This window comes from Bactrocera oleae, chromosome 4, assembly GCF_042242935.1.
Source record: "Bactrocera oleae isolate idBacOlea1 chromosome 4, idBacOlea1, whole genome shotgun sequence".
Taxonomy (NCBI): Eukaryota; Metazoa; Arthropoda; class Insecta; order Diptera; family Tephritidae; genus Bactrocera; species Bactrocera oleae.
In genome coordinates this window covers 59,011,968-59,983,274 of record NC_091538.1, presented here as the reverse complement: position 1 = coordinate 59,983,274, position 971,307 = coordinate 59,011,968, and the positions used below count along the sequence as shown (strand labels likewise).

The 971,307-nt window shown below is 33.0% G+C and overlaps 34 protein-coding genes and 5 long non-coding RNA genes across 73 annotated transcripts; 21 read left to right on the top strand and 18 right to left on the bottom strand.

The window, feature by feature from the left end:
- The first annotated feature begins 8,997 nt into the window (after window positions 1-8,997).
- Window positions 8,998-264,900, top strand: LOC106622154 (G-protein coupled receptor dmsr-1). 2 transcript variants are annotated; one of them, XM_070108720.1, is made up of 12 exons: window positions 8,998-9,030; window positions 29,825-29,895; window positions 68,403-68,459; window positions 107,317-107,362; window positions 156,737-156,823; window positions 189,353-189,369; window positions 226,395-226,771; window positions 235,206-235,377; window positions 235,656-235,782; window positions 244,575-244,763; window positions 257,120-257,332; window positions 259,463-264,900. In XM_070108720.1, exons 7-12 carry the CDS (start codon window positions 226,511-226,513, stop codon window positions 259,782-259,784), a joined length of 1,284 nt encoding a protein of 427 aa, XP_069964821.1. In that variant the 5' UTR covers window positions 8,998-9,030; window positions 29,825-29,895; window positions 68,403-68,459; window positions 107,317-107,362; window positions 156,737-156,823; window positions 189,353-189,369; window positions 226,395-226,510; the 3' UTR covers window positions 259,785-264,900. The 2 variants fall into 2 exon arrangements, with proteins under 2 accessions (XP_069964821.1, XP_069964822.1); XM_070108721.1 differs by lacking the exons at window positions 8,998-9,030; window positions 29,825-29,895 and adding an exon at window positions 61,234-61,761.
- LOC106623395 (zinc finger protein Paris) lies at window positions 170,705-174,283 on the top strand. Of its 2 annotated transcripts, none has more exons than XM_014242907.3 (2): window positions 170,705-171,454; window positions 171,713-174,283. In XM_014242907.3, the coding sequence occupies exons 1-2, from the start codon at window positions 171,335-171,337 to the stop codon at window positions 173,201-173,203; spliced, it is 1,611 nt and encodes a 536-aa protein (XP_014098382.2). In that variant the 5' UTR covers window positions 170,705-171,334; the 3' UTR covers window positions 173,204-174,283. The 2 variants fall into 2 exon arrangements, with proteins under 2 accessions (XP_014098382.2, XP_014098383.2); XM_014242908.3 differs by having other exon boundaries at window positions 170,708-171,448.
- LOC106624903 (uncharacterized) lies at window positions 199,752-203,040 on the bottom strand. The gene is made up of 2 exons (XM_036358098.2): window positions 202,960-203,040; window positions 199,752-200,286 (listed from the first exon to the last, which is right to left on the bottom strand). The coding sequence occupies exons 1-2, from the start codon at window positions 202,969-202,971 to the stop codon at window positions 199,993-199,995; spliced, it is 306 nt and encodes a 101-aa protein (XP_036213991.2). The 5' UTR covers window positions 202,972-203,040; the 3' UTR covers window positions 199,752-199,992.
- On the bottom strand, window positions 203,441-206,142 carry LOC118680066 (uncharacterized). The gene is made up of 2 exons (XR_011395999.1): window positions 205,939-206,142; window positions 203,441-204,119 (listed from the first exon to the last, which is right to left on the bottom strand). It is a non-coding gene; the product is annotated as an uncharacterized lncRNA (long non-coding RNA).
- On the bottom strand, window positions 227,895-251,605 carry LOC106622155 (uncharacterized). Of its 2 annotated transcripts, none has more exons than XM_036358073.2 (4): window positions 251,479-251,605; window positions 251,168-251,422; window positions 250,829-250,986; window positions 227,895-228,148 (listed from the first exon to the last, which is right to left on the bottom strand). In XM_036358073.2, exons 1-4 carry the CDS (start codon window positions 251,524-251,526, stop codon window positions 227,938-227,940), a joined length of 672 nt encoding a protein of 223 aa, XP_036213966.2. In that variant the 5' UTR covers window positions 251,527-251,605; the 3' UTR covers window positions 227,895-227,937. The 2 variants fall into 2 exon arrangements, with proteins under 2 accessions (XP_036213966.2, XP_014096722.3); XM_014241247.3 differs by lacking the exon at window positions 227,895-228,148 and adding an exon at window positions 249,906-250,179.
- LOC138857125 (uncharacterized) lies at window positions 252,156-253,061 on the top strand. The gene is made up of 2 exons (XR_011396110.1): window positions 252,156-252,633; window positions 252,689-253,061. It is a non-coding gene; the product is annotated as an uncharacterized lncRNA (long non-coding RNA).
- A 3,799-nt stretch (window positions 264,901-268,699) lies between the features above and the next one.
- BBS4 (Bardet-Biedl syndrome 4) lies at window positions 268,700-297,497 on the bottom strand. Its single transcript, XM_070108719.1, has 10 exons — window positions 297,215-297,497; window positions 297,006-297,145; window positions 294,242-294,354; window positions 289,894-290,184; window positions 289,501-289,654; window positions 287,670-287,798; window positions 286,072-286,156; window positions 281,103-281,189; window positions 278,228-278,442; window positions 268,700-269,497 (listed from the first exon to the last, which is right to left on the bottom strand). Exons 1-10 carry the CDS (start codon window positions 297,285-297,287, stop codon window positions 269,159-269,161), a joined length of 1,626 nt encoding a protein of 541 aa, XP_069964820.1. The 5' UTR covers window positions 297,288-297,497; the 3' UTR covers window positions 268,700-269,158.
- A 2,824-nt stretch (window positions 297,498-300,321) lies between these two features.
- LOC106622157 (solute carrier family 35 member F5) lies at window positions 300,322-307,714 on the top strand. Of its 4 annotated transcripts, none has more exons than XM_036357972.2 (10): window positions 300,322-300,465; window positions 304,599-305,223; window positions 305,297-305,437; window positions 305,813-305,866; window positions 305,935-306,168; window positions 306,237-306,419; window positions 306,480-306,630; window positions 306,695-306,854; window positions 306,920-307,171; window positions 307,228-307,714. In XM_036357972.2, the coding sequence occupies exons 2-10, from the start codon at window positions 305,134-305,136 to the stop codon at window positions 307,274-307,276; spliced, it is 1,314 nt and encodes a 437-aa protein (XP_036213865.2). In that variant the 5' UTR covers window positions 300,322-300,465; window positions 304,599-305,133; the 3' UTR covers window positions 307,277-307,714. The 4 variants fall into 4 exon arrangements, with proteins under 4 accessions (XP_036213865.2, XP_036213911.2, XP_036213872.2 ...); XM_036357979.2 differs by having other exon boundaries at window positions 300,379-300,396; XM_036357988.2 differs by lacking the exon at window positions 300,322-300,465 and adding an exon at window positions 300,686-300,701.
- Window positions 307,715-310,267: 2,553 nt separating this feature from the next.
- Window positions 310,268-313,832, top strand: LOC106622459 (peptidyl-prolyl cis-trans isomerase 5). Its single transcript, XM_036358090.2, has 3 exons — window positions 310,268-310,464; window positions 310,783-310,907; window positions 313,013-313,832. Exons 1-3 carry the CDS (start codon window positions 310,375-310,377, stop codon window positions 313,413-313,415), a joined length of 618 nt encoding a protein of 205 aa, XP_036213983.1. The 5' UTR covers window positions 310,268-310,374; the 3' UTR covers window positions 313,416-313,832.
- An 11,490-nt stretch (window positions 313,833-325,322) lies between these two features.
- NaCP60E (Na channel protein 60E) lies at window positions 325,323-577,519 on the bottom strand. 3 transcript variants are annotated; one of them, XM_070108268.1, is made up of 31 exons: window positions 576,962-577,519; window positions 538,122-539,322; window positions 476,228-476,436; window positions 358,225-358,433; window positions 357,824-358,151; window positions 357,678-357,760; window positions 357,389-357,608; window positions 357,194-357,328; window positions 356,903-357,124; window positions 356,251-356,836; window positions 355,816-355,904; window positions 355,622-355,747; window positions 355,380-355,550; window positions 355,110-355,303; window positions 354,818-355,049; window positions 349,039-349,248; window positions 346,454-348,936; window positions 345,285-345,612; window positions 345,114-345,214; window positions 342,342-342,516; window positions 341,646-341,942; window positions 340,925-341,079; window positions 337,392-337,525; window positions 336,542-337,211; window positions 336,092-336,451; window positions 335,507-335,615; window positions 335,255-335,436; window positions 334,867-335,003; window positions 328,168-328,389; window positions 327,904-328,092; window positions 325,323-326,043 (listed from the first exon to the last, which is right to left on the bottom strand). In XM_070108268.1, exons 2-31 carry the CDS (start codon window positions 538,156-538,158, stop codon window positions 325,490-325,492), a joined length of 9,147 nt encoding a protein of 3,048 aa, XP_069964369.1. In that variant the 5' UTR covers window positions 538,159-539,322; window positions 576,962-577,519; the 3' UTR covers window positions 325,323-325,489. The 3 variants fall into 3 exon arrangements, with proteins under 3 accessions (XP_069964369.1, XP_069964371.1, XP_069964370.1); XM_070108270.1 differs by having other exon boundaries at window positions 328,216-328,389; XM_070108269.1 differs by lacking the exon at window positions 334,867-335,003 and adding an exon at window positions 330,448-330,566.
- Window positions 335,610-340,931, top strand: LOC118680069 (uncharacterized). The gene is made up of 3 exons (XR_004975576.2): window positions 335,610-335,776; window positions 335,836-335,923; window positions 338,170-340,931. It is a non-coding gene; the product is annotated as an uncharacterized lncRNA (long non-coding RNA).
- On the top strand, window positions 352,320-353,747 carry LOC138857000 (uncharacterized). The gene is made up of 2 exons (XR_011395981.1): window positions 352,320-352,674; window positions 352,817-353,747. It is a non-coding gene; the product is annotated as an uncharacterized lncRNA (long non-coding RNA).
- Window positions 360,839-481,621, top strand: Tpc2 (Thiamine pyrophosphate carrier protein 2). 2 transcript variants are annotated; one of them, XM_070108279.1, is made up of 4 exons: window positions 360,839-361,073; window positions 390,512-390,759; window positions 421,302-421,402; window positions 479,711-481,621. In XM_070108279.1, exon 4 carries the CDS (start codon window positions 479,803-479,805, stop codon window positions 480,838-480,840), a length of 1,038 nt encoding a protein of 345 aa, XP_069964380.1. In that variant the 5' UTR covers window positions 360,839-361,073; window positions 390,512-390,759; window positions 421,302-421,402; window positions 479,711-479,802; the 3' UTR covers window positions 480,841-481,621. The 2 variants fall into 2 exon arrangements, with proteins under 2 accessions (XP_069964380.1, XP_069964379.1); XM_070108278.1 differs by lacking the exon at window positions 390,512-390,759.
- An 82-nt stretch (window positions 577,520-577,601) lies between the features above and the next one.
- On the bottom strand, window positions 577,602-783,364 carry NKAIN (Sodium/potassium-transporting ATPase subunit beta-1-interacting protein). 12 transcript variants are annotated; one of them, XM_070108275.1, is made up of 8 exons: window positions 783,184-783,363; window positions 781,104-782,857; window positions 670,560-670,697; window positions 664,958-665,038; window positions 663,459-663,656; window positions 663,001-663,061; window positions 633,904-633,984; window positions 577,602-577,714 (listed from the first exon to the last, which is right to left on the bottom strand). In XM_070108275.1, exons 2-8 carry the CDS (start codon window positions 781,155-781,157, stop codon window positions 577,617-577,619), a joined length of 711 nt encoding a protein of 236 aa, XP_069964376.1. In that variant the 5' UTR covers window positions 781,158-782,857; window positions 783,184-783,363; the 3' UTR covers window positions 577,602-577,616. The 12 variants fall into 12 exon arrangements, with proteins under 12 accessions (XP_069964376.1, XP_036218941.2, XP_069964373.1 ...); XM_036363048.2 differs by lacking the exons at window positions 577,602-577,714; window positions 633,904-633,984 and adding exons at window positions 636,922-640,164; window positions 649,615-650,478; XM_070108277.1 differs by lacking the exons at window positions 577,602-577,714; window positions 633,904-633,984 and adding exons at window positions 640,002-640,164; window positions 650,424-650,478 and having other exon boundaries at window positions 783,184-783,362.
- Window positions 597,640-602,921, top strand: LOC106621485 (angiotensin-converting enzyme). Its single transcript, XM_014240381.3, has 7 exons — window positions 597,640-597,724; window positions 599,007-599,914; window positions 599,987-600,332; window positions 600,508-600,728; window positions 600,788-600,928; window positions 602,028-602,206; window positions 602,359-602,921. The coding sequence occupies exons 1-7, from the start codon at window positions 597,683-597,685 to the stop codon at window positions 602,406-602,408; spliced, it is 1,887 nt and encodes a 628-aa protein (XP_014095856.3). The 5' UTR covers window positions 597,640-597,682; the 3' UTR covers window positions 602,409-602,921.
- Window positions 604,481-616,623, top strand: Ance-5. Its single transcript, XM_014240380.3, has 10 exons — window positions 604,481-604,564; window positions 606,206-606,298; window positions 606,405-606,935; window positions 607,006-607,171; window positions 610,791-611,154; window positions 612,377-612,722; window positions 612,787-613,007; window positions 615,184-615,324; window positions 615,475-615,647; window positions 616,461-616,623. The coding sequence occupies exons 2-10, from the start codon at window positions 606,260-606,262 to the stop codon at window positions 616,490-616,492; spliced, it is 2,013 nt and encodes a 670-aa protein (XP_014095855.2). The 5' UTR covers window positions 604,481-604,564; window positions 606,206-606,259; the 3' UTR covers window positions 616,493-616,623.
- Window positions 783,365-784,856: 1,492 nt separating the features above from the next.
- On the bottom strand, window positions 784,857-805,816 carry LOC106622231 (uncharacterized). Its single transcript, XM_014241340.3, has 8 exons — window positions 804,656-805,816; window positions 804,289-804,454; window positions 790,780-791,133; window positions 790,558-790,665; window positions 788,060-788,215; window positions 787,876-787,980; window positions 786,624-786,761; window positions 784,857-786,549 (listed from the first exon to the last, which is right to left on the bottom strand). The coding sequence occupies exons 1-8, from the start codon at window positions 805,553-805,555 to the stop codon at window positions 785,708-785,710; spliced, it is 2,769 nt and encodes a 922-aa protein (XP_014096815.3). The 5' UTR covers window positions 805,556-805,816; the 3' UTR covers window positions 784,857-785,707.
- A 3,709-nt stretch (window positions 805,817-809,525) lies between these two features.
- On the bottom strand, window positions 809,526-816,382 carry LOC106622237 (uncharacterized). 6 transcript variants are annotated; one of them, XM_036363020.2, is made up of 10 exons: window positions 816,113-816,382; window positions 814,716-814,954; window positions 813,939-814,315; window positions 813,681-813,872; window positions 813,451-813,602; window positions 812,884-813,258; window positions 812,556-812,654; window positions 811,755-811,891; window positions 811,459-811,674; window positions 809,526-811,382 (listed from the first exon to the last, which is right to left on the bottom strand). In XM_036363020.2, the coding sequence occupies exons 2-10, from the start codon at window positions 814,837-814,839 to the stop codon at window positions 811,261-811,263; spliced, it is 1,794 nt and encodes a 597-aa protein (XP_036218913.2). In that variant the 5' UTR covers window positions 814,840-814,954; window positions 816,113-816,382; the 3' UTR covers window positions 809,526-811,260. The 6 variants fall into 6 exon arrangements, with proteins under 6 accessions (XP_036218913.2, XP_036218916.2, XP_036218914.2 ...); XM_036363023.2 differs by having other exon boundaries at window positions 811,755-811,879; XM_036363021.2 differs by lacking the exon at window positions 816,113-816,382 and adding an exon at window positions 815,083-815,863 and having other exon boundaries at window positions 814,716-814,978.
- Window positions 816,383-816,458: 76 nt separating this feature from the next.
- LOC106622236 (uncharacterized) lies at window positions 816,459-819,021 on the top strand. Of its 2 annotated transcripts, XM_014241348.3 has the most exons (3): window positions 816,459-816,551; window positions 816,656-816,800; window positions 816,857-819,021. In XM_014241348.3, exon 3 carries the CDS (start codon window positions 816,874-816,876, stop codon window positions 818,794-818,796), a length of 1,923 nt encoding a protein of 640 aa, XP_014096823.2. In that variant the 5' UTR covers window positions 816,459-816,551; window positions 816,656-816,800; window positions 816,857-816,873; the 3' UTR covers window positions 818,797-819,021. The 2 variants fall into 2 exon arrangements, with proteins under 2 accessions (XP_014096823.2, XP_036218910.1); XM_036363017.2 differs by lacking the exon at window positions 816,459-816,551 and having other exon boundaries at window positions 816,565-816,800; window positions 816,864-819,021.
- Window positions 819,022-819,675: 654 nt separating this feature from the next.
- On the bottom strand, window positions 819,676-821,454 carry LOC106622230 (uncharacterized). Its single transcript, XM_014241339.3, has 3 exons — window positions 820,344-821,454; window positions 820,152-820,285; window positions 819,676-820,086 (listed from the first exon to the last, which is right to left on the bottom strand). Exons 1-3 carry the CDS (start codon window positions 821,294-821,296, stop codon window positions 819,902-819,904), a joined length of 1,272 nt encoding a protein of 423 aa, XP_014096814.1. The 5' UTR covers window positions 821,297-821,454; the 3' UTR covers window positions 819,676-819,901.
- An 829-nt stretch (window positions 821,455-822,283) lies between these two features.
- LOC106622232 (uncharacterized) lies at window positions 822,284-823,049 on the bottom strand. The gene is made up of 2 exons (XM_014241341.3): window positions 822,940-823,049; window positions 822,284-822,877 (listed from the first exon to the last, which is right to left on the bottom strand). Exons 1-2 carry the CDS (start codon window positions 822,952-822,954, stop codon window positions 822,377-822,379), a joined length of 516 nt encoding a protein of 171 aa, XP_014096816.1. The 5' UTR covers window positions 822,955-823,049; the 3' UTR covers window positions 822,284-822,376.
- A 3,234-nt stretch (window positions 823,050-826,283) lies between these two features.
- LOC118679713 (uncharacterized) lies at window positions 826,284-826,841 on the bottom strand. Its single transcript, XM_036363042.2, has 2 exons — window positions 826,734-826,841; window positions 826,284-826,671 (listed from the first exon to the last, which is right to left on the bottom strand). Exons 1-2 carry the CDS (start codon window positions 826,746-826,748, stop codon window positions 826,375-826,377), a joined length of 312 nt encoding a protein of 103 aa, XP_036218935.1. The 5' UTR covers window positions 826,749-826,841; the 3' UTR covers window positions 826,284-826,374.
- Window positions 826,842-828,822: 1,981 nt separating this feature from the next.
- On the bottom strand, window positions 828,823-829,627 carry LOC106622234 (uncharacterized). The gene is made up of 3 exons (XM_014241344.3): window positions 829,453-829,627; window positions 829,290-829,391; window positions 828,823-829,218 (listed from the first exon to the last, which is right to left on the bottom strand). The coding sequence occupies exons 1-3, from the start codon at window positions 829,471-829,473 to the stop codon at window positions 828,937-828,939; spliced, it is 405 nt and encodes a 134-aa protein (XP_014096819.1). The 5' UTR covers window positions 829,474-829,627; the 3' UTR covers window positions 828,823-828,936.
- Window positions 829,628-831,572: 1,945 nt separating this feature from the next.
- On the top strand, window positions 831,573-833,452 carry LOC106622229 (uncharacterized). Its single transcript, XM_014241338.3, has 3 exons — window positions 831,573-832,563; window positions 832,615-832,797; window positions 832,870-833,452. Exons 1-3 carry the CDS (start codon window positions 831,958-831,960, stop codon window positions 833,344-833,346), a joined length of 1,266 nt encoding a protein of 421 aa, XP_014096813.3. The 5' UTR covers window positions 831,573-831,957; the 3' UTR covers window positions 833,347-833,452.
- Window positions 833,453-833,886: 434 nt separating this feature from the next.
- Window positions 833,887-862,052, top strand: coro (protein coronin). 3 transcript variants are annotated; one of them, XM_036363035.2, is made up of 7 exons: window positions 833,887-833,967; window positions 847,120-847,903; window positions 856,086-856,352; window positions 857,026-857,439; window positions 857,504-857,797; window positions 859,103-859,303; window positions 859,378-862,052. In XM_036363035.2, the coding sequence occupies exons 2-7, from the start codon at window positions 847,706-847,708 to the stop codon at window positions 859,648-859,650; spliced, it is 1,647 nt and encodes a 548-aa protein (XP_036218928.1). In that variant the 5' UTR covers window positions 833,887-833,967; window positions 847,120-847,705; the 3' UTR covers window positions 859,651-862,052. The 3 variants fall into 3 exon arrangements, with proteins under 3 accessions (XP_036218928.1, XP_036218930.1, XP_036218925.1); XM_036363037.2 differs by having other exon boundaries at window positions 833,921-834,220; window positions 859,124-859,303; XM_036363032.2 differs by having other exon boundaries at window positions 833,921-834,220.
- A 1,942-nt stretch (window positions 862,053-863,994) lies between these two features.
- Window positions 863,995-875,761, top strand: LOC106622235 (solute carrier family 25 member 32). The gene is made up of 6 exons (XM_014241345.3): window positions 863,995-865,276; window positions 871,287-871,440; window positions 871,514-871,763; window positions 871,841-871,954; window positions 872,967-873,112; window positions 875,292-875,761. The coding sequence occupies exons 1-6, from the start codon at window positions 865,123-865,125 to the stop codon at window positions 875,425-875,427; spliced, it is 954 nt and encodes a 317-aa protein (XP_014096820.3). The 5' UTR covers window positions 863,995-865,122; the 3' UTR covers window positions 875,428-875,761.
- A 6,911-nt stretch (window positions 875,762-882,672) lies between these two features.
- On the bottom strand, window positions 882,673-884,705 carry LOC118680946 (uncharacterized). The gene is made up of 2 exons (XR_004976588.2): window positions 883,677-884,705; window positions 882,673-883,615 (listed from the first exon to the last, which is right to left on the bottom strand). It is a non-coding gene; the product is annotated as an uncharacterized lncRNA (long non-coding RNA).
- Window positions 884,706-884,732: 27 nt separating this feature from the next.
- Rab32 (RAS oncogene family member Rab32) lies at window positions 884,733-914,860 on the top strand. 3 transcript variants are annotated; one of them, XM_036363012.2, is made up of 5 exons: window positions 884,733-884,874; window positions 886,771-888,023; window positions 912,767-913,165; window positions 913,818-913,961; window positions 914,040-914,860. In XM_036363012.2, the coding sequence occupies exons 2-5, from the start codon at window positions 887,328-887,330 to the stop codon at window positions 914,154-914,156; spliced, it is 1,356 nt and encodes a 451-aa protein (XP_036218905.2). In that variant the 5' UTR covers window positions 884,733-884,874; window positions 886,771-887,327; the 3' UTR covers window positions 914,157-914,860. The 3 variants fall into 3 exon arrangements, with proteins under 3 accessions (XP_036218905.2, XP_036218906.2, XP_014096902.3); XM_036363013.2 differs by lacking the exon at window positions 884,733-884,874 and adding an exon at window positions 884,929-885,070; XM_014241427.3 differs by lacking the exons at window positions 884,733-884,874; window positions 886,771-888,023 and adding an exon at window positions 906,777-909,989.
- Window positions 914,861-916,084: 1,224 nt separating this feature from the next.
- LOC106622285 (micronuclear linker histone polyprotein) lies at window positions 916,085-922,244 on the top strand. The gene is made up of 3 exons (XM_014241418.3): window positions 916,085-916,935; window positions 918,115-919,206; window positions 919,312-922,244. Exons 1-3 carry the CDS (start codon window positions 916,616-916,618, stop codon window positions 920,276-920,278), a joined length of 2,379 nt encoding a protein of 792 aa, XP_014096893.3. The 5' UTR covers window positions 916,085-916,615; the 3' UTR covers window positions 920,279-922,244.
- A 651-nt stretch (window positions 922,245-922,895) lies between these two features.
- Window positions 922,896-924,101, bottom strand: LOC106622280 (uncharacterized). The gene has a single exon (XM_014241412.3). The coding sequence runs from the start codon at window positions 923,994-923,996 to the stop codon at window positions 923,181-923,183; it is 816 nt and encodes a 271-aa protein (XP_014096887.3). The 5' UTR covers window positions 923,997-924,101; the 3' UTR covers window positions 922,896-923,180.
- A 343-nt stretch (window positions 924,102-924,444) lies between these two features.
- On the top strand, window positions 924,445-926,589 carry LOC106622283 (zinc finger Ran-binding domain-containing protein 2). Its single transcript, XM_014241415.3, has 3 exons — window positions 924,445-924,756; window positions 924,884-925,119; window positions 925,250-926,589. Exons 1-3 carry the CDS (start codon window positions 924,698-924,700, stop codon window positions 926,065-926,067), a joined length of 1,113 nt encoding a protein of 370 aa, XP_014096890.3. The 5' UTR covers window positions 924,445-924,697; the 3' UTR covers window positions 926,068-926,589.
- Window positions 926,590-926,942: 353 nt separating this feature from the next.
- Cdk9 (Cyclin-dependent kinase 9) lies at window positions 926,943-930,041 on the top strand. The gene is made up of 4 exons (XM_014241414.3): window positions 926,943-927,327; window positions 927,410-927,494; window positions 927,571-927,828; window positions 927,894-930,041. The coding sequence occupies exons 1-4, from the start codon at window positions 927,131-927,133 to the stop codon at window positions 928,578-928,580; spliced, it is 1,227 nt and encodes a 408-aa protein (XP_014096889.1). The 5' UTR covers window positions 926,943-927,130; the 3' UTR covers window positions 928,581-930,041.
- On the bottom strand, window positions 928,970-929,973 carry bonsai (28S ribosomal protein S15, mitochondrial). Its single transcript, XM_014241417.3, has 3 exons — window positions 929,765-929,973; window positions 929,575-929,708; window positions 928,970-929,508 (listed from the first exon to the last, which is right to left on the bottom strand). The coding sequence occupies exons 1-3, from the start codon at window positions 929,971-929,973 to the stop codon at window positions 929,033-929,035; spliced, it is 819 nt and encodes a 272-aa protein (XP_014096892.3). The 3' UTR covers window positions 928,970-929,032.
- A 261-nt stretch (window positions 930,042-930,302) lies between the features above and the next one.
- On the top strand, window positions 930,303-931,133 carry mRpL43 (mitochondrial ribosomal protein L43). Its single transcript, XM_014241411.3, has 3 exons — window positions 930,303-930,492; window positions 930,567-930,673; window positions 930,731-931,133. Exons 1-3 carry the CDS (start codon window positions 930,356-930,358, stop codon window positions 931,066-931,068), a joined length of 582 nt encoding a protein of 193 aa, XP_014096886.3. The 5' UTR covers window positions 930,303-930,355; the 3' UTR covers window positions 931,069-931,133.
- Window positions 931,134-934,327: 3,194 nt separating this feature from the next.
- sigmar (Tumor necrosis factor alpha-induced protein 8-like protein sigmar) lies at window positions 934,328-950,273 on the bottom strand. Of its 3 annotated transcripts, XM_014241419.3 has the most exons (6): window positions 949,846-950,273; window positions 936,993-937,070; window positions 936,145-936,299; window positions 935,766-935,903; window positions 934,701-934,972; window positions 934,328-934,598 (listed from the first exon to the last, which is right to left on the bottom strand). In XM_014241419.3, the coding sequence occupies exons 2-6, from the start codon at window positions 937,054-937,056 to the stop codon at window positions 934,556-934,558; spliced, it is 672 nt and encodes a 223-aa protein (XP_014096894.3). In that variant the 5' UTR covers window positions 937,057-937,070; window positions 949,846-950,273; the 3' UTR covers window positions 934,328-934,555. The 3 variants fall into 3 exon arrangements, with proteins under 3 accessions (XP_014096894.3, XP_014096895.3, XP_014096896.3); XM_014241420.3 differs by having other exon boundaries at window positions 934,328-934,972; XM_014241421.3 differs by lacking the exon at window positions 936,993-937,070.
- Window positions 950,274-950,610: 337 nt separating this feature from the next.
- On the top strand, window positions 950,611-955,572 carry LOC106622278 (WD repeat-containing protein 48 homolog). The gene is made up of 10 exons (XM_014241410.3): window positions 950,611-950,994; window positions 951,150-951,369; window positions 951,926-952,138; window positions 952,210-952,788; window positions 952,849-953,054; window positions 953,114-953,218; window positions 953,279-953,418; window positions 953,475-953,670; window positions 953,747-953,941; window positions 954,006-955,572. Exons 1-10 carry the CDS (start codon window positions 950,950-950,952, stop codon window positions 954,120-954,122), a joined length of 2,016 nt encoding a protein of 671 aa, XP_014096885.1. The 5' UTR covers window positions 950,611-950,949; the 3' UTR covers window positions 954,123-955,572.
- Vhl (von Hippel-Lindau) lies at window positions 954,518-956,538 on the bottom strand. Its single transcript, XM_014241413.3, has 2 exons — window positions 956,284-956,538; window positions 954,518-956,216 (listed from the first exon to the last, which is right to left on the bottom strand). The coding sequence occupies exons 1-2, from the start codon at window positions 956,536-956,538 to the stop codon at window positions 955,881-955,883; spliced, it is 591 nt and encodes a 196-aa protein (XP_014096888.1). The 3' UTR covers window positions 954,518-955,880.
- A 393-nt stretch (window positions 956,539-956,931) lies between these two features.
- On the top strand, window positions 956,932-960,453 carry LOC106622288 (trafficking protein particle complex subunit 2-like protein). 2 transcript variants are annotated; one of them, XM_036363006.2, is made up of 5 exons: window positions 956,932-957,087; window positions 959,512-959,684; window positions 959,753-959,840; window positions 959,922-960,001; window positions 960,064-960,453. In XM_036363006.2, the coding sequence occupies exons 1-5, from the start codon at window positions 957,055-957,057 to the stop codon at window positions 960,107-960,109; spliced, it is 420 nt and encodes a 139-aa protein (XP_036218899.2). In that variant the 5' UTR covers window positions 956,932-957,054; the 3' UTR covers window positions 960,110-960,453. The 2 variants fall into 2 exon arrangements, with proteins under 2 accessions (XP_036218899.2, XP_036218903.2); XM_036363010.2 differs by lacking the exon at window positions 956,932-957,087 and adding an exon at window positions 957,615-957,908.
- LOC106622287 (endoplasmic reticulum metallopeptidase 1) lies at window positions 960,106-970,984 on the bottom strand. 2 transcript variants are annotated; one of them, XM_036363004.2, is made up of 13 exons: window positions 970,852-970,984; window positions 965,329-965,842; window positions 965,052-965,226; window positions 964,909-964,993; window positions 963,074-963,194; window positions 962,825-962,979; window positions 962,360-962,743; window positions 962,117-962,297; window positions 961,855-962,039; window positions 961,648-961,791; window positions 961,428-961,530; window positions 960,436-960,818; window positions 960,106-960,364 (listed from the first exon to the last, which is right to left on the bottom strand). In XM_036363004.2, exons 1-13 carry the CDS (start codon window positions 970,879-970,881, stop codon window positions 960,197-960,199), a joined length of 2,628 nt encoding a protein of 875 aa, XP_036218897.2. In that variant the 5' UTR covers window positions 970,882-970,984; the 3' UTR covers window positions 960,106-960,196. The 2 variants fall into 2 exon arrangements, with proteins under 2 accessions (XP_036218897.2, XP_014096897.3); XM_014241422.3 differs by lacking the exon at window positions 970,852-970,984 and adding an exon at window positions 966,908-967,003.
- Between the last annotated feature and the right edge of the window lie 323 nt (window positions 970,985-971,307).

Sequence of the window (971,307 nt, the reverse complement as noted above, 5' to 3'; positions counted from 1 at the left end):
CTTTTGTTTTTGGCCAAGAAACGACAGAAAAGCGTTGTTACGTCCGCGCGCTACCGTACGAACGTCCTTCTTTAACGGCGTTAAATGACGAACAAACGACGGAGAGTGCTCCACATGAACGCCAAGCGTTTCTGCAGCGTTACGTTAGCAGCGTTTCTCGTATGTTTGTGTGTGTGTGTACCAGAGAGAGAGAGAGGGAAAAGAGTGTTTGGCCGTGTGGAGAACATTAGCATACAAAGAGCTTATATGGTTGCTCTTAAGTGCAGCACTATTTGCCGGTGGGTGGTAGGCGAAGTTGGTTCCACTCTTTTTGGCGCTGTTGGCAACATGTTCGCTCAGGCAAGTGTGGTCTGCAACCTGTTTCAATGGCATCAGGTGGTGCAAAATTTTTAAACAAGAAAACAAGCTTTGTCCGTTACATTTGAAAGATAATATTAATAATAACAAAATGATTTTTTGTAAAAAAATCTCTTTTAAATCTGGGATATTTAATGGATTTCGATTGATAACTCTGAAATTGAGATTTTTCGTGAAAAAAATATCATCTATGTAGTAGCTATTGTTCTAAAATTTGTTGGGCACATTTCTGAATATTTTAGGAATAAGCAGTAAAACTTTTTGAAGCAAAACATTAAAAGCTTTGGAGTTACACGCGATCTCAAAAAACGCTAACCAACAGGTTCTCCACTGTTGCAGGGCCTCTGAATCTTTTCTTGAATGAAACTTAAAACAAAAATTCTCTACTAGAAGGTATTGTTCGTACAAAAACCAACGGTCGAAAAAGATCCAAAGTAGACAAAATGGCGCTGTTTAGAAATAAGCATTGAATCTCACTCAAAATTTTGCTTGTTTTTGACCTGCCGAAACGTGATTTTTGAACAGTTAAGAAAACTGTTAAGTCATTGTATGGAGAACTATATACAGAGCATCAGAAATTTGATAAAGATCGCATCATTAGTTTTTGCGTAGTCACTCAATCAAGCGGCTACACCTCAGAAGCGTGTAACTCAAAAACTATTTGAGATATAGATTCAATTATTTCTAGTATGTTATATCTAAAGCTATAACCTATAGAAATATGAAAAAATAAAACCTTTTTTGTTTTATTTTTACACTAGCTGTGCGCCTCAGAGGTAGATTAAACTAAGTACAGAGAATATTTTTTTTCAATAATTGTAAAATTTCTATGATAATGCTAACCTTTTTCTGGTCACTGCTGTATTGTTCGTAGTAAAAGCCATTCAACTCGCACTTGTAGTCGCTTTAGTAGCAGCATTTCACTCGAAAGATAATCAAATATATTAATATACTATTGTTGAACACACCGTTGTGCTAATATGGTTCGTTGTTGTTGTTGTTGTTGATGTATTTGTTTTTTGTTGTTGCATAATCTATTTTTAAAAGTGCAAAAGTCTACTAAACGCATAAATAATTTTCAAATTTATTTTTTGACTGCCTTTTGAATTGAATTACTTCGCTCACTCTTTCTCGCTAACCTACACACTCATTTCACCACGTGGACTTTTAAGCGCCGTCTGCTTGAGTTAAATTAAATTAATATTTAATAGCCTTAATTAAATGCAATGTGACACGTTGCGTTTAAAAAATTCTATTAATACACGGACACACACACGTATGCACACACTTCACCTTTATCACTGCTGTGACATAGTGCCGCCATAATGTTACTAATACGCCCTGGTCGCACACTTAGCCAATTTACTCTCACTGTCACTTTCGATGCGTCGAAATGTCAATGCCTGCACTGCTTGTAATTTCATACTGACATTACTCGTATTATGTGATCTTAAGTTGTTTATTGTTTTTTTTTTGTTGTTTTGGTTATTGTTGTTGTTCTGTTATTTTCTGCGTTTCGTTGAGATGCGCATTTCATTGTTTTAGGTTAATGAGCGCAATAAAAATAGAAACTGTAAACAGTAAAAAAATAGAGACAAAAAAAAAATGAGTAAGCAACAGCAATCTGCAAAAAAAAACAACTACTACAAGGAATCATTGACACTGACTTCGTGCTGCGCGCGGGGAGCCACGATGGTAAGTGTGCGTTGCGCCGTGTACGTGAATGATGTGTGTTGGCGCTTTTAGAGCTTAAAGTGTCGCAGATCACGCCAACTTTGCACATTACTGTACATTGTTTGTGCATACACGTGCGTGTGCTATATGTTATTTGTTTTCAGTGAAATCCAAACTATGTTGTTTTTTTAATTTTTTTTTAGTTTGGCTTCTTATATTGTAACAAAATTATTCGCCAACTAACCAAAGATATTTGATCTGAAGTCATGCACGAACAGAAATCATTAGTTAATAGGCTGCTCAGGCGCAAGAAGTCTGTGGGCGAAAAATTAAAATCATTAAATTACAAAATGAATTGGTCGTAAATATTACAGGCAGATGAGAGCTAATGCGTGGTAGGCTAATAATTTATATTGATTTTGTTTTTTACGACTTGGTGTTTGATGCTTCATTAATACAAGCTGGTTTTAAGAAGTAAACATTCTATAATAAAATATTTTACCTTTAAATTGCTTTCTGTTCATACTAATACATATATAAGTATATATGAGATTAAAGCCATTCTATTCAACGGTTATTTTTAACGAAATGTACTGCCGTGCACTCGAATCAGTTGGTTTTAATGTATTTCAAAAGCTCCCTTCTTTACTATTTTATGAGTTTTTGCTAAACTAACAAATAGAATATCTAAGGAAGAAGTGTCGTTGAAGAGCTACTTTGTACATTGGTTTTAAAACCGAATAGCAATTTGGCTGCGAGACAACATGAGACCATTGTAGTTGAAATTAGTTTTACTTTTATTAGTGCCCACGGCAAATATTTCAAAAAGTATTGTATTACCTAAAATATCCACTTCTTCTTGACAGTCTATCATACAAGAGATGATTTGGACAAAGTAAAGCAAGAAAAAGTACATAGCTTACAACGTTTACTACAGTGACCATACGATGTAGTCCAAAATTTTATTTTGTATTTGTAGTGGGAAGGAGACTGAGGTGCAAGGTGCTGAATTTCACTACAATTAAATTATCAAGATTGAGGCAAATTACCAAATACAAAAAAAAAATAATACAAAAAAAAAAAAAGCGTAAGTTTGGCTTCATTTTTTTATGTGCACTTTTGACAGAAAAAACCCTTTAGGCGATTTAAGACTACTTAATGAAAATGAAAAGAACCGATCTTTATCTTTGCTTGGATCAGTCAGTTTGTACGTCAGCTATATGCTATAGTGGTTCGAACAATTATAGCGTTGACTTGGATAATAATATATGCCAAATTTCGATATATTGCCAAATAAAAGAGTTTTACTTAAAAGAACTTGATTTGATCGATCAATTTGTGTGGCAGCTATACGCTATAGTAGGCCGATCTGAACTATATATTTGAAGATTATAGCGTTGCTTTGAATAATAATCTGTGCCAAATTTTGTGCAAATATCTTGTCAAGAAAACAATTTTTCCATACAGCGATTTGTTTTTAATCCATAGGTTTGTTAGACAGTTATTTGTATGATATCGGCGATTGTGACAAATGAGCGATTTCTTAATAAAAATCCTTGTACACCCATTGCGTAAAGACTGAAGCTTAAGTGTGTACAGAAACTGCCCGAATACGAAATATTTTTCAAATAACATATGTCTCTTTAAACGGTCCTAAATACATTGTAGTAAGCAATGTGGCTTCTATGAGAACCAATGTATTGTCTAATTATAGACTATATAGACAATTGAGTAGGTAGGTAGGTAAATTTCACACAGCAATACTTTATTTTTCAAAAACTTCCGAAAATGTTTCATTTTGAAACTAGTAAATAGCGTCTCCAGTATTCAACATCTCAACACCCCCTTTTATTATTACTGACTTCTTCATACTGGTTTATTTATTTTCTTTTTTTGTATAATATTCAAAAATAAGAAAATGAGGGAAAACTTTTACAGAAAACTTATAACGAGAAAAATAATTAAACCAGCTTAATTATAAATATATTATTGGACAAGGTTGCCATCTGATAACACAACTTTTTTTTATTAAATATGCAAAAGTTTTCAAAATTGTCTTGCAATGTGTATACAAAGAAAATAGTGAGTTTAAATTAATATGTGGTTGCCACCCATTTTAATTTTGCAATTAAAGCATGTTTTATAAAAAACTTCGGGGTAACGTTGCCATCTGATATGAAACAACAATTATCAAAAATTCTTAGAAAATAAATTTAAGCGATTGAAAGAAACTCCACAATTAAATGAATAACATAAAAATATAATTAAATATTAAAAAAAAAATCGTTTCAAGATTTAAAAATACATTATTGTTTTTAACATTTATTTTCAAAAGAAGTGTATATATAAATTTAAATATCACTCGTTTCTTTCTGTGACAGCAAGTTTTAATATAATTTAAACAATAAAAATCAATCTCAATGCCACCTCACAACACTTCTTTTTTTTCTGATTTGTTTGCCATTGATAAATTACAAAGACACAAACACACCTGCGTATCATCGTTTATGCTCTGTTACATTCTGTATGTGCATGTGTTTGCTCAAAACTCTAAACTGAAACAGCTGTTCATAATTTTCTTTGCTCACCCTTGCGACGTCCGCGCGCTCCAAACGTGAATTGCTGCCACAGGTGGGCACGTGTTGCCTCGTGGCATTTGCTTTTACTTCGTTTTTTTGCAATTGTTGTCGTTGTTGTTGTTATGATATACTGGAAGCGCATGCGCAGTTGTTAACTGGAAGCGGTTGGAATATGCCGCCAAATATGTGTCAGCTGTGTTTCGGAGTAAGACTCTTTGCTTGTGCCGCTGTGGGCTGAGTGCGACAGTCAGTGCGTATACGCGACATTGTGAGCACATAGGCGCAGGCAGAGATCTTTTAACATTTAAGTGTTACTATTTTTTGTGCGGCGTTTGCTTAAGTACGAATAAATTCTAATTTGAATAAAATTAATTTGAAACAAATTTCATTTGAGATTTGAAAAAAAAATTTTGATTTTTGGAAAAAGAAAAAAGGAAAAAAGTAACATTTACATGGGGAAAATATACAATTATTCTTTTAAGTTTGTGGTGATTTTTGAGTTATTTAGTTGATTGAAAAAAAAAAATGAATTTTTTTTCGTATATAAAAAAAATATTTTCCTTAAATTTAAAACTTTCATAAAAAATAAATAATTTTTTTACTAAAAATTTTTGAATAAAATAGTAAAATTAATTTTAAAAAAATAATATATATATGTATGTATATAAAAAAATGTATTTAATTCTTTAAAAATTTGTGAAATGAAAAATTATAAAAAAAACAATAAAATATATTTCTTTCATTTACCAAAAAACATATACATATAGGTATACATACGTATATTTAATTTGTGTCAAAATAATTTGTTTTCCTGCTTAGATGAAAAAATTAAAATATTTTTTTCTAATCAATATTTTTCTATATAAAAAAACATTTTTAAATTAAAGAAAAAATTAAAATAAAATTAAAAAATATTAAAAAAAATTTTCTTTTTATAAAATTTAAAAAAGTACGATTAATTGATATTTTATAAAAAAAAATTTGGATAATACAATATTTCTAGTTTTTCAAAAAAAAACATTTTTAAGAGGGTATACCACGAGAAGTTATAAAACGAGAAAAATATGTTTTGCGGTTCCTCCAAAAAATGTTTATTTTTTATTTTTGGAAAATCCAAATTATTAATTTTTTTTGAGAGATAAAAAAAACATTTATATATAAGAAAAATATATTTTCAAAATTTTTCGAAGCTAATTATATAAATAAAAGAAAACAAATTAAATAAATTATTTGAAAATGTTTTTTTGATAATTTAACAACTTAGAACAAAATATAATATAATAAAAAATATTTCTGTGTAAAAACTTTTTAATAAAAATTTCAAAAATAAAATAAAATTAAAATTATTAAAATTATTTTTTAAACTTTTTTATTAAATTAATAATTTTCTTTTTAGTTTTAGATAATATAGTGTTTCTAGTTTAAAATATATTTATTTTTTTTTTAAATTAGTGATGTCAAAATATATTTTGATAAAGAGCCAAAAAAAAATATTTATTGTGGTTCCGCAAAAAATGAAATATTTTTTTTTTGTTTGCTGATTCAAAGTGTGTTTGTTATATAATTTTCGTTTTGTGATATTATAAACCCAAAGCTTTTTAAGTGTCACCCAACCATGTAAAGCTCGGACGTGTTAATTACTATTATGTGTATCAGTGAAAAGCGGTCCTTAATTGAAATTAATGAAATGCTCGCCTGCCAATCAAGCATCGAAATAATTTTCGCGCAGCCAACAACAACAAAGTGAGTATAAAAACCTGTCAGCTGACGTTGCGCCTGATTGACGGTACGGAGAGTGGTGCGGTGCGGCATTGTAAAATAAAATTTAAACAAAGCAAAGCCGTATGAGTTCAACCTATTGTTTGGCTAGCCACACACAGGAAGACTAACACAAATATGCAACATTTGCAATTATGTGTGCCCTTCCAGCTTCGCTTCGGGCCTGCTTGCACTCATTAGCGCGCAACTGAATCGAAAGAAACATTCGCGCATATACCTCTGTTTGTGTTTGTGTCAAATCTGTGCAATTTGAAATTTTTGATTTCGGAAATTCACAGAAAAAATAAGGAAAAATCGAAATACAAAAAAAAATTAATGTTAGGCAGAGGAAAATAACGTAATTAAGTGTAAACTATTCACGGACGCGGTTTCGAGTGTTTTGCATAAAATTGTAGCTGTGCAATTAAAGTGCTTGGGCGGCATAATAAATACGTTAAATTGAACGGTCGTTATTGTGGTGAGTAGCGAATGAGGAAATATTAAAACGAGTTTGAGTGTGCTCGTGTTTGACTTACTCTGCAATATTTTTATACATTCGCAACATGTTGCACAGATATTACAGATATGTTGAAAAAAAAAAAAACATAAAAACGACAAACGTTGCACAGCAAAGTTAACATGAGATAGTTATTTAAATCAGTTTTAACACAAACATTTTTTTCATGGAGTTGCCACCTGTATTTAAAATAATTTTTTTTTTTTGAAAATAAGCAATTATTTCAAAAATTGCTTTGAAATCTATATACATAAAGAGCTTGCTATTAAATTCGCATGTTTACGTGGTTGCCACACTGCTTAAATATGTAAACACATATTTATATATGAATAAAAAATGTGTATGTATATGGTTTACACATGTTTGTGATTAGAGTACGTTTTACACAAACTCAAAACTTCGAATTGGTGCTGCCACCTGATACGATGCTTAGGAATATTTTTAAGATTTTTTATAAAAACAAGAAAACATGTTAATTTCAGCTGCATCGAAGTTGTAATACCTTTCACAGCTGCATTTTTTTATACCCTCAACAGGGTATATTAAGTTTGCCACGAAGTTTGTAACAACAAGAAGGAAACGTCAGCGACCTATAAAATATATACATAAATGATCAGCATGATGAGCTGAGTTGATTTAGACATGTCCGTCTGTTCGTCTGTTTGTATATATACAAACTAGTCCCTCAGTCCCTATCGATCTGTAATTTCGCAGCTGTCCTTTTCTCATTTAGAAGCTGCTCATTTGTCGGAACGGCCAATATCGGACCACTATAGCATATAGCTGCCATACAAACTGATCGATCGGAATCAAGTGCTTGTATAAGAAACTCTTTCATTTGACGAGGTAGCTTCACGAAATTCGGCACGAGGTCTTTTCTAAGACAGCAATTTATTCTCCGCAGAAATTGTTCAGATCACTATATCTTTTTGTCAATAGGTGACCACTTTGCCGCTAAATATACCTGCATTAAGATTTTCCCGAACCCGAAAGGAAAGTTGTTCTTAAACATTTACATATTGATATTTTTGTCAGTTTTACTTTTTTCGTTAGGCTCTATAATAATTAAATTCAAGATTTCCGACAAATTTGTGGAACATTTTCTTAATCACGTTATGTTTAGCTTATTAATATAATGCTGGTTTTATTTTTTGGCAACTTCTAAAATATTTCTGTAAAAAAGTTTCTGACAAATTTCCAGCTAATGTCAAAATTTTTCTATCACTTTTCGCAAGTTATGCTTAAATAATTTTAGTTTTACAAATATTTTATAGTGTTTTTATCTTTCATACTTTAATCGTTAAGTGGTAACGCTATTTCACGACATGTTTAAATTAAGGTTATTAGAATTTTTCCGAATATTTTCTGGAAAGCTTATATTTATCTAACATTTTCTAATATTTTGATTAGGTGACAACACTATTCCGACACGTTTTTTACTGTTTGAACTATTTTTTCTTCAATTTTTGAAATAAATCTGTGTATACATATATACATATATCATAGAAACCGACTTGAGTTCCTCTGTTTAAAGATTTGTACATTTTTTGTAACATTTGTGCATAAGTGCAACGTGTAAAAATCCATTGACTAAAAATTAAATGACTTTTAAACCAATTAACTATTATATTTATTATATTTTTTTTAGTGAAAAATCAATTCGTTAAGCCCTTCTTGATTCCAATTTTTAGCGATCTATTTCATCGCTGCCCTTTCATTTATATGGACACACACATATGGGTTCGTGACCTTAAGTTATTGGCGTGTTTGTCGCTCGTTAACGACAAAACATAAATAAAAAAACGCAAATCGGTAATAAATACTTAAATTAGTTTTACCCAATCGGTGTTTGCCCTCTCTTCGGGTGTTTCATTGGCCTTTTGCATTTACCAATGACCTCTGTGGATTATTAAATTGCAGACTTTCACTTTTACGATCATTAAAAATGACTGGCTTTAACTCGAATGAGTTTTGTTTTTTACATTTATTGGCCTTTTAAATACTTTTTAATGCAGTCAATATTAAAATTAAGTCTAAACTTTATTCACCAAAATCTGCAAAATTAACATGCAAATTTGTTTTGTTTTTGTTTCAGTTGTGCTTTAATGGGTCAAAGAATGCGTTAAAACCACAACAGAGTAAGTGGTAAGTTTAAAAATATTTTTCATTTTAATGGTCATAGGAGTGTTTGTACTCATTTGAGTGCCTGGTCATAGCGAAATCGCTGGTAACTGCAAAGCCAATATGCTAGCAAGATGGGCTAGCATTGCGCCGCTCACATCGGGATGGGAACGAGTTAGATCTCCCTTGTCATCTTGCATTCTACCACCAGACCTTTGGATCTCGCTTGCGCTTAGCTTCGCTTCTGCGCGACTGCGAGATCCTTTTAGCCTAGAGTTGAACGTCCAATAGGCATTCATGTTGTAAGCTAAAATTCCTGTCGGACGCAAACTGTCAAAGTTGTATGGCGAAAGATGAGGTGAAAACATCCCAGCACTATCTGCTCTGTTATTCAGTCTTTCCAAGACTGAGATTAAAACATCTCGGCAGTCTTACCTTCGGTGAACGAGAAAATATGGCCGAAACTGACATTAGCTACCTCAACAAATTTGTGGTAGGCCCCTAGTGCTTGGTTGAATAATGAGCGTCTTTATGATGATTATATGAAAGTTTAAGCTAAATATCTAAACAAGCTAAAAGTTGTACATATATACACTAAAACCGTTTTAGATTAAGTCGAACAGCATTCTTAAACCAACTGTAGAACTTTATCAGCACTTTGCAATTCTTTGAATCGGCAATATTCAAAATTTGCGATACTTAACCCATGGTTAATGAAAATTAAGTCCTGTAGTATAAGCAGTACATACATGACCTTCTTAAATCAGACGAAGTACTTTATTATCAGTTTGTAATATTTTAAAACGATGGTGTTCCAAGTTTGGGTAAACTAACCTATGGTTAGATGTTTGAAATAATTCATTAACATATATATGCTTACTAAATTCTGTCTATATAATGTTGAACAGCCTTCTTAACCAAGTTGTATATCTTTATCAGAAGCTACCAACACTCTCAGTTTCCTAACCAGTGGTTAGGACTTGAAAATTAGGCGTTAGTGTATATATGCTTCCTAAATTCTCTCTAAGGTAGATACAGTCTAACAGCCTTCTTATGCGAGTTATAAATGTTTACCAAAAGCTATCAAGGCTTTGAATTATCTAACCAGTGGTTAGCGCTTTGAAATTAGGCGTTAAAGTTTATATGATTTCTAAATTCTCTTTAAATTAACTGGAACAGGCTGCTTAAAACAGTTGTAGATGTTTACCGGAAGTTGCCAAAGCTTTCAATACCTAACCAGTGGTAGTGATTATATCAGAATCTTTAAGGAAGCTTGCTAAGAGGACGGTTATGTCACGTTGGATACATTGCCAAAAAGTCATAGTTTACTTTCGTCTCTCTCCAGACCTGATATAAAACCAGTAAGAAGCTATGAGACAAGGTCAGACCGATATATTTAACTCTCCATTGTAATTAATTCGATATACCTAGATGTATGCACTACGGTTTCACGTAAAACTACCGTTATAAAAAATCGTTTGGCGCACAAAACGACCGTACTCAGTGTGCTATAAATTGCCTTCGGGCACAAAAAGCACTTTCTACCAATTTTCCGACAATTGCATTAAAAGCAAAAACAAATTAGGACAAACTGCACATTACAAGCCATAACTGTAAACATGTATACAAACTTGACAACAAAAAACTGTCAGAGCTTCACAAATGAAAAAGATGGAAACCGAAAACGGGTAAAGAAAACAAGGGAAATGGCGAAAAAGCCAAAAAGGCAAATACAAAAACAAACAACAACATGGAAGAAAGTTAAAAGTTTCAACTGCGTAAAAATTTCTACTTGGCCTTGAAATCTGCCGTACACCTGCACCATTTCAATGGACACCAAGTGGCAACCTGTTTCCGCGCATTCACCGAACAAATGCAACTTGAAGTGTGTCACTTGTGTGAAAGCGTACGAAAGTGGGTGGGTGAGAGAGAGAGAGGTGAAATATATTTAACTATCCGTCTAGATGGTCTGACGGTATTGTTGTGCTTAAGTGGAAGCGATGCGAAAACAGCGAGTTCCTGCGAAGAAATACATTTGTGGCGCATTTTTTCCGAACATGGCGCAATTTTCTTACCATTAAGTGTACTGTTTTTCAATGTAATTATATAATAATATAATTAAGTGGAGTATATGTAAATATAATTTTAAAGAGTTTTCGCATTAAATCAATTATAGAATATTTACATATAACCGTTAATAATCTGGAGATAAAGCCGATTTGATTACATTATAGGCGCTTCATAAAAAAATTAAAATGAATTTTAAAAAGCTTTCGAGCCCTTTTCGTTGGACTAATTTAGACTCTATGATGCAGTAATTACTTCCGATGAGCTGGCTGATTATAATACTTAATGGAGTGCATAGCTGAGGTGAGGCTTCTGGTCTCAATCGATTCGCGTCATATTTCAGCGCGCAAACGTTTAAGCTTCCGGAAAATGAGTGTGTAACTGAGAGCCATAACAGATAACTGACTGATGATATTTGCTTCTATTTTATACGAAAACATTCTCTTTACGAAATGTACTTGACCTTTTTCCTGCAAAAGTTGTAGAGACTTTAGAATCAAGCTGAGTAAGAAGCTCCAAATTAGCGACGGAAATATATCGACCGAAAAAAGATGTTGTGATTCTTTAAAAACACGATGTTCTCTAATTCGTTCTGTTGAGATTGTTAGCAGAAGATGCAATTTTTTTAACATTTTAGGAATTTCATTGAAAGCTTTGAGTAATTTAAATAATATTTCTCTAATCCAATATCGGAAATAAATGGTTATCAAATTCACCTTAATCGTCACATGAACATTGCTCGGACTTCACTCGGATCAGACAGTAGAAGATAGCTCATAAGCTCATAGTTATCGAGAGTACTAATTTTTGACTGCTTATTCGATTTTACATCGAGCCTCTCGGCTCAACAATGCAATATCGCAATTTGCCTCTAACAAATGTTAACCCTGTTTATGCATTATAAACCTGCAACTTCCTTGTGGGTATTAAAAAAAATTTAAAGGCGTCCGAGAGTATGCTTCAATAACTCATTTCACCCGAAACCTGCGAACTAAGCAACAATGCAACAATAAGAATCGGAGGCAACGAGGGACATGATGGTTGCCATCAAAATAATGATAAAAAAATATTAATAAAAGAATAAAAAAAAATAAAAATTGGCAATTCCTCTGAATAGAATAGTAAAAGTTGTAAACAAAGTCAGAGCTAGCATAGCTGGAGAGCCAAGCGCGCATTCAAATACGCTGCAATATTTTGTACGCAAGTAAACACCACTCGTGAAAAGTTTTGCAATCAACTTTTTTTCTGTTGGTAACTGATAGTGCTGCGAATTTTTGATCAATTGTTGTTGTGCTGCTTTTTGCTATTTTTATTGTTTTTGTTATTGTTATTGACGTAAATGTTTTTTTTTTTTGGTTGTAGAAATGCACTTGATTTTATAAAATGCGCTTGAAATTATTATATGTGCCATTTTCTTACAAATTAACCTCAATCTTAAGTTACGGTGCAATAAACCGATGTTCTCTTGCTGCCAGCTAAATTTTAAGTTGTTATTGAAATAGTTTATAGTTCTATTTGCTTGCCAGTTTCTGCTTTAGTAAATGTGTAATAAAATGTCTTAAGCAATTTAGATCGATTATACTGATATACCAGGGCGTTCATATTTAAGATCCACATGTAAGCTTGAAGTGCTTTTTGAATTTTTGTGTGTTTTACTTTCTTCCTCTATACAAGGTTAAGAACTTATTTTATAGCACACGCAAAAGTATATAGTGGAAGATACATATACATATCAACGAATATATTTACAAATATAAATCAATAAAGAGAGGAAAGTAAGTACTCTTAATTACCCTTGATTTGATACCAACATTACAGTATTGAAGGTATTTGGGAACCTTTTAATCAAAAATTTCAAACAGGTGGCAACCCTTTTTCAAAAATTTCTCATCTCTAGTCTGTTTTGTTTGACACGCAATGGTTATATTTAATTTATATTATTTAGAGAATAAAAAAATTCTAAAGATTTGGCAACCCTGCTTTAAAATATATTTAACTGTAAACGATTTAGAAGCCTATAGTAAAATCGCCCCACTGTATTACTTTCTTTAGCCTCTCAATTTATGCATATTATGCATCATCTTACGAAAGATGGCCTTGATTAAAACAACATTTCCAGTTATGAGCCTACTTCAAATATGCCAGTTTGACTTCAGTATTATATGAATATTAATATTGTATGAATACGGAGTACTATTTCGTTTAGCCTCTCAGTTTTTGAGTATAAATTTTTAAAAAGGTGGCATCCTTGCTTAAAACAATACTTCCAGCTGTAAGCTTGCTTCAATCACATCTGTTTGCCATCAATGGTGTATGAATACGGTTATCCTCAAATTTTATTCAATTAAGACATTTTAAATATAATATCCACAGGTGGCAACGTCTGTCAATAAAAAAATATATAAATCACAAGCATTGTAGGCAAATTTTTCTTATGTACCTCAATCATTTTGATTTAAAAATTTTACTAAACGTAAAATATATCATTTGAAACAATTTAATTGAATCAAATATAAAAAACTGGTGGCAACTCTTCTCTGAAATTATGTTTATTCTATTTCGCAACCTATAATACAAAAACTTGATTTCTAACTAATTTCATTGAATTGAAATTTTAAAATATCTGGCAACTCTTTAAAAACAACACTGTACAATCTGCAGACAAAATGTTTGAACTCCGAGGGCTTAAATATCAATTAGACCGCCGTCTAAGGCATCCTTGCCCCTGCACGAGCGCACAAATTTGCCAGCCATAATGTTGTTGTGGACTCCTCATTAACTAATTATGTTCCGTTTCAGTAAAGTGTGAATCACTTTTGTTTTCATACTTCCGGCGTTCCTTTCACACTATGAGTGGGTGCAAAAGCAAATAGGTGTTCCCTTGTTTATGAATCAGATAGCCTGAAGCGTATTTACTTGCACTTATTTACCTTAATTTAAGTTATGCGAATATTTGCTGTGAAAATTATGTAAAATCGTAAAATTTCCAAGCTTAACTTTTATAGTTAGGTAGTTGAGTAGTTCTAAATTTAATTTATTACCTATAATTAATTGCACTTCTATTAAAAATGTTTAGGTAATTAGCAGCCAAAAATATCAAAATTATCAGTAAAACATAAATGTTGCCTACATCTAGGCGCTGTTCCCATTACATACCATTTAAAATGAAAATAAATCGCCGAAAATTATACGTTAAAAATATTTTTTTGGACCAAGTAACATACAATTTTTTTATTGTTTCAGGTTATATAATATAATATATAAATTTTTCGTTGTCTACACTTAGGCGCTTGAGATAAGATTTATTAAGTTTTACCGTAGTCGCCTACCCTACTTAATGGTAATTATTTATTGTATGATTCAGACAATACATATTTTAAGTGATTTATTTATTTATTTTTGGTACCGGCTACAGTTACGTGCGGGAGAGAAAATAAATTTTCGAAGTCTCCTTACGACTACTAGAAGTCCATTTATTCCAGAAAACATTGCATAATATTGTGTTAAACGCCCGCTTTTCCCCTAAATCACTTTTCAGACTGTCACCAAAGTGATATTAAACCAAGTTAAATTAGTGTATAGTTGCGACTCTAACCAGCCAAAATCCGGACAAGAAATTTGTATACGAGTAAGTTGAATAATTGAAAAATTATCTTTCGGCGATTTGAGGTCCAACCATAAACAGAAATGTTTCAGCTTCATAGAATTTAATGCTTATCAAAAGTACTGAAAAAACAATGAGTGCTGATGAAATGATGATGTGAAATAATCAACTGGGCAGTAAGACTTACGCTGTCCACATTTGATCTCTTCGGGGTTATTGAAAAACACAGAAAACTTAGGTGACTGTAACCACTTTATGCCTTTATTACTTATATTAACGAAATCTTAGGAATATTTCGCTTTTTTCCCGTTTACTGATATCGCTTACCCAATGATGGCAAAAATTTTAATCAAAATTTATTCTTTGAAATAATTTCATAAAACTTATATATAAGTAAATTTTAGAAAATTCACGTTTTTTTTTGGAAAACTCAACATTTCATAGCCATCACAAACAAGTGTTGGAAAAATATTTTTAGCTCAGTTGCCACTATCGGGAAATTATTTGCACGCCTTTTGCTTTTACCACTACAACTACATGTTTAGCGAGTTAATATCGATCCTAGTTTGAAATCGGTTTGCAATGCGCAGTTTGTACAATGACAATCAGTAGAAATGTCGGTGATCCTATAAAGTTTATATATTAAAGATCAGCATGACGACTTGAGTCGATTTAGCTATGCTCGTCTTCATCTTCAAGAAATATGGCACTGATTACTATCCCAGGCAACACTACAATCTCCGAAGAAAATATTGAGATCGGCCCACTATAGCATACAAACTGACCAATCAAGATAAAGATCATTTTATACATTTTTATACTATAAAAAAAGCACTTGAGTAGGGTATTGTAGCTTCACTTTTTTTTTCTTTCTTTTTTTTTTTTTTTACTTCAGCCTAAATGTGTATTAAGTCAAAGTCAGTCATTTGCATTTTTTGCTACAAATTTATAATTATTGTTATTTGCATAATATAATTATTATGAAACACGCCCCACTTAGCTAACTGTAAAACGCTAATTTCATTGTAAATACTCACCCAATGCGTTGGCTGCGTACTTTTATTTACAAACAGCCATATTGCTTACTTCTCACCATGTTTATCACATTGTAAACACTTAGTTTGTTTACAAAAATATCTCTGCTAATGGATGCAGAACAATTTTAAAATATATGAAACGAGCGGATATTAAATAATTATTTGGAAATTTCAAAAATTTTTCATGCCACCCCAACTGTGCAACTGTTTACAAGTACACACAAGAGCAACAATTTAAGCGTATGACTAACCTTTCAATGAAATAGCATTGCATTCAGTACAGTACAGGTACAATCATACATACACATACACTAGTATACATATGTGATAAATACCGTTATTTACACTTAGTAAGGCAATAATTTTGTAACAGTAAAGCAGGTCACGTATTGTTATTCACTCAAGTGTTGACGTGATGATTTGCAACAACTAAGAAAAGCATAACAACAACAACAAAAAAGCACACATTTAAACCGCATTTTTCAGTGTGTGCGTGTTTGATGGTCAGAGAAAATACTTGTAGACACTCTCAAGAAATTGTAAAAGTAAAAATGCGAACGTGAAAGGAAGCAGATTAGAGAAGAACGCGATTAATGTTAGCAGACCTTTTGTTTTCTTTGAAATGTCAAGAGTACTTTAGTAACAATTTTTTTGCCATTTGTTGTTGCTGACACAAAAAACTGCTGATTTGCTGCTTAGCGATCTTCGCCAAGCAATATGCGACTGGGGAGCAATGAAAGCGCTACAAACTAGATATCTCTGTCAGAGAAAACGAAATCAAAATAAACAAAAAGTTTGCAATTGTCCGGTTTTTCTTTACTTAGCCATTCGCTTGGCTACTTCCTGCTGACTGCAGTGTAAGCTTTAGTATATAAGGTTATCTAATCATACATATTTATATATGTATTTAACTATACAAGTATATGTATATATATGGTATATATATGTATATATACAAGTAGTTATCTTTCATTGACTGCAACATAAATTATGCATATTAAATTTGGCGCTCTGAGACAGCAGCAAGTATACAAAAAGGCCTTAAAAAGTAATAAAAAAGGAAATAAAAATTCAAATTTTCAGTGACGCTTCGAGGATAGCGCTTAATTATCAAGAGAAATGTGCGAAAATGGTGTAAAAAAATTACAAATTGCTCAAATTTGTTAATATTTTGTGGACAATGCCGAGGGGTTGCGAATATGTCGAGATAAACCTAGAAACATTTGAATTTTGTAAATCAAGGGTATTTTTTTAGACGTGTGGTTTTCAATGAGGCATTTGCGGAGTTGGTCTTTTCGACAGCTGTTATTTGATTTATACTCAATTGGTTTGCCATTGTACAATCAACAAGACACGAATGAGTCTATCCGCCATTACTATAAAGCTTACGTTTGGTTGAATGTCTACTATTGCTGAGATGCCGTTACATCCTCAAAAAGTTACTGTTGGGTGTGCTCAATGAGCACAGGGAATCATTGGTCCATATTTCTTCAAAAATGAAGCCGTTCATAATGTTGCAGTCAATGGAGAACGTCATAGAGTCATGATTAATGATCTTTTTGAGCCTGAATTGGAGAATGTTGATGTGCACGACCTTTGGTTCTAACTAAGCGCATTATCTTGCGTCGTGGCGCTATGACGTGGCCTCTAAGTTCGTGCGATTTAACACTGTTGGACTATTTCTTATGGAATTATGTGTAGTCGCTTGTCTACACAGATAAACCCGAGACGATTAAAGCTATGGAAGAGAATATTCTCTTGGCTGGAATTTATTCAAGACAGCCGCGACAATCACTTACTCGAAGTCATTTTTAAAGCATAATGTCCTATAAGCTGAATTCTCGGCCGTAGCATTAAATTATATGGGTTTTATTTCTTCTTGAAAACCACATGTCTAAAAGAAACACCCTGTACATCAAATATAAACATAAAATATAATTATGAAAAAATATATATATACATATATACATATAATCGAAGTATGAGTCAGTAAAAAGTATGAAATAAACCCGAGATTTTGTTTTATACTTGGTTTCACTTTGAATAGCTGGCTTTTTGGATAAATAGCAACGCTTGTTCATAAGCGAAAGAATAGAAGAGGTTGTACAAAAATTACAAGAAATTGATATAACGGAACGCTAAAATAACAGTTTGAGCGCGGGCAATTATGTTTACAGCAGTCAGAAAATACTTTTGCCGCTTAAAAACAGCTATTATATGCGAACTATGCAGTCATTCACAAAAAAAATCGAAAGTGAATGAAATATTCTGCTTGACTTCAATAACAATTGCTTAAGAAAATTTCGGCGAATCCTTCGCTTTGTACTCAAGCTGTAGTTCAGGGAAATTTAAATTTCTTCAAAATGTAGAAGACCCCATTGCCTTTATAATGAAAATGTATTGATACAAGCATTAACTAATGTCAGGTGGGCATATAAATGCAAACGTTTATTTTTTGCTTTGTTTATAAACTACATTAAGAGTCATTTGATGCATACATTGGACCATTATAATCGGTTATTTTAAGCAAGAATTCTCGATATGGGACTATATACTTGCAGGCCCCCATATCACGAATATGTGGACGATAGTGCCTATGCTTGACTTTTTACCGAAAATATTGGTCAAGCTGTGGGATACGAATATGTCAATATATAAACATGGAATAATTTGGAAATTTACCAGCCGATTGTTCTTTGTCCACATATTTTGGAAATCTCAATTGAGCACAAATCTAACTGTGAATTGCTTCATCCCGAAATTACGAGCCGAAATAGTGTCGGTTTGCATTAATTGACACTAGAAGTATTTAAGAACGTGTTAAAAATATCTAAGTTTTTTGTGGTCAAAATGAACATGAATTGAGTGCTATGGTATTTCAAAACATATTGCAATATTATAAAAGACCAAATAATAAAAAAAATTTCAAAGAAATGTTAGCTTTTTTCCAAAAAAATTGTAATGTCTAGATACCCCAAAATAAAAGTATTAAACCCAGTATTTAAGTAAACATAAGGAATATGTTTCATTAAGATCAATCAATTATTTAGAACAACTGCCATTTTACGATCTAAACAAAAGTATCAAAGCGATCTAAGTAAATTAAAAATCTCACATAAAAAAAGAGGTACGAAATTATTTCCAGATTTTTTTCTCCCAAAAAATGATAAAACAATAAATTAAAAATAGAGAATTCAATGTGCTCGTTATTCAGTAAACGAAGTATGAAAAGTCGCCAAACTTATGAATTAATTTTGCTTGCTTTATCATTTATAAATCTCTTTGGAAAAGCCAAAAAGCGCAAACAACGGTGCAAAGGCGCAAATAAATTCAATTGACAATTTAATTGCTTCATTGTTTACATAGTAAGAAAATTTCAAGTTTTTTTTTTTGTATACAATAATGGAAATGAAATGAAAACAGCAAAAAGATCATGAAATAAACAGCAACTTACAAAAACAGAAATGCTTTTAGGCAACAATGTGTGCGTTATATAGGCCATATAAACATTGGCTTCACTGATCTGCTTCTCGCTCTGCAAAATGGGGCACACAAAACTATGCTGGACATCGTTAGACAGCGAGGCTGCACACGATTTTTGACAAATTGCCGTTTGATTGTAACCAATAAAAAAATAAAAATAAAAAACAACAAGTAACAAGTAACACGTAAGGAAGGGCTAAGTTCGAGTGTAACCGAACATTTAATACTCTCGCAAGTTAAAGTTATATACGAGAATTTCGTATATATTTTAATTAAAAGTAGAAGTTTTCCAGCCATTATTTACAGTTATGGATGATATGGAGATTATTTCCGAATTCCATTAAGATTTCTTACATATTGACCGATAGATGCGATCTAAATTCAACCGAAAGTTCGAAAATATTTATATTAGGTATTTGGGCTAAGGGCAGTATTGATCCGATGTTAAACATTTTTGACACAAGAAATCCCCAAATTTCAATACTAAAACTCACCGATTGACCGATATATGTGGTAAAAAATCAACCAAATGCACTAAAGTACGCATATTTTTGGTTGAAATTGAACAAGTAGCTCCCGAGATAAAGGATTTTCCCTGCTATCTCGGTGGTGAAACTTAATGTTTTTGTAGTAATTTTCACTTTAACCGTTATATGGGGAGTGCGTGTGTTTAAAATCTGATTAGACGGACAGTCGGTCACCCGGATTTCAACACAACTCGTCACCCTGATCATTTATATATGTATACATATATAACTCTATATCTATCTCGATTAGTTTTTAGTGCTACAAAACACCGTTAGTTGAACAAAACTATTATACTCTGTAGCAACATGTTGCGAGAGTATAAAAACATTAACTTGGGCTGCCCCGAAGCTTAATACCCTTCAATAGTGTAATCGTAAATATAGCTAAATTTAAGAACGTAACCGGGCAAAGATTTGCATACAACCGAAAATGTTTTGGTAGTTTATAATGGTCCGATCTGAACAATATGCACGAAAAGTGTAGCGTTGTCTAATAAGAAAATGTCCCATACAAGGATTTGATTTTGAACGCTTAGTTTGTATGGCAGCTATCTGAACAATATGTTCGAAGATTGTAGCGTTGCCTTGTCCATGACAAATTTCGTGAAGATATCTGGTCATATAAAAAAGCTTTCCATACAAGCGCTTGGTTTTTATCGATCAGCTTGCATGACAGCTATAATCTATAGTGGTCCGATATCGGCGATTCCAACAAATGAGCAACTTTTTGGTGAAGAAAGGACGTGTAGAAAATTTCAGATCGATATCTCGAAAACTAATTAACCAATTCGCGGGTATACTCACGCTGATCATTATTATATGTAAATTAAAGGACCTCCACCGTTTCCTTTTTTTATAGCGAAATTCATGGCAAACTTATTATACGCTGTATAGGGTATAAAAATTATCAAAATCGCTAAACACAGCTTTGCTGTGCGACGCTATCGAACGATAACGCTGGCGTACGAACAAAAACCGAAAGCATTTATCAAAGTAAAAATTGAGCGCTAAAGCAAAATCAACGAACTGAATAACAAAGAACTAAGGGAAATTTATAGTTGTCACGCAGGCGGGAAGAAAAGTAGAAGGGAATAAATATTTATAAACCAAAAACAAAAAGCAAACTAAGTGAAAAGAAGTTTGCAAAATTATGAAATTGTAAGAAAAAATAAGAAAAATCTATAAGAGAAAAAAGAAAATAAATAAATTAATAAAAACGCAAAACAAAAAAATTAAAAAAGTGGCAACACCGGTGGCACTCCGTTGAGGTGTGCGTGGAAAATGTGTGTGGTTTCAAAGTGGGAAGGTTGTAAAAATTTGTTTATTCTGTTTTTGTTTTTCCTTACCTTTTCGTTTTTTCGTTATTTTCAATTTTGTTTCTTTTCCCACACTTTTTCCATTTTTATTTATATAGGTAGCCTAGCAAGTTACTAAGTGATGCGTGTAAACATCTAATTAACAGTTTTTTTGCACTCACTTGTTGTTGTTACTTCTAATGTGAGTAACGTAATGTAGCACTAAGAATTGGCTTGCAAAAGTAATTAATTAATTATTATTTCTCCTAGTTCGGTGGCAATGTGGCGTGCGTGTCACGAAATATTTGCATGCAAAGGACAGCATTATCAAGCGAAATGCTTAATGATTGGCGATGGTGTTGTCGATAACAAAATAGTTGTAATACTTCATACACGAAATTAATTATATATAATAAATGATACTAAATACTAGTAATTAACATGTGATACTCTGATTACATTAAAGTTGTATTATTTTAAAAATAATACAAATTTTTTGTAACTTTGACTACAACTACGATACATTAATACATACAGTTTGACTTATAGTAGTAGTTCATGAGCTCGCTTAGTTGTAGACCTATATATTGTTTATATGGCCGATGTATCAATTTTTTTATGAATCAATATGACTACAAATATTTCATTTATCTATAAAAGTATGCCATCTGATCAAATTTGAGCCGGACTGACAAAAATAACTAAATTTAACAAATCTTTATTACTGTCTACGAACCAGGCTTCTTTGAGCCAATATAAGCATGTGAACGTTTAATATAATAGGATTTTCGATACACTTGTTATAAGCCTCGGCTGGGATGGACTTCGGTTTCAGCTCATTTTAGAATGGCATTCGCTAGATTGTTGAACTGTTACGACGGTATATTATTATAAACAGATATCTTGTCATCAGTAATAATGCGTTTGATGAATGTAGTGTCCTCAGTTATGTTTTCAAGCAACTCTTTGCGACCTCTCCTCGAAGGCGTTGTCACATTTCAGCTCTTTTGTTATGAGTCGAGCATTGACACGCTTTATACCCAAAGTATTTATTACCAAAATTGTGTTGAGTCGTTTTAAAAGAGATGTTCAGATCTTTTGCTATCTCTTTGATGTCAAAACGACGATTTTCAAGCACTATTTCTTTAACTTTTTCATTGTTATCAACAATAATAGAGGTGGATGGATGACGCACATGTCGCAATTTTTCGATGACTTCCCAACCTTCACTGAATGTTTTGTGCCACTCAAATACTTGTGTTAGTGATAAAGTAGACTCTTCAAAGTATTTCTTCAATATTTTGAACGATTCCCGATTCCGACGAAATATCCAAAATTTCATGTATACTCGTTGTTGCATTTTTTTCCATTGTAAAAATCGTCACATTTACTCTTCATTCATTTTCAGCTAGCGATTAAATAAACTTTTAGTTTCACTTAAATATTGTATATATTGATCTAAATAAGCAGTATAAAATCAACTGGAAAGTCTGCAATCACTTTATATGGTACATATGTATACGGGTGTTGTTGACCCGATTTTATTAATTTTTGGCACCAGAAATAATTATTACCAGAAAAAGATGCTCTCTGAGTTTCGCTATGGTACGTAACAGATTGAGCATTACATACGGTATGAAGTATACCGGAAGTCATTATTTTAGGTATATTGGGGCCATGAGAAGTATTGTCCTGAATATAATCATTCTCGACAAAAAGACAGACACTATCATCGCAAAACGGCCTCTGTATGTCTTGGCCTACGAATTTCATTAATATACTCGTACAAGATCCGTTTTCACGTAATAATGTTTAATACAATAATATTTTAATCATTACAAAAGACTAAGGTCACATTTTTTAAGTCTTAGTCTTAGGCCATTTTATGATCGGAGAAAGATGTAAAATTAATTTTATTTAATTTTATTAAGTTGTCTTACAAATTGACTTATTTTTTCGGCATGAAGGCATCCATAGGCTCCAAGCTCCACATATTCTGCATCCGGGATCTTGAAAAGGTGTAGTCCCATATCGACCAGTTAGTTAGATGAAAATGGATACGTATTAGCGATTATTTTTGTGCTAAGTTGTGGGCTATTTTCGTTAAAGTTCAGTAAAAGCCATTGACTTCGCCAGTTAGGTTATGGACCTCAGGAAGGGTGAGTGTTCTCGCTAAGGGTTATTGACCTTGCTATAAATTATTTACTTCTGGAAGATTGAGTAACTTCGCTAAAGAGTTATTGACCTCGCTAAGGGTTATTGGCTTCGCAAACTGATCATTGTCGTCAGTAAGGGTGAGTGACCTCGCTAGATGATCACTGTCCTGAGAAAGGTTGAATGACCTGATTAAAGAATTTTGATCTCAGGAAAGATGAGGGACTTCACTAAAAATTTAAAGATTTATTGGATTCGGAAAAGCTGAGTAACCTCGCTAAGGTCCATTGATTTAACTAAGGATTCTGATTAGTTTGTTATATTATAGTAAATAACTCTTTTATAGTATAGTGAGTTCGCCTCTGTTAAGTTTAAAATAGTTTAGTTAGGTAAATTGAGGCCTTGCAGTCAGTTTACCACCAGTTTTAATATATGTACCTAAATTTATACTGTTCTACATATGTATACCTTTCTTTAACTTTACCGCTATCTTCTATGCCAATAAACATTTACCAAAACTTGTCTTCCTTACTTTCCACAAGAACAAATAAACCGGAAAAAAGTGCTTGCCAAATTTTCAGGCTAAATTCAAATTAAGTATACTGCAAAAATAACTTCATGTACATACATATGAGAATATTTTCAAGCCGCAATTGTGGTTTCAGTTTTCAAACAAATTGAAAAGCGTCGGCAACTTTTCCTCATGTGCAAAATCGCCATGCCAACTGCCACAGAATTTATTTTATTGAAAAAACACATGGGTTTACTTATATACTTGTATACTTTATATCAAGTGTGTATTTAGCTTCTATATTTGGTTACATATAGATTATATTCAGTAGTTTCTTGTGGCTGTTATATAAACACAGAAATATTTTTATACAGTGATTTAAATTTTCCGCAAATACTACTGTCTGTGATAACGAAATTATTCATGCACTTGGGTATCACATTTTTAAGTGAAGTAATTGTAGTTGTACTGTTGTTGGTCAGTGTTCTCTTGCAAATATTTTCTTATTTTTCTTATCTATCACTTCAGAAACTTTATCAATACTCAAAATGCTGAATTTTTTCACCTAATACAGGGTATGTATATCAATACAATATTGTTTTTTTTAATTAATAAAAATACTAGAAAATTATTTATGTGGTTGTTGTGTGTGTTGTGATTGAGAGCAGCCCTCATTGGCATCTGTTGTGCATTAAAAACAACACCAGTAATAGCGCTCAATGCCTTTCTACATATAGGAACTGTGGACATAGTTAGAAGTTGCAATGCGACGAATGTTGCATCTTACATCAGAAGTGTTTGTATTCACCGCTATAGAAAAGCTGCAGCCAGTAGCCTCGATCTCGAACGAAAGTTACTCAAGTAGTGTATGACCTCATTAGCGACAGCATCAATCTACTTTCATATTAGACTTGTTTAGGTTATTGATCATAGCGATATCTCTGGAGACTGCAATGCCGATAAGCTTGTAAGAGACTGCATAGCTTGTATGGACCTGCCTTAAGCTTGGCAGACGCTTGTCAACAGCCAAAACCATAAGAGGACCTTTAAATTACTTGCCTTTAGCGAAGTTCATCTCGCCGCCATGTAAGCTGTTCTGATTCGTCACTGTCACCGTAGCCTCACATGCGGTGAGTTTACATACCTTGCCGGGAGCAAATTGCCAAAGCTGTATGGAAGAAGCGGAGGTGAAATTATCCAGACACTAACAAATTTGTGGTAGTCTCAATGCGCTTGTTCGATCGATAAAGGCCTGTTAATCAATATGTGGAAATCAACCTTACAACCTAACCTAACCTAACTAGAAAATGAAATGTTTTTTGAAATACTTTTTATTTTTATTTCGCTCTCCTAACTGCCTTAATCCCACAATTGTAAACAGCGAAAGACTAAGCTCATTAAGCTCCATTATAATCGTTCATATTACCATATCATATAATTTTCAAAGGCGTTACAGTTAGACAACTTCTTAATCCTTTCTTTTCTAGCATATCCTCTGCTTTCTGCTGTTTTATTTTACGCCACATATATACATATGTACATTATGTACATACACATTTTACTTTGCTGTATATAATGGTGCTATATTTTAACTAACGGTAATGAGCTTAAAAACCAAGAAACATATTAAGGTAATTATTACATTTTGGAAATGTGAAAAATAAACGGTTTCACCGTAATTTTTTGGAGATACAATATCATGTACATATGTGTGTATTTTTGTCTAATTAGCACAAAAAATTGTCATACACATACGTATATACTTTAGGGTGTTCGTTATTTCCTAAATTTAGTCAATATTCATTTTTTATACTGCTCTACAAAGAAGGTTCAAGTGTTTGTTTTTTTTATTAAAACATTCGTTCAATAGTTATACGCAATTACAGTCAAGCATCAAATGTACAAATGAGCATTCATACAAGTGTCTCATAAATTCGGTGTTGCTCATCCGTCATGGTGTACAACATGAATGCTCAGTATTTTATTACTTTAACTGCATATAACTTATAAAGGAATGCTTTTATGAATAAAGTCAATAACACCTTTTTTGTATAGCGAAAAATTTTGTATTAGAATTTTTCAAGGTTGTAGGTTAAATTACTTTGGAGATAAAAAATGTAAAGCAAAAGTTCTAAAAATCGTATGTTAAATACATGTGTAACGTAACATGTTTTAGGCAAATTGAAAATAAAGTGTTTTACCTTCGATAATACTTTTAAAGGAAAAAATTAAACCTCAGAAAGTGTCTACAAAAAAAAAAAAAAACAACGAACACCTTAATGTATATGTCTGTACATTCTTACGTAGTCATTTAGATGAGTGGGTGAAGACGAGTGAAATGGTAATTAGGTACTGCATTGTAAAAGCTCTAAGCTTAAGTATCTCCTGCATAATACTTATAATAAAAAAATATTTTTCAAAGGAAATTTAGGAGTAAATCCTTCACAAAATTTTCTGAAGCAAATTAACTCAAACTTTAATTTAAAAGCTACTCTTCAAAGTTACTTACAGACATAACATTTACTGGGTAGAGCTTCTCTACTCCACCAACAAATGAGGCGCTTACAAGTTTTAGAGCGAACGAAACGAATGGTTAATGAATTTTAGCAAAATCAATTTCATCGAAAAATATGTTTTTTTTCACATAACCTCAAAATGTATGTGCAGATTTCAAATAACCAACTTATTAGGTATTTTCATCTTGTACAAAAAAATTGTCTTTAATTTTTTTTTGCCTTCACACTGCCTTTTTTGTTTGAAGTATTAACCTTATTTCTACAGCAACCTTATTTCTTCGTTGAAATCTCTACTTTCCGATAGTATAAAAAATGTATACATTACTATGGTAAGAAAAATCCTACGAAACGATTAAAGTAAAAAGTTATAGTTCTTTTCATTATTTTTTTTCTATAGAACTCGTTGTTTTGACAGAAATCGAGATACACCGTTTTCAACAATAAAAAATTTCAATCAATCCCTTCCTTTCCCGACCTCACATCGCCCGCAAATTCTTTCTATAATGTTTGTTATTATATCTTCGCTTCCAATGGGTTTCATTCTACTATAATTTTTGGTTTGTTTTTTCCTTGAAAAATTAGCTACCTATTAGTTAGTCTATAAGTAAAAATTTATTTTTGTATGAGTTTCCAACTTTAGCTGATTAGTTTGTATTATATAAAAGCAAATATGTGTAAAAGTGCTGATTTGAGAGCTCATTAGAGCTAATACATCGGTATATTATATCTAACCACTCTTAATCAAAATCAATTCTTTTTTTATATATCCATAATGAACTACAATTTTTGGTTGATAAAACATGAATAAGACTAAATTTGGAACCCATCAAGTCTGATGCAGCTGACTATTTTCTACAATTCATTAATTTTAATTCATTTATGTTAAAAAACCGTATGTAGGATGACTTATATGAATAAAATTAATTTTAGAATCCATCAGACTTAATGCATTAAACAGTCTCATTTGTATCCAAGCAGATAAACGAGCAGCAAAAAGTACACACAAACACTCGGCTCATTTTTTGGTTTGAACTTTTGCAGCTAATTCTGCAAAATAATTGGCAAAACAGAAAACTGTGGAAGGGGTAATAGACATAAACACCGCTTGGGGCTTAAAAACACAACATAAAATTCTGCAAGCGAAAGATATTCATTTGCTAATTACCGGATTATATTTTTCAATGCTCCACGTATGCGTGATATAATCCCCGAATTTGTTGCTGTAGAAGCAAAAGAGTTGTTAGATACCACATGCGAACGAGCACAAAGAGAATTTTCAGCGGAACAAATTAAAAATTTTGCATTCAGCATCTACAATGCATAAGAGTGTGTAGTATGTAATATATCATGTATGCATGTATGTTTTATAAAATTTTAGAAGTTCCCTGTTGTACTACTCGCATAAAACAGAAAATATACTCCATTTTATAATAAAAAAATTGCTTATCTCAGGATATGTGATATTAATTCAAGCAATATGCATATCAATATGTTAATAAAAAATATAAATATTAGAGCTCTTTGTCGCAGTTGTGTTATACTTTTGTCATTATTGCAGTCGGAATTCCGATTGCTCTAAAAAAGGTGAGATGTAAACACAAAATTTTACAAATTTTCAAAGATTGAAACTGTCTATCATATCATTATTATAACAGTTACTGCGAACCAAATAGGAAGCCTAGCAAAAAATATATTTACTTTGGCTAATCAAGAGAATAAAACATTTTACTCAATGCATTGATTTTACCTTATTGTAAACTGAGCAGTATTATGTATATCAACTCCGGAGAGTAAATATGTATTATATATCTTTAATATGATTACATAACTTAAGATCAAAATTGCCGCGCACAAGTCCATTTTAACTGCGCATTGAAACCAAACCGATAATTATTCTCCGAAGTAGATTTTATAGTTGCAAAAGCAGAAAAAAAGTCACAGAGAGCAAAATCTAAAGAATATGGTGGCTGAGCGATAACTCTCGTTTCGTGTTTGGTTAAGAAAAGTTGGTTTTTTGTTACGAATCTAGCATTTACATGCTTTATACCCAAAACATTAACCAAAATGTGTTGAATCGGCCGATAAGATGGGTTGAGGTCTTGCTATTTCTCTGACACATTAACTTTCATGCATGTTGCAATTTTTCGATGACTACATGACCTAAACTGTATGTTTTTTTTCGCTGAAATACTTGTGTTCGCGAAGAAATTGACTCTCAAAACACAACTACAACAGTATCAAAGCTTTCATAGCTATGATTTTCGAAATATTTTCATAAACTACTTACGTATTAAATTTTTAGTGGATATAACATCTTCCCTTATAAAAATCTTATAAATACTTAATTTTAACACCTTCAACTTATGACAAGTTATACTCTCTATAAAAACAATTTCTTGTGACATTTTGCTATAAAATGGCGCAACTTTGCCAATCTTGGAAATACACTTTACAAAGTGGATCTTTACAAGCGACGGTGTATGTAGGAACTGCTGCTATCTACAGCAAAACATAAAGGCGGTATCTTAATCTACATAATATATTTTGTTAAGAAAAAGTTTCAAAAAGTTACCACTAGTATCAATATTAGCAAATTGTTTCTAAAAAAAAGTAACGGTAATAATAAAAAATCGTGTATACATAGTTTGCTAGTTTATGTTACTGTAAGACTGCAATTTAAGTTTCCGAGAACCATTGACGGCCGATTTGAAAAATGCAGTTTATAAAAATATATGTTTAACATTTTACGTACAGAAGCTGCTACTTCAACAGCGCATGATTTCGCAGGAATTTTTCCACTTGTAAAGCAATTTTTGCTAGTATATTTAAGCTCCTAAGGTGTACTTTTTTCAAAAAAAAAATATATTTTTTTTTAATAGTGTCTGGTTTTACTCTTCTTTTGAAAACTGTTTGGCTAGTAAAATCGGTTAATATTGTTTAAAAAAGAGGCGTGCTGTAGCATTTAACGATTAATGCTCGATTTTACTTTTCCTTGTAATCCCAACAACCCCTTTAGACCCAACAATAACCAATCCCTATTTTGTTTCAAAAGCTAAATTCTTAAACAAATGTCAGGAAAAGTGAAAATTACGGTGATCAATGCCGAAATTTTAACAAGTATGAAGTATATAATATATTGTATATATTCACATGTCAACATCTGTGTAGAAAAAAAAGCTTAAGCTGCGAGTATTTAATTACAAGAGCAAAATGGAGAAAAACACATATTGCTTGGGGAAACTAAGCTGCTTTTATGTTATATACTACGCAATGTTCATAGGAGTGCAAACGACAGCGAAATTTATGAACAGGTGGCAACGCGTATTTAACAGTTTCAACAAGAACATAAGCTATATAAACATTGGAGCACTAAAGAGCGCCTACGTACAATAAATAAAAACACAGAACTCCCACACAATCAAAGCGCTTGTTTCCTGCGAAACCATTTAGCATTTCAACTTAAGAGCACATCTGTTGGCAACGTTTTTCGCAGCTTTTTATGTGTGCGTATGCATAATATTTAATTTTTTTCATATGCCATATTAGGAAAAAATAGCGTTTACCCCGTTAATATATTTGTAAGTGTATTTATATAGTTTTTTCTCTTCATTTTCTTACTTTCAGTTTCGAGCCATGCATGTGTGAATTTGTGTCGAGCTCTTTATATATGTATCCTGCTGGCATTCCACATTTAGGTAAGTCAATTTGCCAAATTAATTAACTTTATGTATACGTACCAATTTGGGCAATATGCTCAGCTTTGCATGTGTAGAGCAAAAAGCACCAAATTGCCCAACACATTTTCACTCTCCACCCTTTTAGTGTTTTTGTCGCCATTTCATTTTAACAACATTTGCCTGTGAGTTTTTACTTTCATTCATATGCTATAAATATGTACATGTGAGTACATAAATATTGGTTTAGTGGTATAAGTGCATGAGCTCGTTACATACATTTGTCGTTGTTTTGATGAATTTCCAGTGTGTTCATAGTACTTCCTAACGGTGCAACTGGCGTACATACGCGTAGTACTCGGTTATTTATGTATTTAACTGCTTACCCAAAAAGCTTAAGTTCTTGTATGAATTTATCAGTTTAGCTAATTACGTTAATGTATGTGTGTGTTTAGCAGACAAAAGTAATTTTTTTTAGTAGTTTTTCAGTTAAAAATACTCGTCCTAGTTCTGCAAGGAATTTTTAGCTTTGAAGCTAAACTTATACTAAGTAGTGAAAACAATGTGCCACAAATTTATGACTTCTCGTGGCTACCCAGCCTTTGGTGTTATTTTCTGAAAGCATTTATTTATAGAAATCTGCGCGAATAAGCAATTAACACTTGTTGGGCATTTTAAAAGGTTCACAAAACGAAATATATTTTCAAGTAGTTAGAATCGAGATATGAACTTTTCTGATAATAAAAAAAATATAATATATATAACTGTTGGGCCAAGAACATTCTCGTTACAATTAAGAGCTCATACTTGGATAGCCTTTCTTAGAGGTGTCTATCAACCAATTTTTCAGAGTATCAAGCGAAAAAACAACGTTAGTTTAGTATTGACGTACATACATTAGGGTGGAGTGAAAAACATTTTTTTTGCTTAGCCTGAGGGTAAAATTTGTAGATTATAAAAAAAAAAACAAATATTAAAAAAAAAAATGTGGAAAACGGTTGGCCTCAAGGGCCATCCCTGCAACTTCCCTCTAATTTCATACGCTAACGTTCAAATTTCGCTTTTTTCACTGCTTTTGAGCTCTTCGAAATTTTTCGTTTTCGATATCTAGCAAGTAAATCAACCGGTTTTCGGCAAACGATGTGTTTCTTCAAGGTTTAGAACTGATTAGTTTTTGGTGTCGATCGGTTAAGTCGTTTGGAAAAAATTCGAAAAAAACGATTTTTCAAAATTTTTATTTTTGAGATTTCTCGAAATCTACTCGTCCGATTGGGTCCAAACTTACACGAAATTCAAGTGCAATGAAACCCTTTGGAATGCCGTTTAGTTTATTCAAATCGGTTGAGCAGTTTAATAGTTATAAGAGGGTCACATGCATCCACACACACACACATACATCCACACATACATACAGACATACGGACATCATCGTAGAAATGTTCGGGGAAGCTTCCTCGACCCTCAGAACGTCGAGATCTGTTGAGAACTCGATTTTTGCAAAATGGGGTGAAACCAATATCTTCCCGATTTTTAGAAAATTTTCCATTTTCTTAGCGGGTTTAAACTCTTCGCATTTGTATAAAAATGACCGAATTTGACTGTTTTAAAATTTATTTTAACTTTTAAGGAAAGCATGTTGTCGTTTAAGACTTTTTTTTTAACTCCAATAATGACCTCAAAAAATTTGTTTAAGTTGATAACTTTTAATTGTCCAGAAAGAGGACTCTCCACAGCTTCTAGAACACTAATCAAAAATTTTTACGAAATAAAAATTTTAACTCGAAGCTTTGCTTTAAAAGTGAGTTGGCCGCCTCTAGATATTAAAAAAAAAATTTTTTTTCCAAAACTTTTTTTTCCAAAAACTTTTTTTTTTTTATAATCAACAAATTTTACTTTAGGCTAAGCAAAAACCTTACATATAATACATATGATGTAGTTCACAAATGTTTTGCCTTAAGTGGGTCATTCCATGTGATGAGCTCAAAAAATCAACTTTGTTTTTCATATATTGCTTTTTGTAACATGTCTAGAATACGGCAGTAAAATTAGTTTTAAAAGTTCGAAGTCGTTTTAAAGATATAGCAGCTAGAAGAAGGAGCTGTTCCGAGTGCTGAGTTGCTGAATAGCAAGCGATATTTTGCATTTTGTCATTTGTTTTATTATACTACTATATCGCAAGTTTTAAATAAGCTTATTATTTCAACTAAGCTTCTTTAATCTGTTCGGCAACTTTACGCTGCTGTTAGCCGATTCTTACTGAAGAACTACTTGTATTTGCTTTTCACTTTTTTACCGTAACATTGCTTCAAGATTAAATCATGTTTTGTTTAAGTTGCAAGCAAAAAATTGCAATATCACATCTTAGTTTTGGAAAATCCTTAAAATGTCTGTAATTACACTGGTCTAAAATGATTTTGTTAGCCTGAATATAATGTCAATTTTGGATATATTTGTACCCACAATTCATGAAAATATCAATAATTTTTTTTAGATTTGCTTTATTATTATTTTTTTATTTTTAAATTCTTATTATTACAAAAATCACAAAAAAAGCACAAAACAGCAGATATCTTGCTAATGTCAGCATTCTTTTGAAAAATAGTATTCTTCGAAGCTTAAAGATATTCTCCATTTTATGAAATTCTAATTGGGATTCGTTTTTGTACGTGAAATCTGATATACAGTTCAAATTCTGAAAAAAATGTAACCTACCTTTAGGCTCATTTGTAATAGCTTGGTAAAAATACGTTAAACATATGGTTTATAGGGGAGAAGATGTGATCGCTACTTCTAAAACTTTCAACATTAATCTGAAGTATATTCATTTAAAATATTATCGTTTTTATATGTACTTCTACATGAGTGTTGATTTTTGAGTTCTGAACTACGATGTTGGTTTGATTAAAGTGTAATTTTCATATATATTTTTGTAGGTATTTTTTGTTTACGATGTATATCATATGTAAAAATATAGTCACGAAAAATCCACCAAATTAAACATACCATTCCACATATGTCTCACCTTCACACACTTAAAGTGATCAATAGCTCAAATTACTAGCGATTTGTGGTGTTTGAAATTTTTAATAAAAAAAAATATGTTTTCTGACTCTAATCACATACGGAATTACTTTGTTGATTTAAAAAACCCTTTTTATTGGTTTTGTTATAATTTATTATCTCTAGTTAATTTAGCTTATATTTTCCTTTATTCAGATGTAACTTTTTCAGTTCTAAAATAAAAATTCTTCAAGAATGAATAGGAAAAAAATTAAGTGAAATGTCTTCTTCGCAATTCGCAGCTATACGAATGTACCTCACTTCACTTTACCCATTTTTACATAGTATATAACAGCAGCTTTTGCCTATAGATTAAGCAATTGAAATATTTATGGCTTTTATTATGCGTTTTCAATACCCAACTGTGACTATCCGCAGAAGCCAGGTAACAACATATATGTTCTAACGACACCTGAAGCTGCAGTTTGCAAAATCTGGGAAAACGTGGCTAGAAGCTAAATCCCCTGGAAGGAGTCTGCGTTGGTCATGACAACGCCAAGCTACGATAAAAAATTGCCAAGCATTACATTTCGCTTACAAGCACACATAAACAAACTAAAAGGCGTCTATACAAGTGAGTTTGAGCTCGAGTAGAGAGAAATCGAAAAAGCGTTGAATAACCTTAGTAAATCCTATGCCAACCGCGCGCTCACTATCATTTTCCACAACTTAAGGGCAAATTGAGTGATGCCCTAGAAAATGAAAAAGAATTACATGGATTTTTGCAATAATTCGCAGCATACGTTCAGGCGCTTAACGTTATGCCACTAACAGCTTCAACACCGCAAAACAAACGAATTGAAGCGCAGCATACAGATTGCGTTTGCTCGCTGAAGTGTCGCATAGGCGGAAATGCTTGAGCTCATTTCATACATATTTTCTCATTTGTAGCTAGATTTCTTTTATTTCTTATTCGCGCAGTAATTTTTCTAATATCTTGCAAGCTGCAGCTGCTGTCGCTGGGCAGCAGGCAATCACTCGATGTACTTAAAATAATAACGGTTAAGTTACATAAAGTACTGGCTTCTCCCAAGTGGCAATCTTATCTAGTGTTTGTTCAAGAAATGGGGTTCAAGGTAGCGTTTACTAAAGTGAATTTGTAGTGTTAACAGCAGGAAAATGAGTGGTTAAATGGTGGCCTATTTAAAAAATTCGAGACAGTAAAGCAAGTTATATAATGTAGTAGAGCGGTAGGGAAATGTGTAATTGAATCTTTAGAAATTTAAATTTTGTCTCGCTTTAAATTTGTTCAAAATATACTCTGAAGAAACTTTTCTTGAAGGCTGATCATAATTATGCGGTAATGTAATTCTTAGCATCGCTAATATACTGAATTGTTACGTCTTCTTTAAAATAGCTAGTCAGAAACGATATGCGATATGATCAGTCCAATATATGAGATATAAAATTAGCAAGAAGAACCGTAATTCGTATGTTTAAAGTGCAATAGCTAGTAACAAGTAGTATATATAGACTATGTTTTGGTAACTAGTTGCCACAGGATAACTATTTTTGTTTTCTTTTCAATACCTATAATTATGCTTAGAAGATCTATTGGTTATTTCATGTATAAGATGAGATGTAAAATCTTTCAAAATGGTCCAGTAGTTAGTAAAAATTTCAACCGAGATTGGACGATATTACGCCTATGAATCAATTCTCAAATTGAACTATAGAAGGCCTGATATGTCAATGTCCGTTTCAAGTATTTATGTTCGAGTGTTGTTCGTAAACAGTTTTTGCTCTTTTAGTATTTTTGAACAATTCCGTTATGTGCAAGCTGCGTATGATTATTACCCCGACTTGACCTTTTTTACATTAAGATATGTGAAAGTGAAGTATAATTTACTTACCGAGTTTGGTTTTTATAACTCAAATGGTGTATTAGCTATGCAAAGTAATCATATTAGAGGGCCATTCCTACTTTAAAAAAAAGTGTAAAATCCCTTATGTTTCCATCTACCGTGACAATACGTGGCCAATATGCTTTTTATAGCGTGATTGAGTGGGAATTTGTGTATCTCCGAGTACTACTATTTTTTTGAGTGTATAGCAGTCATTCAATTCCAACTATGCGCTAGATGGCGCGGAGTTATTTCTAGGTTACAACTAATTCATATTCGCCAAACATGTTGATAAAGGAGAGCATTGGTCAAGCTGTAGGTCTTTACCTACTGTTAATGCTCATAAACCGACTAAAACTCTTTGTCTTTTCGTTGTACTCGTATGCAGAAAGCATCTATCAAAACTCTTGAGGTTATGCCTTAAAAATTTTAAAACTAAACATCTAGTGGTGAGATTGCAACTTTTTTCATAATAACGTCATCCAAGGCATTCGAAATACTTTCGTTGAGATTCTAAACCCTAGCGTTTCGAGCAGGAATTTGATTAAAACAAGAAGCTCATGTGACGATCATTTTCGCGCCCTTTATCCTGATCAGTTGATGCAACGCAGACATTTCCAGGGCAAAGGCCGAGTTTCGGCAGAAGCTGCTGTCTAAAATAAAAAAAATTGCATTTTCACTATATTTTTGTGTTCAAAGTGTCCCAATTTAGTCTAAAAAGAGTGGTATCTTGAGAGTTGACTTTCTCTCTACTTATGTTTTACTCTCCTGTTGAATTAGAGTAATGTTTTCTAAGCTAATTATATCATCATAATTCACCCTGAAAAATTTTATGGGTTTTGCTCTTCATTCACTAAATCGCATTATACTAGATAATTTGAGCAATTTCTTCAATTATCTCTTAGCAATTAAACTTACGAATTTTAATTGTGATTTTGTGAGTATTTATTAAACCACAATGCAAATACCGGCACCAGCTGGTGCAGCAGCCAATTGTTTGTGCCAACTAGTTGAGCAAAGTGAGCGGATATCAAACGGAACTCCAGATGTGTTGCCACAACTCTCAGCGCTCTATTCTCTTTTCAAAAATATTCGGAAAATGTCTATTGTGTTTGCAATAGTCGCACTTAGCTACTGGATTTTCATTGTTAGCCAAGTATAGTCATTCATAACATTTGTTTTTGTTGTTGCTGTATCTTGGCGCTTTTGTGGTTATTCTAGTCTCCGGTGGAAAAGCTGCTGGTGCTCAGATGTACTCACTACCAGTTTGCGAGACAATAATTGTCTATAACCATACTTATGAAGATTGCATAGTATGGTTGTGTGATAGAAATTGAGGACAGTTTTCTTTCACATTACTGTATAATTAACCGGGACACTGTGGCTGTGTAAAACTAGGGGTCGAAATATTTATTTTAATAAAGTTATAACAGTTATTTGCGGGTAAAATCGTTTCATTTTGATATCCATATTGCCATATCTAATTTGTTTATGAATCAAATTAATTTCTAAAAGGTGTCAATCCTTACAAGAAATACCAAAATCCATTAAAATAAATTGTAAGTGTTCATAAAAGTCTTTATTTTGTTACTAATAAAAAGTTATTTGGCATATTTCTTGAATTTAAAATTTTAGATAAGTGGCAACTTTTTGAAAAAAAAAACATTTTTAATTTGTATTCAAGTTTTCAGGGGGTACTATTCGTCTAACATATAATTTGAATGTAGAATTTTGAAACGGGTGACAACCCTTTCGAACATATATATCTGGGATAAGTCTTTCCTAAACTTTTCTAATTCGACATATATATTGATGCATTTCATTTTCATTTATAAATTTAATTAAATAAATAATTTGAAAGAGTTGACAGCTCCCAATTATGCTTCGCACTTCCGCCCTACCTTTAGTCTCTGTCGGCAGGCTCCTGCTGACTCCCACTAACCTATCACCCCTAGTGACGGTAAGCCATGTGCTCTCTGTTTTTCTATCAGCCTTTTCAGGGGACGGTTTCGTCAGCCCAAGTGGTGGCGTCCCACCCGAGATACTGCCCATTTCCTCGTCCTGTTTTATGTTATTATTTCTTATTTGTATGCATGTGTTTAAGGGCCAGGGCTGCCTGACACTATACACAATAACTTAAAGCTGACAAGGTGGGAAGATACTCTGACACCTGCCAGGCTTTTAACGAAACAGAGGCAGCCTTGACAATAACCCATCAGCCATTTCTGCAGAATAGCTCGACCACCAGCGCAGGGTTCGTCAATTCGTCGTAATGCGGAGGACCTTGCATGTCAGTTAGAGTTAAGAGTATGCAACGAGCTGAAGCGAATCTGCTCCCAATCTCAAAATGGCAATAGCTTAAATATAATACTATACTCACAAATATGTATCCTTAAGTACAAGTAATGGCAACACTTTTCGACAGGCAGGTGAAAAAAATCAAATCGGTTATTGTTAATCAAGTCTGTGTAAAATCTCTCGATTGAAAATGACCACTTTTTGGTCAAACTAAATTTAACATCCCTAATGCTTTTGCTGCCAACTTCAAAAATTTTTCTTTCAAGTTTTTGCGCGGCCAGACAAAATATATGTTAAATAACTGAGCTTGACCCTTTAGACTTACATATATACATACACGTATAGTTATGTAGTTATACAATCTAATGCTTGTATAACATTATGTAAACATTTTTGATTTACTTTAGTAGGTCGGATATTAAAAGATTAAAGTGGACTTTGAAGTTTTTGCATTGCTCCAGGGAAGGCTTAAAACCAAAAAAAGCAAAAACATAACAATCAAACAAAAAAACGTTATCTTTGGCTGCACCGAAGCTACAATACCTTTCAGAGGTGCATTTTTAATAGCACCGAGGAGTAAAAAAATATCTTTATCCTGATTTTAATCGGTAAGTTTATATAAGGCAGCTACAGGTGTGTGCTATGATGGTCCGATCTGAACAATTTCTTCGTAGATTGCATTATTGGTTAAGACACTAAACCATAGAAAATTTATTGAAGATAACTCGTCGAATGAATAAGCTTTCTATACAAGCAAATTTCTGATCGTTCGGTTTTGATAGCAGCTATATGCTATCTTGCTTCAATATCAGCAGCTCATCCGACAAATCAGCAGCATTTTTGGTGAGAAAATGACGTGTATTTCTGATCGATATCTCAAAAACTGCGGGACTAGTTAACGTATATACAGACAGACAGATGGACATGGCTTAATCGACGTCGTCTCGTCACGCTGATAATTTAGGTATATACTTCATAGGGTAGCCGACGTTTCCTTCTGGGTGTTATTAACTTAATCGCAAACTTTATATACCCTGTTCAGGGTATAAAAAAGCAACTGAAAATATGCCCACTCGTGCTCGGTATTTATTATGATAAATAAATGTATTTTGGTCAAGGGTTTGTTTACAACCGTATACTTGTATATAAATATGTACGCATAGCATAACTATGTACTCATAAAACGTATGTGTCTAGCCGAAAGATTACATGCTCGAGTAGATTTAGGTCCGTATAATTTTAGAATGCAAAATGGCAGAAAAAATGCCTAATTTGTAAGTATTTTAAATTGGCTTACTTATAAAAAAATCTAAAAGCATTAAACAAATTTAAATTTTTTTATCATAAACCATTAATCGAAACTGGCTGACTGACTAGCTGGATTACACTCAACATTTCAATTCAATTCCTCACAGATTATAGATTAATGTGCGGTTTTCGCTATGTCAAACTGAATGACGATGAATTGACAATAAATGAATTTTGATACTTCAAGTCTTAAATTGAGTTGGCAATCTCATAATTTTTCGCACTAAGTTGCAAATTTCGGCCAAGTAAATGTTCGCCAGTTGTTTGGTGCCAGGATCAACCATAAGACCTAACTTAATACAAAAGTGTGTAGGCATCACAAAAATATGGAAAAGGACATTTGTTGTGAAATTTGACCGGCAATATGACAGTATCATGACACGACTGCGACAAAAAGCGCAAATGTTTCTATTTTTATGAAAACAGATAAGCACAAAAAATTCTTTCTGACAACCGATTGTCACGATTTTAACGAAAAATGTTTTCTGCTACTAAAGCCTCTCAGAATTTTTGCCCATCCTTATCATCCAAGTGTGTCAATTTCTTGTGCTTAGGTCTCATTTTGAATTTCTGTTCAAAGTGAGATGTCTTTATGTAATTAAATTCTTGTGACAGCGACAAAAAATGTCAAACGCTTACGGGAATGTATATATGTATATATATGTAAGTATGTAGAGACCTATGTGTTGTATTAAAGTCAAGCAGTGAATTGCGTCAAAGTCGTAAACTTAATTAACAATAGTCAGCGTGAGAAAGTAAAGTATTAACAGCATGTAATGTAATTAAATTAATTCTTTTAAAATAAACAAAAATTAAACTTACTGCAAGCTGGGAGTACATATTAAGAAATAGTTCAGGTCTGTTCCAATATGCCAAATTACTCGTAGCATATGCCGACTAAAGTCAATAGGTAAATTTGCGCCAGTCTCATAAATTTATTCGAGACTCGACGTTGTGGTGAGAATTTGTTCAGATTTTATATGGAAATCAAAATATCTCATACAACCAATTCGATATAAGTTTTTTTTTACTAAATTTTATCACAGGAAATATTAATTTATATGTCGGATTTTTACCGTGATTTCGTATACTTTGAATTTCGAGTAAGTCACATTTATTTGTATTATTTTAGTGAAATTTGTGAATAGAACAGCGTTACAATCGGGGTATAATGGAAATTTCTTTGCTGTTAGGCTTCTCGGTAGTATGAAAACTACTCCACGAGTTACGTAATGTTCTTTCGATGGAACCATGGCTAAAGCTTGAACGTATCAGACAGGCTTAAAAGATTGAATCACTTTAATGATAACCACAGTTTATTAGACAATTTAATGTTTTATTATTCATTCATATGTAGTTGCCACCGATATCGCTATTCTTATCACAGCGATCATAGAACTTTTTGATAGCAGTTGCTTCTTGCTTTGTAATGGAACTCTGTCTCGAAGATCTTCATCGTCGCTAAATTTTTGTCCAGTGAGCTTTCTATTGAGTCATACAATATCTGTTGCGCAGAACTGACGAATACGGTGCATATGGAAGCTATTCGAAGCTTAATTCGTGCAATTTTGTCACTTGTTCTGACACAGCATATCGATTGATTGTGACTTCATGCTGCATCCCTGAATTTTTGTTTAAATATTTATGAGTGATACATAGGTCTAATACATGAGGTTTTTCTTCCGTCGATATCTTTAGAGTGTAAACCGTTGTGATCATTTAGTTAAGTTAAAGTAAATTCATTTAGCAGTCTTCTAAAAAATTTTTATAGATACTTTTATATTTTGATCTCCTTTCCGACGAATAAAATGCACTGGGTACGTCAGCTTCAACGAGTTTGTCTGCAATTTAGCAAAACACTTACGAAAATGGCTGCCACACTTCGCGCGGAACCCTTATAACGCTTTTACCGATTATTTTCCAAATACCAAGTACTCGAATTGCTATATGTATTTCACGCACTAATAATCGTCCGACAGCTGTGAAATTTTTTCCTGTTTCTCTTGAACGTTAGGTTTGACTACAAAATCTATGGATGCAATTCTTATAGCTCTCACTCATAAGAATGATACTATCTTTTTAGACTGCCTGCTGAATGAGATCTGTTCAGCTTCCTCTTTCTAGCATATTTTTTATGTAAAAATAGTTTTGTTTGAATCGTGAAAAGGAATTTTCTAAACATATAATATACAGCGCCGTCTAGCGTTAATATTTTCACACAAATAAATTTCGTGTCATATTAAAATTAGCGGCTAAAAATCCAATTTATCAAGCCTCTTTCGCTTATTTCAATCGTTTTTATTTTTATTTATTAAATTTTGGTTAAATTAATGTCACATTCAGCTCAGCGGCTTTCTGTTTTCACTCCATTTTATTTATAAATTTCAAGAGCTTCTATTTACTTCCTTTGATATGTTTCTATGTTGATGTATATAATTAAAAATTGCAACTCAAATCTTTACATTGAACTTTTTGGTTGAATAATTTCAATCGTTAAATTGCTACTCAAATATTTTTTTATGAAGCTTAGTTTACCAATCAGCTGTGTTGGTAAATATTTCATATGCGTTATAGAGCTCCACATTTGCGATATACGCAGTTAAATATAGCACTAGATATATTCGAAAAGCGAGCGAAGCAATCAAAGGGTGAAAAGCTTATTGCATTTCATACAATTATTTTTACTTGTATGTGTTTGTGTGTGTGCATGTAATTGAAGTGAATAGGTAATAGGAGCTTGTGCACACATATGCAAATATTTGTAGATGTTTACGTAATTGCTATAAATGGAAAATTTTAATATAAATACTGCATACATTTGCTCTGGGCCATTATTATACACATTTGACTAGCTGCTTTCGAAAGTACATCCAGTTGTTATAAATCTAAAAATGAAAGCATAAAAAATAGCAAAATTCTGAAATTCTAAACCTCGCCTTTCTTATATCGGACTGACATATATATGTATGTATATCAGGTAATACTTGAAATATGAGATACGTGCATCAAGCAACATATTTCCTAAATATTTCATTTGCGTGATTTTTCATATTCAGAATATGATTTTATATTACTTTATCAATAAATAAAAAATTAGCAGCTGCCAGCCCCCCCTAAATTGTAATCATTCCTAGACCGCTTTAGTTTGATGCGCTTATTGCAACATTATTATTTATATTTATCAATATAACTAAGCAATAGTTTGAAAAAAGTGGCAACTTTCCTAAAAACATAACTTCTTAAATCATTTTATTATTGTACAAATTAATTTCTTTTCCTACCACTTTTATAATATTAAAGCTCTTTAACAGGTGGCAAGCCTATTACAGTTGTTTTCAACGCTCAGTCCAACTCAACTTATTTAGTTTGATGCTAATATTTTTATATTCTACTTATATTTTATATAATTTTTTTTTTAAGTTTTAAAAAGGTGGCAATCCTTCTGAAAGAAATAATTTAAACTGTAAACGTTCTTAAACTTGTTTAGTTTTGAAAAATTCGTTTTACCTAATAACTATCTAAAAAATTAAAATTTAGAAAAAATCTTAAACACAGTTCAGTTGTTGCGCTTATTTTAATATTCTTATGAATGTAAGTGTTTCAAAATGAAGTTCAAAAGTTTATAAAAGATGGCAACCCAGCGAAAATGGTCAACTGTTCGCATTCCTAAATATCTTTAATTTGATGCCCATATTATAGGCATTTCTTTCACGCAAAAATTTAATAAAAATAAAATTTACAAACAAGTGGCAACCCTCCTCAAATTTTCGACAGTAAATTTTTTTAAATTCGTTTGGTTTGTTGTCCATATTGTAATATTTTTATCAATGTGATGGAATAAAAAGTTTAAAATTGATGGCAACTCTACTAAAATATTGAGTTGTCATTCTTAAGTTTTTTAGTTTGTTATTCATATTGTAAGAATTTTTTCTCCTTTAAATTTAATAAAATGAAAATTTCTAAATAGACAGCATCATTTTTCTAGTTATTTTTTAACAATGCGAGTATCGCCCCGACCTATAAAAAATATTTAATTCAGGCATATATCATATATCATAACAAAAGATTGTTGTTCAGAGCTTGGCCAGAGACTTATCGTCTCAGCTACCATTGAGGTATGTTGGGATACGGTTGATAGAAAAAATATTAAATATAGATTTCAAATACCTAATAAAAAGGAAGTATCCTCCATGTCTCGGCTTTGAAATGTATCACCTTAAATAGCATAGAGTTCTGTGTACTTTCTTCTTTCTCTTTTACGTTAATTTTCGTTCTCCATTTGAATGTAATACGTATATCGTGTTCATGCTCATATTTTTATTCACCGTTATTATATTTTACCTACTCCTATTTGTTAGCCTCGACGTTTTAATCTCACCGACGATGTATTATGCATGTTTGCTGAGCTGCTCGTTCATTGTATTTGTATGTCTGCATTACGCTTACATACGAGTATATGCTTTGCTTATTTTTCTTAAAAAATATTTAATTTCCTAAAAGAAGCAGCTTTGAGCTGCAGGCAAAGAATAATCCAACATTGTTCAGTTGATCAATGAAATAAATATGCCATTTGTTGCTGCTTGAAGGAAATAAAGAGCAGAGAGTTCAAGAATTAACTGTAATAAAAATAAAATGTTTTCCTTCCGAAGAAGTAGATGACTAAAGGAACAGAAGGTGACATCCTATATTTCTGTGAAATGTCAGCTTATAAAAATGAGTACCAGAGGTTATGATTGAGCATAAATCTTTTTGTCGATTTCAAATGCAAAAGGACTGAGAGCCGATGGAAACTTCTCTCATATGTATGGGCTCTCCTTTTTCCCAACTTGTGAGATCAAGTTAGTCTACAAAATGCATTATGAGATATTATGTAAAGGGTCTACCAACAAGAACGACATGATGTTAAAATGAAAAAAAAACGCTCCAATTTGGTCAAAATGGGTTCTATTCTTTTTTCAGTTATGCAGATAATTGTATGCCAGCCAAATGGCTACCATGGCTCTGTTTACATATCTCCACCCGTTTACGATAATTTTCGATGACCCGGTGCAGCTGAAATTTCGTCTATAGTGCGCTGTCTTCGAGCTGTTTGAGCATTGCTGGTTGATTAGCATAAGCCTTTAATTTAATATACCCCCAAAGAAAATAATGTAAAGGCGTTAAAACCACGCAAACGGCCATTTGACTGAGCCATTTCTCGTAATTAACGAGTCACGAAACTTTGTACGCAATGTGCCCATGTTTAGACGAGAAACATGAGACGGCGCACCATCTTATAAGAAATAGAGATCGTCCGCGTCGCTTTCATCAAATTCTGAAGGAAAAAGTCGGTCAATATCGTGTTTAAACGTTCTCTATTGTTGGTAACGGCATTTCCTGTCTTATTTCGATTGAAATAATGCCCAATGATGCCGTCATACCACAATCCACACCAAACGGTAAATTTTTTGGGATGCAATTGCTTTCCTGAACCACACGAAGATTTGACTCACCCCAATGGCGACAATTTTGTTTGTTGATGAAGCCATTAAGCCAGCAATGGGTCTCACCTGAACAAATGAGTTTTCGTTGAACATGAATTTGTGAATTTTTTTGGAGAACAAGATTCGTAAACAATTTCCAAGCGTTGTATCAAAGTGAAAGGTAACATAATGAAATGGCAAGCCTTACTGAAAACACTGACAAAATTTGAGACAAATCCGTCAACAAACATGGTCGCCACTGAGCTGTCAAAATTACGTCTAACTTATTGGTGGACGCTGTAATTACTTCTATTATTATTGCAAGAACTCGGAACCTATTCTGAAATATATAAATTCATAGTCCATATACATATGTATAACCGAAGATATAAGTTTAATATATACAAGGTGCAATTCAAAAGTTTCAGGACTTTTATTAAAAAACGAATATTATTTGTTTTTTTTTGAAAAATTTATTGTTCGGCTTTAAAATAGTCTCCTTCCGCCTGAATACAACGTTTGTCAAGTTCAAGAAGGTTATCGAATGATTTTTTTAGGTCATTTGTCGGTATAGCGTTGAGGATGGCGGTCGTCGCCTTTTGGATGGCATCAACGTCAGCATAGCGGTTTCCTTTCATGGCCAGATATAGTTTTCCGAACAAATAAAGATTGGAGGGTGCCATATCAGGCGAATAGGGTAAATGGTTGTTGATATGATATGAATGCGATTTTTGGTCAAATTGAATGTTGAATTCTGAGGTCTTTTTCGTGTTGTTTCAAAGTGTGCGGGACAAATCGAGCACAAACCTTTCTGAGGCCCAAATTTTTCGTCAAAATAATAAGCGATGATTTCGGCTCTTTTTTAATGAATTCACGCACAATTTACGTGTTTTTTTCGTTCACAACATCTTTTGGCCGGCCCGAACGTTCGTCGTCTTCCAAGTCTTCCCGTCCCTCTTGAAAACGTTTAAACCACTCGTGAATACGGCTACGGGATAGACAATCATCGCCATGAACTTGTTTCATCATTTGATGAGTTTTTAAAAAAGTTTTACCAAATTTAAAACAAAACTTAATGTTGGCTCTTTGTTCGATGCTCATTTTCCGACCGACACTACAAATGTAATGTCACATGTAGCGCGATATCTCAGCTGTTATATAAGTCAGTTGTTATATAAATTTTATACGACAACACTGAAGAATACACAATTGAGGGATAACAATCTCAGACAGATGGCGCCACTAGAAGCCGCGTTGTTTAAAAAGTCCTGGAACTTTTGGGATTTTCTAACCGAACCTTAATTAAACCATAAATATTCAAAAAAAGTGGAAACGTTCGTAATCTCTCTAACTCGTATCCAAAAACCAGGATCTTTGTCCCCAGTTAATTGATTTCCATTCTCTTCTCCATAACGAACTCAAAACACACTCTAATGCAAGTTGAGCCTTCATTTTGAAGTCCGCAAAAGTACAAAATACCCATCCACAGTTTGTTTAAGTAGCCAATAAATGTGTCTCGTTCTTTTTCGCAAGGCTCAACATTTTGTATGGCAACATTCTATTTCAACAAATAATTTATTGACGCATATTTTTTCGCCCAAATTATTAGGTCATGCGGTCATAAGTTAGTGGTGTCGATTAAATGCTGTTGGCAAACAGCAAATTTACGTCAAGAAATATTCCTAAATATGTGTTCATAAACAAACAAAAATAAACAGTTCTAAAAATGCGCATAACAAGAAATAAACCCTGCAGGAATATCGAAGTTCTTCGTAATGATAACTTTATCTGCTTCAGTACGCTTGGAGCACAGAAGTGTGAGACGGTTGAACAACTTATCGGTTTTTCGATGTATTATCAGTCCTTCATGGTCTAACCAAAGATGTGGCCTTTTTTTAAATTATTTGCGCGTCATTATATAGTAATGATCCGGCCGTTGTTAGGTCCTTGCGCTGAAACGTACCGTGTAAATAGTGGTGTCATAGCTTACGTCAATCTCAATCTGATCATTTTGGTTCATTGATTTGTAGTTCATTTACAACTTTAGCTGAGATCCTCTTAGTTGAGCCTGAATTTTCCGAAACCTTAAACCATATACGAGCGATGATATTTAGTAAGACCTGGTGGAATAGTACATACATACAAGTATATGGAATAGCACACCAATCCAATGTAATACGAAATAAATAATAACTATTGGAATCAACAGCCGGTTCTACGCAACCGAAATGAATAGAAAATATTATATTTTTTTATTTATATTTTATATTATACATCAGTGAGGATCATTAGGGAAATAATTTACGTTTGTCTAACTCCAATAGATGTAGAGGTGAGATATTCGTGAGTTTTAATTCGAGGTGCATATTCCAGACAACGAATATACCGCTGGAGAGACAGAAGAGCTCTTGAACGAATCTGCTTGCTGCTGAGCGCGAATAAAAGCACAAACTATCTTAGAATTATTAACAAATCTTGTTAATCTGTTTGAGTCTGTCCAGCAGTGGTTAATTTTATTACCAATAAACTGGCACTAAAGCTTAAGATCGCACATAAAAGCTTCAAACTTGAGAAACTGCCTATCATGTACATTGTAGTGTATACATGGAGAAAAATTGAACAGAGAGTTTGCTTAAAACTTTGTGTTTCTAATGAAATCATGTCTACGGAATCTTTGAAATTGTTACAGAAATGTTTTGGATAGTTTACTTTTCAAACACAACTATTCAAGTGGCACGAAGCATTCAGTGAAGGTCTAGAAGTCATCGAAAACTTATCGTCCGTCCACCTTTTTTAGTGACGATAATATCGAAAATATTAAATAAACAGTGTTTAAATCATATATCAGAGAGAGTGCAGAAAATCTCAATATCTCTTATGGATATTTTAGTTAATGTTTTGGGTACAAAGTCTGCCATACAAACTGAACGATCGGAATCGAGTGCTTGTATGTATAACTTATTCATTTGACGAGATAACTACAAGAAATTTGGCATGGGTTATTGTCTAAGCTAACGGTGCAATCTCTAAGCTCTTGCAAGGAATCTTTTGTATTAGTGAAAGGTATTATAGCTTCGGTGCAAGCAAAATTAACGTTTTTTCTTGATTTTTTTTTGTCAGTCCGGGTCCGTGATGATATGTAGCTCAAACTTGACTTTCGGGTGAAATCGCCGATATATATATATACCTGTACATCTGGTATCACGATAAGCTTTTGGTTAGTTTGGTAAATGCGTATGAAGCGTGAATGCACCACAGTGTCGCAGAAGTCAGACAACAGCGGAAAGAGAGCTTAATAGTACACTATTCTTAATGTGCTGACATTAAGATGTCTTTTTTACGCCGAATAATTTTATCGAAAGAGTTGAACGGTAGCTTTTTCGAATAACTTGATCTTCCTTCTAAGCTTACTCACACAGCTTTGTTTGATTCTTTTAGAGGCATATTATGAGTTTGGCTACTACCTACTGGGTACCTTCAATAGTCAGTTTGTAAAGCGCATAAAGCGTATAAAATGTGTCGCACTACTCGTCGTTTATTTATTTTGTTATTTTTTCGTGACACTTTTTTTATGCTTCCATTCTTTTTGCGTTTTCCTTGACCTTTGTTATCTTTTTGTCATATTTTTTCGTTTTAATTAGCCTCACGGCAATAGAAACACACCCTGTAACAACAAAAAAAAAAACTACATACCTGAAAAACCTGCGGAGTAAGCTAACCACAATAAAATGCTATATACAAATACAAGCACATATACATATTAAAAAACATAAATATATTTTTTGTTTGCTATAATAAAGTTCGGCAAAAGCTGCCACTTGTGCACACACACATGTTATATAAACAGGTTTGTGTATGTAAGGCATACAACGCAAATGAAGCCACTTTTTTATGCAGTTTACCAAAAATGCAACAATAACAACAACCTAAAATTTTTTTTCTCCCTCAACAGCGCTATAAAAATATGAAAGTGATTGTGCCTACATATACATATACACATATATTTCCATACATATTTATATGTGTGCCTGTCTTTCTGTTCTGGCTACTAATTGATGCGCTTGGTCACTTGGTCAGCCGTGTCATGCGGCTATCATATGTATTCCCCTCGGGGGTTAATCACAAAGTTGCCCTTCTCGAATAATTTTTTTCTTCCTCTTATTTCTTTTTGCCGTTAATTTGATTCCGCTTGCTGAAACCATGACAAACAAACTTTTTGCTACAATATCAACAGCCAGTTGTGCGGCGTAATAATATTTTATTATATTATAATGCGCAGAGACTGCCGAGTGGCTGACAAGTGGCTCTTGCCACGTCGTTCATGCGTTTATTTTAAATGTCATTGTCATTGTAGTTTAATACATGAAAACTGTCGTATAACTTTATTTAATGCTATATAAGTAATTTATGTTTTAAGTCGAAACATTCAACGTTGTTGCAACACAGTCTAACAAAATTGCCTTAAGCAAAATAGTTAAGACATCATGCTGCAAAACTTGATATATTTACATTTTTTTCGTTTTCAATTACAAGTAATACGTAGGACCTTATAATCTTGTTATCCCGTTTTATCTCAGCGCTCAAACCATTTGGTGTGCTCAATGAAACCACTTATATCTGTTATGCATACAACCATTCAAGGTTTAGTGCATGCTGAGTTCCAAGTATTTTGTATCCAGTTTGTGAAAGAACACAGAGAAAATGGAAAAACGTTTCTTTATTCCCTTCTACCTTGCAGCTGCGGCAAATATTGTTATAAGGCAGGTCCATTTTTAACGCATGCTCTCCAAAAAGCCAGTGCCCCCTTTATAGTAGCTCTAAGTCTGTATATAATAATTCCTGGACTTAAACGGCAGGTTGTTGGTGCTCTTTCTGTCATATAATATTTGGGCCATAACTGCTTTGTAATCTTGCAGCTTGTTATTGAATTTCATTTGCTCTGAGCTATTTGTTCAAAATTCCTTTGATCGTTCTCAGCGGGCATGGTATTGACTCCGCCTTGGATTCGTGTAAACAGGCTCTTAGCGTTGTCGACTTGGGAACCCAAATTATGGAGTTGACCCGCCAGCGAGCCAGCCGACATCACAACGGTTCCGCAAACCTATAGCCTTGCATATTTGGTGAAGACCCCATAAAATAGTATATGCTGTCGTTTAATAGACCCTACAGCTTTTGACAGCCTATTCTGTTTTGCACAGGTTTTCTACACCAGTGTAATACAACTGATTGCTTTTTCAATCTTTCTTCGATGTTTGGTTGCCAGAATTTTCTAACCAAGATAAGGTCTTGATACAATCAGGTAACATTAGGTGAATGTGTTTCACTGAGAGGTCACCACAAAGTTATATTTTCACATTCCCGATCGATAGCAATACTACTTTTTTGGTGAAATCTTTAAGATAAGATAAGGATAATACGGAAATATATAGATAGCGGCAGGTAAACAGAGATATTTTAAATAAATGCTTAGTACTCAAAAAATCATGGAAGACAGTAAACTAACTCAGTACTTGGAAAAAAATATATATATAATATAATATATAGAGAGAGAGAGAGAGAGTGCAGCTAGTTCTTACAGCACAGTTTTCTATCGACCCTGTGTTATACTAAATGGACGTGGAATTTCATCGAACTAAATTTCGATAAATAAAATTTTATAGAAAAAAATGATCTTCGAGAAATTAGATTTTCATATTATTTAAATAATAAGACAGCCAGCTTAACTTAATTTAATCCTGAACAAAGTATATTAAGTTTCACACTCAGAAGAATTCGTTGAAGAGCCTTAAAGTATATATACATATGTATATAAATGATCAGCATAACGAGCTTAGTCATTGTGCGTCTTTTATACGCGAACTTGTTCTCCAGCTTTTGAGATGGCAGTCCGAAACTTTGCCCATGTCCTTTTATTCCTAAGAAGATGGTCATTTGTCAGAATCGTCGATATCGGACCACTATACATACTAAGCATAGGTACATGCAGCTGTCATACAAACTGACCGCTCGAAATCAAGATATTGTGTGGAAAACTTTATTTTACGAGATAACAAAATTTAGCACATTTTCTGAACATAATATTTAGATTTGTTCACTATAGCATATAGCTGCCATACAAACTGACCAATCAAAATCACGATAAGGATATTTTATTACCCGTTTATGCTATAAGAAATGCACCTGTGAAGGTATTAGAGATAAGCTTCAACTCACCTGTACACTCAATCATTCGCATTGTTATTATTTTAACGGCATCTCATTCAACAAACTTTAAAAAGTTCCATTAGCTTATTGTATCATCTTCAGTTAAATACCTGGTTATCTTAGTTCATTTAAGCTATTACCAAGTTAAATTACATTTTGTGCTGAAAGCAAATACTAGAATAATTACTCGGAGATCAAAGCAGTGAAAACTAATGAAATGATAGCTCACCAGTGTAAGCGTTTTATCAGCACAAAGTGTATGAATAACAAAACTTGCATGTCATTAAAGCTTAACGAATGCCAACCCATTTGCCGCGCTACCATTATCTTTGATTATTTTAGGGTTTCGCAGGTATTATAGAACAATTAGTAGTTTTATGAGACAATGCTTTTGATATAAAAATTAACATTACACAAATCAAATATATAATTAATCATAGTAAAATTAATAATTTTGTTTGAAATAGTAGTAATAAGACGTCAAAATGTTCAAATAATTCTTTGATAATAACAACTATTGTCCAAGCTTTTGCCCAACTTTGGCTTCGGTTGTCTACGTGACTCAGCTGTCAACAATTATGCTATTTCATATGCCAAGATGTTGTTAAATTTACGTAATTTTACAACTAATAACTAAATATTTGATTTAAAAACTCATTCCAGTCTCGCCTCTCTCCTGCGAAACCCGCTAAAGTAAGCGCTCTTACGACCGCTAATCAAAAAGCACTTGAAACTAAGACGAAACTATGGCAGTAACTTAAGGCAAAGTATTTAACTAGCATTTTTATACAAATATACACTTTGCTACTGGCAACAACAGTATTTTAGCACATACATACAAATATCACGTATACGCCTAGGTAGAGTATGTAACGTAAAACCAGCAAGCGACGTGGCAAAAATGTTGCGTGATGGAAATTACCAAAATGAAATGCGCACATTTGTGCATACATGCATATGTATATATGTACATATATATTTATATGTAAACACTATATACCATATATATTTATAATATACACGTAACTGCAGTTTATGTACTCGCATTTTGACTTTTGTTCATCAAAACTTTTCATTCATTTAACATAAAGAATCCGGAATTGTGGCGCAGGAGTTTGCAGTCTAAAAGCAGTGCTAAAATGATTCAAAAGTTGCCACGAAATCCCAAAATGGTTTAAAGAAGCCACAAAAGTTTTAAACGTCCAATGTCCCTTCTTTGTAATTTCTTTTTCTATTCTCCTAATTTGCGTTAAGTTCAAAAAATAATACGTTTCCTTAAACTTGCTATACTAGGTTTTTTTTTTAGTTTTTCCTTCCATAAAAATCTTCTCAACGGTTAGCTTGGGTAATTTGTAAACCAATTTCACATATTTTCGGCATTAAGCTATATATATATATATCCAATATTATACATTCAGTCAATTTTGCTAAGGTATCTTACTTATTTGCCGATATACTTAAGTGACATATAGTCAGTCGATAGTTCGAAAATCTTTGTATTAGTTATATGGCGGCTAAAAAAATTATTGACCCGATACAACCCATTTTTGACATATAGACATATTATTATCGGTAAAAGATTATCTTCGAATTTCTGTAATATTATATATCTCACAGAATGACCGATATTTTCGATAAACTGTTCGCTGTAGGAACTGGGGTCCACATATTCAGTATCGGGAGGCTTGAATAGCCTTAAAAAGAATTAGTTGGAATTTAAAATTGTGTTATATGAGAAGTAGGCGTGGTTGAAATCCGATTTCGCCCATTTTTGCACTGAATAGGAATAGTAAAGATAATATTACATACCAAATATGGTCGATATCAGTCGAGTAGGTCCAGAGATATGGGTTTTCACCGGAATGTGGGAGGTGCCACGCCCATCGTCCAATTTCGACCCCTGCTCTTATAAGGTACTCTTGTATCATCCTAGTTGTAAAATTTTATGTCTCTGGCGTATTTATTTATTGATTTATCGTGCATTTGGGAGTTTTTAACAGAATCGCTATATGGGGAGTGGGTGGAGTTATCACCCGATTACATCCATTTTTACAGTGTCGATAGAGGTGCTTAAGGCTTATCTTGGAAATTTGGTTTTTGTGCCTTAAGTGGTTTAGGAGCTATGCGCATCAAACTTGTTAGATGGCGGGCCACGCCCGTTTTTAAAAAGTTTTAGCGTACAAGTGCCTCTTGCTACTGTGACCTCATGTACCAAATTACAGTTCTGTATCTTAATTTAGTGCTTAGTTATGATTTTCGTTGTGCAGTTTAGAATCAGGTTTCAAAGTTTTCAAAGATAAGAGCCTGGGGAATATTTTTATTTCCGGTGGTCAACTGTAAGTTTGAAAATTTTTATCTATGATGTAAATGGGGCTAGCATAACTTTTGAACCGATACTACCCAATTTAGGCATATTATCAGGTAAATATACTATCAGAATTTTCTTAATATATCCCACAGATTGACTGAAAACTTAAACCTAGGCGAGAGGTCCACATATTCCATAGCTGTGACCTGGAAATGTTATAGCCCGATTTCGACAACTCTTGGACGTGAGATCGCACACCTTGTAGGCACTAATAGTTGTGGAAAATTTTGTTTCAATGGGTGCTTCATTTGTATACTGTAAAGCGAAAGAGTTAGATGTAATTAAAAATTGCGTTATATGGGGAGTGGGCATGGTTATCAGGATTTTATCCATTTTCACAGAATACAAGGTTAGACAGACTTGTTCCCAGCAAGTTTGGTCTATTTAGCGTTTGTGGAGGACTTTAGAAGGCAAAACCAAGCGCACTTTTTAAAAGCTTCCATAGATGCTCCTCTCTTCAGCTATCCGTTCCACCCAACTAAAGTTTGATATCATAATTTTCGCCTTAGCTATAGTCTTCTCCACATTTTCACTTAACGGCATTTTGTGAGTTTGTGCTCATCTGCAATATGAAACTTTCTGGGGAGGCAAAGAACACGCATACCAAGTGTCGTCACAATGTTCCAATTTTTACTCAAGTTATGACTTGCACACAAGGGCGGATGAACGGACAGGCAGTCACCTCAATTTCAACTCGTCTCGTCATCCCTATCATTATATATATGTATGTGTATAACTCTATATTTATCTCTATTAGTATTAAGTTTTATAGACAACCGTAAGCTGAACAAAACTATCATATTCTGTAGCAATATTTTGCGAGAGTACTAGTGGCAACACTCTAAGAAATATGTTTAACTTGTAGCTTTACTAAACATAAAAAAAAGTTTTAATACAAATGGTCTTTTGACTTGATCTGCTACAAAAATAACATGAAAGAGCAATAATTTAATTAGTTGTCAAATATTTGACATTTTATATATGAATGGATTGATAAAAGTAATAAATATGTAGCATTTATAGGTTTAAAAATACTTATATCTTTCCATCTTTAAATTTTTATTTTGAATAAGGTTGCCATCTGAGTAAAAGCCAATATTAGTTCTTATAATCTATAATAGTAATCGTATGGAAGACTTAATGTTTTACAAAAAACTTGCACACGAAATGTTTTAATAAATTGACTAATGCGAAAGTTACTCTAATTAGCTTACAGTTGGATACACATCATAAAATCCGTTGGGAACTATAATAAAAGTAAGCAAAGCGAATGAAATAATACAGTAAGTAAAGTGCGAAAAGTTTCTTCTTTAATTTCTTCACTTTGGGCAATGAATAACAAAGCTACTTTAATTTGAATAACAAAACCAACATTTACACTTTGTATGTCCATTTTGGCAAATTCTCACGACGCCACAAAGAGCGGCAAACTTTCGTGTGAGCACGATAAGCGTTCAACGTCCGTCGAGCAGCTGCCACTCGAGCACGCACGTTTGCTTCTTCGTTGAAAGGCGGAAGTTATGGCGGCAAAGGGTGGCTGTGCGAAAGACCCTTTGAATGGAGTTGTGGAGACAACAAAAATTAAATAGCAACGGCAACAATTGTATAAGGAAATTCGACTTTCAGTGTCACTGATGCTAGCCAACACGAATCGTGTAGTGGCAGCTGTGGTTTTGCTGTCGGCCTTTGCGAAGCGACTTTCAAGAACGAATCAAAGTGATTCAAATAAAGACATTTTTTTTTTGTTTGTTAATATATTGCTATTTATTAAATATACCTATTTAAAGCCTAGTAATATAATCTGAAATCTAAATAAAACTAGACCTGATCCCGCTACGTTGCTCTTTAGAAGGCTGGTAGAACTTTTCCTTTTAAGCAGGTTTGACTACAGAATAAAGCAGATAATTTTAAAGAAAATTGCTAATAATGCCTAAATTTCTCATATTGACCTTTCACTTTGCGTGTTTAATCATTCGGCTAAAAAAGTGTAGTATGCTTTTGGCGTTAGAATAATTATTTAACGCTGAATTAAAGACTTGTTCACTTGCCATTAAATTCAATATTTGTAAAAATGTTACACAATTTTCATTGCTCTAAGCTTCAACATATTTCATACAGTGAGAATTTACATTCATTTTGTAAAGAATTGTGCATATTACATATTTTTCAGATTTACCAAGGGTTATAAAACTACAAACTTGAATAAAAAAATTAAGAAAAAATTCGAGCCACTCCAGGATGAGCGGAAAAAGTTGTATATTAATGAAAGTTTTTTTGAGACAAAAAAAAAACAAAATGTCTAACTTCAAAAAATAACGATTTTGGTTAAAAAACAACGATTATCTTGAAGAATTGATCATATCTAATTTTCTGCTGTATTTTTTCAAAAGTTCATTTAAAACCAAATATTTAAAAAAAAGGTACCTAAAAGCATATGCCTAAAAAAGTTATGGCTATTTAAAAATATAAAAGCCGTTTTTTGAAAAATTCATAGCCTTTTTTGGGTTTGATAAAAAATTTGAAAAAATTCTCAAAAATGTTGAAGAGAATAGAAAAATTTCGGCGAAATCTAAAGGGGTCGGATTTAAAAGTGGTCGATTTGGCGTGGAATGCCCCATATATTATATATAAATGATCAGGATGGCGAGACGAGTTCAACCCCGAGCAACTATATGTCTTTTCGTGCGTGCAAGCGATAACTTGAATAAATATTTTCATGAAACTTCGTGCATCTTTTTAGTATTTCTTTAAACACTGTAAAAATTGATAAAATCAGATAATAACCACGCCCACTCGCCATATAAGGGTTATGTTGAAAGCTACTAAATGCGATGACTCACTGAATAAATGCGTCATAAGCATTAAATTTCACAACCAAGATGGTGGGGAGGAGCTTTTTAGGAGCAGGTTTAAATATTATACAATGGATGTTGCACCGCCCATTTGTAAGTAAAATCCTATATCTCTAGAAGTACTAAACCCCGTTCTATCAAAGTTGGTGTGTGAAACATTCCTATCGTACACTGTGAAAATGAGCGCAAAGTTTTCTCAATGAACTACTCTCTGTCAAATTGGAAGAGACTAGAGGCTTTTAAGATAATTGCAATTCCCACAACAGCCGGTTCTACGAAATCGGAATTGGCACGTATTTTATCCGGCGCAGAGCTATTAATAAAAAAACAAAGCAAGAACAAACGATAACTTCGGTTGCACCGAAGCTATAATATCCTTCACAGCTGCATTTTTTATAGCATACAGAGGTATGAAAAGATCTTTATCTTGATTTTGATCGATCAGTTTATATGGCAGCCATATGCTATAGTGGTCCGATCTGAATAATTTTTTCGGATATTGCATTATTGCCTTAAACAATATATATTCATGCCAAATATCTTTAAGATCGTTCAGTTTTTATGGCAGCTATATGCAATAATGGTTCGTTATCGTAGACTCCGATAAAAGAGGAGCTTCTTGGTGAGAAAAGAACGTGTCGAAAATTTCTGGTCGATATCTCAAAAACTGAGCGACCATTTTATATATATATTTAGACGGGCATGGCTAAACCGACTCGACTCAATCGACTGATCATTTATTTATATACATATTTTTATATAATTTTCGACGTTGTCTTTTTGGGTGCTACAAACATCATGGCAAACTTAACATACTCTGTTTAGGGAATCAAAAATAAATAAATGCTGAATTTAGATGCAGGAATTGGTTCTCAAACTGGGTAGATAACCTTCATATTGACTTATGTCTTGCCTTTGTGGTACAAGCCCCTTCGAAAACCAAAGCAAAATATAAATTGAAAAACTTTAACCCTTATGTTAGTAACCAACTTTACCGACCTCTTTTAGCATCCGATCTCAGTATTATTATTATTATTTTGTTTATTTTATTTTTTAGAAAAAAAATTTTCTTCAAATATTAATAGTCAGTGACAATTTAAGGAAAAAAAAATAACAACGTAGAATAAACAAAAAAATTAAAAAAATGAACTAAAAAACGACGATTTGAGAGCTTAAAATGAAATATTGAATTTTTTTTAAGTTATTTACACAAATACACCGCGGTGGGTACCCGGGTACCCGGTTACTAACATAAGGGTTAAGCACACAGGACAAAACCGGTGAACCGTGGATGAGTTGAAAGGTGCGAATTATTATTAATATTATTCCATAAGCAGGCGTAAAATTATTCGCGTTTTTCGAATTGTTAATTAAATCGCATTAATAGAATAAAGTAGTATTGTATTGGCGACTGTCACCTTATGGCACACTCCGTAGTAGCCAAAACAATGGGTGCATGACCTGATTCAAGCTGGCGTAGATATTTCTGGAAATAACTACGCTTTTATGTGATTTTATCAATTGATGAACCCCTGCTTGTCAAAGACAATAGTGTACACCATGACAATGCAAATTGAGTTAATTAACTTGGCGCTTTATTATTGCTAAAAATATGTAAGCGAGTAAATTAATTACTCATGACAGATTAGTAATACGTGTGAAGCTTAGTAAGTCGATGACCTCAACCTTACTCAACTCGGAGACAAATTCTGTCGTTTGTACACAATTGCGAACCAATTCATCAAATCAAAAGTTTTGAGTCTTCGGCATTAGTATATTAGAAAAAGGTGATCGTAATAGGCCCTCCCTAGTACCAAAAATAGTGATTATAACAGTATTTTTTTACAACCAGAGTTGGTAAAATGGCTTGGGAGAAAACGTTAAGGTAAAATAAATATTATATGAAAACAATTTTTATCCAGTTTTTTTTTTTTAATGTCATACGAATTTCTATTATGGCATACAACTGACATGAATTTATGTTTTTTTCTTTTAATTTTTATTTTAATTATTATTTGAAGAAACAAATTTCAGCAAATATTTTTTGAATGCCTTCACAATCTTTTCACACTATGTTTAAAAACTCTAGCTAATTTCTTATTAATTGATAATTCAATTAAGTTTGAAAAACGTGTCACTATTTCGATTTTTCTCAAGATCGATTGTAAAAAATTTTATATTTCCAGCTTTAAGCCTTTTTAAAGCACTTTAATAATAAATTTTTTAAACAAATGGCAACCAAATTCAAAGGTCTTTATTAGGAATTCTTTTAAAATTTGTTAAACTCGTTGACAAAATTTTAATTTTTGATTAATTTCATCAATTTAGTTTAAAGAAAAAAACAAGTGTCTACGCTTCTAAAAATTAAAAAAAAAAATTCAAGTGTGAATCTTATGCAACTTCTTTAGATTTATTTTGAATAACACTATTTAAGCTTGAACTTTTGAGCAGGTGGCAACGAATAACAGAAATTATTTTAACAGAAGTTCTTTTAAAATTTCAGCTATTTGATCAAGTTAATTTACAATAGAATTAACTGGCAATCCCTCTTTAAATTGTTATAACGTTACTCATTGTTGAAAAAATCTGCGACTGAAATATTTTTATAGCTTTCATTAAATAACTCGATGTTCATACTATAATTTCATAGTTTTCGTTTTATTTTATTTTAATGTAAACAAGTGGCAACCCGTCGTAAAATATTTTTCAACTGTATACTTAATTAAACCTGTTTAGCTTGATATTTAATTAAATCCTTGAAATAAACATATTAAACAGGTGGCAACCTTTTTCAAAAATATTTTTAATTTTAAGTTTATTCAGTTTGATCTCAATCTTGTGATGTTATTAACTTATCAGATTTTAACTGAACTGCAAACCGTAGATGCCATCTTTTCGAAAACTTTAAATATTGTTATACATATATATATATATATATGTATATGGTATATCTCTAATACTACGTCTAACTGCCAAAAAAAGTATTCCAACTTTGTCAGCTTTCACTACGGTAGCTTTCTTTTTACTGCGAACAAGTAAGAATCAAGGTTTAATCCATCGATTTTACCATCGTGCTTTAAGATTCTTCACTTCAAAATACGCCATCTTTCGATCTACTATATTTTAACGAACTATCGACACTGAATTGTTAACTGAACAAAGTTATTATGTATGCAAACATTTTCAAAATTCAATAGAAACAATTTACCACAGTAGTGGGCAAAATTGTTGCTATGAAATGTTTATAGAATTCCATTCATTCATTTCAGAATTCCCGTTTCACATTATTCATTACATAATTTTCCATTTGTAATTAAACGAAAGTTTACTGCTGCGAAGTATTTATATTCAATACCCAAACACAAACACACAGCCACAAAGGCTAACTCACATGTAGCCGCATAAGCTTATTGTGAAAACGCTCTTAACAATTTCGCCTGGCAATAGACAAAACAAATCTAGTTCCTCATAACTCACTCAACACATTTGCGTCTTGCTTTTTGAATGGCGAAACACCAACGCACACACACACTCAGGCCACCTTGCCCCCGCGCAGAACAGATCAACTCATTAGCACACATGCGGCACGCTGAAGTGGCAGCACTCTGAAGTGGTTGTCGGTTGCCTTGAAATGCTGCAAATATTTGTGTTTCGCTTGTAGTTGTTGCCGGATTTTTTACTTTCTGTTAACATGCCTTTTGTTGTTGTTGCTATTTTTTGTAGCATGTTTGTACACACATATTGCTCATTTTCGATAAGCGCTCGTTTGCGGCGCCTTGGCGGTGCGCTCAGCTGATTATGTTTTTATTTCTATAATCACAACAAACTTACATGGATGTCTAAATATATATACGTATATATATATGTGTGTGTGTATTATGTAGCCGGGCATGCAACACACGTGCAACAATTGCAAGTTTCGTGGCGCATGCGTCACATTGGAAATTCCAGTACTCCATTTGAAATACGTGGCAAGGCTGTTTTGTCCGAAAAATTCGGTAAGACTAAACAAAAGCAAGTATCCACATATATATATATATATGTTCGTGTGTAGTATGTGCCCAGTATCCAAATACTTGCGATGCAAACAGTGTGGCTTTAAGAAATGCAGCGCCAGCGCCAATGAAAGCAGTTAGCAAATTGAATTCGTTCCGAGCAGTACGCGAATTGGGCGCAAGGTGCCAAGGAGGGAGCAAGTGAACTCTCTTTAAACGCGTAAATTTTAAGTGAAAAAAAAACAAGTAAAAATTAAAACAAAAGCGAAACCGCTATTAAAGCGTAATTTATGAGTGATTACAAAAAATATTCTAAATCAATGAGCAGTGAGTGCATAAATTTTTTAAAAATATGTGGTTTATAAATTTTGTAAATGTGCGAGAAATGAATGGATGATAAGTATACAGAAACAATGTGCGCGATTTTTTTCAATTTATTGAAATTAAAATTTAGAAAAAAAAACCTTTATGAAACGTTTTTAAAATAAATTTGAAAATGCAACATTTTTAAATAAATTCGAAAATTAAAAAAAATATTTGGAAAATGATACAAAATAAATTTTAAAAAATATTAAATTAAAATACACTGAAAAATTATAAAAACAAAGTTAAATAAAAATCTATCGAATAAAAATATTCAGATTATTTTAATAAATTGTTATAATATAATATTGAAAAACAAAAAAATATGAAAAGTATATGTGAATTAAAAAAAGATCCTTATTAATAAATAAAAATTATATTTCATATATAAGGAGAAATATCAATAACTAAAATATAATAATAATAACTCAAAAAATAACTTAAATAAAACAAAACTGTTTAATAAGATATCAGAAAAAAATTTGAAGTAAAAAAAATTTTTTTTTTTTAAATTTTGAAAATTTTTTATTCAATAAGACACTATTAGCAAAAATACTTTTAAAACCTAATGAAAAATTATTAATATTTTTTTAAATAAAAATACCGATGGGAAAAATTATTTGGAGACCCATATTTAACAAAAAGATTTTAAATGCAATATTGAAATAAAACCTTTGAAAAAAAATTTGAAATTTAAAAAAACACTAAAATATGCAAAAAAATTCAAAATTATTAATCAAACACAAAATATTATTTATCGAAATATATTATATTATATAAATATATATGTATATACATATTAAAAAAAAAACTGAAAAATAAAACTAACTAAATAAAATAACTAACTGATGGGTAAAAGTATTTGTAGACTCATGTATAAGAAATGATTAAAATCATTCATTGAAATAAAATATTTGGAAAACTGCTGACAATTTAAAAAAATATTTAATGTTTCAAAAAATATTTTCAAAATTTTTATTAAAATAAAAAATATTAATTGCAAAAATTTATATGGATTAAATTAAATAAAAAAAATATTAACTGTTTACAAAAAAACAAACTAGGTTAAGAAAAATATTTAGAGACCAACATTACAATAAAATTATATTATCGAAAATTAAAAAAAAAAAAATTATAAACTATTTTAAAAACAATTATAAAGTCAAAAATATTAAGATAAAGTATTTCAGAAAAACTCTGAAATTTGAAAAAGTATGTTTTAAAAATTATAGATAAATAATAATTATACTATTTAAAAAAAAAAAGTTTAATATGCTGAAAAATAAAAACGAAATTAAATTGCAAATTTGTGATTAAAAATACTTATAAACCAATTAAAAAATAAAATTAAAATAAATTAAAAAAAAATAACTGAAAAATAGTAATTCAATATAAAAATTCAATACCAAATTAAATCTTATAAAATAAATTATAAATATTACTAAAACAAAAATATTTAAAAAACGCATATTTCCAAAAAAAATTTTAAATAGAAATTTTAAAATTGCATTAAAAAGATCTTACAAAAACAAAAATCACTTAAAAATATTATAACAATTTTTTTTATTAATATTAAATTAATCAAAATCAAAAATTATTTAAAAAAGATAATATTTTTTTCTGTTTAGCTTACCAACTTATCAAACTCTTAAAATAGTTAAAAAAAAAATAATAATAATAAAACTCAGCAAACAAGCTTTACGCCTCACTTCCTGAAAACCCGTGCAAATTTCTCTTTATGGTCATGCCTTGGCCCTCACATTCTCGTATGCAAATTATTTACTAACATCCGTTGTGCGTGGCATGAAAAATAGATTTTTATTAAAAATTCTCCCTTTCACTCCGTACTTGCGCTGTGCGCCTCAGCTTGTGTCGTTTGATGATTGCTGCCGAGTGCTGAGCGCGTGTTTCGGCAAAAAAGGAAAACATTTGTTGCAAAAATTTATTAAAAATTTATCGGTCCAACTGCTGGCTGCGCACTTCTATGCAATGCTGCCCTAATATTTTTGTAATAAAACATTTATGTGTGCTCTAAACTTGAATGCTGCTTACGGCGCTGCTCCGAGGCAGTAGCAGAGAGAAGTATTCTCCACTCGTCTACATGTGTGTGCAGTTGCCACTTTAAAGTTATTTGTGAGTATTTTTTTATTTAGCTTAGAAGCGAATGTGTTAATATTTTGTGCGCAATGAGGAAATGTATATAATTTGTGGGAGCATAAAGTGGCTGCGAATAAAAATAGTCTAAAAAATATGTGTAACAAAACCAAGAAAAAACGTTAACTTCGGTTGCACCGTTCACAAATACTAGAAATTTATTCCGACTGGCAGCAAATGGCAGCTATATGTTATATTGGTCCGATTTGAACAATTTCTTCGGATATTGTACCGTTGTTTTGCACAATAAACCATGCCAAATTTCATGCAGATATCTCGTCAAATAAAATTCCCTTACAAGGACTTGATTACAATCGTTCAGTTAGTATTACGATTGTTCAGTTGGTATGGCTGCTATATACTTTAGTGGCCCGCTATTGGCGGTTTCGACAAGTGAGCAACTTCTTGGTGAGAGAAAGACATGTGCAAAATTGCAAGTCGATATCTCAAAAACTGAGCGATTAGTTCGCGTATGTACAGACGACGGAGAGACGTACATGGCTAAATTCTTCTTGTGAATGTTACAAACATCGTAGCAAGTTTAATATATCCTGTTCAGAGTATAATATAAAATAAAACCCATTACTGTGAAATTTATACTCCGCTCTTTTGAAGGTTATGTGTAATTGTAAAACATATGTTTACAAATTGAGTCGTCAAATAGTAGTAATGCGGTTTCTCTGCCAGATCAAATATCAAATCTATGGAGCATACAATTGCTCATAAATATTAGCCAAGCGCCTAAATGTAAACCAACTCATGTTTATGTTACATGTTTTTCACTGTTTTTTTTTTGTTTTTGTAAAACAGAATGAGCACGAGTGCATCTGCTCTAAAACAACAGGCATTTGTATTTTCAAATGTTTATATTGCATATTTTTTGGCGCAGAAGCCTGAATTCAACAAAAAAACTAATACTCTACGGACTTTCTTGTACCATAATAATAAAACAGTAATAATAAGTTGGCAATAATAGTGAAGAGAGAATGAAACGACATTTTTTGCTTTTTGTAGTCACCGTTATTTGTATTACTAAAATGCTTTTTTTTTAAATGTAAATATAATTAATTAGTAAATGTTTGAATATTTAGAAAAACCAAATTATTTTATTTTAGTTTTAAAAACTTCTTAATAGTTTTTTTTTGGAAAATCCACCGATGTTCCGACAATTTAAGTTATTCAGAATTTTTGTTGCGAAAATTTGTTGTAAAAATTGGACCATGGGCCTGACACCGCCCACTTTTGGGCGAAATCCCATATATATTCAACCAACCATATCAATCGGCAAATATGTAAGAAATCTTACAGAAATTCAAAAAGAAGAATATAGAATATAATACTTTTCTATCATAACTTTTTCAGTATCCCCTATTAAACTGAATTACTCTGTAATTTGCAATTGTAAATGTGTCTGCATGTAAATAAATTGAAAAACTTTTAAACCCAATGTAAATGCATATGCAAACAAATAGTTTAAACGCCATAATTAGCGCCCACTTAAAATGGCGAAGGCATAGAAACAGCTGCCTAACGCTACCAAAAACATACATAGCTATTGTATAAATACTAGACATACGTACTGTGTATATGTGAAAGAACAAATTTTGCACTAGCAACGCCACAGCAATGAGCATATGCGTCATAACTGTACGAGTACTTAGAAAAATCTCGATTAAAATTTTTTTTTCGTTTTCTCTCAACGCGACTGAGGAAATGAAATGAAAAAGTGGAGAGAGATAAAAACTAAAATTGATTTAATATGTATATATATATATATAATTACTGAGCTTTTAATGGCCCAATGTCTACATTTTTTGGATAATTTACGTTCTGTTTATGGGCGAACATACCAAACTTTCTAACGGCACAGTGTAATATTTTCATAAAGTTTTTAAAATATTTATTTTATTGTAATTATTATTGTTATGCTCTCAATAGGGGCAATTAGTTTTGCTTGGAAGTTTATAATATCCAACAGGAAACGTTCGAGACCTTCTAAAGTACATATATGTATACTGGTTGGTTGAAAAGTTTATGCGATCGGATTGAAAAAATACTGTTTTTGGTACGAAATATATTTTTTTATTTAATACAATCTCCCTTAACTTCAATACACTTACTTCAATGATCCTCCAATAATTTTATGTCATCCCTATAATGACTTTCCGGAAGCTCTACAAAATACCCGTCTACGGCTATAATAGTTACTTCATTCGACGAAAAACGCTTTCCACGATGGAATTGTTTTAGGTTTTTGCAGAGGTAGTTGTCTCCAAATCTCATGAATATGGTGGATGCTCAAACAATTCGTACTGTAATTCGTTGAATTGTGTCATTGTTAAAACACCTTTATGAACAAGTGCATTATCTTGAGGAAAAATTATTTTTTTGTGTTGCACATCAGGTCTTCTCTCACGATTTTTTTTCATCCAGCTGATCCAAAAGGCTGAAATAATATTAAGAGTTGATTGCCTTACCTTTCTTCAGATAATCAATCAACCAAATTTCTTTTGTATCCAAAAAAAAACTGATACCATTACCTTCTTAGCTAATCTTTGTGACTTCACCTGCTTTGGAGCTGAACAACCAGCTTCAGTCCACTGCAAACGTGCTTGTTTCAATTAGGGATCATGGTGTTAATTCTCCACGTAAAATATAAAGTACTTGTTCGTCTGAGATGCCTATGGTATTAGTAATTTCTTCTAGCTTGGTCAAACTTGGATCTTCATTAACAATATTATGAAATTGCACAATGATTTCTGATGGTGTTGCTGTTGTTGGTCGTCCTTTGCGTGGATTGTGTTTAGGCCTAGTACGACCACGTTTAAATTCACCAGCCCAAAATTCAACGGTGAGGACTCCTTATACACTTCAAACAATTGTTCATAAATTTCCATTGCTTTTGAACCTTTCAACACAAAGAATTTAATCACTGTACCTTTACATGTATTCTCACGACGAATCAACCAACTAGTGCTATTTCTTTGTGAGACCAACCAACCTGTATATATATTGTATATAGATGGTCAGTGTGATGAGCTGTGTCGATGTCCGATCGATCTGAAATTTTATACACATCTTTTCTACCACAGAAAGCTGCTCGTTTATTGGAACTGCTGATACCGGATAACCATAGCATATAGCTGTCATAGAAACTTTTTTATTTGACAAGACATCTTCACGAAATTCGGCACGGATTATTGGCCAAGATAACGCTACAATCTCGGAACATATTGCTTAGATCGGACTACTATAGAATAAAGCTGACATACAAACTGACTCTTTCTGTAAGGTTGGTCTGACCCTAATTCGACTTGAAGATTGCTTGTACCAAACATCATAGCTAGAAAGAGCCAGCAAAACGGATACAAACCTTTGGCCGGTTACTTTTTCAGTTTTGTCTATACTTAGTCCCACCATATGTTGTGTTAGAAGTTCAGCCTATTAAAAAAGTGAAAGTCTAATACAATTTTAATTAATAATGTATTTATTAAATGAGGGTTGTACACAATTTTATTCAAAATTGTCATATTTTGTTTTCACCTAAGCCCTCAGACGATTCGGCTATTGATCAATAGCAGCACACACAGTTTTATTGGTATTTGCAACACTGCTCGAATCAAAGATTTTTTTGAGACTCTCCAAATTTCTGTTACGTATTCGGCAGGCCATGTTCTCCAGATCTAAACACAAACCGCAGTTAAATTATTTCAAATCTGGTCTTCCAGATGGCCAATCATCTGTAGCTATGAAACCTTTTATGCCACTGCTCGGTGGTTTTTGCCTTATGTGTTGGAGCAGAGTCGTGCTGGAAATTCCAATGATCTCCAACGAAAAGAGTATTACTTAACTGCTGTACCACACCCTCTAAAACATCCGGCTGGTACACTTCTGCCCAACGAACACTGTAACACTCCAAAAAAAAGTTCTATTCTATATCCGTTGCGCAAAAAACTATATTTGTGAAACTTTTGCCTGCCAACCCACGTCATTTGTGTGCGTTTGGCCAAAATATGAAAACTCCAAGTAAGATGGCAACTATTTAAGTTTCATCCAAAGTTTTTCCACGCTACATTTGCCACGCGTATTTTAAGATATATATACATGCATATATACATAAATAAATCTACGAGTACTTGAGTACTTAGCGTAAAAGCTACAGTAACACTTAGAAAACTTAAAAACCTCCGTGGCAGGTTTTTAATCATTTAAAATTTCTAGTTTTCTTTGCGCTTTTTGTTTTAAAGTTTACTTTGAAATTTAGAATATAAACGGTGTTGTGCGTACTTTTTTGTTTAAAAAAAAATAATAATAATAAATCATTCTTTTGAAGATTTCATAATTTGACAGAAAAACTCTCTCAGGAAAATGTTGTGAAAGTTTTTTTTAAAGAGTTGAATTTTAATTTTAAATAAAAGCTGCCTATGCTAGCTTTTTAATCGTTAACATATTCCACACTTTACACATCCCGGCAGACATTTCCAATTCTCGGAGAATGTTAGCTTGTTACCATTGCAGTCCAGTCATCGGGCACTAGCAACTTCTTACAATCTGTGGAAGAGAGTATAACAATTTATAAAATAAAATAATCTAAATAAAATACAATAATATAAATATAAATAATCTCTTCTGTTTATCAAATATTCATATATACTTCTTACATTGTCTCTCTAAAATCAATATGTTATAAATACTTATAAAACTAGTATGAACTGATAATTTAACTCAAAAACTTTTGTCATAAATTGCTATAAAAATTAAATTTCAACCGTTATGAATTGAGCATAAAAATCTTTCATTCAAAATTTTACAAAATACATTATAACCATTGAGTCATAATACCTCAAACTTAAATATTAACGGATATAATTATTAAATAAAACGTAAAATAGAAACAATATTTTCACCGCAACGTTTAATATAGCTTATTATTATTTTGGTAGTGAAATAATATATTGCAAAAAGCGTTTTACATACAATAACATACAAAAGTACCAAAATCCCTTACTAACAAACATTGACATCACTTTGTCCCATGCGAATTTTATCGACAAGAAAAAAATATTAATTGCCAATATACTCTTAAGCTGACATAATCTGTAAATGTTGCGGGTTTTCACTTAAATCAAGCCTGTAATTAAGTTAAAACTTTTTTTTACACTTCTGTAAAAATCGTGGGACATAGACTCACATACTTCAACATACTGTTATACTTACATGAACCTGCATTTTAAATTTCAAAATTAAATAATTTTCCTGGAAATATTTTTGCTTGCAAATAGCTTCGAGCGGCTTTAGCTTCATGCATGCATGACTCCAAATTTTGAATTGTGGTCAAGTGCTGTAAGGTAATTTTTTTACAGCAAGTTGCATTTCTAGTTCAATAATTTCCATTTCGCTCCATTGTTTTACAACGGAATATTGCAATATTGGCATTTGTGCTCCAATTAAAGCAATTTTTCAGTGAGAGAATTATTTCGATACTGAGAATGCTTTTATGAGTATACCTATTTCACTGCGTAAAAGGTGGTACCACGGGAAGTTTTAAGATTTCGGGACTAACACTTTTAGTGCCGAATATTCAGAATATGTTAGGGGTTCAATATTTTAGAAGCACATACATATTATGGTCTAAAAAAGGCATTCAAATAGTTAAACGCAGAAGAATACCACACTAAAAGCATTATGCATAACTTCTCATTCTTTGAATAGACAAATTCGGTATTCCGAACAATTTCAGCATTTCTTGATTTCAGCATTCATAGATTCTTTAATATTTTGACCAAAATGAGTTTAAAAACAGTTAAGCGTAAAATTATATATTATTATAATACATAACGCGTAGAAAAATTTGTTTCCCAAAACAATTTCGGAATTTCGCGACAATTAGTAATTAGTCTCGTAACTTCAAGATCTGCCGGTTATTCATTCCTCGTATAGAAAAATCTAGGTGACCCAATGGTTTCGGGTTATCGGGATTACTATTTGGAGTTTTGAAGTGTTGGATCTGTAAGGGATTAAATATTTTATTATACCAAATAAAGTAATAGAATCAGTTAAAGTTAAAGTTTAAAAATAATATACCATATAACGGTAATTTCACATATTTTGTAACACAAAAATTGATATCCCGAGTTATTTCGGGTTATCTAGATTACCACTTCGATTACTGGAATTTCAAGATATGTTAGAAATTAATTATTTTGGGAGTACATTGTACAACAAACAATTTGGAATTTCGGGGTTACTACTTTAAGTCCCGAAATTTCGAAATTATTCAAGGATTTTTTGCATAAGGAGTGTTAAACGTAGACGAATATGCTTTGCACTTTTTCTATCGAAAAATTTTGAACCCCGAGTATTTCAGAATTTCGGAGTCACTGATTTGAATCACAAAAATTCGGGATCGATCGCAGATTCAATATTTTGGAAGCACATGCATGGTTTAAAGCTCTTTGAAATTGATTTACCAATTCTAGATAGTTTTTAATATTTATACACAGAGAACCAGGTCCATGTATGGCGAGAACGCCCGACAGTGAAAATTAACTTAACTTAAACTCAATTCAATTTATTTGTTTTTCAATAGTGATGGTAAACATTTATTTAATTTTTTTCAGGATTATGTCGAAACTGAACATTCTACTTACATAAATACCTAGAAGAGCTTCGTAACGGTAAGTTTTTACATTTATTTCTTATTTCTGTACTTTTTTGTGCTTAATCCTTATTGTATTTTATAAATGAGCGTTACTAAGTAAATTTTTGTTTAAGAACAGTTGAACACAAACTTCTAGGACTTTAAAATGAAAAGCATATGAGCCCTAAACTGTCATGGAGCTCATACTATTACGCTGTTTCATGACCCAAATTAAAATACTGAACTGAAGATTATAAGTTAGCTAATGCTTCTGGGATACTATACCAACGACAAGTTTCAATAGCGTAGATCTTTATTAATATTAAAAGGAAGTATACCGCGTGGCACCAAACCGATTCAACTACAGTTCTAGCAAATTAGATTTCTTACATTTGGCAATAGGCTGAGGTTGGGTTAGGTTTTAGGGTTGATTCAAAATCGATGGATCTCACTTATATTCATCCTTTGTGGCACCCATAAACTTTTAAAAGTGGATCACCAAATCCTAATAGATCGACGAAGCATTTTGAGCTTACTCTGATTAATATCAATACCAGTAACTTTGTTAGGCTCGCCAAAGCTGGGTCTATCGAGATATTTCAATCTGTGTCTGATAAAAGCCGGGAGGAAGTGACAAGATGGTTCCACCTCCCCTTCCTCCAAATAGCTTTTACAAAGAGCGTCCGACAAAATAGGGTAATCCTCGTCCTTCCGTAAAATTTTGGTTCTATGATAGCATTGCGTCTAGAGTGAGCTCTTTGAGATCTATCCAACAATTATATAATGCGGTAACTTCACTTGGGTACTAGTAAAGTGCTCCAGTAAAAAAACGCTTCCTTGAGAAGTAACTCTGCTTAACTTTTTCGTACAGAAACGTGTCGAGCACTCTTTTAAAGAGCCCTCTAAATGAAACACTGTTTAGAAACCTGGAAGGTATAACCGGGTTAAATCAATCGACCAACAAAAACACAATTTCTATAAAGCAGGCAGCTATTGTTTGATAATTTTTTACTTTATTTCGACGACAAGTCGTTCTATTTCCATAAATATTATTTTTTCTATAAAGTTCACTATTTATCATCGGCATGTGATTTGGTGTAATTGCACGTGACTCACCGGCAATATGTCGCTAGTGCGACACAGACAAGCTCAAGATTTTATTTAAGCAAATAATTTTGTCATCGACTTTCATTATACAACCCCATCAGCGGTACGCCTATGACATAAAACTACATACTTCATGCTTTCCAGAGCAGTCTTAAAATAAAAGCAACGAACTCGCGCAAAAGATGACGTTTTAAAGCATTTTGGTTTGTATAAATATAAAAATGAGAATTTCGCACATGCAACAAATTGCGGGCAGAAAAATATTATTTTCGAATTTCCTGCCGCAATTTATTTCTTTCTCCGCCAAAAATAAATATTCGCTGTGCATTTTCCTTGTGTTCTTTTCCTTATTGCATTTAATAGATACTTTAACGATACATGACATTGCATCCTTCAATCGATCAGCACTAATTCACTTTAGCAATGTATTCGGGGAAGAGCTGTGAAGCTTGCACGAAGCAGACAGCAATGACGAGCGAAAATAGTGCATCGCCATGGAGATGGTCATGTAACTTAGCCTCTTCAGACGCGTAGAAGCGCCATAAGCTGGGTACGATTCATTTAAACTGTAAACGTACTGTAAGCTTCCCGGTATCATCTCTCCCGACTGACGGTTCATTTTCTGCGAAACGCATTGATTTCTTCCTGCCGTGGCTGCCACATTGTTGTTTGTACACAAGTACTCACTCAGTCACTGCACTCTTGTCCAGAGCTTTTGCGTTGAGCATGGCTATCAGCCAGTTAAAGAGCTCAACGTCGCCCATTTATCACGCATGAAATGCAGCAAATCGTTGGGTGAATCTTGCGGCGCTTGAGGTGTCACCACCGGATTCAAGTCGAGAAGTATGCCAAATAAACACGCAGTGCCGTCATTTCATTTAAGTTCGCAAATTATTGTTGACTTGAGGGACGGAAATTCAGCGCGCAGCTACCATTATACGCCATTTGCCAACAGCGTAATGGTTCAGCGCATTCGCGGGCGTTATATGTAATGAAAATTGCCGAGATTTTATATAATTTTCCTTGCAAATATGTCATCATAAAGTCATCATATTGGTAAGTTTAATTTGATTATGGTTACGCGTGCGTGACGTTGCTGCAAAAAAAATAGTTTACAGAAGTAACTCACAACTTTCTTGCAGTGAAATATTGCACTATTCAGTAGAAAGCCTAGTGTGAAAGCAGAAATTGCTAACTGAAAGTGACTAGTGCGAAAAGATGCAAGCTTGAACCAATTATGAACAATTTCAAAGCTCAGACTAGACTCTGGAAAATTGCAGACTTCCATATATTAAATAAGGCTTCATTAAATGCTCTCAAGTTTATGAATGAGACTTAGTTTTCCCTTAGTCAAACCAAACTGAATGATTTTTATAAAATTAAATCGTATATACCTATCTGTTGCCTACTTTGAAGTAGTATGGGACTGGTATATTTTTGACAAACATCTGAAAAATATATAGTCGGCTAATCAATTGGACTTTCTCTTCATAATAATAGTTCACAGCAGGTTTATTGTTTCTTAATTTAAAATAAAGTAAAAAAAGCAAAAATCCTCTTGTAAGCTTATTTGAAGGGAAATATCATTAGCTCATAATTATCTACCCTAAAAGTAGTGGATAAAGCTATGACTTAGTATGAGTTGGTGAATTGTGTCAAAAAAATTTTAAATGTACTCTTTTGCACCTTTCAGCTACAAGTTTGCAACTATGTATCAGAAGTTATTTTAGTGGCGTCTTATATCCACAGAACCACTAGATATTAGCGATTTGACAGCTCTCTGAAGTCCATTTGAATAACAATTGCGAAGAATCATCTAACAGCAGCCATTTCTCAGCTACATCATAGCAATTATCTAAGCCATCTTACATCCATCTAACAGAATGATCTGACGTTAGTGATCTGTCAGTTATCTGACAACCATTCGGCAGACAATAGGCATCTTCGTAACGTCACCACAGACATTTTGAGAACCAACTGATTTTTGTAAAAAAAATACACATGCAAGAAAATTCTCATACTTTCGAAGTCTGAGTTTTAAATTCTGAACTTTTAATGTTGATATTTTTATACTCTTACAACATGTTGCTGCAGAGTATAATAGTTTTGTTCACCTAACGGTTGTTTGTAACATCTTAAACTAATCGAGTTAACAGTATAACGAGATGAGTTGAAATCCGGGAGACTGTCTGTTCGTCCGGCCGTTTGTGCAAGCTGTAACTTGAGTAAAAATTGAGATATCGTCATGAAATTTCGTACACGAGTTTCTTAGTCAAATCAGGAGGACGGTGTTGTAGATGAACGTAATCGAATCGCTGCCACGCTCACATAACCTTATTAATCGAAAACCTTCAAATGATCACAACTAAGCTGCAAGTTAAGATATAAAAATATATTTGAGTACAATAAACCACAATAACAAGCGGCACTTGTGATTTGAGAATTGTTCAAAAAGGGTCGAGATTTCGTCCCTAATAAGTTTAATATAATTTTTAACATTCAAGCCAAATCACCTAAATTTTCACAGTACAAATCCTTTCGACACCTCTTGCGACAGTGAAAATAGGTGAAATATTAGGTCAAGTAAAAAGTTCGTTCGGTTTTTATCTAAGAGATGGCGTTATTGTCCATAGTACTAGTGTTACGTGTCGCATCATGTCAACTGTATACTATACGCTGAAAACGTGTTTATTCGCGCTAAATGTTTGTTTTTGACAGTTTTTCGATTGATTTACTCAGTTCGTTGTGAGCGCTCGTCAAAGACTGACACCAACAAAGAGAAAATTCGCTATATTTTACAATTTTTCTTCGATCAAAGCGAAAAAGCAGCCAAAGCGGCTGAAAACATTAATTTAGCTTATGGGCCCGATACTGTAAACGAAAGTGTAGCACAAAAGTGCTTTGCTAGGTTCCGTTCCGGTAATTTCGATGTCAAAGATGCACCACGCGTCGGGAGGCCTGTCGTCGAAAATTGCGATAAAATCATGGAAATAGTGGAAACAGACCGTCACGTGAGCACTTATTTAATTGCTGAGGAACTAAAGATAAGCCAGAAAATCGTTTGGAACCATTTGCATAACCTTGGATTCAAAAAGGAGCTCGATGTTTGGGTGTCACACGAACTAACGCAAAAAACATGATGGACCGAATTTCCATCTGCAAATCGCTGCAGACCCGTTTCTGAAGCGGATTGTGACTGGCGATGAAAAATGGGTCACTTATGACAACATCGAGCGCAAACGGTCGTGGTCAAAGCTCGGGGAAGCGGCCCAGATGGTGGCCAAGACCTGATTGACGGCCAGGACGGTTTTGCTGTGTGTTTGGTGGGATGGGCAAGGAATCATCTACTGCGAGCTGCTCCCCTATGGCCAAACGTTCAATTCGGCCCTCTACTGCCAACAACTGGACCGCTTGAAGGCAGCACTCATCCAGAAGAGGGCATCTTTGATCAACAGAGGCCGAATTGTGTTCCATCAGGACAACGCCAGGCCACACACGTCTTTGGTGACTCGCCAGAACCTCCTGGAGCTCGGATGGGAGGTTCTAATGCACCCACCTTATAGTCCGGACCTGGCACCAAGTGATTACCATCTTTTCCTGTCCATGGCGAACGCGCTTAATCGTGAGAAGTTGGCCTCAAGAGAGGCCTGTGAAAATTGGCTATCTGAGTTTTTTGGCAATAGGGACTCAGTCTTCTAAGACAGGGGTATAATGAAGTTGGCATCTCGTTGGCAACAAGTTTACGAACAAAACGGCGCATATTTGACTTAAATCGGACAAATGTACACAAAGTTATCATCTTTTGAAAAATCAATAAAAAACCGAACGAACTTTTTACTTTACCTAATATTATGATAACCATGTCCACTCTCCATATAACGGTTTTGTTGAAAACTACTACAAGTGCGATAGATTAATAACTAAATGCATCAGAGACATTAAATTTTACAACTGCAATGATACAAAAAAACTTTATAAGAGACTGTATCAAAATTGGACTATGGGCATGGCATCGCCCACTTTAGTTGAAAGAACATAGGATTATTTTGACATTCCCATAATACAGTGTGCAAATGGGTGAAATCGCACTACAGCCGCGCCTAGTTCCCATATACACAACTTGACATTCTAGCTGATTCGTCAATGTGTAAAATATATAACTGAAATCGGAGAGAATGATTTCCTGATAATATTATGTCTGTGTGCCAAAAATGGATGAAATCGGGTGAAAACTTGCCTTAGCCCTTTGTGATTGGATGATTTTAAAATTTTTTTTTCGATTTTCAGTTTTTCGAAATTTAATAAATACTGTTTTTTAATTTTAGTCTTTTTTCTAAAAACAGAAATTTACCGTTATTAATATGCAAGCTTTTTAATGCATTTCCAAATTAGCGGGAAACAGTAAGCAAAACACTAATTGTCCAAATTTAATTAAAACTTGTTGAAGTTGCTCAAATGCATAAAAATGCCGTTTCCGTGACATCTAAAGTGGCGTATATATGGAAAATATAAATTCTGATATACAAGCTTATGCATAATGCATGGTCTCGTGAAAAGTCTCTTTCGCAGAAATTTTACTCGAAATAAATTCCCAAAACTGTAATGAAGCTCTCACCGCGCTTTGCTAAATATTTTACTTCTGCATTGCATAAATTATTGGCTGCGCTATTTTTGTATGTCCTTGGGTCGTGCTGCTCGTGTAACTCTGAATTTCCGCTTATTGCTCTGGCGTTTACTGTTATTGCACTTGCTCGTAATGCATTTTTTACTAACTTTTGTATGTCTAGGGTTTATTGAACTTTTCTCGCAGCTACACAATAACAGTTATGTCGAGACAAATGCAGTTTTTAAACTCACAAATTTATTTTGTTGTTGTTATGGTTGCGCGTGAACTTTTAATACTCCTTACTTTGTTCACTTTGTATATTTAGTAGTTTACGAGTTCTTTCCTAAGTTCTTATATGTATTCGATATTACTGATTGTTTTAAAGTCGAGTATTGCATTCGTGTAATATACTTTGAAAAAAATAAAAAATAAAATAAAATTTAACTGCCAAACCAGTGGGTTTCCGTAATAGACTCATACATATAAGTTTCGGTTAACCTAACATTAAGCTCCGATGAGCCTTAAGTACCTACAAAAATTTCATTTAAACATAAATCCTTCTTCCCGGCAGTTCGTAAAATCTACATTCAATTAAATTAGTATTGACCGCTCTCCATGCGTGACATCAATAGTAAAGTAACTGAAAAATCATGTCAGTCATCCGTCTGTTTATTGTGCACGGGTTTGACAGAAAATTTCTTAAGTGCTGAAATATTCTTATTGCTGCCAAAACAACGTGTTTCTGTAACTCCTTCTCAAACTTAATTAATTAATATCAATCTTCAAACTGCAATAAAGGCTGAAGATCTATTTCGGTCTAAAACTGTGACAAAAAGTGATCCGTAGTTTAGGTTAGGTTGGATTAAAATGTCGATCCTTGCAGCAGCTAAAAGCGTCGGTCTGTTTGTGATGTCTAAAACTCTTAAAATTTGATCATGACCATTATAAATCCGTAGAGAGTAGCTAACATTTAACAACCTCTCAAGCTTATAAAAGGCAAAACCAGGCACACATACTTCAATGTCCAGCAAAATATATCTAGCAAAATGCCGATTCTCTTGAGACAAGGACAGCTGTACCTCTATTTATGACATAGTACTGTAAACTGAGTAAATAATTAATTAAATACCGTTAAAACGAGATTCTACTAAAAATAAGCAATAGGAAGCATGAGAAATGTGGGATTTCTCTCAGAGAGCGAGCCAGAGGAAATGAATTTCACAGATTATTTCGAATTTGAAAAGTAAACGTTATCCACTTTTAGTTTGGGTTTTATTAGTTGAATTAAATTTATTCAAAGTAGTGTTTTGAGGATGCATATCCAATTAGTTACTGCATCGTAAAAACTGTCTAAAACGATAAAAATCTTAACTTCGGAAAAAATTATATACAGGGCTAGCGATAAATAAATTGGTTCGAAAATGAAACTACAAGTATACAGCATACTTTTAGGAGTAACATCTAACTCTAGAAACTTTTAGTTGCAGCAAATCTCTGCATTGCCTCTAACGAAATATATAATAATTTTTATTCTTTATATATCGGTCAGTATGTGATATATCTTAATTTGTCAAAAATATCATATTAAGGGTATTGTAATTTAATACAAAAAATCTATGATATCTACTTTCTGCCAACTTTCATATACCAAATATTCTGCTTTCTCTAGCTGATTTACAGTAAATTCTTTGGATACAAAGCAAAACATATTACTCCAATTAGATAGGTATATTGCGGTACGGTACAAGTTATTGTGGTATCAAAAAAGAACATAAACGCCCCTCAGCCTCACCTAACGACGCCACATGTCAGCTCGGTTCCTCCCGAAATTGTGCCTAATTACTCATAACTTAATTTTACCCTTTATGACCATTATAAAGGACGAAGTCCATTAAATAAACATTGCCTTGTTAAATTAGATAATTTCTAACCATCCAATAACAACGAATTATAATTAATGTTCGTGACTCTTCTGCTAACCCTTTCTCAACATATCCTTCGCTTTGCATTATAAAAGATCCAAGCAAGAGATTTATTTATGCAGCACTTTATTATTCGTCTGCTGCGAATTCAGTAGCTTTATGGAAGTAAAAACACGACAAGCGATGACCTTCATTTGCCACTCACTGACGGCATATAAATCTCAGCTGAACGCTAAGTACACAGCGTACACGCACACACAAGTGTATGTCAAGAGTAGAGGATAGGACGTGGGTATAGGGAGCGCTAAGAAAGTGCATATAAATAGTGAACAAAGTGAATGAAAGCAAAATTTGCTAATTAAATAGCTAGCTGCGTTAAATACGAATTGGCGTTGAGCCGATTTTCAAGCAAATATTTGCTCTATGACAGTAAATAGCTTTAAGCTGCGAACCCAGCGCCTGCAGTCAAGAGCGCTTGCATGGGTTGGGTAATCAACGCAAACAGCTACACGCACATACACACCAAGAGATACAGCATACATTCAATTGCATCAATGTGGCAGTGCTAAGCTATAAATCATTGACGGAACATTGCCTTTGAAATGCGAAAATCCAAAAATGCGCGACGCACCACTAAAAGAGCTACCCGAAACAAAAAACATTATGAGCAAAAGAAAAAGGCGTAGTAGTAAAGTAGAAATGGTATAATATTAAAGAGGAAAAACCAAATCAGAACTTTATGTCGAAAAATTGTGAGTAGCGAACGCAAAATATATCAAAAACAATCAGACATGCAGTAGAGAAAAATAACGAAAAAGTTTAGTACGTGATTAAGGCGAAAGTTATATACCCCAAATAAGTACCATAAAGGCAAATTCAATGTGAGTATAATTAAATTATGTTTCTTAGATAATATTCTTTATAAAAATACATAATTTTCTTAGCTGCTAAAGTATAAAAGTTACTCCAATTAAACATATAGCCATTTGCTACAGCCTTTAGTGGCTCTTAGTTTTTACATTTTTAATGATGCTCTTGTTTTTGTGCTTGGAAATTTCAGTAGAAGGGTATAATACAAAGCTAAAAGAAAGGTAAAGAGAAGCTGAAAATTTGACATACATGGACGACTTTTTGGTTTTCATTTTTAATACAGTAGTCCACGGCTAATGAATTTTGCAAAATTTAACAAACAAAATTTATAACTGGTTACAGTGAAATGTTAAAGAAGCACATCTAATATGAAAATTAAAAAAAAAAGTATTGATTTCAAATTATACCTTTAGAAATAACATATAATACTAAAATGGTAATAATATGAAAATTAAAAAAAAAAGTGTTGATTTCAAATTATACCTTTAGAAATAACATATAATACTTAAATCTTAAATCAATATCACAAATCGTTTTTGTGTTATAGTTTTCTAAAATGTAGCTAATTCAGTTCAATCAGCTGCATCAGTTTATCTTTAAACACTTTTTTCTCAAAACTACATTTTTCGGATTTGTTCTAGTGGGTACTCGGCGGCATGATCGAATCACTAACAAGTTCGGTATACAAGTTCTGAATATACATAGTTCTCCATAAAATGAAATACCAGTTTTTTTTTATTCAAAATCGAATTTCAGTAGGCCAAAAACGTTCAAAATTTTGAAAAAACTAAACTTTTTTTAAATTCCGGACAACTAAATTATACGGACAATATTTTCTAGTTGTGATTTTAATACCCTGAGCAGGGTACATTAAGTTTGCCACGATGTTAAGTATATACATACGTTTGTTGCCATTTTATGTAATAATTATTTACAAAATAATACTTTAATAATTACCAATTCATTTGGTAACATTTTGGATTAACATAATCTCGTAGCGGTAATCCGAAAAAGGTGACTGGTGGTGAGGAAGATTTTTCTGCTTAAAATATCTCCAATCTAAAAACCAAAAAATACAGGTAATAATCAAGGGACTAATTAAAATTTTGTTTTTCGTCAAAATGAAGGCCTCCAAAAAAAAAAACGTACGACTCAGAAGGGCTTTAAAATATTTAAGTTATTGTTAAGAATCTTACGATTAATACCTGATAAATAAATCTAGGAAAGGCGTGTAAAAATTTCAAGTCGATTGGTTTAGCCGTTTCCGGAGAAATATTATTCACATGGTTTTTAAAAAAACGTTTTTAAACTTTTGGGAGAAACTTACACTAAGTTAAAAGATTCTTTCAAATATGCTCATATCTGCGAAAATATGTATCGGATCAACTTCAAATTGTCGCAAACTATTTCAAATATACAATTTTAATGGAGTACAGTCCACGTAAGGAAAATCTAATTTAGCAGAGTTGGGTTAAACTAAATTAAGTTAATTTAAGTTTAATAAAATGAAAATTAATTCAGTGCTTCTGATCTAGTAAAATTATTGTGCCAAGTTCAATTAAGAAAAAATTATCGAACTATATATCTTATTATATTTTATAATGTTTCTAAATAAATAAATAATAAATTAAGTGAATCTGAATTGAGTAAATTTAAGTTCAATTAAGAGAAAGTTAATGAAGTGTTTTTAATTAATTGACTCAAGTTCAGTTAAATAAAATATATCGAATTAGTTTAGATTCAATTATAATGTTTCTAAATAAATTCAGCTCCAATAAAATTAAATTGTGTAGAATTCAATTAAATAGAATTTATTTGTTTTTAAGTAAAGTTACTACAATTTAAGTGATTTTTAATTAACTGAAATTTACTTAAGACTATACAATTAAGATAAATTTATTAACTAACTGATATTCGATCTGACCCCACTGTAGTAAAGAAACAAGAAACGACTTACAGATTACTAAGCTGAACTCATAAATGACTTATACTATGTTTTGCTGTAATCAATGCGCATAATGCTGCAAGAATGATGAAACAGATTTATGCTAATAATTCACGTATGCAGCACATCATATACTGCAGCACGATGAATTTGTCAGAAACACAATCAGCGTACACAGCAGCCATAACGACTAAAGATGTCTAGAGTTCAAAAAATGGGAGTAAAGACAGTGAGTATGCCGGCAAGACATTGAACATTTTGATCAAAGTCACAGCAAGTTGCGTGATTTTTACAAAGCGAAAGGCACACAGAGCTAAATGGCGCAGACGGCAATTCGCCAACTCGCTGAGGGGACTTGAGCGCGTGTGTATAAGTCATGTGGATTAGTAGCCCTATTGTTGGCTGGGTTACGCGATGCGGAGGTCAAGGTGTGCTTTCCACTCATTGCCTATGCATGAAAATTACATTTTATTATTTGTTTATCAAACATCATGTTAAAGCTAAATGGCGGCATTGAATTTTTGACCGACACGAGAACTTTAATTGATTATGCTCTCTATACTTTAGTGAGATCAAAGTGAGTTAAAAATAAACATTGTCAATAGTTGGATAGTATGCAAATATGTGAGTGACAGGAAGATTATAGGAAAGGTGTAGTTAAAGCATTAGTGACATGCAGTTTATGGCAATGAAACTGCTATAAGAATGGCAAAGAGGGTCGAGAGGCTTACACCCCGAGCGCTCCCATTTTTTTGTGTGAGGCACCTTTAAGCAGACAGTGGTGAGGTGTGTATTTGTGAGAGGCTTCTTTATAAAAATGGAGACAGTATTTAATGTAATTTAATAATCTTTTGATCCCATAGCTTAAGATTCCTAGAAGCATCTATGAAAAAAGGTATCTGGGGCCGAAGACGATTTTTTTGCTTAAAATTAATTCAAATCGTAAAATTAAGCAAATATTTTATAGCTTAAGATGAATGCAGGTAGTTATCGAAGAACTGGTTAAAATTTCCGTTTTGTTTTTTGTATATAAAATGGCAGCCTCCCACAAAAAGTGGACTTTGAGTATAGTGTTTCGAGAAAAACGCATTTAAAATTTTGGTAGCCGATTACATTAAGTTACAAAAACCTTACAAATACGGTCATATCACCGAAACTATTTGGTCGGATCATTTTAAATTTTTTGAAAGAATACCTTCCCTTTGTAATATATGAATTTTCGTTAAATCTGAAAAGAAAGTAATTCACAAGTGTTTAATCTCCTGCAGTACCAATTAATGGTAGGAGAATAGGAAGCATAACACTATTTTTTTAATGAAAAAATCTACCGAAAGAGGACTTCGTTTTCTAGATATTTGGAAAGCAGCTTTAATGCTCTTGCAGAAAAGCTTAATCGCATATGGGATAAGTAGAATAATAAACATTAAACTTTCCATTTAATGGGCTTGGTTGACTCGTGTGCGGTTTTGGGATCAATCATGATTTACCTTATAAAATGTATGCTTGCCGGAATATTTTTACGAAACTTCAATTTTATCTCGTTAACATAGTCAACTCGAGTTTTTTGCCATTAACACTATACGGTTAATGTTACTTGGGTTTTATCTCTCTTCAGCTATGAACTGGCATAATATGCGGTTCTAAAATAATATTAAAAAGGCTTCAAAACGTGATGGAAGACAACAATTAAATTCATTGTTATATTAAAGTAGTCAAAAGGCCGCCCACCTACAAAGGCATCATGGCTTTTATGTATGAAATCTGTCATTTTTATATCTTTGTGACAGCATGAACTTTACGTATCCTCAAAGGAATGCAAGTGGCACCACGCTGTGTTATATAACGGACATGCCACATATTCGATCACAGCTTTCACGCAGCACCAAAAGGATGTTTGGTTTTTTGCAAACGATACTCATATGCATATGCAATCAAATATTTATGCACATTCGAAAAAGCAATAAAAAGTTGCAAAAGTGTGCTGAATTTTCATTTAAAATATTTATATTTAAATTTGTTAAATTTATATGGCTACGTAGAAGCTGCTAGAACGGACGTCAACTCGTTACAAACGACAGATGGTCGCCACGGTAACCTTAGCATGTGAATATTTATGACCGTTATGTTACATGGCTGTGTGTGCGTGTGTGTATTCTCCAAGTAATCACGAAAACCGAGTAATCCATTTTTATGTCGTGTGAAAAAGACATGCCGCAAACAAAATGAAATGAACACGCATTTATTTTCAACCACACACAGACACATACATACATACACTCAAGAAGTTTTGCAAATTGGAAAACAAATATTATATTCTATCATTTAGCTATGAAAATGCTTCACAAATGCATAAATAAAGTAAAATTGTTAGCAGAATAAACCGTAATTGAAATACTAATTGTGGTGTCACATCTAAACTTAATTGAAAATTTCACTTTGCGGTACTTTTACAACAAAGCGAAGCACACATTGTATAAAGGGTGTATATAAATAGAGGTATAGCTTTTATTTCAAATGAAAATGCTAAAAACCTAAGGAAATTTCCAATTTCTTGGCTATCTTAGTTCGCAAAACTTTGTGGAAGACAATTAGATTAGATTTGGTTATGAGTTCAATCCCAACAGGTTACTCACTTGGACAGCTTCTGTTAGAACATAAATAATGTAGTTGCTTGATTCTATTTCTAGTAAGCACAGTCAATCCTTGACTAGATTTGAGCGCACAGTTAGCGAGTGAATGTATACCTCCATGAAAGAAGTTGCACTCAATAGCAGCCACTTCAGCGTGAAAAACACTACAATGGACCGGAAGCCTAAAGGCAAGATTGACGGATATCTCCTTACAAAAAATTCCCCTTCCAACCATCCCTCTTAGCTTCGACCCATCGTGAAAAAGCTCACTGCGCCTCTTCTCCAGCGACTCCTCCCTATCCACATGTATCCCACATCGGTATGTGAGCAGAGTAGCCACTGCGACGCAGTGATCCAAGTTTTCAAATTGTAAAAAAATTAGGTTTTTAAAAGTAATGGCTACTATATACATGTTGAACTGAAGCTCCTTGCGGTAACCTTCACTAATCCTTGGAGATTCATCTAAAATCAATCGGACAAAAAAAAAGTTTATTATTCGGTAGTCTAGGGCCTGATCGCAGCTCTTCTTATTAACAAAATGGCGACTTCCAAAAAATGATTTTCCAGATTTTCGGAAAAAAACCGATAGTTAATTGTTTTTAAAAAAAACGAAATTAAAAAAAAATTCTTCGATTAGCCACTAATTTTTGACGTTTTAAAAAAAAAAAAAAACGGTATAAATTTCATTGAAATCTACCGAGCGGTTTTAGAGCTACAATGGTCACCAGTTTAACAATACAGCTTTCCAAAAAAAACGCATTTGAAGTTTTACACGAACGTTTCAAAGCGCCCGAGAATACTTTGCTAATTATCGAATAACTTAAAAAGAATTTGTCGGATTTACTTCCAATTTTCAGAGAATATTTCTAAAATATTATATTATGCTTTAGGAAAATGCAAAAAAACAATTTGGAAAATTCTGACTATCCCTAATACCATAACTGTATATCACATGACTAACGTGTTCCTTAGAACATCGATATTGACGGGGGAGGCTATTTGGTACGTAACTGTCAAACATGAATATTTACTTTTACAGCTAGATTGACAACTGTCCCTCCAGGAATATTTATACCTTTAAAAAATATCCTATATGTTACCTATATGTCATGAAATTGGATAAATTTGTGTTGAAAACTTTTTCCCAATTGAAATTTTTCCACATCCCAACCAACTTTGTATGGCAACCTCTATATATGGTATACATGTCTTCTTTACTCTGGCAATATTTTGCATAAAAAAACAATAGTTCAGTACAAGATTGTTAAAATTTTGGTAAAATAATCGATTTTTATGTAAAGGTATATATATATATATATTAGTTGAATTAAGATTACACTAAAACTACCTATACGACCATTTTCTCCACGAAAAGACTGACTAACGATATTTTTTAAAGCTACTTAAAATGGATAAAAATCTTTAAAAAGGAATTCAAATGGCATGAAATGCTACTGTTATATCCTCTGTCATTTGTTACTATTTTTTTTCCCGATATTTTTACGAACCTTTACCTTTATTCAAATGAATTTGCACGTAATATAAGCAACATATGTATGTATAATATTTGTATGTATTTGTTTGGTATACATATATAAATATACATATATAAATAGATTTAATAATGTTGTACATCTATATTTCTGAGAATTATTCCATTCCATTTGGTTTTTCTACTCATTGTTTGCTAAATATTTATTTTTGTACCCTGAACCGGGTATATTAAGTTTGCCACGAAGTTTGTAGTACCCAGAAAGAAATGTCGGGGACCCCATAAAATATATTATATCTATAAATGATCATCATTACGAGATAAGTCGATTTAGTCATGTCCGTTTGTCTGTATATACGCGAACTAGTCCAACAGTTTTTGAGATATTTGCTGATATCAGACCACTATAGCATATAGCTGCCATATAAACTGAGCGATCGGAATAAAGTGCTTGTATGGAAAGCTTTTTAATTTGACGAGATATCTTCATAAAATCTTTCATAGCGAATTGTCGAAGACAATAGTGCAACCTTCCATGAAATTGATTAGATCAGGTTACTATAACATGTAGCTGCCATACAAACTGAACGATAAAAATTAAATTCTTGTATGAAAAAATCTTTTATTTGGAAATATATCTTCATGAAATTTAGCATGGTTTATTGCTCAAGGCAGTGCTATAATCTCCTACCTATCAAAATTAGGATAAATATATTTTTATACCCTTTTATGTTGTGCGAAATGCAGCTATGAAGTTTACTATGGTATGGCAGTCGAAATTAACTGATTTACCTGTGTGTTTCGTTTTTACCAATTCACCCGTTCGTGTTTACGCTTCTAGAAAGGTTGAATATTAACCGGCATTTTTGTAATGTTGTAATTGCCCAGGTTGCGCGTAAACAAACCGCTTGCGGCAATGCCCATAATTACCGTTATTATCAATATGTACATATTAATATTGGTTGCACAAATCAGTTTGTGTGTTTGTAAAATAATTTGGGTATTTGCGAGTGCAAATTAATATACCCTTTTAAGAGCTACACCTTTGCGATGTATTCAATTTTAAAGTAAGCTTTTTATTTATTTATTTACTTTACACTTTTTTCACACGTACTCTCCCGCAGCGGTGCGAAGACACAGCTGTTCGCATAGCCAAACAGAAAATTTTTGTGAGGCAAAAAGTTTTTATATTATCAACTTTGAAGGAAAAAATATGAAAAAAATACGCGGTGCAGCGATGAATTTAAGATGGAAACGAACGCTGCGTATATATATATATATATATATATATATATATAATTTTAAGGTTTTAAAGATGATTTATTAATTTGGAATTGAAGAGCTTGCAACAGTGCAAACAGAAATCAGTATATTCGGTACTTAGATTCTAGTAAGAGTTTATTTTAGTGAGAGTAAGAGAGAGAGCAGTTAGTCGCAAACTAATTGCAATAATTTCCCTATAGAAATAAGAGTTCACCCACTTTCATTACTCATACGCGATACGCCTATAGTGAAACTAATGAATTTACTGCTTTGCCAAGACATGTGAATGTCACAAGCTTTGATGAAGAGCAATTTTACGCTTCTCAAGCCGTTCAAGTATCACATACATGTATGTACTGAAAATAACTCATTTCTACCTACACGTTGATGCTTTAAGCCGAAAGCATGCAACAACAACACGTTTAACTTATTCCAACAACAGTCTAACTTATTTGGTTATTTATGTGTCTAATATCAACATAACAAGCTCTCACACACATACAGGTCTATATGCAAGTAGTATAATATTATATAAAGCTTTACTTAACTTTTAATCACTCATACGCTATGTCGTACATGTTACATTTTGAGTATCTTTCGACACGCTAATTCCCCTTCACCCAAGCATACAAGCAGCATTATAGAAATTGACATTCATTGCTCGATTATTCACACGTTCTGCTATTGTACCGCTGTCAATCAACTTTAATCGCTCGTCCATCATTTTTGTAAGCATATGCCGTTACAAGCGAACAAATTATAATTTCTTCTTCCACATGCATGTGCGCTTAGACATATGTATGTATTGACGTTTTGTGTTAAATGGAAATGCATTGCCCGTATGCTGCTCAGCTGTCTAGGTTTTTGCTTGCTGCTCGTCGCCATAATTCTCAATGTGTAGAATATAATATAAATGTTTTATGTTTAGCTGGCTGCCCTTGCGCTTAAGTAAGGTTGAATTTCTAATTTACTTAATTCCGGCTTAATAAAAATTAGTCGCGACAGGCATACATATGAGCCATTTTCATTTGTGCATATGTTGCTGTGTTGTTGTGATGTCGCAAATATTAGTTTTCCGAATTATTTTATGCTGCTGTGACGTTTAATAATATTTAATAATAATTTCTCGTATGAAGCAATAAAATTGAATATTGTCAAAAAGCGCTAAAGCAGCAGCTTGAGTTAGTAAAAACATATTTAAATATGCTGTTATTTAAAATATATATTTTGTCCAACATTTTGCTAAAAATTCAAGAGGTTAAAGTTAACGAGTAGCAATATGTGGTGCTGAAATATACATTTTTAATTTTTAAACCAGCCTGAATTATATTTTCACATTCAAATTAATAATGGACTTGGTTTTGCTCCTCACACATGGCATGAATAGAATTTAACACATTTTAAGCCATAATCCGCTCTTAGCATACAATTTTGAAGCGATTTTCAAAGGCGCTAAAACAAAAGGTTCGCCACTGCTGCAGTGATTCCGATCATCTCCAAGAATTCTCTCTACTAGATATTGTTCTTAGTTACGGCCGATAAAATTGACAAAGTATACAGAACATGCAGGAAAAATTGAATACTTTTTATTACCTTTTCGAGCATATTGGTGGGAATAACAATGATATCGACAAACGCCTTGAACTTCTCAATGGCCCTAAGAGAAATTTATTTTAATTACTCTTGTACGACATGCTGTATAACAATTCATATAAAATGTTGTCTACAACTAGGCGCACTTTTCAAAAGAGAATATTTTACCCCAAATACTTACCTAGAATGATGACAGCAACAGCAGAGCCATGCAGTTAAGCCATATGGTCACAGAATGAACACGTTGGCAAAGCCACAAACAAAGAAGAGGGGTTTTATTCAATCATTTTATTAAACAGCACTCCCAAATGTAAGTAACATTTTAATACCACAGCGTACATTAAGATTGGTACGAAGTTTGTAACACCCAAAAGAAAATGTCGCATACCCTATACAATATGTATACGATCGGAAATTTCGTCCATGTCCTTTCCTCCTCAAAAAGCTGCTAATTTATCGGAATCACCGATATCGGCATATAGCTGTCATATAAACTGACCGATTAAAATAAAGTTCTTGTATGGAAAGCTTTTTTATTTGACAACACATCTTCATAAAATGAGTTATTGTCGACGAAATCGCTACAATCTCCGAATAAATAGTTCTAGTTAGTTGACAAGATAGCTTCACAAACTTCGACACAGATTATTGCTCAAAGCAGCGCTATAATTTCCGAAGAAATTGTCTAGATCGAACTGCTCTAGCATATAGCTCTCATACAAACTGAACGATAAAAATCAAGCTAAAGATCTTTTATGCCCTTTTATGCTATAAAAAATGTAGCTGTGAGGGATATTATTGCATCGGTGTAGCCGAAGTTAGCGCTTTTTTTTTATTTATAATAAATATTTAAACTTAAAATTGTTTGATATAAAAACAGACGTCTTCATATACTTATATACGTAAGATAGTTTGTATAGTTTATTTTGATTTAAAAAATTTTACTAAAATAGCATAATGGGTGTAGAACTTTACTTAAATATGGTAAATAATTAAAAAGTGCGCTGAAATGTAGGCAATGTTTTTTATTTAAGAGTTACAAAATATACCAATTTTATTGGGATAATTCATTAGCATTAACATACCGTAATTTGGTGAGAAATTGATGTATATATGTAAAAAATCATAAGTTCAATTTATACGGTATATATTGATAAGAGAATAAGAGATATGTGTATGTAGGTAATAATGTCTGATCGGTTAATTTATCTCCGAGTAATCACTCAAGTAAATTTGAGAAATATAGTTTTGAGAAAAAATGCTTGAACATAAATTGATGGAGCTGATTGAACTCAGCGGTTATACTTTAGTAGACTGTAACTAAAAAAATATTTCAGATAACAATTTAATATTTTATTATGGTGTTTCTAAAGTTATAACCTATCGAAAAAAACGATTTTCCAAAAATTTTTATTTTTTTTTAAAAACGAACTTTCCAGTGTTATAGCTGTCAACCAGCTGCCACATTAGTGTACAAATTTTTAACTATTAAACTGAATTATTAAGCACTTCAATCGTTTCTCTTTGTTTTTGATATTAATGTTCGAAAATTCTAACAATACACACTGTATATATAAATGTTTGTACCACATAATATGCTTTTGTTGTCGAAATATATTTTTAAATTTCCAAAACTTCACACGCTTGTATGTGGAAAGTTTTTTCAAAATTGATTTCAAATATTTTTTGTCTTAAAATTCTTTGCAAGTTGGTTGCGCTTTTTTTTAAATATTTTCTTTATTTACTTTTCGTATAAAATCCTTTTTTTTTAATTTTAACGCCTCCATAAATTATTAAAATTTTAAAGAACACACAGGTGGCAACGCTGTGCAATATAACGATTAAAAATTACGAATAAAAAAAACAAAAAAATTATAAAAATTTCTTGTTGCAATTATGGCAAGAAAATATTTTAATTACTATATTGGCCTTCAATCGTAAACTTTGGTTTTAAAAACTTTCACAAGTGATTACAAGTTACCGATTGAAATTATTAACCAGTTGTTCAAAATGGTACGTGTCTTCGCTTTAACTGTCAGTTTAAATTATTGTCGCGCCGAAATGTAGGCCTCCCTATGTTTCTAACTGATTGCTCAATTTATTGAAATGTTTCGCATAGAATGTGTCTTGTGCAGTCGTAATATCTTGCATACTTAATATAGTAAAAGGACGTGAGGAAATTATCGATAAACACTTAATGTGGAGCTTCTACCAATCTAAGCAGAAAAGAAATAGAAAATATTTAAAAAGTAGTAGTAGAGTCTTCAATTACTATGAGTTTTGGTGACAAAGCATTCGAGAAAGATACGGTGTGACGTGACGGCACTTCATTCTAAATTGCTAAAAAAATTATGTTCGATTGCAGAAAAATATAAATGCCTAATAGTAAAATAAGTGATCTCCAATAACATCAGTTCATTTAAGTTATAACTACCTGATAATAGTTCATATAGTAGCTATATTTCTCCCATCTTCTTTCTTTCCTATGTTATAGTTTCCAACAGCTTTCCGCATTCAACTTCTCTTGCTCTCGTAAATTTTTCATTCCTTTCAAATATTAAACTGTCTCTTTGAAAACTTGACCCAAGTATAACTGAATGAGACTTAATGAATTTGAAACCCCTTTAATTGCATTTGTGACTTGGCAAAGGCTCTGATAAACGTTCAAAATGGAACAGCTTTTATAATTCTTTCCTATTACACTTAAGACATACTTTAAAGTTGCCACCTTTGGAAAGAATTCTAATCGGAAATATAATATTATATATCAATGTATATATGCTCCAACGTTAAAAATTATTCGAAAAGTACTCAAAAAGTCTTCAATTGAGATATATTTTGAATTAGAGTTGCCATCTAATTTGACAAAAAAAAAAACAAAGCCAAAATTAAAATATTGCAAAATACATGTTATGCAAGCTTTTCGATAGGATTCAACATTTAATTTCCAATTTTTTTTTTTTTTGAATAGAGCAAACATTGCGAATTAAGGTAGCATTCAGTAAAGCATTCAGGTTTTTCACCAGAGTTACCACCTATTGATATATAGAATTGTATTTTAAACTTAAAACATTTTTTTTTTTGGAAAATATTTGCTAGCTATAAAAAAACATTGCGAGTTAAGAAAAGCTTCGGGAATTTTTTTTTTCATTTTTAACATATTTTTCAGCAGAGTTATCGACATAAAAAATGGTATATTAAAGCTAAGCTGTTTGCGAAAGGCTTTCTGAAAGTATTAGAGAATTTGTAATGTTTGCTGAAATTGAGCATCGAAAACTTCAACATTTTTAACTACTTCTTCTACAGTCCTACAGGGTACACTTCTTTCCACTAGTCATACAGGGTAGTGAAAATCTCAAATCTACATATATATCTATTTGTGTAGTCCATCACTATCCGTTCGTCCTTCTTTTCAATTTTCCTCACTTAACCTACCACATGTGGGTGTGTCAAAATCCATGATTAATAGCATAACTAACGGTTTTTGATTTCGTGTAATGAAAGGCGGCTGAATCTTATTCAAGCATGAGCAAAACACATTTGCGCCTAGGAAAATCGCCCTCAGAGAAAAGTAAAAGAGCAGATCAGCAGTTAGTAATCGCCTACACATACATACACATACAGATTACATTTCGGCAATTGTTCATATATATATACATGTGTATGTATGATATGTATATGTATATATATATAAATATGTGTATATATGTGTGAACAAACATGTCATTTATGATTTCCGCCTGCCAACCAGATATACACTTGTCAATATGAAGCAAAACAAGTCAATTTCCATTAGTCACAAATGTACACACACACCCTCACACGCTTAATGCGCGCCCCCTTATGCAAATATTTACATCCGACAGGGTAAATAACCGTATGAAATTCTACACTGAGGAAATTTCGATTATGCCATTTTTTCATGCGTATGAATTTCATAAGCGTTTGAGGTAAGTTAATTTAAAATGCCTGCCATTATTAATTCAATCTACAAATTTACATTTAGGCGTGTTCACACTTCAGCATTATTTGCTTAAATACATAAGTGTGCATATTTACTTAAATATTGACATATGCGTGTTTATTAAAAGCACAAAATATATACAATATAAGTTTAAATATGTAGGTAAGTATGTATGTACATTTAGCTAGGTGTGATTAATTGAAACGCCAACGGTTTTGGATATGAAATTCGGGCGACATTTTGTGAACACTGAACACACTACGGGAATGCCGATAATTGCATATTCCATTAGACGCTGCCAACTCACAAATATGATATATGATAAGGCTAAGGTAAAGATAGCCGCATTACATGCCGAGTTTACGCTTAGACCCTTAGAACGTCTGCGGGCTTGTTAAATACCCTTACTGTTTTTGTGGCAAGCTGAAGAAAAATCGACGAAGATACGAGTATTTTTGTAGCTGTGTTTTCATTAATTAATTCGTTTAACAATTTATTTGATATAATTTTTAGGCACAAGTTCAAAATACAAAACTAACTTTTTATTACCTTTTCGAGCATATTGGTGGGAATAACAATGATATCGACAAACGCCTTGAACTTCTCAATGGCCCGAAGAGAAATTTATTTTATTTACTCTTGTACGACATGCTGTATAACCATTCATATAAAATGTTGTCTACAACTAGGCGCACTTTTCAAAAGAGAATATTTTACCCCAAATACTTACCTAGAATGATGACAGCAACAGAAGAGCCATGCAGTTAAGCCATATGGTCACAGAATGAACACGTTGGCAAAGCCACAAACAATCATTCAATCATTTTATTAAACAGCACTCCCAAATGTAAGTAACATTTTAATACCACAGCGTACATTAAGATTGGTACGAAGTTTGTAACACCCAAAAGAAAATGTCGCATACCCTATACAATATGTATAAGATCGGAAATTTCGTCCACGTCCTTTCCTCCTCAAAAAGCTGCTAATTTGTCGCAATCACCGATATCGGAACACTTGGCATATAGCTGTCATACAAACTGACCGATTAAAATAAAGTTCTTGTATGGAAAGCTTTTTTATTTGACTTCATAAAATGAGTTATTGTCGAAGAAATCGCTACAATCTCCGAATAAATAGTTTTAGTTAGCTGACAAGATAGCTTCACAAACTTCGACACATATTATTACTCAAAGCAGCGCTATAATTTCCGAAGAAATTGTCTAGATCGAACTGCTCTAGCATATAGCTGTCATACAAACTGAACGATAAAAATCAAGCTAAAGATCTTTTATGCCCTTTTATGCTATAAAGAATGTACCTGTGAGTGGTATTATTGCATCGGTGTAGCCGAAGTTAGCGCTTTTTTTTAATTTATAAAAAATATTTAAACTTAAAATTGTTTGATATAAAAACAGACGTCTTCATATACTTTTATATGTAAGATAGTTTGTATAGTTTATTTTGATTTATAAAAATTTTACTAAAATAGCATAATGGGTGTAGAACTTTACTTAACTATGGTAAATAATTAAAAAGTGCGCTGAAATGTAGGCAATGTTTTTTATTTAAGAGTTACAAAATATACCAATTCTATTGGGATAATTCATTAGCATTAACATACCGTAATTTGGTGAGAAATTGATGTATATATGTAAAAAATCATAAGTTCAATTTATATATACCGTATATTATTAGTAACAGAATAAGAGATATGTGTATGTAGGTAATAATGTTCTGCCTCTCCTAACTTCGATGGCCAGTATATTAGTTCTTTTTATGCCGCTTGACCTTAAAACGTAGCATATAACTCACGTATTAAGTATATAAATTCATTTAATTACGGTCATCGATTTTCGAGGTTACGTTATTTATGCAGTAATATTTTAAAATTTATAGTTTTAAAATTATTTATTAGTTTAAAATTATTAGTTGCGTTTAAGCTTTGCTCTTTTTCATTTATGTTTATTATAATTACCAATCAACTCGAAAGTTCATCGATCACATCGCATAATTACATAGAATATTTTTTAATGTGCTGTTTAATAATAAATTAAATTTATGTCAATGTCAAAAACGCCACCTCACATTGTTCTATCAGCTGAATGAATATACATATAAATATATAAATCCATACGCACACACAATAACAAATTAAATATTTAAATTAACACTTCTCACACACAAATACAAATAAAGCGGTAAATTGAGCAATTTAATTAAAAGCGCATTAGTAATTTAATATTACATGTCCGAAAACGTTTGATGGCCATTTAAGTGCTAGCAAACACAAAATGTCACGAACCCTTTTAGTTGGCGTTGGGCAAGTGAATTTAAGGAAAAGCATACATGGATGTGTATGTGCCTATGTGTGAGTGTAAATTGAAGAAGTTGTGCGCTTAAAATTGCCGTCTTAAGTCTACGCACGTTCATTCGGCTACTTGTCGCACGTCCTAACATCAAATAACATTTACAACGTGCGAGTATTTACAGTTATATAATTTTTGGCAAGCATCAGCGCCATTATTCATCTAAGTTTCTTCTGCATTCAGGCGAATTTTGCCAATGCGAAAAAGGACTCAATATTATTTGTTCTCACATTCTTTCATCTATTTTCATTTATTTATTTATACACTTGTCTTTCTCTGCTCTCTGTCATTTGCCCTTTGGCTGTGTGCCATTTGCATGCATATCGTACACACGCACACATAAGCACTAGTAAACAAAATATAGCTAGAGTAACGAGTTGAGAGTTAGTAGCAAACTTCGTAGTGCGCTTCCGTTTGAATTTGCACGTTAATCAAATTTATGAATAAAGTTGATTACTTTTTCTGGTTGAATTTCCATGCAATTGCTTGCCTCAAATAAGAGTAGTTCATGCAGCTATTTGACTATTTTCTTTTTGTTGTTGTTTATGTTTTGTACGTGTAGTGATATTCTTCTGTCATGACAATTCAATCAGCCAATATTTGGAAATTGCGATATAAATGTCCTGCAACATGTTGCACAATAGTATAAAAGATTTTTCATAAGCGAGATATATAAAGATTTTTATTGGGTTGGCAACTAAGTAATACTGATATATACTTGTATGATATATATGAAAATGTTAAAGATAACCAAGTCTGTCCGTAAGTGTTAGCTTGTGTAAAAACTTAGTTTTGTTGGTGCTACTCTGAGAAAGATTAATTGATTTGCATTTCGACAGGCATTCTTATTGAAAATTAATAATAATAAAAATTTTCGAAATGCTCTTGAAATATCCTAAATGAACTAAAAATGCTACCACATTTATACCAAAAGCGAAATATTGAAATTCTAAAAACGTACCAAAAAGGTCCGGAGTTAATACCAAACTTACATTTCCAAAGACCATCTCAATACATTTCTTACTGGCCTAAAATTAATATCACATCTCTTCAAAAAATACCGAACTTGTCATTACGTAGTATTTGAAAACCAGTATTGAAAAAATTTTTTTTTAAAAAATAAATATAAAATTGAAAATTTAATTTTTAATCCTTGATTCCGATCGTTCAGTTTGAACAACCGATCTGAACAATTTCTTCGGAGATTGCACCATTGCCTTAGATAATTACCCATGCCAAATTTTGTGAAGATATTGCATCAAATGAAAAAGTTTTCCACACAAGCACTAGATTCCGTTCGTTTAGTTTGTATGGCAGCTATATGCTATAGTGGTCTGATATCGGCGGTTCCGACAAATAAACAGCTTTCAGATCAATATCTCAAAAACTGAGAGACTAGTTCGCGTATATACAGACAGATGGACAGACGAGCATGGCTAAATCGAATCAGCTCGCCACTATGATCATTTATAAATATATTTTGTATATTTTAGGGGCTACGACGTTTTCTATTCAGTGTTACAAGCAGCGTGGCAAAACGTTCAGGGTATAAAAATTAGTAAAATATACATCGTTTGAAAGTCTAGGTTTGCGGACCACTGCTTAAGAGTATTCAATATGATGGCTATGTTCGATTCCGGTATTCGGTAAATGATAAATTTTTTATCTAAATAGTAATTCAATGGTACCCTTTTAAAAAAATTAGTAAAAATAATTAAAACAGGTGGCAACTCTCAACGAACATTTTTGGGTTTTTTAGAAATATTTGTCTTAATGCCTACATTTTTCACTAAACTAGACCTTGTAACATTTTTCCTATAAATGTGGCAACCTCTCATAGATATTGTTTGTAATACAACCTTTATTTTTAGTTTTAAAAATTGGTTTTATTACAAATTTTCGAACAAGTGGTAACCTTAATTATGAAACGAGATTCTGTAAAAATTGGCATCTATCTCAAAAGTATTTTCAATCGTTTTAAAACATGTGGCAACTCTTCTCGAAACTTGGCTTGATATCTAAATTTTAATATTTGATTTATGTACATATATATATATAATATATAAATTTTGGTAAACGAAACTTCGCAAAATTTTTTGTATAAATACCTCTCATAAATTTTTTTTCAAATATAACCTTTATATTGGAACTTTTTTAGCTTGTGGTCTTATTTTGTTTTGAAAATTGGTTTGATTGAAAAATAAGTGATAACCTTAATGAAGGGGTTATATTTTGCAAAATTGTAGCAACTCTTCCAAAAAATACTCTCTAGTCAAATTTTGATAACAGTTGGCAATGTTCTCAGTTAATTTTATTTTGAAGCGAACGGGCTTTATACCGAACATTCATCGTTACAGTTCTGTGAGTTGAAATAAATGACATTGCTGACAGCAAAATTTCTATAAAAAAAGCATCAGCCAGTTGAAAGCTTAGTACTAGTAGAGACCTGCATTTATACCCCATCACAAAACATTAAAAAATCATTTCGCTTTCCGCTTCATTTCCTCCTACAAGTCAACTACCCATTTTACATGCAGCCATATTATGAAAGGTAGCCATACAATTTTACGCGCATGCTGTATAAAATGCCCTTGGGACATAGTATATATGTTTATAAAAACACATACATAATATAATATATATATGTATATACTTTTTTTATGTATGTAGATATTAAACATATGCCATTACATTGAAATATGAATTTACCTGTACACATTATCCCCGAGAGCACACCATCCATAATATTTAAAAAATACACAACAAGGCACCTCGGGCAAATTAAAGCGTTTACCTGCGACCGCGTTAGAAACTTTCTAGACAATATGCGACTTCGCGGCCAAATTCAACTTTACTTTCAGACAAGAGGTTGAGGATATGTCAATATTTCTTTTTCGTTACAAGTTTTCCGAAAACATAAATACGTACTTTTCATGCCGAATCAAGCAGCAAACTGTGTATAAATAATATTAACACAAAAAAGTTAAAATTTAAATAATTGAAGAGGGAGCCAGAAATTTTATGAAACAAACTGAATATATTTTACTTTATATGGGGAAATTGTTGGAATTTATAAGAACCTACTTCTTAGATTTGCTTAATAACCAACCAGGCAAGTACGACACGGCGTATGCGTCACTTTAAAGATTTCATTAAACGAAATCGTTCACTGTATGCTCAACAGACAACAGACGCGTTGATAGCAAATTACAAACAGCTGGCATAATCTACATTGCTACGATTACAATATGCAAATATACTTGTAGTTGTAGTTGTCGTTGTGTCGTAACTAAATAATCATTGCTTTGCTATTGGCATTTGCGCTGACATTGTCGTTAACAGCATTTAACAATGTAGCTATCCCAAATGGGTGTGCGTAGGTGATAAGTGATGTAAGCGATGCCGACAATATATGCCTGTGTAAATGTAAATATAATAGAGAATATTCGTGTTAAGTAAAAAGTGTAAATGTGTAAATCTAAAGGGTGTTTTTGGGAGTGAAGAAATTATATTTTCTATAAAACTAAGAAAAACTAATAAAAATGCAAAAATTGCTTCTTTATTAGTTTTAAAAATTTTAGATATTCAGTGTTTAAATATAATTTCGGAAAAGTGTGAAGCTCCCAGCTGCACCTCATAAGGTTAATCGGCATGCTGTATAAGTTTACAACATTTTTGCAGTAGAGCCGGACTGTAATAATTTAATTTCAATCCAAATACGCCAATTTTGCTTGTTTACTACTGTTTAAACTAGAAATGTGAGACTTTTTTTTCATTTTTCTATTATTTTTTTTTTATATGGTTTTCCTTTAGCTTATATATTTTTTCGAGCACTAAACGTTCTTCCTTGCGTTGCTTCTAAGATTATTTTTACACATCAACTGCTTTCGTTTGTTCTCTATTTACTATAAATTCTGGGGGTTTTCAGTGAAGTCTCAACTTACTTATATTATTTAGTAAATCCTTTTTCTTTGCTGATTGGAGCATAGTAATGTACTTTCCTCACTGGTAATTCAATCACAAATATGTTAGTCGAGCTCAAGAGATATAAGTTTTACCTAAGCCTTCACTTGTACCTCCAGGTAGATAGATGAAGGGCCGGTCATTAGGAATTCACCTGAACATTCTGAACACTTTGATATCCATAACTCTATATTTTTATATTTCGATACATTTTGGATGTGGCATACTGGTACAGCTATTATATGAAACAATACTCCTTGCAATGTGCTCGGAAAGTAGAGTATGAGTGCAGCCCATTTGAGCTTAATTAGCGTTAGATGCGCCATTTCGATATGAGTCGGGTAAAACTATACTTATTATTAACTATTATTAATAATTATATATTCAGTAAGGAAGTGAATAGTTTGACAAATATTGCGAAAATTGCGAACTGTGGTAAAACAAGAAAAAACGTCAACTTCGGTTGCACCGAAGCTATAATACCTTTCACAAATACAATGGTTCCTTACAAGAACTTGATTACGATCGTTCAATTTGTTAAAATCGATTATTCTATTTTAATATTATTGACAATCTTAAAAATATCGCTAACATATGTATCGATAATTTCACCTTCTTTATAACAATTTTGCAACGTAATTAATATCGACTTAGTCTCAACCAAAAAAAAAACGAATTTACTCCTTTTTAATTGCCTCCTCTGAAATGTATACCAGTGCGTACTAGTCAGGCACAATATAAGTAATAGGCAAGCGGAGACAACTGACACTTTTCAGAAGAAAGCGATACTTGCAAGAATTTAGATTCTTGGTAAATGATACGATGATAAATCGGTTAAGCCGTTTTGGAGAAAATGTTCCTGATCGTCTCTGAAAAAACCGTTTCGAGAAAATCGTTTATAAAGTTTTGTAAGCTGATCAGCTAAGTTAAAACATTTTTGCAAATACGCTCATATCTTTGAAACTATTTGCCGAATCAACTAAACTTTTTTCGATAATATTCTCAAATATATTTGCATTCGGAAAAATAAATATAACCACTTCGAAATTAGTACGTTTGCCAGCTTAGAAAGACACTGCAAAATGTTATATGTACATACATACTTGTATAAAAATATAAATGACTTGAAAATCGCACATAGATAAAGCCAACGAAATTCTCTAAACCAAAACGAAAACAAAAAAAATTTACAAAGTATTATAGGTTTTTACCTTCATACAAGTCGTGGAACTTTTTGGAAGATGCTAACAAAAACAACAACAACACATCAAAAGCCATAAAATCACATCTCGTGAAAAAAATAAGTCATAAAGTCACGTAAGTCAGCAACCATAAATGAAATTTAGTCATGTTATTTAGTTTTATGGCTCTTCAAAATTTCATTTATTTTGCCGTAAAACTAGAGAATAATGTAAAAAGATTGAAATAAGCTCCACATAAAATGAAGGCAAGCAACTAATTCGTTTGAGTCAGCGCTGCCGCTTAGTTACAACCAAATTAAACTAAAAAAACTGGACATGGTTGCATTTTAACTTATACAATTTTTTAATAAAAAAAAAACTTAGAAAAAATGTTGCCACCTATTTAACTAATAAACATAATTAGTTAGAATATTTAATTTCATTTAAAGAAATTAAAACTCACGTATCTATAATAGCGATTTTTTTTAATGTTATGTATCGTATCACGTGGCAACGCCACAACAATTTTGTAAAAATGCTCTCTAAAGTAGCACACATTTCATTAATAACAAATAATATATATCAACATACATTTACGTATGTATATATATTTGCACGATAAATTATACTTAAATATACGTTGCTACTCTAATTTGCAAAAAAAAAGTTTCTCAATTACTTTTAATTTCCTATACATACAACAACTTCAGACCCAATTCATTAATGCTTCGCTAAGAGAAGCGAGTCACTGCGCCTAAATCAAATTTAATAGTCTATGCTTCCCGTACATATCAGCCAAATTGATGCATACACATTTGATCCAACGTAAATCACATTAGTGAATGAGCCTAAAAGTATGCTTGTCAAGCAGCAGCAGTCTCGCATAAAACTCACGACACCAGGGACACACCTAAGTCAAACACATCCATAAACATTTAATGCAATCAGTCAAGCAACAAAAAGTGCCAAATCGAATCCTTAACCTCAGGCATAACTTTCCGTCTCTGCAGCATAACTTTGGTGAGGCTAAATTTTGACATTTATTAGTAACCAAAAGGCAAACATGATAAGGCAGCTACCAACAGCCGCTTTCCTAATGTGGTACTAAATTGATTTTCGCTTTTCTATTTAAATATCTTCATATATGCTATGTACTACATCTGCCTGGTAGGAATTCAGTAATATTTAGAAAGCGTTGCCTACTTTTGTGCGCTAAAAACTGAAATTATAAATTTGGGTTTTCTACTCCTAATTTTTATTATTATTATAGCCTTTAATAAAAACATTATTAATAAAAAAATTCCATTAATTAAATTCCCGTTAAGAAAATATACCGATAACAAAAGGTACCGTTAATAATCCTTAACCTTACTCACTATTGATTTCAATGTCTTTAAATGAGTATTTAACACATTTCATTATACTCACATATATACAAACATGTCTAATATATCAAGCAGCGTTGTTAAATATGTACTCATGCATATAAAGCTATCCGAAGAAGCAGAGAAACTCGTACATACAATATTCACACACTTAACATTTGTGGTAATTGCTTCAGGCAATGCGGAATAATGGCACTCTGAAAGCCCAAGAGTCTGAAAGCTCAGTATCCGGAGCAAAATGCATTCGCACACACACCAATTTAGAGATCGAATTGCCGAAGCGTAGAAAGTAATGACATTGCAAAACTCAAATAAACTTCCTGCACTTGTCTACATCAAATTCATTGGTCATGTGCTCTTCTTTTTCTTACCTATAATTTACTCCGAATCATTAGTATTTCGGTTTTCATATATGCGTAGCGCATAATTGTAGTGTTCAAGTAATTCAGTTTTGTTGCAAGCTATCTGTCGTGTGTTGCCATAAGTAACAAGCCAAATTTTGAACTGTTACAATACCAAGCTATTTCCTTTTTTAAGTGATTTGATCGTGGACGAATAGTGATGGGTTTGTAAATTTCACAACCATAAAGGACAAGGTTGTGACTTCCAATTCGTAAAAGCGAAATCTGATTAAAACCATTGCTGAAATTTCATAGAATGAACTCAACTTTACGATAAGCCTTCGGAAAATATACACTTAGTTTCGTAAACCATTTACAGTCGTCTTTCACGATAGATATTTCGTGATTTTAAAATTCGACATGAGTGAGATTACCATCGGCAGCATTTATTCCGCAAAATACTAACATGCACTTTCATACATTCTCTCTGAAAGAGGAGTATAAGGATATGAGAGTACTATATTGTTGTTCGAATGAGTCGGTGATATGTTTCATACAGCAGATACCACGACAAATATATAATAATAGATACATAACTAAACGTCAAAATAATTTATTTTTGCAACAGTAAAATACAAATATTAAAAAAAAAAGTATATAATCTTAACCACTCTCCAAGTTTAAAAAAAAACATTACTTGAAACAACAAAAAGCGAGGATCATTACTTATTTCCAACGGGTCTTCGCAAACTTAGTCCATCTATCCAGAAAGTGTTAATAGCTTAGTTGAAAACAAGGTGTGGCTTTATAATCATTTGAAGACCGAGGCGTTGAATTATAATATCAATAAGCCACGTCGAATTAACTAACGATAACCATATAATAATTAAAATAAAGGGAGGGTAAAAAATGTTTACGGTGAAAACAAAAACTATCTTATTACAGTCATATACCATCTTACGAAATTTAATCCGGACTATACAAAAAACTTAATTTTGTTTTTAAATCTTTATTATCGCCAAAATAGGTTCCTGTTGAGCCAATTTGTTGTAACAAAGAATCAAAGAAAAAAAAAATTATCGATTCTGCTTGCGCGCAGTTTAAATGGACCGGTCCGGTTCAAATTTGATCAGATTGTTTGTGCGATCTTTCTCTGCTGTTGGAGAACTGACATTAAGTAACGGGAATTTTAATGCTTAAGAATACATTAATATCATAAAGAAGTATTCAGAGCAATCGTTTTGAGATCTCTTGGAGATTAAACCCAGTTTCCGAAGAAACTTTGCACCATACCATAACGCAGTACCTTACAAAAGATTTTTTCCTGTATTTGCTCTAGTAAAATGTATATTAGCAAAAGTAGATTTCGATTGTTCAGTTTGTATGGCAACTATATCCAATAGTGATTCGATTTCGGCTTCGGTTCCGGTTCCGTCGAATAATCAGCTTCTTGGGGCGTAAAGACCGTGTGCACGTTTTCATATCGATATCTCAAAAATTTAGTGTCTAGTTCTCGTATATACAGACGAATGGACAGACGGATATCTAAATTTATGTCTATCTGATCCTTTAAATACACATTTTATATGGTCTTCGACTTCTGAGTGTTATAAACATATACAACATTCAGGATATAATAAAACGAGTTTAGTTCACCTTCTAATCATCGATTACAGCAACGATTGTCGCACACCAAAACTCTCCAACAGTCCATGTGTTCGTACCTCTTATTCCCCCTTCCTTAATTAATTTAATTGTCATTGAGTTTCGTTTTTTTAATTTAATTTCAAATAAATTATTACTTTAATTTCACTGAACTTTTAATAAAAAATAATAATATAATTGAAAATTTCATTCATTTCATTTAATTTAACGATAAACTTCAATAAGCATTTAAATGCAAACTACGAGTATATTTTTGCATTTTATTGTACAATAAGTATTTTTCATTATTATTCTATTTCTATATAGTAAAATTGCAAAATTAACTCCGAGCTGTGTTGTCGCTAACAACAGATAAACTTTCACTAATAACACCTGATCTAAAAACGGATAGTTGTAAACGCGTGCATGTGTGTAAGTGGGCGCTGTTGACGTATATTGACTTAATCTCCGCATGTTTGCACTTCGAAATTTAATTGGATGTTGACGTATTGCACCGCTCATTGCATGCGAATAATTCGACTGCTATATAAATATAAATATATGTATAAGTACTATGCTATTTTGAACCATCTCTGATAATTCTTTTCCTTAAACGTGCATAACGTTACATATAATAGGTACATTAGTATAGATACATATATGTATGTATGCACACTGACATATGTGCATGCACGGTGTATTTCGCTTGGCTACATTCGTCACTCACTGCTGTAGTCTCACAAAGCTCATTCGTAGACAGCGAATACTGAAAATATTATTAATATTATTAAAATATTATTGGAATTTATTTTTCAAATATTTTTGTTCTGGACTTTGCCAAAAGTCGATGAACCATAATGGGTTTACTGCTTCAAAATCGGCTTACAAATTTACTTTATTTACGTTTAATTGACCGAAAGTGTACTTAGTTAAAAGCTGCTGACATCGAAAATGCATTCTCATGCAACTTTATTGTTTTCAGAACTAAATATATACTGCTACAAAGGGTGTTGTTTTCGTAATATGAAGTCAGAGCAAGAATAATTGTTATGTTATTTAAATTAATTTTTATCGATCTGTTTGTATGGCAGCTAAATGCAGTTTCGACAAATGAGCAGTCTTTTGGGAATAAAAGGATGTGTGCAAAGTTTTATAACGATATCCTGGAAATTCTGGGGCTGAGGGGATACATTTAGCCACTATTTATAATATATTTTAACTGCGTCGAAACATTTTCTTGGTTCCAAAAATTTTCAATAATATCTTATATCTTTATTAGCGTTTTACCACAATATTTTATGCTTTTTTTTGGAAAAATTTCTGCATTTATGTTTACCACCATCCGCATCTCTGGTTAAACCTTTGTTCTGCCCTAAAACTTATGCAACACAAAATGTTCGCAAATACTTCCTTTTGCCACCCATTCTATTATATTGTGTGTGAAGTAAATAATTTATTAGCAAATTTTCCTTATTCAGGATGATGGCAACTCTAGAAATTTTTTTTTTTTCTTTTGTTGTCAACTTAAACATTTTACTCAAAAACCATTCATTATTTACATACTGAATAATTTATTATTTTTCTTACATTTGGAAACTCTTTAAGATATATCTTAAATTCACAGCAACACTCTGCAGGTTTTGTGCAAACTTTTCTGAAATTTTCAGCAATAAAAATTCTGTGGCTGATGAAATTACGTATTTTAATATTTCGAAATATGCAGCAAGACTGTTCTAAAATTCTATTTTAATAACTATTAATTTTATATTATATTTAATTTTTTTTTAATTTTTATATCTTTTTTAAACTTTCAGAGATTTGACAAATATTAAAAAAAATTCTTAGCGTCATATACTCTGCTGGTTTCGTTAATTCTCAAAAATTTAGCAACAACTCTTAATACATTTTTTACATCCTGGCTGTTGGCAACTCTTGAGTTTTTATTTTAATTTATGTTTAAGATTTTTTTAAAATATTTTTGAATATTTTTTGAAAATAACTATTATTAATTAAAATAAATAACTATTATAATTTCTAAGGAACCCGTAAACTTTGTTTGGCAATTTCGGGTTTTCGAATTTATTATATGAAAAACTATTTGCTTGGTTCCCAAGTGAAAACTATTATTTACTCTACTTCCACACATATCATTCGTAATGTCGTTATTCGTTAACAAATATTTGCTTTTTCAGCTTCAGTCAGCCGTAACACACACCCACCGAAATGTTGTAAAAGATTTTGTATATACATATAAATATTTGCAGGGTTTAACTTTCAAGCGCATGAAACATGACATATTACAAATGCAGACACACATTTGTTCACTCATCATAAGGCAGTAAGTGGCAGCCCTGTTGCAAGCAATAACAACAAGTGTTGGCATAGTTTATGTTTTTTCCACACAACCGTGTCATAAAATCTTTTACATGACATTCAGCGATTTGTTGAACTGAGTGAGTTGCTTGTAAAATGGTTCTTCAGCGCGAAGGACAAATAGTGACAATAACAAATGATAGCGCAGCAAGCAATATGGCGACCTTCCTGTAGCTTAATGCTTTAATATAATAATAAAAAAAATGTCTGCTTCTGACAAATATTTTTCAAGCAGAGGTCACCATAGGTTAGGTTAAAATTTCAGTAACAGTGTAAAGTAGAAGAGAGAATTCAGTGCGAGCTTTTAGTTTTGTTTCTAATATTAGTCGTGCTTGCAACTCGGTTATCGAGATTAGCATTGAAAAGATTAAGGAAATTGTGATTGGCTCTCATACAATGTGATTAACGATTTCAGAGGCTTTCAACATATCTCATTAATAGAGAAAGAGTTTACAGGTTTTTTAGAAGCTATTCAGCTTGAAATAATAAATGCTGAATAAAACGCTGAATGTAAAAGTGGCTGAACAACATATACGATACTACTCATATGAAAGCCTATAGAGATCTATAAAAATGCATTGAAATTGGAATTTATCGTTGAGTTAAGCTTCAGTAGAGCAAGATGTGGAAAGAATATTGTTTGTAGTAAGGCATTATACTATCGACAAATCTCACTCCATTTCGACTTAAATAATATTTAGGTAAACTAAAACTAAATGTAGTTAAACCCTCTAAATTATCTGTTGGAAAGCGGTTTCTTCGTCAAATCAGAATCCGGAACTAAAACAATCTGACGGAATACTTTTATCAAAAATTTACCATCTCCAGCTATGTCTTTGCTTTTACAACGAAAGTGCAAGAGTTGGAGAGCTTATGAAGAATCAAAGGGAACATTAAGATATTGTTAGAATTGCTGGCAGGATATAAATATTGTACTTCAGAAAATATAAGAAATAATAAGAATAACGCCAAGTTTTAAGGCCATAATCTTTAATCGCTTAAAAATAACTTAAATTATTAATGCTTGGAATTTATTTAAAAAATAATAATTTTGAATATAAGAAAATGGCTGTAAAAATTTAAGGCAAATTATTTTGAAATCGATAAATAGTAAAAATATCGTTGTTGATCGCTAAATTTGAAAACGATAATATTTAATCTTTAAAAAGGCACTTTAATCACTAATACTTCAATTCATTTCGCAAAAATAATTTTGAAAATAACAAATGATTGATTCGACAAACAATAAATAATAAAAAGTTCGATTAATAAAATTATCGATTGTTATCGCCAAATTCGAAACCCATAATTTTTAATCAATAAAAACACCACATTAAACATAAATACTTTGAATTAAATTTTAAAGAATACTTTTGAACATAACAAAAAATCTGTAAAATTTGAATTCAATAATTTTTACAATATCAATAATAAAATATCGATTTTTACGGTATATGTTATGATAAAAAACATACAAAATGACCGTCAAATTTTAAAAAATATATATATCAATATATATTTTTATATATTAAATTATAAAACATATTTATATCAATTAATTTTGCTCAACTAAAATATAAATCAGAAGAAATTTTTACTTTTACATATAAATTTTCAATATTAAAGTCCGGAACAATATGTTGTAAACCATCATTAAAACTTAGTGATATACAAAAAAATGAAAGAATATAAAAAAAGATTTTAAAAACAAATATATGATCAAAGAATAAAAAATTATATTGTTTGTGTCACATAACATGACATAATTGATATACCATATAAACCCAATTTAGCGAGAATTAAGCTTTTGTGCGACATGCGACACATGTATACAATTTTATTTCACATTTCAGGCAATCAATAATCCCACAAACGCGAAATTCAAAATCAATAACTTTATTTTTAACTGTATTATCATATTAATAACGGCAGCAGAATAAAATGAATAATTGATGCAAAGAGGGACTTAATTATGCAAAATCTCATTTCAAGTTGTTTGATGGCAATTAAAAAATGTTCCGGCGATATAATTGAGTTGTAAACATTACAACAATAAATAAAGTGATTTCACAGTTAATATAAATGCAAATGTGCTTTTAAAATATTATTTACAATCAGCGCATAACCGAAAGAAAATTATGAATATATAAATAATACTATATAGACTGAAACGTTTATATACCATTAAAGTATCATATTAAAAATCGATTTAGTCATTCAATTAATTAATTGCCACCACAATTAATTTTCACCCATATTATAATGAACTTCCAGGAGTACGATTTGTCATTTACTTTTAAATAATCGTCTACCTCAGCAGTTATGTGGTCATTGTCCCTAAATTCCCTATCAGCGAGCATACTATTGTGCTCTGAGAATAGAAAAATATCACTGAGCATTAGATCTGGAGAATGTGATGGGTATGCAAACAATATATAAGCCCTATTATTTATTATAATTCCACATTGGCTGTAAAAAACAATTTTAAGACATCTTTTAATATCTGACAGCCAACACTGTTATGTTGGAACAACTTGTACTGAAAAATAAAATAGTAGTTTATACTCTTTTAGTCGAAATTTTCTCACCATTTACACTTTCCATAGACTTCAAGAAAAATTTGAAAACCAGAATTAGGCAAATCGTTCGAGCTGTTCTCGAGTTTAAGCAAAACTATTAAATCGCAATTTATTTATTTATCTGTATGTATGAGTATCACTGAATAATATATACTATTGAAAGCAAGCAAAGAGATGAACAACGAATATAACTATATATTACTTATGTGGGATTTATGGAAATACACTAGTTGGATATATCGATAAAACAATCGCGTCCCTTTTTGATTTCAAATATCTCTTTGTCACCCATGAATATAACTTATATATTTACTGACTTAAAGAGATTCTATTAAATATGTGCTAAATTTTGGTTGAGTATCTCTGTTAATTAATGATTTAAAAAAGTTGTGGTTGAGAATTTTTATCTTAATTTTATAGTGTGGTACAAACGCTTTACAAAAGGTCGAGAAGATGTTAATGACGATAAGCATCTTGTAAATGCGGCCACGTCAACAAGCGTAGAAAACATCGAAACAGTGAAACAAATTGTTCTTGAAAATCGTCGAACCACTATTTGGGAAGTTGCAGGGGATGTTGGCATAACAATTGGCTCAAGCCATTCAATTTCACCTGCTTTGGCTCCCTGCGACTTTTTCCTATTCCCAAAACTGAAGAAACCAATAAAAGAAAAGCGTTTTGCCACAATTGTTGAGATAGGGTTAGAATCGAAGAAAGAATTGAGACCAAATACCGGCTTAATTTTTGACCACTCTTTGCAGCAATTGGTGCTTGGCTGTATAGACCACCACAAAAAATAGTCCAGCGGTATTAATTTTCTTAGAGGCCACGCCACAGGCCCACGATTCGAGATAATGTGTTCACCAAAAGATTCTTTCAACAAATTGATTGGTTTGTTGGTTGCATGCCGCGAATTCTGCCATAAAGTGGATGGGCACATCCCCAATTGTTGCGCACGATAGCGGATGGACTCATTCGGGTCTTCTTCGATACTCTGCTCCACAGTAGCAATAGCATCTTTAGTACACACTATATTGCGTCTCTGAGGATGCGCATTATCCACTAGAGTAAACTAATCCATATTTAAAACTATTGCGTCTGCGTTGTTACTTAATTTAAGTAAATAAATTTCTGGCATTTAAGCTATGATTAATAATAACACAATTGCTTTGGGCATGACCACGTCCATTCCATCATGTTACCCGGTTCGTCAAATAATACTGCCATTACTGAGGTAGCGGTGTGAAATGCAAGGTTTCCACCAAGTTCAGTTGTGGTGTGGATCACCTTGAAAGAAATGGACCATTCGGAAATCGTGAATACTTATAATTTTTATTATAAATCGCGATTTTTCGAAAGCTAAAAACCTACATATAGCTATTACGATCATATGAAATTCATTGTAAGAGTATAAAAAATTGTATTTTTTTTGTTTTTTTTTTAACTTTTTTTTTCTTCGTGCATAAATATTATTGGCGTTATAATCGCGCGATCTAAGCGATTAGGTGAATTTATTATTTTTTCCGTTTATCTAATCTACATCGACATTTTCGCATTTACCGAACAGCTAATGAGCCCATTTAGATGCTTTAATCTTAATCTACAAATTCCTAAAATTGATTTTTATCCATCTTAATTTTGCTTTTTCATTCTTTTTTTGTTTACAGCTCATCACTGGCGCCAACATTTCGCATTTTGTATTGCTGTGATGCGGTAAGTTATCATTGTTAATAATCAAATTTTTATGCATAATTCAAATTGAAATGCAAACAAGTTGAATTTCGATGCTTTAACTAGACACTAGACTTTAAATTGAAATTGCCCACAAAAACTAAACGCTGCTTGAAATCAAAGTGCTGCCGAACAGGTATTTATTATCGCTATTATTTATCTTTGTTGTTTTGGCATGTTTTCGTTTTTGCTGGAGAATTTCGAAATGCGATTTTCTCATATTTTATTACACACAATATAACGAGCACCTAATTTGGTTACTTAGCAACATGTCAAAATGATTTTTACTTGAAATGGCAGTACATTATCAAGCGCAATCAGTGCCTATTCAATTGCTTTCTTTCTTTTTTCTGTTTTCGGTTAATAAAATGTACTGGACTATAACAATGGTTTTTATTTCATCGATTGCTAATTTTTATGAGCTTCGAAGCGATAAAACACCACAATTACTTTTTGTTAAGTATTTTCATTGTTCAAATAGGAAACAGCTTCCTAACTGCTTTTATTTAAAGTAATCGGTTATTGGCAATGAAATGAACTAACCGGAATTAATGTTTATGTTATAATTTTTTTTAGACAAATTATATTCTGGCAAATGAATTAGAAACTAAAGTCTCTACATTCTCAGTTTAGCGGTTTCTCTGAAACTCTTACAAACACTCATCTAAAAAGGTTCGAAATCTGACTTTAATTTTTATAATTCCCAGATACCAAATATGAAGAACACATTGCCTGCGATTGACTTTGTATTAAAAATATCGCTAAATGTTTGAGATATCTTAATGTAATATAGCACGTTTAATTTCTTAATAATAATGTGGTCTGGTGTTAAAAATGTATGAAATCGGTTAAGTAGTTTCCCTAGCCTCCATTTACCCAATATAGTGATCTGTGATCATCCGTTGACTTTATGAAATATATATCAGCCAGTATGTAAGTTAAGGTTAGGTTAGGTTAGTCTGGTAGCCTAATAAGACACGCATAGACCAGTTTTGGTCCTTTGCGATAGCAGATGGAGTGAGTTCTATTACCTAGTCCATGAGGAGTAGTCATCCTTTAGGATGCCTGCGCTTAACGCGAATTTCAATAGACTCTGTGGCCTCACTATCGATACCTCTTCCAATATCTCATATCGTGAGGCCGCCAAATGCTTAACGCGTAACCTTGCCAATGCAGGACAAGTGCACAAGAGATGCCCCACTGTTTCTCTGGCTAAAGCTGGCTGCGTCTGGCGATTGCTTGCTTCACACGATATGCGGTAGTTGAAACTTCAACTCGCTTTGATAGCAACAATTAATTATTCTTCTTCGAAGTAGCAACCAGTTTGCAAAATTGAAATATTTAATGGCGCTTAAATTATTAATTGAACATTGCGTCAATGTAAAAATCAAAACACAAAAAGTAAAAATATTTGTCAAGCGCGTAATGGATGTCCATTTAATATTAAAGTGATAAAAAAAGTTAACAACACTCGACATTTTTTTGGTAACAGTAAATATTTTAACGTTTTACTTTTGCAGGCCTTGAAATTTTTCTATATACGTTAAATATACTTTTACATTATATGCGAACGGCTGATAGGTGGCTACCTAACGAGGCTACTGAAGCGCATTAATAGGCATGTGAAAAAGTTGTATGCACTTAACGGTTCTTTATGACGCCTTAACGCTTTAAAATAATCGCGATTAATATAATGTTCCTTATACAAGTGTTCGTATCTATCAGAGTTATCAGTTTCACGAGGAGTTACGAAAGATGAAATATCTTGATTGATTGGAATAGTTAGGTGCTCTTGCATATTCTAAGCCAACTGAAAAGATAATTTTAAATTTGAAAGTTGCCAATTAACCGATTATAGTGATATTCCTACTTTTTGATACCATTTTGGTAGAATAAATTGTCTTTTGTTACAACATCTGTCTTCGTTTCGGCAATTACTTTTAAGCATTGCTAAATTTTTTTCTAGTGAGCATTCTCTCGTGGTCTGAGACCAGAAAAAAGATCCAATTGAACAAATCTGGAGAATAACGTGGTTATGTAAACAATTCCCAATCCAATTGATTACATTTTATCATCGTTATGATTGATTTATCATCAATTTTGCACACGACGTGTTCTCCGCCTATATCAGACTAGAATAGCATATAGCTGCTATACAAACTGATCGCTTAAAATCAAGTTTCTGTATGGAACACTTTTTTATTTCACTAAATATCTTCACAAAATTTGGCAAGGCAGCGCTATATCTCTGAATATATTCTTCAGACCGGCCCACTATAGCATATAGCTATCATATAATTTGATCGATCAAAATCAAGTTCCTACATAGAAAACTTTTTTATTTCACTAGATATCGTCCCGAAATTTTAACAAATTTCTTCCGTTGAATGCAAACCTTTTGGCCGGTTACGTTTTCAGATTAAGTTATACCTAAAGTTGCTATAAGAAGTGCTCGAGTAACGGTTATTATAGCTTCAACACAACCGAAGTTAACGTTTTTTCTTGTTTTTTTTTTTTAAATGGCTCCACTTTTTCACAGTTTCGTTCGTCAAACATTGCAATAACACTAATTAAATAGTCGCGGTCAATGGTTTCACACTTTTCTACATAATTATAATAATATTTCTATGAAAATTGTTCCATGCTAAATTAAAAATGTTTTTTTGTATCAGTGTACCTTTAAAAGGTTAGATCTAACTAGAAAGCATATGGATTTAATTCTAGTGACGCCTTCTCATTTTACGATACTAACCTTTGAGCCTTACCAATGTAATGATATTACTCAAATTTAAAATTATCTAACAGTTTTTTAGCAGTGCCTATCAAACTGTTGATTCTTTTGTCAGTTCTATTCAGTTTCAGTGTCGCTGAAAAAAGTTACAGACATACAAACATACAAATTTACATAAATCTGTTTAATTTTTGCGAAAACTTTTTTTATATCAGATAATCGCTTTTAGTTACACAGCATTTATTTTTCCAGCAATTTTGAGTAGTGGCCGGTAATTGCACCAATCATAAGTTGCTTTCAATTGCTAATACAAACAGTTAACGGAAATTTAATCTAATCATAAAACAGCATACAATAATATTAACAATTTCTCCGAAAATTCGCTTCATTAATCGTCTAACTTAGCTCGTTAGCACTAACTAATGGTCAAATTAGCACTAATTAATGGTCAACTTGGTTTTTATAAAGAGTGGAAAAACTTATATTTTCTGCTGAAAAGCATTATTTTCATATTAACATAACTATTATAAAGTTAGAACTTATATATATAATAATATTTATATATCCTGTAAAAAATTTCGTTTTTACTGCTTAACCTCACTGCCTTTTGTTTGACAAACTGGAAACTTATTTGAATTATAGCCTATTGGATGGAGACTGGAAACAGTTGAGCAACTAGCCGTAAACACCAACCTTTCATTTTTCATTCAACTAGGCGCACTTTTTATTATAATGAGAAAATATTGAAAATATCATTAAATTGACTATTATCCCCGAAAATTGCTTCAGAACTGTTCATTTTCTTCTTTTAAAACACTCAATTTTTTTTATTCTTTTGTCCACTAGGGTGCCACTATAAAAGAAAAATCATGATGGAAGTAAAGATTATGACAGTTTGTGTTAAATTTCCTTAATGATAATGCCAGCTAAATATTCTAGCGGTGGCGTTACAGTTACTAAAATATTACTTTAGCGTATATTTGACAGCTAAGCACTAAGGTTATGAAGTCATAAGCGAGAAAGAGAGAGAGAAAGGGAGAAAAATGCTTTTGTGTGCAATTACTCAAAAATGATTGATAAAAAGATCATGACAGTTTCCTCTAGTTTCAGATTTTTGCTAGAGAACGTTTGACAGAGATGACAGAGACATTAGTTCGGGACGTCATTGACGAAAGGTGAGGAAGCATATATATATTTATTTTATTACTATGATGGCTTGAACGTTCGTTTCGTTCATGCCGTAGCTCAAGCATAACAATGAACAAATTGTTATGAAAGTTTGACAGATTCTCTAAGTTAACCTTTCTCATTCTTTCTATCATGACATACATAGTTGGTCGGCTGGTTGAAAAGGAATATCGAAAGAAAGACCGACCACATTTAAGAATTAGTATGCACTAAAAGTATAAACCTGTTAATATGTCCATTATCCAAATTGACCCAAAAGTAGTTTTTGAATACGTTCGGTATTGGAAGTATTTCCAAAACTTCGACTGCCCCGAAGCTGGAATACTCCTCATTGGTGTATTTCTTATAGCATAAAGGGGTTATATACAGTTCGAAGGCCGAAAAAAATTGAATTTTCCAAAAGTTTTTCTGATAAAACTTTTAAATTTATTGATCCAAAAATTTATACACATATTATGGTATCTTTTAACTATATTTTAAGATTTAGTACTAGTAAAAAAATTGTTTTTAAAAGAGCTACAGCTGATTCCCGGGAGCTCCCCTCAAAAAAAACGTTTTGTGATAACCACTTTATCTTTGAACTGGATCATCTGAAATTAAAAAACCAAACAGATTTCGTTAAAGTAATTTTAAATCTAGTAATTAATCAAAGTAATAAGCAAAATATAATTTTTTGACTAAATGGCGGTTTCCCCAAAAAACAATATATTTTTCACCGAAATTTTAGCCTTAAATTGTTTATACAAACAAAAAGATTTATCGGAGAAAAAATTTTCGATTAATTACTAAAAATATATTTAGGAAGCTCGTGTTAAAATTTAAGACTAATCGGTTAAGCCGTTTTCGAGTAATGTTGGTCACCGACTTTGAAAACACCATTCTGAGAAAAACGCGCTGCCGCTCCGAGCTTGTACTTCAAAGCACTCTGAAACGCCTTTTCAAATTGGCGTGTAACTTCGAAAATATTCACCGGAACGATATGAAATTTTTTGTGTGTATTCTTAAATATATGTGCATTAAGATAATAATAATAAAATCGATATTTTGAAAATTCTAACTGTATGTAAAAATATATAAAAAATTTTTGCTTGATTTTAACCGGTCAGCTATATGCTGTAGTGGTCCGATCTGAACAATTTCTTTGGAGATTATAGCCATGCTTTGCATAATAATCTATATCAAATTCCATAAAGATATGTTGTCAAATTAAAAAGTCTTCCATATAAATACTTGATTTTGATCGATCAGTTTGTATGGCAGCTATATATTATAGTGGTCCGATATCAGCGGCTCCGACAAATGAGCAGCTTCTTGGATAGAAAACGTCTAGTTCGCATATATACAGACGAACGGCTAAACAGACTCAGCTCGACACGCTGATATATACATATGTATATGTATATATAAATGATCAGCGTGACATACTTAATAGGGTTTTCGCAATTTCCTTGTGGGTATTACAAACATCGTGGCAAACTTAATAAACTCCGTTAAGGGTAAAATGTTTGAATACAAGTATGAGTATCATTGCTGAAGTCCTTGAGCTTGACTTTCAAACTTCAATAACAATAGAAATATTATTTTAATATGCTAGATTCTATACATATATGTTTTTCGCAAAACTTAAGCACTTCGCTCATAAAAACATCTGCATATAAATTTATGTACTCATATCGTATATATGTATTGTACATATGTACATAATTCTCGTTCACACTTTTATTCACTGAAAAGTTCTGTTGTTGCTTACGATCTTTGCAACAAAATTAAAACAAAATCAAAAGACTGGTGTGACTGGCAAATAACTTGGTAGAGCAAATAACAATAACAATACAACTGAAAGAAATGGGGAAGCAATAACTTTTCGTCGTTTTACATTGTTATCAACTTTTTCACCACATAAATAGCTTTTGAAAACACCTACAGCAAGTGCTTACGTGCAAACACACACATACACATGTATTTATAAGTATTGTATACATTGCGTACTTTTATTTGTTAAGGTGAAGAACAATGCCATAAGCGCTATTCAAAATTACAAATTTCGGTCACATTTTGCCGTTAGATATGTACTTGCGCCCTTGCGTCTAAAAGCATACAATGTAACATATTGTTTTGTGCTCGCTCATACTCGCACAATGGCTTTAAAAAATAGCGTCCGAAATTTACGATTAAACTTTGCTTTTCTATAAACGACAAAATTTAGTTAAGCGGTACTTTGGTGTTGTTGTTAAAGTTGTTTTTAACTTTTTAATGTTGTTTTTACAATAAGTGGTTAATAAAATGTATGTTTTTATTAGATTTCTCGTACTGTGTTTGTGGGTGTATTAGAAGAATTTTCTTGCCGAAAAATATGGAGGGTAAATTTTGAGTTTTCTCTATCTTGTGTTCTTAGTTTTCGATATTTTCCCCTCTCATACACTATTTCTATCTTTTTTACTTCCATACTCTTTTTAAACCTCTCTCCTACACACTCTCCCTCGACCTATTTATTTCCGTTTTTATTTCATATACTATTTCTATCTCCTTTACTCTTTAATCCCATAGTCCCTTCAACCCCTCTCATACACACTCTCCCTTGAACTATCTCTTTCTGTTTTTATTTCAAGCACTGTCATCACTCACTCTCACTCACACTCCTCTCTCCTTCAAACGCGAATTATCCCTTTCTCTGCCCTTCCTGCTGTTTATATTTTACGTGTTTCCCCCTCATACACTATTTCTTTCTCCTTTCCACCGTCTTTATACCCTAAACAGGGTATATTAGGTTTACCACGAAGTTTGTAACACCCAGAAGAAAACGACGGAGACCTTATAAAATATATACTAATATAAATGATTAGCATGAATAGCTAAGTTGATTAAGCCATGTCCGTCTGTCAATCCGTCCGAACATTTGTCTGTCTGTATATATAATAATATAATAACAAATTTTTCACCTATCCTTTTCTCACTAAGAATCTGCATGAACCATCGGAATCAAGTGTTTGTATAGAAACAATTTTTATTTGACGTATTATCTTCACGAAAATTGGCATGAGTTGTTTCCTTAAGCAACAATGTAATTTCCAAATAAATTGTTTAGATCGTACCAGCATATAGCTGCCATATTAACTGAACGATCGGTGTAAAGTGCTTACATGGAAAATGTTTTCATTTGACGAGGTATCTTCACGAAATAAAGCATGAGCTAATGTTTAAGGTAACAATGTATTTTCTAAAGAAATTGTTCAGATCAGATCACTATATCATATAGCTGCCATACAAATTGAACGATCGGAATCAAGTTCTTGTAAGCAACCTTTGTATTTGTGAAGGGTATTATTGCTTCGGTGCAACCAAAGTTAAGGTTTTTTTTTCTTTATCTGCCTCTCACACACTCTCTCTCTCTCTCTGTCCCTTTCTATATCGAATTACCTCTTTCTCTACGTTTCGAAACACCACTAATCAATTCAAAAATCCAATTCTAAATTACTAAAATAGTTACATTAAGAGTACACAGTTTTTAATTATCGCAAAATTTCAAAAAAATTTAGCTCTTAAATTATCGAGAAATACTTTAATATTGCCACGACCAACCAACCAAAACTTGTTTAAAACTTTCTGGAAAAGAGTGGCAGAGGTAAGTCATAAAGAAGATATATTATTTCAAAGGTGAATTCATATAATTGTATAATAGGGTAAATCATTTAACAATAATATTTTATGTTTAAGACATTAGGGTGCATCATTAAGCTATAATTTTTTTATGTTTAAGACTTTCAGTCAGAATTTAACGAAGCAGTTCTGAACGTGAATTTTATTTCACTTACTGTTCATATCGAACATAGGTATGCTCTCAACTTACGCTCCCCCTATACTATACATATTCTTGCACTAAGCTTATGCGCATTTAAATAACACAGGTGTTAGCTACCTAGCAACCAACTAAGCAATGAAATTGTTCTCGCAATATATTGACACCGCGAGAATTCCCAATTATATTAGATATAATCAGAATTTCACCCACTCCCTCGGCGCCACAGCAACATCTGCGTGAAAGGCAATAAGATGCCAAAAATTTCATGTAACGGTGACTACAGTTAGTGTACACCGTTAGAGCACACACGCTTGAGTGCGATTAGTGGCAGCAAATGATTTGAATGCCAGCTTGTTTGCAAAAGGCATATTTGCGTGTCTGCGTAAACGTAAACAAATACCAACTTCAAAAGTGCATAGATAGACGGATTTTGAAATTTCATTTTAAATATTCGATTGCGTTCAATAAATGAAATGCGATACATGACACGTACACACATACGCCTACAGTGGTACTTGAATAATTCAAGTCATATTCAGAAGGTGAGGGAAGAGATAAAGTGGATGTGCAGAAGAGGACATGAAAAGAAGGGGAGCTTGTAGTAAACAATATGCGATTAAATTTTTACGCCTTCCTTTACGTAAGCGTGTGTTTGTTACCGCAGCATTGTAATTATTCACTGTTATGCAACAACTGTTGGCGCCCAGTAGCTAAATATAAATAATAAATTATTCGAAGAATTCTTCAGGCGACTGCACGCTCAATATGAGCACGGGAGCATGTTCATATTTACATATAACATTGCTGATTAGAAGTGAACGCAAAATATGACGCAAACATTTCGACTATTTAATGTGGCCGCACACACGCAAATACACAATATATGTATGTATATGCATATAAAGGGTGTGCTATATGCAGGAGCTTGTCTTTCAAAGAAAAAAAAAACAGAAATGAATAAGATGTCTATTATATTGATCAAATTTTAAGGTCTGAGGATCCAAATGATACTGAGTCAAGCAATTATAAAACTGTCTAAGAAGTTCATTTCTCTCTTATACAAGGCGAAATACAAAATACTAAAGCCATTGAAGTATTCTACTGAAGTCAAAGCACATGACCTGAGAGCTCTACTGACTGCCTCATATCTCGGTATGACGTAGTCACAGAAAGTTCGTCCCAAACAAGAAATACATTGTTACATCACCTATTATCTACCACTTAGACGATCGATATTGACGTGGATACTGAAAAAGTTAGGAGTCATATGTTTATAATTTCCACCATTGAGGGTGGTCGAAGAGTATTTTCAGAACTTTCGCACTCCAAAAACAGCAATTTTAAACTAGAAATTCAGCTCATCGCTAAAGATCGTAAAAATGTAAATGCAAAATTGCGAAAACAAAAATTTCGACGAAAAATTCTCAAAATGCTAAAACGTTATTCCGGTGTAAGTCTTTTTATAGTAATTTGCCACAGTGTACTAAATATAACTGCCAAACTGTGGAATCTTGTTGTTATGTGGTGAACTTGTTGATTACGGCAAGGTAATGCATCAGCAAGTGAGAGTTGTAATTGAAGAATGTACAGCATCTGATAACGAAACACATTGCTTTGATGTGGATTTACGCATGTGAAATGTGGTTTTAATTATAGTCGTATTACAATCAACTTGTATTTACCGAGTTAAGTGGGCGCACTACTGACAATCATTTCGGTAATAGGTGAGGCTTGAGTTCGACTGAAGATCATATTCATTGAAATATATACCATGTACAACGAAAAATTCGCTTTAAAGTTAGCTTGTCGAACGGAAGTCTAAATATAAATTCGTTACTTCGTTAAAATATGTGGTTTCCGATTTTTTTAAATTATGATAGTAAGAGAGCCTAACTAAAGATATAAACGTAATAAGTTATTTTTTCCTTACCATAAACGTAGTACACCTTCTTAGTTTTATGATAAAAAGTATTCATTGATATTTAGATAACTGACTACTCATATTAATACTGGCTAATATTTGCTTCCAGCATAAATTCAAGAACACTAATAGATTTTAAAGTGGCTTTAAGTAAAAAGTAGGCACGGTAAGGCATGAACCACGAAGATTAGAACAACCAGAAAGTGTCCGTCTGTCTATATACACGCAAACTATATAGTCACTCAGTTTTTCAGCTATCGATCTGAAACTTCGAACACATCCATTTTGCACTAAGAAGCTACTCATTTGTGAGAACAGCCGATGTCGAACCACTATAGCATATAGCTCGCATACAAACTGAACGATCAAAATAAGTTCTTGTATGAAAAACTTTTTTATTTGAGGACATGTTTTCACGAAATTTGACATAGGTTATTATCTAAAGCAACACCGCAACCTCCCAACATATGATTTAAATCGGACCATAAAGCTGCCATGCGAGTTGATTGATCAAAATCAAGTTCCTATTGGGAAGATTTTTTTATCTGACAAGGACAAGGCAACGGTATAAATCGATCATACTCAACTAGAGATATTTACAAGAGCCTTCAATATCAATTGTTTCTTCTGGATACTTACAGCTTTGTGTTTAGTACTGAATATGTCGGGACATCCCAGGTAATCAATATTTTATAAAACCATACTTTTTTAATTATTGTACCTCTCAATACAGACGAGTTTAAATTAACCGACACATCCGGTATTGATATAATAGTTTCTTCAACATTTTATGACGGAACAAATACTTCTTTTCGGATATAAGATTCTTTCATAAATATGAGTGCTCAACGATATATCACACCATAGGTAGAATATCATAACTGTCACGACAATCGGGTTCTACGTAATCGCAATTCGGAAGCATATGCGGTTTAGATTTACAAAATTTTCAACAACAACAAATGACTGTCACATGGTATTTTACAGGCAGGAAAAAGTTTCGATAAATCCTAGTATATAATTATTTTATTCCAAATTATAGAAATTTTGAATCTGTAATATCTAAAATTCATAATATCACTTTAGCATATATAAAGGGTGTTTTTTTTTTAGAGGTACAGAACTTTAAATTGCAATAAAACAACGATGGATTATTCGATTGACATGAATTTTATTTATCCGAAAGATAATCTTGTGGCATTACATATTAAATATGATTACTGGCATATGACCGCCACAGCTGGCTCGGATGTAGTCCAATCTAGACGTTTAATTTTCGATGACTTTTTCCAACATTTGTGGCCGTATATCGGCAATAACACAGCGAATGTTGCCTTCCAAATGGTTTAGGGTTTGTGGCTTATGCGCATAGACCAATCACTTTACATAACCCCACAGAAAGTAGTCTAGCGGTGTTAAATCACAAGATCTTGGAGACCAATTCACAGGTCCAAAATGTAAAATTAGGCGGTCACCAAACGTGTCCGCACAGAACTATTATTTTCGAAATAAAATTGCACTATTTGCAAGCGTTGTTCAGGCGTGAATCTATTCATGATGAATTGCCAAAATCAAACTGAGAATAAATAACTTGACAGCTGTTAAATCGGTTACCATCTTGAACAGTAATGCCAACTTAAAGTTCAATACCTCGACAAAAACACCCTTTAGCAAGTTGACTACCTATTGATATCAATTTTTCTTCCGTCAGAACTATTGACCTAGTATAGCACAGATCTATATCACATTCAATACTTGAGCCAACTTAAACTGATCCCACTCTACTTAATTGGAACTAACAGTTAGCAGCTGAAAATTATCACAAAGGAAACATCAGCTGTCAACTTGTGTGCCGTGAACAGCAGTTATCTGCACACAAAAACAAACACCATATACACATGTCGGCAATAACATATATACTTTAGGGTGGTACTCAAAAACTTTATTTGAATGGACTCATTCACTCAGTCGATTATTTTACAAAAAACAAAACAAATTACACAACAATTTTTGTTCCTAATAACAAGTGGCTTATGTGAGACGATATGTATCACAGGCTACAAACGCTAATGAAGCAAAAACAAAACCAAAAAAATGTTTTATATAATCAGCTATAATACCCTTTACAAATCAACAAATTGCAATACAAGAACTCGATTTGATCGGTCAGTTTGTATGGCAGCTGTATGCTATAGTGATCCGATCTCAAAACTTTTTTTTGGAAATTGTATCGTTTCATGAACATATCTTGTCAAATAAAAAAGTTTTCTACACAACTTGTGTTTGACTTGGTGCGATATCGGCAATTCCGACAAATAAGCTGTTCAGGGTATGATTTGGATGTAATACTCTTGATTATAGTTGTATAAATTTTGGATCTTAGATAATTGTGTTTAGATAGTAGAATCGAAGCTGCGATTTCCGAGAGCTAAGCTTTAAAACTTCCCAAATGGAAAAAAAAGTTAAACATTATGCAACCATATATGTGCCAACCGTATTTTCAATTTTTGTTACAAAACAAATGGAGTTCTGTACTACAATAGGTTCAAGAAGTTATTGAAATTATGTGATGTTCTGTAATGTACTACTATGAATTGTACTGCACACCCCCAAAGTTGTAAGCTTTTCTGCCAGAATCATATGTTTTCTGTCACTTTGACATGTAAAAAAAAATGTTAAATTAAAATGAACGAAAAAAATCTAAAACAAAAATTGAAAAAAATTTTGTTGCAAAGCGCTTTTCTTGAAATCAATCTTTTATATTGCTTGATTCTTTTTAATGCTCGTAGAGATAGTATAAGATATTTCATTTTCTTCATCACTCGGTTTCATTTTCCTGTTTTAAATTTATTTTATTTTAGTTGATTTTAATTTTTTTGTATCGGCTGATGAATGTCAAACTTTTTGAATACCATATGTGTGTCATTATGCTGCTATGCTATGGTACAATACATGATTTCCTGAGCTTTTATTGTAGTACGGAAACCATATGTCTGTCTTTAGCATTGCATAGTATATATGTAAGTATATATTTCACCTTAATTTAATAATCTTCCGTGCCATCATAATGTGTTTATATATATATTTATATATTATATATATACAAGTATATATAATATATTTGTAGTAAGCACAAAATTACTCATATGGGTAAAGTTATATAAAAAATTTGGCTGTAACAGAGTAACACAAATAAAACTGGGATAGATTTGCTATTTGATTTGATTATCAATTTGTTTTGGCTGTTATCTTAACTAACTAATGAACTAAACATAGTAAGCTTTTAGATTAGTGAATAGTAGATATGATGCTAGAGCCAGATTTGTTATTAATGTGCTTAATAGCTGATATTAAATTCCACAATAATGTTATCACTGCACAATGTACATATTTGCAAACATATGGCAAATTGATTTCAAATTATCTATTATAGAACTATTTTCTAATATTCCGAGAAGCTCCACGCGTTTAAAGCGCAATAGAGCATGGAATTTAGCGCTAATTAGCAGCATTAAAATACGCCCGCATCATACGTATTAATGTCATCACTATTATTCACTGGTGAAATGCCAAACAAAAGAAGTAAGGAAGTGCTAAATTTAGTCGCAATCGTATTTTAATGTATTCTCGAAAATCATGAGGAATTCATCTGCCTGTATATACACGAACTAGTCCCACAGTTTTTGAGATATCGATCAGAAATTTTGCACACGTACCCAAGAAGCTGCGCATTTGTTAGAATTGCCGATATCGGATCACTATAACATATAGCTGACATACAAACTAAAAATGATAGTATAAACCTTTTGAACGAATTTTCTAGTTATTAAATTTCTTTGAGATTGCCATTTGAAACTGCAAAATCACTGCCAGAGGATTAAGAGAATTTGAAAATAAAGCTGATAGTGGCGATCGTCTAGTATTCGAAAGCTTTGATTCCCTTCTAGTATGTTCCAAATAGTTTTCAATTGTCTGAGATGTATCTTTTTGCTGCATAAAGCAGTTTCCTCGTTGTCAAGTGGAAGTATAGATGTTTTCCTATACGATAGCCCAACCAGTAGGACCTTCATAGATGGTTATTGTGCTTCTTAACTAGCAGCATTCCATTAGCACAACCTATAGTACACTGCTTTTAGTGTTCGTGTTTTTGATAATGAGTGGTTCAATAGCACTGAACAGCTGTATAGCTACCCAATGTCAATCCAAAGCTTTGATCCATTTTTAGATACATTGATATTGAAGTATTGCTTTTTAAGGTAAACTATTATTATTTAAAAAATAAAAATAAAAAAATGTCCATCAAAATTTCACAATAATTCTTTGGGGAGCACACGAATGTCTCATCAATATATATTTTATTGAACTTTCACATATATAGAATATATATTTTTTATTATAATAATTTTATTATATTATTCCTTTGTGCCTGAACCACTTGAGTTTGCATTGTTCAATTCAAATTTTTGGACACTCGCAATTTCATCCGCATCCGTGTAGTAAACTTGAGTAATCTTCAAAATCGAATGCAATTAATATTTTAAGAAAAAATTTCCATTCAAAACAAAAGAAGCAAAACAAGTTCGTCGCTTAATTGGCCGCGCCGTTTTTTAATAGAATTTAGGTCACAAAGAAAACAGGAAAATAAAAATTGTGTTAAAAGTGCATACAAACATGTCATTTAAATACCTTTAAATATTTTTTTGTTTACTAATATGCAACATGGTGCTTATGTTTGTAACGGGTGTAGTTTAAGGTTAGATTGGTTAACACCGGCTGGCTTTCAGGCCATACAAGTCTTTTGTAATGCCAGATGGACTAAACGTTAACGCTCGATGTCCTTTGAATTGAGCAGCTACTAGATATCTAAGCGAAGTTCTAGATAAGGCCGGACAGAAGCGGAAGAAGTGGAGAGACGTTCTCTCATGCCTACTTCCCTGCACTTTCTATATGTGTCAGCGTTAATAACGTCCTGTGACTATCTGCCTAGGCTAACAACCGTCCTGCAGTCTGTTCAAAACCTGCTATCGACGTATATATATATGATATTCTTTATTATTATATTTATGTCGTTTCCTGTGCTATTAGCAAAAAGACTTCTGCCTAGAAGATACTGCAGGTTTTCCGGCAGCTTGAAGTATCACCTGAGATTTAGTCAATCATTTTTTAACCCTCCATGTAGCTGTTGAAAGTTCCGCTGGTGGATGTTGTTTTAAATGTATAGCTTTTCCTAGAGGGATAGTTGTCTAACTAGCTGTCAACTTTATTAAGGCTTACTGTGCTAAAAAATCTACTAAATATAGATATATATATAGAGATATTAAATTAAAGTATTGTTTAGGCAAATATTTATGAATATGTTGTATGCTTCTTTTATATACTTTCTATTTTCTAAACTCCAAAAAAATATTGGCGATCACTATCTTTTTTTTAGAAATATAGTACTTGTCATTACAATAAGTTTATTATAATTAACATTCAATACATAATAACGCCATTAACCCGCTGTGCCTGGACGAAAACAAAGAACAACAACAAAAACACAATTGGTGATTAACTAAAAGACGTCACTGGAATTAGAGCTTAATCTATGCGTAGTTTAAAGCTGGAAGAAAAACAAAAAACGTAACAGTCGTAAAAGAAATCCAAAATATAAATAACACAAAAATTTAATTCTTGTATATAATACATATGTATACCTAATGGCTCATTAGCAACTTTTATGGTGAGCTGATGTGATTAGTTCTGAATACCAAAACAATTTGAATATATGCAGTGTTGACAAATTTCGGCTATTTTTAGTAAAAAAATTTCACTTTCAATATATTATTCCTGACACAATTCGGGATAGCTGGATGCAGTGTGTCTAAAATATTTACAAATATTTTTTTATGCTTTTATTAATTTTTTTGTTTTCTTTTTTTTTTTGATATGTAACTATTTAAAATATTTTGTTACTGCTTTTATTAATTTTTAAACTCATTTTTGATTTTCTATTATTTATTATATTTTTTGTAACCATTTGAAATATTTTACTATGCTTTTATTGTATAATTTGTATAAATTAATTTCAATTATATAATTTCTTTAGTTTTTGAAATTTTCTTTATTTCTTGTTTTTTTTTCGTTTAATTTTAAGTTTTTTTTTTTTTAATTTAAAATTTTTCATATGTTTAGTGATGTTGCCATTTTTTTAAATATTCACAAGTTTTTATATGCTGAACAGGGTTCATGTAGTTTGCCACGGAATCTGTAATATCCCGAAGGAAACGTAGAGACTATATAAAGTATATCATACATGAATGATCTGCGTGATAAGCTGAGTCGATTTAGCCATGCCCGTTGTTGTTGTTTTAGACGGCCACTGTTTCAGACGTTGAGGTATCGTTTTGAAATCTTGCACACGTCCTTTCTCACCATAAAGCTGCTTAAGGGTATTCTAGCTTTGGTGTAACAGGTTTCACTTAGTTTAATTTTTTTAATTTGTTAATTGTATTATATAAAGTTGGATTTATTTAATTTATCAGTTTTTATTAATTTATTTTCGATTTGTTTTTTAATTGATTTTAAGTCTGTTTTTTTCATAATTTTAAATTTTAAATATGTTTATGTTTTTATATTTATCAGTTTTATTAATTTTTTCGAAAAAGGTAATATTTTAATTTTTTTTATGAATTCATTATTTTTTATATTATTATTTTTTTTTTTTTTAATAGATATAGAGTACATGGTTTTTGTTAACTTTTTCATAATTTTTTAAGTTTTTGAATTAAATTTTATTTTAATTTAATTTTTTCGATTTGTTTATCAAATAATTTTTTGTTTCTCACTTTATTTTTTTAGTCTTAAAAGTATTTATATTTAATTCAATTTTTCTTAATTTCTAAATTAATAATTTTTTTTATAAAATTTTATTTTTGAATTTCTTGGTTGTTTGTGTTGGTTTTGGATTCTTTTTCGATTAATTTTCAAGCCAGTGTTTTTTCATATTTTAATTTAATAAATTATTTTTATAATTTTTAAATAAATATTTAGTTTCTTAATATTTTCTTTAATTTAATTTTAATTTTTTTATTTCTTTTACCCTTTTTTCTACTTTCTTTTCAAAACTCAACTTGGTTTATGCAATTACTTTTCTTCAGCGCTTTCGACTCCCAAATGTTATTTCAAACTTTTAAAACTCCTCCAATGAACTTGCCGCGCTATTGTTATTTCGTTGATTGTTGTCGTTTGTCCTAACAACATTTTATACATTTTTTTTTTGCTACACTTGAATGATTAAAATAGCAAACAGCACAAATCAAATATTGGAAATTCCCGGTTGTATTTTAGACAAGAACTTTACTAGCGACCAAAACAAAAAAGTTGCAAAAAAAAGGTGAAAAAAGATTTAAAAAGTGCGAGACAAAATAAAGCGCCGGCATACCTATGCAAATGAGGCGGCTAAGACGAAAGCACAATATATATATAAATATAAATATAAATATGTTTAAGTATATATGTATGTTTGTATGTGCAAATGTATCTAAATCGCTTGCAAAGGACTGCAAGTGGGCGGCGGCAACAAGTGGCGAGCGCTAATGCCATGTAGCTAAGCACTGGCACAACAACAATAATTCCAACAACGCCAAAAACAATTATTTCCCATTAACTTGCTGGAAAATTTCGAAGTTAGCTTAGAGGTATAGCGCCTTAAACGCTGGCAGGCCTCTGCTTTAAAAAGCAGCAACGAAATTAAAAAATTAATTAAAATTTAAATCAAAATAAAAGAAAAAGGAACAACAATAATAAATATAAAAACATAATAAAAGCCACAAAAGCGGTAACTTGATATCGCCCATAAAACACACACATATATGTTTGTATGTACATACAAGTATTTGTGTAAGCACAGTTGCGCTTGCTTAACGGCGCTGTTAAACGCCAATCGCTAATTACCAAAGCTAAGACTAATTTATGAATTTAATAATTTAAAATATATTGAATTTCTCATGATTTCAAATTTCGAACGGGAATATGGTGACTAATTGTTTGTTATTGTGCTGCTATAATGCTTACATTATTTTGCATTTGTCTATTCTTCACTTTACCGTTGCTAATAAAAGCCGCCTGCTGCTTGTTAGCCCATTCGCTAACTCTAGTAGCTGCTACTGATATTGTTGTTATAATTGTTACGGCTGGTATTTTTGACAATTTTTGCTGAGCTTAAGCGATTTGTTTGTTCTTTTGCGGCACGGGAAACAAGTTCTTACTTTTCGTAAATTTTTAAATTATTTTATTTTTGTTATGCGCGCCAAAGCGAGCTTTTAGAATTTCGGAATTTTGAAATATTCGCTTGCGCTTAGTCCCGCATCCCGTTAGTTAAAAACAAAGCAACTACAAACAACAATAACACAAGTCTCTCTAGATTTTATCAACATGATCGAAGTTGGCCACAACAATGCTCAAGCGTCCTGCAATCGTTCTTATGCGTTCATCTCGTATAAATAAGCCGCTGCGCTCTGTATTTGATAACATTTGCAGTTGTATTTTGCAAGCTCGTGGTTCTAGTAACAACCCATTTTAATCACTCTAAATTTGTATAATCAAAATGAACAAATACTTAGTGTGCTTTGCTCTTTTCTTGGCCGTCATCTGTTGTCTGTCCGTGACAGAGGCTGCTCCAGCTCGTGAACAGCTGCTCGATTGGCATACCGCTATTGAGAAAATAATTGGTAAGTTGAAAATTGTCGACCATAGCAAATATTTATTTGTAAAATTACTTTCGTAAACTTTTCGCAGCGGCCTATGAAAGACGTTATTCCGGACCATCGAGAATCTATCCACCAGAGATCGCTCACGTGGTCGACCCCAAAAACATTTACCTCGCTTAGTTTGTACCGTGAATGTGTTTATTGCATTGCCGTCAGGCTGTCTCTAGTGGTTGTGTGTTCGAACTTTAAGGCTTACTGTACCTAAATAATGTTAAAAGCAAAGATATTAAAATTAATAAAAACTGAGATTAAAAATTAAAACTTCTGTTTATTATAAAAACCATAACTTAGGTTTCATAACATAGATAGCCCGTATATACCGTCTAAATTGGGCTATTTTGTGGTCGCTGGCTCAAGCCGATACATCTGTTGTTAAGTCGGTACCAGAACTCTCAATCTGCAAAGAAACCCTTTGAGCATTTAAAGCGAGCGAATGGACAGCAAGACTGAGGTCGGTATAGAACTACGGTTTTAAAGGAAACACGTTTAATTATTGATCTAGCTTTCTTTGGTGGCAATCTTGTATATGAAGCTCTAATCATATCGACATATTTTTGCATATCAAGTTGTAATGATACTATTAGTTTTTTCAAAATACTATTCTTAAAACAAAATACTTACTATTTTTGTTTTTACTCTCCCTATACAAGTATATCCATCCTTATACATCCTATTTATCCATTCTTGTGTTGTTGTATCAGAGAACGTTCTTTTATGTTCTCAGGTGCTATATGAAATTTTCTATTCTTTATATTCCAAGCCACTTGTTCAGCTAGAGGTAATCGCCTATCTGGAAAAAGCATCTTAACACTTCGATAATTTTAGTTAGTTAATTGTTTTTCCAATCATTCTCTTATATCGACAGCTTTGTCCTTATTTAGAAAAAAACTAAGTTGTATCTATCCTTTAATAGTCTACGACGTTTGCCCTAACTCATTTTAGTCGAGATTGTACAGCACCTGTCAGAAATCATTTCCAAGTCAATTGACTTGTATAGACACAAAAAGCTTTTGAAAATGATACTAAGAAGAGAACTGTCAAACACCCGGGTTAATTTCGATCAAAAGAAACTTTACCCTGAGGTTCGTTAGCCAACAGAAAAATGTAAGCATTTAAATTATCATTAAGTAAAATTTTTCGTAAAGTATATTGCCAATTATTCTTACACTTACTCACAAAAGTAAATGTAACAAGTATGGAAAAGCTAAGTTCGGGTGTAACCGAACATTTCATGCTCTTGCAACTGGCACAGAATCAAAGCCAGGAAAATATCTTCAGATCAAGGCAAAACTTTATTTTAAAAATGTTCTCTGAGTTTCATTAAGGTACCTCACTTACCATCATCAATATGCAAGGAGTAAGGTCAACTGGATGTTTAAAAATCCTAATATAATATTAGTTATATGGGGCCTAGGGCAAGTTTTCATCCGCTTATATCTGTGTTAGGCACATAAATGCACCGTTATTAGAAAAATACGTTCTCTCAATTTTATCAAGATAACTCACATATGACATTTAGGTTAGGACTTGAACAGTTTTTAATCATAAGGTGGCACACCTTAAATGCACCATTCGTGTACAGTTTTATTCGGCTACACTGATAGGTTCTTGATTTGTATACTGGAAAAAATGAAAGAAACATATGGAATTTAAAATTGTGTTTTAGGGAAAGTAGGCGCGCTTTTTGTTTTATTTCGCCCATTTTCACACTGTAATATAGGAATATCAGGATAATATTACCTGCTGAACTTGGTTGAAATCGGTCGAGAAAATCCTAAGATATGAGTTTGCCAAGGCTATCATCAAAATTAGACAACAGCTCCTAAAAAGCCCTTTTTTTACCATCTTGTTTGTAAAATTGTATGCCTCTGGTGCATTTAGTTATATATTTAGGGCACTTTTAGTAGTTTTTAACAAAACCGTTATATAAAGAGTGGGCGGAGTTATAATCCGAATTCACCTATTTTCGCAGGGTGTATAGGGATGCCAAAAAGATTTGTCCACACCGCCCATCTGTCATACCAATCCTCCTTGGGTGCCAAAAAACATTTGTACCAAGATGCATCAAAATATCTTAATTTTGAAACCGAAAATACTTCAAAATTAGAAGAATGCAAATATGTCGAAATATCCGCAGAAATTATGTACAAAAATGTTAACTCAGAAACGAGGAATTATTCTTAAAGGAATTTAAGGTGAATGCCATTCCGGAACTTTCAGAAAATCTAATTTTTTGCCTTAAAAATCTCTAAGGATCACTTACTTACAACTTAATTTATAAAGTGAAAGCGCTTCTATTGCTCCAGAACCCCCACCGAAACCATATGCTACGCGGTCGGTGCCGACTTTTTTCCACAGTCAAAAAATAAGAATATTTTTCGACTGAGGAGTACCTACATAGCTGCCATTTTGTAGTGAACCTCCAGAAAAAAAATCTATGTATATAAACAGAATTTTCTTTTTTCTTTGTTATCACTGAAATCAGTCCTGAAATTAGACAATTTTTGATTGCTTTAGAGTAGTATAAACCGTTAAAGATAGATTATGCTCGATTTCGGTACGAGTTTACGCTTATCTGGACAACAAACACATTTAAATCTATTTTTCATATGTTGACGAATATAAGTATTCTCTGCAAAGACCAAAATCAACATACAGTATATGGATGCAAGAAAGTTTGAACCAATTGTAACGAAAAACTTTCAACAGAGTTCCTCCCATTCGAGATATTTGATCTAGGATATGATATGAATAGATTTCATCAATTTTTTAAAGACCAATTTGACCAGACTAAAAAAATACATTTTTACGAATTTTAATACAAATCTTTATTATAAACTTCAAAATGCCAGTACTTGTAGGTTCCTTAGCCAATACAAACATGCCAACGCTTAATACAGTTTTCCAGTTTTTTGTTGTAAGCCTCGTCTAGGATGGCGTTCAGTTTTTGATTTTTTCGGTTTCGACTCATTTTCGGAACGCCATTCGCTAGATTGTTGAGCAGTTTCGACAACATATTGTTAAACATTTATTTCCATGCCTGACACCAGTAATTTGGTGAATTTGGGATTCTTAGCTATGTTTTCAGGCATCTCTTTCGGAAACTCTACTCTACGTCTTTTTGCAAACGATTCAGGACTTTTAGTAGGAGTCTATGTTAGCAATAACACGGTTTATACCAAAAATATTAACCAAAATTTATTGAGTCAATCCATAAGTTATGTCGAAGTCCACTGCTATGTCTCTGATACCAACACGACATATTGCAAGTACTGTTTCTTTAACTTAGTCGATGTTATCGTCATTTACAGAGGTGAATGGACGACATGCATGAAACAAGTTTTCGATGTCTTCACGACCTTCACTCAATGCTTTATGCCCATCATAGTGTTCATGTTAAAGTAGACTATCCCAAACACTTCTGCAATAACAGATAAGCTGTTCGCGTCGTAAACAAATAGCTGCCACACACACACACACTAACTAACATATGGAGATCAAACTTCAAATGAGTATAAAAAAAAGTTAGTACCAACCTAGAAAAGAACTTTTATCGGTGCGATTTGCGCAGTCTGAATGGACTAACTAGTCCGAATTATATTTGATCTGCTGATATATTATGGTACAGTCATATATTCAATTCTACTTATCTAACCATATATGTATATAACTATATGCTTGATTTTATGAAGTCGTTTACAAGCTTTCGCTGAAAACCACTCACTATATCCTCTGCATCATAGCACGTACGTATCAAAATTGAAAATAAATCAAATGTATAATATGTGTACTGTCAAATTAAATATGCGTTTGTCTTTAATTTGCGGTTGTCGTTAAATTATGATGCTCGTGTCATCGAAAAAAATATAAGTAATTGCCAACTTCAACACATTAGCTTGACATAAAATTATAATGTGCATCAATTAAAAAATTTTTTTCTTTCGCACGAATGTATTGCAAAGTAAGACTTTTTTTGGCTTTGCAAATCGACAAAAATATAGATACACATGTACATACATATATACACACATATGAATGCAGTAACACCTGCCAGAGTCATTAAAACACAATGATATGCAACAAATTCGCTCACTTGTATTACAACGTAATACTTTATGAGCAATTAACGAAAAAAATATAAAAAATTTTCTTAACATAGTTGCGAAAATTCCACAATACATTCTAATTGCTAACAGAATTTATGGTAATCCCCAGACAATTTTTATTACGTAAACATTAAATTGACCGGGTTAACACGTAGCAAAATACGTGTTCATTATGCATATTGTATGTGTGTATGTGTGTAAATATGTGTGTATGGATATATGCATCTACACATGTACGATTTGCGGTTTACCGGCCCGGTGGAGGCGGAAAGACAGCCGCTCTCTCGGCTGTTGGCCATTTATTCGGTTTGTATCTTTGTCAATGTATTGGTTAATCCTTTTTTTTTTACTAATTTATGACAACAGGTTGCGGTTTTGGCTGTTGTTACATTATATTTTTAACATAACTACAAACATATGTATATACATACATGTATAATATATAATGTATATTAGGGTGGACCAAAATATACGAATTATTTTATTTTCTCGGTACTCTGAAAAATAGGTTCTTAGACACCTCTAAGAAAATTTCTTCAATTATGAGCTTCTGATTGAAACGCAAAGGTCTTTCGCTGCAGTAAATTTCAACAAACACAAATTTGTCCTAAAATAATAAAACTTCAACCGTTTATATCATTTAAACAGTTAGATTTACGAAAAAAACCTATGAGACCATTTTGTACAGCATTCAATTTCCAACAAAATCTATGAAACGTAATATTTTTTTCAAGAAGTTGGAAGCGAGTTTTGAATTTTTCTATTCGATAACAAGATAAAAAATAGAAAACTGTAATCCCGAAGACCTTCCCGTTACAATTAAGAGCTTATAATTGGAGAGATTTCTGTATTTTTCAGAGTATTAAGCTAAAAAATAATGTATATATTTATTTTAAGTTAGAGAGGGACATGCCCTCCGAATGACGCCAAGGAAACCAGGAATTATAAGCTTATTCTTAATTTTGGTCTTCATCAATTGTTGACGTTGAACCTCTACTCGATGTTTTTTTAGACTGCTGTCTAGCTATTCGTAAGATTTGTAATTCTATAAAATTTTATTTTCATTTTAAGAATTCTATTACTTCTCAAGCAGCGAACTTTATCTCTTTCAGTTTCGTTCGAATTTTGTAACGCCATTCCCTAGTACCAATCTATCGTTAATAAATCGGTATCGACGTAATATGGCCACCAATAATGATGTGTTTGATGAATATAGGGTCCTCAGCTACGTTGCCAAGCATCCCTTTTTCACTCACTTCACGTGCCGACTCGCACGAGGCAAGTTTTCAATGATCTTCACTGAATACATTGTGCCGCTCAAATAATTGTGCTCGTGATAAAGTAGACTCTCCAAAATACTTCTGTAACACTTTGAAGGATTCCGTAGCCATGATTTCAAACAAACTTTTGATTGATATAAGGAGAATAAACCTCATATAAACATAAAAGGGTTGCATCGATTTTGGAATTTTTTTTTATCGATTTTGTTTTCACGCTCAGTTTAAAATCGGCCAGTGATCTTCAGTGCACTATGAGATAATATGAAATACGCAGATATTTCCCAGCAGCCTAGCATGTAAGTCAGCACGATATAATTTTTGGATTCGACTTACACTGTAATAAAGTATTTCTGTGTCTCAGCTTTGTATGCGATCTTGATACAGCAACCATGTATTCAGTAGATCAGTCCAAGATGAAAGTATTGACCGACTCTCTCTATATTAATGTTTGAGTTAACTATTGTTAAATCAACAAAACATCTTTTGAATATAAATCCGGTTAAAATCGATCGATTAGCCAAGAGATATATAAATTAACCAGGAAATCGATTGTGTTACGATTACATACAGATTCTTACCAAGTGTAGGACTCATAACATAAATTCACTTGATCTTTCTGATGATTTTGATATGCATAACCCTATCTCTCTATTATATATAAAAGTTTTCTGCTGCTGTCGAGAATCAACTAGCATAAGAGCGATCTAGCTCGCGCTCGGCGGGGGGCAGACGTAGGCGAGCGAGCGAAGCAAGCGTCCCGGAGCGCAGCGGAGGGCGCCGAGTATATATATATATATATATATATCTTGATTAATAGAAGCAAACATTATGTAAACAAATCTATGAAACCGTTCGCTTGTGCAATATACTCGTAAGTACTCTTATTTATATTGAAAATACAAAACGTAAAAATAGCCAAACTTTTTTGTAAACAGAATAAATAGTATGTTATATGTTTACCGTTTGTTTTCGATACTTTTTATGCTAAAAATATACTGTTGCATATATTTCGCGGAATATTTTCATATCAACGCTTTTCGAGCATTTTTTTTAATAACAAGGCCTTAAATATTTATAGTTTTTATATTTCCGATTATAAACACAAATATCAGAAATATCTATATTTGATACCGTTTCAGAGATTTGTTTACTTTTGTTATAGTTTTTTTTATTTTTTTTTCCTTCCTTTTTTTTATTAATTTTTTGTTTTGCATAAAAATATTTTGCTTACTTTTTTCTCTAACTTGCAATTCGATACACATTTTATAACTGTGGATTTTACCATGATTCGCGCGCCAGACTTGTCGATAACATATTTAACTGCTAATTGATTTTGATTTAATTTGAATTTTTTAAATTAAATGTTTATCGTCTTGGTCTATTGTTATTTATATTACATAATACACTGATCATCAATATAATAATAGCATTATAAGTAATATAATAGGTAGAATCGTAAAAATGGTAAAGCCTAATGAGGTCCATTAAAAAAGCTTAGTTTTTTTTCATTTTGTTTCAAATGATTTTAGTTGAAAAAAATATATTCACATTAAATAATTAATTTCGATGTAGCAGAAGTGATCCAATAACGGTTTAACTCAATATAAACATTTTTTATGCTGTCACTTCATTGGTAGATTTATGTACTTTATTAGTTATGAATGCAGTTTTACCTCAAACGCCGAGCTTTTTAAATATATCTGAAACATTAAACCCTTTAAATAATATCGAACAAATTTTTGACCAGAACTCATTTGGTAATTAAGAGGTTAGACCAATCTACGTGTCCACCATTTTACATAAACTTGTTGTACAGCTACATACATACGTGCTTTACCAACAAGTCTTATAAAATATATAATAAATATTTTTTTTATGCTTTAAACAGAGTATACGTTTTTTTTTAAGTTAAGTTTACTACCTCGTTTCTCCGTTTTTGAGATATCGAGCTAAAAGAAAGCAAGAAGCTGCTATTGGAACTGCCGTTATGGGACCACTATAGCATTTAGCTGTAATACAAACCGACCGAGCAAAATCAAGTTCTTTTAGGAAATCTTTTATATTTGTGAAGCTAACGTTTTTTTTTATCGTTTCAGTTCCTTGAATAACTGTCGACTGTTGAGGCTGTTTTAGAAAAGTTAAATATAAAGTTTTACCGGGTAGTTTTTATCAAAATATCAATACAAACATTTATTTATGCACTCAAATACAAGTTTAATAAAGCGTGAAAGAACAAAGTTCTATTTACTTTTAAATTCTCGAAGCTAATCCTTTTTTGCGCTCTATACTGGCATAACTCCTTTACTCCGCAAATGCTGTCGGAAGTATATATATATACATGTAACTATTTTTTATCGTATTCAAATTCACTGTAAATAGGAATGTGAAAATGTTGCCTACATGCAGGCGCAGTACTTTAAGTTATCGAAGACACGCTCCTAGTTTGGTGATATTCAAGTAGTAAGGAATATCCAGAGTGGTAACGAAAAATTCTAAAACTTTTGTATTGATCACAGAAAATAAATGCAGAAATTGAATAAAAAAAATATGGCCAAATCATTTAAACACAAAAATAGCCACTAAAGCTCGGAAAGCTTACTATCACTGTCACATAGTGGCATGAGCGACAAAATCCAAATTGTTTAACGCTTTTATTTTGGTTGATTCACGCATTTGCGTACATACATATGTATGAACAAATATTTACAAAAGCCACTCTAGCCTTTTCGAGTAAAAAATAACAACTGTGGACCCCTGCGCTTTTGCAGCGATTGGTTTTCTATTGACACAGACGCCTGTTGAGGTCGTTTCACGCGTCAGCTTTGACGCTTTTTGCAACATGTGCTTGAATTTATTGCGAAATATCGAAGTGTTGATTTCGTTTGCTGCAACTTTAACAAAATTTGTTGAATTGAACTTTTCTGTGTCGAGTCTCTATTGCAATCTAGTTTTGTAGACTGCTCAAAGTTTAATTAAGCGGTAGTTATTACAGCATCCTGGGAACTCTTCAAGTAAATTCAAATACACCATTTTTCCCGCTTTCTGCAACACTTTTTCACCGCTCGCAAAACATATTTCCCTTTTTAGTAATAACATTCATAGTGTTCCGACATATTCCTGTCACCAAACGTAACTCCTAAGCTAACCCAACCTCAAGAGCATATACTTGTAATTTGTCAGTATCTTATGTAAATTTTTCAAGTCTCTACGCATTCGAAATTAATTTACTTTTCCGAACTTTCCATAACCCTATATGTATACTGTAATGTATATTGTCAGTGTGAAATTTCATTTATTGTCACATTATGTGACTTCGACTCAGTTGTCATTTAACACCTAAGGGGCTTACAGTTTCCTCTTACACCTGCAGCTGAATTTCATGAAATATTTCTATTTACACAATGCATCTAAAAGTATTCTAAAGTTTCTCGCTCTCACATTCCTCCACAGCACACACATGTCGTTTATTATCTCTATATGAATTTGTCAAGTGAGTCTTCAAGGATGGTCTCACTAAAGACAACTATTTGCGTCGCACTACCTGGAAGTTGAACTGTGTCATTCAGTGAATTCGCGGCCGTATCCCTCCGTGCATTATTAAGCACAATTTCGAAAAACATACACATCGTAGCTGCATGCCATGTCACCACGCACAGTGGTAAATTCATGTGAATTTTTTGCAAAGTTGAAACAATTTTATGTATTTATTTTTAAGACAATAATTTCCTTAAAATTTGAGGTATATTTTTATTCCCTGAATAGGGTATATTAAGTTTGCCACGAAGTTGTAACATCCAAAAGGAAAAGACGGAGTCCCTATGAAGTATATAGGAGGTGTGTTCAAAGGAAAAAGTGAATTTTGAATTTTTTTTTTTAAATACTTATTTATTAATCAATAACTATTTTATTCCCTTCAAAGTAATCCAACGCTTTTTCCAATCCTCGAAGCACTTCTAAATTGCTGCATGGCCATCAAGTATTTCTTCTATTCTGACTCTATCTCAACAATTGTGGCAAAACGCTTTCCCTTCATTGGTTTCTTCAGTTTTGGGAATAGAAAAAAGTCACAGCGAGCCAAAGCTGGTGAATACAGCCGTTGAGGCATGATTACGGTTTTGGTTTTGGCCAAAAACTTACCAATAAGCATTGATGTGTGAGCTGCTAAAATTATCGTAATGCAGAACAAACTTCGCTACCACACGTTTCATGCCCACAACATTCGAAAAAATTGAATGGCAGAAGCCGATTGCTATGCCAACATCCTCTGCAACTTTCCTAAGAGTGGTTCGGCGATTTTAATTTTTTTCACTGTTCCGATGTTTTCTTCGCTTGTTCATACCATGCTCAAATTTCCGATACAAAATATAAAGTCAGAGAGAGAACTAAACATCACTTTATCATGTATATAGGTACAATTGTTTGTTGGGAACCGATTTCACCAAATTTTATTCTTCTCAAGTAAACACAAGCAGTTTATTCCAGCAAAGTATCTTATATAAGCACCGATATATAATTTTACATATATTTAAATAATTATTGCGTTATCTACAAGTATTGTTAAGTAAAATAAAAGAGAGATAGATTTTACTTGAAATCAAATATTTCATAATCAGAAAATCGAATAGTATAAATACCTAGGAGTTTTCGTATCACAAAAGAACGATGTTTCAACAGTCTAAATGGAATCGCCATGATTTCCGTTGAAGGGCTCAGCCCCAAAACCAAACCTAACCGTTTCCATAAAGATAACTAGTAAACCATACTTTCATAAAACTGATGTTCGACCGTGAAAGCAAAACTACGAAATCTCTTTGTCATAAAACCACTTCCCTTATCAATCACGTCCCACTGTGCACCCTAGTAAGTCGCTTCCTACCAAGGTAGGTGTTGCAGTTCAAGGCTACTTGTTCATACTTGTATATACATATAGTGGCAAGCGTACACATATTTATATACATATATACAATTGATTCATTGCTTCTCTAAACGCATATAAGTAAAGGAGTAACTGGTCGATTTCTAAACGACTCGTAAATGTCAATTCTGATGACCGACATAAGTAGTGCGAAAAGCAAAGCTTTAAAAAGATATAGCCAATTACTTGTGGCAATTTATCGCCAAACGATTACAAACGTTTATATGTATGGTATATAGTACAAATAAACTGAAGCTCACAAGTCGATTCGCTTTGCCACCTTGAATTTCAAGGTTTATATTAGCACACACACACACACACATATATATCCATCGACTAGTATTATTTACCATTTACAATATATTGAAGAGGTCGCACGCTGTTGTTAACGAAAATGTAATCACAACTTAATGTCTTCATATAAATCTACAAGCTTATGGATATTGTCAATTGCAAGTGTTAATCTCTGGATTGCTTCTCTACACAGTGCCTAATCTGGTGCTTTGCAGTTTACTTGCGCATTTTCTCTATTTCTGAAAATCTTATGCGTTGTATTTATTAACCCATTTTCATGTTTAATAACAATCCTAAGTGGTGATTGTTATTTTGAGCAATTATAAATAAATAATTATTTTAAGCGTTTTCAAGATAAATTTTACAAAGGTAAAGAATCAATTCTGGGAATCAGCAATATAATGAAATATATTTAAACTCGTTACATACGTGGATAAGCTATCATAACATTTTAGGATAATAAGTGGGAATTCTACTCACCTTTATTTATGTATGAAAACAACCGTTCTGTGGTAGACGTATGATTTTAATCAATGAAATAAGAATAAATATTTAAAAAAAAAATAATAATGTAAAATAACACCACAACACACAACAGTACAACTGCTATTCGGCAACAGAATACCAACTTGTAATTTACGACTACAGTATCATTGAAAATGTTACAAAGTGTTTTAATTCTGGTTTATCGGAAGTCATCCAAAACTTGCCTCATGTGAGTCGTCCAGCCACCTCTGTTAATGACGATAACATCGAAAAATTAAAGAAACCGTGCTTGAAAATTGTTGTGTTGACATCAGGAAGAAAGCAAAGTATCTTAACAACTCCTGTGGACCAACTCAACACATTTTGGTTAATGTTTGGGGTATGAAACGTGTCAATGCCAGACTCGTAGCAAAAAACTTAAATCCTTAAAAAATAACCCTACAACCATCAAATATATAATATTATTGAATTTTAAGAAAAATGTTGATTTTGAAGTTTTCCGACTCAAACTAAACCTAATATTCATAAACATAAAAGTGCCGTACAAAAGAGAAGAAAGTGTTCGAAGATTATATTCACGTATAAGTTCAGTGCTGTGCAATTTTTTTGACATTGGAAATATTTTTAATACTTAGACCCCTAAAAATGTTTCAACGCCCATTATAATTTTAATTGTATTATATATTAATACCTATAAATAAAATAAAGATATTTCCTTCTATTTCAATACTTCAATATTTCTTCACTTTAGTACTGCCAATTTTTTTTTGCAAATAATTGTTCAAATAAAATAATGTACAGAAATTATAAAACTACTTTTGTTAGTAATTTTCATACCTTATTAATTCTTAATTTTCTAATCTCTTGGCAGCCCTATTCTTATTAAAGTATGTTTAATAACTTTTGAAATATTATGTAGAATTCAAAAATTAAGTAAAAATGTTTTTTGCGAACAAATTTTTTCATTATTCGTAGTAGTGTTCTGAAAAGTCAACAAAGTTATGATTTGAAAAGACAAATAATCTAGAAATGTATTGAATTTTAAATTTTTAGCTATTTCTTAGTACTCAGTACTTCCACTGAATGGCTTTTACAAGTTTTTCTTTTCTTGCAAATGAATTCATAATTATTTTTTATCAAATAGATGCCTAATTCTAGGCAACTTTTTAAAGTCTGCTGGCACCTTGTATAATATACAATACTCGTATATACACTCAAAGCTAAAGCAGCAATAAATCGTAAGTTTTTTCAGGCGCCCATTAGTAACTGTTCAAGCACGTGGCATACATTTAGGCGCAAATACCAGCAAAAACCGTATACTTTTTCTTTAGCTCAGTTTGCGATTTAAGCCGATTTTATTAAAAAATACATAATTAGTAACTGAGTAGATCAAGTCATAATGACTTTTCACATAACAAATCCGAGGAAATGTCAGTTTGGTCAATAACGAAGGTTTTTACTACAACAATGTAACATACAAGTATAACTGATTACATTGCTGTAGTAAAAGCCTTGAGCTGTATGCTAAAGACGTAAATATGTATGAATTCAGAATATAATACAATGTATTCCAAATAACATCAATACTATTCAAAGCGTTTTTCCTTGGCGTAGTTAATTAAAGAGCAAAAAACAGAAAATTCACAAAAGATTTTTCTCTCCTCTCTCTTCGTGGAATTCGTTTCCGTTCAAATAAGTTAGAAAAAATTAGAGAGAAATAAAACAACAAATGCGATTGATGCCCAAGAGGTGAACGAAACAATGTGAAATGTAATGAAAGGAATAAAAAATCGAGGAAAAATTAGATCAATGTGCATTAAAGAGTGGCAGGGAATAAGCGAGTATTTAAGAGAACCTTCTAAATAACTGGATTAAATGACTAACTTTTATCCAGATGGTGGTATTCAAGCTTGTTGGTGCAAGGCACATGGGAGAGATTAGTGCAGTAACTTTTTATTCCAGGAAGAGCGCACGTGCTGCTGAAATTTATGTACAAGTTTTAGACTCAGCTGCAATATTATCTTACTTGTTACATATAATTTTATACCCAAGCTTATTTTTGACGCAAGAGCATAATAACTTTGTTCATACAACAGTTATATGTAGCACCTAAAATAAACGAATAAAATATATTTATATATACAAATATACATATATACATATATATCAAAAAGGCCAAATTTCTGTCACTCCATCTGGTTATTGTAGCTTTCTTATTGCCTTCCCTAGATAGAGTTTACCAATAAGCGCAATCGGACTCTAATCAGACCCTTCAACTATAAAATGCCATTTTTAATGCTATAAGTCTATTGGACAGATACAACAGACGAATCAATCATCAAAACAAATATTGAAATACTTAGGTCATAACGTAAATAAACTTCTGGAGTAGTAAGATCGTTTCATATCATTCATTAGCCCTCATATGTTAAATATAATATTATATTATTATCCCTATTCTTCCAGTTGCCACTGTATTGAAAATATCTGTCAATATATATTACCAAAAATGGATAAAATCTGTCAACTTTTTCAAAAGGTAATAAGAATATTTTTATTCGATCTGTGGGAAACCGAATAAAAATAATCCCATTAACAGATTGGTCTATTTACAGCATATATTAGACAATATGCGTTATATCTTAATAAAATTATATGAGGATGCTACGATAAATATACATTAACTGTACCAAGAATAAGTGAAATCGATCCATAACTCTTGCCAGACCTTTTATACCGTATACAAATTTAATCACGCGACCGACATAATAATGAAAATCGTAGAGTTCGACTGCCATGTAGGAGTGTCACACGAGTTAATGGTAAAAAACTTCATGAACCGAATACCAATCTACGAAATGCAAAAAAATCGATCCATTTCTGAAGCAGATGGTTACCGGAAGGTTTTGCTATCTGTTTGGCAGCATGAACAGGGTATCATCTATAAACTGCATCCCTACTGCCAACCAGTGTTTTCCATTTCAGACAACAAACTATAATCCAGTATTTTCAAATTTGGACTTCCAGATGGCCAATCAAATACAGCTATGAAGCCAGAAATATTGCTCTTATGCCACTGTTGGGCAGTTTTGCCTTCTGTGCTAAAGCAGAATCTTGCTGGAAGATCTAATGCTCTCTGTTAATAAGCGTATTATTTAATTGCTTTACCACGCCTTCTAAAACAATCTGCTGGTACAATTTTGTCCCAATTTCAACAGAAGTGCTGATAAATTTTTGTTGAAATTTTTCACAGGAGTTTTCACGTTGAATGCTTGGAGTAATATTTTTTGCGGCTCTGTAAGTTTTTGCGCAGATTTAGTCATTTCGCTTATTAAAAATGTCTTCAACAGTTAACATTTTTTCTGTCAAATTATGTAAAAATTATGCTTTCATGACCGTTGATCGGTATGCCTTTGCAGAAATCGCTTTCCTTAGTTGAGCCTAATTTGCTTCAAACGCGTTGTCAGAAGATGACCAGTTGGCCGACTTGGTGGGCTTTCATGTAGGGATCAACTCGAATAAGTCTTGACAATGGTCTTTACGAGAGAGATATCTCGATAAAACGATAGGAGAATGTTATCGAAGAATTTGGTAAAGAATAAGCAAATTTCGCTATTACCGATCCCTAGCCCTTACATAAAGAACTTTCTATTTTATATTGGTATGTTTGAATTCCAAGTGGTTATTTCGCATGTTAAAAAAATTCAATAATTTACATATTAACTAACAAGGTTCGGTTGCGATTGTATTTTACGCCATCTTACGTGTTACTTTTTTTTATTTATGTTCTTACATAATGATTCTATTATTGCTGTTGCAAAGTTTTTATAATTTTTTTTGTTTTTTGTTTAATTTTTTTTTTTCATTTTTTGTTATTTTGCTTTGATAAAGCCTGATACTAGAAACATAAACGTGTAAGTTCTGTACCATAAGCTACACACTTGACTACTTAATCCTCTGTTCTTTGAGATTATTTGGATTTTGGCCTATCAAAGTTTTCTTAACACATTTTTCGTGCTCTGCACAAAAACCTACAAGCTTTGACTTTGTTTTTTTTACTCCACAATTCTTCATATTGGCTCGATATGCTTCCTTTAAATTTTTATCGTGTTGTTTTTATTTTTAAGCAATGCTTAATCGGCTCATTGCTTGTGACTGATTGGCAATTTTATGGCTACTTTGGCATAACCTACCGATGTAAATGATCCACCTAGAGTCAGGAATCACAGCTGCGCAAAAAAAAATCAAGCAGAACGGCTTATGAAAAGTTTGGGTTATATTTTTTAAATATGTATCGATCAAATTAGATAGTACTAATTGATATCTTATAGAATGTGCCGCATGCAAAATAAATAAAAAGAAATTGCAATTAATTATATCATATTAATCGTATCAATTAATTTCATAATTGGAACGTAGCAATTTTCATTGAGAGTGAATCGAAAGGAGAAATACCAATCAGATTATAAAATATAGCATGCGATAAAATTTTTGAGAACTGAAAGGTTGATTTACTTATACAAATAATTATATTTGTCTTTAATGTTGATGCGAGAAATATATACAGAACGCTGCACCTCTGATTTACACACCTGCATTTGATTGTAGAACTTTGAAGACTGTTTTTTAGGGTTATTTTACAAATAAGTATATACGTATAAATCGGAGTCTGAAACTAAAATGATCACAGAACTATTCTTATTGAAACTGTCCCATTTGTACTTTTTAAGCATGTCCCCAAGATATCAATCTCTAAGCGAATATAAATACGGAACAATTGTTATAGAGGTCGGTCTATTGAAAATAGACGTATGCAAATATATAGATAAATTTAGTTGACATTTTTCTTTTCATAAGAATCGAATTAATTCTTAAATCAAATTACTTATTGTATTTTTATATTTTCAAAACATGCTGAACAGAATATAATGGTCTCTTTGGAAAAAGGGGTCGCATAGATCACATTCTATTTCTACTTTTAAAACGGAATGTTTTCAGAAATATATTGTATGCCTAGATTTGGCATCAATTCCACGTTTCTCTACTTTAAGCTATGTTAGCCTTGGCCAAATGTCACGAACTTCATTATTTGACCAAGTACGTTAACGAATTTCTGTATAGACCATTATTCAAGGCACCGCTACCATCTCCGAAGAAATTATTCAGATCGGACAACTATAGCATAAAGCTGCCATACATACTGACTCCGCAAACTCAAATCCTTGTTAGCTTCGATGCAGCCGAAGTTAACGTATTTTCTTGTTTTATACTCTTCTAGTAGCAGTAATTGTACGGACTAGTCTTTTTACTCTACCAACAATATTTTCCAGCAATGTGTGCTTCAAGTATCCTTTTACTCACAACAAGGAACATATATATATAATATATACGGATAGCCAAGCGGCCTTGCAATAACTTAAGTCTACTATGGTGTCATCCAAGATAGTGAAGCAATGTCTTGATCTATTAGAGGATCTAACATCCTACTTCACGATAAATATGCAATGTGTTCCAAGGCATAGTGATATCCCTGATAACTGTGAAGCAGATGAACTAGCCAGAACAGGTACCACTTTACAATTAACCTCCGAAACAGAGGAAATTTGTATGCCTCTGGCAACTTGTAAGCACTTAATTAGGAAAATGTTATAAATCTAGCTGAGTCTCGGTGAAGACAATCACTAACTTGCTCAACTAGTAGACAAACGTGACAGGAATAGAGCATGAGCCGCACAAACCGACTATTAAAATTCAAAAGGAATGACATAAGAACTCTGATAGGAATACTAATAGGTCACTGTCTTATTAGTAGACATGCCAGCAGGCTAGGTGTACCTTACAACGACTATTGTAGAAGCTGTCAAGAGGTGGAAGAAAAGGAGACGATAAAACATCTTCTATACGAATGTAAGGCTCTTTACAGGAAAAGAATCGCAACTATCGGTCGAGGGTTCCTTGACGACGTATCGGAAGTTGCTCATATAAAACTATTAATACTGATGAACTTCATCAAAAGTTCGGGGAGGCGATAATAGAGTGAGTGAATATTAGTCCCGGTGGTATCACAATGGGCCTCCTATAAGCCTAGGTGCGTCGTTAGACAGCCACTCTACCTACCAACCTACCCACCCTTTAACTTTCTATAAGGTTATGCTCTGCTCGGTACTGCATATTTCTTCCCAGATCTCAGATATTTCACATGAAATTAAACAAAGGATCGCTGTTTCAATTTCACTGAACTGCGATTCCACGAAAGCATGTGTGCCCTCTCAATATCTCATCTTTATGCACTTCTCATTAATTTCACTTATGTATTTGAGTGTAACACACGCGCTCTTGCATAATAAGCTGCGTAATGGAGAAAATGCATTTAATTTACATCCACTTTCCTTGAATCTACATGATTGCATACATTCATACTTACATAAAAATCTACTTTTGACTAATAGCTGCTTATTCAAAAAATGGCGTTGCAAGCCCGCGGTCAAACAACAATAAAGCGGCCTGAAAACAAGTAAGGAAGATTTAAGATCGGGCGCAGCCGAACATTATACACGAAATAATTGCTTAAAACTTACACGGTCTATATATAATAAGTATACAGTTAATAGATTCTCTATATGGGTGCTATGAGAAGGTATAGGCAATTTTCAGTACCGTTTCAATCGGCGTTACCAATCGTTCACAACAAATGTTTCGTACCAACACATTTGTATCTTAACGCTCACTTCATACAGGTATACCTGGTATATTTTTTCTCCTCATATTATTAATTATTAGTCGTTTTTTTTTTAAACCAATAGTGTCGCTTTTAGTCTATAATTTTTCCGTTCACATTTAACCAGTATATAACTAGTACAATTCGGATCAAATCAACCTTTAGACTAGAGTACCTTCCGTTAGTTAAAAAATACCTGCCGCTTCTATAAAAAACAAGAAAAAACATTAACTTCAGATTGCACTGTAGCTATAATACCCTTCAAAAATACAAAAGATTCCTTAGAAAAACTTGATTCCGATTGTTCAGTTTGTCTGGCAGCTATTTTCTATAGTGATCCGATATCGACTAATGAGCAGCTTAATGAAGAAAAAAGAACGTGTGCAAATTTTCAGAATGATATCTCAAAAATTTAGAAATTAGTTCGCGTATTTGCAGATAGACGAACATGGCTAAATCGGCTCAGCTCATCATGCTGATCATTTATGTATATCTTTTATAAGGTCTTCGTAGCAAACTTATTTTATGTACATGTTTATTTTATGTAAATTTAATAAATTCTAATCAGTTGTAAATTATATTAAATTTTGTATAATAGAGTAGAAAAGAGGAAAAAACGCATTTTTTGTTTCAAAGAGCTTGCCACTATATTGAAATACTTGTATATAAGTTCGGATGTAACTGAAAATTTTATACTCTCGCAAAGTCAAACGGTATACTCGCATGAGATTTCTTTATATATTTTCCTTGATTTGCATAGTGGAAAGTGAAAGGATAAGATGGAATTTAGAATGGTGTTATATGGGAAATAGGCGTGGTTGTAATCCGATTTCGCAATATAACATAGAAATATGAGAAGAATATTATGTACCGAATTTGGTTGAAATCGGTTAAGCAGATCCCAAGATATGCGTTTTCACCTAAAAGTGGGCGGTGCTAGGCCCACCATCTAATTTAGAACGTGGTTCCTATAAAGTCATCTCATACCATCCCAGAGATAAAATTTAATGTATCTGGCTGTTTAGTGCTTGATTTATCGCGCTATAAAAGTACAAAGTTTAGTAATTTTTCCATAAATCTGAACTCGTTGTTAAACCTGAAGCTCATAAACTCTTACCTCTCTCTCGCTTTTATAGTTTCATAACCATATGGTCATCGGAGACTAGAAAAATTGCAATTTTAAATGTCTTTTATTGACTGCATCCTTTTGCCGCCGTCTTGAAGGCCGATTAAGCTAATGAAAGCCTCTATTTCTGGGATAGACTCTATTTCGGAAATCGAGAGGCGTTTTGAAGCCAACATATGGAAAGATAACTTAATAAATTTTTTTCTAGTCCTATTTAATACCACAAAATCCTTTTTAATGTAATAAACCTTATTTTTTTAAGGGCTATAGAAATATATGAACCAATTTAATTTGAACGGAGATTTTCATAGTTGATATAAGTTTCCCTATATCAAGACTATAAGAAAGTACGGATCGATTTTACAATTTTTACCTCTCAGAAAGGTCATCCGTTGAGTCCAATTTTTGATGACTTGTTCGAGCATTTCGACTGGTAACTGGCGACTGACACGCATGATGTTTTGCTCCAAGGCCTGAATCGAAGCGGAATTTCCGCATAGACTTTAGACTTTACATATCCCTACAGGAAAATATCTAACGGTGTGATATCACATGATCTGGGTGTCCAATCGACCGGCCCAAAACGTGAAACTATCTGCTCACCGAAGTGTTCTCTCAATAAATCCCTTGATTGCTGCGATGTGTAGGAAGTGGCGACGTCTTGTTGAAATCTAATGTCGCCGAGATCACGAGCTTCATCGGTTAACATGACGCGATAATGGTTGCCATTGACAGTTACGTTCTCACCTCGCTTTAGTTCTTGCACAAACTGTATTTTGTACGCTTTCAATTTAAGATCTCGACGTAAAACGCGACAATTCGTTCCATACGTCAGTCTGAGTTGCTGCGAACGGCGTCGAATCGACTCTCCCTAAACATAACCTCTCATAACTCAAAAGTCACTTTCGAACACTTTCCTAATTTTTGCACTTTTTACGCCGACAAAACCTGCTATTGGAATTATTAAGGCAAACGATGCATTTCCTTTAGGCGCCCATATGTGTACCCATTTGCTTTCAAGAAGATATACGAGCACAGCAACCCGTTGCCATAGGGACTCTTGCAAAGTAGCTGCACAGGACGCCATGTTATCTGCTTTTTAGAAACTCACAACAAAGATCGTCTGGTGTTCAGGGTAAGAGATGCAAAGTGATAGCTATCAACTACACGCATCCTTAACAAGCGCTGACACTCACAACACGCACACTCTCATCTCATTATATTTGTCCATGTTTGTGTGTGTGTAATATTCAGCTGTGCTTACGTCCAAGTGGATGATCGGGATTTTCTTGTATGCATAACACGCTGTTAAACCGTTGTATGCAGTTGATTTCGGATTATCGTTGAGCAATCGATTCTAGTTGATACTGTCCGCAAGTGTGTGTGTGTGTGAATGCAAGTGCGTGCGAAAAGAGTAAAGCGTGTAGGAAGTGGAATTACATTGAATAGCGGCAAGTCTGTGAGCTGTTTGCTATTATATATTAGGCATTAGGGTGGCCCTTAAACCTTTATTTTTTTTTGAGTAAGCGTAAAGAAGTTTGATTTTTTGAAAGCTTTTATCTCGTTAATGCCCTTTTGTTATGGAATGACATTTTAGAGTAGTTGCATGCAACACAGACTTTTTATTGTTCAAACTTAGTCCGAATGAGTAGAAATTTAATAAGTTATAATGTTCACAACGATTTGTGTGCATTGAGGGGCGAGATGACTAACTCATCAAAAAATCTGTAAATAGAGAGTAGAATAGAGTGAGGCCTGTAACTGCATATCTTTGAATCATTTTGAGTGCATGGGTATGTTCATTGTGTTTTTTTTTTGTATTCCGTGAACACGATGTATTAAGTTTGTAGCACCCAGAAGAAAACGTCGAAGATCCTATAAAAATATATATATGTTTTATATAAGTGATCAGCGTGACGAGCTGAGTTGATTCAGCCATGTATATACACAAACTAATTCCTCAGTTTTTGAAATATCGATCTGAAATTTTGCACACGTCATTTTCTGCGCACGAAGATGCTAAGTCAGTCAGAATCGTCGATATCGGATCACTATAGCATATAGCTGCCATACAAATTAAACGATCGGAAAAAAGTACTTGTATGGGAAACTTTTTTATTTGATGGGATATCTTCACGAAATTTGGCATGGGTTATTATTATCTTAGCTATAATGCATTCTCTGACAAAATTGTTCAAAACGGATCACTATAGCGTATATTTGCCATACAAACTGACCGATCAAAAAAAGTTCTTTTTGGAAAATTTTTTTCATTTGACGAGATATTAATCCAATCGCGTGGAAATTGTTCAAATCGGATCACTATAGCGTATACTTGGCATACAAATTGAACAGTCATAATCAAATTTTTGTAATGAATTGTTTGTATTTGTGAAGGATATTATAGCTTCGGTGCGACCGCGTTATTTCTTGTTTTTATAATTATCTAATTTATTTTTATTTCGTTTTTCTAATTAATTACTTTTTAATTTTTACTATTTTAAATTCTTTTTTTTTTTTTAGAATCATCCTAATGTATATTTTTATAAGTACTTACTATTGTCACACACGTTGTACCTGCTCCCCACTGTTCTTGCCCTCTGCTGCTACTGCTGATATTTTTTAAGCCCCAAGTTTTACTTGCTGCTTAAGTATGCTGCCAGTGAAAGCTAACTGTTATCAAGTTTACCAAGCAATTTAGTATGCAAAATATTGCCAACACTATGTATGCATACTAGTTGAATCTCATGTAAACATTTTATTCATTTCTTTCCCATAAGACATTAGACCAAGTGCGGCAAACTGTGGCCGACAGAGTGAAGTATGCAGTGCATGGCTGAGAAATGCATGTAAACAATGACTTTGTAGGGAGAAAAATGCAAAGACAAGCATTAAGCAGACACACACAAATGCACATTTGCACATTTGCACTTAGACTCATACTCGTAGTCACACAGCGATTATTTGGACATGCATATGTCTGTGCGTGTGTGGCTCATTTAAATGCGCAACACATTTAATTTACCAGAGTTGATGCATGCAAGCCAGCCAAGCTCCTCATGATTGCACCAATAGAAGCAAGGCAGCAGACGGAGAAAAAAAATTCCAATATCCTATTGCAAGCGATTAGAATTCCTTGCACATTTCTGACACTTCCCAACACGACTTTGAGCTCTAACATACTCTCGTAGCATACCAATAGATGTATGAAATTTCTCTCTCTTGTTGTATGTGCGCACAGATTTCTAACTACTTTCATACACATATGAATATACTAGTATGGTGCAATAAATCAGTGAAATTTTGTGTAAAATGTCGGAGATAATATACATATATTTTCTCAATCTTTCGACAGGATGTACAAACCCCTTTTTATTCTCTATGCCAGAAAGTAAAAAAATGTATCGCGATTTCGGCCATTTCTGATAGATAAGATTTCGCGAAGCCAAAAATTTTCAGTAGTAGAACGCATGGAGAGAGCGGAGGTCCAACCCGTTTTCAATCTGTTGTTGATAGTGGGGCTAAGCTGCCTCTTTTTGCCAATTCGTCAGCTGTGTATCGCTAAGGCAGACATATACAAACTAAATAAATGGCTAGACTAGTTCGTTAGTTGCTAAGCATAGGCTTGTAAAATTAATAGTTATACCCTGAAAAGGGTATATTAAGTTTGCCACGAAGTTTATAACACCCAGAAGGAAACGTCGGAGACCCTATTAAATATATTCATAACTGATCAGCATGATCAGCTGAGTTGATTTGGCCATGTCCGTCTGTCTGTATATATACAAACTAGTCCCTCAGTTTTTAAGCTAACGACCGATATTGGACTACTATAGCATATAGCTGCCATACAAACTGAATAATCGGAATAAAGTACTTGTATGGAAACTTTTTCATTATTAAGGACAATAATGCCATCTCCGAAGAAATTGTATAGATCGGATGACTATAGCATATGCTGCCATATTAACTGAATGATCGGTATCAAGTTCTTGTATTTGTGAAAGGTATTATAGCTTCGGTGCAACCAAAGTTAACACTTTTTCTTGTTTTTTTTTTTCAATTTAATGCGGAAGTAAATGATAAAGTCATCACTTTGTGTTATCAAGCTGCCCTTGTAAATAGTGCACCTGAGCATGCTTCCACATTAAATACTGTCAACTATCAGCTACGACCACAAAGTAAGCTCAGCTTGCATTTACTTCACTACATTTGCACCTTTGCATCAAAATCTGATTACTGATGATGAATAATTTTGAGCTGAAAAGCTTTCGTTATTACCAATTTTATAATAAAAAAAATCAATAAATAAATAGTGAAACTCAAGTAAAATCTTATCCATGTGTGTCTCTCAAGCATCAATCTCATTTAGAACTTAATAGATCTGTAATCGTATCGAGAGATCTTTCTTTATAGTTGGACTAGACCGTTTTTGTTCATAGTTTTATTAGTTCCAAGGTTATTTCAGCGGGTGCAGTAGTCGTATATGATAAACTTCGCAACTTTTTGGTTATATCAGTGGATACAACGGTTATATATAATAAACTGAGCAGTTATTTAATTTACTGTATAGACTTAAGTGAACCTAAACTTAATTTAGGATTTACATTTACTTGGTTAAGACACCTATTTCAAGCAGTTATCAGATTTATGCGATATAATGTTTGTGTATTTTAATAATCTTGAAACGACCAGCAGCCAAAGCTTATATTTGATGGAAATAACACCATATCATTATTAACTAATATGTTTTCGAAACAATTTTTTTGACAGAATCATTTCACTTCATTTCAATATCAAGACAGCAAAAAAATACAAGTGTCCAGATCCGATTGCGCTTTCTCTAGCTACAGAATACTTTTCTGGTTATTAGACTAACGGAGACTTCAGTTCATCATCGATGCAACTTGTTACTTTATGGCATTTAAGGTGTTATATTCACTGGCTAGTTAGGAATTTTTTGTTGAAGCAGCAATTTTGGATTCCTCACATTTCTCTTCAGAAGGACTTCCGAAAAAAGGTGGCTTACAGTGAGGAAGAAAAATTTATTATTACAAAAGATGAATAGCGGTAATGAAAAATAACTAGTCAAAATGTTGATTTTCGACAAAATGGCGGCTTTCCAAAAAAAGTCGTTATTGTGAAAAAATTTACACTTCAGATTGGTTTAACCAGTCGAAATTATTACCAAAAATCGTATTTCTTCGAGCATTACCTGATAAATATATATTAAAAGGTTGTGTTTGTATTTCAAGTCGGTCGGTCCAGTCGTTTTAGAAGCCGATTACACTAAGTTAAAAAATCTTGTCGAATCAACTTCAAATTTTCGAAGAATATTTTCAAATATTTGGTACATTCGATATTTCTCTCCAGCTAGGAAGTCATAAAGTCTGAGAACACAAAAATGTCGATGGGGACCAGATGCCGAAAATATAATATGATTGTGAGACAAGACAACTTTATTTTACGGTCACTTAAAGACTTGTATGTGTGACTTTTTTGATGTCTTCCTTCGTAACCACGTCTTTTAGGCATCTTCTCCGATGCTTTCATAACCTCTAGGGAACTTTGTAATCTCTGCAAGGCCTGGATAGCACTCATCGTTCCATTTTTGGGTATCATTAACAATGTTTTTTTTTCAGCAAAAAGTGTTATCGATACACAATACTCCTACCTGGTATATTATTTGCAGTCATTAATGTGACGGATCTATGGGGTATCATGAAATTCCACTCAAAACCAATTGTGTTGACTATTCATTGTTTCAAGAAAGTAAACAAATGTATGAAAAAGAGCATTATTCATTGAGAAAAAAAAGGTCTATCAACTTAGAATACTAAATGAATAAAATGATAACATGACCACTTATGCTTTTTGTAGCATCATTGTATTCAAAGTCAAGCAATTGAACTCGTCCTTTTGTATTTCTAAGCTACACACACACATACAGCCATACATTTTTATTGCATATCTAATGTATTTCTGGTAGAAAATTGCATTTACATTTGAGAAAAATTACAAAATTCTTATGAAACTTGCTGCAATAATGAAGCAAAAAGTGTCAATTGCCAAAAAAAACATGAAAAATTCTCGAAAAACTTTTACCAATAAAAACATATAAGCTTAAAAACGATAAAAAAAAACAAAAAGCTATTATAGAAAACAGTACATGAAGCATAAAAATCGTACGAAAATGTATAGCATAAAGCACAAGGAAACTTTGCTGACTCCTTCACCTCCAACGCTGGCATTCATCTGCAATGTCATCAACACTTCTTTTCTCCGCCTTTGTTGCCAACATATGACATCAATCGATGCTCGTCAAGGTCAATGCAATTGAATTTTCAATTATGTACACACATACAAACATAAGTAAAAGTTGAAGGAGGTATAAGTTGAAGGAGATTAAAATTACTCTTTATTCATAGAAAATATTGAAATATATAGAACTAAAGATTTTTATCCCATTTCAAGCTACGCGAAAGCAAAAATCTACAAGGAAATCTTTAAAATTGCAGCAAGCGCATAAAATTTCTTTTTTCATGCTTTAATTAGAACAAAAGCGTTCATAATTAAAAGGTGCGTTTGTCAGTAATTTTATTTATTGTGCTTTTATTTCACAAAAGTTTCACAGCAATTTCCCAGAAGTTTTCAACAACGCACTTAACCCTTACATAAGTGATAACCCACCTACGCCCGCCTCCCTTTTATATGACCATCAATTGTATCTTTAATCACAGACTGAGCTGTACAATTTTTTTCGCAGGCAATGAAAACTTTAAGTTTAAGTTTAAATGCCGCAATTGATAACTTCAAAGAATATTTCAAAAAACTCGCTTTGTTCGTATTCGTCAATGGCTGTTTGAATTGTCTGGTAATGTTTGTAACGGCAGTTTGTTTCCTAATTGTATAGTATAATGGTTTTGTTTACCTAAGCGTTGTTTTTAACAACTAAAACTAATCGAGTTAGGTATAGAATTATCTATACTTATATACATAAATGATCAATATGGTGAAACGTCCAACTGTCTATGCTAGGGATAGCAAGTAAAAATTACACGGTACAAGTGTACCTTGACACATTCAGGAGATTAGTATTGCAGATGGGCGCAATTGAACTATTGTCCCTCCCACAAAATTTAGTTAACTAAAAACCTATAAAATGCTATAACTAAGCTCCAAATTAAAATACAAAACTATAAAGGTCTCAAAGGAATCGGTACAGAAGTTGGACACTGGGCGTCGCACCGCTCACATTTAGATGAAACTCTATATCTCAGGGACTACCCGACAGATTTCAACTAAATTTGGCGCATAAAGATATTTTGATATGCCTATAATATATTGCGAAAATAGGCCAAATAGGACTACAACCACGCTAACTTTCCATACAGCACAATTTTTAATTCCATATAATCCTTTCACTTTACAATATATAAATCGAGATACAATGACATTATCCAAATAAAACTGTACACAAATAATGACTTTAAAGTATAACATCTTACGTCTAAAAATTGTCCAAATCCGACGACAACTTTTCAAACCACCATTAGCAAATATGTAGACCTCAGTGCCTAAAGCTGACTTTTTTAAGAAAATATCTCATATTTTTCTGGTAAAATTATGCTGAGATATCGAAAAAGGGTTCAATAGACCGCTAGCACTTCTATCGCTAAAAAACGAATTTCAAACTTTCAATTGAATTTAAGTTATATAATCATATGTATATGTATGTATGTATGTTATATGTATATTTCATGATCACATCGCCCAAGATTACTCAGGGATTAAATGCTCATCAATTTCATCATGCTTTATAGCAATGAAATCCTTTATAAATTCAACTCTATTATATTTGCTGCCACAATCTCATTTGTAAACACAATATGCCCTTAATACAAATGCCTACCTGTACACACACTCCCACAATATGTGTATGTAACTGTCTCCTACACTCCCAACACCAGTTATAATCAAGTTGTCGTGCGCCTTTCAACAAATGATTTGGTGTCGGTCGGTTTCCAACGGCTGCCACTGTGCTAGAAGTTGTTCGTTGATTATGTCATAATAATAATTTGGCGTTGTTTGTGTGCTCAATTTCGGGCATAGCGGCAAATGCGTTTTAGTGTTGTGAAGGGTTGGATCACGACTCCGGGTCTAAAGCAATAATCTATAGTTGCAACAATGAAGCTAAATGTATGGTTGACATACGCTTTCAACTGTGTTGTAAAGTTGACATACTTATGTACATACATGACTGCGTTGCTAGCGTTGCATTTGGTTAGTAAGTGAAGCAGCAATCATGCGAGATTGGACTAATAATAGAGTGCACAGCAATTTGGTTAACCTTCCACTTCCTGTTGTTCACTTTTGTTTATGGGTATTTCACTAGAGTAGCTTTAGTCTAATATGTAATGAATGACACTGTTTGAGTGTCAGACTGTTGTCCGTTATACTACGTTACGGACGACTATATACGTTACTGTCCACAAAGTACAAATTAAGGCACTAGCCGACAAGCAAAGAATAAATGATGTTGGGGGTCAGAGGTGAATGAAAATCAAGTGGTGTTTTGCAGAAAACTATTAAGGAAACTACTTATATCTTTGCTCTCTTAATTTCGATACCTATAGCAATGGGATCCTCGTTAGAAAAAGTTGCATTTTATCTATGACGTTTTCCGCATATGAAAAAATAAACCCACAAAGATCCAATTCTAAATAAAAACCAAACAATGCTTGACTATTAAAAATTATAGTGTCAGTTTTATAAGAAAAACAGGAAAACATTGGCTCTCTGTGTAATCGTGTCAAAGTTTTGTCATAATGTCAAAAGTCATATTTAACTTCATAGACTGTAGCTAGCATCTTACATACGTATATGTGTCCACTAAAATTGTTTCTCCTTGTAGCAGTTCCTTTATCGTATGAGATTTCCATTACGTCAAATTTAAGCACAGTTTTAGTCAAATCAATAGAAACGGCTGTGATTTAATTGTTATACAATTGTTAACAACAGTTTTCAATTTAAAGTGGCAGACTAACTGAAAAAGTCGAATGTATGCTTTGAAATATACTTCATCGAGCTTCTGCTGCTGTCATTTTAGCATCAGTGAATTTGACATAATTAAAATCACACAGTTTTCCTTAAGTTTATCATCCTAATTCAATAAGTTTACCTAATATTTTTGTACATTTATAAATCTATAATCTAATCTATATATAATATAAAAATATCGGAGATATTTATGGTCTGAAAAAATTTTTTCATTTGACAAATATGAGGTCCAAATTCGTACTCAGATAAATATTTAGGCATCAATGCTATATACCATAAATAGAAATATTGTATAATAACGTACTTCTCTCTTCAAGAAGCTGTTCATTTGTCGGAACCGCCAATATCGGATCAGTGTAGTATATAGCTGCTATACAAACTGTTCGATCAAAATCAAATCCTAGTATGAAAAACAAGATACCTCCGAATATATTATTCATATAAAATCACTTGGGCATATAGCTGTCATACAAATTGGCAGATCAAAATAAAGTTCTTGTATGGAAAACTTTTTTATTTGACAAGCTATGTTGATGTATACCTAAAACGTTATTTCCTTAAGGCAGTGCTACAATCTCCGAACAAATTTTTGAGATCGGACTACTATAGTATATAGCTGTCATACAAACTATTGGATCAAAATCAACTCTTTGTATGGAAAACTTTTTATTTGACAAGATATCTTAACTAAATTTGGCCTAGATTATGGTCTAAAGCAACGCTATAATCTGCGAAGTAATTTCTGTAAGTAATTTCATGCTATACGAAAAAAATTGAATAATCTTCACTACATATTGTACTACATATATCCAGTATTACTTTTAATTTTAAATTCCCGTATAACAGACATCCTCCTTAACATCCCTGCGTATGCACTTCCGTCATCATTATTAGTGTCAAACAAAAGCACATAATAATCTACTGCAGTTTAGGCCTGAGGATAGTAAGTAGAAAAATTGAAAAAAAGAGCTCATATAAATCATTGTCGCGTAATCTGCACAATGCAAGACAATTGCTATGGCAATAAAGTGGCCACCCCACGGCTACCTGTCAGCAGAAGCATAACATATGTATACACACAAACATATTAATTTAAGTGAAGTAATAAAATGTTGATTTACATATTGTTTTAGTAAATCCAATTCGCCGCCATTAAAGAAAAAGCAAACGCTTGCCGGCGAGAAAGATTTTTAATTGAATTGATGAAATGGCGATTGTGATGTAATAAGTTATCACATTACTTGTATTTTCTAGAAAAAGTATTATTCAATGCATGTTAAAATATTTTGGCTGCTTCGAATGCGTACGGCTGATTTTGACAGCCAGTTTGGTAAACTAACAAAAAAGCTTACTACGAACCTAGTCAGTAGTTAAAAAAGTTTTGAATGCGTAGTTTTTAACACTTACAACTTTCTCCTGATAAATGAATACTAATATTTAGTTTCCAGAAGCTTACAATTTCGAAAATTTTATTTTCAGAGGCAAACATTAATTCTCACTTTTACTCTGATTAAGTCGTTAAGAACAATATTTAGTAGCAAACTTTTATTTCAAACCCTATTTTCAAAATTACGCATTAAAAATACAAACAAAAAAACTGCAACTTCGAATGTAAAATAGCTGGAAATTTTAATACAGTTAGAGAACACAGCATACCTGTGGCGTACGTACGTAGTTTCTGAGCTCATATTAATTAAACCGAATCCATGGAACTAAAATTTCGCTAACTATTAACTAGCACACATAACCACATGCCTTTCAGACTCAATCAGGCAATTTAGCGCTTCAATTTTGTTGCTCTGTGCCGATATATTATACGAACACTCATGTTAATTAAATTTCGGGCAATTCCGCTGCAGTTGAGTTTTTCACGCCACGCATTGTAATAATACAATTTATAACAAGATAAGCAAAACAATGCTTTTAGTAAAAGCTTACATATAATCGAGGAAATGAGCAATAAATCTGTTTGAAACCACCGGACGACAACTTTTCCGCTACATAATTACTTATATATGTATATAATAAAATAATAAATTATTCGTACCTGAAGTAACTGTGATAAATAGTATTGAAGTTCAGATATAGTTCATATTTAAGTGTTAGGTTAGATCGAACCATAATTAGTGCGGAGAGATAGCGTTCAAAAAACTCTCATGTATCGACTAAGCGATATAAGGCTATTATGAGTCTGTTGAGCTAGTTAATTTCGATTGCAGCCATTCAGCCAGATGACCGAAGATATAGCATACAAGATGTTTCAACCTTTTTCTGGTAAAAGCTGGATGATCGATGAGAAAGTCTCGAAATATTTCTACTTCGATTTCTTCTAAACAATTTTGACGGCCGCTTTATGCCGATGTATACCAATTAGTGAATCTACCTATACAATTAGGGCAAGCTGAGCCTTGCAGTTCTAAGGGCCACTTGCGTTATAGGCGGAAATTTCAACCGTACAAGTGTTTCTTATGGTTCAGCGCTCACCAAGTTCAAGCGAAGCCCAGCCGTCTATAATTCGACAACAAGATGACAACGCAGCTCGCATTCCCATTCTTAGTTTGATGATATTCGGTCGGCACTTTGCCAGTTCATCGGCTGTACAGTATTCAACAGTTTCGATAGGGTTCCTTGACACAATTAATCAGCCAATTTTACATACCATTTGGTCAAATTTGACTCGGAGTGGTCCGTTGACTCCGTAGCCGTAGTTGAAACTGTTACAGAAGTCTTTTGAGCATTGTTGAAATACTTCAATGTAATATTTTTTTTTTTTGATAAAGGCTAGTTCAGTAGTAATTATGTAAAGTTTAATGGCACACAAATTTGTCTTTATGATCGTAGTTATCTACTTAAAATTTTTTATTTTTTATTTTTACAACAGGAAGAACACAGAAAAAGCAAAATTTTCTTTCAAAAAATTAGTTTCCTTCACTTGATTTCTATATACAATACAATAATACCGTTTATTTTCTATTATTTCAGTATTTTTTCTTCGAATACTAAACTAGACGAAGATAGTTCGAAAAAGGAGGCAAGCGATCAATATGTGTAACTTTTCCTTAATTTAAGGTAAGTCCGTAAGTTAATTATAGTTTTAAAGCAAAACTTCTAAGTTAAAAATTCTCTAAAATCACTCATAGAGCATATCTAGTATGACGTCACACCACATTTATACTCACACACATTGCGTTCAATAAGTAAACCCTTCAATTTCACACATTTCTAAATGAATTCAAAAATTATGCCTAGCTTTAGTACTGAACCTTAATGTTCTATATTTTGTTTAATAAATTTTATAGACGCTCTTACCCCATAAGTAGACTGTAATGGGAATATCACATGATTGATACTAAAAGAAGTAATTGCCCATCAACAATATACATATATTAATGTTTAATTAAAAACCCATAGAAAATGTTGTAAACAATGTAGGGAGCCATAAAGAAATCCTTAAATGGCACATTTCCTACAGACGCTCGCACAAATGTCGGTAAATGTCGAGAAGTGTGTGTATTAAGTTGCACAGAATGGCAAATTTACCGCCACATATGTCTATATGTATCTGTATGTGAATAAGAGATGTGTTAAAAGAATATAAACCTAAATAATTGCGCACATAAAGAAGGAAGTATAAAAAATACTGTAATAACCATATGTGAAGTTGACATAAAAAATCTACTGAAGATGTAATAAAAAAGCAACAGCATAAATACTTCCCATTGACTCAGATGGTAATAAAAGGGGGTGGCGCAGTTATTAGCTAGCAAAGACGTTCGATGAATTCGAACCTATGACTTTTGAGTATTAAATCGACATGTATGTATATAGGCGGTGTCCGTTATTTCCCAAATTGATTTTTGACTCTGCAGCGTGAATGCCTTAAAAAAATTATGAAACACATTTGAGCTCTTAATCTTGATAATAACCCGTGCCGCAAACACAATTCATTTCCCATTTAAATAACTAAGAGTTTTCGTACTTTTAGCAATTAATTTTTTCTTTGCGAAGCCAGTGAATACATTGCTGCGGCATCGAATTATTTTTATAGGAAGTTGAACGCTCTAGAAAAACTTTCAGCAACATTTTTCAAAAAAATCACTTGCGTCAAAGTTATTCAAGGTCAAAGTTGAACTACCATATGCATCAAGTGTACTGTATTTATATAGTACACCATGTCGTATGAGTAACATAGAATTAATAAAGCACTTGCATGAATGCTCAAGTCATTTGATGTATAACTTTAACTGAGTATAACTTTTAAACGAAAGATTTTATGAAAAAATATAATATATAATATTATGTTACTGTTTTATAGAGCGATAAATTTGGTATTAGAATATGTTAACAATTAATTTTTATACCTTGAACAGGGTATATTAAGTTTGCCACAAAGTTTGTAACACCCAGAAATAAACGTCAGATACTTTATAAAATATATATCTAAATGATCAGCATGGCGAACTCAGATGATTTAGTAATTTCCGTCTGTACGTCTGTCCGTCTGTCTGAAATTTTACACACGTCGTTTTTTGCTCAAGAAGTTGCTCATTTGTCCAATATCGGACCACTATAGCATATAGCAACCAAACAAACTGAACTAACGGAATCAAGTGCTTGCATGGAAAACATTTTCACTTGACAAGATCTCTTCACGAAATTTTACATAGACTATTTTCTAGGGCAATGCTACAATCTTTGAACATATGTTTCTTATCGAACCACTATAGCATCTAGCTGCCACACAAATAAAATATAAAAAATTACCAAAAATATAAATTTATAGCAAAAAATGTAAAAAACATTTAAAATTTATTTATTTTCAATGTAATAACATATTAAAAATAACAAGAACAAAAAACTAAAAAAGCAAATTTTTTTAAACATATTTTTATAAATTTTTTTGTCTACACTTTTTTTTTGGTTTTTGAACAAAATTAAATTTCCTGTGTAAATTTTTTTCATCGAATTAAAAAAAATTAGCTACTAAAAATTTTATTTTCATTTTTAATAATTTACCTAATATTATTTTCTTCAATTTATAAAATTTTCAAATTGGAAAAATCTTAGTCAAAATATTTTTTGGCACTCTGCAGAGATTGATTTTGCATATAATCAAAATAGAATCATTGCCACGCCCACAAAATTCTATTTGTTATACGTATTTGCGTAACTCAGTAAACATCCAAGCTACAAATTTGGTGCAGGGTGTCACACAGTGTAGCACAAAACCAGCGGTAAAAAACCAAAACTTTTCTATAAGAAATTATAGATACAAACACACACATACACACAAGACAGTATATATTATATATACAAATGTATGTATTATAGCACATGTAATTGTGTAACAAAGTCTTTACTCGGAATTATCTCAATTTCACTTCTGTTATATTCTCTGACAACATTTAATATTCAAGTGTAAACATGTCTATGCTAATTTATGTTTTCATGTACGCGCATAGAATATTCACATGTTAGTTATATACTCGTAAAAAATTTAAATCCCACTTTTTACTGTCACTCAATTATCAATGTAGTGAACGGAAGGCAATCTGTGGCAATTCATCTTCAGTAATAAATTCCGATTACGTAGGAAAAGTGGCGCATGAAAAAGCGCGGCAAATTCGATGCTGTGAAAGAATACTCTTATACCAGTATTATAGCATCAAAAAGGGCACACACACAAAGCCAAAGTAAAAAAATTATATAATTTATGTATTTCAAATCTGCGAGCAACGCCTGCAAAAATACATATGTAAGTGTGTGTGGGTGTGTGCATGCACATGTGTGTGGGTGTGTGTGGGGATAAGCGCAGTAACAAACTTTCGCAGCTTATAAAAGAACTTTGGAATACATAAAAGTTAAACGAGCTATATATAAACATATAGCATATGTGTTTGTATATGTGTATAGACGGCTTTATTTAACTCGTCAACAGAATTTCAAGGAAGAGTAACTTGAATTCGCTTACCGGACGTGTAAACACTTTTAAGTGATGGAAGATTCCATATGGCTTCCTCAATATAACGCATGGCACTTTCAAGAATGTTCACCAACATATACACATATATGCATACGTATATACGAATTTACTTTTTTATGTACTTTTTTAAGATAATTTGAGTAACAGTAAACAGAGTAGTTCAGAAGCAATCGAAGTATCATAAAATTAAAGAAAATAAATTTAATGCAAATAACTTAAACGAAACTTATTTGACGGAAATCAAATTTAATAATATAAAATTTTTAATGTTAATAAATTAAATAATTAATTTTAATTTAATTAAAATTTTAAAATTTTTTTAATTACTAAATTTTATTAAATTATATAATTAGTTATTACCATGGAACATTTTAATTTATTCAATTTGGTTTAGTTAAAATTAAAACATTTTAAATTTAAAAATTAAATTAAAATTAATTATTGTAATTTATTTATTCAAATTGCTAGAACTTAATATTGGCTAATAATTTAAAATTTTTTTAATTTTAATTAAATTAGAAGTAATTATTGAATTGTATTAATTAAAATTACTAGTAATTAAAATTTAAAATTTAAATTTATTTAATTGGGTTTTTCAATTCAGTTTGGTTATTTTTTAAATTTTAAATAAATTAAAACTAATTTATGTATTTGAAAAAATTATTCAACTTAATTTTTATTATTTAAAACATGTTAATTTATACTTAATTAAGTTAGAATTAAATGCCGAACGACTGCACTCAAAATTAAAACTAAAACAAAAATTAAATTTAAAAGTTAAAATAAAAATATAATTATTAAAAGCTTAAACAAATTGAAAATAAACATAATTAATTTCTCACTTAATTGTGCATAATTAAATTTACTCAATAAGGTCAAACTGAACAACAATAACATTTAAAAAAATTATAATTTTTGCCTTGCATCACGTTACATAATTAACATAAAGTTAAAGGTTTTATTAAAAATTATAATTAAAGAAGAAATAAATAATATTAAATATATATTATATTAAGTAAAATAAAAATTAATTAAATTGTATTAACACTAATCATACCAATGCAGCAAACTAAAATAAATTAACTAAACATTTTTTTAAGAGATAAAATGTTTACAAAGTAAATTAAAGGAATTCATATCAAATTAAATTAGGCATTAATTTATAAAATTAAATAAGAATTAATTAAGATATTTATTTAAATCGAATTACATTAAATTAAAATTGCAATAAATAAAATTAAACCGAAATATATGAAAACTAATTAAATTATTTTACATCGAATTACATTAAATTAGAAGTGCAATAAATAAAATTAAACCGAAATAAATGAAAACTAATTAAATTATTTTACAATAAATAAATTAAAATTTAATTAGTCAGATATTATTAAAATTAACTAGATAAAATTAGTCAAAATTAAATTTAACTCAATTAATTATAATTTGGACAAAATTAATTATTTAAGATATTGGTTTAATTTGAAAACGAAATTAAATTACAATTAATTAATTAAAATAAATTAGATGAATTTTATCAAAATTAAATTAAACTAAATTAAATATTATTTTCAAGTCAAATTTTGCTTAATCAAATTTAAAGTATAAGTTTTAATTAAATTGAATTAAATACAATTAAATTAAATAATGAATTAAATTAATTTAACCAAACTGAAGTAAGTTAATTAAAATAAAATTATATTAAATTAAATGGAAATTATTTTAGCTTAAAGTTAGTTAATTCAAATTTCTTTAAAGTAGATGTGAAACAAATAAAATTGAACGAAATTAAATTATAATTATTTAAATAATTTTTATTAAATTAGATTCATTAAATTAAATTTTATTAATATATTAAATTAGATGAATTTTATCAAAATAAAATTAAACTAAATTTATGATAATTAAATTAAGTAAATAATTAAACTAAATTAATGATAATTTTGATAAAATTAATTATTTAAGATGTTTGTTTAATTCGAAAACGAAATTGAATTATAAATAACTAAATTTATTTACATTAAATTAATTTAGTTATGAATTTTATCAATTTTTAATTAAACCAAATTAATCTTAATTTTCAATTTAAAGTTTTCTTAAATAAATTTAAACTATAAATTTTGATTTAATTATTAAAAAAATTTAATTATATATTAAATTAAATTAAATTGACGTAAATTAACTTAAAGTGAAATAAATAAAATTAAACCGAAATAAATGAAAACTAATTAAATTATTTTACAATAAATAAATTAAAATTAAATTAGTCAGATATTATTAAAATTAACTAGATAAAATTAGTCAAAATTAAATTTAACTCAATTAATTATAATTTGGACAAAATTAATTATTTAAGATATTGGTTTAATTTGAAAACGAAATTAAATTACAATTAATTAATTAAAATAAATTAGATGAATTTTATCAAAATTAAATTAAACTAAATTAAATATTATTTTCAAGTCAAATTTTGCTTAATCAAATTTAAAGTATAAGTTTTAATTAAATTGAATTAAATACAATTAAATTAAATAATGAATTAAATTAATCTAACCAAACTGAAGTAAGTTAATTAAAATAAAATTATATTAAATTAAATGGAAATTATTTTAGCTTATAGTTAGTTAATTCAAATTTCTTTAAAGTAAATGTGAAATAAATAAAATTAAACGAAAGTAAATTATAATTATTTAAATAATTTTTATTAAATTAGATGCATTAAATTAAATTTTATTAATATATTAAATTAGATGAATTTTATCAAAATAAAATTAAACTAAATTAATGATAATTAAATTAAATAAATAATTAAACTAAATTAATGATAGTTTTGATAAAATTAATTATTTAAGATGTTTGTTTAATTCGAAAACGAAATTGAATTATAAATAACTAAATTTATTTACAATACATTAAATTAATTTAATTATGAATTTTATCAAATTTTAATTAAACCAAATTAATCTTAATTTTCAATTTAAAGTTTTCTTAAATAAATTTAAACTATAAATTTTGATTTAATTATTTACTTATTTATTATTTATATTGACGTACAATAAATTAATTAAAATATAATAATATTAAATTTAATATACTTATTTATTTGGTATTGCTTAAAACTAAAAGTGAAATAAATAAAATTAAGCGTAATTATAATTATTTAAATTATTTTTCAACAAATTAAATTAAGTTAGTCTAATGTTATTCAAATATTAAACTAAACGTATTTTATCAAAACTAATTATATAATGAAATTGGGTAATAAATTAAATTAATTTAAATCAAATTGAAGTCAATTAATTAAATCGATTTAAATTGTATGCTATTAAATAAAACAGAATTAGATTCTGTAATCAATTTAAACTAAATTAAGCGTAATTTAATTAGTGTAAATAAATTAAAATAAACGTATATTAAATGTTTGATCAAATTCTTTCAAGTTGTATTAAATTAAACCTAATTAAAAATAATAAATTAATAAACTAATTAAATTCCATACAATATACTTTCAATTAGTTTAAGTCAATTCAAATAAAACGAAATTAAATAATTAACCAATTAAAATGAAATTGAAGTAAATTAATGAAAATTAAATCAAGTAAATGAAAACCAAAATTAAGATAAAAATATTAACATAAATAAAGTTAATTTAAATAACGCATTAAATGTTAGATTTAATTATTACTAATTTATTCATTAGTTTAAATTATGAATTTTAATTAATTAATCTATGATTTCTCAAGTAAATTAAATTATCGCAAAATAAATTATATTAAATTTCATTTTACTGTATTAAATATTAATTTATCACCAAGAAGTTCTCCGTACCACTTAGAAATTTCAATTTTCCCAAAAGGTTAACACGTGTTATCCAAGACACCTGCTCTTTCAAAATAAAACACGAAGAACATCTTTTACACACACAGACGCATTCAAATGTGCCACTTGCTCTTCAACTTACAAATATATGTATATGCATGTATGTACAAAGGTAGATACATATATGCAAAAACATTTGTTTATACACAATGGGCTTATCCATATGGTGTGAACCATCAGACCCGACGAAAGCTCCTAGAGCATCATTTGCAAATTGATTTATGTACCTTTTGTGCTTTAAGTGGCATTTACTACCACTTTTGTGTTTGCCTACAAACACTTGAAGAATGTTGCGACCTTGCAGCTATCCACAATTTTTTAAGTGAGAAAATTGCACGAAGATACATTTGTATACATGACCAACATACACATGTACATATTGTAATGCCTGTAAATATGTACAACAAGACAGTTCGATTTTGAAACCATTTACACACTTACCGATTTCATGAAAGTTATTTGAGTGGAAAATTATTTTTAACATTTGAGTTCTATTTCTTTTGACAGAGTATTTAAATATGCGTTCAAGAATATTGAGTAAATAAGTGAGTGTTAGTATTTCAAATTTTTTGTTTGGAAGCATTAAATTTCACGCCGAGTTATGGAAGAGCTGCATAAGGTGCGGTTAAGAGCTCGATGGACAATGAATGTATTAAGCTTTAGGTGAAATTTAGCATCTCTGGAACTACTTTTTCAGAAGCATAAAGTTTTACACCCCAGAATGGTACAAAAAAGCTTCATAGGACCACATTTAGGTTAATCCCATATGTAAGTAAAATCATCTTGACATTCCTACATTAGAGTACGAAAACAGGGGAAATTTGACAAAAATCTCGCTTCTCCATCTGATTTTTTCACTTTCCAGTATACAAATCAAGCGCCAATTAACATATCGGGATACAACTTTGCACGAATAGTACCTTTTAGATTGGCCATCTCAGGTCTAAATATAGTCAAAATCGAACCATAACTATTCAAGCCCAAGATACCCGAAGTTTGAACTACCGAACCTGTGGTTGACTTTTTACCAAAAACAACAGTCAATGTGTGACATATATTATTGTAATTAGGAGAGAAGCCTTTTCTGATAATGGTATGTCTGTATGTCAAAAATTGGTTGAATCGGGTCAATATTTCCCTTAGCCTTATATACCTAATAGAAAGATTTTCGAACTTCCAGCTGACTTTATACCGTATATATTGACATATATGTGTTACCTTATTTGTAATGAGTAAGCGTGTTTTTCTCCTAACGGTGCATCTTTGTGCTTAAAATGGATAAAATCGGATGAAAACTTACCCAAGACCCCATATGACTAATATAAGGATTTTCAAACCTCTAGTTGACTTTACTTTGTACGAATATATATTGGTGATGGTATGTGAGGTACCTTAATGAAATTCAAAGAGCATTTTTTTGTTTGTTAATAATATGTAGTAATGCCAAAAATAGACAAAATCGGGCCAATACTACCCCTATCTCTCATATAACTATTATAAGATTTTCAAATATCCAGTTGGCTTTATACCATATATATATTGGTCAATACGTAAAATATCTTAGCAAAATTAACTGAACGTATAATATTTGGATATACTACAGTTTATAGCCGAAAATATGTTAAATTCGTCCACGAATTAACCAAACTCACATATACTATACAGGTTGGTTGGAAAGTGAGTGCTGCTCACCAAGAAATAGCCTAGTAATGCTCCAAATTTTTTCAAGTTGGTACATCTGTTGTGAGAACACATGCAAAGTTACAACTCATTCTGTCAATTATTTCTTTGTTTACATGCCATTTGAAGTTGCCATGTCAGAGTATTTTTATATAATATATATATATGGAAAACATTTTATATCGCACAGTGATTCTTTGTTTTTTTTTTTGTTCAAAAGCAAAGGAAATTTATGAACAATAGTTTAAAGTGTATAGGAAGCCCTCGCCGTCAAAACGCACCGTTGAATTTTAGGCTGCTGACTTTAAATCTAGTCGTACTAGCCTTGAAGACGATCCACGCGAAAGAAGACCAAAAACCGCAACCACACCAGAAATCATTGAGCAAGTTCATAATATTATTAGTGAAGCTCCAAGTTTGACAAAGCTAGAAGAAAATGCTAATGCCATAGGCATCTCCAACTAACGAGTACTTCATATTTTACATGGAGAATTACATTTGAAAAGCTGTTTGAAAAGTTAGTGCCAACGTGTGCGGCGACAATTCAACAAAAACTGGATCGGAAATAAATGTTTCAGCATAATTTGGTGCGTTTTAAGCAGAATAAAACCGATTTCTTGCGTCGTTTTATAACAATGGATGAGACTTGGATCTACCACCATGATCAGAAATTGAAACAAGCACGTTTACAGTGGACTGAAGCTGGTTGTTCAGCTCCAAAGCAGGTGAAGTCACAAACAATCAACTCTGACTATTATTGTAGCCTTTTAGATGAGCTGGTTGAAAATCTTCATGAGAAAAGACCGGATTTGCAGCACAAAAATATCATTTTTCAACAAGACAATGCACCTACTCACAATGGTGATGCTCACAATGACAAAATTCAACGATTTATTTGGCTCCCAGCGACTACTAGCCTTTTCAGGAACCTGAAACCATTCCTACGTGGAAAGAGTTTTTCGTCGAATGAAGTAATTATTACAGCCGTAGACGGGTATTTTGCAGTGCTTCCAGAAAATCATTATAGGGATGATATAAAATTATTGGAGGATCATTGAAATAAGTGTATTGAAGCTAAGAGAGATTATATTGAATAAAAAAATATATTTCGTACCAAAAAAGTATTTTTCCATTTCGAGCGCAGTAACTTTTCAATCAACCTGTATATAATCACTTCCGTTATTCTAAAAAACCTTATTCCGAATATGTTCGTCAATGTGTGAGTTATTTATTTATAAAATAGTTGAAAATATATTCTCAAGCAATCAGCCCAGACCTTTAATACCTCCAATATACACTATATAGTGATTTTCGACTTCCCACCAGGCTTCAAACCGTTAAGGTTGGACACAATGTGTGATAATTTAGTGAAATTAGGTGGACAAGCTTTATGCCAGATATATCTCATTTGAGAATGAGTTTAGTAAAATTTTCGCTGACAGGAAGTAAAATATAAATATAATAATCCATTCACAATTTTGTCGAATAATCAATGTTGAATTCTTTCGCAACATTTTTAAAATCAAGTTGCGCCAAAACCTGAGGGTATTTCCCGTGCTTTTTTTCGGGGGAGGTTGAGAAAAATGCCTTCCGCATCGTCACCATGTTTCCTGTTAGACCATTATTTTATGTTTCAGATTAGCCTGGCCTTCCATCTGCCGTTTTTCCTGTCTTTTTCCCGGTCCTCTGATTTTAGACATCAGCCTGCTCAGTTGACTAGTTATCATAGACGCTTTTCCCGTGCTTTCATGCTTGCAAATTGCAATCGTATCAAATCTTCTGTTATACCCGAACTTCGCGCTTTCTACCTTGTTAAACTTTTTTTTTCAATTTGAGAAAGTATTTTTCGAATTTTTTTGATAATTTTTAATTTTAAAATTAGTTTTGAAATTTTTAATTTTGCCTTGCGAAATTGTAAGAAATTAGTGAATTTTTATTTTAATATTGTTGATTTAATGTTTAATTTAAGATGCCAAATTCAATCTTCGCATTCCGAACTTTTAATTTCAAATTTAAATTCTCTCCGGCATTTGAATACAAAATTTTATCTTTAGTCACAATTTTTTTCAAATTAAATTCATCGCATTCATTCCAATTCTCACATTCCGAAGCAAATTAAATATGTCATACCAGTCAGTTACCTGTCATAACTGACGCGCCGCTACACAGAGAATATCTTAAATAATAATGCGATGCCAAACGATAACGGGCGCAATTCATTAGCGGAAAATATGCGAAATTAAGACAGCTTTTCCTCGAAGTATCACATAGGTGAAAGAATGACCTTGCTGCCTGTCTAGCTTGACAGGGATATGTCAAAAACTAAGTGTGTGCACAAAGCAAAAATAAAAATAAAAACCCAAACAGCAAACATAAATTGAATGTGACAGCGCTTGTTGCACGCTTAGCTCCGACACGCGTTACGAAAGTCAGCAATATTTAAAGGTTGGTGCTCACAGCGTTTAGTTACTTTGAAAAAAAAAAACGTAAGAGGTACCCATTCGCCCACACAAGCTCGTGTATGAATTTTGCAGTTACGTTTGGGTAGGCTAGTCGTTAGGGAGGTTCATTTGTTAACAACAAAAATAATTGAGTAACGGACTAATCAGAAATTAGTAGCACAGATATCGGACCACTATAGCATAAAACTGCCATACAAACTATCAAAAGCCAGTCCTCGATTGGAAAAATTTTTTTATGACAAGATAGCTTCACAAAATTTAGCACAGGTTATTTTCCAAGTCAATGCTATATTCTCCAAAAAAAAATGTTCGGAACGGACCACTACAGCATAAAGCTGATATACAAACTGAACTCAATGAATATATAAAAAAAAAATGAATATTTAAAAAAAAAAACATACAAAATATAATGGTATCACCCTAATGTACAAGCCTATCCAAAAGTGGGTACATACGTGTGCATCCGTTTTGAATATAAAGTTGTATGTAATATATATATATATTTAAGAATTTTTTGCTTGCCTCCCCCTGGCTAATTGCTACGTAACTTTGACCCTGTAATGTCCTCTTTATATTTTTGTTTGTTGTTATTGCATCCTTTTTTTTATTTTTTCCACTCACAAAATTGTTTTGTTATGCTAAAACTCAGTGCAGCGCATATAAACAAACCGAATGAGGGCAACAAGCTAAACCGTAGATTTTAAGCAGACCACATATGTACATATGTATTCACTCATAAGTCCCGTTATGCAAACATACGGCGTATTTTATGCTCCTTATCGCCGGTGTAAATGTCTGCGGTGCGCTTTTGTGGTTTAATAACAGTACAATACGTTACACTAACACACACATAACGGCAATAAATATTTCATTCATGCCAGATGTAAGTGAGTATGTATGTATGTAAGTGGCTGTGTGCTAGTAGACGTGAAGACATTTGCGCAACTGGCTACGTGTTAATGCTTTTCGTTAAATGTACTCATCGCTCTCACCCAATTTTTGCACATTCAAATGAGTATAATAAAAATTAAAGATTATTTTGCTAAAGCAATTAAATTAATTAGTGCTTACTTATAGTTATATACATATATACGTATATATATATATATATATATGTGTGTATTTACTGTTGCTTTTCATTAGCCTGTTGGCTGTAAAGCTCGGCATTACCTTACTGTTGACTAAGCCAACTCACCAACTCTTTCAGAATATTATTACTCAGGAAATGTTACGTATACGCCATGTGGTATGGTAGAGTAGCTTTGCCAACAACCTTTTCTAAATTGCACTGCACCGAGTTGTGCTACTTATTTAAGAACTCAACTATAAGTTTGGTGTTAAAATATATTTTTAAATCTTACATCAGACATGAATCTTAATATCAGACATAGTTATTAACGGTAAGCATATTAAATGTTTTTCATAATAAATTATATTTTTAAATTAATTTTACTTATTTGTAATATTTTATAATATTATATATAATATTGCGGTAATAAAAGTCTTGAGTAACTCGAAAATTCGGAAATACATCCACTGTTCAAATATGAACATGTGCATTGGTGCCAAAGGACATCACCTACTCGGTGCGCCGCAGCATAGATAATATTTATTAGCTTTGGTGTTAATAATAATTAATATTATGCCTTTTAATACTATATTGCCTTTACAAATGTAAAACGAATCATGCTGATAGAATTATTGTCAATATACCTAATCACACGTAGAATATTCATAGCATAAATTAAATTTAAATATCGATCCCAAAATATCTTCCCAAAAATGTTCCCTACAATATTCATTAATAAATATTTGATTAAGTTTGCAAATTATTATCATTACATTCATGAAATCATAAAATAGCAATTTGTTCGCTCTAATAAATTTTATTGAAGCATATTAACGAATAATTTATGATATGTTAATATACACACATTTGCATACATACATGTGTATCTGTCCAATCTGCCCCATGCCACGAGTTTCGCATTTATTTTTACATTTCAACTCATTTGAAATCATTTTCGAATTGCATCCCACAATTTTTTTAATTTCCCGATATGTTTTCAATTTTCTCGTTTTTCTTCTGTGCAATGCTTACATCGGCCCTTTTTACTATTTTTTCTTTTTATTTAATAAGCAAATTTGTAGATGTATTGTCTAAATATTCAGTAACACTTACAAATCTTAATGAAAATATTAATCTAATTAAAATTTTTGCGCGAAAAAGTATATACATATGTACATACTATGTGCTGTTATTATTATGAACAGCTTGAAACGCTCGTGTACAACCATTGTATAAATATTGCTGATTTCTACAATGTGTACATCTAACTGCCTAATTTTTGCTTACATATAATATACCGTTATAACGGCGCATAGCAACAGTAAAGAACAGTATAAAGTGAGTAAATTAGCGACTGTATTGAATAGCGTAATAAAATTGGATGGCGTGCTGCTATTTTAGTGAACACAACTGTATTTTGCATTGTAAATTTAAGTATTAGCAAATGCAAAACTCTCTTATTTTTAAAAGCCTATCTATCTCATCTCTGTGTTTAAGTACGTGACATTTTTTTATCCCACCAATTTTGTTCATAAAAATATATTTGTTTAAATATTATATATCCCTAAAAACATTTACGAGTATATACATACATGTAAACAAGCCACTAAACGTGCATATTAGCATTTATATATTCTTTGACACACGACAACCCTGCCTGTGCATGCACTTTACGAAGCAGCAGCAAAAGTAAAATTAACAAATACCGCTTGTCATCTCTTTCGCACATATAGAAGTGCTTTGGAACTGACATTTGTACGCTCACTACATGTGCGCGTTCATTCGCACTCACACCGCATACGACCCTGACGAGCGATTATTGATCATTCACAATGGGGGCAATGCAAAAATCTATTTCGATTTTTGCTTGTACATTTTTCAAGATGGCCGTATCGCATTCAGTGTAGACACGAGAAAGTGTAGCAATCTTTTTTTTGCAATAGTTTTGCTTGTTATCTAACATAAAAATACATATTAGCACTTTGTGTGTAAAGTGCTACTGTGAAAGTATATAAATATATTAAATATTTTAAGAATTTCACATTATTGTGAACGCTGTGGTGGATAGAATTTTTTTCTCAATTGCAGCGTTGTTGTTGTTGTTTAAGTTGTGCAGTGGCGGCAGAATAACGCACTGTGGAAAAAAATTGTGACACTCCAAGGAATTTTTGATAAAAATCTTATATCTTTGCGATTTTTAACGGTACTATCGAAATTGTATAGTGATTATAAGCACAGCATAATATATTCGCTGCATTGGAAAATTGCATGAATAGTTAATTAAACTTGATTAATTGCACGCTAGCTTACCGCTGGCAGCATAAAATGCTCATAAATCTTCATGTGGCGGCAAAATTTTGACATTAAAGCAACAACCACTTATTTACAATAACAAAATTTAGAAATATCTAATAAAAACAAACAACGAAAAACATTCATAAAGAAGTGTGGCTTAAATAGTGAAATTGTTTGGCTAAAAGCAAACAGTGAATAAAAAGAAAGTGGTGAAAATGAGTAGTGAACTGATTGAAGAAGGTGGTGTTATTGATACCGGCAGCGATGAGGTGTTATTAACGAATGGTGCTAACGAGACGGACGAAGGAGTTGCCGAGTACTTGGAAGAGGTAAAGGTTGCAAAGTATATCTATTTAGTATATAAAATAATTAAAAAAAAAAAAAAATATGACTAAAAATGTATACCTTTCACACATTGCAAAAAATTATACACGAAAATTGCAATTGTAAAACAAGTATCTGCTTTTATACATTTCATAATTTACAAACGCTTTCTTCCTTGCATTTCAATTCCTTTACCATTGTTTTACGTTACCGCGTGAATGGTATACACAATTTTTAATGCAAAATACTAATACTCCTCCCATTTACAGCACGACCCAATGGTAGCTGACAACAAGTCGATAAGCCCAACTAAGCGTGGCCGCAAACCACGCCGGCCGGCAGAAGTAGAAGAAGAGGATAATGTTGAAGCACTTGAAGATGAGGACGAAGGTGAAGTAATTGAGCATATTTTGCAAGACGAAGATGAACCAGATGAAGAGGAGGAGGAAGAAGGCGAGGATGAGGAGAAAGAGGACGTTCATAAGCCGGTTTTGCACAAACCAACACAATTGCCGAAAAAGCGCAAAGATGTTGCAGTTAAGCAAAGTCCAAATTTGACAGAAAAAGATGAAGAAGATTATGTGGACGATGGCGAGCAGCCAACAAGTACGGCACGCGAAGCTGCCAAAATGGAAAATCATGTCGATGAGAATCAATGTCGTGTCTGTACCAGCAAAGACGATTTGGTCAGCCTTTTTAAAATCATCAATAAACAAACAATTGCCGATAAATTAATGAATATATGTCCGACCGTGTCCATTGCTCCAAAAGATTTTATGCCACAATTTATATGCAATACTTGCTTGGATAATGTAAACATTGCTTTACAGTTAAAAACACAGTGTGAAGATACTGAGCGAGAATTGAGAAAGAAACTTTCACGCAGCAAGAACAAAGTACGACGACCGGCTGGTTATGTGGTCATAGATGCAACGCTGGACTCTGATCCCTCCGATGAAGAGCCGAATGATGATGTAGAATTTAAAGTCTCCGACGATGGTGGTATAACGGCTGAAGATGATTCGGATGATTCTGATTTTGGTACCACTACCAAAAAGAAACGTTCCCCACGCGGTGCCGGCGGTAGAAGAGGTCGGCGTAAATCAGCGGCAGCAGGAACACCGGGTCCCAAATTCAAGGAGAAGAAACGAATGGGACGGCCGCCAACAAAGCGCGCACCACCACCATCACCCACTTTAATTAAGGACGAAAGCAGTGAGGAGGAATATGTTAAGCCACAAATAAAAAAACGTAAAATAAAGGGTACACCGCCGTCGGATGAGCAAGAAGAAAAACCCACAGAATACCCTTGCGATGAATGTGAGCAAGTATTTACGCGTAAACTATCATTAATACTACACAAGAAGGCGCATCTGCATCGTGAACCACTTAAATGTGAAGTATGTGGACAAATGTTCAAAATACAGGGTGCTTACCGTAAACACGTGCAAAAACATAACGAGGAGCCGTCAACATTTGAATGCCACAAATGTGAATACACCGCCACCAGTAAGGCCGAGTTACGCCGTCACTTAGTTGATGAACACGATGAACAGGGTGTGCTATATCAATGTGAGAAATGTAAACGGAAATTTGTGTCCGAAGTGCGTTTGGAGAAACACAAAGAGATTCGTTGTCCGGGCCAGGAACGACCGATGAAAATGCGACACGATGTTGAGAATTATAGCGTTGGAAAGGACTTATTTAAATCCGTTGCACCACTCACCACCACATACTGGAGTGATAGCTTTTCCGATTAAATACATACGGTCTTATCGATTTCTATTAGTTAAGTGTAATGTAATAAATTGTAATCACTTTAGTTCGATCAACATTGCCGTGTGTAAATTTCAATGAAGTCTCAATTACTTTGTCGGATATTGTGCCCAAGAAATAGTAGTTTAGCAGCAATTACAAACATAGTTCCAAGTGCACATTTTTAACAATGACAATGTGCTGACTATATGTATATTCAAGCCATTTGATAATTTCGCTTCATTTGTATATACGTATGTACGTCAGTGTTAGTTTATTGAAATTTAAAATACAAATGACAAAATATGGGGCTAAAATTTTAGGCAAGCACACCATTATATTTTAAGCAAATAAAGTTTTGTTATAAGTATATATGAAATATTTAAAATTTACTCCTAATTGCAGTTATGTTTTAATATTTTAAATAAATATTTTACGTTTTCATATTAAAGTAAAAAAAAATATTCGTTAGAAAACATTTATTTCATTACAACACAAATCCTAGCATTAATGGTTACCGTAAATCAAAATTTTGTAAAAAAAAAAATCTACTGCTAAGTAGCGCGTTGTAAAGCACAGTTCTAGTATATCATGAAGTTGAAAAAAAACTACTTTTCTGTAAAATTAAAGTAGAATAAGTAAAAGAAAAACAAGTAATAAAAATTACGCTCACTAAATAATTTAGTTGAAACTAACTGAAAGTTTCAAAATAACTTCTCGATAGCAGGTATGTATGAGTAATTTTTTGCTATTTACATATTTTCAGTATAAATACTTTATGTGTGCAAACAACTCAACTAGGCGTAAATACGCAGCGCGTGCTACATACATGCGTTACGTTGACGTATTAACAGTCACAAATGCACGTAACTGTGCAGAAAAGCTAACTACATAAAATAATATATGTACATATGTAAGACTTATGTATGTAGGCATGCAGCATAATTATTTACACAGGCAGATTTAAGTGCATAGATATGCTATAAAAATAAAAATGTGTGTATTTTTATATAATAAGTGCTTATATGGACCGTATGTTTAATTATTTTAACATTTTCAATAAAAAAAAATGCATAAGTTTAAAATATTGTCGTCTATTAATTATTTATTCAATTTTAATTTAATATTAGAACGACAGTTTTTTTTTAAATAAAAAGAGTTGACTAATCGCTATAATAGAGAAAGTTAGTCATTTCAAAGTTTAATTAAAAAATCTACAATTTTAAGCGTCAACAAACGCGAACGCTCTGCCTTAATGTGCACAATACGTCAAATTTGTAACGGTGCTGCTGTAATAAAACTTTGAAAGGTGAATTGAAAACTAAAGAAAAATGAGAGTGAATGAAGTGATTAAAATAGATATTAATAAAACTAAATAAATAACCATCAAACGCAGTCTTTCGGAAATTTGTGATAAAATATTTGTGTTTTTATGTTTTGTGTTTTTGCTTTTAATGTTTATATCAGAAGTGTAAAAAGTTAACAGTTATTCTCAATTTATGTAGTACGTGTTGATAAAGTTATTTGTTGAAGTAAGTAAGTAGTGGGGTTTTAAAATACAAATCTAAGTTTGGATATATATAGTTATAAATGAGTGTTGTCCTGACAAAGAGCTACTGCATTGATGTGCCTTAAATGTTATTTAATGTCATGGGGACATTACTTGCCATAATTTGTTAAATCGCGATGTTTATATACATAGTCTTATTAGCTGTCATTATTGCTGTTGTTGTTGTAGCAGCTGTCTGTCCTTGGCCGCATATATGTATACGAAAATCAGGGTTCATTTGAATTATAACTCCCTTGTATGGTACGTTTGTATGTACATTGTTGTGAAGTGTGTTGTTATAGTTCTTGCTGTCCAATGTACCAAAGGCAGTCTTTTAGTTTGTCTAACGATATATGTGTATGTATATACATATTGTACATGCAAACGTTTATTTATTTCTCAGTGAAATATAATACATATAAAATTGTACTAAATGTCATCTAGTCTCTCGTGTTGGAAATTGAAATTATTTAGTGGAAAATCATATAATTATCAACATACGGACTATTCCGTGTTGAAGTTTGCAGTAATTTATTAGGAATTTTACCGCACAAACATTTGCGAAAATTTTATGCAAAGGAATGTCAGAAAAACTCGATTTGAGTTGCTGGACTCTTTTTGCTCGTGTGAATGCACAGAGCGACACCAAAAGAGAATTTGCCGATAATGAGGGACAAAAGAATCCCCATGTAATCGCAGTAATATAGATACTTCATTTCAGCAAATACAGGTTCGAAGTTTTTATAAGACATGGTTTCCATGGAGCTAATAATCTTGGTTGTGATGATAAAGCTGAGGTTGAGGATGAGAAAAGCGATGAATGACGTGCCTTTTTTATACCCTGAACAGGGTATATTAATTTTGCCACGAAGTTTGTAACACCCAAAAGGAAACGTCGGAGACCATATAAAGTATATATATATAAATGATTACCGTGACGAGCTGAGATGATTTAGCCATGTCCGTCCGTCTGTCCCTCTGTATATACGCGAACTAGTCCCTCAGTTTTTGAGATATCGATCTGAAATTTTACACCTGTCCTTTTCTTACAAAGAAGCTGCTCATTTGTCGGAACGGCCGATATCGGACTACTATAGCATATAGCTGCCATACAAACTGAACAATCGGAATCAAGTTCTTGTAAGGGGCCTTTGTATTTGTGAAGGGTATTATAGCTTCGGCGCAACCGAAGTTAACGTTTTTTCTTGTTTTATTATACTCTCGCAACTTGTTGCTACAGAGACTGAAAATGGGTGAAATCGGGTGACAACCCCGCCCACTCCCCATATAACGGTACTGTTAAAAACTACTAAAAGCGCGATAAATCAAGCACTAAACACGCCAGAGACATTAAATTTTATCTCTGGGATGGTATAAGATGATTTTATAGGAACAACGTTCAAAATTAGATAGTGGGCGTGACACCGCCTACTTTCAGGTGAAAACCCATATCTTGGGATCTGCTTAACCGATTTCAATCAAGCTCGGTACATAATATTCTTCTCATATCTCTATGTTATAGTGTGAAAATGGGCAAAATCGGACTACAACCACGCCTATTTCCCATATAACACCATTTTCAATTCCATCTGATTTTTCACTTTCCAGTATGCAAATCAAACAACAATGATTATATCCGCGTAAAACTTTGCGCGAATAATACGTTTAAAGTATGCCACCTTGTGACCAAAAATTATCTAAATTGAACCAAAACTGTTCAAGCCCCTAGGTACTGGATATGTGGACCCCAGTGCCTATAGTTGACTTTTTACCGAAAATATCGGTCAACAAGGACAAGGCGGCAAGATCCACAAAGAAATCTAAAACGAGTATACCATTTGACTTTGCGAGGGTATAAAATGTTCGGTTACATTTGAACTTAGCCCTTCCTTACTTTTTTCTTTAATAAAAAAAAACTTGTTGTAACCCTTTGTACTCGAGCGGCGCCTATTTGAACTGTCAACTTGATGTTAAGTGTGAACTCTAGCAGTGCTGCTGCAGCGCCGCAGTGCATATGGTCTTTTGCAACTCGATCTGTTTATTCACGATGCGCGATAAGATATTCTTCTCTGAAGTACTTTCATGGACTAGGTTCGGCAGACGTTGTAGCCAAATCTAGTTTGTTTATAAAAGTTTTTTTTTTTTTAAGTGCCTGAAAAATGTTTGCTTAATAACAATACTATCCAATTTATGGATTCTAAAGAGGGACAGTGTCGCTAAAGGGCAGAGCTAGTGTAACAGTCTAAACAAGGAAATTTTTGAAAATTAAGAAAAATACTGTATCAATATTTTAAAATTTTAAGCGTATATTTATATATACACATTTTAGAAATACACAGTAAAATGTTTGAAGAAAAAATTGAATATTTTTCGAGTTACATGCGGCGACTAAAAAACAAGGTTCACTGCTGCAGTGATTCCGGCCTTCTCCGCCGATGAAACCTAAAAAAAAATTCTCTACTAGAAGATATTGTTCATAAAAGAACCGACGCTCGAAAAAATAACAAATATTGACGAAAAAGCAGCGTTTTAAATAAAAAAAGTTAAATTCTACCTAAAATTTGTTCGTTTTTGAACACCCAAAATTACCAAAAATAATTTTTGGAGAAAAACGCGTTTAAAAATAAACTAATGGAGCTGATTGTACGCCTCGGTTACATCTAGTCTGTAACTCAAAAGCTATTTGAGAAATCGATTTATAATTTCAAATTTTTTTATTTTTATTTCAATCTAGGTGTGCCGCTTAAGTTGGCTAAACAAATTTCTTCTTTTTAAAATACAAGTTGCTGTGATTTTTGATGAAAAAAATATGCATGTGTTGTTTTTTTTTTGTAGTTATTGGTTGTGGGCGTATATGTTTGAAAAAGCATACGGAAATCATTTGAAATAAATTCAGGAACCTTTGGTGTACCACAAAATGTACTTAACTATTTAAAGGTTGCAACAAATATATGTATATAAGACATTTCATTTATTTAATTCTCATGCAGGTGTGTTGGATGGCACATCTTCTGCATTCTCCTTTCCCAATCCATTGAGATTTACAAGTATAAACAAACCATTAAGTTCGAGCATTATTTGTAAATCCATTGCCAGAATCTAAAAGCTCATGCCAAACCAAGCAAAAACCATTGAAGTGAATGACTGCAAACAGCTAATGCACAAAAATACAGTTATGTACGCATGTATGTTGGTAAATTGCCAACAACTGTATAATAAACTAATTCATTTACAAAGTCTGACATTTTTCAGAGTTAAAGCAATACGAAAGTCTCGTATATATTTGTACATATATTGGCCAATGAGAATGGCAGCAGAATGTAATAGAAATGACAAGTGGAAATTGCCTTAATGACCGAATATATAAGGCAAATTGTTGACAGCACCTTTTCCAGCTAAATTGTATATAATTTTATTTGTAGTGTCTACTGCACATTCTAACGCAATATTATCAATATATACCATGTTATATATATTATATATATATATATATATATACATATGTATTTAAGTTTGTACTTTCATATTTTAGTATATTTACACTTCTAACGGTACATATTACATACCTACATTTTCATGCACCATTAAATTTTTGACCGAACCATTAGGCAAGTGAATGAAGGTTGAATAGAAAAAAAATAATAATAAAAAAACCACAAAATATTACTTGACTTGCAGGACTGCCTCCAAAAGCTGAGAAGTAATTGATTGAAGTAAAAGGGAAGCACGAAGCTTTTCCATCACCGTCAGCCAACAACTGCACCTGCCAGTTACGGTAAGCACATAGTGCCACAATCCAAAGGAGAATATGGCAAATGATTTTATGCACGCTCGGCATGATAAGGGAAAACGTGATTTCAATTTTTAATCCATTTACCATTGAACGTGCGTACATGAAATGGCATAAAAAAAAGCTGCTGGCAGCCCCCCATCACCTTTCAATGCTGTGTGAATTTCTGTGCCACTAGATGAATAGCTGCTTTCCAAAGAACGGCGCCTAAGCTAAGTCTTTAGGTTTGCCAAAACCGATATTCTTCTCAACATCGTGTTGTTTTTCCTTTCGTTGTAAACCGCAAATGTGTTGCTGACTCGAATTTTACTATAAACTCGTATCTGTGTGTGTGTGTCCGGACCGTGTTGCGCCTTACACTTCTGGTCATTGTTCGGCCATCAGCTTGCGCCAGTCATTTTGTTTGCTGATGAAGAGAAATGATTTTCGGTAACTCGATAGAATTTGAAGTGATTTCTGTATTGGTTGTTTGAACAAGTGGGCATATTGAGGATTTTATGTGCTTTCTATTGTATTATTATTATTTGTTTTGAATTTTTTCTAAATTTAGTAAGATAAAATTGCATACACGCATATAACATACAATATAAACATACGCATATTTATATTATTTTATTTATTTATCTGAAATTTCGTGCTTGAGTGTTAGCCAATATTCCAGTCATACTCGTACGATGCATCATTTGAATATTAAACAAGAAAAATCGTCAACTTCGACTGCACCGTAGCTATACTACCTCTCACAGGTGCATTTCTTTTAGCAACTACATATACATATGTACGAGTATAACTAAATCGAATCTGAAAACATAACCGACCAACGATTATTAATTAAGATTACTTAATAAGGCTAAAAAATCGTTTATGCAAATAGATATATCTTTTATTAAGATTTTTTTCTAGTTTTTTTTTGGTCAGTTTGTATGACAGCTAAATGCTATAGTGATCCGATCTTTGACCGCATTTGTTCGGAGATTAAACCCTTTTTTTTTTTGAAAATGCCGCTTGCCAAATTTCGTGCAGATATCTTGCCAAATAAAACAGTTTTCCTTACAAGGACTTGGTTTTGATCGGTCAGTTTGTATGACAGTTATATCCTATAGTGTTTCGATATCGGCTGTTCCGACAAATGTGCCACTTCTTGTGGAAAAATGAATATGTGTAAAATTTCATATGGATATCTCAAAAAGTTAGGAATTAGTTAGCACAAATTTTGTATAAATTGCAGACATAAAAATCCAGCTTATCAAAATAGCTGGAACCGTTGCAGAAAGAAATTCTTTCGTTTTTAAAGTGGCCAATAAGTGTACTAAACATGTTCCGTGTGTCCATATTTCAAAAATAAAACGATTTTGTAGGGAAATACTTTATCAACTTTTTCTGCGTGTTCTCTATATACTCTTCCAAACATATAGGTGCAATTTTTTGATCTGATCAAAAATAAGAAAACAAAAATTCAACTTTATCTTTGTAAATTTTTGATTTTTTCTTGCGCCCGTAGATTATTGTACGAACAATATCTTCTAGAGAGAATTATTTATTTTTTTAGTTTTACTAAATATATAAAGACAACCGGAATCACTGCAGCAGTGGCGGTCTATTTTTTGAGCGCCGCCGAAGATCCCATGTAGCTCGTCAAATATATATTTATTTTTGCTTAATTTTACTGTGCATTTTTAAAATATCTATAAATATGCTGCAGCATTGTTTTTATTCCCAAAAATCGCTGACACACTAGGTCTGCCCTTTTGACAAGTATAAGAACTGAATAGATTTGGTATCAAAGCCAGTTTTTTTGTTTTCATTAATTCGACCATGGCACCGCCTATTGGTATTTTGTAGATTATTTTTCGATCAGGTTTGCGTAGGCAAGCTTTGGCATTTGATTTCGGCGAACAATTTAAATTACCCGCAATCCAGTTCAGTGCATTTTAATTGCGACATACTGGTTATAGTCCGTATCCCAATGCACTTAAATATTTTCGAAGGCTGCTAATTAATTTCCTGTATATTCCATTCTTGAAACCTTTGCACTTGCTTCACTACCGAGAATATACATTAAGCTTAATTTGTGATAATGCAAGCTCCCCGTGTGCATGTGAATTGAGGTATGCGTATAAATTACCATTTCACTTGAGATACACTTAAAAATGCATTAGAGTTGGAAAAGAACTGCAAATGGCTTCTTCTGCTAGAGTTCCTTATTTTACATATTATAATAGCTGGGTTCACCTAATGGTTTGTAACTCGATGAGTAGATTGCATTTCACAATCTCATGCTACAGTTTGAAAACCAGCGCATATACTTCAATACCTCTTATTTGTTTAGAAAATATTGGAACTGGTTTATAACTATATCTCTACCATCTCCACTAATGTTAATATACCGATTGAAATAATTTTTCTTCTTCCGACAGGCGTTAAATCCTATATATATATGTCATTCGTGTAATTTTGGCATAAAATCCGCACCCTCATCTAGATCCAATATACCAAATATTAGGTCTACTGACGTTTCCGTCGGAAATTTATCTCGAAATCCAGCTAACAATGAGTTCTAATTTTATATCCTGAAATCCAGGGTATAACATATTCGGTATGAGTCGTTTTAGCCATGTCCGACTGTCAGTTCGTCTCTGTATACGCGAGTAGTTAGTCTCCCAGTTTTTGAGATAGCGATCTGAAATTTTGTTCACGTCCTTTTCTCCCGAAGAAGCTGCTCATTTACGAAAATCGCCGAGATCAGACCCTTATAGCATAAAGGTGCCATATAAACTGATCGATCCAAATCAAGTTTTTGTATGGCAAACTTTCTTATTTGACAAGATATCTTCACAAAATTTGGCATAGATTATTGTCTAAAGCAAGGTAACAATCTCTAAACATATTGTTCGGATCGGACAACTATAGCGTTGTATTCTAGCTTCAGTGCAGCCGACATTAAAGTATTTTCTTGTTATAAGATATTTTGGCTGACATTTCCGAAACATTCCCAAACCTCTATGCAATTTACGAGAATTTCTAAAATTCGACAGCGGCTGTACTCACCCCTACCTTACTTATTTGATGTTATTTAATGTTTGTTGTTTAGACAAAAACAATATAATGAACGAGTGTAATGACAAAGAAGCGAAGAGGAATTGTCGTAAAAAATGGATGTCGACGAACATTAGTGGCATTTGCGGCAAGAGAATATAATGTTCCAGCGGATTAGGTAACCAAGGACATTGACTGATAAGAGTAGTTAAGAATGAATGTCAAGGGCATACTGAAATGGATACGGGTGGGTATCCATCCACAAATACGCAAGCAAATAGTTCAACACGCGAAGCGTTCGTTTCTAAGCGACAAACAATGATTACAAACAGAATTAAATTGAATTAATTAAAGAAGAAATTAAAGATATTGTTTCGTTTGGCCATTGCTGGAAAAACACTTGCCTTGAGCCTCGCGGCTCATTACAAAGTCCAATTTCTATTTGCTGAATTATTTTTTATTTTATTTTATTAAAATCAATTAATTCCACGTTTGAAAGTAGTTCCAAGTGAAGAAGTTTTATTTTCGAGGGCTTTTTATGTTAATTAATTATAAATAGATACATACCAAGATACACGGACATTGTATATATACGTATTAATCTCATATAGCAACTGAGAAATTTACAATAAGTAATACAATCTATTGTACATTTTCGTAGACAAAATCGGTCGAAATTTCAGCCGAATCGGGCACGTATATTTGTTTTGACCACATTAGAAAGCGGTTCTCGGATTTTAGAAAAAAAATTAATAAGACTGTCGGTAATTCGATTCTTGGTTGAATTCTTGGTGAAAAAGAAATCGATCGACCAAATCAAGGAACGCTGGAATGTTGTACCATAAAGCCACAATGACTTTTCTTCTTCAATGAGGTCACACTCTTTGAATGAGCCACGGTTAGCTGGCTCGGAGACAGATACCATGGAAGATAACGTGACAGAAGTTCCCCATCTCAGATTGGCAGACCGACTAAAGGTGATAGCTGAGATAGTATGCGTCTCAAAAAACCGCTTGGGTAATATCTTGGAAATAGATATGTTCACTTCGGACAACAAGCGCAACTGTGAGACTTGTTTAACCAAAATGTGAAGGAGTTTCTGCGTCTTTTTATAATCTGCGTTACAACATGGTTCCACTGCTGCACTCCTGAGGCCACTCCAACAGTCGAAACAGTATACTTTATTTGCCGGATTTGCTCCGAAGAAAGGTAAGGCTGTGCTAACCGGTGGAATGATGGGGCCACCGTTTTTTTGAAATTCACAAGGTGTTGACTGCCTGCAGAATGGCAAAATTCTCACAGGGCTCTAATGAGCCAAATTATTGGGCCGATTCGATATTACGGATCAATTATTTACGTTCATTACTTGAGTTCATTACGTGAGATTGAGTGAGCTCATGCCTTTCTGCTTTCAGTTTATCCAGTGTTAGTACATGATATTTAAGACTTTCTCTCTCTCTGTTATTTACTCCCTCTTTCGCTGAGTTTAGCTTCATGTTCACATAAGATAAAAAAAAACTTTATTAAAACATGAAAAAAACGTTAATTTCGGTTGCCCAGAAGCTATAATACCCTTCACAAATACATAAGATTCCTTTCTTGAGGATATCTCGTCAAATGAAAAACTTTTGCATAAAAGCGCTTGCAACGTTCCAATCTGCCATTAAGCTTTGTGTATATTTATATTTAAAATGCCAGCCAATACATATGTGCCTTTCATTATGTGCATTGACCTTATGCCCAACCACAACTCAAATTACATGTAAAAGAAATATTTTTTTAATCTAAATGCAGTCAAGTTTTAAATGAATTTTTTCTACAAATACAAATCTTAATAAGAACACCTGCACACATACACACACACACTTGTTTACTGTTTATGAAAACATAGAAAATGCGCTTATGTCTAGCCATTAAAGGTAATTGCCATGCGAATCTGTACAATTTCGATTCAGAAAATGTTTTATTTACAGTTGATATGGGCACGCATATATATATTTATATGTATATACATACAAACATATTTTCTTTTGTGAAGAAGTGCTTTGCTTTGTTCAGACGGACCTTAGCCGTAATAATATATTTCTAAGCTTCTCCGCATGAATAGCGTGTGAAGATTTTAGATTTAAACACACACACACAATCACACCTATATTTGTATACGAGAATGCATTTCTTTGTTAAAACACAAATATTTAACGCAATAAAGCCATTTAGACTTATCATTGTCGTTTATTAGCCCAATTGAATTATATTTTCCAAATAGCTCGTGCAATTTTTCAAATATGTTTGCACATAACGGCAGAAGTATTTATTGGAATTGCTGTTATTTATAATAGGTTGTTTTCATAATCAATTTCCAAAGCTTTTGGCAATGTTTGCATTCTTTTGTGCAGCACGAAAATTTTTAAAAAATTTCGAAATATAATTAATTGATTACACGAACTTCGAATTGAACAATAAATTATTTTTATTTCCATCATTTTAAATTTTAAGCTACTTATTTTCATATTCATATACCTATATACATATGTTTCTATGCATTTACAAATGTTGCAGTGTACGCGTTTTGCCTATTTTTAAAGTGCGAATAAATTTGTTTTCCAACTAATTTAGATGGCTTTTTCCTATTTTCAATGGCCCGTTTAATTCTTATCGAAATGTTGTGGACTCCATTACGTGATTTACGTCAATAATTATGAAATGAGCGGATATTTGCAAAGACGGTTTAAAGACACGCACAATTATAAATATTGAACAATCTTAACCCAGCAGTAAATTATTGTATACTTGACAGGAGACTGTATATAATCTATAAATATTTTTTGATGTTAGTAAGTTTGCTTGAAGTTTCCGTTTCCGGTGGCATCTTGCGTTCTAGCACAAGACCTAAGGATCTCGCGTGCGCTTAGTATACGCTGGTCGAAGATCCGTTCCCCTGTGACTGCGAGATACTTTTGGCTTAGCGTAGAACGCAGGAAATCTATTAAACTACTTTCACCTAGTTAAGTTAATATTGCCGCAATGATAGAAGCACTTATTGGACATTGTTCAAAAGGCATTCACGCGTAAGGCTAAAAATCGTATCTTAGTCTAAGTTGTATGGAAGAAGATGAGGTAGAAAAATCATGACAGTTTCTTCAACATTATCCAGCCTTTGCCATAGCTGAAACTGACATAAGCCACCTTAACAAATTTGTGATAGGCTGCAAGCACATGGTCGATTTATAAGGGTCTTTTGATCATTTATATAATAGCTTCCGGTACCATAACGGACCGGCGTTCTAACCTGTCCAAGGAAGATTGCTGTTAGGATCAGCCTCGTAACCAAACCTGACCGTTTTTCCGCATAAAATTACTAAAAACTATCAGAATCCTCGTAATTAATATAAGGATAAAAGAAAAATCGTTAACTTCAGCTCTATCAGAACTACAATACCCTTCACAGGTGCATGTCTTATAGCAACTTTATGTATAACTAAATCTGAAAATGTAACAGAGCAACGTTTTGTAGTTCGGAGTGGATGCTATAAGATTACTACAGTTTAGATCCATGAAAAATGCTCTGCAGCTGTGTGATTTGTCATAAATTTCTATCGAATATCGAATTCCGCTTCTGTACAACCGAGCGACTTATTTTGTGTTGGTTCTTTGGCTGTCTAAAAATATGGTCACATTTCTAAATGCACAGTATGTTAGAGTACTAACTCCCACACAGCTAAACAGAAGCTGAGCTGAGTTCAGCTGCCAGAAAGATAATTGACTGGGAGATATTTGGTTCCGCAATAAATCATAGTTCATTTTGAAATCGTTCGTATAAATTAAGGTGCTGTTGTGTTTGTCCACATTACCGCTCTTCTAACAAGCATATCTGACGCAAAACTCTATGTGAAGCAGACAGTGAAAATTTGACTTTGAACACGGTTATGGAACTCGACTTAAAATCATTTGCACATTGTTTTCGACTAAATTACCTTCTTTAACTACGGGGTAACAGTATTTTCACACACTTTTATTTGTATACCTATGTATACTCGTATATGCATGTGCTTGGCTATCAATTCAAATGATTACCTAAACTGTGGGCGGGGATTTGTCATTGGTAAACTTGAATTGGTTGTGATGACATGTTTCTGTCTATCGATGAAATGATTAATTACGCCGCAGTGCTGTCATGCGTCGAATATCTCATTTGTGCAAGTTCCGCTGCGTGCCCGACTTTGGCATTGTGTGTGTATGAAAACAAAAGCCAGACCGAAAATGTTATTAAAATAAATGCAATGGAGCTTTGTTTGACTTTGTGTCACAGCACTGCCAATTTATTGAAAATAGAAAAATAGAAATGTAATGAAATAACAACAAAAAGGACATGTAAAGGAGTGTCATATTTAGCTGAAATCGAGTTTTCGAAATTTCGAAAGAATGTAACTGCTGATTTTGTATTAAATGTTTTTATACCGCGAACATGGTATATCAAGTTTGCCACAAAGTTTGTAACAGCCAGAAGGAAATAGCGGATATCCTAAACAATTTATGTATATTGATAAGCAGCGTCGCAGAGTTGCGTCGATTTAGCCATGTACCTAGTTTCTCAGTTTTGAGATATTAAGCCGAAATGTTGCACACGTCCTTCCTACTCAAGAAGCTGCTTTTTTGTCGGAACCGCCGATAACGGGTCACTGTAGCATATAACTGTCATACAAACTGATCGTTCAAAATCAAGTTCTTCTATAAAAAATTTTTTTATTTGTGAATTTTTAATTGTGAATGTGTGATATTAAAGCTTCAGTACAGCCGAAGTTAAGATTTTTTTTGTTCAATTTACATTTCTACTTTTTTATTATAAGTTTTAATGCAATTAACCATACAGTGATCATATTATATTTTTTAACGAAATCCTAAAGTAAAACACATAGTTGTGTGTGGCGTATGAGTAATATTTTGCAAAATATATTGTAGTATATCGTACAATTTCTTTCTTCTTCAAGTATCAACATTTGCGAACAAATTGAACTCTTCTTATCATATATATTTTATTATATATCTGTTGCAAGTGTTATATTATCTATCCTAATTCCAATACAACCAGCAAATAAACAAAGACAAAGTACCCTATCACAACATATTGCGATCGGGAATAAAATTTACCAGCAACTGCCAGGTTATTACAATCTTTTTTTTTTTGATTTCATACATTTCATTGCACAATGTCTTTGGTCGATATGATTGATAAGGTGACAAACTGGAAATTACTTAAATTTTCTCGATTCCGAAAGTGGCTAATATTTTACCGAAGAAAAGAAAACAATTACATTTTACCGCCAATACATACATTTGTTCACATATGTCTTGTTTTTGGTTTTTTCCGCTTCTATAAACAATTTCAAGTGCAAAGTAAAACAAATGTGAAAAATAACGAAACTGTGTGTTGACATTTCGGCTAATATTAACAGCAATTTTCAGCGCGTCAAATAAAATTATGAGTTTGATATTAATGTACGTTAACGTTAATGCAATTTTTCAGCCTACAGTAAAACAATTCCTCATACCCTCAAGCGCTAAGTAAATTCAAACCCTAATCAAAATTTCAGCTGACAGCGGAGTAAGGCAGTTAAGCGTGATATAAAATTGAACTTCAGTTTATTTACAGTTCACAATTGTCAGTTATTTCTTTACAATTTTCTTTAGTTCCTTGTAAAATGTTACTCATATGCTCCTCGCACTTAATAAGCTCTAGGAATGCACTCCTGCTAATTTCATATAGCTGTGTTTAATTTTAAGCGAATTTTTTAAGTGAATTTTAAATAATTATAATTTTTTATTACTTTATTAAGGTTAAATATGGATATTTTAATTTACTTTATATATTTGTTTTTTGGTAAACTACGTCATAGCTTTAAGTACGAGTATAATGGTTTTGGATGGTGTAGGCGAAAAAATTAATTAACTCATAATAACAGAGAGCCTCATAGAATATTTTACATAAATTTTTATAATTCCCATGTACTGTCAGCCGTTGAAAGTTTACCTAACCTCAATCACTTGGGTTTATATAAAATATGCTGTAACCTAATCCTCTTAAACAGTAAAGGTATGATAATTACAAATATTGGGCAAATATACACATTTTTGCCAAAAGAGTGTAAGGGTCATTTCATCGACAATTTACATAAAATTTTTTTTTTTTTGAGGCAAAATATTGCACATGTATTTTTTTTTTTGATTTTGAGTCAATATGAAACATTTTTTTAATTTTCAAAATTTCAACTTTTGAAAAAATTATCTTTAAACATTTGCATAGACGAAGCAAATTATTTTAAATATAAAAATAACAAGTCAACCTATTCTTTACGATTTTTTCTCAGCTTTCCAATGAGATAAATGTTGAATTTCTTCGGCCTTTTTTTATAAACCAAATGTACGTTTTTACAAACAAATAATTTTTTTTTCAAACTTGGAACTAATTTTATTCAGCTTTTTTAATACTAGAGACTAATGTACCTCTTTACTTATTAATTGAAAAATTTAGGAGTGGACAGTGCAAAATTTTAATTTTGACAATATTTTGAAACTATGTCTTTCGTTTGCAGCTAGCGCAGTGAGCTTTTTTCGACGCGTGCGGCATGAGAAGCAACGGGATGCGATATCAAACTTGATTCGCACCGATAGAGTACAAACAATCGCGTGCTCAAAACGTGGATGTTGAAGATTAAAACTTTATTGCGGACGAAGTTTTTAACGGTCCATTCCCAAATTTATACAGTCATGACTGAAGAGCCTAATGTACATTTCTGATTAAAAAAAAAAAAAAAAACTGAAAACGGCAGAAAATTTATTATATGGGTGATTTTACTAGAAATTTTTACATGCAAGAAATATTTGATTTTGTTACGTTTGTATAGACTTTAATGTTACTTTGTCGAACGTTTTTGAGGTTGCTCATACGCACTGGTTACCATCACTATACCTACATGCCATATACATATGTATATGTTTGCTTGTGGCTTGGTGTGAAAATAGAAAGGGCTAAAATCCGGTACAAAAATACAGAACATGAAATAAAAAATATTATGCTTGGAGTATTAAGTTTTCTCTTGAAACAAGTGGGCTCTGTAGTTGTCGCAGTTTGGAGCAGGCATGAAATTTAAGGATATCAAAAGGCAGTTTCAAAAAACCGCCAAATAACCACCGAATCATATACAAAGCATGCTCTTTAAAAAGCTTTAATTTCATAAGTATATTTTATTTTAAACAGTAATATAATAATTTAATTTTGTTCCACACAACCAAAAAGCTACCCGCTAATTTTTTTAATAATACTTTTTTGTAAACAGCAGTATTTATCCGACTAATATATAAATTTATTTTAATTCTTAGAAAATTACTAATATATAAATTTTAAAGCGTGGCGTATCGCTAGAATTTAAGCTTAGAAAATATTTTTCAGTTTTTTACCAACAAAATTTTGCAAATTTTAACTAAATTTCATATCTTTTTAATTAAAATTTGTTAAGTTATGTTTTTGTTACATGATAGTTAATGATTTTTTTTAACATGTGGACATTTGAAATTTATTTTGTTTTTGCTTTCGCAAATATAACAAATTCTATTAAAATAGTTTATTGCTGAGTAACATTTAAAGAAATCTGCATATATTTTGTATACTACTGCTCTTCTATCTAATTTTTTACTACATAATTATAATTTCTGATAAATTTATGCAAAACTTTCTAGTAAAACTAATTTTCAATAATTTTATCATTATTCTTTCCATTGCAGGAAATATCTGATTTGTGGTAAGTAAAGTTTTATATAAATTTTTATACTCTCGCAACCTGTTGCTACAGAGTATAATAGTTTTGTTCACCTAACGGGTGTTTGTATCACCTAAAACTAATCAAGTTAGATATAGGGTTATATATATATAAATGATCAGGATGAAGAGACGAGTTGAAATCCGGGTGACTGTCTGTCCGTCCGTCCGTCTGTCCGTCCGTCCGTCTGTCCGTCCGTCCGTGCAAGCTCTAACTTGAGTAAAAATTGAGATATCTTTATGAAACTTGGTAGACATGTTTCTTGGTACCGTGAGACGGTTGGTATTGCAGATGGGCGTAATCGGACCACTGCCACGCCCACAAACCGCCATTAATCAAAAACAAATAACTTGCCATAACTAAGCTCCGCAATAAGATACAAGACTGTTATTTGGTACACAGGATCACATTAGGGAGGGGCATCTGCAGTTAAAACTTTTTTTTAAAAAGTGGGCGTGGTCCCGCCTCTAATAGGTTTAATGTGCATATCTCCTAAACCGCTTATGCTATAATAACAAAATTCACTAGAAGCAAATGTTTTTAGCACTTCTATTGACGATGTGAAAATAGTTGAAATCGGGTGGCAACTCCGCCCACTCCCCATATAACGGTACTGTTAAAAACTACTAAAAGCGCGATAAATCAAGCACTAAACACGCCAGAGACATTAAATTTTATCTCTGAGATGGTATAAGATGACTTTATAAGAACCGCGTTCAAAATTAGACAGTGGGCGTGGCACAGCCCACTTTTAGGTGAAAACTAAAATCTTCAGATCTGCTCAACCGATTTCAACCAAATTCGGTGCGTAACGTTCTTTTCATGTTTCTTTGTCATAGTGCGAAAATGGGCGAAATCGGATTACAACCACGCCTATTTTCCATGTGACACCATTTTAAATACCACTTGATTCTTTCACTTTCCACTATGCAAATCAAGCAATAATGATTATATTGGCGTAAAACTTTGCGTGAATAATACGTTTAAAGTATGCCACCTTGCGGCCAAAAATTGCCTAAATCGAACCAAAACTGTTCAAACCCCTAAGTACTACATATGTGGACCCCAGTGCCTTTAGTTGACCTTCTACCGAAAATATCAATCAATCCACAAAGAAATCTCAAACGAGTATGCCATTTGACTTTGCGAGAGTATAAAATGTTCGGTTACATCCGAACTTAGCCCTTCCTTACTTGTTAAATACTACATTTGTTTAAGTAATTCAAGCACTCACATGCGATTCTACTTCCATGTAGTTCTTACTTGAATTACCAACAGTTCACATAGTATGTGAGGTGGCTTTAAATTATGCGTACTTAATGCAAACTCAACAAAATTTTCTTCCCAACAAATGGTTTCTGGCAGATTTATATAGCAATGTTTGTGTATAATTTTCAATATTCTTGGTACATATTTATATATGTATGTGCATATGTTGCATGCAAATGAAAGATATATTTTCTTGTAAGGTGACGCAAGGATTATACTTCTAGTTAAGAAAGCGGAACTTTGTCTTTCAGGCACGAAGTATTGTGATTGAAACACTAGCCTGCTTTTGAATGTAATGAAAATTATAAAAAGCTTTGTTTTAGAAAACAGTTTAATTCCTTTTATCTACTTTAATTGGACCAGCAAACTAGGGGTATTTATTTTCAGGCTCATACATTAAGCCTAAGTAACTTCCATTAACCGTAGCATACCTTTATGCGCCCTATTGAAATGGTGGCATTTTTTAAAACTCTGAATCTACTTTAAGCTTTATTAAACCTCTTTAATAATAACTGACATACAATTTTCCAACAGGTGGCAACGTACTGATAATTTTTTTTTAGCAAATCTATTGTAGTAGCATATTGAAAGTTCAAAAAAATATCCAGATCAACCTTAACTCTATATAACAAGCCTAAAACATTTTTTAACCAAGTGGCAACCCTCATAAAAATATTTTTTAATCGTTTACATGTTTTCGGCATATAATTTGAAAACAGGTGGTAACACTCTAATAGTTTTATTCCTGAAAGACCACAGAAAAATTAAAACTATTCAACGGTTCTCACGGAATGCTTGTGAAACAAGTGGCAACCGCATCTAAAAAAAATTCTGTAAACTGTACTATCTTCAAAAGATATCGAAATTGCAGCGTTTCTTCTTTTCATATACTTTTTGATACATAATTTTCAAACAGGTGGCAACCTTATAAATTAGTTCTGTCCTTTTAAACCATTTGGGCATTATCTCGATTAATCCAACAATATAAACTAATCGTTTCAGTATTTCCTATGGTAGTACTCTATACATAATGCGCCTAATACAATTTTTTTCGAGTATGTGGCAACTCTTTTCAGTATCAATATTTCAACTGTAAGACTAGTTGGCATATATACAGGCAAACAAGCAATCATGCTGATCATTTATATATATAGATATATTATTTTGTAGGGTCTCTGACGTTTCCTTCTGGGTGTTACAAACTTTGTGGCAAACTAAAACATAATAACCTGTTCAGGGTATAAAAATACTCAAATTTTTTAAGTAGTACCCATGATGGCAATCTGTATGTAAAGAACCTGACGATGTTTTTTCAACAAGTGGACACCTTTCTCAACAATTTTTAAATTATATACAATTTTATTATAATAAACACAAGTTTTACTACCAAAATTTTTTTTCAAGATTATGATAAAATTTGAAAACTTCACAAATTTTCTAAAATAAAGCAATTATTTGGCACCTTGTCTTGTCTATTTCTAAAAAACTTATTTGCTTCCTGTATGAATGTATGTATATACACTAAATGACATACATATGTTACTTTAATCTAAATAGACACGTGTAGGTGCGCACAAGCGAATGCTAAATATGTGTAAATATTTTATCAAGCAAAAGAAAATATACATTTTTGCATGTACTGAGTGTTAGGGATATCATTGTTACACATAGTTTGTGTATGTAGTGATAGCCATTGTTGCAGCTGCCAAATACAGAACTTCCAATTCTCATGATATCAACTGTTTTTTGTGTCATTTATTCTTTGATATTAATTAGAAAATTCAGAAAATAATGATATAGTATAGTAGCATATGCATCTTTTGTAGTGTTTTCACATGTGGGACTTTTATCGAGAATTTACAATTTGTTTAGGCAAATTTGGTAACTATAAAATAGCTCGAAATATTTATTCATATATAAGTGTATGACCGTCTATCTTTTAGATGATCATAGCCTACCATTAGATTTTGGGAAACAGTACGCGTTTAAATTGGAAACGAAAACTGTATGAAATCGGGGTAGGTGTGGTTTCAAAACTAATATATCAACTACACAGTTCATAATATTTTGGGCATATAGACAAGGGTAAATAATTTTGGAAAATAAAAAAAAATCATAGTAGAATGAAACCCATCGGAAATGAAATATAAAATAAACATTAAAAGAAAAATAATTTACGAGTGATCTGAGGTCGGAAAAAGAAAGGACAGGGTCAAAAACGGCTTAACTCGATTTCCGGCAAAACAATGAGTCCTATAGAAGAAAGATATATTGCAAAAATGTATGTAATGAAAATATCTACCATCCAGCTTTTGTATTAACACCTTATTCACATAACCTCAACTGGCCTACTGACTTTTTAAAAAATCTGATACTTTGACGTGAGATTTTTTAATTGAAAAGTTGGTTTTTTTCGAGTTTAAGTCAAGATAAGATTTTCTGCTTTATATTTTTAATTATAAAAAATACTGTGTATGTATGTTGGACATTGGGGTGCAAGTTTACACCAAATTTCGTGAAAGAAGCTTGTTTTTTGTACAGTCAAAAACCCAAAAACTTGGTTATTTGGAAATTTTCACACAAATTATGAGGTTATGTGAAAAAGGTGTTGTAGACCTTTTCATCACCAACAATTTCACATCTAACTTTTTTCTATAGGACTCGTAGTTTGAAATCGAGATAAACCATTTTAAACACTTAAAAATTCCACCATGTCGGATAAAGGAAGGAGAGGCTCCTTTATCCTAATCTAAAATCTAAATCTACTAATATGAGGTCTTTTTACACCCTGAACAGGATTTCAAAGTTTGCAACGAAGTTTATAACAGCTAGAAAGAAACATGTCCGTCTGCCTGTCCATCAGTCCCTCAGTTATAGAGATATCGACCTAAAATTTTGCACACGGACACACAGCGGACAACTATAGCATGTAACTGCCATACAAACTGATCGATCAAACCTAAGTACTTATATGGAACAATTTTTTAATCGACAAGATATCGTCAAGAAAAAAATCTTTTTATACTATTTCACAAGTATACTCTAAAAACTGAACCTGTGAAAGTGGGTGCAGTCGAAGTGGTTTTTGGATTATTTTGATGAATTTCAATAATCATCACTATATCTGGGGTCGGGGTCTCTCCTAAGATGAGAGTCTATCTTGCTTGAATTACTGAGCTTATGTGACTTGCAAACAATGATTTTATTCAGGTAGGAGTATCCAAAAAAGAGTTTCTCTTTCTTGAAAGTTTGAAACCGACTTTCTTATCACTGTCGTAGGGGTAAAAAAGTTATTAGAGGTTTTCTATACGTAGCACTATTGTCGCCATTTCTTAAGCAGATTATATTCAATGTTAAAATAAATAGTTTGGTTCCAATTCGAGTATTATCAACGATGGAGGAAGCGACTATGTCATAAATACATATCTCGATTTATTGGATATGCATCTTTATACTAAAAGGCTACACTTCCAAGAATTTCAACTGCTTCAATTACAACTTTTTTTTTTTTTGTGAGAATAAAACTTATTCTGACTCATTAGTCTTATACTTGTACTTTTGCGACAAAGTTTGAAGAATTTTAAATTGATGATTTTAGTAACAAAAAACGAAAGCACTTAAGTACTTTTAACCATTGCCAATTAGAGAGGGAAAACAGGAATTGCGCATGAAGTAGTTTCGATAAAATGTTTCTATGTATAGGGGTATAGTGTTCGTTTGCTTAGTTACTTAAACGATAACAGTATCTCGTATCCTTCAAGTAAATATGACTTTGAGTTTGTTAATTTGCAAATAGGAATTGGAAATAGTTTCGCCACGGTGGTGTATTCCAGAAAATAACGAATTCAACCATTTTAATGTATACGCTTTTATAAAATGTTTGAAAGATTTTTACTAGTATTATCGCTGAATGTTTAACTTTGACAATTTGTATATTGACAATATAGATATCGCCTTCAAGAGGACTATTTGAAACAAAATAAATAGTAGAACTTAAACTTAGTGCAGGTGAATTTGTAAAAAAACGGTTGAAGTTTTAACCGAAAAACAAAAGTAAATTGAAATTTGAAAAAAGGTTGCAATAATAACAAAAAAATCATACGTAATTCTAATAAACTAATCTTACTGTGAACTTCGATACTATATCGGATTGAACATTAACACTTTTCCTACTACTCTACTACTTGATTCATATTTTTTTACCATAAAAGGTGCTTTAAGTAAATAAAATTCATAGAATTTTTAAAAATCCTAGACCTTAAAGAATAGCTTGTTTAAGAGTTTAACGTGCTCCGTAATGGTAAATTATAATATGTATTGACATCACCAAAGCAGTATACCATATATGTGTAAGGTCTAGCTAAAAAATCTATAATTTTTCCAATAGATGACTTTAGTAAACTGCATCTCGCGTTGTATAAACGCGATCGGGTGACGCTTTATAGAGTAAGAAAGATATTATTTCATACTCAACAAACTTCTCAGACATATTTGCGATATCTTGATTCAGTATTGTTTGAGCACGCGTCAGACAAGAAAGAGAATGACTATTCCATATTTTACAGCTTTTCTTCGATAAAAGTGAGAAAATATGCACCTCGCTCTAAAAGCCAACTGTCGAAAATATCGATAAAGTATTAGAAATTATCGAACCCAACCATCATATATCACTGTTTTGATGCTTCAGTAACTAAAAATTGCACAAGAAAACATTTGGAACCACTTAAATAAGATTGGATATCGCAAAATAGAAGTCATGGAGCGAATTACCATCTACGTCTTGCGCTTAAATAACAGCAAAGCCGATCCATTTCGAAAGCTTATGGTTATTGGGTCACTTACAACAATAGTAACTCGCTAGAAGTTCTGTGAGTTTGGTTGGGATGTTTTTATACATCCACTCTATAGGCCGAACCTGCTACCTGTTCGTGTCTATGGCGAATGATTTTGCTGGTGAAAAAAAATTTTGGCTCAAGAGAAGCTCGTGAAAATTGACTCTCCTAATTTTTTACCAATAAGGACGAGTTTCTATATGAGTGGCATTTCGAAATTACCTGATAAATAGCAACAAGATATCGAAAACCGATGCATATTTGACCTAAATCGGATTATTCTAACTATGCTAAATGAAACCAATTTAATGCAAAAAATAATAGATTTATTTTTACTAGAACTTATATGAGAAAAATCACAGACTTTTTTTGACGAAAACATAAAAACAATTTGTTGACACATTTGTTGAATTTAAGACCATTGTGAGATTGTCACCAATCAATACGCCAATTTGTCGCTTAGCTTGCTCTCAATGGGCAATATCGGCTTAAGATTTGAGGTGCAAATCAAAGTTGAATTGTAAAAAGCACGTACTATCACATATACGGGAAACGGAAGTAAAACCAAACGGATAAGCGAGTTTGCATTTCAATTTATACCCTTACATAAAAACCCAAGGAAAGACGTGCCTTCATCGGCACTTGACTTGACAACGTTTACCGTCAATATGTTTTAATGATTCATTCAAGCACCTTTATTGCGAGGAATGTTACATTACGATCGGTTTTAAGCTTTGAAGTTCCACTTTCTGCTTTTTGCTTTCATTTATGAGTTTCATGTGTACGTATGTATAGGTAGAATGTGCTTCCAACAATCCGCTATACTTTTCAAGCGCTTTGCAACCGCCTTTCGCAATCATCACCACCATTTTGAATGGCACCATTTTCACAATCACAGTTGTCACATTGGAATTGAAACGTTTAGCTTAACTGCGGTTGTTGTTATTGTTGTTTTTATTTTTAGTAACTGTATTGTTGATTGTAAACATCAAAGCAATGCCACGCGTTGAAGTGGCAATGTGGGTTGATGCCTCTTAAATTGTTGATACCTTTTGCGAAAATTTTCCACCCAACATCACTGCTGATGATTTGCGATGATTGTTGTTGTGTTTTTTAAGTTTTGTTTTTCTTTTGACTTTAACTGTAAGTGCTAAGTATTTACCAGCAGGCAATGCCAAATAACTAGCGGCGGCGTAACGCGATTAGACGATTTTAGTCGAAAGTACTTAAAAAGGTTTTTAAAAATAGAATTTTAAGAGAGGAATTTTAATGGTTTCAACTTATTTGGGAATCTATATGCTAATATGGATAGAATACACACTACAAAACCTATATCTACAAAAACTATATCAAGTGAAGGAATTCTTTGCTTGCTACAAAACTAAAAGCTAAACTTATGAAAATACCATACTTGTTTCCGTCATATTTTAGAATAGAGCTGCCATACATTGAAAAACTGCAAATATTTTAAAACAAAAATAAAACGTTAAATTCGGTTGCACCGAAGCTATAGTACCCTTCATAAATACAAAAGATTGCTTACAAGAACTTTGATCGGTCAATTTGTATGGCAGCTATATGCTATAGTAACTCGATCTGAACAATTTCTTCGCAGATTGCACAATTGCTATAGGCAATAACCATTGCCAAATTTCTTGAGGATATCTCGTCAAATAAAAAAGTTTTGCATACGAATACTTGTTTCCGATTATTCAGTTTGTATGGCAGCTATATGCTATAATGGTCTGACATCGATGGTACCGGCAAATGAGCAGCTTGTTGGGAAAAAATGGACGTGTGCAAAATTTCAGATCGATATCTCAAAAACTGAGGGACTAGTTCGAGTATATACCTACAGAGAGACAGCCGCTTAGACAGAGGGTTATGGCTTAATCGATTCAGATCGTCATGCTAATCATATATATGTATATACAAGTATATCTTCTATAGAGTCTTTAAAATTCCCAAATATCGTGGCAAACTGAATAAACTCTGTTCAGTGTATAATTAGCCAATATTCGGGAGCTGTTTAATGTTTAATTAGAAATAAAATTCATTAATGAGTAGAATAATGTCTTCGAGAAGTCTTCAATTATTAAATGGTTTATAAAAAGGCGTTTGTCTAACCACCACATAAAAGTGGAATTTCTCTAAGTATTTTCCAAAAATAAAAAACCTTATCAAACTAAAACGAGTTCAATTTGACAGAATTCTTGATATTGCTTTCCCGCTTCAGTTGTTTGAAATTTAAATTTCTTATATGCACCTTCTTTACTGATTTCTAATTAAGTATAATGCTGCAGAAATAGCTCTTTTCTTAAAGTCTCTTGTATGGTACGGTAGAGTGTAGGTTCTCATATAAATTTAACAAACTTGACCCGGACTGACAAAAAAAATCAATAATCACCTATTTTAAAACAAATCTTAATTATCAACTTCAGAATAGGCTCCTCAGCCAATACAAGCATGCTAACGCTTAATCCAATTATCTATACACTTGTTATAAGCCGCGACTGGTCAATCAGTGCATTCAACGAATTTTTGTTTTTTTAGTTTCATCTCAGTTTTGGAGCTTCATTCGCTAGATTGTTGAACAGTGTCTTGTTCACACACTCACGCCTCGTCACCAGTAATTATGCGTTTGATGAATGTAGGGGCAACTGCTCACATGAGGCAAGTTTCCGATGGCTTTACGACCTTCACAGAATGCTTTGTGCCACTCAAATCTGTGTTCGTGAAAAAGTAGACTTCCCAAAACATTTCTGCAATATTTTCAATGATTCCGTAGCTGTAGATCAATTGAAAACACAAAATTTTAAGCAAACTTGCTGTTCTATTATTTTTCATGATATAAATCGTTAGTTAAACTTTTCGCCTCGTAAACAAACAGCTGAAGGCTTCAAACTTCAAACTTCACATGAACATAAAACAGGGTACCAAAAAATCACACAAAAAAAGATATAGTTTTGGTTCGTGCGCGCAATTTAAATGGATCAATCCGTGTCAAATTTGATCAGATGGTATGTGCGCCATCTATTATCTAGGCACTTAATACAAAAGGGGATTTTACGATTATGCGTTTAAATCTTCCAAATAAGTTCTTCAGTTCATTATTGTTGTTGTTGCTGTGGTGTGAGTTAATGGTCTTTTACCAAATAAAAATAGGCTCCACTCTGATTACGTTGTCCTGGTTGACATTTCAGCTGCTTTTCAGCTAAGGGTATCGCATTTTTAATATCGCATTGATAGAATAAAGCATTTTCTCACTAATATTTGTTATATTGTAGATGTAAGTAACATTAAGCTACTTCATTATTAGACTCGTTTGGGTGCTTGGTCATAGCGGACTCGCTGGTAACTGCAATGAGTTAGCTAAAATGTGCACTCTTGCCCCGCTCACATCAAAATGGCACCGAGTTTAATTACTAGACCATTAGACCTCACGTGCGCCGTCTCAACAAATTTGTGGTAGGCTCCAAGCACTTTATTGATTTTTGCGGGTCTTATGATCTTTTATATAGTTGTTTTAGGTATCGTTGTGGCACCGCACCGTATCCTTATTAGAATCCACCGCATGACCTAACCTAATCTAAAAGCTTATCTAGTATTATTTATTTGCTGTTGATCCAAAGGATACAATACATTACAAAGACCACGTGAAAGCAAACGTATACCAATGATTCCTCGCTCTTTTCTGAATCAGTTAAATTGTAGTAGTCTTAAATTTCCAAATGAGTGAAAATAAAAACTTAAAAAAAATTTCGAGTGTGCACTGCATCTAGCCATTGCCGCCGACTTAAGTCCACAAGGGACTCATAAAAACATCATAAATATCAAGCAAACAACTTTTTTATTATAACTTATTCACAATATCCACAAATTATACATTAACATGATGCCATAATCGCAAAATTTCAAAGGGATTTTAAAAATCAGCAAAATCTACGAATGTCTAGAGAAAGAATAAAAAAAAAGCATTAAAAGAATATAAAAATATAAACGAAGAAATGGAAAAGTAAACGTTTGAATGTAAAACCGAGAAGCGAAAGCCAATGAAACAAGAAATAAGTTGTTATTGCTGTAGCTATTATTGAAATATAAGAAGTTTTATATTCCGTTTTGAGATAGAGAAGTATGTATTTTGCTGTACAAACACGCCTTCAAATATAATTTGTGGAAACAGGACACTTCAAATAAAACAAACACGCACTAGCAGCAGTAGTAAGTTTTTGAATTCCGGAAAAAATAAAAGCAAAGAAGCAATTTTGTTTTCAGTTAGTGTTGCCATATATTATAAAGCAATTTTTATTTCTTAAATTTTCGTGATTTTTGTTGTATTCTCGACTGTTGCTGCTTGCCTCATTCCTCTCAACTGATGCTACACTTTTTGCTGTCATCATCTTAGTACATATTTTTTGTTGTAATTATTATTGTTATTGTTGTTGCCATTCACCTTCGAACCTTTGCCATCCGCAACAAATAGAATCACACAACTTTCACGCATTTATTTGAGATGCAGCGCTGAATAGGCTGGGAAATGGTAGGATGGCAGAATCGAATGCGAAATGGCGTGTGCAGTGTAAATTGGTGCATGTTGCGTAATAATTGGCGCATGCACGATGGGTGCATGCAACAATTCTGCCGATTGATAGATAGTTGGTGCCACCAATTGAGTTGTTGAATGCGTCAACAATGGTGCATGGTAGCCCAATCCCAAGGCGAGACCGCGCTTCTCCTTTACCGAGGACTCCTCAACGGGAGCAGCCATGGCCACACCGGCAGCAAAGAGTACGATGAGCTGTGCGGAAGAGAAAGAGAATATAATTTTGTTTTAAATCTTTGAGGTTACTTTTATTCAAGATTGCAAATACTATATTAAAAAATTATTTAAATTATTTTTGTTTTTTGTAATTCCAAAAATCTTAGTTAAAAATAGTTTTCAAATTTTTTATCCCAAATACTGGATTGAATTAAAAAATTATTTTTTAAATTTTTATCCCCACATTTTAATTAGTATTAGGATAGAAATTTTCATTTCAATTAAATTTGAGGTTTTTTTGAAATTTTTTAATTAGTTTTTAAGATGAAAAATTTAAATTTAAAAAAGAAAATCCTATTTGGTTGGATTTCATTTGAGAAGTAATTAACGAAAATAATGTAATCATTTCAGCTAACAGTAATCTTTTAAATATTATTTACATAAAATTTGTTAGTATAAAGTCATTATTATCGAATTATTTAATTGCATCTTCATTGACTTATACTTGTAGCTCTGTAAAGTGTAACCATTGAGTGCAATCAGCTTCATCAGTTTATCTTTAAACGCTGAATAATCCGATCACTACGTAATTTTTTTTGCAAAATCTGTATATCTGTTTTTTAATCTGCTCAATTTGAATTTTGTCGAATTTTGGCAAACCAAAAACGATCAAAATTTTGGTTAAAATTCAACTTTTTTTAAACGCTGCCATTTTGCCAATTTTTTTTTTCGGCCCTAGATTATTTTACGGACAAAATCTTCTAGAGAGAATTTTTGATTTTGAGCTTCATACACAGAACAGCCCGATATCACTGCAGCAGTAGAGTACTTGTTTTTAACGCCGTTGAAAATTCGCATGTAACTCTAAAACTAATGAATTATTTTTTACATACAATTTTTGGAATATGCTTGTATTTGAGATGTGTTGAAAATAATTCGAATAATAAACGTTAACATCGGTTGCACTGACGCTATAATACCCTGCACAAATACAAAGTATTTCTTACAGGAACTTGATTTTGATCGGTTACTTTGTATGGCAGTTATATGCTGTAGTGGTCCGACCGAGCATTTTCTTTGGAGATTACACCGTTGTCTTAGAAAATAATATATGCCAAATTTCCTGAAGATATCTCGTCAAATGAAAATGTTTTCCTTACAAGCACTTGATTCCGATCATTAAATTTGTATAGCAGCTATATGCTTTAGTGGTCCGATATCGATAAATGAGCAGGTTTTTGAGAAGAAAAGGACGTATGCAAATTTGATATCGATATCTCAGAAACTGAGGGACTAGTTTGCGTATATAAAGACAGACAGACGGACATGGCTAAATCGACTCAGCTCATCATACTGAACCTTAATATACAATATGTATATGTATTGTTTACGATATCCGACTTTTCCTTCGATGGGTTACAAATTTCGTGGCAAACTTAATATACCCTGTTCTGGCTATAAGTACTTTGCATTACCAAATTTCTAATATATTTTGAATTATATTGGCATATTTTTAGAATTATTAAGATATTAATTTTTATTAAGAAGCCGAATTGACTCGTGATTTATAGAAATTAACTTTAGTTCCATTAAAAGAGAAATTATGTAATATTTTATCATTTTTCATTCCCCTTAAATCTACCTATTACGAAATAAGTACTGTTCATCAACACATATTACGTATACGCCCAGGCAAGTTTTTGAAATTATCTCATATTATGCCGATATAACTGATCTCTCTTCATAATATTTCATACCTTATTTCAACCTTTCTTTAACCTAACAAAAAAGTATCTTTACACATTGCTAGAACTTCAATTTGCTACTTATGTAAAAAGTAGCCGTAAAAAATGTTGCGTTATTTATCACTACTTTTTTAAAATAGTTTTTAGGATAAATTAAAAATATAATTTGTCACTCAACTACAGCACCTTTATTTGGAGTACATGCATGCTCTAAGAAATTCTTAACTATCTTTGTTTTGCTTTTTTTAAAAAGGTGGCAACCCTATCAAAATATGCTTCGACCGGTTTTTACACATTTTCGTTTATTTCTTAAAATATATTTTTTCCAAAGTTGTTTTTTCTCTAATTTTTCCTTTTTAATGTAAGGTAATGTTGTCCATGTCTGTGACAGCTATATAAAATCAAAACCCTAGAAGAGATCTATATATTCATGGCTAAAAATAATTTTAATTTTTTTTTTAGATAACCAATAGAGATTTTGAATCTTTACCCGAAGTTTCAATAGTATTGAAGTAGCCTTATTAGTGCGTACTAAAAAAACAGACACAGATTTAATTTAACACCTGGATACTAGGTATGTTAAAGGGTAATATCAAATTAAAAAAACAATATTAAATTGCTAGCAAATTGATATTGGAAAACCTTGCCTTTAAATTCTCTTCAGTAATAAAAACACTGCAATTTAATATTTTTTTTTACCAACAGCGCCACTCATCGCTTTAATGTGGTTTGTTTACGTTTTAAATCTGTTAAGAGCTTCAACACCTGATGCTTAACGAATTTCTGCACTTCTTGAACGCTCAATCAATTCACAACTTTTGCGCTATCACTTTAATTTAATTGAAACGCACACGAATGTGATTCGATTAAAGAATTTATTTTTGGTCAAATGTGTTTGGTTGAAAAATCCTTTTTGTGACTTAGTTGCAGGAAATTTAACAAAAGGATAATACGAGCACAGACTTACAGCAATTTTCATGTTGCAAAATTCTCCGAATTATAGGCGAAGTGAGTGAAGCTACAAACTTCTGCTGTGTTTAGTGACAAAGTTAATACTATAGACAACTTGTCGCAGAACTACAATATTTATAGTAAATTGCGTTGAGTTGCGACTATTGAAGTCGGCGCAGCAGAGCATATGTTATGGTCAACGTGAGTGCCGTTTGTGGCAAGATAAAAAGATGAAAAAATTCGTCAAAGAAATCTAAGAAAAAAAAGTGGTAAATTAGTAAAAAAAATAACAGAAAAAACTACTGTTACACTTTTAAATTAATATATATATATATATATATAATTGATCGTACTAAATAAATAAAAATTATTTAATGTTTTTAGAAATTATTTAATATGTGCCAGACCGCAAGACTCATATGTCTACTTCCACTTATACTTACGTGGGTTTTACATAATGAAAATTAATTTTCTAAAGTAATGCAAAATAAATAATGTGATTTTTAGGTTCTTTTTCACATCGCTTACTAGAAAATTTATTAAATTTGGTATACAAATTATCATAGAATATATATTCATCAGTTTGAGATTATCTAAGCAAGTCAAAAATTGTGTTTTTTACTTGTTAATTTTGAAAAGTACAAAACATGCGTTATATAATCAGCGGAAGATTCTTCTGAAGATATGGTACTTAGCTGAGTATCGTATTATTCAAAGTATTGCGCTTAAACAGCGTCACAGGTTACAGAGTTGTTTTAATGGATCCATTTTTAATCACCAGTTACATACCTATGAAAAACGACGTTTTCTTTTAGTGTTCAAGCAGTATTTCTGACATTTAAAATCGTCTTTCAACGTCTCTTGACTTCAATTTGGCACTCAATTTCCTCGGATTTGAATGTATCCGGTTGCTTTTAAACACTTTAAAATGGTTGCTTGTGTAACTCCCAAAAATTCTGCGAGCTCTTCTTGTGTTTGTTCTTCAATGAGTAGCGCTTCCAGTTCCTTATCCACGATCCTTCGGTCGCCTAGGACGTTCTTCGTCTTCCAAGCCGAAATCACTTCTTTTGAAGCGTGCAAAACACCCATGATCGGAATATTGGAACGATGGAAAAATAATCAAGTTTTGCCATCTCTTGGCCCGAATATAGTTATATACAACTAAAGTTTAATTAGCTGGAAAATTAAAATGAATAATTTATTTAGTATGACAGATAAAAATCAATTTTAAAAAAATTTACTTAATTAAGCAAATAATACGATTTATTTATAACTGTAACTATAAATAGGTCAAGTAAAAAGTTCGTTCGGTTTTTATCTAAGAGATGGCGTTATTGTCCATAGTACTAGTGTTACGTGTCGCATCATGTCATACTATACGGCGCTGAAAACGTGTTTATTCGCGCTAAAAGTTTGTCTTTGACAGTTTTTCGATTGATTTACTCAGTTCGTTGTGAGCGCTCGTCAAATATGGACACCAGCAAAGAGAAAATTCGCTATATTTTACAATTTTTCTTCGAACAAGGCTAAAAAGCAGCCAAGCGGCTGAAAACATTAATTTAGTTTATGGGCCCGATACTGTAAACGAACGTGTAGCACAAAAGTGATTTGCTAGATTCCGTTCCGGTAATTTCGATGTCAAAGATGCACCACGCATCGGGAGGCCTGTCGTCGAAAATTGCGATAAAATCATGGAAATAGTGGAAACAGACCGTCACGTGAGCACTTATTTAATTGCTGAGGAACTAAAGATAAACCAGAAAACCATTTGGAACCATTTGAATAACCTTGGATTCAAAAAGGAGCTCGATGTTTGGGTGTCACACGAACTAACGCAAAAAACATGATGGACCGAATTTCCATCTGCAAATCGCTGCAGAATCGCAACAAAATCGACCCGTTTCTGAAGCGGATTGTGACTGGCGATGAAAAATTGGTCACTTATAACAACATCGAGCGCAAACGGTCGTGGTCAAAGCTTGGGGAAGCGGCCCAGATGGTGGCCAAGACCTGATTGACGGCCAGGAAGGTTTTGCTGTGTGTTTGGTGGGATGGGCAAGGAATCATCTACTTCGAGCTGATCCCCTATGGCCAAACGCTCAATTCGGCCCTCTACTGCCAACAACTGGACCGCTTGAAGGCAGCACTCATCCAGAAGAGGCCATCTTTGATCGACAGAGGCCGAATTGTGTTCCATCAAAACAATGCCAGGCCACACACGTCTTTGGTGACGCGCCAGAAGCTCCCGGAGCTCGGATGGGAGATTCTAATGCACCCACCTTATAGTCCGGACCTGGCACCAAGTGATTACCATATTTTCTTGTCCATGGCAAACGCGCTTAATGGTGAGAAGTTGGTCTCAAGAGAGGCCTGTGAAAATTAGCTCTCCGAGTTTTTTGCCAATAGGGACGCAGCCTTCTACGAGAGGGGTATAATGAGCTTGGCATCTCGTTGGCAACAAGTTTACGAACAAAACGGCGCATATTTGACTTAAATCGGACAAATGTACACAAAGTTATCATCTTTTGAAAAATCAATAAAAAACCGAACGAACTTTTTACTTTACCTAATATAATAGAGTAATTATATTAAGTGAGACTATATTAAATTTTTAATTAAGTAATGACTGCTAATTGCCATAATGCAGTCTAAGATAACCAAATTAAAGATAACCTTATATAATGATATAAAGAATTTTCGGCGTGACGTTAAACAAGTCATGAGATTCAGACTTAAATCTAGTTCTAAAAGATTTTGAAATTTTCAATGGGTAGCAGTAGTAGGTATATGACACAAAGGTAATAATATCTCGACCATTTTTTAAAGTTTTCCAACCACCACATTTGGTAGCAAATATTTGTAAATATAATCGTGTCACAATTTTCGAAAGCCATTAAATGCGAAAATAACGAAAATATTCGCATTAGACTCACCCTAGTAAATTTTCATACATACATACATACATACATGTATCAAAAATAGAAAAATGACTTACTGTATCGCTTAAACGGATGTTTTTGCTCACCAAAGCAAGCTGCACAGACTGAATAGCAGTTATTTGTATGTAAAAATGTACATTATACAACTGACAGATAGTCCGACAAATGACAATTAGTTAAATAGGCGTATATTGCATACAAATATATACCAATCGCGCTGTATTTCATGCTGACCGCACTCCTTGCAAACAACGCACCTGATGAAAATAGATTTGTATAATAAAAAATTTTACGCACACCAAATAAGATCCAATTGAGCTACAATGTAGTACATATGACTATATATATATACAGATAGATATATATTTCTAATTGTGCGCCACTTAAATCACTCACCATTCATTCATTCATTCATTTATGCATTTGCTTACCATTTAACTCGTTATGGCCAGTATCACGTGAGTTTAACTCACAAGACTTTTATTGCAAAAACTTGAAACTGGTTTAATGGTTTAATTTTTGTGCGTGTCATATTTGAGTTTTCCAACGACAGTGTTTTTACTTTTGTCAATCAACGAGTGTCTTGTTGTTACGCTCTTAATTTATTCACATGCTTACATACACATATACATAGATTTGTTTATATTTTTTGCTTTGCAATTTTTTTTTAATTTAACGCTAGTTGCTAAACTGTATTGCTTTTTTCGCCACAAATTATTTGGCAATTAAAAATACGAGAATTTAAGTGGTTAATTTGCCAATTAACATCTGATTAACTTAGAAAAGGATTTCCAACCAATAAACTGCACATTTTGTAATATGCAAATTTATTTATAGTTTAGTATGATACTGAAATAAAAACTTGTAGTAAATCAATAGTACCTTATCATAATCAAGGTGAAGTCTAAGTGAAATCTATGTGATAACAGAACTTGAACTATGTATGTAAATTAACACTAATGGTCGATAAAGATTTGTTGTAAGAAAAAAAATCCAAATCCAGTTTAAGATCTTATTTTTGAACTTCACAAATACAAGATTTACAATAAAAATATACAATAATATAGGTATATACTTTAAGTATTTTTGGACTTACAACTCGTTATTGAAGTAAGTTGTCGATCGATTGTTTCAATCTTTATAAACAAAATATGTTATGTCAATGATAGCATTCATGAAAGTATGGTGGATGATATGAACCAATTTCATGGGTTATTGGCATTTAGTCTAAAGATACAGAAAAATTTATATTCAATATATACGTACGTATGTATATTATTACTATTTCAACTTTTTAAAAACAATAATTGCTATGTATCAATAGTTAAACAGTGATCTTCCAAACCTTTTTTGTGGCTGTGGACCGAAACCGGAAAATGTCGTAAATGCGGAAATAATTCCGAGCGCAATACTTACAATTTTGTTGTATTTAGCTCCGGAGCGATTCATCATTTGCAAATGATAATCTTATTTCACACTTTCGTTATTCAAAGGCTACAAAAGCGCTATATAATAGTCGAACTCTAAAATAAATAAAAAAATACCTTTGCCAGCTGACTATTTCGTCTTTCCACGCTTTATGTTCGGGTATTCTCGTGCAATCTCCTCGGATGACTGTCAAGAAAATCCGGAAGGAACAACTCGGATTTGTTGTGATTAAAAAGCACTACACTTAGCTCCGAACCACCAATTCCTCGACCCGTGAGCTCGCCCGGCTCTACTCCGACAACATCTTTCGTACACCCAAATATTCATAAATTATATGTCCACACGTTCTCATAACAACTTTTAAATGTCAGCTATCTTGATCGAATTAATTTTACGGTCATTCAAAATTATTTTGTAGATTGTTGAAAGGTTTCGGCGTCATATTCATAAACCTCCGTCTTGTCACCAATGCTTTTGATGAATGGACCCTATATTGTCAAGCATCTGACGAGTATCTCTTTCAAAGAGTAGAGCTCGCAACTACTCGTCGTCCTTTTTGAAAAAGATACAGATCTTTTGGTAAGAGTCTAGTTTTTATAAGTCTCTTACCCAAAACGTTAACCACACTGTGCTGAGTCGATTCATAAGCGATGTTTTGATCATCTGCTATCTTTCTGATCCCATACAACGACTTTCAATTAATGTTTCTTTAACTTTTTCAATGTTATCGTCGTTAACAAAGGTGAATGAACGACATAAAGTAAGTTTTCGATGACTTTCATTGAATGCTTTGCGCCACTCAAATACTTGTTTTCGTGGTAAAGTACACTACCCAAAACAATTCTGCAACATTTTCAACGAAGTGATTACATTGGAAACACAAAAATACAAGCAAACTCCTTGTTAAATTTTTTTCCATGATAAAAATTGCCAGGCAAACTGTTCGTGAGTAAACAAACAACCGCCATACTCACACTAATTGACAAATTGAGATCAAACTTTACTCAACATAAAAACGGTTGTACCTATCTGGGAAGAAACTTTATCAAACGGTTTGCGCACGCAATTTAAATGAACCAGTCTGAGCCAAATTTGAGCAGATGATATTCTAAGTACTTCGCTGTTACTATTCATACAACGAGTTCTCTATATAATAGTATGATAAAGAGTAAATCTGATTCAAAACCAATCAGGATTCGATATTTTTATATAGGATTTGAATAGCCAGATGCTTGAAAAATATGATCAAATACTTTTCGGCTGTCAAAGTTACACACACACTTCAATAAGTTCATTTCTCTAGCGCGCTCTTTCTTTTTCTCCGGCTCTCTATCTCTCTATCTCGCTCTTGTATATGCACGAGTTTAACAAACTATATCATAATTGCGAATTGAAGTGTCAAATTAAGCACGTTTGTGTCAAAACCTTTTGAAATTGCAAAGTTAAAATAACTATAGATGTGTAGATTGGAGCGGCAAAAGCGAAATGCTCCATATTATCTGCTCTTGCGTAAATAAAATGCAATTTATGTCACTGCCAACTGCTGCCAATTGCAAAAAATGCGACAAAACTGCTATAAATATCGTATCCTAACATTTTCTGCTACCTTCATATACATATATACATATGTATGTTAGAGCGGGTCGATGTTTTTCTAAAAAATTGCATATGAGGGAAATGTTCTACGGATCATTTTGAACAACTTTGGCTGAGAGAATATGGGTCTAAAATCGGTTTCGAGTCTGCGAGTTTTTAGGTGAAGTTTAATTCTTCGGGATTATAAAAATTTCTTCGTCAGTTTGGGAGCTATTCGAAAGAAATTTAATACATAGGTGCATTTTGAGATTCTATTGATCATTTCTCGGAATCGGCCAACTATATCACATATCTCTCATACAACCGATTAGTTAGTTATTTTATTTTCCGATTGCCTGCTTTTAATTAAAGAAGAATATTTCCCGCATACACGATTTTTCCATTTTTTTTTTTTTGGCTCGCTGTAAATCAACCCGCTCTAATGTATGTAGATATAAAATAAATGCCATTTGTTTTAAAATACACGTAAGCTTATCAGCGCCTACGATCTGCTGTAATTACAAACGCACCATTGTCTACAAATGTAGAGTTATTGCAGAGATTTTATTGTCAATACGTGCGTAGCAGACACTTTCGAACGTATGCAGACATATATATACATATATATATAAAGCTAACCACCAGCTAATGGTGAGTTATGTGCCCGTGGTGTCGCGTTAAATTTCGCATAAATCACTGCAAGCAGCCGATTTTCTTTCCTGCTCATACAAAGAACACACGAATGCGTTATTTAAACATATTTCGTAATTTTTAAATTATACTTTATATCCTGCATAGAGAGCCATAACAATAATGATACAATATCTTACAAGTGGGTGTTAAAAGCTCTATAATTAATAATATCACGTATACGCCTAAGGACATGCTGCGCATTAAATCACCAATATCGGAAGCAATAAACGAAATTATAATGCAGGAACTAAGTGATTTCCACACACATACATAGGTATATACATATGTATATATATTATACAGACTTTTTTAATGATTACCACACATTTATTACTTATAGATTGTAAAAATGCTTCAAGTCTTCACATTGAAACTGCCTTGCTTAATATGCAATTGAATATTTATTACGTATATAAAACACACAATCGCACATATTTTTCTCCATGCACCACTGGCAACACCATTTCCACAAGCAAAAAGTCATTAAAAATGCTCATTACCTATACCCATAACTTAAGTGCTTGCTATACATCGGCGCTATTATTGATCCAGTGGCTATGCAAGTTGATTAATTAAGTAATGTGTAAACATATACAAATGCGCAATTAAAAACTTTATCTGACCACGTCAATAAGTGGCACGCTTTACATTTATTAAGACTGCCACAACTCGTATTAATCATATGAGGAGAGAGACTTGGTCACCAAGGCACATGCACCGTAATATAGTCACGCATTTATATACAAAATCTGATAGTTGACCATAAACTCACGTTTAACTGCTGCAGCGTTCATTAAAAAAGGCATATGAAGTGCTCTTCAAAATGTGGCAAAAATGCCACGCAGAGAATATAGCCATGTTGGCCTCGCTTAATTGACCACGGTCTTAAAATTTATGGTAGAAAAGTATATGAATTACTTCCACTACCAATAAAAAATGTTTCTCTTCCTTATACTTTTTTCGTTTGCGTTTGGTAAAATATAAAAATATGGGCAACATCCACACACGTGGTTTTCTCTCATTTCATTAGGGTAGGGAGTTTCAAAATCGGGGGAGTATTTTTTAAAATATAAAATAATTTTTTTTTTTGCGAAAACTCGATTTTGATCTCTTTTAGCCGAACCTATCAGTTAAAGATTAAATTGGTGGTGTTATAGCGTTAGAAAATATCTAATCTAATCATCTCTATGACGACACATTTTCATTAACAGTATTGCCATAATTACAAACAAGCTCCATTTCGATTTTGGATTTCCGCCATAATCTCAAACAGCTGATAAACATTCCTGTGCTTCTATGATGTTTTGGTAATTTTTACTTTCCATATAAGGTTTTTTATTCATCTCGAATATTGTTTTAGCTACTATTTATTTTATTTGAGGTTACAGCACTAGTATTCGGTCATAGTAAATATAGTTATGGTTCTGACTATAACGATATGAAATGCTGTCATTAACTTAATCTTACATTTTGTATAACACTTGAGCTATTAAAGGAAATTTCTTTCGCCCGATCTTTTTCAAACCTACCTAAATTTTCTAAAGCTGGAGTAAAAAGGCTTTAATGGCTTGGCATTAGATCGTTTTGTATCCAATGTAACAGCAGATCTTCTTGAAACTAAAAAAAAAAAAAATTGGACTTGATTACCAAGTGAACACTCCCTTATAATAGTATATGCTTCCATAGAAGTTCCATTCCAATTTGGTTCCATATTATGCGGATCATCTTGTATTCATTTTAAAATCATTTGAATCGGTTCCGCTGTGACCAGGTACTCCAACAAATATAACACGGCTAACTTTGTACAAACTAGTGCTAATGAGATTATATAAACTTAAAGCGCACTGTCAGCGAGCTAATGGCTTGTATTGCGGCGGATACACATTTCCCTGAAAGAAGCTGTACTTCGAAGCAGTACATCTGTTGGTATTTTGATCTGCTTGAAGGACACTAGAGTAGTCTGGCAGTCTAAAGCAAGTGTTGATAGAGAGCTCCGGACTGAGACTCTAACTTCAACGTTACCCTTAAGTTTCGATCTATCCATCTACTACATAATTATTATTAATACCTATAAATATTTAGAGCCGGCAATTTTTACAAACACCACTTGGCTACCCCACCTATATACGAGCATGTACACATTTCTTTTGGCCAAGCAAACATAAAAACATTTTTCCAATAAATTGCGCAAATACGCATACATTTTTTCACCGCCACCGATCAAAACAAATTTTTCGCCGCTTAAGCAATCAAAATGTGCAAATCTTGAAATGTAAGCAAAATAAAGCGATTAGTGCAGAGATAAGACAGCAAACAACAACAAAATATCGAAAACAAGCAATCCATTCGAATATGACAAATATCTGTAATGCTGTGGCAAACTATACCGCCACGTCATCACTCGCACGCACATTCCGTCCTCTGTCCACGGCTATTGGCAATTATAACTTGGCGATGTTGCGCAGAGTTGCATAAATATTTATTTTCATATGCACATTTTACTTATATGCACAACTCTTTTACAGTCGAATTTCGCAATGCATCCGCGCCAGATCGCTCTTTAATGCTTGTCTGCTGTATGGTGCAAGGATAACGATGGCCACTTGTTTGCCATTATAGACTGCGGCAATTCATGCACCACCTGGCAATTATTTTTGATGATATTTTATACATCTGCAATATATAAATTGCATTTTGCAATATAAGTGAAAATAAGTAAGGTCGAAGAAGTTTTATTTATACGTGCAACAGCAGTTAAATTCATTTGGTTATATCTTAATCGTCGATTTTAATAAAGGCAGGTATACGTATTATTAATTACGGATGGTTCGCAAATAAAATATCTTTGATGTTAAAAATGGACTTTATTTATTTATTTCAATCAGCATATTCTGGAATTGTATGACTGGCTTGTGATCACTGAAGTGCGAAACATAAACAAATGATAATTAAAATACCGAGTGAACTATTTATTTCTTGAATATGGTAGATTGGTTTAAGGGGTTATATCCATATGCAAATCAAGAAAAACGCGTTTTTCGTGAATTTTTTTGAAGAGCTATTTTATTCTATTATAATATAACACCACTTACCGATTTTAATGTACTTTAATAATTGGCGATTCAATTAGAAAAAGTTTGGGTTTTCTTGATCACGTGGCCCTTCTCCAGGAAGACCACCAAAAAAAAAACAAAAGTTTCTGACGGAGATGAAGATTTTTCTGCTTAAAATGATCTCAAACTCAACAAAAAGTTTTTGTGAAAAAATTTACACTTCCGAGAAAGATATATGTTAAAGGTAATAGATATGTCTGTCTAGTACTTTGAAAAAAATTTGAATTTATTCTTTATATATCTTTCAAAACTAGGCGATAGCCATTTCGACTAGTTAAGTTGGCTTAATTTTGCATCCCAAAAAAGTAGTTTTTGTGAAAAAATTTACAATTCAGAGAAATATATATTAAAGATATATTATCTTGTGCTGAAAATAAAACAATATTTCTTATTAAATATACGTACAATATTATATATAATATTTGAAAAAATCTTTCAAATTAGGCGATAGCCATTTCGACTAGTTAAGTTGGCTTAAATTTTGCAGCTAATTTCCAATAAAATTATCACATCTGGGCAATTATTTATATTATAATAAGTTTTTAAAGATGGAATAAACCTAGATATAGCTGTGAAAGGTTTCGGCGGATATCTATGAAAAGATATGACTCAAAGCTAATTTCAACAATGAGGATGAAATAAATTATTTAGTCACATAAAGTGCAGCCAAAACTCTCATTTGTAAAGAGAGGCCATGCAAATTTTTTTGGTTGTCCGTTGTCAAAAACTCGCTGAGCCCATGTGAGACTAAATTTTCCAAAAAAGAATCGACAAATGTCAAAAGAACTCCCACTATTAACGTTATTGTCGAGAGTAATTTATTTATTGTATATTTTCTCGACCCATGAGCCAGACATTGGGTAAAAATAGCCACTTCTCTCTAATAAAAAGTGTCACACTTCTGATATCAAACATATAATCGGGTTTATCAACAATTTGTTATTGATGAACTCGTTCGATAAACTATCACTTACCTGGTTAGCATGTCAATTAAATCGATTGATGTTTTAATTTAGTCAGTCACGTGACAAAAGCGCGGAAAGCTACCGAATGTCCGTCTGTGGCAAGCAGTCACTGCACATAACCTGTCTGCACTTGGCTTTCGCCATTAAACAGCAACGCATTTCTATATTAATTCATCGGAAACACTCAACGCTGCTGCTTAATTGCGCAAATAACTTTATTCGATTTTGCAAACACGCTAAATGTGTGTTAATAGTGTGGCAATAGTGTCGAACAGTAGACCACCTTTATTTCGCACTACCCGCCACTGGTTCCTACCTGTGGCTGACCAGTTGTAGCCACTTTGTTTGGGTTGCTCTTGGCTGGAATATTTCGTCGCCTTCCTTGCATTTACACATTGGACTACTTTATGCGATGTTATTCCGGCCGTCGGCATGACTTGTAATTTATTGCTGCTGAATGTAATTTGCGTGAACGATTGGGGCGCCACAACTCAACGGATGTGTTTATGCACATAAATTATTATGCTTATATATTTTCAGTACGGCGCTGCCAGCAATTAAAAGTGTACATAGATACATACTTGTATATGTATACGAGGTGTGTTCAAAGCAAAAGGTGAATTTTGATTTTGGCGGGCTGTGTACATTCGATAATCGATATTTAATTTTTGTTATAACCGGACGCATATGTATGTTTATCATGTGCTTTCATTAAAATCCAATTTCGATTAGTAGTTTGTTTTTGACAACAAAAAAGATTAGCCACGTTTTTGTGTGCTCTTCGATTTTTGACTTCTGAAGGAAATGGGTCAAAGAATATGTATTAAATTTTGTGTCAAAAATAGAATAAAGAGCTCCAACGCATTCGAAATCTTGACTGGGGCATTCGTTGAATCCACTTTGTCTCAAAAAATTGTTTATAAGTGGTACAAGCGGTTTATAGAAGGCCGAAAAGGTGTTGATGACGATGAGCATCCTGGAGGTGCGACCACGTTAACAAGCAAAAAAAACATCAAAACAGTGAAAAAAATTATTCTTGAAAATCGTCGAACCACTTTTAGGAAAGTTGCAGAGGATGTTGGCATATCCATCGGCTCATGCCATTCAATTTTCTCGAATGTTTTAGGCATGAAAAGTGTGGTAGCGAAGTTTGTTCTGCATTACGATATTGGTACCAGCTCACACATCAATGCTTATTCGTAATTTTTTGACCAAAAACAAAACCGTAATCATGTCTTAACTGCTGTATTCAACAGCTTCGGCTCCCTGCGACTTCTTCCTGTATATTGTTGAGATAGAGTCAGTATCGAAGAAAGACCTGGATGACCATACCCAAAAGCGCATTTCAGAATTGCTTCGAGGGTTGGAAAAAGCGTTTGCACAAGTGTATTATATTCGAGGGAGATTACTTTGGAGAGGACAAAATAGATGTTAATGAATAAATAAGTACTTTTCAAAAAAATTCAAAATTCACCTTTTCTTTTGAGCACACCTCGTATTAGAGCGGATTAATTTACAGGGAGTCAAAAAAACAGAAAAATCGCGTATGCGGGAAATATTCTACAGTGAATTCTGAACAACTTTGCCTAAGAGAATATGGGTCTAAAATCGGTTTCGAGTCTGCGAGTTTTTAGATGAAGTTGAATTTTTCGGGATCATAAAAATTTCTTCGTCAGTATTGAGATATCCAAATGAAATTTCATCTATAGATACATTTTGTCATTCTATTGAACATTTGTCGGAATTGGACAACTATAGCATATATCTCCCATACAACCGATTATTTAGCTATTTTATTTTTCGTTTGCCTACCTTTAAAAAAAAGGCTAAGAGCACGTAATTTTGCAGAACTGTTCTCCAACACATGCTTAATAATGACAGTGAAAAAGAAAGAGAACCGCATACGCGATTAAATGGAAAAAAATCGATCCGCTCTAATGTATATACCTATATATGAATGTATGTATGTTTAAAAAGTTTTTAATTTGCGCAATTTTTTCGCTGGTGTGCGCAGCCAGTTATTAATTTATTCACTTGTTTTACCTGGCAATACAGTGGGGCAGGTCAATTGCATGTAATTCAATATTAATTTCAATTAATTAATTACCTGTTTACTGCCAAGTGTTAAGGTAGTCAAATGCAACTATGTTAAAGAGCCACTTGTATAGTTTGTTGAGTTATTTATCGCATTCTCGGTAGCTTGACATAAAAGAGAATGATGAGAGCAAAAAGTGTTTTGGAAATGAAGATGCAAGAGATCTTGGAAATAGAGAAAACCTACAATATCTAAACCGTCTTCGCGAGTCTAATGGGCTTTCGTGTGGAATTTTTTCAAATCAGAAACGCACACGAAGGCGTGTCGGCAGAAAAGCAACCGTTTTTAAAAAGAAATGTTGAGCGAAAACTGAAGCCCACATGGGTAGTTGTAGTGTATAGTACATTCATTATATGAAAACTAGAGATAGTTTGAGACTAATTTTGTTCTTGTTGACAACTGTCATTCATATGATACTAGACTTGCTACCCAAACAAATAAACAAACAAGAATCACGGAAAAATTATTTGCGGCATTCTGATGCACTATCGTAAGACCTTATAATCTTGCTATCCCGTTTCATCGTTGCGCTCAAACCATTTGGTGCACTCAATGAAACTACTTATATCCGTTATGTTTTTTATAGACAGAAATTAAAGGTTTGGTGCCTGATGAGTTCCAAGTATTCTGTGTCGGGCTTGTGATAGAGCTGGGCATTCTTAGAGAAAGTGGTAAACAGTTTTAGCGCATGCTCTCTAAAAGGCCACTTCCCCATTATAGTAACTCTAAGTCTACATATACTATTTCTGGACCTATTTAATAAGTCCTTGGTTCCAGGCTTGTCATACATGTGTCATATCTGCTTCGTAATCTTGTAGCTTGCTATTGACCTTCATCCGTTCTGAGCTATTTTTTCAAAGTGTGTTTTAACTCAGTCTTGGATTCCTCCAAAGAGGATCCTAGTTGTGCCAACCCGTCTGTCACACCCAAATTAAAGACAAGTGGAGTTCACCTGTCAATGAGCTTAAAGCCTTCCTGCAATTGTTTAATACGCTGGATATAATCTGTGGCGTCGACAAGGCTAGGTGAGCGTGTATATAATTGCTTTTTGTATCTTCCCTTAGTTATTCAATGGAACTCCACAGGTCTTCTCTATAGCTAGTATTTTCACTTGGAAGATGTTGGCTGAGTTTGGTAGCCTTATAGAGAGAGAGAGATTTAAAGATCATTGGAGGCACCTACTGCGCAGTTCATTTTGGACCCGTCGGTATAGATAGAGGTAGTATCCTCATCCCCTATTAAACCTCTTCTCTATTCACGTCTAGAAAGAAAACACGTTTGTTCAAAACTTGATTTACTCATCAATATAATTTCCATCAAGAGCAACACAATCATTGCAGCGCCGCCTGATATTTCAATACCGCCTGACTTATGACACGGTGCTTTGTCCATATGTGGTCGCTTTCTTACAATTTCGGATCTCAAACGCTCCAATAACCCTTCTCAAGATCGATGAGTATTACACCTTTCATATCCCCAAATACCTAGGCCATACCCATTCCAACTGGTTGTTGTGCTTTGGGGCGCTTTGGACGAGGTTCATTAGCCGCTGTCTACTCAGATGACGATCGTTTTTGGTCGGTTTCATCCATTGTCACATATCGATGCAAAAATTCCGATTTTATACGTTTAATCATGGCCAAACACTGCTCAGAATCATCAACACGTTGCTGTTTTTGGTCAACAGTCAGCAGTGGCACCCTCTTTGACCACAGCTTTCTCATGGACAAATGCTCATGCAACTTTTCTTACCGATCATACAGAACGATTTTGTGGATTTTTTAATTTTTTCTAATGTTTCTAATGTTACAGCCTTATTTGGACTCCCACTGTTGTTTTGCATCATTGGCGTCTCTACGACCAAGTTGGAAGTCAGCAAAGCAACGTGGTATTGGGGTTTCTGATGATGCGGAATCCACATTTTTCCTGGCATTGCTTCGCTTGAACGGTATTTTTTCCCATCAAGAAGCAGTGTAAAATTAAAACACGAAATTGTTTATCGTCACTCATAGCACAATAACTCGCTAACTAATGTCATGAAATTGTAATAGCTGTCTTTTGAAGGTTAGTACTAATTCAAAATTAGGTGAATTCAATAAAACTTGAGCCATCTATGTATGAGGCCCATATATATTCCCCTAAGGCTTAAATAAAATTTCTAAAATCCAATATGAAAAAGATTCTTTTTTGCTTTATGCTAGTTTGTATAGTATACTTTTAAATTAAATACAGCAGGGAGTTTTTTCAAGAAGTTTAAGCAAAAATATTCCCTAGCATGTATTTTCATACATGAATTTCAGCAGCTTTAACATAATTGATCAGATGTTTTCAGAGATGCCTAACTGAAATATTAATACGTCCAACAACAAATAATTATTTATCGGAGATCCTATAAATAATATTATATGTGACGCTGCATCGTTTTAACCATGTCTGCCTCTATCCGTCCGTATATATGCGAACGAGTCCCTCAGTTTTTGAGATATTGATCTCAAGTTTTGCACATGGAATCTCCGTTATCGGACAGCTATAAGATATATTTGTCATTCAAACTGATCGATCAAAATCAAGTGCTTGTATGATAAACTTTTTTATTTGAAAAGATATCCCCACGAAAGTTGGTATGGATTATTGTCCAAAACAATGCCACAATGTCCGAATATGTCGGCTACTATTTCAGACTTAGTTATACATATAGTGACTGTAAAAAATGCACCTGTGCAGGGTATTATAGCTTCTGTGCAGCCAAGGTTAAGGTTTTTTCTTGTTTTGTTTTAATGTTAGCGCTATACACTATTTAATGTTTTTTCTTTTGGTATTTGTTAAATTCATTACTCAAATTGCCTTTTATTCATTTTATTATTTTATTTTTTTTACTCATCAGCCACAAAAGTGCAAATAATAAATAAACACCCTCAATATATATATGTCATAAACCACTTAATAAGTGGCGCACAGTGCCGCGAGCTTAAATTATCTTCAGTCAAAATTAATTTACGTGCTCCGACTTCCATATAAGCGGTTATGGTACCATTATATATTTTAGAAAGAAGAAATTTTCATTATGGCGAAAAGAGAACAGCAGCTATACCCTCATTGCTAACGGTGGGAAAAATTAATATATTATAGTTCCCGATTTCAATTCAGTAAATAAATTTATGTTATTTCAGTAATTAAACGTACAAAATCTAGCCACACCTAAAATTGCTTCAAGGAAAACTGAAACAAAAAGTTTTTGTTGTTAAATAAACGTGGTAGAACTTAAACCTTTCCCCACCGATTGGCTTGAAAACTTTATTTGAGTTACCGTTAACTTAATAATAAGTAAAATTTTCGTAATTTCCATTAAAAGAGCAAAATATGCTGTTTGGATTGGCTACGGCACTAAAGTCATCCTCAAGCCATATTTTTTTTCCAAAAAAAAAAAAACCAAACAGTTAATGGAAATCTATATCAACCGATGTTACTTTACTATTTTTGAAATTATTTATTCAAAAAATTCACCCAACATGTGATGTCAGAAAGAGCTAACATTGTCATTCAGATCTCCAACTTTCACCCACCCTAACTTCCTTTTTGGTAAAGCTTCTGGAAAGGCAAAGAATACACAGGCAATACTCGAATTGCATTGACGAGCGCAGAGCAAAGATTCTCGACGATTGCGACTTTACTTTAGATTATAACTCTATATTTTGCTGCTGTCATTTACACGCTTTTCCTTGTTTATTTACACACTTACATATCTATAACGGTGAAAATAAAATTGAAAACAAAAGTGTTTCTTAGTACAGCGTTGCCCTACTTAGCACACTACGAAATTACCGCATATTATAAAGACTTGCATTAAATCTTTCTCTGCTCTTAAATTTATTTTATAAAAATATTTAGACAATATATTTTAATTCGTTAAATTTTTGTTTCGATATCGATATTGATATCTTTACCGTTGTTTTCTGCCACTTTTGGTCACCGACACCGCACAGTGTGGCACGCAAATGACCCTCGCAACGCGCAAGCAAATGAATTACCATTTATTCGGTGGCGAGTGAATGTTGACACATTTGTATTGAAAATTTTGACATTTTTACTTGTCTGCATTTTGACATTGGCAAATCGAAATGCTTAAAATATGAATGCAATGCTGCATACGTGATTTGCTATTCAAAAACGCTGATATCAGCCAAATGAGAACAAATAGCTGTCATAAGCTTGCCATAAATAGATTTGCATGCGTTTCGTACGCTTAATGAGAAGCCGAGAAACCAGAGCGGGCGAAATATGAAAAGTTGCAGAAATATGCAAAAGACGTCAAAAGTGACACAACAGCGACCGACGCTGAAAAGCCACCACCTAGTCAATTAACAAAACATTTTTGACTGCTGTCTAACTGCGTGTATGTGTGTATGTACATATATGTGTTTGTGGCAACAAATTGCTGCTAATAAAAACGGTAATATTTTTTCGATTAACAAGGCTGATAAGTGTTTATTTTGGTGCAAAATCGCTGAAGGCGGCTTTGAAATTGAAGAAAAAACAAACGTTTAAAATAAAGTGGAAATTTTAATAAAAACTACAATAAATTCAGAAAAAGCAGAGAGAAACACAAAAAAAAAATATATATAGTCAATATAGTTTTGCATATTGTCGTGTTTGTTCAGCACACAAGTCCACAGCTGTCAACACACCTGCGAACTGACAGCCATTTAAATGCAGTAAACTTTTTTTTGACTTAAACGCCAAACAAAAACAAGCTGCGGCAGCAGCAACACCTCCATTCACTGCAATTGGACATTGATCGATCATAGCTATATTTTTCCAAAATATATGCATTCATTTGAATATTTTTGCAAAAAAAAACCTTTGTTGGTGTGTATGTAGTCTAGCATCAACGTGGGACATCTTTCAACATCAAATGCAGCAATTGCATGTTTTTGTTCTTGTATTGTGTTAGCCGTAATCTCAGTACAAAAATCGAATATTAGAAAATAATTTTACATAGTTTATTTTTTAACAATTGTGCAGCAAAAGTTGTTGCAATCAATTTTACTCATTCGTGTGCACGCAACACAAAGTTAATAGCGATAGCATCGCTCGAGGACTGTCTGTTTCACCAAATATATACATATATCATAAATATGTATAAGCAATTGAATGGATTTGCTGATGAACACGAATATAGTAACAAAAATAAGAAGAGAAAAAAATTCGAAAAAAAAACAAAAATCGAATATAACATGCATTTGTTGGTGTGAGCGTCAGCACGTGCCGTCATTTTGCCAACATCCACACACTCCTTCACCGCCCTCATAGCACTGCAATTCATTGAGAATAGCCAAGTCATGTGTTAATGCTTATTAATAAAGTTACTATTTGACAGCTGGCAGGTAATAGTAACTAATAGCAGTAACAACAATAACAACTGGAATAAAAAAAAATTATAACAATAATGGCAACAACAATAACAACTACAACAATCACGTGTCTCTACACTAATTATGTCTCCTGAGATTCGTTTAGCTGACTGGCTGAGTCTAGCTCAAGGCTAGTTAGTTATATACACTTGTGTAAGACTTATTTGGCTTTTCTTTAAGTTTACTGCTTTCTTTTTGAATTTATGGTTTGCACTTACTGTTCATGTCTGGCGACTTAAATTAGTTCGGTTTTGCGTAGTAAGGCAAAATATGCAGAAATTATTACAAGAAATAACAGTAAATTAATTAAATTCGTTAGTATTTATCATTTCGCCCTTTAATTGAGTTAATTAGCAAATTTCTTGTACGTTTGCTGAGAAATGCTTAAAGGTTATATTCGCTTGCAAGTCAGAAAAACGCTTTTTTTGTGTGATTTTTTTTTTTTTTGAAGAGACATTTTATTTAATAAATGAATAAAAAAACTGTACATTTGCAGAATTTAATGCACTTTAAAAATCGGTGATTCATTTGGATCGCCTTGATCCCGTAGACGATCTCCAGGAGGATCTGCGAAGAAAGGTGTGTGGCGTTGAGGTAGATTTTTCTGCTTAAGATTATATCAAATTTGAAAACGAAAAGAAAATTATTATAACTATACATGAATACCGGTAATGATCGAAGAACTAATTAAAATTTTGTTTTCTGACAAAATGGCGCCTTTTAATTTACACTCACAGTGGCCTAAAGCATTGAAATTATGCTCAAAAATTTTTTTATTTAGCTCGTTACCTGATAAATATGTATATCTAAGAAGGTCGTGTGAAAATTCGGTCTAGCCGTTCACCGACTCTGAAAACAGTTTTTCGAGAAAAACGCGTTTAAAGTTTTGGAAGCCAATTACACTAAATTAAAGAATTCTTACAAATACGCTCATATCAGATAGCAGTCAGAAACGCCTAATAGTTATATAATGGTTCTGTTTGGGTGTTTATTAACGTATATAGTAAAATGCTATATTATCAGCAATTTTACACGCCTCTATAAGTTGTTAGCGAGAAAGACTTTGTCATCGTGGTTATCGAAAGAAATTAAGTTATAGAACAAAGGTCACTACCACACAGTGATATTAAAAATTTCAGTCATCTACAATGAAAGAAAGCTACCATTAGGTTACATTACAATATCATCGAAAATTTGCCGCATGCAAGTAGCCAACCTATATTAATGACGATAACATCGAAAAAGTTAAAGAAACAGTACTTCAATATCATCGAGGGATAGCAGAGGATTTCAACATCTCTTATTGATTGACTCAACACATTTTGGTTAATGATTTAGGTATGAAACGTGTATTGGTACGAAAAGACCTGAATCTATTGCAAAAATGACGTCGAGTAGAGGTGACAGAGATACTTGACAACGTAGCTGAGTACCCTAAATTCATCAAACTCATCATTACTAGTGCCAATACGTGAGTTCATAAATATGAAACTGTTAAAAAATCTAGAAGAATGGCGCTGCAAATATAAGCTGAAACCGAAAGAAACAAAAATTCGTTGAAGACACTGACGGACATCTCAGCCTCTGAGATTTATAAAAATTTTATGGAAAATGGGAATAGACGTTGGCATACTTCAATATGCTTTGGAATCTTTTTTGTAGACAATAATAAAAGTTTGTATTAAAATTCGTGAAAATGTAGCTACCTAACGGTCCAGATCACATTTGATCAGATAATATACCCATAGCATCTAGACACGATACCTGCTTCGACCAAAACCTAACTTTCTTTTCTAATATCGCTTTTCCCCTGATAAGCAATGACAACCGTAACTTGTCGAACCATATATTTTATAATTGAAAAAGAAATTTGTGTCAAACATCTAGCAGAGATGTAAACGCTAATTATATCGTATGCTTTTGGGAAGTATGTATATAACTATCTATGTTGTGAAACGTAGCTTGATCAATAATCTAAGAATAGAACCAACAGTACCGTCAATAGTGAGCGCCACTGCAAATATGTCGCAACTTTGGTTCACCAAGTCAATATCAATTGCAATCATCTAAATGGTTACAGAAGGACAGTATAACAAGCGACTTTTATTGTACCGAATTTAAGGTGTTCTAATCATTTTAACCCCTTAGATCCTGTAGTTATGCTACGTTTTGTTGTAGTACAATAAGTCAATTATTCGCCGGATTATAATAGTTTGGTCAGTAATTTTACTCAAATGGCAAGTAGCTAATATTTACCTCAAATATACCTATAATAACCTAATCAAAACGAAACTAGTATTTTTTGGCAAAAACTCCTTAAATTGAATTAATAGAATAACAGTACATTCAAAATAGGCAATCAGATAAACAAACAACCTTAATTTATATAATATAATAATATGTAAAATAAAAATTAAATTAAATTTTTAGTCTTTACTATAAAAAGTGTAGTGTAGTATTCCCAATAGATAAAGCAATTATGTGTGGCAATTATGTACTGCTGCAATAGTATTGATTCCAGGTCAACAGAATATGCTCACGCCCAGACCGCCAGGCCGTTTAAATTAGCACCATAAATTTTCCAATCTTGCGACTTTAATTGCAGCAATTATTGCACGCAATGTTGACGGAAAATTAATTGAGATTTTAATGGCAAGCGACTAATGATTGCGTAAATATATTTATTCGTTGCGAGCTCTGTTTTTATCCTCTTGTAACATTTTGCTACAGAGTATAATAGTTTTGTTCACCTAACGGTTGTTTGTATCACCTAAAACTAATCGAGGGAGATAAAGCGTTATATATATGTATATAAGTGATCAGGATGAAGAGACGAGCTGAAATCCGGGTGACTGTATGTCTGTCCGTCCGTCCGTCCGTCCGTCCGTCTGTGCAAGCTGTAACTTGAGTAAAAATTGAGATATCTTTATGAAACTTGGTTGACATGTTTCTTGGTAGCGTAAGACGGTTGGTATTGCAGATGGGCGTAATCAGACCACTGCCACGCCCACAAAATGCCATTAATCAAAAACAAATAAATTGCCATAACTAATAACCACAATAAGATACAAGACTGTTATTTGGTATACCTAATCACATTAGGGAGGCGCATCTGCAGTTTCATAATTTTTTTTAAAGTGCGCGCGGTCCCGCCACCTAATAGGTTTAATGTCCATATCTTCTAAGCCGCTAAAGCCATAATAACAAAATTCACTGAGATCAAATGTTTTTAACACGATTATTGACAGTGTGTAGATGGGTGGAATCGGTAACGGTACTGTTAAAAACTACTAAAAGTGCGATAAATCAAGCACTAAATACGCCAGAGCAATTAAATTTTATCCATGGGATTTTATGAGATGACTTTATAGGAACCGCGTTAAAAATTATACAGTGAGCGTGGCACCGCCCACTTTTAGGTGAAACTCCATATCTTGGGATCTGCTGAACCGATTCCAACCAAATTCGGTACGAGACATTCTTCTCATATGTCATAGTGCGAAAATGGGCGAAATCGGACTACAACCACGCCTACTTCCAGTATGCAAATCAAGCACCAATAAATGTATCAGGATAAAACTTTGCATGAATAGTGCCCTTGAGTTGAGCGACCTTGTTACCAAAAATTGTCTACATCGGAATAAAACTATTCCACTCCGCCATGTATTGAATATGTGGACCTCAGTTCCTACAGTGAACATTTTATCGAAAATATCGGTCAATCTGTAAGATATGTTATAGAAATTCCAGGAGAATCCTTTTCTGTTAATAATATGCATGTATGTCAAAAATGGGTTGTATCGGGTCAATAATTCCTTTAGCCCCCATATACCTAATCGAATGATTTTCGAACTACTAGCTGACTTTATATCGCATATTTCAGCAAATAAGTAAGATACCTTAGAAAAATTCACTGGAAGTATAATATTGGATATACTATAGTTAAATGCCGAAAATATGTGAAATTGGATTATTATGCACCTGAAGGTATTTCCCTGGCTTTGATCCTGGCAAGTTGCAAGAGTATGAAATGTTCGGTTACACCCGAACTTAGCCCTTCCTTACTTGTTATTTTGTATGTTTCGTTTTTTTCGCAAAATTAATCGAAATGTCTTTTAAGAATTATTACACAAATTATGAGAACAGTGTATTTTTTTAAGAATAAACTAAATTAATTCTAGTTCATTTCTAAAAACAATAATTTAAAAAATACAATAAATTTCAAGTAGTAGTATTTAAGATATTTAAAAATATTGTATGTACATTAGAGTACGATATATATAAATTAAGTAAATTTTTGAATGTCAGAATGCGCAAGGTCTTCCCCGCAGCTGTTTTCCAAACAAATTTTAATCAGTCTTGCTATATAAGGTCGAGCGTTGTCATGTTGCTAAATTATTGCCACGCGTCTAGTCGCGAGTTCCGTGCGTTTTTCGGCAATCGCTCAGTTCGCTTCAGTTTAGTTTAGGTAGCATTCCTCTTAACGGTTTTATCCAGTTTTAGATGAGACTGATCCCACAGAGCGTTAACTTAGCGTCATGGATATTCGGTTTTGCGGTTGATTTGGTTGATTTCCCAGGCTAAAAATTAATTTTTTTTCGGCTTAGAGTTGTCGTAATGTTCCCATTTTTCATCCCTAGTCACAATCCGATGCAAAAACGATTTCTTTTTTTAACGTTCAAGCAGCAGGTCTGACATACAAAATCATCTCGTAATGTCGCTTGTCTTGAATTCTTATGGTACTCCATTTCTTAGCTTTTGACCATTTAGAAATGACTGCTTGAGTGCATTTCAAAGATTCCGCGAGCTCTTCTTGTGTTTAGTTGCATCTTCAGCGAGTAATGCTTCCAGTTCCAGTTAAAAAATCAACCAATATCTTTTCCAAACCATCATACAACGAATATATAGTATTGGTGTATCCCAACTTACTCTAGTTAATTTTACACCATATATATATAAAGCTAATATATGTACATATGTTAGGTCTACTAAAAATAAATCGACAATTTTTTCGGGTACAGCTATAATAGGTATTATATCATGGAAGTTTTGATACGTTGATATTAACAGGTTTTGCTACCACCTTGGCCCATGTAATATAAAATAAAATATTTACCAAGCGCATAAAGTTTATTTTCATAAGTCATGTCACATAAATTTTAAATCTAACCCCAAATCTAAACGCCAACAAATTACAAATTCTAACCGAAGTGATTGTTTCGCTTTTTCCAGTTCGCAGAACACAATTTTCTACTTTTCATCCACGCAACGGAAAAGTTAATATCTGCTTCAACAAGGACGCCTCCGCACTTACACACGTATAACCAGAAGCAAAACAAAAACAAAAAATGACATCAAATACCGCTTTATTGAGCGCGGCAGCACACGCGATGCTCTCTTCCGACCTGTTGCCCAATGTGAATCTCTCTAATTGGGAGAAGCTGGTAACCGATGACGAGTTTCGAGATTTTATGAAACTAGTAGAGAAGTACAAGTATCCCAATCATACGCAGGAGACGACTCTACCTAAATGCCATGACTATTGTACTGGTGAATTGTATCAGATGTTGCGCACCTACAACGGCGTGCATGGATATGTGGCGTTGCTGGTAAGTGTTACGAAATGCGAAACCATATCTGTATGTTTTTGTTATTCTCATATAGTACACGATTACAATTTTTATTTTGTATATACACTTATACATATACATGAGACGTAAGCCAAAACTTTTAGGGTGTCTCAATTTTGAAAGACAGAAGCAGTAGGGTTCTCACGTCACTTTTTTGTCTTTTCTCATTTTGTAAACTGCTTTGGCGTCACCATTTTAATGAAAGTTGTTTTTTATTCCATTTTTTTTTTGTCACCATTTTAATTTTTGTTTAGCTTGACAACTGACAGCTTCAATTAACTCTCGGCTATATTTAATCTAAGTATTTAATATGGTTTTGTGTGGATATATATGTTAAGGCGAGCATTTAGCTAAATAAGTGAAGCAACTTTGTAAATAAGTGACGCAATATCTCTTCGCAAAGTCAGATAATTAACATGTGTGTTGAAGACTGCGTCCTTAATTTTAACAAATTTATTTAGCTTAGAATTTTATGGAAATTTGGGAATCTAATTTTTAGAATTTTTACCACTGTTTCGATCCCTGTTTCGTCAAAAGTCACAAACGACGCAGAGAATCCTTCGAATTTCGCTTAAACAGTGTCAAACATTGCTTGGAAGTGGTGTCACGGTTGTGTTTGTTGTCGGGAGGGAGAAAACACGGCACCCATCGCCCCGAGTGCCCGTATTTCGTGCAAGATATGACCCATACTGTCCTTTGAGGTGCTTATGATATCAATTATGTCGCTCACATTCCATCGACCGTCTGCCAATACAACGTCTGCTCATCAAACATCGAGTGCGGCCACGATGAAACTCGTTAAATCAATTTTTGACGGTCACCATTGACGGATAAGTCATGACTGGTTTTTTTTTAAACAACAATCGGATCGCTGACTGATTTCCTCTCTTTTTTCATGAATTCCCAGTCAAGTCACGTCTGATTTCATGCGTGGTCAAACCCAAACCATTTCGATTCGGTTAAAATTTTGACAGTTGACAGCAGAGGAGAATGTACAGGGTGGCTCACGAATCCTGCTACAAAAACAAACCGTACTAACTTTTTTGCTATGTGAATAATCGACTAACCTTTTTTTTATTTATTTGACTGATTATTATTTACATTTTTTTAAAATGAATGCTTGGGACACCAAAAAGAGAGTTTGGTTAGTAAAGCGTTACCATGCTTTGCAGTCCGTCATTTCCATCCAAAAGCAATTCAGATGCGATTTTGGCGGCACTCCCACGAGCAGATGAACCATTATGAGGTTGGTAAACATGTTTGGAGAATCTGGAAGTATCGCAAGAAGACCGTACCATCGAGATCCGTCTTCGTGTCAATTTAAGCAAATTCATTAGAACGTATAATTCATGATGACTGCAAATAAAAATGATTGTAATGACTGAAAAAGACAATAACTTGATAAATTTTCTGTTTATGTCTGATGACGTCTATTTTGATCTTAACGGAAATGTTAACAGGCGAAATTGCCGTAAATAGAGAGAATCAAATCAACAAATAATCCACAAGACGGAACTTCCCCAGAACAAGTCACTGTATGTTTCAGCAAGGTGTATTGTTGGGCCATACTTCTATGAAGAAAACGGTGTAACAGTAACAGATGTCAATGTTATTTAAAGATGTTGAATGATTTTTTTTACCCAGAACTGCGCAGAAGATGTATCCACGGAGGTGTACAAAACAAAACCCAGAAATCTGACAGAATTGAAGCAGCCCATTAAATCATTAATTGAGGCAATTCCGACTTTAAACCTTTAGGCCGCTATGAATAATTTTCTAATTAAGTGTCGCATATGCGTGGCTGAGCATGGAGGTCATTTACGGTCCATAACTTTAAAAATAATTGATTACATATAATAAATTAAAATTTTCCAGACAATAAACAAAAAAAAATGTAATGCATTGATTAAAAAAGAAGTAATTACGGTTTATTTTTATAATACGAGTCGTGAGCCATCCTGTACTATACGATAGTATATTTTTCTTGCAGTAAAGGTGCCAACTTGAGGTGAGGCTGACCGCTCTCGTATATTGATTGCTTAAGAATAAACTAAAATTGAATCTTCAAGATTTATTGCATTATAAATCTTTATAATATTTTTCGTTGCTCGAAAAAAAAAAACTGAAATTCCTGAAACTCTCTAATTTAATATCCAGATAACTTATAAAAATGTATATACTCGTAATTTGTGATACCCACTTACTACAAGTATAACCTTAAGCAACGACAACATTACCTCAGAAAATACCTAAATACATATAAACTTATGTACTTAAGTATATATATACTACAAGTTACGAGTATTTAATTCAATTAAATTTCTGCATATTTAGTTGAAAGACACGGAGTAAAAAGTTGAAACGCTGCCAAAGCTTTAAATGCAAATGAATTAAGAAGTCATGCATATTTTGACCTTAAAAATGAACAAAACAGAAGAATAGCAAAATCTGAAAACTCAAAGCGCTCACCCTTACATACCGGTTTTACAAAGGTATAATGGGTATGTGTGTTTTAAATGCTAATGGCTTTCTTACAAAGTCATGCGATGTTTCTCGGTATTTCTATCCAGTAGCCGTATATGCTGAAAATTGTTTGTAAATACCTATACCCACCCACGACACGCTGTATTATACCGCTACTGTTGACGTTGCATCTCATTTGGCAGCATGGAGTACTTAACAGGTGCGTAATAGCTGGCTGACGCTAGGGTGTCCTAGCTCTTCAAATGCGCATCTCTCATACAGAAGCGCCACAACACGAAGGGCAGCGCACTTTGCCGCGACGCATAGACGAAGATGAATAACGTCTGAATGACTAGCGTACAAAAATAAACAATGCCAAAAAGATGGGAATGGTGGAGGGGTGTATATTCCAGAAAACCAAAAGGCCAATGGCTGACAGTAAACAACAAAATACAAGCACACGCGCCGTAAAGCGCTATAATTGCGCAAATAAAGTATTCGCATTGGCAAAAATCATGTAGTTATTATTGTTGTTGTTGTTGTTGTTGTATTGTCGTTGGTACATGGGAAACTTTCAGACCTCGATGGTGGCTGTAATACACACGTCAGCAGAAAAAATAAACAAACAAAAAAGCGAAAAATATACGCTCACTCAATTTACTCGCTCACACCAACCGACACTCGAAAGCATTTACAAACGATGAGTTTTCATTAGATTTATTTGTGTATGCAAATGTTGCAATAATAATGACCACATTGCCCATAAAATTACTGCTGATTGCTTTGTAGATACTGCGTGCTCACAAATAAATATGTAAGTATGTAAGTATGTATTTATGTACGTATGTGTATATGTATTTATATACGTATGTGTATATGTATGTATATATGTATATCAGTGTAAGTACTGCCATGCCCAAACAAAGCCCAATAAAGTATGTGTCGTTGTGTTGGTCCAACTGCCTTCTTTCATCCACTGTTACGTTGTGGTGTGGACTTGTCATAAATCCTTGAAACTTTGTAACAACGTATGCTCTGCTTTGTCTTATCGTGTGGCGTGGCAGCCAACGGTTGTTTGTGCAAGCAGTATTAATACGCCTGCTTTAAAAGTTGAGATTAGTAGCTGTCATTTAATGAGCGTTGGTAGCAGTTTATCTTGTTTTCGTGCTTCATAAATATTTTTTCTTTCAGAAATTATTATTTTTATGCGAGGAAATTGTTAAAAATTACGTTGCTGACCGAAATTTAATTAGTGAAATAAGGCATACAGGAAGCTTCACGTGTAGTGAAGCTGAGTACAGCACGTTCATATGTATACTTATTAAATGAAAAATTTCAGTTTGGCAATAATTTCTTCCGAGTTTCTCCATCTATTTATGAAGCTTTTCGACAAGTAATAATCTCTTAATAAAGAATAAATTTTATTTGTTATTTTTTCATGACAAAAGTACGTACGTTCGAGTGTTTAGAATGTCGAGAGCCGAATGCCATTAAAAAAAAAATTACAATTTTATTAATTTTAAATTTTATAAATTCAAATTTTCTATACACTTGTTATAAGCCTCGGCGTGGATGGATTTCAGCGAGTTTTGGCTTTTCCAGTTTTTCCCTGAACAGGGTATATTAAGTTTGGCACGATCTTTGTAACAACCAAGAGGAAACCTCAGAGATTATATAAAGTATATACATATATACATATATATATAAATTATCAGTGTTACGAGTTGAGTCGATTTAGCCATGTCCGTCTGTCTGTATATATGCGAACAAGTCTCTCAGTTTTTGAGATATCAATCTGAAATTTTGCAAACGTCTTTTTCTCACTAAAACGCTGCTCATATGTCAGAACCGCCGATATCGGACCACTATAGTATATAGCTGTCATACACACTGAACAATCAGAATCAAGTGCTTATATGGAAAACTTTTTTATTTGGCAAGATATATTCACGAAATTCGGCAAAAGTTATTGTCTAAGACAATAATGCAATTTATGAAGAAATTGTTCAGATCGTATCACTACAGCATATAGTTGCATGACAAACTGCTCGATCAAAGTTCTTGTAAGCGATCTTTTGTATGGGTACTATGAAGGGTATTATAGCTACGGTGCAACCGAAGTTAACATTCGTTCTTGTTTCATAATGAAAATCGTCAGACAAAGCCTTTGCGTCGTAAACAAACAACTACCAAACATACACTAATTGATGAATGGAGATCTAACTTCATATGCACTAAAAAAATTAGTGGTACCAATCTAGGAAAAAAAATCAGATAGTTAATTAGGCTTCACTTTTCCTTCTATCTATAATGTTATCCAACAAATGGCTGGTTCTACAGTTTTTAGGACGACTCTCAAACTCGGAAGAGCTATTTTTCATGACAGAAATACGTACTTTCAGATCTTTGTAATGATAGGAGCGACGAGGTTTATAAAGATAAATTGCTTTTTATTAGAGATCTTATTAAAACTAGGATAGCACCCAAATATTTAAGACTAAAGTTCATGATAGTTTCATCCCGGAACTGTTTTGTGGTATGTTTGACAGACAAAATATTGGTTCATGACGTCATAAGGCAAAGCAAGCGGAAGTTTTGTTTACCATTACTATGAGAGTTTGACAGCTTGTGACGCTCTTCCTGCGTTCATATACAGAAAATTAGACATGATTTTGAATTCGATCTTAAGAAAAATGTCTCTATATTTACATATATTTATACCCCGAACAGGCTATATTAGGTTTACTACGAAGTTTGTAACATCCAGACGGAAACGTTACTTGACCTAATATATACTACTCATTATAGACAAAATGCAACAAATTAAACGCAAAATAATATTGAGGACTATAAATAACAAAAGTTGATAGGAAATGACCTACTGTAAATCGCTAATATCCGCTTTAGCTTACCACAGAGCATAATGATGATAAAAGTTCTACTCGAAATTTATTTACATATGGATATACGAGTATTTATACATATGTACTCTTATATATCCATGACCTATACATGTGGTCAACGAAAATTCATTGACGTTCAGATATTTACTTTCATTATAATTGAGTTTCATGAAGCAAGAGAAGTGGACAAAAGCCGCCCAAAATTCCCACAATGAGCAAATAACTTTTGTAAATGCAATTGTTTATCTCATTTAACAGCACCATAAATACGAAACACATACACACAAACTATTTAATTACACCGCAGATATTTACTTCAACGCGAAGATTCAAAGAGCCACACTGATGCTACAGACCATTCAAATTAAATTACACTTTTTCCTATAAAAGTAAATAGGTGCATACTTGTACATATATAGGTGAGTGAGCGCTTTGTGCGTGATAATAAATAAAGCGATTCCACAAAAAGGTTAAAACTAACGGAAAGTGCAGAAAGTGGCACCAATGATGCTAATTACAGCAAATGGTCGACTATTGCAAAAACATGAGAGTATTATTTATTTGTTGGTGTGTGTATGTATATATATGCCATGGGGAACTTGTGTTGAACTATAGATATGAGAATAAATGGCGTGGAAGAAAAAGTCATCAACGTAATTTATTTATTTTTGTCTGATGCGGGCGAAATGAACCACCAAAAGTTCTCTCGCAGGGTGTTTCGATATATGAAAGCAGTTCTTCTGGTTTCTCCGTTTTTTGTTTTTTTTTATATAATGAAGTGTGTTATTAACATAAATAAAGAGTGTATTAACTTTAATAAAAAAAACTTCTGAAAAAAATTTGTAGAACCTTTACTTTATCATTGATAATTTAAATCTTAATCTTCTTACAATATCATCTGATTCAAATACTAAATGTTTTACCATCTGATCAAAACTGACCCGGACTAGCAAAAAAAAAAAATTTTCAGATATTTTAATACAAATCTATATTATCGCCTTTAAAATAGGCTCATTATGAGCTAATACAAGCATGCCAATTTTCCACTTTTACACTTGTATACTTTATACACAATTTTCAACTGGAATGGCTTTCAGTGCCTTCAGTGAATTTACGTTTTTTCGGTTTCGGCTCATTTTTGGAGCGCCATTCTCTAGATTGTTGGATAGTTTCGACGCCATATTCGTAAACCCACTCTCTCGGGTCAAGTACTTTTGAGGAATGTTGGGTTGTCAAGCATTTATTTTGCAACCTCTACTCGACGCCGTTTTTCCAAAACGTTTCATACCCAAAGCATAAGTCTATTCATAAGAGATTTTGATATCATCTGCTATCTCTCTGATGCTAGCACAACGATTTTCAATCACTGTTTCTTTAATTTTCCGATAACTTTGAAAAAAGTTGTGATTGATTCGGTTTGCGGACGCAATTTAAATGTATCAGTGCGGGTAAAATTGAATTAGACATCAATACTTCGCAAATTGTATCGCTCATTTAATACATCGATTTTTTGGTATAGATAGAATATTTTCATCGTCTGGTATATGCAGAAAAAATGCTTACTCCAAAGTCTACCACTTTTTGGGTGGGCTTAAATTATATTTATAAGAAATTTCCATCAAGGAGGAATGCTATACGTATACAACAGGAATTTAAGAGTATAAAATCCAATTATAAACAAGAAAACCTCGATTAAAAATTTATTAGACAAATTAAGTTATTACGAAATGTAAAATCGACGTATTTGTAACGGAGCAACACATATACCATAATCTGATTTTCTTCTGGATACAAAACTAAATATCGCTAAAATGTAGTATTCGCACACTTTGCTGTTGCTTTCACATCCTGAAATTTTTGACAAACAGCGCACAAATTAAGCGAGCAAAAAAATGGCGAATCGAAGACGGCTTTGGTGTATGTAATAGTACGTCAGTGTAGGTAGTAAGTTAGTTACAGTTAGTGCCGTACTATGGCACTTGTCATATTTACGATGTGTGCTTGGCTGTCATCCAACAAATGGAGAGTCTTACAAGTTTTATGATGCCTCCGAAATAAAATGCTTCGTAAAAGGAGGGCGCTTTTTTGTCGTCTGTCCTAGGGGCGGCCGCTTTTAAAAAAGAACGTTTGTTTTTGATTTTGATAGAAAACTAGGCTCGAACCGAAATAATGCGGACTGTTAGTTTACATTATTGACTTTAAATATTAGCGTAAGACATATACGGAATATTATGAATGTAGGCGTTTCGCTTCTATAATTAAATTATTGCTTCCCAACAATTCATTTGAATTCTCAAGCTATTAGGAGATATATTTTATGAACCATCCAATTCTGCTCCAAATATCGGTAAAGCAATTCTTATAAGAGTCGAGCGTTTTTTGGCAATTTATAAAACAAAAAAAAAACATATTTTTATTATGCATTTCATTCATTTGTTAATTCCTGTTTAAGGAGTACAAAAAAAAAATGTCAGAACAAGAGAAAGAAGTAAAGAGGCGAAAAAAGAACGGATCTAAGTCATCAATTGTACCCTTGTGGTCGTACATTTTTTAAAAATATTTATATATTTATTTTAAGATTATTATATTATATATTATTTAAAAATTATTCATGCTAATTTTTTGTAAATCGACTGATTAGAACTTGACGTATCTTGAAGACCGCATCGAAAAAAGTAGTTTCGAGTAAAACGCGTTTAAAGCTTTAAATTGACCCTAACTAGTGGCCAGCTACACTAAAATAGCTGTAATTTTGAAAATAATTTTAACTTTAAAAAATTTCTTTTAGGAAGATATTTTGGAATATATAAGCTATTTAAATATCGAAATTTAGATTTTTTTAATTTTTGGACTAATTGGGTATAATTTTAAACATAACATCGTTTAACAAATATCGAACTATTCTAACCTTCATTGCTTATTATTTATGGCATTTAATTGTATATAATTTCGGTTTCGCCCAAACTTAGTTTTTTCTTCCTTTTTTTTATTGTTTTCTCTTCTGCAAACATTCTCCGTAATTTTATGATTCCCTTGTTTATTCATAGATCTGCATATTCGGCACAATTGCGAACATCCTCAACATAATCGTGCTAACCAAAAAGGATATGGCCAAAGCACCAATTAATAAAATACTCAAATGGCTGGCGATAGCGGACATGTTCGTGATGATCGAGTACATACCGTTCGTTTCTTATCAGTATATCTATATGAAACCAGGTAAGCGTAATTACAGCTAACTAAAGTTTATTAAATATTTACTACAATATATACACAGGCACATATGTAAATAAACAATTTGTATTTACATGTGTTAATTTAAGGAAGTCTTGTGGCCATTGCCTATTCATGCCAGCCTACTCCAATTACACTTTAACTACCTGTAGGCACATAGTTAATGCTACATAATTAATGTTATGAATTTGCATTTATCACTTGTTTGTTACAAAAGAATTAACTGTATGTATACACATGTGTTTGTTTGTATTCGGTTTCAGGCGAGGAGGATTTCAGCTATGCCTGGGCGGTTTTCGTCCTTTTTCACATGCACTTTACACAAATTCTGCACACGATATCCATCGGACTGACGGTGACTTTGGCAATATGGCGCTACGTGGCCATAAGGTATGTGCGCATGCGTGTTGTATGAGTTGGCAATTAATGGCCTTGTGCACACATGTTCTTACTATGTAAATAGTTTTTGTGTTTTACTCCTTTGCCGTTGTGTGTGGTCATGTTGATGTTGTTTTGGTATACATTTTTTAAATTCAGTTGTGTGTGAGTTGATAACACAGAGTTTGACGTTTTGAAAACTTATGCATGTGCTCCTGCAGTAGTATTTGTTCGTGTTGAAAAAGGCTTCTATGCATAATTTGCTTTGTTCTAATCTAGTTTTTAGTTACTTGCCGCACTAGCAAAATTGCTTGAAATTTTCCATGAATTTAAATCTATATTAAAAATCATTTATATGTACATTGTTGTAATTGCTTTGTCATATTCGCTTTCCTACTGCAGCGAATGGCATGTACTTTGTCAAAATATTCCGGTACTTATCATTTAAGCAACCATAATGTTTAGTCCATAATCAGAGAGTGAAGTGTAAGTGTAGCTTTTCATAAAAAAGAGAGCATTTTAACTGTGTCCTTAAGAGCCATCGTTATGATTCCTAACAAATGTTAACCTCACTATAATAAGTAATACAAGAAATTGATTTTGATCGATCAGTTTGTATGGCAGCAATTTCTTCGGAAATTGTACCATTACCTTGGAGAATAATCTATGCGAAATTTTATGCAGATATCTTATCAAATTAAAAGGTTTTCCGTACAAAGACTGGATTTTGATCGATCAGTTTGAGCAGCGTCTTTGAGAGATAAGGACGTGTGCAAAATTTCATATCGATATCTCAAAAACTCAATGACAAGTTCTCGTATATACAGTAAACTTAAAATATCTTACTTTGAAATAATTAGTTCGATAATTCGGTACGAAACTTTTTTGGATATTAAGTTTTTTCCAATGTCTTCTGCTTACTTAATTGTTTCTGTTTTAAACATATAGCACCTAAAACTAAATCAGCCAAATATAGTGTAATGCGAGTATACGAGATTTGTTCAAAAAGTATCGCGAATTTTGTGTTTCTTAATAAAGTGCTTATTTATTCATGAATATCTAGTTTGTCCCCTTCAAAGTAATCATCTCTAGATATAATATATAGTCTGTCCGTCCATCCCTACGTACAAGCTATAGCTGGAACACAAATTGATATATCTTGACAAAATACGTATTCTTTTGTTCCTGGCAACTTTGATGAAGGTGGTATTGTGCGTAAAATTGGATGGTTGCCACGCTCACACAATGTCGTTGATCAAAAAGTCATAACTTTCTACAACTATGCCAAAAAATTATACTTAAAATCTTCAATTTGGCTTTAAAAGATCTTGAAAAGTTGGCGAAACCTCGTCCTTCAATCGGTTAAAGTATATAAATTCCTCACATACTGCTAAAGTTACCTTAACCAAGCTTAGTGAAAACATTTCTCTGTAGCATTTCATGCAGTATAAATTTTGAATATACTACCTCATCTAAAAATGATTGAAACCGGAAAAAAAATAATTTTCAAACTCTGGGATATAATCCGATACGGAGATCTTTATCAAAAAAAAATTCGTTTGCTATCATTTTCTCAGAAAATAGTTTTTGGGTGGAAGTTATAACCTTACATTTTTCCTATAAATAGAGAAATGTTTTCCATGAAGGGTATTACTCGTATAGCTGCGGTTTTTCTCGTTATTAAATTAGCAGGCAATTATTAAATTATTAGGCAATTTTGAAAAATCTAGTGTAATGCTAGGCCTTAATCTTTGCACATATGTCAACATATACGCGAAAGCCTTACCATTGTTTTAATTAATTAACAGAATTAAATAAAAACAAGTAAGGAAGGGCTAAGTTCGGATGTAACCGAACATTTTATACTCTCGCAAAGTCAAATGGTATTCTCGTTTGAGATTTCTTTGTGGATTGACTGATATTTTCGGTAGAAGGTCAACTATAGGCACTGGGGTCCACATATTTAGTACTTAGGGGTTTGAACAGTTTTGGTTCGATTTAGAAAGTTTTTGGTCACAAGGTGGCATACTTTAAACGTATTATTCACGCAAAGTTTTACGCCGATATAATCATTGTTGCTTGATTTGCATAGTGGAAAGTGAAAGAATCAAGTGGTATTTAAAATGGTGTCATATGGAAAATAGGCGTGGTTGTAATCCGATTTCGCCCATTTTCGCACTATGCCATAGAAACATGAAAAGAACGTTATGCACCGAATTTGGTTGAAATCGGTTGAGCAGATCTCAAGATATGGGTTTTCACCTAAAAGTGGGCTGTGCCACGCCCACTGTCTAATTTTGAACGCGGTTCCTATAAAGTCATCTTATACCATCTCAGAGATAAAATTTAATGTCTCTGGCGTGTTTAGTGCTTGATTTATCGCGATTTTAGTAGTTTTTAACAGTACCGTTATATTGGGAGTGGGCGGAGTTGCCACCCGATTTCAACTATTTTCACACCGTCAATAGAAGTGCTAAAAACATTGGCTTCCAGTGAATTTTGTTATTATAGCATTAGCGGTTTAGGAGATATGCACATTAAACCTATTAGAGGCGGGACCACGCCAAAAAAATTTTAACTGCAGATGCCCCTTTCTAATGTGATCCTGTGTACCAAATAACAGTATTGTATCTTATTGCGGAGCTTAGTTATGGCAAGTTATTTGTTTTTGATTAATGGCGTTTTGTGGGCGTGGCAGTGGTCCGATTACGCCCATCTGCAATACCAACCGTCTCACGGTACCATGAAACATGTCTACCAAGTTTCATAAAGATATCTCAATTTTTACTCAAGTTAGAGCTTGCACGGACGGACAGACGGACGGACGGACGGACGGACAGACAGTCACCCGGATTTCAACTCGTCTCTTCATCCTGATTATTTATATATATATAACCCTATATCTAACTCGATTAATTTTAGGTGATACAAACAACCGTTAGGTGAACAAAACTATTATACTCTGTAGCAACAGGTTGCGAGAGTATAAAAATTTAATTTTTATCTTGCATGTAAGTAAAAACCCTCATGTCAGCACATTTCTGTATTATCCTCACGTGACACATAATAATTATTTATTGGCTCATACCAGGGTTGCAAATAATGCATTAAAAAATAATTGAATTTTAATTTGAATTTGAGGACCTTCGTGACTACATCTAACTTTATAACAAAAGTATCGGTGAATCTGTAAGATATCTTAATGAATCTAAGTGGTAATCTTCGCCTGATCATATGGTGGTCTGATGGTAAAATTGGATAACATCGGTTCCGTACTTCCCCTGGACCCCATATATCACTCATTTTCAATCTTCTGGTTGACTTAATACAGTAATGGCATGAAATGGTTATGCTATTTTAGAAACAATGTGGTTTGATATTAATAATTGCAGAAAATATTTTGACGCTTTCGATTCTTACAAATTGCAAGCCTATTTTATACTTGTATTTGGCTGCATTCGGCTGGGTGTTTTCAAATTCCGAAGAGACTATAAAGGCATACCAGCAATACCAGATTTTTTTACGGGCGCAATAAATATTTTTAACACTTGGCTCTTTTGAATGAAGAAGATGTTAATTTTTTTATGGAGCACCCCTAGCATAGTAGTGGCAGCCTAAAAAAGGCAACTTTTGAGAATTGAAGTAAAAACTACAAGTACTGTATTACAAATTTTAAAATTAGTGGGTAAAGTTTTTGTAGAAAAAAATTAAATATTTTTCGAGTTTTTAACGCGATCACCAACGGCGCTAAAAAAGGTCTTACACTGTTGCAATGATTCGGACCTTCCCCGGATGAAATTACAAAAAAAAATTCTTTACTATTTAGAAGTTATTGTCTTTACAATGACTTATGCTCGAAAATCGGTCGAAAAAATCAAAAATTAGCCAAACGGCGGTATTTGCAATAAATATAATTTCAGACAAAATTTTGTTCGTTTTTGGCCTGCCAAAATTCGATTTTTGGTCAGATCAAAAAACTCATAGATCATTGTATGGAGAAATATAGGTATATATAGAACATGCAGAAAGAAAATTATAGTATATGTTTATAGTATTAAAAAATTTAGTTTTGCGAAAAACGCTTTTAAATATAAAGTAACGGAGCTGATTGAACTGAGCGACTACGCTCTAGAAAGTTAATTTTTTATAATTTCATTCTGTAGTAATCCATTTTCTTCTTCTTTTATTAATACATATGTAAATACATACATGATATATTTATATATGTCTGTATGCGTGTATGCCTTATTTTATCTGTAAGCAGGTTGCTGGTCATGTGTAGGCGTTTCACACAAAATCAGCATCAAGGACTGTATTGTAAACATCGCCCGCTGATCCTCTGATTGCTTACAATTTTGTACATATTTAGCAATCCACAATTAAATCCTTTTATTATACGAAAATGTGCACAAACAGCACGCATTTTCTGCCCCTGAAATCTATACAGATTGGTTCAATTAAAATTGGATGGCTGTGTTTATTGCCATTTTCACATAACATACCATATGTATTTATATGTATAACTAAGTTGCTGGAACATCGTAATTACAAGGCCAATGGTCTTTACGTTCAAACATAATAATATCTGTGAATCATTTCTTGGTACGAATTTATTGGAAATACGAGCATGTGCCAATAAATAATTCTGTTGTGCCACGTGAGGATAATATAGAAATGTATTGACATGAGGGTTTTCATTTACACGCAAAAAAAGGAAAAATTAAATTGGATTCTATGAAAAACTGTGGGTTTAAAAAAAATGGTAAAGCTTTCACGTTAAATAAAAGTTGACAAATACAAGTACTTGTATGTAGTAGGATGTCCGATGAGTAAGGTATAACATCTCTCCAGAATTTTTAAAATTGCTCATAAGCCTCCTAATAGTTTTAATAAGCTAACACACTTCACAGAAAACGTTTCTCTATTTATAGGAAACATTTAAGGCTTTAACTTCCATACAAACATTTTTTTTTTTCAGAAAATTAGGGCAAACCAATTTTTATTAATGAAGAAAGTAATTCATGTCAAATTTCGTGAAGATATCTTGTCAAATACAAAAGTTTTCCATACAAGTAGTTGATTTTTATCGTTCCGTTTATATGGCAGCTTCTTATAAAGAAAAAAAAGTGTACAAAGTGCCAGATCGATATCTCAAAAGCTTGGGGACTAATTAGCGTATATGCAGACGAAACCTGTTTTATGATATTAAAAGCTAATGCATTATTTAAAAATTGAAAATAATTTTGAAGACTCTAAATTACAACCCCGATTAAACCAAGTGATAATTTGACTTTGATAGTTACTAATAATATCTAGATTATGGATTGCAATATTCGGACTAAAGCCAAGAGGAGATTTTTTAAGGCTATTACGAAAAGAGCAAAGCGGTTTTATTTGTAATTTATTCAGCTATAAGCACAGGTATCATAGGCGTGGCAAATAGTCTATAAAATAGGTGGAATAACCGTATATACAGGCTTAGAGACACAACAAATAGACATCGGAGGATATCAGCTGATACACATCCTAGAATGACTGTCTATGAAAAAACAAATAAATCCGAAGTGGATTTATTGAAAAATTGATTCAACATAGTCATATATAATGTCATGAATAAAGGATATATAAATGTCCGCTGTGTACTGTACTGACTTCGACAGTAATAAATCAATCATTTCGTTCGCTACTTCCCTTCAATTCAAGTGCCATAGTACTCCTTGCGACTCGTGTTTGCAATCAATATCAGAAAAGACCAGATTCAGTCTTTGGAATCGACTAAACTTTACGTACTGCTTTTAGAATAAAAATCCCTGATTAGATCATGTGAACTGAAAGTTTCCAAAAATTGCTTATATTAGAGTTCTCAATGCGATACTGGTTGATGATTGCAGAGAAAAGGCCAAGACACATCTGTGTTTAAAGTTAATGAATTATTTCTACAAATTTCACACGATTGTTGAATTTAGAGCAGAGTCTTTTCGAAGTCAATCACTCTTTCGTGACCGACTTAAAATATGTACGAAGCTCAATTAGTCAGATGACAAAATAAGGGAGAGTGTAAGTCAATGATCCAGTTGAAAGACAGGCGCTAAATATTATATATATATATATATGTATGGTATACTTGTATGTACTTAGATTTATATATATCATAATTTTCATTCATTCTTAATGTTGTAGCATTCCACTTTTCAAAAACGAATATTCAGAGATATATGTAGACCAGGGTAGATAATTTTTGAAAACAAATAAAATCATAATAGGATGAAACGTAGCGGAAACGAAAGACAAAATGATAAATATTAAAGGAAAAATAATTTACGAGCAATCTGAGGTCAAGAAAAGGAGGAGAGGAGCGTGTTTAAAAACGATTTATCTCGATTTCCAGCAAAACTGTGAGTCCTATCGAAAAAAGTTAAATGGCAATGTTGCAGGTATCCAAAGATCTATAACTTTTGTATATAGACTTTTTTACATAACCTCAGAATGTATGTGAAAAATTCAAATAACAAAATGTTTGGCTTTTTATACCCTCGCAACTTGTTGGTACAGAGTTGTTTGTATCACCTAAAACTAATTGAGTGAGATAAAGGGTTATATATATATATAAATAATCAGGATGAAGAGACGAGTTGAAATCCGGGTGACTGTCTGTCCGTCCGTCTATGCAAGCTGTAACTTGAGTAAAAATTTAGATATCTTTATGAAACTTGGTACTCATGTTTCTTGGTACCGTAAGACGGTTGGTATTGCAGATGGGCGTAATCGGCAACAAGATATAAGAGTCTTGTATACAGCATCAAGGGCATCTGCAGTTTAAATTTTTTTAAAGTGGGCGTGGTCCCGCCCCCTAATAAGATTAATGTGCATATCTCCTATACCAGTGAAGCTATAATAAAAAATTCACTGGGAACAAATGTTTTTAACATCGACGGTGTGAAAATGGTTGAATTGATGGTCTGGGATGGTATAAGATGATTTTATAGGAACCACGTTCAAAATTAGATAGTGGGCGTGGCACCACCCTCTTTTAAGTGAGACCCCATATCTTGGGATCCGCTTAACCGATTTCAACCAAACTGGGTACATAAAATTCTTTTCATATTTCTATTTTATAGTATGAAAATGGTCGAAATCGGATTACAACCACACCTACTTCCCATATAACACAATTTTAAATTCCATCTGATTTTTTCACTTTCTAGTATGCAAATCAAGCGATAATGATTATATCGGCGTAAAACTTTGCTTAAATACGTTTAAAGTATGCCACCTTGTGACCAAAAATTATCTAAATTGAACCAAAACTGTTCAAGCCCCTAGGTACTGAATATGTGGACCCCAGTGCCTACAGTTGACTCTTTACCGAAAATATCGGTCAACAAGAACAAGGCGGCAAGATCCACAAAGAAATCTAAAACGAGTATACTATTTGACTTTGTGAGATATAAAATGTTCGGTTACATCCGAACTTAGCCCTTCCTTACTTGTTTGTTTTTATGTTGAACAAAAAAAATTTTTTCTTCTACAAAATTTGCTGAAAACTTATTTTCCTATGTCCCAAACACACTGTATATTTTTTTTTAAATTAAAATATTTAATATTTCTTTTATATTGACCTAATATCGAAAAAAACCAAATTTTCAATAAAAAATTCTCAAGTTAAAATATTCGATTTTTTTATGATTTATGTTCGCCGAAATATTTACTTCTGAGGTTTAAAAAATATACACTTTGCTATGGTAAAATATGTGTAAAAAAATTTTATAACTACAAGATACAAATAAAAAAACCCAAAAACTGCGTTATTCGAATTTTTCACATAAATTTTAGAGGTTATGTGAAGAAAATTTGTATACAAAAGTTATAAACCTTATCATTACCTATAACATATATTTCCTATAGGACTCGTTGTTTTGCCTGATATCGAGATAAACCCTTTTTAACCCTTAAAAGCTTAACCACGCTCCTCCTCTTCCTCTTTCTGATCTCAGATCGGACGTAAATAATTTTTTCTTTAATGTTTGCAATATGATCTCTCGTCTTCAATGGGTTTCAACTTACTAAGAATTTCTTTCGTTTTTTATCACTTTCAAAAGCTTTTGCACTAGTCTAACACTCGAAATCAGATTTTAGACGGACTTCTCCTTATAAACTGTGTGCTCAAACCGAATCGATAAATATTTCTTTCCCAAAATAATTAGCTTACTCCTGCATGGATATTATTTGCAAACTATTTGAGATTATCGTGGTATAGAAGGTTGCCACCAAGCATGCATACATATATTTAATTCACAAATCTCATAAACCCAAAATGGTAAATGGTTCAATAGACAGAGTAAGTAAGTAAATGATTATTTATTAATTAATAGTTTCAAAAATGGTAAAGACGTTCTTTGAAATATTGTTAATTTCTTCAATTAACTGTATTCATATTTAAAGCAATTTCTAAATTTTTTTTTCATTCTTAATAGCTAAGGCACTTAGTTGTGTAGTACGTATGTCCAACATAGAAGTAATAAGTAGTTGTAACTAAAATGTGTTTGCCTCAGAAGTATTTTTTGACAATGCTGGCGAAAAAAAAACAACAACAATATTTTAACAAAGTTTTGAAATTTTCTCCCTTTTTATTCGATTTACGGTTATTCTTACTACTTTTTTTTCGAAAAATACAATTTCTTTTTCTTTAAATTCGTTCTGCAAATTGGTTTTATGGTTTGAAAACTGCTTTTATCTCGCTTCTGGCTTTCCTTTCGCTGTTCTTTTTATTTTTGTAGCAAACTTTTTCCTACTCTCTTTTTCAGACATCCACATGGACGTTTTGCGGCCTTTCTGCTGTCACATTGCACCGAGGCGATTATATTCTCCTTCATTGTGTCACCGATTGTCTGCTTTCCGACACTCTTTGTATTCAAGGTGCGCGAGAGTTATGTGGAGGACAGCCAGGAGCCGTTGTATCACGTCTACGCGGACAAGGATACGCAATTGTACAGGTAGGTGTGTGCATATGCATACGATGCGAATTTATCGGTATATATTGTATATAATATTGTATATATGTATATCTCAATTGGCGTAACACTTGATGCATATGTCCAAATAAATATGTATGTGCGTGTGTGCTCAGTGGTTTATGACGGTGCTAGCGCAAAATTTATACTGTACATATATTGTTCCCCCTGCGAGTAGGGGTAAGAATTTACCCGCGTTAAGGCATGCCTGTCGTAAAAGGCGACTAAAAGCCAAATGCACTATGACTGTTATTATGTACCTTTCTCAGTAATATCAGCATAGTATGTCAGAAAAAGTGCTATAATACTCAGCTTGAACTGATACTATAGACTTTAAATGAAAAAGCAAATAAAAAGACATTTGAAGTTCAAGCGACAAATGTCACCAGTCATTGAGTAATGGGTTGCTCAACTGGCAGTAGTTTCGGCTACACAGTTTTACCGGAGACTTTCTGTTACCACGGGGAGCAGAAAGCCCTTGGACTTCGGTCCAATCTGCTCATTGGGTTATGGCCCCTTTGGGGAGATTCGTGGTGGCTGTGGTTGAAACCTAAATGCAGGAAGAACTGAAAATTCAGCCTAACTGTTTTTTTCAGTTCTAAAAAGAAGTTGCAAAAAGCAACTGGTTTCCGTAACCGAAAACAGAAGAGGTTTTAGGTCGGCCTCGAATCTTACCAAGATGGTAGTGTGGGCCCAGACACACTGCCACTGGTAACCAAATTAATACTTGCAAATAACTCGTATTATTTGGGGCGCTTATCAACGCATTGTATTGATACGCTGTGCTTTGGAGCACCGTGAGGTAAAGCCGTCGCCGGCAGGTACTCACGTAAATCAACAACGAAAGTTGTACATATATTGTTTTGTAGCGTATATATACCTTTAAAATCTAGGAGAAAGTTACAAAGGAAAAAAAATTAAAATTTTATTTTTGGCATTGCTGCTATGAGAAACAGAGTTTGGCACTCTAAAGATAAATTATTCACGATAAAACGTGGCGCGTGATGAATACCCGCATTGGTTGCATCACTTATATACTCAAATCTTTAAATCTGATATCATACAGACAGACAAAATTGAAACACAATATATACAGCATTTAATTCAAAGGCTTTAACTTCATATCTGTACCTTCACGTGAATTGTAATGAATAAAGGTTTAAAATTACGGGGTTTGTTTAAAAAAAATATCGCGAATTTTGTTCTTCTTAAAAAAGTGTTTATTTATGCATGAATATCTATTTTGTCGCCTTCAACGTAATCATCCCTTGATATAATGCACTTCTGGCAGCGTTTATTCCAATCCTCAAAGCACTTTTTATATATTGTATGGTCCCCTATGTACCGGCGGATCGGTTTCAAGAAATGCCTTGGCTGACGCAGATATCAGAAGCATTTCGGAAGGTCCAACTTAGGTTATCCGTGCATCGACAATCCAGAAAATTATACCAATTCGTCAACGAGATAACAAAAAAAATAACAAATAACTTTTACTACTACAAGAAAATGGAAATTAAGTTTGTAGGATATAATATATATTTGTTAGAGCCACATTTTAATCAAAAAAAACATGCACATTTAGTTTGATTAAGATATTTTACAATATTCAGTCGCTATATAGTCATCAAATAATATTGAGCCCCTCAAATTCGGGGTCTGGGTCTTGAAAACGTGTAGTCCGATATTGAAAATTTTTAGGTGAAAATTGCCACATATTAGCTTAGTAGACCGTTAGTGAGATCAATAACCTTTGGCGATGTCGATGACCCCTCCAGAGGTTAGTTGCGTTTTTCTATTTTTAGGGACTTCTGGTGAAGTCGGTGACCATTTAGCGAAGTCCACAACCTTCCATGACAACAATGTCCCTTTTTTTTACTTTAAACGTGGTTCACAACCCTTTTTGAGGTCAATGAGCCTTAGGCCTGTTGATCTCGCTAATGGTCATTGACTATTTTCGTAAAGTTTCTGACCTATTAAAACATTTTTTTTCTGCACGATAATTTTAAGAGTTTCGCATCATATTATCTTTGAATTCAGATATACAAAATATTATAGAAATTGTAAAAAAGAAAAGAAAAGCGTGATCTATAATGCTCCGTACACAATAAAAAGTTTCCATAAAAGAACTTGAACGTTCAGTTTGTATGGCAGCTATAGGCTATAGTTGTCCGGTATTAGCGGTTCCGACAAATTAGCAGGTTATTTGGGGAGTAAAGGACGTGTGCAAAATTTCAATTCGAATTCTCGAAAACTAAGCTCATCACGCAGATCATTTGCGTATGTATATGTTTTATAGCTATATATTTTAAAGGGCATCCCACCTTTCCTTTTGGGTGTTACAAACTGCGTGGCATACTTAATAAACCTTGTTCAAGATCAAAATGTAGTTACAGCAATATCAAGAAAGGATTTAGTTTGCACACATACACACTTATATTTGCTCTCTTTGAAATGAGTGCAGCAGAACTTGATCCAGTCAAGAAACCGTGCGTCCGTGCGTATAATTAAATAAAAGTGATTATATGCAAATGGGATAATCTGAATGACCAAGGTATCGTCGGTGTTGCCATCTAGACAGCGCAAAACTCAATTTCTGACTCATCAACACTTATGTTGTGGCATGCCATAAATATAAGTACACTGAATTTTTGCTGATGTCAACTAGATTAGATTAAAGCTGTGCGTACTTACTCAGTGGCATTTACACATAAACGACTTTCATGATGACAGAGATGACGAAGAGGAAATACTAACGTAAAGTAACTTGTATCAAGGATTTTAGCTTTTCCTTTATCTGCGCATTGCAAACGTTAGCTCAAGTTGCAAAGCAAATATTTATATAAAGCAAAAAAAAATATACACTGAAGCGATTTGCAGTGTATCCTTTCACCAGATTGCAATGAATGTCAACTCGTTTACTTAGCTACGCACATTCGTTTGGGAGTAATATCGTTATCACAAGTAACAAATATACATGTATATACCATATATATACCATATATACATACGCCTTTGAGTTTAGTAGTGATTTGAGTTATTTATTTTGTCTCGCAAGCGGTTAAAAGTTTAAAGCAACTAACTCCAAAATCTGATTCCTTAAAGCAAATTTGCCCCAAGAGTACGTGCAACTGCTTCGTTTTGCTTTATAATATTTTATTTTTTCTTAGAGGTGTATAATTTCTTTAAGGGTTAGCTGTCTAGGTAAATACACATATCGGAAATCTCATATCGGAAACTCGGTGAGTTTTCCATATTCGATTCCGCTGAACTTTTCGCAACTGGAAACATATTAAAGAAGTAAACGCGTTAACTTCGGTTGCACCGAAGCTATAATAACCTTCACAGATGCATTTCTTATACCAACTATTCAACAGTTTGCATTCGACGGCAAACGTTTTGCCAGTTCTTTCTCGCCTCTTTGTTTGATATAAATAATCTTCAGGTCGAATTAAGGTTTATTAATAACGAAACAAGAAAAAACGTTGATTTTGGTTGCACCGATGCTATAATACCCTTTACAAATACAAAATATGCTATAGTGGTTCGAACTAAACGATATCTTCAGATATAGCACCGTTGTTTTAGACAATAACCCGTACAAAATTTTGTAAAGATCTCTCGTCAAATGAAAAAGTTTTCCATACAAGTTATTTTATTTAGTTTGTATGGCAGCTATATGCTATAGTGATCCGATGGCGGCAGTTTCGACAAATGAACAGTTTCTTGGGAAGAAAAGAATGTGTGCAAAATTTCAAATAAATACCTCACAAACTGAATGACTAGTTCGAAGGTCACAACATTTCCTTCTGGGTGTTAAAAATTTCGAAGAAAACAGGGTGTTCAGAATATAAAAAATTGTTCTAACAATTGGAAACTAAGATCATGTGATTTCACTATTTTAAACTATTTATTAGTGGTGTAACCAACATTTGGGCGCATTGGTTAGGTACTACCATCTTTGCCAGAAAAAGTGATGCAAACCTGCACCTTCTGTATGGTCTTCCTAAGGTATAATCGCAGTGTTGATATTTTGATAGAGCAGGGAAGTTCATAAATATTTCTTAAATAAAATATTTTTGCTCAACTAACTGTTGCAGCATTCTTGAGACTCATCCGTTATATATCGATATATAGGTATTACTGATATTAAATTAAAAGACATAACCCATATTAGACAAGTTCAAAAGTCCTAAAAAAAAAAAAACCACCCACATGCATAAAAGATTTTCTTTCGGTATCTCGGGCAATAAAAAAACGAAATATCAGTAGAACCAGACTATAAATCGAACAGGCATTCAGAGAAATCAGAAGCGTGTAATACATATTTGCTATTTCATTTACAGAAGCTAACAAACATTTCTCCCCTTCCCAACCACATGCATTGTCTGACCTTGGCGCACTAATAACTCATGTTCCTATTTCCTTAAAGTTCCTATTTAAAATTCTTATTGTGACTTGCATTTGCTATGTCTTACATTCGGCCAATTAACAGCATAGTTTCGTTTTGCTCAGAAGGTTTATTGCTGCATAATTCGAAGTTCGTTGAAATTGTGTGAGAGACTTATTCGAAATTACAGTGATCCTCTTTTCTTGTGTAGTAGTACATTGTAACAGTTCACAAACAAAGCTTTTCTCTTCCGTTTATAGTTTCTGGCAGGGACAATGGGATGCCCAACTCGTTCCAGTGTGAGAGCGCCTCAAAATTAGCGTTTTTTATAACACTTTCCATTGTAGCCAGATCGGACAAAATAAAAATTTTTGGGAGTTTAAATTAAAATACCCAGCATTTATTTAGCTTAAATATTATTATTCAATTAGGACGGTCCTCCTTTCTTATGTAGTGTATTGTAAAAATTCGCCAAATAAAGTAGTATAATTTCGTTTGCTGTAAGATTGTTATAATTATTATTTTTTTTTTACTTTTCAAACATCAGATTTGGTGCATGTTTTTTTCGGATTTATTTTATATTCACTTTTTCAACTAGGCAGTTAAGTGCGATTTTTCGAAGGTAAAACGACGAGTTGTTGTGGTTATATTAAAAATATTTATTTACTTTGTCTTCTATTTCAAAAAAAATTTTTTCGGTTTTTACTACACAATAATTTTTTATGCTTTATTAATATATAATGCTAGTATTATGCTTAAAAAAAAGAACAAGAAAAAACGTTAATTTCGGTTGCACTGAAGCTATAATACTCTTCACAAATACAAATGTTCCTTACAAGAACTTGAATCCGATCGTTGTATATATTGTATGGCAGCTATATGATATAGTGATTTGATCTGAACAATTTCTGCTGAGAATACATTGTTGCCTTAAACAATAACTTATGCCTAATTTCGCACCGAATTCGTTATGTTTTGTACATTTAAGATAATTTACACGTTCAATAACATCTGCAAAATATTTGTCATAAAGTATTTAAAGAATTACTATTTTTTTTTGTTGAGATTTTGGTAAATTATTCCCTAGAAAACATTTATAAACAAATAAAGAGTTAAGTACACATATTTTCTCTTTAAGATATTCAGTTTTTTTTTGAGTAGTTGCCTAAATTTGACATTGCTGTAGACTATGACATAGGATGTTAGTAATACGCATTACACAAACCACTATATTTCAGCTGTCTGTGCTCTTCCCACGATAGTCGGGACTACGTAACCGTAATAGACTCGAGATTGTTTTTCCGATCAAGGACTGTCAACTCCCCAACATTACTCCAAATTACTTCGGCGATTTTTTCTGCCAACCACAACAACTGCCTGTGCTCAGTAGCCGGTTGCAATGCATAATATAAATTGAGGTGTATGTTTAAGAAGAGACTAATATACTCGTGCAAAATGCAATGAATTTTATTGTTATTTTCTATATAACCAAGTTTAGTTTTAGAATTTGTTATATTTTTTAATTGATATACTGAACCTAATTACCACATCGCCAAAAACTTAACAGAATTAAATAAAAAATAGATTTTGTATTAATTTCGGTTTTAAATTTTAGTAAAGTTTTACATAAATATAAAATTATACAAATAATACCACTCACATGCTTGAACAATTTTGATTTATTGCGGCCAGTAATTTCCTGCGAGTTTCAATAATACATTTTATAAATTCAATATTATTGGTGGTCTCTACGTAACACTGATTCATTGCAGCTTCTTTATATAAACGCATACGTTTGTTGATATCATAACCGATTAGCTGCAGTATAAAAAATATATTTAGTATAAGCATAATTAGGTACATGTGTATTTTAATTCAAATATATTTTTGAATTAATTGTATTAAGCGCACTTATACACGTATTCCTACTGTAGCATACTTTTATGCGCCAATTTTATTAACCCTCCAAACATCCTCTTGTTAATCTATGCTCACTCACCAAGGGCATTTCCAGTTCACTTTGATTATCGCTTAGAGCGCAAGTTTTGCCATTGCTTTCGCATTCCACCAATTTATTTCGGAATTTATAAAACATTTCCGCTTCGGTTTTATAGAGTTCGTAGACATCGCTCTTGCTCGCTTTTTGGCTATATATTTTACGGCATTCTTCACTCATAGCATTCATATCGGATTCCATTTGAAAATCGCAAGTATACCAAAAGTTTACGTGTCCGCTTTGTTCACCGCTACAGCTCTGTAAAGCTTTTGCTTGTGATATTCTTTTGAAATTGTCCAGTAAACAACACTTACTTGGTAAGAGCTTATAAAAGCAACAAGTACGATTAAAATTTTGATCATGTTTCGGTTTCAATATTATATAATGATGCAAAGAAAATGTTCCTGAAATACTTTTGACGTTATACTTTTTATTTATTAAAAATAACTAAATAATGAGCGTCAAACTAAACAAAAAAAAAAAACAAGGAAGGTTTTGAAAACGTAATAAAATTTACAAATATTAGAAAAAATTTGTTAATTTCATTGCATAGACCAGAGTAGAAAATTTTGAAAGCAAAAAAAATCATAGTAGTGACCCATTGGAAAAGCAAGATAAAATAACAAAAATGAAAAGAAAAATAATGTACGGGCGATCTGAGGTCGCTGAGGGGAGCAATTGAATTGTCAAGTGTCATAAATGGTTTATCTCGATTTCCGGCCAAATTATGAGTCCCAAGGAAGCACATATATATATAATATATATATATATATATATATATATATATCTGTAACTTTTCTATTTACAAAATATTCACATAACCTCAATATTTATGTGAAATATGCAAAAAACCAAGTCTTTGATTTTTTTATTTATAACTTCTACAAAGAAAATTTTTTTCACGAAATTTAGGGTGAACTAACCATTTCATATCCCAAACATGTTGTAATTTTTTTTAATTTAAAATATTCATTTTCCAATGGATTTCAACCTGCTATGATTATTTTCACTTTTTACCATTTTCTAAGGCTTCTGCACTGATCTATGAAGCCTTAGTTTCCGAATAAGGCCACTAAGGTATAAACTTTTTCAATACCTGGAATTTGAAATTAAATCAAGTTAATTTAGTAAATCGTATTAAAAAAAAAACAATATATATAAGGAGTAAATAAATACATATATGTTCAATATATTATATGAAATAAATAAATATTATAAATGTCGACTGGCAACACTGCAACGTGAGCTGCAGAAAAAAAAACGCAAAATAGACGATAAAAGATGCAAGCATGAAACGAAAACAGCTGATCTACACTACTCTGTTTTAAAAGCATTGTTTGCTAACTGATGATTAAATGTCCCAGGCGATCATAAAAGGAAGGTAAGAATAAAATATGTTTAGTCTCTCTCAACGCACAAACGTCGCAAAGTTCGAATAATGCAATAACAATTAACATATTGTGACGAAGGTAGTATAGTAATACAGTAGTACAGCAACACAACATTTAGTATTTGTTATTTTAGGAACGGCCTGGACAGGAACTAATGTGTATGGCTGCAATGAGGTGATGGCTGAAGCATATGATTTCACAATACTTGTTCTGTGCGTTATTTGCTTCGATGATGCGCTTTGTAATGTCTTTTGGGAACAATTTGACAATTGGAACGGATTAGGATTGCTAAGAAGAGAGAAGATTTAACTATTAGAAGAGGGTAGAGAAATGCCAGTTAATTTGCTGATAAGATTTCAAGAAAAAACAATTTTATAGTGGGATCTTAAAATAACTAATCACAGCATTATAAATAATATATACAACAATGTTCTGTACAATATTTCTAATGTTACATAATTTTATAAATAAATGATATTTTTTATGAGTCGACCGATCTCGCAAAACTTTCTTTTATTTCATATTCAAAATTTGTCGTAATGTATCAGTTGATAATAAAAATAAAATAAAACTCCAAATATACCATAACCAAATACAACACATAGTTATGCAGCATATGATTGGCAGCCTGGCTTAGGCTTAGAAACGTTTTGGCAATTGGAGCTAATGTGTGTTGTTATATCCTTGCACATACGTAAATGAGAAGGAGTTTGAATTCGAAGCTTGAAACACTTACTGCATTATTTTGTGCGCCTGGTACAAAGCGCACAGCAAATTATTTTCTTGACTTGCTATTGTGGTCCACAACACGCACAAACACCCTCCTTTAGATTTTCATGTATTTTGTATGAAAAATCGTGCTGCTATACTAGGCGATCATAAATAGTCGCAGCTGTAGAAAATTTCTTCAATTCATCGTAATAAAAGTAAATATGCAACATTTAGTGTTGTTTTATTATCGATATTAGAATCGGAACGAATTTTTGTTGTTACATCTATCTATTCTATCTATTGTGAACGGACAGCTGGCAATTACAATGCATTCAAAACACCTACTGCGCTGTTTTGTGCGCCTGGTAGAAAGTGATTTTCTTCTCACATTTTAGTTAAACCAGGAGATCAGATAATGTACAATAACAAAACATAATTACAATAAGATTTAGTGCTTAGTGAGGATTTGCTATGAGTAACGAATTTTTGTTGCTAAATCATATGCATTTTGTTACAGAAGAATCGACGACTGCGTCCTATGAGCGCCTGGTGAAAAAGGCAATGGAAAATCGGTTTATCGATGCAAAGAATTTTGTTTAGGTTGTTTGTCTGCAAAATTATCACAATGTACCAGCCGATTATAATAGAGAGAGAGAGAGAGAAAGAAAGAGAATGTGCAAAATCGATTTCGAAATTTTACATTTCTTATTGTTTTAAAGCCGATATGACAACAGAACAACCAAGTAGTGTTGTTAAAATTATAGTGGTGAATAATTTTAATATATTTGAGACACCTTCTCCGCTATTATGTGCGCCTGGTGGCAGATGATGTTGAACTAGAGGTATTTAAAATTCAAGCATCCTTGCTATTTTGGCCACACAGCATTGTTGTATGTATTGATGGAACTCTCTCTGCTCTTTATTTATCTCGCATGAACTTTTTATTTATGTTACAATACTTACCAGGTTACGCCGTGATGAAATAAAATTGCTACATATCATTTAGTGTTTATACAAACTTTTATTACCTTGTCATATCAATATTGTCATTATAAAAAATTTGAAAGGATAGTTTTCCAAATATGATTACATCGATGAAAGAAATAAATATTATTATATATTTGTAATTATTTGACTGTGGTTACAAGGTTCGATTATTTAGAAAAGCTATCGGAGAATATAAGCCCAAGTAATGTTTTAAACACTTTTTAACCAAAAGTTGGAATTTTTGCCAGTTTTCAATTTGAAGAACAATGCTGTATGTAAATTGTTATGTTAATATAAAAAATACTAAATTGTTCAATATTTAATAATTACAAATATTTTCCATCAAATAGCAAGATAATAGATATATTTCAAACAATAGCTGTTTCTAAGCGTAATTTTTCTGATCAATATCTTTGCGCGCTGTTTTCCTGTAAAAATAAGAAAAAACGTTAAATTTGGTTGCAGCGAACAAATAAAAAATATTTGCATGCAAGAACTTGATTCCGATCGTTCGTTTTGTATTGCAGCTATATGCTATAGTGGTCTTATACCGGCGATTCTGAAAAATTAGCAGCTTTTTAGGGAGAAGAGGAAAAGACGTGCGCAAAATTTTTCAAAAACGCGGAGACTAGTTCACGTATGTACATATATACAGACAAACAGACTCAGCTCGCCCTGCTCCGTTAAATTTGGTAGGGTCTCTGCAGTTTTCTTCTGGATGTTATAAATTTCGTGGCAAATTTAAACCTTTGTTGAGGATATAAATATTCAGAGATGTTGTGGAATCCAAGACAGATTTGCGTAGTTGTCAGAATTGCAAACCAATTCTGATTTTCAATGGTGTCACAGAATCTGATTGGAGTTTCGCTTTTTTGAATATATGCAAAACCAGAATTCGAATCAACTGTTTAGTAATGTAACAAAAACGGAAAATGAATAAAAAGCTTTTAATTTATTGGAAGAAAATAGCAACGAAAAAATTGAAATGAAGATATTAACAGGTCACAGTAATACACTTGATGCACCAGGGGAGTCGCAATATTTCAACAAAAGTTAAAAAACCCTTATGTACATTCCTAGAACAGCATTATGATCTTAGTGATTGCTGTGCCGTTATCTAGCTTGTGGCGCCACTTAGATTTTTTAGTTTGATTAATTTTTTTTTAATATTTTAAAAAAGCTCGACAGAGAACATATAAGTGTTAAAGCTTAGTATAATTAGTTGCTGAAATAACAAAAAAAAAATGAGCCGCGGTTTAAAAAATTCGCTCAAAGTAAAAAAAATTAATATTAAAATTTTATTTGGAAAATAAAACTTTACGTGAAATTGACAAATAGTAGGGAAACGCCATTCAGGTGTTTATAACATTATAAAATCGTATACAAATAGCGGAGATCTAAATATAAAACTCAGGTCGGGCAGACCAAAAGCTTTGACGCCCCACGAAGAACGCAATGCTATCGTCGCAGTTAAACGCAATCCGCATATTTCAGCAGTAAAGATTACGAATAATATAAACATCGAGTTACAAAAAAAATGTAAATCCTCAAATAGTGAGAAATGTGCTGCACAAAGCATTCATAAAGTGTGGAGGCGTGTCAATGCAGAGATGCAAGCAAATAGCTTGATACCTACATACAGTCAAACATGGTGGGGGAAACATCATGGTTTGGGAGTGTTTCGACTGCATCTGGCGTGGGTAATTTAAAGTTTATTAAAGTTAAAGTTTATTATTAAAATGGACAAATATATATAACTGAACATTCTGAAGGAAAATTTATGTCCAAGCGTGCATAAACTGGCTCTCGACAGCAGCCGATTTCTTTTTCAACAAGATAACAACTCAAATCACACGTCGTATCTAGTCCGCGAATGGCTTATATACAACTGCAAGCAACTCCAAACACTACCACAATCACCCGACATTAATCCCGTAGATCACATATGGGATTTGTTAGAAAAAAGGATTCGAAAACACAATATTTCGTCCAAGCACACGTTAAAAGTCTGATACTCAGGTGCTAGTAAAAAGCATACATCGGCGTTTAGCAAGCAATAATTAAAGCTAAAGAGGGACCAACAAAGTATTAAAATTATCATATGTTTTCTGTATCAATAATTTTTTAAATCACTTTCGTTTTCTTACCAAAATATTTTTGATGTTTTTGCTTTATATATTTTTTTTATGGTTTATAAAAAAAAGTTACTGATTTTGAAATAAATGCATTCAAATATGTTCGCCACTTGAATTATGTTTTGTTTATTATGTTTTGTAAATCCTCTTAAAATATCTGGATTTTTTTCATAAACTCAAAAATTATGATATTTTGTGTTTTATTCTTATGTATAAAGATAAGTTAAATCTTAATAATAATATAAATTAATTTCTGAACTTACATTTCAAAGCTGTCAACGACTATCCTCTTGCTTTGTTTCTAATAATAAAACCGTTGTAATTGGTTTCCGTGACACCCAAAGCCGATACAATTTTTGTTTCGAACGTCAAACCAATAATATCTGAATTCATGACACACACTACATTTGTTTATCGGTTTCAACTCTGATTCCGAAAACTATCAGATTCTACAACATAACTGATTATATGTAGGTTAGGTGAAGAGGTCGATCCTAACACGAAACTCGCTTGGACAGCTTAGAATGCCCGTATGTGGTGTGTAAAAGAAATAACAAAGTTATCAAGTTGAATTCGTTGTAAGGCTCGAACTGAAACTTGGCGAATCGAACACAGCTAATAAGAGATTTTAACACTATTATTATTGAATATATATGTATGTGCTTCATATAAAAAATTATATAAAAAATATATTATAAATAGTAAATTTAAACTTCTTTTTTTTACCATAGAATCAACTTTTGGATTCACTCTGTAATTATTAAATTGTTGCCCTGCTGCATACTAACCGTTATCAGCTTCATATTAGTACGAGTGCTATGTGAGGCGTCGAAGCGAAAGCAAAAGCTGAAGGACTACAATAATCCCAATAAAACTGGTAGCGCCAATGGAGGTACCAGCTGTGCCGGCGAAGTACCCTTAACGGAGCAGCGGCACTCCCAACGGTGCGTATACGTAACATTTTGTTGAAAATTTTTGAAAACATATAATTACCGTTATACAAAGATCTACTGATAAAAACAATAGTACTAAGCAAAAGTTAGCAAAAAAAAAAAAAATCTTACACAATCGAAATTTCAAGTTTTTTTTATGTTATCAAAACTAAACCATAATGCTCAAAAATATGCAAAAAGTTAAAAAAAAAATATTAATTCTACTCTGACTACTTGCAACTATTTTAGTTAATGGCACATGCTCGATGTTATCGATTAATACTCAGCTGTTTCAGTTAATTTAATGGGAAATTACACAATTACCAACTGATTTCATTTAAACTATTAATGTTATTACGTAATTTCCACAATTTATATTACTAATGTAGTAACCGCGCTCAGTGAACACAAGATAACCACAAAACGTTCCGTAAAATTTCTATGAAACAAACAATAAATTCGGAATCCAAAAATCGAATGCGATTGCAGCTTGCTTGCATTTCAACGGAATTGTTTTGCCGTTTCCGCACCTTAACATTTATTTCCAATTTCTAAGAACGTGCATTTTATTACATTGAATTGAGGTACATATGTATATTTTGCAATATAAATTTTTAATACGAATTTAGCTGGCACCAACATGGGTGCATTTTTGTTAAAAAAAAATAAAATCATTTTGCAGCATGTGTCAAATTACTGAACCCTTAGTCGCACCAGTTGCGGAAGTACGGAAGTGTGTACATATGTAGTACAAGCGTTGATGCAGAAATTTGTATTTATTGAATAGGTTGCACGTCAGGCACGTGGCGTGAATCAGTTATTAAATTTACAATGCTTTGATTTCGTATGAATTTTTTTAAATGTATATAATAATAATAAAAATATAATATATAATATATAATTTTTATTTAAAATAGCTTCTCATAAAATATATGGGGAAAATGATAAGCTCACACACAACACAAAAATCAGTTACTTTTATACTGTTCTTACGCTAGTTCTCATAAGTTATAAATACAAAATTTGAAACTTTGGGATACCTCCAGATTTCAATACAAATATATACAAATGAGAAGACAAGGAATACAATTTACTTTCTTTTAGCGCGATTTCGATCTCTTTTTGGTTACTAGACCTAGGACGTTTACCAGCTGATCAACTTTGACCCGAACTCACAAAAAAGTACATTTTCACGTATTTTAACACAAATCTTTATTGTTGCATTCAATACAAGGATGTTGAGCTACAATACAAGGATGCCAACGTTTAATCCAATTTTCTGCACATTTGTTATAATCTGCGGTGCCTTCAGTGAATTTAAGTTTTTTTTTGGTTTCGGCTCATGTTTGAAGCGCCATTCCCTAGATTGATAGACAGTTTCGAGCTCATATTCATAAATCCACGTTTCGTCAGCAGCAATGATGCGCTCGATGGATGTAAGGTACTCAGCTACAACACTCTGTTTTTACAAAAGGTATCATAGTCTGCCAAACACGTACCAATCTAGGGGGGAAAAATTTATCGATTCGGTTCGCGTGCAGTTTTAATGTATCAGCCTAGGTCAAATTTAATGAGATCTTACATGAAGACATGAAAATAAACTGTATATTTCGAACTGAATTTGACCATTTTCGATACTAGACGCAAGATATTTTTCTAAAAGTCACTTCTATAGACACTTGGCAAAAGCCGAACCCAGTACCAAGAAAGTCAAGAAGACGTTCCTATTTTATATTGACCACATGCAATATCTCACAGAATACATAGCGAAAGTTGCGCAACCGAAATTTAACATTCCTCAACTCTCTTCCCTTAATTTACTTAATTTTGGTCAAACAATCGAAGACGTGCAACTCGAGTTACCTTTTCAGATAACCGCAAAATTTCAAACTGGTTGTAGTGGCTGGTTAAATTTCTATTTATGCAGAATTCTCTCGGATATATCTAACGAAGCACTAAACAACGGTACAACGAATCTAGCATCCCTCGAATTACTTGTATGAACCAACATATTACGCATATCTTAACATTAAAAAAAATTATAATTTTTAATGGAGCACTAATTTCTAACTAATATATTTGAATAAATTTAAGAAACTATATTTACCAAACAGATTTAACTCACTTTCGTATTTTTCACAGTCCCCCAAAATGTGATCGTCGCACCGATCGCACCACCATGCTGCTGGTCGCCGTACTCATACTCTTTCTGGTCACCGAATTCCCACAAGGCATACTGGGTTTATTGTCGGGTGTGTTGGAGAAATGTTTCTTCTTTGTTTGCTATCCACCATTCGGTGAAATGATGGATCTGCTGGCGCTTATCAATGCCGCTGTCGGCTTCGTACTCTACGGTCTGATGTCAAAACAATTCCGTACAACATTCAAATCGTTGTTTTTCAAAAAGAATTTCGGCAGCATGGAAATGACACGATTAACGCGGGTAACCACGACGTGTGTTTGACTCCGGTGTGGAGGGTCACCTTAACTGCTTTAAATGCTGCAAATGCTGCAAGGACTGTGTTGAATGTTAAGCGGCTTATTACATACATGGTATGGTTTAAAAATAGTCGGCTTTGTCGATGACGGACTCTAATGCGTGGCCGGTAAAAGCATATATAAGTGCATATGTATTCGTATGTGTGTGCGTATGCTTCTTTGTATATATGTATGTTTATATCTCAGCAAGATCATGTATTATATACTTAGAGCGCGTAAGTCGTTACATAAAAATTCGTAATTTTAGTTCGCAACGAATTTACAGTTATATGCAATATTATATGCATATGTATTTATTTACATACATACATATGTTATATATTGCATAACAGTAGCAGTTTATATTGTTAGCGTAGTGCTCAGCCTTTTTGTATTTATGTATGTCTTACAGAAATTAGCTAGAGTCAAGGTGTTCCTCCTGTTGGCACAACATGTTAATTCAACAGTTAGTTAATTATGTACATATATATGTACACCTTAATTGTGTGTAATATACTTGTGTGTCTTGTATGTCAGTGTGAGTGGTGGTTAATGGGGCACTTTATTCGCTCGATAATTGAGACTGTCTGTCTGGCTGATGAAAGTTCAATGTCTTTTTATATTTTAGCTTGTTAAGTTTTATAGTGAATTAAGCTAGATTTTTTAGGGATTCACTATATTAATATTACTAAATAAGAAGACCTAAGTGTTAATGTACTGCTTTTTACCAGAAATTCATACAAAAATATAAAGTATTATGAAAATAAATAAATAAATAAAGTTTTAATTAAACATTTTGCCAAGCACAGCGTTTAAAACACACAAAATAACTGTTAATTAAGATATATGAACTAAATAAATGTACCTATATGTGCATATATTAGGGTGTCCGTTATTTCCAAAAGTTAACTTTTTTTTATGCAAACGCCTCGTGAAATTTCAGTTTTTAAGCTAAAAACAGGATCCAATATAAAAAAATTATTAATTTTCAAAACAAAAGGTACCTAAATAATTTTACTTTTCCCACATATTTAACATGGAATGTTTTGGATATTTTTCATTAGGCAAGTAATTCTACAAATTTAAAACAGTAATATTCTAATACAAGAGTATACGCGCTACAAACAAAGTCTTAATGATTTTTCCATAAAAACATTCCTTTAAGAGGTATACGCAGTCAAACTAATACGTCAAATATACTTGTACTTGGCAATCATACAAGTGATTTATACATGCTGTGTTGCTCATACGACATGGTGTACATGGTTTAAATGGAAAATAAAGCGCTTGTATGCGTTAAATCGTTATTTTAAGGACCAAAACTGAAACTTGCGGGCGCGTTTCCAAAAAAAAATAATTAACTTTGGATATTATATAACATATTAGTATAAGCTTTGAGCTAGTGAGATTCATCAAAACGAAGTGCCATTCATTCAAAAATGAGAAAACAAAAATCATATTTGTATACTTAAACATTATTTGTAAGCTACTTACGTACTATATATTATATATGTATATGTATATTAACTTATTACAAAAAAAAAACAGATAAGCTCAAATAATTTAACGAAAAACTATAAACGTTAAAAATATTAATATGAGTAAGAAATTATCATAATCAATCAATATATAATACAATAGTTTAAAGAGAATTGTACAAAAATACATTAAATGTATATTAACATATTAAGTATTATTCAAAAGCTGCTAAATTATAAAAAAAATAGATTCAGTTTGTAATAATAGCCGTCAATACATAGCACGTATACGCAGCTCTGTGCTTCAAAGCTTATAGATAATCCAAATTTAAATCTAATAAACTAACAAAACATCAATTCAATAACATTACGATTACATACATACAAAGAGATTACATAATTGATTAAATATTTTCATATATAAAAAATAATAATAATATTAGCAAGAAGAAATGAACCAAAAATTAAAAATAGTAATTAATATATAAATCAATTATGGTTAGACAAAAAAATTTTAATAACTTCAACAAAACTAAATTTTAATATATAAATTTTTTTGGTTGTGTTACAACATTTTTGTGCAATCCAAAGCCAAAAATATGAAATAAACATTTTTTTTTTACAAAGTTTTTTTAAAATTTTTTAATATGAAAATACTTAAAGAAAATGTGTCAAGGCAGGGGAGATTCTATAATACTTTTCACCAAAAGCAATTGAGGTCACTATCGCTGAAAACGCATAACTGTCGCAGATTATTTCTAAATAAACATTCGGGGTATTTCATTAGTTCTTTTAGTGAAAAAAACTATTTAATTTTTGCACATCTTGAGAGCCAAAGAAAAATTTAATTTTTACACTTAAATGATTGAAAAATATACAACAAAAAATATATTCAATATACAAATAAAATAATTAGTTTTTACTAAAATTTATTCTTTTATAAAAAAATTCATCCAAGAGAGTGTTAACTCACACTACCTCTGTGCAACCATCATGAGCTGAGTTAATATTCACAATTCTTATAAACATTTAGTAAATTTAGTACTTGAAATTATGCGCTAAAGAGCTAGTATTAGCGGAACCCAGTATTGTTAGATTCAAAGGAATTGAAAAGATGAAAGAAAAACCGTTGTGCAGTTAACTTGTATGGCTTGTCTTCGAAAAAAGTCTATCATAAAAAATTAAATAATAATCATTTCCAACTTCTTTAAAATAAATTATCTAAATTAGTGCAAAGGGTTATTATTTATTTCAGTTGTTGTACCCACTTGCACTTTTTTTGTTTTGTAGAGTAATAACAAATTAAAGAAAATGTACATTTACGGAATTGAATGTACTTTAATAATCTGCGATTAATTCTGAATAACTTTAGTTTTCTTGGATTCCGCAACCGATCTCCAGGAGGACCTGGCGGTGAGGAAGATTTTACTGCTTAAAATTATCTCAAATACAAAAACCAAAACAAATTATTGTTACTACAGACGAGTCAAAAATTTGACGAAATAGCGGCTACAAAAAAAAAATGTTATGTGAAAAAATGTACACTACAGAGTGGCTAAAAAAACGAAATGTTTATCAAAAATTTTACTCCTTCAATCATTATCTGACAAATATATCTACCATAAGATGGTCATGTGAGGATTTCAAGTCGATCAGTCCAGTCTTTCGTAGAAATCACCGACTCTAAAAACTGCATTTCGAGAAAAGGCATTTATAAATATGCTCATATTTCCAAAACTGTTCGCACAGTATTTTCAAATATATAAACAATATATGTATGCAATAAAAATCGATTTTTTGAAATGCACAAGTTGATATACAGCTCCTTAAGACGAAGCCACACTTATGTTAAGGCAGAAAAATGGTCGCTATTCTATACATCTTGTATTACAAAAATGCATTGAAGCATGCAATTTGAAAGAGTATTGGGAAAATTATAACGTAACCTCGTTAATAGTAGCAGATACTATGAAAGCTGCTCCAGTTCTGCGAGTTTAACTGGGTGTAGAATAGTTAGCCGCAGCTAAGAAGATATAACATTACAAGTGTTCTTCTAATACGAAAATCGGTTTGTATTGTGGTAGCTGCAGCTCTTTACAATAATGTTTGCGATATCCGCTAATATCCGCACTAAAACTTCAAGTCAAACTACGAAAACATATTTTAATTAAAAGGTAATCGTAACTTATTGAATTTTTGGTTTGAGGTAGTGTTTTAACAGAGCACTTCAGCAGTATCCAAGCAGACAACGATCATTTTAAGCGCGATAATAAGTAATGTGTATATGTATAAAGCATATAATTACCAATGCATAGTTATCAGCATCTGAATGTTTGTTATGAAATAACACTTAAAAAGTCTAATTAAAATGGTTAAGCATTCTGATGATATATATTATACCTAGGTATAAACAAAAAACATCCAGCGCAACATACGTCTTCTAATTGAGCCCTATAGAAGTGTATTTTGCAGTTGGATATTCAGTAAACACTTAGATTACACTTAAGTACCTAAAATTAATCTTAAAATGAGACTAAATATATGTATGTACGTACACATTATAACCAATTCACGAAAATTTGACTGCAGGAGTGTATATACTTATAGGTGTATGAATGTGCCACGCAGTCACTTCCAATTTATTAGATACAACAAAAACAAATAATGTTAATAGCTGTTCTTGTTGTATTTGTAAGTAAATAATAATAATTGTCAATGGTTGTGGCAGAATATTTATTTTGAAACACAAAATCTTGTTCAATTGGTAATTAGCGCCTATTAGTGAGTATTTCGGTTTCAAAACAAATTTATTTATATCATTAAGTTAAAAAGGTAAAAATATAAATTAATATTAAAGTAATCGAATAACACTATTTATATTGCATATTGGCAGACATATTTTTCTAATAAAAATTTATTCAAAATTTAATAATAAAATTAATTTAAATAATGCGGAGCTGTCGAATTGTGCTTATTAATAGTAATGCTTAGCGATAAGTACAACTTAATTAAGATAAATAATTACCATTATTATCACTTATTTATTTTCAACAAATTATTATCATCAAAAATAAGCATATTTGGAACTATTAGAAGTAAAATAGCGATAATCAAAAATTATAGAACTTCGAAAAATTATGATTATTTTTTTATTACTTTCAATTACAATAGATTATTAATTATATGTAATTAATAATTTTGATTGTTGAACTAAAAATATCTTTTAGATTATTAACCGTAACATAAAATTCACACCTGTGAATTGAAGTAATCAAAAAGAGTAATGGAAAAATATGTTAATTAAATTATTTTCGTGTGATCTATTTATGACATTTTTTTTTTTGTGGCATTCACATTTTTTTGTCTCATTTCTAATGTTTAACTGAAGTAATCTTTTAAATTATCAATCGAAATTTAAATTTAATAGCTCTTAAATAATAATTTGTATATAAAAGTATGTAGGTAAGTGAAAAAGTAAAAGTATAAAGCAGCCACATAATGCATTTGTGTATATTTTGTATGATAAAAAATACTAATCGTGATTAAAATGTTGAAAAAATTAATGTTTGAAAATAAAATTATATTACGACTATGCATAGAATTACATATAAAATGAACAAAGAAGTTTTTCTTTTGTAGCAAATGGTTTACAATAAGAGTTCCTTAGTAAAAAACTTAACTACGGTTGCACCGAATCTATTAAACCCTTCACTAATACAAAAGATTCCATTTCAAACTTGATTTTGATCGTTCAGTTTGCATGACAGCTATATACTATAATGGTCCGGTAAAGGACGGGTGCAAAATTTCAGATGAATATCTCTCAAACTGAAGAGCTAGTTCGCATATATACAGACAAACGGACGGACTTTTATAATTAGATATTATAATTAGTTATTATTTATCTATTCATTAAACCATTCAGATGACGTGTGACAAAGACTAGGTCTACTTACTGATAGTAGATATAATAGTTTTCCGGAATCTTCGGTTTCTAGCTCTATATCATGAATGGCTAATTCAATATTCAATTCAGTGTTTGAAAAAAATTACCAAAAACAAAGAGTCCAATGATACCGACATCCATAAAACGCCGCACCAAAGTTTTGTTTATATAAATACAAAAATAATTATTATTTTATCATTCAACATTTTTCGAAGAGCTCCCCTATCAATGCTGAGCAAAGCTTTCAATTGCCCATACATTTTTAGTAAAAGCAATGGATTTATCTCTTGATTCGAGTAATTCGTTGCTTCTATTTTGCATCCGTTTCATTGGAAACGGTATATGAAATGATTTTTCTGTGTGTTATTGTTTTCCAGCTAAAGCGAAGATTGTAAAGCCAATTCGTTAAAAAAAAATTTCATATGTTTAATTGTAGGAAAATATGGTAAATTGTACTGACTTGTTTTTAATCTTTCGTAGGATCAAAACTAAAATAAGTAATTTTCGACATTCTTATTATTTCTTATTTTCATTGCTTAATGTCGTAATATTCCCGAAAGAATAATGGTAAGTTTTCTTGAACTACATTTTAGTTAAAAGGATACACTAGAATTTCCTAAAATCAGTATTATTCACTTAAAAACTACCTAGTTATAGGATACAACATAACTTAAAAGTTGAACCAGCTTTTAAAGTGCTTTTATTTGAATAGAAACCGGTTCAAAAAATTAGTCAATCATAATCCAATTCAAAATATATTATATCTTCCTCTAGCCCTCATATAAAGAATATGAGGGTAAAAATGTTCGAATTAAGTCGTATTTTCCTCTGTTCTCATACATGAAATATAAAGATTTCTATCCACAGTATACATGTAAATATTTGAGGTTTATTAACTCTGTATACACGATATTAATATTTTTGTCCCTCTGATTGGCTTCATAACGTACATATCGATTAAGCAGTTAGATATTTTTATTTAAAGTAAGTAAGAATATTTATTTTAGCCTATCGTGATTCTATACTAAAGCTTGATGAAAAGAGTCCACACTTTAGCCTAGCCGGCATATAGCGACTAATAATATTCGTACGACAGGTTCATTTTAAAAATGATACAAATTTTTTCAACAAGAAAGGCTAAAAATTTTAGAACGTAAAAAAAGAATTTTCTTACAATTTGAGCTCCGAACTTTCCATTTTTCATTAAATTGACATGGAGAAAAAATTACATTAGATCAGAGTTCTAATTATCAAATAGGAAAATTCAAATCTCGCAGTCAACCTTTTGAAACCTTTTTTCGTATCATAGATTTTATATCAAAATGTATGCTCTATAAAAAGGTCTCTTACGATTTTTTCGTAAACCTAACTGTTTAAAAGATAATAACGGTTGATTATTTTAATAAAGAATTTTATAACTCAATGAAAAAAAAGAATCATCGCAATCATTACAAATCGGAAAGCTCATAGTTTTATAAGAAATGTAATGATCTACAAAGAGAACGACAAAAATATTCGTTTTCATACCCACCTTAATACATAGGTATGTACAATCCTTTCTTGACTGCAAGACTTGTAACAACACAAACAACTAAATATTTATTTTTAAAGCTTTCTTCCTTTATCCACATTGATTATAAGGTATTTTGAGAAATGTCAGCAATATTAAAGCTGGGAAGAGTTAAGCAATATTATAAATAAAACAACAAAACTAGATATCTTAAAACTTGGCACAAAACACACTACACTCTGTGAATAATAATTCAGAGAATCTCTTAATTTTACAATATGCTAAGCATTTCCTGTCACATTATAGTGACCCACAATGTTACCGATTAATACCGAAGGATGTGCGCTAGTGGGCATGTGTACATATGCCGACACTGTTGGTCAGATAAAAGTTACACAGGTGTCAGGTGGAACACAGGGCCTATTTTCAATAGCATTGGGCAGTATTTTTGATAGGAAATAATAACTTCAGAATATCCGTAAGGTATTCAAATACAGCTGATTTCATTAATAAAATAATGGAAAACAGTAGTAAACCTACGCTTTAAAAAAATACGCAATACCTATCGTATCCGAAATTCTCGTCGGGGTTAATTCATAGTTACATCATTCTTGAGAGAGGCTTGTCAGTTTGCACAGTGATTCAACTTATAAATACATAGTTTTGGGTATTTTTTAACCGGTTGAAATAAGTATAAAGTAGAAACTTTTTCTTAATCATATCTTTATACCCTAAACAGGATTAAGTTTGCCACAAAATTTGTAATACCCAGAAACATCAATGACTCTCTAAAATGTATATATAAATGACCTGCGTGTGACGAGCTGAGTCAATTTAGTCATGCCCGTCTGTCTATCCATCTCTCTGTCTGTATATATGGAAAGTAGTCATCTCAAGATATCGATCTGAATTTTTACACACAACCTTTTCTCATCAAATAGTTCATTTGTCGGAACCGCCAATAACGGATCACTTGCAAACTAAACGATCAAAATGAAGACTTTGTATGGGCAACTTTTATATTTGGACTTTTCTACATGGATTACTATCACTTCAGTATTTTTTATGTGAGGTTTGTTATGTTATTTTTGTTAGAGTCCTTAGATCCGTAGTTTACATGCTTCAAAACAGCGTTATTAGCTTTACAATGCTTTCTATTAAATAATTTTGATTTTGAAGTGCAACAATTAAACTGTTTTTAAAATTTACAGCACTTCGAGCGGTACAAAATATCATCCCTGAATAAAACACGTATTACAATAAAAACAATGACCTTAGAAGTAATTAAATACTTTTAAAATATTTTATACCGTTACATTAATATAATATACTTAAAAAAAAAACAAGAAAAAACGTTAACGTCGGTTGCACCGAAGCTATAATACCCTTCACAGATACAAAGGTTCCCTCCAATAACTTGATTCAGATCTAATTTTGTGAATCGGCAGGCACTTTACTACGATCATTCAGCTTATATGATAGCTATATGACATAGCGATCCGATCTAAACGATTTTTTTGGAGATTATATTCTTGCTTTAGGAAATAACTCATGCCAAATTTCGTCAAGATACCTCGTCAAATGAAAGAGTTTTCCATACAAGCACTTGATTCCGATCGTTCAGTTTGTATGGCAGCTATATACTATAGTGGTCCGATATTGGTCGTTCCGATAAATTAGCAGCTTCTTAGTGAGAAAAGGACAGGTACAAAATTTCAGATCGATAACTTAAAAGTTTTCATATATACAGACGGACGGGCGGACGGACAGACGGGCATGGCTAAATCAGCTCAGCTCATCATGCTGATCATTTATGCATGGGGTTTCCGACGTTTCCTTCTGGGTGTTACAATCGATCGTGGCAAACTTAATATACCCTGTTCAGGGTATAAAAATAGCGGGAAAAATACAATGCAGCCTTTCTACCATAAATGCCGAAACCTTTTTTAAAATATATTAACTTTTAACTGACCACTAGTGTCTATACTTTATTTATGTATGTTGTTATATATTTTATTCCTTTTATTACACAAAGTTCCTGTTTTCTGTATAATTTTTATTTTATGTGGTTTGCAGCATTCCTAGAAGTATCGCATCCACTGAAGTCGTCTTACTCATGTTGGCCACGTTGTGCGCGGCAAACAGCCACAATGCCGATACCAGCTGTCCACACTGTCATCGCTATTGCTCTGGGTCAAGATTGTGGTCTTTTTACTTTCATCACAACGTGTCACCGCATTGTCTGCGCCATCATTGTCAGCATCCTCACCACAATTGCTTCGCGTGCTCCGCTCAAACTGCTCACTGTCGTTGACATTGGTACTATTGCTTTTGTTATAAATGTGGCTGCTAGTGTTAGGATATACTTTGTTGGGTGATTGTTGTGGTAGCAGTTCGCTGCGGCCAACGCGTCACTCATGCTCGTGTCAGGCATTGACCACAGCGTTCACCTCAAGCGGCATTTCTGCGGATGACGTAGTGGTCGCAGCCGCCAGCGCAGCTGTTGCCAGTGCTCTCGCCTTAGTGTTGTGCAATTCCTGCTTACTCCCGGCTGCTTGACGTTTCACACCATAAATTCCATAGATGTCATCTATGCTATTGTTGCTCATACCGCCGCCGCTGCTGTTGTTGCTGTTGCTGATGCCAATATGTTGGCCGTCGTTTTCAGCATTGGCATCACTCGCAGGTCCCGTTGGTGTTGATGTCAAAATGTTACTTGTAGGAATTTTGAGAAGCGATTTCAATTTGGTCGCATGGAATTTATACTGAAGTGCGACGGCATTAAAGAAAATCGTAGAAGCGCGCAAAGAGTAGAAAGAAAAAACAAAAAGGGCAAATTTGTAGAAGAAGCAAAATGGGAAATATGAGCATGATAGTGATGACTCTACTTAAAGTTGGTGTCTGCAAACACACTCACACAGTTAAACACTCAAACACACACCCACACACGCACTCACATACATATCTGTGTGCACGTGCTGCTTGCGTACCCTTGCACTAGAGACTAGCCGTCGCAGCGTGAGTGACAATGTGAAATACATAAGACAACAACTATCTACATTGAAAATGAAACAACAACAAGTAGAAACATCTGTGCAAAATGTCTAGCACTTTAAGTGAAAAATTGTTAATATAATAAGAAGTGCTTTTGTGGCAGCATGGCGCTTTTTAATTTTAGTTATAAACACTGCAATACAAAGCCACACATACACACTCACACAATGAAAATAAATAAAAAGGGCCAAGTCAGGCTGAAAGCGCAAAACACTTAATACATTTTTATATTCAACACTAACACACACTCATACATACGAGTACTAGGTACGTAAAGTATTGAAGTGTTTCAAACAGTGCTCAAACTTAAGAACTTGCAGCATTTTCAAGGTCAATTTCAATTTTATCACACCGCCGATTTATCTGGTGATATTTAAGTAGTTGCAAGCCAGTTTCGGACCAATCTTTGAGAATCATCTGTTTTTGTTTAAGTGAGATTTACTGCAATTCATTAGTTATATTTTCGATAACAGAAGTGCTCAGCGTGAGTTTAAATAAAGTTCTAATGGCGACAAAAGCAAAAAAAAAATTACTGAAAGAGCACAAAGAAATACGACCACGAGTAAATATGAGTATAGGTATAATAATAACTACATTTTTTAAGATGAATCCAAACAATTAATAGTTTTTGAAAAATTTGCTTTTAGAAGTAATATATTCGTGTGTTTGATTTTGCCCACCAAGAAGTGTCCGATATAGAAAATAAAATGTCTGCAGTTCGTAGGGGCAGACTCAAGTCATTTATAGTGATAATGCGATCCCCCAATCATACTTCTATCATAGATATCGACAAATAATTTTAATGCCACACCACTATACCATATGCTAAGGCATATATGTATACCACCACATAACCTTATGTACTAAATTTTTACTTCACCTAAAATTTGCCTTATATTGCCGCAAATCGTAAGACTGTTATGACCACATATAAGTCGCCAAAACAGGTTGGTTGAAAAGTTTCTGCTCTCACCAAGAAATATCACTACTAGATTCAAATTCCTTTTTTTCAATCGGTCATTAATTTTTGTTTACGAGCCATTTGAAGTTGACGCGTCAGAGTATTTATTTAATATACTTGTAATATGTAAAAAATTTAATAACGCGCAGTGCTTACATTCGTTGATTTGAAAGGTTTAAAAGCAAAGGAAGTTCCTGAACAATTGTTAGAAGTGTATAAAGAGTCCTCACCTTCAAAACGCACCGTTGAATTTTGGGCTGGTGAATTTAAACGTGGTCGTACTAGGCTTGAAGACGATCCACGCGAAAGAAGACCATAAACCGTAACCACACCAGAAATCATTGAGCAAGTTCATAATATGATTAGTGAAGCTCCAAGTTTGACAAAGCTAGAACAAATTGCTAATGCCATAGGCATCTCCAACGAACGGGTACTTCATATTTTACATGGAGAATAACATTTGAAAAAGCTGTTTGAAAAGTTCGTGCCAACGTGTGCGGCGACAATTCAACAAAAACTGGATCGGAAATAAATGTTTCAGCATAATTTGGAGCGTTTTAAGCAGAATAAAACCGATTTCTTGCGTCGTTTTATAACAATGGATGAGACTTGGATCTACCACCATGATCAGAAATTGAAACAAGCACGTTTACAGTGGACTGAAGCTGGTTGTTCAGCTCCAAAGCAGGTGAAGTCACAAACAATCAACTCTGACTATTATTGCAGCCTTTTAGATGAGCTGGTTGAAAAATTTCTCGAGAAAAGATCTGGTTTGCAGCACAAAAATATCATTTTTCATCAAGATAATGCACCTACTACGAATTAAAGTACGAATTGCTTGAATATCCACCATATTCACCAGATTTGGCTTCCAACGACTACTACCTCATCAGAAACCTGAAACAATTGCTACGTGGAAAGCATTTTTCGTCGAATGAAGTAACTATCATAGCCGTAGACGGGTATTTTGCAGAGCTTCCGGAAAGTCATTATAGGGATGGCATTAAATTATTGAAGGAACATTGGAATAAGTGTATTGAAGCTAATAGTGCTTATATATTAAATAAAAATATATATTTCGTACCAAAAACAGTATATTTTTCATTTCAAGCGCAGAAACTTTTCAACCAACCTGTAAGCAAAAAATTGTCTATTTTACCACGCCCAAACCGAAACGATAAAAAAAATGTCATAGATTGGACAACCAGTTTTATGTTCATGCGTTTGACAGATGTTTGTTTACGACGTGAAAAATTTATCTGACAATTTTTATCATGGAAAAATTTAAAAACGAGTTGGCTTGAAATTTTGTGTTTCCAATTAAATCACGACTATAGAATAGGTGAAAATCTTAAAGAAGTGTTTTGTGGCGTCTACTTAAGCACGAACACAAGTATTTAAACGATACAAAACATTTGGTGAAGGTCATGAGTTCATCGAAAACTTGCCTCATGCGAAACGTCCATTCATCTCTCTTAATGACGATAACATCAAAAAAATTCAAAGAAACCATACTTGATTATTATCATGTTAGCATCAGAGAGGTAGCAGAGGTTCTCAACATATCTCATGGATCGTGTCAACAGTTTTAGATAATGTTTTGGGTATGAAGGGTGTCAAGTGTAGTCGAAACTGTACAACAATCTAGGGAATGGCGCTCCAAAATGAGCCGAAACCGAAGAAAGCCAACATTCAGTGCTTCATATTCGGTATTTGGTCCTTGATAAGCTGTAGTCCAACTGTAACCAAAATATGATGTGTGACGATTTAAATGCAAAAGCTCTATATAATAACTTGTCATATTTTTTGTTTATTTAACTTTTTTTCAGTTCAAATTACTCAAGTAAACAATTTGCAGAATTTACTGAGAATTAACCGAAGCATATTTAACATTTCTACCCTTTAATTATTAAGTACGGTAATTACTTTCAGAAAATGTCTATAATATATGTATGTATGTGTATGTATGCAGATTAATGAAAATATTTTCATTTTATTAAGCAAATATGGAAATTTTCGAAAATGACTACTAATAACTACTTTTCACTAAAATAATCAATATGAACTTTTAGCACTAATTACAAAGTACAAAGTACAAAGTTTCCAATTTATTAAAACAAAATCGTGAACATATAATCGTTTTTATTGCACTATTTTATACATACTATTTCTATGTAAAGGTACTATGTCTACGAGTATATGCTAAGCAACCTGCAGAATATTTGTAAATTACAACAATTTATGAAAATACACAATGTATATATTTTTTATTAATGCAAAACAGTAGTGTTGAGATAAAGGCAATTTTTATTTTAGGTTAGTTTTGTTCTAAAAAATTTATATGGTATGTATTGAAATAAAATTTATGTTTTTTTATTGAAATTTATATATAAATTGTGTCGTCAAGTAATTTTTTTAGCAGAAACTAATATAAAATTCGGTTTTCGTCACCTTACTGTGCTTCTGTGGGATCTAAACATACTTAAAACGTTGCAATCAAATAGTATAAAAATATACAGCGAGACAAGTCCACCGGTCAAATAACGTTTTAAAATTCACACAAATGATGCTATATCCTAACCCCAAAGTATATTGCTTGGTGGGTACTTCTAACTAGCTGTAGGAAATTTTTCAAATCTTTCTTAACCTTACGTCACACAAGCATTACCGATTGATTACAACTGATTTTCGACTCCTTAGAAAATATTACTCTTAACCATTTAATTTCAGTCCAACGCTATTTTTTTATTTTTTTGGCAAAGCTAAATTGAACAGTGTTTTATAATTTAATTACGGTTGTGTTTTTATAATTTTTAATATTTTTTTTTTGCTATATTATGCTTTTAAAAATAACTTACTAAAATTTTAAATCGATATCTCAAATAAATTTGAGTAACAGCTTTCAAAAGTGTAGCCGCTCAGTTCAATCAGCTATATCAGTTTATGTTTAAGCGCGTATTTCTCCAAACAGCATTTTTCGAATTTGATTTAGTCATTACTCGGAGACAAATCATTCTATCACTTTTTAATATTTTTTGCGTGGTCATTGGTTGGTCATTGTAGGAAAAATATATTCTATCTACGCTTGTAACTTGAACAATTTTTAATATATTTATTCAAAAGTTTTCTTATGTATTCCTTAAATATATATAGGTAAATCTCCTTAATTTTAAAATAATACAGTAGCTTTTTTAATGCTCAAAAATGGCCTGTTTTAGCCTGTCTCTACTAGGTGTACCGCCTAAAATAAAAATATGTTACTCATACGCCATGTTACACAAATACAAAATATTGTATTTACTATATAAAAACACCGCAGGATTTCCTTTCGTAATTTACTATTCATTTACTAGCACACTTGCTTATTTATGTGTCATGAACTATTTTAATCTGAGCCAAATTGCGGTAATAACCATTGTCTGACCACTACTGTAGATTTATGTATACGTGTAGGTGCTAAAATGTATATCTGGCACTATTTCAAGTATTACAAGCACAGGTACAATAATATCAAATAAATAGGTAAATACAAACAAATAGCGTGATTTCTACAACTAATAATGCCACTAGACAATTAAGTACTTGTGTGTATTAAATTACTTTAGATTCTAAAGTTTAGAACTAACCCAATCGATTAGCATTCACCAGCGCACACATTACTACAAACAAATTTAAGTAGCTGCTACAGATGTAAAATCAACCAGAAAACATTACATTACAAATTGCAGTTTGCTAACTGGAATGGCAGGCAATTAGAAGTTGACGCAAACAAGCTGCGAACTACGAACTATTTAAAACACAATTATACTTATATAAGTGTGTTTTTCGCATACATACGTACTTGTATAAACACCCAGCCAGCAATTTGTGATATTAAAATTTCATATTTCTATTGAAAAGTTTAGTTTCATGTTAAATTTTGATTTTAATTGCCTTACTACTTACTACTCAGACAATTAAATAGCAGATGCATAAGAAATAATTGTCTTGCCATGTTTTTCGCAAATATTTTTTATACGTTTCGAATTCAGAATCAAAAATTGGAAATTATTTAATTGCATGCTAACTGAATATTAATTTTTTTTGCTTATTAAATTGTGTGCAATTAAGAGGTTATAACCACTTGCAATTTTTAAAAAATCGATTTTTTTACATAGTTTTTTAAATTTAAATTTTGCATATATATCACATATGTATATATGAGAATATTTTCCGCAAATGTTACGTTGAACTGCCATTTAGTTTGGGAGATATAAGCGTATTTGTAAGTATTTGTTAACTTAGCGTAAGCGGTTCCCGAAACTTTAGACGCCTTTTTTTTGAAACGTTGTTTATAGAATCGATAATGAAATTATCTCCGAATCGACTAGATCGATTGACTTCGAATCTCCGAAAGAAACTAGAAATTAAAGCAATTAGACCACATGATAAAGTATTTAGGGAGTAAACCGCTAGTTAAAAATGGGATAGTATTAGGTTTGTAAGATTTACTAGAATATACTTTAACTAAATTATATTCAAAAGAGGGCGAAATCGGGAATGATGCAATTAACAGTGTCCGAATCCTCGATCAACGAGAAAGTGATCAGTAAAGTTTTACAACTCTCTTACAACCAAAATCGAAAGCGCATTGGCTAAGACTAATTACATACTTATATAACTGCTTTAGTGGAGGACCGATAAAACGTTTTCATATTTTTAAAGAAATGTGTAAAAACAAAAGGTCGTCTACAATCATCGATCACGACAGTCGGTTCTACGGTACCAGTATTGGTTACTTTCGGAGACCCTCCGCTCCAAAACTCCGTAAAAAAGCAAACAAAAAGCACAGTATTTCTCCTCTCACATATTTCTAAGGCATTAGAGATGTATCAAACTTCGTCTAGCGAAAACGGTACAGTAGTGAGGAAAGTGCTAAGATGATTCAATCTCCCTATCCTGCATAGAAGTTTAGTAATTAGCGTGCGAATGTGTACCAATCGGGCAGTTTCCAATGAGAACTCCTAAAATTGTTGAGAGATGAACTTGCCAGAACAGAAAGTAGTTCGATGGACCTCTTACAGTTGGGCTAAAAAAATCTCGCAACCGTACAAGTGCTTGTTGTTGACCAGCGCGCTTATCAACTTCACGCGAAGCCCATAGATCTAGCTAAAATATGGGGGGACAATGGAGTACCGTAAGGAGATTTCTAACAAGTTCCTCTACTTTGCATTTTACCGCAATTTCGGCGATTTGGTGTTAAACAAACAAATAGGATAACAAAGTAGCTTTCTGCTATTGATAAGGAGATCAGAAACTCTTTGTGTAGCACTGACCGCACTGAGAGGACTCTCAATGTAATCCTAAATATAGTACCTACATATATACAAATTCGCCGAATAGAAATATTGTTAACTTGCTTCTACTCCAGTAGTCCGTTAACATAATTTACATTGTCATGGACAATGGCAAGTTCGAATGTCACTGACACTTTCATGAGCTAGCCAAAGAAGGCGATGGCTGCAAAATCCTGCATACCTCTAAATCCAAATCAGAGACTATCCAATGTCTATCAGGATTTGTGAGGAGAAAATTTCATTTACGCAGACAGCTTAAAACAGATAAACCGCTATATCCAATTATAAGTTAGATATTAGATTAAGACTTGATAATGACATTCACAAAAGCAGATCATTGACACTTTTTGTGAAGTTTGCATGAAAAGTAAGTCATCCCTATAGCTGTGGACTCTGCGTAGAAGGAAAGAGTAATTTCTATTTTCCGCACTTAAACATGACAGCCAAAATATATAAAGATATGGTTAGGTAGACTCATATCTGACAATTGTAATATATCTGTATATTCGAAAAGAATACTATTTGGTTTCTTTTTTTATACTCCTGTGAAGTTTGACAACCATATGCACGAAAAGTTTTTCTATTGGTTTCAGCATAGAAAAAAATGTGGAAAACGGTTGGCCTCAAGGGCCATCCCTGCAACTTCCCTCTAATTTCATACGCTAACGTTCAAATTTCGCTTTTTTCACTGCTTTTGAGCTCTTCGAAATTTTTCGTTTTCGATATCTAGCAAGTAAATCAACCGATTTCGACCCGGTTTGCGGCAAACGATGTGTTTCTTCAAGGTTTAGAACTGATTAGTTTTTGGTGTCGATCGGTCAAGTCGTTTGGAAAAAATTCGAAAAAAACGATTTTTCAAAATTTTTATTTTTGAGATTTCTCGAAATCTACTGGTCCGATTGGGTCCAAACTTTTTTGGAATGCCGTTTAGTTTATTCAAATCGGTTGAGCAGTTTAATAGTTATAAGAGGGTCACATACATCCACACACACACACATACATCCACACATACATACAGACATACGGACATCATCGTAGAAATGTTCGGGGAAGCTTCCTCGACCCTCAGAACGTCGAGATCTGTTGAGAACTCGATTTTTGCAAAATGGGGTGAAACCAATATCTTCCCGATTTTTAGAAAATTTTCCATTTTCTTAGCGGGAAGTTAAAAAACGAGCCAGCTTTAAATTTTGTTTCCACTGGCATCCCAACTTCAAAATTGTTGAAAATGTTGCAGAAGTATTTTGTGGAGGTCGTGAAATCATGGAAAACTTGCCTCATGCCAGTCATCCATCCACCTCGGTTAATGATCGAAAAAATTAAGTAAACAATGCTTGAAAGTCGTCGTGTTGACATCAGCGAGATGCGGAGAGGACCGCCGCATCTCTTGTGGATCGACTCAAACATTTTGTTTAATGTTTTGGGTATGAATGTCAATGCTAGACTCGTACAAAGAGATCAAAATCTTTTGTAAAAACGAAGTCGAGTAGAGGTTTCACACAAAAGAAAGAAAGTGTGTGGAAAATTGGTAAGCATTACCATGTTTGTATTGGTTCAGATGCCTGTTTTGAGTGCAATAATAAAGATTTGTTTAAACAAAAAATTTTTGTATTTTTTTTCAGTGCGTCTAAATATTGATAAGCAATTTTGCAGTATATGTCTGTAAAAATAATTAGTTATATTATTTTAATTTAATTTCAATATTTTACAAAAGCAACAACAATGGATGATATGCATACTATAAATACGAATCAATTTGCTAACTGGGTATTTGTAACAGTATTAGACTCTAATAACGACAAGTGCTATATTAACAACAACTACAACTAAAGAATGTACAAACTATGCATTTAGCAGCTGTCAATTTCATTTAGAGCTTACGTAAGAGATTATTAGTTACAACAAAAATGCAACAACTATAAAGTAAAAGCAATAAATCCACAAAGGAACTATACTACTACATATGTACATATACGTATGTATGTACAAATAGAGAGACAATGCACAAAGTTAACAACTGCAAAATACCGCTATTATTGCTAGAACTATTGCAAATGCAAGAGCAGCCTCAAGAAATTACTTCGTCAACGCCAATTCCGCACCGCATAAGCCCATTGCGCTTTTTGCAATTGTCTCAAACTTACTTCGGTCGGTAGGAGGAGATCCTGCGAGGAGCTAACGAAGCGTGTAAATTGTTCCGTGGCAAGCGCAACGCGTCCGGTCTCGTAACAAAAGAGCGCAAAGTTCAAATGTACAAGTGGATTACGTCCGGCATCCAGCTGTTGTTGTTGTTGTATATCACTCGACCGCTGAAATGCCTTGAACGCATTCTCGGTATCCTCTAACTTACGTAAACATACTATAATTGGTCGCCAAATCGATTTGTAGACAAGAGTTAAGCGTTATTTTTTTTATTTTTTATTTTAAGTCGCGGCGTATGGTTGTTGATGGTTTGGATCCATTGAACAGCGAGTTTTTGCCATCAGCCACATAAGTACAAGTGCATTGAAAAGTAGGCAAGAAAATCAGTAATTGGAAAGATGCGGTAAAATAGTAGTTGGTAAAGTTTAAGTGCCACTGAGTGCTCGTCCAATTCATGTTGGGATGTGCAAAATGTCACAAAAGCTTGTTTTTGAAAAATTTAAGTTTGCTATAACTTTCTGAATTAAATTTGTTGGGGTTATTTATTTGTAAACAATTTAAAAAACAGATATTTATGAGTCGGAAGACATTTATGTATAAATGTTCTAAATCTATGTAGATTTCGAAAGGTATAAAACTACAGCTTCTAGAAGATTTAGAGTAAATGTTGAAATTCGGTTTCGAATATGTGCATATTTTAGCTTCCGCCTTTTGAAATATGTTTTGATGTCTAAGCTGTGATCATTCTTCATAGAAAATGTATCCGCTTTGAGGTTATATTGGAGAAAGTGAGTGTATAAGAAATACTTGAATTATCAAATTGTGTCACGAACGACCGCTTTCATTCTAAGCGGATTATAAAAAAATGCTTTAATATTCAATCTCTTAGTTTTTTATATAAAAAAATAGCAATAAATAATACAACAAGATTACCGAACAGTTTTTAATATTATAGAGTATTAAACTCAGTCAGTAAATAAAATTAAGTCACTACTACATATTTTTCTACATATAGGTCTACTACAAGGAAGGACATTATTTTTCATTTTCATTTAAATTGAAGCTCTATTCAACTTAAGTAGTTAGAATGATCCGCCTTAAGGCAAATATGAAATATCCATATTGGTAAAAATTGGGACAGTCACTTTTCACAAACTTCTCTCCAATCTAATTCTTCACAGCAAATTCTTTCGCCATATACAGGAAAAGGTAGAGTAATGACTTGATGTCAGGTTCGGACTATAAAATCGATGCATAACTATCGATGTACTATGTGGTCTGGCGTTGTTCTCAAGGCAGATATTTTCCCCAAAGCTGGACATATCTCAGCGATTACTTCCTTCAGACGGTCTAATCGTGGACAGTAGTGGTCCAAATTAACAGTTTTGTCATAGTGGATCAGCTCGATAGTAGATTATTCCCTGCCAAACCCACGAAACACACGGCAAATCATTCCTGACAATCTCCTGTCTTAAGCATCGTTTCCACCGGCGCAATCCACGATTTGATCACCACCGTTTTCATTCGCTACAGAAATGGATCGATTTTGTTGCGATTCAACAGCGGTTCGCAGATGAAAACTCGGTCCATGAGGTTTATTTGCATTAACTCGATACATCGAGCTTCCTTTTGTATTTAACCGTATTTAAATAGATCCAAACTGTTTTTTTGTGCAATGTTTATCTCATGGGCAATCGAAATAGTACATATGGTACATGACGTTCGAGATCGATAATTTTCACTGCTTTATTCATATTAGTATTCCAGAGCATGGTGCAGCTTTGACATCAAAATTACCGGAACTGTCGTTCCCAACCCAAAATTGCGCGTGATTGCCCGTTACAATATCAAGACCATAAACACTAAATTATATTTTCCGCCGCTTGACTTGCATTTTCACCTTAATCGATGAAAAACTGTAAAATGTGGCATGTTTCTTCTTTGCTGATGTCCATCTCTGATCTCAAACTATACTGAGTCAAGCAATCACAAAACTAAAGACATTTTTTTGTATTATGATGAAATCTTACCCTGCTAACGCTATATGTCCTAAAGCGATCTCACTTTTACAACGTGAGATACAGTTTACTAAAGCCATCTAATAGAAAAATAAAAGATTTCTTTCTACTAGTCCTATATATTACATAGGTATATGAGTATACAAAGCAAATACGTTATTTCTGAAAATCACCAGCTCAACACCACCTAACGATCTACCAATGTCACCAAAGGTTGTCGCAAGGAGTAAACACCAAAATTCTATTAAAACGCTTTTTAAAAAAGTTCCACGAATGCTCTTGAAATGTCTCACAAATGTCTCGCTGCTTAAAGGGTATACGCGCATGTAGCGAATAACGAATATCAAAAGTTTAACTTTTCTCAGAACTTTTGCTTTCCACTTTTTGTGTAGACGGCTTTCTTCTACCACTCAGCGCATTCTTAAGTGCATACTTCATGCGAAAGGAAGCAAGATGACGGTGGTGGGTGGGTTAATTCGCAGCCACAATTAACACTTATATAACATAAATGGAGGTTAAAGGACTTCCGCATGCCGGTCATAATAAGTACTTGTAAGTTAAGTATATGTGTGGATGTGTATGTGTGTATGGAAAATGCGCTTAAGCCGTTGTGGCTGCTGTTGGCCGAACTGATAATTACGGCAACGACAAAAGGTCATGCTCCACAACCCCTGCAATAGAAGCGCACGCTCAGATGTTGAGGTATGAGCGCTGAACTTAAATCATTTTCTGACAAGTATTATATACGAGTATACTACCAACCACCGAACGTAAGTGTGTGCGAACTTTCTAAAAGTCAAATAAAGGCGTTTGTGTGTGTGCATGGATTTGACAATGTATGTGGATAGTGGCAACTTACTTCCGAGCAGCATGTAGCATTCAGCGCTATCCTTGCGCAAGTTGATGGCCGCGGCGAGTGTGTGAAAGGCACTTGCGTATTGTTGTGCTGCAATGATAAAAATAAAACTTTAAGTATATGCAAGGATGAAGCTGTTGCTGTTGTTGTTTAGTGGATTTTGGCGTCTGCTTAAACGTTTGTTTACAATTAACTTAGTGATGGCTAATCTCATCGACAAGCGTACTCAACTAATGATTAACATGTCCAGGCGACTTGCCAACATTTGATGTTTTAAATTATTGATTTTTATACGCCGAACAGGGTATATTAAGTTTGCCAGGAAATTCAGCAGGAAACATCAGAGACTCTATAAAATATATACTTAAATGATCAGCATGGCGAACTGAGTCTATGTAGCCATGTCCGTCTGTACTTACGCGACTAGTCTCTCAGTTTAAGAAATATCGATTAGAAATTTTTCACACGTCCTTTTCTCCCTAAGAAGCTGCTCATTTGTCGGAGCCGCCGATATCGCACCACTACAGCATATAGCTGCCATACAAACTGAACGATCGGAACCAGGTGCTTGTATGGAAAGCTTTTTTATTCAACAAGATATCTATACCACATTTGTCATGGAACTGACCGAGCAAAATCAAGTTCTTGTAAGAAATATTTTGTATTTGTGAAGAGTATTATAGCCGCGGTGCCACCGAAGTTAACGTTTTTTCTTTTTTTTTTTTTGTTGCTGTTGCATAATTTATTGGGCTTAGCTCCTGAGTTTGCTTAAATATTTTCTTTAAAATATAATCTCGTTTCTTTTCAATTTCCTAAATCCTAAAATCCTAAATCCTTTTCTAAATTTGCTTCTAGACTCTGCTTTGCAACCATATAAGATTCATTTGACCTCAAATTTAATGGCCATGACAGTTGTCAGTTTTGGGCCAACTTTATTTGAGAGTCTTAAACTCAAACTTTAATGGGAACATGTAACTTTGTGTGATTTATGAATGTAAAAGGCATTTTTCAATGGAATTCAATTTAATTAAGATTTGAACTTAATTTCAACGCAACCTAACATTTTTCGAAAAATATTTCAACTTTATTGTAATCGAGTAACAATGATGGACTAACAAGAAAGTGGATGGAGAACGCATTCATTACGAAGGGTTTTCGTTAGAATAACCTGAGTGCACAGATTTAATTACCATGTGAAACAGACTATTTTTCTTCTATTTTTAACAAAGAAGAAATTGAGTGGGGGCACTTACCCATGTTGAGTTGAGCGGGGTATAGTAGAAGGGTATTATATTACCACTGCGAATATCCAGCCTTTAGTCGGTTGAGACCGATGTAAAAGAAAATAGGCATTAGGCAGAGTGAAAATGATTGGGAATTGTATGAAATGTTGCTAGTTCTTGAGTGGTGCTTATTTGTAACGCACTTAGTAGCGCAATGTGTTTACTTATAACTTAATTCATTCGACTCTATTTCAAACAACAAATCAAATTTCCAATAATTGATTGAATTGAAGAAATACCCAGAAACTATCCCAATATCTAAAAAGTATCCCAATATCTAAAAAGTAGTAAGCAGTCTAGCTCAGTAGAGAAAAAAAACAAGAAGAAGTTTTTGAACAGATGTTCAAACTCAACTCGCTTTTGTCAACTCGATTATAACGTTTTCTAAAATAAAAAAGCTTATGAAGATAACTAAGGAGGAAATGCGAGACAAAATTCTAAGAGATTTATGCCAGTTGTCAGAACACTTATACAATAGTATTATTCTGAAGCTATAATCGTTTCCCATCTTTCTGGGAATTTGTGGATATTCTGTTCTGATGTGAACCATCTGCGTTGAGGATTGTAGCAAAGAATCCATTGCTCATTACTAGTCATATTTCGATGCAAACACGACTAGTTTTTGTAACGTTCAAGCAGCATGCAAAATTGTTTTTCAACGTCTTTTGGCTTGTCCGGGAGATTTGAAACATTTTGAAATGGCTGTATCAGTGACTTCCAAATCTTCATCGAGTTATGCTTCCAGTTTCTCATAATTTCTTCAAACTTTTTTTAGCGAACAGGACGGTTTTCGTCTTCTAAGCCAAAGTTATTACTTTTAAATCGTTCTCACACCTAGAGCATATTCATAATAAAATACGATACCTAAGCACAGAAATGTCATTAATACTTAGCATTGTCTTGAGGAATACTTCATAAACTTTACTATGACCTCTAAAGTGGGTAGATTTGGAGAGAATTGTACGCATTTCGGCAGAACAGAAGGTGTGTGAAACTTGCAAAAGGTTAAGTTTGGATAACAAATCCATAATAGTGTATGTATGTATGTATATTCATATCGAGCACATCCCTTTTTGAGTTAATGTGCAAAAAATAGGAAATGTAGTCGACAGGGGTGCATTAAAGCGTGATATAGACAGATATAACATTTTTTTGTAAACATAACTGCTTTATATAAGAGCATTTGCATTATCAAATACATACATAAATACGTTTAATCTGTAGCCTTACACTTTAACAAATTCACAGGAATTATATTCCAAAGGTTATGCAAGAACGCATATCCAGTCTACATGTAATACCATAATTCCACAAAAAATTAAATACATAACTTTGTATGTAGGTGTAAAAATGCATGTTCTTATGTACATACTTCAATATTTTAATCGGTACTATGTGAAAATTCTCAGCAGAACTCCTAGGTAACGGAATAACATATATGTATTGTGCTATTGACATTCACAACCTCTGTTTTGGACAATGAAGAAATTGTTTCAATGTAGATGCTACTGATAAAGAGAAACTTAATTCCTTGGAAAATATTTGAGTAACAACAGACATAAAGGAAACCAATATAAATATGTACCTAGGTAGTTGTAAATATTGATGAATAGAAATATAATAAAATTATTAAAAACAAGAAAAACTTTCGACTGCACCGAAGCTATAATGCCCTTCACTGGTGTATTTAGTTAGCAACTGTATAAGCGGCCAACGGTAGGGATGGTAACAGCGCGCGAAAAGTCGACTTTCGATTTTAGAGTCGACTTGGAATTTTATGACTCTTAAAGTCGATTAGTCATTGCTAAAAGTCGACTCTCAAGTCAACTTTTTTATATATTAAACAATTATATTACCGTCAGTTATGTTATACTATGCTTATTTAAAACGGTTACCAAGGATACCAATCAGAAAAAGATTAGTTTAACGATAAGGTATAAAAAAATATAAAAGAGTCGGTACATGAAAACGATACAAACTGTACTACCATCGAATGTTATAACTGTTGACAGAAAAGTCGAAGTCATCGAGTGAGAATCGATTTTAATCGACTTGAAGCATTCAACCTCGATTCTAAAAAATCGATTATTTTAAGTTAATCATCGATTCTTGACCAAAGTCAGAGTCGACTTTCCTATCCCTAGCCAACGGTTCACATTCGACGGAAAACGTTTTGCTAGTTCTTTTCTAGTAGAATTAAGTTTACTTAATAAGGAAAAAAGATTTTTTACGAAGATTTTTATCTTGAATTTAATCGATCCGTTTGTATGGCAGCTTTATGCTATAGTGTTCTGATCTGTACAATATATTCGGGTATTGTAGCCTTGGAATCGTCGAGTCCGACTGTCATTTAAGTTTCAATTGCTCACAGCTAAACATTGCACAAAAAACTAAATTTTGAACGATTTCGCCCATTTTTGATACCAAGTTTGATTATAGCATGATGACTTTATTATACTATTGCAACATGTTGCTACATAATAGTTTTGTTAACCTAACGGTACTTTGTGTCACCTAAAACCAATCGAGATAGATATAGGGTTATATACATATGTATAATATATATAAATGATCACGATGACGAGGCGAGTTGAATTTCGAGTCACTGTCTGTCCGTGGAAGAGATAACTTGAGTAAAACATTCCTATTAGGCAATGTGAAAATGGGGCAAATCGAATGACAACCATGCATACCTCCCATAAAACACAACTTTAAATTCCATCTGATTCTTTCACTTTCCAGTATACACATCAAGCACCAAAGAATACATCGGGATAAAACTAGGCACAAATAGCACCTTCATTCCATCTCAAGTCTTAATACATGAAATTTAATGGACAAGTTTTCTTACAAAATTTTTTGCTAAGCGCTGAATATGAATAGAGTTGGCCTAGACTCGAATAATAATCGTTCATCTGATTGACATCAACTCAGTATATTAAATTTAACTCCTTCGGTTGAGTTTATATCACAATATCTTAGTTGAAGATGATTTTATTTAGCAATTAAACTAAGAATTCATAATCTATAATATAACTTAGTAGAATACCAAATTTGATTGTGATGCACTCACGATTTTGTCGAATAATAACGGTTGACTTTTTTCGCAACATTTTTATACCCTGAACAGTTTGCCACGAAGTTTGTAAACCCACAAGGAAACGTCGGAGGCCCTATAAAATATATATTGTATATGATGAGCTGAGTCGAGTCTATAGCCATGTTCGTCTGGCTATCCGTCTGTCGATGTGTATATCGTTTTGAAATTTTTAACACCTCCATTCTCCTCAAAAAACTCCTCAGTTGTCAGAAGCGCCGCTTTCAGACTGCTATAGCATATAGCTGCTATAGCAAATAGCTGCCATATAAACTGAACGATAGGTATGACAATTTTGATATATGCGATAAAAGGAAAACAAAAGGGTCAATGAACTCATAATGTAAACGAAGATTGTAGTCTTGGATTAATATAAACAAAGGTTATGGTCTAGGATAAAAGTAAACAATAAAAGGGGCATTGTCCTCATAAAATGTAAACCAAAGGTTCATTGACCTCATTATATAAACAAAGGGGTCATTGATCCCAAATGTAAACAAAGGTTGTTGACTTGACTAAATGTTAACAAAAATCTTAACTTAGCCCTTCCTTACATGTTTTAATATAATAATAAATTTCACAACACACTCACCAGTTATGTAAACTAAACTCAAATTATAGAGAGCATTATAATTAAGCGGTGAAAGCCAGATGGACTTGCGCAGTGAAGAAATCGCCTGTAAATAAGAATAGAGGAAAAAGGTTAAAAAGTCACAGAAATAAAAACAAAAAATTCAAATATTGACCATAAAGGTATAAAGGTGTTACACTGATATGAAAAAAATAACATAATTTACTAAAAAGATATATATTTAATATAAACTCAAATAAAGAGGCTAAATTTTATATTTTGGATATATGAGGAAAAAGCCAACCAAAAAAAATTATTATATAAGGGATATGAATTTTAGACCCATTGTATTTATATTCAGCGCTAGACCACATTATGGTTAAGAAATTCACTGAATTTAATTTAAAAAAACACACACACAATTTGGCCAATATAAACGCTTTAAAGTTAGATGGTTAGAGAAAGTCTCAAGGGCTAGAAATCGCTATATTGAGTATGTTGAGATCAGGAAAAAACTTGGACAGATTGCATTAACGTTTGGCATTATTTAAGTAAGAACAGCTATTCACCAAATTTTGTGAAGATAATTCACGCACTCACCGACACATTTTGTGTAAAGTCTGCTAAAATAATAAAAAGCAAATATATAGTTTATAGGTTCTGGGGTAATTTGTGGACCCATTTGACACATTTTCGGCATTAAACTTTAGTATATACAATATTATATGTTCACTTACATTTGTATGAATATACATATCTTTATATAAATGATATAAAGTCAACTAAAAGTTTTATTTTTTTATATTAGGTATATGAAGACTAGTGGTAGTGGTGTCCCGATTTTATCAATTTTTAGCATAACGAAATATTATTACCAAATAAAATTTCTCTATGAGTTTCATTAGGAAATCACAAGCTGACCGATCTATCTGGTATAAAATCAACCGGAAGTCTAAAAAATCCCTGTATTTGGTATATGAGAGCTAGAGGGATTCTTCTTTTGATTTTAGCTATTTGAGGCACAAGGACACACTGCTATTAGAGAGATACGCTCTCTTAATTTCATTTCAAACAACTCACGTATTAACAGATATATAAGCTCAACCGGAGGTTTGAGAATCTTTTATCTGAGGGCTCGAAAAATAAAAATCCGATTTTTAGAATTGGGATGGCATACCTGAAAAGCACTATTTGTGCAACGTTTTATCACGATATCTTCATTGCAGTTTTTTTATCTTAAATTAGAGCTTAGTTATAGCACTTTATAGGTTTTCACTTAATGACATTTTAAGGACATGGCAGTGGTCCGATTACGCCCATCTACAACATTATTATACCTATATATGTAGGTATATAACTTATACTCGTAGAGTTCTAGACTGAAGTAATGTTAATAAAGTTTTATTTGACATTTATTCAAATAAATAAAAATATGAATTTCTTCTCTGTGTTAAAGCAGTACCTTCATATTCAACTCTGCAGGATATCAACGTTTCAATTGGCAGATGTTTATTTTGTGTGATCACACGATTCACTTTCATTCATGTGACTCGTTTTATTTAAATAATAATAGCTTATTTTTTTATATTTTACATTTCATTCTATTCTTTCTTACATACCGCAATCACTTTTTGTTGCTTCTTTTTGAAAAAGCACAATCCAATGTTATTCCACAATTCTGGTATGTCCGGTTCTGTCAAAGCGATTTCTTGATATTTTTCCAAGGCGCCGTCGACATCGTTGCGGGACTGTGGGTATTAAGCCAATGTGACAGCGGAATAGGAGAAAGCAGAAAAATGTACAAATATGACAAATTTATTCATAAAACCAAAAAAAAAATCCCATATTTAAGAGAAAACTTGTGGAAAAAAATAAAAAAGAGCGCAAATTGCGAAATTGCAAAATTGAAGCAAGCAAACTACAATAATAAACAAAAAATAGCGGAAATTTGTAACGAGTTTGCAATATTGTTGCCAAATGCCAACAAGTAAAATAGTTTTCTAGCCAATTTCCAGCAAAAGTGAATTTAACAAGTTGTAATAACTTTCAGCAATCATTTAAGTACCGTTAAACCTGTTTAACCTTAACACACACTATAAATCGCTCAATTACTGCAAGGGTGTGATTGTCAGAAACCAAAAAGAGTTAAGTATAAAGATAACTTTGTCAAACATAATTTTTGAATAAAAAAATATTTTTCTTCCCTTTTTTAATTTTTAATTGTGAGCTCGCAATAAATATAACTTATGTCAAATTATCAGGCCACATGCGAGTGAGTGAGAGTTTTTATTTACAATGAATTTCAAACTGCCTTTTATGTTAATATATATCTGAAAATTTACACTTATCTCAAGTATTAATGATAATATCGAAATTACTCATAAGTTGAAGTACTTTTGGATTACTTATTGGATAATCGTATTATCGTTAAAAAACATATTCTGAGGAAAATGCTTACAACGAATTTACAATGAAATTCGTTTTCACCAAGTAAGGCATTCCGCGAAAAGTATCGAAGTCAATTTGCAGAATTTGGCAACCATAATATCTGAAATAAGTACTTAAAGCCAAATATTATTTATGTACACATGTATTTGCGTACGAGTAATGGCGTCACTTATATGTTACAGTTAATTCAAAAGCAACACTAGCTTTCAGGACGCAATGACTGAAAAAAATATTAAAAGAAAACAAAATATATGAACAAAATGTATGGAGATTGTAACGTTACTTTAACAATAATTCATGCCAAATTTGAAGATATATTGTCAAATAAGAAAGGTTTCCATACAAGAACTGAATTTTGATCGATCAGTTTATATGCCAGCTTGAAAAATTTTTTTGGAGGTTGCAGCGTAGCCTTGGACAATAATCTATCTTAAATTTTGTGAAGGTATCTGTCAAATAAAAAAACGTTTCCTATATGATATAGTAGTCCGATCTGAACAATTTTTTCGAAAATTATACCGTTGACTCGGACAACAATCCATGTCGAATTTCGAGAAGATACTTCATCAAATAAAAAAGTTTTCCATACAAGGAGTGGATTTTGATCGGTAAGTTTGTATGGCAAGTATATCCTTAATAGTCCTTACTAGATAGCCACGGTTTCCACACACCAGAAGCTTCTTTAAGAAAAAAGGACGTTTGCAAAACTTCAGATCGATATCTCATGAAAATTTCTTTCTAAGTGTTGCAAACTTTTAGGAAAACTTAATATACCATGTTCAGGGTATACAAATAAATTTAAAATTGAAATAATATAAAGATTACCATTGAAAAAAATATAAAAAAAATAAACTTAGAAAAAAAAATCTAATAAAATGAAAAGAATTTAATACTACTCTTATTTTATTTTATTTTAAAACAAAAGCAGACATGCTTTAGAAAAAAAATTATTTTATTACGTAAGAAATACATATATTTTATATACACAAATGCATCAAATACCTGCAATATGGCACCATAAGCCAATAAACCTTTCGGGCACTTCCTATCCAAGGCGATAACTTCAGATAGGCGCGCGAAAGCCTTTTGGCTATCATTGATTTTCAAATAAAGCACACCGATCTCGGTGAGCACTTCTATGTTTTCGGGTGATAAACTGTAAATATACCGTTATAAAATTGTTTTCTCGCTTTAAAAAGTATATAAAAACTATTAACACCCAGTTTATTTACGAAACTTGTTCAAGTAATTAATAATGCATTCTGAAATGTGGGAAATTTAGATTTTCCAAAGAGAAACTTGTGAACTTAATCAACACGCTTTCGGAGGTTATTTTTAATATTTTTTTTTCACCACAATCGCAACAGCATTTACGCTTTTAAAATATACACTTACAGCAGACAGTTCTCGAGCACCTCGATCGCCCTGGTATAGTTCTTTTCTTTGCGCAGTATTTCTGCAAGCCGTTGGAAACTCTCCAAATTTTTGCCGGCCTGCACGGCCTTTTCAAAGTACAATTTCGCCTCGGCTTCCTCTTGACATGCAATTGTTAATTGATTGGCAGCGGCCGCTGAGCGATGCAATAATTCACCGATGAAATGACAAATTTCATGGTCCTGACGTGGGGAGAGCTCTTCGGCTTCGCGAAAAATATCCAACGCCTGATTGAAACGACCCATAATGAAGCTGTAATGAATGACGGTGTGAATAAAAGCAGAGGAGATTACAAAATGTCATTAAGATTTGCTTGCATGTAAAGTGTTTCAGTTTTCTTTGTATTCATTGTAGACAGCAAAATGATAGCGTTTGAGGGTCACACCTAGTGTGAAATTACAAAAACAAAAAATAGTAGGTGTGCCTCTTAAGCATTTAAGGACTACGGATAAAATTTAATTTCTAAGAAATTTAAAACTAACTTTTCTGAAAAAATCGATGAATTCTTTAGGCGGGTATCGAAATTTTGCGTTGTTTATATATGCAATATTAACTGAACCACGGCTTTAAAATTTGGAAATAGTACCAAATATAGTTAAAATGTTAGTGGGTAAAGAACCCAAACGATATTCCATTTTCCTCAGTTGCTTAGAACCTCAACAGAATTAAATAATTGCAGGAATAAATTGGCGAGGGTTTAGTCAGACATTACGAACGTGATGAATTAAGTAGGCATTGTCTCGCTTATTCTCTGTCAATGCCGGGTTGTAGAGCTTACAATTTTTTTTTGGAGGGATTCAAAAACGTATCATAGCTTCTTGGATTGATGCTGTACATGTAAATAGTATAATCAGTCCAAGTACGCTCCTTGGACTTGGTTAACGCAACAAAAAGCTCGTGTCTACGTTTCAATGCATTTTTCACCTTTTCTTTAAATAGCATACATATATACTTGTAGACAGCCCAACAGTTTCTTCCATACATTTATTAAGCTCTGTACGGTTTTCTATACTTTGTGGCATCAGACAAAAAATTTTCAGAAAGTACTGCCGATGTGACACTCATTGACCGAGTAAAAATCCGAATCCGTTTCGGCTACTTAAACCCGACTGTTGTGGAACGGGCATTTTAGGGTCTATTCGCCAACGACTAAAAGGTGGTTAGACGTACTAGCTCTGTTACTTAAGTTTTCAGTGAATTCACAAAAAATCAGTTCTGCTCCAATTAACCCATTTTCAATAAAAAAAAAGAACACAACTTGGCTTAAAGTATGCTTTAGGATACGGTAAACATTATTCAATAGTATAATAGTGAATCCGCTGCAGTGTCGAAATGTTTCGGTCAGTCCACTTCAGCACGTACAACTTTAAACGCATTTTCCTCGAAACTGCGTTTTTCAAATCAAACGATGGTTCTGGGAAACCACTTGAAATTTTAACACGTATCCACTTGAAATTTTAACTGTAGCTTTATAGTAATATTATCTAGTAAATGGTGTTTTTTTTTAGATGTGGTTTTCAAGAAAAACTAATAGGCATATAATTTAATGTTATGGCCAAGAATTTAGCTTCAATATTAAGATAAGGGTTTGCCATTATGTTTTAAAAATGATTTCGCGTAAGTGACCGTAGCGGCTGGCTTGAATAAATTCCAATCGTATGTCAGCAATAACGCGGCGTATAACATATTCTCTTCCAAAGCGTCAAGCGTGTCGGGCTTATCTGCGTAGACAAACGAGTTAACATAACCCCACAAAAACACCAACTCTGAAAAAAGTATTATCTCATTGAAAAACACACGTCTAAAAAAATACTCGTTATACCTATTGTATATTACAGGTATACCAAACTCGATCAATAATGTCTGCTAAACATATCCAGAACGAATTAAATTTAGCGTGCGATGTTTATATTGTGAGAAGAAGGTTACGAAATCATAACTTGTATGCTTGCAGCACTAGTAAGGCTTCTTTATTAAAAAAAAAACACGACTTATTAAATTTGAACAGGAACATCTGACCAGGCCAATAGACAAATGTAGGAACATACTTTGGACTGAACCGTCGCAAATTATTCTTTATGTCGAAACAGGGTTTCGAGAATACGTGTGACGTCCAACTAATACAGGGTATGGCCCACGATACACCACGAATGCTTTAAAACATAGCGGTTCGAGTGCAATGGTATGGTGATGTTTTCGTACAGAGGCGCTGGTTCGATAGATCGAATTGAAGGCATTATGGATCAGCACGCATATGTCAATATACTGCAAAATGTTATACTAACATTTGCAGAAGATAACATGTCGCTAAAATGGGTCTTCCGTCAGGACAATTACCCAAAACACACCAGTAGAGTGGCACAGGAATGGTTTCGGGACAATGAAATTGAAGTTATGTACTAGCCAACTCATTCTTCTAACCTTTATGCCATTGAAAACCTTTACACTTATCTAAAGGAATGAATATGGAAGGATAAGCCCAAAAACAACAACGAGCTATGGTCCGTAGTTAGGGTGCATGGCGTCTATGTTCACGAATAGGTGCGCAACAACTGAGGACTATATGTAGAGACATTGTATAGTTGTGACTAAAAATAAAGGTTAAACTACCAAGTACTAAGTATAGGTATAGAGAAAACTTCAAAAATATCTTTCAACGATCATTTAAGGTTACTTTTCAAATGCACTACTATTTTATTGCTCCACTTAATTTACATGTAAAATAAAGTTTTATGTAATAAAACATATACTGCCTGTGTGAACTAAATTCTTTTTATTTATAAAAAAACAAAGATGATTCCGAAAATCAGCCCATCAATTTTTTTACACATTCAAATGCATTTACATATGTATAATAAAGTTCGAAATAGATAATTTCGATTCTTTTTTTCTCACTCGCAGAATGAATTCTCAAAGTTAAAAATTTTTTTTAGGCTCCAGACTGGCCAACCCCTCAAAAGAAAGGATACACATACACACAATCGAATGGAAATTGTTTTCTAGGCGTGAACTGACATAAAATTACTTTCTATTCTATGTATGGTATATGAGTACTACAGTATATGTATTTAGTTTATGCCAGTTAATTGTTCGACTCAGCACCCTTTTTTTTTAGGGTTAGATCGCCGAAATAACAGCCCTTGGCCGGATAAAATCCGGGTCAATTCCGGTACCGCAGAACCGGCTGTTGTGGGAATCTCAGCACCCTCTTAAGTATCGCTTATATTTTAAACAGTTAAGGTAGTAGTTTGGTAACTTGGTTTGGAAAAATCGACCTTTTTTCGAAAGTACTATGTATTAAGAACGCACTGTAACAATTTTAGAACGAATTTCGAAATATTGACGAAGTTATAGCACCTATACGTGAGCGTCTCGTAATATATTTAATCTGTTGTTGAAACTTTAAACGCGTTTTTTCGAAACAACGTTCTTACGGTCGGCTTGAATGATAAACAATTTACTATCCAACTGATTGGACTGAAATTGGAAGACGTTATTTTACTCATCAATAGCTCTCGGGAGAACTAGGATTTAGGATCGCTAACTTTCCATTTTACAGCCCGATTTCTACTTAAAATATTTTACTGTTGTTTTCGAAGTCAACAATTTTTTTATTTTTCAACGAAATTGTAAATACAACCAGAGTGACAAGCTCACAGAACAATAATCTTTTTGATTTTCTATTCAGATTTCCTCGAGCAAATCATTGGAGCCACCCAGTTCCTTGTTTTTTTTTTGTTTTGAGACGCTCACTGCAGGGCTACGTAACAACCAATTTCACAAAAAAAAATTTTTATTTTTTGTACATTATTAATAATATATTACAAAATGAGACAGACTGAAATTTATTTTTTCTAAATAAAAAATACCCAAAAAAGTATTAAAAAAAATGCAAGTTACCAGACTACTACTTTAAGCTGTCAGTACGGATACATATGTTAATATATACATATATATATACTGTTTAGGACATTAACATATTATACAAGTATACATACAAAGACATAATGAAGGTAAACCACTGAAATAGCTCTCAGCATTTTTATGTGACATTTCCTTAGAAAAAATATCTATGTAAATAATTGTGATTTCTACAAACCGCAAGCCTACTATTAACGGATATGTGTATCTGTATGTATGTATGTATACGATTAACACAAGTGCCACATATTTGCGTACATTTGTACGTATACATTTGTAAATAAATAGACACCACAAACATAAATACATACATATATACTTGTATATTTAAATCCACACATATGTATGTATGTTTAAGCATACCAAAGGGAAATACATTTATACTCACAGTGTTTTGCCAATCTCCTTGTAGGTTTCAATATTCTTGCAATTTAAGTCGAGTGCCTTTTGTAAATTTCGCAACGCTTCTATGTTGTTACCCTCTTCACGGTCAATTAAGCCCTAAGTATGTTGCAATTCAAATGACGGTCAGCAGGAAATTGGTGCGATAAGAAATATGCAGACAGAGTTAAGCACGAGTTTATTAGTCATAGATACATAAATATATATGTACATAGGTATATGCATGCATGGATAGCAAAAGGCAAAACTTTATTGTCTCTTTGCATACAACGTTTGCTTTAAGAATTGAATACGCAAATGATTTCTGAAATTTAAATATTTAATTTTCGATTGCCAATGTTTAATATTTATAAAAGATATTATTTACAAAGGCTTAAAATAATAATTATTAAATTACTTGAATATTTTCGACATTTTTTGTTTACTCAGAACAAGATGAATTTAGTTTGCCACGAACACTCAGAAGGTATTATATACAATACAATACTATACCTATATACCATATATAATATTATATGACGAGCTAAGTCGATTTAGCTACGCCCGTCTGTCTGTCTGTATATACGCGAACTAGGCCCTCAGTTTTTGAGATATCGATCTGAAATTTTCCACACGTCCATCTCTCTCAAAGATACTGCTCATTTGTTGGAACCGTCGATACCGGACTACTATAGTATATATAAGGTTGGCTGTTATTTCCCTTCCGCTTTTTTGTCTTTTGAATTTCGCGGCTATGTACAAAGCGCTACAGAGCTCGTATCTGGCAACACTATACATAATTTGAAAGGTCTTGACATAACCTACAAAACAACGCTATGCATGATTAGTTTGGATATTGCGTTCAACAGTTATAGACGTGTAAACATGGAGTTCACTAACGCCGAAATTCGCGCTATTTTAAAGTTTTCCTTCGTTAAAGGCAAATCCGCTAGAGAAACGTTCCGTGAGATTAATGGTGTTTTGGGGGATGGTACTCTGTCACTTCGAACCGCGAAGGAATGGTTTCGACGATTCAGAGCCGGTGAAAACGACACCATGGATAAGCCAGCCGGCGGAAGACCTGTGACGACAAATACCGATCAAATCATGGAATACATCGAGTTAGACCGGCATATGGCATCTCGTGACATCGCCCAGGAGATGGGAGTTAGTCACCAAACCATTTTGAACCATCTGCAGAAGGCTGGATACAAAAAAAAGTTTGATGTTTGGGTGCCACATAATTTGACGCAAAAAAACCTTCTGGACCGAATCAACGCCTGCGATATGCTGCTGAAACGGAACGAACCATTCTTGAAGCGGATGGTGACTGGCGACGAAAAATGGATCACATACTACAATATCAAGCGAAAACGGTCGTGGTCGAAGGCCGGTGAATCGTCCCAAACAGTGGCCAAGCCGGGATTGACGGCCAGGAAGGTTTTGCTGTGTGTTTGGTGGGATTGGAAGGGAATCATTCACTATGAGCTGCTCCCATATGGCCAGACGCTTAATTCTACCATCTACTGCGAACAACTGGACCGCTTGAAGCAGGCGATCGACACACACTTCGTTCATGACTCGTCAGAAGCTACGGGAGCTCGGATGGGAGGTTTTATCGCATCCACCATATAGCCCGGACCTGGCACCAAGTGATTACCATCTTTTCCTGTCCATGGCGACCGCGCTTAATGGTGAGAAGTTGACCTCAAGAGAGGCCTGTGAAAATTGGCTCTCCGAGTTTTTTGCCAATAGGGACGCAGCCTTCTACGAGAGGGGTATAATGAAGTTGCCATCTCGTTGGCAACAAGTTTACGAACAAAACGATGCATATTTTAACTAAATCCGATCACTGTAACACTTTTTATAAAGCATTGAATGAAGAGCAAAAAAGCGGAAGGGAAATAACGGCCAACCTTATACTATGTAGCTGCCATGCAAACTAAACGAACGGAATAAAGTGCTTGCATGGAAAGGTATCTTTACGAAATTTGGTATGAATTATTCTCCAAAGAAACTCTACAATTTCCAAAGAATTTATTTAGATCGGATCACTATAGCATATAGCTGCCATACAAACGGACCGATCAAAATCAAGCTCTTGTATGGAAAAAATTTTAATTATCTTGTCAATTAAAAATTCTTCACGAAATTTGGCATACATTATTGTCCAGAGCAATGCTACAATCTTCAAATATATTGTTCAGATCGAACCGTTACAACATATAGCTATAATTTAAGTCCTTGTATCAACAAGTTTTTTAATTGACAGGATATTCTTGCCAAATTTAGCACAAATTATTGTTCACGACAACGTTCCAATCTCCGAACAAATTGTTTAAATCTGACCACTATATAACATGCAACTGCCATACAAACTGATCGATAAAAATCAATCATCAAATAAGGTATTACAGCTTTTGTGCAGCCAAGGTAAATGTTGTTTTTTGTTAAATTATTTCTTTATATTTCACAAAGCTTTTTGAAATGTTTTGAACTTTGAAAACTAACTATTCTAAAAGATTTTGTTTTCATTTTAATTAATTACTTTAAGTTTTGATTAGCATATTTGTCAAAAAAAAAGTTAAATTGTCAAAACTCTAAAAATTAAAAAAAAAAAAAAAATTTGTGTCATCTAAAACTATGCTATATTAAAATGTTCCTTTATAAATATAATAGAATATGTCTTAAATATTTTTTCACCCCTACCCTACACACAAACATATGTACACACTATATACATTTTATTTTTAACATACATATGTACATACCTTCACGAAATACATGTATTCCGGATTGAGGCTCCTATGCAGTTCACGCTCGATTATTATGCGACAACGCATAAAATCACGCCGTGCGTAGTAGAGATGGAGCAACCAATCGATGTTTGTGCCCGCCGCCATGATGGGAACTAATTTAAGGTAACGAAATTTTAAAATAAATTTATAAAAGGCAATAATTAGTCAAGTAATAAACATACCAGCTTTGACAACCTCTAGCGTGGGCAACGTTATTACGTGCCCATTACATACAATCTCGTCCGCACTGGCCATGCGATTGATGTTTACAATATAGTCAATAAAATGTATGACTCAGGAGCTGTGTTCACTTTTTTATGATTTCTTGTTGATTTTGTATTTTTTTTTTATAAAAATAATTTCCGTAATTGAGTTGTTGCGTGATCATGTGTATGTGAAAAAGCCACAATTTTTCGTTACTGCTATTTCGTTTTGTACAATTCGTCACTCTAATTATTTAGACTATGTAGGGTTTCGTAGTTTTAGTTTTGTACACGTACAACACAATATTTAAAAGCTATCCAAAACAAACGCTCGTAACCATGACAATCTGGCTAGGAATGCCTTTGGTAATAAAGAGTTTGTTTTAGCGAACTTTTGTTATTTCCACGGAAACATGGTTCATAAACACACGGATAGGATTAGAATGAAAAAGGTAAAAATTTAGAAGTTAACGGGAATGCGTGTCCCTGAATGTGAACTCGGATTAAAGAGCTGTTTGAAATCTGATTTTCGGATGGAAAATTTTTTACACAATTTATACAAGGTATATTAAGTTTGCAACAATATTTTTTTAACACCCAAAAGAAAACGTCGGTGACCTTAAAAAGTGTATATACAAATGAACAACATGACGCGCTGAGTCGATTTAGTCCATGTTCGTCCATCGAGCTGAAATTTTGTGCATGTTTTTCTCTCCCCAAGAAGCTACTCATTTGGCGGAATCGCCCATATCAGACCACTATAAGTTATAGCTGCCATACAAACTGATCGATCAAAAGTAAGTACTTGTCCTAAGTCAACAGGGGTTATTCTCCAAGCAACACTACAATCTCCGAAAAAATTGTTCAGATTGAACTACAATAGCATATATTGTATATATAGCTATCATACAAACTGGTCGATCGAAATAAAGTCCTTGTATGGAAAAGTTTTTATTTGACAAAATATCTGTACGAAATTTAGCATAGATTATTGTCCGACGCAACGCTACAATCATCAAAAAAATTTGTTCAGATTGGAACACTATATCACATAGCTGTCATACAAACTGACATATCAAAATCAAGATAAAATTATTTTATGTTTTGAGAAATGCACACGTGAAGAGTGTATTATAGCTTTGGTACAGCCGAAGTTAACATTTTCTCTATTTTCATTTCAGACCGTTTTCCAAAAAGTTGTCTCTCAATTACACACAATAAAAAGGCAAATATCAACACAAATATTTTATACAAAAAAAGATATATAATAAGTACTTTACATGCATAGCAACAATACTTTTTTATTTGCACTTAAGTTGAGTGACTAAACTCCTTAAATATTATCAATGGAAATTTTAAGATTTTATAGATAACTATTTAACCATTTACAAAATTCATTTTAACCATAATTGCTTTTTTTCTTCCCCTCATATACCTGAACGCATTTTCATAGCATTGAATTCTTAATCAGCTTTGCCAAAAGAGCAAATAATTCGTTTAAAAGCAATATAAATGCAAACATACCAACTACTTTAATTGAATTTCGGCATTAAAACGCAAGTAAATAAGAAGCTGTTGAGAAATTTCAAAAAATGTGTGAATGTGTGTTTGTTCGTGTACCAACAGACATGTTATTTGCGAATGGAGCGGTAAATTCCAAAGTGCCAAGAATTTTGTAAACAAGTTCAAAATGGGCATATTAAGCGTAAAGCGTTATTTTCCGCACAACTGCTCATAAACTAAGTGTTTTAGTAATCTCTTAATTCACAGAAACGCCTACTCAAGGCTAATGTCTATATATGCTAGCTGATACTGGTCGTGATCTGAATGTATTTCGCATACTTTGTACGATTCGTGGCAGCATAAATGTTACTCATACGTCAGGTTGTACGAAAATGGAATTGTGTTAAGAGCATAACGCCACCGAACCTCGAATTTGGTGCTGTAAGCTTTTAATACAATACATATGTATGTAGATAAATCATTTATAAAGCAAATGCCACTAAAATCCGTGATTAAATAATAATACATATATTAAAAGGAGTAAACTTTAACAATAGTAATAAACAACTATTAATTAATTTAGTTTACATTTGTTTAATATTATCAGTATAATAATGAGAAAAAACGTTTACTTCGGATGCACCGAAGCTATAATGCCCTTCACAAATACAAAATATTTCATACAAGAAATTAATTTTGAGTTTCTTTGGAGATTGTAATGTTGTCTTGGGCAATAATCCACGTCAAATTTCGTCAAAATATCTTGTCAAATAATACAGTTTTCCACACAAGAGCTTGATTAGAATTGTTCAGGGGCAGCTATATGCTTTAGCGTTCGATATCGGTGTTCTGACATATGAACAGCTTCTTGAGGATAAAAGGGCGTGAGCGTCGATATCTCAAAAACTGAGGGACTAGTTCACGTATATACAGACAGACAGGCTAAACGACTCAGCTCGTCATGCTGATCATTTATATATATTTTTTATATGATTTCCGACATTTCCTTCTGAGTGTTCCAAACATCGTAGCAAACTTAATATTATTGGTATACTCTATTCAGGGTATAAAAATTGTAGTTGGTTTGTTTACATTTCAAAGTTATTTAAGTGCACTATTGTGAATAGCCATTTGTTGGCTGTTAGCAACGACACGAACCCAGTAGCTAGTATTAGCAGAGAACGTAAAGTTCTCTGGTATAAGCGGTTAGTTAGTTAGCTCATTTTTGTTTTATTAAGCAAAAATTAAGTTAATAAAAAATAAAATAATACATAACACACTATATCTTAAATAGATCAAAATTGAAAAAGTCAAAAAGGCGAATATAACAATTCCAAGAATGTCAAAATGCAACACTGCAGCGAACAGCTGTGCTCTTTTTCAAGCTACCAGGTGGCAACTAAAGTATGAGCTATTTTCAGAGAAGCATCTGCTTGATGACACTTATTATTCAAAAATATTAAGTTGTTTGCAAAAATTACCAACTAATTTGAATTATAATTACTGAAAATTGTAAAAATGTATACTTTTCACATTAACAGTGGCACTGGTCATTTATGATTTTATATAAATAACTGTCTGGCAACCATATGGGTTGAAAGTTTCAAGAGAGAAAAGTCAGTGTCGAAAAAGCAAAACAGTTTGATAGACAATTTTAGGTAAATAGAAGATTTTATAAGAATTAGTGCAACTAAAAGAACTGTGCAAATATTTAATTGTTATAAAATGTGAGTATTTGACACATGTGTTTACTTTATTTATGCCAAGAAAGTGAACTTTAGAGAATATGTATATACAAATGGCGTAAGGCGTAACTCTGCAACTGCAATATTTTTCCGTCTGATGTATTTATTCGGTAGAAAAGTGTACTATATTAATTTCTTATTAGTAAAACAAGTTATTGATGTTAATTTATATTCATACATGATATTTGGAAAAAAAGCAAGCATATCATAACGCTTTGGTAAATAGTAATGAAAAGCTACAATATTGTGGAAAATTGCTATCTTTGTTCAGAAAGTTGAATGCAAATGAAAGTAAACAATCAAACATACTATTGTGAAAGCATAATATGCCGCTTGAATATCAAAAATGTTGTTAGCAATGGAAAAATATTTGCTTAACAGCTTGCTACACAATGTGAGAAATAATACCTTGCTATTTCAATAAGAGATAAAATGGAATAGAAAATTTCAAATCAGTTCTTGTATAATAAAAAGTAGTATTCAATAAATGAGGAGTGTGCTGCCTCTGTTTAATGACGATTTAGTTAGGCAGCACATGACTGCAGATTTTGATAAAAAAATTTTAATATAAAATTTAATTTATTGGTTAGATCTCTGTGAGAATAATATAAATATATATATGTGCTACAGTGTTATTTGGAAGCTATTGCTACACGCGTGGTTTAAGATATATATCTTAAGGATTATAACATATGTTGGCTGGTACTAAATATATTTTTGAAACCCTGAACGGGGTAAATTAAGTTTGCGAGGTAGTTTGCAAAACCTAGAAGTAAACGTCGGGGGCCATGTAAAGTATATATGCCGTAGTCAGGGTGACGAGCTTAGTCGATTTAGCCATGTCTGTTCGTCTGTATATTGCGAACTAGTCCCTCAGTTTTTGAGATTTCGTTCTAAAATTATGTACACGTCCTTTTCTCGTCAAGAAGCTGCTCATTTGTTGGAACCGCCTATATCGGACAACTAAAGCATATAGCTGCCATACAAAATGAACAATCAACGTTTTTTCTTATTTTTAGTTAATTTAGATATTTTTATTCGAACTAGAACCGTTAAAATACTGTTTATCAATATATTATTTGTTTAATGTATATGTATATATATAATCATGATTTTTACACAAGCGTAGCTATTAAAACACCGTTTATTTGGATTTAGAAGCACAAATAACATCTATCGTTGAAAAAACCAAATTCGACACGAGACGTATATCGACGTATGTACAGTTACTAACAATAAAATAGAATCAAGTAGATGGTTCCGAAATAATTAACAATCTTTATTTTTTCTCAGAAAGATTTCCGATTCGATTTGCCTGTAATCGATTCCAACAATATTTATCTTTTAAAACTATGATGGTAGCTCTGTTGCATTTTACTGTTATCTTTGTGTTTAAATTAGACAAAAGTGTGCTTGTGTTGTCGTGACAAAAACATATAATCAAGCAATAAAAATATCAATCATTGGCGTCATTTAAAAATAAAAAATTATATTTAAAGTATATAATATGTAGTATATTTGTTAAAACTTGACATTTTGTTATAATTAGGTATTATTTGTAGAAGAAATGAGCAGTGGAAAGCATTTCACAGTAGCAGAGCATAAGCTCATATAAAATTTGCAAAAGAACTGTTATACCCAAAGGGAAATTATAAAACTTCCAAAAGAACGTGAATTAAGGGGGCGGTCACGAAATCGACGTCTCAAGATGACATTTACATAGAGATTTTATCAAAACGCGATCTGATGATATCCAAAGAGAATTGGGTGTAGTTTCTTCGAGAACTGTTGCGCGTCGCCTTGTAGAAAAAATATCTTCGGATAGTTGTCCCGGAAAGTCCTAATGTTGACAAAAAAAAAGAACAGCGGAACAATCATTTATTTTGACGGTAAAGAAAATGCAAAAAACTAGCGTTAGATTATTTGGTCGGATAAATCTAAAAAAAATATGATAGAAAGCGATGAAAAAGTTTGGTTTCGATATCCGAAGATTGCTGAAATGAATTGCCGGAACACGATAAGAACTTTCAAACCCGGAGGTGGTAATAGGGATAGTTTTCGTGGTACGAAGTTGGACCGCTGTTTCTAAGAACTGTGGTAACACTTTTTTTTCGCAAATAGTTGTGAATAAAATTTTGATTCTATATTATTAGAGTAGTATGTATGTTGTTAATGTTATCAGATACATATCTACATATTTTTAACATGAAAATAAGTTGATATTCAAAGCAGTAGATTTTACTAAAATAGAAAATAAGAACAAATTCGCATAAGTCTATTGCTTAAATTGTCAAGGTAGCGGGTCTGTGCACTCTAAAATATGCCATAAAAGTGTCAGAAAAAAATAACTGCTACGGTGATAGTAGCGATGGCGTTAGGAGTCTACGAGCCAATCACTATAAATCAGAAATTTAATTACACTCAATTTTAATACGACTCACCAACAGAATTTGTAAGATTAAATTATTAATAATGCTGAAGTCTGTAAGTGTAACAGAAAGGACAGAAAATGATATTTGAAACTGAAGCATTCTATCAGCAGATTAATTATTATTTTTAAATTCTATGCTGAACACAATCGAACTTTATATTACTAAGAGATGTCCCATGTAACTACTATTAAAACCCAAAATTTAATATGACCATAATAGCATTATAAATTTTAACAAATATTAAGACAGTCTGTTTACGATTTTTAAAACTTACTCTGAAAAGATTTGCGATAAATTGAAAGAATAAACAACAATAACGATTTTATCTTACAAACACAAAAGGAAGTTTGCAAATAAACAATACTTATGCGACAATGTGATTTTTATTGGCTATACTTTGTTTATTTGAATCACTTTACTTTTGTTTATGTGCAATTATTGGCAGTACGTGCGTAGCAGTAAAATGATGCAGAATGATACATATACCTATCGGCAACTAAAATGCGAAATAACGTATTATCTAAAAGGAAGAAAAAAAACCGTTAACTTCTGTTGAACCGAAGCTATGATACTTTTCACAAATAAACAAGTTTTTATACAAGATTTTACTCGGTCAGTTTGTATGGGACTAGATGCTATAGTGATCTGAACTGAACAATTTGTTCAGATATTATAGCGCTGCCTTAGGCAATAATCTACGCTGAATTTCATGAAGATATCTTATCAAATAAAAAAGTTTTCCATACAAGAACTTGATTGTGATCGTTCAGTTTATATGACAGCTATATGCTATAGAATAATTAGAAAGAAATAGCTTAAATATATCAACTCTATCGAGTATGCTTGAAACTTTTCAAGTTTTTTTTTAGTAGTTATACCGTGCCATTGTAACAACAAAAACAATTGTCAGCATATACCAGATTCAAGCACATAATAATTGATATAATTTTTATTTGAAATATAGTAATAGTGCCACTTATATTAAGTACTTAATTGTTATTATTAATCAAAAGAGATAACCTAATGCCAAGTAGCTTATTAAAAAAATACTTGAAAGTCAAAGTAAAAATAAAAATGATGATATATTTGAATTTTTTGATAAATTATAACTTAAGCAGCTATTGTCGCGTGCGAAAAATATGATATTGTTCCAAATATGCACCCAAGCTACAACAAACAAGCACAGAAGATGATTATGCTATCTTCTCACTCCGGCATCATTGTATTTTTGTGTCTCACATTTTATACGAGCGAACCAGTTTATTTGTAGGAGTGTAAAAAAGTGAGCGAAAATCAATATAAAAATGCACTCGAACATGCTAATTTAGGTCTCAATGGATACTTGATACACACAAACAAACATACATATGTACATACATACAAATGTGTAAATAGAAAATTTTTTGCTGCTGAACACGTCATTTGTATATCAAACTCATATTAAATATTTACTGCCCTTGGCAATTGAATGCACAGGTCAAATATTTTATAGTAGGTACATAAAGTATATTACAGTGAATATTACAGGTATACAATTAATATATTGTAATAAAATTCAAACGTAAGTTTGTATGCATGTAAACGATACGATCCCAAGAACAACAGCTATAAATTTTACGCTTAGTTTTTCAATTTAAAAAATTCAATTTACACGAATGTCCTTCTCCTCGTTCTATTCTTTAGTCCACTTCGCTTTTGTAATTGCCCGCTAATAAACTTAATTTGCAATGTGTTGCGGCGCAGCATTTGGCGCCAACAGAACAGCTTTAATTATGTAAATGAATTAAAGCAAACGACTAAGTGTTGAAGTAAAAGCTGCATGCAATGAAAAAGAAACGCCACGAGCCAAATTCAAAAATGAAGCTAAAACACTGGCATTTAAATGTAACTGGTTAACCACAAAAAAAAAAGAAGAAGAAAAACTTAAATTAGGCAGGAATTTGAAAGAAATCCAATTACTCGAAACATAGAATAATAAAAAAGTAAAAAAATAAATAAATAAAGTACGCGCTAAAACTATAAAAATACAGTCCAAAGTAAACAAAAGTGTACGGATATTCTACCATCTGTTACCATCATCTAAAGCGTAGACGGCGCACACAGGAGACTGAGAGTGCAGACAAATTTGGGTCAAAAGTTGAACGAGCGTGTCGTCACTCGTTACGCGCCGGCTAAACGACGCCGTACCGTCACCGACGTCTGCCGTGTAAACAGAAAAATGTTAAGCAAAACACAAAAGCTCATACTTGGCATCGTAATATTGTTGCTGGTCGATGTGATTTGGGTATCCTCTAGTGAACTTACAAAGGTAAATATAAACTAAAATGCATAATTGAAAATACAACTGTTTTGCTTTACAACGTCTCGTTATCTGCTTTCAGTTTCTCTACGAAAATGAAAAATTCGATAAACCATTCTTTTGCACATACTTTAAAACTTCAATGTTTGCAATCTATTTGGTTGTAATCGGACTGGTAACACCCTGGCGTGAATCTTGTGAACGTCAAAATGGTAGCTACTCGGTGAGTTTTTATACATATTGTCCTTTATTAAATACTAAAGAGGACTCAAGACATAAAACGAGAACCACAATTTGATTTCAAAAGAGTTAGGACTACTTAGCTTGAAATATCACCAATTTATAACAGATCAAGACTTGCCACCGAGACAGCATACCTAAAATTGACAATTTCAATATTGTATTGTTTATAAAATTTCCAATCAGAATTTAATTTATAAAAAAAAATATGTCTTTATATAATATCAATTACTGCCAGCGGGACAGCATTCCTCGTAATTATTTCACAGTTTTAAATTTAGATACCCAAGTACTACAACGAAAAATATTTAAAAAATATGCCAATCCGAATTTCACTAATAAAAAAATGTATTTATAGGTTATGGATCAAGTAGCTGATGACGAGAACTATTACGCAACCAATCCATCACTGGTATGCACGCATATAATGCACAATTGTTTACTTGCAATAATAAAAAAAAAATGTTTGCTCTTTTTCAGAGTGACCCCACATTTATCCCGATTCGTTCGAGTGGTGCTATCTCCGGCACCGAGAGCGATGATTCCAGCATACGCAGTGTGCGTTTCAGCAAATTGGCTGAGGTGCGTGAGATGTCCGCACACGAGGCAACGGAGGCGTTAATGGCGCGTCTCTCCTATGCAGCAAGCATACGCATACACAGACAAAAATCACATCACAAGACCGCCAAAACAGCATTACTATTCTGTGTGCTGGTAAATTGTATTTAAAATTTTTATTTTAACATTTAAACTTAACTTATTCCCTCTTACATCAATTTCAGTGGTTTGTCGCAAACTATTTTTTCCAACTCTCTCTAGAGTTGGGCGAAACCGCCATGGTCACTTTATTGAGCTCTTCATCCACTTTATTTACACTTGTGCTAGCGGCGTTCTTCCCCTCTGCAGTGGGTGACAAGTTTACAGTAACCAAAATTATTGCAGTCGCAATGAATATGGGTGGAATTGTAAGTATATAGTCATATCAATAAATAAAGTTTTTTCTTTAGCAAAATATCTTTATATAGGTTACCGTCACCATTTCCGACATACATGACGCCAGATTTTCGCGCGGCGCACTCTTAGCACTTTTTAGTGCTTTCTTCTATGCTGCTTATTTAGTTTTTGTTAAGCGAAAAAGCGACACTGAGGAAAAAGTTGACATTCCACTCTTTTTTGGTGAATTTAAAGAAAATGCATATACTTATATACAAACATACTAAATTATATTTTATATTAAAAGGTTTTGTTGGGCTTTGGAATCTTCTACTCATGTGGCCAATATTCTTCATATTGCATTTTCTTAAAATTGAGCAATTTGAGCTGCCAAATCAAAATCAAGTTGCAATACTATTTTTAAATGGTTTAGTTGGTACTGTGATCTCAGAAGCGCTTTGGTTATGGTATTTGTGACTCTCCCGTATTTTTATAATATACCGACAACTTGTTTCTATTTGTTTTATCACAGGGGCTGCTTCCTTACTTCTTCATTGATTGGCACCATTGCCATGTCGCTACAAATACCACTCTCCATAGTATTTGATGTCGTTTTGAAACGAAAACCATACTCGCCTATGTTTTATATGGGTTCAATACCAATATTTTTGGCGCTAATATTGGTGGCACTGTTAATGCGCAATGACGACTCAGATCCTTTAATGAGGCTATTTAAAGTGATTTATAGGAAATTATGTCGCTGTCGTAAACCAAATATAGTCAGGTTGGTAGTATATTTTGATTTATAATATAAAACATTAATCAAACTTTTCCGTATAGGATTAACGATGAGGAGCAGCAGGAATCGCTAATTGGCAGCAATGACTGAACTATCTTCCATTAATTATGCTCATATTATAAATAAGTGAATATGTATATGAACAATATAGAGAGAGAAGCTCTTACTTTTCTGAAGCAGAAAAAGACGTTTTCTGAAAACGCTTTTAATTCTAAATAGCTCACTACGCAATTCATCAAAACTATGGCTGTATTTTCGGGTTTGATTTGAATTTTTATTAATAGAGGAAAATGAAAAATGAATCGCACAAAAAATTAATATCCCTAAAATGTAGTGACTAAAATTAGAACAACTAGTTATTTTATATTCTTTTGCGTTCAAATAATATGTAAATGGAAAAAAATTTGCTTCCGTTCTGTAAATAAACCTTTATTACTAATTGTGATATTACCGAAAACGTAACAGTTGCAAATTCGCTATACTCAAGTATTTTTTTAAATACAAATATATATACTTGTTATGAATAAATATTGCATTTTAATTTCTTTTATAATTTTCAACATTTAAAACATAGTTAAATAAAATTCCAATAAGTTCATCCTTAGTAATCTCATTGTGTAGATATAATAAGTATACAATTTTTAACTGTATTTATACTGTGTATAGCCGTAGCTTGTTAACGTATGTAAAAAATTTACAAAAGTTTACATGTAAAGTATATTTAACATTAACAACAATAATACATATATATATAACCAGTAATAAAATAAAATGTTAAGTAATAAATGAGCTGAGTGTTTTATGTGTTAGGGTTAAGTCCGGTTAGTTACGCTTTCAAATTCTATATATTTATAGGAAACTAATTATATTAACATATTCCAATTTGAATTTGTTTTCCTCTGTGAGTGATCGGAGCTATGGTAATTGGAGCTAATTACTTTTATGGTTCTTGTTGAAAGAGCATAAATGCGCAATTCAGTCACTATGTATAAGAAAAAAAAATCTTCGTTATATTAGTTACAACAGTCGTTTTTACGGATGGATTTTTATATTAAATAGCGCTTTTTTATTTGGAATGAAGTAAAACAAGAAAAAGTGTTACTTCGTTAACGTATCAAGAACTTTTTATTTTGATCGGTCAGTTTTTATGGCAGCTATATGCTATAATGGTTCTGACAAATGAAACTGAGGGACTACTCCGCGTATATAACAGACGGATATATGGTTGTTGTTGTTGTTGTAGCGACAGAGTTCTGCCGAGTTGACAGTCCTTGGCCGGAATAAATCCGGGTCCGTTCCGGTTACGTAGACCCGACTGTCGTGGGAACGGACGGATATAGGGTCTCCGACGTTGCCAATATGATTTTGCATATTACCTTACAAATAATATTTATGTACAAATAATAGTTATTCTATACATACCCAAAGACATCTGTTTGATATTCGTCAATATTTTAATGATAAGGTGGGAAGGCTTACTACCAAATCCGTTAAAGTTAATTCACAACACTTTCGGTTTTAATCACAGTTAAGCTTTAACACCAACATAATCACTAAACATATTTTTCGCATATTTCCTATATCTATTCACTTACAAAAAATAAACAACTTTTTCTCATTAATATTTGAAATATTGCGGGAAGTTAAAATAACACAGGAAGATAAACACGAAGAAGCTTTATAATTTGGCACGAATAACCATCACTTAAGGATGTGACCCACATTTATCAAAAACACTTGCATTTTTACCATAGTTCCACTAATATAATCACAACATAAAAGGTTTCTAACTTTGGATAAATTGGTATTCACTTTATAAAAAAAGAAAAAACAGTATTAATATACTACAATTTGAAAAAACAGAGGAAGTTAAGATATACAACGAAACTTGATAATTTAGCGCGGTTAACTGTCACTTAGATATGATACCTTATAAATCGATTAATCAGAATATGACGAAGACAATACATTATCAGGTGTTTCCACGTTGATTATTACAGAAAAGCTTGCACAAAGATAATTTTGTTAATTTTGGGTTTTAGACACATGCATTGTTAGCAATATTCTTTCAAGTGCTTAATATATAATTTAAATATTAACATATTTATTTATTTACCACATTTTTATTATGTTATAACAAAGTCATAAAAGAATCACCTTTTTAAACAAACAGACAATAAGAAACACATCGCTAATAATCAAAAACAACAACACTACCGAATAATATGCTAGCAAGAACATCAAAATTATTGTTTATCAATTCTTTGCGATTCTACTTTGCATCATTTTCTTAACACGCCTGGCGACGTGTCGTTTCCCTATTCCACGAGCACGAAGAAAGAAAGAATCTCTGAGACCAATTGTTTTATTGCGCTTTATGACACAGATTTGTGTGTATGTGCATCTCTTCTCCCAAAAATTCCACATTCAAGTAGCAAGGGCAGCAGCAACAAAGTGTATGGTAGCGGTAGTGGTGGCTATTGACATCAGCTGCCTGTTCATTTAATCGCCAACCAAGGATGAAATGATGCGAGACTCTTTGAATTGAGAGAGAGCTGTCAAAACCCACATTTTTTATAACATTTGCCAATCATGCCACTGTCGAACGAAAATGGATTGGGTATTATAAAAAAAACTTGGGGGTATTTTGCATTTCGATATTATTTTTAGGTGCTCCGTCCCCGAGTAGGCTTATATAACGCATATACATCCCTATATACTTGTATTTACATCATAAAATTTTTAAAAAATCACATAACATAAAAAATAGCATATAAATAAAAAAATTATAACAAAGAAACAATACAAGTCATAAAAAAAGATCATGGTTTTATAATGAACGTTTTAAATTAAATTAACAAATAAAATTTAGTTGTACGTTATTCAAAAGTATAATAGGTATTTGTGTCGTTCCTTGAAATTTCTTTTCGCACTGCTTTTGTTAGCTATTTTTAGCGGGTTTATTTCTGGCATCCCGCCTTTTTTAACATCAGCTGTTCGAAATTCCCTGATTTTAATAATCAGGGAAAGAGAATAACAGAAAAATCAGCGAAAATGAGAGAGTCTCGCATCATGTCATCCTTGTCGCCAACTGCTGACGACATCGGGTGTGTTTTTGGATACAAGTGAAAGAAAATAAAATCTGTGAAAATCTATAAACTGTGTTTTTGCTTACCGGGAACCGTAAGATGAAGCTGTATTTGGGATTATGTCTGGTGGCGCTTGCGGCCGGCATTGTGGTGGCTGATGAAAGTAAGGGACCCAAAGTAACCGATAAGGTAAGCATTTAATTTATTCTTGAATAATAAACGCCCCCGTGTTGCTAAACGATGCGTTCTTTGTGCATCTAATATACATACATATGTATGCATGTACAATGCATACACTTTTTTTTTTAAATATTGTTTGAACATAATTTTTTGCCTCGTTTGGCACACATTCAACTTTCGTTCATCTCCACGTAATTTTTAGTTTACTTCCTCCCGTATTTCCATTGTTCCGTTCGGTTAACCGGGTTCTTTGTTGTACAAATATAATTGTACATGTTAAACATATATACACACATGCTTACTTATATATTCAATTTGATTGTTTAGGTTTTCTTCGATATCACCATTGGTGGTGAACCTGCTGGACGCATTGAGATCGGTCTTTTCGGTAAAACAGTGGAGAAAACCGCTCGTAATTTCAAAGAGTTGGCTGAGAAACCAGAAGGCGAAGGGTAAGTGCTTTGCAGCAAATGTTCACATATAAGCATACAGGAGTGCATAAACAATTTTAGCCCTCTATTGCACATGCATATTATTTTGCTAAAACCTACAAGCAATTGCTTCGTAAGGGGATGATTGCAGTCCATTTCACGGTCCTATTACTTTTAGTGAGGTTATGTTCCCAACCGCTTATTTAATATAGAGATAAAAAAGTATAAAGTTGTCGTAAGTTCTGCTGACTTGGCAAACAACAATATTTTAGTAAATCTAATTACACTTACAACAACTATTTCAAGTCATTTGACCATATATATGTACATACGTACATGTATGAATATTTAAAAAAATCTGGAAAATTCTTGCACTTGTCAAAAAGTTTATGTTAGTGTAACATGGTATAATTCTTAGTGACTTTCGATATTTTATCTTGTCATTTAGAATTCCCAAACCTTCTTGTACATATGTATGATATGTACGAATGAGTATATGCAAAGCTGCTGTGATAAATCTATTTAGATTCGGTCTGTTCACGTTTAAATTGTACAAAAATAAAAATTATTATTATTAATTATTGAAAACATATCAATCGCTTATCAGTTACCTATTAAAAGAACAGTGCTATACCATGTCATCAGTGCTTTGGTTGTTTTATATGTACAATAAAAAATTATATTATATATTCTTTCATAAAAGGTTCATTGCATATACTTATATAGCGTAAAAATTATTCTGTGTATATTTATGCATAAGAATTTATAAAACAGTTATATTAAATTAGTAAAAGGGCTTAGCCATATTTCACATGACACATATCTTTGATAGATGATGGTGCTGAAAAAAACAAGATATCGTTTCAATACCCGTTAACAGGGTATATTATGTTTGTCACGAAGTTTATAACACCTATAAGAAGGTCGGAGACCGTATAAAATATAATATATATACAATATAAATAATTTGCATTTCGAGCTCTGTCGATTAAGTCATCTTCGCCTGTTTGAATATACGCCGTTAGTCTCTCAGTTTTTTAGACATTCATTTGAAATTTTGTACACGATCTTTTCTCTTCAAAAATCTGCTCAAATGTAGGAACCACCGATATTGGATCACTAAAACATATAGCTGCTATACTAACTGACCAATCAAAATAAAATCCTTGTATGGAAAACTTCTTTATTTGACAAGATATTTTCACGCAATTTGGCGGAGATTATCACCCAAAGCAGCAATACAATCTCCAAATAATTTTTGTTTAAATCGGGCCGCTATAGCATATATGTATATGTATATGTAGATACCACACCAATTGGCCGATATAAATAAAGTATTATAAAGAAATGTCTTGTATTTGTAAAGGGTATTTTAGCTTCGGTTTTTTTTTTTTTTTTTTTTTTTTTTTTTTTACTACTACGACAACAGCAAATCCAAGCCTGTGATGCAGTTTATCATCATTTCCATCGAGACGTGCCAGAGCATTTTCTTGTAATGGGGTCAAGCAACTATTACTCCCACTATACGCAAATAAGAAAATAAATTTACTCACTTTAAACAATTTAAAGTTAGTAGTAGTGTGTAGAACTTGTGCGTTGTTACATACTCAGCTAATTGGCTTAGCAATGCGAATATGATGTGCTCATAGACATATACTTAATACACATGCATATGTGGCAAGCAATTGATGTTTGCAAACAATAATTGAGCATTGAATTGAATTAATGTGGATACGCTGTGCACAATAAACACTATTGTACTAAAAATATAAAAAAAGCGCCAAGCAATATTACCCGGCCATTGGGTCAGCCGGGCACTAGCAGCTAGTGTAATATTGTAATACAAACTACAAACATAAGAATTCTACAATTTTATTGCTCTATTATTGTAGTAAATAGCGTAGGTAAGAATAAAGAGGGCAACATAATCGAATCATATAGCAACTGCATATGAGAGCTGCACATATAAACATACCACATATGCATGCAAATGCACAGAGAGACATTACTGTTGTTTACGACTTGCCTGCTTACATACATACATACATAACAACTTTTGTGAAAATAATTAACTACATTGTACCACGTACTTAATTTCATTTCTTTCTTTTATTCACTGCTTGCAGTTACAAGGGCAGCAAATTCCATCGCGTCATTAAGGACTTCATGATTCAAGGTGGTGATTTCACCAAAGGTGATGGCACTGGCGGTCGTTCCATCTACGGTGAACGTTTCCCCGATGAGAACTTCAAGCTGAAGCATTATGGTGCTGGTTGGTTGAGCATGGCCAATGCTGGCAAAGACACCAATGGTTCACAGTTCTTCATTACCACCAAACCAACATCCTGGTTGGATGGACGTCACGTCGTTTTCGGCAAAGTTTTATCTGGCATGAGTGTTGTGCGCAAAATCGAGAGCTACGAAACTGATGGACGCGATCGTCCAGTTAAGGATGTGGTGATCGCCAATTGCGGTTCCATAAGCGTGGATGAGCCATTCTCCGTGGCAAAGACTGATGCTACCGATTAAATGCCTTGCGCAGCTAATACAAATAAACACACACAAAAACATGCATGTAGTACAATGCGGAGATGACAAGTACTGAGTTAGTTGAAGGCGCGTGAAAGTAGTTGGCGAGATTAATGTTAACATTTGCATATTGCAAAAGTTGGATACATATATATATATATATATATATATATACTATTAAGAAATGAAAAGCAATTTTATTAGTGTTATAAACAAATGAAAAGAAAAGAAAAGTTAAAAGTTTAAATAATTAATATACAATAAACTTTTGAATGTTTCCAAACACTTTAAAATTCACAAAAGAAATTTCGCATTAGTTAATAATTCCTAATTGCAGAAACGAAAAATTGCATTTATTACATTGTACTAACATTTTATGATTCATCAGCATAATTAAATTTTAAAACATACAAACAATACAGTTTTTTTTTTTGTATGGGGGGAAACTAGAAAGTTGGTCTTCGCGTCAGCTCACTTTAAATCACATAAAATTGTTAATCAATAATATAAATTCAATATATTCAGGCAGCATTCGAAATTCAAATTTTGGCATGTTAACAAGCGAACCGGTCAATGCACCCACATGTTAACTCTTTTTGCTCTCTGTTGACTTTAACGCTTCTGAAGCTGTGAAGTACAAAGGTAAAACGGCGTCTCGTGACTTCAATACCAGCTTAACCTGTCGTTTGAAGGGCGCATCGGTAACCGGTTTTGCGCTTCATTTCACTTTGGTGTCATTTCTTGCCGCTGTTTATAGACACACTTGAACCAGCGAACATATTTTCTCAAGTATCTATATCTTTATATTCTCTATGCTTTTTTCTAGAGAGACAATCGTGCTACAAAACCCAATTTGCACTATGATAATTACCTGTATACATACACGGATGTATGTATGGTATGTATGTCGTTAGTAAAGCAAACATTGCAAGTACATTTTTATGTTAATTATGTTAAGTGAATAGGTGTAGACATTTGCAATTGGCATATTGAAAATTTGTTTGTGCTAAATCAGAACACATGTAAGTATGTATGCATGAATATTATTTATTATTGTTATAAACACTAGCACGCAGATGTAGCTGTTGCTTCGGAATCTGATAAGATATTTGGAAACAATATTTTTAAAAAGTTGTTATTGTGTTGGCGGAAAACATCTCTGAAGTAATTTGAAGGAATAGATTAATATTGAGGTATGCACCGCGACCTATGGTCTATTGTGCCCTCTTTTTTAAATTTGAAGGAATGCTTGGCCGGATACAAATTCGGATCCGTTCCAGTTACATATTTTCATATTTTGAACAGAGAATATTAAGTTTGCCACGATATATATAATTTTTTAGCGTCTGTCTGCATATGTATACGCAAACTAGTCCCTCAGCTTTTGAGATATCGACCTGAAATCTGATCTTTTGACTGGTTATCTTTTAAAAGTTTGGCATGAATTAGTGCTGGTAATTTTGATGTCAAAGATTTACCACGCTCGGGCTCCCATAGATTTCCAGTTTGTCGAAAATTTCGATAAAATAATGAAAATCGTCGAGTGCTTCCAAAAAGAAGCTCGATATATGGGTGCCACATGAGTTAACGCGAAACAACTTCTAGGACCGTATTTCCAAAGCTTGGTTGGGATGTTACTGTGCAGCTATCCTATAGTTCGGACCTGGCAGAAAGTGATTACTACCTGTTCCTGTCTTTGGAAAATGATTTTGCTGGTGAAAAAATTCGTCTCAAGAGAAGCTTGTGAAAATCGACCGTCACAGTTTTTTGTCAATGGGGGGGGAGGGGGTGTAATTACCTTCAAAATGCCAACAAGTTATCGAACAAGGCAAATTTGATCCAAATCGCATCGATGCTAAATAAAACCTTCAATTTAATGCAAAATTCTAAATTAAAGATTTCTTTTTTTTTTGTCATGGAAGTCATTTATTCTAAATTCAGAATTTAAGGTGTTTCGGTGTGTTAGGTGTATCGATTTGAACGACGAGAAAAATAAAAATAACAATAAGTACGGAGTTTCGGATAGGTATTCTTTGCAAACTTAAAGGGAGCGTTAATAAATTGTCATGTCTTACTTTGCATCCAACTTTGACATTCAGAAGTATTACCAAGTCAAAATATATTTTTTCAAATTAGCTCAGGTGATTGTGTCGGAAGAAAATCTTGATACGGACGCCAGTTTCAGAGGCCTCTGTGTATTATATGTTTTCTATCCATAAAATAATGTCACATTTGTTAGTTTAATTCACTTTTATTTTCTTTTCTTCTGAAATGATTATCGCAAAAACTTAAATGTGTAAGTATATTTTATAATTCTCAAATATATTTATATATGCATGTTTGTTGTTTTTTTTTATTTTTTTTTGTTAATTGAAATCTCGTCTATGCACTTCTGTTGGGTAACTGTAATGACACACTTTGCAATGTGCATGTTTGTTTGTATGTATTTGTGTTATGTTGATTAATTTATTTGTATTTAATTTCACGATTTAGTTTCTCCTATTTATTTGAATTAACTACCATTTTTATGGATTTCTTTTATATCTGGCTTTTAATAATATGCAACACGAATGAATAACTATTTTTTGGTTTGTCAATTAATATTATATTTAATTGTGTATATGTTAAATATGTTTTTATACGTATTTCTTTGTTTATGCTTCATTTTGATTTGCAATAAAATTTTGCTTCTGCTCACTTTCACGACTTTATGAGTATTATTTTCACATTCTTTTTTGCTTTTGGTTTTTGTTTTATTTTATTTTATTATTATTATTTTTTTTTTTGTTTGAGGTCTTAAAATTTTACATAACATGCAATTTTTTAAACGGATTTTCTTGCTATTTATCATCTATTGTTTCTGTTATTTTTAATAGTTAAACATTATTCAATCAACTTTGCTACTTACAAACTAACATTCTTGGTATTTACATTAAATTTATTAATTTCAAAAATTTATGCAATGCACTATTTATTAATATTTTTTATTTATAATTTTAACAAGAATTTGAATTCACTTTATAGATTTTTTTTCTATTTTTTTTTATAATATTTTATAATATTTGCTATTAACTTGTAATACTTTTTCGCACATGCATTGCTCATATGATTTTCTTGTGTTACTTTCAGTGTTTTTTTGTTTTTAAATAATTTTTTAATATTTTGAAATTTAATTTAACAATTCATTCATACCAGCTTTAACTGCTTTACGCTTGTTTTTTTGTACTTTTATATTTATATATTTTAAGTTATGTTTTCATGCTTTAATTTGCCTTTTATTTTTAAATATAAACTTTGGTTTTTGATATGACTTCGTTTCGGAATGAGTATAACAGTATTTTGTAATGTTTCACAATTTTTTTTCATAATTTTTTGTATTTTCGTTTCAATACAACTTTTTGGAAATAATAAAAATGTTTATCATCCAAATTTTTTGTTTTAAACTAACGTATAGACATATACATATTTCATTTTATTTTTTGCACATACGCACATACATAAATCTAATTAATATTCTTTTAAGGAATGAAATTATTTTTATTTACTATTTACTATTACTTCTTGTATTCTGAGTATGTAGAAAATTGCTTAATCCTAAGTGTATTTTTTTGTTTTTTTGTAATTTTGTTTTGTGTATAAACTGTAGTTAGCTCATGAATATGTTTTCATTTTTGAATAGATAGATGAGAAAATCTTGCAGTTTTTGGTTATTTTTTTGTTCACTAGTTGCTATTGTTATTTTATTTTAATTTTAGTGATTTAAAAGACAGACTATCAAAGTTGTAAAATTCCCATTTGGTTGTGTGTAATTTTATTTTTACTATTTCTTGTCAAATATTGTTATTTCAGCTGGTGTAGAGATTTTTCGTATTTTCTAATTTAATTTTTTTTGTTTAAATTTGGAAAACATATGCAAGATTTTATTTTAAAGCTTGGCAACGAAAGTTTAAAAAATTAGAAATGTATGAAGGGTGTTCACAAGTCATGTTATTTTTTGTATTTCAAATAAAATTCGTATAAGTACCGCTTTGAGTTATTTGTTTTTATTCTGCAATTAAAATTTTCAAAATTATTCTGTAGTGTATATTCAGTGAAAGTTATAAGAAAGAGCAATGTACGAAGGGAGTTCATCGTATTAGTATCATTATAAATTTTTTGTTTTTATTCTGCAATTGAAATTTTCAAAATTATTTTGCTAGGTATCTTTCAATGAGTTCGTCAAATAATGCCACTTGTGAACTTCCCAATTATGCTTTGCGTCGAAAATATATGATCAAAATTTAAAAAGTGGGCATCAGAAAATAAAATATAAAATGAAACAATTTTCTAAGGCAATGATGGAAATGGTTGAAGAAATTGCTGAATTCCAGCATGAGTTTTAGTCAAGTCATTTAAAACCCGAAGGTTGAACCGAAGTTTGAATAGAGAGGCTACTCCAAAATCTTCATTATCGAGAATGCACTATTGATCGTTTTTCGCAAACCCGTACAGTTGATGACAGAAGTGGTCGTCCACGCGTGCTTCGAATCAATTTAGACATAATGACTGTTCGCATTCGTAGAAACCACCTTAGAAAACAAAAAATTATGTCAACGGAAATGGATATATCGACCAGATCCATATCAAGGCTTATTCGAGATGATCGCCACATGAAAGCCTACCAAACTCTTTTTGATAGAGAGCATTGTATCTTCCAGCAATATTCTGCTCTACCACACAAAGCAATAACCACGCAGTAATGCCTTAAAAGCAATGTTCCTGGTTTCATAACTGCAGATGATTCGCCGTCTGGAAGTCTAGACTTGAAACCATTGAACTACAGTTTGTGGTCAGAGTTAGGGAACAGGCCTATCGAATAACCCACAAAAAGTTGGAGTCTCAAAAAATCGTTTGGTTCGAGCTGTTAAAAATCAATAGCCGAACGGTTTGAGGGCTCGAGTTAAAGCAAAAGATGACCACTTTAAATAAAATTTTGTACATATCTCATTTAATATACGCATTGTTAAATAAAATTAACTTTATTAAAAAAAAGTAGTATAGTCTATTTCTTTATATTTTATATTTATACACTGAAAAGTGCATACAAAATTTGTCATCCAAAAGAATACTTCGGAGACCCTATAAAGTATATGCATATGTACCATGATCAGCGTGACGAGCTGAGTCGATTTAACCATGTCCTTCTGTCTGCCTGTATATACGAGAACTAGCCCCTCACATTTTGTAATGTCGATTTAAAATTATGCACACAGTACTTTTTTTCTTAAATAAAAACGGCTGCTTATTTGTTGAAACCGCCGATATTGGACCACTACCGAATATAGCTAGCATACAAACTTATCGATCAAAATCAAGTTCTTGCATGGTTAACTGTGTAGCAAAACGTTTGAAGTTGTTTGTAAACTCCATTCAGATTTAGTTATACAAATAGTTGTTAAAAGGGTACTCGTATTATAGCTTCGGTGCAGTCAAAGTTAACTTTTTTTCTTGTTTTGTTTGAATTTTTCGGAGAGGTTTGATCATTAGTTTCTGTTCCAAACTGAGGAAAGCTGTTTTAATGCTTTCTTTGCACTACCATAAGTTGCCGAACAATTTTTTTTTTTTAAATTAGCGAAAACCAGCAAGACACGATAAAAATTTCAAAATTAGAGTGTTGCCCACTTTTTTTAATGACATAATACAATATATTCGTTATGAGCAATAAAGAAAAACATAAATTTTCACTAACTTCAAGATTTGCTAAGCCTTAAAAATACTTTTAAGACTAATTTATATACATTTTTTTTTTAATTTCTACATTAATTTTATGTAAAATTTTCTGCAATATACATATAAATATAAAAAGAATTTACATATAAAAAACAAGCTTTTCTTTGCAATTCATAAAAAGTGTACTTATTGTCGTTATATTTATAAATATTATATAACCATGTTTTGTCCTTTACAATTAATTAAATACTTTTTTTCGTTTTGTTTATTTTTTATATTTTTTTTTGTATTATTTTCTATATATAAATTAAGTATTGACTACTACAAAGCACACGATATTTGTGTACTCACAGGCTGCATTTAAATTATACGAAATTGGCAATTTTAATTTTTTTCGTTTCATTTTGTTTTTTTGTAAGTGCTTATTTGTTATTTATTATATTTTTTTATAGTTTAATAAAATTTACCCTCACTGTTTATTGTTAATGTGTAAGTCAAATTAATGCAAAGAATTTTTTATGCGCTTTTTGGCGGAAGTACTTTTAGTTAATAAGCATTTATGAAATTAAAAAAAAAATTAGATTAAAATAAAAACAATAATTAAATATAAGTTATGTAATTTAATGCACTCAACACAAATAAAGTTGCAAATTTGCAACTAAATTTTTAAGTATTTTTTAATTTCAAGATTTTACTAACTATTTACTAGTTACTCTTTACTCGTTATTCGCACATTTACTTACTGTATGAATTTTGACGTTTATGTACACAAATAAATTAATTATAAATTGGCTCAGTTTATTTGTATGTACAATTTTTTAGCACTGTTCCGTTAATCGCATTACACACATAACGAAATGTCAACGACAATTGCCATGCAAATAATCATTACTGATTATTCGGTTTATTTAATAATATCACTTAATTGACGAGTGTATGGTTTGTTCCTTAATTCGCTATTATTTCTATTATTATTATTTGAATTTGTAGTTATTGTACCGGTTATTTTGGTTATCTGGCTTGTATACATATTTATACAGTATGTACCATATGTATGTTACAAATGTGGTTTGGAATTTATTTTTTGGGAGCTTTGGATTGCAGTTTTTATGGTTATGTTTGGTATTTATAACTTATTTGTTTTTGTTTTTGTTTTGTTTGTATCAGTTTAAGTTTAAATAGAAAATGTATATTTGTAGTTGTTGCAAAAATTACTACTCTCAATAGTGATTGTCCAGACACAGAGAAAGTGGGAGAGAATCAACTTAGTTACTCGTTTTAATTACTTTCCTTGTTTGTAAATACCTACAATACATATACATACATATAAGTACATAAGCGAAATGTTCAGCTGTTTAACTACTTATGTTTGGCAAAATTTCTATAGGGAAGAGATACGTTATACTGATATCGTACTAGATCTGTGTTTGTTAATAGAAATAACGAAATTAAATAAAGATAGGAAAATTAACAAAAAAATGTTGAAACGGACGAAAAATATAGAAAATTATAAAAAACTAAATTTTTACGCTTAAGAAAATAATATAAGAAAAGAATAATGTTATATACTCTATATATATATATTACATAAATAAAAATACAAAAATATTTAAAAATATATTTCCCGCTTATTATAATTTTTATAAATAATAATATGAAAATAAAATTTTTTAATATTTACAACTTTTTTTTTAAATGTTAAATGTTTTTTTTAAATGTAAGCAAATTGGAGTAAAAATTAAAAAAAAAAATTTCTCAAAATTGACAATTTTTTTTTATGTAATATTTTTCCAAAATTTAATATTTTTCTAAAATTTTATATTTTTCCAAAATCATATAGTTGTCTGGTTTAAGTAAACATAAAACAGTTTTCAATATTCTAATTTTTTAAGAATTAGATTAAGAAAGCTAAGCATGGCAAAATTTTAATTTTTGAACACAATTTTAAAAAAAAAAAATTTTAAGCATTTAAGAATTTTTACTTTGAAATCGTATTACTTGTAACAAATAAAAAGATTTGATAAAAATGAAAATTATTCTATATTCATTTATTTTGAATTACACACATTTAAAAGAAATAATTTATAGTAGACAAATTTATACATCTGGGTGCATATATACATATATATATACATGGCATATATTTATTAAATAAAAAAAATAAAATTATTAAAAAAAAACATGTTTTAAATAATATACCAACAAAATTGTGTAAAAAATTCTAAACAATTTTTAAATATAAATATATCACAAAAAATTAGAAAATAAAATTAAAATCCAAAATAAACACGAAATATATTAAAAATATAACTCTTTACGCAAGCTGTTTACAAAAAATTTATGGACTTTCCAAGAACAGAAAATTTTATATTGTGCTTGTGATGTTAAAAAATAAAAAAATATTAATAATAAAAATTATGTTTTTAATACAATTTTCTTAAAAAAAAAATTAAAAGTACTAAACATTTTTTAAAAATAAAAATAGCAAAATACAAGGAAAGAAAATAGAAACAAAAATAAACACAAAACCATTAAAAATATAACTCTTTGCATAAGCTAATTTTCCAAATTTTAAGTCTTATAAAATACATATTTATGAACAAACTTAACAATTAAAAAAACAAAAAATATTTAATAATGAAAATAATAGTTTCATTCTTCTTGATTTATAATAATTCTTTCAATATTTTTTTAATATACGGGACAATCTCGTGCTCTTTATTTAGAAAAAAATTTTAAATAAATAAATACATAATATTTACAACAGTTAAATCATAAACTTACAACTTCAATAAGCAATCTATATAAGAATAAAAAAAATATTTTCTCGTACCTTCAAAACTATTATTTACTTAAACTTATAATTTCATTAATAGCACACGACATTAAATTAAATTTAAATTAATATTTTCATATTTTATAAAATGTTACAAACAAATTATAAATTAAAATTATAAGTAAAATTTGCGACTAAATTTAAGAGAAAATAAATAAAGATACAAAACATATAATTTTGCTATTGTATAGAAATATGTATGTACATTTATAATAATAACTAATACTTATTAAAATGTTTATGAATAACTATTTTTAATATGGAATTCATTTTAACAACTACCTACATTTCTATATAATTATTAAGAATAACTAATTATTTAATTATAGCCTCAGAAATATATTAGTTTTCATATTTGTTTTAGTTTTTCACTAACACTTTGGCGTTATCTTTGCAGTTGTGTTGTTGGTGCCATCAATGGCAACCAACTTTTTGGAATTGTCGTAACTGAAAGCTAAGTTTTTACACTAATAGAAAAATACAGTTGGAAAAAATGTTTATTGATATATTTTTTAAAATTTACTTACAGTAAGCAACATATGTACACATAGCATTAAAATATTTTTATTTTTTTGATTTTGGAAATGGTGATTGACTGATGTATTTGCATGATAAAAAGCTTTAGAAGCGTAGTTATTAAAAGTGAAATCAAACACTAAACACAACTAAAAAAACACATATTTATAAATAAATTATAATTTTATTAAGCCCCAAATCTTAAATCTTATAATTCAATAGTTATCCAGTTGAATTCAATACACGATCAAGTACAAGTAGATACCGCATTAGAATCGTATAACCAATTTCTTTTCTATCTCAGCTCGATTTTACTTTTTGATATATGCCAGTTGTTTGTTCGATTCGCAACTATTCTAGCATCAGCGGATCGTTAACAGCTCACAAGAACTTAATACTCGTATATTATACGAGCATTAATTACCATTACAAATACAAAAGATTCCTTATAAAACCTTTGATCGTTCAGTTTGTATAGCCGCTAGATGCTATAGTGGTTCGACATCGGCTGTTTCGATAATTGAGCAGTTTCTTTGGGAGAAAAGGACGGGTGCAAAATTTCAGAAAGATATCTCAAAAACTTAGGAATGGCTTAATGGACTTAGCTCGTCACGCTGATCATTTATATACTATATACCTTATAGGAACTCTGACGTTTCCTTTCGGATGTTACAAACTTCATGGCGAACTTAACACTGGACAACACTCGGCTGGATATTGTAAAACAAAAAAATATAAAAGTAATTTTTTGAAGTTAGCATCCAAAATCGAAATATTTATCTTTGAATTGAGCTAATTGAAACCATTAGCATTTTTTTGACTCTATATCTTCATAAAAGACATTTTGCTTTTATTTCAATGGTGTAAACAATTTTCTGTCAAGCTTATATGACAGATGCTACAAGGTTTCAAAGTCGGGCTTGTATTGTGGAAATATAATTTTTTAAGGCTAGTTTTAAAGAACCTAAAAGTTACTATTTTCCTTATGACTCAATCTCTCGATAAAATTTAATTGGTCCAGTGGCGGATTCAGACTTTCTTTCTAAGGGGAAAACCCCTTCCCCTACCAACATATTTTTTGTATTGTTTCAAAGTCGGGCTTGTATTGTCGAAATATAATTTTTTAAGGCTAATTCTAAAAAACCTAAAAATTACTATTTTCCTTATGACTCAATTTCTCGATAAAATTTAATTGGTCCAGTGGCGGATTCAGGCTTTCTTTCTAAGGGGAAAACCCCTTCCCCCTTCCAACATATTTGTTGTATTGATGTTACTTCGTAAATTTTTCGGAATTTGAAAATTTGAAATTAAATCTCTGATTTTAGAAGGGATTTTGACAGCCAATAACTAACCTCGGGGTGCCGCCACTAAATGGGTGCAATACCTAAAAAAAAGTCGATTTTGCCGCATAGTGTAATTATAAGATTTTCATTTTCCTTTACCATAAGGAACTAAATTAATTAATTTTTACTAAAAAATTAAACCAAATAAATTGAATAACTAACGAAAATAAAAACTTTAACAAAAAAATATATAATATATTTAAAAAATTTGCTTAATTATTATATATGATATAAATTAAATACCATACTTGCTATAAAAAAAACGTACTAATTAATATGGCATAATAAATTATTATAATTAAAATAACTTTAAATAATTTTCAATTCTTTTTTTACCAAATATTAACATTGTGAAACAATAAGCAATCATTTATATATTTACAAAATATATAATATTATATGAAGTGCTATAAATTTAAATATTGCAACAAAATTGTTAACATTATATTTGTCATGAATTTTCAAAATATCAAATGCATGTATGTACACTTAAGAGCTAGCTAAAATTATGCATACTTATACAACTACTGATTTTTCTACATACATATACATATATAAGTACATATATACCCGTATAACTACTTACATTTATGTACATACAAAAATGCAACAACCTCTAATAACAACATCTGCATACAAGTATTTAATCTCAATTATTTAGTATACATATGTATGTACAAAGTCATATCTATATATGTATGTATATAATATTTATGGATGTACATATATTAAGCGTATATATAAATGTATACCGCTAAATTAACTGTAAGTTTAACATGCGCTATTTGCAAATTTGACGCAACTTAGACTACTTGAACTTAGCTGCTATTTACTGCCTTTTGACTATTGTTTGTAATTGTTAACATTTGATTTCCTTGTATGTTAATTGGTTTTTGTTGTTGTTGTTTTTGGTTTTTGGTTTTTACATTTTTGTTTTTGGTTTTTTATTTATATTTTGTTTTATATTCTTCTTTCATATACATATTCGTTCACGTAACAACTACATAAATTTTATGCTAATTACTTGATTTAAATATTATTTTTGTTTTTGTAATGCCTGACACACACTACCTACTAGATCTATACTTTAGCAAATGGCTAAGGATACGAACATTTTATAAATCGTATGCATGTATGTGTGTAAGTGTGATTGCGTAGGACATTGAGTACTTAATTGCAATACTTTGAAGCATTAACGAATTTGGAAACGCGCGTGTGTTTGTGTGTGTGTGAGTGCGTTTATGTGTGTGTGTGTGTGGGAGTACTTAGTGGAATTCATATCAACAGCTTGTACTAATCGCATATTTGATAGATATTTTGGCGCAACGGCAGATGGCGGGCAACAATCCTCATGCCCGAGATTGTCAACTGCCGTGTGTGTGTTCGGATTTCGTTGCAGCATTGGCATGAGCGTCGTGTTCTTGCTGTTCGTAGCCACGCTGCTCACGGCTGGGTGGTGCCGTTGCTGTGACCGCAGCTGATGTGGAAGCAGTAGGTGACATTTTTGTTGTTGTTGTTGATGGCGGCGTTTCATTATCTTTTGGCATTTCCGGCACCGCACAGACATCGGCCGCCGACGTGGAACTGTATGTCGACATAGGTCGTGAGCTACAGCAACTGGTGCTCGACGAGCCGGAGCTCTCGGTCACCGGTGCTGTTTGTAGTGAGGGTCATCTTACCGCTTGTGCACCTTTATCAGGTGTGCCACTTTCGCTGGTGTTGCTGCTCTCCTGCATGTCTGTGGGTGTGACGGTTGTTGGTGTTGCTGCCGTTACGCACGGTGGAGTTGTCGCAATTGGAAGCGTAGGCAGAACAGCAGCATGTGGTAGTGGTAGTTCCTCGGATTTGGGTGACGCTTCGGTTAATGTTTCTAGCACGATTATTTCATTGGCATCCTCCGGATTATAATCGTAGAATACTTTCGACGTGTCACCCTGTATATTAACATCGATTGGTGCATTCAAATCGATCGGTGTGGGTGGTGAAATCTCAACTATTGGTCCCATTGAAGTTTCTGCAGTAACGATTTCATCACTCGTTGGTGGATAATAGTCGTAAACGTGTGCTGACGTCTCGGGATATTCGTCAGAGAAATCGCCTCGTGGTGGTTCTTTGGGACTATCCACCATTATTTGAACGACCGTCTGTTGCATTGGTAGCAGTTCATCGAAACGTATATCTTCAGAACCTGGACTAATATGTATTTGTGGTGGTTTAAATTTGTCTGCGAGAAACAAAAGGGGAAAAAATTAAAATTTAATTCAATGTGCTGTTATTGAAATCCTTTCTGGTAGAGGCGAGTTCAAGAGCTTTCGGAGAAAGCCGTTTCGTAGGGGTACCGATAAATAGAAGAGATTTCGTCAAAGCTCTGAAAGATGCTTGTAAAATATTTATTTTTGGATAGGAGTCTTGTTCAACAGAACTTTTAGTTTACATATTCCCATAGTTGCTTACAAATGCTTTCAAAACATGTTGTCCTAATCGAGGGTTTAAAAGTAAAAATGTATCCGATGTTAGGAAACTGCGGTAAAATAAAAATGAGCTTCATAGCTGAATAAGTAAGATATGCCTTTTCATCCGAAGATCAAATTTTTTTTATTTTGAGATCGGTTTCGAAGATCAATAGATTCTAAGCAGTTCTAACTCCTACATTCTGTCATGACATACTTTTTGTGGTGATTGAAAAGAGGATGTTTAATCACAAATCTACTTGAGCTAGTATATAAATCACAAAGTCTATAGTCAGGATCCATGGGCTCTTGAGGACAAAGATTTTGTTTACCCAAATCACTTGACTGTAACCATAAAGCCTTCTCTATATAATTTTCGATATTCACGGCCATCAGAAAGTAAAGATAGAGCAAAGGTCTTCCAAATTATTCATTAGCCTTTATTGTGGATTAGTAAACCTTTAGTTAGTTTTACACCCAAGAAACAAGAAGAGAAAACATATAAAGACGAAACAGAACTATTTTACGTAAAAATTATACCTGGCCGAAGCTATGCTTATTCAATACAACAATACTCTTCAACTTCATCCTTGAAAACTTAACCTACTGCAGCGCTTAGTCTACTCCTGATGGCATTTTCATGCTCTGCTCACACCGACAAGGGAAAAGTGGACGGAGCGAAGTCCCTGGAGAAGAGGCGTAGTGAACTTTTTCACTGATGGATCGAAACTCGGAGGAAAGGTTGGAAGGAGCTCTCCGTCAAACTTAGTTTTAGGTTACCGGTTCACTGCAGTGCCCTTTTTGGCAGAATTAGCTTAAGGCAGCAGTAGATGTATTGCTCCGTTGTGCAGCCGCTATCAGGGAAGTACGCATTCACTATGACAGCAGAGCGGTAATACTAGCTTTGAACTCGCTCACTTTGCGCTCAAAGTTAGTCATCAAGCTACATCATCCTCAGCAACGTTTATCTTGTCAAAATCGTAGGAGTGTTTACTGGACATTATTCAATAGGCATCCATGCGGTAAGGCTAAATATCTTATCGGACGCAATGGATAAAAGTTTTAGGCAGAAGTAACATCCAAGCCCTTTCTCTCCCATTGCTCAGCTATTGCAAGACTAAGACTGACACATTTCGGCAGTCATTTTTACGGCCAGCCAAAAGAGATAGCCGACTGATATTGATATTAGCCTGATATTGATATTAGCCGCCTCAAGAAATTTGTGATAGGCTCAAAGTGTATGGTCGAAATATGAGGGTCTTTATGGTCATTATATGGTAGTTTTAGGTACTACAACGGACCGGTGTTCTAGGCTGTCAATGTGAGTTCGCTGTTGGCAATTGTAACAGGAGCAGTCTTTTAGCCTAATCTTACCTAGATTAAGACCGGCAGATGTATATAAAATATACGTGTAAATAACCTGAATTAAATTTAATTCAAGAAAAAAAATATTTTGGTAATATTTTTACTGTTACAACAACAAATCGAAGTAATATAAAAGTGTTCAAACATATTTGAGAACATACATATGTGATATATAGATTAATTTTTGTAATTTGATACAACATTGAACAACAACACAGTTACAACAGTTAAACAAAAAGAAATTCACCCATCCACACATTTTAACTTACCAATTCCGCCTGCTGGAGACATACCACCAACACCGCCATTCTCCTCATCCTCCTCCTCTTTATACTCTTCACTCTCCCGATGCACCAATACATGCACCAATGTTGAATTTTCCGGTCTCAAGCCCATCGGACCCGATTGCTGGTCGGGTGATGGTTTCGTTACGATCACTTCCGGTGCTGCGCCATCGGCTGAAACAAATCAAGTTGAAACGGTTTTAAGTGAAATGTGCTCCAAAGTTTGTATAATACCATCGACACACATACAGACAAAAGCATTTTTGTTAACTCTTAAAGCGCTTTGTGCTGACAAACCTCTTTCAAGCGGTGGCTTTTTACGTATAAAACTGGTGGCACGCTTGCGCGTTGGCGTTGGCGCTATTTGCGTTGGTAATGGTTGTTGTTGTTGTTGTGTTTGCTGTTGCTGTAGAGTTTGTCTATCGGTGGCTATGGTTGTGGAGGAAATTGCTGTTGTTATTGGTGAGATGCCTGCATTGGTGTGGAGGAAATGTGTGTGAGAAAAACATTTGAATTTGCATAGAAGGGAGAAGGCGAAACATTAAGAAATGTATGCATACACAAATATATAAAAACTTACACATATATATACATATATACGAATTTAATTGCGCTTACGCACACACACGCACAAACAGCAAAATCTATACACGTGCATATATACAAGAAATATACACACATACATACACAACACACACACGCAGCGACTTAGAAATATAAATATATACATATTGTTTGTATGTATATGTGTAGAAATACATATACATATTTGTTTATATAAAAATCATTTACGAAATGTCTGTGAAGTGATTGGATTCATTTTTACAGTGTGGGGAATGGCTTAAAATTAATTTGGACTTGAATTTTCGAAAAAAATATAAAATGCATTTAATGTGTCTACCACAATTTACAATGGGGAATGGGAAATGGCGATGAAAACGGAGTGTGCTTTGACATATTTCCAAGATTAAATAGGACAGCGTACAACTAATGTTAAAATTTCAAAGAATTACATAAGTATTTACAGTACAACGAGTGTTAAAAAGGTGTACAAGATTTTGTGTGTATTTTAGGTTTCATATAGCATGTGATCAAATTTGACTCGGACTGGACCCTTTAAAATGTTAGTATGAACCGAATCGAAAAAAAAGATTTCTGAAGGGTGTTCTATTTTAGACATGATGTTTTCAAGAAGAAATAAAGCGTAAATAATTTACTGTTATGACTAAGAATTGTTTATAAAGATAATGGTTTGCCACTATGTTTTTAAAATGATCGGGCAAGTGACTCGATTAAATTTCAGCAGAGAGCTGCAAATTTCGACCATGATTTGCAGTAATTGGGGTCGTATGCCAGAAGTCTCTCACAGAAGTCTCGGGCTTTTTTGCGTAGACAAGTGACATCACATTACTTCACAAGAAATAGTCCAGCGCTGTTAAATCACATGATCTTAAAGGCCACGCCATCTTGTTCGAACCAAAGCTCGTCCACATTGTCCCCAAATTCAACCACGAAAAAGTCATTAATCATGGCTCTATGGCATTTCCCATTGACTGTTACAATATGGCCGGCTTTATTTTTGAAGAAATGTGTTGGGGAGTCTAATATTTCACGAACACAATTAGTTGAATGCCACAAAGCATTCAGGGAACGTCGTGAAGTCAACGAAGTCTCATGCGAGTCGGCCATTCACCTTTGTTAACGACGATAACATCGAAAACAGTTATTAAAAGTCGTCGTGTTGATATCAGAGAGATAACATATCTTTTATTTGTCGTCTCAATACATTTTGGTTAATGTTTTGGGTTTCAGTGCTAGACTCGTACCAAAAGACCTGACTCTTTTGTAAAACCGATGTCGAGTAGAGGTCGTAAAAGAGATACTTGACACCGTTGCGGATGACGCTGCATTCATCAAACGCATCATTACTGGTGACGAGACGTGAATTTATGAATATGACGTCGAAACTGTCCAACAATTTAGTGAATGGTGTTCCAGATATGAGCCGAAACCGAAAAAACCAAAATTCATTGAAAGCCGTTAAAGTCGAGGCTTATAACAAGTAAATGGAAAATTGGTTTAAGCGTTGCCATGCTTGTATTAGCTCCGGAACCTATTTTGTAGGCGATAATAAAGATTTGTATTAAAATCCTTTTCCACAACAGTCGGGTCTACGTAACCGGAACGAACGGACCCGGATTTTAACCAACGAAAGACTGTTAATTCGGCAGAATTCTTCAAATTATTTTATAAATGTTTGCTGCCGCTACAACAGTAACAAAATTTGTATTAAAATACATGAAAATGTAGCTTTTTTGCCAGTCCGGGTCAAATTTGATCCGCTGGTATGTGTCATACATGTATGTATATACAAGCGTTTATGCGAGTTCTGGAGTGATTTGTGGTGATCTTGAATCGTTTTCCGCTTTTAGTTGTCTTGTGTGCTTGCATATGTTGGTGTGTTAGTGCGTTAATGTCTGTGTGTGTATGTTAATTTTGTTGTTGATTTTACAATTTTCAAATAATTACTTTTTCTATGCACTGATGGTGATGTTAAGCTATCATCGACAGCATCCTGATGGCGCAAAAAGAAATTATAAAAGCTTCGACGGCGATTCGATCGAGGCGCTTCCACGAATATGCTACCGCTTTTGTGACACATTGTATTGTTGATGTTGTTGTTATTGTTGTTGTTGTGAGGTAATTATATTTTTACGATTTCAAGTGTGGCAATTTATGAAGCATAATACAGAATTATGAAAAAATATAAATGTAAGTGATATTTTAGTAATTTGTTAGATATTTGCTTAATTTTCTTTTATTATTATTATCTTTTGTTTTTGTCCAATACATAGATATGTACGATTCACTTTTATCGAAAATATTGTAAATTTGCAAATTTTTGACGAAATCTTTCAGCAGTAGCTACAACACAAGGTACACTGGGAGATAATGATTTAATATGTATACGCTTAACATATACATAAGGTTTATAAGAATTATATTTTACTAAGCTAACATATGCACTAACAATGGAAAACAACAAATATTTAATTTTGAAATTTTGTGTTAAGATTTTTTAGTTTGAAACCTATTTTTTATTTATCGGTTTCTATTTTTTCTTAATAATAAAAAAGCGCAGCACATATTCTAAAAAATTTACTTTTAAAATTAGACCTATTAGTTGTCTACTTTTTTACTTTTTTCTTTTTACTTGACGGTTGATGCGTTCCGAATGCATGTTTCGGAGATATCACAATCAGAGTGATAAAGTGCTTCGACAATTGATTCAAACGCAGGCAAAAATGTATAAATCTTAATGGAGAATATTTTGAAAAACTATAAAGCGATTTTCGATGATTAATATTTGCTTTTGTGCTTTAATCGCGAAATATATAAGGCAACCCTCGTATTAGTTCTCGTTCTTATTATACAAAAAATATCAAATTATTATTTTTTCAAATTCGAACTTGTTTAAGAGGTTAGGCAAGTCTAGTGCCAAAAAAAAAACTAGTTTGCTAGTATACTTTAGGGCGCTAAAAATATTTTTGAATTGGTAGAATACAGAAAAAAGTCTCCCCTGTCCAATTCTTTGTACTGTCAGATTGTTTAACTCAGTCAGCTTCCGTGGGTCAAATTTCGAACGCCTCTTCTCGAAACTGTACTTTTAAAATCGGGTGACGATGGCACGATGAGACTACTGCTCCTATTCACTTGAAATTCGCTTACCGGTAACTTCTTGCAAATCTCATTTAGACGAAGACCGCTTTTTATGCCCTGAAAGGGTATATTAAGTTTGCTGAGATGTTTGTAATACACAAAAGGTAACGCCAGAGAGCCTATAAAGCATACATAACTTATCAGCGTGACGGGCTGTGACGATTTGGCCATGCCCGTCTGTCTATCCGTCTGTATATACGCAACCTAGTCCCTTAGTTTTTGAGGTATCGACCTGATATATTGCACACATCTTTTTCTCACCCAGAAGCTGCTCATTTGTCGGTCCGCCGATATCGGGCAACTAAGTAGTATAGTTTATAGCTGTCATACAAACTGAACGATCAGAATCAAGTGCTTGTATAGAAAACTTTTTCATTTGACGAGATATCTTCAAGAAATTTGCTAGAGATTATTATCCAAGGCATTGCTACAATTTCCAAAGAAATCGAACTACTATAGCATATAGATACCACACAAGTCCTTGTTTGGAAAACTCTTTTATTTGTCATGGTAATACCATGAAAATTTGGCATAGATTAATATCCAAAACATTGCTACAATTTCCGAACGAATTGTTTAGATCGGACCATTGTAGCCAATAAAAGTGACTGATCGAAATCAGAATAAAGATCATTTTATGTTATAAAAAGCCTGTGACTTTTATTATTGCTTCGGTGCAGCCGAAGTTAAAGTATTTTATTGCTTTAATTTGCTTCGCCACATGTCACCCACCTAAAAAAGGTGATTTCGGAGATTGGCTCAGTAGCCGCCGTTTTGTATCGAATATTTTCATGTTTAATAAAGCCCGAAATTCGATAAAGAGAGAAATTCGATAACTTTTTTTTTAATCTCAGAATAATTTGTTAAAGTTGGACCTGTTTTGAAGGCGCTAGACTGGCCTGACCTCTTAAGTAAATTTTTAACCATGTACTTGTAGTACTCGCTTTTATTATTTATATTTATCTCACTCAAATTTTGACCGACGTCCTTGAATACCGATATTCCGAGGGGTAACGATTAAAACTATTAAATATTTAGTCTAAAATAGGACCTTGGCATTCGTATTAATGAATTTAGTGATAAAAAATTTCTTTGCTGGTTATAATAAATTTTCAGGATCTCTACCTTTGCCTATCATAAAAAGGTGGATCAAACACGCACAAACATGCGGGAAGTATACGTATACATTCCATTATGCCTAACTTGATTAAATATAGTATTTGAAGTAGTAGTAAGAAATGGGGATTAAATGTTTACGACATCGGGGCAAAATATTTTTGATCACATGTTTAGAAGCTACCAAAATTCTATTATATGTTATATTATTATATTTATATAGTTACAGATAATTATTTCATAATAATTTTTAATAACTAATAGTTTAAATATTATTTTTATTTTATTTTTTTTAATTATTCTAGGTTGTGATACAAATATCTAAAAAAATAAATAAATCTATTTTAATGGTTTCATGGTCACTTGTAAAAGTGAAAAAAAAATTGAATTTCATATTTTTAAAATGGATCAGTGAACGAATTTATTTAAAAAAATTGAAATCATTTAGAAATTGATTCTTTTCGAAAAAGTTTGAAAGGATAAAAATATCACTATATTTTAAATTTTTTCGTTTTCCCGGTTAAATAATGGCAAAATATATTTGATATTCTTAAATTACTTAAAATTGTTAAACAAATAACACAAATAGTCAACTAATATTGTAACTTTCGGTACACTTAACCTCCAATACCTAAAAACTTATGGCAAAACAACTGCTCTGAGTATCCATTTAACACTTGAAGTTAAGTAACATGGCAACTCTGCACTTAACCTCAAATACTTAAGAGCTTAAGACAAATCAGCTTTTTTGTTATAAATAAAAAATTACGAAGAAATAATTTTAAAGATAATGAATATAGATAAATTTTTTTTCAGTGAAAACTCACAATTAAACGCACTTAAATTAAATTCCAGTATTACTTTTTAGCGTTATTATTATTAATTTTTTTTTGTCTTTAGTAAGAGTTTTCGCCAGGAAAGCTAAATTTTCTATATTCCTATAAATAAATTCACAAATGTTAATTATTATTTTATTTCGCGTAATGTTGCTTCGACCGTTGCTTGTTTTTTACGCCTAACAATATTCAAAATGAATTTTCAAAATTTTAAAAGTAACGAAAATTCATTTTGAAGATCGTTAAGCACAAAAAAGTAATTACTTCACTTCAACCGAATCTTTTTTGTATCAAACATAACTAATTCAGCACTGGAAAGTGTCGTATTTGAATGAAGCACCAGCACTGAGCGTGCGTATTGCAATGGGTGAGAGTGTTTTTGGAGAGCAGAAAAATATTGTATTTAGACAGTTGTTTTATGCAGGTAAGTGTTGTATGTATTTGACTGTTTTGGAAGTTTTGGAAGTTTTTAGGGTTTTCAAAATATTTCTTTCATTGAACTATGTAATACTAATTTTTATAGTGGTGTATTTGGAAATTTTTATGCAATTTTTTTGTTCGTCACTACAAGCATAATTAACTATTTATCTTCACTTATATTACAGTTCTAAAGAGATTACTATTTCTATAGAAAATTAATATAATTAAATAATAATAAAAATCGTTTAGGCCACTACTTACAAATTGTACTCATCGAATTTGTTTACTTTTCTGTATAATTATTATATGTACTATATTTGTTGTTTTACAAAACTGTAATAACTGCAAATTGTTGTTCAATTAATTATTGTAAAATATTTTCAACGGCATAAAATAGTAGAATCAATCATTCTATGGAAATTTCTGGTGAATACTTTATTATACAAAAATATTGATATACAAATGTATGTTTGTATGAGTGAGTGAAGATAGAGCGAGCGTGAACATTTCGTAAGGCAAATAGTACATATGATTAGCATGTACAGTTGTAGACCACTATGACGCTATGAAAGTATGCAATCAATTATGTAAATAGATAAGTATGCATTGAAAATAAAGTGAGACCAATTTTAAAAATTTCTTTTCAATTAATATGCAATATGCGCCTACAAAGTAGTTTACTCGATTTGCATTTTGTACGAGCTAAATAATTGAGTTGAGTTGAGTATTGAATACTGATATAGATACGTAATATGCATGGTTAAGTTGATTATTATTATTATTGGGTTATACTAGACTATATAGATATGTATGTAAGTATGTGGTATGTTGTTATTAGACTACCGCCTACAATTACCTCTTTCACAATCATTGTGATTTGCTAATAAATTTAAATCACTTGACTGTGAGCCACTTTGTAAAACGTTTGAGACCATATCTGCGAGCAATGACTCATATGTTAGGGAGAGACAAGAGGACATTCTAGAAATAGGACTTAAGACACAAATTTACAATTTTTTTTATAAAACAAACAAAATGCTGTGGCATAAATTGGGTGGCTAAGTAATTGTAAGTAATATAGATTAATTTATAATTGTATATAGTATATGTATTGGTTTCGTCAAAAATTGCAATGCATTACGCATTAATTAAAATTTTTTTGGTTTTATCAGCACCAATTGTTGAGTAAAATTCATTTAGCTAATTTATTTTATGTGTTTATGTTTAGGTAATGTAATAAGTACCGCTTGCCGAGCTCCTCGCTTTGTTGTTTGATGTCCTTCACCACATCATCGGCGCCGGAGACTAGCATAAGCGGCAGATTTAACCATGGACCGGCCAATTCGCTAAGATCAGAGGCGTCAGAGGCGCGTGAAGACTTGCGCGAGGAGGCGCGGCTGGAGCATTGAGTGCCCCGACGACTGACCTGCAATTGGAAGCAGATATTTATGTGTTATATTTGCGTTGTTTAATTGTTAAAAGAATTCATAACTCACTTGTAAATGAAAGAAATGGAGCGCTGATAGTTTGGATTGCCATCCACCAGGGCTCGATGTCTGCGTCATGCTGTCACCCGAATTTGAGCGTTCCTTCTCCTTCTTCATGCTGTAAATAGGACAGAAATCTCTTAAGTTCACAGGTAGTGAATGTAATAGATGCTTAAATCTTCGTCTGTTAATGTCGCGATATTAAGGCGGCCGATCGGCCTAACTACACATAATACCGTTCACTCAAATTCTCATCGCGGTCAAACTTCGGAAATTGAGGTTAACAACTATCTATTACCTCTCAAATACAGTAAAGATTTACAATCTGATCCTTTCAGGACCGTGAGTACGGATGTATAAAACCGGTACAAGTTTCGTAGACTACTACTGGAGAAACACTCTGAAGATAGAGACTGGTTACGGAAGGTTAGTAGCTTATAAAACAGAGATTTATTATCGCAAAAAAACATAATTCTCAATTTTCAATTGCTTTCAATGCGGTATTTTCTCTTGAGTTTCAAAGACACCACTAACTGAATAGGAATTACCAAACGACCTAACCGTTTACAAATCAATGACAACTCTCAGACTTACCGCTGATATTCGTGCCAGGCATTCTGTATGGTTTTGGCCGCCTTCTCCTGACGCTTCCATATGCGCGTCGATGAAACAATTTCCAACTCTTTGCGTGTAGGGAACTGTTTCTTGAATTTCACATCCATTTGCTCCTGCAACTGCTTGAAGTTGTCCGTCTCCTCAACATGACCCAACACATGTTTGACAAGTGCGTGTAATATATCAAGGCAATGAATTTTATTACCCCTCGATATCGGCAAATTGAATGAGACCAACGCTACAGTGTTGGGCTTCGAAATGCCAAGCGGTGGATCGAGCGAGGCAATGAAATCCGAAAGTTGACCAAAGTGTATGAATTGTGTAGCGTGTGGGTCGTATCTGTAAATAGTGATTATATATATAACAGTATATTATGTGAGTGTTTGGATTTGTGCTAAAGTTAAGTTTTTTATGTAGTGTAATACTAACTTGGACCATCTGATATAGAACATTTCCAAATCGTCTTCGACAATACCGATCTCTTCCTCTTGATGTGCCTGATTGAAATTCTCCAAAATAATTGCAATGTACATGTTAATCACAATCATATAACTGATTATAATGAAACTAGTAAAATAGGTGATGGCCAATAGGGGATGGCCGCAGTCTCCGTTTGTTTGCTTATTGAAGAAGGGATCGCAATCGGGTGGTTGAATCATCAGTGATTCCAGCACATCATTCCAACCAGCGGAGGTCATTAGCCGAAACAACAGCTGCATGCTGCGTCCGAATGTCTGAAAGTTCACCATATCATCTAAGGCGCCCTGCAGCTTAACATGGCCGAACAGTGACATGCCCAATATAGCATAGATGAAGGTGATCAATCCCAGTAGTGCGCCAATATTAAATAGCGCCGGCAGTGAGACAACTAAAGCGAACAATAGTTTACGTATACCTTTGGCCGCTTTAATAAGACGCAGTATACGACCGATGCGAAAGACGCGTACCACACGCAATAGGGTTGGGCTGATGGGCAAATCGATCATGATATCCTCCATGAGGATGCCGAAAATTGAGGCGAGTACAAGTAGGAAATCGAAAACGTTCCATGGCACAGTAAAGTAGTGATAACGCAAACCGATGATCTTGACGATCGCCTCTGTGGGGAGGCGAAACGAAAAACGGGATTTTAGTGCAACACAGTGGGTACAAAAAAAAAAACAACCAAAAACAAAAACGCACAAGAAATTGTAAAAGAAAAAAAAAACACACACACATTATAGAAACATGCAAGTGTTAGTAGGTACACTAAGTTTAGATTATTGTTGACGCTACTTACCCAGACCAAAGACGGTGGTAAAAAATGCATTGCTTACTTCGAGTATGAAAAACACAGAATGCGGTTGATTGTAGTGCTCGATACCCATGGTTAACATATTTAAAAAAATCAATACAAATATGGCTATTTCGAATCTGTGTTGTTGTTGTTATAAATATTATTATTATTATTGCAGTTGTTGTTGTTGTTGTTTTTTGTGTTTTTGTTCAGTGTTGTTGGTTGTTTTTTGCACACGTTGACAGTTAATACAATATTTGAAGTGTTTTTGTTGTTGTTTCAAATTGTGACGTTTACATGTAACGTTAGCCGTAGGGAGAAGGGGGGAGAAGAGTTATTGAAAAAAGTACACATTTTAGTCATACTCATTTGGAGGAAATATACATGTTAACTGTAAAAAGAAACCTATTTACATAACTAAAATTATTTAGTTTTTTATATAAGAAATTAATTTTATTCAAACTAAATAAGCATAACAAAAAATTATTTTAAAATTATTATTAAAATTGTGCGAGTTAAAAAAGCTTTAATATGATATTGAAAAGGCTTGATATGTCATGTGTCTAGAGCACTACAGTAGTATTACGAAGGTGAGTTAGTTTCTTTTATAATTATTTTAGCAATTAGATATTATAACGAAAAATTCTATGCTATTTGTGGTAAAAAATTTCGATTGAAGTAGATCTCTCTGATAATTTAAATTTATATCACATATCATATTTTAAATACTAATAAAATCATGCAAACAACGCTTTAAATAAACTTGTTCAAAAAATTGTAGATGCCTACAGTAATATACCATCTGATCACATTTGAGCCGGACACGGATAACATCGAAAATATAAAAGAAATAGTGCTTGAAAATCGTCGTGTTGGCATTGGAGAGATAGCAAAGGAACCCAACATATCTTTTAGATCGACTCAACACATTTCGGTTAATGTTTTAGTTATAAAGTGTGTCAATGTTAGACTCGTACCAAAATACCACAATCTTTTGCAAAAACGGCGTCGAATAGCTAAGGACCCTTTATTCGTCAAACACATCGCTACAGGTGACAAGACGTACTAGTAAGTTTATGAATATGACGTCGAAACTGTCCACCTATCTAGCGAATGACGCTCCAAAAATGAGCCGAAAGCAAAAAACTAAAGCTCGCTGATGGCAATTAAGGTCATCCCAACCGAGGCTTATAACAAGTGTACGGAAAATTGGATTAAGCGCTTGTAGAATGTCCCCTTTCATCAAATAAGTATTTAGAAGCCTAAAGGTGCTGTTACAACCGTTTAAGTGGGATCCCCGTGATATCCGTTGCGGTGGTCAACACGGATGCATTTAACCTGACACTTAATTATTAATCAATTTGTGCCATATTTTGTCAAGCAATAAACTCAATTGGAAAATTTATTTTAAATTTAGTTGCATTTTGTACAAAACCTGCTACATAGCTACAGATAGAAAGGTACCTAGCAGTTGCCTTTTGTAACAGTTTTGGTATTTTTAAAAATTAGAACTACGAAGGTGGTCCAATAAATATTTCTCCTCGACAACACTATCGTGTAGTATATTCTTGTAGACGGCTACTTTCAAAATTTTAGCCAAATCGAAGATTTTGTTTTCAAGAGAGCGATATTGGTCGGTGGCTCAATTCTTGTTTTGGAAACGAAATGGCGTTGTGAGATCAATGAGTGCTTGGGTGCTCTATACAGTGACACTTTTCCTTCGATATATAACAAGCATCTCGGCAACTTCACAGCAGTGTTTGTCGCTATTTAATCCCAATTCTAAAGTACGACGAAATATGGATTCACTGGAAAACATGAGAAACTAAGAAACAGTGCAAACAGTGAATTTCACACGACCTAACCTGACCTAAAAAAGGCGAAAACTGTTCTATCAGCCGGAAAGATAGTGATGAGGATGGTCTCTGGTATTCAACTATTTGTAGAAAGCAAATTAGTTAGACAGCACTATTATGCTGAACTATTGCAATATCTATAATATACAATTAATTATAAATAAATTTATGAAATATTGTAAAAAAATAGTTTACTGTAATAAATACATACATACATATATATACTACATATATCAAGCTAAAAAATGACATTGCAAAATGAATTGAGAAACAGCAAGCGACAATGCAAGGATGCAATGATGATGAGATTTTCACAATGATTTGTGCGCAAACTTAAAACGTTTAAAGGTAAAGTCCGTTCATATTGAACCGGGAATACGCAGAAGGTGTTACATACAAACACACTGAGGGAGTTGTGAGACTACAAATAAAAATTTAATTTGGTTTAAATTGGACCATACGCCTCCAGGATAAATTTACATACGCAGGACTTAATCGATGCAATACATTTACAGGGTGAGTCAGTTGGTACAAGCACAATTTCTTTAATTTACATACAAACGACACTAATATTGAAAGATATATGTGAAATTTTCTACTACAAGTACATTCGTTAGATATAAATAGGTATATAGTGATACCAATTAGTACATAACAGTAGCTAGTTAGTTTTGGGGTCTTCCACTACGCTTACAGCACTCCCTAGATGGGAGACTACAAGCTGTAGAATACACCGCAACATGGCGTGACAATGCAAGTAATAGTATCACTCGCGGAGATTTGAGGAAGAAAGCAAGTGTTTAAATAATTTTATCACCAAATCATACGATCATTCAGCTATATAGTCAGCTAAAGTTGTTTTGTGGGCGTGTATGCTTGGAGCGAGCGCGACATTGCCGATATAGCAATATCGTAATTTACGAGTCTATTTACAGTTATGAATGTGCCTAGCCATATACTTTTGTATGTATGTAGGTACATATGTGTGTATGAACGAAATTGTAACACTTTTACCAAAAAATTGAAGAAAACCACTTTGAAAGATTATAAGCAGTTTCGATGCAATCATTAACGCTTCTTCACAAAAATCAAAAAAATTTATATATACGAGTATGTAAGTATGTTTATGACGTAATCAGTTTAATGCTTGTGGCAGAGTTAAGTATTGGAATAATTAGAGCGAGAGAGACAGAGAGTGAGAAAGAGAGAGCACGCGAAATAGAGACAAGTATTTGAGTTATGAGTAAGCAAATTTTTAGCAGAATTTCGACATACCAAATTTGAATTAGACTAAACTGCAGCAGAGTTCCTGAAGTATTTATTAAAATATGTTTACAGAGCGAGTTCACAGGGAACGAGACAGTTAAAATTCGAGTAAGCGAAATGTATGCATTTCTAGGTAATGTAGTTAATGAGGTGTTACTGTACTTTAGCAATACTATGGCAAATAGCGGCAGCTTTTTCGAACTAAAGGTTGTGAATGCAAAAGCGTATTGAAAAAAATATATAAAATTTAAAACTAAAAAATTGAAATTGTTAAAAAAAAAATTGGAAAATTTTTATAAATGTATATATGTATGTAGTTAGGTAGTTGAATTTAAAATAAAATCGAACACAAAATTGAAAACTGAACGTAGTTACTATTTTGTATAAATCATACTTTTAGCATTTGATCATTACCTTCTCGAATTCGATAAATCATAAAACATTGCTAAAAAATGATTTATTGGTCGCTTAATGACTTTCTGTGGTTTTTTTCGTCCCAACTTTTTCATGGCGGTGTAATAGTGTTTTTGAGATTCGGTGAGAAACATTTCCAACACTCCTCCTTCATACTATGGAACGATGAAAGTAAATTTTTAATATTTACATATAAACACAATACATACAAGTATTTTTTTCACTTAGACTAAGTACACATACGTTAAAAAAAATTGTGTGTGCGTGTATATGTGTGTGTATTTGTGTGTTTGTATTGGTGTTTGTATATAAACTGTTAAGTGTGCTTATCATACCGGAAACATTAATATGTATGAACATTTATACACGGAAAATAAAAGTGAAAGCGAAAGTACTTTTCGGTAAAAGTTGCCACACTTGCCGAAAAGTACTTTCCGATATTTTAGTTTTATATTAATATTTTTTCTTTTTTCTTTGAATTTTTTTTTTTTGTGTTTGGAGTAAGTTTTCTGTATCTCTAATAATAATTTTTATACAACAAATGAATAAATTTTCAAACAAATATTTCTCACAGTGTATTAAAAAAAATTTTTAGTAAATATAAAAATAGCATATTGTACATACATATATGCATTAATGTTCTGCACTAGAAAATGTTTAATTTTAGAAATTTGCTTATGTCAAACCTGTTTGTCATGCGCCATGGACCCGTCACACTTACCTTCTTCTTGAGCATATTGAAATTATCAATAATAACTCCAATAAATAGATTGAGCGTGAAGAATGAGCCGCAAACAATGAAGATCACAAAGTAAATATAAGCATAGAGATTAGCCTCGCGTTGCGGCTGTAGATCGACGCCGCGTGCATCGACTGCATCGGCCATAACCTCCATCCAACCTTCGAAGGTGGCCACTTGCAGCAGCGCCAGATAGCCCATGCCGACATGATCGAAGGTGATCTTCGAATTGATCCACGTGTAATTTTTTTTAATGCAATCGGCTCTGTCGTTCACTTTCTGTACGACGGTGAAGACGAAGAGAATGGAAAATATTAGCAAAAGATTTATGCATTTTTAGATTAAAAATAGAAAAAATAATAACAAAACTTTTATTTATATCGATAGATAAAAATAATAATAATAATATGTTTGAAATTAAAAAAAAAATAAATAAATAAAAAATGTTACAAAAAAATATATATTAAGAAAAAAATTTAAATGAATTGTAATTTATATTTATTTTAAATAAATCTTTTTTGTCACAACAAAATAAAAATTATCGGTGCGCTTCCTCTTCTCTCGCAACGGAAATTCAAAAATAAAATATTGTTTAAGTATTTCTGTGTTCAATTTTGTTTTTCTAAGTGTAGTGTTGCATATTAATAATTGTAGATTATGTCCGAATTATTTACTAACCGTTACTGGCAGCAATTCACCATCATCGTCAAGGCATTTGAAAAATTTACCACCGAAAAATTGTACACCCATTATGGAAAATATCAACCAAAAGACTAAACAAACTAAAAGTACATTAAAAATTGACGGTATTGCATACATGAGAGCATTTACTACAATTCGCATTCCTTGCCACCTGGAATAGAAATAAAATGAAACAGATTCATAGATTTATGGGGGGACATGTTTAACATATTTACATATTTTTTTTTTAACTGTAAATCTCTTTATGTTTACGAAAGTTGTTCTGTTTTTTGTTTTTTATTTTGTCACTGAGGAAAGGAAGGCGCTCAAATACATACACACATATTTTGGACTACTTTTGGAGAACGAAAACAGCAAGTAATATGCAATTTTACACATACACACACTCAACGAGAACAACAAATTTAACTGAAACTAAAATTTTAGTGTATAATTTCAAATAAATAAAATATAAAAAAAATTATATTTTTTCGTATCGAACTCAAGCCTGTTTTTATTTTATTGCTGAATATCCCTTTAAAAGTGAGGCAATTACAATTTATTTACTACAGTAATATTCATTTGTGAACAAGTGAAACACTTGCAAGATTGTATTGTATTTTGTGAACAAGTGAAACACATAAAATATTTATTAATTGGTTGAAAATGGACTGAAATAGACACTTGACGTAAGTCATCAATATCGTAGAATTTCTGAAAGTTCCAACTAATATGTAGTAAGTAAGCTCTGGGTTTCAATCAAGCATAACTTGAAAGCGTTATATATTTTAAACGTTTTACGATACATTCTTTTAAGTAGAGTAGTGAGTAGAAATACATATCTAAAAGTTGGTTTTACTGACAGCTGTTGGGAGACATGACCCAAGCTTGGTAATCTTACAATACAGTAAAACGGATTAATTGGAACATGGCTCTGCCACCAAACATCTAGCAAATAAACATGACTTCAAGACTTTACAGGCTTTTTCGATATGGTAAGAACTGGTCTATTTGACATACGACTTGAAGAACGTTTATAAAAATAATTAGTCTACATATTACCGTGTGATTTATGTGATCATATGGATAAAAACAAGCTCCATCTGTCTGGACTCTAATATATATTAACGGTATGCACTTGCTTAATAAAAATATATATTAGGAAGACGTTAAAAACAGTAACCAAATAGACTATCAATAAGTTTTGACAACTCTAAAAAGTTTTTGTAACGGGAAAATACCTCGATGAGAATCTAGACTTTAAAAGGAACAGGAGATTCAAGAAAACTTAAACTTTTAACTACAGAATTTTTTTATTGACAAATATTTTAAAACTGATTTTCGAAAATAAAAATTTAATAATTTACTGTTGTTTTTATTACAACAACTAAACATAAGGCATGCAAACAAATAGGTTAGTAATTATTTGGTTCTAATCAAAAAAATTATGAAATTCATCAAAGGATAGCAAAGTGACAGGGAAAGTGGTGTTGGTGAAAGGAATAGTTTTGTATATGTAAGACTTTGTGCCGTATAGCAGTAGTGAGTACAAGTAAGACATACACATTAACTGGGAGGTGAAGTGCAAGGTGCGGACGTGAAGCCAATAACGGATAAATATTGTAGGATATCAACTGTCTACAACAACTGGGCATGAATTTTGGCTAGGCGAATTACCGATGCGGAAGGCAAAGTGTAACACGAATTGCTCTGTGTTTGCAGCACAAAAAGTTCACAGTAATCTTAATTTTTTTCATATATACTATAATAAATGATTGGATAGTGATTAAATTTTTTTTATTAATTTTTTTTTTTTTGTAATTTCAAAACTTTTTGTGTGCAAATACCACTGTACGCAAATTAAAAAAAAAACACATGTCACATATGATTGGGTACATTTTCCAACTTCTGAATTTCGTCATACATATTAGTGTTAGTTACTGGCGGCCTAGTAGGTAGTACAGGATGTACGGTAAACAGTTTATATTAACGGTTTGTTTTAATTACACAATTACTCAATAACGGGAAATATTCATTACTGCTACTGTCAATAATTTTGAGTGAGTTTTTTGTTTCAATAGAACGCTATACGGTACTTTGGGTGTGGCATTATTTGATTATTTATTATTTCTATTCGAAATTCATAAAGAAGACGAGATTGTATTAAACACTTCCAAATTGTATTTTATAATATTATTATTACTTGTTTCAATTAAAATACAGTAAGCAAGTTGGAAAGCATAAGTTTTTTTAAATACAAATACATACAAACATATGTATGTAAAAATATTGAAAATTAATAACGGTACAAAAAATGTGCATACAAGCTTGTTCAGAAACAACGCTGTAAGAAATCAGTGTTGTATAATATATAAGTATATATGTTATGTATGTTAGTAATAGTTAAATGTTTTAGCGAAAAAAGTTAAAAAGGCAGACTGAAATCTGAAAGTAGAAAGTTGATGCATAATTATATTTAATGATTTAAAGAAAATTACACAATTACCAAAATACATCAATAGTTTTATTTGAGCAACATTAGCATGGAGCATGCCAAATTCAGTATATATAGCACGTTTATAAGTAGTATTAATAGATTAAGAGAATACACATTTAAGAACGAAAATGTTTAATTTTCTATAAAAGTATGCAAAGATATTTCCAGCGAACTTTCTTTACAAAAGTACCATCATTTATTTGTTAAGCAAAATTGTAGATCGGCGCAACTATACTCATACGGGTACTTCGTTTGCACACCGATTAACTTACCGTGATATGGCACGTAGTGGACGTAAAGCTCTCAATGTGCGTAGCGAACGCAGAACCTTGAGATTCTCATTCTCCTCAATGAGCAATGAGAACACGGATACCTGCGACACCGAGAGAGCGCAAGCATTAAATACCAAACTAAATGTTTACTATCTTCAATTTTCTACTCACGAAGACTATAATGAAATCCAATATCGTCCAAAAGCTGGTGAAATATTTGGAAAACCCCAACGCTAGCCATTTCAAAACCATTTCAACGACAAAGATGAGACAAAATGAGAAGTTCGTCCAGTAGAGTACACGTTTTAGCGTTTTATTGCTATCCAAGTAGATGTCCTCGAAACAGAGTGTGATGCTCGACGCGAATATGAGCACTAGCACAAACCACTCAAAGGCTGGAGTATCGACAACCGCCAAGACAGCCGTCCTTATGCGTGTCCATTGTTTGGCGCTCTTCGTGTCCATGCACGACATGAACCATGGACAGCGAAAGTAGAAGCTGTAATGAAATATGTTTTTTTTTTTTTTTTATATATAAAAGTAGCGATAGATTGAGGTGAAATGACAAAGAGAAGAATAGATGAGCGGAAAAAAGCGAAAAGTAAGTTGTAGAGGGAGAGAGAAGAGAAGAAAAGAAAAATATAATTTTTAAGAAAAATCCATAATTTTAAGATTATTTTATATATTTTAAATAATTTGAATTTGTGGTTAAGGTTTTCTAAAAATTTAGCTGCTTTGAATAGAGGTTATTTACAAAAAAAATTTATGGCAATTTTTGTATTTTGAGAATTACATAATATCATAATACCATAAAAATTTTATAATTATAATATTTTCTCAAATCTATTAAACTAAAAATTTACACAGCTGGCAACCCTACTAAAACTATTTTTAACCAAAAGCTCTCTTAAATTCTTTTAGACGCTTATCTATGACACCCAAAGTTTTTTTATATCATTAATTTCTTTGGTTCCAGATTTATAAACAGATGGCAACCATTTTCAACCGAAAACTTTTTCAAACTCATATAGTTAGATACCCATAATCTGCAATACATTTTATTTAATTTTACTAATTTAATTTAATAAAATTTTTTTTAAAATATGCCAAGACTGCTAAAATATTTTCAACAGTTTGTCTTTTTAAATTGACTAAGTTTAATAGTCACTTTATTATTGAGCGTTTTTTTATATATATTTTTGTTTTTATAAACAAGTGGCAACTTTATTTATATGTATAAAATATTTTCAATTATAAGCTTTTCAACATCTCTCCGATTTAAATTTTGAAATATATATAAACTTGGATCCCATAAAATCTAAATAATTAGTCATACTTACTGATCGTAACACTTCTGCGGGAAGCAATCGTCTGGCACTTTCGGTGTTTTCGATTGTCCGAAACTTGGAAAAGTCATGGGATCATTGTATGCTCCCTGCGAGTTACGTCTCCCACCTACTGTGAGATCGTCTACGTAGGAGACCAGACAATGCCATGGTTTTTCGGTCAGCCGCGAGAACGCCGACTTCTGTGTTGGTTCGGCGGTCTCCGTTACCATAGCACCGCTCGCAGATGAGCGTGCACCCGGCACGCTATAACCCAGTGCCAGTACCGAACTGGTATCGGCTATGCCGCCACCGCATGAACTATGCGATTCAGTGCGTGTGGATTGAAAGGAAGCGGCTTTGTCTAGAGTCGATTGAGGATGCTCGGCGAAGCGTTTGGCGCGCATATCGCCGACATCGCCGGCAGCCCTTGGGCGGATGGTTGTGGTGGTGGTGGTGCAAGTTGTGGAAATGGTGGTTCTTGTTGCTGACGAAAGTAGTGGTTGTTGTGATTTTAGTAGTGGTGGTGGTGGTGGGTCATGTATTTTCGAGGCGTGGTAATGTTGTTGGTGCTCAGTGAGTGCCGCTAGCGGCGGCGTGGTCTTGATTGAGGATATTTGTGCTAGTGTTGGCGGTTCGAGCTGCGACTTGAGCGATGTTGGTGGCGTTGCTGGTACAGCCACCCCAGATGACGACAATGAGCCGCCGTCACGTTGATTAATCTGTTGACGGCTCAGCTGTTGCTTTTGTATTAGCAAATTCTCATATGAATTGGTGCTTTTCAGCGATAAGCTATCAAGTCGGATGGCGTCTGTTGTGAGGCACTTGCGTGGCAATTTCTCCGACTCCATGCGCAGCGTTGATATGGGTTTCTCCTCTTCAGGTACTTCATCGACACGTTCGATCAGCGATAATCTCTTGAAGCGGTCAAATTGTGCCGCAAACTGATCGCTCTTGTGACGTGCGAACGGCGACTTGGCTGCCGCAGTCACCGTAGCTGCCACGGCCATCGATTCAATGGTCACGAATGGCGCATGTATTTGATCACAGATTTTGCGTATTTCATTTGATATGCTAAAGTCTTCGTCGATCTTCCGTTGCTTCTCAAGGCTGCGTCGCTTAATCTTCACCGAATTGCGATCAGTACTGGTGAGTAGCGGATGTTGGCGACGCGGCACTGTCGATAGGTCATAACTATCATAGGGATTTAATGGATGTACCACCTCATCGGCGGCTGCACGTTCTGAGGCACCCGTTATGACCGCAATATGATCGAGTATGGCTTTATTGGCTTCGTCGGCCGCAGGTGAAGGTTCTGAGAGTGTCGATAAGCGACGCTCCAACGATGTGGTTGAGCGTTTAATTTCCTCCAACTCTTTTTCGAAACTCTGTATGATATTATCGAACTCAGAATGCTCAACCAGTGGCAACACCTCATTGTCATGTCCATTACCATTGCTTGAAGGGTGACTACCATTACGGCGCTGCTCTATCTGTTGCATTATCGAGTTGGATATATAACTTAAGTTCGATTTGATGCTGCTGGTCGACGGTTTGCGTTCCTCTTTACGCGCATCGACAATCAACGAATCGGTGTCGGCGTCGACATATGCCGAACCATAACCGACGGTTTCGCTGAAATAATTGTTGCTATTGTCCGCATCATCTTGCAGGAATTGGAAAAGCTCCTTATGCTCACAATTCAGCAGTTCATCACGTAAATTACCCTGATTTGAGAGCAGCTCCTCGTGCTCCATCGAGATTGTGTTCAGTGAATGACCGCTTGAGTGTCGTCGCACACCCAACTGCAAGTCGTCATCGGATTTCAGACTACGCGACGGTATCAGTGAACGTTGCGACTGATCGCTCGATTGCGACAGTCGATCCAATGACTTGCGATAACTGGGCGAACGCGTCAGTAATGACTTCTGATATTGCAAATAGGCCTCGTCATGCTCATCGCTGCAGTAGCGCCGCGACGACGTGTCCTGTAGTGAATCGCCACGCATAAATGAACCGCTACGCTGATCATTCGCATACGGATCGGTGTCAGTCGAATTGTACTGGCCCATGAGGCGTAACTCAATGGACTCGGTGTATGTGGGCTCATCACGCGAATCGTTGTGTTGGGTGCCGAAACCGGAAGACACTTGATGCAGCAGGCGACGTTCCGCTTGCGGATAAAGCGTATTGTAATCGTTGCGACTATTATTGTCTAATTGGCAGGAGCTGGTAGTTGTTGTAATGCCATCGAAGGAGGGCGCTTGCTGTTGTAATTGCATATGATGCAATTGTTGTTGCTGATGCTGCTGTTGTTGTTGCAATAGCATTAAATGTTGCTGTTGCTGCAATTGTGTTGGCGATTGCAAGTGTTGTTGTTGCTGTTGCACGGAAAGCTCATGCTCACTTTCCACGCCGTCAACGATCGTGTGCAATGCATCCTTCAAAGGTATTTGAAAGCCGAAATCCGAACCGGACACCGGACGATTCATGGACTCCTGTTGATTAAGGAGAGCAAGCGAAAGCGAGAGAGAGAGAGAGAGAGAGAGAGAGATTTAGTAATAAACAGTTGCAATGCGCATGCGTGCACTGGCACCCACCTGATAACTTAATCTATGCAGCTTCGTCTCGGTTAATAAGCTCGGCTTCTCGATCACCTGCGCCGCCGCTTGTTGCGCCTCCATGACGATTTGCTGAAACTTTGTCGCATATTTACGCTCCTTGCGCTCTTTGCGCTCTTGCCGCTTCTTGCGTATCAGATCGCGTACACGCTCGATGCTGCGCGCCAATTTCGACTCTTCGCCGACTTCCTAGAGGGGGCAATGTGTGAGAGAGGAAATGTTTTAGCATGAAACACCATTTTTATAGATTTTCTTTTAGGTTTTAAAAGAGAAGCTTAGGAATTTCAATAAAATTTTGTTATTAAATTTTATGCTTGCATTGGCGCCAATTCCAGACAGCGATTTCGCCAGTTACTACTAACAGCTAATGGGTGTTAACGGTTTTTTGAATATTTTTTTTAGGTTTGCTAAACTACCAAACGCGCCAATTGGGTAATTACCGTTAATTTTTTGTTATTTTTGTAACTGCTACTTAAGGTTTTACGCATGCAACATCAATAAATGCTTTTGGTTTTTTGGAAAACTACAGTTAACATTTAGAATTTTCAAAAATTGTACAACCAAATCAAAGAGCAACAACAAAATACAAGCAATTTTTAGTAAATATATAATTTTTAATTTATTTTAAGGGCGCATTAACTATAAAAAGATATAAAGTGGTTGATTTATTTGGTTAGTGGGTTTTTAAAATAATTTATATTGCAGGAAATTACCTTCTTTTTGAAAATCTGTTTATTTTGTGACATACATATACATTTTATTTGTTATTTTTTTTTTTTTTTTAAGTGAATATTGTTTTGCAATATCATTTTCAACATTTGCAGTTTAAAGGTGTACAAATTTTTCTCAGAGTTGCATTTCAACACAAACGGAGCGGCGGGCAGTACATATAGTTTTACATACACATACATATATGCATATATTTTATTTAGTCGAACACATTTTGGTGCATATTTTTATTTGTTGTTGTTGTATAATAAATACATAGTTTGTAGTTTTATTTAAAACGTTTATGACATTAGAAAATCAAAGAAATTAATAACAGAATTTGAGTGAAAAACAATTAATTTTTTTTTAAATTTTTTGTGCAAATATATTACATTTGCAAAAGCAGTTTTCAGTTTTTAATTTTTGAATGTTTTAAATTAATTGTTTTTTGTTTTGCATTTCATAATAAGTATATATATAAATATATATTTTAATTAATTGTATTGTATTTTAAAGTAGTCAGTTTAAAGTACGCAAACACACACAGAAATAAAGATCAAACACAGTTTTGGGAAAGTTTGTTTTTTGAGTTTTTTTTAGATTTTTTTTGAGGCACAAAGATATGAAGGATCGTTCACAAGTTATCAACAGTTGAGCGGGGAAACACAGACGAGTCGAAGAGAGGAAGACAATAGATAGAAATACATACATATATTTATTTAAAGGTTATGTTAAATAATTTGTTTATAATTGAGTATATAATTTTAAGCAGTGATTTGGCGGTGTTTCAATACTTTGAAGATTTGCATGAATTTAAAGGTTTCGTTTAAAAATAATTTTATAGTAATATTTTTAATATAAAAAATTTTTAAAACTAAATATAACATTTTAATAATATATTTTTGGAAAAATTAAAAATAAAATTTCAATACGTAATATTTTTTGAAAAATTTATTATATTACAATTTGTTGCATTTAAAATTGTCTCGATGTTCCAATTATTGCAAATTGAAGGAAATAGTCCAACCTAATTATTAAATATGCGTCTCTGCAGGGTTGCGATTTTATTAATTCAAAAATTTTGGATTATAAATTACACTTTCAACTTTTAATTCCGAACTCGAGAGAAAAAATTAATTTTTGAATTCCGATTTTGGTATTTAAAATTGTAAATTTAAAAATTAGAAATTTATTTTTTAAAAATAAAATTTCCAATTTCCTAATAATATTAAATTTTTAATCCCAAAATTAAAATAAAAATCGAAAAATAAATTTTTGTTTCAAGTTAAGTTTTTATTTTTAGGCTTAAAAATTATAATTAAAAATAGAAAATTAAATCTTAGATTAAAAATTTATTTTTCAATACGTTTGAGATAAAAATTTTAATTTTCTTTTTTTAAGTTCTCAATTTTTAATCCAAGATGCTTAGGATTGAAAATATACTTTAAACTTTTAAATTTTAAATTCTTATTATTCAATAAAAAATAAAATTTTCAATTTTCAATTTCTAATCACAAACATCTTTGATGAAGAATTTAATTATAAACTATAATTTGTAATTACACTAAAAATTTAATTTTATATTTTTAATTGTAATTTTTCCGAGCATATTGGATTAAAAATTATAATCAGAAATAGAAAATTTAATTTTTTAATTTTAAAATTATAATTGAATAAATAATAAAAAAAAAATTTTATTCCAAGAGGTTTGGGATTAAAAATTAAAATTAAAAATTAGAAATAATTTTTGAATACGATTTTTGGGAACAATTTTTTTTAATCCGATATGTGTGATTAAATTTACTTTTTCTTTTTTTATTTGGGTATTTGGGATTTTAAATTTATTTTTAATTCAATAATACTCAAATGTTAATTCAAGTATTTGTTAAATGCATTATTTGCAACCCTGCGTCTCTGTCCACTGCAAATTCATTCAAATAATTCTAACCTCAAAATTTTCAAATATGGTAGTTCAATTTTTTTTAAACGTTTGAAATTTATTAAATTTTGAAACCGACTACAATAATAAGAATTTTTTTTGTTTGGAAAATATTTACTCATGGCCTGTCATACAGTTTTTTTCGATCATTAAAATGTGAATTTTAAGCTCTCTACTTTTGTACTTTTTGCCATTCAAAATATTGAAACAACTGTTTAAATATTAGCCAGAATTAAATAAGTGTGTTCTTGTTTATGTCATTGAAATGTTTTTACAACGTGTGGGTGTATTCATTACGCAAAATGCTTGAGTATTTAACAGTAATAATATATATTTGTAGATATGATATGTTTGTATATTAAATAATATGTTCAGAACTGTATGCTTAAGCTGTTTTTTGTTGTTTTTATAATAATATTAAAAGATATTTTAGGTCTTCGACATTCACACAGAAATTAAAATTAAATAAATAGTGCAAATATATACATTTTTGAATTTCAGAAGTTTATAAAGGCTTTACAAAAACTAAATATCATAAAAAAATAATGATTAAGAAAAAAATTGTATTTATTAATTGTTCTTATTTTTATTTTGACAAGTTTATGCAGGTTTTGAATTTTGATTATTAATATAATTTTTCTTTATAACCTCAAAGTTATATTACAAGATTTCAATACAAATTATAATGATGCTTAGCATAATAATCTATGGCAAATTTCCTGAAGATATCTCTTTAAATAAAACAGTTTCCCATACAATAACTTTATTTTGATCATTCAGTTTGTATGGTAGTTATATGTTATAGTGGTCCGATATCGGCGGCTCCGACAAATGAGCAGCTGCTTTGGGAGAAAAGGCAGTGGCGTGAGGAACTAGTTCGCGTATATGCAGACAGACAGACGGACGGAGATGGCTAAGTCGACTCAGCTCTACATGCTGATCATTTATAACGGATGATCCAAGTAGAGGTACTTTTTTCAATAGCCTTTTTTTGACAGATCGCGCGTAAGCCGCGTCTAGCTGTCACTTTATTTTCATTCAGTGTTATTTGGCATATAATCATGGAAAGGCTTATGACTGAACAACGTTTCCAAATCGTTCAACTTTTAGCAAAAATTCACGTTCTATAAAGAATGTGTTTCGCGCGCTTCGCTCAACTTATGGTCAACATAATCGACCTACTGAACGTACTATTCGCAACATCCTCACACATCTTGAGACTCAGCATTCATTATTGGATAATATTCGACCGAATATTACTTAAGTAGTGAAGAAAATATAGCAGCCGTAGCTGAGAGTGTACACGAAGGCCGTGGAGAGTCGATTCGGTGCCGTTCGCAGCAACTCGGACTGACGTATGGAACGACTTGGCGCATTTTACGTCGAGATTTTAAATTGAAAGCTTACAAAATACAGCTTGAGTAAGAACTGAAGCCGCTCGACCTTCCCTAGCGACATCGCTTCGTTTTATGGACTCTTGTTCCATGTTCCAAGATAATCCGACGTTTTCGAGGCAAATTTCTGGCTCAATGAGTATGTAAACAAGCAAAATTGCTGCATTTGGGTCAAAGAGCAAACTGATGCGCCATGATAACCGACCATTTGATGGCTGAAATTGAAGCTCGTGATCTTGGCGACATTTGGTTTCAACAAGACGGCGCCACTTCCCACACATAGCATCAATCAATGGATTTATTGAGAGAATACTTCGGTGAGCAGATAATTTCCCGTTTTGGGCTAGTCGATTGGCCACCAAGATCATGTGATATCACACCGTTAGATGTGATATTCCTGTGGGTATATGTAATGTCTAAGGCCTATGCGGACAATCCCGCTTCGATTCAGGCCTTGGAGCAAAACATCACGCGTGTCATTCGCTAGTTACCAGTCGAAATGCTCGAACGAGTCATCGAAAATTGGACTCAACGGATGGATCTTCTGAAACGTAGCCGCGGCCAACATTTGAAAGTGATAATCTTCAAAAAAAAAAAGCCAAATAATGCTTTTCGAACGATAATAAACATTCCTCATTAAATTTAAATTTTCTGTGATTTTTTAAAAAAAGTTGGGAACCACGAAAAATGTGTATTTTTTGGGACGTTTACTTCATATAATATACACTGTGAGAAAATAATCGAATTTTGCAAAAGAGCCAACGTTTTTTTAAGCCTTATTTTCATTGTTAATGTCCGAATTTCCTGCAGATAGTAGTCTATCTAGTGTAATAATATTTGATTTTATGATTCCATTGTCAGTTTGATTTTTCGGCCTCTACGGTACTTCCCCTCTTAATAAGAAAGCAGTAAAACAAATAGAATTTTATTAAATTGCGCAACAAAATAAATAAAATAATAAATCACTATAATAGTCGTTAAAAAAAAGCCCAGTTGTAAAATATGTACATCTTTGAAAAAAAAAAAAAAACATATGCGCTATTATAAAAAAAATATATGTCTATATCAAAAGTAATGAAGTTATAGTAATATAACACACTTGAATTATGCATAAAGAAATGAATAAAAATAATAAGTAAAAAATATTTATAATACATTTAAAAATTACTTTCAAACCGATGATTTGTGCAGCTGAACAGAACACACCAAAGTGCAATTTGAAAATAGAGAAATATACACACACACACACAGCTATATATAACATATATGCAAATAGCAAATAATATTTTTTCAATACAAAGCGTTTACACATTTTAAACTCATGGAATTTAATTTAAAATAACGTAAAAAAACATTTTAGAATAAAAATAATTTGCATTTTTGCACACTAACACCAATATAAAATTAAAACTAACAAACATTTTTTTTGCTTTTCTTTTTGCATTTAAAATTAGGTTTGTTAAGTGATTATTCTTAGCGCATAACGAAGATTTTGGTTTATATTTTATGGCAAACGATTTAAGTGAGTTTTAAAATTTTAGGTTTTGCTTACATTTATTATAATTATTATTATAATTTTTTTTTTTTTGACAAGAACCACAAACATACACATATATATATATAATAAGAAAAACACATAATAAACGCGCACACCTTTTATTTGGCACAGTCAAGACGGTTATTTATAAGTAGTGAATGAACATTTGGCATACTTTACCTCTTTTTTCGATTTCAATTCCTCCGAATTGAAACTGTTGAGCAACAACGCCAAGAACAAGTTTAGCACCATGAAATTGCCCATCACTAGCGTTGGCAAAAATATGGCAAAGCAGGACGAGGCGCCCTGTTCCTCCTCCGCACGCATACAATCCCATAACGGCTCAATCCACTCACCACACAATATGCGAAATATCATCATAAACGAATGGAAAAAATCGTTAAAATTCCACCTGCAAGTATTTTTCATGAAATTAATTGACAATTTATATTAAAAAGTTGTCTCTACGTACCTTGGCACTGGGTCTGGATCGAATTTCTCGGGTGTGTAATCTTTCGAAAACAATTGCATACCGATCACAGCGAAAATATATATGACTATAACTAAAATCAGGGTAAGATTACCCAAAGCACCTATTGTCGATATGATAATGCTGAGCAGAACCTTCATTGTGGTCCACGATTGTGCTAGCTTGAGCACGCGAAGCTGTTGGCAAGTAATTTTTATTTTTATTTTTATTAAAACTTTGATATACATAAATATAAAATCAAGCGCTACGCACCAAACGCAAGCCCCGCAACACACTAAGACCATCCACCAACTCAAAAATAATGTCTAATAAACTGGCTGTCACAATTATCAAGTCGAATATGTTCCAGCCGCATAGAAAAAAATCCTTCGACAATGCCATTAATTTAATGATGCATTCGAATGTGAAAATCGATGTAAAAACCTGTTGGAGAGTAAGTATATTTTTATTTATAAAATATAACCGCAAATGGAAGGAGTATTTAAGTTACGCACTTTATTGCCTACGTCTAATGCATTGCGAAAATTCTCACTCATGCCATGATGCTCCATAGCCAGAAATGCCGTGTTTAATACTATGCAAAGCGTTATAGCTAATTCGAATAGTGGATCACGCACCACCTGCAGCATAAAAACAATCAAAAAAATTGTTTGAAATAAAATTAAATTTATAAAATTGAGTGATTCACCTTATAGAGACAGTTCTGGAACTGCAGCCAACCTTCATAGTTGACGCAGCATTGGATGCATCTATCACAATTACGATCGGGAAGATCATCTGAGAAAAGAAAATATTGATATAGATATGTAATAAAAGAATCTGCTAAATACCATCTGATCAAATTTGACCCGGATTAAGAAAATTATGTATATATTTTCAGGTATTTTAATACAAGTCTTTATTATTGCCTTGAAAATAGTTTCTTTTTGAGCCAATATAAGCAGGCGAACGCTTAATTTAATTTTCTATACCTCTGTTATAAGCCTCGGCTGAGATTACCTTCAGCCAATATTGTTTTTTTTGCTATTGACTATTTTTTGCAGCGTCATCACCAGTAATAATAATCTAATTTGCGTCCATTTCGAAAATTCGAAATATAGTATACAATCAATCGTTCACTCACCGATCACCACAATTTCCGAGGAGAATTCCTGGTGCAGCGCATAAATGTTATGCTTCTTAATGCGCGCAATGTTGCCATTGCACTTGATGAGCCTCACCTCGCGCGGCGACAGAGCCAACGTCACTGAGGTCAACTCATTTGGCAGCTCCACTGTGGATACATTCACCATTTCGGTGCCGGCTTCCTGCTCTTCATGATCATCCACCACACCGGAATCATCTTGCGAAGACTCGCGATTCACACCACTCGAATTGGAACTGGCCTGACGGCTGCCAGGCAGCAATTGTCCTTTATAATCGGATGGATATAGCATATTGGGATTTTTATTGCCATCTTCTTGAAAGCAAATACGTGTGCGAGCAGTCTGCGCTTCTTTCGGTGTTAGCGCTTGTGGTGTTGGTTGTGTTTGTTGTTGTGATTCATTTAGTTGTTGTTGCTGTTGTGCAATGGGAGTCGGCAACAGTTGTTGTTGTTGTTGCTGCTGCTGTGGGATTGTGGTGAGCTGCAATTGCAGTTGTTTGGGACGTTCAGCATTGCTGTGGCGTGGACTTGGACCTGGGCTGGGTGTAACGGATCTACTTTTACTCTGTGAATTTGAAATATGTATATGTAAATATAAAAAATGAGTCGCAAAAAAATTGTCTGAATTTACTTGGCCATTTCCGTTGCTATCGTTATTATTGTTGGCACCGTCTTTTCCACCTTTCACCTTTTTTCGGCGTGTCTTCTTTTTGCTATACGACGCTAGCAGCACACCCTTACGCGAATCGATCTTCTTTTTATTGTTCTTATTTAATTTTTTAACATTTAAAACGGACGGGTCGAAGCTAAATGTTGAATCATCGCGATGATCCAATAAGTCTTTCTTGCGTTCCTAAAAAAGTATATTAAAAAAAAAGGTTTTTTAACACAAAACTCTTTAAGTTAGGTTATGGCAACTCACTTCGTTTGTGATTTCGGCTTCTTCCTCGTAACTTAGTGCAACTACGGCTAACATTAGATTAATTAAATAAAATGAGCCAAAAAACACAACCACGGTAAAAAATGACACACTCATGGGACCAGATGTGGCCAATACCTGAAATCATTTTGTATAGAAAATATAATAAATGTTTGAAATATAAAAAATAATACACACCATATTGTAGACGTTCTCCCAATAGTCCAATGTAATTAATTGGAAGGTTGTTAGCATGGACCACATAAAGTTATCGAAATTCGTATAACCGTGATTCGGGTTCTCACCCACGCAAAGACAAGTGTAACCCGTGGGGCAGTGGCGAGCGCCAGTCAAATTGCCACAAAGCATTGGCATTTCCTCATCGTCGTACAGCCAGTTGTCTGTGTCGTTTATCCAGCTGTTGTTAGCACAAAAAGAAATGCAAAATTAATTTCTTCAAATATTTGTGAAATAATTTAGTACTCACCTACGCCACTCCAAGTCTGTGGTATTAATCCAATCGTCTGGAAGATTTCTAACACATTTATTTCTCAGTTCACCCATATAAACCTATTATGAAGAAATATGTTTTAAAATGTCTATCTAAAATTTATACCGTTACTTTGTACACACCTGTAGTGCGAATAGTGCAAAGACCATTAAGCAAAAAATGGTTAATGTCATGACCTCGGCCAATTGGCGGAATGAGTGCAAAAGTGCATTGATGATAGTCTTTAGTCCTGGCATTATTGAAACAGTCTTTAGGGCGCGCAACACGCGAAACGTACGTAAACCGGCCAGATTGCCCACCTCCATGCCGATAGTGGCATAACCACTAGTTATTACAACGAAATCCAGCCAATTCCATGGATTGCGCAGATAGGTGTACTTGTTGAGTAGAAAGCCTTTGGCAACGATTTTGATCACCATTTCAATGGAATAAATTGCTAGGAAGATATATCTACGCACAGGAAAAGGATGTGAATAAATATTAAATGCAATAGCGGGGTTATGTTTTTTTTTACGAAACTTACTCGGCCTCTTCCACCGTCTCGGTCATAGCTAAAAAAATACAATTGAATAGAATTGTGGCCATGACGCAGTAGTCGAAGAATTGATTCGTTGCTATGTAGACGCAAACCCGACGCGCTGTACTCCATGGATGGAAAAGGAAGAGACTTTTCGTACCGGTGAAGCGGTGTATGTAGTTTTTCCGAAATCGTTTGGATACCACACAGAATGTCTGCAATTAAATAAATAATTGTATTAAAAATGTGTATAACAACGTTGTAAATTGCAATAAAGAGTTTAATAAAAAGTTAATTAATTAAATCATTTAAATTAAATATTTATTAATTGAGCGTTATAAATACAAAAATCTGGCGGGTGTTAGGTGTAACTAGTTTCCTGCACAGCTCGCCGACATCTAGTGGCGATATCAAAAATCAACCCTGTACAATTTAGCGCATGCGTTTCATGCGCCAATGTTGGCAGCGCTGCTCATGAAAAGTTGTCTTGCGAATGAAGTTCCGTTCATCTTTCTTTCGTTCTTTAACCGTCTTCGTGTGAAGAAAGAAAAATGAGAGCTAAGGTAATTTTCAATAGAAGTGTTCAAAGTGTTAAAAATATATCTAAAAAATAATATACCAATATATGGAATTTGATGTTTGCGAGCTGTTAAAAATGCACATTTAATATCAAGGAACTTTAGAATAATTTTTACATGCTTCTGAAAACATTTTTGTGCTACCGGCCGCCATTGCTGTAAAATTTAGTATACACACGTGGTTGAATTGACAATTTTGCTGAAAATTTCTTGAAATTTGTGATTTTTTCTTCTAATTTGTGTATTTATTTTGTATTACAGTGGCGTAAGAAGCGTATGCGGAGGTTGAAGCGTAAACGCAGGAAGATGCGCGCAAGGTCCAAATAAACCCGTTGACGGCACTGAAGAATGTAAGTATTTGTCATTCCATCATGAAGCGCTAGCGCTCCAAATGACATGTAACTAACTTTGTTTCATATTTTATTGCAGGTTTTTGTACACGCTTCAACCTGACATCCCATTAAGCTTTGAGTAAAAATTTTGCTACCAAATTTTTGGGCGCGTTTCGGAAAGTTTACATTAAAGTGTAAATTGTTTGAAATAAAGAATTTCTTTAAATTTTTGCTAGAGGTGAAAAAATCTAAAAAGTGATTTTTATTATTTGCTATGAAAGGCGAGTTAATGTGCATAATATGTAACTTATAGAAATACTCAATAATGCTAGGTGTTGAACATTTGCTCAAATAGTACAACACATTTTCAACATCATAACCTCAAACATATAATCCATAGTGTGACAAGACAAATAGTAGTTGGCCTGAAAGTTTACATATTAAAAGCATGTGCGTGCTAGACAAATGGATATATAGTTCGTTTGTGTGTTTATCTAGTAGTTTAAAAAATTAGATTATTTCAATATTAGAGGAAAATGTAATTTACGAATTATGTAGTCTAATTGTGTCTGCTTAGTCTTGTACATTTTTAAATTGAGGGCTTGTAACAACCTATTTAAGTTAAGGTTGAGCATTGTTTAACTGGTAGATGAGATAATAGTTATTGGATTCTTGCATTCTTAGGAAATATATATAATTAGTAGCTTGGAATAGTTTTTAAAGAAGATTGCAAATTATGAATCGTGTTGGATGATTGGTACATTGCAAGTTTACCTATCAGTTTAACGATAGTTATGTTCCGAAGTTATTGAATTCTTCCTTTAGGCGTAAATGTTAATAATAAGAAAACGCCCAACAAAGTAACTTCGTAAGCCCAAATATTTAAATATGAGTACAGAAACTTGCATATATAAACTTCAGAAAGAGCAATTTGATCGAAGTTCTATATTGATGAAGTAAGTCTACAGTTAGCAACTAAATGTAAAATTTGCCAGGAACAAGAAAAAAGTTGAGGAGTCTGGCCCAAATTCTCATTAATGTATAAATATTGAAATTTTCTTAAATTAGCTATTTAAGTACCTACAAAGTAGGTATGTATATAATTTTAACAGTCGAATTTTAAAATTTGAACGCATTACACATTCCGCAAGTAGGATATAATTAGTGGGTGCTTATAATATTTCAATAATTAGAAAACATCTTGGTAAAAATTCTCATACTTTCCTTATTGGTAGCTCAACATGTTACAATATTTGGGAAATACTTATAGAATGATATTAATATGTGTGATTTCCGGTTGTATACGCCGGATCGTATCACTGGCTGCACTTCCCAATTGGATCAATCAACATAGGTTTTTTGTTTTAATTAAAAAGAAAGATTTTTAGGCATTCAGGGTAAAGGCAGTCAGTATCATTTAAAATTTGTGCGCTTTATTGTAACGGCGAATTCGTAGTTAAAAGTATCTGTAGTTATAGCTGTATAATTCTTTAATAACGAATAGCAGCCATCGGATATACGAATTTCATCGTCTCCAGTGTCGTATCAGATATCAAGTATTTTTGTTTTTACTAAATAATTTAGGTTTAAATTATAACAAAGATAGCATAAGCTTTCTTTCAAAAAAAATTTAAATATACAAATAAACTTTAAGATAATTTGAACTTGAAAGCACTTCGAAAAATTTTAACAATTAACATAAATTTGTAGTCTTTACATCTGGCAAAGCTTTCAGTGTCGGCAACATCTGGCTTCGAGTTTCGAACACTCTTCCTATTGTTTACATTCGTTTCGCCGCGTCGTTTGCTATCGTATGGAAAAATTAGCTTATAGCGTGGTCAACAAGAATATTTGTACATTTTGCGGTAATTGTGTAACAGAAAAAAATTGCCAATTATGCAATTTTGAGACAAAATTTGTGGTATTATAATAAAAAAATAACTTGGTGAGTGAAATGATAATTTGAATATAGACAAAAAGCCGGCATTATTGTTATTTTCTTATATGTATAATATTCTTATTGGGATGAGCTTACGCGTATCGGAGTGCGAGTGCTTATTCTTGTTGTTGCGCCAAACGATGTTTTTGCGGTTAAAGCGTGTGTTTGCTCATGGCAAATTGTGCGTGAATGTGCTAATTTTAAACGAAAATGTAAACTTATTATACATTTATGCATGTGTATATTGAACTGCTTGAAAAATCATGAACTTTTGGTAAAGTTCTGCAAATAATTTTGCAAAATTGTGTGCTTCAAACATTTACAATTGGTGTAATAATAAGAAGTCGAAATTGTTAGTTAAATTAAGTTTGTCTGGTGATATAAGAATTTAAATTATCAAGGACGCAAAAAATAGTATTAATATACGAAATATTGCGCTCTAATTTAATTCAAATGGCCACAGCTGTACATTTTTTTGTTGCGCATTCTTTCGAAGTTCTCTGCTTTTGCTGATGTGACTTCGAAATATTCTTGTTTTTAGCTTTTTGATACAATGTTCCAATTCGCTCCGCCGGTCAAGTTTGCCGAATACATAACTTGTTTACCTACTACAAATACCGGCTGTTGTCTTTGTTGTTGTTCCTTGCATAGTACAATAGTTTTTATATTGATTCACTGTCAAGATTAGGTAGATGCTTCAGCAATTATCTTGTAACTGATTACAAAGTAAGTCGCATGGAGCTGATACATTACAAAAATAACTTTATTTGAACTACATGTATACATACGAGTTAAGCATTAACAAACAGGTAAAAATTATTTGGCTACGTGACGTTACTCTTATACAAATTAAGATGCTTGCCGTAGCGGAAGTTAGATTTTTCTTGTGGAAAATTTGTATGGTTTTTTAACAAATGTATGCATATATTAAATGTTGTTATATAGATGTCTATCTACATTTGGTGGTAGGTGGGCTTATATGTGCTGAATTTATTCATAATTGGAGTGCTACAATACATATTTTTGAGGAATGAACACAAAGTAGCACGCATTAAATGTATTTATGTATCACAGCTTATGGTTTAGTTTTTAAATTTGGCAGTGTCTGGCTTAAATAGAGATTTCACAACAGTTGTTTTATGAAACATAATTCTAGTATTTATTTCCATGAAATTATTCCACTTGCACACTCAAACATTTGCTAAGCTGGCTTAATATTTGGTTTATGTGCATATGTATGTATTATACCTTCGTATATAAATATTATATGTAAATGTATGTACTGGGGCTATTGGTAGAAAAAGTTTTAATTGATAACGAAAATCAATAATGTTATTTTGTATAGTGTTGAGATTTACTTTCAATGACTGCTGATAGCAATTTTATTTATATACAGTCTACCTTTCGAATATTAGGTGCAATATTGCTATTAACTTGACGAAGCACTATCAAAATCTTGACCATTAATGAGAATCAAATGGAGTTTGCTATACATAATAGATGATAATACATATTCCGTAAGAATAAAATTAGGGCATCTCCCGGCTGAGTGTGTGTCTACTGAGAGAGTGTTGCCAATGCCAATAATTAAAAAAATTTTGAAAGGTGAATTTATGTTTTCTTTTTGTTTTTATTATTATAAATTATAAATATAATAATAAATCGATTTCAGATTTTTTGTTTGAAAACTGGTTAATGAGGTTGAGTTAGACAAAAAAGCAAATGACCAACAGTAGAAAAAAACAATAAAAATAAATAATAAGTAAATAAACATGGATAATTAAGCAACAAAAATTCTGTTATGAAAACGAAAAGTATACAAAAATACGATAAAACAAATGTGCTTCTCCACTTATTAGGCAACTAATAATATCAACTATCCAAAGTTATATTAACATACATATATAAAAAAAAAGCAAATAAACACGTCCAAGATGCCTAATTAAAGCCACATGCAATTTCAGGCTAACTCAACCTTTCAAAGAAGCAAAATTATAACCATAAAGGAAGCGCCAGATAGCAACTGCCATAAATGTCTGAGTCAATAAGCAAATGCATAAATTGTCTACATTGAAACACTTATTAACTTTGTGGTTATGTTGTGGGAAGGTGGAAGAGCGTTTATATTATCAGCTTACACGGCTGTTGCGCTCATTAAATCTGCCACTGCTATTCTCAACTAGCTGTGTAACAGTAAATAGGCATCAAGTGTATAACAGAATTGCGAAGCTAGCATATAATTTTGTATAACTATATATTTTGTTGGGAAAATAACATTAAGCAGTTTGCCTTATATATTTTTTCAATTAGGATCATACTCAAATAGGTACAACATGTGTTATAATGTGTGTGTTTGGAAAAACTTTTATCTAAAGTGTGAAAATTGAGTTGTGCAGCGTAATAAAGGCGCGCGCAGTCGTTCTAACTATTGTTTTTTGGACAACAAAAGCAATTGTTTCGTCCTTCACAAGTGTATTTCTTATAGCATCAGTTTGTATAACCACTATATGCTATAGTAATTCGATATAAACAATATATTCGGAGATTGTAGCTTTGTGTAGGACAATAATCTATGCCAAATTGTGAAAATATCTTGTCGAAAAAAAAAAATACAAGAACTTCATTTTAAACAATCACTTTGTATGGCAGTCAGGGTTGCGAATTTTTTAATTCAAAAATTTGGAATTAATAATAAGATATTAATTTTTTTATCCAAGATGTTTGGGATTAAAAATTTATAATTGAAAATATCACTTCTTGATTTGAATGATCTTAAAAAAATTTGAATTCTAAAGCAAACTCTTTTATTAATTCTTAATTATATGCTTCAGATTGAATTTTTAATTTTTAATTTTAAAATCCGGTAGTTGGAATTAAAAATTAAAAATACATTTTTAATCCGGTTTATGAATAAAATTTGTTTTTATTTTTTTATTTTATAATCCGGCATGTGGGATTAAAACTTTGTTTTTTTTTAATTCGGTATGAGGAATTAAATTTTTTAAATTAATTTTTGAATATTTAAGTGTTAATTCAATTATTTTTTTAATGCATTATTTGCAACCCTGATGGCAGCTAAATCGTATATTTGTCCGATATTGAGTGTTCCGAAAAATGAGCAGCTACTCGGGGAGAAAAGTATGTGTGTAAAATGTCCGATCTATATCTCAAAAACTGAGGGACTAGTTTGCGTATATACTTTATTCTGCGTTCTGGGTACAATCAAATACATTTATTATTATTATACAATATATTTCATATATATAAATAAGTGTATATATTCAGGGGTGTTGCAGAATCTGATAGTTGTAGGAATCAGAATTCAAACCGATAAGAAAATGTAGTAGGTGTCATGAATTCGGATATTATTGGTTTGACGTTCGAAACAGAAAATTTATCGGTTTTGGGTGTCACGGATACCAATTTTAACGGTTTTGTTATCAGAAACAATGCAAGAGCATTAAGAGGATTATTTTGATATTTTAAAATCTTCCTTTTAATTTTTTCGTTGCGTTTTTCTTCCAATAAAATAAAAGCTAAAATAACGGAACTCATTGTAAACTTTTTAGTAGGCTTTATTCGGTATTTCAAATTTATCAAACACCACTAAATTTATTCATTTGCAAGTTTTGTCACAATAGTAAACAGCTGATTCGAATATTGGTTTTGCATATGTTCGAAAAGACGCAAATCCAACCAGATTCTGTGACACCATTGAAAATCAGAATTGGTTTGCAATTCTGACAACTACGCAAATCTGTCTTGAATTTCACAACACCCCTGATTACTTTCGCTGATCTTTCGTCTCATCTTCGCTATCCACTGCGCTTCATTTTATTTCTACGCTTTTGTCTAGTTAACGCTTTGTTAGTGAAAGGATTGCGCGTCCTTGAGAGAGCTATTATACTTGCCGTATTGTGATACATTCCTATTTAAATTTTTCAGCTTTATATTTTGCAAACCTTTTTATTCCTATTTATTATTAGCATTGCATACTTGAGGGCGCAAAAGGGCGTTTACCAACAAATGCAGGCGAAAATGTTTATTGCGGGATTTTCATGGCATTACAACAAACCAGCACAATTTCCAATAAAAGCGAAAGTCACTATTTTGCCCGTGTTTTTGTATATGTATAAAAGTGTATGCAAACCGCTTGTAATGTTGGGCGGAAATTAAAGTGTTTATGACGCAGCAAATTCCGTCGTCTAACTGTCTGTCAGGTATTACAAACCTACTGTCGCGTACCATCTACCTTTACATGCCGCTTCTCTCTCTCTCTCTCTCTCTCCCCACCATTTGTCTATTTTTCACATCACCTTTTCAACTTTCACTTTATTTTATAAATCAAATCTTTTATCCATTGTTGCTTTTACCGTTGCGTTGGCTGTTATCCTTTTGAAATTTGCTCTCGCTCCTTTGGCAGTTCGTTAGCACGTCGCTCTTTGTTTCTATATGTTGCTGTAAATTTATGTTAAGTTATCTTAATGCCATAAATGCTAGCAAAAGCGGTTCATTTCCGTTTCGCAGCCGCCATTTTACCGCCTATGTCGGTGTGTCCTTCACATCTTTCTAAAGTCGCGGCTGCCTATTTATATTTGCCACCCACGTTGTTGTTAGTCGCTTTGCCAGTCAAAGGCACAACCCATTTCCTCTGGTATTTTGCCTGATTTACTTTTAATAGCGGCGTGATAAAAATTTATTTGCATACCTTGAGGCTTCTGATCTTTCAGCATCATAATATCTGGGCACCTTTTCACATTGCAGACATTTACAGGTTAATTTGTGTGTTAGGTATTATCATTAATCGAAAAAAAGCAGAAAACAGTGAATGTTGGGTTTGTATGTGCTCCATTTTCATACCCCATTCTTTATCTGATTTCAGTAAGTACCAAAAGTAAAGTATCCCAAGAGTAGGCATTAATTAGACAAGCGTCAAACCCTAGTTAGCTGTTTTAAGATGAATCAATACAGTTCAGAGATATCACCACAGCGGAATTCACTGGAACGGGAAATAACAAAAGAAGATGAAAATTAAGGACCTGTCTAGATTTGGACTAAAAGATCAATGCTAATTCTCTAACTTGAGCCGTTCACTGATGAGTTTGGCCTACCCTAACCGTACCTAAATATAATATCTTGGTTAATCTTATGAAGACTTTTGTTGACGTGTCTAACGATGTTTAATTGCAACGGCCAAACTGTCTAACATCGTTCTTTCGGTCATAACTTTAAGTCCCATAAAGAAAATAACCTCGAACTCCAAACAGAGTACAGATGCTGCTTAAATGGTTGAATGGGCTTGTTGATATTTCGTAATTTCTTCACATCTACCATTTTTTGTGCACTCTGCTTATGTTGAAGCACACCCAAAGGAATATTCTAGTATAGTATTCTTCTAATAAAAATCCATGTTTTACTATTTTTACTGTCTTTAGCTCTATCCTACCAAAAACCGTATGAGACACAGCCACCGAAAGCTTTTTAAAAATTCCCAAGCCGTTTTTACCACGTATAAACAATATTTAGCTGTAAGCTTATAACGCGACATAATAATCGCTAAACATCACCATTGCTTCTTATCAGCTTTCGGTGTGTTTGACATTTTACTAGGCAAACGGCATCTAACTGTAAATTGCGACGGCTTTCCCCAACAATTAAGTCGACGACAACATTCCGCCATTAACTCTTATCATTGCCATCATTATCCGCATCATAGTATCGTATCAGCACGTTATACTACCTTTGTTATATGGTTCTCTGCTTTGCGTTTATTTATTTATGTGCTTTCGTTCACGTTTTCATTTTTATGAGGCCTCATTATTTTTATACAAATATGTGTTCTTTCCCTTTACCGATGCCTAAATGGTTTTTCCTCTGGCTCTTCGTTATGAGTTTTACTTTTGCTTTTAACCATTTCATTGCGTTTTTCGGTCCCCTTTTTTAGTCTCCCCCTTTTGTTTGCTTTGCATTTGCCGCTTTGCTTGTTTCTTTGGGTTTCTCGTTCATTTTTTTGGTGTCATAATTACATTAATTATTTGCTTAATAAATATTTATGCTAATATTAACAAAGCGGAGAGCAAATTTTATTTTACAATTCGATATCATGTAATTCAGAGGTTCCTTGAAGACTGGTTGCTCCTTTTGAATTGATTTCTGTAGAAAAACAATATCGATGCGTTTCCGTGTGAGTCCTTCATAAACTTGGATCTTGGAACATCCTTGTTATAAGCCTCGGTTGGGATGGACTTCAGTGCCTACAGCAAATTTCAGTTTTCGGTCAGCGACGTCTACTCGACATCGTATTTGTAAAAGATTCAGTTCTTTTGATATGAGCCCAGCATTGACACGCTTCATACCCAAAACATCAACCAAAGTGGTTGACTCGGTCCATAAGTGATGTTGACATTCTCTGGAATTCCAAATTGATTTCAAGATCTTCTGCGAAAGTTCCAAGCAATTAAATCGCTTTTTTGTAGCGATTAATCCAACCATTAACGGAATCAAAGTCTTCCGGAAAGTTCGATTCAAATAGAGAACCGTGTAAACCCTTAGGTTTTCGACTGATTTTCACAAGATTTTGCTTAGACACATAATTGTCAAACCGGCTGCTAAAATAATAACAGGCTTAGTATATTCTCAAGTAAATATTTAGCAAATAACGACTAAGGAGACAAAAGTGCCATATTTGGAGTACGAACAATTCTAAAGAGACTAGACTCCCTTTCCTCGGGTATGCATATTTCTGATCGCATTTGTAAACGGAAACTTAAATATAAATGATTCAGAAGTAATGCTAACCCCAGTTCATATAATATTTCCATTGTTTTCATTGACGAAAGTCTTCATGAAACTACTCATTCATCAAATTGACTATTCTTTCTTGTTGGTATCCGCAATATTTTTTTAACACTAGAACTACGAAGATTTACCATATACCTATTTCAAATAGGTCTCTCTCTCTCTCTGAAAATTAGAACGTAATTAGCGTAGAAACAAAATAATCTATAATATTATTCTATACAGAAATTTAATAAAAATCATGACATCGTAAAATATTAAATAGGAATAAAGCGGAAATGGTACAAATATGTGATGCAACCGGTCATTTTGACCGGTTCGTAGTTCTAGTGTTAATCATACATTTTTTTATAAATGAAATTCATTTTCATTCCTACTAAGTGTTCAAAATAGTCCAGATCAGCTGTGAAATTTATGCACTTGTCTTTTGAAGGTTTGGTCTAATTACAACTAGTTGCAATATAATCAACTATAACGCTTTATGCCTGATATTAATATCTCATTGGAACCCTGCTTGCAAAGTAGGTGTTATCCTTTGTATTTGGTCCTTACTCGTTTCAATTAGCTAAGTTCCTTCCGAAACAAAAAAACCGTTATCCTTTAAACTATTTATTTTTAATCTTCGCGTACGAACCTCTAACAAATTTGCAAACAAATAACTTACTTCCATTTCAATAACCACAAATTCACTTACACATTACGAAGAAACCGTTATGTAGATAGAAATGTACGCAAATATTTAGAATCTCGCTTAGTGCTTAACAAACAAGTGGCAACCACTAGACAGGAATTTAATATTTATGAGCACTACGCTAAAAATTAAACGCAACAAAAAATGCGTAAAAGGATAACTAAATTACAGTTACACAGCAAAAACAACAAAAAGAAATGGGAAAACAAATGTCGAAACAGCAGGAATTTAATAATGGCAAGTGGAAACAACAAAACAATTAATTTCATGCATTTTAATTTCACAATGCGCACATAAATCTTCCACTATCTGTTGCCACTGAGCGTGTGCTGGACCGTAAAAAGTATAATAGAAAAAAGGGTAAAAGAAAATAAGCAGAAGGAACAAGTTGTATGAGAATTAAGTGAAGTAAAAACAAGCATATAGTAAGAAAAAAAAGAATAAAATTAAAAAAAAATAATAATAATAAAAAAAAGAAAGAAAAAAAAGAAATATAAGAATATAAAAAAAAGGAAACAAACAAGAAAAATAAAGAAACGAAATAATAGAAATATAAACAAGGTTATTCAAGTTAGAAAAACTAGAAACATCTACATACAGTTATGGTCAATATAATAGCGTCGCTTTAGTGTACCATAAATTTGGTTTAATTTTTATTCTTATTTTCATCGTTAAAATATACATCGTTAAAATATTTTCGTATATTTCAATTTTGTATTTGTGTAATAAGCAGTTAATATTCAACAGAATTCTGAAATTATTAAAAAAATGAAAACTAAAAAACAATGCCAAAATATAGTAAGAGAAAATGCTGGGTTGAATAGCTTCTATGCCCAAACGCTGCATGGGCATAATTGCTAATAAAGGATATTTAAAAAAAAATTTTAGTTAAAAAATCAATTTTTATGTCCAATGAAATTTGAATGAGGTGAAATATTTTTTTATAAGTTTTGTGAAAAGTTTTCATACCACGAAGAGGACATATAAAATATGCCACGAAGTTTGTAACACCCAGCAAGCAACGTTGGAGACTCTATAATACATATGTATATATTAATATATAAATTATCAGCATGACAAGCTGAGTCGATTTAGTCATGCCCGTCTGTTCGACTGTCTGTCTATATATACGCAAACAAGTTCGGCAGTTTTTGAGATATCGCTCTGAGAATTTGCACACATCCTTTTCTCCCCAAGAAGTCAATTGTCGAAACCGTCGATATCGGACCACTATAGCATATAATTGACATACAAACTGAACGATCGGAATCAAGTTCTCGTAAGGAAAACTTGTTTATTTGACGAGATATCTTCATGAAATTTGGCATGCTTTACTATCCACTACAACAGTATAATCGCCGAAGAAATTGTTCAGATCGAATCACTATAGCATATATGTATAAATTTAGCTGCCATACAAACTAAACGAATTAAATCAAGTTCTTGTATGAAAAGTTTCGGTGCAGCCGAAGCGAACGTTTTGTTTTTTTTTGCAAATTCTATTTAAGATTTCTTTCACATTTGCAATGAAGACGAAGAGAAATTAAATCATTTATATTAATTCCATTTAATAGTTGTTTTTTTGGGCCTACGCAACATCTGAATGGTTGCCCTCTTGTTTCGTGCATAACTGTATTTGTACTGTAGCAAAAGTTACTGGAAATGTGTGAAGAACAGAGAAATATATAAAGGATGTACCGTTATTATACCATACAAGTTTAGTTTAATATGTAAATATGTATAGCTCAGAGATTTCATTTGGTTGGAATGTGCATCCTTTATACATAGATGCGTGGGTCTCTATCTATGCATGCATGTGTGTGTGTGTGTCTATGAATATCTGTATATGTGTGCGTGTGACGATGCTCTGTGATTATCCTCTTCATTTCAACTTTGAACACACTTTGTATCTCTGTACGTATATATGTATGTATGTGTGGATATACGCATGTGTTTGTATACACTTCTGACCAAAGTAAAATTGCTCGAGTACGAGCTTGTTAAAGAAAAAGCGTGGAACAAAACGGAAAATAACTTTTTCATTCTTAGCACTTTTAACAGCTTGGCAAGATGGCGAGTAATCAAGCAAGAGTGGCAACGAGAGAAAGATTGAATGAAAGAAATAGTTAGTTGCTAGCAAGTTGCATGGTTTTTATCTGTGTTTGTACACACACACATACACACATACATAAATGCACACACTACTATATGCCAACAACAATGTGCAGAAATAACATTGGCTTTGTATTTACTTATTCTTACTGTTTTGTTGATTTTCATACAAAGTTGTTGTTGCAGTGCATGCTTTTGAGAAACAAAGCAGAAAAGTAAAAAAAAAAGAAAATGAATAAATAAAAACAAAATGAGAAGAAAACTTTACTCTTATTGCTGCAGTCAAGCGAAACTTAAGCGAGCAAAAACAATAGCGCGCAAGTGGGCCTAGTTTTTGTTATTCTTGGTTTGCCAGTCGACAAACACCGTTAAGTAACTTTTACACGCATACACACGCACACAAACTAGCCGAGAGATTAATATGCACATAGAAGTGTAATATGTAAGAATATATATACATACACATCTATATGTATGTGTGTATATACATATATACATATGTATGTATTTTCAAATGTGTGTATGTATGTATCTGCGTGTTGGCGAATTTATTTATTTGCTCCTCGGTTTAGTTGTGACACCTCAAGCTGTGCAAATTTGTTGTTGTCACTTGACACTAGATTTTCACACCACTGGTGTACAACAGCAACAACAACAACAACTACTTCTATTGTCGTTCCAATAACAATGGAAATTTAAACTTTACTCTGAGCAAAGATAACCGCTTTATTTGTTAGGGCTACTGTGCTAAGTAAAAGTGAGTACTAATTAGTGCAAATACTTTGTTGGAAATAAAAGTAAAAACAAAAATAAAAATAAATATGTACTAACTTAAAAGACGAGCGAAAATATTACAAGGACTATATACTTAGTGTGTCCATTTTAAATCACATTAAAGTCGAGTTTGACTTAAAGTCTAATAGTTTGACCCTTTTCATTTCCTCTGGCTTAGTTAACGGTCCCTAAAAGAGTGTAGTAATTACTTTAAGTATCTATGATATTGATAAGGGTTTCAAATGTTTTTCAGGCGTTTCATTAGTAAAGATACAATGGTGGCTTTGGAATTAGTAACGATGTAGCTTATGTGTTGAAAAGTGTTTGACCAGACCGAAAGACCGTATGACATAGAAGAAATCTTAGGGTAGCAACCTTAACTTGCAAACTGTTCAAATTTGACCCGGACTGGTTCAATTAAACTGCGCGCGCAAATGTATTTGATAATTTTTTTCTTTTTTTAGATTGACATAAACTTTCTTGTATATGCTCTCGTGGAGTTTGACATCCATATGTCAGTTAGTGTGTGTTTGAACAAAAAAAATTTAACAACGAATTTGCTTAAATTGTTCCGAAATTATTTAAGGGAGTCTACTTTATCACAAACACAAGAATTTGAGTGGCACAAAGCATGCAATGAAGGTCGTGAATTCATCGAAAACTTGCTTCATGCAAGTCAACCATCCGCTTCCGTGAATGACGATAACATCGAAAAGTTAAAGAAACAGTGCTTGAAAATCGACGTGTTGGCATCAGTGAGATAGCAGAGGATCTCAACATTTCTTATGGATCGACTCAACACATTTTGGTTAATGTGGCGAAACCGAAAAAAATAACTTCAGCTTATTCGCCAGATTTGATCCCCAACAATTATTTCCTCTTTCCTAGACTCCAAAAGTGGATCTCACGAAAATATTTCACTCAAATGATAAGGTCCAGATAGAAGCAAACGCCGATCTTTAAGGCTACGAAGCTTCATACACTTGAAGGGGTACGAAATGTTGCGGCACCGTTAGAAAAAAAGCATTACTTTATAAGAATGAAGCCAAGTTTGCATTTAAATAAAGTGCACTCATTGTTGGTCCAAAAGCATTTGAGCCAATGTAGTAAATCCATGACCCGGCCCGTTTACGTAGACCCACCAGTCGAGGGTCGACAATGTATGGAATATGAAAGTAAGATGTTGCCAGCGTTTTTTGGGCAAAACTGAAGTGGGTTAGTTTATACAAATTTTCTCTCTTCGCAGAATAAAGTCCGTTCGGGTTTCTGGTTGATCTTCCAGGCAACCTAAAATACATCTATTATTGGAATATGTTTTTGTATACTACCGACTACTGCTATCATTGTTTATTAATAAAAATATAAGTAGCGAATAAAATTCCGTTAAATAGAAAGTAGATGAATTTGAATTTTTCGAAATTTCATCCATTTATTACCAATTGGGAATGTATAAAAATGGTGATTAATTTGTATGTTAGAAATTTGTGATAGTAAACTATTTAGTTCCCAAGTTCATGTGAACCGGGTTTTGAAAAAAATCTTAATTTTTCATTTGTCTCTCAGTCCTCTATTGATTAGTCGAGCAATTTCTGGCCGGAGGCCCTATAAAATAATATGTATAAATGATCTGCATGACGAGCTAAGGCGATTTAGCCATGCCCATCCGTCTGTCCGTCTGTATACACGCGAACTAGTCCCTTAGTTTTTCAGATATCGTTTTGAAATTCTGCATACGTTCTTTTATCTATAAGAAGCTTCTCATTTGTCGGAACTGCCGATGTTCATACAAACTTAACGATCGGAAACAGGTGCTTGTATGGAAAACTTTTTCATTTGACGATCTACTGACCGATCAAACTCAATTTCTTCTAAAGAATATTTCGTATTTGTGAAGTTAACGTTTTTTCTTGTTTTATAGTTTTTCTAACTAACAAAACTCGGAGGTATCGCTTTAAGGGTTTATATCTAGATGTGAATAACAAAAAACTATTTTTTCCATATAAATCGAATTTGCATATATATATATATTATATTTGAGACTATTCTCCGGAGATATGAGCGTATTTGTAAGAATTTTTTACCTAGTGTAATCGGCTCCCAAAACTTTAAATGTGTTTTACTCGGTGTTTTGTGAAAAATCAAAATTTTTGCCTGTATTTATCTATTATTTTAATAATTTTTGAGTTAATTTTAAGCAGAATAATCTTAAAGAAAACTATACTATAAATTCTCAAATTAGCCTTTTATTTTAATATATAAATAAATAATGGCTAATCTGTTCTAATTTGCTAAAAATATTCTTGAAGTGAGTGCCTTCACTTATGAAATAAGTTTAGTGTATTTGTTTCTCGTAGCGTCGTCATTTCGCACAAAAGGCCGCGAAAATTAATTTAGATATATGTATGCACGAACACATATAATCATGCATTTATGTTAAAAAAGATTTATTGCGGCTCTTGCCTTTTGCTTTCATTCAATTTTCTCCCTGCAACAACTGCTTTTGTTTCGGTTTCGGTTTCGTTTGCGTATTTTGTCATTGTTGTTATTGCAGGCAATGGCTGGTCAAAACGTCTGCTTTGTTTTCGCCTTTATCGTGTCACGTTCTGAGGTTTCCTTAATTTACTTTTATTATTATGCATTTATTTATTTATTTTCCATCTTTGTTCTCAAAACAAATGCGGTAATTTGAATTTTTTGTTTGTCGGTAAGTAGAAGGGGAAGCGTTAAAGCAAGAAATACTCGGTTCTTTGTTGTGTGAGATTGTTTAACAGTTATTATTAAATTTTACGCCTTAACTGTAGCAACAAAAGTCGGTTATTATTACCGAAGTGATTATTACTCTACATTCCTTTGAATAACTGATTGTAGTTAGAAGAGTTAGCATTTGAAATGATTTAAAACATGTTTTTGTTTTTATGAATATGAATTTATGAATATAATTTTCTTTTTTGATAGCCGTATGATCAATTGGTGCAACTTGTTTAACACTATCGAACTGATTTTTAGTCGATTTGTGTCACAAGGAAAAAATCACGATTTCAAATTGAACGATATTCATGATTAATTTAGATCCACTCTTCGGGAAGTAATCTTAATCCCAATCGGTGTCTTTAAAAAGTATATCAGTCGCTTAGAACTTTATGCAATTAATAATTAAGCCTAATTTGCTCCAAGCGCTTTGTTAGAAGATGATTACATTGATTAAACAATTTTTTATGAACATATGAAATTCACTTGATTCCATTGTTAACAAAAATTAAAAAGGTAGCGTCACTTTGAGACCAATAAGTAGAAAACGATTTTATGAAATGCCATGAAACCTTGACAGTGTTCTAGACAAGCTTAGTACTCTAAGTAAGATTTTTTTGTATTCACGCCCATGTATAAAATGTTTTATTTTAAGTAAACGATTTTTCAATAAGAGTGATATGATTAAAAAAAAGCATCACAGAGAATTCAAATGTTTTTTATTTCATGTGAAGTACAATGCAGGTGAGTTCTGAATATACCTACCCGACTTCTTTTGCAGGAACGTGCTTTTTCCCCTAAATCAATCCGTATGTCATGAATATCACTCTCAATATTGACTTCTAAAGCTTGAAAAGAGTCTGGTTTTTTGATTGTGATTTGAATGACTTCAAATAACCCAACAAGAAGTAGTCTAATAGCTTAAATCACAACTTCTTGGAGGCCATTCAATGTCGTAATTTCTTGAATTTATCGAATCTCAAACTTTTCTCGCAATAATTCGCTTGTTGCACGTGCTGTGTGGCACGTAGCCCCGTCTTGTTGGAACGAGATATTGTCAAGATCAATTTCTTCCAATTGCGGTCATAAAAAGTTGGTTATCATCGATCTATACCGCTCTCCATTGACAGTAACGGTGGCATCAGCTTTATTTCGAAAGAAGTACGGACCGATGATTCCACCAGATCAAAAACCACACCAAATAATTTGTGGATTTTCTTCGCACCAGAATTTTCAACAATTCGACAAATAGCGAGCACAGGTGGACGATTATTTCGACCATAAAATGGCAAGAGCGCAGGAAAAGTTGCAATTGGAGAACGATTGTTTTGATAATAAAATTGAATTACTTGTAAACGTTGTTCTTGCGTATTTCTTTCCATGCTGAAATTGTAAACAATACTGAATACCAAAAAAAAAATTTTACAGATCATGACATGTTAAAAATGGCCGAAACGACATTATAATCTCTATTTGAATTTTGAGCCATTCACAATGGTAGAACTGGTCTGAAATTTATAAACTTAAACTTTAAAGCATTGAAGAAAGCGGTTATACCAATTTAATAAGCTATCCGAATACTCTTTTGTATCGATTTCAACTTGCAATTCTTTTTACAACCGAGTAGCGCTCAAAGTTGTCCAGCAGGCTTATATTTGATTACGCCAGTCTTATTTATACCAGTTGCTTGTTCGATTCGAAATGCACCAAAGTTTGATAAATCAAAGAAACTATTAACCAATTGTCTACAAGAAAAGATAATGTTTTCAACATGCCCAGAATTAACTTAACTACTCTAGGTTTCTACAAAAATGTTAAATAAATAATTTGAATCTTCTGTATTCTTTCTATTACTTGTATATTTTTTACCTACTACAGATTTTTATGCTTTTATGACACATTATTGGTATAGGTGTGTAATGTTGTCACACTGTTGGAAAGATGATCTCCTTATCCGGCTGTCGTTGTTAACATAAAACATGACCCTCGTCTAGAAAAAAAGACACAGCTTTATTTACATTGTATGCACGTGTTTATGTCACGCTGCCTTATAAATGCATGTGCATGAGCTCCGAGCAGCAAGTGTTTAAATTAAATCTATGCTGCTCAAAGCAAAACTGCTGACAACTTGTTTCGCTCGCCCCATACTCGCACATACAAAATTATGTACATATAGCCCGAAAAAGTGTCTAGTACAAGTAGCGGATATTTAGTAACACTGCTTAAGCATCGCTACAAGGAAATGTTTCTCACACGCCCGAGTGGCTGTAACAGCGCTAAACGAGTGTCATGTTAATTTACAACCGGTTTGTATAAATAAAACGAGAGTGCTAGGAGCAGTATTAAAAATACTGGGACAAGAATAGGGAGCACAAGATGAAAAAAAGAAAGAAACGAAAAGAGCGTTGTGCTTTGTTCGCTTGCATATACGAGGGTGGTTTGACAAGTCAGTGAAAGCGCTAATTTCTATCTGCTTTTGACTAGTTTGAAAATTTTGTTTAAATAAGAAGTGAGACAAACAATTAGTATTTTATTACAGTTTTTTGCTTGAAGACGCTACACATAGATCACGGATGGGTTTGATGAATATTACTTTAGTGGTCTCAGTCTACATATAGTAATCGTCAGGTAATACGAATTACATTATTTTCTCTTTGAGCATGACCGTTTTCGTTTGACGTTGTCCATTTTTCAGCAGAACTAACTATCCTCTTCAGAAATATATCGATTTTGTTCCGACTCATTTCTTAAGGTTTTTATTGTGTTAACTCTTGTGATATCCATACAAAGAGCTTCTTTTTGTATCTTGCCTTATTTAAAAGGTGCAAAGCGGTTTTTTGTGTGTTGTTTTGGTTCTGGGCAATCGATATAGTGCTTACATAACGGTCGGTCTCGACGATTTCCATTGTTTTATCAATATTTTCGACAATTGTGTCTTTGCTGGTGTATTTTTTTTACCAAGTTAAGCCATCACAAAACTGCCTCAAGAGTTTGTTTAGTACGAAATCTTATTCTTCTAACGCCATATAGTTTAATCCTATCGTACTTATACAACATGAGATACAGTTTACTAAAGCCATCTATTGAAAAAATAACGAATTTCTTCTTACCAAACCTTATATTTAAAATAACAAACTGTTTTGAGTTCGAAGGGCGACTCCTTTCCAAGATCGTTCGCTCTGAACCATTAGCTCAGAGTCTCATGTATTGACTTACTAATATCGATCTGAAATTCCAAGTGTTTGTCAAAAAAAAAATATATTAATTTTAAAATTCACAGAACAATCAAACAGCACTCATACGAATGTTTCAATAAAATTATAAAAAAACTGCCATGTAAGGAATTGCTAAGTTTGGCTGGAAACGAAAATTAAATACTACCAAACATTGTAGAAATGTAAAAAGGCATGAAATACAATACATATGTATACCAAATTTTTTTGTAATAATCTGTTCTAAAAAAAGTTTGGGTTCGGAAATCAGTATTCAAGTTTCATATAGTTATTTCTTCTTCTTGCTTGGCATATTAAGCCCAGGAGAGGGTAGGAACTGAACTATCCACTTTTGGTTTTTTTATTAAAAAATCTGACATAATGATTGACAGAGTACATGATATAGGACCAACGTAGGGAAATGCAGAGTAGAAGAAAATATAGATATATTTCAGCAATATTTGCAAAAATTTCGTCAGCATTATATTTTGATATCCTTCGACACAATATTGTGTGCTATTAAAGGTTTTAGAAGTTGTACTATCACAGGTGGTCCTATGGGCGAAATATGGCCCAATAGACTATATGTGCTAAGGGTGATGTGTACAAAAGATGGCATTCATTAATATTTCGCAATTCTTACGTTGTTAAATAAATTCTTCGTGATATTTAAAAAATTTCAATGTATAAACAATTATCGTTAAGGGAACTAAACTAGTTTACCACTTCGGCAACATGTTGCGAGTGTATAAGAAAATAGGAACGCAAGCCAGAGACAATATCAATAGCAATAGCGAGCAATGGAAAATATTTATAACACTAGCACTTAAGTAGCACTTAAAATTCGCTTAAATTCATATTAAAAATGAAAAGGACGAAAGCGGAAAAGCACCGAGCACCAAGTACGAGTAGAGTGCAGCGAAGAGCTTGAATTTATTTGGGTGCTTTTTAGTGAAATAAGCAAAGTAAATAACTTTGATTTTATGCACATAAATAGTGAGAGTGGGCTACAACGATAATCTGCTGCTTACAGTTAACTCTGCTTGATTGCTGCTTGGCTACGAGGGCGCCTTGCCTTGCATCGCCTGCTGCTCATTACTCAAGTGACAGTATTTTGTTGTGGCTACATTTTTCCCTCCTTTTTTGTGGTTTTATAATTTATTTTATTTGGGCACTTGTAAGTTTTAGAGAGTAAATATGATGAAAAAGAACGAGTGCAATAACGACAACTCCAAATGCACAAAATGCAAATATATTTTGCATGCACACAACCGCACTGCAGACAGCCTTAGAGTGGCTAGGATGCGGAGCAGACCGAACCAGCCGTGAAGACTAAGGATGTTGGCAGCGATGTGCAACAAAGCGCAACAAATTGCCATGTCCCTTTTGGTTGTTAGCATCTGTATATTTCACTTTTAGAAATCTCTGGCATTTTTTTTAAATATTTTGTTTTTTACTTCTTTGTGTTTTTTATATTCTTGCAACATGTTGCACATGTTTGTAATACCTAATACTAATCAAAGTAAGGTATAGTGTATATATGAAGTATCAATGAAGATATCCCAATGCACCAATAATGCCTTTACTTCTAATATAAAAGGATGAAATCGTATTCTTTGAAGCGCCTAGATTCTGCAAATGATAACCTGTGAACCTTTGATCATATTTTTCTGACAATATTGTGACCTTATAATAAAATTGGTTCTGTATTTTCCCTACATACAAAATATAAATATTTTCGAACTTCCGATTAACTTTATTTTTATATATCGGCAATTGTGTGTATAAAATATACAAATAATTTATTGAGCGTATTTTAATATAGTGATTTTCGAACTTTTAGTTAATTGTTATATAATCAAGCCCTAAATTAAGTCTCTATTTCTTTCACCTTACATTACATATATAAATCAAGCAGAAATGAAGAACTTTGCACAGTGCCTTTGAGGTATGCTACATGTTTATTAACCAAAAATGGTTCGTATCATAAATTTTCAAGCACACACACATACCGAATATGTGGATCTCAGTGCCTATGTCTGACTTTATACTGAAAATTTTGGTCAATCTTTGAGGTATATGCATCATTAAAATTCAGATAGTATATTTTTCTGATAATAATGTATCCTTGTATTAAAAAGCCCCATATACCTAATGTGAAAATTTTCGATCTCTCGGTTGACTTTATACAGTATATTTCGGCCAATATGAAAGTTATCTTCGCGAAAAAAGGAGAAGCGTCCTTCTACGATAATTCTCTGCCCTTGTGTCGAAAATGTTTATATTCGAATCCAAACTTATCCTAGGCACCATATGCCTAATAAAGTGATTTCCGACTTTCCGATTGATATTAAACACTCTATTTAGGTAGGCAATATTATTAAAGAATGCTAACCCTTAATATAACGGTATCCGTACACCTAGAAATATTTGCAGGTCTTCTTAGCTCTGCCTCACTGGTTTTTTAATTTTTTGATTTTACAATAATATTCCTAATACATTTATCAACGTTTTGTCAGTGTTGATTTATGAGCAGTAAATAAAAATTCTTTCCATTCGCTTTTCAGACAGAAAAAGTATCATAATTCCTTTGTACTTTGTATACGAAAAGACGAGAATACTGTCACTACTATTATATTTAGCTTTTATGCACCCAACCGCATTTGGTTTTTCGTAACTGCAACTCATTTGTCGTTGAAAAATGTTTAAAAGTCATGTATGTATATGTATATGCCGCAGCTCCAAAAGCTACCACATAACTGTACAAGTATGTGTGCCAAACAAATACATATGTTATGCACATATTTAAGGCGCCCATTTAGAGTCGCGCTGGCAGCTTTAGTAGTTCATCGCCTCAGCCAGATTAGCCAAATGCAAGCGCATTTGCCCACAATGCGGTTTGTTGCTGCCATCATTGACGGTTAACCGACTTGAAATGTATTTGGAAATGTGGCAAATGGTAATGCGGAAAACTAGTAGCGTCAAGTGTAGCCAGTTGACAAAGCCCGAGATAGTAAACGCTGTGGTTTCGAGTGTGGACATACATTTTGAGCGGTTTTCTCAGCGAATTAGGTGGAGAAAAGCATACAGTTAATCCGCTATCTCGCTGTGCTGCTTAAATATTATGTTGTATTTTTGTAGAGTTCACCGATTTTTTAGATAAAAAAGAGCCATTAAAGTACAAATTTTGAGGTTAGATTAGGTTAGGTTAAAGACTTTGTTGAGACTTTGGGCTACATGTGGTCTTAAAGAGAAGATTCTATGCACAGTGTTATTAAAACTTTTATCTCTTAAGTGCGTGTCAAAGTTATTGCAGCGCAGAATCGCTGTATATTTCAGTGGAAGATAATATTATGAATCTATCTATCAAATCATTCAGAAAACACACTCTTGGCCAGAGAGCTTTATAAACTTTAGTACAATATAATATATTCCCGATTGCCGAGAATTTGCTTTAGTTCACTGAAGTTTGCTCTACTAGTGAAAAGAATTTTTAGAGTATTTTAATCAGCAGGGATTCTAGTCTTCACATCACAGTGCTTAGCTGTTTATATAATATATTATAGGTCACAATACAAAGAAATCGATGAAAGCTGGGCATTTAAAAATCATCCTATCGTGCATCTTTATTCTGGCTTTTAGTTTTTAACTTTTAATTAACTTTTTCACAGAGTCTTCTTATATACTGTGAGGTAAAATGACTTCAAATGCTTTGGAAGGAGTTTTATGCTTCTTGGAGGTCAATTATAAAATATATCTTCCAAATCTCTCCACATTCGCTGAGTTTTCGAAATCACTATGAGATTACCAGATTACCAGACGCTTTTGCTAAATCTAATTGCATCCTACTCTTATAAGATTTATAAATATGCTTTGCCGACTTAGGCTCAGATTCCCCGAGTAAACCAGTCAGACTTGTTCATAATAGCAAAAATTTGACTGTAGCTTTGCATATTGAAAACGATGTAGTCCGAAACTGTGACTTCAGTTCTGCAAAGTTCCATTTCCATTTTGAACGATTGAATTTTCTTACTTCTGTAAGCATAGTCCTAAATAGCACTCGTTTCTTTCAGCATATTTCCGAATTGAAGAAGCAAATATTTGATTGTTTTTATTTTTGCTAAAGTGACGTCATTGTAGCGATTTTCTCTGATTTTCACATACAATAAAACTTGATAGACTTGTATAATATATCTTCCGGTTCGTTTTGTCTTCATTCGATTTTAGATAGAATTTTTTCCGATAATACTCGGCGAAAGAACGGTTGACTTGCTAAGTCAACATCTTTCTGTCAATATAAACCCAAACTAGTCCCTCAGTTTTAGAGATATCGATCTGAAATTGTGCACATGTTCTTTTCTCCCCAAGAAGCTGCTCATCTATTGGAATCGGCGGATATTATAGGATATATGTATGTATGGTATATAGCGGCCATACAAATTGTCGATTAAAATTAAGTCCTTGTATGGAAGACTTTTTTATTTAATAAGGTATCTTCACGAAATGTTCATTTACATGGATTATTTTCCAAGGTAACGCTACAATTTCTGAACAGATTATTCAAAAACACTACAGCATATAGCTGCCATACAAATTTACCGGTCAATATCAAATTTTTATATGGAAAAGTTTTTTATGCGTCAATATATCACGAAAATTGCCAAACGGTTTTTATCAAAGGCTGTACCGTTACCGCGGATTATATTGTTCAGTTCGGACTACTACATCATATAGCTCCCATACAATCTGTCCTATCAAAATCAAGATAATGATAAAATATTTTGGGACAAAAAATTTAATATAATTAAAATAAATCTGCACTAAAATTGCATTTAAATTGAAACTGATATAGTTTATGGCGAACAAAATGTAGTAGAGATAGAAATAATATGCATTTAAATCTTTGCTAAACACTTTGCATAATTGAAGCGAATCTGTGGTGTTGCATATTTTTAGGCACGCTTGACGCTCTGACACTCTTGACCTGCTGCAATACCTAATAGATGTTAATGCATGCAGATTTGCCATGCAACACCAGCAGCAAGCGATAGTGTCGGCGGCATGTGCAACAATACCAACAAAAAGTAGCGAGTGGGCGCTCTACTCGTAACTATGAAAACAATTTGCATGCAAAATGAGTAAACGCAAGGCGATGCGCCTGAATGTATGCCACTAAAACCATGTTTTTTTTGCAGCAACAGCATCCACTGCGGTTCGGAAATGCACACACATGTATATGTAGTTGTGTGTTTGTTGCTGGGTCTGTGTGTGTGCACCATTGTTAAGCTAATTTAGATTTAAATAAAGAAGTGTGTGTTACGCAAACACATGCAAGGCCAATTATTCTCTATGCCAGCGCCAAAACGAATTCGCTTAGTGTATTTGCTTTTGTTTCGCTTTAACATATGCGCTTGAATGAGTGCTTTGCATTTATATGCACATTTCAGTTGGATACTTTGATTTTTAATGCCAGTCGCAAACATTGCACATACGCCTTCGCGTTGTGTGCTTTTAGGCGTTAATGCGTTGGAACTTATTATCGTTGAACGTGCTAACATACTTTTCGGCAATTCAAACTATACACTTTGAATTTTTCATTTTAATTATCGTATGTGTCCACTTTTAGCGTGTTTTTGGGTATTGCTGGAGTCAGACATAACCGTAAATTGGCTGCCATTTTAATTCGTGTGCTCTTTTGACGTCATTTGCTTTGTTTGCTCAGTGCAGCGTGTTGTTGGCTAAGTTGTGGTTGCGGTAATCAATAGCTCCTAATCTCCTCTATTTTGTAGGTCAGTTGTCCATATAAACGGTTATTGTTCATCGCTTTGTGTGTCTAATATTAGCAGTTGAGATTTTCGTTGGAAATTTTTCGTGTGAAAAACATCTATGTATAAGTGCAGGTGCTGTGTGTCTGTGTGGGCCGTTTATTCATGCTTAATTGGAATTTCGTGATTCAAACTGTTTGGTCAGCCTCATTCCGGTTGCCTGCGTGCTGATAAATAATATTCGAGACTAATTCTCCCACGAGCTTACTAAAGCTTTTGTGTACTTATTAGCTTAAATTTAATTATATGTTATAAATTAAAACAGATTAAATTGTTTTTCCAAAACTGATGAAGAACTCAAAAATTATGGCAACATCATACAAGACACTGCAATTTTTAAAAATATTGTTTTTTTTTAATAACATTTTTTTAAAGGTTTGTAATTATATTAAATATTGCAAATGGTTGTGTGTGTGTTTGTTGTATAATAAAATGCAGTTTTTTTATATTTCAGTATCAACATAACACATAAATTTATCGCCATGAATATCCGCTTGAACTCGTAAAGTTTTATATTTGAAAGCACCAAATATCATATAAAAATTCACTTTCAATTGAGCAATTCAGCGAATTTATTCAATTTACAATACAAAAGAAAAATTAAATATTTGCCCAATCATTAGTTAATTTACAATAAATTGAGTTCAAAGTCTCCTTGCAACCCTATGAAGCTTGATACCCTAATTCCAATCGAAACTAATCCATAGGTTGTTCAAGATGACGAGACGAATTCATTTCCGTCCGTTCGCCTGTCTATAGTATAAACTGATAAAAAATTATATTTTTACTTATTTTAATACAATTTTTTATTATTCCTCTAAATACGCCCCTGAGCTAATAGAAACATGCCAAAGTTTAATCCAATGGGCTTGGATGGCATTCAGTGCTTTCAGCGAAGTTTTGCTTTTCGGTTTAGGCACAGTTTTGGAGCGCTATTCGCTAGATTGTTGGATAGTTTCGACGTCATATACATAAAGCCACGTCTCGTCATCAGTAATGCTGCATTTTATGAATGCAGGATTCTCAGCTGCGTTGTCAAGATTTTCTTTTGCGACTTTATTTCGACGCCGTTTTTGCAAAAGATTCAGGTATTTTGGTCGAGTCTAGCATTGATACGTTTTATAACCAAAATGTGTTGAGTCGATCCATAAGAACTGTTGAGATCCTCTGATATCTCTCTGCTGCCAGAACGACGATTTTCAAGAACTGATTTTCAACTTCCAAAAGAAACACAAAATTTCAAGCAAGCTAGTTAAATTTTTGTCCATGGAAAAAATCACCAGACAAACCTTTCGCGTCGTAAAAAAATAGCTGCCAAACACACACTAATTGACATACATATCGAGATTAAACTTTAGACAAACATAGAAAAGGTTGTACCAATCTATACAAACATTTTTAACAATTCGGTTTGCCCACATATTTTAAATGGAATGACATATATGCTGAATTTGGTGTTTCCACCTCAAGAATATTACCAGAAGCGTAAAATTTAGACATAAAAATAATAAGTAGGACTACATTTGGATCAGTAAAAAATTATATAAAGAGTGTGGCTCTACCCACTACTCGGTGAATTTACGTTTACAGTATCGGGCCCATAAACTAAATTAATTTTTTCAGCCGCTTTGGCTGCTTTTTCGCCTAGATCAAAGAAAAATTATAAAATATAGCGAATTTTCTCTTTGCTGGTGTCCATCTTTGACGAGCGCTCAGAACGTACTGAGAACAAACATGTTATGCTATGGACAATAACGCCATCTCTTAGATAAAAACCAAACGAACTTTTTACTTGACTTAATATATTTATATCCAAATAGAAATAATACAAGAAAGTCAGAACTTAAAAAAAAAATATATCGAAATACAAGTAGGTACTAACACAGACATGACATATGACGCGCTGATCTAAACATTGTCGAAGCCGGTTCAAACATTCTAAAAGGTATATACATTTTTTAATTATACAACTTTTTTTCGAAGGTCCCACTTTGGTCGTCTATAGAATCTATCAAATCAGCCTGACAGGAAAGAAAGAGGAAAGCGTAGAAAATGCCCATACTTTTACTTTTTAGTCGATAAGTGTACTATTATTAATAAGCTCACTTTCGAAATTCGAAGCCAAATATTTCGACTTTGGAAGCTAATTTCAAAAAACGGAGAAATTACTTTTTTACTTAGAACTTCATATTTCGAAAAAAGTTGTTTTGTTCCAATAATTAATCTAATTTGATAATTTTTTTTCCGCCAGAAAAATCTACACTTTTTGCATTGACTGAAAAAATTCAACATTTCCTTAAAAAAACAAATAAAATTTTTTCAAAGATCGCTTCCTTTTACCAGCAGTTTTAACACACTAATTCAAATTACTTTGCAGACAGCTGCCAAGTACTATTTGTTAAACTATAGTTAGTATGTTTGAACTTTCCAAATAGTTAATACATTTTAATTGTCTCAGCTAATTGACCCATTCGAATATGGTTTACTTCTATTTTATGAAGTTTGCCACGAAGTTTGTAACACTTAGAAGGAAACGTCGGAGACCTTCTAAAATATTTATCTTAATGATCAGCATGACCAGCGAAGTCGATTTAGGCGTGTGCGTCTATCCGTCGCTGTGCATATACGCTAACAGTTTTTGAGTTATCGATATCAAATTTTGCACACGTCTTTTTCTCCGATCCTTTTGACCGATCAAAATAACGTTCTTATATGGGAAATTTTTTTATTTGACAAGATATCTGCACGAAATTATTTCCCAAAGCAATGTTGCTGTCTCCGAACAAATTGTACAGATCAGACCACAATAGCATGTAGGTATTTGTATGTCAAGATAATGATCGTTTTACTCACTTTTATACTATAAGAAAGGCAATAGTTAGGGGTTTTATAGCTTTGGTGCAGACTAAGTTAACGGTTTTTTTCTTGTTTTCTTCCAAATTAATTGCAACTATTTCAATTTCTTTGATCTTCTAAAGTTTTTTTTGCACCGAATTAATTAAAAATACTAATTAGGTGCACCAACTACTAGCTCGAGGGTTATGTGCCTGTTATAATTGCTTTAAGTGCCAAACACAAAAACTTGCATAACAACAACCAATGCAAAAACCTATTTATATTATCTGGATTTCATAATTGTGATCCATATCGATTTCAATAATAAGGGCAGCTTCCATTCTACCAAAATAAGTTGCTTAATTTTTAGTCATTATTGATTCAATTATATGACAAAGCAATTACGATAAGCATGACAACATAATTAAGAGTACATAAAAGCTTGAGATTGCCAAAGGCGGCTGCTAGGGACGGCAGCATTCCTACATACACACATATGTACACACATCTTCACGTCGGTGTGTGTTTCAGAAGTGCAGAGCAACAAGAGCGAATGCTTGAATTGTAAACAACGGCACAGATGATGTGGCAGCAATGTTGCTATTCGTTCGTTGTTGTGGCAACATCAACACAATGTGGCAGTTAATAGCAAACATACAGCAACAACAGCTACAACCACAATATCCGCAGTATCATCGCTAATACTCGCGCATACAAACTACCACATAGTACCGTTGTAAAGTAGGCTCTTTGTGGACACCGCCATTTTTGTTGTTGCTCTTACGGAAACAACAACCGTTAAGTAACTTCCACTTGACACTAACAACACACTAGCATCGTCTAGCTGTTGGCGCTAGTGACTGAAGGAAATTGAATTTGTAGCCGTTCCGAAGTTTCTCTGTTGCTGCCTCGCTTTTGAAACTATATTGGCAGTGGCTTGTTGTTGTTCCGTGGGCATCTTAGGTTGTTTATTTTTGACAGTGTTGCTTTGCTAATTGCCGTATTGACTTAGTAAACTTTCGAAATTCTCTTTATTTGATGTGATTTAGAAGGAATTGAAAAGAGAAGAAGTTACTAAAAAGACTTTGACTCCTCAAGCAGCTTAAAACTGAATCGCAATAATATTGATCCATTTCTGAAGCGGTTAGTTACTGGTGATGAGTGAGTAGGTCACTTACTACAACGAGCGAATAATGGCCAAGCTAGCATTGACGATCAGGAAGATTTGGCTATGTGTTGGTTTGATTTGGCAAGGAATCTTCTATTATGAGCTGCTTTCCTACGGCCAAACTCTTTATTTGTACCTGGTCTCTTAATAAAATAACACGGATTTCTTTTCATTAGACTTTCCTTCCTAAAAATATCTACACATTTATTTCTGATTTCGAAATGAAAATCGTTTTTGTCGAAATTTCAAGAAAGGAATTGTCCATAAAAATTCATAGCTGGGGATCAATTGCTTTTCCTACTGAACATGAAGTTGTCGACTGTTGTGATATTTAAACGAATTTCACCTAATGGAATGGACTCCTTATATCTGTTCTTCTCTTCAAGCAAAAGGAAATATTAATTTATAAGTAGTGACGTCTTTTCCCTTTAATAAAATAATCCTTTTGTATCTCTTAAAAGTAATCGTAATTAATTTCTATTAAAAAGGCACTGTAATTATTTAAAGCATTGCTGAAAGTCTCCTCAAGCGGTTAATTTCAGCTTTGAAACTGCTCAAGAAACCAGAAATAGGGATCGAAATGTTCACGCAATAATAACTTGAAGTAGTAGCCAGCTGCGTTCCTCAGGTGAGAAAAGCCCGAACCTGGTTGGGATCAGTTAGTTTACAGAGGTTTAACTGATTTAAGTTGATGCTTAAACCTCTGATAAATATTATATTTCGCCTAGCTTCTCTTGCTTGTAATATTCTATTGCTACTCAATAACAATTGAAGCATCTCCAGAACTCCTAGTTTTGGATTAAAAAAATTGTCGCATATCTACAAAGCGTCTAAAGCCAGCCATCAATTTACTGAGCCGGATAATATCTACTGTAGTCAATTTGCTGGATTCGTAAAAAGTATGGCAACCAAGATGCTTCAACTTAAATCTGGTGAAAGTTGGACAGTGGGGGAGAAAGTGTCTATATATCTCCACCTCATCTTCCTCCTTGCAACTTTGATAAGTTGCGTCCACCAAAATTTTAGACTCACCGCTTGAATGCCAATGGGACAGTGGGGACTTAGGACACCATTATTGCGACCATGTAAACCATGCTAAAAGCTAGTAGTTCCATGGATCATTTCTAAATAAGTGATAAAATATCAACTAATTGCTTTTTGAGTAAAATTTATAAGGCAATCAACAGTTTTTTTTTTTCATTTGTAAAATTTCCGCCATTTTAAAATTGTCCTACTTTTATTTATATGCGCTCGTATTTATGCAAATCCGCAAACTTTCGCTTTTCACATAGCAATCAGCACAGCTTTTGGCTGAGCACGCTCGTTGCAGCACTTCGTATGCATAAACACGTCGACTCAAGCCGAGCATTTAAAACAGTGTCGGGCGTTAACTACAATTTAATTACTTTTAAAAACTGCGTATCCGCAATAAAACAACTAACATTCAAGCTGTATAAAACTTTTATCGAAATCAGAGCATAAAAGAGGCGGGAGAGAGAGAGTAAAAAGATTACGCAACACATGGACGGCGTTATGTGACACATTGTAGCGCATGCAACAGCGGCGTAACGGAAATGGAAGCTTTTGCCTGACAGCTTCCGGCTTTTAACGCCGCCACATGGCTGAGCGACAAATGTCGTTGTAAAGCGGCCCAAAGCGAGAGAGTGGCGAAAGTGTGCGGGGAGAAGAAAAATGAGAAAAAAGTTACAAAACAAAATAATGAATTACGAAAATTGAATGGCAAATTATGCAGTGGCATTAACAGACTTCGTAAGCACTCGTTTGTTCATATGTGTGTGTATGTCTCTGTGTGTTGGTTGCAAATGTAAATATACGAATTAAAACACATGGCGGCCAACAACAACTTTCATCGCATACGAAAAGCGAAGAGATAATCAACCTGAGTCGCTGAGTTGAGCGCCATTTACATAGTTAGCTGAGCCTGAGCGTGGCTCCTTTGGCATCGAAGCGTTTGCAATTCATGCGTGCCGCTGCACATACATCTGTGCAAATGTGTTAAATTACTCGTATAATTATCGCAATGCAGGCGACACAACAAATCGCATTGCCGCACAAAATATTTAAGGTAGCACAAGCCCACACACATACCCATCTACAAACCGTATGTCTGAAGCAGTAAATGAAAGTGAAACTGCTAACGCATTGCAACTGGATGTTGTTGAACAACTTTTGCGCTTTCGAAACTTTTTATTTGCATTTCATCTCATGTAGCTGCTAGAATGAAAAGTTTATTTCGTTTCAATAAGAGGGCGACAGTAGAATTGAGTTCATATGTTCTGTTATTGGACCTTGTATTCAAAATACACGTATATAAACAGCTGGGACGGGTAATTCGTTAGTGAGTTATAGTACTTTGAGTGATGAAAGTTCTGATATTGTGATTAAAAGTAGTTTTTGTGTCACTGAATCACTGTTTTTTGAAAGAGCTCAAAAGCTGCTTTTAGCACAAAGTAGTTAGATAACGGTCAATTGGTTATTGCTTCTACAATCGACGTAAGGCTCCCTTCAACTTTTTCCCATGAGAATGCACGCTTGATGGACATTTTCTCAGTATAAAGAGGTAATCGCCGAGAGTGATGCCTTATTTGGAGCAAAAGACAAACCACAATATGCTAGTAGAATGGTATTGACATGTTAAAAGATCTTTATAATTGGATAGTTAATTTTCGATAATTCGGTCTTAGGGTAATATGGGTCCAACGGTACACACGACAGAACAAGGAACCTGCTCCGAAGACGGCGAAGACTGTCGTATTAGTCAGGAAGTGTCAGTTATCCACCGTTTTCTAACATTCATAGGCTGTATTGTAAAAGGGCACAGAAAGAGAGAGAGACGGTTACCGACTAGGGCTCAGAAAAAACAGCGATCCACTTTGCTCTTCTAGCATAAATATGTTTTTGGTTTCCAAATGTGAAAAATTCACTCGCCCACCAGAAATTTGATTCGAATTAAGATGTTAACCGCCGTCACCGAGTCATATTTTGAAGATATTCAGAAAACAAACTGCCGTCGTATAATAAAGAGCATTGAATTCATATTTTATATTAAAACTTGTACGACGATTAAATTTACTTATATAAATTGGGAGATCATCTAATTTTCGCCTGCAGCCAACCTTTTTTGTTTTTTGATATTTTTTTTTTGATATTTTTTGATGTTTTTTGATTTATACTGATTTTTGCAAGCTCTGTAAAAAACTTCGATTTTAACTACGGGTTCAAACAACTAAACCTTTTTTAAACGTGTATATCCTATACAGGCTATATTCAGCTATATTTGCCACGAAGTGTATAACAACAAGAAGGAAACATCGGAAAGTCTATAAAGTATATATAAATGGTCAGCGTAAAGAGTTAAGTCCATTTGGTCGGATCCGTTTGTCCGCCTGTTTCAACGGAATTTAGCTTAGATTATTGTTCAAGGCAGCGCTACAATCTTCGAACATATTGTATAGATCGGAACACTATAGCATATAGCTGCTATACAAATTGACCGTTCAAAATGCAGGTATGCTATAAGAAATGCAGCTGTGAAGTTGCAGCAGAGGTTAACGTACTTCATTAACATTAAATATATATTTGTATATTATATTATTTATTTGTTAATCTAATGGATTTTAAATATTTTGGATATTATTCTTAAATTGTATTTGCTAAGACATACCTATGTACAACCCATCACCAATCCTTACCAATTCATCTAAAATTTTAACCATTTTAAAAGCAATGAATTATAATAAAATTGCAATTTTTGCCACCAAAAAATGCGATTGCCAAGCGATTTCACCTACACTGTGCAACAGCATTTTGTATTTATGCACATTTTGGCGTTGCCACAGTGCAATTACACAATATCAGCAATTCGCTGATAATGAGAATAATTGCGGTTAACGCGTAAGCTGGAACAAAAGCAACAACAAAAGCAAAGAATAGCAACAACAGCAACAAAACAACGTCGAATAACAATTGTAGCGTAGAATTGCGTCGAATTGCGTGCTTAAGTTGATATCAATAATTTCCATGGCATTGCCAGGCTCACCAACGCATACATACATATGTACAAATTTACATACCAAAGTGGTGAATGGATAATGTGCGGACATAATACCAAACGCTCAAAACAACAAACCAAAAAAACGCGCCCGCCGCATTAGGGCCGTTATATTTGGTGCTTTTGTATTTGTGGTCGGTGCGTGCGATTGGTTTGTGGCAGCGGCACTGTTGGTTACTACAACTGTTGTTGTTGTTGCCACTGCATCGATCGCGTTGTGTGTTGAGCGAGTGGCGGCGCATAAATATTGGCATGACGCTTATGCCAACTAACACTGGCATTTCCTGCCATTTCTGTTGCTAAATCCATTTCTTTGCGCCAAATGTGAAATATTTTGGCATTTTGCTGGTTGGCGTGTCGCCTCAACCACAAATCATAATGAACATGCCGTGGCTTTTGACATTTTAGCTGTTGATGTATTTATTTCGAATTTTCTTTGTTGCTAATGCCACCCATATCGTTGTGGTTGTGTTTATGTTGATGTTGTTGTTATATGCTGCACCATGCTGTTAATAGCATGTAACATGCAATAGCAGGACCCGCCACCACATAGCCACCAGAAAAATTCCCGCACACCCACATCTCCCAATCTTCCGCCTACAAGCGTCTAAATTGACCACAGGATACCGCTTGACGTGGCATGCAGTCACAACGACATTGTGCCATGCAACTTTTTCAACTACTCACTCTTCGCACTAGCTGCAACAATGTGTAAGCTAGGTTTAATCTGTACAAAAACACACACACGTACTCGTACATATTTTTATAATTCCATCACCGTGGGTTGTGCTGTTCTCGTCAGCTCGTCAGCTCAGCAGTGAAGTTTGCGTGGGTGGCAGTTTAAAAAAAATATGATTTTTGACAACAGTCACATAAATTATGACCTTCCGCGCTTGTTTGTGCCATAAAATGCTGTGGCCCAGCTGGTAATGGCCGAAACGTGGGGCGCGTTTTAACGGAAATTAAAAGCGTATGTGCTCCGGTTGGAAAATTCTATGGTACTCGCTGCTTTGACGTGCCAACTGGAAGTTGAAAATGTCCGTGATGATTTTGTTGATGTGTCACAGTTTTCATTTAATTGAAATGTTAAACACAGTGGTACCCAAAAGTAATAAAATTGTTAATGGTTATTAAAAAATAGTCAGTCTACAACTTTGAATTGTTCAAATTTCTATTCTTGTGATTTTATCTCGGCAGGTATTGGAACAAATGGTGCACCAATGGCCGAAACAAGTTCTCTAAAGGAAATTATACTTATTAATACCATATATATTTTAATTTCTAAAGATAACACCTTCCAATGCTAGCCGATATAAAATCAAAAGAATAGAAAATTTCCATATCCCGATATGCTTTTCTTTTACATACAATATTCATATGCTTCTTTCCATTTTGAGCTGTTAAAATTTTAATGCAAAGTTATACATTTTCTTTTCAAATTAACAGTCGCCAGAAGGCGCTGCTAAGCGCTCTACAAATAAAAAACGGTGCTCCTTTTCAGTGCATACAATAATAGTTTTATGTCATTCTGCCCAGTTCTGAACCAAATCTATAGTACTTAGGTAAATCGATATCAATATACGATAATAATAGTCGTAATGTACTACGACTTTGCAGAACATATATTTATCTACAAAATATAACGCGACATCATATGTCTAACTGTTATGGTTACGTTAACATATGTGTTTTTTTATTTAAAGAAAAAAAATTTTAAATGCTGCCTTTCTTATTTGTGTCTTAGTATTAATGCTTAATTAATTACCTAATGCTTAAAAATCATATTCAAGACTGATTCAATACCTACGGCGGCAAAGTTTTTTGTTACTAACCCTGCTCTACGAGTATATTGGTTTTCAGGCATCCGAAACAAGTATTGATACTTGTGGTTTGGTTAGATACGTTTTCTTTACTCCTAGACAGGAGGAGTAAGCGACACTCCAAGTTATATCTGTTTAGCGAAACCTCTTCTCTTAAAAGCTCGTAAAAAGCCCTAAAAATTTTAAATAAGGTTTAGCAGACGAAGCAATTTAATTGACTGTTTATAATCACGAGTACGCTGTTTCACATATAATAAAATCTATTTAAATGTCTAAAATTTTGCCTACAAGTATTACAATTTAAAATCATAGTGGAAAGTTCCTCGGAGTAGACGTTGGCAACTAATTTTATCAACACGATACAAATTAATCCTGAAGTAGATGATACGATTAAGATTCGGAACCACGCTGCCACTTTAGGTTTCTCCGAGCAGTCATGTATGTATAAAATAAGTATTAAGCGGTTATATATACTTGGAAGTCAGAAAAACCGCGATTTTTGTAAATTTTTTTTGAAGAGACTTTTTATTAAATAAATATTAAAAAATATCTCCATGTACAGAATTTAATCAATTTAATTCCCTTAATACCGTAGCCGATCTCCAAGGGTACCTCCGAAAAAAGGTGTCAGGCGGTGTGGAAGATTTATACTTAAAATTATCTCAAATGTAAAAACCAAAAAATGTTTTATTAGTAATGATCGAATGGTTCGAAAAACGAAATTATTACCAAAAATCTTATTTCTTCGATCATTACCAAGCAAAAATATGTGTCTAAGAAGGTCGTATTTTCCTCCCCGACTCTGAAAACAGCGTTTCGAGAAAAACGCGTTTAAAATTTTGGGAGTCGATTACACTAAATTGTTGAACAATTTTTATAAATACGTACGCTCATATCTGCGAAAATATTTGCCAAATCAACTTCAAATGTTCGGAGAATATTCTCAAATATATGGTATTTATGTACATTATGTACATTCGATATATAAGCAATAAATATCGATTTTTTTAGATTCACAATTAATTAAATATAAAGCTAAGAATATTCACATGAAGCTTCTTTCCATTTTGAGAAGCGTGGCATAGAAAATCAAAAAAGTTTCCGGCAGATGTCGCTATTGTAGCATCACAGTGTATTTCGGGACTGGAGCATATACAAATTATTAGAGTAGACTACTTCTGTTGTGTCATTGTCTTTCTTAAGACATCCTACTATAATTGCCAAAATCAAATCAAGCCCTTATAAAAAGTCAGAATTGCTAAATATTTCGCAAATGAATGTCCCTATGTGTTGTATACTTTCGGGCGTATTGTATTTTTAGTAAATTAAGCAATGCTCGCGCAGTCCATTTGCCAAATAAGCAACTAATTTATGCACTCAGCTAACTATAAGCATATCCATATTGTATGCTATTAAGAATCTAGCGACATCTAGAATACATAAATGCATACATACACGCGCGTACAGCACCGTTATTTTTCTCCAAAGTTTCGCCAGTAAATTGTTTGCATTAACCCACTTCTGCCACAACTGCTACTTAACTATGATTTATTAACGCCCTTGATGATCATATGCAAATGCATACACGCACACACACACACACACACATACATTTCAATAAGAGGTGCATATGCGTATGTTAGTGTGCTGCGTGGCATGTGCACCAAGGAGCCAACAAGTTGGTCACAAATGCATTGCACTAAAATAAATGAGTTTTATTTAGAATCCCAGCAAAGTAGTGTGTAATGCAGTATAGCAAATTTACCGTAACCCTTTACTAACAACCCTCCCCAGCAGCAACTTACGCCTCTTTTGCCCCGCTATTTATAAATGAGTGGTGGCTGGCAATCCCGCTTTTGCCACCTGACGGCAAATAATTTCCGATTGTGTTGTTGCTGTTGTTTTTATTGTTTGCCTAACGAGTGGCTTTTGTTTTTGCCATGGTTGGTGCAACTGCCGCAAGGTGCCGCCGTCGCACGATACGTTGATTGGGTGCACCGCAGCGTTGCTATTAGCAACATGTTGCCAGCTAGTGTCGCCGCCGCTGTTGTTGCTGCTGCTGCTGCCACTGTTACTACTGTTACTTTTGCCACTCTTACAACTTTTTGCTGGCATGTGGACGTACATGCAAAGTAATTAGCATAATTAATTATATAATTTGCATATAAATTCACTGCATATTTGTAACTCGCATATTTTCTTTTTGCCCAAAAAGGTGGGGGGAATTGTGCGGTGCGGTTGGTAGTTTGCATCTTATTCAGCGCTCGTTAATATGTATATAATTTTAATTGCCAGTCACGCAGTGGGCGACGTGCTCGCTTTGCACTTACTTTTCTTTACCGTTACTTTTTCTTTTGCATTTTCTGCGCAAAACATTAAACATAAAACGGTACTTAAAAATGGGTGTTTAAATTGTCTAGAATTGTGTATTTGGCGCAAGGTAACTAACCCCTTTCTATAGCTTTCACGACACCTGAAGGGCGAAAAGCGACAGCGTTGCCACTTAAAATACATTTTTGTATCGAATTTTGTTTGAGAAACTTTTGGCAGCAAAAAAGTTATTCCATAAAAAAGTAACGGTTCTTCGGCATTTTATATTGTATGTAAAAAATGCCTTTTCCAACCTCAAAAAAATGGTACTAATTTAGGAGTTTTATTCTCACGTGACTAAGCAAAACAGTACTTCGATAATCAAGCGGCAATTAAAGCATCAATCAGTTTACCTTGTCATAGAATGTCAGAAGCAGTGAAACAGTAGATGTTACTGCACGAAAGCGGCTGCATATATGCTTCCTGGTCTCAAGGAGATTCCGAGAAACGAGAACTGTTGAGTGTTCAGAAAATACGCAAGTCGTTAAAATTATACGCCATGAAAGCTACGAAAGGACTGATAGAATGATCAGGTTGAAATGATATGCTCTAAGGGCATGCAAGATCGCCAGGATCATGTGCAACGGTACCGAAGGAAAACACGCATGATTTTTGCTCAAACGGTCTCGAAAAGACTGCAGGATGACTGTTGGCCTAGTGACAGGTCACAACTTACTGACCTCACATGCCAGCCGGATAGGCATAAGTAACGACGATACATGCAAAAATGGCAGGGAAGTAGGCATGAGAGGGGCACGGAAACACCTCCTCTGCTTCTGTCCAGCCATATCCAGAACTTGTCTTAGATATCTAGGAGCATTGTAGTTTAGAGGACCAGCTGAAATATGACGAATACTTTAGTTCGAATTAAACTGAACCGCCATCTGGCATTGTACAGGACGTGACAGCCAACCAGTATAACCTAACCTAACAAATCAATAGTTGACAATATGATTTTAATGATATATATTTAATACATATATAGATAAAGATCTAATCTATGTCTATATACTTGGTTGTTGTTGTTGTTGTTGTTATAACGATTATCTAATCCCCGTTTGGGTGATAAATTCTAGATTCGTTGTCGTCGAGGTCATCTAACGGTAGGCCCAGGAAACGAGCTGTTTCGACGGGGTCGGACCATAGGGAAAGGGGTGTTAGATGAGTGGGGTTTGTTGGGCATGCAAAGAGGTGGTTAGTGTCATGCGGAGACTCATTGCATGCAGGGCATGTGTTTAGTGTGTCAGGGTCTATTCTGGATAGGTAGGAGTTTAACCTGCTACAGTATCCAGAACGAAGTTGCGCGAGCCTATATACTTGGTCGGATTATTCGACTAGCTACTCATCATCGATGACCTTACACCATTTCATTGTATAAATGATTTATGTTTAGGATTAGATTTTTGTTGAACTTCTACTAAACAAGCACAAGTGCTTTGTAAGAAGTTAGTTGACAAGTCGTTTCAAATTGTACCAAAGTGGCAACACTGCCTCACCATCAAACAAGAGGTGCATAAAATATTTACATTTTTGGCATTTTCGTTCTGTTCCATTTATGCCATTCACTTTGCTCACACAATTAAAAACACGAGTTGCATATCTCAAAAATTTGCGTGCTCAAATTCATGCTACACACAAACGCAATAACCGTTACAACCCAGTGGGAAACTTAACTAGTTGCAAAATACCTAAAGCCTAGCATGCAGCTGACCACTACAAGTAGTTACCTACTATCTTTTTCCAGAAAAGCAAGCAAAATTATTGTTTTTTATAGTGTTGTCATATGATATGTTTAATTTTGATCAGAAATACTCCAGTCCCATACTCAAAATTGAAAACAAAATCTGATTCAATTTATGTATGTATATATTTTGGTTAAATCAGATGCAAAACTATTAGTTTTGGTAGGATACAGAAAAAATAGAGGTACAGAAATAAACTAAACCCTTTTTTACTAAATACAATTATAAATATTCTAAATTTCAATTCTGGAGACGTAAAAACTGTTTCGTAATTGGTATAAGTCTGGTATTTTTTGCTACTAGTTCTATTCTGAATTTCTTGTTGTAAACTAGTTTTTATTGCCTAATTTTATTTCAGTTAGGAATTTCTAGAATTTCAACTAGTTTTTTTTTTCGACTAGCTTGCCGAATCAGAGCAGTGGTGGTACATATAATGTGCCAAACTTAAAGGTCTGGTGCTCGCAGCGTCCAGCTTTGCTACACCGTCGCTAGTTTCAATAAGAAAATGTTAATTAGTTACATACTTGGCGTGTTAAGTTTCTGTGTTTGTATGAATATGTCATTTTGTATAATAATTATTCTGTGCTCGTTTACATTTTTATTTCTTTAGTTTTTGTGGCATGTGAACTATGTATGTACACTAAGGTGAGTAAAAAAACCTTAGTACTCTGAAAAATTGGTTAATAAACACCTTCGTTTAGAACCCTGGGTTTTTTTACCCACCCTAATGTACACTTGTTTGTAGGTATGTATACAAATATTATATTATATGTAATTCCAATTGATGGATTCCAATTACACTACGGAAAAATCGCCTTTTTTTCGTACCAAACCAATATTTCTTTTAGGAGACTAATTTTCAAAAGTTGTGCTAGTAGTGTTTTATATATAAAACTTTAATATTTTTTCGAAGATTCGACTTTCAACTCTTTTGGCATTTGTCATATAAAAAAAATGCTATACACCAATAAATTGAGTGGGTGCGACAATTAATATTAAATGATTCAATCAGCTCAATTTTGAAGTCGAATATTTATATTTTAGACGCTAACTTCGAAAAACGGAGAAATTTAATTTTTTTTTAAATGTTTGCTGGTCGATTCTTTTTGAACTAATTAATACCCAATTGTATTCTAATGGTATGTCCTCGAGACTAATTCCTTCCCAATTCTACAATATAGAGAATAATCCGGGTGTACTCTCTTTATTGATTACTAGCACACGTTTTTGCGGGGACTTCTTTTGAATCTGTCACCAAAATCTCTTTGAGTGATAGCTTCATGATGGTATTTGGCATTTGGAATCTTGGATGATTTTTCTTCTTGTAGGGGTTCAATAAACCGAAACTTTTTTTCGCTTGGTACTCCGAAAAATTATCTGATAGACACCTCTAACAAAGGCTGCAAGTATGAGCTCTTAATTGTAGCGGAAAGGTTCTCTGATTAACGGTTTTCTATGAACTCCCATCTTGTGCTTAAAATTGTTGGTAGCGTTAACTTAAACTTCGGTTTAAAAAAAAAATATATATGATAATAATTTCTTCGGCAATCACAATATACCTGTTAGTAACTTTTTCTGGATGTTGGCGAGCCCAAAGAGGCTCATCAGGATTGTTCGTAATTTTTAGAATTGTTGGAAATATATACGCTTTAAGCCTGTGACTACAACCTGAGAGTTCCAATTCGGGTAAAATGCTATGCCTTAAAAGACTAATGCTACTGAAAGCGTTTTTGCTGCCCTCTCCTCTTCAATCCTATAAAGAAATAACAGGTAGTAAGAGAAGTGGCTGAAATAGAGATATCGGCACTTTATGGGTATTCGAATTTGGATACCGTTAGTTAACGGCACCACATCTATCTGTATAGCAGAATAAAATTTTTTGTTGCTTTTATCTCGTACATCTCTGTTCCACCTATCTTTATTAATTTAATAAAAACCAAGTGACCAAAAACATAACATTTTTATGAATAGCAACAATATTATTTTGACAAAAATCGCATAAAACTCAATGTCTCTTTTAACTGCAAAAATCAAATAAAATTTTATTTTTTTCTGCTACTACTGAAGACACTCAATTTTACTCCCTCTGTCAACCGTCAACATAATAATATTATTGCTGGTGGCAAATGATGGCAAAAGAACCAAGTGAATTTGTCGACAAAATGTCACAAAAAGTGAAAGTGCTGCAATTCCAACAACAACAATGCAATACAATTGTTCCCAATGCTGTTGCAAGCGAACAGATAGACAGACACTAGGTTTAACGCTGCGTGTTGGCTAACCGTTAGTTAGCACGGTATGGTAACACCAACAAAAATGCATCTGCAAATGAGTGAAGATAAAACGATATAACGTTGTGACTAACGGTCGCGGTATTTTTGCACTTTAAGCTGGCAATTTTGTGATTTCGACATTTTCCAGCTGGCCATTTGGCCATTTGCTTTGTGGATGCTTAAGCGCTTAGCATGTTTGCCGTTGCCGCTATTGCTCATTTCATTTTATTTTACGACTTTCATAGCAAAGGTTGTGCATCACGGCGAAGTGACAAGGAAAATAAACAAAAGCGGGCAAGTGTGGCGTAACACGTTTTACGACAACTGCAGTAGTGACTGCATTCGGCACTCTACTTTAGTAGTGTAAAAAAGAGCGAAAAAAGTAAAAAAAAAAAATAAATAGAAATAGCTGCAAAAAACAGAAATTGTGCTAATGCATTCCGCTGCAGTACATTTTGTCCTTCTGCGCCTCGAACAGTCTGCCACTACTCTACTTTGCAGCCTCTCTACCGCCCCGTCGCCTAGTTTCTTTGCTGTTCACAATCTTTCCCTGCCACTTGCAACAGCATTCAAGTGCGGGCATTATTCTTTTATCTCTTCAGCTGTTTCGTCATTTACCTGCTGCAGTCACACTCGAGTGCAACTTCCTACAACACACACACACATACCTCTGGCCATATGCATTTGCCTCTGATTGCCTGCGTAACATTACGCTCATGTTTTGCCTGCGGCTTTCAGTCACTGCAGTTATTGCGGCTGCTGCTATTGTTGTTGCTGTTGTTAATGTTTTTAAAATGATAGCAGTCGCATTAAACTCTATTTCGCTAGACTCATTCGCATAAGGGCACTCAAGTGCCCACACGCATCTAAGGCAATGTTGTTTTGAGCGGAAATCGCTGTGATCACGGTATATTGCGGAAACATAAGTTCCTATTGCAAATATTTTTTTGCTTTTTGCTACGTTTATACTTGTATGTTTTTCGAGTTTGCCTTTGGAGGCTGATTGCTTGCTTTTCGTGATCATTTCTGCTGATTCGCTATCATTGCCTTGTTGCATTATGAGATTGTTATGCCGCAAGACAAATTGCTCTATGATTATGCTACTTGTGACTCATATGCATGTGTGTATGTGTTTGTATTAAGTAGTGGGTGACATAAATGTTGTACTTAAGTTTTGTAATATCTTTACTGTATTTATTTGTGTGTATACACTTCAGAGGGTTTAAGTCCAAAAGACCAGGGTAGAAAATGTTTGAAAACAAAAGTAATCATTGTAGAACGAAATCCATCGAAACGAAAGATAAAATAACAAGCATTGAAGGAAAATAAAATATACGGGTGATCTTAGGTGGGGAAAATGAGGGGGAAGGGCGTGGTTAAGTTTTTAAGGGTTAAAAAGGATTATCTCGATTTTCGGCAAAACCACGAGTCCTATAGAAAAAAGTTATATGACGATGTTGCAAGTAATAAAATCATCTATAACTTTTGTGTACAGACTTTTTTTGCATAACCTTAAAATTTATGTGAAAATTTCAAATAATCAAGTTTTTGGGTTCTTTATTTTTATCTTGGAAAAAAAATCCTTTCTTTCACGAAATTTGGTTTAAGCAAACCTGCTTATATCTCAAATGCATTATTTTTTTTATTTAAAAGATTTATTTTTTCTCCTTATATTGACCTAATATCGAAAAAAACACTAATTTTTAATCAAAAATTCTCACGACAAAATAACTCTTTTTTTTCTTAAATCGGTAAGCGTTTTCTTACTGCTTTTTTTTATTACTGTTATTCTGAAATAATATGTAGATGAAAAAAAAAACGCTTTGCATTTTTTCGAATAAGCTTGTTTTTAATCAAGTAAAAGTAAAGCCTCAGAATCGCAGGCTGCATTGTGGGCCGTTCAAATCGAATAGGAAAAGCGATGGCTGTTTGAAAGCGTCCGATATTAGCGACTACAAAATCTCTTTTTTTCAAATCAGAATAAGAAATCTTTGCCGTCAGGAAAGTGGCTTAGATAGCTAACGCAGGAAACAACAGAAAGAATATCAATATATCGTCGATAGCCAAGCGGCAATTAAGGCTGACAGACTCATATACAAGAGCGTCGAAGAAAAAAAACGCATGCATTTACTTACACGGTCTCGAAAGAACTGCAGGATGGTTGTTGGCCTAATAACAGGTCACAGATGACACATGCAGAACGGACAGAGAAGAAGGCATGTGCGAGACATTGGAATATCTCCTCTGATTCTGTCCAGCATATCTAAATCTTAGATTTCTAGAAGCTTCGCAGTTCAAGCGACTAGATAAAGTATCAAAATTAGATATTAAGTCGCTTTAAAATACGATCAGGTTAGTATAACTCTTTTTTTTATAATTCTTTTTCACTGCTTGTCTCTCAAATATTGGTGGATACCAAGGACCATGTTATCTGGTTCCCAGACTCATAGAATTCAGGCGTAAAATAAAGGGCTTACAATGCTTTAAGTTGTCCAAAAAAATCAATTTGCCACTAAGTAGCCACATACCCGAGCTGATTGGTATCGATATATGTATAGTATGTGTTTTTGAAAGACGAGATTCTACATTCTATATACAATACATTTTTTTAACTCGTCTTAAGAGAGAGATGCAACCCCATTAATCTGGGTAGTACTATTGACTCTCTTGAATGTTTATTATCGTATATATACATCTTATAAATAAACATGATTAACTGACAAGTTCCTGAACAATGAGAAAACATGACAACATTTTTTAAACACACTACCTTAAATTCGAGTTGATAGCTCAATCAAAGCATATTTTTAATACTACAAGTATATTAACTTCTGATGGAATTTTGTTGCTGATGAGAAGAGATAAGAGCTGTTACTAAGCATAGGCTTAAACTCGAGTTTATAGCTCAACACGAATCCAGCGTAATATAATAATTTGATTTAAAAAATAATTGTAATGCCAGTTGTTGCTTATTAAGTTCCACCTAGAAACTTATAGTAGCGACACACTAACATATAAAGCCATTTGCACTATATGTGTAAATTTCGCTATAAATAGCAGTTACATCGTTAAGAGTGGATGTAAGCAGGCGTTAATGTTATTACAGCGTTTAACGCACAGCGCTAAAAAGAAGGCGCCAAAGCATAAAACAATAGTTCGCAGAGAGTTACGAGTGCGAATGCCACTTGAAAATTTCATTACTCTAAAGCTGATTAACCATTTCAGCCACTTGTGGCTTCGCCTTTATTTCCATTCGCAAGCGTTAAAGCGCTTCCTGTCAGTTTAATTGCTTCCACTGTTGCCGCTGGTCACGTGGCTGGTGATATGCGTCAAGCGCTCGGCGGTAGCTGTGTTTGCACAAGGAACTTATTACGAATCTGCGCTGGGTATGAGTGGGATCTGATTTTTTTTAAGTTTTTTGGAGAATCTGTATTTCAAGGTGGTCAGAGAGAGAGAAAGACACAATTTTGTTTTTAGTTTTGAAAGGTGTCTCTGAAGGTGTCAATATAATACTAAAAGTAACGAAAGAAAATTGCATGTTCTCTTAATTGCGGCCTTTAGCTCCATTTACTCAAATGTTGTATTAAAAGCTGAAAAATCTCAGAAATTGCCTGATATGTGATATTTTTCCTACATTCACTCAGTCACTGACTCTGACTTTGATGACTTGCATTGTATTTGTTTGATGCACAAATGCTGATTATAGGAGTAAACTGGTTGTGGATTTATAAATACACACATAATTACTTTTAAAGGGTGCTTCACATAAGGTTGTGGTTCCTCATTGAATGCTGAAAATAATTTAAAAAAGGTTTCCAACGTCGATTAGTTCTTATAGAAGCCAACATTTTACAATCCATTTTTGTTTTAACTGCTAGCAATTGACAGCCCTTTGAGTAACGAATGCCGAAAAAAATTAGTTAAGAAATCAGTCAAAATTTCTTCAACTTATAATAGTTACTTTTTAATTGAAATACCTCATTGAAATTTTGAAAATATGATTAAAAAAAAAGCTGGGTAATCATATATAGTTAAAAATATCAGTTCAATCCTTCAATAAATTCCACGCGCTATTTTTCATATTACTTCAGTAATCAAAAAAATATGTTGCAAGTTACACAGTTCTACAACGAGTTCGGTACCGCTAAAAGTATACCTAGTTTTTTAATGCTACATGTAGTTTTCGAGATTCCGTAAGGGTCAAAATACCAGCTTTTACTTTTTCATTACTTAACCCTTATGTTAGTAACCGGGTACCCGGGTACCCACCGCGGTGTATTTGTGTGAATAGTTTAAAAAAATTCAATAATTCATTTTTAGCTCTCAAATAGTCGTTTTTTAACTTAAGAGAAAGCTATTTGTGAGTTAATTTTTTATTATTTTTTAAATTTTTTTTTTATTCTACTTTGTAGTTTTTTTCTTTTCTTTAAATTGCCACTGACTATTAATTTTTAGTAAAATAAACAAAATAATAATAATACTCAGATCGTGGTTGCTAAAAGACGTCGGTAAAGTTGGTTACTAGCATAAGGATTAAAGCCGGAAACTTTCTTGAACTACATACAAAACACGAACCAATTTTATCGATTGCTTTACTTTACTTTTATCACTTCATAAGTCACAATTTGATGTGGTATGGAGGTAAACAACCTTATCTTCATAAACCAAAGAATGTTTTTACTCGTTACATTTCGTTTGCCAGCTGTCATGTTATAATATTTCTCAAAGGCCAATTTTTCTGGATACACATTAGTGTACCCATGTAGTTGACCTGATGGAAAGTTGACCTCTCGAAATCGTTACATATAACCTTAGGTGATCATATTTGTCCCGGCAAAATCCGGGACGGTTTTTTTTAATCATCGATTTTTTCCATATTATAATTCACTGAAAATCGCGACATATAATAGGTGAGAGAGCAATACAATTTTATACAATTCTTCTTCGTTCTTTATTTTTTTAATTTCTAAGCCCGGGACGCTTAACTGGGAATCCGGACTTTTCCGGTCAAAGATGTATGGTCAGCTAAATATAACCCATTGATACTCTGAGTATTTCTCTTTGTTTACAGATTCAAGTTTTGACAAAGAAGAAATTATTTTTCACGATCCCAATATTCCTTTTTTAGTACTAGGTAGCACAGCTCGTGCTTTTAAAATATCAAGATCTCTAATAAATTCATTTAAGCACCTGGGAAAAAAGAGCCTTTGCTGTTGACACAAAAAAATCAACAGACTTATAAAAGATGGTACGTAATCTGTACATGGTCGAGGTCTTTTAGCAGAAGTTTATTGATTATAATGTCATTACAAAAAAATTTTTTTAGGTTATTATCGATCCATACAAACCAGAATGTAGCTTCAAGTTTTTGACAGCGTCACACGACATCTTTCGGGCTAATAAACCAAATTATGCTATAGAATTAACGGCACCAAAAGTCTTTTGTAGGCCTGTGTTATTTCTATACTAAATATCATTCCGATAATTTATGTTATCATGCTGACAAATATCAGATAGCATATATACATACATTGATTTATAAATATCTGTAGCAATTTATAAAAGTTGCTTAAGTATTTGCTTTATTATTAGCAAGTTATTCTAGACTTGACTTTGTGCTTTATCTCAAACAATTAATTAAAAATGAAAGTCTCAAATTACGATAAAACCAAGCTAAAGGCTTTACATAGACTTTTACAGCAAGTCAAAATACCTAATTTAGTTTAAGTTGACTTATGTACTTTTTAGGAAGTAGTACAAAAAGGTACCTTCAGTAACATTTCTGTCTAAATAGAGCAAAAATAAAAAATATTTTAAATTTAATTTGATTTAAAATTAAATGTAATTTTAAAGTCTTTAAAGTGTTCGAAGATGTTCATTGGAGGAAAATGATAGATTTAGCTTCTTTTACTTGTATCCACGACAATTGAACTTGGTTTTTAAATAGATGATTTATCGATACGACGGACAAATATATTATGCCTAAGCTTTTGACTTTTTTCTCTCTTAATTTTTTCCATAGTTTATCTCTTTCCTCCAACCAAATTCAGGCCGTTTTCATCCCTACTAAGTTCAGTAAAAATTTATATAATGAGATATCAAGGTTGCCACACAATTTTTTTGGATTTGTTAATAAAACCACTATTGAATAAAAGTAAAATAATAAATAATATTTTAGTATATATTTTGCTGTTTTCTAACTAAAACTAATAAATACTTAGGAACAGTTTTTAGTATATGGCATCTCTTTAATCATTAATAATTTTAATCTACGACTGGCAACACCCTGTTATCTGTACATTTTTAAATATATTTGTATATTCACATATTTTTGCACTTGCTTATATATAGATCTAACCGTATTTATGTATATGTATACAACAAACAACTCCCGGTTACCATTTGGCTAAGCTAGTTTTCATGTAATTCATTTCATGGCATTATTGCGTTTCTAAGGCTACTTGCTCCACGTCAGCTATAACAGTAGCTGCAGCAATAACAACAAACAACAAAGAGCCACAACAAATGCTTCACATTTTAAGCTTCATTTTATATCCTAAGTTATATCCTGTTCACAGTGGCTAAGTGTGCTTGATAGCTAATATGTGCTGCAGCGCGCACAAATACATACACATTCATACATATATACCTAAACACACACATACGTATGTGTCATAGTAAGCGCATTGAGTTGTTTGTTGGCATTGCTGTTGTTCCTGCAGCCACTTGATCTCTATTTTTGATGTCACTCGTATGCTGCCATGATGTCTGTTGTGCTGATGTCTGCTTAGCATATACAAATATATAGTATATGCGTATATATGTGTGTGTGAGAATAGTTGGAGTTGTTGCACTGTAAATGACAGTATGACAGTACAAAGCGTATATACCATATATGTATGTGTTTACTCGCATACATATTTGTATATATGTATAGGTGAATGATCAAAACCTAGCCCTTCTATGGAAAAATTGTTTATTTGACAAGATATCTGCACAAAATTTGGCATAGATTATTGGCCAAGACAACGCTACCATCTCCGAACATATTGTTCAGATCGGACAACTATAGCCTATAGCTGTCATACAAACTGGCCGATCAATATCAAAATAAATATATTTTTATATCATTTTATGCTATAAGAAATGTAACTGTGAAGAGTATTATAGCTTCGGTGCAGCCGAATTAAGCGTTTATTCTTCTTTTTATACAAATAACGGCGCAAAATATTTCTTCAACATTCATACAAACTACAAGTTGGCTGACTTAATTTTACTAGAGGAACGAAATATAATAGAAACACACTGTAAAAGCTAAAAATTATTCAGTTGCTTATTCGAAATTTTGAGAATTATTGGAAACTTAAAGAATAATATTATTAATTAAAACAATTAAAAACACTTGAGCCAAAAGCTTTATCCGTATGTGCATATATATATATTAGTATATATGTAGTTATATATGCATCTACTCACATATACCTATACAGTAAATAATTTATACATATATACATTTCTACTCAAGTATATAGGTACATGTAGGTTAATACCACTTGAAATTGTGTTCAAGTGTTGCTTGCAACTGAAAATCTGCAAGTATTCTTGAAAAATACATCCACTTACATGCAATTGCATGTAAATATTCACACACATACATATAGCAAACGTGCGCAACTCACATACACAATGCATTTACAGCACATATGCTTGCTTCGTTCATTCACTGTGTGTGTGCCACGTGGCGTATACGTAACTTTTTTAAAATTATTTTTATCTTCTCTTTTGTTACACTTTGCTATACTACTGCTCATAAACAAATAAAAAAAATTATAAAATCAAGTTGGTAACTGCACGTGTAAATGACTTCAGAAATAGATTTACACTTGTGTGCTTTGAATTTGATTACGCGAGGAGTTTTCTTTTATATGATTATTAATTAATCTTAAGTTTCTAAACTGCAATTTTTTTTTTTTTTTTTTTTTTTTTGTTGAGAGAGAAATCGATATCTATGTGCGGAGTCAGTATGAAAAGTTTTAAAAATCTAGCGACTGACGTTTGGAAACCACTCCCTTCAATGAATCTTAACCAATAATTTCAATTGATATTTGGAGCTTTTGACAATTTTTAAATTAACGAGATAGTGCGAGTAAAGTTTCTGGCTAATTTGGGCTCTGCATGAGTAAGGAAGACAAGCTATTCAAGGCATCCATTCTCCCCGTGTCCAAAGAATGGCATTTCTTTTTCCCCATTTTCCGCAAAGCACTGGAAAGGTATAATGATTACAGAAGGTAATGGGGGGTCAAGAGGCTTACTTTGACAATTTATTCTGCGCGTAATGAGAAAGTAGACGAATTGCTTTCTTTCAGGCTTTACAAATATATATTTGAATATATACCAAATTTTTTATATTCACATTTTTATATGAAAAATCGACTACTGGGCCAATCTGCTATATTTTATTTTTATATTTCGATATTTTTATTTACATTTTTTTAATTTCAAGCGCAGAAACTTTTCAACCAACCTGTAGATACTAGTAGTTTGGGCTGATATGAAATAAAATACATAATATAGTACATACTATCTGTTCAAATATTACCCGGACCGGTCCGTTTAAACTGTGCACGCAAACCAAATCGAATTTTTTTTCCAAGATTGAGACAACCTTTTTTTATGTGCGTGTGAAGCTTTATCTCCATATGTCAATTAGCTACGGAGTCGTTGAAAATATTATAGAAGTTTATCCCGAAAACAAGTATAGATTCATCGAAAACTTGTCTGCTGTTACCCTCTGTTAACAACGATAACACGAAAAATTTTAAAAAACAGTGCTTGAAAATTTTCGTGTTGGCATCAGAGAGATAGCAGAGGATCTTATATCTTTTATCCTTCTTTCGTCTAAACATATTTTGGTTAATGCTTTGGATATAAAGTGTGTTGATGCTCAAAACGACATCTATTAGAGGTCACAAAAGAGATACTTGGCAGCGTAGGCGAGGACCCTACATTCATCAAACGTTTCTTTACTGGTGACCAGACGTGAGTTTATGAATATGACGAAACTGTCCAACAATCTAACGCATGACGCTTCAAAAATGAGCCGAATCATTCAAAATTTGCTAAAGGCACTGACGGCCTTCCCAGCAAAGCTTGTAACAAGTGTATGGAAACTTGGGTTGTAGTACTAGTAAAAATTTGTATAATAGGTGAAAATGCAAATTTGATTCGATGGTATGTCTTTTGCTTTGCACACAATTTTTGTAAACTGACGAACTTGTAAATAAATGGTCCAGTTCATAATCAAAAACTTAGCAGTTAATTGTGTATAAAATAAGTTGCACTAACAACAAAAAATTATACGTAATTCACTAAAATATTACCGTGAAGCTTACAGTTAAATTTTAACGTTACGTGCGGTAGTCTTCGAGTATACTACTTACTCTGGGTTATTTATGAACTCAACCCTTAGTTCCATACTCCCAACCCAGGATGACCTAGTATTGTTTAAAGACTGAATACTTTTGAAAAATTCGCTCTTTACAAACTGTAAAAGCTTAACCTAATCTAACTTACCATACCTGCAATCAAATGCAACCCTGCGAAAGCTACATACTTTATAATATATCTATAGTTAGCGCAGCTGCGTCACCCTTTGCTAACTGCAGTTAAGTAACTCAGAATGCAGAAATTGCTTTGAGAAACCAGGACAAGGAAGTGCATACTAATGAAGAGCAAAAAATGTGCATTTCTGTTAAATTTTTTTGCGTGTACGCATAAATGACTCTTTCACACGGAAAAAGCAAAAGCAAAATAATACAAAAAAACAATAGTGTAAACGAGAGAAAACAACAATAAGCCGTACATTAACCAAAGATAGAGAAAAAAAAATCATTAAGAGCGTTCATATTTAATAGCTGAGTAGGGAAAAGTAGTGAAATAAAATATAAAATGTAAAAAAAAAATCACAAAGCCGCAACAGGCAAAAGCGCGCCGCAGCTGACAGGAAGGAAGGAAGGGAAACAGCGCAGAGTAGTGCGATTGTAAATTTTAATTTACAATGTGGACTTTTTAATTAATGACCATGTCAGCAAAGGTAGCAAGTGGTAGCCAGCCAGCCAGACAGACAAACAGAAAAACAGACTGAGAGCTAGCCAGTCAGAAGATTACTGGTGTGTGAACGGCCAAAATGGTGATGGTGATAATAATGTTGATGATGATGTGTGGGGTTGGCGATGCTGATGATGAAGATGATGATGTTAATGATAATAATAATGACGATTATTATGATGATTCTGTTGGCGGTGAGATGAGATTTTTACAGAGGTATCCAACATTTCGTCGCTCACTTGCCACGTTACTGCCGTTGGCGTGCAGCTGCTGTTGCGGTCGTCTCTACTTAGCCAGCTGGAAATGCAAGCAATCCTATAAAATCGCGGCACACAACGGAAGTAGACGCAAATGAGGTTTTTACAAGCGTTGACTAAGGCGCTCTTTAAAGTTATACATACATATACATTTCTATATGCTCTACTTGCAATAATTTACGACATTTTTGTATTAGTGTTGTTATTTTTATATCCTAAACAAGGTATATTAAGTTCACCACGAAATATAATATAAACGTATATGTATAAATGATTAGCGTGACGTACTGTGTCAACTATCCGTTCGTTTGCCCATCTGTATATAAGCGAACATGTTTCTGAGTTTTTCAGATATCGATCTGAAAATTTGCACACAACCTTTTCACCACAAAAAATGAGTAGCTTCGATATCGGACCACTACAGCATTAACTGTCAAATAAACTGACCGATGAAAAACTAGTTCTTGTATGAAAAACGTTTTTATTCGACAAGATATCTTCATGGAACTTGACATAGATTATTGCCCAAGACAACACTATAATCTCCGTACAAGTCGTTTAGATCGGCCCAATATAACACATAGCTGCCATACACATTGACCCATCAAAATCAAGGTGGATTTCTATTTATACATTTAAATGCTATAAGAAATGCATTTGTCAAGATTATAATAGCCTCGGTGCAGCCGAAGTTGATGTTTTTTCTCGTTTCAACTGTATTTTAATAATTTTCGCTTCACCTCGTTTTCACCAAACTTCCGCCATGTTGGCGCTTTTTGTCATTTACTTTGAAAATTTTGCTTCTGCCACATTATATTTATTGTTGTTGTTGTTTCTAAAAGCTATCTGTATTTTATTTAAGTCACTTATTTATTGTATTCCATGCTGCGCTCTTGATTTCCCCGCGGATGCGCAACTAACCGATGTGTGGCATTGCCATGTTGAGTTGCCATTTGAGCGGCACTTTAAATAAGTTGTCACAAAAAGTTGCACAAAAATAATAGCGCACAAAAAATATGCAATGAATAATGTAATATGCTATTTTACATTACTCAGATAATTTCCGGTCTACCCCACATTCCAGTTACTTTAATTTTTTCCATCGTAATTATTCGCTTTTCTAAGAAGACTCTCGAATTTCTGAGCAATTTTTTTCCTCTTTCTGCATAAGATAGGCAAATTAAATTGACATTTACAAGATTTTGGCATTTTTGCGAGATATCTCTTGTTGCTTTGTTCCGGCGTGCGCCTTTTCCAGTTTCTTTCATTTCACGTTTTTTGTTTTGCTGTTGTTGACCTTTAATAGTAATATCATAATGGCCCTTAGACAATTTTTCGCTGAGCAAGATGTAAGCGATTACTTGTAAATACGGCATTTCATGTCACCGGATTCTATTTAAATATGTTTAAGCACTTTTGTATTAATGAAGGTGTAGGGCTTTTATGTTTAAAGGATATGTCTTTTGAGGTAAAGTTCGTTTAGTATTTCCGGTCATTAGCGTTAGAGTTTCGGAATTTCGAAAATTTTTCACAGGAAAATCATAAATGACAGAAGTGTCATCAAATATTTGGACGGATCGTTTAGATATACTTATAAATTTACGCCCTTTAAAAATTTGTGCCAGAAAAATTGCAAATTTTAGATTTTCATCTAAATAGAATTGGCATAGTTTTTTTTGGACTAAGTTAACTTTTTGTAAATATGTTAAGAAGCTTATATATCTCAAAACGCCAAATTTATCGTTTAATTTTTATCATAAATGCAAATTCTTGCTCCATCTATATCTACCTCTTCTTAAGATACTGAAAATTTATTTCTGGAAAAAATTTGAACACTTGGAAATTGTGTCAGAAAAAACAATTATTTGGTTAAAATTCAGTCTTCATTGTGTTCTTGATAGAAATGACAAAAATGTTTGAATACAGAGATATTTTCAAAACAGATCATCTGTAATGTAAATATGTAAAGAAATGTTTCCCATAGATACAAATATGTATGTATATTAAAGATTTGCATACTTTTAAAGTTATCTGATTTAGAAAAATTAAATATATTAATGAAGAAAATTTTTATATCGTTTTTTAATCGTGAAAACTCATGCGAAGAACAGATCATACTGTTTCGTATGTTTGTATGCATTTAAGAAGCATGTGCATATGTCTGAAAATACATGGTTTTGACCGCAATTGAAGTCAATGTTTTTCTCACTAATACGATTTGTTCAAGTTCATCCGAAAATGCTGCAGTGCAGTCTCAAATAAATTTAACTATAGCATTTAATTTTTATACTCTAGTAAATTGTTGCTACAGAGTATAATCGTTTTGTTCACCTAACGGTTGTTTGTATCACCTAAAACTAATCGAGTTAGATAGAGGGAGATATATATACATATATATAAATGATCAGGATGAAGAGACGAGCTGAAATTCGGGTGACTGTGTGTTCGGCGGTCCGCCTGTCCGTCTGTGCAAGCTGTAACTTGAGTAAAAATTGACCATTTTAAATTCCGTCCGATTCTTTCATTTTCCACTATGCAAATCAAGCAACAATGATTATGTCGGTGTAAAATTTTGCGTGAATAATACGTTTAAAGTATGCCGCCTTGTGACCAAAAATTGTCTAAATCGAACCAAAACTTTTCAAGACTAAGTACTCAAAGTACTGAATATGTGGAGTATAGTTGACTTTTTACCGAAAATATCGGTCAATGATATATAATTGAAATTCACATAATAAAATAAATAAATGAAACTCTCGATAATAGTATGGTTTTGTGGCAAAAATGGGTTGATTCGGATCAATACTTAATATAGCCCTCATATACCTAATATAAAGATTTTTGAACTTCCGAGTGACTTTATACCGCATATATCCAATATGTGAGTTATCCCAATGAAAATGAGAGTGCGTGTTTTACTCATATACTGTGAATGTAAATAACTGTGGCAACAGTTCCTACTTCTAATTATTAAAATATTTAAAAAAATCTCGAACGAGTATACAATTTGACTTTGTGAGAGTATAAAATGTTCGGTTACATCCGAACTTAGGCCTTCCTTACTTGTTTGCATTATTTTTTTTTAAAGTACATGCTCTTAAAATCACGCAAAAATTTGCTTTTGTAGCGCAAAATTGCTAACCTTAAGCTCTTTTCTTTACTTTCGCTTAGCAACCAAAATGAGTATATGTATGTGTATGTAGGTATGTGTATTTTTAAACAGCTAATTTGGCTTTAAGCCAAAACGTGAGCACAACAGACGTAAATGCAATAAAAATAGTTCTTTAAATACATTGTAGATATGTGTGTATGTGTGTAATGTATGTTATATAGGTTAATAATTAAAATAAAATAAAATAATTTAAATATTTAATATTTATTGATGCTTGTAATTATTGAGCAAAGTGAGTGATAAATTGATTTAAAAGCTATATATTTCATATTCTTATTAATTTTAAGCATTAATTGTCATAAATTCATATGAATATTCATATTATATGTAGATATGCGTGAAAATTTGGTGCGAAAACATTAATTTGAATATAATTGCAATATAAATCTCGTCACCGTCAGATATTATAGATACTAATTTTGCTAGTATTATGGGGCATATCAAATTTGAAATAAAAAAAAAAAAGATTATTTTTCATATTTCGACATTTAAATCGAAATTTCAAAAAGTTTTTGAGTTATAGCATTCTAAAATATAACGTCTCAGTTCAATTAATCAAAAATAAATTTTTCAAATTTGTTTGAGTTGATTTCTCGGAGACAAGTGATTCGATTTCTATCAAATTTCAAACGACCAAAATTTCGGGAAAAACTTTTTAATGCCAACATTTTGCCAATTTTTATTTTTGTTTTGAACGTAAGTTGTTATACGGACAATATATTCTAGTAAAGAAATTGTTTTTAGCTTTCATCTACTGAGTAGTTCGTAATCCCTGTAGAAATGGAGTACCTTTTTTCAACGCCGTCGGAGATCGCGTGTCATTCGAAAAATATTAAACTTTTTTTTTATAAAAAAAAATTGATTGCGTATATTTCAAATATGTATAAATATACTCTTAAAGTTTTAAATCAATTGAGTAGTTTTTTTTTTTTTTTTTTTTTTTTTTTGGTTAATTGCCAAAAATCGCCTTGTTTAGGTTGCAACACTAGGTGTGCCCCTAACGATAAATTATATTTTAAATATAAATTAATATATATATCAATATCTGTTTGTACTTGAAAACCTTTGATATACATTTTTCAACACACTCTTTCAAAAAAATCTCAAAACCACTTATCATTTCACTGTGTCAAAAATGTCAAATCGCAGAGAAAGTATCGAAAATGTATGCCCCATTTCCACAGTATAAAATATTTATGCCAACTCAACGATAAATAATAGATATATACATGTAAAGAATGGCTCACCGAAATTTCACCAATACATACCTACAAAGAAAAGAAGAAGAAGGATAAAGGTTAGTTACATACACACACATATATACGCTAGTTATATTTATTATGTACGAAATTCAATTTCATTGTCAAGGGCATGCGGGCAACAAGTAAATATAACGGTAAATAACAGAAACATAAATTTTGAGAAAATTGTTATAAAAAGTTGTCGAATTATTATTGCTAACACGCCGTGGACTCCGCTGTCACCAAAGAAAGTCGAAATTTCGCACGAGTCCATCAGCTGGCGTCGCGCCAAGTTTTGCCGAACTGTGGCGAATAAATTGACCTCAACTCACGTTTGCTTACATCAAAATCGTTGTTTTTGTTGTTACTTGTATAGTGGGCGACTCTGTCTGTGTATAAGCATATACAAGTACATATAATAATACCGTTTAAGCGGGCCAACGTGAAGAATATCTTAATTATTGCCTTTTTGTGTGCATATGCCAAAAAGTGATTGTGTTGATTTCCATGAAATTCACCGCAACATGTTGTGGTATAGCTGTTAACGGCAGCTGTGTACGGTGTTGCACATTTTAAGTTTGATTAAAAATACTTTGTTTAGTTTTCGAAATTTTAATTTAATTTACGGTAATTTTTAAGCAATATTTTTTGTTTGCATTTAGGAATATTGAGTAATGAAAAAAGCTTCGAACTTCCAAATAGATGATTTATAGATTAAAATATTTTGTAGTCAGTTTAAAAATTATAAAAAAAATTTCTCGTGATATACCTTTATATAAATTTCTCTATTCCATTTTTTACAGAAAAAATTATTATAAATCATATTCGAAAGTGATTAACTAACTTGCTTAGGAGTCCATCATTTTATGTAGAAAAAGTAAAGTTTAAGTTCTTGTTGTTTCAGTGACTAAAACGTTTCCCAAGTAGTTTCGCTACATCTTGGACTATTTTACATCGTTTTAGAGCTATGAACCCCCTAAACTTACACTACCAATGGAAATTTGGTCCAATTTTCAACTCACTATGACAATTTGTTCAGGTTTTATGATAACAACTATAAGGATCATTATGGATATAGAAAAAATGTGTTTAACACCCGATTAAAATTTCGTCAAAACCGCTTGGTAGCCAATGTGTTAAGACAGAGGAAAAAAGTCACTTATTACTTGTAACTTATTATATTCGTGTATTTTTTTGTTTTTTTAAAATCACAATAGAACTTCTCCAGCTTCCAGCGGCAAGAACGAATCAAGCCAATTCGTTCTGCATTGACCGGAACAAAGAGCCCGAAACAGGCAAGGTCTGGGCTATAAGGCGGATGAAGCAAGCGTCTTCCCAGACGCTATTTTCCAAATAGTTTTTAACCGGTCTTGCAATATGAGACCGAACGTTGTGATGATGGAAATTTATTGCCTCGTGTCTAGTCGCGAATTGCGGTCGTTTTTAGGCAATTGCTCGCTTCAATTTGATGAGTTCATGTCGGTAGGGTTTCCCATTAATGGTAAAACCCAGTGTTAGAAGCTCATATTACAGTACACACTTCTGATCCCAGCAAATACAAAGCAATACTTTGGTGTCATGAATATTCGGCTATGCGGTTGACCAGGCTTCATATCTAATTTTTTGCGTTTAGGGTTGTCGTAATGGATACATTTTCCATCAATAGTCACAATTTGCTGCTAATACGAATTGTTTTTGTAGCGTCCAAGCAACGTTTCTAACATGCAAAATTGTCTTTTAACGTCTCTTGTCTTCAATTCATACTATATGGAGAAGATCTTCCCGCAGAAATATTTTTTCAGACACAAAGTTCGACATATTTGGCACTGAACAAAATTATTGTTGTTTTCGCTTCAAAAGAATGACAATAAATATGCTTATGGAACTCTTTCTTCTCTCGATTCTACAGTCTTTTCTCTCTTACTGCCATGTACCGCTCTCGAAGTTCTATGAAGCCGAGTAGTCTACTAAAAAACATGAGATTGTGGGAGATTTTTCACCAATCTGTGTTTAGTCGAGGAAACAGCAACAAATAATGTTAGCTCATTGGGACTGATTGTTCAAAAATGACAATTTTGTCGATCTAAAATTATTGATCCTTTTCGGTAAAACTTTTTTCTAACCCGTAAAAGCGGTAAATGCCAGGATGACTACATTAGTTAATATTTCACATATTCCAATATTTCTATAATGTATGGTGTGAACATTTATTTTAGATGCTCACAGTCTTAGCTCACTCAAGACCAATGCTACAATATTCCAAAAATTTGATCGACACTGGCTAGCTGCACCGACGCCTTTTAGTTACTAGTTGATCACAATGTGGAGCGTGAGGTTTTCAATTTACTTTACATGAATGTGAATGAGAGAACATAATCTGCATCTACAACAACTTGTCTACTGATTAGAGTGCAAGTGATTTAGTTGTATATACACACTTGCGGGTATTAAATATGCACTGCATTTCACTTATTAGAAGTAGGGGAAATTTTCATATGAATTATGTGCCTTGCACGTTGCGAACCCTTCTGTGTGAAGTGTGGTAAAACATAAGTCCCTCCGCTTTAATGCAACCCCATCTCGTTTTCTTGGAGTTGTTGACAAGCAGTACCGAAATTTCTTAATATCTTAGACAGAACAGCTGGGGGACTTTTACATGATTACTATGGTAAGTGCGGGCAAAGTTAAGTGTGTTTGTGAATGGGGTGTGGAAATTTGCATTTGTCAGCTTGTACAGCTGATTGCTTTGATTAATTTTTGGCTTAGAGTTTCAACAAAGGAGGTTTCAGCTGTTGATCTGCAGCAAATGTGCAGATTTTTGTTTTGATTTTATTATTGTAAGTGGTTTTGGGAGTTTACTGAGCATTCTATGAAAATTGGTTTTAGCTGTTTGTTTATAATCTAACATAAATGGGAAAAAAAATCCTAAATACCGTTTACGATCTCACCCAGGGTATCTAAATGTGGTAATCAAGTGGGCAGGTAAAAATGGATCAGCCATAAATCCAAATAAAATTGAGCTAGTTTTTACTCTCCCCTTTTTGGGAGGCTCTGTTCTTCAATCGCTGCACAGCGGGAAGTAATTGGGGATTATCCTTGATAGGAAGCTCTCATGGAAGTCAAACATCGAGAAGAGAGTGAGGAAAGCATCGGTCGCATCACCTCTCAACAAAAGTGCCAATATTGTTTTATGGAGTCGTTGTCTAGTACCATAAAAGGCGCTCGGAAAAACCACACTAGCTAAGCAGCTGGAGCGCGTTCAAAGAGCGGTCCTCATCGGCATCTGTGGTGCACTATGGACAACACCAACAATGGCACATACAGGTAGGTACTTGGCGGTGAAGGCTGTTATTAGACTTAGGGAAGTTGCGGTGCCCCCGGGTAGGCACACACTGAAATTCTCAACTACTTCCATTGCATTCCTTACAATCTAGATCATTGCAGCGAGGAACCTTCTCCTTGCAGTTCCTTCTTGGCTCACACACTTGCGAGGGATGGACGGGGCGAAGCCGTTGGACAAGAGGTGCAATTAGCTTTTTAACGGATGGGTCAAAATTAAGATGGAGGGTAAGAGGGAGAGTCCTGTGTCGGGAGTTCCCCATCAACTCATGTTTCAGGCTACTAGACCACTGCGTCTTTAAAGCAGAGGTGGTTGCTATCAAAGTAGCATGGGTACCCGATCACAGCAGAATGCCGGATCTGTAAACCGATAAGCATGTTAGAGCGGGCACTTTTACCCTAATTTCATCCGATTGAGGTTTCCTCTTCCGTTCTAGCGCTATCTATGGATCTCTAGATTACTTGGCAAGCGAAAGTCAACAACCAGAGCTTGTGCGACTGTGAGATCCAAGCTACTTGCTCTTAGCAAAGTCAATCTCGCCGCAATTGTAGGTGTTCTGACTGAACACGATCCAATATTTATTACCCGGCCATTGCTAGACTGAGATTAAAAGATCTCGGTAGACACACCTTTGGCGAACCTAGCGAATTGACTAGGATTGATTAATAAATTTGTGGTAAGTTCAAAGTGCCTCGTCGATCTATGAGGATCTGATATCCACTTTTAGGTTTATACCAGCGCAACACAAGTTCAAGTGAGATCTATCGATTTTGGTGCAACTCTACGACCTAATGTAACCTAACCTAGGTTATAAAGTATACGTGCTGGAACTAACTGATCGCTACAACGGGGTAGGCAGGGAAATAGTTTTTTCACTATTCTTCCAATAATGTTAGAATCCTCAAGTGTTCTCTAAATACAAAAAGCTTGGTTTTTTTTGGAAATCCCTGACTACTGTCCTACTCTCTTAGGTATCAGGTTAATAACATAACCTCACATTTTGAAGAGGGATTTTCTTCTGATATTCTTCTCGAAAATTTGTAAATTAAGTCAGGTTGAAAAAAATTATTTATGTTTTTTTTTAGATGGAAACACATTCAAGTCCAGCAAATTTTTGAAAACAATCAAGTCCAACAAAAAAAAAAAAAACAACTACTGGGACATTGCAAATAATTTCTCATTCCACTTAATTTTTAATATGTTGCATGCTATGAAATATCCGTTATTTGTTCTACAACAACAACATACATTATGGTCGCTAAAAATTCGACTTCCACCAAGTGCAACCACACGCCACCAGTTGTAAATCAGAAATTTAGAAAGCGTAAAAATTTTACGGCAGCACATGTTTTTGTATTGCATGTGATACAACAACACGAAATCGCAAGACTAAGTGCGCAAGCCGCTATAATGCCTACATTTATGGCAGCAACACTCACATAGGTATATATTTTGCATTGCCGCTTATGCACTTTCGCTCCGCCATCGCCTTTTTAGTGGGCGATTACATTTTTTATGGCTTTCGTGGCAGCAACGATGCGTTCGCATATAAAACCGGCGTTAAAATTTGGACTTCCGCCCGAATATGTATGAGCAGCCAACCGACGATAAGGAGCATAAGATGAAGTGCCGTGATGTGCTGTGTTGCGGCGCTATGTTATGTTTTGTTAGCGTGAACGCGCGAAGGAAGTATTTATGTGGCAATACCGTAAAACTCATAAAAATCCAGTTTTTAGTTTTTCTTTCTTTTCGTTTGAATGTTGCGAGTTCATAAAAATTGTAGAAAAGTCAGGGTGGAAATGAAAAGAAATGTGGGTGCTTTTGAGTAATAACGAGAAATCGTCAATAAAGCGCTAGATACCCATTAACTGCGAGTAACGGCTAGAGTGTTGGCTCTCTAAAATGTTTTACTAACGAGTGATATAAAAAGAGGTAACATAAAAGTAAAAGCTGTTCTTTGTAAAAATAGAAATAGAAAAAAATCGATTTGATTTTGAACGATCAGTTTGTATGACAACTATATACTATAGGTGTCGGATGTAAACAATTTCTTCGGAGATTGTAGCGATGTCTTGGCTAATAATCTGTGTAAAATTTCATGAAGATAGCTTGTCGAATTAGAAAGTTTTCCATACAAGGACTTGAGCTTGATCAGTCAGTTTGTATGACAGTTATATGCTATAGTTGTCCAACCTCGGCGGTTCCGACATATGAGCAGTTTCTTGGTTAGAAAAGGACGTGTGCAAAATTTCCGATTCATATCACATTTTCCTGGCTAAATCGATACCTATGTACGTATTATGGGAAAAATTGTACCCTCTATTGTATAGCTACATATATGTTACGGTTTAAAAAACATTTAGCTATCTAATATAGCAGACTATTGAAGCGAATACATATGATCGGCTATAGTATCTCCTGGTGGATACGTATAATAAAAAAAAAATGTTTTTCACAAAAAACGACGTTTTTTGGGAAGCCACCAATTTGTCGAAAATCCAAATTTTGACTAGTCCTTTGATAATTCGCTGTATTCATCTATTGTAATAATAAATATTTTATGTTTTTGAATTTGAGCTAATTTTAAGCAGAAAAATCTTCCTCACCTCCAGACACCTTTTCTCCCAGGTTATCCTGGAGATCGGTTACGGGATTAAGAGTTTCCAAAATGTTTCAAAATGAATCGCCGATTATTAAAGCTGATCAAACCGCATGACAGCATTTACGGTACAATCTTAACAATCACTAACATATCTTCGAACGCATGCTCAATTTTGTAGCTCTTCTTTCGTTGCTGGATACATGCTTCATTCCGTCGAAGCTTCTTCTCCACTTTTGCAACTCCTTGATGTAAAATTTTTGACAAGAAAGCAGCATAAAAGATAGCGCGCTAAGAAATGATGAAGCGATAATTTCTGTCAATCATTCTGTACTAAGATGTTATATATTTTACTCAAATAGTAAAACTATCCCATGTAAATTAAAGTTTTAAAATACATACATAATCAAATTATTTTTCCAAACTGCATTTTTAAAACACTTTCTTAAAATAATTTCGCTTCGCTCATGTGTAAAATTTGCATCGAAAACCTTTGACCTGCAATTTCGTTGCGGTGAACAGACCTTTTTGTGCTTGTAATCACACTAAATGCGCATTTTCCAAATAAGTAAGCACATTTAGTGCATAACGGGGACGTCCACCAGCGCTGCTGGTGCATCTGCATTCATTTTGGCAGCAAAGCACACACATACACACAAGGAACTGCTTGTCAGAGTAAAATTGAATTTCATTTCTCCTTTTGAAGTACTTCTCAATTGTGCCACCCTTGTGTGTGGGTATGTGCGCATGTTGTTGTATGTGGCTTCGTAAAGTTAAGTACTTCGATGAGAAGGCGTTATGTTTATGGAGGTTAAGGCATAACAAGTGGTTGGGCTTGCTCGGCTATGTTAGATAATAGCGTAAGCGCTTACTTGCACTCACAATAACAAGAGCATAAATATTATTGGCCCGGGCGTATGAGTGACTTTTTAAGTACACTACTTGTTCGAGTGCACACAGCGAACTTTTTTCTGGGTTTCATACAAGTTATATACATATCTTTATCTGTATGCGTGTGCTTAAATTTTTATTGGAAAAATTATGATATATATTTTTTTTTTTGCTTGTTTTCTTACAGGCTATTCAAGTATTCACGATTAATGAAATAGATGTTGTGATCAAGCACATCCTCACTGCATAACTACATACATGAATGCTGCTAAACGATAGTTAGTTAAGGTAAGTGCTTGTTTTCTTATAGAAATTTTTAATTTTAATGAAATATTGAGCAAAGATTGAAAGTAATTGCATTATTTTTGAAATACTACTGTACTCAAAAGTGAGAAAACTCCTTATTATCGCTGCATAAACTCTCAACATATGAGTTTTTTATATTTATTTATTTATTAAAGGAAATACAATTATAAATAGTTATACGCATGTGTGGAACATTTTTTTTCATATACTATTACATACACTATATTTTCATGGTAGTCATATAATATATACATGGTGCCATTAATATGGCTTTGATTACGTAGTTTTTCTGAATCGGCTATTCAAAATTTTGTATTTAATGCCTCCTGAATTTTGTTTGCATTTTTTTATTTTCTATTTAATAATAATTATTTTTATTATTCAAGGATTAATTATTGCTTATTTGTCTTAAATACCCAATGTAATATTGAAAGTGCCATTTAGTCTTCTTTTAGGCTGGCATTATGGTTCGCATCATATAAATTTGAATGGGTTAGAGTGCTATCTTGAGCTAAACGTTCTTTGAAATTTCAGAAAAGTATTTGCTACTCACAATAATAACAATATATTTATACAATTGCCGAATATTTTCCGCTTCACTTTCTGTGATAATGAAAAAATGCTTTTTATTTAAAAATTATAATAATTAATAATAATTGTTACATGTTTGAGTTCAAAAATCTTCGAAAGCCAACTCTCAGGCAACCATTATTATTATTATTTTACAAAATTTTACTGTTATTGAGTCAAATCCCATAATTTTAGTGGCCGCTGGAAAAGGTATACCTTCAAACCTTTCAGTAAATTAATTAAAGACTAATGTCACACGATTGCATGGGTAAAAAGTTATTTTTAGACGGGCCTTTAAGGAAAAAAAAAAATAGAAAAAACGTTAATTTCAGCTGCACCGAAACTATAATATTTTTCACAGGTGCATTTCTTATAGCATAAAACGATGTAAAAGGTCTTTATCATGAGCAGTTTGTATGACAGCTATATGTTATAGCGGGCTGTTTTCGGTGTTGCCGACAAATGACATGCTTTTTGAGGAGAAAAGGACATGTGCAAAATTTTAGATCGACATCTTAAAAGCTGAGGGACTCGTTCGCACATATACAGACAGAGGGACATGACTAAATCGACTATCATTTATGTTTATATTGGGTCATATTTTTTCATTCAAAACGAGACAATCGATGTAAATTAATTTCTATAGCATATAACACTATTCCATTCCATTTCTGTGAGGTATTGACATAAGACATGGTACACCCTGTATTATTTAACCCAAAGTTTGCACTTCTTTTAAACCCTGAGCCTGTGTTCATTACTTTGGATTTCAAATCTGCGAATTGATGGAGGTCTTATAGCTAGTTTGCTATTATCTCATTACATATCAATAAATTGTATATTATAAAGTTACTCACTCTGCTGCGTTATAATATATTTGTTGCCATCTTATGATAAATATATTGGTTTGTATATAAGTGAATGTATTGAAAATAGTCTTACTGCTCACATTTATGACTTGTGGTATCCTTGTATTGCCTTCCACACGAGAAAGCTTTGTGTGAATACATTTCTATTAAATTCTGTTATTTTTATATGGTATGGGTTTAACCACAAATCTTTTTGGACCCTACACCGCATGATTTCGTTTACCACATCTTTTTAACTGTAAATCCTGAATATTGCGCTGGCTATAAATAATATAAATACATATAGTTTAGCGCAGTATTAACGCGCTATTGCCTCTCAATAAATAACCAGCTTTTTTTCTTGCATATTTTTATATTCGTCATAGTTGTGCACTGAAAAAGGTGCCATACTGCAGCACATATATATATTGTATATAAATATTTACATATATACGAGACTGCATATTTGATTATGCGAAACAAATAAATATCGTTGCATACCAACAGGCGCACTGATATGTTTACTAGCATCTGTGTATAGTTATATACACATGTTTGTGTACATGTACTGTATGTGTACTCTTCTTGCTGTAAAAGTTTTTGCGTTTAACTATTCGTGGTTATTGATGCAGATTCATTTTTTTATAACAATTTTGAATTTTTATTTTCAAGTTGTTTGAATAAATCCCCACTTTCATTGTTTCATCAAATACAAATAACACTTTGGTCTATTTTCTTTTGTTATTTTTGGCAATTTATGCAGTGATCGTTTGAGGTATTGAATATTTTTTACATGTCTCGGCCACTATTGTCCATTTAATTTCGCAAATACTCATAAATACTAGAGTGGAGTTCAGCGCAGTTTTATAGTATTTTAATATTTTTTTGTAATTTTTATTTATTCCTTGTTGGTTTAATATTTTATTTTTGTTTTTTGCATTCATAAAAAAGTATGTATTTTGGCGGCTATAAATTTAATTAAAATGTTTTGTTTGTTTTATTGTAAATTCTGTACAAAATATAAACTATGGTAAACTATTTATAATTTACGAGTTTACGGACTTTAAGTATTTTTGTTTGTACAATTTATTGAGTTTGAAAAATGTATATGCTGTTTTATTGCTGTTATTTGCTATTTTAAATACGTAAAAATAATAAATAAACAAAATCTCGTTGTAGTGAATTTAAAAATTTGTTATACTGTTATAATGCTTTAAACAGAATATGCAAACACTCACTTCTAGCTGAAGTGTCTGCTTTGTTAACATCAATTTAGTGAAACGACTTTTTTCTTTGAAATTCCTTTTGAGCTAAGTTGATATGTACATCCATTAGATTAGGCCAGTTGAGTTGTCAATTATGTGTAAGAAGTAGTAGAAGTAGATGGTATTAAGAAAATAAAATATCGACTGACAAAATTCTTATGAAGTCAGCAAAATGTGCTTAATACGCATTTAAGTGATTTTTGTAAGAAAATCGGCGCAAATTTAAGCTTTTCAAAAGTTGGTCAACCGAAAATAAATTATGTGATATCTTCATCCTTGTATTTTTCTTTATGGATTACGATGTTAGTACTCAAGTCTCGATTACAAAAATAGCAATAAAGTAATTGAAGCAATATTTATATATAATTCAGAGCACAACAGAAAAGCGACTTTTGAACCGCCTTATGTGGGTCAGTTCAGAAATCTCACCCTTTGCTTTTGAGCTCTGATAAAATAGTTTGATTCCTGCTAAACAAAGTTTGTAAGCAATAACGTTTTAAATGATATCACTTGCGTCCATTTCTGGGAGACTTTCCCCACATATTCAGTACGTAAAAAGTATGAGAACCACAAAAATATTGATTTGCATTCTGAGTCTTGCAAAGGTAATAAATTTCATTCTTAGTCTATTTATCTTCCGCAGCTTTATTTTAAAGAAACTTTTTGCACAGCTTTGCTAAAATATCTCGCAATACTAATTCGATTCTTTAGATCTAAACGTCGTTAATTAAACAGCTTTGTATTTTTACGGAAGTCGCTTTACGCTGCCGCGAGAACTAGGGAAACTAAATAATTTCTGAAACTTTCTATGACTCAATAATGTAAAAAACACGGTCAAAGCTGTCCGATTAGCACATATAAGACGTACATCTGTTCACTGAAAGAAGTCCAGTAGGGAGGGAGACAACTCTTATTAAAATTATACAAAGTCAATAACGTTAGTTAAGATATTGCTCTAAGATTCAAACTGGGCTTGGAATGGTATGTTATCATACTCAAATCTAATCTCAATTTTTTCTAGTTAATTCAGAGTTAAGGAAGTTAAAACTTATCTCGTGTTGTAGCTAAGGGTTAACTCAAACTAGTGCTAGTTTATTTCAATTATATTCAATTTATTGGATTCAAATTGGTTAAATTGGAAATAATTTTTAAATTATGTGTTGCTCACTGTCTTTTCCTATTCTTATACTATTGCAACATGTTGCTACAGAGTATAATGGTTTTGATCTAGTCTAACCACGCTCTCTAAAGGGTTTAATGTACATATCTACCAAATCGGTAAAGCGGTAAAGCTATATCAACCAAACTTGCTGAGAATAAATATTTTTAGATATTCTTCATATTCTGTACAAATAGTTAAAATCAAATAACCACGTTCACTCCCCATTAACCATTATGTTCAAAAGAACTAAAAGTGCGATAAATTAATAACAAAATGCGCCACAAGCAATAAATTCCACAAACAAAATGGTAGTGGAAGGTTTTATAAATGTATGTATAAAAAGTGGACAATATGCGTGGCACCGCCCACCTGGAGGTGAAATTCTATACCTCAGGAACTACTTGATCAATTTCAACCAAATTTGGTGCGTGAGGTTACCCAAACATTCTTATTTGAATTTGTGAATATTCACTAAAACTGATGACAACCACGTCCACATAACTTCCCATATAACAATATTTTAAAATCCATCTGATTTATAAGCTTTTCAGTATACAAATTATATATCAATCAAGTTGTCGGAATAAAACTTTGCACATATCATTTTATGTCCAAAAATTGTCGAAATCGAACTATAATTTGTGTCATAAATGGGTAAAATCAGGTGAACACTTCCCTTAACCTCCATATATCTAACATAATTATTTTCGAACTTTCGGTTCCTTTTATACCGCATCTATCGGTCAATATGTAAGAAATTCTCATTAAAAACAGAAAGAATTTTCTTCTTATAGCGGTGCATCCTTTTGCCTTGAATACTTGTAGATGTAAGCACGACCATACTTTCCCAAGTTTAATAAAACTTTTGTCAACACCTTAAGATATATCCCAGACTTTGATCCTACCAAGTTGTAAGGGTATAAACTGTTTAGTTACACCCGAACTAAGCACTTGCTTACTTGTTTTTTTTTTAAATTATTTTCTGAGATAATTGGACAAAACTCTCAACTAAATGTGCTATGAGTTTTCGTGGAAAACTTATTCCTGTGAAGTATTGCTAATCCAAAGAAGATTTATAGTACAAATATAAGTCATAATCCTTTCTTAAAATATTTGTAGATGATTTGCGCGTACAGTAGTAGTACAGATATGAAAAGCGTAATTCTTGCACTGCACCACATCAAAATTCAGGTCCAGAGCAGTTTTGCAAAAATTGTTGCCTACATTTAGGGTCAACATTTTTTTTTCCTAACAAGTCACTTAACTGTTCTAAATTTTAGTAAAATTACACTTTTGGGCAAACAGTTGTGGAAATGAAAAATAAAAATTCATAGATTTATCTTCAAGCAAATAAAATCATAATCACACTTGCGTGCAAATTTATGGTACATGCAAATTTAATTAAACAATGTACACTATTTTTTTACATATTTTATTTATCTTTTATTTACTTTTACCAGCATCAAATTATTTACAAATACTGCTGGTGTTAACGTGCAAAATATTTTTCTACACAATTCCACCCGCCAAAATATTGTCTCACGGCGCGCAGTCAGTCTTTTAACATAAAATGGAAATCACCAATATTTATGCATGCAACATGTAGCACCGCCAGGGTATTTACTTTCATGCACACGAATTTTATTTATACAGTCAACAATCAGTGCATTATGGCCGGATGTCGGTAGGTTGCGCAAAACACATACAAATTCATTTATAAGTACACATGTGCCATAAACACAAACACACACAGCCACGTGAGTGTTATGAAGTGTGTTGTGGGTGTGTGTGTATGTGTGTGGGTTGCGTGCATCTGAGTACAGTGCTGTGGCTGCACAAAAATATTCCTACAAGCATTCCAGCATATACATAAACATACATATAATAACACATACATACATATAACACATACATACATATAACACATACATACATATAATAACACATACATACATATAATAACACATACATACAAATATATGATTGTATAGGCGCTTGTAGCATGTAATCGGAGTTCAAATTATGCATTGCATTTGTTGTTACATTTTCGTTGGCAACTTGTGCCGTTCGAAACCACAAATACACAAATACTTGTGTATTTTTGCTTTCTTCCAACGGTAATTTGTTCAACTGTGAGCTGTAAGCAAAATGAGGGCACCGGCGTGTTCGAGTGCGTGATTATATTTCGGTGTGTGGAGGAGTAAAGTTGGCAGGATTATTGTAATATTATATTTATTAAAATATGCAAACCGTTCCGTTGCAAATACCTTGCAGTTCTTATATGCACGTAGTCTATGAATGACAAATTTGATTTTGCAAATGAAATGAAGAAAATTGCTGCATATTTTCTAAATTTTTCAATAGTAGTAAATAAAATTTGTGTGGAAATATGAAAAATGTTTAGAAAATTAAAAGTTTTCCTGTAATTAAACAATTGTAAATAAATTTCGCAAATTGTTTTGTTTTATTTGCGTTTGCATTTAGAGGTGTTGGCTTTTAAGTTTTTTTGTGGAGACGGTTTTTTCTGATTTTAATGGAATTTTAGAGCATCTAATAAAATATTCCTTTTTATTGTTTTAGGAATTTTGAAGGTTTGAAGTCTGAAGAAAATCTATAAATTTTTTTTTGTGGTATATATTCAAGGTATTAGACCAGTCTTAATTAAAAAAATATTAAGTATTATTGTTTTGCCTTAAAGATGCAGCATCACTCAAAACTTTTTTTTTTAATGGAGCTACGATAACTATCGCACGCCAATATCACTAATATTAACAAACAAACTACGTACACAATTTTGGCTATAACTGTAATTTATTTGTTTAAAAATTTTACTGAAATGAGCAGTAGACAAAAAAAAAAAAAAAGAAACCCATTAAGGTCCCAGTTAAATTAGCGTTGTATAAAACTTTTTTCAGACTGGTCACCTTTCGCTCAAACACAAGCCCTCAAACGATTCGGCCATTGATCAATAGCAGCACGCACAGTTTGTAAACAAAGTTTTTTTTTTTTTAGATTTTGAAGTTCAATGGATTAAAATCTGGACTTCCAGATGGCCAATCATCTGCAGCATGAAACCAGGAATATTGTTTTGAAGCCTCGCGAGATCGACCAATTTTCTTTCTGCCATCAACTGTAGACGTTTGAAAAACGATTAATAGTGTGTAAATTTTTTTTTTTTATATATAAGTAGACACTGCATATAAATTACGTATAATAAAAAATAACGGAACTTAAACAAACGGCGGTTTTAAATATTTTATATTATAATAGAAAAGTGTCTGAAAAAAGCAATAATAACACGAAAGTATGTTCAAATTTTCTTCCTAAAATAGAAAAATAAACTCTTATGATCAGAATTGACCTTCTGATCCGCTGCTTTAAGTTAAATTACGAGCTTTTGCTTCTTTAATTTATGAAGAAAAGAAAAGTAAGTGTTGATGGAACCAAAACGAAAAAAAAATTTAAAAAAAGCGCCGAATGTAGCTGTATTACTGACAAAAACTTTTAACATTCTAGCGCAAGTAGCATTATATTGTACATATATAGAAAAACCGTTTCTTGTTGAATGATTTTACTATTTTCATATTATTTTACAAATATATTTATTATTTTTAATTAATACAATATATCTTTTTTTTTATCTGAATTTAAGTAAAGTTTCTGTTTTAGATAACCAATACTCATATAACCTCCAAAGAATCACCAAATGCCTACAATTTCCCATTCATACTTATTGCTTAACCCTCTAGCGTCCAAATCTCTTTTAATTCGCAAAAATTTATTGGCTCTATCTTCTCAAAAGTTATACAAACCCATATTGTTTACAAAAATAGTGTCCAGAGTGCCAGAAGTTCGTTGCCAGTGCAAAAGTAAATGAAATGAAAACTTCAATTAAAATCGCCCAGCAGTGAGTGTCGAGCTATACAAGATCCGCGCATCAATTGGCTGGCTGCTACTGCCCCACATGTTTGTTTGCTTTTTGTGTCTGTAACTGTGTCAACATTTATGCGTGTGTTATTGTCAAAGCATGTTGTTGTTTATATATATACGCTCAGTGCAATAACGCTTCGACATTTTCAATATTAGGTATTTTTTTTTTCATTGCACCACTTGGGCTTTTGTTTTTGCCTCATTCGACATTTCATTGTTGTGCGGTTGTTGCTTTTGTGTGCACAAAAGTTCCTCAACCATGCTTGTTTTTGGGTTTAAAGATATTTCTTGATATTCACGAGTATGTACTCATGTACGAGTATATGTGTGTCTGTATATCCATTTTCTACCCCACAATTCTTACTCTAGTTCTTTTTTTTTTTGCTTCCAGCAATTCTCTCAGGTATTTTGAATTTCGTGCTGTAATTGAATTTTATGGCATGGAATGCAGCTGCTGCCTTTTTCCGGGAGAGATAACTGTCGACTCTCAATCTACTGTTAATTTTGTTAAGGTTGTGCTTTTTGTAAGTGTATACAAACACATTTACATGTGTGCGTGCACATATCTGAATTTTCATATGGATATTAGCCTCACAGTTCGCTTCACAGTTTTGATTTTATTGTTGTAATTTTTTTCAAGTCTATGCAAATTGGCTTTTTGTGGTCCTTTCATACGGAATTTTATAGTCACATTCACACACCACAACTTAACGACCATAAAATCTATGCTAATTGTTGCTAATAGTAGTGAAACAGATTTTTTTGCGAAGAAATATACTCTGAAAAATAATAAAAAATAATGAAAAATAAATATTCAGTGTTCTACATAAGGAAAGAGAAGGCAATTGTTGTTGTTTCAAGAAGATAACAGTATCCATTGCATTTGAAACTGAATTGGGTCCAAACTGAAATGTGCTACTCATAACTCATAAGCTACTGTACTGGCCTAAAAAGAGACTAGTAGCTTAAATTTTAATCTACTTAATCTTAACGACTTTAAAAGGTCATGACTGTAAAGATTGCGTTTACCAAAAGTTTGAACAAATTTCAGGCAAACAATACTATCGAGTTTATTTTATTAAAACTTTTCGTTCCAATTTTACAAAACCTTTTCTCTTATAGCTCAGTGATAATTTCCAACAGCTCAGTCCAGATGTATGCGCTTTCATCACCATTACCATAACTTACCTCCCCAAAAAGTTTTCTAACGTAGTCAAATCCAATGATTCGGCAGACCCCATGACGGCTGTATGATTTGTTGCATTGTCGTGCCAAAACCATTCTGCATTTAAACGATTGATATTGGCATCGCCCAAAAGTCCAATAATTCCTTCTTAATTCAAAACACACTAAATAGTAACTTTTTGTGGTTTGAAGGCAGCTCGGGAGTCTGTTCAGGATTCCCTGTAGAAAATCTTGCACTACAAATACGGAAATTTTTTCCACATCGTTGTTGAAAAATGTTTTCTAAGTTTATAGCACAGCAAGCTAGTTTTGAAAATCAATTACCATGATCCTTAATAGCACACTAATGTACTGAAGCATACTGAACAAAAATGTCGAATAGATGTGTCCACTTTGACAGATGATTTGACAACTATCCCTCTAGGATATTATATACATTGAAAAGTACCTAATCTGTATCGCCTACAATTTCCATCTATGGAATATTTCAAACATTATAATCGTTAAACAATTCCACAGCAAAAAAAAAACATATTCTAACAGAACAAATTCCTCTGTTTGATATTAGTCAGCAGCTGAGCTCGAACCTAGGTCCTGCGTCCTTCAGAGAATTTCTAGGTACTCTTACGGACTTTCATCATTTACCCTCCTACAATGTTTCTAGTTAATACTGAGAGTTAAATTAAAAATGATGGCAATCGTGAATTTAACTATCTAAATATCTTAAAGCCTAACCATTGTTGGAAGAGTTTCATATTGTTTCTATTTGCAGACATCTTCCGGTATGATATTTAGACTATTCAAATCTTTCATATTACTTTATCCGGTCATTGTGTCTTAATTGCAGCTGGAGATTTTCGAACACAAAAAAGTCATAATAAGCCAAATATGAATAATAGTGCGGTTGAGGGTTGCCAATCTTCCGGTCCCTACTCTACATATGCGGATTCGACCCTCAGTTTTTGAAATATCGATCTGAAATTGTGCACACGTCCGTCTCTTTCAATGAAGCACCGCCGATATCGGACTACTATATCATACAACTGCCATACCTACTGACCAATAAAAAACAAGTTACTGTATGGAAAACAATTTTCTTTGACAAGTTATCTTCAAAAATTTGGAACGACTTTTGATGCAAGACAATACTATAGCCTCCGAATATATTGTTCAGATCAGACTACAAACTAACTGATCGAAATCAAGTTCTTGAATGGAAAACTTTTTTGGCACGATGAAAAATAATGCTATATTCACCGACCAACTGACCTACCCAAAACAAGATAAACATCTTTTTATACTCTTTTATTTCAGAAATACACCTCTGAAGGACGTCGTTAACGGTTTTCTTTTTGTTTTCAATTAATTTCTAACATAAAACCCAAAAGAGAAAGACAAAATACAAATCAATCATTTAACTAATGGAAAACTCATTTAAAAAAGCAATCAAAATAAGCGACATTGAATAAATAATCAAGCAAACTACTTGCTCACTTTGCATGGAGACAAATGCGAGTTTCAATTTGACTTCCTTTCCGCACTTACTTGGTATTTTTTTTGTTTTAATTTTTTTTTTGTTTTTATTACACTTTTGTCATTTGCGCAGTCTTTGCCATAAAATAGCATTGCCGATGTTGCCGCAGCAGAGTGCGCACAGCAATGTGGCAGCACCGCAAAAACCACAAAATTCAATTGATTGCGAAAGTTGAATGTGGCAGCATATATATGTGTGTATATGTACATACATAGTCGCACACAAATTGCCAGCAAAATGGAATGTATGAGTACTTGCCTATCTTATTCTGCTGCAACAGCGTAGATGTGCCGGAGTTTGACGCACATTGTGGGGAAGCACTCTGCTTGAGTGTATGTGTCTCTGCTGCTTATTAAAATGCAATTTGACAGTTACTAACACAGTTACGCACACACGCAGGCAAGTATTTTGCATGCGTTGGCAGGCGACCTATCAATTTGTTGTGGCTGCCTGTAAAGCGGCTGCTGGTTACGTATACACAGTGGCACACATCAACTTGCTTTTTATTATACATATATGTATATAAGTCTGCTTACTTGTTGTATGTATGTGCCTCTGCTAATATGCTTACGGAATATATGTTGCATATACTCGTATTTGTGCAACTGCTGCACCTGAAGTGCAACTGCGTGCTGCTTCCTTGCCACAAATGCAACGCCCAGCGAACTCCATTACACTTTGTCTCTACGCGTTAGTGTTGCTGTTGCTTTTGCTTTTTAATGCGATTTCGTTTTTGAAATATTTGTGTCACAAAGTGCAGTGTCAGCAGACGGTGACCATTGTAACTACATTTGACGGCATGTATAGGTTGCACTGTTGCAGATATGGTAACTCTGCAGATCACTTGCGTGCTGCCCTTATTTCCATTTACACATTATGTCACTTTGATCTGCCTTTTAGACTCACATGCATATGTTTGTGTCTACCATTTCATTTACATATACTCTTACATACACACATGAGTAGTGCTATTGGTTGTGGCATAATCGAAAATTGCTTGGCGCAGATATTGGCAAAATGAGGAGCGACACTTATGTGCTTATGAGCAGGTATCGGATACCTTTTGTCATTATGTGCTCGTGTACTTAAGTGGAGCAATACGTTTGGTGCTGCAGCAGCTGTCTTGCTTGTCACCGTTATTGCAGAATGCCATTAAAACAAATTACCGTTTATAGTATTGTAAGGAGGTAACATTTATTTTTGAGTATTTTTCGTTAGTATACATTTGCATGTAGTAAGTGTGTGTCTGTATACGAGTCGTGTGCGTAAAAGTATTTAAATATCGATAATTAAGTATTGATAATAGCATGTCAGCGATATGACATAATTAATGAATATTTCTTGACTTTGACTGATTGATCTATTTTAGATTCTTTTTATGTTCTTGTATATGCAGGCATGTAATTTTTATTTAAATTAATTACACATTTTCGGAATGAAAGCGAAACACGCGCATCAAGTATTTACCTTAAAGTATTCGAGATTAAAAGCTAAAAGTGCTTAACTGCAGTTGTGAGCGTGAAGCTTGAAATGAATACACCGAAGTTTTCATATATTCAAGCAGATGATTCAAGCACTTGATTCCGATTGTTCAGTTTGTATGGCAGCTATATGCTATGGTAGCTATATGCTATAACAGTCCGATATCGGCCGTTCCGTCAAATGTGCAGCTTCTTAGTGAGAAAAAGACAGGCGAACAATTTTTAGATCAATAGTTTAAAAACTGAGGAACTAGTTCGCGTATATACATACGGACGGACATACAGACGGACTTGGCTAAATCAACTCAGCTCATCTGCTGATCATTTATATATATATTTTATAGGGTCTCCGACGTTTCCTTCTGGACGTAACAAACTTCGTGGCAAACTTAATATACCCTGTTCAGGTTATTAAAATATTTTTCAGCAATGCTGCCACTATTATAACATATCCAAGTAGAGAAATGAGGCATAATAAGAATTTAACATCCGTTATTTGACGAAATTATTACAATCAGTTAGCATAACGAAAACCATTATTTTGAATATTTTTCACACCAACTCATATTCCTGCCATAATCGAATTTCTGCCTAATTCCAATTGCATATTAACAGATATTTGTAACATAATGTTAACTAGAGGGGCGGTAGCCATTAAATTTGGTGTATAGGTATAGAACATGGCATAGACTGATTACACCTACATACCTTGCCATTAAATCGAAATATGCTATTGAAAATATTTTAAAACAATTTTATAAAGATACTTCGCATCGTGACATATATTTTTGTCTGTGTGCTAACGATGATAATTATATATGATAGAATTAGGTTAATTCATGGATCGACCAGTTACGCCAAAAAATTATAGTATGCCGATGATAATACGTTCTTTTAATTTTATTAAGATATCTTACAAAGTGGCCAATTTATTAGATATGGTTTGAGTGAACCTGGACTGATAATTTGTTTTAAACATTTGGTTTTCAATGAGGAAATACTTTTTTTTTGGAGCTGTGCCCATCTTTTTAAGGAAGATTTTGCTAGGTATCTTGTTTTGTGAGCTTACAAAGTGTTGCACGAGTTACACTGATGCCGATCCCGCTGCTTACAAGAAATATTTGTTCAGCGATGAAACTCATTTTGGGTTAAATGGGTATGTAAATAAACAAAAATGTCGCATTTGGAGTGATGATAATCCACGAACCAATGTTGAGACGTCGTTACATCGTCAAATATCCGTCAATGTGGAACGCTATTGAGCCATGATTAATGACTTTTTCGTGCCTGAATTGAAGTTTATGTGTATGACCTTTGCTTCCAACAAAACGGCGCTACATGCCAAACAGCCAACTAAACAATTCTTTTTTTGAAGGAAGTGTTTGATGAGCGCAAAATCTTGCTGCGTGGGTCTGTGGGGTGGGCTCTAGATCGTGTGATTTAACACCTCTGGACTATTTTTTGTGGAATTATGTGATGCCGCTTAGGTACGCTGATAAACTCGCGACGATTGTTGCATTGGAAGAGAATATTCGGCCCATTATTGTTGACATACGGCCCCGATTGCTACAAAAAGTGGTCGAAAATTGAAGTTCGCGGTTGGAATTTATTCGAGCTAGCCACGGCGGTCACTTGTTCGAAATCGCTTTTGAAACATAATAGCAAATACTTATCTTTATAATAAAGCCATAATATTAAATTACATACGTTTTATTGTTTCTTGAAAACCACATGTCTAAAAACAACATTTTTTAATATTATATTAGTTATATACTTGTAAGTACAAGAGGGAGTATTCACCCGATTTAACCTTTTTTAGCATTATCACATATTATTATCAGAAAAATGTATCTTTAAGATATCTCGCAGGTTCGCCGGTGTATATGGTATATAGTTTATCGAAAATTTTAAAATGCTTATATTAAGTATATGGGAGCTAAGGGATGTATTAACTCAATTTGATTAATTTTTGATTATATAGAACATTAATAACAGGAAAAGACACCCTCTAAATTTCATTAAGATACTAGACTTGACCAATATTTTCGGTAAAAAGTTAGTCATAGGCACTGAGGTCCTTACATATTAGGGTGGAGCAAAAAAAAATTTTTTTTATATTTTTTTTTGCTTTGCCTAGTTGTACAATCTGTAGATTATAAAATATAGATAGATAGTAGATTATAAAAAAAGAAAGTTCCGTTCAGTTTTAAAGAAAATTTTCGAGTTAAAATTTTTATTTCGTAAAAATTTTTTGATAAGTGTTCTAGAAGCTGTGGAGAGTCCTCTTTATCGCCAATTAAAAGTTATCAACTTAAAAAAATGTTTGTAGTCATTATTGGAGTTTAAAAAAAAAAAATCTTAAACGACAAAATACTTTAATTAAACGTTAAAATAAATTTTGAGTCAAAAACCGTCACATTGGTTAATTTTTATATAAATGTAAAGAGTTTAAACCAAAAATAATATTTTCGTGTCCAAATAAAAATTCGAAATTTATTTAAAACTCTAGCCTCTAGATGTAAAAAAACTTTTTTTTCCAAAATTTTTTTTTTTTTTTATAATCTACAGATTTTACCCCCAGTATAAGCAAAAAAAAAAAAATTTTCGCTCCACCCTATTACATATATTCGATATCTGGGTTCCTTTGTACCTTTGACTTAGTCATAGCGCTTTATAAATTTTCGTTTGATGGCATTTTATGTCCGTGACAAAGGACAATTGAATTCGTCTCCTTATATTTTATAACTCTATCTCCTTTAGTTTGAGACTAATTTTGCTGAACAAAACTGTTACTCTACGTAGGGCAGCTTAACTTCAATTTAAAAAATTAAAAAAAAAAAAAAAATATTTATGAGGAAAAGTTATAGGTTAGACCTTTTCGTCCGAATTTGTTGCAGTTTCGCAAAAATTACGCACCAACAAACACAAGTACATATATTTTATACACATATATTCCTAGATCTTTCATATATGTGTATGTATATGTGTTTGTTTGCAACACTTTTGAAAATTTTCGCACACATGTTTTCAGCGTCAAGTGTTGACTTGACATCGGACAAGTTCCAAATTCGTATAAAGAAGAAAATTACACCGAATAGGGAGGTGGTAGTCGGTAGCGGAAACAGAGCAGAGTGTAAAAGCAGCGACAGTGCCGACATAATTCATTCGAACTATCAGCAAAAATGCCGACGAACAATATCATAGCATGCCTATGTGTTAGTGTATATATACCATAAGTATGTATGTGTACACTCAATAAAGTACGTGTACTTCGTTGTACTTGCACTTGTTAGTTAACAATATTTTTTTTTTTGCTGAACAAGCATTTGAACACTTGCGTGTGAAGTGCAACCACCACTCATGCAACACTTAAGAGCGGGAATATGTGTGCACATACACACTTATGTTCTTACATATTTGTGTACCCACATGTGGCTGTGTACCACGTGTGGCGAGGAATTTTATTGCATTGGCTTTAAGTGTTTGTCGTCGAATAACTACTGATATGTTTTTGCTGTGTGTGTCGGTGTGTGTTTGTGCTCTGACATATATACGACCTCACCCTGCTGCGCCATTTTTGTTCCGCCAATTCAAGTGCAAGTGATCCATGCTTTCGATTTGCAACTTCTTTGATTCTTAATCAGCACTTTTCAAGATAGTTTCTCTGCCTTGAAATTTTCATTTTGATTTAATAATAGTTAGATATATAAATATTGTCAACTGAAATATATTAAAATTTCATGTCATTTTATTTGACAATGATATTTTTTGTAATTTCGCTGCTTTTGAAAGAAGACGATATACATAAATGATCAGCTAATTGAAAAAAGTTTTAATTTTTCTCAAAGAACATTTGATTTTTGTTTCTCAGAATTAAGCGTTAAACCTGTTATTTTAAATGTAGGTATATGGTTTTCATATCCTGTCGTCGATTTGGTCTGCCAACTAGCATCTATTTGATAGCTAGAATTTGATCAGCCATCAGGTTACCATCATTCGAAAGGTACCAACTGTCATCCATTCGATAGTAGCAAGCAGGTAACCGATTGACATCAATTTGACTTCGACGTCTGTTTGACATTTGACTCATGACATGTACATATATCTTTGACAGGCATCCCAATGACTACTCCCATTCGACGTTTGCCTGTTCTGACAGCTGTCATCTGGAAGCCATTTAACAACTGCCAACTGACATCCATTTGACATCTGACATTCGATTTATTTTTTGTTCTTTTCGCCTCAAAAATTCTTATTTCAAATTCTTTCACTGGCTATTTTTATTGCGCTTATGTAGTACTTAAAAAATGTATTTCCCAAATTTATAAAGATAATTCCATTTATAGAGATAATTAAATTTTTCAAAACTTCCTAAAAACTTTATGTGCCTCCAAATAAAATTAATTTACAACTGCATAGAAATATATATGCAAGACAAGGCAAGGAAGCAGTAATATTACCTCTTTTCAACACGTGTCATTCTTTAGTGTCAACCACTACTTAACGCCCTCGTTGATAGTGCCCTCATAGTAATTAGCGGATATTTTAAAAGGAGCATTAATTTCTTTTACAATGCGTTTTCTAATTATTTGACCACCATTCGCTGTTTATGTGTATAAGCTAACAGCCAATAAAGTAGAAAATTTCGCTGTTTATGCGCTTAGTTGGACATTGCTTAATTTTATAGTTATATTATATATTTAGCATTATATAATAGTTTTCACTTTAGTATACTATAGTTTTTGGTATCAATTCATTGTAATGTAAGGCACATCAAATGCTTTTAGTTTAATAATTTTCCATAGTTTTACAAGTGGCAACTCTATTACAAAATATGTTCCGGGGAAAAAAGTCCCATAAAGTTTTATGTATTTTTTTCTGAAACTCATAACCGTTAGCATACTTTTTCGAATTTCTCTAAATTTTAGTGTTTTTTTTTAACGGTGGCAACTCTATTACCAAAAATTATGATGTTAAATACGATTTTTTTTGGTACGCATTTTGTAATATTTTAATTATGTTTCGATAGCGGGCAACTCTATGCCAAAATGAGACTAAATTGAAGCTTTGTGGAATACTTTCTGTTTGTTAGATTAGGTTAGGTTAGGTTGTAGGGTTGCTCCAAAATAATTGGAAACTCACATGGACAAATATTTGTGCCTTGTGTTACCAAAAAAATTCCATAAAGAGCATAACCTCATAGATCGATGGAGTGTTTTGAAATTTATTAAGTCGATTAATATCAATCCCAGTCAGATGTCCGCGGAAGTAGGCTAACTTAATACTCATATTTGCTTCTAGTAGAGTCTGATAGTTAGCCAGCATATTTTTCCCAATTTTTTCAAAATTTACTGATTTGTGGTTACCGGAACAGTCATAACCTTGATAAAATAGATGTTTCACACTCCCACTCACTTCCTCTGGCAAAAGGTACCGATTTCTAAGAATTTGGCGACGTCACTGTTTTTGGGGACATGCGCATTGTATAAATGATTGAAATTTACAATTTTTTTGTTTACTTGAAGGATATAAGCATATATTACATCTGATTCAGACTATTGGACAAAGTTTCGTTGGCATGCACATATTAAATGAGGCATGCAACATAATTCGCTTCTTCCTCCTCTGTAAACTAAGTACAAATGAATGAGATTAAATTTTGTGTATGGTAAGTATTTTTATATCCTGAACAGAGTATATTAATTTTGCCACGAAGTTTGTAACACCCAGAAGGAAACGTTGGACCATATAAAGTATATATATAAATGATCACCGTGACGAGCTGAGTTGATTTAGCCATGTCCGTCTGTCTGTCCGTCCGTCCGTCTGTCCGTCTATATATACGCGAACTAGTCTTGTATGGAAACTCTTTCAGTTGACGAGGTATCTTCACGAAATTTGGCATGTATTATTATTTAAAGCATTAATCTAATCTCCGAAGAAATTGTATGGATCGGATGACTATAGCATATAGCTGCCATATTAACTGAACGATCGGAGTAAAGTGCTTGCATGGAACATTTTTTTATTTGACGAGGTATCTTCACGAAATTAGGCACGAGTTATTGCTTAAGGCAACAAATTATTCTCCACAGAAATTGGCCAGATCAGATCACTATATCATATAGCTGCCATACAAATTGAACGTTCGGAATCAAGTTCTTTTAAGGGGCCTTTGTTTTTGTGAAGGGTATTATGGCTTCGGCGCAACCGAAGTTAACGTTCTTTCTTGTTATATATGTAAATGAAAAGGGTGCTTATGTAGGAATATAAAACTTTTTTTTCTTACTGTAAAATTAATGGAACGGCTTGTTAGTTGACATAATGTGGCCACACTATCGGTTTGATTCCGCAAACTTTTCTCCAGCTGCTCTGCAACCGATCTAGTTTTTGATATAATTCAGTTAACAAAAAAGTGTTTATTTCGCACGCTGTATAGCCGTTGAATACTTACTAGATACGAGTGTTTGCCTTTATTTGTAACTATTGTTAAACACTGCCTCCATCTTCAATTCAACAAAAAGGTGTGAACCAAGAATATCTTCGATTTGCAATTCATACTAGACGGGAACTTATACTGAACGCAAGTGAGCTTCTATAGTATCTTCAGTGCTCTTAGCACCCCTAATATGCAGATTTACTTAATTAAAAAGTTCTTCCGAAATTAGTATTTTCATGGTTAATTGTCAAAGTCATACTTAGCATAAATATCAAAAACATGTGTTTACTTTGACAGCTGGTTTGCAAACTATATACCTGTAGGAAATTTTATGCTTAAAAAACACACCATGTATGTATATAAAGCTGTACATCAAGTTATTTGATAACATATGCTACTCACATAATTCGTATGTATAATGCAGTGATTGTGTGACGCTAACATTATCATATACATAAAGAAAACACCTAAAACCAGCAATTTCGCCCAGCTCTCTTCTCTCTCCTCAACCACACCGCCCAAACATCTCTCACTAGCCCAACTTTCCAGCTTTTTTTGTTTTTCCACCTTGCCTATGTCTTTTGTTATACTCTCTTCCTTTGCTTCTCCGTATCCTGTCATCTGCCGCTCATCGCCTCATTTCGTAAACATTACTAGCTTCAATCTGCTGCTTACGTCTGCATTTTGCATTGTAAATAGTTAATGAGCATAACCTTCTCTACTGCTATATTAAATAATCATTTCCATTGTGTCGTTGTGTGTATTTGTATGTGCCCACGTTCGTATTTAGACCTGCCTAATATACTCCATTCTATGCTCGTAACTGGGCGGAGATCGTAAAATTTATGTTATTTATGTTAACGGCGCTTAGCAGATTTATTACGATTTACTTTGTATTACAACGTCTCTCTTGTAGCGAGAATTAATTTGATGTAGCTGCTGCCATTATGTTGGATCATATACAATACATATATTTAGGAATAATAAGCAATGCCAATATATGAATATGCATGAAATGTTAATGGTGTTGCCGAAAGAGAACACTTTTTTTTTTGCATTTGTAGAAAGAATTTAAAAAGCGTTGTTTTCATTGAGCTTAAATTTCTCTTAAAATTTAAGAATAGACCGGTTCCTCCATAAATTACGTTTTGACAAAGAAAACAGTAACATTTTGTTATTTTATAGGCCTCAAAGTCAAATCTGGTGATCTTTTGCTCTCCTAGTTAGACGAAAGAGTTGTAAGTGGCATAATTTAAAAACTTTTGAGTAAGCCTCAAGATATCTGACGCATTATTTTCAAAGTTAGAGACAATATCTGCTTTAATAGAGTCATTTTTATGGCTGAACTTTATTTTGGGACCCTATATGGAGATATAGGGACTCTGAGGAGCTCATAAAGCTATTTCTAACAAAAGTAAAGTCAACAATAATCCAATATGGATATAAAACGGAAATAATACTTGAATTCCCAAATTTAATAATACTTTACAATAGACTTGCCACTTATAGAATAAACAAGACTGAAAATATTACTAAAAATGTGTGATTTATAAGAATTTTGAAAACTTTCGAAAGGTACGATGCATATTTTTAAGTTAGATATAGTTTTGATAGAGTTGCCACCTGTCGAAATGAAAGTTGCAACTATTGAAAAGTCTATGCAAAACATAAGGTACGAAGAATTTACTAGAAATATAGTGATGATTTAAGTTTATATATATTTTTGAATAGAGTTGCCATCTATGATAAAATATTTCAAATGAAATAAGATTTAAGATAACTTAAATAATTTCCTAATTTGCTGATAAAAACCAAAAAACTAAAGAATAAAAATATTTGATATAAAAATAAAATATTAATAATATATATTTTTAATTTTCTATTTGAAAGTTAGGGAATATGTTCAAAATATGATTAAATATCGTGTTTTCTAGTTGGGAAGATATGATTTCAAAGTGTCATTTCGGCCATTTTTCATTCATGATCTCTAATTATTTTTCATTGTTTTCAGTAGTGATTACAATTTCATCAAGGAATATTATCAAAATAAGCGTTCTCCACTTGCGACTTCTCCTGCGCTTTGTGGTGCGGTTAATAAGCAAAACTGTCTATTCTGGTGCGAAGAAAATCCACAAATTATTCATGAACAATCATTACATTCACCTAAATTGACAGTTTGGTGTGTCTTTTGGTCTGGTGGAATCATCGGTCCGTACTTCTTTCGAAATGACGCTGGTGACACCGTTACTGTCAATGGAGAGCGGTATAAATCGTTGATAACCAACTTTTTATGACCGCAATTGGAAGAAGTTGATCTTGACAGTATCTGGTTCCAACAAGACGAGGCTCCGTGCCACACAGTATGTGCAACAACCGAATTATGACGACAAATCTTTGGAGTTCGATAATTTCAAGAAATTGCGACATTGAATGACCTCCAAGAAGTTGTGATTTAACCTATTAGACTATTTCTTGTGGGGTTATTTGAAGTCATTGGTCTTTAGCAATAAAACAGACTCTCTTCAAGCTTAAGAAATCAATATGAACGTGCTATTCATGACATACGGCTTGATTTAGTGGAAAAAGTACGCGAAAGTTGGGTTCATCGAATTCGTTTCTGCAAAAGAAGTCGGGTATATAATAAATTAATTAAATTAGCTTATTAATATTATACTTGCATGAGCTTTTTAATTAACATATTTTTAATATTTCTAACTTAATACTTTTTGTATTTATACAATGAAATACAGATAACAACGTTTTTTGTATTATTATTATAACCTAAACCCAATAAAAATGTCATTTCAATTAAGTTAAACTGTTGAACCACGAAAGAGTTTGTCCAAAAAATTAAATCACACAAAATTAAATTTTAAATTAATTACATTTCATAGTCCATACTAAATTTATTTATCAATTATTAAGTTATTTTATGTGTGTAGTTATAAAGGGCTTTCTTGTTATTTAATAATAGTGTTGGCCTATATTTATAATTCATTTAACTGCTCTCATTGCTGCATAATATTTATTAATTTCAGTCACTTAATATGCCATCACCAACACACACTGAAATATATCTGGCAGTAATTATGCGTTTAAAATGCAATATCAGCATGATTATTTGCCAGTTGGCAAGCATGGCAAGTGGTAATTGCTGAACGATTTAATATTATAAATATTTTCAACATTATAATTAACAACAACGAGTAGAACTGTAGTAAGTACAGTTGTGAACTTAGCGCTTAAAAGTGTTTGTATGTAAGCAAACTTATGCTAGTACTTACTGATTATGCATGTATACTAGATAATTTTGCTGTTATCACGGATTTTAGTTTTTTAACATTTCTCCAAGAATATAAAAATTAAAAAACAAAAAAAATTATATAAAATTATACATATGAAAAAATCGAAAATATAATTTAGAAAGTATCTAAATACACAAACAGATGTAAAATCCATTTGTTCTCCGAGAATCGCCAAAATAGGATTTGTCTTGTCAAATTTATTGTTTACACAAGAAGCAAATCTTCGAATAATTATTTTAAATTTATGATTTTAATATTCAATATCAGACAATTTGAAAAGCATAAAGCTACAATATCATAAATACACACTTTCACATACCCAAATATACATAATTATTAGTAAACACTTCGAATTAATGACTAACAAATTTAAGCATACTTTAAGGGGCATAAAACTTGTAAAACTGTTTATGTAAGTAAGATTAACTAAAATGCCATTGGCACCGGTAATTTGAGATCGCTTGACAGCAGTCAACCACTGTGAAGCAGATTGTTGTTGCCCAAGGAGGAAGGTGGGTTAAATTCTCTTACGACTTCGCTGGTCGGTCGTCAAAATGTTTACATAATTTAAGTTGCGCATTAATTTGTCTGCCATTTAAAATGCTACAAAATCTACATAAATATATAGACCAAGTTGAATCTGAATAATTATGACCTGGCCGTAAGCGTTTGTAAATTTTTAGCATTTAAAATCTCCTCAACTTTGTAATTTGCTTGTCGCAGGCGCATTTTAAGTGGGTTGGGTGTGTTTTATATGGCACATAATAAGCGTTTTAGGACACATTCTCTAGTTGATCGATAACTAATGAAAGTTGTATTGTGGAAAAAGGACATTTGTTTACACAGTGTGTTAAATTTTAATTTTGAGAGATTATTTTTAAACAAAAATATGTTAATAAAGGTATATGTTGTTATAATGTTAGGTTTATTTTCATGATGGTATTATTGCATTAGACTTAAAATTTAAGGTATCAAATAATAATAGTTTTTAAATTTTCATATTTCGAATTTTTCATATTTCGAGTTTTTCATCTAGAAAATTTCAAAGCATCAATATTTTTAAAAAAATATGAATCTGTTGACAATCCTTAAAACTCATGAAGGGTTAATCAAAACAAAACGTTTCACTTAATTTTTTCATCTGATTTGTGTTGCTTATAATATTTCTCTTCGATTCGCCAAGTGTTATAGAGTCAAGAGGAGGGAATCGAACAAATCATACCAGCCTTTTTAACAAACTGGTAATACTTGTTTTAAAAATCAATTAAAAAGTCCTTTTTGACAAGAATTTTGTCATTTGAGTTATTCACAATAGGAGTGTAAATAAAAGTATTTTAAAATCTGTAAAAAGAACTTGGTAGCGTTAAAAAAAGCGGTTGTACCACTTTTATAACTCTTCCACATCGAATTCAGCTCTCTAACTTTGATGTTGCTTTCATGTCTAAATTGCTTGTAAAAAGAACAGCGTTGAAAGTTAATAAACATAAGCTAATATTTCCAGCACATTACGGTCTAAAACTACTGCAATAATTAAATCTCAAGCGAATGTCATTTACATAGTTTTTCGGTGAAATGATCCTTTATGTTATCAAATGTAACACTTAGCAATCTCACTTACTCGCTCGATTGGTCTTAATTCTTCGAAATTTATACCTTCTTCTTTGTTTTACGTTATCAGATACATTGAGAAACTAATTTGCTTATACACATTATTTGTTAATTTTGATGTTAGTGGAGGAAATATTTTCGAATACTACGAGTGGCAGAACTATTTCGACGCTTTCTCCGCTGCTCTTTATCTAAACGTTTTTAATACGATGTGTGTCTTACCATAATAATACTAAATCATAAAAGATTCTTCAGCAAACAATTCCAAGGACCTAAGTAAAAATTATATCAGAGAAAGAAGAAAAATCGTATCTTTCACAAAATGTATTGTATCCTGAACGGGGTATATTAAGTTTGACACGAAGTTTGTAAACCCAGAAATTTTGCACACGTCCTTTTCTCCCTAAGAAAGTGCTCATTTGTCGGAACCGCTGATATCGCACCACTATAGCTGTGATACAAATTGAATGCTCGGAATCAAGATCTTGTATGGAAAACTTTTTTATTTGACGAGACCACAAAATTTGGCACGGGTTATTGTCTATGACAATAATGCAATCTCCGAAGAAATTATTCATATCGGATCACCATAGAATAAAGCTGCCATACAAACTGAACAATCGGAATAAAGTTATTGTAAGGAATCTTTTGTTTTTATGAATGGTATTATAGCATATTATATAGTTAATGTTTTTGCTTGTTTTTAAATATCATATATGTCAATATTGTATTCAAAAAGATAAAATGTAAACGAAATAAAATAAAATGAAAAAAAAATGAAAGAAAAATTAATAAATAAAAAAAAAAATTGATAAAAAAAAAAATAATAAAAATAATAAAATATAAAATAAAAAAATAAATATAAATAAATTTACAAAAACAAAAAACACTATTGCAACAATCCTTAGAAAAGCTTATCTTCAAACAATTTATTGTTAAATGTAATATATTTAATTTTCAACATTCAAAAAGATAAATGAATAAAAAAGAAATAAAATGAAAGCAAGATAAAATTAAAGAGAAAATAAAAAAAAAAATAGCTAATACAAATATTAATAATATAAAAAATTAAAATAATAGTAAAAAAAATCACTATTAAAGCAATTCTTACTATGTAATCAAATAAACTTAATTAAAAAATAAATATAAAAATTCAAATCGCACCACCGTACTGCACACACACACATGTCAACTTCCTTCTTTATTACTATTGTATTTTCATCGCTGGTTCTTGATTTCCAACGAAGCGTAGCAAATCCTCAGGAACATAAGCACATTAACATTAGCTCGATTTTCTATTAGCTTTAGTGAAATTTGAATTTTCCTACACGTATACAAATAAATGCTCAGTAACATCCATACGCAGAGATACACACACACTTGCCTGGCAGTTCACAGAGCTCCACCTTTGTTCGTAATTTCAGCAGCTTAACGCTGCAAGGCGTACAAATCGGCTAAAATTTATGAGAATTTTTATAAGGTTAAGCGCAACTCATGTGGAAAATACACGAAAATGACAACAAAACAAAAACAACCTTTCACAAGTACACCAATAATTGACATTCACGTAGTCAGGTGAGCCGTTTTAACTGGAAAATGCTTACACCATATAAGCGTATAACAAATGATGCTGCTCCAATTTAAATATTGCCTACGTGGAAGTGACTTGAGCGAACGTGAGAAAAAATGAGGAGAATATATTAAAAGTAAGACTAAGTACTCTGTGTGCTAATAATGATGAGGCAAATAGGTCATGAAATTTATAGAGAAATATCTATATATACACATGTATATACATACATGTAGGTATGTGTGTCTCTCGTACGCTCGTCCTTGTGACATTCGTTGATTCAAGCATTGAATGTGCGAGCGTAATCAACTAGTCAGCAATTTATGAAGATTTATGGTAATTGATATTGGTAGAAAAATCTTGAAGAACCGTTATTGGGAATGCCCTTGACTTTTTCCTCCTCTACTAGGCACTTCTACAGAAGCATCAACTATAAATATTGTTGTGATCTCTTGGAAAATCGTCTCTCTATATACACTACAACAACAAGCGCATATACATATATTTATATTTGCATTTTGCTTCTGCTTACTAGCTGGAAATTAAAATTTCTGCCGTCGGCAATTTGCTGACTCGCTGCATTCACTTCAATATCTCGCTTTTCATTCAACCATTCAACAAAAGACATGTCAGATTAAGACTGCTGCTGGCTGGTTCGAGCTAAATATGAAGAATGTGCATGCCCTAGTAAGAAAAATTAGGCGCTGTGCCGTTATTCATATTCGACATTGCATTTGTATGATATTTTACATCGTGTCTTATAAATGCCAGTGTTGTCAGTGCAAAAATGCCTGCTGCCTATTCGACACTAATCTAGCTACGCAAATTAGAAAATCCTTCATGCAAAATGTGACGTATCCTGCGGCAAAAAGTATGCTGCAGTTACGGTAATAAAAACTGCTCCAATAGAAATGAGACTAAAAAGATATTCTTCCTCGAAAACAGTGTAAAGATAATAGAAAAAGTAAATGTGTGAATGACAAATGCTGAGCGATTAAAAGATTGCAGCTGACGCTGAAGTACCATATAGGAAATATTTTTTATATACTTATAAATATATACTATATCAAATTTGGAGCGCGGTACATATCAAGCAGAGTTCCATAATCTTACCTTTATGTAATTTCTTATATAAAAATGATCGACATGACGAGCACACGTTCTTTTCTCCCCCAGAAAAGGCTCATTTGTCGGAACCGCCGATATCGGTACACTATAGCTTATAGCTGTCGTAAAAATTGAAAAATCGGAATCAAGTTCGTGTATGAAGAACTTTTTTATTTAACAAAGTATCTTCACGAAATTCGGTCGGGGTAATTATCTAACTGCAATAATGTAAGATCCAAATAAATTGTTCAGATCGGATAACTATAGCATACAGGTGCCATACAAACTGAATTATGGGTATCAAGGGCTTGTATGAAAAACTTTTTCTTTGAAATATTATATATCTTCTCGAAATTTGACATGAGTTATTATCCAAGACAACGTTGCAGTCTTTGAAAAAATTATTCAGAACGGATCACTATGGGATATATGGACAGTACAAATTGACCGATCAAAATGAAGTACCTGTAAGGAATATTTTGTATATGTGAAGGGTATTATAGTTTCGGTGCAACCGAAGTTAACCTTTTCCATTGTTTTGTTACATATTTTTTATACTCTCGCAACATGTTGCTACAGGGTATAAAAGTTTTGTACACTTAACGGTTGTTTATATAACCTACACATAATCGAGTTAGATATAAGGTTATGTATATATACAATAAATGATCAGGATGAAGAGACAAGTTGAAACCCGGGTGACTGTATGTCCATCCGTCCGTCCGTCTGTGCAAGCTGTAACTTGAGTAAAATTGAGATATCTTTATAAAACTTGGTACACATATTTCTTGATACCGTGAGATGGTTGGTATTGCAGATGGGCGTAATCGGACCACTGCCACGCCCACAAAACGCCATTAATCAAAAACAAATAAATTGCCATAACTAATCTCCACAATAAGATACAAGACTGTTATTTGGTATACATAATCACATTAGGGAGGGGCATCTGCAGTTAAAATTTTTATATCCTAAACCGCTAAATCTATAATAATTAAATTTACTGAGAACAATTTTTTTAGCACCTCTATGGGTAAGAAAATGGGTAAAATCGAGTGGCAACTCCGCCCTCTCCCCAAATAACGGTACTGTTAAAATCTACTAAAAGCGCGATAAATCAAGCACTAAACACGCCAGAGACATTAAATTTTATCTCTGGGATGGTATGAGATGACTATATAAGAACCTCGTTCGAAATAAGACAGTGGGCGTGGCACCGCCAACTCTTAGATGAAAACCCATATCATGGGATCTGCTTAACCGATTTCAGCCAAAAATGGGCGAAACCGGTTTACAACCACGCCTATTTCCCATATAACACCATTTTAAATTCTATCTGATTCTTTCACTTTCCACTATGCAAATCAAGCAATATATATATAATATATATAAGGAAATCTCATACGAGTATACCGTTTGGCTTTGCGAGAGTATAAAATGTTCGGTTCCATCCGAACTTAGCCTTTCCTTGCTTGTTTTATTTTATTATTATTATTTTTTTTAATATGTTTTTTTAATATAATTTTTGCTTTTTTGCAAATTTTTTTTAATATCATACTATCCAGTCCTAAAATTATTCCAACTTTCATAAATTAAGCAAAATCTAACCATCGCCTAGAAACAAAGATACCTAAAATTAAATTTTCTGAGTGCTCCTTCACCATACGAGCATATATTTTATTATCATGTCAAGTTATTATTAATGCCATGCCGTGCTACTTATATGTTCGAGCGTAATTTCCACTTTGCACCGTGTTGCATATGCATGACACATCGCTTAAGGCTTCGTGCATCTCGAATGTAGTACATAAGACATGAAGTGTCATGTAGAATTGAAGGTGCAAATGCAGTTGAACATTGAAAAATGATGAAACGTTCGCACTATAAATGATTTCCACTGACTGCAGCGCCGCACACCCCACCTCTCCACCCATGGAAGAATGCGGAGCTAGCGTAGCGAGTAAAATGTGAGCTGGATAATCGTGCCAGTCATCAGCTTAATGACGTTCACCAATCGACACTGACACGGCTTATTTTGTGGAAATGTTGAAATACTTAAAGCGATGACTTATCAAGCACACGCACATGTACCTGTGTTTGCATGTGTGTAAACATGGGGTTGTATATGTGTACGAGTGTGTGCTTTGATTGGCACCTTTATGCTTCTGATCATGAGTGGATAATACTATTTGCAGCATATCGAGTTATTTTTTTTTGTTCTAATTTTGTGCAACGGCTGCTTACAACACTTTTAAAAATATAAAAGCGAATTTGCGCCAGAAGTAAGTAGAAAGTTAGTTTCTGCTTAGTCAGCTTTAAGATAACAATTTTTTCTTCATTTCTGCTTTTATACAATTTAGTATTTTTTTTCTTCAAAATTTTAAGCTTTCTATTGTGCTGACGCCTTCACACACACCTTTTAATCTTGGCAACTATACCAGCTAGTCTCAACTATGTAATCTGCTCGCCTGCCAGTCCACCGAGTTACCGAGTTGTAAATGTGTCAAAGATGCCGTCACACACACACACACACACACACACACACACACACACACACACACACACACATGCATATTTTTGCTGTTTGCTGCCTGCTGTGTGCGTTCCCATAGCCATTTCTTTTGTGCTCGCCTTCTTTTGTTTCAGCGAAAAACTTATAAGGTTTCTGCTTTCGCTTCTTTTGTGTTGTTTTTGTTGCTTTTGTGTAGTAAGCACACATGCCCGCCGGCAGGTTCTTAAGCACACATACACACCCACGGCTATAAATAAAGCTGGATGGTCTAAATCAAATGCTGTCCACACATTCGGCAATCCGTGTGAATGGCACACCGTGGCGTATGCGTAACTTCCGCGTGAACGCGCTTGTCTGCGCTGCTTACACATTTGTATTACCAATACATACACATGTAGGTTTGTTGATTTATTATGTTTACTTGTTTGCACAGTTATACCGCCGCAGAGCGGCTATTTGCCTGTAAATCTTCGGCGCTGCAAATATTGTCATATCAAGTGAATTATGTAAATAAATACGAGCATAATACTCGTTAAGCATACGTAAAGTGTCACCCACGCCGTTCGAAATTTAGAAAACGAAACAAAATTCAGAGCTTATTTCTTTCTATTCTAAACTTTCCCTCTTCGTATGTCGTATGTGTTTTGACAGATTTTAGCTTATCGCCACACGCTTAGCGCCTTTTAAGTCTGATTGTGTAAGAAAAGTAAAGTCTTACTTACTAAAAGTCAAGCTACCTAAATTTATAAATTTTTTTTTTTTTTAAAGGAATTTTTAATTTTGAGGTTTAGCAAAATAAGATAAACAAATAAGGAAGGGCTGAGTTCAGTGCAACTGAGAATTTTCTTCTATTTTAAAAATTTTCAAAGACCAAAACCGGTTAAATACCTAATTCAGGTATTGGCAAAATTTTATATTGAACCAGAGAATCGGAATTCATTGTATTAGCGATATGAGGTTTAGACTAAGGTCTATCCCAATTTCAATTATATTCAGCGCTAAACCACATTATATTTTAGGAAAATTGTCCACTTAATTTCATTAAAATATCCCACATATTGACCAACCTAAACGCTTTAAAGTCAAATAGAGAGTCAAAATAGACTGTATCGTGTATATTAGATCTAGGGGAAGATCTGAGCAGAATGCATTAACTTATGACATTATTCCAGTTTATGTTATTTATTTATATTTATTTTATGAAGACAACACACTCTCTGACCGACATATTTGACGTAATGTCTGCTGAGGTAATTCGTTGATCGATTTCACACATTTTCGGCGTTCAAGTATTGTACTTGTATATCCAAAAGTATACGTTCACTTAATTTTGCTAAGATATCTCAAATTGACAGAAATAGATGCTCTCTGCATTTTATTAAGATACCATCACATACCATCACCCATATATAAGGTATAAAGTCAAGCGGATGTTTGAAAATCCTAATATTAGGTGTTTGGGGCTAGGGGAAGTATTGGTCCGATTTGATTTATTTTAGGCACAGTGATGCACTGTTATTGGAAAGATATTTTCTTTGAATTTCATTAGGATAACACACATACTGACCTATATTTGCGGTATAAAGTCAACCGGCCTGTATATAAAGTATATCTGTTCTAAGAAAGATATTAACACGATATTACCAATTTTCGACACAAGGGCAAAATACAAAAATATTTTCTCCGAATTTCAATATTATTTCATAGATTAACCGATATTTTCGCTAAAAATCAGCTATAGGCACTAGTGTCCACAGAGTCCGTACCTAGAGGCTTGGAAATTTATGGATCGATTTCGACCGTCTTTGGCCGGAGATGGTATACTTTGAAAGCAGTTTATTTGCAAAGTTTTGTTTCGATGTCTTCGTTGGTGATTGAATTCTATTATTGAGTATATTAGTCTTATTGAGTAATTTGTAAGATGTGAAATTTCAGCTTAAAGGGGCGGTGCTACGTCCAATTTTTACCCTACCCTACCATCTTGGCTGAGAAATTGAATGCTTCTGACGTATTTCTTTGGGGAGTTAATGCAATTTTAGTACTTTTCAACATAACCATTAGGTGAATCATATATCAAAAACTGTAATTTCTGTCAAAAATTATTTAAATTTTAATTGTCCCATTAATTTCATATAGCGAATTTCCCCTCTAGTACCACCAACGAAATCATTTCAGTTATTTTTTTTTTTTTTTGTCATATTCCACCTACACTTAATCGCGTAGTAAGCCATATTAATCTCAATAAAAGAGATAAAACCGTTTTTCGGTTTGCAATTTGTCAGCGCGATTGCCAAACAATACAAATTATCTGCTATTGTGCTCATAATTTATTATAATGCACCATAGACTAGCGAAAGTTTAAACGGAAAATTTACGCAATCACAAAGTGTGAACTTCGCTAAAAGCAATAAAACACGAACACATACACACACATACACACAAATATATATATATATACATACATATATATAAATACAATAACATTATTTGGAGCAATATTAATGCACAAACTTCAAATAAATTATGACACAAACGTTGCGCTGCGCTCACTTTCCATTAAATTTATCCACAGCACACACACACACACACGAGCACGCAAATCCACTCTCATTGTTGTTGCTGTTTTTGTCACATAAATCCCAGTAATGCAGTTGAGTGTGAAGCGCTGCGGCTAATTTGTATACCGTTATAAAAATGATATGTGTGAGTTCGCTAACCTTGTGTGTTTGTGTGTGTGTAGTTGTGTTGGGTAGTGTGTTCATGTCATTGCTGTCTTTAATGAATTTCTCTGGCTGTGTATTTGTGGTGGCGACAGTTGTGAGCTACGTGCGAGCAGCACTAAATTAGACACAGCGAGCGCAGCAATGCGAAAAATACAAATTGCAACAATAACAATAGCAATAGCAATTAGAAACACGAGTTCTGCAATCGCACAACAGCAAAGCAACTTATAATAACAACGACAACAACAGCAGCTGAAAGTTAAGTAATGAAACAATGAAAATGCCGTAAAAATGAAACAATAAACCATAAAACCACGTGACCTCAATTAAACCGCATGTTTTTCGCATTTTTGCATTCTCTTATTTTCTTGCATTCAGCGGCTTTTTTACTTTTTCCTTTATTTGTTGTTTTTTTTTTATTCCACTTTGAAGGTAGTCAAACGGTGCATGCACACATGAGCACACTCTCACATGCAATCAGATATGCATACTCATATATGTATGTATGTATGTGTGTGTTGAAATTCCTATTTGTTTGTAAGTATGTGCCCTAAAAGCAGGCAGCGCAAATACGGCATCACGCAGCTGTGATTTGCATCACAAAATCGCTAGTTTTTTTTTTGTTCGCTTTCAAGCATTTTGTGGCACATTTCTGGTTTATTTTGAAATACCCTGTAGGAAATTTTTTAATTTTTAATAATTTAAACATTTTCAAAATTTCTATTATGTTCCATCAAATTAGCTCATGTAGGAATACTGTGATATCATTTACTCAATCCTCGTGATTTTTTATTAAATAAAAAGTGTTTTATAAAATAATGCTTTCGAAAAATTTTCAAAAAATATAAATTTCTATTAAGATATTTTTTTGCATTTTCTTATTGAAGAATTGTGTAAATCAAGTTATCAAGATTGTATGCTGTAAATCCACCAAGAAAGTTCAATACCTTGGAAATTTCATTCGAAAATAAAAACTATTTCCTGAAAGTAAGCTTATGTTTAAAACATTTTTTGAGCTCTTAAAAATTAATATTAATATCCTAATAGTTCCTCGGTGACAAATTTGCGGGGTATTTCTAATATGAAGAATCTCAGAGCATGCTTAATAAATCTAGGGTTGCTAATAGTCGCCTCATTAAAGCATTTACTGAAGATTTATGTTTTCATTCGAAAAAACTTTATCCTAGATTTACTAGTATGCATTGGACCAATAGCACTAACCATTCTAAAAGCATATTCCTCACTCACTTACTCAGAAATTCATATGGTCTTATAAACTCTGAGCTATGACTTGCTTAATCAGTACATACATCTAGAACTGATGCGAGCTGATTGAACTGAGCGGTTGCACTTTAAAAGCTTGTAACTCAAAAACTTTTTGAGATATCGATTTAAAAGTTGTAATGTGTTATTTTTAAAGGTAAAACCTAGCGAGATGCGGGAAACAAGTCTTTTTGTTTAACATCAAACAAGGTGTACTCCTTAATGATGTACCATATATCAGGTTATCGAGCTAAAACTCTAGAAAGAGCTTTAACTTAAATCCCACTAAATTGTACGATCCGTGGACCACTAAAGAACAACTATGGTATATGAAGAAAGTATCTTATTACAGTCGGGAAACATTATCGAGAATTGGCAAGGACAACTAATTCTAAATTCCAGATTCCAGTTTCTGGCTGATGTCTGCAAAGCGTGCCGTGCTTAGTTTTATTTTGTATTGACTCTAAAATTTTTAACTTCCCGCTAAGAAAATGGAAAATTTTCTAAAAATCGGGAAGATATTGGTTTCACCCCATTTTGCAAAAATCGAGTTCTCAACAGATCTCGACGTTCTGAGGGTCGAGGAAGCTTCCCCGAACATTTCTACGATGATGTCCGTATGTCTGTATGTATGTGTGTATGTGTGGATGTATGTGACCCTCTTATAACTATTAAACTGCTCAACCGATTTGAATAAACTAAACGGCATTCCAAAGGGTTTCATTGCACTTAAATTTCGTGTAAGTTTGGACCCAATCGGACCAGTAGATTTTGAGAAATCTCAAAAATAAAAATTTTGAAAAATCGTTTTTTTCGAATTTTTTCCAAACGACTTGACCGATCGACACCAAAAACTAATCAGTTCTAAACCTTGAAGAAACACATCGTTTGCCACAAACCGGGTCGAAATCGGTTGATTTACTTGCTAGATATCGAAAACGAAAAATTTCGAAGAGCTCAAAAGCAGTGAAAAAAGCGAAATTTGAACGTTAGCGTATGAAATTTGAGGGAAGTTGCAGGGATGGCCCTTGAGGCCAACCGTTTTCCACATTTTTTTTTGTCAGTCCGAGTCAGATTTGATAAGATGGTATAATGTTTAATCTAGAATTCTAAGTGCTCTCAAAATTATAAAAACATTGAACTGCACTTGAACCAACTGAACTTTATATTGGATCCCCAATTGTTTTTTGTTATCAATTTTTTTCAAAATTTTGGCAATTTAATGTATAAAAACTATATATTATATTTATATTATTATAATTTATAAAAACTATATTTTATATTATATTTCCTCCGCTGTAAGCGTTTAGATCCAGTTAAACGTTTCGGGCTTATAATTTCATGAGACAATTTTAAATGAAATGTTATCGTTAATATTAATAGCTTTAATTTTTACCGAATTCAGTATTGAAATAAAATATTGATACTTCGTTCGATATGTTTTCACTATGAAAAAATTGATCAAAATCAGTCTTCACGAAGAAGTTTTATCCCACATATATTCTCTTATTTCCTCAAGTTGTTTTTCAAATGAATTTTAATTTATTCCACTGCATGTCCAATTTGAAGTAAAAAATAAATGAAAAATTGCAAAACATGTTTACGAATTTGAAATTTCACAAATAAAAAAGTGTTTTCATTCATTTGACATGCAATTTGAAATTTCACTGCGGTTATTTGATTTTGGTTTCGTTTCTTGTTTTCGCTTAAAAATGTTAATTAGAATGAAACCACTAACAGCATTCAGTTCAGCACATTTACCGCCGATGTTAGACACATGCATACATATAAAGCAAGCAGCGAAATGCATCCAAATGGGCTCTAGCATACTTTGAGGCGCACGACCGCCGAAGAGCGTTGAAATAAAAAGTCAAGAAAGAAAAAATCACGAGCAAGTAAAAAAAGAACACTGGGCAAAGAGTGTTGTAAGCAAGTGTTTCTAAGAATTTTCATTTTCCTTTTATCAACACACTCCGTAGTACACTTTCAATTTTAACAATTCGTTTACTGTCCAACGCAGCGAAAAAGAACAATAAGCAACGCTAAGCGAAATTAGTGGCAAATGGTGCAAACAAAACAAGGTAAAAATAGTGAAAACTATTTAACAAAGAAAAAATAAAAGAGCGTGCTTTGACTAGCGTACTAACAGTGGCGGTGTTAGATGCGCTATTAAGTACTGTTAAAGCTTGAATGTGACTTTTATTATTATTATTTTTTTTTCAAACAAAATGTTTTAAGTTTTTGGGATTGTCATTCCTGAGTACAATTTTTTTTTTGCTTTTGACAACAAATCAGTTAATTATAACCTGAAACATTTAAATGGTAATAATTTTCCTAAATTTTTTGAAATTAATGCTTATTTCTTGTTGCGTTAATTTTTTTAATAGGATCGCAAACTTCAATAAAAGTTATTTGTAACCTTATCAGTTTCCTATAATATGAAAAACCTGAGTTGACAACTCTACTGTAAAGTTTTTCGTTATATGAGTTCTTGTTTATTCGGGTTTCATATGCTTATATATATCATAACAATCTAAAACAATTATTTTATTATAAATTAAAAGTTTGAAAATGTTAAATGGTAACCCTAGTCTGATACCCATTTTCATTACTAGTTGCTTGTATATTTTTTGTTACTGGATTATATCCTATAATTCCATAAAATTAAAGAGGCAAAAATATTATATGAAACTGGCAACTCTGTTAGAAATATTATTGATTTCTGTAGCCCGTAGAGTAATTTTGTAGTAGCGTTATTTGTTATCCAATATATTTTTGATACTTTGCCTGTTTTCTATAATGTGAATAACCTAAGTTGTTAACTTTATTGTAATTTTGTGTTTTTAAAGATCGTTTGTGCTCCGCAATTTATTGCTTTTTATATATTTTTTAAAGCAAATTTTATTTTTTCATATTTTCAGTATTTGTTGCTTGTTTATTTTATGTTACTTCACAACAATTTTAAAATTATAAAAAATAGTAAAAAAATCAATCTGGCAACTCTGTTTGAAGTAAATTTTTCGTTATAAGCGCCATTTTAGAGAATTTATTATGCTATATTTTTGTGAGTTAGCGTTTTTTCAATTAAAACAAAATAAATTTTTGGGGTGTTTGATTTCAGAGAAAACAAGTTTTGTAAAAAACAATATTTAAAAATAATTTGATTGGTTTTAGAGAAAAGAATTTTCTTTTAAAAAAAAATTGAGTATAAAAAAAATTGACTAAAAATTGTAATTCAAAATTTTTTAAACATTTTGTTTAAAAAACGTAAATTTAAAATTTTTTTTTTAAATTTTACAAGAAATTGTATTAACAAATTTTATTAAACATAATTTTTTATATTTTATTGAAATTTGTTTGTTTTTAATTTTGGTGCAGGAAATTCAGTTTACTAATTTTTGTAAATACGGAAATGAATAAATTTATTGTCTTTTATGTTAAAAATAAATATAATAAATTCCGCAATTTTCGTTTAGAATTGGTAAAATGTGAATTAATCTTGATTAATCTCAAACGAGTTCACACTAAAAACTTATAATAATTTGAGCAACCAAACCCACTGTGCGCTTTCATAAAATAGAGTAGAGTATGTTAAATAAACACGAATTTGCAAAAGTCACTCTGCTTTGCTGCTGATTGCAGGATGCCTCCTGCCGCCTTGGCCTGCCTCGCACACATACTTTTTACGATGGTCTGTCGTTTTTATTTTATTTTGGTTTTGTTTTTATGAACAGAAAACTTCTCACAGTTTCGGCGTTAAATAGTTTTTACGTTTATCCTTTGAAATTTTTTTTTGTTGCTTATTTGCGCTGCAAAATTTTTCGTGATAATTTTGTTGACTCAAAATAAATCTGTCGAACCGGAGCTTTGCAGCGGACAGGCTGAGTTTTCTTGCAGCTTTTTTTTTTATTAGTTTTTGCTATTTTGTTTTACTCCATATACCATCCACCGAAAGGAGCAAATCTGTAGCAGTGAGAGTCCCTGCCACTTCTGCCACTCGCTTCATTCAATATTTAAATATGCATTTTGCTTAAAATTTCGTGTTGTTGTTGTAATATTTATATGCACATATTATATATACTCGTTACTGTTTCTGCTGTCCACAACATAGCATAGCATAGCATGTCATGGCATGGTATGAAATTCACTTAAGCATTCATGATGACATTTTGTTGCGTCGCCCCATTTGTTCGCTGGCAAAAAATCTCCATTGGCGTTATGCTTGCTATGCGCTTGCCCCGCATTTCGAACGGCACACAGTTTTTGGCTTTTGCCGTTTCAACGGCAACAGACGCTTCCGTTTTTAATTGCTGCTGCAACAGCGCGAAAAGGGTTAATTTTGTTGTAAAAGTATATACACGTTTTTTTGTTGTTATATATTGTAAGTTTTGGTTTTTGTATAAACACGTTCAGTTGTAGCTGTATGATATATTCAAATTCAGTTGTTCTTGTTGTATTTATGGTTGCTTTTGCATTCGGTGTAGCGCATTTGCCTGCTTGTTTGTTTATTTGTGGCGCATGTTGTTATTATTTGTGTTATTGCCGCGGAAAGTTGAAGGCCGCAGCGGAATTTTAAGCGACTCTTTGTCTTCCCCTCACAACACATACCAGCGCGTACTACTTACTTGGCTAGTTTGACCTCCTCTCACTTACGCTTTTCACACGCCTGAAAGCCTTTCAAATGTTTTTTGTGTGCGTGTGTGTGTGTGTATGTATGCTATACTATAAGCATATTTTTTGTTAAATTCTAAAAAAAAAATTTATTTGTTGATTTTTAGCAGCGTTTGCGCCCATTGCTTGGCTGTTAAAATGTATGTATGTGTGTACAAGTATATGTGTGTGTGTTTTTTTAAATAGAGTATAGTTCAACTCTATTTCTATTTTGATCTTTATTTTGCTATTCAAATTCTAATTGTTGGCATTTAATTGTGGTTTTTTGAGATTGGACATGGCAAAAGTCGATTAACCGAAATTTGTTGAGGTTAGGTTGGCAAGAATGCGCTTCTGTTTTGTGTGTGTATGCATGTGTGCGAACTAGTGTAAGTTGCCGTGCAATTTTCGCAAATTGAAACGAATGAAGCTAATTATCTTTGCGTTTTATTCTAGCGGCTTATTAAAGCATTTTAAATGAATACTTTAATCGATAGGCATTAAAATATAATGCGTAGAAATTATTTGCGATTAAACAACAAAAATCAAAAACAAAAACGCTTAAAATTCACATATGTATATGACAATAATTTTTTTTTAAATAATAATCTTTTAATAATCGTAAGCCCTGGCACTGATCATTTCTCAGGGTTAACTAGTCTTTAGGAAATTCACGCCGAATCATATCATCTAATCAAAATTGATCCGTGCTAACAAAAAAAAAAAAATATTCTAACACAAGGTGATAATAACGTTCACAATAGGCTCTTGAGTCAATACGAGCATGCCAACGCTTAAACCAATTTTCCATACATTTGTTATTACTCTCGGCTGGGATGGCTTTCATTGTCTTCAGTGAATTTGGGTTTTCGGTTTCGATTCATTTCGGGCGAGCTAAAATTCGTTAGATTATTGGACAGTTTCGACGCCATTTTCATAAACATATGGTTCGTCACCGGTAATGATTTTGAGGAATGTAGGGTTCTTAGCTATCTGGTTAAGCATTTCTTTTATGACCTCGACTCGCCGTCGTTTCTGCAAAAGTTTCAGGTTTTCTGGTACGAGCCTAGCATTGACACGCTTCATACCTAAAACAATAGCCAAAATCTGTTGAGTCGATTCATAAGAGATACTGAGATCCTCTGCTATCTCTCTAATGCCAATAGGACAATTTTAAAGTATTTTTTCTCTGATTTGTTCAATGTTTTTGTTAGTAACAGAGCTGGATGGTCAACTCGCATGAGGCAAGTTTTCGATGACCACACGATTTTCATGGAATGAAGATTCCGTAGCCGTGATTCCATAGGGAACACAGAATGTCAAGCAAACTCTTTGTTCAAGTTTGTTGCATGGAAAAAATCGGCACTCAAACTTTTTGCCTCGTAAAGAAACAGCTACTTAACACACACTAATTGATATAGGGAGATCAAATCTCACACGAACATAAGAATAGTTGCAATCAAATTTGATTAGATAGTATAACAATTTCCATAAATTCGTACCCTAAAAGTATGCCACATACATGGCACTTTATTTTAAAAAATCGGCAGACCCTAATTTAAATATATAAACTATGAATGGTATATTTCTATCTTATTCTGTTCAATAGTCCAACGAGAGGCAATTGCTTGGCCATTTCGTTACTGCTTGCAAGAAACTATTTACACATCCCTTTCTCTTCGTCTACTTTTAAGTTTTATGACAAAGAAAATTAGGTCGTAATTTCTATAGTTTTCAAGAATACACAGAAAGTATGCACATGTTTTCTGAGAAGTCAAAATCAGTTCAAAATCCTATTCAATACACACTTAAATGTTGGCTCAACCGAGTTTAGTGAAATGTCGAAGCTTGAATTCGAATGCCATTAAGCGGATATTCACTTTAACCAAAATAGAAAGTTAACTAAATCGATATATTCGTTAAAGAGATAAATTATCTAATCATGAAATCGAGAAGTTTTTTGAAAATAATTTTAATTTGCGAGTGAAATGCTCAAGTTTCTTTGGATTTTTGGAGCGTCATAAAACATAATTTTAAAAGAATTATTTCATAAAAGCTTTGAAGCATAAACATTTCACAGATTAAATATTAGCATCGATACGTAAGTAGTTTATAAATAAATATGTATATCAGTAGCCAGTTGCCATGCATAATATAAATTTTGGTATACGGTTGCCTTATGGCTGCTATAATGAGGCTAGCCTCTATACACAATATTGGTGCAAAAATTATATTTTGCAATTTTAAAGCTCTTTAAAGTGGTCCCTATAAAGTATAAATATAAATGATCAGCATAACGAACTGAGTCGATTTAGCCATGTCCGTCTGTCTGAACGATCAGAATGAAGTGCTTGTATGGAAAACTTTTTTCATTCTTCATAAAATTTTGCATGGGTTTTTGTGCAACAGTGCAATCTGCGAAAAAATTATTCAGATCGAGTCACGTTAGCATATAGCTACCATACAAACTGAACGATCAAAGTTCTTGTAAGGAATCTTTTGTATTTGTGAAGGATATTATAGTTTCGGTGCAACCGAAGTTAACGGTTTTTCTGGTTTTCTTATCGAATAAACAGTAAAGTATGAAAGAGTAATCTATTGAGTCAAAGTATATGTCTGTTTATATTTATTACACTATGTTATTGCTGTATTCGACTTTTGGCACCTAGGTTCTGTTGTTCTTGATTGAAATGCGCACAGATGCTACATTGAATCGATGTGTTTTATATTCATAAATAAAATATTTGAAGTATTGTACATGTGATGCCCATATGTTACATCTATATTTAATATAAAGCATAAAATTTTCCCGCAAAGAATTTGCCAGCTGAATTACGGAATTCAAATATTCACAAATATGTATATATGTTACCATGATTTATAGTTTCACATATACATACATGTGTATGGGCATGTGATTGTGCTAGAAATTTTTTATGATGTGTGGTTACAGGATCTGCATGACCTGAATTTCAGTTCTTTTATGTTTCGCTTAATAAGTTTTGTTTACTTTGCTTGATTTCCGCTCTCGTTTCATATTTCCATCCATTTTGATTGCGTTTTTGAGGTACGAGTATACCCTTTGTTTTATAAAACAAACAAAAAAAACACACACACACAGATTTGTTTCCTTTCTATTTATTTGCTTGGTTTGATGATGCTTCCAAAAAATGGTAGACCGAGAAATGGAAATGAAAGACGTTAACTGGCAAGTGGCAGTGAAGCAAATAAAATGCAAAAACACAAATACATTCACAGATCAAAGATGCATATAGCTGGCAACAAGTTCATAAACAAAACAAAAAACCTAGTACCAACAACAAAAAAGTAGACGCTTATGAACCTATCTAACATATATTTGGATATAGTTTGTGTGTATGTATTTTGCTTTATTACTTTTTCTATTAATATTCGCATGTGTAGAATAGTTTGTCTATTTGAGTTTTATACTTTATGGTTTGCGGCCAGCTCATGAAAGTTGAGATAAAATTAATGGACAACTAATGGGATAAATAAGTATATCAATGCTAAAATTAACAAAAAATACATTTCAAATATTTTTGTACAATGCAAAAAATTTTTTTTTTCATATGAATCATTCGAAAATTCTACATGGATTACCAGCAATGTTTATATAAGCTTACCATATATAATATAATAAATAATAGTATATCTACATCCAGCCTGACGACTCGGCAGCACTCTACAAATGAGTTGCGAGTATTTTTTACCTATGTAACAAACAACAATTCAATTAAGGTATCTTCATTAATTATCATTTTTATTTTTTCATTCATATTTTCATTCCTGCTGTGTATGACAACTGCTGCGAGCATAGTACTCGCTAGGCAACGGTACACCAAACTTAACATTGCGAATGGCAATTGACAATTGTCATAGGTTGTTGCCACTTTTGTTGTATTTTGTATTACTACCAAATCTTGTTACTTGTTGTAATTGGTGTTGTTTTTTTTTTTAAGACATGTGTTTTTCAAAAGGAAATAAACGGAATTTATTTAATGTTATGACCAAGAATTTTGCCTTATTAAAAAGATAAGGGTTTTTCATGATGTTTTAAAAATGATTTCAGGCAAGTGACCGTCACGCCTGGCTCGAATAAATTCCAGCCGAGAGGCTCAATTTTCAACCGCATTTTGCAGCAATTAGGGACGTATGTCAGCAATAACACGCCAAATAAAATCTTCCAAAGCGTGAATCGTTTCGAGTTTATCAGCGTAGCCACGCGACTCATTGAACCTATTGAAACCCACACGTCTAAAAAACACACCATTTATATTGCGAGTTTTGTAGTATGAGCACATAAAATATCCTTAAAGAAAATATCTTTATTTTTCTAATATTTATAGTCAAAAAATAGAAATGTTGTCTACGTTTCTAAGTAAACTAAATAGTAGTTAGTAGCTTTACACGATGCAGAGTCCTGATATAATCGCCAGGGCTATTAGACCGGCAACTATCTAGCAGTCGCCTTACATAATTGGGATTTGAATTTTGGTATAATTTTTTTGTTTAAACCTTATTACACTTTCGCACTTGTTTTGGTGAATACTTTTGTTTCCTAATTGATTTTTTAATGTTAGTCTGGCTGTAGATGAATGCATCTATCTATTAGTCAAAACTAACTTGAGTGTAATTGATTGAATTTTAAAACTCAAGCATAAAAAGTACATATGTTCACATGTTTCTGCTCAGTACATATGTATAGTTATATGAGCATCACTACTCCCTGCACCAACACACACACATACTTTTGTATATAAGTACATCCACCTTTATTAACAGATGCTCAGGAAATGCCTGTGTATGCATTGTTTTGTAGGAAGTGATGCATATTGCAACGTAAACCTTCACTGAACGTGGTGGTGGCCCCAAGCGATCGCCTGAAGGCTACTGCCGCTGCTGCCACGAGCAGCGGAAACGCCTGAAAGTATGCAAACATACAATTGCGGAAAATCAATGCCAGAGCATAGGCTCGCGAAATGCATAGTTGTTTCGCACAAGTGCTTGCATTCTGCACACACACAGGCATTTAATAATCAATGATTAATTGCCTTTGATTGCAGTCAATCTTGAACGAAATCACTCCCTCCTGCAGCGCAGTAATAAATGTGCATTTAAATAAGCTCACGCTCATGTGTAAGCGGAAATTCTCGTTCATATGTGTTAAATGTTTATTAAATAATCATTTAAATAACCATGTCATGTTCACGACATGAGTTAAACCTGTTTTATATGCATAATAAAATTAATAGCTTATAGCAAGTACAAAAAATTTTAAATATGTATATATATTAGGGTGTCCGTTATTTCGCAAGTTGATATAGATTTTAACCCGTATAATTTAACCCGTAACTAAATCATATATCTTTTCGCATGCCTAATATTTTGCAAAAACTTAGTAAATCTAAAACCTTGAAAAAAGATATTCGAATATAAGATGACGCTTTCCGCTCTACAAAAAATTGTTGATTGAAATTTATAAGTTTGATTGCTTTGAAGATAGAAAATTTATTGCAAAAATCAAAAAATCCTATGTTAAATACGTGCGAATGTAAAATGATTTAGGCATGTATTAAATTGAAAGAAATAGCTTTTTTACGTGATACAAATATTTTTAATCTTTAACTGAAATTTTCAGCGGCGTCTGCCAAAAAATAGTCAACTTGAGTAAAATGCCGACGTCCTAATGTAAATATATGTATGTATTTATGTCCTTGTTACCTGATAATTGTTGAAATATTGGTGATTTCGGTTATTTAATATGCGTAAATCCTGTTGGGCGAGATTTTTCTGAGGTTTAAAATTGCTTTAAAGCTATTTCAATATTATTTAAAGCATTTATGTGTACATTTGGGAATTTCTTGTTCGAATTATTTCTTATAAGTTCAATAGCTTTTTTAATTTTTATCCCATCATCCATACATTATGCACTCTTATTTAAGTTTGCAACCATGTTTGTTACACCCAAAAGGATAAGTCGGAGACCCTATAAATATATACATAAATGATTAGCGTGACGAGCTGAGTCGATTTAGCTATGTCCGTCAGTATATACGAGAACTAATGCCGCAATTTTTGAGATATCGGTCTGATATTTTGCACTCATCTTTCTCTCTTCAAAGTGCTGCTTATTTCTCGGAACCACCGATATAGGGCAACTATAGCATATAGCTCAGCTATAACTCAAATATTAAACTCAAGTCTGTATGGAAAACTTATTTTATTTCAGAAGGTATCTTCATGAAATTTGGCATTGATTATTATTTAAGACATCGCTACGATCTGCGAACAGATTGTTTAGATCGGACGATCAAAAACAAGATATATACTATAATATGCACCTGCAAGCGTATTATAGCGTCGGTGCAGCCGCAGTTAACTCTTCTCTCTCATACTTATAATTTGTGTTATTTTTCTGCTTTATTTTCATGCCTAGCTATTATCCTTCTCCCAGTTCAGTTATTATATTATAATAAATTCATTATTTGCACTCCAAAATCGAACCCACGAACTTTTTTTTTTTGTTTTGATACACAAGCAAGCTATTTCATAGCTTCAATTGCAACTTCCCACATTTGGTCATCAACCGCCACACAACCTCCATTTGCTCATAAATTGCGTGGGTGCCACGTGGCGTATACGCAACATCTGCATTTCACACGCATTCAAATATCGACTTCATAAATTATTCAACACGCACAGCACATTCATCATTATATTTTCATAAATATTTGCCATTAATTTTGCAATTAAAGAATCTTTAACAACTGCATACAACAAAAAAAAAAAAGTTTTGTTTAATTAATTGATTTCGCAAATATTTTAAGTGCTAATTAAAGCAATCAAAACGAATTGTCGCTATTTGCATTTATATAGGTATATGTATCGATAACAATTGCGCGCAAATTATTTTGCACTCCAAATGCAATTCGTTAATGAAACTATATGTATGTATAAAGCTTATGCATACATACCTATGTACATATAAGGGTGGGTCAAAACTTGGAGAGAATTTTTTTGAGGCGTCTACCAACCAATTTTAAAGAGTATAAAGTGAAAAAAATAATCGATTATTTTACCCACCTTAGTATATATGTATATAGTTTTTGTCATCGTTACTTTTCTTGCATTCCGTTGTCGCTCACATTTTAAACAAGCTAATTTATGTTGCTCAAATTGTATTTAATGACAATGCAAAGTTTTCAATTAAAGCACTTAATGCTAATATTAAATACACACACATATATGCCTTTTTATGCCAGTTAATAAATGAAACTTTTTGCTTGAATATTTAATATATTAATTATATTTAAAAAAAAAATAATTTTAATTGATTGCCCATGAGCATATAAATGTACTTTTATTTATATTAATTTTTTTTTTAACTGGAAGGCATAGTAAAAACCTTTAAGTTATGAACTCAAAATTTTTTGTATAAATTTTAAATTTTTTCATCAAAACCATAAAAAATACTTACGCTCACGATATCATCTCAGTTAAACAAATCGCATATATATGAAAATTATTTACTTCAAATACACAAAAACTCGTCATTGACACATATTAACGCCATAATTAATATATTTTAAATTTATGTAGACTTTTGCAACCACATTGTGGTCAGCGGTCATGTCGCATTGATAACGTGAAGCCATCATTATCCCTTAGTTATTTATTTAAACAGTTTTACACGCACAAATGGCTTACTTCTCACACATTGAACTGAATTACGCAATTCGTATTTGGTTTATAAATGATTTTCTTGCTTTTAGCAATAACATCGTACGCAAATGCAAATAAAGCCGCCGCAGCAGACCAGGTGAACCACTGCGGATGAGTAACATATTTGCATTTGTTTGCAAACGCTAATGTTACAGCAAACACCAAAGCTCTTTGATATAAACATATATGTACATGTGTGTATGTGTTTTTCATTGTGTATGCGTGTATAAATATGTATGTGAATCTAAGTGTAAGTGTATATGTGTGTTTGTGTTATGCCAACAAATGAATATCGATTCATATTTGATTAGCGTAAATATAATTGAATGACAGTTGATAATGGTAATGGTAATGGATGCGCTTCAAACTACACACACTCACATTTGCCTAGAAACCTATATAGCGGTTATTTTGTTTTATTTACAAACGTTGAAAGCAGAGTAATTGTGGCCGTGGTGGCTGTGTTGGTTTTGTCGGTTACTTTATGACAGCTTGTTTATTGACAGACTAATGTCAATGCTCTAAGTTGAACTGGATTGTTATAAATATTTTATGTGTGTCTTCGCACATATAGAAGCTAATTATGGAAGCTAGTGTCGCATCAAATTACTAAATACAAAATAATTTTGTGGTTTTTGCTATTGTCTTGCTGTTGGCTTTTAAGCTTCTCAGTTGAGATATACTTTCACCTCTAAAAAAGTATGCAAATTTAAACAAACTTATTACAATATTATAACTAAAAAAAAAATTTAATTTTAAATACAAACAATAGAACTTCTGCAGAGATTTTCGATTTTTTTATTTTAGTTATAAATTTCCATTCAAATAGTAAAATTCAAGTAACTTACTTAATAATTTATTCACTATTTTTATCACTGCCGCAAATCTTTTAAGACAAAAATCAAATATTTGGCCATTGATTTATGAGCGAAGAGAAATAGTGTAAGTTTCATTTATCTTCTTACTACAATTTATTAAGCTTTATTTTGTATTGTACAAAAACGTTTATTTGCTTAAATATATATTCCACAAAATCAATTTTATGCCAATATTTAAAATAGTTTTAAAGAACAATCTCCCACAAGAGGTAAGATAAATTTGTCATATAAGGGAAATCGATCATAAAACCGAAAAACTTCATACTTGTATGTAATAATAATTGCTGTCACAAGTATATTTATTTTACTTGTTTCTCCTTTTTAATGCGTTGAACATATAACAAGCTTATCGACTTTCCATTGACTGATCCACCTTTATCAACTATGTTGTCTCATATCCCCTCATCGATATTCATAGTTCCGGGCAATTTATCGTGGTTTCATGAAATTAAGTCAAAGTAAAACAAAACGATTAAAAGAAAGAAAATGAGATGATTAATAAAACAAAGAAAAACATGCAAAACATTAACAATCTATAAGTACCATAACTGTTAATTAATTAGCTACATAATGGAATAATAATTAAAACGACTAAAAAATTAATAAAAGTCAATTCAAATAATGGTACACACTTTTTTTTTTAATAAATTCTAATTAAATACATATCGAAAATGAAAGAAGTAAAGAGAGCAAAATATTTTTGTTTTTTTATAAGATTCTAAAAAGAAACAAAAAAAAAAAAAACGATTTTATCTCTGTCCAATGTGACCTTGTGATGGTGATTGAGTTATAGCGCTTTAAATTGTTTAGAATAACTTCAAAGGTAGTGGGAAAAGTTCGATCCTTTCAGAGCAACAAAGAAAACTGATATCAAGTTTCATACAGATATCGCAAATGATACTCAAGTTATGTCTCAGACCTTGATTTTTACTATCTCTATTTCTGCTTCAACTTCTAGTTATACCCTGAATAGTTTGCCACGAAGTTTGCTACAGCTAGAAGAAAACGTTCCTATAAAGTGCAGACATTTGGGTGTTTCTTTTAATTTTTTTTTTGTGTATATCTTTAGATTTAAATAAAGTAGATATAAAGTCATTGAAACAAGTTTCAGATACATAAATTTTATTAAAATCTATAGTTTTTTACTTTTATTTGATAAATCGTTTATATCTCTGCAACAAAGCAGTTTTACATCAGCGTAAGTACATTTTTTGTCAGAAATTTAAATTCCTAAAATTTTTCCTTTGGAAGTTTTTCGATAAAACCAGCTGTTCAATAAATTTTTTTAAAAATATGTGGAAAATGGAAGTACCTAAAATTAAAATTAAAGGTTAAAATTTTCAGAGAATTTTTTTTTTTTACATAAAAAATAAAATTTTCTACGTGTCCGCGAAGAAATAAAAAAAAATTAAATGATACACCCTAGTAGACATATATTTATAAATAATCAGCTTGAAAAATTGATTCGCTTAAACCATATCCGTCAGTCTTTATATATGTGAACTACTCCCTCGCTTTTCGAGATATCAATCTCAAACTACACAGGTCCTTTTCTCCTCAAAAAGCTGCTCATTTGTCGGAACCGTTGGTATCGAGCCACTATAGGATATAGCTACCATATGTTACATACCATAAACATTTTTACAAAAGATCTTAACGATTTTTCTGTTGTGGTTGGATGTATCCGCCAATTACAACCTTTTACTGCTTTCGAATATGGAGAAATTAAATCCAATATATTTGAAATAAATAAAAAAAAAATATTTAAAAAAAATAAAATTTAAATATTTAAACTCAAATCAAAGCGAAAATTCAAACTTAACAATTTTTTTGTTTGCTTCTACACAATTACTTTGCTCTTTAATGTTAGTCGTAATAACGGCCCGCCGCCAATTTCACTTAACCCAACATTATGTTTTTCCAGTATAAAGTACATATGTACATACAAACATATAAGCGTTCACCTGAGCTGACAAGTCCACTTTATCGCTTGCCGGCCTTTGAGGCGCATTCAAGCCAATAACTATCTCACTGACACTTTGCACCTTTTGTCAACACCTTTTCTCTGTTGCCATTTCCTTTTAAGGTCTTCCTCTGTTCATCTACCGTTGTGTGTGTATATGTGGCTTTGTGGACAGCGAATACGCACATATGTACAAATACAACTCGCATATATGGTACTCTCATGTAATGTACAAGTATGTATATAGAAAGTCTCTGTTTGCTCACAAAGCGCATACGAAATAAGGGAAGTCACGGTTGAAAGAACCAAACGCAACAGTAAATTGTTGTTAGTATAAACAAATATCTACCACAGTAACTGCTGTGTGTATGTGTGTGTACTTTAGCTGTGTCTCTGTATTTGTGCAGCAGGTGTTAAAGCTGACATTTTTGCTGATGCTTCGCTACAAATCACCACACACACATGCAAATATATACATACATACACAGTGCTTCATAACACCACGCACAGCGCACAGCGCACTCACCTGACGGCGCATTATTTATTTGTGTATACAGTGTTTTTTTTATTTACTCTCTAGATTTATGTGTGTGTGAAAAGGCTTAGAAGTTGGAGCTGGCTGACCATCTCATACACATACATACAAGTACATTATAAAATACAGAAGTGCACATACTGTACTTAGCTGTGGCGGGCATTCAACTTGTGCACTAAATTTTCTATGAATAAATCTGAAAAAAAAAACAATAATAACGTTTAGTTGCTTAGTTGTTTAGTTTCTGTGTGTGTGTCCTTTATAAAAATGTGACAACAGTGTTTAGGTTTAGTGTTGGTATGTAGAAAATGTTCCATTAAAGTGCGTAGCTGTTTAATAGTTGAAGTACTGATGATTACTTTTGTTGGTCAATAACTGGTGTTTAATTTGTGTTTACATTTGGTTTATTCTATGGCTTTTCTTCTGTGTCAGGTTCATCAGATAAATACCCTTTTTGAACCAGTAATCGATGCTATTTGTTACTACTATATTGTAATGAAACTTAAAGCTTCAAAACTATCTCATTATAAATATTATTATATTTTTAAACTCATAATGCCTCCATTCTCATATACAAATTTCGTTGCCTTAACTATTTAACTAATTTGTATTGAGTTAAAAAATATATAACTTAATATAGTATATATTTATACTTGCAACAAAGTATGGTTTCTCAAAAAGTTTTTAACACCTAGAAGCAAATGTTGGAGATTGTAAAAAATACTTATATATTGTGTCGTTTACTACGCTGACAACAGCTGATTTTATTGCATTTTTCGCAATTTCGGAGCATCCTCGCGGCTTCACGTAATAAATAAAATAAAGTCGTTAATCTATCGAAATCGTCGAATAACAACTCGAGGGTTTGCTGAAAGATTAAATTTGTCTAAAGCGAACCTTCACGTTACACTATAAAATTGAGTTTAAATTGTACTAAAAAACGAAAGTACTTAGTGAACTACCCAATATATACCATAAATGATCAGCCTGACGAGCTAATTCAACATAGTCATATTCGTCTTACCATTTGTCTGTATACACGCGCACTAATCCTTCAGCTTTTGAAATATTGATCTGAAGATTTACTAACATTCTCTTCTCCCCGATAAGCAGCTCATTTGTCGGAAGCGCCGATATCGGAACGCTATAGCCTATAGCTGCCATACATACTGACTGAACAAAATGAAGATAAAAATCTTTTTATACCTTTTTATCCTATAAGAAATACACCTGTAAGCTGTATTATAGCTTCGGTGCAACCGAAATTAACGAAGTTAACATTTTTCTTTGTTTTTCTTTTGAATACACTTAAAAAAATCATATTTTCTTAATATACATATATTTTTATTGGTAGAAATTTATACTATCTACATTTACTTTCCATGCTTTCATGCGAATAAGTTTAATTCCAGAGCGCAGTGGGTCGAATGATGCTTTAAGTGCAAACGTTGCATTCAAGCGCTTCTGTGACATTCTTTTCAACCAAGCAAGCTTAAATTCTTAAATAATTTGAATGCAAGTCGATTTTTTTTCTATAAAATTGCGTATGCAGAAAATGTTCTACGGATCATTCTGAACAACTTTGCTAAGCGACTACGGGTCTAAAACCGGTTTCGAGCCAGCGATTTTTAGGGCGATGTTTATCTTTTAGGGATTTCTCTTTGTTCGTGAATTTTTGTGATATCCGAATGAAACATAGGTACATTTTAATATTCTATTGATCATTTTTCGGAATCGGCAAGATCGGATAACTATATCACATATCTCACATGCAACCGTTTATTCAGTTATTTTATTTTCCGGTAGCCTGTCTTTAATTAAAAAACGAATATCAAGTAATTTTGCAGAACTGTTCTATAAAACATGCTTAACAATAACAGTGAAAATAAGGAAAATCGGATAACTATATATAACATATATCTCCCATACAAAAAAGCTTAAAATAAGTTTTAAGTGTATTCTTATTAACATTTTTAAAGTAGATCGCGTATTCGATAATTATTTTCTATTTTATGAATTATAAATTTCAATTAAAAACTCGTCTGTCTGTTCAGAATATTTGTGGATCTCAATTGACACTTCGAGCACTCAACTGCAGCGCATCTTGTCTTCATTGCAAGAACACTACTTTTGTGGAAGAATCGTATTCAAAACAGCTTCCACTAGAAGTAAAATGAGTTGAAGCTGCTTGGATTGCTCGGTTCTGTCGAGAATCAGATTTCAGTCACTTCTTTATGATCAATATTGACAAGTTGATGCGCCAGTTTAAAATTTTGTCAGCGCTGGTTTTGATTAATCTTTGTCTGAATAATATGGTTGTGGGCTGTTGTTAAAGCGTTAAAATGATCTAGAGAATTGCGCTTCATCAAATTTTACTAGAGTTTTTCTTAGACTTTCATTTATACAAAGAATTTGCTTTACTTTTTGTCCCGGATAGTGAAAGGCATATAGCGCCTTCAGGTATGCAACAATTTCTCATGTGCTTTTCTCTATCCTTTAAATATCATTTAATAAGCGAATGAACTTTGCTGCTTCCAAATAAATAATACATAAGATATGTGTATGCATAACAATTGTTTGCGGTCTCAACTTTTCTTGCCACAATGCCGTCCCGCCACAAATTAACCGTACGCATAATTCGTAGCTCAAAAGAGAGAATAATAATATTAACAATAGCAATAACAATGTTATGAATGTATATAACAGAATATATGATAAATACATAAGTAATTAATTAATAACAAGTGGCATATGTGGCGAGTTGAGGGCTTTGCGTCCTGCAGCATAGCACATGCGTCGCCTGATTGCACATACACATACGCACACATACATAAAGTATATAACACTGTTTGATGAATGATTAATTACCCACACATTAAGCGTTAATACGCATCAAAGGCACCACAACGCAAACACACATACACATCGTTTTCTGTATGTGTGTGTGTGGTGCTTTGCGCTATAACAAGTCCCCTCATAAGTAATGCATAACCGCTAACAAATTCCTAAACTTATTACACTTACAAATAATTTATGAGCCTTAAAGCTACTTATGTAAGTCGCATTGTCGACTGGTCAAAGGTAAAACACTCACATGCGCGCTATACACATAATTAACATTACTCATACGCACTGATGTACTTGCTGTTGTAAGTAAAGGCAACTGCCTTTGTGGCTTTCAATGGTGTGGCAACGAGTTAACACATTTCTTTTTAAATACATTTAAGCGCTGACTAAGTGCCTTTGAATGAACACACACATATATACATACTTCTGTGGGTGTGTGTATGTATTTGTGCGTGGAGTTTTCACAAATGAAGCAAGATACATAAAAATGGAAAATGCGCTGCAAGATTGCAGGAAACAAGTGGAGATATATGTAAATATCTATATATATGTGTGTGAAAGTAATATTATTTTTCTGTGTGTGTGTGTATGTGTGTGCAGCTAGAACGCATAAATCTCGACGCATTGCACTGGCAGCTAAGCAAAACTGTTGTAGTGAAATTTATTTGCAGCTGTCAGCTGCCGCAGAATATGTCATTTATCCTGCACAGTAGCTGTGCCACGCCGACACATACATACATACACACTTGTCTGTGTATATACACACGCTCTTATAATAATTGCGAATTTCTTTATTCGCCCCAACCGCCAGTAGCTAGGCACGCGTATGCCTAGTTTCCTTCAACTTTCTTTCCTTGCCGCATCTTTCTTTTCTCTTTTGGCTTCAGAGAAAATGCAATTTTCCTGTTCACTCGTCAACAAGCATTGCATTCATTGGTTCTGAAATATGCTGCGCGTTGCTTTTTGTCATGTCTTTCCCTCCTCTCCTGTATGTCTTCTCTACTAGCCTGCTGCGCCGCAGGCATTCACCATTGTTTGGCATTTGAAAAGTGAAAATTTCCTCTTGCCGCTTTTGCAAGGAGAAATTTGGAAAAATTCTTAGGGAAAAGTGGTAATCTATGAATTTGATGTAGGCGTCATGCCGCAACCATTGACATTGCAGTGACGTGATCTATGGTAGGGCATACCAACTGAAGACACAATGAGTTTTCATTCTGTCATTTCTCTGTTTTTCATTTAGCTAATCTCACACAAAGCTGAAGAAGAAGCTTCAGTAGGTAGTTTTGATTCTTTTTCGATTGCTTGTGGTCTTAAATTCCCGGCCATTCATAAATGTTTGAGTTATATTGGTATCAACAATATATTCAATTGTGTAGCTGTCTTTAAACTCTAGCTCAGTTTATATTTTACTAAGCATTTAATCTAAGAAAAAGCAAACACAACTCAACTTCACAATAAAAATTTCTCCACACTACTCTGACCACACTTAAAAGCATAAGTGATCATTTTGGAGTGAGAACTGAACTATGTTTGGAGAACACAATTGATAGTCTCATTAAAAAACCCACTGACTATACTAAGTTTGATTATGCATAAAAAGTCCGAAAGCCAAAACCAAACAAATTGATAACTCCAGTGTCAGCCAAAGCTGAGTTAAGCACAAGGTACCTCCTAACTAAAAGAAAGTACATTAGAAGAACTTTTTTCTTTCATGGACTTGTAGAGCAAAAGTAGGCCTTATGAGTGATAATGGTGGGAAGAGAAAATATTTTTCAGTTAATTTTGGGGCATGCTGCCGAGTTGATAGTGATCAGGTTACATAGACCTAAAGCTCTTGATGACTTCCATAAAAACTCAAAATTTTTCGATCTGTACACACTAAAACTTAAACTGAGAATATTTTCAGATACGAAAAAGCATAAACGCCGGACTATTATGCCTATATTACTATGCCTTTTGCGACTTTAAACTCAACTACACTTCGTTTGAAATTTTACAATTTGATAGTATAATATAGTATTTATTAACTCTTTCGCAAACGAGAACTGAACTGTATTCTTTTAATTTTTCGTTACAAATCCATTGTTTAGTTATCAGTCAAATCGTAAATTTTTTAAGTTTGCAACTGAGTACAACTTTTACATCGACTGAAACTAGTTGTAATTTGAAATGCCTAAAATTACATTAGTTGTTTAAAAAGTTGAGTTGTCTCAATTTTAACTCAACTGTGTCGTGTTGTAAAAAAGTTCTCTTAATGCGCTCATTTTCTATTACTACTATACTATCACTTCAAATCTGAAAAAATTATTCTCATGAAATACCAATGAGATTAAATTGGCCAATTACTATACCTTATCACAGAATTCCCATTCTTTGACATGTCAATTGTGTGTACCACTTTTCCAATTGTTGATATTTCTGTCAATTGGAATGCGGACGCTATCCAGCAGTAAGATTCTACATGCGTCACTGCTTGTTGACAGTTTGGCAACTTCATTGGTTGTCATGTCATGTTTTTGGCACAGTTTGCCGTACAAGAAAACCATTGGCAGGCTATAAAATATACATATGCATGGATACATGTAGTACTCCCCCAACTTTACCATTTCAACTGAGTGCTTAGGTGTGTATGTATGTGCAAAGACAAATACTAAAATTTCCGTTCAAACAGGAAATCGAGAAGCAAAATATTTGACAGCCAACTGGAGAGCAAATATCAGCCAGCAACTTACTGACTAGATAAATAACAGCAGGTGTAGTTTGAGGCAAGAATTCGTTCCGTATACAGAATAGAATTAATATATGTATGTATACTAAAGTGGTGGAATATAAGAAAGCAATCACTGTTGGCTCATTTTCGCAAACATCGTTGTTATTTTAGGCTTTACGAAGTGTCAATGCTTCTTGATGTCAACGGCAACTTGCCACATCAGTTGGGATGACAAATGAGTCACTTGATTTAGATTGATTGATTGACTGATGGACTAACATATATGTATGTTAATATGTATGTATTTAAGCAAAAAATAAAATAAAAATAGACTTAAAAGCCTCTGCTGCCTTAGTAAGCAATTCGTTGTAGAAAAACATCCTTTTTTCTATGAAATATTTTTGTATTTTTTTCCCAAGCCCCTTTTTCAAATTCAGCATAGTCGAGCGTTTTTTTTTATAACCTATTTATTATTTTTATTTGTAAACAGAAAATGGAAAATATAATTTTGTTATATTATATATTTTTTGGTTCAATTTAAACTAGTTACATTCTAGTGCCAAATGCCCTAGTTAATACTTGTCAATAAAAAATTTTCAACTAGTCTTAACCTAGTATCAATCTGACTTATTTGTTAATAAGTTAAATTTTCATAAAAGTTTTAATCAATTGTGAAATTAAAATAATAATTTCTGAATATATCCATATTATTATTACAATTGTGTAGTAACAATATGACCAGTCAGAAATTAGCTATAAACGGACTAAACCTTTTTGAGATGATATCCATTTCAAATATGATATATTTCTACTTTACACTTCCTCATAATTTTTCTACATGCCGAGTATATTAAATTTCTCCAAATTGAAATCGATCCCAAACGGGCCGCTATTAAAAAGTAGAATATTCTCCAACGCCACATTTTCATCATCTAACCAGTTTCTGTCACGAAATATACTGCTAATAAAATTCACTTACCTCTTCATAGATGAAATTATCAATTTCCTCCAGTGGTTTGCCGTACATATTCTCCGGAAACGGTTCGAATTTCTTTGGCAACACGTCGCCATCCTCGACAGTCGCCTTCGTCCTCGGATGGAAGCCATACTCACGCACCAATTGAATGTGACGATTCTCATGTTTGATTTGCGATTTTTGTGTGTAGGCAACGACTTGATGTTTGGCAACTGGAAGATACAAAACAAACAACAAAAACAAATGATGAAATAACATACGAAAATAAATTCAAGCTTCTGCAAAGAGGAGTAGGAATACTGCTATAAAATACCTATATTTGTGTATTAAACCGTGTTGCAAAAACATTCCCAAATGGTTGGAATGAAAACTTTGAATTTTTGTTTGTGCTGCAATGCGATTTGTTTATTTGCTGGCGGCCTCAAACGGATATTGAAATAAACTCTACTGAATTGAGGTCGAGCTGCTAAGCGAATGAGGTATTTATTTAAAAAAAAAAGTTGTATACTGTATGTTGGCGTTGATCCTGCTGCTGCAAAATAATTCTCTTATATATTTTGTACAAGTTTTTCGCTCTCACTGCATGGCGTTTATTGCTTTTAGTAGCAGCTTCATGGTCTTGGTAACAGTGCTTGTGGTTGTTCTAATTTTACCATTGCTCACTCGGTCCATAAATAATCTAGTGAATGGTTCGCCGAAAATAATGTTTTGGCCAGGGAATGGCAGTCGGCAGCTGTGTCCAATATCGCGGTGAACGCTAAAGGAATGGACACTACTAGCTAAAGCCGCTAAAGGCTAGTGAAGCAGTAGAATCGGAAAAAACAATAGAAAATGAAAGTGTACTCAATGGATGAAATAAGAGAAAATAATCGGGTTAATGGTTCGGTTTAGTTCGGAGCAAGAACCATTTGCGGATGAAACAATGCTGGGCAGCAAATTACTACACGCGTCTTTAATTATGGTTTATGAACATTGATTTTAAGTAAACTGAAGTTATATTCCGAGTCCGATATAATAGACACTTTTTTCCTAATAGCTAACTTATATAATTTTAAGGATATATTTATAATTATTTTAAGAATACACCGTAATTTTTTTAAAACAAAAATTCCGGCCTTCTCCGTGGATGAAACCTAAAAACAAACAAAAAAAAGAAAAGTAAACTTCAGCTGCATCGAAGCTATAATACCCTTCACAAATAAAACATTTTGCTTACAAGTATTTGATATATATCAGTCAGTTTGAATGGCAGCATATATATGCTATAGTGGTCCGATCCGTTGCCTCTTCGAGTATAACATAATTATAGACTTATGTGAGGCAATTCTATTCAATTATATATACTGCCTTAATGATCTTTCAATTTTGACCGAGCATAATAATGGAAATCGACGAGAAAGCTAAGGAACTTACTTTCGGCACATTATTAAAAGAAAATACTCGCTTAATGTAATCAATTAGCAAATTGCTTATATGTTTTAGAAAAATTGTTATTAGACTCATTTAAGAAGCCCTCTGTAATATTATAAGCGATTTTAAGACTGACCTTGATTTTGTATTGCAACATATTAATTTTCATGTTTTCTTTCATATCAATACATAAATTACTTCTTTGAATTTGTAAAGAAAATTTTGTAGGATACCCGAGTAGCCGTTTTCTAATCTAAAAAAAATTGCAATTTTGAACATTCATAAACTTATTTCATTAATTTGGACTTGAAATGTGAAATTTTTAACAAAAATTTGCTGATTTTTTTCCCTGATTGGGCGATAATTATGTTTAATAGATTTCGAACAATTTATGGGAATAAGTTTGGAACTGACTTTGCACTAAAGGTCTGCTGTCTGCTGTAAAAATACCCTTATAGAAAGCTTTTGGCTATTGTAATTGCGAACAAAAATATATTGCGGAACACAAATGTTAGGTTAGGTGGAGTTGGATGACTTCTTAAAGCAAAACACATGCCGTCTCCACACATAAACAGCATTAACCTTAGTAAAAAGAACATCTCCATTATTATTATGTACATATTTTTTTTTGTCAACACTGTGCCTTTCACACAAATAGCTCATCCCCACAAACATAGCAGCAGACAAAATTGGAGATAAACCAAATTAATAATTTTTTGCGTTTTTTTGTGCAGCTGCTTTCAATTTATTTGTATTATGTACACACACGTGTATTTGTGTTCTTTTAGCCACTTTGGGATCATATTCCAGCCATTTGTAGTCTGGTTTCATTCTATAAGAGTGTTTCGCTTTCAAAGCGTTTTCACCACAAAAGGACACGGACAGACTGTCGTGGGTTGTGAGAGGAAAACATAAAAATAAATAGTCTAACACAATAGTTTCGCTTGAAATGAATTTTATTATCATTTTTATTGTACTCAATGCTTGGGCTTTAACACAATTACTTACACACCATTTGAAACTTGCGGCTAGAAAGTATGGTCATATATTATTTGGCAGTATCGTAGAATGCCTGATTGATTTCATTTTAGGTTTTTTATTGCATTTCTTTTTTAGTTGTTTCTTTTATATCGTTGCCCTGATTGGTACGCACTTTGTAGATACGTTATAACGAAAACGATCACATTACACTTATGTTTTAAATAATGGGTAAATAACCTTAAATTTATGAGATGGTCATCGTGCTAACGTCAAATTTTTTACGATTGCAATTGAGTTGATAAACGTTGTTGACATTATTCGGAATTAAAGTCAAATGTATTGCATGTTTTGTGAGTATTGATGTTTGGGGAATTTTCGTTTATAACTCTTAGATCACACTAGGTTTTGGTAAAATTGTGAAAGCACTCAGCTTTGACTAATTTTGTAAATTTTTTTTGGAATTGTTAAAAATGATTTTACTATCTGATATATTATTTTCTCCAAGTCGTACTAATTAGCTATAACCCTAAATGTAGGCAACGTTTCAAAGCATAAGGCGGCAATGAGTTGCCTATCCGTAAGCGCCAAGCAGATAAGATTTTTTTCAATATTTATAATGTGCTTCTGCGAATTCTTAATATAGCAATGTATTTTTGATATTGTCATACCATTAGTAGACGCCCTCCAACATTCATTTAGCAAAGTTTGAAATATTATTAATTTCCAAGTTTCAAATAGAAGCTTTAAATTATTGAAATTTTGTGTAAAAAATGACATTTCCTGTGCTCTTAGTTTCTAGAAAAATAATCTACCATAGTTGAGGCTAGTTGATTGACCGATTCACCAAAACGCGTCTCCTCCCATAGTGAGACTTGGTAGAGGTTGAATAACAATCATATACGGTCACAAAGGTCCGACTATAGCTGTTGGCCAAGGAGTGTCAACTATCTTATCTCCTACAAGTTTAATATTATTCTATGAGTATATATAAGTATATATTTTTTTATACATATACCTATATACCATATGTTCTAAGTTTTCTATTTACTTTTTTCTTGCACAAATTTTCTAATTTTTCTTCGTATTTTCTTCCAGACAAACTTCACGCGAAACGCTTATCTCAGTGCTGCCTCAAACCAAAATAATTCCATACTTATTTGCCGCCTACCTCAAAGAACAAAGTCACAATGGCACCAGCCAGCTCCGAACTGCGCTTGCCAAAGCCATCCGACTTTGAGGGCAGCGTTCATCACACCTCCGCACACGACGATTACACCTCAGCTCAAGCACAACTCAATCAAATCTATGCCGGCGCGATTTCGGGCGCTTTAACACGTACTATAACACAGCCATTCGATGTCTTGAAGATACGCTTCCAGCTGCAGGTCGAACCGCTGTCCAAGAACAAAAAAGGCAAGTACACTTCACTGTGGCAGGCCAGCAAATTGATCTATCACGAGGAGGGTTTACGTGGACTCTTCAGGGGACACAATGCCGGTCAATTTATGAGCGTCGTCTACAGTGTCGGACAGTTTTGGTCGTACGAACAGATACGCGCCATAATGCGTGACTCACCCTTCATGTCGACGCATATGAACACGATGAACTTCCTTGCTGGCGGTTTTGCCGGTTGTGTGGCAACCATTTTCTCCATTCCCTTTGATGTGATACGCACACGCATCGTGGCACAAGATCCCGGACAGGGCTATCGTAATATGTTGCATGCGGTGCCGATGATTTGGCGCACCGAAGGCATACGCGGCTATTTTCGCGGCCTACAGCCGACACTGGTGCAGATTGTGCCATTGGTGGGCTTCAACTTTATGTTCTACAAGAAGTTCAATGAAATGCTGGTGCGCACACCCTTGGCACGCAACGAATTGCTGCCCACCTGGGTGTTGCTGTGCTCAGGCGGTGCGGCTGGTGTCGCCTCCAAAGCGGTCGTCTACCCGCTGGATTTCATTAAGAAGCGCTTGCAGGTGCAGGGTTTCGAACAACATCGTACGAAGTTCGGGCGTACACAGCGCTGTAGAGGCGTTTTCCATTGCATAGAATTGACGATGAAAGAGGAGGGTGTACGCGGTTTCTACAAGGGCATGTATCCGACGCTGATCAAATCCGGTCTCATGACCGCCTTCTACTTCACCATATATGACAGATGCAAAATGATACTTTACCATTACTATCATCTCGGTGAGGGACGTACACCACCTGCCCAGTCGTAAGGGCATGCATGGGGTTTGTAGGATGGCGAAAAGTGGACATTTTTAACTCGTGGATTGGATTGGCTCGACTGAGGTGTGCATTTCTGGGCTCAACTGGACGCACCTTTACTTATATTTACCTCATTATATACTCTAAGAGCGTAGCATATAGATTGTGATAGCGTTTAAGAGACAAAACAAAATCACTGCTTACAGTAAATATTACTTACTCGCTTACTGATTTGCGTACTAAATACTTATACTACAGATAAAGTTTTGCAAACACTCAAAAGCACTTAATTGAATTGTATAGGCATGCATTAAGAATTAAGCTAAAACCAATTATTTACTCTCTATTTCACTCTTTCTTTCTCTATTCCCAATACACTTGTACTACTTGCATTATGTAGTTTGATTTCGATGACATAAAGATACCTACCAATATCTTGTTTACCACATATTTGTAAGCTCAAAATTATTATGCTAGAACTGTATTTAGTGAAATCGAAGTTTTTGTAAGTTTTACTTCCAAATTTGCATATCCATTTAAACCTGCTTAACATTCGGCTCTCTTAATGAGTGTCAATGATCTTGAGTAAGTAAAAGAATTCAACGTGCTTACAATGCATTTCCGTACATTCGCATGCGAGTTTAGCCGTTTTGCTCAAATTAAGCTTCGATAGTTAATTATAACACTTTTTTTTTAATCATATATTATTTTATTTATTAAAGGAAACAATTATATTTAAGACGATTTAATCTGTCTAAGATTTCACAATAAATGCTTGCTGACTATTTGGTACTTGCTTTGATATTTATTTGAAAAAGGAAAACTGAATTAAATTCAAAAAAACGGAATTAAAAATTAAATAAATATTTTATAAAGAAAAAATATTTTGTTAAAAAAATCAAATTTTAATTTACAAAATAAACTGTTTTAGTATGTTATCCACGTAAAATATTAAATATCATAACGGTATATAACAAATTACTACAAAAAATAAATTTAATTTAATATCTTAAATTATTAATAATTATATAATATTCATATTAACTACAAATGACACCAAAACAAATAAAAAATATTATGACAAAGCAAGTTATTAAAACTTGTTTTCAAATAAATAATATAATATATCTAACTATACTAAAAGTAGATATAAAAAAATAATAATGTAGAGAATATAATGTGAAAAATATTTTGAATAAAATATAACATACATATTTGTAAAAGTAGAAAGTTGTAAAATATATTTAAAAAAAACAAATTTTTCTTAAGGTCTAGTAATTTTTTTGTTCTTTTTAGTATATTTTGTTTTTTTTGCAAAATAAAAATATATTTAATATTATGGAAAAAAAATATTATTAAAAACAAAATTTATTTAAAATTAACCAAAAAAACCAAAAAATTAATAGAAATTAAGAAACAATATTACAATTTTTTGAAAATAATTTTTAGTTTCTATTTTTCAACAATATTGTTTTGAATATTCTCTTAAAGAAGGTTATAATACAAAAAAAAAAAAAAACATTGACTACTATAATCTATTGGATAAAAAATTAATTCTATAAATATAATTAAAATGCTTAAAGGAGGCAAAAGCATATTAAAACGAAATGTATAAAGTTGCACAAAAATTAAATTATAATAAATAAAATAAAATTATTAATATTAATTATTTAAAAAGCAAGGTTTTAAAAATCATTTGAAAAATATATTAAATATAAACTATTAATCGTCACAGTAATAAAACTCATCAAAATACTACTACTACTATCAATAAAATTTACAATTAAATAAAGAAAAAAATTAAAAAACCTTAAAATGAATATAAAATTTTATAAATAAGATACTACGACTAATAATAATAATAAAATAAAATTTACAAAAAGTTTAAAATGCATAAAATATATAAATATCAAAATAAAATACCATTTTGTAAAAATAAATTTAAACATAATAAAAAATAAACAAATATATAACAATACTGCCGAATGACCATATATCACATAAAAATGGCATATAATATTTAAAACGTAAAATAAAACAATGCGTAATAAAAATATGACAATAATAATTAAAATTCAATATTGCAAAATTTATTTATTTTTTGGTATGGAGCAGCTTATTTTTATATGAAATTCCTAAATATTCACACAAACCAGGATGTGATGAAAATTTCATTATTTTAAATGCAAATAAATAAACAATAAAATAATGCTTGATAAATATCACAAATCAGTTATAATATACGAAGAATAAAATTATGTATTTCGGATTTGATTTGCTTGTGTATGTAAGTATTAAAAAAGTTTATTTTTACTTTAAAATTATTTTTAATTTTACATTTTTATAATTTTTTTAATTTGAAAGTTTATTTTTTTATTATTTCTTTATTATTAAAATTTAATTAAATATATTATTATTATTATTATTATTTCTTTATTATTAAAATTTAATTAAATATATTATTATTATTATTTTTTTTTGATAAATATTTTCTTCTTTGGTCGTTTTACGATATATCTTAAAATTAAAAATACGACTAATACAATATCCTGCAAATAGTAATAAATATTTTTAATAACTGCTCAAACCAAATATCGAAATCAAAAATATCCGGTTACTTTTATCACTGCGACAGGTTTATCGACTCTCCAAAAGAAAAAATCTGCACTGCAATACGTCAGCGCATTCACAGGCGAACATAAAGCACGAGCACGTGTCAATGGAAATCAACAAATGCTGTTCGCCTTCCATTGTAAAAACTACGACAACAACAATACAAATATGTTATTGCATTTAGTTGAGTGCACTGCATTACCTTGCGGGAGTAACGATCTACATGAAATTGGGACGTATGGTTGTTGCTGCTTTTTTATATAGATCAATCAGATCATTGATATTGTAAATTGGAGAGTATATTGGCAAAGTACAGGAATGTGCGATTAAGAACGAATGTTTGTTTTTTGTAGTGCTAAAAAAAGTGACAGCTTGCACTTTCCTATGTTCACCTGGTAGCAAGATAACATAATTGAATTTTTTTCTATGTTTTCGTGAAACATATGGGCCCAAACAAAATTTTTGATCACCGGGATCGGGATCACTATTATATTTGTTAATCCAAACTCTGTGTAACCGGAGCTCATAAAATATAAAAAAAACATGTATAATCAATGTTTTTTTGCTCTTTAATTTTTAGTATTGCAACAGCTATTACCAAATAAGTGAGAAAAATTGGAGAAAAACAACACATGAGCACATAGATATGTAGGTGGGGAATCTCATATATGGAACTAGTATTTGTTTTTGTGGCGTTGAAAATGTTATTAGACGATAGGAGTTGTGTTTTTTTATGTTCGCTTAGTAGAACAATGGTAAAAATAAACTAAAATGCTTGCACCAAATTTTTTTGTCTTCTTCTTCTTCTGCCATCATGATGAATCCGATGAATTCGAATACTCTTGGGCATAAAATTCATTTGAATAGCAGGTGCCCAGCAATCTTAAAAGAACAACTATACTATATTATTGCTTCGAGTTCTTTTGTTTTCTAGCACTGCAATTTTAGTAACAACAAAATCATTGCTCAAATGAAGGATTACAGAGAGAGCAACGAATATGGTAAAGCAAAGTCAAGAGCATTGTAGTTGCATCATCCTGTTATGTTGTTGTCAGCCGAAGTCGATTGTTTGGAAAATGTATTTGTTTTTGGTATTCTCTGTGAACGGATTTTATTATATTGTTTAAAGCAGCGACCTTCTGCTACGTTATGCACACCAAGTTGCTCAGTGAGACTTTCACTTGCACACTTTCTAAGGGTTATCATATAATTATTTATAAATATAACAGGTACTCATAAGCGATAAGCGATCATCGTCGCAAACGAAGTAAAGTTACTTTTATATTTTTGTTGTCCTTTAAACTGGAGTTACTTTATATTTATGTGGAAAACGTGAGGATGCGGAATACAAAATAATAAATATTAAAATTATTGTTGTTTGGAAGCTGATTTAGTTAACGGTATTTAACTATGTAATTCATTAACTGAAAGAAGGAACATATAGGACATTTGGAAAGAGGATTTGTTTTTTTTTATGTTTTAAAGTGTAGCAACAATAAGAAAATGTGAATAGCAGAAGCCGTATGCCTACTGTTATACTATGAGCGCCTGGTGTTTTTTGTGCTCATAACTAGCATGGTGATCGGCTTGAGGCACACCACATTCTTCACCACGCACATAGGTGGGGAATCTGATGCGCTCATCTGTTAATAAATAAAATTACTGATTCGTTCGCAACATATGTATGTAGTTGCCAAATTGTAATGGATTGAAAATTCTTTGGCACAGAATAACAAATAGCGATAACACATAAAAAAAATCGAGGCTTCTTTGAATACATTCAATACATTTATATTTTTTTAATGTCTACATTCATAAATTTAATTTAATAATATGTTATGAATGACATATGTATTGTACATATATATTGCTAGAGTTTTTTTGGTTTTGCATATAATATTTTATTGCATAGAAATAAAAAAATAATTATGTTATGATCTTAAAAATAAATATATATTTTTATTTATAAATTTCGACGAATTCAGTATATATATTTTTTTAATGTTTATACTATATCTAATTTAGACTTAATTTTAAATTAGATTAAATACTCAACAAAATATTTACTTTTTGCGTTATATGTAAATATAGGTTGTCATACTTATCATTTTATATTTATTTATAATAATTATTGAAGATTTAGCTTTAGATATATATGCTAATTTTACTACATACCTATATTTCTTTCAGAATAATATAAATTTTTTAATTAATAATATTTTAAAAATGTTTCATTTATAGAATACGATAACCGATACAATAAATATTAGACTATATATTTGATAAAAAAAAAACCATCACTCAGAAATTTAGCAGGTGTCAACCTTTTGAAGAGAAAATTTAATCCGGAATCCAACCGCCGCAGTTTATTTTCCATACTTTCTAGATATTTGACCAAGTTAGTAAACTGGTATCGATGTTCGTCTCTACATTATTTAAGATGAACTTCAGTGATGTGGCCAGACATAGCCTGCAGGTCGACGACGCCGATCAGCTGCTAAGGGATATCCCAGTAAGAGAGCAGCAAGATGCTGAAGCTTAGATGCGGAAGCTTAGAAGCGTGCAGATTAAAATACAACCATAACTACTTGCGAATACAGCAGATCAATGGCGGCATAGACCACATGGTTTGCAGATGGACACGATCGATGCTTATTAACAGAAAGATTATATTATCAAACGGTTTAGCGACACGAACAAGCTACGTAAACAGAGGTACTCCTCAAGGAGGTGTTCTTTCCCTGCTTAAATGGGTGGTGGCGCTGAATGGAATGCTACTTTAACTCAATGGAGAAGGAGTGAATATAAGATTATACCTATGGTCCGCCAATAACGGACGAGGTGTTAGCCCTAGTTAAATGGAACTGATTCTTTTCACGAGTAAAACAAAAATAATGCGATTAAATCTTCCCTCACTCAGTGGTAAAACAACTCCTCTGTCCTAGGGGTTGAAATCGATATCAAAATCAAATGGAAGATTAACGTTGAAAAACACATAAATAAAGCGTATATAGTATACACTTGCAAAATAATATTTAATAGGATTTAAGGCCTTAAATCAATTCTACCTTAGCAGCATTAAACAAACAATATAATATTAGGAAACTAAATGGAATACAAAAAGTAGCGTAAGTCATATCCGACTGATGTGTTCAACATAATCCTACATCGACCATCTGTAGACGTATACACTCTGAAAGTAGTAGCAAGCTCTGCTAATATAATTAAGGAATTAGGAGGAAGGAGTCGGAAAGATTACGGACATAGCGCCATCATAAATCAGCTAAATAGTATGAGCAAATCAGATTATATACTCCCGAAGTTAGATTTCAATAGTCACTTTCGGGTAATGAGGTCTATATTGTTTGGTACTCATCACTCACCAAACCTTGCATGTTTGTCCACAAAAAGCATACAGTTTCATTGAAAGCACCAAATGATTTGAGCGCAACGATGAAACGGAATAGCAAGATTACACCTACAACTTCAACTTTTTAAAAAACTTCGAGAAATGTTCAGCAAAATTGGCATTTTGTTGTAAGAACGCCTGTCAAAAATACAATTTTCACTATTTTGGTTTTTCCTTCGTCCAATACCTAGTTAACGGTCTTAATGGAAACGCGTATTCTTTTCTTGTTACTTTTGATGATCATGTAAAAAATTCTGCTGTCAAAACGGAGGCACCTGTTTTCCGAGGGTTTGGAATAATAAAATGTTTCAATAAACTATTTAATTTTTTATATAAAAAAAATATTTAAAATAAGCCGTTTTTTACTCGAGGAAACCCATGTAATCTAGCCTCCGCCTAAAAGTAGGTAATGTATTTTGTATAGTAGGACCACATAGTTCGCAGTCAGTTGTGATTATGTGGCAAGAGAGAGCGTTCAAAATAATAATTGCCTACATTTAAGCGTTTACACAAAAAGCATATTCCAGATAGAAAAATACTGAAAGAAAATTTGATTTGAAATAAAAATAATCTGAAAAGAAAAATAAAATAAATTAAGTTATAAATTTATTTGAAAGCATATTCTATATTATCTGTGGTGAAATTATATTGCAAAATTGTATGTAAAAAATAAATATAATAAAAAAAAAATAAAAAATATTGAAAATAATATATCTGTATATGTTTGAATACATTTATTTTCAGCAACACGCGAATGTCATTTTTTCATATTCATTTAAATGCAAAACACAATTTTCTTTGACAGTTGATGGATTTTCACCCACACGAGTAGTGGACATTTTCGCTTGGCAACTCCTACTTACTACTGCAAAATGCGGTCGGTCCGCTGTAACGATGCTGGTGTTTGCGAACGCAATTTCGTTTCGCTTGTGCACACATTGACACCGAATTTCGACAGTTTGCTTATTCGTATTTATTGAGTTATTCATAAATTTTGCTCTTCTTCATCGGAGATTTATGCATTTACCCCCCTCACCGCTTCGTAGATACCGTTCGATACATCTTAGCCGGTATCTTCATCTGTTTCAATGTCGTTTGATATTTGCATGGAGATATTTTGAGTGATGACAGCGGCAATGCTTGTTGAATGCTGAGCCATTGAGTTATTGTCCTCGCTGGGAGTGATGACTCTTTCTCTCTCCAAGCATAAGCTCACATAGTTGTGCGTACATCACTCTTGCCATTGTTGTAGCAACAGTTGCGTTGGTTGCCGTTTATTGACAGCTCAGGTTCGTGCCCAACTTAATGGGTTTTATAAATTGTCAATGGCAAGAACAGAAATGATTGACTGCCTTTTTACCGAACTTTTTACTTGCTCTGGAGCGCCAGTGCATCCTGAGTCGCCATCTTCTTAACAATGAGGCAATATTTTGCTCTGTACTATTTTTTTTTGATACTCTTTATACCTGTATTTATATCGCACTTCGGACGCCCACAATTTCATTTGAGCATTACCTTTCACGCTTTAGAACAGGCATTCTTGTTTCGTCTTTACTTGTGAGCATCTTTGGGCGCACTTAGCAATTATCAGCTTTTAACTGAGGGATGCTTAATTGAGACTCTACTACAGAAATGTTGCGCGAGCAGGAGAGTTGTGACGACCGACTTCGGGAGAATTTAGAGCAATAGTCCTTGACAGGTGGAACTATGAGAAGAGATTTAAATTCAACTCCTAACAGAGTGCTAAACGCCCTTTGTTTTATATAGATTTTGGATCTGTGGCACTTTCAGATTATTCCAGAAAATATCGCTCTACTCGTCACCTCGGAACTCCTTTTTCGGAATCAGTGATGATTTTTTGCTTTAATGACAGTGTCATCAGAAAGTTCCAAATTTAATGTTAGTTTCATACTAATAATTATAGAGACAAGGAACAAATTTTCAGATTTTTATAGTGATTGTATACAATCCTTGTTTTAATGACGTCACGAAGCAATGCATTTCACGGTCACGGGAAAGAAAAGTTACGAGATGAAACTTAGATCCATACTTCTTGGATTATAAAAAAGTCAGAACACTTCTAATATCTCTACTAAAGAAGCTTCTCTAGTTTAATGAAGCTACGGCGGTCTTTTTTATTCTTTTTATTATTAGAACTATACACAGCGTAATCATTTAATGTGGACATCACACACTGCCCCTTTTAACACTCTACTACACAATTAAAAGAGCTTATCGAGTCTGCTTTGCGAACTTTAGGTATGCACCGCATAATATTTTGGACACATTTTTTTAAAAATCTGGTAAGACATATACCGAAAGGTAACCCTCGTGAAAACTGAAAATTTTTAAAAAAGAGAAATATTTTAACCCGCTCAAAATGCTTAAACATGTTGTAAGAGGCTTACAAAGTTTTAATCCCTTGGAATTTTAATAAAACAATAGTAATACAATCGAATGAATATTTGGCCAAGGCAAAACTTTCATTTTTGAACTGAGAATTTTTTTAACTAAACGAGCTAGCCAAGTAAGCGCTCTCGTACGCTCATTCCTTAGATATACATTGCCTGTCTCAATCTCTTGGTCAAATATCTCCCCATAATTGTAGATTTTGCTCCAAATTACCTCAAGCTATCTTTCACCGTCTATAGTAAAATTTGATGAAGTGATATTATTTTATATATTTCTTCAGAATAGGTTTGTTCACTTCGGTTGTACCGAAGCTATAATACCCTTCATAAATTCAAAATATTCCCTGTAAGGGCATGATTCCGATCATTCAGTTTGTATAGCAGCTATATGCTATAGTGATCCGAAAATTTCGAGAAGATATCTCGTTCAATAAAAATTGTGTCATGAAAGAACTTGATGTTGTTAAAACATCCCAAGGTGTCGAACGTCATTCCGTCAGCTGATTACTGGAATTAGCACAAAAAATGTCAACATGTAGCTTGTGAAACTAAATATCGTTTAGTTGCATGATCTTAATTTTTGATCTTGAAATATCGGTCATCAAACGGCGTAGCATTCAACCTTGTCCAGCATTATTTTCAAATAAAGCAGGACTTCCGAAAAAAGGTGCCTAAGGAAGATTTTTCTGCTTAAAATTATCTTAAAACCAAAAAGTTTTATTATTATTTAGATTTTAGAAGAATTTGCGAAATTGCAATTGATTATTTAAAAAATATCGGCTTCACAAAATAAGCTATATTTTCGTGACACAATTTAAGCTTCAGGGTGAGTTAAAAAATCAAAATTATTGCCACATCTTATTACTTCGATCATTACCTGACAAATACTTGTATATCCAAGAAGGTCGTGTGAAATTTCAAGTCGATCGGTTCAGCCGTTTAGGCTAAATTTTTCTCACCGACTCTGCAAACAGCGTTTCGAGAAAAACGTGTGTGGGGTTTTCGGAACCGATTCCACTAAGTTAACCAATTAATATAAATTTACGCTTATTTTCAACGGATCAACTTCAAATTTTGGGATAATATTTTCAAAAATAAGTACATTGGAGTATATTGCAAAAAAAAAGACATTTTTTGAAATTTACAAGTGGATATAAGCTCTTAACATAACCGCTAAATAGGGAAGGGTTCCACTTCCATAAAAGTTGTAAGCTACCTCCGAAGTTTGACAATTGCTATGTTCCAAAAAATGTCTTATATACTCTTAAGTTTGAATCAGTCAGAATTTAAATCTACGACCAACCAAATCGTAGCCATATACATATGTATACACTGTGAACACTTAGTAATGTTCGTATAATTTAATTTAATTAAATTATTTAAAATTGGTGTACTGGAATTCACGACCCCTTAAAAGACATGGCGGCCATTTAGATAATCTTCTACTGATATCGAAATAAATCGAAATATGGCTTTGTCGTTACATTAGTGTTAATTTAAGAAATTTAGCACTATCATAAAGTTTTTAGCAGTATACTTGTATATATGATTCCTGTCTCAAAGATCTCACATAGAATCTTATCTAACCTATACATTTTTCAAAACTCGTTCTACAAACTTCTTCAGACAAAATAATTATCATCTCTGTTAAATAAACCGATTTTAGTTTATAATACTAAAAATATTGTAGACTTCAAATATTTATTATTGTATAATAAAAAATATTTCCGATCACCTAATAGTTTTCAAAAGACCGTAACATTTTTTTCACTACACCATCACTTTTTTGCACTCAATTTGCTCTCTATCAATTACAAATTACTCATCTGTGAGTTCTTCAAGGTATGCCTAACCTTCCATGCTTTTTGCTGCCATTTTTCCCCTTTTTGCAACTTATTTTGCCATTGCTCCATCCCCCTGTTCACATTAAATGCAGATAAATCATGTTCATCAAGCTGACGAAATTCGTGACGGTTGCATACTGATTGTTCTACACAAATAAATCGAGCCAAATTGTCAAAGAATGCGAATGAAAACTGGAAACTAACTGTATTCGCATTATTTGCATTCCTACTTTGCATTCCGTTCGAAATCCTTCGGCCACTTTATTTACCTTCTGCCCCATGTATTATTCTCTTGTTTCTGTTGCATGTGCTGCATTTAAAAATGTTTTCGAAGTTTTTGTTCGATTGCCAAATCTGGCGTCAACAATTGAATTCGATTCGTGTTTTGTTCGCATCGATGTCTGACCAACATTATTCTTTTTAAAGTGAAAAAGAATTTGTTATTTTCTCAGGTTTTCTTTTGCTGCAATTTTGGTTTTTTTTAGACTTTGCTGTGCTTTTCACATTTCGGCGCCAACAATAGCGTCATCAAGTTCAAGTACAACTTCAAGTGGTCGCTGAATGGTAAGCCGGGAGAAGTGACAGTTGAAAAGAAACATACTTGTATTTTGGTGGCAGAAGTGATAAATTCTTGCCAAAACCTAAAAATAAAGAAAACGTTTTGCTAGTTCTTTCTAGTTTTCTTTTTATACCCTGAATAGGATATATTAAGTTTGCTACGAGTTTTGTAATACCCACAAGGAAACGTTGGATATCAGCGTGACGAGCTGAGTCGATTTAATCAGTTTGTCTCTCCATCCATTTGTCGGTCTGAGATTTTTCACACGTTCTTTTCTCTCCAAGAAGCTGCTCATTTGTTGGAACCGCCAATATCGAACCACTTTAGCATATTGCTGCTATATGTTAAGGATGAGTTACACCATTTTAAACTCGAGAGCGACTGGTCTGATTTTGTCGATTACTAATTTGTTGTACTCATATTCATATAACAGAATAACTATTGAACTATCGAAAAGAAGATTCACTTAAAAAATAGTCGAAGAAAACTCCAAAACACAGAAATTTCTTGAAATGGAATGTAAACAAAAATAGAAAAGGAAAATAACAACGGTTGTCAAATCCATTGAAATTCATTCATATATTAGACGGTATAAAGTCATAGGATTGGTTAGTTCTTAGTAAGATAAGTAAATAAAATTAGATTTTGGTAATCCTACGTTGACTAACGAAGCTTAATTATGCAATATAGCGACCGCTGTAACCAACTGATTTGAGTTGACTTATGGGTTCTGGGTTCAAAACCTGTTTAATCTAAAATTATGTAAAAACAATAAACAAATATCAATCCCGTCGATAAATTCAACAACCAAAAAGTATAAATATGTTTATAGTATATATGGAAGTATTGCATTCACCTAAATGTGTGCTCTAGTTACTAGAACCTGTCAAATATTCTAGCTGGCAGTAAAAATGTGCATAATTACAGTCAAAGAGGGGAGGTGGGCTTGTGGTGCACAAAAGCATATAACCTTCAAAGGAAAGCATATTATTAATATGCAGATTTCAAAATTGATTCCTACTCATATATTTCGTGTAAGCGCATACGGCACACATGACGAATATTGGCTTATATGCATGTATTACATGCATACGTTTAAAATTTGCGTTTGCTGCACTCATAATATTGCTGAATGCATCTACATTGTGAGCGCGAGAGAGGGTTGCATGCCTTACAATTCGCATCCAGTAGCCTAGCCCAGATTTAGAAAAGAAGGAGCATATTGACTTCTTCAGGTGATCTAAATACACTTGATGAAGCAAATAGCAATAATATGAAGCGTGAAAATAATTTTAGGAATTTTCGGGTATAGTTTCTGATGTCATATTTAGAGGTATAGTATGGTATTTTCATTCCAAATAAAACAGAAAAATTTATAGAAACCGCACCGTTTTTACGTAAGTCAGCGTAAGGAAAGAGCGGGTCCCCTTGGGTACAAATTTTCAGCGCTTTTTCGAGGATTGGAACCACTTTGTTAAGCACTTAGACAATTGCTATTGATGTCGGGAACCGAAACATTTTGTATCATATATCTGCAACATCCACCAATTAACAATTAACTTAGCGTAAAATCATATTTTGAAAAATAAAATTGTTAACGACATGTATGCTCCGTGACAGCTGGTTTGACAGCTAGCCCTGCAGGAAAGTCTATACCTTTCAAAACTTTTCTTTTATAGAACATAATTATTCATAATTATATACATACATATCCTTTACTCTACCAGAAAGTTAATTATCATATAAATCACCAACCCCCCTGTCACCGCCACTGCCTATATGCATGAGTGTGTATAAGCTACGTTGTCTTTTGCTGTCAGCAGCGCGCACACGTTATCTACAATATCGTTGACATTCACATGCGCGTCGGAAGCGCACTGTCAGCGCGTCCCAATGCAGCGACGAAACATTTAAAATGCCAAACGGAAACGGAAGTGGCTTACATATGCAAGCAATCTTCTCAGTTCGCTTGTTCTTCTTTTTCTATATTTTTTATTGTTGTGCATTAATATTTCTTTCATATTTATATAGTGGTTCTCTTGTTCTTCCGTTTTTGGTATTCTGTTTAAGTGCATATCAGATTCAATTGCTTGCGGGAAACTTGTGTGCATGTCAGCAAATGGCAAAGCAATATACTCGCGCATTTTTATTGCAATACACATATAAATACACATGTGTTGTTGTAATGAAAAAATAGTATTTTAATAATATAGCTGCTGTCATATTTAGTGTATGTAAATACTCACAGTATGCTTATGCTTGTGCAACATGAGAATACACAAACTTATACTCGAAAATTCATAACAACGCATAGGGACCTCACTGCGAGCGTGTTTGGCATTGAAAAATATATAGTCCATAGTCAACCACACTTCCGAACATTTCAGTTTTTGTTGTCTTGTCATATCATAGTTGAAGAATTAACGGCATATATTCAACAACCGAATTTCAATGTCAATTGTTGGCTCGCCGGAGCGTGTGTTGAAGAGTTGTGTGAATTTTTTTTTAAATATAACATTATTTGGAATTTTATAGTTTTCATGTATTTATATTTCGGACGCCTATGAGCCATTGCGATCCACTGTGTTGTTTTAGCTTTCTTACATAATACAGAGTGTGCCAAATTTTATGCAAATATATATGATATGAGGTTTAGTAATAAGAAATCAATTAATATTCTAGTGGATGGCTTTAGTTATCTGTATCTCATGTTGTATAAGTGCGATTGGGTTGCGCTATATGGCGTTAGAAAGAAGAGATTTTGTTCTAAAAAAACTTTACAGACAATTTTGTGGTTGCTTGACGCAGTATTGTTTGAGCACAGGTCGAAGATTATAATTGAAAAACAAAAGAGGCATTCAAGTTCCAAGAAATGACAATGCATAACCAAAAAGTGACTGTTTGGGTAGCATCGATGCAACAGCTATCATGACACTATATTTTTTCCACAAAACGAGAAAGTTAGTAATAATCGATAAAAAATGGATGGTACCGGTTACTGGTATCAATGAGACAACGTCTTCAGTGCCCGCGCATACGTAATTTTGTGGGGCAAAGTTTACCGGCAATTTGGGAAGCATTAATGAGCTCAAGGCAAACCTTAGTGGCGAAAGCAGCGTTATGGCGTGAGGTGTTCAAAAAAATAAAATACCAAATTGTAAGGGGTTTAATTATGGTACGTAAAAAAATGTCTCAAAAAATTTCTCAAAATGTGCAATTAAGTGAATTAAAAATATATTTTTATAACAGCAATGCTCTTGAAATTGATAAGTAGGTATATCATAAAGATTTGTATAAGAATTCTTATGTTCTCGTACATATACAGTTACTAGAAATTTAGGAAAAGTTTCACATATTGCGATTCTACTATTCAGAGATACAGATATCGCAGAGCTACTTGAAGATAAAAGCGTTGCCCTTCTTAAGTGCTCTTCCTGACAAAGCTTAAAGGCAGACACAACCGTACAAACTTACACTTGCTTCACATATATCATTATTTAGAGCTTCAACAACTCATTTAATTTCCTTTCATATTATCCACTCTTATATATACCCCTATAACGAATTTAAGTTGGGGAAAAGCGTGTAAGCCATAGCAGAAGTAGTTCTGAAAATACTAAACTTCCAAATTAGCTCTTTCCTGTTTTCTTTAAGATTAATTAGTTAGTATTTTTTTAAGAACCAACAAAAAAAATTAATTTTATTTCAATAAAAGAATTTAATATAATTTTAATTAAGCGTTAACGAAGTTTTAAATATGAAATCTGTCTGCTGTTTGACTAACATAATTTCATTAAAATTTAAATTGCTATGAAATTGAATCAACATATCTATATACCATATATATATATATCTATATGAACACACGCACATGTGAATTACACGAACACTTTTGCTAAATTACATTTCGGCCTACTTTTGTATATAATATTACTTACATACACATACAAATATGCACTAGTATATAGGTACACTTGTAGAATTGCGTGCAAATGCAATTTAATATTTCGCTCATTTTTACCGTTACACATGTCAAGGTTTCATGCTGCATGGAGCATAGCTACGCAGCCAACAGAAACAGGTATGTGTGTATGTTTGTAACAAATGCTGCGATATACATTTATATCGCTAGATAGAAAATGAAAGTCATATGGAAAATGGTAAATAGCGAAATGTCAGCGAGGGAGACAAAATTATGACAGATGGGAGCATAGAAAAAAGGAAATTACAACGTAAACGAGCATAAAATATCAATAATAGTTGCCAGAGTGTGTATAGTTGTAGAGGGTACATACATACATATGTATGTGTATGTGAACGCATATGTATATAGGAAATAAATTTTGGGAATTGATGTATATAGGTTATATTTGCAAATATTTATGTGTGAACTTTCTGATATTTCAAACAGAAATTTCATTATTTTCATACGTGAAGGTGTTGCTTCGATGATAAATTATATTAACGATAATATAAATGTATATATTTATATATATACAAGAATAATTGTTTTGTGATTTGTTTGATTGTGTAAAAAAAAAACGTAAATTTGTGTTTGTAAAAGATATTTACTTCTGCGTCTTTATAATAACTTTAACTGCGTATAACTTTATAATATAATTCTCTGGAATAATTCTCTGGAAAATACCAATCAGATCTTTTTGTATCGCGCAAAATTTTGTATTGAAATTTCCTACTTTCAAAGTTTTAGTTTTATTTGTTTTAGAGATAAAAAATTTAATACAAAAAAATTTAAAAAATGCCATGTTAAATATCAATACAGTGCTACATATACATATATATACATGCATACATATATATATGTATATGGGATAAGTAAAATGATCTAGGTACGGTTTAAATTGAAAATAAAGTTTATTTTGGGTTTTTTTTTGGGTAAAAACTGACATTTCAGGGAACAGCAGCAAAAAAACCAACTAGGAAAATAAGGGACATCTCAGTGTAAAGATAGATACCTACAATTATAGACATATTTATTTACTGCATTTTTACTTTACTCCTATAAATTTTGTATTCAGTCAGATTTCAGAAAAATGTTTCGTACGTAGAGTTACCCACTGTACATATACAAATGTTTATTACGCTTTAACTTAAAAAGCATTGTTAGTACTTTTGAAAATTATTTAATAGCCGTCTACTGAATAATACGTTCAATTACCGAAAATATAGTTGAAAGATCGTTCGAGAATTGTGAACGGCTTATTGTGTAGTAAGTGAAATATTGTATATATTACTTGGTAGATTAAGAAATACGTAAGAGAAAAAAATATTTTTTCGAAAAAATCTTATGAAGTCAATTTTGTTTTGGTTTCTTCTGAATTTTAGATTTTTTAATTTTTACAGGTATATAATTGTTAGTTTGAGCTTGTAACAGAAAATATAATCTATATGTATATATAATGATTTGTTGGCGCCGCCGATTTCGGCTTATTACAAGTATAGCATATAGCTGTCATACAAACTGACCGATCAAAATTAAGTGCTTGTATGGAAAATTTTTTGATTTGACAAGATATCTCTACAAAATTTAACACATATTATTGCTCAGAACAACAGTATTACCTCCGACATTTTTTTTTAGATCGGACCACTATACTTGTAGCATGTAGCTGCCATATAAAGTAACCGAAGCATTTTTTAATAGTAAAATTTTTTCTATGAGAAGGGTATTATCCGTAATCTCTCTGCAAGCGAATTTGAATTTTTTCTTGTTTTGTTTTTGTATAATATCGCTAAATTTTTGATTTTTTTATAAACAGCTCAGTAACATGAGCTTCACATTTAAAATTTGATTATGCTGATATGGCAACTCTGTTATGATAACCCAACTTGGTAAGTCTGCTGAATAAAGCCCCATTCAAACGCCTAAAACTGCAAGGTTTCAAGAGAATAATTTACCTGAAGTTGTTAACTGCTTTTTACTACTTTTTTAAAAAAAGCCTTTGCAGTAATATGAAGCAAATATGGGTATCCATTAAAACAAATGCCACTAACAACAATATACATGTAAATCAAAGATAAAATTGTAAATTCATTAGGGTAACAAAGAAAAACAACCATGATTTATAAGATGATTAACTAATGGAGTAACCTAAAATTTAATAAGATAAGTACATAAATAACTTTTTATTCCGAAAACTATCTGTTGTGTAGCTATGCAGGCGTTAAAATAGCATTTTAGGCATCAGATAGGTAAGTATGTTTACATGTATGTATGTATGTTTGTATGTATGTAAACAGTCTTAAAAATACCGCTAGCATAAGTCAAAGTGAACTCAACGAATTTATTATGTGGCATATTGTTAAAATATACATTTATGTGTGTATGTGTGTAACTATGCATTTACATATGTACATAATACTTCGTTTTATGTACAGCTGGAGTCGTCCTTAACCCAAATGGCATCTTTGAGCCCTCTTGACTGCCATCACTTCCGCTGTCGCTACTCTTGCTGTATTTTAATTTCTCATTAGACCAAAAGCCAAGACCAACTACTCACATACACACATATAAACACATGTATTTACTTAAAAGCAGTAAGCACAGTGCTTTTGGTTATTTTCTTCATTGCATTTATTTTATATTCACAAGCACACTTCCGTTTGGCGCCGCTGCCCGCGTCTGTTTAACGCTCCGTAGCGAAATTATGTATTCGCTGCTGCGTGTGACGAAATTACAGTTGAGGAAGACATTATTGCCCGACTGCTGCTGCTACGATGGCTTATAGTTGCGTTTGTTGTTGTTTTTGTTTTCTTGCTGTATTATGGTACTACTTTCTAAAGCATTGCGCCACTGAATTTACTTGACTGTATGGCAATCACTGTTTGCCGATTCTGTAGCTTTCTTAACTCAACGGCGGTGTGCTTGTGTGCAGTAGTGTGAGCAGTGCTAAATATTTTATTTTAACTACTCGTGCAGCAACATCAAAGTCACTACAGAGAATAATGCAATACATTATGGCACATGGCGCTGTGTAACATCGTCATTCAAAACTTGTTTGATTGTGCCAGTGAAGCGTAGCATTAGTGGACTTAAGTAACTATATACGATGTATGCAAAGAGTCGGATGCAATAAAATAGAAACTATAACAGAAAATGCGTTGAATTTAAATAGATCTGATTTGAAAAAAAAAAATAACAATAAGAGCTGTAGAAAACTCTTGAAAGCTTTGGAAATCTTAAAAGGTTCTGAAAGTTCGTGAAAGCTTTTCTAAATATTTTCTGATTAAAAACATATGAAAGCTTGTGAAAGCTCTAAAATTCTCATAAAAGCATTTGGAAACTCTGGAAAGCTTTTCTGTATATTTTAAGATAAAAGATATTAAAATAAATTTAAATTTAAAAAATGTGAAAGCTCGTTAAAGCTATATAAAGCTCACGAAAGAAGCTCTGTATGCTTTTAGTTAAAAATTATGAAACTGAGTTGTATTGCATTGAAACAGTAGTTAATAATATTAGTATTGCAGTACTAATTTAATTTAACTTAGCTCTTTTATGGACAACATATAAATGATATTTTAAAATTTAGCTCTTTTGCCACTTCCTCATCATTATTCTTACAATTCTCTTTAATTAAGTCTAAGTCTTAAGCCTACAACAGTAGTGGCTTCTAGTAGAGTATTTTTAGAGGCAACTGTGGGAGAAGAGCTATGATTTTTTATTGTATTCTTCGGCTGTAAAGTTTAAATTTCTTTCGTCTTTGCACTTCAAACGTGACAAGTAATTTTCAAGTGGACTAAGAGATGAGGTACCACAATTCAGATTTAAAAAATTAGAAAATGGCATAATCACCGCCATTCTCTTTATATAATAATAATTCTCAGTAGTGATAAAGTAGAAAGTACAGAAAGGTTGTACCTACACAAATCCAAATAATTTGTCAGTTTATGGGTTTAAGATTACGTAAGCATTTCTATAAATTATTTTTTGCTCATGGAAATTCCTTCTTGCCTTCGAAGAATTTTTCCGACATGCTGTTGGAATGAAAATGGTTAGTTTACCGAGGAAGTTCACTCATTTTAATATAATCAGTTCTGAAGTTCTTTTTTTTCGGTGAAATATTTTTTCGCTTAACAATATCAATCAGTATACAATTTGTATGGACCAACTTGGGTCGTAACATTTGTAACTCACATGTGATTCAAGTGTACTGCACATTACTGTAAATTTAGCGAAGTTGTAGTACCTTAAACTTCGTACTTCTACACATTACTCTTTCATCTGCTCTGCAATAATTTCAGGCCACGAAAATTTATTAACGTAGTTTCGTCTTGTAAATACAAATCTCTGCGTTTGCTCTGTTTCCATTATTTCGAACTTCAACGCGATTTTGTGCTTAATTTTTGTTCACTTTCTTTTGCTTCGCTTGGCTTATTCCTTCGCCGAAAGATAGCTAACTTTCTTCGCTGACTTTTATCATTATACTTATAATTCATATACCATATACCCTTATACTGCTTGAGTGTATGTAGGTGTGTACCTGTCTGTTTTATTTTTTTAAGAAAATAGGTAAGTTTGAGCGCAACATTGTCATTATTTATGGGCTGAAATTCGGCGAGAGCTTATAAATTATAAGAACAAAATGAGAAAACCAGAAAGTAAGCCTCTTGATTACAGTGGCTTAGAGTGGCATATTTTCATCTATAGTAATAGTTGGATTAAGAATATTGTGAATTAAACAGATTATTTCTTAATACATTTTGTTCCTTCAATCAAACTTAAAATACTATATAGGTTGGGTTATACCGACCGGCTGTCACGCCATTCATAGGCTTACTGGTGCTTAGTAATGCCAGTTTCAGTTTAATTTGAGCTAAAGTATACATTATACAGAACGTCGGGCTTTTGTGAGTTTTAAGAGCGACTTGATATCTAATTTTGAGATGTACTTGTAGATCTGATAGTCTCTTGAACCGCGCAGCTCATAGATATCTATGGCAATTTCTAAATAAGGGTGGGCAGAAGCTTATGAGCTGTTACAGCGTCTCTCTCATGCCTACTTCCCTGCATACACTTTATAGTTATTTAAATTTGCTTTTTTTCTATCAAATATCCGGTAAATTTTCCAAACCCTTTCATGCGTAACTTTTGGTACGAATTATAAAATTATTTTTTGAAATGTTCTAAACTAGTTAGAGTTCATAAAAATATTATATTAATAAATCTCAAGAAGTATTATGCAAAATAAGCTTTCGCACAAAAACTGACTACCACAGTGTTGCCACCTGTTTTTAAATCAGAAAATATTTCAACATATATAACTCTAAGTTGAAGAATTGTATTGAGAAGGTAAAAATATTTGATTACTGTCAAGATGATGTTGCCACTTTCTAAATTATTATAGTTTAGCATTAGCTACATTGAAGCTAGCTTGCCGATTTTTTTTTTGATTTTAAACTTAAACGATCGCTTGTGTAGCATTACACTCGCTTTTCACAGACATTTAAACTATTTTTTTATTAAATTTTTCAGTTGAATGATCAGGTGTCGTATGGCAAAAAAACGAGCTTTGCTGATGCTGTCTGGAAGTTTTAAGGAAGTTTTAAATTTTTAATGTAAATCAGCGCTCTGGTTTGATTAGCAAAATTAAGTGTCTAACAAAATGTTGACATAGCTATTTTTTTTTTGTTGAAAAAACTTGCCACCTGTTTAAAATTTTCGGTTCAATAAAGTTATTGAAATGAAAAATTTCATACGCTTTGGGTACTAGACTAAAAAATTTCAAGCATTTTTTTTTAATTTTTAGCAGGGTTGCCACCAGTTTAAATTTTTAATTTAACAAAAATAAGCAATTTCTTAGAGGATATCACTAAAAAGATTTAAGAAGGCTTTTGTGTGCAAGCATTTTTGACCAGACTTGCCACTTGTTTAATTGTTTTGACTAAATTAAAATTATAATATAAACGATCGTATTTAAAAATTAAAATTATTATTATAGCAGAAAAAATTTTTAGGTGCAGTGTTGCCACTTATTCAAACATTTTATTGAAGAAAATTGATTAATTTAAGCAACAAAACACTTCTTCTTCCTATTCTAAGAAGGCTTAATTTTGCAAATATTTTTTGGGTGTTGCCAACTGTTCGAATTTTTTGATTCAATAAAACTAATAATAAAAACGATGGAAGTAAATTATTAAAATAATAAAGTAAACAATATTTTTTGAGAGGTTGCCACCTGTTTAACAAGTAATTGTTAATTCAAGTAAATTGATAAAAGCATTTATGAAATAAAACACTTCCACTACCTATGCAATAGATTTTGTACCGTTGAGTATTGCAAAATTTTTCAATTTATCTTATATGTACGTATGTACTATGTATTACTCAGCTCATTCGGAGAGAGTTAGTTTTAATTTTGTTTTTCTTAAAAAAATATATTCTCTGATTACTATATTGTTCTACAGAAAGCACAAACGCATACTTCATGGTCAATTTAATAACTACACACATACATATACAAGTATAAACACACACTTATATAATTTTCCAAACATAACGGTAAATATAGCAGTTCCAGCGAATAAGCAGGGAATTAATTGGCCTTGATGGAAGAGTTCATTTGCTTGCTCAAACTCACTCATGCATACGTACTCGTATGTACCACAAATGTACAGTTACAAATACCCGTACATATGGCATGGGCAACAAATTTTTAAAACCAACTACAGCTGTTTGTGCCTCTGGCGCTACACATCCTCTCAACCGACTAAAACTGCAAACAGAACAAATCATGACAAGAGTTCGCATCAACAAATAAACACTATGGCTCCGCATCATTAAAACAAGAAGGCGCACGAAAACAACAATAAAATGGATGCACAAGCAACAACAACATGCAACAGCAACAGCGGTGCGTCGGTATTCATAACTTTATTAAAATTGAAATTCCAATAAAATCCATACGAAGCAACAGGATTATGGGCCCGAGTGGAAGACGCACAAATACCTATGTACATATGTGTATGTATTTGTAGGTGTAAGTAGTGTGTGTAGGTTTTCGTGGCGGTGGGATGTAGGCATATGAATGGAATATGATTTTTGCTTTGCAACATGGAAATGTCTGTTGGGAAATCAATTTGCACCATTCGGCGGCGCAAGTCTGCAATCGAAAGGCTCGTCCAGCTGACGCTCGCGTTTGTTATGCGCCTTGGCAATGTGTGTGGCAACAATGCGAAGTGGCAGCAGCAATGGCAATAGCAGCGAAATTAAAGGCAACTTGAGATGGAACAGGCTCGAAATCGGAAATTCATGCATGCCGTGAGTGAGTGGTGGCAAGAGCAGTGGACTGAGGGTGCAATTTTCATATTTGAGGCATTTAATATTGCAACATAGCGGCCAAGCTGCAAGCACTGAAGCAAAGCAGCAGCGTGTCCGTGCAATATACACACAAACACACATCGACAAAGGCATACGCCAAAAAGCATAGTTGAATGTACATATGTATGTTTTGTTGGCAAGCAACCTTGATTTGCTGTTATTACTAAAAGTTATTGCCATGAAATTGTTAGCTACGAATGATGCGAGATGAAGGGGAGGTTGTGTGATGCGCGCACTCCTGCTTCAGAAAGCATATTTTCTGGCTGTTATGGTACACTGAAATGCCGCTCGTGAGTTTGCTTCAGTTCAGCAGCCATTATTCATAGCCGAAGCATTGCAAAGCAGTGAAAGTAATGAATACTAAAGTAATGAAATTCACCTTTTTTCGTTAAAGAGAGAAAGATAATTCAATACATATAATTTAGCTACTTGTTTACAGCGATTTTCATATTTAATACAGTTATTAAGTCCAAAAATTTAAAATTTCACCTAATTTTTCGGGAGCACTCAAAACGTGCAAAAGTTTGCAATTTTCACGTACTCGAAGACTCCATCCTGAATTGAAACAACGCTTTTGACTACGGAAATGGTGAGCTTGTTAGATTTATTACAAAAAAGGTTTACCTAAAGTCAAAATTTAGCTTACTTGGAGATGCGACTCTAAGCGAACGTCGGTTTAGAAGTATTTAGCCAACATTTAGCCATATGTGCAAACAAATTTATTTTTTATTTTTGTTCAGAAATTTCGTAAAGAAATCAAAATCAATACCAAAGAGGGTTTAACCTATGTATAATGTTATACTATTCATATAGTAGAAGGCCTACTCCAATTTCCAGTTTAAAATAGAAATATGAGGTTGCATAAAATAAGACTAAGGTCTTTGCTGGGGCTATATTTTTTTGAATAATAATTTTTTAATAAATAAACAAAAATTACCCAAATTTGCAAAATTAAATGTACTTTAAGAAATCGGTGATTCATTTTGAAACAATTTTGGATTCCATTACACAGGTTGCCGATTTCCAGGAGAACCTCCAAAAAAGGTATCTGGTAGTGGAGAAGATTTTTCCGCTTAAAATTATCACAAATTCAAAAACTAAAAATATTTATTATAACAATAGATGAATACATATAATGTTAGACGGACAAGTCCAAATTTGGATTTTTGACAAAATGGCGACTTCGCAAAAAACAAGTATTTTGTTTTTTTTTTTTGTAAAAATATTTACACGTCAGAGTGGCTTAAAAAATCGAAATTGTTATCAGAAATCATATTTCTTCGATCTGAAAAATATGTGTATAAAGTTAGTGTGAAATTTCAAGTCGACCGGTCCATCCGTTTTGGAGAAATGTTCCGTACCGTCTCTGAAATGTGCGTTTGAAAACAAAAAAACAAAAAAAAAACCTTTAAAGTTATGTTAGTCGTTTACACTAACTAATCTAACAAATACGCTCACATCCTCAAAACTACCGAAACTATTTGCCGATGAACCTTTTAAATAAAACAACAAAATCAAAAGTATTCGGTGATGCTTGAAAGCCATAATGCTAGATAGATATATAAATAGATATATTTGGTTGTCTTGGATAAGAAGATGAAAAGCCATCTAATATAAAATATAATGAACTCGTCTTTAACAGACATCATTTTGGGAGCAAATGAAGTCATTTGGTGAATGACTTAGTAAAATTTTGAACCATGCTAAAGTTTAATTTCAGTGAGTTATCATTTAAGAAAATACAATTGAGAATAAAGAGTAACCCTAACTAACTACCCTAACACGGGTAGTTGGACCCACACTGGTAATAGTCACTTTTGGCGGGTATGAACTACATTTTTTGGCACTTAGGACTTACTTGAACTATAAACGCATATATTTTACTTTGTGAATCAACTAATCGGAATATGAAAATCACATTTAAGGCAAGTATTTACTAGCAAGTCTATAGGCCTTGTTCTTTTAACTATGGAAAGTAAAGAATATTGGAGAGATATTTCTTCAGCTCAATAACAATGTGGGCATCGTTTATCTGGCATTGTATAAGACAAACAATGATTCGAATAAACGAGCAAGCAGGAAAACGCATAAGAGTAAAAATTACCAAAAAGATTGTGATGCCTTTTTAAATAAGCTTTACTTGAGCAGCTTGAGGAAGGTCGACAAAAGCAAAGAAATTTGGTATGAGTTTCAATTACCCCATATTGAGCAGATTTTCGAAAATAAAATAGCGAAGGCTGAAAATTTTTCTAAATTGAAGCGGATATACCTATATAAGTCAAATTTCGAAATTATAAATATGTAAAGTTAAGTAATACATATTGTATGACAAAATAAAGCTTTTTGAAAAGTGTATAAATTAATTGAGGTTAAAATTTCCTTCGCTAATAAATTTTATAAAAAGTGTTGTAAAGAACTTTTTGTCAATTTCTTTACACATTATTGAATTACTATCTGATAAAATTTGGCTCGGAATTGGTGGTTTCAATAGTGCGGACAGTTCCTAGATAGGTATAATGTTTTTTTTGTGTCTGTGAAGTTTTATTTCCAATCAATAATGAACTCAGGCACCGTATTCGCCAGATTTGGCTACTTTTGACTCCTTCTGTTTGCTTAGGGGAACCCGCCATAAGTCTCTTGAAGCGCTAGTTTTTTTTTTTTATCAGTCCGGATAAAATTTTATCAGATAGTAAAGTTAGTTCCTGAATACTTGCTAATAACAGTTGGTACAAGAGTAGACAAATACAACTTAAAATTTCTTATCATTTGCTTTCTCTCTTTGGCAGGAGTAAGATAGTTGTTTATAAATTCCACAGATATATATTTTTGTTACTAATATATTCTAGAATGCAATCAGATAACCAACAAGCGTTTGTGCTGTAATAGAAAAACTTTGCTTCTCTATTAATACAAGAAAGTTTTCAACACAATGTATTCGAAATGAACAACGACAGCGCGTATACGTAACATTATATTTAGTATGCAAAAAGACAGCAAGAACGCGAAACGTCGGCGCAATTTCAAATCAGCGTGGCGAAAATGTTTATAGACTTTTTCGCACACATGATAGTATCACGCACAAAAAACTGAGCTTCCAACGCAAACATGCAGGCAAACTAAGCTCTTCAAATCGTCGAAGTAATGCTAAAAACAACACAGGTTTTTCACTTCAAAAAATTTATGTACGTATCATCTACACATATAAAGAAAATATATATATATATATATATTTATTATAACAATAAACATTGGATATTTCTCTCAATATCGGCCATACCCATTTATTTTGCTCCATTTCCCTTCAGTCGCTCCCACTTTCTCGTTTCCTTTTTGTCGTATTTTCATCTTTTTTTTGTTGAAAGTTTTCGAAATTTATTTTGCACGCCGTTTTTGTACGCTTAACAAATTCAAAAGCACGAAAAGTTAATTGAAACATGAAAATTCACCAAACAAAGCCCAAAAGGGACTTTGCATACGGAGCCGTTAACTGGCCACAAAAGGTTAACCAGTTGCCGTTAGCCGACCAGATGTTGTTATTTCGTTGATATGCACAATATTTGGATATGTATGCGTGTCTATATGAAATTCTTTAGGATTTGCGTATGTTTGTTCAATGCAACAGACCAATTAACGATTTTTCAGAAATGAAAAATGTGCTGTGAAAATTGTTAGATGATAACTCAGCTGGGTATTGGTACTGGGAATTAAAATGAGAGACTAAGCACAAAACTAGTCTCTCATATGTTATTTCCGGCTTTTTTCATGAAATATACTGCATATACATATACATATACTCTTTATTTGATCGAGGTTGATCAAGGAAATATTTATAGCATTAAGTGGGTCATCCCATGTGACGGTTTCAAAAAATCGATTTTTTTACATAAATCCAACCTATAGCATTCATAGAATGTGCTTGTAAAGTAATTTTTCGAAATTGAATGTAGTTTGAAAGTTACAGTAGTGTCAAAGTAAGTTTTGTAGCGTGGCGTATACAACTGAGATTTCAAATGTGTTTTTCTCGAAACTACATTTTAGTTTAGCGTCCACGATTTCTTAAAAACTGTTCCATTGATATTTTTAAAGGTTTCATGGTTGATTCGTCACAGATGTGGCTATCAGCAGAACTACATAGGTTATTTGAAAAATATTGAACCGTTTTTTTTTCATAAAAAAATAGTTGTAAAAAATCATGAAATTTTGAATTTTAATGTTTGCGTAAAAACATTTAAAAAATTGATTTTTCAAAATTTGTCAAATATCCTAGTTCCGGCGATAGCCATCTACCTACAGATTAACATGCAATTTGCTTTTTTGATTTTAGGTAAGCTGGAAACATGGTCGCTGTTTATCTACCTTTTTTCAACACGGGTGCCATTGTAGCGATAAATCACAGTTCACAAAATAGTTTTATTTAAAAAATTGCAAAATTACAATTAAAGGCTTAATAAATATATTCGTAAAGTAAAAATTTGGAAGCTCTTAACAAAACAATAATTAGATCTTCTATAATAATATATAGCTATATAGTAGATGGTGGTGGCTCTAATCTCTCAAGTAAATAATTTTACGCTGAACAGGGTATATCAAGTTTGCCACGACGTTTGTAACACCCAAAACCGTCAGTCTGTCCGTCTGTATGTATATATGTGAACAAGTACCTCAGTTTTTGAGATATTGATCTGAAATATTGTACAAGTTCTTTTCTCTCCAAGAATCTACACATTTGTCGAAACCGTCGATATCGGCATATAACTGCCATAAGAATTGAACGATCGGAATCAAGTTCTTTTTAAATATAACCGAAGTTAACCGGGTTTTCTTGTTTTTTCAGTACAATCTGAACAGAATTTTGATAGAAATGAGCGAAGGTTTCTTTGATATAACTTTCCGGGAGTTTTTGATGCTGCTTAAGCGCAATTCGAAGGTGTTGCCGAGTAATTTCGTTTACGTCGACGAAACATAAGTCCACTGGTACACACCAGAGACCAAGGAACAGTTGGAACAATGATCTTAAATCGGCGAATTTACTATAAAGAAGGCGGAGAGGTGTAAACCACCTAATAAGAAAAAGGTGCGACTTATTTCTATTTCCGAACGAGGTAAAACCCATTCGATTGAGTTGATAGATGAAATTATCTTTGCTATGGAGGCCAACTTTACAGACCATGAAAAAATTTATTTTACAGACTTGTTTAAGAAACTAGAAAATTGCTATAACAAATGCAAAGTACCAAAAAAAAAGCGAAATTATGTATACAGATACATCTTAAATTATTATTAAAGAAATGACAAATTCAATACAAATAGCGTTTTGAAGCAGTTGCCGAAAATATGTTCTCAGAAAAGTAAAAGTAATATCATATCCCAATCTGACTAAGAGGAAAACCGAGTAATAGATAATGAGAAGATTCCAAATAATCCACTTTTAGTTGCAAAGGGTATTCAATAACAGCCACGTTTTCGCTCCATTGCACAAAAAAAGAATGAGACATTATTTCGCAGTCAATCGAAATAAAGCCGTGTGGCTTGAGTAAATATTAGCTAATATTTGCCTGTTAATTAGAAAACTACCAATTTTATAATCGCTAAGAATTAAAAAAATATATAAATATACGTAGAATTAAAACAAGACTAAACCCCACACAGTAATTTTTAAAACCTAATGAAACTTTTCCTACATTTTGCGTGTATGTGCCCCTAATTTAGTCGAAGGCCAGTGAATGTGTCACGAATTCCCATGGCGTTAATTATTCTCAATATTTCAACACGCTTAAGGCGATATAAGCTGATTTCAATGTTTCGCAGCACCAACGTCCGTCGGGTAATAATTTATTGATAAGCATACCATTAGGCGTGTAAGCCAAGTGTATGTAGCTATAAGCGGCTAATCGGACGAAAGACATTATTGAAGACCAGCAGTGGAGCGAGCGAAGTAGATTAAGCGTTCTCGTGAATTGAACAACAACAACATCACAGTGTAAAAAGCTAAATTTAACAAAAAAGCTTAAAACATCCTACACAACCCACGCAGACCACGTAGTGCCGAGCAATTGCTTATAAATGCCCAGCTGAAGTGAACGTGCCACACAGGCACACAAACACAAAGTTGCCTGCCTATCTTCTCACACGCATCACACTTATTCGCAACACGCTTTAGGCTTTCACTTAGTCCAGCTGTGAAGTGAAACAAGTCAAACTTTCGTTATGCTCAATTAAGTTTTGTATTGGCTTCCTCCTCCTTCAGTGCGCTGGCTTAGCGATTATGTGTGGTAAATTGATTTCCGACATTTTGCTCCCATACCTAATACATATTTGTGCATGTACTCGTATGAGTGTGTGTGTATATATGCCGTTATGAATTTGTGGCAGCAAGGCTTCACACAATTTGTTAAATAATTTGCCAATGTTGCCTGATTTTTATGGCCAAACTTTAATGTGTTTGCACTGGAGTTTACTCTTGTTGCTTAATTCTTTTATTTACTTTTTATTGTTTGGTGTACCAGCGACTCATTCATCAAAAGTTAATTTGACAGCTGTGGTGGCGAAATTTACCCCAAACATTTCACTATGACGTGACTTTGAAAGATAGAATACTCGTGTATAGTACACTCGTACAGAGTATATGTACACATGCCAGAAGTCAAGTTTTATATAAGATTTTCGAAGCTTTGACACCTACGTCAATATTTCAACCATATAACCCCCAATTTTAACATCGTTTTGGGCTGACCAAGTCCCAAAACATTTGGCTACTGTACGATATTAGAAGAGTAATTCTTTATTGATGTACTTCATTGCAAAAACCAAATCTTAGAGTCATTGGGAAATTTCATTTGAAACTTGTTTCAATCTGAATTCCTTAATGCGTTAATTTTTTTTTGAAGTTTTGAAGCCGCACTTTATAGTCAATAGTAGTGTTGAATATCATATATATACTTATAACAGGCAAACAGCTTTTATTAAACTATTAAAAAAAAATTTTAATTTTTAAAAATTAGATATCCAATTATAATATTTTTCAGCAGGCTATATTTGCTTCACTTTGCAGTATAAAATCTGTACATAGTTTTTTTCGCCCAGATGTAGGCAAATGTCAAAAAGATTTTTGGCATTTAGCATACTTTTGGAAGCACTGGTTTTATAATTTGTGCTATATCAAACAATTTCTCAGGCTGTTTCGAACAAATTAGTATTCAAGGAAAATCTACACACAAAATTATTTGTACCATAATTGTAGACTAGAATGATTAGTTTGCATTCCTTTAACGTATTATAAAATATATACATAAAACTGAACTATAAATAGAGTATAGATAGTGACCGATATTAAAAATTTACGGGAACACATTATTTTCGTTCATTTCAACTTTGCAACACCCTCTAATATAGACAATTTTTCGAAAATTACTCCCAACTCATTTCGGGATAAACATTAGATATTACATATCAAAGAATTATTGAAAAATTTGAAGTCGAGAAAAAATAGAAGCAATTCAGTATAAAATTATATATATTCGCTGTCCTAGAGTCATTTGTCGATTGTCATTAATTTTTTTTTTTGTAAATGTCAATAAATATTTTGAATGCTTAATTTCAGGGAATTAAATAAACAAAGCTTATCTCAAAATAAATTTCAAAAGCAGCTAGTATATTTAGTGATTAAAAGGTTAAATTTATTTGAATAGATAATAATTACTCGATTAAACAAAATATTTTAGGGCGATGAATGAATTTAATAGACAATATGTGAACTGGTCTAACAGGTCTGCTTTTCTCTTACAGATTTAAATCATTTTGAAGTAGAGCTGTTTGGGTTATTTGATTAAATATCTCTTTACATAATTTGAAAAACGTTTAACGAAAAAATTACATGTTTTTTGAGCTATACATTATTTTTAAAGGCCCTCAAACAAGGTCGTCCACTGTTGTCGTGATTTCGACCTTCCCCATGGATGAACCATAAAAAATTTTCTATCGAAGGTATTGTCCGTACAATGAGCTCCGTCGAAAAAACATCAAAAATTGACAAAATGGCGCCGTTTAAAAAAAAAGTATTATAAAATTATTTTTGAACAGATCGGAAAACTGGTTGGTCATTGTACGGCGAGCAATATAAAGAATATGTACTCGTTTATATGAACGGTTACATTTTAGAAGGTTAAAATTCCAAACTATTTGAGATATCGATTGAAAACTTTAGTGCGTCTTTTCTAAAGATATAACCTAAAAAAATTGTTTTTTTTTTTCAATTTCACACTAGGCGTGCCCCTTAAATGATATACACAAAAAGGGCGCGCCATCTGTTGCGTTCATATGTTAATATATGTCTACAATAAATACAAAAAATATATATAAAATTAAAATTTTAATAAATACTTAGCGAAATTCGTTAATAAATTCTATCAATCAAATTATTGCTTATTTTCCTTGAATTTAGTAACGCCAAACAAAATTTTGGTAGAAAAAAGTTAATCTCAAAATAAATCTAGTGCTTAGTCCAGTAAAGGCGAGCTTTAAAGCTCATTACTAAAATCCAGCAACAATGTAATTATGAAAGTGTTTCACATTTCATCACTTTTCCGAGTACATCGACCTCTTCTCTTATGCTTTTGCATTAATTCGTGATTAGCCATGGTGGTGTTGATTCGCTTTTGTGTTTCACTTTAGCCGCTTAACTACACATTCCAAACTGCAGTTAAACCCGCAAGGCAGCGTATAATTCTACGAGTCTACAAATACTAACTCGCCCTTTAGGCGGCTTTTCGCTGTAATCAAGGCACCACAATGCTACACCAAGCACACCTCCGCACTAGTATCAGCAGCGCCCGCCCCGCCCACTATAGTTTCTAGTTAATTTAATTCAATTTAATTGGCGGTTCAATTGTGTGCGCCAAACCAGGCGAAACCTCGCGCGACTCCTATGAAAGCAATCAAAGCTATTTCCACCACCGCCGATACTATGCCACTCAAAATACCAGTCCATAATATTGACAGCTACGTTGTCGGGTGTCAGTCATTGTATGCCTTCCACTACACCCTTCTCCTCACACTTCATTGAAGTCTGCAAATACCACAATGTATGTGTGGGTGTGTATATATGTAGTTGTGCGGCTGTTAGGGTGCAGCGAATGCGGTTTGTGCGGTCGCTTAAAGCTGCATTGCGCTGCGTTTTTTTCCATGCAATTTGCTTTGCTCTGCTTCGCTTCAATTTGATCGGCAGGTAAAGTGCTTTGTGCCGTCAAGGCGTTATGTTGGTGTTGGTTGGTTGGTGGCGGCCAAAGGCTCAGGTCATCAGCGCTAATGTAATAACTCAATTAACCGCTGAAGCGGAAAAATTCTGTTTGGCGTTTGTACGCGGAAACTTTGCGACCACGTCAATATTTGAACGAGTGACAAAGCGAGGTGGAGTTAGGAGAACGCGAGTGTGAGTGAAGCGATAAATGACAAAGTCTCAACGATTGGTTTGAGAATATATGTAAACCAGAAAGGATTAGTTCGATTGTGGAGAAGAGAATTCTGATTAAAAAGTCTTCAGAAATATACTCGACACTTATTTAATTATCACGGCAATTAGATGGCTTATGAACAATAAACGTCTTTAGAAGAAAAGGAGCTGAGTGACGGCCTATTGATTCGCTATCCCTCTGCTCGCTAGTTTCGGACGACTATGTATCTCTTGCCAAAAAATCAAGACTGTCTTTAAGAAAACCAACGAAAACATATTTTAGACAGTTTCTACTATTGTGAATAGCTCATGTTTAAAAAATCTGTCAAAACTGGCCACGCAAAATTTGTTGTTAAACAAAATGTATTTATTTTTTGATTTTACTAACTTAAGACTTTAATTCAAATAAAATAGTTTATAGAACACGTAAAGCATGGAAGCTGCTTGATGCCAAAGAGTCACTAAATTTTATATTTGGAGCAGAAAGAAAAACTTCTTCACCAATCGCATTTGCTTATGCCTTAGAAAACGTGGTTGACTAAGTCAGCCAAGCGTAGTAATTATTGCAATTCTGTTTGAATAGCTGGCGTAGCTTGTTCGATTCGCTACTCCCTAACGCGTGGCGTCAAAGATAGCTTATTTAAGCAAATATTTGCTTTTTATTCGTATTTTAACTGTTTTTTCCTTTATATATTGGACCCAGATGTGAAAATATAAAACTTACGACCACACACTCCAAGTGATCTTGCTAGAGTCAACTGATTTGTAATGTTGATGAGTTGATGAGATATGTCGCTCTTGATGCCTTTAGGGGAGACACTCTCATCCATATGGCTGGATCGAAAACGGCCATACAACTGAATATTGAGCACCATTTGTAATTAACGGATCTGCTTCAAGTCGTTTGAAAGCTCACAACCTTTTCGACAGCAACTCAATCTTGAGTCACTGTCTTTAGTCTTATAATGACTTTATTTGGTAAGCCGCAATTTTGTCAAAACTCAATATTGTGACTGAAAACTTCCTCACCACGAGGCACTCGTAGGTCCTCTTGGATAAACACTATGAAATCAAGGAAATCCAAAGTACATTACATACTAAACATTTGTTTGCTTACTTATTAGATAAAACGTCTCTTAAAACAATGTACAGAAAAACGCCATACACTGCAATTTCTATCGATGCTACTTATGGTTCTTGTTGAGCACAGTTTTGCAGCGAAATATTCTATCAAAAAGTTCGAATATGTAGAGCTAAAATTGTCAAGATGAGAGTGTCTGTTACTATTACTTTCGAAGTCTTGTTGCTTTTACAAAGAATATGTTTGTAATTAGATAACAATATAAGTTATGCAAATCCCAGTTGAATTTTTGATGTAGCACTTGGCATGACAAACAAGTTTATTTATTTATTACTACATAAATTCTCACTGACAAATTGATTTCAGATATGGCGTTAAAAGCTATGCCTGAGGTCATAAATAAAGCATTGTGAGCAAAGTGATTGACTACAAGTGACTCTGTTGGAAATTTATTGGAGCTTGATGAAAAGATTAGACAGAAAGCAGAATATAGTAAATAAATAAGAAAAAACGTCAAGTAACGTTGCACCCTTCACAAATAACAAGATTTCCATACAAGAACTTAATTTCGGTTAGTTTGTATGACAGCAATATGCCATAGGGATCCAAGCTAAAGAATTTTTTCGGAGGTTGTACCGTTGCCTTTGGAAATAATCCATGTCAAATTTTGTAAAGATATTTTTTCAAATAAAAAAGTTTTCCTTATAAAGACTAGATTTGAATCGATCAGTTTGTATGGCAACTCTATGCAACAGTGATCCGATCTAAGCAATATCTGAGGAGTTTGTAGCGCTGTCGCGAGAAATAATTCATGACAAATTTCGTGAGGATATCTCGTCAACTAAAAAAGCTTTTCTTAGAAAAACTTCATTTTGATCGTTCAGTTTATATGACAGCTATATGCTATGGTGTTCCGATATCAGCTTGTGGAGCAAAGGACGTGTGCGAAATTTCACATCGGTATCTTAAGAACTGAGGGACCAGGTCCCGTATATACAGACAGATAGACGGACCGACATAGCTAAATCAACTCAGCTCGTCACGCTGATGTTTTATACATATACGAGTATAACGGGTTAACATTTTTGCTAGTTTGGTTTGAAAATTGGAGTTCGGATTAGATTTTGTTGCATTTATTCTTTTCAAGAGAGGAATACATACAACGGAAGTGTCATGTAACCACCAAAAGATTTTCCAACTGGGTGTTTACTTCTAACTCCAAAAACATATGAGTTTCAAAAAGTTTTGCAAAATTAGTCTGTTAGACGGAAGTGAGTTTGCCTTAACGGACGCAGGCATGCAAAGTAGCAGCTATAAATGAATACTTTATATGTGTAAGTGTCTGCATGCGCGCGTGAGCTTTTTAACTTCTAGAAACGATTAGCTTCCAAGTTCAAGTAATTAAGATTGATGTGCCGTCATTAGCATTGAGCAAGGAGTGTCTCAAGCGAGCAACAAATGCTAAATAAGGCGCACAGGCTAAATGTTGAGAGCAAATATACTGCACTCTTTTTCGTTAGTATATGGTATACATACATACCAGAATATATACAAGAATCTGATTGCACATACTGACATGTATAGCTACTTAACTAAATAACATATTTTACATAACATAATGTATGTAGGTATATAGTGTTTGGCAATAGCTTCATAGCTTTTGGTGGGGAATACTGAGAAATTTTTACCGGGTAGTTTTTCCAGCGAATTCATTATTTCTGCATTCCAGCAATTGTATGCTAAAATAAAATCATCATATACAAAATAAATTAGAAAAAATAAAATTAATTAAAAAAACTAAAATAAAATGAAATATAAATCAATTATAAGCTGTTGAAATTTTTTAAAACTTCTCGGAATTTTTCTCCTAAACATAGACTCCGCATCAGCAAAGGTTTCTTCCATAATCTAGACTCTGCAACTAAATCTCATACAAAAATGTTATTATGGAGCAAAAAATTTCAGTGACTTTACTATTCTCCTGTTTGATAAATGTTGCTCATATCAAGTCAATCAGTAATGAATTGAGGGAGATATGTTTTCGGCCGTGTCAAAAAAGTTATGTCTGAGAAACTGACGGTTAAACATTTACGTTATACCTGCTGCATGTGATTCCGAGGCTACCCACCTTTTTCCATCGTATAAGTGATGTTATATCTTATTTTTAAGACCCTTAGGTAGCTATTAAGCTAACTAAAGAAAATTTAATTTTTCGAAAATGTCTTTAAGATATTTCCGGCTTTTAGGCAAATCTCTTAAAGACAGTTTTACCAGTGAGGTCTTCTTCATGTCGCTAGTTTTCAAATATGTAGTTTCGGATATTGAAAATAGTCTATGAGGGTTAAGTATATTGAATATAATGGAAGAAGAGTTGAAAATTGATCACTTGACATCGTTCCATAATCTACAATTATACGAAGTAAATGATGCTGTTCCAGATATTTCAAGGTTAAAAAATGCAGCGCATCCTCGATATAGACGATTTTAATCAGGAGTCAAATAAAAAATTACTACTATTATGATTGTGGGGAGGGGACAAATTCTAATTACGCAAGGGATGGTAAAGCGCATATATAGACTCCAATTGCCAACTTAACCTACGCGTGGGACGCCCTGATTGTTAGCGAATGAGACTCTGGCGACCGAGTAGAGGCGGTATAAACGCTGTTGCAAAAACAAAGCAATTTAGCAGAGGTCTAGAGGCTGCAGTTGATACCGCGACACCAGAATCGGATAAGTATGCTGATAAACTGTCAATCTTAGACCTTCCTAACGCGCTACAATAAAGAATCACGCATAAACCAAAGCTTCATGTAGGCCGAATTTTTAAAAAGAAAATAGAGATGAATCGGGCATGATCTGAGACGAGCAAATAAATACTCCCACCCGGAACGCTATCAAACTGGAATCTGCATGGTGGCGATGGAAAGGCCGATCTGCACAAACCTGGAGAGGAAATTTGGATATCGAAATATCTAAGATCCAAAAAAGTTGGAATCAAATCAGAAGCTATCACAAAATCGTAATACTGGAATATTCTCCCGTTGCTCCCCCGCGCAGCTATAGGATACAATATATGTATATACTCAAATAATTAAATCAAAAACTTTAGAATCCAAGTGATACAAAATTTTTTAGATTTTCAATAAAAATCTCAAAATTTAAAGTGATGTCTGAACCAGCAGCACTTAACTGAGCTCACAATCATCACCCACAACTGTTGCCACTTTCGAGTTTCTTAAAACAAAAAGCGCATAAATATTCTCAAAAATATTTTTATTATCTGTATATACATATGTATATGTCTGTATGTATAACTTTATATGTATATAACACTTATGCAAAATATTTTTTGCTCGTAGAGAAGAGGGGAGAAAACTCATAAAAGTGTCAGGCTAATAATTCACTCAGCGGGTCACCACAGAAGTGATTGCATAAAATGTAATAAAGTTGCAATTTTATTTTGCAAATGACACAATGAGAATGCAACTTGCAACACGTTGATGGCAATAAACGTAAGCACTTGACAGCGGCAGCAGTTGGCGATGAAGATGAAATGCATACTCGGTGTATAAATTGCTGTTAAAATAATGGTAACAATGCAATTCTACATAAATTCAATTAACAGTGGTCGCAATCAGGGACAGAGACAAAAAGGAATTCATAGAATATATGGTATGTATGTAAGCATGCTTTTTCCATTTGGCGAATTTAAACCTAAATTTTTCTCTCAGTTAAGTTGAGCCGATTACTTGACATTTTCAGCAGAGAAAAAATTTATCAAATATATGCATATGTAGAAGACTAATTTTTGTTTTTGTAAAAATGTTAATGTATGTGAGTGTATGAGTAGAAATAAAAAAGAATAAGAAATATTTATTTGTATAGGGTCTGCCATAATGTATGTAAGAGGTTAACTGGAGGTGTGTGTAGCTATTCAATGTAACTCTCAACATACAACACAAGATGAGCCTTAGTCAGAAATTTGAAAGAAAATATGGTCTTATAATAATGGGCATTTAGTAGCGTTTCATGGTTCTCGAAAGAATTTACTGTCGTCCCCAAATACAATAACTTTGCATATTAAGGGCATACCTAAGGTGACACAATTTTTTTTTTCATATTGCGACAGATTGTACTCTCAAAAATAACGTATTTTAAATCGATACCTTTTATAGTTTCTGAGTTACAGCCTTCGAAAGTGCGGCTGACCAGTTCAAACAGCTCAATTTATTATTTAACGCCTTTTCACGAAACATAATTTTTCGAATATCCTTGATCATTTCTTTTCTGCATTTATGTTAATGGTTATTCATACAATGACCTACCAGTTTTTTTAACTGAATCGAACTAAGACAGGCGAAAACCGAACAAAATTTTGGGTGAAGTTCAATTAAAATTTTTTTTTGGATAATATATTTTAGATGAGTATTTTTGTGTAGATTTCATCCACGTAGAGGGTTGGGATCATAACAGCAGTGGAGTACTTTTTTGTTTAAGAGTTGTCGGAAATTCCGTGTAACTCAAAAAATATTTAATTTTCTATCCAAAAGTCCTTGTTTCCCCTCCCTCGTTTTATTACAATTTCTATAAATACTATTTAACATTTTTTAAAAATTTCATACAGTATTTTTTTTTTATTCCAAAAATCGGACTTTTTTCGCAATGAGACCCACAAAGAAAATTTCAGAAAGCAGGTAGAAGAATATATTTTTAAATCGACTTTATCCTCTCAGAGTAAATTTGATCGCTTGGAATCCAAATTCATCTTGCCGCAAACGTAGGGGTTCTTACTGGCCATTGTGCAATAGGCATTCATGCGGTAAGGCCGAAAATCTTCACGGTTGCTAGTTGTATAAAAGAGGGTAAGGTGGAAACATGCGGGCACTTTCTCTATGATGCAGTTTTTTTATTGTGTATTGGAGATGTTCAGAGTTTGGGCATCAAAAACGTGAGTATACTTTTCTTCCATAAAATTTCAGCGAAAGTGTTTCCCCCCTGTTGTGTGTGAGTTTATATTAGGTTCATATATTTGACAAATAAAATGAAACATTTGGTACAAAATTATATCCGATAGATGGCGGACCACCATGTCTACTAACCAATTTGGCTCAAAATGTGATCTCATATTATTCAAATAATTAATTTATAGCTTCAGATTTCTATAAATATTTAAGATTGCTTATTTTCGAAACATTTACACATAAGCTTCGGTCCAATACAAAAAGGTACTTGATTTCTTGCACAAATCTTTACCATTTCGTTTATGTGCTGAATTTTAAAATAAAGCATTTTCCTCTATAGAAAAAATTATCGAAATTTGCAAGGAATTAATTAACGAACTTGAGTGATTCCCTCCTGAGCACACAGCATGTTCTTTTTCAAGCATAAGCTCCTCACCTCAGCGTACTCATTTCGGGCTTTGGAAATCTCAGCAGTTGTCTCAAACTTATCAACGCTCTAATTTGCGGTTATTCCCGCAGGTGAATTCTCGCTGATTAAGCGGCACCAAAGCGAGCAGGCGGCCACCAAAGCACCACTGAGTAAATGAACCGACGCAGGGGCGTGGCGGGACAAGACGGAACGCATGACAATGAAAAATTTGCGGCATTAAAATAAGTAGATTGCTCGCTGGACCCAAGGTCCATTGCTGCTGCGTCCGAAATATAATCAATGCACGCAGACAAATTGGCAGCAAATTTCTCTCCACTGAATTTGTTTTATTTTCTTGGAAAAGTTTTTGCTGGCAGCAATTTTTGTGTAATTTATATTTGTTGATGGTGTTGTTGTAGTTTTTGGTTCACATTAACACCAATTTTGTTTTAAGCTTTACCCAGCATTTTTTTCCCCTGCTGCTACTCGCTTCGCCTATCAATTAGAATTCCAAAGGGCGAATGTAAGGGCATTACACACTTTAGTTACACACCAATACATACACACACTTAAATTTTTTTTTTTTGGTTTCGTACGTTTTTGCGTATTTTTCTCGATTGTTTTTACACTGGCTAAACTGCATTGAGGCAGCGCAAAGCTTTGACCACACACAAATGCACAATTAAGGGGTCTGCGGGGAAGAGTTTAGACTAACATGCCATATTGTGTTGTGGTCTTGCTCTCAGCTACTTAAGTAAGTGAGTAAATGTTTTAGTTGCAGTATAATTTGCGCTCGTGTTCTCGTGTTGTGCAAGTAATTGCATTTTTGCACATTTTCACTTTGAGCAAATATCATTTGAAAGGATTTCCTTGTTACTAATGAAAGTTTTGTTTAGTTCGTTGGTTTGCTACTTAAAAAATCGTAAAACCAGATTGTGAAATGTTGTATCGGTAATTGCATTTGCAATTTGTAAGCTATGGCCCGCAAAGTGTAAGAACCAAAAATGCTTTCAGTAATCTGTTGTGGTTAACAAAAATTTTGATTTTTTATAGAAAGTTCTCGAATCATTCATTTTATAGCAATCTTAAACAAATAAATATTACAGTCGTTATTCTAATATATATCATCTTCTACTTAGATTATAATTAAAACATGAGTATACATAAAAAAATCACATACACTGCGTTGCGACTTGAATATACTTTTACCCAAATCAAAATTCAATATTTCAGCTACATAGTTTATTAAGTTAATGAAAATAAAAAAAATATTACAAAGATATTATGTATTCGTAGTTATGGGAGTAACAGTACCACATATTCGATTTTCTGTTCCCCAAGCAAGAACCACCTAGTTCGAATTCCAATAGAAATATGTTTGAATCTCATATTTTTGAATCTTGGTTATACCATCTGAATTGATCCATATAAACTGCGCGCGTTAGCCGATAAGATAGCAAAGAATCTCAACATCATTATGCATCGACTCAACACATTTTGTTTAATGCTTTGGGTATAAATGCTAAACTCATACCAAAAGATACGAATCATTTGCAAAAACGACGTTGAGTAGGGATTGCAAAAAGAATGCCTGACAACGCATCAACACTATTGACGAGACGTGGGTTTAAATATACAAAAATGAGCCTAAACAGAATAAAACAAAATTCCCTGAAGGCGCTGAGGGTCATAACAGCCGAGGATTATAGCAAGTATATGGCAAATTTGATAATTATATTTGGCTTACTTGTATTGGCTCAGTAGCATATTTTAAAGGCGATTATTAAGTTTTGCTGATTGAAGATTGAACGTACGTGAATATGTATTTTTTCTTAGTAGTTAATTATATTTGATAAGCAATAGACACATAACATCTTTCACGCCTATCCACATGAGATGTATGCAAGTCACATACGTTGCGAAGCTTCTACGATAAACGTTTAAGTTATTTGCGCACTTCATATTAATCAATTTAAACAAGAAATTAACTTTATGAAAAATGTAAATAATAAAAATTTTATTTCAAAGATATTGAGTAAGTTTGGAAAAAACAGTATCATGGTATTCTAAGTCTCAACTGAGAATCACTTACATAAAAATCTAATTTATATCTGTTGGTATACTACAGACAAATTCAACAAAGCGCTCTTTAAAATGATTTTTATTTCGGAAATGAAAAAAAAATAGTGCCAGCTATGTATATATTCGAGCTCACATACGATATATTGTACTATCTTTCTAGTTAGAAACAATTGTATTAAATTCGGTAAGTAGCTCACCGAATTATAAGTTTAATTTAAGGTATTGTATCAATTTATAACTTTTAAAAAATCGAATTATTTTTTGCATGTATGCATATCAAATGTAATGTATATTTAAGAATATTCTACGAGGATTTGAAGTTGTACCGGCAAATAGTTTCCGAGATATTAGAAAATTTTTTCGAAACGCCTGTGCCGATCACTTCAAATTTTCACACGACCTTCTTAGGTATAATAATAGATAGGTAGGTAATGATAGAGCGTATACGATTTTTGATAATAATGTCCATTTTTTGCGTCTTTGAAGTGTAAATTTTTTGAACAAAATATTACTTTTTTCTGAAGCCGTCATTTTGTAAACTTTTAAATTGATCTTCGGTCATTACCTGCAATTATTCATCTACAGTAAAAATATTTTCTTGCTTTGCTTTTTGATTACAAAAGATTCTTATTCGTTTATAATATGCTGGAACTATTTTCGTCCTAATTCAATCTGATTAGCTTAAGGGGGTATTTCAAAAAAGTTGTTTTTTTTTGTCATATTTTTGAACTTTAAGTATTTAAGAATATGTCTACTAGAGGATTTTTGAAAATTTTAATTATTTTCAGAGATATAGACATTTTACTGACCCGGCCTCCAAACTGTTTCGGCTAGGTTTAATCGAACAAAAGACCTTACGTGAAACTTTAAATGCGTTTTTCTCAGACCAGATCTTTTCAATACGATACCCACGATTTCTCGAGTTCTACTGGACCGATTTTCTTTAAATTTTCAGAGAATCTTCTTTAAAGATTTCTTTCGAGTATGAACTAGCCTCAGCCCCATTCATTTCATTCGTTTTTTTGTTTTAATTTCAGATCACTAGGAGGGTTGAAATCATGGGGATGCTCATGTGCCAATTTTTTGAGACCCCCACTTCATCAGCTGCCAGTTTTAAAATTTGTAACTGTTTTTTTCTGTACTCTGGTAACTTTAATAAATAACTGATAAAAAAAAAAATCGATAGTAAAAATATTGTTGGCTTTTTTTCCGACACTTTAAAAATTATTTAAAATTCATGTATCTAGACTAATATTCCCCCTTAAACTATTTGTTTGAATAAAAAGCCATAAACAAATATTTTCCAAAAAATATTTAACCTAAATACGTGCTAAAATTCTTTAGTTTGATACTTATGAACTAGTGTATTACTCATGTAACACTCGCAAGAAGCTTATAAAAGATAGTGCTTTAACTATGCTGTTGCTCTGAGTGAGAGTAAGAGTCCACGCCGATAGACTTGATAATTTCTATATAAGTATGTATGTAAGAGACTATTTGTTGATTATTATTCTCTAAAATCTGAAATCTGCATGATTACATTAAATTCATTACAAAATCCGTATCTCTTGTGTAATCTTATATGTAACTGGAATTAACATAAAATATTTTTTTAGGCATATTTATAAATATTATCTCAACAACACATAGCTGCAGGCTCATATAAAAACTAGACACGATTTGTAAAACAAACTCACGTAAAATATATAAGTACATGTGTAACATATATGCTATGTGACACATTGTAAGAGCCTACGCAGTCACCCATCAAAAGTTGCGCATACGCCGTGTCGCATGCAGATACATATTTAAACAACGAGCGCGCAGCAGACTATCAACATTTAGAAATCTTGTCACGTGTTCCACTTCTTGGCGTTGATAGAAATTATTTTTCATTACTTTTTTTTTTATTTCTGCCATGTTTTTTTAGGGCGAAACACCAAAAAGAGTAAAATACCTATATAAAATAAAATACTAATTTACTTGTAATGCGTGTGTTTTTCACTGCTTTGCATATTCATATACCACCTATAGTATATAGGCGCTAGGATTTACGCTGGATAAGTTGGTCAACAGCGGGTCAGCTGAATTGTGGCGACTTAACATGCGAGACACATTAACATTATTGTTGTTATTATTGCCTTTTGGCGTTTTGTTGCTACATTTCAGCGCGCGTCAGCGTCGCATGTTGACTAAGTGCACTTTATGCTTTTTATGCCCGCACACACACAAATACGCAAACACAAATATTTGCATGCAAAATTTCCTGTGCGTGTGTATGTGTGCGCTTGTTTGCTTGTGAAAATTTTATCTATTGGCTTTTTATGTAAATTTTCTGTGTTGCGCCGTTATGCGAAACGGATAAAGCTTTTTAGCTCGACTGCACAGCAATTTCTCTGCGAATTTGTATTGTTGTTGATCGCTTTGTTTTTTTTGTTTACGTTGCGCTTATAATTTTATTTTTATTTTTATGATTTTTATCTTTATACCCTCAACAGGCTACAAAGAAATGTCGGACACACTACAATATATATATATATATAATGACCAGTGTAACGAGCTGAGTCGAGTCCGTCTGTATATACGCGAATTAGTCCCTCTGATTTCGAGATATCGATCTGAAATTTTGCACATGTCATTTTCTCCCCAAGAGGCTGCTCATTTGTGGGAACCGTCGATATCGGGCCACTGTAGCCTATAGCTGTCATACAAACTGACTTATCAAAATCAAGTTCTTGTGTGGAAAACTTTTTTAATTGACAAGATATCTTCATGAAATTCGGCACGGATTATTATCAAAGGCAACGCTACAATTTTCTTAAAGAAATTTTTAGATCGAACTAATATAGCATATAGCTGTCATACAAACTGACCTATCAAAAGCAAGTCTTTCTGAGAAAAACTTTTTTATTTGACTAGATATTATATCTTCATGAAATTTGGCAGGCATTATACCCTAAAATCGCGGTATAAACTTCGATTGTAATATTGAAATATTGTTCTGATCGGATCAGTATAGCATATAGCTGCCATACATCTGTGAAGGGTATTATAGCTTTAGATATATTGTAAACGTTTTTTCATGTTTTTTCCAATTTGCTTTCATTCATTTTCATGCTGCTATCGATTTAATGCGACAGAGTGCAATTTGCGCTCACTGTTGCTCTTGCTGTTTGCCATTGTTATCGCCGTTGTAAGCTGGCGGGTACACAGTTGAGTTGTTTTTGCTTTAGCTGGGTTGCATTTCGTTCACTTTGCCATGAGTTAAATTAAAATTCATTGCTGCCTTTTTTATGACGTTGATTTTCGTAAATTTTATAACTTTTCTATAGTTTTTGTTTTCAATTAAATTCACTGCTACAGTTGCACAACCACACATAAGCACAAAAAAAAAAGAAAAACACACATACACACACCAACACTAGCAGTAATATGAAGGTCATTCTGTTCTAACGCTATTACATGCTTTCTTCCTTTAAATTTCAAGTTTGAAGTTTGTAAAGCGTTGTCTTCGCCGTGCTTTGTTGTCGCTACATATTAAGTTTGTTGTTGTTTAATATTAAGCTTATTGTTTAAGCTTAAGTGTACGCCTCTCTAGAGCACTAGTCTTCTAATCGATTATTCCCGTTATGCATATTAAATAGAAATTTAGTTTCGAGGGCGCATAAATTGCTAGTGAAGCTTTGCCTTTATTCAGCACTTTTAGCAGATAATGAATTCTCTCAATTATTAGGGATTAAAAGAGCGAATAACTTTTGCTTTTTCACTTGTTTTTGGAAAATTTTAAACTTATTGTAATCCTAATGTTCTAAGAAATAATAATTTAAAGACAAGACATGCAACTATTTCAGCTGGAAATTAAAATTAATTCAAAAGATGCGACATTTCATCCAGTTCATCAGGGGTTTCATTGTATTTATGCCTGTATAGATTTTGAATACCATTTATCGTCTTCAAAATATACGCCTTTAGAGCCAATACAAGCTTATTGACTGATTGACCTATAAACGAACTTATGGCGAACCACAATGAAGTAGCGATGAACACAACCTTGATTTATGACCGACTTTGATGCGATGTTTTCTATTTCGTCTCATTTTTAGAGTGCCAATCGCTAGTTTGCGAACAGTAATTATTAACTAAAATGAGATTTTGGTACGAGCTTGGCATTGACACGCTTCATACCCAAAACATTAACCAAAATGTGTTAAGTCGATTGATAACACTTATTGAGATCCTTTACTATCTCTCTAATGCCTATGATTTCCAAGCATTGTTTCTTTAACTTTTTCGATGTTATAGTGATTAGCAAAATGCCAAATACTTGTGTTCATGATAAAATAGATTCCCCAAAACACATCTGCAAACATTTTCAACGATTTTAGCTGCCAAACACACACTAATTGATATATGGAGATCAAATTTCACACGAACAAGATAAAAGAAGGTTGTGTCAAGCGCGTGCAGTTTAAATGGATCAGTCCGGTTAATATCTGATCAGAAAGGGCAGTTTGTTCGGTGGGTTACGGATTAAAGCATGTTGGATAATATACCCTAGTAGTAGTACCGACTAGAGAAATAGTAAACTTTGAAGTAAAAACGGGTAATGAAAGTGGTCATTCTTCAAAAATTTAAGCACTTAAAAATATACAGACTCCGAAGTCAAAAACGAAAATTTTATATTATATTTTATATTTTACCTAATTTTAATGATTTTAAAGACTTTTACGCCTCGTTTGAGAAAATATAATTTTACCGGTGATATAGTTATTCGAAACCTCCAATAATAATCAGCCTATTCCACGATAGTCGGGTCTGCGCATTTGAGGGATATTTTCTGGCGCTACAACAACAACAACCTTAAAGAATCCGGAAATAGTTCAAAGAAAATATTTCTTTATCACATTTTAGCATACATAATATATTTATATATATTACATAAGTCTGTGAAAAAATGTAACGTCTTACGAATTAAGAGAACTGAATATCGAGTTGAAGATAATATAAAAAAATTATAGAATAACTAAAAATATTTCCATTAAACTCTACCACAACTACTTTATACGAGTATAAGAAGACTATGCTATCCAGACACCCCCATCTTTTTGTGCTTAGTTTTCTTAGCTTCTTTACTTATTTACAAGTTGGTTGTAAAAATTTCATCTAACAAAGTGGCAACTCCATTTAATCCCTGACACCATTAAAGTGAAGAAAAACGCAAATATAAAACCGCAAAGGCAATAAAGCAGACAAGCAGCTAAACGAGCGAGCACTCGAGAAAGAACAAAAAGCGAAAGCAAATACACAGGCAACGGCAAGTAAAGGATGAAAGCGACTATAAGTCAAATTGGCGGAGTGCGAAAGGGGGACAGCGAGTAAAAATACCGCAGTATAAAATCGCATGGCGACCACAATTGCCGAACAAACACACACATATGTATGTATGTACAATATATAAAAATGTATATGACGTAGTCACCAAGCAATTGCTATATTTTGTGGCATATTTGCAGGCGCTGAAAGTATGCGCTGCCATACACAATGGACGCTTGAGTGACGTTTGTGCTCGGCATTACATATGTTTATGGCTAAATTTAGACAAACACGTTAACTAACTAAGTAACGGACTAACTACTTGTAGTAAACCGCGTGTGCCGAGTGACTGCCGAGCGTACGACTGACGGACCAAACCACGTTACAATTGAGCACCCCAAGCCTCCAACTGCCATCTAAACTTTCACGTACTTCACTTAACCACAAGGGGGTCACGTATTGTGACGGCTGGTGAGCTACTATTAAATTCACATATAATATTTGTGTTTACAAGCAGTTGTTTGTGTGCATGTAGGTATGTATGTGTGGGTGTGTTAGTATGCTGACTTGCTTGTGTTTGTGGGATTAGAAGCGTTCGTGTTTTACGGTCACAAGTGGAATTTATTTCAACTTTTAGTTATTATATGAAATTTGTCAAAAAGGATTTGACACAGTTTGCGCCAGCGGTTGGCAAGCGTGGCAATGCCAGAGACGGGAGAAGTACGGCAGCGGTGGCAGAAGACTTGCACGGTTAAAAAAATATGTTCGCTTATAATTTATATGTTATAATGTTAAGCACAACTACCAAGTAATGTATAAACATATATACTAATTATATGAATAATATATATATATATATATATATATACATGTGCTAGCAAGCATGCTATGTCACTGTGTGCCTTTAGTGGCAACTCTGTACACACCGCCGCGTGTTTGTGGCAAACTTTATGTTTTTTTTTTGGGCAACTCACAACTTTTACAAGTGTCAGTAGTTTTTGGTAGGAGAAAATAAATATTTATTGGCCTATTATTGGCACTTACCACACTGTTGTGAAGCAATTGTTGCTGCTGTAGTGGGTATGTAAGTTAAAGTAAAAGTAATAATGAAAGTAAATCAAAGTGTAAGTTGCACTTAGAAAATATTTGTGCTTCGCTGGCACTTATATATTCTATATTCGAAATATTGTTTGCATGTGTGTATGTCCTTTATATGAGGGGCTTTAGCAAAGCTTCTAACTTAATATTCTTCAGCTTTAGATAGATTGTCGTTTGTGGGAGCTTTAACAACGATAAATCACAATCTAAGACTAAGGAATATATATTTATGAATAATACTTAAAGGATAACTGAACTGAAATAAAGGTATGAGGTAGGAGATAGGTAAATAATTTCAGAAGTACATAAGCCTTTCCTTTCTGCAGTACAATTTCAACATTGTCAAAAAATGTATGTTTAAAACTAGAATTTCCTGGGAAAACTTGAAATTTGTTTGAAACTTAATTCTACATGGCTAAGCCCGCGATTTTATTCTACTACATTTATGTAAAAAACAAACGGAGAAACTATTTAAAATCTAAATTCAAATTATTGATAGTGTGAATAAAGATTTATTGATTATGTTTCTACAACTATTTGGACTTATTGTGAGACTGGTTTAACTCTATATGAGAACTGATTATTTTTGAACGAAAACAAAAATAAATACAGTTTAAAAAACAAAAAACACGTTTTTAAACCACTTTAAACTATAAAGTGGAAAATAATGTTTAATATAAATATTAATATTATGTGGTATGCTCTATATACCATATATATGGCACAAAGCACCCCACGCTTTTATCACTATAAGCCAAAAAAATTTCACATTTTCTAGCTTTTTGAAACATATATTATTATTTAGCCACACGTGGTGTTTTCATTTTTTTAAGGTTAAAATTACTTAAAAAAGAAAAGAACGTGGCGAGAATGCTTGTTTGGTCTAGGTCTAAGGCGACTCGACGCAGCGCAACTAGTGTCACAAGCGGCACTGCGCAAACTGTGACCCGTCGGGCCATATATAATATATGTACATACATATGAAACGACAGGCGACAACTTATGCTTTTTCTAAGCATGTACGCGGAAGTTGTGTAAAAAATGTTCGTTAAGAGTTTAATAAAATCCCTGAAGATAGAAGTTTTAATTGTAATTTTTCGTTTATTTTTTTTACAATTTAATTCCGATATCGACATTTCCGACAAATGAGCTGTTCCTTCGGGTAAAAATACATGTGCAAAATTTCAGATCGATATAAAAGCTGCCATCTCGACTTCCTCAATATCATCGAAGTCCAACAAAAGACTTGAGGAATGTTAATAAGTATTTATTTGCTAAGATTCCAAATAAACTTTTAACTTATCTTTCAAAGGTGTTACGGTATTATAAATTGTTTTTGAGATTAAATACATACATCACGCTCATTTATAAAAAAATTTGACCCAGGTTATATAAATCAGTGTGGATTGTATGATAGTTTTAAACCTCTTCGAGGGTAGGCTTGTATGGGAGATATGCTTGAGAAGATACTGCAACAACAATAACAACCACTGACCGTATCTTTACATTCTTCCATATAAGCTCAACGGACACGAATATTTATTCAATATTACTTTGGAAAAAGTTGTATATCATACCAGCAGCAAGATCTCTTTATAGCATAGTTTCACACAAAGTCATAAATGCTCTTACGATGAAAGCATAATCGAACAATACCCATTAAAATCATTATAATCTTCGTTTTCAACTTTTTGCGGAACAATTGGGCTAATGAATGCATACTTAGAGAGCCAGTTAGACTTATTTATATTATACCTATAACTATACTATATAAGATACATATATTGTTTTTACAACTTAGCGAATGCTATTATTATATTTCCTTTAATAAGCATTAAGAACTAAACTAACTTTAAAGACTAAAATCATATTTAATATTTTGATACCCTAAATTTTAATCTATCAGAAAAAGCCGAAAAAATGCCAGTAAAGTACATTTGAGTGAAAGGTAAGGTCTTTATGTCTGGAGTCCATCCCAGCTGCTATTCTTTGTGATCACAGCCACAAATTTAGTTTTTTTATAGTGAAAGTAAATTGACGGATATATATATACATAGTTTTCAGGTTCAATAATATTGGTACTAGAGTCGGTTACGGCTTTAACTCCGTAAGATAGCCAATACACATAAAAAGGTTTTTATTCACATAACTCCTTCTTTGCTTTTCGATGTTTTAGAGCAATTGGGAATCACTAAAATTGCCAGATCGTGTTGATATTTCTCGATTTTGTTAATTCAACTACAAAACATGCTGTAAATTACTAGCAAAGGAATGAAAGACCAGCAGGTGTCTTCGTACAAGAGTGTTATAGCCAAATTTTCATGACTTCGCTGCTACACAGTTTTGACCAACTACTGATGCTTATATTTTTCCTTGTTGCAAAATCAAACAAGGATTGTTTTGTTTTATTTTCTGCATTTACGAATTTAAAAACTAATAAAGAAAAATATATAAATAATTTTCTGCGAAAATTACTAATTATTGTAGCTTCTACGAAAACTTGTACTTTAGCTTATATAAAAATAACTAAAAGTGGTGCTTTCCACTGAACTCTACCTAAAAAAACTTTTTCGACTGAATAAGCAGAAAAAGTTGCATAACACATATTAAGTCCATAAAACTCACTGTTCAATACAAAATCTCTAAAAAAGAATAACTTCATTCAATGCTTTAGAGTCAAAATTTCCGAAAAGTTGCTTATCACCACTGGTGCTTGCGATATAAAAAGCCACATGTAACGATACACCTTACCAAAAATATACCATATACCATTTGGCTTATTGTCGCAACACTATCACTTTAAACGCCCGAAAATATGCTTAGCCCCAATACAAATGTACAAATGGACAGAGGCGCAAATTGTGAACGAAAAATCCAAATCCAAATTCAAAGCGAAGGTATGCAAAGTGTTAACAAAACTAAGAAATAAAGTGTCTCACAGCGGCAGCCGTTGGTGGCAAGGTGGTTTAGCTGGGTGGCAAGAGTCTCTATTTTATCCTTGGCAGCTGGACTCGTTTCTCAAGCAGTCAAGCGGTTAAACACTTCCCGGTAGACAGCTGGCAGGCCAACGAATGCACAAGTGGTGTAATTTAGTGCGACAGCGTTGTTGCAGCAATGCAGCGCAGCAGAGCTGCCGAGATAATGCCACTTGCTGTTGTGGGTCGTAATTTTCGTAGGTGGCAACAGATGGGTCACAAGCTATTTACTTTCCCATACAATGACAATTTATTCTCTTTCTTTGACTTCCTCAAATATTTGTGTGTATGGGCGATTGTGGCGTGTAGACAAGCTACGTTTTGGCATACCCATGTCGCTACTTCACTCATATAAGGCGACATTTGTGGCACGTGACTTTTATGGTCATTAAACAGCACGACATTTTTGGCTGCAATCGTTACGATTTCTTTTGGAACAACTAGCATTTTCCGGTAGTTAGAATAGCACTATATACAGTGGAGTATAGGGTGATCTGTTAGCATAAATTGTGTTGTCTATGATTTGTACTTGTAATATTTGAAAGCATGAATAATAGAAGTGGGATAAAGAACCCAAAAATTTTTCCAAAAAAATACATATTTTAAGAAAAAGAAAATGTACAGAAAATACTTAAATCTTAAATAATGTAAGAGCGCGGTTTCTAAACTGTCAGCCCGAATATGCGGACGCCGATAGATTAGCAAATGACGAAATACAGTGATGATGAAATAAAAGTGATGGAAAAGATATAAACTAGTCGACGAGAATTCGGTGTGTTCTGCTAGCAGGTGGTGGATTCGGATTCTGGTCTGGTTAAATATTTATATCCTCTAATAAATTTGCCAAGATGTTTGTAACACCCAGAAGAAAACGTTGGAGGCCCTATATAATATAAGTATATATAAACGATTAGCTTAACGAGTTGAGTCTATTTAGCCATGTTCGATTGTATGTCTGTATATACGGGAACTAGTCCTCAGGTTTTGAGAAATCGAGCCATCTCATTATTCTGAGTATAATGGGTGTTACACCCACTCTCTTGTTCCCCTTCAAAACCTTATGCTATTTTAAGCGTACTCTGACTATTGAGAGTTCTTCGTTTTATTAAGCGAAAAATCTCTTATACTTGTATATCAATAACGGTACCTCACCGGTCCCCCTTTAAAGCTGTTGTGGTTAAGACATATCTACTTTTGTTTACCGAATACTTTTGGAATGCACGTAGGCTCTGTTATGAGCAATGAAACCGAGTGTGGCAGTTCAATTTGGCAGCAGACCAAATATACACCGAATAAAGCAAAAACAACAACAGAAGTAAGTAATATGCGGCAGTCAATGTTCATAAGCGCCGAAGAAGTAATAAGTGAGCAGCAAGTGCATCGGTGTCACAGGGTTCAGGGCAAGGGGTATCGGAGAGGGCAAATTTCGGAAATTCTCCACTTGCGGCTATGATTTTAATTAAGTTTCAGTTGTTGCTGTTTTTGCTCGTATTTTGTTTTGTGCAATTCAAGTGCTGTAAGTGAATAAGACTGCATGAGAATGAATGAGGATAGTGCCAAAAAGTGTGGATAATACAATAAATGAGAACTACTAAGATGTTAACAAAAAGTTCGGTAGAGGAAAGAAAATGGACTTTTGTAAAAAATTTACTGCGGTTGCTGAACTAAATGTCATTGAAAACAGAATTTTAATGCGTAAAGCTCAGAATTCACTTTTTTAGAAGTCTACCATATATGTATATTAGGTTAGGTTACACTGCCAGAGTATACTATATAAGTATGCCTATAAGAAAATTTCAGTTAATTTTAACGGATCCTAAATTCGTGAATATAATGTTTATTTTTTGGAGGCTTTTTGATCCCTGAAAAAGGTTTTGAGCTTTGCAAAACAACACGCCCTTTTTGAGCGCATAAAATGATAACCTATGTAGATATAAGAAAACAGAAATGTATGAATTTCGAGGGTTATACAGACCAAACAAGAAAAAACTTTAACGTCGGCTGCTCGGAAGGTATAATACCGGTGAATTTTTTTGGCATAAAATTGAAAAAAAGAGAGAACTGAACAATATGTTCGATGATTGTAATGCTTAGAGAATAATTTTTGCTAAATTTCGTGAAGATATCACGTAAAATAAAAAAGTTTTCCATACAAGAACTTGATTTCGGTCAGTTTATATGGTAGCTATATGCTATAGTGGTCCGGTTTCGACAAATAAGCAGCTTTTGCAAAAGAGTTTTTGCAAAATTTCAGATCGATATCTCAATAAGCAGACAGACAGTCGGACATAGCTAAGTTGACTCAACTCGTCACGCCAGACATTTATGTATCTATTTGATAGGGGCTCTGACTTTTGCTTTTGGGCTTAACAAACATCGTTGCAAACTTAATACACCCTGTTAAGTGTATAAACATACGAGTGTTATTAATTGAATTGAATATACATATTTAAAATATTTTAAATTTACATTAATCACATTTCTTCCTGGCATGAGAACACTCATATAAATATAAGCTAGCTAAGTTTGTGATGGAAAGTTTTGTGAGAATATAAATTTTCGAACTTCTTCTACTAATTCATTATGGCAACTAAAATTAATAAAGGCATAATTCTTCACTTGCTTCCATGCAAGCTGGCTCAATAGTAATAGTAAGTGGGCGCGCGCACATTTATGGATGCAACGGCTGTTTGCTAGGATATGCATGTGTGCATTTTACAGCCTGCGCTGGCAGTCAAGCCTACACCGGAAACGGATATTGTGTGCATTTTGAGTGCACAAGCACTTCCTAGAAACACACACATAGCTATATACTCATTGAAGTAGATCAAGCAGAAAAGAAAGCACACACCGCCGCACACACATAGCCAGGCATTTCATATCACATTTTTCTCCACAAACAAACAAACCGCAAACTTCTTGTGAAATACTCAAGAAGTAACACTTTCGAACAATCAGCGGTTTCCTTTTGCTGTCGGCCTGCGTTCACACACTCACACTTGCGCAGTTTTATGTGCGCACTCACAAGAATTATATATATGTGTGACTATATTATAGGCATGTATGTGTAAAAATTTATATGAAACCACTAGCTCAAACTTCTGCTTTGCTGTCTCGCGTGCCTTCAAATTATCCGAAAAACTATGGTTGTTGATGTGGTTAGCTATTTGTTATTGGCTTTCTTTAGCTGTCTATCAAAAATTCTTTACGTTTTCCCACATTTACACATATTTTTTTGTATGTGCACATAAATTTATGTCTTAAAATTTGCCATTCGATATCATCGCAATATATTAGTTGCTGATATTCGTTCCATATAGATAGTTAGATATGACTTTAATACTTTGCTACTTTGCAACTTTCACTTGTGCTTTCGCCAACTTCAATTTAAACTTTCTATTACATGACTACAGCACAGCAGCAGGATAACAGGCGCATGAGTAAATATGTTTTGAATAGAAAGAAAGAAAGTTGTAATGGATATTCTCAGCACGCAGTTTATCAAAACTTTCATAGTCTTATACAGTGTCGGCAGTGATGATATTCATACTGAGTTGTAAAAAATTTTTCAATGTGGAGGAGAACGAAAGAGTGAAAGTTTTGCTGTTGAAATTGGGACGAACATACTTGGCAAGCAAAAATAATGCGATTTTAAGTGTAAGAAATAATAATATATATAAAATATATTTTAATATCAAAGATATTCAATGTGCTTTATATTTGATGAAATGTGTGCGTTGAGAGAAGAATTCTTGTATGAAATTATTTGTTCGAACTTGTACAAGTTTCTTTAGTCAAATTTGTTAAAAACATAATTAGATATATATTTATTAAATTTAATATGTATGTATGTATATATAGTATAGAAGCACAAATTAGCTGCTAACAACTCGCAACAACTATTGGAGTAATACCTATATGCATTGTGACAAGCATTTTGTAGACAGAAATATTGTTTGTAAGTGATCCAACATATTTGTTTGCCCAACAAATTAATATTTATTTAAAAAAAACATTCTGTAAAGAGGCTTAAAAGCTCACTTTAAATAAGCTGGTATGAAATTAAACACCTTGATAGAAACTTTTGTATGAGTTCCCCGACTTGACTTGTTTTATAGCTCTCATAGCAAAAAGCACGAATGTAGTATGTAGTTAATCCAACTCTTTTATTTTTTAGAAATTGCTGTCCTCTCAAAAATTCTATTGAGTATGGTTGTTATTGTTCATAAAGTTTTATGCTATTAATAGTATCCTAATTGAAGCACAGCAAAGAAAAATATTTAAAATCAATATATATACCCTTTTTCAATATCGTGAAATCTTTGTAAAACACATTTCAAATAATATTGAACCCGCTGTGCAAAATTCCCTAGTTCAATCATAAACATAAAAAACAGGAAAAAGCTTTAACTTCGGCTGCACCGAAGCTCTATATCAGGGGCATTTCTTATAGCATAAAAGGATATAAAAAGATCTTTAGCTCGACTTGGATTGGTCAGTGTGTATGGTAGCTATATGCTACAGTAATTCGATCTGAAAAATTTCTTCGGATATTGCATTATGCCCTTAGATAACACTGCATGCTAAATTTTGTCCTTATAAGAACTCAAACAGTTGGTATCGCAGCTATATCCTATATTGGTCGGATATCGGCGGTTATGGCAAATGAGCAGATTGTTGGTGAGAAAATTGAAGGAGTACAGGACGTGACAAAATCGACTTAGCTCGTCACGCTAATCACTGACTATATATAGGGTCTCTAACATTTCTTTCTAGGTGCTACAAACTTCGTAGAAAACTTAATATACCCTGTTTAGGGTATAACAATGACAAATGGCTTTAAAATGTATATTATTTTGATATGAATAGAGATTGCTACGACATGAAAACTTATTAGAGAAGAAAAATGGATAAAAATCAAGAACTATTTCCTTTGCGATGATTTTAAATATGTCATAATTTTGTTCGTAACTGCGTTATATTAATCTTAAATGGTTTTGTTGTTTTTATTGGATGTTTCAGCAATATTCGGTGGTCAGAATATCCTATATTTCATCCAGGTATTATAGATAACATGTGGGATAAATTTTCAAATAGCATCAAACGTTTTTTCAAGGTTCCAGCAGTTCCGCAAAGGTATTTTAACTGCTAGTTATGGCAGAAGGAAAATTAATAGTCAACAAAAGCTTTATTTATTATATTTTATTATTAAATTTTATAATATTTTGGAGGTTTTTAACTTTAACGAAAAATATTGGTTTTTGTTCTAGTATATTCAATGAAAAATTTTGATAATATAATATATGGGCGCCGAAAAATCCTTTCAAGTTGCTTTCAGATAGCCCTTTTGCCGGTTTTCCTCAGATATATCTGCGGTTGTGGTTTAAATATTTTCCAGATAATATTTTTTAATACCTTTATTTACACAGTACAATAAAATCAAAAAATTTTTTCGTGCGCTTGTTTTTATGATAATTGCATATCTAAAATTCTGGTAACTTTTGGTTAAGTTTAGTTTTCCAGTCACGATATGGTTTCTGCGTACCTCTTTCGTGCATACAAATATTATGTGAGCTCCACTCTCAGGCTCCTGCCACAGCAAAACATCTTAGGCCTCAGTTATTTGACAATATTAAAGGATTTACATGTGAAGCTTTAAAAGTTGTCACTTTGTTTCATAAATGAAATTTCTTTGCGATCTGTGTGTATGTGAAAATATGTAATTTTTTACTCGGGCAACAGAGTGGATACACGAAATATCGTTGCTTCATTTGTATGTAAGAAATTCTTTAACGATCCGTAATCCTGTGTAATAAGGGAGTCGTGGGTAAGCGGGATCAAAATTATATGTACTTCCACCATTACATGTCGAGTTAGCAATGATAAAGCAATTTGTCAAGGCGTTGGACAAGAAAGGTTGTTGTTTTAGTTACATTTTTAGAAAATTTTCGAAGCTTATTTTTGAAAAGCTGAAAAATTAAATATTTTGATGATCCTCAAATACGGCAATTATTTACAGATAGAGATCAATTTTATAACAGTTCCGGAAAGTAAAGCATGAAAAGGCTTTGTAAGTTGTATTGGTAATCGAAACATTTCTAGGCAACCATAAAGCTCCTGAAGAAATTGTGCAAAATATGCTGGCAAAATATCAGAATCTAAGATCAACTATGAATATCACGTTACACGATCTACACTATATATGATATAAGGAGTGAAGTCAATCGGATATTTGAAAATCCTGATATTATTTATATGGGCCCGAGTGCAAGTTTTCATCCGATTTTATTTATTTTGGGCACACAGATGTACCGTTATTAGAGAAATACGCCTCCACAATTTTATTAAGATAACTCATATATTGGCCAATATATACGTAAAAAATCAGCCAGAAGTTCGAAAATCGTTTAATTAGGTATATGGGGGCTAAAAGAAGTACTGACCCGATTCAATCTATTTTTGATATACAGACATAATATTATCAGGAAAAGATTTGCACCGAATTCCAATTATATATCTCATGTATTGAATGATAATTTCGGTAAAAAGTCAACCATGGACACTGGGGTCCACATCTTCGGTATATGGGGGTTTGAACATGTATGACCCGAATATGACTATTTTCCGACTTGAGATGGCATATCTTGAAGGCACTCTTTTTGCAAACTTTTATTTTAATATATTCATTAGTGCTTGATTTGTATACTGGAAAGTCAACAAATAAGATGGAATTTAAATTTGTGTTATTTTGAAAGTATGCACTTTATGCACTATATTAAACCTGTTAGACCGCTGGCCACGCCCACTTTTAAAACATATTTTTAAGATACGGCTCCCTAATGCGATTCGTTATATTAAATAACAGTCTTATATCTTAGTGGAGCTTAGCTATGGCAATTTATTGATTTTCAATTAATGGCATTTTGTGGAGGTTTTACGCCTATCTACAATACCATCCTTCTTACGACGCCTAGAAATATGTGTATCAAGTTTCATTAATATATCTCAATGTTTTCTCAAGTTACATCTTGCACAGATGAACGGATGGTTGGACAAATTGTCCCCCGAATTTCAATTCGTCTCGTCACCCTGATCATTTATATACAAGTATATAAATATAACCCTATATCTAACTCGATTAGTTTGAGGTGATACAAACAACGTTAGGTTAAGAAAACTATTATACTCTATAGCAAATGTATAAAAATGTCAAGATAGTACTTTAGAGGGCAACCAAAGTTGGGCAAAAGCATCGACATTAGATTTTTAATATTTTACTCGAAGAGAGCATTTGAAGTTGAAAACATTCCATAATACTTGTATATCTGGATTTAAAGTAGTAGACAAAATATTTTACGGTACTCGTAGCAAATTTGCTTATTAAGAGTAATGAAAACACCGTAATACCATGTAAAATATTTCCTCAATTTAAGCCATCATTAGATGCAAATATGTCAAATATGTTTTTAGTTTTTTCTTATTAACTATCAGTTTCTATATTACAATCATATTATCCCTCTCAGCTTTCTTTGCAACCACATTTAGACCGCACTCATGGGCACAACTAATCCCACTTGACCTGTCACACGACACGAGAATTGACACATTTTTTCATGCATCGTTCACTTTTTGTTGTTACGATTTTTTCTGCTATCTCTTGTGCACTCAATCTTCTACATTTTTTGCGGCTTGAGGGGGTAATATGAGTTTTCCTTGAATTTTTTTTTTGTCTGCGCATTTTGACTTACCTTTATCATCATTGGGCGTTGTTTGGTCATCACTCATCTTGATAGATTTTTTGTTTTGGTTTACAGTGTTGTCTCGTTGCGTGTTTATTCGTTTCCTTTGTTTTGGTTTTTTTAGGTTTTGCGTAGTTTTGTTTTTTCTTTTGTTATGCCTTATTGCTGCGCTTTTTTGTATTGTTTGCTTGTAGCTTTAAACGAATATTTTTTTTTTATATTTTATTCTATTGTTGTGTTTGTATTGTTTTAGCGCGTTATTTGATTGCTTCGAATTTTTGAATATTTATTAAAGTTAGATTTTTAAATTTCGATGTTTTTCTTTTATATATTTATATATTTATATTACTCTTACTGCTTAAATTATTAAATTTATTTGTTATTGTTTTATCATTACTATATTTTACAGTTATAGATGTTAGCAACTTGGTTTGTTGTTTAGATGCTCGCTGGTCTATTGGACAACCGTTTTGGTAAAATACTCTAAGATTTTTTTCAAAATATTTCATGGTCCAACAGGTGTGTGCCTACTGGCAACATTTTTCTTGAAACATGAAATTTCAATTTTCAGTTAGCTGGTAACTCTGATGATGCGACTGCACACCGCAATTCGTTGCTTTAATGTCCCAAATTTTGTGGCTTTAATATTTCTTGTTAACTATGTTTCAGTGATTTTGTGTCTTCTGCTTAAAGTTTACTTCTTTTCTTATTCTTTCTCTATTGCACTGCAACAATTTGTGCTATCTCTTTTGAATTTGACGCCTTTATCTCTTTGGCTTCGTCGGCATGCGCGTTCTTCGTGGTCTTCGAAGACAGTTCAACGAAATTTGTTGTTGCTGTTGGTTTCGCCGTTATTACAGGCCATGCATTTTTAATGAATTCACAAGTCAACTGCTTCACGAGCATCGCGGGCATTAGCTGGCTTAGTGCCGCTACACGGACGGGCCAAGCCATTGCTTCTGTGTCGTTGTACTCGGCGTTCCGTTGCGGCATTTTGCGCAAATTCCGTTGCCGTCCAAGTTTGGCGACTGTATTATTATTTATTTTTAATAGATGATGTCTTTAAATGCGTTCCACCGTATGGTAGACGCTGGCTATTGTTTTGTTAGTGTCCTTGCTACAGCTGTGCATTAGTATGCCGGACATTGTTGCTCATACGCAATGACGCACATTGTGTGGAGACATAATTGAGCAAAGGCAGGCTTTTGGTCTGAAATTGAAATTGAAAGTTGGAAAATTTATTGATAATAGTTCTTAATAAATATGTAGACATTAATTTGCAGGTATTTGAATGTGAAATTTATTTACCATAAATATATATATTTGGAACAAATAAAAAAAATAGAATAGAAAAATTTGATTATTTTGAAATACTTTCGAGGAAGAAGATTAAATTCAGGATATTTTTACTTGCTGATTAAAATTCAGAGTACATATAATATGTGTTCATACCCTAATGATGATGTTTCTAATATCAAATTAATTATTAATAGAATACAATTCAGATTCTTAGAAATAGAATGAGGGGACACTCTTGATCAACTTAGGTGACGGAAAAACAACCCTTCTATCAAAAAAGGTATGAAAAGATAATGAATTCGTTACTATTTCTTTCAGGGAAGCTTTAGCGGTCCCTTTTGATTGATTGCTTCCTGCACTGAATTCCAAAAAATAACTTTCATCCGAAAATATTGGGAAATCGGACTAAAAGACTGAAATATATTAATATCCATGGCGTATAAAACCACTCCCTGTCTTTAATTGTTATACCAAAATAATGAGTATATATCTGTCGTTTGAATTGTGTTATATAGAAGTCGAGCTGCTTTAATAATAAACATCAGACAAAATGACAATATTTCAAAGCTTGAATTCCATAACTTTTAACTAATTACTTTAAAAAATATTGAGAGACTTGTCATTAGCTGCTGAAATGCAAATACTATTAAAAAAAATATTTGATGGTGGCAGAAAACACAGTTTGTGCTTATGGCCTGAAGAATGCCATCATTAAGAGAAATTAAACAAAAATTACTCGTTTCGTTTGGTGAAGGCTCTTAACCACATTTTTGTATTGTTAGGTGTTTACATTGAGGAGATGGAAATGATGAAAATATAGTAATATGTCATAACTACACTTAGAAGTAAAATATTTCTTATATTCTTCTAACTATATATTTTGATTTAGACTTTCAAGTGGCGTCATGCTTAGAAAAGCTGATTTGAGAGAGTAGAGGAAGAGTTTTGACATGTTTCCAAGGTCGCGATAGCTTTAACTTAACAAAAATGTTCGCTCGCTCACTCGGTGATATATCTATACATCTGATATACTACACAAATGCAGTGTAAAAATTTTCTACTAGAACCAAGCGTAAAACACATTCTTGAAAAATGAACTCGTTTTGTTCATTTTCTCTATAAAACAGTGCGTTTTTATGTAATTATTTGTGAAACTACAATAAAATATTTTAGAAAAAACAGTTCAAATATAGGAACAAAGCAAAATGAGTATTAAAAATTAATATTTAAAAAATAATGCCTGCATTTTCATGTAAGCGGCAATAAAAACGGATCGCTCAAAACCCAGTCCTTGTGTGGAAAACTTTTCTATTTGACAAGATATCTTTACGAAATTTGGTTTATTATCCAAGGCAATTGACCAGGCAAAATCAGGATAAATTTCTTTCTATACCCAATTATGCTTTAAGAAATATACCTGTGAAGGGAACTATAGCATCGATGCAGTCGAAGCTAACGTTTTTCTTGTTATTTCTTCTATTAATTTATATGAAAGTTATTATGATTCAAAAGCCAGGAAAATCAGTTTATTATCTATCGTCTTACAGGCGCCGATCGCTTCTAGCGATGATGTCAAAACTTTTCGAGAGAGTTCTCACAAATCGTTTCAATGAAATCATAGAATGAAAATAATAATTTCAGCACATCAATTTGGGTTTGACTTAACCACTCTACTCTTGATCAAATCCACAAAATAGCATACATTTTAAATAGAAAAAACTTTTGAAGAAGAATATTTTGCTCTGCAGTATTTTGAATTATAATAGTATTCGATAAGGTATACCTGCTTTCGAAATTGAAATGGATTTTACCGTAAAGAGCTGAAAATTCGACTCAAAAATATTAATTCGCAAATAGGATTCATGTTACTCTTCATCCATACTATCGATAGAAAATAAGGTAATTATCTATATGCTAGTACTCAAATCTATATGTGGCAGCAATGGTGTAGTTGCAACGAAATATAAAAATTTAAAAAATAAAAAATAAAAATATTTCGTGGTATCGAAAATAATCACTAATTCTAAGCCATTTAAGTCGAAATAATAGCAAACATTCTACTTTAAATACCATTAACCAATATATACTTTATAATAAACCCCTTAAAATTAAAAATAAATGTTACTGATTTTCAATATTAGTTTAAAATAAAATGCATTAATCTACTTCTAACAAATTTGTATGAATATATGTAGATATAATATGTAGTTCTATATACATATATATATATATATATATATCGTATGAAATTAAGATGTGCCTACACACGTATCAGTTTTCCCGCTAATGCCTACATAATTCTCTACAAACGTTTTAAATAATTCCATAGCATTATGGCTCAGCGAACGCCGATCACAAATAAATTATTTTGCAAACCCACTTTAATGCTCAATTGCGTTATTGCAATGCGGCAGATAACCGCTTTTGCATATAAATCGGCAGCCGGAATATTTTCGGCAATAACGGCGAGCACTTGTTTTTTGTTTGCTTACACTGCTTAGCTTCAAATCCATGCGCCACCCGGCACTTCCCACTCGAATCCGCATATGTGAATAAGCCATATGTGTGTGTATGTTTGTACTATTTATGCCAGCCAAAGCAAATGCAATGACAGCCTTTGATTCGAATAAACCTATTTGTTGAAATGAAAAAAAAAAAACAACAAAGACCCGATACTAAGTGCTATTAATCCACACAATCTGCGTTTTACATGCACACCACTATATTAATGCAAAGCGAAATCTCAGTTTGGAGATATAAATACAACAATACATGCGTGAATTTTATATATAACATTACTGTCTGATATAATATAGGCCGATGGCAGTGACAAAATGCCGCTGTGTCAGCGCGAGTATAATGCAGTTAAGTAATACTGGTAGACACAGTGAGTTCAGCAAAAAGGACACAATTAATTTAGGCAATCGGCATAGCAAAAGAGTCAACGTGAAACTGATTGCAATCAAATTAGTGAATTGGTGAAAGTACTTTACCGTTAGTGCTTTAGTAACTTCAGCTTATTGTGACCACCGTCGCATCTGTTAGAGCTTTTTTCTGACAGTTTGTATTAAAATGTTTGTTTTCAAAACACACTAAGACGAAGGGTAAAAAAACATGCTATATGAACATCTGATCAAATTTGAACTGGTCTGGACTGGTCCGGCTTTTTTTCCTAGATTTATACAAACTTTTTTTATGTTCGTGTGAAGTTTAATCTTGTTTGGCGACTTTTATTGCTTGAAGTTTTTATTTACTATTGTGATGCCAAAAGAATGGTTGAAAATGTTGCAGAAGTAATTTGGGAGTACACAACTATTTGATTGGCACAAATCTTTCAGTGAAGATCGTGAAGTCATCGAAAATTTCTCTCATGAGAGTCCCATCCATTTCTGCTAATGTCGATAACATCGAAATAATTCAAATAACAGTGCTTGAAAATCATCGTGTTGGAATTAGAGGGATAACAGGGGAACTCAACATATCTTATAGATCGACTTAAAACATTTTGGTTAATGTTTTGGGTATGAAGCGTGTCATGTTAGACTCGTACCAAAAGACTTGACTCTTTTGCGAAAACGACGTTAAAATGTATTTATTTTGTCAGTCCAGGTCAAATTTAAGGTGGTTTGTCCAAAAAAAATAAATGTTCCAGCATATGAAGTAGACCTAACAGTTTTCGAGGCCTAATATTTTTTGTATTTTTTTATCAATTAAAATTTATTTTGAAAATCTAGTTTGGAGGGTAGTCTGTATTAAAAAATTATAACTGACATGACGGCAACCTAAAAAAAAGAGTTGAAACTTTTGAAAGCGCTATCCTTCGACAACAGTTTTTCCAAAATGGCAATCGTCATAGCCAAATTAAATAAAACGACTGTGCATAATTCAAAAGTATGATAATCTCTTCAACAACTGAAACTCAAATCTAGCAGATATCATAGAACGACATGCCTTAGACAAATCTATTATTATGGTGTTTTCTGTAGTCAAACGGCCCTGGTAATAAGTAAAAATTTCATCATGAGAAACAACATAGCTCGGGTATTACACAAATCCAGTTGTATTTACATCGAGTCTCATATGAAAATACTCCTGTGAGTAGTTGTACTTTACACAGAGGCTACGAAAATTTGATTTTAACATCGTCCGAACCTTACTAAAAAACAGATTTGACCTCTAAAATATCAGAGCTTTAATGTGAGGTTATTTAAATTTGTTTATGTAACTCTCTTATTTGATATTGAGTACTTGAAAAATAGACAAGTAATAGCAGACATCCAGTTCTAACACTACGAAGACATCCATACGTTGAAGAACAATATAAGAAAGGTATTGAGAGAATATTGCACAGTAGTACTTTTACGTTACATGAACATGCTTCAAGAGAGTAAAGAAGAGAATATTTTAAGCATTTATATATTATTTAAAATTCAAATATTTTCAAAGACTTCTGTTCTAGTGGAAGGACCGCAAAGAAAATATCGATTCTCGGTTTTCACGTTTTTAGTTCGATCCTGAGGAAAAATTCAGAACTTATTCTTTTCGAAATCAAAAAGTTTCGAGATAAAAATTGTTACTGAGAAATGTTTCTAATATTCTTGTAAAAATCGTGATATTTATCTACATTATTTGTAAAGATATTTTTTTTTTTTAATTTTAGACTTTCTGGGTGTAAGCCCTCGAGTTCTTATAGTAGAATTTTTAGGCAAACGCATTTATGTTTCATTTTTGTCGTTCCTTAATTGGCAATAGAACAATACTTTTTTTCTTCTTTTTTTTCTTGAAAGACAGATATGAGGAATAAGAAATTCCGTGATTCACGCGCTCCAAAATCGAGTTTAGTTTTGTGTATATACAATACATAAACTACATAGTATTCTTCACAGCGAGGGGGATCTAGATGCGTGTGACACTTATTGCTTCCAAATCTAAAGAGACCTATATATACCAATGAGGAGCTGAAGAACTGTATTGCTGGAGAAACTTGAAGTCATACGAAAAGGTACTTACTTTGAGGATTGAAATATGTATTGTCATAAATATAATATTATCTCAGTAATATTACTTTAAAGGGATCAATATTAGTATTAGTAAACAATAATGAAAAGTATTTGCATGAAAACCTAGGTTTTTGAATACGGCTTTTATAAGTTATATACGAATAATTACTGACTTTTATTCACGATGTCATATTGAAAATAACTGAAGAAATTTGAAACTATATTTTATGCGCATTCCTTGGCACATATCCGAGAAGTGGTCGACTGAACATAAATGTAGGCGTTGTTTCTCACTTCTCCTTGGCATAGTTGCTTGATCACATAAATTTCCGCAGGCAATAGGTTGGCATTGTGTGCGCATAACTTTTCTTTATTCTTTTAAAAACCAATAATCTAGTTAGTTTTTATTGTATTTCTGGTGTGGCCTACATTTGCCGATGCAATTTAGTTGACGATTTATTAGGTTATCATGTAGAAGGAGATTCACCGAAAGTAAAAGAACGCATAAAACAGAGAAAAATACAAAAATGTAGAAAAAGAAGTGTTGTGAAAATAAAAAGATATGTTAATAAATATGTAAGATCTCTTGTTTTGGTGATTTTTACTGTCTGTGGCTTATTTTAGGAGAGTTCTTGTTTGCTTAGGGCTTTTTGGTATTTAAGGTGTTTATTCAAGAGTTTGTAACACTTGTTTATTTTCTTGCTTTCAGCAATTAATTAAGGTTAATTCTACTGGATTATTGTATTACCTCAGACATGTTATCATTTTTATTACGTTTGCAGAAAGGTATGTTTAATTTAGTGTGCTATCTACAAAGGTTTCGTAAAATTATTTTATTAAAGCGAGTAGATAACAGTTGAATCCGTTGCTTTAAGAAATATTTGTTTAGAAGTTTTCAGTGAAGTAAAGATCGTAGAAGAAGCAAACTATTAAATTAAAATATTATGAAAATAATAAATATTATATACATATATGTAGTCAAGTCTTTTAAAATTTAAGAAATCCTGGTTTTACTTAGGTATTTCGAAATTGTGCATAGAACTGATGTACTTTAAATCATTAAACTTTTAAAATTGACCACTTCTAGCCTTCTAGCCAAATAGAGGATCCTACAAATTTCAACCCGCCTTTGAATGTTTATAGGATATTTGAACTCAGTTTTTCAACATCAGATATCGTCTCGTGGGTTTGACATATTTTATTATATATTGATTTCTAGTTAATACGCCATTTCTTTTCAAATTTAGGTTCCCAAGTCTATTTCTTGTTACACCGGTTTCTTCTAGAGGACATTCAGCTCTCTATAACGTAAGGGTTTTCTTATCAATGAACTTCAATCCGAAGAATTTTTTAGTTTAATATAGGGGTACCAGGGGTGAAATTTTGCCATATTCAGTAATGTTGTTTTTGTGTTTGTAACCATTATCCAACAATGTACTTCTGATGAACTATGTAAATTTGCATAAAAAAGTTAGTTAGGAAATAAGAATATGATATGCTAGGAGCATTAATCTCTTATATTACGACCAAGCAAGTGCTTAAGTTATAATGTTTTTCTGAAATGCGAATGAAAGCACAAAGAAGAAAAAATGAATTTTTCTAACAATTGCTCTGTATTCAAAAGCTATATAAATATTATATTTGGATTAATTTTTAAAAATATAGTTCCTTCATTATAAGTTGCCCTGTCTATTATCATCAAAACCTATTGAGTTAGAGAGATTATTGTATGAGCTTAAAAAGAAAGTGGTATTAATATAATTGGAGAAAAAATTGTGTAAAGGCTTTAAACATATGTTATTTAAAATATTTTGCAGATTTTCCATCGTAGAAAATGTGATTGCTGCAAGCTCTAACAAATCCGAGGTATGACATATAGCAGACATATCCAAACTTTGTAAGTAATGTCTACGCTTAATTGTCCATAAAACCTTCTTACTCATTCCATAAATTCAGTTCTATCCTTCAGAAAATCAAAAAATCTTCCGTAAACTAAATTTTACTCTGCATTTAACCTTTTTTTTTGACGCTTCCATTTTTCTACTCATCTGTATTTTAATTTCAACTTGCTCATTCATTCATATTCATTTTGCCAGGGTTTTGATGTGAAAGTTGTTGTGTAATTTGACATTCGCACAAAGCCAATCAATTTTTTGCTCCGCTGCCAACCACAATGAAAGCTACCGGACATTTATGTAATAACAGGCGTTGCCGGATGGCAGCATTGCGAACAACGGACGACGGTCAGTGTGGTTAGCGCGGTTTGCTTTCAAGCCAACAGCAGTGACATTGTGTTGAATGCATAAATAATAAAAATTATAATACCACCAGGAGCATGATTGAATGAGCCGCGACTTGGTTGGTTCGGTTGGCAGCTGAAATTGAGTAAAACTAATATTTGGGACAAAGATGACATGAGGCGCTTCATTTAGTAGGGTAATTTGGCTCAGATTCGGTTTTTTGTGGATATTTTTTCTTTTTTTGATTTTGATGAGCTGTGAATATTTTCTTTTTTTTAAGTTTTGTATCTGAGTATATGCGTGGACTTAGCTTTAATGCTTAAAATATGTATGTATAGCGTAATATGAAATTTTATAATACTGAAATTGTAATTGATAAGCAATAACAACTTAAGTCGTATATTCGGGTATACCATATGGAGAAACTTCTTTATGTTTTTCTAAAGACTGAAGGTTTTTGAAAATTGGTGGTATATAATCTATACATCAATAATCTCAATAAATTTTCTCAAAGAGAGTTTACCTCTTGATAAATAATGCAATGTAAATAATCACCTAAGATGGACTTATTTTTTTAAAATTAAATTTTAGAGGTCACTCTGTGATATATTAAGGCTATACAGAAAAAAATCGGAATTTTAGATGATCAAGTCCAAAAAAATTTAAATAAATTTGAGAGTGCTGAGTGATAGGTATTTAATATAACGTCTACAAAGGAAATTCACTAATTGTTTTAATTTTGTCTCTTTCTGAAACCCCCACTTTTTGATATTCGAATATCTCTAAAATTTAATACGATGCTGTTTTTCGAGATTTTATTGATCAGTTGTCGAAATCGACCAGATCGGAAAACCATAACATATCTCTTCCATACAACCGACTATTTAGTTAACTTGTTTGAGAAGTACATGTATACAGACCTCTGGCGAATGATACGGTAACCTTGAAGATTGAACTAATTACAAAGCAAAGCGATAAAAAGTAGTAATTTTAAATTTCGATCAATGACAGTCTCGACAGTCACTGTCGAAGAGGTCTTCTGTGGAAGGGAAACTGGTTTGACAAAAGGATTTTTCATACATAAAAATACCTAATTCCTATTGCCATTTAAGCTTGTGTAATGAGCATATCGTTGCCTCAATGATCTTTCTTTTTCCATTCTTGCAGTTTCTCAAACAGAAGAAGAGAATTAAATGCTGTCTAAGACAAATTAATCACTTCAAGATGATTGTGCAGTATTTTGTTGCCTTTCACACGCTCGGTCTCCACAAAAACCACACGCCATTTGTAAACAATAAAGATTCTCCTCCACCGCTTACCAATCACCAGTTGTTATATGACCCTCATCAATTTGCAAACGGTGTTTTGAAGCGTAAAAGCATTTTAATTAATTTTCAATTTGTCCTCTCTATTATTTGATAAACAGCAGCCAATATTTTAGATGCGGTAAGCAAAGTTAGCGGAAACACGTGTTCTCATGAATTACACAGACCAAGACGGGGGGACGAAGGGTGTGGGTGCAAATAAATTATGCGCGCTGTTGTTAGTCACAAATGCTGGAAAACACCATTTTTCTTGGAAGGTAAATGCGAATACAAATACAACTCTTAGTGGTAAATAAAATCGATGAGGTGAGCGTATTTAATGAAATGAAAGAGGATAACGCAATTATTGACAGATAAATGAATTACCACCGGTATTTGATTATAAATTGTCGAAGATTGCGAAATGAGATTGCGCAAAAAAGGTCAATTAACAAAGTAGCCAGTTATTTTATAAAAATTCAGGCGAGGTGGTGTTAAGCGGGGAGGGGTAATGAACTGCTGAGATTTCGCTGCTTTCTTTTAATTTATTTTGCTACGTAATGAGGCACTGGATACTGGTGTACATCAGTAAATACTTTGGGGCACGTGAAAGCCAAAATCTCAAATTTTACCAATAATACAATAGCATGCAAAATTCACATATTTCGGTATGTTTTCTGAAAATTCAACACACTTACACACTTTTTGAATGAGAAGAATGTCTCTTGAATGAATGGTCTCTTTGGATGATTTTTATATCCTTAATAAGTTGTATTAAGTAACACCCAGAAGGAAGCGGCGAAGACCCTGTAAAGTATATACTATATTAATGCTCATCATGACGCGCTCATTCGCTGTAGCCATGTACATCTGTCGGTATACTAATCCCTGAGTCTAAAACTTTGCACTTTTCTACTCAAGTAGCTGTTCCATTGTCGAAACTCCTGAAATCGGACTACTATAGCATATAGCAATCATACAAACTGACTGAGTTGCTCAGAACGGACTATATATCTAATAGCTGTCATTCAAAGTAACTCCAACCAGTTAAGTTTTTAGACATAGTTGTATATATGTAAATGAACAAAATTGTAAGCATGTTACATTTTCACTAGAACCAAATATTTGCCAGCCGATTTAAATTACTAACATCTTAGTACCTCAAGCAAATGATGAAACTTATCTGGGCATTTACTTAGACAGAAAGCTCACAAGAAGAGCACATACATACCTATATCCAGCAAAACAGCTGCCACACCAAAAAAAAAATTATAAAAATACATATAGTTATTATAGGAAATACATCCGTGAAAAGTGTTATAGCTTCGATGCAGCCAAGGTTAACATTTTTTCTTGTTTTGTGAATCAATATTTCCATTGACTTGTGGAACTTGAATTTTTAACTCTTCTGATTTTTTGACCACAACATCGTTTCTATTAAGAGTGATGCATGATAGCAATTGAATTGATTCCATAGGTTTTGTAGTTAGACCCAACATCCAAAAGACAGGAATAAAATTCTACCATTGGCCAAAAAATTGTTTTAGATATATCGTGTTAAGATGGCGGCGAGTGAATTGCAGGCTCGACGAAACAAATTGAAAGCGTTAAAAGTGCCAAAACTGTTAATTTAAGTGGAGCGTGAAATAAGTTTGTGAACTGTTTGCAAAAAAATATTGTGTGTCTCTTAGACGACTACCAAACTCAGCCAGCATCTTCTATGAGATTGCAATCAATAACCAACTGCGCACGACAACAAAGCAGATATGGCCCAAGTATGATACGACTAGAACTAAAAACATATTACATAGTTCTAGGAATAGTATTTACATACTTACAGCTATTATAACGGTGCACTGGACTTATAGAGAACATGTGCTAAAAAAGGGTCTACCCTATATCAATATTTGCTGCAGCCGAATGCTAGAAGGGATTACGAAAAGCTTTTTCCACTTGCTCTGTAAATGCTCAGCTCTAACACAAATCAGAGACAGAATACTTGGAACTCATAAGGCACCAAACCTTGTATGGCTGTCCACCAAAAACATAACGGATATAGGTGTTTTCATTGAGACCACAAAATGGTTTGAGCGCATCAAACTGGTGCATCCAGCGCTAATTGAGTCCAGAGTGTCAGCTGCCTAGTCCTACCTACCTTGGACGCAAAATGATTTGATATTTTCGAAAGTTTTTATTTAGTTTAAAGCTTTAAAAAATAAGTGTTATAATTATGGTGCGAAAATGATGCATTTATGAGCTAATTAGTTTTAATAGATAAGATCCACAGACCAAGAGTACAACACTTATGCACCTCATATATAGGTACAGGGTTGCTGGTACCACCGTTTTATGTATAAAAACCTCTCAAGCCATTTCATGACGTAATGAGCAACATACACCCTCATATAAGTTACAAGCTGTGTAATATTTTCCGCATACAATTTGTATAACGGTGTGGACACATAATTACCTTGCAGCTAATGTCTATACATATACTTGTATACTTAAATATACATAGATATGAACTTTGAATACACATTTAGTACAGTACATCACTATCAATCTGTGAGTGCGGTTCTTTGACTACATACATATGTATGTACATATGCTGCAAGTACATGTGTTTTTTCTGTTTTGCCGACGGCTTTGGTTTAAGGTCATTAAATATGTGATTATGCCAAGTAGTGATGACGCGACACAAAACCGCTTCAACATTAATTTTTTTTCTTCAAAATTTCATTTGCTTTTGAGCGAAGAGTACGAGAGCGTAAGATTTAACTTGGCTGCCAAACAGTGTCGCGCTAAAAGCACTGGCATGACGTGAAGTCTGAAAGGGTTTTCGAAGAGTGTTGTCAGCATATTAAGAAAGTTTACAAGTGTAATTAAAAATAAATTTTAATATAAAGTTTTGCTTTTTAATAGATTTTTATAAAAATATCTGTTGTTTCTTTATGTTAAAATTAGCTTTTCTAAGAGTTGGAAATTATAATATAATATATTCAATAAATTTCTCAAAAGTAAAGATTTATTAGTTGTAGTAATTTTCAATAGCTTCAAAATATATTAATAAATTATATAAATAATGTAAAAAAATGACGACACGTTATCTTTTGAAATTAAAATCGCAAAAGTTTTAAAAAATTTTATTGATCGCAAAACATACAATATATAGTACATATATGCATATCACTCAATAGAAACGATAGAGTACTTTTCACACGCCTCAGCAATTCGAAAGCAGCAAATTGTTTATATTAACCAAATATACAAACAAATAAATGTAAGTATTTGCATACACAATAAACAACACACGTGAGGAATTTAAAATTCAGTTAATCAAGCCAAAGTTATACCAACAACAAAGCTTATAACTCCTACCCATTAGCAGAAAGAACAGGTGGAATTGCCCCCTTGGGAGCGAAATTTGCATTTCAGCACATTTGTCTGCGTTGAATGCACGCATTGTTGTAAAGATATTCTGGCAACATTTTATACACGGTATGACTGCTTTGTACTGTACGCATCTCAGAAAATACTAAAATAAATTTTAACAAGCTTGGTCTCTGCTTTTTAGAATTTCAGGATTTGACGTGAAAAGTATGCAAAATTTTTTATCAGACTTTTTAGATATCTCTCATAGAAAGGACGAAGTACGCATTCGCATGACCTATATATACCATTGATTGATACCAAAGGAAACGGTTTCGTCCGAATTTAGCACTGCCTAACTTCTAATTTTTGTTTTTGTTTCTGCACTGTATCGGTTTTCGGTAAGTATAAGAAAGAGTACATTTTAAGCATACGAATCGGTAGTAATCCACACACGTGCGCTAAAAGTGATAACAGTGCCATTGTAGTAATTTTTGGGCTACTAAACCATAAAATATATACATATACATGTAAATGCTGTGAAGAATACTACATAGACTTTATCCTTATATATTGCATTCATAGTGGCTGTCATAAAATCCTGAACTAACACACTTTTCTTCACTTAAGTATACATGTATATACGTATGTGTATATGTGGGGCATTAGGGTGTCCATTATTCACCAATTTCAGTTTTTTTTGCAAATGCTAGCATAAGTTTCAGCTTTTGATATCAAAAAATTATTCAACGTAAGCAAGCTCTGTTTTCTATATAGACCGTGCTTAAATCATATTACTTTGCCTTTACCTTTTACATGTGATTTTCTCATCTTTTGTAATAAATTTTTTATCTCCAAGGCATATAAACATATAACTTTGAAAAATTGATATTCTGATATTAAATTTTGTCGTTTTATAAAAAATATGTTAATGATTTTTTCCATTAAAACATTATTTTAAAAGTATACGAAGTTAAGGTTTATGCAGCAAGTGTACTGCATTCACACGGTACACCATGTCGTATAAGTAACACAGAATGCATAAATGACTTATATGAATGCTCAGGTCATTTTGATAAAGTAGTGGTTTTCTGGGAAAATTTCTCATGAAATTTTGAATTCGAATATCATTTTGTCAAGATTGTAGACTTACCTGCTTCATGCTATATACATGAGAAAAGAAACATAAGTCAGACACGGTTTAAATTGAAAATATAGAACTGGTTTACTTTGGATCCATGATTTTAGAGCAAAAACTGAAACTTCAGGGTACAAGAAAAGAAAAAAGCAATAAACTTGGTAAATAACGGACAACCTAATATATAGATATACATATATATATATTTGCTTAAAAGTATGTAAGCTTTCTATAAACATATGTATATGTATATATATAAGATGCTTTGTTGTGTGCTTGCGGATGCATCCATGTAGTATACGTGGCCACTTCCGCTTTTGTATGGTATATATGGTATTAATATAGACGTACACATATATATATATAATTTTGTTTAGGTTAGCGTCTATCATATAAAACTACACACAAATACAAACTGTCATGCATCCACGCACACATGATATGCACTTGTAGCAAAATTCGCTCGATTCACTTTAAAATTGTACTACCCCCACGCACATTCACAAGCACTTAAATGAAATTTTATTATTTCTATATTGAAGCATCTGCTAAGTGTCGAACGCACTGTCTGCTGGTAACGCACGTCATCGCAGCAAGTAATATTTTTATTGACAATTTCATGACATTTGAACTTTTTAATAAACGTCGTTCCTCCTGCGAGTGCGTATGTGGGTGTGCGCACTCAAAACTACGACACGGCATTTAATATGTATGTGGCGAACTCCCACCAGCCGGCCCGTCCGTTTTGTTAAAGCTTTTCTACTCTTTTGTTTCGCTTTGTGTATTTACTTGCAGCGAGTGTGTGGCAAAAGTACCTTTCGGCTTTCAGCTTTCTTCACAACTATATATTTTTATATGTGCATATACAAGCGCATATGTCTAGAAATATGGAATAATACATACAGTGCATGTGTGTGTGTCAGCTATTATGGCAATTGTAATTCATGCCAATCACCCAAAGGAATTGTATTAATATACTAATGCTGTCGTCCTCGATTTATTTATTGTACGCTTGAACACAATGCCGTTATTCCCAACATATGACCGTTCAGCACATATATGATATATATGTATGTATGTATGAGTGACAGCACTTTTATTTGCACGTGAACTTTTAGTCGAGTGTACACTTTTGAAATGGATAAAATAAATTTTAATTTATTAAGTAACAAAATGTATTTATATAGCGAAGCTTTATTCCAATATTGGTGGCTATAATATCAATATCAATGCAAAAGCAAGAAATAACGTTAACATCGGTTGCACCATAAACCATGTCATTATTGTAGTGAAATTTCCCACACTTTTTTAGAACCGCGATAAGTCTTCTTATTTCCAATGGATTCTGGTTACGTTACATCTTTATTCAGCTAAGATTTTTGCACAATTGCAACACAGTTCCCTATAGCGTGCATTTTCGCTATGTCAAATTCAATGACAAGTTCAGTCAAACAAATTGAAATTGTTTTTATTTCAGTTCAGTGGCAGTTTGACAACAATTTCCAAGGTGAATTGATAGCAAGCAGGTATGAACTATTGTACATATCACAAGAATTAACAGTTACTCTTTTATGCCACAAAAATAGTTTTCCCATGCATGTATTGTTACTGTATGTATCTAAACTAAGTATTGCTTATACTTATAATTGGTGAATATGATTACATATTATATAATATATATTTTGACTACAGACAACTCTGGGATATATTTATTCACTTTAATATATAATATAGTTTCATAATATATCTAGATTGCATATAACTAATCTCTGAATTATATTATAACCAAAACTTGATTAAATCGATTCCCAACTTCGTCTCTCCTGTATTTAATGAGTGAAAAATTGTTTGTGATTTTATTCATAATTTCAATATCAAATAAAATAAACATCATTTTAAATTTCGACAAAAAATAAACTAATCTTAATACTTTCTCATACATATGCCTACCTCGCTTCTTGCAACTCATCTCAACAGCTTTGTTAAGCCAATATTTTTAGAGTGGGGCCGTCTCTAAACTTTATAAAAACCAAAATTGGACAATTTCCGATTCTTCTCAGTTGCATTTCGAACAGAAACAAACATCGAAACTATATATACATATATAAATTAAAGTGTTCAATGTCACAATTTTGTTCACATATTGTCGAAAACTGCTTCGTCGGCTGCTGGTTCAGACAAGAAAAATTGAGAGAATTTATATGTGTATAATAAGATCTGAAATTGTGCATATATAATAATAAGAAGAGATTCAAATGTAGAGCAATCTAAAAACCAATTGGTCGCATGCAAATAAAAATCACCGAAAAAAGTGTGTACGGTATTATATAAATTAGTTTTTGTCCAATTTTTCTGTGTGTCAACAAAAGGCCACAACCAATTGTTTTTATGGCACACACAAGTAATATTGCGAGCGGCAGAACTAAATTATTATTCCTCGTTAGGCAAATGCGTTAAACGTGGCACATCATTGGCGCTTTTCGCAATACTTATGTATTGGTAAATGTATATATACATACATACACGTAACGCCAATGAAATACAAAAAATTATATATGGTACGTCTGAAACAGACGTTTAAATTATCTTTAATTTTTTTCCAATTTACAGGAAAGCAAAATAGTTATAATATATTAAGGTAGTCGTAAGTTTGAGGTTAAGGCGTTATGTGGGGAATTTTAACTAATCGTTTTACTTGTCTTATTAAATAATACAGTATGTTTAAAATATTCTATTTAAAATTAATCCGAGTATAATTCTAAGAGAAAAACCAAAAAATGTGTTTTTTGTTCAAAGTCTGTCAATAATTCAAATTTTAATTTTTTTTTTTTCATACAATAACGAAATTTATCTATGATTTTATTTTTATAGGAGCAAGAGTATTTTTTTTAGCCATAAAGAGAGATTAGGTACCAACGTCTGAATTTTTGGAATTTTTTAATAAAAATTCTATGCTTTTTTTATTCAAAAATTCCATACGTTTTAAATATATGTCTTGTATATGCTGAGTTGTTTAAATAAAATATATTAGTGTATTTATTAAAAAATAGTAAAAAAATACCCTTTTTTGAAATTCTGAAACCCATCTAACCCATTTTGCAAAAAGTTTTAGGTTAGATGGGTTTCAGAATTTCAGATAGAGAACAAACTAAGAGATTTTTCTGGACCGTTTGACTTTATTTTATAACCGATTTACTTTTATTTAAAACCCTGACCTTTAAACTAAAAAAGAAAAAAGAAAAAGATTTAGGAGCTTAAGATTTAACCCACTTTGAGCATTTTATATTCTTCATGTACAACACTTTCAAACTTTTTTTTCCTTCGGAAGGCTAAAGGACTTCATCTACTGGTATTCTAATCACTTGAGAACTAGAAGAAAAAAAGCATGTCGTGTAACAAAATTAAACATAGTCAATACTAAATGAATTTGAATTATTTTTGGAACGTTGGTTATAATATAAAAATGAATTAAAACATTGCCACTTTGTAATCAAATATATTGGTTTCAAATTGAAAAGCTTTAGAAAGAAAACTTGTGAAAATATTTGTTTACTAGAGTCGCCATTTTGTTGAATTTTTTAGTTGCAAATATTTTTTGAATAACGCTGCCACTTGCTCAACCCCTTCTTTTTCAAACAAATTGATAAATAAGAAACAGATATAATGAAGAAATTATAAAAAAATAATATAACGGATATCTAATGTTGTTTCTTTTGATATTACGACTTCAGATATATAAAACATTGCCCCTTTTTTTCCATTCCGCTATTACTTGCGGCTAATTTTCCTTCCTTATGTAATTAACAATATCCCAATTACATGAATATGGCAACCTTTTTTATAAACACACTCCTGCGTAAGTTGATAACATATAGCATACGTAGCTAACAGATGTCTGGGGTCAAAGAAATTACTACTTAGTATATTTAGAAATTTCTAACGGTATGTTGATAAATATTATATACATAGACACACATATTTAAATGTGAATGTATCGTGACAACAGTTGACAACACAACAAGTGTTGAAGGAAATAACGATTCCCTGTAGCTTTAGCGCCATGAACTGTTTAGAGAGACACATAAAATACTCTCATACATACATATGTTAGGCACATAAATATATCACTTATAAAAATGTATAAATACTTATTAGGGTGGAGAGAAAAAAAAATGTTTTTGGTTAGCCTGAGGGTAAATTTTGTAGATTATAAAAAAAGTAAACTTTTGAAAAAACAGTTTTTTTTTACATCTAGAGGCCTAGAATCTAATCTAGAATAGAATAGAAAATAATCTACAAATTTTACCCTCGAAAAAAAATTTTTTTTCGCTTCACCCTAATATTTATATACATAATTTTTATATAAGTAAAATGTTTGCACAGACACGAACCCTATGTGTAATGTTATAACTATGTACGTACATATGTATGTAAATAAATGTTCAAACGTTTGTATGTACACCGTTTAGCACCGCCTTTGCTCGATGCTAGACCTCAGTCAGGGTCATTTCATTACCTTGCCTTTGCTTTGAATTCTTCGCGGCCATTTGCTAACTTGCACAATGTTTTCTTATCTACACACAGTCTTCTGTCCACACACGTTTTATTTACTTTACGTGTTTTCCCTCCTATTACATTCCTTTATATTTTACTTGATTTTGAGTGCCGGCATAAAATCTAATCGATTTTTTTTTTTTTTTGTTTTTTTCTTGACTTTCTTTTAGCTATTGTTAATTTGTTTTTAATGATATGTTTACTAAGCAGACTAAAAATATGCTATACAATTTATAAGTGTTTCATTAACAGTGTGTCACAAATGGGAGTATAGAAGATGTAGATATAACATAAAACAAAATATATAATGGTTATTGGAGCAGTTGGCATATAGAAATACAATTATAATATATTAATGTAATTACTATAAATATTAAGGAACTTTTTACAATAATTTTTTTAGTATACAACCTTAAAATCATTTTTATACCATTTTCTCTCAAATATATTCGAAAAATTAGGTTAGTAGAAGTTATATCTAACTAATAGATGGCGCTGGAATAAGGAACTATAAAAATAACTGAATTTGGGTGTAATGCTAAGGACGATATTTGAAAAAGTGAAATTGAAATATATAATGACTGCGGTGATTTGATTGAAGGTCTTTAAGAATAATTCATTTTCAACAATCAATTTATACTGTTTTCTGTATCTGAGCTCAACAAAAAAGCCTTCAAAAAGAATTGAAACAAAAACAAGAAAAAACGTTAACATCGATTGCGCCGAAGCTATAATACCCTTCACAAATTCCCAGGCTCCTTACAAGAATTTAATTCCGATCGTTCAATTTGCATAGCAACTATATGATATACAAGAGATCTGATCTTAACAATTTCTTTGCAGATGACATTGTTGCCTTTGAAAATAACGTATGCCAAATTTCGTGAAGATACATCTTCAATTAAAAAAGTTTCCCATAAAAGTACTTGATTCCGATTACTCAGTTTATATGGCAGCTATATGCTATAGTAGTCTGATATCGGTGGTTACGACAAATAATCAGCTCCTTGGCTAGGATTTTATCTATGCAAAATTTTAGACCGATATCTCAAAACTGAGCTCGCGTATATACAGACGAATACTGATCAATTAAATATAGCATCTCAGACGTTTCCTTCTGGCTGTTACAAACTTCGTGGCGACCTTAATATACCCTGTTCAGGGTATAAATATACAAAGGTTTCTCGTTTTATCTGCGGAGAACTTCAATGGATTTTGGTCTTATAAAAGATCAAAGTCATATTTATTTATTTAATGATGATGATCTAATGATACAATTTATGTATTTCAAAAATTCACTTAAAAATCCATGCTTAATTCTAAGGATATCAAATCAACTTCGAGTAGCACCATCTGGTCTAATCGAACCTTGAGTAGCCATTGTTACTTGAGTTTAGAGCATTCATTAACGTTGGATATCAAATCAGCTTGATGCTACCGATAGGGAGATCAGTCACTCCTTGACTAGTCTTAACCGCAATGCCAGCGAGCTCATGGCCAGTATAGCCGCTTCAATATCGAAGTGAATGTACATCCAACATGTCAGCTGATGTCAGCAGTTACTCGATTTTTAACTTCGTTTGTCAAGAAAATATGTCATTACTAATTTTTCTTCTTCTCTATTCCATTCTATTAGATAAAGTCAATAAAAATGGGATCTTAATTTATATGTAATATGAAAACCAATGAACTAAATGCTGTTTCTTTGTCTTTGGTTTCTTCATTGTAAGTAACTCTCCGTCTGCATTCCACGAAAGTTCTATATTACTTGTATTTCTAAGAAATTCTTATTGAATTTTGAATTCAAAAAGCAAAATTCATGGCATTCGCAGAGTGCTCAGGCATGGTTAGTACATTGAATAGAAGCAAATCGTTAAACAACGGTTAAATATAAACGTAAAATTTAAATGAGCTTCTATTATCAAGATAAACGCAGGGTGTTGCCTTTCGATGTACTGAGGCGGATGAGCAATCGAATCAACGTGGCTAAAGCAGAACAAAGCGAACGTGGCCAACAACTATTAAGACGAACGTTGATTGCCGATTACGACAGTTTTATGAGTAAAAAAAATATATATATTTATATTTGAAAGAAATAGCAGTGAAAAGTTGAAACAAAAGCACGATAACGGTAACCTAAACCAATTAAAGTCGAAAGCCAGCATGAAATAGTGAAAGTGAAAAATCGAAAATGGAAGAAGTGAAAGGCTGACTTTTAACCATTCGCATGCTAGTATTTCTAAAAAGTTGTTTATGGATGTGTGTGTGTGTGTGTGTGACTGTATATATGTATGTTTGCATGTGCAAGTATTCAATTTAGAAAAAGTGGCAAACGCTCAGCCAAGCAACAACAACACACACACATATCCAAGCACGATTTGCGTCACTTGTGCAGGACTGACACAGCGCAGGCAGCGAAAGGATTTACCGCTACCGGCATGTATACGCGTACAAGGATAATAGCTGGAGATTTCGGTTTTACGCGCGGATATTTATACTATGATTTTTCTTCCTGTTTTGTTTTTTTTTTGTTTTTTGATTACTTTATGCTTTGGCGTTGTTCTCTAAAAGCTATCAGCATAAATGTAAATAGATGAGGCTCTTTAAATGCAGGCAGGTATAGCTCTGTGTGTGTGTGTGTGTGGCCGCTTATTTTATGTATTTGCGCAGTGATGGCGCACCCACACAAGCGTCGGCACACAGCAGCGCCGCCCGTTGGCTTTTGACATTTCTCTATTTTCTCACCATTATCTTTGGCAGCAAACTCGCCTGTGCCTTGCACCAGCTGCTGGCAACACAATTTTCATTTACATTGCTTTATTGTTGTTGGCCACATTTTTATTTTTGTTGCTGGCTGAACTTTGCTGCGGTTAAAGGATTAGGCCAACACATTAACTAAACGATGCTGCTGGCTGTCAACCAGCAAACAGTTTGATATTTTTCTTCTTGTTGTTGTTTTTGTTTATTTGTATAGCTGCCTAGTTGTTTCGTATTTGGTTTGGCACATTTATGCGCATTTAATGGAGCATCATTTCAACAGGATAACCGCCAAAAAGGGACTACGGCATATGGCTGCCGGCGTCAAGGCAGCTACAAAGTGCGATGAAAACAAATGACAGCCAGCAGCTCGGGTGGCATGGTAAAGCACGGGGTGTGCAGTGCAGATCGGAAATTGACGTTTTGGTGTCTGAGTTGTGGTAGGTGTGGAAAATTTCAATGGTCTGTTTAAAAATGAACTCTATTATTTTGAATAATGGCAATTTTTTTTGTGATTTGACCTTTTGTAAGCTTTTTTGTTTTGTTTTCTGTTTTTATTACTTCGGCTTTATCTAGAAAATACACAATTTGTTTTGAGTTTATTTGTAGGCAGCTCATTTATTTTAAATTGCCGAAGTAACTTTGATACGGCTTTTCTTTTTGCTTAAAAATAGTTTTAACAAGCTTCTTAGGCGTTTCACTAAGAACAATAAGCCTCGCTGATGATGATATCTTAAAACCATTTTAAATCTTTGTATACACTGAACAGGCTGTAATAAGTTTGTCAAGAAGTTTGTAACACCCAGAAGGAAACATCGGAAATGCTATACAAGGTGCGTTCCAAAGTAAATAGGACTTAAAAAAAAAAAGACAGAACAAATGGTTTTATCGGAAAAATCAAATAATTTTATTCAAAATAGTCTCCTTCTGCTTTAATACAGCTTTTTGCACGGTCCAAAAGCATGTCGAACGAGTGTTTTAGCTCGTTGCCCGGTACGGCCGCCAGTATGCCGGTGCAAGCCTTTTGAATAGCCTCCACGTCTGCAAATGCATTTTTCCAAAAAGTAGCACGGTGCCATATCAGGTGAATACGGGGAGTGGTTGATTGTTAAAATGTGATTTTTGGTCAAATAATCGGCCACAAGCGTCGATCGATGAGACGGCGCATTATCGTGCAACAAACGCCAACTTCCATCTTCGCGATATTCGGGCCGAACACGTCGAGTACGGCACACTAAACGCTTCAAAACTCCAAGGTAGAATACCGCATTAACGTTTTGTCCGGGTGGAACAAATTCTTCGTGGACAATACCTTTGGAATCATAAAAACAAATCAGCATTGTCTTCACTTTTGACTTCTCCAGTCGCGACTTTTTGAAGTAATAAGTTAATTTATTCATGCAGGGAGCTTAGCAATCACTATCATTATCAGAATTATAATTGATCAGTTTTTTAAAAAATATAAATTACTAAATTAAAACGTAAAACGTATATTAGTCAATAGTCTTAGAATTAGGTATATATAGTCAATAGTCTAACAACTTAGAATAGGAAGCTCTTTACCTGACCTTGAATGACAAACTCAGGAGATAGGTCAATAAAGCATGGGACTATGTAAATCTATATTGATATCCAGTCATTCTCAATCAATCGTCGACAACTTTCCACATTCAGCCATGCGATCCCCTCCATTGCAGCTGAATCAGAGGCTTTAAAACACATATGTGTCTAACTACTTTAGTACGGCATCTGGTGGTGTGCCATTCTCAAATTTTAATTTAATGGATTTGGCACAAAATAATCATACCCCAGGTGCTTGACTAACTTGGAAGGTGGCACAATATTCAGAATATGATTCAATAAACTCTTACTTCGTATTATATGAAATGGAATAAAAAATTAACCGTTAACAAGTAAATGCGTGTATAGTCAAATTTAAATCGATATTCTTTATAAAGACAGAGTCAATAAAGCCGTTCCCTTGACAGTCGGGTAACCGGAACGGATCTCAATTTAATCAAAATTGCTTCAATAAAGTTTTCTACTCCGTTACAACAACAATATAGAGTCAATAAAAGTATTGAAATACTGAAAAAGATTTTAGTTGATTATCTCTTCTTACGTCTCCACAATAACTATCAACTCATCAGCTTCAAAACTATTTGAACGGTAGTCAATGTGTTCTTGGGTTCTTAATCAAGCCACTACTTACCAAAAAGATAAATGAAAATATATAATTTTCAAGGAAAGAATTATCTTAACTCTCTAATGAAATGTGTTGCATTTTTTTTTTCAATTGTAAACTCAATATGTTCACACACATGCCTGTATCCCTTATTGCGCTCAAATATTATATAAATATCACATATCAAAGTTTAAAGAAACAAAGCTTGGCTGTCATCAAATAGAACAATCACTCTTGACAATGAAGCAACTGCTTTTAGTTTACAAGCTGGTATGGGTATCGCTTGCCGGCGAAGCCACACAAACTTTGCCAGAAATCTATGCAAGGCAAGGTCTAAATACCTTTCTATATATAAACATATCTGTTTTGAAATAAACACGCCCACAAAGAGCGTAAAAAACTGTATATGTACATATATATTTATATAAAGAAAGCAACAAAAGCAAAATACATTTGTGAAAATGCTCAACTGTCACATATCCACTGTGTGACCTAGATAAGAACCGCTACCATGCGAGGCTTTTTAACTGCGTTTGTATTTTGCTTTCATCTTTTGACAACCTACGTTGCGGTTTTGGGTGTCACTGATTAAGAAAATGCTTAAACACTTTTTTCAATCTCTCTTTTAACGTAACACTCGCACAGATGGTTCGTTGCAGTCAAAATCACCAGCGCAGGCAAAGAGACAAACAAAAGTAGTTACAAGATAAATTGCAAATATACTTAAAGCTTAACAGGCTTATGTGCGACAGCACAAACGAGTCCGAGCGTGCCGAGCGCTTCGTTTACGATTGGATCATTCAAGTTGAAATTAATTTTTTTCTATGAGATGCGTACTTTCCCTCTTTTCCTTTGCTGCCAGTTTTATTTTGAAGACTTTAGATTTGAGATGTGAAAGCATTTTTTTCAGTATAAGTGGATTTGTAGAAATCAGTTGGGAAAATTAACATTTCTTTATATGCTTGTATGCAAGTATGTGTGCTTGTTTGCGAGTAAATATCAACAACAACAATCGATCTGAAGCTAAAAACGAAATTTTATATCAAAGCCACCCAAGACGGAGAACATTAAAATGCAGCTAAGAAACACAAAGAGCAGAAAAACGTTATTTATACCCTGAACAGGTTATATTAAGTTTGCCACGATGTTTGTAATACCCAAGAGATAACGTTGGAGACCATATAAAGTATATATGTATATAAATTATCAGCATGACGAGCTGGGTTGATTTAGCCATGCCCGTCTGTCTGTATATATGCCCACTAGTCCCACAGTTTTGGAGAAGTCAATCTGAAATTTTGCACACATCCTTTTTCTACAATAAATTGCTCATTTGTCGAAATCGCCAATATCAGACCATATATTAACCTTTTAACCTAACTTAACCTAAAATAAGACATACAAGTATTATAGCATTTAATAATGAAGACTGCGAAATCTAGGTTCCTGTATAAGCATGTCAACTTTTCTTAGGATTGATACTGACCCAATCTAGAATGGCAGTTAGTTTTTGAGTACTTAGAATTGATACCAAGGTTTTCAGCATTTGGCGATGTTTACATACGAATTAACTTGATCACAGTGATGAAATACCTTATATATTAATGAAAGATTACGGAATGGAGGCGTATCCGAAAGTTCAAACAACCACAACTGGTCCTAAAACCTATCTCTAAAACCTAGTGAATTTCTGTAACAAAGGAAAAGGTGATCTGGTCGTTGATCGCTAATCGAATAATACGCAGTATCAAAGACAGCCGGGTTAAAATATAGCTTGATCTATTCAAATATAGCCGTTGGGGTATAAAGTTCCCATTCGGCGAATAAACTTCTGATTTTATAAGACTCCATAACATATCCGCCCCAACACTTGTTCAAGAGAAAGACTACGTGAATGAAATATGTACCTTTACGCATTTATGATACTACAACGAATGATACTTGAACGTAGGTAGGACTTGAAAGGATGGTAAGGCGGTCTTGAACGCATGGTAAGGCGGTAACTCTAAATGTATTCATTGTTGTTCGAGCTGATGGAAGCAGCTAAAAAATGAGCAGCTAAAAAGATACGGTGAAGAAGTGCTTCCGTTCACCGCTTGGGGTCGCCGAAAATCCCTTCAGCGATTAAAGCGATATTCTAGAAGACATATATGTTAAACTACTTCTTTTTTTTCTTCATTTGCTTTTAAAATTTGGAAGACCTGCTTACTGCTTTTATAAAACATGAGACAGATAGTGCCTACTTATTTGTATAACTATAAGTAACTTTTTGGTAAGTTGTTGAAAAAGTTTTAATTACGAAAACCTTGATCCCACGCATTTCTCTGCGGGTTACCAATAATTTTTCAAGTGTTCGTGCTCAATTCCAATATTTATTAAGGGTAGGTAAGTAGAGTGGCTGTCTAACGACGCACCTAGGCCTATAGGAGGCCCATTGTATAGGCAATATTTCTTAAACGGCGCTAAAATTTTTAAATTTAATTATTTGGAAATATCTTCTGTTTTTTTTTTTTGTTATTCCAGTAAGTTTTGGGAAGCCACAAAAAATAAATACAATGGACTTGTAAACGATAAAGCCGACTTCCCAAACTCCATAATTTTTCTCTCTTTTTTGCCTCAAACTTTCTTTTTGAATCATTTAAATCAAAAAATTAATCAGAAAAAATGGCAACCAATAAAAACTAATAATGGTATGACAATAAAATGAGCTTCTACATAAAAAAATCAACATCTTTAAATCAATTTCCTAAAAAGAAACGAGAGCCCATTTATCATTCGCCGTACGTTTCAATCTTCCTCTCTTTCACAGTTAAATCGTTTATATAAAAACAAATGAACATTAAGTAACGCTTATAATTAATGACTATTTACACTCAGATAAATGCAGCCTTTTAAAGTCAGAGTCCTGTTTTTGACACTTGTGACCTGCGGCAAAATTATCTCTTCACCCTCAGCTCTTCCAAAACATTATAAATTAATTCGCTGAGCTCGAACATTGATTAATGTAATCGTGTGACAAAAGAGGAACAAAAGAAAAAACTAAAGAAAAAGTTTGGACATGGGCATAAAATCAACGGCGACTAACATAAAACAAACTGCCAACAACAGCCACACTAATAGCACAGCGCAACGGCACACAAACAAACTTAATTATAGTTAAAGCAGCAAAGCAGAAAAATGAAAAGTAAACAAAAAAAAAACATAATGAACAACAAAAACAAACGTTAGCTTCAGCTACACCGAGGCTATAACACGCTTCACAGGTGAATTTTTTTATAGTATAAAAGGATCTAAAAATATTTTTATTTTGATTTTGATCGTTCAGTTTGTAGGACAGCTATATGATAAAGTGGTTCAATCTGAATAATTTTTGCTCAGATTTGAAGTTGCCTTGGACAATAATCTATGCCAAATTTCGTGAAGATATCTCGTCAAATAAGAAAATTTTCCATACAAGGACTCGATTTTGATCGGTCTGTTTATATGACAGCTCGATATCGGCTGCTAACTAAAAAAACTACGTAGAAAACTTAATATCTCTGTTCAGGGTATAAAAAAAGTAATAAACAAAAAGCGAAGGACATAAGAATAGAGAAAAGATACACACACTCTTATATTCCAACGAACCAAAGCCATGTGTCAGTGAGATAGATGAGTGGTAAACAAAGCATAAGTAACACAAGCTACAAGGCATAATTACCGTTAGACACAAGACTAATAAGATGGTGGGGCAATGGATGAGTGATGAAAAATTCGGTGAAAACCAACTTTTAGCCCAATAATTTTCTTTGCTCGTTTTTCGAGTTTCTCGGCTGTCGCTCGTGGTGCATGTGTTGTTGTTGCTATTGCTTTTTGCTATTGAATTACAAAATTAAATGGTAAAAGAATTTGGTTGCCAAACTCTGAACCAGCAGCATGACTTTTACTGCGATAATGTGAGATTAAAATGGTGGCTAATGTTTTTGTTGTTGACCGAAATATGAACAGCTGTTGGCGTAATGGCAAAAAGTTTTCACCATTAATATGCTGTTTTCAATTATTAAGCGGTTAAATGGCGTTTGTTTTTGTTATTGTTGTTTTCTGATTTTTCACTATTCAAAGGCTTTTAAGTTAATTGGGTATGCACTGATTTTTTTGTTTTTGTAAATGGTAATAAGGAATGTCATTAGCTGGGATATTAATTTATTATTAAGATCTTAATAGTTTTATGTCATCATTTTGATAACGGAAAATCAGAGTAAAGTGGCTTCTAAGGATTTTTGGCTTTTTTTCTCTCAATTTAAATTTAAATTATTTTTTGTTTTCTTGTTTTGTGAATCGTCGCTTTGAAGTAAATTAATAAAGTAGCAAAAATTTTCGGGAAGAAAAGTTCAACAAAGTGGGCTTAACTCTTTAAAATTGATCTGCTAAAGTTCAGCAAAAGCCAGGTATATTCACTTTCAGACTTTTGAGGGAAAAGTTCGGATCACGCCGAGGACGAATCTCTATCGATTTTTATACTCTCGCAACCTGTTGCTACAGAGTATAATAGTTTTGTTCACCTAACGGTTGTTTGTATCACCTAAAACTAATCGAGTTAGATATAGGGTTATATATATATAAATGATCAGGATGAAGAGACGAGTTGAAATCCGGGTGACTGTCTGTCCGTCCGTCCGTCCGTCCGTGCAAGCTCTAACTTCAGTAAAAATTGAGATATCCTTATGAAACTTGGTAGACATGTTTCATGGTACCGTGAGACGGTTGGTATTGCAGATGGGCGTAATCGGACCACTGCCACGCCCACAACACGCCATTAATCAAAAACAAATAACTTGCCATAACTAAGCTCCGCAATCAGATACAAGACTGTTATTTGGTACACAGGATCACATTAGGGAGGGGCATCTGCAGTTAAAACTTTTTTTTTAAAAGTGGGCGTGGTCATGCCTCTAATAGGTTTAATGTGCATATCTCCTAAACCGCTAATGCTATAATAACAAAATTCACTAGAAGCAAATGTTTTTAGCACTTCTATTGACGGTGTGAAAATAGTTGAAATCGGGTGGCAACTCCGCCCACTCCCCATATAACGGTACTGTTAAAAACTACTAAAAGCGCGATAAATCAAGCACTAAACACGCCAGAGACATTAAATTTTATCTCTGAGATGGTATAAGATGACTTTATAGGAACCGCGTTCAAAATTAGACAGTGAGCGTGGCACAGCCCACTTTTAGGTGAAAACCCATATCTTGAGATCTGCTCAACCGATTTCAATTAAATTCGGTGCATAACGTTCTTTTTATGTTTCTATGTCATAGTGCGAAAATGGGCGAAATCGGGCTACAACCACGCTTACTTCCCATGTAACACCATTTTCAATTCCATCTGATTCTTTCACTTTTCACTATGCAAATCAGGTAACAATGATTATATCGGGGTAAAACTTTGCGTGAATAATGCAATTAAAGTATGCCACCTTGCGGCCAAAAATTGTCTAAATCGAACCAAAACTGTTCAAACCCCTAAGTACTAAATATGTGGACCCCAGTGCCTATAGTTGACCTTCTACCGAAAATATCAGTCAATCCACAAAGAAATCTCAAACGAGTATACCATTTGACTTTGCGAGAGTATAAAATGTTCGGTTACATCCGAACTTAGCCCTTCCTTATTCCTCTTGCACTATAGAATATAAATGTAAGGCAGAAGCATTATTAATAGACCTCTAAACGTTTCTGAAGGATCTTGCCATTTATAAGAAAGAACTGCTATGAGAGTTTGCGCTGAGAAACTTTTCGCATTAATCTAAGAGCAATTATCTATATTTCGTATAAACTTAGACTAGATAACCGTACCATCAATACTTATCCGCATAAAACTCATAAAATTTCATATCAATATTGGTTGGTTGAAAAGTTTGTTGGTACTAGCTCCAATTTTTTTCTCAAGTTGGCACATCTATCGTTTGAACACATGCAAAGTTACAAGTCATTATGTCAATTAATTCTTAGTTTAGAAGCTATATGAAGTTGACGTGTCAGAGTATTTTTATATATGGAAAAAATATTATATCGCACAGTGATTCTTTGTTTTTTTTTTTTGTTCAAAAGCAAAGGAAACTTATTAACAATTGTTTAAAGTGTATAAGGAATTCTCACCTTTAAAACGCAATGTTGAATTTTCGGCTGGTGAATTTAAACGTGGTCGTACTAGGTTTGAAGACAAACCACGCAGAATGCATTGAGCAAGTTCATAATATTGTTAGTAAAGTTCCAAGTTTGACTAAGCGTGAAATCGATAATGCCATAGGCATCTCAGACGAACGAGTACATCATATTTTAACACCATGATCCTAAATTAAAACAAGAACGTTTACAGTCGACTGAAGCTAGTTGTTCAGCTCCAAAGCAGGTAAAGTCATAACGATCTGCAAAGAAGGTTATGGCATCCGTTTGTTGGGATGCAAAAGGAATTTTTTTGATTGATTATCTGCTGAAAGGTAAAACAATCAACTCTGAATATTATTGCAGTCTTGGGGATCAGCTGGAGGAAAAAATTCGTGATAAAAGACTTGGTTTGCAGCACAAAAAAATCAATTTTCATCAAGGCAATGCACCTGCTCACAAAGGTGTTTAACAGCCTCCACTATATTCACCAAATTTGGCTTCCTGCGACTACTATCTCTTCAGAAACCTGGAAGAATTCTTTCGTGGAAAGCGTTTTTCGTCGAATGAAGAAGCCATTACAGCCGCAGACTGGTATTTTGCAGAGCTTCCGGAAAGTCATTACAGTGATGGCATAAAATTATTGGAGGATCATTGGAATAAGTGCATTGAAGTTAAGGAAGATTATATGGAATAAAAAAATATATATCGTGCAAAAATCATATTATTTTGAGCGCAGAAATTTTTCAACCAAACTGTTTTACTGCATTATACCTAAAATCCACTCAATTTGCGGTATTTGGGGAATTGAAGTGCACTTGCCTGCCCAAAGAAGCTATTAAATACTCGTCTAAAGTACGTGATGAATTACGAGAGAACTTAAGTTCCACAAGCACATGCCACAACAGATACTTAAACTTATTAGCGTCGAAACGCCTCTGAACAATTGATTTCGTAATTTTTCGCCAAAATCAAAATGGAATAGACGAAAGACGAAACGACCGCGCGCTTCCTGCCGCAATAAAATTCAATAAAACTTCAGTTGGAAACACAAATAAAAGCGAACACAGACGCGGACCAATACAAGCACATCGTCTATATGTGTGTGCGTGTTCGTACGTGGTTGGTAATAAAAGTGAAGCAAACGCAACAATAAAGCCGTTATAATGGCCAAATAGGCGGAGTACTCGTGCGAGTACAAGTAAAAACCGTTGAAAGTAATCACATTGAAAGCGCGACGGCACGCGACATGCAAAATCGATGAAGCCAAAGGGAGTGGGCAGGGCAGGAGCACCGTTAGTATGTAGACTCATATATACATACATATTTGTGTTGTGTGTAAACTATTTTATGTGATGGAGTTGTGCTTGTGGGAAAAGTGAAAGGCCAACCGAGTGAAATGTGAGTCGCAGTGAATTGTGCCGTTATTCCGCTGTGCACATGTAACGGCATATTTGTATATGTGGTATATAACGCTTTCACTTTTCACTATACACTTTGGCTTCCAAGCCATAATGTTTGCACGAAGCATTTTATTCTCACTGCATTTTGAATCACTGTACCGTTGTGGTGATAGAAACTCCTTGCGTCCGTCCATTTGCCATTGTGGAAATTAGTCAGTAAGCAAGGGAGAAGATTACATAGAGTTTGCCGTAAAAAAATCAATAAACGGAAGTTAAAGTTGCCTTTGTTGGAAGTTAGCGGTTTGACAGCAAATAAGTTATTTCTACAATTAAATGTGAACTATACGTACATATTTACATATATTTTTATACTCTTGCGACATGTTGCTACAGAGTATAATAGTTTTGATAACCTAATGGTTGTTTGTATCATCTAAAAATAGTTCGGATAGATATAGGGTTATATGTGCATACATATATATAGGTACAAATGATTAGAATGATGAGACGATGCGTCAGGGACATTAAATTTTACATTCGAGATGACACAAAAATGTTTTATAGGAGCAGGTATCAAATTTGGACAATTGGCATAGCACCGACCTCATTTAGGTGAAATCACATGTCTTCCAACTTACTCCACCAATTTCAACTCCACCACATTTAGTACATAAGATTATTTTGACATTTTCATATAACAGTGCGAAAATGAGCGAAATCGGGTGGTAACCACGCCTACTTCTCATATAACACAACTTTAAATTCCATCTGATTTTTTCACCAGTTTTCCAGTATCAAAATCAAGCACTCATTAATATTTTGGGATACAAATTTGCACGAATATTTAGTTTAAAGTATGCCATCTCAGGTCGAAAAGTGTCAAAAACGTACCATAACTATTCAAGCCCCCAGATACTGGAAATGTGGACCACAAAGCCTACGGCTGAATTTTTGTTATAAATATTGGTCAATCTGCGAGTTATATAATTGAAATACGGGGAAAATATGTTTTTTTCAATAATATACCCTTGTGCCAAAAATGGTTTGAATCGGATCAATGCTCCCCTTAGACCTCATTGCAAGAGTATGTAATGTTCGGTAACACCCGAACTTAGCGCTTCCTTACATGTTTACCTGTTACTATATATAGTGTGTTTGATAAGTAAGGCCAAATGGTTTTGTAATTCAAGGCTTTGTAATATAAATCGGAAAACTCTGATAATTGAAGGTTAATTAAATGTATGCGAATATATTAAATAGTAGTTCATGTTGGTTCCAAGAAATTGGAATATAGAAAATTTGTTTTATAGTTCGTTTTCAATCGTTTTCTGTTTTATAATATCAGAAACTTCATATATTTGAAAGCTTGTTTTTATGCTTCAAATTAAAGTAACATTATATAATGTGAAAAGTTACCGTTAGATCTTCCTATACCAACTGTTCAACCAATTGGCAGCACTTGCGACAAAACCTTACCCTAATATGTTATCCTATTGTATTTCGCTTCTCTCTTTGGTATATAAATAATTTTCCCCAAATAAATTTTAGTAATCCGTGGTCTTACGCTTTCTATAAACCATTAGAATTTATACCTTACAAGTCTTACGTCTTTAAAATACATAAAAAACTTTGTATTCTCATTTTTGAAAGTAATAGGTAATTTGTGAGTGAGGTATCCACATGCGTTTAAGCATCGAATGCAATTCGCAAATTTTATTGTTGCTTTAACATGTGAATTTCATGACAAGAGAGCAGCCTTCGATAATGACTAGCTATAGAGATTTGACGAGTTTTGTTCAGGAGTTTTTTTCAGATAGTTCATTTATTTTAGGAATTATACTCAATCGTTGCAAATATTATAAGCCACCGCTCTATGGACTCCTTGGCACAAATCGCTAAGAGAACAGAAACTTAAAACATCTACAAAAATTATATACAATAAATATTATGAGATATTAATTAGAAAGAATATGCGGTAGAGAAAGACAAAAATGTTAAGGAAAAAATGTTTAAAAATTTTCAACTTCCACCGTAATATGCAGTCATACTCTATTTACATTTCGATCTATCTGTGATTATCAACGTAGCAGCTCACTGTATATTGGTTGCAGATATTACCATTTTCTTCAGGCTGATGTGATCTTACTAGTTGGACAATGTTGTCGTATAGTATAATGAAATTGTGATATATTTCGGTTTACGGAAAATGTATTGATCAATCTATCTGACACAAAAACAATTACTATATATTCACTATAATACCCGGAATTCCAAAACGGTTTCGTTACAATCGGCAGCTGGAGTTATAAAATCATGCCAATAAATTTTAAGTACTTGTAATTAAAACCCGTAATACCTTAGACTACATTGTTATAAGAAAAAACATGAAACAACAAAAAATCAAAAACAAGCCACCGAAGTTAGCGAGAATAATGAAAAGGCAATTGAGAACTATTTTCTTAGCTCTTGCACTAACGGCAGTATATATTTGGTATTTTTTACCGTTAAAATCATATAAAAAACAGCCTATGTATTCCGGGCAGGAGTTACGTAGACGCAAACGAGTAGAGAACAACATAAACAAGGCGAACTTGTAAAGCCACGTGACTCGATTGCCGGCAAACTGCACTAACACGCAATGCAAACTACCAGCAAAAAAAAACTGCTTGCAACAACAACTACAACCAACAGCAATAATAACTGTATTGGTTAGTCTGGTATCACATGACAGCAACATCAACAACAAAAAAACACCTTAAATAGAGCGATTCAGCGAGTTAACGCGTCAGCGAGTTTTTTGGCGTTTTATTGATTTACCGTCTGCGAAACAGTTATTCCATTTTGTGCCCACAATTTCATTTCATTTCCTCTGGTATTCACTTTACAACAAGCGCATGTATTTATGTGGGTATTTTATGACTTCTGATGCATATCGCACCAACACACACACACACACACAGGCACTCAGAAAGTTGCCAGAGCGGCAAGAAATTTGCAAAAAGCACAATGAGTTTTGCTTAGACACCGCAAAGTGAATTAGAAAATTCAATTGAATTTCAACAAAAATCTTCACAAAGTGCTTTCGAGATCTCGGAGGTACGTTTTTGTTGTTGTTGGCTTTTGTATGCATACATTGTGCAGCAAATTTTCGCTTTGTTATTGTTGTTTATTCAAGGCGCAGACAAATTTTGTTTGTTCACAAAATAATTTTGATTTCCAGAAATTTTAGCAATTTGTTGCTTAACAGAATTTTTGTTTTGCTAAGAAATTAGAATAAATGTGCGTGGATATGCTTGTAAGAGTATATTTATATATATATTGTATATATATCACTTAAATAGTATATACTAGATGTTCCGAAAATATTTCACTGCTGGCTCAATTAGAAAACAATTGTCTTTTACATTTCAAAACAATTTTTATTTATGTAAACTCAAAGTGCAATAGCAAAAACAAAAAACACCAACTAAAGTAAAAATATTTATCGTTTTTATTTTATGAAGTGAAACTTTTGCACAGATAAAATGAAGTTTAATGAACAACTTAAATAAACCCCATTAAATGCGAATTGCTCTGAGAGTAAGTACTAAGCTGAGTTGAAAGCTTTCTATGTGCAAGCGAATTCTCAGAAGTATATGTAGATGAACAAAAATAAATGTATAGAAGACAACAAGAACAACGTGATGTTAAAACGAAATAAGACACTAAAATTTGGTCAAAATGGGTTCTGGTTTTTTTGTTATGAAAAAAATATCGGCCAAACGGCCAACACGGCTCCGTTTGTATATCTCCACCCGTTTATGCCAATTTTCGATGCTCGGTGCAGCATTTCAGCTAGAATTACGCTGAATGTTGTCTTTGAGCTCCTCGATCAGTGCTGGTTGATTGGCGTAAACCTTTGATTCAATATATGGCCGAAGAAAATAAGCTGGAGGCGTTAAGTCGCATGATCTTGGCGGTCGTTTGACTGGGCTATTTCTCGAAATCAGCGAGTTGCCAAACTTTGCACGCAAAGTGTCCATGTTTAGACATAAAACATGAGGCAGCGCACCGTCATCAAATGCATCATCATCGAATTCCGGAAAAACAAATTTGGTCAACATCCTGTTATAACGCGCGTTTTTGATATAACAGCATTTTAAGCCTCTTTTCGAAATAAATAAGGCCCGAAGATGTCGCTATACCACAATCCGCACCAAACGTTCAATTTTTTGGAGATGCAATTGCGTTTCCTAAACCACACAAGGTGTGACTCATCCCCAAAGCGACAATTTTGTTTGTTGACGAAGCCATCAAACCAGAAATGGGCATCCTCTAAGAAAATGATTTTTTCGATGAAAACTAAAAACGGTAGCTACAGGAGAACGTGAATTTGCGTAATAATCTTGGACAGTTTCCAAGCGTGTAACAAAGTGAAACGCAAAATGGTTAAATATCAAACCTTATTGAACACAATGTCAAAATTTTACGTAAACAAATATGGCCACCACGTGCGATCAGAATCACATCGTCAGTAGTGCAGTATGCAGACGCTGTTTTATCGTAAAAAACTTATGTTGAACCGAAATTTATGCTTCAGGAGTTCCACACGTAAACTTATAGTTTAACAATTTAACATCGAAAATATACATTTGACTAGACTTCGGTTCCAGTTCATTTACATCATCACTTCAATATAATTGAACCTCAATTAAATATTTGATGTTGTTACTGAATATTTTGAGTGCTCAGAATCAAATACGGCACGACTCCTAAACATGCAGTTTAACACAAAAAAGAAGCACAAAAAAAAGCAGTTTTAAATTTCGTTAAATACTACTTTTTTGAAAGCCCTCAACTAAATTTAACTTTACTATCACAAAATTAATTACTTATTATACTGCTTAGAGTTAAATTATGTATAACAGTTAAACACGGATTTTAGCATATAAATAGATTTTCGTATATCGCCTTAAATATAATATTACCGATTTCCATTAAATTCTTGCAAATTCTTTAATTTTTGACAAAATAGCGGCTTTCCAAAAAAAAAAATAAATTTAGACTTCCGAGTGGCTTAAAAAATCGAAATTATTATCAGAGATTTTATTCCTGCGATTACTACCAGAAAATTATATCTAAGAAGATCGTGTGCAAAATTCGATTGGTCGAGTGGTCTAGCCGTTTCGGAGTCATTTTCTTCGCCTCTTTTGAAATTCACAAGTGGATATAACCAACATATTTATTATTTTTTCATAAGTAAAGAGAAAGTGGAAATATCACCGTTGTAATAGAATAAGCGTAATAAAATGAACTTTTCTTGCAATTTAAAAAAACACGAAGCATATCGGTGAATATGTCACAAAACTATTACGTATTTGGAAAAATTTAACGTTCTGAAAGTTTAAGAAATGAGTAGATAGTTCTGGAGAGTAACGCTGATTTATTACCCATTTAATGAGTTGAACTTCACATTTTTAATGCTTAAGAGTACATAGAGATTAAATTCACCAAAATTTAAAAAATCAGTAGATGGCGCTATTGTCGGCTTATTGGAAAATCGTATATTTACGAATGGAAATGACCTATATTCGAAATTTACTGTTAGAGCCGAGGGTATCAATCAAATAAATAACATTGAATAGTTTACTACAAACATTTTTTAGGAATATTTTAAAGGAATTGTAGAGTTTGGAAATTTTATAAGTAATTAAAATAGGACAATAAAAAGAGATTCGGAATACTTATGATTTTGAAAATCATAGACTGAATTTATACAATTTAGAATTTTACACGATAAATTATTGGAAAAAAATATATATGAAAAGTTCTCTTTTTTTTTAAATACTACTTTTTTAGTTAACTTTATTATATATATTTTACGATATTATATATGATTTTTAAAATTAAATATCGGGTACTAAATACTTTTCTATTGATTAAGAAGTATTCTCATTGGCATTACAAATATTATAGTTTTGAGCAATGAAAAGATATTTTTTAAGCTAACATTTTTTTAACGAAAGAGAAAAACGTGTTTTCTTATTAGCAAAAATTCGTTAGAGAGAAAATTTTGAAATATAAAAGTTAACGCACGGTCTAAAAAGAAAAAATAAGATTTAATAGTGAAAAATTGGAATTGAAAAGCAAAAACAATTTGCCAAGCCAAAATAAATAAATTAAATTAAATTTTTTATCTTGAATGTCACCAAATATTATTGTTTTGCTTCAAGGTGAAATTTGTCTTCTAAATTTAGAAATAGTTTAATTTATTTGAAATTTCATCTGGAGAAACTACTAAATATTGTACAAGTAGACGAACAATGACTAAATAATGTAGTAATGTAAGTATAGGCAACAAGTATTAAAAGTAAAAAATCTTTTGTTGCCATGAATCGTTTCAAAATATATAAGATACACAAAAATTCAAGTAGTATTGACCTAAAAAAATTGCTAAAATTAATAAAATAACTAAAGTAGCTTCAACTTTGCATATCATATGAAAGGAATACACTTAATAAACAAAAATTCTTCAAACGGTTGCAACGAGTTATTGACAAAAACTATGCATGAATTTGCAAAAAGTCGAACAAATTTAAAAATAGATTTAAAGAAAGTATTTTATTTTCCGCTGCAATAACTCGAATTTCAGCCGAAAATTCAGACTTTATGCGCTGCATTTATTTATAGGAAACTCAAATTGAGCCAAGCTGCAGTGCAACAACACACATACACACAAGCACAAAAACAAACAAGCATATATTGTGCAGAATACGAAGCTTCCAAGCTTCATTTTGTATGAAAAAGCTTTATTAATACGTTAGTTTATAGCACCATGTGCATATATGCGCGCGGTTAAGTCATTGTGGCTCCATCACGAATATGGACATTTTACAGCGCATGCAGAGTAGGTATAAATCACAAAAAATCTGCGGTTTTATGAGGCCATTGTAGTTGGTGCGCGTGAGATGCTTTAAAATTCTTATTGTTTCTTTTCACTTTGCCATTATTATTTATACATAAAGTTACAAGCAAAATTGTTGTTGCCAGCCGCTCAGAAACACAGACACATACAACACACAAGTACACAGGCAGCGGCAGCGTATATGCGTGACATTCAATCTCGTGTTCACGCGGCGTGCTTTAACATTCGTTATCGCCCAGTGCCCACAACCTACAAATATATGTTATATACCGACACACATATGAATGGTATATACATGTATATCGACACATATATATACATATGTATATACATACACACACATTTATTCGCACGCCTGCTGTAGGCGGCTTTCTCGAATGTTAAAAAATCTTGCGCATACGTCACGTCGCACCGGCGAGCTAGGAAACGGCATGTGGTTGAAAAGGCTTCGTGCTGTATTTTGTTTTTTTTGGGTTTTTATGTTTTTTTTTTTTATTTATATTAATTTTTATTATGCTTTGTATAGAATTTCTGTTGGTGGACTCACCTTTTGCGTGCGCCAATTCCATGCTCGTGCCGCAGCAAATGCTTTTAAGTTATTTCGCCTGCTTAATAACACAATTATATCTATTATATTTTTGTTATTGTTGGTTTTTGTTAATTTTAATGCTTAAGTGACCACTATGCATGCTTTTGAATTTTTCAATTTTTATTCAATTAATTTTTATATTTTATTATAATATTAAATTTTTAGTTTTGACACTATGCATGCTTTTACGACTATATATTTATTAATAACATTACTTTTTTGTTATATTGATAACAGCAGTATAATTATTACATTTATTTTTCGTAATTAAATTTATTTTTTTCGTGCGATTTTCCGCGTTCACGTGATTTTCTATATTTTTTTTTATTTCTGACTTACTCTCAACCAACAAAACCACTTTTGCACAAAAAAAATCGCGCACACTCTCTACTTATTTTTTCTTGATTGTTATGTAATTCAAATTATTAGCTAATATATATATCTTACACAAACTTATATTATTTAATTTGTATTTTAATTAGCGGAAGCTTTTTAACTTATTTATTTTACTAGCATTAAGTTTACGGAGTTTAAGAAGCAATTTTTAAAGTTTTGCGATTTTCATTTTTTTTTGTTGTTCTATATTTTAATTTTTAGCACTTTTCATATAATTTTATGATTTATGCAGAAAGTTATACTTTAATGGAATATAATTTAGAGCTTTTATGATTATTTTTATTTTTAGTTGTATACTGAAATCTGCAGACATAGCTGAAAAGAGAGCGGAAAAGAGTGTGAAGCGTTAAACTTTTTATATTAAATATGAATTCAACTATTATTTGTCATGATAATTTGTTTTTATTGAACTAGCATATACATTAGGGTGAGCCAAAATTATTTTGAATATTAAAATTTTTTTCTATAAAAAAACTGATTTTATGCTCTACAATAATCAGCGATGTAAAAGATGTTTTCCTAAAAGTTCAAAGGTTGTATTACTTTTATTTTTACTTGTTAATTTTATGGGAAATGACTATCGACATTTTTATAAATAGAACATCCAAAATCATCGATCTGTTAATTTTTTTTTTTGGGTTTGCGGAACCCTTATATTTGAATGAAAAACTCAACTGAAGAAAACACAAATATAATTTTAAATAATTTCAGCAGTAAGTTCATTTGCTATGCTCCCTTGTCAATCATTCCTGATATGTGTTTTGTGTTTTTTTAGACGTGTAGTTTTCAATGAGACATTACTTTTTGGAGTTGGATTTTTTGACAGTTGTTACGTGATTAATGAGTCCATACGCCAAGCGCGCAGCAAATGGAGCTATGCCCACCCACTTTATGGAATGGATTTTCTGGAAGGATCTTGGTTGATACAATCAAGTGCGTTGCACGTGCGATGAATGGGCCCAAAACGAGATGGCCTAAATAAAAATTAATTAATTTAATTATTTACTAAATAAAGAAAGAAGTGAACATGTAATTAATTTTTGTCAGTACGCGCCAAATTTAATCAGATGGTACTAAAAACGTGTTCAAAAAATGCCTTCAGTCGGTAGAGAAGTATAGGGTGCTAACAAGTAAAATTAGAGTGATTAGGCACAGCAAAAACAATACTTTTCTATTAAAAATAATATTAACTTATAAGATAAGATAAGATGAGGAAAAGTAACCCATATAATAATACTAGTCTTCAGTACGGTTTGATTTTTTTAGGACCAGAAGTAATCTGTCATCATGTAACGATCTCATTAACATTAACACCTTTCTGCCGTCACTTTTAGGTGCTGTTGGAATCACACTCCTTTTTCTTCACCATAATTTCCTAAATTATCCGAAAATTAATCCAGATGATTGCGTACATAGTCTAAATTCATACTCATACTTGCTTCTAGAGGTAGAACATCTGTCAGCATATTTTGCACAGTTTCTTCATAATTTGGTACTTTATGGTTAACTAGGAAAGTTTCGACTATCACGATTTTCCACGATTCACTTTCCATATCAGTCGTAACTTTGATTTAATCTGTATCTTTCATTAATTGCAGTATCACATATTCAAACTATCAACATACTAAGCTTCGGAAATTTTCTAGAAATGTATTTAAAACCATACCATTCCACTTGCAAATCTTTGGTAAATTGAATTATCATTCCGTACTTGATCACGTATTAAAGCACTGAGTTCATATTGAGAAAATAACTTTGGTATAGATAATTCACTTTTTCACTCACATCCCAGCTTAGAATGCACTGATATCTGGGTATTTGGAGCAGGGTTGCAAAGTTTGGTTGAATTAAATGTGTTTATTTTTTGTAACTCGAATTACTGGATTAAAAAAAATGTATCCTATAAACCGGAATAAAAATTTTTAGAAAAGAAAAATTTTAATTTCAATCTTATAATTAAGAATTAAAAAAATAATTTATTTTAGAATTAACATTTTTTCGAGTTTTTGTCTTCAAACAAAAAAAACAAAAAAAACAATTTTTAATATCAAACATTTTGGATTAAAAAATGAAAATTTAATTTTTAATTTAATCTAATTTGATGCATGATGAGTAGAAAAATAAATTTTATTGCCAACAAGCCGATAATTGATTAATATATAAGAGAGGCAATAATCTTAAAAACAAGAGGACTTTTAATACTTTAATGAATAAATTCGTAATGTAAAACATCAACATTTGCTAATATATCCAGGGAAAAAAACAAACTTTTTACTTTTCTTGAACTGTGTAATTCAATCTCTTTTCATTATATTTTCAAATGACAAAAAAAAACCAAAAAAGGCTACTAAAATTGTATACATAAATTTTATATAGGTATAAGATACATTCATCCTATTCCAAGCGCACCTAACTTCATGAAAATTGGATGACAGATGTGTGACACAAAATTGTTTGTTAAACTTGGAAAAATTGATGAAATTTTTTTATGGTGATGATTGTATGTGTCGTACTCAAAATTATACGTGGCTTACACGGTTTAAAAATGGTTGTAAGGCCAGATCGTCTAGAATCTAGTAACTGTGCTGAATTGAATTTGCTTGGAAAAAATGCACGAAATTGTTGATATCGATGCAAATTTTAATACAAAAAGGGTTGGCGGAGGAATTAAATACGAGTGAAAATATTACTTAGAGAATTTAAACTGAAAATTTGGGTAAAAGGAATGTCTGTGCGCGTTTTGTTCCACATGAATTAAATAAAGACCAAAAGTGTGCGGAAGTTTTTGATGAAAAAAGCTTCTCCTTAGTAGTTCTTAGTTGTCTCCTCCACATTCGCCTGATATATCACCATGTGGCTATTTTGTATATCCAAAACTGTAAGCCAACATGAAAAGAGTTTTATGGTGATATCACAGCCACTCAAGCAGCCGTAACCGAAGTGTTGAAGAACATTCCCATAATTATTTATAATAATATAATAAAATATAATAAAATATATTAAAATATTGCCAAGCGTTTAATTGAGTCTAATGGAAAATATTTTGAATAAATAATAATTTTCAAAAACATTATACTGTGCAATTTATTATATATTTAAAAAGTAGGTAAGTAAAAAAACTACTTCTGTTAAAAACCAACTAAGTCACTTATAGTTTCGCACATTTACTGCGCCTCTTTACATCTGCTACATATTTTCTCAGTTTAATGAGCCACTAGAACACCCACTCGAACACTCAGAAAGTAATTTCACTTAAAAATAGTAATAACAAAGTGGAAGAAATACAAACGCATATATATTTAATTTCCTGTTAGATAAACAGTTAGCACAACTAGCAAAGAAAATGTTGTTGCAATTTACTCTTCATTTCATACTATAGTCATTAAAATAGTAATAAAACTAAAAGCTATTACCCAAAGTAATTGAGGTGAAGGGTGGGCTGTTTGCACACCAGAAATCACGATTCGAGCAAAGTGAAGCAATATAAAATGCAAGTGAATACTAAAGCAGGCGAGAGTAGGTGGAGTATGCGAAGAAGTCAACTTCATACCTGTATTAATGCATTTGTATGCTGATTTTCCATGGAGTATTAACTGCTCCGCGTTGCCATGAACGACTTGTAAATGGATGTGTAGAAACAGTGAAACGGATTTGTGCTTTCGACATAGAAACCATTTATGATTACTTTCCAACACTTCCGGGTGCTTTCATAGTGAACATATCTACTATTCTACATATCTAAATAAGTACATGTTGCACATATTTATACTACACGAAACAGAAATGTATAATATATATACAAAAATATATATGAGTAAATAGATATACATATGTAGCCGAGGAAGCTGCGATAGATGGTCATTCATTGAACCTTTTCAACGTTTACCTACGAGTACTCATATTAATTTACGAAGATGAGAGGTATAGCTTCTTAATGGGATAGACCACACTAGGATTTTCAAAAAGTCTATTATTTTTCTTCTTTGCCTTAAAGTACACTTTAAGATCTTAAAACTAATATTAAATTGGTAGTATAATGCAGAAAAACTATTTCCCTTTTCAATTGGTTGTATTGTGGAAACGTTCAGGTCAGTCATCTTAGCTACGAAAAAATGTAACCACGTTTCTCCCTAAACAGCATTTACGAATAAAGTCAACAGTAGAGGCCCTATCGATTGAAGAAAGACCCAGTAGCCCCGATTTTAGAACATTATGAATGATGAAACAATGATTAATAAATTTTTTGTGCCTGAATTATAGGATGTGGATGTGGACGTCCTTTGGTTCCAACAAGACGACGCTAAACGCCATAGAGCCAACGAAACAATCGATTTATTGGAGGAAACTTTTGGTGAGCGCATTATCTATGTGAAGATAAGGCTACGATTATTTTACCATAAAATTAGTGCAGAATTTCTGGAAAGAGAGATTCAATAAAGATATTGGTGAAGAATAGGAGCTTTCTATTCCATAAATGCATCTTTACCAGCAACGGAAATATGGAGCGAAGGTTCTATGAATATAAAAGAAAGATTGAACTTTTTTTCCCAGATGCTAGACTTCTCAGGACCATTCAGCGCCAGTTTGTAATATCCAGCAAAGAGGGTAAATTGGTTAGCCTCTTCATAACCCCGACTTACTTCTGATGTCATGAAAATAGAACGTTATCCAATAAAATTAGTTTTGAAATATTTTCTCAAATAAGGATTATCGAATATAAAACGTCCTTCGATTTCAAATATTTAACGAACATTATTGTTTACAAATCACTTTAGTGTTGCACTCTCTGTGGGTAATTATATACCAAAAATTATATCTGTGGCATGAAAATCTTCTTATAAAGGGTCAAGAAAACCGGAACCAAGTAATCCGACCAAGTAATATAAAATCGGCAGCTTAAATTATTTTGGACAACAACAACCAACAAGTAGCAATCACGCACTAAACTCATCTAAGCCCATATAGACGCAGAGGTCACGAATAAAAATAAGTCTCTATATAAGTATATACAATTTTTTATATGATTAGGAATTATTTTTAGCCGTTGACTGGTTTAGAGGCATACAAGTTTTCACTGTTGTTGTTGCTAGCATTCGCATAGTTAATTGAGCCGAACTTGTAACGAGTGGAAAATTCATTAATTATAATTAACGTACGAATTAATACATTAATTTCAAACAAATCGGCAGTGACCCACAAAACGATACGCAATTCGGCGGTGGCGATATTGCCAGCCAAAATGCCCGGAAGTGCGAGAAACTGAGCTGCCAGAGGGAGAAAATAGTGCAAGACGATGGCGAAGTGACAGAGGGAGCCATAAAGCAAAATGGCAGAGGTAATTTTAGTGGCTCAGGTGCCGCAGTAACAATTGACAGTTTTGCTTTTGTTGTTATTGCTGTTGTTGTTGTCGAATGCGCCAAATCAACGGCAGCTGGCCACACGTTTCGCACATTACTCAAGCGATTGCTGTGCATTTATCTTAAATGTCGTATTTTATTTATTAATTACCTTAAGTACGACACAACAATGGGCGACAACAACAACAATAACAACTAAATCAGCAACAAATCACAGCGAAATGTTGAAGCATAAGCGTAAGTGGCACAGCGAGCGGTTGAGATTGTGTGAGTGCAGCTTTGTTTACGCAGCTGTTTGAGTGTGGTGTGACGGCAGCATTTACAGGCAAACTACAAAATGGCCAACAGCAGCAGCAACAACAACAAAAACATTTGTAAAGGTTATAACTTAGTATTGTGAGGATTTATTTACTAAAGCGGCATTCAAGCACCTTTATGCGCTTCAACACACATACACATAAATGAATATATGTGTATGTATGAGTATGTTTACAGTTATTCATGTTTCGCATTTACTACAATCTCGACTATTTGCTGTTCACTTCGCTGTTTTCGATTGCCGTAAATGTGCCTACATTTGTCGGTGAGCTCCAGTGTTTTACTATTTTAGGTCACCAGTCACGAGGTGTGGTAAGCGGGGTACAGCGGGTAATGTAGTAAAGCAAGCAGCAAATTTATGTCTTTCAAGTGATAACTCTATTTGGCGCAGCATCGATATGGTTTAACTAAGTACTTTCAACAGAATTGGCATACATTTAATTATTGAAGATTCAGTGAGGAAGATACAAATAGATAGAGGGAGAGAGAGAGAGAGAGAGAGAAAGCGAGAGATATAGAGCGTGCTAGCTTGAGCTAAGTGTAGCGTTTGAATTAATGGGCCTAAATAAATAATTTATACTTCCAGGAATTCTATGTATGCTGTTAACTTGAGTGCATGTGCGGCAAAGCAAGTAGAAGTGGCAGTCGTGGCGTATACGTAATATTGAATTTTCTAGTATATTTTCAATCGACATTAAAATTGTATGAAGATTTGAGATGAGTATGAAATAAAGTTGCATAATTATAAATTATTAATGTAAAATATATCATAAAGGATATCAGTGTTGTCATGCATTATAGTTGCTTTTGAGATTGAAGTTTAACTATTTTTATCAATTATAGTGCAATATATGGTAATATTATATCAAGCTATGCTGATCTGAAAAAGTCTTTAATTGAAGGTAGTTATTGAACCGAATTTTAATTTTGTTTAAAATAATTATACTTCATAAATATATATTAATCAAATAACTTGGGTATGGCCAAAAGTAAACCGACCTCTATCATTGGATAATATTATATATTTTTTATACCCTGAATAGAATATATTAAGTTTGTCAAGAAGCTTGTAAAACACAGAAGCAAACGTCGTATACCCGATAAAAAATATATAGAAATAATCATGCCATAAGCCATGTCCGTCAGAAACTGCTCATTTGTCAGAATCGCCGCTAAGATACCACTATAGCATATAGCTGCATACAAACTAAACGATCAGAATCAAGTGCTTGTATGGCAAACTATTTCATTTGAGAAGATATCTACACGAAATTTGTCATTGTACATTGTCTAAAGGAGTGATGCAACCTCCGAGAAAATTGTTCAGATCGAGCAACTTATAAGGAGCCTTTTGTATTTGTGGAAGCTTTTATGGCTTTGATACAGACGAAGTTAACGTTTTTTTTTTTTTTGTTGGCTTAATTTTTTCTGTTTTGTTGGTATGACATCTGTCAAACATATTCAATAACCTTACAGTCATGCAACATCATATTTTTTCATTGTGTTGAAATTATCAATTTGGTACCGAAAAGTATTGATTTGTAGAAAGCATACATTTAAGAAAAGTGCTGCAGAGTCGCATCGAATGCTTATCGAGATATATTTTGATCATGCTCTATCAGAAGCAACATGCAAAATGTGGTTTCAACGGTACAGAGTTAATAATTTTGATGTGAGAAATGTAGAACATGAAAGACCACAAAAACTTTTGAAGACGCCGAACTGCAAGCAATATTGGATGTAGAAGACACTATAAGTCAAAAGCACATTGCAGCAATGTTAAATGTTGCACAACAAACAATTTCAGATCGTTAGAAAGCTGTGGGAAAGATCAAAAAGTTTGGAAAATGAAAGACAAATGAAAAATCGAAAAAATACTTGTGAAATTTTGCTTCAAAGATACGAAAGAATATCAGTTTTGCGTCGAATTTTTACTGGAAATGAAAAATGGATTTATTTATTTCAAGAATTCTAAATGGAAAAAAGCATGGTTTAATCCGGTACAACCATCAACATCGACTGCAAAAACAGATCGATTCGGTAAGAAGGCAATGCTCTGTGTTTGGTGAGATCAAAAGGGTGTGGTATAGCATGAGCTTCTAAAACCTAGTGAAACTGTTAATACTAATCGCTACAAACAACAAATGATCAATATGAATTATGTATTGATCAAAATACAACCAGTACTGGCCAGAAGACACGGTAAAGTAATTTTGTCACACGACATGCACCTGCACACAAAGCAAAATCGGTTCAGAATACAATCAAAATACTAGGCTGGAAGCTCCTACCCCACCCGCCGCATTCACCCTCCGATTACCATTGGTTTTCAACGACGGAGCACGCATTGGCTGAGCAGCACTTCTATTTCTACGCAAAAGTCAAAAATTGGTTTGCTTCAAAACACGAACATTTCTATTGGCATGGTATTCACAAACTGCCACAAAGGTAGTCAAATTGTGTAAAAAATAATGGTCAATACTTTGACTAAATTTTTTTTCACTTTTACAAAATTTGTATTTATTTTCACAAAATATAATTGTTCGACTTGATCCGTTTTTGAGAATTTTTTTTATTCTTTTGTTTTTATATTAATTTAATATTATTTATCATTATTTCTTTAGAACATTTATGGAAATTCAAAAAAAGAACAATAAAAAAAATAGGATACCCTACAGAGGACCAAAGGCATTGTAAAAGGGTGAAAATTTAAAAAAAACGAGGAACAATCAATTTATTTAAAAAAACATCTACTTTTCTACAACAAAGCATAGAATCATACTAATATATACAATATTAATATTGAAAACTAAAAACTAAGAAGTCACCATACCTAGACTAAATATTGATATTTAAAACAAATATTAAATAATCGATTTTTCGGTTTAGTAAATTTGTTTATTTAAACAAGGGGGCCCTGAGGAGTTTTTCAGGAATGAGGGCATCCCCAAAATGAAAATTTTAAAATTTAAATATTAAAAAAAACTAAAAAATAATTTTATAAAATTTCAAATGCGTGCGGATTGCGAATTAAAAATTGCAGTTCCGAAAAAATGTCTGTAAAGTTTTTTAAGCTGAAGCTGACTGGTCCAAACGCTGCAACACCACAGCCGATTGAGCAGAGAATATTTTTTTCACCATTACGCCAATTAAATAATTGTTTTAGGACTAAAAAGTAGGACTTTAAGCAAAAAAAATCTGTTGTTTTATCATGAACGATTTGTGGAGCGATTTTTATATTCAACAGTCTAAATCGACCCTCAAATAAGTTTGTAGAAAACTTTTACAGTTATAGTTACATAATCGTTTTCTGGAAACAGCAATATTCGAAGTGATAAAAATCTAAACAAAAACAATAACATGTATTTGTTACATTTTACTAAATTACCTTAAAATTATTCTATATTCGGAAATTTTTTTTTCTACAAAGTCACAAATTTTTATAATAATTTTTTTACGTTTACATTTGCAGTGATTTATTATTTATGGAAAGCACTTTTTCATACCTGTTTTTCACTGTTTTATAATTTCAATGTATTTTTAACAATATTTTATTAAAAACTTAATTGATGATGATGTAATTACTAAGTAACTTTTTTAAATGAATTTTTATAAATATTTTCGATTTTTCTTTTTCGCTGTTTCGGCGTTTTAGCGCGAAATTTTTATGTGTTATTGTTCTTGTTACTTATACATTTATATATATATATATTTTTTTTTTTGTCTAATTTACTCTGCTATTTTACTATTTTGATTTGTAATTTTTTCTGTTTAGCAGCTTGCATTTTTCGCACGCAGGAATTACCGTTAACACATATGCAAGCCAGTTCGCCGTTAATATTTGCAAGTACATACATATATTTTATTGACAACTGCATTTTTTATGACCTACATATTTAAATATACATACATATCGCATTAAGAAGTGCATGGAATTTTATTCACACGCTTTTCCCGCTTTATTTTACATTTATTATAATTCCACGTTAAAATAAATTTTCACACTCCCGATACAAATTGAATGCATACATTTCGCTTATTCGTTTTTGATTTTAGTTTTTTATACAATTTCGTTTAAAGTTTTTTGCTTGTAATCCAAAAAGCTGGATTTATTTGCAGCTATTGTTGCTGCTTTTTATTGAAAAAAATATAAGAAATTTAACATAAATATAAATTTTTTTACACAAACACATTTTTTGTTGAAATATAGTTACTGTTATTTGCGTTTATAGCGAAAATTTGCACGATTGTTTCAATATTTGCTTCAATTATTTCTGAACAAATTTTGTGCTTTTGTGTTCTTTTTACGCTTTAAGCGATTGTTACTGTTTTATTAAATTTTACTTTAGCTATTTAACATTTCATGAGTTTTAAATTTATTCTTTTTAATCATTTTTTTTATTTATTTTTTTCTTAAAATATTAAATTTTTCTTGTTTTAAATTTTTTTTTACAACTTTTTTTTTTTTTGAAAGTTTAAATTTTTGTCAGTTTTAATAGTTTCTTGTTATATTTTTTAATTATTTTTAATGTTTTTGTTCAAAATTCGCATTTGGCTATAGCCTCAATTTTCTTGTTTTATTTATTTTGTATATTTTTTTCAAGTTTTAAACTTTATTTTGTTATAATTTTTTTGTTTTTGAAATTTAAATTGTGTCTGTTTTAAGTTTTTTTTTAATAAAATACATATGTATATATATATATTTTTTTTACTTCAAATTTTCCCTTTGTTTCAAATTATAATAATAATTATTCACATTTTTTTTATGTGAAATAATTTCATTTTTTTCTTGTTTTTGTTCTTTTATTCGTTTTTCTATACGCAAAATAGTTTCACATTTTTCATGCTGTTAAAGTTATTGGAAGTGTTGCTGCATTGCCAAGAGTCACCGTTAGTTGCCAAGTAAGCCAGCAGTCATTGCAACACTTCCATTTGGCGCGTTCGCTTTGACATAGATTTTGACGTACATATGTACATATATGAATATCTGTTATGACTGGGGCAAGCAATTAGTTTTAAAATTCTGTAAATTTCATGCAAATTTCATTATTTTTAAATTTAAAGTATTAAAAAAATTTATTTTTAATATTATTTTTTCAGATTTTCTTGACTTTAAAAATTTTTATTTTAATTTTCTTAAAAGAAGTTTCAGCTTAAATTCAATATATGGTTTTTTATTATAATATTTTTTTATTTAATAAAAAAAAAAAAATTGGCGCTTTTTCCACATATTATTATTATGTTTTTAATTTAATAAATTTTTTTTTCAGAAACTTAGCTGTTATTTAATCTGTTTTAATTTTTATTTCAATGAATTTTATTTTGTAAAGAAATTCGTGCTTTTATTCAATATATTATTACTATTTTTTTTAATGTATTAAATTTTTTGCTTAATTTTCTTTTAAAGAAATTTAAATTTTATTCAATATAATTAAACATTTTTTTAAATAAATTTTTAAATCAATATTTTCAGAAATTCGCGCTTTTTTTCAGCATACTGTAATCATTTTATTTTAATAAATCTTTATTTTTTTTTTGTTTAAAAAAAAAATTGTTAAATTTTTAAAAAGAAATTTGCATATTTATTCCATATAGTTTTAATATTTTATATTATTAAATTTTTTGTTGCATTTTTAAAGACATTCACACTTTTATTCAACATAATGATTTTAGGTTTGGACTTTACTCGTTGTTTATTTTTGTTTTTTTTTTAAGAAATTCCAGCTATTTCTACTATTATTTGTTTACTTCAATATTGATTTTTTTCTTATTTTTAATTATACAAATGTTTTATTTCGCTTTTATTCCAGCTAATAGCTCGGTTATGTTCCAAATAACTTTCTTATTATACTTATTGTATTGTCTAAATTATTAATCTTTTTTACTCTTTAATACAAAACATAATTAGAATATTTTTCCCTCAAATTTTCGCAAAGTTTTGTTTGAAACTCAATTTATTTGCTAGCAATCTCTATTGTTCTGTCTCGAAATTTATAATAATTAGCGCGCTCAAGATTTTTCTTTTTTTTTAGCTCAGTTTTGGTTATATAATTTAGAGCATTTTTTTTTTATTGATGTTAACGTCATTTAATATTTTTTACACCGTTTCTTCCTTTAAAATTGTAAACAAATTTATTTTCAAAGTTAATATAGTAACTATTTCTTTAATTTTATATATTTTTACCGTTATTTCCAACAAATTGTTGCAATTTTCTATAATTATTCACTAGCTGTTTTCAATTTAATTTACTTCACTAAATTATTTTTAACTACAGCACACCCTTAATTAGCATTAAATATATAGTATATAAAAATAATTAATTTTCATCCCACCAGCTTTGAGTTAGTTTGAAAAATTTTCCACCGCACAAATTTTTTGCGAACGCACACGCTAACACGCACACCGACACCGTCGCACTGAGCCACTGCAGAATGCTGGCATGCACGCCGACACCCCATCCAGCAGCCAAGCTAGCGAGCGAACCGAACGCCCGACCGACCGACCGTCTGCCCGCCGACACAAAAACGCGAAATAGCAACAGACACAGACACCGACAAGAACGCCGTTAAAACGCAGCTATGCACCAACACATGCATGGAAGGGGACTCCACGCACAAATACATATACGCGCTCGTGGCCCACCAACGGCAGCACAGCGCGCTATAACTGCAGTTGCAACAACGCCGTTGCACACAATCGCCAGTATGGCAACGCCAACAACACTAACGCGCAGCTAATGGTACGTTTTTGTGTGTGTGCGCGACTGTGTATGGGTGTTGTGGCATGTGTATGTGTTTGTGTGCGAAGTGTGCTAGAGAATTTAGGTTAGGAATATACCTTTTTTGTAGCTATTTCCCACTGGCTTCGTGCCGATTGGAGTCGTTTATATTGTTATTGTTAGTATAATATTTTTCGTTCACGATTTAGATAAAGTTTAAGCTTAAAACTTTACAAGCCATTTCCTACCAAAAGAATTTTGAAACTTTTTTCCGTTTTATTTGCTTCGTTTTACTGCCGCACTGCCACGCATTTTCGGCCGATTGCTCAAAATAACTGTTGTTCCACTTTAGTGCAGCGCAGCAATGCACAAACATCCAGAAATATATATAATTTTTTGTTCCTTTTCCACTTTCTTTATATGATATTCACTTGATATTAAATTTTTTGCTTAAATTGTTTGAAATTTTCAGGCTGGCGACCTGTACGCGTGCACCTCAAAGCGCTTTTACCACAAATCGTGTGAGAGGTTCGTCGGCGACTGAACGGTTTTTCCGATTGACGTAATCCTGCCTGGTCGGCAGCAGTTGCCTCGCAGTGCTCGAAATTCCCCGTATTACACCTTGCGAGTCACCAAATGACCCGAACGGCATAGCAAAAGAAGAATAGAAGGCGTGCTTGTGGTGAATAGTGGCTGAACTCACCACACAACGTGCATCGACAATACTCTTGCTTTTGCGGGTTATGACGAAAGCTTGCTGCGGCGGCGACTGTTGAATGTGCCATATACACAGCTAATTGTATATGTGTTCATAAATACATAACGGTACACTCACACACGTTCATGTTTTATTGGCGGTTGCCGGTGTAGCTGCCGTCATACTTGCGTATGTCCCTAACCTAACCTACAAAGTTGTTGTTTGAGTCTCCCGTGCTGTGTGCGCGCACGGCTGAATGTAACATCATATGTGTGAGTGTAGAAATATGTAAAGCAGCTAATAATTTACAGATATATATAAGGAATTATGCATAAAAACGTAATTGTTTCAAGATAGCTTGCATTTCATGATATAATATGAGCATAAGGATATTTTACCATGCTCGTGCGGAAAGGTAAACTTATGCTAGTGAAAATATTAATGTATTGCCTACTTTTAGGCTGACAGTACAATAATTGAGATTTGGATAAGTCTTTGACTTGAGGTTTCCTGATATTATAAGATCGCTTTAATTGCGATCTTTCCGCTTGACCATTTTAGGTCAAGTCATTTACATGATTGTAAAATTATGATTGCAGAAGTATATTCTGAAGAAAACTGTGACCATAATCGGAAAACATTAACTTGAATACTTGAATTTGTCTTTCTTTATGAAAAAGATTGTCTAAAATAAAGGAACATTCATCTGGATTATATCGGAGCTCAAGTTAGAAGTTTGCCTTGATTTGCTGAGTTATTTCCACGAGAAAACTTTGACTATGAGTGACCCTGTAATACTTGGTATCTTAACTTGTAAATTTTTCCCTGATTTGCTGAATAATATCGTTAAGAAAACATTGACTATGATTAAGGAACGTTCATCTAGAATAATTGGGACATCAAGTTGGAAGGTTGGTGCTGACTTGCTGAATAATATCATCAAAAAAATATTGCCTATAAATACTTGTATACCCTCAGAAAACATTGTCTATTATTGTGGAATATCCATCTTGAATGTCTCGAACGTCAAGCTGGAAAATTGGCACCGATTTTCTGAATAATATTCTTGAGAAAACAATGTCTATGGCTAAGGAATTTGCATCTAGTATCTCTGAATTAAAGTTGAAAAGTTTACCCTGACTTGAGGTATAATTTACTCCTTTGGACTCTCTGAGATGTTAACGTGGAAAGTAGGTTTTAATGAACGATATCGTCAATCCATGCAAGCGATTAAAAAAACTAAGAATTATCAAAAATAAACAAAACGACAAGAACTAGTCTAGAGTTAAGTTTTAAATAAGAGGTAAACTCCACATGTAACTTCTTGATGGAGTCCGAATTCCACTTAAATAAACTTATCATAAATTGTTCCACTGTGTTATGTGAATGGGGCGAAACCGTTGAAGAAGAGGCGCGATAAGTTTTTACAGGGGTGAGCCGAAACTTTGATAAAAGTTTGGAGGCGCAGTTTTCTGTAAGGACCAAGCTTAGTTTTAGGCTACCGGATCACTGCAGAGTTTTTCCTGCATAGGTGGCTGGTATTAGGGTCCTTTTACGCTATATCTTTACGTGACTAACCTAACCTAGCATAGCCTTGGCTTAAAATGTCAAATAGTCAAAAATGTTTGGAGACCTAACATAAGTTCCTAATTTTATAATAAGATGTTTTAGAAAGATAAATATTCAATATCTCAGTTTGTTGCTACCAAAGGGAAATATTTACCTTACTTGTACAAGTCTGCCATGTGAGAGTATGACAGATCTCATCTCATCAATGACGTATATATTTAACGATAACACCCCTCCATTTGTCGTTAGAGCGATGTAGATGTGGAACGGTTTTTTACTGCTTCCAAATAGGACTCAGTCTCGGAGATCAACTCTTTATTGTTGCTAAAATTATTTTCAGTAATCTCTTGAGGTCTGAGAAAAGAAAGAAGTCGCTGGTGACAGACCTTGGGAACATGTAGGAAATGGTAGTAAATATTTAGAAGCCCAATTTAAGCTAGCTAATCGAGTGAGTGCTTTCGCATACCAAAATTTTATGAACCATACAATCAAGATTTTCTCTCGTTATTTTTAGAGTGTCAGCTATCTCAGTTAACTTCATTTTACGTTCATCCAAAATTATTTTGAGGACTTTTTTTAGGCTTACGCAACTGTCTGGACGTCCATTAGGTTCATCGTCTTCAATTCTCATATACATTCCGGATAAGCAGCATGAAGCCACTTTTTGGTAATAGCAGGTTTTTCTCATCACCATATCACTTGAAGGTTGGATGCAAGTACAGAATATATGAAAATGTTACGCGCTTTTCAAACTCTCTAATATATACTAATACTCTGAAAATACTTATTGTAAAAAAATAAGGAGAAGAAAAAACGTAGAGACTGAAGGTTTAATTTTTATGAAGTTTCAGCTAATTTAGTTTGTAGAACTTAAAAATTTTCAGATTTTCATAACCTACTCTTTGAACGAACTTTTGATAGCTCATAAAAGCCTGGGTCTCTTAAAAATTTTGTACTTTTCCGGTATACGAAACGGTTAACAGAATACTGTTAAAATAACAGCAACCCTACAAGCCTGCTTACCGGCAAAAATTACCAAAAAATAGAGAGATAGGTGTAATCTACAATAAAATTCATGGCGCTAAAATAAATTCCCGTTATTTTTTTTAAGTTGCTCCTGCAGTGCATCTCTGGAAATAAGGACAATAGTAACCTACTAAAGGATAGGAAAAAGTACAAAACAGAATGTAGTTGTTGTAGCAGGCGTTGTTGTTGCCTATGTGTAACAATTACATGCGCGCAAATATGAGTGCAGGCAAGGAATAAAGAAAAAGGATTACGAACTGAAAAGAAGAAAAAAAAATAGAGAAAAGCAGTAGAAGCAGAGAAATCATGTTAGGGCGCAAAATAAACTTATTTTTAGGGGCAGTGGTGTTAACTGTCACATTGTGGCAGAGTATTTGTGTGTGCAACATAAAGTTTCTTGCACAAAGAAAAGTGAAAACGCATCGAAAGGAGGCAAGGGGGAAACAGAACAACAAAATTTACGCGAAAAACTTCAAATAAAACACTACACCGAAAATAAGTGTGTTGACGAACAAGTGGCGGGGCACAGACAAACACACGTACGCACTCAAATGAATTCATACTTACATTTTTTATGGTTGTGTTTGCAGGAAAAATTAAAACAAACAGCCGAATTCATAGTGTGTAAGGAAATCACAAAACTCATTTTGATTGCGATGTTTTTGCTTTTGGATTTTTTTCCATGCGCCACCGAGACATTTTTGTTTATTTCTTTGCTGATTTATTGTTGTTGCTTTGGCTTGAAAACCGGAGAACATGCAAATGCGACAATGAAAATATGGTGGTGGGAAGGATTTGGGGTCGAGAGGGAGCGACCAAGCGCAGTAGTTAGAAGCCTAACGAAAGAGTAAGGGTGAGGGGTAATGCGAATTATAGGTAAGTCACGCAACTGCGGCAAAAAATGAAGTCAAGTGCACATACACACACACATACATGTATTTATATTTAAGAGTATAAGTGATGGAGAGTGCTTTTCTATAAGCTTAGGCCAAAAACCTGTTAAGGTTACTTGATTAGTGTCTATGCGCGATGTGAAAGATAAACTCGTCACCTTTGTTTATAACTGAAATTTTATCTACTTGTGTAATTAGCAAACTACAATAAAATTATTTTTGCGGTCATTTCAGCTGCAGTCTCATCAATTATAATTGTATATAATTAATAATATTTATAAAAATAGTTCAAAGAAGCAGACCTTATATTATAATTCTTGAATAACAAAATTATTTAATGTATCGAAAATTTCAAGAAAATTATATCCGTTATGTCATTTTCGAAAGGGCATCAACTAACAGTTAAATAACAAAACTTTTCAATATCTCACATAGAAAACTAAAAATCATAAATCGCTAAATTTCGGAATTGGAAAAAAAAATTCACAAAAATTAGACTTGCATTATAAAAATTAAAGAAGAAAACGAATTTTATGCTCTCGTAACAGATAGTTATAGCGTTATATGCATATAAATGATCAGGATGACTAGACAAGTTGAATTCAGGGTGAATGTCTATCTGTCCGTCCGGCGTCCATGCAAGTAAAAATTGAGATATCTTGTTGAAACTTGGTATACCTGTACCACGCCCACTCCCAACATGTTATAACGGTTGTGTTAAAAACTGCTAAAAGTTCAAAGCATTAAATTTCATATTCGCGTTGGTGCTGAAGGATTTATACGTATCTGTGTCCAAATTAGATAATATCGTGGAACCGTCCACTTTTAGGCGCAATTCCATATCCCGAACACTTTCAACCAAATTTGTTGCACAATAATATTCTAATATTTATATTACAGTCATAAAATGTTCGACATCTGACGACAACCAACCGCAATTCCCTTATATAACAATTTCAAAATGCATCTGATTCTTTCACTTTACAGTAAAGTTATCGGAATATAACTTTGCACAAATAGTAAGGTAGTGCATCGCATGCCTAAAAATGGTCGTAAACGGGCTATAGATTTTCAATTACCCAGATATCGAATATGCGGATCTCAATACCTAACTTTTACCTTAAAAATAGATTTATTTTTTAGCTACTTATATTATTTAAGGAACATCATTTTCAATACTATTACTACTAAACCTAAGATATCGATGAGTATATAATGATTGTACTATAGTTTTAATGGGAACATGGGTGAAATCGATTTACTCTTAGAGACCTTTTTTGAAAAGTCGTATTTCAAAGATTGGCCGTCATTTCATTTCAAAGATTAAATATAAGAAGAAAAATTCGATTCGTTTATCATTACTTTCGAATAAAATTGTTAAAGCTAGGCTTAATTACAAATGATGTTCTCCTTCCGAAGTTTCATGACCCATTAAACATTCACCAGAAAAGGTCGAGATGTGCCTTTACTCGAACAAGATCATTGAGATCGAATATGGCGAACAAAGTTTCCAGAATTAATTTAATGACAGGCTCCCTGGCCCTCATTCTGCAACTACTTTACGAGATTCATCGAACGCGTTGGCTAATGTGTATAAAAAAGAAGTAAAAGATAAGAGTTAAGTCTTACGTCCTCAACCTGCTACTGGTAGTCGCTGTGGTCAAAGCAGAGAGAAGCATTAATTAGTGACTATATTCTTTAAATCAATATACTATACATATATTTATATTATTTGTATATATGTAAGTGTATTTATTTATATTCATAAGCGAAAGTTGCTCATTTTGCTTGACAGCAACCCACTTCCGCTAGAACATAACTTTAGTGTTCTGCAAACATTTTAAGTTGTACAATGTGTCAGTGATTCAACCACACTCTCTAAACACATACACACATACATGAATATGTAAATTTTTGTGTATGAATATTTTGCATTCCAGCGTTTTCCCACAAGCAGATACGCATGGCAAAAAACATGGCTGCAAATGTGCTGCGAGAATTTTAAAGCTTCGGAGAGCTCCTAGTTTTTTATGAGCCGTTAACAACTATTGTTGTACCTGCATCAGCCGGCTCAGATGACAAATGCTCTGGGCAAACACATTCCTATATAACACATATGCCAGTCATGGTGTACTCTAATTTTATGGTTTGATGTTATTTTAGGTAGCTTCTTGCTGAGTTAAAACGATTTCAAGTCGCTGTTGTGCGAAAGAGCTTTATTGCTGAATTTTAACTGTGGCCTTTTAGGGCGCATATGTGTTATAGAACACCTCCCATGAACGCCATATTTAAAAGTCTTAAATATGCAGTGAAATATAATTGCTTCAGATGTTTCACAAAGTATTTTGGAAGAAGAACAACAAATTATATACATAAATGATTTCAAACGAAAAGAAATATTTTCGATTTAATTGTTTATACTTTTGTTATTTATAAAGAAATAGAAGCAAATAAGTCAAAAAAACCAACATCATAAAAATTATTTTTCAGAATTATAGCAGCAAAGTAAAACTAAATTGTTCTAGAAACTGTTATAAAACAATATATGAAAAAATAAAAATATGTTAGCTGTTATAATGTTATAAAATATTGTGCTGTTATAAATATTAAAAGATAACTCAACAAAAATAAATATCAAGAGGGCAACAAAATCAAAGCTTTTTATTAACTGTTATAAAATATTGAAATATTCAACTTTTATGAATATTATTTTATTTATTTAAAAATTAAGTGAATTTTGCAATAAATTGAAATATTAATAGAATAAAAGAAATATGAGATCTGTAAGCTATATAGTAACTGTTATAATATATTGAAATATTCAACTACAATATATAAAATACAAATAAAATTTTTATTGAAAAATTAAGTAAATTCTACAATAAATTTAAATATTAATAAAATAAAGGAAATATGAGAGCTGTGAGCTATGTCATAACTGTTATAATGTATAGAAGTCTCATTATTAATAAAAGTTGATAAACAAAACTACTGTAATATTTTATCAGGGTGTACATAGCGAAAGTATAAGTGGACAAAATATAAAATACTGTTATAAATTATTGAAGGAAAATATTTTTAAATAAAATATTACCAAAAAATTAAATCTTACTAAAATATACCAAGAAAAAAAACTTATAATGCCATCCATTTTCTGTTAAAAAAGTGGTGGACTTCATATCATCCCATTTGAACATCAAATCCTTAACTTTCACAGTACCAATCTTCTATATCCTATTTTATTCATCTTCTTATTTTACTTGAAATATTTGATATATAATATTTACTTTTTACCAAAAGCTCTTTTTGACATTAATTAAGTTAAACTAAATGCCTCTGCCTTAAATCTGCATAAGCGCTTTTAAAAGAAAACTCACATAATAAATTTCAATATCTACAGCAATTAGAAAAAAAGAAACGCAGTAAGTCACAGTACCCCTATTTTTGAAAATGTATATAAGACCTATATATAAGGACCTATTGCTTGTATTATTGTATGTATATTTTTTATATGCATCTAGTGTTGGGTTATCAGCTAAGACCGTACATAGGTTAGCTCAAATCACTATTCCACAATATATACATACATTTTACAGCAATGAAACAAAGCCAAGCCATTAGTTGATAAAATTCAAGAATTTTAGTTTAATTTTAGCGCTCAGTGCGTGCGGTATAGAGAACTTGTGAACGAAGGCGAAAGAAGCATGAGCTTCCCCAAGCGTTGCTGGCAGTTTATAACACTGCTTGTTAGTATTAAAAAACTTTAGTTCAAATTTTAAACATAATCAGGAAAAAATAAAAATGTTTCGATAAATATATGTGGTTATTACGAAAAAAAAGTGTGCGAGAACAAGCCAACAGGATTAAAATTGCGTTAGAAAAACACATCATATAAAATGTTTCAGTGAATTTTATAAATAAATAATATATATTATAAAAAAAAATAAGAAAAAACATTCTTAGAAGCTACGAGTACAACACTCTTCAAAAATAAACAAATTTTTCATTAAAAAATCCTTTTGAGTGTCGCAAACTTCTTTGCAAATTTAATTTAACCTGTTCAAGGTATAAAATTAAAAAATTAAACTAAAATTGCTCCTCTCCATAAGCTCATATTCTTAAAACGATCTGTTTTAAGAATTTAAGCGATATAAATTGAAACCTAGTACAGACTTTGAGTAAATCTGGTAAATATAACTCTGAAAACGCTTTTCAGAAAAATAAATGTCTAAAATAAAGTTACAAAGCATGAGAAACGGTACTAAAAGAAATGGCTAACAATGATCGATCAATGAAATATCTAGTACCTTTTCGGCATACATGTGCTCGGCAAGATTCTCGTATTTTATGTAGTATGATTTCAATGCATATCAGAAAAAAGGATTAAAACAGAAGGCTAATTTTTATAAGTGAATGGCAAAAGAACGATCAACATAGATAAAACTTCCCTGCATATAGTTTAGAACCTTGATTTTTTTGTTGTTGAAATTTTGTTTTTGAGAGATTTTTTGGCCAATTCAAAATTTACTAGTATCTCTTTTTTCTCATAGGAATGCCATAGTCGCATTTTTTTTCCCAAATTGGTTAAACTCAAAATGTCTACTCTATTGTGGGTTTATCATGTCATAGGAGATATACTTGTAATTATTTTCTAGAGATCGTAACAAATGAGAGCTTTGAATTCAGATGCCTAAAAATCTATCATAAACGTCATTCGCAAACTTTCTGTTATTTACTTATATAGGATACTTTACTTTTATAAGTATATTTTTTTATTTTTCAATAATTTCTGTTACGACATCCTTGAAGCCTGACGTCGAAATGGAGACCAAATTATTTAAAAAAAAGGATTAAATATGGAGCGTCCAGAGGGAATTAGTAGCTACATTGTTACAATAACATTTTTATAATACGTATTTATTTTAATGTAAATCTCTATACATACCATATATACCAAATTAGCCTGACATTAATTTATAAATATGTATACCGTTACAAAACAATAACCTAAATAAATTTCCTTCACAGTTAACTGCATTTATCTGCATATCAGAGGCTCAACAAAATCACAGCATCCCACATGAGCCTGAATTTTTCAACGAAGAAGCTGCACAGAATTTGCTTACACAAATCAACGATGTCTATTGGGCCAGCGCTACGGCGTATCGACAATTCGCTGACGACACACTGAGCCCTGAAATTTTAATGCGCGAAAAATTGCGACCCTTCTATGGAACAATGCAGAAATTCGATTGGCAAAATTTTGTAGATCCACTACTAAAGCGACAATTCGAGGTGATCTTACGCGGTGCTAAATATCCACCAATCAATTATAAATTCAAACGCGCCACCAACACGTTGAAGAATATGTCACGCAAGAAATGGGTGTGCAACATGAAAGAGCCGAGCAAATGCAATATGGCCTTTGTGCATCAAATCAAAACCATATTCACGAATAGTGATGATCTGGATGAGATTAAGCATTATTGGAAGGAATGGCGTAATAAAATGCCCGCTGAGGTAAAGGAAGCACTGCACTACTACATAGCATATTACAGAAATTTGAGCACGCCAGATTTACAACCATCGGCGTTCTGGTATGATCAGTACGAAGATCCCCATCTAATCTATGAGCTGGAAAATTTGATGGATTCATTGCGTCCCTTCTATCGGGAAATACATGCACATTTACGTAATGTTTTGCGGCACAAATATGGCGATGACGTCATACCACCGACAGGTCTCATACCGCACCATCTCATGGAGCAGGTGACATATCAGGCATGGAAGAAAGAAACGGTGCTGCAAAATCCATTTGTAGATCGAAAGTTACCTAACTTGCAGACCGAATTGGATGGCGCAGGTTTAAAACCCTTCGATTTGGTTAATATTAGTGTGCAATTCTTCAGTTCACTTGGCTTTAGGAATCTTACCGAGTAGGTTTCGAAAATTCGAAAAGACACCTTCTTAAATATGCATTTATTTCATTTTCTTATATTTTCAATTAGCGAATTCATGACTGAACACTTCATTGAAATGGGCGCCGGCACTGGTGGACCCGATTGCAAGTCGCGCATCTTTGATTTTGGCGAGGTTGAGTTACATTTCTGTCCCAAAGTCTACTATAAGAAGCTGCTGCAGACACACGGCGACATTGCAGCCGTGCAATATGCAATCGAGAAGAATAATTTCCGTGTTGGACTTAATCAGGAAGCATGTCCTGGATTTGGTGCGGCTTTGGGCGAGGCAGTAATTTTATCTGTGTCCACACCGAAACATTTGCAGCAACGTTTAGGTATTTTACAGAATTACGATTATGATGACTTTTTGAACTTGAACCGTCTATACCGTTTGGTGAGTAGCGATAAGAATTCTTACTTTTTTTGGGTGTAAAATGAGATAAGAAACATTTTTGAATAGGTTTCAAAAATATAAAAAGAAGTAAACAACATTTATGCTTAATCAAAAAAATTTTTTTTTTCCTTTTTTTTTTGGTAATTGATTTTTCTAACCCGCTGCTTTCTTTCAGGCCGCTCATACGCTGCTCACACTGCCCACTTATTTTGTGCATGAAAAGCTTTGGGTTGACATGATCGATGGCAGAGTGCAGCCGGAGCATTATAATTGCCATTACTGGAATCTGATGCAGAAATATATGGGCGTGGAGCCACCACAACAGACCGATCCCGGTGTTTATGATATGCCCTATAAGTTCTATGAGGGCATTGTTGATCAGTTTCGTAGCACAAAGTATGAACATATGAAAAATGTAATTAAATGATTATTATATTATATTTTTATTTGTGCAGAAAACTTTTCGATGAGTTCTTGGGCTATCAAATCTATCGCGCCATCTGTCTGAGCATTGGCGAATTTGAACGACGTAATGCCTACAAACCATTGGACAATTGCGACTTTAATGGCAGCAAACATGCGGGCAAATTTATTTAGTAAGTAGATATAATTTAGGGACTAGAAACCAAGAAAAATGTTATGTAATTAGCTAAGAAAGTCAAAATGGGTAGATCATAAAAGTTAAAGATCGATAAGACGGTAGCGCTCTGTTTCATGTTGCGCTAGGTCAGTTGGGGTATAGTGAGCGGAATACTCAGAGTTTGGATTAATAGAGCCTATTTGTTCGGTGGAAAACACCGGCTTTAAAGAATCTCTCATACGTCTGAAAAATGAAAATATTTTTAGGGGCTGAAATCGTTAATGGGGAACTCTACCGACAACAACTCATCAAATTAAAGCGAACAATTGCCAAAAAATTACCGAAATTTACGAATAGACAAGAGACAATAATTTTCCATTAATGCTTGTCCTCATGTTGCAAGACCCGTTATAAACTATTTGGAAAACAGCAGCTTGAAATTTTTGTCTCTCCCACCTTATAGCCTACGCCTTACCCTCTCTGACTACCATTTGTTTCAGTCAATGCAGAACGCGCTTCCTGTAAAACCGTTCCTATCCGAACAGGGTATCAAAAATTGGCTTGATTCATTTTGGCCGCCAAAGCGGCACAGTTCATTTATTCCAGAAAGATATGCAAATGTTATTGCTTCAGATTAGCAATACTTTCAATAATACATATATTGTTAAAAAAACGTTGAGCTTCGGTAAAAAAAAAAACCGAGGCAATTTAGTAATGGACCCAATATTAAAAAGAAGATCTGAATAAACACTCCGTGATTTTTTATACGAGGATATTTTATAAAGTATAAGCTAAAAAAATAGAATATTGATATATTTTCGATAAACATAACAAACAGTTTGGAAGGGATTGCCGAAGGGGAATAAGATGGAAGTCTCGATCGGTATACTAGGGCCAATCTGTGTAAACGTTAGCCTAATTTTGAAATTTAAAGAAGTCCGAGTAATTTAAAGCGCTTCCTAATGAAATCCCCAGCTTATTGCCCTTGACACAAAAGTTAGAGCTATTCAATATAATATAGGTTGAGCCTCGAAGGCAGAATTTTTTATATATAACTCAAAACTATTTTTATCTAAGAAATATATCCAGATGTTTACCGTTAATTTTTTTTTTAGCGACATGATGAGCGCCGGTTCTTCAAAACCGTGGCGTGAAATCATCAAACCACTGACCATTATAAAATTAACAAATATGACGGCCACAGCTTTTCTGGAGTACTTTGAACCATTGAACACGTGGATCAGCGATGACAATGTTAACAAGAACCTGCGCGTTGGCTGGATGCCCATCGACAGTGAGTGCACACAAATGTCATTTGCCAAACGCTTTTTCACGCCTCGCACTTTGCACACAAACACATATACTCATACACACACATGCTCATATACGCTAACTTATCTTGCTCATCTATCACTCATTTTCTATTTTCTATACTTTTTGCCGCAGAATGCAAGCTTGCCACCACTCTACCGAACGCCACCAATGTGTTTTATTGAGCGGCGGAGTAGGTGGAGGAGGTACACACGGAAGGCGTGAATGCGTGGCACGTGTCAGCACGTTCCAACTGTAATCTGCACGAAATCTCAAGCAGTGACAACACCAGCACAGCTGCTCGTCAACATCATCAACCAGCCAACTAGCCAACCACCCACACCAACACACACACACACGCATATATATATATATAAACTATGGCATATGAAGACATTCTGTTTAAAAAATGTTTTTATTCTTTAGAATATTTTTGTTTTATTTTCTCTCCAGCTGGTTGCAACAATAAAATCTGTGAATAGATTCTTATAGACGTGATGTCAACCAAAGTCACATACATTTAAGCCAAGTGTTGATGAAGCTGCTGTTTAACATTAGAAAACATTAACTCAATAGTGCAGCACTTTAATATAAAAGCGCCACATTTTCACAAACCGTATTAAGAAACTTGCCGTTTGGAGCAAGATACATATGATAGTATGAAATAAATTGTAATAAAATCGCCTAACACAAACCAATCATTATTGAAATCTTTGAGATATGACTTTAAGTTAAACAATAAAAGAAAATCAGTTGGGATAAGGAAATTGAGTGAAATATTAGTCATTACTTGTATTGGCAAAATATATTTAATATATGAAAGGAAGAGCTGAATTGACAAGGGGCCAATATAAAATATCATTGCCCATTCAGGTGCTTTCGTAGATTTAGAAATTTATTTTAAATAGAACATAAAAAATTGTATGAAGCAGAGACTGCGTTTTGAAGACGAATTTATATACATACATAGGAGCAATTTTTCAACACTTCAGTATAGCCGATAAAATTTAAACGTTAGTTGTCAACTTTTCATCCTTGGATAGCTTTGTATTTAAGTAGGTTAGCATATCGGGCTTTTGTGGTATCTTCATAAACTCCTATATAATTGACCCACACAAACCAACGAAATCAACGAAATCGAACAAATTTGTTGAGACGGCTAAGAACAGTTTCGGCTATGTCTACTGGGGCGACGAAGGCAAGACTGCAGAGAAATTTCAACCTGAAGCTTCTTGCAAAAGCTGGAGAAGGAAGAAGAAATTGTCTGACTGTTTCCACCTCATCCTTACAACTTTGACAACATTTTTTAGGCGGCAAACAGAACTTGGCTAAGTGCAAGTAGTTCAACAGTGGCTTTACGTAAGTCCTTAAAAGGTTTGATTATTAAAAGTTCGTGCCATTAAAGTGTTGCTTTCATTATTATCAATATTAGAACACATAGAACCAAAAAGTAATCTTTTGTCACTTTCCCCCGAAATTTCGCAGCTATGGCCAATACGGAGGCACCAACCCAAAAATTCGGCAAATTTAAAAGAAAAGTTGGAAATGTTTCAAAAAATAATTAAAAATTTAATCGATGCTTGTATGGGACTTAATAGGTATATAATATCCTAAACATGCTTTGCCTACTGTAAATAGGAGAGTTTAATTTAGTTCACCAATAAATGAGAAGATTTTCTAAGGCATAAACTTCAACTTTGTTTCAGATCGGACACTGTTTTAGCCTGACTCTATTCTACATATCTAGAGCTTACGTGTGTACTCAAGTAAACCAAGAAAAGATTTTCGTATCATTTTCACTAAAACCAATTTACACTTGCTTTGGTGTTATCGGAGTGGAGCAGACGAGCTTAAATATAAAACAGTTAATATGTTTGCCTATATATACATATGTATGTCAGATTTCTTAGCATTTGATGATAGTAAAATTTGTAAACCTAATTTTGTGGCAGCGTTTATAAATTGTAAGGATAAATGAGCTTGCATCACGAAAAGTCTCATTAATCGATTTTTCTATGGATTACCATATATCGTTGGGAAATTCTGACAATGTTGGTAATGCTCTGTTTTAACAGGAGCACCTTAATATATCGCATTCGATCTCTAAAATTCCTGCTGGAATGAAATCGTGTATTCATAAAGCGTTCGTAAAACGATTCTCATTTATTTTTTTCTCAAATTACACTCTTGCTCTCTTGACTTGAAGCGAGTAAAATTGCTGATAAGCTCACGATGTACATCCAGCTTTCAGTAATCAGAAGATTTTGAAAAAATTTCAGTCTTCTCCGCGGCTTTGAAAGGTTAACGTTGGAAATTACAGTTAAACAGGAGCGCTTTTAAAGTAAATACATATATATTTAAGTAAAAATATTATTTGTGATAAAGTAATTGTATTTTTCTTGAAAGTTGCGCAAAAAACGAAAATAATCTTTAGTGCAAATTAATTAGGGATATACATAAATATAAGTATTATATATAGTGCATCTTGACTAAGAAATAATATAGACAGATTTTAAGGAACATTTGCTGGACAACATTGTCAAAAGTTAGCAAACGATTTGGGTATACAAGAAACATTTGTTTAGAAGAATCTTTAAAGATTATTACTTCATTAAGGTTTCTTGTACTTTATTTTAAAATACAAAAAAGTCTCATTGAATTAAGAAAATCTAGCATATTAGTGTTATTATTGTTGCTGTTCGTTTTACAAAATTATAGCTTTAAAGAAAACTCTTTCAAATATTCTTATTTTTTCAGAAAAAATAACTCACCAAAAATTGGTTTTATTTTTATGAGCAAATGTGAAGTAAAAATTAGAATCCATGTACAATATTTTTTTTTTGCTTATATATTATTTTTTTATACTTTATTATTCCGAATTCTCAACTTTTCCTTATCACCCACTCTTTCGGTGAACAATTTCATTCACAAAGTTATGTCAACAACTTTAAATGCCGCTCATTACAAATTCGTTACAAATTCGGCGCACTGTAAGGGTTTAAGAAAATGTGTGATAACATTTCATTTAAGAAAAGTAAATACTCAAGATCACAGTGACACACTAAAAATGTCGATAGTAGGTGCTAAGAAAATATGGCCGAAAAATATGTGTATAAAAAATTTTTAGTTTCGAGTTGTCACAAACATTATAAGCCTTGAAATTTTAGAGAAGATACACTATTTTTAAATACTGTTGCTTTGTGTTGAGTAGACAATTGATAAGTAAAATTCTCTCTGAACACTTTATGGAACTCCAGGTACTTGTATGTTGGCCCTAGTATATGTTGCCGAAGATTGGACGATGGTAAAATCACAAAAGCTTACTCTTGGAGTGTTCGAAGGAAATTTTATTTGAATTAGAATAGACTATCGATGAAATGAGGTGCTATATGAAGAAACCAGGTATAGTAATGTCTTCATGAATACACATCAAAAGTATAGACTGAGTTACTAGACACTGGTAGACACGGAATCAGTGTACTATAACTTTGTAATTCTGAGGAACCTAACTGCAAATGCAAAACTATTGAGACCAAAAGTTCTCGCTTTTTAAGTCATAACCTTTGAAATAAATAATTTTAAGCCAGAAGGATAACGTTAAAAAAATTATTATTTATTAAAGCAATGAGGCGGTGCTAGCCCCCAAATGGCCTCCTACTCTTATACTCTTAGCCACGGCAAATAAATAAACATACGAAAGCGCACACTTTGCAATTTCTACAAACACAATTCTAATTCTGTAAACAAAACATTTAAGTCAGGCTGCTGAAAGTATAACGCTTTGCGATCAAATTTTCTTTTTGCTGTTTCTTATCACTAATTTCATTGAGACTTCTTTGGTGTGGACGCGCAATCAGCTACTCGCAACTGACCGCGCTTAATTTTTATTTATTATTATATATTTTAAATGTTTATTTTTTTTTAGCATTTTTTAAGCGATAAGAAATTTTGTAATTTCCTCTTCCAATCAACTTTCTTGCAGTTTCATTTCTCCACGCACACTTCCTCTCTCTGCGTCGCTGTCAATGCGAGCGAAATGATTGATAGACACTTAACCCTACAACGGCAAGCGTTGGTAAGCAAAGCTAAGAAAGCAAAAAGTGAAATAACTGTAAATAAAAACAAAAAACAAAAGAATCCAGCTTCACTGTATCAACTCAATTTTGCAACTAATCTTCCAGCTACCAAATGTCACTATCACACGCCAGCCTCTACTCGGCTTACTCTTCTTGCTGCTTTGTCTTTTAAGTGCAACGCTTGCAGCCCAAGTTCCAATCCCGGTTGTGACACCCACTAACGCCACCACGAACGCAACGAAATATCCACATGCCGCCGTCTATGAGGCACACGCCAATCAATATTTAGATCGGGCCTCGACACGTATGCAAGGCATTTGGGCGCGACGTCGCAGCAGTTTCCTCAATCTCACTACCAAAGGACGCGGTTACAACACCATCAATCAAGCGCCGATTAAGCAAGAAATTGAAAATGACTATCGCCACCTCGTCTATGCGTTGGCGATGAACCTCAGCACCATACCGGTAATGCAGCTGAAAGATCCCGTCTTGCGGCGACGTGTGAGACGTCTTGCCAAATTGCAACTCTACGGCCTGCCGGATAAGGATTACGAGGAAGCCAAGGATTTGTTGCATACGATGCAAACGTTTATAACCTCACGCATGGTTTGCTCGCTAGGTGATTGTCAGCAGACGGTAAAGTGGCGAAATAGTCGAAGTAAGGAATCAAACTGAAATGCATAATTAATTTATGGTGCCTTTCCAGCTCGCTATGGTGCCAGCGATAGTGAATCATGCGATGCGTACGAAGAGTCTGGCTGACTTGGAGTACTTTTGGCGTGAATGGCGTTCGGTTTTGGCAGATCGTAATCGTGCCAAATCGGCATTCATCTCATATGTGCGAATGTTGCGACTAGCAGCCTCATATAACGGTATGTTTTTATAGAGGTTACGGTATATATTTTTCATTAGTCGCAGTCAGGTTTAAGTCGGCACACAAGGAAGATATATTCTAGAAATATAATTATCAGTTTTAAAGTCTAATAAAGAATTACAATTGCCCAAAGTTTAGGAATATAAAAAATCTCTAAACTCCTCAAATACCTTCTGATCTGAAAACTTTTTGTGCAGAATTAATATTGCAATAAAATGCAAAAATGCACTCCAAAACTGCTTTGCAGAAAGATATTGAGAACGCTTACCCAAAGGCAAATCCACGTTACGTCCGTTGTGTAGATTTGAAAGCTTTGGAAAATGGCTGAAGTCTAATTAATCGACTCAACTAAACGCAAAGTTCGAGAATGAAGCATTTTTTCATCAAATCGGAACTCAACAGAAAACTTGATCTGAAAGTATATTATTCCTCTATGTGCACACCAAAATCAGCATTTCATTAAGTTTACGCAACTGAAATGGACCCGGACTTATATCTAGTCTACACCAGCTACATTCTTTTAGCCTAGTGAGGACTTTTTATGGTACGGGCTGACATAATTACTACATAAACTACTTTGTAAGTCTTAGAACACAAAGTTAAACCGAAGTTTATTACTAGACTATGCTAAATATCAACTAGTCAGGCTATTGTGCAAGCTTGACAAATCTAGAGGAATTCTTCAAAATTTGTATTAAGGCAGCTAAAACTGGTTTGAAAATTCGGATAATTTTATAGTAGGTTAACAAGCGAGGATGTTTTGGCAAATGCTAGTTTCGGACCTCACATCAACTCGTACTATTCAACTAAAATTTTCACTATACAGAAAACGAAATTTTCAGTGTTATCAGTGCAAATTAATTAAATACAAAAAAATTAACTATAATAAAAATATTTTATTGCAAGCGATCCTATTTTATTATTATTCTTTAAAATTTGTCCGAAGGAAAAAAAAAACTTTAGTATGGAACAAATTTTGCACTTTGACGATTTTTCAGATCGATGTTTCTTTTTAATTATGCGCATTAAAATAAATTTAGACACCTTCAATGCTCACATCACCAGCAACGCTTAGCAATTAAAATCATAGTATAGTGGTTGCATGAAAAAAGAAATAAATTGCGCATTAAATAAATTTTACGCAAGTCATGTCAGTTTCGGCAAACACACACACATACCTAAACAAACGGTAACCCATAGATGTAATCCTAACCTAATTTCTGCACAAAACACAAAGAACAAGCATGCACACATATGTGTACTTAGTAAATGTTTTTACCCTGCAAAAAATTGTGCGAGTAATCTTCAAGGAGAGTACATCCGAATTATTCATTTTAGGGTACAATTGGCAATGAATTACTTTCCAAAGAAAATCATATCTTCAGGATACAATTTGGTATTAATTAGTCTCAAAAGTAAGTTTTAAGTACATACCTATATTAATTTTGTGAAACATGGCTAGTCTTATTCTATGTCAATTAGGTTAGAAATGATGACTAGTCCGTAGAAGTAACAAAACGATTAGTATCTTTTGTAGCTCTTCGGTAGAAAAGGTAGCTAGTTCGCTTGAGAGCGAGTAGTATATTCTATAGTCTTTCTGGTACAAAATGGTACCATGGGCTCCTCATATAGCATTTTCGTTCTATTTAAGAAGATCAATGATGATCTTCATTAGAAGCACGGTGTAGTTTAAGAGCAGACAATAGAGTGAGGGGAATTTAGTGACGGTGGTATCATAATGGGCCTCTTAAAGAGCTAGGTGCGTTGTCAGACGGCCACTTTACCTACTTGCCTAAGAAGATCAATTCTCACAACTCACATTCTCCTTTGTAGACTCATCCCGCCATTGTCGCATTTTTGCAGGGGGAATTTTTTATATTAACTAGATAAAAAATCATCATTGAACTATCGCAAGTTCAACTAGACTGCAGTATATATCCAATGAACTTATTTCTTTTTTATAAGATGAGTTTCTATTAGATATCAATTGTTAAATTTATATAACAGTATATGACTATTTCTAATTCAATAAAAGCATTGACAACAGGATGAATTGTTGGATCTGATTGAAGAGAGCGGTTGCATTTTAGAGGGCTCTAATTATAAATAAAATAATAAAAATTATTTGAGATATTCATTTGGAATTTTAGTATGGTATTTTTAAAGGCATAAACTATCGAAAAGTTTCAATTAGGTGTGTCCCTTAAGAAAGTATGAAACAGAAATGAGTGAGGTTATTATCAAATGTATAAATAATATAAGTATTTTCAAATAAACCTGAATGATATTTTGTACCTTGTTGTCTTCATATAACAACTTGATTATAACAGTCTGATCTGAACAATTTCTTCGGATATTGTACCGTGGCCTTGAAAAATAATTTGTGCCACATTTCGTGAAGATGCCTCAGCAAATACAAAAGTTTTCCTCACCAGAACTAGATTTTGATCGTACAGTTTGCATGTCAGCTATATGCCATAGTAAATGAGCAGCTACTTGGGGAGAAAAGAATGTATGCAAAATTTCAAATCGATATCTCAAAAACTCTTGTGCCTCAGTTTTTCAGATACAAGTATATACAGGTAGACGGACGGACTCGGCTCGACTCAGCTCGTCATGCTGAGCATTCATATTATATACATACATTTTATAAGATCGTGGCAAACCTAATATACCCTCTTCAGTGTATAAAAATTGTATAAGTGTACTTGTTCTAAGATAGATCTTTTTCGGACTAGTTTATGTTCAGAACGAAATTTATCTAGTTATATATTGTATTAATTAATAATTGAAATGAATGAAGAAAATCTTATAACAAGTGGCTTTCTATCAATTCAAGTCTGGTCCTATTCCAACTAGTTTATTTACATGTTTCTTAACTAGTTTTTCGGACTAGTGATGCTTCAAGAATACAATCTCAAGTATATAAATACATATTGAAGAAACAGGAAGGTAACTTAATATCCCACTAACTCGCTCTCTCCAACCTCCGCGCTTAAACAGCAGTTTGTTAAGTTGGCACAGCAGCCAAACAGTCAGGCAGCCAGAGGCGAGTCAATGGTTGCAATGTGCGTCTTCAATGTGTCGGGCATGAAATTGCAAATAGATGTCGTAAATTGCATTTAAAATGGCACATACAACTAGTCAATTAAGAGACACACACATACATATATACTTTATGCAATAACGAGATGCTTGGATGCGTATGTGTGTGTGCACATAAATATGTTAGGTAAATTGACCGGTGGACGCATAACCCGAAGGTCCATGTGTATGTAAGAACTAGCACAACCTGAGCAACCGCTTGAGATGTCAAGTCAGTTGCGTCGCTGTGCTGGTTGTGTTGGTGGTAATGAGGCAACCGATGACCATGTGATTGACGAGAAATCAATGAGAACAAGATGCCATTCAACTAATCACAAATGAAAACGACATTTACCAACACCACTAATAAAATGCTTGAGGCACATGTGCGCGCACACAACAACACACGTGCATACTTCCGACGCACACACATCCATTCATACGCTTTAAGTCCACTGACGTCCACTCACCCAGATTTCTTCACATTTATCGATGTTTGTATATTGTGTTTGTTTGTTCTTGTTTTCAATCAGGCCACATAACCCCATCACGTACCTGGTATCTGTATTACGATACTGATAATTTTCAACGTGAACTGGAGAATGTCGTATGGGAAATAATGCCGTTATATCAGGAATTACACGCCTATCTACTGAAATGTGTCCGCAACACTTATGGCGAGAAGTTGAATGCCGATGAGGGCGCCATACCGGCGCATGTGTTGGAGCAAATTGTGCGACAGGCTTGGTCACCGCGCCCCGTTTTCCGTACACCATTTCCAACACATCAATTGCCGACAGTAAAGCAGCGCTTGGAGGAAATACTTGTGACACCGGTGAAGATTATTAAAAAGTCGGCGGAATTCTTTGAGTCCATCGGTCTGAATCATATGTCCGAGTAAGTATGTGTATGAATATATACAAATAGTCTATGGAAGTTCTCACTTACACAGTATGAGATATACAAAGATTGTGGGTCCAAACAGCTCAACTAAGTACCAACACTACTCTACGTATAAGCTGCTTCTAGACTCATCCGATATGCTTAAGTCTCTCAAACTGAGAAGTATGTAGTGTAGTAGAAGTATATGTGTAGTACCAAACATAATGCTAGAAATATGGGCAAGAGAATTGTTGTTGTCAAATAGAAACGATCAATCTCTAAGATCTGACTTAATATCGTAGACGTGCTAAAATCTAAATAAAACTAGAAGAAACGTAAACTTCGGTTGCACAGAAGCCATAATATTCTTCACAAATCCAAAAGATTCAAAACAAGAACTTATATAGTACTATATAGTAGTACGGTGCCAAATTTCGAGAAAAAAAATATAAGAAATTGATTTTGATCGATCAGTTAGTGTGGCAGCTGTATACTATAGTGGTCCAATTTAAACAATTTATTCGGAGATTTTACCTGCCTTGGATATTAATCCATGCTAAATGTCGTAAAGATACTTCATCAAACAAAAGAGTTTTCCTTAATAAGGACATGCTTTTTATCGTTCAGTTTGTATGACAGCTATATCCTATAGTGGTCCGATATCGATAGTTCCAAAAAAAAGGGGATTTTCTTAGGGAGAAAATGACGTGTGCAAAATGTCAGATCGGTCGGACTAGTTCTCGTATTACAGACAAACGAACATGGTTGAATCGACTAAGCACGTCATGTTGATGATTTACATTATATAATATAATAATTATATGTCCTAACTGCGGTCGTATAATTAAGTCAATATATCCATAAAACATGAGGTTCTTACAGTTAAACTCCAATACAGAAAAGTCTGCAGTCTTTAGGCTCCCTCATATTATATATACCTATAATATAAGGGCTTATTATCTGTATTTTAGAACTCAGCTATTAAGGGTTGAAATTATCAGATCCTAATACTAAATTTTAGAAATCTAATCTCCGAAAATACCAATCATTAAAGTTGAGCCACTGGCTCTGAAAATAACGCTCTATCTTGAAAAACACGAGCTGCTTCCTTTGAAATTTCCTGAACATTGCTTCACAGCAAATTTTTAAGCTTTATAGCAAAGCTTCTCAGTGATTCTTCTACGAATTCGTGAAATATACCTAATTCTTCTGCTATCACACATTTTAACCCACTCAGCTCTTTCTATGATCGCTTTTCACGTCGCATTGGCGATGAAGAGATCGGTTCCGATTGTCACGCTGAAGTATTTTACTTCCCACCCGAGGCGGCGCTACGCTATTGTCCAAAGTTGGATTATAAGAAACTTTTGCAAATGCATGGTAATATGGCTGAACTGCAATATAATCTCTATCGTGGACGGTTACCTTTTGGCGTGGACAGTGAGCCTTGTCCGGGCATTGCAGCCGCTATTGGCGAAGCGGCCGTTATTGCTTCTGGCACGCCACGTCATCTCAATCAACTGCATTTGCTCTTCAATCACAGCCTGAGCGAGGAACAATCAATGAATCGACTGTTCCGTATGGTAAGCTAAATTACTATTTGAAGGTCTTATATGTAATGAATATGTTATTTAATTCTCTATTCAGGGTATTCACACAATTTTGGCGATACCGCAGTATTTCATCAATGACAAGTTTCTGGTCGACGTAATGGATGGTCATATTGGCGCACAAGAATTGAATTGTGCTTACTGGGATTTGCAGAATAAGTATGCTGGCATCGTGCCACCGCAGCGTCGTAATGAGAATACTTTTGATCCTGATTTTAAATTCTATCGTGGCCTGAATCCAGAGAAACCAAATACAGAGTGAGTAGACCACATTTTCTTTTTTGTGGAGTAAGAAAAGGGTTTGTGTCATGGAATAGTAAAAGTTTCATATCAATATGAGTAGAGGATGATATGTTGTCTAACAACTACTACAATATTCGACCCTTATTAGACACTAAATACAAATAAAGCTCTTTGTGGTTTGAAACATTAAAAGGTCTAACATTAAATTAATTTTTTAGCTGGAATATTTGTATGATCTGGCAAGCCGGAAAAAGAAGTAGAAAAATTATAAATATTAGGGATATACTATCCCAAATTTTCACAGCCAAAGCCCACTTTGTTAGAGGTTATCATATAAAGTAGATGTGGTACTCTTTATTAATGTGTAGAATAGAGGTTTGATTTTGCGGGCATCAAAGGACCTTCAAGTTAGCAAATTCCTGAAATTATGAGTTTATAGTGGATGCACAAGCATTCAAGAAAATCTATACTGGATGAGTATAGAAAAGAATTCTGACTACATATGTGAGCATTTGGCGAACAAATGAATGATATTGGAGAATCGTGTAGCAATATACCGTAAATTATACAATAATGAAACTTATTAGTTGAGAAATTACATTTTAGTCGGCATATTACAATATACATAGTAGCAATAAGTGTTCTAAACTAAAAGAACTGATCCTATCGCACTGCTGAAACTGGAACCTCTCAATTGAATACATAATAACTTGTTTCTATTATGTAAGTTACTTGAATTATTACAAACGAAGGGCGAGTCCCGGTAAGAAATTGTGGATAGGATTTTTGGGATATGACTTCCGCCAATAATTTTTCAAGTTTCATGAGGGACTTCAAAATTTATACGAAAACTACTACAATATGGGTATCATATTAAAGAGGTTTAAGAAGGATTAAATTTCGAATGCTTGTTAGTGAGTTGCCACACATTGCAAGTAAATTGATAAAATAAAATAAGAATATTACAATATGGGTATATAACTATAGACGACTTAGAATGGTTACAGTTAATAATATTTTTTCATGAGGGTTGCCACCTGTTTCTTTTTTTTTTTGTTCAATTACATTGATAAAAGACAATATAAGCAAAAAACTAATAGACTCAAAAGACCGACAGTTGATTACGAGAATAACAGTTTTTACGAGAGTTGCCACATTTTTAGAACCCAATATAAAATTAAATTGATAAATTAAAAAATAAAAAAATAATATTACAATCTTGATTAAACTAAAAAGATCTTGAAATCGTTACAGTTAAGAATAATTTTTCAACAAGGTTGCCAGCTATTTAAATTTATTTATTACATAAAAAATAATTCAAAAGACAATTTGGGCTTCAAACAAGACAGATCTTAGAATGCTATAAATTATAAATACCATATTTAGCGCAGTGTTGCCACCTGTTCCTTTTTTTTGACAAAAATATTTGAATGATATATTTGTTCTAATAAGATCCTTTACAGACAATACAAGTTTTTTGCATCTGAAATTTTTAAGAAAGTTTGTAAGCTCTTCTCAGTAATGAGACTGCTAGGGGGAAGTTCCTTTTATTCAAATATATTAGTTTTATGTCCTTGGTTCATTAGTTATGAAACCCTTAAAGAAGAAATTTTATATAATTTAAAATAATATTTATCGAACTAGGGATTACTCTTTTATAGTGAATACATGTTTGGCTTATAACTAAGCCAAAAAACAGTCCTGGCTCAGTCTACCTTGAATGGACTTAGGTAGAAATTTTCTGAAATCCTCAACTAAATTACCATTGTACTAAAGCCACAGCAAGTAAGGCGCACAGATGAGACCGCAAATGAAAATAGCGCCGAAAAGCACACAATAGCGATTTGTATTTCACATAATAGCACATCCATGCATTGACACATGTCAATGGCGGAGTTGGCGTGCTGGAGCCACATTGTTGTCGAAATTTTAAGCATACAAACACACATGCACACACATTTAGTGTATATATGTATATAGTACTCGTACATTTAGATTTTCCTGGCTACAGTTCGCCAGCAGCGTTGCCACCAACGCAACGCGAAGGTTTTCTAAAAGTAGTTAGTCGCCGTAGCAGACTCCGTGGAATCGTGCATTTCTAAAAGCTGTATATATTCAAAAATGCTTACTACGATTAAAACAACAACGTGCTGTGCTACACTGAATACACATTTTCACATTTTGTTAACAGGAAATTGCTTTCGGAAATACTGGGCTATCAGTTTTATCGGGCATTTTGTTTGGCCAGCGAACAATATCGACCCGGTGATCCGGAATATCCATTGCACAACTGTGATTTTCATGGAAGTACGAAGGCCGGTGATTTGATGAGGTAAGTACCAGATGCTTACGCACTCGCACACACATTTGCATATTAACACACACACACACACACATTTGAATACATATCAGACACACATGACTGCTTCCTTTCTAAGCTTTGCTATGCGAAAAAAAATCACCGAATGATTCCATTCCGCAGGCAAATGATGGAGGCAGGCGCAACCAAGCATTGGCGTGATTTGATGGAAATCACCACAGGTGAGCGTAAGCTGAGCGGCAAAGGTGTAATGGAATATTATGCGCCGCTCTACACTTGGCTGAAGGAGCAGAATAAAAAGAATGGTGTGGAAGCCGGTTGGGAGTCAGAGACCAGTGAGTATAATCGCTATAATGCGTATGAATAATAAAAAAATTTATGTATATGAGTTTACAATTTTAAAGAGTTTCCACTTTTCCAATAGTGGGTGGACGTTTAGTAGAAGAATTTGGCGTCACAAATCCGCTCCTCTCTCTATATAATAAGTTTGAAACAAAACAACGATTTACGACTAAATTTAGGTGATTGAATCAATGAAGTAGTTTAAAAAGAGTTTCCCCACAATCATTTCTATCTTATGTGACCGAAATATTTTTGATTAAAATTCACCAAACCTTTTGGTACGAGTCTTGCATTGACACGCCTCATACCCGAAACATTAACCAAAACTTGTTGAGACGATCCATAAGAAATATTGAGATCCTCTGCCATCTCTCTGATGCTAACACGTCGATTTTCAAGCACTGTTACGATGTTATCGTCATTAAGATCGGTGGATGGACGACTCCTATGGGGCAAATTTTCGTTGACTTCACAACCTTCACTGAATGCTTCGTGTCCCTCAAATACTTGTGTTCGTGATAAAGTAGACTCTCCAAAACACTTCTGTAACATTTTTGACCATTCTGTAATCGTGATTTAATTCTAAATACAAAATTTCAATCAAATATGTTAATCTAGGAAAAAAATTTTATAAAGATTCGGTTTGTGCGCGCAATTTCAATGGACCAGTGCGATTTAAATTTGATTAGTTGGTATATGAATGTGTCAATTTTAGCAAAACCGTTTATACCTAAGCTTATTTTAATTAAAGTGTTGACTTAAATTGTTTATTATAATATTAGTATTTAATAATTTTTTGCCAACAGGATGCAGCAAGGACTACTACACAGCATCCTAATGTCTTTGGATACGACAATTTGCTTTTTGTATTAATATTATACATATATGTACATATGGCTATTTGTATAAACTTTTATATTAAATATTTAATTTGAAGACCATAATAAAAAATAATTAATCCAATTAAAATGTTGTCTAATTCCTTAAAATATCAAATTGAACTGCTAAATTTAAATTAAAACAAGAAAAAAATTCCATTTCAGTTGCACCAAATCTATAATACTCTTCAAAGGTGCATTTCTTGTGGTATGAAAAAGTATAAAAAGGTCTTTATCTTGATATTGATCGATCAGCCTGCCAGCTATATACTTCATTGGTCCGATAACTGCGGTTCCGATAAATGAGCAGCTTCATGGGGAGAGACGAACGTGTGTACAATTTTATATCGATATCTTAAAAACTGAAGGACTACTTCACGCATATACAGACGAAGATGACTAAATCGACTCAGCTCGTCACGCATTCATATATATATTTTATAGGGTCTTCGACGTTGCCCACTAGGTGTTGCAAACTTCGTAAAACTTAAAATACCCTGCTCAGTGTGTAAAAGCCATGCTATTGAAAAAAGTAATATATAATATTAACTAATATATTATTTTCTCTTTGTCTAGTTTTTAGTATCGGGCCAGATAAGACGACTTTTTGTATAGTCGCTCATCTCCAGCAATATTTATTTCAGTAATTCAAAGGATTCTTATTTAATGACGTCATATTATATGGGGCAATATTATAATTTTTAATTTGAATTCAATCAAAAATCAGTACTGAAACCTAGACTTCTATCTTTTGCTTCAAAACCTTGCCGTTTACTTGTATAAGGATTCGAGACAGTTATTAAGAAGTCTAATTGCTTCATTTCCTAAGTAAACTTCAAAAACTGAAGTATTTTATAGCCAACTGCGGGAAAATCTCATAATGTACGCAAATCCTTCCATTACCTAAGATCTGAAAACCAACAAGAATCAAATGAGAGTTACTACTGGTATCTAAAATTTTTTATTAAAGAAAATATGCTCATAAGCTAATAGCAAATTCTTAACCTCCTCTCTGGCTGCATCTAGACAATAGTTTGCGTAATTGGACTCTGGGCTAACCATGTCAACTTGCCTGAGAAATTTTTAATTGTTTCTATAAATAGTGGCAGCAAAAAAAGCGCCACCAACTTTTTGCTTCCCTCAACAGCCAAATTGTGCAGCTAAAGTGCCGTCGGTGCAAGTGCGTCAAGCAATCCCTATAATAACACACACACATATGTATGTTTACATATATATATATATACAAAACCTGTGTTATATAGTATACACGTGTGTATAAAATTGTATAATATGCTCACTCAGCAGCTAAATAATCGCTGCCATCATATGCACATGATTGTTCATTATTTGGGGTTCCAAAAACCCGAGTAAAATCGGGTGGATAATGTGCCGAGCAGCAGCAGCAGCAGGCGGATAAAAATCTAACAAGTTCATAATTTAAGAACATGCCAGCAGTAGAAAGTTTGAAGCAAACCCCCAAGCATCTAAACATAAACGCACATACTAGTTAAATTTTACACATGAAAGTATAAATATATAGCATACAGTTATACTTGTATACCTATATGGACACACACTTTATGGGCACATAAACTGACGAGATCTACAAAGTGTCAGCAGCTTGTTTCATAGCCACTTTGACCTCTTATGCACACCTATACATACAATTTTACACACATATGTATGTATAAACATTTGCGGAAACCTTTTCACTACCTTTCTCCTTCGTTTTTATGTCTTCTCTTTATTTTATACTTTACTACCTCTCGGCCAAACTCAATTTCGCCAAATAAGGCCATTTAATGCTGATTTAAATTTACTCGCTAGCACCTTTGTTTGCTCTTTTCAACCTTTTCGGTTGTCTCATCTTGCGTTGAGCACATAGTTTTTGGTATTTGACCCTCAAATATTCGGTATAAATAGTAAATAAATAAGTGTAATAAAAATGGATTAAAACTGGTTTATTTTAACCATGCCCTCGTGTACATTTGATATAATTGCTATTTATATGAGCACCTTTTCTAAATGGTCGCTTAAAATGGATGAGCACTTCTTGTGGGATTTATCCAAATAGATTTCGGAGAATTTAGTTTCAGTGCAATCGTGAGATGTGTCCAAATTTATTGCAAAATTAATAATTATAGAAAAATGCGTGAATGTGGTAAGTCTACCCCTTTGTATATTTGTACACATATTTTTTAATAAAAGAGCAATTCATTTCGCAACAAAATGTTTTTAAAGCATAACGGAAATCAAAACGAACGGCCGCATTTAAAACGAACGTGAAAAAGCTCAGTAAATCTAATAGAAACTGAAATTGAATTTTCAAAATTTTTTTAAACAAAAATAAATTTCTACTTGGCTTCCGTAGTCAATCGTGATGTATGGCGATACTATGGCGAGGTTGCTAATGCAGATGGCTAAATGCTGTTAAGCAAAAAGATAATAAACTGAAATTTTTTAGAAAGTGGGCATCGGCACTTTTAAGGCTGTATTTAACAAAATTGCTGGAGAGTAAGCCTTTTCACACTTCTTATATATATAACAGAGCCAATAAAATTCAAAACGAAGTCGGTGCATAAGGGCTTTAGCGGCGGTCAGAAATTTAGATTATAAACCCTACTTCCAATATAACTACACGCCAACTTTTAATATAACTTTTTTCCATCTGATTATTTCTCTTTCCTAAATTAAGCACCAATAAAGATATCCGAATAAATTTTTGCACAAATACTGTTCTTAATGTGCTATCTATGTTACCAACGTCGAAATGGCTGAAATCGAATCATGAATTACCAAGTTACCTACATACCGAATATGTGAACCTGAGTACCTATGTCTGGCTTTTTACCGAAAATATCGGTCAATCTACGATATATAATAATGAAACCAAGAAAACATCGTTTCCTAGCACTAAAATGTTATCATGCCAAGAAAGAGTAAAATCGGGTCAATAATTCCCCAATATACTTAATGCAAATGTATATAAACTTAAAGTTGACCTTACACCATATACTCGTATATTATATAACTATATGCCTTGACCCCAAAAATTAATAAGTCCCATTTCAGACTTCCGGATTGCTTTACACCGTTTATATTGGTTAATATGTAAGTTTTTTTTAGCAAAATTAAATGAACAAATAGCATTAGTATTAAAATCAAAAAAAAATTGTTGTACAGAATTGAAAAATTAACTATTTGGACTACTGTTTAAGTAAGCATTATGTCTTTAAGTAATGATATGTTCGAGACTCGCTCGTGGTTATACCACAATTCATAGTTACTATACAAAATTTTTAGGAAAATTTAATTTTTAGTCCCATTAATAGTAAAAACTGACGTTTAAGATAAATTCAAAGTAATATTGTTTGTAAGTCCGACCCTCGTAAAAGCACAATTTCAATTGCCCAGCAGCTACGAGTGGCACAAAAAACCATTTAAATAGGGCTGGATATAAAAAACAGCTCGATTTATAGGTGACATATGAACGGAGATAAATATTTTCATCGAGGAGAACAAACAGTTTGAGCACAACGATGGATAGTGATATCAAAATTTGATATAGTTATAAAAATAGTTTATAAAAATCGCATCTAGCACTAATTGATCCCGAAGGGACTGCACTTCTACCTACCTACCTGTCATATGAGTTAAGCCAAAACACATCATGGACCGAATTTCCATCTTCGAATCGCTTCTGAATCGCACAAAATATATTCGTTACCGGTGATGGGCCCACTGTTGGAAAAGTCAGGATTGACTGTAAGAAAGGGTGTGTTGTATATTTGATGAATGGGATTGGCAGAGAATCATCTACTCTAAGCTTCTCTAAGGTCAAACTCTTGGATGTGCCTTGTCAACAATTGTACCAACTGAAGTAAGCAATCGCCCAGAAACGGCCAGCTTTAGCCAATAAGAGAGGAATTGTATTTCATCAGGACAACGACAGGCCTCACACATCGATAATGGCTCTTCAGAAGCTTCGGCGGTTTAGCTGGGAGGTCCTTATGCATCCACCTTATCGTCATGTCTTACCACCATAATTACTCTATAAATTTTTATAGTTATTTTCGTATGTTTTAAAAACGTTTTAAATATAAACAGAACTGGTGAAAATTGTTTCTATTTCCATAAAGACCGAAATAAAGAAATATTTTAGCATAAAGTAAGTAAGGTGTTTAAGGCATATTTTTGTATGATAAAGTTTGTTCTGGAATTTCCTTAAACAACAAAAATATGGCGATTAATTGATTGTATGCTAAACTCTGTTGATATGACTAGTGTTTAATGCTAATCACTACAATGTGCTATAAACTCGTGTTTGTTGTGCAACGACAAATAATTGTCACCACTTTGAAGTGAAAAAACTGCCAAGAGGTTTTGAAAAAAAATATTTGTAATGTTTGTAATTAAGTAAATATATAACCACTTTAAACAATATTGAACAAATATACACACATATATACATATGTATATGTATACACCCTCATAACTAACCTGTGGATTGTGAAATTATAAAACTTTTTTCAATAATTTCCCACCAAAGACCAATTTAAATTTTAATAAGAACAAGTGAGCTACTTAATAACACACACCAAAAATGCCGACCGACAGTGAGCACGTGGCCGTGATGCCAGCCGAAAATTTTCCGAATGCGAACGTAACGGCACAGTTTTGCGGACCCAACGGTGCTATTAAATATGTGCAAAAGTGAAAATATTTCAAGTATGTACATAACTTAGTAACGCATAGCATATATATACATATATACAAATATACATACATACACATATATTTATATACATATCTGACTTCATATTAGATGTGGCAGAGTCAAAAGTTGGAAAAAATCGGAGTATAGGCATAAAAATGGCACAAAAGTGCAGCAGAAAACCTGAAAACCTTGAAAATTGTGAAAACTCTGAAATTAAATATAAAGCTGGGGAAAAGCCCACGAAACGAATAGCGGTAACATGAAAATGAAATCAGAGCCAAATTGAAGTTGGAAAAGTAAATAAATTATAAAGCAAAGCAAAGCAAGCGCAACAAACTAACAACATACACATATTTGTGTACATACAAACACACATGCCAACAAACGCATACACACGCACACACAGGCGACCAGCTGCGCGTGTATTCAAGTATTTATATAAATGCCGGCCTGTTGGCTGAGTAAATCTATTTTATTTTATTTAAAGTGCAAACACAGGCGAACTTTCCACTTTCACTACCGTACCACAACAACAACAACAACTACAAAGCAGCAGGTTACCGTTGCGAATGCCTAAAATGCTCAGACACACACACACACACATACGCGCAACACACCGACACATTTTCGACACTTGTTTGCGCTTTTGCGGTCAATTTGTTTTTGCACATGTAATGGGGGCTGGTCCCCTCCTGGGCGGCGGGTAAAAATTGAAACTCGTTAAAGGTTTAAAAAATGGCGATACACAGTCGGTGCTGCTGAGAAACCGGCAAAGTTTAAGCAAAAAGCATGCGGCTGCACGCAAACTCAAAAATTTTGTTGTTGCTTTCGTTGGTGTTTTGGTTGATGTGCTTTTAAGCACAACAACAAACAGTTGGGACAGATTTTACGGCAACACAACGGATTGCGTAATTTTTTTAAAGGTTTTATGATTGTTTGCTGAAAAAGGCTTTATGTGGCAACTAACCAAGAGCCTCTATATACATATGTGTGTGTGCCTTCACATAGTTGCAGCTTTGCTCAACGCTTACAAGATTTGTGCTGACTCTGCGGTCTTTTGTGGCACAAATTAAAGCGTAAATATTGCCAGTTCGCCTGTCCAGCCGGCTGTGTGGTGAGCGTTTTTTGTCAAAGCACACTATTTTCAAGTGTTAAGAACACAGAGAAGCGCATAAGATACACGTGGAAGCATTTAGGAGAACGAAATTCCGAAACTGGGTTATCAACTTTATGTATTACCAAAGGAAAAAAGTTCGAGACCATTTTGAAAATTTTGGTTAAGAAAATTTTGTAATAATAATGATTGTATAATTTTTAGACAAGTGGCAGTAATTCACCAAAGTTATGCTATTTCGAAACAGAGTTACCAAATTTGTTTATTACAAAATAAAATTATAATTCAAAATATCCCATATAATATTTTCAACTGTAAGCTTTCTAAACAGCCATCAGTACTAAAATGAATATGTAGGCTTTATATATCTTTAAGATTTCTGGTTTAAAATTATAAAACATGTGGCAAGCTATCCTAAAAAATCGCTGACGTTAACTTTTTTTAATACTTGTTTAATTTTATTCGCGTACTACTTCATAAAAAAAATAATTATTATATTAAAAATTTCGAACAGATGGCAACTCAGTTCCGTAAATGTTTTCATCTGTAAACACTTTTAATCCAATTCAGTTTTATACCCATATTATAATTCTTTGTTTATATTCTCACTATTACATTTTTCTAAAATTTATAAACAGATGGCAACCCAGCTAACGATTTTATTTTCTATAAGCCTATGAATCTTTTTAAATCCCATTAATATGATACCCATATTACAATTATTCGTTTATATCTAGTTTTAATTTATTTCAACTAAACAGGTGGCAACCCTGTTCAACATTTTATTTTCTAAGAACCTAGGAACCATTTTAAACCTCATTACTACAATTATTCGATTATACCTATATTTAGTTAATTTTAACTAAACAGGTGGCAACACTTTTCAAAACAAATTTTGAGTTGTAAGCATTCTTATACCTAATCAGCTTGCAGTTATCGTTTCTTGCCACAATTTTTTTTTCTTGTTTGAATTAAAGGTGGTATCACTTTAAAGAATTAAATTTGTATAGTAATGATGAACTTATGTCAATTGTCAATTTTAATACATTATTCATTTTTTATAAGCCAAGCTGGAAACGAAACCCTTTATATTTTACTAAAATAACTTCTTTGTAAAGCGAACATTTCAATTGCTTATTTTAAGGATTTTCACAAAATCGATTTTAATTTTGTTTGTTGTTGACTTTGGGGTTGTAAAACATTTTTTAATTGGTAGAATAGTGAAAAAAATCCTTAGGCCAATCCGCTGCGGATGAATCACGGTTCTCGGATACAAGAACATGTTATTAATAAAAACTAAGCTTGCGAGAACACATCGAAAAGGTTTCGAAATCTTCACCAGAGAACTGGTGCTTTAGAATTTCCATCTCCTTTAGAAATGACATTGCCACAAAGTTGAGTCTACTTGTAGGATCTCGAATAGTGCATTAGCAGTACGACAGACGGTTCAAAGTTTTAGGTACGCTTATGGCATTATACTAGGCCTAGTCTCAGAACGGAGGCTATGTGAATTAGTAATGCGACGGGGAAAAAGTAATATTTGGTAATAACAATATGTTCTTTCTCTAACAGATTCAGTTACAGAAAGGACGGTTAGAGAAATCTACGCGTTTATTGTCGAAAGGTGTAGCAAGCACCAAGTCGTTTTCTGCTTTAACCAACACTAATCTGTCGCTTGTGAATAGCGTAACAACATAAAAAAGCCATCCGCGGCATCAAGGAAGCCTCAAGAGAAATCAAAATAGTGGTAGCGCCAGAGTCAGTAAAGTTATTCGGAGTACCTAGCCACATACATATGTATGTAAGGAAAAAAGTAAAAAAAAAGGTTGAGTTTCAATACGCTGCCGATGAAGCCCGTTCTGATCCTTCAAAGATGTTAGAGGAACACAGCAGATTTTTAAACATATGGCATATCATAAAATTATAATATATTTGGCAGTATGAACGGCTCACATTAAGAGTGACGATAATGAAACGTTGAAAAATTAACTTAGAAACTTAGAAATGTTAGCATATCCAGTGACTTTGATACCCTCTTAGTTGGAAGCACAATGAGTTTGAATTTTTTCGAATTTTCCGAGGAATTGAAAATATGCGAGTACTTTAGGTACAACACTGGCTATACCAGAATTAAGTAAATATACAGTCGGCACTTCTCAACGCCAAGAAATAAAGATATGCTGCTCGATTTGAGCATATGCTAAGTGCCCTCCTAAAGTACAGATATGACAGTACTGATGAAAAAATCTATCTGTTCACCGATGGGGTATTTATTTCATATATTAGGTAGAAGAGTGGGAGAGCAATAGATTCAACGATTTCAGATATGGTAGAAGATACATATGAATGACTTATAGATGAAACCAAACGCGGAATTTGTCATGTATGCTGCTCACGTATGAACATTGTATAATCAATCCTAACGATCGACGTAAATAATCTAACACAGACAAAAGATCGGGTAGCAGTGATGTTATTTATAGATTAACATGCATAAAGTAAAATTAAATATTAAATTGTTTATATCATTTCTTTCTTTTGAACATATTTTTATTTTAATTGCGGGTGTTCGAAGTTCCGCTGCTTTACTTGGCAGTAATAACTAAAAATATTAAAAATCACTTACACACATTTCAATGGATTTAATCATATTCAATTATTCACTTTTCTAAAAGAAATTACATTTAAAATAAACTTTTCACATTTTTATTGCACTATTTACCCTTTCAATAAAAGCAAACACTTGTAAATGAACGGTGCACTAAATTTTAATTTACAGTTTTGCAAAAATACCAGCTAACAAAATTGCCCTGCAGAAATAATTGCGCTGCACAAGTTTTTATTATTGCATATGCTTATTCTAAACGAAGTGTTAAAAGTGTAGCATACCTTTAGGTGTTACGTACTATAAATGTACCTTTTACTAAAAAACAAAGTAACTTCAGAGAATAAGTAATAAAATATCACCAGAGATAATTTTAATACACTACTATACACTTCTTTCTTGAAACTATGAATAAAAGTGATACGAAAAAGAATTAGGGATAAGGATTATTAGTTATAAATTAGTTGAAATTATTCGTTGTATCTTATTTCTGCAAGTAAAAGGTGTTCTTTTAATCACGTAGTTTTCAAGCAGAAATAAAACGCATATAATTTGATGTTATGGCCAAAAATTTAGTTTTATGAAGATATGATTTGCCATTGTGTTTTAAAAATTAGTTGGAACAAGTGACTGCCACTTCTGGCTCTAACAAATTCTAGCCAAGAGGCCCAATTGTCGACTACTTTTTTCATAACTCCAAAAAAAATAATTCAGCGGTGTTAAATCGCATTATCTTGGAGGCAATCAATAAATTTAAAGTTTCATTGGCTGTATGGCATGTAGCGTCGTCGAAAATGTCATTAATCATGGCTGTATAGTGTTGTCCATTTGCTGTAATATTATGACCGGCTTTATTTTTGAAGATATATGAAAAAACGATTCCCTCTACTTATAAAGCATATCAAACTCCAAATGACACAATTTCATTTATTAACGTACCCATTCAACCAAAAATGAGCTTCATCGCTGTACAAAATTTTCTTGTGAAAATCGGAATCAGTGGCAGTCTCGTTTTGGGTCCATTCACCAAACGTGCGTCGCGCCTCAATTCTTGCACGAATTCGATTTTTTAAATCAACAAATCAAGATTCTGACTAGGAAACCAAACTAAGTATAAATTAAGTAATAGCTGTCAAAAAGACTACCACGAAAAAAATATTGCCTAGCTGAAAACTACATGTCCAAAAAAAAACACCCGTTGCATATAATTATATTAAGTGAAGAATAAATTAACAGAATTTAACCCACTAAGTTTTTGAAGAAAGTATAATTTGAAACTTTTTGAAGTACAAGTAAAACTAAATAAGATGACGCTAGCGAGCTAAAAATTTGAAGAGTCAATATTTACCTAGATGTTCCTAGTCAAAGTTTTAAAATCAGATTTAGAAATAAAAGTTTACCACCTAAAAAAACACATTGTTTCTTTCCTTTTCATTAATTCCGTTAATTCAAATAGGTGATAACTATTTTATGGACACCTAGTTTTTAAATCAAAATTTTTATGGTTATCCAATAAATTTCTCTGGAGTTAAACCAGTCTAGAGAATTTATAAATATCTAAATTTTGGAATTATGGAAAAATTAATAGAATTTTGCTCTTTCAGGCGGTATTACATATACATATCAACAAATTAGCATTCATATTTCGATACAAAATGCCGGCTACTAGGTCAATCTATTGAAGCACTTTTTCAAGAGCGCTTCTAAGGGTATGGATGATTCTAGGAAACTGCTAACTGAATTAAACCGAGATCCAAAAATTCGAAACTAACCTAACTCGTAACGTAAAAATTTGTTTTTGAAACTGAATTATTGAAATCATCAATATATTTTCTGGTATTATACCCAAGTGAAAGGAGCAAACACTACTCTGTACTGCAAGTGTAACTTTTTTTTAAACTTAAACTCTTTTGATTTACTTCAGAAATTTCAAAAATGTTAAAACTTTGCTAAACACTTTTGTTTCTGAGCTATTCAAGCGTTGAAAATATTAAAATAAATTTTTTAACAAAATAAAATTCAAAGTTAATTGCTCGACCAAGCAGCTTTTAGTTATGCAATTTTTTGCTAAGCTATCAAAAATATTAAAAGTTTTCTGCAAAGTCAGTTGATGTGCTTCAAACAACTAGGAATGATAGGTATGTGTGGATGTGTGTCGAAGCTATTTAATATTCATTCGCAAATCTAGAATATGCTGTCGCATTTAAGTGCTTAACTAGCATACAGAGTGGGCGGTTGCCAAGCAAGCACAACCAAGCAGATTAGTATACAAAATGTAAAATTCACTCGGCCACACTCAAGCAGACACAAACTCACACATACACAGTTGAGTGTCAACAATGTCCCTCCTTCCTGTGTTGTTACAGATTTTGGCATTTTACGGTGTCAGTAAATACAAAGAAAAAGATCATTACAACATGTGGAGACTACGAGCAAGTTCAAGGGGCGAAAGGCATAGAAAGTGAAAGGTGTGTGAGTGTACATAGTGTGTGTTAGTGTGGGTGTCAACAAAGTAAGAACAAGAGGACATCAGCTGGCCAAATTACATTTTGGATATTAAATTTATGAAATGTCGCACTCAACCATTGAAACGTCATGCTTGGGTACAGGGGAACACAGTTACAGATTTACTTACATAGTGTCGGGTAAGACAATGTACATTCAATGCATATAAACGTCAAGCATACATATCTACAATTACATATGGATTGTGTGTTACATATGGATTGTGTGAAAACTTACATAGAACTAGTTATTTTGGAGTAAATACTGGCCTTGGGATGTTAAGCCAGTGAAAGGGATGATTGAGAACTTGAAAGATATTTACAGTTTTTTCGATTACTTTTTAAAAGACCTCCATTAAATGTTTGATAGAGCTTATCCTACAGTTTGTCATGATAGTGTAATCCGAAATTTAGTAGAACCTACCATCTAATCAAATTTGACCCGGATTTGGTAGATTTAACTGCGCGCGATAAAAAAAATTTCCAGATTAGTACAATCAATCAATGTGAATTTTGATCTCCATATGTCAATTAGTGTGTGTTGGGGAGATTTTTGTTTACAACGCAAAAAGTTTGTCTTGCGATTTTCGCCATGAAAAAAAAATTGAACAACGCTTTTGTTTGCAATTTTTGTTTCCATTGGAGTTGTGTTTTAGGGAGTCTTCTTTATAACGAACACAAGTATTTGAGTTTATTTTTGTCAGTCCAGATCAAATTCAATTAACAATTTCATGCAAAAAATATATATCTTTCCCTATAGCAATTTTACCAAGAGCTGTTGTATAAATAAGACTATGAAAACCTGAGAAATCCATATTAGGCATTTCAGTTATATACGAGTATGGCATATATAACTTATATATCATACATATTTTATAAAGAACTGTAACTTATTACTTCGTGATTAGTCTGGATACAGAGCGCTTAGCCGAGACGCACTCCACTAAATGTTACTTATGCTGATTATAGGTGAATACAATGTAGTTATGTATGTAAATTAGGCATATATAATAGACATATGGTTGTCATTTAAAGCTCAAAAGAACATGACATTATTAAGGTACTTGGCTCGTGAACAACGGTATTGGGTAACATACATTTCTCACGTTTATATATTCTGAAACAGTTCTATCTATGTATACCTACATGTAGTTGGTACATACGTACAAAAATTCAAGTTGATACTTCTACTAAAGCCAGACTAGATTTTGTTGAGCAAATACAAACTAAATTTCTCCCACAACAAACAATTTCCTAATGTTAGTATAATTATTTATTAAACTTAAACACCTCGGAGCTTAAATGACATCTGTCCAGCTATCTCAATTAGCAGTAATGCGTTCTGGTGAAGTAGACCTAAAGACACATTTGTTTCTATTCCAAGAATTAAGTATCGGGTTACAATTATGTAAATATTTAGTTCTACCAAAAATGAAAACTAACAAAAACGTATGTTTGTAAGTGACTTCGTATTTCTACTACTACAAAAATGTGTTAAAGCACGTTTACTTCGATGGGTGATTGTAATGTTGGAGAAGCTAGAAAGGCAACCATTATTTATTGGACTCAAAAAATTTCACGGAATCCGTTATTGTTCCAATAAATGGCTTTAGTGATCTGTATCTCGTGGTATATAGGTGCGATCGGGTTACTTTTACGGTGTTAGAAAGATACGATATTGTACTAACACTTTTGTTTTTGTTATTTCTTAACTCAGTGGCTAGATAAGTTACGCCGCCCCTCAACGCACACACGGAACTCTCCAATACACCACAACAACGCCATCCACTCACAAGAACACCACATACTAATGCACACAAAACATACGCGTACACCACACACCAATACACACAGGATACTACACACCACCTAACGATCAAAATGGACTGCCCTAGAAGTAGAGGAGCCTCTTTTTTCCGGGATCTCGAATCGTCGAAACTCCCGTTCTTCAAATAAATTCGAAGATTTCTAAAGACTCCTTTGTGTCCCTTTTATTTGGAAGGTTATAAATTAAGTGCGAGGGTAAGTGATTAGGTTAGGTTAGTTAAATAGGCTGATTACTTGTGAGGCCACGAATAATCCACTTGGACTGCTATAGGCGCTTGTACGTTGTGTTGCGCAGAACTCCTAGTAGTGGATCAAAAAGACCGTCGACAAAACACCTAGAGCCTGCCACAAATTTATTGAACTCCTCATGGACCGAATTTTCACTGCGAAGCGCTATTGAATCGCAATGAAATATATCCCTTTCTGACCGTGTGGTAACTGTTGATGAAAAGTGAGGCACTTATTATAAAGTCAAGCGAAAACGGTCGTGGGCTGACTGGAAGGAAGGGTTTGCTGGTGGGATCGACAGCGAATTATCTACTATGAGCTGCTCATTCACGGCCTAACTCTTAATTTGGACCTATACAGTCAGCGATTAAATTATGTGAAGCTTTAGTCAATAGATGAGCAATTATGTTCTATCCGGGCAACGCCAAGCCACGCACATCGATAGTGACTAGCCGAAAGCTTCGGGAGCTTAGTTGGGATGTTCTTACGCGTCCAGCTAAAGTCCGAATCTGCCTTCAAATAATTACTACCTGTTTCTGTCGATGGCGTCTGATTTTGCTTATGAAAAATTCGCCTCAAGAAAAGTTTGTGCAAATCGAATGTGCCAGTTTTTTTAGCCAATATGGACGTGGGTTTTTAATGAGAGTGGCATTATGAAATCATCTTCGAAATAGCAACAAGATGTCGGACAAAACGGTGTATATTTGACATGTATCGGATCCTTCTTAATATGCTAAATAAAACCTTCAATTTAATGCAAAAATATTGTATTTCTTTACACTATACTTTATATATCAAATATAGCCATAGGGTGCGCTGTGGGGCAAAAAACATAAATTCTCTCACATTTTAACGACTTTTCAGTCACTTTGGATAACAAAGTCACCCACCGCAAGAAACTGAGAAATTACTTTACTCAAGACACAGCAGTCTTTTACGACTGCCGAAAACACCTCTACACAAAGTTTCTCACACTTATTCTTCATCGCACAGCGATCTGCAATCTTAAAACTCAAACAAAAAACAAGTAGCTTCTATTCTCAATAATACACGAGCTGTTCCAATCCTCAGAGCGCAACAAAATAAAATCGCCAACTGAGAATTCATTCAGTCAAGTGTTAAATAAACATTCAACAAATTTTACCTGCTCAATTACACAAACAAAATACACTTGAAGAACTTTACTTTTGGCACCAAAACAAATAAAAAACGAAACTTAACTGTTTTCATGCTTTGCATTGTCCTTTATTTAGTCCCAGTCCAGCAGTTTTTCGGTGCTTTAAATATAAGAAGAAGAGACGACAGTAAAAACATTGAAGTTCGAAGAAATAAAAAATTATCACAAAAAGCTGGCGAATCGAGTGAAACGAAGACTTTTGCTCAGACCAGTTGGCTCAGAATAGTTGGCCAGCCATCTAACCCACACACTGTACCGTCTTAGCATCGAGCAGAAGTCAAAGGCGCTGAACGTCGTGGCCGAATATATATTTCGTCTTGTCGTATTGTTTTGAAGGCCAGCAGTGGTACCTAACAAATCGTCAATCCGTTGAATATTTTATTGTTATTGTTGCTATTGTTGTTGTTACCTATTGTTTTACTCATCGCCTGCCTTGCCTTGCTAATGGAAGAGCTCAATGCTTGGGTAAACATGTTTATCGCATAATTTGGCAAAGAAATTTCAACTGTCGTCCTTTGACCCTACGCGTTCGACCCATCGCTGCCATCTGTACTCAGTTATTGTTGTTGTCATTGTTGTGCATTCTGTGAACACAGCACGAAAAGTGAGGTGCTAGGCAAAGTGCAAAACAAAATGCTCCAAATACCAAAGACCACATTACGAATTATTCCGACGCGCTAGTATTTGCATATGTATAGGTAAATGTATAAATGTTTGTGTTTTCAAAAGGTTTATATATACATAGGTATGTATGTATTCCTAAAATATTATGCGGTTGACTTTTGATGTGTGAAAGCTTTTGTGCAAATATTTGAATTTCAATTAATTTCAACTGTGTGAAAGAAATAGTTATGCTTCAGTAAAGGCAAGTATATATGTGCATGTGTATGAATGTAATCGTGAATCCGTGTTCGTAATTTGAGATCGCACCATTTGTGCAGGTGAAAATTCGGTTGTCAAATAACGATTGTGAAATTTTGCATTCATAATTTTTTTAGACACATCGTTATGAGGGCACTTATGTGTGTATGTGTTTACGTGCATTTAGGTATGTATGACCTTGAATTTATATCATGCTCTTTATGAATCCGGATTCTAATTCGCAGTATTTAGAGGAATCTTTTGTAATATTGCAATTTAATTATTGATGAAATTTGGAATTTGAATTAGAAAATTGTTGTTATACACTAAAAACACTACTGGACAAAACTATTGATGTGACTAGATGCATTTACGATTTTAGTAGAACCCATCACCACTGATTGGTTGAATAATTTAAAAATAAATAATTTTTTAAACTAATTTTTTTGTTTCAGTAATTTTTTCAGTAACTTTTTTAGAAATAAATTTTAAAAATAATTTTAAAAAAATGTTTTAAAAATAATTTAAAAACAAAAATTTTTTCAACAATTAAAAAAAAAATCATTAGTCAAAAAAAAAAATTTTCAATAATTTTTGTTAAAAATACATTTTTAGAATGCATTATTGTATCAGAAAAACTTTCTGAATTTAAAATTTAGAACGAACGAATTTAAAATCTACGATACGCCAAGCGGTCAATATTCTTGGTTAGCGGTCGTGCCTAAAAGTTCGGATCGCTTCATTAAAATGACGCTATTAAAAATACAATTTTTTGTAGTTATATGTACATTATTTTTAAAGACACGAGTATAAATAACGCAACAGTCGAACAATTGGTTCATAAAAAAGCATTTTTCCGATGCAAATTGTGGTATTTTGGAAAAAAAACTATGAAATTTGGTTTTGAATGTTAATAAAAGCCCTATTATCAACGGAATGCTGTTATATCCAAAATTTTAAACATTATTCTTATCTGAGCTCTACGAAAGATGAACCAACAATTAATTAGTGATTTGCAGATTTTTATATAAGTAATGTGAGCACTGTAGACAAAAAATCAAGCGGACGTCTACAACAGAGAGTTACTGATGCATCAAAAAAAAAATCCACAACATTTTTGGAATCTCGAATACTATTATCAAAGAAGCGTATTGGATTTATTATATCAAATAATTGTGTATGCGAAAGCTCTGTAGCAAGTGAATGCAAGATGAAATAGCAAGATCAAGGAATTAGCCGTAAAAAGCCAAGCTTTTACGTAAAAATTCTATGGTTGAAACTTGGATACATTATTTCACTTGAGAATCCCTTAGAAGTCATACAAGTGGACTGCACGCGATGAGCAAAAACCAAAGCGTGGAAAGTCGAAACGATTAGCTGGGAAAGTTATAGCGAATATATTTCAAAATATTAGGAAGATAACACTATATAGCGTTGTTTGTTATTTTGAAGGACTAATTAGTGGAATAATCGCCACAAACCTTAATAGAATACTCTCTGTAAAGATATTTAGCTAGGAACTAAAAGAAGAAGAAATCGACGAGATTCACGCCTAGCAAAGGACAAATCATTTTCAAAAATTGTATCGAAAAGTTGGAAAATCGCTATAAGCGGTATATCGCCCTCAATGGTAACTGGGTTGATTAAGTGAAACGAGTTTTTTTTATAAAAAATTAAATATTTAAAAATGATTTAAAAATACTTGGTGATGCAGAAAGGCAGAAAAAGTATCGATATCGAAAAATTATTGCACAACTATTCAAAGATCACACAATCCGGACATAGCCAATAATTATATACATCCGTAATAAGTAAATAAGCAAGAAGGAATGGATAAGAATGTTTCCAATTCTGAAGATTATATACCTAGTTTAAATAATCACTAGATTCTTGGAAGAAAGAATATTCTAAAAATATATTTCGGTAGCATTTTTTAAGCAATATATCAAATGTTCTTTGCTGAAAGCAGAACCACGATTTTGAATCTCACGGACAGGTTTATACTGAGTAGGAAATTGTGAGAAAACGATTTCTAAGAGAGGAGTAATAACAAAACAGCTAGTTAAATGTAGAAAGAAAAACTTGGAAAATACCATATGAGTACCGATATGTATAACAGAATTTAAAATAGTTGGGGGAATAAAAATTCTTAATCCGTAGCAATAAGTCAAAGGCAGACAAAAAAATTTAAAGGGTAAAGCCCTAGTGGTTTTAGCCTCTTTAGATATTAGAGCTTTAATGTGCTAACAAATTTTCATTTCAAATCAAAATATTCATCTAAATATTGCACCTATATAAGATTTTATACCAAAAATTATAAAAACTTTAAGAGACTTACCATTTCTGCATTCAAAGTTGGCGCCAAATCTTTGAATATTCTTGAGATATCGTTCAGGCATATACACAAACATTTTTAATGCTATAAAATAAAAAAAAATATATATAAAAAAATTAATAATGAAACATTAGTATATAACAAGAAAACTATGATACTTGCATAGAGGTATCTACTCCTTTGATTAGCCTTAGTATTTAAACAAAAACGTTCTTTATTTAGTTCGTTTTAAGTATTCAAATTACTCTTTCTTAATGCAACAGACAAAAAGTGCATTTTATTGCCGTCAATGCAACTTGCTGCAGTTTGCTGCAACAATAACAACAACAACAAGTAACTGTTAACGACTTGTAAATATTCGTCAACTCATTCTTTTAGTCATTGTTGCTGTAAAAGTTTATTGAGATGCATCTGCGATCATTACAATGAGCAGCAAAGTGAAGTGAGCTGCTGCAGTTGAGAGGCCAATTCGTAAAATGCAACCAATTTTCTTTTAATATAATTGTTTGTAGCAAGCATATAACGGCTGTCTTTTGTTGCATGTTGCACAAGTGACCATAATATTTATGTATGTATTTGATGCACGTCTATATACATGTAGATTAAAATCAATCATTGTCATACAATGCTTGCATTATTTCAATCGGGTGTCCTTTGAAGGACAATACAAAGGACAATTTGGTTGAGATATTGGCGAAAAGCTTCACAATGCTGCAATTAACTCGTTACTTTTGTAATTTAATTGTATAAGTTAAAACTGTACTGTTACTTAAATATGGGCGGAAGTGGGGTTACATTTAAGGATACCCTTTGAGCGGGTTTAACTTCCAAATATCGCAAACTCCTTAATAAATTTTGTATAATGCTATACAGTGTTTTCATTAAACTAAAAATATTAATTTTAGTTTTATAAAACACTCAGAAATCGACTACTCAGAGTATGGTTGTAAAGTTTCAAATTTTTTAGGCTCAAATGCAACGTGAATGACTCGGAAGATGCGTCCTAAGCTTGATTACTGAAATTCAATAAGACAATTTTCCATTTCTAAATTGGCAGTCTTATAAGTAATTCCGAACCTACGTTGTAATCCAAGCGTTGCCCTGATCATTTGTATTGGGATCTACAATTAGAGAAAGTGAAGTGGTCTTCTTCTTCAGTAGCTTATTAAGAGCATTCCAGGGAAGAGTGCCGTATTTCACTTTCTTTCAAATCCATCCTTGTTGTACAGAGGTTCCAAATATATAAAAATTATTCACAAATACTCAAATAATATTGCAGTTTTCAAAAAAGATATGCTCCGCATAGCTCCAAAGCAAATTTTCGAACTCTGACAGGCTTAGCGTTTGTGCTCAATACAGGGAGTGTAAAATAAGGATTTCATAATTTTTAAATATCGTTGTAGCTGTTACTGTAGTAGGTGCAGAGCCTTTTACCTGAAGCAATCTGGAAAAACATCCGGGAGCGTCACGAGTGAACGGCTGGTCTGGCATTGTATAGATCGCTGGTTTTCTAGTATACCGTAACACCAGCAATTGTTTCCATAAAAGCGAAGTTTAAAAGTCATCCAATCAGATAAACAATAATAAAGATATATATATATTTTGTTTTTCCAAATTTATTCCTCCTCATTTTGAAATTTTATTGCAATACATGGTCTTTCGAAAAGCCTGTAAATCAAATATCTCAAACTCTTTAAATCTCCAATTTACATTTTAGAGAACGTTTAGTATGATATTCATTAAATTATTTATTATATATGTACATTATATATTCAACATTCTCTGCTGACCTCACATGACTAGTGGAACTATCCGGGGGACCCATTATTATTGCAATTACGCCTTGATTTCCAAGTACATTAAATATCATCCCCATATCTTTATTCCCAAAGAATTTATTTTTACCGTATCCTTAGTTCAAAATACCCAATATAATCAACAATGTGTGCCTGTATTTCACAACGGTTGGTGTCTTGGCTAATACGCTTCATTTCCCACTATTTGGTTCATATATTTGCTAAGTAGTTAAATTTATTTTTTATCCAAGACTATTGTATGACAGTAATGGCTAAAAAAGTATAAACTGATTTATAAGACGAAAAATAGGGGAAATAATCTTGTGTATTTTTTTTTGTAATTTTAGTTATATTCACTTATGATGGATATAATCCTTTATTTGTTTACGACGTTTCCGACAAATGAGCAGCTTCTTGGGGAGAAAAGGAAATGTGCAAAATTCCAGATCGAAATCTCAAAAACCGACGAATTAGTTTGCGTAAATACAAACAGACGGACATGGCTTAAACAACTTAGCTCATCACGTTGATGATTTATATATTATATTTGGGTCTTCGGCGCTACCTTCTGGGTGCTACAAACTTCGTAGCAAACTTAATATACCCTAATCAGGGTATAAATGATTATCACCAAGAGGATTATGCTTACTTATGTTATAGAGCTTGCGTTCAAATTAATTATTGCTTGTTAAACAATACTCAATCAAGATTATTGCGACCACATTAGAGGTCAGATAAATTTAGTGAGAAAGTGTGTTGAAGCTTCGAGAAGCCTTTCCGCATGAAACTTAATTATTCTAACCACACTGTTTTTTTTTAAATGTCTTACATATGAAAGTTAATTAAACATTAAGTCTTTGTAGTGAACTTCGCAACTTAAGCGATTACAGTTAATTTTAAATATTAGGGTTCATCACTTCAGAAGAAGCTACCAAAAAAAGTATACAAAAACAAAATCATTAATGAAACGACTTGAACATGTCTTAGGCCCATAAGTAGCAGACGTTCATATACCCAGTAATTTGGTCTTCAGCGTTGATAAATTCCCACATACTCTGAGGGACAATACGTAACTTTAAACACTACGGATGCCAAATCTTCAAAAATCTACCATTAAAAAGCTAATAAATGGTTATCGAACATTCCTAAAAACTTATAAATTTTGTTTTTTTTTTTTTGTTATATTATACATTATTTATTGTAAATAATAGAATACCACTTTGAATAAAAATTTTTTAAATGTATCTTTATTTCATAATTCTTCAAAATTACATAATTTGACATGTGAATTCGTTGTATTATAATAAAATTATTTTATTTTGCATAATTTTTTAAAATAAACTATTTTCCATTTTTGTTTACTATTTACAGTTATTACTTTGGTTTTATTAATTATAAATTATTACCTAAATTTAGTTCTTAAACGCATAAATACATTCTTTTGAAGTATTTTTAAATTAATTAAGTATTTTTTACGTTACTGTTGACTATTTTAAATTACTAAGTGATTTAAGCTCCATTGAACATGATCTTATAAATAAAATTAAAATCTAAACTGTATAATTTTATAAAATTATGCCTCGGCATGTATAAATATATTATCTCAAAATATATTAATTAAATGTTTTTTATTTATTTTTCTCACTTTACTAATTATTATTTAAATGGTAAATTATATTATAATGGAAGTCCAACCACTTAAAAAACTTGTCACACAAGTCACATTGTTTTTAACACACATAAATGCGTTTTGAAAAAAGTAATGTTATTTTTACATAAACTAAATGTTATTCCTTTAGTAGCGAAAATTTAATATTTTACGATTAACTTTTATTTTTGAACCAATTCCAAAACTCCTAAATTTGCTCAAGTAAATTCAAATTTTGATTTAAGTATATTATTTTTCAAACACACAACTAATTAAGCCAAAAATTATTCTTCCATAGAAATACATACATATATAGGAAATAATTTTTGAGATCAAAACTTTTGTAGAAGCTTTAAAACTTTCAAAAAAGTTGAACTATAGTACAGCAGTAAAGCTCAAGAGTTTAAACATTGGTTAAAATTATCTGCGACTTCTTTAGATTAAACATACTTTTATAAAGTTTTATTTTTACTAAAAGCTTTTTATAAAAAAAGTAATTACAATTTTAAAACTTTTTAATTTTTTTTTTTCACAATGTTAATGTTAAATATGAAAGCTTAATTTCTTTTTGGAGAAAATTTTTGCTAAGGGGAGCTTATCTCCAACTAAATGTGCTTTTTGTGTGCACACAACTTTTTTATTTAGTGGTTCAAGAAGAATTAGCAAAAGAGATCTAAATATTTGTATATAATTACGAACTATAAAAACAATAAAAGATTTTCTGAAATTAAGGTTTTACTTGTGTAAGTTTTTGTTGCAAGCTTTTAGCAGTAAAGATATGAAAGCTCTCACTAAGTTAATATTTTAGTTCAGAATCTTTCAATGTAAATATTTAATTTTATTATTATTTACTAACTGATAGCTTGACTATATTTTCATAATTTATTAAAAAAATTTTTTATAAAGCAAGTTCAAAATAAATGATAGCTTTTATGAAAGCAGTTATTGTTTAAAGGCACAAATTTGTATCATTAAAAATATGACTAACGATTTTAAAATATTTACTGTGTTACCTTTAAGCTTTCCAAAAGTGCAGCAATTAATCTTGAAAGTATTTACTTCAAGTCTTTTCTTTTGAAATTTATGAAAATGTCATATTTCGACTGACTGTGAAAGCACCTCTTGGGAAAGCTTTCATAGAACTGTAGCTTTACAACTATTTTATATGGACTTAAATACAAGAGATATATAAAAATCAGATATTAAAGCTTATCGGCGAAATATATTTGCGAAACGTGTTTCTTCTGAAAGCTTTTTCTTAGTGGAAGCACAAATAAATCGCAAAACTTTAGGTACAGTATATGTAAATAGGTATTTCTATATTTCTAGAGCTTAGTTTAAGTTAAAAAGTTTACAAAGTAACTTTTAAAACCGAGTCATGTTGGACGGTTTTTGTTGTAATCATGTTAAACACGATTGGTCATTCCACGCTGTCGAACCTCCACAATTTACTCTCTAATACTTCGTGGCATGAAGTGAACTACATAGTCGTCTCTGAGTCTGGTGGCGTATGATAATTGAGATTATAGGCTGGTGGTCCGCTATTCAAGAACGCCATAGAGCGTATACTCTCACGCGAGGCAGTTCTTTTGCCGAAAGGTATATTTTGTGGTAGCGTGCTGGAAAAGTTTGGCGATGGCAAGGGCGGTATATGCTGTTGACTCGCCACGTGCGGATGCTGATGCAGCGGATTCGTTTGATACAAGGGCGGTGTGGCAGGTGCCACATGCGGTGGCAATGGTGGCAGAGTTGGCAAATGTTGTGATTGCTGTTGTTGTTGCTGTGCCTGTTGCGTACCAGCAGTCGGCGTCTGCGTAGCGCCAGTTAAACCGGCGAATACATTCTCTGTAGTAGCCGAGTTTGACAAATACGAAGAAAGCGGACGCGTGCCATGGAAATTCGAATAACTGGAACGTACCGAAGGCGGTCGATTATTATACAATTCATCAACGTGTTCCACATCATTAAGATTCGTTGTTGAATGTTGATAAGTCGGATTAAAGTGACCGGCTAGTGTGGGCGTTAGGGTAGGTGTAGGTGGTGGCTCATCACCTACAATTGGTGATTGTGAATTCGACTGCCACGTTTGTTGATAGAGACCCGTCTGCGCATTGGTGTTATAGTAAATCGGATCGGGCGGTATATTCTTATGAAAGCTATGATAATGATTATTATTGGTTTTCGTGAGACTACCACCGCCCAGTAAAATATTATTCATTGTACCGCTGGCATCTGCTGTTGCGGCACTTACAACCGTGCTGCCGCTTACATTTTTAATAATTTCCTGATTCAGGGTCTGCAAATTCGAAGCCGTGAGCGGTGCTGGCACTTCCTTGTGTTGGAATGAGCCCAACTGCTGTTTGGCTTGCCCGGGATGCCCGCCATGCGGATGATGATGGTGTAGGTGTTGTTGTTGCTGTTGCTGCTGCAATTGCAATTGTTGCTGATCCAAGAGTTTAGTCACCGGGTTCTGTTGATATTTTCGTCGTGAACTGCGTGTGCTATTACGTGGATGTGTGCCGCCACCGCTGCTGCTGCTGCCATGCGTGCCGCCTTCACTGCGCTCGCCGCGGCCATGGTGACTGCGTCGACTGGTAGTCGATTGGCGGCTGTTGGTGCCGCGCGCCATCACCGAACGGCGTTTGACGCGTCGCGGTGTCATCGGCTTCGGTGACAACTCGCCGCCATCGTCACGGCCATGCAGGTGATCGTCGTAGTCGAGTATGGTGTCGGCACGACTGCGTATCGTATCGATGCTGGGTCCGAATTCGATGGAGTAGAGCGATTGGCGGTGCTTGGACTTCTTGTTAACATGCTTTACTGTGTATGCAAAGCGAAGGTGAAGCGAAAAGTAGAAGAAGAGAGAGATTATTAACATTTGTTGCATTTTGTTTGTGTAATTGGGGACATGCTATGCACACACATATATATTATTTATCATTTAGCAGTTGCAAACAGTTACCTGCTGGTTAGTTGATTGTTGTTGTTTAGAGTTTTTTTTTTAATTTGTACTTAGTTTTGTTTTTAAATTGTCACAAATCACCAAAAGAAAACAAAAGTTAAGAAAAATTTACACAAAAACAAAAAAACAAATTATAAACAGGGTGGTTAGCACAAGTTTGGGTGAAATAAAGAGTTGTTTACGTGTTAAAAAAAATATTGCCAGAAACCAAAAAAAATTATATCAAATCTATTATATGTATATTTAATTAAACTAATCTATTTTACTTTAAATATCCTGAAAGTATACTTTAAATACTAGAGAATCAAGTCTATGCACCTGAGTAGGAAAGATTTACTTTTAAGCTGCAATTTTTTGCAAAAAAAAATTAAAGATAGGTTATCAGAGAGAAAGAGATCTTAAAAGTTCTTAATAAAGAAAAGAGTTTTAAAAGTATTCGTAAAATCCATTTGATTTTTCGTAATATAATATATAATTCGGCGGTTTAGCCATAATAAAATTTCCGTTTTAAGATAATTTATATAGTAAGTTTATTAAATAATTTCAAGATCTAAAAGCGATTGGCAGCCAGAAAGAAAACTTCGCTCTTCTCTTCTTGTTCTATCCGCAGCTATGGCTGGGTAATACAACCATTTAAGTGCACACCGTTGTATTACTTCAGTGAAAGATTCCACTGTCTTCAAGATATATCCGATCGCTTTAGATATTCTCCTTGGAAATATTCTACATGTGTCTACGAAGATTTTATACATCGAGCTTTTATTTTTAAACCAATTTGCGTAGTTTTCAAAAATTCAAATGTGAAATTAAAAATTAATTGGTGGTGAGTTACATTTTAAAATTGTTTTTTCATTCGCTCTTTGCTACGACCGCGTGCAAAAAATTCTCTCCTTAGTCGCTGAGAGCGAAAGAATATCGTCTCTTAAGACTAAAGCTAAGCTAAGCATACTAATGTTTTATATCAATTCGCACTGGGCTCGCTGCCAAAATTTCTCTTGGAATGCGTTTGGGAGTCGCTAGGATAAAGTCTCTCTCAAGTTTTTTCGTCTGTTACTAAACTTGTTATCAGCTGATAGCTGTGATAATTGGATTTGAATCAAATAATGCGTGCTAATGTTAAGTCACCATTGCCGAAAAGTTTCTTTTGACAAATTCGAGTCGAGTTTAGAATATTTTTTTTTTGCTTAACATAAGTTAGAAATCTATTTGGAAACTCTCTCAAGGAGGCATCGTCCAGCTTAATTTTTAAGGAAACTACTAGGCTATCGATTATTGGTTTTTTTTTTTTGGTGTAGATACTAAAACAAAAATAAATAAATTTTAACGAGAATCAAAAAATGTTTAACTGTTTTTAGTAATAGTTTATAATAAGGAATTTAAAATAAGAGAAACATTTCGAAAAATACCATAAATTAAATTACAAAAAAAACTTTACACTTATAAACCTCATACAACCTGCATAAAGTATAAAAATGAGAAGAACAACTCTATAAAAAAGTACAACAATGATTTTTTTCTTGTGTATAGTTTGAAAAAAGGAAAACATTTATTTGAAACATTATTTCTTACTAATTCTGTTTATAGTTCGTGTATATTTATTAGTTTGTTTGTATGTATGTCTGATACTCAGTTTTTTTACTAATAGTATTCCTTTGTTTTTTTTTTTTTTTGCTTAAATATTTAAATTAAAGTTTGCATTAATGCTGCTTTCAGTTTTACAACAACATTTAGTATAGTAAGTTCAACTTTCGTTTTTGAAGTTTAGCTCAATTAAAATGCTCTTTTAACCATTCGTGTTATTAGTGTTGTTAAACTTAATTGTAAAAATGTATCAACTATGTATGTATGTGTGTGTAATCGTGGATTTATTTACTTCTTTTGAAGTTTTTAACATTTTCAATTATTTTTATTTATTTGTTTTTTATGCAGAAAGAGACAGTGATTTAGTACTACCATACACGCACAGTAAACGATTGCTCGCGTTAAGTGTTGATAACAGCTTAATTAGCCGACACACATAATAATCAAATACACACATATATATGTGTGGGTGTTGCAACTACACAACAATAGTAAATATTTCAAGTTTGAGAGTTTTTGTAATTTTTTTTTTCTTTTAGAGCTACTTAAATTTTTATTTTTATTTTTTACGTTTTATTTGCGTGCAATGTAATTATTGTTATGCAAAAAGGCAACTACAAATCATTACAATTATTTTATAAATAATTTTTCTTGTGATTTTAATTTATTTGTTATTTTAGTATATAATATATTTTTTATTAATATATTTTCATTTTAATAATCACTACTGCTTGCGTTTTTTTATTACTGTTAATACAAAATTTTGATTCTCAATTACTACACTTTAAACGAGCTTTGCTTTACTTAAAACTCTGGCAGATTACCCAGCTTAATACACACTTGACCAAAAAGCACCTTAAAAATAATTTATATATATAATATTTGAAATACTTTTAAACAATTATCAATTTTAATTTATTTGTTTATATTTTTTTTTAATTTTTTTTAGTCGAAAACAAGAAAGTAACTAAATTTTCTTATAAAAATTTTATATAAATTGAACTCTAAAAAATTTTCTAAAATGTAATTTGAAATCTATTTCATTTTTTTACATTTGCAACCAATTTTAATTAATTTCGAAACCAGAAATTTTTTTGCTTACAGTTTTTTCAAAGTGATCTCAAAAATATTTAAAAAATAATAAATTGAAATCTATTTCGTTTTTGTGTTTTTTTTCGAATTTTGTAATAAATAAATAAATAATTAAATTTTTTTACATACAATTGAATTCTAAAATATTTTCAAAAATTTTATTACAAATCTATTTCAGTTTTTTTTTTAATTAAATTAATTTATTCATTTGTTTTAGAAGCTGAAAAATAACTAAATTTCCTTGCCATCAAATTTTTATAAATTGAACTCTTATATATTTTGAAATCTATTTTTTTTTAAGTTTTTAAATCAATTTTAAGTAATTAATTTATATATCAATTTTAAATAATTTATTTTTTATTTATTTTTTTCAAAACCATAAAAGTTACTAAATTTCAACGCATAACTTACAAATATTTTCAAAAATTTATTTCGTAATCAATTCCGTTTTTTATAATTCTTTAATCAATTTTAAGCTATTTAATTATATTATTTCTTTTATATGTCGAAACCATAAAATAACATAAAAATAGTATAAATTAAACTGTTATAAAAAGCCAAGTGTGCACACAGCCTTATACCGTCCTTCTCTTTCCCGCTTTAACTATTCACTCCAACAGTAGTATAGTGCGCCATACAATCTCTAAATTGCTTTCTATGCAAAATATTTGTAACTGTAATTTTATTTTATCAGCTTTTTCTTCTATCACTTGATAAGCTAAATTTTATTATAATTATTTCTAGTTTCTCGCTTTTTGCTCATCTAAATTAACTTTTATATACTCCAACTTCCATATATATATCACAGTTCAAATTAAAAGAACATTATTTACTTAGTTGTTGTTGTTTTCTGTTAATATATTTTCTTATTAATCGCTTGAAAAAAAAAACTATGCATAAAAAATAAATTGCAACTCGCTTCTAGCTTGTCTACGCTCATACAAGGGCAATCAGGTGAGAGGGCTCGGCATATTTCAAGTATCATTTCATTTTATTCAGGTCTAAATATACATACATATATATTTTGTTTTTGTTTATTATTTTTCAATACATTTATTTAATACATACATACATATCTAAGCTTCAACTGTAGACATAGTTTACCAAGGCAATTTCAATTATTATTCTTGTTGCTACATACTAACTACACCAATTACGTGGACCACTGTGCGAGTGCTTGCAACAGACGCAGCACTTGCTAATTAATACTAACCTAAAAAATCTTTTGAATTCTTATTTGTATTTATGGAATTTTTTTTACTTTATTATTTGTTAAATTTTTTTTTTATATTAATTTTTTAAATTCTTTTTAATGCTTAAATTTAAAATTTAAATTTTTTCATAAAAATCTCCAAAGTATAAAAAAAAAATTTGTAGGCGTAAAAAAATTAACAATACTACATAAATTTTTATAAAATATGGCTTTTAACTATTGTTATAGATTAATGCAGAAATCTCGCTTTGCGAAAACTAATTTTCAAAATGGCAGCACTGTGTCTTTTTTTCATTCAATTTTTAATTATTTCTTAAAATGAGATCAAAATTTAAATTTAAAAATTAAAATGTATTACACTCAAAGTCATGCTGAACATTTCGTTATACAAAATTTGTGAAAAATTAGCAAATATAAAAATATATTTTAGTAATTTAGATATGAGAAATAAATCAAATAATTTTATTATGAATTTTATCAACTTTAAATATTTGCGACTCAATTTTTTTTTTTAACAGATAAAAAACGGAAGTGAATTTTTTAAACAAAATTTTTTTGTTACCACATTTATGCATTTCTACTCTCTTGCTCGTATATATTTATTCTTTATCCCTATCGATTATTGTGTCTTCCGTTATGTCTATAGATTTTTCTGTAGAGCCATACATACTTAGGCAGAGTCTATAACGGTATCAATTTTTAATTTTTATGTGTAAAATTTTAAACACCTATCTTCATCTGGTTTTCAGATACTACAAGTATATATGGATTATAGATGCTAGTAATTTATCTGGCATGTCACACCTATTTTCTTCACTATCTATTGCAATGTCTAAAATATATATCTACAACTCTTTCCGCACCGATATCTGAAGATTTGTCTATAGGTAAGTCCTAACCAGCGACTGTAACTATGCAAGATATATGTACATATGTATGTACTAGCATACTTTAGTCGATAGAGATATATATATAAATGTATGCATTTGTAACGGTATCACTATCTAGTTCTGGTATAGACATGTATGTACCTATAAGTATTTCTACACCATAAAATGGCTCTTAATGCTTGTAAGTATCGTTACTCTTTTTGTATGGTTCTTTGTATTTGTAACTGTATTTATCTCTATCTATCTGAAGCTCTCCACGTACCTTTATTTGTTTTTATTTCTGTATCTATCATTGCATCCAATTATAAAACTAACTGTTTCTAAAATCCTGTATTTCCTATGTCTTCATATTTACAATTTTTATAATCTCTATTTCGCAAAAGCAGTGCGGCCTATTTGTCTCTTTCTATCTCTTTTCGTTCATATAATAGTTTTTCTTTACTCTGAAATTTTTTCTATCGCTTTCCCCTAACGTAAAATGTCCCTCTCACTCTACAAATATTTTTCTGCACTACTTGTATTTCAATTTTTCAAACTATTTTTTTAAATCTCAATGTTCAATATAATTCAAATATTTTTTTTTTTTAATGTAATATAATTTTTCAAGATCCGAATGCTGATCTTTTGTCTGTCTTATTTCCACTCGTCTTTTTTCAAAACTACTCATTCTCTAAACATTCTCATTCCTTTATAATCACTTTCTTTGCTCTCCTGCAACACTCTAGCAAAATTTTTTCTTCATTATCAGCGCTAGCAACATTTTCCCATTGTATACATGTTGCTAACGCCGTCGTTGGCGGTTAAAAACTTAAACTTCACATTAAAGCTAAGCTAATCGTATTTGTGGCTCGTGTTTTGTGAGCGTTTTCAAACATTTACATACGTAAATTATTGCTTTAAGTCCATTAGAAACAAATCAAATACCCATTTCAGTATTATTTCAAGAACTAAAGTTATTGTACATACATTATAGTATATATAAGTATATGTAAATTATATATATATATTATGTATATGTGTATATTTATATGTACAAATAAGTAAATATGTATGTATATGTATGTGTTCGTTATTTAACATAAAAATAATTCACAAATTCAGTTTATAATACAGAAATAGGAAGTGTACATGTATTTCTATAAATGTGTGTGTTTAGGTTAACAAAGTAAATTTTAATACACAAACTAACAACACCAAATATTTTTAAACACTTTTTTTTTCTTACAAATTTCGATTAACACATTTTTAGTACACAACATGAAGTTAATTTTGTTTTTTTTTGTTTTTAACTTTTTTTACAAACATTGTCATGCCATTGGAAAAAGTATTCAATCGAATAATTTCTCAATTTCACTATAAAATTCGCATGGCATCTACATACATTTTTTTCTGGGTAGCAGCTTGGCAATGCGATTTCTTTGCACTTAGCAACATGTTGCGGCAACATCGATTTAATAGCAACAGCAACATCAGCGCATGCAACATTGCTGTATATACGCTACATTCGCGCAACAACAATAACGCAGAGTGAGAGCGATAAGAGCGCAGGCATGCTTAGTTACGATAGCGTTTTATTTGAGTGAGTGTGAAAGAGAGCCTGTATGTTTGAGAGCGCACGCTGAGTATGTGTGCGAAAGCACGCATTTTAGCAGCAGAGAGTGAGTGTGTGTGTTTGATAGAAGCTTTAACAACCATTTAACCATTAAAGTGTTGCATATGAGAACAATAAATCAACTCAGCAATCGTAGTCTACCAGTCTAGAAAATGGAAATTATTTTTCTTTAAATAAAAGTAAAAACAGAGTAAAATGCAAATCAAAATTTGATCGTATGACATGGGAATGAGGACCAAATCGAATTTATGAGCATGAGCTGAGCGATTGAATGAGAGAAATGAAAGAGAGAGAGAGAGAAAATTGTAATGAAATTGAATTGGAAGGATGAAAGCATCGCAATAAGAAGGCAAAAATATTTAAATGAAATGAAAGCTTTAAAAAGTTGTAAAAGTTTCTCACAAATAGTGGCAGTTCTCAGTGACTTTGGAGAGGCAGTAAGTGCAATATGAAACGGTTTTGGAAAGTGAAAAGTGTCTGGCTCATATGTAGACCTGCTCTAATTTTGAGACCTACAGAGACTTTCATTCAAATATATTTTCTCAAAAGAGGTCAGCTCTCTTGACTACTAGTCCTCTTAGAGCTTAGGTCTAACATAACTAGTAAGTAAAGTAATCTCTAGAGGGAGTAACTGTCAGCTGACTAATCGTCGCATTAAACTTTTCATTCATCGAATACTAAAATATTGATGCTTTTTGAGTCTAATCCAACTTACAAATATATCATTTAAAATTTTAATCTCCGGTTTCTATTTTAAGTCTTTTTAATTAGATATGAGTTAACTCAAATCTTCGAAAGCTTCCTATGACTCATATAAGTAACTCTGCAAACATCTTCATTAGATTTCAAAATTCTTGCACCTTCAACATTACATTTAAGCTACGCATAGCAAACTATTATTTTGTCAAGGGTCCTGTCTAGAAAAGCTACCTCTCTCTAACTCAATAACGCGTACGATCATTAAGACTTCGTACCTTTTGTGTATCCAACACTGTACTACTCACTTTCCCAGCCTCTGCCTATGACAACTGATCACCGCCACTATTCCCACCGCCCTCACCTACGCCACTACCACCACTAACGCCGCCGCTGCCACCACCTTCAGCTTCACTAGTGGCAACAACCCCACTTTGGACCGCAAAGTCTCGCTCATAAACTAAGCTACCGCGTATTACGCCCTCACCACCCGACATTGAATTGCAATAGGAACGTGGGCGCACACGACCGGCGGCATCACGCCGACCACTACGTCGATTTACATGCGGCGCAGCTTCGGCATTAACTTGCACCTGTGGCTGCTGTGACTGCGCGTCAATAGCTTTAGTCTCACGACGCATCGAACCGTTTGTGGATGACACGGAGGCCAAACGATCATAACTCTTGGCGCGCACAATGCTGAAGCCTGCGTCCACTATGTAGCCGGGCGGTGCGTCACGCACTTGATCGCAAAAGTTCGCCGATGTATTTACGTGATGCGAGGCCGGCTGCGCTGGCTGATGGTGGTGGTAATTATGCGATTGTTGCTGTTGTTGTTGACGTTGACGGCGCGCAATACGCGAAGCGACCGGCGAACGCGGTACATACTGTGTGGGCATGGCGTATTTTTCGGTCACCTCCGGTGAGAGGTCCGGATATGGCGCATGACCGGAACGTGGTTGGAAAATGTGTGGACGTGGCGCAGGAGGTGGTGGAGGCGTAACCTCTGAGGGTGAAATAGGTGTGTCAAATGAGTGAGCCGGTATGGTGGGTAATGGAATGTTTGTCGGTCGTGGCGGCTGTTTGGCAACGGGGCTTATAAGGTGTGACTGATATAGCGCAGACATGGGCGGCGACGTATGTGTGGGTACCGGTGGTGGCACTGGTATGGGCTTATTGTAGGCTGGATGGAATGGTAGGCCGTTCTGTTGATAGAGAAAACGATTGGCAGGGTTCAATAGTGGCTGTGGCGAATGTTGCGACTGCGCGGTTTTCTGTAGTTGTTGTTGTTGTTGCTGGATGTGTGGTACACCCGTTGAATGCATCAGCATTTGTTGCTGCGCTTGCGGCGGCGGATAATTATAGGCAGGTTGCAGCACCGCGCCGCGCTCCAGAAGTATCTCACCACCACCACCGTTCTCCGGCAGCGGCGGTGGTGGTGCTAACTGTGAAATGCTGCGCGCAAACTGTGGCAGCGCATTATTATTTATGGTATTTGGACTAGCATTGTTGTTGTTGTTGTTGTTGTTAGGAGACATATGTGCGCCGGCGTACGAGTTCAACGACACATATGAAGGATTATTATTCTGCCCGACAAAGAGCGCGCCCGGTGTTGGCTTCTGGAAGGGCACATAAGTGACGCCATCATCGGTTTTGAAATTCTGCAGCGAAAAGTTATCATCTTCTAGGCCCTCTTCTAGGTTACGCGACAAACGCTCGTTGGACATTTGTGTATATTTGATATCGGGACGGTGAACGTTAGTCATGGAACCGCCAGTGCCAGCGCTGCTGCCATTGAGGCTCGCAGCGCCGCTGCCATTGTTAATGAAACTGCTGTAGCTCGTGGATTTGGGTGGTTTGGGTTTGGCGTGTATACGAGCAAAATGGCCGCCACCCACACCGCTGCCCATGCTACCGTTATTATTATTATTGTTCATATAGTTAGTGGGATTACTTAGGAGAATGTTATTGTTGGTGTTGTTGTTGTTGTTGTTGCCACTATGATTACTATAATTATTATTCAGGCTATTGCTGAGGCTAAACTGACTATTGCTAAGCGGACTGAGTGTGGCCTGCGATGAAGCGGACGTCATACAACCGCCGACGCCAGCGATACGCCCATAACCACCGACACTACCACCGCCCACACTCGCGCCCACACTCCTGCCACCGTCACCCATGTGACCAACACCACCGCCACCACTACGACTACCCCCCACACTACCTCCGCCGGTGCCTGTATAACCGAACCCAACACCAGGGCCGCCCTCGCCGACACCGCGCAAGCTCTGTGTCAAATTCAAATTGGAATTCTGCAGCGAAGCGTACGAAAGCGACGAGGTCGTGTTGTCGTGCGTCGAGGAGTTCGGTGTGCCAACTTGCTGTTGTTGTTGTTGATATGTTGTGCCGTTCAAGAACTGTCGTCGATTGCTGTTTGTATACAGCTGATCCGCCTTGGCGGTGCTGTCATCATAATAATGTTGCGCGCCGTTTATATTAGCGGTATGCGTTTGTGGCAACGATTGCTGACGCTGTAACATCTCTGTCGCCACCACAACGGTATTGCCGGTCGTTGCGCCGATCTTATTGCTACTCTTCGGACTGTAAAGTATTCGGGTTAATGTGCTATTTTTGCTCGCGCTATGATAGTTGCTGTTGCCATCGCCGCCACGACCTTTCTTAGAGACGCCACCGACGCCACCGCCGCCGCCGTTGCCATCATTCTGGCTATTGCTGCGGCTGTGGCTGCGGCTGCGACTATTGCTGTGACTGTGACTCTGATTTTGACTATGACTATGGCTATGGCTGTTGTTGCTGATGCTGTTTGTGTGTATTAGAAATGTGTTACTGTTAAAATTATTTGGTTGCTGATGATGGTGGAGTTGTTGCTGCTGCAGTTGCAGTTGCTGTTGTTGCGCATGAATTTGGTGGTGATTATTATTGTTAAGTGCTTGGTGATTGTTGTGATGCTTATTTGAGAGCAATGTAGCGCTAGCGCTAGCCGAGGTCGGTATGCTGCTGTAGCTCACGTACATTGGATGGACCACCGTGTGCTGGGGACTCTTGGCGTCGCCATTCACGAAATCGACTGTAAACCAAAGATATATAATTGTTGTAGATTGGCTTGTTGTTGACATATGGAACTGTTTTGTCAGTTGCTTGTTTGATTTTATTTTTGTTTAAATTTTTTTTTTCATTAATTTTAATATTTTTCATTTTAATTTTGACATTTTTTTAATTTACAAAATTTTCATTTCTTTTTTACTAAAAAGAAAATTTTGAGTATTTAATTCGGAACTAAATATATAAATATAATTTACAAAATTATGATTTTCTCATTTGTGGGCTTGCACAAAAATAAATAAAAATTATAATTTGAAATTTTGATGATGTTTGTTAAGTTGTGTGTTTGTTTGTTCTTGTTTTCATTTTCTTTTCTTTGTTTTTGAAATGTTTGTGAATAAGTGGCAATGTGTTTGGTTATTGTAAAGTCGATATAATGATGTTTATAAATAATTTACATACATAAATAGGCACATGTAGTTATGCTTGAGGAACATTCAATAGATTTACAACATACATACATACGTACATAATTACAAATACACACATATAAACGATAAATTGGCGTTTGGGAAGTAATATCAGTTCGTAATTGTATAATTTATGCAAATGCTCGTGTCACAATTGATAAAATTATATTATATATAGTTTTTGGTTTTTATTTTTTTTTTTAATTTTATACACAAAACAATTAGTAAGATGCTTGCAAAAGAATGATGATAATGATGCTCTAAAAGATAACAGCAGTTTTTGAAAACTGAACTTAATTATGGGAAACTCTCTTTAGACTCAAAAATTCCACTAATGTACAAATTAAAGCCTTTAATAGCCCAGTGCTGTGCTCGCGAAGCCTTTTAATTTTAGTGACGTCTTTCTAGCCTCTGTCTTCAGTTGATCAAATAATGGCAAACTGTTCTAGGGTAATAGCAAATCTTTATGTGGATTTTGGGCATGGTTTTCATCCAATTTCAATACCTAACAAGAAAAAACGTTAACTTCGGTTACACCGAAGCTATAACACCCTTCACAAATACAAAGGCCCCTTACATGAACTTGATTCCGAACGTTCAATTTGTATGGCAGCTATATGATATAGTGATCTGATCTGACCAATTTCTGCGGAGAATATGAAAGAGTTTTCCATGCAAGCACTTGATTCCGATTGTTCAGTTTGTATGACAGCTATATGCTATAGTGGTCCGATATTGGTCGTTCCGACAAATGAGCAGCTTCTTTGTGAGAAAAGGGCAGGTGCAAAATTTTAGATCGATAGCTTAAAAACTGAACGACTAGTTTGTATATATACAGACAGACGGACAGACAGACAGACGGACATGGCTAAATCAACTCAGCTCATCATGCTGATCATTTATATATATATTTTATAAGGTCTCCGACGTTTCCTTCTGGGTGTTACAAACTTCGTGGCAAACTTAATATACCCTGTTCAGGGTATAAAAACATGGTTCATCCGCTTCATGCTAACATATCGACAAAGTGCCGCATTAAACCCCTGGAACAGGCGCAACGGGTATGCATTTAAAACGATATGAGCAAAGGCTCTCGAGGTAATTCTCGATATCTGGCCAATACATATGTTATTCAAGTGAAGAATGATGCAATACTTATGGCCGGCTGGCTCATAATTTAAGGCCATTGAAGCCAGACTAGGCGACACTGCGACCATGATCGACCTTGTTAACGCACTTAGACTAAATTGGTAATGCACCGACAAAGGAGATCCATGAGAAATTGAACACAACGTTTTCATTCCCCAGTAGAGAAGAATGAAGCAATGGTTCTGTGATCGACAATGGCGCAATCTACATATTCACCGATGGATCAAAGAGTGAAATAGGAACAAGAGCTGTCTTTTTTTGTAGTAATCCATACACAGAGGGTATCTTCAAACTAAATGTTGGCATAATAGAGGTAACAAGTGAGCTTCTGCTCAAATCAGCAAGTTTATAAACCTTCTATTGGACAGCCAAGCGGCGATTATGGCTATTTGTAGCGTCTATACTGTTATTAGGTAACTCGGTTAAGATCATCTGAGTACCCAGTCATTTAGAAATAAAAGGGAACGAATAGGCAGACGAATAGGCCCGCTCGGGGGCGGCTAGAAATGCCATTCCATTAAGCGGTCTTTGACCATTCAGCTCCTTCAATGGTTGTTTGAAGCAATGGGCCCTAGGGGAACACACCAGTTCTTGGAACACTAGCCACACAAAGCATACCGCAAAGTTACTTTGGGGTAGTGTGAATAGTGGACAGACCAAAAATATTCTACTTCTAGGCAAAAGTGAACGTGGTAATATTGTAGGAGCCATCACAGTACGCCTGTTCTTAAGATCCCACTTTCAAAAAATGGGAAGGCTGGCTGAGAAGGCCTTCCATTTCTCAATATTCTAACTTTAATGATATTGGGCAGTTGGAGGGTAATACATCAGTTTTTGTTTCACCAAATCCACTCAGTTACTGGTTAAGGCTTAATTTGGTTACCACCCGGCAGCAGAATTGGCCTAATGATTACCTCAGTGCACCAGCCGGCGATGTGGTGCTCCTGTGCTTCCATTTTCAACCAACCAACCAAAAAAGTAGAAAAATACTCTTTTTCAAAAGCTGAACTCTCGCTCATTCCAACAAAATTCTGAGATTTTACTTGATCACGCGTCATTAATTCGGTCCACGCACTTAAATGGAATCGGTTAGTAAGACCTCCTTTCAAATTGAACTAGTGTGTGTTTGACGGTTCTTTGTTTTTCATACAAGTGGCCGAGTAATCCCACGTTTCCCATTGATTTCCTATACTTCTTCGTCTAAGTGTGACCCCTCCGTCATGCCCAGAGATCAGCCACCTAATCTAACCTATACTTCCATAGTAAGCTCTTGAGACCCAGGAGGGGACTTCACTTCAACCCATTTTTTTTGTAAGGAACTCTTCTTCCTGATGTTTTTTACTATGTCGATAAAATATTTCTGACGTAAATCTCGAACTTTTCTCACTACTTCAACTGCTGCATTCTTCTTTGCAATCACTATACTTTAAATCAATTTAAACTCAAGGATTCACAAATAAAGTGAGCACACACTCGTTGAGTCAAACATTAGCACAGATGACATTGAGCATCGAGCAAATAACAAATGATTTCTTCTATTTTTCAATAAAAATATAAACACAATTTATGTACGCTCAGCACATGATAACGGTTGGCATACAGATGATGAATTGTAAATACATACATATATACAACGAAAAAGCAACAAAACAACAGATCTGAATGCATCTCTGTGGTTTTTTGTTGCAGAAAGATGAATAAGTTTCAAATTAAAGTGAAAAGTTGGAAATGTAAGCAAACAAAAAATGATGATAGAGAGACAAAGGGCGAACAGAGAGAAAGTGAAAGTGAATATAAATTTGATGTGGCACGCAAACAAAGCATACCGACTTAACTTTTGATACAGATGAAGGGATATAGTATACACAGTATAAATATTTTTTCCAAATAAAAAGTTGACTAAGGTTATGTGTTGCAGCTTAAATAAAACATTAGTGAAATTGTGGTCGGATTAGTAGCGCATGCGTTACATATATACATATTTATATAGAATTTTCTTAATGTGGCGCTTATAGAATAGCTTAGTACGAGGGTGAATTAATTACTTGATGCAGCAGGATAACTTAAAGCTTTAATCAAATTTTATGTTGATAATTTACACTAACACCAAAAAAAAAAATATTACAAATGCATTTTTTACATTTTGATTGAAAAACATTTAGTCCGGACAGAAAGTAACTTTTTTTTTTTTGAAATAGTACCATTAATCTGTAATTAAAGGTTACAAACGTAATTGTAAATAATAAACTGAAGTCCATTAAGAGCACTACAAAAACTAAAATAATTAATTTCTAAAATTTTTTTTAATATTTAATCATAAATTTAAAATTTTAATATACAAAAAGTCTTAAACCTAAAAAAAATTTCAAAAAATTATTTATTGTAAGAATTAATTATTTTAAATAAGGATTAAAAATCGTAAAAACAAGTTATTTTCCAAAACGGTTTACAATTTCCAATCAACAATTTACGAAATTTTAACATACATATAATATATATAAAACTTATTAGTTTTAATTAATAACAAAATATTTTTATTTAAAAAAATACAGAATCTTTAAAATCATAAAAAAAAATTAAAATAGTGAAAAAAAGTTATTCTCCTAAAAGTAGTTATCCTTAAACAATTTAAAAAAAAATATATATATTAGTTGTAAAAATTCTTGTTTTTTTTTTATTTAAGGATCAAATTTGTAACAAATGTAATTAAATAATAAAAAAAAAATATTTTTTTTTAAAACAATCTTTATAATAATAAAAACAATATTTTTTTAAAAAGATAATCTTTATAATAATAAAAAAATCAAAACAGGGAAAAATATATTTTCCAAAAAGTATTTTTCTTTAAACAATTTAAAAAATTAAATAACAATATTAATTTGAAAAATTATTTCTTTTAACTAAGGAATAAACTTTAATCATCCTGTGAAAAGTAAGTAATTAAATAAAGAAAAATATGTATATTCTTCTTAAAAAAATCTTTAAAATAAAAAAATTATTAAAAACACTGAAAAAAATATTCCAAAAAATATTATATATTACAAGAAATATTTTTTTCTTTCAACCATTTAAATAATATAAAAAATATATATTGCAAAAATTATTAATTTTATTTAAGGAACAAATTTTAATTAATTTTGGAATGAATGTAATTAATTTTTTTCCAAACAATTCTTTTTTTCCTTAAAAGATTAAAAAAAATTTAAAAACTAATAATTTTAATATTAACATTTATTATCTTAATTCATTTTTTCAATAAATGAAATAAAATTATAAAGAAATACTTTTATTAAAAAGCAGAATTGTCAAAAATAAATTCAAAATAGTGAAAAAAATATTTTCCTAATTATTTATATTTTTTTAAAATAAAATTTAAAGTTTAAAGTAACTTTTTTAATATGATAAAATTATTCTTTTAAATAATTATTAAATTTTAATAACTGGTTTAATACATAAGGTTAACTAAAAAAAATATTTATTTGGAACAATAAAATAAATAATTTTGATTTAAAATTAAAACAAAAAATCTTCAAAAATAAAAAAAATACTTCCAAAAATATATAATAAATAATCTGCATAAAATAATATATCTAAACAAAATTAATTTTTTTTTCTAAAATTTTTTTTTTTTTTTGTAACACTTTCTAACCAAACTAAATACTAACTGCCCAGAATTAAACGCTCTTTGCTTACTATATATTTACATAGAATGATGTGAGTGGGTGAGTAATGTCTTGTGAAAAGAAAAAAAAAAATTAAAAACAAAATAATGAAAAAAAGTGAAACCCACAAGCAGTTGTCTTGGTAATCAATTTGATAGACAATTTTAATTACAAAATATTAAAATTAATATAATAAAAGGTAAATATTATATTGCAGAAAATATACGTATTAAATATAAAAATTTAAAATTGTGTTATTTTTATTTAAAATATAATTGCAAGAAAACTATTAAATTTTTTTTAAATATTTTGCATATTAATTATATTAATTTTCTGTTTAGTTGCTGGTGTGTGGCGAGTGTATTTGGTGGCAAGTTTCGTCTTTTTGAGATGATGCTTGAGTAAGAAAATATTTTTGTTTTATTTTTATTTAATTTATTAATATTATTTTTGGAAAAGAATAAATTCCAAAATTTTTTTTTATTTGATTTATTCTTGATATCGTTTCCATTAAGTTATTAGTATGTAATATAAATACCATACAGTTTCATTGCTTTATTACTTTGGTTTTAAGAAATTTATATCAAATAATTTTTTCAAATTAAAAAAAAATTATTCTTTCACTTCCTTAGATTAGAATGTTCATCTTAACCTACAACTTTCAGACGAATATTTTTTATCCAATTTTTTCTTTTTCTTTACTTGTATTGGCATGTATACCAACAAAGCACTGAACTTGACATCTGGAATTTTAAGTCATAACCGGCCACCCATAACCCAAAATCTTCTCCTCACATTTATAAAATTTGAAGTATTTGGGAAGAATGCTGCCTATTTGAAATTTCTTGGCTGGATAAAAATATGGCTCCGTTCCGGTTACATTTACTCGACAGTCGTAGGAACGGAGTTAACAGTCCTTCCAGTCCAGTTCGGACAAAAAACCGGATTCGTTCCGGTAACGTAGAAAAATTAGAGTCTTGCTTAGTGTTAGTCTGCATTTTTAACTACTACTACACGTTTATCGCTTTTCTACTTGTCCCAGAAATAAATAAGAGTTTAGTATACGAATCACATCAAAGATGAGTATGAGGGCAATTAAGAAATTTAAATTCTGTGCCTAAATAAATTTTTTTAAACCTTCTTTTGTAGTAAAATAAAGATGTGTGTTCATTCACTACAATTTCTTTTTACAATATTTTGAGATCTGTACGTTTCCTTTCTGGAAGTAATTGCCTAAAAAATATTGGGAACAACTCAAAAACAGTGAAAATGGAATATCTTCAAACCGATATTCTTTATTGTACCTTGATAGACCAGCTTTTGAGTTACTATTACATATTTAAGACAAAAAATATGTTTTTATGTTTTCCATTGTTTCTCGAGCATTGTTTGTAGTGTTTCTCACTCTTTCTAACTACTGCTTCAAATCTCCCTAACTAAAAATACAATTGCCTGGAATATATCTGTTGCGCTTAAAATTCTATTATTGGTTAAATAATGATAAACAGTTTATTCTTTTGTAGGAATGATTTTAAACAAAATGCGAACAACTTATTTTTGGGGTTCCTAGATAGAAGAGACAGCAAGGTCTTCTAAATAAGATAGAGGGATTTACTAGAGATTCTAATAGTTATATTTCTTAATTGTTTTGATGTAAACAACCTTCAATTGGAATTAATGTTACTTAGGGAAAAAATATATCCTATGAAAAATTTTATCTTGATTTTGATTGGTCCGTATGTATAGCAGCTAAATGCTATTATGGTTCGATCTGAGCAATTTGTTCGAAGATAGCAGCGTTACCTTGGAAAATAATATTCTTATTTACTTTTTGAGAATAAGTTTCTAGCAAGCAGTAATCAAACCAATTATTTTTAGCACTTCTTCGCTTTGGCGTTAAACCTGGCTGATTAACTTTGAAAGGATATACATGAGACATTTGCATAAAGCTCACAGTACATACTTAGAATTGTCCTAAGGAAGCACTTCTGCTATAACTTTTCGTTTATCTTTGTGTTATCCTTTTAGTTTTACGCTTTCCTTTCACACTCAAGTCAATTTTTTACACCGATTTCTTAAAACTAATGGCTGAGTTGGACTTTTCTCTATGCTTGCTTAACAAGAATACTGCATGCATATACAAATACATGTATATAGGTACATACAGTTATTTTTATCTCGCTTAAGGACACATAATTTGTCACTGCCAACGGCGTGTGGCCGTCAGCAAACAAGCAAGTGTTTGCTGTGAGATTATGAGCGCCTTGCTGTCGGTAATCTTATAAAATCCATATCACTGCGTGCACACTTTTTTGTCATGCGTGTATATGTGCATGTATGCATGTGAATTTGTATGTGTTTGCATAACAAGGCACGGCACGCAAGAATCGTGCTGGAGAAAGCATCGTAAAGAAGAAGCCATTGGCAGTGAAATGCCAAAAAAGTGCAAGAACCCATAAAGGAACAAACAAACACACACGCATATACTTGTACATATATATATGTGTTCATGCATATATGTAACGGCATATTGCTCGAATGCATGTCAAGGTAGTTGTGCATACAAATCAGGGGCAGCACGGTTGCATGCTCGCTTGCGCACCCTTTTTCTTGCATTTGCAATTTGTTTTTACTTTTAGTTTTTCTTTGAATATTTTTTTCTACGCCCTTGTATTCATCTATACTTTTACGCTTTTTTAACTTGCGTGCAACGTTCTTTTTCCTTAGCTTCACAATCTTTGACATTTTCCTTTCATGCGATTTTCACTTTTCTTCGCATGCATTCGTTGGAAAATTGCGATTTCACTTCCGCACATTTGTTTGCCTACAAAGGCTCAGCAGTTCAAACCATGAATATGCAAAAACTCGGTAAACATGTGTTCCCTCGTCGATTTGTTTGCATGTGTTTGTAGATATGTATATGTGCGTGTTCGTTTGGGGGCGTAAATAGCAATTGTTGTGCAAGCTCTGTAGTTTACTCGTAAAACTTGTGTGCGTAGTCGGCTACTGTACCGTTAGTGCCGTCGGCTGTAACAGGCGCACAAACGCTTTGAGGCATAGGCATCTCGTTGCTGCGCAATTGTTCATTAATACGGGGGGGTTTTAGATGGCTGGTATAAATTTGTATACTTTCAGAACCAATAGTTCAACTAGTTGCTATCCGCAGACAGAAGGACTAGATGCATAAAATCTGAGATTTTAATTTAATAAAATCAATTTAATAAAAACTATTTTTTACCAATCAAGGTTTTAAAGATGGGTATCAATATAAAACATTTTTAGGTGTCGAATTTCTAAGAAAGATTCATATTTGACCTAGAGTGGTTCGTATAAACTGCGTGCGCATGCCGAATCGATAAAAATTCTTTTCCTCAATTGGTAAAGGCGAAGCGATAGGCGCTCCAAAAATGAGAAGATACCGAAGAAACCACAATTCGCTGACGGTTCTGAAGGCCAACCGAGCCGAGGTTGATAACAAATCTATAGAAAATTTGATTAAGCGTTGCCTTATTTGTATTGGCTCAGTAGCCTAGTTTGAAGGCGATAACAAAGATTTGTCAAATATGATCAGATGGTATCTCAAGGATAATAGAGAAATGTGCAGTTAAAAGTTTTATCTATATCATAAATTGACTGTAACACTTGTTAAGTTGTTAAGTAAAATGAATTATTTATTCAGCACTCACAGGGTTGCATATGGCATAGTGACGTGAAATAATATAGATAAAATTTAAATTTATAAAGTTTTAGTGAGCAAATTTTTAACACACAACTGAAAACGATCGACTACAATTATATTTCAGTAAGTTTACGGTTTAAAATATTTAAAAGGAATATTGCCATTTGTGTTAAAAAATTATTTAAACAAAATAATTAATAAATTAAACTAAAATTTGATGGTATAAAATAATTGTAATAACTCCAATACGGGTATCCAATTAAAGAGGTTTAACAAACATCATAGCTAGAAATATTTTGAGAAGAGTTGCCACTTGTTTGCAATTTTTTATACCATTCAATTTTAATTGTAGGTGAAATATTTAACTTGGGACGCGAAAAAAACTTGATATGTTTAACAAATAATTCTGTTGTAGTTAAGTTAGTGCATAGTTGCCACCTGCTTAAAATACAAATTGAAACAAGTTGACAAAATAAACTCAATATTAAAATATTCGATATCAAAGTAGAGATGTTAAAGAATCAACAATTTTTTTAGAAAGAGTTGCCACTTATTTCCGAATCTTTATAAATAAAAAGTTATATAAAAGTGCGGTGTTGAAATACGAATATTAAAAAATATATTTAAGATATGTTTCTGAGGAATATATTTTTTGGAAGAGTTGCCACCTGTTAAATAAAAATTCAAGCAAATTGACATAAAAATCAATACTACTATCAAATGAAAGGTATTGAAGAAAATTTGATAGATGGAATAACTAGAACCTATATTTATATTTATAAATTGTAAATTATAATATTATAATATTATGGGCGATTAGTTCAATTACTTTAGCGTAAAACAAATATGAAAAAATTTTATCAACTGTGGCCTTTCTACAAAACATTTTGGAAGGAAGTTTTAAAGCTTAGTAAAATTAAATTTCTCTTTATACATTAAAGACTATTTGATGGTTGAAAAGCCTCAAAAACTTCTAAATAATAGTATGGCTCTATTCCCTCGCACAATACTGTGCATGCATCTATGAGTGCATATCACTATTTACAAGCTGAAACTATGCCGACACAACCAGCACCAAAGGCTTTTAATCGCTGTCAAAATATGTCACGCATACGCACCGTACAACCTAAAATTATTATACACGAGACAAGGGCGGGAACTACGCCAGCTGACATATTGGAACGCTATTTGCGCATATACTCAACAAAAATATAAATTGTGTATAAGAACACAACTAAGTATGTCAGGTTTTAAGCCTTAGGGTTATAATTTTTAAAGAAAATTCTATAATTTTCACAAAGTTTTTTGGTTTTTTTTTAATTAGTTGAAGTATTTTATGAAAGATTAAGAAATATCTTACAAAAATATTGAAACTTCAAACAACTTAATCCGAATTTTTTACATCGACTTATGTTTTTTAAGCAAAAATCTACAATTCTACCTTCACATTCTAATTTATATAAAAGAACTTAACTGAATAGTTCAGACTTGATGCTTAGGTTTATAATTTTTAAAGAAAATTATATAACTTTCAGATACTTTTTCGTTGTTTTTTAAATAGTTGAAATATTGTATGAAAAATTAAAAAATATTTTGCTAAAATATAGAAATTTCATGCAATTCTTTCAGAATTTTCTAAATCGACTCATATAAATACAATTATATGTAAATTAGGGTGAAGCGTATAATATTTCATAATTTTATAGTCGTACCCTAATGTATTATATTAATAGTTTCCCGAAAAATATGAGAATTGAGACTGAAAACTTTTTTTAAATTATTTTTTATAAACCACCCTAATATTCGAATGTATAAACATTTATTTTAATTATATCTAACACATTCAACTGCTTCAGTCACACGCCCCGTCTGTGGCGCAAGGATAAGTACTGAGACGCACGTTTTGGAGAACTTTCTGTTACTTCAGTGACATCTACACAAGTGAACTACAGGCGCACGGCAGGCAAGCTGGTTGGTCTATAAAAACGTGCATGTCTGTATGTATAGGCGAGTATATGTTTCATTCATACTTGACATTTTGAGTTGGGTGCGACTGGCTGCAACTGACTGCTGATGAGCATTTTTCTACCCATTTCACTTGGAAATCACCAACAACAACAACAGCAGCAGCAGCAGCACAAACAAAAGAGAACACACACATACATATGAAACTGCGGTACAAAAGCGTCGTTGACGGCGAAATGAATGGCAATGTAAATTTCCTTTATGCTGAGATAGTTAGCTGCCTGCACTTGAATTGATTTGTAAAGCAGCATTTGACTCGACTGTCACACAAAGAAAAGGCTATGCAAATAAGTGTGTGTGGGTATGTGTGTGCGCGGCCGGAAAAATGGCTCAACAAACAAGCGCCAGTCAAGCCAACAACTGATAGCCGACTTTATGCGTACAAATGTGTGTGGGAGTTGGATTTAGGTAGCTTTTTTGTCGCCCGCCGCCACGGTTGCGTTGTTGATGGCAATGAAAACGAAACTGAACATGAGAATGAGTTTAATGCGGTGGAGCGTGGGGTTGTGAAAGTGAAAAGTTTCTAGTTTGACACTAATGTCAATATGAAGGTGAGTGATGTCGATAATACTGCTGGTTGGCGCACATCACTTCGGGGTTATTATGTTTGTTTTACGGTGGCATTGAGCGAGGGATTTTTGCAGCAAACTGCTTCCTATTGCAAGCGAACGCAAACATATGTCATGAAAGAGACAGTGCTTTGGTGGAACTGTGAATTTGAGTTGCAAGTGAATTTGAGTTCCAACTTAAGATATGTTGGCTTTCTAGAGTCCATTTAAATGATAACGGAATGATGACAGCAAATTGAGAGCTGAATAGAACAGATCATAGTAGTAAGACTGGTAAAAGTACATATGATGTTTTATTAAGACTTGACTAGATACATACGACATATGGAAAAGTGATTTCTTGAAGAAGAGTATTAAATATCGGATAAACGAATCACTAATCACTGGAGAGGAACACTTATCGCAAGAAATCCATTTAAGTTGTGAAATAATAACAGTTTATAACGGTATTTATCAATAAATAATCGTTTTGTACTAAAAGTAAGTACTTCAAGTGCCTTAATATTGTTGTTTTTGCGTTATTGCTCATATTAAATTCGGAAATATAAAGCCTTAACTTACAAAAAAAATGCTTATTTATTATATTTTTTAGATTTCATTGTAATTTTTATATTAAGGCTTTTTATATTTTATAAATTTTTTGTGAAATTCAGCAGCTCAAAAGTTTCAAGCGCGATATTTTTTTATTTAATTGCTCTTTATTTTAATATTTTTTTCCTTACTTTATTCTTATTCAATTTTTATTTTTTATTAAAGTGTTTTAGTTTTTTATTTTTTTTGGGCATTTTTGTTATTATTTCTAATATTTGTTATGTTTCAACGAGTGGCATTTTTACAGAACTTTCGCATAGAAAATTATTTTTGATAATTTTTTTTATTTTATAAAAGTCGAAACCTGCACCAAATTTTTTCACACCTCTTAATTGACATTATTTTCTACCAAATTTTTTTTATTAAAAAATATATGTAATAAATTAAAATCGTTCAACTTACATCTGTCATCTTCATCGAGGAATATGTAGCTTATTAATATGGCGCCTAAAATACCAAGTAACTGAAAAAAAGTTGAGAAAGGAAATATAAATATAAGATATTAAAAGATATTACACAATAGAAAATAATACATATATATAATCGTAAAATAATTGCAACTATATTAGGCTAAGCACACAGTGAAGCGGTTGCGATAGTAATAGCGCATGAAAGAGAAAGAAAAATACTGCTGCACCACTTTTATATTGTTCACACATATTTTTTTATTGTAAACTACATATCGCTATTATGCTCTAGCCTAATATAGAAACACTTTATTTCGAGTTAAATTTTAATATATGAGCTTTTGTTAAGATCTTTTGTATGTAAATATAAGTAGTATTAATATAATTATTATTTTATTATATATACTACAGAAATATTACAATAAAGTTATTAAATTATGAAATTTTACTCACCGCTAAAGCGCATTGCACACCCGACTGTACAATTTCGACTATAGTATAATCTACTAAACAATCATCCACACGTTCCGGACGTATGGGACGAAATGGATCATCGGAGGTGATATTGATTGGATATGTTGGCTTGCAACCATAACCGTTCACCTCGAACCAAGAGACGCTACCGGTGCCCAAATTTAGCAGGTCGCTGTCCTATTGATGAAAACGAAATTGGGGGGAAATATGACGGAAAATACAGAAAATATTAGATAATTTATATATTATTTTTATGAAAAATATTTTTTGAGAAATATAAAAATTGGCAATTATAAATTAAAAATTTAAAAAATAAAAACAAATAAATACGGAATTGCTTAATAAAAGGGGGAAAAAAATTTAATTATAAAAAACCCTATTATAACAAAATTTTTACACAAAATTAAAAAAATACATATATATTGTTTTTATAAAAAAAAACTGTATACAAACTATTTTTATAACTTCTTGTTTTCAAATTTTTTCCCGTTACTATTTGTAAAATATTTTTTACATACAAGTTTAAGTTTATTATTATTATTTTGAATAAAAAATATTTTTAAACTTTTTTTATTTTTTCCAAAAGTTTTTGAGTTGATTTTTGCTGAAATTGTGTTAAAGATATATTTTAAACTTTTAAACCGTATTATAAATTTTCCATAGCAAATTTTTTCTAAAAAACAAAACATTCGAAAATATTGGATTTTTTCAATTATTTTTTATGGAAAATAATTTTTAATCATTTTTTTTTAATTTTTTCAAAAACTTTGTAATTACATTTTGTTTAAATTTTTTAGAGATATTTTTTTTTTTATTTTACAGCTCATATATTTTATATATTTTTTAAATCTTATTACATTTTTCCTATAGCAATTTTTTTTTCGAAAAAACTTTGTAATAGTTGGATAACCTTTGGATTTTTATGACATTTTTAAAAAAAAATATTTTTTTATATTTTTTACCAAATATTTTCTCTATACAAGCTCAGCAACGCATTAAAAAGTCGGATCTTTCTGATACACTTAATTAGTGTATGCACAATAACAAAATTTAAAAAAAAAACCTATTCTAGTAGAAGATATTTTAATAGAATAAAACTGGATTTTCTATGAATTTTAGTTGTAAAAAATAATTTAAAAATATTTTTTACAACTTATTTAATTTATATATTTTTCAAATCTTATAATATATTTCTTATAACAAAATTTTTTTCGGAAAAACTTTGGACTATGGAAATTTTTTTAAAATTTCTTTTATTTATATTTTTTTTATTTTTTTATTTTTTTTTTTTTTTATTTATTTACTTTATTAGTTTTTTTGTTTTTTTTATTATCTCAAGTATTTTTTATATATGTCTTTATTATACTTCAAAACGCTTTCTCTGTTGAATACTTTCTTTTTCAAATAATTTGAATATTATTTTCCTTATATAAACTTTGTTATATTTATGTATACTATCAAATCTAAGTTTAACTTACCCGATCCAATATGCCTACATTCAGATAGAAGCATATGAGAAAAGCATTCCAACCAATCCAAATGAAGCTCCATATTAAATACTGAAAGAAGGACAAAAAGAGGTAAAATTATTGTATATTCATTAACTTGTTCATATGGACAAAGTACATACATACTTCTCAACTACTTGTATACCCTCAAAATAATTCTCGATAATTTATTTTAAATTTTGTATTTACTTTTCTTTGACACTGTTTTCGGTCAACCCCATTTAAAGTGTGTCAACTTAAGCGAAAAATAAGTTTTACAGAAAAAAAAAACAAAGACAAACAAAAATAAATCGTCAAAAGTAAATCGTGTTTGAGGCTTCTTATCTCTAAGCACCTAAAAAACTTTAGTAATGCAATAAAGAGCAGATTTGCTATCGACGATGCCCCGTCATATGCGCAAACCCTCTGAGCGCAATGGCAATCATAAGTGATGAGCTTTATTACAATATATTTTTCATTAGCATATGTAGTATGGCATATTCGACAATGCAAGCACAAGCATTTATTTATATGTATATAGAGAGCACGTAGAACTGATTAGATAAGGTTAAAAAAAAATAGTACAAATTTGGGGTAACTTTTTGCTATTATCGCGACAGCGCGGGCATTGGTTGCAACTTTTATGAGGATGGTTTTAGTGGTAATTATGGGCAGATGTTGAGTTTGTATGTATATAAAGTTTATTAACCGAGTTTTTTCAGAATACAAGTATGTATATTTATACAGTATATTTATATGTGTGTACATAAATATGGAAATAATTTGATAAAGGTCTACGGTCTGCCCTAATTTCCGCAACTCTGTCTTACCAGTATTGATATTCCATGCTGATAAATAATTATAAATAAACAACACTGGTTTGAGACAATAAATTTAGTTGATATTATTTTAAGAATTAAGAATCTACAATTTTTGCAAAAGAGTGGCTTTTGAAAGTAAAAATACAGTTCATTCAATATTTCATCAAAATTGTATGCGTCGATCCCCTTAATTTTTTATGGTCACTTCATTATAAATTTTGTTTTGTGCGCTCCGAAATGTAGGCAACATTTTGTTGAACGCTTTGCGCAATATACAGTATTTTATGAAACTGTCAGAAGAATGTGCAGTATATCAAAATTTTCGAGACTTGTTCTCAAAAGCTGCACTACAAAATTTAAGTAGGATTTTTCGGCAATGTAAACGTTTTCGGAGTTTAGGATCTAAGAAACTCGAACTGCCGGCAATTTAGTAAATTCTCTACAAATCTTTGATTTTTGGTTTCTGAAGTGCTCATTAAAAAAAAAGGCTGATTAATGGGATGCAATACGGAGTTTGCATATTTTTAGGCGCACAATAGTTATAAACCATCGTATTGAGGCTAAGTATAGTAGTAGGATAACAAATTTGTTTATTTGGAACTGAACTCAATAAAAATACTTTTCTAAGATAAATAAATAATAAATGTAGTTTATACGACGTTTCCTTTTGGGTGGGTTACAAACTTCGTGGTAAAACATATATATGTATATATATATGCATACTTGTTTAGGGTATTAAAAAGACTGAGACTGAGCTGTTGCTGATTAGTGTATATATGTGTATGGCATAAACATATCTTTTCTTTCACTTAGCTTGCTCAAACTTAGATAAAAAGCACGCTTATCAAAACAGGCGCATGTACGCATTTGCATATGTTAATAAGAAAATGTATTTATAAAATCAAAAGCCTTGGCCAAACATGCCACTTAAGCAAAACTTATCGCTGCTGCGAGTTCAAAGCGAGTTCACATAAACTTTCCTCACCACTCACTGTTATTTATGCAGTGATTATTTGTTGTGGGCGCTTTTTAGCTGTTTATTTCATACTTGTATATACAGTCTGACATAAAAATATACAAGCATACTTTCTTCAATCAGTATGTTTCTTGTGACATTTTTTTTATTTATATATTAAGATATAAACATTGATAAACAGGTGCGATCTACTGCTTTATTCATTTATTATAGTTATTATATATATACATATATATATATATTACATTTATTTCATTTTTTTATATATTTTATTATTCACACACTAACAAATCTATGTATGAGGATATAATAATAATATATACATAATAACACAAGCATATATTTTTTTATCTAGAGTTCATATAAATGTGTGTGAAATCACTCGCTTTGTTTAACGCCGATTATATCTACATATGTACATATAATATATTTGTATAAGAAGAAATAACCATAATGTGGGGAATTGTTATTTATTGTTTATTTATTGCTCGTTATCACCATTTGATGACGGAAGTTTACTATTTTATCACTGTTATCTTTACGCCGGTTGTCTGTGTTTACATTAATATTTATATCTAAATGTTTAGATTATATTCTTTATTGAATATAAATATATTTTTTTACACACATTTTTTTTCTAAAGCTGTTAAATAACAGAAAAAATGGGGAATTCTTTCGAAAATGTTGGCGCGTCAAAGAAAAAAAAATTGCATCGAAAATGTGATTCCCTAGACAAAATATATGAACAGTGTTTATGATTCTAATACTGTACGAGTCAATCATGCGCCGTTTTGGTTTCGTGTTTCCCGTTTCTATAATGCACCCGATTTTCACTGGGACATTAACGACAAACTCAAACGAAAATGTTCGTAGTCGACTCGCTGTGAGCAAGCGCTAACGGCGGAAAATCCAGGATTTTGGGTCATGTGAAGGAAGCAATCGCTTAGAATTCAGCTTTGGCCAATACGAGAGAGAAGTCCCGAAAGCTTGCTTGAAATGTTTTTATGTATCCATCTTATAGTTTGGACCTCGCACGAAGTGTTAACTATGCTATCTGTTCCTGTCTATGACAAATGATTTCGCTGGTGTCTCAAGAGAAGCTTGTGAAAATCGACTGTCCCAGATTTTTGCCGATAGAGATGAGAGTGGTATTATATACTTTCAAAATACCAACAAGTTATAGAACAAAACGGTGCATATTTATTCTAAATCAAATAATTCTAACTATTATTAAATAAAACCTTCATATTGATGCAAAAATAATTTATTTATTTTTGCTAAGTGAGATGGAATATAGACCATGCGCAGAAGATCATTAATTCTTAAAAGATTATTTATATGGAATATCTTCTGCGGCCACAAATCTTCTAATCTAAATTATAAAGTCCTCCTAGCTCAAAAATATGTTAAATTCAATGAGTTGTTGACTGTCGGACGCTTTCCGTAGGGTTAAAATTTGATATTTGTCTTAAACCAACCAACCAATGAACTGTTATGCAAGTTAAGGTAAAATCAAAAAGTATATAGCTGCTTATATTCTCCGTTCCTAACTTCGAGAAAAGGAATAACTAACTAAAAACATTTTTTCTAGGTTTTGAGAAGTTATTTTTAGTAAATCATATTCATAATTTATGACTTCTATAAATAAACTTCATTTCTCTGGTACCAAATATCGATTTGGAATCAAAGCAATCAAATTGAGCACAAGCCAAGAAAAAAGTTTTGTGTATACGAATAAAAATGGTAAATATTTACATTTAGAATACTAGGTATTTTTTTTATGGTAATTCTATTTTGTTTCTTTTTTTTTTTTGGCATTCGCTGTCAGTTAACATTATTGGTTATGGGAAATCAAAGCAGCTTTCGGCTTTTAAGCGGAAACGAGCGCCGCACTAACCTAAGTACTACCAAGCACCAATAGAGGTATAGTCAAGTGTTCAGTGATAGTCAGTTTGTATTCAGTGGGATACGACGATTGTACCAAGTGCGTGAGATACTGCATAAATGTAGCAACAACAACCCAAGAAAATAGAATGTGACGTCAAAAATAATTGGGTTGCATTTGTGTTACAAAATATTATACTTTGAGCTTTGTTGATACGTGTATGTTTATGTTGAATATGCTTAATATAATTATATACATATGTATAAGTATTTATTATATACATATGTACGTACGTCATACAGCATGAGAATACATAATCGGTTATTGATGTCACATAACGAAATACACTGACCTGTATTATTTAAGGGTATGGAATTAGGTGAAATCACTTATAATAAACACTAAGTAAATAAACTGATAATAAATTATTATTTTCGTATGTCATATATAAATTTATTAAAAATTAAATTTAATTTCTGTGCATTTAAGATTAACAAAGTCATTGAATGTATGAAAATTTTCGAGAAATAATATAGTGAATTAAATCGTTTTTGATTACCTTTGCTAACTTTCTTAGTCAATTGCGAAAAATACATTTTAAGAACAAAAATTTATTTCGAAATAATCAAAAAACGTATAATGATCCCAAATTTTGAGAAAAATTAATAAAAGAAGAAAAAACGTTAACTTCTATAACACCGAAGCTATAATACCATTCACAAATACAAAAGATTTCTTACAAGAACTTCAATCGGTCAGTTTTTATGCCAGCTACACATATATGCTATAGTGACTCTATCTGAACAATTTCTTCGGAGATTGCACCGTTGTCGTGAACAATAAAAAGCTTTCCATACAAGCACTACATTCCGGTCGTTCAGTTTGCATGGCAATTATATGCTAAAGCAATGCGATCTAAACAATTCGTTCGAAGAATATAGTGTTGCTTTGGATAATAATCTATGTAAAATTTCGTAATGATATTTTCTAAAAAAAAAGTTGTGCATACAAGGACTTGAATTTGATAGATTAGTTTGTATGGTTTTATGATTATTAGTTTGTGTGATCAGCTTCTTGAGGAAAAAATAACCTGTACAAAATGTCATATCGATATCTCAAAAACTGACGGACAGACGGACATGGCCAAATCGACTCAGTTCGTCATACTAATCATTGAGATATATATTTTATAGGATCTCCGACGTTTCCTTTAGGGTGTTACAAACTTTTGACGAACTTAATATACCCTTTGCAGAGCATGCAAATTTTGGTTTCAATGTTCGGAAGCTGAAATTTACTGCTACTAGGTCGAGTTAGTAACATTTTATAAAAAATTATTGTTTTTTTTTCTTTATCCAAGTTTAAGTATTAGTTAATAAAATAAAAATAAGAAAAATTTTGTGCAGATATTTTGTGTAGTTTTTTCACAACCCATCGTCAAAAAAGACTCGAAGTTTAAGCGCGAAGTTCATATTTCACTAATACAAGTATAATAGGTTTCACTTTGGAGCTCTAAATATAAAAAATTTTGAAGTCATTTCCTTGAGAATATACTAAAAATCGCCTAAATATTACTTTTTTTTATCTATAATACATTTTATCTATAATGCTTGTATATGTCATAAGTTTCGTAAAAGGAATAGTTGTTTGGGAGCAAATATAACTTTACTAACTCTTACATAACAAAACTTGTTTAAAATATTTCTCAATTAAAAGCGATGTAACAATTTAAAAAAATATGTATTAGCTTCTTGATATGCTAAAATGTATAGTTTTTGTTTCCTTTTTACCATCAAATATCACGTCCTTCAATTTGAGCTCAATCTCCTGCCACATATTTAACTGAGCACATAAAAAACTGCACTCGTTGGCCAAAAATAAGAACTTTCACTTTCAAAAATTTCTACTTACGGTTATTATGTATTTTATTCTAAAGTGATATGCTCCATAAAATCCCAATATAATGAAAATTATGTGAAAGAAGTTGACCAAAATGGGCGCCCACATATATCCGAGAAAGTCGAATACTTGGCGTTCGATGATTGTTATCTGCAAAAGAACAAAAAAACGAGAAAATATTTAGTTAAATTCATTAAAGCGGATATATATATTAAAATTATTACACTTATTTATATACATATACATACATATGTACATTTGTATGCTTGTGAGACGCATCAATAATTCCAATTAAAATATCAATCAAATATGTATTGAGCTGAATTCAGCTCAAATTCAAAAGTAGCCGCAGTGCAACGGAATGCAAAGGGAAATTATGTGTTTCTGTATGCGTTTACGAGCTATCACGCACACTTGGATGCATTTTAATGTACTGTATGGTCAACGGTGACCTACTACCCTCAATTGCAACACTGTGTGGTTTTACGCAACGCAAAGTCATTAACATTACGCTAAATGCAAGTACGAAGTCATATACTATATACATATATCCCATATGTATTTATGAAATATACAGAAGTACATAATTACTAGCGCATGTCTTGAATTGCTTGCTTCGATTTTGCTGATTGGTTCGCTCTTTGTAATTGTCTCTTTAATTGAATTTAATTCGTACAAAGCTATTAGCGATTGCTATAATGACGTCACGCTGCTGAAGCATAAGTCACGATTTGACAGCTGACAATTGTTCAATCAAATTTCGAAGTAAAAATGCAGTAAGTGAGTAATTGTTGTTAAAAACTAATAAACTTTTTTGTTAAATATAAGTAGTTTTTTAATTTAAAATAATTTTTTTTTCTCCCTTTCAAAACTAAAATTAAAAAAAAGAAATAACGTTTACTTTGGCTGCATCAAAGCTGTAATACCCTTCTTAAATACAAAAGATTCCTTACAAGAACTTGATTTTGATCGTTCACTTTGTATGACAGCTATATGCTATGGTGATTCGATCTAAAAATTTTCTTGAAAATGGCGCCATTACCTTAGATAATAACCCGTGCCACATTTCGTAAAGATATCTCGTCATATAAAAAAATGTTGCAGTCAAGAATATTATTCCGACCCTTCAGTTTTAATGACAGGGTATCCGACGTTTCGTTCTGGGTGTTACAAATCCCGTTTAAGGTATAAAAATAGCGTTTCTCAAACAGCGCCATGAGAATATCAATCAAGCTTTCATAAACACAGAAAAAGATTGAAAACGACTTTGTTTCTTAATGTTTATCGAAAAATTTAGATGAGAAATTAATATATAGTCAGAACATTGATTTCGTTCGGCGCCATAGAAAGCCAAAAAGCGTATGCCTTACAAGAACATCATGAAGAAATATTTTCTAAATGAATTCAATAAGATCCGAATGATTATCTTAATAATATATGGTATTATATATGTAATTATATATACATATGTATGTATTGTGAGTTGTATGATGTATTTGACATTTTCATGTACCTTTGTTCCTTTGTTTCTCTGGTGTTAAGTTAAATTGCCATACCTTGTTCAAGAACCTCAAGTAGGCACCTGGTCATTGACACTTGGGCACTCGCCTTGCAGTCAAACGCATAAATTTGCACATTGCATAATTGGCACACACAGAGACACTAAGACATTTCGCACTAGTCTTATAATTGATGCTACTTTGCGTTAGATTCGACAGATGTGTGTTATTGCGCAATTGCAATTTCCACCGAAAGCAACAACTTCACAAAGCAACAAAGCTTGTAGAAATACTGTGAATGAATAATTCTAGGCTTCATTTTTATGCATAGATAAGCGAGTATATATGTATATATCATATATGTCTAAGAGTTCTCGATCTCCATTTCAATCAAAAAAATAAAATATATTTCTTAAAAAATATATTTTAGTCATACAAAAAAGCAAGAAAATATTTTCTGAATAACTTTAATTTTCTAAGAATGTCTCTATTTCGAATATATCGCTATTTTTAATTAAATTTTTTTTTTGTTTTGTTCTTCTTTATCATCGTACTGCTATTCTAAGTTGAGTGTCATTTTCTGACATGTGTGTCGTAATTGAAACTAATTGACTCGAAGTGGCTGATGTGATTACCTTACTCGGATAAGCAAAAGTAGCTACAACTGGGATAAAGCGAGTATATACTTGTGTACGTACATATGTATATCTATCTTTAAATGTAGTTTTGGCATGCATAACTCATAATTGAAGTCAACAAATAAACAGAGAGGCAAGTGCAGTCGAATAGTTTAGCAAATACTCGAAAATATGTGCATATGCAAATAGATATACAAAACAATATTTGACTGCAGTAAAAGAAATAACTGATAATATTTTACTCAAACTAATTTATATAATTGCATAAAATAAAAAAACCACTTATGAACATTGATTAAATTGGAAAATATAAATTAATTGACACTATATTAATCAAAACAAACAAAACAGCAAAATAGCATATGCGGAGTCTACGTATCATTCTCAACAACTTTGTCTAAAAAACTATGGGTCTAAAACTGGTTTGGACCCAGTAATTTTCAAGGCGAAGTTTATCTTTTAGAGTTATGAAAATTTGTTTGTCAATTTTTTGAGATATCCGAATGAAATTTAATACACAGTCGTATTTTAATATTGTGTTGATCGCTTATGCAATTTATTAAATTAGAAAAAAATCCTCAAAAATATTTCGAATAAGACGAACATGTCTACGAGAGATGAAGCCAGTGTCTTATTATTGCCAAAAATTGTGTTTAATATATTGTACAATATTGTTTAAACCATTCCTCTTGATATATTTAAAACCTTTTAAAATCGACTAAATTTCAAAGTGTAAAATTTTTAAAGAACTACCTTTCAAACAAAGCTCGATTTCAAACATGTGGCATAGAGAAGACCGTCAGAGATAGTATAAATGAAGTTAATTAGTTAAGTTGCTCAATTGAACAGATTTCCTTATCGAATCAAGAGTTCAATTAAGTGAATATTGGTTAATTGAATTCACTAATAATTAACTCATACACTTTAAGCAATTTATCAAGCTCAATTAAGCGAGATCATTCTAGTAATATGTATAATATGTAGAAAAATTTACTAAAAAACAAGTAACGAAGGGCTAAGTTCGGGTGTAATAGCACATAGTATACACTTGCAACTAGCAAGAATCAAAGCCCGGAAAGTTCCTTCAGGGGCTGGCAAGACTTTATATTACAAAATGTTGCGACAGAATTAAACATCCATTATTCGATGAAATCGTGAATAAATTGCAATAAAATTTGGTGATTATACCACTTATATTGAAAGCCACAAACTTAAACTTAGTTTTATTGCTATGTTTTAGTTCACGTCAACTAAAATTATATTAAAAACTCCTTAAAAGGTTACATATATTACTATGTGACATTAACTCGACCAAAGACGCTAAAAGTAATATATTGAATTAATGTGGCAGACGTTAACCAGAGGATGGCAATTTATTATATTAAGAATATGAGGTTCAGACCAATTCTAGAGAAAGGGACGAGTTCAATGCATTAGTTTTGACTTTGCTAATAAAATGCTGTCATGATTTCATTAAGATGCCTCACATACCTCCACCATCATATGGAATAAAGTCTGCCGGATATTCAAAAATCCTGATTTCCATTTTAGGCACAAATATACACTGTTATAAGTAAAACACGCTCTCTCATTTTCATTAAAATAACTCACATATTGGCAGTTACATGCGGTATAAAGTCACCCGAAAGTTAAAAATTTTATATATTTACATAGGTAAGGGAAGTATTGACCCAATTCAACCCATTTTCGACATACAGACATACATTTATCAGCAAAGGTTACTCTCTGAATTTCAATTATGTATCTCACATATTGACCGATATTTTCGGTAAAAAGTCAACTATGGGTACTGGGGTACACATATTCGATAACTAGGGGCTTGAACAGTTTCGATTCGATTTGTACAATTCTTGGTCTCTATGTGGCAAACTTTAAAGGCATTATTCGTGCAAAGTTTTATCTCGATACATTTATTGGTACTTGATTTGCATACTGGAAAGTGAATGTATCAGATGGAATTTAAAACTGTATTATATGGGAAGTTGGCGTGGTTAACCATATCTAGTATTTAGACATTGATTTATCACGCTTTAAGTAAAAACTAAACCTAACTAACCCTATTTGTAAAACAGCGGCTTGGAAGTGTTGCCTCACCAGCTTCATAGCCCAGACCTTGTCACTTCTGATTAGCCTCTGTTCACAGTTCTTTTGGGGTGGAATCCACAATTTGCCAAAAAGAATGGAACAATGTTATAGCATTAGATGGGCAATACTTTCAATAATATATGTTTTTCTCAAATAAACGTGCAATTTTTGAAAAAAGAATGGACGAATATAGGTATAGACTCAATGTAAAATAATGATTAGGGTGTGAGTTATTGCCTAAATAAAAGTGAAGTTACTACTACAGTTAAAACACAAACTCTTAATAATTGATTTCTTATATTATTTTACTACTAAAAACAATAATTATTTGGACCAAAACATACGTTTCAAAAATTTAATAAACCATAATTTTCTAAATTTGCTGAACAAATATAAATAAATGTGAGTTCACTCTGTAGTTTTCAAATCATTACAACAAAAATAACTTTCACGTGCCACGAAATTCAATTTATTTAAGCTAACCACCAACAGACATATTTATTTTCTATCCTGACACTTTTTGAATGCCACCAATAAATATTGTAACGGTTTTCAAAGCGATTAAAATGCAACAACAGTACCGCGTTATTACCACGTTTCACGCAACAAACAATTAATAACCGCATAGCGACACTGAGTTGGCCGCAAAATGAAAGCCATGCACCTGCCACAAAAGCACGCACACACACAAGCGCTTAAGCCGCACACAACCCACAAGTGACGCTGAACAACAACAACAACTGCACTTTGTGATTAAGCTGTGCGATGGGAGAGCGAGCGTAAAGTGGCCATTGTTTCGTAATTATTGCAGAAAAATCAGTGCAACGTTAAGAGCGAATGTGAAATATTCATTGTCGCCGCAGAGGAGTGTAAGTGTGTGTGTGTGGGCGGCAGAGGATATCCATAGTTGCCCAAGCTTCTCAACCGTACAGAAATTTAAAAGCACCCACTTAATGCTCCATTTCGTGTATTCTGCACGCAGCCGCACACACATATACACTCACACAAATGAGTGGTGTGCGGTTACAGTTAGTCGTGACAACTCGAAGATATTTTCCATTTCCGTTGCTAAAATCTGCGATTGTTTGCACAAATGACACGGCGAGGCGCATACATACACATACAGCCACAGTGAATAAGCTGTGTGAAACACAGCAAAGAATGCTGTAAAGTCTAAATGCGACGGTGTGAGTAAGATCAGTAAACAAACCATGAATTCGAATTCGTGTTGTCCTCTGTTTGTGTGTGGTGTTGTGTTGTTGCACATGTGCTGCTGCGGCAGTTAACCTTGACCCAACGCTGCCCAAATATGTAGCCGCATGAAGTAGCTTGCCACGTGCTTCAAATATAGTGACATATAGGCACAGTGCGACAATTTGGACAAGAATTAGACCAAAATTTTTTTAATGGTTTTTAATTGGCAATCTTTGTTCAGTGGTTGCAATGTGATGCAAATAAAATTTTATAAAATTTTTACCTGAAGAAATATTAATTCTGAAATTTCGGTTATTTAGAGATTCTAAAACATCTTGAGTTCAACTTTAAAATTCAGAAATATGATCAACAGATCACAATAATATCGAACAGTGTGAGTGTCTTAGAAGCGGCTCGAAGTCAATAGTTCTCATTTTCGCTTCTCAGAGACTCAAAGCTCTTCTTGTTCTCACGTCCTATTATTACGCTAGTTTTTTTGCCAATAAATATGAGGGTTTCTATGAGAGTGGCATTATGAAATTACCTTTAAAATAGCTACAAGTTATCGAACCAAACGGTTTAATGCAAAATAAAAGATTTCTTAATTCTAGACTTATTATAGTGACGTGTTAGCACAGTAGGATGATCTAGGCAAAAATTGCGGTTTTTTTACGAAAATTAAGACTTTATTGTGAAAAAATTGTTATACATTTAATGTCCAAAGTATTGCCCATTGGAAGCTATGATGTTTGCCCATCTTTCTAGCAGTTTGTGGATCCCATCCCAAAAGAACTTCTCCGGCTTGGAGGTCAAGAAAGAATCAATCCAATTTCTGATACCCTGTTCTGAAGAGAAGCGTACTCCGGTGAGGGCATTCTGCATTGATACGAACAAGTGGTAATCGGAAGGTGCTATGTCTGGGCTATAAGGCGGGTGAGGTAGAACTTCCCACCCACAGTTTTCCAAATAGTTTTTAACTGGCCTTCCAACATGTGGCCGAGCGTTGTCATGATGAAAAATTATTGATTCGTGTCTGGTCGCATATTCTGGTCGTTTTTCCGCGATGGCCTTTTTCAAACGAATCAATTGTTTTCGGTAGAGGTCCCCATTGATAGTCTGACCCGATTTCAATAGCTCATAATAGAGCACACCCTTGTGGTCCCACCAAATACATAGCATAACCTTAGCAGCATGGATATTCGGCTTTGCCGTGGATGTTGATGGTTGGCCGGGCTTCACATACGATTTCCTGCGCTTTGGGTTATCATAATGAATCCATTTTTCATCGCCAGTGACAATCCGATGCAAAAACGACTTCTTTTGGTGGCGTTGAAGCAACATTTCCGACATGCAGAATCGACGTTCGACGTCTCTTGGCTTTAATTCATAAGGCACCCAATTTCCAAGCTTCTGGATGAATCCTAATGATTTTAATCGTCTGGAAACGGTTGCTTGATCAACTCCTAATACTTTTGCAAGTTCTTCTTGCGTCTGGCATGCATCTGCGTCGAGCAATGTCTCCAATTCTTCGTCTTGAAGTTTGTTTGGCTGTCCGGGTCGTTCTCCGTCGTCTAAGTCGAAATTGCCAATTTTAAACCGTGCAAACCACTTTTGGCACGTTCGTTCGGCTAAAGCATGGTCACCATTAACGTCCAGTAAAATACGATGGCTTTCGGCAGCACTTTTCTTCATGTTAAAATAATGAAGAAGAACTCCCCGCAAAATCACTTTATCTGGTACAAATTTCGACATTTTCAAATGAATGAAACAAATTGTTGTTCACGCTCAAACAATTTATATCTACTGAAAACGACGCGAAATGGCAGTACCTTTGAAATGAATATAGCCACAGATGAATACGACGCGAAATAATACTGGTAGAGCCCTCTCTTAGAAAACCGCACGAATTAATGCATACATTATTCTTGAGTACTTTTACTGAAAAAATTTTGAAAGCTTAGAAATCTAAAAAGTCAAAATTGTGGCCAATAGTTCATGGCATTTTCAAACATTTCTGAAGTAATTCAATGACAATTGAGCTGTTGTTTTTCTGAAAGCAGGAAACCATTCTTCTTCTTTAACCGCAAAACGCAACAAATGGTCTTGTAAAGGTTACTTCTGTAGTTACCAAGCTGAACTAGTATTTGAAAGCATAGGTTTATCATTATAGCTTGGTTGCAACTCAAGTGAACGTTTTTCATTTTTTTTGTTATAATTTTAATCACCTTTAACCCACTGTGCGTCACCCAAAATGCAACCGAACGCATGTGTGTTGGCTTCCGGCGCGTGCTTGGAAAATTTTTCGTGCATACATATTCATAACTACCGATTATGTTTCTGTGTAACCGACATGTGTTTGTATATATCCACTTAAACGCTTTGTATATTTATTTAATGGGCCACCTTACGCCATTAATTTTATATTTCCTCTCTGCTTTTAGTTTCGAAACAGCTTTCGGCAGCGATTTCCTGTTGACACATTAACAACTTGACCAGCTGAAAGGTTGTTGAAGTGATTTTTCATGACAGAAAGCATAAATAAACATTTAAAGCAACACAAAATAAGCGCTCAAAAATGCTAAATACACACATACACACATCGCATAGAAACAAAATAATGCGCATTGTTGTTGTAATTTCTCATTTTAGTTGTTTCAGTTGTTGTGAAAAGAACGCTTTCATATTTCCCGTTGCAGTTGACATTTATGTAATTGGTTTTCATTCTGCTTTCCACTTTACGATTTCAACTTTTATTTCAATGTTCGGCGTGACACGAGCACTTTACCACTTAGTGAAATGCATGCATCATGTACTCTATGTATACTGTTATGCTGAATTTTCGCCTTTGATATGCGTCACCCTCAGTTTTTATGCGAGTTCCTCAATTGGTATTGTGGCCACCTTTCAATAGTTGACTTGTGGATTTTGCACTCGAAACTTTAGGGCTCAATTTGTTTGCTAGCTTACTGTTGTTTATTTACAGTTGTTTTCAAATGCAGCTTCCACTAGCACTACGCACCACCTCCTCGCTTGCTTTTGCAACATTCGAAACGCCCTTCAATCCAATACATTGAACGAGTCTCACATACACACACACCTACACAGGTATTTTTCATTTTTATTACAATTTAGTTATTGAGTGTTCACCCCTTACATACATAAAAAATATATCACATACACACACATAACTGCCTCTACTCGAATATTGCAATTGTTGCTCTCGAACTTTTTTCACACTGTTGTAGCCAATAGAGTGCTTTACTTAAATTCCTGTGTTGTTGTTGTTGTCATATTTTTATTTTGTTGTTGTTGTTTTTCACTGTGCGCGAATAATAAAGAGCATAATGTTTTTCAATTGCTCCGTGTTGTTTACTACAATTTTCATTTTTATTTTTATTACTTTATTTCTTCGTTGTTTATGGGTCATTCGGCCAGGCAAAGCGGCCATTCAAACTTTTATTTATTTACTTTTTCAATCAGGCATTCTCCTTTAATGTTCATCCGCTTTAGATATGCAGTTATATGCATATGTACAATATATTTATGTGTATATTTGGTTCTAAAAGTTCACAAGTATGCAAATGTAGTGCCTTGTAGAAAAAACAGCTAGTTCTGAACAAATGAGGTTGTTGGCTTAATGGATTTAGTACTTTTTCGAAACCATATTTGTTCCTATTACTTATCGAAAAGTATGTGAATATTACGAAGTACTAAAATCGACTTTAGTACTTAAAACTGAAAGTAGTACTAAATTTCGAAACTTCAGCGATTTTTAACGAGTACTAAATAATTCCCGCAACTTCCACAAATTTCCTGAAAATTTTTAATTTCGTTCATTTTTAACTAGTACTAAAATCTTGAAGAAAATTAGTACGATTTCGAGAAATTTCAAATTTTTGGCCATTTAAAACTAGTACTAAAATCTTGCAAAGATTTGCCACGTTTTCCCAAATAAGAATTCGTTAGTAAATTGTAACTAAATAACTTATTCAGAAATAGTTCCATCCGGTTCTCAATTTAAGAACTAGTACTAAATTCAATCTTATCTTTAATATTATAGCGACCAGTTGCAATTTTAAGTTCTTCCACTTTAGTATTAAATAATCTTATAAAGTTTTAAAAATGCTCTTTTTTAAAGCTAGATATATTTAGTTCTAAAATATGTAGTTAGTGTCTTTTCAAACAAATTCAAACCTGTTACTACGATTATTAATCAAATTTACAATACCACAAGAGATTTTTCACGTGTTTAGAACTTCTATTAAGTTGTCTTCAGTAACTCTAAAATAGTGCCAAATATCTTACTGAATGGAAGTCTTTTTTTAAAGTGTTTATATATTCGTAAATACTGAAAACTTGAGAGCTTAGTATGGTTTTCGCCATAATCATATAAAGTACTAATACTTATGAAGTATATATTTATAAATGAAACGATTCCTCAGTAACTCCTAAATTGCGCTATTAACTTCAAACATATACAATAAAACATTTATTGTAGCTTTGAATTGGTACTGAAACTACATAATTCCATAATCTTATTAGTACTAAAAACTAATTTGAGAACTCTCAACGGTATTGTTCTCAACACTATAAACTCGATTATGAATTCCAGGATATACCTGAAATGAATCCCAAAAAACTCCGCATTTTTCAACGGTCAATTTTCGATATCTCTGAAGTTGTACTAAATTACAAATTTCAATATTTGAATATTTATTACTATATATAGAAGGGGTAGAAGGTATTCTTCAACAATGTGATTTGGTAGTAAAAATATTAATCACATTTCACGCAGTTATTATATTCAGTACTAAATTTATTAGTTTAAAAAATTGCACCGAGAAAATTAATTGGATAGATATATGTTTAATTTCTATTAGCACTTATTAGAAATTATCTTATTTTCCAGCATTTGTTGAGTCAATGTGGTAGAGAAAAATTGTTACAAATAGTTGGGTATTTGTATCAAGAAGTGTTCGAAAAATTAGTATATAAAGACAACTGTATAAAAGAGTAAATTCCATTATTTCTATAATTGTCTAAAAATAACCATATGCAGAGAATATAATATGGGAAACTGTTTAAATAATTAGCCTCATTTTCGTCCGCTAAACAATCAGTGGATTCCACATTGAAACCAATAACAATTTTGATCAAAATATTTGAGAAAACAACCGGAAAATTAAAATCCCTATGTGGAAGTCAAATCGAACACTATTGAGCTACGCTAGGTTACTTAGATACTTATGTAGATTCTGAATCGAAATTGAAGAGAAAATAGCACTAAGTAATATCGAAAATGACGTGAAATCTTACAAACTTCATAGATAGAACAGAAATATTACGGGAGCAATTTCTCTGTTCTTTATCTGACGTGTGAGTACAAGGATGCATATTTTTTAGATAGTTATGGATTTATGAGGATTTAAGGAGGCACATTGTAGCGTTTTAATTACTTGATTCCACAACAAGTAAATAAAACAAACATTCTGGGCCAAGTGCTTCGGTCATCGATTATGAGCGAGATATAGCTGCTAGACCGTAAATATTTATCGGTTATCAACGATTTAATATAAATTTTTGAATTAGTACGAAAAAGAGCAGTGCAAAACTAGCAATGTTTTCACTACTACCAATTTTTTTCCAGGTATGCTTCTAGCATTCACGTCTATACGTTTGTAAGCTCGAAATGAGCACAGATGTGGGTAGAAGTGTTGATTTCTTAATAAATTTTTGTTGAGGTCAAGTTTGCTTTTATCGCAAATAAATCACCGGCCAGCACACATGCTTATTTACGTGTGAGTGCTCTTCATTGTATTCCCATTGTTAATGACATTCTTATTTAAATTTCTTTCTAGGTTAGAGTAGAAGTATTGGTTGTGTGCTCACTTAGTTTGTTTTAAGCTTGTGGCATTTCTTTATAGCTTATAAAACGAGGGGACATTTTGAAAGCTCGTAAATGTGTGCATTTGTCCTAGTTGTTTATTTCATCACGTTAAAAGTATTGTAAATATAACTTTCTTGGAATTAGACTGATTTTATTTCGTGTTAAGTGCTTTCTTAGGAAGTGGTTAATCGGAATAAATATTGGAAGTTTTATTCAAATGATTTAAATATTTTTTTTATATAATAGTAAGATTTTTGTCTTCTGATAATACAGATTCTGTGAAAATTTATTTTAAACATGTAGAAGTTATCGCGAATTCTTCTTTTCTTTTAAATTAAAATGGAAACCGTTTCCTCTGGTTCTGTGCTCAATATTACTGATTACACTATATTCAATTTCTACTTATCACACAAAGTCAATACCCTCTTTGTGGTCGTCAGTTATATACTTAAAATATCCGAAACTCAAACGCTAATTCTCTGTAATAATAAATAAATTGTGGTTTTACGATTTTCAAGAGATGAGTTATTGGATGTTACGGGCTAAAACTCAGAGGAAGTGGACAGCTATGGCATTTTTAAGAAGCGGAATGATTCCAATTCAATCAATTGACCTCCACCCATACAGAAAAACTTCAAAACTTCTTTAGTAGCTAGGGTCCACTTTCTTATACATAGCAATATTGATAACGCAATGTTTTTAGAACAAATAAGAAAATGGGTTCAATTCATGGCGCAGTAAAATATTGAGTTTGGGTGGTGAACATTGCTAATAATATAGCGAAGACATACTCCCACATACTAGAGTGATTTTACTTGTAAATTGACTAAACTGATTTTACTTTTAAACTGAGAAGATTATTGTTAAATTTTTTTCGAGGAATTTTAGATTTATTTCATTTTAGAAATTGCGTGGAAGAAAGCGAGCTAGAATCACCGAGGTAGTTTCCTCTAAGCTATCGTATAAGTATGAATCAATAACCTGGGATTTCATACCTTCAGTTCTCCATGCGACTTGCTTAAATTCTAAATTTTCCGCCTCAACAGATGTGTGACAAGCTCAAAGCGCTTTGTTAATAAACAGATGAGGGTTTCCGACACCTAATTACAGCATTTGTGGCAACACAAAAGAAATGATGCTAGCGCGACTCGCAATACGTCACGGGACTCAGACTCAAAATGTATATGACTCTATCTAACAACAATTTACCACCTGATCAAATTTGACCCAGACTGACAAAAAAAATATATTTTCACCTATTTTCAAGGAAATCTTTATTGTCGCCTTTAAAGTAGGTTCCTAAGCCAATATAAGCCTCGGTTGGGATGGCCTTCAGTACATTCAGCGACTTTAAGTCCTTCGGTTTCTGCTTATTTTTGGAGCGTCATACCTAGTTTATTGGACAGTTTCAACGCCATATTCGTAAGCCCACGTCTCATTACTCGTAATGATGTTTTTTTTTTTTGCTACGTTGGGAAGCATCGCTTTTGCGAGCTAAGTCTTTTAATACGAATCTAGCATTGACACGATTTATACCCAAAACTTTACCAACATGTGTTGCGTCAATCAATAAGCGATGTTGAGATCCTCTACTATCTATCTGTTGTCAACACAATGAAAACTATTTATAAAATTTGGTTTATAACCAAAATACTTTGTGGGTCACCATCAAGTGACAGTCAAGCCTTATTAGCAAATCCTTATGCTTTGAAGATATAATAGAAAATACCATCATTTTAAGTTACCCGATGACATCATTAGGCACAAATGGCCCACTTACTTGCCTTTGTTTAAGGTGAGTAAACATACTCGACTCTAATTCTACCCGTCGGCAACACAACGGCTGTGCAACAATTAATCAGTGCAGCGGAAAAACATTCAGTCGTAATTAAAAGAATACAAGCAAATTATTAATCAAGCTGCAGGCAATTTTAAAACAATAACAAAACAACAATTGTTGCCACACGCAAAGTATTGCTTTAACTGTGGCATGCAACAGCAACAGCGTCTATTTATTACTTGAACGAGTATGTTGCCACGTTGGTACATTGTGATGATTGAGTGAGTGCGCGCGTGCTTGAGCTTTTCTTTCAAGCACAACGCATAAAGAGCGCAAAGTGAGGAGTAAGTGGAGTAAGCAGCAACAGCAGTAGATATTCTTGATTTGTAGCACTTTGCGCCAAGCGGCAGCAACCACAGTCGGCAAGTGAAATTTCCCAGACAGCTGTTGCTGCAACAGCAAGTGGCATGCCTCAATTGCAATCGCCTGCGCTGCATTGCCGCACCGCTGCCGCCATGCTACACTTTTCTTAATGTTACAACATCTGCTCTTTGTTGCACACGCTTCGTTCACCCTATTAAAGCTCCTCGCGTATGTGTGTGTGTGTGTCACTTCATTGCCAGCCTTTGCTTTGTTGCGAGCGCGCGGAATGCGCACAAAAATGATGAAAATGCGAATGCAGAAAATTCTGGCGAATGTCAGTAATTCGGCAGTGAATAGCAGTCAAGCAAAGCGAATGAAATTGCAGTTGCAGTGCAAATGGCATTTGCAGTGGCAACAACAGCAGCAGCATTAGTGGCAGCGGCGGTTGAGTAGCTGCAACTGCAAGAAAATCAAAGAAATATGAAATTATAGAGCGCGGTGTAGAATGTGAGAATGCGCTGCTGCTGCTGTTGTTGCTGTGTAATCTCATTTTAATTGCATGCAACACGCGTGAAAACTTGTGGTAATCTTTGCCAGCTTGGCACAATTCGTTGTTGTCCTTTGAAGTTGCGTGAAGAATTTATTAAATTTAATGTGGTATTTAAAATATACACTTAATATGTATGTATATGCATGTGTATGTGCAAGATGCAGCAGAGAGCTACTACAGGGAAGGGCGAATTGAAACACAAATCTCGTAGACATCGAAAATATTGTTTTTATTATTTGAATTTTATAATAAGCAAGCCGCTAAAAACAGACAGACGGATCAGTGTGAGATGGAAAGCCATAGAGGCATGGAGGATCGCTAAGATCATGTGCAAGGGATCGGAGGGAAAACACACAAGACTGTAGGGCGATTGTTGAGCTAAGCACAGGTCACAACTTACTGGTATCACATGCAAACCGTATGAAAGAAGTAGGCATAGAAGAGAGTATTAATAATGAACCTCCCTCCAGCAATACAAAAGACTTGTAGATCTATGTATGCCGTGCCAGCCAGCTAGTGTAACCTAACCTAACATATTTTTATCATAGAGTTTTTATGGAATACACTATGATATACAAGTATGCTATCTTGTCACTTTCCAACAGATCTGCCTACCCAGAAGTACTTCATAGGTATAAGCACAGAGAAAAAAACACTAGAAGTTGACTCTCCGATACAGACTCTGAGATTTAGTTTATCGAATTATTTCAGCGCTAAAATACCCAGCTTGGAATACCACGATAGATTATAAAGATTTAAGAGATATTAATTTTCAAGAGATCTACGAAATTATGTTTTATTAACTGTGTACCTTTATCGCTTAGTTTTCGCCTTAGTGGGCCACTATATTTAAATTTCCCAGACTTAACTCTTAATAAATTTAATCCTAAATGTAGGCTTGAGTTTTTTTTTTTTGTTATTAATTAAACCAAATAAATTGCTGTTTACACGTTACACTTAATGTGTCATTATATTAAAATTTCCTGTACTTTGTTCTTATTTAACCTAAATCTAAATGTAGGAAAGGATTTCTTAGCTGTAGTCAATGAAACAAGCAAATTGTTACATACATTAAGGCGCATTTTTTAAAATAAATAATTGTATACTAAGCGAAATCGTACATCTAGTTCGATAACGCAGATAGTATATATCTTAATTGGTCTAAATTTCATAATAAGTAATAGAAGACCTAAAAAATTAAACTTTCTTCCTTTTCGGTGACCTGCGATAAAGCCAGAAACCTGGTTTCGTGTAGGATTTTCAACTTTTAATATAAAATTCGTTGTAAAAACTGACTACAGATTTTCGGATACGTGCCCATGTCATCAAGACACCAAATCTTTACAATCCTCCAAATTATACAATATATGATATATTTCAAAAATTATCACTGAATTAAGGAGTTATATACACTTTAAGAAAATCAAATTTGCATAAATTTCGAATGTATACGACTTTTTGGATACTGATCAGGTAATGATCGAACCAAAAACGACTTTTTTTGAGAAACCGATCATTACCATAATGGATATATAATAATAATATATTGTATTTTTTGGAGTTTTTAAATTTGCGATAGTTTTGAGCAGAAAAATCTTCCTCACCACCAGGCATCTTTTTTCGAAGATTCTTCTGGGGATCGGCTACTGGATCAAGGTAATCCAAAATTTTTCAAAATAAGTCCGCGTTTATTGAAATACAGAAAATTCTGTAAATGTACATTTTTTTTATTTATTATATATATATATATATATATAAAAAACATGCCTCTTCAAGAAAAAATCACAAAAAACGATGCGCATTTGCAGACTTGCAAGTGGATATAACACCGTAAGGAATTTCGAAGAAAGTTAGCAACTATGTTTTTCATATTGCTAACACCAAATAATGCACCGATTTCTTCTTTTTTTCCGGATTTCACTTTTTACATTTAACGAAAAAAGAAATTCAATTTTTTAAACTAATTATAAGACTAAGAAAAATATATAATTTTTTATTTACAATAGTGTACGACAAAAGTCAATAACACAAAGTGTCAACGACACAAAACTGCACTAAACATAACAACAAAACAACAGCGGCAATTAAAAATAGAAACCAATATATTTTTATAGTAATTTACGGCAAATTAGCTCAAAGAAACGTGTGATGCAGAAGACCAAAGAGTAAGAAATTGGAGAGCGGCGGACGATTGGCAACACATGTGACGTTTACGGTGGGCAGAGAGATCAGCGCTTTGGCATGAGGTAAACAATCTGTGAGCAATGCACCAAGTAAAACTACGGCAATGGTAACAACAAAGCAATTGCTATGAAAGCAATAGATAAATGTGGCAATAAAAGCAAATCGCAGCGAGAAAATCACAACAAATACACGACAGACAACGCGACAAGTGAAAGCAATTAATGTTGCATTTGCAATTAAACGCTAATTAATGCGACAGTGCGTAAGTGCCTGCATATGTACATATGTGTGTGTGTGTATGCGTAATGACTGTTGCAGCTGACGGCAGCCAAGTACAATATGACGTCAAAGGTGCAGCGTGATGACTTGCAAATGAGGTGAATGAGGTATATGTATGTAGGTGCGCATGTGCATAAATATTTGTGTGTATATAAGTGTGTGTGTACCGAGATTAATGATAACACTCAGGCTTATGCGAGTGCATGTAAGTATGCCACTCTCTGCCTCTATATTGCCAATTTTTTCAACATTTACGTTAATGTGCCCTTAATTGCATGTGCGTATATATGTAAATACGTTTGCATCTGTGTCTCAGCACATCACATGATGATTCATTCATGACACGTTGGCTGTGTTAACGTTTTTGCTCATGTTGCACGCATTATAAACGCTGCTGCTGTTGTTGTTGCGGTTGCTGATTCTGATGCTGCAGCAGTGATTCAGCATAGCATTTAAATGATTTCACTGCTATAATTTAATTGCTGGTTTATTTGGTGTTCGACAAAATGTAAAATAATAAAAGAAAACACAAATAAATATAAAAATAATTATTTAAAATAATTTAATGAAAAATTTAATTTTTTCCCTTCTCCGTTTTGTACATTCTACTTTGAAAATAAAAAAATAATATTAATACTAATTTTATAGACGACCCAATAGCTATCACAAAAAAAGGTGAGTTAAGTGAGAGAGAGATTTTTAAACTCATTGGAAGATTAAAAAGTGCCAGAAAAATATCCGTCATATAATTCCGCAGCCGTACAAATTCTTAGTAGGTGAGGTTAAGTAAACAGACTGATGTTCGTGGGGCCATAAATAATCCTATTCAGACAGCTAGGGACACCTGTCCATTGTAGGCATAGAACTCCAAAGTATGGCTTGAGCCTTGAGCCTATCACAAATCTATTGAGGCGAATTATATCAATTCCGGCCAATTCACCTGGTTCGTAGAAGGTATGACCACCGAGATGCTTCAACCATAATCAGCCGAAAGATGGACAATGGAGAAAGAAGTGTCTAAACCTTTTCACCAAATCCTCCTCCATGCAACTTTGATTAGTTGCGTCTTCCAAAATCTGTAACCTCAACGCGTAAAGATGAATGGAACAATATCCAGTTAAAACTCCCATCAATGCGGCGAGAAGAATCTTGCTAGGAGCAAGTAACGTTCCACTCTCTTTCAAATAGATTTCGCAATCGTACCAGTCCAGGTTACTGTCCTACACTTGCTAAGCTCGCACGAGGTCTATAGATCCAGCTCCAGCACGCAAGAGGACAGCGGGCTCGACTCGAGGCTATACACTCTTTTACTAGCTTTGAGCACACTGTCAGCCAAGTTTCTACAATCACACAGTTATATTTAATTAAATTGATGGGCAAACTTCGGTTAGAGAGGCACCACAGTGTCATTAGATCGTTCCGAAAATCGAAAGTACCTGATCAGTTGGTCAGAAGTTATTTTTTGTATGAAAAGAATGTAGGACACTTAAGGGTCCCAAGTGATCCGCTTTTTCGATAGTTCTATAGAAATTTTGTATCGTATATGCTACTTTTGCATATGATTACATTTGAACAGCTGAATAAGATTTAGACAGATCAAAACACCGGACTCCGGACCATTATTGGATGCCACTTCATGTCTCCTAACGAACACCTAAATAGTAAGACCCGCAAGTTTCTAAATAAGAAACATAATGCATTCTACACCAAGCAGTTTCCACTGAGAAATTATCCAGGGAAGTCAGCTGCTTGTAGCGGAACCGCCTACTAAGAACATCAAAAGCTCGTTTCTGCAATGCGTCGACGTACTACATATGTATATATGTATGTAAGTATATATACACGTGTAAGGCAACGGTACAATCTTCGAATAAATTGTTCAGATCGGATTACTATAGCATATAGCTGCCACCCGAATTGACCGATCAAAATCAAGTTCTTATAAGGTAATGTTTTTATTTGAGAAAAGTATTATATATAGTTTCGGTACAGGCGAAGTTAAAGTTTTTTTTTGTTATAAACAATAACAACAAGTGTAAAGTGAATGAACTTAAAAATGTTTCATTTTATTACAACACTTAACTTGCTTCCGCATTTAGCAATTCACCGAGCAGTAGTTTTGTTTCATATAACGGTATACATATGTGTGTATGTGAGTGTGAACTGCTGTTGCTACATACTGTTGCAGCGTTGAGTGGACAACAATGATTTACGCAAATTAAATTACATGCACTTATCGGGCAAATGAACAAGCGAGCAGCAGCGAGCGGAACAGCTACAAAAAGTTTGCCCAAACACACACAGACATACACTCTCGTCATCAAACATTTCACACAAATAACTAACTGTTTCACGTTGGCACGTACTCGTGGCTGCTGTTAAACTTAAATGCCATAAAGGCTGACGCAGCGACGGAAGCTGTTGGCAATGAGCATAACAACAACAACAACAACATTGAGCGAGTGTGATTTCGCGTTCTCGTTGAAGCGACAAGCGGTGTACAACTTTGGTGGACACGGCGGCGGAAAGCGTTTAATGATGCCGCCCGCCATCGGATTTCGAGTGTTTGTGGTCGAACTTTTTACGACTAAATTTAATTTAGTTGCAATTTATATTTACTACGGCTTTGCTGTTGTTGTTGTTGTTATTTCTTGTACGTGCCACAACGGATTTTTCATATTTCCGGTATAAAAACAAAAACAACTGATGCATGAAAGTAAATACAAAATAGAAGTAAATATTCGATAAATTTAATAAGATATATCACTAAGGCTACTGAGTGGCGCCGTCGCGCTCCTAAAAGAATCACTCGCAAAAAAAGGTGGCAGCGCAAATAGTAACTTGGCAACCAGCTTTCGAAATGGGTGCAACAAATATGTAATATTATAGTAAAATCCTTAGAACACCGCGTATAAGGGATGAAGTGGAGGAGAGATGACAGACTTCGGAGAACGCTTATTTTGCTGCTTGGAATGCGTGTCAGCTTACTGCCGCTGGAAATAAATATGTCATCTATATTATACAGTGGATCACAGCTTATTTGATACAGCAGTCGATATAAATTTCGAATCCCAATATTTTTTAAACTGAAAGGAATATTGAAAAAATTTAAACGCTATATTTTAGAGTAAAGAATTTCATATATATAATGTACTTCATTTATTTAAAAAATATTTTATTTTCAACTATATGTACATAAAATTAAAATTACTGCTAAATTTCAGGTCACAGCTTATTTGATACAGATATTTTTCCATCACGAGGCGCCAGCTTGTCGCACCGCATAACTGTATTTTATTTTGCCATGCATATTGGCGTCGTTTATGATTAGTTTTAAATATTTTTTAGTGTGTTATAATAAACCATGGAGACAGCAAGTGCGTTTATATAAAAATGGGTCGTCGTACAACAATTGAGCAGCGTGAACTGGTCATAAACAAATTTAAAAACGGTAAATCGGTTCGACAAATTGGTGAAATTGTGAACCTTAGTGCCTCCACTGTACAGCACATCATTGAGCGATATTTACATGAAAATCGAGTGGAAAGTAAAGGCAGAAGTGCGCCAAACAAAATTTTTAGTGCTTCCGAAGAGCGCTATATTGTTCGAAAAATCAAGGTAAACCCCAAACTATCAGCTCCAAAATTGGTTGTGGATGTTCATCAGGAATTAGGAAAATCATGTAGTGCTGAAACTATCCGCCGCGTACTCCGCGAACATGATTTTAATGGTCGAGTTGCTCGTAAGAAACCATTTATTAGTAAAAAAAACCAAATATGTCGACTAAAGTTCGCTCAGGAACATGTTTGTAAGACCCATGATTTTTGGAACACGGTTATATTTTCAGACGAGTCGAAATTCAATATTTTTGGGTCCGACGGCATGTCTTACGTTTGGCGAAAAAAGAATAGAGAGCTAAATAAGGAGAACCTAAGAGCTACAGTGAAACATGGCGGTGGAAGTGTGATGGTTTGGGGTTGTATGTCCTCAGCCGGTGTAGGAAATTTGGAGTTTATTGAAGGGACAATGGACAAAAATATGTACCTTAATATCCTGAGAAGTAATTTGCTGCAAAGTGCCGAGAATCTTGGTATAAAAGAAAAATTCCGCTTTTATCAAGATAACGACCCAAAACACAAAGCAGCAGTCGTTCAATCCTGGCTCATATGGAACTGTCCCCATTTGATGACACCCCCGGCACAGTCACCTGATATGAATGTTATTGAAAATTTGTGGGCTTTATTAGACAAAAACATTCGAAGCCACAAAATTTCGAACAAAGAGGAATTGAAAAGGGCGCTACTAGAGGAATGGCAGAAAATTACCCTAGAAACCACACAAAAGTTGGTCCATTCAATGCCAGCCAGGATCCAGGCTCTTGTTAAGGCGAAAGGCTTTCACAAAAAATATTAAGAATTTAAGATTGAAAGTGATTTGTTTTTGTTATTTTAGAAAGAATTGAACTGTATCAAATAAGCTGTGACCTGAAATTTAGCAGTAATTTTAATTTTATATACATATATTTGAAAATAAAATATTTTTTAAATAAATGAAGGACATTATATATATGAAATTCTTTACTCTAAAATATAGCGTTTAAATTTTTTCAAAATTCCTTTCAGTTTAGAAAATATTGGGATTCGAAATTTATATCGACTGCTGTATCAAATAAGCTGGGACTCACTGTATATATTAGAACAGCAAGCATGAGTGTGGTATAAATATGCGAGGAGGGGATATTATCGGATATTTGTTTAGTAATATAAAATAATATACGCTTTCTTTGTTTTTCTTTTTTTGTTTGGTAGAATTATATATTAATTTTATAGTTTCGGATAATATAGTTATTTCTTAAATCTGACATTTTTTTTGTACCAGTATTTAAAAGATCTACGATCACATCTTCTAAACACTCATAGAGCTGAATATGTATTTTGTAACATTTTCTAACTAAATCAAACAATTTAGGTGAATAGAAGTCATATAGCCAAACTCCATGTAAATTTTTTTATGAACTTGTGAAACAGCAGATTTGTTGTCAAATTGAAGAAACAGAAAGGACATTTTCATATCAGTTATTTAAGCTCTCTCTAAAATCAGCTGGGGAACCTTTTAGATCGGGAGAAAATCTATATTTCAGCTAATGAAAATTATTTTGGAAAACTTTAGAGTCTTAAGATGAAAAGTGATCACCAAAAATATCAAAAATAAATTTATTCTGAGAAATTTCAACAAAATATTATAGCATATATCGAAGAAAAAGTAAATAAACAAACGAAAGAGCTTAATTAAGTCCTTAAAATTCTAGAAGAGAAGTACGAAGACTAATAAGATTATTAAATTAGGGCTGGCTACCACTAGAGACAAATTGTGATGATTCATTAAATAGTCTTAAGAGTACCATCTGATCAAATTTGACCCGGACTGGCTAAGCTGTTTGTTTAAAGTTTTGTGTATCCAATGGAAAAACAGCTACGGAATCGGTGAAAATGTTGCAGAAGGTTCTGGAAAGTCTACTTTATCACGAACAAAAGTATTTTAGTGGCTCACATTATTCAGAAAAAGTTGTGAAGTCATCGAAAATTTGCCTCATGTGAGTCGTCTATCCAAGGAAACCGTGCTTGAAAATCGTCGTGTTGGCGTTAGAGATACAGGATCACAACATTTCTTATGGATCGAGTCAACACATTTTGGTCAATGTTTTGAGTATGAAGCGTGTTGCTGCTAAACTCGTACAAAAATAACTCAATATTTTGCAAAAACAACGTCAACATGTTTGACAACGACCCCTACATTCATCAAATCCATCATTACTGATGACGAGATGTGGGTTTAAGGCATTGAAAATGTCCAGCAAGCTATCGAATGGCACCCTAAAAAAGAGCCGGAACCGCAAAAACCAAAATTCGCTGAAAGCACTGAAGGCCGTCCGAGCCGTGGCTTATAACAAGTGTAAAAAATTGGATGAAACACTGGAATGCAAATATTGGTTCAAAGAGAGAAAGAATGTGATAATAAAGGTTTGTAGTTAAATATGCGAAAGGGTATTACTTTGTCAGTTCGGACCAAATTTGATCAGCTGGTAGGTACTTCAACATGACCTGCGAGTATAAAAAGAACCTAAATGAGGAAATATTTGATTAAAATGAGTACAAATAACTGTAAATATGTGACTACTGACCAACTACCCACCCCTACAATAATATTGACACTCTCCACCACTGAATATCACTACTGCAATATGATATCGCAACATTTTGGCAATTGATACAAAATATACGCTCACTGTGCAAAAACCATATACAGCAAAGGACAGACAAATAGCGAAACGGGCAGTGGCAGCAACTGACAGCCAGTCGCTTACCAAGTACAAATGCAGCCAGCTGCTTGAGGCGGCTTCAGCAGCCAGAACACTTGCAGTTGCAGTGAAGCGAATGAGACAAAGTAGGCGAGCAGTTAGACAGACGAGCATGGTCATTGCCTGGCAGGCAACAGTCGACAGTCGACAGCCGACAGCCGTCAACCGAGAGCCGATAGAGGCAATGCAACGCATCGGCGCCGCGGACAGCTGGAAGGCGGCAGCATTAGCTGCAGTAGCGCAAAAAATAATGAAAAAGAAGAATAAGTAACGTTTTTATGAACAACAACAATGCGTGGGGCATTGTACGAGTTACGAATGCGAGAACAAATTTGTTAGATAATCACAACAAAGTATAAATTTCCTGTTTTGTCGCCAATGGCAACAACGCTGGCGTTTATTGTTGTTGTGTATGTTTTTGTTTAGTTTTTATTGTATTTTGCACTGCCATTTTGCCGCATTTCATTGTTTTGTCTCGCAACAATTTTTATCTGTCTGTCCGCTAATCTGTCTACTTGTCTAGCAAACGCTCGGCAATTTGCTGCATTCTTTTTTACGGCTCGGCCAGCAAAGCTCTGCCTCGCGCAACAACAGCAGAAAACAAGCAACAATTTTAGCGAACAGTGTTTCACTCGCGAGTTACTCAGGAGAATTGAACTTTTGCACAATTTATTCTTATAAATTTTTTTTGTTTTTTTTTAAGCGGTAATACTTAAATCCTTTGTTCTTCTCTTCTTCTTATCACTTGCCCACCTTCGCACCTCTTCATTCTCACTGTCACTCAGTTTCGTTAACTAATACCATTAATCTTCTTTCTGCGCTCAATTATAATAATTGATTTTTATAACCTGACGGGTGGCAACTTTGGTCACAGAAACTTCTTTTCTACTTTCGTTGGAAGTTTTCAAATTGTTTTCCTTCGCGCACTTGCGCCATATAATCAATGTATGTATGTATATATGTTTCTTCTGCGCCTCGCTTATGGTCAGTTATTTGAAAAATGTCTTTAACTTCGCTCTCATCACCTTCCTTTTCGCAGTTCTTCACGTTATTATTATTATTATAACTTTTTTTTACGTTAGTTTTTCCCTCTTCAACTCCTCTTATTTTTATTATTTAAAATCTTCTCTTGCTCATGCTGGTTGACTCTTTCCAACTATCTGCCGTGAAATTAAGTGGAAAATTTGCTTTTATTGCCAAAGTTCTGAATTTCTTTCAAATTATTGCATTTGTTTGTTTTCCACTCTTATCGAGTAGTTTTTGCTCAGTCAAGAAGAAGAAGGAATTCTCTTGAGTCGTAAGTAAATAATTTTAATAAGTTTAATGGAGATTTCGCAAGAACATAAACAAAAATGAATGGATTTAATAGAAAAGTAAATAAATTTTAAATATTTTAATGCAATATTTGGGTTAAATGAAAGTTCTGACATGTCTTATAATTTTCATTAGCTAAGAGAAACAAAATATAACATATTATTAAAATTTAAGAATTTCTTTCTGAAAAGATTAAAAACAATCTCTTTTTTTTGTTTTGTGAAAACGTATAATGTCAATCTATACAGCTTATATTCCTTCCCTCTTTTACATAATCCCTTTACTATTTCTTATCTCTATTTCCGCATAAGAAGGAAATGGAAATTAACAACACAAAATGTTGCCTACACTTAGGAGTGGTATTAAAGTATGTCAGCAATCAATGCTGAAGAATATCCATTGTTAATGCGTATATAAAATGTACCTGATACACTTACTTGGACGAGTATAAAATTCCAGCAAAATCCTACGAGTCAATTCTGAACAAAATTTAATTGAATATAACGCCAAAATGTAGGCAATATTTCAGTTTTTTATGCTTTTATCAAATCACACTTTTTAGATTGGTCCAAAAAGTAATCAAAATTTTGTTCCGTGATTTCTTCATGGCATGTCCTACTCCTGTCGCCATGTGTTGAATCTTTTTTCCATTATAGCATAAAAAGAAAACAAACACTTTAACATGTTGCCGACATTTCAGAGCTTAATTTTCACAACATCATGTCTAAGTTGGCAACTTTTAAAAAGTAAAGTTTCATTAGATAAATCTCAATAACAAATTTTCATGTCAAATAAGTCACAAGAACTTTCACAGTTTTTTTAAATAATACTGCCATATACTATATATTTTTTACTGATTGTAATTTAACCGTCTTTATTATACTCCTCTAGTCTAGTTTAATCAGAAAACAAAAATAATCATACGTTATTTGACCATTTTTTTACAACAAAAATATAAAGCTTTGGCACCAGAGCGAGAAGAAGCATTAAAGGGCACATCTAGAGTGGCAGTGTAATAAAAAGTACGATTTTTGTGAATTAAAAAAACCTATTAGAGTATTAGTGTTTTGAAATTTGAAATACATATTTTAAGAATAAAGAGTAAAATTTTTTATGTCAAAAATTAAATCTTTCCTGAGCTCTCGAGATCTCCGACGGGGCTAAAACAAAGGCCCTTCACTGCCGCAAAGATCTCGGCCTTTTCCGTGGAGGAAACTTCAAAAATATTTTGTAATAGAAGATATTGCCCGTACCATAATCTATGGTCGAACACAACAAAGCATTAAGTGCCAAAATTACGGCATTTAAAAAAGGATTGAATTTTACTCAAACTTTGGTCGTTTTTGGCCTGTCTGGTAGATCTTTGTATGGAGGACTATATATACATACAGAAAATGCAGAAAAAAATTATAGTGAACCGATCATTTGTCTCCGAGTAATGTCTCGGTAAATGCTGTTTTGAGACAAACGCTTTTGAGGATAAACTAATAATGCTGATTGAACTGAGTGGTTATATTTGAGAAGGCTGTAACTCAAAAACTTTTTGAGATATATATTTAAAATTTTAGTATTTAATTTTTAAAAATATAGACTATCAAAATATGCTCAAAACTAAAAAAAATATTATAATAATTTTTTCAGAGAGAGTAAGTGGTAAGTGGTATCTAATCATGTCGATTACAAATGAAGAATACATTACAAAAATTTAAAAAAATTTTATGTTTTCGTAAATGCCTCAAGTGGTTAGAAAATCTGTTCAAACGACGTAAATAATTTTCAGGGGGTTTAAATGGCATTGGAAATATTTTGAAAATCATTCTTTCCTAATTTTTCTTTCGTAAATGGAAATATAAATAGAAAACTTCATGTTAGGCTGGAACTCGACTAGAAAAATCAGGCTATATTTAGTGTAAAAGGAAATAAACAAACGTGATCTAAAAATCTAGAGACTACGCCGAAATTCTTAACCTTACTACCTTAACTACTCTCCTTTACGAAGCACATTAATTCCTATACAACTCATTTTTATGCACACTAAAGAGCTCACTTACTCAATAACTTAGCTGCCACAAAATTCAGATTTCAAATAAGCACATATTAAGTTCAATTAATACACAAAATACTTCACTGCTCATGTGTGTGTATGTGTTAGAGCATACTAAAATTCAATTAACTTAAGCTAAAGCAACTTTTGGGATTTTGTCAAATTATGGCTGCATTGTGGGATCATTAAGGATTTGCCGCAAGTTCCAACAATAATCGGTAATTTTGCGGATTATAGAAGAAGAAAGAAGAATAAGAGTCTCACACTCAGCTCGGCTGTCAAATGGCATAAGCTTTATTACACTGTCGGTTTTTAACTGACAAATTGTATTGCAGCGCATCAAGGCGGCTTAGTCAGAGCTTAAGAGTAAGTAAGGCGGTAAGTAGGTGCATATAGGTAGATGTATGTGTGTATGTGCATATGTATGCATGTGTGTGCATATTTGTAAGTGCATGTATGTGTCTCCCACATGTGAACAGGCATTTTGTTAATAAATAATGGCAGTGAGCTTAGCTCGAGTTCGTCATTTATCAAATTCATATGCTCATATGTAAGTAAACAAATGTGTTATATGTATATATATGCTAGCAAATATTTTAATGTTTGTCTTGTGCTTGAAAAACGCCAGTTAGCTGCAGGCAAAAAGCATTTTAATACCACAACAACAACAGTTTTGCACTGGTAGTTGCGAATGGAATACACTGTATGAGTTTGTAGCTTAATTACAGCTGCAGGTATGTGTATATGGACATATTGAATTATAACCCTATAGTCCTAAAGTACACTCCAGTTCACATTGTAACATCCACAGGCGTAGCAAGCGGCAGATTGTGGCAAGAATTAATTGAAACTGCAGCAAAAAGTTGCAATAAGTTGACGCTCCACACAATTTTTTGTCACCAGGAAAAACTTTTACATATATAAATATACATCGAATATGTATGCAGCAAGTGAAAGAGAATAAAGAAGTAAGGTGTACATATATATATATATATATATATCTTGTATAAACAATAGCGTTTGCAGCTAAGAGTTAGTTGCCTGCCGGAGACGCACGCTGTATAAGATTTATTTGTTTGACTTTTATTCCTTTTGTTTGTGCCACATCACGTTTGGCATGCAACGTGCAAACTTCTAGCAGACAGTTAGCCAAGCAACCAGGCAGCCAACTTCAATGTGCAAGCGATTAAGTGGAGCATGTCCTTTATACTATGAAGCATACTTGCAAGGTGAGGTGTCTAGGAGGCTTGGTGGCGGTAAAAGTGTTAGAAGAGAGGGCAGCTGAAGTGTGGCAATTGTGGAGGTGAATATGTAAAGTTGAGTTTTATATACGGCGCGATGTTTTTTAATAGGGCTACCAACAAGTTTTTGAGGTTAGCATAGCTAATATGTTATGTGAGGTTGGTTCTCGTTATTTTAGACACAATCTGTTCAGTGTTTATTAAATAAATTAAATAAGGGTATGCTAAGTTAAATGAAGTATTTGTATGAAGCTGTAATAAAGTTAGATTAAGTTTACTGAGGTTAGGTTGGGTTGAACGAGTTGGATTAGGTAGATTGAGGATAGGTGCAGTTAAATGTAGTTGAATTCACCAAGTTTAAGTCAAGTTGAATAACATTATATTGATTTGAATACCATTATATTATATTAGAATATCTTGAGTTAAATGTGGATAGTTTGAAACAGATGAGCATAGGTTGAGTTGAATGGGGATATTAAGAACTTTTTAACTTACTGTAATCGGCTCCCAAAACTTTAAAGGCGTTTATCTCGAAACTCAGTTTTTAGAAACGGTGAGGAAAATTTCGCCGAAACGGCTGGACTAATCGACTAGAATTTTTCCCACGATCTTTTTCGATATATAAACATATTTGTCAGGTAATGATCGAAGGAATGAATTTTTTTATAATAATTTCGATTATCTGAGCAACTCTAATTGTAAATTTTTTTACCAAAAAACTAGTCGCGCCATTTTGTTAAAAAGCAAATTTTGACTAAACCACCGATCCTTACCGGTACTCATCTATGGAATTAATATAATTTTTTGGTTATTGAATCTGAGTTAACTTCAGCAAAAAAATCTTTTTCTCCGCCTGACACCTTTTTTCGAAGGTCCTTCGGGAGATCGGCTACGTGATGAAGGGAATCGCAAATGTTAAAAAAAAATCACAGATTAAAAAGAAATTAAATTCTCTAAATGTACATGACTTTTATTTATTTATTAAATATTAATGAATATTCAAAAAAAATTACATTACAAAAGACACGTTTTTTCTGACTTGCAAGCGGATATGACCAATTGAATAGGACTATGTTGAGTTAAATGAAGTTATAAATTTGTTTTACTAATTATTTTATTTATTATTGGTTTTTTTAAGGATTTCAAAATTATAGAAATCATTTTTACATTACTATGCACATAAATTTACTCATGACATCACAATAACAGCAGTTTGAAGAAAAATTAGTTAGCATTTTTCTACAATATTCCTCTATCAAGTAGAAAATTAAAAAGAAAGCGCATAACTTTCAAAAAAATTATACACGAAAACTGTAAAAATTCTAAGTCACCCTAGCAAAGAGCAAATACGCTAGATGACCCAATGATTTAATTTTCTACCCAACCGATGTTTCCCTCTCTCTTCCTATTTTGTTGCGGCGCACACGTACCTAAATGATTGGCCAAGGAATTGTGTTAGCAGGATTTGCAAGCGGGCATGTCGCACAAATTTACACAAAACACACACTGTCTTTAGTTATAACTACTTCTTCAGCAAAGCCAATGGCAATGTATGCAAATGTGAATGCAAAGCAGTAAGAGGGGAAAAGAAGAATAACAAGAAATGTGGAAAAAAATCGAAAGCAAACAGCCGCTACTCCCGGAATAGCAGTACAAGTGACTGCGCTCGAAAAGCCAAACAATGTTGACACACTGCCTTTAATTGCGGCGCAGCTTCAACCGCAAGCAATTACACACACACACTTGCGCACAAGTGCTTGTAATTTAATTAATTGTTTTTTTTTTAAAGCAAAAAAAGACGAGAGTTTATTATTATTTTTTTTAATCCAACCGCTGCATGCACTTGACGACGCACAAATTTGATGAACTCATAGGAGTGACACATATCTACAAGCAGACATGACACATATCTAGTCATATGTATGTATATCTAGTTGACATATTTTTATACCCTAAATAGTGTATACGAAGTTTGCCACGAAGTTTGTAATACGCGGAAGCGGGCGTCGGAGAGCCTATAAAACATATGTATAAATGATCAGCGGGACGAACTGAATCGATTTAGCCATGTCTGTCTGTCTGTTATTGATATTGATATAAAATTTTGCGCACGTCCTTTTTTCCCTAAGCAGCTGTTCATTAATCGCTACCGCCGTTATCGGACCACTATAGGACATAGCTGTCACACAAACTAAACGATTAAAATCAAGTTCTTATAGGGAAAACTTTTTTATATGACAAGATATCTTTACGAAATTTAATGAGCATTGTTAACTAAGCCAACAGTACAATCTCCGAAGAAATGGTTCAGATCAGGCCACCACAGCATATAGATGTCATACAAACTGAACATTCACTAGGAAGAAGGTCCTTGTATGAAAAACTTTTTTTATTTCTCAAGCTATCATCATTAAATGTGGCATGTATTACTGCTCAAGACAACATTATAATCTCTCAACAAATTGTTCAGATCGGACCACTACAGCACACAGCTGCCATACAAACTGTCCGAATAATGTATAGACCTTGTATGAAAAACTTTTTTTATTGACGAGATATCTTCATGAAATTGGGCGTTGTTTAGTTTCCAAAGAAACGGTACAACCACCGAAAAACTTCTTCAGATCAGAACACTATAATATATAGCAGCCTTACAAACTAACCGACAAATATCAAGATAAAGATTGTATAACTTTTTATGCTATAGAAAATGCATCTCTGAAGGGTATTTTCGCTTTGGTCCAACCGAAGTTAACGTTTTCTCTGGTTTTTATGCATACTGAGCTTCACATATTTAATTGCACACAATAACCGCAAAGTGAAACCATAACCTACACAAAACTATGATTTGTTTTCAGCATTAAATGACACAACATTTCAACGCCACAACAAACACACTTAATACAGAATGCTGTCGCACTGCTTAACGCATCACAACACATAATATTTTTCCACTATATTTGCATTAAATTACATTAATTTTATCACAGCGCAAATCATTGATGGCCTGCCGGTAGTTATATACACACACACACATACACATACATACATATACATATAATGTGCTGTGTATTTGTATGCAGCCTAGCAAGTCGATCGTGTCCAACTAACCGCCTGTGGCCAGAAATTGAATATTCAAACAGCAAGTAATGACAGCGTTATGATAGTGGAAATTGCTGTATAAAAGTCTATATGACGCTGAAATTGTAAACACACACACACACATGCACTTTTATACGCGTATACCTACATATATACGCAACCATATGTAACTTTGCTTTAAAAACGCATCGCTCGCGTAATATAAATTTAATGGGCCATTCTGTGCTGGAGTACACTCTAATAAAATATTATCACTCATAATTTGTTTCAATTAGCACACTCGTTTTAAAGCATTTAGTGTGTTGAGCGCGCTTATAGCTTTGCTTGATTTTCGAAATGAATGAACTTTAAAAATTGCTGTAAGTATTTTAATGTTTGTTTATAGTTATATTTAAATTTGATATGTTGCATATGTTCACTTAGTAGGCATTTGTAAAGTAAACAAAGGACACACATGGCGTATACGTAACATTTATGCTGTTGGCATGGAACAATTTAAGGATTTCGATCATTTCATTCCAAAAATGTCATGTCTTATTACGTTTTGCATTTATTAACTACATTTTTAGCTTTATCAACAAAAAAATTTCATTATGTCCTGATCTTCAAAAATTTATATGACCCAGTCGATTGCGTTTTTTGCAACTTGGTTGTATATTGAATTTATATCTAAGCATATGTAGTTGGCAGGACTACAGCATTCTCAAAGGCGAGCCTTATTGTCAGTACAGATTAGGTTCAACCAGTATCAAATGACTGAATTCATGCATTAGTACCGAGAAACACGATTATGCTGAATACTCTGCATCAGACTTGCCATAAAAATTATAATTTTTGTTTTTATTTTTAGTTTAAGTTCAAGTTTAAATTTAAATTTTAATTTTAATTTTAACATTAATTTTTGTTTTTATTTCAATTCTAATTTAATTTTTTAGTTTTGTTATAGAAATCGCATCAAAAGACTGATACAGTACAAAAAGGTTTCGTAGAAAAGCAAAAATATAATACTCAGATTCGAAAATAACAGCAAACAAAAAATTGTATCGTTATTGGCGATTTTGGGGCGAAAAGAGTTCGTTTCTGTGTTACACATTTCGCAGCGAAAGTGAATATTTTCCGAAAATTATGCAATTTTCATTTCTCAGACTCACATTACAACACAAATTATGCAACAAAATATCGAAATATGCATTCAGTGGAGAAAATTAATGTGTATGTATATATTTAGGTAGCGAAATGTGCGATTATGCGTACAAAACTTTCTACGCATAAGCAAATAAACGAATGCATTTGAGCAATTTAATGCAATTTGCACTGAGCTTCATTGCAACGCTTTACATATTTACATACATATGTACATACAAACACAGATGTGTGAGTAATCCAGTTATGAGTTTGATTAAGATTTAAATTTCACGCAGATTTTTGATTTGCGCAACGAAATTGGCGTGTGACTGAGTGCGAGAAAAAAAATTTTAAAAAAATAATGAAAATAAAAAAGTATAAATTCAGTTCATTGAGTAATCAAATTATGCGCAAAAATAAATTATGCATTTAGAGATTATAGTTGCAAATTACATTTATATATACCTATGGATTTATGTACGCTTATACATATACTATAAAACATTGTGTAATATCTTCCGCATTTGCGCATTAATTGATGACATAAAAGTATAATATGTATAACATACATGTATGTATGTGTGTTTGTATGACCAATTGAAATGAGTCAAATCTGTAGTCTACTTACATCAATACTACATATAAATGTTTGTATATGTATATATGCACTTTCGGTTAGTCAGATAGCCTGGCACAAAGCAGACTACCTCAATCGCTTTGAAATGAAAACACAACCAAAGCAATTTAAACTGCAGTAAATTGATAAGCGTACGAAGACAATCAATTGACTCACTGAATCGATGAATGAAACTCATATCAGTTTGGCAGCTACAAAAGCGATGTACTTGCACACAACTGCAGTAAGCAGCCAAATGATAAGCGCAAAACCAGTCAGCGTTCAATCGAAAATGCGTACACAAGTGGACTTAGTAAGTGTCTAAAGATTTATCTAGTCTAGATCTAGTGGCAATGCGGAAATATCACAAAAAAAACACACCAGAGAGAAAAAATTCGAAAACGTGTATATCTGCTGAAAAGCTTTAGTATTTTGCCGTTCATGCAAATATGAGATTCAGAAAACAATCAAAGGGGAAATTTTGAATTCTAATATTTTTTAAGTGTTACTTATTCATATTCCAAAACATATTGCGCAGATAATAATGCAAATATAGATCTTATCTAAAAACTAACATACAATATAATTTAAAAAAAAAATTGGCAGCTCTGTTTTTTATTATTTTTTATTTTATTTGTATCTGTATTTGTATTTTTATTTCAAATATAATTTTTATTATAATTAAAAAAAAAAAAAATTTTGAAATATAAATAACATGAAATAAAATTTCAAAATTAATTAAATTTTTTATACTAAAAGAAATTTAATTTTTTATAATTAATTAAAGTTCATGATATTTTTCAATTAAGCTTAATATATTATAAAAAATTTAATTAATTGAAAAAATATTTATATTTTTTTTTTGGTTACTTTTTACGTTTATAGGATTGTTCAAAGGAAAAGGTTGATTTTTACGTATGTGCGTTAAATATGGAATAAAGGGCTCTAAGGCACTTGAAATCTTGACTGTGACATTCGGTGAGTCCACTTTGTCTCAAAAAAGTGCTTATAAGTGGTACAAGCGGTTTACAGAAGGCCGAGCAGATGTTGATGACGATGAGCATCCTGAAGGTGCGACCCCGGCAACAAGCGAAGAAAACATCAAAACAGTAATAAAAATTGTTTTTGAAAATCGTCGTATCACTATTAGGGAAGTTGCAGAGGATGTTGGCATATCCATCGGCTCATGGCCGTCAATTTTCTCGAATGTTTTGGGTATGAAACGTGTGGCAGCGAAGTTTGTTCTGCACCACGATAATGCACCAGCTCACACATCAATGATTATTCATGATTTTTTGGCTCCTTGCGACTTTTTATTATTCACCTTTGCCACTTCAATTAATGAGATCAAGTCAGAATCGAAAAAAGAACTGATATCCATACCGAAAAGCGCATTTCAGAAGTGCTTCGAGGATTGGAAAAAGCGATGGCACAAGTGTATTATACCTTAGGGAGATTATTTTGAAAGGGACTATATACTTGTAGCTATTGATGAATATTTAAGTACTTTTCAAAATAATTCAAAATTCCTTTTTCTTTGAACAAACCTCGTATTATTATATTTGTATTGTATACTTTTTTGAATAAAAAATGATACACTTATTTCAAAAATATAACAAATAAATATTCGAAATAAAAATTCTCCTTCTGGCAACGCAATATTGTCGGTTTTAAATTGCCCAAAATGATTGCAATATAACAATATGTGATGAAAACAAAAAAACAGCCGCACTGAAATGGGTCACTCCTGCTGAACTGCATAAATTCACAAAAGCAAATCCATATACATGAATACATACACTCGCATGCATACATACATACATACATAAACACATAGAAACAGAGAGTGCATGTTTTAGTGCAAATAGTAAGTTTTCTAAGTACATAGACAGCAAGAGGCGCTCGCACAGAGCTTGTATTGGCCGAAAACTCAAATAGGCCCAAAAACAAAAATTACAAAAAGAAAAAAGCACAACGAATTGAAACGAAATTCTGCAGCAGTACAATAGGTCATGAGCCCGCATTACTTTTCCGGTCATTGGTACTAGCTGCACACCGATACCACGACAGTTACGAGCAAATTTACAGCAGCGCATATAGGCTGTGAAATAAAATACGAACATAACTGGATATGTTGCGGTCATGTCAGGCATTGGGCAGCAGGCCAAAAATACTCTACCACATGTTCGACCCATAACCACCAATAGCTAATTGTTTGTTATTGTTTTTGCTTCTTTCCAAACTATAGTAACATGCTGCAAAGGGTATAATCGCTATGTTCACCTAACAGTTGTTTGTAACAACTAAAACTAATGGAGATAGATATAGGGTTGGCATCACCCACATTTTAATATCTGAGCAAAGAAAAAATATCAGTCTACAACCACGCCTACCTTCATCAGCTTATTTTACTTTGCATTAGATGCATCGATGACTGTCGAAGTCGGACAATACCTTTTATAATCCTTAGATACTGAGTATGGAGTCAGTGCTTATGGTTGACAGAAAAAAACGATAATTTTCTGTGTTATCTTACTGAAAGTTTGATATTAGAAATATATGAGAGAGGAGAAAAAAAAGAGGCGAGGACCTTCTCCAACACTTCAACACTTCTGCTAATCAGCCGACATTAAAGTAACTGAAAAGTCCGATGCAACAGATATTAGTACTTCCTTACTTGATGTTTTTTCTAGTACAATAAAGTGCTCGTACAATTTGAAATGTACAAACATAAGCAGGAGCATGAAATTTAGTGCCAGTAAATGAGTGAAATTGCACTGCGGCGGCTAAATGTGGTACCAACTCTACTAATAATACATAACTGCTCCTTTTATTTTGGATTTCGGATTTTGTTAAGTAGCACACACTGTACATATATACGCACGTGTTTGTTTAAAATTCTGTGGTAGCAGGCAATATTTTCATAGCACTAGGGGAGTTGAGTACGAAGTTTGTCTAAAATATTGTTTGCGATGCGTGTAATCGTACTGCAGGTTCACATATTTATTTACTGGCAAGTCCATGTTTTCACACTCGGGGAATGAATAATGTGTGAATGACCATAATGCAATATGAAACATGTTAATTATATTTTGTGCCTACTGAACTACCTGAAGTAGGATGATATTTAAATTTCTGTTACTTAAATAAAATATACTGCTATTAAGATGAAAATATCTAAGATCTTTTCTAGTTCTAGAATGGCGATTCTTCGACATATGTATTGCGATAGAGTCGAGCTGTATATTTATAAACAAATTAGACTTTTTATGCTTTTGAATTCAGAATCCAATAAATTAAATTAGGATATGATTATTCAAACCTTCACTCGACAGGTGATGGCTGGTATCCATTTTTGAAATAAAATGTATTTCATCCTGATTTACTCGACTTTCTTGAACATGACCTTAAAAATAAGGGTACTAAGATATTACTTAGGAAACTGTAGATATCAGGGGCGTTAGTTCCGAAAAACAGGCAAAGTCATAGTAAATATTGCTTGGAGCACCTCATTCAATCCAACTGAGATGCTTCATTATAACAATTTTACAATGTGCCACAAACTCGAGTTCAAGATTTAGTGTATATGATGAACTCTAAAGTGCTTTCATTGTAGTGTTGAAAAAGCACAAGATTTAATTTTAATTTCATTTAAACATAGAGCAGCGAAAATTGTCAACCTTGTTACGAAAATGGGATTGTATCTCCGTATGCAACAAAAAAGCGTTATTTAAGACGAGTTCAATGATTAACTTTTTGTATAAAAATCCATGTGTTTATGAGTGGTGTTTATTGTCAAACGCCATATTGATCAATAAACTCGTGTTTGCGAAAGTATTTTTACCTTCTTGGAAAATCTGTACATGAAATTCAAAAGCATTCTTATAAATAATACTAAATATTCTCTTTGATTACAGAAATCGGCTTAAGGTAACTTTGCATAAGATCAAAAGGTTTGTTTAATTTAAATGGTCGTTCCTAACAGAGATTTCGCTAGGACAGCTTATAACGCCGGTCAGTTGCGGTACCAAGAACTTCTATAAAATTTATCATGAATACCCTCATGAATCAAAGAAGCGCTTTGAGCCGATGACAAGCAGCTAATGTCAGTTTCAGCTATGTTTCCTGATTCACCGAAGGTATAACTCCTGCGACGAAGAGATGAAGATTGCTGAGGGCAAGTGCTTCGGTAGATCTCCTACGTTTTACTCTAGAAGTACTCAGAAGGATCTCGTAGCCGCGAATATATAGCTACAAACGTCTTCCATATAGCTGTCTTATTAAGACATTCTTATCTGTAATAATAAAATACAACAAAATTGGAATCAAGGGGGTGTATGAGGATGATGGATGGATGGATGATCAAAACAAGGAAATTTTGTCTTTGTTAAAAACTGGTTAAGAAACAAGTACCGGTGTATGCAAATAGTGAAGTCCACTAAGGAAGCTAACTACATCAATTTCGGTTCCAAAGAGTAAATTTTAATGATAACCTTAAGATCTAGATTATTTGTGAATGTCGGATTCTATAGAAGAAGTTGGAAATAGGACAAAATCTGTAGCTCAAAATAACATCCAAAGATATGAGAACATCAATAACCGTTACATTCGTAAAGATCGACTAAGCGAAATGATAAATGAAATTCATAAAGCGAATCTGAGTTTAATTTAATATAAACAAATATGAAATGCTTACCACTTATTTACGAGTAATACTTTAATATGTATTTCAAAATTTACATACCTGAAAGAGAAATAATATAATTATTTAGTATAATTTATTAATTTTCATAATTAGCAATTAATTATTAATCGCCATTTCATTAAATTATAATTTTGGTTTCACTATACATATATACTTGAATCAGCTCTTAAAGGAGTAAACATGATTTTTTGGATGTAAATTTCTTAACCTGCCAACAAAATACTTGGATCATATTACCCATAGGTTTTCCTGCTAAAGATTGAATACTTAATAATAGGGCGGGTTAAAAAAAAGTTGTTGTTCACTTCGTAGGTATTATATAGATATGTATTATATTTCTCGATTAAGTTAAGCGCTTACGGGATATTCATCGTGAAACATCAATAGCTATCAAAGAAAAACACAAACATAAAATATTATTCTTTTATAAAATTCAAAAGAAAAAAATACCTTAATATAGTCGAACTTCAACCGTTAATATCTTTTAAGTGGTTAGGTTTGAGAATACCCCGTAAGAAACCATTTTGTAGAGCATTCAATTTCCTACAAAATCTATGAAACGAGATATTTTTTTTAAGTAGCTGGATGCGAGAAATACATTTTTCTATCTGATAATAAAAAAAATAGAAAACAGTTAAGCGAAGGACCTTCCCTTTACAATTAAGAACTTATGCTTGGATAGCTCTTAGAGGTGTCTATCAACCAATTTTTCAGCGAACGAAGCGAAAAAAACTTTTTTTTTTTTACCCACCCTAATATATAAGTAGTTTTACTACCCGAACATGGATTAAGATATCAAAATTCCGGGTAGTTTCCGGTTAATACGAATAAACCATTTTCTTATTTTTACTTGACATATTTTATCTGTTGAGAATCTTTTTATTAAAAAGTTATTGTAGCCTACAACAAAACTTTTTTTTATAATTTAAAACGAATTTTAATATTTTTATCATCTATGTCACGAAAAAAGTTTTCAAACAAACATTGTCAAAAAAATAACCCAAAAATATAGCAGAGCATCAAGCAAAGTCACCGCGCCAAAAAGTAACCCACTCCTCACAATGTCAACGCAGGGGGTTTAGCTAAAAAAATGCATGCCATTGTCTGCCAATCTTGGCGTGGAAATTTCTGCAAGAGCAAGCAAAACTTTCGCTGCCATTGAAATAGGCAAGTACACAAACAGCATGCAGTTCCATCCTACAGCACTCTATTTAAGTGAGCTGCAGCTAAAAAAACGCATATTTATGCATGAATTAAATTGTTTGAGTACTACAACGAGAGAGTAAATACTTTAGTAGTAGTTATGAGCATTAAAATTAGCTATTCGAATGCTTGTTAGTTAAGTGGATTAAAGCTTTTCGCATTTTCCAGCTAAGCACTTAAAAGTCGCTCAGCGAATAAGAAAGTAAATGTGCCAGCAACTTTACTTTACCGTTAACGCGGAAAAAGTTTTGTGTCATTTGACATGCAAAGCTGATGTCGTCGCCCATCGTGGCCGCCCACTTTACGCATGCAACTCTGAAGAAAACTATTTATACACTGCTACTTCTTTTTCTTTTTTAGTTTTTAGTTGTAAAGTAAATATGAGTAGATGAGCGATAACTAAGAACTGTAGGGAGGGCAGGGGGTCAAAACTTCATTTGTTGAACACTACTTTTTGACAGCAGACAACGATTTCTCTCGCCTTCTCTCTCTCTCTTTTTCTCTCTATCCGTTCCTAAGCGCTTTCAAGTTAATTTGGCAGATTTATGGCTTCGTCAGCCATAATAAGTTTGTACGAGTGTGATGATGACTATTGTTAATACCACCATTTGAGCCATCATCACTAACACCGCATGCTCCAGCAAACACTATCAATGCAGACAGGCAACGCTGACATCAGTGCCAGCGCATCTGAGGACATATATGCATACCTATGTCTATAGGGGCTGACCAACTGCTGTGGGTAATGGCCGGTCGCATGTTTAGTAGTAACCATTGTCGCCAATTGAAATTAATTTACAACTAATTTGTATTTTGTATTGATTTTTGCCACAGGCAAGCTTCTAAAGGGATCACTTAGTGTGTTAATAGGAATTTTTACGTAGATTCCCTGCTGGTAAAGAGTTTAAGCCACGCGTAAAAATTTAAATGACAGAAAAATATTTTTCTTATAACTATTACCTCCCAGTAGGCAGTGTAAAACCTTTATGTTTATTTATAAGCTTACAAAATTTTCCACACAACCCTCGACAAATCGAGAAGATTGCAGAAAATGTCAAAAGCAAAGCACCAGGGAAACAATAGAACATTTCTTGTGTACTTGTTTCACATAGTCAAGGCAACGTTTCTAGCATTCAGGGGACCTACACAATAAGGCACTGGAAGAGGTTTCGTTAGTGAGGACACAGAGTCTGTTGTAATTCGCGTTAAGAGCATACATCCAAAAGTACAACTACTCCACATGGACTTCGTAAGGGAACTCCATTTGGTATCCCAAAAGACCAAAACTAGTCTACTAGCCCACCATACTAACCTAACCTAGCCTTTAGAACTTCGAGGAGGTCCTTTTATCAGATAAGATCAATGCGCCAATTATTTATACGTATATCATGAATAAACTAGAATTAATTATTGAACGTTTCATAACTCCTCTATATAAAAAAAGTCTTTAGTAGTGGTTTCTGACATAATTGCAGCACATTCGACGTAGATGAATATGAAATTTGGAAGGACATACAAGTATAATAAGTCAAGACTGGGACCCTCCTAGATTCCACCTCTCTTTTCTACAAGGTTCATTTCAACAATTTTTATTTAATATTAATGTCTTCAAAATATAAATATTACATATTTTGGTTTTTAACTACTTCTTCTATGAAGTAATCTTCCTGAATTTTATCAAAATAAAGGCTGGCTTTCATCATCTTCATTTTCTATCACTTCGATAACTTTCAGAGCGTTTTTCTCTTGTGAAAATTCGACAGATTTTGAAACACGTTTGTGAAAACTCTTGATCGCCAACTCTCTACTGTCAAATTAAATCAAGTTTCAAATTATATTTATAAAAACATAGGTATTTCTAATAGCCAGAAGATAATTTTACTTATCGATGGCATATTTTATCCACAATAGTACGCTAAATCTACTATACACTGACAAGTAAATGAACAGAAAGTTATGTAATTTCAATAAATATGTCTCTAAACAAGGTCTCAATATTGACCACCTCATGTGAAGACCACCTATAATAAATATACCGCCACGTTTTAATCTCATCCGCTTTGTTGTGCTTTGCTCGAAAGCTCCTTCTTTACACACACCAAACAGTTACAGCGGATTATTGCTTGCGTTGTTGCCAGCAGTATTTGGACTTCCAACTGCGTGCTGGCATTATGCTAATACTCGGTACCATACATAACTGTTGTCGGTGTCCCGTCGCGGCTGTCAACCGCTTAAACTGTCAGCGCTTTGACGTATCGATGACAGCATTTCGGTTTCGATTTTCCGTGTGCGACGAACTAATCGCAAATGTCGAACTTCTGTCGATTTAGACGTTGGCAATACATCACTTTGTGTAATTTATTCGGTTTGGGCATATTTATTGTATCAATTTAAAAAAAGCATAGAAAAATCTATTTGTAGAAGAAAATAGAAACCTGCAGGTTTTTAATATTTTCCGCATCGAATGAGCTTTTTTGCTGTCATTCGGCAAGTAAATATTTTGGCGTAAATATTTTAACTTGTAAATAGGAAATTTGATGTGTTGCACACACCTAATGTAATTATGTAAATATAGAAATTACCAATAATGATAATGATATAGAAATATAATAACAAGAATTGAAACAAAAATAGACATTTATCAACATACTTGACTATTGTGTTCGCCATAAAATAAGAAAAGCTTTTTCAAATTCAGAAAATTAAGCTTGTTTCCGTCGTTCATTTCAGTCGCTCCAAATCACAATCCAACAAGATTGCGGGAGATTCTTTAACTAAGCACATGTTGTCTTACGTGGATAAAGTTTTGGAGAGTGACGAATCAAATAACCAACTGGTACACACAGAGACTGGCACAATCAAATGGGAATAAAAAAACAAAAGGTTATACCACTACAACGAGATATCTCTTGTTTCAAATTCGACTAGATAGGATCTACTTTGTTGTTGCTTTCACTATAGGGACCTACAAAGCGGAGAAAATAGACTTTTTTCTGTGTATGGGACTAAAGCAATTCTCTTCGAAAGGTTGAGAAATAATTTCACCGATTTTCGAAATGAGCATCCAAGGACGAAATATTTGTCATCAAATCTCGAAAATGAGCTTATTGACAGCTTTATTATTAATTAATACTGTAAAAAATAAAAAGAACAATAAAAAATACTGGAAAAATACAAATTTCACATAATACAGATGCTATAAGCGACGAAATTCAAATGTTCGTTAAAAAAAATTATTTTTGCAATTAGCTCAATTTCGAAATTCGAAGCCAAATATTTTGAATTTGGACGCTTACTTCGAAAAGATAGGAAATAGCTTTTTTACTTATAACTTATTCAACAAAAGCTGTTTGGATCTAAGCCCAAAGCCGAGTGTTCTACAGTGTAATTAGTGCTTAGTATGCCCCTAACTTAACCACCCCTAAACTTAACGAAATTGAGCAAAGCTGAGCTAATTTACCTTTCAGCCGATTAGACGAAATATCATTGACGGCGGCGAATGTTCCAAAAGGTAATTAGGCTGCTGGGGGAAAATAAGTGAGTTCTTGTATGATGTCTAGTTGTGAGTCAATTAGGAGCCCAAAGAGCTTAATGTTGACTTAAGTGCCGTCACTTGAAATATGGAATTAGTTCGATTTCTCTTTTCAGCCAATCAAGAAGAGATTCACACAACGTGGTGAGAACATTGAGCGCACAGTGGAAAAAAATACTAAGAATAGATACCAACAACAGAGAAAAGAGGTTTAAAGCATGGTATTCGAAAGCTAGAGGATAGGGCAATATGCAAGATACTTTCATGAAACAAAAATATGCAAAAATAGTGGAAGTGCACTTAGAGGTAATAACTAGTAAAGAATTAAAAAAAATATTATTTTTTTGTGCATTTTTCGAAAGTAAGCCATCCATTTTCGCGAGCCACTTTTAATGGAAATTTTCTTCAAAAAAGAAATCTTTATCTAATTTGCCAAAAATCAAAATTAGACCATTCTTACTTCTATTTATCTATACTGAAAACAAATCCTTCATTTAGCTGATTTCAAACTATTCAGACTAGAGTTATCTTGCTCACCTTCAAGTGACCGTGTATGGGAGCAAGGGAACTCTATATTCTTTACATGAAATATTCGGAAAAACATACATACATACATGTTTTGTATGAAGAATATTGACATAAATTTGCCACGAAGTTTGTAACGCCCAAAAGTAAACGTCGGAGACTCTATGAAATATATATATTATATAAATGATCAGCGTGACAAGTTGAGCCGATTCAGACATGTCCGCATGTCTGTCTGCCTATATATACTCAAGTTAGTCGCTCAATCTGAAATTTGGCACACGACATTTTCTTTCTAAGAAGCTGCTCATTTGTTGGAATCGTTAATATCGATCAGATCGACTTAGCGATCAAAATCAAATTTATAGATTTTTGTTCAAAGCGGCGCATTGCTCTCGGAACAAATTGTTCAGATTAGATCACTATTAGCATATAGCTCTCATAAAAACTGTTCGATCAAAATCAAGTTCTTGTATGGAAAAGTTTTTTATTCAATAGCCGAAGTTAATGTTTTTTCTAGTTTAGACTTCGAACTAGAGATAACCGCTTAAGAAACACAGATGAGACTGTAACCAAAACTTGAACCAAAACTTGAAAGTAGACCTTAACACTTACTCACTCAAGATGAGAAGGTAGATATAATTGGTGAAGATCATAGATTATTTCAATTTGACTTGTCGGTATTTTAGAGTATTTCGGTAAGTCTTATGAAGTAAATTAAAATTTTTAACTTGCACTATAAAACTGCATATTTCATAACGACACTCTCACCGAACAAACCTCAAAATATGCCCCTCTATAATCATTCTGGCATTGCGTGTTGGGCGTCGGCGGTACGACCAGTCGTCGGCACTTCATTGCACCTCTTTAATTGCATATTTGCACGATTACAAACACACACACAAACACATAGAAACACGCACTTAATCACAAACACTATGAAACAAAGCAATCTCATTTTAAGCGCATTTTTCACTTCCGTTTGCATTTAGCAATTACATTTCGCTTCATTTTTGTTTTTATTTGTTTGTTTGTTGCCCAATTGTTCGTTGGAGTGTCGCCTTCAGACTTAATTTTATAAATTGCAGACGTTTATCGTTTGTTTGGGTGGTCGCATCAACCGAAATGGGCGTCGAAAGCACGCGATTTGCTTTTTCATGCTGCATTTTGTACTCAGTTTTTGTTGCTTTAACGCTAACCTCCTTTTTGGTTAAGCAATTGTGCGGTGAATGTTGAAGGTGACCAGAAGAAAGGTAGAAGCGAGGAGTGGGAGTAATTTCTGCTGCACTGCTTTTGGTACTTTCGGTATTCAAGGCGAGCAATTTTCCGACGCCTGCTTCATCTTGCACTTTCACGCATACATGCACGCATATATATGTACATATATAGAAATAACTAACTGCTTGTTATTTTCGACTGAAAATGGTGTTAAGGCTAATGGGTGGCAGAATAGTCGTCGCCACATAAAAGGAAAAAGAGGGTAGTGGCGATGTCGCAAGGTGCGGTTATTCGTTGCTGGTGAATTCCTTTAATTGTTTTCATAATTAACTGCGGTCATTCCAATTTACGAGTCAAGTTTCAGCGTGTTTGTTGCAACAAATGCGTTTTTGCTGGCCATCGAAAAAGAAAACAAAACTAGCACAATTAGTTTGTCGGCTCACCAGAAATGAAGAGTGGGGGCAAAGGTGCGGTTTTGTTGTTGAAATAATGAAACTGAAACTAGTTCAGTACTCGTTTTAGGCAATTTGAACACTTCATTTGATTGTATAACGGACAATACACACACATACATCATACATAACGGTTGATATTGCCAACGTATATTTTATTGCTAATTAGTGTATTCATTTAGGTTGTGTGAGTAATTGACGAAAGTAGTTTCTCAGGTAATTTTGATAAACGCACTTTTTTGAGAGTTTCTATTAGTTGTTTATCGCCTGTTGGGGTCAGCTTATGTCCTTTGGGCTGGCACTAAAAGTAAATTGGCGTTATGCAATGATGAAAAGCGACCAGCCAAATTTTTTATGACTTCAACTGTGTTTATGTGAATGGGTATTTAGTCAACTAGTGCTGAACATTTTATTATCTTTAAGTAATCAAATTTACCTTAGCTGAAATTTTTTACATCCTTCAAAAAATGTCTCAGGAGTGAATATAGAGTATTGGACACAGTAAAACATCACGAGAAGTCTCTATTATATAAGAATGCAGGCTGAGGAATAATCTGATTTTTTCTCCAATATACTGTACGCAACATTTGGTTGCTTGTTTGAAAAGTGTGGCGCAAGAGCTCCAGGCCGCAAGTGGCCGCACTTAGGCCACCATTACTCTCATTATGCTCACGGATGGTAACCAAATTAAGCCATATCCAGCAAACTCAGTGGATTTGGCGCCAATAAACCCTCTTATAGTATTAAAACTTCTTTTTGAAAAAACTCGGTTGTCTGGGAATTCTATTATATAGTCGAACCAGCGAATAAAAATATAAAAATAATTATACCCAAACCGAGTTTGATTCAAATATCACTAAAACGCTGTGTTTGCTTTCTATGTAAAAAATATATATGAAGATACAAGCCCAGCTTACTGAACTCATCATTTTGTTCATTACGATATAGTAATTGATGGATCTTTCCCTTCATCTCCTTACAAAAACATTGGATCGTTATCATTACATATATCATATAATATATAAATATTATACATATACTATATACTATATACCGAATCTCAAATAATACATAGATATCTCATAACAGATACCAGCTTCATATTCACATGACTCGCTAAAGTCCTTATTTTCAAATTTCTCAGTTTAGACCAAAAACCCATAAGCGAATTCGAAAATTATCTCTGCATATCACTAAACATTACCCGCCGATTTATGTATCCACACAATGCACAACATTCAAGTTCAAGGCAATGTGGCAAATCTTATTGACTCACCAACACACGCTCCACATTTTACGACGCCTCACCAAGAGATCCAGCAATCAAAAGGAATGACGACGCTATCTCGCCAGTCAACTGTCAATAGCAGCAATGAGAGGCGATAAAATGAATGACTCGTTGCATGAAAGATTACACAAAAGTGCCGCGAGAAACAAGCGCAAAACGTCCAAACAAAAGCAAAAACAAAAATAACATTCAAGAGCCGCAGCTGAGGCGCAAAGCAATAGACAAATAAACACACCAATACAAGCAAACAAGTGGATAATGACGCTGTTCGACATGAATTTCAATGTTCTGCCAAGCAAATGACTATGTAGAGGTGTGTTGCAAGTGTGATTATATCAACAGGGCCACACCTACACACACAAACCACACACTCATACCTGAGTAAGCAGGCACTTCGCAACGCGTAAATAAATAAATAAAAGCGAATAAGCAAGATAGTTGCAAACGCCCGCGCCGCATATGACATGCAACATTGAACGACTGCAACATAAACACGTCCATGCCCCAATTTGCAAGCACGCGCGCATAAATATAAAAAATGCGAGCGCATACAAATGTGTACGAGCGCCATTTCCGCCAATATTCAACACACACATACATACGCACATACGTAAGCTCATAAGCATATAAACACATAAAAATATGCAACGTGCTGCAACTTCGAGTAAGGCAACCCCTCCCTCGCCTTACGTGCCATCCACCAGTACACAAGCAGACAGTCTTTGGTGGCAGCAACAGCAGCGACGCAATAAATTAATAAAGTCGGCAAAAGTTGAAGGCGAAGGTGGATGTTGGGGCGTGTATGAGTAGACGGCAAGTAGTGTATGCATGCCACAAAACCGAAAATGTGTTTTTCCTCCCTTGTCACAGTCCAAAATTTGCTACCATGCGCTTTGCTGCAGCGAAAAGTCCAGCCGCCTACGCTATTTCCGCGAGTCACCTGCGTGTTTAGACTCTTCCACATGTGTGGGTCAATGTATTTCCGACTGCTTGTAACTAACTGTTTATCTGCAGGCGTGTTGCTTGTTGTCAAGCTCGCTTTAACGCTTTTCCAATGGCCAATGGCTACGTTTTTGTAATAATAATATTTACATTTTTCACTACCTTACTTTGCTGTTGGTGTTTTGATCTCTTTTTTCTTTTTATTCTTCTTCCTCTTCATCATTATAACCTGAGCATGGTATATTACGTTTGAAGATCCTATGAAGTGTATATATAAATGATCAGCGTAACGAGCTGTGTCGATTCCAACCTGTCCGACTATCCGCCCATCTGACCGTCTGCATATATGTGAACCAGTTTCGCAGTTTTGGAGATATCGATCTGAAATTTTGCACATGTGCTTTTGCATCTCTAAGAAGATGCTCATTTGCTTTCGGAACTGCCGATATCGAATCACTATAGCATATAGCTGCCGTACAAACTGATCGATCAAATCCAAATTCGTGTATGGAATTTTTTTTTATTTAACGAGATATCTTCAAGAAATTTGGCATGGATTAACTAAGACAGCGCTATATAAAAATTTCCTAGATCGGCTCACTATAGCATATAGCTATCATACAAACTGTCTGATCAAAATCATGATAAAGATCTTTTTATAACTTTTTATGCCGTAAGAAACGTACCTGTGTGGGGTATAATAGCTGCAGTACAGCCAAAGTTAAACCGTTTTCATTTGCTCTTAACCCTTTACACTTGCTTTCGTTTTTTATACAAAAACTTTACATTGTTGTGGTTTTTATATCTCAAACTTTGTATTTGTTTGTGTGCTGCCACGCACTTTTGATTTACGACTTTTGTTGCTGTTATTATTGTACTTTTGTTTCCGAGCACCCGTGCATCTCGGGTACAAACTATGAATGTATAAACTGTGTTAAAGTTTAATCTATTGCCACTTATCACACGTGCACATAACATGGAATAGCATAACAAAGAAATTCTAACTTGTTTTTTTACAACAATGTACATATATAACATTATAACTATGTATGTGTCCAGACGAAGTTATGCAAGAAAAAAATTGTGACTGTTAGGAAATAAGAGTTTATAAATTTAGCATTTTTCTGAGCATAGTTTTGCCATTAACCAGTAGCCATGATGCATAACCGTAAAATTCAATTTTCAAAGAATCAATCTCGCTCATAAAATACCTCTGAAATTATGCTTCACGATTTCGAAATCCCTCTTTTTATATCATTATGTACTACTACAAGTATGTTAATTTACGCTTGACACCAAAATGTAGGCAACACTTTATTACATTATTAATTTTATGTACAATCTTTGCAATCCATTTTTTTGCAAAACGAAACAATCAACGAAAAACAGGCGTCGTTTCGAGACCAAATTCGACCACACCAGTCGAAACAATAGACTACACCCGACGACTATGCTCCATCGTGGTTTGATCTACATCGACTACGTGGAAAAGGGTAGCGCTATTTTGTCGAATTAGTAGAACAAGTCAACATCAAATTGCAAAAAATCGGGTCTATTTGGGGAAAAATACTTTCCCGCCATAAAGGCTCAGACATTCACCGTCAAAAAAATAAAAATAAACTACTCCCAAAAACCTTAATAATTTAAAAAAAATGGACTCATATCAGACTCATTTTTATTACAATATTTAAAACAAAAAGCTAACGCGCCAATGTACAGAGGTGCACAAAATCAAAAAGTAAAAAAATGTTACAACTTGCTCACTAACAAAGAAAAAGTGTCTAATTAGAAGTGATTTCGAAGTCACACGAAACTTAAAAAAAAAAGATTGATTTTTCTTTTTCCAATCATAATACTGTTCTCATCCGCCATGCCTAATGATTTCCGTACAACAAAGCACATACTTATTCTAAAATAAAAAAAAAAAAGAAAACAAAATTATTTGTGTCTAACTTTCGCTGCCAATTTTGCACTCGATCTCAACCGAAACTTTTCCATATTGATTCGAACATTTACTGCTACACTTTCTCCTCTTGTACCTAATCAAAAATGTACTAAAATCCCCAAAGTATTGACTGACCTTCGCTACGTTGCCAATCAAATGTTGCAACAGGAGCAAATTCAAGGCAAAAACAAAAGTAAAAAAAACTTTGAAAAAAATTACTGAAAGAGAAATGAAAAGTTAAGGCGAACAAAAGCAGAGAAAACTTTTTCGCCGCCTTTTTCAAAAGGTATCTCACCCATGGAGGTGTGTGTTTAAGCATTATTTTCCAAATATGCTTGTATGTGTATGTGTGTGATCGTAAGTGGGGTATTAGCAGCAAAGCGCATTTGTATGAGATTCAAACTGCATAATTACAATACAGAGTTCTAAATTATAACTTTTTTGTTGCATTTTTCACTTCTCTAATTCTTCTACATCCACGCTTTCACTTGCGTTCCGGAGAGCGTGCGGGCGAGTGGAAATTTGTTTCTAATTAAACTTTTCATGTAAATACGTAAATGTTATTTCTGTTTATTTTCCAAGAGAAGTTGCGGCTCATGTTCGTAAGTAAATAAATAAAATTCTACGACTCGCATCGCAAAAAATTTGCCTATTGGATTTGTTGATCTCTTTTTTCTTCTTTTTTTTTTGGTTTTTCCTCTGTCTGCGAGTTTTGCGCTAATTTGCAAACTGCCGCCTGCGGCCTCTTCACTGCGGCAATGAGAGATTTAAATTCAATGATTGAGTGGTTAAATGGCGGGTGGTCCCGGCTGCGGCTGTTGGCTGCCTGAATTGCACACAGCCAGCGTTCGATCCTATTTAATTGTGGCAAGTCTGTTGGTCGCATTCTGTGTGCAGCTAATGAACTGTGGGTATTTAGTTAATGCCGGAATTGCTGAGGTGGTAATAGACAGTAAACAAAAAAGTGATTTGCCGCCAGTTGGTTGAGCGGCTTAAAGTGGAGCGTGTATAAATGAATAAAATAAAAATGAAGTAAATGAATGCACAAAATGGCTCAGCAGAGTTTTTCAGTGGGATTTTGTTTAGTCTATGAAATAGCAAAATTATATATGTATTTTAAAGTCAATAGTATTTTTAAACACATACGACTATACCAAAGAATATAAGGGGTCTACCAACATGAACGACGTGATATTAAAATAAAATAAAAACCTGGAATTTGAACAAAATGAGTTCTGTTTCTTTTTTATGCAGATAATTTTATGCCATTTATAATTGGAACCAAATGTCGGGCATTAGCGGCCATGTGACTGGGTTGTTTCTCGAAATTTTGGTTATTGACGAAGGCATTAAACCATAAACGGACCTCATCTGAGCAGATGATTTTTCGATGAACGTTTTCTCACCGTATTTTCTAGAACTTGAATTTTTGTAATAATTTTGGACAATTTCCAAGCGACATCATTTAATGGCAAACCTTACTGAATATATTAACAAAATTTTACACAAATTCGTCAAAATCACGTCTTCCCTATTGATAGAGCGTATACTTATTTCTCAGAAAGAATAAGATTTTTGATAATAATTTCAATTTTTAAGCCACTCTGAAGAAGAGTAAATTTTTCACAAACGCGATTTCTTTTTTTCGGTAAGCCACCTTTTTGTAAAAAGCAAATCAAATCTAACCAAATTTTGACTTATCCTTCGATTATTATTTATATATATTTATATGTGTTTTTGATCTAAGATAATTTTAAGCAGAAAATTTTTCTTCACCGCCAGACACCTTTTTTCAGAGGTCCTCCTGGACATCGGCTATATGATCAAGGATATACAAAATTTCTCAAAAATAATAGCTGATTATTTGAGTATATTAAGTTCTGTAAATATACATTTATTTATATAAAAAAGTTAAATTAAATCCTCTTGAAAAAAAATCAGAAAAAAGCGTGTTTCTGACTTGCAAGTGGTTACAACCACCATCCATATGAAACCTCTTGTAAACAAATATGTCAAAAAAACTTTGTAAAATATTTCACTAGATAATTTTTATCGCTGAATTCAAATTCTAATTGAACTTTCGAAACAGCTATGAATTTGCTTTTGACCTTCAATCGACCGTCCGATTTTATTCAAAAATTGGAAATCATATAAAGTGATCACAGTTTCGAATTTCACTAGATCATTTTGCCTTAAAACCATTTATCAATCAGCAGGTACAATAAAAACGATAAAAACAAAATAGTAGACTAAAAAAATCATTGCATCATTTAGCTCTGCGGCTCTAGAAGACCTAATATTAAAATAAAATTGTTCTTAGAGGCTTAGGTAAATATAAGTAACAAAAACTATATACAAAACTGCTGATAATTTTAAGTTTTCTCTAGCACATAAATTAACAAATTTTAGTTTTTATTTTTGTTTTGATAAACAAGTTTCGGCCAACACAATAATTTTTATAATTGATTCAGAGAAAAAAAACTAACATCACACACACAGATATAAAATATACATAAAAAAATTACCAAAATTATTGAAAACAACAATTAGCTGAGCCACGTGTTTAACTCATTTACACTTACACAATTTCATTATATTAAAACTTACGTGGGTACGAAGGCAAGCAACCGAAACTATGTATGCTCCGGTCAGTATACCAAATATTTTAATGCCAAAAATTATAAAAAAAAAAAAAAAAAAAAAATCTAAGCACAAAAGAAAACAAATGAAAACAATTAAACTTGTGAGCAGCAATCTGGCAATATTTCAACACGTTGAGTGGCACACGTAAAATATATAAGTATTGTTATGCAATGTATGAGGCAGACGCGTTCACGTGGGATGAACGGGGCGTATGAGTAAAATAGAGTTGATTTTGAGATAAATTTCGTTAATTATGCAACAACATAATAAAGTATAATTCTTCTGTATACAATTTTTAATATATTGAAGATGTTTGCTATAAAATATTGCTCAGATGCATAAAAAATAATATTAGAGAGCCCGTCAAAAATTTAACAAAATTAAATTAAGTGGAATTTATTAGACATATGGATGTATTATATAATAGACACATATACACATATATATACATACATACATATAGCCTCCACAAAGAGCATCACATTGTTTTTTAACCCGCTAACTCCTACCTCCCCGCTCGGTCCCTCCATATTCCATCCATCATCGCAGCGAAGTTCATCAACGGCATTTCAGCGACTATACTTAGCTGGTGTGCATTTATATGTGTGTGCGCGCGCGCGTAATTAATGACTAAACACATGTTCTTGTCCAACAGGCTGAGCGTGTAATTCATGCAGCGCTGCCAAAATCGCGTGGCCTCCCACACGCTTCGTCCGTTATCTGGAATTTTGCCATTTGGTGAATTGTGTCTGTCCGACAGCATTGTCTTGGGAGCTACTCCAATTGTGGCCGCCCATTTGTGGCTTCGCTCGTCGCGCGTACGCGAACACACAGACACACGTGCTTCTAAATAGAGGAAAATAGTTTGGTTGGCGCACAAGTGCGCGCAGATGGCGACAACAAGTAAGCCAATTGATGGCCCACCCGTGTCTAGCATGAAAATTAGGTTATACTGATAATGACGCAAAATATTTAGACGCGGCGCGCGTGTTCTTTCTCATCACTGTAATCTACTATTAATTGAATAAGTATATTTCTTCATTTAGTCGCCGGTGTTTTGGCTTTGTTTCTTCCTGATAAATAGAGAGTAATTTTATTTTGTTTTTTCGAAAGACTATTATTTCTTATAGAATACAACTTCTATATCCATAGTAAATATAGTGCATGCGTATTTCTATGTATATGTATATACATATATATATAAATATATACTGTGTAGCTATGTATCTGGTATAACATATATTCATAAAAATTACTAAAAACATGTTTGCCATTTTATTTATTTTTTTTTAATATCCTTTCTTAATTTTTTTTATTTTTGTTTCTCTCTCACTCACTTCCTCTATTTGTTACTCTATCTATATCACGCTCTCTCTATCTTTCTCTATCTTTTTGTCTCTCTATATCTCTATCTAACTATTTCTCCTAAAATATATATATCTCGCTTCGTCTACTCATCTCTCTCCATTTATCCACCCCTCTTTAACAATCTCAATCTTTGTCTATCCCTATCGATGTATCTCTGCCTCTGTGCGTGTCTCTCTATCGATGTATCTATCTCTCACTCTTCCTCTCTCTCTTTCTTTATCGATGTATCTATCTCTCTCTGCCTCTCTCTCTCTCTTTATCGATGTATCTTTCTCTCTCCCTCCCTCATGTAAAACCATTTCTGATCGATTCGAGCTTCTATGCAATTAATGAACTAAAAAGAGGCAACCAAGCTTTCGACACCCTCCAAATTCTCAAAAATAAATGGGGCTGGCTCGGACACGTTCTGACACGATATCCAGACAGAATCACTCGGAGCTCTATCACTGGCATCCACAAGGCAGTCGGCAGAAAATCGCTCTAACCAGGAGAAGAAATTGAACACCCAAATATGGTATCTAAGGTCCAAAAAAGTTGGCGTTACATAAAGAGGCTAGTATAAGACCTAAATAAATGAAAGAGTCTCATTGTGGCCCTTTGCATCCCTGCGGAGTGATAAGATACAATATACTATAAATAAAATTATAGAAGACAATGGTGAAACATTTTCGGTGGGAAAATTTTCAATGCAGAAAAGAAACCTTTAGAAATATGGCTTAACTCCTGATACTGTTAAATTATTATAGAAGAGAAAATAAACATTGAGAGAAATCGAATTAAAGGATAATGACTGAACTGCTAGAAAAAAAATATTGTAAAGGTTTTTGACTCGTTAAAAAAATGTTTCCTAGATTGGTACAACCTTTACTGTGTTTGTGTGAAGTTTGGTATTCATATGGCAGTTGTTTGTTTACGAGCCAACAAATTTGTCCGGGTCATATTTGATCATGATGATGAATGTGCTTTTTAGAATGAGTTAAAGGAAATCTCACTCTTTTGCCTAGAAAACTCCGTGTTTGTGTGTAGTGTTTATCTTTAAACTTAAGTTGTGAGCAATTTTTTTTTTTTTTAAATTAAACTTGAGTTTGTCACGGAAGTGAGCCCACTATGAGCGCTATTCTAAAATACGAACAACAATGTTAAAAAATTACTTCTGCACTTACATTAGAATTAAGTGCTAATTATTTACAAACTGATGTCATTCGTAAAACAAAAATAGCTCTAACTTATGCAAGTAGTTACAAAACCAAAAACAGAAAAAGTTTTAGAGGGAGACAAAATACAATTATTGTAAAGCAGTGAATAAACTGTTATAGAACCTATGTATGTACATATATACTTGTAAGTAGTGACTCCAAATCAAGCACCTGCAATTTTTTATATTTCTCCAATACAATCTTTTTAGAAAACTTCAATCAAATGCCTAATCGATGCATACATACACACACAAGTGATCTGTTCGGGGTATATAAAAACTATGTCACGCTACAATTTCCCCGCTTTAATTATCGTGACTCAGAGAGTAAATATTTTGCAAAGAAATATTTTCGTGCATTTTCATTTTCCTGCCTGCGATTTCATATATACATACCAAGAAACATACAAATATGTGTCGGTGCACCTTGAGCTGCAAATACATGGCAAATCGATTGAGTACAAACAAATAGATTACATCATCGACAATAAAATATTGCTATTGAGCAAATATTGTTTCTCATTGTATGAACAAGTACAAAGAACTATATATAAATATACTCGTATATAGGTATATACGAATATAATATTATACTAAAATGAAATGTAAGCACACAGCAGGGAATTGTGTGGCATCTTTCTCTTGCAATGAAAGCAATGATTGGTCAGTTTGTTTGGCATTTTCTCCTTGAAAAAATTGTACTTTTGAGTGGAAATATACATAAATCAATGAATGAACATTTCAATTAAGTGAAATGCTGATTCTAAGTTAATATAAATATATTTTGACCATAATTTAGAAAAAAAATTTTGTACATCAAAAATATGACTTTTTCACAATTTAAGAAAAAAAAGGAAATATTGAAAATTCAGATATCTTTTTTACTGAAATAATTGTCATCAATATTTTTTCCCATAAAAAATAATGAAAATCGCTCGGTATATAACAGTTCTTGAGCTTACATGACTGTAGCGCCATCTATAGAAATTCTAAAAACGCATGATACGCTCGGTCTGTCTGGCCATTTTTACTTTGAAAAACAAAAATTAATAACGATTTTGCTTAAAATTTTGTGTTTTCAATGAAATCACGCCCACGGAATCAGAAGTACTTTGGGGAGTCTACTTTATTAAAAACACAAGTAGTTGGGTACCACAAAGCATTCAGTGAAGGTCTCGAAAACTTGCATCATAAGAGTTTTTTTGTTTATAACGGTAACATCGAAAAAGTTCAAGAAAATGTGCTTGAAAATCGTCGTGTTGGTCTTAAAGAGATAGCAGAGGATCTTAAAATCTCTTGTGGATCGCCTCAACACATTTTGGTTAATGTTTAGGTATGAAGCGTGCTAGGCTCGTACCAAAAGTCCTGAATCTTTTACAAAAACGATGATGACTAGAGGGCGAAAAATAGATGTTAGACAACGTAGCTGAGAACCCCAGATTGATCTATGATGCGTTAGATGACGAAACTTGGCTTTATGACAACAAACTCTCCAACAACCTAGCGAATGACGTTCCAAACATGATCACAAACCGAAAAAATCAACATTCACTGAAGACACTGAAGGTCAACTCAGCGGATTGTTATTACAAGTGTATGGTAAATTAGCATGCTTGTATAGGTCCAGGAGCATATTTTGATGGCAATAATAAAGATTTCTAGGAAATTTTTTTGTCAGCCTGACAAAAATTGGTCAAATGAGCGTATGTATGACGGAAGAAATCATCCACAGATGATCTCACTTCTACTTGCTCTGGAGCTCATACTCACAAATAATTTTATTTTTTACAGTTAGTTTCTAGCCCTTCATATTAACTTTTTTCACCTAAAATCAAAAATAATGATATGCACTAACCAACAATCATTCTAATAAAGGTATTTAGCCAAACTTCGAGACTAGCCAGCCAACATAAAAAATTACTTAGTAGTAAAGCGCAAGGGACCTAGCATTAATAGTTTCATACAAGACAACCAACAAAGTAACAAAAAAACCATTTACAAACTAAATTGTAATAAATACTAAAATGAAAAATTGCAAAGAATCCGAAAAAAATTTAAAACAATAAAATGCAATTTAAAACATCGCAAATGGCCACGCGACTCACGTCTGTCGCCACTTAAGCGATTCTGTGAAAACCCACTCGTATTACAAGCAATTAACATCGACATTGGCGCGACATGCAACGCCACAACTGAAACGATCTTTGTGAGTTCTACAAGTGCGTGACGGAGGTAGCCAACAGCAAGGGGACAGGCGGATATATGCTATACTATATATTTTTGAGTGTTGTTGCATTAGAGGCGAGTGCAAAAAACCCTAAGTATCAACAAACACAATGAAAGCCCTTATTAAATTCACAAGTTGAATAACCAAAAAGTAAAAAAAAAAACAACGATGGAAAGGACAAAACGCTTTCGTGCTAATGCAGCAACAATAAAAAGTTGCCTGCCAGTCGACAGTAGGTGTCACATTTGAGGTGCAATGGCTGGCAGCCAAAGGCCACTTGACGGCACTGCCATAAACATGTTAGTGCATTTACACTTATACGGAGGTGGTTGGATAAGGCTGGGTGTTTTACGGATTTTTCATTTAGCTGTTGTGAATAAAAATAATTGTGTACATTTGTATAGAAGTTTGATATTTTCTGACAAGTAGCAGTCAAATGACAAGCACATGGAAATGCAACTCTATCTCATAATTTTTTAGCGATCTAACAAGTTAATTTTTTGCTCCAGTGAGACCATATAACTTTAGAAAACTCTAGCAAATAGTTTTGATCGATCGGAGTATGAATGAAAGCTAGATAGTACCCTACCCAAGATTATAGAGACATATATCATCCAAATGGAATGTTAAGCGTACAAAAAGAGAGATATACTTGTAAGTAACCTTGAAGTCATTTTAAGATTACTTTATAAGGAAACAAATCTTTTATGAAGATCTTTATATTTATCGGTCAGTTTGTATGAGAGCTATACGCCATGGTCTTTCGATCTAAAAAGTTGTTCAGAGAATGTGGCGTTGCCTTGGACAACAATCCATGCCAGATTTTGTGAAGATAGATTTTCATATAAAAAAAATTTGGACCACGGTTGGCCTCAAGGGCCATCCCTGCAACTTCCCTCTAATTTCATACGCTAACGTTCAAATTTCGATTTTTTCACTGCTTTTGAGCTCTTCGAAATTTTTCGTTTTCGATATCTAGCAAGTAAATCAACCGATTTCGACCCGGTTTGCGGCAAACGATGTGTTTCTTCAAGGTTTTTCAAAATTTTTATTTTTAAGATTTCTCAAAATCTACTGGTCCGATTGGGTCCAAACTTACACGAAATTCAAGTGCAATGAAACCCTTTGAAATGCCGTTTAGTTTATTCAAATCGGTTGAGCAGTTTAATAGTTATAAGAGGGTCACATACATCCACACATACATACAGACATACGGACATCATCGTAGAAATGTTCGGGGAAGCTTCCTCGACCCTCAGAACGTCGAGATCTGTTGAGAACTCGATTTTTGCAAAATGGGATGAAACCAATATCTTCCCGATTTTTAGAAAATTTTCCATTTTCTTAGCGGGAAGTTAAAAATTCCAAACAAGAATTTCATTTTAATCGCTCAATTTGTATGGCAGCTATATACAATAGTGATGCGATATCGGCGGTTGCGACAAATGAGCAGTTTCGTTGTGAGAAATCGAAGTGTGCACAATTTCAGAATAATATCTCTACAACTGAGGGACTAGTTCGCGTATATATAGATAGACAGGCCGGCAGATGAACCGACAGACGGACATGGCTAAATCAACACAGCTCGTCACGCTGATCATTTATAGATATACATATATATTATAAAGAGTCTCCAATATTTCTTTTTGGGCTTTAGAAACTTCGTGGCAAACCCTTTTATTATTCCTTTTCGTAATGGCAGAATAATGTTGTGCTGAGACAGTAAAATAGCCTCAATAGACAGAGCTAGGGCAGTCTAGGATGGAAAGTCTGTCTAGTAAGCTAGGTAGTACTTACAACACATTTGTTCGGTCGAAAATTTAACCTTTTCTTTATAATTTCACAATTTAGCGAAAAATGTATGTAAAGCTAAAAAAATATGCACTTTACTAGGATATCTTATATATTTTAATATACCGTTTTTTATCTTTTTCAGACAGTATGAATTTCTTGAATCATTAGTATCAAAATGCCAATATAAATTTTTTCAAATACTTAAATAATTGTCTGATAAAATTTGAAAACACGAGTTCTTGCTACTTGAAAAATGTTTGACAAATATGTCTCTTTTGAGACAGAATGGACTAACCCCCTTAATTTATCATCGGAACGCAATGCTAGTAATTAATAAGTTTACCAAACGGGTAATGGGCAGGTCCATGTTGGCGAAAAAATTGATCATAAATTTAAAAAAAAAATCATTCCGAAAATATATTCGCAACCGCAAGAATTTAAAAAATTAGGCGATAACCTTATGAACTTATTAAATTTAACTCGATCTAGCACATGTACTGAGAAAATATGTAGTATTTTATTATATATATTAGCACTTCATTCCTTAGATTCTTTCAACAATTTTCGATTTTTGAATTGATAAAAATTAAGAGATTTGGAATAAAATTAAAAACGCCACCACAGAAGCATATCTCTAAACAGCATATGACAGGCTTATATATAAGTAAAATAAATCCAACTTATCTAGCAACCATCATACGCTGCTAAACACAGCTACGTTGTAAGCAAGCCCATTTTGAATCTCGCTGCCATGCACTTTGACGCGTTCGCGCAGTCAATAAATCCAAAATTTTAATGTGTTTACCAGAAGCTGTTCGCTGTAATGCAATACATCCACTATACTTGCAACTTTATTTATTTTTTTTTTGCATTTTTAATGGTGCGACTTTGTTGCCACATGCACATAGGTGTATGGTTTAGATGTGCATACCTGTTCACTGACTTACGACACATTTGTCTTTTGTACCTGTTTCGTTTATTTTTGTCTTGCTTTTGCATGTTTATAGCCACCGCGGCTGGCGGCAATTAATTGCTGGCTATGACCAATGTGCATACAACTCTTTCTAAGCAACCTACAACTTGCAACACTGCAGTGAAATGCTGTTTATTCATGTCCGAGCTGTCCATTTTCATGTTTATTTTATTACCTCTTATCCTTTGTCTAGTTCAGCTCATTTACACACTCATATCACTTACGGTACATACATATGTATGTATGCTTGTATGTGTATATGTTTGTATGTGTGTTTGCATGTGAAAAATGTTTAGTTGTCGTTTACAACGCTGCCAACATTGTCTTGTTGCACATTAAATTAAATTACTCATACGTAGTGGTGTACTCAAGCGGCCTTAGCACTTTCTAAATATTAAATTCCTTAGTCATAGTGTTTGTTTATTTAACCTTTGCTTTGCTAATCTGATATTTAGTTTATCCCACTTGAAGTTTGTTGAATTATGATAGCTGACTTGTTGCAATCGCACTCTTCTAGTAATCTTTCGGCGCATAGCTTGAAAATAAATAATTTTCAAGTTGATATATTAAAACTTGGCAGTTTGATACTACCGTATTCTGACATGAATAGTGTAGTTCACTAAATATTTTTATACAGAACGCAATTAAAGTTTAATTTTTAGCTTCTCAATTCCGAGGGAAGGTCTTTCATGAATAGTATCCTGACAATTTTTTTACTTGTCGGCTACATGATAGTGAAAAATATTTGAAATCTTAAATTCCGCAAAGTTGATGGAACAAATCATCTAAAGATATATTTACTAAAGTACCAACAAAACCTTTTTTAATTGAAAATTTGGCTTCATTGCTAAACAAATTATCCATAATTTGATAACGGCTCGATAGTAAAAAGCTTTATTTCTTTTCGACGGGTCACTTTTTTGGAATGTAGGAAAAAAAGAATAGGCGCTGTGTGGCCAATCTGGCGAATTGTAGGTTTATATCATATTTTCTTTAATTACTCTGTCTATCACAAGTTGAACGTGAAACGATGTTCCAAAAAGGCTTCGTGAATAATTCGTAATGGACGCAATACGACCACCCAAAAAAACTAAACTTACGAGGTTATACCCGCGAAACTTACCTCCTCCTATTAAAGGCTATGAATAGCTGCGGTGAGCATAGCCGAATGGTGTATGGCCGCTAAAGTTGCTCCCAGCCTCAGGGAAGCTGAGTATATAGCCAAGCATTGGTACATCTGTGAAAAGCTCTAGAAGCCACCTTCGCAGCGACTTCTCTGCTCACATACCTACGTGGAAGGTATGATGTCAGGGATCAAAGCTTAGTGGAGGAGTATAATGTCTAGAACTATCTGTCAACTCCAAGTTCAGGCTTCCTATTAATTGCGGCCTCTTTCAGAGTCGTGAATATTCACTCTGACAGCAGGATTAGCCTTGAGCACGCTGCCCGTATGCTCGAGACTAGTGAAGGGATGTCTCGACTGCTTATGTATCTATTAGCATTGAGTTACTTCATGATAAGCTTAGTTTGGGTACAGGAAACTGCAAAGCTGATGAGCTGACTAGATTAGGTACTTCTCAATAGCTGCAGAATGGGAACGGGTAGGAGCTTCACTGGACTACTGAATACTTGGACCTCAGGCGAGCTGGGCAAGTTTTGGTCTGATATTAGCAACTGTGCGATCGCAAAGTTCTTCTTAAGTTAAGATTAATTTTACCTAAGCAGGTTTGTGATTATTAAACAAATATAGGAGGTTTTAGCAGGCTTCACTAAGGACTGTACTTGACAGCCAAAGTATGATACTCGCATGACCGCTATCTCGGTTCATTAGGCATTTAAACAAATTTAATCTAACCTATATAAATAAGTCCAATGGCAGTCATATTTATAAAACCGAAATTTTTTCGTTGAAATTATTACATTTTTCCAAAATTTTCGAAAAATCTGCAACGAATAAATGTCAATTAGCAAAAGTATATATAGTCCCAGTTCAGGCGTAAATCTGCCATTGACTAGTGATAATGTCTAAATACAGCATATTGGGATTCACTTGCGAATAATACTTTTACGACATTGTCAACTGTTTCTATCAACGAAACATGAACAGTACTTCTTTCAAGAATTCTGCAATTTCCCTAAAACCATTAAGTGATTTGTGGAACTTATCAAAAAATATTTGCTTTGATATAAGACTCGTACAAGTTTTGATATCATAATTTCTTTTTATTTTATAGCCTGTTATAATTTATAAAAATAATTTTTTCCAATAATTGCAGTAATAAATAACTGTATTTGTTAATACTAGCTTACCATATTAATATTTCAAAAAATTCAAGCATTTAACGAGTACATACCTGAAAAAGAAAATATTTAATAGTTAATATCAAAAAATAAATATCATTTAAAATTATACCAAATAAGTGCATTTAAAATCACAGCGTAAAATATTCTAAAAATAAAGTAGAAGTTGTGGCCATGTCATAAATATATATGCAATTCAATTAGTTGCAGCTGCCGCTCATATTGCTAATGGCCATTTACAGACCATAATTGATTTAGAACTTTCTGTTTATTTATATTTCTAAATTAATTACTCTAGCAAAGCAACACACAAACACACATGCAACCACAGTTTTTGTACCGTTAGAGCATAGTGTGAGTTAGTAAATCACACAAAATCCTTTGCTGAACTAACAACCAACAATTAAATTCCATCAATCAATTTATAAGCTCAGGCAAAACATACATACAGACACATATGTGTGTATATACTTACATACACATACATGTATACCATATAAGTATATGAAACATAAGCTGAAAAGCCAGAGCACTCCCAATAAATTGAGAAAATCAACAAAATAGTAAATAGTACAATATTAGTTGCAGCTGCGTGAAAAGTAAAATTTTACGTAAAATAGTGTGAAATTGTAGAGCGACAAACGCAAAGCTGCCGTTGCTAATGACTTTTTCAAACACACATACATATACATAATCAAACTCATACACACATGCACAAACATATATGCGCATCTACACTGGCAACTCAACACCAGTGGTGAGAAGGGTTTCATATGTATAGTATGTACTTTCTACCTTCTACTTCCCTCCCTGCTCGAACTAATAACAGCTGACCAAACAATGTCGCATTGGAAAATAAACAAAAGCAACTTTTCCAAAGCGTAACTACTATGGCTTTGCGCCACAGTGCAGTCAATTTATTCGAATTAATTTGTATTCAATTTTTTTTGTCAGTTTTTTTTCTATGCAATCTTTCTTTTTTCATACTATTACAGTTATTATAGTTATTTTCCTGTTACAAATACAAAATAATCACTTAAGTGGAAAATAAAATGCGCAAAACTAAACAACAAAACAGAGAAGCTTTGTAAATCAAATAAAAGCTAAATAATAATTAACAAGTAGGGAAACACAAATATCGGTTGAAGACAAGCTTACAAACCTACACAAGTTATTAAGATATTATAGGTATAAAGCTTTTTGAGAGAATCAATGCAGAGCAATGAAAGGCTTTTCGAAGTTGGAAGACTTCCAGGTTTCTAGTGATGCCAGTTTAGGTTACTTTTGAAGTCTTTGTACATTAATATAACTTAGATATTAAGTTCGTGTAGTTCAATTATAATAAAAAAGATTTAAAATGCCTTTAAAAGGTAATCAGCTTGACATATTTCAAAATATATGACAATTTCTCACTTAATCCGAGCTTAGAAGTACTCTCCCTACAAATGTAACCAACACTTCATAAGACTGTACGTCAATATATTATATTATATATTGGAAAATTGGACGTATATAGAAAATATACAATTCTAATGACATTTGGTTTTAGATGCTCTGGTTGTCCTAGATTATAATCCCACCGTGGATTGTAAGTTGGCAAGATTTTCTGCTGTCACAGCAACGAAAACTAAAATACAATATATACTTGTATGAGATGTAGTAACATAGTAAAAATAAATTTAATAATCGGTATATCGCGTTGTGTAAGTGCGATCTGGTTACGCTATATGGCGTTAGTAAGATAAGATCGTGGCAAAAAATAAATTAACATTGCAAAAAAAAACTATTTATTTAAATAAATCTGGATGCAAAAGCAGGTCCATTTGCACAAGTTAATGTAAAAAACCCTTATGGATTGAATTTGCATATGCGGATCACTGCGGAATCGCAACAAAATGGATCCATTACTGAAGCGAATTGCTATTGCTGTGAATACTCGACCATTTACGAGAACATCAATTGAATACGATCGTCGCCGAATCGCGGAAAGCCGGCACAAACGGTGGCCAAGTCAGAATTCCATATAGAATTCTAGCTTTAGTACGCTGAATGTTGTTTCGAGCTCCTCAAGCGTAGCTGGTTCATTCGCGTAAGTCTTTGATTTAACATACCACCAGTGAAAATAATCTAGAGGAGCTAAGTCGCATAAACTTGGCCCCATTTGACTGGGACATTTCTCGTAATTAATGAATCGCCAAACTTTGTACACAATGTATTCATGTTTAAAGGTGAAAAATACGCGGCGCACCGTCAAGTTCCAGGAAAAAAGTCGGTAAACATCGTGCTATAATGCCATAACACAATCCGTACCAAACAGTCAATTTTTGGGGATGCAATTGCGTTTCCTGAACCACACGAAGATTTGTCTCACCCTAATAACCACAATTTCGTTTGTTGACGACGCCATTGATATAAAAATTAGCCTCGTCTGGAAAAATGATCTTTCGATGAACGTTTTTAACGAGAATGTGAATTTGCGAGAGAGAGAAAAATTGCGTCTAAGATTATTAGGACAATTTCCTAACGTTGTACCAGACTGAAACGTGACATGAGGAAATGGTAAACTTTACTAAACACACTGACAAAATTTGACACAAATCCATAAACAAACATGGCCGCCACGAGCTATCACAATTACGCCAACTCTATTGGTAGACACTGTACTACTGTTATTTAACCGTTTTACTATCACAAACAAACGTTAGCTAAACCGTTGAATAAAATCCAAATACCCTGTGGAATCGTGCGCGAGTATCAAAGCGAATATAAAGGTAAATAATAAAATTGCAAAATTGTATTGTATTTCAAATAAAATGAAAGTCTAATTCAAATTCATTTCACAACAACAAATTATACACTAACAAATACATAAACGATATGTTTTTAATGAATTTACAACGCTGCCGACTGGTCAAAACGAATGGTTTGTAAGGGTGGAAAAATTACCTTTGAAAGCGGGAAATTGCTTTGGCGGCAGCCGGTGGAATGTTATGAAAATCTAATCGAATTGCAATTCCCTACGAAACAAGAAAACAACAGCAACGAAAAAATTTATGGAATAAAATTGAAAATGAGATCGTATGTGAGCATTTGTGAAATTGCGAAAATAATGCAACCGAGTGCAAAGAGGGCAGAAAGAAAACAATATGTGTAAGTGTGTGTTGGTTTTCATGTGTGAATGCATTGGAGCTGCCACAACGACGTGTAGGACAAAACTCAGAATGTTGTAGGGCTTGACTAAACTTATTGTGCTGCTGTTGTTGTTGTTAATTTTTCCATTGTTGTTTTTGTTGTTGCTGTTTGCTGCCAGCATATTATTGGCATTATTATGCTTGCAAATGTAATGGCATACGATTTACGTGATTGCACTGAATGAATCAATGCGCACAACAGACAAGCGGCAAGCAGACAGGCAGCGGGCGCTAAGAACGAAGGCCGCTAAACGTTGGCCGGACACGTATGAGCGGCAGCGCTGGCCGAAAATGTGAAATGTGAAAACAAAACTTTCGACTTTTGCGTTTTTTTCGCTTTTGTGTTAGCTGAGCTTCACTTTAAATACCTTGTTTTATTGTTGTTGTCACAGCCCATATTTCAGTTTTTATGCCGTACAAATGCTTCACTCCTTTATTATTGTTTTTGCGCCAACATTACAGCCTGCAGATTATCGAGGGCGCATGCTACGTCTCTGCCGCTGCCTCCGTCGCCACTGCTCTGCTGTCATTCGGCAATCCATTTGTGCTTGTAAAGCTGGGCCATTCGAAAAACTTGCATTCTACTTACTACTTGTCTACACACACACACACACTTACAAGTGTATGTGTGTCGTTTTTGTTGGTTGGTTGCTTGGCGCTTGCAATGATCTTTGTGCCAATGCCAAGAAAATTGCAACATTAAAATTTTAACAACGGAAACGAGCCACGAGAACGTTTGCCAAATGATTTTCAATTTCGCCGTAATGTTCGTGTATCAGCTACGAAAATATTAGAGAGCCAAAGAAAAAAACGACGAAACGAAACTGGAACGAAAGTAAGAATTCTTTCAAAATCTCCAACCTGCTGACAGCCGGCGACGACCACAGCAGTAAAGGAGTGCCTTAGAAATGGAAAATGGATTTAGGCTGAAGATGGGAAGTGCCTGATTTCTAGAACTGTATATACTTATAAAGTTGGTGTGCATGCATTAATAAAATATGTATACAAATATGTAAGATTATGAGCCATTCCAGGCACTGCAGCAGACAAGAAACTCTTTCGACAGTAAAAGGAGTTGGAGCGGTGATTGAAGAGTAGTCATAATAGCTAATATATATAGACACATTTGCTTAAACATCAGTAGATTTAGGTCAAGCAATTTGTTTATGGAGTTTAATCAAGCAGACATGCAATCAAAATTTTAGCTTCGATCAAAATAAATTTTATGACATCAATTTTCAACACTTTGAGTCAATATTAAATACTGAAGAGTACTGAAAAACATTTCGGCTTGAATAATGAATCAAAGAATTACAATCTACCATTTATTAAATCTTACTCAGCGTAGCTTAAACTTAGCGAGTAAAGAAGTTTCGAATCGAACACCACGTATTTTAAACGCGGGTTGGACAACTGTTCAAAAACTGTACTAGCGTCTTAAAATTGTAAAAAATACATGATTACGCCTCAGAAAACTCAAAAGTATAATTTTTTTTTAACGTTAAGTAAAGTTAGAAATGATCTCTATTGAACACAAACTAAAACTAACACACAAAAATTCATGAAAAAGGTGAGCAGGGCAAGTATGAATAAATTTTAGGTGTCCTCGATTCGCCATTACTCTGCTCGCTCTTGCTCTCTTGTCAAATACTTACATGCAAACAAAGTTATCGAGTGGAATTCGTACAAGAGTGTGTGCGGATACCTTATGCTGGATAGAGTCACCGACGTTCCGCCCTTCCGTACTTATCACACGTAAAAATAAAATTTGTCAAAAGTTATGCTCGTAGTGGCAACGTATGTTGGCATTGCTTAATTTGTAGTTATAAATTTACATAATGTAAAAGCTCGAAAGTTCAAGTTTAAGCTATTGCATAATTTTTTATTTCCGCAACGGAAATAAACCTAACACGATCACAAAGTATGCCATCATCAACTTCGCTAATAAAATATCAGAGCGGTTGATAACTTTTCTTTCGGAAAAATTGAATTTGAAAATTAATAATGATCCACAAGAATAGACTACAAAATATGGAAACAATGGTCGTATCAGCTGATTCGGCCTACGGTTTTGCGTCGGTGACGCAAATCCAGCATATTAAAGTGGCATAACTGCTATCTTCAGTGCTACCAATTTTGTTTTGCATATCTTAGATCAGTTTTACTATTGTGAATGGTTCAAATTACAAATGAAATAGTAATTTATAGAAAACCAAAAAAAAGAGTTACAATTTATACTACACTACATTGCACATGCGTCAGAAGATATGTTAGCGCAGGATTGCACCACATATGCTGCGCGTTTGTTTGAACATCTGGTATAGTTTGTTCGTTTCGCTGGAGAGTAACGTTTGGCGAATCAAAGACAGCTAACATTTATTTACTTCATACACGTTAATTTAGATTAAATGTATACGAAATTATTACGTACCTACGATGGAGCAGTAGGCCTTGTACTGCTGGGAACTACAGCTAACTTCTCATAATTTTAAATTACACTGTAATACAAAATTAGTGAGCATCATGATTTTTTAGCCTATAAAAGTCGACACTATAATACGATTCTTTAAATGATTTAGAGCTTCGTTTTATTTCAGCTACCTGCTTTTTCGTAGTAGCAGCTATTTAGTAGGGTCTTTTTTGCATTTTATGAGAAAATTTGGCATACCAATACATATATTTTTTATACCATCAGTAGATATTTCAACGTGAAAAAGCCTAAGTATTGTAAAAAATCTGATATTTTGACGTGAGAATTTTCGATTGAAAATTAGAGTTTTCTTCCGACATTAAGTCAAAATAAGGTAAAAAATTAATATTTTATATAAAAAATACTGCTTGTTTGGAACGTAAAAGGGTAAGTTTATACAAAATTTCTTTAATTTTTTGTTCAAAAATAATATTTGATTCTTTCACCATAAATTTTTGTCATTTGCTTATAAACATTTCAAGAGTACACAAAATAAATTTCGAAATAAAAAACTTAATTTTTAAATAGTATACTTGATAAAAATGAAAAGAGTATACAAAATTAGCCGCGTCCTCGTCGTCACGATTTCTACCCTTGTGGTAATTTCAATAATAAACAAGAAAAAACGTTCACTTCGGTGAACCGAAGCCTATATAATACCCTTCACAAATACAAAGGTTCCTTACAAGAACTTGAGTCCATTCAGTTTGTATGAAAAATTCTTAGGATAATACATTGCTGCCTTAGGAAATAACTCATGCCAAATTTCGTGAAGATATTACGTCAAATAAAAAGTTTGCCACACAAGCACTTGATTCCGATTGTTCAGTTGGTATGGCAGCTATAGTGGTCCAATATCGGCCGTTCCGACAAGTGAGCAGCATCTTAGTGAAAAAAGAACAGGTGCAAAAGTTCAGATCGATAGCTTAAACATAGTATAACAGTAAGGGGTTCTTGATTACTACAAATTTCATTATCGTATGAACCAACAAAGCTGAATTAAAAAATAATTTCATTAACATTCAGATTTTTCAATTACTTTTCAACGTTTTCGAATTTTTTAAAAATTTTAAGAATTAGAAATGTTCAGTTTTTATTATTCATACATAAGATTGAATGATGGCAACGGCTGACTCTAGAACTAGTAGAGCAATTTGACCTATTAATAGAAAAGATACAATATATAAGAGAGTGAGGGGCCTGTGTTATCTAATAGGGTTAGAAGTCGGTGTCCTGCAATTATATTAGCTGCTAGTCAAACTGCTAAGCTTCCAGGGCGGATAATATTGCTAATAGTTTCAATACAAACTATAAGTGGTATAAGTACTGCTGGAGTTTCTTGAGGCACTAAGTGTGCAAATATATGTTAAGTATGATTAATTCATCCATATAGTATAATTTGAGGTAAATCTACTGCTTAGAAAACGTAGTTTCGAAAAAATTGGTTTAAAGTTTTTGATTAAAACTAAACTGGTAGTGTTGCCTAGACACTAAAACGTCTTTAATTTTGAAAATAATTAAAATAATGCGAATTTTGAAAAATCTTTTCAGGAAGATATTGTGCATATCTAAACTATCGATGTATGAAAGAACTCGTTTTTTTCAAATTTCAAGACTAGAATATCCCTTAATATACAGGTGTATGGTAAATACAAGTAACTTCGAAAATATTTTTGATTATCTAAACTATCGATATATGATAAAATCTATTTTTTTTAATTCATAAAATTGGGAAAGAATTCCAAAATTTTTTTTTTCATTACAATAATTCAGTTATTTTTTAAATATAAATAAAGATAACTTGCGGTTATATATAAAGCGTTATAATCAAGGTAAACATTATAAATTTATACTTTTTATTATTTCCGAAAAGTTAGAAATTTTATGACAGCCCTAGTAAAAATAAATTTTACATTAAATATTAAGGATATTACTTTTTATGCCACACATTTATATAGCAGGTAGCAAAAGTGTGTAATACAATAATACATGTAATTATATACACACATATGTAAATATAATTGTATGTTAGTATGTATAAAAAGGTACATTGGTCAATTTCCGCGAATTAATTTTATTTTCAAACTTTTTCGAAATGAGTTATGAATATTTATAAACTCACAACCTCCGTCACCAATATAGAAAGTCAATTTAATTTTATAACAAATAAAGAAAAGCTATGAACTCGCTATCCCTTAATAGCCGTTACAAGTCAAACGCCCCGAAAAAAAAGCGAAATAAAACTATAATAACAACCACTAAGCGTAACTAAAGAGCAATAAGCAGCATATGAACAGCTACAATAACAACTATGCTACCGTACGATGACAACCGCAAAATACAGCAAACAGCAAAAGCAAGCAGATAATATGTTGTTGTAATAGCAAAATATAAAAATACGAGTGTAACAAAGTTAAAAAGTCAACTCATACTGATTCCGGTTCAAGGCACCCAGTGGATGTTGTATATGGGCGTATGTGTGTATGTTTTTAAGCAAGTATGCATGTGGCTTAATGATGCATATGTGTGTTTCTGTGTTTGTGTAAAAAATGACATGTACACCTCATGCACCTGTCATTTAACGCTTGAATGGGCTTACTGCTGGCTTGTACAACAGACACGCCGACATGCAACATTCAACACGCCAATACCATCAACTTGCCACCTGCAACAACAGCAACAACAACTATTGCCTGAGTTGGCAATATCGACAGGAGAGTTGCAACCATAAAAAGTGGCTGCTTGCCTGGTTGGAAGAAGTGATATTTAGCTGTTTGATCCTTCTGTGCATATGCATACATGCGCACATACATAAAGATATATATATACATATATTATATATATATACACATATATATTTGTATATAGTATATTGTGTGCATTAAAGCAAACGAGCGCATTATGTGTCTTCATTTATTTATGTTTTGTGGCAGTGTCCGATTTCTTGTCGTTTAGTTTGGTATTTCCTGCAACTTACAGAATATAGTGTTGTTGTAATTGTTACTCTGAATGGAATTTATTTTTTATAAAATAGTTTTAAATGACTTCACTAGGAAAGGTATCATTAGCCATGTTTCGAGGGATTGGACATAGTGTAGCGAATTTCCACTGCTGGATTATAATTGATCAGTTTGTATGGCAGCTATATACTACAGTGGGCCGATCTAAAAAATTTCTTCGGAGATTGTGCCGTTGCCTTGGAAAATAAACCATAACAAATTACGTGTAGATATCTTCTCAAAATAACATAATATCTATACAACCACTTGACTCTGATTGTTCAGTTTGTATGGCAGCTATATGCTATAGTCATCCAATATCGACGGTTGCAACAAATAGACAGCTTCTTGGGGAGAAAAGAATGTGTGCAAAATTTCAAATCGATATCTCAAAATTTGACTGATTAATACGCGTATATACAGACGCACATGGGTAAATAGACTCAGTTCCTCACGCTGGCCATTTATATATATTATATATACTTTGTAGGGTCTTCCATGTTTCCTTCATGGTTCTAAAAAAACCTCGTGAAAACTTAATATACCCTAATCAGCGGATAAACAAGGATCATTAAGGGGTTAGGGGTAGTCAGAATTTTCAAAAAACCAATTGTTTGTTTGTTTAATAACTTGAAAATATTCTCTGAACATTTTTTTTTGTTTAAGTTTGTTTAATATCTTGAAAATATTCTCTGAAAATTTCAAGTTGATCCAATAATTACTTTTTGAGTTATTCGGCAAATAACTCGGGCACTTCTAAGCGCTCGGGAGCAGGTAGCTAGCGGCAGCTTTAAATGCGTTTTTCTCAAAACTATGTTTTTCGAACTGGTGGCAACTGTAATTCGAAAGCCGCTCAGTAGATTTTAAAGAAATTTATACAGCTTTTAGAAGACATAATAAACTCGCGCCTGATCGATGGTTTCGATCGAATTTTAAGACCAATTGACTGTTGATTTTTTCCCAAAAATCTAGAAAAAAATTTCCTGAGGCCGCCATTTTGTTAATTTTTGAAAAAGAAAAAAAAGCTTCTATCAGGCCCAGGATTATCTATTTATAAAATTAATTTTTTTTCACCGATTGATTTTAGATGAATCTCCAAGGACTTATGATTGTCACCGCAAGGACTTTTTTTTTGGAACTTGGTCAACACAGACAGCTAAAACTTTGGAAATAAAAAAAATATTTTTGAAATTTTCCTCAGTTCAAGTCAAAACATTGTATATTAATGTCATATTACTACTTTTGTAAAATAACATGATTTAATAGCAAACAAAAATTACTGAAAATTCTAATTTTTTCGTGCCTCTGACTACACCTAACTCCTTAAGAAAAAAATATCAAGATCCACGGATTATTGAGAAAGCTTAACCGAATAGCGAACTAAGTAGTAAATGATAAATTATTATTACTACCTGTTACCTTACTTTTAAAATATTTTTAACAATAAATTTTATATATCTATAGCAATAACTTATGTAACCGTGATACGTTACGTTACATTTATAAATCGACCTTTAAAAATTACTAAGAACTGGGTTTCTTAATATGAAAATAGATGATTTTTTACAACGCCACATTTAATTCCTAAATCTCTGTTTTGACTTCAAACCGCATAATTTTAAATGAACTTTACACATCTGCCTGAATCTGGTTCGCCAATAATGTATTCTGATGAAGATGCTTTGCCTCCCTTAATTTTTGGGGATTTGGGGAGAATTTTTGTTTAATCGATAACTACGTGCATTTATAAGCAATTTAGATGAAAATATCATCCGTAAATCGTATGTAGCTGTTATAACTTATTTTAGCATTGTATAAGGAACATTATACTTTATATTAGCAACACTTTAATGCTAGGCACACAGTGGTGCAAAGAGCAAAGGAACCCTTCTGAGCTGGCATAAAAATTGATCAAGAAGAAGTTTGTCAAATTCTTCAAATCATATAGGACCTTAGGGGTGGTTTTTTTATTAGTTCAAAAACATACTTATTTGGACCCTTATATTCTGTATATACATTATCGTTTTTCATAGTTATTTTAAAAGTCGAAAATCAGCACTTTCAATTCCTGGAATTCATACTCGACAAGTTCACAGATAACTGTCAGTACGAAGACAGTTTTGGGTGGTAACATCTACACATATGTATAAACTGCATAGATCCCCACAGCTCCACAAATTTTCTAGAACAATCCTCAAATTCACAGCCACACATGTTTAGTGCTTATGAATTGCTTTAAACAAATAATCACTCGCAAACAGACACTTTGATGGACATTTCAAAACAACGAGACTAAACATTAGTGGATTGCTATAAAAACAACAATAACCACAATAAGTCGTTGGTGCCACATTAAAAAAGTTCTGTGCAAAGCGTAGAGCAGCCAACTGGAAGCACAATACGCACATGTACAAAGCAGACAAAGAAATACAGAGAGAGAAAACTATTTTTGTTTCTTTTTTTTGTTAAAGTGTCGAGAGGACTACTTATTTAATGCGCATCTTTAAAGAAAGAATATATACAATCAAATTAAATGAAAATGTGTAACCGCTGTGGCATAAACGACATAAAGGCTATAAAAATACGATTTAGAGAAATAATGAGTGAGCAAGTAATGTGTGAGTGCGTGTTGAAAAACGGGTTACTCGCTGCACAGCTGAACACATGGCGGCCGAGACAGAGGCAACAGATGAACCTTTGAGATAGTCAAATAGAGCAGAAGTTGAAGCTGCTGATTGTGTTTGATGATGATGAAGGACGGACAGACACTCATATATGGATACAAGTGCATGCGAACAGACATACACATCTATATATATAGTACAAGTACAATGAGTTAATGATTATGTTGTTAGCATTGAAGAAATGCACGTGAAACTCGTCTGGACTGTGCGCACGCTGAGGAGCTGAGGCGAACAAGTTGCTGGAATGATAAGTATACTTGTTTAGGGATAGATGCAGTTGCGAGAGAAATAATAGCAACACTGCGATAATTATTGTTGTCAGGAAAAATAGGTATATGGGATACAGCTGTAAGAGAAATGATGGCAATTAGTATATATATACATTTTTTTTTATCAATTAATATAATAAAAATATTAACCAAAATTTTATGGAAAGTTTAACAGAAAAGCAGACTATTTTTTGGGGTTTTTAAATGAAATGATACCAAATTTAATAAATTGAAAATTAAAAGTTAAACACATGGAGGTTCAAGCGAGACGAGAGTTCATATTCTGAGCTAAGAGAGCAATAAATATTTTTTATTTATTCAACTAATCTAAAATTGAACTTAATACTAGCAAAAAGCCATCGAAAATATGGTTTTATCTGGACTATAGATATTACCAGGTTCATTAAGCCTTCCCCGAACATCCATATTATTTTGAGATGATGGCTCTCGCTTACATGCCTGGGGTTCACAATTTTACGAATGCCAGTATCAGGTATGTTCACTTTGATATTTTTTACTTTGAAATGCAGCCAGTCAAAATTAATAGGTCAAAAACAAAATGGAAACCTAGGTCAAAAAGTGGCGTACACATTTATGCAAGGTGGACTAATTTACTATTATGAGACTTGCAACAAAACAATAGCTTGAAGGAAATGTTTACGAAGACAACGGAATAAGTACAGACAATTTTTTTGTAACCTTAGTTAAGCTCGGTCATCGTTAGACGTCATATTAGTAGTCTTTTAATAGTCATATAAGAATGTGTAAGAATACTTAAAAGCTTGTCTTTACAAAATTCCTTCAAGAAGACGCTAGTTAGGTTAGAACTTGGTTAATAAAAAACAACAAGCAAACAAATACCATCTCATCAAATTTGAACCAAAGATGGCAGAAAAAAACTACAAAATATCAAGTACTTACGAGCTCAGTTTTATTTTTCATTGTAAAAATCGTCAGACAGCTGACGAACACACACTAATTGACATTTGGAGATCAAAATTTACATGAACACCAATCTAGGAAAAATTTTGTCGATGCAGTTTGAGCGCGCAGTTTAAATGAACCAGTCCGGGTCATTTTTGATCAGATGGTATATATTATGAATTCAATTTTTTTTTTTTAATCATGAAAACGTAAATTAAATTAAAAAAGATAATATAAAATAAATTTTCGTTTTAAGTTTTATTATTATTATTTACTTTTAAAATATACTTCACCCACTTGAAAGACTAAATTTATTTTCTCGCCACTGTTTACAACTGAATATGAGTATATAGTAAAACAAAAAGGTTTCTGTTGTTTTTACCTTAGCTTGTTATTTATGCAGCAGTTCCAGGTAAAACTAATGAACAAGTAAATGTGCGCCAGGAAACATGAGTACATTGGAGGCACCAAATACCATTGCATACAAACATACATACATGCATATGAACATGCAGGAATGTACCTATGCTCAGCGTAGGCAGACGCCTAAATAAGTAGGCAGATTGACTGCCGCTCTAGCGGCTTTACGATTAAAAAGGAATATTAGAAGAAAACTGGATATTTAAGTGAACCCTCCGTTCCTCCGGAGGGCACGTAAATGACAGCGGCGTATAGCGGAGGCAGGAACTTGAGAACCCAAGCAGAAGAAGCTAGCAAGTGAGCAAACAAGAAATGCAAACAGCGGTGTGGAAATAAACAAGAAGGACTAGGCAAACATGACATGAGCGTTTTACAATATAGCATATGTACATATATACTGTATATATATATACTTGTATGTGTAAATAAATGCACTTGTCGGTGACTAGTTGTTGTTATTCATATTTGTTTTTCTATTTTTAAGTTTTTGTTGTTTTGTTTTGTTATTTTTTTTTTAATTTTTTTATTATTATTTTTTTTTTTATTTTAAATTTTTTTTGTTTTCTTTAGTTTTTTTTTAATTTTTAATTTTTTGTTCTTTCTTTGCTTAAAGACTTCTTACCGTTGGTCTGGCGCATTCTAAAACCGGTAACAAAACAATTTGAGGGGAAAAAAATGAAAAGCCAAGCAAGCAAAATGTAAGGAAAAAAAGTGGATTAAAATGTACGTTTCTTGAGTCTTAACTACCACACACGTGCACATACAGACACACACAAAAACAAATAACGCAGTACAGAGAAAAATGTGCAGTTCTTAGTGGAAATTCTAAACGAGCAAAGCGATTAAACAACAATAGCCGATATTGTAGTACTAAAACAATATCTTGTGTACTTAAATAAGTACTTACATGCATTTGTATTGTAGTTGTAGCGGCAGAGATGGAGGTGGAAAATTGAAAATTAAAAGGCGTTACATTTTCCAACTTGAAGGAATGAACAGTTTTTTAGGGCGAATATATTGCAAAGGTGTTTTGAAATTAGACAAGAAAGGTGTAGCATTAAGAAACAGCAAGAAAAATAAAAATAATAATAATTTAATAAAAGAAAACTATTATTTACTTCGTGATATATATTTTGTTATAAAATATACATTTCTAATCGTAGAATTTCTTCAAGTGCTCGACTAACTTTAATCATTCAAATTAAGTTATTGTAAATTTTCATATTTCATGTGTCAAACTGCGATCAATTTATGGCTTATAAATAGCATATAGCACATATGTATATGCATGCTTTTTCAAAGATTAACATTTATTTGGACAAATAATGAACAACCTTAATCCCACAAATATACTTGCGCTGCACGTAATATGACATTTCGCATCTGACATGGCATTCATTTAAAGAAACCATATTTTAAATACTTTAATCTTATGCATTAGTTAATCTTGTGGTAGCCGTCTCCAATACGCCACATCACTGCTCGCGCTCTTACCAATACATGCACATGTTAAAGGTACAAAAGAGAATACATATGTACATACCTCATTAAAGCTTATACTAGCTGCTTGTTCTATACGCCACATTCCAAAAATTGGCGTAAATAGTCTAACGGGGCTGTATGAAGAATTACCATAATATTTAAAACAAATTAAACAAAGTTTTGAAAACAATCAATTTATGAAACTTATGAATGGTTTGGTACGAATATTATTTATATTATACAATAAAAGTTAATCATGACGTCACCGACTATAATATTTTGCTGCCAAACGCGCTTCAAGAAAAGTAACATTCCTGTCGTAATCTCTATTTGTAACATTTTCGATAAATAAAACTGTAAACCTTTCGAATACGGTCTCCTTTAATACTACTTAATACTGCCTAAATTGAATACTTACTTTTTAAATTGCATATAAATAAGCCAAATGATTCAAATATATACCTGTGTACGCACGATGAAGATTTCGTGTCATTTTATTTTGTTTATGCATTCATAAATTTCCCAATGCATAAAAAAGTCCCAGCTTAAGGTAATTGGTTTTCAAGAAAATCTGCACACATTAGTTATTACGATATACATATATATGTATATACATATATCAAGCATTTAACGGCACACGCCGAAATACAAGTATATACCTGTCTACACACAGTAAACTCGTCTAGCTGTAAATATTCCGTCATAAATTATAATTTGTCTCAAAACAACTGACACATTTGTAATTAAAATTCTTACGAAATTTTTGAAAACTTAAAAAAATATACATTTCTCAATGAGTTTTAGCCATTAGCTGGCAAAATATATGCACACAAGCACAAATCACCCATATGAGTTGCGCGAAAATTATGCGATCAAATGGTAGAGCTTCCACGGACGAGCGGTATCGAGGTAGAAAGATAGATTACAATACATATGTATGTACCTACTTTGCAGTAGGAAAAAATATGAGTTTACAAGATGGATTTTTTTACTAAAATCGAGCTAGACAGCAAATCACAAACCTTATGCGAATTAAATGATCATTATATTCCATTTCATAAAAACACATATATTATGAGGACTTGAAAATGCCGCAATGGAAAAAAGTATAGAGAAACCTTTGGCACCAACTTACGAAACTAACAAACGACTGCCATAGACAACCAAAAACGCTTAATTATTCATAAAGCCAATTGGAGAAATGAAAAAGAATATCGTTTTTGAAAAAAGAAATATATTTGTTATGGTCTAAAAACAAATTATTCAGCGCCCACATATGTATACCAACATTATACTAATCAGTAAAATTTAAAAGCACATTTATATATAAATTTACAAAAATAACAACGAAGTCTTATTTTGTATAAAACAAAAAAAAAACCTTTTAAATTAAATAGAACATTCACCGACCATGACGCGCCTATTATTGCCCACACAAATGAAATATCTAATAAATTTATCATTTCTTGCTTTCACAAAATGTCAACAGGTGCATGCCGCACATCTATAGAATTCCCCTGTATACAAGTATATACGAATATTAAAAATAGCTTTCGCAAGCGTCAGACAATAGGTGCAAGATCAGCGAATAAAAATAATGTTGGCACAGACAATAGACAACAAGGAGCAACGACGTGCACAATTCAAAGAAAAATAAAAAAAAAACTTGATAAATATTAAAATTAAATTTAAAAAAAAAATCATAAGATATTAAAAACCTATAAAAATTAGTAAAATACTAAATTGTTTAATACAAAAGAAAATATGTTAATTAAGTTATCCAAAAAAAAAAAGTATTAAAAACAAAAAAATTAAGAGAAATAATAAAATTAAAAATTGAAAAATGTTGAAATTTTTAATAAAAAATATACCATACACATATTTAAAAGCAAATATTTATTAATATCTTTTAAAAAAGCAAAATATATATTACTAACAAAAAAATAAAAAATAACAAAAAAATAAAAAAAAAATTTATAAAATATATATAAAATTTTTTTAATACAAAATTAAATATAAAATTTATTTATCAAAAAATACATATACTTAAAAAACTTATATTAAAAAAACTATAAAAATTGAAGAATATAATTTTTTTTATTTTGAAAGAAATAAAAATAAAAATAAAAAAACTGAGTTTTAAACAAAAATTATTTTAAAATAAAGAAAATATATATTTAAAAACTACAGTAAAAATTTTACAATTGGTAAACGTATTTAAAAATTTTAAATTAATAAACATTTAAAATTTACAATATATATAAAAAATTTAATTCTCCTAATAAAAATATCTAAAAAATTTAAAAAACTATTTAACATACTAAAAAATATATATAGGAAAAACAATAAAATTTAAAATTACAGATAAAAAAAATATATAAAAAAAAACATTTTCAACTCAAGCAACATTAACAAATTTAAATGAAATATTCGAAATTTTATTCAAAATAACATTAACACTGAAAAATTTTAAATTAATAAGGCAAAATTTATTTCTTACAAAATATAATATAAATATTGAAAACAATTAAAAAAGTAATTAAAAAACAAAAAGTTATGTTTAAAAACAAAAAATTTAATAAAGAAAAAACTAAACATTAAAAATATTTTTTTATTTAATTAACATTAAAAATTTTTAAATAAATAAATATATAAAATTTTGTTCTCAAAAAACTTTAAAAAATAAAAAAATTAAAGAAAAATATATATTAAAAACAATATTTAATAAACGAAAAAATATTGAAAAATTTTTGCATTTAAATAACATTAAAATTCTAAATAAATATGCAAAATTTATTTATAAAAAAAAATAAAATTAAATATTTAAAAAATGAAAACATAGTAATATTCAAAAAATATTTAATAAAACAAAAAAGAAATTATTAACTTTAAAAATTATAAATTAAATATACAAATTTTAATTAGCAAAAAACAATAAATTTTTGAAATATTTAATATATATGCATATTAAAAAAATTAATATATTTAATAAAGAAAAAATATAGTTATTTAAAAAAAATTTAATTTAAATAACATTAAAAATATTTAAATAAATCAAAAGAATTTTATTCTCAAAAAAGATGATTCCAAGAAAATATTATCAGAAAAATTCAAAAAAAAAATATATTAAAAAATATGGAAAAATAAAAAATTTTAACAATAAAACTAAAGCAAATCTAAGAAAAAATATATTTTTTAAGTATGAAAATTAACATTAAAATTAAAATGTTAGCGAATAATGTATTCTCAACCACAATAACAAAAATTTGAGAGCAATAAATGAGAACATTTAAATAAATATGCAAAAGCTAAGCACCATTTGATATTCAAGCAGCGGGCGAGCCAGCTATTTATAAACATAAAACATATATATGTGTATGTATATGATTTTGTATTTGTACTTTTTATGTGGATTTGTATTTAAATGCCTGCTATTTATTTACATAAAAGATTTCTCACACTAGGCGGCTAATAGCGCGTACATTGAATAAATTACTTTAGATAAGCATATTTAAACTTTACTACGAATATGAAAGCAACAACAACAAAATTATAATCATAAAAGATGAAAACGTAATCATAGTTATTTAAGGCAAATCGCACTACCAAATATAATAATTATATTTATATGTATATATGTTTTAGCAGTCGAAAACCTTTTTTGCAGTGAATCCAAGCAGCGAACTTGCAAACCTACAATACATACACATACAAATATGTATACACACATACTCGAAGGCCTTGTGGCGCACGTTTGCGTCTGGCTATTATTATGCCCATAATAAATGAATGTGAAGCGTTTGAAATGTTCAAATGAAATGGAGTGCAATCCAAAGAATGAAGAGGCAGTGGAGTGAAACGACACGAACATACGCACACATATATATATTTAATTAGGTATTTGGTTAGTAAAGCGCTGGCTAGTTGGCTCTAAAGTTGCCAGTGAAGTGTGGAAAATGCTTAGTAAACATAAGTTGAGGCCATTTGGCAGTGGGCATGGCACTCAGGGGTAGGAGCGAGTTGGCGGTTGGCGAAAGATGTTACGCTTCAAAGATTTACAGCGTCACAGAAATACAACGCTGACATAGAAAACGAAGGAAAAAAGAAAATATTTTATAAATGATATAAATATGTATGTGTGTGTTGCAACATGCATAAATAAGTTGATAAAGAGCATGCTTCACGCTTTTGAAACGCTGAGAAAAGCTGCCACGTAAAATTATGCAGAGAAATGCGTTTGAATAACTACTTACATACATACATAAAAATGTAAGTAAACAGCATTTATATGCCACTCACCGAGATTCATACCTAGATAAATATGTGGCACGTACATTTTCCACTTTGTAGTTTTGGTTCTGCTGCTGCGTCTGGAAATTCTCGCATAAAATCTTTCCACGCCAAACTAATTAGTTAACAGGAAATGCCAGAGTTTAAGAATTTCGCACAAAACGCACAAATATTTCAGCGCTAACATTCTCGAATTGTGTACAGAAATACATATGTATATGCATAAATATTTATAGATAGTACTTATTTATATTATGAGTATTTAAAAATCAAAAACAAACAAAAAACAAATCTTAGAGAGCGGCGAGTCGAACAAACAAGTAGCATATATCACATAGTTATAGAATAACAATCGTTTATACCTCATTTATTACTTTTTTACAGCATTCAAATATTACTGTTGCTTTCATATGTAAATTTGTTGATAGAAGAGTAGAGATCGTATATAGCTAACAGTGTAAGGGCGAATCAAAGGCTAACATTGAAAATAAAATTTCAACGATTTGAAGACAAAGAGTTGTTGCTATAATTATGGTGTATCTTGCACAACTTAAAACTAAGTATTTATTTTTAAAATAATATTAGTTGCGCAACTAAGTTCCCGCTGTTTGTCAATAGATGGCTCCAGCAGTTAGTGGTGATCAATTTTGATATGTCCAAAACGGGATAAACTTAACTTAGACATTTGAAAAAGAAGGGGTTTCCATATTAGTGACTTTGTATATGTGTCATATACTTTTGGTTGTGCGAATATGTCCGATTTTTTTGACAAATAATAGTTTTTTGCGGGGAAACCTACCTGGAAAAGCTTAAATGCGAAGTCCTACTCCACCCGCCATATTCCCCAGGAATTATACATAATTTTGTTTATTTAACTTAGCGCTGAAAAGTATGTTTACTCTTGACTGCGAAAAACCTCTCTGGTTTGCGTTAAGATACCTCATAGATATACCACTATATATCTACATATGAACGAGTATACTAATCAAATGATGCTCAAGATATATGGGACTAGGGGGAGTACTCGTATTGACCCGACGAGTAGCATACCTCGGAGCCAACATTTTTGCAAAGTTTTGTTCTTGCTTCTTTATTTATATATTATGTAATTTGGAAAAATGAGATGGAATAAAATGTGTTATATGGACAGTAGGCATGCTGGTTAAATAAGTAATGCTAAGTTAAGTGATATATTCATTGATGTATGATTCAACAGTTGTAAATGGAAATTATTTGGCGTAATTTAAAATTATTCATAAGGACAGTGAGTATTAGCATGAATTGTATTGAATATCGCATGAATCTTCTCGAGGTCAATGACTTTTAGCAAGTCCGTGGACTCTAGAGGGGTTAATAACTTTCGGTGTACGCAGTGAACCTTTCGTTTACTTTTACTTGGGACAACAACCTTTTCCGAAGTCAATGATCTCTGCTGAGGTTGACTAATGCTCACAGATCGACCTATATTTTCGGTAAAAACTCAGCCATAGGCATTTAGGACGACATATTAGATATCTGGGGCTGCAAAAAATATGGTTAAGCTCGACAGTTTATGGATGTGATATAGCATACCTTAAAGGGTTTTTTTTCTAAAAAGTTGTATTGTGATAACTACAATAGTGCTTTGTTGTCGCGGCCACGCCCACTTTTTAAAAAGTTTTAAACACATAACCCTATATCTATCACGATTAGTTTTAAGTGTTGCAAATAGCCGTTAGGTGGATACATCCGAAAACCGATGACATGTTTTGAGATAGTTTGTGATAATAATGACAAAAACTAGCTTCTAAAGTTTCTAATTAACTCCTCATATATATTTTTGCAGCTTTCAAAATTGTATACATTTATTTAAATAAAAAACCATAAATGTATCTTTAAGTATTTTTTATAACTTATGGTAAGCTTTCACAAACTTTTCAGTAAGCTTTCACTATTTGTAAGCTTATTCTATTGTAATAGTAGCTATAACTTTGAAATAGATGAAATCTAGTGAGAGTCAAAACTCACAGGAATAGAATTTCTGAAATTCTATATAATTTACCCATACAAAGCTTTTTAACAAGCTTTCATTTATTGTTTTTAATTTGCTTATAATTCTCAATTAGATAGAAATTATTGATACCCAAAAATTACAGAAAGGAAAGTTTAGAAAACTCATAATAAGTGATGTTATGGTCTATTTAAGTTATTAACGCCATAATATAGATCAGTATCATTGTATTTAATGTTAGGTAAACTAAATGCGCAAATATTTGTTTATAATTTAAGACACACGCCAAAAAATTTCGCTTGGCAACTACCAAAGTATGTATAAATAGGAATTTATTAAGTGTGGCAATTTTTAGGCAACGGGTAAACGTAATTATACTCAGACATATTACGAAAAATAACAAAACAATGTTTTCGAAGAAGACATAGCGAGATATCGAGAATAAATATTTAACAATTTTTTATAACGTAATGTTAAAACATGAAAGAAAAATTTACGAATATTTTTCCGAAAAAAATGCTTCAATATTTTAATGGTCTTATTTCTAAACAATTTAAAAAAAAATTTATAATATTTTATTGGCCTTATTTCTAAACAGTTTATTTTACGATTTTTAAAAATACTTTAACTATAAAAAGCAATTTTGCAACCCAGCATCATGAGTTTAAGTTAAGTTAAGGAAACTGTTTGTTGCTGATGTTAAAAAATTGAATTTTCCGAAAAAACGTATTTGAAACATATAACTCAACTATATATCAATACTTTACAGTGCAGTATGAAAGAGTAAAGGAATTGACTTTATACATAGTTTTCCATATAAAAATCAAAACGCTTTGAAATAAGTATGCACGCCTTTTTTTATTAGCAGCTTCGCACTTTACACTGCTTGTCAGTGACTTATGGCGCCCCAACTCACATTAAAGAAATTCATACGTTGCGCATGATTTGCCACTGCTGCGTCGACAGCGCCCAACGCAACACTTTTCGCATTGCGTACGCCACACAACACCGTTCGAATGATAAATAAATAGTGGTAATATATACATAAACAAATATAAATATATCATATACAAGTGTATGTAAGTTGAGATGTGACAGCCGCAGCATCTGCTTAGGCGTCAGGTTGACGCATTATTCCGCTTATTGCTGCGCCGCTGTGGCACATCATAACTCACAACGACTTGTCTGAGGTTATTATTGACTGTCAGCCGAATCGGTGTGTCGCCACGACACATTTGCAGTAGGAGGCGGAAGCGGAGGCGGTGAAGGTGTAATAAACTCGTCTGCCTAATATTTAATGGAGGCCAAAGTGGCTTTGAGGTGGCGGTTGAGTAGACCACATACATATATTTGCTTGTATGTGTGGTTACGTTTGATTTTATTATTGTATATCAAATGAAAATTATATACATACAAACATATGATATATGTGAATATACGCGCATATACTTATATGTAAATACATACATATGTAGCTACAACTGTTTATAGTTTGTTTGACATGAAAATTTATCTTTTATTACCTTTTCAATGTTTTGTGCTTACATACATACATATGTTGGCATGCGCATATATGCATACTTTCAAATATTTGTTTGTGCGTCTCTTCTATCTTTTGCGGCAGGCAAGAATTTTGATTCATTAATATTGTTGATAAAGAATGTATTTGTTGTTCTGATTGTGTAAATTAAAGTGTGACACTTTTTCATTCATGCTTGTTTGTATTTGTGCGCTCGTTTATAAAAATATTGTGAAATGTGTTGAATAGACGCCAATACGTAAGATTGCGCCACACTATTATTTATTATTTATATAAATTTGAATATTCGCGTCGTTGTCGGTCACATTATTAAGAGAAATTACATAATAATAGCCTGTTTATTTTCAATATACGAAGAAATAAAATAAAATATGGTTGTTAGTAGGCGGCAAAGTCAAGTAATTGAGCAATATGCAGATTGATAAAATATTTTTTAAAAGAAAACGCCTCAAAATTGTTTAGAAAAAGTATGAAAATAAATGTAGAAATATGAAAAAGTTGCCAAACAAAAATATTTAAATATTTTTAACATGTTATAATATGCAACAAAAGAATATGCGATCATTACTTTTGCGTGAATGGAATTAGGTACTATTACACTCTTGAGATCTTGTGCCTTAAGTTCGAATTTTTCGCAGAATATTTCTCCTTAGAGTCGAATAATGAAAAACTTGCGTCCTTTTAAAGTTATCTGAGTCGAAAAAAAGATTTAGTGTAAGTCGGAAAGTCCTCGAAAACTTTATCAGGCGAGTCGTTTATCCACCTCTGTTAATGACGATCGAACATCGAAAAATTTAAAGAAACAGTGCATGAAAATAGTCGCGTTGGCATCAGAGAGATAGCAGAGCATGTCTACATCTATTCTGGATCGACTCAACATATATTTACATTTTGATTAATGTTTTGGGTATAAAGCTTGTCAAAAATTACATCGATTGGAAGTCGATAAAGGGGTGCTTGACAACGTAGCCTAGCTGAGACTTATAACGAATTAAGCGATAGTCAAATTGTATGTAATTGAATGTGGTACAATAAAAAATAAACAATAAATGAATAGGGGTGGTATGAATGAATTTTTATTACTGCCAAGGGATTTTAGGTTCGAGTTTTTCGCAGAATATTTCTCCAAAGGCTTGATTGAAAGACAATTTTTTTCTGAAAAATATATTGTATTAGTATGGTCATGATGAAGGAATCGAACACTGAACTTTGACTCGTCTAAGCAGAATATTTGAAATAACTAATCCATTCAAAATTATACTAGTTGACGTAGAGTAATTCTATATGCATACAGGAAGAGAAATATTTTTCCTTATAAAGGTATTACTTCGTCATTTTCCTAATTTGAATCCCATACAAAACGCCCAATCTAATAACTCAAATTCTACTTAACATTAAACTGCTGGATATTAGAACTTTTTCAACGATTAACTATTAATTTGGTGATCTTGTGACGAAGTAAAAATGGATTCACTGGTTCTACAACCAATATATAACCCCAATACATAATCAAAAATTTGAAGCCATATACATATCTACAGAGAATAAAAACTGAGTTTCTTTAGACTGGTTGGGACTGGATAAGGCTGATACCGAGGTGCTCAGAGCCCCCGATATTGATTTTGAAGTTACAAGAAGAGACGGCAGACTCAAATAAAATATATAACCATAAAATTTGTTGTAAACCATATCCATTTTTTCAGAAACAGGTAAATGAAGCTTGACATACTTGAAGAACGTTGGGATTAAGAGTATCAGCATAAAAAATTTAAATCAAGGTCAGGAATTATCAATTAAAGCCACGCTCATATCCAATTCAGATATTTAATTTACCGTTGTTGCTAGATTTTAGATGATGGAACAAATTTTTTCCATTTTTTTATTATTCACTTCACTACTGATCTCATCCTTTCTAATAGCTCACTAATGCATTTTTTACAAAAATGAGTTTTGAGAAATTATTTTGTCATTGTTATTTTTAAATTTTTTGGCTTTATATTTATTTTACTTCCTACTTTTTAAGTGTTTTATTACCTTTTCCAACTATAAATAATTACTAATATATATATTTGTTTCTTTTCACAACCTTTTGCTGCATTGCCAATTTAATTATATACAATACTATTATTATTTATGCCTCTCGATTGCATTGTGCGCTTATGAGTAAAAAAAAAATAATAATAAATGAAATTATTAATTAAGCAATAAAGCATTCACTGCATGACGCACATATTAATGAGTGCTTTTTTCGCGCATATTTTAATTGACCGCAATCCGCCATCGATTGTTGCGATCACAAAGGGGCGCAAACGTCATTTGCGCATAAAAGTATGCAGTTTGTGTGCAAGTGTGTGTATGTACGTGAGTTAAAAACAAAAATTATGTTTAAACTTGAGTCAAAATAATTAATATTTGCAAATTGCATTTACGGCAAAAGTTTGTGAGTTTAGTTTCCTTCATGTTTACAAAGGCGCGTCACATAGAACTGAAAAATATTAATTTGAATAAAAATTGTATACACTTTAAATAGTAAGGGATGTAAAAAATATGAAATTGGAATGCTTATCCCTAAATATAAATATTAATTAAAGCTGTACTGATCTTAGTTGAATTTACTTATGCCACACGAGTAAGCGATTCGGGGTTCAAACATTCAGTGATTACTGAGAAAATTATTATTTGCGACTGAAAAGGTAATTTTTTCGATCGAACCAATCAAAATCGATATTTAGTGATCTGATCTTAATCACGTTTACTAGACTCAGCCTTTATACGGGTAAGTATAAGTCGTAGGAAAGTTTTTCGAATGACTGTTCCAAAACTCACCAAGGGTGCTCTGTTCAAGATCTCTTTCTGAGCTATACACAATGTCATTCATCCATTTCCAACCCTGTCGAAACAACTCGTTTCCTCAGCCTACCGTTAGATGACTTCGGTGGCAATTAATTTATATTTTCTTCAAACAGCTACTGTCTTAAAAATAAAAATAAACTAAATATATTTTTCAATGCTAAAAATAATAATCCAATTTTAATTTAAAAAATAAGTGAACGCAATGCTTTGGAGATCTAGCACTTTGTCTCAGTCTCAGCAAGGATCACCTTGCCACAGTAGAAGAAGTTCTTACAAGTGTTTCAGTGATCATTCTGAAGCATAACTTAGCATAAGTATTTCTACAGTAAAGCCACAGTATTTAGACCAAAGTTTTGAAAATGGTAAAAAGTAAAAAACTAATAGTTGAATGAAAACCATTAGAAAATTAAAATAATTTAACAAAAATTCAAGGAAAATAATTGACATGCGATCTGACGTTTGAAAGTGGTAGGAAAGGAGAATGCTTTGAGTTTTTAGCGTTTATTTCGATTTCCGAAAAACTACAAAACCAATGGAAAAACGTTAACTGGCAAAGTTTTAGGTAATAAAACAATTTACAACTTTTGTGTTAACACTTTTTTTAATATAACCTCAAAATGTATGCCAAAAATTTTAACAACTAAGTTTTTGAATTTTTTTCTTTATATTTTCCAAAAGACTGTTGCTTTCACGAAATATGGCATTAACAAACCCTTCTATGTCATTTTGTGCATTTTTTTATTTAAAATATTTTTTTTTCAACTGATATTTTTTTGACTTAGTATCGTAAAACAATCGAAATTTTTAATCCAAAATGCTTACGTCAATATAACTGATTTTTGAAAAAATTTGGTAGGCCGATTGTGCGTTTAAATATATACTTTCTGATGGTGTAAAAAAATATGCTTATTATGGTAAGTTTTCTGAGAAAATGTAAAAAGAAACACCCTACAAACGACTCAACGCAAACTAGTCCTTCAGTTTTTGAGATATCAATTTTGCACACGTAGTTTTCTCCCCAAGAAGCTGCGTATTCTTCAAAACTGGCGATATCAGACCGCTATGGCATAAAGCTGCCATACAAACCGTATGATCAAATATATGTCGTTATATGGAAAACTTTTTTATTTGACGAGATATCTTCACGGAATTTGACATAAATTATTGCCCAAGGCAATGCTACAATCTTCGGACATATTCTTTAGATCGGACTATTATAGGATATGGCTGCCACACACACTGACCGATAAAAATCAAGATAAAGATTTTTTCATACCCCTTTACGCTATAACAAATGCACTCCTGAAGGGTATTATAGTTTCAGTGTAGCCAAAATTAACGGCTTTTTCTTGTTTCAATTAATTTGTATCATCAAGCAAACTGAACAACCCTAAAGAGCTTACGAATTATTTTAAGTAAAAGCATAATTGCATTTATGCAACGTTGTTTACTCAGAAATATCTTCTTCTTTTTCTGCTGCATTTTGCAACTCATTAAGTGCCTCAGAGTGGAAACACTTGTAAAAGTTTTATTGAAGAAACGAGCGCCAAGTAAGTGCGTGCACAAAAGTAAAAGTGACAAAGTGCAATGCGCGACGCACGCGAGTGGCAAGACCCAAATACGCGCAAATAAATAAATATTAAAAAATATGTACATATGTGAAAAAAATAAAAATACTTAAAACGAAGCTTGAAAGTTTTTTACTTTTTTTTATTTGCACAAATCCTTGCCGCTTGTGGCAGCATCCTGAGCGTACGAAAGTGCCACACGCACGTTGGAAAGCGGCAAGTGGCAAGAAGACTGACTATATATGGCACCATATGCATGTACGTATGTATGCAAGTATGCATACAAGTGTATGGGAGCGTGTGGCGCGTGTTGCACAGCTCGAGCCGCAAGCAAAATGCCAGCAAATAAAAAAACTGAAAACCAAAAATAAAATTGCATAAAAAACTGAGACTTGAAAACTGTGTCATACTGTTGGCACTGCAATTGCAAGCTATTTTTGTTTTTGTTGCCGCTGCAATTTCACTGCCGTTCTTGTTGTTATTGTGCAAATTTTTGTTTGTTATTGCCGTTATGGAACTTTATTTACTTTGAACTTTAATGCGCGTGCTTTTGCTTTCTCGCGCATTTTTCGCCACTTTACTGCCATTGCTGTTGTTTTTGTTATTTTTGTTGTGTTTATTGTGTTTGTTGTAGGCAAATGTGACGACCAAGTTTTTGTCACTTTCACGTTGCTGCCACACATGCACATATGTATGCATGCGCCGAAATAATTTTTAGTACGAGTATAGCGAGGCAACTCTACCATTGTTATTGTTGGCTTTGTTGCCGCAAACTATTTACGCGCCGACAACGAATTTTCCTGGTGTCAGCCAAAGAGCCGCCACTTTGCTGCACTCCTGCGGCGCTCTTGGCGCTTTTATAGGCCACATTATTTATTCTTTTATTTGACTCTAAAAAATTCGGTTGTGTTTACAATTGTTTTTTGTACTCGAAAGCATAACGGTAAAACATGAATGAATAGCGTTTACGTACGGAAATTTGTCTGCATATGAAAAATTCGAGTTTCGCCGTTGTTTGAAGCGCAAACTTTTCGCGCTCTGCACACACACACATATATTATAATTATATATACACATACATACATACATACATACACAGTAAAACACATACAGAGCGAAATACCATAAATTTAAAATTTAGAAATAAAGTTAGTTCATTCAAATTAATTTCAAGGCATCTTAATTGATTTATTTGCGCTAAAGTTCTATGTGCAACACATACGCGTACACACACAACGAAACAAATACTCATTTAAGGAAAACTGTGAAATATGTCACTCCATTAAAGTGTCAATAAATCTTATAACTGTCACAGCTGAAATAGCAAATGTTTGAGCAGCAGACTCACTGCCACAGCGCACTATCGGTCACTTCCCGCACTTGTTCGCCTATAGCTAAGCAAACCACCCACCCACAGTCCACTTTACCTTAGCTGTGTGCCCATCTGTCAAACGAACTTTGACAAATCCATTTAAAATTCCAACGCCGCCAAAATACATCAAAACACCGTGAAAAAGTGCATAAATTTAACGCAATCATTTAACGGTTGATTTATGCATTTGCATGGCTTTGCGCCGATCGACCGTCCGTAAACGAGCACGATCACCCACAAAGCCGCTACAACCCAACAACTCATACTTATGTATGTACTATATAGTGGAGACATACATATACGAAAATGCATGTATTTTTGTTCCGAGTTGCTTAAATGTCACCTGCCGCTGTTGGCGGCACGTCGAGCAGCATGCCACCAATTAAGTGCAACCGCAGCAGCTTGTCACGCGTGTCGTTTTCGGACGTTGAATCCAGAAATAGTGCAGAGACAAAGTGAAATTTACACATTTTTCAGTAGAGATCTTTAGTTTGCAGAGTGATTACTCGTAATAATAAACACCAAGTATCCTCGGCAGCTACGAAACTTAGTTATTTCACATAATGAACTTAATAAATTTATGATTTTCTTTCCATAATTCAGCGTATTATAAATATAATATTTTTTAGTTTAGTTAGTTTCCACATATGGTAAGTACTTTATTTTCATCAGTCTCGTTGTATGGCACCTATGCATATACTAGAGTGGTCCGATTTGAGTAATTTTTTCTGAGGTCACAGATGAAGATATATTGTCAAATAAAATAGTTTTCCATACAAAAACTTGACTTTGATCGATCAGTTTGTATGGCAGCTATGTCCTATAGTGATCCGATATCGGCGATTCCGACAAATGAACAGCTTCTTAGAGAGAAAAAAAGGGGTACAAAATATCAGATCGATATCTCTCTAATTAAAATCGACGCAGCTCGTCATTCGTAGCAAACTTAATTTACGCCGGTTATAAATTAAAAATAAACTTTTTTTACATTTTCTGACTTAAATACAACATTGTTATCGGGCCAATATGACACTATATTATTTTTAAAAGGGGTAACAGAAAACATTATGGATGAAGGAGAGTCGTCTCAACCGAGTAACGTTAACCGGTTTTAAACTAGACTGCTTTTAAGCAAAGCAACCGCAGTCTTCTTTTAAATAAATTAAGCATTAACTGAACCGACTTTATCAACAATTATAACAATTATGAAAATATTAGCTGTAAAAACAATTAGGCTAAGAATAAAACAAATTTTATAATTGTGGAATTCAAATAATATTGTCTTATTGATACAAAAGTAATCCGGAATTATTAAAATTATTTTTGATGTTCTATAAACTCCGGTTCCGAAAGATAGAACATGTTTTATACTAAAAGTAAAATATTGTATCTGAATGTCAGCATTGATGAGAACTTGCTGGAAGACACTGAAGAGCAGATATCTCTAGATATTTACTGTTCGAACATCTGATCCAATCCTAAAGAGCATTGCGGTTGGAATCGCTAAGCCGTAGAACATACTAAATTTTTCGAACGATTTCTATCACTGGTTCCCATTCGGAAGAGAGAAAATGACTGCTGTGGAACAAAGGAATGCTGTTCTTCCAAAGAAAAAGAAACATTGGGAACCAGGATCCTCTGTATTCATATACATACATACGTTAGTAGAAAACGAAGCTGAGATCATATTATTCGAAAAAAAGGTAAATAGTTATAAATACTAACACACAAGTTGGCTTACCAATTTAAGATGAATTCACATATATTGTATATAGAATACATACCTGTAAAGAAAAAGAAAACATAAATTATTATTGCATTGAAGAGTTAATTAAATAAACAAATAAATAAATATTTTTTTAGAAAAATATTCAAAAATCATATATTTATTATTTTCATGTTTATATATATTTTTTTAAATACTATATTTATTTCTAGAATTGTATTGAATTTAATTTTTCGGTCAAACAATTTAGTCAGTGCTAAAGAACTCACAAAAAACATCGCTAAAATTATAAAAAACAAGAAAAAAAGTTAACTTCGGTTGCACCGAAGCTATAATACCCTTCCCAGAACTTGATTCCGAACGTTCAATTTGTAAGGCAGCTATATGATATGCTGAGCTGATCTGAACAATTTCTTCGGAGATTGCATTATTGCCTTAAATAAGAATCCATGCCAAATTTCGTGAAGATATCTCGTCAAATGAAAAAGTTTTCCATGCAAGCACTTTACTCCGATTGTTCAGTTTGTATGGCAGCTATATGCTATAGTGGTCCGATATCGGCCGTACAAACAAATGAGCAGCTTCTTAGTGAGAAAAAAACTGGTGATGCAAAATTTTAGATCGATAGCTTAAAAACTGTGGGACTAGTTCGCGTATATACAGACGGACGGACAGACAGACGGCCATGGCTAAATCAACTCAGCTCATCATGCTGATCATTTAGGTATACATTTCGTGGCAAATTTAATATACCCTGTTCAGGGTATAAAAAACTATGTTAACAAGATTTTTCCCACAGGGCACTCACAATTTGACTCAATACACCAGCTGTCAGTTATTTTGAGCTAAAAAAAATCTTTTTCCATCACTAGTTGTTGTTTTTGTTTTTATTGCTAGTCGCATTTGCATAGTCTCTTTAGTCTCTTTTTAGTGTCTGCCAAAATTTATGAGCAAAATACCAACGGCGACCAATTCGACATACTTTTGAGGCGATTTTAAAGTGACATTTAGTGGCGATGCATCTTCGCTGGCTGACTGACGCACTGCGCGTTAGTGTCTATGTGAGTATGTGTGCGGCTAAGTGATGGCTGAGTGCGCCCAGCCCAACCCAACCCAACCCAACTCATTCGGAACAAGTCATTTGCATGGCCAATCGAGCGTTAAGTACTTTTGTTTAGTTTACAGCTATGCCTCTTCGTATAATTTTATTAATGCCTTGGTTTAATCACTACATTAAGTTTCGGCGCGTTTCAGTGCTTTGTATATTTCTATGTGTGTATGTGTATGTATAAGTTATTATGTTTGTATAGAAAAAGTAAATTTGTTCTATATTTCGTTTCATAATTCAGCTATTTTATTGCTGCTTATTAAATTTTTTATAACTTGTACTTTATGAAATGTCAAAATAAAAAATAGTAAACATAATTCAAAGAAAATTTTATGTTTTGTTTATGTTGCTTATCAATCTCATTTATAATCTATTTAATGAGCACTTTCAAAATCACTTAGTCAAATATGTTTGTCACTAAACACCAATGATTTCATTATGTCTTGGTGAAAATATTGTTGGTTCTTTTTATTTTACACGATTTGTAAACAGTGCGTGGAGAAAGCGGTGAGAAAATAAATTAATTAATTTTAGAATTTTATAAAAATATAATCTTAAGGTGGGAAAATGTTCAATGGAAATGTATAGTTCAACGGTATAAACAAGTATTTGAATTTAGACGTCTTCGATTCGCCACTGATCTGCTTGCTTAAAATAAGCTTCTCGCTCTTCTCTTGGTTTTAATTCATACATACATACTAAGTGTGCCTTTTATATCATTATGCTTATTAGTTTATACCAGTTTTATACATTTATGCCAGTTTAATACGTTTATGCCAGTTTAATACATTTATACCACTTTAATGAATTTATACCAATTACTTGTTCGAATCGCTGTTCTAAAATAATTGGTATATTGAAGAATTATATTCCATTATGCCAGTCTGCTTGATTTAAATGAGTGTTTTGTTCTATTCGTTGTTGTATAAACTTTGTCGAGTCGAAGGCAGCTTTTTTTAAGAAAAAAATAAAGAATGCGAATAATCAAAATGCTTGTGACTGCTCAGATTCGCTATTTCTATAACTATTACTAGAGTGAGTATTGACTGTCTATTACCCACATTACTGTTGAAAAAATAACTATCTTTTATTTAGCAAGTGTATAAATTATAAGTTTAAATTTCCAAAATTAAAATCTTTTTAGTGTTTGGAAAAGTTTAATGTTTGTTAAAAAACAATAATCGACGAAACCTTACTCAAATAAAAAATATGTTTAGATCTTGTTGTTAATCGGTAAATATTGACAATTATTAAGTCATATTTTGTATGGAATAAGCAATGCTACTGGCGATTCTACGTTGATGTGATTGATGACATCAATACGAAATGATGCCGCTTGAAAATCAATGACGGAAATCGCAATTTAGTTAAATATTGGTTAAATTTTAAACTTGAACATTTATAATTATGAATTCTTTAACAATTTTCCCCCATAAATATTGTGGAATTCGAAGAACATATCACTTTTCCACAAAGAATCATGTGAATTCGAAAGAACTTACTAATATACAGAGTTGCGAATTTTTTAATTAATGAGTATCACCTTAAAGGTTTGCTGAAATATTATAACCGAGAAAATAAAAACCTGATGAAGCTAGGTTTATTCGGATGGAAATAGTTCCAATTCATTAAAGATAATACTACATTACATACTTGTATATTTCGTTAGAGTGAATTTTAGCAGTATATTGACTACCTTTTCGTTTAATCTTGGTCATTGAAAGCTGGAATCATATTAAAGATACCTCAATACCGAGTATCTCTCATAATGTGTACTCAGTTAGCCTGAAACATCTAAATAATACATATACAAAGTATAGTAAATTATTTTAGATCGTGTTTATGCATTTGAATTTAAAGATATTTAAAAATACTCTCTATTTATAAATAAGTAGTTATAAAACCTTGTTGATGTAATGCGATATAATTCGTGGAAACAAGTAATAGGTATTAATTATTGCACCCGCATGGCAGATTATCACGTTTAATGCATTTTAGCAATTTTTATACAAAATATCAACATTTAATTCTCGTGAATTTGTGGTAACCAATTCATGTTAATGTATTAGCGAAACAAAGACGACAAAAGCACGAATGGAATGATTTCATTTTTGAATTTTCTTTATAAATTTGTTTATATTATGATGACACAATTCGTATACATATGTATGTATCATTAAATATACAGTTACATATGTAGTTTTAGGGTTTCCCTTTAGCGATAATGATGACATGCAATCAAGTGCATAAATGCATACATATATACCATAGACATACATATGGATGTAGTATAATTCGAAATGAGAAACTACTTGTACAACTACTACAATCATTACTAACCAAAACCCATAAAATATAACCAAAAGTTACCTAAACATAAACACTTTAAAAGCTTAGGAAATATGAACGGCTTTTTAAAAACAGTTAGGTGTACGGAGTGGCATGAAAGTACCGGTTGGTTGAAGTTTATGCGCGCGTAATGAAAAATACTGTTTTTGGTACGAGATATATTTTTCTATTCAATATAATTTCTCTTAACTTCAATACACCTCCAACCACTAGAATAATTTTATGCCATCCCTATAAAGACTTTTCGGAAGATCTGCAAAATACCCGTTTACGGCTGTAATAGCTTCTTCATTCGGCGAAAAACGCTTTCCACGAAGGAATTTTTTCAGGTTTTTGAAGAGGTAGTAGTTGCTGTCATTGTTAAAACACCTTTGTGAGCAGGTGCATTGTGTTGATCAAAAATGATTTTTTTGTGCTGCATACCAGGTCTTTTCTCACGAATTTTTTCATCCAGCTGATCCAAAAAGCTGCAATAATATTCAGAGTTGATTGTTTTACCTTTCTACAGATAATCAATCAACAAAATTCCTTTTGCATCCCAAAAAACGGATGCCATAACCATCTTTGATGATCGTTGTTACTTCACCTGCTTTGGAGCTGAACAACCAGCTTCAGTCCACTGTAAACGTTCTTATTTCAATTTAGGATCATTGTCGTAGATCTAAGTCTCAACTATAGTTATAAAACGACGCAAAAAATCGCTTTTATTCTGCTTAGAATGCTCCAAATTATGCTGAGAAATGTGTTTACAATTCAGTTTTTGTTGAATTGTTAACATGAACGACACTAACTTTCCAAACCATTTTTCGTATGTAATTCTCCATGTAAAATATGAAGTAATATGCATATTTCCAAAAGCTTAACCGAAATTAAAAACATTTAGCGGCGTTTTAATCTAAAAGCCTAAATACTCGAAATGAACTATTTATTATCAAATAAATATGTCAAAAATGAAATGAATATAAATCGAAAATTTGAGAGTTTTTATTGATAATAGTTCATTCCATGCCTTTACATATGCTGAGTGTACCTTTCAAGTCATTCGGTCAAGCCGATTTTGAGGTACAGTGGAGGAAAGTTTGAAAAACACAGTTCTGAGAAAAACGCGTTCAAAGTTTCAAGTCCGCTTAAAACTGCTCCGAATAGCTTCTTCTTCTAACTGCTGTATCTTTAAAATTACGTATTCTAGACATTTTAAGAAAGCAATTTATACTACAAAAAAATAGATTTTTTGAGCCCATCGCATGGGATGACCCCTTTAAATGGCTATTATTTGCCAAAAAATTTAAATATTTTGCTATGTTGAAGTTTGTTTAATGAATAGCAGCTCCATTTCAAAATATATCTTAAATGAAGATTTCGCTCTTATTGCTTAAGTGGCAACTCTATTCACTTTCAAATATCATAAACTTTAAATGCTTTTTAATACGTTTCTTAAACGCCTTACGGTTGTTACATTACTTCATAACGGCCAGTTTTACTTTTACTTTTTCTACGATAGTTGGCAACTCTATATTGAAGTTTAATACTTTCTAATTTGTAAGCTTACTATATAATTCTTTTTTTCATGATTGGGAAAATGCTTATATAAATTATTATTATAATATTATATTATAAATATATATTAATATATAATATTATATTCGATGCGAATGATATTTAGACCAAGATCTCGGAAAACCATAGAGGTTTAAAAGGTTCTGGCTAAAATTTAAATGACGACAAGAAACGATCCACCACTTTTGAGTTCTGTAGCTCACAATAAAACAAAAAGTTATCATTTTATATAATTAGTTCGAATTTTGGAATTATATATGGATGAATTTTTGGAGTATAACGATATATTATAGCAAATTTGAGTGCGAAAATTTTTTCGAATATTTTTTTAAATATAAATGACTTTTGCTATATTTTTATATTTTACTTATTTTCTTATACTAAAATGAATTTCATGATTTTTTTTTAATTTCACTCAATTACATATTTTCTACCTGATTATTTTATTATTATTTTCTTTTTAAATAAATCTAATATTATTTTCCTCTAAACCTTGCACAACTTCCCCGAGTGGTTCATTGACTACCGATGAAATATGTTATTTGATTTTTTACCTGCGATTGTGTCACTCTGACTGTGTACTCAGTCTGATCGCTCATCTGATTACAAACATAAACATATTTAGGTATTGGTGTAGATGTGAATGAGTTTTTCAGTTTGAATTTGCGATTTACATTTATTTACATATTCATGTATGTACATATGTGCATACGTCGGCGTTAAGTGTTCCGTCGGGCTTCGTAAGTTCCGTCATTCGCCTTATTGGTGTGACTAATGCACTTGAACAAGGTGAAGCGCTGCCTGAGTTGAGTTGAGTTGAGTTGAGTTGGTGCCAAGTTAAAAGTCAATAATCAAACACTCCGATGCATGTCGAGAATTTAAAAGCGTTTAATGCAAAGTTGAGCGTCAGCTATAAATTAATTACGCACATGAAAAGGAAATTAATGGCATACATACTATGTATGTATATTAAAGCATAAATATGTATTTAACAACATAATAAGATAATTATATATAATAATAATTGCATACGGCAGTTGATGACAGCGATAGAATGTGACTTTGTGAGAGCATAATTATTTTTATCCCGCAGTAGTGGGTGCATTTTAAGCTTTAGCATATATGTACATATTTATAATACAGATATAATACATTTCTCTTCCTTTTTACAAGAATTAATGAATTAATAAGTGTATAATGAATTGATGTATTAAAACACCAGCAACATGTTGCTGGCAACAAAGCTTCAAAAGCAACATAATTTTAATACTTAAAGGCTTTTATTTAATTTAATTTTGTTTAAAAGTGACTATTATTAAGCGACTACATGTTAATCACACAAATAATAGCTTTGTTCGATTTGTCAAACCTCTGCTCGCTATGCTCGAACTACTTGTATGTTCTTTTATCAACAAATTTACATAGGACAACAGTATATCCAGTTCAATTTAATACACAAGAAATATAGGAAATTATTTCTATTTTGAATTATATTAGTTGATTGTTCGATTCGCCACTCAACAAGATGTGCTAAATTGAAGACAGCTACAGAAATTATATACATTATATATTAAGTCGTAATTCCCATTTATTTCTAAAATGATTGAATCTATATACCATTATCAAAAAGAAACCCAAATTATGGTTTGTACAGAGATGGTTCTTTACTGGACAAAAGACACTAATCTAACGATACAGTTAATCGAAGACGTTCTCTCTGAAGTCGCATAAGAATTTGAAATAGCATCAGTAGTACGAAAATAAATCCGTTTAGAAAGAAAAAACGGAAATACTGCAAAGGCAGGCTACCGAAAAATAAAAAATCTGAATAATCGGTTGTATGGGAGATATGTGATATAGTTTGCGACCGAATGCAAATATGTATAAATTTTATTCGGATATCTCAAAAACTAACGAAGAAATTTTTATAATCCTTAAAAGATAAACTTCGCCTTAAAAATCTCTGGCTCGAAACCGGTTTTAGACCCATAGTCTCGTAGGCAAAGTTGTTCAGAATGATCCGTAGAACATTTCCCGCATAAGCAATTTTATAGAAAAAGTCGACTCGCTATAATAATATGGTGGTAAAAATGTTAAATACGCTATTAGAATTTCAAGAAATACCGATGAGATTATTTTTCTATGAAGTTGCAGTATTTTCAGGGTTTAACTCTGTGCGACCAATAATAGTTGAACCGAGGTCGTAACGTAAACCTATATTCTTAATTACGCAATTCTTTGATGCTATACCATCTGATCAAATTTGACACATATTTTTTTTATGGACTATAAACTACACGAGCAAACCTAATCGATAAAAAAAGATTTTCTTATGATGATTATGAATGATTATTACAACCTTTTTTTATTTTCGTATAAAGTTGTATCTCCATATGTCAGTTAATTTCCAATGGAATCATGGATAAGAAATCGTTGAAAGTATTGTAGAAGTGTTTTACGGAGTCTACTTTATCACGCACACAAGTCGTTTAATGGCACAAAGCATTCAGAGAAGGCGGAAAGTCATCGAAAACTTGCCTCATGTGAGTCGTCCACCCAACTCTGTTAATAACGATAACATCGAATAATCAAGCAGTGCTTGTTGGCATGAGACAGATAGCAAGGGATCTCAACATCTCTTCTGGATCACCTCAATACATGTCGGCTAATGTTTTGAATGATTTGCAAAAATGACGTCGATTAGAGGTCGGAATACAGATTTGTAATAAACTAAATTAAAATATAGTTTTGTTTATCAGTACGAATATTATTTTACCAGATTATTTTAAGTTAATTAAAAATATATATGGTTTATTCAAGGTTTTTTTATATTATCTCCTCTATTTGAAATTCCTATGCTGTAATTGTGCTATTATTTTACGCATAACTGTATGTATATAACATACGGTTATATATGTGATAAAAATAGACATAAAGTTCAAGCAATAAACCTATATATACCGTTACACTGTAACACCAATTTTGAAATACAGGTAAAAGAAATATATACGAGTATAGTAAACAAATAGTGGTATAATAAACAGTAGAGAAATTTAACACAAAATTATTTTTGTTCTGCATGGAAGCATAAAAGATCGAAACGGTTTGCGAAATCACCGACAAAAGCATAATAGAAATTATTATACAAAACGGTAGGCGAAAATAACAGCCATATGATCATTCATATATACATACATATGCATATGCATGGAGAATACTCATATGCCTATTTACCTCGCTTATGTAATATTTGTGTGCATTTCTAAAACTTAAGTACATACTTACATACAAATGTAACTACGTATGTATGTATGTATGTACATTTGTCCGTTAAATATGAAAACACACAAATGAGTTCATAGACCGCATTTTCACAGCCAAAGTGTTGAAATTTATCTTTTCGCACATCTCAGCGATATACAAACCAAACACATGCGTGCATACTCTCATATATACAGATCTACACGTAAATGTATGTATGCACATAGATAGCTAGCTAACTGCGCACGCATGGCAGCCGTATTTTTCACAGCGTGACACAAGTCATGGATATGGCTACGAGTATGAATGACTGTCCTTTTCTATAATGGTAATGGCAGAAAGTTCTGACATAAAAAATCAGAAACAAAGTGGCGTGAAAAATATGAACAATATGTGTAAGTGACTATTTAATGTAAGTAGATATGTATATAGAAACATACATACAAGTCCAGAAATGCACGAAATTGGCAAATGACTCGTTGAAGACACGCTTACATATGTACAATATGTACTTATACTAAATATCTATGCACCGCAAATATGTTTTATTTTTTCTTTAAGCAGAATCGACAATAACAAAATATACCCAAAAATAAGTGAATACATGCAAATAATATGTATAGCGGAAAAAATGTGGTACAAAAAGTTATTTTGAAAAAGAGAAATCCGTCATTTCCTGTTGGCTGCTTTATTGGCAACATATTGTAGTATTCATAAAATTTTGCGGCATTTTGAGCATTATGAATGGGAGACAGACATCTGGTTGCCAGACTCTTACATATGGAAAGTGAAGTATTCCGGATGCTAGATACTTGAGACCAGATACCAATTTCAATGTCACAAGGATTTGCCAACCAATTGGAAAATTCACTGAAATTTTCTGTCATAATTTGCTCCGTATACTGCCTCTCTCTCGTTTTCTCAATCATCTATTTCTTCAACAGAAAAATATATAATTTTAATAGTTCTCAAGAGGTCTGTATGTGAAATTTAAGAACGCTCTACTGTTTCTCAAAATAAGATATTCCGAAACGTTCCATAAATTGTTTTCGCATGAAGTTTGCAATCAAATCTAGTTGGCATGAGGTGAATTCCACCGTTGCATTTTCTTTTACGAACATAAAATTGAGACGATGTTGGCACTAACAATGCAAAATTAATAACTAACCTTTATATTGAGACATTCTTTTTTTCTTAAATAATGTGCGGCCTCAATTAACTTGGCCTCAATTAACTTGAGACAGGCTCAAAGATCATAAACGATATATGAGGGTCATCGCAGGCATGACAAGACGAAGGACCGTCGTTGTGTGACCACGTGACCTTTGTCGAAATCCGCACCGTGATTGATTTTAACGACGAATTTAATTTTTTTGCGCTTGGGGTTTTGAGTTTAAGTTAATAAAGTTCGGAATATGACAAACAATTTAAATATTCTACAAAGCGATATTACGTAGTATGAGCGAATGATATCTAATATTAATACATAGAGTTTGGAATTAGAACGGAGCTCATCGAAAGGAACTTGGGTTAGACAAAATAATTAAACTACGTAATTTTCGCACCACAAAGAATCTTTATCTATCTTTCTCTTCTCTAAATTTAAAAACGTATACCGGATATGCGTAAAATAGCTTAACTTGACTTAAGCTAAGATAGATATTCTCATATCTAGTAGAAAAATGAGCTTATTCTTTGCTTTATTTTGTAATGGTTTGAAAAATGGTAGTTATTAATCTATACATTACTATGGTACATATATATTTGTATGTATATATTTATTTAGTGATTTATTATATAAGCAGAAAATATTTCCTAAATGGTGCTTTGTGCCTGAAATTAATTTTTAGTTGGAAAAATATATTGTTTTCACGAAACTATGGCCAACCAAAGAAGGCAAACTACAAACATGTTCATATTTTTGCTTTTGACACAAGCCAAACTGTTACACATTTGATTGCCCATATTCCCATTTTATATTGAGTTTCTTTTTATAGTGCTCAAAATAAAATTCCAAGAGTTTTCAAACCAAACAAAATCATTCATAATTTCTTTGCGAATTTCGTTAACGATAACGATAAGGCCAACTGATAGCCGATTAATGGAAATAATATTAAATTTAAATACACTTACAAACAAACAAACATATACTTGTATTATCATTTAAGCAAATAGTTACTGAGCAGCCTTCTAAGTATTTTCATGACGAGTGGCCTTATCGTAAGGCAGTAAGCACACACAAGTTCATTGTTTCACACAAATTCATATACCTATTTACCATATATACATAGATATATAATATATTTATTTTTGATAGCTATATACTCATACGATTATATTAAATAATCATAATTAGCATAACAAGCAAATTATTTCGTAAAAAAAAGTTCCCTGCGGGCCAAAATCAGAAACTATAATAATAATAAAACTAAAAGTGTGAAATATGACAGATGACAGTTGAATACAAATGATTACAATGATGACGATAAAATTGCCCAAATGCGAAATAAATTTGTATAAAAATACATTCACAGAAATATAAAGGCGATAGAGCCGCAAGTTTACTTGATATTCTTTAAGGCGATAATGTTTATATATAAATATATTTTTATACCGTGAACAGGATCAGAGAGTTTTTGAGATATCAATCTAAAATTTGGCACACGTTCTTTTTCCCTCAAGCAGCTGCTCATTTGTCGGACTCGTCGATATCGGACCACTATAGCATATAGCTGCATACAAACTGATCGAGCAAAATCAAGTCTTTGCATGAAAACTTTTTTATTTTATACTCACCAAATTTGGCATAAATTATTATTCAAGACAACGCTACGATATTCGAAGAAATTATTCAGATCGAAACACTATAGCATATAGCAGCCATACAAACTGACCTATAAAAATCAGTATACAGATCTTTCTATACCCTTTAGTGCTATAATAAATGCAACTCTGAAGGGTATTAAAGCTGCATTACAGCCACAGTTAACATTTTTTTCTTATTTATAATTTGTTTAAAATTTTTATGTGTTTTATTACTACATAAATTAAGTTTATAATTTATTGATATCAATCAAACAAAATGTGGAAAATAATCATTTTTGGTTGGATTTTCATGAAATTTGTACTTTTGTACTTAAACACGTATATAAATAGGTGTACTTATGTATATACATTTCCATATAATATTTAATATATAATCCCACACACATGTGGGAGCGCTTAAATTGAATGTCAAGCGCACTGAACTTTTGCTCTATTGCCAATTAATGAACAATTTAGTTAATTAATTAATTGATGTAGAGCAATTTAGTGACACATTGATAATGATTACTCGCCATTCAAGAGAGCTAAACATCATTATAACTATATATAGACACATAAATTAATTTTGCGAATACATAGAGAAATAAACTACATAAAATACAACGTTCAAATTTATGTGGTGAAGTAAATATAATAATTAAAATTTTATTGTAAAAAAAAGTACCAGACCAAAACACAGTGAAGGAACAAAAAATATATACTTATATATTTTTCTATGAACTTCCTTGCGGTTAAAGCCTAACCAGAAACTTGTTAGTATGCAAGAATGAAGCCGAAAATCAGCTGCTCGGTAGAATTCTTCATGCCGTTTAACTCTCTACACTTCATTGAGATTAATTGAGATTAGTAATCACATCAATTGATAGATGATTATGTGCTGATATCTAGATAAGAAATGGGTAAAAATATGTTTTTACGTATTTTAAACCTTATCAGAACCTAACCTATAAAAAAACTTCGCGATTACGACTCAGAAGGCTTAAGACAAATAGTAAATTCACATTTTTTTTATTAAACTTCCATTTATTATGCGACTGTGAGTTGTTGAGAAGCAAATATAATTGGAGAAAGTACTATTTTCCACTTTATCCAAAAGAAAATTAATTTTTCCGAAAAATGTTTCGGGAATAGTTCCCTGCGCTTTCTGCATGTATCGTCGTGAATAATACACATACGGCTTGCATGTGACGCCAGTAAGTTGTTACCTGTGACTAGGCCGATGATATACAGCAATGAAAATTATATTTTAAGAGATACATATTGTATATAACTCTTTTGATATATTATAAATAGCATAGCAAATGGTTATACCACTTTAAAGAAGTATCCGCATTATCCCTTGTTTTAAATTCGACTGTATAACTTTATTTTTATTGTCACTCACACTTTTATTAAGAAAAGGGTTGAGCTCAGCGTGAACATAGAAATGGCGAATAGAAAACGGCCTTTAAGGGGCAAACCTATTGTGAAATTACAAAAAAAATCAAATTGTTTATTTTTCCATATATCGATAATGTTATAACATTTATAACTTTAGTACGTAATTCTTGAAGGTGAATTACGTACTAAAGTTATATATGAAAACATCAAATATTTTTTTAGTTAAAACATTTTAAAGTGTAGCCGTCAATAGTCACTGTAGGCATCCGTATATCATTAAACGCGTTTTTCTTAAAACTACATTTTTCGAATTTGCTACTCGGAGACAAATGATACCATACCTATAATTTCTGCATGTTCTGTATATAGTTCTCTATACAACAATCTATCAGTTTTTTATTTGATTAAAATTCGAATTTTGACAGCCCAAAAACGACCAAAATTTTCAGTTAAGCACAACTTTTTATTTTCAAACGCCACAATTTTGTCAATTTTTGATATTTTTGCGACCCTAGGTCATTGTAAGGACAATACCTTCTAGTAGATTTTTTTTTAGGTTTCATCAATGGAGAAAGCCGAAATCACTGCAGCAGTGGATAACCTTTTGTTTAGCGCCGTAGATCGCAAGTAGCTCAAACAAATTTTTTTTTCAAAAATTATTTTTTTTTTCAAAAATTATTTTTTTCTTCAAAAATGTTAATGCATGTTCTTAAAATATCTATAACTATACCCTTCAAATTTAAGACAGTTGATACAGTACAGAAGGTGAAAGCCGTTTCAGCCAAGGTTTATAATAGATGTATGGAAAACTGGAGCCTTTTCATGCTCGTGTTAACTCAGAAGCCTTTTTTGAAGAGTATAATAAATAAAGAATTGTATTAAAATACGATTAATTTTTTGTTTTGATCAGTCCGGGTCAAATAGGTCAGATGGTATATGGAGATGTTACCAGAATCAAAATAAAACAGAAAATTTTATATACTGTGCGCTATAAAAATTGAAATGTTTTATTTAAAATTTACCAATATGAACGGCGTTGCCACTTTTATCGATTTTATAAATAATGAAAAGTAAAAAATTTTAGTACGTGCTTCAAGATAGCGTTATTTAAAAAGAATTTTAATTCAGTTAAGATTATGGCGATGCCATCTGATTATAAAACATACAACATTATTTGAAAATTTACAAAATTATAAAATTTGGTTGAATTATACTCTAATCAATTTTTTACTACAGCTAGCTAATATAATAAAACTCAATACAAAACCAAACAAGTGCGATTTTTTTGCATTTGCACACATAAAATGCAACGCAGTCGCTAACATTCGATCAACCGCGCGATTTGTTGACACACAAAGCAAGTGAAACGCGACATTTCAGTTTTCAAGCGCAGCGAATTTACTGTTGCAAGTAAAGCAAGTGCGTTCGGCACCAGCAGCAATGAGTTGCAAGCGAATTGCACTTGGCCCCCATATAGTTGAAATATTATATATATACAACAACAGTGTAGCTTGCTTGGCAGCTACTAAAATAAGTTGTGGCCGGAGTTGAGAGCCACTGAATTGCAACTCTTGGACGAAATGAGGTCCATCACAAGCAACAACAACGGCAAAGACTACAGCAGTGGCAGCAACAATAGCAAACACTATAAAAGTAACAGCACCAATGACAAAAACGACAGTGGCAAGGAGAAGCGCTACATTAACTACAACAACAACAATAAAATGAAATCAAAATGAAGGCAGATCAGCAGAAATTGCTGCTGCAGCAGGCAGTTTGTTGGCAGCCAGACCAGGTTTATACATATGTATGTAAGTATGGGTGTTTGTATATATGTATGTATGTGTATGTGAATGTATCTATAGCCCCGCCAAATCATAAAAAAGTAAGCGAATAGCGCGCATTATCAACAGCCGCAGGGCAGGCAAAGTCATCAGCAAACCGTATACATATATACAAATACGCATACATATGTACATACATATACTAATAAAAATTTAAAAAAACATTAACTTCGGCTGCACCGAAGCTATGACACCCTTCACAGGCGCATTTCTTATAGCATAAAAGAATTTAAAAAAAAGATATTTATTTTGATTTTGATGGATCAGTTTGTATGGCAGCTATATGCTATAGTGGTCCGATCTGTACGATTTTTTCGAAGATTATATCGTTGTCTCAGACAACAATCCATGTCAAATTTTATAAAGATATTGTTTCAAATAAAAAAGTTTTTCATACAAAGACTTCAATTTGATGGATCAGATTGTATGGCATATAGCTGCCATAGTGGTCTGATATCGGCGCTACCGACAAATAAGCAGCTTTTTTAGGAGAAAAGGACGTGTGCAAATTTTCTAATCGATATCTCAAAAACTGAAAACAAAAAATTCCCGACATAACCTTTTGAGTGTTACAAACTCTGTGGCAAACTTAATAACTACCGTTGAGGGTATAAATTTTTTTGTTTTAAAAAATAAAAGAATGTCTGCAAAATACGTTAAAAATCTGCCACAAAAGAAAGCATAGCGCAAAAACTGTCATGCAGCAAGAAAACGAGTGAGAGACATGTGTTGCCACATGCAGACACTCCGGTTTGGCTGCCTAGCTGCTACAGCGACATTTGCTGGATGTTGCTGCTGCAACTGAATTTTATTAAAATTAAATTTGTGCCGTGCGTTGCATTGTCAGCGCTTCAGCGGCGCTTAGTTGATGGTTTTATGCAAAACTACAGCAACAACAAAAACAACAACAAAAAATGCATCGAGTATGATTTTTGATTTTGATTTTTTATTGCACTTATTTTTATTTATTATTTATTAACTCGTTTGCTTTTGCTTTTACTAGCGCTGCCTCGGCCACTCTTCAGCGTTTTCATCTCGTTTTGCTACGCTTTGCTTGGCCGGTTTTGCAATTTGCTGTCGATCGAACGATTATGCGGCTTTCACTATTGCAAGCCATTGAAATAGACACAAAGCGAGTAAGAGTAGAATGCGAAAAAATGCTGTTATTTTCCGCTGCGTGTTTCGTAGAAAGTAAAACATAAATTTCGCATGCAAATTTTGCAGTTTTATTTATGCAAATCACTGATAATAACGGTTGGGTGTTAGAAGCACATTTCGCCATAATTTGGCAGATCTGCAATTATCTGGAGTGCTTGCTAAAGAGTAATCTCTGCTAAACTTGCATACTCACTTTTTATATTTTCGCAATTTAAATACAAAATTTGCACAAATTTACATATGTGTATCGCCATATATGTATATATATCTATATAATTTGCGTGCACTCAACAACAACAAAATGCATTAAAGCACATTAATTTTTTTTTACTGGTTTCATAAACGCAATAAATTGCAGCATTGCACCTCCCCGAAGGTCGCCCAAGCAATTTAATATCTACAGCCGTAGCTGCCATTTCATAACGGCGATACGTTATAGGGAGACGCACTTGTTTTAAATTGACCAGATTCAGTGCACTACAATACCAAAACTAGTACGTTATCTCTGCACGAACTTTCTCTAGTTTGGAACTAGTATCAAGTAGGATGAAATTCGAAAGGCGATAAGGAGAAGAGAAAGCACACATTCATTGATCTAGATTCAATGTTCACTTTTTGTGACCTGGTGCTTACTTTTATTGCAGTGGTTATATGCTTTTGTAGCGGACCCTGTTTAGAGAACAAGACGCAAGTTATGTTGGTTGTCATCGAAATCATCTGACAAAAGGCGTGCTGTTTCGCCAGGTCGAACCAGAGAAGTGTATTAGATGAGTCTGATTCATTAAACTTGGATATGTAAGTAGTAGTGATTATCTAAACGAATGGACTTGCTGATTGATAAAAGATGATATAATTTTGCAATTCACTAAAATAAAACTAAATAAATGAATTATTCCGTTAACATCTCAACCCCCCTTATGAATCAACTCAACACATTTTGGTTAATGTTTCGGGTATGAAGCGTACAGAAGCTGAGCTCTTACCAAAATACCAGGGTTTTTTGCAAAAATGAAGTAGAGAGAGAAGCAAAAGAGATGTTTGACAACATAGCTGATTAGTGGGCCGAGACGTGGGTTTATGAATATGATGTCGAAACTGTCCAAGAATCTAGCGAAGGCACTAAAAAAATGAGCCGAAACTAAAATAAAAAAAACAAATTTTGCTGAAGACACTAAAGGCGATCCCAGCCGAGGCTTATAACAAGTTTATGGAAATTTACTAAAACATTGGCATGCATGTACTTGTATTGGTTCAGGAGCTTTTTTTTTTGAAGATGATAATAAAAATTTGTATCAAAATACGTAAAAAATGTGTTTTTATTTTGCCAGTCCGGGTCAAATTTGATCAGATGGTAATAGTATTGGATAGGTTATTTCAATGAGTACTACATACATATGGTGAGAAAATTGTTTACAATTTTTGTAATTAAATACAGACTATCTAGAAAGGAGTGCTGGGTAAAAAGGGAGCTAAGAGGATTTTAAAAATATATGCAACATATTTATGCATCCTTCGAAAAAAATGTCAGTAATGGCAAGTCAAGTGGAAAATTCTTACGTTTTCTTTACTAAAGTCGAATTGATAAGCTAAATCAATTCTTACTAAAACAACCTTTTCAATCAATCCAATGACAAGACAGTTAGCATTGACTTTTAAAGAACTCCTCGTCAAAATTTATATTTTGCAATCAAATAAGATGCAGATTACGAATCATGCCGGTACCTAATATACTTTGAATGGGCAAGAAGTTATTTAGAGACACACTATTCGCTCAAATGTTCCAGTTAGAAATCTTCGAATTATTTTCATTGATCTCAAAGAATCTTAGCTTTTCCTGGTCTTTTAAATCCACATAGCCTTAAAACAACTTTACTGCAAGTGTATACTCGTAGTTGTTGCTTTTATCTTGCATATGCTTTACATTTTCGTTATTTCTATTGTATTTTCTAATATCTACACTTTATCTTCGAGTCAGTTGATTATTACAAATTGTCGAGTCTTCAAACCAGTTTGAAGCATTCTACAAATCTCTACAGGACACAAACGAGAACATTTCTCCACATGGTACTTCATGACGCTGCTTAAAGCTTGCTTATGGAAAATTTATAACCGATTATTTTCTACAGCCAAACCATTGCCAGCCATTGCAACAAGCAACTGAAGTAGGAGCCGCCGCAACACCGCAACACGCCATATGGCACAACAACAAGGACAGATACAGTGTTACACACAACCAAACATATGTAAGATTGTTGGAAAATCTCCTTGGGATTTTCCTTAGTTCTCAGTCTCAGTTGTAGCGTGGCTTCTTGTCTTTATAGCGTTGCAGCAGCTTGCCAACTGTGTATTACGCGCAACGAACACACACGTGCAGCATGCAGCCACAATGCGATATATAGAAAGTCAGCGTTACATATTTATATAAAAGTTGCTGCATACACATATACGTATGTATGTATATTTATCTGCAGAATCATGTCTTCTTATGGGTTCCTGCGGTTGTTGGCAAGCAACTGGCTGGGTGCACTTTCAATATGGAAGTTACTGCGCGTCTACGGTTGCCTTTAGTACTGCATATGGTATGTACTCGTATGTGTGTATGTGTGGTATTCCCCCACTTTGGTTTTATCTCGGTTTGAAGCATTTTCATTTGACGGCAGCAATTTTGCAACGAAAAGCGTTCGCCAATGCCGCAAGTTGTGTTGTCGATCTTAAAGTGATTATGCAATTCAACATTTCAACACTTCAATACGAAATTTTTTGTAAGTAAAATAGATATGCAACTACTTCAACTTCTTAAATTTAGTGCAGAAAATGTCGTTAAAGAATGTGGAAGTTATGTGCTTTCAGACACCAACATTTAATTCTGATGTGGGTAGCGTTTACTTTATAGTGAAGACAAACGATGTGTGAGTCTCCATAACATATATTTCAGGAATATTAATAAATATAATATATATTAGATAGAATATAGTAGATAGATATATATTATAGAATATTTTTTTCGTCAGACTTTTCGAGAGTTTGATTACAAAGAAAAAGTAAGACAATACAAGTATACCGTTAAATCTCAACTATTTAATTGCAAAGCTAAATTAAACCTTTAAATTGTGCCACAAAGATCAATGAGAAAAAAAATTATATTCCCGCTTCAAAATACGATTACAACAAGTCTTTAAATAAACCCATTAAAGTACAATTACAACAAATTTTACAGACGTTTGCACATTTTTGTCTTTGCACGTCCATTTAGCGACCTATTTGTATCACTTTCATTTGTACTAATTGAATTAAAGGTGTTAATGCTCTCAGTTTCCTTCTTTTTCATTCTTTTTTATTGCTCACATTTACAGAAACAAATACAAATGTCATAAAAACAGGGTAACCAAATCAAATCGGAGTACAGATAGGAGCCGTTAACTACTGTAGACAGGAAATGGCGCTGGAATTACGAACCTACGTCATCACAAGTTTTCAGAAATATTAAAAGCAATAATAGTACAGGTTGGTTGAAAAGTTTCTGCGCTCGAAATGAAAAAATACTGTTTTTGGTACGATTGGATTTTGGTACGAAACATATTTTTTATTCAATATAATCTCCCTTAACTTCAATAAACTTATTGCAATGATCCTACAATAATTTTATGCCATCTCTATAATGATTTTCCGAAACATCTGCTAAATACCTGTCAACGGCTGTAATAGCTTCTTCATTCGACGAAAAACGCTTTCCACGAAGGAATTCTATCAGGTTTCTGAAGAGGTAGTAGTCGCTGGGCATCATATCTAGTGAATACGGTGGATGCTCAAGCAATTCGTACTTTAATTCGTTGCATTTTGTCATTGTTAAAACATTCTTATACGCGAACTGGTCCCTTAGTTTTTGAGATATCTGAAATTTTGCACATGTCCTTTTTCCGGCAAGAAACTGCTCATTTGTCGGGAACGCAGATATCGAACCACTATAAGATGTAGTTGACATACAAACAGAGGGATCAAAATCAAGTTCTTATATGACAAACTTATATTTGACCAGATTCCTTCACCAAATTATCTGGATTATTATTCAAGGCAGCGCTACAATTTCTGAATACATTGTTCCGATGGGACTACTATAGCATATAGCTGTCATACAAACTGATCGATCAAAATTAAGATAAAGATCTTTTTATGCAATTTTATGCTACCTTTAAAGAGTATACACATAAGTAGCTTTGGCATGTCGAAGTATACGTTTTTTCTCGTTTTAAATTTTGTAAAGAAAATAGGGAAACAATTTTTGGCCTTACCCCCTCCCGTTATAAAAACTTTTTTGATTAAAATGTTATTATATTATTTGATATTTCTGTTCTAATCTAATCTTAAGTGTTATTATATTATTTGATATTTCTTTTCTAATCTAATCTAAAGTTCTGACAACTTTAACCTCTGTTTTTTCATATAAAAAAATTACCACCGTTCAGAAAACATTTTACTATAATTATATATGCAAATATATATTTTTTTTTGCACTTTAGGAATTAATTTTGCCCTCGCTATCATTTGCATTTACTAATTGCTGCATAAAATTCATTGGAAGCACTTAAACCGATATTTCGTCGCTAATTATAAAACATACATATGTATATGTACATATACGTTCTTTATAAATGACCTACAAAAAATATGCACATACATTTGTATATATTTTTTCTGAGTACTTACCATTTGCAGCAAGCATGTTGACAGCATAAAGTGTCGTCGCGTACACGATCCCATGACATAATTATTCCATTAAAAAGTTGGGGACAGAAAATACTATGTGGATATACTGCTTAAAAAGCGCTATCCACTGCCCGCAGGAAGAAGAAGTCAGCAGAGAAAAAATGTGCCACTGCAAATGTTGCAAGTGCGACAATTTCCGTTCTGTTGATGTCGTTTATTTATTACCCAACTAAGATGAACCAACGCTAGGTACGTAGATCTGACTCAATATTCCAAGAAAACACAAAAAGTCGACACAATGTGAAAGGATTAAGTAAGTATGTATATGCACCCAAGCACTCAAAAGCAAAGCACAAAGGAGTTGGCGACTTTCACAAGTTACTTAGCACGCTGGCGTTTCCGGCTTGCAAACGTAGGTGCAGCTGGCTATGCAGCTTCGAATTGAAGTGTCCAAAAGTAGGTGCTGCCGTAGTCAGAACTTTTGGCAAATGCTTCTTGTTGGTGGTTTTATTTTTTGTAAATACACTTTTTGGTTGGTTGTTAATGTTGCTATTACAGAAACTGCTGCAGTGTAGTTTTTAGTGGTTTTGCATTGAATTTCTTGAAGTCGTGCGCTTTTTGTTGCTTGCGGTGGCACGATTTCACCAAAAAAAAAAAAATAGTGGAGAATTACTGCAAAGTCGTTGAACAACTTTGTAAACACAGAATTGCGGTAAAACGCTACCGGTTAATTATTATGTTGCAGTTTTTACACTCGAAAAACACACTGCAATTACAGAAAAATGCACTAGTATTTATTTAATTTTATTTTTCCATTTACTATAATCTGCTTTGAAATGTTTCTGCACAATTCGTTTTCTCCTGCAACTGTCACTGTTCTCGTTACCTTTTTTGATCTATGACTTTATCTCACTTCTTTTATTTACACATATGCGCAAATACACATAAGTACATACATACATATATATCGCAATATTTTTATATATCTTCCTGCCTTCCACTATAAGAAAACCTGCTCTCTGCCGGCACACGATCACAACAAGTTCGTGTATACGGCTTGGTAGCAACTGACAGCAAATTCAAGAATGCGAACAAAGTGGAAGTAGCAATATGTGCAAAGGTGTGCGTGTAAACAACTCGTTGTGCTTGCCGCTGATGCCCTTTACGTATACTGACTTCACTTTTCACCGCTCTGCCTACGGCTAGTTAGAAATGCCCGTAACAATTCTTATTGTACTGCTGTTATGCTTATCTTGTTCGTACGTACTATTTCTATTGTTGTATTAATTGATAGTTTGGTACGTTTAAATAATAGTTTCTTATTTTTCTTCGCATTTTTTGGTTCACACTTAATTTTCTTATGCTTTTCAATATCAACTCAACTCAATAAGTTATTGACCTACGTCAACAAAGGTAAGTAAATAGCAATAGCGCAGATCGCTGCAAGAATTTATTTACGCTTTCTTTTGTTGTTGCTTTCTAATTGTAGACACACATACATAGATATCTAAGCACTTATGTATGTACAGCGATTGGTTTGCAAACTTTTTGTAACACTTTTATCACTTCCGGTTTTTGCTAATTCATCAGCACTCTACTCTTATATTTTTCTTTTATTTCCAATTGCCATTTGTTTAATAATTTATTTACATTTATATCTACAATTCTGTTTTGCACACATTATTCACCACTTGGCTTACAATTGCTTTGCGCTGCTTTGGAATTTGTTTCTTTTTCCGCAGGTATGACTCAAACTAGAAATATATCAACGAATTCAACACAAATACACGCATACGCACACACAAAGGTAGGCGACCCGCATTCAACGCAAGCAAACACCTTCAAACCGCAACGACTTCTAAGAACAACAACAAAGTAAACACTACGAAAAAAAAATCGTTGTGTTTTTCTTCTTGCTGTTGTTTGGCGAATGCCTATGCACTTTTGTTGCATTCACTTGCGGCGAAAGAAGCGTGTGCGCTTTTCAAAGTACTGTTATTTTCTCGTATGCCTAAAATATAAAATTATTTTGTTTCGTTTGTTATGAAATTACTTAATTATTTAAAATTGAATTTCATACTTTGCACATTTAACCAACTGTTTTCTAGCTAAATTTCGTTTGCTCACACATTGAACGCGACACTGTATGGCGACGCCGACACACTAGCGCACCGATCGGGAATCATGCACGAATAACACTTATTATTTTACACTTTACACTTTCTCGTCCAACGGATAAAACTAAACTGAAACTAGTTTGACCACGGTTTCTTTGCTATAGCGGCCGCCACTAGTGTTGAGTAATTAATTAATAGATGGCACACTAGTGCTGTCTCTTTCGAGCGGAATGAGTGACAAGTATTTGATGAGGCTGCCAATTGGTTGATTATTATTTTTTATACGAATATTAATGTAAATAAACATTTTCGTGCATCAAATCGTTTATTTTTTTATATGAAATATGTTGATTAACTATATGAAATAGTTAGTGTTGTCACTTGTAGGTGTTTGAACAATGTGTGTGAACTTTATTAAATGAACATCACAAAAATACGGCAATATTCTTTATTGCCTGCCACTTGTTGCACATCTGCATATAATAATTATGAGCGAGAAAGAAGGCATATTTGTTTTAAAATGTGAATTGAGTGAATTCTTAAGGTTTTTGTCTACAATAAAAGTGTTTGAATTCAAAGAGCACAAAGAGAGTCCGTTATTTGGAACATATGATATGCAAAGAGGATGCAAAAAAAGTCCGTTAGGTAAAATAACTATATAGCAATGTATTTTCTATTAAGGGGGAAGTAGCGATTAAATTGCTTAAAACAAAAAACTACATTTTCGCCATTTAGTTTTGGGAGAAATAAAACGATGCACATAAACTTGATGTCATATACATATGTACAAATGTAAATACATATGTATGCTTAAAGAATTAAAAATAGACATTTACAATGTGAAACAAAAAATAATTGACTGTTGGTGGTGCTGAAAGTCGTGTCACCGCTGACATCAGAATTAGCTCTAAAGATCACGACCGCAATTTTTATCTGAAATCATAAAATCAAACATTATTCCACTCGAGAGAATTTTCTTAAATTTCGAGAAGTTCAAACATTAACTATGAAAATGAGACTTAAAATAATTGGCTTTTAAAAAAAAAATTGATTATTCCGCAATTAAAAGTTTTTTGTTATGCCCTCTAAGAACTACTCTTTCCGTAATTTCTAACGTCAATTTGAAAAACATGGTGTCAAACAAACACCCTTTAAAGTGACAGCATATCTTTCACAATTTTTAAAATCGGCTTTAGATATTTTGCAATAATTTTTTAGAGCATTTAGCTATCAATTAAGACAGTATAAAAAAAAAACGTATTTAACCACTTCCCTTCTTAAGTAATTTTATCGAAACCCGTCTTGCCAAAAAAACCATTTAATTAAAATAATTAAGTTTTGAAGCACGTGGAAGAGTAAGCTAAGAATATTCTAGTAAGTTTTTAATCATTAAATCGCTCCCTTTATCTAATATGGGTTTCTTGTGATCACACCCTTCTACTTTGTGCTTTCAAGATTTTTTTTCCATTGGCGCTGACGTCTATTTTGAAGGTGATAATAACGATTTGTATTACAATATGTAAAAATATAGTTTTTTTGTTAAATCTGGTCAAATAGATAAGATGGTAACGTCGATAACTATAGATTGCGAAAAATTTCACCAAAATACTTTTTTACCTCGTGAATAAAACAAGTATTTCTTTGGTTATGAATGCTATTTAATTTTTCGAAATGATTTCATCATTAGTTCTTTGATTAATTGCGGGTAGTACTTATAAAAATAAATGGATAGTAATACACATGTACATAAATATATGAAATGCAATATTGAAAAGTACGTTGTACAAAATTTTAATGATACCTATTATTATTTTTCTTTTATGTAAAATAAATAACATATGGTAATACAGGAGAAGAACGTAAACAAAAATAATACTTAAAACTTAGAAAAATTTAGCAATAAAATACTAAGTAAAAAGTAAATAAATAATTTAGGAATTAAAAAAGTTAATTAGCAAGTATACAGTGGCAGACAAATGTATTAATTGCAATTGATTTGCATAAATTAGTAATGCTTACAAATAAGTTAAAAAAACACTGCAAATTTGTGAGTAAAACGTTAAAAACCATTGTTGATTTATAAAAAAAATGCTTGAGTAAGATTGCGGAGAGTTTCAAGTTAAAATTTTTGCTACTTTTTTATATTTGTGCTTGAAACTTGCTTGCTGATATATTTTAATTTTTTTTAAATATATGATATTATAACAAACATATGCGTAGATGGCTTTGTGTAAATTTACGTTATGCGTTTACAGTTTACTGAAAAAATATTGCAACAATTGCCTTTGTATTGCTTTTCACTTGACTCAGTCTCTGACTTTTATTCTCCTCGAATTTGTGTGTATTTAGGTCTGTGTTGCTGTATTTGTTTGTATGTGTGTAGATATAAATTTTCTGGTTTTAAGCTCCAACTCGTTCAAAACAAGCGAAATTATAATTTGAAACAAAAACAAATACACTACAATTTAAAAACGAATTTCAGAGCGTTTAAAATCCGGCCAACACGCCACTGCAGTCCAGCAGGCCCAAATCGAAATCATTCAAATACAATTGATCATCATAGTTAATATCGAAACTATTATTGCTGCTGGCCGGACTCGCATCCAGCGAATCCAGCGGTGACGTTTGTGACGCCACCAATGTCATCAAATCCAAATCTACGCCATCGGACAAGCCATTCAAAGCGGCGTCGATATTATGCGAGCTATCAGGCGTAAAGTTTAAATTCTCTTCGTCTACGTCACAAACACCTTCTCCTTCACCATCGTCATCGTCATCACTTTCCGCATCGCACTCTCCGTTGTCAGCAGTATCCCGATTTTCCACTGTTATCTCTGAACATTCCTTGACAGTTGCGTTCGATAGTTTCGACTCCGGTTGTACAATAACGGCGGCGGCTGCAGCTACAGCGGCAGTTGATAATGATGGTGGAGGCGTTGCAGTGTGCTTATCAGCTAACTCCCGACCCACCGTGGTCTGTGTGTGTGTGTTGGTTTTATGTGTGCGCATGTGATATTTCAATTCGAAATTAAACATAAATACTGCCATGCATATTTCACATTGAAATTTATTGCTAATATCCTGTCCTAGCTGCTGATCGTCCAGCAGCGCGAGATCCTCGATGTAACGTTGTTGACGTGCCGCCTGTACGGCGTTGCGTTGCCGCAAATACTTGAGCTTCGTGTGCTTGGTAGAGTTGCCACCAGCACCGTAGCTGGGTAATTTGGTGCGGATGACGACATCGACGTCGTTATTCGTCTGTTCGATTTCGATGCGATGTACGCCATACTCGTGCTTGAGCAAATGGAAGCGTCGGTCAAAGCACTTACCTAAAATAAAAATATTATTATTTTATAAATGTTTGATGTTTAAAGAAAAATAACGGGTAAGCTTATGTACTAACCACAAAATTGGCACAAATGTTTGCGGTATTTATTGCCCTTTGGTATGAATTTCGATTCCGTGGCAGCGCTAGCATTTTTTGTGGGCGTAAGCTCTTGCATTTGTTGAGCGTTGATTCGTTGGAGTGGTATATATTTCACTGAAAGAGATATACAAAAAGGTAGCATTGAATATTTAAATACACATAGAATACATCTGTGTCCCTCATTAATATTAAAATACTCTTGCAACATGTTGCTCAAGAGTATAATAGTTTTGTTCACCTAACGGTTATTTGTATCACCTAAAAATCGAGTAAGATGTGGAGTTATATATGTGTATATATGTTAATGATCAAGTGATAACTTTAGTAAACATGAGACTTCCTACACCCAAGGAGGTTTGGTATTGCAGATGGGCAGAACCGGACCATTGCCACGCCTACAAACCCCATTAATTGAAAACATATAAAGTGCCAAAACTAAGCACATAATCACAATACGATTCAAGGCTGCTAAAAGTGCTATAAATCTATAACTAAATGCACCAGAGAAATAAAATTGTACACTCGGCGTTATAGGCGCCGGTGTCAAAATTGACGATTGCACCGCCCACAATTAGGTGAAATCACATAACTCTGGACTTTCGAAATTCGGAAAGATATTTCCCTCGACTTTGATCCTTGCAAGTTGCGAGAGTATAAAATGTTTGGTTACGCCCGAACTTAGCTTCCTTACTTCGACAAGTTGAAACTTTAAATTAAAATTTCATATTTTCTCTAATAAATAACTTATTTGCTTTTTTTATGACAAAAATGATCGTAGTAAGATGTGGGGAGCGTGCCTGTAAACCATGTCCTTATATATGTCCTATTTGTCTAAATATTGTAAAAAAAAGAAGATATTTATCAACTTGCTTTTTACATTCTGTTATAAGGTGAAAATAAAGCAGAGCTCGACTAGGGAATGTCTTTTAAGCGCTTCAACCACATTTTAGAACCCCATTGCGATCCTACAGTATTATCACAAACTAAATTTAAGGTTTAACCTCGCTGAGTACCAAGCCGTAGTATTCTCATATGCAACTGAGCCGTTAATAGCACCCCAAAGCTGTGTGAAATGAGTATACTCAATATAAATGAGCAGCCGGATAACATTCCTAACAGTTTTCTGTATGCTGTCGCCGAAATGATGCGGGAATGCGGAATGCGGGAAGCAATTACGCTTCATTTCTTACCGTTACAATGAATAACAGAGCACACCTCACTTACTCACCGCTTAAGCGCCGTTCCACCAGTACCTTGTGCTCTTTGGCCATATGCTCCAAAACATTTTCACGCGTCGAACTCTTAAACGTACACATGGTGCATTTGCAAAAAACTAGAAAAGATAATTAGTAAAGTAAAAAGCAATCGATATCAAATTATTTATGAAGCGTGTATTTGCTACAATGACACACCTTTGTGCGATTTTCGATGCTGTTGCAAGCCATCATAATTGACAAAACATTCTGCACATAAATGGCAATGATATTTGGGGCTCTCCGCTGCCGCGCCGACTCCTTGGTAACCGCGCGCGATATCGCCGCCAACCCGTTCGGCACTTTTTTGACTGACTACAATAACAAAAACATTAATCAAATAAAGAAATGACGTCAAAATATTATATATATGCATAACATAAATACGCATGGATACATATGTACATACGAGTATGTACTCGCGACTTCTGTAGTAAACAAATTTTTATGAATTATGATAAGAAAACAAATACATACATAAATAAACATCTTTTACATAGATACAATATATGTATGTATATTCTTTGTAAAAATTATTCATACATTTTTTTTTTGTGGTGACACAGTTCAAGAAACCCTATCAGCTGATAAGACTCCCTCAAATTTTTACCACTTACGCTATATAAAAAAATTAATAAGGAAGGACTTTGTGCGACGAAACCCAGATATTAGATATTATTATTTAGCTCAAAAATTGTGAAAAGTGTTGTAGAGTTAGCTCGGGAGAAAGAAAATACGCTTATGCTTCAAACAGTCACCGACATTCCTCCCTTCCGTACTTACCGCCCGCATCAAACCAAATTTGTCAAAAGTTATGCCCTTAGTTGCAACGCAGAAATCAGTTGTTCTCCAATGTTGCCATTGTTGTTGTATACACGGTTTTTCACAAATTTAGTTTTTTAGTTATAATTTTTCATAATGTAAAAGCTCAAAACTAAAATCCAACTATTAAAAATAGTCTAACTATTTATTAATAAATGTATTCGACTGTGATTTTGAGTTATTTTAAAAATATTTCAAATATATTCAAGTTTATTTTTTAATTACTACAAAATATCGAGACTGGCAACCCTGCGTTGCAAAAGATTGCTCTCTCACTCTCAACTCACTCGCTTCTACGGAAAGGATCCAATTTTCGCGGATATTCTACCGTACGGTCGGTAGAAGCGGACGGTAGAAACGGTGGTGAGTGTTCATTTACATTGCGCTCTCATGAGATAGGTCGTATCAGCTGATCAGCGGTCCACGGTTTTGTGTCGGTGACTGTTTGAAGCATTATGCGTTTTATAAGAAGTACTAAAAGCTATGGATCGGTATAAAAACAGTCAGAGCTTCGAGAATCATTATATTAGGTATTTGAGAACTAGGGAAAGTACTGAACCAGTTTTATTCAATTTTAACAACAGCTCTTAGTATTAAGAAGTAAAACGGACATTACTTGCATTAAGATATCTTGCAGATAAACCGATATTTTCGATCGGAGGTACTCATATTCGGTATTTGGGGGCTTCAAATATATAGTTTGATTTCGAATATTTTTAGATGTGATTTGGCACTCCTTAAAAAGCATTAATAGTTTAACGATATCTTCATAGATGTTTGATTAATATACTTGTATTGTAAAGTGAAAGAACTTAAACCTGTAGTACCAAGGTGTTTTTTCATACCTGTGGTTTACTTTGCCATTTCATAATGAACAGACCTACTCCGGAACAACGTTGGCAAATCGTGCAAATTTATTTGCAAAATAATGGTTCGGTTCGCGCGTTGCATCCAATAATCGATCGTCATAATCGCCCAACAGAGTCGTTTAATGGCGCAACTGGGACCTCTCGACTGCAATTTACTCGAGCCAGCCGCAGCACTTGCCCGAAATAAGTTTTAAAACAAAATGGCAAATCTCTGTCTTTAGAACAAAGCTAAATTCTTGTACATAGAATTAAATGATATGCGTTTTATTTCTTTTTGAAGACCACGTATCTAAAAAAAACAACCTGGCAAGTATGTGTGCTTGTAAACCGACTTATGTAACATAAAAATGTCAAACGAATATGCTCCAAGTTGGATTGAAATTGATCGAGTGGGGGCGGAGGCATAATATTTCACCTAAAACTGGGCGGTGAAAGCCCCATCGTTTGAGAGAAGTGTTTAATAAACCAACTTGAGGCGGATCCATGCCTACTTATTCATTACTTATTAACCACAAATGCCACCATGCCACCATATGAATTTATTCTAATTTCGTTTAATTTATGACTTAGTTTTTAACTTGACTTAGACTTTTAGTGCTTCATTTTTTAGTTAATGGAATTTTGTAGGTGTGGCAATAACCCGATTTAGATTTTGTCAAGCTGTCTAAATTTTTTCTCAAGTTATCGTTTCCAGAAATAGATGGTGGCACAGACAGACATCCGGAATTCAATTTGCATCATCTCTCTAATAATTCCGATATATGTACATAACTCTGCATCTTTCTCGATTAATTTATCACATGGCAACTAACCGTTAGATGCACAAAACAATTATACACTTTGCAACACAATGCGATGGTATAAAAAAAGTGGTGCTCCCAAAGTGTTAGTATTTAAGCAATATCACTTATTTATAGCGATTACGCGCTTCTGCTTTATATGCTGTGACTAGAAAGTGTTTCCTACCTTCTTGACCCTCCAAAGCGCAGTGGTGTACATTACGCATATGCTGCGCCAGTAGAAACTTGAAGTGTCCAACGAAATTGCACTTGCGGCAGCTGTGCTGTGGCGGGCCTGTTTGCAAATAAAAAGCAAAACAAAACAAAAAGCAAATACAAAAACAAATATTATTGAAGTGAATGCATTCATTTATGTAGATTGAAGCGAAACTATGCGCCAGCAGCTCACCCAAATGTATTTGCAAGTGTTTGTTCAACTCCTGTCGCACGCTGCACTCAAATATGCAGAAACCGCATTTGTAAGTTGCTGACGGTGTGGTGGCAGCAGCAGCACCGCCTCCAGCAGACGCCTGCTGTCGGCCACTTCGATGGAAACGTTCGAGATCATGTGAAAGCGTTTCGGCGACCACATAAGTGTAGCCTTCATACTTCGCCAAATGGCAGCGTAACGGATACTCATTCGCGCTGCAATCGCTCGATTTGACGGAACACAAGTCTTCGTCAACTTCAATGCCACTGTCAAATGAGCGCACAAAGCTGCTCTCCACGCCGTCCAATGCTTTGCTAATGTCCAGTAATTCATCTGAAATTGCAAGAAAGAAAAGCAAATTGAGGTTGTTAGGTCATCGCATGTTCATAATTGAAGTGGGTTGAAATGAAGTCGGTCTACATATAAGTACGAATATATATGTATATATTTCTGTATTCAGCATATTCAACAAATAATTTAATATGCATACAAGTATAAAACAATTTATATTTGATTATCAAAGCTGCCAATTACTTAAGCGGAAAATGTTGCAAAAGGAAATGACTTTGTAAATAATCGCTATGTACTCATAATTCCATTTCGTGCAAGTTAATCAGTATAAGTCCAAGTGCATTAAAACTGTGCAAACAAAGCTTTAGTGAAATAATTGTCGACGAGCACCTCAATCCTCTTTGCTCGTGATTATCGCGCTTATGGAGCGGAAGAAAGAATTTGCTAGACCTGCATCTCTTACTATAAACCAATATATTATAGTTATTTTAATAAATAGTCTCAGTGTTTTTACAGTCAAGGCACAAATGCATAAAGTCCGATTTTTTTTTTTTTAATTAGCGCATACCGAGTTTAAGCTTCTTTCTGACTCTAATGCACTGGCAATTAGTAAACAACTTTTTCTAATTTGAAGACAAAAAGAAGGTGCATCTGCAGAATATGGTTTATGGGATAACAGGTCGTGTGGCCGGTGCATTATCGTGGTAAAAGAGCATTTTTTTCATCGCCCAATAGAACCGTTTATTTTGTCCCAATAGACCATCACTTTTCCGGTCAATAGGACAGTTTTCGCCTTCTTAATAGCAGGTTCGCCGGTGTAGTGCACTGTTTCGACCACATTTCGTCATCCGTCATAAAATTAGGCAAAAACTTCTGTTAAGTGGTGTGGTCGATAGCTTTTTCATGTCTAATATTTTATGAATGATATAACCCACGTTGTCATTTGAGATATCTTTTGTCAAGTTACCCTATATGGGAACCGTTTTCAGCGCATCAGAAGTCTTAGAGAATTTAGTACATTTTTCTTGTGATTGTCGCGCAAATTTGACGGTGCGGCTAAACAGTTATCGGACCGCGGACGTATATTGATAAAATTAAGTAACAGCACTTGATAATTACCATACTTTTATTTGATACCAAACCCTTCCTTGACTTTGTCATGTATTTACATATTGGTCAATATAAATGGCAATGCTTTTCTTAGAATGTTGTCATTCGGTACCAGAAAGTAATGATATCCGTTAACTACTACTTTTTTATTTAATTGTTCAGATACGTATCCAATCCACATATTTGTTGAGAACTTTATTGACCGAATCTGTATTAGTTCCGGTTTCAGTTCAACTCAAGATTTCAAGCTTTTATGAATATAATATTATATTTCATATGAGAAATCAAGATCGACGAAATATTGCTTCCATAACACCGAAAAAGTCAGACATACAATTTTCAGGAATTGTTTGACTTGATGGTGATCGAACTTTGAATTGTAAAACGTAATATTGGAATTCTACGTCGCACATAAGTTTGGGCGAAAATTTCTTATTTAATATAATATTTATTATATTCAATAGAACATCTGAATATCTATTGACAATTACAATGTTTATTAACATACAAATATTAAAAAAAAAAAAGTTTATAAGTATCGTTTTTATACCCTGAGCAGGGTATATTAAGTTTGCAACGATCCAACTTCCAAAAAGAAACGTCAGTAAATTTATAAATGATCAACATGATGATCTGAGTTGATTTAACTATGTCCGTCTGTATAAACGCGAACTAGTCCCTCAGGTATATTCAAGAAATTTGCCATAGAAATTATCCAAGGCATTGCTACAATCGAAAAAAAAATTTCAGCTCGGACAACTATAGCATATAGCTAACATACAAACTTGCCCATCAAACTCAAGTCTATGTATGAAAAATCTTTTTATTTGACAAGTTATCGTCACGAAATTTATTTAGATTACGACCTTAGACATCGCTACAATCTCCGAAAAATTTATTAAACTGGATCACTATAGCATATATCTGCAATTTTCACTGACCGATCAAAATCAAGATAAACATCTTTTTATACCCTATATATTTATGCCATACAAAAAGCATTCGTGAAAGTTATTATTGCTTCGCTGCAACCGTTTGTTTTTTCTTGTTTAAATTTCATTTCCTTCCTAGAACATAAGCCAGTAAGTTAAAAAAAAATAGAATTTTATGGCGAAGCATTAAAGAAATCCACAAAAAATTAGAATTATAAGGTCGAAAAATTGATTTGATCACTGAAAAGCTGAAACATTGGGCTACGAATTTTTTTGAGTACGCAGAATTTTTAGATACTGACTCCCAACATGTTCTCAAACCTCAAACATCGCTAAATATAGCTCGGTGACAAGTACATACGAGTATGTATGTTAAACAAAATAAAAATATAAAAAATAAACAATTAAAAAAATGCTTTTCTTTGAAAAGATATGAACTTTTGCCTTATGATTCTTAAAAAAAAATTATTCGAAAGAATAGCGTAGTGTATCGAGCCTGCTTTTTAATAGTCGATTAATTTGAGATATTAGAGCACAAATTGAGAGTTGTTGAAATATGCCACCAAATATACAATATTTTTCGATAAGAAAAAGCTGCATGTGTGAGATATTCTATTCAGCTCAATTTCATAGAAGAATATTTTTGATAAAACTGCAAAGAAGCACATAAGTAGATCAACAGCAGTAATTAATTAATTGACAACAAACGAACGATATACATGTATGTATGTATGTATGTAAATATACAAAAATGCATAAATAACGGTATCAAAGCAAGCATGATGAATAAAATATCGTTTGGAGGGAAGAGAGACAAATTAATTAATATGAATGGATTTCGTTGTTGAACTGTGAATCACTATTTACACTAATAATCATTTTTTATTGCTATTGTTGTTGTAGCAAAGCTTAGATATGGTTATAAAAGGAGTATATAAAAATAAATTTATTTTTGTAGATTTCGTCTAGGGTACACTAGAGTCTAGTGGGTTGGCAGATAAATATTTATAAGTGAAATTGTGTGCGGTAGCTGACTTTTTGAATAAATGGTTTAATTTATTTCAAGCATGATGCCATATGAAGTACAATTTGTGTTGCCTTGAGTGTGCAGACGTTTGTTTTCAAATCTGGATTTGTTGCTTTATCGGAATGCAGAGCAAATATGCTGCAATTGTACTTGAATGTGGGCATATACAATACATACGTACATATGTACCAGTACATACTACGATTATATATTATATACATGCGATATACACTTTTTGAATTGTATTGTAAGCTTATGCATTAGAAATGGCATTCGAGTGCATTGATTGGTGTTGTCCGGCACATTTTTATCAGCAATTTCAGTGGAGAATGCAGCGAAGAAGGAATTTAGAGTGTTCTTTTAGTATTGTTGCAAAATTTCACACACATATTATAAAATTTATTATACCCTAAACAGGTTTGCATGAAGTTTGTAACACCTAGAAGCAAATATGTATATATACAAATATATATAAATGATCAGCAGGACGAGCTGAGTCGGTTTAGCTATGTCCGTCTGTCTCTATATACGCGAACTAGTCCCTCAGTTTTTCAGATATCGATCTAAAATTGTGCACATACACATTTCCAAGAAGCTTCTCATTTGTCGGAACCGCTCATATCGCACCACTATATCATATAGCTGCCTTACAAACTGAACGTTCAAAATCATCTCCTTGTATGAAAACTTTTTAATTTGTGAAGGGTATTGATTGATTAATTTTGAGGTATGCACCGCGACCTACGGTCTATTGTGCCCTCCCCTAAGTCATATCGTGTCATCTAGGCCCAGCATATTGATAAATTCCAAAATTCTGCTGGGTGCTAGTGAGGCGATACAATCCCTGTGTGGAAACATGGATCCCAGGGCCTTGATTCTGCGTCTGCAGACTGCTGTGCAGTTCATCAGCAGATGTTCGGGGGTTTCCGGCTCTATGTCGCAGAACCGGCAGTTTGCAGAAGAGGCTATGCCCATGTTAAAGAGATGCTTCTTGAGCCTGCAGTGGCCGGTGTAGAACGCTACCAGTAGCCGGAATTTGTTTCTTGGGAGATTAATTATGGCATTGAACCGCTTGAGGTCGTAACCCCCCATTAGCAGTCTGGCATGGTGCATGCCCTGGAGTTGTTGCCAGTGTATCTCCCTGTCTGATCTTTCCTCCCTGCGGAGGAACTCTTTGATGGTATGTGGACCAACCGCTAAGTATGGTTCCGGCCCTACCATTCTTGTAGAGGCTGCAGAGCGAGCTAACTCGTCGGCTAGTTCGTTCCCAGCTATACCCCTGTGGCCGGGCACCCAAATAAGGTGCACTCGGTTGTGCTCAGATAGGCTGTTCAGCCGTTCTATGCACTCCATCACTAGGAGAGATCTGACCTCATAGGCATTGATCGCTCTTAGTGCCGACTGACTATCGCTGAGTATAGCGATACTTTTATTGCGATAGTTGCGCTGGAGATTTATTCCTACACACCGACTTATAGCATAGACCTCGGCTTGGAATATGCTAGGGAAACTTCCCATGGGAATGGAGAGTTTGGTGCTTGGCCCAGCGACCCCTGCACCAATCCCTTCCTCCGTTTTCGACCCGTCGGTGTACCACTTGATGGTGCAACCCTTTAGCAGCTGGTCTAGTGCAGAGTCCTTCCACTCAGATTTGCTGCCAAGGGTTACTTGGAACTTCCTGCTGAAGTTTACTACTTTGGTAATGCTATCCCTTGGGAGAAGGGCTAGTGGTATTTCCTCACTTAGCTCTTTCATCTGCTGGGATGAGATTACCTTCCCTTTGCCAGCTCCCTCTGCTGTCATTTGGAGCAGAGTTCGTTTGGCTGTCTGTTTGATTACCAGGTGTAGCGGTGAAAGTTCTAGCATGACCTCTAGTGCTGCGGTCGGACACGTTCGCATTGCTCCCGACGCGCAGATGCAGGCAAGTCTTTGCAGCTTCGACAGTTTAAGTCCTACCGAAGTCTGCGATGCTTTCGAACCCCACGATACCGCTCCATACGTGATAATCGGTCTCACAATCATGGTGTACATCCACCTGATAGTCCTTGGGGAGCACCCCCAGGATTTTCCAGCAAGTCGGTTGCACACCATGAGTGCTTTTGTAGCTTTGGTTAGGGTCTGGTCCACGTGCTGATTCCATCGCAGTGTGGAATCCAGCGTGAGTCCCAGATACTTGACCGTGCTGGACATCTCAACCACTCTGCCGTCCAGGGATATATTCCTGAGGCCCGGCAGTGACCTCCGTCTGGTGAAGGGAATGATTGTAGTTTTAGCGGGGTTGATATTTAAGCCAACCCCCCTACACCACCCCTTTGCCAGTCCCAATCCCCTCTGAACGATATCGCAGAGTGTGTCTTCAAATTTTCCCCTAGCTAAGATAACAATGTCATCCGCATATCCCTGACAGCGGATTCCATTGCTAGTCAGCCGCTCAAGGAGGTCGTCTACAACTAGGCTCCAAAGTAGGGGGGATAGCACTCCGCCCTGTGGGCAACCTCTTGTTGTACCCAGACGAATTTTAGTTTCGCCTACTGCGGCTTCCGCCACCCTAGTGCGCAGTACGGCTTCAATCCATCTGCGCACTGGTGCTGCCACACTCCTTTTTTCCAGTGCTCTTGACACGCTCTCGTGAGACGTGTTGTCGAAAGCACCCTAAACCTGAAGGGTATTATAGCTGCGGTGCAACGAAGAAGTTAACGTTTTGTTTTTGTTTTTTTTTTATTTTTTTTAATATTTGACTTTTTCACTTTCAAGCAAATGAAATCGAAATTTTTGGTCATGAAAACGGAAAATAAACAAATGAAATGAAATAAATCAATAAAACAAGTAAATAACTGAGATCAACAAACAAGTACATGCATATGGTCGCGCCGCGTTACTTGCGTGGGTAAATTATCTTTATATGCTTCTGAGTATGTACATATGTGTTTGTATGGCAGCCAAACTGCTATCAAGACTTCAACTCCCATTTTAAGGCCGATCGCTCAATTGTGTTTACCACTTTTAAGTCGCGAGTAATTACATTTCTTCATATGTATGTTGTTTTTTTTTTGCATATGCTTGTGTGTTTATTTATGGCAGACAGTAAAACAGACAGCGTAGGCTTCCCCGTTATCGAGTCCGGCTACAACGTAGGCTGCCATGTTGACATTAGAGTTTTTAATACTCAACACCCACTCAAAACTATTATGCTTCAAAATTAATTAACGGCATTGTTGTCTATGAGCTCAGCTGTAGAATGCTAAACGCAAATAATATATAGACAAACATACACACACATAGATACATACGTATATACCTGGTCATTTCATTATTTTGAAATACACACTACTTTTGTTTTACTTGCTATAATATGCAAAAGATTAGGGTGATAACTTTTATCTTCTTAATTTCTACAAGATAAATTAATTCTTCTAGATTGCTTTTTACTAAATTATGAGCTATTTATTTATATCTATCTTGGCAAGAGTTTAGAAAAACTTTGAATTACACACACCACCTTATGTTATCATATCATCTTATCAATTTTGACCCTGACTGACCAAAAAAAAAACATTTTCACGTGGTTTGATACAAATGTTATTGATGCAGTTTGCAAGCCCAGTTAAAATGGTCCAGTCCGGGTTAAATTTGATCGGATGGTATAGCTGAAATGGGGACTTAGGTCATTCCGATTGCCTACCCGCAATTTCGGTTGATGAGGATAACTGTTGAAAACCATCTTTACCTACTTCTAGGTCTCATAAATTCTGTATAATTATTTTTATCTCATTTTTTCATTTTCGATTGACTTTTTAAAAACATATTAGTAACATAGTGGGAATATTTGCTTCAACATTCCTACCGAATCTCTTTTTACAGTAAATACCCGTATTTAGGGCTAATCGGTTCATACCCTCAACTGATTCCTTTGGTTACCTTTACTCGTGCTCACTTTGCCTCCATTTCATTTATTCTATAGAATTTGTGTAAAATAATTTTCCAGAAAAAATTGGCACACCCTAGCAAAAAGTAGCAAATATGTCTTATCACACTTTGCGCAATTTACTTATTTATTTTCTGCACAAACGTAATGTCTTAAGACACCAAAATAGGCATGTAAATGAAATAAGAAATAACACTAATTATTTTAATTTGCCCATACAAGCACACATGTATGTTACGCGAGCATTTTTATAAGCACAGTGGAAAAGAAGCATACGAGTATGTATCACCTAACACATATATAGGTAATAGTTATTGCATTTAATCAATGCATTTTTTTTGTCCACAAATGAGAAAAAAAATTTTTTAATTTAGCACCGCTAGGCGGTTGTTTCCAGGCGTGCTGCTTGTGTGGGCAGCAGAGGAAGTTCTTTTGTAGTGGCTATATGGATATACATACGTTAATATTACCGCCTTTGGAATTGCAAAATATATATTATAAATGCAAAAAAATACATACTTAGCACATACTGTCAGCGTCAAAAGAAAGTGTACACCATTTTCTCATACAGTCTTTATCTCAGTATAAAAATATCTAAAAATTTGCAAATAAATTATCATTTATGAATGATTAAATATTGTTCTTACAAAAAATTAACAGCAATCCAAAAAAAATCCATAAATACAAAAACAATACGAACAAAATCAAATATTCTCAGTATTTCACGCGTCAAAACAAAGTGTACAGTTACGGTAATAGGCCTCGCATACTTATTTTACGCAAAAAAATATATCGTTATCCATAGTTCTTTCTTTGTAATTGCTTCATTCTAATGTTATTTAGTATCCTTGTGTAGATAGAATTTTATTTGCGTTTGGAAATTTGCCAAGAGGACATCAATTTGACAATGGGTAAGCAAACTTCATTGGATGTAAGAAAATTAGTGATCAATTTTAGGAAAGACGGAAAATTTTTCCGCGAAATTGGTTCGATAATTGGAAGAAGCCATAACACAGTGAAAAAAATTATTGAAAAGCAAAAAAAGTTTGGAGAATTTGAAGATCCGACACGTTCGGGTAGGCCAAAGAGGCTCAGTGATACAGAAATGCGATCAGTTGGGAGAGCTAAAGATAGATCCAACTGTCAGTGCCGTAAAATTGTCTGAGGAAATGTCCAGAATATCCGGACTGAACGTAAATGCCAGCACGATCAGGCAAGCGTTGCATGCCAATGGTCTCTATGGCCGGGTACCGAGGAAAAAACCACACATCTCTACACAGAAACAAAAGCGACGATTGCAATTTCCGGAAAAATATAAAAATAAGGACAAATCGTTCTGGAATAACGTAATTTTTTTTGACGAAAGCACGTTCGAAGGTTTCAGGAAGAAAAAAAGTACTAAAATTTGGAGAAACAAAAATCAAGAGTTTGAACAGAAAAATATTACATCCACTGTATAGCATGGTGGGGGTTCGGTGATGGTTTGGGGTTGTATGGCGGCAAGTGGAGTGTAAAGGCTGGTGCTGATTGATAGCACAATGAACTAAATAAATTATCTAAACATTTTAAAAGAAAATTTGCTCCCCAGTATTGAAAAATTGGGCTTAGATCAATCCTGGATCTTCCAACAGGATAACGATCCTAAGCATACGGCAAGAATAATAAAGGAATGGTTGCTTTACCGTACACCAAAATAGCTCGATAGTCCCCCACTATCACCGGACCTAAACCCCATTGAGCATCTGTGGGAACATTTGGACCGGAAAGTAAGAAAAAGGAGCATAACCAGTAAAAATTCTCTGAAGGACATTTTATAAGAGGAGTGGTCCAAAATTTCCCCGGAAGTAGTGTCCAACTAAGTGGAATCAATGCCAAGGAGGTTGGAAGCAGTTATTCATGCAAAGGGAAGACAAACAAAGTATTAGCTTTTGAATTTTTAAATTTTTCTTAAACTGTACACTTTGTTTTGACGCGTGAAATATTGAATATATTTGGTTTTGTATGTGTTGTTTTGTACTTGTGGATTTTATTTTGGATTGCTGTTAAGTTTTTGTAAGAACAATATTAAATAATTTATAAATGATAATTGATTTGAAAAAAATTTAATATTTTTATATTGAAATAAAGAGTGAAATGTATGAGAAAAAGGTGTACACTTTCTTTTGACGCTGACAGTATGTATATTTTATGCAGTTTTTGTACTTATTTTAGAATTTCTTATGTATGCATGAATCATATTTTAGTGATTTTATTACAAACCTTAACAGAGAATATTAATCACGAAGTTTGTAGCACCCAGAAGGAAACGTCGGAAAGCCTATAAAAATATACATATATACAATATGTACATATAAATGATCAGCGTGATGAGTTGAGTCGATTTAGCTATGCCCCGCGGAATGGTATGTGCAAAGCATAGCTACAATCTCCGAACGAATTATGCAGATCGGACCATTATAGCATATGGCTGCCATACAAACTGACCGACCAAAATCAAGTTCTTGTATGGAAAACTTTGTTATTTTACAAGATATCTTCACGAAATTTGGCATAAATTGTTATTCGAGACAACGCTACAATATTCGAAGAAATTATTCAGATCGGAACACTATAGCATATAGCTGCCATACAAACTGAGCGACCAAAATAAAGTTAAAGTTCTGTACCATTTTATGCTATAAGAAATGCACCTGTGAAGGGTATTATATGTTTCGAGCAGCCAAAGTTAACTTTTTTCTTGTTTTTTTTTTCTCTACACTTCACCCTTACTAAATGCCTGCCTTAATAATTGTATTTCGCAAAGTTGTATGGACTTTAATTTTAGAATGGCTATTCAATTCAGTTTTCGCAAGTGCTTAACTCATTTAAATTCACAACATTTGTTTGACACTTCTTTTCATTCATTTTGGCTGTTCGCCATTATCTTGCCATACAATTTGCATAACTGAACCTTTCTGAGCCGCTATGCGCCGTTGCCACATTGTATCGAACATTCACTCTGCAGGTAGCAATAGCCCACTCGGAACGCAAGCAAATCGCGAAGCGTTTATTTTTTATTTACTTGTCTGTATGCAGCATAATTTCATCTTTAATAAAGCGTAGTCTTTTAAGTAAAAAGTGTAGAGAAAAGAAAAACCGCATAGTGAAAGGGAAGTGTGATAATGATGCCTCCAAAATTGACTAATGAGTAAGAAAGTAAGGTAAGTTTTTTTGATGAAAAACTAGAGCTGCTGAACGCTTGGATGCCTAAATGCCTTAATTGTATAGGAAAACACAAAATAATTGCTACAATGTTGCTGTTGTACGGTGGCTAATTGAATGCGCTTTAAAGAGAACACAACAACCACCACCAAACTCTAAAGAATATCATTGAACTGTGCTAAACCAGTAGCCAGTATTTCATTAATTAAGTGCGGCATATCACTTCTTGAGCCATTCTTTAAAATTATTTGTTGCTACCAGTAGTCAATGATGCATACAACCGGATGTAACACTTCTGGCATGCATTTATGTAATTGGAGCAGGACTCTTCAATGCGCTTTTTATCAGATAGATAGAAAATTAGCTTTGGTATTCCCAAAGAAAGTAAAAATGTAAGAACATGTGATCGATGATTTAAGGGGTTAGGTCCAACTTTGGGGAATCGAAGGCTTTTCTCAGGCTTTTTCAACTTTATGATATTTTAGTGTAAAAAAATGTTTATATTAACATTTTCATAAAAAGGAGGACGCTCTTTAGAATCACCTTTTTCAAGTGAACCACCACGGTATGTTGATTATAAGAACTTGTGCTATCTAAAGCAGAGTAAAAAATGAGACCTTCATCTTATAAGACGTGCTAAGTAAAGAATAACTTTTTTGGTTTCAATTTTTCGCAAAATGGAATACTTCTAAAAAAGTTAAATTTTTTTCTAAAAAAAATTGCAAAAAATAACAAACAAAATAATTTGGTACGATGCACTAGATAATACTAATGTGAAGCTTAAAATTTTAACTGGACTGAACAATTCTAGAAAAACACGTTACAAATTTCATCGTTTGGACAGAAGACGCAAATTGGAAAGTGAACATTTTCTTCACTATTCTAACAATTGAATTATGTTTTTAGAATCCTAAAGTGTACTTTAAACGAAAAAAACAAAAGGTTTTTGAAAAAACTGGACAAGCCTAAATATCTAAGAAATTAATTGATGTGGAACTTTAACACTAAATTTACAAAATCTTAAATTCTTTTTTTTTGAAATATTTAAAATTTTTCAATACGATGTTTTATAAAAATTTCAGATTAGAAAATTAATGGAATTTTTTTTAATTGACCATAATATAATATTTTTAATAGCATGTCTTCTATTGTATATTAACATTCGCAAAATATTTTTGGGAAATGCTGCTGCTTTGTAGTTTAGCGTATATACAGTATTGTGCAAAGCATATGCAACTTGGTTCTCAATTAGCAAATAAGTTATTTTAATTTTAGATCAAAACCAAGTATAGTTAATAACCACAATTTGCCCACTAACTCGAGTAAAGTTTAACTAGAGCAGCCGAATCAAATCTAAGACCCTGCTAGTCACAAAACCTGGACAAAAAATAAAAAAAACAAGCGATTTTAACTGTTTAATATTGAAATTAACTTATTGGTTAAACTTTGTTCTTGAATATAGATTATAGTCTATTACTAACTGGAAAATAGTATTTTTTAAAGATTGCGACAAATTTAAGCTCTTTAGATCAGTTGGAATACTCACATTCCAGGTAAGTCTCGTTTATTCATTAAATATGAAAAAAAAATCAATACACATATAAAAATATTGCTAAAGATCACTATATTCATAAAAACTCTTCGATTCATTTGCCGTTGCATATGTTTTTGTGTCAGTTCCGGTCTCATAACTGTCTTGAACGGCCTTGTACGGCCGATATAAATATACATACTTAAATTTGTATATACATTCATACGTTATTAGATACATACATACAATTATTATTGTAAATCTCCATAGAGACATTTATCTCTTCATCTTTGTAATCGCATTCAAATTGTAAATCAATTTTATACTTATATACATAGGTAGTTTTATTTTTGATAAATTCACCCATACATTTTTATACCTTTGACAAAGATTATTCTTCAAGGTAACAATTAATTTCCGAATATATTTTTCAGATCGTACTATAGCATATACATATGTAGCTGCCATACAAACTGACCGAACAAAATTAAGTTCTTGTTTGGAAAACTTTTTTATTTGACAAAATATCTTCACGAAATTGAGCTTAGATTATTGTCCAAGGCCACGCTAGAAACATATTGTTCAAATCGGGCTACTATAGCATATAGCTGTCATACAAACTGACCAGTCAAAATCAAGATAAAAAACTGCTTATACCCGTACGTATTATTATTTACCCAGATGTACATACATACATATATGTATGCAAGTTAAATATATATACGTACATACTTACTTACATATGTAAGTGCATACTCACATTTACTTTAAATTATTGCATTGCAATAAATTAAATAAATGTATACATATGTGTATGTATGCATGTGTAAATTTTCGTACAAAATAGAGCATATAATCAAATAAAAGTACATACTGGTCATACATACATACATACAACCATAGTAACAATGCCAGCTGGCAATGTACATATGCTTGCATTTCCATAATTTCACTAAACCACCACAATTTTTTATTTACTTTTACTCACTCACATTTAATTCTAAAAACCATTTCAGCCGGCAAAAAGCCGGCATATTAAAGCCTTAAGTTAAATAGTAATGTTTCACATTTATTTTACGAGCTTTCCAACTGCTTCAACAACTTCACTAACGACTCCACTGCATAAGCAACGCATGTTTTATTTATTGACACACACTTCCCTAAAAGTCTTATAAAATGTATATTTTCTTAGTTGCACACAATATTTTTGCATTAAATTAAGTTTATTGAAATTCCAAAATCACAAAATCCACAGAACTTTTACGAAAAAACACTTGCATTAACACAGCTGACATTTTCACTCGCCTTTATTGTGGATTAAAAGGCATACGAAGAAAACAAAAACGATAAGTAAACAAAAACAAATGACACAGCCTGACTCATGCGGCGTGCAAGGCACACATACACACACATACAAATACAACACTTTGCTATGTAATACATATTTATATTGCTGGTTTTACGCACTTACCCCTCTCAACAGACGACGACTTTGGCGTTAACGTCACTGCCAGTGCTGCCGACGCCGACGTCGCCACCGGCTTCAGCAAGGATATTGACTTGGGCGTGTTGTTGCCGAGGCTTTTTGCACTGACACCGGCACGAGCGACACTCAAGCGGTGTTCTTGCGGCACTTTCTGTTATAAAATAGATTTTTTTACACACGTTGAATTAAAAATATTCTTTACACAACTTCATAGTAAGACACAATGCAAAACAAAAATAGCAAATGATATATTTAAAGCGAGTAATTCTGTTGCAATTACAATACGCGAGTACGCACACACACACACATACATATGTATGTACATATACAATATCAATACACACGGACACACCTCTTCGCCACGGCGCCTACGTTTCGCTGCCGGCCCCTCCTCACCATAAACGTCAGTGCTGGCAGCCGGCATGCCCGCTGCTTGGCGTTGCTGCCAATAATGTTGTTGTTGCTGGTGCTGTTGTCGCACCCGTTTCACTGGCAGCGCGCAACGTCTGCGTAGAATTTTGTCCGCATTCCGTACACAACGTATGAACTCGCAGCACATCTCCAGCGTGTGGCAGCAGTCAAGACAGATGTGCTGAGGCAGTTCATTGTCCGCCAGTGAAGCGCCTATGTGCGCACATGCGTTCAAACAATCTAGCAGAGTGCTGCTTTTACTACTAGTACTACTACTACCACTACTGCCAGTACGGCTGTTGTTGTTGGCTGGTGTTGCTGTTGACATACTATTGACTTTATTGCCTTTGGCCGGGGATGTCCTGGTCAACGCTGGCTTGTATGAATCACCAGCGGCCACCGACGACGTAGCTGTAAACCTGTCGTCGCTCAAATCCACCATAGCCAAGGTGTCCAACGGCACAAACTCCAAGTGTGCGGCCTCCTCATCGTCCAACTCCTGTTCGGAGCACGACCCCAAAGACTGACGCGTCACCATCAGTTGTTCCGACAGGCAGCAGCGACACATAATACGCTGTGACCGCGCCCGTTGTACTTTCGGCTGCTGCTGCTGCGGTGGGTTGGTCTGTGGCGCCATTACTCCTACTCCGCCTCCTGTGCCAGCCCCGCCTATGGCAGTTGCTATACGCTGACTGGCGATTCGGCTGTATACTAACTTTGTCGCCTTGCAACGCTCCTCAGTGCCGCCGGTGCTGTATTCACTATAATTTCCGCTGGTGCTGCTGGCGACGCTGCTCGTGCTGCCATTACTGCTCACGCTGTAACTCCTGCTGCCGCCCATTATTGCATATGCATTTTTATTTATTTAGCAATCTAAACAGTTATTTTCGGTGCACCTGCCTGCGAATAGGTGTAATTCACTTATATATGGCGTCCCGGCGTTTGGTTTTGTTTGTTTATAAACAAAAATGTTAATTAGCACAAAGCAATTCGCGTCCGAACATCGCCGCTACCGAACCAATGTTGCGTTCGCACAACCTTATTGCACGAGACTCCAATTCCGTACGTACACGTCAATGAGCAAATCTGTACTGTTGCAATGCTTACGAGCGAGCGTAAAAGCCAGCGAGCTGGCGTACGATGGCAATGGCGATGACGATGGCGAAGGCGACCTTGCTGCGCGCATATCGAACAGCTGGTACGCTACACCGACATTTGGTGGGCATGCGCACTGCTGGCAACAGCTGCTATTGAGTGGCAATTCTGGCTTTGCGGACTACCCTAACCAATGTGAGGGCGATAAAAATTATATAAAAATTTTGTAAGTACTTACGTACATATAGTATGTATGTATATATGTAGATAAAGGTGACCTATGGTGATGTATCGAGAATGAATAAGTAAGTATGACTTGTCTTCTAAAGCAAACCGGACATGTAGCTGAAATGGTTTGATCTACACAATTATTAAGCAGTCTTTGGGAAGCCCTGCACGTATCATAAGAAAGTTATGACCGCTCATTGAGAAATGCTGGCGCATAATTTTAATTTTGAAATAAATTTAGGTTTAAACAATAAATTTGTTTTAAGAAAACGAAAAAACTATTGTAATAAAAAATAATAATAATTCGGAGGTTGAGGAAACTATATTTTATAGCAGACACTCGTTAGTCGTGGGTTACAAAATGATTTATCGAGAAAAGATAAACATTATACAATTTACCTTATCTTTACAAAGAAATTTGGACACGTACTTTTGCAGCCCAGCCATTTTTTGTGTGGCTCCAAGCGACTGCATCATTTCTAGCTCAGCAAACTCGACTTCTGGCAAGATTTATTTTAGATATAACGGTAAATTCGACAAAAAAATAAAAAAGGTAAATATTGTAACTTAATGAACTAACAATACTAAGAACCTAGAGCGAAAAAGTTGAAAATTTAACTACACAACTGAAATAGAACAGCGAATTATTTCTTTGTCAGGGCTACCAAGGCTATCAGTAAAGCTAAGTTCAGAATACTCAAATTAGTTTTACTCACATCCCGGCCCGATATAAGGATTAGTAGAGAGTAATTACAAAAAAAAATATAACAATTTATGCTCTCCCTGAAAGTTTTTAATACTCAATGCAAACTTTTGAGCCACTTCTGCAGAAATTCAAAACACCTGTGCAACGATTCAACCTGATTCTAAAAACTGACCAACAGTCTCACTCTCATCTAACCCGCACGAGATTTTTTCACTGTATCCGCCTAAGCACACTCAATCAACAAATCGACGTCAACTCTGGTAACGAAACCAAATTTGGTAAATATATTTGTTGTTAGTGAGACGACGAGTAGAATATGGCCAATTAACTCGAGCAACTACAAACAGTCTACACTGACATTCTGACCGTAGAGTTCATTATACTCGTCTATGACCGAATTTGGTTATACCATATGTGTACCATACTCACTACATATAAAAATCTTCGGTTATACTACTCGTACTCTTATTTGCACGAATACTAAGCTGACTAACTGAGAGTGCTAGCGGATACGTCATACACGAGTGGTAATAACACACACATACTGAGATGTTAACTTTCAATTACAGGCGCACAGTTAGCACAAGAGTGCAATGAGTTGTAAAGCCGTTGGCAAAACTCTCAGATATAAATTGCTGAGACAACTTGCAGTTATGTCGGCTTAATGAATGGGGCTAACACAAAAAGCCGTTGAAAGTATATATTTTTAGGCATATGTACATATTTATGTAAGTGAGGAAAAACTAAGTGAAATGTAGGCAAAAGTTGGAAAGAATAATTATATTGAAATAACAAACAGCAAATAAATATCGAATAACCTATAAAATAAACATATGAAATATGGCAATATAAATGAAAGTAGAATTAAAATTATAAATACTATATTGTATTCAGGTATATGTGGGTAGTAAAAAAAAATTAATAAATTATGCGCAAAGAAAAAAAAAATAATTAAAAATAAATTTTGTAGTACATAAAATAAAATGAAGACATAAAAAAATAATAAACAAAACACAAAAAAAAAATGATATATAAAAATAAAATTAAAAATAACTAAAAAAAATATCAGTAAATATAAATATGTAAAAAAAGTATTATAATAATTAATATAAAAATACAAATGAAATAAATATTTAAAATTATAATTATTTGTAATAACCAAATAACTAAAATAAAATAAATAATTAAAGTAATTATACAAAAAATGTAATATAGTACAATAAATAATTCAAATAAATACCAAAGTAATAAATTAAAATTAATATGTAAATAGAATTATTTGAATAAAATGATAAAAAACCAAATTAAAAGAAAAATAATAATTTCAAACGAAAACAAATAGAAAATAAACAATTAATATAAAAAATTGTTTACATAAATATTAAATAAATATAAAAACAAGAAAAACCCTAACTTCGGCTGCAGCGAAACTACATATGTATGGCAGTTTTATGTTATAGTGCTCCGATCTGACTAATTTGTTTTAGAGATTGTACCGTTTTTCTTAGATAAAATCCATGTCAAATTTCGACGAGACATCTCATCAAATAAAATGGTTTTTCATACAAAATCTTGAGTTTGTTCGTTTCAGTTTACATGACAGCTGTATCCAATGGAGATCCTATAGAGATATATCGGCGATTCTGACAAATGAGAAACGGATGTGTGCAGATCGATATTTAAAAACTAAGGGACTAGTTTGCGTATAGACAGACAGACCTACAGACGGATATGGCTAAATCGACTCAGCTCGCCATGTTAATATACTTTATATATATTATACTTTATACATACATATATTTACACTTTATAGGGTCGCGTCAATTCATTCTGAAGATTACAAATTTTGTGGCAAACTTAATATACCCTGTTCAGGTTATAGATATGCAAACATCTATATAAAGAAGGCGCAATAATACCCCACTGGCTTTCGCCACAGTTTCGAAAATTCTCGAATTCGGAATTTTCGGGTTTTTTTGTTCGGACGAAACTTTTTTTTTAGAAAGCGTCATTTATAGAAAAAATGTTCACAAACTTTAACAACCATAAAGAAAAGCGAAACAAAAAACATTTAGGGCCATGGAATGGGAATAGCATATTCATATTCTTTCGTATTTTTGAAGAACTCAATTTTAGATGTTTCAGTATAGTATTTTTTTTTTGTGTAAATTTTTGTTTTTGAAACACAATAAACTCATGGTGATGTGGTGGTAAATGTTACCTTAGTGCTGGGTGGTTAAACCTCTTTTGATTGGAAACTTCAGTCACAATACAGTTCTTATCCTAAAATTCAAATTTTTAAACCTTGCGACAATACAAAGGTGCAGGTCCACAATGTGTACTTGTGTCATGAAAGCGTGTACTTGTGTTATGTTGTTTATAATACAGCAAATCTCATTGCGGATAATATAGTCATAGTTATTTGGTTAACGCTGTAAAAAAAAAAGTAAATAACGATAATAGATGTAACGGTAAAATTTAAAAATCATACCAAGTTGGGCTGTTCATGTCAGGAATACGAAAACTATGCTTTCAAACAGTTGTGCTGCTAGAGCTGGTGGAGTAGATAAAGACAGTATGCCATCATGTATATAAGAATGACTAAAAGTTTGCAATTTTCACTTTTAAATTTTTATTTCATTTTACAATGATTGATTTATTTGTGTATATGAATTATTATTTCTTATTTATGATTAACAATTTGCGATATTTATATTTGTATTATATTTATATTTTAATTAATTGTAAGTAAATTTTTAATTTGTTTGCTAAATTTCTTTACACAGTTTCGTAATACGAAGATCAGAAATTAAGAATTGGTAACTGTTTAGCGACATTATTTATACCTATGACGTAGAACAAAAAGTTAGCGGGCTGAAAGGTTTGCATTTAAAAGAAAGCTTATTGTCTAGGCCTAGCGCTGGTTTGCATTGCAATATTTTGCATTTTTTTTTGTGATAATTTTTCCAATTAGCGAAATGTACCAATAATAAGTTACGCATTTCGATTGTCGTTTACAAGTTTTTTCTGTTCTGTTTTAATTAATTTACATGTGTACAACGCGCTTAAGTAAAATGCCTATCAACTATTTTTGTAAGTAAAAACTTTGAAATATGCAACATTCACGCATTTAATTTTTTTTTTTATAAAATTAAATTTGATAATTTTTTTTTTATTGGAAAATTAAATTTGAAAATTTTTTTGTTAATTTAATTTGATATTTTTTAAATTAAAGTTTATAATTTTTTTAAATTAAATTTGTTTTTTTTTGTAAATTTAAATTAAATTCTTTTTAATTTGAAACGGCTGTTCGCCACACTGCATCAGCAAAGTAAAAGATATTTCTTAAATTAAAACAAGACGATAAGCAGAAATGTACTAAAAAAATTGTTTTACACATATCTGATGGCTTTTTGAGAAATATGGCGAAACTCAATAAAGAAAATAATAATTTAAGGATCTGATTTATATTATATTTCTTCATACTCATAATCAATTCAACTGTTCAATAGTTATGCATAATTTATTTTTGACAGTTTTGAATGATGCAATGTGACAGTAACGGCAAATACCATACATTATAACAACTCTCCAGTGACCTTTCAGCTGTTCTTTGTTTACTTTACAAACGTAGGTAATATAAAAAAATATTACGTGAGATTTAATAAACAGACAATTTAAAATATTCGTTTCCATGCCATACAACACAGAAATGTGCGCGAGTGTATTGTTATAGACTTGCAATAAAAAAAATTAAATTAAAAAAAAATTAAATTAAAAAAAATTAAATTAAAAAAAATTAAATTTAAAAAAATTAAATTAAAAAAAAAATAAATTAAAAAAAATTAAATTAAAAAAAATTTATTAAAAAGAAAATTAATTCAAGAATTTGCTGCAGCGCGTAGAGAATATAGTCATTAGTTAGACAATCACTTACGGCATGTTATTATGAAAATTATTGTAAATTTGTCTAACGCACTTTTGAGAAAATAGAAAAAGTGGTAATGTACGGGCAAAATTATTTATTATAATATTATTAGTAGTCATTTGGTAAATTGGCGTATTTTCATTTGATAAGCTGTAAATATATAAGCATCTGCAACCAAATATAAAAAAAAAAAACTTAATTATTAGAAACTGATAATACGCGTTTAATGTAATTCATGTAAACCATTGACAAATTATGTAAATATTGTAGTTGCGAAATTAAATTGAGAAAACTAATATGATTGCATGAAAATTAAATATGGTACATTAGCAGCAAGTAGCAAATATTTGAAATGTAACCGATTATTGCGCAAAATGTATGGTACTAACTAGTGCTTAGAAGTGTTATTCTTGCTCAGACACCAATGAGCTATCAGAAATTCAGCATAAATAAAACTGTTGACACGCAAGGCTTAAATTCACATTTTAGACACTATACAAAAGACACATCACTGCAAACAGTTCGTGGATGTGTGAATTTCTTCGTTTTGTTTTATTGTTAATTGCATGTTGATGTGGTAGTCGGCTAACTAATTTCCCAGCACATGTACATCTTCGTCTTCTTGCTCCTTTTCACGTTGGCGCACGGCCACTGCCGTCTCCACCAGCAGGTACAAACATTTGAATTTATCTTTATCGTCGCGTATAACACCTGCAAAGCAAATTAATTTTTATGACAGTATTAAACTATTTTCGGATTTATTGTGGGAACAAAAATGCACACAAACCTTTCACCAGATGACTGCCAGGATGTATGACCTGTACGGTTGATGTAATTGTATTATTATTTGTTGCATTTGCGCTATTATTATTACTGTTAGACGCATTTGAGACGCCCGATGTAACAACCGTTGCTTCGGCGCCAACTGTCACGCCCGGTTCAGGTTTGCACTCGACTGGGCTTACCAGTGCATTCACATTGGCAGCCGCTATCACATTGTTGCCTGTGGGGAGGACAAAAAGAAAAATTTAATTTAAATAAGACTACACAACAAGTAGGCGTTGTTTATACGCAGTATGGTACCTGTTGTTGTTGCGCCAGTAACACCTATTGCATGAGATTGCGCCGTCGTCGTGTGCGGATGTGATGCCGTCGTCCAATAGGTATTATTCGTTGCGGTTGGACTAGAGGTCGTTACTTCCTCGGTACTGAAAACAGTCCCGTAAAAGAAACGTTCAATAGACGAAATAAGTGTACGCATTCATTTCGGGACAGTGACAGACAATGAAGTCACAGATAACCAAAATGAAGCGGTATGAGCGAAGCAACGAAGAGATGGGTAGGGTTTTTTTTTTTTTTTTTTTTTTTGATGAACAACGTACAAACACACGTGGCGAAGAGATTAACAAAAATATTGTTGTTGTTGTTGTTTTTCCGTGTGTTGTTTTACGTTTATATAGGTAATATGTGTTCGTTTTAGTAGTGGTACAATCGCAGTGGCAGTGGTGATGGTGTTGGTATTGTTATTGGAATAATTTTGAAAAGTTCCAGGCAGGCAATAGATATGGGTTGTAGACCAAAAAATACGTGTAAAAATCGGAAATTTCGAAAAACATATTGAGCACAAAAAAATAGAAAGAAATTTTCAAAGAAGTATAATAGTAAAAGAGAAAATAATTCATACTGGTCAAATAACTACACCTTTTTTTTGTATAACAAATAAGCAAAAAAAAATAATGTTTTAATAAATACATTAAAAAAAGTATAATGTTTTCAAATCCAACTTTTGCACATATGCATATACCAGAGAGCTACGATTACTTGACTACTGAGCTGTTCGAAAGAGGTGTAGTTAAATGCTTTATTCGCATTGTCAAAACTTACTTCATAACGCTTTGCCAAGCGTCCGAGCTTTCAAATTTCCCTTCCTCCTCACTTTGCGGCTCGCACGAATCGTACTCGTTGACGCTGTCATCTTCCGATCTGTAAGAAAATAAATACACGTTATTATTAAAAAAGAATTTTTTGCTTTTATTCGCAAAAGAACAATCAAAGCGAGATATAATTCGCTATTATAAAAACAATCGCTAATACTCCAAATAAAATTACATTAAATTATGATAGTGCATCAACCCGACAAACAGCGACAAACTATACAATTGTAATAAAAACAAAAGCAAAGCATTTAAAATACAAGCCATTGCCCGACTACCTCAACGCATTGAAATATGAATTCTTTGTTTGCGGCATACTATTCTGGATGTGGAAAATTTGATTGAGTGTTTGTGAATAGAAGTATTTCGTACTGTGCGGATACTGAGAATGTGCCGCCGCAGAAGAGTTGATTGAAGATGGCGGAGAAGCTGGCAAACCTGCAACAGCAGCAATATCTGGATTTTGCATAACACCCGCGCTAGTATTGTATAAAGGCTGTTGCATTTGTGCAGCAGCAGCGGCGGCGGCGGCAGCTGCATTAGCGGCTGCTTGCCTTTGTTTAGCGGCTTGAATTTTTGCCAAAATTTTCGCTTGAATTTGTGGATGCAAATTTTGAAAACCTTGAGGATTGGCAGCAATCGCCTGCTGCCACCTTTTCGCATGGTTTTGAAGGCAGTTCAATTTATTCGATTGTTTGATTGATTGATTGACGGCGAAATAAATGCAATATTAAGTGATTAATAAATGAATTTAACAAGAGCAAAATAAATATATGATATTTAAACAAAAAAGCCATAAATTAAAATTAAGTTGCCAGGAATACTTCCTATCATTTTCGACATACCTATAAATTACACTATCATCGTACTCCATGTCTGGTTCTACTTTGACCATGTGGCCGCCCGGCGTTTGCACGAAATGCCCTAACGCCGTTAGTACATTTGCGACGCCATCATGCACCTCATCGCCCTCAACTTCCTCCGTCGCGCCAACGATCTAAAACAGAAAACAAAACAACAAACAAAAAATAAATATTTTAAAATAAATTTTTACGTGTATATTAAATGTGCTTACCACTTCCGAGGCTGGACTGCCAGTAATAGGATTTGGTACAATTCCACTTGCATTTAAACTATTTGACGAGTTTAATGATGAGTTCAGCTTTTTGCCGCGCCTTGAAATGGTGAAGTGTAAGGGGTCATTGCCCTCTCGGCGTATCATTTCGGGTAGTATGCGCCTACGGGCGTTGATAAACCAATTGCAAACCTTTAATTTAGTAAAGCAAAAGTTAACAAATATATTTTACAATAACTATCGAATTATACAACACACCTGCAGCACCGTCAAATTAGCTTCCTGCGATAGTGTAAACTTTTCTGCATCGCTGGGGTATGCATTGTAGCGATGTTCATACAACCAACGTTTTAAGATCTTAACAGATTGTTTCGGCAGGTTGCCGCGTCGCTTGCGCATTAATGAATTGTCCGCATTGCCATCATTGGATTCCATTAACATATCCTTGAAATCTTTGACATCTTGCATGTCAGACAAATCGTGCTCGGTCAAATCCTCTTCAACAATACTTTCATGATGATGTACGTCCTCATCATCATCGGCTTCAACAACACCCAAAACAGTGACACCGTCATGTTCAATATCTTCTTGGCCATCTTCCTCAACGCTCGATGTAGATTGAAATCGATCACGCGCTACAAATAAAGATATAAACCAATGGTTACGTGCGATTATACGATTAGCGTTAATTCGTAGCACCCACTTGATGCCGCTTAAGACAAAAGTTATTCAACTAATATTGAGTATTTTCATAAGCATCAATCAAAATCAATACCTTAAAGTGTGTGCATACAAAGTGTGTAAAGTAAATAACTTTTTTATAATTTCACATGCAAGTGACATTCCCTTGTCAAATTATTTATTTTGACATGCCGGCATGGCGATGTCAAGTGCCCCCGGTCTGTCATTCCATTCTAAGCTATTGTCAACGCAACTGTCTTTCACAAAAAGCCTTAAATATCGACGCAAAGCGTTTTTGGTAGCATAACAACACAGTATATTTAATAAAAACATACAATTTTAAGATTTTTTTACCTTCGTGCGCTATAATCTGTGCTTGTATCTGCGCCTCTTGCGCCATATCCTGTATGTCTTGGCGAACTTGTCGGTCTAACGCCAAATTAACTTCTTCGTGATGCAGTGTGTCCGGTGAAAGCATTTTGAATCTTCGAAATTGAGACTGTTTCCTCTTACAACTAGCACAATCGATGCTACAGAATCATTTATATTAGCAATCTTCTGCTAACGTCTGTTGGAGCGGCCCAACGTGTAATCTGAAAATTATACAAAAACGAAATCTAATTTTGAAATCTTCTCTAATACAACTCGCGTAACCAATTGGATTCATGAAATATGCTCTATTATATATTTAATTCGTTAGTTAAAAAAATGAAAGTCTTACAAAATTCAAAAGTTGAAATATTCAGAGTCAAAATTAAAATATGCCGCCAAACGTCTGCTTATTATTTGATGTATGTATGCAAGTGATTTTGTCTTCTAAATACGATTTAAGCGTTTTTCTAAAATCAATTTTTTAACTAAGTTGCCTTAGGGAACGCAAGTCAGCAGTTGCTTGGATGCTTCCAATAGTTTTCCTAGTTAGCGCTAGACTTGCGTTTTCCTCATACAGTAGTTTGCCGGCTCCAGTGGCTTTTGACATGCATTTGTGTACAAAATCAACAAAACGTCAATTTCTACTGCTATTTTTGACTAATTAAACTTCAAACTTTTTTTCTTTAATAAACTTGAACGCCACGAAATATGAAGCACGCGTTTGACAGTTATCATTTATTGTTCTCCACGACGTTTTACACCATTGCAACTTAAAGAGTGAATGCAGCAGATATACTTTCGTTTGTTGAACCTCTTTTCGTGTTGTTTCAACGAAAATAGAATTGGCAGAAGAGAAATAATAAATCTTTGGTTTCTTTTGTCAAAATGGCGGAAACAAAATAATTGGTGAGTGACATAGAAAAATGCAATCGGAAGGAAATGTCATTGAAATATCTTAAATAAATGAATGCAATATGTGAAGAAATACATATGTAAATATAAAATGTTCTACCACCCAGTCAAGGATTACCCAGTGGGTTTTGGAAGGTATGGTGTGATAGTTAAAGAAAATGTTCTTCCGCTAAAAAATCACCGCACCAATCAGATCCACATGTTTTAATGTAGGAATAGTCATATTCGGTTAAGTTATACGATTTAATTATATACAAAAAAATAGGTCAGAAGCGAGGTATACGATCGCCAAACTTCTGCGCAAGATGGCCGCATCTATGTACAGTACAAAATTTCGATGTTCCAATATTTGCCTCTTTGTATCCAAAAACTTGAAACTGTATTGTTTAATTTATTTAGTCAATGTATGAGCTTTTTTAAAGGTCCATAGGCGCTACGTTGACATCACCAATATCTATATTTCATACCTCAAATGTCGTTGAATGTCAAATAGAAGCAGTAGACACAGCGAAATACCGATAATTTTCACAAAGCAGAAAAAATGAAGTTTTGTCCGTCAACTAGTCAAAAATGTCAATTTGACATTTTCAACGCACAAATTTTGTTATTGTGTATACACAAAACAACTATTTTAGGTGTTGAATTTTCTAGATCACTTTTAAAATTTATTTGTAATTTCGATTTATATGATCGCGGAATTTTCACAGTTTTTCACCGATGTCGTTAACCATACAACAAACCATTCCATTCAATACCCAAAATGCTATCAAAAAGTAGACGAAACGAACATCTAGCTAGAGCCGATTTGACAGCCGAAGCAGCGAACGAAGGCAGAATTCACTTCGCTTTTGCGCCTTTACAATTCCGTTTTAACAACGAATTCGTAGATAAAGAATTGTGAAAGACGTAGGTGCAGTTATTCATTTGTTTTGCTAAGCACTTTCTATAGGGCTGTGAAATTTATAATTCTGCCAAATTTTACTCATATTTTGATTTCGGCATAACTCTAGAATTTCGCGGAACAAGATTTAAGGCGCGTTTCGCCCATCATTTGTGTTGATAGTAATCGAATTTGTTCTTATGAAATTCAAGCACAAATTGGAGCTTGAGTCAACACTATTGCAACCCTGGATACCTATTAACCCATTATATTTTGTAAGTTAATTCAATTGATATGAAATATGTTTTAAGCAAAATGCTATAACTATCAGGTATCAGGTCAGCAATTATGAGCATTTCATCAAAGGTGCTGTCTAACATAAAACGTTCAAATGATTCGGAAGAGGATGAATGCGATCAGCATAGCGTTTCATTACTGAAAGTTTTGAATTCTGTTCCTGCAAGTACAACAGAATTTGATACGCTGGTTGATGTAAATCCAAGATGTGCGGGTTTCAAGGAAGAATCCGAAAATTGCATTGACCCTTTATTTAATAATGTGGAAATTACTTCACAAAATTACTACACATATACATATCAGGATGCTGACATACTAAAATCCGATGAAAGTGATGATGATAATGAAAAAAATGCAACAAGTCCACTTAACAAAAGAAAACGACGCCAAGATGAGTTAAAAGCCCGTAATGGGTATTTATGGAGTACGGTAAGAACGAATGGATCTGACAATAATAGTTTTCAATCTGCACTACAATTGCTGCAACCTAAAGGTAAAGGGCCCGCACATACAATAAACAGTATACTAGAAATGTGGAGTTTACTTGTCGATGAACAAATCATCTCTCAAGTTGTGCACTACACCAACATAGAGATAAAGCAAAGGAGAATAAAATTACCACATCAACGGTTAATCGATGCGGTAGAGCTGCGAGCATGGATAGGCCTCAATTATCTTTGTGGTATATTTCGTAATGCTACACATAATGGACCCTTGGACGAATTATGGTCACTGGAGTTAGGAAATGCTGTATTTCGCGCCACAATGCCTCTGAAAAGATTTAAATTTATATACGAATGCTTACGCTTTGGAGAAAATGACGTAAAAGGAAAGAAACATAATTCACGGGCAATGTTGGATATATGGAATAAGTTTTTAGTAAACTGTCGTTCATATTATGCACCAAGTGGTAATTGTACCGTTGACGAAGTGTTGATTAATTTGACAAATTCAAGGAATGATTCGCAATTATTGACGTTATGCGATGCAAAGACGCTTTATATGTGCAATGCGATTCTGCACCCTAAAGGTGGTTATACGGAACGTGACGTCCTACGACTGGTATCCGACATAAAAGGAAGCAAACGGAATATAGTACTTACGCCAAAATTTATTAGCATAGAACTAACGAATAAACTGATGGAAATTGACCTGTCTGTAGTGGGCATCTTGCCAAACAATGCTTTGGAGTTGCCAGCAGATCGCGCGTCTAAAGATACTTGGCGAAGGCTATACTCAGATCAGATCACATTAATACCAAGTGAGACTAGTCCAGGGATATTTTTGGCCAGTGGCATTCCTAAAACTATAAAAGTTGAACGTTTATACAACTTAAGCTTTAATGCATGCAGGACTTACAACAAAGCATGCTGTATATACTCTACGCGACATACAATACCACAGAATGAAATGCTTTCCCCAGCTAATTTTTTTCAAAACATGCTTGACTATGCCGCAGTAAATTCATGGATACTTTTTGTGCTTTCATCGAATGGTGATAAAAGCATAAAACAAAGAAACTTCCAACGCCATCTCGGTCTATATCTAACACAACAACAACTTAAACGTCAACTTAATTCGAATCGTTTAACATTGCCGCAAAAAGTACAAATCTCCGAAATCTTGGGTGAGCCAACCGAGCAACTATTCGCCAGCATCAAAAGCGAAGCACATGGAGAAACTAACTTTATCTTTTTACAAACAGACAAAATGAAAATACCTGACGGTATCAAATTATTTCCGAAAAACTTGCAAAGTCGTTTGAGTTGTCGAAAGTGTCCCAGTAAAAATTCGAGAAAAACAAAAACGCGGTGCCAACAGTGCCTACGCCCGCTTTGCCAAAAACATTTTATACTGCGTTGTCGCGATTGCACAGGGGTCCCGGAAACGAATGCAACTGCAGAGGCAGACATATCAGAGACAGTAATTAGTGAAAGCGATAATGAGGAAGAACAGAATGACAACAACCCTTAATATATAGTAATTGCAGTATTATTTTTAATAAATAAGTTTCAACTTAAAGTGGACGCGTAGAAATGAATTTTATATAAATATAGAAGCATATGTGTCAAAACAAAAAAACAAGAAACAGAAATATTTACATTACTTAATAACAAAGGTGTGGTAAATGCAGTTCATATGTCTCAACCCAATATTTAAATTATATGGTCTTGAATAAAATGTTAATTTTTTAGTAAAGACTTCACGATATTAAAATCATTAAATTAAAAATTCGAATTACTTTCTGCAAGGAAAGAACCGATAATTTGTGGCGGGTTTGCTCATAATGTGGAAACGGAAATAAAAGAGGGAAATGAAATGATTAAAAAGTCGATAATAACAGTCGAACCACATATCAGCTGATTGTTATCGACAAATATTTCCAGCCTACATAACGAGGAAACGTTTTGAATTTTGACAAAATGTTTAAGATTCACTTCAAAATAGACTCTAAGGAAGCACGAGAAAAAAAATTACTTCATTTAGTAACGGATATTAAGTGAAGCAATCGCAATGTTACCTTGTCTGAGAGTTGTGCTAGGAAATAATTTTGACAATAGTACAGATTTGCGAAAAACAGTGAATAGATCGAAAAAAGTTAAAAAAAAAAAAAAAATTCTGGCTAGAAAAAAAGAATGTGTCGACGTAAACGATGTGCCATTTGTACGAAATATCAAACATGTACGCATTGTCAGCAGTGCTTAAGGGCACTAAGCTACCTTCATTTGATAGCACATCTCTATGATTATATGGAAATTTGGGATCTACCCAACACATAGCATATGACATTAATTTAACTATATAATTCATCAACGTCTAATATAATATTTTTAAGATATATTAAGGCATTAGTTATAAATATTACTTAATAATATTGAACTGTTTATTGCTTTATTTAAAACTTTGAATAGTGAACCATTAATTGTTAGTGCAAGTTTACGAATTTTCGTCAGGTGTAAAGTAAATCATTTCGCTATTTAACAACAAATATTACATAAGTTTCACTTACTTTAAAAAGTTTCACAGGAAACTAAAAAAAAAACGTATAACCTGTAGGTATATTTTAATTCGCGATATTTTAGAATTTATACTGAAACTCCTTAATTGGTTTTGATAGATGACCCACATTGCGTGCGGCAGTTGTTGCCGGCTGATTGAGGAACAAACTTAAAAATTGTTCATTTTGAACTGCGCTTAGCGGCATTCCTAGTTCGCTACAGGACTTAATGATCTCAGCACAAGCTCTTAAATCACTCCGCAAATCTTTAAAATTAAAACGTTTTGAGTTCAATATTTTCTAAAAAAAAAAAATCTCAATTAATACTCACATTGGTGATTAAACAATTGACCCAGACAATTTGCACAAGCTTCTCGTTGATCTTTTTGCAAAAACGCTTCAATTAGCCGATGTACAGCATCAACATTATTCGCACGTAAAAATGATGAACAAAGAGAACTTGAACTATGAATGAAAATAATTATGTTATTAACTCGTATCGTACATATACATCAAAGCTTACCGTCGGGCGACAAGTAATTGTAGCTCTTTGCAATGTTCATAAAGGTCCGCTGCGGTTTTTTGGTCACAGAACCATTCACTAGCGAAACACTGTTTCCACACACAGGCGACAACAAAAATATCTTTTTTTTCTTTATATATTGAGCGTGCCACTTGTATTAGTGAAACTAAGACTGCATCGCTCTTTTGCACTAATGTCTCCTCAACAATAGTACGAAATACATTACGCGTCATTCGTCTGCCTTCATCCGTTTCCATACAGTCCCCATAGCCACGATGCAATGTCATTAAAGCTATATCTGCACTTCCACTGCGCCACAGTGCCATTGCTTTGAACGGTGCGAAATTGGCATAGGTTTTAACAAGTGGATGTTCATGTAGTTTACACAAATCTGCCAATGAGTCAATCTGTTGCAAACGACACAATTGCATGAGGTATTTCAGGCAAGCCAATAGTACTTCATTCGATGGTAGCTGCTTGTGACGTAAGCATTGTCTTATTAGGTATAGAAAATCTGGTTTATTTTTTATTTCCACTGTTGATAATAATAAATTGTCCAGTTGTGCTTGAGACAAAGAGCGTATGTCTAGCCCCAGTTGTGGTGAACGAATAGCTTGTAAATCGCTTACAACACCTTTGGACAACATATTCACATTCTGACCGAAACTAGTAGATATCATATCGTTGTGATCACTTAAGTTGTGTGCACTTAAATCACTTTTGTTGGTTTTCTTAATAAGCGTGTCTCGCAATTCATCCCATTTCTTTGAGTTGCGACTCACTAGTTCATTGGTTAAACAATCAATTGTGTCCAATTGGGTGGACTTACGCTGTATTCTATTGTCTGGAGTTGTTCCTGAATGCAATGATGGCCAGAGGAAGGATATGCAGTTTTGAAAACGTTGTAAAGCTTTTGGTGAGCCGGGTGAGGTACGACGCGTCAACATGGCCATGATGAACACTGTATGCCACACCAGTTCGACACACAGATGTTTTGTTAATAATTAAAATAAATAACTTTATTTCATTTTCAACTATTATTCAATGCAAATCTACGTATTTATGGCTGATTGGAAAAAAACCAGAATAACGCGACTTAATAATCGATTTGTTTTGGTCGAAAGATATCAGCTGTTTGTCAAAGTGAAACCTAGAGCTGCCAATTATTCGTTATTACATATGACAACTTGAGGTAAATATATATAATTTTGATTGCGCACTTTAGGAACTAAATAATACTCCCTGTGCCTCTAATTAACACATTTTATAACTATTGATTACATAATATAAATATATTTTGCGTTAAAAGTATAGTAGAGGACTGTCGATATACGAGTATATGGATATTCAGATATCCCTACTGTATATTCGTTTACATGGTTATAAACAGGGTAGTATGAATTTTCGTTTGTACTAAGACGTTTAAAATAGAAAGAAAATAATAACAATTATATTGTTTTATTATAATTGAACACATCAAGTTACGGCTAACGAAACTCCAATATATTAAAAGAATAAGGGTGCCTTAGGTTTGGCCAACACATTTAATGTACGCTTGTATATTCTATTAACATTAAAAATCTAGACAAATACATACATATAGATTTATCAATATTAGAATGTTCAGGTTAAGAGAGAATTTAAGTAAAAATACCGATGTACCGAAAGGCCTCGACATCCTAAAGATGTTTGATAGTGATATTGTAGACGAACAGAATCGGAACATTTACACACCCACACAGTATTATTTTTCAAAAATATACAAGATACTATAAACCTGTTATCATTCAAACCACATAACTTAAATTGAGCATAGAGGGGAGGAGCATATATCGTTTTTAACGTTTTGTAAAACCGATGTAGTCGCGTTTTCAAATAAGTTATATGAGTATTTCATAAATTGATTGTTCTATTTATGATCAATAAAAATTAGCTCCAAATTCTTTTGTAACTGTTTTTATTTTTTTCTTTTTCAATACTTTTAATGCGTGAAATAATTTATGGCGTTAAATATTTTTATATAAGCGAAAGTTTTAATAACCACCGCCAAATTGTCTACCATGGCCGCTAGCACCATATCCGCCTTGTCCACCATATCCGCCTTGTCCACCATATCCGCCTTGCCCACCATATCCGCCTTGTCCACCATAGCCTCTCTGCCCACCGTAGCCGAACTGTATTCTATTGCCAAGTCCGCCACTAACTTCACCATCACCGTGAACACCTCCTAAACCACCATGTCCGTTATTAGTACCTCCACGCCCGTGACCACCAAGGCCGCCACTAATACCACCATCTCCGTAACCCCCATGACCGCCTCCAAGACCATCATGGCCGCCACTAATACCACTATCTCCATAACCACCATGACGGCCTTCAAGACCACCGTGACCACCTCTTAACCCACCATGTCCAGCACTAATACCATCACCACCATGACCCCCACCATAACCACCTTGACCGTAACTTTCTCGACCGCCACCATAACCGTTTGAATGTGCCATTGTCAAGGCGACACAAACAGCGAGGATTATCTGAAAAGTAGGTATATAACGGTAAATAATTTATAAATATTAAAATGGCACGTGATTGTTACCATTATTTTAGCCATTGTTCTATTAGACAATTGTAGTCACTTGTGTAATTACTAAATCTTTCAATGAAACTGAATAAATTTCAAGAACTTTTGGTGCTTTTATACTTGTGTGCCGGAGTTGATAGGATGAACTGAAGACCAAAACACTTGGTATATTATCACAAATCAACATTTAATCAAAACATGTAGTACAGTATCGCCCGGATAATTGCACTTAAAAAATTGTACCATTTTTGATTCAATTAACCGGGGAATCAATTAACCGATACAAGTTTTCAGGAAACCCGCTTAATTATACAACCGAATCAATTAAAAAAGTCATATCTGCACTTTAAGTAGTTATTTAGTTTTTAGTAATGATATTAAAATAATATTTTTAACTTTAAACGGAAAAGTAAAAAGTAATGCATATATATATTATTGTTAAAAAAAAAATAAAATAAACTTAATGTACAAAAAAATGCATATTATTGTATATATGCAGGATACATATATTTAGAGATCGTTGTTTACATTTTTAAAATGTTAAGTTGAGAAGTCTGTATTTTTTTTTTTTTTGTATATTGTTCATTTTACGTGAAATACATGCGGTTCCATATTCCCTACTTCACACAAAAACTTGTTATTTGAATAAAAATATGGTTGAAGTTAGTCCTCTGTATATATTTTAAAACTTTGAGAATTGACGGAGGCTTTGGAGGATCATATTCTTTTTTTTGTTCCTCAATATCAGCACCATCCAAAATATCTTAACCAATGCTACGAATCACAAGTGCTGCGAGATACGTATGTGCGACAATGCCAGATTATTTTTTTCAACGAAAGCGTTTTGTACAATTAATCGGGGGAAATTAAAGGTATATTTTTTTTTGAATAACGCATATTTTTAACCAATCATGCGGTAAAACAAATTAACCGGATTTAATTGAGGGGGAAAATGAACACGTATTTTGTATGCAATATATTTTTGACCGATCAAGTGATTCAAATAAGCGAGAAAATCGATTAACCGCGAGTTAGTTAACCGGGGGGTCAGTTAAGCGGGGGATACTGTATTTGTTTATAATGATAACTCGAAACTATGTTTGCTGTAACTGTTGTTGTAATTGTGGTATTGAAGCCGTATGAATAAATGCAGCGAAAATTCCAGACAATGTTAATGATTAAGCCTCAATTTTCGGTGTTTGACCTTCGGGTTTTACACGCCTTAAAAAAATATATATTTGTAATATTTGTTTTTATGTTCATATTTCAATTAAGAAAAATATAATCTCAGAAAAAATTAAACCTAGCTTTACTTTGATTAAACTGAATCTGCTAGAGCAACAAAATAATATCATTCGCTAAAATGTTTAATGGTTGAAGATTTGCTTGTTACATACATACATAGGTATGCATTTGAATACAGTAACTCCTTTTAAAACTATTATCCACATAGATATCTAGTTATATATATCAGAATAATCAGAAGGACGTTAAGAACTTATTTCCAGAAGTCTATGTAGTCTATGCCTGTCGACTTTACGTTTGTGCGAGTAACGAATAACTTGAGTAAAAACTGGTGAACCTTGGCGCACGTATACCTCGGTATCTGCAAGATGTACATAGCTATGCTGGCAAACCGACATTATTGGAAAAAATATTAGTTGCTATAATTCCAGCAATGCAACTATTGTGCTACAAAACTATAAAAACAAAGAAAGAAATTAATTCCATCCATTTTTACAGTGTCGGTAGGGGTGCTTAAGGGATTGGGCTTCAGCAAATTTGGTTGTTGTACCTTAAGTTGTTTAGGAGATTTTTATTTATTTATTTTAATTTTTGCTTACAAGTGCCTCTTGTTACTGTGATCCCCTGTGTCAAATTAAAGTTTTATATCTTAATTTAGTGCTTAGTTATGGCCCTTTATAGATTTTCGTATAATTGTGTTTTGTGGTCGTGGCAGTGGTCCGATTACGCCCATCTACGAACTTATTTTTACTTTATTTTGCCAAGGAACACGTGTACCAAGTTTCATTAGGATATCTCAATTTTTACTCAAGTTACAGCTTACACAGACAGACGGACAGTCAGACATCCGGATTTCAGCTCGTCTCGTCTTTCTGATCATTTACTCGTATATTTATGTATATATAGGTGATACAATTACAATTACTATTATACTCTGTAGCAAGAGTATAAGAAGTAAATGGTTTTACTCCGGTGATCGACATTGACGTTTCGGAACTCAGCTACACAAATGTTTATTTCATTCTACCCTTCAAGCAAACTATCGAATGCTATGAAGCACTTAGGCCTCTGGGTGATGTTATGGGGATGCTTTTCTTGGAGTGATGTTGGACCTCTAGTAAGTATCATCAGCACTATGGACGCCTTTTTTATTATATTAATAATATTCTGGACGATGTACCTCTACCAGTACTCGGACCTTAATGCAATCGAATACCTGTGGATGAATGTGAAAAAATGTGTAAAGAACTACAAACCAAAATATTTAAAATAATATGGATACCAGCAAAAAATGCTTGGAAAAATATAACTCTCTCGAGATGCTGTGTCCTCCAGCTGTGCTCAAGTAATTACAAATAGTGGAGGAGCAACTTCACCCAAAGTTTAAAGACAATCGTGTACATTTTACCAGGACCGTAGAGAGAAAACAGCGGCCTAGGGATGGTTGTAGTGAATTGTTAGAAAAAAAATCTGCAAAAAATTGTTGCCCGATCTTTCCTCAACTCTCCTTCACTCACCATATCTTCGCCTAACTTTTTATGCTTTGTTTATAAAGAAACAAAAAATGCCGTTAAATACGTTTATGATAACCAAGTTTTACAAATTGTAAAAACTCTAAACATGTACAAATGTTTGTCGGGAAAAGTAAAAAAAACAACTTATTTTAAAAACTTAATTCATGGATATCTACGTTCACTTTGGTTGTTCTTATATTTTCGAATCCGTCCGTGAAAAATTGGGCTGTGTTCACTCTTCCAGAGATTATAATCCGAAAATTTCAACCCATTACCTTTTTGTAAAGTAGGATTGGCAGCAAAATTCATTAGATTATGGTGGTATGCACGAATGAACGGATACATCATATATAATACAATATACGAATACTTATTTTCAGGGCCGCATTTTTTATTTAAAAAATTTTTTTTTACAGAAATGTAGAAATATTTCACACTGCTTATAATCTCACAATTTCTGAGAGCATTCAACATTTGGTTACACGCAAACTTAGTCCTTTCATAATCATTCTGGAAAAAACTATGTTTTTGTTGCGAATATGTATAATTAACCAGAATTCCTTTGATCTATTTTATGATCAATAAAAATTAGCTCCAAAATCTTTTTTAAATGTTTTTATTTTTAGTTTTCGAATACTTTTAATACGTCAATCAATTTATAGCGTTAAAAATGTACACATAAACGAAAGTTTTAATGTCCACCATATCCTCCACGGCTACCACCATATCCACCAATACTGCCACCACCATATCCACCAATGCTGCCACCACCAAGTCCGCCTTGTCTGCCACCATAACCACCACCACCGTGTCCACCTAAACCACCTTGTCCGCCACTATAACCACCACCACCTTGTCCACCATAGCCGCCTTGTCCGCCACCATAACCACCACCGAGACCGCCACCTAGACTACCACCGTAACCTTGACCGCCACCATAACCGTTTGGATGCGCCATTGTCAAGGCGATGCAAACAGCGAGGATTATCTGAAAAGTACGTATATAACGGTAAATAATTTTTAAATCCTTAAATGGCACGTGATTGTTACCATTATTTTAGCCATTATTCTATTAGACAATTGTAGTCACTTGTGTAATTATTAAATCTTTCAATAAAACTGGATAAATTTCAAGAACTTTTAATGCTTTTATACTCGTGTAGAGGAGCTGATGGGATAAACAAAAAATAGAAAACACGTTTGGTGGGTTATCAGCGAAAGGCCAAAATAAAAACAACAAAGGTGAAATTTTACATTTAAATGGGAACAATGATTTTTTCTGTTTTTTTTTTATATAAAAAATTAAAAATCGCACTTTTTATACCCAATGTATAGTTAATAATTACAGTTATTGAAAATTTCGAATAAAAATGTAATACAAGAGTTTTGTTTTGATCGTTCAGTTTGTATATAGCTGTCACGCTACAATGAATTGATCTGAACAATGTCTTAGGATATTGTATTATTATCTTAGACAATAACCAATGCCAAATTTCATGAAGATACCTTGCCAAGTAAAAAAGTTTTCTACACAAGAACTTGATTTTGATCGTTCAGTTTGTTTTTTTTTAGCTATATGCTATAGTGATTCCATCTAAAAAATATTTTCGACCAGTAAAAAAAAGGATGTGTGCAAAATGCTAGATCGATATCTCAAGAGCAGAGACACTAGTTGACGTAAATACAGACAGATAGATGGACGGACAGACGGAAATGATACTGTAACAATTTTTTTCGGAAGTATGATTCAATCCACATTGGTCGACATAAAATATACGTATACACCCACCAAGTGGGCACTGTTAATCAACTGAAATGCAAGTTCACCCATTGGGTATAAAATTATTATATTTTCGTCTACTTGACTGAATTTTAATATGTGCATCTTCAAAAAACAATGCAAGCAATAATAAACGCTTTGTTTATGAGAAAAAACCTCAAAATACAATAAAAAAACATTTTATTTGTTTATAATGATAACGCGTACAGTGTTTGGTGTAATTGTTGTTCCTTCTGGTTTTGAAGCCGAAATTGAAGCGTAAATGCGACGATGAGAATGATTAAGCCTAATGCTTCAGTTATTGACCGACACAAAACAGTAGACCGAATCAGCTGATACGACATATCTTATGAGAGGGCAATGTAACTGAACACTCACCACCGCTTCTACCGTCCGTGTACGTGGATAACCGTGAAAATTTGATTTTTCCCGTAGAATCGTTACCAGGTTTAATACTTATTTTTGATAGTTGGATTTTAGTTTTGATCTTTTAAATTATGAAAAAATTTTAATTGAAAAATTAGATGTGTGCAAAACCATGTATACGAATCGAGCAATGGCAACATTGCTCAGATGTGAACAAAAGAGAACAACTACGTTGCCACTACGGGCATAACTTTTGACAAATTTCGTAGATGCGGGCGATAAGTACGGAAGGGCGGCACGTCGTTGACTAACTGAAGCAAAAGTTTTTAGTGTTTGTTTGACCTTCGGTATTTACACCCCTTAAAAATACATATAAATGCATATATTTCATATATATATCTGTATATTTGTCTTCATGTTCATTTTTAACTCAAAAAAGATAATTGATTTGTTGAAAAATTAATCCTAACCAAACATTAATTAAACTGAATCTGCAATAGCGACAGCGTAGGCAAAATTCGATCAAATGTTGCTTCGAACTTTACTCGTGACATGTTTGAATACACTAATTACTTTAAAACCTATTATCTAAATACAATCTAGTTATCTATGTAAAAATGATCAGAATGACAAAGATAATTGATGGCCAGAAGTTTGGCTGCCTCTCGGCAGTTTCTTGAAGAAAAAGGATGTGTGCAAAAGTTCAGATCGATATCACAAAAACTGAAGGACTAGTTTACCTAAATACAGACAAAAGGACAGACTCACATGACTAAATCGACTTAGCTCGCCACGATGATTCTTTATATATATACTTTATAGCGTCTCCGAAGTTTATTTCTCAGTGTTACAAACTTCGTGACAAACTATACCCTGTTCAGAATATAAAAACTAAAATTTCATAATTTTGAAGTATTTGAATTGCTGTAAACCTATGAATGTCCTATATGCCCCAAGCTTCGCTCAAGTGGTACAAATTAAAATACTTATCACTTCAAGTTTTAATGGAAGAGGAATATATTTGTAATATATGTATACATAAGTACTATAATCGTTAAGCGATGCCTTTAATACTGATGATGAGCAGATATTTATATCATAAGGCTATTAACCCCACACTGGATAGATGGGACGACGATAGAAACCACCGCCATATCCTCCGCCATATCCACCATATCCTCCATACCCTCCATAGCCGTGATAGCCACCATAACCCCAACGCCCGCCGTAACCATAACCGCCATAGCCGCCATAACCTAAACCATGACCATATCCACCACCAATAGCTCCCGGATAGTAGCCAAACCCAAAGGTTTCCGATCCCTTTAAATCGGCATCTGCCTCAGCGGACGCCACGGCAACTGCACCGGCGCCATCGCCAGTGGTTAGCTAATTTAAATAATTTATATTTATATTAAAGAATAATGTTCTCGGAACGAATATATGGAAACACAACGTACCGCATCTGCGCTTGCCAACGCAGTTGCCTTGGCAGCTTGAGGATATCCATTAACGCTTTTATATTGGCCAACAAGCAAGAGGATGCCAACAGTCAAAAGGTACTTTATGCGAAAAATATAAAATTTTATTAGACGTCTTGTTATTGTTTATGTGTTCGTTTACCTTCCCGGTGTTAATCCCCATATTTTAACTAAGTGTTTACACTATTAATTACCACCAAATTCATAAATTGATTAACGCCTTTTAAACGTTGAACTTTGAGTAGCGTTAGCGTTCAGAATTCGTTAAGAAGTGATTTGTTTACTCCTAAATTGCAATCGGAACTGATCTGGGTGCACAAGTTGACGCATCTTTTATAGTGAAATCGACGTATCGCAATGCACTAGGATCAGAAATCGAAATTGCATAAAAAGCTGGCTTTTAGATTTTATGATATTTTATTTTTCATTTGACTGCATGTATGGAAAAGCATATACCATATGTACATAAATATATACTATGTAAGTAAGTAAATATGTATGCATTTTTTAAATGTGTTAAATGTGTCTAGGCGAACATACATATGTACGAGTTTGTATGTGTAAACTTGTAACACATCGGTGGTTTTTTGTAAGCAGTAGGCATTTTCTACTCGTAGCAAAAAGAATCAGAGAACTATTCAATACATTTAATGGTTCTTGCAGCGCTGATCTTCCGACTTCATATCTAGGGAATGTAAAAGCTATTATTGCTTAATGACAGTGACTGCTTTTACTTATAGGACAGAGTATAGGACAAGGTTGCAGTGCCCTATATACATATATACATAACAGACCTTTATAGTTGAACATACACATTTAAAGCAACACCTAAACACACATACACACATATATGTACATATATACACAACTATCATGCCATTGTAAAATTATGTGTCCTTATAATTCAAACATTGTTCATATAACAGTCACTTCCGAAGTATTGGAACATATTGAAGAGAATATTCTAATATATATAGCGTGGCAACACAAGCAACTTATTGAGAATTATTGAAAATTTGCATCAAAAATTTTATTATGGTATATTATGCAAAATATATGATTAAAAAAAAATGTTTTTACTAATTTGCTAATTACTGAGGTCTCATGAACATACATACATATGTATGTAGTATATACATGAAGGTTAGCTTGCACTGGTGAAATGAAATACTTTACACAGCACACCTTTCATCGGTGGTCTGCTAATAACAGATCGAGGATTTTTGTCCCGTGGTAGTTTTTATGGGGAACCTGAAGAAATAAAGAGTCACCGTATATAGTATGAAAGCGTCCTTCGAGGTACACCCAATTAAAAGAACAGAATTATCGAATGATATTGCTCTTTCTCTATTTTTCTATAATCCGCAGACCTGACCACGTCCACTTACAGTCAAAACAAAAATTACAGTAGTTGTCTCTATTCACGGCGAAATGTTTATCGTATTTATTTATATATTATAACTAAAGCTCCAAGCAAAGTTATTGACATATCGAGAAAAAAAAATTAAAAGCGTTTAGTTAAGAGGTCCGAATTTCGAGTGTTTTTTTTTATAAAAAGAAACCATTAATTCCTTAACTATACATTTTTTTTTCATTTATTTATTCATATTTCAAGAGTACATAAAATATATTTCAAAGAAAATATAATAATAATTTTCACTATGCGGTCTTGAAGTAGAGTGGGAAAAAGGCGTAACCTCGTCCTCATGATTTCTATCCTTGTGGTCATTTCAAAATAAAACGACGTATTCTTGATTATAATACAAAATATATGAAGCAACATGAGTAAAAACACAAATATTTTTATAAAATGGCGTCTACTCAAAAATAAAGGTCGAGTTTACTTTAATTTTTCTCGAATTTCTAAAAATATTGCAAATTTGATATATACAGTTTTTGTGAGAACATATGATAAAGAGATATTTAAAGAATATTCACGCCAAATTTCAAGTAAATCGATTGGTAAAATTTTAAATTATTGTGACGATCACATCGAAGAGAATAGTTTCGAGCAAAACAAGTTTAAAGTTTTAACTTGTAAACTATCGAAATTTTACAAAAACGTCAATTTTTTTATAATTACTAAACTAAAATAACTTCTTAAAATATTTAATATAAATACGAATACTTATAATAATTCTTAAACAATTTTTCATTACTGGGTAATTTTTATGACACACGGATATGTATGTATATACATGTTTTTTCCTGGTTTGTTGTCATCTCGTTTTATACGCCGATTTTATACATATTAGTTGTTGCAATGCTGAGTTTGTCAAATCGTTGACCAATCCAACCGCTACCCTTGCAACAAACCACTATGCTAAATCGGTTGTGCGGTGTTTTGAAAAACAATGCTCAATTGTCGTTTCGTTGCTGACAGATTCACCAAAATGGTGGCAACACAGTTGAAAGCAATTGCGGTTAGTGGTGGTGCATTTTGGTGTGCCTACTATTGTTGTTTTTGTATAGGTTGGCTGTTGTTTGGCAACAGTTGATGAAAAAGGAAAAAGAGAACGAAAGTTGATTGAAGCAAATCGTGAATTTTTGGAATCAATGGTGGCTGTGGAATTTTCGCAAGTGATTTAATACACATAAAAATAGCAAAAATCTGGATCACATAAATACTTTAAGATAAGTATATAAAATGAAATCAAAGCGTAACAAAACTGAACCACAATTCGAAGAAAATGGTGACTCTGAAGCCGCAGAGTGTAACGAAACCGGTGAAAATTGTGAGCTACAATCTCCACAAGCGCAAACCCGGTGGACACCAGAATGCACACGAGTTATGCTGCAACTGCGTTTTGAAAGGCAACTAGAGTTCCAACAACGTATAAGACAGAAAAAAGAACTGTGGTCTGAGATTGCCACTGAAATGAGGCGTCAAGGTTTGTGCGACTTTTCATTAACTGCGGAAGTCTGTGATTTGAAATATCGAAATATGCTGCAAACTTATAAGAAGAATAGATTGAAGGAAGATAGTGGAATGCAGTCATTAATAGCGTGGGAGTATTATGACATTTTCAAGGAGGCATTAACAGCTTCTGATGATTTGGATGCATACCAAGAGGGGCATGAACGTGTTGTGCCATCATTGTTTTGTGAATCTGTATGCGAGGTAACTAACGAAGACGAGATATGGTCGGAAGCAAACGAAACAGATTCCAAATTGACACTTGGCGAATCAGCAGTTAATGTTAAGGCAAATGCATTAGAAAATGGAATAGAGGATGCTAAAACTAATGCAAATGTGAGTAAATTAAGAAAAAAATTGCAAGTTTTTAAAATATTTTATTTATAGACTAATACTATGGCTGTCAATAGCAGAAAAAGAAGCAGAAGGTCTTTGATGAAAACTGAAACGGTTAGCCCATCCCCAACAAGACAATTAGATACAAAAACCACTAACGAGTCAAAAACAGCTATTCAACGTCAAAATTCAAAACCTGAAGCTATTGCGCTTGCAAACCCAAATGATGAAATGGTAAAATAAACACTACTTTTAATTTTTGAATTTTATACCATATAAACTATTGTATTCCATCATCCACCGCAGGCTAACGTTAAGCCGGATACATCTTTTCGCCCGCAGCGCAAGCGTGTCTGCTCGTCTATTAGTGTGCCGCCAACTGCTATAAGTGTAGAAACTACAGGGACGGATATAGAACCTCAGAGCCAAGTTTCAGTAAATGCCATACAAAATGATCCCATCATATCGTCTACATCTGCCGCAACAATGCCCATTCCAAATATAATGCATGCACCACCTCTACAACCGCAAACATCACAATCTGCCGTTCCACCACTTCTTAATCAAACACCCATTACCATTGTTCATCCAAATAATTTGCAAGCCGTACCGATGGGCTTAGCGCCTTCAGAAATGCGCGAGTGTCAAGTGTTTGGTGAAAGTATTGGTTTACAATTGGCTAATGTTAGAGAACCGCATACACGAGCGATGTTGCAATTAAAAATACAAGAACTACTTTATTTAGCGAAGACTGGCAAACTACTGGAAACAGCTCGCTTTTGATGTGTGGATTGAAAAGAGTTGACCATGAGCTATAACAAATGTATATGTTCGATTTATATTGCATATGTAAAAGATATACGAAATAAGAAGTCATTTAAAAACTAAATATTTGTTTATTGTGGACAATGGGCGAAATATAAGTATGTCTGTCTTTAGGCGCTTAAAACGGGTTAAAAACAAAATAAGTCTTAGCCTTTTCATTAGTGCTCAATAAATATTTCTGCTGAGCATTCTCTGAATGTCGAAATTCTTTTGTTTTACAATTTATTTGATACCATTATTTTGCCACCGGATCAGCTATATCTAAAAACTAAATGCCCTCTAGTTGGCATATAGGTAGGCCTCTTATAGAAATAATACTAACTTTTCGTCCTATTTTAATTAATTTTAAATTCTCTTGGCATTTGGTTTTTATTGTCGGATCTAAATTTATATGTATAGTCTGGCATCACTGATTTTTTGACGTTTTCTTATCACACACTATTTTGACATTTTGTATGTGGTGAATTGTCGGTTCGTGTTTATGCCGAAATTTGGTAAGTTGGATTTGTGTCAGTTGATGAGAAATCGAGTTTGCCAGTTTAGCAGTTCACCAGTCTACCGGAATTCGTCGTCAGATTAGTGAGTTAAAATTTTATTCGTAATCAGTCGGGAGTTTTCTTCATTCGTTCTTGTTGGATTTTCTTCTTTCCCCTTAAATTTTTTTTTTAAAGTTCTCAATTCTTTCAAAACAAATTCCACGCGGATGAAATTTGTACAACTTTGCAACAAAGCGATTTGAGTTTATTATACTGCACCGGAAACTTTGTGCGCGATTTCGTTTGTGTGAAAGAAAAATTGAAATTGAAAGAATCCAAAGTGAATCCTATAAAAAGTGAGTGATTGTGAAACGCTGAGCGGCAATTTTTTTGTATTTTATATATATTTTTTGAGATATTCTCTGCGTCAAGCGCAAAGTGTTGACGTGATTTGTGCTGTTATGGGTCATTTTTGTGTTGTCAGTGTAAAAATGCTAACAAATTAAAAATATAATTATAACAAAATGAGTAGATTCCAAATAGCACAATAAATAAATACTTGAAGGATTGCTAGCTGGAACACCCGAGTGGTGGAAAATACCTTGTGGCAATTTTAATATATGTTTTTTTTTCACTTTTACGCAAAGTATGTATGTGTGTGCTGATGTGTGCTTCTTGCCGCTTAACTGTGTGCGTGTGGAATTCGCACATTTTCAATGCCTTAAGTACGTTAGAGCAAACGGAACGACTAGCGTGTTGATTATTATTTTTTGCTATGGTGATTGCTTACTCACACACCGCACAGTATCCGCAAGATAAAACGCGAGAGTGTGTTATCTGAGTCCAACACCCAAAAAAGGGAATAAAAATGTTGCTGCCTCTGTCGATTGTTGCCGCACCTCCCACCCTGCATACTGTTTGCAACACATACGATTCGATATTTTGCTTGGGAGCGCCGTAAACTTTGAGAGAACGCTGCAATATTTTTGTTTGTTTTGTTAAGTTTTTGCTGTCAATGCATTCTTATTCATAAATATACATTGTTTTGTTTAGAAATAGCAGCCGCAAAATTACACAAAACATATTTTTGACTTGAATATGCAAAACTAAATGGAATTTTTTTTCACATTTTGTATTTACGTACATGCGCATATATATTTACGCATGGCACATACACTTGTGCATTGTAATAGGCAACAAGTGCAACAAGTTGAAAGTATTCTACGCAAGGACATTTGTACAGTGCATTGTTTTTGTAGTGGCTAGAAATGGGTGAAAACCGGCGAATACTAATTTCTTACAAAAGAAAAACAAAACGACAAATATATTTAAACCACAAGTAAAAGGGAGAATGCTAAGCACTGCTTAAATAATGATTGACGTAACTTACTGAAAACACGTTTGAACATTAAAAAAATTATACTAATAAAAAATTACGAATATTATCTAATATAGGATTACTAAAATGAATATTTCCTATGGAAATACAATAAATTTTTTATGCCGATATGTCAATAAAACAAGAAGAAACAGTATATACATGTTTTAATATATATATATTATATATGCATGTTCGCTGTAGTTTTCCGATTTGAAAAATTTGTTGGAATTAAGCCAAATGAAGATATTTTGAGAAATAAAATATTTTTCCATACAAAAATGTGATTTTGTTGCTCAGTTTGTATAGTAGCTATTTGCTCTAATGGTCCGATATCGGCGATTCCGACAGCTTCCCTATGGCCCGACCCCGTCGAAACAGCTCGTTTCTTGGGCCTCCCGTTAGATGACCTCGACGACAACTAAACTATAACTTATCATCCAAGCGGGGACTAGGTAACCGTTAATATTCCGGCAGCTTTATGGGCATAAAAAGGCCTATGCAAAATTTCAGATTGATAACTCAAAAACTGAGAGACTAGTTTGCGTATATGTATGTATATAGGACGAGCATGGCTAAATGTATTCAGTTCGTCATGCTGATCATTTCTATGTATGTACATATCTATATTTTATAGGTTTTCCGAAGATTCCTTTTGCGTGTTACAAACTTCGTGGCAAACTAAATAATACACCCTGTTCAGGATACAAAACAAGTGCATATATGTATGTATGTGTACGTAGGTTAGGATAGGTTAGGACAGTTAGGGTGCCTGCAGAGTAGACGCTGAAAGCCGAGATTTAAGAGTTTATCTGCAAATTTTTGAATATATAATATGGTATATGCGCTACTTCAGGGCGGGTCGGCGGCGAAAAACACTTCAAAACTATTTTCTCGCATCGATTAGCTTTACGCTCGGGTTCGGTCAGCTTCCACACTGCAGTGCATGTGCGTTTTCGTATGAAAAAAATATTTAATTTTTAGCAAAAAATTATGTAGTGCGTTGACCTTTTGGGTTTTCCCATAGAATTTATCAGCAAATAAAATAAATAGTGGTTAGCTTTATACGTTAGTTGTTAACTTTATCACTAAAACATTTGCTCATTTTAAAATGCCAATAGTACAAAGTAAAATGCAAAATTTGTAATTACATTTCAAAGACAGAGTCAATACTAACTCTATGCAATTGGATGTTTGCATCGAACAATTCGTACTGACTCATCGTGAAACTTGCAAAGCTACGTTCGTTCACATAAAAGAAGTGTGCGCCAACGGGTAAACGAACCGTCTATAAGATGGGGCGCCACACATCTCCCCACACGCACTACTCGACTAATTATTGCACAGCTACCAATGTATAATGTATTAATGTACGTAGATATGTATGTGTTTATATACACTCATACGTTTGTATATATGTACATATGTGGCAGCGAACAGTAGCCGGCATGCAAATATAGCAAATCATAACTGCTAAAGTCATTAAGAAATCATAAATGTGTAGCAAAAAAGGCAAATAATAATAGCAACAACAACAAAAATCATGTAAAGCAAAGGTTAATATCAAATGGCTAAGCAAGTGTGAAAACAAATCCAAAACGTGACCTCCAACTGTGCAAGAGTGCGGTAAGAAATCGAGGTGAGGTGAGTAGCGCTGTTGTGTTCGAGCGTTAGAGCGCCTGCGCGCAAGCGTGTATTCACGCCAAAAGTCGTCTGCATATGCCAGTCGAGACTGTGTATAAATGTAGTGTTTGGCTGTTTGCTGGCTGTGATTAGTGCCCCCACGCACAGTACCAAAGAACGACATACTGAGGCCGACTGCCTATCTATATATGGCATAAGTAGGAAAGCCGGACAAACGAAAAAATTAAATAAATTTTTTAACGTATTTGCAGATCAATAAAATGCTATATTTTTTTATCTTTTAGTAAATGTTACAAATTCAAAATTTTGCGCTATGTAGGTAGTGGGTACCTAAATAAAATTATACGCACTTTTATAGCTACATATGTACATACATATGTATGTAACTACAAAATATTGAGAAATACCTACATATATAGATACATTTAATAATGTGTAGATCTAATTAACATTGATTAGCGAAGCATGTATGATATTTGTACATATGTATGGATCGGTAGCTGGTGGGATTTATAGAGTTTTTCAATTCAGTTACTATGATTTTAAACTAAAAAAAAATTATAAATTGTTTACTTTGGAATATTGTGATTTCAAAAATTATCTGATAATGAAATTTCCATTTACAATTTAAAAAACGATTGAAAATTAGAGTTTAAGTAATGTCCATAAATAGAACAATCATATGTACATACATACTAAAAAGAACATATTAATCTATAAAACGGCAAATTGAGCAAAACTGAAAAGAAATCAACAACAAGTACTCGACTTAGTTTAAAATTAGAAATAGAGTTCCACTTTCACTTGTCGCACCGCCAGCAAGGCAAACTGGCATGCAACCAATGTGACGCAGGCAAGCAAGTATTCGTGCGCAGACTAACCATAGCCTAGTCACCATAGCGGACGCAGGCATATTTCAAAAACTCAAAATGAAACCACAAGCAGCAACATCACCAAAGTGGTATTATCAGAAATGTGATTTAGCAATGCAATGCTTCAACGCCTTGAGCAACTTGTCAACTTGCGGCAATGCAATCGACCATCAGCCAGTCAGGCAGGCAGGCAGTCAGTCATTCAGACATACTGCTAGGCAAACAGCACATATATATGCTAAAGATAGCTGCCGTGCCGTGTTCGATAGCGGCAGACATTTAACTAACAGGCGGACTGGCAGACAAACAGACAGACAGAAAGAATATAACATACATATATATGTATGTGTGCAACTATTTATTGTAGCAAAGTGTCTGAGAGACAAACAGGCAGACACTTGGCACTTTTGTCACACGAAGCAACAATATTTTGAAAAAGCTTTATAAATGCAGTAATGATTAGCACATTGGAGCTGTTGAATGTAAAACACACATGCATTTTTCGCAAAAAGAAAAAAAATTGTAATCATTTATAGCAATAGTAAAAAGAGCAAAATTAAGAACTCATATGTGTGTGTGTATATGTAAATGTTTGTGTGTGTTATGGATTCAAAGCGAATGCGTCATCATCCTTATTGCCTAGCACAAGGCCCCGTCCGCAGTAGCTGCGTTCGTAGCATCAGCAGTGGTACCAGTAAGCGAGTGGAGACTCATTGCAAGTGATTGCGTCGACTTTATCAGCGCATTGGCATTGCTCATCATTGCAATGTACACTTTTGCAGTGCTGTCTTAGTCGTCTCCATGTCTTCGATTGCATTTCGGCTACTGTATCGGAAACTGCAACGCAACACATATAAATTTACATACATATGTACATATATACTATTAGGGTGGGTAAAAAAAAAAATTAATGCTTTTATATTTTTGAAGAGCAGTAAATTTCCTACAAAACATTTAAAATTATTTTTTTTATGAGTTGTATTAAATATAATTAAAAAAAAAACCGCCTTAAAATAGTCAAACTTTAACTGTTAATATCTTTTAAACGTTTAGGTTTACGAAAAATGTGTAATAGACCTTTTTTGAAGAGCAATTCAATTTCCTACAAAGTCCACAAAACGAAATACTTTTGCAAGCAGTTGGAAGCGAGATATGAGTTTTCTATTTGATAATAAGAAAAAATACAAAACTGTAAGGTGGAAGACATTCTAGTTACAATTACGAGCTCATACTTGGAGCGGCTTTCTTAGTGGTATCTATCAATCAATTTTCAGAGAACCAAGAGGAAAAACACATTCGTTTTTTTACCTACCCTAATATACTATACTTTTAAAGTTTTGTATAAATATACATACATATATATATATTTATATAATATGACTACTGATTTTAGATATTGTCAATATCTGCTGTAGCAGCGTGTTATTTTGCCATACTCTGCTTCTAGGTACAATTAATTTATTTATTTTGTAGATATTTGGGTGTAATTATAAAATTAAAACAAGAAAATACGTTTACTTTTCGCTCCACGTGCATTTATTGTAGCATAAAAGTGTGTAAAAAGATATTTGTTTTGATTTTGATCAGTCATTTTGAAAGGTAGCTACATACATATGTACTATGTATATGCTGAACTTGAACAATTTCATCGAAGATAGTAGCGTTGCCTTCGAAAATCATCCATGCCAAATTTCGTTATAACATCTTGTCAAATAAAAAAGGTTTTCATACAAGAGCTTGATTATGATCGGTTATTTTGTATGGTAGCTATGTACATATATGCTATAGTGATCCAATCAAGACAATTTGGTCGGAGATTGTAGCCTAACCTTGTACACTAATCTATCCTAAATTTGGTGAAGATATTTTATCAAATAAAGGATTTGATTTAGGTCGATTAGTTTGTATAGCAGCTATATTCTATAATGGTCCGATATCGACATTTCCGACAAATGAGCAACTTCTTGGGGAGAAAAGGACGTCTGCAAAATTTCAGAGTGATATCTCAAAAACTTGGGAACTGGTTCGCATACATATGTACATACAAAAAGGCAGACCTGATTAAATCGACTCAGCTCGTCATTTAGATTTTTTATATATATATTATATAATACTTTATAGGGTCTCGGTTGTTTCCTTCTGGGTGTTGCAAACTAAATCTCAAACTTAATATAGCCCGTTTAAGATAAAAAAAATTATGAGATTAATACTTTTCTAGCATTAAATGGTAATATTTTGAGCTCGGCGGAGAAACGATGTCAAAACGAAAGTCACAATTGCGCAGACCGTAAATTTTGTCCACTGATATTCCAGTTTTAAAGGTTTTTTGCACAAATTTGGAAACAGGCAATGAATGGTATTTCTTCTATGAAAACGCTTTTTACAAAATCCAACAGCCATTCGGAGGTCACTAGTTAGACCATCCTTTTGACAGATATAAAAAAGATTAGTAAAAAGTAAGTAGACATGCATTGGGGGGAGTATTAAGAAAATTATTTGAAATGTTTATCCGATTATTTTAAGAAAGCTGCCGATTTGCCGCTTCTTGGCAGGATATAAATCTGTGACATTTCCCATAACAGCCAGTTTAACCTTACCGAAATTGTACCGGATTTTATATGGCCAAGAGCTGTGATCTAACCTTGTTTGGATCGGTAAGTAATAAATTGTAGTTGTGGCAACAATCTGTGCAATTAGTCAAAAATATCATTGACTTAGCGTTTACAACTGAAAGTTCGAGCAATACATAGGCACATACAATGTATGTACTAATGTCTGAGTATAATTTAATCAAGTACATAACCATATAAATATGTTGATATGATAAAGTTATCATTTATATTAGTTTTATTTTTATTTTTGTATAAACTCAGTATTATATTATTCTATTATTTGTGCGTTAATTTTTATCACTTTGCTTTCTACATTTTCGCAAAAAATCATTTCATCGGCTGAGTGACATCATGGCATGAAATGTATTTAAGTAATTTATTAAGTTATTTTTGGTTAACATGCACACAATAACGATTTTGTTATACTTATTGTTTTAATATAAATTTCTCAACATAAATCTGATAAGCAATCGTTAGCCAAATTTGTACTAAAGTGTTTATGGCATAAAGATTTGTGAAATGTCCACCAGAGTATGATTACGCATTTATAGGCAAATGCTGAAGGTCGGTTCGGGATATGTGTGAGTATGTTTTTTTTAGGTGGGTTACGCTTTTGTTTAAAAAATCGACTAATTGAGGAATTTCTGTAACTGTATATAGTTGATTTCTTTTGATGACGAATTCTCAACACATTTATTTCTTTGAATAATGTTATCAATATTTGTGTCGTTTTTCATTGTTTTGATAAAATAGGTTAAATAATTGCAGGTGTAGGTTGTATAAGGTGAGTGTACATGTTAGTCCACTAATTTGCAATTGAATAATTAAAATAATATTTTATTAATTCATAGAAAATTTAAAAGTAAGCGAGCTTGTGCCAAGCATTTCTATACAGAAAAATACACTGCTTCCAACCAAATTGTGCTTCAGTATATTTAAAATTATTATATCGTTAGTTTATACTATTGGTTCATTTATACAGGGTATATTAAATTTACCTCGAAGTTTGTAACATCTCGAAGAAAACGTCAGAAACCTTATAAAGTATTGTATATATAAATGATCAGTGTGATGTGCTCCGTCGATTTAGCTATATCTGTCTGTATATACGACAACTTGTCGCTTAATTTTTGACATATCGATCTCAAATTTTGCACACGTCCTTTTCTTCCCTAAAAGCTCTATCGATCAAAATCAAGTTCTTATATGAACAAATTTTTTATTTGACAACTTACCTTCACGAAATTTAGAAAACATTATTGTCCAAAGCAACGCTAAAATCTCCCAATATATTGTTGAGATCGGACTACTATAGCATATAGCTGCCATACAAACTGACCGCTCAAAATCAAGCAACAGTTCTTATTATATCCTTTAATGCTTTAAGAAAAGCATCTGTGAAGGGTCTTATTGCTTCGGTGCAAGCGAAGTTAACGTTTTTCCTTACTTCACCATTTTTTTTTTTTTTGATATTCCTCATGTGCCGATACCGAATGCTTACGATGTGTCATCAGCGGCGAAAATATGCGACAGCAGTAGAGGCAAATGTGGTTTCTTATCGCGTTGCAGACATCAGTGAAATATTTTTACACAATTAAACCAACTATTGCGGCGGTGCCCTCCCTCACATAATGTGCGCATATTTTACAAGACGCTCACATTTTACGAGCAAATACACTTGCTGCGAACACTTGGACTGTCGCTATATCCACTATAAGTGTATGGAACGGCATGTAATAAATGCAATAAGTGTATTTTTTTTTGTAAAATAATGTACACTTTTCAAAATCATTATTTTTGTATAAAGAAAATTAGTCGTTTAAAATTTGAAGCTGGCGCTGTTAGATAATAAATACGGGTTAATATCGATAAATATGCTGTTACACTGTCAGCTGCTGCATTGAAAGTAAATGTCAAACGTATAATTAATCACATTCTAAAACGAAATTATTTGCTAAATGTGTGAAAATTGCAATCGCAATTAAACTTGAAATATTTTCACGTTGCAGCATAACGCTTGCCACGCTTTAGCAATGTTGTCATCCACGCTGGCTTTTGCTTGTCTGCCGTTGTGTCCGCCTTGTTTTGGTATGCAATGGAGCGTTATTAAATGGCTATTGCGCGTGCAAATACAGAATTTATGATGCCCGTATTTTTATTTATGATTTCATAGACAAATTAACAGCAAATTGACAATATCAACGAGTGCAGTGAATGCATAGAGTGTAACGGGCAGTGTGAAGTGCACGGAAAATACAAATTTTTTCGATTTCACTCTAAAAACTAGCAAGTTACATGTTTACAATTAGATTTTACTATTAATAATCATTACGTTATTGTAACATATGATTAGGGTGTCCACGGCACGGTTTAAATTGAAAATAAGAACAAGAAAAAACGTTAACTTCAGTTGCATTAAAACTCTTCAAAAATATTGTATAAAAGATTCCTTATAAGAATTTTGATCGGTTAGTTTTTATAGCAGCTATAGCAAGCTGTAGTAACCCGATCTAAACAATTTCTTCGGAGATTGCACCATTGCCTTAGGCAATAATCCATGCTTAATTTCTTGAAGATACCTCGTCAAATGAAAAAGCTTTCCATACAAGGACTGGGTTTTGATCGATCAGTTTGTATGACAGCTATATACTGTAGTGGTCCGATATCGGCGGTGCTGACAAATAAGCAGCGTCTTTAGGATGAAAGGACGTATGCAAAATTTCAGATCGATATTTCGAAAGCTGAGAGACTAATTCACGTATTTGCAGACAGACGAATATGTCTAAATCGACTCAACTCATAATGCTGATCATTTATATATATAATATATTATATTTTTATAGGGTCTCCGACGTTTTCTTCTGAGTGTTACGAACTTCGTGGCAAACTTAATATAATCCGTTGAGGGCGTAATGAAGAGCCTGAAATCTTCAGAGGGTGGCAGCAAAAAAAGAATCAACTAGGGAAATAACGGACACCCTAATATACATATGTATATACATACGTAACGCTAATCTGTTGCTTGCAAGTGCATTTGGTTTCATTGTCTGCTACATTCTCGTGCTAAATGTCAGAATTGTATATCAGTAGCTGCATACAGAGTAAAGTCGTGCTGCACACAGATGCATATGTGCATATGTATTTATATGAGACTTGTTGCATATGCATGAAGTGGAGAAGTGTGCTTTATCTCAGAACAAGAACTGTATGCGGTCGTTAAATGCCAATGCTGACTTGTATCGACTTCCGTATAAGAGTCGACTAATGTTGTTATTTGTATACTTATCTTGGTTATGTATTTTTTCTTGAATGCTAAGTATATAGGGTTATGATTTTGTAAAGCGTGGATTGCGATTGACTTATCTCATTATAAAAACAGACGCCAGCAAGTAAATGCACATTTACTAGTCTGCATATGTTTAACCATACCTACAAGTATAAACATGCTAACATGTTGATGTTATCCAACCAAGGCATATATAAGATTTGAACCCACAACTTATCGGTGGCAGTCATGCATTATGTTTTACCGTTATCTGTATGGAAAACTATCAGCAACTCCTTATACATACAATTTAAACTATCAAACTGTGTCAACCAAATTTATTGAATAACCAAAATTTTATGGTTTTTACCTTATATACATATGTATATATGTATACAAGCCCATTGATTTAACATCTTTGAATGCGTTGTTTGCACAACAAAAATTATGACAACACGCAAGACAGTCTTAAACGTTGAAAAAGTGGGTTAGCGGTGAACAAATAACATAAATAGATACATATGTATGTAGGTAGGTAAAAAAAGAATAAGGAATATTAAAAAGTCAAAAATTTTTAACTTATTGTTTAAATATTCGTATTGTTTATCTATTCAAGCGATATGTAAAATAAGTAATATTGTTAATGAATTTTTTTATATTTTTTCTCTAAACGTCCATTTCCTATTTTGTTATTTTGACTTTTTCCTTTAATAAAAAGCTTTCATTCTGAAAACTTAAACCTAAATCTGAAAACTTTATTTTTCATATTTATCGAAACTATCTAGTATTCCTGTCAGGTCAAGAAATATTAAAAACGATCATGATTTCATTGACCTTGAAAAATGGAATGGAGAAATTAATTAGCTTTGTTTAAAAAAAATAATAAGGTCATCTTATTTTTATTATATGTTTGAGAAAATTATTCTAAATTACGAATTATGGAATTATAAATACCATCTGATCAAATTTGACTCGAACTGGTCCATTTAAAACAAAATTTAAACTGCGCGCGCAAACCGAATATAATTTTTTCTAGATTGGTGCAACCGTTGTTTATCTTCGTGTGAAGTTTAATCTCCAAATGTCAATTAGTGTGCTTTTGACAGTTGTTTGTTTACGATGTGAAAAGTTTTTATAGCAATTTTTACCATGATAAATTTGAACAACGAATTTGCTTGCAAGTTTATGTTTCCAATTAAATCACCGCTACGAAACCGTTGAAAATGGCAGAAGTGTTTTGAGGAGTCTACTTTAACACGAATACAAATATTTTAGTGCCACAAAGCATTCAATGAAAATCGTGAAGTCATCCAAAACTTCCCTCATGCAATTCGTCCATCCAGCTCTGTACAGTTAAAGAAACAGTGCTTAAAAATCGTCGTGTTGACAACAGAGATATAGCAGACGATCTCAACATCTGCTTTAGATCGACTCAACATATTTTGATTAATGTTTTGGGTATGAAGCGTGTCAATGCTAGAGTCGTACCAAATAGACCTGAATCTTTTGCAAATATGACGTCGAGTAGAGGTTGCAAAAGAGATGCTTGACAACATAGCTGGAGCAGAGAACTTAGAAGTAGAATTTAATGGAATTAAAATTAAAATATTATTCTATTAATTTTTCATCATTAAAATCGTTTATATGACAAAAAATAGTCACGCATATGTGAAGCGGCATTTGTATTTTTTGTTCAAAGTATTTGATTTTTCTCTTTATGTTGGTAGATACGTATTTCGGCTAGAGAATTATAAGAATAAATTCTCCCTTCCTTTCAAATAACAGCGAATACCACAGAAAATGGTGAATTGTGGTGCTCGGAATTTTCAGCTCTGTTAGCCGTCCAATCGAGCATCATACCAAATTCAATTTGCATCTTCTCTTCCATTTACGTTCTCTGGCTAAAGACCCTACATTCACTAAATGCATGATTAGATTATATGAACATGCGTCGTTTTAACAATCTAGCGAATGGCACTCCAAAAATGAATCCGGGTCAAATTTGATCAAATGAAAAAAAATACTATATATAAATAATGTTTAAAATGTTCCTTCAAGTTTGTTTCTTTATTAATAGTTTGCATTCTACACTCGAAAATAATATATATCATCTTTCAAGCTGACATAAGAGTCATAAAGATTTAATAAGCTAACTTTGATGCACATCCAAATGTAGGACGTGTGCGTATGTATATTGTATATACAGAGAGTTGTTAAAACTCTTACGGAAAAATTGTCGTAGGTTAAGGTTTTTCATATGACACACATATCAATTACCATATATAAATTACAACTTTGCGGTTAACGCTAACGCTGTTTTGACACTGAAAATTTTAAATGAACTTGTAAAAAGATGTTTCCACACTGCAAAACATAGAAGTTTTTTGGAAAATAATATGTACAAATAAAATTTTTTTGAAAAAAAATATGTAAAAAATAAATTACATAAAAAGCTCACAAAAAAGTTTATATATTATATTATAAAAAGTCGATAACAGCACAAATCAACAACAAAAATGTAGCAAATGTATATTTTTATATCAAAACAAGTAAGGAAGCGCTAAGTTCGGATGTAACCGAACATTTTATACTCTCGCAAAGTCAAATAGTATACTCGTTTGAGATTTCTTTGTGGATTGAAAATGTTGTTAAATGGGAAATAGGCGTGGTTGTAGTCCAATTTCGCACCATAACATGGAAATATGAAAAGACCGTTATGCACCGAATTTGGTTGAAATCGGTTAAGCAGATCCCAAGATATGGGGTTTCACCTAAAAGTGGGCGGTGCCACGCCCACTGTCAAATTTTGAACGCGGTTCCTATAAAGTCATCTCATACCATCCCAGAGATAAAATTTATTGTCTCTGGCGTGTTTAGTGCTTGATTTATCGCGCTTTTAGTAGTTTTTAACAGTACCGTTATATGGGGAGTGGGTGGAGTTGCCACCAGCCTTGTATCTTATTGCGGAGGTTAGTTATGGCAATTTATTTGTTTTTGATTAATGGCATTTTGTGGGCGTGGCAGTGGTCCGATTACGCCCATCTGCAATACCAACCGTCTCACGGTACCAAGAAACATGTCTACCAAGTTTCATAAAGATATCTCAATTTTTACTCAAGTTAGAGCTTGCACGGATGGACGGACGGACGGACAGACAGTCATCCGGATTTCAACTCGTCTCTTCATCCTGATCATTTATATATACATAACCCTATATCTAACTCGATTAGTTTTAGGTGATACAAACAACCGTTAGGTGAACAAAACTATTATACTCTGTAGCAACAAGTTGCGAGAGTATAAAAATAGATAATATAGTAAATATTAAAGTTGTTAAGCGCAACTGTTAAATAAACACTAGCCATAAAGTGCATTTTTCTTCAAACTGTTTACAATAAACACACTATCAGAGTTTTATTTGTAAATAAACTTATTTATTTAATCTAGCAGCAGATACCTTAACGTTTTTCATTCTAATTGGCAGATTCGACACGTCAAAAAGTGTGTTGTGCACGAATGAAGAAAGAAATCGAGTTGACAAGCAGTAGTAAAGCCTTGTAACAACAGTAAACCAAACAAAGTCAACTTCAGATCAAATAGCATAAATACACAATACATAACTGCAAATATACAATAGCAACAATAAAAGCACGAAACTAACAAATCGAGCAACATCAATCGTCAACCGTCAAGAATCGAGAATTCACAAATAAATAAACCAAGTTAACAACCACGACGACGACTAACACCGATTCGAAATCTAAACATTTCCGTTAGAACTGAAACAAAAACAACAAAGTTGTAAACTACTAGCTCAGCAAAACGCGATTCAAAGCAAAATATAAAAACAAAATAGGCGAATTAAAAAAATATTAAGTTTTTGTAACAAAAAAATAAAAAAATAAAAAGTAATTAGTAATCCTAAGTAAAAGCGGTAAAATACCACTAAAACAACAACAACTACTACAGTAATTTTACATAGTAGTAGTACTCATAGTAGTAACAGCAGCAGCAACAAAGCAACTGTAGAGGAGCAGTAAACTAAGAGCCACCAAAAAAAAAAGAACAAAATGTCATTTCGCGTCGTACGAAGTTCGAAATTTCGTCACGTCTACGGTCAGGCACTGAAACGTGAGCAATGCTACGACAATATACGCGTCTCAAAAAGCAGTTGGGACTCCACATTCTGCGCGGTGAATCCGAAATTCTTGGCGATCATTGTGGAGTCCGCTGGCGGTGGAGCATTCATTGTACTGCCACACAATAAGGTAAGCAAGCACACATACTAACATACCTACATGCATGTACATATAAGAAATTGTTTGAGCTTTTTTTTTTGTCTTTCAAAAGCGTTAACGCACGTTTAAGGAATTTAGAATAGACTTACTGGCGATTTCTTTAAAACAATTAAAATGGCATAGAAAATAGAAAAATAAACGTTCGGAAATTGTGTGGGTGAAGTGACGTTTGGGTTGGACTACGTGCGTCATGCAGAAAAGAAAACTCTTTGTTATCGAAAATATGTCCATTATACTGGTTGACGTTCGTCTTGTAAGGTGGCAGCACTATTTCGATTTTGTTTAAATTTATTCATTCTGTTTCGACTATTTTCAATATCTTATCTTATTAGTTTTTACTATTCGAATAAAAAAAAATATTATTTAATTTATTCAAAATAAAACCAATGCAATTGATCGAATAGTGGCGAGACATACTCAGTCAATTTGATTTTTTTCTGGTTTATTATTTCGCAAATTTTTTTTTATATACCTATTACATCACTTAAGGGGTATCCTGTCTAGAGGCATGAATTTCAGGGAGTTTTCGAAGTGTCGTAAAAAAGGCTTTACAAGAATACGGGAAAAAATAAAAAAATTAGTGATAAAGTGGGGTGTCTCAAAAAATTGGTACGTGAGCATACTCATGATTTCAACCCTGCTAGCAATCTGAAACCAAAAAAGGACAAAATTATTTATCTAGAATAATCTTGCGATGTCTGGGACTAAAGAAAAGTTTGAAAAACACTTTATCACGAAATGGTGACTGTCAAAAAAAAAGTTCTTGTATTAAAACTTCTTTATTTGTGAAGGCTATTATAGTTTAGATGTAGTCGACGTTAAAGTTTTGCCATGAAAATTCTTCTAAGTATATAATGAAATTTTTTAAAACACAAAAACTATATTTAGTCCGAGCCTTGTGAGTAGAGTTTTAGTGGAAGAAACCCAACTGTGGTATTGATTTGATAGTGAATAAATACGAGTTAAATATCCAAGTATGTAAATATAGTTAATCAATTAAGCATATTCATATGTATGTACATAAAAAAGAATTTTTAATTTTAATATTTCAGTTGAAAATTTTACTATTATATATATTATATAATATGTATAACGGCAACCGCCAAAACCAAGGCGTTTGCGCCAAGAAAGCGCAAGGAGTACGCATGATAACTTATACATACATATCCCGTATATATATATATATATATACATTTGTATGTATGTATGTATGTATGTAAGTAGTATTATATTTGCTTCCGTTGATAATTTCTTCGCGCAGTTTTGAATAGTTTCTTCTAATAACTGCTGATCATGATAAATCGACCGCGAGCCTTCCAACGCCAACACATTTTCAGCATTTTACTTTAGAATATTGTGTAAACAAAACAACACACACACTTAAAGAAAGCGTCGTCCTTCAACTCGTACAATAAATAAATGTGTGAGATCAAAAACAAAATTTAAATGATCTTCAGCGTCTTTATTATATAAATAAAGCTATTTTTAAATACTTCCAATGCAAAGCATTTTATACATGTACAAATAATATTTTCATACACACGAGTACATGCATACACACATGCGCATGTTTGTGTGTACACATTAAATAAATGTATTTTCTCTCTAATTGGACTGCTGCAGCCGTTTCCAAATAAGGTTAAGGTTAAAATGAAAATTTCGCTCTTTGTGTGCCTTACCGCTAGGTGAAGTCTTAAGAAGGTGCATGCATGCACACACACACACACACCGCTATGTATAAATATAAATATGTACGTGCAGGGAAAAGGAACTAAATTTAGCCCAGTTTGTATTTATAATAAATTTATTATTTGCATAAGCAAATAAAAATATCGTGGCATGAATTAGAATTGTGGAGGCATAGGGTTATTGTAGTAAAATGAAAAAAAAGTAAAATTAATTTAAATTTAAAATCATGTGAAAGCAATGCGAAACACAACTGCGAACTAATGTGAATGCGAAACGAGTGCAGAATGAATGCGAAATTACACGAAAATCTACAAATGGTTGGTTATTTGAATGCGAGCAACACAGCGCAGACCACCGCCAGCCAACGCAAACAGCAGTGACACCGAAACAACAAAAGACTAGCAGTAAACTGACCACTGGTCGTTAGTTGCTCGCTCCGTTGCTGGTGAAGCTTTGGGTGTGGGTGTATATCTCTACCCCCTACTGCTGTGCGCAACGTTAGACCAAACGTAGGCCAAAAACAAAAAAAAAAAACTCTTCCAAAAAGTTTTTACTTTCTAAATCTGTTTAAAAACAAAAAAGAGAAATAATTTTTTTATCTTCTATATATGTTGCTGCGTGTGCTGCATGTAGAAGGAAAAGTGCGGAGAACGAGAAAATGGCACGAATATAATAAATACATACAAACATATGCATATGTGTGTGTTTGTAGCAGAATTTTGTAAACGTATTCGAAAGTGATTTTTCATTTAGAATGAATATATCGTTTAAAAATAGCATACGACTACGATAGATTTTGGCAATTGACCAATAATTGAGGTAACGCGCGCAAAAATTCTAATTTAAATTAGCGACGTTTGTGCTGGTGCACACACATCATGCGGAGGCGTGGGGGGTGATGCGTGGCTGCTGGTTTACGTTGGATATGATGTAGCCACTTCTTTCAAGCGCTAATAAATTCGACTGATGTGATACTTTTGAAAAGTTTTTTTTAGCTATAAATTTTATAATTAAAATGTGTCAGCAATTATTTGCAGTTTTGTTAATTGCAATATTAAAATCAAAGACTGAAAAAAAATCTATTACACTTAACAAAACTTTATGTTGTGTAATATTCCTTAAATATATACATAAGAAAAAAGTATAAAAGCGTTTACAAATACAAAAATTTTCCATACAAAGACTGGATTTTGATCGATCAGTTTGTATGACACAGCGCTATGTTATAGCAGTCCGATATCTGTATAGTTTCTTCGGATATTGTACCGTTGACTTAGGCAATAATCCATTTGGCATGGATCATGATCGTGAAAATATCCCGTCAAATTAAAAAGTTTATCATACAAGAACTTGATTTTGTGCGTTTAGTTTGTATGGGAGCTTTATGGTGTAGTGCTTTGATATCGAGGGTTCCGACAAATGAGCAGCTCCTTGGGGAGAGAAGAACGTGTGTAAAATTCACGATCGATATCTCAAAAACTGAGCGACTTGTTCGCGTACATACAGATTGACAGATAGATGGACATTGATATATTGACCAGCTCGTCATGTTAATTATAAATATATATAGCTTTTATAAGATATCTGACGTTTCCCTCTTTTTGTTACAAATTTCGTGACAAACGTAATATACCCTGTTCAGGGTATAAAAAAGGAGAACCATCAGCTTCAAAATTTTGAAGTTTTTCGAAGCAACATTTTTCCATAGTTTACAATAATGAGAGAAATTTAAAAAATTATATCCTCAAATAGTCCAAAAAAAAATTTAATTTCCTACTTCCTCACAAACACCAGCGTGTATGTGTGCGTAAGTTGCGAACTCGGTGAAGTATTATTTAAAAGTAAATGTTTAATTTTAGTTTTTCATCAAAGTTGCGTCTTTCAGCACTCGACCACACATTCGCAGTTAGAGAGATTTACTAACCATGCAGAGAATTTGCCAGTTTTCTAAAAAATAAGTCTATAATGATGTAAGAATTGGTAGCAATTCGAGTATTTTATACTTTTGAAAGTAGGATAATTCTGCGATCAATTCTGATGAACCGTAAAATTCACACTTGTGTATGATTTTGTAAAAAAATTATATTCTTAATTTCTAACGGCTTATTCGTTTTTTTTTATTAGAAGTATAACCTCATTTGCCTACTTCTTAAAAAAATATTTCTGAAAAATATTCGAAAAGTTGGCGAGATTGTGCCCTCTTTAGGATTAGTGAGAACATTTAATTTCACAATATCATATGAGAATGTAAAATTGTGAAATTGTGAAAAAATCGGAAAATAAATACGCTAATCCCCATATATATACGTAACGGTGGTATTAACTTATAGTAAATTTTCTTTATAATAAGCTATCTAAAAAGAAGACTTAAGGGCATAAAATCACTTGCAAGTCCAAGTAAAGTATATTTACAGGATTTAATGTACTTTAATAATCTTTAATTCATTTAGAAAAATATTGGATTTCATTGATCTAGTAGCCGATCTCCAGGAAGAACTCTGAAAAACTCTGGCGGTGAGAAAATTTTTTCTGCTTAAAATTATCTCAAATCCATTACAATAGATGAATACAGGCAATTATTGAAGGACTCGTCAAAACTTTGATTTGATAAGCTCACTTTGCTGCCTTTGGCACCCAATAAGTGGCTCAGTTTGACTTCGAATAACATCTTTTACAACAAACAAAAAAACGCAGTTAAATATATCTAAGAAGGTCGTGTGAAAATTTCAAGCACCCATACTCCGAATATGATGGTTATTTACCCTTATTACCGTTAATCATTACATTACCCCTGATGTTTGCAAACATCTATATGGAAGTGGTATATTCCTAGTAAGTGATTCAATCATTGACATATGTACAAAATTGTTTAGTGTTGCCAATTTTCTTATTTTTATGCGTACCTTGCTGAGTTTTAATTTTAGATTATTCGCAATTGTTGGCCAAATAAAGGGATTTCCTTAAATCGTTTTCTTGTTGTTGTTTGTTTTGCAGCTAATTGTTAATTTAAACATGTGTTACATATTGCAGATATAATACATGGACATAGGTTGGTTGAAAAGTTTCTGCGCTCGCAATGAAAAAAATACTGTTTTTGGTACGAAACATAATTTTTTATTCAATTTAATCTCGTTTTACTTCAATACACTTATTCCAATGATCCTACAATAATTTTATGCCATCCCTATAATGACTTTCCGGAAGCTCTGCAAAATACCCGTCTACGGCTGTAATAGCTTCTTCATTCGACGAAAAACGCTTTCCACGAAGGAACTCGTTCAGGTTTCTGAAGAGGTAGTAGTCGCTGGGTGTCAAATCTGGTGAATATGGTGGATGCTTAAGCAATTCGCACTTTAATTCGTTGAATTTTGTCATTGTTAAAACACCTTTATGAGCAGGTCCATTTACTTGATGAAAATTTATTTTTTTTTTTGTGCTGCAAACCGGGTCTTTACTCACGAATTTTTTCATCCATCTTATTCAAAACTCTGAAATAATATTGAGGGTTGAATGTTTTATCTTTCTGCAGATAATTAATCAACAAAATTCTTCTTGCATCCCAAAAAACTGATGCCATAACCTACTTTGCTGATCGTTGTGACTTCACCTGCTTTGGAGCTGCTTCGGTCCACTGTAAACGTTCTTGTTTCAATTTAGGATCATGGTGCTAGATCCAAGTCCCATCCATGGTTATAAAACGACGCAAGAAATCGGTTTTATTCTGCTTAAAACGCTCCAAATTATGATGATCCAGTTTTTGTTGAATTGTTTCGTGTGCGGCATAAACTTTCCAAACAGCTTTTTGTTATGTAATTCTCCACGTAAAATATGAAGTATTCGTTCGTCTGAGATGCCTATGGCATTAGCAATTTTACGCTTTGTCAAACTTGGATCTTCACTAACAATATTATGAATTTGTTCAATGATTTCTGGTGTGCTTACGGTTTTTGGTCGTTCTTCATGTGGATCGTCTTCAAGCCTAGTACGACCACGTTCGAATTTACCAGCCCAAAATTCAACGGTACGTTTTGAAGGTGAGGGCTCCTTATACACTTTTAACAATGGTTCTTAAATTTCCTTTGCTTTTAAACCTTTCAAAACAGAGTATCTAATCACTTTTCCATATTAAAAAAATACTCTCACACGTAAACTTCAAATGGCATGTAAACAAAGAATTAATTGACAGACTGACTTGTATCTTTGCATGTGTTCTCACGACAGATGTATCAACTTGAGAAAAAAATTGGAGCTAGTAGTGCTATTTCTTGGTGAGACCAATCAACTTTTCAACCAGCCTGTAATGTTAACGATTCGGATAATTACTTAAAGAAAGAAATATCATATTTTATTTTAAAAAATAAATAAAAATAAGTTGTGATTATAAATATATTCAAAATATTATGCAAAAATCTAACATCAAAAACAGATAATCTTTTTTTTAATTCTCTTATGTCAACAATATATTTCTGACAAAAAAGTTTATTATGGTTTTTGTCTGTCTTATGCAATTAGCTGTTTCTGTTTAATACTATTTTTTTATGATTTTCACAAAATTAAAATTGAATCCATTGAATATTAATAAAGAGTGGTGAAATTTTATCTAAATAATTAAGTACGAAATGAAAATTTGGAATGCATTGCGTGCCACAACAATGTTTTCACTCAATCCCTTTTGGAGCTATAAAATTTCATAATTCTTCGTACAATAGCCAGACTAAGCTCCATAAATATTACATATTATATATAAAATATGAGTTGTCCAAAGTGCTACAGAATTGGAAATTATAAGGTTTTCTTTTTTCGATAAAAATGTTGCCTCATGTATGGCAACATTATATAAATACTCCATTACACCTTGTAAACATTTTCAATTTTTTACATGACAAATGCACAAAAAAAATGCTATCCAACTCTTTCGCAATTTTCATTATTGAGCTTATCAAAATTTACCGATCCATTATAATTAGTAGAAAAAACTTTTTTCCCAAGTTTTCAAAGTTTTGAAAAAAGAAAGAAACAAATCTAAAAAAATGTTGAGGACAGAACAGGCAAATTTGACAGCCCGAACATAGGGAGGAATAATTTTGTGAGAAAAGAAAACGCCATTAGTTATTTAAAAAGGGTTTCCAAAAATGTTTGCAAACAATAGAATTAGCTAGCTAGTCGCGTTAAAGAGGTCTGGGGTAGTAGAAATTTCAAAATTAGATTTTTTGGCATTTTTTTAAAGTATAATATATTAGAAATATTCTCTGAAAATATATCCGACAATACTTTTCTACTTATTCGATAATTATCAAAGAGTTCGCGGGCACTCTTGAACTTTCGAGAGCAGCAGCAGCTGCAAGCGATCGGTTCTCGGGTTCTATTGTCAACTTTGATGTACATAACATATTTATTTTTCATATGTCTCTGACTACATCTAACCCCTTAAAACTCAACCAACTACCAAAATGGTTAAAGGCCAAAAGCGAAAATGTAAAATTAGCAGTGCTCGCCTATATAAATTTTCTTATATTTTACAAACAACTTTATTGGATTTATATTTTCAAATCGGTTAAAGTATTTTGTGCCAATTAAGAGTCATTGAATTTTTAAAATTCTCCTAAGTATGTACAAAACTGAATATATTTAAAAACTATAAACTAGTGCAGACACACTGGCATGCAAATATACATATATGTGTATGTATTTTGTTCGCAATTTAATGCTATTAATGACCGGCTGTCAGGTGTTTCGGTGCTTGGGAGCTATTACAAATCTCACTGAATGAGTCTGAGCCACCTGCTTCACGCATTTTCACGGAACATTGCTATTATTTACGAGCACAAGCTCCTGAAATTATGTATATAAATATATATATAGATATATAAGTACGTATGTAAATGCAAATATCGGACCGGTGTGACGTGTGGAGCGAGCAAGTTAGCGTGCGGCAAGGAGTGTTTTTCACAGCAGGTGATAAATATCGAATGCAAATTGTGTTGGTGTGGCAATCGGTGGCTCGACGACTATGTCATTTTTATTTTTCACGAAAATATGAAAACACTGAAAATGTGAAAATCCACACAAAATACAAAAAACAAAAACATTGAAAAAGAGTTGGAAAAAAAGAGGGGTGCACTTGAAGAGCGTAAATGAAAATGAAATATGCGCTGTGCTTGCTGAAATTAGGAAATGAGGTTGACATAGCGTCACACTGGCCAACTACAATACAAACATACATACATACATACATATGAATATAAGCATATTTACGCGGGTGTAAAGATGTAATTAATTTGACACTCATGCAAAAATAGAATACTTTCAGCTGTTCGCTTTCGTTTTTTTTTGTTTTTTTTTTTTTTGTAAAAATAAATATGTGCAATATATGTATGTATAATTTATTCTTTACTTTTGCTTTATGACACTTGATCCATCTATTATTTTTATTCAATAACATGTTCACTTTTAATTTTTGCAGGTTGGTCGCATAGCTGCCGATCATCCATTGGTGGGAGGCCATAAAGGACCCGTTCTGGATATTGCCTGGTGTCCGCACAATGACAATGTTATCGCCTCCGGCTCTGAGGATTGTGTGGTTAAGGTTTGGCAAATACCCGATGGCGGTCTGTCACGCACCCTCACTGAACCAGTTGTCGATTTGGTGTTCCATCAACGTCGCGTCGGTCTTGTGCTTTGGCATCCATCGGCATTGAATGTGCTGCTGACGGCGGGCTCGGATAATCAGGTCAGGCTTATACAGAGTGTAATTGTGCCCGAATATTTTTAGGGTATCACATAATAACTATTTGTTTTTTTTTTTTTATTTCTGAGTCGAAAATAATGTTGCTTAGTACTTGGAAGTAGAATATGATAGTTTTTTGGAATTAGAGCAGCGGATAAAATAGCAGATTTAAAAAAGAAATATTGATTAAATTAATATGCCAGATAAATGATGTAATACCATATGATCAGATTTGACTCGGACTACACTTGTTTGTCTGGCAATTTTTACCGCAAAATAATTAACAACATCGAAACCGAAAATACCAAAATTCTCTGAAGCCCATCCCAGCTAGACTTCTAACAACTGTATGGAAAACTAGATTAAGTTTTGGCATGCGTGTATTGGCTTAGGAGTCTATTTTTAATTCGACATTAAATATACATATGTGATAAAAGTTAGTCCGGGTCAATTTTGATCGGATGATATATTTTTCATTCTTCGAAAGTTTGCTACTGAAAACTACTGGCAAATCCTGTGAGGAAAGAATCTATATCTATAGTTTGACCATATTCCATTCTACAGGCGAATGGCTTTGTATAGTGATCCATAGAACTGTTTTTACAGAATTTTTTGACAATGGAAAATGGTTTACCAGGCACCAAAACTCATAACAACTTTTTTTTTATTCAAATAGGTTGTCATTTGGAATGTGGGTACTGGCGAAATACTCGTTCACATCGACTCGCATCCCGATGTTGTATATAGTGCATGTTTCAACTGGGACGGTTCAAAATTAGTAACCACATGCAAAGATAAAAAGATACGTATCTATGATCCACGTAACGGTGAAATAGAAAGCGAAGCACTTTGTCATGAAGGATCGAAGGCAACGCGTGCCATCTTCCTGCGTCATGGTCTCATCTTTACCACCGGCTTCAATCGTTCATCGGAACGTCAGTATTCACTGCGCGCACCTGATGCTCTTAATGAACCCATCGTCATGGTGGAGTTGGATACATCAAACGGTGTGATGTTCCCACTTTACGATGCGGACACGAATTTGATTTATCTATGTGGTAAAGGTGATTCAGTTATACGTTACTTTGAGGTAAAAGCGCAAATTAAATTAAATAAAAATATATTTATTTCATATTAATTTTTGTCTACCGCAGATAACGCCCGAGCCACCGTTCGTGCACTACATCAACACATTTCAAACGCCAGATCCCCAACGTGGTATTGGTTTGATGCCAAAGCGTGGCTGCGATGTCACAAGTTGTGAAATAGCTAAATTCTACCGGCTAAACAATAATGGCTTGTGTCAGGTGATCTCGATGACAGTACCGCGTAAATCGGATCTCTTCCAAGAGGATTTATATCCGGATACCTTAGCCGAGGATGCGGCACAAACTGCCGAGGAGTGGATTGCGGGAAATGATGCCGAACCATTGACATTTTCACTCAAAGTAAGTGTATTGTGTGTAGAGTGTGTCAGTGAATTATAAAATTGGAATACATAAACGGTATTGGGTGGTAAAAGCGATTTCAAATGTTTCCCTTTTGTGAAAATGGAACATTAGCCTAACCTATACCCCGAACAGGGTAATTTAAGTTTGCCACGAAGTTTCTAAAAACATGAAGGATATAACGGACACCATCTAAAGTATATATATAAATGATCAGCGTGACGAGCTGAGTCCATTTAACCATGTCCGTCTGACGGCCGTTCGTTTGTCGCTATGTACGCCAACTAGTTTCTCACTTTTTGAGATATCACTCTAAAAGTTTGCACACGTCCTTTTTTCCCTAAGAAACTGTCCATTTGTTGGAACTGCCGATATCGGACCACTATAGCATATGTCTGCCATACAAACCGACCGATCCAAATCAAGTTCTGTTATGTAAAACTTTTTACCACTATAGCATATAGCTATCAAACAAACCGACCGATCAAAATCAAGTCAAGCAAAACTTTTTTTATTTGGGAAGTTATATTTACGAGATAAAGCATAGATTATTGTCCCAGTCAACGCTGCAATCTCGGTATTTCAATATACGTTACTCTATACGACATGATTTTTGAAACCTGTATTCCAATTTAAAGTTTTGTGCTTTTTGATAGTTTGTATTTTTACAGTTGGTTCTGTTCAATGGCTGCCCACAACTGCCTGACTTGTTTGAATGACTATTAACTTAAGCCTTAGTAATTGTTATATTTGCTTTCGAAATTTTGAAAGGATTTGTTTACAAGTTCAATTGTTCAATGCTAGTTAAATTGTGCTCTTCACCTCTAACAGCATATACTACACAAAACGCAAAATTGAGTATAATTTTTTTTAATTGTTGTAAAAGATGTTAACACAATATTTACATCATAAAACAAAATTAAAAAAAAAAAAATTCATGCATTAACTTGCACTGGCAAATAATATACATTCACACATATATCGAAATTAGTAGAGAAAGATCCGAAATCATGCCTACATTCCACATCTTAGAATTAATCGAAACATTTTTGAAACACCTTCAAAGCAAACATCAATGCATGCAAGCTTACATACGGAAAATACATCTCTTTTCATGCAAGATTTTCACTGCGCATGCAACATACCATCCACATACATTCCACAACTTTCTTATATAATTTCATCGTCATCACCGCTAACACGCACGTTTTCCGGCGTTGTTGTGTTTTCGTTGTGTTCTTTGTTAATTTCCAAACATTCCGCTCCCATAGCGGGCGGAACAGTAATGCTAAAACGCTTAAATAGGATCGTGTCTCTATTGTACAGGGTGGCTATGTCTCACAATCGGCCAGCAAGTCGCTGTCGGTGTCAAAGAAGGCGAACATCCTCAACAAGGCCTCAGCGGGCACCTCGAAGAGTGCGACCAGCGCAGCGCTTGGTGGCAATCATACGACATCGAATAACAACAACGCATCGAGCGGGTCCGGTTTTGTGAGCGGTGTCAGTGTAAGTAGCCAAATAAAACAAAAGCAAAGCACCAGAAAACAAATATAAATTAATGTTTCACTTTTTTTTTGCAGGAAAAGGATCTGCGCGATATCACCGATGAAATACGCAAATTGAAAGCGATCATTGTGAAGCACGAGAATCGTATACGCGCGCTGGAGGCGGCCGTGCGTGCACAAGAAGGTGACGATACCGATTCACGACCAGCGGCGGCGCCAGTCACTGCCGGCAATGGCAATTCATCGTCTAAAGCGGCCACGGATGGCGGCGCGCAAAAGGAGAGCAACGATAATAGCAGTGCCAACGATCAGAGTCACTCGACTGCCGCGAACGACGATGAATTTTAATTAAATTTATATATAACTATTTTTAATTAAACTTGCTGCGCGACGCTTTATCGATTCAAAATACGTTTCGTTTGTATTAATATTAATATTATTTTATCGATTTTTAATTTATTTTTAAAATAATATATATATATAGCTTTTCCACCTTTTAATTTTATGAAAACCAGAAAGATACATTTTCATTTTTACATTTTAAAATAAATTTAAAAATTATATAAATATATTGTTTGTAAATTGTCAACACATACACACACACACACACAGGCGCCCTATCTAAAATCAATATGTAAATGTGCTTTAGTTATACCATAAAAAAATCGCAAATAACTCAAAAACAAGAAAATAAAAAAAGTTGTCTGTAACTAAAACAACGCAAAATAAAGCAAAACGAAAACTTGTAAATTACCATTGTTAAAGAGTAGTTATAACTCGATGCGTATTTTTTTTATTTATACTTAATGCAAGCTCTTTTCAGTAATGGTAAACCGGAGAGCTTTAAATAGACGACCAATCACACTGTTTAAGTGCGCACACTTTCAGTTTAATTAGCTGTGCCGAAATTAAGCTAAACAAATGCTCAAATGGTTATGTGCTTTTAAATAGCAAAATCATTTCGTATAGCTAGTTGATTTTATTTTTAAATACATGCTACATACTCTGCTACAAAACTACAATTGACTGTAAATGAGAAATATGCACTATATAGCAGCAGTAAATAGGCCTAAATAAAATTAAAACTTTTTAAATTCATTGTAAAAAAATATCTTTCAGACTATGTGGAACTAATAATGGTTCAGACTGACTAAAAATGGCGCACTTAAAAACAATTTACACATACGTATAACTATTAACCACACTATTTGTACATTTATCATAAATATAGTGATCGTTTTTTATTAGTTGTTTACACTTGAATGTGTTTTTCTCCCGCCGTTGCTGCCTTTTTAGCTCACAAATATTCGCGTTGTAAAATAACTTGATAAAAAACAAAATTCATACATAACTATATATTAACACTCAGTTGTTGCTTAACACGCATATAAAAAAATATGTTTGCTACAAACATGCTGCATGCTTGTTAATAAACAACAAGCATGCGTAAAAAAAATTTAAAATTTTAGAAAGTGATTATGATTAAATAATATCTCTAATACAAAAATGAATATATTTAACTAGAATTAGGCGAATAATTGAACTACAAAAACTGCGTGCGCAGTATTTATTTCCAAACTAGCTAAATCCTAAACTAATGAATACAAGATTGTTATTAACATTTTTTTTTTTAAATATATACGCAAAGACTTCAAGTTTTTTTTTATAATATGCTGTATTAATTTACAATCTGCCTTATTATTAAATTTATTAAATTGGTTGACAAAAAATTTAAAATATTTATTAATTTTTTAAACAAATTGTAATATGGCAAGTTTTGTGCATTTGTGATTGTTCAATTATTTGCTTTTATTCATTTACAAAAGTCCTATTTACTTTGAATTAACGTCAATGAACAAATTGTAAGGAGAATTACTAACCAAAAAGGAAATTACAAACTACTAAACAACGGAGTTCAGCAATAGCAGAGACTTGAATTTAATAATATTAAATTATAATGTCAAACTGAAAACATGAATAATTTCATGTTTTTGCTGTCTGTCCAATGCTGCGAGTCGTCCTCTTTAAAATTAGCTTACTTATACAAAATTTATGCCAAATTAATGTATTTTTAATATATATACATATACTTACATAATTACAAAAAATATATATATACTTATGTAAAGCATAAAGCAAACTATTGTACTACTACTAGTATGTGACAAGCATAACTAATAAACATTATAATATATATTTATATAGAAATTTTTGATAACTGAAAAACTTAAAAAGAGATCGTTGTAATTTTTATATTAAGCGGGTAAAAACCATACAGTGTGTGAAAAAAGATGTTACTGCTAGAGAAGCAAATAAATGAGCAGGTAAACTTAACATTTCATTGGTAAATGTTGCAAGCGCTAAAATAAAGCTTTGATACTAAAAACAACTGGTTGCTGCTTGTGAAAAACATGACAAGGTTCAGTCAAACCAATAAATTCTGTAAACTGCGTATGTATGTAAATTATGAAAACTACTATCTTTTCTTTAAGATATATACATTTTATGTTGCCTCGAAATGTGTGTACTTTCTATTTTCATTTTATTTTATGTGAACATTATTTGTTTTATTTGTCTTATTTTTTATAATTTTAATGTACTCATATTACGTTATTTTAAAAATATTTAATTTGTTTTGAAATGTCTCTCTTTTTACGCTATTTTTATATTATTATTTTGTGTACTTTTTATATTGCTAAAAATGCCTTGTTATGGAATGTGTTTCAATAAATGCGATTGTAATTCTTAAATGTTTTTTTCTACTTCTACATTTTCTACATACATATGTATATCTATAATGAGAATTGTAGTTTCTTACGGAGCTACATTAATGCTTTCCTGCCGATTTTCAACTAGCAAACGATTATGCAAACATAATTGAATTAAAATAATCAAGAATATGTGTTAAATAAAATATACAAACATAAAATAAGTGTGAAAGAAAACTGATTTACACATGAAATAAAGTTTTTGATAACATTTATACAGACGAAATAAAAAACGGTTATAAAAGCGAATTATGGATAATATTGTATATACTTATTTCTAATGGTTAATAGGTAACAAACTATAGATTATTTAATTGTTTCCCAAAACACGAATCGCAAACTAATACGAGTATATATTTAAATTAAATATTTTTAAGGATTAGTCCTTGAAGCTGTTATTTCGGTACGGATCTATCAACCATTTGACATAAACATATTTGAAATAAAATATTTAAATCCGTTTTTATAAATATTTCATCAGATTGAAAGCAAATGCAACTTCCTATATAATTACAGGAAAGGTTTAATATATTATATAGTATAACTTATTATATAGTGTAATATATTATACGTTCTCTGCTAATTATCGCAATACAGGTTGCTTGAAAAGTTTCTGCGCTCGAAATGAAAAAATACTGTTTGTGGTACGAAACTTAATTTTTATTCAATATAAATTTTCCAAATATATATATAAGTATATATTTTATTAAAAAAAAATAACTGTAGCTGTAAACATGTGCAGTGTGCATATCGAGAAGTACTCCGTAATATCTGAAAATATTACATCAATCGTATATATAAAAGTGAAAGAATATTAAATTAATGCCTCATATAAGTTTCCTTAAAAGGAAATAATAATTCTTTACAGCTTCTTCATTCGACGAAAAACGCTTTCCACGAAGGAATTCGTTCAGGTTTCTGAAGAGGTAGTAGTCGCTGGGAGCCAAATCTGGTGAATACGGTGGATGCTCAAGCAATTCGTACTTTAATTCGTTGACTTGATGAAAAATGATTTGTTTGTGCTACAAATCTCACGAATTTTTCCATCCAGCTGATTCAAAAGGCCGCAATCATATTCAGAGTTTATTGTTTTGCTTTTCTGCAGATAATCAATCAACAAAATTCCCTATTCATCCCAAAAAACTGATGCAATAACCTTCTTTGATGATCGTTGTGACTTTACCAGCTTTGGAGCTGAACAACCAGCTAAAGTTGACTGTAAACGTCCTTGTATCAATTTATGATCATGGTGGTAGATCCTGTGACATTAGCAATTTCACGCTTAGGCAAACTTCGATGTTCACTAACAATATTATGAACTTGCTCAATGATTTCTGGTGTGGTTGCGGTTTTTGGTCGTCATTCGTGTAGATCGTCTTCAAACCTAGTACGATTTACGTTTGCTTTTAAACCTTTCAAAACAAAGAATCTAATCATTGCGCGATATTCAATATTTTCATCTGACACGGTAACTTCAAATAGCTTGTAAACTAAGAGTTAATTGACAGAATGACTTGTAATATTGCATGTGTTCTCACCATGGATAAAGTTATCACGACAAATGCAAGGATGATCCTTGACAAATGTACCAACTTGAGAAAAAAAAAAAATTGGAGCTAGTAGTGATATTTCTAGATGATATCTGACTAACCACCTTTTATAGATAGATATAATATCGCTTAAACATTTTCATTACATTCTCTCTGACATTATTGAAATTCAAAAATAAGCATTAAAAATATATGTATATTGAATAGTTTTTGCATTGTTTGGATTCGTTGCGACTTTAGCAATAACGACAATTTATTTAGTTGAGTGGCAACGCGATTTAAAGTGTTGCATTTGTCCGCACTAATATCAGCGAAACCGGTTTTGGCATCCTGCGATGCCAACCGATATTATTATGCGCTGTCAATTATTTCAGCAGTCACATTTTGACATTTGCTGAGTACAGTTTGGAAAATTTATAGTGTGAAAGATTCTTGAATATTCGCAAGCTAGATAATAAAAAGTTATTTTTTCAGTAAGAAATAAAATAACAAAATAATTGAAGTGTAAACAAATAAATGTTGAGGAAAATCAATACACCTCGGAATAACAGCTAGAGAATAATAGATACCAGTTTAACAGAGAATATTGCAATACAGACTACGGAGAATTACATAATTTATTTAAATAACTTATAGAAACTGCAAAAAGGAATGGAATACAGGAGTATACAGAAAACTTTGAGCAATTTTTATTAAAAACAAATTATTGACGATTTTGTGAATTTTTCTACGACTGAGTTAACGGGTCGATGAAATTTCATCATCAATACAGAGGCAGAGCCGAACACAATATACAGTCGTGAGCAAAGAAAACGATTCATAAGAGGAATTTTTCATATATACATATATTGAACTAAAACGAATTGCAGCAATTATTTACTTCACGGGAAGATGTTCAGCAGTCATTTTACGAAAAAATTATCTATTACACTGAAAGGCGAAAACGGGAGCTTTTTAGTTAGTAAAAAAGACGAAACCAGTGCCAGAACTGAATCGAGCAGCTTAGCGGAGCAGTTACGCACAAAGAATAAGGAGTTCCTTTGATCAAATAAATATTAGAATACATATACAAAATAATATCTATTATATAGTTTCACACTCATAACAATTAGAAACTAAAAATTGCTGCGGGAACAGCACATTCGCCAAAGAACTATGAAGTTTTGATATAAAAGTAAGAGATAAATCAACTTTAGAATTATTAAATTGAATGAATGGAAAATAATTGATTTGCTGTACGTGTGAAAATTGTAGCACAGTTTAAAACTGTATTAAGGACCTTAGAAATACTAAAAAGCCTATAAGCAAACTACCACAAACACAAAGGACTGCAGTTCGAGTAGTCGGTTATAAAAATATAAGGATTAATATACACAGTTTGTATATAATTGGTATACGAGTGTCCAAGCGGGCACAAAATCGACAAAATTACCGACACCAATAAAAAATCATCATCAACAATTTCGCCGAAGGAACAGGAAGATAAAAAGGATTCTGCAGAAATGGCTGCCATGAATACAAAGTCTACCAAATTTGGAGGGAAACTGAATTTATCTTCTCATGTAAAGTATGAGCATTTAGTAGCTGGCATTTCGGGTGGCGTAACGTCGACGCTAATATTGCATCCGTTAGATTTGATAAAAATTCGATTTGCTGGTAAGTTTCGTGTTAAACAATTCCAATATCATACAATATAGAACAATTTAAAAAATAAATTTTACAACTATTTTTTATATATGCTTATTTTATATTATCATAGTCAGTGAATTTTTATTGGCTTATTAGCTTGTTAAATATTAATTTTCCTGTTTGTATTTTATATTGATAGCGGCGGCACGGGCTAATCTTTGACGTGCTGATAAAACGTCTCTAAGAACGCGTGCTATAGCCATGATCCATTTTAGGGATTTGACTAACGACGCAAAATATTTAAATTCAATTAATTCAACTCAAATTAATATTGAATATAAATTATAGATGTCTAGAAACAACTTTATCTCTCTTTTACCTATTGTGTGTACTAAGTGTGTATGTTATGCCGAGTACAATGTTCAGATCTTATGTACATATGTATGTATATTTGTACCGCAATACATTTCCTGAAGTAGTTAACTAATAGCTCAATAAAATAATCGCCCACAGCACAAACCTTGTTCGCACGAGTCTGGAACGTGATGACAGTTCATAGGAAAGTGGAAATTTTTGCCAAACTAAATAGTAAAATAAAACGCTAGAGAATAGCAGAATTAATTTTATAACGCAAACAAATGACGGAGACTGCCAGCCAAAGCTATCGCAAACTTATTGCAGACATCATGGCAAATATTGTAGCGATATACTTGTATGTATTTACATATTTATTTCATACACGCGCGACGGCATTTCTACTCTTATTGTTTGGGAATGTATACGATTCGCATTAAGCCGGCTTGTGTATTTACGTATACACATACATACATACATACGTAAATATAACACTTCAAGTGTACATGGTTTTTTCCGTTGACTTCACCATGGTCATCTAGTTTCCTTTTTATATTATGAACTGATTAATCAGAAAAATATAAAATGCATGCAAAATTTATAAAATTGAATTTTGAAAAAAATACTTTTTAAAATCAGGTGCTTACAATTGACTTGCAAGTCAGAAACAAAAATCTAGAAATATTCATAATAATAACCCTAGTTTTAAATAAATGAAGTGAAATAATAACATATTTACACACTGAACAGGATTGGGGAATAACACTTGATTCAACTTGTTTTTGGTGAAGTTGTTTATTACTAATTCATTGTTAAGTGCTATTAACGCCCGATTAGAGATTTTAGATTTTGCTTTATATGCATCAGAGACTTGTTGTCGACCAAAGTTGTTTACCGTTATTTCACAAGCATTTAAATGGGTATGAAAACAATTTTTATTTATTATTGTTACAAAAAGTTTGTGCCGATCCGTCCCACTTATTTTTTTTTTTTTTGCTAAACCTGTGTTTTTGTTATTTTATAACTAATAAGATTATGTTCTTAAAACTGAATGCTTCACGTTATCGTGTTATGGTTGGGTAAATTTTATTGGTTGACGTCAGTAATTATTTGCACGTCTTTGTTTTTAAAACGAAAAATTAGTTAACTACACAATTGTGCGTCTTTAGTTGTATGATATCATCCTTACAGATTTATGTAAACATATTTGTTTTTAACTATGGTGAATTGCGTTTAGAGCTGGCGATAGCAAAAGTTATTAAGCTAGACATTTTCCACACTGTTTACATTATTCTCATTTGCTGCATACACTTCCGTTTAGCATCGGTAAACAATAATATGTAATTCATTTCAACCGTCTGTGTTCTAGCGGTGCATCGTCTTATGAATTTGTGCAAAATAAAATGGAAAAAGTAATTTATTTATATTTTTTCAAGCAAATAACCCTGATGCCTAAGTTGTATTGTACTTTCGCTTTATAATAATGTATGCTTAATGTATTAATATAGGAAGCAATTGCTGATTCATTTCAATGGCATATCTGACCGACGAAACTATTCCCCATTATGTTTTTCAGCTGCTTTACTTATAAAATTAGTTTGTATTTGTTTAAATCAATTACATAGATTATTCCATTATTAACTGGAAATCACTTGGATTGAAAATGTTGTACCTTCATATATACATGCATATGCAGGATCGATAGAGTAGCATACTACTATCTACCATATTTAACAAATTTTTAAACCGAATGTCCGTTTAAGAAATTCTTATTGAATATTCTTATGTTTCAGCTCTCATATTTGCTAATGTATTGTAGTCTATTTAAAGGCGAAATAAACCATTAGGTACATACATGAAAAAACCTTCTTGTCAGCTGTGCGATATACAACATTTTGCGTCGTGTATATTTCATACTTGCCATTGTGAAAAATGCCATAGATTGAGTAACGACATTCTTTTTCAGAAATCTCTAATGACGCTCTAGTTTTTTTGTGTGCACCATATGTACACATGTACTCAACAATTGATTTGTTATTGTATTTTGTTTAGAGCCATCAAACAAAAGTTCATGCATCGCAAGGGGAATACTGTTTCTGTAACAAAGTGTTGGAGGGCTAACAGCTTAATTCAAATAATAAAGGAATATATTTGAATTGAATTTTCTCGAAAAAAAAGTATTTCTCATACAAATTGAAATTTATATTCTGTGAATTTCAGATTAATTTCTATATGTAGTGTGTGTGCATAAAATTGGTTTATTTATACGAACATTCATACATCACGTGATTTCAGCATTGACATGATATCTACATTCACTATTCATACAACAAACACAGGCAATGGATACATGGAAAAAATAACAAAGTCAAAAACTCGCATGACTACTAAAAGCAAAGAAAAAATCCGTGTGTATACATTTACTCACCAAAATACCTTAGTATGTAAAAGTACATCAATGTTTATTGTGCGATACGTTCTTTGTAGTACCACGTTCCCGTCTATTTGAAATTTTTGCTTCTTTTATACCCAGCCCGTTGTTGTGTGTGTCAAGTTATCGGGCATATTAGCGTGTTGCTAAGCGCTTTCAAGTGATTTTGCCCAGGGTTCGTAAACATTTGCTTCATTCAGCTCAGTCTTTTTGTCGCACCGGTCAGCCCGCCAGTTAGTACTGGTTATAATTGTTGAATTGAGTGAGTCATCTGGCAGAGCAAAAGCAAAACTTCAAAATGCAACTGCCATACCGAACTGGAAACCTGAATAGTGCTTTGTTTCGACATTTATTTTTTTTTTGTTTACACTGAAAATATTGTTGCACGTACTTACTTCCTGACTGTTGCTCCATTGTTTTTTTGCGAATAAAATCAATATAAAACAAGAGCGCTTTATGGCAGTCAATATTTAGTTTTTTTCTTTAATTTCTTCATTGTTTTTTCGTTAAACATTTGCTGGTAAAGACGCCCAATGAAGTTTTTAAGTTTCTTATATACATAAGTCAATATGTGTGTTAATGTATTGCATAGGCATGAGTGATAAAACATGATTAGATACTACATTTTGTATTTGTATACCCTGTATGTATGTTAAGTTTGCCACGAAGTTTGTTACACACGCCCAGAAGGAAAAGTCGTAGCGCCTATGAAATATATAAATGATCAGTCTGTCCTTCAGTTTTAAAGATATCGATCTGAAATTTTGCACATGCCCTTTTCTTCCCAAGAAGCATATAGCTGCCATTCAAATTGATCGATCAAAATCCAGTTAGAGATTCTTTTATACCCTTTTCTATTATAAAAATGCTATAGCTTCGGTGCAACCGTAGATATTGTTTTTTTTTTCCTTTTAATTGTTTGCTGCTTTTGCGCCTTCTACTTCTTTCTCATATTTCAATCAAATTTGTTAATGTATTTTGAAAATGCACATATAAAAAAAAAAACTGGTTTCTATGCACACATAGACTTGCTAGTCTAGTGCTCTGTGAACGAGTTCATGTGGTCGCCATTAGCCCAGCTCAAGGCCGAAAAATCACCTGTAAAACTGGTTGCCAACTAAATCACTGCATTTTGTGCTAATAAATGGAGCCAAAAAAGTTTCAGTACTAAAATTAATATACATTTCTAACATAAGATTGCATTTTCCAATACTTTAATTAAAAAATACAAAAAACAATCGTGTCAGCAGCGAAACTATTATCAACTTACGTAAGCAACTCGTAAAAGTGCGAATCAGCTAATCAAATTGTAATGTCTAAAAATAGATATTTCGATGTGAAAACATCGTGTGCGTAAACGTGCCAGTGACGAGCCTCCTTTCTTGAGTACATATCCATTTTTTAGCCAAATGCTACGAAAACAACTAAGAAACTGCTATACAAACTGTACATCGAAGCTTTGAAGTTCTTTTGCTCATACTGAATTTTTATTCATTTATTGTTGTTTTCGTATTTTTGAAATTCACATTTTTTGCATTTTGCCACGTACATACATTAACGGTCCGGTGATAACGAAAAATATAATCTATTATAAATGTTTTCGCCATTAATTGTCATGCTTTATCTAATTGCTATCTAAGGGCTCATGTTCAATATAAATAAATGCTTGCATTTCGTAAATAAAGCTATATTGTTAAATATGCACATATGACTATAGACACGTGACTAGATGTATATATACATTATACATCAAATAATAAATATAATAGAAAAATAGTTGCTGTGCCTGAAAATAGCTAAATTTAATATATACATTTGTTTATCATTATTTTGATAAGCGGTTTTATAAATAATAATAATAAAATCGGGCGATAGCAGCATTTAATTGTTGCCATTTATTATTGTAATATTTATTTTTTTGGTTAATAGCTGCAGAGGTGATGGTGATGTGTATTTAGCAATAATAATTTGCTCCTAAGCGATAGTAGATTGACACTATTAAAAATATCTGATGTTTATGTGTTAATTATATATTTTTTTTATTGTCCCATATTCGAATATTCGACAATGGGCCAAGGGTTGCGGACGTGCGAAAGTTTTCCATACAAGAACTTGATTTTGATCGGTCAGTTGGTATGGCTATAGTGGTCCTATTTGTAAAATTTGTTCGGAGATTATACCGTTAGTGTTGGGGAGAAAATTACGTGTCCAAAAATTTCAGATCAATAGCTCAAAATCTGAGGGACTAGTTTGCGTATATACAGATAGACGGACATGGATAAATGAACTCAACCTGTCATGCTGATCATTTATATATTTATTATATAGGGTCCCCAACCTTCTTCCTTCCGTGTGTTACATACTTTAATATACCCTGTTCAGGGTATAAAAATGCTTATTTTCATCTAAAGCCACTTGACTTTGTATTTTGATATACTGTGAAATACTGCAAAATATGTATGTATATATATATATGTTTGTATATAAATACATATATTTTGTCCTTTTGTTTTTTAAACCGATTATCTGTAGCTAAGCGCGCAAGAGGGCTCGTCTGTGGTAACTAAAAAATTGATTGACGTATGTAGTTATTTGAGAAGTGATAACTTCTTAAATAAACCTAATACATATGTACTTATATTTGCTATATATAATATTATTTCTTCAGAAAAATAAATTTTGGCAAATATTGTTGCTATGGGAGGTGCAAATTACAATAATTCTTTGGGTTTTCCTATTTTGTAGATAGACAAAGGAATTTCGCAATGTCTATATTAGAAATAATTTAATTTCGTATCATATACTATATATAGTCCTACATATAATTGTATAAAGCACAGACTGTGCTACGAAATATACTAATTTTTTTGAATAAATTAGACTAAATTTTATTATATTGTTTGGTTCAAAAAAAATTTTTTTTTATTTTAGAATTATTGTTTTAAAAAATATATATATATACATGGCAAGCAAGAAATATATGATTATTTGAATAAAAAATAATAAATATTGTCTAAAGCAGAAACCCGTTAATACACATTTGGCGTCAGTGTGTAAAATCAAATTTACTGACGTCAATGCCAACAGAACGTGATCACATTACCCGTTTGGAGTTACATTATACAATACCAATACATTAAATTCGCTTTATTTTATGTTTATAGCACCAGACCAATTTTAAATTCTACAAAATAAAAAAATTGTTCCATAAAAGTGAATAAAACAAACTATTTCCTCTCTTCAATTTTACAGTAAATGATGGACGCACAACCACAGTACCACAATATAGCAGTCTGAGCAGTGCATTCTCAACCATTTTCCGGCAGGAAGGGTTCCGTGGGCTATACAAGGGTGTCACACCCAATATCTGGGGTTCAGGTTCCTCTTGGGGTCTCTATTTCATGTTGTAAGTATTTGTGCGCACGTCTATATATATAAACTGATATACAATAATTTATTTGTTTTTAATATTTTTACAGTTACAACACAATTAAGACCTTCATTCAGGGCGGCAATACGACACAGCCATTGGGTCCGACATTGCATATGTTGGCCGCTGCTGAGTCTGGCGTGCTCACGCTGATTCTTACAAATCCCATTTGGGTGGTGAAGACCCGTTTGTGCTTACAATATGGCGCTGAGGCTTCAAGCAAAAACACTGAATATCGCGGTATGGTGGATGCGCTGGCGCAGATCTATCGCAAGGAGGGTGTACGTGGTTTGTATAGGGTAAGTTTGACAAACGGTAAACTTTACTATTAAATATATATTAATTTTTGTATTTTTTTATTTTTGTTTAATTACAGGGCTTTGTTCCCGGCATACTTGGCGTGTCGCATGGTGCTTTGCAATTCATGACCTATGAGGAGATGAAGAACTATTATAATACATACCGCAAATTGCCGATCGATACGAAATTGGTAAGTCAACAAAAAAAATTTTTTTTTTGTTTTTGATTTTTTGTAACAAAAAAATTCAAAACTTTCTTTACCTATCGTAATACACATACGTATGTATATACATATTGATAAGTTAGAATTCCATTTTACATATCCTTCGCCTATATACAAGACATAACTATAAGCATTCATACAACAATCACATGATTTGCTCATGGCCACACGCGCAATTTTCCGCTCTTCATTCTTAAAATGTATTGATGGTTGTGTTTCTTTTGGCCACCATCCAAATAATACAATGTTCGATATGTATAGCGAGTGTTTGACTTTAAAATATACTATATCATGTCGCGCGACTTTTTCACAGAAATTTGTTTGTTTGCTTATTTGTTATCTTTATCACCAAAATGATAACACGAAGTCATATGCCACAAGCATTCGTGCGTTGCACTTTTTTGATAATTACTTTCTGCCAAAAAACATGACAATAAATTTAGCGTATTACGATTTTTTGTTGTTGTATCACAAGTGTTTCCTTTTACAAGCGATTTAATTAAATGGTTACAGGTGTAGGTAGTGTGAAGTGGATTTTCGTCATAAAATTAGTAATCCGCAAAAATGAAAAAAAAAAACGTTAAGTTCAGTTGCACCAGATCGATCAGTTTGTATGGCAACTTTATGCTGTAGTGGTCCGACCTTAACAATAAGATGTGTGCAAAATTTCAGAGCGATATATCAAAAGGGACTAGTTCGCGTATATACAGACAGACGGAACATGGACAGATCGACTCAGTTTGTCACGCTGATTATATATATATATATATATTTTATAGTGTCCCAACGTTTTCCCCTGGGTGTTACAAAATTAATATAACCTGTTCAGAGTATAAAAAAAAACGAAAGGGAATTGAACCTAAAAGCGCATTACTTAAAAAATTTCAAGTTGCGAGCATATTTTTGCATATAAGTCTTAATTAAAATTTTTTTAATTGCATTTGTTTTTCATGCATTTTTTTCACATGTTTTTTTGCAGGCCACATCGGAGTATTTGGCATTCGCTGCTATATCGAAGCTTATCGCCGCTGCAGCCACATATCCCTATCAGGTGATACGTGCACGCATGCAGGATCATCATCTTAACTATACAAGTTCATGGGATTGCATTAAGCAAACATGGAGGTACGAACGTATGCGTGGTTTTTATAAAGGCCTAGCACCATATTTAGTTCATGTCACACCGAATATTTGTATGGTCATGCTTATTTGGGAAAAATTGACAAATTAAAGCATATGCATACATAAAGTGAAGTGAAGAGAGTGAAAACATGCAAGCGAGTTAGCGAATAGAAGAGTAAGATTCGGGTGTAAAACAATTTTCCATTAAGTAGATAAAAACTTTAATGAAACAAAACAAAAAAAAAACAACAACACATATGCGCTAAAAAACTAAAATATCGAATATTCAAAAAAAATTTCCACTATAGATATATATACTACTTGCAGCATTTGAATTAGAAATGTGTCTAAATAGATTTGCTTAATACATATATATAGTATTGATTACACTAATGTGAAAAAAACAAAAGAGAATGTGACGTCAGCTTATAAGTAGCTATAAGAAACTAAAGATTTGCAATTTATGGCGGCGGAAAAGTGCATAGTTCATTGACTTAACGGAAAACGAAAGTGTTTTTTGCAGCGGAAAATACACCATGCATTCTAAAGCAGTGTGTGTAGAGCAAAAGGAAAAACAACTGCTGCGTTTGAAATATAATCTACTTTTTTTTTGTTTGTAGTTAAATTAAGTTTTTTGTATTATTTTTAATTATTCTTAATATAATGATCTTAATTTTTTTTATATATTTTTTTTTTTTGTTAAGTTTTTCTTTTACTCTCTCTCTCTCTCTCTACCTATGTAACTGCTGTTTATTTCAAATAAGTTTAAGTTAAAAATTCCAATAGCTTGTAGAGAAAATTACTATAGGCATTAGTCCATAAGTCTTCTCTTCATGTTGGCATACAAAAATACAACATATATCGTAATTTATTCCTCTCATCACTCAATCCGCCAATCTGTACAACTTAACTAAGTCTAGACCATTTACTAATTTAATAAAATCGAAATAGAATATTTTAAAATTTTGTAAAGTTAGAAAAAATTATACGGCATCTATTTTTCTTGTAAACTTCATCGAAAGAAAATGTGTGTTGTCGGCAATTGTGATACAAATATTAATTTTTCGCATTCTTGAGTAGTTATATGAAATGAATTGGCTTGTAGTTGACGAATAATAAACGAAAAGGAAAAGCAAATAAACGTCAAACAACAGTTTTAGGTTATTTAAAATATGTACGTATATATATATTGCTTGACAAAAAATCTTCAGTAATGGAATTTCGTCTTTTCGGTTATAAGATAATAGGCATAGCTTATGTAAGTGTTGGAACTTATGGTTCGTAAGCTGCTACAGTATCATAATATATACGTACATTTATATAAGCTATTTGCTTTATTAACATGTCTACGTAATATGTACATCGAGTTCTCAAAAAAATTATAAAAAATCATAACAAAAAATATGAAGTAAATATCTTGCACAATAAAAATAAACAAGCTGAGCAACACTTTCAATGTGCTAAAAATCCACTTATTTAAGTTTAGCATAAGAAAAAAAATTTAAAAAAAAATGTTTGTAGTTTGTAAGTAATTAATTCATTTGGCAAAAAGATTCTTCATAACTTTTTATGTAAAGAAATATGTAATGCTCTATTACAAATGAAAAAAAAAGAAAATATTAAAAAAACAAAGCTTTTATGAAAGCATAATTATATCTCTCAAGGTGGTAAACACATTCTTGAAGCGTTAAACAAAGGTTTTATTAACTTAAAGTACAAATAACGGGAGTTTTTAAACTAACTAGGTGCTCGTATTTGGTGTCCATATCTGCCTCAGTTATGCCTGTGTGGGTGTGCGTGTGTGATCGAACTTGTTTAGCGACTATAACATGCTTTTGGTCACATGCTCAAGCTTGCCGGGCCTCTTCCACAAAAACAAAAAAAAAAACAAAAACAAAAAAAAAACAGTAAAACGTAAGCAGCTCACGAAAAAAGTAAGTAGTGTGCACGTGCTTCAATCTTAACAAATTAGCAATTGTGGTAAATTAATTGTAAAATTTTACATATATAAACCATTATAAAGTAAGTCTTGAAACAGTTTTGCAGAATCTATTTGCTAATTGAATGAAAACTCGTATTTAAAATGCTACTTGCACGTTCGCTGGAGGTAAGCGTTTTTGTACACCATTAATTAATTAATCTTCGCATTTTATTTTCTTTTTTCGCCCCAAACTAATTGCAGATATGAAGGCGCGGTCGGTTTCTACAAGGGTCTCCAAGCTAGCTTGACGCGGGTGCTGCCAGCGACGATGTTAACATTCCTTATATATGAGAATGTGTCACACTATTTGTTGCAAAGATCGAAGACCAAAACATGAGGACGTCAAGCCGTTCAACAAAGAGACTAAGATAGCCAAAAATAACGAATTCCTTCACCTTAAATAGCTTTACAACGCTTATATTAGTGTTTAGTTATATTTAATTATTACATAATATGAATTAATTAAGAAACTTACTGTAATATTAATATGATATGCCACTTTTAGTTACTTTTTTTTTAAATTTTATAATTTCTAAATTGGGTTGCGTTTAATGCGTGATTGCGGCACCGGAACCCTTTCTTTTCTTATTGCCTGTGTAAGATAATACATCGCTAGCGAAACTTTAATTGATATTATATTGTCTATACAATATGCTATTTTCCTATCAATATCGACGGTGGTCATACTCCAAAAAAATCCTATTCCAACTGCTAGTTTAAAGCCCTCATTATAATTTTTGTATATCGACTTCACGTAAGTGTTACAATTTATTTGTTAAATAAAGGCATAAACTTTGAAATGTGATACAGTGGAAAAAATATGTGTTCTGCTTAACTCTCGCTCTCAGAAAAAGTAAGTCTTAGGTTCGGCAGTTGTTTACAGCACCATACAGGTTAGTATAGCGTTGATCGAATAATGCTACACATATACACCTATGTGTATATATGTATATAGGTGTGTGTATGCTGCTAGTTTGTCGGCGACTGTATACATAAATTGGTTGCTCCTAAAAGTATGTTATATTTATTACACTAATGTCATAACGCCTAAATGTAGACAGATAAATCTCTCTTGTAATTTCTTTGAGTGATTTCGGAGTATTTAAAATATGTTCTAAATTAATTTGAAATACATTTTCAAATATCTCTAACTAACGCAACTGGTTTTTTGTAGGCTGCACAAGAAGAGCTATTAAATTTGTGTAGATTTTTTTTGATACTACAATTATATTTTCAAAACCACGTTAACCACATTTTCATGATTTCATTACAAATATTACTGCAACTGTTATTGATTCCTAAATATTTTTGTAAAATGCTCCCCATGTTGATAGTCCGGTTTCTTTCCAGTTAAGACCCAAGTCAACCACATCTTATACAATTTAAAATATAACACAAATCTTTATTATGGTTTTCTCTAACGAATTTCTCTTTATGGCATCAATAGCGCTATATCGCGTTTTTCGGATGGTATATTTGATTTTAGTGAACAGTAAAATGTTACAGATATATATTTTCTTTGATCTCAACAGGAAAATTTTCAAAATTATATTTCATGGGATTTGAAAATTGGTATTAAAAAGTAATAATAGCTAAACTCGTCGCGATTATATATTAAAGGTTCAACTGCATATTCATGTGCCTTCCCCTGCTTGTTAAAGAGAGGCTAAAACAATTAGAAATATAAGGTCTAGTAAAAAGAGTTTCATCATTTTTCCAAAAAATGGTTTTAATAATCGGTACCTCGCGTTGTATAAGTGCGATCGCCTTGCGTTAGAAAGATAAGGTTTCATACAAAAAAATTTTAACACTTAGTTGATTGCTTGATTCAGTTTGGTTTGAGTATGCGTCAAAGCTGGATATCAGCTTAGAGAAAATGCGCCTAATTTTACAGTTTTTCTTCATTGAAGTCGACAACGCAAGCCAATCAGCTGAAAATGTTGATTGAAATGAATAGTTTTTATGGTCTCAATACTGTGCCAGACAATCATGCATAACTTTGGTTTCGTTGATTTCATTCCGGTAATTTTGAAGTGAATTGTCATAAATATCGATCAAATAATGGAAATCGTCGAGTCCTTCCATCATGTAAGCACTTACCGATTACCCAGGCGTTAAACATTACACAAACAACCAATTGGAATCTTTTGAATTAATCTATATAAAAAAGAGGTTCCATGTGTGATTGACGAATCAATTTAATGCAAAAAAATTCATGGACCGAATTTCCATGTGCTGAAGAATCGCAACAAAATCGATCCATTTCTGAAGCGGATGTTTACTGTTGATGAAAAGTGTATCACTTACGAAAACCCTTGTGGAATCATCTACTATGAGCTGTTCCCTTACGGCCAAACTCTTAATTCGGACCTGTACTGTTAACAATTGGATTATCTGAAGCAAGCATCGCACTGAAGTGGTCAAAAGAAGAGCAATTGTGTTCCATCAGGTCAACGTCAGGTCGCACACACCAATAGTGACTCGCCAGAAGCTCCGGAAGCTTTGTTGGAAGGTTCTTATGCATACTACCTGTTAATGCTTATGACGAATGATTTTGATTGTTAAAATTTCGTTCCAACAGAAGCTTATGAAAGTCAACTGTCACGGTTTTTTAAAATAGGGTTCTACCAAATTGGCATTATGAAATTACGCAAAACGAAACACATAAATCGATTTATTCTAATTATGCTAAATAAAACCTTCAATTTAATTAAAAAAGAATGAATTTTTTTACTACTCTTTTTATAAACAATCTTCAAGTCGAATTAAGGATACTAAGGAAAAATATGTTTTATGAAGATCTTGATTTAGATCGGTCAGTTTGTCGGATAGATATGTGCTATAGCAGTGCGATATGAACAATATTTTTTGAGATTGCATCGTAAGGATATCGCCTTAAATAAAAAAGATTTCCATACACGAACTAAATTTTGATCAATCAGTTTGCTTGACATCTATGTACATAGTACAGTGGTCTGATCGTCAGATCGGTACTTCAAAAAATGAGGGACTAGTTCACGTTTATACAGACAGACAGACGAACTTGTTTAACTTGTTCACGCTGATCGTTTATATATTATATATATTTTATAGAGTCTAGACGTTTTCCCCTGGGTTTTTCACCAAAAACAGTGCAATCATTTTGCCTCAAGAACTGTCCAAAGTCATTCAGAAGTGGCTTAAAAATGGCTAGGCAACTGTACATAGATAAATGTACAACGGTAATATATTGTAGATAAATGTATATCAAAATGTAAACAATAAATTATCTACGCACTTTTAAATAAACTCTTCACATGCTCAATAACCCCAACCAACTAATTTAATATTTAATCGCACAGATGTTCACTTTAAGAGCAATCAAAGTTAATTATTGAACGGCATGTCAAAGCCTCCTTCCACCGACAAACCAAACCAGTTCAATGTGAGCGACATTGATTGTTTTTACTCTTGATAACTGCACATAGATTTTCTGCAAACAACGCCAAGTCGATCACCTTCCGGTGAGTTGTTAGATGACAACAAAAAAAAAAGAAAAGTATAACGGAGTGAAACATGAAAAGATCCGTTATTTGGCAGAAAGAAATAGAGTTTTACTTTCATTTTTAATATTATAATGTTACAACAACATAATCTTAGACTAAATGTTCGCTAAAACCATGAAGTAAGAGCAGAGCAAGATGCAAAACAAAACTAAGTATGTAAGTAAGTAATAAAACAAAATAATTGTCGGTGTAAAAGTTGTTACACAACTCCACATTTTGCAACGGATCTCAGTGCAACGTGAATTAAAGCAACTTGCGAGTATTGTTAAAAGTATACATATCGGCATATTCATTTATACACTTACATATATGTATATTTCTATACACATATATATATGTATGTACATATATATTTATACATAAAAACAATAAATATGTAGCATGGGAAACGGTAAAACAATTGGCTGCGAGTAAGCAACGTGCATTAATTGGATGGTGAGCAAGTCTTTATATTAATAGTTGTAAATTTAATCTAGATTATTACTCGTAAAGTTATGGTATATAGTTAGGTATAATTAGATGCACATGACTGTGTGGTTGTACTAAGCGTATGAGTGATATTTTTTCTAAGTAATATTTTATGTACATACTTGTATGGTAGTACATATATTCGAGCTGAAATATGTGTGAAATGGAAAGTTGGAAATCACTATATCAGATATGTTGAGGTTAGGAGAAGATCTGGAACAATTGTATTAACTTTTGCCATTACTCAAGTATACTCTAGAACATGTTTCCAAGCAATTTTATGAAGATACGCTGAAAACGCTACAAAAAAAAGGTTACCTTCGGCTGTACCCTGATGTTAATAGGTCCTATTTAAACAATTTGTCTGAAATATTAGCGACATCTTGGATAATAATCCATGCGAAATTTTGTGAATATATTTATCTCCTCAAATAAAAATCCTTGGTGAGAAATGGACGTGTGCAAAATTTCAGTTCAATATCTCAAAAAGTGAGGGACTGGTTTGCGTATATATGTACATACGGACAGACAGATTGACATGACTAAATCAACTCATCATTTACATATAACCTGTATAGTGTTTCCGATTTTTCATTTTGGAGAAGAAGTTTGAACATCGAAATATATAAGGTCCTAAAAAAGTTGGAGTCAATTCAGGAGACTAGCAGAAGATAAAAATAAATGGAACAGTTGTTATTGTCGCCCTTTGCTTCCCCGGATATATCCCACATAGGATGAATATCCAATATATTAAATATCCAATATCCAATTCACTTAATACTGCTAAGACTCTCAAATATAATTATTATATATAATCAAAACTACCTTCTTTGAACCAAAAAATCGGAAAAAAGGATGAAAATTTCGACTTTTTGGTCTGTTTTGTTTTTTTTTTTTGGTATAACTAGAAGATAGATGTTTCATGAGCAAGCTCAAACCTTTTATTTCAGATAGCAGAAACTGAAGCTAAAATCCCAATTGATTCCTTTTGCCGCAAGAGCCTCAAGAGATCGATTGCCACAGCGGATATTTTGAAAAAAAATTTTAAAAATCGGATTTTCATATTTCCATATGTACTTAATAAACATGCTAAGTTTCATTATCATTCATTAATTTTTTTCCATTTCAAAGAAGCCTCCAAAAATTGGTCTAAATTCAGGCGTTTACATGTATCGCCCCCCTTAAGAATATGGGACTAGGGGGTAATTGACCCGATTTTACCAATGTTCTTACATAAGGGTACGATATTATAAGAAAAATATCTAGTTTGAATAAAAGTATATCTCAGGTAATTATTTTTGGTAAAAAATTAGCTATAAGCACTGAGGTCCACATATGTATTTGGTATCTGGAAACTTGGAAAGTCCGATAATCTGATTTCGACTATTTGACGACTTTGAACGTAAGATAATATAGCTAAGGACCATTATTTGAGTAATGGTGTATTTTTTTACTAACTTAATTGGTGCTTAATTTATATACAATAAATTAAAAGAATTATATGGAATTATGTGGAATTTAAAATTGTGATATATGGAAAGTAGGCGTGTTGTAGTCCGAATTGCTCAGTTCCGCAATATAACAATATAATGTCGAAAAATTATGTATTATATACATATATAAGCGATAGAACTAATATTCCTTTCAAATTTTTTTAAATCTGATAGGTTTCCGTAAGGTATCCGATAGCAAATGTGCATAATCGTTTGGTCGGCCAAGAACTGCTAACATTACAGCATTCGCCAAAATCCGTCGTGGTATTTTGTATTTTCTACAATAGTAACAATAGTAATTTTATACAGAGCTTCGAAAACTAGAAACCCTGAAAAATAATGTGCAGTAAGAAGCTATTTCTTTTTTCTATAGGTCTATTTTAAGTCGAAGAAACCCGCAAAAATGCACTAAACGAGTTTACTAAACATAATAATAACCAGCTAAGCTACGTGGAACAAAAAATATGAAACATAATAGCGAAGTAATATTTTTTTAAGTATAAAAATAAAAGTCTCACTTTACATGGGAGTATTTCTACTAAAAATTTTCCCCTCAGTGGAATAAGGCATTGTTTAAAAGTGTATCATTCAAACGGAATTGTTTATAACTTATTATAATTACAAGAAATTCAAGTGCATGCACCTTATTTATTGCATCATGGTTATACCTAATATAGCGAACTCGACTCAGTGACCGAAAGTAATTAGCGACCGGTAAGGCATAATACAAATTTCAATATTTATATGGTTACCGCGTGCTAATCTTCATACATTATTAGAGTTGTTAATACTGAGAAATATTTATACATTGTAACATTATGTAAATGAAATTTAATCCACTATATATTATACTATTTATATAAATTAATACGTTATCTTACTTTGTGTTTAAACTTGCATCAAATATAATTACTCCATCGACCGCGTATTTCGTTTTTAATTACTAGATGAGAATAAAATGAAATCGTGTCTCATAGTGTGTAAATATGTATGTATATTATCTGAGTTTCTAGCATTTTGCATACGTTGTTTCAGTTCATTGCTTATCAAATTGAAATTCAATGCACAAAAATGATAAAAAAAAGATGGAGAGTTCGAAGAGAATTACACATATATACACATCTGTTAATATATAGTACAGATGTATACTTACACGTTCATATGTTTTAGTGCAGTGAGAAATAGGTGCTAAATGCTCTCGACAGCGTAGATACAGAAACAATTTAAAAAAAAACAATGACTTCTATCATTTATAAAGGGTGTACCAAAATTAACGCAAGATTTAAATGTGTCGCCATTTATGTAGTAAAGTATTGACAACTCTAGAAAAAAACAAATCGACAGCTGACAGTTTAACAGTTTAGGCTTAGTAAAAATGGCGTGTTACACGATAGAACAACGATAGATGTGGCCAATATGTTTGAACAACACGATATCACATGTCATACAGCCCGTGAAGCACTTCAATTAATTCATGAGGCATTTCCAAGTCGTGTACTCTCTCGTTTTGGTGATCAGAATTAGCCTCCAGATCGTGTGATTTAACACAATCAGGTTTCTTTTTATGAAGTTATTTAAAATCACAGGTCTATTGCAATAAGCCCACAACCACACGTGCTTTTAAGGAGTCGATTCAACGTCGCATCAATGAAATTCAGCCGCATTTACGCAGAATAGTCATGGAAAATTTCGAAAACGAGTGCGTATGTGTATGGAAAGCAGTGGAGGCGATTTGCTCTTTATGATTCAATAAAAAAGTTACAATCGAAAGACTAAAAATTGTATTTTCTATTTAATTCCAATTTTGCTTTAATTTTGGGACACCCTTTAGAAAGTAGCAAACGAAGCGAACACACTCAATGCAATATTCGCATTAGTAAAGTAATGTTAAATATGAAAGCCTTTAGCAAAACGCCGTTAAATAACAAGAATAAACGTCAAATAAAAGAACGAACGAATATTCGTTTGGTGACGTTTTTTTTTTTCTCATTTAACATCAAATAAGGAACGAAGGAATATTCGTTTGGAAATGTTTTTATGTATTTATATAAATTTTTTCCTTGTAAAACAAGTCTCTAATGTTAGGCAATACGCCGCTAATTTTATTTCGGCTTTAATTGTACAAGACTCATGAAAAGTGAAAGGGCTAAGTTTATGTTGGCTCTGCATACAGCTGGTCGGCTTAGACGTCTATTATTATCTTTCATCTTAGGCGAGCGCTCAGCTATGTCGACCAAGGCAAAATATCAAATTGAAGAGATGAATATAATTTTGGAGAACTTTAAACAAATCTAATGCTTGATTATTTGATATAATACCCAAAAGGAATTTTTTTCTTATTTTTAATTATTAAAGAGACGAAATACTAAGGCTTGTTATTAGCTACTATCATAATTTTCCAAAGTTGGTCTAAGAAAACCGATTCTTTAACATCCGATAGTGTTAGTTTATCAGCGACTGGTTTATAACGCAAATATTTCTTATCAGATGATTATTCCAATAAAAAAGATGGATAGACGGTACTGATAGAATTACTGCCACGTCAAATGAATTTAAAAATGGTTACGTCGTATTTTGGCTAACTTTAAATATTTAATAGTTTGTGTGTTTCAGTTTCAACTCACGTTTGGATTTTAAAAATATTTAATTTTTTAACATTCTAACTATTATATTTTAGTGTTTGTTTGTTTCTTTTTCATCCTTGGACCGAAAACAAAAATATTTGTAATTTTATGCGGCCGACATGGTGTAGTGGTTAGAGGTACAACTTCTCTAACTTCGATTCCACTTCCTACTAGCGGCGTCTTTGTGCCATAAAAAAACTTCTCATAAAATTGATTAAACGTTCAGAATTGGCTTAAAACTTGTATGTAGTTCTCTACAGTTGTCGGACAACATCAAAGCGCGCTTAATCTTGGCACCATCTTATCTGAATTCCCCTGACAGCTATGTTTTCAGAGAGGCTGCTTTATTGAGTTCCAAATAGCCGCAGTAACGCAGTTAACGAACGCAAATTATGCTATAATAAAAAATAGCTTGTTATCAAAAGAAATATGGAAGAGTTTCTTAAAATCTCTTACAGATCTTCTAAACATGTTTGAAGCGCATCGTCGAACAAATAATACCATTTCGAATTAATTAAATAATAAAGATTTCTATTAAAACAATAATTTCTGTAAAAGTTCTGGTTAAATTTAATGAAATGGTTTCTGAAAAAACAACTGAACATATATTTACTTTTCATAGTTAGTGTAATGGGCCAATATATATTTGCGTATCTTGGATATACTTCGGAACGTAAAATAGTTTTCGTTCCTACGACAATCGGGTCAACTTATCTGTAACGCTTTTTATTTCCGTCCAACGACTGTCCATACGGCAGCAGTTCGTAATATTTGAGAGGAATGTTTGCTGCCGCCACAACAACCAAAAAGTATGATAATGGAAAGTCTTTCATCGAGAATATGAACGGACAAGTCATCCTGGATCCTGAACGGATATATTACCTCTTCCTTGCCAACGTGAAGAAAAGCAGCATCATTGAACTTCCTGAATATTTATGTAATCTTATCTGTATTAACTGGTATTCAACTTACGCTTTCCACAGAGGATTTTACTTTTTTTATCCACTTATGTGGATAAATCTACTTAGAGGCATTTTATCAGCGTTTAGAAAAAATAAAATAAGTTGCATGAAAAATGTTCTTCGTTAATCTTTATGAATATTACCGTAATATCTTAAAAGCCGTAACTACTTTCAATTTCCAACTCGGCAATGACTAAGTGTGCAAAAAGACAGCACAGCTGTTGTTGTTCTGCTTTTTACGCTCGGTCGAGGAGGTCGGTTGCAAATGATAGCGACAAAGCATAAGTAACTATTATTATATACACGTTATCAAGCCCGTTGTCGGCGCTGGCGCAGTGCACAGCCCGACCGACCGATTGCTCTCTCATCGCCACGACAGATGGCTGGCCGCCGGTCTCTACTTGCTCTACCGTGTTTGGCGCAATTCGACTTTTCGACGTTGCCGGGCTCTGCTACCAGCTACGAATATATGTAGGTATGTATGTATTTAGCTCTACTTGCATTGGACTTGGTTGACGCGTTGTCGCTGCGCTGTTACATTGCCGAATTAGTTAGCGAAGTGAGACAACTGCGGCTGGACGTGGGCGCAGCTGTGCGATTTTCGGTTCAAACATTTTCAGATTGTTATACGTATATTAATGCTTGTAATAATATGAAATTTTCCGGGTTTGAAGTGATTTAAATAAATTTAGGTAATTTTCAAAGACACATTCGAAAATGTTCGTCTCGAATTAAGAAAGAGAAATTAGAGAAATAGAAATTACTGCCAGTTAATAAGCTTCTTCGCTTTGTTGTGGGTGTTAAATATACTTGTACTGGCGTATAACTGTTTTTGTGACAGTCTAATTTGTTAGAGGAATAAATCGAAATAAAATAAAAATCGTGTTGGTTAGTACTCGCATTTGTTTTGATGTACTCATGCCTCGGTGTCTGTATGTAATTGAAGGAGTCGTGCCATTTCGTAGTGTTCCTAAGTAGTTAAATGTCAATTATTCTTTGCCAATTGTTTTGTGAGTATAAAGTTAAATGCCAAAATGGCGTTTGCAAAAGCACCGTGAGCAATTTAATTGCATTTGTTGTTGCTTTTACAGTTGTGTCCCTCAACTGCATAGCATTTCGATAATACATATAATATGTACTAGTATATCTCTGACAGTAGCTGAGAAGGTGCTCTATTTTTTTACTGCTTGTTTATGTTGTTCGTTTACTTTTCTTTTTAATTGCTTTTTGTTGTGATACCTCGAACCAGTTTTGCATAAATTCTGTTGACTAAAAAAACCTTGCGCGCTTCGCAGTTTTTTGTTGTTTTTATTTTCATCATTTATTTATTACTTTTTCTTCTGTTACTGTTTCTAATTGAACATATTCAGTTTTGGAGTTGATTTTTGCTGAGACCTTTAGACCTTCGTTTGCATAAACAAATAAGTAATCAAACCGCTGAATCCAGTTCATTAAACTATACGAACAAACAAACGAGCATGGCTAGATGGACCCATATTGTCATGCTGATCATTTATATAAGTACATTGTATATATATTTTATAGGGTGTTCTAGGTGTTACAAATTTAATATAACCTCTTCAGTGTATAACAAGAGAAATTAAAGAGTGGGTATATTCACCATTTTATTAAAATTGACCCGGGCCAGTCCATATAAACTCCGCGCGCAAACCGAATCAATACATATTTTTTTCCTTGATTGTACAGCCTTTTTTTGCTGCTTGTTTGTGGCGCGAAAGGTTTGTCTCGCGATTTTTACCAAGGAAAAAATTTCAACAACTAGTTTGATTGAAATTTTGTGTTTCCAATGGAATTACGGCTATCGTTGAAAATGTTAGGGAGTCTACTTTATGACGAACAGAAGTATTTGAGCAGAAAGCATTCAGTGAGGGTCGTTAGGTCAACGAAAACTTGGCTCATGTGAGTCGTCCATCCATTTCTGTAATTGACGGTAACATCGAAAAAGTATTTAAAAATCGTCGTGTTGACATTAGACAACAAACCTTTTATGGATCGACTTCATAATTTTGGTTAATATTTTGGGTATAAAGCTTCGAGTCGAGGTTGCAAAAGAGATGCAGGCGTCTTTGAAAAATTAAAGGCGCGATTAAAGATTTGAATTTAACGTTTTCTTGTCAGTCCGGTGTATATTTGATCAGTTGTATTTAAATAGACCCTATAAACTTGACAGCACCAAAAAATGCTTTCGATTGATTTTCATTAATACAAAAGCTACATTCCTCTAACTTCACTACATTAAATCATTTTCTAGAAGGAAATGCCTGATATTATCTTATTTTATTTATAATAGACTGCTTTCAACTAATTTTTTTTATACTTCAAATGAAGCTTTTTACATATTTCATAGAATTTCGAACCTACAATAAATAAAAAAAGTTGAATATTTTTAATAATTTCGATAGAAAAATTGAAAATAAAAAAATGACGTGTTTTAAAACACTTTTTAAATTGAAACAAATTGCAAAAGACTGAATTATTTAATTAACAATTTAATAATCACTTTTCATTCGATTTATGTACATTAATTGTTTTGATTAATATGTGGATTTTTGCATTTTTAATTGCAGAGCATTTACGGCATTTATAATAGATTTGAACTGTGACTTCGCTATGAAAAGTAAACATTTATGGCAGGCACTGTGATAGCAAGCAATAGCAAGCAGATAACAAAGTACTTTGACCTTGACAGCCATGAATGATTGATAAACTTCCCAACGTATTGCATTGTATTAAAAGTGAACAATATAAATATACATATATATATATACATACAAACAAATGCTGTAATTTACCAAAAAATAATTACAACAAAACTAATGTAATTTTTACAAAATCCTACAAGTGTAATTGCGTTAAGTGTGTGACAGAAAACCGATAATTTTGTTATAAAAATAACCATAAGAATCAAAACAAAGTGTGAATCATTGCAATAATCGTCAGTGAAACGATAATAACTGCCGTCCAAAGATCTTTAGCCGCTGGTTCAACAGTAAATACGCGCATCCACACGTGTTATTCAATCTCCGTCCCGCAAACACCGGTAGATACGTATTTTGAACGCATCCGTTCGCACGTTCGCTACAGCTTTGCGAAAACTTTTTCGACGAGCCGTCCTTTTCATTGTATGGCCAGCGCGATTATACGCAGTGTAGCGGTACATTCACGACCTGCACTCACGATCCATCTGGCCGATTGTATTTGCATCAATAACGGTGTTTCGTCTGAATGCTCATCACCTTATCGACCGAAAAGACTGCCACCTGTGGCGCCTTATAAGCCACCCCCACTAGACGACGAGAGCTTTGATTTTAGCGCTTCGAAAACTTCGAAAATATCATCACCACTATGCGCATGCCTCAATTGTACTAAAACAGCACCATTCTGTTTTGATCGTTTCAAAAGTGACATTATCTCGACATCAACAGCTGTGGACCTTCGCAAAGATAAAACTCTGCGTAGCGATCATTTACAAGCGATTGTGGAATACAGTTCGGTGGAGGAAGACGCAGCGGCATTGGGTGCACTCAGCAAGAAACAATCTCCGCTCTTCGGCAGAAAAAAGCATAACGATTCGTCAGCAGCTACGCTAGCGCAATCATTTTCCTTACGTACCGAGGAACCATTCTATGCTCAACAGATTATAGTGGGGCCAACAACAAAGAACGGTAGTGGTGAACAGAAACATACAAAAAATCAACATAAAATCGACCATAACGCTGTCGAAGCAATCAGCATGAGCGTAGGCGTGGCAAACGGCGCGGCTGGAAGCCCAAATAACGGCACCGATATAAATCGAAATAACGGACAGTTGCGAAATGGGGTAAGTTAGATCTAGATATAAAATAGATTTTATGAAAATTTCATAAATATAGTACATACATATTTGTAAACTCTGAAGTCAATTTTAGAAGAAATCTATTTGAGTATTTACATACATATACAATATATTAGAATTGACTCCGTTGCCTTCGTATACACCATATGTAGGCAAAACTTTCATTTTTTTCTGCATTATACATCTAATTGCTATAGTTTGCGCGCACTTCAAACTTTATCAATGTCAGTTCATATCTAACTCGATCATCGATTAGATTCCAAAGCATGCCAACACAAGTGCACTCACAAAGAAATTTTCACAAATGACTTGCGGAATATACAGTTAAAATAATAGTGATTCATCGCATTTTATTCGTATTATTTTATTTTATTGTATAATTCAGGAATTTTGTATGCTTTTTCGATAAGCTCATGTAGTATTGTTATTTTTAAATAATAAAACAAAAGCAAACCTTTGTGTAGAATTAATTTCTATCTATTGACAGTTGACAATTGGTTTTGTCAATTGATCAGCTGTTACGTTAAATGTGACTAATTTAATTTTTGTTTTCACCCGTTATGTACAAATTCAATTGCGATACTAATGCCTCTGAGCTATGAAACTTATTGGAAATAGTTAAATTTTTTGAATGTTTTGAAATTAAACTCAAGCAATATATAAAAGATTTAACAAAATCGCACTTAACTACCGACAGTGAACGTTTGTATAGAGTTTTCTGGCTAGACACAATATGAGTTTGGGATCGTTCCATCAAAAATCTAACCACGATAATAATTTATAAAACATTTTAAGGTGGAACTTCCGTAGCTCGATATATCTGTTTAACTTCTAATTTGATCCAATTTCTTTAAAACTCCTGAAATGTGCGTTTTCTGGAGGCCCGCGGGAAGAGACTTTTTCGGAGTCAAATTTTGAGAATACGATGGTGGGGCAACGGATCGTAACTTAATTCGACCAATTTGGTTGTCTCGGCGTGTGGGCCAGTGCTTTGTCATGATTTAAGAGCACTTTTTTCTTTGCCAAATATGACCGTTTTTTTCTGCAATGCGGAGTCGAATTTATTCAAGATAGAGCTCTGCGACCCTTCTTCTAGTAATCGTTGTATATCATTCTTGGTGAATTCCGCCGATGGTCAGGAAATCACGCATAAACTTCGTTGGATTGTACTTAAACATCGTCGATTAGTACTGCGGTACTTACTCATGTTCAACATTTCATACAGAATATGTGTCTTTTGAATGTATTGTACTACAATACAATGTATATTTTTTTTGTTATGGTGGTTACGGAGTGATTGATTTTAAATAATAATTATATAGTTTTTTATTTAAATAACCTCAAACTACTTCAATAAAACAAAGACGGAGAGAGAGAGACATAGAGACATAGAGAAAAAATTAATATAGCCGAATGATATGTTGAATATATAAATATAATTGTACCCACAATAACTTTTCGATATAAAAGTGAAATTAATAAAATAGAAATTTTCAAGTTCATAACACCATTATAAATTGCAAAAGGTTTACAAAGCTCTGCAATACAGACTATGCTTGTTATGGCGACACCATTTCCGTGCAGACATTGTTTGCATTTAAATTACAAGCGGTTGCTAGTTGTAATGTGCAGTTGGCAACATTCGTTAGTTTCGATGTTTTATGCTCCGACAGTGCTGCACCAATTATGCAATTGTTTACAGCGTGCCATGTCTTAAATTTCAATCTTCCAATTCTCTGACTATGTCTTCACTTTTATATTCAGCAGCCTTTATTTACGATTAATGTTTTTGTTTGTATTCTCTCTGTTTACATTTAGCAACTTTGTTTTATTCACCTTTTTCATTGTTTGTTTACCTTTGGTCCACTCATTTCTACAAGTTAACTCCTCTACCCCATTAGTCTTCATTTGTCAGCTCGTTTGTCGATAATTTGCTGTATTTGGCGTTCCATGCTTCGTTGTTTTCAAGCTTTCGTTACTAAATGTGTGAGTCCACAGTACCTATACTCGTAATTTTCCACTTCGTTGCGTACAACGTTGGATGCGTGTCTGCGACTCTGCACGCAACATTTCCCAACGCATGGTTCCGGCATATGGCGTTCGTCTATGAATGGTCGAATGACATGTGAAGTGTGCCATAGCAAATAAAACGTCATTACGAATTTGGGGGTAAACTGTATGCATATGTATGTACTTAAATGATACTTGTATCTGTGACCATATGTATTGTACGTATCGATTGCGTTGCTTTTTTTTTGAGAAACGATTTACAATACGTATTTTTTGAGAACTATATAAATTGAAATATTCGTAAACATACTATAGCTTAGTTCCATGAGAATTTTTTTTTTAAGCAGAATTGAACGAGTGACTGGTATAAATGCACTGTCATAATGAAATTGGTGGAACGCTTAGATTTTATGCGAGTTTAATGATGTAATGATAATATTTTAAATTTATTTGGGTAACTTTGTTGTTGCTTTTAGGTACATCTTTTTTGCAAGAGGACACCGCGCAAATCTCAACTAGCCAAAAAGTGGCGAGCCAAACACGGTTCATATATTTTTCCACTCATTGTGACTGGTAATTAAAATTATTAAATCTCTTTTCAATTTTTGGATACCAAATTGATGACATTTTCTACTAGTTTCCCTATAATTCTGCGTATAAAAAGTTGTCTTATTAGAAATTTTAACATATAGCAAAGTTTTCAATAAAGCACAATCCATATATTTTTACATTAAACTACATATTTTAAAACAAAATTAACCGAGCTTTAACATAAACAATTGAGAGATAGAATGATATTTTAAAACTAAAAAAATATTCTGCCAGAATAATATCCCTTAAAAAAAGGTTCAACTCATGAGAGAGTCTGCCATTGGGCTTATCTCTTCCCTATATTCTAGCATATAACGGTAAATATTTTTAGAGCAAGCCTAAAAGTATATAAAAAATTAAAAGGCATAACATATGTCTTATATATTATGACAACATGATGGGGTATAAAATAAATCGACAATATTGTATGAAAATTAGCGTAATTTTAACGCAAATATCTCTGAAAAGAATTTATATATTTCCTACAAAAGAATCTACAAGTATATTTTCTGCCGTAGTTACCACAAATATATAAATTAGCTAGTCTGCAAAAAATAGTTGATTGTACACTCCCTCTTCTGAAATACTTCCGAAATAAACGTTTTCTAGCTAGTCAGTGTCCGATTTATGTGATAGATATTTTTATATCTACGAAGTTTAGGGTCTGGCCTATAGAATATTTTCATCACGTGGAGATCATTTTTTGCTAGAAGTTTAATAGCCAAAGTACGCTCTTCGCCAGGATAAAATAAATAATACTATAAGTCGTATACGCTTACCTCTCATTGACATTACGAAAATAGGTTTTTCTCATATACTAAAAATATATATAACCACAAATTTTCAAGCACAAATTTTGAAAACGGTTAATCAGAGACACATTCACTTATTTAAGTTTAACTTTTCATTGAATTTTTCTTTACACAAAACATAGCTCTAGTATATCTGCTTTGTGTACTTGTTACCAAAATTATATCATAATTTTTATTGCATAAAAATAAAAAGTACGCGAACGCAAACGTATAAGTACATAACGTGTATGTACCATACATATTTATGTATACACATATGTAACTATGTATTTATTTCACGTGAAGACACATTGTGCAAAGTCTTAATTAACATGGCGAATATGAAATGACGACTATGACATGCACATGACGTGCCAATTTTTATGAGAAAGTGTTAGCAGTCGGTTGCAATACGTATGTATACATATGTGCTGGAACACACGATATATTTAAAAAAAAATTTATTTTTATGCAATACTCACTTAAAGACATGCAATTTCGTTTTTCCAATATCGTTCAGTGGGTTGTATGGTAATTTTATGATGTTACTGTATTTCGAAAACACCTTCACTACACCGGGGCGGCATAATCTACCTCCATCATGAGCTGCTAATTGACCTTTGACCTTGTGTTTGTTATTTTTATGCAGAGTGGTGTTGTTGTTGATTTTCAATGTCAATCGATTATTTCACTTTAAATACATGCTTTTCGTTAAAGGTTTCGGTGTTCATATTGCGTTCGTTGTTGAATGCAACACAAATGCGTTTACAGTGAAATATTTTTAAAGTTTACAGGAGTAATGACAATGGGAGAGTATAACAGCTGTTATAAACTAGCTTTGCACTTATATAGAAAATACTTTTATGTCCCAAAAATTTAAAAGATTTTGAAGAAAACTTTGGAGTTGAGATTGTTTATGTCAGTAAAGCAAAAAAAGTTAAGTATTGACTTTTTTTATATCGAGCCACAAAAAAAATTAACTTTGAAGTCTCATGGATGCCTTATCCCTAATCATTTTTTTAATTCACTATGATGACAGTTGACAATATTATATAAGATTCCGAGAAAGAACAGACATTGTTATTTAATAGTATAGCTAAAATTTTGAAAAAAAATCTTTTAGATTGCTATAGATAAAAGTATAGAAGAATGCAGTTCATTACAATTGAGGTTCACTGTACCATAGCGCTTTTGTCGTTATTCATGTTATGCTATTTTGATATTTTGCTGTTTATATTAAGCTGTTAATCTAATATATGTATAAGTCTTTTAACTATGCGTTTGTTTTCAATGCTTTTTCACCGCACTTTCATCACATAATTATCTTAATGGTAAAATTTTAATTAATCATTATATATATGGTGTTAAAATATAGTCATTAATTTTGTAGAGACCAAAATCTAATTTAGTTAAGGGCACATACATTATAATAAATTATGAAATTTAGTTTTATTATAGAAAAACTCTTTTAAAAATAAAATTTACTTACCATAGCATTATTTTGGCTGAAATGAAATTAAGATGAATTCAATTAATAATATTATATATGTAATGTTTTACAAGTAATTTATAATATTAGCAAGAGAACACGGATACTCGGTTAACAAAAAAAAAATTTTTTTCAAGACAAACGTTCGATTATAAGAGGTTTTAGGTAAGTTAAACACTTTTGGTAATTAAAATGATCAGAAAATTGACACGTTTTCGAAACTCTTAAACTCCAACAGTGTAAAACTTTAATTTAATGTAAACTTTCATAGTAATCAGGGACAAATATAATGAGCTGACATTGTATTGAGGGTTGTCGTGAACATATCCTCTAATATACACGGGTTGAAAAATCTTAACCAAAAAATTGGTTTAACTTTGATCCCGACGTTCAATCGATACAATAACGCACAATAATAATGTTTATTGATTGTTCGAATAAATCTTTGAAAATTATTCCATGTGAATCCCAAAAAATACTGGCTAATATCCTGCCGATTTGACTCAGGTGTGTAATTCCTGTATCCATGTTTCATCCCTTGTCACAAATAGTCGCAGAAATTTGTTCTCGTTGCGTTGGAGTAGTGTCAGTTTGCCCTTTGAAAGTCAAACATATTTGTTTCTTTGATAGAACCCATTGTGTGGAAAACTTTTTAATTTGTAAAAATTCCTGAATTATATGACCTACGAACTGCTTTGAGATGTCAACGATGTTAATTAATTCAAATCAATCAAATATGGCTTTTTCAGCCCATGTAAGGTCTACTTCAGAAACTACAAAAGCTGAGTCAAATAAGCGTGCTTGAAATGTTAAGTTTTACCACTACTTCTCACACTATGGGAGAATGACTGAAATTGGGTAATAATCACACCTACTTCCGCTATAGAACAGTTCGAAACTAATTGTATTAGAATCCGAAACATTAAATATTTGAATAACAATTATTCAACACTCTATGTATGGAAAACTTGATAACGGGGGTAGTTCCGGACACTTTTAAGGAAATGCCATTACTTACTAAGTGCTTGAATGATTTGAATCCCTAACAATGACAATCTTTATGCAGTTTGAAAATAAGTTAAATCGAGTTACACTTTTTATTTAGAACAAAAGTTAACACAAACCCTGCCCCTGACATGTGATAATTCACAGTTAAAAACAAGAAAAACGTAAACTATCATATCCTTCACAGGAGCATTGCTTATAGCAACTATATGTGTAACTGAATCTGAAAACGGACATCGGCTAGCATCAAACTGAAAACGTTTTGTTCTCTGTAGCCACGTTGTTTGCTACTAACAACCTTTAAGTCGAATTAAGGTTAGAAAAAAAGTAGTTTCTGAAAATCTTTACCTTGATTTTGATCGGTCAGTTCGAATGGCAGCTATATGCTACAGCGGTTCAATCTTAACAATTTGTTCGTAGATTGTAGCGTTATTTTGTACAATAACCTATGCCTAATTTCGCGAAGATATTTTGTGAAGTAAAAAGGTTTTTCATACAAGAACTTAATTTTGAACATCAGTTTGTACGGCAGTTACAACCATTAGTGATCCAATATGAGCGCTTCTTACAAATGAGTAACTTCTAGAGGAGAAAGGCACGTGTGCTTACTATATACAGACAGACGGACATGAATCGACTCAGCTCGTCACGCTGGTAATATATATATATAAGTATACTTTAAAGGATCTTGTGGGAAACTTAATATACCCTGTTCACGGTATACTTACTAAAATAGAACGATACATTTTTTGGTTTAAAAAACTGAAGTATATTTTCAAAATTTTTCATAAGTTTAAGTATTTTAAAATTGCTATAAAGCCTCTAATTCTAGAAGCATATAAAGTGGACCAGAATGATATTGGAATCTATTGATTTCAGCAATATGTATGTATGAGCCAACCAGCTATTGACACAAAACAAAGTGATTAAACTCAGTACTATCAATTAGAGTATATATATTATATAAACATATGTAACTAAGTATACAATTTACAAATACAATCTAGTACTTGTTTACTTCGAATTTGGCAAAACCAGACTAATTACCTTATCTGAATAAGTAGGCAAATTTGCCGAGACCTTCCGGAATACTTAAACAAGTGTCTGTGCCCAGACTCTTCTGTATGGCAACGACGCGAATATGTAAATATGCCAAAAGTTCTAATTATTTTATAATCTCCATTACTTATAGTATATAAACGCATAACTATATATACATATGTATGAGGACCATAAAATAAATAGTACAGCATTTATTAAATATGAAATGTGCTAAGTTATATTTATTGCTTAGTATTATGCGTTTACCCATATTTACATGGAGTGCTTGTGCACTATTTATTTATAAGTATAAATGATAATTTTGAAAGTAAACAACTTCTTGGTGTCTGTGGTTCAACAAACTGGTAATAATATTATAAATATACTAAGCAAAGTTGTCAGTCTAGTAACTCGCTAAAGTTTTTCGCTTATTGCCCTTTTACGTAGAACTAGAAAAATCTTCGTGAGCAGTTTTTCATTGAGAGCGAGCGCAAAGTAGACATAACGGAATAACACAAATGATTGTATATGATTAGTAACAGAGAAATCAGCCCTATTCACATGGAAAGTGTATAGTAAATAATCAAATCTCGAGTCATTACGATAAAAGTGAGATTTTGTAAGAAGATTTATATTGACACCAGCAACGGTGGAATATGGGTAAAGAGTGCACAGAAAATACGATTGTATTATACACCATCTCCATAGTATCTTGCACCCGGCACCGAAATTTTAATCTCACGTATTGTCTTGTCGAGAGATAATTTTTATCAGCATCAATGTAAACGAAGTATGCAGTATTATCATTACAAGAATATATAACATGTACAAGTATTCATTTTCTACACATTTACGAACGCGGTAAACAAATTCGTCGATGTGAAATAACTGTTTGACAACCACTGAAGATATGAAGCTTGTAAGAAGCGGATAGCTGAAATACATTGATTACCGGAAGTCCATAAATAGATTTCTGCACCGTCGACTATATTTCTATTATAATTTCCATTGAACGTTTGAAACCGAGAACTATAAATTAAAATGTCGGTAGTTAAGAATTCGTTTACTCATATACTTCAGCGAATAACTTATATAAATATATTGGTATCATGCTGATTGATCAAATTTGGAAACTTGCTGAAAAAAAATATATCTTGGTAGGAAATTTTAAATTTAAATTAAAGGCAAAAACCTCGTTGAACCCAACTTTTCAAGCTTTAGAACATAGCGAGTGGAAAGTGGTGAATTATCAGCGCATATTTCGAGTTTAAACAGAAATTTGCAATGCTAATCTGTCTTTAGTTCAGTTATTAATATAAACTTAAGGTCTGAAGTGTTGTATGAAAACGACTATATGCTTTGAAAAATCTCTGCGTTTAAAAATACGACTGACAATCGATCTCTTTAGTGAGGAAGTCCGATTCACGTTAACTACTTCCGCACAAATTATTTCCGCCTGCAAGGACTTAAAACAGAACTGCCTTCGTGAAACATAAACTCTCCTGAATATTGCATATAATACAATACACTTTACTTGCATCTATGGAGAAGCCTCTCATTTTCTGTAAACGAGTAAATACCTTTTTTTAGACAAAACATAATATTTTACAATAAAGTATAGTAGAATAATGAATTATTACAATATATCGTATGCTACCTTGACTGTATACATAAATTATGCAAAGAGTATAACATATGAATAAAAAATATAATAGTTACCATCAGCATTTACACGCATTTCAATACAAATTTCTATTATCGCCATATTCCATTCCTTCTGGGTCAATACTAGAATGTCAACGCTTAATCCAATTTTTTATATGTACGTACGTACTTCCTATAAGTCTCGACTGGGATGATCTTCAGTGCCTTTAGTAAATTTCGATTGCAATGACCCATAAGGTGTCGATCGCCAAATATCAGTTAGAAAGACTGATTGTGTGATTTGTAAATGGTACGATTTAAAATGCGAGATACAAAATACGATAAAAAATAGAAAGTACTAATATTGAAACAAAATTTGAAATTTGGTTATAACTTGGTTTTTGGTAAAAGAACGGTCTGTGTGCATTTGGTTTTACCAAAAAAGATAAAGATCCAAAAAGTGAACGAGTTTTTAATGAAAAACCGAATTTCTTTCCTTAACCACCCACCGTATTCGCCTGATCTATCACCATTTGACTACTTTTTATTTCTTAAACTGAAAACCCACATGGAATGAATTAAACAATAAATTTTATATTTACTTTTTGTAAAAATGGAGCAATTGCACACTTATTCTTTTATTGAAATGACTGTAACTTTAATATCTGTCAGCGAATTTACAAGAAATTAGAAGTGTTTGAAAACGAATAAATGTATATTTTTGGTGCTGCAAATTCAATAGAATACTGTATGATTTAAATATTCGGTCATTTTTGGCATGTTACATGATGTAGTGAATCGTGATCAATAGATCAATAAAAAACTCAATTTCAAATTCTGTTATGATTCGTTATTTTGCATTTTAGGTAGGTTGTATTCTGAATTCGAAGCTATGAACAACATGGCGTATGAGTGATTTTCAAAATATTGCGTTCATTTATGGTATTATAGGACATTTACATAGTAGATCGCTATTAAATCAAACTGTTTTTCTGTAAATTTAGAGTTTTTTCCCAATACCAGATGTCATCCAACAACCCACCGTAAGGGCATATTCTATTAAAGCAACCAACATACGATTTCTGCGGTTAATGAAAACGACTAATGGCCCATTACTAAAAGAAAAAGTTAAAATGCAAATGCTCAAATAAGTATGAGTGTATTGAAAATAAATAGGTTACGCAACATTAATGGTAAAAACTTTTCAAATGCCTCTTAGTAGTTTCGAATGAATATATTTCAAAAGAAGTTTGTTGACAATTAATGAGGTCATATACTCATATATGGTATATACATGAATGAAAATTTCAGCTCCAATAGAGTAAGAATTTCACATAATTATATCCATATATATATATGCACATATACGTATGTATAGAATATTATAAACTTGTTTATATTTCTTTACGTTCACATTGAATGAAGCTAGCAGGTAAATATAGATTTCAAATTAAATGCACGAAGCTAATCTTTAGATGGCCATCAGCGTGCTAAACATGCCAGTGCTTACTAACAGTATAACTAGGACACTTCTTAAGGGTATACAGGGCAAAAAAGGTATGAACGCAAGTCCTTTTCACTTTTATCGACGTTCGACGTGCGGTTGTTATTGAACGCATGTATGTACGCTCAGTTATGTGGGTGTAAGTTTATGTAAGTGTGCGTTTATGTATTAGCTTTTAAAGTTGTTGATTTCAATACGAACTAAGTCAAGCGCCTTTATCTTAAAACTAAAAGCACTTTCCTTTCAGTGCTGCTGTAATGTTGGCTTTTGGTTAATAGATGCGTGTAAACGAATATGTATAGGGTGTTCATCAACGTTTAGGATTTCTTAAGGGATAGCTGACAAACTGACTGAGGAATGCAGCCGAGTTGATAGTCCTTAACAAAATAAAAAACCGTTCCGGTCACCCAAACCTAATTTTAGTGCAGTTGTCTACACTGACGATCATTTTTGGCTTAACCGGAACGTAAAAATTAAGTAATAGGTCATATATGTAAGACTACTTTTCACGGAAAATCTCAAGTAAGTGTAATATGCTGATAAGCTAGAGACAAGACATTACAGGAAAAGCAGATTTTACGAGTCAAGGTCTTCTTAGCTGGATAAATTGAAAGGACAGACCAGCCCAATATTTTATTAAAGCACTAAATGTCAACAAGTTTAATAACCGGCTGCACCGAGGCTATAATATCTTTACCCATAAGTGCATTTTATATAGCCACTATAACATATGTATAACTAAACCTGAAAACGTAACCGGCAAACGGTTCGCATTAAACAGAAAAATTATTGCTAGATCTTACGAATAGCAGTTATGTGGCCGAAGAGAAAAGGATGTGTGTTTCAGAGCGCTATCTCCAAAACTAAGGAACTAGTACGCGTATGTACAGACAAACAAACATGGCTTAATCTACTCAGCTCCTCACTCTGATCGTGCATATACTTTATAGAGTCTCCGGCGTTTACTTCTGGGCAAGCATAATATACTCTTTCCAGGGCGTTATAAAACCAAATTTTTATTATTTCATTAATTTTCTATTTTAAATAAATATTATATGCCTCTAAAAAAGCACCCTTTATATACAAGTGTGAGAATAGTTCTTAGTCTACAACAGCAAACTTTGATTTGTATATTCGCATGTTTTAAATGGTTTTTATATAAGAGGTATACTATGCTTATGCAAATACACTACTACATATGTATATGTAAATACCTATGACTTTCATCTGTTTCTTATACACCAATTTGCAGTGGTAATCCTACGAGGTTCTTTACTCTTCAAACGAGAGCATATAAATATGTTTGTAGTTGGACTAAATTGTTAAAGATTTTTTCGTTTTAGTATGAGGTAAATATTGTTTGGAAGATTGTTTTCGCAAATTTAGGCAAACATACTACATAGTATGTATTGTACGTATGCCTTGATGACGCCTCTTCGTCGAGACAGCCATTTAGATTTGGCCTTCAAGTAAACTAAGTTAAGTTCCTTAATATATGCTTTCGTAATAAAATTTTATTATATGATTTAATAAATTAGCTTGTATTTTTCTATGAATGTCTACAAATATAATTTATATGTACTCATATCAGTAGTTGTGTTTCATATAAATATAAAAAATATATTCGAATGTTATGGGTACACTTGTACTTAGTGATGTTGTATCATTTCTTATAAAGAATAATGTACGGATTACTGAATATTATCTAGATTGGTATAGATAGCAGACTGTCCGCCTATCATATCGCATAGGGATAAAAAGTGTTGTTTTTATTCGAGTTCTTTTAAAATTTTTGGGTAGTAGGCGTCCCTCCTATACCATCTAATCAAATATGTCCTGGACTAGGATGATTTTCAAGGTCTTCTACAAATTTTGGTTTTGTCAGTTTCGGCTCATTTATGGAGCGCCATTAGCTAGATTGTTGGACAGTTTCGTGTATGAAGTTTGTGACCTCTACTCGACGTCATTTTTACAAAAGATTCAGGTTCTTTGGTACGAACCTATCATTGACACGCCTCATATTAAAAATATTAACCAAGATGGGTTCGATAGATAGGAGATGTTGAGACGCTTTGCTATCTCTCTGATGCGACGATTTTCAAGCATTTTTGTTGTTCAAATTTAATCAGGTGGTAGGCTTTTTAAAACATCGCATTTTGTTATTACCACATTTAAAAAAAGGCTAAAATCGCCCCAGACTCCCATATAACGGTTATTTTCTTAACTACAAAACACATTTAAGAGATGGAATTCCATCAAATTATTTCATTTATCAGTAGATACATAAGTCAAGCGTCGCTGAAGTCTCTGAACTCGCAACTCATTTCACAATGCACTCACCACTCACATATGTGTTTGCAATAAACAGAGCAAAAGTTATGCAGTAACCACAGTGAAACTTAATATACTGCTGTGGTCTATCCTTACCACATCTAAAAATATAAATTTATTAGTTAATCAACTATTGTACTATTGAGCAAGTTGGGGTAACTAAATGATTGGGTCATTGTGGTAAGCTAAGAAATTTAAGTACACACATGCGTACATACATACATATATACATACATGTGGTATAAGCATAAATAAAAGTGTGCACTAGAAAGGAATTATATTGGTTTGAACGGCATGCATTTTATGGAAATACACATGTGTATATGTAAAAATATATAGACCTGTGTACATACATACATATGCACTTGTATATGTTTGTTAAGGAATTCGTGTATTACTTTAGTATACTTTTATGTGTACTTATACCTATTATACTTAATTTTAATGTTATTCACATAAATTTTTCAAGCTGTTGGGGAATTCTATCAATATTTTAGGCAGATTTTGTATTCTATTGGTCAGATCGAGAAATTTCTTGTAATTAGCGGTTCTTTATATTTAAAGTGCCATTTGTACTTATGTAAACTATAAAAATATGTTTATTACTATAATTATTGTTGGTTATGCAAGTCTTGGAGAGCTACGAATCAAACAAACAACAGGTATAAATGTAATAAACTGGCATAATTGAATAAAGTTAGAGATAATTACTCCGTTTTGATAAAACAGTCATCTACTCTCTCCTAACTCAATTTGCTACATGCACATTTTTTTTCAAGAGAGCAGAGAGACAGAACTAAATGTTTTTATAATAGAAAAATATACGAAAATTCTCCTAGTTATCATTTTAAAAACTATTCAAGATTTTGTTAACTATAAATTGTTGTTAACTAATCTATCAATCAATTCTATCTACTAATTCTATAAGAAAAGGGGTAATTTATCGCTATCATTTATCAATATTGTGTATTAATTAATCGACTTCTTGGCAATCGTTTCAGCTTCAGAATCTTGAAACCAAAAAATTATAATTGTTTATTTAAAATGTTTAACCCCAGTTATGTGTACGCACAAGCTTTTTGGAATATTTGAATGTCTGTGTTGTGATGTTTTGTGATTCAGTAACAATTTACAGACTACAAATAACGTGTATAGTTCTCCTCTGGAGAAAATGCTTTTAAAGATAAATTATTAAACGTGAATCGACTGCGCGCAGCCGGGTTTGGTGATCGATATTTGCTACAGATCAAATCTTTTGTAGGACATGTTTCTAGTCGTATCTATATTAAAAGTATTCCAAAAAAAAAATAGATTTTTTCAAATCGCGAAGGTAGAAAAAAAATTATTTTATATAAAGCATCGCTGCCTTAACAGGCCACCCTCCCAATGGAAACCATTTTGTTATCTTAGTACTAATTCCTAAACCAATCTCCAAAGCTTGGCGATTAAAATGATAATAAGGGTGACAACAAATCATTTTCAATAAGAGACACTACTTCTGACACAATTTCTACAATATACATATGTATGTAGGTGGTTTAACATTTTAGTCATACAAAATCTTATCTACAGACAGTTATGCATAGACATACAACCATACTTATGTGCTTATATGCAAACTGCGTATTTTGGAAATGCTCTAAGGCAAAACAAAAACAATCGCTTATTGCAATCATAAGAAATTCCAGAATATGCTCATGTTTATGCTCATACAAGTAAACATACTTATATATGCCTCCCTTCTTTCTAACCTTAATTGTCAATCATAAGCCGTCTGCTTATCATTAAGAACTAACTATAATCGTAGTGAAATGATACATAGCCACTTGCGATGCGGTATACAAATATCTGTAAGTACATGCGTTCAGAGTAACAATAAGTGATCGGAAATATCGTATTTTGTCATATTAAATAACATTAGATATGTTATGCTATGCTAGTAAGGAAGCCATAATAATGTCGGCTGTTGTCGCCCTTTATGCGTCAATGATCGGTTCCTGTTCGAACGAATGCATCAATGTTTGCAAATACTCGTACTCTTAAAAATGGCAAACCCTGTCGGACAGAATTGGCCTAGCTTGACAGCAAAGATTTTGCCGTTTGGAAAAACAAAAAGCGTGTGACACTTTATTGTTGTTATATCGGATATAATGAATATATATTATTCTTAAATCAGATGGGAAGAAGAAAATTGTATTACTATCTACCCGCACTTCGTCTCGTCTTTCCAATTTTTAGAAAGGATGTGAGAGTAAATGAAACATTGGCAATTTCTTTTTGAATTCTGGCGGGGTATTTACTTTTATATATATTTACATACATACCATTGTGATATACGGTACTGTAATTCCGTATTACAAAGTTTGCTTACTGTTCAGTTACTAAAGATGCTATTCGTGCAGTACAAGTGGGCGTGTGCATGTATTATAGAGATTTGATTACAAAACTTTAGTTAAGTAGTTTAACAGTTACTTACATTGTGTTTAAATTTACTTGCTTTGTATACTTAAATAAACCATGTAAAGTTTCACAAACCAGACAAGTTTTTAGGGGTAAGAAGTGTATGATCAAAACTAGGGGACGGCAGCACTTATATTGAAAAAAGAATTCATATAAGTATACCGGTAGTTATTAGTAGGATCATCAGTAATCTGAGATCAAAAATATATAGAACATGTATAAGTTTTTCTTTGTGGGATAATATAAGGCTACAAATCACAGATAGAAAGTCTGAAGTTCGGCAACGCTTAAGGATTATTCTCACATTTAAAAATTATCTGAAACTGTAAGATATATGTACAAGTATTTAAGATAAAATTTCTAAACTTCTAAAGAATGATTTGGATGAAAATTGAGCTTTATAATTAAATCTGCAATCGGTTTTAAATGCTTTAAGATATTTGAAATCACTTCGAAATCATCAACCAGAATATGATTTAATAACTAGTTAAAAATAACCTGCTTCTAAAACGATTTCATAACTATGTAATGATTAAGCATACATTTCAGCGTGAAATTCTTTCCGATTCCAGCGTGTAGGGTAAACATGCAGTTTGCCATCATTCATGAGTTGTGTTCCCTGAATGTGTCAATGTCACATATGTATGTATGTATATTTATTTTTGAATTTGTAATTATTGTATTTTCATATTTATGAATTAGGAGATAATTATTGAAAAAATATACATGCGTAAATGGAAATATTCTCAATGATTAATACTATCGTATTGAATACTTGCAATCAGTTGCATATTCACGCCCAACACATTAGATTAGTGACCTTGCATTTTATCGCCAAAGAAATGATGTTAATGGCAATTTTCAAAGATCGCCCGACAACTACATAATCATACAGTGGAGTCAATTATTTCCAACACACAGCGGTCTTTTCAAACGAAATTATATTTATTAGTACAACTAATACATACATATGTACAAATATATGCATGATTTGCATCCACAACTATACATATTTAAAGAAAATATTTGTTACAAAATATGTGATAAGCCTTCTAAATTAACTTTATTGATAAACATAGGTACATACTTTTATACATATGTACGCCTTATCCCTTGAACTTTTTTTGATCATTCTCAAATGTACTCAATACCACTTTTTTATTGTTCAAAAGCAACGCCGAATTGAGTATACCGAGTATATGCGTTTTAATAAATAAATATATACAAAATCATATGTATATAATATATTTAAACATATATGTGACACCTTCATGTTTATGTATAGAAAAGGTAGAAAGAAAGACTAATTGTCAATAGGCGGTATGGATGAGTGAAACTCAAATTTGGTTTTTAACTCATTATTTTTTCTCAAATTCCTTGCAAAGCGATTTTATGGAGGTTTTTTTTATTAAACAATTGTTTAAATATGTTATAATATATATGTGTGTATATTGTAGATAAAAAAATGTTTTTGGTAGTTTTAATTCATACTCTAAATAAAACTTTTACGCAAGGGTACACTGAAAATTTAAATTTCTATATTTGAAAGCAATAATGAGTAAAATATGATGAAATTTGACAGATACAGGTCCATTTTTCTAGATTGGTACAACTTTTTTTATGTTCATATGAAGTTTGATCTCTATTTGTGTATGTTTGGCAGCAGTTTTTTTGTTTTATTGCCGTGAAAAAAACTTTAACGAAGTTAGGAAATTTTTTTTAAAATCGATTTGGTTTGCACGCACAATTTATATGGAGCAGTTCGTGTCAAATTTTTTGTTGAGTGTTGGTCATCTAATTACCACCACTAAGACTGCACCTTAAAAAAATCAGCAAAATTTTATTTCTTTTGATATTCCTCTGAAGCTTGAGCGATATTGTTGACTAGTGTATTGTGAGTGTACATTATTGAGAATACAAGCATTTGAGTGACATAAAGTGTCATAAAAAGTTTGTAATGCGGCGATAACAACAAAAAAGGAAAGAAAATTGTCTCGGCAACCGACGCTTAAACGTTATTTTAAAAAGGCGTCGCCGGCAGACTCAAACCAAAATACCAGAAATGCATGCAAATAGAACATCAGTAACAATAGTCATCACCGAAACACCTTCGCAACTCATTGCTCAGTTTTCCTAATCGTCAGATTTAACGGCGTCAACTTTTGTCCTCTTTCCAAAACTGGATCCGCCTCAGAGAATCGCATCAGCTTATAAAATGAAATCTGCGGAAAGAAATACCTAAAAACCATCATCTGCAGGATATATTTAAAATTTCGTTGGCATGCTGTTGGCATATTTGAAGACTCCAAACGGTTGCTGCATTTATATAAGAATCTAATGAAAGTGTGATACATCAGAAAGTAAGAAATTCTGGATTACATCTCGATTATGTGGGTTCGAACCCACAAACCATCAAGTGATAGTACCACAATTACAACTTTAGCTATGGTCTTTCGCTTTAGTAATGGAGTTAAGTAGCAGCGTTTATTTTGTAATTTTTAAGTTCCGCCGGTGAATAATTTAAATAAACTTGTCAAAGGTTTCAGTGGTAAAAAATTTGATTTTTATTGACGGATATCTTAATATATTATAATAATGAAGAACATTTTAAAAATTATTTGTGAACTAAAAATATGAAAACCAGAATTATTTTGATTATATTGGGCTATTTTTCTTTTAATTGAATAAAATTCCTAAAGAAGCCTATTCCGATTTTATCAGTCAATGCATTGCGCCATTTCAAGATTGAATTCGAATAAAGCACGCAATAGACTCTGAGGAAGTTTTAATATAAATCGCTTGTTTTAATATTTCGATATGTTATATCTTTAGCATACTAAAATTTTAAACGATATTTTGAGTTACAGCCTTTTAAAGGATAGCCGCTCGGTGCAATTAGCTTTATCAGTTCATCTCTAAACCACATTTTCCTACCGGATCAAATATCGAATTTGGGCAGGCCAAAAACGATCAAAATTTTGGGTAAAACTCAACTTTTTCTTTTTCATAAACGCCCCCATTTTGTAAGTTTTTTTTTCTACCCTAGTTCATTTTACGGACGATATCTTTTAATAGAAAACTTTTTATTTATGTTTCATCCACGGAGAAAGCCGGAATCACTGCTGCAATGAAGGTCTTTTTTTTAGCGCGTAGTTTTTTTAGTCATCGATTTTTTCCATATTATAATTCACTGAAAATCGCGACATATAAAAGGTGAGAGAGCGAAACCATTTAATTCTATTAATTTTTTTTTTTAATTTCTAAGCCCGGGGCGCTTAGACCGGAATCCGGACTGTCCCGGCCGGGATGAATGGTCAGCTAACTTTAAAACAATAGATGCAATAGTTTTTTTTTAATTCCCAAAAAGCGCCCTTTTTAGGCTGTTACACTAGGTGTGCCCCTTAAACTCTAGAAATGCTTTCATTTTTTTCGGATTTAAGCATAATCACTGCTTTTTCCATAGTTGAAATACTTTTCACAACCTTTTATTTCGTTCTTGAAATTTAACTTCTATAATTTAAACTTTTACTTGGACCATTTTTTGCTTACAGAGGAAATTTAATTTAGTAGTTGTCTGCATTGATTTTTACCGTGTACTCCAGTACCCAAGTTTGCTGAAAGGCTTCAAGTCTAGTAAAACCGAAATGCACTTAGACTCAAAGTATAGCAAAGCAAGTATTGAAATGAAAACCACCCGATTCTTGCTGCTGTATGTAGACGAATTAGCTGTGTTATCATCCCCCCAGCTGACACCTGCAACATTTTGCGGTTGGTTTACGCTGACGACTAGCGGACACATCATAGCACAGCTCAGCGCAGTTCAGCACAACAACTTGCTGTTGCACTTGCACTAAACATTCGTAAAAACTTTATAAAAGCCAACAGAACAACACAACAATTTCAGTGCGAATTTGAATGGTGGTTGACTGAGATTGCTGGCTGACACAAGCGGCAAAGACCCGGTGAATAGTGAAAATGATGCAATTTACAAATATTACATGCTGATGTGGCCAGCATTTTGAAAGGATGTGCAAACATATAACATACATATAAATGGAAGTGTGAGGATACACAAATGTGGATGCAAAGGTGTTAATTAGTGGTGATTGTTTGGTGGAGAAAATTGATTTGAATGTAAATATGAACAATAAAGTGTCTAATAGTTTTTCAAATGGTGCCAAAGTTAGCTAAAATAAGAAGAAACCCTACAAATACAACGTACAAACATTCATAAAAGAAAATTTTTTAGAACGTGTGACCAAACGACAAAATCGATTAATACTTTTTCGCGAGGGAATTTCGTGATTGGTTGTGTTTTTAGTGTCAAAAGCCGGTTGTTCATTGCGACTGTTCCAAGGGAAGCAATTACTTGTGAGGGTTTGTGGCACGTCCAGTACGTCGTGCGCAATCTTTGACCGGACAGCGAACGGCGAAAAAGTAGCATTTGTAATATGCAAAACATTGGAGTTCCACCAACAACTCTTACGGATGATGAAACTTTGGATTTAGCAAAAGTTGGAACGACCAAGTCTTCGGGACATTTTCAAAGAACGGCTGCGGCCACGCCAAATGTTAATGCGAGCACAAGTGGGAAAAGTTTAAGTGCCAATCGTGAATGTGTTCAATCCGATCCTGAAACGCGGCGTAAAAGTAAGGCACGTTCGCGCTTTACGTCAGCATTACGCAAACTTTCGGGACGGAAAAAATATAACATCTCGAAGGATACCTCCACTGAAAGTTCGCTAGCTGGTGGACCTTCGTGTGAGATTGTATCGGCGCCTGAGACGGTATTGTCTAGCGGCGGAGAAGATACTGGGGACACCAATGCAACCGCATCGCCAGACGCCAAGCCCAAGAAGAAAAGTAAGTTAGCAAAACGTTTTTTGCTCGGCGGTTTAAAGAAATCCAAAACAAGTAGTACTAAGAAGAGCATTGACGAAGATGAGGAAGGTGATTTAGTACAGTGTAGTCAAGAAGAAATACCAGCTGAAGACGCAGATGCCATAGATGACGCACATTTACCGGATGATGAACTCGAAGAGCATAAAAAGCGTAAGGTAACAATATCGCTCACTGATACTCAGCAATCTACAACGCGAGAGTTAAAAGAAGCAGAAGTTGACGAAAAACAGTTAACTGATGAAACTAACGTCACTGCAGTAACGGGCGCACCAAGCGAAACGGATTATCTTACACCTATTGAAGATAAGACGCAACCAAGTGCTTATGAAAGTGTTGGTGGCTGCGACGTCGTGCAAACGCCTGTAACGATAACAGAAGATAAAAGCGCCTTAGCATCGCCTACCAAGAGTGCACCGGACCAGAAGCAGAAGAAGAAGAAGCTCAAAACGAAGAAGAGTACACTTAAAGAAGCGGCAGTTACCATAATAAAGACCACTGCCACCACCAGTGGCAGTACAGTGCCAACTTCTACACCAAAACTCACCGCTGCAACAGTACAAAAAACGTCTACCACCCGAACAACAACAATAACTACAGACGAGAAATTTGTTATCACACAGAGTACACGTGATACACCGCCAAGCGAGCGCGCCCCTGCCAAACCAAGTCGGGTAGTTACCACTGCGCAGCCTCCAACAGCAGATCCGACGACCGCCAGTACAGGCGCTGTACGCAAAAGCAGCACGCGCGCTGCAGACACACTCAATTCACCGTCGCCGAGACGTGAACAGCGTTCGACTTTTGGAGCAGTTAGTATAGCAGCAGCCGTTGCTGGCAAAAGACAGCGCACGAAAGGCGGTAAATCTCCAACTAATCAAGCAACAAGTAGAAGTGCGTCAAATAAGACGTCGGGCACAGTTGAAAGCAATAGTAGCGCGACAGCAAAATCAAGCAAAGAAGCTGAAACTGAATTGATGCACACTTCGACAAATCCATTGCAGCGCGGTCATCGTTTTCCCAAACCAAGCCCAACAGTACTAACCTCTTTTGGTGCAAAGGGCGAAGCTAGTACAGCTACGTCAAAAGCGTCTGCGTCGGCGACCACACCACAGTCCGCAAGTCGCAGCAACTTGATATCAAAGCTGGCAACCCCAACACCAGTAACGGGTGAAACTACAAATGAAGGAAGAGTAACTGCTATAGCAGATGCCGACACCGTTGAAGAAAACCACACGAAGCCAACAAACGCTACAGTTGCGCTAGACGCGCCTACCCAGAATACAGACACATCAATTGCCACATTAGAGGCAATACGAAAGCAGATACAATTTCAATTGGAGTCTCACGCATCTATCGATAAACCATTACAACAAACCGAACAAACGCAACGCCAGGAACCGCGTCCACATAATCAGCAACACCAAGTGTTGGTCGCACCACAACTATTGGTGGACGATACCGCATCACCTCCGCATTCTTTGCAATCGAATGTATCACTGTCGAATTACCAACAACCGCCTACGTACACCCCATCGACCGTACCAACAATAACGAGCACACCGCTTGCCACACCAACTGAAACTCGATCATCGTCACATTTTCGTCACCCATCATCGAGTAAAGTCATTTTTCCAGACCCCGGCATATACAGTGACATTTACGCGGACAAGTCAGCAGCATTATTGTACATAGCTGACGAATCAGTTACCACAGCGAGCAGCAGTGGTGCAGACGACGTCGTTTCTTCGGCGGAAAGTGCACAACCAAGCGACTATTCGGGCAATAACATACGCAATACCAATTTTCCAGGACACGCGTTAAGTGACGATTTCGATCTAGAGGAGCAAACGCACGGTCCTCCCCTACAGCCGACTGTACGTTTTGCCGTTGGTAGCGTGGTACGTCCGCTGGCCACATCTTTTGACAGTCCTTTGCACGATCACAGCTCTTACGATTCAAATCCGAGTAGCGATTCACATAGTGAATCCAGTCGTCGACGTATACGTTACATATCGCAACCGTTAACATTTGATGAGGACTTCGAAAGTATCCAGCAACGTCACCAGAAATTGAAATACAAAAAAACTGCTGGTAGCGAGTACTCAGTAGATTCGGAATACGATTCAGGCGATAATCAGATGCCGGCTTTTGGCGATTTAACCATGGAGCAGGACATAGAACCGGTAAGGATGCAGTACAAAGTGTAGTTATGCTATTTGTTGCTTATCTTTGCAATTAAGTGTGGTTTGGCAAAAGCCTAACAGTGATTTTACATTGATGCAACAGTTGCTAGAAAATATATCTTTATTCGCTTTCGCAATTAAAGAAGCCTTGCAAGTGTAGGCTCTTCCTGTATTGTCTGCTGCGGAATAGCTGTGTTATTCATGAGTATTTGCTTTTGTATTTAACACGTGCTTTTCGTGTATTAGAGAAACAGTTATTTTCTATTTGTTTTACCCTGGTCATTCTTAGAATTTTAGTATTGAATGTCAATTGCTTTATTTCGTATTATATTAATTCGGTGGTTTCTTTCTACTTTTTCTTAATAAAAACTGTGTTTGTGTCTTGAAAGTGATTTTCTTTAATTCTAGTTTTAAATATTTTTCTTATCCTTCTGCTAAATATATTCATATGTATGTACATAATTGACTTCCTCGGATAACTGTATAAACAAGAAAGCGAACCTAATACACGCTGTTCAGAGTATAATAATAATGGTTAAAAGTATCAAATTATAATATTTAAAGGCCAAGTTTACAAAATTTTTTATAAATTTTTCCTTTAAAATTTAAAGTATTGCTTAAATATTATTAAAATGAAAACTAGATGTCGCAAATGCACAAATGACGCTTTGTAAAGATTTAAAATCCAAATGGAGTTTTTCTGGAGTCACAAAATACTGTCCTAAACCGTCAAAGATCCACAAGAAGCAGAACCAAGTTTCATTTGCCATTTTTGCCAGGTGCAAGCAATATAAAGTAGAAAGAGCTAATATTTTTGGTCGTTTATATTATTTCGCTATTTAGAAGAATAATTCTCTTAATTTTTGCACCTCCCTTAATTCTGGTAGTCTCAGAAAGGACAAGCAAACAATTTAATGTTGATGCTGGTAGACAGATTCTTCAATTATCATAGCTATAGCATGGACAAGGTCCACCAGTAATCTCATTTATTGATACAGGATAAACATATGATATCCAAATATGCTTCTAAACGATATTAGTCAATTTATATACATTAATTTACCGATTCGATCGCAAGATTTATAACTCAAATCAAGGACAGAAGGTTATGTTATATATTAAAGGGACCATTCCAAGTTTAATTATAATTTAATTAACTAAAAATGTGTAAATTTATACCTTTTCTTTAAAAAAATATTAAGCCTCTTTAAAATTCAAATTTAGAAAAATCAGTATTCAGTATTATTATAAATATATGTATGTATATGATATATAAATCAAAAGCGAGATGAAGTGAGATGTCCACATCCGTCTGTCTGTATATACGCGAACTAGTATTTTAATTTTGGAGATATCGATCTGAAATTTTGCACACATCCATTTTCCTCCTAGAAGCTCCTCATTTGTCAGAATAGCTGTCATACAACTGATCAATCAAAATGAAGTCCTCGTATGGAAAAGTGTTAATTTGACGAGATATGTTCACGATATTTGGCATGAATTATCGCCCAAAGCAACGCTAGAAATCTCCAAATCTATTGTTCAGATCGGACTACTATAGTACATAGCTGCTTTTTTTGATCTTTTTAAAACCTTTTGCGCTATAAGAAATGCACCTGTGAAGTGTATTATAGCTTCGGTGTAGACAAAGTTAACGTTTTCTTCTTGTTACAATCTAATTTTAATTTTTTTTTATTTTAAAAGTGTTTAGATTAGCGAATTCTCGCGATTTCTTGTGAAGAAATTTACTTAAAAACATGCTTTTAAATTAATAAAATCTGTATATATTAAGACTCCTAGAAGTATTCAACAGTAATTTCTGTACATTTGTAAACTATTTTAATTACATGATTTTTAAAATTCGAAAAGTCAGTTGAGTTTATACAATGCCAACTCACTTTTAGGCAATTTTGGTATAATAATAATAAAGTGTCACATTTATCTCCTTTTGATAGAAAAACATATCAAGATTCCAATTACGAACGGTATTCGACCATTATTTGATTGCTTAATGCAAAATTCAAAAACATTTTGCTGCATTTTTTCTAAAAAGTAATTATCAATCTGTCGACTTTACACTAAAAGTACTAACTATTGTCATCAGAAGTATTAAATTTATTATATTAAGAACCATACGAATAAGAACAACAAAAAGCGAGTTCACTTCCTCTACTCAACATCAATATGAACAAGTGAAACAGCACACTACGACGTTGGTATAAATAAGTCAAATATGTAAATCGATTATAAGAAATGGCAGGTCAAAGATAATTTCTTCACCGAAGCCCTATTGACATTAATACGATTTGAAACTAGAGATTAAAAGCTTAAATGCAAATAAAGTATTAAATACGAGTGTATTCACAAGTGTGCAGTCTGTTAATGAAAATGAGATTAAAGCATGCATGACATACATCTGAACATACATACTTAAAACACATGCAATTCGAAACAGAAATTTCCTTTCATTGTTTCCGGGCAATTGCGCAGTGACTAATTAGTCAACGAAGTTTTTAATTTTTAATTAATTCTAATTTAAGATCAATATATACTCGCTTTAGTGACAACAGAGTGAATCTAAAATAGTACGTCGCACATATTCCAAAAAATATAAGCTGCGAAGTCATGTATCATATATATATATATATAATATTAGTTGTATTTGTGTCCAAATGCTTATTCTAAATGATATACTTTTATTGCGAAATTTGTAATACACTTAAAATGCAACTGTTTATATTATAATAAATATTTTTTTTATGTTTTCTGCTTTTCAGACAATTATGACCTCCGCGAATACAGAGAAGCGTGAGCATCTATACAAAATTCTAGTCATCGGTGAATTGGGCACTGGCAAAACGTCGTTTATCAAACGCTATGTGCATCAGTTTTTCAGTCAGAATTATCGTGCCACAATCGGTGTAGATTTCGCATTGAAAGTACTACATTGGGATCCAAATACAACCGTCCGTTTACAACTCTGGGATATTGCCGGTCAGGAGCGTTTTGGCAATATGACTCGTGTTTATTATAAAGAAGCCGTTGGTGCTTTCATTGTGTTCGATGTAACACGCAGTGGCACATTCGATTGTGTGAGTAAGTGGAAAGATGATTTGGATTCGAAAGTTCAATTACCCGATGGCAGCCCGATACCCTGTATACTGTTAGCTAATAAGGTAAGTTAAAGCAAGGAAAAACGTTAACTTCCATAATACCCTTCAAAGGTGCATTTCCTCTAACATAAAAGGGTATAAGAGATCTTAATTTTTATTTTGAATCGGCCAGTTTGTATTGTAGCTATATGCTGTAGTAGTGCGATCTGAACAATATATTTGGAGATTTTAGCATTGCTTTGGCTTTGCCAAATTACGTAAAGATAACTAATCAAATAAAAAAGTTTTCCGTACAATAACTTGATTTTGTTCGATCAGTTTCTATGACAGCTATATGCTATAGTGGTCCGATCTAAACAATTTGTTCAAAAATTGTAGCGCTGCTTGGAACAATAATCTATGCAAAATTTTATTAAGTTATCTGTCAACAAAAAGCCTTTCCATATAAGAAGTTGATTTTGATCGATCAGTTTGTATGGTAGCTGTATGCTATAATGGTCCGATCTAGACATTTTGTTCGGATATTGTTACGTTGATTTATATCGTGAAGTTATCTTTTTAAATAGAGAAGTTTTCCTTACAATCGCCATAAGAATAAAATCTGGTATGGAAAGTTAGCTTAGTACTGATAAAAAATTGCAATAATACTGGCAGTTTAATTTTGCTAGTTTTTTTTATATTATTTTTCAATAATTATTTGAAATTCTCTGTACAGTGCGATCAGGAAAAACAAGGTATCGTGACATCACCCGAGAAAATGGATGAGTATGTACGTGAGAATGGTTTTGCTGGCTGGTATGAGACATCAGCCAAGGAAAATATCAATATTGATGAGGCCGCCAGGGCTTTAGTGAACAAGGTGAGTGTATACATATATTTTTATTCACTTTTCTTGTTTTTTTTTTTTTTTTTATTAATTTAAATTAATTAATTGCAGATTTTACTCAACGACAAATTGATCAGCGCCGCTGACCTAGCCGACAGTGAGAAATTTAATCTAAATAATTCCGCAGAACAATCGTCATCAGAAAGCAAAGGCAAATGTTCCTGCTGACCAGTTACTATGGGAAAAGGTCGATAAAATCATACACACAACTTGCTTCATCCATTGGGGAACATAAAAGTTAACTGAAATTGAAGGAATGCTTTGTCAGTTGAATGCATTTCGCTTTGCGTAATGGCATTAAGTCTTAAGTCCATAGCCACATTAACTGAGAATCGAGCACTATATCGTTGTACGATGAATCGAAAAAATTTAAATCATACAAATTATATTATATTTACATAGATTTGTTGCATAAACATCAGTAAAACTAAAGTGTTATTCAAATCACACACACTCTTACATATTACAAGATAAATACAATAATATATACATGCAAACATAAAAATAAAATTTAACATTAGAACTTATGAATAAGTGTATAACGTCGTTGTTAAATATTTGAAAACAAAAACAAAAAAACAAAAAAACAAAAAAGAATTGGTAAACTCATTCGTATATATATGATATTGCAACTAACTAATATTAAATTATTTGTAGCCGATTTACAGATTTTATACGCCCTCATACGCCTGCATAACCAAATTTTCAAAGGCGTATGTATTTATGTAGTCGTACTCGTATATGTCAGTGCCTTATCGCACGTAAATATGTACTATGTATTTTTAAATGCTTGTTATGTTAATCTTTTTTATCAAATAAAATGAAATGAGATTTTTATTGTAGAGCTAACACATCTACTTGAGATAACTAAATGTGTGGACTGATGACAAGTTTCTTTATTTAGGTTTGTTTTTGTTTTTATAGAGAAAGTATTCTGTGATAAGCAGAATATGTCTTATTTGTTTTTCTGAATTCCAACCATCCTCAACGATTCCACCTGATAGCATTAGCTAACACACTTATGGCACACACACACAAATTTATGGCACACTTGAATTACAACACTATTTATGTAAGTAAATACATACATATGTATGTATTTATATTAAAGTTTTTTGGAATATATTTTCTCACATCTGCATGCATCCCTGTTAAAAATTAAATTGAAAGATGATTTGCTTGACAAACAGTGTCTTTCACGAGCAATATTTGTAATAAACCAGAAACTCACTAACACTTCGTAGATAAAATAACATATATTTTCATACTAGAAAAGCCTAGTGAAATGTGCACCTGATGAAATGCACGTAGTTTTGGTATTTATATACCATCTTTGTACATTCAGATCTCATCAACTATTTGAGGCGTTTGTAACTATGAAATAAAAATAAGTTAATTCATACTTCACATGGAAACTGCTCCCGTCTACCATACATTACCAGAATTGCTTGGACTAAACACAATTCTTCTCACTTGTTTATTAATTTAAAGGTAAAAACTTCACTTACCTCTTCCTGCCAATCATCCACATAATTCATTTATTGGTCTGGTGCGGCATATCCATATGTATTTCTCGTAAGCACACCAAAAATATTAATTTTAAAAGCACAAACACAAAAAGCAAATATTTTTAACATTGATATTACTAAAGAGACTTCAATTCACTTAAATAATCACAAAATAGTAACTTATTACGCCGTATTTGTTTAACGTTATTTAATTTTCTACCGAACATGCAAAACACTAAAAAAGACGCTTCTAAACGTTTCTTTTGGCGCGCACCAATTTCAACTGTCAAAATGAGGCGGAAAGGGAAACGCAAAAGAAACGTACTACGACAGGGTCGCAAGACTTTTGGTCTTTTGATTTGAGATTTATTAAATGGTAATGAAATTCTTTGTGGCGAGCACTATTTGAGAGCTACTGTATTACTGTACTATTGCCAGAGAATGGCAATGAATATTTATAATCATTCTCTGCTGATATTATCAGAGAACGTATAATATACGTTCTCTGTATACGTTCTCTGATTTCAGTTTGACAGTTTTGACATTTTTTTTATTTTTCATATTTCTTTTAAGTTTTCTTTCAATTTTTCGTTTCTTTAAAAAGTGCGAGCGAAAAACGCATTTCCACGAGACGCAGTGCTAATTATATATATTTTTTTATATTTTTTTTCAACAAATTGCAGATATAATAATATAGATAACTTACATTATTTGTGGCATATAAGTGCACTTGTTGCAGAACTTGGAGTTGGAGTCAAAAGACAGACGGCGATATTGGTATGAATAGCTTGCTTGACTTCTTCGCTACCTAGTTACTTGTCCGCGTTCCCGTATTCCCGTATATGTGTGCTTCGGTGCTTCGTACGTCACTTCAAATCGCAATATATTGCTTTCGGCCATTTATATTGAGAGTTGACCGCTTTATTTGCGCACAAACAAGAATTATAATAAGGAATTGTGCATAATTGATGACGAACAACTGAAAGAAGTGTGTATGCAGAGGATATTATTCGATAGTTTCATTATATTCCATTTGGCAATAATAGCAAGAGAGACTTGTGCACTAACAAATTGACAGCCACAGTGTAACAAAGCAGTTTGAAAATATTGCAAATAACAATGGCCAATAATAATGCGGCGAGCCATTACAACAGGAATGGCGTTGCTGGCAATATTAGAGTTGGAGGCAAAGATAAAACTAATAACACTGAAAGTAGTGCAGGTGTTGCAGCAAGCAACCTTAACGACGTTTGCAATTTTCTACAACCAGGAAATTTAAATTCAGCCTTTAATTTACCACCAGGCGCTTGTTCTTATGATCATCTCGTAGAAATGATAAGAGGTCTCGATCTGCAGGATGATGGCATTAAAATGAATCATAAAATTGGAGCTATCCGTTCAGACTTCTGTATGTTAGTACACGACGAAAACATGTTATGGTGAGTGACTTTGTAAGGAATAATTTGTTTAAAAAATATATATAACATATAAACTTAAACTTAAAAGCCTGACGTATCCAACTACATGAACGCTTATTTAGAGCTACATTAAAATAAAAGAATTTCTGCACATAGTTCTGGCATATACGGCACGATAGCCAAACCGTACAGCAACAAGTATGAACCATTTGTCAATTTAGTTTCTTTGTTTTTTTTTCAAACCAGCAAATAATACTTACGCACGTTTGTAGGGTATGTGACTAATGCGATTTTGCCCAATGAATAAATGCTTTCAAGTTTTGCTTTAGCCAAGACTGCCTAGATTAAATACATACGTCCAAAAATTATTTTTTTTTCCTCAACTTTACAGCTTTCACTAATGGACGTATAAAAATTCGGCAACAATGTACATATACAAATAATACTTAGAAATCGGGGTTATTTATTTCTAATAAATTAATAAAAGGTTTTGAACTTAATAAAAGCTCGCTTGAATATAAAGAGGCTACATATTAGTATGGGGCAAATATAGAAAAATGTGTATTACCCACATGTTTTGAACATCATGCTACTTTATTTGCAAATCTGGATTTTAAAAAATTCATATGTGTTTAATTCCACCTGTCAGTGAACTGTATAAAGTAACCAGATGTTCCGCTTGACCTTGCATAATGCTTGTCTGCATATTATTGGCACATATGTATATACATATGTATATGACGAGCGAGCTTTTAACCGTTAGCAGCTCATATCGATGTGCATTTGTTTTCTGCGTCCACAATTGAAGTTCAAGATACAAATGAGTTTAATTAATTGTTTGTTTACCTACGTACAAACAAACGTACGCACGATAACTGACCATATCTTTTCTACTTTGTATATTCAACAAAAATAATTGTACATTTTCTATTGACTGATTAAGACTAATTTTTTTTTTATGAATGTTGAGGTCATTGCCCTAGTACAATTAAAAATTATCTATGAACTAATTTTTTATGAGAATAATTATTGGCTTTAACTATTCAAGCAATTTTTATTGCCAATGAATGTAATGTTTTTATAACCTGAACAGCGTATATTAAGTTACGTGTTTTCTTGTTTATATATTTTTTAACATTTTAAGGTTTTTGTATAAAATTAATTAACATAGATATGTAACGTATAATTTCTAATTTACAGCGAATGCATGGATTATATTAATGACAAGGCTTTGGCAGACGGTGAGATGGCATTAAAATTCGCCATGCTCTTTTCATCGCACAACTTTGATCAACTAGCAATGAAAGATGTAAAAATACGTAGTGCCATGTTGAAGGTGCTGGAGGCAAATTACTTAAATGCCGATACGTATCGCATTCACGATAAGGAACGTCTTTACAATTCTATTACACTGTTGGGTGAATATTATAATCGAGTGCGTTTAGCTGATCAATCACCTATCACGATATTGGGCAAATCCTTACTTAGCTTACTTATACGTGAAGTTAGCGCACTGGAACCAATAAATGTGAAATTAGCCAAATTAATACTATCACAAATTACACTAAACGGTGATATAATCCGCGTAAAACATAAAGACGAACTGACTCAACTGCTCTACCACATAAGACGTAATTTGATTGAGCAACCGGCTCTAAGTGCCACCGTAAAAGCGTTATTGCTAATGACACTTGATCTGTACTATAGTAATTTTACAAATTTGGGTACACAACTCGAACAAATGTACACCAAATATCTAGTACAAGACGTGGAAGATGAAGGCAATAACAACGTCAATGTTGCTTTGCAACCACAATCACTGCCAGTATATGTGCCAGCGCAGCAAGTGCAATTAGTGCAGCCGCAATCACCATTACAACCTCAGGTACAAGCACTTAATACTAGTGCAGATTCAACGGTGGAGGCGCCAGCAAAAGCAGTTCTTGAAAATGATGATAAAGAAAATGATACAAATGATTTGTACGATTCACAGCTGTCAACCAAAAAATGGAGTGAGCAAGTGTGCGAAGATGCATTATATGAAGGTGAATTCGGCAATGAGTTTAATAGCTATGAGCAAGAATACAATGATAATGGGGATGGTGCTAAAGGCTTTGATGCCAAAAAGGCTGGAGGACGGTTAAGTAATGGAAGTGATAAATTAAATTCATCAGGTGGAAGTAATAGTCGGCGTACTGATGATGATAGCTCTAGCCGAAATGCCAGGCGTTCACAAAAACCACGTAATTCACCACGTCCACTTAAACATCAACAAAATGCCGGTAATGAAAGGTATGATACAGCGCTGGAAAAGTTAGACATAAATTATTTATAGATCTCGTCATATACTCTTTGCCTAAACCGACAATAACTTATCTCTCATTATTTCTCCCAAAGGGATGGTCCACACGATAACCAACCGCCAGCATCACAACATGATGAAGATCAGGATCAAACAAAACCGCTACCTCGCTGGCGTGCGCCACGTTTTAATCGAGAGAACGAATTTCAAAATAACGAGGTCCCACAAAATAATCAACAACGCCGTTTTAGCACAAGTTTCGATGATGATCAGAGTGTGCGTAGCGACGGCGGCAGTATTCGTTTGTACAGCATAAATGATCGTTTGCGACATTCGCAGGAGAAAATGGAACGTAGTGGTAGTAATTTCAACTCGATTGCCAATTCAAATTGGGACAGACAGTCGCAACATGCAGACGATCGCAGTGAACGTTCCTACATAAGCAACTATGAGCGTGGCAATAATTACCGACGCGGAAACAATCGCCATTTTAATAATCGTCAAACCTATGATAAACCACCGCGCTTCCAAAAGCAACAACATAAAGATACTAACATACACAGTAATTCATGGCGTCAATCACGTAACAATGTCATGCATAACTCATATCATGATGAAAACTCTTCACATCGTTCCAATGGACCCGAATCGAATAGTCGCAGTTCATCGCGCGCCCGTACACTTCCACGTCCAGGTAAATCTCGTCATTTCGAGGACACCGATGAGTGTGCTAGCAATGCGTCAACGTATCGCCGTAACCAAAGCCCTTCTACGTATAAACAACATCAGCAACAACAACAGCGCACACGTAATTTCAATCCACGTTATAGTAGCCAAAGCAGCCTGGCAAGCGAAGCGTCGAGCACATTTGATCGTCGTACGCGCAATCGAAACTTTCCACGGCAAAATCAACAACAGCGCCAAGACCGTTGGGAGGACACCAATAGCGTGCATGGACAACCAGAAGACAGTTCATGGGATACGAAAAATGACAACAGCGAACTGGTGCGCAATGCACGCCAAACTGCCAAGTATATGAACTACTTGTCATCCCAGAAGTGAGATGAGGCCAATATGTTGGAGGTGGCCGAGTATGCGCCGCGATAGCGTTTATTGCATGGAACGCAAATCATAAAAACGACGTAAAAATGGCATAAGCAAACAATAAGAACAATATTGTCGAAAATAGTGGGGCGCCGCTTGCATTGCATGTGTGGTTTACATACTATATACTTTACATTTTTCTTTTATTATTATTATTCATATTTTACTTATACACACATTTATTACCCAAGTTCATCCATGTACAAAATGTACGCATGTTTTTTTCTACTTTTCATTTAATACTTTTTTCTTTTAATTAACAAATATTGTTGTATGTTAGTAGTCAGTTGTTATTTAAAGAATATAACCACCAATTAAACGGAAGGTGTTATAAAGCTTTGATGTTAATTTGATAAAAAGCATCAGCAGTTATTGAGCATTTTATGAAGGCTGTGCGATTAAACGTTAGTTTAATTTATTATTGTAATACTTACATATTGCCAGTTCAAATTTTTATTTTTAAACTGACTGTGGTTTATTTTACTGTTTATATAAAAACAAGAAAAACGAGTCAGCTGTGGGAGCAACTAAAACAATTGTTTTTAATGGCGTCTTTGACAGTTTAAGATCAAGTTTTTACTACCACTTGGTGAGCAATTAAAATTTTTGTAAAAAGTAAGCTTGAATATAGTAATTTGGTAAATGCAGCAGGTATAAACATAATCAATGCCATGTGAAAGCAACCCTAAATCAACCTTTATAAGATTGTATATAGCAGTAGTTTAATCGCACGGTTTGCAGCAAAAATTGTAATAAAACCATATAATTTAGCACAAATTATGTAGTTTGAAGTTAACGCTAAGCCCATCGTCTACGTCTGTAACATATTTTGACATAGATAATGCATTATTTTATTAAAATATATTAACTCAATTATAAATATACATAACGCTAGTATAAAAGGGACTATAAAATTATTTTAAGACATTGAAATTGCAATTGTAATGAACAGCCAACCATTTGGAGAAATTACTTTCATTTACAGAACTCTTATAATATTACTATTGAGTTGAGTTTAATTTAATATTTTAATCTTTGATTTACATTTCATATTAAAACAAAAGAAAATAATTTTTATTCTAACAATTTCCAACCTAAAAAATAAAAACAATTCTAATGTAACTAGTTATCTTTATATAACACTTTTAAAACTAATTGACTAATCAATCAATTAGCATAAAATTATTTATAGAATGCATAAGCAAACATTTAAACTCATTATTATGTCCCTTAACGAGTTATATAGTGCGCCATTTACTTGTGTTGTTTTACATAACACAAGTTGCCTGTTGTTATGTCAGTCAAAGTGTTAAACGAACATTTAAAAAATAATAAATACATAATAAGCCTCTTAGTACCTCTATTCATTATGTGTTGCCATTGACATTAAATTAAATTTAACATTAATTATCAATAACAGTCACATTGAGAACATCACAAACATACATAAACATTTTTTTAATAATACTTTGTAAATATGGTATATATACTTTTTACGCAAAAAATATATTAACAAGTCGTCGGTTTTAACTTAAATGAAAAATACAGTTGTCACAACATTTTTTCAAAAACAATTATGTATCCCATATCTAACAAGCGTATTCAGATATTTTAAATCCAGAAATACACATTTCTAAACAATTTATAAATATAAGCATGAAATAATTAGTTACAGTGAATGAATGAAAACTAAACGTAAAGCAAAATCAAATTATGTAACAATTCAATATTGGGTGTTGAAGAACGCGTGTAAAGTGGAATGTATTTAAAATTGCATACTGTATGATTTTTCTAAGAGAACAAATGGGAAATATTGAATACCTAGTACATAAGCAAATAGTTTTAATACATACATACATTTATTAATTAATAGCTAGTTAAACAAAAAAACAATAAAATCAAAGATTTGTTAAGTGGAAAATAATGTTGTTTTAAATTTTTTAAAACTTTAATTTGAGTTTTGCCATAATTGTAAATTGATAAAAAAAAACCGTGAAAAACGTTAACTACGGAGCAGAGAAACTAAATATAATACCGTTCGTTTGTTCGGTCAGTTTGCTATCTTGGACAGTAAACCATGCTAAAATTCGTTAAGATATATTTTCAAATAAGAAAATTTTCCATACAAGAACTTAATTTTGCTCGTTCAGTTTGTATATCAGCTAGATGCTATAGTGATCCAATATCAGCGGTTCCGAGAAATGAGCAGTTTCTTGAGAATAAAGGACGTGTGCAATATTTTAGATCGATTTCGCGTATATACAGACAGATGGAGATGGCTAAATCGACTCACCTCGTCACCGTGATCATCTGTATATATATTTTGCAGGGTCTCCAACGTTTTCTCCTGCGTGTTATAAAATGTTTGGCAAACTTAATATGCCCTGTTTAAGGTTGTTGAAAATTATACTTTTTTAGTGCTATTTACTGAATCATTCCATGACATGACGTATTAATTTCTTAAAAATTAACTCAAAAGCAAAAAATATATATATAAAATATGCAAGCGCACTTTTCGCATTTGACCCATAGACATATATTAATTCTTTCCCGAAAAATAAAATATTAAAAGTTGTTTTTTTTTATTTTTAATTAAAAATTTTAATATTTATATAACAGTAAGTACAATTTAAAAAATTATACATTTTTTCCTAATATTACTTATGACTTTTATATATGTTTTAAAATTTATTTATAGGAAAAGATAGGTACTTTTCGGATTTGCAACCCCGTATAATTGATTATTTTTAATAATAATAAAAATATAAAAAAAAATCCAACGAATATAAATATATGTATAGACGTATGTATGTATATGTTGCAGTGACAAGTGCGTAATCAAATATTTGCATATTTCCGTTTAAGCTTCATTATTCGTTTCTCCATCACTTTGGACAGTGGCCCTTTCTTGCACCAATACTTCATATTCATTTGAATGCACTTCAATGCCATTGTATGGCATATACATTACCCTGTGCGAAGGATGCACCTTGCCCAATATTATTTTATCATTATATTGTGCTCGTGCCACGTACAAATCTTCATGGATCTCAGAATATCCGCCTACTACGGCACCCTCCGGCACGTGACCATTTGAATCGGCTACCCATTGGTGTTTGAAGTTATTCAATAATTCGATATTTTCACTCAATGTATAGCCATAACAACCATGCGACGCATATGCAACTCCTTTGGATGGCACATAACTGGCCGGCAGAAGATCGTCTTGGAAATAAACACGAGCCACATATGTGGGGTTACCTTCGGAATCGGTACCGGCTTGAATCGCTTCGTCTGGCTCTGGTGGAGGCTGTGGGACCCGTTGTGAACCGCCCCATTCTAATCCGTATAATGGTGTCCAAATAGGTATATTTGCATAGGCATCAACAGCTCTCGAATCATTCCATTTCAAATCCATTTCGGTGCGCTCACCAAAATTGAGGAATATAGGATGTACTCTGTTGCTTCCCGATGGGCGACGACATTCCGGACAGGTCTTTGAATTTTTAAGAGCAATGAACAAACATTTCTTGTGAAATATATGACCACAGGTTGTGGAAAAGATTTGATCACCGTTTTCATAAAAATCGAAACAAATTGAACACATCACATTTAACAAAGTCGACTTTGTGGTAACCAAATCCTCCTTAACACTTTCCTTATCCTTAGATTCCATGCTATAATATCAAATTTAAATATTAATAATAATATAACGAGTATGATTTGGGTATGACAAAGGAATCGACGGGCTGACTAATAAATGAAATTACGAAGAAAAACAAAAACATTTCTATAGCAGAAAACATAAACATACAGATAATGAATAATAGAGACATCTACTATCTGATAGCGATCTTTATCCTTAAGCTGAATACTCATCACTTGCGCATTGTGTACGACATTTCTTGGATTATCAACTGTTGTTGATTACTGTCCTTGAATAAATTAAATGTATTTATGTCTCTCCTCGAAAATAAGTACATATATTTTTAAGTATTTGGTTATTTCTAAGTATTTAAAAAAATATATTTTTATAAAAAAAAATCGCCCTGTTTGAGTCCAAATTCCGTTTGTTCTCTGGAAAAGCATTCGAAATATTTGACATTCTCTGAAATAATTGAATAAGAAGAAGAAATCTAAAGAAAAGAGAAGCACGCAAAAATTGTAGAACTTAAAAAATCGATTAAGAAAATTCTGCTATTCTTTTCGAATATTAATTTTAGTTGATAGTAATAAAGAAATTATATAAAAAATAAACACATATCCTGAAAGATTATATAAAGAGTTAAATTTAATGCAAATTACTCTGTAGCAGTAAGGTGACGGCAAATAATTGGCCGGAAAAAAGTAGAAAGAAAGCAAAAAAAACAAGAAAAAATGTCGAGTGCTGGTACCGGAACAGGAGCTGGCGTTGGTGCCGCTTTCGGTGATAGCGAGTGAGTTGCAGCTAACTGTCGACTGTCTGAGGAGGGTGGTCGAGTGTTGTTCTCAGCAAAAAGCCAATTATTTGTTTTATCATATAACTAAAATTTCTTCCGACGATTTCTGAAATTTGCCTTACAGAAGCCGTCATGCTAGTTTTGAGCAACGCAGCCCGGAACGCTCATCTGGTGGTGGAGGTTCCGCGGCTAAGAAGAAATTGGGAACTGAAATAGGCAAGGCTGCCGCCGAGAAATCGCGAGGTCTTTTCTCAGCTGAAGATTGGCAATGTAGCAAATGTGCCAACGTAAACTGGGCTCGTCGACAAACTTGCAATATGTGTAATGCACCTAAGTTTAGCGATGTAGAAGAGCGAACTGGTGAGTAACACCGACGGATTTAATATTTTAATCATGAAAAATACTTGCGTTCAGTTTAATGTTTTTTTAGAAATGTGTGTTTTAATCCAAACAACAGATGTGCATACATTGATATATCTCATTTATTTAGGTTATGGCGGTGGCTATAATGATCGTGGTGTAGTCGAATATAAAGACCGCTCTGATTCCGACAGTGATTATGACGAATATGGACGCTTGAAAAAGCGAAAAATGAAGGATAATGAAAAGTCCAATGACGATGTAAAGGAATATGACGATACTGACGAAGATGCTATCGAAGAAGAGGAAGACGAAGAGGACGATGGCGGTGATCTTTCGAAATATGATCTGTGGGGTGACGATGAAATAACACCAGTTACCCTAGTAACACCAGGAGGAGGAGAACAAAAACCTAAATCAAGCACAAAAACATTAGAGCAACGAAAATCTCGTTCTCGTAGTCGCTCACGCTCTCGTTCACATTCGCGTTCACTGTCGCGGACTCACAGCGGTTCAAGATCCCAATCGAGATCTTCTACATCTTCCAGCTCAAGTTCTTCATCATCATCTTATACTTCAAGTACCCGTTCAGGTTCCAGTTCTGGCGGTTCACGTTCGGGCAGCCGATCAGGAAAATCACGTCAACGCAGTACGTCCAAGGATCGGAAGACTACACAGTCAAACAGCCTTAAATCAGCACCATCCACACGTAAGCGTTCACGAGAACGTTCCAAGACTCATTCACAAACATCACGAACCTCTTCACATATGTCCGGAAAAACCGGACGTAATATATCTAAGTCAAGCTCACGGTCACGATCATCTTCTCGTTCATCAGTTACATCAGCAAAGCGTAAAAGGCGTACCTCCCAGTCAACAACGCTTTCCAAACAAAGACGTGGTCGCAATCGTTCACGATCTCATAGCAGCTCGAGAAATCGTCACTGAGCGCATAATAATATACACTATTGACAACTAATAAGCAAAAAATTGAATTCTATTGCGTCTTCTATCACAATCTATCTTGATTAAAATGTTTATCCCTAGTGGATAACGCCTATGCTGGAAATATAAAAAGCAGTTGTGTATTGAAAAATATATAGACGTTACTAAACAATATTTTTATCTTCACAATTTAGATTTTGCACATAGATATTGTTTATCTTTTTGTTCATACATACTAGCCTGAAGTGGTTTTTTTCCTAAATATTTTGGTATTTTAAGAACAATAAAATATGCATTATAACTTATATTAGTACTTTAATGAGCGTAGCGCATTTCAGTCCAGCTACTTCAATTATTTATGACTTGTTTATGTAAAATTAAGAAAATTTCACATAGCTTTTCAGCTTTAATGTAATGTATTAGTTTACAACTACTTAAATAATATATGCAGAAAAGCTTCGTATGAAGCAAATTGAAAATGATAAAATCTTATCCATGATATGTAATAAATACCTTAATTTAAAACGCATGTATTTCATTTGTGTACATTTTCTCAAAGTATAGGGTGTAAAGGGTACTGGGCTTGCGACGAGCGACATGGTCTCTTTATCCTTCTCGTTGTCCCTTTGCCAAAAAAGACCGGTTTAGGCGACAAAAAGAGTTTTCGTGTGAACATAGTCAATTTACCAAAATAGTTGTACCATTTACGTTCTCTGGTTGTACTATACTACATTGGCATAAAGCCTAATTGTGCATACAGTTTTTCCGACAGTATTTTAGTAAACATTCTGTGTGAATCACCATATTGTGTTTGGTATATCGTTTCGAGTCTCGAATCATATGGTCATATATGACAGCTATCACTGCAAACAGAGAACATATATTATAAACTGTCAAAAAGTAATTACATTCTAAAATAAAATAACTCGTTGCCGAAATATTATTTATTATTTATTAGTAAAAAATACTTTAAAAGGCTCGAATTGTGCAGGTTAAAAAACGGTCGAAAACGGCAACGTAACAATATAAATAAATTCCTAAAACTAGGAAAGACTGACCATACAGCATGTCCTCTCGCGGACGAGATGAACACATTCCACTATCGCATTCAATGCAATCGACGCCTGGCGTGACATCCTCTAGTTCATCACGAACACTTTCATTGGCCGAGAAACAGAAATACATCGAAGAATATGATTTTCCATATTGTGACGAGTCTTCTAAATATGAGAAGGTTGCAAAAATCGGCCAAGGCACTTTCGGGTAAGTGTAGCCATCGATTTGATGAACTAATTTCTTTGTGTAACAGTGGTGTTTTTTTTATGTGATTCGCTTTCACTTTCAGTGAAGTGTTCAAAGCCCGCGAAAAGAAAGGCAACAAAAAATTCGTCGCTATGAAGAAAGTGCTAATGGATAACGAAAAAGAAGGCGTAAGTATTATTCGATGCCGCTTTTCCTTATGAATAAAAATTTCATTAACATTAATATAAATTTATCAAATTATAGTTTCCTATTACTGCTCTCCGTGAAATTCGTATATTGCAATTGCTAAAACATGAAAATGTGGTGAATCTAATCGAAATCTGCCGTACAAAAGCGACTGCCAGTAACGGTTACCGTTCAACATTTTACTTGGTCTTCGACTTTTGTGAACACGACTTGGCCGGGTTGTTATCGAATATCAATGTTAAATTTAGTCTTGGCGAAATCAAGAAAGTTATGCAACAACTATTAAATGGTTTATATTATATACACAGCAATAAGGTAACATAATTACAAATTCGTGAAACAATGTACTATTTATTAGAAATTTTTGTAAACATTTTCAGATTCTGCATCGTGACATGAAAGCAGCTAATGTTCTCATTACCAAACACGGTGTGTTAAAATTGGCGGATTTTGGCTTGGCGCGTGCATTTAGTATACCGAAAAACGATACAAAAAATCGTTATACAAACCGGGTGGTTACGTTGTGGTATCGTCCGCCCGAGTTGCTGCTCGGTGATCGTAATTATGGTCCACCTGTCGATATGTGGGGTGCTGGATGCATTATGGCTGAAATGTGGACACGTTCGCCCATTATGCAAGGCAATACAGAACAACAACAACTTACCTTCATTTCTCAATTATGCGGCTCGTTTACGCCGGATGTATGGTCTGGAGTCGAAGAATTAGAATTATATAAATCCGTAGAATTACCTAAGAATCAGAAGCGTCGTGTAAAAGAACGCTTGCGACCTTATGTAAAGGACCCAAATGGCTGTGATCTACTTGATAAGCTGTTGACACTTGATCCAAAGAAACGTATCGATGCGGACACGGCGCTTAATCATGACTTCTTTTGGACTGATCCAATGCCTAGTGACTTGAGCAAAATGCTTTCACAGCATTCACAAAGTATGTTCGAATATTTGGCACAACCACGTCGCAATAATCAGATGAGAAATTATCATCAACAAATGGCGACAATGAATCAAAAACCACAGGATAACAGTTTAATAGACCGTGTTTGGTAGTTTTTAATTTTGTTTTTTATAGTGTTTTTGTCGACTTTCGTTGAATGCCGTAAATATTAACACGGTTGGAAGATTTGTTCTACCGTTCGCTGTAACCGTATTTTCTTAATTATCAATTTAATTCAGATTTACCATTAGGTTACACATGCTTATAGTTTTAGGTTTATACGTATATTTAAATGAAAATAAGTGTGTTTATTTGATTTAAAGGCTGAAACAGCAGAATGTATGCGCAAATAAATTTCGTTTATATTTGTAAATACTTAGTTGCTCTTCTTATAAGACTACTAATTTATACCTAGATGCCCTCTATGTTATAGGTAGTGACTCTCATTTCAAACTAGCGCAACTCGGACCACTGGTGGTTGTCAATTGCCAAGACAATAAAATCTAGTTAACGAATATTTATTTTATTATGTTTTGACATTGTTTTTTTTTTTGTTTTGTTTTAATTATTCATTATCTTTCGTTTTTGTATTTCGTTCGGATTTCAGAAATTCTAGTTCTCTTTTAAAGTCTGCTATTTGCTCTTCCGTTACGGTGACTGGTATTTCTAAATCAATTTGTTCTTTGCGTACAAATTCCATTTTCTTAATGGCGTCTTCTAAAAAGGGAATCTTTTGCTCATTTAACACTTTTCGATATTCAGCAAGACGATCCTCCTTGATTTGTTCGCAATGCGCATCAGTAAGCTTTTGTAGGGATTCCCTTCTTGTAACCCAATGGAATTCTGTTGGTGGCGGTTTGTAAACTAAATCAAGCTTCTCCAACATCCACTCAAATCTTCGGTAATCCCAACGACGTAAATATTTCAAAAATTTCTTTCGCTTGTCAATTAGTTCTTTTAAAGCAACTTTCAATTTGACATTTCTAGGAAATTTATCAAGTTGTTCTTGCATACCACGAATTCTCGCCGTCATTCGCGCCACTATATTTTGAAATAATAATGTATTTAACAGCAACTAATACAATTATAATTTTGAAATGAACTTACATTTGGCTTCCATAGAACCATAATCAAGCGGATGGCGTTGAACCTCTTTAATCATCTGGTCACGTAAATAACGTGAAGTTTCCGCTAAGGGATTATTATCAAGTTGAAAGAGAGCTTGTATGACTGGGTCGGCGCTATATAATAAAATAATAATTATAGAACTTAATGGTTAAAGTAAATATTTACTTACTCTTGCAGCTCTTTGGAGTTTTTAAAACCCAACAGTAATTCTTTTTCATTAATTGATGGTAATTTTCCTAAATCTCCACTTTTCTCCGGCTTTGTGCAGGGAATTTTTTCCGGACGTACCCATTTGATTTTTAAGTCCGATTTGAAGGCGTAATCTCGTGCCAACTGCCAATGCACGCCGGATGTGCGTAGAATTTTAACAAAGTTCATTTTATTTTATATTAAAATTATGAACAATATCAAAATGCAAAATAACCTACTAAATAAGTTTTACGAAATGTCAATTAAAAGTAGGTTATGTCACAACAGGGTTGCTACGGTTTACACATAAAAAATTTAAATATTGCATATATATTAATAAAACTGTAGCTTATACTTTATTTATTATAGGTTTATAAGGTAAAAAATATAATTATGTTTAAATTAAATTTAAATCTATTACATTGTTATTTGTTTCTTATGTTCAAAGTTTTTAACCCAACACAGAACCACCCTTGCAACAGCTGTTTATTCCATAACAAATAGGTTAGTTTCTTATTCTTATTTTCATACGTGCTAATTTCCTGCTTTACAACTTACTAAGCGTTTTAAAATGTCGAATAGTCATTTATTCCTTAAATCTGGATTTCCACGTGCGCCGCTTCAAAATGGCATTGGACGATATGTTTGCCAATTGCAGCGTGTTACATTAAAGTTCTGTAAGAACAATGGCTCTAGCCGGGGCATGAGGTATTCACCTATTACATTTTTATTACTTGCTTGTATTGTTTACATTTGAAAACATTATGTGCTTACATAAATAGAGAATTCATTGAGAATAATCTGGTTGACTTTGCCCAAGAAAATCCCGGCGTAGTGGTTTATGTTAAACCTCGCCGTCATCGTGGACCGGTACTAGTTGGTGAATATTGTAAGTAAATATTAACATGACATATGCACAAATATTACGTTTAATTATCAATTTTAGTAAATGGTGATCGCGAATGGCTAAACTGCCGCAATGCCACTCAAGATGACATTTCGAAATGGCTTCAACTGTTGAAAACGCAAAATGGTAGTTCAAGTTCATTACGTTTGCGTAAAATGTGGCATACCGATGTGCCTTCAATACAGGGTCCATGGACGCCATTTACATTACGAGCTCCAGAGGCAAATGTGACAACATATCCCAACGCAGAGGCTTCACGTCCACTCGATGTGGAACAATCGGCAACTGATAAGCTTATTGAATTATTTAAACAACAGCGTCTTGCTGATAAAAACAAATCCACAGATAAAGTTTTGGAAGAAAAACGTGCTGAATAATTGTAATTAATTAATACAACATAAAATATAGTTTAATGTGTTGAAAACAAAAAATGCAATAGTTAATATTCTCAAAAAAGGAAAAGGTATGTACTATGTGTATCAATGCATTTACAAAGCGTGCGTACAACAACGTTGTACCCGTTTCCACGCCAGTTGGGTCTATGTAACAGGATTTGGATTGTCAACTCACCAGCATTCTTCTAAATTATTAAATTATTTCAGAAATATTTTGCCTCTGCAACAAAAAAAAAAAAAAAAAAAAAAAAAAAAAACAAAAAAACTGTGCTACAATTCTGTTGTAAATATTTTACAGTTTTTGTAGAAAAAAAGTAAGCCAGTAATGTCTGGGTAAGTTATCTATGTGATGATTGGCTAATGCATTTGGTATTCATCTTGTCCAAAATTTGGATTTTGCTGAAACGGTTGATACTTACATAGTTGCTGTAGTTAATAAATTGCCTTTTAATTGGGGTGTACAACATATATTTATTCTGTAATAAACTAAAACTTAAAACGGCTTAATAACATATAAAACAAATTAATAGTATTCCTCTATCACTAAAACACCAAGTTTTTAGCATACATAAACTAAACAGCAATTTGATATGACTATTATTGCTACTGGATTTTCAATGAAATATAACGCCTTAAATAATATAAATATATATCTGCTATTGTTTAAACTATTTAAAAACAACTTTCGTTTTTCATTAATAATAATCATTTGAATGTGTATGCATGTACAATACGTCTTGATTTTAAGGAAATATTTTTATACACATTAATCTTTTACATAAATTTGTAATAAAACTTTAAATTAATAGTAAAAATATAAAAAAAATATGCACCATTCATTTTGTACAGAAAGAATGAGCATACAAATGACAAGATTTTGTATATTTTGGAATATGTTTGTAAAAGAAAATATAATAAACAAGAAGCTCTTCAAGGTAAGGTTTGAGTAAATTTATGAATTGTTTAATTTTATAGTGTATTAATGCATGTAAGTGTGTGTGTATATGTACGCGTGTACATTATAATAATCGTTGGTATATCAGTGGGTAAATACGAGTACATTTATTTAAGTCGAGTACATTAGATGAGTACAATAAGTATGTATGTAATTATTTTGTATATTCAAATAAAGAACGGTAAACGATATGTTTGTTACGATTCTAAAAAGAACGCTTTAAGGTTGCTTTCGGATATGGAAACATTAAGTGCTTTTATGTGCATTTAACGAAAAATCTATACATTAGCTTGCATAAGCTTATGGAATGTGATGCATTGCTTTTATTTATAAAGCTACATATATAGTATATTGCCAATATAGGAAATATTAAAAACCAGTCAAGTACTATGGATATGGATATCTAAATATAAGTTTTTCCATGTAAATAGTGCAAAATTCAATTTGAAAATGAGAAAAACCAAGAAATGCATTTGAAGTTCAACTACCGAGTTTTTAAAAAAATTATATCATTTCATTTTCGTAATAGAAACGAACTTTTTAACTATTGTTTTTGAATATTATTGTAAAAAAAGCTTTTAAATGCCTCGTTTTTTTGCTCAAAACGCAGGTGAATTTTCAAAATGTCACTTTACTGGTTTAGCTTTTCCAATAGCTTAATTTTTCTTAAATGCATATATATGTGCGATGCGTTTCAGAGTTTAGCTGAATTATTATTATAGGCTTTGTTAGCGCTTTAATATATTTTATTGCTGCGAAAATGGCTTTGTCAATGAGCCGAGCCTAAAATCCTTTACTTTCAAACGAGATCAATGGTTGATCGGCGCAATTCAGTTGTATCTTTTTTAACTTCAATCATTAAGTACATCAGCCTTGCAATGTTTTAAAAACTGCTTCGAATGCCGAATATTTCTTTTTATATTAATAGTTTTTCAATCTAGCGTTGTAAATATTTAACGAAAGCCACAAATTTTAATTAGTCGGTAGCATTAGTTTTACAACTCCCTCAATATAATGCTCAAAAGGCTCATTTTTTTAACTCCAATACTTTTAATATTCGTTAAGCTTAGTTGAGTTAACTCATATTTAGTCAGTTAGTATAGAAAATACAAAATTGATATTTTACTTTGTGTAGTTTTTTAAAAACATAGTACATATACACTAGCATAGTTTACAAACGTACACAATATGTTTATGGTTGACTTAGTTTTAGTTTTAATTTTTGCAGTGTAATAGTCTTTACTACGTTGAAAAAAATCCCTAATGCTCAGACAGTAATTGAGCTTTTGTAGAGTTTTCATATTTCATTTTCAGTTACAATGACTTGTACATCCATATGTCGTAGTATAAAAAATAGTATTGTAACTATATACACGCATGCATACCTAATAGTACATATGTATAGTAGTTAATTTAGAAAATGTTTGCTGTTATTGTAGTGTACTTAGTTCATACCGATTTTTGTCTTTTTTCTTGTTTAATTTGTGTCAACTTTGTAGCCTGTGAATGCATTATGATAAATTATATATTTTAGCTTCTTAAACTTATCTGCTTAGTCTACATAATAACAATACAATTGTTACAACAATCAATAAACGAACAGGACGCCAACTGTTATAGCAATTCCATTGTACGCATGAATAATATTTTCGTTTAATTTGAGTGGTACGGAAACAATACGAAAGTAATATGAAAACATTATTATTGATAATATAATTGACGAATTTCGTATTTCGCTGATTGTACAAAAATATTTATATAAATGAGTTGGAATTTAAGGAATTTCTTACTACTTTAGCGAAAATATTTTAATTCTGTACAGCATTTTGGTAATTTTTTTTAATCACTTTTTATATCAAACCTTTTAAAGTTATCAAATTTTTAAAATCAATCTTCATAAAATATAATAAAATAATATTATTCATGTTGTACATTTGTCTTCTGTTATGTTCATAAGCTTTCTTTTCAATATGTTCCAATAGTTCAGCACTTGTGCATATTCCTTGTTGTTGTTTTCATTTCATTTTATGTGCTAGTTTTTTCTTTATTTATTTAATATCACCATAGAAAAATAATCGTTCAAAAATTACTTTTTTTGTTTGCTTCTTTCATATTTACTACCTTATAATAAATATTATTATCATTGTTATCGATAGAATTTATCAATAACGCTGTTAACATTAGAATGCTTAATCAATAGCATCAAAAATCTTTGAGTCATAACACAATTGTCGGCAATGACATACTCGTCGCCATTATAATTCATAAATAAATACATACAATACATACATCATTAACGTCTGCCACATCCGCTATTATTTGCTAGCGTGAATATATTTAGCGTAACGTTCATCATTATTTATTTTGTGTTGCTTTTTTGTTTTTTATAATATTTAAGACAAGCGTATTTGATAAAAGTGCTGTAATTTATTTTATTATTATTATATATATATTATTTTTGGTTTCTTGTTCCATACTAATGACCTAAATTCCATTTAAGCCTTTCATTTGCGTTCACTTCTTCGCTTTTTTGCCGTGTTTAAAGTACTTTGCAGTCCTTTGGACGAGACGAGACAAAACGAGGAGATGAGTTTGTAAGCGTGTCAATGTGTCCCTAATACAAATTTAGTGAGCATACATATGGCGCACGCTTACTTACATGTCTCCTGTTTCCATGGCAGTATTTATATCGCTGACAATTTTGCCCATTAATTCACGATATTGTGAATTGGGTTTGAAGGCGGTCTCTAAGAGTAAGGTATCACCGAAAAAGTCGAAGACTTCATCGATGCGATTTAGTGACTTATCGGTGAGATGTCGTTGGACAATTGACTTGAGGGCGGCATGTGATTCAGCAATGGACTTTTGCAGATACGGCAGGTCGAAGCTGTAATCTACTTCATAGAAGGAAATCACTGCAAGTTGTGTATTCTGAAATAATTAGAATAAAATAAATCAAACTTATTTAATATTTGTATGGCGGCATTTTATTGTTTAAGTATTTTGTTATACAAATATAATACAGTAAAAAGCTCCGTAAGCAATAATAAACACTGTTAGCTTTTATTTAGTTACTAGTATTAGTTTTAGTTATGAGCTTATTTATTTATTTATGAAAGTTATAAAAAATATAAAAACATATTGTTTTTGGGTAATTGGTAAGTTTTTAGGTTCACACCTAGTGTGGAATTGTGAAAAAATTTTTTTTTTGTATATTTGAATAATTTATGCCTTTAAAAATACCATACAAAAATTTTTAACGAATATTTTAAATATTTTTTGAGTTACATTCTTCTAAAGTGTCGCCGCTAAGTTCAATTTGCTCTATCAGTTTACATCTAAACGTGTTTTATCGAAACAGCATTTTTCGAAGTTGTTACGGTGATTACTTAGAGACAAATGATCCGATCACTATCCGCAATTTGTATGTAGTTCACCATACAATGTCCGACCAGTTTTTTGATGTGATCAAAAATCGAAATTTTGGCAGACTAAAAACGACTAAAATTTTGTGAAAAATGTGACTTTTTCTAAAAGCTGTCATTTTTTGATGTCATTGTCATTGTGAGGACAATATCTAATAGTTTAAAGAGTATTTTATTTAGGTTTAATCCACGAAGAAGGCCGAATATTTGTTGCAATTATTTATTCGTAGATATTACATATATGTATATTTACTTCGCACTTGTATATATATATGTATATATTGTTTGATTATACTTACTTGAAACTTCCGCTTAAAGACTTCCGCATCCTTTAGTTCGTCGGCACTGAATTGATTATTTCGATGTAGGACACCAATTTTGATAACAATTTTTATTATATTTTTTATCAGCTTCTCCGCTTTAACTTTGTTGCCCGTCTGCATTGAAGTAGATATATAAATGTGAATACAATTGTACAATTGAGAGTTGGTGAAAGAAAAGAGGCAGCTTTTATTCAGGAAGTACGTATGTATATACGAGTATATACTTATAGCATAAAGATACTTAATATAAAAAGTTCTCACAAATTGTGATTAATAAATTTTATTTATTCACATATGTACTAGTATCTATGTTTGTATGAAGTTGGTGAAAAAGTTGATTGTAGCGCGCACTTACATGCATTTTACAAAGGCGATATAAATTATCAAGAAGCGATGCGGTTGTGCCGTCAATAAATGTTTTCGCTATATTCTTGGTGGCCATGCGCGAGAGGATCTTCTTCTGGGCACGCAAGCCAATGTCACGCGACTTGAAAGCACTGTCAGCCATAACTGAAGAAAAATGAAAAATAAAACAATGAAAAATAACAAAAATTAAATAAAAAATATAAATGAAATTATAATATTACACTACTGTTTTTTTTTTTTTGCATTTAATGCGCTATTTTTTATAAATAAACTAAGATAACGAATACTATTAATGTGCCTGTTTCAAACTCACAACTCAACATACTCATTATAATAGATTTATAAATATGTAAATGCAAAACTATTTAGAAAAAAAAATATTATAACAAATTAAAAGCTATTTTTAATAAAGTTTATTTGTAAGCGAGTGAATAGTAACAACAAAACACATGCATTCATTGCATTCAAACGAGGGGCGTCTGTTACGCACTACTTTCGATTTGCATGAGAAACTCATTACTTCTAGTTTTTTTTTTTTGCAACGAAGTCAGGCAAGGAAACTAGAATAACTAACCACTACAACACAATAGCTTCAGAATTGATTTATGCAAACAATAAAACTATTAAAATGAAAAAAAAATACTGAATACATTACAAAAGGGATAAAAGTGCAAAGTCACAAAACGTACCACACACACAAACACACAAAGGTAAATAAGTAACGGTATTAAGTATTTAAATTGGAAAAATCAAAATAACCAAAAGCTTTAATTCATAATTCAATAGCGATATGTTGGCTGGTTGGCTGGTTCATTGGCTGAGAGCTCGCTTGTTTACCTTCTAGATTCCAATAGTCGACACTCCATAGCAGCAGACATTGACGCAAACCTTCCGCTGCCATTTTGCTGTCAAATCCTGACATCATAGTGGTTTTGTTTATTTTGTATGCAATTTTAAATTGGATAAGAAGAAAAATCGAAAATGCAAGAGATTTTCATTTTCAGTAATTTGGAGATACTATATACAAACATATGTACATTAAGGAGTGAGTGCAGGCTGGTTACTTGTGCAGTTGGAAAAATTTGAAAATTATAATAAATATTCATTGATGCAGTATTAAGTGGAATGTTGGAATATTTATATATTTTATATTTATTTATTTCGAAAATCAAAATGTGAATATATAAAATAACTGTTAATTCGTAACAACTTAGATTTTGGATTGAATTAATTTGCTATATAAAGTTAAAAAAAATATAATTTTATAATCTGGAAGTGTTTTAATTATACTGTTGTATTGTAAACCTCTGAGTGTATAGAGTTCAAAATTATTTATAAATCTCTTTAATAAATAATTGAATTTAAACTCGATTAATAAAATTAATTAAAAATATATCCATTGATTTGCATATAAATATCTATTACTGCCTCTAAAATTAACAATATACAAACTCTTCGATAATACAATCTATTTCAAATTTATAATACAAAATCAACTTTCATGATTTCAATCGACTCGCTTCTTGGAATACTTTGTTGAATTTTGAAATTGGAAAAGGTCACAGGAAGCAAATCCAGCTAGAAGCGTGACTTTTGCAAGTACTTCGTTGGTATACAAATTTTTGCTACCGCCGTGTTCTTTTCAAAAGTCATTATTATGGATGACCTGCTTCAAAAGTGTTTAATCGTATAAGAGATAATGGCAAGCTCGGCTATCTGGCTAGTATTTTTGAGTGAAATTTTATGGACTTTTCCAATAGCGACTGTCACTCACTTTTGCATAAAACGGCTACCAAATAGTCTCGATTTAGCATCTGATCATATTTGACCCGGTCTTACAAACAAAAAAAACATTTTTACGAATTTTAAAATAAATACACATAGTCTCCAAAATAGGTAGGCTCTTTTTTATACGCTTCGGCATGGGTGGTCTTCGGCGCCTTCGGCGTATGCCTTTTAATAGCTTCAATGGACTCATGGCGCGTTCCCCGAAACGGAATTATCAGTTTCGAAAACAGTAAAAGCTCACAGGGAGCCAAATCTGGCGAATAGGGAGCGATGACTTTGTCACTTTTTTGCCAACAAATCCGGTAGTTTACGACGAATTGCTTCACGTAGACGCCTCAAAAAGGCTAAGTGATATTCTTTATTTATTCTGTTTCTATGGTGTGCCACACCGCGGTAATCAAAGAAAACCGTGAGCATTACCTTGATTTTGGGCTTTGATTGAGTTTTTTTGGTTTCGGCTTTTTGGAGCGCCATTCATTAGGTTGTTGGACAGTTTCGATGTCATATTCATAAACCCAAGTCTCCTTACCTGTAATAATGCATTTTATGAATGTAGGGTCCACAAAATAAATTCTTACATTTAGAATCGGACTCGATCGCATTTCTCGAACGCACAATGGCACAATTCCTGGAACACCGTAACAATAAAATCCAAATTTCAAAGCAAGTTTGGTAACGTTAAAAGTTAAATTTAATGAAAGTCAACATTAAGACCACGGTGTACTAAAGACTCTTACATATGGGTAGCGAGTTAAAAGCGTGCGTGAAGAAGGACTATACCAAAAAGGCAGTGGCGACAATTTGCGGTTTAGTTTCACTAGAATTAAGTTAACATACATATACATATGTATGTATGTATGTATGGCTTTACTTTAGAACAACGCATATTTACCATATATACCGTTTTTCGAAGTCTACAAATGTACTATTGTAGTATATTCATACATATGTATGTGTGTATATTGTTGGATGTATTTTTAAATCTCAATAGCGTGCTAAGAATACATTAACGCATGCCTATGTGTGTGTGTGTGTGTGTGTGTCTATTTTGTGTGCAAGTATTTCATGTTTAGTGCTTGCTGCGAGGACCTCCCTCAACCAAGTGAGCTCACCTAGTCCACATAGGTTGATATGTATGTATGTATGTGTGCATGTACATATCGGTGATCCATTCGCTCTGAATTCGCCGAATGCCGGTCTAAGTTAGATGTTTTACAATTATTCTATTTTAAAAATTAATTGAAAGGCACAAGCACCTTTTACCTTGACATGGCGGTGTCTAGCGTATAAGGGAAATGTATTTAATGTTACTATAATTTAATGACAAACCCGAATCCTTGTGAGGCTCACGCAAAGGTTGTAGTATTAAGCAAATAAAATTTTGATGGCTCGGTGGTGTCATGGCAAAACGAATTATTTGTCTACAAACGTTTGGCTATGGTCGTCAACGGCATTTTATTCGAACAGGACGTCGCTACGTGCCACACTGCGTACGTCAGAATTCGCATATACAAGTATGTGGTCATCTATAGAAAAGTGGTGCTAGTCAATTTGTAAGATCGATTGGATTCCGGTTTATATAATATTGAGAGACTTTTTAGAGTTATAAACTTTAAATGGTGGGTAACTTTTTCTACTTGAATATAGACAAAAATCTTAATATCAAAGATTTATGTGTGAAAAGGTGCTAGTTCAGTCTCGATAAAAGAACGTAACTATTACCTCTCATTTAAAGCATCAAATTAGCATTTCAATTGAAATATACAATACCTATTAATGTCCAACCAATTGTCATACCATCCAATAGAATAAAATATAAGCTCACGAAATAATGTACAAAAAAGACTAGATTTTAATTTAATTTTCCTCTAAATAAAATTTAAATACAACAAACAAACGATAATAATTTACCATTAAGAAAAATTGGCACTTGCCTCGTTAAAACACAATAATTTCCGCTAATGATTTATCACCGAAACCAAACTAAGAGCCATGGATGAGAATAATTATTACACCAACAACAATAACAATTGGTTCCGCCACTAAAAGAGTAACGTTTTTATCTGTGACGCTCGGTGTGCCATAAATTTTTATCTAATCGCATATTTTTTTTTTAGTTATGTAGTGACAACAAGAGTCGTGAATTAATTACTAATATTATATATGTATATATACTTATGCAATACGTGTTGTTAGATGCCTAATTACAACAATGCAAACAAATTTCCACACACAAGTATTTGAGTAACACAAAAGATTTACTGAAAATCGTGAAGTCATTAAAAACTTGCCTCATGCGAGTCGTCTGTTGATGTCGATAACATCGATAAGTTTGAAGAAACAGTGCATGAAAATCGTCGCATTGTCATAAGAGAGATAATAGAGGTTAATTTTGGTTAATGTTTTGGGCATGACGGGTGTAATGGTAGACTCGTACCAAAATACCTGAAACTTTTGCAAAAACGACGTCGAGTAAAGGTCGGAAAAGAGATGCTTAACAACGTAGCTCAGGACGCTACATTATTCAAACGCATTATTAGAGGTAAGGAGAGTTGGGTTTATAAATATGACGTCGAAACTGTGGTACAATCTAGCGAATGGCGCTACAAAAATGAGTCGAAACCGCAAAAACCAAAATTCGCTTTAGACACTGATGGCCATCCCAGCCGAGGTTTATAACAAGTGTATGGAAAATTGGCATTGGCATACTTGCAATGGCTCAGGAGCCTATTTTGAAGGCGATAATAAAGATTTGTATTCAAAAACTGAAATACAGTTTATCTGGGCCAAATTTTATCACTGGTATAGTCTATGAACTTGATCGGATTAAACTACCTTTAAACAAGCCATTAAAATTATAAGATCACTTTGGGTTTTCCATATTTTTTTATTCGGATTAAAAAAATATCATATACTGTTAAGACTAAAGAGATGTACTGTAAAATCACAAATGCTTCTTTGAAAGTAATTACACATGATTGAAGAATAATTAAAACATACACAAACATGAGTACCATATGTTGGTTGGTTGGAAAGGTTCGGCGCTCGAAATGAAAATATACTGTTTTTGGTACGAAACATATTATTTTTTTCAAATATAATCTCCTTTAACTTCAATACACTTATTCCAATGATCCTGCAATAATTTTATGCCATCTCTATAATGACTTTCGGGAAACTCTGCAAAATACCCGTCTACGGCTGTAATAACTTCTTCATTCGACGAAAAACTCTTTCCACGAAGGCATTCTTTCAGGTTTCTGAGGGGTAGTAGTCGCTGGGAACCAAATCTGTTGAGTACGGTGGATGCTCAAGCAATTCGTACTTTAATTCGTTGACTTGATGAAAAATGATTTGTTTGTGCTGCAAATCTTACGAATTTTTTCATCCAGCTGATCCGAAAGGCCGCAATAATATTCAGAGTTGATTGTTTTACCATTCTGCAGATAATCAATCCACAAAATTCTTTTTTCATCCTAAAAAACTGATGCCATAACCTTCTTTGCTGATCGTTGTGACTTCACCTGCTTTGGAGCTGAAAAACCAGCTTCAGTCCACTGTAAATGTTCTTGTATCAATTTATGATCATGGTGGTGGATCCAAGTCTCAACCATAGTTATAAAGCGACGCAAGAAATCGGTTTTATTCTGCTTAAAACGCTCCAAAGTATGCTGAGAAATGTGTTTCCGATCCAGTTTTTGTTGAATTGTTAACATGACATTATATATTATTCTTCACGTAAAATATGAAGTACTCGTTCTTGGAATCTTCACTAACAATGTTATGAACTTGCTCAATGATTTCTGCTGTGGTCGTCTTTCGCGAGAATCGTCTGCAAGCCTAGTACGATCATGTCTAAATTCACTAGCCCAAAATTCAACGCTGCGTTTTGAAGGTGAGGACTCCTTATACACTTCTAACAATTGTTCATAAATTTCCTTTGCTTTTAAACCTTTCAAAACAAATAATCTAATCATTCCGCGATATTCAATTTTTTCATCTGAAACGTCAACTTCAGCTAGCTTCTAAACTAAGAATTATTTGACAGAATGACTTGTAATATTGCATGTCTGCTCATGACAGATGCAAGAATGATCCTTGGCAGATGTACCAACTTGAGAAAAAAAATGTGGGGCTAGTAGTGCTATTTCTTGGTGAGAGCAGAAGCTTTTCAACCAACCTGTGGATATACCATATATGTAAATATATATTTGTACCAGTGTAAGAAATTCTATGAATAAAAACTGTTTATGCTTTATTGTACATACATATATATGTATATGGCTTGACGACAGGTGGTTTACATGCAAGCATATACAAATATCTGCATCCAACAACAAAAACAAAAATAAGTATAATTCATTCAGCGGAAGTTCAGTCCATCAGTGGAAGTTGACCTGCTTCGAATAAAATATGTTTCTTTGGAGTTGCAAGAATGTCTGGAGCGCGCATTCTATTTACAAAATCGCATATTTCAGTTACATTCCAAAATTCAAGTAGCCCTGCGCACATGCGCAAACATAGCAGAGCCTGCTTGGGAAACATCTGTTTTCATTTTGGTGTTCTACTCTCACTCAGCCGGTTTACACACTTGCATGTGTATGTTAAGTACTTGTCCAGCTGCTGGAGGAGCCACAGTTCATATTTGTAAGCAGTTTGGTTTGTTGTTTTATGACTTTTGTTTTTGTAAATGTAATGTAAAGACAGTAGTCTGAGTTGACAGCGACAATTATGTGCGAGATTTCATAATGAATGACGCAGTAAGATATTTTGTGAACAAGCAGAAATCGGCTTTAGCTATGACAAGTTGTTCGGCTAGTTTGCTAGGGGTGAGTGCTGCTCAGGTAAGAATTTATGCGAAAGCTATTTGCATAAGTTAGCCAGAAAGTATTTATTTTCTTGATTGAATAATTAATAATAAAACACAAGAACTAAAGAATACGCACATATTCGATGCGGAGAATGGAAATGGAAAGAATGGAATATAATGCTAATTTATTGCAGACATTCTACAAAATGCAATGAATGTAAATAGTAAATTTTAATGTACAAACGTATATCTGAATAAAAAATTTGTTGAAAAATTATATTTTTGTGCTATATAACGGGTGGTGCATATACATTTCGTGTATCTAGTATAAGCATGTGGTTGTTATGCTCATATGTTTTTGACAGAGGCAGCTCCTTTTCGTTAAAAATAATGCATGATAACTGCGATCTCCATCGGAAAAGTCGAAATATACACTGAAAAAAATGCTCAAAAAATGCGAATTTGGCCGGATAAAATCCCGGATCAATTCCGGTAATGTAAATGGTATGAATGAATGGAATTGGCGATTAACTGCTACAACAACACAACCCATCTCACACACATAAAAAAAAACTAACGAAACCTTTAACTATTGTTAAACTATTTTTTAAATTTTTAGAAGAAACTTATATATGAACCATCCTGCATAGAGATATTATTCTTTATACCGGACAAAGACACCTAAGCAACTGTTTAATTAACGATTCTTACTGCTGGCAGGTTTACGGCATGTACGACAATCAACTTTCGTGTCACAAACTGGATGAAACGATTCGTTGCTATGCTCACCGCAGCGATAAACTTTGCCAATTCAACTTTCTCTAAGTTATTAACAGCAAGTGAAGTAAGTGAACTGTTTTAATTGTCGCTAAGCGGCTGCTACTGCACACTAATGTTAAGCTAGGTGGATAAATTGCGATTACGGTATAGTGTGTATATAGTGCCCCTTGAAAGGGTAGCTATACTGAATTTAATTAAATAATGTGAGATTTGCGCCAATAGTGTTTTATTTTAGCAATAACAAGAAAATAACGTTAATTCCGGCTACACCGAAGCTATAATACCCTTCACAAGTGTATTTCTTATAGCATAAAAGTGTTTAAAAAGATGTTTATCTTAATTTTATTCAGTCAGAATTAAAAAATTTTATTTATTACAAAATTAATGGTTCGGTGCGCGCGATGTATCTCGCGTTGCGTCTAATATTCGGTCGACATAATCGCTCAACAGTGTTGATAATTCGAGCAAAAATGGATCGATTTCGCACCACGTTTACTCTAGTGGATAATGCGTATCTTCAGTGTTGCCGTACAGTGCGTACCGAAGACGCTATTGCTGCTGTGGAGCAGAGATTCGAAGAAGACTCGAATTCTCAAAATGTCACTGTTTGGTGTGCTCTATGGGCAGAGGGAATCATTGGTCTATCTTTTTTCAAAACTGAATTGGAGGATGTTGATGTGTACGACCTTTGATTTTACGACGGCGCTACATGCCATACAACTAACGAAACAATCAATTTATTGAAGGAAACTTTATATCGTGTCGTGCGCCGGTGGTGTGGCCTCCAATATTGTGCGATGTAACACCGCTGGAATATTTTTTGGGTGGGTTATGTGAAGTCACTTGTCTACGCAGATAAAAATGAGACGATTAACACTTTGGTAGAGAATATTCGGCGTGTTATTGCTGTTGTGGGAGCATTTAAAAGGGTTTTTATAGAGTAGAGTTCATAATTTTCTTAACATACACACTGTTTTATCATATTCTATGCACTCATATTGTGATAAACTTTTGACTGCTTGTCAAATTTATTCTTTAGCTTGATGCATTCTTGAAAAACCATTCACTTTCTTTATATACATATGTACATATGTATCTTAAGAACAAATAAACACTCAGATATGTAAGTATGTATGTATGTACGCTTATGGGTATTTTATATACATATAAATATGTAAGTACTTATAAAGTTTGTAAGGAAATCATATGTGCTCCACATTTTATTCATGAATCATATCCAACTGTGACGATGACAATATTTATTAATGTGTAATTATAATGCTCAGTGTGGAGTGACTCGTACAAGAAGCAAACGTTCGCGTTCCATTAAAGTGTGGATGAAAATTAATTGTAGCACTGCATCAGATGGTAGGCGTGTAAGCGCAGGGAAAGGAAATGTAGGAGTAATGCCAGCAGAGCAAAAGTAATCAAATTGTAACGGCACAAAACACTTTCGCATTTTCGGAGCAAACACAAAACAAAAAAGCAACGAAATTTGTATGTAATTTTAAAATGATAACGAGCGATAAAGCAAAACAATACGTACATATTTTCATAAATGCTTTATGAGTCAGTGGAAATCTCGCTGGCGAGGAACTTTTTCACAGACAATCAGACGTTCAGCGCTGATTTATTAGACTGGATTAAAATTGTGTGCACAATTTCAGCAGCGAATTAGTTGAGAAAGTGTTATTGCATATGCACATATGTATGTATGTATATTTTTATGTAGAAGGCTTGTTGACAGTGCTGATCGGTCAGCGCACGAAATAAACTTGATTTGCTTAGCTTTTGTTTGTATGATTGTTTGTTTGCTTATTCGGACGCTGACACTGGGTGGCACTTATCAACATTTGTTCACATTTAAAATGCTTATCAATTAATAAATACACCGAGTGCCTACCATACATGATAAATTTGTTATTTAAATTCTGTGGAAATGCAAGTGTGCTGCTATTAAATTTCATGTATTTGTTTCAATAAAAACTGGAACTTTTATTAATGCAAGAATAGAAAAGATAACATTTTTCGAGATATATGCGCAAATATTATTTTTGAAATGCTGCAATATGAAATAAAAGAATTTAATAAAAGTCAATAAACTATATATAAATCAACATGCGTTCAAATACAGAATAGCAAATAGAAATAAAATCGAGTTCAACCAAAAAAAAAAAAAAATTAAAAAAAAAAAGTTAACTTCGGCTATACCGGATGAAAGGGTATAAAAATAATAATTATCCTTTTTTTCAGGGTTACATCGCCGGAATAACAGTCCTTGGTCGGATAAAATCTGGGCCAATTCCGCTAAGGTAGAACCGGCTGTTGTGGGAAATATAATTATCCCGATTTAGATCGATCAGTTTGAATGACAGTTATATGCTATAGTTGTTCGATCTGAACAAATTTGGAGATTGTATCGCTGCTTTGGGCAATAATGTATGCCGGATTTCGTGAAAATATTTTGACAAGTAATAAAAAAGTTTTCAATGCAAGAACTTGATTTTGAACGTGCAGTTTGTTTGGCAGCTATATCTTATAGTGGACCGATATCAACTTGCAAAATTTCATGTCGATATCTTAAAATCAGAAGCACGATACAGACAGACATGGCTAAATCGACTCAGGTAGTCACGCTGATCATTTATATACGTATGTATCTACTTTATAGGCTCCCCGACGTTTCTTTCTGGGTGTTGCAAGCTGCGTGACCAACTTAGTACACCCTGTGCAGGGTTTAAGATACTAGGAGCCACGGCCAATTCTCACGACAGTCGGGTCTACGTAAATGGACCGACTTGGATTTTCATTTGGGCACCCACAACAACAAAAACTATGACAGAACCAAACTTCTGCTAGAAATTATAAAGCTTTAAGTTTTGAAAATAATAACAAGATTAATAAGAAATTTTCCGTTCACTATTTCCAACTCGCTGGGGTTTGTGGTTCATAGTTATTTATGAAGTTATGTTTATAACTAGTAGATTTGACTACTGGGTATATCTGTATGACTTTATTAATTAGCAATAGTGCACAGGTTAATACTTTTTGTTTTTACCATTTAAGCTTTGCTATTAGCATTTAGATATAAGCAAACTGTTCATTAAAGCTTAATATTCATTAAGCAATAATATGGATCGATTTGCTTAGTTATAGAATACGTTGTGGTCTTGCGAAACTCTCAAAATAAATATACATACATATGTATGTACATGTGTAAGTATGTTTGTAGAAATATTTGAAATTAAGTAGTTTATGTATTTATATATTATATTCTTGAATATGTTTAATTATAACATGTAAAAAAAATTACAAAAAATTAATCTTGTATAATGGAATTGCATGACCACTGATTGAGATTCAGGCGAGAAAAAAACACTAATTGTAAAAAAAAAATTTAAGCAGCACTGCGCTGTTCTGTCTTATGACTGCCAGTCAGTGTCAGATTTTTAAATACAAACTTAATAATTTTTTCTAAATGTTTTTAAAAAATAATAGTTTTGTTATTTAGAGATGCATGCCACGAATACCAGAGTGAATCTCTACAAATTGCATAAATGCACGTAAATAAATACATACATATGTACAATATGTGCATATATACGATATATACATATACGAAGGTGACTACTTTTTCATTCATATCCTCTGCATTCGTACATGAATAATTTAGTCTTGCTGTTAAAGTGATTTATTTTTAGTTGTTCAACTTGCAAAACGCATATTTTAGTTGAATGAATATTGCACTTCCTGTAAATTTATGCAGCTACATGCATGGAAGTGAATATGAACACATCTACATATTTATGCAAGTACATACAAATGTCCGTATAGCATATAAAAAGCTTGTTTCTCAGCTAGATGCCACCCACTTCGCCGATAGGCTGAAATAGCGCAGTAAATATTTTTAACTGCACATTTTAACGTGACTTTAAACACTTGTTCAAACTTGCATGTTTACATGTGCCGTGCAAGTCAAATACAAGTTGAAGTTATGGCTTTTGGAATTTTTAAACAGAGTACAGACATTACACGAAAAATCTTTGTGGGAAATTAAGTTGTAAAGGAAATAAAATAAGACGTAATTACTTAATGATATGTACAACATTTCTTTTGATATACAATATGTAGCTATAATACCCTTCACAGGTACATTTGTTATAACATAAAAGGGTATAATTAGATCTTTATCTTGATTTTGATCTATAAGCTTTTATGGCAGCTATATGCTATAGTGTTCCGAACTCAATAAATGGTTCGGAGACTGTTCGGTTCTTAATAAATAAAAAGTTTTGCATACAAGAACTCGATTTTGATCGGTCAGTCTATTTGAAAGCTATATACTTTAGTGATATGATGTTGGCGGTTTCGACAAATGAGCAGCTTCTTGGATGAAAATGGTTGTGTCTGAAATTTCAGATCGATATCTCAAACTTAATATAGCCTGTTCAGAGTATGATTACAATTTAATAACTGTTAAATAGTATTTGAAAAGCAGTTTTTACAATATAAAGTGCTAATTTTTCGAAATATATACAATAGTTGCTTAATTTATTATTATCAAATAAATATACCGTATTGTATAGGAACAAACCTCAATATTATATAGTCACACAAAACAGCTGACACATGAAGTAGACCGCAAATTAACTAAATCAATAGACTAACTTACGGCATAAAGATTAATTATATGGTATTGTATGTATTATTTGAATGTGTGCATCCAATAGTTCAGTTACTAACAAGAATAAATTTTTTGACATGTCCAAACAATCGATTTGCTTGAATTCATATAGGCAGTTGAATTGTAGCTTCAAATAAAATAAAAAAGTACATATATACATATTTACATAGTATATAGCAAATGAGCGAATACGCGCGCCAAATGCCGCAAATGCCTTGGACATATGGGGTTTGTTGCCGTTGAGCGGCGGTGGTACATTGTGCTTAACTGAAGGCACATGACAGCACAATAGAAGCAAGTGTTTGGACACAACGACTATTATGGATGTGCCAATGTATTGAAAATAAATGTGCATACTAATGAATGTTTTAACATAAATATGTATTTAGCTGCTGTGGCGAAAACAAAAATGCTCGTCAGTAGGAAAAGAAAGAGTATTTGTTTAAGCCAACTAAATAAGACACTCGAAGCTAAATGTAGTGAATGCAAACGTAATGAAAAATATACATATGTACGTCAAAGTAGCGGTAAGTGAATCCTCATTAAAGCCGGAAATTATTGCCGGTTGCAAATATGGTTGTGTTAATGAAGTAATAACGTGTGGCAGGTTAAACGTACAGCAAGTGTGCTGTCCAAGTAGGAGCATATAAACTTTCCAAAATGTTAGATTCTTTTTAGAAAAAGTTGGTGTGTGTTCATTTATTCACTTTGAAAATAAACGGCTGTATAGACGAGGTAATAAATTTGAAATAAGAGTTACCTTAGATTTTGGTTTGCTTCGGCGTTTAATCAAAAGTATAAATTGTTAGAAATTATTTTGTTTATATGGCGAGTTTCTTTTTATGGCAAGCATAAAGTTACCTCCTTCAGAATGCTAATGACAAAACATGTTTCTATAGGGTGAACCATTTCAAGGTACCCTACTTTATTAAAGAAAGAAAATGTCGCCGAGATCACGAGCAAACAAGAAAAAGCGTGGCTAACTGAATATACTCAACTACATTTCACAAGCCTTCATACTAAATAAATGCGTACCAATATACAAAAAAATTTGTCTTGTAGAAAACTTACTATAAAAAAATGTATATTAATATTCAGTTAATAAAAAATTTAGTCAACAAAAGTGATATATAATATTTACGTATGTTTGTATGAATATGGGCAAATATATGTATGTTTATAAGACCTATACGGACTGAAACCGCAGAAATAAATAAAATTGTATAAATAATAAAAATGTTAGTTTCATGCATTGAACAAACGCAAATATAATATAAGCATATTGTCGTGGAAGTTTCATTTCAACATTCGTGACTTTGCATGCTTAACAACTCCCCCTCCCTGCTATTTCATGCAGAATTTAGTTTTAGGACTATTTATTTGCTTTTATGGTAACATTTCTTGATTGAAGGTTCGTTTCGTCCGTTCTGCGACGCTCAAGGATAGAAGGCGTTTAATGTGGGTTATCAATAAAATGTTTGCGTTGTGCATGTGTTTCTATATGTTCTCAATCCAAAAAAAAATAAAAAAATATATATATATATTTAAAGTAGTTCGTAAATTAATGACAAGTAGTAGCTGCACCTATCCACTTCAAAGTCCTTAGATATAAACTTTTATTTACTTACCTCGTACGCTTCCTAAAAGGGTATCCTGAAAAGTTGTGACAATGAACCAGTAGTTGTATAGTTGACCCCAGTGTTCTTCGCCAACAGTTAGGTTGCTATTATTACACCAAACAATACTATGGAAATGGTATGCAATTCTTGTCAGTCTTTTCTTGTTTAATTTATTTAAATTTCTTCACATAAAAACTTCACTTAAAAAAACTTTAAGTCGTCACAACGTTTTCGTGCCTTTGATCACTTTTATCGGTTTTCGCGTTACTTTCATAAATATACATATGCTTTATTTAGTTAGCTATCACAAATGCACGTCATTAGAACTTGAAATTTAATTTACTATCTTCAATTTTGTTAGTTTATTTTTATGCACTACATCGCCCGACGCAATTCCCAAACAACCAATCGCCTAAAGAAATAGAATTGAATTGAAAAGAAAATAATCAAAACCACATTAGGGCTTAATTGTCAACAAAATCCTACAGAGTTGTACAGAGTGCACTAACTTGTCTTCAAAATTTATTTATTTCTACAAAAAAAGTATAATTAAAAAATTATTTTTATACATGAGAAAAGTGCATTTATTTATAAATATATGTATATATATTTATATTTGTGGATTTTGATTTCATGTTGCAAATGTATTCAGAAAAATTCTATGCATATGACAGCATTATCAATATTTCTTATCAGATTTCAATTGAGGTACGCTTTGATTGACATTCGTCCCGTGGAGCTGTCATTAATGTTGACAATTTATTAGCGAAAGAGAGTCAAGGCAGGCGCAAAGATATTAGAAAGAGTATAGCAATCTGAAGAGAACAACTGTGCAAAAAGGACAATTAGTGAAAATTTGTTTAAATATTTTTAATTGCTTTTTATTTTGGTGTGAAAATAAATGTAGATGAAAGAAAATTCATTCAGAAACCAGTCCAAAACGAAATAAGTATAAAAAATCTTAGTATTTTCTACGGCATACACTTGTTACCATTAATAGAAGGGCACAACGATTTTTTCCAACGTCAATATATTCAATTGGGCCAAAAAAATTGCATCAGCATTGCTTTGTCAAAGTAACATTACCATTGATTGGGATTAGTGGTAACAGACATGTTAACACATAAAGGTTGTCAAGGTGGACGTAAGAAAATGCAGGTAGGTTATAAAGTGATTTCTCAATGCACTGAAGTGGTTTGCCAAGTAATTGCAAATGCAGTACACTACCGGCACATAAAAGTGCATGTAAAGGAATGTAATAAGTAATGTCAAGCATAGTTTAAATTAATTTCATATAATTATTTCATATGTAGGTGTCCTTTGTAATACGAGATGCAGAGGAAAAACAACACAGAAACGGTGTTAATGCGCTACAACTCGATCCCAACAATGGCAAACTATATTCCGCTGGGCGTGATGCTATTATTCGAGTCTGGAACACAAGAACAGAATCTTCAGAGAAATATATACAATCAATGGAACACCATAACGATTGGGTTAATGATATAGTGCTCTGTTGTAATGGCAGAAATTGTGAGTATATATCTGATTTTTGGTTTGTTATACCCTGAACAGGTATATTAAGTTCGCCGCGAGGTTTGTAATACACAGAAGGAAACGTCAGAGAGCATTTACAGCATGACGAGTTTAATCGATTTAGCTATGTCACTCTGTCTACCTGTCTGTCTGTCTGTCCCTCCGTCTGTTTATATACACGTGAATTGGTTTTTGAGATATCGATCTAAAATTTAGCGCACGTCCTTTTTTTTCCAAGAAGCTGCTCATTGATCGGAACCACCGATATCAAACCACTATAGCATAAAGCTTCCATACAAACTGAAAGATCAAAACCATGTTCTTATATGGCAGTTTTTTATTTGACAAGATATCTAAATGAAATTTGGTGTGGTTGTCTAAAGCAATGGTAAAATTCCAGCACTATAGCATATAGCTGCCATACAGACTGATCGGTCTAAATCAAGTTCTTGTATGACAACTTTTGTATTTGTGAAGGGTATTAAAGCGTCAGTGCAACCGAAGATTACATTTTTTCTTGGTTTTTATTAAATTATGTTTTGAAATTTTACAGTAATAAGCGCCAGCTGTGATACTACCGTCAAAGTGTGGAATGCCCATAAAGGCTTCTGCATGTCAACGTTACGCACACATCGAGATTATGTGCAGGCATTGGCCTATGCCAGAGATCGCGAACAAGTGGCAAGTGCAGGGCTGGACAAAGCGATTTTCCTTTGGGACGTTAACACCCTAACCGCACTGACTGCCAGCAACAATACCGTTACAAGTAAGTCAAACTATTATTCCACTAACCAATGCAACTGTATTCACATAAATCATTATATATTACCACCACAGCCTCTAGTCTCACCGGTTCTAAAGACTCTATATACAGTCTGGCCATGAATCCTTCGGGTACGGTTATTGTTAGCGGTTCAACGGAAAATATATTACGTATTTGGGATCCACGTACCTGTACACGGAGCATGAAACTACGAGGTCACACTGAAAATGTACGTGCGTTAGTAGTTTCGCCTGATGGCAGTCAAGTCGTCTCTGGCAGTTCAGATGGAACAATTAAAGTTTGGAATTTGGGTCAACAGCGGTGTATACAAACGATACATGTACACAAGGAAGGTGTTTGGGCGCTATTGATGAGTGAAAACTTTCAGTATGTGATTTCCGGCAGTCGAGATAAGAACATTATCGTAACTGAGTTAAGGAACCCAAGTAATTCGGTATTAGTTTGTGAAGAGCGTGCGCCAGTGCTTAGTCTTGGGTATAACATTGATAAAACAGGTGTTTGGGCCACCACGTGGAATTCGGATATACGCTGTTGGAAATTACCGTTATATGACAAATGTACTTTAACGTCAAGTGGAGGAATGGACGCACAGTGGGCGATAGCGTCTAATACAGAACTGACATGCATCAAAGGTTGGAGTTGGTGGTCAATATAAAATATTAAATAAAAAATGTATCCATATATTAAACTAGGTGGTGCGGCCGTTAAGAAATGCGTCGTTTTAAACGATAAACGTTATATAGTAACCAAGGATACCGAGGAGAATGTTGCCATCTATGATGTGCTGCGTGTCATGAAAAAGGAAGATTTGGGCAAAGTGGATTTTGATGAGGAGTTGAAGAAACGTAATAAACAAGTTTACATTCCAAATTGGTTTACGGTGGATTTAAAGACTGGAGTAAGTACACACGAAGTTTGAAAGCTTATTATAATTCAATTTAAAACTACTTCTTTTAGATGCCAACAATTGTATTAGGACAGGATGAAGTTGACTGCTTTGCTGCGTGGGTGTCTATAGAGGCAGGACTTCCAGAATGTGCGGAGCCAACATCAGAAACTAAGGTGTTTTAACATGTCATTGTAACATTAATAAAATGTGTAACGGTTTGTTGTTATTTAAAGATAAATTATGGAAAACTATTACTGGAAGCATTATTAGAAAGCTGGACACCACCACATAGCTTACCGCAAAGTGAATTAGAGCCAGATAGCCATGGCAATGGTTACTTTCAAGTGCCCAAGCACACACCGGTTATTTTTAGGTAAATATTTAAGAAATATTTTGCATTTCCAATAACTGTACATAGCTGTTTTACAGTGAGGTAGGTGGGCGTACAGTTTGTCGACTTTTGGTGCGCGATGCTGCTGGAGAGAGTGAAAGTACGCTATTGCACGAAACCGTACCACAGTGGGTCACAGATGTAGTGATCGAGAAGACTATACCGAAGTTCTTGAAAATACCCTTCTTCCTGCAGCCGCACCCACAAATGATAAAACCTGAACGTACCAAAAAGGTGAATTTGTTTTTATTTTATATTATTTTCTTAAGTAACTCATACGAATGCTTATTATATTTGGCTTCTACTGCAGGATCGCTTAGTTGCCAATGAGTTTATACAATGTCGCAAAGTGTGCGAGCATGTTTTAGAAAAAGTACTGGGTGCAGAGACAACACCTAGCGGTGGTAACGCTTCAAATTCCTCGCAGAATAGTCAAAGTGATGCGAATTCCGAGGGCTCACAAGTACCTGCAGAGGACCGCATCGAATTATGGTGTAACGATGTTGTGAGTATAAATAAGATTTTTTTATTTTTATTTTGAAAATTTATTTATTTTTTATTCTAAATAGGTGGTAGATCCTAACATGGATTTGCGTACAGTACGTCACTTTATTTGGAAACAGTCGACCGATTTGACTTTCCAATATAAGACAAAGCCAAATTTTAGCTATGATGGTAAACTGTGAATAGCCTCGACTAAAATTACCAACAACGCCAACACCAAAACCAACAACTTATATGCTTAGAGTAAAGACGAACCCTCCTACATTCGCCACCATTTAGCTTCGTTGTGCCCAAAAAACCACTGAACATTTTTCAATGTAGCAACGAAAGATGTGAAAAATGTAGAGCATATTGGCTTCGAACTAAAATGAAAATTAGTGCAATTTATTTTTGCAGAACATTCAAACATGAAATACGTATGTATGTATTTACTCTCTGAGTCTAGATGGGCGCTAGTGCTTATGTTTGTCGAAGTTATGTTGATGCATCCACATATATGTATGTGTGTCGTCAGTTTAACCAATTGTTTGACGATTTTTGATTTTTGATATTTGTTTTTTTTTTGTTTTGCAAAAAACAAAAAACACGATACCAATACAAAACGTGCATTCAAAAAAAAAAAAAATAAACATATACATACATTTTAACTTTTAAATACATATGTGCGCATAATAAAATGAGAAACAGGTTTATCTAATACCTATCCCTATTCACATTTGGATGTATTTTTTGATTGCATTGTGAATTTCATTTGTTTTCATTTTATTCTTGCTTTTTTGTTTTCTTTTTGCTTATATTACATCTGCTTAATTTATCTTCAATCCTAAAATAAATATGCATTTAAAGAAATTCGGTGTATGAGTAGGAAATTCTCATTCACAATAATTGCAAATTCATTAAAAATTACCAACTTTTAAACGCGAAACCAATTGCATACAACGTAAATGCGCTCAACTAAAAAACTATTTGTAATTAAATTAAAACACTATACCCTATTTATTTACACGATACTGCGAAAGTGAGACTCGCAAATGAATGAACTTGCGCGGTTCATTTTCAGTTTGCTGTTGCACGGAATGAACTGTAGTAAATTTAATTGTTATGAACGAATTCTGCGTTGTTAAAAGTAAAAAAACTTATAAAAGTGCATTGTCAAACAATGGCAGTGTTCAGATTTTCTACTCCTACGTGTTAGAAAAAAAACATATTTTGTCAAAATCTGTTATGTATTCATATCTGTGGTCTAAATATTCTTTAAAACGAGCTTACAGTTCGATTTGAAAATTGTTTACATATATTTTACGGATTCTAGCGACATTTAAGATATAAGTCTTGGATATATTGAATAATATGTATTAATGCATAAAATGTATGTGGCGCGTATTATCTACAAGTTATTTACTTTACTATAAGTTTAAAGATATTCTATACGAAATTATATAAATAAAAGAAAGTGAAGATAAATTACGAAATCAAAAATTCTGCTATAACAGCAGCGACTATTATAAAATTAATTTACTATACTGAAAACAATATATATAATACATTTAAAGTATACAGAATATCAAATTTCACACAAGGAATATAAGTAACTGCATTCAAGCCAATAAACTGACAAATTTGTATATACGATTACATTTGTTTTTATTTTATACAATATGACCTTGCAATTCATACTTATGTATATATATGGTAGTTACGAATTGAAAATTACAAAGATATATACATATATGTATCAAGTGAAGAAAATGAGCATGAAAATATTTGTGTCACGAGTTTTTCGAACTGTAATTAATATAAAATCTTAAAAGCGAATTTATTAAATGAAAATATTACAAAAAAAATAACTTAATGCTTTTAGCAACTTTAAAGTACACATCCATATATTTATATATATAATATTTACCATTAGAGATAAGAAATTTATTATACTACTTAATCTAAAATCTATATTGGTTTCTTGGTATATTATATTTTACAACTATGTTATTCATCCACACCTCATTGATTGGTTCGGTCCCAAGTGGTCGTCTTAAACGTCTTTTTAGTTCTCTTTTTAAAATATGTGGTATAGACATACGCTCTTCAATGATCTTGACCGCCGCTATTGGATGCAAAGGATTCAATGTATTTACAATTCGGCAAAGGCAACTTTCGCGTAATGTACGTAGGGGATATTGTATTCTAATCTCTTTACGACACGGCACCATACGTGCAGGATTATTTGGATCGCGCATTTTGTATGGATTTGGCCAATATCTAGGTAGATTAGTTACCTATAATCAAATTAAGTTGGTGCTTTCAAAGATTTTGAAGAAATTCCATACATTTGTGTTTACTTACACACATTAATTCATTACTATCCCTATCACAAAATATCCAAGGATGATGCGTGTAAGTATTGGTTTTAACCTGCTGTCCTGGCGCTAATGAGGTATGATATTTAGTCTCATCGTTGTCGAACCAATACAAATTGATATGGCGATTTGTTTTGTTGCAGAAGAGCACATAAGAGTGCCGATATGGAGGTTCAGGAAATTCCACATCTCTTCGCCATGGGACTTCTTCATCAGGTGGCTCAAAAGGAGGCAATGCCATAGCAGTTAACTATATAGCGCAATTCCTGTCGAAAATTTGAAAATATTAAATTTCTAATGATGACTTCCGAACGGTTATCTATGCCGTTGCCACTATTTATTTGACAAAAACTTTGTTGTTTAGGAACGTAAAGAATCGCGTACAATTTTTTGTATTATTAATTTTTGTGTTTTGATTTATCATATGTTGATAAATTTTGACATTCCATTTGCAAACAGCTGATTTAATTGCTACTTGCCGGAAAATTATTGTATCATTTTGGACTCACGACTACGTGCAAACAAAACACATATATATGAAGCTGCTTCTATTCTGATTAAACAATTAAAATAAATTTTCATCTTTTCCAATTTTTATATTTTATCAGTTTAAACATAATTTGAAACAACAACATTATCAGTTTGAGATAATAAGGAGTATGTGCTTATCTGGCAGCACGGCATTTATACTGTCATCAAGTTCCGTGAAGTAATTGCGTTAAAACAAGAATAATAAATTTAGTTTGTTAAATTTACTATGGCTGTGTGCATTTCAATAATTGGGAAAGATGTAAGTTTTTTTATATAAATGCATATGTGATAAAAAACTAGCTATTTGTTAATGCATAAATAAAAATCTCTGCGGACATTTATGCTTTGTAAAATGTACCAGAGTAGCAGTTTTTTTTATTTGCTGCAGTAGTAAACAAAAGTGTATGATTGACGAGTCTCGAAAAATTGCCAGCTGTAATAATATTTAGGTTTTTTGTACTTAACCATAAAAGATGTGGAAACCAATTTGAACAAGTAAGGAAGAGCCAAGTTCAGGTATAAACGAACATTTTATACTCTTGCAACTTGTGAGATTCAAATACTTTCAGGTGCAGGCAAGACTTTACATGAAAAAATGTTTCGGAAGATTTAGCATTCATTGTTCGAATAAAACGTGAATAAATTACAATCAAATTTGGAATCTTCTTGACTTATATTGATGATCATCAACTTAGACTTAATTTTATTGCTATATTTTAGTTCGCGTCTGCTAATATTATATTAAAAACGTCTTCAAATGAGATACATGTGCGTGCTATTAATTCTACCGAAGAGGCTAAATTTAATATATTGTTTTGATGTGGAAAACGTCAACTTGAGGTTCGGAATTCATTATATTAGGGATATGAGACTTAGACCACGGTGTACAGCGATTATTTTCTAATTCAGCGCCAACTACATAATTTTTAAGAAAACTTGTCCATTTAATTTCATTAAAATATCACATTTAGACCAACCTGAACGGTTTAAGGTTAGGTGGAAAGACGGAAATCATTATATTGGGTATATTGGGGACAGAGAAAGGGACGGGCTGATTGCATTAATTTGGATATTACACAGGTATACTTGAGAACATATTTTTAAGTAATTTTTTTAAATACCTAAATTGCACACTGATGGAAATATTCGCCCATATTTTAGAAAAACGAAAATCATTATATGTAGTATATGCCAATACCACGATCTATTAACATGCCACGTAATAATAAGAAGCTCCCTGGGTATCATTAAGGTATCTCACATATCATCATCAACCTATATCTAGTGAAATTAGCCGGATGTTCGAAAATTCTGATATTAGTTATATAGTGGCTAGGTCAAGTTTTCACCCAATTTGATCGATTTTAGGCACAAAGATACACTGTTGATAGAAAAACACGCTATCTCATATTGAGATAACTCACATATTGACCGATATATGGGGTATAAAGTCACCCGGAAGTTCGAAAATCTTTACATTATTATTATATGGGGGCTAAAGAAAGTATTGACCCAATTTAACCCATTTGTGACATTCAGACTATATCAGGGTAGTATATTTATACTATTATCAGAAAAGGATTCTCTCCGAATTTCAATTATGTATCTTACACATTGACCGATATTTTCTGCAAAAAGTCAACTATGAGCACTGGGTTCACATATTCGGTACCCAGGGGCTTGAACAGTTTTAATTCGATTTGGCCATATTTTTCGGTCATAAGGTGGCACACTTCAAAGTCAATATTCCTGCAATGTTTTATTCCGTCATATTAATTAGTGTTTTATTTGTATACTGGAATGTGGAAGAATCAGATCGAGTTTAAAATTGTGTCATATAGGAAGTAGGCGTGGTTGTGGTCCGATTTCCTCCATTTTCGCACTATAAAATAAGAATATTAGAAGAATGTTATGTACACAATTTGGCACGCCCATCGTTCAGTTTTGACATCGACTCCTATAAAGTCCCTTTGTGGCATCCTGGGTGTAAAATTTAGTTTCCCTGTCGAATTTAGTTATAGATTTATCACACTCTTAGTAGTTTTTAACCAAACCGTTATATGGGGAGTGGGCGGGGCTATCATCCGATTTTACAGATTTTCACACTATCGTAAGGAAGGTTGAAAAACTTTGTCCTGTGAAAAGTTGAATGATATAGCTTAATTGGTTTGGAAGATATATACATTAAACTTATTAGTGGGCGGGGCCACGCACACTTTCTAAAAATGTTGACATAGATTCCCGTCCTTAATGTGATTCGTTGTGCTAAAATTAAGTTCTGCGGCTTAGTTATGGCATTTTATACGTTTTTGATTAATGGAGTTTTCTACGCGAAGCAGTGGTCCGATTACGCCTATTTACGAACTCGTCCTTACTTTTTTCCAGGAATATGTGTACCAAGTTCCTTCAAGATATCTTAATTTTTACTCAAGTTACAGCTTGCACGGACAGACAGTCACCCGGATTTCAACTCGTCTCGTCATCCTGATCATTATAAATATATATATATAACCCTATATTTATCTCGATTAGTTATCTGGATGAATCAGAAGCTGATATTCTACGTTTCCTAATAAGATTTAGAAATTTCGGAGCATATTCTCTTTAGTTTTAAGTTATAAAAGTGAGATTTCTCGAGTGCCAGTTTGTACTAATATTTTAAAGAAAATACGTTTACTTTTAGAATGCCCCTTTATACTTAACTACAGCTGACATGGATAAGGAACTGGAACTTCAGTATCGGGTTCATGCAGCACTTGACGTCGTTGAGGAAAAATGTCAGCCTATTAGTAAAGCTACACCAGAATCCAAGGAACTTTACTTGGGTATGCTCTACTCGACTGAGACACATAAGATGTGCGTGTTTTTTTTTTTTTAATATGTTTAAATAAGTATGTAATTCTTTCTTTTCTTTCCTTATTCAGTTATGGCTTTGTGACTACCACAAAAATTAAGTTTGTCATAGTTGTGGACTCAGGAAATATAGCACTGCGAGAGAATGAAGTGAGAGCGGTGAGTGTTTAAACAAATAAAAGTTGAAAAATAAATTAAATTTTTACTCATAATATTTAATACAATACTTTGCTCCAACAGATGTTTCGAAATTTACATATGCTTTATACGGATGCTGTCTGTAATCCCTTTTATGCGCCGGGCGAACCCCTAGCTTCTAAGTAAGTTCTTAAAATATGTAAAATTTATGATTTTTTTTTTTTTTACAAACATCCCTTTCTAGAAAATTCGATCGTGCAGTACAAAAAATCATGGGCGGCAATGCTTAAATGTGATTTGATATTAGTTTTCTTAATTAAATCTTTATTATTAATATCGTCAATGTGTAAACCAATAAAAATATTGTAACACTTTATTTAAAATATATAACGTTCATAAGAACTCGGCCATTCCATAACATATGAATAAGGTGGGAATGTTGCAAGGAACTTCTTTGTTTCTGCATCACGTTCGTACTCAAAGCTAACATAATGTCCGGAAATGCCTAACTGCATTAGCTCTTCGTCAAATTCACTATTCTCCTTCTGCATTATGAAACATGTTATTAATCTTTGTATATTTATTAATTAATTTAATAAAAATAAAATTCTCTTACCTTTAAATCAATGTAAAATTGGAGTGGTGTACTAATTTTGCCATATGAGAAGTAAACGTGGAAAGGTGGCTTGCGTAGCAGCATTTCGGGCAAGAAGGACCAATCACTCACAGTCACCTTTTCAAGTGGTTGTACAAAAATGCTCATATGTGGAGGTCCTTCAAGTTCGAACTCGAAACGTACACTCTCTGTAGTGGTATTGACATTTTTACTAAGAAGTGACAGTCGGGGAACTTCAGGCAATTGAAGGGGGACTTCACGTTCTAGCCAAGCGGCTTGTCGACGCGATCTCGCGGTGCGATGGTTGAATATGGGCATGCCACACATCATATATTTATCACAATCGTCGCTAATGTTATACAAATCTTCCAGATCAACATATGCTGAGTTAGAGTATTAAGAAATATTTAGAAATTAATATAGAATAAAAAATATTTAAAAATACAATTATATATTGTATATATATTAAAAATACAAAAGATTCCATACAAGAATTGGATTTATAACGGTCAGTTTGTATGGCGGTATAGTGTTCCGATTTGAACAATTTCTGCGCAGATTATAGACTGGACTTAGTCAATAATCGACATAAGTCTAATTTTGTTAAGATATCTTCTCAAATGAAAAATTTTTCAATACAAGCATTTGATTTTGTTTGTACAGTTGGTATGGCAGCTATATGCTATAGTGGTACAATCAAAAAATTTCTTCGGACTTTGTAAAGTTGCTTTGGATAATAATTTGTGCCAAATTTCTTGGATTTATCTCGTCAAATAAATTTTTTTGTTCAGTTTGTATGGCAGCTATATGCTATAGTAGTCCGATTTCGGCAGTTCCAACAAATGAGCAGCTTTTTGTAGAGGAGAGGACGTGTGCAATATTTCAGCTCGATATCCCAGAAACTGATGGACTAGTTAGTGTATATATAGACAAACCGACATAGTTGCTCGCCATACTGATCCTTTGCATATATATTGTAGTTTATTACTTACGTGCTAGAGGAAGTTGTTTCCGTCTGTCCTGGAAATCAAAAAGATAACCCGACTCATTGCGACTAACCGTGCCATCGAATTCATAGAACACACGTCGCACTTCCTGAATTAAAATGAAAATAAAATAATTATTAATATATATGTGTGTATGTATATAAGTTAATCATATCCACGTGGGTGTTAAGTGGATATACATACATATGTGTGTATGTGTACTAACTTGTAAATTGACTCGCTGCACATTAGTTTCTGGTCGATAGGGAAATCCGATCTGCGTCATTGCAAGCAATGCGATGACTAGCGTAACCGCCGGCAGAATAAGGAACACTAACTTTGGGCGATTGAAAATATTGAGTAGTGGAATCTGAAAAACAGTAAACTTAATAAGAATATACAATATAGAGCAAACATTTTTATAGAAACTTACCAAATAGCCCATAGACAGCATGGTACCCATAGTAGTAACCAGAGCGATATATAAATCTGGATTACTTGCGCTACCGAATCGACCCATTATTGGCATCATAGAGCACAATAGTGCATGAAACAGATAGGTGAAGTAAAGGAAGGGTATAATTTGGCATAGCATGACGAAGATTGACCAGTAATAGGCTGTGTGGAAGATATATACTTGTAGTACGTGGAAAATGTGTAATGTCTGCTCAGAAAATGTTAATCAACCGAATTACCTCGTCTGTGTAGTGTTGTCACCATGTTAATCACCAAGGATATGGCGTGGAAAAGTAGTGGAATCATTAAGAAATACGAACTGCGTATGCCCATATAAGTTAGAAGAATGCAAAGTATAGACAAGATCAATGTGTGTGCATGATTGACTATTTGCAGACGATACGGTTTTGATACTTTATCCTTTTGAAAAGAAGGAAAGAAGAAAATGTATTATGAAATTAAAGAAAAATTGTTTCACTCACATTATGACTTATGTTTAAGTATAGCAGTGTAGGCGCACTCAAGCCCAAGAGCGTAGGACAGATGTATAGACCAAAAATAAGCCATTTGCTGGTAAAATATGTCAATGAACGATCGCCACTATCGAATATCGTTGCCATAAGTAGCGGCAATGCGAAAGCCAAAATCCAACCAATCAAATGTATTACGAATATAAGTAAGAATAAACGCAAAGTATAGCCGATGGAAACGAAAGAATCAGCTGCCATCAGGTATATAGAGATGCCTATGAGCAGTACAGCGCCCACAGCGACGTAGGTATTGAGAGTTCTCCCAGTCGCTTCGGTATACTGCACGACGAAATAACCGAACAAATCGTAGAAAACTGTGCGACCATTGGCGTGGCGCTGAGTGTGTTAACGAAAAAAAAAATAATAATAATTTACATACATAACTTTTGGTTGATTTTTTAATTTCTTTTTACTCACAGATGGATCTTTTAACTCTGTGCTATTGGTGAAAGTACGCGCCATGGCCAGTATGTTATCGCCTGTTGTCTGCAGTGTTCCAAGTGGTATAATGCTGACGCTATCAAATTTCGTATGATACACATAACCGTTATATGAGTGCGCTAAGTCGAGTCCTATTTGAAGTCGAATAAAAAATTCCATAAGTTACTTTACTTACTTTTATAATATTCATATCAACGTCTTTTAATTCGCTTTGGAGGTACTTACCTGGCAATTTACCAAAATCGCGGAAGATTCTAAAATCCGTGTCCGAAGGTATAATACCTGCTTGGAATATTTCTTCAGCGAATGTGGATGCGTATGAGCGCTTAACACTTTTACGGTAGATCTATGGATAAGTAAATTAATTAGAATATGTGCTTAAGCGATTTAAAATTATTGAAATTTCTTCAAAAAGCGAGCTTATTAATTCATCTGATTAATTCTGATGTAAAATCAATTTTACATTAACTATCATACTAGATTTTAGTTAGATTTCAGCTGATCACACCAGCATCATTGAAACACTTACGTAAAGCATTGCTTTGGAAAGCTTCTATATGGTATTTAAGTTTTTAAAAGCTCAGGCTTCTTTAGTAAACTTTCAGCTGAATACACCTGCAAAGCTTAACCTTCGAAAGCTTTTTATATGGTATCACAATCTTTAAAAGCTCTTAAGTAGCTATCATTATAGTATGAATACCTCCGAAGTTCAGTCTTAGTAAGACTCAATTTCATATTGACTATCTTCTTCGTGGGTCGGTCTTGACCGAGTGTAATTTTTGTTCGACGAGAAGGGTATCTGCTTCTCAATTATCTACCGATCCCAAAGTAGCACTTGTTGGCAAGAGTTTTTCAGCGCGTATTCTCTAGGCTTAGATTGTTGGCGGTATTTATGCTGGTTCCGAGACATGTAAAGCCTCTCATTTTTTCAAGGTTTTATAGGTGCCATCGGCGATGTAGTACCCAACACGTGAGAAATCTTTGTGTGTGGATTTCAGGTAATATGTCTTACCTTCGTTCAACACAAGATCAACCTCTTTCGCTTCTTTTTCTAAGCTTTCATTTAATTACGGCTGTAAAGCTCAACCATTTGTATGGTACTTAAATCTTTAAAAGCTTTTGAAATGCTTAAATATTATATTAATTCAAAAGTTAAGTTTTAGAAAGCTTTCACCTGATTAAGCTCTTTTCTGGAAATATGTAATGTATGAAAGAAAGTCATACATATCTACATACACGCTAACAGCTGGTCTCATTATCTGATGAAAATCTGGTAACCGTTATACTTGTTTATTACACGCGCATTACATTAAGTATTTGTATCAAAAAATCACACGGGCAATTAAGCTGGTGGACATCTAACGGTACTAATGGTTATAGGAATTAAATATGTAGGTATGAATGTGTGTAAATAAGCATGTGCTTATCTAATCATAACAAATATTTCATCAGCTTTTATCGAAAATTGTAGGTGGAACATATTTCTTTATCGTTTGCGAAGACCATAAAATGCTCAATTAATTTATGAAGTGTGCCGTTAAAAATGCAAAATCGTTTTGGTGCTCTTGGAAATCTGTAATGTGCACTTGAATGTCCAAACAATGCGTTGATTTAAGATAAAAGCAGTGTTTACCTCACGCAAACTCGCCGACTCATATAACAGCATGTGCTTACTCATATCTACATACCTATATGTATATATGTAAACATATGTATTTTGGCTGAACTATTTGTGTTGAGATAAGATTTTAAACGGTTTATGCATAAAGGTAAGTACACGTGCCTCAGTCTTATCGGCGCAGACAGATAGTTGGATATACATAATTTGAAGATATCAGAATTTTATACTACTTAAAACGTCAAATAAAATCACAAAATCGCATATCGATCTTTTGGCGAGTATCGATTGGAAAACATATACTTATCGAAAGGAAGAAACTTTGAGATTTGAGTTATATGTTCAAGGTTAGAGCTAGATATGTTTATAGATTTGTTTGGGTTTTCTGCTTTATAGCGCAGCACAAATCGTAATCAACGTAATAGTTTCTGTAATGACTTACGCCTATTAACCATGGGTTATTTGGTCCGGATTGAAAGAGAAGTTCACGATTGCCGCTACCCGCTGAATCCAAATTAATAACAGCCCTGTGAAATTTTGAGAATTAAGTCGTAATCTTACGCGTTCCTGCAATATTATACTTACTTGCAATTATTGGCCCACTTATGTTGCGTTATAAAACCGTGTGAAGCCTGTAGAGGATTCTCTTCAGCACCATTAAATAGAAATATGATGGGATGCTTAAAGGGTGTACGCGTAGTGGCGAGTACGCGTAATGTCTCGAGCATTATGACAACCATAGCGCCATCATCACCGCTGCCTGCCAGGTTATTGATGAAATTAGAAAAGGTTTTTAGTTTTTATAATCTACAAACCATTCCTCACTCTTTGTTGTACTCTGTTATATATGTACAATACATACCTGGACTGCCGGGTTTCGAATCGAAATGACTATTAATCAGTAGATATGATTCGCTTGTGCTTGCTTTCGTCCTGAAACGTACAACAACATTTTGTACACCCTGATACATATTCACCATAGTCCAATGTAAATATGCACCCGAAACGACTTGCACATCTATTTCCATTTCGAAAAGATCAGTGTGCATAACACTTCTTATATCTACTAATTGATCCAGTAGAAACTGTACTGTATGGTTTTCATTTGCATGACTTCCCACCACTTTCGGTCCAATTCTATCGAAATTAATAAGTGCACGTTCAGCACGTTCGGCTATAAATCTGTCAGGATTGGAATTTTCATTTTGAATGGTAAGTCCAGTGGGTAGTGAAAAGAAAACTGGTATAACAATAGTAAATATGAGCACAAGCCAGAAGATCAGAAAGGCTGGCGCTAAGTACCATGGCACCTTCGAGGTTTGTTTTTTGTGGTAAGTCATTTCCTCCGTGGCTACCTTCTCTTCATCGGGTGCGATCTAGTGAAAAGAAACCGGTATATATTTTATAGAAATTTGTTTGCATATATTAAAGGCTTAATGTAAAAAAAAAAATTGGATATCGATTGTCCAAAATAAATATTAGGTAAATTAGTGCTTAGCAATCTTCAGCTGTTCCTCTCATAATATTTAAAGCCTTAACTATCGATATACATATATCACTCTAGGACCTGCAAGAAGCAATTCGTTACTTTTTTGCAAAGTCAGATAGCATTACTTCAAATCAGAAAACCTTAAAAACGTGGATTTAATAAAAGTTTTATAAAAGTACTACTCTCCGCCGACCAGTGAAGTATTTTATGCAGTAAAATTGGATTCGGAATTAAATGTGGATTGTGTCCGTTATTTTTTCCAAGTAGTTGTTGGGTAAAAATGTCTCGATTTGATAATGCCGCCGAGGGACAGTTGTGGAAGACTTTTTTATGTTCAGTTTGCCAACTTTCCGATCAATTTACGAATTTCGCAGCCGTTTGCAAGTATCTAGATAGTTAAATTCGATAGTTTAATTAGGTGTTACGGAGGGACATTGCTCTGCCGTGATTCTATTGACAAATTTTTCGTGTCGTGAGCCAAAAATACACTAATTGACATATGTTGATCAAAGTCCAGACCAACATTAAAAACCTTCTACGAATCTCGAAAAAAGAACTTTATCGATTTGGCATTTCCGAGTAAAATCACTTCCCCAAAAATCGATTGCACAAGAAATACAAGCCCTGTATTTTGAAGGGTTTTAGTCATGGTCATTGACAGATGTCAAGAGCGCTGATAATTTTTTTTCTTTGCAGTGTGGTACTTGTCGTGTACTACTAAGCCGGAATTCTTGTTAGTCCGGACTATAACAACGAACCAAACATATTCATTATTTCGGTCTGGTCCTTTGAGAGCTCCTTGCCTCACCTTAGAAGTATTTAGTGTTTACGATTCTTTACTAAGTATTGAACTGAACTACCCTCTCCTTTTTAACGATCTCAGTTATTTTAAAACACTTTAAGCAATCAGAAAACAAAAAAAAAAATTATCCTTTTAAGCTTTTTTACTCACTTTCTTCACTTCTTCCTCTGACATTTTTCGATTCACTTTCCCTAATAACGGTGTGCTCCTAATGGTTAGAGCGTATTTTTTGATCTGTTAGTACAGACCGAAATCAGACTGATATTTAAACAAATCTTCGAAGGCAAGTGATTTTGTTTTGCAAAAGGAAAAAAAAAAATCAAAAAAGGTTATTCGGAGGTTTAGATATAAACAGAGATAAGCAAATTCAGTATATATTAATATATAAGTAGTATTTTTATTGTTTGACAGCTAAATTGCTGGGTACTTTTGCACAGCATATAGTATGAGTATCGATTCAATTAGAGCTGATAACTAAATTTACTTGGAGTCATTTATTTAGTATTAACGATTCGGTGAGTATGACAGTAGGGTTCTTGAAAATTTATTTTCAATACCAATTTGTTACTATTTCTATAGCAAATTTTTGGTTTTATTATCAAACAATAGTTCTCTGTCATGCTAATTCTTATTCAAACAAGAACATACTTTGACTTTGAGAGCATAAAATATTTCTTTTTCGCCTTGTTTCAGCGACTATAAGATAAACGTGTTTCGTAAAAAATGAAAGTTAAACTCGATATCGAGAAATGTCGAAGCTTTCAACTTTTAGCATTAAGATTTAAGCTTTTTTTATTTGGAGCTTTCATTTTAATATCTTAAATTTTGTTACTATGGAAAAGAGCATACATAACTTCATTTCTAGCTACAAATCGATTGCTTCTTAAGTCGACTTTGTCTATTATTCCTTCTGTCCTTAATAATGTCTAACAATTTCGTAACAAATTTTTATTTCTCATAACACTTTATTGTAAGTAAGTAAGTAAAATTCAATACAATATTTTTAGGAAAATAAAGATTTATTGGATTTATTTAGACTTATCTTTTTGCCTTAACTATCGATAGGATCCTCTACATTAATTTCTCAACTTGCATTTCGCACATTTATCGTATGGTCTATAAATGTTTATATCTGATTTATGACCATATCCGATAAACAGTAAATATATCAACAATCAACAATCTAAATCAAAAGGCAATATCATATACAAGTATTATATTTTTCATATTTTCTAGTAATCAAATCTTGATATCCTTTACGATGCTTGTTATTCTGATAATGTATATATGTGAAGATATACAGAGTCAGTTTGTACTTAGCATCATTTGTATTTCAAATCAATTTGTCCAGGGTCTTCCTTAATTTTATGGTACTTTTGTAGAGAATGATATCATATATGTATTCGTTGTTCTTGTTTTTTATAACTATTTATTATATATAAATTCTTATGTATCGACGAGGTAAATAATTTATCAAATTGTTTTATAAAGTTGTGAAGCAACACAACATTTTGTACTTGTTACTAGGTAGTAATAAAGCAATGAAAGTGTAAAACGGCTTGTTGTATTTTTATTACAGTTATTTATAAAACTAGTGAATAATTCTGTTCAAAGTCTAAGTGATTAAATTAAAGTATGCTCCACGCAGTCGGATTGGCTCGGAGTTCACGCCTTTGAACCGTGCTAGATGCGAAAAAGCTTTCCGTGATTATATTCTGGCAAAAAAACTTCCATCCAGTTGAAATACTATAGAAGGTTTTAAAAAGTTTGTTACTTTTCTTTTCCCTAATTTAGACATAGTTGAGATTGATTACAATAATATCTTCATTGATGAAAATTTAAGTCAATGCATTCATGGATTATAATCGTAATTGGTATTGCTTTGAACTGGACTGATAGTCGAATAGTAGGGTTTTCATCGATATTCGAACCACTTTCTAAGTCTCTTGATGGTCAAAGATATTTAAAAATATGACTACAAATTAAGAACAAAGATGAGGTGGTTTTAAAACTTTAAGGGGTTAAGGCAGTGTGGGATTTAAAAAATATCGAACTGTTTTTCGGCTTATAGTTTCGGAGGATTGGCCCAGTGGCCGCCAGTTTTCATCCAAATGTGAATCTAAAATCGTTTTATGTATTTAAATACAATCTTTATATGAACACCTTCTAAACGGCTTGATCGATTATGATGAAATTTTTTGTGTGTATTTAAGGGGGTTTGAAAATGATTTAGATTCACAATTCGATCAAATATATAATGTTTTAACTATGAATTTATTTATTTGTAAATTGTTGTTGATGTTAGAATATTTTACATAAAATTCCGGCAGATTTTGTAGTAGTGAATATACAAAACGAAGAAATGAATAAATAAATAATAAATTTGTTTGCCTACTTTGGTTGTTGTGTATTTTTCGAAGTATTTTATTCCTACAAAAAATGCCACAACTTCACGGAAAAGCAAGAAATATTGGTCGACGTTCTCATAATGCGCATTGTCGGGGCCGCTAGTAATACTATAAAATCTGAAGAAAAGAAATTTAAAACCTATTTCTTTACTGTCATAATAAATGATCAAAGTGAAGCTTTTTTGTGGGCTCTAGCCTGGCATAATCTCTTAATGAAATTTTCACCATGCCGAGAAACTACAATTTGTTATTTCTAGTTATTTATACTCTCTGCGTAGCGTATACACATTCATTTGTACATAATCAATGTCTTGAATATCTTATTAGTGCACTTTCCCGTTATAAATTTTTCCCAGCTGCCTTTGAGATATTTCTGATTGATCTTTTCTCTAGAACTGCTTAATGATTTTAGGTTAAAATGACAGAAGCGCACATTTTTTCAACAAAAATCTAGCGATGTGTTATTGCTTGACAAAGGACAAACTGCAACACTTAAAGTCAAATATCTAATATCGATCCAATTAAGTAGTTATCAAATTGTTTATAATATTGTAAAAAATAATAAAGAATTCTGGAAAAAGAGATAAAATAATTAAAATATCCAAATACTTCATGATTCGACGTTGCGTATGAGTAATTTTTTGTTACTTTTAATAAATATCGTATATTTTTTTTATCACAATAACTGTATATTAACGGAAGTGTTGCCTTTTACACCTAAACATAATTCTTACAAAGTATCAACAACATTTTACATCTTTATTTTCTAAAGTTTTGCCAATAAAAGCCTTTCTGTCAAATATATGTATGTAAGTAACACAACATAGCGTATGAGTGACTTGAACGAATAGACTTCACTTACAGTTCAGGAAAAATGAAGTAAGCCATAGCTAACGACTATGCTGTGAGCTAATCATAACTCTAAGCCAATTTTTCAACTTTCTAACTCATTTCAAGATTTTTGTGTGATATTTTGCTAAAGAGGCTAATTTCGATTACTAATTTTAGGTACTGTCTCGTAAATCGGGTTGCATTAAAAAAAAAAAAAAAGAAAATATTAAAAATAAAATGGGCACGATGTTTTAACATAATCTCTTGAGGCGATTTATGATGCTATTGCTGACAAGTCCACTAAAATATATTATTTGTGTCAAAGTGTTTAAGTTTTTTTTTATAACCAGACATAAAAACTATATACCAGCGTTCCTCAAAGTTCTCTTGTACTTAAGCCAAACCTATTTATGATTTTTACACTATATACCTATGAAATCAAGTTTTTATTTGACAATGTATCTTCGAACTTCGACATGGTTCAAGTTTATGCTGCTAGGGCTAAAAAAAATTGTTCAGATCGGACTATTATAGCATATGGCTGTTATAAAAACTGATCAAGATAAAGGCTTTTGCGTTTTAGATTGAGTAACACGTATAGTTACTATAGGAAATGCACCTGTGAAGGTTTTTTTTTTGTTTTTCGCTTATATTTTTATGTTTTATTTAGTTTTTTTTCACTTCGAATTCACACTATTTGCCAAACACCTAATTGACGCTCTAACTGTTTATCGCCACAAACCATTATTTATCTCAAAAATCACCAGACATCAAAAAACGAAATTTTATATAGACCAATAAATGCATCAATATCGCAAAGATTATATAATTTTACATTCGTAGCCGCCTGTTTACCTTGTGCTTGAAAAAATGCCAAAAATACATACAGTTCGCATGAACGAAAAAATCACGTAGACCGTCACAACTCAACTGATGCTGCCACCAATGTCGCAGTGTTTGGAGAGTTATTATTTTGTACCAACAAATAAAAAAAACTCAGCTTTTAACACACATAAAAATGAAAATGCGCACAGAGATCATGCGAAGAGGAAGAGCTGAGCGCCCCCTGTAGTACTATGCACTGCGTTTTGTTGTTGTTGTTTTTGCCACGCTGTTAAAGTTGCGGGTAATCTGTTGTGAAAATAATAAAATCAAATCTCGGTAAATTTGTTTTCTTTTCCCTCCAACAACAACAATTCTTGGCTGCCATTTGTTTAATCTGCATAATTTTAAGTTCAAGCTCTCTGTACACATATCCCCGTGAGCGCGTGAGTCACGAATGTATGTATATACATTTGTGTGTTTGCTAAC

Coding starts and splice junctions, on each gene's coding strand:
- LOC106622285 (XM_014241418.3), top strand. CDS start 916,616: ATGGCCAATAATAATGCGGCGAGCCATTACAACAGGAATGGCGTTGCT. Junction 916,936..918,114: donor CACGACGAAAACATGTTATG/GTGAGTGACTTT, acceptor TCTAATTTACAG/CGAATGCATGGATTATATTA. Junction 919,207..919,311: donor CAAAATGCCGGTAATGAAAG/GTATGATACAGC, acceptor TTTCTCCCAAAG/GGATGGTCCACACGATAACC.
- LOC106622231 (XM_014241340.3), bottom strand. CDS start 805,555: ATGGGCGGCAGCAGGAGTTACAGCGTGAGCAGTAATGGCAGCACGAGC. Junction 787,981..788,059: donor GCATCGAAAATCGCACAAAG/GTGTGTCATTGT, acceptor TATCTTTTCTAG/TTTTTTGCAAATGCACCATG. Junction 786,550..786,623: donor ACATTTGTGCCAATTTTGTG/GTTAGTACATAA, acceptor TTTTTATTTTAG/GTAAGTGCTTTGACCGACGC.
- LOC106622237 (XM_036363020.2), bottom strand. CDS start 814,839: ATGCTTTCACCGGACACACTGCATCACGAAGAAGTTAATTTGGCGTTA. Junction 813,873..813,938: donor CTAATTTGACGGTGCTGCAG/GTGTGTTGTATA, acceptor ACTAAATTAAAG/GTTTGCAATTGGTTTATCAA. Junction 811,383..811,458: donor TGGCAGTCATCTGGTGAAAG/GTTTGTGTGCAT, acceptor TTTGCTTTGCAG/GTGTTATACGCGACGATAAA.
- LOC106622230 (XM_014241339.3), bottom strand. CDS start 821,296: ATGGCCATGTTGACGCGTCGTACCTCACCCGGCTCACCAAAAGCTTTA. Junction 820,286..820,343: donor CAATTACTTGTCGCCCGACG/GTAAGCTTTGAT, acceptor TTTCATTCATAG/TTCAAGTTCTCTTTGTTCAT. Junction 820,087..820,151: donor TCAATTGTTTAATCACCAAT/GTGAGTATTAAT, acceptor TTAATTTTAAAG/ATTTGCGGAGTGATTTAAGA.
- LOC106622280 (XM_014241412.3), bottom strand. CDS start 923,996: ATGGAATCTAAGGATAAGGAAAGTGTTAAGGAGGATTTGGTTACCACA.
- mRpL43 (XM_014241411.3), top strand. CDS start 930,356: ATGTCGAATAGTCATTTATTCCTTAAATCTGGATTTCCACGTGCGCCG. Junction 930,493..930,566: donor GGCTCTAGCCGGGGCATGAG/GTATTCACCTAT, acceptor TTACATAAATAG/AGAATTCATTGAGAATAATC. Junction 930,674..930,730: donor GGTACTAGTTGGTGAATATT/GTAAGTAAATAT, acceptor TATCAATTTTAG/TAAATGGTGATCGCGAATGG.
- NKAIN (XM_036363044.2), bottom strand. CDS start 781,157: ATGGGATCGTGTACGCGACGACACTTTATGCTGTCAACATGCTTGCTG. Junction 670,698..781,103: donor CAACATGCTTGCTGCAAATG/GTAAGTACTCAG, acceptor GTTCTTTTGCAG/ATAACAATCATCGAACGCCA. Junction 665,039..670,559: donor GAATAAAATACATAATAACC/GTAAGTAGAAAT, acceptor TCCTTCTTTCAG/TATTTAATATGGAGCTTCAT.
- LOC106622235 (XM_014241345.3), top strand. CDS start 865,123: ATGGCTGCCATGAATACAAAGTCTACCAAATTTGGAGGGAAACTGAAT. Junction 871,441..871,513: donor TGGGGTCTCTATTTCATGTT/GTAAGTATTTGT, acceptor ATATTTTTACAG/TTACAACACAATTAAGACCT. Junction 871,764..871,840: donor GTGTACGTGGTTTGTATAGG/GTAAGTTTGACA, acceptor GTTTAATTACAG/GGCTTTGTTCCCGGCATACT.
- LOC106622287 (XM_036363004.2), bottom strand. CDS start 970,881: ATGTATTTTTGGCATTTTTTCAAGCACAAG. Junction 965,843..970,851: donor GGCATTTTTTCAAGCACAAG/GTAAACAGGCGG, acceptor TCTTTTCACTAG/ATCGCACCCGATGAAGAGAA. Junction 962,980..963,073: donor CGATTTTGGTAAATTGCCAG/GTAAGTACCTCC, acceptor GACTTCAAATAG/GACTCGACTTAGCGCACTCA.
- LOC106622157 (XM_036357972.2), top strand. CDS start 305,134: ATGTTAAGCAAAACACAAAAGCTCATACTTGGCATCGTAATATTGTTG. Junction 306,420..306,479: donor CAATGAATATGGGTGGAATT/GTAAGTATATAG, acceptor ATCTTTATATAG/GTTACCGTCACCATTTCCGA. Junction 307,172..307,227: donor CGTAAACCAAATATAGTCAG/GTTGGTAGTATA, acceptor TTTTCCGTATAG/GATTAACGATGAGGAGCAGC.
- LOC106622155 (XM_036358073.2), bottom strand. CDS start 251,526: ATGATCAAAATTTTAATCGTACTTGTTGCTTTTATAAGCTCTTACCAA. Junction 251,423..251,478: donor CTTTTATAAGCTCTTACCAA/GTAAGTGTTGTT, acceptor AAAGCTTTACAG/AGCTGTAGCGGTGAACAAAG. Junction 228,149..250,828: donor AATCAAAATTGTTCAAGCAT/GTGAGTGGTATT, acceptor TTTTATTTGCAG/TCATCATGAATTATACGTTC.
- bonsai (XM_014241417.3), bottom strand. CDS start 929,973: ATGAACTTTGTTAAAATTCTACGCACATCCGGCGTGCATTGGCAGTTG. Junction 929,709..929,764: donor AACTCCAAAGAGCTGCAAGA/GTAAGTAAATAT, acceptor TTTATTATATAG/CGCCGACCCAGTCATACAAG. Junction 929,509..929,574: donor TGGTTCTATGGAAGCCAAAT/GTAAGTTCATTT, acceptor TTCAAAATATAG/TGGCGCGAATGACGGCGAGA.
- LOC106622278 (XM_014241410.3), top strand. CDS start 950,950: ATGTTAACACATAAAGGTTGTCAAGGTGGACGTAAGAAAATGCAG. Junction 950,995..951,149: donor GTGGACGTAAGAAAATGCAG/GTAGGTTATAAA, acceptor TTTCATATGTAG/GTGTCCTTTGTAATACGAGA. Junction 951,370..951,925: donor CTGTTGTAATGGCAGAAATT/GTGAGTATATAT, acceptor GAAATTTTACAG/TAATAAGCGCCAGCTGTGAT.
- Ance-5 (XM_014240380.3), top strand. CDS start 606,260: ATGATTGATAGACACTTAACCCTACAACGGCAAGCGTTG. Junction 607,172..610,790: donor ACTAGCAGCCTCATATAACG/GTATGTTTTTAT, acceptor GTTTTCAATCAG/GCCACATAACCCCATCACGT. Junction 611,155..612,376: donor GGTCTGAATCATATGTCCGA/GTAAGTATGTGT, acceptor TAACCCACTCAG/CTCTTTCTATGATCGCTTTT.
- Rab32 (XM_014241427.3), top strand. CDS start 907,356: ATGCAAAACATTGGAGTTCCACCAACAACTCTTACGGATGATGAAACT. Junction 909,990..912,766: donor TGGAGCAGGACATAGAACCG/GTAAGGATGCAG, acceptor TCTGCTTTTCAG/ACAATTATGACCTCCGCGAA. Junction 913,166..913,817: donor GTATACTGTTAGCTAATAAG/GTAAGTTAAAGC, acceptor TTCTCTGTACAG/TGCGATCAGGAAAAACAAGG.
- LOC106621485 (XM_014240381.3), top strand. CDS start 597,683: ATGAGCTTCCCCAAGCGTTGCTGGCAGTTTATAACACTGCTT. Junction 597,725..599,006: donor GGCAGTTTATAACACTGCTT/GTTAGTATTAAA, acceptor TTTCCTTCACAG/TTAACTGCATTTATCTGCAT. Junction 600,729..600,787: donor GATCAGTTTCGTAGCACAAA/GTATGAACATAT, acceptor TTATTTGTGCAG/AAAACTTTTCGATGAGTTCT.
- sigmar (XM_014241419.3), bottom strand. CDS start 937,056: ATGGCAGCGGAAGGTTTGCGTCAATGTCTGCTGCTATGGAGTGTCGAC. Junction 934,973..935,765: donor TCTTTAAGCGGAAGTTTCAA/GTAAGTATAATC, acceptor TAATTATTTCAG/AATACACAACTTGCAGTGAT. Junction 934,599..934,700: donor GCCATGGAAACAGGAGACAT/GTAAGTAAGCGT, acceptor TCTCGTCCAAAG/GACTGCAAAGTACTTTAAAC.
- LOC106622234 (XM_014241344.3), bottom strand. CDS start 829,473: ATGGGGATTAACACCGGGAAG. Junction 829,392..829,452: donor TGGGGATTAACACCGGGAAG/GTAAACGAACAC, acceptor TTTCGCATAAAG/TACCTTTTGACTGTTGGCAT. Junction 829,219..829,289: donor CGTTGGCAAGCGCAGATGCG/GTACGTTGTGTT, acceptor TATTTAAATTAG/CTAACCACTGGCGATGGCGC.
- LOC106622459 (XM_036358090.2), top strand. CDS start 310,375: ATGAAGCTGTATTTGGGATTATGTCTGGTGGCGCTTGCGGCCGGCATT. Junction 310,465..310,782: donor GACCCAAAGTAACCGATAAG/GTAAGCATTTAA, acceptor TTGATTGTTTAG/GTTTTCTTCGATATCACCAT. Junction 310,908..313,012: donor GAGAAACCAGAAGGCGAAGG/GTAAGTGCTTTG, acceptor CACTGCTTGCAG/TTACAAGGGCAGCAAATTCC.
- BBS4 (XM_070108719.1), bottom strand. CDS start 297,287: ATGGCCAGTGCGGACGAGATTGTATGTAATGGGCACGTAATAACGTTG. Junction 286,157..287,669: donor AGCAACAAAAAGTGATTGCG/GTATGTAAGAAA, acceptor TCTTATTTACAG/GCGATTTCTTCACTGCGCAA. Junction 281,190..286,071: donor GAGTTTAGTTTACATAACTG/GTGAGTGTGTTG, acceptor TTATCATTGCAG/CACAACAATACGCAAGTGCC.
- NaCP60E (XM_070108268.1), bottom strand. CDS start 538,158: ATGAGTGATGACCAAACAACGCCCAATGATGATAAAG. Junction 341,080..341,645: donor TCAATATGCTCAAGAAGAAG/GTAAGTGTGACG, acceptor ATCGTTCCATAG/TATGAAGGAGGAGTGTTGGA. Junction 328,093..328,167: donor TAACAAAAATGCTTTTGTCT/GTATGTGTGTCG, acceptor GATTTGTTTCAG/CCGATGGCGCAGCACCGGAA.
- Cdk9 (XM_014241414.3), top strand. CDS start 927,131: ATGTCCTCTCGCGGACGAGATGAACACATTCCACTATCGCATTCAATG. Junction 927,328..927,409: donor ATCGGCCAAGGCACTTTCGG/GTAAGTGTAGCC, acceptor TTTCACTTTCAG/TGAAGTGTTCAAAGCCCGCG. Junction 927,829..927,893: donor ATTATATACACAGCAATAAG/GTAACATAATTA, acceptor AAACATTTTCAG/ATTCTGCATCGTGACATGAA.
- coro (XM_036363035.2), top strand. CDS start 847,706: ATGTCATTTCGCGTCGTACGAAGTTCGAAATTTCGTCACGTCTACGGT. Junction 857,798..859,102: donor CATTGACATTTTCACTCAAA/GTAAGTGTATTG, acceptor ACGCTTAAATAG/GATCGTGTCTCTATTGTACA. Junction 859,304..859,377: donor GTTTTGTGAGCGGTGTCAGT/GTAAGTAGCCAA, acceptor TTTTTTTTGCAG/GAAAAGGATCTGCGCGATAT.
- LOC106623395 (XM_014242907.3), top strand. CDS start 171,335: ATGAGTAGTGAACTGATTGAAGAAGGTGGTGTTATTGATACCGGCAGC. Junction 171,455..171,712: donor AGTACTTGGAAGAGGTAAAG/GTTGCAAAGTAT, acceptor TCCCATTTACAG/CACGACCCAATGGTAGCTGA.
- LOC106622236 (XM_014241348.3), top strand. CDS start 816,874: ATGAGCATTTCATCAAAGGTGCTGTCTAACATAAAACGTTCAAATGAT.
- LOC106622154 (XM_070108720.1), top strand. CDS start 226,511: ATGACATCAAATACCGCTTTATTGAGCGCGGCAGCACACGCGATGCTC. Junction 226,772..235,205: donor ATGGATATGTGGCGTTGCTG/GTAAGTGTTACG, acceptor GTTTATTCATAG/ATCTGCATATTCGGCACAAT. Junction 257,333..259,462: donor GAGCAGCGGCACTCCCAACG/GTGCGTATACGT, acceptor TATTTTTCACAG/TCCCCCAAAATGTGATCGTC.
- Tpc2 (XM_070108278.1), top strand. CDS start 479,803: ATGGCACCAGCCAGCTCCGAACTGCGCTTGCCAAAGCCATCCGACTTT.
- LOC106622283 (XM_014241415.3), top strand. CDS start 924,698: ATGTCGAGTGCTGGTACCGGAACAGGAGCTGGCGTTGGTGCCGCTTTC. Junction 924,757..924,883: donor GCCGCTTTCGGTGATAGCGA/GTGAGTTGCAGC, acceptor TTTGCCTTACAG/AAGCCGTCATGCTAGTTTTG. Junction 925,120..925,249: donor CGATGTAGAAGAGCGAACTG/GTGAGTAACACC, acceptor TCATTTATTTAG/GTTATGGCGGTGGCTATAAT.
- Vhl (XM_014241413.3), bottom strand. CDS start 956,538: ATGGCATTGCCTCCTTTTGAGCCACCTGATGAAGAAGTCCCATGGCGA. Junction 956,217..956,283: donor ATAGTAATGAATTAATGTGT/GTAAGTAAACAC, acceptor ATTTGATTATAG/GTAACTAATCTACCTAGATA.
- LOC106622229 (XM_014241338.3), top strand. CDS start 831,958: ATGAAATCAAAGCGTAACAAAACTGAACCACAATTCGAAGAAAATGGT. Junction 832,564..832,614: donor ATGCTAAAACTAATGCAAAT/GTGAGTAAATTA, acceptor TTTTATTTATAG/ACTAATACTATGGCTGTCAA. Junction 832,798..832,869: donor CAAACCCAAATGATGAAATG/GTAAAATAAACA, acceptor CATCCACCGCAG/GCTAACGTTAAGCCGGATAC.
- LOC106622288 (XM_036363006.2), top strand. CDS start 957,055: ATGGCTGTGTGCATTTCAATAATTGGGAAAGAT. Junction 959,685..959,752: donor TCGACTGAGACACATAAGAT/GTGCGTGTTTTT, acceptor TTCCTTATTCAG/TTATGGCTTTGTGACTACCA. Junction 960,002..960,063: donor GGCGAACCCCTAGCTTCTAA/GTAAGTTCTTAA, acceptor ATCCCTTTCTAG/AAAATTCGATCGTGCAGTAC.